The following is a 1153433-nucleotide window of genomic DNA, read 5'->3' on the forward strand; positions in this document are numbered from 1 at the left end:
CCGCAGCAAGGTGGGGGCGGTGGGGGGGCGTCAGGCTTCCAGCGCTGATGAGTAATTCTACAGCCCAAAGATCTGGGAAGAGGACACGTGACAGCTCAGTGCAACAATCGGCCCAGTGTTAAATCAGAGGGAAGCAGAGGGTGTTCAACATGGGGTCTAGTGGACAGAAATTGTGTTTGAGCCTACATCACATCTTCATCAAAACTAACTCCAGACAGATGAAAGATGGAGATGTTAGAAGAAAAATCATGGAAGAAATCATTAAAAGAAAGGCTAGGAATCTATCTTTGCATTCTTGGTGGAGAAAGTCCTCTAAGGAAGGATAGAGAACTTTGGTTGCATAAAAATTTTTGCCTTCTGTGTATCAATATACTGAAAATAAAAATTAAAAGCAGACAAAATACTGGGAAAGGATCTGCAACCCCTGGGTCAGAGTGAACACTCTTAGCCTCCTATAGTTACAGGAACCTGCTATAGCCTCAGAAAAACCTGCTATGAAGCTCCACCCTGCACTCGCTGTACTTTCTCTCTCTCTGAGCCTCTGTACGATGGGATAATAAGGACACTACCATGCCTCCTAAAAACAGTGCAAGGATTCATTGAGATAAATCTGGATTGTGCCTGAAAAATTGTCTTTCATAAATGGAAGCTGCTAAATAAAGTTCTTTATATTTGTAAAGCTAATTTGACTTTGTTTCTGCTTTTAAAAGTGAGCTAATTGGGTGGTGGAGACTAAAAAAAAAAAAGATTAAAATGAGCTAAGGGTCTGGGTGTGGTGGTTTACTTATGCCTATAATCCTAACACTTTGGGAGTTCTAGGCAGGAGAATCATCACCTAAGCCCAGGAGTTCGAGACTAGCCTGAGCAAAATAAGGAGATCCCCATCTATACAAAATATAAAGAAAAATATTAGCTGGGCATGGTGGTGCATGCCTGTAGTCCCAGCTACTCAGGTGTCTGAGGCAGGAGAATCACTTGAGCCCAGGAGTTTGAGGTTGCAGTGAGCTATGATGATGCCACAGCACTCTAGCCCAAGCAAAGCAGCAATATGCTGTCTCTAAAAATAATAATAATAATTTAAAAAGTGAGCTAAGAGAAATAAGTAGGCAATTCACAAAAGAAAAAACATAAGTGGCCAATAAACACATGCAAAAATGTTTGACCTCACTAAAAATTATAAAAATGCAAATAAAATATACCAAGTACTACTTTTTCTATATCAAAGATTAAAAACCTCCCAGTCTAGGCATTACTGGGAGATTGCTGTCTGAGTGCTACTGGTGTCAGGGACCTTCACACCATCCAGTACGTCATCGCATTCTGGGCCACTTGCCTGCAAAGAACAGAAGCCTACCAAAGTAGCTGAGCCCCAAGAAGCCTTCTGTTGTGAGTGATGGAAAACCCAATGTAACAATGACAAAAGCAAGATAAAAATTTATTTCTTGCTCACATAAACAACGCCCAGAAGTAAGCAGTCCAGATCCGGTATGGCAGCTTAACAATCATCACAGAGCTGGCTTTCCATTTTGTTGCTCTCCCAGCCTTAACATATGGCTTCTATCTTGTGGTACAAAGTAGCTGCTTGAGATCCAGCCATCATTGCATCATCCCAGCCAGCAGAAAAGAGGAAAGGGAATAGTAGAGCACAATTTCTTCCTTTAAGAACACTTCCCAGAAACTCATACAAATCTCCATGCTGGTTGCATTAGCCTTGGCCAGAACTCCAGTCACGGCCACACCCAGCTACAAGGGAAGCTGGGAAGTACAGTCTTTTTCAGATGGTCTATGCCAGCTAAGTGTCAGTTCTGCTACTAAAGAATAAGATAATAGATACTGCAGAATAATTAACAGTCTTTGCTACAGATGATATTCTTTTTGCTTTTGTGTCTGCTGAGTTACTATTATAAAAGCTTAGGAACGTGTAAAAAAATCAGTATCTGGTAGAGGAAGGTGTAAAAGCTGAAATGCCAGGAAAGTGTAAGAAACCAATGGTGGTATTAGCAATTTCGTAGCCAGTTTGCGTGGGAGGTATCCACATTCTTGCCCACTTGTCTGCAGATCTGGCCAGAAGCCCAGCCCAGGAAAACCAGAAGCTGGAGACCAGCCTCATGCGAGGAAGAGGCCCCCGGGTCGGCACTTGTCCTCAGTGGCCCAGCTCCTGCCAAGGAGAGGGCTGCCACATGCCTCAGGCCACTGCGGTGCTCAGAGTGTTCAGTGCTAAAACCTGTAGCTGCTGGGTCTCTATCTCACCTCCTGTTTGACTGCCAAGCTTCTCGAAGGAGCTGTTCACACTCGAAGTTTCTGCTTCTTCAGCCCCAGGCAGCTGTTCCTGCACTTGGCACTCTGACCAGGCCTCAAGGGATCCCCAGGGCCAAGGGGCCCGCCAGGCAGGATCTGCAGCAACTTTTGTGAGCGGCTCCCCCTGCTCAGGGTTAGGGTTAGGGTTCCTCAGAATTCCAGGCTGGCTCCGCTTCCTCCTCCCTGCTTTCGTGGTGGGGTCCCAGGGATGCCACCTGTCTCTCCTCCCTCTGCCTTGGCTCCCTGGGAGCCCGCTGTGCCCTGCTGCAGAGACCCCCACCCACCCCACGGGAGCCTGCGTCTCCATCTCTCTCCGCCCAGGTCTAGCTGCCCTGTTGCTGTGAGCATCCGCAGGCGCTCCCAAGATCTGTGTCCTCCCTGGGGCCCCCGGCCCTCCACAAGCCTGCTCACCACTGCCTGACCGCCCGTCTTGCTCCAGGTCTCCTCTTCACACGGCCAGGTCACCACCTGCAGGCCGCCCCAGGGGGCCTGTGTTCCCCCAGGAGGAAGCCCCGCTCTCCATGGCCCATCAGACCCTCACCTACCCAGCTCCCCCTCCTCCCTCTGGCCCTGGGGTGAGCCTGGGACCCCAAGGCTCCGGCACCTCACTTCCCTCCCAGCCACACCATGGCTGACCCTCACGCACGGCAGGCCTGGGTGTCCCCCCTTTTAAACCGCCCACTCGTAGTCCTGCAGGCAAACACCTCCCCAGAGGGTGAGGAAGTCAGACTCGGTTACTCTGAGACCACGAGCTCAGAGCTCTCTGCCCAGGACCTGAAAAGAACCAGCGTTTTGGGAGATCACCGTCCCCTGTGCACCCGAGAGAGGCCCTGAGGGCTCCTGTGAGGCCATCCCCTAGCAGGACGCACTTCCCGAGGGCAGCGAGTGTCACACGCAAGACGCACGGTCAGCACAAGGACAACTTGCCCGGTCAGAAGCACTCACAGACTGCGCGTGCCAGGACCACCTGAGCCCGCACAGGGAGGGCACTGCCCCGGAGCCTTCTCTCCGGCAGGACACGATGCTACAGCCCGGCGGGCTGCGGGTCACAGGAGGGACCCAGTCTGGGCTTGGGGACCAGCACACTTCTCTGGAGGAAAGGGCAAGTGGGATGAACCAGGTGCGTCCCTGGAGGGAAGGACAGGTAGCACAGGAAGGGCAGGGTGTGGAGCAGGGGTGAGGCCAGTGGGAGGCCTGGGTAGGTGAGCAGGTCCTTAGAGGCCAGCTATCCTGTGGGCAGAGGGGCTTCGTGCAGCCAACTGGAGGCAGGAGCGCCACCTGGGAACGACGCTGGGGCATAGCTGGGGAGACCTGGGCCGGGGATGTGATGAGGAAGGAGCCAGTGAGGCTTCTGGCTGGGAACTGGAGGGTGGGATCCGAGAGGGGCCCAGAGAAAAGCAGTGACAGAGGAGAGAAGAGATGGGCCACATGGAGCCTGCCTGCAGACGACTGGTCACACGTTCCCCAGCCCATGACGGGGCAGGGGTGGGGCAGACAACCGGACAGTGGGGGACGGTGGCCCCACCCATCCAGGTTTGATGGAAGAATCAGGGGTGAGGCAGTGGTGGCCACTTTGATGCCACTTCCAAAATGAGTTTGTGCTCGGGGGCCTGCAAGGCCACAGGCTCACACCCGCGTGTGGTCCCAAGTGCCTGGCGCCAGGCTGGACAGCAGGTGGTGCAGCCGACCTCCCTCCGGGTCTGGATGCTGCCAGCTGTGCGCCATCATGTGGCACCAGCACCTCCCCGACAGGAAACAGAGTGGAGACTGGGAATGTCAGAGTGGCTGGTCCATCCCCCCCTCCCCGCACTGCAGGATCCAGGCAGCACCTCCACCCACCTCAGCCAGCGGCCACGCTCCGCTGCCGCCACTCAAGCTGGTGGGAGCCTTGGGCTCAGCACCCACACCTGGCAGAAGCCCCTCTGTGGGCCATGCTGGTCACAGCCTCTGGCTGTGAGCCTGTTGAATATTCCTTCTTAAAAAGTCTTTATTATGCAAGTAATGTGTGCTTGTTGTAGAAAAATTCAAAAACACAAATAGGTGAAATAACGAAACTATTATGATAAGTTTTATTAAACTCCAGACCATCCCACCTCCCAGAGAGAACAATAACAGTTTGTTCCATAATCTTCCAGACATTTCTGGAAGCACATAGACCTAGAAAAGCATACTGGAGCCAGGTGGCCTGGGTTCACCCCCCAACACTGCTGCTCACCAGCTGTGCAAGCTCAGGCAAGTTGCTTGTCCTCTCTGTGTCTCCATCTCCTCCCCAGCAAGATGGGGACATCAATGTCACTCTTCTGACAGGGGAGTCTAGGGCATCAAAGAAGTTGACACATGTAAAATGCTTGGAACAGCTGGCAGAGAGCACAAGGCAAAGCTTGACCTCATTATGCACATGTGCACATACTTAAAAAACACTTTATTGAAATTTCAAACATGCAAAAGCAGAGAGATGACACACTGAACTACCTGCTCCTACAGTTCAACTCATGGCCCTTCTTGTTTCATCTGTGTTCCACCCTTGCCTCCACCCTAAGATAATTTTGAAGCAAATCCCAGACATCATATGATTTCTCCAGGAAATACTTTATTGTGCATTTCTAAAAAGGACTCTCTCTCTCTTTCATAACTTATTATCATCCTTGGAAATCTCAACCACAATTCCTTAATGTCCAATACTCACTCAGAGTGCACACTTCCACAACAGCTTCATACATTTTATGTTTTACAGTTTATTTGTTTGAATCAGGAGCCATGTAAGGCCCATGTGCTGCAGTTGGTCTTAAATCTGTTTCAGCCTACAGGCTCTCCCTCTATCTTCCTCTCTCTTTTGTTCCTACAATTTATTTGTTGAAACTAGGTTGTTTGTCCTTTGGAGTTTCCTAAGATCTGGATTTTGCTGGTTGCATTCTGTGCTAAATATTTTCAACTTAAGTAAAACGATTATATTTGTCGTGGTTGTGAATTTAGTCCAAAAACTCAGAATGCCAGAAATGCAACTTAATTTTTCCTCGAGTGGTTTCATTTCCATTTCGAGCACCCCATTCCACTGCAATCATCTGGGGTCCTACTTCCTTTTCCCCAGATTTCCCAGGGCACCAGGAGGTGAAGCTGGGCTAGAACACCTGGTCCTCAAGGTCACCCGCATACTTGGGCACCTGCCCAGGTCTGGCTACAGAGCCAACATGAGTAACCAAGCGATGTCCAGGTGGTAGAGAGGGTGCAATCTGGCGTCTGTCAGTTAACATTGAGTTTGCACATCAGCCCTTTGCAAGAGCCTCGCATTATTTTTGTTTTACAAATGAGAAAGTGGGGTTTGGGTTGAATAACTGGGACACAAGCTAAGCAACACCTTCAAGAGGACAGAAGAAGGGTGATGCTCCATGAGGTCACTGCTCAAATGTCACCTTCTTGGTGAGCGCTGGGCAGTCCTCCTTCCCTTGCCTGACTTTACTCATGGCACTTGGCACTTCTCACCATTGTTTCAGTGATCTATTGCTGCACAACAAGCCGCCCCAAAATGGAACGGCTTAAAACAGCAATGATATGGGCCAGGCATGGTGGCTCATTCCTATAATCCCAGCACTTTGGGAGGCCAAGGCAGAAGGATTGCTTGAGCACAGGAGTTTGAGACTGCAGTGAGCTATGTTGACACCACTGCACTCTGCCAGGGCAACAGGACAAGACTGTCTCAAAAAAAAAAAAAAAAGCACTAATAGTTTCTCAGAAATAAAGCATTTCTTTTTGTTACATAACCAGCCAGACCCTGGGCAAGCCACGTCCCCAACACTAGCACATACACTGTCAAAAATCCAAATCCTGCAGCTCTGATGGATCTATACAGATAAAGAAAAGCAGCCACTTGCTCCAGTTCACAGAATCCAGAGATGAGCCCAGAGTAAACCTGGGCCCAGGGAGTGGGTTAAATGGTAGCCCCCAAAATTCATGTCTACCCAGAACCTCAGAATGTGACCTTATTGGGCATAAGGGCCTTTGCAGATGTATTTAAGATAAGAATCTTGAAATAATATCATCCTGAGCTAGGGTGGCCCGAAATCCAATGACTAGTGTCTTTTAAGTGTCTTCACGTTCAGACACCGGAGACCCAGGTGGAAGGTGGCCATTGCAAGCAGGGGTGGAGACAGGGGGCCAGGGGCCACCAGAGGCTGGAAGAGGCCAGGAAGGATCCTCCCCTAGGGAGGGAGTGTGGCTCTGCTGACACCTGGATTTTGGACTTCTGACCTCCAGAACTAACAATAAATTTCTATTGTTTTAAGCTGCCTAGGTTTGTGCTAAATTGCTATGGCAGTCACAGGATAAGAATACACCAGGCGCCCCACACCCACAGCAACGCGACAGACAGAAGAGCTCAGGGGAGGCCCATGGCCAGCTCTGCTCGGGCCAGCGAGCCTCAGGAGCTGGAGTCCAGCGGCATCAGCAGTTTGGCTGCATGCGCCCCCAAATGCTGCTGGCCAGCACCGCGGGAGGGAGGAACCAAGACAGGGGAGGGCCCCAGAGCCAGGGCTGAGTCCCGGCCCCACAGGCCTCCAGACAGGCCAAGCACAGGTGGAAACACCAAAGTGAAGTTCAAAGGAGGTGGGTACGCCACAGGGAGATTTTGGGAATGTCGGCGATACTGAAGACTCACCCCCAGGGGCCTCTCCCTGCTGGAAGTGGGAACAGGAAATAAACTGGATGAGATTCATCTTGGAAAAATGCAAACTCTTACATCTGGGCAAAAATAATTCAAAACATAAGTGAGGGATGGGCAGGAAGAGCCACGGTTTGGGACAGGGGAGAGGGTGGCAGAAAGGCCCCAGCTGGGAGGTTGTTTGCACAGCCTCTCTGACTTCTTGGGAGGCCATCTGAAAGGAGGGAGCAGGAGGCTGGGAACCTGGACTTGAGGGAAGCCCTGAGCCAAGTTTATTGGAACAGCCCACGCAAAACAGAGGGCTGAGGTCTCTACTTCCTGACAGCAGCCTGGGGAACCAGGGAGGGGAGGGCGGAGCACCCCACCCACCCATCCATGCCTGGGCCCTGCCCACTGCCCTCTGGCACAATACCCGGAGGCCTGTGTTCCTGGGGGACCACGTGGAGCAGGCAGAGCAGGCATCTGGGACATCTCGAAAGACAATCTCTGGACTCCACGCCAGGAGGCTGAGTGTGTGTCTTGACACTGCCACTCAGATAGAGGCTCCTTATCCACAAAATGAGAATGGAAACTTGTTTTCCCTCCCTCCTTCCCTTCCTTCCAAGTAATCTATACCCTTTGCAGAAATTTTAGAAAGTACAAACAAAATGAAAAAATGTTAAAGCATTTACAATTCCACTAACCACAGCAAACATCTTCTTACCCATGTTGCTACTATATTTTCCATGTATATCATATATATAAACATGTTTTTACAAAAACAGCTTCACATTACAGCCCTCTGTTCTCATCAGCTTTAAAAATGTCAATGCCTTCCTTGAGCTGAAGCTGCAAGGAAAAATAAAGAATAATTACAAAAGATAAAAAATAAACAAAAAATGCCAATGCCAATGCCTAGGCCATACTCAGGCCAATTAAATCAGACTATGTGGGGAGGGGCCCAGGAATCGGTATTGTTCAGAACTTTTGGGTGCCCCTGCTCTATTGTACACAGGAGAGGGGAGGTACCTCACTGCGGCTGGCCAATTCTGATGGTCTGGGACTAGGATGTTGGCCACCTGTGCAGCCCCTCCACCCCCAGACCCACTCCTCATGGCCTCCACAGTGATCCCTACAGACCACAGGACAGTGAAGGTGGAAACCCAAACACAGTTTCCAAATGTGCTGGAGATAACCTAAAAGTCTACCTTCAGTAACTGCTTCCAGGTGCCTCCTGGGCACACCCAAGTTCTCACCTGCCCCAGGGACTCTGCCTCCTGCTTCCAGGCCTGCTGCAAAAGCCACCTCCAGCCCCAGGAATACTCTCAGCCCTAGCATAGCTCCCCCTGTGCCACACCCCAGTCCTCTTGGGAGGACACTGTCCCCTCCACATCCTCCAGCAAGGGACATCCCCCCAGGTCCTCCAGAGGTGACCACCCCTGGCCCAGTTGCAGACCCAGTCCTTTATTCTGCTCATTCTCCCAGGCCCTACCCTGGACTCCCACACACACCACACATACCATGCTCACAGTGCACTCAGAGCAGATGCTCACAAGAAAAAAATCATGTTCCTACCTCCCCCTCCCCCCTTGGCAGGCCACCTCTCCCCAAACACACCTTCGTCTGCAGAGGAGGCAAGGTCCTCTCTCATCACCTCCCCACCACATCCACATCAACCCCCTCCGGCCAATCTTCCTGATGGCTCCCTTGGCCCCATGGGGTCCTGGCAGACACTTTGCAGCAACCACCTAGATTTCTAAGCCAGGCAGTTTCTTCCAGTGTCCCTTGATGAAATTCCTTGCACAAGTATTTTTGCACAGTTGCCCAGTGTTTTAAGAATTCATGTCTGATGGGTCATTAAAAGCTGCTTCTGCCTTCCCAGGAGAGAACAAGGGCTCCAAGAGGAAAGAGGAGCCCAGATACCCTGGCCAGAGAGAGAGGAACATTAAGGGGAAAGGAAATGGTTTTAGGGAATAGACAGCTAGAGGTGCTGTTCAGGCACAGCTGCTCTCTGAGGAGGGCTCACAGATGAAGAATATAGGCTCTAACCCTGGGAGCCCCCTATCTCTGCTGTCCCTGCTGGCACGAGGAGATGATGGGGAGAGAGGGACCACACACTGGCCTCCTGGCTTCTTTGTGGGGTCCTGAGGCCCAGGAAGCTCTAAAGGCCTGCAGGGGTGGATGGGTGGTCGGGAGGCTGTGCGAAGGTGCAGGAAGTCAAGAGGATACCTGGGCTGGCCGCCTGCCTCCCTCCCCTCAGCCCTGGGCCCACTGAAGATGGCGGGAAAGGGCCAGAGGAGAAGAGGACAGGTACTCAGGGAGTAGGGGCTCTAGATTGAGGAGGGACAGACCATGGAGCTATGATGAAAGCTATGAGAAAAGGGGTCATATCTGATTTGGCTTGGCCTATCAGTTAGACTGAGCAGGGCTACATCACTGCGACAGAGATCCCAAATGTAGCATAACCAAATGAGACAGATGGACAAAAGACTCCGTATCATCAGGGCGTCAGTTCTTCCCAATCCATAGATTCAATGCAACCTCAATTGGAAAAGGAATTGCTGGATCAATGTGTATGATTTTGTTGGCTACAGTTGCCAAATTGGCTTCTAGAAAGTCCCTCCTGCAGATTGCTAATTCCCTCACACTCTCAACATATTCGTTCAAATTTTTAAATGTTTAATTCAACAGCTGAAGATAGTCTCATTTAAATTTGCTCTTCTCTAATAACTGGACAGGTTGGGTCCTCTGGCCATAAACGGATTGACAAGGATTTCTTCTGAGAATCACCTACAGAAGTTTCCTTGCCAATTTTTCTACTAGATCAACGTCTTTTTATTTTATCTCTGGACAAACTTATGATTACAAGTATTAGTCTTAATTCCAAAATACGTCACACATAAAATCCCAGTTTGTCTTTTGACTTTAATTTTTAAACATATTTTAAATTTGTGTGTAGTTCAGCTTATCATTCTTTTCCTTTAGTGTTTCCAAGTTTATTGTGATACTTACATCTTCAAAGCATTCATTGACTTTTTTCCAGTAAGTTTTTGGTTCCTTTTTTAGATTTAAATGTTTGATCCATCTGGAATTTATTTTGGTGTTAAGGAGTGAGGGAGGGCGCCAACTTCTATTTTTCCAAATGGCCAGCCAGCTGTCCCAAAGCCACTCGACTGAAAAACTTTCCCCGTGTGTTTGCAGCGACCGCTCCACCAGTGCATTCGAAACTCGCGTGTCTGTCCCGCGCCCGCGGGCTTCCGTGTGACGATCCCGGGCGCAGAGGGACTGGGGAGAGCCCACAAGCGTCCTACCCGAGCAGCCCGGCTCAGCCCCAGGTCCAGTCCCCGCGCCGAGGACGAAGCCCACCCGTCCCCGCCCTGGCCGTGGTCGAAGTCCACCCCGCCGGCTGATGACTCCGTGTCGCCCCCAGGACCCCCTCCCTGTCCCCGGGGCCGCCTGAGCCTAGCGGGCTCGGAGACCCGCGGGGCCCAACAGTGCGCCCGCGAGGGTAATTTAAATAGAAGGCGTGTCCTGTGATATTTACATAGAGGCAGGTCAGGACAGCCAATCGCGTAGGAGCCCGGAAACTCCCCAGCGTTCCGATTGGCCGTAGGGGCGAATCCCACATAGAGGCCTCATTTGCATAGGGCGAGGCCTAGCGTGGAGCAGTACTCCTTTTTTTTTTGAGACAGAGTCTAACTCTGCTGCCCAGGCTAGAGTGCTGTGGCGTCAGCCTAGCTCACAGCAACCTCGAACTCCTGGGCTCAAGCGATCCTACTGCCTCAGCCTCCCGAGTAGCTTGGACTACAGGCATGCGCCACCATGCCCGGCTAATTTTTTGTATATATATTTTTAGTTGGCCGATTAATTTGTTTCTATTTTTAGTAGAGACAGGGTGTCGCTCAGGCTGGTTTCAAACTCCTGACCTGGAGCGATCCGCCCGCCTCGGCCTCCCAGAGTGCTAGGATTACAGGCGTGAGCCACCGCGTCCGGCCACTCCGCTTCCCCTTCCAGCAGGCTTCCGCCAGCCTCCTTCCGGCTTCCGCTTGCTTCATTCCGCCCTCAGCTGGCCATAGTCGCGATGCTTCCCAAGCGGCGGCGGACGCGGGTCGGGTCCCCTGGCGGCGCTAGCGCCTCCTCTGCGCCCGCCCCGACGCGCTTCCCCGGCATTGCCGTCTACCTGGTCGAGCGGCGCATGGGTCGCAGCCGCAGGGCCTTCCTCACTCGCCTGGCGCGCTCCAAGGGCTTCCGCGTCCTCGACGCCTGCAGGTGCGGGGCCGTGGGCGTGGGAGGCCTGTGTTCAGGGTGAGACCCGCAGGAGATGACTTAGTGGGGATGGTGGCTTGAGGCCAGCCGCTTTACTTTTTGCCTGGCCCGTGAGTCCTCTTGGCAGTGGGGGATGTTGAGCCTGCAAATCGGAAATGATTCGCATTCAGCCGACAGCCACAGCGGCACCTGCGGTTTTGGATTCTAAGTTAGCTCTGGCACTTCGCGGTCGTGTGACTTTACCCTGAGCCTGGATTTCCTCTTCTGTAAAGGGGGCTACTAATTAGGGCCAGGAGTGTTGTGCAGGATCACAGTGACAATCAAAACCAGAGGCTTTTAAAGAGCCACGTGCGGGAGTCGGGGATAATTAGTAAGCAAGAGTAATTGCTAACAGCCCTTCTGCTTTGGGTAAGTCACACCTCACCCTGTGAGCCAGAATGACTTCTCAGGAGGCCCTGACCCTGCAGTTTTCCCTGTCCTCGGGCCTGAGGAAGTAACCTGAGTGAAACTCTCCTATAGGGAGGAGACCAAGAGGAGCAAAAACTGACAGCTACAGAGACAATGCCCAGAGTAAGAGATCTGAGGGTTCCTGTAGTTTTGAGGTTCAGAGCAAACGAGCTAGGGGCCAATGTCCCACTGCAGCTTTTTTTTTTGGGGGGTGGGGGGCATTCTCAGAACTCATTAGTGCACCAGACCCACGCAGGCAGGAGAGGATGATGATAGCAGCTTAGAGTATAGGAGCGCTATCTTATTTGTACAACAAGCCTGCAAGGTAGGCAGGTTGTTATCTCTGCTTTACAGACAGAGAAATCAGAGTATACAGGTGTGATTTTCCCAAGAGCATGAAGCAAGTGTGTGGCAGAGCTGGGGTTCAGACCTAAGCAGTCAGGCTCCAGAATCTGTGCTTAAACCCCAACACTTAGATGAAGAACACCTGGTCCTGGCTGTGAAGGCGCTCCTTTGCCTGAGGTGGAGAGGGATACAGATAACAGGGATGGGCTTGTGAGCATAGCCAGGGTAAAGAACGATAGTTCCGAGGACACCGGCATGGTAGAGGTGTTTCTGCATCAGAAGAAGGGGCTGGGAAGGCTTTCTGGGAGAGGTGACGTTTGCAGGATGAATGGGCACTCACCATGCAGAGGGGACAGCAAGAGCGAAGGCTTGGAAGTATGGAGCCAAACAGAAAGGGTTCCGGGTCTCACTCTCTTCCCCACCCCTCTGCGCAGCTCCGAGGTGACACATATTGTGATGGAGCAGACCTCAGGGGAGGAGGCTGTCTGCTGGCAGGAGCGCAGGGCAGCGGCTGCACCCCCAGGATGCACCCCTGCAGCTCTGCTGGACATAAGCTGGTTCACAGAGAGCCTGGCGGCTGGGCAGCCTGTACCCGTGGAGTGCCGGCACCGCCTAGAGGTGAGCCTGGTGGAGGATTAGAGTTGGGGCCACAGAGAACGCCTCCGCAACAGGTGACATGGCAGCTGTGCCTCAGTGCTCTTCAGAGGACGTGGGCGGTGAGGGCTCTGCCCAGACGACCAGTGGGCCCTGAGAAGCCAGTACGGGGCCCACAGCAGGGTCTGGCGGGCAAGGCCATCCCAGATTCTGTTCTTACTGGCACAAATTTTCTTGGTGTCCACTTATTATAAGCTTCTTCAGGCCTTTCTTCCTCACCAAATAGGTGACACTGCAACCCCAAGTGGGATGACCTGTGGGTCATCAGGAGCCCATCAGGATGCTGTGAGATCGTGGCCCGTGACAGGTGTGGGCTCCGGGCCCAGGCTGCCTGTGTTTGAATCCTGGCTCTGCCTCTGAGCCATGAGGTGTGGGGCAAGCTCGCTGGCCTCTGAGGCCTCAGTGTCCCCAGCCCACTTGGTTGTGAGCACTTGGGGAGATGGAGCACATGCAGCATGTGCAGCAGCAGCAGTGTCCCACCAGGGTGGCAAATGTCACTGCTGCTACTCAGGCCTGAGGAGCCCCGTCCTCACCTGTCCTGCAGGGCCACGCCTCCCTCTGCCCCATGCCTCTGAGAGTTTTGTCACCCACCTCTGTCCTGTGATCCCCAGAGGACCTGAGTTGAGTGCCCTAGGACAGACAAGGCTCCTGGCATGGCCTGGCTCTCCTATTGGCCTTATGGCCTCATCGTGGCCTGTACATTGCCCATCCACAGGTGGCGGAACCCAGAAAGGGGCCCCCAAGCCCAGCATGGATGCCAGCCTATGCCTGCCAGCGCCCCACACCCCTCACACACCACAACATCAGCCTCTCGGTGAGCTGCTCCTGTGAGCTGGGGCCAGCCTGGGGTTCGGGGACGCAGGTACAGATGGGTGGTAGCTGGCACCCTGGAGCAGGGCACCCTGCCCACCCCGCCCCTTATCAAGGGCCCCTCCCTGCAGGAGGCTCTGGAGACGCTGGCAGAGGCGGCAGGCTTCGAAGGCAGCGAGGGCCGCTGCCTCACCTTCCACAGGGCGGCCTCGGTGCTCAGGGCCCTTCCCAGACCTGTCATAGCCCTGAGCCAGCTGCGGGGGCTGCCCCACTTTGGAGAACATTCTTCCAGGGTTGTGCAGGTAGGCTCTGGCCACCCTGAGCTGGGGTGAGTGGGCGGGGTGCAGGGCCCTGGGGGGACAGCAGAGGGCGCTGTGGAGTCACAGCCGTGGGTGTAGCTGAGGCCACAAGGCCCCAGCCGGCCACCCTCTGCACTCAGACTCTTCCTGTTTAAATCATCCGCCTTCCTCAGGTGGCTGGGGGGTGCTGCAGGGGGCCTGGCAGGGCTGGGGCTGGCATTGTTGTCATTGTCCCAAACTGCCCACGACAGAAGAAAGCACCCTGAGCATGAGCGTCCCTTTTTCAGGACCCAGCATGTTGAGTTGTCCTTTTGTGCCCTTTCGTCGAGAGAACACATAGTGACACAAGATGCTTTCGAATGAAGTCATGTTGAATTCACACACATTTTGCAAAGCAAATGTTGCTCCACCTTGGGACCCGTTACTCCTCTGAGAGATGATCTATGTTACCTGGGGCCTCAGCTGTTGTGACTCCAGGACCCAAGGGACGTTGAGGCTGGAGCCCTTACCGCCCAGCCCTGTGGCAGCAGCTCTGGTCACCTCCCTGGGCACCGTCTTCATTTCCAAGTCCCGCCAGATCCTGACCCCACAAAGCTCTCTGCGGGGTGTTGGGTTTGCCCCGGTCCTTGGGCCCCCAGCCCCGACCCTCACTCCCTGCGCCTCTTTCTCTCCACACCCTCGGGCTTAGGGTTCTGCTTTGTTCCCTCCCACAGGAGCTGCTGGAGCACGGAGCATGCGAGGAGGTGGAGAGAGTCCGGCGCTCAGAGAGGTACCAGACCATGAAGGTACGCGGGGCAGGGCTGGGACCCCAGCGGGGGCCGAGGCAGCACAGTTCACGCCACATACAGGGAGCATGTGGGGGCGGCTGACCCAGCGCAGGGGTCAAGGAAGGTCTCGCCAAGGAAGCAGCAGTTAAGCTGACACCTGATATCCACAGGGCAGCCAAGTGGAGACAGGCGAGGAGAAACTTGTTTTGAGCTTGGAATTTTGTAGATCACTCAGCACTGTCATTTTTTTTTTTGACTATTTTTAATGGAATATTCTCAAGTATATTATACGCTGTGACATCTTAAACAGAGCACAGTTAATAAAATGTAACCTTTGGTGCCAGCAAGCGAGAGGGGCTTCATGCCCTTGCGTGGCTGGCCGCAGATCTCGCGTGTTCATGTCTCGGAGTCGTCAGTCTGCCTGTCTCCATGGTGCACTCTCCCTCTGTTCCCACTCGCTCCTAATCTTACAGGGAAACACCTTCCTGAGCTCTTTTGGACGCCCAGGTTGTGCCTGCTCTGACACCCACCTGCCATGTGGTTTGGTAGCTGGAGATTGTCGAAGTGCTGGCCATTTGGATAAGTGTCACTGAAGTGTGGCTTCCTGGGAGGGTGGGGCTGTTGGTGCTGTGGGAGGTCACAGAATGTTGTCAGGAGTGACAGGGCTTCGAAGAGGGGAGCTCCAGTGATGTGTGAAGGACGGATGGGCGTGGTGGCTCAGGCCTTTAAATTCCAGGGCTTTGGGAGGCCACAGCAGGAGGATCGCTTGGGCCTAAGAGTCTGAGGCTGCAGTGAGCTTCAAGCTCACCACTGCACTCCAGCCTAGGTGACAGCAAGACCTTGTCTCAAGAAGGAAAAAAACTGGCAGAGAACAAGGCAGGGGGCACTGGTGGGGCCTAGATGAGCAGGGCCACCACAGTGAGTGTGGGACTGGGGTGACACCCCCTCGGAGTTGAGGGGGTTAGTGACTGGTTTCCTGCAGAAGAAGGGACGTGCTGAGAGAGGTGGGGACCTTCTTCCTGTCCCCTGCCCTGCCTCCTCCTCACACCCAAAGTCCCAGAAGACATCCAGGCTGGCAGAAGATTACGTTACTATTTAGAATTTGTTTTTATTAACAATATAATTGGATTAATCTCGTTTTTTAGTCAGGATTCTGTTGGTTACAAGTGGCAGTGACCCACCTCATACTCGGTTCAGAGAATCAAGGAAAGACTGGGCCCGCAAAGCCCCGACAGGGCAGGGCTCAGTGATCTGAGCGTGGCCAGGCCACGCTTTCTCCGCCCTGCAGTGGCTTCACCCTCACTTGCACCAGCTTCCTCCTCCGGTCACAGACATGGCCACAGAAAGTGCCCTGGAGTTACAGCCCCCGCCACTGGTGGGCCTGACCTAAGTCTCGGTTCCAAAATTCCGGGGGAGGGACTCTAAGTGGCTGACCTAGGGCAAGTGACCTGCTGTGGCAGGGCTGTGTAGGGAGACGTGTGAGGGCTCCAGCCAGCCTCTCCAGCTCTTCTGCTAGCTCCGCCCACTTGTTTGCTAACTCCTCGCTGTTTTTGCTGTTTGTTAAGGAGAAGAACCACAGAAACAAGCCGCAGCTGCTATTAGGTGGGAGCAGCATGGTTTTTCCAGTGACTTAAGGGCCCCTTGTGCTGATTTGTCAGGAAGACTACTTTGGTTATGTTGGCATCACAGGCTAGAGCTGTGCAAGTTTGGGGAGAGACCTTTTATTTTTATTTTTTTTTAATTTTTAAAATTTTTTTTGTTTCACTTTGAACACTTCTATCAGGTCAGGGAGAGACCTGTTATAGAGGAGTGGGGTGGCAGCGCGCTGAGGTCTTGGCAAGCGGGCAGCAGAGGCCCCAAGTCCAGCCCCTGACTTGCTGCGCCGAGGGCTGCCGCCAGGGTGGACGTGGGCTCGGTCCCTGAGAGGGTGGGCCGGGCAAGCCACGCCCAAGTCTGAATCCTTGCCCTGTGGCCGTGGGCAGGTTGCAGGTGAGGACGGTGGCTGCCGGGTGCTGGTGATTCCTTGAGGGTACGCTGTGGCGGCACAGCCCAAGACACACCCTCTGGAGCCGGTCGTCTGTTGCTGTGAGGGCTGCCCTGACCGTGCTGTGTTTCCTCCGTACAGCTCTTCACTCAGATCTTCGGGGTCGGTGTGAGAACCGCTGACCGGTGGTACCAGGAAGGGCTGCGAACCCTGGATGACCTCCGAGAGCAGCCTCAGAGACTGACCCAACAGCAGAAAGCAGGTGAGCTCTCCACAGAGGCCGGGCCCTGGGTTTCCCAAAGCAAGCTGGGCCTGAAAGCCCTCAGCACTGACACGCAGGATGTGCCTGTTCCCTAGAGAGCTGGGTGTGGGGTGGTGCACAGGGGTTGGTGGCAGGTAGGGCAGCCTTGTTTGGTGGCCTTCCTGGGGTCTCCACTCAGTGGAGTCAGGATCTATTGCAGCCCTTTCTTTTTTTTTTTTTTTTTTTTGAGACAGAGTCTCACTTTGTTGTCCAGGCTAGAGTGAGTGCCGTGGCGTCAGCCTAGCTCACAGCAACCTCAAACTCCTGGGCTTGAGTGATCCTTCTGCCTCAGCCTCCCGAGTAGCTGGGACTACAGGCATGTGCCACCATGCCCGGCTAATTTTTTATATATATATCAGTTGGCCAATTAATTTCTTTCTATTTATAGTAGAGACGGGGTCTCGCTCTTGCTCAGGCTGGTTTTGAACTCCTGACCTTGAGCAATCCGCCCGCCTCGGCCTCCCAAGAGCTAGGATTACAGGCGTGAGCCACAGCGCCCGGCCTATTGCAGCCCTTTCTTAATGAATGGCAATGCTCATAGCAGCTGCCATGACATTCCTGGGACTTATGTCTTTGCCTCCTGGTTAGACTTTGACCAGAGGACAGGGACAGTCTGGGCCTCAGGCACACCTTCCCAGTGTGGTGCCTGGTGCTCAGAGGCCTGCAGGGGGAGGTGGCACCATGTAGTGGAAAGATGGCCAACTTTACAGTTGTTAGGCCCAGGTTTGAGTCCTGTCTACCATTTACCAGGTAGGTGACCGTAGCCTGAAGCTTAACCTCTGTGAGTCTGTTATGTTTTCTGTAAAAGGGGGAAGAAATGACAGCATGGAATTTGTAAGCTCCTCCACGAGAGCTGGCAAGTGGCAGGTGTTTAGCAGATACTCCGTTCTCTTCACATGGCCTACCTGGTCACTCCAGCCGTATTCTGTGACTTCCCCTGGGTTGAGGGCTCTACTGAAGGAGCCCCCACAGCCCACAGGCACAGCCAGGTCACTGCCTCTTCACAGCTTCCCTGGGGCTGCGGCCTGGTACACTTGACAGGAAGTGAGACCTGCAGAGCTGGTTCCATTTGGTCGCTTCTCCCCACTACAGGAATGGCCAGCATGCTACTGAGAGCTCCCCCCGTGCCAGGTGCTGCTGTTCCTCACATTTAAACCTCTTTTTGGCTGGGTGTAGTGGCTCACGCCTATAACCCCAGCACTTTTGTGAGGCCAAGGCAAGAGGATTGCTTGAGGCTAGGAGTTTGAGACCAGCCTGGGCAATATAGTGAGACCCCATCTCTACAAAAAATAAGAACAATTAGCTGGGCATGGTGGCACATGCCTGTAGTCCCAACTACTCGGGAGGCTGAGACAGGAGGATTGCTTGAGCCCAGGAGTTCAAGGCTGCTGTGAGCTATGATGATGCCACTGCACTCTTGGCCTAGGCAACAGAGTGAGATCCTGTTTCAAAACAAAAAAACTCTTCTTAACTGTGTGGAAGGTAGAATGATGCCTCTTTGAGGTGAGGGGACAGAAGTAGGCCAGAGTAAGCTGTTTTCTTTACATCTTTTTACCACCTCTTTAGTCCCATTTTATGAATGGGAAAACTAAGGCAGTAAAATGGACAGTCTGTGTTGTGACTGGGTCAACATCAGTATCCTTATATTTGGTCACACTGTAGTTTGGCAAGATGCTACATTTTGGGGGAGCTGGGTGAAAGGCAGGTGGGATTTCTCTGGCACTCTTTCAAGTGCATGTGAATCCAGTTATCTCAATAAAAGTTTAATATTTAAAAGGGGAAAGGGGAGAGTGTCGTGCTTAGATTGGGATCTGATTCTGCTCCCTGCCCCAGGCTCGCCCTCCCCAGATGCCTCTCCTGGTCCTGTGGCCACGGGGCCTTGGGGAGGAGGCCAGGCCGGGTGAGTCAGGAGAGCCGGTGCTGCCCGCAGGGCTCCAGCACCACCGCGATCTGAGCACCCCCGTCCTGCGGCCCGACGTAGAGGCCCTGCAGCAGCTGGTGGAGGCAGCCGTAGAGCAGGCCCTGCCTGGGGCTATTGTCACGCTGACTGGCGGCTTCCGGAGGTAAGGAGACCCAATGTGCCCTTCTGGCTCTTCTCCAGACCCTCCCCAGTGAAGGGACCTGACCTGGGGACACTGAGGCAGGCCTTTCCACTCCTGGGAAGGAACGTGGCCTGAGGTTGGAGGGAGGGCCCTGGAGGGAGGGCCCTATCCTGGTGTCGGGGCCAGCGAGTCAAACTGGTCCCCTCAGGGGGAAGTTGCAGGGCCATGATGTGGACTTCCTTATTACCCACCCCGAGGAGGGCCAGGAGGTGGGGCTGCTGCCCAGAGCGATGCGCTGCCTGCAGGACCAGGTGAGCCCTCCCCGCTCTCCTTCCCGAGGGTGACTGTGCCCCGTGCTACAGCCACCCCGCCTCCGGCTCTCCCTGCGCCCCGTGGCAGTCCTGGCCACACCCGCCTCTTCCCACAGGGCCTTGTCCTGTACCACCAGTACCAGCACAGCCACTATGGGGACCCTGCCCAGCACAGCCACAGCATGGATGCCTTCGAGAGGAGTTTCTGCATTTTCCGCCTGCCACAGCCCCCAGGGGCTTCTGTCAGGGAGGCCCCAAAGCCCTGCCCAACATGGAAGGCTGTGAGGGTGGACTTGGTGGTGGCTCCCATCAGCCAGTTCCCTTTCGCTCTGCTCGGCTGGACTGGCTCCAAGGTAGGGAGGGAGCCGCTGGCCACCCGGGGCTGAGGGCCGGGCCAGCCCTGCTGAGGCAGTCCCTTCCCCCCAGCTTTTCCAGCGGGAGCTGCGCCGCTTCAGCCGGAAGGAGAAGGGGCTGTGGCTGAACAGCCACGGGCTGTTTGACCCAGAGCAGGTATGTTGCTGGGGACTGGCTCGGGGCTGGCTCTGCCTCCCTTCCACCTCCTTGGGGGGGCAGCCCTGGCTGGGCTCCTGCACACTGCTGTGCTGGAGGCCTTGGGCATGGCTTCCTGGCCCCTGAAGCCCCTGCTCCTGTTGCAGAAGACGTTTTTCCACGTGGCTTCAGAGGAAGACATCTTCAGACACTTGGGCCTCGAGTACCTTCCCCCAGAGCAAAGAAACGCCTGAACGTGCCCCTTCCATTCTTAGGAAATGAGGGGCTGCCCCTGACTTGGCCACTGAATGTCCCCAGGCAGAAGATGTCTGTCTTCACCCTCCCAGGTGGAGGAACCCCACGTGCGGGGGCCTGGCTCTGCTGGAAGCCGGTCTTGTCTGAGCTTTCGCCCCCCTCAGCTGTGGGGCATCTGCGAGGGGGGAGCCTCCATGCTGGCCCGTGGCTGTGTGACCCTGGGTCAGCCCCCAGCCTGCCCGTGGCTCAGGTTCCTGTCCTGGACAGGGGTCTGAGCAGTGCTCACTGCATAGAGCCGTGGCGGAGCCTGTGGTCACGAATGCCAAGTGCTCTGCCTGGTGCATAGCGTTTGATCGGTCAGTCGCAGTTACTGTGACCCCCACAGGGCACCCTGCTCATAAGTACCTGGGAGAGATGCGCACGTGTCCCTGCCCTGCGCTTGAGCTGTGAGGCGGAGGCCACAGTTCTTGCCATGAGGTGCTGCAGGGTACACCGTGGGCATCTAGAGAGGGAGAAGGCTCGGGAGTGTGAGGAAGAGAGCTTCCAGCAGGCCACAGTCAGGCTTTCTCTTCTGCCGTTAGGGCCCGTTTCAGCACAGATTTCTAAAAATAGGTCATATCCTGCCACTCCTTGCTCAGAGCCCTCCCCTAGGGTGGTTCCAAACCCAAATTCCTCCTGTGGCCCCCAGGGTTTTGGTGTTTCTTCCTACCCCTGCCAGCCCCTGTTCCCTTCTCTCCAGCCCTGCTGGCCCCAGCTGCGCCTGTCTCGCTGCTTTCCTTCTCGGTGGGCCCCAGGCCCCGAGTGGCCGACTCCCTCCCCTTCTTACTGAGGCAGAAGCAGAGAGGTGTGCTGTGCACATTGGCACCCTCTGTTCCTCGAATCCCCCCAAGCTCGCCCAGCCTCAGGGCCTTGCTTTTGCCCCACCATCCATCTGCCGTGGGCTCTCTCCTCCAGGCCTCGACTCAACACTCCCTTTGGCAGGGGAGGACTCTCGCACCACTTACCACATTAAAATATATTTTCACAATGAACACGTAGTGAAACGGACTCTTTTGGGTGCAATTTGATGAATTTTCAAACGTGTAGACTCGTCCGCATCTGTCCCCATTAGGACACACCAGGTCCAACCCCAGAATCCTCCCTAGTGCTGTCCTGGCACCAGGTCACATGCTCGCCCACCCCTCACTCACTTATCTGGTTCTCTGTCCCTTTAGTTTGCTTTCTCTAGAGCAGGGGTCCTCAAACTACGGCCTGTGGGCCATGTGGCCCACCAAGGACATTTATCCGGCCTGCTGGGTGTTTTTGCTGCTGCTGCCTGTCCTGCTTAGCAGCTGACTCGTCCTGGGCCCACAGTGCGCATGTGTGGAATGTGGGCTGCACTCTCCAACAGTCTGAGGGACAGTGAACTGGCCCCCTGTTTAAAAAGTTTGAGGACCCCTGGTCTAGAGTGTCATAAATGGAACCAAACTATATGTAACCTTTTGGCTGACCTCTGTCCCCCAGCGTAATGCCTTTGAGATTATAGTGGGTTGTCGCATGTACGGCTAGTGTGTCCCTCTTTGTTGCTGCATAGTTTCTGTCCCTGGAGATTCCACGGTTTATCTGTTTAGCTGTTGAAAATGGGATGTTTCCAAGGTTTAGTGATTATGAACAGAGCTACTGTAGATGTGCAGGTACAGGTTTTTGTGAAAAAAGGATTTGATTTGTTTCTCTTGGGTAAATAGCAAGACAGGATTATTTATTGGATAATATGGTAAGTATATGTTTTAAGTTTATAAGAAAGAACCGAATTGTTGTCCAGAGTGCCTCTGTCATTTTGCAGTCCAGTGGTACTGTGAGCCACCTGTGTAAGTTAAACATTTAGCAGTAGCCTCTGTATCCTTGCCAGCACTTGGTGTTTTCAGTATTTGCTTATTTTAGCTGCTCTAGTAGGTACCATGTTTCCCCGAAAATAAGACCTACCCATAAAATAAGCCCTAGCAGGATTTCTAAGCATTTGCGCAATATAAGGCCTACCCCGAAAATAAGACCTAGTGATGGGCGTGGCTGCACAGCGTGTCTACACAACCCCTGCATTTTGTCGCAGAGCGGTAAAGAAGACAAGCAGCCCTTCTTATCTGCCCTATCGTGACAGCCACTGTACCAGAGGTGACCGGAAAGGTGCGGGCAGCCCCACCAACAAGGTCGGCTTCTCCTGTCAGGTCCCGGCCATCCTGTGTGTGCTGCAAGCTGAGGCTTTGAGGGGAAAATAACACATCTCCTGAAAATAAGTCCTAGGGTGTCTTCTTGAGGAAAAATGAATATAAGACCCAGTCTTATTTTTGGGGAAACACGGTATGTAGCAGTAGCTCACTGTGGTTTTAATTTGCATTTCCCTAATGTCTAACAACATCAAGCATCTTTTCATGGGCTTATTTGCCACCTGTGTATCTTCTCTGGTGAAGTGCCTCTTCAAGTTTTTTGCTCATTTTAAAAATTGTTGGTTTTCTTACTGTTGAATTTTGTGAGTTCTTTATGTGCCAGTTATATATTGGTAAATATATATTTAAATATTATATACATTACCTGATATTGGTAAGTATTTTTTCCCAGTGTGGAGACTCTCTTTTCATTCTTCTATCAGTGTATATTTCAGAGTAATATACAGTGTTTAATTTTATGAAGTCCAGTTTACTAGTTTATCAGTTTATTCAATTTACTAGTTTTTTTTCTCATGCTTTTGGGATCATATCTCTGACTCCAAATGACCCTGAGATACAATGATTTTTTTCTGTTTTCTTCTATAGTTTTATAGATCCATTTAGATCCATGATTTATTTTGAGTTCATTTTTGTTTAAGGGTGAGGTTTAGGTGTTTTATATTTAGATGTCTAATTGTTCTAGCAGCATTTGTTGAAAACACTGTCCTTTTTTTTTTCCTAATCCTGTTTCAAAAACACTGTCTTTTCTTTATTTTTATTTATTTATTTTTTTTGAGACAAAGTCTCACTCTATTGCCCAGGCTAGAGTGAGTGCCGTGGCATCAGCCTAGCTCACAGCAACCTCAAACTCCTGGGCTCAAGCAATCCTGCTGCCTCAGCCTCCTGAGTAGCTGGGACTACAGGCATGTGCCACCATGCCTGGTTAATTTTTTTCCTCTCTATATATTAGTTGGCCAATTAATTTCTTTCTATTTATAGTAGAGACGGGGTCTCACTCTTGCTCAGGCTGGTTTCGAACTCCTGACCTTGAGCAATCCGCCCGCCTCAGCCTCCCAGAGTGCTAGGATTATAGGCATGAGCCACCTCGCCCAGCCTGTCTTTTCTTTATTGAATTGCCTTTAAACTTTTGTAAAAATCAGTTGACTATATTTATGTGGTTTTATTTATGGACTTTATTCTGTTCCATTTAATTCTGGGTCTGTCCCTTCACAAATACTGTATTAACTCTATTAAGTTGAATTTTTTTTTTTTTTTTTTTTTTTTTTAGACAGAGTCTCACTCTGTTGCTCGAGCTAGAGTGCTGTGGCATCAGCCTAGCTCACAGCAACCTCAAACTTCTGAGCTCAAGTGATCCTCCTGCCTCAGCCTCCCAAGTAGCTGGGACTACAGGCATATGCCACCATGCCCGGCTAATTTTTTCTATATAATTTTAGTAGGCCGATTAATTTCTTTCTATTTTTAGTAGAGACGGGGTCTCATTCTTGGTCGGTCTAGTTTCGAACTCTTGACCTTGAGCTATCCGCCCGCCTCAGCTTCCCAGAGTGCTAGGATTCTAGGTGTGAGCCACCACGCCCGGCCTAACTTGAATTTTAGAATAATGCTTAATATCAGGTTGTGTGACCTTCCAACTTTGTTCTTTTTCAGATTGTTTTGGCTATTTTCTTTTATTTTCTTTTTCAGATTGATTGGCTATTTTATTTTCTTTGACTTTCCATATAAATTTTAGAAACAGCCTGTTTATACCTATAAAATAATCTTTTGGAATTTTTATTGGAATTGACACTAAATCTGTAGAACAATTTGGGGAGACTAACATATTAACTATTAATATATTGATCTTTCAATTCATGAACACAGTATGTCTCTTCATTTCTTTTTGTTTTGTTGTTTTTTTTATTCTTTCATCAGTGTTTGGTAGTTTTTCAACATATAGACCTGGCATGTTTTGTTAGATTTATACCTAAGTATTTTATTTTCTTGGAGCTACCATAAATTTTTTTCTTTCACTTTCCAGTTGTTCACTGCTGATACATAGAACTACAATTGATTTTTTTTTTTTGAAACAAAGTTTCACTTTGTTGCCCAGGCTAGAGTGCCTTTCTATTTATACTCGCTCTTGCTCAGGCTGGTTTCGAACTCCTGACCTCGAGCAATCCGCCTGCCTCAGCCTTCCAGAGTGCTAGGATTATAGGTGTGAGCCACGATGCCCCCGGCCTACAGTTGATTTTCATTTGTTGATCTTGTGTCCCAAAACCTTGCAACACTTTTAAGAGATTTTTGGTGGATTCCATGGGATTGTTTACAAAACTATTTTATTTCTCCCTTTCCAATCTTGATGCCTTTTATTTCTTTTTCTTGCATTATTGCACTGGCTAGGACTTCCACTACAGTGTTGCATGGGAGTGGTAAGAGTGGACATCTTTGCTTTGTTCCTGACCTTAGCTAGAAAGGATTCAAAGTTTTACCATTACATATAGTGTTAGATGGTAGGTATTTTGTAGATGACCTTTATCAGGTCAAGGAAGTTCCCTTTTATTCATAGTTTCTGAAGGTTTTTGTAATGAACAGGTGTTGAATTTTGTTAGATGCTGTATCTGCATCGTGAGAGGATTATGTGAATTTTCTTCTTTAGCCTGTTAACATTGGTTAATTTTAAAATATTGAACCACTTTTGAATTCTTGGGATAAATCCCACTTGGTCTTGGTATATTATTCTTTTTATATGTTGTGGGATTGATTTGCTAGTATTTTGTTGAAGAGTTTTGTGTCTATGTTCATGAAGGATATTGTTCTAGTTTTCTAGTACTGCCTCTGGTTTTGGTATCAGGTTATTGCTGACTTCAAACACTTTCTGGCCTCGGGCATGCCTGGCCAAGAATTAAGAATTATATTGATCTTTTCAAAGAATTTAGGGTTAGGCTGGGTGTGATGGTTCACACCTGTAATCCTAGCACCTGGTAGGCCGATGGGGGAGGATCACTTGAGCTCTGTTTGAGACCAGCCTGAGCAAGAGTGAGACCCTATCTCTACTAAAAATTAACTGGGTGTAGTGGTGCATGCCTGTAGAAACAGAAAGAAATTAAATAGAAAGAAATTAATTGGCCAACTAATATATATAGAAAAAATTAGCCGGGCATGGTGGCGCATGCTTGTAGTCCCAGCTACTTGGGAGGCTGAGGCAGGAGGATTGCTGGAGCCCAGGAGTTTGAGGTTGCTGTGAGCTATGATGACGCCACTGCACTCTACCCAGGGTGACATAACCAGCAACATGTCAGTCTCATAATCTGAAGGTCCTGAGTTTAAAGTACCACCTTTTTGTTCCATTAATCCCCCCCGCCGTGTTAAGTTTATTGATTTCTTCTGTTTTTGCTGTTATTTGCCATTCTTCTGCTTCCAGTGAAAGCTTAGCTCGTTGATTTGAGACCTGTTCTTCCTTTCTAATATAAGCATATAGTGCTCTAAATTTCCTTCAGACACTGCTTTAACTACATCTCACAATTTTGATATTGTACTTTCATTTGTTTGGACATAATTCCTTTAGAATTAATACTTGCTAGAAAATGGAGTTTGACGTTATTTACAATTACACCAATAATCACGGAGGCTGGATATCACAGGCATAGAGGCACATTGTGACTATAAGATGTCTTTTCATACTTCCCAAGTAGTTTTATACTTTAGCTATGAAGGTCGGTTACCAGATCCAAACTTGTTCTTAACAAGAATTTTTATGTCCATTCAATCAAAGCCTCTCACACCTTTCGGAGCCTATCAGTTCACAGCTAGGAGTAGAAACTGTAACCAGGTTCTTCATACCCTGTGTTCTCCGGTGATGCCACATCGTGATATGCTGTCTAGTTTCTTTAAGATGAAAGGAGCGACTTGTAGCAGGGCCACGTAAGTTCTGTATGGAGGAGACCGTGTCCTCGTGAATCTTCTGTTTCATCTCCTCTGGGTCCAGCTTCAGCCCGAGACCCTCTGTCTGGCACGTCGCGGCTCTGCCTCACTGGCTTCCAGCTGCTGCGCTCTGCTCCCCTCAGTCTCATTTTTCTTCAGTTCAAAATATTTTCTAATTACCCTGGATACTTCCTCTTTGACCTATGGATTATTTAGAAGAGTGTTTAACTTCCAGTGTTCTTGCTCATATTTCTAATAATGATTTCTAGTTTTTAATTCCTTCATGGTCAGAAAACACATTTTATATGATTTTAAGTCTTTTAAATTTGTTGAGGTCTCATTTAGATCCAGGATATTGTCCATCTCGGTGAATGTTCAGTATGTACTTGAGAAGAATGTCTCTTCTTTTGTTGAGTGGAGTGTTTTATAAATGCCAATTAGATTCCGTTGGTTGACCTTGTTCAGTTCTTCTGTATCCTGATTTATTTTCTGGCTACCAAGAAAGAGGTAGGTTACCAAGAGAGGCGTCTTGAAGTCTCAAACCATAATTAGAGATTTACTCATTTTTTCTTTTAGTTATATCAATTTGTGTTTCACATATTTTGAAGCTTTATTATAGGATTGCTGTGTCTTAGTATCATTATTATATGATGCCCCTTTATTTCTTTTTCTTTTTTTTTTTTTTTGAGACAGAGTCTCACTCTGTTGCCCAGGCTAGAGTGAGTGCCGTGGCGTCAGCCTGGCTCACAGCAACCTCAAACTCCTGGGCTCAAGCAATCCTACTGCCTCAGCCTCCCAAGTAGCTGGGACTACAGGCATGCGCCACCATGCCCGACTAATTTTTTGTATATTTATATTTTTTTAGTTGGTCAATTAATTTCTTTCTATTTTTGGTAGAGATGAGGTCTCGCTCAGGCTGGTTTCGAACTCCTGACCTTGAGCAATCCACCCGTCTCGGCCTCCCAAAGTGCTAGGATTACAGGCCTGAGCCACCGCGCCCGGCCTTCTTTTTTTTTTTTTTTTTTTTTTTTAGTTTTGGTTTTTTAGAGATGGAGTTTCACTGTCACACAAACTGAAGTGCAATGGTGCCATCATAGCTCACTGCAGCTTGGAACTCCTAGGCTCAAGTGTCCTCCCACATCAGCCCCCAAGTAGTTGGGATTCCAGGCATGAGCCACTGCACCTGGCCCTTATAATGTTTCTTCCACTGAAGTTGGCTTTGTCTAATATTAATATAGCCATTCTAACTTTGTTTTTATTTTTTTTTGAAACAGAGTCTCACTTTGTTGCCCAGGCTAGAGTGAGTGCCGTGGCGTCAGCCTAGCTCACAGCAACCTCAAACTCCTGGGCTCAAGCGATCCTGCTGCCTCAGCCTCCCAAGTAGCTGGGACTACAGGCATGTGCCACCATGTCCAGCTAATTTTTCCTATATATATTAGTTGGCCAATTAACTTCTTTCTATTTACAGTAGAGACGGGGTCTCTCCCTTGCTCAGGTTGGTTTCAAACTCCTGACCTTGAGCAATCTGCCTGCCTCGGCCTCCCAGAGAGCTAGGATTACAGGCGTGAGCCACCACGCCTGGCCTGGTTGGGTTTTCTTGTAGAGACAGGGTCTTGCGATGGCCCAAGCTACTCTTGAACCCCTGGCCTCAAGTGATCCTCCTGCCTCAGCCTCCCAAAGTCCTAGGATTACAGGTATAAGCCACCATACCTGGCCTTCAGAAGTTTCTTTATGATGTTTCCAGGCTTGGATTTTTGTTGTGGTTGATTTATCCTGTTCGTGTGGTTCACTGTGCTTCTTGATTTGTAAGTTTTTATCTCTTTTCAAACTATCATCAAGTTTACTGACTCACTCTATCCTTTGGTATTTCCAGTCTATTATTGCACCCACCCAGTGGATTTTAAATTTTGGTTACTTTTTAGTTCCATAATTTCCATTTTGTTCCCCTTTGTATCTTCTGTTTCTTACCTGATAATTTCTGTCTTCCATTTTAAGAATGTTCAATACTTTTTGAAGGCTGGTTATAAATAGCTGCTTTAAAGTCTGTATCTGATCATTCCAATATGTGAGTCATCTCAGTGTGGGGATCTGTTGATTGTTTTTTCTTCCGTGTTGAGATTTTCCTGTTTTTCACACTCTGGGTTATTTTGGATTATATCTTGGATATTTTGAATATTATATTGAGACTCTGGACTTTGTTTAAATCCTAAACAGAATGTTGATTGTTTAAAGTGCTTGCACTACTAGTCAGATTAGTCCTGTGTCTACACTGGTCAGTCTGGGGCCTGGACCTGTGCATCTAGGGTCAGACCCCATGTGTGCAGGTCAACAGCAAGCCCACAAGTTCACATGCCACTCTGTTGGGTCACTCAACCATTTTCCTCTCTACTCTCCCTGACACTTGACAGTTTCCTGGGGCCTTCCTTCCAAGACCTCCAGCCAGAAATCTGGGGCTTTCTTTTCCCCACCCTGCTGCACACTCCCTCCAGCTGCATCTGGGGCCCAGTGCAGGAGGGCAGGGAGAGGAGCCCCAGCTGGTGGTGGCCCCATGTTCTTGGGGCCATGGCTTGGTGGTGGTCAGTGGGAGAGACCGTCCTGTTGACTCAGCAGCCCTCCTCCCCGCCCACACTGCCATGCTTTCCTGCATGGAGGCCCCGAGGGCAGGGGCTTGCTTTTCCCACTGCTGTGCCCCCCATTCTGGAAAGCCCTTGCACACCAGAGAGGCAAAGAGCCAAACCTCAGAAGCTGGGCCTCAGTTCCCCAGCCCCAAGAACTCGTCCCTGGGCTCCCCCTGCCTTCTCAACACTCCTTGCTGAGTCGGCAGTGAGGCCAGTATCTCCCCATTCTTGGGGCTCCCTGCCACCCCCAGGATAGATTCGTAGCAGTGAGACCTGCCTGTGGCACTGCTAGGGGGTGGGTTCCATCGCCAACCTTGGGGTTTCCCCAGCCCACAGGAAGTTCTCCCAACTCTGCCCACTGAGACTCTCACGTCACCCTTGGGGTACAGAGCCTCAGCCTCGTGGGCCCCAAACGGGAGCCTATCCCCAGCTGGGCCAGCAGGGATGGGAGGGAGACATGTCGAGGGTGTCTTGCATTTCAGGTCCAGGTCTGAGTGGCAGCCAGCCCCTCTGCTGCCCTCCCACCTGCCCTCTCCTGTTACCAGAAGCATGACAGGTGAGGGTGAGGTCACTGGGGTAGGGAGGAAGGAGGAGGGAGGCCCTGGATGAGGCCTATGCCCAGGGGTCTGGCCAGGGTTCCCACATGAGGGCTGCAGCTGCCACCCCATTCTGCATCATCTCCTCCCACCTCTGCCCCAGTGGTGTTTGTCCCCAGCCTGAACGCAGAAGTCCTCAGCCTAGACTTGACTCCACACTACCCCGCCACCCCTCCTTCAGCCTATGTTTGGGCATGTCTGCTAAGCCAAGCATGTCCCTAACAATCAGTACCTGTGATGCTCCTTAGAGGAGGTGGGAGGGCCCCTCTGGGGCTTGAATCTTGGATTTCTTTTTATCAAGGTGGTTTCAGCTAGGAGGAATGAGCATGGCTTAGGCAAGGACAGGTAGGGTGAGAGTCTGTGGCAGGTGTGGGTAAAAACTTGACAAAGGGACCCCAAAGAAAAGAAGGGGACCCTTTCTTCCTGATGTCCCAGAAACCCAGCCCAGCCCCAGTGCCTTACCCACATTGCTGCTTGATAGCCTCTCCCACAAGGCCAGGCCTCCTTTCTCCCCAAAGCCGTGGTCTGCTCCTCTGTCCCAGCCTGGCTGCCAGTCACAGGCTCCTGCAGGGACCTGCCTGTGGGCAGGGCTGGAGCAGAGACAGCCAGCCAGGGAGGGGGTCAGGATGTCTGAGGAAGGCCTCCACCAATACGCTGCCCTCCACTCCAGATAGAGCAGAGCAAACCCACTGGGGACCCTCCTGGCAACCCACATGTATGCATGTGCACATGTGTATACCTGTGTGGACTGCAGACAATGCATACATGCACGTGCACTTACATGGACGTGCACTTACGTGGATACAACACAGACACAATGCAGAGACACACCTGTACACATGCACACATACATGTGTGCACACATGCAACAGATGCGTGTGGACACAACACAGAACTACACACAAGCCTGTGTCACACACTCCTTGACTTCCCTTAATGCACCAGTTTCCTTAGTGAGATGCAGGCTTGTCCCCAGTTGTGTTGAGTGACCAGGAGAAAGGGGTTGTGATTTTTTGTGCCTGTCTGAGCAGGGAAGGGCTGATGGGGCCACCGAGAGTCCCAACCTAAAGGTGGCTGACCCTGGAGAGCCCTCCTCTCCTGTTCCTGCTGCCCCTGCCTTCCCCAGTCCTGCTTGGCAGCTCCATCCAGCCCGAGCTCTGGGCTGGTTATGGACAAGCCACCTGAGCCCAGGCCAGGGGCTATTTTAGGTACAGCTCCTTGGCCGGCAGCCCCCCTCCGCCAGCAGCTCTTCTACTGGCCACCTGCCGCCTGTCAGGCCTGGAATGCTGATTGGCAGTTGGCAGGGGTGGGGCCTGGGGAGAGACTGTTATAAAGCTGGGGGTGTCATAAAGTAGCTGTCCCCGTCCGGAGCCCCCGTGGTCCCTGCTGCCACCATGGCCACCCACCGCCTTGTGATGGTCCGGCATGGCGAGAGCACATGGAACCAGGAAAACCGTTTTTGCGGCTGGTTCGATGCAGAGCTGAGTGAGAAGGGGGCTGAGGAGGCCAAGCGGGGAGCCAAAGCCATCAAGGACGCCAAAATGGAGTTTGACATCTGCTACACATCAGTGCTGAAGCGGGCCATCCGCACCCTCTGGACCATCCTGGACGAAACGGACCAGATGTGGCTGCCTGTGATACGCACCTGGCGTCTCAACGAGCGGCACTACGGGGGCCTCACGGGCCTCAACAAGGCAGAGACAGCTGCTAAACACGGGGAGGAGCAGGTGAAGATCTGGAGGCGCTCCTTCGACACCCCACCACCCCCCATGGATGAGAAGCACCCCTACTACAACTCCATCAGCAAGGTGGGCTGCCACAGGGAAGGCCTCTGGGAGGCTGTGGGGTCGGGAGCTGGGGTTGGGGGCCAGCTGCCCAGGGAGGGAACAGCAGTGTTCCTGTGTCCCCCCAGGAACGTCGGTACGCAGGCCTGAAGCCTGGGGAGCTGCCCACCTGTGAGAGCCTCAAGGACACCATCGCCCGGGCCCTGCCCTTTTGGAACCAGGAGATTACCCCGCAGATCAAGGCCGGCAAGAGAGTGCTCATCGCGGCCCATGGGAACAGCCTGCGGGGCATCGTCAAGCACTTGGAAGGTGAGGCCCACCCTTGGGAGTAGGTGTGTGCGGGCAGCCCTGACTTCTATTTTAGCAAACGTTCCCACCACCTGGTAGAGGCAGCCTTCTAGATATGGGATTTTCAAACTGTTTACTGATTAGCAGTGGGCTGAGAAACCTAAGTTTTGTTAAGCTTTTGCTTCACTTCTGTGTGGGACACCATGTACAGTGCTTCCTTCTGCAGTCTGTGGGTGAAAAGTCTGCACCGCACTGGCTGGGCCCACCCTTGGGCCTGGGCCCCTGGGAGGCAGCTCGCTGTGGTCAGACGTGGGGCCCCACCTCAGAGCATCTGGCTCCAAATCCTGGTTTACAGCAGGATCCTGGGCAGCCACTTCAGCCACTGGGGCAGCAGGAGCTCCCTGGCGTCTCCTGGTACTGCCTCTTGACCTTTGGCTAGAACCCCTGCACACCCACCCCCCACCATCCTCCTCCCCAAACCCTCTCCTGACAAAGGCAAGACCAGTCAGAAGAGGGGTACAGAGCTATAGAGTGGCCAGATGCCCCCACTAGAAAGCAAGAGCTGAGCAATGGGCCCGGGGCAACAGCATGGGGAGGCCCCGCCACCCCCTAGGACCCTCAGACGCCAGGGCAGTCTAAGTTTAGCATCCAAATGACCTTCAAGCTTGCTGGGATCCTGGAAAGGCAAGAAGGGTGTGTCCCAAACCTCTTGCTCCTGAGGGCTGACAGGCAGCCAGCCAGCCCCAAGTCTGCCAGCTCTACCGGCAGATGCCTGGTCCTGGCCCTGGCACCTCTCCCTTCTGGGGGCTTCACTAGCCCCATGTGCCTCTCACAGCCTGGGCTGGGGGAAGGGGACACACCACGATGAATGTGATGGGATTCCTATGGGAGTCAGGGTGTCCCTCACCCCCCAGAGAATATCCTCTTAAGCCCTCCTGCACAGAGGGGGTGGGGTGAACACCAAAGGTCGAGCTGCTATTCCCAGCACAGGGGCTGCAGGAGGCTGGCAGGGTCGGGTTTCGAGCCAGCATGGCCTCCCCAGACTCTGTCCTTCCTCCAGCCCTGTTCCTCACTCCTCTACTCATCATGTCTAGAATTCAGAACACCCTGGAAAGCAAATGGCTAACGTTTGTCCTGGCCCTCAACTTCGGTCTGGCCAGGGTTCACTCTGGACTGAGGAGTTTGGAGATGGCACCACCTCAATTCCCAGCCATTCAGCCAGAGAGAGGTCTCCGTCTGATTTACCACTGGCTATTTCTTAGGCTCTTGGCTCAACCCAGTTTTGCCTTGAGTGGTCAGTATATTTCTGTGGCTTTACTCTCAGGGCTGGGAGGCTGATGCCAGGTGGACCAGCTCTGCAGCCCATAAAGTCACAGCATCTGCTATATGGACAGGCTGGGGGCAAAGGGGCTAAGGACGCCTGTTCCTCCTGTCCAGGGATGTCGGACCAGGCTATCATGGAGCTGAACCTGCCCACGGGGATCCCCATTGTGTACGAGCTGGACCAGGCACTGAAGCCCACCAAGCCCATGCAGTTCCTGGGTGACGAGGAGACTGTGCGGAAGGCCATGGAGGCCGTGGCTGCCCAGGGCAAGGCCAAGTGAGGGGTGGGCTTGGGCAATAAAGGCACCTCCTCCCACTGCCTGGAGTCAAGTGTGGCCAAGCATGCCAGGCTCTCAGGCTGGCTCCACAGGCCTGGCCTCTGGGGCCTGTCCTGCTTACCCCCACCATTAGCAGTGGGGACTCCAGGAACTAGGGGTACAGCTATGCCCCCAAGCCCATGTCACCAGGGCTGCAACCACCCCAGAAACTTGCCCTCTGGACAAGCCCCTGAAGCTTCAGAGCCTTTTGGTAACCATGCTCTAGAATCAGTGTGCTTGGGGCCACTTAGGGAGAAGAGGCCAAGTGACCCAGCCCTCCCTGTGAGGAGCAAAGACCAGGACACTACTTCTCCGTCAGCTTCCTTCAAAGGATGGGTGCTCCTCTGCTGTCCCCATAGCCCCTGGGGTGGCACCTTGAGCCCCACATCCTGGATGGGACAGATAAGCCCACAGGGGGTCTCAAAGCCAGCAATACTCCAGACTCATGGGGCTTCCACAGCCTGGGAGGGGGATGGGGGGGGCTGCCATCTCCATGGGAAAAAGGCCAGGAAGCCCTGGTAAGAAAAGCGAGGCCTAAGGGGCAGGAAGCATGGGAGGAGGGGTTGGGCTCAGCCACCACCTAGGGCCAGCAGACCTCAGTGCAGCCTTCACCCCAGGCCACTGGCAGGTGAGGCTGGGAATTGAGCCTGTCTGCCTAGCACCTCCCAGACACAAGAGGGACCTAATTCCCCAGAGGCTCGGTGGATGCCAGGCCTCACTCCACACCCGCACACTGTCCCTGATGGGCAGAGGCTCCCAGAGGCAGGCAGCAGGGCCGCCCCTGGCCCACTCCCAGAGGAACTGGAACACATGAAGGCTCCAGCTCCAGTCACATCGTAATGTTTCTGCCTCTTCCTGATAGCTCACCATCGGCTGCATAGGGCTGAGGGTGCATGTGCGTGCACACGTGCATACGCCCTAGGCAGAGTAGGCAGACACCCAGGGAGGGGTTGGTTTCCATATGGGGCATTCGGGCTACAGCAGGGCAGCTCAGAGCTGGGAGCCTGTGTGAACCAAACTGGCAATTCTTAGTCCAAACGTAGATTGTTCAGAGACACAGATGGGCTGGGACAGAAAATAGCGGGCAGACAACAGGCAAAGGCCACTCTGTGTTACTTTTCCTAAAGCCAGGGTCAGCTGGGGTGCACACCGGGGCAGCAGTGAGTGAATCACACGGAAGAGCACATTGTGTCTGTTGTTTTCACGTACCCAGAAATGGGAGCTTGGTTGTCCTCATCCCCACTTCCCACAGCCCAGGCAGAGGGACAGAGAAATGGAGTGGGGAGCACAGAGCAGGCTCCAGTAAGACAACTTCCCTGCTGCCAAAACTGTCATGATCCACTCTAACTTTGGTCACGAACTCTGCTAAAAGCAATTCTCTAAGCTCACTGTTTCCAAGGGTCTTTCTAAACAGCCACCACCCTTTACAAGTATGAGAAAAAGAAAAAAAAGGCAAATGTAGAAGGCAGCCTGGAAGATGCCCCTGCTCAGAACCTCTGTCCCCAGCTTGGCAGCAAACACTTGAGGTCACAAGAGGGCTGGCCATAGGTGGAGCCTGGCTCAATATCCTGTTGGGGTCAAGGGCCAGGCTGCCTGGGAGGGCCTGCAAGGCTGCAGGAAGCATGTCTGGGAATCACCAGGTAATTGCTGCATTTGGAGTGACAGGCTGAGCCACCCAAGCCAGAGGGAGCCCCAAGGCCTGTCCTCATTAGGGACCCCATTCCTGAAAGAGTGCCGAATCTAACTCTCAGGCCTCCTCTTCCAGGAATAAGGAAGCATGTCTGAGAGAGAAGGGAAGGACAGGCCCCCAGCCTCACTCGATGAGCTCCACGTAGTTGGCAGGGAACATGCCAAAGTGGCCATCTGGCCCATAGCCACGCCACCAGCCTTCGTCGATCACCTCGATGCCTGTGATGAGGTTCTCAGGGTCAAAGGAGATCTCTGTGTCGTCGGCTGCAAGAAGGGCAAGCCCAGTTGCTACATCAGTGGCTCCCTCCCACTACCTGACCCCCGAGCCCCGCCTGCTCAGGCAGCCCCCAGCAAACCTCACTGCATTCTGCTTCCTCCTCGGAAACATCCTTCTGCCATCCTGCTAAGCCTCTGCCTAAGTGGAGCCGCACCAGTGGCCACTGCACGGTAACCACACCCCCAGGGCACACCTTCCCACAAAGAGTTCCTGCAAAAGGCTGTAGGAGATGCTGCCCACCAGCCTGCTCCATGGAGAGCCTCAGTCCCCTTCCCCAAGACATCCACCCAGGGATGCCTGAGGAACCAGCGTCCAGGCCTGGCCCACCTCCCCAGTCAGGCCTCCAGGTTCTAAACAAGGATGGCAACTGGGATTCACCAGCGGCCAGCAAACATAGGGAGGCCTGAGCTGTGTGGGATGGATGCTCCAGTGCCAGTCATCCCCACGCCAGAACCACTTCCACCCCTAAATGCACTTCCTACCTTCCTGTCTTACTGGGGCCATCCTCCCACATAGCCCCCGACTCTCATCTCCTAACCTTGGGACCCTGTGGTCTGTGGCAATTGGGATGGGGTACCTTACCTGCCTGGTAGTCGTACAGGGCCCGGGCACAGAGCCCTTGCCCACTGAGCCCCTGGCCCTGTATGTGATGGTCGATGTGCCCAGAGCCGGCACCTTGCTGCTGCACCTGACCAGGGACAAGAAAATGTTACCCCAGATCAGCCTTGACAATGGATCCCTGCCCCATGTGGCTCAGGTCAAGATGGGAGAGCATGGAGGGAAAGCAGTCTGTGGGCTCAGGAGCTGCTGCTGCTGTCCCCATCCCACCCCTGAATATAGAAGTCACAGGACAGTGGCAAATTCCCAGCCATGGAACACAAGGTGCTCTCCCCACCCAGCATCTCCCATGGAGTGGTGTTTGCCCAGATGACTTATGGCATAGGGCTGCTCCAAAAATTAATCGAGATAATCCACATGTGTTTTAAAACCCGTAGCATGCCCCAGAAACTCAGGCATCACATGATCAGTGTTCCTGATCGTGCAGCCCCTCCATGGTCCCGCCTCCACTGCGGGGGACCTACCAGTGGGGGCTCCTCATAGAAGTTCTCCTGCTCCGGGGGCTCCTCATACACGGCCTCCTCTTCCGCCTGCACCAGATGTGGAGGAGTGCTGGGTGCCGGCTCCTCACAGACATCTGCACCAGGGAACACGCAGGTCTGACTCCCACACATCCCCCTTCTCCACCGTCGCTCCCTCCAGCGTCCCCATGGGGTGACAAGTACCATACCTGCCCTGGGCCTTAAGACAGTGGGAGTTGGCTCTCTGCTGAAGGGGGTCTCTGGCTGGGTGAGCTGCTTCTGCAGGAAGGGGCTCCGCAGCTTGCCTGCAAACCCAGGCAAACAACGCACGACACCACTTCAGAAACACCACCTGGTATGTGTACACACACACCCTTGGTGTGCTCAAAGCAGGCTCCTGGGTCTTGTCTCAGCTTGCATAGGGACAGAGACCACCCAGCACCGTGTGGTGAGCTGGTGGACAATGCAGCCCTGTGTCCTTTGGTGACCAGCACAGTCACTGACAAGGCAGGAGGGAATACCCGGGCCCCAGGAATCCCTCCTCTTCACTCACTCATCTCTGTCACCCTCTGATACACCTTTCACTAGCCTCAGGGATGCCCTACATAGGCCCCCAGGGTCCCTCTCAGCCTGCCCCTGCCTTGTGGCCAGGCCCAGAGGGAGGTCTCACCTGGCTGAGGGCTGGAGACAGAGGTGGTAGACATGGCCCTCTCCTTCTGCTTGAAAATCTCCCTCGCGTGTGTGGCCTGGTGACTGGCAGAATTCTAGGGGGAGCACATGTTGACTCCAGCGGTGGGCAATAACCACCACTGCCCCAGCCCGGACGGCAACCCCTCAAAGGTGTGTGTGGGACCAGGAAGCAAAACACAGAAGCCAAGAGGCTCACAGGGATGCTCTTGGGACAAGGTTTCGGTCCATGCCAGGGCTTCCGCCCTTGGCTTCCTTCTCCACCGCCATTGCTGAGGTGCCCAGATTCCAACCTGCCCCAGCTGGCAGCAGGGCAGCTTCTGCTCAGGTCTGGGCTGAGCCCTCAACCTGAGACCAGAGACTTCACATGCAACTGTGACAGGCCTAAATGAGAAGGGCATCCACGTCCTACCTGCTCCTCGCTGGTCCGTGAAACCACTTCTTGCTGCTGCTCATATGTCCTGCTGGGAAGGGTGGGGGTGAAGGCACATGTCCCTCAGTCATCCTTTTATTTTATTTTAAATATATTTATAGTTCTTTTTTTTAATTTTAAATATATTATATAGTTCTTATTTATTTTTTTTTTCAGACACTGAGCATAGGTTAGACAGGACCTCAAGTCATCCTTGCCTCTGTAGATGAGTGAGTGCTGGGACTGGGTACCCCACCTCGCCCCCCACCTCCGGCTTACCTCTGAGGGCCGCCCTGCTCCTGATAGCGCTGCTCCCGGCACGCGGCCTCACGCAGCTCGCGCTCCCGGCGCTCCTGCTCCAGCTGCCGCTGTGCCTCCTCGGCCCGCCGCTTCTCCTCCAGCCGACGGTTCTCTTCCTCCTTCTGCAGAGACAGCCTCCAGCTCAGCCCCATTCTGCCCCTTGGCCTCACCCCTGCCTAGGCCTGGGTCCCACAGGCATGAGAGCAAGGGTGGGTGCCAGAATCAGTCACGAGCTAGCCTTGTGACTTGACTCATCTACGCCTAGTCTGACCATCTGTAAACGGGCGCCGAGGAGACCAGATGCTACATGGGCTACATGAGGAAAACTGAGACATAGCAAGTGGTGCTCTACCTTCCATGTGCCTGGCACGCCCTGGGCAGCACTCACCTCAGCTTTGGCCCAGAAGCTGTCTTTGCCAACTCTTTTGATCTCAGATACAGCATTGGTTTTCTGGTACACAGAGCCCTGTGGGGAACAGAGCACTCACTAGAGACCCAGGCCCAGGGTGGAAGGTCAGCCCCACAGGCACCAAAGGTAGGGAGAATTTACTAGACTCTCAAGAGTACGGGGAAGAGCTGCTAGGACTGGACCCGGCAGAGGCAGCGGAGCCTTGTCCAGTGACCCTGGAGGAAACAAACACCAAGATGACCTGAAAGCAGCCCAGGAAACTGCCCAAACAGGGACACTGAGTCCGACAGCACTGGAGGGGGGTCTCTGGTGGCATCTGGCCCTCATGAATGGGGGCCGGGGCAAAAAAGGCCCCTGCGAGCCTACCTACAAATTCCTGGACAATGAGCAGTTCTGAGGCAGGCCTCCGGCCGGGGGCCACTCCCAGAAGCTGACTAGCGTAACAGCGTCTGCAGGAATCACAGCTGATGCCAAATGAGTGTCTGAGGACGCAGTTCCTGGCCGTCAGCTCCAGCTAGCACCAGGGTCACAGGCCCACAGGTGTCTCCTGCAACTCTAAGGGGCCTGCTCTGATTTTAGGCTCTGTCCTGATGCTGGCATTCCTCCACAGCTACTTCCAGGGCCTTCCCAGGATGTGTTGGTGCTGTGGCCTCGAGGGCAGCAGGACTATCAGATCCATGCGTCCCTGCAGAGCCCCCATGCTGACCACACAGAGCAGGCTCCAGAACAGCTTGTCCAACTACCAGGTAGGGTCAGAGGGCCACTCCTGCTCATCTGTCAGTGCGCGCTCACCACAGCCTGGGGGTTAACGTCAGAGAAAGCCAGGCAGGCAGGGGCCCAGCCAGCCCGGATGCTGGGAACTGCACACTCCTGGCCCCCTGCCCATGGGCCCCGAGCAACAAGAGGGAAGGCGATGGGCAGGCAGCACTCACCACTGGGGCCTGTGGCCCAGTATCCTGGAAGCGGCCACTCTCCCTGTGGAAGCTGTAATTGGCACCAGAGGCCTTGGCTACCTTCTCCATGATGCACTCGGGCTCCACGTCCTCCTCAGCCCGCGCGTTGATGGTCACATGGGCCCCCTGTGGCAGGAGCAGTACTTGAAAGAAAGGCTTTGCAAGGCCAGGAGTGGACGGGCCAAACTCCTGTCAGTCTGCACAGCACAGGCCACCACTGCATGAAGGACTGGGATCAGGAGACCAGAAGGCACCCGTCTGGCTGCTGGGAACGAAGGCATGAGTTCCCCTCAAGGGCTCAAACAACTTGGAGCAAACCCCCTCAAACCCATCCCATCGTTTGTAAGGCCCTTGCCTCTACTGTGCTGTCCAGTGGTTCGTTCTTCAAGTGCTGCACATTCCCTGCTGCAGATCAGCAGATGGCTCAGGAATGATCTGCATGAAAAGCCTTCCTTCTAATCAATGAAAACTAACTTTAAATGCCATCTGGAAACCACAAAAGACCCCAAATAGCCAAAGCAATCCTTAGCAAAAAGAACAAAGCTGGAGGCATCACACTACCTGATTTCAAATTATAATATTATACAAAGCTACAATAACCAAAACAGCATGGTACTGGCATAAAAACAGACACACACACCAATGGAACACAAGAGAGAAGCTATAAATAAATCCATACATTATAGCCGACTCATTTTTGACAAAGGCACAAGAACATACATTGGGGAAAGGACAGTCTTTTTTTTTTTTTGAAACAGAGTCCCACTTTGTTGCCTAGGCTACAGTGAGTGCCATGATGTCAGCCTAGTTCACAGCAACCTCAAACTCCTGGGCTCAAGCAATCCTACTGCCTCAGCCTCCCAAGTAGCTGGGACTACAAGCATGCACCACCATGCCCGACTAATTTTTTCTATATATATTAGTTTACCAATTAATTTATTTCTATTTATAGTAGAGACAGGTCTTGCTCTTGCTCAGAGCTGGTTTCAAACTTCTGACCTTGAGCAATCCGCCCGCCTCAGCCTCCTAGAGTGCTAGGATTACAGGCGTGAGCCACCACACCCGGCCTCACCTTGTTGATTGTTTCCTTTGCTGTGCAGAAGCTTTTTAGCTTGGTGTGATTCCATTTGTGTATTTTTGCTTTTGTTGCCAGTGCTTTTGAGGTCTTACCCAAAAAAGTCTTTGCCCAAACCATTGTCCTCTAGTGTGTCCCCAGTGTTTTCTTTTGGTAGTTTCATAGTTTCAGGTCTTATGTTAACGAGGTTGCTGTGAGCTAGGCTGATGCTAGGGCAACAGAATGAGACTCTGTCTCAAAAAAAAAATTAATAATTTGTGTATTTCAAAATAGCTAAGAGAAGAATATTGCAATGTTCCCAACACAAAGATAAATGTTCGAGGTGACTTGATTTGATCATTGCACATTGTACACAGGTATCAAAATATCACATGTACTCCAAAAATATGTACAACTATTATATATCATTTTTTTTTAATTCTGAAAAAAACCTGCCATCTGGAAACAAGCACATTTTCTACAAAAGGGGAGCCACTGATTTCTTCCTGAGAAGTCAGATCCATGACCTTATTCACTGAGTATACAGGTTGAGTATCTCTAATCCTAAAATCTGAAATCCTCTAGTGAATATTTCCTTTGAGTATCATGTCAGTATTCAAAAAATTTCAGATTCTGGTGTATTCTAAATTTTGGATTTTTGGATTAGGGATGCTGAACCATTAAGTATATAATGCAAATATTCCAAATATCCCAAATCTGAAACCCTTCTGGTCCTAAGCATTTCTGATAAACGATACTCAAGCTGTATACCTATTAAGCTTGGGATTTTCTTTCAGCTCCTAGATGGAGAAATTGAGGTATATCTGAAGAAATGTTGGCAGAACCAGAAATCAAAGTCCTGAGTCTCCTTGCCAGTAACTAAAGAAATGCAAAAAGTCACCTGACAGGTGAACAATAAATCCCTTTGAAATAAATGTTTTTATGAAGACTTTTCATTAAGAAAAAAAAAAAAAGAAATAAATGTTTTTAAATTTTTAAAAGGTTCTATTATAGGACTGACACAAATACATGCAGAAATGGACTGGAAAGAAATCCATCAAAGGAAATGCACATATTAAGGTGGTGGGCATAAGGAACTCTCCCCTTCCTCCAAATCCTGACAACATTGCTAAGTGGTTTAGAGTGATCATAAAGCAAAATGGAACCCAGGGCCACCAGCGTTCCCACTGGACCGGCCCCAGCATGGTCCATCATCCTGCCCTGCTGGGGCCAGCCTACAGGTGGCGCTGGCCACATTCTGACCACCTTGCACTTGTCAATTGAGAGTGCAGCAGTGTCAATTGAGAGTTATGCCCTAAATGCCAGACAGAGCATTAGTCTTGACCATATGTCCGACTCCAGCTCTGCTCCCTGCTGGCTCACACCCAGAAACCTGGGTGAGCTCAAGGTGCAAGGCCTGTTCTGAGTGAAGCAGGTCCTGCCAGGCCTCACCTTCAAGAAGTTGGCCATTGTGCTGACGTGGCTGGCGCAGGCTCCCTTCCGCACGTCGTTCACGCCCTCGCCAGTCTGCAACACAAGCACGTCCAGCATGACCTTCGTCTGCCCACAACCCACTTTCCTCCCCTGGGGACCCAGCAGCTTCCCTATGTTCCAGAAAAGAGAAACCACAACTCCCACAGCAGAAGCCACTCTCCTGTGTCACACAGGCAAGGTAAGTCCCCACACCTCCAACGGGCTTACGGACGCTCCCTGGGCAAGATGGCCATCAGCTTCAAGTGTAGGGGGTGCTTCCTGAGTTTTTCTTGTCCCCACTAAGGGGTTATGTTTTGCTGGAGCCCCTGTCCCTATACTCCAGGTTCCTGAACACTCCCCTAAAGCCGCCTTTCATCGGAACAACCACCCTGAAGCGGATGGGGCAAGAATTTCCTGTCACTGCTTTTACTCCATTTTGCAGGACTAATTCTGGGCTTGGAAGGTTAATTCTGCATAGCAAGGCCACAGTTATTCTTGGGATGCAATAAATTAACTGACTATTCTGTTCATTCACCAGCTCTGAGTGTTCTGTTGATCTACAAAGTTATGCCCGTAAAACACTCCATTCCTGAAGTCAACTCAGAGCAGCAAAGAAGACAGTGGTGCTTTCTGGGTCACACTAGATGAAACAAGTTCCACATACCCAGTTGATGAGGACAAACTTGGGCAGGCCGGAGTTGGGGTCCTTCACTCTGCAGAAGCCATACATCACTTTCCCACTGTTGAGCTCCTCCACCATCTCCTCCAGGCCACCCTCTGTCAGAGTCATGAAGAGGGTCAGAGGCAGCCCCGGCACTCCCTGCTGGCCCTGACCCCTAGTCAAACAGGAAGGGAACTCAAGCTGCTCCGAACCAGGGCTTCTCACCACCACCTGCATTAGAATCTTCCTGGGGACATGTTTAAAATCAGATGCCTGGGCCCTATTCCCACTAAACTGACTTATGAGAGCTAGGTGGGACCCAGGAGTCTGCAATTCTGACAAGCACCTCAGGTGATATTTTTACCCAAGCTAATTTAAAAACTACTCCTCTAAACCCACAGGTGACTCTGGAAATTAAAAAATGTCACTTCCACTGCAAATCAGCCACCAGACTTCCAAAAGGAGGATCTCTATGTCAATTTTATTGTTGCTTGGATGCCACAAAGGGCCACAAAACAGCAAGGCCCTGCCTGTACCTGTGCCCTCTCAGACTCCAGGGCCACTCAAATGCAAGGACCAGATGGAATGTACTGCAGCTGCGTAACTAGCTCAGACCTCACAGACTCTTAGACAGAGGAAGAGGTGATGGGGCCCCAGGAGTGGGCTGCCCTAAATCATTCTCCCTTGACACTGATGCTTAGCCCTTATCTTCCCAAGTTATAGGGAGGAGAAACTGATCAGGTTTTTAGCTACAGGGCTCCACAGAGCCTGGGGCAGTCCATAGTCCCCATTCTGGAGACAGTAACCTGCTGCATTTGCAGCAGAGCCCTGTTCTGTGTCACGGGGGATGACAATAGGAAACTCAGGTTGCTGATACCAGCAACTCCCAGTCACCTGCTGTGTCACCTGAGTCTATCGTTCAATGGATATCCTTCTAGAGAGAGGATGCCTCAGGGAGAAGAGGTTTTAAGAGGAAGGGCTATCTACCAACAAGAGTCACCAAATGATGGAGATCACGCTCTAAGCACTCACTGAACCATGAAGCCATGTCTAGCTCAGGACAGAGGGGTCAGGAGAGCTCCAGAAGCAGAGGAGCAAGCTGGCCTTGAGGACACAGAGCAGTCAGGGATATCAGCTGGGGGGTCCACGGGTCACATTCCACTGCTGCTGGCCCAGCCTACTCCAACAGCCTCTGCCCAATGCTGGCCAACAGACTGCCCTTCCCTTCTGTCCTTCCCCACAGAAGCCTTCCCTATGACCATCTGCACTGGCAATGCCCCTCCCCAGTGAGGGTGGGGTCCCTGCATACACCTGGCTCATGGCCAGGGCAGGACAAAGACAGAGGAGGATGTGTCTGTGGGCCTTCTCCTCTGCCAGCAGGAGCCCTGGGACTGGCATCCTCCCAGCTGCAGCTCCTTGGACACAGGTTGCCCACGTGCTAGAAAGGCCAGCCTGTTTTCCCTCTCAGCTCTTCCAAACTAGACAGAGAAAGTGCTGCCCTCCACTCCATTAGAGAAAGTCAAGGAGGAATATCTTTTTTTTTTTTTTTTTTTTGAGACAGAGTCTTGCTTTGTTGCCCAGGTTAGAGTGAGTGCCACGGCATCAGCCTAGCTCACAGCAACCTCAAACTCCTGAGCTCAAGAGATCCTACTGCCTCAGCCTCCCAAGTAGCTGGGACTACAGGCATGTGCCCCCATGCCCAGCTTTTTTCTATATATATTAGTTGGCCAATTAATTTCTTTCTATTTATAGTAGGGATGGGGTCTCATTCTTGCTCAGGCTGGTTTTGAACTCCTGACCTCGAGCAATCCACCCACCTCGGCCTCCCAGAGCGCTAGGATTACAGGCGTGAGCCACCGCGCTCAGCCAAGGAGGAATATCTTCATTTACAAATATCTGAAGCCTGCCAGAAGCAGTCAGTGAGTGCTGGAGGCCTCATGCTATTCGGTGGACTAAGATGGCCAAGGGCTCTGGCCCGTCGTCCTGCGTGCTGCTGGTGTATGTCTCAACCAGCTGAGCCAGGAAACCCCCAGTGCAGCTGAAGTAGGGTGAGTGTGCAGGAGGCAGGCTTGGGCCTATTCCCCATCCTCAGTGGGAGAAAGTGTCACTGCAGTTGAGCAGTTGAGCTGCATGCAGAGGATACCTGTGTGCTGAATCCTTTTCCTCCCACTGAAATAGCTGAAATGCGAGCCAGGATGGACCACTGATAGTCACAATCCTCTCTTTTTTGCATACCTCACCCTTCTGCCTCCTGTTGTCCCTGAGAGCCCATTTGGGGTCATACTCACCCCCCGTACCAGCCACACGGATGTCATTGCTGTTGCCTTCATAGGTAAAGAGAGCCCTGAAACAAAACACAAGTGGGCTCTGTAGCTGGCACCTTGGTTTCCATCTGCCCTCATCACACCTACCATGGCTTCCCACCATTCACCAAAGAGCCTGGCCTGACAGGAACACTGTGGGCCAGCAGAGAGAGGCCCATTCCCACTCTGCTCTGACCCTCTAGGCAGGTTCTCAGGAAGCTGCTGTGTAGTTTTCTGAGCTCTAAAGCTAAGACAATACCTGCCTGGCCTGACTTACCATGGGGCTTGATGTGAGGGGAAAAGCCATGGAGATGGAGGCAAACATCTACTGCAAGGTAAATACGAAGTGTGGAGTTTTACAATGACTTTCTACACATTGATGTGTGAAATACTCACCTGGCCTCCAGGTATATGGATTTGAAAAGACAAAACATACCTACATATTCCCAAACCCGGAACACTCAAAAACAGAAGCAATGAGAAATACACACATCAGGCTCCACGGAAAACTACCCATCACACCTGTGCGTGTCTGCCCCGGCTCCTGTACAGCCTGGCTGGTGGGGCAGTGGGTCCTTCTGGGCTTGAGAGTCTCTGGCAAACACGGATTTTACAGGTTGTGTTCAGCATCAGAAACCACAGGAGCAATAACACAACATGAAGTCATGCAGTTAAAACTAGGGACACGTCAAGCCCCTCTTGGGCCTATGGGCAAATCTATCTACTGGAGCCTTATCTTTCCCTGGGTGACACCCAGACCATGCTTCCTTTTCCTGTAAGACTATTCATAAGAACTCTGGAAAAGGTTCTGACTTTTAAACTTGTGCTCTGGAGGTGTTGAGGAAATATAGTAAATTTTATTAAATCTAAGCCATGGATGGTCCCTCGACCAGAACAAAGGTTACTAAAGGAGAACATTCTGGAAGAGGTGGTCTCCTGAAGATAAGCTATGTATGGGCTTCCCTGTAGTACACATGGAGCCAGCCGTCAGCACCAACCCTGTGGCAGTTCAACACCCCCAGCAGTGCTGGTAGACACGGGGTAAGGGCACTGACCCATAAGACTGCACGTCAAAGGTCCAGTGTTTCTTGTCTTCCCAGGCCCTGGAGCACAGGCCTGCTAAGGCAGGCCAGATCGAAGCTCCAGGGATAAATAGCTGGACAAGAACCAAATCAGCTTTGACTTGGCTTCCCCAGAGCCCTGCCAATGCCACCAGGCAGATGCTTATGCCTGAGAAAGACGGAAGAAATGAGACCTAGGCCCTGTGGATCTGCCTGACAGGGAGGAGATGAGCCACCAGGAAGAGCCACTTCCCACGGGGAGAGACTACAGAAGGTGAAAAATACTGAGAGAGAAACACTCAGAGGAAAGGGACTAAATAAAAGACCACAGAGAAATAAGAAGATTTGGGAGGTGGTGCACTGTCAGCCTGAGCTGATGGAGCTCTCTGGAGGAAATAAGCCCATTCCTCTGGATGGGCACAAAGCCCTGGCTGCCAGAAGATAGGGAACTGGCACAAGCAACAGGGAACAGAAGATGGTAGCTCAACCCAGCTCTTGCAAGACGGGATCCAGCAGCTAATAAGAGCCAAGCTTGGTACCTGCCCCTAATCCTCCGACTTCATCTCCCAACTCCTGCACCCCAGGCTACAGTCTAAGCCACTTTCAAGAATGTTCCCAGTTCAAAGGCTCATTCCCACATTTGATTAGAGTTCCGCCCTTCTTTTGAATCATGAAAAAACACGGTGCTCTGGCCTGTGCACAGTAAGAAATTATATAATAATAAGCACCTTATGGGGGGGAGGAGGGAATGGGTAAATTCATACCTAATGGGTGCAGCAGGCATGGTCTGGGAGGGGCATGCTTGTAACTCTGACTTGGGAGGTGCAAATGCAATAGGTGTAACCCAAATGTTTGTACCCCTATAAAAATTATGAAATTAAGCAAACACAGGAGGTGACACATGAACCACATGAGAACAAACCACACAAAGATGGGGGCAGGGGAGCTGATGTGTGGCTCCTTTCCCCATCTGGCCTCAGGGCCTGGCCCAATGCCCCAGCTCATTGTGTGAAACATTTTATAACCCGCCAAACTGGAGATCACCTCTTCTTCCTCTAATATTCTCTGCCACTTTTTTTGTATGGCTCTCAGTCCAACCTCTTTAAAAAAAAAAAAAAAAAAAAAATAGAGACAGGGTCTCGTGTCACCCAGGCTGGAACTCCTGTCCTTAAGCGAATCTCCCAAATCCTCAAAGGGATTACAGGCGTGAGCCACCACACCTGGTCCACAGTCTATCCTTCATCTGAGCATCTACTACACATAACCACCCTGAACCAGGCACTGAGGACAGAGACAGGGTACCCCAACCCCTTCTAGTGAAGAGATAAAGGTAACAAGAAAACCCATGAGGGTTTCTGGCATGTGCCCAAGAGAAGTCAGGGAGATGGGAAAACGTGACTACAGCCAGGGAGCAGGGATCTGCTCAGGTAAATCTCTGAGAAGGCAACCTTGGAGCAGAGAAGGGAAGGCTGGGAGCCTCCTGTGATGACATGAAAGAAGTGTGTTCCCACCAGAGGAAGCAGCAAGAGCAGGGGCTCTAAGAGGAACCAGCTTGCAAATTTGAGGAAGAGAAAGATGGCCAGGGAGTGGTGGTAAACAGGTGTGGCCAGTGTGACAAGAGGGAGCAGTGTTAGATCTGGGTCATGTGGAGCAAGGAGTCTGGGCTTTCTTCAGGTGCAAAAGGAAGCCACTGCAGAGATACAGGCACAGAAGGGACATGGTCAAGATATTTTTTCAGCTAGTGAGAGGGGACCTGCCACATACCTGACAATGAGGGTGGAGGCCAGGGGTTCATGCTGAACAGTACAAGCCACAGTACTAAGGAGCCTGGGGTTGGGTGAGGGGCAGAGGCATGGCTGTCTGGGATGAGTGGTGAGTTGGGTGGGTTCTGACTGGGTCAGGGACAGATGAAGCTCAGCACCCTCATGAGGGACAGAGAGTAGGTGGGGTGGGTAAGTGCCAGACCAGGGGTGGTAACAGGCAGCTTTGATAAGCCCAAGGAAAGGCTAGAAACATGGGAGGACTGAAGCAGGAAGCCCAAACTGCCAGGTGGGCTGCAAGGCATCACCCCCAAAGCAGTGATAGTTCCTGAGAAGACAGAGATGAAGAGAGACCCGGAAGGGAGACTGATTAGGGGGGCTAGAAGTCTCCTAGGTAAGTCAGTAAGGGGAAACCTCCTGATCAAGAGCATGTAAAGGAGCAAAATCCCTAACTGGGCAGGGCTGGAGAGGGGCAGAGATTCTTCTGGCTTCCAAAGCTAGGTGGCATCAGATGGATGTGAAAATGGGGCATTCAGTGAGGAGATACTTCTGACAGGATTTCAAGTAACAGGAGGGGCCTAAGGGCCCTCTGAGAATCACAAACAGGAACAGGAGAGAAGCAGAACAGAGAGATGGTATCTAGAAACTCTCCTGAGAAAAATAACAGTGACTGACATGTGGGTGAATTTCCTGAGGGATGATAAGGAGAGAAGGCAGAGAAATCCTACCAAGGAAGTTACAAGACATCCTTCCTGAGGTAGATACCTCTGAAACAGAGGATATGCAGTTTGGCACAAGTACCATCTAGGGCACTCGTGGTGACTTTGCCCCAGACCTGACAGAAGAGACTCTGCAGACCCAGGCAACTGGTATTCTGAAGCTCTTTCCCTAATGGCCTGTGGCTGAAGGAAAGGCAAACCTACAATGTCCTCAGTGTCCCAATGGTGCCACTGTATGAAAAGCACTCTGTGCTGGGCACCAGGAAGTGCAGAAGAGATGAGAAAATTACTTAGAGAAGTAGAGATGGTCCCTACACACAGGGCAGACTTAGACAGGAGGGCCTTAGTGCTGATCACAGGGTGGCCTCACCATGACTCAGCCTCAAAGGTCCAGTTTCTATTCCCCAAGGTTGGCCACCTTAGCCCATCATTCTCAGCATAGTTCTCAGAACTGGAAGTGCTCAAAACTGGTCAGCGAAAATAGTTTAAGTAAATGGGAACGTGGCAGAGAACTACCATATATGGCTGTGCATACTTGCAGACCAGAGAGCTGACCCTGTGTGGGGGTTGTCCAGGGTTATCCCAGACACTTCAGATCCAGGTTTCCAGTACTGTAAAGCCCCATCAACTGCAAGATGAGATCTACCACTGACAGCCTAGCAGAGGATGTCTTGAGTGATGGAGGGAAGATGAGACCTGTGTCCAAACAAACAGCGAGCATCCTTCTTTCACACATCTTCCCATGGCTCAGACAGAGGAAGGAGTATTCTTCTTGGAAGTTCTGAAGTTCACATTCACAGAGAACCAGGGACCCAGACCCCTGACCTCAGTGTCTGAAGCCTCGCATTGCCAGCGAGCCTGACAGACCTTTCTCAAGACCCATCCCCGAACACAGCGTTTGGAAGAAACTGGGCGTGCCTTTAGCCTTCTCAGGAGGGCTGCGCAGGACCCCTTATTCCAGGGAACTACCATAGCTGGAAAGAAGAACCTGGTGAAGCCCCACGCACAACCAGGCCGAGAATACAACATGGAAACCCGCGGAGCCGACACCGGGTGGCCAGAAGCAGGGGGAGGGGCTGGAGACTCACTGGGTTCCCTCAAGACGGGTTTTAACCTGTCCACGCCCGGCAGGGCAAGGGGTACCAAGGGTGGGACAGCACCCTTGCTGCGGTGTGGGGCGGGCAGACCGGTGAGCCCTGGACCACCTGCCGCGGCGCCACTTGGCGCTCGCGCTCCCAATCTCCCCCGCCCCCAGCTCCCCCCATAGACCCTCCCCGCGAGAAGGCCCCCGGCCCGCCCTCCGGCCCGCCTCGCCGCCCACCAGTCGGTCGGGGACTTCTCGGTGACCACCCGCCCGTAGGCCTCCTGCAGCGCCGGCCCGTTCCGGCTCAGGTTCGCCGCCATGGCCCGCCCCGCAGTCTCCTCGCCGCCGCCGCTGCCGTTTCCGGGCCAGGCAGCCCCTGACAGCCGAAAGCTGTCCTCGCCTCCGACTCCCGGAAGCCCCGCCCCTCCGGCAGGAAGCGGAAGTGGCGGAGCCAGCTGAGCGTGCGGGTCCCTGCTGCGCATCGGAACTGCGGTTTGCGGGTCCTGACTAGAGAAATGAGGAAGGGCCCTTAGGGCTGGCTGCTGGGGCCCGGTCCCGCCTAGATGGCAGCTCACCTTGGAGGCCTGGTCGAGGGAACCCAGTACAAGTTCCTAGTAGCCGCTGTCGTAGAGCACCGTGCACATTCTTTTCTGATTCTTGTCACGGTTAATGCACTTATTTGAGAGATCTTGGATTCACCACAGTCTCTCTCCAGACGGGATTTTCCGAGCCTGCATGTGGACCCCTAACAGAAGTTTGATCTAGGAATGAAGCAAGCATAAATTAATGAATGCACTACAAACCTAACTCAAGGTGCTTTTGTTCTTCCTGGCTCTCACCTGCATTCTTCCTTCTGCAATTTGCTTGAGGCCGAGGTTGTGGAATAATGAAGAGAACCCACATTGTGCTTCACCTCTGTATCTGGGATAGTTGCCCTGCCTGGAACGAAGAGGCCCGTGATGCCTCAACCTGCTCCCTTCCTCCAAGGAGCCCTAGTTCTTTCCATCCACAAATGTGCCTGCACTGACTGAACTAGCTACCTAACTGCATGACAGGGAAACATGCCAAGGCCAAAGGCAGCTCACAGCTTCTTTCTCTGCCATGCAGAATAACTCCCTCACTTCAAATACAGATCCACAGGCCCTTAGGGCCAGGTTGGCTTTGGTGTTCCATCTAGGATTTTAGAAAAGTTATACCATGCACATCCTGTACACTTTTATGTAAGCCCTATCACAGGATCTGGAACAGGAACTGGTAATCAGACATATTCATAGTTCTGCAGCAATACATGTAAGTGGAATGTAAGCAGGTAAGTGGAATGTAAGAAAACTCTAAATAACCTCATGGCAGTTAAGGTCAATTTTTGCTGCCAAATGAACTACAAGAATCTTAAGGTGTTGGGATCTGATTGTTCACATAAGGGCTCATGGACCTAATTCGGGCACAAACACTGTTCATTTGTTATGTCTATTTTTATTTCTGTTCACATCATTGTTGCTTGTTGTCTTAGTTTCTTTCATTTTACCCAATAGTGTCTTGCTTTTACCCAAAATACCACAGACTTGGTAATTACATAGAACAGAAATTTATTTCCTCACTGTTCTGGATGCTGGGAAGTCCAAGATCAAGGCACCAACATCTAGTGAGGGCCTTCTGGCTGCATCATACCATGGAGAAAGGGCAAAGAGAGGGTGAGGGAGAGACAAAAGGTGACCAAACTCATCCTTTTATAAGAAGCCCAGTCCCAAGATAATGGCATTAGTCCATTCATCTCTCAAAGATTCCTCCTCTCAACATTGTCACATTGAGGACCACGCCTCCAACATGTGAACTTTGAGGGACGCATTCCAACCATAGCACTTGTTTTACAGGCAGAAGCTGTAACCACTGATGAAAGAGCACTTTCCTTATCCCAACCTGGAGAAGTCTCAGGTCCTGGAAAAACACTCCTTCCCTTCAGTAGATCCAGTGTGCAGCCCTCACCCTTCCTTCCACTCCATCCTGGATCTTCTCTTCCATAATGCAGGTCTCCCCAGTTCTCTACTTTGACTTCACTACTGTATTTATATCAGAAAAATGAATTCGCATAAATGGAGGCTGCCCAGCTCTTTCAATTTTCAATCTATTTTTCCCCCTTAACCTTAAGTAGCATCTCTCCTGCCCTTGTTTTTCCCTCAGACCAGACCCTCTGGTGACTTTCTGCTCAACCCCAGTCCCTCTGCCCTCAATCCACATAATCTAGGGGAGTTCAGCCCTCAGTCTTATGGTTCTTCTGTCTTCTCTTTAGCTGACATATTTCTTTTCCTCTTCTTTCTCTGTGAATGTTCTTACTTAAACACCTTCCAGTTGCCAGTTTCCTTCACCCACTTGGCTGCCAGTCCCCATCCTGGGGGTCTGGGAGCACTTCTAAACATCTCAGTCAACTTGAGGAGAACCTTACCTGAAATACTGTTGTTCAGGCCAGAGTAGGAGGTCTCTGTGTTCTGGAATTAGATCATCTCAATGACCAGGCTCATCCATGCTGATGAGGGAAAAGCAAGAAAAACCCAGGCTCCATGGAGAGAATGCCATGAGGAGGAGTCTCTGGTGGTGAGACATTGGGGGAGGGGAGCACTGGGATTTTGCTTCCTTCTCTAGTATGTGGGAACTGGTCTCAGCTTGACAGGCCAGAGAAGGCCTCTCTGAGGAGGTAACCCTGGAGCAGAGGCTGAATGGGGGGTGCATCAGGTCATGGGAAGATCTGGGAGGAAGTGTTCAGGCATGTGTTAGGGCTCTGAAGTGGGAGCCAGCCTAATGGGTCTGAGAAATGGGACACGGAGGAGAGGACCAGGATAAGGGCTTTTGGTTTTACTCTAGATATAATGGAAACCCTGATGGATTTTGAAGAGGAGAGAATGTGACCTCCTATATGTAGACCATCTCCACCCCTGTCTCTCTCAATCTGTTTTTCTTATATTTTAGTGTCCTGTCAGCTGTCTCTCTTGTTGGTTGGCTGTTCCTTGGTTTGAGAATGTGAGATGTCTCCATAGGTCATTCTTAGGACTCCTCTCTCTTCTCTGTCAACAAATTCCCATAGCATTCTTGTAAGCCTCATACTTGTGTCTGGATAAAATCAGACCTGCTTTACCTCTTGATGTTTTCCTAGTAGGTTTTGATGACAGGTCCAGGCCACAAAACCAGAGCCCTGAATGGTCAGTGTCCTCCATACTCCAAGGGCAGTTGACTATGTCCTAAAGGCATCTGGGTTCAAGTTTGGAGGGAGGATCCCATTGACAGACTCCTTCTGGAGCTCACCATCTGGAAGGATTGGCATTAAGAAAAAGAACTGACTGTTCTGACAAGCACAGCAAGACCAGTAAGGAAGATTGCTCTTTATTCAAAGTATTCATCAACAGAAATGTCAGTTAGCATATTTTCTTAAAACCACCAGATTACTCTCTGTTCCAGCTATACATGGCTACATTAACTAAAAGTTAAAAGAAATAATATCATTGCCTTTCCTGCCATAAAAAGAAAATTTGTTTATCCTACATGGTAAGTGGAATCCACTTACACAAACATCGCACATCTTAAGAGATTAAAAAACAAAAACATCTCTTCTGGGTCTTTGTAGTGGGGAAAAAAAACCAAGAACAACAACAAAAATCTTAAAAGATTTTTTTTTGGGGGGGGACAGAGTCTCACTCTGTTGCCCTGGCTAGAGTGCCATGATGTCAGCCTAGCTCACAGCAACCTCAAACTCCTGGGCTCAAGCAATCCTCTGTCTCAGCCTCCCAAGTAGCTGGGACTACAGGCATATGCCACCATGGCCGGCTAATTTTTTATATATATTTTAGTTGGCCAATTAATTTCTTTCTATTTTTAGTAGAGATGGAGTCTCGTTCTTGCTCAGACTGGTTTCAAACATCCTGACCTTAAGTGATCTGCCTGCCTTGGCCTACCAGAGTGCTAGGATTACAGGAGTGAGCCATTACACCCAGCCCTTAAAAGATTTTTTAAAACGAAACCAAAAACAGCTGTCCTACTAGGCTATGGTAGCACGTGCCTGTATTCTCAGGTACACTGAAGGCTGAGACCAGAGGATAGTTCAAGCCCAGGAGTTTAAGGCGGTAGTGAGAGGATTATGCCTGTGAATAGCTACTGCATACTAGCTTAGGCAATATAGTGAGACCCCATCTCTAAAACAAAACAAAACAAAACAAAAACAAACCCCACAGCCTTCCCAGTTGAATCCTTGATATGATTTGAACAGAAAATACACAGCTGGGCTTGGTGGCTCACGCCTGTAATCCTAGCACTCTGGGAGGCCAAGGCGGGCGGATTGCTCGAGGTCAGGAGTTTGAAACCAGCCTGAGCAAGAGCGAGACCTCATCTCTACTATAAATAGAAAGAAATTAATTGGCCAACTAATACATATAGGAAAAATTAGCCGGGCATGGTGGCAGATGCCTGTAGTCCCAGCTACTTGGGAGGCTGAGGCAGCAGGATTGCTTGAGCCCAGGAGTTTGAGGTTGCTGTGAGCTAGGCTAACGCCATGACACTCACTCTAGCCTGGACAACAAAGCAAGACGAAAGAAAGAAAGAGAGAGAGAGAGAGAGAAAGAGAGAGAGAGAGAGAGAGAGAGAGAGAGAGAGAGAGAGAGAGAGAGAGAGAGAGAGAGAGAGAAAAGAAAAGAAAAGAAAGAAGGAAGGAAGGAAGGAAGGAAGGAAGGAAGGAAGGAAGGAAGGAAGGAAGGAAGGAAAGAAAGAAAGAAAAGAGAGAGAGAGAGAGAGAGAGAAAGGAGGGAGGAAGGAAGGGAGGAGGGAGGGAGGGAGGGAGGGAGGGGGGGAGGGAGGAAATACACAGTTAATGGCAGGGAGGGTGTGTAGTAGATAAGGCCTGACCCATCTGAGACATATGGGAAGTGGCCTTTGCTGAATGAAGTGCTCCCTCTGCCTGTAGGGCCCTCCTTCACTGTCCATCCATCAGGACCTAGATCTCCCTCTCCTGAGGTCTTTTCCACTCTTTCACATTCCTCTAACATGTTCCTCCCAGGCTCTTTTTTGGGGTTTTCCCAGCCTTCCCTGAATACTCACCAAAGGCTTCCTGGGAGCTTGTTTTATTAATAGGTTTTTCCTAAGTTGGCTCCCAGAAGGGTCTTGTGTCAATGGGTTTTTTTGTTCCTTTTATTTTTAATTGACACGTAATAAGTGTACATACTTACAGGATAGTGATATTTTGATACATGTTTACAATGTGTAACGATCAAATAAGGGTAATTAGCATATCCATCACCTTGAACACATCATTTCTTCGTGTTGTGAACATTTAAAATCTTTTCTAGTTTTTTGAAAATATACACTAAATTGTTAAACATATTACCTTACAGTGCTACAAACACTGGAATTTATTCCTCCTACCTAGCTGTAACTTTGTATCTGTTAACAAAACTCTCCCTGTCCTCTCCTCCCCCACCTCTAATAAGTGGAATTCTACTCTCTACGTCCATGAGCTCATTTTTTTTAAGCTTCTACATATAAGTGAGAATATGTGATATTTATCTTCCATGCCTGACTTATTTCACTAAACATAATGTCCTCCTGGCTCATCCATGTTATTGCAATTGACAGAATTTCATTCTTTCTTATAGCTAAATAGTATTCCACCGGGTAGATAAACATGGGGGTGCAGGAATCTTTTTGGTACAGTGATTTCTTTTCCTTTGGATAATTACCCAGTAGTGAGATGGCTGAATTGTATAGTACTATTTTTAGTTGTTTTTTTTTTTTTTTGAGTCAGGGTCTCACTGTTGCCCAGGCTACAGTGCCATGGCATCAGCTTAGCTCATAGCAACCTCAAACTCCTGGGATCAAGCAATCCTTCTGCCTCAGCCTCCCAAGTAGCTGGGACTACAGGCATGTGCCACCATGCCTGGCTAATTCTTTCTATATATATTATTAGTTGTCTGGCTAATTTATTTCTATTTATAGTAGAGATGGGTTCTCACTCTTGCCCAGGCTGGTCTTGAACTCCTGAGCTCAAGTAATCCTCCCACCTCGGTCTCCCAAAGTGCTAGGTTTACAGGCGTGAGCCACCACACTCCGCCTATTTTTAGTTTTTTGAGAAATCACCATAGTGTTTTCCATAACACCTGTACTACTTACATGTCCACTAACAGTGTATAAGAGTTTCCTTTTCTCCACATCCTAGCCATCATTTGTCATTTTTGCCTTTTGGTAATAGTCATCCTAACTCGGGTGAGATGATACCTTGTTGTGATTTGCATTTTGCTGATGATTAGTGATGTTGAATATTTTTTCATGTACCTGTTGGCCAGGTGCGTGTGGTGGTGCACACCTGTAGTCCCAGCTACTCGGGAGACTGAGCCAGAATTGCTTGAGCCCAGGAGTTTGAGTTTGCAATGAGCTGTTATGTGCCATTGTACTCTAACCAAGGCAACAGAGTGAGACTTTCTTTTTATGTTTTTGACTTAGTCTATTTTATATAAGTATAGCTACTCTTTCATACTTTTAGTTTCCATCTGTTTGGAATATCTTTTTTCATTTCTTCACTTTCAGTCTATGTGTGTCTTTACAGGTGAAGAGAGTTTCTTACAGGCAACATGTAGTTGGTTCTTGTTTTTTCATCCACTCAGCCAGTCTATATCTTTTATTTTATTTTTATTTTATTTTTTTTTTTTTTTGAGACAGAGTCTCGGTTTGTTGTCCAGGCTAGAGTGAGTGCCGTGGCGTCAGCCTAGCTCACAGCAACCTCAAACTCCTGGGCTCCAGCGATCCTTCTGCCTCAGCCTCCCGAGTAGCTGGGATTACAGGCATGCGCCACCATGCCCGGCTAATTTTTTTTATATATATATCAGTTGGCCAATTAATTTCTTTCTATTTATAGTAGAGACGGGGTCTCGCTCTTGCTCAGGCTGGTTTTGAACTCCTGACCTTGAGCAATCCGCCCGCCTCGGCCTCCCAAGAGCTAGGATTACAGGCGTGAGCCACCGCGCCCGGCCTATATCTTTTAATTGGGGAATTTAAACTGTTTACATTCAAGGTTATTGATAGGTGAGGACTTCCTCTTGTCATTTTGCTTATTGGTTTCTGATGTTTTGCATATCCTTTGTTTCTTTCTTGCTATCTTTGCAATTTGGTGGTTTTCTATGGTGATAACATTTAATTCTTCCTCATTTGTGTATCTGCTGTACCAGTGAATTTTATACTTTTTGCATGCTTTTTTTTTAGACAGGGTCTCACTCTGTTGCCCAGGCTAGAGTGTCATGGCATCAGCCTAGCTCCCGGCAACCTCAAACTCCTGGGCTCAAGCGATCCTCCTGCCTCAGCCTCCCGAGTAGCTGGAACTACAGGCATGTGGCATCATGCCCAGCTAGTTTTTTATATATATACTTTTACTTGTCCAGCTAATTTCTTTCTATATTTTTTAGTGGAGATTGGGTCTCGCTCTTGCTCAGGCTGGTCCCGAACTCCTGAGCTCAAACAATCCTCCCGCCTCGGCCTCCCAGAGTGCTAGGATTACAGACATGAGCCACTGTGCCCGGCCTGCATGCTTTTTTTAAATTTGAAAATACAAATGTTTGTTACATGGATACCTTTTATGATGCTAGAGTCGGGGCTTTTAGTGTGCCCATCACCTGAATAGTGTTCATTGTACCTGACAGGTACGTTTTTACCCCTACCCTCCTTCTTTCTTCTCCCCTAATTTCCTATGATCTTCACATCTCTTTGTGCCTGTGTGTGCCCACCAATTAGCTCCCATGCATGCTTTCTAATTCTCTCCCCACGCACCACACCTGATATACCACAAGTGCTCAATCAATGCGTTGATAATGCCACTTAACAAGTGATTGTGATGACTGGCTTGCAAGACCAGCCCCTTGAGCCATTGTGGGTGGGCTGGGGGGCAGCAGGGTTGAGAAGCAGGTTCCTCTGGGCAGCTCTGTTGTTGTCCCCCAACATGGAGCTCGGCTGAACCCGTCCTTAAGGGTAGCTCTGTTGCAGGCAGCTGGATGCCATTGAGCACACCAGTCTGGGGGCCTGAGTGAAGTTGTGGGGGATGGGAAGGAAGGAGAATCAAGGAATCACTCTGGTCTGATAGGAATTTTTCCAGATTGTCTATGGCTTTCTGCTTTTTATATAGTCTATCAACATGGAAAGACCAGGGTGGGAACAACAGGGAAGCCAGAAAACTGGCCAAGGGAGAACAAGTTCTTTTTTCTCTCCTCTCACCAGTAGGTTCGCTGCTCCTGCCTGCAGAGCATCAGGCTGTTGTCTTGGGGGTGATGGCAGCCTCAGCCTCCATTTTCGGAGGACCAGCATTCATAGCTAGATCCAGTACAGGTCCAGACATTTCCTGGCACTGCTAGGGAGGAAGTGTGAGTCGCAGTCAGATAAGACGGCCATGGGGAATGGAGGCACGGGAAGAAGGGGTGGGGAGGGGAGGAGAGACAAGCAGCTCCATGCTGATCTTGGGGTTTCATCTCTGCCTTTTGAGGTACCAGGGACAGACCTCAGGACAGGAATTCTGCAGACCAGTCCTGTAAGCACCTTTTTTGGTACTTAAGGAGACTTTCTCTTGATTTTGAGAGACAGAAATTTGCCCATCTTTGAGCAACTGCAGTGAGGTAATATGGCAGTCTATGGTGTTCACATATATTGCATACATATAATATATATGTCACATATATACAGCTTTGAGCTACCAGGTCCATTGGACATTTGAATTTGGGCATTTTAACCCCTTCTCAAGAGATTTTTTTTTTTTTTTTTTTTAGTAGAGACATGTTCTTGCTCTTCCTCAGGCTGGTCTCAAACTCCTAAGCTCAAGCAGTCCTCCTTCCTCAGCCTTCCAGAGTGCTAGGATTATAGGTGTGCGCCACCTTGCCTGGCCCTGTCCATGAGATTTTGACTCTTTCTTATGTTCTTGGAACACTCAGGTCTTCTGGAGCCTGACAGAGGATCAAACTTTTATTCAACAAACCCAGAAGCTTCTGGGGGAGAGTTAATAGTCATTTGTTCATCATGGATCAACTGCTCAAGATCATGCATCTCTCTGATCTTGGTGGTCCACGGAAAAAACACATTACTCCACAGTTGGCTTTTCAGACCTGATGTCCAGTTTCCAACCAGGGTCCCCTTGGAAGGGTGTCTACACATGTGTGGTACATGGGAGCTACTTGCACCGTAATGCATCTTCTTTTTTTTTTTTTTTAAAGAGTGTTGCTGTTGCCCAGCCTAGAGTGATGTGGCATCAGACTAGCTCACAGAACCTCAAACTCCTGGGCTCAAGCGATCCTCCTGCCTCAGCCTCCGAAGTAGCTGGGACTACAAGCATGCGCCATCATGCCTGGCTAATTTTTTCTATATATTTTTAGTTGTCCAGACAATTTCTATTTTTAGTAGAGACGAAGTGTTGATCTTGTTTAGGCTGGTCTCGAACTCCTGAGCTCAAGCAATCCTCCTGTTTCGGCCTCCCAGAGTGCTAGGATTACAGGTGTGAACTACCTCGCCTGGCCCATAGTGCATCTTAAAACAGGTTTTTGACCTGAGGAACTTCTTCAGCCTGACTTGAGCCTTTGGAAGGCATGACAAGCTGGTGACATTCCCAGTGAAGAGAACTCAGGGGATCTGCCAGGGGACAAGCTTGTCTGAGGGATCTAACAGGTACAAAGCCCACCTCAGACTTGCAATAGGCGAATGGTAATTTGCACTGGGGACCCCAAAGGGCTGATTTTACTTTCTCTAATACATATCTCCAACAGAGGGCAGGCTTGGAGAAATTTTGACTGGACTCAGAAAATTCATCATTTTCTTAGGAGTCATGAGCTATTAGAGTATGGTTACTTCTCAATGCCAACTTGAGCCTGAATTTTCCCCTCTCTGACCTGTCTCTAACATCTGAATCAGTCCCACCTTCCCCAACTACGTGAGTCACTATGTATAAAGTGCTCTGTGACACTTGACTGAAGGTGCATTGTGACAACTGCCCAAAGCACATGATCTCAGGTACCACATGGCATTGCTTCTTGGCAGAGCCATATGCACACAGCCTTCCAAGAGGACACCTTAATAACAGCATTCTCCCCACCTATTAAGATTTATTGTTTTGTTTAAGCAAAAACCAAAGGAATAGCAAAGAGACAAAACTTAAAAAGGGAATCCCCACCATGGTGAGAAGAACAGGCCTTACCATAAAAAGTTGCCTTACAGTAACAGGAAGAATCCAAATGGTGGACCCTCACAAAGGAAATACAGACCAGGCTCCAAGTGCTTCATCCTTTGCTAAGGAAGTGATGATGTGAATAACCTCAGGATTCTCATGGGGAAAGCTTCTAGCAATAAAGCCATAGCTATGACATGGGAGTTTGTGGAGCAAACCAGTTTCCACAGTCATCTTTGGCTGACCGTTGGTGTTAGGTCTGTAGACTTTCTTGCAATCGGGGTACAAAGGCTCCATTTGGCTGTTTGGTCACAGAGTCTTACTGCTTCTTCACCCCTGCTTCCTACTAACCCAAGCATTACTGGGAGTGGACCAGCTTTATAACCACCTAAAAAAGGTGAGGTTAAATTTGGCTTGAGAGATTTGAAGCTCTTTAATCTTCCTCCCTCTTTGGAGGTTTTAGTAGAATAATTCCTTTTTCCTTCCCTTTTCTTTCTTTCTTTCTTTCTTTTTTTTTTTTTTTTTTGAGACAGAGTCTCGCTTTGTTGCCCAAGCTACAGTGAGTGTCGTGGCGTTAGCCTAGCTCACAGCAACCTCAAACTCCTGGGCTCAAGCAATCCTGCTGCCTCAGCCTCTCAAGTAGCTGGGACTACAGGCATGTGCCACCATGCCTGGCTAATTTTTTCTATATATATTAGTTGGCCAATTAATTTCTTTCTATTTATAGTAGAGACGGGGTCTCTCTCTTGCTCAGGCTGGTTTCAAACTCCTGACCTCGAGCAATCCGCCTGCCTCAGCCTCCCAGAGTGCTAGGATTACAGGTGTGAGCCACCATGCCCGGCCTCCTTCCCTTTTCTTTAAGTGAATCTCTATTTTGTTTGTTTGTTTTTTGGAGACAGGGTCTTACTTTGTTGCCTAGACATGAAAGCAGTGGCATGATCATAGCTCACAGCAACCTCAAACTCCTGGGTTCAAGCAATCCTCTTGCCTCAGCCTCCTGAATAGCTAAGACTACAGGCATGCACCACCACACCTAGCTAATTTTTCTACTTTTTGTAGAGAAGAGGTCTCACTATGTTGCTTAGGCTGATCTTGAACTCCTAATCTCAAGCAATCCTACCTTGGCCTCCAAAAAGTGCTAGAATTATAGGCGTGGACCACCATGCCCAGCCTAGCTAATCTAATCTCAAAGCTCTCAGCTGTAAGGGCAAACCTTAAAATATGTTGCATCAGAAAGCCAGTCACCCAACAGTCTATTCTAATTTAAGGCTCTAAGGAACCTGTTAAAAAAGTGTCCATATCTTCTGTTCTCCCTGAAAGGAAAAGGAGACTTAAATGTCAATTATCACTTAGAGTTATGAGTAAATTGCATTTTTATTTACATTGAGAAGAGTTTCTCTCCCTCGTGTTCTAGTCTGTGAATGGCTCACATTTGGACTTCGTGTAGGCTCCTAGTGGGAGGAGAAGGGGATGGTGAAAAAACCTCATCACACAGAAAAGCACAGCCCTAATCTCTTCAGGTTTCATAATTTTGCTTTTGCTTCTAAAAACAGTCATCTCTCATGGGGTGTTATGTGCTTTATATCCTGACATTTTCCACTTGCTGCTTCTTGGTGTGAGAGGAGACATGCCAGCATGTGGCACTGTAGAGGAAGACTGGTGGAAGCTGTAGGGTGAGGCCTCCACTTCCCAGTGACACTGTTCTCAATTCCTAGGAGCTTCCATGGTGAGTGAGCTGATTCCTTGGCATGTGGTTCTGTGGCAGACAGGCTGTGACAAAAGCCCACTCCACCCTGGACACCTGGGATGGCACTAAGTTTTAAAAGGCAAAGGGCACGTGGTAAAGGTCCAGGCTGAGGCCCCCATGTGACGCCATGGTAGGCGGCAGCACCATTTCAGGCTGGGCAGGGGAAGCGTGCAGGGCCCAGCACGCTCAGGAGGCAAATTCCAGTGCAACCAAGAAGGCTGCAGAACAGAACAACAATGGCTGCTGATTTGGCATCAAAGACATGACATTTTCAAAGCCACAATGGCTGAGGATGGTACCAACATGCTGCGGCTGGAGAAAGTGGGTGATCAATGTTTGAAGAACAGATGACGTTCTGCCAGTGGCTCAGCCCAACAGCTCAGAGTTTCATGGGAAGACATCTCTGCCCAGCTAGCTTCTCCTGGACAATGTCTCCTGTAAAACCTCCCAGGCACTTACATAGCATATTTCTGTGTCCACTCTCTTGCTAGTCTGTTGTACCTAGAAGAAAAAAGCAGAGGGAATGACATCCTCACTTTAATTGGTCACTCCCTTTCGATGTGCAGCACAGAACAGAGCTGATGTAGAGAATGCTGCTGCCACTTCTTGTCCAACATCTAGGACTGATGAGTGGAATAAAGACTTTCCCTGGAGCAGGAGCATGTCATTTGTGGCTATAAACACCTAGCTCGGAGTCCTACTGATGCTCCATAACTATCTTCTGTGGAAGGTTTAATAATGCAACAACCCCCTCCCTTTCTCTCTCCAGTCCTACGATATGGATGCAGGGAGGATAGACAAAAGATACACAAGTCTGTAGTAGTTATAGGCTACTCAACACACAAACTTCCGAACATGGGCCAGGCGTGGTGGCTCACACCTGTAATCCTAGCACTCTGGGAGGCCGAGGCGGGTGGATTGCTTGAGCTCAGGAGTTCGAAACCAGCCTGAGCAAGAGCGAGACCCTGTCTCTACTATAAATAGAAAGAAATTAATTGGCCAACTAATATATATAGAAAAAATTAGCCAGGCATGGTGGTGCATGCCTGTAGTCCCAGCTACTCAGGAGGCTGAGGCAGTAGGATTGCTTGAGCCCAGGAGTTTGAGGTTGCTGTGAGCTAGGCTGACACCACAGTACTCACTCTAGCCTGGGTAACAGAGACTCTGTCTCAAAAAAAAAAAAAAAAAAAAAAAAAAAAAAAAAGAACATGGGCTTGGAGTCTGGCTACCAGAGTGTGAATCAGCACCACTCTCGGCAGCTGGGCCACGTCTCTTATGCCATGGACTCTCTTAATTGCTTACCACAAGGATACCATTGGCCTTGTGTCGTTGTGGGAGGACTGGACAAGTCTGTATGTACAGCACATGGGGCAGGTCAGGTACCTGCTGAGGGCTTATGTAGGTGTGTACATTTATCCTCATTATTATAATGGTATCTGATGCTTTGAGACTGCAAATTAGAGAGATCTGTAGTTAGAACAGGTACTGAAAAAAATCACTTTTGGTATGTCTAAAATGTCTCATAATAAGTGGTCAAATAAATATAATTTTTTTTTTGAGACAGTCTCACATTGTTGCCCAGGCTAGAGTGAGTGCCATGGTGTCAGCCTAGCTCACAGCAACCTCAAACTCCTGGGCTCAAGCAATCCTACTGCCTCAGCCTCCCAAGTAGCTGGGACTACAGGCATGCACCACCATGCCCAGCTTACTTTTTCTATATATTATTAGTTGGCCAATTAATTTCTTTCTATTTATAGTAGAGACGGGGTCTCACTCTTGCTCAGGCTGGTTTCGAACTCCTGACCTTCGGCAATCCGCCTGACCTTTGGCAATCCGCCCGCCTCGGCCTCCCAGAGTGCTAGGATTACAGGTGTGAGCCACCATGCCTGGTCATAAATAAATATAATTTAAATTCTAATCAATTAAAAATCATCTGGGAATGTGTGCAGTAGCTCACACCTATAATCCCAGCACTTTGGGAGGTTGAAGAGGGAGGATTGCTTAAGGCCAAGAGTTCAAGGCCAGCCTAGGAAACATTATGAGACTCCCATCTCTAAAAAAAATTTTTAAGAATCAGCTGCTGTGGTGGTGTGCACCCACAGTCCCTAGTTACTTGAGAGGCTGAGGCAAGTGGATCACTTGATCCAGGAGTTCAAGGTTGCAGTGACCTGTGATCATGCCACTGTGCTCAGCATGGGGGACAGAGTGAGACCTTATCTCAAAATACAAACAAAAAAACATTCTGTTATAGGAAACCTCAATGAGGGAAATAATAAGACTATAAAGGTCTTAAGAAAAATATAAATTATTCCATTCTAATCTCTTCAGACAGAAGAGAAGTAATGAACTAAAAGACACCCTAGAGATGTTTTCTGAAAGAGCCAGCAATACCCTCTCCCAGTACCACTCACAGGGCTGCTGCTCCTGCTGCCTGGGCTGCTGCCACACTGGGCCTTTCTCACCATGCCAGCAACACTCAGAGACTAACACACGGTGATGATTCCCTGTGCCCGCTTCACTGACCACTGACACCCCCATGCTATAGTGCATGTGGCTGTGCCTGGCCAAAGGGGTTGGAATTCTGCATTTCTGGGCCTGGTAACTGGTGTTTAAACAGTCGGCAGTGAGGGTCAACACACTGCTGACTTCTGAGCCCCAACCAAACTGAACATAGCAGTATTTCCCACCTTGACTGGTCTCAGCCTTACCCTCGGTGTATCCAAGCAGACATCTGTTTTATGCTATAAACCTTAGAATTTATTTATTTATTTTTTGGGGAGACAAGAGTCTCACTCTGTTGCCCAGGCTACAGTGCCGTGGCATCAGCCTAGCTCACAGCAACCTCATACTCCTGGGCTCAAGCAATCCTTCTGTCTCAGCCTCCCAAGTAGCTGGGACTACAGGCATACGCCACATGGCTGGCTAATTTTTTCTATATATTTTAGTTGGCCAATTAATTTATTTCTATTTATAGTAGAGACGAGGTCTCGCTCTTGCTCAGGCTGGTTTCGAACTCTGACCTTGAACAACCCTCCCACCTCGGCCTCCTAAAATGCTAGGATTACAGGCGTGAGCCACCTCGCCCGGTCTATAAACCTTAGACTTTAATCCAGAATTTTCTTGTCAGATTTTTCTGAGTCCATTCTTGGCTAATTACTGACTTTGTTGGCCTCAGGGCAGGGCTGGCAATATTTTAGGGTTTAGTGGCAGCAGTAGATGAGTTATCCAGGAGGATGGATTGCTTTTATCGCCTTCTCCCTTTGTAGAGTCAAAGGACATGGAAGTGAGAGAGCCAGGAGTCCAAGCCCAGGACACAGCCACTGTACACATGGGCTCAGCTGAGCCGAAGATGTCTTCGGGAACTTGTGTGGCAAAGAAGCACCGGCTCAGGCCGCGCACGGTGGCTCACGCCTGTAATCCTAGCACTCTGGGCTGAGGCGGGCAGATTGCTCGAGGTCAGGAGTTCGAAACCAGCCTGAGCAAAAGCGAGACCCCATCTCTAGTATAAACAGAAAGAAATTAATTGGCCAACGAATATATATAGAAAAAATTGGGCATGGTGGGACATGCCTGTAGTCCCAGCCACTCGGGAGGCTGAGGCAGCAGGATTGCTTGAGCCCAGGAGTTTGAGGTTGCTGTGAGCTAGGCTGATGCCACAGCACTCACTCTGCCTGGGCAACAAAGTGAGACTCTGTCTCAAAAAAAAAAAAAAAAAAAAAAAAAGAAGCTCCAGCTCAGAGCAAAGGTACCACCTGGAGCTGCCTGGGGCAGCTATGGCACAAAGTAATCCCAAAGAGGACGCGTACTTCTCTTTGTCGGCCTTGTAGATATGGGCTATCTCTGGTACCAGAGGATCATCAGGGTTGGGGTCACAGAGTAGGGAGCAGATGGACAAGAGAACTGGGAAGAAAAGAAAAGAAAAGGTCCGTTACCTGCAGCCATGAGGTTGTGGGTTACCCAAGGGTCCAGAGAACCTTCCTGAACTCACACTATCTATTGACCAAGCAATTGTCTTCCCTTCAATGTCCCAATCTAAACTGTCTGCTTAATACTCCACCAGCTCTGCCCCATGTATTGGCTAAAGGGCAGTCTCACTGTGAACTTCACAGTACAGCCCCAGGCACCCTGCACTAGGACACTTCCCTCCTCAGTGAGTCCGGTTCTCATTCCCCTTCTCTTCTCAAGTGCCCTGTCTTTGCCTCCAACTGCCCATGCCACCCGGGGCCTGCATCCCATACCACACACCTTTGATGTTTGGTCCCAGGAGCCCTATTTACTGATAAAAAAAACAGGAGTTCAGAATAGTCAGGTAACCTGTCCAAAGTCACAGATTTGGAACACTCAGTATATGGGTAAAAACCAGACTGTGAACCAGGTTTGTGTGACTGCAAAGCAAATGAATTCCTGCTCCTACATGCCACCACTGTCTCTGACACGTGTGCTCAGTGTGGCTCTCAGCAACTCTGGAGAAAGGGAATCACCCCACCTGGGCCATGACAAGGAGAAGGAACTGTGGTGCCCAGACAGAAGTGTGGCCTATCACTACTGGCTTTGATCTTGACTCACTATATGACTCCAGACAAACTGGCTCTGGCCAGTTCATCCAAGTCCTGAACACAGTTCCCCACAGTAAAGCTACAAATGGGAGGGGCAGGTTGCCTTTCTCAAGATCCTCAACCCCACTACTGTTCTGAGCGCAGAGGCTATGAAAAGGGCTGCAGACTTCCCTCCAGGTCACTCAGGCCCACCTGCCCTTCCTCCCTCCCTACAACTTGAGTGCCCGCTCCCTGCCACTCCACTTTCCTCTCTTGTTCCTAACCCTGCACCTAAGGCCACACTGGCCCTGGCTCTGCATCTAGCAGACCCCAAAAGCTGGTAGACTGTGATGGCTGCCTTCCTCCTTATACTTTTCCCCTGGGATAAGGCTATATACTCAACGCTCAACTCAGAGAGGAGCTATTTCAGCAGGATGTTGGGCTATTTCCTGGATGCTTGAGCCTGGTGAGCATGCTCTGCCACTACAGAGATTTGTACCATGTTGCAGGGGCAGGGGGTTGTGTCCCTCTGGACTGACCATGTCCACTTCTGCAGGGCCTGTCTAGCCTCCTAAAGCAGCTTTCCTGGTGCCTTGTGGCCTCTTCCAACTGCCCAGGGCTCTGCTGCCTACATTCTCTCATATTCTACTCCCAGCTTATTTCTTAGGCTTGGGACTCTTTCTCTCAGGTTGATTTTTTTTTTTTTTTTGAGACAGAGTCTCGCTTTGTTGTCCAGGTTAGAGTGAGTCCCGTCTCGTCAGCCTGGCTCACAGCAACCTCAAACTCCTGGGCTCAAGCAATCCTGCTGCCTCAGCCTCCCGAGTAGCTGGGACTACAGGCATGTGCTACCATGCCCGGCCAATTTTTTCTATATATATATTAGTTGGCCAATTAATTTCTTTCTATTATAGTAGAGATGGGGTCTCTCTCTTGCTCAGGCTGGTTTCGAACTCCTGACCTCGAGCAATCTACCCCCCTCGGCCTCCCAGAGTGCTAGGATTACAGGCGTGAGCCACCACGCCCGGCCCTCAGGTTGATTTTTCACCATGCTACCCACATTCCAGGACACTGGACCATCTCCATTCAGGCTTCCCATGCACCCACAGCCCATGCTCAGCCCATCTTAGCTCAGAAGGAATATCTGCATTTCTAAAGTCCTGTTTAGACTGATTTCTTCAACCTCATCCAGAGACATGTTCAAAATCCCTTATTTTGGGGAGGATCTCTCCACTGACTGCAAGGACCCTGGGAGCAGGAACTGTATTTCTTCCTTCAGGGCTGACTCACAGTCCTCCTTGGTACTTGTTGGATGAATTAATGAGGGAGAAAGTAATATAATATTTGCCTTCCTTATTTTTAGATAAAAAGTAGAATCAACATTTCCTTCTTGCACCCATGAATCTCAAGCACCCCACAGGAATTGACTACTGAGAACCATCAGGGTGGGGAGCACTGGGTTCTGCTGACACCACCTCCGGGCAGTGCAGGACATCCACATGGGCACGCAGTGGGTGGGGCTGTGTGACCTGGGAAAACTGCCTGCTCTGAGTCCCCATTTCTACCGTCAGTGCTGAGGAGAAAACTCGAGAGACGGCACAGGGAGCATGCTGTCAGTGTTTCTACCTTTTGATACGGTCAGCGCTGGAGACCACTGAGACCGTAGGATATCGAGGCAGATGCTGCCATTACTGTTGATATTGGGGTGATAAATTTTGGTTGTGAAAGCAACCTGCAGAGACAAGAGATCTCAAGTTAGACAAATCACAGGAACATCTGGAAAATGAACTAAGTAAAGCAGAAGTAGCCGCTGCTGGACTGTACCTGCAGTGTGCTGTGCACCCAGCCTCAGTCCTGGGTGAGCTGGACCCCCACTCACAAGCCCTAATGGGATAGAGGAGTTGGTAATCACTCAGGAGAAGTTCCCTAACCCTGTAGTCCCCAACCCCCAGACCATGAACCGGTACTGGTCCGTGGCCTGTTAGGAACCAGACAGCACAGCAGGAGGTCACTGGCAGGTGAATAAGCAAAGCTTCATCTGTATTTACAGCTGCTCCCCAGCAGCTCCCCATTGTTCACATCATTGCCTGAGCTCCGCCTCCTGTCAGATCAGTCACTGTCTACAATCATCCTCAGTTGGACTGTCTAGTTGCAGGAAAACAAGCTCAGGGCTCCCATTAATTCTGCATTATGGCAAGCTGTCTTGAACTCCTGAGTTCAAACGATCCACTTGCCTTGGCTTCCCAGAATGCTAGGATTACAGGCGTGAGCCACCACGCCAGCCACATTATAGCAAGCTGTATAATTATTTCATTATATATTATAATGTAATAATAGAAATAAATGCACAATAAATGTAATGTGCTTGAATAATCCCAAAACCATCCTCCATGGCCAGGTGCGGTGGCTCATGCCTGTAATCCTAGCACTCTGGGAGGCCGAGGCGGGCGGATTGCTCGAGGTCAGGATTTTGAAACCAAAACCATCCCCCACTGCCCTAGTCTGTGGAAAAACTGTCTTCTATGAAACCAGCCCCTGCTGCCAAAAAGATTGGTGACTGCTACCCTAATCTATTCCCTGCTGGACTCTCATTCTGAACATAGGGCAATGTTTTTTAATGCTATCCTTCAGAAATGAGAACGTAAGGGGATTAATACCATCTCTCCCAAAGTAGTGCACTCTGAGGATTAACATGAGTGGTGGAAAGGACTCGAGGCCCAGAAGTTCTATGCAAAAAACAATGACTCTGATTACTGATACAATGAGGAAACATAGCTACTACAGGGAAACAGCTCTACAGAATTCACTTCTCATCCCTTGTTTAACTGCTTATTTTGGTCTAGCTGACTTGGACATGATTTGCTATTTCAGTCATCATTGGTCTTGGCTGGACACAAGGCATAGATATTTTGTTGACATAAGATATATTATCAGCAGAAAAACCCAGGCCATGGGCCCTCTGCCAGACCACAGATCCTCTCCTCTTTCTATTTCACCCTTTATAAGACCACCCTTCTCAGAATTTAGCCATCAAATACCTTTGCAGATTTCAAATATGCAAGGATACTCACTGTAGCAAAAGATATGAAACCACCTGAATGGCTTCCAATTGATTACTGATGAAATTAGTGTTACATATATGCAAAAGAATATTATACAACTATTTAAAAAGAATAAAGTGAATTTAAAGAGAATGAATATGCTCATATGAAACAATATCCAAGATGTATTGCTAACAGGAAAAACAAGATGCAGTTACATGGAAAAATCTGTTCCATTCATGGGAGAAATAAGGGAGCACACATAGGTGCTTGTACAGGTATAGATTATGCCTAAAAGAAGGAAAATACAAGTAGGACTCAGTGTCTCTGGGGGAAAGGAGGCAAGGGCTAGAGACACAAAGTATACAGAAGGTAAAAAGGTCCTATTTTCATTATATGTCTCCTTCCCTTTGACCTTTTTATTTTTCTTTTTTAAAACCACAGCCACACATTACTTCTTCAAATGACCTCCCTGGGTCTCAGATCTCACTATAGACAAGGCCATGGCACCTCTCCCAGGGCTGTTGTGGGCCTTATGGAGTCAGCTCTTGTGATGTGCAATGTGCTCAAAGTCAGGTGCAGCTTTTACTGTTATAGGAACATGATGAGGGCCGGGCGCGGTGGCTCACGCCTGTAATCCTAGTACTCTGAGAGGCCGAGGCGGGCAAATTGCTTGAGGTCAGGAGTTTAAAACCAGCCTGAGCAAGAGTGAGATCCCGTCTCTACTATAAATAGAGAGAAATTAATTGACCAACTAATATATATAGAAAAAATTAGCCGGGCATGGTGGCGCATGCCTGTAGTCCCAGCTACTCGGGAAGCTGAGGCAGCAGGATTGCTTGAGCCCAGGAGTTTGAGGTTGCTGTGAGCCAGGGTGATGCCACGGTACTCACTCTAGCCTGGGCAACAAAGTGAGACTCTGTCTCAAAAAAAAAAAAAAAAGGAACATGACAAGAATCAGGCTCACCTACACCCCCACTGGGCCTGGGCTGGGGCAAGGCACAAGGCAACAGTAATGACTTTGCCTCCTCCCCGCATTCTGAGAATTCATCCTTAGGCTAGATGGTGGATACACAGGCATCCTTTATATTATATATATACATTTTTTGAGACAGAGTCTCACTCTGTTGCCTGGGCTAGAGTGCCGTGGTGTCAGCCTAGCTCACAGCAACTTCAATCTCCTGGGCTCAAGCAATCCTGCTGCCTCAGCCTCCCAAGTAGCTGGGACTACAGGTATGTGCCACCATGCCTCGGTCTTGCTCAGGCTGGTTTTGAACTCCTGACCTTGAACAATCCTCCTGCCTCGGCCTCCCAGAGTGCTAGGATTACTGCCACCATTCCTGACCTATATTATTTACAATTTCTTGCATGCCTGATACAGTTCATAATAAAATGTTTTTTGTTTTTTTTTTAAATAACTTACTTTAGAATATGAGAAGAAGGCTGTGTGTATATGAGCTTGAACATCTATTACTGTATGATTTTTCTGAGGAAGGGTTAAACTTCAAAAGGGTCTCAGAAGTATCTGCCTCAATATCTCCTATAAAGATCATGCAATCTTGCCAGATTCCTTTTTTTTTTTTTTTTTTTTTGAGACAGAGTCTCACTTTGTTGCCCAGGCTAGAGTGAGTGCTGTGGCATCAGCCTGGCTTACAGCAACCTCAAACTCCTGGGCTCAAGCAATCCTGCTGTCTCAGCCTCCCGAGTAGCTGGGACTACAGGCATGCACCACCATGCCCGGCTAATTTTTGTCTATATATATTAGTTGGCCAATTAATTTCTTTCTGTTTATAGTAGAGATGGGGTCTCGCTCTTGCTCAGGCTGGTTTTGAATTCCTGACCTTGAGCAATCCATCTGCCTCGGCCTCCCAGAATGCTAGGATTACAGGCGTGAGCAGATTCTTCTTATTGTGAGAAAATTCTTGCCAAAACATAAATCCAGTTGATCTTGTTCCCCTGAGGAAGGAGATTTTAAAAAGACAGAAGAACTTTATTCTCTTGTATTTTTTTTTTTTTTTTTGAGACAGAGTCTCTCTCTGTTCCCCGGGCTAGAGTGCTATGGCAACCTCAAACTCCTGGGCTCAAGCAATCCTTCTGCCTCAGCCTCCCGAGTAGCTGGGACTACAGGCATGCGCCACCATGTCCGGCTAATTTTCTATATATTTTTAGTGAGCTAATTAATTTCTTTCTATTGCTCTTGTTCAGTCTGGTCTCAAACTCTTGACCTTGAGCAATCCTCCCACCTCGGCCTCCCAGAGTGCTAGGATTACAGGCGTGATCTCGTACAGTATTACTCTCGCTTTTTAGTTAACATCTCTCCTTGTTAAATAATCCCAACTCACTCACAGAGCTTACTTCTTAGCCTTTTTTTTTTTTTTTTTTTGAGACAGAGTCTCACTTCATTGCCCAGGCTAGAGTGAGTGCTGTGGCTTCAGCCTAGCTCACAGCAACCTCAAACTCCTGGGCTCAAGTGATCCTCTTGCCTCTGCCTCCCAAGTAGCTGGGACTACAGGCATGTACCACCATGCCCAGCTAATTTTTTCTATATATATATTAGTTGGCCAATTAATTTCTTTCTATCATTGCTCAGGCTGGTTTCAAACTCCTGACCTCGAGCAATTCGCCTACCTCAGCCTCCCAGAGTGCTAGGATTACAGGAGTGAGTCACCAAGCCCAGCCTACTTCTTAGTCTTTTAATAATAACTCCTGTTTCTTTGCTTTGTCTTTGGGCAATTAGAGTCCTGAAAATGCCCAAGAGACATACAGGACTACGTTGGTATGTGTTTCATTGTTTTCTTTTTCTTTTTTTTTTTTTTTGAGACAGACTCTCACTTTGTTGCCCAGGCTAGAGTGAGTGCTGTGGCATCAGCCTAGCTCACAGCAACCTCAAACTCCTGGACTCAAGCAATCCTACTGCCTCAGCCTCCCCAGTAGCTGGGACTACAGGCATGTGCCACCATGCCCGGCTAATTTTTTCTGTAAAGTTTTAGTCAGCCAATTAATTTCTTTCTATTTATAGTAGAGATGGGGTCTCACTCTTGCTCAGGCTGGTTTCGAACTCCTGACCTCAAGCAATCCACCCGCCTTGGCCTCCCAAAGTACTAGGATTACAGGTGAGCCACCACGCCCAGCCGCGCTCATGCTTTTTCAGCCAAACCTCGCTGAACAGCAGTTGTACTACAACCCTGTGGAGCTATTTTAGCATCTGTCATCACCCTGTTCAGTACACCCCACTCTCTCTTGCTAAAAGCTGGAAAGGTCTCCAGAATCCTGAACACACTGAACCAAGATTTAAAATACCCAGGCACGAGGTGCCCTCTGGTAGCAATGCCTGGGCAGAGCTGTGGCTGGTGATCCCAGCTTCTTCATGCTGGTTCAGATAAGCAACATGCAAAACAGTGGCTAAGAGTCTGACTTAGACTGACCCATCAGGACAAGTCAGGGTGGAAAGACACAGTGACATCACAACCCCTAAGCTGTGGTGCCCTGACACAGACTCAGGACTTCTGAGTAAGTCTTGTCAAAATGCACAACCTTAGTCCAATTCTGACAATACATCACACAAACACAAAAGGATGGACATTTGACAACAAAATTGTTCCATATTCCTCAAAAGCATCAAGGTCATGAAAGGCCAGGGGAAACTGAGGCACCATTATAGACTATAATGAGGAAGACACAACAATAAATGAATGCTGGGTCCTGGAACACAAGGAGGAATTAGTGGAATTTGAGTTTAGTTTGTAGTATCACGACCAATATTAATTTCCTGGTTTTTATCACAGTAGACATAGTATCATAGCATGGTGACATAAGGGAAAACTGGATAAGCTATAAAAAAATTCTTTATACTGTTTTTGTAACTTTTTTCTAAGTTTAAAATTAGTTCAAAATAAAGTTGTGTTTTTTTCAAACAAGGCTGCACATCTGGGTTTGAGTCCCACCCTCCACTATGGACATGCCATCCCCAGGAAATGATACACCCTCTCTAAGCCCCAGTTTCCTCATCCACAAAAGAGAATTGATATTTTTATTTAATATTCATTCATTCATTCATTCATTCATTCATTCATTCATTCATTCATTTTTTGAGACACAGTCTCACTCTGCTGCCCAGGCTAGAGTGCCGTGGCATCAGCCTAGCTCACAGCAACCTCAAACTCCTGGGCTCAAGCAATCCTTCTGCCTCAGCCTCACAAGTAGCTGGGACTATAGGCATGAGCCACCATGCCCGGCTAATTTTTTCTATATATTTTTAGTTGGCCAACTAATTTCTTTCTAGTTTTAGTAGAGATGGGATCCTGCTCTTACTCAGGCTGGTTTCAAACTCCTGATCTTGAGCGATCCCTCCTGCCTCAGCCTCCCAGAGTGCTGGGATTACAGGCGTCAGCCACTGCATCTGGCCGATATTTTCATTTTAACATGAGAATAAAAATACTGTTGAATGTTGTGGCTGACACCTGTCATCCCAGCATTCTGGGAGGCTGAGGTGAGAGGATCATTAGAGGCCAGGAGTTCAAGACCAGCCTTGGCAACACAGTGAGAATCCATCTCTACAAAAATAAAAATAAAAAAAATTAGCCAGGTGTGGTGGCGCACATCTATAGTACCACCAACTTGGGAGGCTGAGGCAGAAGGATTGCTTGAGCCAGGAGTTCAAGGCTAAAGTGAGCTATGATCACTCCACTGCACTCCAGCCTGGGTGACAGAGCAGAACCTGTCTCAAGAAAAAAGGAAAAAATGTATTGGGGCATGCAGAAAGAAATCTGGAGCAATATATATCAGAATGTTAGCTATGGTCCTCTCTGGGTCTGCAGCAGACTAACTTCCATCTGCACATTTAGTTCTCTAATTTGTTAATAATGTTTACTAGCTTTGCAATCAGGAATAAAAACATGTTAAAAGGGATTTGAAGCACATACACACTGTTGTGTGGCCACATCTGACTGCAGCCCATCTTGTTGACTCCACTGCCTAATACCCCAGAATCTGCCTCTTCTCCCCTCCTCTATGCCACCAGCCATGCGTCACCACAGAGCCTCGCTTGGCTGGGTTCCCTGCCAGTCTCTTCTCCATGAGGCAGCAGAATGATCCTGTTGGTACGTAGATCCCATCAAATCATTCATCTGTTAGCCCCCCAGATGCCCACACAATGGCCATAAAGACCCCACTCCTTGGGCCATACCCCTCTGGCCTCCTCCCCACCCCAACCCAGGCTCACTTCCTTGGGTGTTCCCTGTGGATCCTGCCCCTCCCAGGCTGAGAATCTGCAGTGCCCCATCCCGAGGGTGATCTCTCCAGCCATCCTGGCTCCCACTGCCAACTACCGCTGGGCTCCTCCTCAGCACTGACAGCTCACACACTAAGTGTCCTCTGTCTCCTGCATAGGACTGTGGGCCTCAGGAAGGCAGGCTCTGCCTCGGCATGTGGGGCCCAGGTAAGATGTGGGCACGATGGTCCAGGCAGCAGGATGACCTGCAGACAGCACATCCCAGCAGCGCACCAGCCATGCCTAGGCAGGGTGGTCAAGGCAGCCCCCCAGGCTTCTCTTTCCCTTTGGTGGCACTGTTCTCTGAGGTTCCACCAATGGGATGATGGGGGTGTGAAGGGCAAAGGAAGGCTTGCTATTCTTTTAACTTAATGAAGGAAACTGAAGGTGTGATAAGATAAATGATTTGCCAGGGTCTGAGACCAGGGCGTGTCCACCTCAGCACCAGTGACATTCGGGGCTGATCATTCTGTCACAGGAGGGAAGGCTGTCCTGTGCACTGTAGGGTGTTGAACAGCATCTCTGGCCTTTGTTCACTAGATACAGTAGCAACCCCTAGCCCCCCAGTTTTTATTACCCCAAATATCCCAGGTTATTGCTTAAGTGTTCCTGGCGCAGGGATAAAATCACCCCAGCTGATAACCCCAGTCCTAGAGCATAAGTAAAGAACTGCAAAGGAAAGAGCCAGAGCCTGGAGAGGTGACTAGACTCAACTACACAAGAAGCATCATTAGAACTGTGGCCTCAGTAGGGAGGCCAGCTTACCACACTAACCCTTGCTCACAATGGGGATTAATTTCCTAAATCCTGGGAGGCTGTCACCACAGGGTGAAGCAGCAGGCCCTCAGAGAAGCCCCATGCACAGCTCTTTTCACTAGAGATTTGAAAGGCCCCTCGTCACATGCTGTCCTTCATCCAAACATAAGGGGAGTCATGGGGGGGGCCTCACCTTTGGGGGCTTAAAAGGGTAATCCGTAGGAAAGTGGATGGTCAGGAAGAAAACACCTCCTTGGTAAGGACTGTCATTCTGGAAGGATGAGACACAGAAAGAGATCAGTGAGCATGCTAAGCACGCAGCGCAAGAAGCAAAACTGGAGTGGTGTGCTCAGCAGCTACTACCTACCGGGCCCATGATGGTGGCCTGCCAGTGGAACACTACAAGACAAAAGAGAGACGGGTACGTAAGAGACCCCTCTAGTAAACATGTCTATTCTTCTGAAAAGGCACTGTTAAGTTTAGAGGGTGCTACCACACAAGACACCTTATGACACCAACTTCAAGCCGGGGGTTCCCAAAACCACACTCAGATTCAATAACTTGCTGGGACTCTTGGAGCTTCCTGAAAGCTGTTGTACTCATGGTTATGGTGTAGTACGGGGAAACAACACAGATTAACATCAGGAGGAGTCCAAATGCAGAGCTTCTGTTATCCTTTCCCCATGGAGTCAGGAAATGTTACTCTCTTGGCATCAGTGTGTTGACAACACACGCAGAGTACTGTCAACCATGGACACTCACCTGAGCTTCAGTGTTCAGAGTTTTTATTGGGGCTTCACCCTGAGAGTATGACTGATTGACCAAGTGCCTAGAGGGCTGATCTTAGTCTCCATTCTCCAGCCCCTCCAGGCAGACCCAAGCCCTCATCTTAAACCACATGGTCAGTCTATTTGGGACGGGCAGTCCTCACCCTAAATCACATTGCTGGTGTGTGGGTCAAAGCCTTCAGGCAAACAAAGACACTCCTATCAGGTATGACATCTTAGAGATCACTTCCCAAGGATTGAGGATGAAGTCCAGATCTTTTTGGGGGCAAGATTAAATTCTTTACTATACAGGTGCCAGTAACTGTAATTCAGTCCTATCTTTGCACAGAATTAAGCCTTAACTAGGCTTCAGCCATTTTCCCCACTGCTTTTTATAAATCCTTTCTATCCCCTGGTTCTTTTCTTGATTAAGTCTAAAACCCTCTCCAAAAAGTCTCTCTTAGAAGCCAACTGCCCATGGCTCTGGAGTCTCATCAATGCTACCTGCATCTCTGTCCTTTGCCCAGCGCCTGAGCAGTGCCCTGTGCTCTGGGAACTCAATGATAAGGCCACAACGAGCACCTCTCATTCCTCCTTTCTAGGTCCTCACCTTTGGAGGCCAGGCTGGACTCCCTCACCAGTGGTTTAGAGTCTGCTCTTGCTGCACATCACACCTCATATCCCAAAGTAATACATCTTGGGTTACTTTTCCAGCTCTACTCCCCCAAACAGCTCCTGTGCACTCAGCAAAGCTAGCCTAGAGTGGACCACTCACTCACCTTCAAGTGTCCCATCATATGAATGGTCCCAGGGCAACAGACTCCACAGCCTTTGTGGAAAATGCCTACTCACCCTCAGGAGTGGGTTGCTGAGACCATCTGAGGGGCCGGTTATTCTCAAGAGAATTCTATCTTGTATGGATTCCAAATAGGTATGGAATTAGTCCAAGGTTTCAGTCCCAGTCCTGTTCTGATTTTCCTGTCACCTGTTCAAATACCCCACAAACTCTAGCCCTGGCAGCAGGTCCAGGAAAGCACAAAGGCATGGGGTGGGAGCACAAGTGCAGGGACTAAAACAGAAGCTTCCCAAATCCCTAGAGATGGCCAGAGTCAGTCAAGACCACCCAAGAGCCTTTTGCAATATTTCAAAGAAATGCTTTTGAAGAAAACACCTTTACCTGCAATAAGGCTGCCTGGGCTAATGAAAATATCACTTCTTTTGCTTTTGATTGTTTTTATTCCAACTCATACTAATTATTAGTTGGCAAGTAGATATATTCTTGCCTAATAATAACATAGAACAGAATTCCTTATGAAATAAAAGTTTTTCTTTTTTAGAGCCAGGGTCTCACTATGTTGCCCAGGCTATTCTTGAACTCCGGGCCTCAAGTAATCGTCCTACCTCAGTCTCCCCAAGTGTTGGGATTATATGCATAAGCCACTGTGCCTGGCCAAAGGTGTTTTTCATAATGTATTTCAGAATAGCAGGTTAGAATCCTCTGGTCTTGTTGACTTTAACCCCTGAGAGCTACTGGGGCACTGAGCAGAGCTTGAGGGCAGAGTCAGAAGAGAAGGCCCCAAAAGAGAGAAGATGAAAAAGGAAATAGAGGAGGGATGCTGGGAAGGAGCTGTTTGCCCATGGGGCAGGCATGAAATGGCCCCAAAAGGTTGGCTAGCTTCCACGGCTGCCTGAAGCATGTCCACTGACATATAGATTGTAGTGGCCTTGATGCTGGCATCTCCAACAGTGCCAGCTGCCTCCAGCCTAAGGATGCAGCGTGGATAAGAGAGAGTGGGTGCAAGCTGAGCCACACACTGAGGAGATGCCTCTAGATGGCTAAGGCTGAACTAGAGCAGTTCAATCTGACATTGATCTTCATTTAACTTGATATTGTCTTAGTGACAGGTAAGAGGGGAAACATGCTATGGAGACCTGGGGTGCTTGTGAGGACAATATGAGCAAAACGGTGATTAGTGGGGGAGCAGGTTGACAAGCAGGTGCCAGGAAAGAGTGGAGCACAGTGGCCCTTGTTCATTATGCTCTGCACAAGCAGCTGCACTCATCTCTGCTCTGCTCCACAGTCGAGAGTTAATCTCCCACAAAAACCTTCGAGCCCTCCATTCCCGGTGGCTCCGTCTGCCCACCCTTGGTGCCTCTGAGCCCCAACCCCTCACAGGACATGTAGGCACACAAGTCACACCATCCCCTCCTTTTCTCCAGCTTTCTGAAATTTCTTTCTTTTTTAAATTGTAGTAAAAAAAAATATATATATATATATATATATAAAAAACATAACATAAAATATGCAGTTTAAACTGCCTTAAAGTATACAATTCTGTGGCATTAAATGCATTCACAATATTGTACAACCATCATTATAAACCATGTCTAAAACTCTTCCATCACCTCCAAAATGAAATTCTGTACCCATGAAACAATATTTCCCCCTTCCCTCAGACTCTGGTAACCTCTCATCTACTTTCTGTTTCTATAAATTTGCCTAGTCTAGATATTTCATGTAAATGGAATCCTATAATAATTGTCCTTTTCTTTCTGGCTTATTTCACTGAGCATGTTTCCAAGGTCATCCATGCTGCAGTGTGTGTCAGAACCACATTGTTTATCCACCATCCACTGATGGGCACGTGGGTTGTTACCATCTTCTGACAACTGTGCATAATGGTGTGTGAACATTGGCATACATGTTCTGAATTCCTGTTTTCTTTGGTTCATGTACCTATGACACCACCCTTGGTATCATAGGTATCTCCTATGATATCTTCCCTCTGAGGTATCACCACTCCCACCTACTTTTCCTACAGTTGCAACTACTGCAGCCTCACTCTTAAGGATGGGTATCCCAGAGCCCAAGGAGCCCAGAGTGTAGACTTGAAAACCCTCATGCTGGGAAGCTCAGCCTCTGGCCAATGGTTGTGAGAAGTGGCAGAGGACTGGCACCAGTGCTACTTCTCCCTCTAACTCTCTCCTGAGCAGCTACCAGACCCATTTCTTCAGTTTCCCCCAGGGAAAAGCAGAGATGAGAGAAAAGAATAGATACTGCCCAGGCTTGGTCACTCACACCTATAATCCTAGCACTCTGGGAGGCCAAGGCAGGCAGATTGTTTGAGTTCAGGAGTTCGAGACCAGCCTGAGCAAGGGCAAGACCTCGTCTCTAATAAAAATAGAAAGAAATTAGCTGGGCAACTGAAAATATATAGACAAAATTAGTCGGGTGTGGTGGTGCATGCCTGTAGTCCCAGCTACTCGGGAGGCTGAGCCCAGGAGTTTGAGGTTGCTGTGAGCTAGCTGGCGCCACGGCACTCTAGCCCCAGCAACAGAGTTTGACTCTGTCTCAAAAACAAAAAACAAAAAACAACAAATGAAGGGAAAACAACTGAGTTTCATAAATATTGCTTAGCTGATAAATTTGGGGGTCTTAATTGCAACACTCCTGCAATCTGAAGACCCGAAAAATACTTACAATCATTACCCACAGGTCCCGCAGAACACTGGGCAGGAGGATCCCTCTGTAAGTCGCTTAATTCCTAGAACACAAGACAGTGGGTCAGAGCTGGTATAAACATGGGATGCTGCCTGTACACCAATCCTGACACTCAGAATGAATTCTCCTGGTGGGAGGGGGCTCCTAGGCCTCAGGAGGGGGTTGCAGACAAGGCAGGTCATGGGGGCCTACTCCCTGCTGTGAAGATACCAGAGAAGTAGGCATTACCATTTCCATTTTATAAATTAGGCAACTGAAATATAAAGAGATTAAGTTACATATTCAAAGAGCTGGAAGAGGGCAGGTAAAGAGTCAGTCACATGTGGCTCTATCTGCTCTACCCCCAAGCCTAGCCTCCCACCTGCTTAGGTAGAGGACACTCCCACCCAGGTTCTCAGGATATGGGAGAAAAAGAGCCCCAGGAGAGTGCTCTGGGAGAAGGGCAGGTGTCAGGTTTTAGCTCTGGGCTAATACATTAATGCATGGAAGCAATTAGCTCAATTAGTTGCTCAATTAAGGAAAGGGCCCTGGTATTTCAATCTCTCTACCTCCCCTATCTCCCACCATCCTAATCCCAAACCCACTACCCATCACTGAGTGTTTGGCATGTCCTAGGGCTTTGTTCTTTTTTTTTTTTTCTTTTCCTTTTCTTTCCACAACAAACTTTGGGGAAGTCCTAGGGCTTTGAACAGGAAGACTAAGGGCCCATGAGCCAATGTCTAACATTGCAGGAATAACACCATAACCAGATTCCCTTTAAGGGACACCAACTCAGCCCACAATCCTTAAAAGTGATCCTGTCCCAGCATGAGCCTTAAGGCCCAAGATTTGGAGCAGTGATGCTCAAACTTTAATATGCATGTATGAGAATGTTTCCTATACAGTATTCCTTCTCCTCCCCAGGTTTCAGATCTCAGTAAACATCTGGGGTCTCCACAGAGGTTCTAACAGGAAGGAAGGAGACACAAATAATGGCACATCATGTGGCAGGGAAACTCCTCAGAAGATGGCAAACCCCAGGGTCCAGGTATGTGTACAAAGTTCACACCTGGCTTATGACATTCCTTCTTACCTGAACTATATCTACCACTGTCCCATCCAGAGACCCTCCTGATCTCAGCGTGTCTCTGGGCATGCTGATCATTCTCGTAAGCCCCTCCTCTCTGGCAATCCTGTACTTATCCGCCTTCTCCCCAAATTTAATCGGCCATGATGGGAGTATTAATACCACAGAAGCTACAAATCAGGCCCATGTTTTCTCCCCCAGGGTTGATTTTTAAATACCTACCAGTACACTACTGGCCAGTTCTCAATTAGCATCTAGTATGTCTGAACCCATTTCCTCACAAGTAAAATGCATTACATTTGGTAAGCACTCAGGAAGCAGCATTATGAATAGTCACAATAGAAGTGAACTTGGGGAACAATTGAGGTTGTGCAAGAGAACCAGAAGACACGCTGGAAATGTAATAGAGCTACAGAAACCTCTGTAGAACAGTTCCTTTCTGCTTACCTCTCCACGCTGTGGCTCTCACTATCACTCTGCAGGGGATTTGGAAAAGCTGGCAGTACAGGCCAATTTCTCTCCAGCTCACAAGGTCTTCCCACACGTCCATGGTTTTGTACCCACTGTACCTAGAATCCAGTATCCATATCCCTCCTTTTAAGGGCTGTGATGAACAGTTACTTATGATACCTTAATGATTCCCAAAAAGCCAGAAGCAGGTCCCTCTTGATAGACACCAACCAGCCCCAGGAGTTTCAAATGCTATGTGGCACTTCCAGGAAGAATAATGTGACTTGAAAGAAATTGGTCCACTCAGGGTGGGCGAGGTGGCTCATGCCTATAATCCTAGCACTCTGGGAGGCTTGAGACAGAAGGATTGCTTGAGCTCAGGAGTTTGAGACCCGCCTGAGAAAGGGCAAGATCCTGCGTCTACTAAAACTACAAAAATTAGCCAAACGTTGTGGTACAAGCCTGTAGTCCCAGTAGCCTGGGAGGCTGACACAAGAGGATTGCTTGAGCCCAGGAATTTAAGGTTGCTGTGAGCTATGATGATGCCACTGCACTCTACTCAGGACAACAGAGTGAGACTCTATCTCAAACAAACAAGAAACTCATCCATTCAAAACACTGCATTCCTGTGCTCACCTAACAGGGCTAGAAGACTCAGGTCTGAGCTCCAGCTCCATCACCGGGAAAATCACTTTCACCTCTTTGGGCTCAGTGTAATTACCTGTTAAGTTGTAATTATACTTGCCTGCCAACTTGCCAGCACTGTTATGTGGTTGTAAATTTTCCCAATATTGGACGGGTGCAGTGGCTCATGCCTGTAATCCTAGACTCTGGGAGGCCAAGGCGGGTGGATCACTCCAGGTCTGGAGTTCGAGATCAGCCTGAGCAAGAGTGAGACCCTGTCTCTACTAAAAATAGAAAGAAATTAGCAGAACAACTAAAAATATATAGAAAAAATTAGCTGGGCATGGTGGTGCATACCTGTAGTCCCAGCTACTCAGGAGGCTGAGGCAAGAGGATCGCTTGAGCCCAGGAGTTTGAGGTTGCTGTGAGCTAGGCTGACGGCTGACGCCATGGCACTCTAGCCTGGGCAACAGAGTGAGACTCTATCTCAAAAAAAAAAAAAAAAAATATATATATATATATATATAAGGCAGGCATGCACCACCATGTCTGGCTAATTTTTCCTACTTTTGGTAGGGATGGGGTCTTGCTCTTGCTCAGGCTGGTTTCCAACAGCTGAGCTCAAACAATCCACCCGCCTTGGCCTCCCAGAGTGCTAGGATTAGAAGCCTGAGCCACTGCGCCCGCCCTACCATTAGTATTATTAAAAGGGGGAGGAAAAAGGGGTACAATGAATATATATATTTGTATATTTCTGGAAGAATACTTAATAAGCTAATAACACTGGTTAGTCCCAAGGAGGGGAATCAGGGCTGATGACAGGTTTGGGTGGGACACTTTTTCCTGTACGTCCTTTGTACATTTTGTATTTTGAACCATGGGAATATATTACCTAATCAATAAATATATAAATACTTTATTAATTGTAAAAGACTATGTAGGTTAAGGTTGTATAATAATTATTTTTACAAATAACAATGATAAAAGGGTCCTGAAAAAGGGAAAGGAGGTTCAAGTATCAAGTATTAATAGAGAAAGAGAATTAAGCAAACCATGATATACACTCAGTTCTTTTGTTTCTTCAAATCCAAGACACCATCCTTTGTAAGACACAACTTTATATACAATTAAGAAAGAAAACATACAATTAAACTAACACTAAATGCTTTCTTTACACCTAAACTTTAATTTTTTTTTTTTTTTTTTTTTTTTTTTGAGACAGAGTCTCGCTTTGTTGCCCAGGCTAGAGTGAGTGCCGTGGCGTCAGCCTAGCTCACAGCAACCTCAAACTCCTGGGCTCGAGCGATCCTTCTGCCTCAGCCTCCCGGGTAGCTGGGACTACAGGCATGCGCCACCATGCCCGGCTAATTTTTTATATACATATCAGCTGGCCAATTAATTTCTTTCTATTTATAGTAGAGACGGGGTCTCGCTCTTGCTCAGGCTGGTTTTGAACTCCTGACCTTGAGCAATCCGCCCGCCTCGGCCTCCCAAGAGCTAGGATTACAGGCGTGAGCCACAGCGCCCGGCCAACTTTAATTTTTTTTTTTTTTTTTTTTTTTGAGACAGAGTCTCGCTTTGTTGCCCAGGCTATAGTGAGTGCAGTGGCGTCAGCCTAGCTCACAGCAACCTCAAACTCCTGGGCTCAAGCAATCCTTCTGCCTCAGCCTCCCAAGTAGCTAGGACTATAGGCATGCGCCACCATGCCCAGCTCATTTTTTCTATATATATTAGTTGGCCAATTAATTTCTTTCTATTTATAGTAGAGACAGGGTCTCGCTCTTGCTCAGGCTGGTTTCAAACTCCTGACCTTGAGCGATCCACCCACCTCGGCCTCCCAGAGTGCTAGGATTACAGGCGTGAGCCACCATTCCTGGTCTTTTTTTTTTTTTTTTTTTTTTTTTAATGTGCTGTGTAAAGTTAGTCTACTTTGAAGCCATTTTGATAAATTTTCCCTTAAGTGTGAAGATAGAATTCCTTCAGGGAGATGCCAGCTTCTATTTGAACTTCATTTACAACCTGCTTGGGTGGAGAAGCTATTGTTTTCAGAAACCTTGGTGTAATTGAACTGACGGTTATTGTTGTGACCTGAAGTTCACCATTAAAAGGGGTCATCCAAGAAAAATCATGGAATTATTGGTTATAAAGACGATTGTTGGCATATTCTATGCAATATACCTAAATTGAATAATGGCACCGGATAAAATTATAGCTAGGAATGAAGTTTGTGTATCAACCATTATCATGTGTAAACAATAAGTAATTTAATTCTTTTTTAAAAAAAGGAAAAACAGTGAAATAAATAAATTGATTTTTTTGATTAAAACTTTGATTAAAACTGATTTTTTTGATTAAAACTTCCCATTCAGAGCCCTATTACACTGAGTAATTGATGTCCACACAATATCATCCTCTGTGCCTTCCAAAGCAATGGTGATGAAGTAATTCTTAGAGTCCTCCACTACTGTTTCTGGAGTTTTCTTTCAAGCCATTGATACTCATTCTACAAAATCCCGTGATATAATCTCTTTGCACACATGCCAGCCTGAAAAAGTGACCTAGCCTCACCAACTTGAGGGTAGGTGGTTCCCTACTTTCTTGGGTCTATGAAGCATTTGGTTACTTGACATGGAAATAGGAAATTGCAGTCTTTTCTCCAACAACAAATATTTGCTCCACCAATATGAAATTTACTCTCTATTGTTCTGTTTCTGTGCCTATGTTCACAGATGCTTTTCTTTTCAATGCTAAATCACAGAATGTTTTTGAAGATTTTTTTTACTTTTTTTTGAAGGGGTGGGGGTTTGTGAGGAGGAGTGTTCAGTTGTCTTGGTTTTTTTTGTTGTTGTTGAGACAGAGTTTCCCTTTGTCACCCTGGGCAGATTGCAGTGGCATCATTGTAGTTCACTGCAACATCCAATTTCTGGGCTCTAAGCAATCTTTCTGCCTCAGCCTCCAGCACAGCTGGGACCACAGGTATGCACCACAATGCCTGGCTAGATTTTTTTTCTTTTTTTGGTAGAGATAGGGTCTTACTCCTGCTCAGGCTAGTCTCCTTTGTATGAAGACTACAAATTTTGGAAAACTTTTGTAAAATTTTGTATTGAATATTTTGTAAATAAAGGTACATTTTCCACTTGGCCAGCCTTAAAAAAAAAAAAGGTACATTTAGCTACAATTTCCCTTCTTCTCTACATATGTCAACTTTTGGGACACCCTGTAGTAGTACCAACAATTTGTTTACCTCAATATGAACTGCCATGACCCAGTTCACACATATAATGACAAGTAAGTGACAACTGCTGTCTGACAGTGACTGTAAGAAGCATCCCAATTTCAGAGAAGTGAAAATCTGAAAACATATTCATCTTCAAGTAGATGCAATATGGTATTAGCTGTATTTTCCTGATTTTCCAAGTCCTGTCTAAAGAGCAATTACTACATTTATAATCAAAAGTTAACTTTTTTGAAAAACTAAATCAAGTATTATATAATCATTGAAAATTATAGTTTCTAAAGACTACAGAATAATAGGAGAAAATGCCATGATACAACATTAAGGGAAAAGAGGGGAGGGGAGGCAGAGTATAAAGTTTGATGTAACTACATTACTATAATAATCAGAAATACATGCATATTAGATATGGAAATGAAATTCACCAAATGTTAACCACAATTACATGATAGGACTATAAATGACTTTAAAAACTGCCTTTTTTGTTATTTCCCAAATTTTCTTTAAAGTATGTGTGTTGCAAAATATATGTATTAAATATGTATCAAATAGCAAATAATAATTAACATAAATATAAATGAAATGCTACCATATAAAACCCTGTCCCTACTAAGAACATTTAGAAATGTTACATTAACATATGTTCAGATTTTTAAAATGTGTATTCTGGCTTAAAGGAAATATTTGATTAATAAAGTGAAAAGTTCATCTAAAAACAATCAACTCCTTTGAAAAATTTTTAAGAAAAGGGATGAAGTTGGTTGGCAAGGGCTGTAGGTTAGAAGCTAAGGGGGTAGCTAGTAGCTGCCATACCCCTGGCTCAGCCCAGCATACTGCTGGCTACCTGCTCAGCACCCACCTCACTTCCTCCTTTCTGAAGAACTCCTATTCAGTTACAAAATTTGCGGGGCCCTATGCAAAATTAGTTCAATAAGAATTTCATGATAGTGACAGCAAAACATAAAACCAACCGTGGGGCCCTTCTAAGCATGAGGCCCTGTGAGAGTGAATGTGTCACACACCCATGAAGTGGGTGTGTGACACATTCAGTGGTTTCCTTTTCTCCTTGATTCCTATCAAGGAAAGTTCTCCCTGGCCTCATGACTTCAATTACCTTGGATCTCTAGTTACCACCTCATCCTCAAGGTCCAAACTTGTTTTTCCGAGTCCTTCCTTTTATAAATCTTATCAGCCTACACAGGTAGGTTAAAACCTACACTCCTTATTTCCCTACTCTGCTCCCTGCCTTCAAAACTTCTAACTCCCACCCTAAAAAATGACACCACCATCCAGCCAGTAACCCACCTTGTGAACCTCTTTGTCTAACTTTCACCACTTCCTCTCCTTAAGTCCTGTCAATTCCTCTGCCACCATGTGGTCTAAGCACTCCTCTGGCCTGCTATCCATTCCATAGTCATTAACTTGGGCAAAGCCTTTGCTGGACTTTCACAATAGCCTCTACTGTCCCTCTGCCCCACTTTAGTCAGAAGGATCTTTTTATAACACATACCTCAGCATGTCATTCACCTGCTTCAAAGTCCCAGGATGACAGATGACCCTTTTAGAGAATAATTTGTCAAAATTCTCTCTTTTGGATGCCTATTTATATAAAAAATGAGTCATACTCTCAGAGATGCTGTAATTCCACCTCTAACAAAACTAATCATTTGAATTAAGGAAAAGGCTCATTGTACAATGATGTTCATCATAGCACATACTTAATGGAGAATTTGGAATAATAATGGGAGTTAACTCATATCCAATGCTTGGTATATGCTAAGCATGTGCTAAACACGAATCATCTCATTTAATTCTCAAAACAATTCTGTAAACAAATAGGACAGGGAGGCTAGGAGTAATTAAGTGCCCAGCCTGAGGTCCCATTGTCTGACACCCAACTCCATTCTTTCAATCATTACAGGTAATGACTAAATAAGTTATTTATCACATACTTGTGAAAAGCTAATCTTAAAAATTAGAGTTACAAATATTCACAAAAGAAAATGGTTAGGTTTAATGTTATGTGAAAAAATGGGATACAAAATACAGTATGATTTTTTTTACGTATGGGAAAAAGACTGGAAGTAGATATACTAAAATATTAACGAACAGTGAAGTGGTAGAATTAGAAATACTTTCTCTTCTCCTGCTGTCGTGCATTTCCCAAATTCTAGTTAATACATTAAGCCTCCATAAAGACTCCCTGTTACCCGCAGGATAAAACCCAGTTATTCCAGCACTGTCCTTAAGGGCTATGCCAGTCCCGAAACCACCACCCCGCCCCACGCCCCCAAGCCGAGCCTCGTGGACTCCCTGTTGCCACGAAGGCCCTTTTCCCTTTTCTGCACCTGCGGAATTCCTATTCAACCCTTAAGACCCAGCTCCATCCTCAACCCCTCTGAGCAGCCGTTCTGGAACCCCCACAAGAGCTGACCATCTTGCTCTGTTAAGTCCGCAGAGGCGGTCGCCCAGGAGCCTGCAGGTGACCTGCCCGCGGCCCCGCCCGCGTGACGCACTCTACGTGACCCCGGCCCCGCCCCGCGCTCGCGCCGCTGCTTTCTCAGGTTGCGCCGGCGGCGGTACCGCCTTCCTTCTTAGCAGTCTCCGCGGCACTTTGTTCGCCGTTCACTTCACGGCATCGTCGCCCCGCCCGCGCCTCGACGCTTTAGACGCTCAAAGACTTGGAAGATGCGAGCGGTGCGAGAGTGCTTACCTTCTGGATCCGCTTCAGCGCCATCCTACCCCCGCTGCCGGGGACCGGACAGCCCGGTCAGGGCTGCCTGAGGCGGCCCAGTGCCGGGTTGGCTGCCTCCGCGCTGCACGCCGGGAACCGCCGCCTGCGCGTGCGCGCCGCGGGGGACTGTGGGGCCGTCGTTGTCGCTTGCCGAGCGTCACGGTGTGGCCGCGGCTGGGAGCCCCGGCGTCCTGCCTCGGGTCGCTTACGCTGGCCGCCCGCATCTGGTCCTGCGGCTTCGACCTCTCCTTAGCGAGGGCCTGGAGAGGCCCGCGGAGAGAAGGGCCTGGTTGGTTCCACAGTGACCCGCTGAGCACCTGCAAGGTGCCACAGGCAATGCTTCTTGTCCCCACCTTCTGGACACCTTCCCAGGTTGTCACATAACTCATGAGAATAGTGGTTTTCAACTCTGTAAGTATACATAACCTTTTGTGCATTATGGTAGGATGTGTTACAGCTATTTCTATTTAGACGTATGTACATACACACATAACCATATGCAGTTATGGAGATCTGCATGTTTAATAGTACTTCAGGTGATTTTGATGCACTGCCAAGGTTGAAAACCACGGCCTTAAACCTTATTTATCCCAAACTTAATTCTCTGTCTCCTTCCCCTTTTCCCAAGACCCAGTAGGGAGTTTTTCAAAATGGGTTATGAATAAATTAGTGTGTCATGAAATTAGTTTAATGGGTTGCAACCAACATTTTAAAAAAGTGAAATAGAAAAATGTGTATCAGTGCGTTTCACATAGGAAAGGTAGGAATTGCAAAAGCTTCGTTGGTGTGTGTTTGTAGATGGTATTTATTCTCCAGACAAACACAAGCGTGACGGGTTGCTAACATAATTACTCTGGGACCAAAGATGTAATCTGGGGTTGTTTCTGGCCTTCCAGGACACATAGTCACATATATATTTGTACTCAGTGAGGATATAAAATGTATTACAGACATTTTGATGGTTTCCTAGCCGTGCCCTGGCTTCTGTTCTCCCATTCTCCCAATGTGTTATCCACACAACTTCACAGACTCTCTCTGAAATGTGAATCTTGCCATGCTGGGTCTTTGCTCAGAACTTTTCAAGAAAGCCTATGACCTACAGGGTTACGTTAGCTGTCATAGAAGGCCTTTAAAAATCCAGTATCCTCCATCCTTACCTCTTCCTCCCCAACCTCCAGCCCAGCTGACTATCCAGGGTTTCCATCAGTGCACCATCTACATGCCTTTACTCTTGCCTGTCTTCTGTCTGGAAAGCTCCCTCTTTTTTCCCCCTAAAGCAGAGCAATCACTAACTTTCCAAAGCCAGCTCAAGCATCACCCCATGAATGGCCCAAATCAGGCACCTTCCCTTGGTGTCACATCTTTATAACACAAATTCGTATTAGTCCATGGGTCATCCATCTCCCCACAATGTTTACATGGCCCTCCCTCCCCGTAAAACAAGGTGATCCCATACTTTTGTAAATGTTTATATATTTGTGTAAGAATACAAACCTCAGTGATAATGATGGTTATCTTTGGATGGTAGGTTTACTAATGATGTTAATTTCTAAAATTTCTGCAGAGAATTTCCATCATTTTAGCCTTAAAAAGGAAGGAAATTCTGACATATTCTACAATGTGAATGAACCTTGAGGACATTAAGCTAAGTAAAATAAGCCAGTCACAAAAGACAAATACTGTATGATTCCACTTATATGAAATTCTTTTATTTTTATTTTTCTCGCTGTGTTGCCTGGGCTAGAATGCTATGGCATCAGCCTAGCTCATAGCAACCTTAAACTCCTGGGCTCAAGCAATCCTCCTGCCTCAGCCTCCTGAGTAGCTGGGGCTATAGACGTGTGCTACCATGCCTGGCTAATTTTTTCTATTTTTAGTAGAGACTGGGTCTCACTCCTGCTCAGGCTGGTGTCAACCTCCTGAGCTCAAGCAATCCTCCTACCTCAGCCTCCCAGAGTGCCAGGATGAGAGGTGTGAGCCATCACGCCCAGCCATGAGACTCTTAACAGTAGTCAAAATCATAGAGACAGGCCAGGCGCGATGTCAAGCCTGTAATCTTAGTACTTTGGGAGGCCCAGGTGGGAATATTGCTTGAAGCCAGGAGTTTTAGACCAGCCTGGAAAACATGGCATTTCTAAGAAGTAAGGAAAAAGACAGACATGGTGGCACACACGTGTAGTCCCAGCTACCTGGGAGGCTGAGGCAGGAAGATGGCTTGAGCCTGGGAGTTTGATGCTGCAATGAACTATGATCGTGCCACTGTACTCCAGTCTGGGTCACAGACCAAGACCTGTCTCTTAAAAGAAAATCATAGAGACAGAAAGCAGAATGGTGTTGCCAGGAGCTGGGTGGAGGAGGAATGTGGAATTATTATTTAGTTGGTACAGAGTTTCGGCTTTGCAAGATGGAGAGAGTGCTGGAGATGGATTGTGGTAAGGTTTGAACAACAATATGAGTGTAATTAATACCACTGAACTGTATACTTTAAATTGGTAAATCATGTGTATTTTACCTCAATAGAAAAAAATGACAAAGTAATTTAATCCATAAACATCTTCTCCTCTGGTAACATTTGCTAATCATAGCCAATTTAAAGTTTCATTTGCACAACAGAGGATATAGTTGCTTTAAAAAAAAGAAAAGAGTTTCTTTTGACAGCCTTGTAATTGGCTCAAAAATCAAAATCTAGTACTTGTACAAAATCCAAGACTTATACTAGAGTCTAAATACATTTGGATCCTATGGCCTTAGGGTAAGTAGGAACCTGAAGTAACTTCTAATTTTCAGCCCAGTTTTATCTTGCTCAATTGTCTGGGGAACCTCAAACCTTGAATTTGGTTGCGATAATCCTAGATTGCTGATATTGCAGGTGCTTTGCAGAAAAAAACCAAAGAGATTCTCTGAAGGAAGGTATCCTCATCCAAGGACTCAAATTATTTCTCCAAATAATTTTTCAAGTATAATAACCAGCATTATTGTAAGGACCAGGAAAAACAAAAGACATTGGAAACAGACATACAAAGACTTAAGGCCGGGCGCAGTGGCTCACGCCTGTAATCCTAGCACTCTGGGAGGCTGAGGCAGGCGGATTGCTCAAGGTCAGGAGTTCGAAACCAGCCTGAGCAAGATCGAGACCCCGCCTCTACAAAAAATAGAAAGAAATTAATTGGCCAACTAATATATATAGAAAAAATTAGCCAGACATGGTGGCGCATGCCTGTAGTCCCAGCTACTTGGGAGGCTGAGGCAGAAGGATTGATTGATCCCAGGAGTTTGAGGTTGCTGTGAGCTAGATTGACACCACGGCACTCTAGCCCAGGCAACAGAGTGAGACTCTGTCTCAAAAAAAAAAAAATAAGGATAGAATATTACATTGAGATAATACTGATCATCCTTGAATGCTTAGGAAAGACCTACTTGGTCATGATGTGTTATTCTTATGGTACATTGCTACATTTCACTTAGGATATTTGCATTTAAGCTCACGAGACTGGTTCACAGTTTTCATTGATTGTACTACTTTTGCCTGATTTCAGAATTAGAGATTACTTAGTGCTTTAGTCTGAATATGTCTTCCAAAATTCATGTGTTAGAAACAATCCCCAATGCAACAGTGTTGGGAGCTGGGCCTAATGGGAGGTGTTTAGGTCATGAGGGTTCTGCCTTAATGAATGGATTGATGCCACTATAAAAAGGGCTTGTGGGAGTGGGTTCATTCTTTTTTGCTGTTCTGCCATGTGAGGACACAGCATTAATCTCTTTTGCCATTTTGCCCTCTGCCATGTGAGGACGCAGCAAGAAGGTCCTCACCAGACACCAGATGTTGGCAACTTGATCTTGGACTTCCCAGCCTCGAGAACTGTGAGAAATAAAGTTCAATTGTTTATAAATTATCCAGCTGGTGGTATTCTATTATAGCAGCACAAATGGACTAAGACACATGCCATCAGAGAGTAATTAGGAAGATTTCCATCATTTTTTCCTGTTCCGTTGTCTTTCTTTGTTCATATAATGTAAGTGAATGCTCTCATGATAAAGTTAAGGTGTAGTTAAGATGTAAAAATTCTCTTCTAAAGTGTTGGCTGGGTGTGGTGGCTCACACCTGTAATCCTAGCACTCTGGGAGTCCGAGGTGGGCGGATTGCTCAAGGTCAGGAGTTCGAAACCAGCCGGAGCAAGAGTGAGACCCCATCTCTACTATAAATAGAAAGAAACTAATTGGCCAACTAATATATATAGAAAAAATTAGCCGGGCATGGTGGCGCATGCCTGTAGTCCCAGCTACTCGGGAGGCTGAGGCAGGAGGATCGATTGAGCCCAGAAGTTTGAGGTTGCTGTGAACTAGGCTGACGCCTTGGCACTCACTCTAGCCTGGGCAACAAAGTGAGACTCTGTCTCAACAACAACAAAAAAAGTGTTGAGCTGGTAAAATTTTTAGTATTTTCAAATTATTCTATGGTCATTGGTCTATTTAGTTCTCTTTTTTCAAACAATTTTGTTTATTTTTAAAATTTTTTTTGTTTTTCTCAGCATGATCAATTAAGAACAATGTTGTTAATTTATGTTACCCTAAAAATAATCCATTTTTTTTCTCTTTGTCACCTGGGCTAGAGTTCTGTAGTGTCAGCCTAGCTCACAGCAACCTCAAACTCCTGGGCTCAAGCGATCCTCCTGCCTCAGCCTCCTGAGTAGCTGGGACTACAGGCACATGCCAGGACTCCTGGCTCATTTTTCTATTTTTAGTAGAGACGGGGTCTCACTGTTGCTCAGTTTGGTTTTAAACTCCTGACCTCAAGTCATCCTCCTGCCTCTGCCTCCCAGAGTGCTAGATTACAGGTGTGAGCCACCGTGCCCAACCTGTTTTTTATATGTGTTGAGATAAAATTTGGTAGTTTATAGTTTTTTATCTCCTCCCTATGTAGTTATGTGCGTAGTTAGAGGTTGTAACTTTTATCAACATGGTATATTCCTCTTAGCCCTCTTAATGCTTTTCACCTTAAGTAATATTCCTACTTTTTTGGTGGTGGTGATGTTAACATTTGCCTATATTATATTTTTCTAAACCTTTATTTCTTTATTTTCAAATTCTTATGTCAGTTCTTTTGAGCTATGTCTGAATAATATTGTGTTGTTTATATATGCCACATTGTGTTTATTCATTATTCGTTCATTAGATATTTGGTTTGATGTGATAGCATATTTATATGCTTGTAATTATTATTCATGTTTCAATTTATAACTATCATAGCTATTATATATATATTTATAACATCTTATTTTGTACTTTTTTTTTTTTTAAGAGATAAGGTCTCTCTGTGTTGCCCTGGGTATAGTGGCTATTCACAGGTATGATCATAGTGAACTATAGCCTAGAACTCCTGGGCTCAAGCAATACTTCTGCTTCAACCTCCTGATTAGCTGGCAGCCCAGGCATACACCACGGTGCCTGGCTCATGATTATAATTACTGTGTGTTTCAATTTATAACTATCATTTTGTGTTTTTTATTGTGCCACCTGTTTTATGTTAATTTTTCTCTTGCCTGCTTTTGGATATATTTGGTATTTTTCTCATTCCTCCCCCCACTTCCAGTTTAGTTTAGAAATTAGGGTTAGGGCTATAAGACTTTGAGTGGTTATTCTAAAAATTACAGTATGCTTTTTTTCCCCCTCGATTGCTCTCTCTTAAGAAAAGAATAATAAAAATAAATACGACTATTTTAAAAGCCTGAATTGTTGCATTTGTCTACTTCTCTGATGTAAATACTGCCCTCTTTGCTAATTTCAAGCTACTATTACTGAATGCGGAGTTGGGAAAAAATGTGCAGAAATGGCTTGCAAGCTGCTGTAAGCTGGCTTTACACCACTTATACCCCTGATAAATTAAAGAGTCTTAGAATACTTTAACTCCATTCACTGCCTTCTGAACATTATGCTATTTTTTTTTTTTTAAGATAGGGCCTCTCTGTTTGTCACCCAGGCTAGAGATCATAGCTTACTGCAACCTCAACCTTCTGGGCTCAAGTGATCTTTCTGCCTCAGCCTTCCAAGTAGTTAGGGCTACAGGTGCACACCACCACACTTGGCTAATTTTTAAATTGTTTGTAGAGACAAGGTCTCACTGTGTTGCCCAGGCTGGTCTTGAATTCCTGGCCTGAAGTGATTCTCTTGTCTCAGCCTCCCAATGTGCTAGGATTACAGGCATGAGCCACTGTGCCCAGCCTATTATGTTATTGTTGACATGTATTTTAACCCTCTGTCCCTCTGTATCAGTTTTCTATTACTAGCATACCAAATTAAGCTTATTGGCTAGAAACATCACAAATTTATTATCTTCCAGTTTTGTAGGTTAGAAGTATAATACCGATTTCATTGGGCTAAAATCAAGGTTGTTAGGGCTGTATTCTTTTCTAGAGGCCATAGGGGACTATCTGTTTCCTTGGTTTTTTGAGCTTCTAGAAGCCACCTCTATTACTTGGCTGTGGCTCCTTCCTCTATCTTCAAATCCAGCAACAGTGAGTCAAGTCTTCCTGATACTCCACAACTCTGACTTTTTCCTTCTGCCTTCCCTTTTCACCTTTAAGGATCCATGTGATGACATGATGTATTTCTATGTGTTTTCTTCTAAGAGTTTTATGGTTTTAGCTGTTATATTTATGTTGTTGATCCATTATGAGTTAATTATTGTATATGATATAAGGTAGGGATCCAACTTATTTTGTATGTGGAAATCCAGCTTTCCCAGCACCATCTGTTAGAGAGACTATTTGTTCCTTTTGAGTGGACTTGGCATTCTTGTCAAAAATCAATTGATCAGGCTGGGCGCGGTGCTCACGCCTGTAATCCTAGCACTCTGGGAGGCTGAGGTGGGCAGATTGCTCGAGGTCAGGAGTTCGAAACCAGCCTGAGCAGGAGCGAGACCCTGTCTCTACTATAAATAGAAAGAAATTAATTGGCCAACTAATATATATAGAAGAAATTAGCCGGGCATGGTGGCGCATGCCTGTAGTCCCAGCTACTCTGGAGGCTGAGGCAGCAGGATTGCTTGAACCAAGGAGTTTGAGGTTGCTATGAGCTAAGCTAGGCTGACACCATGGCACTCATTCTAGCCTGGGCAATAAAGCGAGACTCTGTCTCCAAAAAAAAAAAAAAAATTAATTGATCAAAGATAATTTTATTTCTGGACACTCAATTCTGTTCCATTGGTGTATATGGCATATGTGTATATGACATACCGTTTTGATTACCGTAGCTTTGAATTAAATTTTTTTTTCTTTGAGACAGAGTCTTGCTCTGTTGTCCATGCTAGAGTGCCGTGGCGTCAGCCTAGTTTACAGCAACCTCAGACTCCTGGGCTCAAGCAATTCTCCTGCCATGGCCTCCCAAATACTTGGGCTAAAGATACACACCACCACGCCTGGCTAATTTTTTCGATTTTTAGTAGAGATGGGATCTCAGTCTTGCTAAAGCTGGTCTTGAAAAGCGATCCTCCTGCCTTGGCATCCCAGAGTACTAGGATTATAGGTATGAGCCACCTTGCCTGGCCTGTATTAAATTTTGAAATTGGTAAATGCAAGTCCTTTAATTTTGTTCTTCTTATCCAGATTGTTTTGGTGCTAGGTGTGGTGGCTCATGTCTGTAATCCCAGCACTTTGGTAGGCTGAGGTGGGAGGATCACTTGAGACCGGGAGTTTTGAGACCAGCCTGGGCAACATGGTTGGATCCCACCTCTACAGGAAAGTGTTTTTTCTTTCTTTCTTTTTTTTCCCAAGCTATTAGACAAAACTACAGGAAAACTTTTAAAAATATTCCTCGTTAGTATAGTAGTAAAGAGAAATGTAATTAAAGAAATTGAAAAATGTTTTAAACAGAAAATAATAAAAATATTAGCTGGGCATGGTGGCATGCAGCTGTAGTCCTAGCTACTTGGTAGGCTGAGGTGGGAGGATCACTTGAGCCCAGAAATTTGAGTCTTCAGTGAGCTATGATTGGACCACTACACCCCAGTCTAGGTGACAGAGTGAGACCCTGTCTCTTTTTTTTTCTTTTCTTTCCTTTTTTACCTCACATGAGATGACAGCTGAAGACCCTGTCTCTTAAAAAAGAAACACAACATTGCTTGGGGGCCCTTTATAATTCCATATGAATTTGAAGCTTTTCTCTTTCTGCAAAAAAGGGTATTGGAAGTTTGATAGAGATTATGTTGAATATGTAGATTGCTTTGGGCAGTATTGATATCTTAATGATATTAAGTCTTCTATTCCATAAACACAGTATGTCTTTCCATTCATTTAGGTCTTTTTAATTTCTTTCAGCAATGTTTTATAGTTTTCAGTATATGTGTCTTTAATCTCCGTAGATAAATTTATTTCTAGGTATTTTATTCTTTTAGATGCTATGGAATTTCTTTTTTAATATCCTTTTCTAATAATTCTTTACAGATGTGTAAAAAAACAACTTAATTTTTTTTGTTGATGTACCCTACAACATTGGTGAATTTATTAGCTCTAGTAGCTTTCTTGTGGATTCTTTAGGATTTTCTACATATAGGATCATGCCATCTGCAAATAGAGTTTTATATAGGTCATTAAATATGCAATGCCCAATTTTGAATCAAAAGTATAGTGTATTATATCTTAAACAAGAAGCAGTACAATTAGTCAAAGTATGTGTCTAAACTGTCGACACAGTTTTGGCATCTTAACGGTTGCTTGTTTATACCAGCAGCAAAGACGCCTGGAGAGCAAGTGGTAATGAAATCGAGAAAGGTGCTTTCCACAGCTTGTTGAGAATTGAGTATTTTTCCTGGGAAGAAGTGGTCCAAAGCCTGGAAGAAATGGTAGTCAGTTGGTGCAAGGTCTGGTGAATATGGTGGATGACAGAGAGTTTCTAAGTCCAGCTGCTGTAGTTTGAGCAGCATTGTTTGTGTGACATGTGGTTGAGTGTTGTCTTGCAAGACTATTAGGCTGTTTCTACTGACCAGTCTTGGCTGCTTAATCACAAGCATCCTGATCATTTCATCCAATTGACTGCAGTAGACATCCACTGTAATCCAGGCGTCCTCAAACTACGGCCCGCAGGCCACATGCGGGTGTTTTTGCCTGTTTGTTTTTTTACTTCAAAATAAGACATGTACAGTGTGCATAGGAATTAGTTCATAGTTTTTTTTAAACTATCGTCCAGCCCTCCAACGCTCTGAGGGACAGTGAACTGGCCCCCTGTTTTAAAAGTTTGAGGACCCCTGACTGTAATCAATTGACCAGGTTGCATGATGCTATAGTGAATAATGCCAGCCCTGGACCACCAAACAGATACCATTAGCTTTCTTTGATGAATATTCAGTTTTAGACTGTGTTTCAGTACTTCATCTTTGTCTAACCATAAAGATGAAATGCTGAATGTTTGTGATGTCAAAAGAATCCATTTTTCATCACACATAACAATATGGTGTAGAAATGGTTCACCTTTATGTTGTGACAGTAAAGAAAGGCAAGCTTCAAAACAATTTCTCTTTTGACACTCGTTTAATTCACGTAGTACCCATCTATCCATCTTTACCTTGCCAATTTGTGAGTTTTGTTTTGTTTTGTTTTTTTGAGACAGCGTCTCAGTCTGTCGCCCAGGCTAGAGTGCCCATGGCATCAGCTGAGCTCACAGCAACCTCAAACTCCTGGGCTCAAGCAATCCTACTGCCTCAGCCTCCTGAGTAGCTGGGACTACAGGCACGTGACACAATGCCTGGCTAATTTTTCTGTTCTTAGTAGAGACAGGGTCTTGCTCTTCCTCAGTTTGGTCTCAAAATCCTGAGCTCAAGTGATCCTACCTTGTTGACTTGTTTCAAATAGTCCAATATTGTGGGAATAGTAACGTCCAACCTTGCTGCTAATTCACGAGTAAATTGAGATGGATTTGTTTCCAGTACAGCATTCAGCTCATTATTATCCACCTTGGTCTCAGGTTGCCCACGTAGCTCATTTTCAAGATTAAAATCACCAGAATGGAACTTCTCAAACCGTTGAGGTACTGTGTGTTCATTAGCTAAATCCTTCCCAAACACTTCATTGATATTGCAAGCTGTCTGCGCTACATTGGTTCCATGAAGAAACTCATATTTGAAAATCACATTTTTGACTTATACATGGTTTCACAAAAATTTCTCTAAAAAAAAAGTGAAAGGTAATCACAGCCAAAATGTGCGTTTGAAAGGCTGAGGATCAGCTGAGCAGGGTGGCTCACATTTGTAATCCTAGCATTCTGGGTGGCCGAGGTGAGAGGATCACTTGAGCTCAGGCTCAAGTGATCGAGACCAGCCTTAGCGAGAGTGCGACCCCATCTCTACTAAAAATAGAAAAAATTAGCCAGGTGTGGGGATGTGTGCCTTTAGTCCCAGGTACTTGGGAGGCTGAGGCAGGAGGATTGCTTAAGCCCAGGAGTTTGAGGTTGCTGTGAGCTAGGCTGACACCATGGCACTCTACTCAGGGCAACAGAGTGAGACTCTGTCTCAAAAAATAAACCGCCAGGGACAGTGGCTCATGCCTGTAATCCTAGCTCTCTGGGGGGCCGAGGCGGGCGGATTGCTCGAGGTCAGGAGTTCAAAACCAGCCTGAACAAGAGTGAGACCCTGTCTCTACTATAAATAGGAAGAAATTAATTGGCCAACTAATATATATAGAAAAAAAATTAGCTAGGCATGGTGGCGCATGCCTGTAGTCTCAGCTACTTAGGAGGCTGAGGCAGCAGGATCACTTGAGCCCAGGAGTTTGAGGTTGCTGTGAGCTAGGCTGACACCATGGCACTCTACTCAGGGCAACAGAGTGAGACTCTGTCTCAAAAAATAAACCGCCAGGGACAGTGGCTCATGCCTGTAATCCTAGCTCTCTGGGAGGCCGAGGCGGGCGGATTGCTCGAGGTCAGGAGTTCAAAACCAGCCTGAACAAGAGTGAGACCCTGTCTCTACTATAAATAGGAAGAAATTAATTGGCCAACTAATATATATAGGAAAAAAATTAGCTAGGCATGGTGGCACATGCCTGTAGTCTCAGCTACTTAGGAGGCTGAGGCAGCAGGATTACTTGAGCCCAGGAGTTTGAGGTTGCTGTGAGCCAGGCTGATGTCATGGCACTCACTCCAGCCTGGGCAACAAAGCAAGACTCTGTCTCAAAAAAAAAAGAAAGAAAGAAATGTTAGAGATACCAACTGTCAAACTTAGTACTTAAGGAAGCTGAACATTTCATACTTAATAACCTAATACTTCTGCCATCCCAATATCTAAGCCTTTTATCGTTTTTTGATTAACTTTTTTTTTTTTTTTTTGAGATGGGGGTCTTGATATTTTTCCCAGGCTGGGCTCAAACTTGTGATCCTCCTGCCTCAACCTCCTGAATAGGTGGGAATACAAGTGTGTACCACTGTTGCTGCCTATTTTACTTTTATTGGTCTAATTGCTTTTGGTAGAATGTCCAGTACTATGTTGAATGGAAATGTCAAAAGCAAGCATCCTTTTCTTGTTCCTGATCTTAGGAGGAAAACTTTTATTCTTTCACCATGGAATATGATGTTAATAATATGATGTGGGTTTTTCATAAATGCCCTTTATCATGTTTAGCAAGTTTTCTTTTATTACTAGTTTGTTGAATATTTTTATCATGAAAGTATGTTGAATTTTATCAAGTGCTGTTCTGCAACAATTGAAATAATCATGTGGCTTTTTTCTCTCATTTAATTAATGTGGTATTTTACATGTATTGATTTTTTTTTTTTTTTTTTTTTATGTTGAACCACCCTGACATTCCTCGGATCAGTCCTGCTTGGTCATGGTGTATAATACTTTTTTTTTTTTGAGACAGAGTCTCACTTTGTTGCCCAGGCTAGAGTGAGTGCCGTAGCGTCAGCCTAGCTCACAGCAACCTCAAACTCCTGGGCTCAAGCGATCCTCCTGCCTCAGTCTCCCGAGTAGCTGGGACTACAGGCATGCACCACCATGCCCAGCTAATTTTTGTATATATTTTTAGTTGGCCAATTAATTTCTTTCCATTTATATTAGAGACGGGGTCTCGCTCTTGCTCAGGCTGGTTTAGAACTCCTGAACTCGAGCAGTCCGCCCGCCCTGGCCTCCCAGAGTGCTAGGAGTACAGGCGTGAGCCACCGCGCCCAGCCTATTTATACTTTTAATATGTTGTTGGATTCAGTTTGCTGGTGTTTTTTTTTGTTGAGGATTTTTCAGTAGGGATATTGGTCAGTAGGTTTACTTTCTTGTAGTGTCTTTGCTTGGCTTCGGTGTCAAAGTAACAGAAACAAAGTTGTTTTTTATTTGTTGTACTGTGTTCAAATACACTTAACATAAAATTTATCATTCTAACCATCCTAACCCACGTGCATAATTCAGTGGTACGGGTTGAGTATTGTTAATCCAAACATTTGAAATCTGAAATGCTCCAAAAACTGAAACTTTCTGAGCCCTGACAAGATGCTCAAAGGAAATGCTGATTGGAGCATTTTGGATTTCAGATTTTTGGATTAAAGATGCTGAACCAGTAAGTATAATGTAAATATAAGACTATAACAAGTTCCAAAATCTGAAAAATTCCAAAATCCAACTGAAATTTTATATCCTTTGACCAACATTCCTCTATGAGACTCAACTCCTGGTAACCACCATCTACTCTCTACTTCTGAGTTAAGCTTTCTTAGATATCTCATAAAAGTGAGGTCATATGGTATTTGTGTTTATGTGCCTGGCTTATTTCACTTAACATAATGTCCTCTAGGTTCATCCATGTTGTGGGGGAGATTTCCTTCTTTTTCAGGCTGAATAGTATTCCATTGTGTATGTGTACCACATTTTCTTTATCTATTCATACGTTGAAGGATACTTAGGCTGATCCCATACCTTGGCTATTGTGAATAATGCTGCAGTGAACATGGGAGTGCAGATACCTTTTTGACATATTGGTTTCATTTCCTTTAGATATATACCCAGAAGTTGGATTTCTGAGTCATATGGTAATTCTATTTTTAATTTTTTGAGGAAATTTCCTGCTATCTTCCATAATAGCTATACTAATTTATATTCCCACCAATAGCATGCAAGTATTCTTTTTTCTCCACATCCCTGCCAGCATTTATTGTTCATCATTTTGATAATAGCCATTATAACAGGTGTTCGGTAATATCTTACTGTGGTTTTAATTTGTAGTTCTCTGATTATTTGTGATGCTGAGCATTTTTTCATATACCTGTTGACCATTTGTATGTCTTCTTTTGAGAAATGTCTATTCTGGGGTCCCTTGCACATTTTTAACAAGATCTTTGTTGCTTAATTATTTTTATTTCTATAAAATTGGTAGTAATGTCCCCATTTTCATTTCTTATTTAAGTAATTTGAATCTTCTCTCTTTTTCTTCTTTTTTTGGAGACAGAGTCTCACTCTGTTGCCCAGACTAGAGTGCAGTGCCATCAGCCTACCTCACAGCAACCTCAAACTCTTGGGCTTAAGCAATCCTCTTGCCTCAGGCTCCTAAGTAGCTGGGACTACAGGCATGTGCCACCATGCCCAGCTAATTTTTTATCTATATATTTTTAGTTGTCCAACTAATTTCTTTCTATTTTTTTTTTTTTTTTTAATTTAGTAGAGACGGGGTCTGGCTCTTGCTCAGGCTGGTCTCAAATTCCTGACCTTGAGCCATCCTCCTACCTCAGCCTCCCAAAGTGCTAGGATTACAAGCATGAGCCACTGTGCCCGGCCTCCTTTTTTTCATTGTTTTTTTCTTTCTTTTTTGAGAGACAGGGTCTTGCTTTGTTGCTCAGACTTGGTGACCATAGCTCCCTGCAGCCTAGAACTCCTAGGCTCAAATGATCCTCCCACCTCAACCTCCTAAGTAGCTGGAACTACAGGTGCATGCCAACAGGCCTGTCTAATTTTCTTTTCTTTTTTTGAGACAGGGTCTTGGTCTGTTTCCTAGGCTAGAGTGCAATGGCATCATCATAGATCACTGCAATTTCAAACCCCTGGGCTCAAGCGATCCTCCTGCCTCAGCCTCCCAAGTAGCTAGGACTATAGGCATGCATCACCACACCCAGTTAATTTTTTTCTGTTTTTAGTAGACATGGGGGTCTCACTGTTTCTGAGGCTGGTCTTGAACTCGTGACCTCAAACAATACTCCCGCCTCATTCTCCCAAAGTGCTAGGATCACAGGCTTGAGCCACCACGTCCAGCCGCTGCCATTTTAAAAATGGCTTTTTTTTTCTTGAGTGCTTGGTTGCTGTAGACCTTTGACTTTTCCAGAGCTCCTACAAACTTGGTTCACACAGCTTCTAGAGTTTTTCTCCATGTTTCTGTGGGGAAAGGAGAGTTGGGAGCTTCATAGTCTGCTAGTTTAGCAAAATACTGGTTTTTAACCGGACAAATTGGCAATGATATTTTAAAAATGGTAAAATTTATTGCTTTATGTATGGCTTAAAATAAAAAAATAAATAAATAAAAATTGTAAAATTTATAGTGTTTTGGAAACCTGGAATATCATTTAGTGTTGGCGATGGAAACCTGGAATATCATTTAGTGTTGGCGATTTTGCTGGAAGGGCAATCTGTGTATGTGTATATATATAGGTGTGTGTTTATATTAAGTTTGTAAATGTGTATCTGTATATATTAATAAATGTACAGATATATATGTGTATATGTATGTTTACTATATATATGTATATGTGTATATGTTTTTCTGTGTATATATATATACAGATTATATATGTATCAGAAAAGCCTTAAGGCCAGATGCGGTGGCTCATGCCTGTAATCCTAGCAGTCTGGGAGGCTGAGTTGGGCGGATCATTTGAGCTCAGGAGTTTGAGACAGCCTGAGCAAGAGTAAGAACCCATCTCTACTAAAAAAAATAGAAAGAAATTACCTGAAATAATTTATCCTTTTTTTTTTTAAAGAAAAGCCTTAAAATATTGATAAACTACTGATCTAGAAATTCAACTCTTTGAAATTTGGCTTAAGGAAATAATCATGGATGATTATGCGGCATTTTGGGTATAGTATTTATTGCCCACATTCCTTATAATAATGAAATTATAGGGGCCAAGGCTCTTGGCCCCCTGAAGGTTCACTAAAAAATCAATTTATAAGAGGTTGATTAATGGGAGAAAAGGCATACAAACTTACTTAACATATATACATAGGGAGAATCACAGAGTGATTACCTCTCCCGAGGAGTTTGAAGCTTATATACTGCTTGGCAAAACAGGTTATGAAGGGGTAGAAGAGGAATTCCGTTGAGGGAATATAAAGGATGAGTATGAAGAATGAATGGATAGGGGAACAGAGATTAACTTGTAAATAGTTCTGACTGTGAAAGGGTCAGTCTGGTGTGCTTACATTCTTTCTTACAGAAAGAAAAAACAATTGTTCTCCTTGGTGGGTCTGGACCTTAGGCAGATAAAGGAACTTCAGCTTCTTTGGGAGGGGTCGTTGGGGAGGAAAGTCAGAGAGACCCTGAGGCTTTTTCAATTCAGTATGTCAAACCTCCATACTTTGGAGCAGGGGTCCCTTAAACAGGGGGCCAGTTCACTGTCCCTCAGACTGTTGGAGGGCCAGACTATAGTTTAAAAAAAACTATGTTCCACAGATGTAGCCAATCTAAAAAAAAAAAAAAAAAAAAAACCACAACTATGAACAAATTCCTATGCACACTGCACATATCTTATTTTGAAGTAAAAAGCAAACGGGCAAAAAACACCCACATGTGGCCTGCGGGCCATAATTTGAGGACTCCTGCTTTGGAGTATCAGTTTCTGACCTCCAACATTCCCTGTCTGAAACATTCTTAGAAGTGTTACACACTAAAAGCTGAGTTGGTGGCTATGAAGCCAAAAAGTGAGCTGATAGCTGAGTGGCAAAGTATCCCATCAAACCACTCTCTCATTTCTGGGACTATGCAAGTCCCATTATTATTATTGTTTTTATTTCAGCATATTATGGAGGTACAAATGTTAAGGTTACTTATATTGCCCATGCCCCCCCACTCCCTGCAAGTTCCATTAAATAGCTGTGTCTCGTTTCAGGAGATGACACTTTAAAAAGCAAAGGTTAATGTTTAGAACATTCGTGGCTCACACCTGTAATCCTAGCATTCTGGGAGGCCAAGGTGGGAGAATTGCTTGACTTCAGAGTTTGAGACCCTATTTCTACTAAAAATAGAAAACCTTAGCCAGGCATGGTGGCAAGCGCCTGTAGTCCCAGATACTCGATAGGCTGAGGCAGTAGGATTGCTTGAGCCCAGGAGACTGTGTCTCAAAAAAACACAAAGATGTTTATTTTATTTATTAATTTATTTTGAGACAGAGTCTCACTCTTTTGCCCAGGCTAGAGTGCCATGGCATCAGCCTAGCTCACAGCAACCTCAAACTCCTGGGCTCAAGCGATCCTCCTGCCTCAGCCTCCTGAGTAGCTGGGACTACAGGCGCTTGCCACCATGCCCGGCTAAGTTTCCTATATATTTTTAGTTGGCCAATTAATTTCTTTCTATTTTTAGTAGAGACTGTCTTGCTTTTGCTCTGGCTGGTCTCAAATTCCTGATCTTGAGTGATCCGCCCACCTCAGCCTCCCAGAGGGCTAGGATTACAGGTGTGAGCCACCACGCCTGGCCTTAAGCTGTTTTTAGATTGGCTTTGCTGCAACTTTTCTAATTAGGAATCTCATATTAGACTTTCAAAAGCCTCGAGGCTAGCCAAACGAAGGATTTATGTCTGCCTGTGGATACCTGTACAAATTGGGTGAATTCCTTTTATCTTGAGGTCTCAAAATAACTTGAGGTTCTTGGGCCTATCAAAAAGTGACAGTCTTTACTTATTACAGGTCAAGAACCTTATAAAGTTTGACTCTTTCTTATCTTGTCCCTTGAAAAAAAAAAGAACCTTATAAAAGAACTGCTAAACATGGTACCAAGACAGTCTTTCCAAGGGGCATTTTATCAGTTTTATAAAGTCAACCTCAATTCCACAAAGAAGTCTGATCATATCTTTAAATATGCCATTGCAGTCAAAGCCTTGATAAATAACCAATGCATGCTACAAAGGAAAACAGATTCTTTTTTTTTTTTTTTTTTTTTTTTTTTTTTTTTTTTTAGGATAACACGGCTACAGCTAAGGAAAACAGATTCTTATTGAATTTATAGAGAATTTATTTTGCCATAAATTAATACTTGCCTGTAATCCTAGCACTCTGGGAGGCTGAGGCAGGAGGATCACTTGAGCTCAGGAGTTCGAAACCAGACTGAGCAAAAGCGAGACCCCGTCTCTACTAAAAAAATAGAAATAAATTAATTTGCCAACTAAAAGTATATAGAAAATTAGCCAGGCATGGTGGTGCATGCCTGTAGTCCCAGGTACTCAGGAGGCTGAGGCAGGAGGATTGCTTGAGCCCAGGAGTTTGAGGTTGCTGTGAGCTAGGCTGATGCCATGGCACTCTAGCCCGGGCAACAGAGTGAGACGCTGTCTCAGAAAAAAAGAATACTCACAAATAGTTTCAAAATTCTGGAGAAATTAGGCAGAAAGAAAGATAAATGCTTCAATTTTTCTTTCTTTTCTTTTTCTTTTTTTTTTTTTACAAAACTATACCCAATTTGTTGTAAGCTATAAAAATACTGGCAGCAATATTTATATCCAACAATAGGGCTTGGTTAAAAATATGTGCTGGTCTACCATACAGTGGAATGCTAAAATTCAAGTTAAAGAAGGAAATTTGATTTCAGTGAACTTATATTACTTATTTTAAAAAATCAGCAAAGCTGTTTTAAAAAATGATCTAACCTCCCTCACTCTGGTGGCAATCATTACTGCCTTGAATCAAGCCATTTATAATTGCCCTCTCCCCAAACTCTTCCTCATCCTGGTCTTTACGGATTTGTACTTATTTGGGGGTCTCACAAGTCCCCATGGCTTTACTTAATCAGCCCCCATTTACAGGGCATTAATTATCTTCTGAATTCAGGGGTGTTAATTGTGGAATTCCATTTTACTGAAGAGGACAAGGAGGCTCAGAAGCATTGCATGGATTCTCCTGACAGGGAAAGAGACCATGGACCAGGCAATTTATTAATTGCTTTACAAATATTAACTCATTTCATCTTCACAGAGAGGAAAGGACTTATTTTTAGCCCTATTTTTTGAAATGAGGAACTGTGGTCCTGGAAAGGTTCTATTTTGCCGCGGCTCCCAGAACTGATAATCGGTGGAGCCGATTCCAACCCAGGTATTCAGGGTCCAGAGCTAAGGGTTTAATCACTGCTTTGCTGTCTCGTATTCTTATTAGTAGGAAAAATTACAAAATAATGATGACTAATGATATTTAATTTAACTCCAAAAAATGTTATCAACAATGGCTTACATTGCCCAGAGCTTTTTTTTATTGTTTCCGCTTACAAGAGATCATTCATTTCTGAAAACTCATTTTGCAGAGATTAGGAACTGGGACTCAAAAATTTACCTGCCCAAGTACTCATAGCTGTGAAACCCCACTGCAGGAATTCACCACTCATTATTTTTGCTTAATAATACAATATATAAGGAATAATAAAAGTGCCTCACATTCCTTTGGGCTTCATAATGTGATTTTTGCAGAGTACCCGGCTCAGGCCAGCAATTCGTCCAACACTGCATCGCACGTTAAGAAGTAGGAAAGTTATTGTTTTGCTTAATAATAACAACGCCTTACACCCGACTGCTAAAGAAAAGGATTTTCTTACGGAAATTAAACTCCAAAAGCTGAGAGGTGTGGACTTCAGTGAGGCCCTGGGCTTTTCGTGGCCCTGGGGCAGATTATCCCGCTGGTTTGGCACCGCGGGCGCCGCCCGGCGAGTTCCGGCCTCCGGGCACCTGGGCAGGTGGGTGGTGGGCGGGCTCCGGCTGCGGGCGGACCCGGGCCGCCCCGCCCCTCCCCGCCCGGGCCGACCCTGGCCGCTCCCAGCGGACCCGGGGCCTATTTATCCCCACTCAGCCCCTGGAGCGCGGGCCGGAGCGCCGCGGGTCGGGCTCGCTGCCGGCCGCCCAGGCCCCTCCCCGGCGCCGAGCCGCGGCCGCGCGGAGGAAGCGGAGGAGGCGGGAGCGGAGACCTCGCCGCGCTCATGGCGTCGCCCGGGTGAGTACCGCCGCGCAGGCCCCGCGCCCCCGCGGCTGCCAGCCCGGCCGGGAGCGGCTCCGGCCTGCGGGCTGCGGCCTCCGAGCTCCCGCCTCGGACGCAGCCCCGGCCTGTCCCGGGGCGTCCCCGCCCGCCAGGCCTGCGGCCCTCTCTCGCCGACCTTGGGCGGACGCGGCCGGGCGGGCATGGGGGGCCGGCGGGGCGCAGGCCAAGGACAGAGGCTGCCCGGGGTGCAGGGGCTGCGGGGTGCGAGGGCCACGGGGATTCAGGGTGGGCGCGAGGCCCCGGGGCACCCGGGGGCAGCAAGAGGTGGAGCCCGGGAAGCGGCAGGGAAACCGGGGTGTGGGTCCGGGGCAACCCACGGAGGCCCAGAGAGGCTTCACTTCGGCGCCTGGCATCTGTATTTCTGGTTTTTAAACTTGCTGGCGTTAGGAGTTGATGCTTGTTTACAGCGTCGTTAAGACGTACCCTGAATGTCCCGGAATGTGAGGACCCGGGGCAGACCCTTTGCTGAGAGCCGCTGTAGCCGCTCTGGGATCTCCTTGGTTAGGGCCGTTGTCCACGGGCCTTCCTTAGGGTGGCGACGCTTGCTCTGATATTACTTCCTTTCAACTTTTTTGGTTTAAAACATATTTTCTTCTAGAAAATGGTGGTGACACTCATAGTTTGTAGTTTTTTAAAAAAATTCTTACTTGGCAAAATAAAACCTTAGCAATTCATTATTACTTTTTTTTTTGGTAATGAAATATGGGAATGACAATTAATCTAACACCTTTATTTTATAGTGGAGGAAAACTAGGCTCAAGGTCATTACTTTAGTTGGTAAAATTCTTTGACTGTTGTCCATCATTTAGAGGGTCTTAGATCTAGTGGCTGTGATAGCAGTTCAAAGTGTGCATCTTTACAGTTTACAAAAGAGTTGAGGGGGGGCGCTGTGGGGTGGATATGGTGGATATTATGATGCCTCTTAAGGTGAGGCCTGAACCAAGCCAGTGTAGTGGGCCTGAATGAAGCAATCTGGATTTGAAGCCTAGCCTGCAGACTCCAGCCAGGTTATGGGTAATTTCCATCCACCTACTGTCTTTCTGGGTTTGGTGGGCATCGGTCATTTCCAGGACCAGGACTTTTTTCATTGCTGGCTGAGTACCCAGTACTTTGAGCTCATAAATAGAATAAGCAAGGGCCTACCCCTGGGAAGGCCAGGCTGATTGACCAGGGGTTCAAGGTCTCTGCATTCCTGCCCCACTTGTCAGGAAAGGGTGGAGCAGAGCCTCCTAGAGGCAGCATGAGAGTGGCTGAGCCTGTGTGGGTCTGCCATGAAGCTTTTTAAAAAATCATGGTGCATTTGGTCCCCAAGCACACTACTTGTAGACATGAGTCAGAGGTGGACTTAATACTGGGCTGGCAGTTCTGTGAGCCAGTAGGACCTAGAGCGCTAGTCTCTGTAGTTGATGACATTTGATATTTGTAGTTCTAACTATTTCTGAGTGACCCCATTACAGTCTGTGGTCTAGAATAATTTTCTGAGGGTATCCATTCCAAAGCTAAAAACATTTAGTATACAAATCATTCAGGAAATAGTGATGTTTCCATCAACAACAGGCCCTACTTATGACAGTGATGCCATAGGATTGTAGTACTGTATTTTTATTGTACCTTTTCTAGGTTTAGATATGTTTAGATACACAAATACTTATACTACTATGTTACTGTTGCCTGTGGTATTCAGGACGGTAACATGCTGTACAGGTTTGTAGCCTAGGAGCGATAGGCTCCATGTAGCCGGAGTGTGCAGTAGGCTCTATGGTTTGTGTAAGTACACTCTGATGTTCCTACAGGGATGAAATCTAATGACATTTCTCAAGAGTGTATCCCTGTCATTAAGTGATGCATGGCTGGTACTTTATTTTGTGGGGAAAACTATGTACTTAGTGTATGAACAAATTTAGGGACAATCCACATCTCCAGACATAACTCCCAAGTTTCCACTCCTTGGGCTTCCCTCATAGACCAGAGTCTAGCCAGCAGACAGTGCTTCCTGATATCTCTGGCCTCTTTCAGTCAGCCAGCTAGCAAACATTAAACCTCCACTAGGTGTTAGGTGTTGTGGGGAGCAAATCCAGAGACAGGACAGTGGTTATTCTGACCAGGCTGTTCATAGGAGTCTCCAAATCCAACGTTCTTTACTAAGTGACACTTTCAGTGAGAGAGTTGGGAAGGAAAAAAAAATGCTGACCATTTTTGATAATCTTACGAATGTGCTAGGCATTGTGCTAAAGGATATGGCAAGAATGAAGGCATTGAAGGAACAAATGTATGAGAAACATGTCACAGCCCAGTGTGTTTGGAGCTAAATGGAGAAAAGGCAAGAGGATGGGGCTGGAGCCAGACCATGGGACCTGGCCTCGTTTGTGGACTCTCTGCTCACCACTTGCTGAAGGGTGTTTTCCAGTGGAGAAATGACACTATCACGTTGGAGCTGTGGGAGAATCCATGTGACAGCAGTGTGGGGGAGGCAGAGAGTACAGAAGGCATGGAGCTCATGCACCTGCTACCGTCTACCCTCTCTTGAATGGGCCTCACTCTACTGCCCCTCTCTGGTCTTTGCCCCTTGCCTAGCTGATGAATTTCCAGATTTTTATTTCAAACTGTGCACTAGATATAGCTCCTCAAGTTTCTTTAGCAAACCTGGGTTACCTGTACAATATATATTTTTCAGGTTTTTCATTGGTAGATAATTTGAAATACACAAAGTATAAGACAATATAGGTCAAGTGTAATCTGGGTTTACATAGACCACCAGTCTCAAAATCTTGGTATATTTTAAAATAGTTGTTATTATCTGAGAGACTTACCGAAACAACGAATGTCCCTTACCATCTGAGTTTGGTGAGCACCCTGGCAGACATTTTCCTTTGCATTTACATATGTTTATTCTTTGCTTCTGTTTTTACATAAATGCTATCGTACTGTTCTGCAGCTTGCTTTATTTGCCCAACAAATGTGCCTTGAAATTCTTTGCATACCAGAACAAGGAAGAGATCTCCCTAAATTTTGACAGTTGTATAATATTCTATAGCATGGCTATATTCCGTTAAGAATGTTTCTGGTTTTCTGTAAGATAATGCTTCCCATCTTTCTTGCTCTGGTTATCTAGAATAGAAACAAAAAATTGGGCCAGGTGTAGTGGCTCACACCTATAATCCCAGCACTTTGGGGAGGCCAAAGTAGGAGGATTGCTTGAGGCCAGGAGAGCAATATAGTGAGACACACCTGCTACCTTGACCCCCAACGTCTACAAAAGTAGAAAAATTAACTGGGTGTGGTGTGTGCATTCCTGTAGTCCCAGCTACTGAAGAGGCTAAGACAAGGAGGATTGCTCACGCCCAGGTCTTTGAGTTTGCAGTGACGTCACTGCATTCTAGCCTGGGCAACAGAGGAGGAGGGGACCCTGTCTTAAGGGGAAAAAAAGGAATTGGACTTTGTGGTCTAAGGGTCTGCCCATTTTTAAATTGATGCTACCAAATTGTCCTCTTAAATGGTTGTGCCGTCTTCCCCTCCACTACCAGATTTTAAGAGTTCTCTGCACATCCCAACACATGATGCCATTAGACTTGAAAAATTTTTGCCTGTCTGATGGAATTGTTGAGTCAAAAAGCAGGATGCTGATGGAAGCTTCATTTACTCAGTCGTTAAAAAACTTCATCCCTCAGAATACAAGTATTGAGTACGAAATTTCTCTGATTTGATGGTTAACATCAAGTTCTAACCACCCATATTCCAGGAGTAACGTTTGATCTCCATAAGTCAACTCATACTCCTTAGCTTTTTGTGTTAGAAAATGTGGTCACTGTGGCACTTAAGTCCTTCCTACCCTAGGCCAGGAGTACTGCAATGAGACCTGCCCTAGGAGGGAGGCGCTCAGGCTGAGGATGGGTAAGAGGGTGCTCAGGTTCTGAGCCTTTAGCTTGCTCAGTAGCTGCTGTGGCTAATGCAGAAGGGACATGGCTTTGCCAGCAGGACTGAGACTGCATTAGCTCTCCCCTCAGGCATCTAGGATTGCCCAGTTAGCCAACAGCCACCCAGAGTGTTCCCCACACTGGGTATAATGGGAGAACTAGCAGGGATGGAATAAGATGGAAGTGTCCCTGGCTCTATAGGGCAGCTTTCCAAACTTCACTTAACAACATGCTCGTGGGTGGCAGAGTGCACCAGGGCTTCACTGGATACACCATATACATGGTGACCTCTTCATGGAAGACACAGAAGAGCCCACCTCTGCAGGGGAGGGCCTCTTACGGAGAACCACAAGTGGCAGGGACTTTCCAGTCCTTGGGAATGTTCTTTTGAATTTAGATCCTGCCCACTTCCAACAAGTGTGTTGTCAGGCCCTGTTAATGCTTTTGCATATATTAAGTTATTCAGTCTTCTCAGCAACTTGTGCAGTAAGTACAGTTATTATTTCCCATCATACCGATGAGGACTTTTAGGTCCAGCTAAGTGGTTTAAGATAAAACTTGATGCAAAATGACCCCATTGAGTTTGGTTGCTGAGGCACAAACAAAAACGCTGGATTCTGTAGTTTTTGTTGTGATCACTGAGCACATGCAACGTCTCCCAGCATCCTCTGGATGAAGCTGAAATAAGGGTGTGCTCACATGGTTTGCAGGAGTAAGACGCTGTAGACAGAGTGGACAGTACCTTCAATTATGGCTTAAGAGATGCCTGAAAATGGGACAAGTTAGATGCAACACTTGGCCTTTAAAGGATTCACAGCAGAGGCTCCAGGAATCCCACCTGCATGCTTGGAGCAGCTTCCCTTCTGTAGGGTCAGATGTGATGGTTTTGTTTTAGGTTCTCTGCATTGTGACTTTATAAAATTGTCAGTTGCTTTATTTTTTAAAAGTAAGTAGTACATGTACATGGTACAAATTTCAAAAGGTATAAAAGGGACCTCCAACCCTGTTCCGAGGGAGAAGCATCCTTAGAGCTCATCCTTCAGGACACATGCAGCACAGAGGGAAAGGCTTATTATTTTTGTTTGTTTTGATTCTTGGCTTTTTCTTATGGATTTATAGATCTTCATAATTTGGCTGGGCGCGGTGGCTCTCACACCTGTAATCCCAGCACTCTGGGAGGCCCAGGCAGGAGGATCGCTCAAGGTCAGGAGTTCGAAACCAGCCTGAGCAAGAGCGAGACCCTGTCTCTACTAAAAAAATAGATAAATAAATTGACCAACTAAAAATATATAGAAAAAATTAGCTGGGCATGGTGGCACATGCTTGTAGTCCCAGCTACTCTGGAGGCTGAGGCTTGCTTGAGCCCAGGAGTTTGAGGTTGCTGTGAGCTAGGCTGACGCCATAGCACTCTAGCCCAGGCAACAGAGTGAGACTCTTGTCTCAAAGAAAAAAAAAAAAAAGAAAAAAATATATAATTTAAGAAGAGGAGTCCTTTGTCATTGTTATTTTTCCTTGGTCATTTTGCCTTTTTTTTTTTAATTTTTAAAAGCCCTTAATATTTTCTTTTAGTGCATTTTTTAAAAAATTTTAGATCCAGTTGGTATTCATTTTGGTGAAAGGAGTAGTAGGGATCTACCTTTTTTTTTCCAGGTTATTGTGATTGAATAATTAATTCCCAGATGCTCGAAGCCACCTGGATCAGTGATGACATTTCCAGCTGTATTTGAACCTATTCCTGGGATCCTTTTACTGATTTCTCTATGTATTCATGAATGAGTACTACAGCCTTAAATTATTATTAATTTAATTATTAAATTATTATGATGTGCTATCATCTGGCAGACTTTGTCCACCTTCATTACTGTTCTTTTTCAAAATTTCCCTGATTCTTATCGTACAAATATTTTCATGGAATCAGCTTATCTGGTTTTGAACCTAAGTTCACTTACAGGTAAATGTAGAGAGAATTGACATAAATTTTTGTAAACCTTTTTTTCCAAAAACAGGATATAACTTTTCATTTGTCCAAGTCTTATATTACTTAGCAATAAAAATTCTTTTCATGTAGGTGTTGCACATTTATTACATATATGCTTTTTAAATTTTTTTCTTAATTCTTATTATTTTTAATCTTATTTTATTTTTTTGATTTTTCCCAGGTGATGCTAATATTACATATTCTTTTTTTTTTTTTTGAGACAGAGTCTCACTTTGTTGCCCAGGCTAGAGTGAGTGCTGTGGCGTCAGCCTAGCTCACAGCAGCCTCAAACTCCTGGGCTCAAGCAATCTTGCTGCCTCAGCCTCCCAAGTAGCTGGGATTACAGGCATGGGCCCATGCCTGGCTAATATTTTCTCTATATATTGGCCAATTAAATTTCTTTCTATTTATAGTAGAGACGGGGGTCTCGCTCTTGCTCAGGTTGGTTTTGAACTCCTGAGCTCAAATGATCCGCCCACCTAGGCCTCCCAGAGTGCTAGGATTACAGGCATGAGCCACTGTGCCCAGCCCCAGTTGATAATTTCTTATGCATTGAAAACCCAGGTCTGCTGAATGAATTATAGAAGCTCCAGGTGTTAGCAGAAAAATACTCCTCAGGTAGTTCTGTTGAGTAGTTAAAAAAAAAAAAAAAGGAAGAGTCCACTTGCTTAAGGCTTCTTGGCCATGGATCCAGGGGGAATTAAATAATTTTTTTAAAAAGAAAAGGAAAGGAAAAAAGAGGAAAGAGAAAGTCAGCCCTGCACTATCTTCTGTGGAGAGTCAGCTAGGCAGATGGCCTCCAGAGTAAGGGGTGAGCTGTCTGAGCAGACTTGCCAGAAGTAGGGACCAGCCTCATGCCATTTATGATAGTGATGGGTGCCCAAAAAGGGGAGGTCTGACTGGCAGCTCCCAGGGTGGATTCTCTCTGTTCCCCGGGAGTTGGTCAGAATCTTTATTCCTGCAGTCAGAGAATAAAAAAACCCAGCAAGTCTACTTGTCAACTTAGTGAGGAGGAGCTTCAGACACCGTGGACCCTGAGGGTGATGGTCAGGTCAGTCCTTCTGTAGAGACAGGTCTGTGTGGGGAAGTGCCCCAAGGGGGTAGGTGAGCTGCAGCAGCAGGTGGCCCCCAGACAGTGTCTGACACCACACCCTGGGGCTTGACAGGACCCTAGCAATGCCCTGTATTCGGACTATATTCTGAATACCACCAAGAGAATATCCATCATGCCCAGCTAATTTTTTGTCCTTGTATTTTTAGTTCTCCATGTATAATTTTAGTTGCCCAGCTAATTTCTTTCGATTTTTAGTAGAGATGGGGGTCTCACTCTTGCTCAGGCTGGTCTTGAACTCCTGAGCTCAAATGATCCGCCCACCTAGGCCTCCCAGAGTGCTAGGATTACAGGCGTGAGCCACTGCCCCGCCGTGAGCAGTTTTCTTATTCGAGTTCAAAATGGGTCGTACAGCAGGAGACAACTTGCAACATCAACCGTGTATTTGGCCAGGAACAACTAACGAACGTGCAGTGCAGTGGTAGTTCAAGAGGTCTTGCAAAGGAGACAAAAGCCTTGAAGATAAGAAGCACAGTAGCTGGCCACCATAAGTTGACAATGACCAATTGAGAGCAATCATGGAAGCTGATCCTCCTAACAACTACATGAGAAGTTGCTGAGTAACTCAGTGTTGACCATTCTACAGTCTTGGGCATTTGAAGCAAATTGGAAAGGTAAGAAACCTTGATAAGGATAAGTGGATGCCTCATGAACTGACCGAAAATCAAAACAATCCGTTGTTTTAAAGTATTGTCTTCTCTTCTTGTGCGCAAAAACAAACCATTTCTCTTTCGGATTGTGATGTGTGATGAAAAGTGGATTTCATATGACAACTGGTGATTACTAGCACAGTGATTAGACCAAGAAGTAGCTCCAAAACACTTCCTAAAGTCAAACTTGTACTAAAAAAGGTCATGGTCACTATTTGGTGGTCTGGGGCCAGTCTGATCCATTACAGCTTTCTGATCCTGGTGAAAACGGTATATCTGCAAGGTATGCTCAGCAAATCGATGAGATGCACCGAACACTGCACTGCCTGCAGCGGTATTGGCCAACAGAAGGGGCCCAATTCCTCTCCACGACAAAGCCTGACCACACGTCGCACAACCAGCACTTCAAAAGTTGAACGAATTGGGCTACAAAATTTTCCCCCATCTACCATATTCACCTGACCTCTTGCCAACTGACTACCACTTCTTCAAGCATCTTGACAACTGTTTGCAGGGAAAACACTTCCGCAACCAGCAGGATGCAGAAAATGCTTTCCAAGAGTTTGTTGATTCCTGAAGCATGGGTTTTTAGGCTACAGGAATATAAACAAACTAATTTCTCATTGGCAAAAATGTTAATTGTAATGGTTCCTATTTTGATTAATAAAGATGTGTTTGAGCCTAGTTATAATGCGGTCCAAAACCGCAATTACTTTTGCACCGACCTAATAGAAGTGTTCAGAAACTGCTCTGCAGAGAGCTGCCTTGCCTCTGTCTAGGACTATTGGAGGTACTGATGTTCTCTGCAGTTTTGGTCCCGTTCTGCTGGAGACTCAGCAAGGCTGCAAGGCCTGGATCTTGGAAGAGGGCAGGAGCTGGAGTTGGCAGATTGGCTGCATTTATAATCTTTTAAATTGCTGGCTGTAAATTATAAGACACCCGAATCCTGTCTGAGCCTTAAAAATAATGACCTACAAGGGAGCCGGAAGATTCCTGCGTGGGTCTTAGCTCTGTGTTTGCTAAGTTTTGATGATGTTGGGCAAATCCCTTGGTCTAACCTGAGCTCTGCTTTCACCTTGCAGGGTGGTCTTGGCTATCATATCAGTCTGCTATGGCTGCCATAACAAAATACCAAGCTAAGAGCTTAAATAGCAGAAATTTATTTTCTCACAGTTCTGGAGGCCAGAGGTCCCAGATCAAGGCACCCACAGTTTGGGGTTCTAGTGAGGACCAGCTTTCTAGCTTGTAGATGGCTGCTGGGCCCTCAGGGCCTTTTCTTTGTGTGCCTCCAGGGAAAGAGGAAGCCCTCTTCTTAGAAGGACACCAGTCCTGTTAGATTAGGGCCCACCATTGTGACCTCATTTAACTTGAATTACCTAGAGACCCCATCTCCAGCGCAGTCACATTGGGGTTAGTGCTTCAGCGTTTGAATTTGAGAACACAGTTGGGTTCCTTACAAGTATTAAAAGATATCGTGTGTAGTAACATTGTAAATCTTAAAAAGCTTAGACAAATGATAGATGCTGTTGCTATTCTGTCCCACAAGGCTTGGCTCTGACTGCAGTTATATATAAGCCAGGGGTTCTGAGAGCAGCACCAGACCCACATCCATGGCTTGGTTTGTGCATCCTCATTTTAGGTTTGTCTTCATGATTAAGTCAGGGCTAACACTGCATAGGTGATGTGTCCTTTCTCAGGCAGTTGTGAGGTGCTTCCAGTAGTTTGTTGACAAGAATAAAGTACAGAATCTACAAACAATGTACATTTTTATAAATTAACACAAATTTGAGGTTATCTCTGTGACAGTGTCACTCTTGCTTACTGCTTTCTTGTTGGATAGAAAGGGTTGAAGTTAAACTCTATCCTATCCAGGGCACTGACTAGAAGGTGTGTCTTGGGGGTGGGTCTCCAGCCTGAGAGCACACTTGTATGTGTGGGAAGGGACCCGGCCAGCTTGAGGGATGTATAGAGCTGTCCTCCGTTCTCTCCTGGCTGGGATTCTCTGCGACTGCATCCCTGTGTCTTGGGGCCAGGCCTGCAGTTTCCCCTCTGGAGAACTATTTTTAACTGGTCATGTTTCTTTTTTTAAGGTTACTTTTGGCTTTTTTCTTATTACAAAAGCAATAGATGTTCTTTGCAGAAAAATGAAGAGAAGGCCATGAAAACTCCTGTTTTTATCAGCATCGGGGTCAGCTGGAGTCAGAAAAATTGCTTCCTGCTCTGCCCTATAAAGTAACTGAGACAGCCCTGAATGTAGTGAATATCAGTTACTGGAATTTTTCTCAGAGTGAGAAGCCTCTGGGCAGAGGAGGAGACCCCAAGGAACATGCTGGAATAACAACTAAAGGTCCTAAAATATGCTCTGGAAGAGTTGCTTTGACAGACAAACTTTTGTCTTGCTAAGGAATGGAACGGGGTTGAGGGAGGAGCTGGATTGCTCTGTCTTCATATTGGACAGACTCAAAGTTTAGAATATACTCTTGAAAGAATTGGTTTGAAAGGCACCAGATCAAGTCTCCTTGGCACCCATTTGTCTCCTCTGGTTCTGACCTCAGTTCATGGCATCATTTTAGTAGTTGTATGAGTTTTATTAAATTAGCACATGCTGCTTCTATTTAAAAAACCCAAATATGACAAAAAGAAACTGATGCTATACTATCCAGATATAACTAACCACTATTAATTTTTTAAACTTTTGTTTGGAAATAATTTCCCTTTAGAGATAAGTTACAAAAATAAAAAGGCCCCTTCTAGAATCTCCTGTTCTTAACATTTGACCTCATTTTGCCATTCTCATGTATCATTCTCTCTCTCTTGCTCTCTGTGTATGTATGTGTATGGAGACACACATAAATACATATGTTTATCTTAACCATTAGAGATGGTCTTTGTTCAGTCATCTGTAACAAAAATACCATAGACTGGATAGCCTATAAACCACAGGAATTCATTTCTTACAGTTCTGGAAGCTGGGAGTCCAAGGTGAAGGCACCACCTGGTGGGAGCCCATTCTTCATAGCACCTTCTCACTGCGTGCTTACATGACCATAGGGAAAACAAGCTTTCTTGGGCTTCTTTTATAAGGGCGCTAATCCTATTCATGAGGGCTCCACTCATGACCTAATTACCTCCCAATACCATCATGGGGTTATGATTCCACACATGAATTTTGGGATGACACATTCAGTTCTCGGCAGAGAATAAGCTACATACATCATCACACTTTATCCTTAAATCCTTCAGTATCTGTTTCCTAAGAATCAAGGTACTCTCTTCCATAACCTCAGTACAATTAACAACATCAGTAAATTCATCATCAGCTGCACCCTTATTTCAATCTTGTCTGTTGACCCAATAACTGCCCCTTCTAGTTTAGGATCCAGTCTAGGGTCAGGTGTTGCATTTGGTGTTCCTGTCTTTTTTTAGCACCCTTTAATCTGGAGCATTTCCTCAGTCTTCCTTTGTCTTTATGACATTCACACTTTGGGATAAGGCAGTTCTCCTCCTCTAGCTTGACATTCCTCATTTTAGGTTTGTCTTCATGATTAAGTCGGGGATAACACTGCATAGGTGATGTGTCCTTTCAGGTACCACGGCGGGTGCACATGATGGCCATATGTCACCATTACTAAGGTTCATTTTGATTACCCAGAGTGTGGCCCACTCTGTCCAGTGTATAACTATTGTTTTTTTTTTCTCCCTTGTGCTTTAAGTGCTCTACAAGGAGACATTCTAAGACTGGACAAATACCTTGCTCCTCCAAAACATTTCCCTATAAGGTAGCATGTGTTAGTTCTTGCTTGAACCAATCTTGATTATATGATGGTTGCAAAATGATAGTATTCTGAATGTAGCACTTGCTCCCTATTTAGCATTCTGTTGTGAGCAAGAGCCTTCTCTCCCTATTTATTTATCTTTGTTGACTCACTAACTCCTATTTCTAAATGTTTTAAAATAATGACTATTTAATTATGATTGCACTCATACTGTCCCATATTTAGCCAGTTGGAGGCCCTCAAGCTGGCTCCTGTGACCTATGGCATGCCCATCACTTTTTTTTTTTTTTTTTTTTTGAGACAGAGTCTCACTCTGTTGCCTGGGCTAGAGTACTGTGGCATCAGCCTAGCTCACAGCAACCTCAAACTCCTGGGCTCAAGCGATCCTCCTGCCTCAGCCTCCCAGGTAGCTGGGAGTACAGGCACGCACCACCATGCCTGGCTACTTTTTCTATATATTTTTAATTGGCCAATTAATTCCTTCCTATTTTTTTAGTAGAAACGGGAGATCACATTTGCTCAGGCTGGTTTTGAACTAATGACCTTGAGCGATCTGCCCGCCTTGGCCTCTCAGAGTGCTAGGATTACAGGCGTGAGTCACTGCACCTGGCCCCCATCACTTTTTTGAGCACTTCTTTACTGTCTAGTAAAAGATGCTCAGACTCATCTTATTTCCCTGCCCCAGCCCCAGCCCCAGCCCTAGCCCTAGCACCATTCAGGATCTCTAAGGAGTCCTTGTTTCTTTTAGCATAGAATGGCATTAAAGGGTGCCAGGTATGCTCATTGCCTTGACAATGTCTTTGCTTCTTGGCCATTTCAGTGGACAGAGCTAGGAATGCATGTGTGCATGCATATACACTCAGAAATAGACATGTACACATCTGCATATCTACACACATACACATAGACATGCACATGAGCATGCAAATAGAAATCACAGTTCATACCAGTATGCTTCTGCAAGTTGTGACTTCCTCCATTCCATATTTGTATGCCCTTTCTTCAACAGTGAGAACCCTGGCTTCTGACAAAATGAACACATTTATTCATTTGCTCATTCCTACAATATACCTAAAAGAGTTTATTCTTTTGCTCTGTTGCCCAGGCTAGTGTGCCATGGCATCAGCCTAGCTCGTGGCAACCTCAAACTCCTAGGCTCAAGTAATCCTCCCGCCTTAGCCTCCTGAGTAGCTTGGACTACAGGTGTATGACCCCAAGCCCAGCTAATTTTTTTCTATTTTTAGTAGAGACAAGGTATCACTTCTGCTCAGACTGGTCTCGAACTCCTGAGCTCAAGTGATCCTCCACCACGGCCTCCCAGAGTGCTAGGATTACAGGTGTGAGTCACCCTGCCAGGCCTAATAGTTTATTCTTGATTGGACTACAGCTGTCATACACACTTAAAGGACTCAGGATCACCACTCCCTGCCCACATTGTTAACTTTGATAAACATCCTTTTAGATTTCTCATATTATATATACCTATAGATAACTATGTACAATTTTATTCAATTGTAATTATGCTGTACATACTGTACTATAACCTGACTTTTCACTCCACTAAATAACATATTAACATCTTTCCATAAGATTTCATCCAACATTTTTGTCCACAAAAAGAAATCTTGTATGATGGTAATGGTTGCAGAATAACACCATGATTCCCTGTTATTGCACCTTGATTTTAAAAGGCATCCAGTTTTTCACTATTATATATAAAGCTGGCATCAACACCTTTGTAACTAAATCTTAATTATTTCCTTAGGATAGAAGTGGAATTACTGGTCAAAGGGTATGTATATTTTTATGTCTTTCTGAATGGCTGTATTTATGCTCTGGCCAGCAGTTTTTGAGAGTGCTGGTTTTTGTAGACCAATGTTGCTCAACTGTGGCTGCACATCAGAATCATTGCGGGCACTTTTAAAAGCAGTGATCCCCAGGACTGGCTCCCTAAGATTCTGGTTTCATGGATCTGGGGTGTGAACCAGGGTTTGTAGTTTTTAAAAGCTCCCCAAAAGATTTTCATATGCAGCCAATTTGATAGGTGAGAGTGGATTTTCATTATTGTAATTATGATTTTCTTCTGAAATTGTTTCAGACATTCAGATTTGGGAGAAGTGGCCCCAGAAATTAAAGCGTCAGAGAGACGAGCAGCCGTGGCCATTGCAGGTAAAGTTGGACTCTGAAGCAGACGTGCTTCTGTCCTGTTGGGATTCGGGGCTCCAGCCCTTCTTTGAGCTGAGGATTGTGGACCTCAAAAATAAGTTCAAAGCTTTTATGTTCCCTTTTACAAGAAGATTCCATCTAAGGGTCTTTTAGGTATTCCTCATACATTCAAAATTGGATTCAGTTTTAAGCAGGTGATTATCACATAATTTACTAGGAAAGCACATTACATCAACTTTAGTGTCATAATTGCCACCCTGGGTGGTATAGTTTATCTTCTAAACTTGGCACTTCTGAGAGTGAAATGGGTGTTGTGACAATAGGCATAAATTGGGATTGTCCCAGTGCAGACTGGGACTCGTAGTCTTCTGGTCATGGTCCACATAGGCTAGGCTGGTTTGGGAGTGGGACTGTCACACTCACACCCTTTGTAACTTCACCTTTAGCATATGGTGGCCACACTCCAAACATTTTTTTTTTTTTTTTGAGACAGCATCTTACTCTGTTGCCCGGGCTAGAGTTCCATGGCGTCAGCCTAGCTCACAGTAACCTCAAACTCCTGGGCTCAAGCAGCCTTCTGCCTCAGCTTCCCGAGTAGATGGGACTACAGTCATGTACCAAGACCACCTGGCTGATTTTTCTATTATTAATAGAGATGGGGTCTTGCTCTTGCTAAGGCTAGTCTCGAACTCCTGGGCTCAAACAATCCGCCTGCCTTGGCCTCCCAGAATGATAGGATTACAGGCTTGAGCCACCATGCCTGGTCTCCAAATATCTTAATTTCCCTTAATAACTCATTTTGGATCTATCATTCGTTAATTAGGCACTTCTCAAAATGAAGGTGTCCTGTTGGATATTAATGGTGTCATGTAAAAACAAAAACCCACAACAATATTAAATAATCAAATTTTATTCATTCAAACAGGTATTTATTGAACACTCGTAATGTGCTAGCATTGTATGCATTGGGATGTAGTAAACAATAGTAAATGAAATGGCCAAAAGTCCTTCATGGGACTTAAATTCTAGAAAGTAGGCACTATGGGGATTAGTGGCTAGTTGGTCAAGGCTCACAGCAAAGTTGGGATTAAGCAGTAATTGCACAAAGCCCTTCAATTTCTCCACATCTAGAATTGTGCTATTCAGTACAGCAGCCACTAGGTGCATGATTTAAAGTTAAACAAAATTTGGCTGGGCACGGTGGCTCACGCCTATAATCCTAGCACTCTGGGAGGCCGAGGCGGGCAGATTGCTCGAGGTCAGGAGTTCAAAACCAGCCTGAGCAAGAGCGAGACCCTGTCTCTACTATAAAATAGAAAGAAATTAATTGGCCAACTAATATACATAGAAAAAATTAGCCGGGCATGGTGGTGCATGCCTGTAGTCCCAGGTACTTGGGAGGCTGAGGCAGAAGGATTGCTTGAACCCAGGAATTTGAGGTTGCTGTGAACTAGGCTGACGTCACGGCACTCTAGCCTGGGCAACAAAGTGAGACTCTGTCTCAAAAAAATAAAATAAAATAAACAAAATTAAAAATTTAGCTCCTTTAGTCATTCTAGCCATTTGTCAAGTGCTCAGTAGCCACACACAGCTAGTGGCTACATCTTGGACGTTTCAGATGCAGAATATTTTCTTCATCTGAGGAAGCTCTTATGGAGAGTGATCTGGAAAGATGAGAAAGAAAACATGGGGATAGGGTGAGGAAAGGGAACAGCCTTATCAGATGCCTATCAGGAGCTAGGTTGCCTTAGTTTTTACAATAACTCTGAGATAGTTATCAAGCCTTTGTTTCATTTGAGGAAACTTGAGACCCAGAGACATTCTGGTCATTCCCTAAACTTTAATCTCTGTATCTCTCTAGTGAATAAGCTACTAGTACTTAATTTAAAACAATTTTTCTTCATGAGATATATGAATTCCTCTTGAGCATATGCTTCATTATTTTTGAGACAGAGTCTTTATTGCCCTGAGTAGAATGCCATGGTGTTAGCCTAGCTCGAAGCAACCTCAAACTCCTGGGCTCAAGCGATCCTTCTGCCTCAGCCTCCCAAGTCGCTGGGACTACAGGCATGCACCACAATACTCGGCTAATTTTTTCTGTATGTTTTTTAATTGGCCAATTAATTTCTTTCTTTTTTTATTTTTCAGTAGAGACTTCTTACTCTTGCTCAGGCTGGTTTCGAACTCCTCACCTTGAGTGATTCGCCCACCTCAGCTTCCCAGAGTGCTAGGATTACAGGCATGAGCCACCACGCCCACCCTTACTTTCTTGATAATGTCCTTTGAGGCACAAGAGCTTTTTATTTTGATGAAGTCCAGTTTATCTGTTTTTGTTTCCTGTGCTTTTGGTGTTACATCTAAGAATCTATTACCAAATCCAAGGTTATGAAGATTTACTCCCATATCATCTTCTAAGAGATGGTTTTAGCTATTATAGTTAGATTGTTGATCCTTCTTGAGTTAATTTTTGTATATGGCATGAGTGAGGGGTCCAACTTTATTATTTTACATGTAGATGTCCGTACCTCATTTATAACACTAACAGCCCCAAGGTGTTAAATGGTGTCTTTACTGTCCAATAATAATTATTCCAACATTTGATAAAAAATTCTATTTGGTGAGTACTGTAATAATTAGGGGGGAAGATCATCCTGTCTGATAGGTAAAAAATGGTTTTAACTGCCCCTCTTTGAGCTCTCCAACAATAGGCTCATAACAGTTCTTACTGGTTTCACTTTCAGTGGCAGGGCCTGGTCCACACTCTGTTCTTACGTTCCATTTGAGCCCAGTGCTCCCATTGAGTCAGGGCTTGTCTTGTCCTTAGATCAGTTCCTGCCCAATAGGGAGTGTAGTGGAGTCTGGGCATGCATCCTTGACCCCATCCTCCTGTTGTCTCTCTAGCTCCACACCAAAGCTATTTCCTATCCAAAACCAAGGAAGGCCCTGTTTTCTCTGGGTCTGGAGGTTACTCCTGAATCCAGCTGAAATCTACTCTCAGAACTATGCCAACCCCATGTCTGGTATCGCTAGACTTTTCACATTCTCTTCTCTAACCATTTTCTTTCCTCATATGACATTTTGGATTCTTTGGAAAAATTCTTATGGCATCTCTTCTTCACTTTGAATAGAGTATCCTTTGACTGCGTAACATTGTGGTTTGATCTGTGATGATCTTGCGTCTTCTCTGACATTCTCGTGCTTTCCCAGCCCCCCTTTTTTTCTCCCCTTTTCTCTTTACTGCTCAACACGTGCCTGTCTCCCAGAGACACGATCAAAGAAGACAGTTTGAAATGTTAGGTTTGTCTCACTGAATCATGAGAGAATTGATAAACCTGAAGAATCTTTTCTTAATTTATAAGCTTTTCAATATATAAATTTTGAAACTGGTGATACTTTTAACTTGCATCAAAAGTCAAAACAGTGAAACACACACACAGAGAAATCTCCTTTATGAGTTTGTAAGCAAATCTATAGGGGTTTAAGGTCTTTTTCCCCATGTAAATATCTGAATTGCACTAAAATATATCCTATAATTAAAATGTTAATGTTGATGGACACATATATATATCATGTTAGAGACTTGGAACAGAGTCGCAGTTCTTCTCCCCTACCCCCGTGTATTTGTGCTCTGATATAAATATCATTTTAAGTGATTATAAAAACTTATGCGGGCCAGGTGCGGTGGCTCATGCCTGTAATCCTAGCACTCTGGGAGGCCGAGGCAGGTGGATCGCTCGAGGTCAGGAGTTCAAAACCCCCCCAGAGCAAGAGCAAGACCCCATTTCTACTAAAAATAGAAAGAAAAAAAAATAGAAAGAAATTAATTGTCCAACTAAAAATATATAGAAAAAATTAGCTGGGCATGGTGGTACATGCCTGTAGTCCCAACTACTTGGGAGGCTGAGGCAGAAGGATTGCTTGAGCCCAGGAGATTGAGGTTGCTGTGAGCTAGGCTGACGCCATGACATTGTCAGGGCAACAGAGTGAGACTCTGTCTCCAAAAAAAAAAAAAAAAACTTATGCGCCCAGCCAAGTTTGGTTATTCTATAAGGAATATATTCTAGAGCAAATCTTTGTCCTATATGTAGCTGTTACTACTTTGTGACATTTTGTCTTGGAAATAAAATAAAATTTAAGTAGTTCTTTTGACTCAGGCCAGAGAGTAAAAATAAAAATATAAAAATAAATAATGGCCAGGCTCAGTGGCTCATGTCTGTAATCCTAACACTCTGGGAGGCCAAGGCTGGAGGATCGCTTGAGGCCAGGATTTTGAGACCAGCCTGAGCATGAGCAAGACCTGGGTCTCTACAAAAAATGGAAAAATTTAGCCGGGTGTGGTGGCATGTGCCTGTGGACCCAGCTACTTGGGAAGCTGAGGCAGGAGAATACCTTGAGCCCAGGCCCAGGAGTTTGAGGTTGCTGTGAGCTATGATAATGCCACTGCACTCTAGCCTGGGCAACAAAGTAAAACTCTGTCTAAATGTGTGTGTGTGTGTGTGTGCATAAGTACATACATAATTTAATACATATATAAATAAACAAACTGAAACCAATAATAGCACTAAAAATAACATCAGCTGCCATATTGTCACTTGAACTCTTTAGAAAGTTTCTAACCTGCTGTTGAAACTGATTGTATGTATTTTTTTTCCTTGTAGATTTGGAATGGAGAGAAATGGAAGGAGATGACTGCGAGTTCCGTTATGGAGGTAGAAACTACTATAGGATTTGGCAATAGATTGGATTAGGGAAAGGGGAAATGGGTAAAGTGATGAATAACTGGGACTTTGTTTTGAACAATTGAGAGAAGTTGCTATCTTGGTAAGAAAGGAGGATTCTGGGTTTAGCTTAAATTACTTTGTATTAATGAGAGGCATATTTTTTGATTGATGCTCCATTTTCCTTTTTCCATAGATGGTACAAATGAGGCTCAGGACAATGACTTTCCAACAGGTAAGCATTTTCTGTCTGTTCTAGCTTTCTATTCTATGGAAAAGGGGGTATCATTTAGACAGGTAATTTCCACACTTAACTGTATCAAATCACCTGGGGACCCAGGGCACTCAGATTTAGGATACCCTAGTTCATTAATCCTTTGTGCATCATTAATAATATTGCTAAAAAGAAAGAACCCAACCCCCTGGGGAGCTTGTTAACCACATAGAGCAACCAACCCCCTACCATCCCCCATCCTGCCACCACCACTAAATATGTCTACTACTTGTAGTGAGTTAATGTCTCTGGAGTTGAAGCCCAGGAATGTTTTATTTTTTAGCAATTTCCTGAAGTAATTCTAATCACTTCAAACAGCCAAGTTTAGAAACCATCCATCTGGTCCGGTAGCTTCACTTATAGGTCAGGGTCTTGGACCCATAGCTGTCCAGCAGCCTTCCAAGGACCACACACCAGGCATGGGTGCTGCTATAAATAGCCTTGTCTGTTCAGTCTTTTCCTCATTGCTCTTTATACTACCATACTGCTTAAAAAATAAAGATAGTTGTTCTGTCTGGACAAGAAAAACAATGTAATGTTCCTAGTTTCATTCAGGAAAACTAGGAAACCTGAATAACACCAATGAAGGTGACTCTTCCCACACGGTTCTTTTGTTTTTGCAGTAAATTCACAGGGCCCCTGTATTCTCTAGGGCTGTCCCTGCAGCCACACTGCCTGTAGAATTCTGTGAGTCCTGCTGGTCAGCCGGGGAGTGGTCCTGAATCTGTCACTTGAACTTCCTGGGCAACAGGAGAAGGGCTGGATCAGCCAGTATTTCTTCTCATGGTTTATTTGAGCATCTAAGGTGGCATCGTGCATGTCGCTTCCTCTCTTAAAGGAACTGAAGAAAAGCTGGTAGCTTGGTGGAATTTGTATTTGTCTGTTTTGTACATTAACATTTAAAGTGAGCTAATATGTGCAGTATGAACATTAGTAAAATGCTGGGCCAAGACATGGGATGGTAGAGGGAACCTTTGGACGTAGCAATACTACCTAGCTTGTAAGGTTTTTTTGGTGTTTTTTTTTTTTATTATTATTAAAAAATTTAATTTCTATTTTTAGTAGAGATGGGGGTCTCACACTTGCTCAGGCTGCTCCTGAAAGGAGCAACTGCATCCTGCTCTCTGAAAGGCATTACACTGTCCCTTCAGACACCTGCTGGGCTCTCCCTTACCAGCTGTACCCTGACCCCTAACTCAGGGGTACCGGGTGAGCACTTATGTCTTCATTTCTTTCCACAGTGGAGAGAAGCAGGCTTCAAGAAATGCTGTCACTTTTGGGCCTAGAGACATACCAGGTCCAGAAACTCAGCCTCCAGGACTCTCTGCAGATCAGTTTTGACAGTATGAAGAACTGGGCCCCTCAGGTTCCCAAAGACTTGCCCTGGAATTTCCTCAGGAAGCTGCAGGCCCTCAATGCTGAAGCCAGGAACACCACCATGGTGCTGGACTTGCTCCCGGATGCCAGGCCCGTGGAGAAGGAGAGCCAGATGGAGGAGGAGATCATCTACTGGGACCCAGCAGATGACATCGCCGCTGACATTTATTCTTTTTCTGAGCTGCCGACTCCTGACACACCTGTGAACCCCTTAGATCTCCTTTGTGCCCTTCTGCTCTCCTCAGACAGTTTCCTGCAACAAGAAATCGTGTTGAAAATGTCCCTCTGCCAGTTTGCACTCCCTCTAGTGCTGCCTGACTCAGAAAACCACTACCACACGTTCCTCCTGTGGGCCATGCGGGGCATTGTGCGGACATGGTGGTCCCACCTCCCAAGGGGGGTGGGGAGCTTCCGAGAAGACAGCGTGGTCCTGTCCAGAACCCCCACCTTTGCCTTTGTGCGCATGGATGTCAGCAGCAACTCCAAGTCCCAGCTGCTCAACGCCATCCTCAGCCCAGGGCACAGGCAGTGGGACTGCTTCTGGCATCGGGATCTCAACCTGGGCACCAATCCCCGCGAGATCTCAGATGGGCTGGTAGAAATTTCCTGGTTTTTTCCCAGCGGCAGGGAGGACTTGGACATTTTCCCAGAGCCTGTGGCCTTTCTGAACCTGAGAGGTGACATCGGCTCTCACTGGCTGCAGTTTAAGCTCTTGACAGAAATCTCCTCCGCTGTGTTTATACTGACGGACAACATCAGTAAGAAGGAATACAAACTGCTCTATTCCATGAGGGAGTCGACCACAAAGTACTACTTCATCCTGAGCCCCTACCGCGGGAAACGCAACACAAACCTGAGATTCCTGAATAAATTAATTCCCGTGCTGAAAATAGACCACTCGCACGTCCTGGTGAAGGTGAGCAGCACGGACAGCGAGAGCTTCGTGAAGCGGATCCGCGCCATCATCGGGAACGTGGCGCGGGCCCCCTGCAGGAGGGTGTCCGTGGAGGACATGGCGCACGCAGCCCGAAAGCTGGGCCTGAAGGTTGATGAGGACTGTGAGGAGTGTCAGAAGGCGAAAGACCGCATGGAGAGAATTACCAGGAAAATCAAAGACTCGGACGCCTACAGGAGGGACGAGCTGAGGCTGCAGGGGGACCCCTGGAGAAAGGCAGCCCAAGTGGAGAAAGAGTTCTGCCAGCTGCAGTGGGCCAAGGACCCCCCTGAGAAGCACAGGGCTGAGCTGAGGCGTCGGCTGCTGGAACTTCGGATGCAGCAGAACGGCCACGACCCCACCTCGGGGGTGCAGGAGTTTATCTCGGGGATCAGCAGCCCCTCCCCAGGGGAGAAGCAGTACTTCCTGAGGTGGATGGAGTGGGGGCTGGCACGGGTGGCCCAGCCTCGGCTGCGACAACCTCCGGAGACTCTCCTCACCCTGAGACCAAAGCACGGGGGCGCTGCAGACTTGGGCGAGCCGCTCTGGCCGGAGCCCCTGGGGGTGGAGCATTTCCTGCGGGAGATGGGGCAGTTTTACGAGGCCGAGAGCTGCCTCGTGGAGGCAGGGAGGCTGCCGGCAGGACAGAGGCGCTTCGCCCACTTCCCAGGCTTGGCCTCGGAGCTGCTGCTGACAGGGCTGCCCCTGGAGCTGATCGACGGCAGCACCCTGAGCACCCCCGTGCGCTGGGTCTCGGGGCTCCTGAAGGAGCTGCACGTGCGGCTGGAGAGAAGGTCGAGACTGGTGGTCCTGTCAGCCCTGGGCGTGCCGGGCACAGGGAAGTCCACGCTCCTCAACACCATGTTTGGACTACGGTTTGCCACGGGGAAGAGCTGGGGTCCTCGAGGGGCCTTCATGCAGCTCATCACAGTGGCTGAGGGCTTCAGCCAGGACCTGGGCTGTGACCACATCCTGGTGATAGACTCTGGGGGCTTGATAGGTGGGGCCTTGACCTCTGCTGGGGACAGGTTTGAGCTGGAGGCTTCCTTGGCCACTCTGCTCATGGGGCTGAGCAACGTCACTGTGGTCAGTTTAGCTGAAACAAGGGACATCCCGCCAGCTATTCTGCATGCATTTCTGAGGTTGGAAAAAACAGGGCACATGCCCAACTATCAGTTTGTATACCAGAACCTACACGACATGTCTGCCTCTGGCCCTAGGCCAAGAGACAAGAGACAGCTCTTGGACTCACCCAGCGACCTGAGCAGAGCTGCAGCCCAGATGGAGAAACAGGGTGATGGCTTCCGGGCGCTGGCAGGCCTGGCCTTCTGTGACCCTGAGAAGCAGCACATCTGGCACATCCCTGGCCTGTGGCACGGAGCACCCCCCATGGCCGCAGTGAGCTTGGCCTATAGTGAAGCCATATTTGAATTGAAGAGATGCCTGCTAGAAAACATCAGGAACGGTCTGTCCAACCAAAACAAAAACATCCAGCAGCTCATTGAGCTGGTGAGACGGCTGTAAGTGTGGAGAAAAGCCAAGTTCAGGTGCAGGAGGCTGCTTCAGGCAGCCTGTTCTGATGGGGTGTCCACATGGGGGCTGCACCCTGGCACCTGAGAGTAGCCAGTGTCTGATCCCCATGAGAGGGAAGAGAAGCAAAAGACAGGGGGTTTGGAGTCTCCTAAACAGTGTTAAGAAAGGAAGTTGCCTCACAGACAAGCTCAGAGATGTTATCAGGAATATAAAAGGCCCTGGGGCTGGGGAGACACAAGCAGTAATTTGTTCTCAGCCCGTCAGAGATCCCGTGGGGTTGGCCCTCTGTACAGCTGCTCTTATCACTGGCCCCCGCAGCGGGGAGCAGCCTCCTCAGTCACTGCAGGCCCAGGCAGGCAGGGGCCACCCAGGACAGAGGTGGGGAGGTTGTCCTGAGGAAGCAGAGGTGGGCCTTGTCCCCACCCAACCCAGGGTCCTCCTGGTGGACCGGCATTTAAGATGTTTTGGTGACATGATCCTGGCCCATGTGGTAAGTGCCTGCTGTGTGCAAGGCACTCCTGTGCCACCATATTTATTGACTGATCTGTGAAGCCTTCCCTGCCCCCTGCCCAGGAAGAGATCATCAGTAGCCCTGTTGCACCCCGACGCACTTTGTTATACCTCTGCCACGACACTTCACACAGCGCGTTGTAACTTGTGTTGTTTACATGTCTGCCCCCCAGACTGTGAGCTCCTTGAGGGCAGGGACTGTACATTATCCAGCTGTGTCCCCTGGGCCTGGCACATTGCAGGCGCTAAATAAATCTTTGTTGAATGAATGCACAATGATAGTGATGGGCAGGTTCTGCCTCTCTGTTCCTTCATTCTCCTGTGTTTCCTCAACGAGGATAGGAGGGCACGGCAGGCACATCTGGAGTGGTGGGCAGTGCGGAGACTCACCAGGGGAAAATGCCATGCCGTACCCTCTCTTTAAGCAAAGAGCCATTCTTCAGGCTGTCACTGGGAACCAGAAGCAGATACCTTCACAGTAACTGAGGTGTTTCCATTATTGCCCCATGTCACAGGTGAGGACCAGGAGGCCTAGGGCAGTGAGCCCCTGCCGCAGAGCGCACACCTGGATGGGCAGCCAGGAGCGGACGAGGGGCAGTGCTCTCACCACTTGCCCCGCGCCTCTTCCTGACCTCTCATCCCCTCCAGATCCCCGCGGCTTCCAGGCTCAGCCCCCTCCCCAGCCCCAGCCACGCAGTGCCAGCCTCCCTGGCAACATCCATGGCCCCTAGCCAAGGGCTTCCAGCTCCTGCCCCGGCAGTTCTGCTGGAATCCTTGCCTGTGCTGGCCCTTCCCAGGGGCCACAGTCACCCTGCTGAGCCTTGGAAACCCCCCCCACCCCGTATCACCAGCTCCAGGAATCTCTGCTTGATCCTCTAAATTCAAGAGGATCACTGATTGCTGCCTAGGCCTTGGAGCCTCTTTCCCTTTGTGTTTCTTGACTTCAGAGAAACTAGCCCCTCCCTGAGCGGTGGCTGAACTCCCACCAAGTTTCTCATACTCCTTTCACCTGACTCAGCAAGGGAGCCTTCACTCCAGGTCAGCCCTCTGGACTGCTTCCTCTGGAGGAGCTTGGCAGTCTGCCGCCTGCATGGCTCTCTGGAGTCCCAGGTGCTCCACCTGCTGCTCCCTTGACATTCAAAATTATTGCCTCTGGGAGCCTGGTTCTCTGCAAACCTGGTCTTTTGCTACTAAGTTTAGGAAAACCTTGCCCTTCTGAAACTCAAAATATCTCTAATCCAGAGGCTCTAGAAATTTTTCTCTCTCCCTGGATCATTATAAGTTGGTTCCGTTGGGAATACAAAAACTTTTCCTTTTTTTCCACTAAAGCCACAGAGGCTGCCCAGGGGCTTCTCCTGCATTGTAGGAATTTTACCCAGGAATCTCATCAGGTTTCTCACCAGAAACCCCTCTTAGAATTGTTAAATATCAGCCAGTTGCCTTAAAGAATGATCCCTAAACAGGCTGGGCGCGGTGGCTCACGCCTGTAATCCTAGCAGTCTGGGAGGCTGAGGCGGGAGGATGGCTCAAGGTTAGGAGTTCGAAACCAGCCTGAGCAAGAGCGAGACCCCATCTCTACTATAAATAGAAAGAAATTCATTGGCCAACTAATATATATAGAACAAATTAGCCGGGCATGGTGGCGCATGCCTGTATCCCAGCTACTCAGGAGGCTGAGGCAGCAGGATTGCTTGAGCTCAGGAGTTTGAGGTTGCTGTGAGCTAGGTGGTTGCTGTGAGCTAGGTTGGGCAACAAAGTGAGACTCTGCCTCAAAAAGAAAAAAGAATGATTCCTAAACACTGAAACAGGGAAGCCAGCCCTAGTGGCTCCTTACAAATCAAGGATTCTTTACATGGGATCTATCCATTTCTCAAAATTCAATCATTGAATTTCTGAAACTTGGATATATGCACTTTTTCCCCCTGGGTAAGAGTTTATAGCTTTCATCACATTTCCAAAGGGAAGCAGCGTTCATAATAGATCAGGAAAATTATTCCATATGTCCCCCAGACCAAAAATACTGTGAAATTCAATCAGACATTTGCCCAAAATATTTAAACTTTTGAAAACAGACCAATCTAAAAACTGTATTTAACAGACTTGGAGCAAGAGAGCTTGCCTTGGCCAGCTTGGATAGGACCACTGTGGAGGACTCGGGGTAAAACAACCTGAGGAATTCTAGAACTGCCTGGGTTGTGCCTGGCCCCATCAGAGGCCAGGAGAGGGATGTCCCGGCACTGACTGATTTTTCCAGGAATTCCTGAGTCACTTAGGTGCTCTCCCCCCCACCCACCCTTTCAGCTCACAGTGCTGAGCACCAGTCTGCCTTACCCGATCTTGGATTTGCACCACAGCCAGAGGCCCCTCGTACATCAGACCTGAACCCCTGTGGATCTGAGAGGCTCCAGAACGTGCTACAGGCCTACTGGGCAGAGTCATGTGCTTGGAGCCAGACTTGGTGAGAGTCACACAAGCGTGGACAGGGTGGCAGGCTGCTCACAAGGGAATGGCCATGTGCTCTCAAGGGGGTCCTGTTACTTTGATGAAAGGGTGAACCAAGCAAGTACATCTTGGAGGAAGTGAGCCGGAGAATGCTTGAGACAAAGAACAAGAGTGTCTTCCCCTCTGCCGAGAGATGGCGTGTAGCTCGCTTCAGCTCACGCTTGGCCTGGTTCTGAATCTCGGCCTTGCTTCCTGCTACTCACTGAGCAAAGGTACTCAGCTGCTCCAAGCCTTCGTCCCCACTGCCAGCACCTGTGCAGGAATGGAAGGAGCTTTAACAGTGTCTGCCCTGTGGTTGTGGAGGAGCCAGTCTGTGCACAGGATAATCAAGACCCTATCTTTGTGTCTACATTTTAACATGTCAGATCAGGATTCATCTTGTAATCATTGATATCTTTTTTTTTTTTTTTTTTTTTTTGAGACAGAGTCTCGCTTTGTTGCCCAGGCTAGAGTGAATGCCATGGCGTCAGCCTAGCTCACAGCAACCTCAGACTCCTGGGCTTAAGCAATCCTGCTGCCTCAGCCTCCCGAGTAGCTGGGACTACAGGCATGCTCCACCACGCCCAGCTAATTTTTTCTATATATATTAGTTGGCCAATGAATTTCTTTCTATTTATAGTAGAGACGGGGTCTCGCTCTTGCTCAGGCTGGTTTCGAACTCCTGACCTTGAGTGATCCACCTGCCTCGGCCTCCCAGAGTGCTAGGATTACAGGCGTGAGCCACCGTGCCCGGCCACCAATGATATCTTAAGATTAATTTGTAGCCATTTTTCTTTCTTAATGGCATCTTCTCTCTCTTTTTTTTTCCTTCTTTTTGGTAGAGAAGATGGGGTCTCACTCTTGCTCAGGCTGGTCTCGAACTCCTGAGCTCAAGTGATCCTCCCACCTCAGCCTCCCAGAGTGCTAGGATCACAGGCGTGAGCCACCGTGTCTGCCCTTAATGGCATATTCTAATTGAGATTATTTTAGATTTATTGAAATACATCACCTAGTGGGGCTGGTGTTGAGCAGTCTGTACCAATGCAGGCTTAGTAGCCCCAACTCCTCAGATGTGAATTAGCCCAGGAAGGAAATATCTTTCTCTTTTTCTAAGTCAGTAATAAAAAAATGATTTGACTTGGCCATAAACCTATCCTGAGTTCTACTAAGACTCCCAACAAAGGTACGCTGGAGGGTGGCTTTGTGAGTATGGATGAGTCAGGACTGCAGAAGACCCAAGGTGCCCTTGGTCTGGGTTCTGCCATTGTTTCTTCGCCCTCGGCCCTCAGCCCTGCACTCAAGAGTCAGGGACTTCCTCCCTGCTGCTGGCAGCCTGCAGGCCCCTCTGCTTCTCTCTGGCCCTGCTCACCCTGGCCACATCTTTGTCAGGACAGGCTCTGGTGCCAGCCCCACATCCATTCTTGCCCACCCTAGGGGTCGGGCCTTTCTCTTGGTCCTTGTCTTATCATATCTCCATTGTCTCCCCATCTGAGCCCATTCTTACACCCAGATCTAGTGGCTTCTGGGAGCCCTGGAGGAGAGGTCTCAGTTGCTAGAGCCCATGAGCCCCATCCCTCCATCCTGTCTGTCTTGAGGCAGATCTCATCTACCCCAAGCCCAGACTTGGCCCCGTCAGATTCTGTGTGGCCCTGGGCGTTTGTACTTCCTGTGGCTCTTAGGAGAGTGGCTGACTCCTCAGCACCCCAGAGCTGTGGCTAGTAATTATAGGTACAGCTTATATCCCACTAGCTGAACAAAGGACTTCTCCATGTGCCTCAACAGAGGGAGGACAGGGGTGGGAGGTTGGAGCAGACACTCGGGGAACACAGCCTGAGCCATGCAGGCCATCTGTGGTTTGACACCCCTCTCTGCTTTAACTCACAGTTTCAGGGGTTGTTGATCTGTTTCCTGGAATAGAGCTGAGTGCCTTGGGGATTCTTCTTGGTGAATGGGTTGTTGTTAGGAGAAAATGAATCACCAGAAATAATGTAAAAAACATAGGTTTACAAAGTGGGAAGTGTCAGCAGTTCTGAGTTGGGACTGAGTCAGTTGTAAAGAGAACCATCATGGTGGAGTTATTTCAGCTTACACTGCAGCCAACAGAAAGGCAAGATGGCAGCCCCTCCCTGGGACTAGATTCTAGTGGCTTTCAGGAAGTAAACAGTGTTCAGGCTGGCCTGAGCTGCGGAAGTACTGATGGGCTGAGAGGGCACCCACTTACACAGCCTTTCCACAGCCCAGGTAGTGCTGGGCGAGCCCATGGCCGCTGTGCTGAACCCAACTGGACAGGCCATCTCGACAAAGTCCAGACCACCCAGCAGACCCCTCCTCCGCCTTGTGACCCAAGAGTGGCAGGCCTGGACTATGGCCAGTCCCCTCAGGGAGCTGCAATGGTCTTCCAAGAGCATCCGATGGCCTTCTCCCCCAAGTGGGGCTCTGCAAATACATGTTTTGGAAGTCTCCCAAATGAACTCTGAGTTCAGGACATTTGGTTCTCAACTCCAGCTGCAAATTGGAATCATCTAAGGGGCATTTTTAACGTGTGGGTGCCTGCCCCCTAGCCACAGAGGTGGAGTGGGGCCCAGTGGGCCCTGTCATGCAGTCAGTTGTGAACCACTGCTTTGAGAGCACAACTGGCTGCTCCTGGCTGTCATGTGGAGAACAAAGGCTCGTGTCTGAGGAAAGCAGTTGTACATTCTGTTTCTGCGCTTGGCCCTGGCAGGGGCACAGGTGAGCCATGCATGTAGGGTCACTAGCTCCTGGATACAGCTGCTCCATATCTGGGTAGTGCCCGAGGGCCAGTCGGGAGCTATCTGCACCAAGCCATGGAAACCCAGCCCATTCCTTATCCCAAAGTGGTTCTGAACCCTCACCCCCACAAGTGGAACCCCAGATACTGAAAAGAGCACAGTCTCTGGAACAAGAACCCTTCTACCATATACTGGTTTTGTAATTTCAGGTGAGTCTCTGGGCCTCCCTGTTCTGATCTGTGAAACCTGGAAATACTGCCTCTTATATGGGATTGGCAGAAGTACAGTGCATCAAAACACCAACAGGGAAGTTACAGAAAAATAAAATAGCAGCCCCCCCCCCAACAAAAAAGATAAAATATTGCCATTACAATTTTTCCACTGGTGACTGGTGATTTAAAACAATGTAACAATTCATATTAATATACTAAAAATGTCATTTTAAGTTATTCTAATCATGCCAAGGTACCCACATGCTCCCCTCCCCACAATTATAGTATAAACAAAGGTATTTGAACCATGGAAATGTTTGCCACTGAAATGGTCCTGGGAAGATCTAGCTCAATTTGGAATTCCTGAGAAGATGCCTCAGGCCTAAGGGAAAGTGGCTTGCATAGAGAAAAGCACAAATTTGGTTGTGTTGCCTACCACCTCATGGGCAAAAGGACTCCCAACATAGACCCCCAAGGACAGCCTTGGTGATACGGCCCCTGCTCACCTGCCCAGCACTGTCTCCTGCTGCCACTTGTATCTTGGGCCCCAAGAGATGTCATGCCATTATCACCTTTGCTGTTTTTCCCCTCGCTTCTTTCCTATGGTCAGGGTGGTGTCACTGTGAGTTCTCATAGAACCCTCCATGGCTGGTTCTCCCTAAGAGGATATATATATATCAGGGACTCTTATTTTTTTTAATTAATTATTATTATTTTTTTTTGAGACAGAGTCTCACTCTCTTGCCCAGGCTAAAGTGCTGTGGCGTCAGCCTAGCTCACAGCAACCTCAAACTCCTGGGCTCAAGCAATCCTCTGCCTCAGCCTCCCAAGCAGCTGGGACTACAAGCATGCGCCACCATGCCCGGCTAATTTTTTCTGTATATTTTTAATTGTCCGGCTAATTTCTTTCTATTTTTTTTTTAGTAGAGATGGGGTCTCACTCTTACTCAGGCTGGTCTCGAACTCGAGCTCAAGCAATCCTCCCACCTCGGCCTCCCAGGGTGCTAGGATTATAGGCGTGAGCCACCACGCCTGGCCAAAAAGGGTTCTTTTGGAAAAGTTGAAAGTTCTTGTTTTTGCAAAGTATTGTGGATATTGGAGAGCATCTCATCTCTGTTCTGCCCCTTTATCCAACATGCAGAACAGTTCCAGGCCAAAGTTTTAAAAAACTAAGAATAAAACATTCCTAGTGAAGTGGGCGTGGAAAGACCCTGTGCTTTCATCAAGGGTCTTTTGAAGACCCTGCTTCCAGTGGTCAGAGGAGTCTTGGTCGTGGAAAATGGACTGGACAGAAGTCAAGAGACTTGTGTTGTTCCCTCTCTTCCTCTCCCAGTGTGATGGTGGGCAAGTCACTGGCCCCACACCTGCTTCCACTTCCCCATAGATGCTAGTTTAGTCCTCCCTCCCACAGGAAACCACAGCATTATTCCAGTACTGTACCGTTAGGGTGAACTGTGTAGGTCCAGGACAGCCAAATATTGGCAATTTCCCGTGATTCAATTTAACAGCCAGTAACCGGTCTTATTTATTAAATACTATCTTGATCCTAGCAGTACTATGAGGCAGCATTATCAAAGCCCAATTTACAGATAATGGAACTGGCACTTCACTGTATAAAGATTGTTGTACGTGGGGCTGACTCTAGAGCCCATGTTTTCTCCATTACTGAGGTGAGTTCTAAAATAAGACATCCAGTGTTGCTATTTTTCCATTTCTTATTAATAATTACTGGATACCAGTTACAGTGACAACGCTGTGGTTTGAGAATTACAGGCCTTGCGAAATTCCCATGAATTTCCTTGCTCTCTGGCTCTTTCCTCCTTAAAATTTTCCTTCCCCAGGGGTCGGCCACCGGCGTATGGTCTGGTCACACGTGGCTAACTCTACCCTCTGCATAACTCATCCTTGGAGAACTGGGTAAAGTTTTAACAAACCAAAATATGTTTGTTCTTTATTTGTGGGTAAAAAGCCCGGAGATATTTATATATTTTTAAGAATACTATTGGGAAACAGCTCAGCAGCCTAATTTCCACCATCTGCGAAAAACACTTTGCTCCTCTCTGAGCCCCAGGACCCGGGCTGGGCGGGGCGGGGGACCAGTGGGCGGCACGCCCGTCGTCCCTACTTCTGTGAGCTCTTTGAGGGCAAACCCTCACGCTTCGCATCATCAAATTTCCAGATCTGAAACCCACTGCAAGCAACGACCACGGCAGGGCGGCGAGCTGCGGGCATAAGCGCTCACCGGCCAGGTGGGGTAGGCGGCAGAGTCAGGTGCCCACACCACGCGGCCCCGCCCCGCAGAGGCCCCGCCCCCGCCGACGTGGTCCCACCCCCGCCGCGCCGTGGTACGTCCCGCGCTGCGCTCGGCCTAAAATGGCGGCGCCCGTGTGCAGCCGACTGCTGGGGCCGCGGGTAAGTGGGCGACGCCGCGGGGCCCGGCGAGTTGGGTGTGGGGTCCCAGGTTTCCGCCTCACGCGTCCTCCCCTTACAGGTGCTGCCCTGGAGCGGAGAGCTGCCTTGCGCCTGGCGAGCCCTGCACACCTCCGCCGTCTGCGCCAAGGTGAGCGCGGCCGGGGCGGGGGGCGGGGGGCGGAGGGCTCAGGGGCGCGGCGAGCGGTGAGGGGGTGTGGCCCGGGGGCTGGGGGCGGGGCTCGAGCCGGCGCTGGGGTGAGGGCTGGGATCCTGGGGCGGGAGGGCGGTGCGGGCTGGTGGCGGGGGTTAAGGTGAGGGGTAGCGGGGTCGCCGGGCGGATCCGGGTCCAGTGGAGTCACGGCCCGCTTTGCTCCTAGAACCGGGCGGCCCGAGTCCGCGTGAGCAAGGGGGAGAAGCCGGTGAGTTACGAGGAGGCACATGCGCCGCACCACATCGCCCACCGCAAAGGCTGGCTGTCGTTGCACACAGGTGAGGGGACTCCAGGGCCTCGAGAAGGAGCATTCAGTCAGACAGACACGCAGAGAAAATGAGCGCGCGTCACAGATTTTATTGAACTCAAGAAATAATGCCAGGGTCAGAAATCTTTTAAACAAATTCAAGGAGACATTAAAAAGTAGTGACATGTATAGATCAGGTTGTTGAAAAGAATTTGAAGATGGATGCAAAACTTTCTTTTTCCATGAGGGGGACGCGGACTCGAGCCCCCACTGTATGTCTACAGCCAAGAGTTGCTTTTCATTCCTGTCAGCTATGTATAATTTACAGAGATGTAAAATAGCTCAGGGGCAATGAAAGGCGTGAAGTCCACATGGAATCCGATAACCTGAAGGGCGTATTCTAAGTAACGCAGTTTTCCTCTGAGGCACAAATTTTTCTCTACACAAGTATGTATAGTTGATCCTCATTATTCATGGATTCCATACTGGTGAATTCTTCTACAAACTGCAACTTACTCATATCCCCCAAATCAACACTCTAGGCACTTTGAAGGGCACTCTGGGATGTGGGCAGAGCAGTGACACCCCACATGCATGTTCCAGATGAGGAACATGCCAAAGATCTGCCTTATTTCAGCTCTCATATTGTAAAAAGTGTCCTTTTCATGGTCCAGAGCCATATTCTTTATATTTTTGTGCTTCTTATTGCTGATTTTGCTATTTAAAATGGCCTCGTAGTGCTGAGGTACTATCTAGAGTTCCTAAGTGTAAGACAGCTATGAATGTTATGGAGAACTTATTCATGTTAGAGAAGCTTTGTTCAGGCATGAGTTCAGTGTTAAGGAATCAGCCTGATTGATTGAGACAGAGTCTCACTCTGTTGCCCATGCTAGAGTGCCGTGGTATCAGTCTAGCTCACAGCAACCTCAAACTCCTGGGCTCAAGCAATCCTACTGCCTCAGCCTCCCGAGTAGCTTGGACTACAGGCATGTGCCACCATGCCCAGCTAATTTTTTCTATATATTTTTAGTTGTCCAGCCAATTTCTGTCTATTCTTAGTAGAGACCAGGTCTCGTTCTTGCTCAGGCTGCTCTCAAACTCCTGATGTTGAGCAATCCTCCCACGTTGGCCTCCCAGAGTGCTAGGATTACAGGTTTGAGCTACCGCGCCTGGCCGAATCAGCCATATATATATATTTATTTATTTATTTTGAGACAGAGTCTCACTCTGGGCTAGAGTGCTGTGGCGTCAGCCTAGCTCACAGCAACCCTCCAACTCCTGGGCTCCAGCAATCCCCCTGCCTCAGCCTGCCGAGTAGCTGGGACTACAAGCATGCGCCACCATGCCCGGCTAATTTATTTATATATGATATATATATGATATATATATTTTTTAGTTGTCCAGCTAATTTCTTTCTATATTTTTAGTAGAGACTGGGTCTTGCTCTTGCTCAGGCTGGTCTTGAACTCCTGAGTTCAAATGATCTGCTGGCCTCGGCCTCCCAGAGTGCTAGGATTACAGGCGTGAGCCACCACGCCCGGCCCAGCCACATATATTTTTAAAAAGGTGTCTTTAAACAGAAACGCACATGAAGCCACGTTATGTATTGATGTGTTGATAAAAATATTATGAGCAGAGGCTTGAAAAAACCTAACCTTGTATGGTTCAATATTCACTAATTCAGTATTCACAATGACTTTATTATTATTTTTTTTTCCTTTCTTGATACTACATAATTTTACTAACTCAACACTGGGCAAGCTAGTAGTTGGGATGTCACATAATTATGCTAGGGTCTAATAAGCATGGAAAACCAACCATCTGAATCCAGCTAACCTATAAAAATATGACTTTTTATTGTCTTTCTCTTCTATTTCTGGGAAAGGAGGGCTCTCCTTTATACACCTCTTGGGCCAGCAGTAGGCTTGGGTTATAATGTTCCTTTTTGGTACAGTTGCAAAAGAAGTCATCAAATTCTTGAGGGTTTGACATCTCTTGGAAAGAAGAAAACTAGAAGACAGATTGATGAGCTGGATTTGCTTAGATGGATAACATTTATACTAGGAGTCCAGCTGACATGGTGTTAATGCTGAATCACCATGCCTGTGCTAGTCAGCAAGTTCAGCCAGCTGATCAGAATACCATCCCCAGACTTTTAGGTGACACACTTTAATTGAGTTCTCACTGTAGAGTCATGGCCTCGGCTCCATCAGCTGTGGTTATCTTCTTTGATTCGATGCCTATCAATCCTTACCAGCTGTAGCAGCCACTGCTTGGTAAAACTTTGCAACGAAGTCTGGCTCACTGATCTCCAGTTGCCTGACAAATTCATTGTACTCCTGCTCAGCCCAGCCTCAAAACCACTGATCCCAAAGACGTAGCTGGCACTCAAAGATAGAAGGTGGTCGGTTTGCCCCAACACACTAAGCTGCTCCAAACCATCCAGTAGTGGCTGCAATTTTCCTGGCACTGCCTTAGCTACCAGGTCCCGTAGGAAACGTTCACGTTGGGGACCTGATCGACTGGCGAACCAGCGAAGAACACACTTCATCTCCTGGGAAGTGATGTAAGACATTGGGGGAAGGGAAGAGTCAGTAATATTGTCTGGTACTGAGGGTAAGAGAGAAGGGAAAGGTAGTGGGCATCAAAGAGGAAGATGATTCCAGTGGCATCCTCCCTTTCCTCTCAGAGGGCACCCCGAGATCGTCACAAGAGTCCTTAGACTTCAACTACTGCCACTGCTTTCATGTTTCCTGAAAACCCACAATGACTTTATAGAATATAACTACTGTGAACTGTTGAGAATCAACTGTGTTTTGTTCCATATGAGAGTTTTTAACTTGGATATTTGAGATGCATCTAGAGAACTTACTTAAAATACAGATTCTTATCCCCTCCCTTTGAGGTTCTAGTCTGAGGTCTGGGTGTAGACTCTTCTAACAGACATTTTAAGAGCTGCAGGGGAGTTGGGTCCACACTGAGAATCCACTGGGGGAGGCTGTGGCCCTGGCTCATGAAAGAGCTCGTGTCCCTAATCTTAAAAGTAGCTGGTGACCTCATCTTCTGGCCCATGGAAGGACCAGTGCTTTTATAAGGCAACCAAGAAAGGCTAGGAAAGGGGCTGGATGTGGAGGCATCGTTTGAGTTGTGCCCTGGCTCAGGCCTCCATCTTCCTTTTTATAAAACAAGGATGATGATAATACCTACTTCATAGGAGTGGTTTGGGAATTAATGAAATAATGTACTTTGAACTTCCATTAGTTGAAGAAAAGAGAAGGGGCCGTAGGTGAGGGTGGAATTGAGTGCCCAGAGCTTTTGGATGTTGACTAGGGAGTTTTGGCAGGTCCCTGTAGCAACAGGGCTGACTCCTCTTGGTGTCCTTACCTCCTCAGGTAACCTGGATGGGGAGGATCATGCTGCAGAGCGAACAGTGGAGGATGTTTTCCTTCGCAAGTTCATGCTGGGTACCTTTCCAGGCTGCCTGGCAGACCAGCTGGTCCTAAAGCGCCGGGCTAACCAGGTGGAGATCTGTGCCATGGTCCTGAGGAACCTGCCTGCACACAAGTACTACTTCCTCGTGGGTTACAGTGAGACTCTGCTGTCCTACTTTTACAAGTGTCCTGTGCGAATCCACCTCCAAACTGTGCCTTCGAGGGTTGTGTATAAGTACATCTAGGACAATTCCTTTTTTTTTTTGTATCAAGCTGTAGCCGCAAAGAATAGAAACGTGGAAAAGGAGTAAAATAGAACAAGAGGGAAACATCTCCTTGGAGGAGGCATCATTTCTCAGCTGCTGTTGAATAAAGACCCTCCATACTGTCCTGCTGCTTTTTTGACTTTACTCTTTTTCTTTTATTTCAGAAACAGGTTCTTGCTCTATCACCCAGGCTGGGGTGTAGTGGCATCATCATAGTTTGCTGTGAACTCCTGGGCTTGAGTGATCCTGGCCTCCTAAAGTGTTGTGATTACAGGCGTGAGCCACCATGGCTGGCCTGTCTTTACTTTTTTTTTTTTTTTGAGATAGAGTCTCACTCTGTTGCCTGGGTCAAAGTGCAGTGGTGTTACCATAGCTCACTGCAATCTTGAACTCCTAGGCTCAAGCAATCCTCCTACCTCAGTCTCCCAAGTAGCTAGGACTGGAGGTGGGTGCCATCATGCCCAGCTAATTTTTCTGTTTTTTTATAAAGAGGGTCTCACTGTGTTGCTCAGACTTGTCTCAAACTCCTGGCCTCAAGCAGTCCTTCTCCCTGGCCTCGCAAAGTGCTAGGATTACAGGTGTGAGCCACTGTGCCAGCCCTGTCTTTACTCTTTAAGTGAGGGAACCAGGGTAGGGTTTCTTTGAGGGTGCTTCAGTGCTCGTAGGAAGGCTGCTAGTTATCTTAAGTTCAGCTGACAGTTACAGTTCAGTGTGTACCTGTGCCAATCACTCTTTCTGGCACTTTACCTAAGTTCTTTGTTTTCTCTCAAAATGGAAAGATCCATTTTCGGTGATAATAAAATAATAGTAATTTTTCAAAAAGCAGTATGAGTGCTCACTTTGGCAGCACTAAACTTGGAGCAATACAGAGATGAGCATGGCCCCTTGCAAGGGTGACATGCAGATTTGTTAACCATTACATGTTTTTAAAAATAAAAATCACAGAATGGGCCAGGTGTGGTGATGCACCTGTAGTCCCAGCTACTCAGGAGGCTGAGGTGGGAGGATGGCTTGAGCCTGGTAGTTCAGGACCAGCCAGGGTAACATAGATCTCATCTCAAAACAATATGAACATGTATCAAATTGAAAATGAAGCTTTCTTGTAATTCTTCCCTAGAGAGTACTGTGAACAGTTTGTTACATTTTATTTCCAAGTGTACCTTTTCCCAGAAATACTTCGATTCATCATTTATAAACTTTTATTGAGCACCTACTCGTACCAGGCACTCTTCTAGGTGCTTGGGGCTCATTAATGAGCAAAATGTTCCATTTCAAGATTGCTGCTCATATCCTAGTGGAGGGGCAGGGAGGGTGACGCAGCTTTAGAGACCACCCCCACACATGCAGGTGAAGGAGGTAGACATGCAGGTAAATGGGGGAAGAGCATTTCAGAAAGTTGCATCCACGAACGCCAGCACATGGTGCCAGGAGGTAGACAGGGACTGCTGATCCTGACCTTGACCCCTGTGACCCTGAGCCTCAGCCTAATACACACACCCTAATTCTGACCCTGAACTTGACAATAGCCCTGACTCATAATAACCTTGACCCTGATGCAGACCTTTAGGATTTTTTTTTTTAGATTTTAAGTTAACATATTTCTCGGCCCTACCTTGAGGCACTGTGGTGATGGAAAAATAGAAACATAGAGTTTGCCTCCACCAGTGACCTCACAGCTTCTGAACTGGCTCAACATCACAGTGGCAAGTGGGGAGCATGCAAAGTTGAGAGGACAGTTACAGAAGCAAGAAATCTGACACAGGCTTCTCAGAAAATGCAGCAGAACCACCAAGGAACTGAAGGAGCAGCTTCCTGAGACTCTGCTCTGCCTCGAGGGCAGCAGAGTCTGAACTGCGCAGCTCTGGGCCTGCAGCGCACACCTGCCGGCTCTCACCTGCACGCTGCCTCTTCTCGTCTCATCTACAGGCAGCCTTCTGAGTGCCGTTCTTATGGGACGTGACACCTTCCAGTGCCTCCGCACTACATTAATAAACCATATCCCAGCTCTTACATCTGACTTCTAGGTCCCCCCAAAACCACCTTTGGGACTCCTCTATTCCCCAATGCCCCAGCAACACTCCCGGGTGTGCTCCCACCGACTCTGCTCCTGTTCCTTTGTTCCTGCCAGTCCTGCACGAGGAGGGCCCTCCCCGACCCTCACCTGTTATCGAGAGCCAATCCATAAGTCTCCCTGAACCTTCCTCCAGGCCCACAGGTGCATATCTCTACTGGACGAGCTACAGCACAGTGACTGCCTTGTGTGGCTGGTTCCCTTGGGACGCTGAGTTACTGAGGGCAATGGCTGCATCTTACCTGTTTTTAGAATTCCCAGCAGCTAGCAGTTACCCAGTGAAAGTTTGTGAGACAAAACTGAAGGCAGTGTTTTGTAGTGGTTCAGAGCACAGGTGGGGCGTAAAGCCTGGTTCTGCCATTTACTGTCTAGGTGACTTCAAACAAGCCTTTCTAGAATGCTACTGAAGACACGCCTGGGAACGTCCCCTCACAGGGCTGGGACCAGGCATTTAAGCACTTAGCTAAGCTCAGCCAAGATCAGCGCACCTGAACCCACTGCACAACTCCAACCCCAAATATCACCCCCAACACAGCTCGTAACAATAAACCAATCCTGTTTACCCAACATGTTTAATTGTAAGAATGGAGATAAAGATCAACTCCCGGTAAGAGCCAAACTCTGGTCCCATCTTGGGAGTGCCGTGGCCTCACTTCCCGGGACAGCAGCGCTTCTGGATTTCCTCCGCAAGCCCCAGGCAGTGCAGGATGCGTTTCTTCTCCGCAGCCAGTTCCTTCTCCGAGAACTGGCCCAAGAGTTTCTGCACAAATATATTTTGATCTTTCAGGAAAATGTTCTTATTGACACCTACATTTGGCACATTCTCCAGGGACCCAGACTTGAAGTGGAAGCTTAAATATCTGTTTCGTTTTAAACCGGGCCCTTTCTCTTCAATCCATGACAGCGGACTGCAAAGACAAAATAAACATGTTAGAGATGACACAGGAGCACAAATGGGTGCTTGCTGATACCTGATCTGCTGACAGGTCCTCACTGTGCACCCACTGTCCCTGCTGCTGTAGCTCAATGTGGTGGCTTAGGTGGCACCTGACCTCCACCAGCCTCCCAGAGGCCATGGGTGACTGTGTTTCCAACTTTATGGCAAAATAGTCCTTTATTGAATTTTGCCATCAGGCAGGGGAATTCACTCAGTGACTTTTGTGTGAAGACCTGTTAGTTATTCCAGAGTCTTCACCCTGAGTCTCCTAGGGTCCTTCCAGGGGCTCCAGGCACAGACCACAGGCAACGCAAGAGCCGCCTGCGACAGTGTGCAGACTGCTTTCCCACGTGGATGTACGTACGCTTTCATGAGGAAGTTTCTTAGTTCTTTCACCAGATTCTCAAATGTCTGAATCTGAACACATGTCAGAAAATGCCCACTACCAGTTAACAAGGCACCTGTTTCCATTTCAAATCCCCACCCTCCCCACCCAGGCTCACATCCACACTCAAAAGTCCGAATAGGACAGACTGCAGTTCCTCCAAGTCTGTCCTTTCTCTGGGCTGTTGCTCTCTTTATAACAGATAAGAGCTGTGATATCTGCTTATGGAAAACAGAGAAATCTTCTCCCTTAGTACATTTTTGACCTAAAGTAAAAAGCTTCACTGTTTACAGAAAAAATATAAAATCTGCTCTTTTAAATATATTCTATAAACTATACAGCGTTGATTTAAGGACTTTTCATTTATTTATTTTTTTTTGGAGATAAGATCTTGCTCTGTTGCCTGGGCTGGAGTATGTTGGCGTCATCACAGCTCACAGCAACCTCAAACTACTGGGCTAAAGCGATCCTCCTGCCTCAGCCTGAGTAGCTGGGACTACAGGTGCATGCCACCACGCTCAGCTAATTTTTTCTATTTTTTTTTTTTTGAGACAGAGTCTCACTTTGTTGCCCAGGCTAGAGTGAGTGCTGTGGCGTCAGCCTAGCTCACAGCAACCTCAAACTCCTGGGCTCAAGCGATCCTCCTGCCTCAGCCTCCGGAGTAGCTGGGACTACAGGCATGCACCACCATGCCCGGCTAATTTTTGCATATATATATTAGTTGGCCAATTAATTTCTTTCCATTTATAGTAGAGACGGGGTCTCACTCTTGCTCAGGCTGGTTTCGAACTCCTGACCTCGAGCAATCCGCCCGCCTCGGCCTCCCAGAGTGCTAGGATTATAGGCGTGAGCCACCTCACCTGGCCAGAATTTTTTCTATTTTTGATAGAGACGGGGTCTTGCTCTTGCTCAGGCTGGTCTTGAATTCCTGGCTTCAAGCAATCCCCTCAGCTCAGCATCCCAAAGTACTAGCATCACAGGTGTGAGCACTGTGCCCAACCAAGACTTTTTAAATGAAAAAAAATAAGTCTATAAAGTCTTCCACCTAAATAAAAGAATCTTCAGTTTAACATAATCCTTTCAAATATTTGTATGCATATGGCATATAAAGCCATAAACAATTTTTTTTAGAAGGAAAGGAGGTTATCAATTTGCCGGCAAATGAGGAGGCTGGCAGACTCCCATCTCAAAGTACAAGCATCCTCAGCAATTTTTGATTATGCTTCTTTTGCTTATTTAAAAATGTTTCTGACCCTATAGATTCTGCTATTGTGATTATTCTGTGTGCATATCATACACAATTGATTATATGATTTACTTAATATTTTACTGTTGCCAAATTTATAGGTATCTTGCATTCAGCATCTCCACATATATATTTTTCCTTCCTCCTTAGAATAAAGTCCCAGGAGTAAGATGGCTTGGTGTTGGCCTCTGGCTGGTTCTCTTTGGTCCCCCTCCCTTTCCTTTTCCCACAGGGATGAGCTAGGGCCAACCACAAGGCAGTTTTGCTGGACTGCCGCACTAAGTCATGGGGTTTTCGCCTCCCATTTGGCTGCAGTAGGTCAGGCCTGGAGGCGCAGGTCGGACCAGTGATTCTAAGGAATGAAGGGAAACCACCTTCATCCTCTTTTGTTATCTGCTTCTAGAGTGGTGCTCCATAATAAGGCTTAAGATTTAGGTATGGGATTGCAGGAGAGGGCATAGGAGGCCACTGAAGGTGTTTTGGGTGCTGTAGGAAGCTCCTGGCTGCCTCTAACCTTGGTAAAGGATTCCTCCCTGGGCAAATCTCACTTGCCACGACCGCCAGCACTGCGGTTGGTGGAGGGGGGCGGTGCTCAAGAGGAAGTGATCTGAAATGCCCTATGGGGAACCATATCATCAGGACAGATGTTGGTATAATAGCATCCTCATTTTCTGACCCTGTCTGCTAAAAACTTGGAAAGTCATGCTGTTTCCTAACCACGGGTTTAAGTGACATCAGCTGTTGGCACTTTCCTGCCATCTGAATGGAGTAGAGGTAAGCATAGGACCTGGTCCACTCAAGTTCTGGGCTTGGACCATACCTGATACCAGACATTCCAACCAAAAACACAGGCCCGAGTTCACAGACAGCTCCTCTGCAACCCTCTGTGAAAATCTTCCTGTGCAAATGTTTGCATTTACCAAACTGGGCACTGACTACCTGAAGAAGTGCTACTGCTTCTCACCTTCTACTGGAAGTTGTCCAATCATATCCATGTCCCTAGTGTCAGTGGCTGCCTGCAAGCATGGTGGAGGTGGTGCCTTTCTAACAAGCCATGAAGAAGAGGCAGGCAGGGCACTACTTTGGCACTACTCCTACCAGTGGACTTCAATATGAGAGTTAAAATTTGTACTCTTTTATATACTGATATCCACATAAGATTTGGATTGAAAAGGGGTCCTAATACCTATTTTTAAATTTTTTAAATTAAATTTTAAATATTATATAGTTTTTCTTTTTTTTAATCTTGAACATTTTAAATTACTTCTATTTCTAATACCTATTTTTACAAAGTTAGAAAACTGCTGGTAAGATGCAAAGAACATGGATTTGGGTAAGTTGCGCCAGGGCTTCCCGGCTAACTCTGGGATCTGGGGCTACTGGCACCTGTCTCACTGCCCTGTGAACTCTGATCAGGTACAGACTATACCTGATATGTTCCTATGACAGTCCTTTCCTTGCCCTTTCTGAGCACTGCTGGGGAGAAGGCATGCAGCCTGGGGTATGGAGACAGGATGCCTGAGTGTGAATCCCACACAACCACTGAGTAGCTCTGTGCCCCTGGGCAAGTTCTTAACCTCTCTGAGCCTATCTCCTAAGTGATAACAATAATACCTACTTCAGCTGGGTGAGGTGGCTCACGCCTGTAATCCTAGCACTCTGGGAGGTGAGGTGGGCAGATTGCTTGAGCTCAGAAGTTTGAGACCAGCTTGAGCAAGAGCAAGACCCCATATCTACTAAAAGTAGAAAAATTAGCATCATGGCATGTGCCTGTAGTCCCAGCTGCTTGGGAGGCTGAGGCAGGAGGATCCCTTGAGCCCAGGAGTTGCAGGTTGCTGTGAGCTAGGCTGACACCATGGCACTCTAGCCCGGGGAACAGAGTGAGACTCTGTCTCAAAAAAAAAAAAAAAAAAAATTAAAAAAACAATAAATAAATAAACTTGAGGTATTCCAAATAGTCTAATCCACCTATGACAATTTCTTATGTCCTTCCAAGTAACATGGAGTCTTGGGGTTAGAGGGGACACAAAGTGTGGAGATGTTCTGTGCCCCACAATTTCCTCCCCAGTAAAAATAGAAAGTATCCAGCTGTACCTACACCACGGTGCTGCCGAGAGATTAAAAATGTAATTTGTGAAGTGGGAAGTGCTATATGAATGTAAGAAGTCACAATTCTATGGTGTCTGCTGTCTGCCCCACCCTAGCCCTGTACAAACACCAGAGTCAGCCCCGCCCGCCACATCGCGTTTCCTCATGGCCTCAGACTTTGAGACCGAGCACGGCAGCCCCTCCGCTGAGAGCTGTGATCAGACTTCTGCAGGTTCCTCTTCCTCATGCTCTTGCAGCCCCTTGAAGCTTCATTCGGGGACTTTTCTTTTTTAAATACCCAATGGTCTAGTTCTTTTACTACAAGGAGACCACCTACCTGGAAACACATACAGAGATACTCTACAACCCTTACTGTTCTGAATATTCCACCCAGCTCAAATGCTCTGCAAGGAAAATTATGAATGGGATTTTTCCCCCCTTTAAATTTTATTTCTTTTTTTGAGACAAGGTCTAGTTCTGTCCCCCAGGTTGGAGTACAGTGGCACAGTCATAGCTCACTGCAACCTTGAACTCCTGGGCTCAAGTGATCCTCCTGTCTCAGCCTCCTGAGTAGCAGGGACTACAGGTAGGTGCCACCATACCTGGCTAATTTATTTTTGTAGAGACTGGGTCTCACTATGTTGCTCAAGCTGGTCTCAAACTCCTGGCTTCAAGTGATCCTCCTGCCTTGGCCTCTCAAAGTGCTATGATTACAGGCGTGACCCACCATGCCCAGCCTTGAGTGTGCTTTTGTTAAAAAGACTTGGTATAAGAAATAATGAATCAGAACATTTTGGAACAGGTTAACAGTTATGCTATGATGATAAAGCTGAATCAAAGAACCTTAAATTCTGTTTTCACTGAGGGATGCATGCCTGCCTATGTGGTAAGTGGAGTACAGTGTTAATAGAAGAATCTAGGTGGTTAGGTGTATGAGTTCACTGCAAGATTCTTTCAACTTCACTGTATGCCTGAAAACTTTCACAATAAAACATTGGAAAAAATTCAGGTCACAGAGGTAACTCAACAGCTACTGCTAAATCTGATATTAATTGTTTGAGTGACTTAGGCAACCTTCTTAAATTCTGTAAGCCTGCATTTACTTACTGGCAAAGGGGATTACATCTGTCTTCTCTACAAAATTCACAGGGCTGCTGAGGACGAAAGGAGGCAGTGAGTGCAGCCTCAGTGCTCTGCGTGCGGCAGAAGCAGACAGCTCTTCTGGAGCTGGGGGTGATCATGCTTGTGAACACAGGAGGAGGTCCTGAAGTTCCCTTTTCCTCATGGCTTCTCATGACTTACCTCTTGTTCTCTGTCTCCAGGCACACAGTCATCTTCATATATTGATCTTCCTTTCGCTGTTCCAAAGTGGCAGACACAAGAGAAAGCTCCCCAAAGAGGGACACCAGCCAGGTCAGGCGAGAGATGCCACTGAACGCGGGGAAGCCGAACTTCTCTTCTTCCAACGGGCCAGCTGTGGGGAATCATAAACGCCATGGGGACTGGGAAGCAGGGGCTGCCAGGGGACAGCAGGACGGGGGTTGGGGGGGTGGGGGGAGTGGGGAGTGAGAAGATGTGACGGAGTGATCAGGACAATGGGACCATGCCTTACGGTGGGGCTGTGCAAGATGGTTAACAATACTGATGGAGGCTGGGCGCGGTGGCTCACACCTGTAATCCCAACGCTCTGGGAGGCTGAGGCGGGAGGATCGCTCAAGGTCAGGAGTTCGAAACCAGCCTGAGCAAGAGCGAGGCACCGTCTCTACTAAAAATAGAAAGAAATTAGTTGGCCAACTGAAAATATATATAGAAAAAGTTGGCCAGGCATGGTGACGCATGCCTGTAGTCCCAGTTACTCAGGAGGTTGAGATAAGAGGATCGCTTGAGCCCAGGAGTTGGAGGTTGCTGTGAGCTAGGCTGACGCCATGGCACTCTAGCCTAGGTGACAGAGTGAGACTGTGTCTCAAAAAAAAAAATACTGATGGAAACTCAGATGGCTAAATTTAAACTCTTTCATGAAAGCATCTCTCCAGGGGGGAGGGGGGGAAAGGGCATTTATTGAAACCTTAAAATTTGTACCCCCATAATATGCCGAAATAAAAAAAAAAAGCATCTCTCTTTTTCCTGTTTATTAAATTCAGCTTTTTTTTTTGAGACAGAGTCTTGCTTTGTTGCCCAGGCTAGATTGAGTGCCGTGGCGTCAGCCTAGCTCACAGCAACCTCAAACTCCCGGGCTCAAGCAATCCTTCTGCCTCAGCCTCCCCAGTAGCTGGGACTACAGGCACGCACCACCTATACCCAGCTAATTTTTTTCTATATATATTAGTTGGCCAATTAATTTCTTTCTATTTATAGTAGAGACGGGGTCTCGCTCTTGCTCAGGCTGGTTTCGAACTCCTGACCTCAAGCAATCCGCCCACCTCGGCCTCCCAGAGTGCTAGGATTACAGGCATGAGCCACCGCGCCCGGCCTAAATTCAGCTTTGTTAGTAAAATAAAACATTCTACTGGAAACAGCAATCAATCCAGTCAGACAGGATAATAAAGTTTCGGGCTTCTAATATGTACATCTATGTACATAAACGTAGACATACACACCCAAACACACATGGATATCCTATTCAATTAGTGATTTCAAGTAGTCTGGTCAAAACAGAAGAATCAAGATATTTTAGCCCCTGAAGCCTGACTTCTTATAAATGTCATGTGTATAGTGACAATAATAGGGTAAAGGTATCATAATAACTGCAAAGAAAATAGTAATACCTTTAAGCTATTTCAATATCAAGAAAATTGACAGTGTTAAATGTTTTCTTAGTCTTCCTAATCTCCTGTACAAAAAAGTACACTCAAAAGGGTATCTGTGAGAAATCTGTTTGGTCAAGGTACTGCTCCTCTGTCCCCAGCCCAAATCTTAAACATAACCTAAATTTAAAAGGCTTCATATCTGTTACATTACATCTTAAACCAGGCAATTCTTACGATGTTGATAGTCACATAAAACAATGAATAATTAACAATTAAGCATGTTCTTAGAAGACAAGAAGTTATACATAAAAGCAAACAAAAATTAGAAATCTCATATGGTTTGAAATCACTAGGATCTAAGTATCAAACGTGAAAAAGGAAGAAGACCCCTTGTGGGCTGGTTACTGTCTGCTCCGGTTCTTTGGACAGAGTTCTAAGCAGCCACTAAAAGTTTAAGCCACACAGTTAAGAGACCTGAGCTCCAACCTGGCTGTCACACGACCGGTGGGTGAACTTTGTTAAGCTACTCACTTCTGAACTTCAGTTTCTTTACCTGTATAATGGGTGTAATAAATATTCACTTTATAGGACTGTGATATGAAGTAAGATGCGATAATGCATGCCACATACACAGCACAGTTTCTTGTATAAATTAATGGTTACTATTTGTTGCCCCAACTCTCATTATGTCATTTTCAAGGATGCAGACAGAGTTTGAAATGAGGTTCTACTGTGTTCTCTGGAAACTCACGAGATGAGCAGTTTCATTGGCCCTGAGTCGCAGAGTCTTTAGCAGAAACAAATCTAAGCGCACATCCCAGAGAGAGAGGAAAGAACCCAGTTGGCCTTCTGACCTCACCATGCCCTGGGATCCCACCTGAAACTGACCTGTGAAGAGAAGTGACCCTTTCAGCAGGTCTTTCCCCACCACTTCTTTTTTCAGGAATGCAAATTCCTCCATCAAGAGTTCAACATGCTCCTCATGCAAGACTTTTCCTGTCATGACAAAAATGGGATTAGAAAGGCAGTCAGTCATCATCGGTCGTGTCTAGTTGTGCATCCTGGAGTCTATGTCTGTCTTCTGCCAGCACAGGAAGTAAGGCACTCAGACCACCCTGGGCACACAGTCAGGACGACCCTGCGACCCCTCATACTCCAGCTGGGGGCAGTGTCACTTCTAACTTACAATGGAAATGAAAATCTAAGAAAGCAAAATGGTATCCGCCCATCCCCACAGGCAAGATGGGATCAGGGACGTGTCTGAGAGGCAGCAGAGTGTTAGCTTCTGTTCTAGACAGCAGGGGGCAGAGTGGCACAAAACTCTAAAAACAGTAGAAAAGTGATGAAAAGAACTGAAGGAGGGGAGCTAAAATTATTCTTTATTTAAAAAATTGGAAGAACCTGACAATTTTTTAAAAAATGATCCAGTTTAGATGAAGGACAAAGCCTTAATATTCATAACTAGAATTTTGGATTCTAAAAGAAAGCTGTTAAAAATTTGTTCTTTTTTTACGCCCTTCCTTTTGCTCTTTTCCTGCTGCGACAATGGGTCTGGGTGTATGTATGATGCTCTATAAACCTGTATCTTGCTCTTGCCCTGTAATCCTATGTTTCTCTCCTCAATAGACCTCATTTTTGTGCATTTCATATCTAGGCCAGAAGCTTCATGACACACTGGACCTATTTTCAATTAAGTACAGAGTGTAGTTGTTACGATCTGCAGTTTCACTGAGACAGACAGAAATCTGGGCCACTGAGGGATGCTCCTGGGACAACAGCCTTTGCTTAACCCCACTTCACACAAACATGCCAGGTGTTCTGGGCGTGTCTTACACCCCCTGCGGGAGCAGGCACTCCCAGGAGGCTCCGGAGGGAGGAGTTAGGTGTGTGGGAGAGGGGTCCCTCCCACCCACTGCCTAGGATGGGAATGTGGCAAAGGGAGCTCCTTGCGATAAGCACAAACTTTCTGGCACAAAATGATTTAGTAGAAACTAAATGGCACAAAATGGTTTGCAATAAATAGAAGCTTCTCTCTTTGCAGGTAGTTTCGTCTGCCTCCAAAGGGACTCCGGGCATCTGGGAAGCTGGGCTGTATCTGTATTTTCTCTATCACTATGTAACAGACTGTGTATCTTCCAGGTGCATTTTTGGTTATTTTTCTGTCACTCATTCAATGCTTGTGACAAACACATGGTAACCACAGTGCGTGCCCACTCACACCGACATGTATTCCTGGGTCTGTTCATTGAAGGGGCCTAAAAGCAGAGATGCCTTAAAGCTATACACACTTAGCATCCAAATCTTGGAATCAAAATTCCATTAGCCATTGAAGAAATGACTAATTCCAGGGCTGAGGTGAGGAAATACAAGACGACCTAAACCATTTTGAGCCAGAAAGCAAGTAAGTACTCAAAGAATAATGGCAATGTAACAAAATGGCAAGGGAGTTGGCACGAAGAGGTTCCCTGTTGACCAAACTGGAACAATCTGAAGATCAAAGTAAATAGCAAAAGCAATAGATTATAATCCACTGAATAAAAGACCCAAAGCCATGATGAGTCCATACGGGCATAAAATAATAAACGAAAATCAGAGTGTGATGAGAATGGATATTTACCTAGTTTTAAACTACCCCCACACAAAATAATCATCAATTTTAAAGGGGAAAAGATACCACATTAATCAAGTGGTACCACTAGCAATGGGACAAACTGAAATTGGGTGCCACCTGATAGAATGCAGTGTGAAGAACCCAGCATCACTTTTACGATAATTCTATGAAAGATGTGTACCCCAAATGTAATGATGAAGGAACATCAGATATACTCCAACTTAGGCACATTCAACAAAATAAATCTGTAATACTCACAACTGCCAAGAAAGACTGATGAACTGTTCAGAGTGAGGGACATCAAAAGTGGCACGTCAACTGAAGACATTACATGATTTTTTTTCATAATGTTACATGATTTCAGACTCAATCATTTTGCCATGAAGAATGTTATTGGGACAAATGGCGAAATCTGAAAGGGGTTTGAGGACTAGACTGTAGTAATGTATCAGTGTTAATTCCCAGACTTTGACGGCTGTACGTGCTCACACACACATACTTGAAGTCTCCAGCACTGACTGACTCCCTTTTACTAAAGATTTCTCTGAAGCACATGATGCTGTTTGATAGCTTTTACGAATAACAGAACTTCTCTCAAAACTGGAGAACCCAACCTTCTTAAACCCCACCGCTGCTTTATCAACTAAGTTTATGGAATATTCTATATCCTTTGTTGTCATTTCAACAATGTTTACAGCATCTACCAGGAGTAAATTTCACCTCAAGACACTACTTTCTCTGATCATCCAGAAGAAGCAATTCCTCATTCATTCAAGTTTGATCATGAGGTCGCAGCAATTCACTTACATCTTCAGGCTCCACTTTTAATTCTAGTTCCTTGTTATTTCCACCACATCTGCAGTAACTTTCCTTGACTTAAGGCTTGAGCCTCTCAAAGTCAATCATGAGGGTTGGAATCAACTTTTTCCAAACTCCTGTTAAAATGTTGATATCCATCAGAGAAATTACTCTTTATGGAAGCTACAGCCTTACAAAGTGTATTTTTTTTTAATTTTTAAATTTGATTATTTTGAGCTGGCAAAGTATATTTCTTAAATACTAAGACTTGAAAGTTGAAATTACCCTTAGATTCATGGGCTACAGAATGGACACCATGTTAGCAGGCATGAAAACAACATTCATCTCCTTGTACATCTCATTAGAGCTCATGAGTGACCAGGTGCACTGCCAAGGAGTAGTAATATTTTGAAAGGAATCTTTTTTCTGAGCAGTAGGTCTCAACAGTGGACTTAAAGTATTCAGTGAACCAGGTTGTAAACAGATGTGCTGTCACCCAGGCTTAGTAGTTCTATTTCTAGGGCACAGGCAGAGTAGATTTAGCATAATTCCAAAGGACCCTAGGATTTGCAGAATGGTCAAATAAGCACTGGCTTCATTTCAAAATTACCAGCTCCAAGAGTCCCTAACAAGACTGTCAGCCTGTCCTTTGAAGCTTTCAAGTCAGGCATTGGCTTCTTGCTAGCTATGAAAGTTATAGATGGCATCTTCTTCCAACAGAAAGCTGTTTTGTCTATATTGGAAGTCTCTTGTTTAGTGTAGACAGCCTCATCAACGATCTTAGCTAGGTCTAATGGATCACTTCCTGCAGCTTCTACATCAGCAATTGTGGCTGCACCTTATACTTTTATGTTATGGAGATGGCTTCTTTCATTAGATCTCATGAACCAACCTCTGCTAGCTTCAGATTTTTCTTCTGCAGCTTCCTCACCTCTCTCAGCCTTCATAGAATTGAAGAGAGTTAGGGCTTTGCTCTGAATTAGACATTGGCTTAAGAGAATGTTGTGGCTAGTTTGATCTTCTATCCAGACCATTAAAACTTTCTCCATATTAGCAAGAAAGCTGTTTCCATTTCTTATCATTTGTGTGTTCCCTGGAGTAGCACTTACATGAGTCTAAAATCATGTAACATTACAAAAAAAAAAAAAAGTAGTTGTTTTTTCTTCAAGAACTTTTCGTTTGTATTCACAACTTGGCTAACTATTTGGTACAAGAGACCTAGCTATTGACTTATCTCAGCTATTGACATGCCTTCCTTACTAAGCTTAATGATTTCTAGCCTTTGATTTCAAGTGGGAGAGATGTGATTCTTCCTCTCACTTAACACTAAGAACCCACAGAAGGGTTATTAATTGGTCTAGTTTCAATATTGTTCTGTCTTAGGAAAGAGGGAGACAGTCCTAGCTAATCAGGAGGCTGGGGTAGGAGGATCGCTGAGCTCAGCAGTTGGAGACTGTGAGTTATGATCACACCACTGCACTCCAGCAGGGCAACAAAGACCCTGTCTGGAAAAAAAAATTTACCATATTAACAATTTTTAAGAGTATGGTTCAGTAGTGTTAATTCACGCTCTTGTGCAACAGATGTCTAGAATTTCATCTTGCAAAACTGAAACCTATACCCAATGAACAACTCCCCATCTCCACCAACTCCAAACCCTAGCAACCCATTCCAATTCTGTTTTTACGAATTTGAACATTTTAGATACCTCATACAAGTGGAATCATACAGGTTTTTTTGTTTTTTTTTTTGAGACAGAGTCTCACTTTGTTGTCCAGGCTAGAGTGAGTGCCGTGGCATCAGCCTAGCTCACAGCAACCTCAAACTCCTGGGCTCAAGCAATCCTACTGCCTCAGCCTCCCGAGTAGCTGGGACTACAGGCATGCACCACCATGCCCAGCTAATTATATATACATAAGTTGGCCAATTAATTTCTTTCTATTTATAGTAGAGATGGGGTCTCACTCTTGCTCAGGCTGGTTTCGAACTTCTGACCTTGAGCAATCCGCCGGCCTCGGCCTCCCAGAGTGCTAGGATTATAGGCGTGAACCACCGCACCTGGCCCCAGTATTTGTTTGTGTGTGTGTGTGTGCCTGGCTTATTGTTTGGACTTTTTTGTTAGTTTTTGAGACAGTCTTGCTCTGTTGCCTGAGCTCGAGTGCCGTGGTGTCAGCCTAGCTCACAGCAACCTCAAACTCCTGGGTCCAAGCAATCCTCCAGCCTGAGCCTCCTGAGTATCTGGGACTACAGGCGCACACCAGGATGCCTGGCTAATTTTTTTCTATTTTTAGTTGACTGGCTAATTGTTTCTATTTTTTTTTTTTTTTTGAGACAGAGTCTCGCTTTGTTGCCCAGGCTAGAGTGAGTGCTGTGGCATCAGCCTAGCTGACAGCAACCTCAAACTCCTGGGCTCAAGCGATCCTTCTGCCTCAGCCTCCCAAGTAGCTGGGACTACAGGCATGCGCCACCATGCCCGGCTAATTTTTTCTCTACATATATTAGTTGGCCAATTAATTTCTTTTTATTTTTATAGTAGAGACAGGGTCTTGCTCTTACTCAGGCTGGTTTTGAACTCCTGATCTTGAGCAATCTGCCCGCCTGGGCCTCCCAGAGTGCGTGAGCCACCGCGCCGGCCTAATTATTTCTATTTTTAGTAGAGATGGGGTCTCCCTCTTGCTTAGGCTGGTCTCGAAATCCTGACTTCAAGTGATCCTTGGTCTCCCAGAGTGCAAGGATTACAGGCCTGAGCCACCACACCGGTCCTTTATTTTTTATTTATTTATTTATTTTTTTGAGACAGAGTCTCACTTTGTTGCCCAGGCTAGAGTGAGTGCCGTGGCGTCAGCCTAGCTCACAGCAACCTCAAACTCCTGGGCTCAAGCAATCCTCCTGCCTCAGCCTCCCCAGTAGCTGGGACTACAGGCATGCGCCACCATGCCTGGCTAATTTTTTGTATATATATATTTTAGTTGTCCAATTAATTTCTTTCTATATTTAGTAGAGATGGGGTCTTGCTCAGGCTGGTTTCAAACTCCTGACCTCGAACAATCTGCCTGCCTCGGCCTCTCAGAGTGCTAGGATTATAGGCATGAGCCACCGCGCCCAGCCTATTTTTTATTTTTTTTAAGAGAAATGTTCTCACTCTGTTGTCCAGACTTGAGTACAGTGACGTGATCATAGCGCATTGTAATCTTGTACTTCTGGGCTCAAGTGATCCTCCTGCCTCAGTCTCCTGAGTAGCTAGTATTACTGGCACATGCCACCATGCCTGGCTAATTTTTTTTTTGAGACAGAATCTCACTTTGTTGCCTGGGCTAGAGTACTGTGGTGTCAGCCTACCTCACAGCAACCTCAAACTCATAGGCTCAAGCAATCCTCTTGCCTCAGCCTCCTGCGTAGCTGGGACTACAGGCATCAGACATCGTGCCCAGCTAATTTTTTCTATTTTTAGTTGTTTGGCTAATTTCTTTCTATTTATAGTAGAGATGGGGTCTTGCTCTTGCTCAGGCTGGTCTCGAACTCCTGAGCTCAAGCAATCCTTCCACCACAGCCTCCCAAAGTACTAGGATTACAGGCGTGAGCCACCACGTCTGGCCTTAAATTTTAAAATATTAAGGAGCTACAAATGTTACATGGTTGAATTAAATAATGCTTAAGTTAGGGCTTTTTATAAGTATCTTCTTTGTGGTTACAACGGGAAGTCCATAAAATATCTCAAAGTTAACACAATCTATTTTTTAAATTAATTAATTAATTTATTTATTTTTTGAGACAGAGTCTCACTTCTGTTACCTGGGCTAGAGCACCATGGTGTCAGCTTAGCTCACAGCAACCTCAAACTCCTGGGCTCAAGCAATCCTTCTGCCTCAGCCTCCCGAGTAGCTGGGACTACAGGCATACGCCACCATGCCCGTCTAATTTAGATATATATACATATTTTTAGTTAGCCAATTAATTTCTTTCTATTTATAGTGGAGACAGGGTCTTGCTCTTGCTCAGGCTGGTCTGGAACTCCTCACCTTGAGCAATCCACCTGCCTCGGCCTCCCAGAGTTCTAGGATTATAGGAGCCCAGCCAACACAATCTATTTTAAACTGATAACGACTTAACTTTAATCACATAGAAAAATTCTACTTCTTTACATATTCAAGCCCTCATTTTGTACTGATGTTACAAATTATATATTTTATATTGTATATTCATTGACATAGACCTATAGTTATTTTTTATGCTTTTGTCTATTAAACTCTATAGTAGGATTAAAAGTGGCTTACACATCAACATTACAATACTACAGAAGTCTATATTTGTCTATATATTTACCTTTACCAGGGAGCAAGATATTTTTGTGTTGCTGTCTAGTGTCCTTTCATTTTAAATGGAAAGACTTTTCTTAGCATTTCCTGTAGGGCAGGTCTAGTGGTGATTAACTCCTTAGGCTTTTGTCTGGGAAAGTCTTACTTTCTCCTTCATTTTTCAAGGACCACTTTGTTGCATGTAACATTTTTGACTGCCATTTTTTTCTCTGAGCACTTTGAATATATCATTCCAATTCCTGCTGGTCTGCCTGGTTTCTGCTGAGAAATCCACTGATAAACTTTTTTTTTTAAAAAAAAAATCATCTTTATTTTTTTGTCTAACTTGTCACGATAATCTTATAGGAGGGTCCCTTTTATGTAATGAGTCATTTTTGCTGCTCTCAAGATTCTGTCTTTGTGACTTTTGACTGTGATTATAAGAGGTCTTAGTGTGGGTCTCTTTAGGCTTACCCTAGTTGGAATTTTTTAAGCTTCTTGAATTTGCATGTCCATTTCCTTCCTCAAATTTGGGAAGTTTTTAGCCATTACTTCTTCAAAAGGCTCTCTTCCCTTTTCTCTCTCCTCCTTCTAGGACTCCCAAATGCATACACTGATCTTCTTTGATGGGTGTCCCATAAGTACCATAGGCTGTCTTCAGTTCCCTTAATCTGTTTTTCTTTTGGTTCTTCTGACTCAATTTTTTTTTTTTTTTTTTTGAGACAGAGTCTAGCTTTGTTGCCCAGGCTAGAATGAATGCCGTGGCGTCAGCCTAGCTCACAGCAACCTCAAACCCCTGGGCTCAAGCAATCCTACTGCCTCAGCCTCCTGAGTAGCTGGGACTACAGGCACGCACCACCATGCCTGGCTAATATTTTCTATATATATTAGTTGGCCAATGAATTTCTTTCTATTTATAGTAGAGATGGGGTCTCGCTCTCGCTCAGGCTGGTTTTGAACTCCTGACCTCGACCAATCCACCCGCCTCGGCCCCTCAGAGTGCTAGGATTTCAGGCGTGAGCCACCGCACCCGGCCCTGACTCAATTTTGAATAACCTGTCTTTAAGTTTGCTGACCTTTTCTTTCTTTCTTTCTTTTTTTTAAGACAGAGTCTCACTCTGTCTTGTTGCCCAGGCTAGAGTGAGTTCCATGGCGTCAGCCTAGCTCACAGCAACCTCAACCTCCTGGGCTCAAGCAATCCTCCTGCCTCAGCCTCCCCAGTAGCTGGGACTACAGGCATGCGCCACCATGCCTGGCTGATTATATATATATATATATATATATATATATATATATATATATATATATGTTAGTTGTCCAATTAATTTCTTTCTATTTTTAGTAGAGACAGGGTCTTGCTCTTGCTCAGGCTGGTTTCAAACTCCTGGCCTTCAGCAATCTGCCGGCCTCATCCTCCCAGAGTGTTAGGATTATAGGTGTGAGCCACTGCACCCGGCCTGCTGACCTTTTCTTCTGCTTGATCAAGTCTACTGCTGGACTCCTCTACTGAATTTTTCCATTCAGTTATTGTATTTTTTTTTTGGTTCATTTTATTTTATTTACTTATTTCTTATTTATTTATTTTATTTCAGCATATTATGGGGGTACAAATGTTTAGGTTACGTATGTTGCCTTTCTTCCCCCTTCCCCCCACCCCCAGAGTCAGAGCTTCAAGCGTGTCCATCCCCCACATGGTGCACATAGAACTCATTATGTATGTATATACCTATGCCCTCCTCCCCCCACTCGTATGCCTGATGCCCGATAAATGTTATTCTTGTATGCCCATGTAGGTGTTGATCAGTGAAACCAATTTACTGGTGAGTACATGTGGTGCTTATTTTTCCATTCTTGGGATACTTCACTTAGTAGAATGGGTTCCAGCTCTATCCAGGAAAATACAAGAGGTGCTATATCACCATTGTTTCTTATAGCTGAATAGTACTCCATGGTATACATATACCACATTTTATTAATCCACTCTGTATTGATGGGCACTTGGGTTGTTTCCCCATCTTTGCAATTGTGAATTGTGCTGCTATAAACATTCGAGTGCAGATGTCTGTTTTCTAGAATGTCTTTTGTTCTTTTGGGTAGATGCTCAGTAATAGGATTGCTGGATCAAATGGTAGATCTACTTGTATCTCTTTATTTTTATTTATTTATTTATTTATTTTTTCCAGTAATTATTTCTTCACTATACTTGTATCTCTTTAAGGTATCTTCATATTGCTTTCCACGGAAGTTGCACTAATTTGCAGTCCCATGTTTGGTTCATTTTAATAGGTTACATCTCTGTTGATACTCTCATTTTGTTCACACATCATTTTCCTGATTTTGCTTAGTTGTCTGTGTTCTTTTTTTCTTTCTTTCTTTTTTTTTTTTTAAGCTGATTGAGCATCTTTTAGACAGTTATTTTGAATTCTTTGTCAGGTAATGTATAGATTTCTACTTCTTTTGGTAGGGCTCATTTCTGGAGATTTTGTTCCTTTCATTGAGCCACGTTCCCATGTTTCTTTGTATGCCTTGCGATCATTTGTGGTGATTTGGACAGTTGAAAAAACAGCTCTTTCTCCTAGGCTTGATGGCCTGGATTAACAAGGGGAAGACCATCACCAATAAGCAGAATCTGGAGGTCTTTCAAACCTTTTCTAGGGATGAGTCTTTTCTGAACTTGTGCGTGTAATTTCCCAGTTAAAGAGATTTGCCCCCCGTTTCTCAAGGGCCTATAATCTCTTGCTTCTGCTCATCTCTGTCTGAAGTTTTGCATTCTCTCTGGTGCTATAACAAACCGCTACACTCACCTTTTTTCAGAGGCCCCAACTTGGCACCCAAAGTATATCATTATTCTGTTCAGTACCTTGAGTCAGGCAAGACAGAGACCAGTCCTTCAGACAGCTCCCTGAAAAACCAGAATGTTGGATGCATGTTCCACTTTTCTCTTTTCCACATGAAGAAGTCAGAAGTTGGAAGTTTTCTCCCAGTCACTCCACACTGTGCTGGGGGGAGGAAGAGGCTATGGCAGGCTACTGCAATAAACCTTCTTACCCACTTTGATGTGGCTTTTCTTGGCTTTGTGCTCACCTGGGGTGCTGCAAGCTCTTAATTGGTTTCTGGAGTTCTCATAAAGGCCATTTGGTCCATATATTGTTGCTAAATTGGTGTCTCCTTGGGGGAAAAAAAGGGCCCGGGCCTTCTTATTCTGCCATCATACTGACCTTGCTCTCAAATTACCTATAACTTTCGCTGTCCAAAATGATATAACATTTAGGTACACCAAATTGAACAAGATTATTACTTTCTGAGCTACACGTAAATACTACAGTTACTTTTTAAATTCACTTTCTTTGGAAGTTAATACTACTAGATGTGAACATTTGGCAATCCAAGCTCCTCAAGGATAAAGGCTACCTTTTTGTATATGAGTACCAAGCATAATATGACTTATTGCTACTTTGTTGACCTTGACCTTATGGCTGAAGTAGTGTTTGTCTGGCTCCTTCAGTGTAAAGTTACTCTCCTCCCAACCCTTTCAATATTGTACTTTTTGGAATAAATTCAATGTATCTAGGGAATTATCTTTTTGAAGAAACTTAGCCTGTTATCTTGTTGAGTGTTCCACCCTCTAGTTTGCTTAATATTTTTATGATGTCATTTAACTTGTTCCTTTATCCCTGTATTTCCTATGAACTGAAAGTTCTGTTTAAATCAATTACATTAAGGTAAACATTTTGCAAGAATACTTCATGGGTACTTGTGATGTCAGCCTGACTCATATTAACAATCATGCAGTTAGAATGTTGATAGCAGAGCTCTTCATCATAAAAGTACAATTTCTTCCCTTTGAAATTAGCAAGAAATATATGGGGCACACTTCAGCATCTTGTACTTTCTCCATGGACATCTGTGCCATGAGAAATAATATAAAAGGCTATGGAACCAAAGTGAAAGTTCCTCAATCCCTTCATTCACTTCTGAATTCATTTATCCATCCGGTCATTAAAGAAACATTACTGAAGGCCCACTAAGTTCCAAGCAGTGTGTAGCTGCTGGGGCAACAGAAGTGAAAGATGGACGATGACCTCCAGGAGCAAAGCCTGGTGTTTTTTTTGTTTTGTTTTTGAGATAGAGTCTCAACTCTGTTGCCCGGGCTAGAGTGCCATGATGTCAGCCTTGCTCACAGCAACCTCAAACTCCTGGGCTCAAGCAATCCTGCCTCAGCCTCCCGAGTAGCTGGGAATACAGGCATGCATCACCATGCCTGGCTAAATTTTTTTATATATTTTTAGTTGGCCAATTAATTTTTTTCTATTTTTAGTAGAGATGGAGTCTCGCTCTTGCTCAGGCTGGTTTCAAACTCCTGACCTTGAGTGATCCACCTGCCTTGGCTTCCCAGAGTGCTAGGATTACAGGCGTGAGCCATTGTGTCTGGCCTGTTAGTTTTGTGCCCTGACACAAATTATTACACTTCTTTGAGCCATGATGTTCTATAAGTAAACTAGAGAAAATACCTACCTCCAAGGGTTTATAGAAGAAGTAATCAAAATAACATATGAAGTAATTAGGATAGTTTCCAAGTTCCTGGAATATACTAAATAGTTTATAAATGGTTGTTCTACTTGATAAACAATAAAAACTACAAAGTATGTATATGTAATCAATCAATTTCTCTGATTTAGATATTTTTCCACTAGCAATATAGGTATAACATGGCTAAAACCAAAATAATGTAATTATACAAGCATAGATGGAAAGTAAAATTTTTATCTTTTCATTAGAGTAAAAGAAGCTCACAAGCCTAGACTAAAAGTTTGCAAATCCCCCACTCATACCTCTGCCCTCCACATACCTCCCTATGTGCGCCTAGAGTGTGGGGGTGGGGGAGATTTGGGGCCCATAGTGCCAGCACAGCCAGGGCACTGTATCTGAAATGCAGTTAAGTTTTAAAGGTGTAAAGATGGAACCACAGAAATCCTGTAGGCAGAACCTCTTAGTGAGAGGTCTGTGCTCCAGACAGATAAAGTGCACTTCACCTTTCTGCTCAGCCAGCTCCCAGAGTTCCCGAGCTGCTGCCGAAGACAGTGTCATGGGGTATTCCACGAGGACATGCTTGCCAGCATTAAGGAACTGCCTTTGGTAACAGAGATAAACACAGGGGAAGAACATTTCAATTAAGCTTCACTAGAATGCCCTGCATGACACAGAACAGGACGTTATGAACGCACCAGTGTCTGTGCGTGAAGTCACACGTGGGGGGAAGAGGCAGGGCCAAAAGACATGGAGGAAGAATCGTGCTGCACATTATTTTCTTTTTCTTTTTTTTCCTTTAGAATTGTTTTATTAAATCATAAATGTACAACAGCTTCTTAACTCTACACATGCACTTAAATTTTTTTTTTTTTTGAGACAGAGTCTAGCTTTGTTGCCCAGGCTAGCGTGCCACGTTGTCAGCCTAGCTCACAGCCAACTCAATCTCCTGGGCTCAAGCAATCCTGCTGCCTCAGCCTCCCAAGTAGCTGAGACTACAGGCATGCGCCACCATGCCCGGCTCATTTTTTCTATGTATATTAGTTGGCCACTTAGTTTCTTTCTATTTATAGTAGAGATGGCATCTCACTCTTGCTCAGGCTGGTTTCGAACTCCTGACCTCGAGCAATCCGCCCGCCTCGGCCTCCCAGAGTGCTAGGATTACAGGCGTGAGCCACTGCGCCCGGCCACACTTAAATTTTTTAAAGGAAAAACGTTATGTCTTATTCCTCCATGATCCTGGCTAATAGCTTTTCAAAACTTTGAGAAAAATCATAAAAAAGGTTTCACATGTCACCTGAAACTTACAAATTTAACATTATCAAAGAAGGAATGCTTCTACACTCTTACAAAGACCACTAGAAAGAAACAAAAATTACAAAGCTAAGAAACTCTCTCAAAGGCATTTTTTTTTTTTACAATCCTTCCTCCACAGTAAGGTAATGTTATTAAATAATCCAATCCATTCACAAAATGGCTCTCTGCATCTGCTCTGGTGTCTTCCCCATATCACTGCATATTTATGCATGACTGAGGTAAGAGTTTCCTTAAGATTGTTATTTCGATAACCTGAAGCTATTCTGTTACCTCTGGGCTCTCACCCTCTCCTCTTTATACAATGAAGCCCACGGCAAATTGGAAGAAGCTCAAGAAGTGAATTTCTTGCCATGCACATTATTTTCTATTGTCCTGTGACAAAATGCCTTTCTAGTTAAGTATTAATGTGATGTCATTCATTCATTTTTTCAAGTAAGTACTACTTACTAGTTACTTTGGAGGAGAAATAAAGGCACATGAACAAATAAATTACCTGTTACCACATGACAGCTATAAACAGACTACAAAACCCCTGGCAGCTAGCTCTGCTTGAAGCAGCCTGAGAAGATGTCACTAAGGACACACGAATTGGGTCTTGGAGCACAAGCAGGTGTTTTCCAGCTGCACTGTGATGATGTATTCCACTTTGAGCAGCATGTGCAGGGGCTCGGGCATGTTGTGGGGCTCTGTCCATGTGCACATCTCCGCATGCATACAGCCCCGTGAGGAGTTGAGGGAGACAAAGTAGTAAAAGTAGCCAGGGCCTGGCTGTGAAGGACCTGTGACGCTGTGCTCAGGACTTTGGATTTTATCCTCCAGAGAGCAGAGTACAAACATTTATAACCCCGGGAGTTACACGATCACTTATTTAAGGAAATACATTCTGGTGCCAGAGAAGGTTAAAGGGACCCAGGGAAAGGCATGTTTATCCACTCTAGGGCTAGACTGATAGAGAGGAGCCCCTACCCCTGGCGGACAGCCTTGCCATAGCAGCTGTAGTTTAGCTCAAGAACCTAGAAGCTGAGATGCAGGGAGGCAGCTGGCAGTTCCCTGCCAGTTGCCAGGTCCCGCGTGGGGCTCCTCCTGCTGGGTTCAGTCCTATCAAACACTTCAAGAGCTCTAGGCTTTGCATTCACAAGGTGGGGAAGGGGGGCACTTCTCTTCCTGCTCTACAAAATGTGTCATTTCCCTCCTCAGTGCTGCCGCTATTTCCTAACTTACTTTTCTCACAGCAAAAACTATAACCAACAATAAGGGATTTTGTTTTTTTTAAACATTTTTGATGCTTCTGAGATTGGTCTAAGAACAGCTATAATTTTCCCCAGATAAGACCCCTTCCTTGCAGGGTTTCAGCTCGCTCAGTCACCCTACAGCCCTGCACTGCTGTGCGAGGCAAGGACTGCCTGGAAAACCCACCTGATGTAGTCCTCATGGCTGGAGCTTTCCGTGCAGATATAGGCGACCTCAACCTCTTGGCTGGAAAGAGCATCTTCCAAAGAAATCTGCTGGACTCCGTCAATGCTCCCGAGCTCTCGTCTATTTCAGAAAAACAGAGAAATGGAACTCAAAAGTAGGCAGAATACTGGCTTAGAATAAATGAGCACCATCCTTCTCTCCTCCTCTCAATAATGTCCTGGTGATCAGCTTTTGGAAATGAAAAAATTAATTTCCTACCTCCCACTTCCAGACTATTTTCCATTGCAGAGTGAGGAAAATAGCCTCCGGGTTGAAGCCAGGGAGCCTGGCCCTGAGCTGCAGCAATCAGAAAGTGCTTGGGAAAGTTTGGCTCCCCAAGGATAATATGCTAGGATTATTCCTACGGCGCCACGCAACCTACACTGCTCAATTTGACCAATACTGACTGTCTGCCTACTGTGCTGGGCACTAGGAATCATGGAGCATGAATTAAAATCCTCACCTTCCAATGAGCTCTGTCTGAAAGAGGGAGGAAGACACACACACACACACACACACACAACACCAACACAAGACTAACAACGTGAGGAATGTGCTGGGAAGTAGGGGGTGGAGACCCAGGGAAGGCAAGGAACACATCTAATTTGGGGCTTCAGAAAAGGCTTCCTGGGGTGGCAGAGCTTAGCACAGGTCATGGGTATATGAGGCGCAACTGTGAGTAATGATGGCAGGGGTGTGACGTGGCCATCTTCCCACGTGACCTGGGTAATGTAGGTGTTTCCACTGTCCCGATCTTGGCAGCCAACTGGCAGAGGACTGAGGCTTAAGGAAAAAGGAGAGGTCCTCCCACTTCAGCCTTGAGTGCAGCTGTGGTGCTTGACCCCAGCTGCATGCAGGGCTGCAGTGGGGTTACAGTGCTGGCGAACATTAATCTTGATCTCCCATTTGTGTGCAGCTCCCTTAGGGGAGCTGAAGGAATCTTACGGGAGGAGAAGATTAGCTAAGGGCAGGTTCCAGCCCTTCTGGGTCTCCCCAGTGCCCAAGCCCCACTTTGAATCCTTAAAGGAGTGGCCGGGTTTTGAGGCAGGCAGGAATAAGGTGGTCCCACAAATTAAAATACGAAAAAACTTCTGCACGGACCATCACAATAGTTATGCACTGTGTAAGTATTTATCTGAGGTCTTAAAAGCGCTAGAAAATAGAGACTTGTCCAACTTGCTCAAGGCCAGGTCTCCGGATTCTGCCCAGTGCCCGCACCTTGTTCATAATTAATGCTGATAAGTGACATCACACAAGGTTCCTGTGGTGAGTGGGGTGTGTGTGTGCATTATGCATGTGTGTGGGGTTGAGGGGAAGAGTTGGGTGTGGGGTGGGGAACAAGGTGATAAACTTGGTTTTGACTGGAAAGAAATGAATCCTTAAAGATTCATTTAGGCTTCAGAATCAAACAGACTTATAACCAAATCCAGTTCTCAGACTTTCCAGCTGTGGGACCTTAGGCAAATCACTTGACCTCTCTGTGTCTCGGCTTTCTGATCTGCACACTGGGCCGATGATGATGCCTAGAATGATGTAGTATACGTAAAGCACAAGGCCACCTCGTGGACGGCTGTTATGATGACTAATGTGAGGATTACCTGGCGTACACCTACAGCCTTCTTCCAGGCCAAAGTCCCCAAGTGCTCACTGTGCCCCTTCTGTAACTGTCAGACCTGTGTTCACTCTCCCAGCCTTTGTCTTTGCAGTCACCCGAGGCTGACCTGCTGCATATCCCAAGGGCAGGCCCAGCACACTCCAGTCCCCAGACCCATCCAATCCTGAGCTCTTGTGGGGCTGACCCTAAGCACAGCTCTCTGGCAGAGAGCTGCCTCTCCCTCCCCTAGGGCTGGAAGATCTCCACGTCCTGGAGCCTAACCCGTCTTACTGGGCTTCCCATGAACCATGAGGCACAAAGCAAGTGCAAGCTACCTGGACACGAAGCCAATCAGGTTCAGGAACGCTGAGGAAGGGTGTGGGTTCTGCAAGTCCCTCATCCGCACGGAGCCAGCTCTGCCAACACCAACCACCACCACGCCAAACTTCCTCTTAGGCTGAAACACAAGAGACCAAGACGGGGTTTGAAAACATTCCAGGCATCTAGTGGAGAAGAGCAAAACAAAGGACAATGCAGGGCCCTGACAAGCAAGGAAAGAAGCCGGCCCAGAACACGCAAGAAGCCGCAGCACTGAGGGTGGGCTGAGACGTTCCCTGAAACGACGGCTCCAAACGAGGGCTCGGAGAGAAGTCAGCTCCATCAAAAGATAGTCCTGAAAGTGCTTCACCGTGTCTTTGTGTTGAAAACCTGAGCACCTATGGAAAAGGTTCCCCCACTGGCTCTCCACTTCTCCCACCACCTCCCCAACGATGAGGAGTCTTCTGTAAGCCACACCCAGCCCAGGGTCTGGTACCTCAGGACGTGCGAATCTGACACTGCTGGGAGTCATTCGCAAGCACGGCTGCCTGGCGAGATGCCAGCACACAAGGGCAAATGGGCAAACCGTGATCGGTCACCTTGCTCAGCTTGGGAACCACACGGTTTAACTCCTCACTGTGGCCTTCTGAGTTCCAACCGGCTTCACTCCCATTCCACTGCGGTGGCTTAAATGTTAGTTCAGCGCACTGCTGGAGGCTGGCCGTGAACAGTATTACAGTGAAAACCAAGTTGACTTTCAGAAGTTATACAGCAACTCGACAGAATCAAAACTGATAGAAATGATCTCTATACATCCCTCAAACCCAGTTCTTCTTGGATGTCTCTGAGCACAGTCACTTCCCCCAATTCTGCCCCTCTCCGTGTCCACTGACGTCTTCCAATGTTTGGGATTTTCCAGATGCTTTTCTATTACTGATGTTTCATTTAATTCCACTGTGGTCAGAGAGCATTCTTTAAATGATCTGAATCTGTGTAAATTTACTGAGACGTGTTTTATGATCCAGAACATGGTCTACCTTGGTAAACGTTCTGGGCACACTTGGAAAAAGCGTGTGTCCTACCGTTGGGTGGAGTGTTCCACAGGTCTGTTAGGGCAAGTCAGTTGATAGCGTTGTTCAGGCCCTCTGCATCCTCACGGACTTTCTGTCTACTTCTTCTAGTAATTATCGAGGGGCAATAAAATCTCTTGAATGTAATTGTAGATTTGTGTACTTCTCCCTGCAGTTGTATCAGTTTTGACCCATGTATTTGAAACTCTGTTATTGGGTACATGCATGTTTAGGACAGTTATGTCTTCTTGATTAATTGACCCCATATCATTCTAAAATGACCATTTTTATTCCTGATAATAGTCTTCACCCTGTAATTTATTTTGTCTGACATTAACAACCCATTCCCAATTTCCACTGATCAGAGTTAGCATAGTACATTTTCCCATTCTTTTTAAGGCTTTTATATTTATATATATATGTTTTTTACTTATCACAGTCTACCCTAAAGTAATATTGCACCATTTCGCATACAAGAGCCTGACAACAATATGCTTCCATGTCCTCTCTCCCCGACCTTGTACTGTTGTTGCACAACTGACTTCGACATTTGTTCTAAACCCCAAAGGTACCAGTCAGGGTTCAGTCTGGAAAAGAGAAACCATTCTATGTATTCTAAGTATGAAGAGTTTCAGTACAGGGAATTAGAGGCTTATGTAACCACTGGGGAGCTAAAGCCAGAGAAGCCATCACTGGCCATCTCCCTGCAGGCCTGAAGCGAGACTCTCCAGAGCCTGCCTGGCAGCCCGGTGTCTGAAAGTGTCTGCAGCCTCTCAGCCTGCGGCCGGGTACAGTGACTCACGGAGCTTGACTGCTGCTGCTGTAACCCACACGCTGGCCTCGGCCCACACATCTGGCGGAACCGTCCCCTGTGAGTAACAGTCTTTCTTCAGCCTTCCATGTCTCCCAGGAGTGCTTCCACCTGGCAGACGTCACATATAAAAGGGGTCTCTGGGAAACGTAGTTCCAGGCTTCTCTTCTGGGAGGCAGGAAAGAGCACAGGCAGGAGTGGCCGTGATGCCCAGCTGACCACAGGCAACGTCACCCAGTCAGTCCCTTTCGGGGTACAAGTCTAGTTTTTTTAGTTTTTTGACAGTGTCATTACCAAAAAGCAGTAAGATTAGCCTCTGGAGAAATCTGTATAGCCAAAACACATATCTTTGATCAAATATTTGGTTCCCTTTTAACCAAGAAAAGGAGACCAGCAATTCCCTTGTTAGGTTAACTATGCATTCCTGAGACTAACTACTGAATTACTACATTCCAGATAACAACCAGGGTTAGCTTTTACTAGCTTCAAAAAAACTTCAAGGTAAAGAAACAGCTCCATTATCTATAAATAAGCCCAAATGCTTTTTCATTTCATTGGTTAATGATATACACAAATCTGTATACAAAATCAGGCTTGCATAGTGCATAGTATGTCGGATTGAATTATGAACTGCTTTAGGGTTTGGTTTAGATATTGTTCCCTTGCAAAACAGACACACAGGGACAAGACATGGGAGAAAACACTGGTATCTTAACAGTTGAGTTCCTTTTAGGGAAAGATCTTTATTTTGGAGAAAAATTACTTTCTTTCTTTGTGAGCCTCTTCAAGGTATGTTCTGAAAGGTATGTATGCAAATCAGAGATGGCTGGACTGCTCTGCAGTGGCAGCTAAAATTTTAGGGGTAGGAACCAGCAAGAGGCAGAGAAAGGGGAAGACAGCAGGAGGGAAAGTGCGTGCACATTACAAGGAGGCTGAAGTCTGCAAAGAGAGAAGCCTGCAAGCAATGTCCAGAGGAAGAGGGGGCAAGGGACTTCTAGAAAACAGGATGTCTAAAATTCATCTTTAGACCGGCATGGTGGCTCACGCCTGTAATCCTAGCACTCTGGAAGGCTGAGGTAGGATGACTGCTTGAGGTCAGGAGTTCAAGACCAGCCTGAGCAAGAGCAAGACCCTGTCTCTACTAAAAACAGAAAAAATTAGCCAGACTGTTGGCACACATCTACAGTCCCAGGTACTCGGGAGGCTGAGGCAGGAGGATTGCTTGAGCCCAGGAGCCGGAGGTTGCTGTGAGCTAGGCTGACGCAAATACACTGTAGCCTGGGTGACAGAGCCAGACTCTGTCTTAAGAAAAATAAAATTCCATCTTCAGTTTTCTGCTGTGCTTTGCTATCTTGAACCTTTCGTAAAACGTCACCATATACAGCTAGGTAGAGGTGGTATCTAAGGAACAATGGGCTAGGAGCAGTTCTGAGACAGCAGAAAAGGGACACACATAAGGCAGAGCCAAGTGACTCACAAGCTCATCCAGGACCGATCACAGCCACACAGTGAGCCTGCTGGCCCACCCCTGGACTCAGAGAAGCTGGTGTGGGCAGCTGAAACTCCTGAAAATGGAGTTTGCAGAAACTTAGGATTAAGGGACCACGCTCTGCCAACTTAGAAAAGTAAGTTTTTTGAGGTGAAGAGGGCAGAAGAAAATGTCAAATCACAGTAGAGGAACTTCAAGGTGTGAGGCGTGAGGGCAAGTGCGGACCACACTCAAGGAGGGTGGGAGAGCGCACACCCTCAGGAAGAACAAGCCGTACTGTTCATCACTGTTTGCGAGGATCAAAAAATTGGCACGCGGAATAGCCATATTCATATGTTGCAGGAGGGAGACAAAAACCTAATTTATGGAGAGCAACTTGGAAATATTTATCACAACTTAAAATGCAAAAACACCCTGTGCCCTGGTACATCCATCTGTCAGACTGCAGCCTATAGAGCTACCCAAGTGAGGTGACTTAGGCTTATTGCAGCCTCACTTGTAACAAGCAAGACATCGAAACAATCTATTTGTCATTAATAACAGGCTGGAATGTTAGTTGTGACAGACCCATGAAATGGAGTATTACAAAGCTATAAAAAAGAACAAGGGAGTCCCTTAGTTATTGAAAGGGATCGCTCTCCAAGATATACTGTTGGTGAGAAAAGCAAGGTGCAGAATCAGTGTGAGTTGTGTGTTACAGTTTATGTTAAAAAAAAAAAAAAAAAGGAGGGGGGTAGCTGATGGAAAAAGTATTTGTTGTATGTGTTTAGAATCTCGGAAAGGATAGCCCAGAAACCAGTGATGTGCTTTTGCTAGGAGCATGAGAACCAGAGGGTAGGAGGGAAGAAGACTTCTCACAGTAAATTTTGTTTTCTTTTTCTCTTCCTTTAAAATTTTGAATCATGTGAATGTACTAGTTATCCAAAATATAAACCACCACTGAAAAACAGATGTAAATATCGGAGGGGTCAACTGAAGCAATTAAAAGAACAAAATCTGAAAAAACAAAATATATTGGAGGGATGCCCAGAGAAGCTGGGAACTCCACAGCGCATCACGCCTGTGGCTCACTCTGGTCTCCCTTCCCGGTGCTCCTTCTACAGTGCTCCGCGTCCTCTGCTGCCCTAGACTGGGCCTGTCCACTGACGCCTCACACCTCCGCACCTCAGTCATGGTCCCCTCGGAGCCCCTGGCCCCACTGGGATCGGTTTCAATCTCATGCCTCCCTGCTTCACCACAGTCGCCCAAGACCTTCTCACTGCCATGTTCTCCCGGACGTCAGACATACGTGATGCTGAACTGGACCTTCTTTAAGTTCATGCCTTTCTTCACTCGCCTCATGCTGAGGTTCTCTTCTCACACTTTGCCCATTTTCTTCTTCATCCTGCCCCCTAGATGTGCAGATTCCTAAAGTTCATCTCTCTGTTCTTCTCTCCCCCATAGCCCAGGTGGGGGCCCTCCCTCTCCAGGGTCCCGTGACCACCTCTATGCCAAAGACTCCGAATCCTGAGCTGTGGGCCACCCTTTCCTCCAAGCTGCGGTCCCAAGAAGAAGTGCAGACTGGGTGCTTCTGTCTGGCTGTCTCACCCCTGGGTTGTCGTGTTCAGTGCTAACTCCAATCATCCACCTCATTGACCGGCTGACCTCTGAACTTCTGGGCAAAGGCTGGTGGCTCCAGGAATCCTGGGAATCATTCCTGCATTCAGCAACCACCCTCTGAGATCAAGCACTGATTTGTGGCTGATGGTCTTTCTATACCTTCCCCTCCAGCCAGGCCCCATGTCACAGCCAGGTTGTCCTTGAAAATTTCTGTCATATGACTTCCTTCCTCTACATTTCCACTGACCCACCCAGCTCGGAGTTGCATTATAAGATTATGCAACAGTCTCTGAATTGTCCTGTCATTTAGTCAGCTGACATTTCGTGAGGACAGACTGTGTATGAGGCATCATGATGCCACATGCCGGGAGGTACTAAGAGGAACGAGGCACGCAGACAGCTACATTCTAAGTCAGAGGATGGAAAGTAGCAGAAGAGATAAAGAGCAAAGGAAATCTGCAGGTGGGAGGTGTCACTTCCAGAGAAAGAGGACTCAGAAAACTTCAGGCCAGGTATAGTGGCTCACGCCTGTAATCTTAGCACTCTGGGAGGCTGAGGTGGGTGGATTGCTAGAGGTCCGGAGTTCGAAACCAGCCTGAGCAAGAGCGAGACCCCGTCTCTACTATAAGTAGAAAGAAATTAATTGGCCAACTAATATATATAGAAAAAATTAGCCGGGCATGGTGGCGCGTGCCTGTAGTCCCAGCTACTCAGGAGGCTGAGGCAAGAGGATTGCTTGAGCCCAGGAGATTGAGGTTGCTGTGAGCTGGGCTGACGCCACGGCACTCACTCTAGCCTGGGCAACAAAGTGAGACTCTGTCTCAAAAAAAAAAAAAAAAAAAAAAAAAGAGAAAACTTCATGGAAATGACAATTGAACTGGATAGATAGGATTAGCTGGACACAGACAAGAACAAAGGCATTCTTGGGGTCAGAAACATCACGGCTTAAATAAATCCCCATCATGTCCCTTAATACCCTGTGATTTACAGAAATTTACTTAACACTCATTTTCCTCATCGACAAAACAGGTAACAGCAGCTTTTTGTTAGGATTAAACGGATGCACATCCTGGGGTACTGTGTAGCAGAGTAACTACATGTTATATTTTGAAAATGTAGAAAAACTAAGAAAGAAAATGAGATATAAACCATAGCAAAATACAATGCCATAAATTAAAATCTAGCACACAGTGGTTGTCAGGGCTCAGGTGGTGACTAGAAAGCAGCAACAGAGGGGAATGTTTGGGGCGAGGTTCTGTATCCTGATATCCCGACTGTGGCGAGGGTGGCACAAGTCTGGTGTGTTTGCGTGTGTTTTAACTGACACACCTGTACACCAAAAGGAAAAAAAAAACACATTTTAATGGACATACACAAATAAAAAAGGAAAGCATTCAATACATTACAACAGCTGTCTTTGGCAGGATAAGAATGGGTATGGAGAAAAAAGGAAAAAAGTAAACAAATACAAGAGGGGGCCTTGCTCAGACCAACAGAGACAACGTGTCCTGAACTGGGGATGAGGACCACCCTCTGCACCTGAGGTCTCCGTCCCCTGCCCCACAGGAGGGCAAGTAGAGGACAGTAACTAAAGGAGTGTCCCAGGAAGTGAGGAAGTGCTGAGGGGGCAGAAAGAAAGGTAAGAAAGAGACAGATCTGAAAGATAAAGACATTCCGGTCTTACTCATCACTAAGCCCGGTGAGTACGAGTACCATACTGATATATTTTCTAATTGTTACAGCCATCAAGCCAAATCTGGCACAGCGTGGAGTCACATCAATTTTGGCAACTGACTAAATCAAGGCAATGACAGGAATTCTGGCATTTGGTAACTGGGCCCCGGACCACGGGGTGATGGACGGCCGTGCTACCCTTGCAGGGGGCCACAGGAAGCAGACTCGGGGCAGGTGAAAGTAGCACGTCCAGCTTGGGCTCTCACGAGCCTGGGGTCCCTGTGGAACTTCTAAGTGAAGGTGAGTGACAGGCTGCTGTCTCTGTGGATGTGGGGCTGAGGGGAGTGAGGGGTCTGAACAGATCCTCTGCAATTTCCTTAAACATGCACTGATCAGAGATGAGCACCCCCAGGGCAGCGGGAGGGCAAGAACTGCCTCGGGGAACACAGAGTCTTAAGGAGTAGGGAGAAGAGGAGCCTAAGAAAGAGCCTGAGAAGGAGTGACCTGAGAAACAGGCAGAAACCCTGGGACCTCAACGGGGACCTTCAAGAGCAGTGTGGTCAATACTGTCAAATGCCTCAAGGAAAAGGTTTCCACCAGACCGGGTCGGGTGGCGCTCATGGGAACCTTCCCGAGCAGGGCAGCAGTGAGAACAAGGGTGGATGCAGTGGGACTGGGGAGGGAGAAGGTGGTCACAGACGCCGAATGACAGATGTCTACAGAACAGAGAGGAAGACCCAAGTCAAGGAATGTTTTTAAAAGGTTAAGAGGAAAAAGCCATCAAAAAAGAAAGGCTGCAATTAGAGGATGGAAGAGATAATTGACGACTGACGGGACTGTTATCAGGCCGGGTCTATAAGCTTAACACTGAAGCAAGCTGGGTGCAGGGGTGTGCCCCTACAGTCCCGGCCGCTCGAGGTAGGGGTGGGAGCATTGCTTGAGCCCAGGACGTGGAGGCAGTCTGGGCAACATAGCAAAACCCATTTCTAAAACAAAAAAACAAAAAAATTTTAATTACTGCAAAATTTCTTTTGTTTAAAACTTAAAATACCCTAAAAATTCCAGCAAGCCACAGGAGCCTGTAGTCCCAGGCACACTGGAGGCTGAGGCAGGAGGATCGCTTGAGCCCAGGAGTTTGGGGCTACAGTGAGCTATGATGACAGCACTGCACTCTAGCCTGGGGAACAGAATGAGACCCTGACAAGACTAATTCCAGTATAATGAGGTATAGCACATAGTATAGAAAATAGTATATAATATTAATATATAGTATATAGTCCTATACTATACTATATAGTATATATATTCTATACTACCATGTGTATATATATATATATATATATAGAATATATGTACACACACTACAGTATATAGTGTGTGTGTAGTATATACCACAATGGCATATATAGAATATACACAGTATAGTATGGCATAGCTATAGTATATATGTATATACTATATACCCACAGATAGTATAGCAGAGAAGCCAGACTGCAACAGGTTGAGAACGACAAAGAGAAAATGGAGAAATTAACTATAGATACCTCTTTGAAGAAGCCTGCCTCGAAGGGGATGAGAAATATAACAGTCGCTTGACAAGATGAGAGGTATCGTTTTGTTCTGAAGAGAGTATTTTGAAGAGAGTATTTTGAGGGTATTTTGAAATACCCATGCAAAGAGCTAGCAGAAACTAGGTTAACCAGCTGGTGAGGGAGATGACTAAGGAGGCAGCCCGAGATCTGAGCAGGCAGGAGAGTCTGCAATTTCAGGGTATGGAGATGATACACCTTCACCAGAAATGTGCCTTGCTCCAGATGTGGATGCAGCTAGCCAACATCTGTTCTCCCTTCTTCATCCTATTCCCAGCCAGGGGCAGAGGAGAAGATGCTCCAGGGTGGGCCTGAGTAGTCTAAGGCAATCAGTGACATCCTGCTTCTCTGACACACGGATGGGTCCAGAAATGGGCAAGTGACCTGGGCCAGTAAGACCTAAGCAGGCATTTGAAAGGGGCTTCAGAAAAAATAAAAAAGAAAGGTTCCCACTCTTCTGAAAGAGCTGCAGGAAGCCACTCCTCTCTCTTGCTAAAAGGGAACAAGAAAGCGTGTGGCCCCAACTGCTGCTGGCAGCCATCCTGCAACCACAAGGGAACTGCCCCAGGATGAAGCCACAGCTGCATGAGGAGCAGACGGAGGAAAAGCTCCTGGGTCCTTGGTGAGGTCCAAGAGCCTGGAGCCTGCCCTGGAGCCTGCCTTCCTCTGGACTTTGAGGGGAAAAAGCCACATTAAGCTGGGTTTTCCAGTACTTACAACCCAGAATTCTCTCACTGATAAAACATCCCTTCCACCATGACAACACGAACAGGACAAAAGGAGAGTCAGGAACTGAGGGAGATGATGGAATTTCCACATTTTTCTGTGACGTACACAGTGATCCCGCTGTGTGAGGACTGTGGAGCTCGGAGAGAGTGTGGAAGCCTGTACCCGGCTGCCCGGGGCGCTGGGCAAGACCTTCTGCTGCCTGGGGCCACCCAGTGAGCCTGGCGGGCCGCCCTGAGCGCCCAGAGGAGGGCCGGAGACACGTGCAGGTGCAAACAGCACAGAGCTGTGCTCCTGCGGGGCCGCCCCTGGGTTCACTGGGGGACTGACCACACAGGGAGGAGTTGGGGCATCAGCGCAGAAGCTGCTGAGGTGATGAACCCTGAGGTCTGGGCTGCACTTGAGAGGGAACACAGGAAGGGGCTGATGGGCAAAAGAAAAGAAAAAAAGAAGGGATGAACTAGACATCTCCTTGGATCAAAGACCCGGAATCGAGAGCACCAGGGCGGCAGTCTTGGCAAACAGTCCCCAGCACAACCCAAGGCAGGGATCTGGGCCCGCACCCTCCACGCCCATCGCCACCCCTGGTTCATGAGTGCTGTTTCAAGATTAGCTGCACGGGTAAGTTCGAGGGAAGCTCGACAGACACAGTAAGAACTCAGAGGGGCCTTATTCACCCCGCATCACCTAGAGCTACACGCACATCGGTCGCTTGCAGGGGGTGTTTTCAAGTCTTGTTCTAATGTTTGAGAGGGAAACATCCCCTTGCTGCAGAGGCAAAATGAGGGACACTGCCAGAAAAGCACCCCTTAAGCTGGTCTTTGTAAAGAACTCACCTCCGCGTTCATCTTGGTCTCTTCCTTCAGTGGCTGTGAAGACAAAAGCAGAGGTTCAGGACCCTGGTGGCACTTGCCCAAACTCCACGCCAATGCTTCCCTTTGCTGCTCCCTTCTCCCCCTCTACTTCCTGTCCCTCCAGCCTTGTCCTCCCCAGTGTCCTCACCACCCTGTGCCCTCAGCAAAGGGGCCCAGGCCGGTGTCTACCCCGGGATTGGTGGTGGCTGACTTCCCTGGGACATCACGCCAGCAACGTTTCTCTAGAGAAGGGCATTTCCAACCCCCAGGTCCAGCTCCGACATGGGAGGAGCAGCTGCAGACGTGATGCCTTCATGGGATGACGCACTTCCCAAAGCTGGTGCTGGAGAGGACAGCTTTTCATCTGGCTGTTATGGCGACAAGCCAGGCAATAAAAACACACACCTTTCCCCCCCGCTGCTAGCTGAATTTCCAGAAGACTGCAACTTACTATTTAAAAGAACAGTCCAACAGGCTGCTCTGCGCTCTCAGCAAAGAAGAACGAAGGAGGGAGTAAACAGTGAGCCGGAGTCAGAAGGAATAGGGAAGAGAAGAGGAGATGAAGGGAAATAGGAGAGGGAAACAAAAGAAATAAAGAGACAGTATGGCTTATCCATGGTTCCAAACTTCAATGCACTCCTTGGACTGCTTATTGAAAATGCACATTTCTGGCCAGGCGCAGCGGCGCATGCCTGTAGTCCCAGCTACTCAGGAGGCTGAGGCAGGAGGATTGCTTGAGCTTAGGAGTTTGAGGTTACAGTGAGCTATGATGATGCCACTGTACTCTAGCCTGGGTGACAGAGCAAGGCTCTGACTCTTAAAAAGAAAACCCAAACAAACACCCCCCCCCACATTTCTGGATTCCATCCCCAGATTTTGATTCAGAAGGCCTGGAGTGGAGGGGAGGCTAAGAGTCTGCACTTTCATCAGGCATCCAGGGGACTGTGCACAGACATTCAGGAGCCCCACTTGGAGAACACTAGAATTAAGAGAATAGAGAGGTCCATAAAGAGAGAGAGTAATTTTTTCTTTCTTTCTATTTTTTTTTTTTTTTTTTGAGACAGAGTCTCACTCTGTCACTCTGGCTAGAGTACAGTGGCATCATCATAGCTCACTGCAGCCTCAAATTCCTGGGCTCAAGGGATCCTCCTGCCTCAGTCTCCCAAGTAGCCGGGACTACAAGTGCATGCCACCAGGCCCAGCTAATTTTTCTGTTTTTAGTAGAGATGGGGTCTCACTCTTGTTCAGGCGGTCTCGAACTCCTGAGCTCAAGCAACCCTCCAGCCTCAGCATCCCAGAGTGCTAGGACTGATTACAGGCATGAGCCATCGCACCTGGCAAGAGTAATTTTTTCATTCATTTTTCAGAGCTGCTAGAATTGCCACTGTACTTTAACTCTAACAGGGCAGGCAAGAGCAGGGCAAATGGATCCCAGAAGTGATGAAAGAAGCATAATTGTCTCTCTAGCCCCTCCACTTGGGAAGCCAATGCAAAGGACTGCTCCCAGCTCACAGAGGCCTCTGAAAAGAGAAGGAACCAGCTCTGCATTTCATCTTACTCTTTTGGGTTAAGTACAGGGATGACAGCTGTGAATAATAACAGTGAAATAATAACACCCCCCCTTGCCTCCTCCCTTTCCCCCCCACATAAAAAACAACCTTGACTCTTGGCAACCCTAAGACTACCTGGGCTTTGTGCTGCAAATGATACTTCTTTCCAAAAATCCCTCTTCCCTGCTTTGAGAGTGGGTCTCAGGACACAACCTGGCCAGCACACAAATGCTGCCTTTCCTTTGGCAATCTGGAGCCTGTTCTTATCTCCTGAAAAATCTGAAAAAGGGGAACTTGCTAGAAGAAAAACTCTATAAAAATACAGATATAACAAAGTGAGTACGCTTTCTTCTCAGATCCTGGGGAAACAGTATGGGTATGATGCTTTTTATGCACAAAGTATCTCAGAAGGCTAACTAAGACACTGAGAGTTAAGGGGGGTGGGTGTGAGGGGGGTGGGAGTTTGGGGTGTGGGTGTGTGAAGCCAGAACTAAGTGGAGGAGGCTTGCTGTGCACTGGCCCCACAGAACACACTCTCCTGGCTGCCCGGAAGCTCTGCAGAGATGCCCTTCCCAGAACTCTGCAGTGCTTTACTTTTATTTTTAAGAACTTTAGTTCAAGCCTCCCTTGGAGCTTTCATGTGAGTGAGAAAGTCAGATAACAAAATGCACAAATATGAGGAGGAAGATAACAGATATGAGCCTGTTTGTCTCAGCTACTTTACATACATTAATCCTAATCCTCTCAACCTTGGCAAAAAAGCTAACATTAATTCCATTTTACAGAGGAAATACCTGAAGTTCAGGGAAGACAGAAGCACTTGGCCTTACAGCCAAGCCATTGTGGCTCTGCCCTGCAATTTCCAGTTTTTCTTGCTCTAGAGTCAAACCCCAGATTAGCCCCCGAGGCCCTGACAGATTCAGTCTCACACTCACCCAGAGCCTCTAGACAAACAGGAGGCCTGGGGGTTGGTTCTGCGTCAGTCCTGTACTGCTAGGGCAACCATGGCCAAACAGGTTCCACATCTGTAGGCTGAACGGTTGGACTTCATCTCTAAGGTCTGTTCCACTCTAAAATGCTCTCTGGTTCCCAGAAAAGGAAATTCAGGCAACTCTTATGACAGGTGGAATAATACTCAACCTCAGTTACCATCACAGAATGTAAATTATGATTTCACCAAGATGCCCTATCAGACTGACAGACCAAAATGGTCGCCAGAGGCCAGGCTCACGCCTGTAATCCTAAAACTCTAGGAGGCAGAGGCAGGAGGATTGCTTGAGGTCAGGAGTTGGAGATCAGCCTGAGCAAGAGTGAGATCGGTCTCTACCAAAAATAGAAACAATTAGCCGGGCAGGGTGGCGCATGCCTGTAGTCCTAGCTACTCCTAGCTGAGGCAGCAGGATTGCTTGAGCCCAGGAGTTTGAGGTTACTGTGAGCTAGGGTGATGCCACGGCACTCTAGCCTGGGCAACAGAGCGAGACTCTGTCTCAAAAAAAAAAAAAGGTTGCCACAGTGTGTTGGTCAAAGTGTGGTGGGAATACAATCTCCAACATTATTAGGGACAACATCTCAAACATCTCAGCAGGTATCATCTCGGTAGAAGCCAGTTTAGCAATATCTATTAAAATTCCAAATGCACCCAACCTCTGACCTAGCAATTCCACTGCCCCCTATTTCTGTCTCCAGCCACATTTTGAAGCAATTGCCCCAAGACCTTTGTCCTTGTAGAAACATTACCACTGCTTGCTTTCCCTTTCTAATGAGTCCGTACAGAAAAGCTTTCCTATAAGAGCAGTCTACAAAACATTACTTATGCACTTTACTGTTCTCCCACAGAATCTGGAGAAAGCAAAACAAAACAACAGCAAAAGGATTTGGAGAGATACATATTCACGAGAAAGAGTCCTACCTAGAAATCCTCCCACACTGGGCATCCTAGGGGCACCACCCAGGATGAACTGCCCTGCTGTTGAAAAAGCGCACTCAGCTGGGCACCCTAGCTGGTGCTCACAGAGCTTTGAGTAACTGACTCATTTTTTCTGAGACAGAGTCTCGCTTTGTTGCCCAGGCTAGAGTGAGTGCCATGGCGTCAGCCTAGCTCACAGCAACCTCAGACTCCTGGGCTCAAGCAATCCTCTTGCCTCAGCCTCCCGAGCAGCTGGGACTACAGGCATACGCCACCATGCCCAGCTAATTTTTTTTCTATATATATGTTAGTTGTCCAATTAATTTTTTTCTATTTATAGTAGAGATGGGGTCTCACTCGTGCTCAGGCTGGTTTTGAACTCCTGACCTCGAGCAATCTGCCTGCCTTTGCCTCCCAGAGTGCTAGGATTACAGGCACGAGCCACCGCTCCTGGGCTACATTTTTATTTTTTAATCAACCTAAATTGTATTTTGGTATATGGCATAAGACTCTAATTTTACTTTTCCCCAAATAGTTGCATTGTTTTCACATTATTTATTCGATATTTCATCCTTTCCTGCAGTAACTCCATACCTAAATTCTATGAATATAGTTATTGTTTTTTTTCACTCTCTCTGGGGTGCCATGGACCTCTACTCCCACGCTTCTAATATATTAGAAAAAGAAGAAGGGAGAATCTTGAGTTAGTTCCTGAATTGTTGCATAATGACAAATGATAGCTGAGGCTGCAGTGGTTCACTGGGAAATTGAAAAAAGTCAATATCTTTACATAAATCACCTGCTTTAAACAGGTTTCTCCTCCCTCCATATCCACTGCAGCAAGTCTACTGAACAGTCTTGGAACTTGAACCTTTATCTACTTTGACCCCCAAAACACAGTGCACTCAGGTGTACAGAGACAAGCTGTTCCTCCAGGGGATGAAGAGCCAGCCCGTCACTCAAGAGACCCGAATTCCAGACCTGGCTGGGGCACCCACTAGGTGTGGGATCAAAGCCAGGACACATGGTTCCCTGTGCCTTGCACCTTGAACAAGAAGAGGGGGCAGATGAACTTAGATAACCCCAAAGTTCTTCTGTGCTGACATGCTAGAATTCTAACCCACTTTACTTCTATTTTTTTGTTTGTTTGTTCCCTTTTAGTGTGACTTTCTTGGTGTTTGGCTTGGTTAGCTTTTCTTCTGGCTCCTCAAGTAAACCAGGGTGAGGCTCAAGTTGCAGGGGCTCACAAAGCAGCCCCCATCAAGGCCCCAGGCACACGAGCACTCAACAGGTACAGCTTTTTCCAAAAAAGAGCCACTCTTTTCCCTGCCCCACCTGTCCATCTGCTCTGTGTCCCTCCCATTCCTCCTCATTGACATTTCAAAACCTTCTACCTTTCATTGAAAGTGATCTTAATTTAATACGAGAGAAATGAGATAACATGAGGCAAGTTACTCTTACTAAGGAATAAATATCTGGCATATTCAAAATTGGAAGGGTATACCCATGTTTTAAAAGAGCTGCTTATTAACTCAAATAATTGCAGAAAAATGTGCAACTCAATTTCAAAATTGGGTTGAGATCAGGACATTCTGGAGGCCCACACATGTTCTTAGGCACTGACCCCCTCAAAGGTACAGATCATAATTTTGATCCCTTATTGCTGAAAGACAGGTTCTTTCTGGCTAAGTGCTACAGGAAATCCTGAGCTGATGAACAGCTGAGCACACATAAGTACAACTCACAACTAGGGTGTGTAGGGGGAAGGAATACAAATATGCTACACAGGCAAAATATGTGCAGATCGAACTTTTGTTGCTAACATTTTAAAAGTTCAGTAATTCTGCTTTTAAAGATTTCTAGAGAGAACATATTTTCTTTTCTTAGCAGATAAATCAAGATTTTTTACAAGCAAGATTTCACAATGTGTTAAGTTCTCAATACTAATTATATACATTTTACTCTCCACACTAAGCATATCATGCTCTTTCACTGTTTTATTTTCCTGTGCATTTTTTAAGGGGCTGCAAATTCTCAGATTTCAGGTGAGAAACTTTTTATGTCCTTTGCAAACTCTGAGGTTTCTTGACATGGTTTCTGTGATAGAAAATGGAAAACAGGCCCAGTGTGGTGGCTCATGCCTATAATCTCAGCACTTTGGGAGGCTGAGAGGGGAGGATTGTTTGAGGCTAGGAGTTTGAGACAAGCCTGAGCAACCATAACAAGACCTCATCTTTACAAATATTTAAAAATTAGCCAGGCATGGTGGTTGCGTGCCTATGGTCCCAGCTACTCGGGAGGCTGAGGCAGGAGGACTGCTTGAGCCCAGGATTTAGATAGAGATTGCAGTGAGCTACGATGTCACTGCACTCTAGCTCAGGAACAGATTGAGATCTTGTCTCAAAAGAAAAAAAAAAAAAGGAGGAAGGGAGGACAACTAAGCTGCAAGAAAAATCATTATGATCATTATATATAAGTGAAAGGCATATAAAATATTCAACTATTTACTCAGGCATCAGCAAACAAACTTGTTTTAGTACATGAAACAGCATAAATGAATTAAAATAGGAAGGACAGAAAAAACTTAAAGAAATATTACAGTACCTAAAAACCAGAGTGACTCGACATCATTGCATGAAATGGAGCCAGAGGTCAAAAGCAGCAGTGGTCTACATGTGTACATATGTGCTTTATTTTTCAAAAACATTTTTTATCTATTGCCTTTTTTTTTTTTTTTTGAGACAGAGTCTCACTTTGTTGCCCAGGCTAGAGTGAGTGCCATGGCGTCAGTGTAGCTCATAGCAACCTCAAACTCCTGGCTCAAGTGATCCTCCTGCCTCAGCCTCCCGAGTAGCTGGGACTACAGGCATGCACCACCATGCCCAGCTAATTTTTTCTATGTATATTAGTTGGCCAATTAATTTCTTTTTTATTTATAGTAGAGACGAGGTCTCGCTCTTGCTCTTGCTCAGGCTGGTTTTCAAACTCCTGACCTTGAGCAATCCGCCCGCCTCGGCCTCCCAGAGTGCTAGGATTACAGGCGTGAGCCACTGTGCCCAGCCTCTATTGCCTTTTATTTCCACAATATCCCTAAGAAGTGGAGCCCCCAAACCTTCATTCTGCAGAGGCCCAGAGACACTGAGACAGTGGCTCCCTCGCTGATAGTGGTTCTTGTCCCACCACTGCCCTCCCTGCCCCGGGTCCTCAGGGGCCTGGCCGTCTGTGCTCTTTCACCCTTCAGCCTCCACTTGGGTTTGGCCAGTGGAGGGGTACGCAGGCAAGGGATGGAAAGACAGCCCAAGGTACCTGGGCCACACCTGCCTAGTCCCACACATAGGCTGCGGCTCTGGCAGTGGCTGCACTCTGTGATGGCAGCAGCAGCCATGGAGGGGCAGCCCCTCCTCCAGTGCCCTGGCCCCTTCCCCCAGGACCAGTGGGGCTCATGCCCTCCTGAAGCTCTTCCCTGGGTGCCTCTCTATTATTTGTTGGTTCCTCCAATCCTGCCCACTCTTCCTTCCATCAAGAGTCCCCACAAAAATTCTTCTCATTTTTGTGCTTTATCCTGTCAGGATCCTAACTGATGCACTTGCCCACCAAAATATCACAGTAAATTAACAGTACAGCTTCCTTAGCTTACATTATGCTTCTCTTTTGATTTCAGTCTCTCCCCCATACATGAACTGGAATTTGAAACTCTTCTGAGCACATCAGCAATAATTTAGTGATTTCCACTAACCCAGTGGTTCTCCCTGACATTTCTGACTGTCACGCTGGGGGCAAGGGAGAGTGTGCCACTGGCATCGAGTGGGTAGAGGCCAGGGATGTTGCAAACATCCTATAATGCACAGGACACCCCACCACCACCCCAAATACACAAAACAATGAGCTATCCAGCCCAAAATGTCAAGGTTGAGAAACCCTGGATTACTCATCATGCAGAATGAACTACAGTTGAGACTTTCCTCCTTTTTCCTCCTGAAAGGCCCTCTCATGTACCTATAAGCATTGCCCCAAAGCCAGAAGTACGGGACAGGATTAGGGAGAGGGTGACCTTATCAGGTGGGGCCAGCTACTGGCCTAAAAGGTCCAAGGATAAAGGTAAAAATGACCCTTCCTCTCAGATGGACTTTCCTTCCGTGAAGGGAGTTGGGTATTTTGGGACCTAACAAGGAAAACATAATGGCTACATGAGACAACATGTCTCTGAGTGGTGGAGTTTTTGGTGATTTAGTTTCTTTTTACTCATTTATATATTTTAAATTTTTCTATAAAGGTTAGTATAATTATTCAAAATTCTATACAAAATTTATAACTTATGCCATATTCACTGACTCTATGCTCCCTAGTTCCAGTTCTTAACTGAAGAGACTTCCATGGGACAATATATCAAGGTACTCTGATAATGAAGTCCACAGAAACTGTCCTTATAGCTGAGTATCAGGAAAGGCTCTGCTTCCTTCAAAGCCATTAATATTTGAGGGATCAATGAATGAATGAATGAATGAAGTTGCTAAGTACGTTTTACTTTCAAATGACAAGAATCATATGACTGCCCAAGTTTACCTTTCTAGAGATAAATTTGAGACTCAACTATAAAAACAATATGGACCTCTACTGTCCTACAGGAGAGCCATTAGACACATGTGGCTATTTAAATGTAAATTAATTATGGCACATTTCCACCGTCACAGAAAGTTCTATAGGACAGCTCTGAAACACTTTATCCTCTTTTTCCCCTGGAATTATTTCCTGCTCTTTATATTTTCTCTGCTCCCAATTCCTACTTGTATTTATTTGTTTTATTCCATGTGATTTTCTGGTAAACTACCTTAATTCCTTTGTGGAAAAATTTGGGGTATCAGTACTTTTGAAATCTCTGTGTATATATAACCCTGTCCCTGGGAGCTCAACCTTAGTTTTTGACTGTAAGGCAGAGCCAGCAGCTCACAGAGCTGCTCATTTGCTTACAGCTCAAAGACTGAAAGAACATTCTCAAAAATGCAGCTCCCATGTCATGAAATCACTATATTCAGTTGGGTTTGTTTTTTTTTTTTCATAAATGAAAAGGTATACAGTGTTCATAAATGAAAAGTTTCCAAACTGATATTGTTACTTGATTAAAGCTTAATTTGAAGGGACAATAAGGCATTTCTCTGCTGATTAATGAAGTGTCTTTCCTTTTTCAAATTCCAAAATATATGGCTAAATACCGGCTTGTTCCTAAAATCTTTGTGGCAAAAAGGAACTTGCTAATACTGATGTTTATGATCATGTAATCAGCGTCCTGCATACCTCACGGAGAATCAGCAATGAAAATGCCCCCACAGCTCCTGCTCCTGCAGGGTGGGACCCCTGCCAGCCCACAGCTCTGGTGCAGTGTTGCCGCCACACGAAGCTCTTGCAATTTGAGTATGTTAGTAGATTTCACACTTCTTCTATAAAAATGATTGGGAGTAGTGATAAGCAGTGTAGATCAAATACTAAATACAACAGAACAAAGATGAAAACTAATAGGTGCGGCCCAAAGTGGCAGATCTTTGACTTTAACCAGATGCTAACTGGATGAGCAGGAGATACAAAGAATACAAAAAATAAAGAACATGTATGAAATACCAGGAAAAATACTCACAGCTACTCCTAAAAGTTCAATTAGAGAGCCTTTCATATGCTTTTAGCTTTCTGGCTACAGACTCTTTGTTGTAACACTTGGTCTACCTACCACTGGACTTCAGTTTGTGTTTTTCTGGAATGCATAATATAAGGAAAGAATCTGCATAATTATCAATACAATCTTTTTGCTTTTCTTTTTTTTTTTTCTGTTGCTGTAACAGAATAATCAATACAATCTTTTTGGAAAAAACTAGCAATATATCAATATCTTTATTTCAATAATTTCTATAGCTTTTTGGAAATAATACTATGGGAGTTATATAAATTATGGGAAAAAAACTTTCAGCATAGTATTGCTTGTTTGGTAGATGATGATGACAGCTAAAATTTACTGAATACTTTCCATGCTGAAAACTCTGTTGTAAGCTATTTATGTTTACTGAGTCATTTATTCTTCACAACCGCGCTACCAAGTAAGCTAAAGCTTGATCATTCTCACTTTTGCTGATGAGAAAACGGAGGCCTTGAAAGGTTAGTTAACGTGCCCAAGATCGCATAGAGGCATACGATGGAAAACTTTTATAATATAATGTCAAGTGAAAAAATAGCAGGTTCCAAAACGGTATGTAAAGCATGATGCCTCAAATCCTTTTTCTTTTTTTTGGATTCAAGTAAGATAAACTCATTATTAGCCATATTTTTGAGCACTTCACATACAGAGCGACTGTACAGGACGTTAGCTCCCGTCACCCTCCGAACAACGTCCGCGAACCAAGCGACATCCTCCGGTTTCCAAACCGGACAGCGCGGCGGACAGAGGCCGGGACCGGCGCGGCGGGCGCGCGGCGGGGCGGACCCCGGCCCGGCCTTGGGCCGTCCGCGACTCGCGGCCCGCGCTGAGATGCCCGGGCGGAGCGCCCGCTCCCCCGCGGCCGCCACGGAAGTCGAGACCATGACCAGTCTTAAACGAAACCTCGACTTGATGTCTGGATTTGCCTGTCTTTTGTTCGTTTGAGAAAGCCCCGCACCGGAGGGCGCGTCCCGATCCCGGCCCGCGGGGCCTCCCGCCCGCGTCCCCGCGCCCGGCCCGGGCGGAACGGCGGGGCGGGCGCGGGAGTCCGAGCTCAGCCCGGGGCCTCACGGAAGCCGCGCGCGCCCCCCGCCCGCGCCTCACCTGCCGCGGCCCCGCGCGCCCCCCGCCCGTGCCTTACCTGCCGCGGCCCGGCTCTCCGTGCGGCCTCGGGCGCCGCCAGCGCCGCGGCCCGGGCGGGACCCGGCTCCGATTGGCCGCGGGGCGCGGGGCGGGGGCGTCGGCGAGAGGGGAGGAGGAGGGAGCGCGCGGAGAAGGAGGGATGCGCGGGGAAGGGGAGGAGAGGGCAGGGTCGTGGCCGCGGGCCGTCGCGGTCCGGTCCTGGCCCCTGCGAGTCGGGCCCAGCGCCTGGGGCCGGGCTGCGGCCGCGCCCTCCCGCCCTCTGCACCCCGCTGGCGGCGGGGGCGGCTGGGGGGTTCGCCGACAGGGGGAGGGGCCCCAAACGGTGTGCCCGTCTCGGCGCAGGGTCGTCGCAGCCCTCTCCTGCGCCCGCCACCCACCGCGTGGAACCCGCTGGGTCCCTTGTGGCTCAGGGGCCGAAGCTGATCTCGTCCTTTGTGTAAACGCGAGCAGTGGAGTAAAGATGCCGGAGGCCAGTGCGGCGACTCCCTGCGCTAGGGCAGCTAGGAAACGAATGCTTTGCTAGGGAACCGCCTGGTGTTTTATTCACCTGGGAGTGGGCTTGTGGGGACCCTGACGGGTGGAAGTCGGGGAGCCGGTAGTTGGAGTGTGGGTTCCGCCCTACTGGGGCTGAGGGGAAACGGAGAAACCAGGGAGAGGGTGGGTTAGGCTGAGGAAATATCTCTTTGATCCTGATTGGTAAGGTTGACCCATTTCCCCCAACAGAATTCTCATCTTTTATTCGGGGACCTGACAAGCCTACCGTGAGGTTTTCCTGGCTGCAGAGAGAAGGCTTGGCTTTACATTTTTATCCCCAGGCCAGACCTGTCTCCTGAACTGCGTACTTCACTTTTTAGCTACCTACTTAACACCTCCTCTTGGATGTCTGAAATACACTTCAGTCTTACCATGTCCAAATCTGTGCCCCTGATCTTTTACCCAACTTTTCCCGTAGAATCACCATCTCAATGGCGACTCTGCCCTTGTTCAGGCCAAAAACCTTGCTGGTATCCTTGACTCGTCTTTCTCTCACACCCCACCTCTAGGGCTCAGGAAATCCTGCTAGTTGGACCTTCCGAGCATACCCAGACTGTGACTACTTCTCACCTACACCTCCATCATCTCCCACCTGCGTCAGGACAGTGGCCTCCTCCCTGGTCTCCCTGCAGTCTGTCCCCATGCAGCAGCCAGAATGACCTTAAATGACAGCCAGATCAAAGCCCTCCTCTGCTCAAAACCTTCCCAGTGGTTTCCCATTTAACTCAGAGTCAAAGCCAAACCCTACATGATCTGCTCCTCTGTCACCCTGCGACTTCTACTACCTTTCCCCTGGCTCCCTTACTGTGGTCACTGCGGCCTCCTGGCTGTTGACGGGATCTATCTTCTTGATCTATTTCTTCCCACAGCACTTGTTGCCTCTTTATTTATTTATTTAGCTTACTGTTTATTATCTGTCTCTTCCACACACTCACCCCTGCTTCTGCCTCTTGGGGCTATGATATGTCCTTTCTCAAAAAAAATAACTGCCACCAGGGTGATACCATACTTTCACTGGCAGAGTCTAGGTCTTAAGTCAAAGTCTTGGGTCCAAATCTGTGATCACTTAAATGAGCCTCAAGGGGAAGGGATGATTCCCCAAAAGGACATGTTGAGTCCTGTGACTGGGAGGAGGGATGCCAGCTAAGCAGAAGCCACAGATGTTCGCTTGCTGAGTCAGACCAGCACACCCAGAGGAGCTTCAGGAAAGCCTGTGAGGGTCCCTATGTGTCCTGGAGAGCAGAGGTTAAGGAGGGGACCTCGGACACCCCAACTTTCTTGTGATGATGTGTTATGAATGTACTAAGCCTTCTAAAGTCTGATTTTATGTTCAGTTTCTGCTTTTTTGAGTAAGAACCTCCCAATCTACAAAGTAGTAACCCTCTCCAACCTGAAGGGCTTTGTGGTAGGTTGGGGGGACAGTAACAGACTGCCTTAGGCCACCAGTAACAGCAAACCCCCAGGCAAACAGCATTCAGCAGTAAGGAAGTAAATTAGGCCTCCAGCTTCATTTTCTCTTTGCTCTTTCCCCCCACCCATGTATATAACAGGATATTATAGATTTTGATTAAGACAACAGGATACATAGATGCCAAGTTCTAGGATCAGATCTCCAATGATATAAGAGTGGAGAGAGAGATTTGGAAAAGAAATCTCTGGCAGAGCTTTTGCTGTGCTGTTTCTCTCCTCCCCATTTGTGGGAAGCTTTGAGCAACCTATTTCCCTCACTTCATGCCTACAGGCTTCCACACAACAATTTGGGGAACTTGTAAAGTGTGTTGGTGTATGTGGGGGTCTCTCTGGACTGTCATTTAACTCCCACCTGAAAGAGGCAGGTAGTGGGCGGCTGTCGGCAGGTGGATGCAGAGGTCACAGGATGCATGTGTGTTCCCCATGCATCACCTATGGGCCACGCAGGAGACAGTGCTCTTGGGTGCAGTCCAGTAAGGCTGCCTGGAGGGGCAGGAAGCTGGAGGTGAATGTCAGATGCGTAAAGGTGAAGAATACTTCACAGCACATCTGTCCAGGGAGGACGATTTCTGGAGCAAGGTCCACCATGGTCATCTCCAAAGAGTTTGTGACAACTCCAGTCCAAAACATAGCATCATATATTGTCATAGTCCATCCTGGTTGCTATAGCAAAATACCTTAGACTGAGTAATTTATAAACAGCAGAAATTGATTGCTCATAGTTTTGGGGGCTTGGGAAGTCCAAAATCAAGGCACCAGCAGATTCAGTGTCTGGTGAGGGCTCACTCTCTTGCTTCAAAAATGGCACTTTGGGCCGGGCGCAGTGGCTCATGCCTGTAATCCTAGCACTCTGGGTGGCTGAAGCAAGAGGATCGCTCAAGGTCAGGAGTTCAAGACCAGCCTGAGCAAGAGCAAGACCCTGTCTCTACTAAAAACAGAAAGAAATTAGCCAGACAACTAAAAATCTATATAGAAAAAATTAGCCGGGCATGATGGCGCATGCTTGTAGTCCCAGGTACTCAGGAGGCTGAGGCAGTAGGATTGCTTGAGCCCAGGAGTTTGAAGTTGCTGTGAGCTAGGCTAACCCCATGACATTGTAGCCGGGGCAACAGAGTGATACTCTGTCTCAAAAAAAAAAAAAAAAAAAAAAGCCACTTTCTCACTGCATCCTACATGGTGCAAAGAGCAAGGCAGCTAGCTCCCTTCAATCTCTTTTATCAGGTACTGATCCCATTCATGAGGGCTAACTTAATAATTTCTCCAAAGGTCCCATTTCTTATTACTATTACATTGAGTATTAGATTCCAGCATTTAAAAAATATTTTTAAAATAATATTTTATTATAAATAATATATAAATTTATAAATTACCAATATTAGTCATTTGTACATAATATATTTTGAATATTTTCTCACAGTTTCTAAGTTGCATTTTGGCTTTGTTTATGGTGTTTTTGTCATGCAAAATTTTAAAACCTAATTTATTGAATTTATCAATCTTTTAATGACCCTAGAGTTTGAGGCATAGTTTCAAAACCTTTTGCTATTCTAAGGTTAAATACAAATTCACCCACAGTTTTTTCCCCCTTTTACTTGAATGTTTTTCTTTTTCACACATAGACTCCGAATCCATGTGAAGTTTATTCTTGTGTATTATGTGAAGTATGTGTCTAATTTTATTATTTTTCCAAGTGGCTACCTAGTTTTCCCAGCATCATTTATTAAAACATCCACTTCTTTTACCCCAGTGATTTGAGACATGGCTTCTATTATATACTAAATTTTCATATGTATAGTACTTGGGTCTGTATCTGGGCTTTCCATAATATTCTACTTGTCTAGTCATCTATTCCTATGCCAGTAATACTTTTTTTTTTTCTTTCTTTTGAGACAGAGTCTCACTCTTGTTGCCCAGGCTATAATGCTGTGGCGTCAGCCTAGCTCACAGCAACCTCAAACTCCTGGGCTCAAGCGATCCTACTGCCTCAGCCTCCCGAGTAGCTGGGACTACAGGCATGCGCCACCATGCCTGGCTAATTTTTTCTATATTTTTAGTTGGCCAATTAATCTTTCAATTTTTAGTAAAGAGGGGGTCTCACTCTTGCTCAGGCTGGTTTCGAACTCCTGACCTTGAGTGATCAATCCGCCTTGGCCTCCCAGAGTGCTGGGATTACAGACGTGAGCCACTGCGACCGGCCAGTGATACTGTTTTAATAGTAATAGCTTTATAGTATTTTTTTTTTTTTTGAGACAGAGTCTTACTCTGTTGCCCAGGCTAGAGTGCCATAATGTCAGTTTATCTCACAGCAACCTCACACTCCTGGGCTCAAGCAATCCTTCTGCCTCAGCCTCCTATGTATCTGGGACTACAGGCATGTGCCACCATGCCCAGCTAATTTTTTTTCTATATATTTTTAGTTGGCCAATTAATTTTTTTCTATTTATAGTAGAGACGGGGTCTTGCTCTTGCTCAGGCTGGTTTCAAACTCCTGACCTTGGGTGATCCACCTGCCTTGGCCTCCCAGGGTGCCAGGATTATAGGCGTCAGACACCACGCCTGGCCATTATAGTATGTTTTAATGTCTAATCAGTCTATCTTCACAGTGTTCCTTTTTATTGTTCTGGCTACTCTGGAATGATTGCTTTTCCATATAAACTTAAGTATCAACTTGTCTAATGCCATTATGTAGCTTATTGGTAATTTCATTGGCATTGCATCAAATTTATAAATTAACTTAGGGAAAACTGTCATTGTTTTAATGTTGAGTTGTCCTATACAAGAGCAAGTGGTGTCTTCCCATTTGTTTTGGTCTGTATTTGTATCTTTCAAAGGTGTACTTCTCACATAGGTTTTGCACACTTCTTGATAAACTTATTCCAAGTAGTTAATCTTTTTTTGTTCCTATCATAAATTGGGTTTTCTCTACCATTATATCCTCTGTTTATTGTTTATGTCTATGAAGGCACATATGATCATCATCTGTTAACTTTATGTCCTGCATTTTTAATAAAAAATGTTATTGCTTGGGCTATTTCTATCATTGATGCCCTGGAGTTTTCCAGGTTTACCATCATATTATCTGCAAATAGAAATAGTTTTACTTCTTTGTTATCTATTCTTCTGACTCTGATTTCTCTTTACGTTGTAGTGAAAACAGTGGGCATCTTTGCCTTGTTTCCAATCCTAGTGGATATACTTCTAGTGTTTCCCATTAAATAAGATACTGACTTTAAGACTAAAATGTTTGTGTGTGGGTACGTTCGTGTGTGTGTGTGTGTGTGTGTGTACGTTCATGTGTGTATATATAAATATTATCATGTTAGGAAAGTCTCCCCCAATTCCAATTTTCTTGAGAGTTTTTCTAAACTCATGAATAAGTGTTGAAATTTATCAAAGGCTTTTTCATCATTTGCGGAAAGAATCATTTTCTCTATGTTTATTAACGTAGTGTATAATAGCAATGGGTTTCCTAATATTGAAGCAACCTTGCATCTTGGAATAAATCTATTTATTCATGGCATACTATTTGCTTAATGTGTTGTTAGGTTCTGTTTGCTAATATTTATGTGTTTTCGTCAATATTCATGAGTGACACTGGTCTGTAGCTTTCTTTCTTTGCACTGTCTTTATCTGGTTTGGTATCAGTGTTATACTTGCTTAAGTTAACTTCCTTTTTGATGTTCTAGAATAATGTACTGAACATTGGGACTATTTATTTGTTCCTTGAAGGTTTAGTAGAATTTCCCAGTGAAACCATATGGTCCTGGTGCTTTGGGGAGGGCAGTAGTTTCTTAATAACATTCTCTATTTATTTTACAGGAATAAGTTTTCTTCATTTTTTTAACACCAGTGGGGTCAATTTTGGTAAAATTTTGTACTTCAAAGGACACCATCAAGAAAGTGAAAAGACAAGTAACAAAATGGGAGAAACTGTTTGCAAATCATGCATCTGATAAGGGACTTGTATCTAGAATATAAGAAGAACTCTTTCACCTCATTTTGTAAAAAGACCAAGAAGCCAGTGAAATAAGGGGTGAGGCCCCATAATATGCTGAAATTAAAAAAAAGTTAAAAAAATAAAGAAAGAAGGGGTGAGGGATCTTAGACTTTTCATGGAAGAACATCTATGAATGGCCCATAAGCACTTGAAAAGATGCCGAACATCATTAGCCATCAAGGAAATGCAAATAAAAAACAATGAAATACCACTTCACCTCCATGGGATGGCTAAAATAAAAAAAAAAAAAACACAGAAGAAGAAATGTGGGTCAGGTTGTGCAGAAACTGGAATGCTTTTACATTGCTGGTGGGAATATGAAATGGTGCACTTGCTCTGGAAAACAGTTTTGACAGTTTTTGAAAATGTTAAACATGAAGTTACCATATGACTCAGCAATTCCACTCCTAGGTAAACACCTAAAAGTAAGGAAAACATGATGTCAACATAAAACCTTGTACTTGAATGTTCATAGCAGCATTAGTCATAAATAGCCAGAAGGCACAAACCACCCATATAACCCATTAACTGATGAACGGATAAATAAAATGTGTTATATCTATGCAATGAAATATTATCTGGCAATAAAAAGTAATAAAGTACTGATACATGCTGTAATATGAATCAATCTTGAAAACATTATGCTAAGTGAAAGAAATCAGCCACAAAGGCCACATATGATTCCATTTATTGCAGGCAGGCTGCAGGGAGATCAGCTACTTCTCCCCAAGAGAAATAGGGTCCCTTAGGTAGGGGTCATCACAGAGGACAAGAAAATAATAGGAAATAAAGAGAATAATGGGTATAAAAGAACACACAGAGATGAAGGTACCATTTTATAGATTTATATAAAGAAAATAAGATAAAGTGAGGGTACTCAGGGGTCCCCACTACATCTCCATTGATAGTGAGGCCATAAGTGAAGATTCACATAGGTTTTATAATCACAGATATCAGTTATTGGTTGCCAGGAGTAACAGATTTACATAACAGGTAGTTCGGGTTCTAGGAGTAACAGATTTACATAATAACATGTAGTTTGGTTTGTATTAAAAGTGTTTTCAAAGGGCTTGTAACAATTCCTAATCTATTGTATGTGAACAGATGGTTACAAAATCTTTCAAGGACTAACTTCTAAATTCTAAGAGATAGCTATCATTTAACAGAGGGATAACGCAGTGGCTCCGTACAGTGGTAACACAGTGGCTCCATATTGCTTATATCTAGTTATTGTGGATTGAGACAGACAGTCAGGAGCAAGCAGGAAGCTCAGCTACTCATAGCCACAAGTGTTCATCTCTGGGCTGGGCGCTTGTTGCTCTAGCTCCCATCCTGTGATGCCATACCTACCTGCCTTGTCTTTCAAGAACAGGCAGGTGTCACAGATTTGAGATATTAGAAGCCTCTTGGAATGCATTGCTACCAGAGCTTTGATAGCCCTCCTGGGCCGAGGCAACCCTTGATATGCAAACTAAGGAGTTCACATATTCCTTCAGGGCAAAGTCCTGCAAAACTCCTGAAATCATTTTTGTCTTTAATATAGCAATATTGGGTGATACAATAAAATAATAATCTTATGAGCCACATCTCGTTCATTTCTCAATCATCTTTCCTCAACAATTTATGTGAAATGGCTAGAATAGGCAAAACTGTAGAGACACAAAGGGATGTGGGGTTTCTTTTGGAGGTGATGAAAATGTTCTAAAATTATCTGTGGTTATGGTTGCACAATTCTGTGATTATACTAAAATCTATTTTAGTATAACTATTGATTGTATGCTTTAAGTGAGTACATTGTATGGTATGTTAATTATATTTTAATAAAGTTATTAAAATAGTTTTGATTTATTAATTATGTCTGATATCTTTTCTATTACCTACCTCATTAATTTTTGCTTTTATCTTTATTATTTCTCATGTAAAGTTTTCCATCGGCAAAATAGACGGGGGGGGGGGGGGAGAGGGGGCGGCGGGGGGGGGGGGCAAAATGTGGCTTTATTGAGTGCTCCCGGGCGAGATTCATGGGTCCCAAGAGAGGGGGCCCCGAGAAGTCGTGTCTGTTTGAAAGGGGGGAAGGCTTTTTATACCATTTTAACTGGCCTGAGGACTTTTGGCGGGAAGAGCTGGGGTTTTTCCACTGTGACCTTTCGTGGTCATTGAGAAATAGGAGAGGCTGGAGGTATTTGCAGAATCCAGGAGCCAAAACTTTCTTATCCAGGTGGACATCTAGGTGTGGTTGTTCTCAGCAGGGCCTGGCAGTTGTCCTTGGTGGGTCTGGTCTCGTGAGCCTTTTCTTTTTTGGTCTAAGGAAGGGCAGGGGGCCCGCCACCAGCCTTACACCTCACTTTTGCTGTCTTTTGGTTTATTTTGTTCTTATTTTTGATCTGGAAATTTAATTTATTTTAATTCTTTAATTTTAATTGATAACAGTGACACCCCAAAATATGTGACTGAGGCATAGATCTCAATCAATGAAGGTTTATCAAGTCAAAATCTGAGGACATGACTGGGGAAAACACAAACTACAGACAGATGTGTGACTCTTTGTCCAAAGGAAGATTTGAGAACTTCAGTATTTAAGGGAACCAGGCACACAGAAAGAAAAAGGAGGAAGGGGTGGGCAGGAAGGCAAAATGGTTATATTCCTGTGAGACCAAGGAAATCTACATTTTACATAAGATAAGGTTAATAATGTTTAAAGAAAAAAAGGAGAGAAGGAGGCATCAATTATGCAGATGTCCCTGGGTAGGTGGAAGAATGATTGATCTTGTCTGTGTTCTGCACCTGGGAAGATAAACTTGTAATCAACATTATTAGTATGGAATCAAATAGACTTTAATTTTAGGAGCTAGACTTAGCTTACAGACCCAAAGTCACAATATGCATGTATTTGCTTATGAGATTTCCTTATGAAGCCCAGCAGGATTTCCTTATGAATGACCTGTGGGGTCAGTCCTTGTAGATGCCTGAGGCCTTTTATCCTTCTGTGGGGATCTGGTTAATGCATAATGTTACTAACAGTTATTAATTTGGAAGGAAATGTTGTATAACTCAGCCTTAAGCTTGACCTTCTCTTTTGCATAAGGAATTGCTGTTGGGAGTGGTCCTGAAATTTTTTTTTTTTTTTTTTGAGACAGAGTCTCATTTTGTTGCCCAGGCTAGAGTGAGTGCCATGACGTCAGCCTAGCTCACAGCAAGCTCAAACTCCTGAGCTCAAGCGATCCTACTGCCTCAGCCTCACGAGTGGCTGGGACTACAGGCATGCACCACCATGCCTGGCTAATTTTTTCTATATATATTAGTTGGCCAATTAACATCTCTCTATTTATAGTAGAGACAAGGTCTCGCTCTTGCTCAGGCTGGTTTTGAACTCCTGACCTAGAGCAATCTGCCCCCCTCGGCCTCTCCTGAGATTTTTATTTTCCTTCATAACAGTGGTTGGTGCAATAAGTTTTCCTCTAATCAATGTTTTACATGCATTCCCATAGATTCTGTAGTGTCTTCACTGTCATCCAAAAAAAATTCTATAAATTCATTTGTATTTTCTTTTCACCAAGAGTTAATAGGAAGTTTTAAAATATGAATCTAGAATTTTAGATGGACAGGATTTTTTCTTTCATCACGGTAAAGATGTTCTTCTGGTATCCATTGTTTTTGGAGATAAAATAGCCATCCTTCTTGTATTTATGTCCATTGTTCCTTCTGTCTGCTTCTGTAATTTTACTTCTTCCTTTGGGTTTTAGCACTTCAGTTATGTTTCAGAAGGAACTTAATCCATGTTCATTTGTAAAAGGGTTATAAGCATGCACTCACAGAAAAGAAGCTGTTAAAGGAGGGAGGGGATAAGATTGTAAGAGAAGTAGGTAATGCTTGCAGAGAAAGTTTTCACAAAAAATAATAGAGAAGAGTAAGAATATCTGTGTTTTAGGAGTGAAGGAAAGGATCAATGAAAATATGCTGATGGTAAGTTTTTAAAACAAAGATTTAAAAAGCAGGTAAAACCACTCACACCTCATGGCCACAGTTGGTTTGTAAGGTATATCTTTCAGAGTAAGAGTGTTGCCGAAAGTTCAGCACTTGTCCCCAAGGCTGCATCGGAAGAACAAGGACAAGTGGTTTGAGAAGAAGGAAAGAGAGATTAATTTGCCAGCTAATGGGGAGGATGGAGACTCCTGTTTAAAATGCCATTGTCCTAATAATAAGCTGAAAGACAGAGCTTCGAAAGGGTAGGTTCTCAACTTCATGCAATCGATGTTCAACTACAGTTGATGATTCTAACAATCCCATCTCCATCCCAACTCCGCCTAAGACAATCCCCTGCCCTCCACCCAGGACCTCTGTCCACCAGGTCTGGGAGGGCCTGGCAGTTCTGCTGAGCCATCTCCTGTAGCACAAAGGAAAAAAGACATTCCATTGTCACTCTAAACTGCTAGACTGAGGCAGGAATGCAGGTCCTAGTTCTCTAAGAGATGTGGGGGCTTTTTTTTTTTTTTTTGGAGACAGAGTCTCGCTTTGTTGTCCAGGCTAGAGTGAGTGCGGTGGCGTCAGGCTAGCTCACAGCAACCTCAAACTCCTGGGCTCGAGCGATCCTTCTGCCTCAGCCTCCCGAGTAGCTGGGACTACAGGCATGCGCCACCATGCCCGGCTAATTTTTTATATACATATCAGTTGGCCAATTAATTTCTTTCTATTTATAGTAGAGATGGGGTCTCACTCTTGCTCAGGCTGGTTTTGAACTCCTGACCTTGAGCAATCCGCTCGCCTCGGCCTCCCAGAGAGCTAGGATTACAGGCGTGAGCCACCACGCCGCCCGGCCTATGTGGGGGATGTTTTAAAGAGGCAGAAAATATTTTTGCCATTTTTTCCCCAGGCCATTCCTTTTGTTACATATTCCCCACTGTCAATATTTCCCTTCTATATCTATGGGAGGAGGGTTGACTACTCTGTTACAAGAGAGAAGAAGAATTGGAGAATAACAGTTTAAAGACAGTAGGTTTGCAATAACCTTGGTATAACATGTGTTGGCAAATCTGACTACTAAATGAAAGAACTTATGAGAAGCTTTAAAAGTCCAAGGTGAAGATGCTACTAAATTTCTCACAAAGCAACGTTGACTGTAATGAAAGCTATATTTTAACTGAAAGACAGTATGCTGGCAAGTATGCTTGCCACAAAATTGCAGAAGTTCTTTCAGACAGATTGTACCAACTTGGGTCATGTGCTCATTCATTGATCAATTAGCATTCCCAAGGGAATCCTGTATGGTGACTGTTAGATTTAATGAGTGTCATTTTCTGAATGGGGTGCCTATTTCAACAAAATAAGGATATTGTTATTTTTTTTTCTTTTTCTTTCATTTTAGGAAGCCAGCAGATGGGGTATTATTATAAAGGAGTAGGAAGGGAATGAATATTAGGTAGATAAATAACAACATTATTCACTATAGAGTGTTGCTTTGTTTTTAGCTTAAAATTTAGATAAAAACTTTAGCAGATTTAAGTCCAGTGATAGAAATGGAAATTCTGAGTTTTCAAGCAAATGGTCAGAAAAGCATATTTAGGCCGAGCATGGTGGCTCACACCTGTAACCCTGTACTTTGGAAGGCTGAGGCGGGAGGATTGCTCGAGGCCAGGATTTTGAGAACAGGATCTTGCTCGCTCTGAGCAAGAGCGAGACCCAAGACTCATTTCTACAAAAAAATAGAAAAATAAGCTGGGCGTGGTGGCATGCACCTGTGGTCTCAGCTGCTTTGGAGGTTGAGGCTAATGGATGGCTTGAGCCCAGGAGTTTGAGGTTGCTGTGAGCTATGATGATGCCAACTGCATGCTAGCCCAGGCAACAGAGGGAGACCCTGTCTCAAAAAAAAGCCTATTTGTTTTCTTAATTACTAAGCAAGCTTGTTTCTCTTTCCAGTATGGAACAAGAGATAACCGACCTGGGGTTTGTTTTCATGAATATTGTATCAAATGCACATATAAAAACCTCCTAAGCTTTTTATTAGTTGATTTATTCTGTCAAATCTCAAGCTTGGAGGATTGCTTGAGGCCAGGAGTTCAAGACCAGCCTGGGCAACATACGAAGACTCCTGACTCTTAAAAAAAAAAAAAAAGAGTTAGCAAGGGGTGTGCTGTGTGCCTGTAATCCCAGAGACTAAGGAGGCTGAGGCAGGAAGATTGTTTGATTTGAACCCAGGAGTTGGAGGCTGCAGGGAGCTATGATCATGCCACTGCACTCTGGCCTCAGCCACAGTCATTATAGTTCAAACACCTCAAAACATGATTAGTTTCTAATAATTCCTTGTAAAGAAACTTCCTAGGAACTCAGAATTTAATGGTAGACTGCTTTGATAATGTGCTCATTTAGCCAGTGGATTCCAAAATGATGGCAACCAATTGTTGTGTGGGAAGAAAAGAATAGAACTTCTGTTAATATTTTACCTCATCTTTTTAAGAAAAAAAATATATTTTTTACAGTGTCTCTCTCTGTCACCCAGGCTGGAATGTAGCGGCATGATCATAGCTCACTATATCAAACACTGGGCTCAAGTGATCCTCCTGCCTCGGTCTCCCAAGTGCTAGGACTACAGGCTCTTGTCACCACACCTGGCTATTTAAAAATTTTTTTTTTGCAGGGACAGGGTCTCACTATGTTACCCAGGCTAACCCCCAACTCCTGGGCTCAAATGATCCTCCTGCCTCTCGACCTCCCAAAGCGCTGGGATTGCAGGTGTGAGCCACTTCCTCGCTGCCTACTTCACCTTTTAAAAGTTCTATGTCTGGTGAAAGTTTTATAGCATGCATAATATATTAATATCATACATAATTAATGTAAATAATCTAATTTTTTCCCGATAAAGATGTATAATCAAGACTATGAAGACTAATGCCTTCAACTAAAGTTAGTCTTGGACTTATTGTTTCGTGGAGGAAAGGTCCTTGGACTTCAAGCTTGACATAAAAAAGTAAATGATGATGATAATACTGGTGATGATGACAATGGAATGAAGATGAAACTAATAATAATAATAGGTAACATTCACTGAGCACATGCAATGTGCCAGACACCATTCTAAGTGCTTTACATCTTCAGAACAAATTATGAGGTTAATGCTATTATTATCCACTTGACTTCTGAACTCCATGAGAACAGAGACTCCTGTACTAGTTTTTCCTGGCGCAGAATAGGCATTTAATTTGACGAACAAAATAAATTTTTAAAATTAAAAACAATTTTTTTTGTCTTCAGGAGTTTTGGAAATAAAATAAAATTTTGTTATTTGTTATATTGTTTTGTTATTTGTTAATAAAAAATTGTTAAAAACAATTTTTTTTGTCTTCAGGAGTTTTGGAAATAACAAAATAAAATAATTTTGTCTAATTTCTCAGCCTCGCAGGTCGGAATGCGTTTCAGTCCTTGGAGGCCAGCAGAAGCGCCCGATCCCTGAGAGAAGAAACAGGAGCCAGTAGTTTAAATCTCCTAACCTCATGCAGCTGGGCTAACTAGATGTAGAAAAAACAAAACAAAACGGGGACCAGAGGTGGCGAACCCCTCCCCGGGGAAAGTTCGAGACTCTGAGACTCCAAGGAGCACGCAAGCGATATTCACCCGGAACCCGCCTGCCCTTTGACCTCCATTAGCATTCAGAAGAGGAGGCGCGCGTTTTGACGCTCTAGTCCCGCGAAGAGGGGACGCCGGAAGTCTCGACTGCTCTTCTCGGGGCGTGCCCGCCCGTGGGCGTTTTCCGCCGACTCCGGTCACCCGGAGACATTCCACGCTTTCCTCAGCGTGGTACTTCTGTCGCTGACAGGTTAGTTCCTCCCGGCTGTAAGAGTCTCCGTCTCTCCCTCCACAAGGAGCGTTTGTCTTCGCAGTCTGGGCGGCCGCGTTTGCGCGCGGGGTGGGCACTGCAAGGGGAGTCCCTCACGGGTCGGGTCACCGGGTCGTGACCTCCCTCCGCTGCATCTTTGGCGCCTGGGGACCCGCCGTGGCTCCACGCCCTGAGGCCACAGGCGCCCCCACCTGCCCGGAGTCATGAGGCTGAAGCTAATCGTGCTGCTGAGCGTTGCCAAAGCACATTTATAAAGAGTTGGGGGCCTTTCCGAGAGGTGGAACTGGGCATTTGTTGGCCGTCCTAAATTTCAGCACCTTGAGGAGTCCTCTGCCTCAGTTATTGTAGGAAAAGATTTTTCTGGTTCAGTGGTCATAGTATTTTTTGTCCCCATAACACTTGAAGAAGAGAAAACCCAACAGAGGCTGACTACAGAAATTATTTTCGATGTAGGGAAAGGTGCATGTATACATGTATGTATCAGTGTCTGTCAATGAGTCTGAGTGTGTATTTTGTGGGGTGCTGTGTACAATTAAAGAAAGTCCATTGAGATTCTGATAATTTGATAATCTGCTTCTCCAATCTTCCCCTAATTCCTCATTTTCTCCTGAGGGGCATTGTTCTACTTCTAAGGTGGCTCACCTTTGGGTAGAAGTAGCTTACACTTTGTACATTAAGACATGGATCTGATTGTGTTATTCCTGTGCTCAAAATCTTAACTGCCATTAGGATAATATACGCTTCTTAGCCTAGCTTCAGGACCCTTCAGGGTCTTGCTTGGGGTCAGTTTTTCAGTTTTTTTCTCCTTTCATGGATAACACATCCGTACGACACATACGTACACTCACATTGTGCTCCTGCCATGCTAATCTGCAGTAATTTCATCACTGTGCATATAACAAGGTTTTATATGGTTTACCCAAGTTTTTATTTTTATTCTAATTCCTAATATTGCTAGGTACTGTTTTTAAAATTTTTTTATTTTTAATTATTATGGGTACATAATAGTTTTGTATCTTTCTAGGGTACATGTGATGATTTGGTACAGGCATAAAATGTGAATTAATCAAATCAGTAATTGAGATATTCATCACCTCAGGCATTTAACATTTCTTTGTTTTAGGAACATTCCAATTCTACTCTTCAGTTGTTTTAAAGAATACCCTAACTTAATGTTGATTATAGTCGCTTTGTTTTGCTATCTACCAGCTACTGTTTGAAGAGCTGGAGATAAAAAGGAAAACAAACCAGTGCAATCTTCAGTCCTTTAAAAAAACATAGCTTACTGATAGATGGTTCACATGCCATAGAATTCACCCATTTAAAATGTACAGTGATTTTTTAGTACATTCACAAAGTTGTACAACCATCATCACAATCAAATTTAGAACATTTTCATCACCCCCACCCCTGTACTCATTTAGCAGTCTCTCCTGATTTCCCCAGTTTGATTTCACATTCTAAGCCCTAAGCAACTGTTAATCTACTGTCTATAAATCTGCCTGTTCTGGTTTGTTCATGTAAATGAAATTATACATTATATGGTATTTTTTGACTGGCTTCTTCCGCTTAACATTTCCATTCATTCATGCTGTAGCATATATCAGTACTTCGTATCAGTACTTCATGTCTTTTTATTGTTGGATAATTCATTATATGGATATAGTACTGTTTGTTTATTAATTGGTCAGTTGTTGGACTCAAAACAACTTCAAACTCCTGGGCTCAAGCAATCCTGCTGCCTCAGCCTCCCCAGTAGCTGGGACTATAGGCATGCACCTGTAGCTGGGACTATAGGTATCCCATGCCTGGCTAATTTTTTCTCTATATATTAGTTGGCCAATTGATTTGTTTCTATTTATAGTAGAGACGCTGTCTCACTCTTGCTCAGGCTGGTTTTGAACTCCTGACCTCTAGCAATCTGCCTGCTTTGGCCTCCCAGAGAGCTAGGATTATAGGCATGAGCCTTTTTTTTTTTTTTTTGAGACATAGTCTTGCTTTGTTGCTCATGCTAGAGTGAGTGCCGTGGCATCAGCCTAGCTCACAGCAACCTCAAACTCCTGGGCTTAAGCAGTCCTACTGCCTCAGCCTCCCGAGTAGCTGGGACTACAGGCACGTGCCACCATGCCCGGCTAATTTTTATATATATATATTAGTTGGCCAATTAATTTCTTTCTATTTTTTATAGTAGAGACGGGGTCTCGCTCAGGTTGGTTTTGAACTCCTGACCTTGAGCAATCCGCCTGCCTCAGCCTCCCAGAGTGCTAGGATTACAAGCGTGAGCCACCGGCCATGAATAACTTTTTTATGACCATTCATGTGCAGGTTTTTGTGTGGACATCATGTTTTCATTTTTCTGGGGAATATACCTGGGTTCATATGGTAACTCTGTTTAAATTTTTTTTTTCTCTTTTGCTTTGCTTTTCTTTTTATATAAAATATCAGCAAGCTGCAAAAAGAAAAAAATCAAAACAATTTTTTTTTCAAAAATGGGGTTGGGGGAACAAAAAGGAAAATTGTTTAAATTTTTTTTTTTGAGACAGTCTCACTCTGTCGCCCAGGGCTAGAGTGCCATGGCATCAGCGTAGCTCATAGCAACCTCACATTCCTGAGCTCAAGCACTCCTCCTGCCTCAGCCTCCTGGGTACCTGGGACTACAGGCACACGCCACAATGCCTAGCTGCTTTTTTCTATTTTTAGTAGAAATGTGGTCTCCTTCTTGCTCAGGCTGGTCTCTATCTCCTGACTCAAGTGATCCTCTTGCCTTGACCTCCCACAGTGCCAGGATAACAGGAATGAGCCATTGTGCCCAATCTCATTTAATTTTCTACTTTAGACTTCAGGAAGTTATTCTCTTGTTCATGTTTAATATATTGCAGTAGATTTATGAGAGCTATATTGGATAATTGGTCACCAAATAGTAAGTACTTATTTCATGCTAGCAGACATTTATTTGAAGATTTAATGTGTGCAAAGTTTAACTGTTCTGTATTGATCGAGGCATGCTGGGAAATGTAGTATTATGAAATCCTATTAACAGGGGCCAACCTGGACAACATAACTATCTCTAAAAAAAATAAGAACATTTAGCCAGGTGTGTGGTGTGTGTCTGTAGTCCTAGCTACTTGGGAGGCTGAGGTGGGAGGATTGCTTGAGCCCAGGAGTTTGAAATTACAGTAAGCTATGATCATGCCACTGCACTGTAGCCTGGGCAGCAGAGTGAGACTCCATCTCTAAAAATAAATAATAAATAAATAAATTCCAATTAACATTGTTTTGATATTTGTTTTTCTTATTTCATTGGTTAAAAGATAGTAGTTCAAAAATTTTTAGAGACCAAACATTTTTGAAAACCTGAGGAAAGTTATATACCCTACCTCCATAGAAAAATTTGCATTTCTCTATTTTGCATATAATGTCCAAGGCTTCATTTCTTGATCCTGGCCTGATTCCAGTTAGGACTCCATGTTTCTTGCCTTGTTTTTTTTTTTATTTGTGGTGAAATATATATAACCTAAAATTTACCATTTTAATCATTTTTAAGTGTACAGTTCAGTGGCATTATGTACTATTTTTTTTTTGAGGGTAAAGAATTCTGTATTTGAACCGGCCTTCAGGTCATTATGAAGAGAGATTTGTCAGGATAGGAAAATGAGACACACTCTAGACAATTAGGTAGCTTGATTTATAACATTTAAGTATTTGAGCACAGGTGTGCAAGTGTCCTTTGTACCCCTGCCCAGGCCTGTGGGATGTTGAGATAGGCCTGTCTGAGCAGAAGTGATCACCACTGATCCCTCCTCTTTAGCAGAAGGTAGGGCTCTGCTTTTTCTACTGCTCCCTAGCACAGGTGACACTACTTGTGGGTTTCTTTTTTATTTCAGCATATTATGGGGGTACAAATGTTAAGGTTACGTATATTGCCCATGTCCCCCTCCCCCCTGCCCGACACCCAATAAGTGTTATTCCATATGTCCACTTAGGTGTTGATCAGTTAATACCAATTTGCTGGTGAGTACATGTGGTGCTTGCATTATGTACTTTTACATTGTGTAACCATCACTAACATCCATCCCAGAACATTTTCATCTTCACAAACTGAAGCTCTGCAACAATTAAACAATAAATCTCCATTCCTCCCTCTCTTTAGCCGCTGGCAACCACCATTCTATTTTCTGTCTCTATGAATTTGACTACTGTAGTGACCTAATACAAGTACTGTCATATAAAATTTATTCTTTTGTATCTGGTTTATTTCATGTAGCATAATATCTTCAAGTTTCATTCATGTTGTAGCATGTGTCAGAATTTCCTTCCTTTTAAAGGCTGAAAGTAATACTCTGTTGTATGTATAGACAACATTTTGTTTATACATTCGTTAATAGACATTTGGGTTTTTACCACCTTTTGGCTATTGTGAATAGTGCTGCTGTGAATGTTGGTATAAAAATATCTTTTTTAGTTCCTGCTTTCAACTGTTTTAGGTATATACCCAAAAGTGGTCTTGCTGTATCATTGTGGGGCGCGGTGGCAACGCCATTCCAAGATGGCGCCCGCTTCCTGGTCACACCCTACTGTGCGTCTGACAAACAGATGTTCAGCGCATGTGCAAAGCCTTGCCTCCTCTCCTGTTCTGTGTTGACCAATCAGGTTATGCCCCGTGTACTTACTGTCTATATAAGCAGCCGCCGAGAACGCCTCGGCGTCTTCCGCATGTAACTAGCTAAGCAATCCCCATTAAAGCGCTGTCAGAAGAACTCCAGTTGCCGTGTCTTCCTTGCTGGCGAGGCGGGCGCGACAAGTGGTGCCGAAACCCGGGAACCGAAACAACTTTGAGGCACAAGTGGTGCCGAAACCCGGGAACCGAAACAACTTTGAGGCACCAGCGGAAGATGACCTCGATAGAGGAGAGTTCAGAACTGACACGTGGGACGGAACCGAATTCGGACCTTTGCTGACCAAGGTAGACTGTTATTGAGAGCCCGTGAGCTCCCTGCTTTCGTTACAGGCAGGGCAAAAGGTGCTCTTTGACCATCAAGACAGTACTTCAGAGTCAGACAAAAAAGAAGACCAAGGCAGGCGCGAGAGCCAGAGCCAGAGCCAGAGCGCCAGGAGAAAGGGAGAGAAAGAAGAAAAGGGAGAGAAAGAAAAGAGAAAAGGGAGAGAAAGAAAAAAGGGAGAGAAAGAAAAGAGAAAAGGGAGAGAAAGAGACGTAAAGGTACAAAAAATAAAAATGATAGAGGAAACGACGGGACGGAAGACGCAGAGGACAGAGGAGATGGCCTTTTTTCGGTCAGAATTTAAGAAATTAGATATTTCTGAGGATGGTTCCTCTTCTTCCTCTTCTCTTACTTAAGTTCAGGGGAGGAGGCGAGGGAGGAGCTAGATTCAGAGGAAGCTACTTTGGAGAACATTGTATCTGAGACACCTGCTACTTCACTGCTTAATTGTACATCATCCACTTGTAACTGTACGTTGTGTTGGAATGCCACTTCCTGTTGCTCGTTTACCCAGATATATTCCTGTTCCTGTAGACGCTCCTAATTCCTTAACATTGTTCAGGACTCGCAGGAACTTCGGAATCACGGCTGCAATTGTTGCAGCTATCGCTACGGCTGCCGCAGCGTCGGCTGTAGCTTTGAGCACAACCCTGCAGACCGCATATGCGCTTAATAACCTGCCAGCCGGCGTAGCTACGGCCCTTGCAACGTGGATTCATCAAGCCACTCAGCACCTGAAAGAGTGGGCTGGCCTTGGGACCATGACCATCTTGCTGGTCGTCACTTCCTTCGGAGGCCTATGGTGTCTCCTTGGGATGCGAGCCCAGAGACGGAGAGACAATGTTATAGTGGCGCAAGCCTTTGCTGCTATGTAACTGGGACTGTCAACACAGGTGTGGTTGACCATGCTTGGCCGGTAGCCTCTGTATGGGTTGCACTCGCCCTCGTTCCTCCTTGTTTTTTAGACATGGCCTTTGCACTCTGTGAGATTACCCCATTGCATCAGAGAAGGCATGTCTCTGACCCTAGCGCCAGCCTTTGCACACCTCGGAGTTTTCCTCATTGCACGAGATAAGGTGGCCGTTGGGTAGATGAGACTCTGCGACTTTGATCTTGGTTGCTCAGTTCTCATTAATTAATAAAACAGGGGGAGATGTGAGGCGCGGTGTTAACGCCATTGCAAGATGGCGCCGGCTTCCTGGTCACACCCATACTACAAGACTGATAAACAGGGTGGGCCGCGCAGGTGTAGGGGCTTTTTCCTGTCTCTCATCAAGTATGCTAATGAGGGCTCTTGCGTGAGCCAATCAGATTCTGCCTAATGAACTTAGTGCCTATATGAGCCCGCTCCGAGAGCTCCTCGGCGTCTTCCGCATGTAACTAGCTAAGCAATCCCCATTAAAGCGCTGTCAGAAGAACTCCAGTTGCCGTGTCTTCCTTGCTGGCGAGGCGGGCGCGACATATCATAGGGTAGTTCTTTAAAAATTTTTTTTTTTGCCACAGAGTCTTACTCTGTTGCCCTGGCTAGAGTGCTGTGGCGTTAGCGTAGCTCACAGCAACCTCAAATTCCTGTGCTCAAGTGATCCTCGTGCCTTAGCCTCCTGAGTAGCTGGGACTACAGGCATGTGCCACTATGCCTGGCTAATTCTTTCTATATATATATTTTAGTTTGCCAATTAATTTGTTTCTATTTTTAGGAGAGACAGGGTCTTGCTCTTGCTCAGACTGGATTCAAATTCCTGACCTTGATCTGCCCACCTCGGCCTCCCATAGTGTTAGGATTACAGGTGTGGGCCACTCCGCCCAGCCATTCTTTTAAATTTTTGAGGAACTGCCCGTGTGCTTTAGTGTTTTTGGTCATTTACTTAGTATATGAGATTGGGCAAATTACCCATCATGGCAGACTCTAAAATGGAGGTGAGTTTGCATAATTCAAAAGGCCTGTTTTATTCTAGTATACTAGAATAGTATACTAGTATACTATTTCTAGATATCTATTACTAGATAATTCTAGTATACTAGAATTATTCTAGTATACTATTCTAGTATACTACTGCTCTAGTTGGATACTCTGACAGTTATCCTGGTATGCTGTGAATATTGCTTCTTCTGATGGGGAAGTTTAACTCTCTTAAAGCAAAGATGAACTATGTCATTAATTAATCGAAGAATGGGAAATGACCAACATTATTCTTTCTTATGACTATCATTCTTTTTTCAACTATTCTCCTATCCTTGGAACTGTAATTGTGGGTACTTAGGTTCCTCTCAATTGCCATTACTTGTGGCCTTCCTGGGATCACTGGGGAAATGTAGAAAAATAGACAATAGTGTGGCTCAACCAAAACTTAGAAAACTAAGATCTCATGCAGCCTGCCAGATCCTGGGAACAGGATGGCTTAATGGCTGCTGTAAGAACTAAAGGGCTAAGAATTTATATGGGGATTTATATGGGTTACACCCTTTCTGCCTACTTCTCCCTCCAATTGCAAGATCTTACATAAGCTCCCAGTTTAATATTCCCTCATCACTGTGAAAATGCATATTACATTATAAACAGCAACTGTATTATCAAGAGAGATGGGAGGAACAAGTGCATTAATGGGATTTTTGCTCTTAGTTTGGGGGCTGGTTGTCATCCTAGTGATTTGTCTTCTTGTGGGCTCTTGGTGTCTTACTACATTTGGCATCTGCAAGGTCATCTTACTACATTTGGCATCTGTAAAGGTCTCCAGATGGCTTTGGATGCTCCAGATTTCTTGGAACTTTGATATCATTCAGATTCATATGTGACTCCCTCAACATCCAGCAAATACCAAGATTACATAGATGCTGAGCACCCAGCTTTTTGAGGGAGACAAACCACAATCAGAGAAAGAGTGCCTTTGTGGCCAGGTGCGGTGGCTCATGCCTGTAATCCTACCATTCTGGGAGGCTGAGGCCAGAGAATCACTTGATGTCCGGAGTTTGAGACCAAACTGAGCAAGAGCGACACCCTATGTCTACCAAAAATACAAGAAATTAGCCAGGCATGCTAGTGCATGCCTTTAGTCCCAGCTACTTGGGAGGCTGAGGCAGTAGGATTGTTTGAGCCCAGGAGTTTGAGGTTGTAGTGAGCTATGATGATGCCACTACACTCTAGCCTGGGCAACAGAGTGAGATTCTGTCTCAAAAAATAAAAGCCAAACCAACCAACCAAACATAAAGGAATGCCTTTGTAAGACTACTTTGAAGTTGTCAGAATCAAATGTTAGTATTGATTCCTAACTTTTGGTTATAGATTTGTTACCTCTCATTGGACTGTCCTATGCTAGAGACAAAGCTTGAGTGTACAATGGTAGTCTTTAGAAATACTTCCACATCCATATTTAAATATTTCAACATGCCATATTATTTTAGGTCCCTTTAAATTTTATTTGGGCCTCAGGTCTTTGAGCTGTAAGTAGAAAAACTATTGAATTTTCTGTGAATGCTTTCACATTTTAACTTTTCATAATTTTTTCCTCCTTTCTATAAACTTGAGTGTTTTTTTTTCTCATATCTCTCAAAGACTCTGTATCTACCTTTTAAAATTATCATACAATAAAGTGAACTTTTTTCCTCTTGGTACAAGGGATTATGAACTTTGACCCATGAATACATTTGTGTCAATACCACCATAATCAGGATAGGGAATACTTGCCTCACCAGAAAAAATCCCTAGAGCTATCTCTTTGTGGTCACACCTTCCTCTCATCCAAGTAACTAATCCAAGTAAATAATCATTTTTTGGTTTTATTATGGGAAGCAGTAAAGTCACACCTCTGCTTTTCCTCTTCACTAAGGGTTTTATCTAAGTATGATGGGATAGAAAGGATAAAATACACATAGTCCCTTTTCATTTTCTTTCAGAAACTTAAAAACTTTCTCAGAAACTTGTTTAGGAATGAAAAAATTTTGCTAGTGATATCTTCCAACAGGTGGCAGTGTTGTGCTTCAATAGGACATATTTATAAAGATTGTACAGTTTCTTGTCAGGTGGAAAATAATTGCTCTAAATCTTTTTTCTTTTTTGTAAGAAATGAGATTTATTTTCCACAGTATGGAGGCTGGGAAGTCCAAGATTGAGGAGCCTTATCTGGTGAGAGCCCTCTTGCTGGTGGGGACTCTGCAGAGTCCTGAGGCAGCGCAAGGTGTCACATGCTGAGGGGTCTGAGTGTGCTAATGTGCTCTACGTTTTTACCTCAGAAAACAAGATGGTTAATTAAGAACTGACATTTAACTCTTGAATCTATTTTTTTTTTTTTTTTGAGACAGAGTCTCACTTTGTTGCCCAGGCTAGAGTGAGTGCCGAGGCATTAGCCTGGCTCACAGCAACCTCAAACTCCTGGGCTCAAGCAATCCTCCTGCCTCAGCCTCCTGAGTAGCTGGGACTACAGGCATGTGCCACCATGCCCGACTGATTTTTTTCTCTATATATTAGTTGGCCAATTAATTTGTTTCTATTTACAGTAGAGACGGGGTCTCACTCTTGCTCAGGTTGGTTTCAAACTTCTGAGCTCAAACGATCCGCCTGCCTCGGCCTCCCAGAGAGCTAGGATTACAGGCGTGAGCCACCTCGCCTGGCCTGAATCTATCTTCTTGAATCTATTCCAAAATCTGGCTTATTCTTGTAATGATACTAGTAAAGCAATCTGTAGATAAAAGTTTCATTAATATTAAAATACATTTTGCATTTGTTTTCAAATGGTTTTAAATATTTGCAGAGTTATGACTTAACTCTTTCCTTAAGGTTAACCTTTGTGGCAAGAATGACTCCAGTGTTGTGAATGAATCTGTGAGTCATAGAATCTTATCAGTGAGACTTGAGATGTTTGTATTTTGTATTCTGTATTCTGTATTCTGGCCACCATCAGTAGATGGTGGCAGTTGGTGACATTGATCAGCAAATGGAGCAGATGTGGAAGAGATCTTAGGTTTCAACTGCCAGCATCCCGAGTTTGAAGCCCTATTAGAGATACTCTGGGGGAAATGATGAAGTGAAGCTTGTGAGACATTCACACTTAGATAACTCATAGGTTTTCAAACTTAACCCATCCAAAAAAGGGAGTTTCTTTTTCTTTACACTTCCAGCAACTTATGTCTGGCAGTATATACTTCCTGGGGACTGGGACTGCTATTCATCCAGATCCTCATGAGTGATATCTGGGGTCATCTTTAAGACCTCTCATTATTCTCCTGATTCTGCCTTTTAAATATTGTCCGTTGTGGTCATTTCATCTGTAGCTCTGTCATCCTCATCCAAACTGCCATTATTTTTCACCTACACACTGCTTCCTAATTGGTCTACCAGATTGTATTAATACCTCTTTTTCATACGACAGTCATTTTTAAAAATGTAAAATCTGATCATGTCACTCTTCTGCTTGAAACTCTTCTGTTACTTACCATATACTTAGAATAAACCCCAAATATTCAACTTGACCCACAGTGTTCCTCCCACCTCCATGTTCTGTGACCTGGCCTCTCTGCTAACGGTTCCAGCATTATCTCACGCCACTTTCTCCTTGTTCACTGTGTTCTGGCCTCTCTGGTGTCCTTTTTCTCCCTTGATTGGAGGAGATGGGGAGAATAGACATGGGGAAGCCTGTTTGTAAGCAAACATGCATTTTAGGTACTGAAAACAGTGCTTAATAATATATTAAAGTTTTTGGCTCATCAGGATATTTTCATAACAAGCAGGAGCCCCTTGCTTTGTTACCTTCAGGAATCTTGAATGGCTTTGGATCTGCAGCAACCTGCAGTGAGAAACAGTGAAGTAATGCCTTGAAAATTCTGAAGGACAATGATTTTTCTTTTTCTTACTCTCTCTCTCCTTTTTTTTTTGAGACAGAGTCTCACTTTGTTGCCCAGGCTAGAGTGAGTGCGGAGGCATCAGCCTGGCTCACAGCAACCTCAAACTCCTGGGCTCAAGCAATCCTCCTGCCTCAGCTTCCTGAGTAGCGGGGACTACAGGCATGCGCCACCATGCCTGGCTAATTTTTTCTATATATATTATTGGCCAATTAATTTGTTTCTATTTACAGTAGAGACGGGGTCTCACTCTTGCTCAGGCTGGTTTTGAACTCCTGACCTCTAGCAATCCACCCACCTCGGTCTCCCAGAGTGCTAGGATTACAGGTGTGAGCCACCGCACCTGGCTCTCTTTTTTTTTTTTAAAAGAGAGAAGGTCTCGCTTTGTTGCCCAGGCTGGAGTGCAGTGGTACAGTCATAGCTCACAGTAACCTCGAACTCCTGGCCGCAAGCGATCCTCCCACCTTGGCCTCCCAGAGTGCTGGGATTACAGGTGTGAGCCACCATGCCCAGCCAGGAAAATGATTTTTTACTTATAATTATGTACACATATTGTTATGTATTAGAGGTAAAACTAATAATAAAAGCAAGAGAATGATGAACAGAAATCAGGGTAATAGTTACCTCAGGGGAAGAAAGGGATGGTATCAGGGGGTTTGTAAGGTCCTGGTGAAGATCTGTGTTTTGTCAGGTGTGGTGGGTATGTGGGAGTTTATTGTATTTGTTTCGCTATATATTCACTTGCATATTTTAAATATACGTGCAGTCATGTGCTGCATAGTGATGTTTTGGTCAATGATGTTCTGCATGTACAGCAGTGGTCCCATAACATTATAATGCCGTATTTTTACTGTACTTTTTCTATGTTTGGATATACAAGTACTCACCATTGTGTTACAGTTTGTACAGGTGGGGAACCTGCAGCCTCAAGGCCACATGTGGCCCTCCAGATCCACAGTGTGGTCTGTTTATCAAATTCAAACTTCACAGAACAAATCCCTTATTAATAAAAAGATTTGTTCTGTAATACTTGTATTCAGTCAAAAGGCCTCACTCTAGGATCCAGAAGGCCACATGTGGCCCCAGGGCTGCAGGTTCCCTAAGCCTAGCAGGCTGTGCCATCTAGGCTTGTGTAAGTACACTCTCATGTTCACACAACAATGAAATTGCCTAATAATGCATTTCTCAGAATGTATCCTTGTTACTAATCGACACATGACTGTGATGTGTGTGAAAAGATAGACTTTAAAGCAAAACAGATTCCTACCTTCAGACCCAATGAATTAGAAACTGTATAAATAATACCCAGGAATCTACATTATAAATTTTTCTCTTAGGTAAGAATCATTACTCTAGTTGATCTGTTGTTCTCATTAAGTGTGTTACTTAGTATTACTGATGTGTTTTTATGATTACACAATAAAATGGGGACATTTCTTCCCTACATCTAGTTACCATGTTCTCATGTGTATAAGAAAATTGTTCTTGGCCAGGTGTGGTGGTTCATGCCTGTAATCCTAACACTCTGGGAGGCCAAGATGGGCAGATCCCTCAAGGTCAGGAGTTCAAAACCAGCTTGAGCAAGAGCGAGACCCTGTCTCTATAAAAATAGAAAGAAATTAATTGGCCAACTAAAAATATTAGAAAAAAAATTAGCTAGGCATGGTGGCGCATGCCTGTAGTCCTAGCTACTGGGGAGGCTGAGGCAGTAGGATTGCTTGAGCCCAGGAGTTTGAGGTTGCTGTGAGTTAGGCTGACACCATGGCACTCTAGCCTGGGCAACTGAGTGAGACTCTGTCTCAAAAAAAAAAAAAAAAGAAAATTGTTCTTTTATGACTAGTTATGCAGGATTTCTGCTCTCACTGCAATGAAGTAAATGTTACATGTGCTCTAACATGTATTAAATATCTGACTTAAAAAAAATTAAAACAAATGCAGTATTGTTCTTAAAGGTGACTGTGCTTGCGGCAGTAATGTCAAAAGGCTCCCATGTGACTTACTACTTTTACTCAGAATGAAACCCTTGCAGCTGCCCGGCTATTGTTTTAGTGTCACTTGTAATACATTTGCTGGTGGAAAAATCTGGTCTTTCAGCTCAGTTGTGAAACGGATATTCTGGAGATTAGCATTTTGCTGTGTTGGAAAGGGCTTAGCACCTGAGGTTTCAGTTAAGATCTTATATGTAGACTTTCTTTCTCACTTTGGACAAATTACTCAATCTTTCCCAATCCTATTTTTTTTATTTGTAATTTGGGTTACCAATAATACCTGCTGTAGTTGTGAGGATAAAATGAGATGATTTATATCAAGCACTTATCACACTGCCAAGTTGTTAAATATTAGTTCCCTTCTATGAACATCCTTTGCTCAAGCCATACATCTGAAAATTATCCATAAATCTTTTCTTTTTTTTTTTTTTTTTTTTTTGAGACAGAGTCTCGCTTTGTTGTCCAGGCTAGAGTGAGTGCCGTGGCGTCAGCCTAGCTCACAGCAACCTCAAACTCCTGGGCTCGAGCGATCCTTCTGCCTCAGCCTCCCGAGTAGCTGGGACTACAGGCATGAGCCACCATGCCCGGCTAATTTTTTATATATATATATCAGTTGGCCAATTAATTTCTTTCTATTTATAGTAGAGACGGGGTCTCGCTCTTGCTCAGGCTGGTTTTGAACTCCTGACCTTGAGCAATCTGCCTGCCTCGGCCTCCCAAGAGCTAGGATTACAGGCGTGAGCCACCGCGCCCGGCCCATAAATCTTTTCTATTCTTTACCTACCAAAGATCTATCCATTTCATCTCCTTAATAGCTCTAGAAAGGGAATGAGACATGACCCATATTTTATAACAATTAGAGTTTAAGTAGGCAGTAACTAAATCAACCCTTCAAGATATATCTTAAAATTATCCATAATAAACTGCACAGGTATGAAAATAGTAATTCATTGTTATTTTTACTTGTAACTTTTTATCTTTAGACTTAACATTTTCAAGTGTGAGTTTAGGCATACAGGATAACAGTGAAAAAAGTATATGCTTTGCACAGAGACACTCCTAGGTTCAGAGCTAAGCTCTCAGTCATATGACCTTGGACAAGTTATGTATCTTTTCAAATAGGCCTGCTTTACCATAATTTTAAAGTGGGTTAATGAGATTTCATTATAGGATTGTCAGTCACAATCATTAAAAGATAAATTTATATGAAAGTACAAAATGCCAAGAAGAGCTAAGACACTGTTTTAAGAACAAAGTAGAAAAATTTGTTTTATTAGATATCAAGATTGTTTTATAAAAGTAGATTCATAAAGACAGTAGGGTTTTTTTTATTTGTTGTTTTTATTAAAGAAATGGGGTCTCTTTAGCCCAGGCTGGAGTGTAGTGGTGTGATCACAGCTTGCTGCATGCTATAGACTCAGACTCCTAGGCTTGAGTGATCCTCCTGCTTTAGCCTCCTGAGTAGCTGAGACTATAGGTGCTCACCACCGCACCTGGCTTATTTTTTTTAGTTTTTTTCTTGTTTTTCTTTTCTTTTTTTTTTTTTAGAGAAGGATTCTCACTATGTTGTCAAGTGTCCAGGATGATCTTAAATCCCTGGCCTCAAGTGATCCTCTCACCTCAGCCTCCTGAGTTGCTGGGATCATAGGCATGAGCCACTGTACCTGGCCTTGAGTACTTTTTTCTATTGTTTCAAACTTTATTTTTAAGCCACAAAAATTGTGGTTTTATAAATGTTACATACATTCCTTGTTAAATTAAAAAATTTTAATATACAGATTTTTAAATTACAAAGGGAATACTGTTTTGAAATTTAAATTTTCTATCTAATTGCTCAATAGTTGTAAGAACCGTTTTTATGATAATCATTTATATCATACTTGATTTAACTCATTAATTCTAATGGTTTTGAGTAATTTTTATTATTGTCTTATACAGTCTTCTCTATCAACTGGTAATAATAATTGTGGTTTAAAAAATTTTCTTTTCATATCTTATCACAAGCCATTATTCGTAAAATAATTAAATAGTGATTGGAAGCATCCTTAGTCCTATCCCCTCACTTTTAAAAAAGTAATTAAAATTTCTCTGTATTTACTCCCATAAATTTGTGATATTATTTTCCAGACTTTGCATTAACTCCTGAATACTTAGGAAGACTCATTGAGAAAATAAGGGGCTCAGATCAGAATTTAAATAGGTTCAAGGCATAAACCAGAAAGGAAGATCACTGAAGATTCTAATATTAATGTATACTTTTTAAACTTTTAAATCAGAATATTCAGCATAAAAGATTTTTTTCAGCAATGTAAGAGATGAAATTCTACTTTTATTCAAGTTAGTTATGACAATTGCTTTCTTACTTTATTCTTTAAAAATCATTTTGTGATAAGGAAATATTTTAACTTTGTTATGGAGAGGAATCTTCAAAATATATTACAGTAAGTATACATAAATTTTGTGATTTTGTTTGTAGCTTGCTTTCTATTGTAGGACTGAAAGCAGATAAGATGGGCAGGATTTATCGACTTAAACTCATTACTGCTGCTGACAAAATGATATGTTAGTTTTTTTTTTTTTTTTTTTTTTTTTGAGACAGAGTCTCGCTTTCTTGCCTAGGCTAGAGTGAGTGCCATGGCGTCAGCCTAGCTCACAGCAACCTCAAACTCCTGGGCTCAAGCGATCCTGCTGCCTCAGCCTCCCGAGTAGCTGGGACTACAGGCACAAGCCACCATGCCCGGCTGATTTTTATATTATATATATTAGTTGGCCAATTAATTTCTTTCTATTTTTTTTTTTTTATGGTAGAGACGGGGTCTCGCTCAGGCTGGTTTTGAACTCCTGACCTTGAGCAATCCGCCCGCCTCGGCCTCCCAGAGTGCTAGGATTACAGGCGTGAGCCACCGCGCCCGGCCATGATATGTTAGTTTATGTGGCATCGTTTCTGTGAGTCAAGTGACCCCTGCCCCTACTGCCTCCAGTAGCCAGAGAGAGCAGAGCACCTAGTAGGGGAGGTGTTTGTTCTGGGTGTAGAGGCCAGTATTGTTATAATTTCATTTTTTTACATTAAATAACTTAAACTATATTTGTAAAATACAAAGAACTTTGCCACTCACTTTCTTTTTTCTTTAAAATGGAACAGTTATAAGTATACGCAGAAAGGTCAATGTGAACATTGAATAGTAGGCTTTTTCCCCTTATGTGTATACAGATCTTCCTATATTTTTATAAAGCTGATCTAGGTTTCTCTGCCAAAGTTTTTTCTCTTAGGCTACCAGAAATTATATTTGAAATCTGAGGCCAGAATGAGTCAGAATTTGGGTCTAGAGGATTTTTCTATGAGACAAATCAGGTTACTTTCAGAGGCTTTCTTTTTTTGTTCTTTTACCGTGGAAAACTTTATGTACATACAAAATTAGAGAGCCTTGCACTGATGTGGGAATATTATTACTGAGTAAGTTTTATATTACTGTGGTTCATATTTTTTCTCCAATTTAAAAAACAAATTTGCCACTAGATGGTGCTAAATATTAAGAGCCTAATATGGACAAGCTATCAAAACCAGAGAGCACCCCTGATTTACTGGCACAGTCTTGATTTTTGTTTTATTGCTATAAGTATATTTGGACTTCATGTTTTAATTTTTTAGTGGGTGACACTAAAGAGATAAATGATAAAAGATAAATGATAAAAGAGACACTAATGATAAATAGTATCATTTCAGAATTAGAGCTATCTTAGAAATTACAACCAGATGTATTTGAGAAATATATTGAAAGAGAAATTAGGCGGTAAGTGGAAAATTCTTAGGGCATGATTAGAATTAGCCTTACTTTTCAAATTTAAAGAGGTAGAAGTCTTCACTTGTCCTTAGAGTGCTTACAAAGTGGTGTTAAAGATACTTATAGAAATATATACTTAATATTGATTGAGATGAAAAGTCAAAAGGACAAACCAAAAACATACTTAAAATAGTCCCAAACCCTGATGTTTGTAAATTTGAAAAGTAAGGCTAATTCTAATCATGCCCTAAGAATTTTCCACTTACCGCCTAATTTCTCTTTCAATATATTTCTCAAATACCTCTGGCCGTAATTTCTAAGATAGCTCTAATTCTGAAATGATACTATTTATGATATGCTAATTAGGTGTTGGGATGTTAACAGTATCCTAACTCTGTGTGGTGTCTCTTTTAAAACATCGAATAAACTTCTGTTTAGGACATATTGAATCAATTAAAACATTCTGTATCAGAATTGTTTTAACATTTTCTTTTTGTGGCTATGTGAGGGTGGTGCTGTCTGTGGTAAATAGTCAAGTGGAAATCTAAGTATTCTTTCAAGACTGGAAACTGTATTAAAAGCAAATATAAAATACAGCCATGCTGATTATTAGCACTTAGAGAAAAAGTCTTCATTTTTTTTTTAAAAAAACAAATAATAGGTTTGCTCTGCAAATCCCATAGTTCACTTTAAATAGACATAATTAACTCTGTAATTAATAAAGTGGATAAGAACTTCTAATTAAATCATAATAACTGCCTTGGTTATAGCCAGAAAGATGTATGAATTTCTCCTCTCAAGGAGATGTGAACTAGGTACTTGTTTCTCTGCTCTTTGTGAAATTCACTAAGTGAGGGGTATATGTGACCATTTTTTGGATATGGTCCTAGTGTATCGGAGTACAACATTCACCTTTAAGGGTGTGTTCTTTTATGAGTGTCTCACTTAATGTCTTTACCTCCTACTCCTGTAATTTGGTGAAGGCAGTCAAGATATAGTTGTAGCTTTCCTAACCCACCATGTTCTGAGTTTTTCGAAGCCCTACATGTTGTTTCAGTGCTAAAATAATTTTGCATTCTTTGAAACTTTCTGGTTGACAATTGCAAGAATATTTATGCTAATATAAGGTGGTGGCGATGAGGACTTGTGACTTTCAAATGGGCATTTTTCAGAATGGATATGTCAATCTTTATGGAGATAGATCATTTGGTAGAAAAGTGTGTGCTTGGTATGCCGTCCATGGAGTGTCTAATTGTACAGTAAAAACTGATAATGGACTTTTTAAACATATTCTAGCTTAGATTAGTGTCCTTGGAAACTGAGTACCAAAAATCATGTGCAAGTATGGCAAGCTATTTATAATTCACACTTCATAGCCACTAATAATTTATACAAATGATTAGCATAACAGTTGTTGGAACTAGTTGGCTGGCATCATTTTTGGCTCATGGCTGCCTAGTGCATCAACTCTTTAAACCTTTACTGTGGTTATGTTTAACAGGTTTTGCATTGCCTTTTGTCCTGTGATTCTCCAAGGTACTGTATAAATATTAATGAGTAGCAGGTATTCAATATCTATATTGAATTATAAAAAGGAAACCACGGCATTTAGAGTTTTGTCATTTTTGCCAGTGAACTGGATTCACATCTCTGCGTCTGTAAATTGTGTGTCACTTTTCACATTTGAGATTTTTAAGAGTGATCTTGTCTATATGATCAAGTTGGTTGAATTGACATCACTGAGATTAATCTAAACTTTCTGATTTTCATACTGGCTCTACACTTATTTTTCATATTGTATGTGATTCCATAACTTTTGTTTTGGTTTAACAAAGTCCTATAGATAATATTTTAATGTTCTTGGATTTTCATCTTGTTTTAATCTAATTCATAAGTGATCCTGAGAATTTTTCTACTGATTTGAACTTGCATAGGCATTTTCTGGTTTTGGTCAAATATCTGAGAACACGGAAGAGATAGCCTCCTGCTGCTGTGATTGAGAAACCCAAGTCTCTAAATGAAAGAGCAGCTATCTACCTTTACATTAGTCATCCGTACCAGCTGGTGATTTTAGAAGCTCATGTGAGTCTTGATGCCTTTTGCTGTGTCTGCTTGAAGTTGCATTTCCATTTCATAGCCCTTGCCTAGGGCAGTACATTTATGTGGGAATATTTAAAGATGATTTATATTTAAATAGAAATGTGCCACTGGAAGGTCTTTTTAAGGAAAGGAAGCTGAGGTGGAATAGTGAGTGAGAAGGAAGCCAACTGTCTCCTTTTGGAATTCCAGAATTTTCAGAAGAGCCTTGGCAGCTTTAACATTCATTTCAATTAGAATGAAGTTGGACATTGTTATTTATGAAGTTTGGAAACTGAAATTTTAATCAAAGAAGTTTCCATCGAATGTAATGTGCTTGACTAAAATTATGAATATTTTAAGTAAACAGAAGAATTAAGGGAGTAACATAACAAATTACCATGTATTTATCATCTACTTCTATCAATCCTGATGTTTTTCCATATTTGCCAGGCTTTTCTTTTTTTAAAGAAATAAAATGGATATTGTTGAAGCACCCTGTGTAATCTTCTCTGAATCTTTCTCCTGCTCAGAGGTAACTACTGTCTTGATATTTATTATTATATATGAATGTAGCCCTGTATAAGATAGCTTTATTTTCCATGTTTCCAGTAATATATATATATATGTATATATATACATAGCATCATATCATACATATTCTGCAACTTGCTTTTTATTCATTTATCATTGTGGTTTTGAACTACAGTCGGGTACTATTTGTAGTTTGGTTATTCATTTTAGCTATTGTATAGTATTCTGTTGTATGTTTCTATCACAATTTATACATTTCTTGAAGATAGATATTTAAGTTTCCAGTTGATTTGCTTTTATGAACAATGCCAGTGAATATTCTTGCAGAGGTCTCCTTTTATACTTAAGAGAGTTTCCATAGCCCCTAGAATCTAGTATATATATGCAGCAGTGCAATTGCTAGGCTGAGGGGTATATGCATCTTCACCTTTACTAGTATTGCCAAATTATTCTCTAAAGTATTAGTATTAATTTACATTCCTAGCAGTGGTATATAAAAGTTTTTGTCACATACACTGGTCACTCTTGGTTTTATCAGACTTAAATTTTGGGCATATGATTGGTATGTAATGATTTTTCATATTGCTCTAATTTGCATTTTCTTAGTTATTAATGTGTCCGCACCATTCATTCATTCAACAGATGAACCGAGGACTGGTAAGTGCCAGGCAAAGTTCCATGTGCTTATGTTTCAGTGAAGGGAAATGCAAAATAAGCAGACAAGAAAACACGTAGTATCTTAGGTGGTTATAAGTGCTGTGAACAGAGAAGAGAGCATGTGCCATGTGGATAACTGGAGGAAGAATATTCCAGGCAGAGAAAATAGCAAATTACAGGACGTTCACATGTGGCATGCTCACGGAACTGCAGGGATGCTGGTGTGACTGAAATAGAGTGAGTGAGTGAGTGAGTGAGAGAATTAATAGGAAGCCTTATAAGCTATTCATTGTAAAGACTGTCTTTTACCTTGGAATGTGATTCCATCTGAAATTTGAGGGTTTTTTTTTTTTTTTTTTTTTTTTTTTTTTTGAGACAGAGTCTCACTTTGTTGCCCAGGCTAGAGTGAGTGCCGTGGCGTCAGCCTGGCTCACAGCAACCTCAATCTCCAGGGCTCAGCAATCCTACTGCCTCAGCCTCCTGAGTAGCTGGGACTACAGGCATGCGCCATCATGCCCGGCTAATTTTTTGTATATATATTTTTAGCTGGTCAACTAATTTATTTCTATTTTTAGTAGAGACGGGGTCTCGCTCAGGCTGGTTTTGAACTCATGACCTTGAGCAATCCGCCCGCCTCGGCCTCCCAAAGTGCTAGGATTACAGGCGTGAGCCACCACGCTCGGCCTAATTTGAAGGGTTTGAGCAGAGGAGTGACAGAATCTTATTTAGGCTTTAAAAGGATTATAGTAGTTGCTGTGTTGAGGTGATGGAGGCAAAGGAGGAGGAAGCGAAACTAGTTAGGAGGCTGTTCTTATGATCCGGGCAAGAGATGATGGCGACTCAGTCTGTGGAGAATGAAGGTGGTAAAAAGTGGTCAGAGTTCACATGTATTTTGAAATTAGAATCACAAAATATGCTGATGTGTTAGCTGTGGGATGTGAGAGAAAAAGCACAAGGTTTTTAGCCTTGTAGCTAGAAGGCTGGAGTCACCATCATTGAAGGGATCTGTGGCAGAAGCAGGTTTGGGGATGAGGGAGAAATCAGGAATTTGATTTGGAGCAAGCAAGTTCCAGGTGCTTGCCCGGCATTCTGGTTGAGAAGTTGTTGACTGAGCAGGTAATAATATGAGCCTAGAATACAAAGAGATCTGAGCTAGAGGTATATATGTTAGCATAGAGGGGTGGTTAACAGCCATGAGATTGGATGAAGGAGTGAGCGTAGAGACAGAAGAGAAGTCCAGGGTGAGCCCTGGGCCACTCCAGTTTTCAGAGGTCGATGATGAGCTTACCAACAACAGAGATTGAAAAGGATTGCTCAGTAAGGAGGAGAGCCAAGAGTGAGTGGTGTCCTTGGAAGCTAGAGTAGAAACTGTTTTAAAGAAAGGACTGGTCAGCTGTATTGAATACTCTGATAGATCGAGTAAAATGAATACTGAGGATTGACCTTTGGTTTTAACAATATGGTGGTTATTAAAGACTATTGCAGGGGCTGTTTTAGTGGAGTAGTAAGGAGCTAGAAGCTATGTTGGTGTGCTCTCAAGAGAGAATGGGAAAACAGGAATTGGAAGCAGCAAAAATAGACATCACTTTGGGGAGTTTCTTTCCAAAAGGAAGTAGAGAAATGGGACCATTGCTGGAGGAAGATATAGGATTAAGAAATTTTTTTCAAAGATGGGAGCTGTGATACTATGTTTGATGCTGATTTGAACCATAAAGTAGAAAAGGGGAAATTGATGATGCATGAGAGGGGAGAATTGCTGGAATGGTACTGAATAGATGAAAGGAATTGGGATCTAGTGTATAATGGAGAAGGAACACAGTTCATCCACAGTGCCAGAGGGATGGTAAGAGTACTTTGGCACAAGTGCAGGTAAGCTGATTAGTTCTTATTGCTTTTGTTTCCTCAATGAGTTAGGAAGGAAGATCATCTGCTGAGCCTGAGGAAAGGGGAGGAGATGTGACCTAGTCAGCCAGGGGATTAGACAAATGGTGTATGATTACAAGGTTGCACCAAAGGCCCACTTAGAGTCGGTGGTCATAATGTACAGCAAGGTCAGTCAGTAGAGTTATGTGCATTTTTTTCCTCCCCAAATTCACTGGTGCAGTTAGGTAGAGAGTAGGATTTATCTAGCATTGAGGTTTGCCTGGTGATAATGATAGAGGAAGAGGAGGCAAGATAGTTGAGGGTGTATTCAAAGGTAAGGAATTATAATGATGGATGATGGACTCTAAGCTGGATGAAGGACAGTGTAAAGGTGGTAGGATCAATAGATTGTAGAACTAGACTTTAAAACTGTTGTAGTAAAGATATTTGAGGAGGGGGATTGAAAAGATGGCTGGAGAATGGAATGCTAGAAATTGAGATTGTAGGGAGGTCAATATATTGGTAATGACAAGTTCTAGGATATGTCTGTGGGAATGAATAGCTGGTCAAGTGGAGTCCTGGATTATGGGAGGAGAGGATTGTCTCTGAAAATACTAAAATTACTGTGCATTTTGACAAGGGGAATTTTGGAGAGAGTGCCATGGCTAGGACTTAAAATCTTTAAGGATTAAGGCTGGGGGTGTCATGTTGATGACTGCAACAAGGAGGATTAGGGATGATGTGGTTTTGTCATGTGGGACTTAAAGCTAGAATTTTAGGGAGGCAGGTGAGATACTATTAATAGTTTGGAAGTGGCATTGAGAAAAAGAACACCTACCTTGTTTCCAGGCCTAAGGGAAAGATGTAAGAGAGAAGACAGCTATGACTGAAGAGGGCTGCAGGGGAAAGCCAGGTTTCTGTTGGCAGTGGCTCTCAACCATGGCTGCATGTTAAAATTGCAGGGGAGGGCTTGTTACATCCAGTTTCCTGGTCCTCGCCCCTGGAGATTCTGACTCAATCTGGGGAAGAGCTTGGACATAGGTAATTTTTTTTTAAAACTCTCAAGTGATTATAATGTGCAGTCAGAGTTGTATGCCAAGCAGGAATCTTCAGAAAAGAGTTTGAGTAATTGAGAATGATGGGCACATATTTCCAAAGGCGTAGGGAAAGGGGTTTGTGAGTTTGGGATAGGTGGGGCATCTTTTCCTTTTCAAAGTTTGTTGGCCCTTTGGATTTCCTGTCCTGTGAATTGCCCATTCATGCCTGCAACTCTTTTTTCTATTGATAAATGCTTGATTTTTGTTTTGGTTTGTACTTTTTATTAAAGTATTACATGAATACAGAAAAGTATGTACTTGTATACATCATGAAATGAGCACCCAGATCAAGAAAGAGAACATTATTAGCAACCAGAAGTTGCACATTTGTACCTCCTGCTAGTTACTGTCCCCTCTACTGGGGAAAGTTTTATTTCATTATATGTTTTTTAAGAGACAGAATCTTGCTCTGTTGCCCAGGCTACAGTGCAGTGGTGTGATCAGAGCTCACTGTAACCTCAAACTCCTGGGCTCAAGGTATCCTCCTACCTCAGTGTCCCGGCTAATGTTTCTATTTTTTTTATAGAGATGGGTTCTCCTTGCCCAGGCTGGTCTTGAACTCCTGGCCTCAAGCAATCCTTGTGCCCTTGGCCTCCCAAAGTGCTGGGATTACAGATGTGAGCCACTGTGCTCAGCCGGTGATTTTATTCTGCCTACAAGAAGATAGGTCTCTTTAAATCAAAATGTACTGGCTTTATGCTATACGGTAAATCAAAATAGTCCTGGTTATGATATATTTCTGTTTTTCTCTCTTTTTTTTTTTTGAGACAGAGTCTCGTTCTGTCACCCCAGCTAGAGTATAGTAGTATCGTTATAGCTCACTGCAACCTCAAACTCTTGGCTCAAGTGATCCTCCTGCCTCAGCCTCCCAAATAGCTGGGACTACAGTTTTGCATCACCATGCCTGGCTAATTTTTTATTTTTTGTAGAGATGGGGTCTCACTCTTGCTCAGCTTGGTCTTGAACTCCTGAGCTCAAGGATCCGCCCGCCTCAGCCTCCCAGAGTGCTAGGATTACAGGCGTGAGCCATCGTGCCTGGCCTATTTTTAATTTTTGATGTCACTGTTTACATTTTTTTATGTTGCCTATTTTTTGACAAATTACTGTAGTTATTGTTTTTTATAGTTTTGTTTTTTACTTTTCATACTAAAGATATAAGTGTTTTAGACACCATAATTACAGTATTAGAGTATTCTGAATTTGTCTGTGTGCTTTCTTTTACCAGTGAGTTTCCTACCTTCAGATATTTTCTTGTACATTAGCATCTTTTCTTTTGGTTTGAAGAAGTCCTTTTAGCATTTCTTATAAGACAAGTCTGGTAGTAATGAATTCCTTCAGCATTAGTTTGTCAGGGAAAGTCTTTATCTCTACTTCATTTTTGAAGCATATCTTAGGTGGATATAGTATTTTTGGTTGGCAGGTTTTTGTTTTTTCTCCCTTCAGCATTCTGAATATATCATCCCGTTCCTTCCTAGCCTGGAAAATTTCTGCTGAGAAGTCTGCTGCCAGGTATACTGGAATTCTCTTATTTGTTATTTGCTTTTCTCTTCCAGTTTTCAGAATTCTCTCTTTATCTTTGACCTTTAAGAGTTTGATTATTGGCCGGGCACACTGGCTCACTCCTGTAATCCTAGGACTCTGGGAGGCCGAGGCAGGAGGATTGCTTGAGCTCAGGAGTTCAAGACCAGCCTGAGCAAAAGCAAGTTCCCGTCTCTACTAAAAATAGAAAAAAACCTATCCAGTCAACTATATAATTATATAAAAAAAGAGTTTGATTATTATATGTCATGGGAAGTTTTATTTGAGTTGAATTTGATTGGTGACTTTTGACCTTCCTCTAGCTGGATGTTAATATCTTTCTCCTTCTTTGGAAAGTTTTCTGTTATAATTTCTTTGAATTAGCCTCTATTCCTTTGTCTTTCTCTACTCTCTTCTGAACTCCGATGACCTGTATATTTGTTCTTTTGATGCTTTTTCATAGATCTTATAACTTTATTCATTCCTTTTCATTCTTTCTTTTTTCTCCCTGGTTGTGTATTTTCAAATAGCTGTCTTCCAGTTCACTGATTCTTTCTTCTTTATCAGTTCTGCTGTTGATGTTCTTTTTTTCTTTTCTTTTCCTCACTCTGTTGTCCGGGCTAGAGTGCAATGGTATCATCACAGCTCACTCCAACCTCAAACACCTGGGCTTCAGCAATCCTACTGCCTCAGCCTCCCAGCTAGCTGGGACTACAGGTGTGCACTCCTTGCCTGGCTAATTTTTTTGTTTTTATGTTTTGTAGAGACTGGGTCTCACTGTGTTGCTCAGGCCTGTCTTGAACTCTTTGCCTCAAGTGATCCTCCTGCCTTTGCCTCCTAAAGTGCTAGAATTACAAGCATGAGCTACTGTGTCTGGCCTGTTGATTTTCTTTATTGCATTTTTCACTTCATTCATTGTATTTTTCAACCCTAGGATTTCTTTTTTTTTTTTTTAATTATTTCAATTTCTCTGTTAAATTTCTCTGATTAACTTTTGAATTATTTTTATGTGTATTTTTGAAGTTCAGTGAGCTCCCTTAACACAGCTATTTTGAATTTCTTGTCTGGCAGATCACTCATTTTCATCTTGTTTAGTTTTTGTCACTGGTGCCTTATTTTGTCTGTTTGTTGAGGATATAATTTCCTGATTGTTCTTGATACTTTGGATGTATGTGTATGTTGCACATTGATGAATTAGGTATTTATTGAGGTCTTCACAATCTGTTTTTTTTGTGTGTGTGCCTGTCCTTCTTCAGTGGTTCTGTCCAGAAATCTAAGCAGACTGACTTGTTAGAGCCCTTGGCTGCAGCCATTTCAGCACTGGAGGCAGCACTAGAGCTCAAGTTTGATGCAAGTTTCTTGAGGCCTCCTGTTGGTGTGACATCTTGTTCTGGATGTACCTGGGGCAGACCCAAGGAGGGTACCTGGGCTATGTATGAAAGCTGGCCAAGGACCTTAATCCAGAAGCTTGTTCTGTTGGCCCAGATGGATGAGAATTTTCCAACAGTTCCCTGCAGAGGTGGGACAGTTCTATGACTAGAATTGTAATGGGCTAGACCTGAGACTGGGTCCTCTCAGACTCTGCTGTGGATGGAGGCTAGTGAGTCCTTCCCAGAGGTTCAGGTGTGCTTGCTTCCCAGCAGTTTCCTACATGTGTGGGATGGTTCCCTATCTACAATGACAGGGTCTGGAGCTGAGACTGGGACCCCTCAGGATTACTGTGGGACAGAGGCTGGCGAGTCTGCCCTGGTTGCCAAGTGGGTGCATGTCCCCCAGCAGTTCCTTGTATAGGCAGGACAACTCCCAATTCAGGCCAGAGCCGATATTGGGCTTCCTTAGGATCTACTATAGGATAGAGGCTGGTGGGCTCGTCACAGAGGCTCAGAAGGATGAGTAATTCTCAAGCTGCAAGATATGAGCACATCTCTTTCTGGATCTTTGTGTGAGCAGTACTAAGCTGGGACCACAGCTGAGGGAGCTGGACCCAAGTTACAGGGTAACTTTTAGGTATACTTCTAGGACTGATGTTGGTAGGCAGATGAGCCTTCTGCCAAGGCGCTAGCATTCATGATTCCTCCTGGATCCTTTGGCAGATGATTTTGGTTGCAGACTCAAGGCCAGACAGGGCTGTAGGCAAACCCTTTGGGTAAAAGGCCTGTTTCTGAATTTAAACCTGGGAGCATGATCAACAATCCTGTTACCTGAGTGCTGGTCTTCACTCTCAAAATGGCCTTTCTAGGTCTTGGGCTCTACCTGAGTTTCACAGCCTTCTACCTGAATCCTGAGGCTCTTGCAGGGAGACTTTTGTCTGTGGATGGAAGCAGAATTCTTATTGTTGGGGGGGATATGAGTGTTTGGCAGCCTATTCTGCCATCTTGTTGACATCTATTGCAATTTTTTATATGTCTGGGAGGCTTGAATTCATCCAAAGCTTTGTCTCCTCAGCAGATTTTATGTTATGGTTACTAGAAAGGCAGAATCCATGATTCTGACTTCCTGCATTTACTTATTCCGTGAAAGGAAAATTTTTTATTGATGATAAATTTCTTGATTTACTGTAAAGTCAGGACCTTGCTGAGCCCTTTTCCCTGCACTGTCCACTAATTTCCCGGTATAGGGAAAAGGGCATAGGGTCTTTTTTTTTTTCTTTTTTTGAGACAGAGTCTTGCTCTGTTGCCTGGGCTAGAGTGCTGTGGCATCAGCTGAGCTCACAGCAACTAGGGAAGAGGATAGTCCATATCTTTGTAGATTTGAGGGACATTAGACAGTGTCAGGAAGCAACTAATTCTTATAAACAGTGTGTCTTTGTAAGTCTTGCTTTTTTCCCTTTTATCCATTATGACAATCTCTGCCTTTTTATTATAGTCTTTAGCTAATTTATATTCAGTTATCAGTATGATCAGGTTTAAATCTACCATCTTGCTCTTTATTTTCCATGTTTCTCCTCTATCTCCCATTTTTTATGTTTTTCTGTCTTTTGGATTAATGGAGTATTTTTAGCTATTCCATTTTATTTCTATTATTGGCTTGTAAGCTATACCTTTTTTATTTTTAGCAGTTACTCTAGGGTTATATATCTCTAAAGTTTATTATAGTTTACCTTTAATTACTGTACAATTACCTTTAAGTGCTATACCATTTCATACAAGAACCTTAGAACAGCATATTGTTCTGCCATCCCCTGTGTTATTTTTGTCACATATTTTACTTCTATATGTTGTAAACCTCATAATAAATTATTGTCAAGTTTACTTTAGTCAACCTTTAAAGAGCTTAAAAATAAGAAAAATGTCTTTAACATTTATCCACATGTTTACCATTCTAAGCCTTTTATTCCTTTTTATAGTTCCAAATTTCTGTTTGGTATTATTTTCCTTTTGCTTAAAGAACTTTGTTTTTTTTTGTTTTTTTTTGAGACAGAGTCTCGCTTTGTTGCCCAGGCTAGTGTGAGTGCCGTGGCGTCAGCCTAGCTCACAGCAACCTCAAACTCCTGGGCTCGAGCGATCCTTCTGTCTCAGCCTCCCGAGTAGCTGGGACTACAGGCATGCGCCACCATGCCCGGCTAATTTTTTTTTTTTTATATATATATCAGTTGGCCAATTAGTTTCTTTCTATTTATAGTAGAGACGGGGTCTCGCTCTTGCTCAGGCTGGTTTTGAACTCCTGACCTTGAGCAATCCGCCCACCTCGGCCTCCCAGAGAGCTAGGATTACAGGCGTGAGCCACCGCGCCCGGCCTGCTTAAAGAACTTGAACAATTCTTATAGTACAGGTCTGCTTTCAGTGAATTCTCTTACCTTTCATTTGTCTGGAAAGTATTTATTTTGCCTTCATCTTTGAAAGGTATTTGTGCTGGGCATAAATTCTGGGTTGTCAGTTTTTTTTTTTTTTAATTCTAGCCTAACATTCTGCCACAGGGAAGTGTTTTTTTGATACACAGACTGATTTCCTGCATGGTGAGCACTTTCATTTCTGACTACTGAATTCTTCCAGCAAGATTCTCTCTAAACACATACACCAGATTGCAGTCAATGCCTTGCCTTAATACACTAACATAGAGGAACAAAGAGTTCCTCTTTTGCTAGGATAGCCTGTATGATGCTGAAGAAGAAGGTAATGGTGTCTCCCAATGAGATGACTCTTTCCACGCTTCTGCCAGTATGTATGGTTCTTGAGTTTCTGTGCCCAAATGGAACCACTGATTTCTCTCTGGGTCAAGGAGATCAGTTAGGAAGCTATGGTCCAAACAAAGGTAGTGATGGTGTGAATTATAACCATGCTGATTGGGTTGGCTTAGCTGAATAATGATAGCTGAGAGGACTTGGTTATGGTGAGGTAAGAGAGAAGTAACATGGAGACAGTGACTGAGCCTATTCCAGCATCCATTTTCTTCTTCCTTTGTATTATAGAACCCAGAATTTTAGCTGGACGCGGTGTTGCTCAGTGAAAAAAAGATTGCATTTTCAATTTCTTTTTATAGTTAAATATGGCCAATATATTCTAATTAGTGAAATGAAAGTGGAAGCATTGTGTGGAAGTTTTAGAAAGTGTTATTGAAAGGGGCTGGGTCCAGTGGCTCACGCCTGTAATCCTAGCACTCTGGGAGGCCGAGGCGGATTGCTTGAGGTCAGGAGTTGGAAACCAGCCTGAGCAAGAGTGAGACCCCGTCTCTATTATAAATAGAAAGAAATTAATTGGCCAACTAATATATATAGAAAAATTAGCCAGGCATGGTGGCACATGCCTGTAGTCCCAGCTACTCGGGAGGCTGAGGCAGGAGGAGTGCTTGGGCCCAAGAGTTTGAGGTTGCTGTGAGCTAGGCTGACGCCACGGCACTCACTCTAGCCTGGGCAACAAAGTGAAACTTAGTCTCAAAAAAAAAAAAATTAAAAAAAAAAAAATCATAGATTTTTTTGGGTTTTGGGATTCTCAAAAGATGCATCGAAATAAAACATGGGGGAATGCATGATATGTTAGAACTGTTTATGAAGTGCAATTTTCTTTTTGGGTTAGGTATTTAGCTTCAGTCACTAACTGCTAAAGAACTTTTATCATGTGTTTTGAACTTTTATATCAAAATTATGTTTGAGCATATCTAGGCAAAATTAAATTCAATTTACTTTTTTTGCTTTATTTATCATAAAACTTTCAAATACCTATAATTTTGGACTATAGATTACACTGTGTATTTTTTATTCTTTAAGCTAGTCAACGTATTTTTAGGATGCAAGTACATTTTAAATTTATTCTCTCTCACTGATCTTTCTCCTTCAGGACAAATATGATGGATTCTTGGTGATAGTTTTAAGCTTGAAGGAAGTACTTTAAAATGTCTTAGGCGAGCTTATTTTCCGTCTCTTCTTGTCTGATCATAATGAAAGCTGAGTGTCTCTTTTTATGCCTTTTAAAAAATGTCTTCTCTAGATACTGGCAAACAAGTTGGAATTTGAATGACCCATGAAATCTTTCATGGCAATGACTGTGGGTGGGAAAAGGAAACTGTAGGGCAGATTCCAAGCTAGAGCTGATGTAATGCATCCTGGGGAAATGGGTTGAGATTCAGGTAACTTTGAGGAGGTAAGTTAATAGCAAAGGATACTGCCAGAAACAGGCATGAAGAAAAGAAATGAAAACAATAAGACCATTGATAATAAAAGACAGGAGGGAATAGGATTTGGGGCCTCTGTGGAAATCCTTAGAGGCCAAAGGCTCTAAAAGCTGAGACTGTTTCATTTTTCCTTTGATGTAATAGTCATTAAAAACAATAGCAAGGCACAGCTAGTATTAAAATGGAAACTCACTGTATTACATCAATGTAGATTTTTTATACTTTGTATTATAGCATAGGGTAGTATCATATACATAGAGACCTTTTCTCCAAAACTGTGTCTCATGGAAAACAAAGGCAAGCATACTTCGAACTGAATTGACAGCTTTGTGGCAGTAAAGATAAATATAGCACTTTTCAGGTAGTTAATTCATGAATAATCAATGAACCAGCAAAGGACAAAAAGTGACATATGGCAGCCTGGTGTGGATTAAGTGTGACTGTTACATTCCCCTCCTCATCTTTTCCCTTCTATAATTTATTGAAAGAAACAAAGCCAGGCTCATGTAGCCAGAACATAGTAACTCTGGAAAAATTTATGTAAGCAAAATGTTAACAGAAGAGTTTATTTGTTGAATATCTCATCTAGTGTTTGGTTTTATTAATAGCCCAGCCTGAGTTGTTTGTGTTAATTGAAATTTTATTCAGAATGAAAATTTGACTTGAATTTTTGAAATAAAGTTAAACTAGTAAAACAGTTTTTGTTTTTAAAATTATTACTAAACTCATATTTCCAAATATTTCATACTTAACCATTTATGTTAATTTTGCCAGAATGTTCTCTATAAATGTTCTGTAAATAAACCACAAATGCATCATAGCAGTTTTCATGTGTTCACCTCGTGCGTAAACCAAATTAGAAAGCATTTCCATCAACCTTTTGTATCAACTAAGAATTTGTTAAAGATATTCATTTTATTATTTTTAACAAATGATAATTAGATTTAATGGAAATTCCTTAGTAACTTTGAGGCTTTAAGAACAGTGTTCTGAGGAACTGTTAAAGAGGGGGTATTTGTTCAGAACCTAGGTAATAACTCTACCACTTTAAAAACATCAGTCTTCCTTGGCAGCTAATGAAGGTTGAAGTGTTTACTTCAGTGAAACAGTTTGCACCTTGCTCTTGTTTAGCTTTGTCCCAGGACTGTGCTTTTGAAAGATTTAATGAGAGGCTCTTCATAGCCTGATTCTCCAGCTCTCTGAATTCCACTCTAATCTTTCCAAATCATTTTATATCGGCAGAGGAATTAGTAAGTTTTGATTAAGTACATGTGATATAAATAACTATTATTTGTTTTGAATAGTGCCCCCAACTTTCTCCACTCCCCGTGCCCCCTCAAAAAAAAGAGATGCTGGGAATTTGCTCTTAGAATTGCAACTTCCTATCTGAATATGAAAAATTTGTTGATTCATTTGTAAATCATGTGCCTCTTGTGGACATTTTAATGAGACTCCAGAAATCGAGGTCTGATTTGTGTTGGGTCTGCAATATTGGGTACTAGATGATGGTGAGATGACTGAAAAGTCTGTGAGAGTGGGATGTTTGTAGGTCATCCATTTCCCTCTTCCAGAAGCATTTATAATGACATTTGTGATGGAATTTGCCACCACTGGGAGCCACCATGATGAAGAGGTTATAAGAGACACTTTGTTTTTCTCCGTAGAGGATCCTCTCACTGTCTTCACTGCTGTCTTCCAGAGGGAGATGAATGTGAAGGTAATACAGGCTAAAGAAGTTTCTTTAGAACTCAGTCTCTTTCCCCATGGTTCCTTTGCCCATTCCAGATACTGAATGGTATTTCAGGCTACCCTAAAGCTTTCAGATCGGATCAAGAGCATGGTTGTTATGCACTATAAAGAGTGCCACTTTTTTTTTTTTTTTTTGAGACAGAGTCTCACTTTGTTGCCCAGGCTAGAGTGAGTGCTGTGGTGTCAGCCTAGCTCACAGCAACCTCAATCTCCTGGGCTCAAGCAATCCTACTGCCTCGGCCTCCTGAGTAGCTGGGACTATAGGCATGTGCCACCATGCCCAGCTAATTTTTTGTATATATATTTTTAGTTGGTCAATTAATTTCTTTCTATTTTTGGTAGAGATGAGGTCTCGCTCGGGCTGGTTTCAAACTCCGGACCTTGAGCAATCCGTCCGCCTCGGCCTCCCAGAGTGCTAGGATTACAGGCGTGAGCCACCACACCTGGCCCATTCTTATTGTTAATTCATACCTTGTAGACACAGGTTACCATGAATGACTATTGGAAGCCTGTATTATTTCCTTCATATTATGTATTTCACAGTGTATTATTATACAAGCCTATTAACCGTAATCAGAGATTTCTCTGTCTTTCCCACTCCCAAACCCTCCAAGCTCATGCTTAACACTATTTGTATATCCATTCAGAGACTTAGTTTCCAATGTGCAGTATGGAAGAGAAAGAAATCCCTTTCCTGTTAAGACATTGCATTCCAGGGATGTGGTGCGTAATAGATGTGGGGTTAATAAGAGCCCTAAGAGAAGTGTGCTTTTGGGATTTCATGATATCATTTATTTATTTTTGTTAAAAGACAAACTACAGGATGTTGCTGATGATATAGGAATAAGTTCTCATAATATGAGAAGAAGGAATAATAGAAGATCTCAAATCAGCACAACATGGTTATGTTGTCTTAGTAGTACTATAAATTCAGCCATGGCCTATGTTTATCAGCCTATACACTTAAAACCTGACCAAATTAAGGTATGAGCAAATTGTCACCATCCAAATTGATAGTGATGGGAATCAAAAGCAATCTGTTATCTCACCATTAAAAAAATTGTACATTTTACTATTGCAAAGATAATTTTCATGGAGACTATAAAATAAATCTGCTTAAAAGAAAGAAACCATTACCCAAAGGTGAGGGTGAAAGGCTTAAAAATGATTCTCAGTATGATTTATTATGTTATACAAAAGATACTTGTGGGAGGTATCAGCTTTTATTGTTGTAACAGCAAAAAATACGACCTCTAGAAACGAAAACAGAAAGAAGAAAAAATTAGAATGAGATTTTAAAAGTAGCTGGAATGAAGATGACCAAACAAACAAACAAACAAAAAACCAAACCAAACAAAAATACTGAAAATGTAATAGCAGAATAAAAATCAGTAATGGCAATGACAAATAGCAGAGCTGATTCTACATAAAATATATACAGTATTTATGTGAGATTGTTTAGAACGAGGAGAAGATGATGACAGGGAGGTGATGCAGGTAAAAATGGCAGATACTGAGGACAGAGAGAGAAGTGTGCCTACTTTTGAGTAAGTTCCTAAAGGAGAAATCAGAATAAATGGAACAAAAGCAAAAAACAAAAGCAGAAGAAAATTTTCTTGAGCTGAAAAAATTCTGAGTCTGCACGTCCAAAGTATAGGCTTCATTGTATTCAGGGCAAAATTAATGAAAATAAACGCCCATCAATCTGAATTGTGGTAAAATTTATAAATTTTTAAAGATAAAGGAAAAAACGCATAGATTCAGAAATAAGTAGGTTAATCTAGTGATACAGTGATACAGAGATTAGTCTTCATTGCAGATTTTTGAAAAATTTATTCTGCAATGCATTCATTTAGCTTCTTAAATCTATGATTTGGTAATTTCATCAGTTCTAGAGAAACCTCAGCCACTATCTCTATCAAGTGTTTCTTATCTCTACCATTCTCTATTTCTTTACTTTTTGAAATTCTAATTAAATATGTATTGGGCCTTCTTATATATCCTTTGCATTTCGTACATTCTCTTCTGTGCATACCATTTTTTGTCTCCCTGTCCTGAATTCTGTATTGGTTACTTCAGGGGTGTGCTAGTAAAATGGCTCTCAAGGGGAATAGCCATTTGTTGATTTCCATGCCGTAAATGTCCTCATCAAGGGCAGTTTCAGGGAACAGACATGACTTCACTGATGCAGATTTAGGAGGAGCTATACATAATTGGCTCTTGTAAACTGATTCAGGCTGCTTCCAATGTACCTCTAGACTTGTCTTCTGTCTTCCAATTTATTAAATATCTCTGAAGCATCTAATCTGTTAAACCCCTCCATTTAGTTTTTAATTTGGGTTATTGTATTTTATTTTTAGAGTTTCTATTTTTGTCTTTTTTAAATCTGTCACTACTTACAGTATTGAGTTCTCTGCTAAATATTTCTAAATTCTCTTTTGTTTCTTCTGTCACAGAAAACACAGTTGTTTTGTAGTCTGTATCTTATGTTTCCAATTTCTAAGCTTTTTTTCCTGATCCCTTTTCCTGTCTGGTTATTCTTATCCTATCTAATTTCCTTGTATATTCCATTATCCTTGAATGGGGACCGGATATTGCCTTTGAAAAATTATTTGTAAGAAATTAGGTCCATGGGGTAGGTACTTAGACAGTGTGCAATTACATCTAACAGACACTTGGGAGTAGTCTGTCTAGTCCAGGATGATTATAAACCAAGTGCAAAGTTTGAGAAAGGTAATTTGATGCTAGGCTGTAATCTAGTTTAGGTTGTTCTCACCCTGAAGATGTAGCCCTTTAGGATTCCAGTTTATTGTGAGGAGGATCTTGGGCTAGACATCCCTTATATGGCCCTCAGTTTTTTTTGTATCTTGGTTGTCCTGAGAGTTAGTCAAAACAGAGGTTCTAATTTTTCAAGATGAATGAAGATACTTTAGAGGACATGTGGCTTCAGAACTTGCTTTTCATGATGAATTTTCATTCTTTCACTTTTTTTTATTGTGGTAAAATATACATAATAGAAATGTTAGCATTTTAACAAATTTTTTTTTTTTTTTGAGACAGTCTCTCGCTTTGTTGCCCAGGCTAGAGTGAGTGCCATGGCGTCAGCCTAGCTCACAGCAACCTCAAACTCCTGGGCTCAAGCAATCCTCCTGCCTCAGCCTCCTGAGTAGCTGGGACTACAGGCATGTGCCACCATGCCCGGCTAATTTTTTCTATATATATTAATTGTCCAATTAATTTCTTTCTATTTATAGTAGAGACGGGGTCTCGCTCTTGCTCAGGTTGGTTTCGAACTCCTGAGCTCAAATAATCCTCCGGCCTAGGCCTCCCAGAGAGCTAGGATTACAGGCGTGAGCCACCGCACCCGGCCTAACAATTTTTAAGTGTACAGTTCAGAGGCATTAAGTACATTCACATTGTTATGCAACCATCACCACTACCCATCTTCAGAACTTTCTCATCCCAAACTAAAACTGTACCCAGGATAAACAATACAATCTTGTCCCCATTTCCACCAGTCCCTGGTATCCACTATTCTACTTTCTGTCCCTGAATTTGGCTATTATAGGTACCTCATGTAAGTGGAATCAGGTAATAGCTGTCCTTTTGTGAATGGCTTATTCCACTTAGCACAGTGCCTTCAAGGTTCATCCATGTTGTATCAGAATGTTACTCCTTTTTAGACTGAAAAAGATTCCATTGTATAGATATACTATACTTTGTTTATTCATTCATCAATTGATTGGACACTTGAATTGCTTTTGTGGTTTTGGCTATTGTGAATATTGCTGCTGTGAACGTTAGTATGCAAATACCTGTTCAAGTCCCTGCCTTCAGTTTTCTCTGCCAGCTTTATTGAAATATAATTGACAAATAAAAATATCTATTTAGTCCTTTTGTCCATTTTTTAATAAGTTTTTTTTTACTATTTATTTATAAGAGTTCCTTATGTATTCTAGGTATTAACCCTTTATCATATATATGGTTTGCAAGTATTTTCTCCCATTCAGTAGATTTACTTTTCATTTCATTGATGATTTCCTTTACTGTGCAGAAGCTTTTTAGTTTGATGTAGTTCCACTTATTTATTGCTGCTTTTGTTGCCTATGTTTTTGGTGTCAAATCCCCAAAAATCGTTGCCAAGACTAATGTCAAGGAGTTTTTTCCCTATGTTTTCTTCTAGGAGTTTTAAGGTTTCATGTCTTACATTTAAGTCTTTAGTCCATTTTGAGTTAATTTCTGCACATGGTATAAGATAAGGTTCCAATTTTACTCTTTTCCATGTGAATATCCAGTTTTTCCAACACTGTTTATTAAACAGACTGTACTCTCTCCATTTTGTATTCTTGGAGGCTTTGTCAAAAGATTAGTTGACCACATATGAATGGGTTTATTTCTCACTTTCTATTTTCTTTCATTGGTCTGTGTGTCTGTTTTTATGACTATACCATACTGTTTTGATTACTATAGCTGTGTAATACAGTTTGAAATCAGGGAGTGTGATGCCTCCAGACCTTTTCTTTCTCAAGATTCCTTTGGCCATTTCAAGGCCTATTAGGAAGTAAGTGCTTACCGCAGGCTGAGAAAGAATTCTTGACTCAAAGATTAGGATAGGTTGAAACAAGAAGTTTATTTTACTTTCCAAGAGAGGAAAGGGCATAGCAGGAAAGAAAGAAGAAGTGCTGGCCCCAGGGATAAGCGGACTGGACTTGTAGAATGATAACAGGAGGCAGTTGTGTGTGTGTTTTTTTTTCCTGCTAGGCTGGTTTTATCAGACTTCTTGGAATGTAGTTTGGCAGATGTAGGGGAGGGCTGTGCTCTTTCTGTCTGCTCAGTACTCTTCAAGTGCTGTTAAACTCTTAAACACAGTGTTGTCCTTTCAGGGTCTTTTGTGGTTCTATATCAATTTTAAGATTTTTTTTTCTGTTTCTGTGAAAAATGCCTTTGGAATTTTGATAGGGGATTGTAGGAATCTATAAATCACTTCAGGTAGTATGGACGTTTTAGCAATATTAATTCTTCTAGTCCATGAACATGGAGTAGCTTTCCATTTATTTGTGTGATCTTCTATTTCTTTCAGTGATGTTTTGTAATATTCAGTGTATAGATCTTTTACTTCATTGGTTGCATTTATTCATAAGAATTTTATTCTTGTTGATGCTGTTGTATGGAATTCTTTTTTTTTTCTTTTTCTTTTTTTGAGACAGGATCTTCCTCTGTCACTCAGGTTGGAGTACAGTGGCACAACCACAGCTCACTGCAAATTCCAACTCTTGAGCTTAAGTGGTCCTCCTGCCTCAGCCTCCCAAGTAGCTAGAACTTCAGGTATGCACCACCAGCAGCAGCTAATTTAAAAAAGAAAAAAAAATTTTTTTTTTTTTTTGTAGAGACAAGGTCTTGCTATGTTGTCCAGACTGGTTATGAACTCTTGGCCTGAAGCAATCCTCCCACTTTGGCCTCCTAAAGTGCTAGGATTACACATGTGAGCCACCACGCCTGGCTGGGATTATTAAATATTTTCTTTATTTCTTTCTTGGATTGTTTGTTGTTAGTTTATAGAAATTTAACCAATTTTTACAGTTGATTTTGTGTCCTGCAGCTTTACTGAATTTGTGTATTAATTCTAACATTTTTTTCAATGGAGTCTTTAGGGGTTTCTTTTTCCTTTTAATTATTTAAAAATTTTAATAGATTTAGGAGGTACAAGTTGAATTCCATCACATGTATGTATTATACAGTGGTAGAGCCTGGAGAGTCTTTAGGCTTACTATATATAAGATCATGTCATCCGCAAACAGACAATTTTACTTCTTTCTTTCTGATTGGATGTCTATTATTTATTTATTTGTCTAGTTGCTATGGCTGAGACTTCCAGTACTATGTCAAATAGAAGTGGTGAGAGTGGGCACCCTTGTCTTGTTCCTGGTCTTTAAAGGAAAGAAGCTTTTAACTTTTCACTGTTGAGTATGATATTATCAATAGCTGTAGGCTTGTCATATATGGCCTTGATTATGTTGAGACACATTCCTTTGTTGAGAGTTTTTATCATGAAAGGATGTTGAGTTTTTTCAAATGCTTTTTCTGCATCTATTGATATGATCATATGATTTTAATATGTTTTTGTATGAATATGGTGTATTGTGTTTATTAATTTGCATATATGGAACCATTTTTGCATCCTAGGGATAAATCCCACTTGATCATGGTGATTCTTTTAATGTGCTGCTGAATTTGGTTTGCTAGTGTTTTGTTGAGGATTTCTTCATATATGTTCATCAAGGATATTGACCTGTAATTTTCTTTTCTTGTAGTGTCCTTATCTGGCTTTGCTATGAGGGTATACTGGCCATATAATACGTTTGAAAGTGTTCCCTCCTGTTAGGTTTTTTGGAAGAGTTTGAGAAGGATTGGCATTAATTCTTCTTTAAATGCTTGATAGAATTTACCTGTGAAGCCATCTGGTCCTGGGCTTTGCTTTGTTGGGAGGTTTTTCATTATTCTTTCAATATCCTTACTTGTTAGTGGTCTGTTCAGATTTTCTGTTTCATGATTCAGTCTTGGTAGATGGTATGTTTCTAGAAATATATCCATTTCTTTTAGGTTATTCAATTTGTTGGTATATAATTGTCAATAGTAATCAGTTATGATCTTTTATATTTCTGTGGTATCAGTTATATCTCCTCTTTTATTAATAATTTTACTTATTTGGGTTCTCTTCTTTTTCCCCTTGGTTTGTTTAGCTAAAGATTTGCCATTTTGGTTTATCTTTTCAAAAAAACCACTTTTGTTTTTGGAGATCTTTTCTGTTGCTCTTCTAGTCTATATTCCTTACACAGTCACGTGCTGCATAACATTTCAGTCAGTGATGGACCCACCTATATGCTGTGGTCCCATGAGATTATAATAGAGCTGAAAAATTCCTATCGCCTAGTAATGTCATAGTCATCTTATCATAGTGCATTGTGTTACTCGTGTTGGTGGTGATCCTGGTGTAAATAAACCTTCAGTGCTGCTAGTTGCATAAAATTCTAGCACGTACAATTACATACAATACATAATACTTGATAATAACTATGTTAATGATTTATGTATTTACTACACTATACTTTTTATAATTATTTTAATATACTTCTACTTATATTTAAAAAAGTTAATGGTAAAACAGCCTCAGGCAGGTCTTTCAGGAGCTATTCCAGAAGAAGGCTTTGTTACAGGAGATGATAGCTCCATGTTACTGCCCAGATGACCTTCTAAAGGGACAAGATGTGGACGTGGAAGACATATTGACGATATTGACCCTTTGTAGGCCTAGGCTGATGTGTTTGTGTCTTAATTTTTAGAAAAATGTTTACAAAGTAAAAAACCAACAAAAACACACCCCCCCTAAAACTTAAAAGTAGAAAAGAGCTGATAGAATAAAGATACAAAGATAGAAAATATTTGTGTACAGCCATCGGTGTGTTTGTGTTTTAAGCTAAGTTTTGTTACAAGAGTCAAAAAGTTTATAAAGGAAAAAAGTTACAGTAAGCAGCTAAGGTTAATTTATTATTGAAGAAGGAAAAATATGTTTTTAAATAAACTTAGTGTATCCTAAGTGTACAGTGTTTATAAAGTCTGCAGTAGTGTGCAGTAACGTCCTAGGTCTTCACATGCACTCGCTAGTTACTCACTGACTCACCCAGGGGAACTTTCAGTCTTGCAAGTTCCATCCATGGTAAGTGCCCTCTACAGGTGTATCCTTTTTTTTTTTTTTTTTTTTTCTTCAGGACAAATGAGTCTAAAGGTGTATCCTTTTTTAATCTTTTATACAGTATTTGTGCTGTACCTTTTCTATGTTTAGCGATGTTTAGCTAAGCAAATACTTACCATTGTGTTATAGTTGCCTACAGTATTCAGTACAGTAACATGCTGTATAGGTTTATAACTTAGGAGCAATAGGCTACACCATGTAGCCTACACACTGACAAAATTGCCTAATGATGCATTTCTCACAATGTATCTCAGTCATTAAGCAGCACATGCCTGTATTTCTGTTCTAATCTTTATTATTGCCTTCTTTCTTCTAATTTTGCACTTAGTTTATTCTTTTTCGAGTTCCTTTTGAGGTGCAAAATTAGGATGCTTATTTGAGATCTTTCTTTTTTCAGGTAGGCATTTATTGCTATAAATGTTCCTCTTAGAATTGCTTTTTCTGCATCTGGTAAATTTAGTTGTGTTTCCATTTTTGTTTAGTCTCAAGATACTTTCTGATTTTTTGATTTTTTTTTGACTTAGAAGTAGAATTGCTAGATTATATGGTAATTGTTTAGTTTTTTGAGGAATTGCCATATTGCTGCAACATGTTACATTCCCATCAAGAATGAATAAGTGTTACAATTTTTCTACATCAAGTCAATACTTGTTATTTTCTATTTTTTCAATAATTTCCATTTTAATGGTTGTGAAGTAGTGTCTCATTGTGGTTTTGATTTGCATTTCCATAATGATGTTGAGCATCTTTTCATGTGCTTATTGGCCATTTTGTATCTTCTTTGGAGAAATGTTTATTCAGGTCCTTTTCATGTTTTTGAATTTGCCTGTTTTTTCCTGTTGAATTTTAGGAGTTCTTTATATATTACAATTTTGTATATTAATGCATTATCAGGTGCGTGATTTGTAAATATTTTCTCTGGTTCTGTCGGTTGCCTTTTTATTCTGTTGATAGTGTCCTTTTATGCCCCAAATTTTTACTTTTGATGTAATACAATTTACCTATTTTTTTCTTTTGTTGCTTGTGCTTTTGGTATCATGTCCAACTAATCAATGTCAAATCGAATATCTTGGAGCTTTCCTCCTGTTTTCTTCTAAGAAATTTATAGTTTTAGCTCTCACATTTAGGTCTTTGCTCTAGTTTGAGTTAATTATTGTATATGTTGTAAGGTAAAGTTCTAGCTTTATTCTTCTGCATTTAGTTTTCTTAGCACTGTTTGCTGAATTATCCTTTCACTTTTTTTTTCTTTCTTTTTTTTTGAGACAGTCTCACTGTTGCCCAAGCTAGAGTGCTGTGGTAGTCAGCCTAGCTCACAGAAACCTCAAGCAATCCTCCTGCCTCAGTCTCTCGGGTAGCTGGGACTACAGGCATGCATCACCATGCCCGGCTAAGTTTTTCTATATATTTTTAGTTGGCCAATTAATTTCTTTCTATTTATTTCTTAGAGATGGGGTCTTGCTCTTGCTTAGGCTGGTTTCAAACTCCTGACCTTGAGGGGTCCGCCCACCTTGGCCTCCCAGAGTGCTAGGATTACAGGCGTGAGCCACCACACCTGCCTCCTTTTTTTTTTTTTTCCCGTCTCACTTGATTGCCCAGGCTAGAGTGCAATGATGTCATCATAACTCATGCAGCTCCAATTCCTGGACTTAAGTGATCCTCCTGCCATAGCCTCCAGAGTAGCTGGCATTACAGGCACATGCCTCCATGCCTGTGTAATTGTTCTTTTTATTTTATTATTTTATTTTTTTTGGCATATCATGGGGGTACAGATTTTAAGGTTTCAATAAATGCCCATTCCCCCTTCCCCCCACAAGTCTGAGTCTCCAGCATGACCATCCCCCAGATGGTGCACATCTCACTCATTAAGTATGTATATATCCGCCCCCCTCTTCCCTCCCACCTGCCCAATACCCTATTACTATAGTACCTATGTGTCCTTAGGTGCTGCTCAGTTAATACCAGTTTGATGGTGAGTATATGTGGTGCTTGTTTTTCCATTCTTGGGAAACTTCACTTAGTAGTATGGGTTCCAGCTCTAACCAGGAAAATATAAGATGTGCTATATCACTGTTGTTTCTTAGAGCTGAATAGTACTCCATGGTATACATATACCACATTTTCTTAATCCATTCTTAGATTGATGGGCACTTGGGCTGTTTCCACAGCCTTGCAATTATGAATTGTGCTGCTATAAACATTTGAGTGCCGGTGTCTTTTTTGTAGAGTGTCATTGGATCTTTTGGATAGATGTCCAGCAATGGGATTGCTGGATCAAATGGTAGATTCACTTGGATCGCTTTAAGGTATCTCCATATTGCTTTCCACAGAGGTTGAACTAGTTTGCAGTCCCACCAGCAGTGTAGGAGTGTTCCTCTCTCTCCGCATCCACGCCAGCATTTATTGTTCGGAGACTTTTTGATAAAGGCCATTCTCACTGGAGTTAAGTGATATCTCATTGTGGTTTTGATTTGCATTTCCCTGATAATTAGAGATGTTGAGCATTTTTTCATATGTTTGTTGGCCATTCTTCTGTCTTCTTTAGAAAAGTTTCTGTTCAAGTCCTTTGCCCACTTTTTTTTTTTTTTTTTTTTTTTTTTTTTTGAGACAGAGTCTCACTTTGTTGCCCAGGCTAGAGTGAGTGCCGTGGCGTCAGCCTGGCTCACAGCAACCTCAATCTCTGGGGCTCAGCGATCCTACTGCCTCAGCCTCCCAAGTAGCTGGGACTACAGGCATGCGCCACCATGCCCGGCTAATTTTTTGTATATATATTTTTAGCTGGTCAATTAATTTATTTCTATTTTTTTTTTTGGTAGAGACGGGGTCTTGCTCAGGCTGGTTTCGAACTCCTGACCTTGAGCAATCCGCTCGCCTCGGCCTCCCAAAGTGCTAGGATTACAGGCGTGAGCCACCATGCCCGGCCTCTTTGCCCACTTTTTAATAGGGTTATTTGATTTTTTTCTTGCTGATTTTCGTGAATTCTAAGTATATTCTAGTTATCAGTCCCTTATCGGATGCGTAGGATGCAAAAATTTTCTCCCATTCTGTAGGTTGTCTGTTTACTTTCATGACTGTTTCTTTGGCTGTGCAGAAGCTTTGTAGTTTGATCATGTCCCATTTATTTATTTTTGTTGCTGCTGTGATTGCCTTTGGGGACTTCTTCATAAACTCTTTGCCTAGGCCGATGTCTAGGAGAGTGTTTCCAATGTTTTCCTCTAGAATTCTAATAATTTCATACCTTAGGTTTAAGTCTGTTATCCAGCGTGAATTGATTTTTGTGAGAGGTGAAAGGTGTGGGTCCTGCTTTAGCCTTCTACAGGTGGCTATCCAGTTTTCCCAGCACCATTTATTGAAAAGGGATTTTTTCCCCCAGCGTATGTTTTTGTCTGCTTTGTTAAAGATTAGATGGCTATATGAGGATGGTTTTATATCAGGATTCTCAGATCTATTCCACTGGTCAATGTTTCTATTTTTGTGCCAATACCAGATTGATTTAATTACTACAGCTTTGTAGTATAGTTTGATATCTGGCATATTAATGCCTCCCATTTTGTGTTTGTTGCCTAGAATTGCTTTTGATATTTGGGGTCTTCTTTGGTTCCATACGAAATGTAAAATTATTTTTCTATATCTGTGAAGAATGCTGATGGGATTTTAATAAATATTGCATTGAATCTGTAGATCAGTTTGGGTAGTATAGACATTTTAATGATGTTGAGTCTGCCGATCCACGAGCATGGTATGGATTTCCATCTGTTTACATCCTCTGCTATTTCCTTCCTCAGTATTTCATAGTTCTCCCTGTAGAGGTCTTTTACCTCCTTGGTTAAGTATATTCCTAGGTACTTTAATTTCTTTGTTGCTATTGTGAAGGGAATTGAGTCTTTGATTTGGTTCTCAATTAGATTGTTGTTGGCGTATATGAATGCCTCTGATTTCTGTGTATTGATTTTGTATCCTGAGACTTTACTAAATTCATTGATCAGTTCCAGGAGTTTCTTGGTTGAATCTTTGGGGTTTTCTAGATATAATATCATATCATCAGCAAACAGTGAAAGTTTGATCAATCTCTGAGATTCTTTCTTCTGTTTGATCTACCCTGTTCTTGAGACTTTCCACTGTATTTTGTAGTTCCCTGAATTGATTCTTCATTTACAGGAGTTCAGTTAAACTTTTCTTCATTGTGTCTATTTCTTTAGTGAACTTTTGTTCTAGGTCCTGGAGGCTTTTTGTGGTTTCTTTGTGTTGGTTATTGAGTTGTTGTTGCAGGTCAGTGAGTGTTCTTATGATCCACATACGAAATTCCTCTTCTGTCATTTTGGTTGCCTGATTTTGGTTGGTGTCCGTTTCTAGGGGCCTAGTGCTCCTCTTTGGGGGTGTGTTTTCCGTTTGGTTCTTCATATTTCCAGAGTTCCTTTGCTGATTTCTTCCCATGTCGATCAGTTGTTTCTTTTCTTTAGGTTTTTGTTTGGGTATTCACATGCCTTGTTTAGTTTCTGAGCCGTTAGGTGGTGTCTGTGGGTGAGATTCGACCACTCCCTGTGTAATGAATGAGTCAGTAGGTGCCGTGAAAAGGGTGTGCAGGATGCCGTCCCTGTCAGTAGATAGTGCTTGCTTGGAGGAACAGACTATGCTGTTGTTTTTGTGTCCTGTTATCAGCTCTTGTTCCTGTAGAGAGGCACTCTAGTGCCTCAGGTGGTCGGTGGGGCCCTGGGACTTCCAGGTGTGTCCTTTTCTTTCCCTCAGTGAGGGCTGGTCTAGGAGAGAGTCTGGGTGGAGCTGGGTTGGGTAAGCCTGCCCTCAGGCACCACCAATGTGGTTAGCAGGGGTCAAAGTTCTGTTCTCTGCTTCCAGGGAAAGCTGTCAGGGCAGGGCTGGAATGGCCCTGCTCAGCCAGAAAGTCTGCGTGTGGGGGTGGGGCTGTCTGAGACCCGCAGTCTGGAGCGGGCCTCGCTTCTTTCCACCCTCCCCAACTCTGCAGCTACTCCTGGGCCTCTGCCAGCAGGCCAGACCACACGCCACCAGGCCTCCCTGGACTATGATGCCGGTGGGGAGGTTCCCTACGCAGGAATGCCACCTGGGCTGGGCGTATGGCCTCCTTTTGGGAGGAGGGTTGCCCTCTAGGACGCTGATCTGCCCCTGAAGGCACACACACCTCAGTAGGCTGTTCACGTATATCCCTTCTGTGCCCCGGGCAATGCGAGACCTCGGTGCACGGGATCTGGTCTGCAGGTCTGACCTCAGGGCCCCAGAGTTCAAACTATATCCCCACCAGGGAGAGTAGTGCCAGTCCCCATTTACCCACAGGGAGCCCAAGCTGTGTCTGTCTCTCAGCCTCATGGTCTGCACCGTTCTCCTGGGATCACCGTGCCAGCAAGCACCTGGGAGGGCTGGCGGGTAGGGAGCTCACAGTCTGAGTTCCCCTTAGTCAGCTGTAGGGTCCCAAAAGGGAAGGTCCCGTTCCCTGGAGGTGCCTCCGGCTGGTGGCTATATTGTTTCTTGGGGCAGCCGCAGGTAGGTTTGGGGGACGGGAGAAGGAGGCAATATGGCACCTGCCGCGTGGCTCGGGTCTGTGCACACGGAGGTGCCCCGAGGGATTTGGGAGCCTGGTGCCGTGTCCGCTACAGGCTTACCGCTCGCTGGCGGCGGCCATCTCTGGGCTGGTGTCCGCAGGTCTCTCCACCCGCTGGGGAGCCCACCAGCAGTCCCAGATGCAGGGGAGGGGAAAGGTGACTGATCCACCTACCCTTCCCGCTGGTCTCCGGGATGCTCTGGCAGTCTCAGCTTCCAGTTCTCCTCCGCAGCCTCCTCCCGTGGAGTCTCCCGGGGTCTCAGGTACCCCTCCTTCCGGCTCTCGTCCGCTGTATGCTCGTTTTCTTGCTTCTTTTTTCTGATTTCTGCTAGAATCTGTCTCTTCTGCAGAGACACTCTGTCTGGCGGTGTTTCTCGTCTGCCATCTTGATCCAGTCCCCCTAATTTTTCTATGTTTTGTAGAAATGTGGTCTCTGTCTTGCTCAGATAGTCTCAAACTCCTGACCTCAAGTGATCCTTCCGCCTCCACCTACCAGAGTGCTTAGGGTTATAGGTGTGAGCCACCATGCCTGGCCCCTTTTACTTTTGACTTGGTAATTTCTTACTGTCTTGTCATCTTTTCATTGAAAATATGGTTTTTAAGATACTTTGTACTGGCGGGGCACGGTGGCTCACGCCTGTAATCCCAGTACTCTGGGAGGCCGAGGCGGGTGGATTGCTTGAGATCAGGAGTTCGAAACCAGCCTAAGCAAGAGCGAGACCCTGTCTCTAAGAAATAAATAGAAAGAAATTAATTGGCCAACTAATATATATAGAAAAAATTGGCCAGGCATGGTGGCAGATGCCTGTAGTCTCAGCCACTGAGACTGAGGCAGGAGGCTGGAGGCAGGAGGATTGCTTGAGCCCAGGAGTTTGAGGTTGCTGTGAGCTAGGGTAAAGCCACTGCACTCACTCTAGCCTGGGCAATAAAGCGAGACTCTGTCTCCAAAAAAAAAAAATAAATAAATAAAATAAAATACTTTGTACAAATTATTAAGTTGTTTTCAATAGGCAAATTGATCTCTAAAACCTACTTCACGGTTATTGGTAATAGGAAATTTCATTAATGTTTTAAATCAGTTTGATGGGTGCACATATGATACCTAAAACGTGAAGGGAAATAGCCTTTTGTCAGTGTTCTTAGCTTTTAAATACTGTTTGGTTGCTGTTTTTGTGGGAAAAAGGTACAGCTCATTAGTGTATATATACATATATATATTTTTGTATAACCAAATTATTCAGTAGTCTAAATTTCATCTTAGGTTTATAAATCTTACTAAGTATTAAATGACTAGTTGGAGAAAAATGATATAATTTTTTATCAAGGTTATGGGAATCATTAAAGCATTCCTATCTCTTTTTTTAAACCTCAGATTTATTACCACACAACTTACTGAATAACAATTTTTCCTATTTTGGTTATTAAATATATTCATATATCACATACATGAAATATATAGTGTTGGAGTTTGTCCTTCCTTGTATGCTGTTAACTGAAACCAGGCTTCTTTCCCAGGTGTTTTCAATGGGCTAATGTGGAGGTTTTAAAGACACATTTTCTTTACCAATACTATAAAAGTTATGTTTTAAAGAATTGAGCATTTTTCTCTATAGTATTTCTATGAACTTTCCTCCAATAATACTCACCAAGAGAAAGCTAAACTAATGATAATAAAAATTCATAAAAGTTGGAGAAAACAAAGGATTCTTAAGGCTAAGAAAGTTAAACATTAAGCATTTGGAACTGTTAGGCATCGTACAAAGGATGAAGAGACCCACCCCAAAGGGACTTAAGAATCCTCAAGGACAACCATAGTATCATACATAAATTAAGCTAGAATAAATATTAATGTATGCCATTCCTCTTTTGTTTTAAGAGTGTAGAGCTTTCTTGCATAATTCTTATTAGTAATAGATTCCCTTTGCTACCGTGGTGACCATATAGTTTATAATGCACAGTTATTTTTCTCAGCCAATTTTGGATGTGTTCTGAAGGTTTTTAAAAATTAATGTATAATAGTTATACATTATTTACTCAGTACAATGTGATATTTTGATACGTGTATATAATGTATAATGATCAAATCAGGGTAATTATCGTATCCATCATCTCAAACATATAATTTCTTTTTTGTGTGTGAACAAGTTAGTTTACAGCAAACATATTTCTTTGTGTTGGGAATATTCAGTATCCTCCTTTTAGCTATTAGAAACTATATAATATAATATATCACTAACTATAGTCATTTTACAGTGCTGTAGAACACTAGAACTTATTCCTTATATCTAGCTGTAATTGTGTATCCTTTTACAAATCTCTTCCTATCGCCTCTGTTCCTCAGTTCTTCACAGTCTCTAATATCCTCTGTTCTACTTTTTACTTCTATGAGATCAACTTTTTTAAGCTTCTTTATATAAATGAGAGCATGTGATGCTTAACTTTCTGTTCTTGGCCTCTTTCACTTAACATAATGTCCTCTAGTTCTAGCCATGTTGCTGCAAATGCCTGGATTACATTCTTTTTTAGGGCTGAATAGTATTCCATTGTGTATATATACAACATGTTTTCTTTATCCATTCAGTGGATAAAGTTATTAAGACACTTGGGTTGATTCCGTATCTTGGCTATTGTGAATAGTGCTGTAGTAAACTCCATCTCTTTTTATTATTTTAATTTTTTTTCCCTCCAGTCGTAAATCAGTAAGGCTTAGGTCGCAAATTTAAAATGTCACCTATTTAATCATGTTTAATTAGGTTGATGGAGGGGTAACTTGCCTATTTTTAAATGTTGGAAACAAAGTTGATCTTAATCATACTGTCTTGAAATGATATGCAGCAAACATTTTAAATTTAATGTTTTAAATTTTATTCTAAGAGATTTCTTTAACTATTAGTGACTACTTTGTTCATGAGGGAGCAAGGACAGCATTCCTGTGAGAACTAGAAGCAGTCATCACTGATGGATAGTAATATTTAGGGATTCCTTAAGGGTTTCAATATTAAAGGAAGCAGCAAAGTATTGCTGTATTTTATTCAGAAGTTTACAAGTGAGCCACTGATTAACATCTGGCTTTGTTTGAGTTCAATATAGCATTCCTTGATAAGATGTTTCATGTAAATTCTGAGTCAGTAGCACTTTTTTCCCTCAAAGTATATTCTTTATGTGACACCTTCCTCCAATTCAGAGTGGTGAATGGTCCTGAGGTGTTTAGGAGGTAATTTGTTACATTTAAGAATAGAATTAAATTTTATAATTAATTTATTTTTACAGTATAAATTAGAGTGGATTTATACTTAATCTTATAACAGTTATCTGCCTGTTTCCTTGAGCAGAGGAGAAAGTGATGGTGTTACAGTGAGTGCCCTTATTTACTGCATACCCTGGCAGAGTATTTGTGATAGTAAATGTCACCTATTGTGTGTGTTGGGGAAGAAAAAAACATGAAGGGCTAATCTTGTGCTGAGGGTTTCTAAGAAAAACACAAATTGTAATATGTGTTGAAAATAAACTTGAATGATGACCTTTAACCTTTAAAATTACCTTTAACCAAGCAATTCTATCAATTTTATAAGCTGCTTTGAAAATACCTAATACTTCTGCCGTGGTTCAGCTCTGGAGAGAGTTGAATCATGGAGTGAGGTGGTCATGGGAAGTCTGCCCTTGAATGTCCAGAAGATAAGCCCTGATACTGAGTCATACATATTTACTCCCTTGTGATTAACTCGGTAAAGTCTATTCATCAAGGAAATTTTGTCCTTGACTCAGGTCCATTCGTTACAGATCACACCAACTTAAGGATTACATCAGGCTAAAATTATGGACAAAGCAAGTTTATGTGTTAATTCTTTTATAGCACAAGGAGTGGTTTATTATCACATTGCACATAGTAATATCACCACAGTTTTATATGTTTAGAGTGATTTCTCCAACTTTTCCTCAAAGCTCTAGAGTTTTTTAAAGCCCTTTTCACTTTTGGAGCAAGAAAGAAATAAACTTTGTAGTATATTAATTAGATGCCTACCACTTGCCAAACATTGTATTATATTGAACACAAGACAAGTAACAGTGTCTACTTGCAGGCAGACAGAGATTCTTGTTAGGACCATGTGATACATAAAACAGAACAAAAGTTGACTCAGTTGAATTTTAAGAATGGTTTTGATTTTTGTCAAAGACCATCTTATACATGTTGAGGATTTATAATCTATAAATATGAAGTATTAGAACTATTATTGGGTAGGTGAAGAGGAAGATGTATATAAAAATTCTATTTAGGAAGCCATTAGTGAACCCCTTTTTAATTTTGGAAACTGATAGTTATTGCGATTACAGAAATTAGTCAGACTTGATTATGCCCTCAAGGTACTCAAAGTATAAGAGCATAAGAGCAACTCACATCTGTCTTGTCCTTTATAAGTTTTGGTTTTTAGGGTTTTATGGTTTTATCTCCGTTATTCTTCAAACAGTGCTGTTTGGGCTTTCCAGCTGGGGTAACAAAGGCCCAGGGATACTAAATGAAGAATGGAGTGGATACTTAGCCCGCTCTTGTGCTTCTGTAGTGTCTTTGTGAAATGCCAACTAAATGAGGAATTAGAAAAGCTATGTAATAATTTATTCAGAGTAGCACAAGGGACTGTGTGGGACCTTTTAGAATAACTCCTGTATTTGTCTTTGGATCACTGTGCCTATATAAAATGCCTGAGCAAAGCCATTTAGTAGTTTGATGATATTGAAAAAAATGAGATAACTTACATTTCTTTATAGATACTTGGTTTTTGTTTTTTTTCTTTTTTTGAGACAGAGTCCCGCTCTATTGCCCGGGCTAGAGTACTGTGGCATTAGCCTAGCTCACAGCAACCTCAAACTCCTGAGCTCAAGCACTTCTCCTGCCTCAGCCTCTTGACCTCCTGAGTAGCTGGGACTATAGGCATGCACCACCATGCCTGGCTAATTTTTTCTGTTTTTAGTCAGGGTTTGACTCTCGCTCAGGCTGGTCTTGAACTCCTGAGCTCAAGTAATTCTTTCCTCGGCTTCCCAAAGTGCTAGAATTATAGGCGTGAGCCAGCTGGCACAGCACATTTTGATAGAAATTTGTTAAGTACATAATACATGTCAGGCATTGTTCTCATTGACAGTTCTGTTTGGCCCTGCTGTTATTCTTAATAACTTAATCACACATAATACAAAAGATTTGGAAGTATGAAGATCCAGAGGAACAAATGATGCTGAGATATCACTTCACACCTACTAGGATATAAGTACTTTCATCACCCAATAAAGATAGTTAACTTGTCTTGGACATTTACTATATGTTTGACACTAGACTAATACTTAATTTTTTTAATATTTAAAAATAAAAAAAATTCAGTGGTATTTCATTTTGGTTTTGATGTGTATTTCCTTGATGGCTAATGATGTTGAGCATCTTCTCATGTGCTTATTGGCCATTGATATATCGTCTTTGGAGAAATGTCTATTTAGATCATTTGCTCATTTTTTAATTGAGTTGTCTTTTTATTACTGAGTTATAAGAGTTCTTTATATATGTTTTAGTTCTTTATGTATTATATTCATTGCCAAGTATATGCTTTGTAATTGTTTTCTCTTTCTATGGGTTTTCACTTTCTTCATGGTATCTTTTATAACATAAGTGTTTTCGGTTTTTTTTTTTTTTTTTTTTTTTTTTTGAGACATAGTCTCATTTTGTTGCCCAGGCCAAAGTGAGTGCTGTGGCATGAGTCTAGCTCACAGCAACCCCAAACTCCTGGGCTCAAGTGATCCTCTTGCCTCAGCCTCCCAAGTAGCTGGGACTACAGGCATGAGCCACCATGCCTAGCTAATTTTTTCTATATAAATATTAGTTGTCCAATTAATTTCTTTCTATTGATAGTAGAGACAGGGTCTCGCTCTTGCTCAGGCTTGTTTCAAACTCCTGACCTCGAGCAATCCACCCGCCTCGGCCTCCCAGAGTGCTAGGAATACAGGCACGAGCCACTGAGCCTGGCCAGCACAAGTGTTTTTAATTTTGACCAAGTCCTATTTATCATTTGTGCTTTTCTAATAAGAAAGCATCGCCTAATCCAAGCTAATGAAGACTTTCTCTTATTTTTTTTCTAAGAGTTTTATTGTTTTAGCGCTTACATTTAGGTCTATGATTCATTTTGAGTTGATTTTTTTGTATCTGGTGTCAGGAAAGGGTCTAACTTCGTTATTTTGGATGTGGATATCCGGTTGTCCCAGCATCATTTGTTGAAAAGACTATTCTTTCTCCATTTTATTGTCTTGGTGTTCTTGTTGAATATCAGTTGACCGTAGAAGTAAGGGTGTATCTGTGTACTTTCTATTTTTTTAGTTCTGTCAACGTGAAATTCATGTGTACTTTCATCAGTTGTTTTTAAATGGCAATTTTAATGTGGTGTCAATAATTTATTATTAAGCACATCCTGTGGGCCAGGCACTACCATAGGTTGTAGAGTTATAGCAGCAAACAAGGCAAAGTCCTTGATGTCTTGCAGATTATATTTTAGTAGGGAATGAAAAGGTATGTGAAGAATATAAAACATGTTGGAAGATTAGAAGAAGTACAGGAATGTGTGTTTGTGGGGGTTACATTGTTTTTTTCACATAGCCCTCTGTCTGTTGTTTAGTGCATCTAGCTCTTCTGCCATGTATATAGTTATATATATATATATATATTTTTTTTTATTTTTTTTTTTTTGAGACAGTCTCTTTGTTGCCCAGGCTAGAGTGAGTGCCGTGGTGTCAGCCTGGCTCACAGCAACCTCAAACTCCTGGGCTCAAGCAATCCTCCTGCCTCAGCCTCCCGAGTGGCTGGGACTACAGGCATGCACCACGATGCCCGGCTAATTTTTTCTTTATATATTAGTTGGCCGATTAATTTCTTTCTATTTATAGTAGAGACGGGGTCTAGCTCTTGCTCAGGCTGGTTTCGAATTCCTGACCTCGAGTAATCTGCCCGCCTCGGCCTCCCAGAGTGCTAGGATTACAGGCGTGAGCCACTGCGCCCGGCCTATAGTCATATTTTTATATGCATGCCTCCTCTACCCAACTAGGCTAAGCTGTTCTTCAGGTCAAGGTTCTTCCTTCTTTGCCAGTCTGTCCTATATATAATATATATATATAGTAGATGCTTAGTGAGTATTTATTGAGTGAATAAATAGATTAATTACATTGGGGAACTGAGCTTATGATGAATGTTTTACACACATTTATACATTCATAAATCTTTATAATATACATGTTACTCAGTGCTATTAGAATACTTTGGAGATAAAAGTGGAATCCATTATATTTGTTTAGCTCTGGATTACATGTATTTTTTTTATCTAGAAACTCAGACCATGTCTCCCAGCTTCAGCCCAGATTTCTGTTTGGTGCTTACCTCAGCTAGGACCCTGCTTTCCTTCTCTTCCCCACTAAAGCAGTTTCAGCCCTTACTTTGTCCATAATGGGTGCTTCAGCACCTCTCTCCCTCCTGTTTCCTTTAAGAAGTGAATCAGTATTTCAAGTTTTAAGCCAACAACAGAGTTGTGGGTGGGTCTTGGGTAAGGCAGAGTTATTTGATGTGATGGTTATTTTTATGTGTCAACTTTTCTGGTAAAACATTATTTCTGGATGTATATGTGAGGGTATTTTCAGAAGAGATTAGCATTTGAATTAGTAGACCAAGCAAAGAAGATTGCCCTCACCAGTATAGGCAGGCATCGTCAAACCTGTTAAGGGCCTAAATAGAACAAAAAGGCAAAGAAAGGGTCAATTTGCTCTATCTGCTTGAGCTGGGTTTCAAAGAACTCTTCTCAAGTTCTGTGCAAGCACACATCGGAATAGCGCTTTTGTATTTTTTTTCTCAAAAGTAGAGGAGAGTGATGTATGTGAATGTTTACTTAAGTTCATGAAAACTTGGAGTATTTAAAGATTTCTTAAGACACAAAAACATACTAACCATAAAGGAAAGAAATTAGCAAACTGGATTACATTGAAAAATTAAGAACTGTTCATCAAAAGTCACAACAGAGTCTAAGTCTAAAGACAGAAATTTATTTCCTCACAGTTCTGGAGGCTGTAAGTCCAAGATCAAGGCATCATCAGGTTTGGTTTCTTCTGAAACTTCTCTCCTTGGCTTGTGGATGCCATGTTCATCCTTGGTGCTCTCATGGACTTTCCTCTGTGCGCATGGATGTCTGAGTCCAGAATACCTCTTAGGAGGACACAGTCATACTGGATTAGTGCCCACCCTAAAAAAAATCTCAATTTAGTTACCTCTTTAAAGACCTTCTCTCTGAATACCTTGATGTTCTGAGGAATTGGGGGTTAGGGCTTCAGCATATCAATGAGAGGTCACAATTCAGCCCATAATAGAGTGAGGGACAATATAGAACAGGTAGAGGAAGGGAGATTTCAATAAGAGGGCTCTCCAGAGAGGTGAAAGGCAAACAGGTGGACATGTAAGTTTGAAAATAAAGGGAGGAGTTTAGGGAGGGAGAGTCAACTACAGACCTCTCAGATTCCATTTCTAATCACTGATAGCAACTTATTATATTTTTATAAATACTTTCTTTTTCTAAAATGGAGGGTTTTAATAGAAATGCTGAAGTAAATGTTTAGTAGGGTTTGCCTTACTCATACCCACTGACAAAATGGTTATGAATCAGAATCCATTATATGACATTTTTGATGCCAGAAAGTACTGAATATCTTCTTGCTGTGGTTTAAAATCTAGAAGAGAATGGCTGTGAAATGTATTTTGTTCAAACAGATGAGACATCATGACTAATCAGATTTAGGAATCATAGTTTGCTATTTAAAACTTTCCACCAAAACTCTTTTTTTTTTTTTTTTTTTGAGACAGAGTCTTGCTCTGTCGCCCAAGCTGGAGTACAGTGGCATCATCATAGCTCACTGCACCCTCAAACTTCTGGGCTGAAGTGATTCTATTCCCTCAGCCTTCCAAGTAGTTAGGACTTACAGGTGTGTGCCACATCTATTTTTTATAGGGATGGGGTCTCGATCTTGCTCAGGCTGGTCTTGAACTTCTGGCTTCAAGCAATTCTCCTACCTTGGCCTCCTAGAGTGCTAGGTTTACAGGTGTGAGCCACCGGGCCTGGCCAAGACTCTTTATCATTACTAAATTCTAACTGCTTGGTATAGTTTTGAATGCTCAAAATTTTTGTAAGGTTTAAGGATAATATTGATAAATTCTGTGAAATCACTCTGTCATGTGTCTTGTCTTTCCCCCTTCTCCCAACATCCAATTCACTAACAAGCCTGTTAGTTCTGCTTCATATCTCAAGTACATTTATTTCTTATCTCCGCTGCTACCAGCAAGTCCAAGCCACTACCAACTCTGCACTAGACTACTGCAGGAGCCTTTTAACTGGACTCCCTACTTCCATTCTTGCTCCTTCTAGAGAAATCTTAAAAAAAAAAAAAAATCCAGATTATACCATTCCCTGATTGAAACCTTCAGCAGCTTCTCATTACACTTGGAATAAAATCCAACCTCCCTACCATACCGAAGACCTACATGGTGAAGACCCTGTCCTCTTGCCTGTCCTCATTTACCACACTCCTTCACAGAGCCCTTGGCTGCCTCAGGGCCTTGGTGTGCTTCACACCCTTCCCTGGTTTCAAGAGATTCCTTCAGTCTCAACTCAAATGTCACCTTGGCAGAGATGCCTTCCTGCTCCACCACAGCTAAAATGACTTCTTCCCCCTTTCATATTCTAGCATGTCATGGTATTTATTTGTTTGTTTATTTTTCAGAGAGTAATCACATATATTACCCACTTAAATATTTCAGGGTTTTTAAAAGTGAGCACTGTTGAGAGGTAGGAATGAAATTTTAGTAGATTTTAAAGGAAGAACTATCCCTCAGCATGTTATTTGGCTCCAAAAAATGTAGTTTAGAAAAAAATTAGATTTCATTCAGTAATTGGGTTTTATAATTCACTATGACTGTTAGACACATGTTTTATCAGATATTTGATTTTATCTTATGTATTAGTTTAAGAGAGTTGATTTATTCTTAGGTGACATTTTATCACATCTTTGAGCTGATTTCAGTGGTAACATCTTTAAAAAATGTGTGTGTGTTTGTGTATAAAATAGACTTTCTTTTTAAAAGTGGTTTTAGATTTAGCAAAATTGAGCAGAAAGTGAGAGAGTTCATATATAGTTCCCCCTGCCCCCTACTCCTAGCCTCCCCTATCGTCAGCATTAGGCACCAGAGTGGTCCATTTGTTATGATTGATGAACCAACATTGACCCATCATTTTCAACAAAAGTCCATGTTTGCATTAGGGTTCACTCTTTGTGGTGTACATTCTATGGATTTTGACAAATGTTTAATGACATGCATCCACCATTATAGTATCACACAAAATGTTTTCACTGTGCCAAAAAAATCCTCTGTGCTTCACTTATTTTTCCCTTCCTCTCCCCCACATCTCTAGCAACCACTGATCTTTTACTGTCTCTGTAGTTTTGCCTTTTCTAGAATGTCACATAATTGGAATAAAGTATGTAGCCTTTGCAGATTGGCTTCTTTCATTGGTAATATACATTTAAGGGTCCTCCATGTCTTTTCTTGGTTTGATAGCTCATTTCTTTTTAAAGCTGAATAATATTGCGTTGTCTGGATTTACCACAGTCTATACGTTTACCTATTGAAGACATCTTTGTTGCTTCCAAATTTTGGCAGTCACTGTTAGGAGACTAGGAGACAGGGCTGAGACTGGATGCAGGGGCTTGCACTCTTGGGTACACTTGCTGAAATAAACAACCTCAGGCAGAAGCTAGCTAGGCTACCACGCTTTGGGAGTTGGATGTAGGAGCTGGCAGAGTGAGTACAGGTGTTAAAGTCTAATTAAGGGGGAGCTAATAACGGTAGACAAGAACCAACTTCAACCAGCTTGTCCACTATCTAGGTCACCTTATGTGAACTTTGGCCAATTACAATATCATTTGCATTGTAGTTTTAAAAGTTCCTTGCCTTTGAAATCACCATGACAGATCCGAAACAACTATACAAAGCAGCAGTCCTCAAAACGTTTTGGCACCAGGGACGGTTTCATGGAAGACAGTTTTCCCACAGACTGGTGTGTGGAGGGGAGGTGGGAGCTCAGGTGGTGATGGGGAGCGGCTGTAAATACAGATGAGGCTTCTCTTGCTCTCCCGAGCTCACTTCTTGCTGTGCAGCCCAGTTCCTAACAGGCCATGGACTGGTACTGATCCATGGAAGTTGGGGACTACAGATATAAAGTATAAAAATGGAAGGGAGTCCAATTCTAGGAATTACTACCCAAATTTTCAGTAAAAACCAATCCTCCCCTTGATTTATTCCTCCCCTCAATTAGTAATACTTCAGAAAGCCTCTGAGAAGCTACATCTTCCCAGTGTAGCTGCTCTTTGGAGCCTGCCCGCTCTTTTACTCAAGAGAGTATACTTTGAGTCTTATCTCTCAATAAAATCTGCTTGCTTTTGGGCTTACGTGTGGTGTCCTGAAATTCTTTTCTTCCAACCAAGAACCTGAAAAAACCTCCACTTGGAGGACGGTAACATTATGAGTAAACGTGCTGTAGACATCCATGTGCAGGTTTTTGTGTGGACATACATTTTCAACTCATTTTGCTAAATATCAAAGAGTGCAACTGCTGGATTATATGGTAAGACTATGTTTAATTTGGTAAGAAACCTCCAATTGATCTTCCAAGATGGCTGTGCCATTTTACATTCACACCAGTAATGAGTAAGTGTCCTTGTTGCTCCATATCCTTGTCAGCATTTGATATTGCCAGTGTTTTGGATTTTAGCCCTTCTAAGAGGTGTGTAGTGGTATCTCATTGTTACTTTTTTTTTTTTTTTTGGAGACAGAGTCTCACTCTGTTGCCTGGGCTAGAGTGCCATGGCGTTAGCTTAGCTCATGGCAAGCTCAAACTCCTGGGCTCAAGCAATCTTTCTGCCTCAGCCTCCTGAGTAGCTGGTACTATAGGTATACACCACCATGCCCAGCTAATTTTTTCTATATATTTTTAGTTGTCCAGCTAATTTTCTATTTTTAGTAGAGACGGGGGGGGGGGGGTCCTTGCTCTTGCTTAGGCTGGTCTCGAACTCCTGACCTCGAGCTGTCCTTCTGCCTTGGCCTCCGGGAGTGCTAGGATGAGAAGCGTGAGCCACCGTGCCCAGCGTCATTGTTTTAATTTGCAATTTCCTAATGACATATGATGGTGAACATCATTTTCATATGCTTATTTGCCATCTTGTGTATCTTCAATGACATGTTTGTTCATATATTTCGCTTATTTTTAAATTGTCTATTTTCTTATTGTTAGGTTTATGAATTCTTTGTATATTTTGGGTAAAGGCCCTCAGATAGTCTTTTGCAAATATGTTCTCCTAGTCTGTGGCTTGTGTTCTCATTCTCTTGACACTCTATTTTTTTCCAAAGTATCACTAACTAAAATGATCTTATTTGTTTATTGTTTGTTTCCTCACGCTGCAGTGTAAGGTCCACAGATGACTTGAGCTGACAGTATAAAGTGAAAGCAAGTATTATTCAGAAAGTATAGAAAATCTATATAAAACAGAGTAGAGGTTAGTTCTCCCTGTGGAGGAGAACCAGCCTAACGGTTTCTTGGGTCCCTCTATGTAAGCAACAGCTTAATTATAGGAGAGGAATATTCATGTTAGTTTTGGAAAGTGGCAGTGTTTTCCTGAAATTAGAGTGTAACCCTTCTTTTGACTAAATATGGTCAAATAGGAAGTGTCACAGTGTCAGGTGCATGATGGGAGTGGGAGATTTCCTTAGAAACTTTTATGGTAATGAGGGATATAGGGAAGCTGCAAGGTCAAGAGGAGATCAATTCCTCTGTCAGAGTAACCAGTTGGAACTTGTCCTGGCTCCATCTTGTTTTGATCAGGGTAGATTGAAACTTTGTTTTGAGAGGCTTTCTGACTCAGTTAAACCAGTGGTCCCCAACCTTTTTTGGCACCAGGTACTGGTTTCATGGAAATTTTTTTCTGGATGGGTTGGGTGAGATGGTTTTGGGATGATTCATTTCTATTATTATTACATTGTAATATATAACGAAATAATTATACAGTTCACCATAATGCAGAATCAGTGGGAGCATTGAGCTTTTTTCTTTTTTTTTGAGACAGAGTCTCACTCTGTTGCCCAAGCTAGAGTGAGTGCCGTGGCGTCAGCCTAGCTCACGGCAACCTCAAACTGCTGGGCTCAAGCAATCCTGCTGCCTCAGCCTCCTGAGTAGCTGGGACTACAGGCATGCGACACCACACCCCGCTAATTTTTTCTATATATATTAGTTGGCCAATTAATTTCTTTCTATTTATAGTAGAGACAGGGTCTCGCTCTTGCTCAGGCTGGTTTTGAACTCCTGACCTCCAGCAATCCGCCTGCCTCGGCCTCCCAGAGTGTTAGGATTACAGGCGTGAGCCATGGTGCCCGGCCTGAGCTTGTTCTCTTGCAGCTACTGCTGCCGCTGATCTGACAGGAGGCAGAGCTCAGATGGCGATGTAAGCGATGCGGAGGGGGTATAAATACAGATGAAGCTTGGGTTGCCTTCCCCACCACTTACCTCCTGCTGTGCAGCCTGGTTCCTAATGTGGGGGAGGATGGTAGTGGTCCCTGGCCTGGGGGTTGGGGACCACAGAGTTAAACAATGTCTGCACAATTAAGCAGTGCCTGAAGCAGTGCCTGGCAGTTCCGTGTTTCATGCCTACCTGTTTTTACTTATCTTGTAACTATTTAAATAGTAATTATTTAGATCTACTTAATTTAATTGGTCTCAGTGTATGCTGTCAATTCTAATATACCATTATTTCTAGGGCATTTGGATTTATATTTTGATAAATTATATATTATCAACTAATATTTTTTTTTCCTTCTTTTGTTTTTTATTTTGGCATATTATGGGGGTACAGATTTTAAGGTTTCAATAAATGCCCATTTCCTCCTCCCCCCACAAGTCTGAGTCTCCAGCATGACCATCTCCCAGATCGTGCACATCTCACTCATTATATATGTATATACCCGCCCCCCTCCCTCCACCTAATACCCTATTACTGCAGTACCTATGTGACCACTTAGGTGCTGTTCAGTTAATACCAGTTTGATGGTGAGTATATGTGGTGCTTGTTTTTCCATTCCTGGGAAACTTCACTTAATAGTATGGGTTCCAGCTCTAACCAGGAAAATATAAGATGTGCTATATCACCATTGTTTCTTAGAGCTGAATAGTACTCCATGGTATACATATACCACATTTTATTAATCCATTCTTGGATTGATGGGCACTTGGGCTGTTTCCACAGCCTTGCAATTATGAATTGTGCTGCTATAAACATTCTAGTGCAGGTGTCTTTTTTGTAGAGTGTCATTGGATTTTTTGGGTAGATGCCCAGCAATGGGATTGCTGGATCAAATGGTAGATTCACTTGGATCGCTTTAAGGTATCTCCATATTGCTTTCCACAGAGGTTGAACTAATTTGCAGTCCCACCAGCAGTGTAGGAGTATAGAATTTTTTTTATTTCCATCTTGATTTCTTCATTTATGAAGTAATCATTTAGTAGGAGGTTGTTTAATTTCCACGTTTTTGTGTAGAAATGTGAGTTTCTGTTAGGGTTGATTTCTACTTTTATTCCACTGTGATCTGAGAAGGTACATGGTATGATTTCTATTTTTTTTAAATTTCTTGAGATTTACTTTGTGTCCTAGGATATGGTCAATCTTAGAGAATGTCCCGTGAGCTGATGAGAAGGACGTATTATAGTCAGTGGATTTTGGGTAGAATGTCCTGTAGATGTCAGTCAGACCCAGTTGTTCCAAGGTTTTGTTTAAGTCCATTATTTCTTTATTAATTTTCTGTTTGGAGGATCTGTCTTGTGCCGTCAGTGGGGTGTTGAAATCTCCGGTGATTATGGAGTTGCTATTAATCCATTTGCTTAGATCCAGTAAGGTTTGCTTTATGAAACTGGGTGCACCTAAGTTGGGTGCATATATATTTAAAATGATTATCTCTTCTTGTTTAAGTGTGCCCTTCACCATTATATAATGACCCTCTTTGTCTTTCACTACTTTTGTTGGTTTAAAAACTAAATCGTCTGAAATTAGAACTGCCACGCCAGCCTTCTTTTGGCTTCCACTTGCCTGGAATACTGATCTCCACCCTTTTACTTTTAGTCTATATGCATCCTTGCAGGTTAGATGTGTTTCCTGAAGACAGCATATACTTGGCCTGTATTTTCTTATCCATTCAGCCAGCCTATATCTCTTGAGTGGAGACTTTAAGCCATTCACATTTATTGAGAGAACTGATAGGTAAGGTAGATTACTGTTCATTGTGTTGGGTTGGATGTTGTTGCTTTGATTTCTCTCTTGAGCCATTGTATTATCTGGCCTTTAATCTTTGGGTTTTGGTTGTTTTTATATTTGTGAGTTTTTATTATGGTGTTTCGTGCGTAACACTGTTTTGAGTACTTCTTGTAGGGCTGGTCTTGTCTTGGTGAATTCTCTGAGACTTTGCTTGTCTGAGAATGTCTTTATTTCTCCTTCATATATGAAGCTTAGTTTTGCAGGGAATAAGATTCTAGGGTGGGCATTGTTTTGTTTCAGAAGAGTGAGAATGGGGCCCCAGTCTCTCCTTGCTTGTAAAGTCTCATTAGAGAAGTCTGGTGTTACTTGAATTGGCTTTCCCTTGTATGTCACTTGCTTCTTTCGTCTTACAGCTCTTAGAAGGGCCTCTTTAGTTGATATTTTGGTCAGTCTGATGACTGCATGGCGTGACGTCTTCCTGTTTGCGTTGAATCTCCCAGGGGTCCTCTGAGCTTCTTGAACTTGTATATCGAGATTTTGAGCAAGGCCTGGGAAATTTTCCTCTATTATATCTTCAAATAGCTTGTCCAACCCTTGGATGTTGTCCTCTTCCCCTTCTGGTAACCCTATGACCCTCACATTAGGTTTCTTCACATAATCCCACATCTCTTGTAGGCTTTGCTCTTTTCTCTTGTTTCTCTGCTCTATCTCTGTGACTGTTTTATTTAGTTGGAGGGTGTTATCTTCAATCTCTGAGATTCTTTCTTCTGTTTGATCTACCCTGTTCTTGAGACTTTCCACTGTATTTTGTAGTTCCCTGAATTGATTCTTCATTTACAGGAGTTCGGTTAAAGTTTTCTTCATTGTGTCTGTTTCTTTAGTGAACTTTTCTTCTAGGTCCTGGAGGCTTTTTGTGGTTTCTTTGTGTTGGTTATTGATTGTTGTTGCAGGTCGGTGAGTGTTCTTATGATCCACATACGAAATTCCTTTTCTGTCATTTTGATTGCCTGATTTTGGTTGGTGTCTGTTTCTAGGGGGCTAGTGCTCCTCTTTGGGGGTGTGTTTTCCGTTTGGTTCTTCATATTTCCAGAGTTCCTTTGCTGATTTCTTCCCATGTCGATCAGTTGTTGTTTCTTTCCTTTAGGTGTTTGTTTGGGTATTCACATGCCTTGTTTAGTCTCTGAGCCGTTTGGTGGTGTCTGTGGGTGAGATTCGACCACTCCCTGTATGAGTCAGTGGGTGCCTTGAAAAGGCTGTGCGGGATGCCATCCCTGTCAGTAGGTGGCGCTTGCTTGGAGGAACAGGCTATGCTGTTGTTTTTGTGTCCTGTTATCAGCTCTTGTTCTGGGCGGAGCTGGGTTGGGTAAGCCTGCCCTCAGGCACCACCAATGCCATTAGCAGGGGTCAAAGTTCTGTTCTCTGCTTCCAGGAAAAGCTGTCAGGGCAGGGCTGGAATGGTCCTGCTCAGCCAGAAAGTCTGCTTGTGGGGGTGGGGCTGTCTGAGACCCGCAGTCTGGAGCGGGCCTCGCTTCTTTCCACCCTCCCCAACTCCGCTTCTTTCCACCCTCCCCAACTCCGCAGCTACTCCTGGGCCTCTGCCTGCAGGCCAGACCACATGCCACCAGGCCTCCCTGGATTGTGATGCTGGCAGGGAGGTTCCCTATGCAGAAACGCTGCCTGGGCTGGGCGCACGGCCTCCTTTTGGTGGGAGGGTTGCCCTCTAGGACGCTGATCTGCCCCTGGAGGCACATACCCCTCAGCGGGCTGTTCACAAATATCCCTTCTGTGCCCCGGGCAATGCGAGACCTCGGTGCACAGGATCTGATCTGCAGGTCCGACCTCTGGGCCCCAGAGTTCAAACTATATCCCCACCAGGGAGAGGAGTTCTGGTCCCAATTCACCCACAGGGAGCCCAAGTTGTGTCTGTGTCTCTCAGCCTCTGAGTCGGCACCGTTCTCCTGGGAACACCCCGCCAGCAGCACCTGGGAGGGCTGGCGGGTAGGGAGCTCACAGTCTGAGTTCCCCTTAGTCAGCTCTAGGGTCCCAAAAGGGAGGGTCCTGTTCCCTGGAGGTGCCTCCGGCTGGTGGCTGTATTGTCTCTCTGGGCAGCCTCGGGTAGGGTCGGTGGAGGGGAGAAGGAGGAAATATGGCGCCTGCCGTGTGGCTGGGGTCTGTGCACATGGAGGTGCCCCGAGGTATTTGGGAGTTTGGTGCCGCGTCTGCTACAGGCTCACCGCTAGCTGGCGGCGGCCATCTCTGGGCTGGTGTTCGCAGGTCTCTCCACCCGCTGGGGAGCCCACCAGCAGTCCCAGATGCAGAGGAGGGGAAAGGTGACTGATCCACCTACCCTTCCCACTGGTCTCCGGGATGCTCTGGCGGTCTCAACTTCCAGTTCTCCTCCGCAGCCTCCTCCTGTGGAGTCTCCCGGGGTCTCAGGTACCCCTCCTTCCGGCCCTCATCTGCTGTATGCTCACCTTCTTGCTTCTTTTTTCTAATTTCTGCTAGAATCTGTCTTTTCTGCAGAGACACTCTTTCTGGCGGTGTTTCTCGTCTGCCATCTTGATCCTCCTCTATCAACTAATATTTTTAGGAAGTCTAGGTAGATTATATAATACCTTGAGTTTCTTCCAAATTTATAATGTCTTTCTCTTGTCTTCACACAGTTTGGGTTGGATATAGAGTTCTTTCTTGTATCACACCCTTTGCTCCTCAGGAATTTATAGTTATTATTCCATTGTCTCTGGGAATTCACTATTACAGAGAAACCAAAGTCTACTCTAATATAGAATCCTTTGTGGGTGTACCCTTTGGGAAACTGGTAATGTAAAATTTTGCCTGGAAGTGTTCATGATTGGAAGTGGAACATGGTCTGCATTTTTGTCTTTTTCCAACTGTGTCCGGTTTTCTTCTAATATAGTTTTTGTTTTATTTCATCTTCCATTCACTCTGGTTTCTTTATCAGCAATTATAATGATCTGTTGGGTAGATCTTAGTTTCTAAATCTCCACTTGTCATTTTCTCTGCATTTTCATGTTTTGTTCTTTCACTCTGCATGGTGGAAAAACTTTTTGAATGTGACTTCCTTATTATGAATTCAGCTTTTCTGCCACATGAATTCTGATTTTCAAGCTTCCTGGAAATCTCTCCTTATCTGAGTTTCTTCCCTTTCCTTCTCAGCATAGTGTGTCTTTGTTCCCATTGTGCCTGGTTTTTAGAGGCAGTGTCTTTCTCCAACCAATTAAGTGGCCAAATTGATGTTTTTCTCTATTACTTTATGTCTTATAGTGAATTTGTCATTGCACCACTGCCAGTCCTACCTCTACTTACTGCTGGGTTGTACTTAGTAGGATTGTAGTCTCTGAATGAGTGTAGACAAAGAGGGTGTAGACAAAGATGGGGAAGGGAGAGTGGCTGTCTCTGGAAGCAGGACTCTGGGGGGCTGCCTAGCCTGCTTCCTGATTGCTACAAACCTAGAAACTTTGGTCTGGAAGTAGAGAGAAGCAAAGGGCTGAATGCTTTGCCCACATATTTTCTGGCCAGCTGTGCTGTTTTTCCCCAGGAGAGGCCAGGGTTCAGTTGGCCATGAATGTGTTGCTCCGTCTTTATTAATTCACACTGTAGTTAGTGGAAATTTCTCCCAGAATTTTGCACCTTGTTATGGTTCAAAGCAAGCTCTACTTATGTCTTGTGTATATCTTTACAAGTGGTTTAAGTGGAATTTGTGAAGTCATATCAGAAAGCAGTAGCCTGGTGCTCTCTTAAACTAGATGGCATTTTTCTTTATTTTATATTTTATTAATGTTTAAAAAATGTTAATCATTTCTTTTGGTACTGGGACCCTCTCACCAGGTAGTCATAGTCTCCTTGGGATCACTAACAGATACTTTTGGTAGAAAGGGTGTTGGACAACCTTTCATTAACATTCCTAGTTCAGCTTAATTAAGGGGAGAAGGCCACTCGGGCAGGGAGTTTGCCTCATGATTAACTTCAGTTAAGAATAAAAGGTTACTTGAAGCTTTTCATCTGGAAACCTTCAAATTATTCTAAGACTCTAGAGCCAAAACTAGGTTAAAAAGCCTGCACTAACATTTTTGTGCCTAATTTTAAAAATGTTTAACTTCTTAGTCTTTTAATTTTTTTTCCTAATCTTTTATCATGTTTGAGTACATGCTTTTATATTTTTGTTTTTTGGTATTATTAGCCTTTTATCTCCCTTATCTTAAATATAAGGCATTTCATTCTTTTAAAATGTTTAGTCTTCTTTTATCTCTTTATTTTTTCCATTCATACTTTTTTTCTTAAATATCAATTTTTTTTATTTTTTAAAATTTTTATTTTAGCGTATTATGGGGATACAAGTGTTAAGGTTACATATATTGCTCATGCCCCCCTCCCCCCTTGAGTAAGAGCTTCAAGCGTGTCCATCCCCCAAATGTTGCATAAATATCAATTTTTTAAATCTGTTTTTGCCCTTTGTGGTTTTATTTGTTCCTTATTCTGTCATTTTCATTTAAATTCTTACTGCCTTAATTTTTTCATCTCTATTTTCCTAAGCATAATTCCTTGAACATAATTCCCTGCACTTTCTCTCCCCTTCCCCCCACATGATTTGTTTTTTAAAGGGAAGAGCCATTTTTTCTTTTTCTCCCAGTAGTGTCTAAGTAGATTTTATATCTTTTTGTTTGACCTTGTCTCATTAAATTATTACCTGGGGAGATAGTGATTAATACTATTTCTAGGCCAGGGTGGTGGCTCACACTTGTAATCCTAGCACTCTGGGAGGCCAAGGAGGGCGGATTGCTCGAGGTCAGGAGTTTGAAACCAGCCTGAGCAAGAGTGAGACCCTGTCTCTACTATAAATAGAAAGAAATTAATTGGCCAACTAATATATATAGAAAAAATTAGCTGGGCATGGTGGCGCATGCCTGTAGTCCCAGCAACTCGGAAGGCTGAGGCAGGAGGATTGCTTGAGCCCAGGAGTTTGAGGTTGCTGTGAGCTAGGCTGACGCCACGGCACTCACTCTAGCTTGGGCAACAAAACAAGACTCTGTCTCAAAAAAATAAAATAAATTAAAATAAATAAAACTATTTCCCAGAGCAGCAGTGATTTGCTTCCTGCCAATGGGAATGGTTTGTGGATAGCACATACTACCTGTATGAGAAGTTGATTGTTCTGAAATCCATGGTCTGTAACATAGGTTTTGTGGCACAGTGGAAAGACCATGGCCTCTGGGGTCAGACAGATGCCTGTGGTAGCTCTGCCGTGGAATAGTTGCATGACCATAGCAAGTTTCAGAAACTTTCTAGAGGTTTCTGTAGCTCAAAAAAGGGCAAAAATAATATTTACCTTTCATGGTCAGTATAAGAAATAGTAGTGCATATAAAAGATCCTGCATGGTGCCTGGCCCATACTGGTCACTCAGATTTGAGACAAGCCAAGCCAGCCATATGTCACCCAGAAGAAAAGAAGTGAAGTGATAGGTTATGCCTGGCAAAGCCCTGATTCAGAGAAGAACCCTGAGGTATTAATAGGCCTGCTAGGAGGGTCACATGGCCTACATTCATGGACAGGCTTTTGGCCCTGCTCCTACTTTAGCTGCCTGTAATGCTGCATCTGGTGTATTGATAAGACAAACCATGGTTTTAACAGTTTGGGGATAGTGGTGAAGAGAAAAGAATCACTTTAATTAATAGACTCAGCTTTTAAGACATAGAATATTACAATGTGAGAAAAATGCCTCTTAAAAATCAAGGATTTTTTGGAGGGATGATGGGGAGATGTTGGTCAAAGGGTACAAAGTTTCAGTTACACCAGAGGAATAATTTTTTGAGATATATTGCACAGCATGGTGAGTATAGTTAATAATAAATAATGTATGCTGTATTTTGAAGTTGCTAAGGGAGTAAATTTCAAATGTTCCCACCACAAAAAAATGGTAAGTATGTGAGGTAAAGGATATGTTAAGTATATTAAGACATCACATAGTACCTTATAAATATATGCAATAATTGTCAATTGAAAATTGACAAATTTTTAAAAATGAAAGATTTTTATCCATAGTTTGGTCTGTCTTTTTTCTCAGCTGGGGTTTGGGATGGTTGCCTTGTGAGAGTCTCCTGAGCTTACCTCTTATTAAACTTGGGGTTTTATCTCGGAGGCTGACACAATCTGACCTGGTCCCCTAGGGTAGTCTGCCGCTTGTCCAGTGCCAGAATCCCTGAGAAGAGGGGTCTGTCCCAGTCTCTCAAGATGTAGTGGGAGTGGGTGGTGTGTGGCACAGATAGAGGAATAAGCTGTTTCTAGTCTCTAACTTATTAGGAGCCCCTAAAGGATTACCTGACCAGCCCCCAAACTATGCACTATTTTATGTGCTTTGTTTCCATGTCCATAGGTTCCCAAGATTGCCTGTGTGTTAGGATCAACTGAGAAGATTAAAAAATACCAATGCCTGGGTCCCACCCCTGTAAATTCTATCTTAAGTGGTCTGGGTATGGCCTGGACATCTGCTTTTTTGTTTTGGGTTTCTTTTTAAGCTCTTCTGATAATTCTGATGTGCAGTTGAAGTTGCACACCTGACTGCTTCCACCCTCCCCTGGTTGGGTCCTGCCTCTGGCTTGAGCCTTCTGCCAGCTTCTGTTCATCCCCCTACTGATGCTTCTTGCAAACCTCTGCTTGGCTTGAGGGGAGGCTGATAGAGGGAGTCTCCAGCCTTGTGCCCGCTTAAGCAGCTGCTGGCACCTATTTAAACAGACTGCACTTTGGCTCTAGAAAGGGGTTCAATAGTTTGAAAAACATTTTTTTTTGGAGACAGAGTCTCACTCTGTAGCCCAGGCTAGAGTGCCATCCGTCAGCCTAGCTCACAGCAACCTCAAACTCCTGGGTTCAAGCAGTCCTTCTGCCTCAGCTTCCCGAGTAGCTGGGACTACAGGCATGTGCCACCATGCCCGGCTAATTTTTTTAAAATATATTTTTAGTTGGCCAATTAATTTGTTTCCTTTTTTTTTTAGTAGAGACGGGATCTCACTCTTGCTCTGGCTGCTCTTGAACTCCTGACCTCGAGTGATCCACCTGCCTCGGCTTCCCAGAGTGCTAGGATTACAGGCGTGAGCCTCCACGCCCGGCCTGAAAAACATTTTATAAACCCTGGCCTTTGGAGACTGAAGTCACCTGTCTGTGTATCAGAGCAGAGCTGGGACTGCTTTCCTCGGGGACCTTAGCAGGACTTTGTTCCGCCTTCCTGTGGCCAACCAGCCGCTTGATTTTCAAGAGAGATATGACCCTTTCTTCTTGGCTAACTAAATTTATTTATTATATAAATTTATTGGTTAACTCAGTCTGCCCTTACTTGGCTACATAGTAGACTAATTAAACTTGAATTTATTGCAGAGAATATCACATCAAATTTTTAAATTTCCAATTCTTATCAGATGCTTTGTTCTAAGATATTCCTGGAGGTAGCCTAAATCTACTTCTATTTCTCTACAGTGCCTTTTAGAAAAAAAATTGGGGGGGCGGGGTGGAGGGGGCCTGCTTAACACTGTCTTCAAAAGACAGTTCATGGGGCAGGTAAACCGAAGTTGGCTGAAAAGGAGCAGGGGCTGCCCGTGTGGTGGCATGCACCTGGAGTCCCAGCCAAGCCAGAGGCTGAGGCAGGAGGGTCGAGTAAGACCAGTTCAGGGGTTTGTGAGCTATAATTGTGCCTGTGAATAGCCACTGCACTCCAGCCTGGGCTACACAGAGACCCTGTGTCTTAAAAAAAAAAAAAAAGAACATGGGCTGATCTCCCCTCCAGCCCCCTGCTGGCATTCATCACATCCTGGCTTGGTGTGGGGGGCTCCAGTAGACCAGGCTGGTCATCACTGCCTGAGCCTTCATTGAGTCAAAGCAGAGATCTTCACATTGGGTCTTCTTTTGGTGGCTTATAAAATTCTTTTTATGTTTTTTCTGGGACTATGATCGTGACTTTCATTATTGGATGTTATAAAAAGTCATTTGAAAGTTGAGAACTTTTTGGTTTTCTTTTTTTAATTTTCAGGATGTTGTTTGCAACACCAGCCTCTCCAGAGAATTCTTTCTGAGCATTCCTAGGAGAGGTCTTTTGAGGCTTCTATCTTATTAGGAATTGTTGTATTCCTCTTCAGCTATGGCTTTGCCTTATCTCATGAACACTCTGGACCATGTAGTAGCTCCTTAGGCTTCCTGTTCTGCTTAGCATGTAGGAAGCTCAGTGTCAGCTATGTGATAGTATATACTTTTGTGCCCTAACTTTATCCCAGCTTTATTTCTTTTCTTAAAATTATTTTTCATTTAGCTTCATTTCCTCATCCATTTTCTTTTTTAAAGTATGTATCTTTTAAAAATATTTAATTGTTATGGATACATAATAGTTGTGTATCTTTTTAGGGTACATGTGATGTTTTGACAGGCACACAATGTGAATTACTCAAATCAGGGTAATTGGGAATCCATCACCTTAGACATTATTGTTTCTTTGTGTTAGGAACATTCCAATTCCACTCTTTTAGTTATTTTAAAGTATATCCTAACTTGCTGATTATAGTCACTTTATTGTATAAAATATGTATCTTTGTTAGCCCCATCATCCTTTTGGGAATGGGCTAGTGTACAAATTAGTAAATAAATAAAAACTATCCTAAATATTTTAAGAAATCAAACCACTCTTACTACCTTGGTCTTAGCTCTCACCTTTGCTGTCTGTCACAGAAGCCTCCTGGCTGGTCTTGCTGCATTGCTCCTGTCGCCCAGTCTGCCCATCATTCATTCTGCCCCAGTGAGGTTTTTCTGTAGCCCCTCACCTGCAGAATAGAGTTCAACAGCTCAGGGTTAGGGTCTTTCTTAGCAGTTACCACCTCCCCACCCCCACTATTTCCTGTGGCTCCCTTCCTGTGCCTCATACTTCTGCAGTTCTCCTTTCTGCTAACTCTGCTTTCGCTTGTCATTTCCCTGCATCTGGAGCCCTTTTCCACTCCTTCACCTTTCTCTGCTCAAGGTGAACTTCCTCTGTGAAACCTTTGCTGATCTCCCCACAGGGCTGACCACTTCCTGGGTGTCACTTCCTCTCTTAGTGCACATGTCTGGTCGCACTAACCAGGCTGCTGCTAGCTCATAGACACCTTTGTGCAAATTAGAAAAAGACTCCCCCTCCTCCAAGATACTTTATCTACTTCCAACTATTGGTAAACTGTCTTAAAAAAGATATAAATCTATGATGTCTCCAGTGTGAATGGTGCCCTGCTAGGGTTGTGTGGTACACAACTGTGCCATTGTACATGATGGCCCTATCTGTGTTGTAATTATTTGTTTAATTGTCTAATTAAATAGTATATAATTTATTATTAATAGTATATAATTTATATCTTGATAGTGTTTTTATATTCTCACTATCTGACCAGAGTAGGCCCTCAGTAACTATTTGCTAAATAAAAGAAGGAACCAAGATGCAGGAATGTACCACACCCTGTCTGGAAAAAAGTAGGAAAGGTATGCCTGCCAAGGCCTTTTACACCTGAACATTGAGAATATATTTTTGGCCGGGTACGGTGGCTCATGCCTGTAAGAACAAGACCCTGTTGCTACAAAAAATAGAAAAATTAGCCAGGCATGGTGGCTGATACCACTGCACTCTAACCTGGGCCCACAGAGCAAGGCTCTATCTCTAAATAAATAAAAATAAATAAAAAAATATTTTTAAATCTTTTGATAACTTTGGTACTAATGAAAAATTTGTTTTTCTTTCTTTCTTCTTTCTTTCTTTCTTTCTTTCTTTCTTTCTTTCTTTCTTTCTTTCTTTCTTTCTTTCTTTCTTTCTTTCCTTCTTTCCTTCTTTCCTTCCTTCCTCCCTTCCTCCCTTCCTCCCTTCCTCCCTTCCTCCCTTCCTCCCTTCCTCCCTTCCTCCCTTCCTCCTTTCTTTCTCTTTCTTTCTCTTTCTTTCTTTCTTTCTTTCTTTCTTTCTTTCTTTCTTTCTTTCTTTCTTTCTTTCTTTCTTTCTTTCTCTTTCTTTCTCTCTCTCTCTCTCTCTCTCTCTTTCTTTCTTTCTTTCTTTCTTTCTTTCTTTCTTTCTTTCTTTCCTTTCTTTCTTTCTTTCTTTCTTTCTTTCTTTCTTTCTTTCTTTCTTTCTTTCTTTCCCCTTCCCTTTCCTTCCCTTCCCTTCCCTCCCTTCCCTTCCCTTCCCTTCCCTTCCCTTCCTTCCCTTCCCTTCCTTCCCTTCCCTTCCCTTCCCTTCCCTTCCCTTCCCTTCCCTTCCCTTCCCTTCCCTTCCCTTCCCTTCCCTTCCCTTCCCTTCCCTTCCCTTCCCTTCCCCTTCCCTTCCCTTCCCTTCCCTTCCCTCCCTTCCCTCCCTTCCCATCCCTTCCCTTTCCTTCCCTTCCCTTCCCTTCCCTTCCCTTCCTCCCTTCCCTTCCCTTCCCTTCCCTTCCCTTCCCTTCCCTTCCCTTCCCTTCCCTTCCCTTCCCTTCCCTTCCCTTCCCTTCCCTTCCTTCCCTTCCCTTCCCTTCCCTTCCCTTCCCTTCCCTTCCCTTCCCTTCCCTTCCCTTCCCTTCCCCCTTCCTTCCCTTCCCTTCCCTTCCCTTCCCTTCCCTTCCCTTCCCTTCCCTTCCCTTCCTTCCCTTCCCCTTCCCTTCCCTTCCCTTCCCTTCCTCCCTTCCCTTCCCTTCCCTTCCCTTCCCTTCCTTCCCTTCCCTTCCCTTCCTCCCCTTCCCTTCCCTCCTTCCCTTCCCTTCCCTTCCCTTCCCTTCCTTCCCTTCCCTTCCCTTCCCTTCCCTCCTTCCTTCCCTTCCTTCCCTTCCCTTCCCTTCCTTCCCTTCCCTTCCCTTCCCTTCCCTTCCCTTCCCTTCCCTTCCCTTCCCTTCCCTTCCCTTCCCTTCCCTTCCCTTCCCTTCCCTTCCCTTCCCTTCCCTTCCCTTCCCTTCCCTTCCCTTCCCTTCCCTTCCCTTCCCTTCCCTTCCCTTCCCTTCCCTTCCCTTCCCTTCCCTTCCCTTCCCTTCCCTTCCCTTCCCTTCCCTTCCCTTCCCTTCCCTTCCCTTCCCTTCCCTTCCCTTCCCTTCCCTTCCCTTCCCTTCCCTTCCCTTCCCTTCCCTTCCCTTCCCTTCCCTTCCCTTCCCTTCCCTTCCCTTCCCTTCCCTTCCCTTCCCTTCCCTTCCCTTCCCTTCCCTTCCCTTCCCTTCCCTTCCCTTCCCTTCCCTTCCCTTCCCTTCCCTTCCCTTCCCTTCCCTTCCCTTCCCTTCCCTTCCCTTCCCTTCCCTTCCCTTCCCTTCCCTTCCCTTCCCTTCCCTTCCCTTCCCTTCCCTTCCCTTCCCTTCCCTTCCCTTCCCTTCCCTTCCCTTCCCTTCCCTTCCCTTCCCTTCCCTTCCCTTCCCTTCCCTTCCCTTCCCTTCCCTTCCCTTCCCTTCCCTTCCCTTCCCTTCCCTTCCCTTCCCTTCCCTTCCCTTCCCTTCCCTTCCCTTCCCTTCCCTTCCCTTCCCTTCCCTTCCCTTCCCTTCCCTTCCCTTCCCTTCCCTTCCCTTCCCTTCCCTTCCCTTCCCTTCCCTTCCCTTCCCTTCCCTTCCCTTCCCTTCCCTTCCCTTCCCTTCCCTTCCCTTCCCTTCCCTTCCCTTCCCTTCCCTTCCCTTCCCTTCCCTTCCCTTCCCTTCCCTTCCCTTCCCTTCCCTTCCCTTCCCTTCCCTTCCCTTCCCTTCCCTTCCCTTCCCCTTCCCTTCCCTTCCCTTCCCTTCCCTTCCCTTCCCTTCCCTTCCCTTCCCTTCCCTTCCCTTCCCTTCCCTTCCCTTCCCTTCCCTTCCCTTCCCTTCCCTTCCCTTCCCTTCCCTTCCCTTCCCTTCCCTTCCCTTCCCTTCCCTTCCCTTCCCTTCCCTTCCCTTCCCTTCCCTTCCCTTCCCTTCCCTTCCCTTCCCTTCCCTTCCCTTCCCTTCCCTTCCCTTCCCTTCCCTTCCCTTCCCTTCCCTTCCCTTCCCTTCCCTTCCCTTCCCTTCCCTTCCCTTCCCTTCCCTTCCCTTCCCTTCCCTTCCCTTCCCTTCCCTTCCCTTCCCTTCCCTTCCCTTCCCTTCCCTTCCCTTCCCTTCCCTTCCCTTCCCTTCCCTTCCCTTCCCTTCCCTTCCCTTCCCTTCCCTTCCCTTCCCTTCCCTTCCCTTCCCTTCCCTTCCCTTCCCTTCCCTTCCCTTCCCTTCCCTTCCCTTCCCTTCCCTTCCCTTCCCTTCCCTTCCCTTCCCTTCCCTTCCCTTCCCTTCCCTTCCCTTCCCTTCCCTTCCCTTCCCTTCCCTTCCCTTCCCTTCCCTTCCCTTCCCTTCCCTTCCCTTCCCTTCCCTTCCCTTCCCTTCCCTTCCCTTCCCTTCCCTTCCCTTCCCTTCCCTTCCCTTCCCTTCCCTTCCCTTCCCTTCCCTTCCCTTCCCTTCCCTTCCCTTCCCTTCCCTTCCCTTCCCTTCCCTTCCCTTCCCTTCCCTTCCCTTCCCTTCCCTTCCCTTCCCTTCCCTTCCCTTCCCTTCCCTTCCCTTCCCTTCCCTTCCCTTCCCTTCCCTTCCCTTCCCTTCCCTTCCCTTCCCTTCCCTTCCCTTCCCTTCCCTTCCCTTCCCTTCCCTTCCCTTCCCTTCCCTTCCCTTCCCTTCCCTTCCCTTCCCTTCCCTTCCCTTCCCTTCCCTTCCCTTCCCTTCCCTTCCCTTCCCTTCCCTTCCCTTCCCTTCCCTTCCCTTCCCTTCCCTTCCCTTCCCTTCCCTTCCCTTCCCTTCCCTTCCCTTCCCTTCCCTTCCCTTCCCTTCCCTTCCCTTCCCTTCCCTTCCCTTCCCTTCCCTTCCCTTCCCTTCCCTTCCCTTCCCTTCCCTTCCCTTCCCTTCCCTTCCCTTCCCTTCCCTTCCCTTCCCTTCCCTTCCCTTCCCTTCCCTTCCCTTCCCTTCCCTTCCCTTCCCTTCCCTTCCCTTCCCTTCCCTTCCCTTCCCTTCCCTTCCCTTCCCTTCCCTTCCCTTCCCTTCCCTTCCCTTCCCTTCCCTTCCCTTCCCTTCCCTTCCCTTCCCTTCCCTTCCCTTCCCTTCCCTTCCCTTCCCTTCCCTTCCCTTCCCTTCCCTTCCCTTCCCTTCCCTTCCCTTCCCTTCCCTTCCCTTCCCTTCCCTTCCCTTCCCTTCCCTTCCCTTCCTTCTTTCGAGATACTTTTGCTCTGTCACCCTGGCTAGATTGAAGTGCCATCATCATAGCTCACTGCAACCTCCAATTCCTGGGCTCAAGTGATCCTCCTGCCCTAGCCTCCCAAGTAGCTGGGACTACAGGTGCATGCCACCATGACCAGCTAATTTTTAGTAGAGACGGGGTCTTGCTTTTACCCAGGCTGGTCTCAAACTCCTGGGCTCAAGTGATCCTCTGGCCTCAGCCTCCCAGAGTGCTAGTATTACAGGCATGAGCCACCACGCCTGGCCAAAAAAAAGAATATATTTTAATTCAGAAACTTTTCCCACTACATTTGAATATATCTGTAATTAGATATCTTAAAGTCAGTGTACCATGTGGTTGAGAGCACAAACCCTGGAGCCAGACTTTTTGTGACTTTGGGCATGTTACTTAACCTCTCTGTGCCTCAGTTTATTCATCTGTAAAATAGGGGTTCCTATTTCATGGGGTTGTTGTGAAAATGAAACTAATTATTTTATGTAAAGTGCTTAGAATAATAGCAGGCACATAATAGTAAGAGATAGAAGTGTTAGGTGTTATCAATATTGTTAAAGGCCGTGTGTAGGTTTACTATACTGTTGGTTCTTTTTAACCTTGAAAAGCTGTTTTTAATCCATGGTGTACAGTTTACGTTGCTGGCACCGTGTTTCTGTGGGTCTAGCCTGTGCTAATCTGTTTGTGCTGCGGTCAGAGCACCTGCCCCGTGCGCCCCTCCCCCACCCGCACTGGTTTTCTGGTTGCTGCAACAAAAGGTACATAGTACCAGACAGGAAGCCAGCGGCTTTGTTTTTTCTTCTTAATTTGGCAAAAGAGAAAGAGGAAAAACCAGGGCCCTTTACAGATAAGGCTTGTATTAGAGTTTAAATTTAACTTCTTGTAATAAATCTTGGCTGTGTAATTAGTGTAAACTAAAATAAAGTCTTAAGCTCCCTGCCAGTTGACTGAATGGGCCCCCTCTTGGCCAAGGGGATACCCTAAAACTGAGTTTGGGAGATCATGAGAAAGGAGGTCAGAGAAGGGAGGTCAGATGTGCCTCATCGTGCTCCCCTCCCTTCTTGGAAATATCCTGTGTAATTCCTTAACAGGCCAAACACTATGTAAAACACAGCTTAAACTACACCTGCAGGTCCTCAATTTACTTAACAGATCACTTGAGTCTGGGTGGGTGTCTGGTGGCTTATCTCTATTAACAGACTTCCTTATCTTAAAACAGTCCAAGCCTTTAGACAAAGCTTCATTTCTTTAACCAATTACAAATCAAAGAGTCTTTAAACCCACCTATAACCTGTAAGGCCACCTCCCTTTTAGATGTCCCACCTTTTCAGGCCAAACCAATGTATGTCTTCCATGTATTGATTTATGACTTTCCATGCAATTCCTGTCTCCCTAAAATGTATAAAACCAAACTGTAACCCAACCACAGGGAGTCCACTTGCTCGAGGCTTCTAGGGCATAGCTCTGGGCCATGGTCCTCCAATTTGGCTAAGAATAAACCTCTTTAAATTATTTTACAGAGTTTGACTTCTTTTCCATTAATATTTGAAACCAGGGAGTATTGGGTTTGAAAAAAATGATTGTAATATAAAATCTTTTTTCGTTGCAGCACAACTTTCCTTTGATGATTTTCAAGAGAGTTGTCCATGATGTGGCAAAAGGTAATGGAATGTTCCAGCGTCAAGGTCCCCATTAGAACCTGCCAGGGTATTCTCAGGTTAGATAATAGATGAAAGTCACTCTCTAAATAGTTACGTGTTTCTTCTGGTCTTTAGCGTACACTGTGGCTTTAAACTCAGATGAGGGATGGGACAGGTATTTTTTGCATTGTTTGAGGATGTATTTTTCCTTGGGTCTCATGCTGGCTTTAGAAGTAGTAACACTGTGGGAAGCTCTGCATAACTTAATCTAGCTGCCCCACCCTGTTGAGCTTGCTTCAAATTAAGCAAGATCTGACTAATACATTCTTTGGATATGCTCTGACCATTTTCATTATGAGAACTAAAAGGCTTTTTCCAGATCACATTACTGTAATTGACTTTACATTCAACTTTTTTTTTTTTTTTTGAGACAGAGTCTCACTTTGTTGCCCAGGCTAGAGTGAGTACCGTGGCGTCAGCCTGGCTCACAGCAACCTCAATCTCCGGTGCTCAGTGATCCTACTGCCTCAGCCTCCTGAGTAGCTGGGACTACAGGCATGTGCCACCATGCCCGGCTAATTTTTTGTACATATATTTTTTAGTTGGTCAATTAATTTATTTCTATTTTTGGTAGAGACGGGGTCTCGCTCAGGCTGGTTTTGAACTCCTGACCTTGAGCAATCCGCCTGCCTCGGCCTCCCAAAGTGCTAGGATTACAGGCGTGAGCCACCACGCCCGGCCTTACATTCAACTTTGATACTCTTACATATTATTCAGTACCAGCTGAAACTCTCAAGGCAGTTGCTATACAACAGCCTTTTCTTGGTTGAACAGAATAGTATATACGTAGATAGTACAAAGATGATCTAAAATTTCATCTCCCTAATCTGTTAAATTGATCAAAGCCCTTTATATATGTAAACCTGGATTAAATGTTATTTCATATAGAACTGGTCAACTTTAGCCTGATCCAAGGGTATGTTTAATTATTAGTTCTCAAAAAAATATCCACGAGGGACTTTCTCCATCAGAGTTTCTGTGGATTCCTTTGTTACAGCAAGTGCTACAGTAGGTGGTCCTGAGGACAAACCCAGCAGCACACGGAGAGTCCAAGAATCAAAGTTTATTCACCGGCAGCCTCAGAGTGGCCTCACCACCAAATTCTGAGACCTGTCTACCCGATTTTGGCCACTTTTATTAAATTGGGGTGGGGTATCAGGTGCAGGTTAGTTGATGTGTCAGGTAATAGGTTAGTATTATGGTGATGCGCCAGACAGTAGATTTAGTGTTATGCTGATGCCAGGCAATAGACTAGTCAATGGGCCAGGTAACAGGTTAGTATTATGCTGATGTGGGTCTTCTGTGAGGGGTGGGGGTCTCCCTTATCACCTTTGCCTTCAAGGTTTCAGAAATGGTAGGCAGACAGTTGTTATTACTCTCTCTGTCCTGGAAGGTGGAGAAATGGGATCTCACTCTATCACTCAGGCTGGAGATCAGTGGCTGTAGCTGGGACTACAGGTGGATGCCAACATGCCTGACTAAGTTTTTTCCATTTTTGTAGAGATAGAGTCTTGATGTGTTGCCCAGGCTGTCCTCAAGTGATCCTCCTGCCTTGGCCTCCCAGAGTTGAGATTACAGGCGTGAACCACCACACCCAGCTTTTTTTTTTTTTTTTTTTTGAGTTGGTTGTCAGCATTTAGAATCTGGGCAATTTCATATAAAAACCTGATTTCTGGCACCTCTTGAAAAGTTGAAAGATCCATTGAGACTTAGCCCACATGGCCACAGTTAGCTGGAGCCAGGTGGAAGCTGCCCCCTGGCTAGGCCACCCAGTCCTCACTTTGCAGTTCATGCTCTCATTTATGTGACCTGTTTGGCCTTGTTGGCATTTGAATTGTGACCCCTGTTCTGTCTTGTCCTACATGTGAAGCTGTTCCGGCAGGTGTGAACAGCTCTTGGCCAAAGAAAAACCTGAGCAGCCCGCGGAGAGTTGGAGAGTCGGCTTTATTTCGCCGGCGAGCTCAGGCATATCTGCCACCAAACTCTGAGAGCCCGTTTTTCGTTTTCTTTTAGTTTTATACCTTTTTGGGGGTTACAGTTAGCCAATGGCAAGTTTTCACAAAAGTCACCTCATTTAACATAGTAGTCAGCCAATCAGAAGTATGTCCCAAAAGTTACTTCATTTACATGGTAGTCAGCCAATCAGAAGTATGACTCCAAATCACCTCATCAGCTGTGAGTATTAGTAGCTGCTCAATTTAGGAGCGGGGATAAGCGAAACAGGCGGTTTTTGGTGGAACGCCCTGACAAATCCAGTGTCCTACTCTGTTTTATAGCCAGGCATCTCACAGCTCTCCAGAAAGGCCTGGCCAGTATGAGCAGTGATTAAATGGCTACCAGGAAGGAGGGGAATTGGCACCACCGAGGCCCACGTGCTGTTCCCAGCCCCACCCCAGGCCTTCAGGGGACAGGAGTTAACGCCAGGGTGGATATGGTATGCTGTATTTACTGAGCTGGCACTACTCCATCTGTTCATTCAGTCTGAAAGTCATACTCAAAGTTTCCTCATCCAGGGAGTGGGGCATTTTTCAAAATATGAAAGAAAGCAGCCAGTGACAGCTCTAGCCCATTTGTGGGCTTACAAGACCAGCTATTGCCACAAAAGGATATGCTTCCTGTTTACCAGCTGGTCTGAGACAAAGTGGTTGTGCTTCCTGGCCACGCGGGGCTTGGCACACAGGCTGGGTTCTGTCTGTCAGGATGGTGGGGCTGAATGCTCGCTCTGTGCTTGGCTGGCTGAAGGCGACAGGCCCCCCCAGCATGGGTCCTGGACAAGGGCCACCCTTGGGAGGCTACTTGATTTGGCTCCGGAACCAGCCCTGGCATTGAGAAAGGAAGCAAATGGGGCAAGTCAGCCTCTCCTCCTTGCAGGCTTCCTCCTTGGCTGTCCTTTCCCTGGGGGGCCCAATCCAGGCAAAGGCCCTTGGCACAAAACTGAATCTCACAATAAATTTGTATCTTTTGTTTTTAAGCATTCAGGAAGCAGGATGTCAATGTCTCTGGGAAAGCTGATCCTTTTCGCTGGTGTGTTGACTAGTGGGGGCTCTGCCCTGGTGTATTACTTCGTGCAAAGTGAGTACCTGCCAGCTGCCTGGGGCATGGCCACCTCCTAGTGCTCCTGAGCCTCCATCAAAGGAAGTATTTGCGATGCTTCCAGCAGATTAGAAAGGAGGAGAGAGCTGTTTTAAAAGCCAATCCACCATTTCATTGGCTATATCTTTCTCCTTATTTTATAATCCCGGTTTTTCCAGGAGCCACAAGTACAAAGGACCAGGATTTATTTTTATAAGAAGGCTTGCAAAGCAAGATGGGCTTTCACTCTAGTGCACACACTGGGGATCGTCAAGATTCCGAAATTATATAAAAAAAGAACAGAGGGAAGGGGAATACCAGATGGTTCACAGGTGGGGAAAACTGTGGCTATTTCTCAAGTGTCTTCAGCCTTTTTTGCCCTTTCATTCTCTGCTGTGATTTATTGGAGGGGGACCTTGAGCAAGGGCCTCTGGCAGGAACAGAAGATAAAAGCAGAGTCCATGATGGCAAAATCCTGACAGATGCATCTTCCAGCCCCACTGCATCCAAATTTGAATCTGTAAAGACAGGCTACAATTATTGTCAGCAGCCAAGACATTTAAGGTCACATCAGTGCTACCCATGGCAAAGCAGCAGCACTTCCATTTTTTACCTTCCTACAGACTTGGCCCAGGGTCCCTGAGTCTGGAGGTGGCCCAAGATGAACATTCCCAGGGATGATTTAGGCTGGAATTACTCAGCCTCCTCTTCTCTCTGCCAAAGGGACAGGGGCAGTACACAGGAATGGGTGCATTTTTGGTTAGAGTTCAGCATTCTGGTCTGACAGCCTTTCTCCCTTAGGCTAGAGTCAGCAAACAGAGCCCAGGTAGGTGGGTGACACCTGGGCTCTGCAGCCAACTGTCTGGGTTGAATGGTTGAATCTCAGCTCAGCTCTTGACTACCTGTGTGGCCTCGTGGGGGAGTCTGTCACCTTCCTGGCCTTAGTTACCTTACTGTGTGATGAAGAATGACATTAGTGCCTATGCATGAGGTTGTTGTGAGAATTAAATGAATCTCACAGGCGAGCTATTAAGATAGAAGTGAAGATATGTGAAATATTGAGAACAGAGCCTAGCCATAGAAATCACTTGGTAAAGATTAGCTGTCTGGATCCAGCTTCTGCCCCTCCTTTTCCTGCCATGGCTGGCACCTTGTTCATGCCTGCAGCCCCACTCCTGGGAAGCAGGACGGGAGGGGCAGTGTCCTTGGCCTCTCCAGGCTCAGGCCACCTTCATTACTGTGATTGGACCTACAGGAGGGAAGCTCTTCATGTTGCCAAAGCAAACACCCTACTTGGGAAGCCTAACTGTGCTCTCTCCCTTAATAAGGTGCCCCTTAATAAGGGGCACCTTATTATTGCACCCTATACCTTTAGGTAGGTGCTTCCTGGAGTTTGCAGTAGTCTTTGGGCTATAAAGTGTTCCTTAGACTGAGAGCAGTTCTACTTGAAATGTTAGCATAAATCTGTAAACTTGACAAATGAGCATTTTCATATCCTATTTCTTGGCCTCAGGGTTTTGTTGTTGTTTATCTTGTGGTCTATTTTATGCCTCATCCCAGTGGAACGAGCCCTGTTTAGAAGCCAGGTGTCATGCATTCTGGCCCCTGCTTTGCCTTGGACTAGCTGTGTCACTTTGAGCAGATCATGGGGTCATAGGACGTTAGAACTGAGAGCAAACTTAGAGAAGAGCTAATCAAACTCCTTAGATGAAGAAATGAGGCAATGAAGGAGGTGAGGAAATGAGAAGAAATTGAGGCATAGAAGGGGTCTACATGAGGTCAAGGCTCAAGGTCACCTGCATATCCCTGCAGAAACTGCCTTTCTGCACTTTGATTTTAAGTCTGTAAATTGGACAGTTTAGAGTAGATGGTTCCTAAGTATTCTTCCATTGATAAATTTCACATTCTTGTTTCTGTTTCCAGCTTGTATATCAATTGTATTATTTAACTTTCTGCATACATTCCACTTGACCAAGTTCAATTAAGAAAAAAAAATCTATCTTCCTACTTAGAAGCTTTTTCCAGGAGTTTGTATTACCAGCTGGGGTTAGAGCAGCTGCATAGCCACCCTGAAGCACTGGAAGCTCTGGGCACTCCTGTGAACGTTCACAATCTCAAGCTCCCCGACAAGCAAAACTTCGTGGACATTGCTGAGGCCCAGGTAACGTGCTCTCCCTCTGAACTGGGAGGGAGAGGAGGCAGGCTGGGTGCCTCCTGAAGGAGAGGAGGGGCTGCTGTCATCTGGACACAGTCTTGGAATCTTGGAGGTTAAGGATTTGGGATGGGAAAACTCACTAAGTAAAACTGCCATTAGGTTTAGCACCTTCTTAAAAAGTTTTTTTTTATTATAGATTTTTATATTTATATGAAATATATTTTATATTACTATGGACTAATTTCCTTTATGTATTTTCCTTCCATCTGGGGAATTGATGTGGCAGGGAATGCACTGGGTGTGCTGAGGTTGCCACCTTGAACTGAAGGTAGTAGAGAAATGACTGGTGGTACTTTGCCTTTGTTCTGGCTTTGAACTTGAACTTGAAATATATCTATCTAGTCAGTGCTTGTTCATACGTAACCAGCTCTTTAAACTTTGATTTTAAAGTTTATTTATTTACATTGCTTCCACAGAATACCAGTCCATTTTTTGAGCTGTATCTTATCTTTTTGTGTGATTCAGCTTGATCAAACTTACTTGAATATAAAACACATTTGTTCTTCTGTTTAACAAGCATGTTTTGAGTACATGCCCCAGTTCAAGGAATGATTCTAAGTTATGTGGGGTGAATACAGAGATGCGGAAGGCTTTGGGGGAGTTCACAGGTTAAAATTCCAGAATAAGATAGAGTGGAGCCAGTGCTGTCACTGTTGCATAGGCCCAGAAAGGAGTGGGTGGAGGCCTGGGAGATGGCTGTGCAGGGTTTGAAAGGTAGGGAAGGAACACCAGGCTGAGGAGCAGCGTGCATCGGTCAGTGTTACCTGTCGGTGTGACCTGACCTGCTGTGGAGGCGCAGGTGGGTGAGGGTGGGTGAGGGTGGTAGGAGGGGCTGGGACAGTCAGAGCCACGGCGTCATCATGTGAAGTGTGTGCACTTGATCCTTTGGCTGCTGAAGCCCGTGAAGTGTTGGAGGATATGAGTGAGATGATCTGACCTACTTTATTTTTTGTTGTTGTTATTTTTATTATGTTCTTAATGGACGTAGCTCTAATGGATTTTTTTCTAACTGCAAAGGCAATTCATGCTCAAGTATTCTGATGAAAATATTTTATCTGGTTTTAAAAGAAGGTAAATTGCTATAGATTGGTGATGCCCAGGGACTGGGTACAGGAAGCTGCCTTTAGGGGAGCAGTGTGGCTGCCCTGGTGTGCAGTGGTGAGGAGGTGAACCAGAGTTGTGGCCTGGAGAAATGAGATGGATTTGAAGGGCATTGTGACAGCCAGGTGACAGGAATTAGTAACAGTTTTAAATCAGGAGAGAGCTGGGTCACAGGTGATGCTCCAGTCTCCAGCATGTGTGAATGGAAAGATGGCAGCTCCATGAAGTGACGGAGGGGACCCAGGAGAAGAAAGGGGACGGGCCAGACATGGGTACGGTGTGGCCCCTATGTGCTTCCTTATCTCTGGTCACCTGACTGGATCCTGGAAAGTCCAAGAACTTGGGAAGGCCAGGGATTAGGTCTGGCTGTTCTCTGTTTCCTGCCAGCTTCATTGCTCAGGAGGTGTTTGTTAAAGGCGCCTTTGCTGAGGCAGGTTGAGCAGCATCAGATCCATGATCTGTGACCGGTGAGTGAAGCGTGGGATGCAGCTGTGGTGGTTTTGGTGGGCATTGTCATCTGGTCAGGTCCAGCTTTCGCTTTGGCTCTGTCTTCTAGCATGTTCCAGCTGGTGCTGAGAGGGTGGCTTCCTGCACTTCCTGCAACCTGGGGCCTTTGGGAGCACCGTGACTATGTTGGCTGTGGTGCTAGGTCCTGGTCTCTACTGCTGCCAAATGCTGCGACCCCACAGTGACAGCAGTCACAGTGACAGGAGTGACAGAGCCACCTGGAGCTCCAGCACTCGTCTTCCATTTGTGGAATACTTTTGACATTCTGTCACAGTTCTTTACTTCCTTTATAATCACCTGTTTATAAGGATGCCTGTATACAATGCAGCCATCGTATCCAAAGGTCCTTTATTTGTAGTTCCTGTATTTTGTCCAAAGGTGAGAAGTTTCAGTTGTTCATGAGGTAATTTTCATATTGAAGGATTTTTTCTCCAAGTGTGTGTGTGAGGTAGGCACCAAGTGCCAACACTCTGGTTTAGCAGAACTCCTGCTTCAATCTTTGGCATGGTCTGGCCAGTGAAGGAACCAGCCTGTGAAGCCACATCTACCCCCAGGGATGCAGCTGCTCATGGTTCAGACATTGATCCCTCAGTGTGCGCTGTCCTTCAGAACCCTGCTTACTTCTGCCCTTTTCCTTCCCTTCCCTTTCTTTTTTTTTTTTTAAAGCATCCAGAGATGCTCAGTGTATACTCTGTTGCTTAATTTTATAGCCCTCAGAGAAGAGCTGGAGCTATAGCTTGATTCAAAAAATAGGACCCTGAGGATGGGTTCTTAAAGTGTGACTGGGTGACGGCTGTTCACTCAGTTAAGAAGCCATGTTCCAAAGCCTTTGTCTTCCTTAAAGTATGTTTGAATAAATGAAAGGGAGAATTTTGGAAAATGCAAATGTGTGTGTATCCCCGAGTAGTTCTTTCTCTTGGCGGCAATTTGGAATGGGTGGGATGCTCAACTTCCTGTCCCGGAGAGCACCTCTGCCCATCGCCTGGGGCCCGCAAAGGCACTCTGGGGAGTACCTTTCTAATGATGGGCTTCCTTGATGCCACATTGTGTCAAGGCTCGTACCCTTTTTAGTTTTCACTAAGAAACCAAAAACAATTATTCACTGCTTTTTTTCTAAATCAGAGCATAGCCAAACAAATACCTAGGGGCTGGCTTTGAGGCTCTCAGGCCCGGTCCCGTGCGGGCCTGGCAGCACCTTGACTGCATCCTGCCTGGTGAGCCAGTCACGGCGACTGGCGACGAAAGACAGGGAACTCCTTGATGTCCTTCCCCGACAGCCATCGTGCACTCTCTTCACGCCTCTTCTGTATGGTCCAGGTCAAAATCTGTACCAATTTGCTGGCAATGGTTCTTCCTTTTAAACATTGGACTTTTTTTTTTTTTGTCTTTTTTTTCCTATTTTATTATGAAAAATTTCAAACATAACAGAAAAGACAAAAGAATTTATACTGTGAGCACTCATATAGCTGGTACCTGACTCTACAGTTATCATTTTGATTTATTTCCCTGAATCCGTCTTATCATTATGATGTATTACTAAGTACTTTTCAAACATCGTATACTTCACACATAAGCATGTATATCATTAACTAGAGTTCAATATTTGTTTATGGGGGGTTTTCCTGAGGTAAATTTACATTCTGTGAAACGCACAAATCCAAGTGTCCTGTCTGAGTTCTAACATATGCATCCATGCGTGTAGCTCCAGCCCTTGTCTAGATGTAGACTGCTCCCACCCCCAAGAGTTTCCTCATGCCCAGCTGGTCCCCTCTCACATCTAGCTCCACCAGGGACAAGCATTTTTCTGATTTTTTTCCAGCATTTAGCCTATTTCCAGTTTATTTAGCCTATTCTAGAACTTAACACAAATGGAATCATACCTTATATGCTCTTTTGTGAGGCTCTTTCAGCAAGTTTTAATATTCATCTACATTGCTGTGTGTACCTTTATAACAGCAAATTTGTGAATTGTAAGCAGCCAGAGCACTGAGTTTGACACATAGGGTCTCCTTGCCAATGGAGGGGCTGCCATCGACCTCACCAAATCATCCAAAGAGGGGCAGGACATTTGGAAAATCAAGTGCGTTCTCCAGCTGGGCTATTAGAAAACGATCTGATTCTGTTGATAATCTCTGGATTTTATAGTCTTGGCTCTAAAAATAATCAGTTTTATCATCTGTTGAGATGATAATAATGTATCCAATTACATCTATCCTTCCCGTCATTTTATACCCACAGTTGAAGATTCCCGTCTCCGGGTCCAAGTCAGAGGGCCATCTCTACGTCTTCTCCTCCAGAGCTGCCCCCTTTCAGAGGTATTATGGGAAAGTGTGGGAGTTGGGGACAGCAGGAGGACTTCCTGATGGAAACAATCCTGATTCCCATTTTCACCTGCAGTTAAATGATCGTAGTAATAAGAATTAGTTTTCAAAGCTTGGCGCCAAGCTTCATGGCCTGGGCAGCAAGCCAGGACTGTGGCTCTTACCTCAGTTCAGACAGTTTATTCCAGACAGTATCCTGAATTGTCTCCTCCTTATATTGTTGGCCTTTTTGAAAACTATTAAGGTTGTAGTGATCTAGGTCTACAATAATGTAATGCTATGTTACGTCTTCTAACTGTGCTGCCTCAGTGGTTACAAATGAGTAAAGGCATGGATTTTCATTCCAGAATTATTCATCACATTCTTTGTGGAAGCTCTCCACCCCATTAATTGGCTTTTCTTGTCTGGTTGCCAGTAGCTACATGCACTCACTTCCCCCGAGAAGCCTCTCTCAGAGATGTTTGCTGTTTAGCCAGGCTGGGTTTTAATTCTAGAGGACAAAAGGAGCAGGCAGCCCTGGGCAGCCCCCACCTAGCTCAGCTTGGGCTCACTGACCTCTGAGCCTGGGATTAGTGGAGGAGCTGGCTGGATTCCAGCCCAGGACTGAAGGTCAGCGTGGATTAGGAAATAAAGTGCTGCTTCTTCCTGACTTCCCTTCCATTTGCCTGTCAGTCGGTCACCTGCCTTGAAGTTGATGCTGCTTAAATAATGACAGTGCATGATAGAATGCTAATGTGTTAACACAGCACTAATGTAAAATAGTGTTTAGAAACATTTAAGACACTGTTCCAAACAACTGCTTTCCCCCCGCCCCCCTTTTGACTGTCTTTTGCTTTCGTGTTGAGTTGATCAGAGATGCTATACTTTCGGTTCCTCTCAGGTGGCACCTGGACGAGGTCTTCTTACAGCTCGAGGATGGTCAGAAGATTCCTGTGTTCAAGCTCAGTGGGGAGAATGGTGATGAAGTGAAAAAGGAGTAGAGGGAATCAAAAGACCTCACTTGCTTCAAGTCTGGCCTTCCCTCATCTGCAGCGTGTGCCCTCCCAGGGTGACAGCCCATCTGAGTGACAGACACTCCTGCAGCCAATTTTCCAGCCACCAGTGGGAGGACTGTATGTGCTGGCATATGGTAATTTGGTACAATTCTAACTTGAACACAGCAAACCCTATTGTGGTTTTTTAACTGAATCAGAAAGAAACATTTATTGTAAATTTTAAAGATAATTTATTTGAAAGTGCTCTGTATAAAAAAGCAAAGCACAGGATAAAAGGAATCAGGACTAATAAAATGTTGATTTTTGCTAGTTCTCATTTATTTCTCTTCTTTTCCTCTTCCCTGCCCTTCCCCTGTAATTTTCAGCTTTATCAATAGGAAGTCTGAGGCATGTTGACCGAGAGTGCTGAGGACGACTGGGCACTGTTGTTTTGGCCACTCTGCCCTGAATTCATGTTTTTAAGTAGCTTGTGGGCATCCTCGGTCACTTGGGAGTATTTTGTTTGTTGTATTGTTTTTGTTTTATTTTCATATTTCTATTTCAAGGACCAATTATCTGCCCAATTAGTGATTTGCAAAATAATTGCTTTTATTTCAAACATTTTGAAAGCTTAGAAAATTTATATGTGTACATATACACATATAAAGCCAATATAGGAAAGTTTAGTTTAAAGCTAACAGGTACTTTTCCTTTTGCTTTTCAAACAGTTTAACCACATGATATTAGGGAATCATATCCTTAGATTTTATTAATTTTATAAGGAAACAGTTTATGATGCAAAAGACCTTCCTTCTGAGTACCAGAGTCTACAAAAATGGAAATCTGATATCTGCTTTGAAAGGCCAGTTTATAAAGGTGGGCACAGGGCGCACACCTGTAATGCTAGAACTTTGGGAGGCCGAGGTGAGGGGATCACTTGAGGTCAGGAGTTCAAGACCAGCCTGAGCAACATAGTGAGACCCCATCTCTACAAAAAGTAGAAAAATTAGCTGGGCATGGTAGCGTGCACCTGTAGTCCCCGCTACTCGGGAGGCTGAGGCAGGAGGATTGCTCGAGCCCAGGAGTTTGAGGTTGCAGTGTGCTATGACACCACTGCACTCTAGGCAGGGTGATAGAGCAAGACTCTGTCTCAAAAAAAAAAAATAAAACAACAAAAAAAGGCCAGTTTAACTCTCTCAGTATTACTAGGCTTAATGCAACTGTCTACAATGAAGGACATTCATGGGTTCTTTTCCTACATTCTTTTTTTTGCTAACTCAGGACTTGGGGACTCTTTTCCTACATTTCTAATATTTATTGAAGAGAAGCCTCTCAGAGAAAAAAGTAAGCTTAAACATGTTGGTAGAATATGAGGCTTTTAGTTATTAGATATTATTCTGAAGTTTGTTTTTTTAAAAAAAATATTTATATGTTCTTTGAGTGGATAATATAGTGAAAAGTAGGTCTCTTTCCCTAGAGCACTTTGCCATTTTGTTTGGAGATAAATATTACAGACTCTACAATCTTTTTTTTTGAGACAGAGTCTCACTCTGTTGCCCATGCTAGAGTGCCATGGTGTCAGCCTAGCTCACAGCAATCTCAAACTCCTGGGCTCAAGCAATCCTCCTGCCTCAGCCTTCTGAGTAGCTGGGACTACAGGCATGCACCGCCATGCCCGGCTAATTTTTTCTATATATTTTTAGCTGGCCAATTAATTTCTTTCTATTTTTAGTAGAGATGGGTCTCTCTCTTGCTCAGACTGGTTTCGAACTCCTGACCTTGAGTGATCTGCCCACCTCGGCCTCCCAGAGTGCTAGGATTACAGGCATGAGCCACTACGCCCAGCCAGACTCCACAATCTTTTAAGATAAATGGTAGAACCCTGTGCACAGTTTTGTGCTGCTTTTATTCTTTCTGTTGTGTATATGTTGTCAGTTTATGTATTGCTTCGTATCTTACTGTCCTCTGACAACTTTTGCTTCCTTCCAGTGTTTGCTAGAGTTTTTGTTTGTTTCTTTGCTATGGCCAAATCATAGAAAACCAGGGTCTAGTGGGCCATCCATTCTGAAGTAAAACAAGTGACAGTTTTTGTTTGTGTCAAGTTTGATTTAATAAAGAGTCTTTACTCATCCAGCTGATAAGAAATAATATTATGTAGTGAAAAGCTCCTTGGTTTCTATTTGGAAGCCACCGTCTTGGGTAATCTTTCTAGTTAAGTTTACTTCCATGTATGTGCTTAATGATTTCATGGGTGACTCAGAACCTGGTCATGGCAGTAGACATTGTTTTTCCTGTTCTTTAAGGATAGCAATGATGCATATTTGCAGCCCACTACTTCCTGTATATCCAGTAATCACAGTGACTCAGCCATTGACTCCTATTTACTAGCTCATCTGGGATAATGCATATTGTTTTAGAGGATAAATTGACTTTTTTGCCATTAGCAGATTTGAGCAAGTGCCCTCAGCACATCCCATAAAGAGACAGGACAGCCCGGACATTAGAGAAAGAGCTTTATTAGAATTACAAGAACCATAGATTGGCAAAGACTACAGAGGAGACATTCCAGCCAGCACATGGTAGCCTGGCTCCATGTGCTTTACTATGGAAGATGCTGCAACACCCAACCCCCCCCAACACCCCCCCCTGCTGCAAGTGGCTCACTAGCTTGTGTGCTGTGTGCATGGACGGGTTTACAGGGAGTTATAGAGTAGTTGTTTATTTTTTTAATATTTGAAAACTTTATTTTCTAGTTATAGAGTATTAGAATCTGTGCCCCAAGAGTTTCAAGCAGTGATGCCAAAATGATGCAGAAAAGAGAGATATCAGCTAGGAGGAATCCAAGAGGCTACCTCCAGAGGCAGTGGCGTCCTTGTGGGCCTTGAAGGCTAAGATTGTGACGAGCAGACATGATGGAAAGTGCCTTGTAAGTGGAAAGAACATGAACAAAGGCCTCAGAAGGGATGGACGTGCGCTGTGCCCCAGAAATAAGATATCCAGTTTGGCCAGTGTAGAGGTTAGCTGTAGATGAAGTGAAAGGTAGCTTGGCCATAGTGTGAATGCCAGTGTTCACATTTTACATGTAATCTGTGGCCAAAGATTTTGGGGTAAGTACATGATACTACTGTTAATGAAGGTTTCAGAAACTGTGCTTTCAAATAAATCACAAATTTTGTTATCATTTGTTCCATTTTTCTAGAATTAGCTTCCTCTTGCTTCCAAACATTCCCTATTCACCAATCCAGGGACTTCATAATACCTTATGAGACAAGGTTTTATTACTCTGTTTTGGTAAGTTGTATATGGCTACGATGAAGCTGAAAGAAGTCACATGTACATGAAACAGCCAGAGCTTGACAAATAGTGGCCTCTGTCCTCTGGAAGGCTGGGGAAGTGCTCAAAAGGCAGCAGCTCTCGAGGGCTTTCCCCAAGCAGGCAGCTTTGGAAGTAGCCTTAGGCCACTTGACTATTTAGTGTTTTCAGTATGTCCATATAAAAAATATGAATAAATATTTACCAATCACCTGCCTTACAGGTGAGGCAATGTTTACAGTGCTCGTTAGGATGCTTGTGCAAAAGATGCTGTTTACACAGGAGGCCTGATGACTGGCAGGGGTGGGGGGTGTCAAGAAGGAGGTGGGAGGGTGATAGGAAAACCTCCGGCTCCTCCCACAAGAAGATGCTCGCCGCCTCGGTAACTCGGTCCCGGTTCAGGCATGCCTTCTGGCCAGCTTCAGCAGAGTTGCTCAGTTGAAAGTACTGTCAGGAATGTGCACGAAAAACTGTGCCCTTTTACAACCCAGAGTAGAAAAGTGGTAAATGAAAATGTTAAAAACATGCCTCTAAGACACAGGTTGGGTGCAGGTAAGTGAAATTTGACTTTTCAGGAGAGTGTACTTTTCTTTCCTAAATGATCTTCCAGTGTTTTTCCAAAAGAATTTTTTTTTAAAGGAAACATTTTGATTGATGTATCAGATCACATGCAATATAATATTAAAAGCCTATTAGTATTAAATAATACACTGTCAAGGCAGAAATTAGCCCCCTCAATCTATAACCATAATACTTAACTGTAGCTACCATGTTAATGTCAGTCACCTTGCAGTCTTACTGAGAAAGTAATTTTTTACTTTCAAATGATTTCTAGGAAACTAGAAACTATAGACCAGAAAGAAACTACAGAACAATCTCCCTTATGAAAGTTGATGCAAAAATTCTAAATAAAATACTAGCAGAGTGAATCCAATGACATATAGTGATATCATGTATTGTTTTTCACAAAGCAGTTTGGTGTCTCTCCCTTGCAGTGCTCTTCCCTACTGGAGGATTATACATCCCTGCCTGGTTGAACGTAGGCATGACCAGGTCATTTATTTTGTGAGTGGAAGTGACATGCAAGACTTCTGAGTAAACGTTTTAATTGCCAACCCTTGGTTCACTGTGTCCTCTTTAATTTCTTCCCTGATATTGGTAATGTTCCAGATGGCAGCTACTTCCAGGGCTTGGGTTCTGACCCACAGTGGGGCATGTAGCACGAGTGAGAAGTACACCCTTATACTTCATTTACCAAACAGGTATGGGCCTGTTGTATGCTGACCTCCACACTAGCCTTATCTCAGGTTACTTATCCTCTAGTTAATTTTTTAAAAAAGATCCAAAATAAGGTTGCACAAAAGTAATTTTTAAAAATTGTTATAGATGTTAAAATATGGCCAAAGGCCCATAATATGCAGATATTAAAAAAAAAGAAAAAACATGGCCAAAGGTAGAATCCAGAGGTAAAAGTCCTTGACTAGCAGTCAGGAAACGTCAGTGATTCTATCCTTTGTGTAACTAGTTGTGAGATTTTGGGCAAATCACATATTCCCTCTGACATTTCATTATCTTATCTCTAATTTGAAAAAACTAGAGGAGGGAGTCCTTCCAATTTTGGTACTGTAAGTTTCATTTCAGCAGACTTACTCCCACTGTTACCAACAAAAGTTTCAAAAGAAAGGCTCATCCTTACTTAAATAATTTATAACATAGGGTTATAGGCACAATGAGCTAAAAATGAATATTGGAAGTTTGGAGTATTAAAAGCAAACAAAAAAATTGGAAAATGAGGAATATCCAACAAAACAATAGCATCAAAAAACAGAGATAAAGGTAAAAGGATATGCAGAATCTCTATATTGAAAAATATAAAATTGCTGAGAAAAAGTGAAATAAATGAAAAGCCACACTATGTTTATGGATTGAAGACTCAATATTGTTAAAATGTTAAATTGATGTACAGATTTAATGAATCCTAATCAAAATCCCACAAGGCTTTTTCTGAGGGGTGGTTTGGTAAAAATTGACAAGCCAACTATAAAATTCATTTGGAAATTCCAAAGACCTGGAATAAACAAAAGAATCTTGAATAAGAAAGTTTTACCTGACATCAAGACTTACAAAGTTTTGACAAAAGGATAAACAAGTAGAATAGAACAAAAATAGATCCACAGATACATGGTTAAATGATTTTAAACAAGGGCACCAAAACAATTTAATGGGGAAAGGAAAATCTCTTTGACAAATGATGCTGGAACAACCAAACATTCGTATGAAAACCAAAGGTACTTGACCCCTACCCTACTTCATATCATATAAAAAAATTAATTCACAGTGGACCACAGACATAAACATAAAAGCCAAAACTATGATGCTCCTAAAAAAAAAAAATAAGACATCATCTCAATGGCCTTGGGGTAGGTAAAAACTTCTTAGGACACAGAAAGCATTAGCCATAAAAAAAAACCAAACTGATAAATTGGGTTTCAACAAAATTAAAACCTTCTCATCAAAATATACTCTTGAGAAAAAACAGCCAAGTCATACAGTGGGAAACAATATTTGTAACATATAAACCCGACAAAGGACTTAAATCCAGACTGTATAAAGTACTCCTATCCAATTAAAACGGACATAAAAACCATCTAACAAAAAAGTGTTCCTTATTAGTCATTATGGAACATTATGGGTACAAACTAAACCACTGAGATATACCACCTCATACCACAGGATCAAGGCTAAAATGAAAAAGATGGAAAATACCAAATATTGGCAAGGATTCTCTCATACATTATACTGGCAGGAATGGAAAATAGCACAACTATTTTGGAAAACTGTCGGGCAGTTTCTTAACCCTTTGCACTCGGATGTCGAGCGTGACTCGACACGGTGAGCATCGGTAACAGGTCTTATGTCGAGCCACACTCAACACGAAGTTTCACTGCGGGGGAAGGGAGATTTTTGTCTATTTTTCTAGTATCTTGTTTTCATTAGCATGAAAGGACAAGTAAAATGTAAATGCAGAGATGGTACACTAACTTCCAGGGGTAGATTATTATCCACTAACTTAGAGCAACGTTTAGATGGGAAGCTCCATATAATCACACCTCACCCTAACAAAAAACACAGATTGTGTTGTTTGTTCTAACAGAAAAATCAAAGGAGGAAGAAGAGAGACGGTTTATATTTGCGAAACGTGAATGTAAACCAGGTCTTCGTGTGGGTGAATGTTTCAAAAAATATCACACCATGAAAAATTAGAGATTAAAATTGCTCTTTGAATGTATCAATAATTTGAAATATAAAAAAATCCAAATAAGTTTGTATGAAAAGAAACTCCAGTTTTTTATTCTACTGCCACGCTTTGTAAAATCTGGGGTATTTAAAAAATTAAATCCCAAGTAGAATAAAGGAATCGAGAAAAAAACGACTGCAAAGAGTTAAAAAGTTAAATATACATCTGCCCTATGACCTAGCAATTCTACTCCTACCTTTTTAATCCAAAAAAATGAAAACATGTCCACAAAATTCCCTAAGAATATTTACAGCAACTTTATTTACAATAGCCCCAAAGTGAAACAGCTCAGACATCTGTTGCAGCAGTGTGTGCAGCTAGTGTCACAGCCCTTGTTACAGCTCTTACTCGTTTGACCGGGGAAAGAACAGAGCGGCACACAGAATCGGAGAACAGCCTTTATTCTTCTACAGCAGACTCAGCACACCTAGTGTTACAGCTCTCTTCATGTCTTCCTATGTTCTCCCAATGTTCTCCCCTTCCTGCCCTTCTGCCCCTGGTTTTATACCCTTGGTAGGGCTCAAGAAGCATCCAATCAATTACAAGCTTTAACATCCAATCAGCAACAGGCTTTAACATCCAGTCAACAACAAGCCTTAACATCCAACCAAAAACAGTGGGATTCAAAAATTACCCAATCAGGATCACGCAAGCAGCGTGGGCAGAAACAGGCCTCGGCAGGAGGGCCTGGGGCATTCTGGCAGGCGGGTGTCCTGGGCGGCTGGGCGCTGCGGGCCGGCCCTAGCAGCGTGCCTCTAACTGGCCACGCGCAGCACTGGCCCCCGGAGATGCGGAACTACGGGGAGGCAGCAATCAGCCACGACCCGGCACCCGACATTTTCCATATCACATCCATGAACAGACGTATAGATACATAAACTGTGGTGTATTCAAACAGTACTACGTAGCAACAAAAAGGAACCACTCACTGATCAAAGCACCAGTGTAGATGAATCTCAAAGTCATGCTGAGTAAGAGCTAGAATCCAGAGATTGTGTGCTGTGTGATTCCAGCTTCACGAATTTGAGGGTGAGGAAAACCACCCGACTCTAGGGAGTGCAGGTTAAAGGAGTATGCATTTGCCAAACCTGGTTCCATTGTATGGATTTAATCTGCATATTTCATTATATGTAAGTTATATCCTCATTCCCCCAAATAGTTGGAGATTAAGGCTTTTCGGGTTAAGATTCTTAACCTAGCTATTTTAATTCTGCAACAAATTCAAGGTACTAGGTGGTTGATGATCTTGGACAATATACACAGTACTTGGCTATTTCTATTAGTCTAATAATTCAAATCTCTAAGTGCAAGCTTAAAATGTATTTAGGATTAGTCTGCTGACACTGTGGCTAATCATCTTTCTCCCATCTAAAAGTATTTATACTGGTGTCCATGGATTGATATTATCTCTAAACATGCTTAAGCCTCTGCGGACCGAGCCACATTCCACCCCCATTACAATGTTCAGGATTATAATTCACTTCCTAACATTCTGTAAGTGATCTTTCTAACCTTTTCTCTAATAAAGTTTCTTCCAAACTGAGGTTGGTTGGAAAGGCTTAAGAGATTCTGCAATTAGCATCTGTATTTCCTCTATTAAAGGCATTTCTTTCTACTTTCCATGTGAAAACAACACAAGAAAATTCAAATACAATTTCCCAATTGATTAAAATTACTTATACATTTTATATATTTCATAAACAACTTCTCATCACACTGAAATATATTTTTGAATTTTATTATAATTAAAACTGGATTTATATGAGTTTTAATTACATTTATAACTATATGAGTAAATTGTATAGTGCTGTTTAGTCCTTCATAAATTTGGTAATAGAGAAAATGAACATTAACAGCTTTAAATAAGTATAGAGCTAGGTGACAAGTCAGTAACAGATTTTATCTGATCTAATAATGTGAAAGCTCTTCATGCTCTGTTTATACCATATAAACCAAAAAAATGAAAATATACAAGTATATTCTGAGGGGCTTCTTAAAAAAGCATCAAATAACTAAAAATTTAAGGTACAGGCCAGGCGCGGTGGCTCATGCCTGTAATCCTAGCACTCTGGGAGGCCGAAGCGGACGGATTACTCGAGGTCAGGAGTTCGAGACCAGCCTAAGCAAGAGCGAGACCCCCCCCCCCATTTCTACTACAAATAGAAAGAAATTAATTAGCTAACTAATATATATAGAAAAAATTAGCCGGGCATGGTGGCGCATGCCTGTAGTCCCAGCTACTCGGGAGGCTGAGGCAGCAGGATTGCTTGAGCCCAGGAGTTTGAGGTTGCTGTAAGCTAGGCTGACGCCATGGCACTCTAGCCTAGGCAACAAAGTGAGACTATGTCTCAAAAAAAATATATATATATATATATATATTAAGGTACAAAAGCAGCTGAGGATATGCAGCAAACTGCAAAGTAGCCAGCTAAAAGATATATTATAAAAAATCATAAGTATATTTTTAAAATATAAAGTTGGTTTTGAAAAAGTCCAAATGATTGTGCTTTTAAAACTTGACAAATCCATCTAGTACAAATACGTGTCATTCAATATTGTGTATTTTTTTTCTGGGTCACTACCCCCTATTTTTGTCAGGGAGAGATTTATACAAATTTGCTTAACACCATATTTTACTTTTTTCAAGTTACCCGAGGCCCAACATTGTGGCCATGGGTATTCATGGAAAACTGCCACCGTGGCAGAATTTCCTCTTCCCCTTTTTAGAGCTTGTTTAGAAATGCTAGTTTGCAGGAAATTATATAAATAAAACCAATTCAGTGAGAAAACGTGTAACAGTTTGAACCACCCAATGGGGTCTGAGCATTACCAGGCGCTTGGACAGGCACCCACAGCAACCTGGGTGAGATACAGACCACCGGTGTTGATGTCCAGTACATTCACACAGACTTGTGCATGTGTTCACTGCACCCACTGTAAAATGCGTGGTTAGGTGCTGTCATCTTCCTGATTTTGGCATTTGAGAAATCTTGCCCAGAAGAGTACTCTGTGTGACACCCTAATCCACCGGGAAAGGACAGGTCTGAGTTGTTCTTAAAGCAGAGCACAGGCAAGGGCGTGTGCAGGTGCACACGGCACACAGGTGACAGACAAGCTGGAGTAACACACACGTAACACACTGAGCCTAATAAAGGACAAATAAGGACTCTCAGACTTTTTATGTGAGAAGGATATTTAGTTACTTTCAGTTATACAGCATATACTTTTACATCTCTGTTTTTAAAGTAGGCCTTTCCTGTTCGCTGTGGGGGCCTAGATACAACTGCAGTGTTTAATCCTAATCAAAGTAACTCCACTGAGTATATATTAAGTCTTTTGGGGACAAAGTATCCAATGCCAAATTTGTTATGGACAAATATTTATATATATTTTGGCATTTATAACGTTTCCTAACATAGCTTGAGAGCTGCTAAGAAACTCAACGCAAGCAGAGGCTTGGTGGCAGGCATGGAAATACTTTCCATCTCCTCTACTCCGTGGCACTGTATTAACTTTGGGACAAAACCAGTATAACAGTATCTTTTCACTGACGGAAGCAACCAGTGTTGATCAGATCACACTGATACCTGCAAGTGACCAGAATTAAGTGATAAGTATGGGGGAGGGGCAAGGAAGTGGCTGTGGTGTAGCCCCTGAAAGAAGGTAGATGAATATGGTGTGATGAGGGAAATGGTTGAAAAGCTGACACTCACAACCAGAATAATTTCAGAGGTGAAAAATCACCACTTCTCTTATTAGTAACATTGAATAGAGAAAAAATTAGCCAGGGTTTTTCACTGATATGTTATAAAGCATTATACAAAAACAGAGACAAGAGAAGCCAAATCAAGTCACTATAAAGCAGTAATAAAATATAAAATAAGACATTATCAAACTATAATGAATGTTATTCTAGGTCTCAAAAATTTGGAAGATGTCTATTTAAATTAATATCTTGCCAAAAAAAACCTCCCAAAGTCAAAGTTATCAATTTTAGTAAGGGCATCAACACATATATAATGCAGATACAGATACACATATGAATAATGCAAAAGAAATTTACAGAGATGTAGTTTTGGCACTTTTACTTGGATTTTTTAAAGAAAGTGAATATAAATAATGTCTTTGCACACAAATTCTTATTCTGGAGAAACAGGATGTAGGATTAAAATGTGCAAACATTTCCCTTCTTCAAAATAACATTGAAACATATAACTGTACCTGTTTAATCTCCTGGTTGGCAACTTTATAAATCTGGCTTGATTCATCTAACTCCACAAGTTTGACAAAGTTGTTTTTGTTTGTGTAAGTGACACCTGGTTATCCACTTTCAGTACATGTACCATTTGGCCAGTGGTCCATAAATAATATTAGCATTTTCAATTCAATGTAGAAATCTTAAAAGTTCTAAAGGGAAATACTGCTCAGTAGATAAATTCTCCTGGAATTTCTTGTAGCAAAGGTTCCTCAAATTTAAATCGTTTGGAGATGGCCTTTTGCTCCATTTTCTCTTTTTCAGACTGTCTGCATTGTCCTAAAGTATATGAAGTAACTACAATTAACTCCTCTGTTACAATTGAGTCCTCAGTTTCTGGTTTGTCAGAATTAATTTCAGGCACAGAATCACCTTCTTGAAGGGCATTTGGTTCTTCTAATGCCTCTTTCACCTTGAAAGAAGGATCTTGAACACTGCTCTGTGTCAACCAGGGATGTCTTAGACATTCTTCAGCAGTGGCTCGGTCTCTGTATAAAGATACATATTTTACACTTAAGACAACACATTAGAAATTCAATTAAATTAAATTATAGCATAAGGTACTGTATTTATTGTATTACAATTTGGGAAGTATGAAGAGTTGGCAAAAATCTTATTGTGATTCCTGAATAAAGCTAGAGGGTTTGGAATTTGGGTGTAATTTCTCACAATGTTGAAAAATAATATATTAGATAAGGTATCTCTGAAAAAAACTCTCTTGAGGAACAAAGAACAGATGGAAAACATCTGCTAGGGATTAGCTATCGTTTCATTGTCAATTTATACTAATCATTATTACAAGTGCCATTCAATGCATGACATATTTGCAATAATACAATTTGCTAAATAATATTTTAATCCTGTTAAATGAGGTACAGTTCATATTTTCAAAAATATTTTCATTTTGGCCACTTTTTCTTTCAACAGATATAGTAAGCCAAGGGTCTCATCTAATATTATATCAACATATTTGCACTTTCATTTTGGTGCTTCAGTTGCAACTACTTTTGCTTGGAGCAGATTGATCAAAAACTGACAATGATCAATATTAAACTGATACTTACTCTGGTTTCTTAATTAAAAGTGTCTTAATGAAGTCAACAGCTGACTCAGATACAACATCAAATTCTTCCTCAGAGTAACTCAAATTCATCTGTGAGATGTTCAAGAATGTTTCTTGTTTATTATTGCCTAAGAAAGGCGATATTCCTGTAAGCATGACATATGTTAACACGCCAATGCTCCTAAAACAAAAGAAAGTGTAAGAAAAATTAGCACCATTCTCATTTCTTGAAACTAATTTAATAAATTTTTCATTAATAACACTTACCACATATCCGTTGCCATGCTGATAGGATCATAACTAAGAATTTCAGGAGCTAGGATCAAAAACAGGAGAAAACATTTAGTTTTGGGGAAAAATGAATTAACATTATAAATACAAATTCATAACTAGACATTTATAATTAATGTGTTTACTTTTCATACCTCCAACCTCCATTGTTGATCCCTAGTATTTAAAAAATATGTGAAGGAATAAACACTGCAATTTCTGACAGCTTGGTCTTCTCACACCCTCTAACTAATCAAGCATCTATCAGAAGGCAGCTTTTAAATCTTTCTCACCTATCCCATCTCTGCTTCCCTGATGCCCATCCTACCCATGATCTGTTCTTTATGTTGCAGTCAGAGGGAGTTTCTAAAACAACCACTCATTTAGAGTCAGTCAACAAGGTTAAAAACAACCAAAAACTGGGCATGCTCAGATGACATGCATCACAGACAAATGCATCTAGAGTTGAGAAAAATAATATGCTTTGATATAAACTGAAGTGCTGTCACACAGAAACACAATGGAAAGACATCTCCAACATGTAAGGAGTCAGGAGCAATATAAAAACTCTCCCTGAAGAGAAAAAAATCTCTCACAATCCAGACAACCAAAGATGATTTTTTTTCCAAAATTACACAAATGGGAGGATAAACTATGAAAAGGCAGGCAATAAGGTGCTGAATCCCTGGGAAAACAGACCAAAGACTAAAACAACTGTGGTAATTACGATTAAAAAAGGAATGAAAATATTCTAATTCTAGGAAAGAACACTCAAAGTCACATACCCATTGCTTTTTTTTTAGCGAGATAATTCATCTTTATTGCCTAAACTGCAGAGTGTTCTCTGCACAGCAGAGAGGAGAAGTGGGGCAGCAACAGACTTGTAGAGAGACAAGCTTGGAAATTCTTTCACAAGTCAAAGAGGTTAAGGCCCCGACCCAGTGAGATTACAGCCTTGAAACTGTGGACAGTCTGTCAGCTAAATAAGATGGAGCAACAGGACGACAGGAAGGAGGAATCCCTAAGAACCATATGGCTTCGGAGCTCAGGAGAGAAGCGGCTGCACCTGGACAGTGTCTAACCAGGAAGCCTCTGCAGAGGGACAGGACTCGGGCCTCGCCATGCACTTCCCTACTTAGGCTATGTCTTCCTTCCAGGCAGCCCCAGCTCTGGGAAGGAATGCTGGTATCCCGCGGCCAGCGTCTGCTGTGGGATCACCTTCTGGCCCTGCAGCAGCAGGATGGCATGCTGTCGCCCAAAGACAGCTTGCACCACAACACTGGGAAGAGGGAGGAAGGCTGGGCGGCCCAGAGCAGCACCGAAGGCCTGGGCAAACACAGCACTGGTGGTGGAGGCTGGAGCCACTCTGTTCGGGACCCCTGCACGTGGTTTGCTTGAAGGGCATGGATCAGAATTCCCACCAGGTCTTTGATCTGAGTCCAGGGGAAGAATTGGTGGCCTGGGTCAATAGTGCCTCTCAGGCCCAGGCAGAAGGGCAGCAGCATATGGCCGATGGCACCACCCCCACGGCCTAGCGACCCGCAGTGCACCACCACCTGCTGTGTAGAATCTCCAGGAAGCCTGGCTGCAGCTTCTCATCTGGCTATGAAGTTGGAGAAAAAGTCAAAATCCACTTCTGGGCTGTCCTCATCATACTCTGCTGTAAGGCTGGGCTGGTAGTAAGACCTGTGACTAAGATCCAGGCCTGGAGGGGTTGTGGGGCCTTGGTGATGGCTTTAGCTAGTATCTGGGTGGTCTCCAGGCAGCTGTTGAGAACCTCCTTTTGGAAGGCTTCATTCCACATGATCCAGCCTGGCCCAGGCTGTCAGGAGACCAGCGTCACTTCGTGGCCCCTGGCTTTCAGCAGCTGGGTTAGGGCTGGCCCAGTGAAGTTCATCCTGTCACCCACCTCCTGTGTGACTGCCACTTATCCATTACTAATTTGGGACAACCCCCCACAGAATATAAGAGAGGAAGAAGAGGTTGGGAAGGCAAGGCCAGGTATGCTAATCTGAATTTTTATTTCTGAAATGGTTGAGCTGAGAAACAGAGGTTGTGAATATTATTATTATTATTATTTTTTGAGACAGAGTCTCGCTTTGTTGCCCAGGCTAGAGTGAGTGCCATGGCGTCAGCCTAGCTCACAGCAACCTCAAACTCCTGGGCTCAAGCAATCCTGCTGCCTCAGCCTCCCGAGTAGCTGGGACTACAGGCATTTGCCACCATGCCTGGCTAATTTTTTCTATATATATTAATTGTCCAATTAATTTCTTTCTATTTATAGTAGAGACGGTGTCTCGCTCTTGCTCAGTCTGGTTTCGAACTCCTGACCTCGAGCAGGCCGCACTCCTTGGCCTCCCAGAGTGCTAGGATTACAGGTGTGAGCCACTGCGCCCGGCCATTATTTTAAAACTTCAAAAGACGTGACTAGGAAGTTAAAATTGAAATGCATAGCACCCAAATTACTGGAGGAGGGAATAATAGAGACTGTACAGCAAGATTATGGGAAGAAGAATGTAGAAATAACAGTAGCTTACTTTTTTGAGTGCTTAGTATTTGCTGATTTAAGAGCATTATACAGCGAATCCAGTGTGATTCTTACCATTCCCTGTTTGGTTGGTACTGTTACTGGCCCCATTTTATGGACAGGAGTCTGGAGCATAAAGAGATTTAAGGGCCAGGTCTCATAGATGGCAAATCCAGAGCCGAATTCGCACCTGGTCTCTCTGTATGTAAAATGATGATGTGAGGCATAAACTCACCTATTAAAAGGTGAGTCAGGAAAAGGAAAAGTCCCTTTGTGTTTCTGTATCATATACTTCTGAATTATTTTTAGTTTTGGATCAACTTGTATTTCTTTCATAATGAAGAAGATAGTTCTGTTTTGGGGGCGAGAGGCTCTTGGTAGAAAATTTAGAATTTACCAAAGAACAAAAAGCATTAAAACACACAAAAACCCCACACTCATTAATATTTTTATATTTCAGCTCAGAGCCCTTCATTCTACAGTCTTCTGTATTCTACCTTACAATGCTACCCATTAAAAATTGGCTAAAATATTTGGGCTGCTGCTTTCCCTAAAGAAATACTATTGGCCGGGCGCGGTGGCTCACGCCTGTAATCCTAGCTCTCTGGGAGGCCGAGGTGGGCGGATTGCTCGAGGTCAGGAGTTCGAAACCAGCCTGAGCAAGAGCGAGACCCCGTCTCTACTATAAATAGAAAGAAATTAATTGGCCAAATAATATATATAGAAAAAATTAGCCGGGCATGGTGGCGCATGCCTGTAGTCCCAGCTACTTGGGAGGCTGAGGCAGAAGGATTGCTTGAGCCCAGGAGTTTGAGGTTGCTGTGAGCTAGGCTGATGCCACGGCACTCATACTAGCCTAGGCAACAAAGCGAGACTCTGTCTCAAAAAAAAAAAAAAAAAAAAAAGAAATACTATTAAGTCACATTCCTGAAACTTACTTAGTGGTCATAATGCTTATCAGTCAGCATATTGAAAATGAAGTATTTCCAGTCCATAAAAACCCCCAAAGTTTTGAAGGTTGTTTCTCTGCCTGTGGTGTCTTTTACTACCCAATTAAGGATCCGTTTTAAATTGCAGGCACTTTAAAACTATGAATTATTTTTTGTACTATCAGTGCCACACAGCTTTAATCCAACCCTATCGGCCCTCCTGTCTTTCTGTGTCGTCTGGAAAGCTCTTCTCTTATAAACCCCCAATATCTCAGTGCTTCGAGGATTCCTCCTTTCACCCCCTTCTCTGAAAGGGGCCTGCTCTCGCGACGCCCATCCCAGCCTGCCTGCGCACTCACACCTCTACTCTCAGGCAAAGAGGCTCTCCTCGGGCCCAGGCCACAGCCTCCTCTACTCCTGGCCATGCTGCTGTCATCTATGACACGACACCTGTCCTCCTCCTCTCCTGAGACCGCCACCAGCCCTGGCAACGTCCAGATGTCCATGACCCAGACAGCCCAGCATCACAGCTTCTTGCCCTTCTGGTCTAACAAACTGCCTTTCCAGAGCTATATCCAAGGCCTCATAATTATAAGGAGCTGTTCCACCACTGAAATTTTAAATGTTAATATTCTAATCTCTGGTCAAAACTTCTAAATTATTCTATGGCCTTATTCTACTATAGATGCCTATTTAAAAAAATCCTTCAAACTCCTATTTTTCTTCATCTATCAAAAAAAGTCATAGTTGACTTCTTTTGCTACCCAGCCTAGACCCACGGTGCATCACTTTAGCTGCTATCTTGCTGCTCCCTTCAGTGTTTAAGTTCCTTTTTCTTTCCACTGGAAGCATTCAACCTTGCACAGCTCTAACCAAATGCCTTCTCTGCTCCACACTTCTGTGGAACCCCAGACTTGGCAATTCCTTTACCAATGTTTATCAACAGGAACATCCTTAATGGTTCTTACTTGTTAAATATCCTCCCACTCTCAGATAAGTTAATATCCTACTTGTTAAGAAAATACTTTCCTTTCAAAGTCTTTTAGACTTGCAGGGAAGGGATCACCAATTTGGTACCTTACTTTTGAAAGTTTTCCACTTTTAAATTTAATCCAAAGGAATGCATCTCTGATGGCAGAATTTCAAAATAGCAGATGGCTGACCCCACTATGAATCGTGCCACGTGTTAGTTCCCTAACGAAGGTGATGCCTGACCCCACACAAAACCATCCCACTCTCATGAACACTCACCCACATATTCAGGAGTACCCATAATTTCTCGGAGCTCTTCACTGTTCTTCATTATTCTTGAAAGGCCAAAATCAACGATCTTAATGTCACCCAATGGAGATTCACTTGTCAGCAGGATATTCTGAGGCTAAAAAATAACATCCCTCAAATCAACAAAACCATGATCAAGTACATAAAACATGTAGCTCATAAAACATAAATTTCACCTGTGAAATTGGGACTGAGGAATTTAACAGTAAACAGTAATTTGTTAAAGAAATGTATTTTCAACCTCTTCCCCTATATTGGCTTTTCCTCAGCATATAAAAATGCTTCTATCCCTATCCTAAAAACAAAACAAACCACTTATAGAAACTATCCTCCATGACCCCGAATCTCTTTCTAGCCAGCATACTCACTCCCTGCTATTCCCACAAAGCTTGATTTCTTTAAAGTATGGTCCAATACAATCGGTATCATTTCCCAATCCAGTTAAATCTGTTCTGCTCCTCTTTGAGGTCACAATAACTTTAACAACCTAAGACCCACCAAAGCCCCCAGATGCCTTTCAGGCACTATTATGCATGCTACGGTTTCTGTGTAGCATTGCGCACTGATGAACATCCTTATGTTGTTGAAATTCCTTCCTTCATTTACTCCCTCTTGGATCTCTTCCTTCCTCTATAGATCCCTATTTTCTTGATTTTTTTCTTTTGTCCTTCTTTTAAATATTGGTGTTGTTCAGGATTTCTTGCTGCCTGGCCTTTCTCTTCTACCACTCTGCATTTTACTTTTTGTGCTCTGTTTCCTAAATTTTCCATCATTTCTCATACCTAGTGATCAGTCATATCAATTCCACTTCCTAAATCTCCAATCCAAGATCAGATGAGATTGGGCATGTTCATGGTGGCATGGCCGCAGACTCCATTTCCTAATTCTCAAAATCCCCACTGCTTAAAGTTTGGACTTTCATTATTTCTTACCCAGACTACTACACTAGCCTCTTGTCTATAGTTTCTCCCATGTTCAACCCACCCTCCACTGTATAATATAATACTCTTCCCAGAACAAGTCTGACCATGTACTCAACTTACGGTTGTCTTGTTATTGCTCATTCCCAACATACACTCTCAAAAGGGGCTGGGGTGTGGGCTCGAGATGGACATGGTTATGGGCGAGGGCTACCCAAAGCCACAGAACCAACCAGGTTCACATCCCTGGAGTCATTTTTGCCCAGTGGAAAATAACCTGAGACACTTTTGTATAAAAAAGCAAGCTTAACACAACTTGGATGTCTCAAAATATATATATAAAAAAAAAAAAAGCAAGCTGATATACTATGGACTAGAATATAAAATTCATTAGAATCTTTAAAATATGGGATTTATAGTAAAATATGAAAGAAAAGTTTGTGTTTGCTTCAGAAATGGTCTGCACTTACTGTTTGCTGCCATAAAGAATCTATCCAATAATAAACTGAGAAGTATTGGTACCAATAAATTACAAAAACCTCCCTGCAGCACTCGGAGTGTTTTATGCTCCCCTGCCTCATTTTCAAGATTAATCTCCTGTCACTATTCCACTAGGCAGTCTGTGTTCCCAATCAAACAGTCTGTGATCCTTAAACAAGACAGACACTCTCACGTTTCATGTCTCTGCACATGCATTGCCTTTGCCAGGAAGCCCTCTCCCCTTCTCTCCCTGACAGATGTGTTTTCATCACTCATCCCATGCTGGGTGGGTCTCAAAGCCCCAATTCCTCTGGGAAGGCCTCCCTGGCCTCCCTCCTGCCTTCTGGAAGGGCTTGATGGCTGACCCCGCTCTGTGCCACAGCATCCTGTACACAGCAAACGTAACCTGCTGCTTTGTTAACTTTATTTTCCTGTCTCCTCCATCACTCTTGTCCCCTAGAGAAGCAGTCTCCAACCTTTTTGGCACTAGGGACCAGTTTCATGGAAGACAGTTTTCCCACAGATGGGGAGTGGGGGGATTGCGAGTGATAGGGAACGGCTGTAAATGCAGATGAAGCTTCGCTGGCTTGCCCACTGCCCACTTCCTACTGCGTGGCCTGGTTCCCAATGGGCCTGGGAACCCAGACAGACGGGTCCTGGTCTGCGACTCTGGGGTTAGGGACTGCAGGCCTATAGGTATAAATGAATGTTCCCATTTCCTCTCCTTCCATTCATATTCTACTACCACTCCATGTGACTTCTGTCCTCTCATTCCACAAGTCACAAAATCCAGGGGCAGGAGTGGGTGTGGGCAGGACAGTGAGGGAAGTGCAGGCATCACAGGCTCCATAGGCCGTTCTAGGGGAAACGGCAGATGGGGACCACATCTTCTTTGTTAAATAGCTTCTGGCTACTTCTTCAGGAAAAAACCAATGCAGCACCATGATTATAAGTCCCCAGACATTTCAAGGTGATTTTAGTTTTAGTAGATTAGTAAAATACTATAGTACAAACTGTCAATTATTCAGGCAAATTCAGTGTTTGGCTAAGTGATACACTTTCATAATTAAACCTGTTTTGTCCTTTCTAGTACATATAAAATGTCAAGTGAAATACTGTTAAGGGTAAATCTTCTCCCAATCTTCTTGTGATTCACTTGTGATTAGTAAGCATGCACATTCTGTGAATGGCCTTAAATACCATTTGTTCCCTTAAAATAGTTTAAATGTTTTCCCTTTATATTTTGTTTATACCTTATATTCCTTGAGAAATGCTTTCTTTGGTTGCTATTCAAAAGCTAACTGTGGTTTGGTGGTAAGGTCAATCCTAAATTAGTGTGATCAAATTATTAAAATTTTATTGATTAGAACTCTAGGCCTAGTTACATGCATCTAAGATATACAGTGAGAGACTTTTTGAAAATGAAGTCAGAAAGTTGAAAGAAAGGACTTTGCATGGTGGCTCACACCTGTAATCCTAGCACTTTGGGAGGCCAAGGTGGGAGGACTGTTTGAGAACAGGAGTTCAAGACCAGCCTCATCTCTGCCTCCCTCAAAAAAAAAAAAAAAAAATTAGCTGGGCATGGCGGTACATGCCTGCAGTCCCAACTTCTTGGGGGGCTGGGGCAGGAGGATCACTTGAATCCAGGAGTTTGGGGTTGCTGTGAGCTATGATCATGCCAATGCACTCCAGCCTGGGTGACAGAGTGAGATCTTCTTTCAGAAAAAAAAAAAAAAAAGTTGAAAGAAAGGTTGCTAGAAAAAACACTTTTCTCATAAAATCATGAAATTTCAGTTAATATAGATTATGTGCCCCTTACCCCTTTAAATAAAAGTATAGTTATAGGACCATAATCTCTATCAGTTCTTTGATGGTGAAATATACCTACTTCCTGGTAGGTATACTTCCTGGTAGGTATAGGTAAGCTGAAATGTCCTGAAAACAAAGATAAATACCTCAGCGTTTACAATTGAGTTAAACCTTCTTTCTAGGGAATCCAGTTCATGATAAAGTTATGGCACACAATACCCACTTCTATGTAAAATGCATGAATCCTGGGTGGTAGGGGAGAGAAAGCAGCATGGCCAGTCAACAAAGAGGCAACAACAGTGAAATAAACAGGAAACCTGCAGACAGTTCTCAAATAGACAATGGCTGTAGGGAAGTCTTTCTGAAGTCTTACTTCCCTGCTTTGTGGGGAATCCTTTCATCTGTCTTGGTATCTTCATCTGTGTATATAATCCATTTAACATTTACTGAACAATCACCACTGGATAAGACGCAGTGGCTAAGATCATTGTAAAGTTAAGTGTAACCTGCTCAATAAAGCTTAAGGTATCATGGACGTTTTAAAACACATTCTATCAGGCAATAAAAGTTCTAGTAAATTAACTTTGTAATATTAAAACCCAGATTGGAGTAGAGAGATAAGTTACTAATCCTGTCTAAATTAATTTGGGGGACTGTTTAGAAATGTGTTTATGTTACCCCTGCTTTCAAGTAATACTGATGCTTAAATTACCAGTGATTCAATTTAAATCTCAAGTGGAAAGTCCCAGCTCCTAGTCTACTTTTTACTTTAAGTATAACAGGATGGAAAAGTTAATGATAGAATACCTACTACAGCTGTCCCTCAGCATGTTGGGGGCTGGTTCTAGGACCACCCCCATACCAAAATCCATGGATGCTCAAGTCCCTTATATAAGATGATGTAGTATTTGCTTATAACCTATGCACATCCTCCCATATACTTTAATTATCTCTAGATTATTTATAATGTCTAATACAATGCCTACATGTCACTTCATTTGCATGGATTCAATGTAGTGCTGGCATAGGATAAATTACAGTTTTGCTTTTTTGGAACCTTGTGGAATTTTTCCCCCGACTATTTTCAATCCGAGCTTGGTTAAATCCACGGCTGCAGAACCCACGGATACAGAGGGCCAACTGCACTAGGATTGCTAAAAAACTGAACCAGGAGAAGACTATTCGAGGAAAAAAGAACAATGGATTTTAAGACTGGACTTTTCTGTGCTATTTCTTGTCAATCCTCCCAATTGAAGTAAAAGGTGGCCACTTTGCTGAACGACTAATTCACCAAATTATTGAGATTGTTTTGGAACTTTCAGTTTTGTTATGACTTTGCCAGAGTTGTTGTTTTTCAGATTGTCAGTCCTGCAGCATTTCATATGTCAAAACTATGTTAATCATAGTTTGTCTTTTTTGTTTTTGTGGATTTATGGACTTATACTTTTGTGGACTCCTAAGTCTGCATCTGCTACTCCTCAAAGAATTTTCTGAGCTCAATCTAAGGTACTTGGCTAAGAGTTTTCAGTGAATTAATCTTCCATCAAACTGATCATTTGAGGTCTACACGGAATCCAAATAGTATATTTCCCATAGTGTCAACCGTCTCTTTAATGAAAGCAACTATAATTGTTACTCTAACTTCTAACTAACTTCCACCTCTGGGACAGGAATTTCTCATTTTAACCAGAATGGAGACTAAATAGCCTAATAGCTCAAAATTACCATATATAGCAGGATCATCAATCTTCACAGAATTAAAACATAATATTTTTAGTTTTGAAGCAGTGTGGGAAAATAATCTTTTTTTTTTTTTATAGCTTAGTCTTTCAAGCTTTTCTAGGGATGGAGAGTCAACATATAAGCATAAATTCTGACTGGACAGATGGCTGTTGAAGGTATACAACCTCCTCCCCATCCCCTCCCTCCAGCAGTTCACTTAGAGACACACAGGGAGGAGTGTGAGGGTGGAGGAAGGGCTGAGAACTCTTCCCATCACCTTGATTTCTAGTTCCTCTGGGGCTAGGAGATATGGGGAGTACAGTTTCCCACATCCAAGGCCCATGATCATTATCATCAAGGTCTCGATTAAATCTGGAAAGAATTCTATACCAAGTGTACTGGAGAGAAAGGAGAATGATTTATACTGAATGTATTGGGAGAAAGGGATATAATTTCCTTGTGTAAATACACAGTTAGACCTGGTATTCAAGAACTTAATATTCACCTTTGACTGCTTTCAAGTAACATCAAAGATACATGACACATGGTGTTGGCAGCCTGTCTGACTTGCTACTTAATTAGTTCTTGAATAATGGCCATAGGTTGAGCTGTCATAAATTGAAAGCTCATTTCCTACAGGTGCAATGTTATTTAAATTGGGGTTCTGTTCCTGGAAGTCCTTTTTATATTATACAAGTAGTAAAGCATAAAACATAAAAAATAAAAGAAATATATGGTTTTATAGAGCTAAGAGTATAAACTGAAATATGAAAAAAGCTACAGCATAGATAAACATTTCTTTTGGGAATTCTTCTGCATGGCTGATACTAACTGAGGATTCTCAAAGTAGGGGTCCACTGAAGTCTGGACTGCAGAGACCATCTCTTCCTGGTAAATGTTCCTGTGGGAAGCACCAGTGAAAATTTCTTGGAGCAAGCATCTTTGAACTTCTAATGCACGTGACACACTAAAGGGGAAAAGCGAAGCCCCAGTTCCCCCACTCAAGCTATGAAAAGTTTTTTTTTTTGAGACAGAGTCTCATTTTGTTGCCCAGGCTAGAGTGAGTGCCATGGCGTCAGCCTGGCTCACAGCAACCTCAAACTCATGGGCTCAAGCAATCCTGCTGACTCAGCCTCCTGAGTAGCTGGGACTACAGGCATGCGCCACCATGCCCGGCTAATTTTATATATATATATATTAGTTGGCCAATTAATTTCTTTCTATTTATAGTAGAAATGGGGTCTCGCTCTTGCTCAGGCTGGTTTCGAACTCCTGACCTTGAGCAATCTGCCAGCCTCACCCTCCCAGAGTGCTAGGATTACAGATGTGAGCCACCGCGCCCGGCCTCAAGCTATGAAAAGTTTTAAGCAAGTGCTCTTCAGTGTTAACATTAACACTTCAGCATTAACATCTGGGGACACATGTGGGTACGCATGTGTCTACACACGCTTCAAAAATTGTCACTGTAACTATCGTAGGGCTACTGCACTGTGACTGTTCATTTTAGCCACAGTATTAAAAAATTATCTTTGAGAAAAGATAAACTGTTAACCAAATGAATTTAAATTGGCATATTTCAGAAAAGAACAAGAAGTCTTCCAAATTGCTTTCTTTCCTGTAAAATAAAAATCAAAGTTTCAGGGCCACCCCCCACCTGCTTATGCAAAAGAGAAAAGTAAAAGCCTCAGGCACCAGTGAAGAGCTGGCCCCAGAGATCCTTCCTTAAGGAAATTTCTTGCTAACCTCCCATAAAACAAAGACATGCAAATTATAACTATGTTTAGCACCTAAAACTAAAGCCTGTGTCCACACTAATAATGAATCACAAGTTTATCTTACAGGTAACAGAATTAGAAACACACAGACTCAGATATTCTTTCACCCACCCAGGGACATCTACATAATAGATGTTTCCTTCACTCCCGTACTTTATGTAAAATGTAGATTTCCTGGAAATCTACATTTCCAGTCACAAGAACGTGACTACTATAATATGCTGAAGGTTCCAACTTCCCCTTTGGACAAACAGCCACAGCTTATCTGCGGTTTGTGTTTTTCCCAGGTGTATCCTCAAAATATTGGCTTAATAAACCTCCATGGACTAAGATTTTTGCCTCAGTTATTTGCTTGGGTTGACATTCCCCTGTGTTTTCTGTAGGAAACCAGTATTTAAAGAGATACCTATTATCCTTCCACCTGATTTCAAATGGGACATTATCAAATTTGCTTTAGAAGTCAACCTCCAGATGACACCAACGGTACACTCTTGAGAGTGTTCCTTCATGCAGTAAAAATGAAGCCCTGTTAGGTAAGTATGTTATATATATTATATATAAAAGGAGTTATGGAATGTGCCATATAGCATTTGTTCTCAAAGTGTCGCCTGGACTCAAAGTTTCAGCATCGCCCCACCCTACCCTGAATCAGAAATTCTAGGGTGAGGCTAGCGATTTGTTTTAGCAAGCCCTCCCTGGTGACTCAGTGCATGTCAGAGTCGGGAACCACTGCCATAAAGCACCTGCTTTCTGCTACAGGGCGCAGAGGTCAAGATAGATCAGTACATGACTGTGGAGTATGATGAGGCTGCAGTCCAGGACAGGAAAGATTTTTTGGGGGGGGTCAAGGAGCTTTAGCCTCAGGTTACCTTCCTTTCTAACCCCACTTCCTCTGGCCCATGAGGCTATCTCTGTAAGTGGCATAAACACAAGGAACTAGTGTCACTGTGGTATGTTCTATGTATAAGGACAGTTTCATTTTCCCCCAGTCACACCTGGACTTGGTGTGAAAGTAACCCGCAGGAAGCCAACATGGATCCTAAACTTTTCTACCACAGATGCCTGAAGAATATACTAAGAATACTCAAAGGACTTGTTTTCTGTCAAGATCCTGAGCACCCATTCTCTGTTCTTTCAGAAACAGAAGCAGCTTGAGAATCCGCTCCTTCCCCATTCTCAGTCCTGTGAAAGTTGGGATGGGGGAAGGGTATACCCTCCTCTGGGGTCAGAGCACATGACACCAATGACACTGGCCTGGCCAGAGCCCTGTACCCACCCCCAGCACGCCTACTAGCTCCAGATTGATCCAAGCTGGTCTCTCAGGACTTCTGAAAGAGCTGTGAACAGAGGCCGGCTCTCTCCTGCTGAGTCTCCAGGTAGCTGTGAGGCTGAAACGGCAGCATCTACCTTACTTACTGCCATTCAGAGAAAGCAGAGCTGAACGCTGGAGAAAAACTGAGTACTGGCAACAGTTTTTGGGCTCTGAATATTGTTGTAACTGAAGCTCGAATCATCCCTGGACTTTTTAGCCAACGACATTTTCCTTTTTTGCTTGCCCTAATTTCAGCTAGCATTTTGATCATTTGAAAGGATCATAACTAATACGCTGCCCTTTTCTTCTCTTTCTTTCCTTCTTTGACAATTTTAAATTAGAAATCTATCCGCCTCTAATCTCTTCAATTCTCTCATTTATTTTATTTACTGCTGCCTAATTTTCCCCAAACACTGCTTTTCAAATATTCCTGGCTCAAAATCATCTCTCTCTTCATGACATATGAAACCTTTGGAATCTGGCCTTTTCTCAGCTTTCAGTATCTCCTAATTGATCTCTCAGTTCCAGTGAAACTGTCCCGTTTTTTCCCCCAAACACATTACAAGTACTTCTAACTCTTGTGAGGTAATTATTTTCTTATTCTTCTCTACTTATATAAATCCCAATTTTTAAAATAAGGTCTAACTCAATACTGGCTCCACCAGGAAGCCTTCACTTGCTTCAACCGTATTCTCTGATTTCCATATTTTTGGCACTGGCATTTTTGGGATTATTTATCTTTCTACGTACATACATTATCTCCCTGATTAATATAATTGGGCAACATACCTAGACCCCATCTCAAAAAAAAAAAAAAACACAACAAAAAACCTGTAAAGTAATTCAGATCTTACCTTCAAATCAAGATGAACTACATCATGAGTATGTAAAAAGTGAACACCTTCTAGAATCTGTCGCATGAGTCTTTGAACATCTTTTTCTGTAAAGGCTTCGTCTCTGTCTGCAACGCACTGGTCAAAGATTTCACCCCCAGCAGCACTAGAGAGCAACAAAATTAAAGTAATACATAACTCATGAGAAAGGAAATGGTGAACACTCACAACAAAACTACAGAGTAAGTTGATGACAGCCTGGCAGTACTGGATACTATTAACATGGAATTTAAAACTTGAAGCAAAACACAGTAAGGGCTGAGCCAACTCGGTCCCAAGCAGCTAGACACGTGCTACGATGTAACACACACCCAACAAAGCCCTCTGCACAGACAGGCCACGGTGGGCCGCACTGAGATCTGTCTATGTGCCCCAACTGAAACAAAGAACTGTATTTTGGCTGAAAAAGTTTCTTAATCACAATCTATTGTCATCTGAGTCCCTCAGCTCATTACTACCATCTGTAACAAAATTCACCAGAGGTCAATTTACATAAATACAAAGATTTATCTAAAATTTAAGAGCAATTTCTTATTAGTCCTTTCCACTATGATGTTTACCCATTCTTATTTAACAAATGGTTTCCTCTCTTTTTTCCCAACAACTGTAGTTCACATAAGCATGAAATATATTGCTAACCATAGTTTTCTGAAAAATTTCAAGGATGTACTTTAAATACAGACTATTCCAAGAAGCTTTAAAAGCTAGTCTTGACGGATCATTAAGGCTACATTCCTCTCAGTACATGTGCAATCATGTATTACCCTGCTTAAATGTAAGTTTTACCCATTAACTAAACTGTCATATTAATTAATGGAACTAAATGTAATTTTACTAAAGAACAATCAGAGATGTTAAAAGCATGTCTCAAGTATGGTAAAAGAAAACATAAGAATATTAACAACTATTTCATACAAAGCGCCTGCCTTCATAGACTTAGAGAAGCTCTAAAATGGTTTTGCTGTGTCTATCTTAACTGTAGCAAGATTTCTGCAACTACATTTAACAAAAATTTTTATGCAAAAACTACTTTTGTAAAAATTATTAAGAACTTTAAAGTTTTAACTTTCTAGTGGCCCTTAGAAAGTTACAGGATGAGCACCTTTGACCAACATTATTCAGAGCCATATAACTGACGTTCAGAGGCTGAGAGTAACCAAGCTTCCGGGCTGCCTGCACATTGGCTAGACCGTAGCACCCAAGCTCAGACACCCAACACACCTCTGTCTACATAAACTAGCACTTTCATCTCCATCCTGCTTAGAGGCCCAGTTTGCATCTTTACTCCTTCAAATTTACTTTCAATTTTACTCATTCAAATTCAACAAGCATCAGTCAAATATGTCAGGCCCTATGCTATGTCCTAGAGATAGAAAGATAGAAGACAATTATGTCTGAGCCATCAAGCACTAGCTGGGGAGAGGAAAAGAAAAGATACTTTTTAATATCAAATACATACATATGTCTGAAATTATATATGAAGTGATTTGATAACTTAGCAATTGAGCAATTAATTGAAAAGGAAGGAGGAAAAAGGATCTTAGAAAGATGATATCTATTCAGGCCCATGAAGGCTAACTAGGAACCCACGTGAAATGGCAAGGGCACAATCCAGGCACAGTGAGCATATGTGTATGGCCACATTTATGTGAAAAATACATGGTGCATTCATTAAAGGATAAGCTGCTACTTCCCCTTCCAACGAAATGGTATGAAACTTGCCCTCCACTATAAACTAGAAAATTAGCAAAATATATGAATCAACTATTTTCAGACATGAGAACACCAGGCAGTGTAAGTAGATCCATGAGTCCGGAGAGGAGGGAAACAAACAAAGTGAGGTGAGCCCTCTTATCTCCCAGGCTTCCCACATGGAGGCAATTTATGGGCAGTGGTACAAGGTGGGGAAGGATCCCAAGCAGAATGCTGTGGCCATGGTAAATGGAGAAGACAGACTGGAGTTTGGCAAGGCTAAGGCAGTTGAAATTTGCAGGTAGAGCACTGGAGAGGAGGGAGGTACACAGAGAAAGATCTCCAGAAATCTCAGCAGCATTTTGGAGTCTTAGACCAAATGCTCACATGCACATGCACAGAGTGAAACTCTGCAAGGTCAGGAAAAGCACTTCTACCCAGAAGAAGCTGAACGATTCCCAGTGTTCACAGAGGACAGGGTAAAACATTTGAATTTTCTCTAGTTTGAGTAGAAAAACCACTTCAAATACTTAGGGCAATCACCAGACCCTCCTCCACCCCAGGAAGGCCCTCCTCACTATTACAGCCAAACCAGCCCCAGACCTGCCCTGACAAAGTTGATCCACAAGTAATTTAACTGCCTGCCAAAACAAACCTCACCAATCTTTAATGGAATAAAATCAACTTAACACTGTACCATTCTAAACGTACAGCATTCTACCAAAGATTTCTAGCTGTCTGAAAATGCCACAATTATGACCCACAACTAACAGGCAAAACAACATAAACAGACCCAGAAACGACAGAGATAATGAAACTGGCAGATAAGGACTTCGGGTGTTAGAAAGATGTTCAATGATTTAAAGTAAAATATGAACATAACAAGGAGAGAGATGGAAGGTATAAAAGCAAATGGAAACTCTAGAGATGAAAAAATATAGTATCTAAAATGAAAAATTCACCAAATGGTCTTTATAGCAGATCAGATGCTACAGAAGAATCACTGACACAGCAATCAATAGAAACTATCCAATGGGAAGTGCAGAGATGGGGGAAAGACTGAACAAAACAAACAGGAACCTGTAGGACAGTACTGAGCAGCTTCACACACTGTAATTGGAGGAAAAAGAGAGGTGGGGGCAGGGAAATATTAGAAAACATAATGGCTGAAAAATAAAATAAATGGGGATACCAATGGAAATGGGAAACAAAAGCAAAACAGGCACTAAAAGGGCAATGCAGGAGTATCGATATTGAATTGATAGTGATTGGCAGTTGGATGCAGGTAAATGCAACGGGCAGCTGGAGCTCAGGAGAGGGGCTGAGGTTGGAGACGCAAATTTGGAAATAATCAGCATGTAAATAATAGCTGAAGCCACAACAACAGATTGTTATCATCCAGGGTAAATATATAAAACATAAATGTATGAGAACAGCAACACTGATGGAACTCTGGGGAACACTTTCCTTTATATAGCAGAACAGGGTAAAAAGCTCTGAGAGGAGAAGATTGAAAAAAAACACAACAACAGGGCTGTGAAAGCCAAGGAAGAAAAAAGGTATAATATCAAGTTTTTTTGAGACAGAGTCTCACTCTGTTGCCCAGGCTAGAGTGCTGTGCCATCAGCCTAGCTCACAGCAACCTCAAACTCCTGGGCTCAAGCAATCCTACTGCCTCAGCCTCCCGAGTAGCTGGGACTACAGGCATGCGCCACCATGCCCGGCTAATATTTTCTATATGTTTTTAGTTGGCCAATTAATTTCTTTCTATTTATAGTAGAGACTGGGTCTCACTCTTGCTCAGGCTGGTTCTGAACTCCTACCTTGAGCGATCCTCCCACCTCGGCCTCCCAGAGTGCTAGGATTACAGGTGTGAGCCACTGCACCTGGCCCGATACCAAGTTTTTAAAGAGAGTAAGAAGTAGAGGGCTGGTGACCTCATGGAAGTTTCAGAGGAGCAGATGGCATCAGATTAAAGTGAATGGGGTGTTGGCACATGAACACATGAAGGATCAGTGAAGGAGAACAAAACTGACTGGAGGTGAGGAGAGTGGTAAATTCAGACAGTTCCTTTAAGAAGTACAGCAGTAAAGAAAAGAGAAAGGCAGGACAATAGTCTGGGAAAAGCCAAAGTTGAGGATAAGGAGCTTTAGGATAGAGAAGACAATCATTAGAAGATGAAGGGAAGAACCACCAGAGGAGGGACTGAGACTCTGGAAGAGGTCATGTAACTGATTAAAAAACAAAACTGAGGTCCTAGAAGAGGGAGGACAAGAGTTAAAGAACTGAGATAGAAGTTTTAGCTTTGCAATCGAGTAGTTGAATCTCCTCCTTCAGCAGCAGGGAAGGGCCTGACAGCAGTAAAGACAGAGCTATTGGGGGAGGAGCCCAGGGAGTGTGTGTCCGATGGCTTTAATTCCTCCACAAAGGGGAGAAAAGGCCAGGTGTCTAGTAAAAGGTGGGCAGCAGGAGACACAGGGTGGTAGGTATCGATTAATTCCTGAAGTGTGGCACTCAAAGGACATGAGAGATTAGGGGAAGAACTGCCAAGCTATCCCATGAGCCCAGCTGAGGACTGAACTCTTGTGCTAAGCAGATCAAAAACACTTCAAGTGCTTCCCAGAATGTGTGGCAGCACAGGACACCCAGCATGTATTCCAGGTTTCAAACTGGCCAATGAGTTGCAGAGGAAGACCAAGAGGAAGAGGGAAATTATGTGAGGTGCTGGTGAGAGATCAGTAGAGATCTCTAAAGAGAAAGAAAGAAGAGGGAAGAAAAACAGTCAGGAGCTGGCTAAAAGAATGGAAGAACTGAGAAGAGTCCAAGGATTAAAGGCTGAAGAGCAGGTTTTGCAAGAATGGGAGACAAAGGAGGAGATTTTGGTCAGAGAATATTTCAGGGGGTCTTTTCTAGATTGATTATTTTTTTTTTTTTTGAGACAGAGTCTCACTTTGTTGCCCAGGCTAGAGTGAGTGCCATGGCGTCAGCCTAGCTCACAGCAACCTCAAACTTCTGTGCTCAAGCAATCCTGCTGCCTCAACCTCCCGAGTAGCTGGGACTACAGGCATGCACCACTGGCTAATTTTTTCTATATATATTAGTTGGCCAATTAATTTCTTTATATTTATAGTAGAAATGAGGTCTCGCTCTTGCTCAGGCTAGTTTCGAACTCCTGACCTCGAGCAATCTGCCCGCCTTGGCCTCCCAGAGTGCTAGGATTATAGGCGTGAGCCACAGCTCCAGCCTGATTTCTAAGTCTACCTTGATCCTGTCCCAAAATAAACTGAGAGGAAAAACAAACAAACCCAAAAACCTGGCCAAGTAGGGGGCTTACATACATGAGATTCCTAAACCAATTAAAAAAAATTTTTTAACTATTCCACCATTTTTGGATATTTCTACTATTATAAATTAAAAATACATTGTGGCAAGCACTTTTGTTCTCAGGTCCATGTTTTGTTATTTCTTTAGAAAGGATTCTTACAAGTGAAATTACTCAATTAAAATACATGAACCAAATGCTCTTGAATTATATTATCAAGAGGAAAACATTTAGACTTTACCCTCTATAAACTTTTAAATAAAAACAACATAATATTATACACATTACTTTGTATCATGCTTTTTAAAACTTAGCAACATTTTAAATCTTTGTCAATACATTTATATCTACTTTAGCTTTTTAATGACTGCATAGTAATTCATTTAATGACATTATTATTATTTTTTATTTTTTGAGCCAGAGTCTCACTCTGTTGCCCGCAGTAGAGTGCCGTGGCATCAGCTGAGCTCACAGCAACCTCAAACTCCTGGGCTCAAGCAATCTTACTTCTTCAGCCTCCCTAGCAGCTGGGACTACAGGTGTGCATCACCATACCTGGCTAATTTTTCTATTTTTAGTAGAGATGGGGGTCTCACTCTTGCTCGGGCTGGCCTAGAACTCCTGAGTTCAAGTGATCCTCCTGCCTCAGCCTCTCAGAGTGTTAGGATTACAGGTGTGAGTCACCACACCAGGCCAACATTATGATTTATTTAACCAACTCCTTTCTAATAAACATTTAGATTATTTCTACCTTTTTGCTATATAGGTAATGCTATAATGAACATTTTGGTAACATATCTTTGCAAAACTGCCTGATATTTCCTCATGAAAAAAATGTATAAAAGTGAAATTGCTAGGTTAAAGACTTCATGTTTTTTTAATTTTTTTTTTTTTTTTAAATTTCTTTGCTGAGGCAGGATCTCACTATGTTTGTCCAGGCTGGCCTTGAACTCTTGGGCTCAAGCAATCTGCTCAACTCAGTCTCCCAAAAATCTGGAATTATAGGCATAAGCCACCACCCCCAGTCCTTAAGGCTCTTGATACATACTTCAGATTATCCTACAGTAAAGTTGTACCACTTAATATTGCCACTGGTATAAATAAGATGGTTCAATCAATGAATATTACTTTTATTATTTTTGCCAATCTGATATGGGGAAATTGACCACTTATTTACATTACAAAAATTGTAACAATATTTTCATGTGTTTATAGGCAACTTATATTCATGTATATGTCTGTGATGGTTTTTTTTCTTCATATTCTTTGTCCAATTTTTTAAAACCACTGCTGAACACAATCCTGGATGCCATAATGCCTGAATGTTGAAATCCCAAAAGATCAAAAATCCCTAAAATCATAATCCTGAATGATTAAAATCTTGAATGTTGAAATCCTAAAAGCTGAATTTCTAGGGAAAGGGAAATGGTATGTTTTCAGGTGTACGCAGGCGGGTGCACCATGGTAGCTGTAGCTGCATCATGTGAGGCAGAACTATTGTCTTGTTATTGTCTTTATTTGGATATTTAGTAAAGTTTAAAGGAGACTTGTAAAGGTGCCAAGTTCACAAGGGGTTGGATTAAGAAATACCTAGAAACTTGGTAGAACATTAATTTGGGTGTGTCTGTGTGTTTCCAGAGGAGATTACTGTGAGTCTGAGAGAACTAGGCAGGGAAGATCTGCCCTCCAAGTTGGCAGGCTGAACCATCTAATCAGCTGGAGGCACAGAGAGAACAAATGCAGAAAGTGAACTGGATGCTTTGAGAGCTGGGACAGACTTCTCATTCTGCCTCGAACATCAGAACTCCAAGCGTGCCTGTCTTTGAACTCCAGGATTTACCCGTCCCCATGCCAGGTCCTGAGGCTTTGGCCTTGGATTCAAAGTTATATCATCAGCTTCCCTGGTTCTGAGGACTTCACACTTGGACTAAGAAATGCCATCAGCATCCCAGCGCCTCCAGCTTGCAGATGGGCTGTTATGGGACTTCTCAGCCACCATAAGTGTGTGAGCCAATTCCCTTACTAAATCCCCTGCCGTATTTATGCTACTAGTTCTGTCTCTCTGAAGAAATCTGACTAATAAATATTTGGTATTGGGCAAGCACAATATCAGTATATTCCTTAGAAAACAATGGGAGAGATTTGTCAAATTGTCCCCTTGCAAAAAGGTTGTGATTAAGTCAAGCCTATGAGACTACTTGATGGTGAAAGATAAAAGTTTAAAAGCTAATTATTACTAGTGCATTGAAAGTAGAAAATCATTTAATTGCAATGGCCAAACAATAACCAGACTTTTAAATGGACAATATATACTTACAAAATTTGTAGACCACAACCACTCTCCAAATACAAGTGCAGTGAGTGTTTTGAAGATTACACAAGTTAAATGCAGGTACATTTCACAATTATTCAGTCATGTAAACTTCTGTGCCTTTACACAGAGCACCAATTCACTATGGTATTCATTTCACCTTCACATCATTTCCAATACTGGAGGATAAATTATGTGAAAACTTTTAGAAAGTTCTATTTTATGCGCTTTGCCAATTTGACTCCACGGAAGCACATTAACAAAATGCTGACTTTGTGTGTAAGCACTGTGTATGTAAAAACATTGACGCTTCCTCAAATAAATGAGGAACCTGCATTTGTGAAAGATAAAATTTCTCAAGATCTTGGCTCTCTGGTTTTTGATCAATCTCATGAAAAGACTTATGTTGTCTGTCACAGTATTTCAAATGACTATAGTTATAAAGCTGGGTGAATACAATTATCAACCATAGTGATATGCGTTTATACAGTTCACTTTCTGACCTATTTCTTACAAATACAGTTCAACTGCTCGTAACTGTTATATTTGATAGTATAGTTGATAGTGTACACTTCTTTTACAGACTCGGTATACCTGAGTGCTTATGCTTGTAAAAGTATGTTATTATTGCCTATTTTTTTTTTTTTTTTTAAAGACAGAGTCTCACTTTGTTGCCCAGGCTAGAGTGAGTGCCATGGCATCAGCCTAGCTCACAGTGACCTCAGACTCCTGGGCTCAAGCAATCCTGCTGCCTCAGCCTCCCGAGTAGCTGGGACTACAGGCATGCGCCACCATGCCTGGCTAATTTTTTCTATATATATTTTTTAGTTGATCGATTAATTTCTTTCTATTTTTAGTAGAGACGGGGTCTCACTCAGGCTGATTTCAAACTCCTGACCTTGAGCAATCTGCCCGCCCTCGGCCTCCCAGAGTGCTAGGATTACAGGCGTGAGCTACCGCGGCCGGCCTATTATTGCCTATTTTACTGTGTCAAGTAGATAGGAAGTATTCTGTCATATTTTAAAAAATTTTTTATTTACTTTAATTGATCTATAATAGTTGTACATATTTATAGGGTATATAATGATTTTTATGTTTTCAAATCCCCCTTTAAAAATGTAAATAAATGTCATTCAAAGAATTTTTAAAATTACTTTTTACAGAATTATGTTTTTTGGGATTTTGATCTTTTGGGATTTCAAAATTCAGGATTATGTCTTTTAGGATTATAGCCCAAACTCTTCTTAAACTGGGAAGTTCAAGTTATTGTATATATTTGTAAGATCTATATATTAAAGAAATTATAATTGTTTTGGCTGAAAGGATATTAGAGCTATTTTTCTCTGAGTTTGTCTTTTCATTTTGTTTATGTTTATTGATGTATTAAGGCTTTCAATGTATTCAGATCTATCAATCTTTTCCTTTGGCAGGAGAAGCAGAGAGGAAACCAGGATTTCTTAAGGAGATAAAGAACTGTCCTTTGTTTTCCAAAGCATTTTTCTGTGTTGTATCTACTTACTCAAATAGAAAACATGGTAAGAATCAAGACTACTATTTCTAAAAAGAAAGGGATTAACTCGGACTATAAGAACATGTAAGGGATTACAAAATGCCTTTTATTTTAATATTTTGATATTACTTACCTTGTTAAGAATGCCTCTAATAAAAACATAAGAGAACTTTTTACCCTATCATGAGAATTTCATCAAGGAATGAAAATGAAAAAGCTAACATACATGAACCCTTGCAAATTTTGGACATGTCAAATTAATAAGAATAACACATGAAGATCTGGAAAACCCTCAGATTTCCAGAGAACCGGGCCCTGCAACATTATTACAAATGAGTGATATCCCATAAAGGAAGTGTAGACTATCAAATACACTTATAGACTAAAGAAGATGATACTTACTATTCCAGAACTAGGATCATTTCTGACGAAGTCTCATAAACTTCATGTAAATTAATGACCCAAGGATTGTCCTGTGCTAGTTCGAGTACAGCAATCTCATGAATTATTTCCATCCGACAGTCTTGGCCTTTTCTTCTTTTTCTCATGAACTTTGCTGCAAATTCTTTCCCAGAATCTTTCTTTATACATTTCCTCACCACTGCAAATTTCCCCCTAGAATTAAACAAAAATATTCGCTGTTAAAGTTGATAACTTTCCAGAGATGGTAAATTTTAATGAAATATCAAAATACTCACTGGTAGATATTCAAATTTAGCTCTATACAATCACAGAAGTAGCCATATCACTTAGAAACTTATATAGGCTACATCTATAGATTAAATATCTATAAAATTAATTTTTCTAAATAGGAAATAACCAAATGTTAAAGTCAATATCTTTTGCAGAGTTATACAAAAAATAACCTGGTTAACCTTTTGCACATTTATACATGAAATGATTTAAATCTTTAAAAAAGTCATTTTATTTTTTAATATAAATTGGTCACAAGAATTCCTAATATAATAAATTTCACTGTCACTAATTAACTCTAAAGAACATTATCACCTTGTGAAATTATAAGAGTTATCATTCTAACTACAACATTAGCTGAAAATCTTGTTTTTCTACACAGATAGATACAACAAGCATTAGCTTAATACACTACAATTTTCAGTTTCAATGAAACTGATAAGCAGGTCAAACAGGGGTACTGGTATAGCATATTGATCAAAGGTATGAGTTCTGGAACTAGACCTATTCGGGCTTGAATTCCATAATCTTAGGCAATTTATTTAACCTCTTTAAGTCTCATTTTTCTTATCTGTATAGGGACATAAATGGTATCTATCACAAGACTGTGAGAATTACAGTATATAGAACATGTCAATTGCTTAGCATGGTACTTAACATACAGTAAGTGCTCAATAAAATACTACTAATCAGACAAATCATTACGTTGTGATAGTCAACATTCATAAATATCCACTGAATCCTTAGGTTGGAAAGAAACTTAGAAATCATATAGTTTTCTTCTAAGATTCAGAAGCCAAGGAAGGTGGAAAAAAATCACTTTTTTTTTTTTTAAACCTAACCACCAAATGTCAATGTCTTATTTCAAACTATGAGGTAATCTCTTCTATTCCTGGGTACATATTATTTTGAAATAAGATTTTCATTAAACCTGACTTCAACTGAAGGGCTGCAGTCTGGGTTCTATGCTGAGCAGTACAGAACAGACCCCACTCTCTTTTCCACAACAGTCTTGACGATACTGAACACAGTGAACCCAATCTGTTAGCTGCCACTTCCTCTTCTCTTTCCCAATGTCCCGATTCCTCATCCCCATGAGGTTTTTTGACCCCCTCACTATTAAGGCTCATAAGAAAATGTGCCAACCAAATCTGAAGCAACTACTCCAGGTATAATCTGATCAAAGTGTTGCATCATTATTTTATTGATCTTGGCACAAAATAACTTAATATTGCCTGTTAAAAAGTCTGACAGGTTTTTCATATTTTATATTGGACTGGTAAATAAATTACATAGATTTTTTCTTCTTGAATTTTTGTCAAGTCAGTATTTTTATACTGACTATATCTATATATCTATATATGTATGTTTTTTTTGAGACAAAGTCTCACTCTATTGCCCAGGCTAGAGTGGGTGCCGTGGCATCGGCCTAGCTCACAGCAACCTCAAACTCCTGGGCTCAAGCAATCCTTCTGCCTCAGCCTCCTGAGTAGTGGGACTACAGGCATCCATCATCATGCCTGGGTAATTTTTTTCTATACATTTTTAGTTGGCCAATTAATTTCTTTCTATTTTTAGTAGAGACAGGGTCTTGCTCTTGCTCAGGCTAGTTTCAAACTCCTGACCTTGAGAGATCCTCTCACTTCGGGCTCCCAGAGTGCTAGGATTACAGGCGTGAGCCACCACGCCCAGCCTATACTGACTATATTTTAAAAATGCTTTCTAAAAAATTAAATACAAGGCTTTAATTTGCCCTGTTAAAGTTCTAACTTCTGGGTTTTGGTAGCATTCTAGACTACTGGCATAATTTTGAGTACTAATTCTTCCCTATTTTTAACTACAAATATGATTATCGTGCCCTCTATGTTTTTGTTATCATTAGTAATAAAAATGTGGAATGACAAATATCCCTAGGCACAGCCCTATAGCTGTTCAATTTGGTAACACTCTACCTAATAGCATCTTTATTCAAATTCTTTTATTCATAGAAATATGAAAGACTTCTACAGATACTGGATACTATCTGTTTTTATATTTTATGTTATTTTAACTATAAGCAAATTCATCAAAGACTAATACCACCTTTTATTCTACCCCACAAAATCATTAGGCTAATATCTCCATCAGGTTTTAAAAGATGCCCAATGATCTTTGGATTCTTCTAAGAAAAAAAATCTTAATAATCTGATTTTTTCATACATGTCAGAAGCTTTAAAAGAGAAAGTTTAATTTGTAAAAAACTGATCTGAAGCCTCAACATATAATTGACAGTGAACACGTTCCTCGTAAATTAGAAATGACTCAGTTGAATGGCCCTCTGAGCACTCCCACATCAAACACACAAATGTTTACTGTTGCCACACCTAAAATTCAAAGCAACACAGTACTGCAAAGTAAAATACTACTTATTATCTAGCCTGAAAGTATATTTTTGAAGACCAGATGTGAAAGACAAGTGACGCAGCAAACAGAGAACTGGACTCACACACGGCTAACCTGTGAACTCTGGGAACCCTGTTCCAGAACAGCCCCTGCTAAATTCTGGGGCCCGTTCCCCACACTTATCGTGTCTGCCACCTCACTCCTCACCCATTCCTGAGGTGCCAGGATGCAGTTCCCACGGCTCTCCTTTCATACTGATGACTACTCTGACACCACCTTTGTTTCTGTGGAAGCAACCCTCACAGCTTCAGGTTTCTTCTTTCCTTTCCATTGTACCATACACTGTACTGGGGGTCAGCAAATGTGTCTGTAAAAGGCAAGGCTGGTCTCTGGGGCAACTATGTAAGCCCACTGCAGCAGAGCAAAAGCAGCCACAGACAAAAGGTAAGTGAATGGGTGTGGCTGGGTTCCGAGAAAACTTTAATGGACGTGGTGACTTGAATTCCCTGATTTTCATCTCATTACATATTACGTTTATTCTGATTTTTTCAACAATTTAAAATACAAAAAAACATTACTAGCTTGTGAGCCGTACAAAACTAGGTAGCTGGGTATAGTTTGCTGGCCCCTGCACTATCCCACACTGAAAACTCTTCCATTGTTCTAATGCCGCACACTACTGACAGGGAGACAGCGGGTCACAGTGACTGTAGGAAACATGTATGCCTTCGTCTCTAGATGATTGGTGTAATGAGAGGGGGACCTTTACCACCACTTGAGGAGAGGTCAGGAGACAGATTTCTGAGAGCTGTTCTTCCTATAGAGCCACACCATACAAAGAAACAGGAGATTCAGCTTTCAAGGTACAGAGTCCCAGGGAACAGACACAGAATTGTATTCATACAGAGTTCCCTAAATTCCATACCTCAAAAGAGTTCCAATATGCATATGTTGGGCTGGTATGGTGGCTCATGCCTGTAATCTCAGCACTTTGGAAGGCCCAGGAGGGAGGATCACTCAAGGCTAGGCATTCGAGACCAACATGGGTAACTTAGTAAGACCCCATGTCTGAAAAAAAAAATTAGCCAGGCGCAGTGGCCCATACCTGTAGTCCCAGCTATTCAGCAAACTGAGGTAGGAGGATTGCTTGAGCCTGGGAACTCGAGGCTGCAGTGAGCTATGACTGCACCACTGCACTCTAGCCTGGCAACAGAGTGAGACCCCATCTCTATTTAAAAAAAAAATGGATACTTTACTATGGCTTTAAGGTAAAAAATTATGACTGTATCTCAATCTTTAACTTTAGGTTATTGAGGCCTCTGTAAAACATTTGAAAAATGATGTTTTTCTGACACCAGGGGCCACAGTTATATACAGAGATGTGGCACTGAGAGTCTCAAAGGGCCTAAGATGTTGGTTGTACATCTATTTCTTTGTTGACTTAAAAGCCAAACTTCTTCCTGGAATACATAGTTTTTTTTTTTTTTTTTTTGAGACAGAGTCTCGCTTTGTTGCTTAGGTTAGAGTGAGTGCCGTGGCATCAGCCTAGCTCACAGTGACCTCAGACTCCTGGGCTCAAGTGATCCTTCTGCCTCAGCCGCCCGAGTAGCTGGGACTACAGGCATGCGCCACCATGCCCGGCTAATTTTTTTTTTATATATATATTAGTTGGCCAATTAATTTCTTTCTATTTATAGTAGAGACGGGGTCTCGCTCTTGCTCAGGCTGGTTTCGAACTCCTGACCTCGAGCAATCCGCCCCCCTCGGCCTCCCAGAGAGCTAGGATTACAGGCGTGAGCCACTACGCCCGGCCTGGAATACATAGTTGTTAACAATTTTCAGAGCTAATCATTCATTTCACAAACATCTATAGTTTATTATTACGTACAAAACTGAGAACTCAAGTTTTCATTAAATAGTTTGGGATGAATGTCAGAAATGAATACATTTCAGAACTACTCAAGGAAAGTATATTTCAGAGTGGTAGGAAAGGGAAGATACATGAACAATTATAACAATGGGAAAAGATGTTTTAATTGGGCCCACCAATCCAAGCTCCCTAAGAACAAGAACCAAATTTCATTCATTTTTGCATTACCAGTGCTTAACAAGAGCTCAGGAAGGTATGGTGAGCATCTCAGATGGGTATAACTTGCTAAGGAAGTGGGCTTTACCAGGTTTAAAATGGGTACTATTAGAATTCTTAAGGTAATTGTTTAAAAAAGATAATTCTGATAGTACTGTGAAGAGTGGTTGCCAAGTGATAACTAGAAACAGGGAGACAAAATAATTCAAGTCAATGGGCCTGAACTCAAGTAGCAGCTGTAGAGCCTGGGAAGAGAATACAGGTAAAAGACATTCAAGGTCAAGATTCAAGGTCAGTGCTCTGCTTGCCTGAGTTGTAGGCAGAGATGGGGGGTGGAGACAGGAAAGGTGGAAGTCGAGGACAACTTCTAGATTTTTAATATGGGTACTATGTAATATCCACTGAGATAAAGATTATAAAAACAGTAACAGATTTTTGGCAAAAGATCATGTTTTAGGTTATGGATAGAAGTTTGGGGTACATTTCTCAGTAAAGAGAATGTAATTTACTGGATGGAATCCAAATATAAGTTTAAGTATTGGGTTACAGGTAAAGGTGAAGCAATATAGACTATATAAAGTTCAGGTAAACATCAGAAAATGCAGATGCTAATTTGAGGGGTATACAGAGGAAGCAAAATAATGTCCAAGGTCCTGTTTTATTTTAAATTTCAATAAAGTGCTTTTTCTATATCTTTATTATATGTATATCAATCTGACATATTACAGTTTGTTCTGTTATACCATGGCTGTCTCTCTAGCTACAATGAGAGTTCTGGGGACCTCACTTATTATTCATTTTTATATCTACATAGTATATCTTTATATCTCCACCCTGCACATGGCAGGTGCCCAAATAGATAACACACTGAGTATATATACTCTTATTATTTTGTTAAATAAAAGCTTTATGGCAACTTAACCTCATAATGTTTAATATACTGGACTACTTGCCATTCTGTTTACAGAATTTTTCTAGCACTGTGTCTTGTTTTATTGCCAATGGCTGGAGTATCTTACGTGGCTACTTCTGAAATTCCATCCATTCTCTACAGCTCAGCTCAAATATTATTTCTCCCATAAGACCTTCCAGTGGCATGTCATTTTGCCTATAAATGGGACAGTGATTGATCTGTTATACTGTTACGTTTGGGAGTAACTTCTAGAGGACAGGGGAAGGATGCCTTCCCTCCTTAATATATAAATACAATATTTGCTTAATTACATTGGGGTGATGTCTTAAATGTAAAGAAGTTCCATTCAAGAAAGACCTAAAATAGCTTCTGTATTCCTTATGTCTGAAAAGATCAAGGAAAACAACAACAACAAAAATACACTATTTGTTGGCCCTAAATGTAAATACCAATGAATCCATTTAAATGAGACATCCGTGTGAGTGATGAGAATGGGCAGGGCTTTAAAAGCCAAATTTGGTTTTAAATTCTGGCCAGTAACTGTAATCCTGAGCAATTTATTCATTCTTTCTGGGCCTTGGATTCTTCATCCGTAAAATGAGGTTAATGGTACCTACCTTACAGGGTGGGGAAGACTAAATATAATTACATCTTTAAAATGCACAGCATTCAGTAAATGATCAGTAATCAGTAGCTATATTTATTGTTTTGGGCACTAATTTCAGATCTATGATATAACCAATGACAATAATTTGTACCAAAAAAATGATAGAGCTGGACATGGTGGCTTGCACATGTAATCTCAGCTACTCAGGAGGCTGAGGCAGGGATCACTTGAGCCTAGTTCAAGACCAGCCTGGGCAACATAGTGAGACCCTGTCTCTAAAACATAAAATAAAAAAAATAAAAGTCATAGAAGAGAAGAGTTCTGGAGGTGATCTGATTTGAACTGTACATGAAGTGTAAATTCCCTCAATAAATCTAGTTCCTTCTTACCTATAGAGGTGAAGCAATGAGGATAGCTACTTGGCATTCTAATGCATTTGGTTCAATAGTTGGATTTTATAAAATTTTGTTATTGTTTTATGGCAATTGAAATTCATTAAATCCTTAAGTTCATGTATCTTAAATTAAGATTTAAAAATTTTAAACACCAACTTTTAAAAATTAAACAGTTGACTTAATGAATTACCTGCCTTAGAGCAGAAGCCATACTTCCCCCAAATCCTTCCTTGTCCCTGTTACCCCTAACAGCTCTGAGAATGAGACAGGACATCCCTAGCTACTTTAAGGCCCAACTGGGCGGTAACTATATGACACTGAAGCTTGGTAGTGTTTGTTCCAGTTTGGAACTCATTAACACAGTTTTCATGAAAGGTCACAAAAACTATTTTAGTCACAAGATAGACTGCAGACCATTCTCTGAAAAACATTTGTGGTATAATGGAAGTGATTTCAAAGTCAGGAGTCCCAGCTCTGCTGTCTCTCACAAGACTCAATCTCTCTCTTGGTTTTCTCATCTGAAAAATGAGGTTTTTAAACAGGTTTGTGGTAAGAGTCAATGATATAATATGCACATGAAAGCACTTGTAAAACTGTAAAGCCTACATGTTTATGAAGTACCTCTTCCAGATGGTAACTCATGACTTTTTACATAGGAAAATTCAACTGTGGACATGTAATAATATTTTTAAAAATGTTCTTTTGACAATTTTTTTGTTAAGAAAAAAATTTACAAATATTTAAAAATGTTAAAGTTGAGGACTAGATGAAAACATGTGCATTTGATATGAAATTGGTATATTTTTAAATCTCTAGAAACATCTTTTTGTTCCTATATTATCAATAAACTCAAGGGCAATCAACATGAAAAATTTCTCAGAACCCAAGGTCATTTCTCCTGCTCTCAGTAATGAAATCCTTAATGTGGTTTACACTGGCACAGATCCTGACACAAAGAAAGGTAACCAGCCTTAGGAATAACAAGTCAAGCTTCAAGCAATAAAAGAAAGTTTTACATCATGTATTTACCCACATTTAGGTTGCTATAGACTCTGCTAGAGACATAAAAGAATGTGACATTTCTTAAAATGATCAATATCACATCCTGTCATTACTGTGGAATCAATATTGGCCATTTAAAAAATTCTCTTTGAACAGCCTTCTCTTTAAAAAGGCTTTGTATTTCTGATAAAATAATTGTAGCACCTGGAAAGAATTCTATTTGTTTAAACAGTTAACTCTTCATGCCCCTTCATTTTACTAAATGAAAGGCCACAGAATAAAATGAAAAAAACCTTGTTTTTCCTCCCACATGATTAAAATATAACAGATTGCAAGTTCTATATCAGCATAAGATCAATTAGAGCTATATCAGAAATGTAACCATAATTAACAGCTGGAAAAATGAGTTTTCTATCTTACTGGAGAAAAGAGTATGCACTCAACTGTGTTAAAACCATAAGACAACGCAAAATTTACAAATCTTAAACAAGGACTGTTTATAACACAAAACAGAACTTTTACTTCCTGAGACTTAAACGGTTCCTGTGACTTCATACTTTTGCCAGAGATAGAGGCCCATTTTGAGATTGTGTGCAGGTTTTCTTCTCTTTTGGTTACATTTAAAATAACATTTATTGAGTTACACAATGAATTACATTTATTGAATGCATCCCCTAAGCACAGGCTTAAGTCTATATATGTTTTATATTATTTAATTCTCTCAACAACCCTATAAGGCAACTGAATAGTTGGGTAGCGTACTCAAGTCTATATAACTAGTAAGAGCTATTTTTCTGTCAAACATGTTTAAAAACAAAAACAACCAGTAAGAGCCAAGATTCAATCTCAGATTGACTCCAAAGCCCATGTTGCTAATCACTGCATTAAATGCCTCCATAATGAAAAAGAGTACCAAAAAAAAAAAAAATAGATTAATTTTATTTTTCAGTTCCAGGCTTTTTACAGCAAGTATCTAATGACTGCATTGTTCTGCAGCTTCAGGATCTATTCCTTTTAAAAGAACTTTATATAGGAAAAGGCATGTAGAAGATATCACAACCTTAAGAAAAAACCTTATAGGCAAGCTAATTTCATAATAGAGCTTAAAATAAAGTTGAAAGAAACAATCTTGGAGGAATTAGTATCACAACAATTGGTGGGGTGCAAATCAGTTTTCAGATTAAATCATTCATTATAAAGTCTACAAGACAGTGCTTGCCACCTGAAGACAGTTCAGTTTTGTAATACCTGTACTAGTTTTCCCTTTGTGGAATGAAGCCAGACAACTCAAACAAATAATGGAAAACTTTGTTTACCTTTTCAAGTAACCAGGGTTAGTTCAGAATGTTTGGAATTTCAACAAATTAGAATATCTAGCTGAGTCAGTACCTCCCTTCTCTTCTTTTGTCATAATTAAAGTACACACAGATCCAGTCAATTAGCGCCTAGCAGTGAAGTAAATCTTGTTCCCGAAAAGGTGTTTTTCCTTGTTAACATTTGTAATAAGTAAGACATTTTTAAGGTATGACACCCCTCCCCCAACCAAAAAACCAAACAAACCTATTTCCAAAAGTTACCTTAATATTTTTAAGGCAGTGCGCCTTTAACATTGTTTGTAACAATGCCTTTTCCAAGACCCCAAATGAAAGCTGTCACATCAGTTGGGACCTTTCCCATTACAACATGGTGCTATTTTGCAACCACGACAAATGTTTGCAATAATAGTTAACATTTATTGAACACTAAGTGGCAGGCCCAGTGGTGTGTGCTTTACAGGCATGGCATCTGCACGACACCTCTATGAGGTGGGTACTGTCATTTATAGTTTCATGGATGAGAAAAGTGAGGCTGGGAAGTCTAAGTAACCCACCCACAGGCAAACAGGCCAGCAGGGTAAAGATATGAACTCGAGTGTGACCCCCCAAAGCCAGCGCATTTGACAATTTCTTCAAACTGTTGTCAAGGAAGAGAGTCACTAAAACCCATAAAAAAAAAATCACTGTATCACTCCTCGTCAGCATACAAAATGTAAAGCATCCAAACAGCCTTCAGCTCTTACAACTTAAAAAGAGATCAAGCTGTAAACCCTTCTTACTCCCGCAGAAAAAGGGTAGGGTGGGGAGAAGGCAAGAGCCAGCTCACAGCAGAGTAAAAAGAGTGAGAATAGGGCCAAGAGCCTATGAATGAAACCAATCTAAAATTGAGCCACGGGGACCTAAATATTTTAAAAGTAAAACAGCATAAAACCAACCAGGAAAACTAGAATGATCAAGTCCGCAGCAGAAGGCTGACAGAAGTTAACACAGCACCCGAGCAAAGGAAGCTGTCACTCTGATGTTACTTTTTTTTTTTTTTATTAAAGCCACATAAGGAGCCCGAGAAAGCCAAAAGCGTTTAAGGGCACAAACGCGGCTGACTCCATAAACTTCTGGTTTTCAGCCTTGCTACCACAGGGAAACCCGCGAGCGCGGTTCGCACACTCCTCTCGTTAACCACCGTCTACACCACCACCGACGTGGGACGCGCGGGCAGAGGAGGGCGGCGAGGCTCCCGGCAAGCCGACGACGCGAACCCCTGCTCTCTCGTATGCGCCGCGGCGACTTCCCCCACAGGCTATCTGGTTAAAAGGACTCGCCGCGGCACCGGAGGGGCGCTGGTGCCGCTCGGCTGCCTAATCGCCGCCAGCACCCGATGCTGTGCCCAGTCACGACGCCGTTATCGGCACCAGCCACGCCGACCGGCCCAGCGCCTATCCGCGCCCGGACCCCGCCGGTCCTCACCTGCCCAGCTCCCGGCCCGGGCACAGGCTGTAGCCGTCCTGGAAGGGCTCGGTGCGCACGGCGGCGCGGATCTCCGTCAGCAGCCCGCGGGCCTGGGGCGGCGGCGGCCGGCGCGGCGTGTTCGGACCCCGGCCGGCCGGGCCCGAGCCAGCGGCGGTGGCCGGGGAGGAGCCGCCGTTGCCCGGCTTCTCCAGAGGGATCATGGTGCTCGGGCGCGCTCCCTTCCCGGCCGCCGGCTCTGTGCGAGAAGCCGGCCGGTAACGGGCCCGCCTCTGGCTGCCTCGTGCGGGTCCGAGGAGCCTTGAGACACCCTCGCTCCCCTGCGCTGTGCTTAGACTGCGGCCGCTAGGCTCTCGGCGGTCGGCCCCGCCCCGCCCCATTCCGCGCCAGGCCCCGCCCCATTCTGTGCCCGGCCCCGCCCCGCGTCCGGCCCCGCCCCGCGTCCGGCCCCGCCCCGCGTCCGGCCCCGCCCCACGCCTGGCTCCGCCCCCTCGCTAGCTCCGGCAGGTCCTGAGCGCCGGGTGCCTCGCGCGCGCCCTCTCTGCACCCGGTGGGAGAAGGTGCAGCCGAGGGGCCCGGGCGGCCTGGAGGCGAGCATAGCACCACCGTTTGGGCACTAGGGCAGACTGCAGTAGCCAGGTGCGCACCTGTTGAGCATCTGCGAGTTCCGAAAGCTGACCCGAGGTTAATGAAAGGGATAAGAGCTGCGAGCAGGAACTTCACTATCGCTTTCTCTTGAGCAGGTGTGTGTGTGTGGGGGTGATGGGACCCTGATCTCAGCCGCTGCACGACGCATTAGGCTGGGGAGCTCCCCTGGCTCCTCTGTACAATGGCCGAGGGATGTGGAGGCAGGCATTGTAATAAATATTTTTAACCCGCGCGCCAGCCTTATGAAATAGGCAACGTTATCCTGTCTGTAGTCTTCTCTATGTTTGCTTTCAAGGTGCTCTCATCCAGTCTTACAGCCTTAGTTACCATCCATCCGTATGCTTATGACTACAGAACTTATATCTCCAGCTTCCAATCATTCCCCGAACTTCAGGCTCCGATGTTTAAACTAGGCACTTGGCATCTCTGCTTACATGTCACATTAGCGTATCAGACTTGCCATATACAAAAGTAAGTTCCTCCACAAGAGGTTTACATGGATCAGAAACTGTAGATATGGGCCCAACAATTTGTAGTTTAACCAGCCCTGCAGATGATTCTGATGCACAACAAACTTAGAGAGTGCCTGCACTAAAGAAAACACATCTTTCTGAGATAGAGTTGTGTGCTGTTCCTATAATGTCCTTCCTTCTACTTTTTTTGTGTTTAACTTGCTATTTTCTTTCTTTCTTTCTTGAGAATCCTTAGATCATTAATTTTTAGTCTTCTTTTCTAATTTATACATTTAAGGCTATATATTTCTATGAATGGCTTTCACCACATACCACAAGTTTTTATGTTATATTTTATATTGTTATATTTTCATTATCACTTAGTTTAAAATATTTTCTAATTTTGCTGTTGTGTAGGTTTTGAGAGATACAACTTATTAAGCTTAGGAAATACTTTTCTATTAAGTTGCTAAATTTTAAAAATTCATCATGAGTGGGTATTGAATGTTATAAGATGTTTTTTCTGCAGTGTATATTAAGTTGATATGATTATTTTTTTCCTCTCAAAATATATAATGAACATCTTTGCATTCCTGGATAAAATCTACTCTGTCAAGATATTGTATTCTTTTAATATATTGCTTGAATTTCTTTGAATTAATTAAAATATAATAATATTTTTAGTCCTTGTTTTTCCCATAGTTTAAAAATTTCTATAAAACAGAAATTTTGAAAAGTTGAGGCATAACTTAAATTTACTGATCTGAATCAGTTTTGAAAATGTGTACACCTATGGAAGCCACCCACACCCTATGATGAAAGAAGATTCCATCACCTCCAAAAGTCCCTGGTACTTCTTTGCAGTCAATCCCTTCTATCCCCTAAGTCAATTCCTATTCTGATTTCTATCACCATAGATTAGTTTTGCCGGTCCTAGAACTTCAAATAAATGTCACTGTAAATGTGCTCTTTTGTAAGTGGTTTCTTCTACTCCGCATAATGTTTGTGAAATTCGTCCATGCAGTTGTATATATCAGAAGTTTCTTCTTATTGCTGAATTGTATTCTGTTATATGAATATATCACACTGTATTTATCAATTCTGTTGATGGATACTTGGACTGTTTCCAGCTTTGAGCTATTAGGAATAAAGTGAATCCTCTTGTACAAAGCTTTGTATGGACATGTTTTCCTTTCTCTTGGGAAATACCTAGAAGCACAATTGCTAGGTCATAGGATAGATGTATAATTATATTCTTAAGACTCTGCAAAAGGGTTTCATAAGTAATTATAAAATTTTACACTCCTTCCAGCAATGTATGAGACTTCAGTTGTTCCAGATCCTTGCCAATATTCAGTATTCTCTGATTTTAAGATTTTAGCTATTCTAGTGAGTATATAATGGCCCCATATTATTGTCTTAATTTGTGGTTCCCTGATGACTAATACTGTTGAGTACTTTCTCATGTGCTTATTAGCTATTTGTGTATCTTTTTATGAGATGCGTGTTCAAGACTTTTACTCCTTTTAAATTTGGTTTTACTGAGTTATTTATATGTTCTATATGTAAATCTTTAGCAGATATATGTGTTATAAATATTTTCTCCCAGTCTGTGGCTTATGTGTTCATTTTTCTTAACTGGCTTTGAATGAATATAAGATTTTAATTTTAATGAAGTTTAATTTATCAATTTGTACTTTTATAGTAGTTCTTTCTGTGTACATTCATAAGAATCTTTGTCTACCCCATGATTATGAAGATATTCTCGTGTTATCCTCTATCCTTTGTACTTTTAGCTTCTAGATCTATGATCCATCTCAAATTAATTTTAATGTATGGTGTAAGATAGCTGTTGAGTTCATTTTATAAAAAAAATACAACTAATCCAGTTTTCAGCACTGTTCATTGAAGAGTTTTTCCTTTTTATAAGAAAATGCTCTGACATCTTTATTGTAAATTGTTTCTCTAAATATGTGTAGATCTGCTTCTGGATTCTATTCCTACATTGTCCAATATGGTAGCCGCTAGCTACATGTGACTATTTAAATTAGATTTAAGTTCATTAAAATTAAATTAAAAATTCAGTTCTTCAGTCACAGTAGCCACATTTCAAATGCCCAATAGCTATACATGACTAATGACTATCATACTAGAAAGTGTATGTATAGAACATTTTCATCATCTCAGAAAATTCTGTTGGAAAGTGCTGTTTTAGACTGTTTTACTTGTTTATTTATCTTTTCACTGTCTTGATAATTGTGCCTTCATAGCAAATCTTGAAGTCGAGTACATTCAGTCTTCTAAATTTGTTGTTCTTTTTCAAGATTTTTATGGCTTTTCTAGGTCCTTTGAATTTCCATCTAAATTTTACAATCAGCTTGTTAATTTCTACAAAAATCTAACTTGGATTTTGGATGGGATTGCATTGAATTAGGTTAATTTGACATCATTTTTTTTAAAAAGTGAGTTTGACCTATAGTTTTCTTATGCCTCCTTCTCCAGTTTTGATATTATAGTTATACTGGCTTCATAAAATGAATTAGCTTCTCATTTATTTTTTATACTCTGTATAAAATTAATTCAAGTATTTATTCAAGAAATATCCCATATCTATTATACTGTGAACCAGAACTGTTCTAGGCCTTGGCACTATAGTGGTAAATAAAACAATACCTCCACTTTCTTGGAGTTTACATTCTTACAGAGGAGACTCACAATAAACAAAGAGATAGGTGGAGATAAGTAGTATGAAAAAAACATGAAGCCAGAAAGGGAGATAGGGAGGGACTGGAGGCGGTACTTTCGATATATTGGGCAGGAAAAACTCTCTGAGAAGGTGATGTACAGGGAAGGAAGTGAGCGAGAGAGCCATATGCGTGCCCGGAGAAGAGAAGTCAGGCAGCAGAAATGGGGAGGGAAAGGCTCTTGGGTGAAAATGTGGTTGGGGCGTGTGGCTGGGAGAAAGAGGTAAGAGAGAAAGAGAGGGAGCCAGGGGCAGATCATGTAGGGGTTTATGAGCTGATGGGAAACTATTGGAGGGTTTGAACGGGAAAGTTACATGATTTAACGCGTTATAACGTTTGACACGTTAGTTGGGCTATAGTCTGCAGAATAGACTAAGGGTGGCAAAATGGGATGTAGGAAGGCCAGACAGGAGACCAGGACAATAATATAGGTGAGAAAGTGTTGTGGCTTGGGTTAGGGAAGTGGCAGTGGAATTAGCAATGGAAATTCTTTCAAGGTAGAGCCGAGCGAAATCGCTGGCGGACTAGATGAGGAGTTTTGGAGAAGGGTCTCTTCATGCAGTTTCTGAGTCCTGGGTCAGTTATGTGTTGCAGCTTCGTGATGAAGAGAGACAACTTTTTTGGCAGGTCACTCACATTTTGAGGTTGCCAGCAATGAGAAACCGAGTGGCTTCTAGTTTGTTCTCGTGGGTTTTAGTTTATCCTTGTGAGATTCACTTGCCCTAGTTCTCTCTGCTTTTATATTTGGCTTCTATTCCGGATTCAGGCCAACTGTCAGATGCAAAACCTTCCACGTTCACTCACCAGCTTCCACACCTGTGTAAGGTTTATCCCTACAATAAATCCTTTCTCCATATCCCTCAGAGTAGCTCTACTGTCCTGACCAAAACCCTAACTGAACATGTACCTCATAAAAAAAGAGGGCTGCTACACATTTTCATTCAAGTTAAATACTTACAGGTTTCAGCTGGCTTGTTCTAACAAAAAAAGGTGGAAAGAAATAGTACTCTTCTTTTCGAACGTGCTGTGTCATGGTTTATAATCTTCTGTCCCTGATTTATAGTAATATATTCTGTCCCTTCCTTATCTATTTGAGCATTTCAAAGTACTAATATTGTGGCTTTTCAGATTGTGGTACTCTTTCAAGTTCCTCCTGTTCATTCTATCTGTGGATTCTCTTTCCTGGCTATGAAGTTCCTCAGGTATTTTATTAATATAATTTTTTGTTGGTGAGCTCCTATGTAATTGTAATGGTCATTTGAAGGGTTCTAAATGGGGCCTGAGTTGGGAAAGAATTTCTGTGAGGTAGTTTCTGAATGGCCTTTGCCCTGATTCTACAGAATTTTTTGGTTGGGAGACAAATTTTTGGTTTAATTTCTCAATGGAGCTTGGGGCTTTGGAGGCATTTGGATAATGGGATTTGTGTTCCGCAGCGTCACAAGCCATGAGTCCAGGTTCGGGATCTGTGGTTCATGCCGCTTCCCCCAGCAAGTGACTTGCTGCCCACCATGACTCCACACCAGCAGGGGAGATCGTTATAACCTACTCATGAGAGGTCAGCACCTTCCCAATTTCAGGTTCAATGCCAAGAGTTCTTGTCTAGTTCCTTGCTACGCAGGAAGACTGAAGTCCTCAAGGCTCAAGTCCTGACACAAGAGTGAAAACCCGTGTGCTCAATGTCTTTGACCAACTCTTACCACTTGGCTGTTGGTGCCTTTTTATTTCCAGTTTTCTTAGCTTCACTATGTATTATTACCTTAAAAACAAAAATCCTTTATCCTTTTTATACACTTCAAGCATGAGGGTGGTGGTGGTTCTTAGGTTGGCTCAGTTCTACATCATGATCAGAGCTCTGCTACTGTTTGCTTGTTTTTCATTTTGATTTATTTTTCAGTCAGTTCAGCTTTCTTTCTCTGTGTCTTTCTTCTGTTTCTTAGGGGTCATATCTTTTTGCTACCTATTCAGTAGGCCAGTTAGAAATTTTTAAAGGATTTCAGTTGTTGCCTGTAGTCAACGGTTTTTCAGGGATAAATTCCTTCAATTTTCAGGGTGCTGAATTTTTTCCTTGCTCTGTGATTATTTTTCATGGGTTGTAGAATTATTTGTCCTTCAGTGAGTAAATTAGACCTCGTGTTTGCCAGGGAACAGTGTGTGTGTGTGCTTTCCTCCGCTCCACACTGTTTGTTTGACACTGGGGCACCAACCCCGGGCTACACCTGGTGGATGGGCAGGTGGATGGGCACAGCCTGACTCGCAGAGTCGGATAAGCATCCACCTGAGAACTGGGGGGGTATTGCCTTCCCTCTCCTGCTTGCCCTTTTGGAAAAAGTACACGAAATCTACAAGCCACGGCATACTTGACCAATCAGAAACACTACATTTCACGGGCATTTGCATTTGCTGTTGCCTTTGACTGGAGCACTTTCCCCCCAGATAGTCTTCAGGTTCACTTCCTCATCTTTTTTAGGATTTTGTCCAAACATCATCTTTCACTGGCACCTTCCCTAAAAATTTTTTTTATATTTGTAACCCCTTTAATCTCAATACTCTTTATCTTCTTTCTCTGTTTTTTTCTCCATAGAACTTATCACCTTTCAACATACTATATTATTTACTTATTTATTCTTTTGTTTACTGATGCAACCCCAGTTCCTAGAACAGTACTTAGCACAGAGTAGATGCTCAATAAACACTCATTGAATACATTCTTTTTTTTTTTTTTGAGACAGAGTCTCACTCTGTTGCCTGGGCTAGAGTGCCATGGCATCAGCCTAGCTCACAGCAACCTCAAACTCCTGGGCTCAAGCAATCCTTCTGCCTCAGCCTCCTGAGTAAGTGGGACTACAGGCATGCACCACCATGCCCTGCTAATTTTTTAGCAGGAGGCAACTCATATTGAAAACGGAGACCAAATCTCAACTGGAAGAGAAGAAAGCATCATTACCCCATTAGACTGTGAACTCCCTGAGGGTAAGGACTGCCAGGGGCTCCTGTGCCTAGTCCAGAGCCAACAGGGGACACATATTCAATAAACACTCAGTTGAATGAGGTGCTGCTAATGAACTCAAATGTTGGCTGTACCATCTACTAAGCATGTGACTTTGGGCAAGTTGATTCACTTCTCTATGTTTTGCTGTTGTTTTCTCTTTTTCCAGATTAAAGTGGGCATACACAAGTAGCTATTTAATAGGGTCATACATAGAAAGCATGAAGTGTTTATTATTATTACTATTACTGTTGAGAGCTCTTAAGGTAGCAGGAAGGAGGCTGTTATGGATTGACTTGTGTCCCCCCCAAAGAAGATACATGGGAGTCCTAACTCCACCCAGAACCTCCAATGTGACCTTATTTTCTTATTTGGAGTTAGGCCTTTACAGAACTCATCAGGTTAAAATGAGGCCATTAGGGTTGGCCCTAATCCAATATGACTGACGTCCTTATGAAATGGAGAAATTTGGACACGGGGACACACACACACACACACACACACACACACACACACACACACACGCGTGCGCACAGAAAAGATCATACGAAGATGAAGGCAGAGATCTACAAACCAAGGAATGCCAAAGACTTCAAGCAAGCCACTGGATGCTAGGAGAGAGGGATGGAACAGATGCCTTCTCACAGCCCTCAGGAGGAACGGATCCCGGACACCTGAGCTCTAATTGCTAACCTTGCTTAAGGCTCGCTGTCACACGAGAGCCCTAGCAAATGTGCTCAGAGGGGCTATGAGAACAAGTAGGCCGTGTCCTTCCTTGGCGACTGCGCACTGGCTGTGGCCTTCTGGCGTCCAGTGCACTCCCAGCTTCCGTCTCTTCTGCAAACCTCACCCTCCTGGCAAATTTCCTAATGGTTATGCCAGGTCCAGGAGCCAGGGTGCAAGGGGATATTTTGCAACAGGGCATATCATTAACCCCCAAGATAAAACCCAGTGGCCTTGAGCAAGTCAATTCTCCTCGTGTCAGAGTCTCCATCTCCAAGATAGACCAGCTGGGGAAAAATATCTATTTCTAGCTATAGATGGGATGCTTCCTGCAGCGCTGATGCAGGCTTCCTGATCTTCCACAGCTCCCCTCACTTATTCTGTTAGAGAACTATCCTCTTCAAACATATGTAAGCCTCGTCTTGAATATAAGCTGTGTGTGTGTCACTTTTCTCCTCACAGTATATAATTAATGAGTCATCTGCACAGGATGTCGGAAAAGTCCGGCCAGAGAAATCAGGAGAGCTGAAGGCTAATCTTGATTTCAGAATAGTGATAAGATGAAAACAAAATAATATAACCTATGCCTCACTATAAATTATGATCCAGGCTAATTTTTCCCTTAACGTGAAGAGAAAAAAACTATTTTCTGTTAGTATAAATCTAAACTAAACCCAGCGTTGTATAAGAACGCAGTATTGAGATGTCTCCAGATCAGTCCCCTGGGTGTCTCCCCTCTCGATTCTACCCACACTTTTTTTCTAATCATAAAATATTTTCTCCTCAAACAATAAATCTGCTTCCCACCCAGTGAGAGCCACATGATTTGTCTTTTAGTGGCTTGGAAAGAGGTAATGACATTTTGATCCTGGGAGCTGGTGGTCTGTGCCATAGGACATATCATACTATAGGACACTTTTGTTTGCCTACTGGTAACCTTTGTCCCAGGGTCACGCTGGGTGTTAGGCTGTGGCCTGAAGCCTTTGTAGAAGCATGTCCATCGGCAGGGATTCCCAGGAGCCCGTGTGCACTTGGTTCTACGTAGCAGAAACTGACACAGAGAGGCCCATGTGGTTTGTGTATCGTTCTAACAGGCGTACACAAAACACAGGTTACAAAAGCTGTTCCTTTATTCATGGATTGGTGAGCACATACGATGCTTTTCTGATAAATGCTTTTTTTCCTGGGGATTGTTTATCATAGCAGCTGGTCACCGTCTGTGTTGTTTTATTGCTTACATCCAGTGAGAGCACAAGGTGGAATACAGATTGTTACGTGTTACCAAAAACTTACGTTTGTAATAAGGAGCATACACAATGCCATACCAAAGTGAGTTTATTGACATTCCTTGAAGGTGGTGTGATGGAAGAGAAAGCGAGGCCTGAGTATCACGTGACATTTATCTTGTTGGTGTGAGCAAAATCAGCCCAATAACGTGGACTGCTTCTGCTATTGACTAGAACAAAGACTTTTAAACAAAATTGTTATAGACATATCCTTAGATAAATTGGAAGCTGCAGGAAGTAGGCTAATGGAACAATATTTACTCTATATACTACCTCTAGGCACCTTTTTTTCTACTATAACAAAGGGACTACATGTCACTAACAGGAAAATAACACTTTCTCTTTTGAACCTTATGATGGCTGGAACATCCATCCCAGATTTTTATGATATAGTATTGCAGTAATTTTAATAATGAACACTGAAGTACATAATAATAATAATAATAATAAAAGCACCACATTTGTTATGTAAAGTTCTAACTACTTTCATTTGAAAGTGTTTCATCTTGACTGGGAAAACATTTGTGGCAATAGAGAAATTTTCTGAACCCAAATTTTGAACACATGGCTTGACACATGGACTGACAGGCGATTGATGTAACATTAGAACTGTCCTGGAAAACTCAGCTCATTGGCTTGTCATACAAACACACTTACTGTTAAAGGACATTTGGTGATATGTTAATATTGAAAGAAAAAAAAGATTTGGATGCTGCATATTTAAAGCCTGCCCCACAAATCACATATCTCTTTTTCCTCATTTTCTCACCACCCTCCCAGCATTTCCACGACCTCCACCAGTTTATAGACATAGAAAGTGACAAAGAAATTTGCAGATTTGGAATACCTCTTCTGACCCTGCAGAGTCAATTTCTTTTTTCACGATTATCATCTTCATATCATAGAATAAAACATTTGCAATAGCCATGAAATTATGATGATACCTTATAGAATTTTAAAAGCATTTTTCAACATTGTAATAGAAATGTCTCTTATGTATTGTTCTTGTCTGTCTCCTGATTAAGGGTATTTATACTCTTACGAAAACTAGACCTAAAAGATCTTGTTTTGCGGAGGCTGTGGCTTATAAAGTGATTAATTTTGCAATTTGCCTCCATGGAAAAAGCTCATGGTTTAAATTAAAAAAAATTATGGGTGGTAACAAATAGATCTGCCTTATCAATTGAATTACATGATTTGGGGAGTTTTATACCTCTACCCGGTGAAATTAATGGCATAATTTAGTTCTATTTTATATGCATTTATATATGCATATAAAATTAAAAATTATATATTATTTAAAATCACCCTCATATATGAGGTAGAAAGGATCTTTCCATAACTTGTTTCTGAGCTCCTCTTCTGTTTTCCTCTGTGAGGACTCTCTGCAAGGCTGCAATCGCATACTGGTGCCGTTGAGCAAGCTTTACATTCTTTCAGATGACATTGATGTCAGTATTTCTTTATGGAATTTTGCACTTTTTTTTTTTTTTTTTTTGGAGACAGAGTCTCGCTTTGTTGCCCTGGCTAGAGTGAGTGCCATGGCGTCAGCCTAGCTCACAGCAACCTCAATCTCCTGGGCTCAAGCAATCCTGCTGCCTCAGCCTCCCAAGTAGCTGGGACTACAGGCATGCGCCACCATGCCCGGCTAATTTTTTTTTTTTGTATATATATATATTAGTTGGCCAATTAATTTCTTTCTATTTATAGTAGAGATGGGGTCTCGCTCTTGCTCAGGCTGGTTTCGAACTCCTGACCTCGAGCAATCCGCCCACCTCGGCCTCCCAGAGTGCTAGGATTACAGGCGTGAGCCACCATGCCCAGCCAATTTTGCACTTTTATGAAATACTGTTTTATCTTTGTGAGATGCATCTAGAGCCATGGCATCCGTAGTGGTGGGGGAATAAGGAAAAGCTAGTTGAAAAATCATTTATGCCAAAGTTGCCTATCTATATATAATTTCTGAGATACCACATTCCTTCTGTATATGGGTAGGTATTAATTAATCTGATTAATAGATTAATTAGATATTTATGTAAACTGTAAAGCTCTCAGGTGCAGGCTCCATCTCGGGAATAGCTTTCTCCCTTTCCAATGTCTGCTGAATAAGTACTAAAAAGAGTTGAATGCTTAAATTAATGAGTATTACGTATGTAATACTCACCAAATTCTATAGATGAAAGATGCCCCTACATAAGAGATACTGTCCAAAGAGTTAGAATAAGGGTATGGTACAATGAGTTGCATAATCCTTATGTTCTGATGTCATAAATAAATAATAGCCGCCTTGGAATCTATTACTTTTCAGATACTGAAATGCGTACTGAATTTTACATAGTCCTCAAATTCTATATAACTTACACATTTCATCCCATCGTGGTAAATATTCCTTTTGGACAACACTATAAGGCTAAATTTCTAGAACACAAAATCCCTGATCGACAACAGATACACAGCAGCAAGGGGTGCTGGCATTGTCAATAATTCCTGCTAGAATAATGTTTTGTTTTTGAGTGCAGGGAACACAAATAATGCACGGTCCAGACACAAACTGGTATAATGAGCCACAAGGCATGGCTTCATAGGAAATTCACTTTGTCTTACTTTTCTCACATTTCCCTGTTTTTTGTTTTTTTTTTTTTTTAAAGGCTGGTCAAGTGAAGCTGTAGGAGTGGAGAAGGAACAAAGGAATTTATAACTGGTTATGATCAATTAGTTGTAAACACCACTGCACTCGGACCAACCTCCCCAGTGTTTTAATATGTTAAAAACAGCAATGTGACATTTAAATAGTGGGGTATCTTTAGGTCTTCTTTTCCCAGTGAAGAAAAACACTTTCATTTATGACATATTTCAGACACCATGGATAACAAGGTTAGAAAAATAGCAAATGGCCATTGTGATTGGGTTTATTTCAAATGTAATCAAGAGGTTAGGCTGTCTTTGGAGCCTGCAACTGTTTTTCTGACAACACTGTTTTCTGAGATATGTTTTTACTGAATGCTAAAAGAAACTGGATATTTATTTTGACACAAATCAGCGTGCCTTTGGGGTGTCATGTTCCTACCCCCGAGGATTGCTACAAATGAAGAAGTACCATATTGCCCTTGGCCCCTAACAAGCACCATCACTCTCTGCAGCTTCTTATTTAGTGTGGACCTTGTGGACACTCACTGTGAAGGAACTTGAACACCATGATCCAGAAAAGAAAAAAGCACAAAAAAACCAATATCAACATTCAAACAAAAAAAGAGGTTTGTCTTCAAACCAAGTAATACCTGGCTTTAACAGAAGTTGTGAGATCATCTATACATTTTTTTTTTCCTTTGTGAAGCAGAACTGTTGCTAGACAAAACAAAACAAAACAGTACAGAACTCAGGTATTCAAACCAATGTAATATGTCCTTCTTCCCTTTCTCCTGTTTCCGTCACCACATTCTATACACGCAGTGGGGGTTGAAGCCTCATCCTTCACGCTACATTAGTCAAGAAGATTTCCTTCTCGGACATGCACACAAGTTTGTGCTTCTTGTGTGGTGCGTATCACTAGGGGTGCTCCCCTTCTAGACTTCTCTGAACTCAGGTTGAGCCCACACACCCACAACCATTGGGATGTACTGCGGTGCCTCAGCAGCAGGTGTTTTTCTTGCAGCTGTTAATTGTTGGAAGTGTCATATTTGCACCATATGTCTAGGCTAGTTCCAGGTGAGGGGACTGATGCCACATGTGATTCATGAGTTGAATGTATAAAAATTCCAGTTTTGCCACTGCTGTCCTTTGGATGGAGAGTATGCACAGGGAAAAGTGGAGAGGGAGGAAAACAAAGACTTGATCAGCTCTGGATTTGGTTGTTGGAAATTATAAAAAATGGTGGCTCTGCTCAGAAGACATGGGCATATAAAAGCTTGGAATGCTTAATGCTCAAATTTCCCCTTAAATGATAGAAATGGAAGTAAACATTTATTACCATTTGGTCAAGTGTAGCGTAACTTGCATTCATATTTCATTGTTAATAATGGAGGTATGTGGAGATATACACAGACCTTTAGACAGCTGTTGTTTTTTTTTTTAATATTGCATACAGGCTAGCAGTTCATTGAAAACAGAGGAGAGAAGCCTGAAGGTTAGATCTTAGAAGAAGGCAGTTCTTCATGCACAGCTTTTGTCAATCCTGATTTGGTTTGAAAATAAAAATCATGGAATACCAAAATCAAAGGAGAGTTGATGAAGGGAAAGGGAAGGGTGGATCATCCCAGGAAGGGTGATGTCACTGGCCAGGAAAATGCCAAGCGAGGTCCCATGTCCTCACTCAAGTCCAAAGGTGCTGGTCTCTTCTACTGCTGTCAACAGCTTTTCATACAACATGGAGTAGGAGGGGTACGGCGGAAGGTCCAGCCGGTTGAAGCATGTGTGCGCCCTGCGTGGGGGAGAAGAGGTTGGTAAGAGCGTTAGCTTCAGCGAGGCAGCTGGTTCTGGACATATCTGCGAGTTAGTGTGAAGTTGGGAATCCAAGAGGAATCAAAAGGGAGCAGCACCATGACTTACGACCCCTATGAAACATTGCAAATGAAGAGCCATAGTCTTTCAGAATGAGTAGACCAGCGGGAAGAATGGAATGACTAGAAATGGGTGGTTTGCCTTTGAAAGCAAAACTGCACCACCCTAGAACTACACTAGCAAACTGATGATAAAGGCTATGGTATCAGCCTGATTTTGTACTTGAGATATGAACTTTGGTGTGGTTTTAGCAAAGGAGGCAGAATATAATTAGAGTTAAAGGATTATATTCCTAAGTCTTCTTGTCTGGCTCTGATTTCTCAGCCTCCGTGAACCATGCGTGTCTGTTTAGAGGAGCCCAGATGCCCTGGAATTCTGAGACCCAGTTCTCCATTCAAGTCAGATGTGCCCCGGAGACAAGTCTGACTCCCCTACCCCAGCAGAACACGCATAGCTAAAGCTGAAGGGCTGCATTTCCAGGAAAAGCTGCCCTTGAGACAGGCCTCCCTAGAGCCTGGAGTGTCGTCCTCGAGCCACTGCCCTGGGTTCTGCCCTACTTGTTATGTGCTTCCTCCTGCAGACCCACGCTTGCCAGCATCTGCCTTACACCAGGGACGCCTTCCCTGCCACGCTGCTCACGCCCGCCCCGCCTGGGTGGGCCTCCCGCAGGGAGCACAAGGCGGCTGGCACACAGACTCCCTCCTAGGGAGCCCCAGATCCCCTGATGAGCTGCTCCCTGCCAGTTCTTTGTTTTTATGGAAACTTTTGTTGATGCTGAGTCCTGTACCCAAGTAGGGAGGAAGGTGGATGCAAGTTCATTTCATGCCTTTTCCTTCCTGGAAGGAGTGGTGTGTTGAAACGGTGTTTTGAGACACCAACCAGCATAGAAAAGGATGCTCGCAAATCAAGTCACAAAACAAACGCACAAAGAAACAAAACTAAACTCCCTTCAGTAGCATTTTATTTGGGATAATTAAACTCTTATTTTACTTAAAATACCCCTACGGGACTTGCGTGTTATTTATACCCTTGTTTTGAATTCTATAAATCAGAGTCCAGATCACTGCCTTGGCTGATGCAGCACTCAGGTTATGGGGGGAATTACTTTGGGATGAGGAGGATGGAAGAGGGGAGAGGGAAGGTGGACTTTCCTGTGCAGGGAGAATCTTGGGAGGCTGCTGGTGTCTTTGTCTGGCAACAGCCCTCTCATCGTCCTTGGGGACCCATCCCTGACCCCACCTCCTCCCCGCCACTCCCCTCTCAAGCTCCAAGGTGGGCACAGGACAGCAGGGTGTCTGGTCTTAGACCTTAAAGACCTAACTGGGAAGAAACATAAAATTAGACAGAGATTAGCAGAGTTCTTATATTATTATCTAAGATTCAAAGAGGCCTATATTTACTTCAAAAGCAAATAATTGAAACATTCTACCTAAACACGAGTGTTGGTTTGAGTGAAAGGGAATTCAATAAATTGAGTACAACGATGATTAGAATGACTCCTCTCTATGTTTAAAAGATTGAAACTAGAACATAGGCTGGGCGGTGGCTAATCAAGTTAAGTGGGGCAGAAAAATCCCAAGTGTGCTTTCGGAACAAGCTGAATCAGCCAGGAGCAAGATAAGGGCAGGCATCATCTTGGTTTTCTTCCTCTGGTCATTTTAACTGGCACTCATGAGTGGAAATATCACAGAAAGAAAATCTCACATTTACAAATTAGTTGGAACCAAATTAATTCTGTAAAAGATAATTTCTGGGCATAACCAGAAAGAATTATCAAACAGCACCTAGTCTGAATGCCTACAGTTTCTTTACTAGTTGCTCCTATTGTATTTGTCTATAGCCGTGGTTGACTCCCTTAGGTAATTTCTAGTTTGTCATTGGAGTGAACGAACACAGTCGAATCGTGACTTGATCGGCATTCCTAAGTGTCCGCCAACCTCCAGGTGTGGTTCTCACAGCACAGAGCACTTGCTCACCTCATTCCCTGGGCACCAAACCCAGCACTACCAGGTGGTGTGGGGCGGCACAGCAAGCTCAAAACAGGGCCTGGAAGATTCTGCTCTGATCTCAGTCTAGCCACTTACCAGCTTTATGACCCTGGGAAAATCAATTAATCTTTCTGAGCCTCAGTTTTCTCACCTGTAAAATGGGGATAATAATACATGCCGTGTTCACCTCAGAGGGTTGTTGGGAGGATCAACGCTAGAACACACCAGCTGCCTTATGTAACCTGTGACTCACCATTTACACAATGAGATTCTCTTACTGATGCAACCATGATTGCAATAATGATTTTAGGAACCATGTCATACTTAAGTGGCGACTTAAGTCTCTGGCCGTTTCCATGTGACCTACTGGCAAATGAGTCACTCTCATCTCGTACTCGTGCAATGGATGTTTTGAAACTCCATGGGAATCTTTTCAACCATGCCAAATTCCACCCTGTTGGTGTCAATCTAGCATTCGACCATTTGAAGGTAATTTTGGATTTGGATTGTGCCAATCACTGTATTGTGTACTCTTCTAATTGTGTCACCTACACAGTTGATCTCCGTTTTTTTCAAGTTATTGAATAAAATGTTAGCCAATACACTGCCAGAGAAAATAGTCACTCCTCTCCACTACAGCTCTTGTTAAGGTCGGTACAAAACAATCAAGAGGCAGTCAGTTGTGAAGCCAGTTACGTAAGACATGTCTTCCCTTCATGCTGGTCTTCTTCCACTGCCTAGCTACAGACTCGTTCTCTTCAGATGGGCCTTGCTCCCTTCCCTGCCAAATCTACTCTTTTTCAACTTTGTCAATAACCTCTTGATCCCCAAACCCGGAAGCCCATGCTCTACCCCCAGCTGCAAGAGCTCCTGAAAGCATTTGACAGCTCTTCCTCTTGGACATTTCCCTCCCTTGGCTTCTCTTTGGTTTCTCAGTGGCTGCCATTTTTTCTCCCAAGTTCCCTGAAGGTTCCCAGGAACCTTCTCTGTAGGTCCTTATCCGCTACAAAGCAGGGGTTCTCACCTTCGCACTGTTGGCATTTTGAACTCGATAATGCTTGGTGATGCTGCCCTGTGCATTGTAAGATGTTTAGCAGCATCCTGGGCCTCTACCCACTAGATACCAGTAGCACCGCTTCCCCACAACCAAAAATGTCTCTAGACATTGCCAAATGTCCCCTTCCTTCCCCACCCCAACCTTGAAAATCATGGCTAGAGAGTAAGCCGACTGCCTCCTAAACAAGGCCTCCAACTCCATCCACCCTGGGCCTGGGCTCCGTTCACATCTGCAGTGAAACATGTGCATATCACAATTTTGTTTGCAACTTTTAGGCCAGTGAGTTGCCCATGACCCATAGCTCTGATATCCTTGGTCCCCGCCCCAGAGGTGAACTGCTATGGTTTCCTCCTCTCCTTTATTCTACCTCCACACTGCCCTGGGCTACATCTACTCCGACCTGTTCTCCATGCTTCATTTTCCTTCCAAACCCTTCCTCTGTCCCCCTTGAGCCCTTGTTCAAAGTAAGGAAGCTCTCCCACCGCCGTAAGCTCTTTCCAGATGTGGCCCCATCCTTGCTCCCTTCTGCAGCCCTCAGGGGTGGGGACCACCCACGGCTCCACGTGCTGCCACCTGGATGAGCGTTCTTCTCACTCCGCTGTCCATTCCAGATCGTGGCTTTGCAATCCTTGATCAGAAATTTATGTTCCTTTGAATCTCATGCCATTTAGATAATTTTTGGAAACTATGGGTTTTGCCTGGCATTTCATTTCAGTGAAATAGGATAGAATGAGAACAAATTGTAGTGCAGGTAATAAGGGCAATATGTTATTCTGAACAACTTGTGTTTCAGAGACACACACACATACATGCAAATGAGCACATATGTGTGTCCTGGATTATGATGCAATGGGTATTTCTTTCTGTGGGCTGTGGTTTAAAAACCTCCTTCTAACCCTCTCAACTTCTAGCTAATTGCATTTATCAAAATCTCTGGCACTTGGCTTAAATCTTCCTTTCCGTTTCTAGTCCTCTGTGCAGACTGTGGGGCAGCTACATCCATGTGGACGACTGGTTTCACACCTGAGTCCCCCGTTCCCTGACCGAGGAGACTCCAGGGACTGTCCCCCCTCTCATATACTTCAGCAGTGGTGGTAGATGAAGTTTCTTCACCAGGCACTATCAAACCACATCCTAGAAATTTTAGAAACCCTCAAAGTCCTTTTTCATAATCCTCACACATCTTTTAGAAGGCAAGGACTTGAATTGACATAAGGTTTTATTGAGCCTGGGCTATGGCCAGGTTTTGCTGTGACACTATTTGGCACTCTCATTTGGGAAGACTTTCCTTTCCATGGAGGTAAGATCTGAAGAATGAGTAACTCCTCAGGGAGTTGGCCATGCGCACCATGGCTCACAGTCCCTGGGAAGCCTGGGTTACCCCAAGCCTGCTTGGTGCTCCTGCCAGCTCAGGGCTGCCTGCCACCTGCCATGGCCTGGCCAGGTCTTCCTGAACTACAGTCCTTAGGGGTCAGAGTTTATTTATTTCTCTCTACACATAGATGACACTTGTTGGGTTCTTGCATCTTTAGACCCTGTGCAAGGGAGACTGGTCAGGGGTTATAATTCAGGGGGTCATGTTCACTGTCCTCTCACAGGCATTTGCTGCTTGAGCCCTCCTGTCCTGGGATGAGGTCCCTGCTGCCCCCAGGGGCTTGCAGAGCAGTGGGCTTTTAAAGGGTGCCTTGGCCCAGATGTGAAGAACCTGTTCGTAGGCCCAATGTCTGTCTTATAAGCTCCCTGTGTGGGTTAATAGCATTAATGTGTATTTCAAAGCTTCCAAAGCACATATGTAAGTTACACTCCATCTCTGACCCCAGATGACAAAAGCAACGATTCTCATTTCCTAAAGAATCAAGCAGAGACTCCTCAGCAGGGTCTTTTTTTTTGTGGTCCACCAAACTGTCCTTCTCAGTTGGATCCTTTGTGATACCGCCCTGGACTTACCCTCAGGCTGCTCCCCTCACGCCCCCCACCCCAGACTGTGGCTCCTGCGGGCAGGTATGGGCAGGTGAATGGCTGCAACCAGCCTCTCTTGAGCTGTGCGCTGCACACTGTCGGGGTAGGCACCAGCGAGTGATGACTCGCTGCACTTCTCCAAAAGAAAAGCAGACTGTTTCCAAATAACTGCATTCTACCTACCCCAGCAGGGCGCAGCTCAAGAGGGGCTGGATGCAGCCATGCACCTGCCCGTACCTGCCCATGGGAGCCACAGGCTAGGGGGCAAGCAGCTTGATAGTGACTAATTATAGCACCAGGGGTTAAGAGCAATGTGCCGTGAGAACGTGGGACAGGGAGTTAATCCCAACTGAGTTGCTCAGAGAAGATGCCGCAGAGAAACTGGAGTTCAGGTGAGCACTGGGAGGCAATGGATAGGGAGAGGAAGATTTCCAGGCAGGAGCAGCAGCAGGGGCACGGCCGGGAGTGGGAAGTGGCCAGTACGTGTCCAGGAAGGAGCCTGCACGGGGGTGTGTCCAGGGCAGTATCACAGGGGATAATAACTTTATTAATAACTTTTCCAAATAACTTTATTCTTGAAACGTATCATTAAACTAGACTAATGGAAATTCTGCCTTTTTAGTTGCATTTTCTTGCCAGACGTTCGGTGGGAACACGCAAAGGAGACAGACCCTTCGAGCTGAGGGGCTGCTGAGCTGAGAGCAGCCGGGGCTGGTGCCTGCACCAGGGCTTTCGGCTGCTGTCAACCAGCGGGGAAAGCCCTCCAACGCCCACTGACACCAGGCCACCGTGTGCAGGACACTGCGAAGCCTGGGGGAGCTAGATGGAAGCTGTAGTCCAGGAAATCCTTCCACAACGGGGATTCAGCAAAGGTATTGGGGTGGCCACTTAGAAACAGGGCTGAATGAAATGCAAATCTTCCTTTATAATTAGAATACATCACATTAGAAGAAAATAATAGGGATCAATCTTTTCTTCTGCTTGCTGAAACGTATTTATTACTATCGTGCCTACCCAGAAGTGCCTCCTCAGTGCTCCTTATTTCACCAATCAGGAACTTGCCACCCAAAGTGGCACAGAAAGGACCCAGGAAGTGTTGAGGTTAAACTCACAGCACAGGGAATTTACTCTGCAAAATTACCTGGAGCCCTGGTGCCTCTTTTTCTACATTTATCCCACAATAATCTCTCGATAGCTCACTATATAGAAATCACTGTAGAGACCCAGAGATACACGTGGTTTCATCTTCACACATATCTCTTGGTAGGAGATATTTTCATCTTCTACCACATCTCTTGGTAGGAGAGACACGACACATACAAAAGTATACAGCGTATGCATCGAGTGATACGGCGCAGAAGTACAGCATCCTCGGCCTGGAGGGGTTACTTTGGGCTTCCAGCATCTTCACACTGATATCTTTGCCTCCCTCCTCCTCTGTGCTAGACATCTCTCTTTAAATTAAGTTGGCTACGTACAGATTGCAAAGCTTCCCACGACCGACACAGGGACCACGATCTTACAGCCCAAGTGCCACCAATCATTAAAACCTCACTAACAATACAACATATGGTCTCCGTCCAAGTCACAGAGACACTTCACCTACACCTTTCACTGGGAATTCAAGTATCAATACTTTGGATGAAGGGAGAGAATCCCATCCCCAAGGATGGTCACCTCAACTCGAATCGCAAAGTATACTTTGCCCCTTTCGGCGGGGTTCCCAAAGGTTGGCAGGAGCTCCGTACCTGGGGAGGGACGTGATCTTCCCCCATTTCTCTATGCAGAAACGCCGGAGCCCATTGCTGCCCCGGAGGGCCGCGAAGCCTTCGTAGGGCACACTGGATGTGCCCGTGACGAACTGAAGCAGCCGCAGTCTCTGCTCGTTGTTGAAGCGCTCCACCGCGGCCCAGAACCAGCGGATCACCAGGTGCCCATCGTGGTAGCCTGAGTGGAGCAAGGGCGAGAGGAAGAGAGGATGTGGGGGGTGGGTGATGGAGGGGAGAGGGAGCACACACTCATCAGGACGGTAAGAGCTGAACAGCTGCTTTTGGACTGCTGATTTCTCTAATGACGGCCTTTAGATAGGACTAAAACAATTTGTGCCACTAGGTCAAGTGTTAAAGCAACCAGATTTAGAAAATAGTCATTTTGTAAAAGGACTTTATGTTCTGGGGGATGTCCTCAGAGAGGTCTGATTTCTATTTAAACAATTGGGACTCTGCTTGACCTATTCCTGCCTCACCTAAATGTCAACAAGGAACAGCAAGGCCTGGTAGAGACGCAACCCTTTATGAATTCAGTATTTCATCATCTTTTCTTCCCTCTGATGCCTCAGCTCTTGGCAGCCACATACCATGGGCGAGTCGAAAGCTTAAGAAGGGCTGCAGGGAAGCAGCAGGCGTGGTGTACAGGAGGTGCCTGGGTTGAGACACGCCGGGCCCATGGGACAAGCACTGGGTCCCTCTACTGTAAGTTGGGGAGACCAAGTTTGGACAAATCAGTTAAGGTCAAAGATTCACCACTGACGGCAAATGCAAGAAGTACTAAAAGATGGGAGAAATCTACATGGGCTGGGGCAGAAACAAAGAAAGCTTCAGCAAGGAAGGGGAGGGTAAGTGTAGCATGCAAAGGAAGGGGTTGTGTAAGTGGAGGGAAGGAGGAGGACATTTCTGGAAGCAAAAATACAGAATACCAAGAATGAGGAAAAAATATGCAGGGAACAGTAACCCACTGGCATAGAGAGGGTGTCTGGTGAAGATGGAAAGGAAAATTGCTGGGGGTGTTAAGGGCCTGAACAGCCAGGCAGAGACATTTTGACTTGACACATTAGGATCAGTGATTTTCTGTTGGGCCAGAGGGCCTGGGGGTCCCACAGTGGCTTCTCAGGAGTGAGTGTACTGGGGAGACAGGGAAAGCTGGGGTGGTGCCCATGCTCCCTCTCTCTGATGTCCCGATTAGGGTTTCTCTGCAATATTATACATGAAGGAAGAGTTTTAAGGCTAAAAGACCTTTGAGGAAAAAAGAATCTCTAAGTATTAAGGAGCTTGTTTTATGGGTAGGGAAGTGGCCCAGTGAAAATAATGTTCCCAGAAGACGAGTTTGGCAGCTGGCAAGGTGAGTAGTTAGCAGGGGTTAGAAATTGCATTAGCAGGGAGCACAGGTAGAATCGTGTGGTGACAACCCAGGATGGTGGCAGGGAGGGGTCCAATTCCACAGGAAGGGAGAGACACTCCCCTGGCTGCCCAGGGGCCGGTCCCCACATGGGGTGTCCTCTGTAAGCCTCTGCACCAGGTCAGGCCAGAGACTCTGCCAGTGGGGGTGACTGTCACCTGAAGGAAAGTTCAATTTGGAAGTTGGAGAAAGGCACGCACAGGTACCCGCTTTGTACTGAAGTAAGGCCAAGCTTTTTGTAGTCTTCAAAAAGTGACGGATTCTATATACGTCCAATAGAATATTGTTCAGCTATAAAAAGGAATGAAAAACTGAAACACGCTACACCATGGGTGAACCTCAAAACGGCACGCTAGGTCAAAGAAGCCAGACACAAAAGACCACATTTTTATGACTCTGTTTATAGGACGCATCCAGCGCTGGTCAATCCACAGAGACGGGATGCAGACTGGCGGTTGCCAGAGGTTGGGGGAAGGGGAGAATGGGGGTGAGAGCCGCTGCTTAATGGGCATAGGCTTACCTTTTTGGGTGATGAGAATATTTTGGAACTAGCTGGAGGTAATGGTTATGCAACATCGTGAATATACTAAATGCCGTTGAATGGTTCACTTTAAAATGGTCAATTTTATGTTACGCCAATTTCACCTCAACAAAAACATGTTTTAAAAAGTGACAGACTGTATCTGTGACAGTCGTATCATCACGGCGCCCGCCAGCTCACCTCCCCGGTACTCGGTGTTGTTCCGCCAGTCGTTCAGGTCGATTTCTGCAGTGCCAGCGATCACCAGCTCCAGCTCCCTGGCGTCGAACACGGACACCAGCCTCGAGTCTACCACCTGAAACAGAGATGTAGGTCCAAAAAAGTCCTTTTTTTCAACATGCAATCATTTTTTTTTTTTTTTTTTTTTTTTTGAGACAGAGTCTCGCTTTGTTGCCCAGGCTAGAGTGAGTGCCATGGCGTCAGCCTAGCTCACAGCAACCTCAAACTCCTGGGCTCGAGCGATCCTTCTGCCTCAGCCTCCCGGGTAGCTGGGACTACAGGCATGCGCCACCATGCCCGGCTAATTTTTTATATACATATCAGTTGGCCAATTAATTTCTTTCTATTTATAGTAGAGACGGGGTCTCGCTCTTGCTCAGGCTGGTTTTGAACTCCTGACCTTGAGCAATCCGCCCGCCTCGGCCTCCCAAGAGCTAGGATTACAGGCGTGAGCCACAGCGCCCGGCCCTACATGCAATCATTTTTAAGTTCAAAATTATTGCTGTGCCCTGAATATGTTTATATCACTTCCATCCCCCAAATTTATATGTTGAAATCTTCACTCCTGAGGTGGTGGCTTTAGGAGGTGGGGCCTTTGGGAGGTGACTTTGTCATGAGGACCTCATCCTCATGGGACCAGCGCTTTTATTAAATAGGCCCGAGAGAGACCCCTCGTCCCTTCTGCGGTGTGAGGACACAGTGAGAAGGCGCCAACCAGAAGGTGGCCCTCATCAGACATCAAATCTACTGGTGCCTTGATCTCAGACTTGAAATTTCTGCTGCTTTTAAGCCACCCAGTTTATGGTATTTTGTCAGCATCGAACAGACTAAGATAACCATCAACTCAAACATTTTAAAACACAACCCTTCATGAGCTGGGAACAGAAAAAAAGATCCTATGCTTTTTGCTACCTCTGATGTCCCCTCTTGGAATGATTTTGTAAACAAACCTGACTTGACCTTCTGAAGTCACATTTAAGTTTCCAAGTAACATTACATTTTAAAGGCAAAAAGTCCAGATCACTCTGAAGTGACTTAATAGCTATTAGTGTTATCATTTCAATTATACCATATTCTCTTTTTCACAACTATGACTCATTTCCCAAAACTCAGCATTTTATATTAAAACAATTGTATTTTCTTTATTTTTCCCCAACTCATTTCCTTTGGGCAGATAAAAACAATTGTATCTTCCTTCCCTTCTCAAACCACAGTCCTAAGGTTAAGAGTTTCATGCTCTAAAGACTGAGCTAGCCAGGCACAAATTTGTATTTTCCTTCCCTTCTCCCCTCACTTCCCTCCTCCCTCCTTTGAAGACCTGGGAGGCCCCATTTTGCCAGGGCCCTGTACTCTGGCTTCACATCTTGTGCCAAATGACCAGGCACAGCTGAGCACCTGAGATGGTGCCTCCTTTCATCAAATCAGGGGTGGACAGGACCATGGCCGACACTGTTCTCCATTCTGGCGGGGAGAGAGAACCCTCCAAGACCCAAGACTCAAAAATACATTTACAGCCTCTTGTTTCTAAGCTGGAAAAGTTTAAGGACATCATTTTTGTGCACAGGAAGTCTAGCAGCTGCCCCTGTCTTCTCAATTTACCACTCAGCAAACAAACATCACTAACAAAACAGTGATGTTGCAGAGTGGACAAGACACCCCCAATGCCTTTACTTCCCTTATTTTTGTTTCACTGAGTGAAAGGAAACACCACGCACACGTATGTTGACAAGAGATGCTGTATGTTTTCACATTGGGCACACCAGGGGGCCTTGCCAACACCAGTTTTTTGAGAGCATTTTTCACCTACAACACGAGCTGGGTTTCCCAGGCAACTCTGCCCCTCAGCCATCCGCCCCACTGGGTGCTCGCTGCACCCTGCTGAGTAGCACTTGCCGAGCCTTTGCCAGCCTTAATTCTTCCACTCTGCTCTCACCACCTGAGCTGCTGGCCCCCCAGGAGCCTCCAGGAGCTGGCCCCCCAGGAGCCTCCAGGAGCTGGCCCCCCAGGAGCCCTCGGGCCTCACCTCGTAGAAGCCGCGCACCAGCGCCTCCGTCTGCTGCACCACGCCGCGCTCCACCCGCCACTTCACCATCCTCTCGATGTACTCCTTCTTGTTCTTCTCCGTCACCTGCGTGTTGGCTCCTCCAGACTTCAACTCCCTTTCCGTGACCTTGTAGGAGACAGAGAGATCGTGGTGCTTGTCAGTCAGCTTATCCCCTAGAGAGGCGTACTGATTTTAGGGGAAAGATGGTTTGCGAAAGCCCTCTTTACACAGTGCTATTCAGTATTATTATCTCCTTGGTTCTTTTTCTTTTCCTAAAGGTCACTAAAAAGGCTCTGTGTGTTCTAAGCAGATTCTTAAGCACCTTGGAAGGGCTATATTTTCTGTTTGATAAGGAGGAAACAATTGTCCTTAACTCAAGTGACATAATAGAAATAAAAGGAAAATGTCCCAGGTCGTCCCTAATGGTGAGCCTGAATGGCCCAACACTATCATCATGTATTTGATGTCCCCAAATCTCAATTAGAGCAAATTCTTAGTGGCTGCCAGCTTCCCTCCCACAGCTGACCAGGAGAAGCAAAATGGCAGTGGGTAGGAAGATGGTTTTCACCACCAGGTATAGACTGGCTGAAGGGTGACACCCCGGGCAGCAGAAACATGCTGAAGTACACAAAGAAGGGCGCCGCCACTTAGTATGGCCAGGCATGTTTGTCAGGACAAGATTGAGTCATCGGGAAAAGCTATGATCTGTGCACTATCTTTTCAAAGACAAGAAGGTAGATAACATATCAGACATTTTTATCAACATGTGTTAGTGTTTGAAGGAGGGTAATCGCAGTTATCTGAAATTCACTTAAGGGTTCAGCTCAATGCTATAAGACAAATGAGGCATCACTGTACTTAGCTACTGGTTTAAAAAATATATAGATACATATTTGGCACTCGTAGACACAGGCACCTACACAAAACAGCCCACGAGTTACCTGATGGTTACTTCACAGGGTGATCAGTGTTAATTATAAAACATTAGCCAATTACAAAATACTAGCTGCCACCCAATATCCATATTTCTTGGAACCTCTGATCTTTAGCTGCCCAGTTAAAGACTTTATTTCTCAACCTCCCTTGCAGCTAGGGTGGCATATAACTAAATTCTGGTCAATGAGATGCAAGCAGAATTGTTGTATGGCACTTTCAGGAGGCTCCTTGAAGAGAGGGGCTGTGCGTTCCTTTGTCCTGATGCTTTGAGCACAGTCGTGATGGTTGGGACGCCAGAAGGAGCTGGAAGGAACTTGGTCTCAGGGGATTTCATCAAACAGAGCTCCCAAACCAGCCTTGGATTGCCCACCTCCAGATTTTGATGTGAGAAAAAAAATAAACTTCTATTAACTTCAGCAGGGTCATTTTGGGCTTCTTCACTAGAAGCTGAACCTAATCCTAACTAATACACCTAAGGAAAAAGCCCACAGTGTAGAAAAAGCATCTATCTGCTCTCCACTGCTAATAACTTGTCAAAAGAGGGCTGTAATTCAATCTTCTAAAACCAAAGTCTTGGTGACCTCCTTTTGAAGAGAAATAAGATAAACTTTCAACAGATATACATTGACCCTTGAACAACACAGATCTGAACTGTGTGGGTCCACTTATATGCACATTTTTTTCAACAGATATATTAGAAAATATTTTTGGAGATTTGCAGTGATTTGAAAAAAGCTCAGATAAATTGCATAGCCTAGAAATAGTAAATAAATTAAGAAAAAGTTAGTATGTCATAAAAGCATAAAATATATGTAGTTACTAGTCCAATTCATCATTCATTACCATAAAATATACACAAATCTATTATAAAAAGTTAAAATTTAGCAAAAGTTATGCACATAAACACTTAGAGACCATGCATGGCACCATTCCCAGTTGAGAGAAATGTGAACAAACATAAAGGTACAGTATTAACCCACGACTCCATAAAATTAACTGTAGTACATACTGTACTATTAGAATAATTCTGTAGCCACCTCCTGTTGCTATTGCAGAGAGCTCAAGTGTTGCGACTATCTGCTTAAAATGCTCTGTGACGTTCCCTCATCATCTCCATGTGAGCAGGTCATCTCTCCAGGAAAAGGCTTGTCACGGTACAAAGTGATCTCTCTTGGTTCCCACATATTTTTCATCGTGTTTAATGCAATACCATAAACCGTTAATAACACCATAGGACCCACATGAAGTGCCACTAGTGAGGCTGGAAGGGTTTCCAAGAAGCAAAGTCATGACATTACAAGAAAAAATTGAATTACTTGATTTGTACCTAAGATCGAGGTCTGCAGCTGTGGCTGCCCACTCTTTCAAGATAAACGAATCCAGCGTAAGGACCATTGTGAAAAAAAGAAAGGAAATTTGTGAGGCCGTCACTGCAGCTATGCCAGCAGGTGCAAAAACCTGGCATTTTTTTGGTGAAATGTCTTTTTATCTCATGTAGAAAATGCAGCTTTTATGTAGGTGCAGGATTGTTACAAGAAAGGCATACCTATAGACTTGATTCTGGAAAAAGCGAAGTCATCATATGAAATTTAAAGCAAAAGGAAGGTGAAGGATCTAAAGTTGGGGAATTTAAAGCCAGAAAAGGATGGTTTGATAATTTTAGAAGGAAGTTTGGCTTAAAAAATGTCAAGATAACAAGAAAAGCAGCTTCTGCCGACAAGTTCCCAGATACCATCATTGAGGAGAAAGACTATCTGCCTGGACAAGTTTTTAATGCAGAAGGCAGTGCCCTATTCTGGGAAAAAAAAATGCCACAAGGACATTTATTAGTAAGGAAGGGACGCGAGCACCAGAATTTAAGGCAGGAAGGAATAGGCTAACTCTACTGCTCCGTGCAAATGCATTCAGGTTCATTATCAGGACTGCCCTTATCTATAAAGCTTTGAAAGGCAAAAATAAATACCAGCTGCCAGTCTTTTGGGTGAACAACAGGAAGGCCTGAACAGGGAGAACCCCTTTTCTGGATTGGTTCCATTGATGCTTTGTCCCCGAAGTCAGGAAGCACCTTGCCAGTAAGGGACTGCCTTTTGAAGTTCTTTTGACGATAGAATATACCCTTGGCCACCCAGAAACCCATGAGTTCAACACTGAAGGTGTCAAAGTGGTCTACTTGCCCCCAAACACAATGTCTCTAATTCAGCCTCTAGATCGGGGGACCTGTAATGGTTGTTACACTCGGCACTCTATGGAAAGGACTGTCAACACTACGGAGGACCCCAACATCGTGGAGAGAACATCGTGGAAGTCTGGCAGGATTACATGGTTGAAGATGCCATTGCTGTTATAGAAAAAGCTGTGAAAGCCACCGAGCCAGAAAGAACAAATTCCTGCTGGAGAAAACTGTCCAGTTGTTGTGCATGGCTTCCCAGGATTTACAGCAGAGCCAGGCAGGGACATCGTGAAGAAGATTGTGGATAAGGCAAAGATGGCGGGGTAAAGGGTTTCAAGATATGGATCTTGGAGAAACACAAGCACCGACAGACACCACACGAGAAGAATCAGCAGAAGATGACTTGATGGGGATGAGAGCTTCCCAGCCAGGGCCAGACGAGGAAGATGTAGAAGCCACAGTGCCAGAAAACAAATTGACACTGGACAGTCGGACAGAAGGGACCGATTATTCACAACTGCTTTTGACTCCTTTTGTAACATGGACCCTTCTGTGAGCAGTGAAACGAAAGCAAATGGTGGAAGAAGGATTGGCAGTACATAGAAACATATTTTAGAGAAATGAAAAAGCAGAAAAGTCAGATGGAAATTATAAAGTATTTCCCTGAAGTGACACCAAGCATGCCTGCCACTCCTTTCACCTCCTCCACCTCTTCTCCCTCTGCCACCCCTGAGACAGCAAGAGTTCCTCCTCCTCCTCCTCCCCTTCCTCCTCCTCCTCTTCCTCCTCCTCCTCAGCCTACTCAACGTGAAGACGACGAGGGTGAAGACCTTTATGATGATCTACTTCCACTTAATGAATTATAAACATGTTTTCTCTTCCTTATGATTTTCTTTTCTTTTTTTTTTTTTGAGACAGAGTCTCGCTTTGTTGTCCAGGCTAGAGTGAGTGCCGTGGCGTCAGCCTAGCTCACAGCAACCTCAGACTCCTGGGCTCAAGCGATCCTCCTGCCTCAGCCTCCCGAGTAGCTGGGACTACAGGCATGTGCTGCCATGCCCAGCTAATTTTTTCTATATATATTAGTTGGCCAATTAATTTCTTTCTATTTATAGTAGAGACGGGGTCTCACTCTTGCTCAGCCTGGTTTCAAACTCCTGACCTCGAGCAATCCGCCCGCCTCGGCCTCCCAGAGAGCTAGGATTACAGGCGTGAGCCACCGTGCCCAGCCTCTTATGATTTTCTTAATAACATTTTCTGCTCTGCAGCTTACTTTATGGTAAACCTGCAGTGCATAATACATGCAACATACAAAATATGTGTTAATCCACTGTTGATGTTATCAGTAAGGCTTCTGGCCAACAGTAGGATATTAGTAGTTAAGTTTTGAGGGAGTCAAAAGTTATACACATGCTATGACATTCTGTTGACTTAAAAAAAAAAAAAAAAAGTTATACACAGGTTTTTGACTGCCCTTAACCCCTACGTTGTTCGAGGCTCCATTGTACATTATTCTAGATCGACAACACATACTTATTTTTATCACTGGGAACATTTAAACTTCTGAGTTGTTCAGTTCCTAGTTCCTACACTTTATACACATAAAGGATTGTTCTTTTGTATCTTCAATATTATTCTTTTCTCTAATGTTATGCATTCAGTTATTTGTTGTTGACTTTATTTTTTGAATAGATAATATGTGTCTGTGGAATAAAATTCAATTGGCATAAAAGGCCATGAAATGAAAAGGAAGTTTCTCTCCTACTTCATCTCCCAGGCATGCATTTTCCCTATCTGCAGAAAGTCACCTCTATTCCCCTGCCAGGGGGATTCTATGCCTATCCTAGGGAATATGTATATATCATCTCTTTTCCCCTGAAAACAGTAGCGTATTATATACACTGTTCTTCACTACCTTTTTTTTTCTCTTAAAAATAAGTCTTAAGGCCGGGCGCTGTGGCTCACGCCTGTAATCCTAGCTCTTGGGAGGCCGAGGCGGGCGGATTGCTCAAGGTCAGGAGTTCAAAACCAGCCCGAGCAAGAGCGAGACCCCGTCTCTACTATAAATAGAAAGAAATTAATTGGCCAACTGATATATATATATAAAAAAAAAATTAGCTGGGCATGGTGGCACATGCCTGTAGTCCCAGCTACTCGGGAGGCTGAGGCAGGAGGATCACTCGAGCCCAGGAGTTTGAGGTTGCTGTGAGCTAGGCTGACGCCACGGCACTCACTCTAGCCTGGACAACAAAGCGAGACTCTGTCTCAAAAAAAAAAAAAAAAAAAAAAAATAAGTCTTAGAAACTGATTCATACCAATTTAGACCTTTTTTTCTCTTTTTCTTTTTTAAGACAGGGTCTTGCTCTGTCACCCAGGCTGGAGTACAATGGCCCGATCATAGCTCACTGCAGCCTTGAATGCCTGGACTCAAGTGATCTTCACACCTCAGCCTCCCAAGCAGCTGGGATGATAGGCATGCACCACCACAGCTGGCTTGTTTATTTTTTATAGATAAAAAATTTATAAATTTTTGGTAGATATTGAGGGGGGCGTGTCTCGCTGTGTTGCCCAGGCTGATTATTCTTTGTTGTTGTTATTGTATCCTTTTTATTGTTTATGATTTATATGTTAATTGATTGGCTGGGATGTTTCATACTTTTTAATAGCCACATGTGATTTCACTATTCCGTTTTGTAAGCGTATCATTTATGTAACCTGTGCTCTACTACTGGACACTTAGATTGTTTCCAATATTTTGCAATTATCAACAATACTGCAATGAAGATCGTAATACATTTCGTTTCAATTAGGTGTGAATATATCTATAGGACAAATTCCTAGACATGGACACTGAGTCAAAGGCATGTGATTTGAAATATGGATAGATATCACCAAAGTGCCTTTCACAGAAAGTGAACCAAACTTCTATCCACAATACACAGGAGGGCCTGTTTCTCACCATTTCCAAATTACCATACTACTAAATTTTCTGATTCTCGACATTCTAATAATAGAAAATGGTATTTCACGATAGCTTTAGTTTACATTTTTAAAACTTGTCAATGAGGTTGAGTGTCTCCTCAAATTTCCTTTTCTGTGACTGTCTATTGATATTCTTTGGTAATCTTCTAATGGATTGTTTGATCATTTCTTATTGATCTATGAGTCTCTTCTTTTTCTTTTCTTTTTTTTTTTTTTTCTTTTTCTGTGACAGTCTCTGCTGGATATGAGTCTCTTCTGACATTAAAAGAAATAGCCTTTGTCTGTGTTATGTAGTAAATATTACGTCACTTTCACTTTGTTTATGGTATATTTTGCTCTGCAGAATTTAAAAATAATTTTATCTCACTATGTCAATCTTTTCTTTCATGACTTTGAGAGTCTGTGCCATATCTACAGCAGCACTCTTTACTGCAAGATTAAAAATTTAAAAACAAATGTTTCTTTTTTCTTTTCTTTTCTTTTTACACTCAGTGTTTTTGATCCAGCTGGAAATTACGTCAGTGTAATGAGTTAGGTTCGGGATCTAACTAAAAAATTTTTAAGATGCCTACAGTTGTTTTCATATAATTTGTTAAATAATTGTGTATATTTTACAAATTTACCCTCCACAATAGGAAAATGTGAAACATGGGCTAAAAGTAGGCATGCACAGGGAATAGTGTATTTTACCTGTTCATTTAGAACATGGCAGGACAGTTAAATGAGCAGCATATTCTTGAACATGTTTAAATGTGCTCTCTGTGGTTGTAGGAAGAGATATTTTTTCTCAAATATGTAAGACAGCATTCTTCAGAGGCATGTTTATGCAAAGGAAATACAACAGAATAGTGACATTTTCCAGAACCTATCTGAGATTCTTGCCTGAGATGTGGATTCTGGATGGTCTGTAGCATTCAGCGGGTGACTCTCACCCCTCAGACTCAGCACACTGGCTACCTTCATGCAAAGTGCTTATGAAGTGTTCTAACAAGTCTCATGACAACCCTGTTACAAATTACCACGTGTCAAGAGCTTTTGGCTCTCTAGTAAATGATGTTCTCAAAACCCTGCTGGTTAAATTCGCTCAGGTTGTGGTTATTTTCTGTTAAATCTGTAATCCATTTGTTCAGAAGACTCAATGTTATATAAATGCTAGTAGAAAAGCTTTATCTTACTAAATAGTATTGAAATATAAGTATTTTGGAGGAGCAGATATCTAGACATGAAAAGAATTATTTTTGTAGTTGCAGATAACAGAAATACCTTACATATGTATGCCATACTTTACAAAAATGCTGTCTGATCCAATATCACATTTGATTTTCTAAAATTCCATACAGTAGATCCATGTCATAACAAGAAAAAGAAGGAAAAAGACATGGGCTGATTTATTAAAGGAAGTAGTTCCCAAAGAATTATATTTTGAATGAATGAGATTCCTTATTCTCTAGTTCAAAAACAAAATCCCATTATCATATGATCTAGCGATCCCACTTCTGGCTATATATCCAAAAGAACTGAAAGCAGGGACTTGAACAGATATTTGTACATTTGTGTTCATAGCAGCAGTTTTCACAATAGCCCAAAGGTGGAAGAAATCCAAGTGTCATCAACAGATGAATGGATGAATGAATAAACAAAATGTAGCAAATGCATCTAATGGGATATTATTCAGCCTTAAAAAGGAAGGACATTCTGACACAGGCTACAACATGGATGAACCTTGAGGACATTATACTAAGTGAAATAAGCCAGACATAAAAAGACAAATATTGTATGACTCCACATATGTGAAGTATCTAGAGCAGTCAAATTCATAGCAACAGAAAGTAGAATGGTGGTTGCTAGGAGCTGGGGGGCAGGAGAAATGGAGAGTATTGTTTAGTGGATAAAGTTTCAGTTTTGCAAGATGAAAAAGTTCTGGAGATTGGATGCCCAACAATGTGAATATACTTAACATACTGAAGTGTACACTTAAAAATAACTACAGTGATAAATTTTATGTTATCTACATTTTCCACAATAAAAAACAAAATCCCTTTCCCAAGTTCCACATCACACAAACCTGTCCAAAAACCTCTTCGTTAACAGTGAAAGTGAGGTCCAGGATATCTGTGATATTGTTGTCCTTCATCCATTGCAAGCTCTGGTGGAATTCCTCGTCCAGATATTCCAGGTCACTCAAGTCACAGGGCCTGGGTGAATTCAAAGGGAGAAAGGCAAACAGAATTACCGAACAAATGGCTGCCTGGACCTTATTCCAAACATGGTTACACCGCTCCTCGCTAAACCACTGCAGGCTCATTCTAACAATTCGGTACTTTTGAATATAGTGATTAATCAGTTTATTCATTAATTTTATTCATTAATTTTAGTTCATTCAATAATTTTCCCTTGAAAAGAAAATGTTAAAATATTTACAATTGTAAATAATTATTGACTCATGGACTCTTTCCTTGGCAATTGGAGAAAAGTATTGCTTTAAAACAATTAAGTGATAAATAGATCATTCTACTTAATAGTTTAATGCAATGTTTGTAATATTATTATAATTTTTTCTTTTGAGACAGAGTCTTGCTGTTAATATGTTGCCCAGGCTGGTGTCAAACTCTTGGGCTCCAGTGATCCTCTCACTTCAGCCTCCTGAGTACCTGGGATTACAGGCATGGACTACTTGTGGCTGGCCTGTAATATTATTACAATTTTTATATGAACTGATTCATATCCATTATATGACATTTTGATAATAGAGTCTTCCCCTACATCAACATAAAATCCGCAAATGTACTAAAAGGTGTTTGTGATATCTAAGCACTCAGAACCACCGTAAACCTAACAGGAATGGTTAAGGCAAAACAGGGACAAAAGGGTCAGAGGTGCCAGAGGGGCCAGTGCCCTTGTCCTGCAGACAGGGATGGGGTGGACCACGGTCTGCAAAGCACTTACAGTCTCAGCAGCGCCTTATAGAAGGGCCTCGTGAAGAAAGCGTCCAGGAGGTACTGGTGGATCAGAGCCAGGCCTAGGATGCGGCCACTAAACCTGAACCTGCAACACCGGGAAGGCAGAGAAATTTAAGGGTAAGTGGGAATTTACATTACAAAACATTTCAGTTTGCATTTATATTGGATGTGTTTCCTTATAATATTCATCTTAAGCTGCTTGCGGAATTTGCCCATGGATGGTGCAGGGGAGGCAGTTGTGTTTGCAGACAGTGGGGAGGAGTTACACGCACTCACAATGTGCTAAGAAGAGAAGCTGAGTGAGCGCGACTATTTAATATTGCCAGCCACACACAAACACAGAGCAAGGTCACAGCTAGGAAGAACTGGTCATGTAGAGCCGTTCTACTCCAGATGTAAGTGCCTTTACTGATTTAAATCCTTGTCTGGGCAATTAGCTCCCTGAAATTCTTGCTGGTGACTTGCCTAGCTAAATGCCAGGCTGCCTGGGGCTGGGTCCCATTATTGTCCTACTCCTAAAACAGCCTCTTGCCTGCTGGTCCGGCACCCTGTGGTTTCCCCAGCACGGGGGTGTTGCCCATCTCTGGCACCCACCTTCCCAGGGGGAGTCTCCCTGGTCTCCTAACTAGGTTTTCACCTAATCACAGACTTAGTTGTGACTTTTCTTAGATCTTTCCCATTGGAATTTCCAACTAACCCATCTCTAATGCCTCTTATGAGGCTCTTTTTAGACTCAAAGGATTTCCTATTCTGTAACTTCTATAAGAATGTTAAAATGAATAGATTATCTGATTCTACAGAATGAGTGTAATGATATTTATTTAAAAAATTTTTTTTGAGACAGAGTTTTGCTCTGTCACCTGGGCTAGAGTGCAGGTAGCTTACTGCAATGTTAAACTCCTGGGCTCAAGCAATCCTCCTGCCTCAGCCTCCCAAGTAGCTGGGACTACAGCCACCACACCTGGCGAATTTTTAAATTTTTTTGCAGAGATGAGGTCTTGCCATGTTGCCCAGGCTGGTTTTGAACTCCTGGCCTCAAGTGATTCTCCTACCTCAGCCCCTCAACGTGCTGGGATTACAGGCAGGAGCCACCACACCAGGCCTCAGCAATATATTTAACAGCAAAAATACAGAAGGTTGCTGGTTATCACCACTCTTCCCAATATTCTATCAGTTCTGGTCACCAAAGTTAATTATAAATGAAAAATCAGAAACAGATTAGAAATAACTTTTATCAAATGCCTATTGGGCCAAAGCCTGATAGTCACTGTATCCTGCTAATCCTTGCAGCACTCTGATTTATAGTCATGGCCATCTTGATTTCACAGGGTAAAAAACTGAGGGTCAACATTCAGCCTCAGGCAAGTCGCAGTGGGATGGCATGCCACCTCTCTTATTCTGGAGAGCAAGGGAGAGGCTGCCGGTCTGGTCTCGGCCAGGCTGTCCGGTGTGTGACCCGTGCAAGGGCTTAATCTCCCCTATTCTCCCTTTCCTCTTCTGGAAAGCTTCACCCTTTCAGTGTTACCTTTTATCACTATTATTAGTAGTCGCATTTTATGGTGGCTATCAACACCTCCTGTGCTAATTAGAAATATTTTGATTCAAGTAACCTTCAACTAGCTTACGCCAAAAGGGGAATTCATTATAAGGCCATGGGGTGTCTCAATAAACTGGGGTCAGGAATGCAGCTGGGCCTCAGGAGCACAGGGGCGCTAGTGACGTCACCCTCCTGCACCCAGTCTCTCTCCTTGGCTCCTCTCTGCGCCCTTCTCCTCTCTCAACACCCCCAGTGGTTTACATCCGGGAGTTCCAGCACCAGAGTGACCAACTTGACTCTCTCTGACCTAGGTGCAAATTTTCAGCACAATTTACGGACTGTTCTCACTTAGTTTGGGTTAATGATGAGTGACCAGGGAGGAAATTTCAGTCTGGTGTCTTGCTCAGTGCTTTGCAGCTAGGCCCACTGTTGCTTGCCTTCCAACCAGGGCTGGGATCAGATGGCGTGCAGGAGAGGGGTCTTTCCTAGCGCTGCAGTGCAGACCACCGACAGAGAATTGTTTATTTGCTTCAAATAGGGTAGACCATAAGATGGAATTTCTAAAGGCAAAATTACACTGGTTTCATTGGCTGACTTGGGCAAAGAATAGGCCCTAGGTATTTTTTCATAACTGTACAAGTAAGCTATGATAATGTGGTTTGTTCTTATGTAAACACAGACAGGATGGCTCTTAGCCAGCCTGGTATATACAGTAAAATATATTCCAGAGCGATGAACTATGCTCTGGGATGTGTTTGTATAAAGCACAATACAGAGACTATACAATTCAAATCCAAAACAACAGCTTAAAAAGCACAGATGGGAATGAAAAAGCCTGTATCACTGATGAACTGGTGCAGGGTACAATTCCACAAATGAGAAACCACCTGGTAAGTGTGTGTCTCCGGGAAGACATGCATTTGACTGCATTTGTTGTTAACACAGGCTGAAAATGTGTAGGGTGTCTGACACAGAAAGAAAACACTCTTCTTTAGTTGCTGGATCTAAGATTAGTGTGTCCACCTACATAGTAAGAAGATAGCTGAAGAAACTATCCAGATAATTTAAACAAAAAAGTGTTATTTTGATCTAAGTTACTTGGCACAAGTAAGAGTTCTGAGGATAAATTAAAATGAGACCCCCCCATAAGTAGCAGAGCCCCTCCCCGGCCCGGGGTGCGCAGGCCCCAGGGCCCTGGTCGGAGGCCCCTGTGTGCGATCTTGCAGGGCCTCGGTCACTCCTTTCTCTGCGGGGGTCCCCAGAGGAGTCTCATCGTCAGATGCTGCAGGCCAGCCTTGCTCCCTGTTTGTGGGCTGCCACTCTTGAGGCTGTGCTCGAACGTGGCTTCTATTGCCTCAGCCTCTGCAACCGTGTGGTCCAGGGCCTCTGCTGCCTGCCCAGGTCACTGTCAGGCCCGCTCTCCTTCCTCCCTGCGCCCACTTTTCCTTTGCCAGTAGGGAAAACCTCCTCCGTCTCGACCTGCTGTGTTAGAGGGCCACACCGCAGAGCTGCCTGGGCCCTGGGCTTTGAAGTTTCCTTACTGTCCTTTAATCCGTAGGGTGGCCGGTCCTGGCGGGTGTAGGGAACAGCTACCTCCGCTCATTCACGTCTTCCCCTCCTGTGCCATTCTTCTGCTTCACTTGGGCTGTATCGCGCCTGAAGAGCCTCCCTCAGAATTTGCTTTCCGTCAGCTCCCCGCTGCGAATGCGTCGGACATGCCCACGTGGGTGCGAATTCCAGTGATGGGCACCACTCTGCCTCCCATCACCACAGTGGCCTCCGTCCCCGGCAGACGCAAATGCACACAGCGTGCAGGGGGCCGAGGGTAAGAGGAGACAAGGCGTGTCACCCCTGGAGTCCTCCCCCTAGCAGTGGACGGTGGGTCTCCATAATCTTTTCTTCATTTCAGCCACCTGATGTAGACGACACCCCGATGTGTCAGGAGTGGAGCCTCCCTGGGCGGGGGTGGGGGTGGGGGGCTGTGGCTCTGTTTTGGGTACAATTTAAAACCTCCCAGGAGATTCTGAAATGCCATCACCGTAAGACGTGGTCCTGACTTTTAAAAAACACACACATTATATTTTCTCCCTTTATCTACCAATTAGAGACATGTTTCCACAGAAACCCGTTTAGACCCAAGACGCCACAGGACGATGAACGATATAGTGGAATACCAGGAACCCACATTTATCAGGAAAAAAATCCCTTCTGTGGAGGGTCGGTCAAGCACGGGTCTCCTTGGTGAGAAGGCACGCTCTCTTTTCCCTCAGGAAGAGTTCACAGCTCGACGTCTCAATCCACCCACCGACCACGTGCCCACGGAAACTTCCCTTGGACTCTGACACAAGTTATTTTCCTGTCCCTGCTTTCAGTGTGTCGCAAGTTTTAGTTTTTGGTGTCATCGACCCCTTCCTTCCCTCCTGCCGAAGGGGGAAAAAAAAGTGGAATTGGGTATTTTTTAGTCTGAAGAAAAATACAAGCAATATAGAAAATATCAAATGAAAAAAAAAAATGAGTCCACTCTATCGCCCGAGGCAACATTGGTGACCCTGAGGGGCCTGTCCCCTGGGCTGTCAGTGGGCGGAGCCACCGTGCCCACACCGCGGCGGACACCCTCGGGGCCATCCGCGAATGGAGGTTTTCACCAACTTTAACAGACTGCAGGATATTTCACTTTGTGAGTGCTTTGCTCTTGGTTTGGCCCTCTCCCCTCTGATGGAAACCGGAGTGTTTTCCATCACTGTCCGTCTGCTCCTGGCCCTGGGGGAGCCCGGATCCAGCAGGCAGCCTGTTCACGCTGGGACCCTGGGGCAGCTCTGGGAACCGGCAGATGCCACTCTTGGAGCCTGCGCGGGAACGCCATGCCAGATGTCTGGGAGACAAACTGGATCTGCCGCTGAAGAAAACAACTACAGCCACTTCGACCTTTCATAAAGACGCAGAGGGCAATTATGGCAGGAGATCTGAAAGGAGCCAACATTATTGGCAGGCATTTATCATAGTTCCATCTGGGTTTTGTACATTTCAGTGAGAGTTCAAAAGGGAATGGAGTTTCACACATTTCCAGCACATTTCCCCAAGTGGCTTAAAGGCCCAGCAAAGACTTGACCCTCACCCTGAGTATATGACCGAGTAAATAACCCTTTGGGCTGCATGCCAGTAATCCAAGAAAGACAGTGTGGTGTGCAGGATGACATTGCGAGGTCTGATGTCAGGCTTCCTTGCCTCCGTTTGAATCTGCTGACCTGTGGGACTTTGGGAAAACTGTTTAACATCCATGGGTCTCAGTTTACTCATCTGTAAAATGGGGCTCATAATGGTATCTACTATATAGGGCAATTGCTATCATGCTAAAAGACTTTGTACAAGGACTAGTGGAGGTCAGTCTATGTGGGAGTTTAATAGATTACTATCCATAGACTGGCATGTCTGGTTTCTTATACCAGACTCAGAACCCTAGAGCTAAGCACCCATCTTAGGTTGAAGGGTGAGAATGTGGACTGGACTGCGGTGGTTAGCCTGCAATTTCCTACTGCAAATTTCTGATCTGCTTACAAACAGCATTTGTGTATCACAGTGCCTGTCACAGGTAAGGGCTCAATCAAGATTTGTTGAATGGGGACAGGAGTGGTGGCTCACGCCTGTAATCCTAGCACTCTGGGAGGCCAAGGTGGGTGGATCGCTTGAGCTCAGAAGTTTGAGACCAGCCTGAGCAAAAGTGAAACCCCATCTCTACTAAAAATAGAAAGAAATTAGCTGGGTGTCGTGGCTTGTGCTACAGGTCCCAGCTACTTGAGAGGATGAGGCAGGAGAATTGCTTGGGCCCAGGAGTGTAAGGTTGCGGTGAGCTATGATGACGCCATTGCAGTCTAGACCGGGTGACAGAGTAGAGACTCTGTCTCAGAAAAAGAAAAAAAAATTGTTGAATGGAATTACATTGAAAATTATCAACTGGTTTTATCCCAGCGGAGCACAACGATACAAACATACTGAAGATGTCTGAAATATCGTGCACCATGTGAACCCTGCTTGATTAACTAGGTTAATCGTTCAAATTCCCGATGTCTATAGTAGGTCTCCATCCAGGAAGGTGGATGGAAAGACCAAACTGCAGAGAGTTTTAGGTGCCTGCGTCGATATGTGGGAAGATGAGGTGCGTGTTTTACACCAAGAGGCTGAAATAGCAGGTCCCTCCTTCCCTTCCTGGCTTCCTCTTCAATCTCTCTAGAGAAACTCTGCATGGGAACATGTTTTAGCAGGAATTAGTATGTCATGATTTCAGTGTATTTTTGAACTGATTATTTATTTATTTGTTGCCAGTTGAAAATGTTTTATTTTTAGAGATATCACCTTTGGAATTAAAAATAAGCACTATATTCATTAAAGAAATTGTTTTGTTTTGCAATCCAGGTAGTCTTTGAAATCTCTGTCTATAAAACGTTGCAATTTTAAAAAATATTTTAACAATTCTAAAAATGTTGAGAAGCATAGGAAAGGATAAAGAAGCTAAATTTTTATTTCAGAGTCTTTTTTTTTTTTTTTTAAGAGAGAGTTTCACTCTGGCTAGTGTAAATGGTGTCATCATAGGTCACTGCCACCTCAAACTCCTGGGCTCAAGCAGTCTTCCTGCCTCAGCCTCCAGAGTAGCTTGGGACTACAGGTGTGCTCCACCATGCCCAGCTAATTTTTCTTTTTCTTTTTTTTTTAGTAGAGACAAGGTCTCATTCTTGCTCAGGCTGGTCTCCATCTCCTGAGCTCAAGCGATGCTCTGTCCTCCACCTCCCAGAGTGCTAGGAATACAAGCGTTAGCCACCTTCACCCGGTCCTTATTTCAGGGTCTCTGATTAGTGCTTTTAGCCCAGTCCAGTCAGGTAGCTAAAGGTTCATAAAATAAATTACGCTTTATGAAATCAAAGTGAAGAAAAAACATTTCAGCTTGGGATCATCCCATCCCAGAGAAAGACTGAGAAAACAGTTTATAAAAAGCAAGATCATATAATCAAATTACATTCATAAGGCCCAACACTTGGTAATAGAAATACATAATATATGCAATATAAAAATAATCCTTACCATTTATTAAACACCTATCATTTCCCAGGCACTGTGATAGATGCTTTACAATCATGATTTCCAATTCTAAAAACCATTCTTAGATAGATAGCTAAAGCTGTATTGTTAGTTTTGTGATTTTTAAAACAGAAGATGAAAATGAAGCTTATTAAAGCTGAATGACTTATTCAAGGCCATACAGCTCATAGGTGGCAGAACTGGGGTTTTAACCACACCACACAGCACTTACTGTATAGAAAAGTAGCTGAATGAATGGCTTACTATTGTAGACAAATTTCATTTGTAAGATCCCAGACATGGCCTACTAGTCTGATATGGCAATATGTATCTTTCATGATATTAATAAATAACAGAAAATCCATTGTGTTTTTATCATGAGTTTGGAAAACGAAGTGTTATCACAGATAACAATTATAAGCTATTCTTCTCCTTAGTTCCAAGGATTCAGAATCTGTTACTCAGAACAGGAAGCACTCTGCCTCAAATATAAAACTAGTATACTCGTCACAAACACAAAGATCTGAAACCCCATTTTGGAGCCATTTCTGTATGATAAGAATCCAGCCTGCATTTGTCAGTGATAGAATATTAAACTAAGAAGTCCCCGAAGATGTCACAGTGTTGACAAAATTCAGCATGATGGTGGTGGAGTCTACACAAACACAGGAAACAAAGCTCGGCCCTTCCATACAGCCCAGCTGTAAAGCCCTTGTGATGACTTCTTTTTAGGTCAATGTCTCCTCGTGCCGCAATTCTCCAATGTCTGCTTGATGAAATACCACAATTGCCATGGGGTCTACTTTCCTGCAGTCTTGTGTAGCTTTTGTTACCACCCCAAAACCCAAAGGGATGTCTGCCATGGAGGATACCACCACATCCTGGTACCGAGAAGTATTTTCAGTGATTCGACCCAGACCAGATCTCAACACATGGTTCCCATACAGGAAGGGTTGTTCTGCTCCAGGCTTTAGCCACACTTTATACTTGGCATAGGGTGCAAGGTAATCCAGAGCTCTGATGTGCAGCCAAAACTTGTGGGTCTCAGTGAATTTTCCGAAGCAGGTCCCCAGCGACGCCAGCTTGTCCCCAGAGATATTGGCGGCCAGCTTCAGGATCTTCCCGCTCACGGAGCACGCCCGGTCGTTGTGCAGCCTGAAACAGTAGGTGCCGTCGGGCCTGCCGACCAGCAGCTGAAGATTCTCCCCGATGTATTTGGCGATCTTCTCAAACATTACATGGGTCTCCTCTAAGCAGTTTTCTTAATGGCAAAAAATGCAGTTGGGAAGCACGTGGGAGGAATCTCTCACTCCCAGGCCGGGACTACGCGGCAGGGCTTGCCAAGTGGAGACAGTAAAAGACCTAACGATACCCTGGAAGCACATTTGGATGGTGGAACAAAAGACTTTTAAAAGGCTTCTCGTTAATCCCTTTATATGAAAGTGATACCAAAACAGAGTGACACCCTCAGTGCAGCGCCCGGGCAACGTGCCAAGTCTGAAAAGGCTCTGCTGCGGCCTTTCTGGCAGTTTGATTTCCTGGCATTAAACCTGGGCACCTAAGGATTGTTTCAAGGTGTCTTCTGGTTTCGGTGGCCTTCTTGGTCTCTTGCTGGCCTGCTGCACCACGAGGTCAAGGTATTGGTCTCTCTCTGGTTGATTCTTGACTTCTGCATCTTTTGATAGGTCGCACGCAGCTCAGCACAAGAGACACTCCCTGCGCCAGCTTCAGACATGGGAGACCCAGAGCTGCCCCACCTCCCTGCCGTCCTGCCTGGAAGGGGACCACACAGTGTCCTGGGGTGCACTGGACATTGGTGATAATGTGCTTGGCTCTTGCTGCCTTTGCGGAGGGCATGAGGCTGAGGCAGATGCAAGAACACCAGGCAGGACGGGAAGGTCTGCTCAAAACCCTGCGCACAGTCTCCAGGCTTCAAAGTCCTCTTCCACCGCCATGGTGTCTTCTGGGGCACAGACATCTGTCAGCACCAGCACTCACTGGCAAATCCTAGAGGCTCAAAAACATCTTGTTGGGCACTGAACGAGGCCAGACGTGCTGCTGTCACTGCATCCACTTCTGGATGCCCCAGGACACCATCATAACCGGCTGTCTCTGGAGCCAAGACTTGGTGACCGCACCAACCTATTCATTGCTTACTGTCTGCAGGTTGACAGCCAGATTGTTGGCTGAATTCTAGAAGATTCTGTCTGTAGCAGTCACATTTTCCATCCCTGATCCTTCTTGGATCTTCCCCAGACACTGTTTCCCTGGTAATGGACCTGGACCCCCAAGGGCTAAGGTCCTTTATGGGGTCCTTTGTGGTTCTCAAGAGACTACATGCAGGTTCCTCAACCTTGGCATGACTGACGATTGCTGTTCTGTGCATTATGGGGTGTGGCCAGCATCTCTGACCACCCACTAGATGCCAGTAGTCACCCCAAGTTGTGACAACCCAAACCATCTCCTGACATTGCCAAATGTCCCTGAGTGGTGGGACCAACACTACCTTCTCCCGAGAACCACTGGAACACAGCACTGAGTTGCCCGGAAGGATATCTAAATAGGTGATTCTATTCTCCTTTCTAACTGACACACTTGCCTTTCCCAAAAAGTTTTTTTTTAATAATTTTTTTTTATTTTAGCATATTATGGGGGTACAAGTGTTAAGGTTATGTGTATTGCCCATGTCCCCCTCCCCCCTCAAGTCAGAGCTTCAAGCATGTCCATCCCCCAAACTTTGCACATCTTACTCATAGTGTTTGCATATACCCATCACCTTCTTCCCCCTCCCACCTGTCCGACACCTGATAAATGTTATTCCTATATGTCCACTTAGGTGTTGATCAGTTAATACCAATTTGCTGGTGAGTACATGTGGTGCTTATTTTTCCATTCTTGGGATACTTCACTTAGTGGAATGGGTTCCAGCTCTATCCAGGAAAATACAAGAGGTGCTATATCACCATTGTTTCTTAAAGCTGAGTAGTACTCCATGGTATACATATACCACATCTTATTCCGAAAACTTGAGGAAGGCCATCTGTGGCCCTCGGAGGCAAGGGAAGTCATAAACTCCAAGGCTTTGTGCCCCACTCTGCATGTCTGAGCAGTTTTTCATTGCTCCCTGAATCTCTAAGTGGTCCTTCCTACTCACCAAATTTCATTATAAACTCCCACTAAGTACCTGGGCTGTAAGTCTCTTTGGGGAAATGATGGGAGGGGAGAATGAGTCCTCCTGAATGCATCAGGGGGCATCAGCTTTTCGTAGGGGCTGACGTATGATCTGAATTAAGAAACAGAGCGAGCTTCCTGGAGAATGAGCAATGCAAGCTGGGACAGCAACCCCCTAGGTAGGAAGATGTATGGTTTGTCTGAACAACAGAAAGCGGCCAGTGGGGCTGGACCCCAGAGAGAGAAGGGGAGGAGGTAGAGCAGGAGTTTGGAGAGATTCCCAGGGGACAGATCATGCAGGGTTGAGCAGGCCCTGGGAGGGACTCTGGGTTTCATTGTAAGTATGATGGGAATCCACTGGGAGACTCACTAGGGTCTGTGGAATGCTGGGTTCAATGATGCGATGCGATAAACATGTTACATGAATGATGTGTTAAAATGATCACGCTGGGTGCTGCACAGACAGGCAAGTCTGGCAAGAGTGGGGACAGAGAGACGTCTGGAGGCTCCTGTGACCACAGGGGTGGCTTCCACGAGGGGTGCTAGTGACGGCGATGAGGTCAGAGGAGCCAAGAGGATTTACTGATGGATTGCAGGGGAAAGGTGAGGAAAGAGAGACACTGAGCACAGTCTTGGGCCAGAGCAATTGGGTAGATGGTGGCACCATTTACAGAGGTGAGAAATGCCAGAAGGCAGGGTCTAGAGGAGAAAATAGAGTTCTCTTTCAGACAGAGCAGTCTGTGATGCCTAGTGAATATCTGTGTGGACTGGTGAGTAGGCGGTTGTCCTCAAGAGTCAGTTTCCAGAGCAGGGCAGGCTACAGAGGTCAGCGTGGGGCCATCGGGATGCAGACGGCATTTGAAGCCGTGCAGCTGGACAAGAGCACAAGCAAGTTTGTGTGGAGGGAGAGGCGGCCCGAGGGCTGAGCACTAATCGATACAGCGTTCTGGGATAAGAGGGGCAGCAGTAAAGCACGTGGAGAAGGCATCGAGGTAAGGCGGGAACCAGGGGATGTGCAGCGTGTGGTTCAGGAGGGAGGCTGAGGCCAACTGTGCCAGGTGCCTCTGAGATCAGGTGACAACAGGGGGTCCGAGGGTTGCCCAGAGCTCTTTCCGTGGGGCGGAGGGGAGGCAGAGCAGGCTGGAGAGGGTGGGGAGGGGCAGTGGAGAAAGTGAGCGTGGACAACTCTCTCCTGGAACCATCCGTAAAGGGGAACGGTGAATTGTGGTGAGCGGAGGATGGTGTTAACATCAGAGGAGGTTTGGGTTTTGTTTTTCAATGTGAGAGAAACTGCACTGTGTTCACACATTTTTCAATTTCAACAAACTTGTTGAGTGCCTACTATGTACCAGGTGTATACAAAGATGCAAAGGTGCCCATTCCTTCTGAGGAGTTTAGGGGACAGGAAGGGGACAGACACGGTGGTGCAGCGTTTCGTTGCCATGGAGCAGTGCCGCAGAAGACGAGGGCACAGGACACGCTGTGAAAACAGAGGAGGCAGGTGCAGCCTGGCTTGGGAGGGACAGAATCTAGTCGGGGTTTCCGGACAACTGAGGTAAGCCTTAGAATTAACTTGAAATTAGCTTGGAAGAATGAATAGGAACTAGTCCGCTTGAGGAAACAGGGAAGGGCTTTTCAAGAAAATAAAGTCACATGAGGAAACAGGTGCGGAACAAATGGGGTGTGTTTAGAACAGCATGCGATGCAGAGTACTACAGCATAAAGCATGAGTGGCCAGATGTGGGATCAGGTTGAAGAGAGAGGAGTGGGAGGTTCTGGAAGGTTTTATTTTTCATGCCAACAAGTTCAGCCTTCAAACTGGAGATGAGGAGGCCCCTTTGACAAGTTTAAATGAGGGAGTGACACAGTTGGCTTGGCACTTGTAGAGAAATCAGTTTGCAGCCACGTGAAGGGAAGATTTTAGGAGGGGGCAGATTGGAGGGTGTTACAAGATGTCCAGGCAACCGTGAGGAACATTTTGGAGGAAAATCAGCAGGACAGGGAGCTTTGTGTGAACAGAAGTGAAGGAGGGTGGCAAGAAGTGGCTCGGTGGGAGAGATTGGATGTTAACTTGCAGGAGGACCAAGGTGGAGAGATGTCTAGTAGGTACTTGGATAATAAAGTTTGAAGCTCAACAGAGAGGTCAAGGCTAAAAACATAAATGTAGAGTTTATGAAACTTTGATTACATTGCTATATTTTATATAAATATATAAAGTTTATATTTCATATAGAATTACATCTACCTTTCCATCTACCCATGCATCTACCCATCTATAAAAGAGCATGGAAAAACTTGTGTCAAAATAATAATAGCATTTATTTCTTTTTTTTTTTTTTTTTTTTTTTTTTTTTTTTTTGAGACAGAGTCTCACTTTGTTGCCCAGGCTAGAGTGAGTGCCATGGCGTCAGCCTAGCTCACAGCAACCTCAAACTCCTGGCTCAAGCAATCCTCCTGCCTCAGCCTCCCAAGTAGCTGGGACTACAGGCATGCGCCACCATGTCCGGCTAATTTTTTTTTTTTTTGTATATATATTAGTTGGCCAATTAATTTCTTTCTATTTATAGTAGAGACGGGGTCTCGCTCTTGCTCAGGCTGGTTTCGAACTCCTGACCTCGAGCAATCCACCCGCCTCGGCCTCCCAGAGAGCTAGGATTACAGGCGTGAGCCACCACGCCCGGCCAATAGCATTTATTTCTATGTGGAGATATATTCTCATGTGTATTAAATTTTTTATAATGAGTGTACATTACTGATGTGATATAACTATGTTTATTTACATATAATAAAAGTATAAGGAAAGCTAGGTGACAGTGGCATTTCAGAATCTAAGGGGGTAGAGTTTCAAACAGGAGTTTGTACCTACAGGAAAGCGTCCATTGAAGTCAAGAGAGGCAATAGCTCACTGGGTTTGTGGATGAGGTGGGAACTCAGGGCGCCTGGGGCGAGGGGGGTCCTGCCAGACCAGCAGGTGGCAAGACCCTGGTGCAGAAGAGCTGTGAACAGCTTGTGGTGGGGGGAGAAGGGGGTCACCTGCGGTGGCATGATTGACAGTGGGATTTTAGAGTTTCATCCTCTGACATGGCCTGGTTTTGGGGGATAATGAGGTTGGGAGGCCATGTGGGAGCAGGAGGCCGGAGTGGAATGTAGGTCCAGGCTGCTGGGGTTGGGTAGGTTCTATTCTCTATACCTGACTTTATTGACTTTATTCGGATGTGTACTGGGGATGCGTACAGACTCCCCTCCCCCACACGCCACAAAACCTGTTTAAACATTGCAGACGCAAGGCATGATTTGTATTTGGTTTTCATAGCTTCCCTGTGTATAGAAACAGTTTTGCAAATTAGCTGAGAAAACTTGACGTTTTCTTCCTCTGCCATGAAAGAGCCTCTGCCAACAGAAGATAATGACAGGATATTATCTTCAGATTGCTAATTAGCAACCGAAACCAATGTCTGGCCCTGATGCTGCCAAGTCCCCTCTATTAATATCTGCCCTGCAGGGGACAGAGGGGTGAGAACAGAACGGCTTTTCTTCCATGTGGCAGCCGAGCGTGCAGCTCCCTCCTAGAGAAAACCCTTCAAGAAGCATTGTGTGACCCCCACATACCCTCTGACTATACGCCTAGGTTGCAAATAATGCACTTAGTAATGATTTGATTCTAAAACTTCAATTCAAAGGGAGACATGGTTATTAATAGAAGAAAATTGATCATTCAAAAGTGTGGGTATTTTTGAACCCATCCTTCTGGTTAGCCTGTGTTAATATTGAATGTGTCAATCATTTCTTGACGGATTATTACGATTAACTTCAGTTAATGAGGAATAGGGCTGAGAAGCGGAGATCTATGAAAATAAACATTCTTACTAATATAAATATAGAAAATATTACCCCCATGTTTGATTCCTGCTGTGTTCAGGTGTGTTCAGGTATGTTATCTGGTCAGAAAATAATAACAAAGGAACTCAAAGATGCTTTCATTGACCTCTACTGGGTGTTAAATCAACTTTGATGTAACCCAAACAACTTTTAGAATTTCCATTAATTCATTCAGTTTTCCCATAAGTCATAATAAGGCATCTCCTGTAAACCAGGCAGCGTGCTAGTTGCTGGGATACTTAGTGAACATAACAGACAAGGCCCTCACGGCACCATGGAACATACATTCTAGTGACATTATGCTTCAGGAAAACAGTAGAATTATTTAAATACAACTTAAGTCTAAACTGAAATGGCATTCTGGAATTTTCACACGGAGGGCAAAATAATAATGGCTTTCTTACAGTGTCAAGTCGCCGAGCTACACAAAGGTGTATGTACTGAAACAGTCGGGCTACCAGAAAGGCCTGAAGCTATTTAAGTACTTGGTTCTGAGTTAATTGCACTGATGGAGGGAAAATATGGGATGCATAAGCCAAATGATATAATAAATCAACATGATATTGATGTTTGTGACTGTGTTCTGACCAGCTTTGTTGTTTTGAAGATTTATGTACTGATTCTTTAGATAACAGAATTAATTGATATTCTTTGAGGATCAGATTATAAAGAGAAAGTCCCTGGAAGTCTGGATAGGAGGGAGAGCCAATCTTGGAGACTATGTTTGCTATCCATCATCTGAAAATGGGAAGCCTTTCCCGCCCTCTGTACCCCCAAAGATCCCAAGGCTTAACTGTTCTCAGTCTATGATGGAGGATTTATCTCCTGGGTTATATCATACCCCTTCCTAGAAGCCTACAGTCATTTCCATTTATATTTCACAATGATATTCCTGATCATTAGATTTATACCTCTCCACCAATCATCCCCATTCTCAGATCCAGAGAGCACTGGGATACCTTGATTCTGTTCTCGATTAGATTAAGATTTTACTTCTGTCCCTGGTCCACCTCTGCCTATGCTGTTTCCGACACTTTTTTCGCACAGCGCTATTATTCTCAATTTAGAAAATCCACGCGGGGTGGCTTACATTGGTCCCGTCTCTTTGGTTATTCCCGTTTCTGTTGCTATCAAACTCTTCTCCCTTCCCCTCATGAAATTGAGGCTAAACAGAAAATAATCCTCTATATTTTCACTAATTTGCTTTTTAAACCTCTTTCAATGGACAAAAAGTCTTTTGAAGATAATACATTGAATCTGTTAATTGTATTTGGCATTTTAACAATCAGAAAATGAACAGATTTCCTGGAAAGTGCATCTTTCAGTGACTTAAACCATAGTTCCAATTTTGTTACTTTTTATACTTAGAGTCAAGCCTAAGGATTTTTCAGCCATTCTATTGGCCACATATTCTAATGGATTCTTGCACTTGATACTGTTACTGGAGTGCTTTCATTTCCTCTCTCCTCAAAGCAAATTCCTAAGGTGGGGAGCATCGATTTTCGTTTGTGTAATCAAGCCATAAGGTATTCACCAAAAAGAGTTTGAGTTGACAAATAAGGCATAATTTTTAATCCCCATTTTATGTTAGGATGCTGAAGTAAGGTAATGAAAGAGTCTGCTCAAGTTAATGAACTCAGATTCGTTTGAAACCCTTCCTCAGTGTGAATCCTAACACACTAGGGAAATTTGGAGACTTGTAAATGGAGGACACAAGATCCTTCCACCCCCCACTAAGGGTTGCTTATACAAATTTTGCTGTAACTTCTTTTCCAATATTACAAGCACCCAGGAGGGCTAAAGGTGAACTAATAGCCTAAAAACCTGGATCTCTAGGGTCCCTAATAGGAACTTTAAAAAAAAAACCTCCTTTCTATTTTAAGTCTGCATGGGCACATCACAACCTCTCCCACTCTTCTCTTCCCATCTACAAATAAGGAATAATAATGTTAACATTTGCTTACCTGCCTCACAAGAGAATTAAAAGAAAGAGTAATTTAATGTTAATAGGTTCTTTGAAGATGAAAAGCTCTTCATAATTACTAAGTTCTATTATATTAAAAATAACCCATCTCAAAGATATTCCTCTTTCCTTATCCTCATAACTTTGATTAATTAAAAATAATTATCCTTTCTTAATCTCATGATTTAAGTATATAGGACCTTCATGATGTTCCCACGTATGTTTCCACACTTTATCCAATGTTACCGCTTTCATTTTGGGACCTTTCATATTTTCTAAGTTCTCATGTGTTGGAAAATCTAGTGAAAACCTGTTGTGTCAGCCTGGGGTAGATTTCATTTCTGGGTGTGAAAGTTGCATGACTGCAAAGATGTGAACAATTAGCTCTCTTCTCATACTCTTCGAAGGGCTCTCGGAGCTGCCAGCAGCTAAGGCAGTGTTTCTCACGGGGGTGGGGTGGGGTGGGGTGACCTTTCCACTGGCGTCAGAATCCCAGGGGTACTTGTTAGGATACAGGTGTCTGGAGGGCAGACTCTATGGCCCTAGTTCTGGGAACCTGCATTTAAAATAAGTTCTGCAGTTTCCTACTGAAGTTTGAAAACTGACTCCAAGTCCCGCATCCTGTTTTTATGATGGAAAAAAATAGCCTGAAGGTCAGAAGTGAAGCTTTTTGCCTTAGGCATCACCCACGCATTTTCTACACTGAAGCAGGAGAAGGACTGGGGGACAAAGACTGTCTCTTCTAGAAGCAGAGGGTGGGAAGGGCTCCACGTGGCCTCCTCTCACCCCACCTTCCTGCAGCCACGTGCATCCTTACCTCCTGGCACCCACTAAGTCGAGGGGGGCTTCTTCTTGTCTAATCCCCTCCATGTGTCACCAGCCTCTCCCTCCCTCTGGTTCTTTGCTTTCTGTGTGTCTGTCATTTGTAAGTGTGTCTGTGGCCTGCACTTGTCATTTACTTGTCTCAGTCCTAAGGAAGAAGGGGCTGATCCTTTCTCAAAGCTAGTCCCTCCATTTGGGCTATAAATCCTCTTTCCCTGCCCCTCTTTGGGCTCTTGTTCCATCAATGTTTTGCTCTCTCTTATGACTCAAGACTTTCTCACTCTTCTGACATTGTCTCCTCAAAAGCCTTGTGTCTTTCTAGCTGCCCTACACAGCGAGCTCCTAGAAAGAACAGTTCTCAGGGCTGTTTGTTGCTAGTATTAAAAAAAATAAAACAGAACTACCTTTGGAAAGTGCATGCACAGTACGAATAGTGCTAAGTGCCAACAATAATAATGTCAACCCTCCCAGCCCCCACGGAGCCGCTTTTGGAATAAACACTAGAGAAGTGGAGTTTTGATTCTTCCCAGTTCCCTGTCCTCCTTGCAGAATCACACCTCCCAGCTCCTCGATTCCATGCAAGCCAAGCCGGGCATTGTTTTCATTCAGAGCGCATTTTTGTGGGCTGAGTTCAGGGTTTGGCCCGAGGCTAGTTTCCTATCTCCACAGCTAATAGTGGGTTAGGCTTGGGCTCTGGTGTCCCCACCAGTGGTTAGTGCTGTAATTTTTCCTTCTTGGTCTGTGGAGGACCGAGGCGAGGCGTGCTGTCTGCACCCCTGCACAGCTGCAGGCCTGCGTGGGGGGCAAGGTGGGCAGGTGAGAGCGCACAGGCCACAGCTAACCTCCTGCCCTCCCAAACAGCCCACAGCCACTCTGTGGGAATCCTTCCTGCAGCCAGTTCCCTGAGAGATGCAGCCTCTGTCTGGGGTTTGCCCTCTGACCGAGTCCAGGAGGCAACTGTCGGGAGAAGCAAATGATAAAGCAAGTGGGAGATTCTCTTCTAGATGGACTCAGTGGACTGACTGCATGGAGGCTCCTGCCCAGTCATCATCTGAAGCTCAGTGATGCTGGCCCAGTAACCAAAGAGGTGTAACACATGAGTGCCTCAGTCCATTCCTGCTGCTATAGTAGGACATCGCGGCCTGCATAATTTATAAATAATAGAAATTTACTTCTCACAATTCTGAAGGCTGGGAAGCCCAAGATCAAGGTGCCAGAAGTTTCAGTGTCTGGTGAGGGCTGGCTGTCTGCTTCCACAATGGCATCTTCTGTGTCCTCAAATGGAGGAAGAGGAGGGAAAGGCCTCCGAGAGCTCCCCTCCCCCACCTCTGTCATAAGGGCACGAATCCCCTCATAAGGGTGGATGAATTTTTGAGGGATACACACATGCAATCATAGCAATGACTCATTCCAAGGTTGAAAATGTTTTTATAATTGCATAGGCCTGCAGAAATATTTTTAATTCTGCAAAAATTTTGCTGGATCCTTTTCTTTTTCTAACCTCTTTTCTTATGGGTATATGAAAACAGTGGCACTCAACAGAGTGATTTTTTTCTCTTAGGTGACATGTGGCAATGTCTGGAAACATGTTTGGTTGTCACAACTGGGGATGGTGGTGATCGTGCTGCTGTACTTAGTGGGCAGAGGCCATAAATGGTGCTAAACATCTTACAATGTGCAGGACAGTCTCCTACAGTGAGGAATTATCTGGCCCCAAGTGTCAACAGTGCTGAGGTTGAGAAACTGCGGATTGAAGGGACCAGTTTAGCTTTCTCTAACAACTTCAGATGTCCCTTAAAATATGCATATCCATTCAAAGGAAGAATGCCAGTATCTACCATTTGTTAAATGCCTACTGAGTGCCAGTCGCTTTTCCTGTATCTTTACAACCACCACGCAGAATAGACACAGCTGTAAACTGTGTCCCTCAAAATTCATACGTTGAAGTTACCCCAGTACCTCAGAAGGTGACTGTGTTCGTAGACAGGGTCTTTAAAGAGGCAATTAAGTTGTTATGAGGACATATGGGTGGGCCCTAATCCAATATGACTGGTGTCCTTATTAGAAGAGAAAATTAGGACACATATACACATATATGCAGAGAAAAACCATGTGAAGACACAGGGTGAAGATGGTAATTTACAAGACAAGGAGAGAGGCTTCAGAAAAAACTAACCCTAACAACATATTGATCTTGAACTTCCAGCCCTCAGAATTTTACAGAGTAAATATCTGTTGTTTATGCCATCCAGTCTGTGGTGCTTTGCTATGGTGACACTAGCAAACTGATACCAGCACTGCCTTAGTAAGTTTATACTGCTATGACAGAATACCCCAGACTGGGTAATTCATAAGCAATAAAAACTTATTTCTTACACTTCCGGAGGCTGGGAAGTCCAAGATCAAGGCGCCAGCAGGTTGCATGTCTGGCAAGACCTTCTTGCTGCGTCTTCACACAGCAGAAGGGAAGAAAGGTCACAGAAAGGGGAACAAATGCTGTGTCCTCACATTGCAGAAGAGCACAAGAGAGTGAACCCACGCCCTCAGCCCTTTTGTGAGGGTACCCATCCCATCCATGAGGGCTCCACCCTCAATTAATCACCTCTTAAAGACGCTACCTCTTAATACTATCACACTGGCGATTAAATTCCAGCATATGAATTTTGGGGGACACATTATTCAAACCATAGCAGGCACCGTTATCTCCTTTTTATGGACAAGGAGGCTGAGACTCAGATAGGCTAAGAAACCTGCCCAGGGTCACACAGCAACTAAGAGATGGAGCAGAAATTTCAACCTAGGTTTGCCTTTTGCAGTGTGGCACTCTGCCTCAGGGAGGTGCAGCTCAGGAGGGTGCTGCCTCCATTCCAGCAACTATGCGGGCTCCAGGGGGCGAAGACAAAGAAATGCTGCCCTAATCCAGTTTCAAAAAGAGCACAAATGCTTATAATGAGAAGTAGCCAGGGAGAGAGGGAATGAGAGATGCAGACATAGAACAATGGTTTTGCATGGAGCTGGGGAGGAGGAAGGAGATTTGAGTGGTCAACTGGTCAGCTAGCTGCCCCCTGCCTTGCAGGAGACCCGCTCCACTCTCCCCTGCTCTAGATATTGGGGTTGAATGCAAATTTCACTGGGAAACAAAGTTCCAGCTAAAAGCGTTTGAAAAGCATTGTTTACTAAAAGCAATCGAAAGAAGATAAACACATTTATTTTGAGAAGAATGTTCAGGAAAGAAGTCACGAAGGAACTGCACAGTGTTTTAAATGGATTTTCAGGGTGGGTGAAATTTGGCCCTGTGTAAATGACAAAAGAAACAATCTGGCACGTTTGGGGAGTAGAGCAAAGCCCCGAGGAAGTGAGGGGAGGACAGAGAGGAGCTGGCCCAGAGGCAGATGGTGTCTCAAGGCCGGTGGTCTCTGTGCTTTGGCTGTCCCGAGAATCTGAGGAATCAGGACTCCATTTTAAAGACAATGAAGAATTATTAAAGATTTTTGTGCGGAGTAGAGGGGGGAAGGGCAGCAAATGGGAGGAGGAAAGGAAGGAAAGGAAGGAAGAGCCCAGAGGCAGGGCGAGCATGGTAGGTCCGTGCATGTCTGGCATTAATAATACGCCAGGAGCTCGTGTGCTGGGCGATGGTCCGGCCCAGCATCGAGTCCTCAGGTGGGTGAAAATAGAGCATTGGTGAGTTCATATCTAAGACGTGTTTCCCCCTAATAATTTAGCTAAGACACTTGTATCAGATGGCATCTTAGCTGTTTCTTAGAGATTTGCTTTCTACATACACATATAACTTTTATATAAATTCATACATGTGATCATACATGCTTTTTTATCATCATCAGTTTTGGCTTCTCCAGGTGTGGCTGGCTCCTCTCAACTTGCCTTATCTCCTGTGACCCAGGCCCACAGTCTAAGATGTGCCCTTTTGTGTTTTCCATCTGAATAATATCCTCACATACGAATGTGTTTATATTTGTGTACCTCTATCTATACACACACAGGTTTGGGGTCATTATTTTTCAGTTTTGAATTGTATTGTTCACACTTTTCTGCTTCTTTCTTCTCTCAACACTGTCTTGAGGAAATCCCTCTCCAACCTCTGGGAAGGTTCTAATTCAGTCTCTTCATGCCTCTTACCACGGTGCAGGTGCAGTGTGGATCTGCCTAATGAATGTAACCGGTCCCCTGCTGACCAACTATGGGTACCGGTTTCCTCATTTGTAAAACAGAGGGATCATAATAGGATGCGAAATTCACGTAGAGTCCTTACAAAGACACCTGCTCCATAATAGGGCTCAATAAAAATTACCTATTACTAGAAAAGTCTTTAATAGTAGTGCTTTTGTTTCTATGAGATAAATTTGTGGGTCAAAGGGTATATGGGTTTTAAAATTTTAATATATATAAAAATTCATGTTTTTGCCAGCAATGCACAAGAGCATCCTTTTCCTTAGGTCCTCTCCAAAAACAAATAACTTATTGACTTTTGCCAGTTTGATAGTTAAAAATGATATATAATTGTTACTTTAATTTGTTTTCCTAATCATTGGAAAAATTGGAATTCTTTTTATGAGTTTGTAGATCATTTGGATTTGTTCTTCTCTAAACAGCTTTTTCATGTTCTTTGCCAATTCTTCTAGGGTTTTCTTCCCAACTATTTTTTTTCTTTCAAGTTGTAAAAGCTCTTTGAAATCTATATTACAGATTTTCAATCTCTGATTTTCCTGAGTTGCAAAGATTCATTTTCCATATCAAAGCTTGTCTTTTGATCTTGTTTATGGCATTTTTGCCATAGAAAGTATTTTAATTTTTGTATATTCAAATATGTCTTTCTTTTCTTTTATAGATTCTAGAGTTTCAATGTTGATTAAAAAGATCTCTACCACTCAAGGTTTCTTGAGTTTGTTTTATTAATATATTCTTGATAATGTTAATGTTTTAGAATATGCATAAAATCTAGATTTTCCTAAAGAAATTTTTTTAATATGTTAATTTTTTTAACTTAGAGAGGAATCTAGCATAATTTTCTTTTGGTTGCACAGCCACTTACAGTGTTGGCAGCATTGACTAAATAGTTCATTCTTTTCCTACTGGAAGTTTCTCACGAGTTCTGAAGATAGCAGGGTTCAGAAATGAGCAGACCAGGCAAAGTCCCAACTGACTACGCACATTTATGGTGACTTCTCACCTAATTTTTGCCCCACAGCGTCTCTGGAGCATTGCCAGGAAGGGTACTGTGATTCAGCCAGAGATGGGACCAGCCAAGCTCTCATGGGTGTCCAGAAAGTACCTGGGAGCTGTGGTTGGGGGTGGGCTGGGGCTGGGGGAGCTTACCTGGTCTAGGCTCAGATCAAAAGTCCCCACTGAGCTCTCCTGTCAGGAGGCCCTTGGAGGCTGAAGGGTCATGAGACATCCAGTGGGATCTTATAATATTGTGGTTTCTACCTACTAATTCATGACTCTGCAGATATAGCAAGGGATATTTAAAGTGTGTTATCCAGGATTTCTTAAGTTCCATAAAACTCTACAATTACACTTAATACCCATTTGGCCAAACTCTAAACATGCTCCAAGGAGCTTCCCTCCTACCCCACCTCCCCTTGCCAAAGACCTGAAAACAGAAGATTTTTACCACCCAAGTAGTATCTGCTTGGAAAGGAAGAGAGGTCGGGGCTGGGGCAGAAAGCTGGGGAATCTATTGTTCTTGCAGTTAGCAAAGGGTCTTAGGCACCTCTTGGAAATTTTGGTCTGAGAGGTCCTGAAATGTCTGGCTGTGACACTGGTGAGGTTAGATTTCTCACCACCACTGACAAAATGAACACACAGACTTTCTGGTGGTTGCACAAGAAACAGCATCAGATGAGAAATCTGGCTTCTGAAAATTCTTCTCACACTGGCAATTACATAAAGAATGACTCACAACACAGTAACTTCTTAAAAAGATATGTGTCAATACAGTCACCCATCTCATAATGACATTTCGGTCAATGATGGACTACATATATATGGTGGTGGTCTCATAAGGTTATAATGGGGCTGCCTTATACAGGAGCACCAATTTTTATCTTTTATACCATAGTTTTCTGTACCTTTCCTATGTTTCGCTATGTTTAGATATACAAATACATACCGTCGTGTTACAACTACAGACAATATTCATTACAGTCACATGCTGTACCAGACTGCAGCCTGGGAGCAACAGGCCATACCATACAGCCCAGGTGTGCAGTGGGCTACATCATGTGGGTTTGTGTAAGTACACACTATCATGTTCGCACAATGACGAACTCGCTTAATGATGCATTTCTCAGAAGGCATGTCCGTCATTAACTGACACGTAACTGTACTTAGAACAAACAGAACATGTCTGACACTCGGGTACTCTTCCTAGAAATAGACAGAGAACTCTCCTATGTCAATTGTTTAGACTTCAGTGCATCTCAGATTTGCTCTGGGAAAAGTGGCATTCAGAATGACTGGGATGGAATTTCCAGTGGTGATTTCAGAGAGAACAATTAGACATTTGACAGTGAGTGAAAAGCTCCAAATTTATTTTTACCATTTTTCTAAATCCCAAACATTCTGAACTAGAAATTGAAATGGGATTGAAACTCTCATTAACCAAGAAGTTTTAACTGAGGAGAATCCTATCCATCCATCCGTCCATCCATCCATCTGTCCATCCTCCCATCTTCCCTCCCTCCTTCTTTCCTTCCCTCCACTGTGTTTACTGAGTGCCAAGTTTCTGACAAGCTACAGGAAGACTCCAGTCTCACAGGGCTTACATTCTGGGGGAAAAATAATACTGAGTGTTAAACATGTAATATAAATACACTTTATATAGATAGTGATAAAAAATTCTGTCACTATAATAAAGTAGAATGTTAAGTTGCAATGTTATAAATGGACAAGCTATTTTAAATTGAGTGCTCAGGGAAGGCCCTTAGAGAAAGGCATGTTTGAACTGTGATGTGAATCTTTCCTATGTAAGCATAATAATTTGAAAACATATGCCTTTTTGCAAGATTCATACATTGTATTAGAAGAAAAAATAAATTTGGACTTTTTCACATTTCACTTATAGTTTTGTTGTTTATGCTTACGTTCAAAATATGTGAGCATTTTTACCTGGCATTTTCTCATACATCATTTTATAGCAAGTGCAGAATTTTCAATGATATAAAGTTTTAGCAAATATTAAAAACATTGAAATAACACGTCTGAAGCATGTGGGGCTGTACCCACTCTGAATCTGGCTCTTTCAGATGATAAAGAAGTGCCATTCAACATCAAGGGTACCCCAAAAAGAGGGAATGGTAGATTGATTTAAAAAAGAAGTTGTTTTTGCACTGGTAAGTATTTAGGTAGAATTTCAGGTGATTACTAGTGTCATTTTAAGCTATTTAGCTTTTCATATACTTAATTTCCCACTGTTTATAATCTGCCACCAAATTTTGCTCATTCGTTCACTGTCCTTCCAAAGTATGTTTCCATTCCCATTGCTTCGGCCTTATTTTGATTCTTTATCCTCTCTTCCAAGAACTATGTCAACAGCCTCTTAAGTGACACTCACATTGCCCACTCCAACTCATCTTCCACTTGTAACCAGAGTTGACTTTCTGGTTTCAAATACCGGTCTGATCAGGCTCTTCCTCTGCTCTGAAGACGTGCCTGGATTCCTATCACCATGTTCATGATAAGACCTGAACTCCCTGGAATGCCATCAAACGCTCTTCCCTAGCTGACACCAGGATGCCTTTCCAGCCTTTCTCTATTTTGAGGCCACATAAAACCAACATCGGTTTGCTCTTCCTTCCCTCCTGCTGTGACTGTGGTTGGGGGGGGGCTCTACCTGGAAGTCCCTTCTGCCCTTCTCTGCCAGCCATTTATTTTCATTCATTTTTCAAAGCTCCTTGTACCTAATGCTTATTACAATGCAATGTGACCAGTACTATAATAGAGGTATGGATAGCACTGATCACATTTTATCTGGCTGTATCCCATGGATACTGTAATTTGCCCAACGGTATACATGATTTTGCCTTTGTAGGGGGCCAGAGCCTGATAGTAGAGCCAGGATGCCTGGGTTGCAATCCCAGCCTGGTCCATGACTATTTCTATGACTTTGGTTATGTTCACGGCTCATTTTCTTCATCTCTAAAAGTAGGATGACTCAGTATTAGGGTTATAATGTTAGATGGACATGCCTAGAACAGTTCCTGATATATTTAGTTAAGTTCTTAATGGATGCTGTACTATTCAGTGTAATTATCAACTTATAGAAGTTAATATCCCAAATATATATATATATACACGTGTATATATATATATATTCTGTGTGTGTTATATATAAGTTTATATCCTGAAAGATATAATAACTATTAAAAGAATACAAAGAGTAGCTTATGAGTACCTCATCAATATACAGATGACATCATCATAATAAAAGAATGAAGATATACATTTGGAACAGTATTTCAAGATTTCTATCACTAAAGACACATAAGTTTAGCAAACGGTGAGACTTCTAGTGGATGAGTTGAATGTCCTGAGCTGTACGGGCTCCTGTGGCTAGTTTCAGTTCCCCCCTCCCCCCCTCCACAGGTTTCCCACATTTTCCTGCCCTGCTCTGTGACCTTGGGGACTGCCACTGTGGGCTGCGATACCTGGAGAACCTTTGTCCTCTGGCTTAGGGTTGGGTTTGGCCCATGATACTGGAGGTGGAGGAAGAGCACTGAGGTGCTACTTTGTGGCCTGGCCCTGCCTCGACCAGGCTGGCAGGGCTATGTCCACGGGTGACCACAGCTGTGGTGGCAGCCCCTCGCAGGCTGCAGCTCTCAAAGGGCTCTTTTTTTTTTTTTTTGAGACAGAGTCTCGCTTAGTTGCCCAGGCTAGAGTGAGTGCCGTGGCGTCAGCCTAGCTCACAGCAACCTCAAACTCCTGGGCTCCAGTGATCCTCCTGCCTTAGCCTCCCAAGTAGCTGGGACTACAGGCATGCACCACCATGCCCGGCTAATTTTTTCTATATATATATTAGTTGGCCAATTAATTTCTTACTATTGATAGTAGAGACGGGGTCTCGCTCTTGCTCAGGCTGGTTTCGAACTCCTGACTTCGAGCTATCTGCCTGCCTCGGCCTCCCAGAGTGCTAGGATTACAGGCATGAGCCACCGTGCCTGGCCTCAAAGGGCTCTTCTGACTCAATCTCCTCTCTGTAACTGGGCCTGAGTGTTGCCACGGCTGACTTCGACAGGGTCCGTATGAGTTTAGAAAGGTGGTGGTACAAATAAGTAATGGAATATTACTAGCAATTACAGGAAGTCCCTTTAGGCCAAAGGCAAATGAACAGCAACAACAAAAAAAGATTTTTGTTTCAGTTTACGTAATGTGTGTAACACAGAATTTTCAGTATATTTATTCATATTGGTATCTCTCAACACTTGACTAGGTAAAAAAGGGGCGTAGGTGGGATCGCTACGCCCTGTTCTGGCGGTTGATCCAGCGGGCTCTATCCCACGGATACAAAGCCCCAGGGAGCACTAGGCCTCAGAATCTGAAGCACGTCCTCTCAAAGGGACGCTTCCAGGGGAAGGACAGAGCGTCAGGGGTTTCTCCACTGATGTCTCTGGGTGGTGCCAGCGGGGGAGGAGGAGGCCTTCCCTCAGTCACGGGCAGCATTCAGCATCCTGCACGGCGATCCCAAGAGTGCAGAGCTCCTAAGGGATGCGAGCATTTAAATGTCGCTGACATTGAAGGGGCTTTGGAATCACGGACGATAAAGAAAAGGATGAACTTTGAGCAATGAGCTGCACATGGAAGGAAGGAGAGCTCTGTTTATTTTCACAGCCCTGGTGCAAGGAAGAGACTGGCATGACTCATGGAATGACACTCATTCATGCACCCAACAGCCAGTGAGAGATTGTTCTGAACACCTTGAAGTGCCGGGCATTGTGCTAGAGTAAAATAAGACAAAACCATCTCTGCTCCCGCAGAGCTTATCTTCTAGATGGGAGTCAGAAAAAGCAAACAAGAGTATGGGACACAGAAGAAGGTCAGTGGAGTTAGATAAAGAACCAGAATAACAACTCAAAGAAAGGTAAAAATGACCGGTGCAAAGATGCCTTCTCCAGCCACAGCCAATAACGTGCCAATCCCGAGTGATGTTTAATCCTTGGAAGCTGCCCTGTCTCCGCATGTTTATTTCTGGTCTGTGGTCATGTTTATTTCTGTTTCCAGAGTGAAGAGGAGGTGGGCAGGGAGTGGTTGTCTGTGAACATATCACCCTCCTCTCCCCAGGCTGCGTCCTGCCCTGGCTTGTCCTGTGTCAAGGGACAATCTCCAGCTTTATGAAGGCAGAGCTGTGCCCCTGACAAGCCCTGTCCTCTTTGGTCTCTGTCTCCTCATGAGTGCTGTGCAGGTTATGGTGGTTGCCATCTTCCTTGCAGCCCCATGGATCCATGTGATGCCTTGGAGCTCGGGAGGGAGGAGGGCCTGGCCCAGGGATCTGGGATCAGCAGCGCCACCCTGCTGGCTCCAGGCAGCCAGTGGCAGCAGGTGGAGTCTTGGGCAATCAGACTTGAGAGCTCAGGATTCTGGTTTCCTCAGTGTCATGGACCCCCCGGCTGCAGCCACAGCACCCACTCCCTGCTGGGCTGAGCCCTCCTGGGTGCCCACTGGTCAAATGCTGGCCGAGGAGTTTAAAGAGCACTCAGGGGCACAGGAAAGGCAAAACCTGTGTGTTTTATTTGTTAGACAATTTGCCACGAGGCACAAGAAAGGCTTATGGCAGGGAAATAAGCAAAAGGGATAAATGCAGCGTTACGGTTTTGTTAAGACTTCCCGAAACCCAACAGGGCTTCCTGTTCAAAGCTAGACTCGGTGTAGGCGGCTTAAGTTCACTGACCCCGGCTCTGACTGTGCGAAGAAAACCAGTCCCCCTCTCTCAGGAATCCTGAGGCCCTGATAACAGTGTGACTCCACATGGAGGTTCCTGATACAATCTGACACCTGTCCCAGTGGAGGCGTGGGGGCTTGTTCTGCACTGTAGGCTGTGGACTCTGGGGACAGAGGCGTTGCGAGTTGGAGCCTTAAACCGGAGGCGAGGTCTCCTGCCCACTGCGTGACAGCCCGGCCTCCGACCAGTGGCCCTGGAAGGAAGCGGCTCAGACCCTCGTTGCTGAGACGGCCGCCTGCAACTTTGTTTCCAGGAGGCACAGCAAACATCCTCAACGAGAGCGGGACGTCGGCAGATGACAGTCAGCGTGCTCCGCTGCAGGCCAAGTCCTCGAGCAGAGGACACGGCAGTTAGCTGGCACGTTGAGGGCAGGCACTTCTGGGCCCTCGGCAGGGCTCCACCCAGAGAACCTTGCTAATGCTGACATCCCGCATGCCGAGATTTCCTTCCTCGGTGCAGTAAAGTGTATCTGACACATCTGCGGAGGCTCCTCGGGCCCTCAGTGCGGAGAGGAGTGGGCGGCAGCAGAGCCGGCTCGAGGGGGGCTGGGAGCTGGCGAGGCGCCTTCGCCATGGAAAGTGACCGAGGCCACCCTCAGCGGGCTGGCTGCCCGACACGTGGGCCACAGGCTCAGCGTCTTCTGTGATTTCCATCAGGCCTCCGTGGGGCTCTATTTCGTGGCCACACTGGAACACGCTTGACTCCATGGTTTCCCTCGGAACGTCCCATTCGCCTCACTGTGATGCTTGTCCCCAACACCCTCTGCCCCCTTCCTGTCGTTATGCAGGATGCTCCGGCTTCACTCCCCGCTCCCTGGCCCCGGCCCTGGGCCGGGTGAGATAGGTTGCCCTGGTGGTTGACTACAACGCCAGCTTATATACGTATCTCAGGCTGACGCACACGCGTGGGTACGTATGTGTGCATAACTTAGCATTTAAGTGACTATATTGTAATTGTTGATTCACTCATGTGTTCCTCCCATGACGGCTCCTTGAGGGATGACACCTCACTCATTTCCTCTTTGTGTCCTCCCAGCACACAGTATGTGCTTAATTTGTAACTGTTAAATCCATGAAGGTATTCCCCATAATACCTAGCAAGTCTTACATTTACGTCTTACATTTCCTGCTCACAAGCTGAGAGAGAACTGGGGGATTATATCGCCGGTGGCCTGGGGACCATGCACTCGGGTGCAGGGGGAATAGCACTCGCCAGTGCCGGCCGGAGCCTCGTGAATGTGAGCACAGGGAGCGCTCAACTCTCTGGGCCCTGCGTCCCTCCCACGGAGCCCTGCCCGCTCGGCCTGCCCTGCCCGCTCGGCCTGCCCTGCCCTGTGCTTCTGCCTCCCAGGCCTCCTCATGTGCTTGCTGCTAAGTGACAGGAAGAGGAGCGACAGATGGCAAGTTTTGTTTTATCTTGTGCCAAACACTTGATGTGCACATACACTGCCTCAAGAACTTCAGAGCTGAGAGCGTGTCTGGAGTGAGAGGCGTGTGCAACAGCTGGAAGCCTCAGCAGGCCGGGCCACGCGCATGCTCTATGACCAAACCGTTGAGACTCGGGCTTTCAGCCCAGCAGGCCCAGGCATCACCCCAGTGCTCCCTTCAACAGCAGCACAGATCAGCCGTGTCAGAGAAGAACCCACATTAGCCGGCTCAGGACTCATTTCCCTGGCAATAGCGGGAGCTCCTGCGGTCGGCGCAGGGGTAGTTTTCGAGTCAGGTGTGGAGGTGATGCAGCAAGTGCGTGCACCCTAGATGGCCCATGCAGCTTTCTGGAGATTCCTAATGTCTGCGTCTGAGGTATCCTGCCCACAACACTGCACGTAATTGATGGATACCTATCTTCTTATGCACATCAGTAAGTGGTAAAAGAATGCCCCAATACCAGACAACCACAGACACATTGGATTTTCAATTCAGAAGAATGCTTGCGATCATCTGACCCAACGCGAGATGCAGAAGCCAGTGACCACAGTGCTAACACCACTGGTCTGAGATCAAATCATTTCAAACCCATGGATGCCTCCACGAAGCCACTTCTTCTGGGGACCTTTATGATTTTAGCAAAATTCATGGCCTATGTCTACTTATCTTAGTGTCTTCTCGTGGTAGGCAATTATTCTATCTTAGCCCAATTTGCAACTCATATATTATCAGTGTCTTTAGTAATCTGTCTTGTGTTCTGGGTGAAGACTGTCAGAGTCATCCTTCTAGGGCGCTCTGTTCACTCTCATGGCCCCTCATAATACCTGCCTTTGCTCTAAACACGGTGGCTTTCCAGAATGCTGCTGACTTCTGACTCAGAAAGAGTAGAACTTTCAAACGTAGGAAAGTGAAAAACACAGATCTTACCATTCAAGATGGTTTTCTACAAACGCAGACATGGGGCTGATCTGCACTGTGTAAGTGTCATTTGCTGAGTACTCAAAGAGTCCGTAGTAAGGGTTGAAGAGCTCCTGAGACAAAAGGAAGAAGAACTCTCGGGAAGGGCCGCTGTAGTCCAGGCTGCAAAGGAAGCAGAGGTCCAGGAAGCTCATTCTGTGCCCGGAGCTGGGGGGCCTGTTTCTTACCCAGATTCTAGTGTGCCCTTTCAGAGTTGGGGGCTGGGGGAAGCAGACAGCAGTCTCTGCTCTTTGGAGTGGATCCCAGTGGAAGTATCAGTTTGCTTTAGAAAATGAGGATGCAGTAATTGGTTTGGAGATGTGTCTTAGCCAGATGTCCATGAATGAACTCTTATGGCCGTTTTCCTTAACCTTTTCTTTTGATCATCTAACACCTATGAGCTAAAACATACAGCTGGCCTAATAAAAACAAGGACTTTGCTGCAGGAATCATAAAAGTATTTCCAGCAACAGTGCATGTGCACGCGCGCGTGCGTGTGTGTGTGTGTGTGTGTGTGTGTGTGTGTGTGTGTGTGTGTAGGGGGGTGAATTGAAAAGGCTTCCAAGTTCATGCCAATATGCCCTCCTAGGTGGGCTTGCCCTCCATGGTTGAGGTGGTTTTCCATGAAATCACTGAAATTCTATCAAAAGTTTGGTGTGGAGTTGTACATGTGCACTTTAAAAACCTCCTGGGAGGATGTGATCAGAATAGCCTGGGGGCAAAGGCTTACGGCCCCCCCCCCTGCTCCTTCTGGGGAACTATCACCCCAGATCCTGGTCTACCCACACTGAGGCATCTGCATAAAACTCCTGGCGCCTCACCCTTCCTCTCCAACAAAGGTGACGTAGAGCTTGTTTCTCTGGAGCTCTTTCCGGGAATAGGCCATCACCTGATTGAAGGTTCCCTCCAACAAGTGATCCCGACGAATAATGAGCCTGAGGAGGAGAAGGGGCGGTGAGCACGACCCTGAGCCAGGATGAGGACTGTGTTCCATGTGAGCTGAGGGTGCCCGGGTTTAGGGTCTCACTCCCCGGCCTCCCCAGCAAAGAGGAAAGAGGGAGATGCAGGTTCTGCCAGTTCGCCAAGGGACTTTCCTAACACTATTTTCAAAACATTGGGAGCACAAGGAAAACATGGACACTTATCACACATTCCATCGCATTGGACAACTTCAAGATTCTTTTTTGATCAAGTCATAGGATGTCTCAAGTTGGATTCCTGGGTTTGGGTTTGGCTTTTCAAGACAGAAATAATAAACCCAGAAGTGAAAAAAAAATAAACATTTTACTTAGACTTCAGTTATAAAGTTACAAAGAGTCCAAGAATTTGACTAATGAGGTAAAATTTTCCCCAAGAATAAGTAAAGGGAAATACAAGATCTTCAATTTAGTTTAAGATTCCTTGTTTTCTGAAAACAAGTTCTACCACTGATTTTCTATATGCCCTTATCTAAAATCTACTTTTCTTTCTCTTTCTTCTTCTCTCTCTTCCCTTCCCTTCCAATTTCTTAACTTCCTTTCTCCTTTCCTTCCAACTTCCCAACTTCCTTCTTCCCTCCCTTCAGACCATGACTTCTACTACACCAGGGGATTTAATCTCCAAAAGAAAATCACAAAGGTATAGGGGAGGAAGGGATAGAAAAATCTACCACCTGAATTCAGTGCCAAGCACTGGAGCACTCACTTAATTTTCCCTGGACCCTGCCCAAATCCTTTGGCTTCCAGTTTTCTGTAGAAATTGCGGAGCTTGGCCTCAAAGTCTCTCCGGTAGGGCGAAGGGGCTCTTGCACTGGCTCTCTGTAAACCTGCAGAGAGAAGCACACGGGCCCAAGGTCGTCACTTTCTACTGAAGAGTAAATACGCAAAGGACGGCAGAGCAGGAGCTAACCCGAGGCACATTCTGGCATCTTCATATTTTTCGTCTTCAAGAAGTTCCCCTCGATTTCCAACACTCTTTCAGTTACTTTCATAATAAACAGAAATATTGCACTAAAGAGAAAAATGAATTCTAATGGGGATACATATTTACGTCTTCAACCCCAACTATTTTGGGTTGTATTTCTTTTAAAAGTACCTTGAATAGCATTTTTCTTGGCTTAATTGTACTTAGATCATCTAAAATAATTAACATGAACTGAATTAGATTAAGTGTTTCTTGTAAGTTGCTATAAGAAATGATTGAAAATATAATGAGGTTAACTAGGACATTTGTCATGCTTCTATATAGATACTGATGCTAAAATAAATATACCTGCACACTAGGGCTCAGAGCATTTAGGAATTTATGTTAGAGTACCTTGCATCGTAAGAGTAAAGCTTTCAATAATCATGATAATTCATTACCTCTATATAGAGGAGAACTCTTATATCATTTAGAGTGCTTTGTAAATGCTTTACTGCCTTTAAACACATTTAATGAAAAGAAGAATGGAAAAATAACATCCGTATTCAAGTTTTACAGATGGCCAGAATCCGCTTGCCCATCCCATAACTATTTGGTAGTTACTGGCCATATTGCATGTGTTGAGCTCAGAGTCTAGGGAAGACTGATACCAGTAGACTCACAGATGTGAGCATGCAGTTACAAGTTGAGATGATTGCTACTCATGAAGGAAGGGAATCCAGTTCTTTGATGTTACAGAACATGCCTGCCAAGTCTGGGAGCTATGGAGAAGACCATGAGCTTGGTCTTTGACGGTGGGACCTTCGACTGTTTGACTGGAGAGAGATGCAGTTTGAGGGAGAAGGGAAAAAAGCTGGGATTGAGCCTTAAGGATGGTAGAAGAGGAGGAAGAGGCCGCAGGAGTGGCCAGAGAAGGAGATGAGAAGCCCAGAGTGGTGTTCCGGAAGCTAACGGAAAAGACGACGTAGGGGAGGGCAGCCAGTGGCGCCACACCTGCTGCAGGAGGAGGAGGGCTGAGCACCATCCACTGGATCGGCTGCCTGAGGTCCTGGTGACCTTAGCAAAGACGCCTCCTCTCGCTCACAGGTGGGCAGGAGGCTGAGATGAGTGCAGGTTTGGCAGCCGGCGTTTGAGGCCGTTTCTGCTGGATGGCCTCCACTTCCTCCCGGAAGTAAAATGGGACGTCATTTGCTGGGAGAGACGAGGGGGTGGGGGCTGGAAGTTTGAGGGGAACATTTGAAATGATAGAGAAGACCAAACAAATGTGCTAGAATTTTCTTTTGGGCATTCAGGGCTCATGTGAAGTGAGAGAGGACTGATTTATAGTTAATAATCTGCCTGTCAAGTGCGTTTGCCTGAGGGTGCCTGGCTGCGGAGGGGAGGAAGCGGCCAGGAAGGTTTGTGGAGGGGTGAAGTTCTGCCAGAGGTTGGGGATGCAATGGAGAGAGAGCCGCAGGGAGGTCAGGGCGCTGGCGGGGATGAGCCACAGATCCGTGCTGGGTAAGGGGGAGACATTAGAAGGGAAAGGAGGGAATTCCATGTGCTGAAGGCCCTGAGGAGGCCAAGGGATGGCAGCAGGGAGAGGCGCTGAACAAGCATGTTGGAAAGGAAGAGGACGCTTGAATTAGCGGTTTTAGAGGTGATGACCTGGTGTGGAATGTGGCTGTGGGGGTGGGTGGTTGAGGCAGGGGAGGAGAAAGTCAGTACAGACAAGGAAACCCAGGCTCGGGGAGGCCAGGAAACCGAATGGGGGTCCTTGTGGATGATAAACTCATCCAGAATGACGGAAGGACCTGCTGGGGAAGGAGAGGAGGACTATGAGGCGGGTGCCACCGGCTTTGAGAATGAGAAAGTGTTGGTAGACGACAGCAGCAAGGAGAGAGGGAGAGGGGAGAAGCAGCTAAGGGTGCAAGTGAGGAAGTGTGGGGGTCCCAGATCTACCCACACCCCACGACACCAGGGGTGCGGGGGAACCAACAGCCACCACTCGCAAAGAAGTGGTCTTGGAGGAACACCAGGTTTCAGGACACAGACAGAAGTAGAATGCAACTCTGTAAGTGCGAGTAAAATTTTCTGTCCAGCAGATTACAGTGTATTTTATAACATTATAACTTTCACTCCTGTTGGTGCTACTGCTATCCACATGATCACTGCTGTACATTGCTTTCTAATAATTTCTGCTTTACAAAGTACTTTGGTGTAAACTTCCATGATTCACTATCTCTGTAGCACCCAGGTAGATTTGATAAAGGCCTAGGATAATGGGAATTATGAAATTTAAAATAAAAATATTTGGATTGCATAATCTAGGAATCTGTGGTCAAAGCTGGAGAGCAAAGAATTAACAAACTTTGACAAAATGAGTTGGAAGATTACTTGGATTCAAGGCATTAGTAATATGTCCATCAGAAAAGTTGATTCCTTTTAGAAAAGTTATCCACATAATTTTCATTTAGCAAATACCTCTTTATTCTCTCTTATTTTTTTTTTTATGTGCAATGTGACACCTTTCTCATATAATAATGTGACATTCATGCTCTACTACCAAAGGGGACCAAAGCACAGACACATTATGTCTGTGGACCAAAGCACAGAGTGGGGACCAAAGCACAGACACATTATCAGGCCGGGACAATCTCAACAACATGACAGAGTGTCATGCAGACCAACAGCTCCCCCAAATGGAAGGCTTTGTTCCCCCAAAGTCGGCCCACCTGTGAAGGCTGAGAATGTCGGATTGTGCTGTGGTTGGCTCTAACGGGGCTCCTGCTTCTCTTTTTCTTAGGCAATGGGATCTCATTTGCGTTTTATGTCAGAGGTAGGGGAGCATGTGCATTTCCTTAACAATGCCTTTGGTACACTCGTTTGGAGGAAGCGACAAGAAGGAGATACCATCTTAAAAACAGATTTTGACAACTAGCAAAACTACCTCTAAGAGATAATGAGAATGACACAACTTGGAGGAACTGCGCTAAAAGACATTCTAGTTTTGGAGACTGTGGCGGTACTGAATGGCACTAACTCTGAGTGAGGCATCCTTTCAGACAGACACGGCACATCACTAGGTTCTGTTTCTCTTCTAAATTTCCCCACTGGCTTCAGAAGCCCAGCCTGGACCCTGACCTTAGAGGTTGTGAGATAGGAAGTTCTGAGATTTGTCAACCTCTTTCACTTTTACAGTGAAACAATGGGAAAATGTGATAATGCAAGCTGACAATGTGACAATGCAAGCCAAATGAAAAGAGAAAAATTCTCCAGTATCTGGATCCAGTTTGGCGATGTGGATTTGATCTAAGCTCTTTATCTTGATGAATCCAAAAAATCTTTTTTTTTTTCATTCAACAGTCCAACATATATTCCCTCATTTGGAATGGAAAATACCTACCTACAGAGTTTTTATATCATAAGTTCATTCTCATACATAAGGAAAACTTAGGGGGAACAATTTCACATTATGTAAGAAAATTCTTTGGGATCTTTGTGGAGATTTAACAATGGTCCCTAGTAACCATGGTACCAAAATTGGTATGCGATAGAGTTCTGACTCATAAGGCAGAATGTTTCAGAAAGGGTGCTTCCCTTTGAAATGCTTGGAGATGGCCTATGGAATGCAACAGCAATTTGGAGCAAGGATGGAAAACTTTTCCTGTAAAGGACCAGATAGTAAATATTTTAGCTTTGCAGGCCCCATGGTTGCTATTACCCATCTACACTGCTGTAGTGTGAAAGCTGCCATGGAAAATACGTACATGAACAGGCATGGCTGGGTTCCATGGACACGGAAATTTGAATTTCATATCGTTCTCATGTGTCATGAAATATTGTGTTTAAGTTTTTTTTCAATCAGTAAAAAAGATAAGCCCCATTCTAGCTTTGAGGGCATTACGAAAACCAGCAGCAGTTTGTCAGCACCTGACACTGAGAATGCACTGCCAGTCAGGGACTTGGGAGGGACGAGGCAGGGAGGACACACACAGTCGCCCTGCATTCACTGCCACCCGGTGGCATCACACGTGGCCACTCGCGGGGACATCAGCAGTTACCTGGGGAGTTCTGAGGTGAGGAGCAGGGCGAACAGCGGGGAGAGAAGCTGTACCCAGGGTGGAAGGCAGCCTGCAGGGGGACGTAGGACATGATCTCTTCTTCAAAGAGACTGCAAATTAAAAGAAAATGTTAGTTCTCTGTCCCTGAGAAAGTGTTCACGAACTGCGGTAATAGCAGTTACAGTTCTCACCAAGGAACAAAAGCAATTAGATTTAAATGTAGTACAAAAAGATAAGCACATCATGCTTGCAATTTTTTTTTTTTTTGAGACAGGATTTCCTTCTGTCACCTGGGCTAGTGGTGTCATCACAGCTCACTGCGGCCTCAAACTCCTGGGCTCAAGTGATCCTCCTGCCTCAGCCTCCAATGCTGGGATCACAGGTGTGAGCCACCATGCACGACCTCAGTGTTTTTTTTAAACCCTGTTTCGTCATCAACAAAGTCCCCACCAAGTACTTTATGTTGCTCCTGCTACCTCAGTTGTAAATCTAAAGAGGGTGACAGACAGCAGGGACGGGGAGGGAGGGGTGACCCCACTTTGGTGGCAGCCACTAGAATCCTCCAGAATTAGCCGTGAGTGGTTCAGTCCAGGCCCCTTTCCGGGTGGCTGTGGTGGGGAGAACCACCCAAGGAAGCTTCTCCAGAACCGCTGCGGGCTCAGCCCCTTACCTCAGCAAAATGACCAGATCTGCGTCACAGGACAACTTTTCAAGCCCGTGGTTACCCTCGGTCCGAATGTAATGAATTTTCTCCCTAGAATCACAGGGGGAAAGAAAATAAAAATTACGCACCAACACAGAAGCTAAGGAACAGATCTTTTTCTGATCTCTGTCTTCTCTTCCCATACGGCTGAAGAGCAGAGTCCCCTGCGCAGAGTATTTCGGCGTGTTCTAAGCTCGCGCGGCAGGCTTGCAGGATGTGCCGCACGGGGCAGCTGTCCCCTATTACACAGTAGGGCTGAAAATCGTTTACTCCCCTTTGGAAATACATTCCATTCTTTTACACAGGGGATTGCTTTAAAAAAACTGGACTCTGGTGCCTTTGGTGACTTCAAATTCCTCCAAAAAGTGAGAAGCGAGCACAGTTATTAGTGGCAGAATCACTAACCTAAAGAACATTCGAGAGCAGCCGTGTGTCAGAAACTGTTCAGATAATGCACCTCCCCTGGAAATCCCTTGAAAATTCCCCGAAGTGGTTATGTGCTGTGAGACGGACCGGCCCATGAATAATGGCCCACAGGACACTATGGCACTGCTGTCTGCAGTGGCTCTGTAATGGCACTTGGACAGGCAATTCTTAAGAGCTGAACATAAATGAAAGTGACCATTACTCATGCTAAAGACCTTCCATTCCCTCTGAAAGTAATTTAGTGTTTTGATAGAAGACCGGGTTCTGAAGGGGGCACAGTGGACACGATGATGAGGGAGAGAAAGGCCTTGCTCTAAAGAGCTTACCGTACTGCAGGGAGAGAGGAGTCAATGACAGAAAACGAGAGAGCTCTGAAAATATCTTAGAGGTACAAAACGCATGCTACTAAAGCAAGACAAAAGAAATATTAAAGTCTGCCTGGATCACTGAATTTCTGCATTTGATCTGGGTCTTTAAAACAAGATGAGATGCCCTTCACGGAGAAGCCATTGCAGGACAGGCCAAGGCAGGAGAGCACCCGGCCTGTGTGGTGTGAGGTGCAGGTGGAAGACTCCGGAAGGAAAACCTTAGCACAGGATGGAGCGTTAGGTAAAGGCAGACTTGGGAGAACAGGGACGTTGTGCTTGGGCCATGGCACGGGGAAGAGAAAAGGAGGGCTGGAAGAGAGAATGTGAGGAGGTGAATGCTTAGATGTGGAGGTGAGGAAGAGGGAGGATGGTGGCTCTAATTTACAGAGTGAAAATACAGGGAAAAGAGGTGTCAGTGAGGGGGCTGGGAGAGGGGAAAGAGTAAGGAATGATCCATCTGGTGGGAATGGCAAAAATTAGAATGGCAAGGAGGTGACTTGAAGGTGTTAGGGATTCCCCAGGAAGTCAGAGTCGTACAGGTGTCATCCAGATTGGAGATGCCCCCTATGGGAAGGGAAGCCTTTAGCTGACCAGATTCTCACCTGCCTTGCTGAATCCTTTATACACACCCATATCTAAACATCTCAGCCATGGCCACGTTGTCACCCCCTTGTCAGAGATGAGAAGATTAGGGGACTGAATCACATGCCGTATCAAGAGTCCCTAAGTGCTGGAGCAAGAACTCAAACTCCAAGGGGGCTCGCTCCTAACCACCATGCACCTGCAGCTTTTGAAAGGTGGTTATCGAACTGAAGGGTAGAGATGTTTGAATATTTGGGGAGGAAGCAGGATTTAAGTACCGGGAACATTTTCTCTTTTTATTACTTAAGGTGGCTATTGCTTCAAGACGAAGTGATTCAGTGCTTCAGAGGTTCTTGTTCAAAAATGACCCTAATGAATAGCAGGATTTAAGTAGTTAGAGCATATATGATACTTTTTTGCTTGCTTGTTTATTTTTGAATATGAGCACTCAATATCTGGTTTATCAGTAAACAATTATATTCAAAATAAAAAATAATTTATGTGGCCCTTTACATACATATTTTTGAATAAATACTATTTGTTCCCTTTCTGTGCTTTCCTTCAAATCAATGGAAACCATTTCAGCATCACATAATAATATGCAACCTGATAATAAGACTATCTCAGACTGTGCCATTTCCCAGAACACTGGAACCCCTGAACCCTTTATTTTGAAGATTTGAGTTATTAATATAATTTAAATGCATGAGTAAAATGCACCATAAGCTTCCGCTCTCTCTGCACAGAGGTGTTTTCCTATCAGGAAAAATAGCTGGAAAGACCTGGAGTTCCAGGGGTGAGGCATGAGCCCTACCTGAGTGCGTGGTTTCTTGCCAAGCTTGGCTGACGCTCTTGCAGCATTTCAAAAATGTTTGGCTGGCGAAGAAATGCCACAATCTTGTCATTATATGCTGAAACAGACAAAAGCACAGGGTTGTGGTTGAGTCCCAGAGATAATTTCTCTGATGATTGGAAAATGGCCGCTTGATACAGGGATTAACGTAGGAGTTTGAAGGGCAGGCAGTGTACTCATCAAAAACATGTAAGCTCTTGAGGGATTTTAAAAGTGTGACATAATAGCATTATGATTTTTAAAAGATCAAACTAAGAGTGAACCAGATCTGAGTTAATCACCCTTAGTAGTTCAAGAACTCTGCCGGGTGTTAATGCACGTCTGTGTGAACAGGTGAAGCAGACTACAATAGCTCACCCTTGACAGAGTTCTCTCTTCCTTCTACCTTTCCCGGGTCATCTTGCCACAGTTAGGGTGAAAGATTCTTTATGAATTCAAAGACATCCATGCATCGATTTCCCAGAAGGGATAATGGAAATGCCCCAATCCATCCAGACTCTCTCCCCTCATTCCCCTCCATACAAGTGGCATGTGTTTTGGAAAGAGGTAGCAGAGGTTAGGGGTGAGGGCTGTGCAAACATTTCCCATAGACACACGGACAGAAAGGTGTACATTAAATACTGTATTGAGCAGCAATAAAATCCACCACTTCATTTAAACTATGCTGTTCTGGATGGAGTTAACAAGTCAATGAGTGGAATAAAAGAAGGGGCGAGGGCTCGTGAGACAGTAGGGAAGAGAGAAGTGAGGAGGAAGGGAAGTGGGGTAAATAGACCATGCCATAAAGAAGGGAAAGAAAACACAGAATCTTGAATATTAAAGGAGTCAAGATAAAAAAAAAAAAAGGCTAAGTATCAGGTAGCCGTGAGTGATACATACCCAGTGGCAAGGACTCATGTTGATGTTGGCTCCGAATAGCAGCTACTAGGCTGTGTCCTGGCCTGGCCAGTAAAGAGGCTCCTCTGTTTCTAGAGACTTCTGAAGCCTAATTTTGAAATAAAAGTGTAAGCATTGGAAATCTGTCATCAATTTCAGATGGTCTTTTGATACCAATTTTTCAACATAAGGGACAAAAGATCGTGGCGTGACCTAAGTTAAAAAAAGAAGTAATACATCTGTACCCTTCAAAATGATGGAAAATAAGAAAGTTTTAAAAAGTGACTAAGGAGTGGTTGATGTTGTTATGGTTTTTTGAAAAGTGATTGTGCCAAATGTCATGAGTGTTCATTAAATTAATACACAGAATAGCCTAAGACACATTTCTTGTCCTGAACATGCTAACGAGAGATAAATTCTAGATAAACGTTATCAGTAAGCTAGGCTTATAACACTCCTTTCTGAGAGGCAGTGTTGAACTTCAGTAGTGAACGTGGAATGGACTTGTTCTCTTAGACAGTATTGATTACACTCGGGGCCAGTCTCTATTGAGTGCCTTTTATTCCATTCACTGCGCTGGCTTCTCTTCATGTAGTATCTTGTATCCTAACAAATTCTGCAAGATAAGTATTATTAGCCTCAATTTACAAAATAGGGAATCTGATGATCTGAGAAAAATAAGTTTTCCCCAAATTTTCAACTGTTAAGAGAGAGGACCAGGATTCTAACTATAATACTACTTGACTGTAAACCCCTTGTTTACTCTTCCCATGCTACCAACCTGCTTCTAATATCTTGGTTTTGGTTGAGCATTTTGACAAAACTTCATGGGATAAATAACGAGAGAGAGAGAGAGAGAGAGAGAGAGAGAGAGAGAGAGAGAGAGAGAGAGAGAGAGAGAGAGAGAGAGAAGAGTCCCTGGTGGCCTGCCTTCCCCCAGACATTCTCTTATGATTGGGTAAAACCCAGTTTGCAATAGTGTCTACTTTTAGGATTTCTTTTTCTTTTGATGTTGATAGCTTTAATCATAATTGTAAATGTGAAAACTCCAAACATTTAGCTCTCCAGACAAAACAAAATAGATATCCTCAGAAAATAGTTTTCGGTACTGGTAAACAATCTTCTCTTCAGCATTGCAATTTGGAAATGTACACTGGTGGGTTTTCTTAAAGCTGTGATTGAAAATTGCATGCTTTACACTGCATTGGGGTTAATAAATCAGCTAATGCTTTCTCTGAAAATGCTGGAGACTTGATGATAAAAAAAATTAGCAAGTTCATAGGAAAAACCCAAAGGATGAATTTACATTTATCTCTAGATTTCTTTTGTATTCTAAAAATAGATCATTAACAAAGTTTTTAGAATTATAGTAAGGAAACAAAAAAAAAAAGATGTTTGTTCAATGTTTTTATAATAATGAAAAGTGGACAACAAAGTATCCAAGAAACCCTTGAGTTAAATGATGGTAGATCCACATGACAAAAGATGATGGAAGAATTTTAATGACATGGGAGTTGTCTACAAGGTACTGGAATGGTAACATAGGACACAAACCATAGACAGCACAATCCAGTTTTTTACTTTCATGTGTACCACTGTCTCCAGATGGGAAATTATGCTTTTCCATCTGTGTCTGTGTTTCCTACACTCATTCCATGTTGTTAATACAGTCATGCACCACGTAACAATGTTTTGGTCAACAACGGACTGCATATAAGGTGGTGGTCCTGTAAGATTCTAACAGAGCTGAAAAATTCCTATTAACTAGTGATGTCGTAGCTGTTGTAACACTGTAGTGCTTTTGCTTTTTGTTTTAAAAAAATAATAAATTTAGTGTAGCCTAAGTGTCCAGTGTTTCTGAAGTCTGCAGCAGCGTACAGTAATGTCCTAGGCTTCACATTCACTCACCACTCCCTGACTCACCCAGAGCAACTTCCACCTGTAAGTGCCCTATATAGGTGGGCCATTTGTTTATCTTTTATACCTTCTTGTTACTGTAACTTTTTGTCATCAGAGCCAATGAAGTGACTTTTGCCACCAAAGAAGCTCACTCCAAAGAATGACTAAGAGTGACTTCTGCTTCTAAAGTGGGAAGTTTCTCTTCCCTGCAGACACTTACCCTTTCCTGAGGCAATCATGTTAAGTGTTTTTGTGTGTACCTTCCAGAATGTTCTATGACCAATGATTTTCTAATGTGACCAAGGTAAGGTGGTAAAAGAAAGAAAAATATGTGCTCTGCTTATCCTTTCTTATTAATGTTAATTATATTACTAATTGCAGTATAAACAAGGCAAATTTGTTAACCTTTAGTGATTTCCATACTGATAGGGAGATGGGAGCCAATATTCATAGCCTATATACTCTTTCTGTTTATGTCCAATTTCATTTGGATATTAGGAGAAGAGGTAAGTCCTACTTTGTTGGCACTTGAATATACTGCAGACAGATGTGTCACTGCATTAAAATGCAAGTCAAAATGTCAAATAAAGATCTCTTTATGTATAAATCCTATAACATGGCATTCCGGAATCTGCCTGAAAAATTTCCAGGTGAGGTAAAAGATAATCCAAAAGATGTTTAAAAATATCTCTATTTATAATCTATTATTGGGTTTTGAGGGGGAATTTTACCATTTAAGATCCTTAATATAGAAACTCATTTTAATTTTGTCCTTAAGCACAATTTATAAAAAAAATCAACTGCTAAACAAGAGAATGGCTTATATAGGTGTACAGAAAACATCACTATCTAAAGTTGTGGTCTAAGAAACATCTATAGCTAGTTCCCCATTGTCTGCAATATATGACACAGAGAAACAATGGATTACGGAATAATCCGTCAGTTATTCCTGAGTCTCATATTTCCCTCTGTTTAACTGCAATTTCTAATCAGAAATCCTGCTGCTCTTACACTCACTGTCAATTTGTCTAAAGACAAACCTGCCGTCTTCCCGACCTGTCTTTCCTGCTGCCCTTCCCTGTGTGTTGTCCACGGGGCTGTGACTCTTAGTCACATGGTCCTGAAGACTTGGAATCAAGCCTCACAGAGAATCACGGGGCTGGGACAGACACTGGGGTCATCTGTTTGCAGATGCAGAAACTGGGGTCCCCAGCCGGGGAGGAGTGCGGGGTGGCACATAGCTCCCCACGCCCTGCCGACTGCAGGCCTGGCCACGCTTTGCTCCACACTGCCCGACGCCCCAGCCCTCTTCCCACAGGCTGTCCTTGTTTGCTGTCTCTTTGCCACCCTACTGGAGGCCTTATCCCCTTCCCTGTGGACTGGGGCCGTGGTCCCCAACAGGCTCTCTCTCAAATTGCCCTTTGCCGCAGTCTTACTTCTTCTCTTCTCCGCCTTCAACATCTTCTTTTTAAAATACTAGTTTACACTGCCTGTGAATTAGGAAATCTGAGCCGTGGTTCCGAACTCCCTCCATGGCGTGAGTTCTTGATATTTCAGTTTACTGGACTGTAAAATACGGTTCCCGACTACAGTGGCACTCTCATCTGGGGGTGTGTGGAAATGCTTGGGGGCATTTTGTTTTGTTTTTGTTGTCGTAATGAACTAGTGAGGCGGGGACACTCCTGACATGCAATGGATGGGAACAGGACAAAAAGATCCTGCGACATTACAGTACAATTCTACACATCAGAGAATTATCCCGCCCTGAATGCCAGCAGTCTTTCTCTGTTGGGAAACAATGGGTGAGATGACCTCTAAAACCCACTTTTTACATAAAAATCATCATACTACTTTCCTCAAATTCATTTAATGGGCCCTAAAAAAAGTTCCAACTCTTCCACGTAGCATTCAAAGTTTTCCAAAAACCAAGACACAGCAAGTGGGCACCTGCTACTCTCTCTGGCTGCGCTGAACTCTGCACCGTCTCCCCACGGACCTGCCTGGGTCCCACCTGCACCTGCGCCCTGAGGCTGCCCTCCCCTCCTTCTTTCCAGCTAGATTCTACCAGTTTGCACGTTCTGGGTCAGGTACCTTATTTTAAAAGATAATTTTCCTTGGCCTCTTTTGAACTTCTGTGGCATTTGTTCTAACATCTCTCTTGGCACTCAATCGTATTCTGATTTCTCTTGCTATTTAACTCTGTATTTATTTTTGACCTGGTTTCAAAAACATAATACAAACTTTTCCAAGGCAGAGATTGCCTCATACTTATTTGCATTCCATAGTGCTCAAAGCCAGCCATGCACTTGGTCAATGTTTGTTGAGCAAAATCATATCACAGCAAACATTCAACATTTCCCACTGCCTGCTCTCTGTTTTTTATACCAGAGTCCCTCCTGTCTCCTCATCCCTAGGCTGTGGGCTCTCGCAGCAGGAAGACCCAGATATTTGTTTTCTCAGAAGCTGAGCCTTTGTTTTTTCTGGTGGCTGCCTCTGGACCAGATATTCTCTGCTTTTCAGCCTCTCTTAATATGTTTCCTCGGTTTCCTCTTATGATAGTCCAAAGCTACTGGAAGAGAGAGGATGGGCAGAGGGATGGCAGAGGTTTGAAAGTCAGCGGGAATGGATGCGTTAGGAAGCAGGCAGATGACTGGTGTAGATTAATGCCCCTTCATCCGTATGTGTTAGAGTCTTTCAGCTAGTTCCTGGCTGATGCAGGTGGCACTTTGCCATGAATGTTGACATTAAATGAGCTGTATCTGGGCTATCCAATCACATCAAACACATGCTTTAAAATAGGTAATGCACGTGGTACCCATGACCTCAATCTTGTTCTTTCAATTAGAAAGCTTTTTAATATTTTTATTTTCAGGTTGACTTCTTATAATTGTAAGAACTCTATATCTTTAGGGAATTTGTCTTACATTGGGTAATGGATGTTTTTGTTTTATGGACAGCAAATCTGTCTGCAGTACTCAGCTTCTTTATCATGTGTAGTTACCCTATGTTAATACTAAAATTGTCTTAATACTATTGAAGAGCTTAGACATTTAAAATGGCATAATTCAAACTGATGAAAGTACCACCAGGGAGGTATGGATGTTGAGTCGGGGAGTTGGGATGCTGCTTTCTGTAGTCTGTGAACGTGTCTGCATCTAGAAGGCCCTGACACCCACATAATGCTCCCTCTCTGCCTGGTCACCCACATTTCATGTATATGCAGAAAGAAAGATTTAACATGCTTTCAGCAGTATCCTGAAACAATGATACCTAAATTTATTTTATCACACTGGCATTAAGCCACGTGTGCCCTGGGTTGGAGACAGTTACGTCTCTCAGAGTATACAGAGGACTATTCCTGAAAAAGTGGTAAATGACTGGTGCTCGTACGCCAACAACGGGCTCTTCCCTTGAGACTCATGTTTGCTGTCTGGAAAAGATGGCTGCCAGGTGGTTCATTGTCTTCCCAGTCTTCTGAAATGTCCACTGTGGCTCTTCTTGGGGGATCACACATATATGTTCCTTTCCTTCCTATATCATTGGATTTTTTTTTAACCTCCTTTTAATCCAATGTACAAGCTGTTTTATAGGAAATGGTTCTCAGAGGCCATGTCTCTTGAGATCCTGGTAGTTTCTATGAAAAGAAGGCACAGGTACTTGGGAAATGTCAGTCAGGACATAAAAAAGGATTTTGCTCATAATGCTGTCAGGAACTAATTAGAAGTAGAAAAAAGCTATGCTTTGAGTTTTGGCGTGAGAAAAAAAGACAGGAAAGGGTATGGGATATAGAGATAGTAATTCAGAAGGGCGATGAGAGTGACAGCCTTCATTCTAACTGTGAAGGGCTGCCATCTTTCTCACGAAAGAAGACATAAAGCCAGGGAAGAGCACAAGGCAGGAAGGGAACAGAATATTCGTGTGGCTTGGTTAATTTCCCCCAGTTTCTAGTCCAGGAGTACTTTACTGAATTCTTCTCCAGGATCTTGTGGAGAAGTAGAAGTATAAAGTCAGTCATACACTGTGTAGCAGTTCCACGGTCTGTCTTTCTTTTTTTTTTTTAATAGGAATTTAGGGCAGTACTTATTAATAGTTTGGGATTTTGGTGAGAGCAGGTCCACTATTATAAATAGCCTGCTCTCTCTTGTCTGGAAGTTCCATGGTCTTTCAAGTATTCACATGTGACTGGCAGGCCTTGGAAACCACAGGTCAAGCCACAAGTGTAGGGATCACCTGTCACTGAACATCTGTCTTTAAACTAGACCGATTTTCAGTGGTGGTGATCGCGCTGGACAAAAGTGAAGGCAAAAAGGAAGGTCAACCGAAGACAAGTCGAGGAGTTAAGTGCCGTCATTCGTTCTCCTACAGAGCAGCACACATATGGCTTAGTCTCTTCCGGAGCAGGCGACCCTTGACCCCGGGCACCCCCAACCCCCCCGGGAGGAGGCCGGGACTGTGCACCTGCGAGCAGCGGGGGGGGGGGGGGGGGGGGGTTACCTCGCCTGCGCTGTAGCTGCGGAGCCGCTGGAGGTGCTGCCGGTGAGTCAGGTGGTTGGGAAGACGACCGTTCTGAAGAGGGATTCGGGGGTCAATGAAAGTGGTAGCTCGACTGTTGTGGTCCACGAAAAAAGACTGCAGACAGACCAGGGAAAGAAAGCACCCCGTGTGAGCATGGGCAGCACGGAGGGACTAACATACGGGACGGCCGCGTCAGGGTTATTCCTGCCCAGCGTCCCCGACCCCCAAGCCCTCCTTTTCCAATCTACTCAAAAGTCGTCCGGCTCCATGGGGCACAGGGACACTGCGCCTCTGTTTGCTCTGCAGCCGAATGAAGCAGTATCAGTCACTGATAAACATTTACACTGTTTGTGGAGTTTACAGAGTAGGGGTCGTAATACTTCATTCAACATGGAAAGTAAGAGAAATAGAGCCTCTGATGGATAAATCACCAAATAAATAATTTTGGTGATTTTTCCCCCCCCAGTCTTGTCTTATACAAATACATACATATTTTCTCCACATCAGGATCTACAATTCTGTTATGGAATTTTTCACTTATTTTATAAGCATTTCCCTAAGTTATTAAATACTCTTTTTTTTTTTTTTTGAGACAGAGTCTCACTTTGTTGCCCAGCCTAGCTCACAGCAACCTCAAACTCCTGGGCTCAAGCAATCCTTCTGCCTCAGCCTCCCAAGTAGCTGGGACTACAGGCATGCGCCACCATGCTCGGCTGATTTTTTTCTATATATATTAGTTGGCCAATTAATTTCTTTCTATTTATAGTAGAGACGGGGTCTCGCTCTTGCTCAGGCTGGTTTTGAACTCCTGACCTTGAGCAATCCTCCCGCCTCGGCCTCCCAGAGTGCTAGGATTATAGGCGTGAGCCACGGCGCCCGACCTTAAATACTCTTCTAACAGAGAATTTTGATGAGTGTATGATATTAAGTTTCATGGATATGTAATAAATAATTAATAAAGCAATAATTTCAGTAGCCTTCATTGCTGGACATTTGACTTTCTTATTGTTTTAAAATAATGCTTCAATAAACACTCTTGTACATAAATCCTTGAGCCATGTCTGATTACTGAGATGTCCACTGTGGCATGTGTCCATTGTATATGTTTCAATATATGGCAAAAGTTGTTCTTTAAATCTAAAATTACTTCACATAAAAGCAATAGTTATTACTTTTTCCCCAAAACCTTTGTATTATAGAACAGTCGTTCAATTACTCTCTTTTGAACAAAGGTAACATTCAGTGAAGACATATTAGCCTTACATGACCTCAATCAATGCTAATTTTAGATATTTTTAGATTCACTTGAGAGAAGCAGTCAAATAAATTTTATACAGTTTTAGAAATTATTCCTAGGAGCTAGGAACTTATAATTTCAAGTATCAGATGCCATTGTAAATAAGCCTTTTAAAGCGCTCTATAAAAAGTCATACGGTGGTTTCACTACTGAGATAAAAAATATCCACCCTCAGGATAAAAGTAAGCAACAACTCTCCTAAATACCATGTGAATCAGTATTTGCGGCTTGTGGTGAAATTACCCCAGGTAGCATCCCACACAGATTCAAAACGGGCTCTGTCCACCTGGAAGAGAAGACGATGTACCCTGAAAACTGAAACTTTCAGATAACTGAAAAAGCGACACCAGTGATGTCGAAAATACGAGTACGGAATCTGAGTAAGACTGAAATGTGAGTGGAAAAAACCCCTAAATTTATCAACAGATTTGTTTAAGATTTTCAATACGCAAGTATAAGCTAAATGAATTAATATTAAAAGTAGATTTTTTATTATTCAAATACATGCCTAGAGGTTTATAAATGAATTATGTCGCTTATATTTGAGCATATATGGTGATTTTTTTTAGTACAAATCCCTATAAGTTGAATTAATTACTGGGTTAAAAGAAAAATATATGTGATTATTGATCCATATTAACATGCTACCTTCATGACAGTTGTGCAGATTTCCCATAATACCATTAGTCCATGAATCCGCCTCTGTGTAATGCTATCGCAAATGCTGAGTAATTTTGAAAGAACTCTTAGAATTGTTAAATGGTAAAAATGTTAAATGTTTATTTTTAATTTCCCATGGAATTTACAAGAGGAAAACATTTTCTCATGGGCTTATTGGTCAATTTTTTTCTTAGAGTATTGTCCACTAGGTCTGCTCCTTTTTTCATTATTGTTGTTGTTGGGATGTTAAGGTTTTCTTATTTATTTATACATGTGCTTAGTTACACATCTGCCTTTAAATCTGCTTTTGCCTTTTGTTTTCTTTATTTTCTAATACATAGAATTTTTAATATTCCTGTGTATTTAAATCTCTTAATCATTTCTCTCTAGAGGTCAGTTAAATGTTTATATTTTTCTAGCTTTATTTTTGGTGAATTAATTGTTAACATTAAATCTTTAATCTTTCTGAAAATTTTTTTGGTGTAACATGAAGTTGTAGTTTGATATTTTTCTGAAAGAGCCCATTTTTCCAAATCATCCGTTCTCTATTTTATTACCTACAAATGTCTTATAAATACTACTGTCTATTTTAGGAATATTTTATCTGTCCCAGTGGTCTGTGGGCTTTTCACTGGTATAACACTATTCCAATTACTAATGTCTGTAGGGCACGTTTCCTCTTTATATTTTCCATGATTTCCTCAGGTATTCTTGTCTGCTCGCTTTTATTTTTACAGATGGACTGATCTTAATTTTATTACGTTCCAAAATAGTTCTACTGGGATTTTTGTTTGGAATCACCTTAAGACTATAAGTGATTATAGAGACAATTCGTTCTTTATGATAGTCAGTGTACCTGTTTCTCATTTCTGAACATGTCTATTAAAGACTTTTTTCCTTAGTAAAGTTTTATAATTGTCTTCCTGAAAGACACATATTTCTGGTTTAAGATGGTTTACAGGTATTTAATATTGTTTATTGCTCTTCTGAGTGCTTATTTCCCATAATATTTTATAACCCATCATTGCTGGTACCTAGGAGAGCTATTTTTGTATTTATTTTTTGTCTTCTCATTATATTAAAGGCTTCTACCAAATAAACTACTCTTTTAAGTATATTCTCTTTGATTTTTATTTGCAAATAATGTTAATTTTGTCTCCTTCTTTACAAGGGCTTTTTTCTTTTTGCCTCCTTTTCTGTAATATTGGTAAGAACTCCTAGGACAATGTTAAATAAGAAGTGGCATTCTAAATCTTTTTTTGTACTTGATTTTGATGGGAAAACTGCTATGGTTCAATTGTGAAATATGATATTATTCATTGTTTTAAGAGAGCCTTTAATTAGGTCATGAAAAACATAATTATATTCCTACTTTACGAGGAGTACCTGTTTGTTTTTAAAATATAAACTTGAATTTAATTTTTATCAAGTACTTCTCTAGCATTTCTTAAAAGCATCAACTGAAATTCCTTAATGTTTTATGTACTATTGGTTAAAATACTAGTGATAACAGATTTACCAGTAGTAAATCTGCATCTTTGGGAGAAAATCTATTGAATTGTGGTGGGTCATTCTTTTAATATATTTTTCCAATTTAACACTTCATTTTTTAATAGGAGCTTTTTGGAATGCAAGTGAGTTTTGCCTACAATTTTAAAATATTCCAAATCCCTTATATTTTATTTATACTTGTGTGTGTATATTTAGTGCTACACAAGTTTCTCACATGTATAGGTTCTTATATTCACCATCACAGTGAAGATACAGAAAAGTTTCATTAACCCAAGAATCCTTCACATTGCCCTTGTGTAATCACATTCACTTCCCTCCCACCCCCTTCCCACCCCTAATTCCTGGATAAACACTAATCTGTTCTCCATTCCTATAATTTTGTCATTTTAAGAATCATATAAATGGAATCATACAATGTGTAATCTCTCGGTGGGACTGGCTTTCCCACTCAGCATAATTCCTTGAGATTCATACAAGTTATTGCATTCACCCTTTTTTATTGCTTTGTAATATTCCATGGTATGGATGTATCAGTTTGTATTAGCAGTTTTTACTTTTTTCCTGGTTTTATTAGCAAAGTTATTATTGCTTCATAAAATAAACCATGCAGTTTCCATTTTTTCCTACTTCTGGAGCACATCATAAAGCTATCTGGGACTGGGCAACTATATTTATTGATGCATTTTTCAATTTATTCCATGACTACAGGTCTATTCAATTTTTAATTTTTTCCAAGTCAATTTTTTAAAAATAATTAAGACACTTTATTTTTGTTATTATATCTCTCAAGTCTCTCTTCTTTCTTTTTTCTTTTCCTTTCTTTCTCTCTCTTCTTTCTTTCTACCTCAAACTCCTGGGCTCAAGCAATCCTGCTGCTTCAGCCTCCCAAATAGCTGGGACTACAGGCATGTGCCACCATGCCTGGCTAATTTTTTTTCTATATATATATTAGTTGGCTAATTAATTTCTTTCTATTTATAGTAGAGACGGGGTCTCGCTCTTGCTCAGGCTGGTTTTGACCTCCTGACCTCGAGCAATCCGTTCACCTCGGCCTCCCAGAGTGTCTCAAGTCTCTCTCAAAAACAAATTTGCTTTGTTGGTAGAGATGGGGGTCTTGCTATGTTGCCAAGGCTAGTCTTGAACTCCTGGCCTCAAGCAATCCTCCCACCTTGGCCTCCCGAAGTGCTGGGATGTGCATGGGTCACCACGTCCAGCCTCCAAGTCAATTTGTAAAATCATTGATATATTTTTTAAAAGTTATCCATTTCTTCCAGATTTTCCATTGATTAATTTCTTACTCTTTTAAAACAACTCTTAAATTATTTCTTATGATTTTTTAATTCATACATTTTTGAGTTTTGAATGATTTCCAATAAATTTTGAAATAAATTTCTGCTATAATTGTTGCATTTTTATCTTTTCTCTAAGTTCTTGATTTGTAAGCTTTTTCTTGTTTCATACTAAAAACATATAATGCTACTAAATCTTTAAGTATATCCTTTCCATATTTTTATTAAGTCTTGCTCACATGTATTTTCAATAATTTATTAATGGTTTCTAAGTCTTTATTTTAAATCCAATAGTCACCTGAAACATTGTTTTGAATCTCTAATTGGCAAAATTTTAGTCTTTATCGTCGTGCTTAAATTTGTTATTTAAAATTTAGCTTTATTGCTTTGTGGCCTTAGGATGCCACCTGTTTATTTTCTGCTTTTATATTTTCTTTGTGGCATTGAATGTTAACCACTTAGGCTCTTGAAAAAAATTGTAAGTTCTATTTTACTGGACTTTTTTTTCCTTTTTATTATGGCTAATATATACATAACATAAAAATTATCATTTTAACCATTTTTAAATGTACAGTTCCATAGCATTAAGTAAATTCTTGTCATGCAAGCATCACCACTGTCTATCTCCAGAAGTTCTTCTTCCCAAACTGAAACTGCATCCATTAAACAGTAACTCCTTCCTCCTTCCTCCTCCAAGCCTCTGGTAGCTTCTGTTCTACTTTCTAACTATAAATTTGACTATTCTAGGTACCTCATATAAATGGAATCATATAATTCTTGTTCTTTTGTGTTTGGCTTTTTTCACGTAGAATAATGTCTTCAAGGTTCATCCACATTGTAGCCTGTTTCAGAATTTCTTTCCTTTTTAAGGCTGAATAACATTTCATTGTATTATATACTACATTTTGTTTATCTGCTCAGGTAAGCTCTATTTTTAACAAAAGAATTAATGTTTCATTAACACAAAATTATATTATTCAAATCCTGACTTATTTTGCTTATTAAATCTGTCAATTTGATGGATATGAAGCAGCTTCCTATGACTATATTTCTTTCATTTCCTTTTATATTTTTCCTTGATTTTTCTTTTATATTATAATATAGGTAATATAATAGGTATTATTTGACTCATAGGTATATAAATATTATATCTTTATTTTAATTGTGCCATTGATTAATATAAAATCTTTCTTGACCCCATTTAATGATTGTGGATTTGACTTCTCCTTTGTATTATATTAATACACTACCACTGTTTTTTTTTGTATTGTCCTCATATTAATTTTTATTCTTTTAATTTTAAACTTGCTGAATCATTTCTTAGGCATGTCTTTTTATAAGCCGGATCTATTTGTTACCAAATCTGAAGGTGTTTTCTTTTTGGTACGTGAGTTTATCCTGTTTCTACTGATTGCCATAACTATTATGCTTGGCTTTATTTTTGTTATCTTATTGTTATTATTTCCATTTTCTTTGTGATTTTTTTTGTGTTTTGCAATATAAACTCTATTTTGTTTGATTTTATCTTTTGAAGGAATTTGGAAAAGAAAAATCTTGTTTTAAACGGTATAAGCAGTTGTCTTTTAAGTTTGTCAGATAACTATATTTAGCATTTGTTTTTCAACTTGTCTAGTTGAACTCCTCTTGCACCCAACTAGTAACTTAGCACAACTTTCCTTCCCCTGCTCACCTTCTCTCTGTTCACTTTCTCATCTCGCCTGGGGATATTGATCCAGATTGTTATTGTACAACTATTCCATTTTTATTATATATCTTTCCCCATATTTTATTTAGGCTTTTCCAATATATCATAAAGCATTTAACAGCAATTATTTTTATTTATGTTTATGTATTTAATTTAAATACTCACTGTCAGTCCTTCTTATACTATGATTTCCCCACTATTATCGTCCTGTTTTGCTTCAGTAGTGATCCATCTAGAGAATGGCTTTTGGTGTTTGATCAGGATGGATAAAAGGGCAGGGAAACTCTGATCTTGCACAGGAGGTTGCTTTTCTGTCTTCACACATGAATGACAACAATTTGTCTATACATAAGACCAGTTGGCTGCAGCCTTTTCTCATCAACATTTTGGAGTCATTGCTCTGTGGATTTCTCTAGTTTTTTTAGATGGGACATTTGAAGCTTGTCTGATTTTTATTCATTTGTAGGTAACTTTTATATTATCATGGCTATATAATAAGATTTTTAAAAATCTCTATTTAAAGACATTCCAGAACATGTGTGGACATAGCATTTATTTTAATTACTGTAACTCAATGAGCCCAATTAATCTTCCTATCTGAATAATTTATTTTAGATCAGCAAAGTTTTATTTTTAATATTTAATTAAAATTTATTTAATCAAATTAATATTAACATTTAATTATTGCTGCTGTACCTATTATCCTGGTTTTTTCTTCAGGAACCTCTATAAGTCATTCATGCAACAGAGATTTATTGAGTGTTAACTATATACCAGGCACTATTCTTGGCCCTTGGGGTTTCATCAATGAGCAAGAGAACAACCTCTGTTCTCAAGGAGCTTAAATTCCTGCCAAGAGAAACAGACAATAAGCCATAAACTTAATAAATATGTAAATTATGTGAGGAAGCACATGGGTTAGGGATGTGAGGAAGGTTGTGGTACTAAATTGAAGGTGAGGAGGTTACGGTAGCCCTTTTGAGAGGATACATTTTTTTCTTTTTTTCAGGTTTTGCATTTTTAACCTTCACTGATTGAAATCTGGTCCCTTCTTTCTGCTTCAGGTGCTGTTTCCAAGTTCATATGCTACATCGGTGATTTGATTTTAGCACCAGTCCTGCTCTGTTTTATCCCTGTGCTATTACCTCCTTTGCTTTTCCCTGCAATTTTTTTTTGGAGACAGAGTCTCGCTCTGTTGCCCCAGCTAGTGTGCTGTGGCATCAGCCTAAGTCACAGCAACCTCCAACTCTTGGGCTCAAGCGATCCTCCTGCCTCAGCCTCCCCAGAAGCTGGGACTTCAGGTGTGCACCACCAGGCCCGGCTACTTTTTTCTATTTTTAGTAGAGACGGAGTCTCGCTGTTGCTCAGGCTGGTCTCAAACTCCTGATCTCAAGTGATCCTCCCGCCTCAGTCCCCCACAGTGATAGGATTACAGGCCTCAGCCACCGCCCATCCCCCCTGCAATGTTAAACGCCTGCTTTCTATGTCTGCTTCCTCTCAGCTTGTTTTCTGTCTGTGGCTCCCTCCTTTTGCTTAGTAGAAGTCATGTGCTTCTGTACTGTTTTGTGGATGATGAATAGATAGCTTTTCAACATTTCTATTTTCTGAAGACAATTACACTTCCTGAGAAAAAGATATGCTTTTTCTGTTTCCTTCTGTAGTAGTGCCTCTTCACAGGCCCCTTCTCATTTTATTCATTCATCCTTCATAGAAGCCACCTCAGTCTCGTGCCTGCCACAAGACAGGACCCAGACCCTATAGCCTCACCTCCCCGATAGTACCCGCCCCCGGCTCAGGCTTGGAGCCAGGTGTGAGGCACACGTGCTGTTTCCTTCAAAGTTGGGCAGGAGGCTACGTCCTCCTTCCTCAGACTCTGAAGATGACGGATGAGTCAGAGGCCACTTTGCTCTTTGCTCTTTCCCGAAGTGGCGCAGCTCTGAACCCCTTGCCTCTGTACTCACATTCAAAGACAGCAAACGAACGGCTCTGCCTCAGCCTTCTACTTCCTACCATGGTGCAGAATAAAAGCAAAGAGTGTGCAGATAAAGCCAGAAGCAGATTGGCCGCGTGAGGGGTGAGCAGATGATCTTGGTATTCCGGATCCTGCTCTGGCCAGCTATAAAGGTGGCTTCTGCACAGTGAGCTACCTTCACACCAGTTTTCAGTGAGCTGTGTTCCTGACCCTCAGTCTCCTGTGTGGCACATTCTTTCCAAGTTAGGGGCTAAGCCTGTAAGTTACAGTCCAACAACGTTCTTCTCAGTATATTCCCATCATTGCTAGGCTTTGGCGTTGAGATAGTCTTTTATTTCTGCCATGTGCCGGTTTTGATCTTGGGTTGTTTCTGCTGACATTAAGAGGAAGAATGGCAGATACTACTAATCTGTCATGATACTATCAAGAATTCCCTGATTAACTGATTTATTTTTATATCTGGTTATAAAATAGGCTAGGCAGGCATTATTATCGACATTTTAAGGCTCAGAGAGGTGGAGTGACTGGCGCAGGGTCATGTGTTTAGAGAGATGGACCAGTCCCTGCGTTTACCCATTATCCTCCATTGATCCTCTCTGACCACCCTGTGGATTGTGATAATACATTTCAAATTTAAGGCTACTTTCCCCAGCAATACACAGTATGGTCCGCCTCTCAGAAATTCTGTCAACTCCGAGTTTGTGTGTGTGGTAAGAAATTGGTAAGGAATCAGTGAGACCATTTGTGTGTGTGTGTGTGTGTGAGAGAGAGAGAGAGATGGGGTAGTTACATAGCTCATTAGTGTCTTAACTGAAAGTAGAACTCAAATCTTCTCATTTCAGATTCAGATATTTTTCATTATTATATATGATACCATCTCCCTAAACAGAATTAGGAGAAACGTTTCTCTTGCCAGAAATTCTCTATTATGCATCTAAAATGGAATAAAACCCTCAGTGTCTGTCTTAGCCGCTGTGCTTGTCAGTTATTGTGATGACCAGGATGCAACATGTCACCTGCCATGGGTACCATGGAGAAAAAGGGCTTATTACATTTGGGGGCCTCCCTGTCATTGCACAGGGCTCCCTGTTGTCTATATCCTCCCGGGGGAGCTGCAGTCATGGAAATCCCAGGCTAACAAGCTGTTCACATAAGCGTGTGCTATCTGCATAATAAACACAGCCTTTCTGCTCATTGATTCGTGGTGGTGTCCTCATGGCATCTTGGTTAAGCAACAAATGTAAACGTGGCTGCCAACAACCAGCAGGTGCGCCCCCGCTCTGATAAGATGCTCCTTTCATTCTGTTCCTGCTCAGCCTTTATTTCCCACTCTAATACACATCAGCAAGTCCCCACCATACAAATCGTCGTCATTCTCCCAAGCAAGGCCACATCCAGTCAATGGGGAGGTCCCAGGGGGACAGATTCTGGGTGTGGTGGCTTTGCTACGACACAGGCATGCTGTCTCCTCTCCCCCAAATCACATCTGACCACCGAGGAGGGGGCCCTAGAGACTCATTTTGTGGATGGACTGGCATGAATGGGCAGATTCTTTCCCCACATACTCCAGAGAGTCCAGGTTCTGAGGAGTTTATGGGAGAGAGATTCATGGCTCCCAGGGGACAATGCCACCCCACCAGCTCCCTTTGGGGAACCGAGGCTTTGCAGGTTCACAGTCACAGAGGGAAGGAGCCGTGTAATGGGGCTTCCCACTCAGAGACATGTCTGCCAGCAAAGCTTCTGCTTCTTTTGACAGCGAAAGTGGGAGGGATTCTCTCTAGCAAAACTCATAAAAGATTACACAGGGACAGTTCCTTAGTAAATTACTCGGCCTGTCCTATAAATACATTACGATGGCTGATGAAGATTAAGAAAGAACGTTCTCACTTCAGCACTTAGCCTGGCCTCTAGAGCATGTCTGGGAAGGACCAGTGTGGGTTAAGGTCACAAAGAGGCAAAATGTAGGCCAGGAAGATGGCTCAGGCCCAGCACACCCTGTCCCTTATTGTCAGGCTGTTTTAAGGATAAATGAAGGCTTATTAGGGAAATTACAATAAGTAATCTAATAGTGTCACCCGCGTTTAACCAATATGTTTATCCCCTGAGAATTAGCTGCCTAAGGAGGCAAAACAATAGAAAGGTCATTGAACAGAATCTGCTCCCATGTTCCAAGCTTAAATTTAAAAAGATACAGACGGTAGTTCTCAACTGGGCAATGTCACAACTGGGGCGGGGGTGCCGTTGGCATTTGGTGGGCAGAGGCCGGGGTGGTGCTAAACATCCCATAGTGCACAAGGCGTTCTCCCTGCCCAACTCCCCCCGCAGTAGTGCTGAGCTTGGGAACCCCTGACGTGGACAGTCATTGCCTCCCCTCCCCGGCCCTGGCTGTGGACGGCATATCTCTGAAAATCATGGCTTCTCCCCCCACGTTCCCACCTAGTCCTCACTAGCCTTCTCCTAGGTGACGGCCCATTTGAGGAAAGCCCCACCCCTGGGTCACACTCACCTTTCCCTGCTGGTCCGTTTTGATCTCCCAGCCCCGGGGCAGTTCCAGCCGAGTGTCTGCGAACATGTTGATGAAATTCACCAGGTCCCGGTTGTGCTGGTAGCGCTCGAAATTGCGGGCGTCCCTCCGGACTTTCAGGATCATGTGCTTTAAGCAGGTGCTACTGGTGAAGACTCGGTAGGCACTCTGGGCGGGAGGAAGGAGGTAGGGAGGGGCAGTTAGGGAAATCACAGACCAAGTGTGCTGGGAGCACCTTAACAGGACCAAATGTGATGGCAACGCAGAGATTTCTTGCAAGCTGGAGACAGAGGCCTCAGGAGCAGAGATCTTGCTCAAGAAGTAAACTCGAGTCATCAACACACACAGACCTATTTGTGGTCCCAATTCTACCCGCTGCTCAGCAGCCTTGGGCACTGTCGGGGTCCCCCCACTCCGTGCATTTCAGCAACCTCCTCCCCCTTCTCAGCCACCCGGCTCTCTATGCACAGCCCTCTCTCCTCCACGGTTCCTTCTCTGGCTGGGAGCACTGCCTTTGGTCCTCTTATCTGCCTAAAGCAGGGTGAATTAATTTAGGGGCCCTGGGGATTTCAGCCTGGACTTCACACGTCTGCCATTCCTTTGAATCCTATGTAAAAGCTTGTGTGTGGAGAGGTTGGGGGATGAGAAGGAATGAAGAAAGTTTCAGGAGTTTCTAAATGTGTCACATGACAATTTTATGGCACACGAGGCTGGGTGTGTGTGTGTTTGTGTGTGTGCATGTGCTGAAAAGACAGACTGCGTGTAGCCGGGGAGGACTGGCCCCGTGGCTCCTGCAGGCTCAGAGCACACCTGGCGCCTAGTGCACGGACACCTGCCACGCTTGTTCCCCTGGGTGGCTCCCCTGCACCCCTGGGAGGCTGCTCTGATCTAGCCACTGGACGTCTCTCAGGAAATAACCTGCTAGAAACTGGTTCCCCCCCCCATCACACCCTCCATCACCTAATCAAAGGACCACACCTGCCTGATGGAATTGCCACTAACGCAGGTGCGCAAAGCAGAAACCACTCAGTCTTTCTTGAGTCCTTGTCATCTGCCCTCCTGTGATCACAGGGGACCCCAATGCTACTGACTGCATGAGAAATGTGCCTGAATTGAGCTGTTCCTTGCTGTGCTCCTGCCCCTCCTTAGGTCAGGTCTGGCTCATCTCTCACTGGAGCGGCGGAATCAGCCTGTCTCAGCCTCCGCAGTCTCTCCCACACTCGGCCAGAGAAAGTGCTCCATCAATCCCCCAGCTGGGGAGCCCTGTGCCTAAGACTCCTGTGGTTCCTGTTGCTGGTGGAAACAGCCCCAGGCTCCTTTTCCTGACCTCCCCACTGTGACCTCCCCACTGTGCTGCTACTGATCCTTCGGTCCTTTCCCTGCTCCTGCCAGCCATCTGCACTCAGCCCCAGCCTGCTCCCAGCAGGCTGTCCTGTCCTTTCTAAAGGGCTGTCCCTCTGCCTGGACTTCTTTCTGTCCACTCTCAGCCTTCAGGGCTCACTTCAGCCATTCCCCAAGCCCATCCCCACCCTTATGCTCCCTGGAGGCCCCAGAGCGCCTCATCCTCCCTCCGTTCAGGCCTGGTCCTGTCACATTGGGCTGATCTTTTCATAAATCGTCCTCCACAAAATAGGGTGCCTACTGCTTAGGTGTCACCCTAATCTGTCTCCGTGACCCCCCCAAATCTCAGCTGGAACCACAGAAAATGTTTATCGAATGGATCTTGAAAGTACCAAAAATATGCAATGAAAAAAACCCTACATATGTAAAATCGCATCCGATCTAACTCGGCCTGATATTTGAAAAAAACATATTAAAAAGAAACCTAGTTATTTATCTAGGGGAAATTTACTTTGAAATTTCTTTAGTGAAAATGATTTATAAAATATTCCAAACATTTTATAAAATGTTCCTTGAGTGCGGCTTTTTGACCGAATCCAAACTTTATAAAAAGAAGTTCTGTGAAGTCTGGACTCAGTTGAGGAGCCTCACTTGGGGATTTGGAGGGCCACGTGTGGCCTTGAGGACTCCTGGCTTGGCTAAAGGAAATCTGGCTACTTCATAATCTTGTTTCTTTAAAATTTTAATAATAATAAAAACACACATTTGTTTCCAAAGCTCTTCCACTGACATTAACACATTTGAGTCTAACAGAAACTCCAAAGAAGCAATAGCGTTTCCAGATCCAGCCCTCTTCCTTGGGTGGTTCACATATAGTTAAAAGAGTGGAGGGAACTATCTGTTTTCCTTCCATGCCTGGGGTAAAATTCTACCCTCTTTGAGCTGTCAAATGACTTTCCAAAGCTGTGCTGGGTCTTGAGGAGCCAGGCCAGCCCCTCTGAATTCTGGAGCACTCACATAATTGGCATGCAGCACAGTGAAGAACTCGGGGTTGGTGATGAACTTGACCGCTGGGGACTGCAGCAGCAAGGTGATCTTTTGAGAGTTCACCGGAGAAAGTGACCCTTCTCTCCTCAGATCTGGAAAAAGTGAAGCAAAGCAACAGAACACACTAGGACAAAGTCGTTTCAAACTCAGTACTTCTCTCTCTCCATAGCATTGGCACACAAGCCTTCACCCACACAGCCGGCTGTCGTTCTTAATAGTGACATAACCGGGTGTCATACTGCTTTATGTATGTTGGTTAAGAATCATTATTTTCTAGTAGTGCTCGTGCAAACTTCACGTAGGCTCAAGTCCTCTAACATCACCTCCCTTTTATCCCAATGACTTTTTTTCTTATTTTTTTTACAAGTTGCTAACCACAACTATGGTAGGTTGTTTGCAGAAAGGGCTACAAGTCTTCCCCTCTTCATAGCCACACCCAGTTGCAATGGGACTTTGCAGCCTTGGTGAATTGCAGCTGGCCTTGTGCCTGGTTTCAGTCAATAGAAATGGCAATGGGTCAGTTCTGAGTCAAGGTTTCAAGAGATCTGTGCGTTGATTTAGGCAGAGCAAGATGGCCAAACAGAAACCTCCAGCAATTGTCCCTCCACATGAATGCCTAATTCAACAACTATCCATGCAAGCAAGCACCTTCAGAAGAACCAAAAGTTGATCATACTACCTGGTTTTAACATTATATCAAGGAAAGAGGCACTGAAGAGGGCAGAAAACACTCTCTGGCATTGCCTATGTCACTCCTTTCCTACCCCACCTGCAGGTAGTACTGTACCAGTGCATAGAGTGGAGAGAGAATCTGAATGCTAAGCGAAGGAAAGTGGGGCTTCGAATCGAAACTCAGGGCTGCCTTGGCACAGGGGAACACAGCACAGGGCAGAATTCTGTCAGCGCCCATGGGGAGAGCATTTTGACCAGCCGGGCCAGAGAGAAACCTTCTGCCCCAAAGTCCAAGTTCCAGCTAGCCCCACCACTGGCAGAAGAGCAGCCTGGGGCCCGGACTAAGTTCCTAAGGCAGTCAGGCCACAAGGGCTGCAGTCCTTGGGCAATTCCTGTGGCTGTGCTGGCTCAGAGCCAGTGGACTTGGGGTGCACATGACCCAGTGAGACACCAGCAGCTGTGGCCAACCCAATGCGTATGTCACCAACTATAGGAAGTGTGGCTTACATAGGAAGAGTCTTCTTCCACTTGAGGAAAGGAAAGGGAAGAGCTCAGGGGACTTTGTTTTGCAACTTGTGTACAAGCTCAGCCACAGTAAAATAAAATTCCAAGCAGACTCCTGAGGCCTCAGTTCCTAGATGACATTTCTGGACCCACCCTGGGTCAGAAGGAAACATGCTGCCCTGAGGGGAAGGACCCAGTTCTGGCAGGATTCACCACCTGCTGACTAAAGAGCCTTTGGGCTTTGAATAAACATCAGAGGTAGCCAGGCAACAGTCACCACTTGCTTTGGGTAAGACTGGCCTGGCTTTGGGTGTGACCAGGCGCTGGTGGCCACAAGGGAGTGCCCACATCAGTTCTCCCCCAACTCCAGTAGCCCAGCACAGAGAGTGAGGGAAGAGTGTGGGAGACTCTCCCTGGTAATCCAGGGAATTCTCTTGTATCTCGCCCAAGCTCACCAAGTTGGTACCATCAGGAGTCTGCAAGAGTCACAGCATTACTAGGCTTGGGACACCCCCAGTGCTGATATGGCTGCAGTGACCAGAGACTTAGATTACAACATTCAATTCCATTTGAGTATCTGGAAAGTCTTCACAAGAAGGACAGGTTCAAATAAGCCCAGACTGTGAAGGTTAAAATAAATACCTGATTCTTCAGTGCCCAGACATCAATGAACATCTACAAGTATCAAGAACATCCAGGAAGACATCACCTCACCAAATGAACTAAATAAGGTACTAGTGAGCAATCCTGGAGCAATGGAGAGAGGTGACCTTACTGGCAAAGAATTCAAAATAGCTGTCCTGAAGAAGCTCTATGAACTTCAAGACAACACAGAGAAGGAATTCAGAAACCTATCAGAGAAATTTAACAGAGATTGAAATAATAAAAAAGATCAAACAGAAATTCCAGAGCTTAAGAATTTAGTTGACAAAGTGAGAAATGCATGAGAGTCTCTCAACAGCAGAATTGAGCAAGCAGAAGAGAGAATTAGTGACCTTGAAGACTAGCTATTTGAAAATATGCAATCAGGAGGGAGGGAAAGAGAGAGAGAGAAAGGGGGGAGAGCGAGAAAGGATAAATAATAATGATGCACACCTACAAGATCTAGAAAACAGCCTCTAAAGAGTGAATCTAAGGAGTTATTGGCCTTAAGAGGAGGTAGAGAAAGATTGGGGTAGAAAGTTTGTTTAAAGAAATAATAAAGGAGAACTTTCCAAACCTGGAGAAAGGTATCAATATTCAGGTACAAGAAGGTCATAGAACACCAACATATTTAACCCAAACAAGGCTACCTCAAGTCATTTAATAATCAAGCACTTAAAGGTCACATAAAGAAAAGGTCCTAAAAGAAGCAAGGAAAAAGAAAAAAATAACATATAAGGGAGCTCTAATACATCTGACAGCAGACTTCTCAATGGAAACATTATAGGGTAGGAGAGAGTGGCATGACATATTCAAAGTGCTGAAGGAAAAAAAAAACCTTAACCCTTGAATATTATATCCTGAAAAAATACCCTTCAAACATGAAGAAATAAAGACTTTCCCAGACAAACAAAAGATGAGGGATTTCATCAACACCAGACCTGTCCTACAAGAAATGCCAAAAATGAGTTCTTCAACCTGAAAGGAAAGGATGTTAATGAACAATAAGAAATCTTCTGAAGGAGTACTACTCACTGATAACAGTAAATACACAAATACAGAATACCCTATTGCTTTGATTGCAGTGTATAAACCATTTATATCTTGAATAGGAAGACTAAAGACAAACCTATTGAAAATAACTGTTTGAGGGATACATAGTATAAGAAGATATGAATGCAAACAACAAAAAGTTAAAAATCGGGAAGGGATGAAAGGGCAGGATTTCTGTCAGATTTCTCTTTGCTTGTTTATTTGTTTGTAAGCAGAATTGACATATGTTTAAAATAATTGGTTATAAAATGTTTCTTGGAAGCCTTGTGGTAACCTCAAATCACAAAATCAATAGATACACACACACACACACACACACACACAAATAGAAAAACAAGACATTTAAACATACTACCAGAGAAAATCACTTTTAACAAAGGAAGATGGGAAGGCAGTAAGAAAAAGAGAGGACCATAAACAAACCAGAAATCAAATACAAAATGGCAGTAGTAAGTCCTCACCTATCGATAATAACATTGAATGTTAATGGACTAAACTCTCCAATCAAAAGACATAGAGTGGCTACATGAATTAAAAAAACAAGAACCAACTAATTATATTGTCTGCAAAAAATATATTTCATCTATAAAGACACACATAGTCTAAAAATAAAGAGATGGAAAAAGATATTCCATGCAAATGGAAACCAAAAAAGAGCAGGAGTAGCCATCCTTCTATGAGATAAAATAAATTTCAAGACAAAAACTGTAAAAAGAGACAAAGAAATTCATTATATAATGATAAAGGGTCAATTCAGTAAGAGGATATAACAATTCTAAATATATATGCACCCAACACTGGAGCACCAAGATATATGAAGCAAATATTATCAGAGCTAAAGAGAGAGATAGACCCTAACACAATAATAACTGGAGATCTCAACAACCCACTTTCAGCATTGGACAGATCATCCAGACAGAAAATCAGAAACACTGGACTTAATCTTAAGTATCGACCAAATAGATGTTAATATTTACAGAACATTTTATCCAACAGCTGCAGAATTCACATTCTTCTCCTAAGCTCACAGATCATTTTCAAGGATAGACCATATGTTAGGCCACAAAACAAGTATCAAAAATTTTAAAAAATTGAAATCATACCAAGTATTTTCTCTGACAATGATGGAATAAAACTAGAAATCAATAACAAGAAGAACATTGGAAACTATACAAACACATGAAAATTAAACAATATGCTCCTGAATGACCAGTTGGCCAATGAAGAGATTAAGAATAAAATTAAAAAGTTTCTTGAAACAAATGAAAATGAAAACATGACATATCACAACCTATGGGATACAGCAAAAGCAGTCATAAGAGGAAAGTTTATAAGTGCCTGCATGAAAAAAGTAGAAAGGCTTCAAACAAACAACCTAACAATGCATCTCAAAGAAGTACAAAAATAAGAGCAAACCAAACCAAAAATTAGTAGAAAAAAAGAAATAGTAAAGATCTGAGCAGAAATAAATGAAATTGAAACAAAAAATAGAAAAGGTCAATGAAACAAAAAGTTGTTTTTTTAAAAAGATAAACAAAATAGATACACATTTAGCCAGACTAAGAAAAAAAGGAGAAGACCCAAATAAATAAAATCAAAGGTGAAAAATGAGACATTACAGCTGATACTGTAGAAATTCAAAGGATCATTAGAGACCTATATAAGCAACTCTATGCCAATAAATTGGAAAACCCTGGAAGAAATGGATAAATTCCTAGACACTTATAACCTACCAAGATCGAACCATGAAGAAATCCAAAACATGAATAAACCAATAACAAGTAACCAGATAGAAGCAATAATAAAAAGTCTCCCCTCAAAAAAAAAAAAAAAAAAAAAAAAGCCTAGGACCTGATGGCTTCACTGCTGAATTCTACCAAGCATTCAAAGAACTAATACCAATTCTACTTAAACTATTCCAGAAAATTGAGGTGGAAGGGATACTCCCAAACTTATTCTATGAGGCCTGTATCACCCAGATACCAAAATTAGACAAAGACGGAACAAAAAAGAAAACTACAGGCCAATATCTCTGATGAACATAAATGCCAAAATCCTCAACAAAATACTGGTAAACCAAATTCAACAATACATTAAAGAGATTATTCACAATGATCAGGTAGGATTCATCTCAGGGATTTAAGGATGGTTTAACATATGCAAATCAATCAATATGATACATTATATTGACAAAAAGAAGGACAAAAATCATAAGATCATTTCAATTGATGTTGAAAAAGCATTGGATAAAATTCAATATCCCTTTGTGGTAAAAGCTCTCAAAAAAAAAACCTGGGTATAGAAGGAACTTACCTCAACACAATAAAAGCTGCATATAATAGACCCACATCTTGTATCATATTGAATGAGGAAAAGTGAAAGCCTTTCCTCTAAGATCTGGAACAACACAAAGACGCACATAGTACTGGAAGTTCTAGCTAGTGCAATCAGATAAGAGAAAGAAATAAAAGGTATCCAAACTGGAATGGAAGAAGTCAAATTATCCCTGTTTGCAGATGATATGATCTTATCTTTAGAGAAACCTAAAGACTCCAGCCAAAAACTATAAGAACTGATTGAACAAATTCAGTAAAGTTTCAAGATACAAAATCAACTTTCAAAAATCAGTAGCATTTCTATTTCTTTTTTGAGACAGAGTTTCACTCTGTTGCTTGGGCGAGAGTGCCATGGCATCAGCCTAACTCACAGCAACCTCAAACTCCTGGGCTCAAGCAATCCTACTGCCTCAGCCTCCTGAGTAACTGGGACTACAGGCATGTGCTACCATGCCAGGCTAATTTTTTCTCTATATATGTTTAGTTGTCTAGCTAATTTCTTTCTATTTTTTTAGTAGATACGGGGTCTCACTCTTGCTCAGGCTGGTCTTGAACTCCTTAGCTCAAATGATCCACCCTCCTCAGCCCCCCAAAGTGCTATGATTACAGGCATGAGCTGCCACCATACCCAGCCCTAAAAATCAGTAGCATTTCTATATGCCAACAGTAAACAATCTGAAAAAGAAACCAAGAATGTAATCCCATTTACAATAGCTACAAATAAAATAAAATACCTGGGAATAAACTTAACCAAAGAAGTGAAAGATCTCTATAATGGAAACTATGAAACATTGATGAAAGAAGTTGAAGAGGATACACAAAAAAATGGAAAGATATTCTATGCTCATGGATTGGAAGAATCAATATTGTTAAAATGCACATACTACCAAAAGCCATCCTCTATTTCTTTCTCTTATCTGATTGCACTAGCTAGAACTTCCAGTACGATGTTGAATAACAGTGACGAAAACGGGCATCCTTGTCTTGTTCCAGATCTTAGAAGAAAGGTTTTCACCTTTTCCCCATTCAGTATGATACCAGCTGTGGGTCTGTTATATGTGGGTTTTATTGTGTTGAGGTAAATTCTTTCTAAACCCATATTTTGAGAGTTTTTACCATGAAGGGATGTTGAATTTTATCAAATGCTTTTTCAATATCAATTGAAATGATCTTATGTTTTTTGTCCTTCATTCTGTCAATTCAATGTAATCCCCATCAAAATATCAATGATATTCTTAACAGAAATAGAAAAAATAATCCTAAAATTTATATGGAACCACAAGATCCAAAATAACCAAAGCTATCCTGACAAAAACCAAAACAAAACAAAACAAAAAACAAAACTGGAGGAATCACATTACTTGACTTCAAATTATACTACAGAGCTGTAGTGACTAAAACAGCATGTTACTGGCATAAAAACAAACACATAGACCAATGGAACAGAACAGAGAACTCAGAAGTAAATCCACACATGTATAGTGAACTTGTCTTTGAAAAAGTCACCAAAAACATACAGCGGGGAAAGGACAGTCTCTGCAGTAAATCATGCTGGGAAAACTGGATATCCATATGCAGAAGAATGAAACTAGATCCTTATCTCTCATCATATACAAAAATCAAACCAAAATGGATTAAAGAGTTAAATCTAAGACCTGAAACTATGAAACTACTAAAAGAAAACATTGGGAAAACACTTCAGGACATTTGTCTGGGCAAGGACTACATGAGTAACACCCTCAAAGCACAGGCAATCAAAGCAAAATTGGACAAATGGGATCACATCAAGCTAAAAAGCTTTTTGTACAACAAAGAAAACAATCAGCAAAATGAAGAGACAACCCACAGAATGGGAGGAAATATTTGCAAACTACTTGTCTGACAAGGGATTATAACTAGAATAAATAAGAAGCTAAAACAATTCACTAGGAAAAAATCAAATAATTCAATTAAAAAGTGGGCAAAGATCTGAAGAGATGTTTCTCAAAAGAAGATGTACAAGTGACCAACAGGTATATGAAAAAATGCTCAACCTCATTAGCTGTCGGAGAAATGCAAACCAAACTATTATAAGATATCATCTCACCCCAGTTGAAATGGCTTTTATGAAAAAGACAGGCAAAAATTAAAGATGGTGAGGATGTGGAGAAAGGGGAAACCTTGTACACTGTTGCTGGGAATGTAAGTTAGTGCAACCACTATGGAAAAGAGTATAGAGGTTCCTCAAAAAACTAAAAATAGAACAATCATAAGACCCAGCAATCCCACTGCTAGGTATATATCCAAAGAATGGGAATTCAGTATATCAAAAAGATACCTGCACTCCCACGTTTATTTCAGCACCATTCACAATAGCCAAATATGAAATCAACCTTAGTGTCCATTAGTAAAAAAATGGATAAAGAAATTGTAGTAAATACATACAATGGAATACTTTATAGCCACAAAAAGAATAAAATCCTGCTATTTGAAACAACATGAATGGAACTGGAATACATTATGTTAAGTGAAATAAACCACGCACAGAAAGACACATCCCACATGTTCTGACTCATATGTGGGAGCTAAATATTAAAAACAATTGATCCTGTGGAGACAGAGAGTAGAATGACAGTTACCAGAGTCTGGGAAGGGAAGCAGGGAGGGGGATAAAGTGAGGATGGTTAGTGGGTGCAAAATTATAGATAGAATGAACAATATATGATAGCACAACAAAGTAACTGTAATCAACAACAAGGTAGTGTATACTTTAAAATAACCAAAAGAATAAAATTGGAATGTTCCTAATACAAATAAATATTAAATGTCTTAGGTGATGGATATCCCAATTACACTGATTTGATTAATTCACATTGTATGCCTGTATCAAAACATCACACATACCCAATAAAATATACAACTGTTACATAACCATAATAATTAAAAATAAAGAATTTTAAAAAATAATAAAAAAGAGATCTGTGTGCCTCCATTTTTGCTCTTGTATCCCTGCCACTACTGTGAGGATGAACTTGGGCTAGCCCGCTGCAAGATGAGAAAAGGCCGGGGAGCAGGGACAAGCCACCCTAGCAGAGGCCACCTCAGACAAGCCAGCCCAGAGCTGATGCGACAGGTGACAAAGACTGACGCATGAGCCCAGCAGCGCCCCGAGGAACCACACAGCTGAGCTCAGGTCAAATTGCCAACCTGTAGAACTGTGGGGGAAAGGAATGGTTGTGAGTTTCGGGCACTAAGTTTTGGGATGGGTTGTTACTTGGTAAATGACAACTGATCCAATACAAATAAATTTTCTGTTTCTTTTTCCTCATGTTTCTAATGACTTGATCATTGGACCACATCTCTCTCAGAAGCTTGAACAAAGAAATTATTTATGGAAAAACCTAAACTAGTGAGTTTAGTTAGTATACCTAGTAAAATAAACAGAATGGAGACAATCAAAATTGTCGGTGGAATTGTGCACGTGTGTTCATAAAATCCCACGAAAATGTCCAATAGTCGGCACTGCCATAGACAGCCTGGCAGGAGTGGAATCCCAGGGCTGCTTGCCCAGACTGTTCTCTAAGCCTCCTTTTGGCAAATAAATCTGCCATAATTTACTGAATTTAAAAAGAAAGTGGATTATTAGGATGTCACCGTGACAATCTTATGTCATTACGGGTACAGAAAGTGACAGCCCATCTCATGCCTTTTGAATATGTCTGAGTTCCACTTGGGCTGATTCAAAGCAACGAAAACTAGGAAGAGCAGGCCTGGGGTGGATGCCTATTGTGCACCCTCAGATGTGTGCACAGCCAAAACCTTTTCGCTTTCAGGTTCCTCCCTCAGGAGAATTGGATTTTATTCTAAATGCAAACAAGTAATTATTCCTAGTGTTGTCACATGGCTCCTTGTAAGAGACTGAACTCTTATTGCATGTTTTATTTATAAGTGGAAAATCCTTAGGACACCAACAAATATATTTACTTAGCAACAATTGATTAAGCCACTGATGAAGTTGTCTTGCTGCACAATTATCATAGCAAACTCAGCCTCGTCCCAGATCCAAGTGCCTTCCTGCTTCCAGATCACCGTGCCAGGGTGGTGGTGCTCCCTTCCTGGTTAACCCCCTTCCGAGTTCCCTGGTGGGAAGCTCTGTCCTGTGGGCTTTACCCTGTGGGTACCAAGATGCCTTTTTCTCCTGCACCCTGATCCTCTGCATTGCCACCAGGAGGCAGGGCAGGGACTTGCACACCTTTGTCACACAGCCACTGGATGCCACCCCAGGTGTCTGGGGACCCCTCCTCCAATACCTAAGGTCGACTGGGAAGATTCAGCCTCTGAGTCACTCCCTCCACCTCCGCCTCCTCCTGCCGGGACTTGCTCACAGCTTTGGCTGCCAGAATCTTCCTCAGGTCTCTCTGTTGCGATGGTTCGCTGGATGTTTTGATACCTTTCGTTAGAAAACAGAGAGACAGGAGTTAACTTTCGTTTGTTTGCTTGTTGGGGGCCGATGCTCTGAATCAGAAAATTGGAGAAATCTGTAACGAACTGTCTTGAATGTCAGGAAAGAAATGCTTAAAATTCCCACTAGATAGCGACAACAATTAGCAAGACAAGTATCTCTGGATGATTTGACTTCTTTTTTGTTTTGTAAGCTACGATGAGTTTCAAGCATGGTGACTTTTGAAAAATCAACACAAATAATAGCTAATCATGCAAAACAGCTTGTGCCCCGTATTAAACAAAATCGGGCTAAGTCTAAAATAAAGTTGCGGGAAGTAAATTAAAATGTTACAACTAAGTTATCAAATTACCTCTACATTATTGTAATAAGTCTACAAACTGGAATAGTAGTGCTGTCACTTATTTTTATTTGACAGGTATTTGATACGGTTGGGCAGAGGGTGTGGAAATATTATGCCTAAAAGCATGCTGGCAAAGAAATAAATGTTTTCTGCTTTATCTGAAGGCTCATTTTATTTTTCTTCTGAAGCTGGAGATGTAGTCAGTGGGCCGGCCAGCTAGCCGCCTTGCCAAGTACTGAGTTCTCATCCACCCTTGCCGTGTGAGCAGCCTCTGTGTGTAGGGGCTTTCAGAGCAGAGAGGGGATTTGAACACACGGCCGAGATGCAGCCAAGGGGGACTGGTGCAGAAACCAGAACTCTCGCAACTGGAAAGGCTGCCGTGGACAAGGCAGAGATGTAAGGGGACACAGACAAGGAGATTCCTAAGATTTATAAACGTTGAAGCTGGAGTACGCCCTTGTCAGGGAGCTCGCTGGGAAAGAACCTTTCAGAAGAGAAACAACTTGTGCACAAGCAGGGCGCCAGGGGAGAGCCCCAAGAGGCTTGGTGGTGGCATCAGGACCTGTGGGTGCTGCACAGAGACCAGCGGACAGGGAGACAGGGAGTCCCTACAGCGCACCCAGCAGCAGTCTGGATGTTATTCTCTGAGGCCACAGGTCCCCTAAGCCGAGCCTCGGGAGCCTGCAGGACTTGTTAAAACACACACTAATTTGGTCTCTGATTCAGTAGGTCTGGGGTAGGGCCAAAGAATCTGCATTTTGACAAGGTCACAGGTGATCCTGATGCCGCTGGCCCAGGGACCAACTTTGAGAACCACTGCTCTCTGCGACACGTAGCTGCTAAAATGGAGACGCAGGGCCAGATGTACTCTGAGAATGATCACCCGGAGTCGCAGAGAGCAGCTGGGGTCTCCCGCGACAGCCGAGGCCAGAGATGCTACTGGCCTGGACCTGGCAGGCATGGCAGGCCAGGCTGCCTTTCCAAGTATCTGCTACAGGAGGTAGCCACAGACTGCAGGGAAGGAGGTCAGTCTACCTGCTGGCAGAATGCTCACAGACATTTCCTCACCCTGCCTGCCCTTGGCAGCCTGCTCTAACTCCCTCTGTTGGTGGGCAGACATCAGCTCCCTAGCTCCCCTCTGCTCCTGTACTCTCTCCCTCCCCGCAGCCCCTGTGCCCCCTCCCCAGTGACCTCCGTTTGCCCATGTCTCTCAGCCTACCTGATGACTAGGTGACCGGGGGCCAGCTTCCCTCTTCCTCAGGGCATACAGCCTGGAAGGAAGAAGGGGCCGAATCCAGGAGCTATTTAGCGGCAGAGTTTGTGATAACTTTACAAGTAGACTCTTGGGGATTTGGGGCCTGACTGGATAGGGAGGGTAATGAAGAGGGAGGAGACCATGATGAAGTTCAAGGTTTCTGGTGAGACCAGGTAGGCAGAGCTGCCGACCCTGCAGAAGAGCAGGTAGAAGGCGGGCAGGTGGGTAGGGCGGGTGCTGGCGTGGGTTTGGACGTGCTGACCTGCAGGTTCTGAAAGTCATGTGAGCCCCACAGTCCAGGGAATTATATGGGTCTGGTGCCCAGGAGAGCAAGGGCGGGGCAGGCGGGGAGAGGGGGAGGGGAGGAAGAGGTGGGCAAGAGTCCAAGCAGCAGGGAATAGCCAGGTCTCCAAGTGCAACCCAAGAGGGGATGAGGGGACGCAGTGTGGCACAGGGGAGGTTCCCCTGTGGCTGGGCTTCCGCAGACCAGCGCCCCATTCTTTCCTTGACCTAACAGAAGAAGGTTTTCTCAGCGAGGTCTCCAGACTGCTCACAAGAGAATCATCAGAATGATTGTTAAAATTATAGAAATCGAAGCAACACTGAAAGGTGCATGTCTGACGAGTCCTTTATGTCGCACTGCATATGACTAGGCTTGAGACACTAAGGGCTTCCTGTGAGTGTGACTTTATCTGGACACCTGTCAGAGCAGTTACTGTGAGGCATTTCCTGAGGGGGCCTCTTACCACGCAATGTGGAAGGGGCGGGATGAGTGCAGTGAGGATGGAATCGCAGAGGGAAATATTTGTGTTAATCTGCCACCTTGACAAGTCTGTGGTGAGGAGGTTGGGGAGGAGGTGGAGGTGGCCCTCTGCCATGGTCCTCCCTGCTGGAACGTGGGTAACGGCTATGTCAGGAGGGCAGGGGGCGCCAGTGAGAAGCTGCCTGGCATGTAACCTTGGGGAGCAACTGGGCCTGCCAAAGACCAAGGAAGCTGCCACTGGGAGGATGCCTTAAAGGACATACGGCAGATTGCATTTTCCCTAAATGCCTTGACTACCTTTCTAGATCTACATGCTCTTCCCAAAGCTTATCACTCTCTTTTTAAGAGGTAGAATTCATGTTCTTGCCCCTTGGGCCTGGGAAGGTCTGAGATACCTGAGAGATAGCTGCCTAGCTGGGCCCAGCCAAACCAGACCCATGAGAAATAGTAATAATGATAATAATAAATGATTGTATTTTATGCCATTAGGTTTGGGGTAGTTTGTTCCTCAGCAATGGATACCAGGGACAGGACTTAGATAAATATCAAAATGTCAAGTTGTAGCCTTTCTTTTCCTTCCAAAGTGCAGTGACCATGACAGAGAATTTTTATCTTTATTGATGATGAAAATGTCAGCAATGTCCCAAGATAATTCACATTCCTCAGGTGGACCTTGATTATCTCATGCCTTACTGGGTCAGCAGCCTGCAATCCCAGGTGTCCCTCACCCTGGATCTCTGCTAAAGGGCGGGGGCTGTCTGGGGAAGCAGGACACACCGCGCCTGGAGGAGGGAGCTCTCAGTGAGGGCAGGACTGCGGTCTCAGAGCCTCACCCTGCTGGAAAGAGGAGAGAGAAGCTCAGAAAGCCGGCTCTCTTCTATTCCATCAAGAATTATCCATCAGTGTCTGCCTGTACTTTTTTTTTTTAACTAGTAAAAGGGTAAATATTTATAGCATATAAAGCATTCACGGAAATTAGTTTAAAAAAATCAGCTAGAACACCTAATTTGTAAATGGACACACACATACACACACACAGTCACAAAACCAAACAAGGAAGATAAAAACCTTCCTAAACCAAGTCAAACCATCCAACCAACCAAACAAACAGAAAAACAGGAAAAAAAAGCCCAAGAACAGACAATTTACATGAGAGAAACTACAATTACTAAAGAAAAGCTTATGGAAAAAGAGTTGATCCACAGTATTATAAAATGTAAGTGGCACCAAAGTACTTGGAGCACCTCTTAAATTGCAAAAATAAATCAAAAGATGAGATGGAGGTGAAGGTGGTGGTGTTGGTAAACCCAGAGGACCACAATGCCTAACATAGAAAACAGTTAGGCATTAATATCAAACACCCAAACCACATTTATCTCCCTTGCTCTGCTCTTTTGGGAACAGAACCCTAAGAAAATACAAGACAAGGTGATACAGATCCTTGGTGGCTGTATCGAAAATAGTGATAAAAGCTATAAGCAAATCATTCAACAGCATGAGAAATTAAATTAACCAAAATACAGCTATTCAATGGCACACCATACATGCATTTAAATATTAGCGTGAAGACTATGCAGCAATATGAAAATGCTTACAGTGTAGCAAGTAAAAAAATGAATGTGAAACAATATATTACCCTTATAACTACGTACGAATTATGCATGCATATGGAAATTGAAGAGAGGTACATTATTTTAAAAAGCTAAATCCTTGAGGTAGTAAGACTGCATGTAGATCACTTTTTTTCCTATTTAAAACTTTCATTTCCCTTAATATTATAATAATTTTATACAAATAACTAAAAAAACCAAATTTTAGTTGATTATTTAAAATAAGAATACATATGTATATTTTTTTGCTTGGTCAATCAATATTTGCGAAAGTAGAATTAGTTGCTTCTGGACATCCTGAAAGTATAGACGTTAACTCTGGGAACAATCTTAAACTGAGCCCTGTTAAACGTCTAGCATCACGCCAGGTGCTGGCAGGGAGAGGAGTGCCAAGAAGAAGTTAAGGACTGTAACGGAGGCACATTCATGAGGTTTGGGGCAGGAGGCTCTGGGTGGAGGATCGTGGGAAGGCATCATGGGTACGTGATGTTCGAGCTAGGCCTACAGGGTGAGGAGGCGTGTTCCAGGTGGGAGCAGGCAGCGAGGGACTGCCCTGCACTGGGAGCACGTGGCCAGGCCACAAAGGCCTGGCAGAGTGTGCAGCGTTTGGGGAGTGGCCGAGTTTGAACACGGTCCCTCCAGCCTAGCACAACAGCTCACACGTTGCCATTGTGCACTCCGCATAGGTCTCCTTACACACATACATTTGATTTTTTTTTTCCAAGCCAGTCAAATTTAGCAGTGGCCAGAGTCAAGGAAAACTCCTTGCAACACCGAGATATATTTATTTCCCTCTTTCTGTGAGCCAGTGATCATTGTACCTTTCTCCTGATGACTGCAGGCTATCAAAAAGTGACCCGTGCTGGTGGTGCCACGGGAGACAGATAAAAGGCTGGTAGTCTACTTTCTGTGGCTGCTGTTACCACGTCAAATCACAGAGAACTTTAAATGCTTGAAAGTATTTAAATACTTGAAAGGTAAGGTAAGTACTGAAAAGCCTAGATACTTATCTGAACGTTCCCTGATCTTCCCTAAGTAGGCTTTTTCACAAGAAATAAGCACTTTCCAAAATCGCTAAATTCCTTTTTTTTTTTTTTATCTGTCCAGATGGATGCGGCAAAAGCCACTTCCTACTCGGCAAAGTCCAGCTGCCTCTCCTAGCATGTTCAGCTCCACTGGAGGGCACAGGAATTTACACATCAAAGGCCTGGCTCCAGGTGGATGTGGCATAATTGTTATATTACACAAGCTGACCACCACCATGAACGCTCATGGATATTTAGGCCATAGGTCAAGGTCCTTCTGCTTCAGGTTTATTGCTGATTTTGTTTAGTGCTCCAACAGCACGTCTCGTAGAGACAGCCTGATGATCCTCCCTCCTATTCTCATTCTGCTAAACAGGTTCAGCGCATCTGTTCTGGCAGGACAGACCTAGAAGCTAATTTGCGCCTATGGAGTGGCAACAGCATGCCTGTGTGGCAGGAGCAGCTGTGGCCTTTACATTTTCAGTTATTGGAGTTTTGTTGCAATCACCATGAAAGGTCTTTCCCGTGGAATTTTGGTGCGTTCATGTCTAAAAAAACCGGATTATCAAAAGTTCTTCCTTGTAATATGCTCGTTTTGGTGGCAATACTTGTAGAGAACTATGTTACCGATGAAAGTCCTTTACAGTTCCCGTTAATGACTTAAACACAGCTGCTGATGGGGGGGAAATGGAGAGCAAATGCCTTCCAAATGTTCAAGTAATAAAAGCATGTTCTGATGATTTTCACCTAAAGCATGCTTCTCTGTGTACAACAGTACCCAGAAGTTCAATTTTTTTGTTTTCATATGTTTTTAATAGGACTAAATTGTCCATTTTTTTTTTTTCCTGGCTAGTACAGTTAAAGTTTCAAAGGTGTTTGCTATCAATAGGTGTGTTCCTCAAAGCCAGTTCTTTCTTCATTTTAATCCCTCTCAACCTTTCCTTCACCTTCATACGAACACAAAAACAAGATGGCATGTGCAGGCAGTTACAACTGAAGTAAGTCTCAGTCTGCATTCCTGGCAACTGAAAGTATCCTGCAGGCACTGCCCTGGTCTTAAAGAACAATATGTCAGACGCGATGCTTTATACTAGCTTAAAGCATGGGCTGTTTGGGGCTTCATTTGCAGGTTAAAAAACAAAACGATACCTTTACAAGCTCAACAGTGAGGGTCTAGTTTTTAAACAAAACAAAACATTTTCTCAGAAAAATGTTTTTAAGCATTTCTTTTTCTAAGATGAAGGCTTTTTAAGAATTATTATTTATGAGCATATAGCAATTATGAGACCAAGGTAGAAATGCACATGGTGATTTATGGGACAGTTTTTTTCCCGAGGCAGCATTTAGTATTCTTTTGGAACCTAGCCTTGCAATGTTCTTAACTGTTTGCGTTCTGCACTCCTTTGAGCATCTTGTGATGGATATGGACCAGTCTGCCAGAAAAATGTGCATGCATGTATAAATTTGCATATAATGTCTGGAAGGTTCATGGAACGCTGACTTCCTTGATGAATATCTTGGGGGGGGGAGGGCAGTCAATGGGCCCTGGTTCAGAACTCCTGTTTCTGAGCCTGGACCATTAAGAAATTAAGAGGATTTCTCATCTTTAAATGACAATCAAACTTAATTTGTCTCTTGCCACTAAATTCTAGATCTAGCTTTCCAAGTACCTACTATGAATGGGTTTCTTAAGATACTTAATTACTTTCCAGTCTCCTCATACAATCTGAGCAGAAAAATGCAAGAGAAGTTTCTTTAGCTGCTGCTGTCCTTTCACTGTGGCTAGAGGAGCTCATTGCACACTGATCACCAACCGCCTGTTGAGCTGCTCCATCTGCTGGATGGACCCCGATCTCCGCATCCCATCCGGGGTGGCTGCTGCCGTTGGACGCTGCCAGGTGGTTGTGCGGTTCACGTGGTCCACATAAAAGACCCGCCCATGGCTGTCAATTCGAGCTTCCCAGTCTAGTGTTTAATAAAAAGGCAAAAAGAAAAATCAAGGACAAACTACTGACCCATGTGAAACACATAACACTCCCAGGTCTTCTGCAGGTAGAACTCACCGTTGGTTTGTGGCTGAAGGCCAGACACTGTCCACAGCACCTGCCATGGCTTCTAGGGCATTGGCAGGGAATCGGGCACTCCGGAAAAGAGCTTAATGAACTTAGGTTCTCTGCTGGGCCATTTTAATTTTTTAAAATTCACTTTTATTGTTACTGCTCTGTTGCCCAGGCTAGGTGCAATAGCACAATCGTAGCTCATTATAACCTTGAGATTCTAGGTGCAAGGGATTCTCCTGCCTCAGCTTCCTGAGCAGCTAGTGCTACAGGTGCATGCCACTGTGTCCAGTTAATTTTTAAATATTTTTTGTAGAGATGAGTGTCTCACTACATTGCCAGGCTGTTCTTGAACTCCTGGCCTCAAGTGATTCTCCTAACTCGGCCTCCCAACGTATTGGGATTACAGGCGTGACCTGCCATGGCGGATCCTTTAGGTCATTTTAAACAGTAAATGTGGTTCCCTGACCATGATATAAGTTAAAATTCTAATAATTTCTAATGCTTAATTAATTTTTCTTAAAAAATTTCCATCCTCTCTGTCAATCTTGTTGGCTACTCCAATGACAGCTGAGAAAGACTGAAAAGATCCTCCAGTGGGGGCTGACACGGTGATGCTGGAGAATCTTTTCTTTGCCCAATCTAAGAGGGTGACTGGGTTCAGTCGAGGAATAACGGCCTTTGTATTAAAACCAGTCTTACCTACAGTCCTAAAATACTGTACCTGCTACTTTAGATATCTCTATGTGACACTCAGCAAGCTTAATCAAGTGCCATTCCTCTTGAGGGGGCGAGTAGAAAGATTTGATATCTAGAGTTTCACAACATCCTTTTACTAGGTGGGGAATTAACAGTGCATAGTCAACCTACCTGCGGCTGCCAAGTGTCTCTGACCAAAAACAAACCAAGCCAGTAACAACTACGAAATACCCCTTTGTTGATAAACCACCATCCCAACAGTAGAGGGAGCCCAAGATAAAGAAGAGCTCAGTTCCTTTGCTTCCCAAATTAGAAACAAAACAAAACCAAAAGCTAAAAGGTGGAAGCATAGACGACACACTACATTGTGCATGTAGAGGCTGAGGTGGGCTCAGGCGGATGGAAAAGCCCTCAAAACCGAAAGAGCTGGAAGTGATGTGCTGCTCACGTCTGAGCTGCACGTAGAAGAGCAATGGCTGCTGAGCAGAAACGGGCAAAGCTCTCAGAGTCCACACATCAAATTGTGATGGAAATAGCAGCAGCGTGATTAAAATTATGCTGAGGATGCATTAGCCTAAAGAAGAAAAAGCAGGAATGACTGCGGAGGGAGGGAAACTATCCAGCCTTTTTTAGAGAGAAAAGCCATAGCTTTTGGGAGTAGGTCAGATATTAATGATTCTGTTGAAAACTTATCATTCAGGTAATGACATAGCAACTCTAAATTTGTTTCAATGAAAAAATATATTTGGCGTATTTGTGGTTTTATATGTACGTGGTATATCTGTTTGTGAACATTACGTTGACCTCAGGGATTGCTGACTATTGCCCGATGAAAACCAAAATACCAGGAAACACCAAATTTAGCTTAAAAGACAAATTGAAGGAAAAATGTAGGCAGTTTGTATTAATAAGTTCTAGGAGATTTTGAATAAAATTAACTATTAGATAATGCAACTGTCAAATATTAGTTGTAAATGGTAATTGGCGCATTGATAGAATTGTGTGTACATGTGATTACTAGGTAATTAATCTTTGATCCAAATTTTTAAAATTTTAATGGGTCACAAACTAATATTAGTAAAAGCAATTGGACAAGTCTTTATTTTGAATCCAACATGACTGTCATTCAATGGAGAATGAGCATTTAATCTTCGAAGAGCATCGAGCTATTTAAGTCAATTGAACAAACTCTGTTTAGCACTCACCATGAACTAGAAACTATGCTAGGTCCTGAGGACCCAGAGCTGAGTGACACACGTCCTTGTCCTTCAGGCACCCACAGTAAAGGAAAGATTCCTTCACAGACAAAGCGTGGGTCTCATAGTAAGGAAAATAACTAGAAAATGAAGTAGCAATAATGATAATTTATCACCACAAATTTCAAGATTTCCAAATCGGTCATGGAAAATGGTGATAAGCTGGACAGATGATTTTTTAATCAATATATTAAATATCTGGAATGCGTAGTGCTAATGGCATACTCATAAATAATGAGAAAATAATAGCTAAGTGTAGTTATAAATTATGAGTATGTTTTCTGGGTTATTTTGTAAAGAATTTACTTTCACATATTTTATAACCAAGGAAAAAAATTCCAAATGAAACTGCAGGCCTCAGGAAGACATGGAGGGCTTAGCACTGTGATGCCATGAGTTTGACTAAAGGGACACCTGAAAGCATACCTTGATGGTGCCGGGGCAGGTTATAGTAGTACAGCTAGGGTCAATTCATTTGTGACTGAAGGATCTATTGAATACTAAATTACATGTTTTCCACAAAGCTTAAGAACAATGTAGGGCCTAATAATGTGTCATCTTTAGTTATTATATTAACAAAAACCTGCCAAATTGTACATTTAAAAAAATTTAACAAATGCAATACCATATTTATGGTCTAGACCTTTTTTTTAAACTTTAGAGCCACACATCCAATTGCCTCATTGATATCACTCTCTATATGACATTGTAGGCACAACATGGTCCAAACTAAGCTTCAGACCTTTCCTACCAAAACTGCTCTAGCTGCAGCCTTCCCTTCCCATCTCAGTTGAAGACAACTCTGTCCTTCTAGGTTAAAACTCTCAGGCCATTCTTGACTCCTGTCTTTCTCTCACATCCATACTAAATCTGCCACCAAATCAGGGACTCAGACCACTCCTCCCCAGGAAGAAAGCCTCCTTCCTTTCTCACCCGGTCGCTGCCACCTTATGGACTCAATCTTGTGTTGGATTTCATGCTTCCATTCTTCCTACTCACAATTTACTCCATACATAACAGCCAGGGAAAACTTTTCACAACCTAAGTCAGAACATAGCTCTGTTCACAACCCTACAATGTTCCCCTTTCATCCAGAGTAATAGCCCAAGCCCTCAGTGGTCTCCGAGGCCCTTTGTCATCTGGGCTCCCCTAGCTCCCTGCTGCTTTCTCCCTCCCTTGGTCTGCTCCAGACGCACTGGTCTCTTGTTCCTTAACCCCACCAGGGTGTTTTCCCCTGGGGACTGGCAGTGGCCATTCCCTTTGCCTGCAAAGCTCTTCCTCCCCCACACTTGCAGGGATAACTCCCTCATCTCCTCGGTGCTGTCTTCTCCATGAAGCCGACCACAAGGCTTAAAACCACTCGGTTTAAATTGCAAACCAGTCACCACCACAAATTCAGAGACCCCTCAGCCTGGTCTACTCTTGCTTTTCCATAGCACGTATCACCATCTAATATGCTACGCTAGCACCATTTCATCATTTTATTATTTGTTATCTGTCTGCCAGACTAGACTGTAAGCTCCATGAGAATGGGGATCTTTGTCTGTTTTCCTTACCAACAACAGTACCTAGCACAAAGTACGCATTCAATAAACATTTGTTGAACAAATGACTACCTGCAATGAAGTCATTCAGGTACTGTTTGAGATTATCTAAGAAAATTCAGTTGGTAGAATTCTCTAACAACTTTTCTAATATTTTTCAATGTTTCATGGATAGAAGATTGAAACCTATCTGGAGAAAGTTGTTTTCATTAATGAAAGAAGCTTATATAAGGTATTTCTTTTAAAATGGATTTATATTCAATTATTTATAACATCTGCATATAAAACTAGTTATTACTACTGCGTGGGTTCTAAGTCAATGCATGCATATATGCATTTAAAGGTTTTGTTGTGGAGAGAGTATCTTTTTTCTAGAGAGAATATTTTATAGATATTTTTCAGATAAGTGCCAAGTAGGAGGTATTTATAGTGACACTGAAATTTTACTATTCATTTATGGAATGTCCATAAATTAGTGTATAAAGAAAGAAAGAAATCAGACATCAAAAGTTAAAGGACATAATGTTTGGCATGGCCCCCGAAAAACAAATATCATGTTCCTTTAAGTTAGTCCACATATTAAAGATGTTTCTTGTTCTCTCACTGATAAATTATAATTGAATAGGGAGAAGAGTGGTGTTTGTGCAAAATACATCATAATACTAAGAAAAGATGAATTAAGAAGTATGCACTTCTCCTTTTGAAAACTGTAACTGCTTAATGGGAGCACAGGCAAAAGAATATAAAGAAACTCTGGGTCCTGCATTCTGAAAGATTTTGTAATTGTAAAATCTATCAAATATTAAAGATTATCTTTGCTTGAAAAATAAGCCTAAGTCAAAACAGAGATATTTTAGAATTCATGAATATTTGTGATGCTAAATGAATATATAGTGTCTGGGGTGTTAGTTCCTTCTTATAAATTTATTAAATAGAGTATTATAAGCTTAGAGTTCAAATGATATGTAGAGACTACCTAGTTCAAACTTTGCATGTAGCAGATGAAGACATTCAAACTTTATTTTACAAATGAGAAAACTAAGTCTCTGAGAGATTAAATGAATTTGCAAGTTCAGATGACTAGGTAGATAATTATTAATTACATACTACAGTTACCAGGAGAAAATGATATTGAATTCTAACCTGAAGAGGATATTTTCCCTGGCAACCTTTAAGAACTGCAGAAGAAATCTGGAGATGTTATCTATGAGTGCAAGTTATAGTAGGGAAAGTGCAAGTTCATGTACCCTGAGGAGCTGAAGTTGTTTTATTATAGGGAGATGCTTGTGACATAACAAAGCCAATGGAAACAACAGGATTATTCTATTTGAACTGCAAGTTTTAAATATAAAATAATAAAATTTGGGACTTAAAAGTCATGACCCATTTGCAAAGACTAGTCAAGTCTTGTAAAAACACATTCTTTGTCTCAGAAGTCAAGGGACACTGAAAACCCTGGGTCATCTTTTCCAGATCACATGCTGAAACAACTAGTCAAAGAAAACAAAAACAGAAACAAAAACAAAGCAACACCAGTTTTTACAGGAGGTGCCATATTGGTTTTGATAACAGCATAAGGTGTGGAGTTGGGGAAGAGTTTAGATGTTTAGGTACAAATTCATACTGACCTGTTTAGACTTGATAGGAAGAGGTAAGACATAGGTTTTAAAAACTAAAGCTTACTTGGTGGAAGAGGCTCATCGATTGTTGGGTAGTGATGATGTTCAGGCCTCAAGGAAGGAAGCTGGCTTACTGGCTGGGAATTATGGAGTATAGGACATTCACCTACGGACAAGATAGTCAAGACATTCAGATTCATTCATTGTTGTGGCAACGTCATCAAAAAAGCATGATTGTAAGGCTAACTACTACAAGAAATTACCCCTAAAGAATGGGCAATCTATTTTTTTGTGTCCGTTTGCTACATTTCACAGTCACTCTTAAGAGAGGGAATTATTGGAAACAAAAAAAAGAGAGAAAAATCCAAATACTTCATGACTAATGATCTGTGCCACGCGGTCCAATAGGCAGGATCCAAGTCTGATTCTGTCATGACTTGAATTTTCTTGATCTGAAGGTGGCATCACAAGGGAACACAAGAGAAAATTAGCAGAGCCTGATTTTAGCCCAGCCAAGGAAATAGGTCTGCTTGAAGGAACTGGAGCATTTATAAGGTCCCATAAAACCTTGGTGGGCTTGTGCGAAACTACGTCTCTTTAGCTGGTCAAGTTTCATCAGAGGGCTGCCTGCCTAGAGGCTGTTTCTCAGATCTTACGTGGAATGAAATTCTCAGACGGTGCCTTTCCAAGACGGGTCAAGGAGCTGGTGGACTGAGAGGGCAAATTTCTGTAGTAGGGCAGCTAGGGACTAGTGGCTGGAGGGAGCCAGGGTGCTGTGGGGTCTTGGGACTGTTCCAGATTATTTTGGGGAGGAATCAGACAAGCCAGGGTGCTCTGGAAAGAGGAAAGGACAAGAGACAAAGGAAGTAGATAAAAAGCAGGAAGACTGAGACAGGAAAGCTCAAAACACAGAAGTGGGATAGAAGGAGAAAGAAAGACAAACATGAAGAAATTTTAGAAATAAACATTATATCCACAGAATGCATGTCTCAGATTATTATAGACATAGCTTAGATTGTGTCAATTCAGACATACTGAGCTGAACAGTGTTCGAAAATGGTGTTCCTATTTCATGACGTCCTCAGGCATGTGGATAGGAGGCCTGTAGTGCCAGCTGTTTGGGTCACATAATCAGAGGCCATTGCTCTTGTTCTTTGGAGAGCTAGAAGGGCCCACGACGTAGGACAGCCTCCACTCAGACTGGTTCCTCCTGCCTCACACCAACTTGGTTTTCTCCCAATAGCCCCTACTGGCCAGAGAACAAAGGTCAGGCCTTTTCCTTCCTCCACCCTCCATGGCTAATGCAAATAGCAAGTGTTCCATTATCCCTTGGTTCAAAAAGAAGACAGATTTTGAAAAATGGTGGTCAAGATCTTTGCAGGATCTCAAATGCTGAATATTTCCCAGAATTTCCATACATGGAAGGGATGATTATTGTTTTTCATTCTAGCTCCACAGAGCCAACTGAAAATAAAAATAAATTAATCAGGAGGAAAGTTAAGTGGGTTTAATTTAGTGGTTTAATCTCTAGAGCTAAATGGCAAAAGAAAATACAGATATGTTCAGAAATAAAGGATCTTTTTAAATGTCAAATACATAATGGTATTTCTTGTGCAAGTTCTGGTCTGTTACTCTAATCCTCTGGGTCCTCAGAGACTGTAATGGAAATCGAGGAAGGTCCCCTCGAGCCAGCACCCAGTTCAGTGTGGACGGACTGCTGTTTCAAATATGGGATCTGTGTTTAAGTGGATACCACACTCATGTTTGTTTTTATATGTGTTTCGTGTCAGAAATTAAAACAATGGTACAGTTGTTATGTCATCAGCTGCTGCATTTTTAATTTAGTTTCTTTAAAAACAACAACAAACTTACCTCTTATAATTAATTCAACCAATCAGGTGAATTACTCCTCCAAGCTAGTGGAAATACAACATTGTTGACTGCCTGGGGTTAATGGAGCTGAAGCCACCTGCTTGTGAACCCCAAGCGAATGCAATGATGTGACCGACATAGCTCAGCCAGCTGAATGGATTGAGTGCACCGAAGAAGCAAGCGGTTGTGTTCTGCACAGGGACTCGATCCCAACTAAGCACCCTTGCCTCCAACACAAAGCAAGCATTCAAACCCGCCAGAGCCTCTGCGAAGGAAGCCTATTCCACAGGTAAAAATAACTAAGGTCCTTTTAAATTCTGTTTTGTTTATAAATAATATGAGCAAATTGTAGAGAAAGATAGGCTGCCTAGAACATGATTTGTAGCAAAGTGATTTACACCTGATAATGTGAAAGTTTTCCTGGAATCACAAAGTAGAGGAAGTGTAAATTCAAAGGATTGTTTTAGATGCTTTACATAACATGACTTTAAAAGTTAGCCTTGCTGCTTATCTGCCTGGAGTAATCCTCCGCTGGGTGAGAGGCAGAGTGCTTTTATAGCATATCGTCTCACTTAATTGTTCTGATAATCCTTTTTGGTAGAGTCTGTCATTATATGCATTTTGCACAGGAGGAAACTGAGGCACAGATCAGGTGGGTAACATGGTGAGGAAGTGGTAGGACTGAATATAAATCCAGGACGCCTGCCTGCAGGGCCTAAGCTCACAGCCATGACGTCATATTGCTCTTTTCATTCATCTGCAGAAGGCTTTTTTAAGAATTCTTTTAAATCAAACTTTTAAAAAGGGAGGTTTTTACAGAGGGAAAACAAGCAAAAAGTAGACAAAGAACACTAGCTTGCATGCTTGTGTAGCTGTCAGTGAGACTTACAGCATAAGTTCCTCCATAAATTGCTGCAGACCCATCTCTGTGCGTCTGCGTGCAGCAAATCCACCTGACCTAAGGCAGTTTCTACAGTAAAAGAATTCTCAATCGCAGAAGTGACGGCAAAGGGGCAGTGGTGACACTTGTGGAAGCAGAGGGCACCGCGCATGGGCGATCAGGGGGGTTGTATGGAAGCCCTGCTTTCTTTCAGCATCTGCCGTTGTGAAGCCCGGGGCGGGCGTGGGGCACACCCACAACCCAGACACCGCTGCTCGGGACTCCCTGCCGAGGCGGGAAGCCCGGCTGCGCAGAAGTCCGCACGGCCTCCCTGACATCAACGGTCCTCCTCAGAAACCTTCGTGTTTCCCTTTGCAACCACCACAGTGAGGCGCATAGACGCTTCGTGGCCTTTTCTGAGTTTATCCCCTGCAGGATTCAGGAATTTTAGAAATTTCTGTAGGAACCGTCATGCAAAGACTTCCACTATGGCCCCGAAACGCTTTCCTGCTCTCCCCCTGCTCAACTGCTAGCCCCTCAAGGGCATGGATGGTGTCTTTTTATTTTTTTTATTTTTTTTTTAAGCCCCATATTTGGACGGTGTCTTTTTAAAAACAAAACATTCTCTTATATGTATTTATACTCAGCCAATTTTTAATTAACCATGTATGGACTATCTCCCAGCATGGGGGCCAAAATACAGTATAGGCTAAAACAGGGTTGTATGGCTCTGGGCTAAGAAAATTGTTATTTGTGTGTTATTACATTTTTAAATTGTAAAAAGAAGCCTTTTGGTGAGAAGACACTTGATTTTGCCTCTTGACTCACAAAGCCTAAAATATCTACTGTCTGACCTTTTATAGAAAAAAATTGCCGATTTCTGGCCTAAACCATCCCTGCCAGCTCCTATGTGTGTGTGTGTGTGAGTTTGAGACACAGTCTCACTCTGTCGCCCCGGCTAGAGTGCCGTGGTGTCAGCCTAGCTCACAGCAACCTCAAACTCCTGGGCTCAAGCAATAATCCCGCCTCAGCCTCCTGAGTAGCTGGGACTTCAGGCAGGTGCCACTATGCCTGGCTAATTTTTTTCTATGTATTTTTAGTTGGCCAATTAATTTCTTTCTATTTTTAGTAGAGACGGGGTCTTGCTCTTGCTCAGGCTGGTCTTAAACTCCTGACCTTGAGCGATCCTCCCACCTCGGCCTCCCAGAGTGCTAGGATTATAGGTGTGAGCCACCACGCCCGGCCTGTGTTTTCATGTGGGAATCCCCAAATCTCCTTAAATTGTATTATTTTCAATCATGTAATAAGTACTTCCATACTTAACTGATGCCAATCCATCTTCCTGTGCCCAGCACACTGCCTCTGGCCTAGAACAAAGAAGGTCCTAAAAACATCCTTGTTAAAGAAAGGAATGTTCCATCCCCTTCTCCTCGTGGAAGGAACTCTCCATCCACTCCTCTCGGGTGTCCTTCCATACTGTCACCATGGTTTATCTTTCTCCCTGCCTTTCTTTCTCTACCATTTTCCTCAGGCTTCCCCTATCACACGTGCCACCTTCTCTCGCTCTTTCTTTCTCTGAAATGTAGAGTTGGGCACTATTGAATACTTAAATTTTTTTTTTATGCTCAGTTTAGTTCCTGTTCAAAAAAAATTGTAGGTGCCAGCCATTTGTTTAGATGCTAAGAATTCAAACATAAAGAAGACACAATTCTGGCCCTCAGTGAGCTTACGGTCTAGAGGGAATACCACTCCCCCTTTTTTTGGAGGCTAATTGAAACAGCAGAACAGAGCAGAGTAGCAGAGGCTATTTTTTTCTCTTTTCAAACAACTGAATTATTTTTTTCTCCCTATGCCACTGTGACTTGACTGGAAGATGGTTTCCAATCCTGGATAAGGAAATGCAAATTAATTTAACATATGATTCCACAGGCATAACTAAGAAGGAACATCTTCAGTTAAAACACAGAATACATTTTAAAACTAAAGGTGGCAGCTTTTGGATTAGAATCTCATTTGAAACAAAGTGATTTACACATTCATGTTATTCTTCCCTTCCATTAGCCAAAACAGCCCAAAACAACAACAACAAAACAAAACCAACAATAATAACGAGAATTGAGCAGACAGAAATAATGACAAATACACATAGGCTATACATATATATATATATATACATACATGGGCTAGTTGAATTCTAAAACAGAGGTAAATCTGTGTTCTTCAACTAGTATTAACATTTATTGCTAACCTTCGGTGTGTTTTGGAAGTCAGCAGATATTTACACATTATCCACCTAATGCTGATGAAAGATTATTTCCTGCTTATATCATTTGATACTAGTCTTGGGGCTCTGGTTGCTGTCAAGACTAGAAAGATAACATGTACACTAACCAGTTCTGGTGATTAAACAAACAGAGAAGCACACATACGAGTGCACGCTCACATCCAGCTAGTTGTAATTCTCGGTGTGTATCGGAGACATGGTGGGTGTCAGCTATTCACAGTCATCTGTACGCATATACACAGATACACACGCACACATATATGTACAAGACAGGCATACATTGCCCCAGCAAACCCATTTGAGACTGATCCCCCCCCCCGCCCCTCTTGTTTTTAAACATGTTGGTGAGACCTGTGTCCCCCTGGTGGTCCTATTCTCACTCTGATCAGGTTTGAGGTCTAACCTTCTCTCCGACTGCTTGGACCCGCCACGGGGGACTCCAGACCTTCAGTGGTTCTTGCCACGTGCCCGCCAGGGGCGGCCAGCTCGTCTTGCCACGGCCCAGCGCCGTTCGCGGACTCCGCGTCCAGCTCAGGGCTCTGCACCGAGTCGGGCACCGACTCGAACGCGCTGTTCTCCTCCTCCTCGTCGTCTTGCGAGGAGAAGACGGTGCTCTCGGAGATCTTGGCGCTGTCCACGGAGGAGAAGCGCGTGTGGCTGGCGAAGCGGTTGCCGTTGTAGCAGGAGGCGCTGTAGCAGGAGCTGCTGTAGCAGGACGTGCTGTAGCACGAGGAGCTGTAGCACGAGGGGCTGCAGCAGGACGCGTCGCAGCCCTCGCAGCTGTGGTCCCCGCCTTGCCGGGGGCTGGAGTCGCTCTCGCTCCCCGTGCTGGGGTGCGTGTCGCCGTCTGGGACCGCACCGTTGGCGAAGCTGGGGTAGCGGCCCCCGGCGTGGCCAGGGGGCGCCGTGCCCGGAGTGGCCCCCTCGGGCTCGTCCCCATCCTCTTCCAGGACGGGCGGGTCAGCTGCCAGCGTGTCCACCTCGCTGAGCCCGTCCTTCTCCGAGGAATCCTTGAGGGTGGACTCCTCCTCCGCGCCGTCCTCCTCCTCCGGGGCGACCCCGCCGCGGGCCGAGGGCATGCTGTGCAGCAGGGTGTGGATGCGGATGTAGTGTGTCCGCGGGGTCTCGGGGTCCCCGCAGGCCGACGCGATCACCGTCTCCAGCTCGGACACAGGCAAGGAGCATGGCCTGCTTTTTCTCTTCACCGAGCCCCGCAGCTGCAGCCTGCCCCCTCCCTGCTCCAGCGTAGGCACGTCGCCCTCCTCCTCCTCCTCCGGGTCCTTCTCCTCCGCCCCTCCAGCCTGGGTCTCTGTTGCCGCTTCCTCCTCCATGGGCCCCTCGGTGCTGGCTGGAGCGTCCCCGTCTTCCAGCAGCAGTGGCGGCGCCTCCCCACCCAGGTCCAGCTCCTCGGCCAGTTCTTCTGCACTCAGGGCGGGCTGGCTGTCATTTTGCCCCGGGGCCAGGAGCTCCCCGGCCCCTGCAGGTCCCAGCGAGTCGGTGCCATCATCTGCCGCCTGGGCGGTGCCAGCCGCTTCCTCAGCTGGCCTGGCAAGCTCCAGGCTCTCGTCCCCCGACCCGTCCAGGGCGCAGCCGTCACTCGGCGGCTCTGGCTTCCAGCTCTCCGAGGGCTCTGCGGCATCACACACGGGCTCCCTGCGGCTGCTCTCCACCAGGTTGCTCATGGGGCTGTCCTGAGTTTGTGCCGATTCAGGCTCCGTACTCAGGGACATCTCCTCATCATCTGCCGGCAAGAAGAAAAATATGTCATTCCTTCCAGAAGAGAGCAGTGTGGTATTAATAGACACCTCTGGACAGGAAGCAATCGCTAAGGGATTTCTACATTAGGATATTGGATGTAGGGGTTGATTAGGGTTTCTCACCGGCCAGAGCTCTGCTGAAAAATTCTGTAAGAATGAGGGCTCATTGTGCTAATGACAATGTGCAGTCATTGTGTTAATGACAATGTGCAGTCATGGATATATTTCAGAATTCTGTTTCAAGGGAATTCATTTTTTGGTTAAAATGCTCAAAGTCTAGCACTACTCCAGTTCTGGGCACATAACAGGTGCTCAACAATGTTTGCTACATGAATGATTTCCAGAGATGTGGGTGGTGGTCTTTATAGTTCCTTGATGACCCCTGGAAAAGTTAATTGTATTTGCTCAGAATGTTTCCTCTGGTTGAGTCCTGCAGGGTGGCTGACTGGGTCAACAGGGTTCTTAAGCAACTAGAGAGAGGAAAAAGGCTGGATGATGGATGAGAGCAACCATAGTCATTCAATAGCTCAGGCTGGAAGGTTCCAGCATTTGGAGTTTACTGCAATAAAAAAATAAACTAGGTCTCCGCACCAAGCAGCCATTCAAGGAATAGCAATCACTGTTTAACTCTACCTTCCTGCAGCTGTTCTATTGAACTCCTGCCAGATGCAAACTTCCCCATTTCAAATGCACTGGTGCAATTCACTAGTCAAAGAAAAACAGTCCCTTTGGTGAGCTGTAAAGCTGTCCTATGGCTTCACCAAAGAAAGAGTCAGTTTTATTCTCAGAATGCAGAAAAAGGCTGAAGTTGAAAAGCTAAAACAGTCAAGGTGTTTTCTCACAATCTAAGTAGTATATTGGGCATAGAAAAGTACAACTGGAGTTGAATGTGTGGGTTGTGATATACTTCAGACTTTGAGTCCTCAAAACCTTCATTAGCTTTAACAGCGACTCATAAATGTGTCCCAGGAGGCCCTCACAATTCTCAGCATGATCTATACTCAGTATGGGGGTTGTGGGAAAAGAGCAAAAGTGGAATGATGAGGCATCTTATCATTCTTATTTGGAAATATGTTTTGGCATGAAAAACTGAACACTGGATGGTTCTGAAGTTTTCTATCCAATTCATATTTTTCATTTTCTCTGTGATATTATGTATAATCATAGTTCTTCAACAACATGACATTCTTCAGCAACTGACTAGTCTATATCTAGTTACTAGGTAGAAGGAGATGGTCCACAGTCATTCCTCCCTTTGTTCATTCATGTGTGCAATGATTAAACACCTACTGACTACCTCCTTTGTGAGTGCTGGGAGTAGGATGACCAATAAGACAGGGCTCCATATCCATGCTGGCCTCATTGTCAACCCCCATTCAGCTGTGTAACCCTCTATCTTTGGGTCACTATAGTGAAGAGGAGCCTCTCAATCAAGGGGACAGCAACCTGGCTTCCAGACTAGATCTCTGTCCTCTGGGCCTCAAATGGAGAAGATAGAGAACCATAAAACCTAGGACGTGTCTGGAGAGAACCACGGTTATTGTATTTTGGAGAAGGAACCACACTATGATACCACCCTAGGACAAGACATGAAGTTCATGCTGAAAATACCTGGGTGGATGGAGGAAGTGATCTCAAATCGGAATTGCAGCTGTCCACTCACATGATCTGTTGGAAGCCTGCGGCCAAGTGTGTAGCTGACCACCCTATCCCTGGAAGGAAATAAGTACCATCACAGATCTGCTCAATACTTGTCCTCTTAATGACCACACAGTGTGCTTTCTGTGCCAGTGGCAGAGGCAGGCAAGCCCCGGGAGGTCCTGAGAATAGGAGGTGATGATGGGCTCAGGTACATAGGAGACCATCCTAAGGTGGAGATGGGAAAGCACACGTGCTCAGCAGCAGTACCAAACGGTAGGGAAATCCTTTTCGAATACGGATGCTCCTCGACCTACAGTGGGATTACGTTCTGACAAACCCATGGTAGATTGAAAATATTGCAAAGTCAAAAATGCACTTGATACACATAATCTACTGAGTATCATAGCTTAGCCTAACCTACCCTACACGTGCTTGGACCATTTACAGTAGCCTATGGGTGGGCAAAATCATCTAACACAAAGCCTGTCTTATAATAAGGTGCTCAATATCTCATGGCGTTTATTGAATATGGTACACTGTGGAGTATGGTGTTGGCTGTTTATCCTCGTGATCGTGTGGCTGGCTGGGAGCTGTGGGTCTCTGCTGCTGCCCAGCATCACAAGGCAGCATGGCACAGCATAAAGTTAGCCCAGGAAAAGGTCAAAATTCAAAATTTGAAGTATGGTTTATACTGGATTCATATCACTTTGGTACCATTGTTAAGTAAAAAAATTCTTAAGTTGAACCATTGTAAGTCAGGGACTGTGTTCTAAAGCGGTAGTAGGCAAACTACAGCCTGTGGGCCAAATCCGGCCCACCCACCACCTGTTTTTGTATCGCTGCAAACTTTTTATATTTTTTAATGGTTGGAAAAAGAAACAAAAGAAGAGTAATACTTTGTGGCATGTAAAAATTAGATAAAATTCAAATTTCAGTGTCCATAAATAAAGTTTTATTGGAGTGCAGTCCTATTTATTAGCTCGCATATTATCTGTGGCTACTTTCATGAGACAATGGCAGAGGTGAGTAGTTTGGACAGACACTGTGTGGCCTGCAAACCTAAAATATATACCGCCTGGCCCTTTATAGAAAGTTTGCCTACACAGTTTGCCAAGCTGTGTTCTAAAGCACAGGGAGAGAGAGAGACAGACAGAGAGAGAGAGAGGAGAATAAATAAAGACATGGATGTCCTTTGCTTGCTGCTTCTGTGTAGACTGCCATTTTCCAAATATGCTCTTAACAATGGACAGTGCCAGCAGATGCATATCTGTGGAACACATGTCATGTCTAAGAAAGGATGCTGTCATGGTTACTGGAGGGCCCGTGGGTGCTGTGGAAAAGGCATCTGCTGCAGGACGGAGCAGACCAAGACTCGTGGGCTGGCTTCTCTAGCCTGTGACTTCCAGTCAACACCAATTGCAGGGCTCCCACACATAAAGAACCCGAGTCTCCACCCTGGACACTGGTGTCATCCCCCCTACCCACTCAAAGCAATTGCTTTTTCTTTTTTGTAGACACAGGGTTGCTTTGTTGCCAAGGCTGGTCTTCAACTCCTGGCCTCAAAGCGATCCTCCTGCGTTGGCCTTCTAAAATGCTGGGATTACAGGTGTGAGCCACTGCTCCTGGTCTGAAAGCAATTTCTTAATTACTTAAAAGAAAACTATCCAGGGGGCATCAACCTGAAGCTTTGAGGTTACATTTTTATCAATAATATAGCTTCAGCAGAGTAAATTGCCCCCTACACTTTGGCCTAAATAGGAGTGACTACCTTGGGCTTTTCAGGAATTAACAAATCCAGTGTACCCAATGACAGCAAAAACAAATCCCCAAACCAGTGTTTACTCAAATGATTCTCTATTTATTCCATTTATCAAGTTGTGACATTCAAATCAAAAGATAAATCACTGGCTCGTAGTGTTTTAATGTTTCTTTCTAGAGAATACTGGGATCATGAAACAAACAAAATTATATCCCAATGATCCACTAACCTAACACAGGGCATCCCAAAAGTCTCCATGTGGCGACTTTTTGGGACACCCTGCATTGTTCTTTGATAAGCCATGATTCAGTGTTTGGAGTTCCCCTGAAGGCTGTTAAATAAAGCATCATATGAGGAAAGTATTTTGTCTATTTAGAAAGGGCCTTCCTCAGTATTATGAAGTAGGCCTGCTATGACCATAAGAAAGACATCCTGAACCTCAAACTTGATTAAAATCAGGGGAGGCCTAAAGATCATCAGATAGTGAAAGAAAAACTCACTTTATTATGCTTTGTATTTGCTTCCCAGGCTTTTCTTTCCTTTGCTTTTCACCCACTCAATCAATAAATACTTCTGGGGCCACTGCCACGTAAAAGGTGCCGCGGTTGGTACAAACGGGTGCGGGCGAAGTCAGGGTTAGAGGCAGAGAGCCGGCTGAAGGCTGGGATGTTACAGGCAAAGGAATCGAGGGAGCACTGGGAGCGAGAGAGCGTGTGTGTCTGCAGAGGAAAGGTGCAAATATCTGAGGGTGGAGAGGCAGCCGGTGGAGAGCAATGGGTGCAGGGGGCTGGATGGGGAGTGCATTTGCCGAGGGCAGAGGGAAGCTGGATTTGCACTAAGGGGTTCTGCCATGGCCCAGGCTGCATGGCCATCACATCCACATCCTGCTCCTGCTTGCGTGGGGACACCTTCAGAAGGGGCAGCATTGCCGAAGTGGCCTCCAGGGGCCTTGGCAAGCAGCAGGTTTTTGAGGAGCCACCCTGCCCAGCCACCAGGGGGCAGTCTGTCATCCCATTGGGGAAGGGGAGAGGAGACACCCCAATGGCTTGCTCTTCCTTCCTCTTAGAGAGTTTGAAGCTCAACACGCTCCGTCTGTGCTCTCCATTTCCCTGGGGGGTAAGAACGCTGGAGAATCATAGCTGACCTTCTGGTAGGGGACACCTCCTCGACCTCAGTTACTTGCTCTCACCACCTGTGGGTGTGCCTTTCCACAGGAGGCGGCTGGGAGGGTGGGAAAACTACAAGAAGAAATGAGCCAGCAGCTTCAGCTTGAGAAAAGTTCTCGCCATGGAGAGCAGATGGCTTCTCTCTGAGGCTGTGGCGGGCAGGAGAGGACGGAATACGTAACCCGCAGTGGGCAGCAGTGTGCTCGGTGCGGGGGCACACAGAGCCCTGTCCAGCCCTCTTTTTGTCCTCCAGTCCCCTCCTGGCAGAGGTGCTAACAGCCGTGATTGTGGAGGAGTGGAAAGCAAGAGAGTCCGTCCCGGAGCCCTGCGAGGAGCCTGTCGATCAGGGGCAGCACTGGGCTTTGGAGGGAGGCAGGGGTGCGTCTGCACTCCGGCGGCATCTCTGCCACTTACAGGCAATTATTCATCCTTTCTAAGCCTTGTTTCCTCATAGGGAGGCGCAGAGATAATGCTGAGTTGCAGAAAAAGAGTCATGAGGACTAAGTGAAATAACAAAGGTCACAAGGAATATCATTTGCTTCTGAGTTCCTACTACGTGCCAACAACTGTGCCAGGTTGTGTATAGGCCCTTTTGGTCTGGTGAATCCTCACAACCACAAGTGGACAGTGCAAACACCGAGTTTGACACACGGCCGCAGCACCATAAACGTCAGCTCCCTTTGGCTCGAGAGTTAATGGCATGTCTACGTGCACACAGTGGCATGTAAGCTATAAGGTCCTGATTAAATGTCCTTATGATAATCAATAGTGATTCTAAAGTCCTGAAAATTCAAAGAACTTTAAGACACTTGGAAATTCTGCATAGTTTTTCTCATTCCTTTGATATCATTCTAAGGGTGAGATTGCATATAAGCATATGTTTATGAACAGAGAGCTATATAGTGCTTTCAAATATAGGTTGCTGTTTCCCAAGGCAAAACGTATTATTCATAAGCATTTTATCTGGTCATAGTCCACTGGAATGAGAACCACGAGTGGACATGAATGTAAAAGACAAAATGCAGAAACATATTTCCATACACAATGGAATTCTGTGGGCAACGTAACTGCTGTCATTTCATGAGAATTTATGCTTTCAAATTTCCGTCCATATTATCTAGCATTTTCTGTAAATACTAGCATCTTTGAAGATACTCTACCCTAGTAACCCGGCATTTCATCTTGTTATGGAAATGTTGAATATGATTAAATCCTACATATGAGACGGGCATATGAATGAAATAATATTCTTCATAGTAAAACAAACTTTAGTTTCTACACCTACAGAAAAATACAGCATCGAGGGCTTCTTTTTATACTGTCTTAAGACTTTTTTACTCTCTTGCCTAAGTAGCCAGTTGATACACAAACAAGGAGAAAGGGAAGGCTTTGTTTAATTGAATGGCTTGGGCAATGCCATTAATGGGAGAAGCCAAGGAAATATAACAGCACCATTTTTGTGTGACTGTCTGTGACACTACTCTCCTGCAGCTTCCCCGGGCGTGGCCTGTTGGCTGAAGCCTAGTGACAGTGAGATCTCGGGCACAGGTTTACCCGATGGCGTGTCTCTCCAGGAGTCTCTGAACAGGCATCGACAGCTTTCCCAAGAAGCGCTTGATGATGGGACGGCTCTTGGCGAACTTGTCCTTCACCTCGATTTCCAGCACGTCAGTGGGCAAGGACACAAAACTGAATTGCTGCAAAGAAAGAATATGTGACATCAATTAACTGAGAGGTGCAAGAGCTGCCCAATGCCCGGTCCATCCGCCTTCCTTCACTGTAAAACACCCCAGCTGCAGGCTGGCTCGCTCTCTTGTGCTCTCTCCCTCCCTCCAAGATGCTTCCTTAGGGCTTACAAATAGGGTTATTCTTTGAGATTCAAACAATAAAATCAGCATAACTTAATGAGAAAGAATGCCACCCAGGCCTCACCATACTTGACTAAAGTTTTATCATAGTAAGAACAAGCACAAACTCACCTGTAACTAATAAGTGCACTTTCAATCAACAATGCAATATATTCTTTCCTTATCATAATGGCAGAGATTTTTAAAAGTCTGATAATACCCCACGTTCTTTAGAGTGGAAAAGGCAAGAACTCTCACACTGTATTGGTGGGAATGTAAATTGATTTGATATTTGGAAAGGAAATTAGCAATAGTTATTGGCATTTAAACTGCAAATTCCCTTCAACCCAGAATTCTACTTCTAGGAATTTTCCTACTAGATTAACTTGAACAAATGTGTAAAACATATGTTTTACAAAGATGGATGTTCATTGGAATATTATTGATAAGACCAAAAGAATGGAGAAAAGCAAACCTGTCTATCAATAGGAAACTGGTTAAATGCAGGATAGTAAGTCTTTGAAACAGAACTCTACCATCGTTAAAAAGAAAGTGGTAAATCAATAGGCACCAACATGAAAAGATACCTGACAAATGAAGTGAAAAAGCAAAGCACAGAAGACTACGAAGAGTGGGATTCCATCTGTATCCCGAACTGCAGAGAAAAAGGCTGGAGGGACACAGTCCAAACTCTGAACTCTAGGGAGTGGGCTGCTAGAGGAGAGGAGAAGGCAGGTCTCTTACATTTTATTTCATTTGGTTCTAAACCACTCATTTGTTAAATAGCACACAGTGTGACTTTAAAAATAAAAGCAGCAATAATTAAAATTAAAGGAGGATTGTGACCATCAGAACTTGGCTAGGTCAACAATAAAAGTGTAAAAATGGGACCCAAGAAGGTAAATGTTGGCATTGCCCAGCCCAGACTATTTGGGTGCAAGAAGTCTTAATTAGCACTGAACATCACAATACCCTTAATTATGGGCTGGGAAACACCTAAAATATATAAATATTTTCTTTTATTCAGCTTGATTGCTAGCAGCAAGCTTTTAGCTTTAGTTGATTTCTCTTTACAGAGATTAAATATGTTGGGCACGCAAATGTCAGTTTCTCTTCTGCAGCAGTCAGGATGCAATGGTCCAACTTTTTGGCGCTACAGACCAGTTTCTTAGAAGACAACTTTTCCACGGTGGGCATGGGGGTGGGGGTGGGGCAGTGGGCGGGGTTGGTGGAGGTGTTGAGGGGAGTGCGAAGCTTAGGCGGTGATGCCAGCGATGGGGAGCGGCTGTAAATTCAGATGAAGCTTTGCTTGTCCACGGCCACTCACCTCCTGCTGTGCAGCTGGTTCCTAAGTTTCATGGAAGACAATTTTTCCATGGTGGTGGGGGGTATGTTGGAGGGTGTGGGGACCTGCGGGGAAGTGGAGCTCAGGCAGTGTTGCATGACCTGGTTCCTAACAGGTCACGGACCTATATTGGGCTGTGGCCGGGGAGTTGGGGACTGCAGAGCTAGAGCATGCCGCAGGGACAACCAACTTCCAAGTCTTGGGGACTTTAGATAGAAATGTTGTATTTCTTGCTCACACTCCTCACTGTGTGTGGGCTCAGGGAGCGGCCATCCTCTCAAACATTGCTAGTCACAGTGACAGACGCAAAGAGAGCTCTGGAGGCTCTTCCTCTTGCAAATAAGTGTCCACTCCCAAACACAACTCCTCGTCAGAACTAGACAGGCCCCAGCCAGGCACAGGGAGCAGGAAGTATGATCCTGTGGTGGGCCTAGGAGGTAGAAAGTAGGAATGTTTGGCAAACAGGGCTAATAACTTCCACAGTCTCCATGTGGTACATCTAATGTCTGTAGACAATCCCTAAGAACCAATCATCCTCAGAACTGACAAAACTGAATTCTGGGCATGTCACATTTGAAGCTCAAATCCAGGAATAGGTGCTACTCTAGGAAGGCCTGCCTAGGTGAGAATCCAGCCCCTTAACCAATTCAGGTCCTCAAAATGTCTAAATCTTTGGTTCAGTTATTCCATTCTGGAGCATATTATAATTAATCTTCTAAACTAAATGCCCAAGAATAGGTTAGTTACATCATAGTATATGCATATGATAGAATAGTTTATATTTTTCTAAATGATCATAATTTATATTATGATAATTTATACATAAATATGTACAATTACAATATAATTATAACGTGCTAAATGCTGATAAGATATAAAATGCTTGCATTAGAATAAGTGAAAAAAGCAGGACAAATAATTACATACATTCATGATCGCAATAACATGAGTTACATGAATAGAAAAAAGACTGGAAAGAATCACAACAAATTTTAATAGCAGTTGTTTTATCAGGTAAGAATATGTTTTTCCCATTTCCTTTTTCTGTATTTTTCATGTTTTCTATAATATAATGAGCATTTATTATTTTCATTATGAAAAACCTAATTACCTTTATTAAGATGAGACTATTTCTACCTACAGTTGCCTGCATGAGACACTAAAGTTAGCTTATCAAAATATACCCCGAAACTCAGTGGCCACTCCTGGGTTCTTTCTTCCCTTCAGAGAACTTTCTTCTTAACTTCTCTTCACATACTCACAACATCAACTTCTCTGCACCTGCCCTATCTCCATGCCATGGCTATTGGAGCCATGTAAACCCTCAGCTGGGCCAGGCTCTGTTTAGAACTAGTGAGTAGCCCTGAAGAGATAAAAGCCTGTCATTCATGGGCAAGCTACTTGCATCCATGAGCATCCATGGGTGATGGATTTTGCCCGGCTGCCTCTGCTGACCTGGCTTTGATGTCAAGCCTCTGAAGGACTTTTGGAGTATGGTGAGCCCGGTTTCATTGCTAGCTCTGCACATTCAAGTTCCTGACTCTATCATTCACAACCTCTTCAGCCTCTTCATCTGTAGAATGGGAAAATCAGGCCCCTGCCAGAGCTTGGACTTGTCCCAAAGGCATCTGGGAGCAACAGGAAGATCTGAATTATGCAAATGACACATTCAGATTTATAATTCCGAGAAGCTGCTGTGGCAGTGCTGAGGAGGTGGCCCGTGGAAGGGTCAGGCCTGGAAGAGGCATATCAGGTGAAAGAAGTGGGACAGGAGGAGGAAGCCTGGCGGGCAAGGAGAGAAGAGTGGCAGTGCTGTGGGCTGCTGAAATGGCATCAAGGGCTGTGGTGTGTGGGCGAGGAGGAGGTCGCAAACTCCGAAGACTGGATTCCCAAGATTGCGGGCGCATGGGAGGACTGAGATAGCCAGAAACAAAGAGGGGCTGATGACTGAAAGCCCCAGAGCAACCCAGGGACAGAGTGGTGGCAATGGGGGCTCGGGTCTGGGAGGATGGAAGGCGGGACGGAGAGAGCCGCACTTGTGATGTAAGTGCGGGTGGGTGCTGGTGGTGGGCAGAAGCGAAGGCCGGCGGGATCGGGAGGGCAAGGAAACCGTCAGACGTTCACACGGTCCTTGATCATCCAGAGAATTGTAGGTCTTGGATGTTGTTAGAGAAAAATAAAAATGGGGACCACAGTTTAGATATACCCCAAGGCCACCAGCCCATAACCATGTAACCAAACTTAAGTCATCCTAATTTCCTTGAAAGGCTATTTCTAATCACACACACAAAATGAAAGCTTTACATCCGTGTCCACATGATTCAGTGAAATTAAACCAATCAGCTATAGGCAAGTTAGTTTTAACAGCTCTGTTTTCCATGAAAAAAAAAATGATAACATATAATAGCCCAACATGAAAAAAGTAAAAATACTGCCTCCTTTATACTGCTTTATACTGCTTTGTACACTGTGTTGTAACTTCTGTTAAGGGAGCTTCTTACCATTGACATCTCCCAGATCATGATCTGTATTTTCTGTATGACAATAAACTTTAAAATTTTCTCTAACTTGATCTGATTTTATTTTTGATATCGTAATGGGATGCCATAGGTCTGTGGTCCCCAAGCCCCAGGCCACAGCCTGGTACTGGTCCATGGCTGTTAGGAACTGGGCCGTGCATCACTGCCTGAGCTCCACACCGCCTTCCCCCACCCCTCCCTGTCCATGGAAAAATTGTCTTCTGTGACACTTAGGAACCTGGCTGCACGGCAGGAGGTGAGTGGCAGGTGAGCCAGCGAAGCTTCATCTGCATTTACAGCTGCTCCCCATCACTCCCGTCACTGCCTGAGTTCTGCCTCCTCCTCCCCACCCCCCAGTCCCTGGTGCCAAAAGGGTTGGGGACCACTGCCATAGGTAGAAAGGTCTCTACTGGTTGTGACAGTGTAAATAATGGGACCTGTTATTGCCTTGAAGTAGCTAAGATGATAAGGACATCAATGGGAGGGTGATAATGTAATCGAAAGGAGAACACGGGTGTGAGAAATTCAGAGACATGATCGACATGAGTTAGAAAGTATCTTCACTTAGGCATTTAGGGAGGGGTGTGAGAGAAGACGACTCCAGTCTGAGAGAGTGGAAGTACGATGATTCATTTATGCTCACTTGGAAATTTATGAAAATCAGGAAAGGTCAAGAACAGAAAAATGGTAGGGACAGTTAATTTGGTTTGGTTCGTGTTGAGTTTGAAGGAGTTGAGGGTATTCACAGTAAGGCAGGAGTACCAATTAGAAGCCGAGATCAAATGCCTTTGCACGCGGAAGGAGTGGTCTTAACTGTTCCGGGACGTAGGCCGTAACATGTAGTTCGAGAGGCATCTAGTTTTGTCTTTCCTGTCTTGCAGCCAGACATGAGGGGGGAAAATAAAGCACTAGTTTCATTCGCGAGAGGCTGCCTGGTACCACTCAGCCAACACCATAATGTGCTACTGATGAAAGTTAAATGGACCGGGCTTGGTGCTTTCTTTGTAAAAGTTCTCCAAGGAGGAGGAAGAGCAGGAAAGAAGCAAATGGGGCGAGAAAACTGCGGCTCCTCTCCCTTAGAACCTTGCAGCGTCCGAGACGTTCAATTTCGGGTGGCAGTGTTCCTTAAGTTTAAAAATGACACTCAGAAATAGCGCTGCCCGAAGTCAAGGACAACAAAAGACAGACAACTCCATTAGTAGAGCAGTAATGGAATCAGGAGCAATTTTTTTTTCTCTCACTAGCAATGTAACAGCGTTTTCTGTTCGGAAGAGGTGCCCTTGGAGACTGGGCGTAGGGAAGACCTGCGCTCCAGCTGTAGGGCTGCCCGACTTCCTCCTGGGAGGGCCTGCCAGGGACGTCCTGCTGAGGCCTGAGCCTCGCAGCTAGGCAACTCTAACCGCTTTGAAGAGTAAAGCCTGCTCTTACAAACCTGTGATATATGGGAAGTTAGGCTCCTTCTTGTGCCTTAGAGCAAATAAACTGGATCTGGACCAGGCCTCCACCGTCTCCATAGAAGGCTCCGAGAACGCTCAGCAACAGAATAGAATATTCCTGGTTTTATTTACAGGTGCCGCTATGGCAAGGTTAGGCCAATATTTTCTTGTGGCTTGGCAGAATGGAAAGGAAGGTCTCTCTCTGTGTGTTTAAATATGTAATATGTATATAATTGTGTATTTTACATAAAATGTAAAACTATATATCATACGCACATTTATTCTATCTATATCTATAGTAATATCCACATCCATGTCTACATCGCTAATCTTTTGATTCTTTTACTTAAATACCTATAAAGAAGGCATGGGATTATGTGAATAGACTGGAAACCAAGAAGAACAAAATTTGTTGTGTAATTATAAGGAATTTAACTGACCTTTCCGTGCTTATTTTAGAGTACCCCAAAAAGAGAAGGAAGGAAAGAACTGTTATTCTAACTTCACCTTCTGCATGTGCTTTGTGGATACATTGTCATCTTTGTTGGTGACATTTCCCATCTGCACACCTTGGGCAACCCCACTTGTTGTTCTAACCATCAGGAGCCCGAGTACAACCAGTCACTGAGGCTAAACTTTCCTCCTCCCTCTGGAGTCCGTTCTTTTCTCTTTCCTTCCACCGTCACTGGCTTAGAATGGCCCTTGTCATTCCTTGCCCTTGTAGTAACCTCATAAAGAGTCTCTCCGTCTTCAGCTTCTTTTTAACAGTTGCCAATAAAGTTTATGTCTCTGAAACACAGTTTTGATCATTTCATTCTGTTGCATCAGAACTTCCTCTGATTTCTCAGTACTTCCAGAATGAAATCTAAATTTCCTAATTACATGTCTGGTTCCTGCTTACCTTTCTAGCTTGATTTATGATAGTCATTCTCTGAAGACCTCATTTTCTTTCATACACTTTCGCATACTTACTATTTGCCTAGAATTTGGTCTTTCCCACTTCTTTGCCTTGCCAAACTCCTACTCATCCTTCAAAAACCCATTCAAATACAATTTCTTCTGTGGAGCTTTTTCTGACTTTGGCAACCACCAACAGAGATGGCTGTTCTTTCTTCTGCTTCAATATCTCCTCTATAGTTCTCATGACATTATTTATTTTCCCATGAGCCATGAGGATGCACATGTAGTAGAGTTATTTGCACACAGAAACCACACATGATATGTGTACTGAGCACATTGATAAATGAGGGAATGAATGAATGAATGACTACTTCCTGAGGAAATTCTGCTCCATATATCAGGCAATGATACTGCAAAAGTGGAATATAATCCAAGTGGAATATAATCCAATTAATCAGCTTAAATACACTCCTTTCTGCATGCTAGACTGCATATTCAGTGCCCAAGCCACACCAGTTACTGTTCTGGCAGAAAATCTAAGGATTATATTGCAGGGATGGACTTCTGTTAAAAGAAAGCAAAGTAGAACTCTTCATCTGGGTGTGGGGGGTGACCACCGACACAGGCGGACACTGAAGGTTAATAAATGTGGTAGACAGGAATCTGAGATAGCCCTCAAGATTCCTGCCCCCTGGATAATCCCTGTCTGTTGAGTGTGGGCGGGGCCTGTGCATGTGTTGGACATCCTGCCATGATTAGGCCACTAAGCCATTGCCTTCGAGTTAATCAAAGGGGAGAGTATCACCTTACCTAATCAGATGAGTCTTTAGAAAACAGTCCTTTCTGAAGTCAGAGAGACAACATAAGAGAGGGATTTGATGCAAGGGAGGTTCTCCATGCTGGCTTTGCTGATGGAGAGGGCCAGGCAGCAAGGACCCACTGAGCTGCTCCAGCGAAAGACTAGCAAGGATCTGAATTCTGCCAACAACCTGAGTGATCTTGGAACAATCTCTTTGGGAGACAAGCCCCTAGATGAGAACACAGGTTGACCAACACCTTGATTTCAGCCTGTGAGATCCTCAGCAGAGAACTCAGGTTGTGCCCAGACTTCTGACCTACAGAATTAGGGGGTGATAAATGGCTGCTCTTTTAAGTCACTTAATTTGTGGCAATTTGTTATGTAGTAATAGAAACCTAATACAGTAGTCTAAATTAGAGTAACAGCACAATGAGGATACCTTCTGAATGAGTACATAGAGTTACTGGTTGACAGCTAAGGTTTAAATCAGTGTGTTGTGGCATCTCTGAAACTTGTTTCTGTGTGATGTTGACAAATCTAAGAAAAGAGTTCTGATGAGAAATGCTAGGTTAAACAAGGTCAAACAGATTGCTTTACTATTAGGGGACTCAAAGGCTTTAATTATACAAAGTGCATCATGAATCTGCAAGATAGTATGCAGTGTTCCATATATGACTATGGCACCTCTCTGTGTGTGTGCATGTGCGTGCGTGCGTGCGTGTGTGTGTGTGTGTGTGTGTGTGTGTGTGTGTAGTGATGTTATGTGGCTCACAGTTTGGGAAACTTTTATTTTGTGTCCAGTTATACTTCAAAGCACTGAGGGAAAAATAACTATGAGCTTAGAGTTTTATGCCTTCTAAACTCTCATTCAAGAGTGAAGTAAATATAAAGATATTTTCAAATATACAAAGACTGGAAGAGTTTATCATCCACAAACTTTGAGGGCCGTTTTTCAAAATTATAATTTATAATCATAAACAAAGGCATCAGATTAATAAAAACAGATATATATAGTAAATATATCAAAAACCATGGTTCTTCTCTTTATATATTTTTTGGAGGTACAGCTTCCATATTTTGTGCATATTTTAGGTATATTATTATGAAAAATTATGAAACTGAGTAGAAAACATATATAATGAATAATTTCTAGAAGATACAAGTTTTAAAATTCATTCAAGAGAAAAGAGAAAACCTGAATAAATTGCTGAGGATTAAAGAATTGAATCGGGTGCTCTCTGCTGAGACCGCACCGGGCAGGGGTGGGACTGGTTTGAGCGGTGGCTTCCTGCAACTGCGACCACGTGCAGGAGTTTGGAGACAGGCATCAGCCCCTGGAGGTCAGCGGGACCAGCAGAGGGGAGGTGAGGGCGAGTAGTACTCTCTGTTCTGGGAAACTACTGGTGACTCAGCTGTCTCAGGGCCTCTCTGCTAGGCAGATGTGAGTCTGTGGGACTTTGACACCAAAGTAACAGCTGGCGGCCTGTCCATTCAGCCTGCCAGATGGGCTTCGGCCCTCTCTTGAGTGCTCACCCCCAGTGCTAGCTCTCTAGGTATACGCGGCCACCATCTTTGAGCTCCCTAGCCTGGAGATGGTGCTACAGCAGTTTCAGGCACTACCCTCCCCCAACCCAGCTGGGGGACTCTTGTGCCAGGTGTGGCGGACTCCACCCTTAAGAGTTGGAGGGGAGTGAGGAAAGCCGCTGGTGCTGAAGAAATAGTCCCTGGCCTGTTGATTGGGCCTGCTGGCATGGCTTTGACCATCTATTAAATGCATAACTCCAGGGCTTACTCTTGGGATCCGGGCAGCTGCCATCCTTGGGGTTCCCCGCCAGGAGGTCCTGCTCCTTGGCAGTGGTTTTAGGCACCACCCACCCTCAACCCGGGGACTCTTGAGCCAGGTGTGGTGAACTCCTCCCTTAGAGGTGGAGAGGAGCCAGGAAAGCCGATTTCTCTGCATGGCAGGTATGAATCTGCTGGACTTTGGAGCCAAAGAAATAGTCAGCAGCCTGTTAATTCGGCCAACCAGCAAGGCTTTTGGCCATCTACTAAGAACATAACCGCAGAGCTGGTTCTCCAGGTCCAGGCGGCCACCAGCCTTGGGGTTTGTGGACAGGGAAGGAAATACCTGGCCAGAGACCTCAGCAATTGCACCAATTGACCCCTCCCATCAGGAGTAGCCCTCCAAGTGTGGTGAAAGAGCCCTGAATTACGCATTAGCGGCTCCCCCTAGTGGCAGGTCAAGCAACCACAGAAGCACACACACACAGGCTTGCACACACTAGCTGCAATCTGTCTTGCTCCTATCCCCACTTGAAGGGGGAACAGGGTCCAAGCAATCCATGGGAGTGACAAGGCCCCGCTGAAAGATCGGGGCATTTGTATATCCAACCCTGGGCATACCACAGAAACATCAGTTTACCTTGATAATTGGCTCCTCAATGCAAACTACAATTAATGACAGAAAGTGTAACCCCATAGCTAAACACAGTGCCTTCCATCTCAAGCTAGTAGAGGGCACTGGAGTCACACCCACAAGCACAATACACCAGCTTGGAGCTTAAGCTGGGGGACCAAACTCACTAGTCTCCATTGGCAAGAGGTGAAGACAATAAGTAAGAGGTAACCCAACTTGCTAAAAGACTCCTAAAGCAATGTAGGACCAGCTCTCCTTTCCCCAACACTGTCAAGGAAGGATCCTTAGGGACTTGGAGATAGGGCCATAAACCACTCCTACCAACCCCAGTTCTCAATCAAGAAGTCTGATGAGAAAGAATCAGCAAAAGAACATAAGAAACATGAAAGATCAGAGTAAAAAGTCACCCCCAAAAGAAATCATTAGATCCTCAAATACCAACTTAAATGAAATGATTAACATGACAGAGGAAGAATTCGGAATATGGATTGTAAGAAAACTCAGTGGAATTGAAGAGAAAATAGAAACCCAACACCAAGAAGCCACAAGAACAAAACAGGAAATGAATGAAAAATTCTCTAAAGAAATGGAAGTATTATGAAAGAACCAAACAGAAATACTGAAATTAAAGAGGCATTCAAGGCACTATAAAACACAGTGGAAAGCCTTAAGAATAGGTTGGATCATGGAGAGGAAAAGAATCTCAGAGCTCGAAGATAATGCCTGTGTGCTAAACAAATCAGATGAAGAAAAAGAATACAGAAGCAAGTGACATGAACAAAACATACAAGAAATGTAGGATTATGTAAAGAAACCAAACAAGAAATATAGGCATCCCTGAGAGAAAAGAAGAAAATACACAAGGCTGGAAAATCTATTCCTTGGAATAATGGAGGAAAACTTATCTGGCCTAGCCAGAAATCTAGATATACAGGTACAAGAAGCATACAGAACTCCTGTGAGACTCAATGTGAAAAGGCAATCACCACATCATATAGTTATTAGGCTGGTGGAAGTAAACACAAAAGAGGCAATCCTTCAAGCAGTAAGATGAAAACAGCAGGTAACCTACAAAGGAAAGCCTGTAAGGCTAACTGCATACTTCTCAACTGAAACCTTATAAGCCAGAAGGAACTGGGGTCCTATCCTCAATCTTCTAGAACAAAGCAAACCCTGATTGATCTAAATAACATGATAAACAGTAATTCCATAGTAGCTGGGATTTCAACAACCCGCTGACTGAACTGGACAGATCCTCTGAGCAGAAAATAAGTGAAGAAACAATAGATTTAAACAGATCTCGAGAACAAATGGGTCTAACAGACATCTATAGAACATTCCACCCACACAAAACTGAATATACATTCTTCTCATCAGGTCATGGAACTTTCTTTAAAATTGATCTCATCCTAGGCCACAATCAGATCTCAACAAAAAACCCAGAAATTGTAGCATGTATCTTCTCAGACGACAGTGGAATAAAATTAGAGATCAATTCCAATAGAAACACTGTCCTCTTCTCAAAGTCATTGAAATTAAACAATCTATTACTGAGTGACTATTGGGTCAAGGAGGAGATCCAGATGGAAATAAAAAGATTCCTCTAACTTAATGATAATGAGGACACAAGTTATCAAAATCTGTGGTATAGCAAAAGTATTCCTGAGAGGAAAACTAATAGCATTAAATGCCCACATCCAAAAGACAGAATGTTCAAAAATCAACAAACTAATAAACCATTTCAAGAAATTAGAAAATGAAGAGAAAATTAATCCTAAACCCAGCAGAAGAAAAGGAACATCTTTCATACAAACTAGACAAAGATATTTTAAGAAAAGAAGTTAAAAATATCATATTAACATACTATAGATAGTTGCAAAAAATCCTAAATAAAATTAGCTGTAAATGAAAACCAGTATTTATATGAAAAATACTGGAATCTATCTTCCAGGCTGAGTGTTATCCTTATGACCTCTCCTCTCCAATCAAGAACTCCTTCCCCTTGGTTGTTTCTAATGTTTTTCAGAAGGGAGTGCAAAACTTTTGACATTCACTTTATGTACTAGCTTTACGTTATCTTACTTTTACAAAAATTTTTCCCTAGTTGCATGTTTTGTACCTATGTTTAAATATGTTTTATCTCATTGTATTATATGCATTTTGCATGTTTTCAGGTACAAGAAGGAATGTAAATACTTGAAAGGGTATTTGTGTATGAACATGAATGTAACAGGATGCTCTGTGGCTTCACATTTGGGACTTGTGTGTTCGTAGAAAACCTCAGGTTACTAAGTGCCCCATATCTCAAGGGATTGGTCAGCAATTGGGGTCAGACACCCTCCTCTTGTCTGCACCCTCAGGCAGCCTCTTAAGTAAGAAAATTTCATATTTTCCTCATCCCAGCCCCCCAAGTGGGGCTGCAATCCTTGCAGATAAAAGGTGAGGGAGGATCTCCAGGTCTCTTCCTTGGCTCCATTTCTCTCCAAGGTGCAAGACTAGGGGAAAGGAACAAAAGAATAGAATATGTCCTCTTTCTTCTCTGCTATGAATTGAATGTCCCTGCCAAAACTCATGTTGAAAGTTAATTGCCTTTGTAACAGTTTTAGAGGTGGGACCTTTGAGAGGTCCTTTGAGAGCTCTTACGACCTTTGAGAGGTCGTTAGGGCTCTGCCCTCATAAGTGAATTAATGCCATTGTTGAGGGAATGGCTTCCTGATAAAAAGGAGGAGTTCAGCTGATTTCCTCTCTCTGTCTCCTGCTGCTTCCACCTTTCCACCATGCTCTCCCAAGATGCTAGCATGATGCTCTTGGACTTTCCAGCCTCCAGCACTGTGAGCTGAATAAACTTCTTTTCTTTATAAATTACTTGGTTTGTGGTTTTCCATTACAGCAACAGAAAATAGACTAAGACACTTTCCAGAATCATCGAAACACAATCCTAATCTGCAGTGGGTGGGGGAGAGGAGATTCAAGCCAGATATAAAATTAGACTTGATTGGATTATTTATAACTAAAGGTGACCAGGACGTTATGGAATGTACCCAAGACATCATTAAGAGACTCTTGAGCAAGGCTAAATGCAGTGATTGGAAAAATTAAAATTGATTATGGCATTACTCTACTGAATTGAGGCTGCTCAATTAAGCAAATTATCTATCTATCTATCTATCTATCTATCTATCTATCTATCTATCTATCTATCCATCCATCCATCCATCCTCATGTGCACATGCACATAAGTGCATGCATGTGTGTTTTAGTAAATATATAAAATATCTCCTTCTACTTAAATGTTCTCTTGGTTATATTAGCTGGGTTTGGAAGCTTTTCCATAACTACATTGCTAAGGATTTGCCATTTTACCATTCCACATTGTCTGTGCGCTGCATAACATCCCTTTTGATCACTCTGTCAATCACTGGACTTGTGCAGTATTACTTGTTTGTATGTATCTCTCACAAACACACTAAGTTATACCAATACCCATTAAGCATCTCTTAAATATTATATTCTCTTAGGATAGATGCAGTTAATAACCTAAATGTTTTCCATAACCTTTGACAAGATACACAATATCTTCTCTGCTCCCATTCTGTGTTTAAAATAAAAAAATTCCTGGAACATGTGAGAAATTAGCCAATTAATCATGGTATTACTATAGAGATAATTTGGTAATACATGAAATCGATAGCCTAAACACAGTAGTTCAGTTGTTATAAAATTGCAATTTAAAGTAATTCATTATATAATATGACAAGAACTCTATTGATTTTTCCTTATATTTTTAACTTTGAAAAGACTGTTGTTTATATTTGACCTTGTTCATATGTCTTTATTAACTTTTTTTCCAGGCCAATAGACCCTAGCACTGAAAAAAGCTGAGAAATTTAAGTGGAACAAAGCCTGCCGGGACCTATGGGCTGTCACCACAGCACAGCCTCTGCCTCCAGTGAGATGAGACTGGTAGAGACAAGGATGGGACCTTCTTAGGGCTTTTTGGGGTTCCCAAAATAATGGAATCGCAGTCAGAGATGAGCCTAGCTGAAGTCAAACTTCTGTTGAATGAGTAAGGAGAGAGAACCCACAGATGTGGCCAGGTATATGATTTAGTCTCCCTTTTTCAATCTTTCAAATAAATGGCCATTTTGTGTAAATATGCCAAAGACAACTGCACACCACCTCTGAGGTTTCTTGGGTTCTCTTGAACCTGCCAGCTCCACCATTCCTGACCCTTTTCCTTCCTGCTTCCTAGATCTTCCTTTGGTTCTATCTGTACCTGGTTTCTGTTCTTCTCAAGCCTTCATGCTTGGAGATCCACTTGGATCTGCTCTCTGCTGGCTTTTGCCCCACCTTTGATTTTTGGTATCAGTCTTACTGGATGCCACTTTTATTGTTAGTCTTTAGCTTATTATTTGTATCCCCTTAATATTTTGAAATAAAAAATTCCAACCAATGAATGAGACACCCAGTCCCACCTCTGACTTGTAGAGTTTGCCAATTTTCTTGGTGTAAATACTCCCAACATGGCTGATTTCAGTAAACGTGGAGTTGGGAAGACATGTGCACAGTTGGCTCCTGTGAGCTCACATGAGCTGGCTACAGCCCACCACAGACCCCCACAGATGGATGTGCCAAGCTAACCCCTCACCCAGCTCACTCTATACCTCCACAAGAAATTAGGAGTGGTTTTCAAAGAGTGTGCCCTCTGTTGGACACTGGGTTTTACTGCTGCTCTTAACACCTCTACTTCTATCTTATTTCCTCAGAAGTTGAAAAGTGATGCTTACAGACAAGTACAAGGAATGCTGTTTAGCGAGTGAACATCATCAGACCATGTGTCTATGAGTCCTGGGTTCAGTGACTAAGCCTCAGGTATCACCGTGGGACAAGAGGCAGTACCTCTGGGTCTTCTGCCCCATGTAGACTGGAGTAGTGCCCTTATGTTTTTATGTTAGTGATCCATTCATGAGGTCCTTTCATTAATGGTTCACCAGCTGGTTTAACCAGTAAAATAACTGATTTTGTTCTTAGATGATGGTTGTCTATGTCAGGGAACTTAAAATATGTTTGCCTTATCCTGGGAAAAAGTGCAATTTAATTTCTGATTAAATTATTTCCTAATTGCTAATCAGGACTGAGGTTAATAATCTATTTTAAACCAGTCAGAGCTTGGTTAAAACTCCTTGGGGCTGGCTGATAACAGTAACCATTTAGCAATTGTGCTTTCCTCCCAGAGATCAAGGGCCTCAGCCAGGCACCTTTATCTATCTCTAGGGGATGGGGCTTTTAGCCTAACCTGGCTGCTTGTTCTGCTCTGTCAATCAGGTTTTGGCAATTTCCCTGCTCAGGAAAATTCCCAAATGTGAAAATTAGACTCATTTCAGAATAACCCCTGGGTCAAAGAAGGAATATTAAAACATATTTTTAACTGAATGATGATAAAAGTAGAAAATACAAAAATCTGTAAAATGTAGTAAAACAGTTCTTAGAAAAAAATGTACTGCTTTAAAGGATTAGAGAAGAAAAATTATGTCCAAAATCAAGACATAAATTTCAACTTAAGGAGCTAAATAAACAAGAGCAAAACAAGCCAAAAGTAAGAAAGAAGGCAATAAAGGAGAGAAATAAATAAAAATAAATCAGGGCAGAAATAGAAAGCAATAGAAAGGATTTGAATCAGAATATGTAAAGGACATGCAAAGAATCAGAATATATATAAAGAACCCTTAAAACTCAAGAGTAAGTTAAACAGCTCCCCAAATGTTTCACAAAAGAATACATACAAATGGCTGATAAGCACATGAAAAGATGCTCAACATAATTAGTCATCAAGGAAATGTAAATTAAAACCACAATAAGTTACCACTTCACCTCTACTAGAATAGCTTAACATTTAACAAATGGCAATGCCGAGTCTTCATGAGATTGTGGAACAACTGGAACACTACACTGCCATACGCCACTGCTGGGAAGGCAAATTGGTGCAACCACAGTGGAAACTTTTTGGCAGTTTAAGTTAAATATACACCGATCGAAATACCCAGCCATTCCACTCCTAGGTATTTCCTGAGAGAAACGAATAGAGAAGACTTCTACCTAAATCTTCATAGCAGCCTTATTCACAATAGCTAATATCTGGAAACAACCTAAATGTCCATTCACAGGCGAGTGGGTATAGACAATATGTGGCACCTCCATACAATTGAATGTTATTCAGCAGTAAAAGAATGAACTCCTAATGTATGCAACAATATGGATGAATCTCAGAAACACTATTCTGAGAGGTCAAAAACAAGAGTATATACTGTAAGATTCCATTGATATAAAATGCAAACTAATCTATAGTGATAGAAAACAGTTCAGAATTTTCCTGGGGCCAGAAATGGAGTCAGGAACTGAACTGAACTGCAAAGGGACACTGGTAATATTTTGGGGGTGATGGAAAGGTTCCGTGTCTTTAAGATGGGGATGGTTTCATGGGCATATAAGATTGTCAAAGCTCATCAAATTGCTTTAAATGAATGCAGTTTATTCATTGGTTGTATGTGTAAATCTTATACATGTATGTAAGTTATCCCTTGATAAAAGATGATAAGGATATAAATAAAAGTGGAAATTCAGTAAGCTTTCTGATAATATTGGTATATTCTTATGAGCAAGTTTTGTATATGATTGCTTTACCATGGGTGGATTTGTAGAAGTCAGCCTGCTACAAGTCATAGCATGGAGAATGACTTGCTCCCTTTATTTTAGCTGAATCCCTGCAACTGATGGGCACACTGTATAAGAGGGAAACTGCCGCATGGATTGATTTTTATGATGTTTATCTTGCATTCTTGGAACAAACACAATTTGGATCTAGTCTTTTTATGTTGCTGGATTCAATTAGCTAATATTTTATTTAGGATATTTGCATAGATTTTCATGAAAGCACTTAGGCTGTAATTCGTCTTTCTTGTATTGTCCTCGTCAGATTTAAGCATCAAAGTTTTGTTGGACTCATAAAACGAATTTCTTTTCCACAGAAGAATTTGTATGAGATTATTGTTATTTCTTCGTTAAATGTTTGGGAGAATTCAACAGTGACAACTTTGTGGAAAGGTTTTAAGTTATAGATTTGAGTTTCTTAATAGATATAGAACTATTCAGCGTTTCTATTTTTTTTGCCAGTTTAGTAAGATATGTTGTTCTAGGAATTTACCATTTCATCTAAATTTTCAAATTTATTAGCATAAATGTGTCTATAATATTCTCTTATCACCTTTTCAGGTATGTAAGATCATTACATGTTTTAGCTTTGTTAATTTTTACTTTTATGTATCTGTTTTCTAATTCATTGATTTCTCTTATTTATCTTCTTCATTCTAGTATTAATAGTATATTTCCCTCTGCTCTTTTGGTGTTTGATTTACTGTTAATTTTTTAGCTTGTTTATATGGAAATTCAGGTTACTGATTTTGTCTTTCTTGTTCTCTAATTTAGCTGCATGCCACAGGTTTAGATATGCCATATATTCATTATTATTTACCCCAAAATGTTTTTTAGTTTTTGTTGTGATTTCTTTTTTGACCCATAGATTTTTAAAAAATAGTTTTTTGCTTAATTTTCAAGAAAGTTGGGCATATTATAATTACATTTTTATTATTTATGTCTAACTTAAGATTAAAAACATAAAACAGTATTTAAAATCTATTTCTGATAACTCCAATAATAAGCCCTCCCTGGGTCTATTTCTGTTGTCACTGGGATCAGATAATTTTAATTAACCAGGGACTGACTGAGCAGTCTATAAGCTGTCATGGTTTTCACTACCCGTTTGCCCTGATCCTACACTGCAGCCACTAGGGGCCACCTGGGAACCTGGGGCTGCGCTAGGAACCTGCCCCTGGGAGGGCCGGAGCTTCAGGCTTTGTCTGTTCAGCACTGTGAGATTGCAGCAAACTCTTCTCTAATCTTCAGCGCTTTCTCCCGACCTTCTTAGCTCTCTTACATATGTGAGGCTTGAAATTCCTTTCTGTTCAGGATCAGGTCGAGTTCTAGTTACCTTGACCATTAATCTTCTCTGACATCACCACAATGCCTTTTCCTTTCTGTATTCCCTCCGGCGCTTCCAGCTGCTTTCGAGTTCGTGGGCCACGTGCGCCCCGTCACAGCCAGGAGCAGAAGCCAGCTGCTTCCGCTCGCGAGGCTTTGTGCTTCGTCCCACACACAGCAGTAGGAAAGTTTTCATAAAATTTTAATCAGACCATGATGTCCCCTACTAAAAATACTCTAACGGCATCTTGTCACTCTTGGAATAAGATCCCAATGTAACAGAGTAGTCGCCACTGCCCCCATACACAGGGAAGGGAAATATTGAGAGTGGGGAATATGCAATAGAGAGAATGGCCTGGGGAAAATGGCAAAAATATTTTCTGTCTCTTTAAAACATCCTTCACTCCTTTTTGAGGACTACCACCCACATTCCTGCCTCAGGCCCTGGTTGGGAGGGTGGGGTAAGTCTCTTGTTTATTTGTGCAACAGGAGGCGGCCTAGTGGGACCTGGTAAAGGGAGGTCCTGGGCAGAGGTCACAAGATTGTCTTCAGCAGGAGACTGGATGACCAGAATCATCAACTATAGTTGAACAGCAATTGCCTGAAGCTGAGAAAAAAAGTTCTGTATTTCTGTGAAAGTTCAGGAAATAAGGATTTTGAGATGAGGTCTACCATTTTTCCTCATTTGCTGGCCAAGAAATAAAACTTCTCTTTCTTCCTCCCCAAACCACTTGTCCTTGTGTTGCAGCATTGTGTACAGCTAGTGTTACAGCTCTTGTTACAGCTCTTATTCATTTGACCAGGGAAAGAACCGAACGGCACACGAAGAGTCGGAGAACAGCCTTTATTCTTCTACAGCAGGCTCAGCACACCTAGTGTTACAGCTCTCTTCCGTCTTTCTATGTTCTTCCCCTTTCCTGCCCTTCTGCCCCTGCTTTTATACCCTTGGTAGGGCTCGAGAAGTGTCCAACCAACCACAAGCTTTAACATCCAATCAGCAACAAACTTTAACATCCAATCAGCAACAAGCTTCAACATCCAATCAACAACAAGCTTTAACATCCAACCAAAAACAGTGGGATTCAAAAATTACCCAATCAGGATCATGCAAGCAGCGTGGCTGGAAACAGGCCGCAGCACGTGGGCCTGGGGCATTGCAGGGTGCCTCCAACCGGCCATGCACAGCACTGGCCCCCGGAGATGCGGAACTACGGGGATGCAGCAGTCGGCTGCGCCCCAGAACCCGACATTTTCCGCATCACTTGTGCTTCTGGTTTGGCCATGTGCACAAGTGCTGAGTTTTTGGTAACACCAACTCTTCTCCACACGTACGAGGTGCTGGCCTCGCCTCTCCCAGCCTCATCTCCTGCTCTGCCCCACCCCTCACCCTCACTCTACCCGAGCCGCCATGACCTTCTTGCTCATTTCAACATGCCAAGCTCCTCACACTCAGGCCTTCACACACCTGCTCTCTGGCTGAAATACAGATCTAAGCAGGTCTTTGAATGTCTGGCTTCTTAGTTTATGGGACGGCAGCTCAGAAAGATCTCCCTGTACTACTTTTGTCTAAGGGAGCCCACTCAGCCATGCATATCCTATAGCAATGAGAGATTTCCTTCATAACGCTTATTTTCCATAGAGGTTGTATCATTAATTTATTTGTTTCATTTTGCTTTCTCACATTAGAGTGTAAGCTCCATGAACAAGGCCCTATCTATCTAACCTTCTGGGCTTGTGACCAGAGGCAGAGAGCGCACGCATGGAGATTAATCCATGCAGTTTGGAAGGCAGAGGCAGAGAGAATGTGGCAGAGGCTGACAAACATCACAGACCCAGGTTAGAGTGCTGTATTTGCTTAATCCATCTGATATTTCTGAGAATCTGCTTCTAGGAGTTCCTTGTTTTATTTAGAGGTCTAAATATACTTTCTACATGAACACTTTCAACATATAGCCTAAGACTCTAGTCACTGCTGTTTCTGTTTATCTTCTCTGTGTAACTATAATCTTAAAAGTGCTAATTATATCCATCTGGGAAAGTAAACAGACCTGAAAATCAAAGAGAGTGCTCCCTGGTTGAAAAGAGTTTCTAATTAAAGTAATAATAAAGAGGAAATTGATCAATCAGCGTAGAAGTCTCTTACGTATTTTAATTTGCATTGCATTTCATATGTACTTCTCTTAATTTTTCCCTTCTCATCTTAAAATTCTAATAGAAACTTTAATTTTTCTAAGATTTAACATGTTTTAATCAGTAAACAATGTTACAAGTTTGAAATTACATGAATTTAAAAAGAGTCACATGAAACTTTAATGCAACATTAACCATAGAAATAAATTTAGCATTTAAACTACACATCAAGGATATTCTTGCACTTAAGCGTAGGCAACTTCAGTGTTTCTCACTGAATATCCTTTGTATATTAATCAGTCAATTCAGAAAGTAGGACAGTTTGGTTCTAATTCTCTTACGTAGAAATTGGAAGACATGTGTGAATCCTGTAGGAGCAAGGAATCATCATGTCACTCACCAAGGTGCAATGTGGGACCCAAGCCTGCATCACCTTCTATTTGTAAGGGACAAGGGAACTACACTAAACGTGTGCACCTGGAGTGAGCCCCCGTCCCATCAACGCCACTTGTCCGTGCACATCACAAGCTCCAACCACACGACACTTCTAAACAATACCCTGAATGTTTGCAGAATGCCTTGGGACCTTTGCACACGCTGTTCGTTCTGCTGGGAATGACCCCTTCCACCCTGAAGTGTGTCATCTCCTGTCAAGACCAAGTCTAGTAGCTCATCTTCTGTGACATCTTCTCTCTCTGGCTTACGGTGGTCTCCCCTTTGTATTGCATCATTTGTTCAATCTTGATTAGAACATTTTATTTTATTGTCTCCTTCTGCTAACCCAAGGGGTCTTAGCTGTCAGTCTTCTTTTTTTGAGACAGAGTCTCATTTTGTTGTCCAGGCTAGAGTGAGTGCCGTGGCGTCAGCCTAGCTCACAGCAACCTCAAACTCCTGGGCTTGAGTGATCCTTCTGCCTCAGCCTCCCGAGTAGCTGGGACTACAGGCATGCGCCACCATGCCCGGCTAATTTTTCATATATATATCAGTTGGCCAATTAATTTCTTTCTATTTATAGTAGAGACGGGGTCTCGCTCTTGCTCAGGCTGGTTTTGAACTCCTGACCTTGAGCAATCCGCCCGCCTCGGCCTCCCAAGAGCTAGGATTACAGGCGTGAGCCACAGCGCCCGGCCTTGTCAGTCTTCTTTGTGTCCTTCCAGTGGCTTCTATTTCTACTACAGAGTAGACACTCAATAAATGTCTCTTAAGTGAAAGTGGGGGAGGGTGATGATCACTTTGGGTATCTGACACAAGCTATGGATACTTTCTCCAGAGTTTATTCACAGCCACCTACAAACAAAGCTAGTCTGTCTCAGGCTCTGAAGGCTGACTTCCTTGTTCAAAGTCGAGTTTTGCCATTTACCAGCTGTGTGACTTTGGGAAAATTGCTCAACTGTGCCCTGGTTTCCTCATCTTCATCAAGGATAGTAATAGTACATTCCTCATAAGGGTGTTGTGAGGATTCAATGAGTTGATTCTGCAAAATGTGTAGAACACTGCTGGGCACAGTGAGCCCTTTGTAAGCTCCATATAACCTAGTGTTAGTAGGTTCCAAGGACTGGAGATAGCAAGATGAATTAGATGTGATTTCCTTCTCTTGAGGAGTTCGAATTCTTGTGGGAAAGACAGAAGTGCAAATAAAAAACCACCTGGCAACACTGTCGTGGAGTCTGAGCAAGGAAGCACTTTCCTCCTGAGGCCTGGACTGGACAGTCAGGGACCCCCATGGACGTGGCATTTTAGCTGAGACCTGATGGATGAGGGGAGCTGCTAGGTGGAATAGTTGGGATGTAGATTTTAGGCAGATATAAGCAAAGACAAAATATATGCAAAGTCTTGGCTGTGTGGGAGCATGAGGGCATTTGGGGACAGCAGCCACAGAGAGTGGCTTTAGCAGAAGGTCTGAGGTGAAAAGCCTTGGGGAGAGAAGCTGGGGGACGTCACAGACACCATAACCATGTTCACTCAGCACCTGTGTTCAACCACCTCCCCCCTGCCTTCCCCTACTGGAGTCAGGGAGGTGAAACACTACGTTTTCCTGTCCAGGTGAGGTCATGTGGCAGCTAACAGGGTATCAGCTGGGACAGGCTTTTCTCCTAGAATGAAAACACAAAGCCTTGTAAGGAGAAGGCTTCTTCGGCCTTTTTTGCTTTCTTCCTATGTGGAACTTGGGCTTGAGGCCTTAAGACAGGAGGATGAGGCTGTGTGCTAAGGATGGTGCAGGGGCAGATGCAGAGAGCTGGGGGCCCTCTGGCTGACTCGGCAGCTGCCCTGCCTGGATCTCCTCCCTCCCGACTTCTCGTTCATGAGATGTACCACAGCAGGCCAGGGCTCCCGTGCTTAGAGCCAAACGCACCCCTAACTGACACACTGGTAAGCCCTGCCCAATCAAAGAAGGCCTTGAATGCTTCGCAGAAGAGCTATGACTTTGACATTTGGCCTCTGAGAACTGTAGTGTAATTTAAGGGCTATAAAGATAGCTTTGCAGCCCCAAGAACCTTGGTTCAAATCTTCGTTATAGCTGTTCAGCTTGAGAAATCAGTTATCCTCAATCTGAGCCTTATCAGGGAGATGTGCGCAGGGACTTATTTTAGATCAGTACCTCTAACTGCAGCACGTGCGGGGTGGAGTGGGCGTGGCCCAGAGCAGAGACTAGTGGGAGTTTGCCAGCATCCTGCCAGCACTGAATCAATCTTAACCAAACATTCAGAAATAATTTCAGAACTTAAACTGGATTCTAGTTGATGATTTTAGTGAAAAAAAAATAACATTCTGATAGTGCTAGATTTTACAAATGTTCTCTGAGACTTATATCACTTTTATGACTAAATGTCTTAGAACAAGTTGCTCTAAAGGTTTTCAGAAGAGAGAAGCCTTTTCCCCCCATGTGTATAAATTCCTGTGGCATCTTGTATTATCCCCAGGAACACAGTGTGGAGTCCAGAAATAACTGGTGAGAATGGCCAGGACTGAAGGAATAAATCATTTAAGATTCATTATTCCATGCTACTGGTGCTATCAGTTCTTCAGAATCTGTGGATAAGTAAAGCTAGCAGATGTTGAAGGACAACTCTATTTCCTTAATGTTTACTTCAAAGCTCTAGTGGAGCTCTTCTGTGAAGCCCAGGAGAGGGTTAATGAAGCCTAGGATAGGTGGTGTAATTTAAGAGACAATAAAAAATTTTTGCTCTGAAGTATCGAATTACATTGTCTCATCAAAGATGCTTGAAAGTTCTGCATCAGAGACATCGACTCTGAGAAATGAAGGAAGCAATCTGCCCAGAGCAGGTGCCTTTGGGGGGAGCACACTTCCGTCATAACAGGCTGACGAGGATAATCCAAGGCTCAGACTGAGGATAACTGGCCTCTCTGATTTACATAACTATTAACTGGCCACACTGGGATTTGAACCTAGCTTTGGTTTGTGTGACTGCAAAACTGTACTTCTAACCCGTACGTTATACTGCATCCATTCTCATGCTTCCCTGCCCCTACAGTTTGTAGGCTATGTCCGCATGTGAGTGAGGCAGCCATGTGGGTAGGAATACTTCCTGCATGTCTCTGGGAGAGGCCTGAGTCACCGTGAGGTAGTGCCTGACATGGCACTCTGTGGAGGACCCTCCTAGCTCCTGGCTGGCAGTGGAGACCCATTTAGGAGTGGAGAAGGGCCTTTAGGAGACAAAACAGACTGTGCGATACTCTAGCAAGCTGCCCAGCCTATGCAAACCATGACAGTGGGGTAAACAATTAGGCTCCATACCTGTTTAAATTAAACAATACGTAACACAATCAGGGATTTCTCAGGCTTATTGATTTACTCACCCCAGGAATGGGGTAGTGTTAGACTCTCTGGAACTGGTCCGCAGAGCCACATTTAACATTTGGCACCCTTGCTCAGTACCACATGCGTGGAAAGAGCAGTGGGAAGCTGCAGTGCTTGGGTGCAAACGCTTCTCTTCCTTCTCCTGCACGAAGGGCAGAGAGAAAGGCTGTCCTGTGCAGGGTTGGACTCAGAAGAGGCCACTGAGCGCAGCTGCAATGAAAGTTTCTCAGTACTGTCTGCAGGGACTTGCTCAAGATCCCTGTGGGTTGCAACCAGCAGAGAACGTGGCTCCTCCCTTCTTGGACCATGAGAGCTGTGGCCTGAGCGGCAGAATTTGGGGCTCCTTGGAAGGGGGGAAGGCATGGGGGCTGGTTCACGGCCAGCCAGTTCGATCTGCTACCTGGGCCCTTGCAGAGCCCACGGCACTCACCTCGGCCTGCCAGACGGGGTTCACGGTGTTGCCTATGATCTTGGATCTCCTCTCCTGCCCGTGGTGAGGGAGGGCAGGGAAGATGCTGTGCTTCCCGGGCTGGATGGAAATCTTCAGATAAGGGTCTGGGTTGAAAAACATCCCTTTCTTCAACCCCATGGCCTGGAAATCTATAAGAGAAAGGATATTTTCGTTTAAGTATGTTTTAGTAAGGTTAACGCCTGGCGTTGTGGTAGCTACACTTTTCACGAGAGGCCATCGGCCCTGACTGGACTGCACTCCTGGCGTTTCTCAGGCAGGGGTTGGGGTTAGGGGCTGACGGTCACCTCAGAAAAGGTGGGGACACAGAGGCAGGAAATTCAGCTTTGGATATTAGACGGGCCTGGTTGTAAAACTCCTCTGCAAGGCGGAGACATAAGGAAAACAGGGCTGTAGTTTCACAGTAAATGTGGACTTCACTGAGTAAGGAGAGAGAGAGTTAGCAGAAATAAAGAGAAAGGTGAGGGTTAAAAGAGCAGAGAACGTGGACACTGGGGGAAAGAACAAAGCCTCCACAGGGCTGAGTGCGTGTCAGTGAGGAGAGCTCTTAGGAGCCTGCTGCCAGGGAGGAGAGACCTGAGAACCCAGCTGTTCCACTTAATTGAAGACATCTGATCATGGACAATTAGTGCTGTATTGAGAGAGAGAGGGAGACAACAAGACTGTGACAGTGGTTTATAGTTGTTCTGGGATGATCTTAAGTCACTTTATATTTATTGGAAATATATATATGATGTCAAGGAAGATAATTTTTAATTTTTAAAAATTTGTTGAGACAAGGTCTTACTTTGACACGCAGGCTAGAATGCAGTGGCATCATCATAGCTCACTGTAACCGCAAATTCCTGGGCTCAAGCGATCCTTCTGTCTCAACCTCCTGAGCAGCTAGGACTACAGGCCACCTCACCCAGTTGATTTGTCTATTTTATTGTAGATACAAGGTCTCGCTTGTGCCCAGGCTGGTCTAGAACTCCTGGCCTCAAGCAATCCTCTCTCCTTGGCCTCCCAAAGTACTAGGATTACAGGCGTAAGCCACCATGCCCAGCCAAGGAAGACAATTTTTTAAAGCTTTTCTATTATTAAAATATTTTTCAAACAAAATTATTCGCATTTATATATAAGTGAAACAAACTGAGGAATACAGATATACAGAATCATTGATTCTCAATCATGGTTTAAGTTGTGAGGTGTTTAAGTAATTTGTTACTGATAAAAAAAATACAGAGGTTTTCATATGCATTTACTTAAAAGTTATTTTGAGTTGATTCAAGGTTATCTCCATAATGAAATTACTCTTACTCTCTTGAATTATAATATACTGCCATGAAGGGAAATAGGGCAGAAAGTAGAAGCATCACAGAAATTTGCAACACCCAGGCTATACCCTCAGGAGTCAGGAGTGTGTGCAGACAAAAGTTAACATAGCAGCCTGAGACTGCTTGCCTTAGAAAGGCCTGTTTATAAGGTGGGCTCTTGGCTGTAGTGTCTGGGAAGTTGGATTTCAAGGGGGCTCCCACCTTTCCAGAACTGTAAGAGTGGCTCACTGTGCCCAAACTTTGTGCAAACTATGTGGTTTATGATGAACACTGCTTTTCTTCTGGGAGTCTGGAATTTTGCTACATGCCAAGCAGAAGATGGAAACCTTGGGCACTGAATCTCCAACAAGGTTCCCTGGAGGACATTTCATACGTGCTGGCACAGTTTGTGCTGCGGGAAGGATGCGTGTCGTGGGCTCCACTGGGAGAGGCCCCTTGGCAGCTTGCTCCCGGCTTCCTGCAGACTTTGCCCTGTGCACCTTTCCCCTGTGCTTACTTTGCTTTGTGTCCTTTCACTGTAGTAAATCACAGCCATGAATACAGCTAGACTCTGAGTCCTGTGAGTTCTCCTAGTAAGTTCTGGAACCTGGGAGTGGTCTTGGGGACCCTGACATAGAGTGTGAAAGGTATATATATATATATACACACACACCACATCCATCATAAAAGAATGACTACCATCACCTGCCATTTATTGCTAGTTCCTAAATTCTGGAAACCAGTCTTTGCACTTAAAATACATGAACTGATTTAATCCCAACTACAAACTCCATAAAGTAGAGATTATACCCCCAATTCGAGTAAAGAATATGGAGGCTCACAGGTTTTCAGGGCTGGTCGATGTCAGAGATAAGATTTGAACCTGTCTCTTTGATTTCAAAGTCTGTGCTTTTAACCAATATGTTATATTATCTGTTTATAAAAATGTCAACTTTGGCATAGGGTAAATGCTAAGTGTAAACGAATCTTTTTCTATACTCTTTATTCTGTTCTATCAAACAACTTGTCTATATCTGCATCGATATATCTTTATTAAATATTTGGTACCTGGTAACTCTTCATTATTCTTATTTTTTGAAAAAGACAACATCTTGCTTCACCACTCAGACATTTATTCTTCCAGATAAATCTTACTAAATTTTAATAACTCCCTTAAAAAAATTGGGATTTTAATTGGAACTGCATTGAATTTATACATTACTTTTGGGAGAATTAGTAGTGTTACAAAACTGAGACTTCCCACCCAGGGGACATCTTCTTTCATGCCCTTCAGTAAACTTTTATGTTTTTCTGTATAAGGGCTTACACATTTAAATTCAATCTGGATACTTACTGAAATATATGTTTTATGGAGTAAGAGTATTTGAAAACTGTTGCAATAAGAGGTACAAATTAAAAGTGCATTGCACTGGGAGTCATTTTACCTAGATTTTAGTTCTGGAGTATTCACTATTGAACTTTATAACTTTGAGTAAATCAATTTAACTGTTTCAGGTCTTAATTACTTCAACCGTGACTTTTTTGGGAGGGATGTCTATAAGAGCACAAGAGTTCTATGATTTTCCAAACATAAATGATACTTAATTTTCTGCCACTTTTTTCTGTATTATTTTTTTGTTCTAATGATGCACATTTGTTATAACACATTTATTATGTGCACATTTATTATAACATTCTTAAATATAGAAGGAAAAGAAACAGAATTTTAAAATTATTTTAAATTGTATCTTCCTGGCCAAACTTCTTCCTTATTTTCTTCTAGTATTTTTCTTTGCATAGTTGTGACCATACTGTATAGTCAATAATGCATCCTATAGTTTTTTCTTTTGCCTTGAGTTATATATATAGAGGACCAGAAGATGCCACCCCATTATATTTAAGAGACCAGAATACAATAGCTCAAAATATACCACTTTGGCATAAGGATTATTTTGAGCTAAAGGGACTTGAGAAGAAGCAGATACAAGAACAGCCCTTTGTCCTCTTCCTATTTGCCAAAAGGCAGGGCATGCACTTATGAAGGTGTCCCTCCCTCCTCTCTCTACCAGGGGGGATGAAGGTTGATCACCAGAGATGAATTCAGACTCTTACCAACTAGGAGATAGCACCAAAGAATCTGCATAATGAACTTTACTAACAGGCATTTTATCTACCATAGTTTTCCCACAATTTGCTGTCCCTAGGGATTTAAGGTCTTTTTCTCTTGTCTTGTTACTCCTCCAAAAATTGTATTATTCTTTTAAAAGATGCTATATAAGCCAGAATTCTAAGCCACCTCTTAGAGATTTACTCATTTTTCCTCCCATGTATACATGAGATATACATGTTAATAAACTTTTGTTTATTTTTCTCTTGTTAATTTGTCTTTTAAAGTTACAGGGAGTCCCCAGCTAAGAACTCATGAAGCGTAGAGAAAAAACTATTTTTCCTCCCCTATAGTATCATAGAGATGTTCTCATGCCTTTTAGAACATTTTGTATGTGTAATTCTTAACAGTGTATAGTATTTAATCATTTGGCTCAATGGCAATTTATTTAGCTAATCCCTAATTTTGAATGTTTTAATTGTCTCCAGTATGTTTGTGATTAAATCTCTATTTACAGTTATGATTTTTTTTAACTTACAGTACTAAAGATGTAATTCATTGGAAATTAAAGGAATAATATCTGGGAAATTTGTTACCTCCAAGAAGTGGTAAAAACAGAAAATATGAATAGATTTGGAAGTAAAGCATTTGTATAAACGATCTTGCTTTGATATGTTCATTGCCCTCTTGAAGCTTTCTGGAGAAGGCAATTCCGTTATCTATCTTTCCGGTTATTTCTCATTTTAAACCCTAAACAGAAAATCTATGCTTTTATATTGAAGAGTCTCCAATTCTTGAATTTTCTTGGATTTTCTCTCTGTGTGCTGCAGCACATGCTCACATATTACTTTCAGATGAGGTGCAAGGGTGGTTGTTCTTTGAGCCCTTGCAAACCTGGAATATGTTTCTCTTGCCTTCCCACATAAATGACAAGCTGGTGGACACAGCGATCTTGGGTTAAAACATGCTATATTCAAAATTCTACAGGCTGTGCTTCATTATTCTGGCATCTTAGGAGACAAGTCTGATATCAGTAATGTTTATTCTTTTGTAAGTATCATGCTTTTTCAGCCCAGATGTCTATGGTGGCTATATATGAAAAAGTTTTTAAAAGATTTTTCTGGGTGCTGGTCTCTTTACATGTATTATTTTTTCTTAGCATCTGATGGTCTTCTTTAAGTTAAAGACTCAAAAGTATCTTCAGCTCAAAGTTTTCTTCTATTATTGTCTCTGTTCAATTTGTTCTGATTTCTTCATCAAAAAACACAGATTGGTCATGTGTTGGCTCTGCAGGTATCATCCATCCGTTCTCCCCTCATCCTTTCTGTGTCTGGCCCTTCATCTGTGCCTTCTGGGGGGACTCTCAAGGCAGCCAGCCTCCCAGGTCACTGGTTCCAGTTCTGTAGTGGCGACTGTGCTGTATGCTGCTTTCTGATGCTCACTTTTAATTCTGTGATTGCAATGGCCCCACAAAGATGTTCATGTCCTAATCCCTGCAACCTGCCAATATAAAGGGACTTTGCAGATGTGATTAAGTTAAGGATCTGGAGGTAGGTCCAGTGTAATCACAGGGTCCTTATAAGATGGAGGCAGGAAGGACAAAGTGGGGAGAAGGCAGTATGATGACAGAAGCAGGGACAGGAGTCATGCAGCCACAAGCCAAGGAATGCTGGCAGCCATTAGAAGCTGCAAGAGGCAGGGAGTGGATCGGCACTGGAGCTCCCAGAAGGAACCAGCCACGGTGATGCCTTGATTTTAGTCCCTTAAGTTTCATTCTGGACTTCCGACCTCCAGATCACTAAGAGTTCATCTGTGTTGCTTTAAGCCACTACGTTGTGGTAATTTTTGTTATAGCAGCAATAGGAAAGAAATAGACTTGACTTTCTAAGGTTTTATTTTTGATAGCTTGAAGAACTCTCTTATCATTTCTCATCTCAGATCCCTTACTTAATGTGTCCTGTACTTTCCTGTATTTTATTGAGAGTACAAGCAGATGAGTGACAAATACTTTACTTCTCTTTAGCAGATATCTGTCAAAGGGATACTTTCTTTTTCTCTTGAGTGTTATGTTCTTCAACTTTTCAAGAGGGTAGAATCTTTTCTCCACGCAAACTTCAAGTCAAAATTTCTATTATTTATCCACAAACAGGTCTTGTAGTCCCAGTGCTTGTCCATCTTTAGTTTGGTTGTCCAGCTGCTCGCTGTTGGAACCCTGGCCCTGCTTTTACACCGAGGCTGACCAGCACCGAGTCCATTTTTGATACTTTGTGGGCTTTGCTTTGGTACAGATTTAATCTTTCTGTCTTGTCTTTCTTTGAAGCATGCAACTTATTTTGATATTTTCAGCAGTTTTTACTTTTTTTTCTTAGGCAAACACAGTGAATTAAATACACATATAGACATCCAACTATTAAGTATCCATGACCATTCCAGGCTTGCTCCTTTAGTGGCTAACTTTATATGCCTGGTCACGTTCTGTTGCTGGGAATTGTTGTCTTGGAATAAGCATAAGAAAAACAATATATTGGGAGCCAGTAGGAGATGAACCAACCCCAATCACCTTAGAAAGTAGCTTTGTGAGCCAAGTTAGGGTGGGGGTGAAACTGTCTATATTAAAATAATGTAGATCCATAAGGCATAAAGAGTAATCAAAGTCTGATTTTTATAAAAGTAGAGATATAGCCAGAAGTTAGCCAGCCATTGTTCCCTCACTTCCTTGCTGCTGTAACTGGTTGCTGCTTAATGGCACTATCCTCCCTGACAGGTGCAAGATTTGTGACTTGCCCCTACTACTTCTATAGATAACATTGCTATTGTAAAGCCCAAAGACTTGTGCTTCTCCAGATAACATTGCTATTACAAAAGCTAAGACTGGTCTCTAAATATTTTTCAGGCTCTGCATTCTGGGAGGACTCACTGATGCCGACCAGACCAATGGTAGGCGTGGGAATGGATACAACGGCCTTGAGACCAGGGCGTCTCAACTGAGAGATGGTCCCTGCTTCCCAACCCTTTGAGTTCATCCCCAGCGGATCAGCAGACCCAATTCCTTGACCCTTCAACCCCCAGACTATCTTTAAAAACTCTTTCTCCCAAATTCCTGGGGAGACGGATTTGAGAACTTCCACCCATCTCCTTGCATGGCACCCGCGGCATTAAGCTCTTTCCCTGCTCTGACCCCTGCAGTCTCAGTGTATTGGCTTCCTCTTGAGCAGTGGACAATGAACCCGGTTGGGCTGAAACAGGCGAAGTTTCCTTTCCTCTGGTAGGTCTGTGAGCACATGTCTACATGGCAGAGGCAAAACAGGGCCCAAGGAATAGAGACTTTGTCCCTTCCCCTGGCCTGCTCTGCCTACCCTGAACTTAGCACTCAGTCCTCTTATGCTTTGGGACTTCACTGGATCTTTGGTTAGTGAACACATAGTTGTGTAATATTCCTGGTTTCCACTATTTTTGAAGTTGGTACTAATAATTGATATCTCTCTAGGAACATGAGAAGGGCAAAGCAGTTGTTGTTAGCTTTTGCCCTAGTAATACAAATCATTGCGTTTCTTTTTCCTTTTTTTTCTTTCAACATAGACAGGCGCATGCTAAAGTTGTCAGTGGCTCTTTAGACACACATTTGCTTCACTGGGTTCACTTAGGCTTGAAAACCCCCAGTGGACTGTCCATCCCCGAAGGAGGCGTGTGCACTTCATGCCTCTGAGCTCTGATCCTGGGCACTCGTGGCCAGCAACATTTGTTGGTTTGACAGACTAAGGTAGCAGTTTCCACGTGCTCAACAGAGTCCTCAGGCTTCATGCCTTTGTGTCCTCCTAAAGACCCCTTAGGGTGGGATCGAGTGTGTCAAGGTCTGAGCTTTGTATATCATTTTAGCCAAAGCTGCTCAGTTTTTCTTTTAAAATTTTAATTTTAAAGTAATTTTAGATTTGCAGAAGAATTTCAAGGATAGTACAAAGATTTCCCACATACCCTTGACCCAGTTTTCCCCATGGTTAACATATTACAGAACCATGGCACATTCATGAAAACAAAAACTTTCACTTACTCTTAACCATTAAACCAAAATACTATTAATTAACAGACTGTAATTGGATTCCACTGATTTTCTTTTCCATGAATGTGCTTTTTGATCAGCTCAGTTTTTATCTGTTTTATCCATTGGGTTCCGTGCAAAAGGTTTGCTTTGACAAAGGGTTGGGTAGCTGCTTCTCTCCCCAGCTTCCCCCAGCCTTTCCTTTATAAACTCTCACTTGCTGCCACTTGGCTCTGCAGGAAAAGTAGGGTAGCAGCCTCTCTGCCCATCATCTCAAAGGGCTTTTGCATCTATGACTTACTGAATTCTCTATTGTCCTTATGAGGTCAAGAGGAATTGAGATTTTTGAAACTTTTGCTTTACGGATGGAGAAATCGAGGCATGGAGAGATTGAGTAACTTGTAGTTAAGAGTCAAATTAAAGCAGGTCTTCTAACTCTTAGTTGACATTCTTAATCTCTCCACAAGGCCTTTAGGTGACCAGAACATACCTGAGAGAGAAAAGCTGATCAGCCTCCGACTTCCTTGCCCTGGGACAGTCTCATCAGAGCCAATGCTTTTAAAAATCTGTAAGAACAAGGAAAATGGGAGACAAGCAAAACAAGCATTGAAATGAGCATTCACATTCCAACACAAACATGCTTAATCACAGTTATTTCTCCAGCTACAAGCAAGGAAGACAGTGATTTCACTGGGCAACTATTGATTAAAAGATGTTTCTAGCAACCTAATGTCTTTTCCAGTAATAGAGGATCTGCTAGTGGGCGGGAGGGCTGCTTTTCAGAAAATTGGAAATCAACAAACACAATTAGTTGAACGTTAAAGGCCCTTTGTTACTATGTATGCAAACAATGCCTTTTTACATTTAAATTTGCAAAAGGTATTTATTAAAGCAGGGCCCAAGGCGATAGAATGATAGGTCAATAGATATTTACTGTTATAATTATAATGTGTTTCCATTTAGCAAAGTATAGTGTTAAGCTGCTGTATCTCTGCTTTTTATTGTTATTTAGGGATTTCCAGGAAACTCTTTATTAAGTAGGAGTCTGAACATGGCATTAAGAAGCTACTCCAAGGTCTCTCTTAATTAATTGATTGCCTTCCTGGGAAATTTCAGAGCACATTTGTTATATGGATTACCTGTAGTCTAGTAGGTATTTGCAAACCAGGCTGTTAAGACATTTTATTTTTCAATATTGCTCAATATATGTTAATGGGTCAATCAAAACAGCTGGAGTCCTGCCTTCCATTTTATTTTAGGAGAGTTTTATTATGAAATGATTTTGAGGATTTATTTGAAGGCAGAATAACTCTTCCTGTTTACCTTTGCATGTGTTGTGTGATTGAAGAAAATAATTTTTAAAATCTTAGTGTTAAAGCAAATCCACACAGTGTCCACTTTTTAGAAGATACTATGTACTGAAGAAGTGAAAAATGAAAAACTCCATAATCTCTGTTCAAAGTCTCTTTGTAGATTGTAGTGTCTTTCTTTCCTCGGTATTTTTTATGCTGTGAGTTGTGATTGGTTATTCCCATCAACCTGCCTCATGTGAGACCAGGAGGAATGACTCAGGCATCACTAGGGTTCACAGCCTCAGCCCCAGGGGAGTACAAAGGAATGACTGCATCATCTCATGTTGAAGCAGGTGCCCTGGGTACGTCTGCGAGCTTGGCTGCAGCTTGCCAGCAAAGCTTGGTACGTCTGCCCTGAAGCCCAAGTGTGAGTACATTTAAGGGACACTGGCTGCTCAAACCCACATAGGTGACACACGGGATGGGGCTTGGCATCAAGTGAGATAAGAGGCAGCCAAACTCTTTGACAGGTTTCTGTCCCTTAGAGTTTCATTCCATAGTAAAGAACCAGTGTGAGACAAGGCTGGGATTGGTGAGCTGGCTGGGGGAGCTTTTTCCCGTCTGAGAGCCTTTAACAGAGGGAAGGGCCTGAAGGAAAAAAAAATAAAAGATTTTTCTGTCTCTTTAAAACTTTCCCCACTCTTTTTTGAAACTGCAGCCTGGCCTGCATCCCTGAGGCAGGTTAAGTCCTTTGTTAAAAGAGATAACTCCATCCCAGGAATTCACAGGCTTTGTCTTTGGCAGAGATGGAACAGTTAGAATAGTTAACCACAATAGTCTAGAACTGAAGGCCCTCTCTTTAAAAGCTCTGTATTTCTGCCTATGTTCAGGAAATTTGGATATAGAGACGAGAAGGTCAGCATTTTTCCTTCTTTGCCGGCAAAGTAATCTCTTTCCTCCTCCCGAAAATACCTGTCCTTGTTCTTCTGATTCAGCCTCGTGGACAAGTGCAGAGTTTTCGGTAAAAAAACTAACCCAAGGTTCAAGTTCATTTCTACCTCTGAATGTCTGAAATGTTCACACAAGCAAATAGCAAACAAATGAACACATCTTACACATGTCTACAGAGCACTTTTGTGCATGTTTCCCTCATGAGAGCTTCATAATATGACTATTAGGTGGGAAGGCAGTTCATTTCAAGTTCTCCTGCAGAAAGGCCTGTAAACTGAAAGGGCAAAGCCATCTGTAGGGGCCTAAAAAAATGAAACATAAAACTCCAAGTCAACTGCATCCCAGTGGAATCTGCCCAACCTCTAAGACACCTGAGACAGGAGAAGGCCCATCAAAGGGACCAGAAAACATGTAATACAGATGAGTGCCAATTATGTGCCAAGAACAGAGCTTGTTCTTCTATACACACTTTTTTTTAACTGTTTAAAAAATTAGGATATTATTCACTTCCACCTCCCGTTTACAAATGTGAAAGCTAAACTGCGAACAATTCAATGAATTCTCAAAATTCACCTGGGACGAATCAATGTCTGGTTTGAAAGACTTAAATAAAACAAGAGTTGCAGAACCCACTATGCAAAGCCCATATAGTTCATTAACCCCCTTTGGACATTTCTTAAGATCCAGCCTGGCTGCTTGTGTCTCTTTTCCTTATATTTTGTTCATATTCTGCCTGCGCCCCTCTGCTTTCTGATGCTGCTATCACCAGACCAGCTTCCAGAGTCTTCACAACTCATGCTTTCTTTATTGCCTTGAAGGCAAGGCATGGGCTTCCCAATTTTAGGGCACTTCTGCTGAACACTATGAGGAAAAAGAGAGCGGTTGGAAAGATGAGACATTTCTCCTACATTTTTCCTGGAGTGAATTGGAAATAATGTTTTCATTAATTAGGAATGATCTTCTTTTCTATGACTGCTTTTGACCACACAGGACTGCATATTTTAGCACCAGGAGTAAATCTTCTTCAGGCAAAGGATTGGTGTCTTCGAGAGGCTCAGTGTTTGGCTTATTAAAAAGAAGGTAATGAGAATGCACAGAAGTGCTGTGTGAATAATCATGCCAGCTGAGATTAATCAAACACTGGATTATTCCTGATAACTTTAGGCTATAAAGCCATGCTTCTTTAACATAGTTTCTTGTGTAGTGCAGATTGTTCTAAAAGTGGGAACACGATAGATTGTACCAAGTCCTAAGAAATAACTGGGTCATGTTTGCTCCAGAGTGGAAGTTCCCTAACTTTAGTGTCCTTCAGAATCACCTACAGTCTTGATAAAACACAGGTTGCTGGGACACCCCAAGAAGGCCTGATTTTGTAGGTTTGGGGAGGGCCCTGAGCCTGCTTTTCTAACAAGTTCCCAGGGGATACTGCTGCTGCTAGGGAACCACATTTTGAGAAGCACCAGTCTCAAGTGTCTTAAATGGTAATGGAAAGATAGGTGTCTTACAGTCCCTAACTAAACCTCAGCAACCCTCAAAACTGTCTTGACCCTGGTTCTGAGTGTGAGAATCAGGTTCTGATGATCTTGGCCCATGGTGGCCCCCATTCCAAGTGCTCAGGCCTGCACCTTCTATCATGGACAAATGGCCCATTTGTTTATATCCCCATTGCTGGCACCTTGAGTTTTTTTTTTGAGACAGGGTCTCACTCTGTCACCAAGGCTACAGTGCAGTGAGTGGTGTCATCATAGTTCACTGAAACCTCAAACTCCTAAGTTCAAGAAAGTCTTCTGCCTCAGCCTTCCAAGTGGCTGGGACTACAGGCACATGCCACCATGTCTGCCAAACTTTTCTATTTTTTGTAGAGACAGGGTCTCTCTCTTGCTCAGGCTGGTCTCAAACTCCTAGCCTCAAGCCATCCTTCCACCTTGGCCTCCCAAAGTACTAGGGTTATAGGCATGAGCCACTGTGCCACTGTGCTCACTGAGGTCCTCTTACTTTCTCATCTGGTCTATTACCTAGCCAACAACTGGTCCCTTGGTCTGTGGATAGAAGTTGTCACTTCACTCTCTACGGGCCAATCATTCTTACCTGTCAAACCCATCAAAGGCACCTACTGGGCACAGATAAGGCTGTGGGCTATATGGTCCATGGTCCAAAATTGCTATGTTTTCTTTGGCCCATGGAGTATTTGAGTTTTTAAAAAATTAGTTTTTAATATATCTTCTTTTAAATCAGAAGATTCACTTAAATGTTCTACTCACTGAACAACATATACACATCCTTGGGAAAGAGTTCTCCCCTATGAAAGCAATTTCAAAAAAATTGGAAGAATTGATTGCTACACTAGATGTGCATATATCAATGGAAGGACATAGGAAACGTGAAAAAGCAAGGAAATATGACATCACCATAGGAACCCAACAATTTTCCAGAAGCAGATTCCAATAAAAAAAATTCCTCAAAATGTCAGATAAAGAATTCAAAACATTGATTTTAAAGAAGATAAATGAGATGCAAGAGAAATTTTCAAACTAATACAAAGAAATCAGAAAATCAGTTTAGAATATGAATGAGAAATTTACCAAGGAGATAGATATCTTTAAAAAAAAACACTAAACAGAAATTCTGGAAGTAAAAAATTCACTGAAGGAAATACAAAATATATTTGAAAGCTTTAATAATAGACTAGACCAAACAGAAGAAAAAATCTTAGAACTTGAAGAGAGATCTTTTGAAATAATCCAATTGGACAAATACAAGGAAAAAAGAATAAAAAAGAATGAATAAAGCCTTTGAGACATCTAGGCCTGCATAAAGTGACTGAACTTGTGAATTACCAGTATTCTTGAGGGGAAAGAGAGATAAAAAAAATTTAGAAAACCTATTTAAGGAAACAATGGATACAAACTTCCTAATTCTAGCAAGAGAGTGAGACATCCAGATACAGGAGGCCCAGCAATCCCCAGGAAAATACATTGCAAAAAAGATTTCACCATGGCACATTATTAATATATTCAGAATGCCTAAAGTCAATGTAAAAGAAATAATTTTAAAATTAGCAAGAGAAAAGTGTCTAGTCACCTATAAAGGAAACCTCTTCAGACTAACAGTACACTTCTCATCAGAAAACTTACATACCTTAAGAGAATGGGATGGCATTTTCAAAGTGCTGAAAGAAAAAAACTGTCAGCCTAGAATTTTATATATTGCCAGAATAGGCTCCATAAAGGAAGGAGAAATAGTCTTTTGCAGATAAGCAAATGCTGAGGGAATTCATCACCACTAGACTGGCCTTACAGGAAATGCCCAAATGGATCTTAAACATGGAAATGAAAGGTCAATATTCACCATCACTAAAACATAAAACAGTTACATAAAGGAGGAAGAGAAGGGATCAAATGGCAAGATGACAGCATTTCATCAAATCACAAAGACAAAAAGAGAAAAAGAAACAAAGAATTTATAAAACAACTAGAAAACAATTAACAATATGACAGGAATAAAGCCTCACATATCAGTATTAACCTTGAATGTAAATGGGTTAAATACTCCACTTAAATGATACAGATTGGCAGAATGGGGTGTGGCGGGGGGGGGGGATCTCCATGATCCAACTATGTTTTGCTTAGAAGAAACTCACCTGTAAAGACATATGTAGATGAAAAGTAAAGGGGTGGAAAAAGATATTCCATGGAAACAGGGACCAAAAGAGAGCAGGAGTAGCTATACTTATATTATCTATAACAGACTTGAAATAAAAAACAGTAAAAAAAGACAAAGAAAGTCATTATATAATAATAAAGTGATCAATTCAGCAAGAGGATATAACAATCCTAAATATATATGCACCTAATATTGGAGCATCTAGATTCACATAACAAATATTACTAGACCTAAAGAAAGAGATAGACAGCAATACAATAATAGTGGGGAACTTTAACACTCCACTCATAGCACTAGATAGGTCATCAAGACAGAAAATCGACAAGTGGAAACAGCTTTTTTGAAAAATAAAATACCTAGGAATATATTCTCCCAAGGAGGTGAAAGATCTTTCAAAGGAAAACTACAAAACATTGATGAAAGAAATCGTAAATGATACAAACAAATAGAAAAACATTCCATCCTTGTGGATCAAAAGAATTAATATTGTTAAAATGACAATACTGCCCCAAACACTATAAAGGTTCAGTACAATCGCTATCAAAATACCAACATCACTTTTCACAGAATTAGAAAAAAACAATTCTGAAGTACAGATGGAACCAAAAAGAAGCCTGAATAACCAAAGTAATTCTAAGTAAAAAGAACAAAGCTGGAGGCATCACGTTATCTGATTTCAAATTATATTAGTAACCAAAACAGCATGGTATTGACATAAAAATAGACACATAGATCAACAAAACAGAAGAGAACACCCAGAAATAAAGTCACATACTTATAGCCAATTGATCTTTGACAAAGTTGATAGGAACATACACTGGGGAAAGGACACCCTTTTCAATAAATGGTGCAGGGAAAATTGGATCGCCAAATGCAGAAGAATGACACTAAACCTCTATCTCTCACCATATACAAAAATCAACTCAGGGTGGATTAACAACTTGAATATAAGACTTTAAAATATAAAACTACTAGAAGAAAACCTGGGGAATACTCTTCTAGACATTGGCTAGGCAAAGAATTCATGACTAAGACCTCACAAGCACAGGCAACAAAAACAAAAATAGTGGTCAGGTACAGTGACTCATGCATGTAATCCCAGCTCTTTGGGAGGCTGAGGTGGGAGGATCACTTGAGGCCCAGAGTTCAAGAACAGCCTGGGCAATATATTAAAGAGAAGCTGTTTCTGCAAAAAAAAAAAAAAAAAAAAAAAATTTTTTTTAAATGTTAGCCAAGTATGGTGGTATGCCCTGTAGTCCTGGCTACTCAGGAGGCTGAGGTGGGAGGATATTACTTGAACACAGGAGTTTGAGGTTATAGTGAGGTATGATTGCACCACTGTTTTGCAGCTTGGGTAAGAGAGTGAGACTCTGCCTCCAAAACAAACAAACAAACAAAAACACAACCAACCAACCAACCAACCAAAAAACCCTCCAAGAAATCCCAAAAAAACAAAATAAAAGACCAACAGGACTTAATTAAACTACACAGCTTCTGAACAGCAAAATAAATAGTCAACTAATCAATAGAGTAAGCAGTCTGAAGAATAGTAGAAAATATTTGCAAACTATACATTCGACAAGGCACTAATATCCTGAATTTACAAGGAACTCAAACAACCCAACAACAAAAAAAGCCCAAATAGCCCCATTAATAGTGGGCTAAGGACAGGAATGGCATTTTTCAAAAGAGACAAATGGCAACAAGCATATGAAAAAAATGTTCAGAAGAATTGTGGCCATTGGCAGAAACCATTTTTTTTTATTCCATTCTTTCCCTGTGTTATTCCAGAAAGGATTTTAAGAGTGTGAACTAAGTGTAAGGAAGATTAAAGCAAAAATGACCTATGTAACTGTTGGGGTTGGGTATCCTACTGACCTGAAAGGCTGCCCTTACTCCCTTTGCACGGCTGGAGAGCAGGGATTTGAATCCACTTACACTTGACTTCAGTGTGTCATTAGCCTGCCATGCCTATGAGTGCAACAAGGTGCCGGTGTGGACGAGGGCGCTCACACACACACGGGCAGCGTGAGCAGCACCAACCCCCCTGTCCTACAACTGGAGCGTAGGTTGTCCGTATTTTCTTTCCTGTTCAGAATGTAAAGGGTTTCACCAATGCCTGGTTGGGGGGGGGGTTGTGTGTCTAAGGGAACAGCAGAATCTTCCTAAGGCAGGTTATCTGAGAGAGCCCCCCCACCCCGGTAAACCATGTGGCTGTTACAGGTGATAAGTTGTTCTTTTCAAAAGTTAGAGTCTACCGCTGTTGAATAAACACACTCCTGATAAGTCCCACCACCTGGTAGTCACTGTGCACAAAGGAAAGCAAAATCACCTCGTGTGGGCTCTTAAGTCCTTAATAAAAAGCAAACTAAAGAGACTTAGAAATTTCTAGAAATGAAGGGTCTTGAAAGAAAAAAAAAATGATTCCAAGTAACTATGTTTTTAAAAACTTAGATTAATGTTGACAGTTTTAAGCAAGGAAGATTTTCTTAAAAATCTGAAAGTGTAACACACATACATATTGTATACTTGACCAATAAAATTAAATAGGCTCTGATTAAACCTGAAACTCTTTAACAGTGACTATTAGCGACCGTGTGCAAATGTGTAAATTTGTACGTATGACTATGTTGTACCCATAAACTGAGTGTTAATGCTCAGGGTCTACTAACCTCGTCGGAAATGCAGACATCTCTGGGTTCTGACAGAGCAGCCATGTTTCATAAAAGACAGCTGTGGGCAAGAGCGCAGGCCAGGAAATTAGCCATAGCCCAGGGGAGGTATAAGAGAATCCCGAGGATCAGCCTTCCCTTTGATCCAAGGGCTGCTTGGTGAGCCTGGCTTCCCTTTGGCAGTGAGCTCAGATAAGGGCCTTTATACCCTGGCATCGCACCTGGGGACTTGATTAATTTAAGGGCTTCTGCCACCTTTGCTAAAAGTAACATAGGAAACATTCAAAAGAAGAAAAAATGTTACCTCTGTGCATTAAAATGCAGGGATTTGATTCTAACTTTTTGGATTCTTTCACAAAACTACACTGGAGAAGACCCCCGACCTAAAAGCGCTGGTCTTGTCTCTCTGGTCAGCTACAGCACCTTAAATCCAGGGACACCTTCACCCAGTGCGGGTGCTGGAAGGAAGTGGGATCTAATGATCTACCAGGACCTGGGATTAATTATTGTGAGGGGGCAGGGTGAGGCTGCAGAGTGAAAAACTTGAACTCTTGAGCAAGCGCATTTTAAGAGCTTGGCTCCTTAGGTTGGCATTGCTGTGTGTTTTGAAGCAAAGAAATGGATCAGAATGAATTTACTTGTTCATCAACCTGAACTTTCCTCAAAAAGCAAAAAAGTAAAAAGCATGTTTGGAACAGTCAGTTAGGTTTGAGAATGCAGTTGGCATGAAGGAAGGGTGGCCCTCTTGGGAGTGGGGAGTCCAGCCTGCATGTCGCCACAAGGGGCCGGGGTTATTTTTCTGCCCGGGTGGGAGGAGCCCAGTACCAGGTATCCCTGACCTCCCAGAATGCTTCGTGTCCTGCATTCGTTCACCTTGCTGACAGGTCAGACTGCATTTACTCATGTCAGCTCTGCGAGATCCTTGGGAAGTAAGAATTTACTTTCCAGACTTTTCTCTGAAGGAATTTTTGCTTTTTCCCCCTGGAAAGTGTCCACTAAATTGAACACTGGAGCGGAAAGTTGCAAATCTGGAGTAAGGATCTTTATAGTTGAAATTTTTTAACCTTCAATGAAATGTTAATAAAAAGAGTTATTATTGGGAAGCCATTTAGGATTTAAAAACCCGAATATTTTCAGCTAGACTTTTGCCAAGTTATTGTGTAAAGGGCCTGGTACCAGTTGGCCATGAAAGTCCACATGACCTAGATGTTGGCTGGTCACCCCTCTCCCAGGGAGACTTGCTACACTTATTCTAAATTCTGGGTCTGGAGCCACAGATAGTCCAAAGCCCTTCATTTCTGTGAGTTCCTGAAGCTCCTTGGGTGGTGAGATTATGGGTGATACTCTTCTTTTTGTCTGTGTGCATTCCCAAGGGGCATCTACTGCCCATTCACTTTCTAAGTGTGAGAAATGGTGACGTCCTATATACTTTATTCCTATGTCCTTATTTTAATTTTGATTTTTAATTTTAGAAACCTGTAGTGTTTCATGGTTAAGTGTTGTAATGAATGAGTACATATTTGGTTTATTGCATTGTGTGGCGATGATCAAACTATGTAAATAAAAATAAAATAGTGTGTATACATATGATTATATATATGAGCCTCAATGCTGCTGCCTCATTGGTTTAATTAAGTCATTTTACCATGGCAAGTCTTGATTTTTAAAGAGTTTTGTTTTTACAAGTCTTTAAACATATTTCTTTGCTTATTGAAGTATTTTTGTTTAGCTGATTGGTGCACTAAATCATACAATATATATTCAAATAATAAAATAATAATGCATGCTTGTGATATTTCCCCTTATCTCTTTAAAGCTAACTAGTTTCCTTACTCACTACCAGTTTCTTCCATCCATAATTTTCTCAAGCCTGAAATTGTATCTTTGACATGTGGGCAGTTTCTGTATTTTTATGCTTGAGAATTTCTGTATTCTGTACATTCACACATCAAAGACAACTGGTACAGCAGAGAAAAAAATTTTCCCCTTCAAACAGTCATCATACCAAGCAGCCTTAGTGCTGTGGAGAGAATGGTCAAAATTTCTTGGTTTTTGTTATTTTCGAGGTATCCTGACAGTTTCTCCCACTTGTTTGTTGGATTCTTCACTTTGAAAATTCTTCCTTCAGAAATCCCTGACTGAGTAGTTTCAGAGGCTTGCTGTGTATTGGATTATTATTAATTCTCCTTATTTATGTGTTTACTTAATTTTCTACCATAAACATACATATTATGTATTTTATTATATAAATACTGGCTTCGTCATATCTGAAAGATGATGAAGACTTTCTGTTTTAATCCTAAAGTGTATTTTTAGGATCAGAAAAACTTTTCATCTTTTATTTCATTGGTTATTATGTTTCTCTCTCTATTTTCTTTTTTGGAAACATCTATTGCTCATAGGTTGGATCTCTGGGCTTATAAAATTTTTTTCTCCATCTTTTTTCACTGGGTTTGGGATGATTTTTTTTTTTTTTAGTTTTTCTTCTAATTCAATACTTCCTTTTCCTAGTCTCTAAGTCATGCACCTGTGACAGCTGGTGAAAAGGTGAAAAGGACGCCATTATCTCCTTGCCATCCTTCCTATCATTCATCCCTCTCTTATGACGTTTCAAAGAGACAATGTTGTTTTGAATCATGCTGAGAACAATATGGAATTTTCTAGAATTTCCTCCAGTTTATTGCATTGACTTTATTTCAAGAGGAGGCAACCTCTATGAATTTTCTTAATGTTTCTCCTTATTTGAACCACAGAATACTTTTTATATATAATGAGTGATGATAACATCATTCAATGCAAAGAATGCAGTAACAAATAATTTTCCTGCCCAAATTACCAGTGGGGTATCCCCTAAGAGACCACACTTGGTAGTCACTCTAGGCAACCCATGTATCCACCAACAGAGGAATGGATAAACAAAACGTGGCATATACGTACTATGGAATACCATTCAGCCTTAAGAAGGGAGGAAATGCAGGCACATGCTACAACATGCATGAACCTCGAAGACATTATGCTAAGTAAAATAAGCCAGTTGCAAAAGGACAAATACTGTGTGATTCCACTTATATGAGGTCCCTAGAGTAGTCAAATTCATAGAGACGGAAAGTAGAATGGTGGTTGTCAGGGGCTGGGGAAAGGGGCGATGGGGAGGTATTGTTTAATGGGTATAGAGTTTCAGTTTGGGAAGATGAAAAAGTTCTGGAGATGGATGGAGGTAATAGTTGCACATCAGTGTGTATGCACTTAATGCACTGAGCTATATGCTTAAAAATGGTTATGATAGTAAATTTTGTTATGTATATCTTACTACAATAAAAAAGTTAAACAGTGATACACCAGCTATTAAAAGAACACTTAACTCAAATTTGTACTTTGATGTACAGGCAAAGGAAAAAATAAGCTTACAAAAGAAAGGGGGAGGAAGAAAGCCAGAAAGGCTGAGTGACACCAAACTGCATGAGTAGCAGCACAGAACTCGTCCACTGTGTGGGGGTGTGAGGCCACGAGTGCCCCTTGTGCCCCCAATCTGCTTTGCCCCTAGCTCTTCCTGCTCTCCACACATGGGGCTTCTTAATGATATTGTAATCCCTGGGAATTCCTCTCAATTTCTGGCCTGAGCACTTTCTTCAGCTATTATTTTAGTTAAATCATGGGTTTCAGTATTGATCCAGGTTTTTTTTTTTTTTTTTGTCTTTTTTCCTGTTTACCATTTCCATAGGAATGGACATGCGGGTGGATGGGCAGACAAAAAGGGCATCTGATCACTTGACATCAGATCCTGGCTCTGGAAGGGAGCGGCTTTGGCAATTGGTTTTAGCCTCGGTCAGCATGTGCCAGGAGATCTGCTTTCCTTCTGCGTCATGGGGTAAGCAGTGGCAGTACATGTTATTTAAGCATCTAGAACGATCTAGCCAGACCAGTTGTGGGAAGAGAGGAAAGGTAATATTTTTTTTTTTTTTTAAATGTAATTGACTTCTTTTCTTATAAAAAACCATTATTGATGTTAACATAGTGAAAAAACATAAAATACATCAATCCCACTATTTTGATAACTCTTGTTGATTTTTTTAAAAAAATAAATCTATTGTTAGGAAACATAAATAGGTTAAGAAAAAGGAAAATAGCTGTTCGTTAGAAAAATATACAGGTTTTAAAATGAGGTACAAAATAAGTGAAATCCTGCCCATGGGGCTGTGCACCTGTCCTCTACATAATGCTCAAAGCAGCCACCATTACTCATTTCTTGTTATCCTTTCCTGCAAATAAGTTAATTTTTATCTCCATAACTATTAATTAAAAAGTTACACAAATGGGGTAACATTAAAAGCACTGTTCTGTGCCTTGCCTTTTCCCTTCATAAAACATAATGACAGTCAGATCCCCCCACTCTGCCCTGAGGTGGCATCGTCCAGTCTCCCCATTGTGGACGCCTTTGGTCTTCCCTGTTGTTGCTATTTTCACAAAGCAGCAATGAATAACCTTGTCTCTATATCTCAAATATCTTTTGCAAACATGCCTAAGAGAAATTTTGATAAATTTGATAAATCTTGCCAAACTGCTTTGAGAAAAATGGATCCAAGAGTGTACATGTGCTTCTTTCATACCCTCATCCTCCCTGGGTACCAGCTTTTGAAGTTTAGCTATCTGATTGTAGCATCTTTTTGAAAAAAATAGACTATTTTTTTGCAGCAGTCTTAGGTTCAGGGCAAAACAGAACTGCAAATAGAGTTCCTGTCCATCTCCTGTCCCACTCTGCACAGCCTCACTCACTATGGGCATCTCGCACAAGAATGGTGCACTTGTCGCAGCTGATGAACCTGCCCGACACATCAATATTACTCAAAGTTCATCGTTTATATTAGGGGTCACTCTTGGTATTGTGTATCGTATGCATTTTGACAAATGTATGGTAACATGTACCCACCATTACAGTGTCATGCAGAATGGTTTCACTGCCCTAGATCCCCACTGTGTTCCTCCTATACCTCCCCCCATCCCCCCTACCTCTTGACAACCACTGATCTTTGTATGGTCTCCATGATTCTGCCCTTTCCAGAAGGTCATTTAGATGGAATTTGAACATAGATAGCCTTTTCAGATTGGCTTCTTTCACTTAGTAATATGCATTTAATATTTCTGTCTGTGTTTTCCGTAGTTTGGTAGCTCATTTCTTTTCATTGCTAAATAATACTCTATTGTTTGGATGTACCACAATTTATTTATGCACTCATCCACTGAAGGACATCTTGGTTGTTTCCAAGTTTTGGCAATTATGAGTAAGCTGAGTGCAGCTTTTTGTACAGGCATATGTTTTCAACTCCTTTGGGTAAATACCACGTGATTGCTGGATCATAGGGTATACTTAGTTTTGTAAGAAACTGCCAAATTTTTTCCAAACCAGCTGTACCATTTTGCATTTCCTCCAGGAATGAATAAGAGTTCCTGTTGCTCCACATCCTTGCCAGTGTTTTGTGTTATCAGTGTTTTGGATTTTGGCTATTCTAATAGGAGTGTATTGGCATCTCATTGTTGTTTTACATTTGCAATTCTCTAATGACATAGGATGTTGAGCATTTTTTCATTTGCTAATTTGCCATTGTTATGCTTTCTTTGGTGAGACCGCTATTCAGGTCTTTTGCCCATTTTTAAATTTGCTTGTTTATTTTCTTATTGTAGAGTTTTGTGAGTTTTTGGTATACTTTGAATAACAATACTTCATCAGGTATGTCTTTTACAAATAGTTTCTTCCAGTCTGTAACTTGTCTTCTCATACTCTTGATGGAACATCTTTTTATGTGTTTATTGGCCATTGCATTTTCCCCCCTAGGGAAATAGGTTCTTTGCCTATTTTTCAAATTATTTGTCTTTTCTTTAACAACATAAATGAACTCTGTGTAAGTTGAGGAAGAATTAACCTTTTGCCTGATTCTATTTTCAGCAGTTTGCTTTCTTCTTTTTATTTTCTACTATTTACTTTTTAGGAATATTTTTTCCACTCTGAGGTTTTTATGTTATCTAAAGAAATTTATTGATAGTTTTTCTTACTGGCCTTAGGTTTTGTGTTCTGCTTAGAAGGAATTATTACACTCTAGGACTATAAATTATTTACCCATGCTTTTTTTCTAGAATGTTATGGTTTCTTTATATTTAAATCTTCTATGCATCTACAATTTGTACATAAAGAATCAGAAATGATAAGAGGGTTTGATATACATATATATTTTCAATTGTTTGTTCAATTGCCATAATATCATTTATAGGAAAAGATTTGAAATATACCTTAATTGTTAAATAAAGTTCTCAACATACTGGGGACTATTTCCTGACTCTCTACTTTTGTGTTGTTCTATTAGTCTATTTTTTCTCTATTTTAATTATTATAGCTTCATAGTATGTTTTAATTCCTGGTAAGCTAGTCTTTCTTCATTATTCTCATTTCCCAAAAACTTTCTGTCTTTTCTCACATATCAGTTCTAATGAACTTAGAGTTACTCTGCTACCAATATTTCAGTTGTAGTTGTGTTGAATTTATAAATTAATTTAGGGGAAATTTATTTAGTTTAAATACTGAGCTTCTGAAACAGGGACACATTTTGTCTTTGCATATATGCAATCTTCTCTTTCAATAATTTTAAAGTTTTCTTCACATCAGTCCTGTACATTTCTTATTAAGATATTTTATTTTTCTTGGTTAACATTAAAATTGAGGCCTTTTTTCATTATATTTTCTAATTGGTTTTTCTAAAGTAGAGTCATTAACTCTCACATATTAGAGATAATTTATTGTTTATAATAGTTTTAATCTACTATTTTGGGTTTTGTAAAATATCAGTTTATGCATAAGTGATGATAATTTTGTACTCTTCTTTCCAATATTGAATTTTCATTTCTTCCTCTCACCAATGCCACTGGATTGCATTCCAGAACAATGTTAAATAATAGTGGTTAGTAACCTCTTCATCTTGTTCCCAACTTTAATGTGTCAACAGAAAATATGATACTGGTATTTGGATTGAGATGTACATAAATAAATGTTAGGTTAAGGAAGTAATTCATATCTCACTAAAGCATTAACTTGTACTTGTTAAATGCTTTTGTGGTATCTATAGGGAGCATTGTGTGGTTTTCTATTAATACAGTTTATTATATTAATAGCTTTCTGAATATTGAACCAACTTACAATCTGGGTACATGCTTCATATATTCAATTATTTTAATGTACTTTTGCAATCTATTTGCTGATATTTAACTTTTTATATTTCCATTCATAAATAGGACTGGCCTATAGTTTTCCATTTTAGTGATATCTTTGGCAGTTCTGGCTTCAGTGTTATGGTGGCAAAGGAGAATTATTTTGGAAGTTTTTCTTCTTCCTTTTCATTCTAGAAAATTTAAGTTGTATCAAACTTATTTATGCCTCAATCATTTGAAAGACTTCACCTGTGAATTCATCCATTTTGTTTTATGTTAGGGAAAAATAAACATTTTTTTATTTGTCTACTCTGTGCCAATCTCTTTGCCTCTAATCCCAGAGAAATCAACATTTGGATCCTGTGTCAGAAAAGGAATAAAAAAGCTTTTTGTTTAGGAGGCCTTCACTTAATTTTCATGTCCTCCCATGTCTGGGTCATTGGATATATTCATGGCAAGATTCCTCAGACTAATATGTTCATTTTGATATAGTCATTCAGGATTTCTAGGTCTGGGTCTCTTATCCAGGTATTTACCATCTGTTTCCTTCCATTAAGAACATTCCCAGCACTCATGGTGCTGCTAATAGCTAGGGTGTTTTCTCCGATAAAGGCAAAGGTAGACTTTTCATGGTACAAAGACTGTCAAATTAGCCCTCTCTATCAGCAAATAGTGACATTGGTGCTTCCTATGACAGTGGCCCATAATCTTCCTGGGAACACAAACCCTGTTAAGAATCTGAGGAATGCCTTGGATCCTCTCCCTAGGAACACGTGCAAACATATCCATATAACATCAGGGCTTCATAGATATCCTGACCCCAATTTAAGAACTTGGCTCTTGTAAACACAGAAATGATTTCCACTTTCCATTAATGATTTGTTTCTATTATACATTTTTTTCTAACCTGATATCTTTAGAAAATTCAACTGAAGGATAAAGTTTCAATCTAACCACTGGCAAATCACAGAATGTGAGTTGGCGTTTTGCTTCCCAGACTCCAGAAAGGAAGGATGTAAACTACCCCTACGCTATGGCAGCTGAACCACGGCTGGTGGGAAAGGTGTCTCAGAAAACAGCAGCTCCAGACTCGAGACCCCAGAATATCTCTTTGGAGTGAGCTCCAAACCTCTTCCCCTAAAAGTAAACAAATTCTCTAATGCTGGGCCAGGAAGAATCTAAGCATCCAGGTGCCTCTCAGAGAGGTTAGAGACTGTGGGCAGAGCCTGGGAGAGAGGATGCCTGACCCCTTCCCTTCCTTTGTCTTCTACAAAAACAAGTCCAACTGATGCATCAACCAAAAAACAAATGTTCAAACATCCTCCTGCTTTATTCTGATCAAGACCTGAAAGGACATTTGCAGAAGACACACATGTGAAAATATGCCCCTACATTCTGGGTTAGATTCACATAGGAAAAATGAATGGCTTGATCAGGACTCATGGCTGTGGGGTGCAAATATGTCAGGTTACTCCATCTGGAAAACCCTCCATCACACTCTGGTCTGGCCCATCCTGGTCCTCCCACAGGGCCCTGTGTGCCCATGGCCAGAGGCTTGGAATAGGTCCAAGGGAATAGGTCCAAGGGAATAGGTCCAATAGGTTTGCTAGTGCCTGTTTGCTTGTCTGTCTCCCTGTGTCCCTTACCCCCACCTACACAGGTGGTTTCATGGGGATGATGATTGGTCTTGTTCAGTGTTGTATGACCAGTACTTAGCCCAGAGGAGCTCACTGGCAAATACATACTGAGTATATCAATGAGTTATAGGCTCATTGAATAGGCTACACAAGGATGCGCAGACTACTGTGTTCTGAGCAGACCTCCCAAGTTGAGGGGTCAGAGTCCTACAAGTACTGATGGGGTGAGAGTAGGAGGGCTGAGGAGGTGGAAGCAGGTTCTGGGGAGAGAGGATTAGCAGTCAGAGACTTTGAGCATCATAAACCAATTTGCCAGGTTAGGAGTGAGACAAAACGTGACTGTGGATTCTCAGCTAGAAGGAATTATATGTTATGTCAGTATCTAACCATCAACTTCTCTCTGTCACCCTGAGAAACTCCCTTCCTATTCCACGCTTGACTTTGTGGAATGGAGAAAAAATTTATAGTTACAATAGACAGAAGATCTTGTAAAATACCCCCTTAAAAATCATTCTAACCCCACCTAGTAAATGTCTGGGTAATACTGATCCTTTGTATGTAAATAAATCATGTGTGCAATTCTATAAAACTACAAACAAATATGACAAAGCTCAAGCACTCAAGTTTACATTTATTGTGTTTTAGCTGTAGCATTTGATTTACAGCTTCTATAAATCAAAATGATTTCTTAAATTCTCCTCTATGAAAAGAATAACAAGTATTTATGAAGGAACAAAATAAAAAATTAGAATATTATACAGTATAACGACTTCAGACTTTTTGCTTCCCTAGAATAACTGGAATTATTTCATTCAAAAGCTGATTTTTAAGACATTAGGGATGAAGTTTTCTCTCATCATAGGATTGTTAATAAAGTTTCTTTTTAGTGATGGTTAGGTAAGTACTGGTGATATGTTGCCAAAATAAATTTATGGACTTGTTAGTGAGGCAACAGGGAGACAATGAGTTCACAAAAGACTTTGATCGTGATTATAAAATTCAAGTCAAAAAATAAATGTCATGTCACCTTGCCAAAATGTCATGGAGCCAGGCTTCCAGAATCAGGACTGGAAATGAAAGCAGGTCTGAGAACATTGTTGTAGTGCCATGAATCTGGTGAGATCATGAAAGCCAGAATTTTGACTAAATCATTAGAAGTCCCTATTTTGTTATGATTTGAGGAAAATGGCTCTGAACTTTCCCCAAGTCTCCCTTTGCTTGCGTAGAGGCAATTCTTTACATAGCACAACTAGTGGAAAACTACAATTAAGACAAAATAGCATCTTGGGAAATCCTGCTGTTCTGAGGTCTGTTTAAGGCAGGGGTCCTCAAACTTTTTAAACAGAGGGCCAGTTCACTGTTTCTCAGACTGTTGGAGGGCTGGACTATAGTTTTAAAAAAACTATGAACAAATTCCTATGCACACTGCACATATCTTATTTTGAAGTAAAAAAACAAATGGGCAAAAACACCTGCGTGTGGCCCTTGGGCCGTAGTTTGAGGACGCCTGGTTTAAGGTGTCCCCTGACTGGTGGGTGTGAAAACCCACTGCCTGCTCTCTCGAGGATTTCCGTGGGTGGGGCCCACCTCCCTGGAGCAGTGCAGACGATCTTAATTAAAAAGAGAGGGTAGGCCAGGTGCAAGGCGCACACCTGAAGTCCCAGTGCTTTGGAGGCTGAGACGGGAGGATCGCTTGAGCCCAGGAGTTTGAGGTTGCTGTGAGCTATCGTCGCACCACTGCACTCCAGACTGGGTGACAGTGAGAGACTCTGTCTCTAAAAATTAGTAAAATAAAATAAAATACAAAGAGAGGATAAATTTTCTACTCCTCCATTAGTTTTTTGATACATTCCTTCTTGACATATTTTGAGTGAAATAGACTCCATTTGGACACAGTGGATGAACGGGACCCTTTGGCAACTTTGAAGACCTTCACCCCAAATTGATGATACATTGCAACTGACACTTGTCAGAAACAGCTTCAATCAGCAACTGGTCTTGCCATTTAATCTCTGCCAAACACAAGGGCACGAGATCATTTATTATAAAACCAAGATGTCTTCCAAATTAATGGGTTTATTTCTAACAATTCTAGATAGCTGATCACATCAGTCAGATACTTGTGGATTCATTTTGTGACTAATTTGATGAAGTATTTTCCGGGAGGCTTCATAACCTCATAGTAGCTGGTCCATTACGATTGAAAATATTTTTTGAAACATCTACTTTTAAAATTCCCAAGACAAATATTACTGTTGCCAAACTTAATGAATTTGAATTTGGAAGGTATTCATCACCCATCTGTCTGCTGTAGGAGACCCAGACTGGTTGTGGAGGAAAATCTTGACCCTATTTAAGAGCATGAATTTAGCACATATTCCCAGAGAAATGTCCTATTGAGTTTCTTTACTTTTTTTTTTTTTTCTTAAATAGGAAAATGTCAACCCTTACCTGCGCTTAAGGGTCTGACAAAGTAAATAAATCTGTAAACATGAACTATTGAAAAGGTATTTCAAGTTTGTTCTTTGTCCTTTGGCAAAGAACTTTACTTTGAACTTTACACTATTCAGTTATTATCGAACCCTCAGTTGCAGAGACACTGGATTAAAGTGGAGGGAGAAGAAAAGGACCCTGATATTTTCACTTCCAATTGCTCACTGAAAGAGCCAGAAGATATAGAATATGAATAAATAAACAAACAATAGCAATCTGAAGTAGGGATGAGAATAATCTGGTAGAACGTAATTCTGGTGGGATTTCTGCAAATTTCAATGTTGATGAAGACAGCATAAGAAATACATTCTTGGACACATGGTCCAGCCTCTAAGTCTGGGGAGCCCAGGGGCCATTTCAGGTAGGTGGCCCCAAATAAGGCAGGAATATGACGTCCACTGCCGCCCTCTCCCTCTGGCAGGCTTTTCCCAATTGCCTGGACCCTGCCAGCGCTATTTCTCCCACAGCTGCCCACTTTCTATATCCAGAGGCTGCCATCTTCGTGGGGACGCGGGGGACGCTCCTAAGGGAGGGTCCGTAAACTAGGTATGGGAGCACTTGAAAGGGTCTCGCTCACCTGCAGCACACCAAGAACAGCCACAGGCTGTGTCGGAGCCTGCAGCACTGCAGGGGACCAGCAGGGGGCGGAAGAGCTCCCTCCCCTTCCACAGACCCTGCAGACAGCGCCTGACGGTCTCGAGGGTGGGAAGGGTGGACGTGAAAACCTGCTATCCGCGCACGGGCCTAACACAGAGGACTGGAAGTTCTCAATGCACAGCGTGGTGGTGGCCGAGGACAATTTCCCTACACTGTCTTTGTAGGTCTGGGTAGACTTCTGTCCTCTGATGTACACTCAGGGAGAAAAACCATCACAAAGCTTTTTAAGAAAGACCGTATTGCACAATGCACGAGGGGACGGAAGCCACGGCAAGAATATAGAGAGGAAGAGCTTGCCTTTGAAAGCGATTTTCTACAGAAAATAAAGGAGAAATATAAAACATGTGGTATGTGCTCCCAACAAGACACAGACAGTATGAAAAGCAAGGTGGATGAAAAGTAGGATATGTGGAGGCAATCAAGGAAGTCATATGTTCTTTAGACCTAACAAACGCAGGCCGCCTTTCCTGCCAGGCCTGGGCCACCATTCATAGCCCTGGGCCTTTGCACACACTGTCCTTCCGCCAGCTTTGCCTGCCTTCCTGTCTAGGCCTGGCAAAGTCCCATCTCGGCACCTGCCTCAGCCCACACCCCCGGCCTGACCCCAGTGCAGCTGCTGCCGTACCCCATCACAGCTTTCTCTACACACCGGCACCATGGTCCTCACACTCCAGGACTGGAGACTTCATATAGAGTATAATAATTTACAATAGAGTAACTGAGTGCTCAGCGGCAGGGCTGATATTTCGTTTATCTCTATAGCCCCTAGCCATCAGAGTTTCTGATATACAAGTAAGACTAATAAATAAATGGGAGCACCAGGAAGATAAGAAGAGATGACAACCCCTTTTCACTACAAGGGCTTCAGTAGCTGCCCGTGGGACAAAGACACAGACGAAGGGGAATGAGGACGTGAGAAGAAGAACTGATGCCTGTCCAGAACCTCCTATGCTCAGAACATTAAAGCCCTGATTTTTGGAGCATTGACAACTTGGTCCTTCTTTTCAAAGAATTACAAGTTTATTACACATTTAGTGTATTGTCACTAACTAACCCAGTGACTTTTGGGACATGATATAACGACTCTAGACAGCAACTTTTCCTAAGAGTTTAGAGCAGCACCAGCCGCCCTCAATTTGAAAGCAGATACCCAAAGTTTATTGACAAATTGATTTGGGGAAACTTGATAGCATTCCCGCTTAGAGACAGTGTGCTTCAGTCCCCAGACCAGACTGCAAAGGCTTATTTAACCCAGAAGGTTTTGAGATTATGCCGATAACTGAACTGAGTTGCAAATAACGTAAACTAGGTGTGGTTCTGCTCCATCCCCATATAGCCAAATGGTCACTTAACCCAAATGATGGTTTCCACCTGTCTCACAGATGTGCTGGGCATAGACTGGAGTAATGCAAGAGGAACTACTTTGACAAGTGTGCTATGCTGTCAGACAATAGGGGCCACTCACAGTCTAGCAACTGTAAACTGCACATTAAACAACTGTAACGCACATTAAAATACAGTTTTGCAGAAAAGTGCATGCTCCCTTCCGTCCCAGGACTATCCCAAGGGCTCATTTTCTTTTCTTTTCTTTTTTTATTTAGAGATGAGGGTCTTGCTGTCACCCAGGCTGGAGTGTAGTGGCCTATCATAGCTCACTGCAGCCTTGAACTCCTGGGCTCAAGCGATCCTCCCACCTCCGCCTCCTGCATAGCTGGGATTACAGATGTGCCACCACACCTGGCTAATTTTTTATTTTTTGTAGAAATGGGGTCTCACTATGTCACCCAGGCTGGTCTTGAACTCCTGGGCTCAAGCGATCCTCTTGCTTCGGCCTCCTGAAGTGCTGGGACTGCTGGCGTGAGAGCCACCTCGTCAGGTCTCAAGGACTCATTGTTGGTGTGGCAGCAGGAGCCCAGGTTTTCTCTCTCTGTCCCGGCATCACACGGACTTTGCGACTGGGCTCTCACGTGCTTGGAGAACAAAAGTTGTCTGTGGGATGTACATTCAAGTGTCAACCCAAGTGTCCACTGATTTATGTGAGAAAATCGTTAAGGAGATATAATCAGGGCAACGGCCACATGTCAAAATATTTCAAGATGTGTGAAGAGTCTGAAGTATCAGCACTACAGTAGCACTCGAAGAATGACAACGATGAGGTCAGGGCTGAAACAGAGTTGTACAACCTCCTGCACCTTTATGTTATAGCATGATGGGAGCACCTCGCTGCCCCTCCTCAGAGGTATGGAACCCCGTATTTCTGGCGACGGCAGCCCCTGGGAGCGCATGCTTGTTGACAGTTTGTCCCGCTGTGGAGGCTGTTTTCAGGGTAGTCGGAGTCCTGCTTCATCTGAAGGTTGCATTGCCTATCACTCTGATGATATCTGTCACACTTTGCATTGGTCTGACAGCAGGTAAACTTCTGGAGTCTCCCTTGTGCTGAGTTCAGAGAAGCCAAATGCTCTAGGGAGCGTTCTTTAAATAAAAAGTGCTTCAGATAAGAATTTGTGTGATTCCAGGGCTGGCCAGCACTCACCTACTACGTCACTCCTGAGCAGAAGGGGAGGACCTCTTCCCTCCCTCACCTGAGCCAGCAGGCTGGCCCCTTCAATGCGCACGGCCCATCCTCGCTAAGGCACCGATGTCTGGCAAGCACCACCTCTTCAGTGACCTGCTGTCCCAGCAGAGGCCTGGCCTGCATGCAGAAGACTTTTCCTGAACCGCCTTCATTCCACTTTTAGCCTCCTTCCCTCTGTGCCGTGTGTTCGAGGCCTTCCTCCTTTGACCACTGGCCTGTGGCTCAATTGTTTTTCAACCTTAGTTTAGCTGTCCGCCAGACTTAATGATTGGTTACTGTGTATCAGGACATGTTGGCTTTTTGGGGTACCCTCTTTTGGGGACTGCCCATACAAATGGGCCTGGCAGAGGGGGCTTGACACTCGGAGGACACTTCTCTAGATCCCACGCTTAAATTCCTGTCCCAAGCAGGAAAGTGTCAGACATCATGTTTCACTCTGCATGGCCAGTGTGGGGAAAAGGGACCGAGCCGCCGATAGTGCACGTGGCCCTCCCTCTGCTCTCGCTGCACCTCCAGTCCTGCTGGACCCTGTGGGACAGACGAGCCAGGCTCCGGGCCCTGTGGCCTTTTCTCTTACTGGTCCCTGCCAAGGCCTCGGCCAGTCATCGTGAGCATGCTGCAGCAATGATTTACAAAACGGCAAAACGGGGTGTTTTGTTGGGGTCAGAGTCCTTTCTGAATCAGTCACATTTCATTTCAAACACTTTTGGTTTATTACATAGAAAAAAATGAATCTTTTTGACTTCGAGTAGCATGACAAAGTCCTTGCTCATTTTTGTCCTGCTTCCCCCAGTTGATCATTTTTAATTTATATGAAAAGGAAAATGCATGGCCTTTCTAAGTAGATTTCAGTCTAATGAGACATACTGAGAATGAAGTAAGAAGCATTGCAAAGATAAAAATTATGTTGCAATTTAGGAAAAGTATTGCCTAAAAGTATTAGGAAAGTATTACCATAGAGGTGAGCAAAGCCATAAAGAGACCAGAGAGTCTAGTCCTTCTAGGCCTACCATTTGTAATTCTATAACCCAAATCCATCTGAGACCATAAATTCTACTCCATCAATTTATTTACAAGCCTAAAAAGAAATTAAAACATAAGAAAATATAAATATTTAAAACCAAGAAATTAAAAAAAAATTTTTTTTAAATGTGCTCTAAAGAAAGACATAGGCACTGGTAGTAACCGTATCTCTGTTAGAAACATCTGGCTGTCTAGGGAAAGTAGTGAAGTCTGGCATTTCTTGCACAAACAGATGTCAGGACAAGGTTGACTTTGGATCTCATTCCCATCCCTAATTTGAGATGTGTCTGTCTGTCCATAATGCGTCTATCAATACATCTGCATGTGTGTGTAAGAACACGTGCACACACACACACGCACAAACACCCAGGGACAAACTAAGACAGTGAAGAGGCACCAGAGTCAGGTGTGACCAAACAGGAAGACACGAGACTTACGGGAGCTGCCGAGTTCTTGACCGTGACGCTGGGGGTGGTAGCTCGCAGGGCTCCGCTCACTCCGTGGTAGTATTTGAAGCAGATCTTAGTTTCAGCTGAAAGATAAAAATAAAATGGACCTGAGAGGTAGAGTAAAACCTAGGAGGAGACAGCCATGGCCAGAGAGGACATCTCCAGGACCTGCACCTAATTCCTGCCCTGACCCAGCCAGGCTACACCTGGCTATGACGATCTACATGTGGCCTCATGAGCAAGTCTGACTTCTTTCTAAAAACGTGTCACAAAAATTGGTTTGGCCTTAACATTTTTGTATCTAAGTTAAATCTATTATTTAGACTTATCAGCATCCCATTAAAGGTTTTAAACCCTTAGTTCTTTTTTTTTTTTGCCTGAGTCTCACTCTGTTGCCCTGGGTAGAATGCTGTGGCATCAGCCTAGCTCACAGCAACCTCCAACTCCTGGGCTCAAGCAATCCTCCTGCCTCAGCCTCCCGAGTAGCTAGGACTACGGGTGCACACCACGACACCTGGCTAATTTTTCTACTTTTAGTAGAGAAAAGGTCTCACTCTTGCTCAGGTTAGTCTTGAACTCCTGAGCTCAAGCTATCCTTCCACCTCAGCCTCCCAGAGTGCTAGGATTATAGGTGTGAGCCACCATGCCTGGCTAAATCCTTAGTTCTAAGATTTGAGGTATTTGGATGCCTTCCACCAGTCTGTTTCTTCTGTAATTTCCTGCTATTTAATTCACCGCAATTAATATCTTGGTAATTTGAAGGAAGACTTTAAGAAGTTATTGAAATACATGGATTGATGGCATGTTTTCTGAACTCCTGCACACATCAATGATAACCTCTTTGCATCATAACTTGTTTTCCTTCAAAATTTTATAGATGGTTAAGCAGAAAAGATATAGTTTGGGGGATCACTGTGCCTGGGTTTGAAATTTAGTTCCATTATTCACAATCTGTGGGACAATGAGCAAGTCACCTAACCTCCCTGTACCCCATGCTAAAGTAGGACTTCCGATAGCAGCTACCTCATAAGATGTTGGTTAAGCAAATGATAGTGCTTAGAGTTCAGTTCAGTGCTCAGTAAATGCTAGTGATGATGGTGATACGATGACTAAACACAGTGATGGGGCTCCACTGCTCTATGGCATTTAGTTTTGTGGAAGACGAAATCTTCAGCCAACCTGAGTTTAGTTCATTTAAAAGTGGCCTGCTTTTCCCCATTCACTGTTTATAGGATTTTTTTTCTTAAAATTTGAAAAATTTTCCAGGCTATGTTTTGGTCCCTTGTGTTTATTTATTTATTTATTTATTTTTTGAGACAGAGTCTCGCTTTGTTGCCTGGGCTAGAGTGAGTGCCGTGGCGCCAGCCTAGCTCACAGCAACCTCAAACTCCTGGGCTCAAGCAATCCTCCTGCTTCAGCCTCCCAAGTAGCTGGGACTACAGGCATGTGCTCCCATGCCTGGCTAATTTTTTCTATGCATATTAGTTGGCCAATTAATTTCTTTCTATTTATAGTAGAGATTGGATCTTGCTCTTGCTCAGGCTGGTTTTGAACTCCTGACCTCGAGCAATCCGCCTGCCTCGGCCTCCCAGAGTGCTAGGATTACAGGCATGAACCACTGCGCCCGGCCTGGTCCCTTGTTTTAATTTTGTTTGGAACAATATGAGAAATCTCCAATTTGAGATCCTTTTCCTCAAATATGGAAATTTGTCTTCAATTATTATATTTAAAAAATAATGTCTATAATTTTCTTACCATGCACTTAAAATATGCTCGCTATGGAAAATATGGAAAATGAAGAAACGTATAAATAAAGGGGAGGTTCAAGACTAGAGACATTGGTCACCAGATCTCCCCAGAAAGGAGAAAAAGTTGCAGGTGAACAAACATAGCCCAGGTGGAATGTTGAGGGAAGAGTGCCGGCACCTAACACAGATTCCCGGGAAGAAGCTGCGGAGCAGAACAAGAAGGAGCAAGAGTCTGGCAGAGATCCATCCCCTAGGAATCTGGAGTCTCACGGAAAGTGTAGGTAGGGGTGTTTACTTTTCCTCTCCTCACATCCACAGCAGACTGCTGGTTCCCAAACTCTCAGAGAGCCCCGGTACCCTCACGAGGCCAGGCACTGCTGCCCTTGGCTAGCTGAGAGCTGGGGGGCAGAGCACAAGGGGGCTAACCTGCCCAGAGCCACTTCCTCGGCCACAGACCTTAGCCAAGGTGCAGGCACCACGCCACTTGTGCGCCCACTGCCTGCCTCTGCCCTGCCCAGAGAGTCTCAGCTCTCCTGTCTCTATGTCACTGAATCCCACACAAACATCCCCAGAGCCCATTCGGACTGTGACAACCACAAAGGTCCGTGGGGACACAAGAGGGCTGCAAGATTCTGGGAGTTGTGACCTGTAGAATGGGCTGCCCACAGGGAATAGGAAACTGGCATGAGCACAATATCCTTGGCACAAAGGAAACCGGAGCAAGTACTCTCCTCCATCTGAGAGCCCCTGGCTTGTGATCTGAAGTTGTCTGCATCCCTCCCAGTGGAGACGCAGGTGAAGAGCAGAGTTCATAGGGTAGGAGAGTGTCCCCATTCTAGAGCACAAGCAACATCAGAGCCCAGGAAAGGATGTGGAGACGGGGCTTCTCCTACCCCCACCACCCACTGTGTGGACATAGCCATGTCTGCTCTCACAAGGGTTTGGCGTGGATGCACGCCATGAGAGATGGCCAGTCCTGGGCTTGTAGGGGTACTGCACTGCCATTAATACTGTGCTCACTGTGCCTGGGTTTGGCATGAAGGGTGCAGTTCGTTTCCCTCCTTTCGGGGAGAGGGAGTGTTTTTGTAGCTGCCCTGACCAGGGAGTCTAAGCCCTTGGGTCTCTGCATTGCTGGATCCACAGCCAAGGTTTCCCAGCACCCAATTATACTGCAGCAGCCTCAGGGGGCTGGTGGGTCCTGGGGGGGACTGTGGGATTCCTAGAGTTTGGACATAGAGGGTGGGCTGTCCCCAGGTAAAAGTTGAGTCAGCATGCCAGGGGAGCCCCTTGGCACCAAGAGGACCAGAGCACCAGCTCTCCTCCCCTCAGAATCTTCTCCTCCTCTTCCCCTCTCCCGTCCACTACTGCTGATGCAGCCATGGCTGATTTCGTGGGCGGCTGGCCTGGGTGCACCAGGGGACAATCAATCCAGGGATTTAGGAGCAGCTGTCCCCTCTGACCCTTCCTATGTGCCCACCACAACCAAGTTTGCGTGGGGCCCACACCTTCCCTTTAAGAAGCCACAGCTTCCTGCAGTGGATTATAGGCAAGCCAAAAGCTGCCTGTTTTGGCCTGAGGGAAGTTTTGCCCAGAGACCATGTGGGTGGAGATCTACAGGTCAGGTGTTTTCCTTGGCCTTCAGCTACATATGGCCTGGACGAAAGAGTGGCTATCTGAACTGAAAGGCAGGGATGGTAGTGTGACAGGGAGGGAGAGAGCACATCTGCCTAGCCAGCTGGTGAAGCTGGTTCACTCCCCACCCCCGTCCTCCCACCCCTACAGAGACTGCTGTGAATCCTCCCTGCCACCCTCATCAGGGCTGGTACTTCTGCCCTTCTCCAGCGTGTCCAGTCTGGCTCCACCTTTGTATTCCCTCTCTCTCCCCCACTGGGCTGAGCAGGGAACTCAGGATGCCAGGAATCCTACAGACCAACCCACCAACCGAGGCCAAGCACACACCCATTGTGAGAGCCTCAGCCGCTCTTACACATAAGCACCACCTACTGGCCTAGTGGTTGAAATACAAGCTAGTACTTTTCAGCTACAACCAGCCTCTGAGAAAGATGCTGGACAAAGACTATTGATAACCAAAGAATAATACAAACAGAGCTTTATCTCCCTAAAAGTACCCCAAATAAAAGCTAAATGAAAAAGCATGACATACATTTCAGGCACATACACAAGGGGAGAGGATAAAAAATAATAAATAAACAAAATAAAATAAAAAAATCCACCTAAATTAAAGTAAAAATAAGAAGGAATAGCTTCTCCAGATGAGAAAGAACCAGTGTAAGAACTTTGTCCATGTGAACAGACTGTTTTGACAGCCAAGAGGATCACATTACCTCTCCAGCAATGGATCTCAATCAGAAGGAAAATGTTAAAATGACAGATAAAGAATTCAGAGCATGGATTGTAAGGAAGCTCAATAAAATCGAAGAGAAAGCTGACCAAAACAAAAAAATTAAAAAAAATCTAGAACATGAATGAAAAATGTACTAAAGAGATAGATATATTTTTAAAAAACAGAATTTCTAAAATGAAATTGATGGATGTACAAAATGCATTTAAAAGCTCATTGATGGCTTTATAAAATGCAGTTGAAAGCTCAAACAATATAATAAAATTTCAGATTTTGAAGACAGGTCTTTTGAATTAACCAAGTCAGACAAAAAAAAAAAAAGAATGAAAAGAACAAAATCTTTGAGAAATATGAGATTATGTAAAATGCCCAAACCTAATAATCATAGGTATTCCTGAGAGAGAAAAAAGAAAAACCAAAAAGTTTGGAAAACCTATTTGAGGGAATAATTGAGGAAAACTTTTCTGGTCTTGCTAGAGATTTAGACACCTAGATACAAGAAGCTCAAAGATCACCTGGGAGATTCATTGCAAAAACGACGATCTTTGACTTTATTAAACTAAAAAGTTTCTGCACAGCAAAAGAAAAAATCAACAGAGTAAATAGACAACCTATAGAATGGGAAAAATATGCACAAATTATACATCTGACAAAGGACTAATATCTTGAGTCTATAGGGAACTCAAACAAATCAGCAAGAAAAAAACCAATTAATCCTATTACAATGTGGGCAAATGACATGAATAGACATTTTTCAAAAGAAGATATACAAATGGCCAAAATCATGAAAAAAATGCTCATCATCACTAATCAAGGAAATGTAAATTAAAACTATGATGACATAACATCTTACTCCAATTAGAATGGCCGTTATTAAAAAATGTAAAAACTATAGATGTTGTCACAGATGCAAGCAAGAGCGAATGTTTATACACTGTTGGTGGGAATGTAAATTAGTATAATCTATGTGGAAGATGGTATGGAAATTTCTCAAAGAACTAAAAGTAGATCTTCTATTCAATCCAACAATCCCATTATTGGTATCTACCGAAAGGGAAAGAAGTCATTATATCAAAAAGACACCTGCAAATTGGTATCAACCTAAGTGCCTATCAACAGAGGAATAGATAAAGAAAATGCAGCAATGCAGCATATATATATATATATATATATATATATATACCATGAAATACTACCTGACATCCATTCTCCCTTTTCTTCTTATTAATTGAATCTCAATTTTATTTTGGATGATAATGTCCAGCTAAACTACTACATTTTGTAGCCTCCCTTGCAGATAACATCTATGTTTTTTGCCATTGTTATTTTGGGATTTCTGTTATATGTGGCTATATCTAAACGTAACTGATATAGAAAGGTTTCCCTGATGTAGAAGATATGAATATTGCAATATTCTTCATTAGTTTGGATGATATTAATATTTTAAGGAATCTCTCTTCTTGTGGTCAAATTGCTTTCCAAACAGCACTTTACACTTCCATCAGAGAAAGGAACTCTGATCATCTCATAGAACCCTTATAAGCATTGAGCATTATCAGTTGAAAATAAGCTTAAAATAGAATCTCATTAACAATTTTATTTCATTTATTTGATTGCTAGTGGGATTAAACTTTTGTCATCAAATATTAATTAGCAATTTTAATTTTTAAAAGTCATTGAATTGCAGTTGTTCAGATTTCCCATTGATGTGTACTTAGGTTAATTCCATTTGTGAATAGTGCTGCAATAAACATATTACTGCAGATATCTCTTCAATATTTTCATTTCCTTTCTTTTAGATTTATACCCAGTAGTGGAATTGCTGGATCACTGCCTGAATGATGCCTGGGTGCTTACCAGTCTCCCATGTTGATACTTTTGGTTTCCTTCCTGAGACATTCTTTTTCTACAGTTATTTTGTTTATCTGTGATTGTCTTTTCAAGCTTTTGGTGGACAATTTTATGACCTAGTTCCATAAATATTTTCCAAGGCATCTCAATGTTTTCCCCCTATTAGATCTGTACACCCAGATCCAATTGTATCTCAGCCTAAAAGACAGGTTTCTTCTAGGTCAGGGATCATGGAGGGACCCTGAATAAAGCAGTGAACCACGTATCTAGTTCATCACAATGAGTCAATATTGTTTAGTGTATGAGTTTCTTCCCTGTAGGTGCTGGCAAGATCAGCACAGAGGGGCCAAGTACCCTCATCTTAAGCTCAGTTGGGTAGAAGAAACTTTTAGGTAACAGGCATCCTGAAAGGACATTATTAGATTTCCTAGTTAAAGAAAATATATTTTCAATGACTTTGAGCAAAAAGGTCAGGAAAATTATATATAATCTTTTGCTGAATTCTATTGCCAGGTGTGAAGATTAATGCATATTTTGAGCCAAGAACTCATGGAAATCTTGAAAATGTGGTTACTCTTCTCCCCCCCCCATTTAAAAATTTCTTTTATTGATATGTAATAGATGTACATATTTTCAGGGTACATGTGATAAGTTAATATATTCATATAATTATAAAGATCAAGTCAGTGTAATTGGGATATCCATCAATGTAAATATTTGTCTTTATGCTTTTCAAGTTATTCTCTTCTAGCTATTTTGAAATATGCAATAGATTATGATAACTACAGTCACCCTACTGATCTATCAAACACTAGTTTTTTATTTTTTCTATCAAACTGTATATTTGTACCCATTAATCAACCTCTCTTCATCACTCTTCCCCCTACTTTTCTCAGCCTCTGGTAACTACCAGTCTACTCTTTACTTTTATGTGATCCACTTTTTAGCTCCCACATATAAGTGAGAGCATTTGATATTTGTCTGCCTGTGCTTGGCTTTTTCGTTTAACATGATGACCGCTAGTTCCAGCCATGTTGCTGAAAATGACAGGATTTCATTCTTTTAATGGCTGGATACTATTCAATTATGTATATAGATCACATGTCTTTATCTGTTCATCTATTTATGTGTACTTAGGTTAATTCCATTTGTGAATAGTGCTGCAATAAACATATTAGTGCAGATATCTCTTCAATATTTTCATTTCCTTTCTTTTAGATTTATACCCAGTAGTGGAATTGCTGGATCATATAGTGCTTCTATTTTTAGTTTTCTGAGGAACTTCCATACAGTTTTCCATAGTGGCTGTACTAATTTATAGTCCCACCAACAGTGTACAAGGGTTCCCCTTTCTCTACATCTTCACCAGCATCCATTATTCCCTGGGATGAGATGATAACTCATTGTGGTTTTGATTTGCATTTCTCTGATGATAGTGATGTTGAGCATTTTTTCATATACTCATTGGTCATTTGTATGTCTTTGTTTTTGAGAAATGTCTATTCAGACTTTTTGCCCATTTTAAAATCAGATTATTTGTTTTTTTGCTATTGAGTTGTTTGAGCTTCTTATATATTCTGGTTATTAATTCCTTATCAGATAGATAGTTTGCAAATGTTTTCTCCCATTCTACATATTATCTTCTATCATTTATCAACTCCACTTTGGTGGAGTCTTAGATTTGTCTAAGTGTGGATGATGTCATCTATGAACAAGGCAAATTTGTCTTTTTTCCTTTCCAATTTGAATGTTCTTTATTTCTTTCTCTTGCCTAATTTTTCTGGCCAGGATTCAAGTATTATGTTGAACAAAAGTGGCAAAAGTGGGCATCCTTATCTTTTTTCAGATCTTAGAGGAAAGGCTTTCAACTTTTCCTCATTCAGTACTATGTTACCTGTGGGTTTGTCATATATGGCCTTTATTATTTTGAAGTATGTTTCTTCTATACTCAGTTTGTTGAAGGTTTTTAGCATAATGGGGTGTTAGATTTTTTTTTTTTTTTTTGAGACAGAGTCACACTTTGTTGCCCAGGCTAGAGTGAGTGCCGTGGCATCAGCCTAGCTCACAGCAACCTCAAACTCCTGGGCTCAGGCGATCCTCCTGCCTCAGCCTCCCAAGTAGCTGGGACTACAGGCATGCGCCGCCATGCCCGGCTAATTTTTTGTATATATATTTTTAGTTGTCCAATTAATTTCTTTCTATATTTAGTAGAGACGGGGTCTTGCTCAGGCTGGTTTTGAACTCCTGACCTCGAGCAATCCGCCCACCTCGGCCTCCCAGAGTGCTAGGATTACAGGTGTGAGCCACCGCGCCCGGCCTGGGGTGTTAGATTTTATCAACTGCTTTTTCAGCATCTACTGAAATGATCATATGTTCTTGGTCCTGTTAACGTGATGTATCATGTTTACTGATTTATGTATACTGAGCTGTCCTTGTATCTTTAAGATGAATATCACTTGATCGTGGTGAATCATCTTTTTTAATGCTTTATTCAGTTCATTTTTTTAGTATTTTGTTGAGAATTTTTGCATGTATCTCCATTAGTGTTATTGGCCTGTAGTTTTCTTTTGTCTGGTTTTGGTATGAGGGTAATGGTGGCATTATAGAATACATATGGAAGTACTTCCTCTTCTTCAGTTGTTTTGAATAGTTTGAGTAAAATTGGTATTAGTTTTTAAAATATTTGGTAGAATTTAGCAATGAAACCATCAGGTCCTGGACTTTTCTTTTCTTTCCATAGAGGTAGGATCTTACTCTGTCGCTCAGACTGGAGTACAGTGGAGTGATCATAGCTCATTGAAACCTTGAACTTCTGGGCTCAAGTGATCCTACATCTGTCTCCCTAGTAGCTAGGACTATAGGTGCATGCCACCACAAGGCTAATTTTATTTTATTTTTTGTAGAGATGGTGTCTTGCTGTGTTGCCCAGGCTGGTCTTGAACTCCCAGCTTCAAGTGATCCTCTCACCCTGGCCTCCCAAAGTGCTAGGATTAGAAGGATGAGCCATCATGTCTAGCTCCTGGGATTTTCTTTGATGGGAGACTTTAATTTGGCTTCAACCTCATTACTCATTATTGATTAGTTAAGGTTTTCTATTTCTTTATGGTTTAATCTTGGTAGGTTGTATATGTCCAGGATTTTACTCGTTTCTTCTAGATTTCCCAATTTGTTCGTGTACAGTTGTTTATAATATTCTCTAATGATTCTTTGTATAACTATGGTATCAACTGTTATGTCCCCTTTTCATTTCTGATTTTACTTATTTGGGCCTTCTCTCTTTTTTTCTTAGTTAATCTACCTGAAGCTTTGTCAATTTTATTTATATTTAAAAAAATTTTTTTCATTTTGTCAATCTTCTATATTATTCTTTTAGTCCAATTTCATTTATTTCTGCTCTGGTCTTTATTACTCTTTCCTTCTACTAATTTTGGGGTTTAGTTTTTTTTTTTCTTTTTTAGTTCCTGGAGGCACATCATTAGGTTAAGTCTTTTTTGACATTGATATTTATTACTATAAACTTCCCTTTTAGTATTGCTTTTGGTGTATCCCATAGATTTTGGCATGTTGTAGTTCCATTTTCATTTGTTTCAAGAAAATTTTAAATTTCCTTCTTAATTTCTTCATTGACCCATTGGTTGTTCAGAAGCATGTTGCTTAATTTTTATATTTGTGTAGTTTCTGAGATTCCTCTTGTTAATGATTTTATTTTATTTCATTGTGGTTAGAAAAGGTACTTAATATGATTTCTACTTTTTTGAATTTGTTGAGACTTGTTTTGTGGCCTAACATATGGTCTTTTCTCAAAAGTGGTCCATGAGCTGATAAAAAAATATGTATTTTGCAGCAATTGGGCGAAATATTCTATTCAGTTAAGCCTATTTTGTCTAGTGTGTAATTTAACTCTAATGTTTCTTAGCTTGTTTTCTGTTTGGATGATCTGTCCAATACTGAGAATGGGGTGTTCAAGTTACCTAATATTATTGTATTGCAGTCTATCTTTCCCTTTAGATCTATTAGTGTTTGCTTTATATACTCAGAGCTCTTGTATTGGATGCATAGATATTTATAATTTTTATATCCTCTTGCTGAATTGGCTGCTTAATCATTCTATCGTGACCTTCTTTGTCTCTTTTAAAAGTCTTTGACTTGTAGTCTATTTTATCTGATATAAATGGAGCTATTCTTGCTCTTTCTTGAATATCTTTTTTTAATTTCAAAATATTAAGGTGGTACAAATGTTTTAGGTTACATGGATCACTTGTGTGTGTAATGCTTGAATACCGGCTATGGGTGTGCTCATCACCCAAATAGTATTCACAGTACCCATTGGGTAGGTTTTATCCCCTTCTGTCTTCACTCCCTCTCTCCCCAGTTGGTTTTCACTGAATTTTACTTCCTTCTGTGCACATGTATTCTCGTTGTTTAGTTCCAATTTAATAGTGAGTACATGTGGTGTTTGTTTTTCCAGTTTTGAGATACTTCACTTAGGAGAATAGTCTCCAGTCCTATCCAAATTATTGCAAAAAGTATTAATTCACCTTTTTTTATGGCGGAGTAGTACTCATGGTATACGTATACTATATTTTATTAAGCCACTCATGAATTGATGAGCACTTGAGTTGATTCCATGTCTTTGCAATTATGAATTGTGTTGTAATGAACATTTGAATGCAGGCGACTTTTTGATCAAATGTCTTCTTTACCTTTGGGTAAATACCCAATAGTGGGATTGCTGGGATCCACTGGTAGGTCTACTTTTAGTTCTTTGAGGAATCTTCATACAATTTTCCATAGAGATTGTACTAATTTGCAGTTGCAACAACAGTGTACAGTTGCACCTTTCTCTCTGTATCCATGTCAGCATCTATTGTTTTGGGATTTTTTAATGAAAGCTATTCTGCCTGAGGTAAGATGATATCTCATCATAGTTTTAATTTGCATTTCCCTGATGATTACTGATGTTGAGCATTTTTTCATGTTTATTGGCCATTTGTCTTTCTTCTTTTGAGAAGCTTATGTTCATGTCTTTTGCCCACTTTTTAATAGAGTTTTTTGTTTTCTTCTTGCTGGTTTACTTGAGTTCTTTATACATTCTGGTTATTAGCCCTTTATCAGATGCATAGCTTGTGAATATTTTCTCTCATTTTGTAGGTTGTCTGTTTGTTCTGTTGATTGATTCCTTAGCTGTGCAGAAAATATTCAGTTTAATCAAATCCCATTTATTTATTTTTATTGTTGCCATGATTGCCATTGGGGTCTTAGTCATGAATTCTTTTCTTAGGCCAATATCTAGAAGAGTTTTTTCCAACATTTTCCTCTAGAATTCTTATGCTTTCATGAATTACATCTCAGTGTTTTCTCCATCTTGAATAAATTTTTGTGAGTGGTAAGAGGTAGGGGCCCTATTTCATTCTTCTGCATAAGGCTATCCAATTTTTCCAGCACCATTTATTGAATAGGGCTTATCTTTCCCTATTCAATAGGGGTTCTCTTCCCTTCTTTTCCCAGTGTATACTGTTGTTTGCTTTGTCAAAAATCAGTTGGTTGTAGTTAGATGATCATATATCTGGGTTCTCTGTTCTGTTCCATTGGTCTATGTCTCTATTTTTATACCAATACCATATTATTTTGGTCACTATAGCCTTGTAGTATAGCCTTGAAGTCTGGTAATGTGATGCCTCCAGCTTTGTTCTTTTTGCTTAAGACTGTTTTGGCTATGCAGACTCTTTTCTGGTTCCAAATGAAGCATAGAGTTATTTTTTCTAGATCTGTGAAGTATGACTTTGGTAATTTGATGGGGATTGCATTGAATTTTTAAATCACTTTGGGTAGTATGGACATTTTAACAATGTTTATTCTGCCTATCTATGAGCATGATATATTTTTTCATTTGTTTGTATCCTCTGTGATTTCTTTCCTCAGACTTTCATAGTTCTCCTTGTAGAGATATTTCACCTCTTTGGTTAAATATATTCCTAGGTATTTTATTTTCTTAGTAGCAACTGTGAATGCTACTGAGTCTTTGATTTGACTGTTATTAGCATATAGAAATCCTACTGATTTGTGCACATTGTTTTTGTATCCTGTGACTTTGCTGAATTTATTTATCAATTCCAGGAGACTCTTGGTGGAATCTTTGGTGTTTTCTAGATACATGATCATATCATCAGTGAAGAGTGATAGTTGACCTCTTCTTTCCTGATTTGGATACCCTTAATATTCTTTTATTGTCTGATTGCTCTGGCTAGGATTTCCAGCATTATGTTGAATAGAAATGGTGACAATGGGCACCCTTGTCTTGTTGAGGTACTTAGGGGGATTCTTTCAACTTTTCCCCATTCAGTAGGATATTGGCTGTGTTTAGCACATATGGCTTTTATAATTATGAGATATGTTCCTTCTATGCCTAGTTTATTGAGTATTTTTATCATGAAAGTGTGCTGAATTTTGTCGAATGCTTTTTCTGTATTTATTGATATGATAATATGATCTTTGTTTTTGCTTTTGTTTATGTGGTGAATTTCATTTATTGATTTACATGTGTTGAACCATCCTTGTATTCCTGGGATGGAGGCCACTTAGTCCTGGTGGATTATTTTTTTGAGGTGCTATTGAATTCAGTATGCTAGTATTTTACTGAGGATTTTTGTATTTATATTCATAAGGGATATTGGTCTATAGTTTTCTTTTTTGTTGTGTCCTTTCCTGTCTTTGGTATCAAGGTGACACTGGCTTCATAGAATGAGCTGGGGGGATTATTATTTTCTAAATATTATGAAATGATTCCTGTATTACAGGTGCCGTGTCTTCTTTGTGGGTCTGAGTGAATTTAACTGTGAATCCATCTGGTCCAGGGCTTTTTTGGGGGGATGTTTTTTATTACACTTTCAATCTCATTGTTTGTTATTGATCTGTTCATGAGTTCTATTTCTTCCTGGTTGAGTCTTGGAAGGTTGTATGTTTCCAGGAATTTGTCCATTTCTTCTATGTTATCTAATTTATGTGCATAGATATTTACATAATATTCATAGATGATGTTTTGTGTTTCCATTGTATCAGATGTAATGTCACCTTTTTCATTTCTGATTGAACTTATTTGGGTCCTTTATCTTTTGTTCTTGGTTAATCTAACAAGAGGTCTATCAATTTTGTTTACCTTTTCAAAGAACCAACTTTTGTCTTGTTAATACTTTGTATTATTTTTGTTTTCAAATTCATTTAGTTCTTCTCTGGACTTTGCTATTTATTTTCTTCTTCTGGCTTTGGGTTTTGCTTGTTCATCCTTTCCTAGTTACTTGAGGAAAGTGTGACATTAGGTTGTTAATTTGTGATCTTCTGTCTTTTTGGTTTAGGTATATAAGGTTATGGATTTTCCCTTAAGGAATGCTTTTGCTGTGTCCCATAGATTTTGATAGCTTGTGTCCCCTTTGTCATTCAGTTCAAAGAATTTTTTTATTTCCATCTTCATGTCATTCTTGACCCAATCATCATTCAGCAGCAGGTTGTTTATTCCATGACTTTGTGTAGGTTTGAGTGTTTCTCTTGTGATTGATTGCTAGTTTTATTTTGCTGTGGTCTGAGAAGGTACATGGTGTGATTTTGATTTTTTTGAATTTGTTGAGACCTGTTTTGTGGCCTAAGATATGATCAATCTGGAGAATGTCCCAAGTACTGCTGTGAAGAATGTGCATCCTGTAGTTTTGGGATAGAATGTTCTGTAAATGTCTGTTTGGTCCATTTGACTTAGAATTTGGTTTAAGTCTATTGTTTACTTATTTATTTTCTGCTTTGATGATTTTTTGAGCTCTGACAGTGGGGTGTTGAGGTCCCCGGTAATTATGATGGTGCTATTTATGTCTTTGCTTACTTCTTTAGTAAAATTTGCTTTCCATATCTGGGAGCTCCTGTGTTGGTTACATATATATTTTGGATTGTTATGTCTTCTTGTTGAATTGATCCTTTTACCATTATATAATGACTTTCTTTGTCTTTCTTTACCTTTGTTGGCTTAAAGTCAATTTTATCTGCTATAAGAGTGGCTATGCCTGCTCTCTTTTGATTTCCATTTGCATGGAGTATTGTTTTTCATCCTTTTACATTGAATCTGTGTGTGTACTTGTGGTAGATGTGTTTCCTGGAGATAGCAGATACTTGGGTTGTGTTTTCTCATTCATTCAACCAGCCTGTCTTTTGAAAGGAGCATTCAGTCTATTAATATTAATTGATAGTATTGATATGTAGGATGTTGGTCAGTTTATCCAGTTGGATAATCCCTCATTGCTTTGTTTTACCTCATGTTCTATTGTTTTATACAAGTTGTGATTTTGTTTTTTTTTTGTTTTGTTTTGTTTTGGGGTGAATTTACACCGTTGAGTATCTGTTGTGCTGACTTGCATATAGTGCCATTCTGAGTATTTCATGCAGGGCAGGTCTGGTTATGGTAAATTCCCCCAATGTTTACTTATCTTGAAAAGACGTAATTTCTTTGTCACTTGTGAAACTTAGTTTTGCAGGATATGGAATTCTAGGTTGGCAGTTGTTCAATTTAAGACAGTTGAGGATGGAACCCCAATCCCTTTGGTTTGCAAGGTTTCTGCTGAGAAGTCTGCAGTTAGCCTGATGGGGTTTCCTTTGTAGGTTATTTGATGCTTTCATTTTACTGCTTGCAGAATTTTCTCCTTCATTTTGATTTTGGCCAGGTTGATTACTATGTTTCTTGGGGATGATCTATTTGCTATGAATCATTTTGGTGTTCAATGTCCATTTTGCACCTGTATGTCTGAATTTCTGGCAATACCAGGGAAGTTTTCCTAAAATAGGTTTTCCATGAATTAGCTATTTCTGCTTCTCCCTCAGGGATACCTATAATTTGGATGTTAGTTCACTTCACAAAGTTCCATATCTCTCTCAGTGATTGCTCAGACTTTTTAAATACTATTCTTTCCCTCTTTTAATGACTGAGTTATCTTGAGAGCCTTGTCTTTAAACTCTGAGATTCTTTCTTCTCTTTGGTTTAGCTTGTTATTAAAGCTTTCTGCTATATTTTGAAATTTCCTAAATGACTCTTTGATTTCTTTAAATGCTATTATATCTTTTCTTATGTTGTGTAGCTTTCTACTGACTTTTTCATTTTTTTTCATTCATTTCCTGAAATATTTTTTGGCTTCTTTTTGTTGGTTTTCATCTTCCTCTTCAATTCCATTTATCTTATTTGCCATCCATATTCTGAATTCAATTTCTGCCATTTCAGCAATTTCTTTGTGGACGGAGCCCACTATTGTAGCTCCATTGTGTTTTCTTGGGGGTATCAAAATGTTTTGTTTTTTTCATGTTGCCAGGGTTCTTTTGCTAGCTTCTTCTCATCTGGCTCCTCTTCTTTCAGCTCTGAGTTATCAGGATTACAGGGCACATGGTCTCCTTTGCTGGGAACTCTCTCAAACCAAGACTAGGAGTGATAGCTGCTCAGGGTTGGGGGGACCTTAAGTGATGTGTTTGACTTCAGGGAGGTTTTCCTAACACAGCAGTAGTGGTGGGGACTCAATAGTAGGGTTTTGTGGTCCAGGCACAACTCTAGAGTCTTAGGGGTGGAGTCACAGGCCTAGCCAAGGATCTGGAGCTACAGATGCAGGGCTTTGGACTTGGGCACAGTGAGAGCTTCTGAGCTGGCTCTCAGATTGCAGGGGCAGAGCTGCCCATATGGAGGGTTGTTCCACCAGCATGGGGACTATTGATTCCCAGTCATGTAGGCAGAGGTTTGTCTCAGGAGCCCAGTGTCTGTGTAGGCAGGTTGGAGCTGCTGGTTGGTCAAGATTATCCCCTCACACCTAGGATCTACTGATATAGTCACCCCAGGCTTCCCAAGTGGTGCCTGTAGTGTTTGGGGTTCCTCCTCTGTTCAGCTCCTATGCTGGTGAGGAGGCATGTTCAGCCCCTAGTCACAGGGCACAATACAGAGGAGCATCTGTTCTGTTCCCAGCCCAGCAGGAGTGATGCAAAGACTACTGCTGGAAGGCAGGGTCCTGAGCTGAGCAGACCTGGCACTGTGTACCAGAGTGATCAGGCTGGCGTTGGTTGCAGAAACTTGGGATTGGCAGGCACCAGATCTCTGCTGCACCTGATCTCCAGTGGAGTGTCTCTGCACAGACTCTGAGCAGCTCCTCTATCAGCCCAGAGGTCTGCAGTGGAGGAGAGAGGCCACACACAGATTGAGATGTCTGTAACTTTTGTTTTTATCCTAAAAATCAGTGTCTCTTTGGGTTGCTTCTATCCTGCTGTGTTCACCTATTCCCAGCAGTGTGAATTGTACTGGTCCCCAGCTTACTCTCTGATTTGATGGGTGATGCTTATGAATAAGAATCAGCCACACCCTGTTTGATTGAGTTGGTAAATACTGTAATAAGTTATAGATTTTTTTTTAAATCTCTGTCAGTGGTTGATGTTTGCAGGAAGGAACCAACTGCAGAGATGTTCTTTTGTGCCTGTAATAAGTTCTAGTCCCTCAGGTGGAGCACTCGAATGCCCAAGGCTTTGGGAGGAGCCCTGTAGCTCCCAAGGAATTGCTTGATCTCTACCACAGCAGAGGTTGGTAGAGGAGCAAGGCTGGGTGTGGTTAGGTTGTGCAAATCTGGAAAGCTTTGCAAAGCCTCAGCAGGGCTCAAAGGTGAGTTTCCTGGGCCATAGAGGGAACTGCTGGGAGGAGGATCAAGGCAGGCTCTTCAGATTGGGAAGGCTGCTTGTGAGGGAGGGGCTGCAATTCCTGGACTGGCTGCTGGGGGTGAGCTCTGTCCCTTTGTCCTCCAGTGTCTGGTTGCAAATGGGCATGCTTGAACATGATTCAGTCAGTTTCTATGGCACTGCAAACTGGGATCTTTCCTGCTGGAGGACCCATCCTAGTCTGACAGTGTGGCTTTCCTGGGGCAGGGGAGGCGCTTCCCCAGATCACTGTCTCAGACTCCTACATGAGCTCCTTCGCCTCGCAAGTCCAACTTGCAAACTTCCCCATTCTCCCCCAGCAATCTGCTGAAGTCCAGGGGGTATGGGATCTGGCCCACATGTCTGACCTACGAGCATGTGTCTCAGAGAAATGCCGGCAGGCAGGCAGACTCCATATCAGGCACCCTAGGTCCACTGTAGGTCCTTAAGGGGAAAAACATGGACTACACTGTCTGTGGAAACCTCAGACTAGAGGACATGCCAGCTGGGGAGAGGTGGCCACTCACCAAATTCTCAGCTTAAACTGCTCTCCCACTTTTCTTTTTTGAGTATCTTTTCAATTTTAGTCTATATGTGTCTTTATAGGTGAAATCATTTTCTTGTAGGCAACCTATAGTTCTTATTTTCTTCATCCATTCAGCCACTCTGTGCCTTTTAATTGGATATTTGAGTCCATTTATATTCAGTGTTATTATTGGTAAGTAAGGTCTTATGAGTGTCATTTTGCTGCTTGTTTCCTGGTTGCTTTGTAACTCCTCTCTTCCTTTCTTACTGTCTTCCTTTGTGGTTAAGTGATTTTCTCTGGTAGTATGTTTTAATTTGTTGCTTTATAATTTTAGTGAATCTATTTTAGGTTTTTGCATTGTTGTTACCATGAGGTTTACAAAATATACATTATAAATAATAGAAATATAACAAGTTATTTTAAAGAGATGGAAACTTATCTTAGATCACAAAGAATAGAAACAAACAAGAAAAAAAGAATACGAAAAAAACTCCTTACACTTTAACTATACAGCCACCCCATTTTGACTTTTGTCTCATTTTACATATTTTTATATTGCCTATCTCTTAACAGGTCACTATCTGTATTATTTTTTTTAATAGATTTGTCTTTTGGGCTTCATACTAGAGTTATGGGTGGACTGTACACTATAATTACAATATTAGAGTATTCTGGTTTTCCCCATGTATTTAATTCTACCAGTGGATTTTATATATTCAAATGTTTTCTTTCTCCATGTTATTGTTTTTTTCCTTCAGATGGAAGAACTTCCTTTAGTATTTCTTGTAAGACATCTCTGATGGTGGTGAATTTTCTCAGCTTTTGTTTGGGAAAGACTTCATATTTGAAGGATAACTTTGCTGGATATGGTATTCTTGAATGGCAGTATTTTTTCTTTTAGCTACTTTTAAATATCATCCCACTCCCCTCTCTCCTTACCTATATGGTTTCCATTGAGAAGTTTGCTGCTAGATAAATTTGAACTCCTTTATATGTTATTTATTTCTTTTCTCTTGCTGCTTTTAGGATCCTCTCTTTGTCTTTGACCTTTGAGAGTTTGATTGGGGTAGTCTTATTTGGGTCAAGTATGTTTGGTGTTTTCTGACCTTCCTGTACCTGAATATTTCTTTCTTTCTCAAGTTTGGAGATTTTCTGTTATTATTTTTTTTTAATAAGCGTTCTACCCCTTGCTCTTGTTCTGTTCCCTCTTGAATACCAATAACTCTTAGATTTGGTGTTTGGAGATAATTTTCTATATCGCATGGGCAATCTTCATTTCTTTTCATTCTTTTTTCTTTTTTCTCCTCTGTATATTTTCAAATAGCCTGTCTTTGAGCTCACTGATTCTTTCCTATGCTTGATCAGTCTGCTGTTGAGAACCTCTAATGAATTTTTCAGTTCAAAAATGTATTTCTTAGTTCCAAGATAATTTTTTTTTTGTTTTATTATTTTAATCTCTTTTTAAAATTTATCTGACAAATTTTTAAATTGCTTTTTTGGTGTTATCTTGTAGTTAACTGAGTTCCCTTAAAACTGGTATTTTGAATTCTTGGTCAGAGAGTGCACATATTGCCATCTCATTAGGGTCAGTCAGTGGTTCCTTGCTTTGTTCATTTAAGGAGGTCATGCTTCCCTGTTTGCTGTTATTTCTTGTGGATGCACATCTATGTCTTTGCATTGAAAGATTAGTTATTTATTCCAATCTTCTCTGCCTGGCTTGTTTTGGTTTTTATTAGATATCTTTGCTTACAGATTATTTTTAATTTACTTGTTCATTATCATTCCTTTCTTTCTTTCTTTCTTTCTTTCTTTCTTTCTTTCTTTCTTTCTTTCTTTCTTTCTTTCTTTCTTTCTTTCTTTCTCTTCATTTCTCCCTTCCTCCCTCCCTCCTTCCTTTCCCCCCCTTCTTTCTTTCTCTTTCTTTATACTAGGTTGCTGCCTCCTTTTTGGCACTAGATGACAACTTAACCACTTTGGTACGAGTGTTGACTGTAGTCGATAGCCACAGATGAATATGCACAGCGACTTTAGCCGACAGCCCTGATATGAAGGTACATAGCCGAGTGTCGACTTTAGCCAACAGCCGTGATATGACTTTTCTAATTTTTCATTTATCAAAATGAAATTGTGAACATTTAAATATAACATAATAAAAACATATATGTATATGTTACCTATTCTGATTTACATTACAAGTAAAGCTGCCTGTAAAGTAAAACAAGCTTTCAGTGCTTTAAAGCTTTCCTCATCACACAAGAACAAAACGGATTTGTCATCCATGCACAGCACAAACTATTGTGAGGACTATGAGTGCTGGCTGTGGGCAAGGTTTCATGGCTGGTGAGCACCATACCAAAGTGGTTAAGCCCAGGTTTGCCTCCGTTCTAGTAAGCAATCATAATGCCACTCACCTATATAACAGGTCCCAAAGAGAATATCTTAGTAGTGTGGAAAAGCTGGCTAGGGGTTCATGCTGAGGAGATCTGTGTAATGAACCTCCCACAGTGTGGTATTACTGAACATTCACCCTGATTTGGCATCTCCTTTGGCTGAGTTACAGAGCAGAGTTTCCAGGGTTGGGGATGGTAGTCTCACCTCCTCCCTTTGTCTATAGCGTCCTCAGGTATAATTATCCCTTCAGGCACTCGTGATGCTTCTGATGGGTTGAGGCAGGGACAGGTCTCTTGCCAGGGAATCCAAGATGGTTGGGAAGCTGGTTGTCCACCTTGATCTCACTTTTTCTGGTACAGAAACTGTGAGTTGGGGAAAATTTTCCATAATTGGTGCCAGACAGTTTGCAGGTAGGGGCACTGTGGTTATTGAAGTCCAATTCTCTTACCATATGCTTGGAGTTTTTTCATTTCTCCGTGGCCCCGAAAACTATCTCATCTTCATATTTGAGTTCTTAAATATTGCAGGTGATAGTCTCAGCAATGCATATTTGGTTTGGGTTTTCTGTATGTGTGTGGGTGAAGCCAACTTGCTTCTATGCCCCAATTTTGGAACCAGAAGTCGTAGTACTCTTCTTCTGATAAGTTGTTGGCAAATATTATTTTTCCTTTTCCTTAAAAAGTATTTTAATAATATATTCAGGTATTTAGAAACTTGATTATTAATAGATCTTCTTTTATTTAACCTAAATACCCCCTGTAATTTAAAATGATTTCCCATTCCAACTTGAAAGAGATATTAAATCATTTAAAATTTCTTCTTATTTTAGGATGGACTGTGAAAGGAAGCTACCCATAAAAGTTGAAACTCATGCAATAATATGATATATATAAATGATTTGTTGTATGGCTTTAAAAAATCATTTCGTTCCACAAAATTCAATACTACTTTGCACTTACTATGGTGACAGTTACATTAAATTGATCTGCTTAATTAACTTGATGCTGAGTTTTTCCAGGATGGTGGCTCAGTACTATTTAACTTTATATCTTCAGTGTCATGTAATGTAGGGGTCCTCAATAAATACCTGTTGAAAAATGACTAATGAGCTATTGGTTTCATTTGATTGACTTAGTTACCTTATTATTAACCTAGGAGCAAAGACTGGCAGGTCCTAATTCTTCATGGAGAATACACATTTCTCTATAGCCTAATATTATATGATTTGGGGGTCAATTCAAGTGTAGGTAAAGAAATTGCCGCCGTTAGCCATTATTGCTTTCTCTGAGAAAAATAGCAAGGCTCAAAGGCTAAGAAATATTAGAGGGTTCTTGGTTATTATTTTAGATACTTTGTTTATGGAGACCCAGAATCATTCTATCTTTCTCTGCTTTTCTAGGTAAAATTATAATAATTATAATTATATTATAATTATAATTATAATTAAAATTATAATAATTATAAAAATCTCCAAATACAAGGCATCTCTGCTATAATAGTTTCATTGTTTATTTGTAGTAGTTATGTATGTAATTACTGAAGTTATAGAAGACAAAGTGATATAAGGAAAGAGGAGGACTGTGGGATTGAATAGAGGTAAAGTCCAATTCTTGACTCACCTCTCATTAGTGGTATGGGTTACATAGACTCTCCTAGCTTTAGTCTTAATATAGAATGGTGATGCCACTGCCCATTTTGTAGATATTATTGCATGTATAATTTTGTAGATATTTTGTAGATATTATTTTGTAGATATTATTGCATGTATAATTGTTATTCAGAGCAAATGGAATAATATGTTAGCATAGTACACACAAAGTAGTCAGCACATATATTCAGAAAGTACAGATTGTTTCATTTCAGTCATAGTATAACTTACATAAACAAGAAAATTGTTTTTTCTTTTCTTCCTACACTATTGAGGAATTAGTAGGCCTGCTGTAGCATTAGAGACATCAGCGTGCAATAATGGTAGTAGACCTGGAGTAGGCAAAATGTTCAATTAAATTTGAAAGTTACGACTTAAATTGGTCTTAAGTTAGTTAGCACTTAATATGTACCACATCATTAATACTATTTTCTAATGAAGCTTATGAAGATTAGGCAAATATTATTAGCCTTTTTGTTTTACATGCTTAGCACAATGCTTGGCATATAATCAGACCTCAATAAATGCCACCTATCATTCCTATTTTATATCTAAGGAAAATGAGGCTAACATTTAAGGCCACTTATACAAGGTCACACATATTGTTCATGGCAGACTTTTGATTTAGGCAAACATAGTAACTCTTCATTTTGTGATTTGTCTCTCAAAAATTTTTAATAACTTAAGTTTGTTGGCCAGCTAGCAAAGGTAAACTTCCACTTCCAGTAACAATGTACTAGGGTAATTCAGAGAAAATTTAGAAAAGCTGGGAAAATAGAAAAATAAATCTACCTAAAGTAGGGTTGTCAAATGAAATATAGGACACCCAGTTAAAACTGAGTTTCAGATCGACAGGGAATAAATTTTTAGTATAAGCATATCTCAATTATTGCATGATATATATACAAAGATTAGTCATTGTTTATCTTAAATTAGGTATCCTGTCATTTTTTTCTCCAGATCTGGAAACCATAGCCTGAAGGCATCAGAGACCTAGCAAGGCAGTGGAAAATAAAATAAGGAGTTCGAGATCGAGAAGACTCAGAGTAAAGCCCAGGACTGGGATTGTTGCCTCCCAGGGGTGCTTGTGTGGATTTCAAAAGAGCCATCTGGGAGGCTGGGAAGCTGCAAAGAATTTTTGACAGACTTTTAGGGCTGAGGGAATAAAACTTAAGAATCCAGAGCCTACCAAAGAGAATAACTCTGGAAAATCCCTCATGATTCAAGTTGAGCTCCTGAAGAGCTGAGAAATATACCAGTCCTAGCCCTCCAAATCATCTCAAGCCTTGAAATTTGATTAAAGTTATTCTGGATTGCTAGACATTGGGAAGAAGAAAATATAAAATGTCTCAGGAGGAAAATAACATTATTTTAAAACCTTAATATTTTCTGTAAGTTTTTTTTATAATGCACAGTTAGTTATCAATTAAAATTGACCAAGCACATTCAGAGACAAGGCAATCTAAAAAAAATACTAAAAGAAACAGCAGACCATACAAACAGATGCATAGAGCTTCCAGGTATCAGAGTTATCAGAAACAGGCTTTACTGAAAATATACTTAAGACAGTCAAGGAAATAAAAGTGAAGAATGAAAATATCAGCAAAGAATGAAGCCTATGAAGAGAGTCAAACAGAAATTTTGAATCAATTGAAAAACTATAATTTTGAAATAGTGAACTCAGTGAATGGGTTTAACAGCAGATTAAATAACAGAGAGGAAAATTTAGGGAACTGGAACATAGGTCAGAAAAAGAAATTCAGAATGAAGCATGCATAGTAAAAAAGTGGAAAATACAAAAGGGAGAGTACAAAACACACAGGATACTAGCAAGTGGTCTAAAATACACGTATAATTGAAATCTAAAAAGAGAGAAGAGACAATGGTGCTGCTACATCTAGAAAGACATCAAGCTATGGACTTGAAAAGCCCTATGAATCCAAAAAGGATAAACCAACTGGATGTCACAGTAAAACTTGGGGGGAAAAACAGAGAAAAAACATCACAAGCTAGTGAAGAAAAAAGCTAGATTACCTTCAAAGGAGCAATGATTTTACTGAAAGACAACTTCTCAGCATAAGCAGAAACAATGGAAGACAAAGGAATGAGAACTTCAAAGTGCTGGAAGAAAAATAACTGTCAACACAGAATTCTGCAACCAATAAAAATGTTCTTTAAGAATATTTTTAAGAGTATTGCTGCCCTGACATCGCACAGGTTGCCAGCATCATTAATACCTGAATTTCACGGCAAGTTATTAGCAACCCACATGTTATGATATCTGCACTGCAGAAATAACCACATCTTATGAGCCAAAGTACAGTCAGAGTTAATGCTAGACAGACATAGATCAGCACAGCCTTCCATTGTGAAGTCACTTATTTTGCAAAAGGAACCAAATTATGTCTGCAGTAATGTTCTTTAGCATCAACAACGAACTTAAACCTACTAGTATTTCATTTACAAGATAGACGTGAGACATATATAAATCATATCCTTGAAATCCAGGAAAAGCAATATTTACTCAAAAAGCTATAATCACTATGAGTCAGCCTCAATAGTTATCTAGAAGGAGTAATAGGAAGTACAAATATATTCAAAGGCTCAAAAAAATCAAGAAATAACAGAATAGTAAGATATAAACTAAATTGAAACTAAAGAATAATTAGTTTCAGCAAGAGGAAATAGAAAGAGCAGTACTTTTGGAGAATAATTAGTGTATAAAACCATAAGTCCTTCCAGTCTATCTTATAAGGCAGTATGTTCATTTGTATTTCTTCTTATAAAAATATATGAGTTAAATGTATTTTAAGAAATAGCAACTTAGAGAAAGGCTGTGACTTTTGACCAAAACAAAAGGAAGGGTGAAGAGTTTCCAAATAAAATGGGGATAAATGGCATTAATGTTCACTGACAAGGCATCTAACATTGACAATTCTGCTATAAATGTTGGAAAATTTATTTTAATTTTAAAACTGAGGAAAAACATAATCAAGATGGTGGATGAGAAACACCGCCAGACAGAGTGTCTCTGTAGAAAAGACAGATTCTAGCAGAAATTAGAAAAAAGAAGCAAAAGGACGAGCATACATCAGACGAGGGTCAGAAGGAGGGGTACCTGAGACCACGGGAGACTCCACGGGAGGAGGTTGCAGAGGAGAACTGGAAGCAGAGACCTCCAGAGCAGCCCGGAGACCAGCGGGAAGGGTAGGTGGATCAGTCACCTTTCCCCTCCCCTGCATCTCGGACTGCTGGTGGGCTCCCCAGCGGGTGGAGAGACCTGCGGACACCAGCCCAGAGACGGCCGCCGCCAGCGAGCGGTAAGCCTGTAGCGGACAGGGCACGAGGCTCCCAACTCCCGCAGGTCACCTCAATGTGCACAGACCCGAGGAGCGCGGCAGGCGCCATATTGCCTCATTCTCCCCTCCCCCGACCCTATCCATGGCTACTGAGAGAGACAATATAGACACCAGCCAGAGGCACCTCCAGGGGAACAGGACCTTCCCTTTTGGGGCCCTACAGATGACTGAGGGGAACTCAGACTGTGCGCTCCCCACCCACCAGCTCTCCCAGGTGCTGCTGGCACGGTGATTCTAGGAGAACGGGGCAGCCCCTGAGGCTGAGAGACACAGACCCAGCTTGGGCTCCCCGTGGGTGAATTGGGACTGGCACTCCTCTCCCTGGTGGGGATACAGTTTGAACTCTGGGGCCCTGAGGTCAGACCTGCAGACCAGATCCCGTGCACCCAGGTCTCGCATTGCCGGGGGCACAGAAGGGATATACGTGAACAGCCTACTGAGGTGTGTGTGCCTTCAGGGGCAGATCAGCGTCCTAGAGGGCAACCCTCCTCCCAAAGGGAGGCCGTGCGCCCAGCCCAGGTGGCGTTCCTGCACAGGGAACCTCCCGTCTGGCATCACAGCCAGGGCAGGCTCGGTGTCGTGTGGTTTGGCCTGCTGGCAGAGGCCCAGGAGTAGCCGCGGAGATGGGGAGGGTGGAAAGAAGTGAGGCCTGCTCCAGACTGCAGGTCTCAGACAGCCCCACCCCCACACGCAGACTTTCTGACTGAGCGGGGTCACTCCAGCCCCTCCCTGACAGCTTTTCCTGGAAGCAGAGAACAGGACTTTGACCCCTGCTAACCGCATTGGTGGTGCCTGAGGGCAGGCTTACCCAACCCAGCTCCACCCAGACTCTCTCCTAGACCAGCCCTCACTGAGAGGGAGAAAAGGACACACCTGGAATTCCCAGGGCCCCACCGACCACCTGAGGCACTAGAGTGCCTTTCTAGAGGAACAAGAGCCGGTTACAGGACACAAAAACAACAGCGTAGCCTGTTCCTCCAAGCAAGAGCCACCTACTGACAGGGAGGACATTCTGCACACCCTTTTCACAGCACCTACTGACTCATCATACAGGGAGTGGTCGAATCTCACTCACAGACACCACCTACCGGCTCAGAAACTAAACAAGGCATGTAAATACCCAAACGAAAACCTAAAAGAAAGAAGCAACAACTGATTGATATGAGAAGAAATCAGCGAAGGAACTCTGGAAATATGAAGAACCAAACGGAAACCACATCCCGAAATGGGACCTAATCAAATTAAAAAGCTTCTGCACAGCCAAAGAAACTGTCAAGAGAGCAAACAGACAACCCACAGAATGGGAGAAAATTTTTGCAAGCTACACATCTGATAAAGGGCTGATTACTAGAATCTATTTTAGAACTCAGGAAAATCAGCAAGAAAAAAATCAGACAACCCTATCAAAAAATGAGCAAAGGACATGAACAGAAACTTCTCAAAAGAAGACAGAATAATGGCCAACAAACATATGAAAAAATGTTCAACATTTCTAATCATCAGGGAAATGAAAATCAAAACCACAATGAGATATCACTTGATTCCAGTGATAATGGCCTTCATAAAAAAGTCCCCAAACAACAAATGCTGGTGTGGATGCAGGGAGAGAGGAACACTCCTACACTGCTGGTGGGACTGCAAACTAGTTCAACCTCTGTGGAAAGCAATATGGAGACACCTCAAACTGATACAAGTAGATCTACCATTTGATCCAGCAATTCCACTACGGGGCATCTATCAAAAGATCAAAAGTCATTTTATGAAAAAGACACCTGCATTCAAATGTTTATAGCAGCACAATTCACGATTGCAAAGCTGTGGAAACAACCCAAGTGCCCATCAATTCATGAGTGGATTAATAAAATGTGGTATATGTATACCATGGAATACTACTCAGCTTTAAGAAACAATGGTGATATAGCACCTCTTGTATATTCCTGGACACAGCTGGAACCCATTCTACTAAGTGAAGTATCTCAAGAATGGAAAAACCTGCACCACATGCACTCACCAGCAAATTGGTATTAATGGATCAACACCTAAGTGGACATAGGAGTAACATTTATCAGGTGTCGGGAGGGTTGGAGGGGGGAGGAGGGGATGGGTATATACAACCACAATGAGTAAGATGTGCAACGTTTGGGGGATGGACACGCTTGAAGCTCTTACTTCAGGGGAGGGGGGGCATAGGCAATATATGTAACCTTAACACTTGTACCCCCATAATACGCCAAAATAAAAAAAACCATAAAACCGATATTGCCTATTGGATCTCCTTAAGGTAGAATTTTAAAGCTTATCAAGCATGGGGCTCTGGCTTTGTAACAGAGTAGTAACTCCTCTTCCCATAGATACGGAAGGGAAATATTGACAGTGGGGAATATGTAACAGAAGGAATGGCCTGAAAAAAATGGCAAAAATATTTTCTGTCTCTTTAAAACATCCTCCACATCCTTGGGAGGGGCGGGGTAAGTCTTTTGTTATTTGTGAAACAGGAGATGGCTCAGCCTGGACCTGGCAGAGGGAGATCCTGGGTGGAGGTCACAGAATTGTCTTCAGCAGAGATGGGATGATCAGAATCATCAATAGTAGTTGAACAGCAATTGCCTGAAGCTGAATGAACTCCCCTTTAAAAGCTCTGTATTTCTGCTTATTATCAGGATGATGGCATTTCAGACAGGAGTCTCCATCCTCCTTTGTTGGCAAAGTAATAAACTTCTCTTTTCTTCTCCCCAAACCATTTATTCTCGTTCTGATGCAGCCTTAAGGACAAGTGCCGAGCTTTTGATAACAGCTTTGGACCAACACCAGAACAAAGCAGAGTCACTTTTTGTACATTCTTGTCCTGCTGCATTTAATTTTAGCAGCTTCTATCCAAGATCTCATTCAAAAGGAGAACAATTATATAATTTAAAAAGCCATATTAAGTTGTACCAAGACAATAACAACCAAACAAATCCTTCCTCTATTATAAACATCCCTGAAAAGTCATGGTGATTTTATTGGTTACTCAAATGATATTTTGGTAGTAAAATTATTATTAAAGTAATCTATGACTCTAACAAAAAAATAACTTCTTGTATTACAGAATATTATATTGAATTGTCAAAATTTTGTAAAGGTATCATCTTACTTGAATTTGCACTTTCAAATTGGTTATATTGGTTACATTAATTTAAATTTAAATTAGAAAATAACTGGAAAAATAAAGTCATAGATTTTGAATAAACAGAGAAGATATTTGCATCATTAAGTACTTCATATCTGCCTAACATAAAAATTGTCATGTGATAGTCATGTTTTTCTCATAGCTAAATTATGAGCTAGCTAGTTATTTGAATGAAAAAGTTAACTGCAATTTCTTTTTGAAGTAATTATGACAACTGATATTTTTCCCATGAAGATCTATGTATTACTTGGCTAATTCTCTATTTAGAATAGAAAAATAAATCCCATGTTAATGCTTTAAATATAGTACCACAGCAAAAGTGATCAAAACGAACCATTATGTGAAATGACACTGGAACTTTAATTTATGAGAAATACTCATTTGAGGTGCCAGAAGGCCAATTCCAAACTCAAAAACAATCTAAGAAATGCATTTTGTTTGCTATTTCAGTGCTGAGTTTCTAATCTCTGGGGCCACTGCATGTGGAGTTAAAAGGTAATTAGAGGCTTCCTCTTCCATACAGTAGTTGCAGCAGATGGACGCTTGTGCAGCTAACTAGATGAACTGATTTTATAACAAAGTGTTTGAGGGCACTGCAGAGCACTGGAAGAGACAAAAAGATGAGCTGATAACCTACGGCCCCTTTCCCAGGTGGCCGACCATGTGGGGCCAGAGTAACAGTGCTGGACATCTCAAACACACAGCTGGTTCCCCCTCGGACATCTCCCAAATCCTAAAACTGTTGAGGGCAAGAGACTAAAAAGCTAATGATGAAAATATTTAAAAAGTAGAGACAGAATTTTCCACCTCTTGGTAGTGAGGAGATGTGGCAGGGAGATCCCGGCAGAAAGCCCTGGAGGGGGGACCCGAGGAACACAGGTGAGCCCGAGGGAGGCCACAGCTTACCAGGAATGGATCAGACTCCACTTAGCCCGTCCCCTCACCAGGCTAAGGCCACCACACCCCACTGCTTAGCCGAGGGGCAGATGCCATCATCTAAAGCACCAGCGCTATTTCACACCCATGAATGGTAATCGATAGAGAATCTCCAAGTATGGCAGCAGACAGCAGCAAGAAAGCAAATGGGAAGAGGACCATGATGATGAAGTCATCTGGCTAAGACTTTAAAGATTTATATATAAATGATTTATATAGAACACGGATAACTAAGGGTAGACTTTGCCAGAAAACGAGAAGCAATAGAAACGCATCAAATGGGGATTTTATTACTGGAAAACAGGAATAACTGAAACTGAGAACTTGATACGGGTGTTTAGCAGCAGATCGGAAAGAGTGGAAAGCGGGTCAGTAAGCTGGAAGCTGAGCCAGCAGAAAACATCCAGAGGGAAGGAAGAGAGAGAAAAAAGGGTGGAAAGTAGAGAGGAGAGGAAAAGGGACAGAGGAACACAAAGGAGTGATCCACTGCCTGTGCCTGGAGTTCCAGAGAATGGGGTAAAGGCAACTTTAGAGGAGACAGTAGCTTATCATCAAGCCTCTGGATAAGCCTCGGGATAAAAACAAAATTCACTCCTGTGCACATCACAGCCGAACTGCTGAAATCCAAAGATAAAAGTCTCAAAAGCATGAGGGAGGGGAAAAAAAGAACAGTTATCTTCAAAGGAATGACAAAAAGACTAACCATTGGCTTTCTGGAAGATGGAGAAATGACAAATTCAAGTGCTGAAGAAAATAAGCGTTAACCTAGAATTCTACATATGTCGTGAAATTTTCTTCAAAAGGTTAAGTGAAATAGTGATGTTTGCAGACAATCAAACACGGAGAGGATTTATCACCAGTAGGCTTGCGCTAAGAGAAATACTCAAGGGAGTGCTTCCCTCTTAAAAGGAAAATGATCCCAGACAGAAACACAGATGTGTGAGAAGGATGAGGAGAAGCAGAATGGATTAATGTGAGTAAAGCTCTGCTTCTTGATTTGGGTGCTGTTTACATGAAAGAATTCCCTTTCTGAAAATGCATAAGCTCTGCGCTTAAATGTGTGCACTTTTCTATGTGTGTGTTGTGCTTCAGTAGGAATTTTACCAAAATAAAGCAAAATAGAAACTGCTTAGAGGAAAATTGACAGTCTCATTGCATACATTACAGAAAAAAAGAACGGCTAAAACCCAACAAGCTAAGTAGCAATCTCAAGAAATTAGAAAAAGAACAACAAATTAAACCCAAGGAAAGTGGAAAGAAGGAAATAAAAAAATAAGAATAAGAGCAGAAAGTAATTATATAGAAAGCAAATATATATAGAGGATCAAGGAAACAAAAAGTTGGGCCTTTGAAAAGACTAGTAAGATAAACAATCCCTCGAGTGGGATGTAGAAGGCATGAGTGAGGGGTACGAGGGAGGCAAAAGGGGCAGCACGCAGTGCTGACACGGCAGTCCCCTGTCCCGGGTGGAGCCAGCCGAGTCCTCTCTGAGCCTCCCCTAGCACTCAGGCTGCAGCTAGGGGACCCAATAGCCTCTGTCCTAGGCCAAGGACAGGAGCAGCAGTAATACCATCACAAAGTCTGGTGCCTTCTGGGCCACCAAAGTCCCTGATCCTGTGTTGCTGGAGTGGGTCTCTGCGTTTCAGTGCAAGTGGAGGGAAGGGTCTTGGCTGGTCAGGTGGTGGAGGACTGAGTTGCCTGGAATTAGAGAGGACACATATACCAGAAGGCCATGGGACTGATAGACTCCATCTTATTGAAGAGCTCCGGAAAGCAGAAACTGTGGAAAGTAGAAAGTACAGATCCCAAAGTATGGAAGGAGACGGGCTAGATGGAGACCCTGCCCCACATCCTGTGCTAATTGATTACAAATAGTCTCGAACCAGCTCTTGAACAGCAGTCTGGAGGGTGTTCCAGACGTCTTTCTGGGACGTATATACTTTCTTAGATATTAACCAGCTTTTTCTAGAATAGTGGTGCCAAGAAGTGCAAGGATACATGGGGACAAAGGCGTAAACATATGAACGGCAGTGTTTTTGAGTGTTTCATTGTTAGGGAGAGGCCTTTGAATATTGCAATCCCCCTGTTACCAAAAACTCGGCACTTGTCCATGAGGCTGAATTAGAAGAATGAGGACAAGTGGTTTGGGGAGGAGGAAAGAGATTTACTTTGCTGGCAAAGGAGGAAAAATGGCAGACCTTCTTATCTCAAACTCCAAATTTCTTCCACATAGGCAGAAATACAGAGCTTTTAAAGGGAGGACTTCTCAGTTCCAGGCTATTGTGGTTAACTATTCTAATAGTCCCATCTCTGCCAAACACTAGGCCTGTGAACTCCGCCACAGGCTGGCAGCACCTGGGATGAGAACAAAAGGCCCTCTCCCTGCCACTGGTCTGAGGCAGGGATGCCGGTTTCCATTAAAAAGAGTGGGGGAAGTTTCAAAGAGACAGAAAATATTTTTGCTGTCTTTTTATTTTCCAGGCCATTCCCTGTTACTTCCAGGCCATTACCTGTTTGTTTTCCATAGTTTCAGTTACCCATGGTCAACCACACAGTCCAAAAATATTAAATAGAAAATTCCAGAAATAAATAATTCATAAATTATAAATAATTTTTATCACAGCATATTTTTATAATTCTATCTTATTATTATTTATTGTTGTTAATCTCTTACTGTGTCTAACTTACAAAGTAAACTTTATCATATGTATGTTTATATTGGAAAAAACATAATATATACAGGGTTTGGCACCATGCATGGTTTCATGCATCTGTAGAACATCTTAGCATGTGTCCCCGACAGGTAAGAGGGGACTACTGAATTGCCTTCTCAAACTGTATCAAAAGGAGAACCATGACCGAAGGTCAGGTGGCTACTTCAGAAGATCTAACTGGCAAACAGGTTTCAGGCGAAGGTCAGAGCCCAGATCCGTGACTATTCAGGAGGCTGAGAAGGTTACAGCAGTCCTTCGGGCTACGTGGCTATGTCCTTGACCACACACAGGTCTTAGCAGTGGTAGCACAAGTGGCAGGGTATCGTTTCTGAGGTGTGGTCCCCAGACATTCTTGTGACCTCATTTAACAGGGCGGATGTGTTACCAGCTCCAAAGGCACTGCCCGCCCAGAAGTCTGCGGGAACAGCTCCCTGGAGGTGCAGGACACAGAGAAGCATGTTTGAATCTCGAGAGTGGGCTGCAGTGCCCAGGCGTGGGCTTCTCTGGCAAGGAGCCGCAGGAATCCAGCCTAGTGGGAAAGGTTTCTCTACCCCTCGATTCTCCTCTTTGTCTCAGGCCACCCCTCGTCTTCCCCTGCCCCGTGTTCCTGCGGACTATAGCAGACACTGCTAAACTGTCTCATCTATTTGATGCACAGTCAGGACTAACTTGGTCAGCAGCGGGTGGGGCTAAATAGTTTTCTGGAAAGAAAATCCTGCTGGCAAGGGACTCTCAGGCTTGCAGTTCCCAGTCTGGGGAGAGCCCGCCCGCCCGTTTTGGCTCGCTGGCACAAAGGACAGGCAACTCACAGCACGTGTGTACATGCCAGGCCACCTGGCAGGCCGCGTGCCACGGAATTGGCAGCTGCTTTTTGCCAGTTGCAGTCAATTCAGATCTAGGCTGCGGTAATTGAATGCTGGGTCCCTCTCGGGGCCCCAGCGCTGAAAATGCAGCCTTCACAGCAGCAGGCGAGTCTCTTTCCTAAAAAAGGGATCTTGTGCTCCATTGGTGTGGGATTTCATGAAAGAAAACGTTAGGTTTGGAATTTGCTGGAATTGTTGCCTCTTGGGAGGCTTGATCGTGACTATTCATACTTGGCCCCGGTGGGAGGCCATCGGGGAGGAGGGGCTGCAGACTCTGAGCTGCTGGGACGGAGCAGGTTGTGTCAGACTGTCAGAGGAAGGAGGTGAGAAATGAGGCGCACACACAACATCCTATAAAAAGCGAGAAACAGCGTGTGCTTTCCCACCACGTGTTGTCTGGCATGCGCAGGCCGTTTGGCTGAACGGAGATGCTGTCTTGGGGCTCTCAAACACATCTTTCTCTGCGTAGGCTCAGGGATGAGTCTCTAGCAGGTCACCAAGCACTGGCTGGACGTGCAGAGGTGGGAGAGGTGGAGAAGACTTGCGCGAGTGGGAGGTGTTCGCAGGGGATCTTTAGTTCAAGCAAGGGGAGCATAATTGTTTAGAAAACGGTTCTGATCAGTCATGCACACCCCAATGTTAACTCCTTCTTTACTTCCACATGGCCTCTAAGCAGCAGGAACCACGGGCTTTAAGAAATGCGTCCTGTCCTCTGTTCAGCTATGCTTGGTGCCCGCTGACCGGTTTGGAGCGGCCTGTGAGCTTCCCGTCACCCTGCCGCCTGTCTTCTTAGACGTGTGGAGATTTACGATTGTCGGGTTTCTCAGGACACCTCCCCTGAGCCTTCAGTCGTGTTTCGGATCCCTCTGCCTCCCCTCCTGTCCTCAGTCTACAGCAGCAGCGCAGTTCATCATGCTCTTGTTTTTACTCTCCTACGGGGTCTCAGAGCTCTGCCAGCAAATGAAGCCACCAGCAGTGCAGACGAGCGCTGCGGGGGCCCAACCCACCAGAAGCTGTGGCCAGGAGCTGAGCTGGCGACTGAAGGCAAAGTCTTCAGTCTTCTTTCAAGAGTCCATTTGCTTCGTGGGTGTCTAAGCCAGTTTGGGTTGCTATAAAAGCTACCACAGACTGGGCAGCTTCAACAACGTCTATTCCTCACAGTTCTGAGGTCTGAGAAGCCCAAGATCAAGGTGCGGGCTGGTGGGTGTGGTTTCTAGTGAGAGCCGTCTTCCTGCTTGGCCGATGGCCACCTGCTTGCTCATGGTCCTCACATGGCAGAGAGAAAAATCATGTGTCTCTTCCTCTTTTTATAAAGGCGCTAATTCTGTTATGAGGACCGACTCTCATGACCTAATTCAACCCAGTTATGTCACAAAGGCCCTGTCTCCAAATACCGCTACATTGGGGATTAGGACGTCCACATGCGAATTGGCAGGCGGTTTTGTGAGGAGATGCAAGCAGCAGTCTATGCCAGTGAAACTGTAAGGTCACCATAGTCACTCCATCTGTGTCAAGTACCCAGACTCCCATTTAACTGGTTCTAATATTCTAATGTTCACTTTTTACATCGACTTTGCCTGAAATGTATTTTTCTCCAATCTGGGAACTGCCTGTGATTAGGCTAGTATTAATAGAAAAGGTAAGGCCAATTTTAGATTACTTCGACTATGATTTTTTTCCATGTTCCCATACTCCTTTTGCATTTTCCTTCTATTGACTATTTAAAAAGAATTGATGTCATCTACTCTTCCCCCCTGAAAAATAACTCATATTCTTTTAATACTTATCCTTTCTATTGTTGAAGAGTTAATTTTCACTAGAAATTCATGTTCTGTGTTATAAAAAATGCACACTGTAAAATAAGCCTCTTTGTTTTTCAAGGGTAAATACCAATGGGAGGCAGGAGTGAGAGGGAGGGAGGGATAAAGAAAGAGAGAGGTTGACTAAGAGGTTTTAGATATAAAGAACAGAAGTCCAAAGAAAAGGCTGAGGCTATAGGGTCGAATTTCTAGACTTTGTATAAACAGGAGTGTTTCACATGCCATTCTACGGTAGAGGGGGGAGTAGTTATAAGTGCATTGCCCCCAAGGGTATGGGAGGCATAATGAGACATGTCCCTTATGACTTGAGTTCTCTGGTTGGAGTTTTAGGCTTGTGGGCTTTGAGTAACCTGGAAAAGACTGGCATTCATTCTGGTGATGCTGAAGCAAGATGCTTTTCTACTTTTTCTTTCCTGCTTTTTGGCAGCCCACTTCCTCAGGTACCACAGCTGGCAACAGCAATGTAGGCTTAAACATGGACCAGGCTCTGCAAACCCTGGTTTTGCTTGAAAAGAGGGAAACAGGACTTAGATGAGCAGCTATTGCGATGCTTGAGGAGCTGCTTGTGTATAGATTTTGTTGGTGTTGACAGGTTTTGCAATATTCTTAAAAAATTTATTTTTCTTTTTGGAAATAGGGTCTCACTGTGTCACCCAGGCTGAAGTGCAGTGGTGTGATCACAGCTCAGCGTAACCTCAAACTCCTGGGCTCAAGTGATCCTCCTACCTCAGCCTCCTGAGTGGCTGGGAATGCACCACCATGGGGCCTTGCTGTGTTGCCCAGGCTGGTCTCGAATTTCTGGCATGAAGTGACCCTTTCGTCTTGACCCCCCAAAGCACTAGGATGGCCCACCATGCCTGGCCAAGGGTTTTGCAATATTCTCAGGTACCATATTGGACAATGTGGCTGGCATCATTTGAAAAGGGCCTTTTAATTGGCTAGAGACCTGTCTTAGCTAGCTGATGTGAGAAAGTCTTGGGGGTAACCTCAGAACTGGCCATATATAGGGAAGGTGCACAGGGAGGGTACATAGTACCAGGGAAGGCACACGTGGCATGTGAGCAGGACTCCTGTCCCTCCGTGAAACTCTGCTCTCACCAAGAACAGCTGCCGCTGTGCACGCTCACCCACCCACAGGGCTGAGAGGCTCAGCAGGTCACAAGAGAGAAGTATGGCCCTCCCCATCTAGCCTTTCCACATCTGTGGATTCAACCAACTGTGGATTGAAAATATTTTTAAAAGTACAAAATAACACAACAATAAAATGGTACAAATAAAAAACAGTACAGCATAACAACTAATTACACAGTATTAACATTGTATTCGGTATTCTAAGTAATCTAGAGATGATGTAAAATACGTAGGACAATGTGTGTATGTTATATGCAAATACTACATCATTTTATATAGGACACTTGGGCATCCATGGATTTTGGTATCCTCTGAGGTCCTAGAAACAATCCCCTGTGGATACGCAGGGATGACTACAGATTAGGAATGAAATAGAAAAAGGGAAAATTCCCCCTTTCCACTGCCCTTCTAGCATCCACCTCCCAGCCCCAAGGGAGGGGGGAGTGGCTAAGTTGGCTGGCCAGATGCCCCGAGCTTACCGGAGGGCAGAGTCCTCTGCGTCAAAGGTGATACCTTCCTGCACCTCCTTATTACAAGAAGTTAGATGGGTCAGTTGATGTCATTCTCTCCCTGTGGCACATTCTTGCCATGAGTCTGACCTGGAGACCATCTGGCCCCCTCTCTCTGCCATATTTCTCTGTCTCTTCCTCGAGAAGGGACACTGAGCTTTTTAGGCTCAGGGGCCATCTGTGGGAAAGATAAGACTTAATAATGGCTGTTGTCCGTGGGCATGAGTCTCACGCTTCCTGCACTGGGATACCGGAGCACCAGCTTAATTAATTCATTAATTAATTGAATACATGTTTATTAAGCCCTCTAAGGGGATACGCTACTAGCAATAAAAAAATCTTTTAAAATGTTATCTAGGTATTGAAATTATGGATGATTTTTACCTTGATCTTTTCCTCAAATTTTCTGAAGGGACTAAGTTATACTTTTATAAATGCACATATAAATGGAATCCATGCATACATAACAAATACATCAAAATCCAGGAGATTCTGGATTTATGTGCAAGGAAGTGATTGAAACCCTGGGTATCCTCTGTCTTTTAATGTGACTTTCTGCACAGCTTGTTACGGTGGGGCATTCTGAGCTCCCACTTGGAACCGTCTAGCTGGGAGGAAGGCTGTATGTTAACCATCTTCACCTTCCCTCCAAATCTCCTTTCTTGGTAGAGTGGTATCAAATCTGTTTTTACCACCATCCTCTCATCACGCATTTGGTAGCCCAGGGATGCCTGTTCTCACTCTGATGCCCAGAGCATCTCCTTGCCAGTCACACTAGGGAGGTAAAGCCCCCAGGAATGACTCAAGTCTGTACCCCAGCCCTCCACGGGGCCGGAAGTTTGCCGAGAACCCCCACCTTAGCAGCGGGAGCCCTACTGCCTACTTTGGTCTTGTCGGGACATCAAGATGGCAAAGGGCAGGCTCTGAAGGCAGACAGCCTAGGTTCAAATCCTGTCCCATCATTTGCTACCTGTGAAGATTGCACTGGCTGCATTTTCTTCCTGTGCCTCAGGTTCCTCACCAATGAAAAGGACAAAGAGTAATATCTGCCATCTAGGGTTTAATGAGGATTAAATGGGGCAATGTATTTCAAGTGCTCAGACTGCTGCCTGGCATGTGTTGGGAGAGCTCAGACAAGCTTAGCCGCTGGTATTGCTATTATTATTCCTCTACTCGGGACAATGGCCTTACCCCAGACGATAGCCCAGGGGGTGGATCTTGTCGCTCACATACAGATCCCCTGGGGCGAGCACAGCAGCCACCTTCCCTCCCATCCGCAGTGTCTGTCTGTCTAATTGGACCCCGCGGAGATCAGCTGGCCGTGCCCTTCAGACGCTGCCTCGCCCACCTGGCTGCAGGTGCAGGCACAGCGTCCTAGGTAGGTCAGTGTCCCTTGTCTGCCCCACTTTCTCACCTGCCACACTTGGCCTCTCACCACCCTCACCTGCCACAGGCCTTTGGAGAAAGCCAATGCCTGTGCACAGGGCCCCAGCAAACCCGGCTGAGGGCTCTAGCTCCTCGTGTCTGTGATTTAGAGCGAAAGACATCCATTCTGTGTGTAGCGTGGCTTTGAGGGGGAAGAAGAGAGTCTATTTTTCTATGAGTTCTGATTTTACTCTGCCACGTCTGTGCAGGGGAAAGTCACCCCCGCGTTCTTCCCGCTTATTCTTCCCATTTCCCTTCTTATTAGGAGAAGCAGCGCCGTAGAGTGGTCGGCAGAAACGCACTCCTTCCGGTCTGCTCGCCCCTCCTGCCCCTCCACCTGCCGGCCCGCACTTCCGGCACCCCCCCTCCCTGGCCACCGGCTCCTGGGAAAGGGCCCTCCGTCCTCCGCCCTCTGGATCCCGCTCGCTCTGCCTGCTCCCGGGCCTCAACCCAGCAAACTGCCCCTCTGCATCCCGAGTGTCCCACCTCCGCGAGGACTCGCCACAGTGCTGACAGGCGCAGCAGGTACCCCTGGGCTCAAAGCCCAGCACCCCCCCCAGCTCTGAACCCCGCAAGGCAGGCCACTGCGCCTCTCGCTCAGCAAGTTTTCTCATCAGACACAGTAGCGATGACAGCCACCTCACGCTGCTCCTGTCACCATGAAACAGAAGGACGTATCATCCTGGCCAAGGAGTTGGGTGCCTGTAAGCACCAGTAAATGAGAGTTCTTATTTTTGTGTCTCCTTCCACTCTAATGGTGTTCAAGCCCCTCCCTGACCTGCAAAAGACCTCTCTTGGGCCCTGTTCCTCGTGCTGCCACCTTCCTGGGGCCACTGTCACGCCAGCTGTCCCACGCCTCTCCTTTATCAACGCAGGGTCGCCAAGCACTCCAGCGCACCCGGGCTTGGGATGCAGGATGTTTAGGGCCAAGACCCGGAGAGCCCCAGCAAACCCGGAAGAACTGCGCACCCTACCCTTTAGCCTGCAGTTTTCTCACCAATTTCCTGAATTATTTCCACAAAGACCACAGCCCCCTGGTGGCCGCCCTCCGCAGGCGCGCCAGCTCACAGCTCCCCTGATTCCTCCTCGGCGCCCAGCAGGTCGTGCCGACCACAACCCTGGATGGCTTCTCCTCCCTTGACTTCCAGGCCCTTCTCTTTTTGGCTTCCTGTATGTTCTGGCTACTTAACAGTTTACAACAGTACTTTATTATAACTTCTCCGAGTTCTGTGTGGGTATGGGCTCAGCTGGGCAGCTCTCTTGGGGTCTCTCATGCTGTTGATTGACAGCAGCCAGGGCTGGGCCTCTGCTGTGGCCTCTTGCCTGGGTGGGGATGGCTGGAACCTGTAGGCATGCTCCCTCCAGGCAGCCCTGCACAGGGCTAGCCTGGGCTCCACCCGGTATGGCTGTCCCAGGGCTCTGAGAGCGAGTGTCCCAAGAGGTAGGAAATGGAAACTTCCAGTGTATTGTGGCTTGGACTGGAAGCTGGCACCACATCACTGCAGTGTGGAAACCAGCCGAGGGTCGCAGAGCCCACCCAGGATCAAGGACAAGGGACATGGACCCGCCTAGCAACGGGAGGAATATCGAGGGATTTGTGGCCAGCCTCCCTCGGCCACACTCAGGGATCTCTCTTCCCCTCTTCCTCCTCCCCCTCCTTCCTGGGAGTCATCCTCAGCTCTCCGCTCCCCACAGTCAGGGTCTGTCGCCTTCGCGTTTAGAGTCTAGCAGAATAACACGGATGCTCATTAAAAACAAAGGCTCTTGTCTGTAGAATCTGCACATCCAACAACCGTCCCGGTGACTCTCCTGCGGTTTTCAGCAAGTCGCACTTAGAGAAGCATATCCCACTGTGCTGCGCACCCCCACTTCCAACACCACTTGCCGGCCCCTTCCCATCTGTGTCGAAGCCAGGTCCTTGTCCTGCGCACGGTGCCCAGGTACCTGTCTGCTGCACCTTTCCAGCCCACAGGCATGTCACCCTGAGCTCACGTCCCTGTCCCCACGTTAGACACCCCTTCCCCCCCCCCCCCCCCCCGTTCTCAGTCCCACGATGCACTGCAGAAGCAGTGGGCTCTCCCTCCACCCTGTCCCGTCCCCGAGTGCACAACCGGCCCCTGGCAAACGCGCTGCTCTTACCCCCAGGCTACTTTCCAATGCAGTCCCTTCCATTCTTCTCATCCCGGGTGCTCCTCATCTCTCCCTGCTTTCACACCATAGTTTCTTGGTGGTCGCAGGCCTTCTGCATCAGCACCCTACAGTCCTCGCTCTAACTGCTGCCAGGATGAAACTTCTAGAATGCAAATCTAACCAGGGTACTTCTTCGACTCAAAGCATTTCGATTGCTCTGTAGACCCACGTCTAAACCACCTAGAACCTCTGACCCCAGGCTCCTTCCCCGGAATTTTTCTTTTTCGATTCTGTCTCGCCTGCTTCAGCCTCAGTGCCCCCTGCCCACCCCACCGCAGCCATCTCCCGCTCACCTTCGTCCTTTGCAAGAGCTTCCCCTGCCACCAGGCCCCCGGGCCAGTCCTTCCTTCCCACTGGTCAAGTTCCTACCTCTCCCCAAAGCTGGGCTAGGGTTTCTTTTCCTACCGTTCGTTTCACACAAGGCACAGGAAGAAGGATGCACTTGTCTCCCCTATCGTAACACGAGGGCCTTGGCTTCTAGATCGGAGTCCCTGGAGACGGGGTGGTTACGAGAAGCAGGTGTGTCTGTTCTCTCACTGACATGGCAACTCAAGGTTAATCCAGAAAAGTCTAAGTTTGGGTTAGTAGGGCCTTGACCGTTTATTTGTGTTAAGACTTTTAATCTCCTTGGGGGAATCTGACATATGACTATATCCAAGTAGAAGCTGGCACTATCCTTCTGTGTTGCTATGAACCTGAATTGAATGGTTTGGCTATGTCTTTCTGGCTATTTTCTATAATAATGCCTGGCTACTCTTTGTTTTTTAATCTGAGAGACTGAGACCCCCATGGACTGCAGGTCAATTTCGAGGCCCCAGATATAATGAAATCCTTGACGTGGTGAGAAGTGATTGTGGCCCACAGTTCAGCTCCTCCTGCTGGTTGGGCCAGGACGAGCCTGTCATGTCTCCTCCCTCCTGCATCCTGTGTGCCCCCGGGCCCCTGCCCCCATTACCACCCCCACTGTCTCATCGGCCATGTCTTGTCAGGACCCCTGCACCTTCAGGGGGGCCCCTGGCCCCTCTCAGTCCCAGGCCTGCACTCTGTCCACACTGCACTCCCAGCTGGGGTGGCTGAGGCTGGTATGTTTCCTATAAGTTGCCTTGCGTGAATAGTCCCCCACTTGTTTCCCGTTTTTATCATGCCATCCTAAAACTTTGTTTTAGAAAACATATAGAAAAAGTAAAAAATGGTTTCTCAGCCTACGTAAAGTCTAAGCGCCTCGCTCTTTCACAAACTTCTCAGCTTTGTCCTGAATCCCAGCTGCAGTGCCTGACCTGCCTCCCTGCTGCAGCCCTCTGTCCTGCTCTTCAGTCGCTGCGATGTCCTTTCTACACCCCATCAGCATGCAAGGTGTGCACCAAATATGTGATAGCTACCACATGATACATAATAGCATTAAAGGGACAAAGCTATTACTGTCTGACTATTTCCAGCGCTCTCACTGTGGGCTGCTGAGGAGGGAGGAGTATGGATTGGGCAGCTCAGGCTCCTTCCTCTACCTCCCAGGGGGCTTCTGGCTAGTGAGATTACTTCTTTTAGTCTTTCAAAGCAAAGTTGGAAGGAAATGGGGAAGGGAAGAGCAGCACGAGTATGAGCGAGGACCAGAGGTGGGTTTACGGGGAGGGCGAGGTGGGAGGGACACAGATAGAAGGGGAAGAATCTCAGGAGCGTTTCTGTGAAGTGCACATTCTGTTCTCAAAATAAGAAGCACAAGAACATAAGCAACGCTGAAATTACTTTATGACTGCTACATGGTGCAGTTTTAACCGTGATTTCACTTCAGCATAGTATTACACTGGGTGGGCAGTTGGGGGGAGTCATGGTTTCCATGGAGTTAGATGCTGAAAATAAGATGACACAATAATATAAATGCCCATCATCTTGCAGATATTGTGCGGAGCCAACTTGTTCCTAAGAGAAAACCTGCGAAGCAGTATCACTGTCACAGCTTCGTGGTGCTCAGGTTGGTGGTTAGTCCCCCGACTTAACCTTCTTAAGGGCTCAGAGCCCTCGGAGCCCCAGTGTCTACTGCAGCGCAAATCGAGCATCTCCTTGGAAATAGCAAAACAGAGGTTGAAAACGCAGCCCACGGTGCAGTCCTTAGCCACACGGTGCTAAAGGCAGAGCAACCCTGGCGAAAACACACCCAATTTCAAATAAAAAGCTCTAACGATGTGTCACCTTAGCTATCTGAACTGTGGCCTGACCAAGCCCTGTGTCTGGTCACGGAGCCGGTGCCTCCTGCCCCAGCAAGCTTGCCTGGCTCTGGCTGCATTGCCCCAGGGGGACGGCACGCCCAGAATGCCAACGGAGGAAGCCAGCGAGCACCCTGCTTTCCCTGCAGTGCCCTTCCATCTGCCGAGGATTTCCCCACAGAACACTCTCAGCATACAGCCATGCAAGTCACAGTTGTCACCAAGACACCACCTTGTCCATTTCCAGAGCAGAAACCAAAGCTGAATGCACATTCCCGTCCTGACGCCTCCCACTGCGCCACCTGCAGCCCTCATTCAAAGCCTCTGTTGACCGAGTGCCCGCTGTCCCAGACTCACGGCTGGACATGTCACCTGTGCTCTCAGCTCATCTCCATGGGACCACCTTGTGGGAATGTACCCCCTTACTTTCATTTTATAGATGAAGAAACAGAGTCCAAAGGGCCACAGTGGGAATGGGGGGTGTGGAGCTCTCAAGCCACTGTGGTCATGATGCTGTATGTCACTTGGGAGTCACCTTTTGAAGCTCAGTGGGGTGGTGGATTCTGACCCCCACCCACCCATGTAAAGCTCACCTGGCCATACTTAAGAAGGAGGCATTACAAATATATAGCAGGACCAGTTGCTTAGATTTTCTGTTATGTATAATAGGGGCCCTGTGTGTTTTTTAAATTTGGGATGATGATTGAATGGCATTAATACTTTTGGCCCCTTCCGCCATGTGCAGACACAGCAAAAGGCGCCACCGTGGAAGCAGAGTGGGCCCTCACCAGACACCAGGTCTGTCGGTGCCTTGAGATGGACCTCCCAGCCTCCAGAACGGTCATTATAAATTACTCAGTCTGGGGTGTTTCCTTATAGCAGCCTGAACAGACTAGACAGAAGAAGCGATGGGAAAAGACTTGGAACTGACGTGCTGAAAAGGGAGTTGAGGGATGTTCTTCTGACAAGTGCAGGGAATTACAAAACCAGAGCAGGCAGTCATCTGGGTGTGAGTCCAGGTCAGATTTCCACACTCGGAAGTGAGGGTGGATATGGGTTGAATCTGAGAGGCTGACCTGACACAGACCCGCCCTGGGGACCGGTGGAGCCGATCAGGGGACGGGACTCTAAAGCAAAACACAGAAGTTGAAAATGACTCTAGATTTTTTCATCTGTCTGGACAGCTGTGAGCAGACAGGGCTCATGACAGTGATGAGAAACAAGAGTGGGCAGAGAAGGGATGCCCCTTTGAGCGTGGTCTCTTTTTGCTGTAATCAAAGGCCACTCTGGGCATGCTGCTCGGTTCTTCTTACTAAAATCTGATGCCTGGTGAGATACACAGAGCAGATCTGGGACAGAGATCATGACAAAGATGTCTTCCTTTCAGGGTCACCCCATTTCCCCAGTGTTTCAGGGCAACCCCAGCCCTGATTTTGAGGGGCTTCCAACAGGAGCATGCAACCAACAAGGACTGTGGCAACTCCTTCTGAAGGTGTGAGGCTTGCCAGCTGAGCCCAGCTGCGTGCATTAAAAGGTAATAATCGAGTTACTACAACAATACAGTATTGTAAGATCTTATCGGGGTGGATAAAGTTAAATTTCACCAGCTCTCTCTTTTGCCAGGGTTAAAATTTGCATCTTTCCAGTTTTCATGTTACAGCAATTATTACTATAGTCCATTAGCCAGGTGCTCACAAGAGAAAAATTATGCCAGAGAACAGGAAATGATTCAAGCCCTATTTTCTTTAGTCTTTTATCAAGCATGTAACTCCTTGGAGACTACAGAAAACATTTGTTTAGAATACTCCTAATTTGGTGGTACTTTCAAAATCTGATTTGGTCAGACCATTAAAAAATTGTATAAATCAATAGCAATTACCTACTTCTAAATTGAATCATTACCCCAAAGGAAATGTGCTATTAGAACATTATAGACTCCAGGTCATCTGAAATATACCTCTACTCTCATTAAAAAAGTAATAAAAGGAAAACATAAAGAGACAAATAGAAAACAAAAATAAAAGGAAAACTTCATTCTATTTCATTATTTTAATTTAATCCCCAGGTAGAAAGAATGACCTTCTGTTGTACTTCAATATTGAAAATCTAGCCAGTGTTTAATGTCTGCAAAATTATTTTTAATTTAAAGAGAGCATAACATACCAGCTAGATTAATGTGTTTATTTCTAGTGCAAGACTGCAAAGAGTCTTATTTGCGATTCAGAGCAAAAACTTTTGTAGCCTTCTGGACAATGGGTTGGATTCTGCATTTTTATTGAAGCAAGAAGACCTTTGATGCTTTGATGTGTTAATGGAGATTAGCCAGATCAGAACGTTTTGTACATCCATCTCTCCTTACGTGTTAATTCGGCACCTTCTCAAGCATACATTTTTGAAAGCAAATAATTTCACATAAAATTTATAAGTTTATATAGCATATGATATACAATTGTAATGTATTCAAACTCCAAAAGCTATAATTCACTATAGAATTTAAATTTATTTAATTTATAAGGGTGCCCTGAGTTAATGTTCTAATCATTTGTAAATTCAATTAAACTTTATCTTGATAAAATTTTACTTTTTTGATAAATTATATTAGTATTGAATCATTCATTCTTCATATATTGATTACTCATTTCACAAAATTCACAAAATGTAATATTTGCCCTTTCTATTTCATATTTATACAGTTTCCCAAAACACTGGAATATTGTTAGTCCAATAGGAATATTGAAGGCCAGAATTTTATCACATTTGCACAAAAACATTTTTATAATGTCATTTCTCTAAAGTATTCAACTTTCAGTTATTTTGAACATGCTCTTTGCAAGCCATTTGTCTTTTATAGGACACTGCTATTGACCAAGTTTAAATATGCTTTCTTTCACTCAATTATGCCAATGTTTGTATATCATGAAAAGCTTATTTGATATAACAATGTCCTTCTAATAATACTTAAGGTATATTTTCAAGCTGCCAATGAAGACAATTATATGAAATGGTTTGTTACTTGAGATAAATATACAGGAAATGTTCCATATATGTCACAGAAATTTTTAAAAACTGCTTTGAAGGGAATGGCACTATTGCTGGATTAATTTATGACACAAATTCCCCCTTTTTTATGTGTTGGCTCATGCAAATGAGGAGACAGTCAGGAGATCTTACACTATGAAAGTGTAGAAAGGACATGACTTTATGGAATAGGGTCATTGGCTCTTGTATTTGAGTTAAATATAGTGAGATTCCCACCCTGAGGCTTCCTTTTTCTTAATACTTATCTCCCTTACTTCAAAAACATAAAAACTTGTGAGTTGTGCTTGTGCACCATTGAGAACTTCTACTGTACTTTGGCCCTAAATTGGGTCCTTGTGTCTATTTCTCAGTTAGAACCCAAAGGAAGAAAATAGGTACATAGTATGAAAGGAAAAACTCTCCTATGAAACTTCCAATGTAGACTGGTGTATACAGTTGATTATTATATCAAACAATCATTGCTAATGTGAGTTTTTATCATTTCTGTTCTTATTGGAATTTAGGAGGTTTATATTAGGTACCACTTGTTGGAGCCATCCTTACACCCCCAAAGCCCATGTTTCTTATGCTAAATGATGTTATTTGTGGAGTTGGGGAGAGGTCAGGATGGGCAGGGCAGAGGGAGTCTGCAGGGGAGGATGGAGGAGGGTCGAGGGCTGAGGGTGAGTTTATGCTGGGCCCTAGCAGCCGGGCACAGAGATTTCAACTGATACAGCAGGAAAGAGGGAACATGAAGATTTGGGGGAGTTGATAGCAGAATTGGGTTTAAGGCATTTTGTCTGCTATCAGTGTGCAGGATGGATTAGAGAGGAGAAAAGCCAGAGTCAGGGAGATAAATATGAAGGGAAAGAAATTCTCTTGTTGGGAATTTCATTCTGCCTATCTATTAATATCTCAAAGCCAAGGGCCAGCAACCAAATCTCATAAAATCATTTCCCCTCTGCATTCTGTTAGCATGAGATGTCCTCATTGTCTATTCATTCTGCAGGAGCTGACACAGAAAAGAAGTATTGATATCATTGCTGGAAGCAAAGACACCATAAGCTTTGGAAAGACAGACACCAGGCCTTTCATTGTCACTTCTATAGTTCTTGGAGTACAGTAAGTCTTACAAAGTATCTCTCAAATGCATGCATGAAAATAAGAGTAAATGCTTAAGGATGTAGGTTTTTCTGGATCACAAGGCAAATGGCAATGGATAACTTCAGATGCCTAGCCTTGTATCTTTTCCTCTGAGAACTGGGTAGCTGGAATAACAGACTATTCCACTTCCTTTCAGACACACTACACTGAATGAATACCTGCTAAGAATCAGAGAGTGGATGAAGGGGTTTGTCCATGAAAGCACTCTTTCATACTCAAGTGGACAAGAAGGAGCTATGGACTAAAAGTAATCTGTGTGTTCCTTCAGTAGGCAAATATGAAGCCCAGACAGGTATGTTCTCATGCAATGAGACACATACCAGTATGGAGACCCAGAGAAAAATCTTGTCATAACTCTGAAAACAATTTCAAAGATAGGAGAACATTTGAGAAAATGTCTCAACAAGATACATGATAACAAGTTTATACATCTAGAAATGTCAGTAGATCAAAATGCAAAGAAACAGGTTGGCGGTGCTAAGGTGCCAAGCCCGTTCTGAGGCGCTGTAGCCAGCACAAAAGGTCAGAGGAAAATGTGGAGTGTCACCAACATGCTGGGGCCATGGGCAGGCAGTCTTGAAGGATTGCCTCAAACAAAGGCAAAATGGAAGCCAGGATACATGTTGGGAAGACGGGTCTAACTATGGCAAAGTGGAGACCACCCCAAGGAGCCCTGGAGTGAGTTAAGGGCCATGAGCCACAGGGTCCCGAGTCCAGGGGCTTCTGAACACGAACCAAGCTTTTTCTTGGTGTTAAAGGAGTGGCCCTCGGCATGGCTGTCATCCAGTTGCTGTAGACTTCACTATTGACTACCGAAAATATTTTTAAGGATCTCGTTATATCCACATCTCCCTTTTATGTGGCACATTTGCTAGTGGAGGCAATGTGACAGAACACAGAACAAAGCAGCTGAGTTCTGCTTCATCCAAGTTTGCCAAGCAACAAGAATGGTGACAGTACTCACGTTCCACAAAGTAAGAGCTGGCATCGATCTTCCAGATGATCTGGCCCCGGTGAGAACCATTGACTCCGCGGTTCTTATAGTCCAGAAAGTTTTCCGACAAGACCTCATCTATATCCCCAGAAGAAGAAAGCAGAGTAGAGAAATAGATCAGTCAACAGCATACTGAGCACAAAAAAGAAAAAGAGCAAAGGATATGAATGCTGCTTCCAGCTCAACAGAAGAAAAAGCACTTGGGATCGGAGAATCCGAGAACAGGAAGCAGCTGGGTGTGGCGGCTTCATGCCTGTAATCCTAGCACTTTAGGAGGCCAAGTCAGGAGGATTGTTTGGGGCCAGGAGTTTGAGACCAGCCTGAGCAACATAACAAGACCCTCATCCCTACAAAACAAAGAAAAATTAGCTGGGTGTGGTGGCACGCAGCCTACAATCCCAGCTACTCGGGAGGCTGAGGCAGAACTTTGAGATTCTGGGCTTGAGCCCAGAACTTTGAGATTGCACTGAGCTATGATGATGCCACTGCACTCTAGTCTGGGTGACACAACAAGACACTGTCTCAAAACAAACAAACAAACAAACAAACAACAAATGAGAGCTGGAAGCATCCTAAGACAGCATTGGGACCAAACTCTTTTCAATGAAGGAGTCTCCTCCCCACCCACAACACTCCTGGCAAGAGATCATCCAGGTGGCTCTTGAACACCTCCAGAAACAGAGAAATAATTACTGCTATGGCAGTTCACATCACTGTTGAATAGCTCTCACACGTGGGAAATCTCAGTGTAAGAATCTTCCTCCTAAAGCTTCTATGGGCTGATCCCTATTTGAGCCTGAGGATGGGACATAAAGAAAATGTCCAGTCATGCTCTTTCCATTTGGTGTCCAGTTCTCACAGACGCCAGCCCGAGCACCATAATCATCCTATACATGGGACTCGCCCATAAACTGATCCCTCCCTGCCTCCATGCACTCATTCATTTGTCCATTCCACAGACACTGGGGAAGGTGCAGGGGCCATGGTGTTGGGTAAAACCAACAGGGTCTCTTCTGAGTTAAAGTTTCTTGCAAACAATTGAGAAGACAGACTTTAAACATTAAGCAAAGAAATAAATGTATGATTGTTAACTTGTGATAAGAGACATGGAGGAAAAGAACAGAGTGCTGTGACAGAGGGTGACAGGGAAGGAGTCTGGCAGGGTAGTCAGGGAGCACCGATGGATGGGCAGAGACGAGTGGTGGAGAACAAGGGTGGGTGTGTAGAAGGCCGGGTGAGCGCCCGACATGGGCCAAGGCCTGAGATGGGGTGCATGTGCGTGGGAGCTCTGGGAGGCCCCCACCTGCGCTCTCCCCACTTGCTGTTTCTCTGCTCATCACATCGCGACCCCCTGATGTCCTCTGAAGCCAGTGCCCAGCGAGGAGCGCAGCATTCTCGGGAGGACAGATCCAAGAAGACCAAGCTGCCTGCCATTTCCTGGCTCCAGACCCCTCATTTTCAGTGCAGACCAAGACAGGGATGTGACTGTTACCTTGATCTTCTATGGGGCTCTTGCAGTGTCCACTTTACCAGGAAGTAATCTGAGCTAGGTGGGCCTGAGGCCGTGGGGAAAACCACGTTTTGAGAGTCCAAATCTACTGCAGGGGCTGGAGCCCAGAGCCCTGCCTCCATGGCAGCCCAGGGCTCTGCCCAGAGCCCTGCCTCCGGGGAGAGGGAAACAGGTCATTTTGCCCTTTTTGCCCCTAAGATGCCCTGTGGTTCACATGGCACATCTGGTGGGACTGAGAAAACAGGTGGGCACGAAGTGTAAAACTGAGCTTAAAGCCAAAGAACCAAGATCTTGAGGCCTTTCGTGACATTTACCAATAGTGCTACCTCTACAGCCTCAGGCTCCCCATCTGCAAAGTGCAGCCCTAATAACCTCCACTTTGCTGGGAGGATTAAACAAGGTCGCTGGTAAATGCACTGTGACCCGCTACGTGGATTGCACATTTGTGGCTGCCCCGTCCTTGGCAGAGATGACTGGTGCAAAGCTGACTGCTTCATTAACAGCAAGAACTGTTTGTATCCTTTGAAAAATCACTTGTTTGCAAAATTTGCCTGTCTTTATATTCACAGTGTGTGTTCACAGCCCTGTTTGGGTTACTAAGATGATTGCACAATACGTCTTTTACAGTAATTGCCTCATTTCTGCAAAAAGGCATAATATTTTCCTAGCTCCCTGGGTCTTTAGTACAGATATAACGAGTCTCACACCCAGGTAGAAATTTGCCTCATTATAACAGTTCTCCAAGGGATGGTATTTGCCTGAATTTATCCACTCTGATCACTGGAACATTCACTTTAGTAGTGACGGTCAGGTGTTCATATGCAGTAACACCTGGAAGGACCATGTTCGTTCAGGCATGAGAAGATGTGTGCCGAGTACTTTGCTCCATTCCAGGCCTTGTGCTAAGCCCTGGGATACACCTGTGAACAAGACATGGCCTATGTTCTCAGGGAGTTTCTGTTATATTTGAGGATTTGTTCAAGAAAACAGCTACTCCCACTAGGATATAGAAATATAAGAATGGGTTAAGTGTGAAGGAACCACAGGAGCACAAATGAGAAAAGGATGGGGTGCGGTAGGAAGAATCAGAAGAGGCTGATGAAGATGGCAAAATAACACACATGTCAAAGAGAAAAAGATATATTTTGCTGTACACATTTAAACACAACGCACTTTAAGGGACTGGTAATTGGTCCTGATAAGTATCCCCTTCCCTCGTGTTAATAATAACACTAAATAGCACACAAGAAAATAGAATAGTCTGTGTTCTTGCCTGGACCATCTGTGCTGAGAGGTCAACCCCTTCCCCAAAGGCACCTATAACCAATTGTGAGAAGGGTCACTAGACTTGGCTTAGGAATCCAAGTGTATTGGCAGGTCAGCTGCAGAAAAACAGAATTGGTATACATATTTTATGCAGAAAGGGATTAAATGCAGGGAATTCAGTACTGAAGAATGGACTCTAGGGTAGGCCCCCATAATAACACTGACTACCTGGTCCCCACCAAAGCTGCTGTCTTTGCTTCCCCTCAGAAGGCCACCCTGGGACCTGCTGAGTACAAGAACTCGGGACAGTGGCTGCAAGCCAGAGAGCAGGAGGCTGCCGTCCAGCTGTAGCTGCTGCCTCTCCACCCACAAAGACAGTGACCAGCCAGCGGCAAGCAGGGTAGGTTACTGCCACCATCACCCCACTGCCTGCTGATGCCCAGGAAGCTAGAGCGTGGTCACTAGGGCATCACTGTAGAAAAGCTTGATTTCTCAAGGTCATGCTTATAGCAGCCCGGGCCAACGAGCAGGAAGATCCTCACGCTTCCCCCTTCCCAATCCTGCACAGGGGCAGCTAAATGAAGGGACCAAACGTGCATCGGAGCACGGTTGCACAGGGGTCTGGAAATGTAATGTTCAGCAGCCCGGGCTCCGCACTAGAAGAAGGCACTGGAGAAGACACGAGGACAGGCCTGGGTGCGGGGCCAAGCCACGCTGTCCACCACAGTGAGCACAGGCTGCTCCCGGCTCTCGACCTGGAGGCCCTTTGCTTTCTCTGTCACGGCGGAAGTCTTTCTGTGGGAGCAACATTCACAACCCCCGGGAGGCAGGAGTGGTACTCCACCATTACGATATGATCTTAGGCAATTTATTTCATCCTTCGCCACAAAATGGGGATAGTATTAGTACCTGTCTCAACGTTTTGTCATGAGGATTACATGTGCTAACGCAGGTAGTGGTCTTAGAACAGTGTCAGACATTTATTAATAATAAGTAGAGTCTGGGCTCAAACTAGGGCCCCCTATTGCACAGCCCTATGGTACTTAACGTGTAAAACCATTAATAATAGCCTGAAACGTTAGCTTATGTCAGTACTATTTAAAATTTTGTCATTACACATTTTGTACACAACATGTAGAGATGTATTAAGTTCCTAAAAAAAAAAGACTCTATTTTCTGGATGCTTCTGGTGTGTAGAATCCTACCTCCTGCTCCACAGTTTATAATCGAGAAAGGATTTATGCAGGTTATTAAAATTTTAATCAGAAAGTCCTAATGAAGCTTACAGAAACAAACTTGCCGAAGAAACAAGAAATTTATTTTCTCTTGATTTGTCTTCAAAATAAAAACTGTAGTTATAGTTTCCACACCATCATCTAAAATAGAAGAGTGGACAATAAAAATTCTATTGCTGTTAAGAGCTGAATGGGTAAGTGAACCCATAATTCATTGAAAAGGAGAATCAATCCCCTACCCAGGTCTCCTAAGCCCATCAGAAAAAATACAACGTGGCTTCCATTTCTCAGAGTAACTCATTCCTTCTGACAACCAAATCTTGGAAAAATCTCCAAGGATTCTCCCGCTATGGCTGGATTATAACTTTACTAAATAGTGGGACACGAGATAGGGGGAAAATCTACTTGCCTTTCGTACCACTAAGCCAATGATGTAGAAGCTCCGTTCTCTTGTACTAGGAAAGGACTCGAAGGATAAAGTCACAGAGGAGCGTCTTAAAGCCATTTCCACTTTCTCCTCCTCTGTGGCTTTTCCTTTTTATTGTTTCTCTGTACACAAAAATTCTGTCTGTACCTTAACTAAGAAATATAGCTTCAGCGCTTCTAGATTCTAATAGGGTGCATGATATATAGGAAAAACTTTAATTCTTCAAGAGTTGGTGGGTGTGGTTCTGGAAGTTTCCGTGTGCAAGTATCTAGCCAGAAAGACAATTTTAGCTTTTGTTCTAAAACATTAAATTTTAAGGCTCTGTACATTAAATATTTTTTAAGAGCAGGAGTTGAGTTCTGTACTTAGTTTATGATTTCCCATAACTTCTCAGCTGTGGTTCCCTAAACTGGAACAAATATTGGGAAATAAAGTGTTTCCTGCTCAAGAAAGTGTAGGTAATGCTGGGTTAAACTAAATAAAGTGGGTTGTTCTACTCCAGGCTTCTCAAAGCTTTAATATAAATTATGAGTTTCTAAGACGACGTAGGCAGAGTTTTCCATCCTTATCCAACCACAGGGCTCTCTTCCCACGGAACTACTGTGTAGGACGCAGCCCGTGAGTGCTGGGCTCTTTCATCTGGATATAGTATCATGCTTACATCTATCACTGTTCTGTATTGCGTGAGTTCTGGTGAAAACTCCCAGAAGATAGCAAGAAAAAGGATAGAAAATATGCAAGAAAGGATGACAAATATAAAGCATAAAAGGAAACTCATGTCTGGAAAATGAGCAAGTCCTGGAAAACCGAAAGAATATTAAAACATGCTGGCTGAACTATGGGTCTAATGGAAGAAGAGATATTCATATGGTTGAGAAATCAACAGTGACAAGTAAATATGAGTATGGCCTAGGGTTTCTCAACCTTAGCAGTATTGATATCTTGGGCTAGGTAACTGTTAGTTATGATGAGACTCTTCTGTGCAATGCAGAATGTTTAGTGTCACCCCTGGCCTCTCTGTATTCAGTAGATGCCAGTGGCATCTCCTACAATGTGCCAACCAAAAATGTCTTCAGATATTACCAGATGTTTCCGGGGGTGCAAAACTGCCCTTGGTTGAGAACCACTGGTCTAGGATTAAAAGCAATGACCATAAGAATAATAAGAGATTATAACAGATCTATCCAGTGGAAGGTAGAAAAGAAAAGAGAAACAAAAGAAAACACATTAAATAAAGAATATAAAGAAAAGCAGCAAAAATAAGTCCTAATATAACAGCCAGTATAATAAATGTAAATATGCTATCTTAATCAATTAAAAAAGACTTCCAGAGCAGAGTTAAAAAAAGACAGAGAAATATTGAAAATAAAGGAAGGAAGAAAAATGAAAAATCGAGCAAATATGAAGCAGAAGAAAACAGATACTGGCAATTCTAATAGTTAAAAAATAAAATTCAAGGCAAAAATAATATAAGGGACACAGATGTATCTGTAACAATTAACTGTAATAAACTGTAGAAGAAAAGGATACAAACATCACAAACATTTATGCACCTAAGAAATAGCATCAGCACCTACAAGTGTACAATTTATAAAAGTGAAGTTAACTATAGATCAATTAAAAATTATTTTTAAGGCTACCTTGTCTAAGATAGCATGAAAAAAATATTTTTTGCTAGATATTTTTAACACATGCCATCCAAAAAATGGAAGAATGAAGACAAAAAATCAGAATATATAACATATAAATAATATAAATAAGATTAAACTTTATATATACATATATGCTTATATAAATTACACACACACATAGATTGAGGTAGGGAGAAAGGCAATCCTTGCTTTGTGCAGTGCTGTATTAACTGAAACTTGTTCATATCAGAATTCTGTCCTCACTTTGTATGTTCTGTGCTGTTACCATTGTTACCTCAGTTGCTGTGGACCTGTGCAAAGTGAAGACAGTTTTATGTGCATATTTCAGTTAGCACGGCACTACACACACACACACACACACACACACACACACACACACACCCCTGAGCAGGTACAGGTCACATCAAAAAGCTCCAAAGAATTGATTTGATACAGACAATAATCTCCAACCTTACACAAGTGGTACAATCCAGGGGTATGGAAGAGAATATACATCCCCAGGCACCAGTCTATGAGAACACTTCAAAGATGTAATTTCAGAGAATTTTTAATTCTAATTTTGCTCTGAGTTATCATCTCTTGATATATTGAATTTCAAATGCATGAATGTACTCTACTTTCATTATGTTTTAAATTCCTGGGAAAATTCTGGCATAGTATTGGGGTAACATGGTATAGCATAGAATAATAATGAATAGGATTTCTTAAAATGATAAATTAATAAGAAGGTTAGTTTTGTAACTTATGAGCATATTATGCCTACTTTACCTATTCAATTATATTTTCATGATTTTATTTGCATATTTATTTTATATTTAAGCAGTTTTATTTTTTTATTTTTTTGAGGCAGAGTCTCACTCTGTTGCCCAGGCTAGAGTGCTGTGGCATCAGCCTAGCTCACAGCAACCTCAAATTCCTAGGCTCAAGCGATCTTCCTGCCTCAGCCTCCTGAGTAGCTGGGACTATAGGTGTCCACCACCATGCCCAGCTAATTTTGTTTTTTTTCTGTTTTTAGTTGCCTAGCTAATTTTTTTTTCTATTTTTAGTAGAGACAGGGTCTTGCTCTTGCTCAGGCTGGTTTCGAACTCCTGACCTTGAGTGGTCCTCCTGTCTTGGCCTCCCAGAGTGCTAGGATTACAGGTGTGAGCCACCACGCCTGGCCTATTTAAGCAGTTTTAATAGTGGCTACTTTCAAAAGAGTCAAAGGAATGGCTATTTAAAAAAATTGATAACCCACAAAAAGATTGAATAATATTAGATATATTTTTAAAATAATGGAATGGGGAATGAAGAGGTGAAACACGCACACACACACACACACACACACACACACATACATATACATGTATACACACACACATTCTCATTAATTTAGCAATTTCATGATTAGGAGTATCTATAGTATTCCTCAAATTATGTATCTTAACCCAATTATACAATGTTGTTTCCTTAGCTTGAGGAAGCCAAGGGCATTGCTGAATTTTAACCTACGGATAGGACTAATAAACAATTAGATTTTATTTGGCAAAGTTGAGCAGGTGTTACTGAATCAATAATTGCAAAACTATTTACTGGAAATGCTGATTTCCAACAAATCCATCTCTAAACGCTTGTTTTTGACAGAATGATAAGCCTCTGCCCATTTACTCATGTTTAAAAATAACTCTCCAGGTCCCTGCTGGTTTGGGCAGAAGCTTTTGTCTATAATGTGCAACTAAAACAATCGAGTACAGGTCTACGGGCCCAGGCTAGGCTGGATTAAGCTTGGGAAGCAGGTTACTTGTTATGCTGCATCCAGAGACTAAAGCTATTTGGCAAGGTAAATCAAGAAGTGACTCACTGATCACCAGGCAGTAAACGCACGTACCTCATCAATTCCTCTCACTGACCCTGAGAAGGAAGTCGACATTTTTGTCTCCATTTTGGAGATAAAGAATATGAAGCTCAGATGACAGTACCTGGCTGAGGCCACACATCTTGCTAGTGGCCGAGTACGATTCTAAACCAGGTCTACTTGTCACCGAAACCACATGGCCTTTCCCCATTCTGTGCCACTAGGAGAGGGAAACATTGATCACTTTCATCCAGCGCATCATGAACCACTCTGTACCCAAGAGCAACCACTTGTGACTTCACTTTACAATAATGGTAATGCTAATGTCATTGTCCCACTATTGGGTCCCTGTGGTCCTGGGTAAGGACACCATTGTTGGCTTGGTGACAGTGTCACTGAGCAGGGCCACACATCACCCTCCACATCCAGATGTCTTCACCCTCTTATGGCAGAAGCAGTCATGTTTGCCTGGAGAATCCCAGAGGTCACACTCTGCTGCAAGCGTCACACACCTGGCCTCCACTGGCCATCGCGATGGCCCACTGGTGTGGAGGGGCCCACACCTGACGTCGCACCCGGGTGCTGAGATGTTCTTGTGGTCAGCACCCCAGGAGTTCTGCGCCAGGGGAGGCAGCTGTGTGGCTGTGGGAGCCATTGAATTGGCATCTCCCCGTTTGTGAAATGACAGGTTAGATGAAATCACCACTTCTAAATTTCTAGGCCTAGCTCTCTGGTTTGATCTTTGGCAAGGCACTGCAAATCTGAGAGATCAGTTACTAAGGATTTACAAATTATGAACTTTTAAGATTCACGATAATTTTGGATCTGGAAATTATTTTTGAAATGCTATACTGTTGCAAGTGTTGGCATTTTGCATTAAATAACTTCACAGTTATATATGTGTAGCTACAATGGGAATAGCAAACTGTCAAATTAAGATTCTAAGACAAGGAGTTGTGGTTACTTTTGTCTCAGTCGAAATGTCATGTTAACATTCAGATCTTATTCATTCACAGAGTTTCGTGATACTCGATACGGCTGACCGCCCCTTCCTTCTCCTACCCCCGTCTTCTCTTCCCTCTCCAGTGTGGTCTCCTAGTTGTCCTGCCTCTTCACCACCTCCTCCACCTTGAGTGCGAATTCCTCCTCTGCTCCTCTCTCTGACAGCGACTGCCTGGTGCGCCCTCTCTAGACACAGTACACGGGTGACCTTCTGCACTCCCAGGGGCCAAGCACCTGGGATCTACGACCCTAGCCCGGATCTCTGGCAGAGCTTCAGACCCAGCCATTCGTTCACTGTGCATCCGGGTCCTCGGGTATCCCACACTTAGTGGGTTCCACACTGAGCTCATGATCTTTTCCCCGAACATGCTTCTCTTCCAGTTGGCCCCTAACTCAAGGGAAGACATCAACACTCACCAGCTGCAGGAAAGCGCCCCCTCGAAGAGTAGATTAAAAACTAGATCTGGAGCCAAACGCCTACTTGCCTCAGGTGCTGAACAAGACACATTCCTAAGTATGGTCAGGTGTGTGGGAGGCGGCTGTGGCCACCCTGGAGGTCGCAGGCCAGTGTGCAGGGGCAGCAGATGCCTCAGCCCAGCTGATGACAGCCTCGCGGTGTCTGGACCCTGGCCGTCAAAGTGGGGGCTTTTGTGAAAGAAGCTAGAAAGTTGTGTCAGGGTTGATTCTTAGAAGGTGTTGTCCCCGTTCTTTGGCTCCTGTCTGGGAAGAATCACAAGCTGGGCCAGTGTGACGGAGAGATGACAGACACAGCATTTCCACACAAGCAGCTTTTATCGCAGCTTGTCAGCATAGAACAGAAAGCGGAAGTACATTTCCCAGGGGAAACGGGTCAGACTCTGCAAGTGGAGGAGACGCTGGGTCTTACCACATTTCTACTTTTATGTCTATGCCTTATGATATGCTAAATAGTAGGTGGAATATTCATTACTGTCCGGGGGAAAAGGGTGGAGAGTTCTTAGAGCTAGGGGCCCTCCTCAATTTTGTCCTTATAGGGTAACTTCCAAGGGTTGCCATGGCATTTGTAAACTGTCATGGCGCTAGTCAGTGCAGGGTTTACTAGGCTAATGTATGTTAATGAGGAAAAGGTCATCTTTGGACATGAGCTCCTAGCTTCTGTGTATGCTTCTGGCCAGGAAACGTCCCTAACTGCGAGCTCTTGCTGCTGTGGTTAGGTTCTAAATGCTCATTGACCTCCTCATTTTTGCCCCCCTCCTCTTTTCCTGCAGTTAATGCTGCCCACTTACACCTGCCCCAAGACTTGGACTTCAACATGAAATTTCTACATTTTCAAATGTTGATAATTAATCAGATTTAAAACAAAACAATGTGGACTAAACAAAATAAGCACAGTGGGCTGTTATTTTGCAATCTCTGTTCTAGATCAGTGGTATCTACTTTTATTCAACAACTATTTTTAAAAACAAATGAAATTTTTAACTGTTTGGAAATCCAATTCAGCTAGTCATGACTATTTGATTAAAAATTTCAAAAATTACATTTTTTCATGTCTACAATAATGTATGCATTATAAATACACTAACCAAGCTGATGGCAAAACCTTTAAGAGACTCAAAGTGTTTCTCTGAATGCAAATGGTACTACAGGCTGTAAACTACTCACGACTATCCATTACTTCCTGTGATATTGAGGGTATTAAATTTAGTGTTCTGTGTCCAAATGAACATGAAACTGCCCTGCATGGACTGAAGGCAGAAGGCCTTGCCTCAGTTGTACCTGCTGTTGAGTCTGTTGACTTCTGTGGTTCCCCAGCAATTACACCCTGGCTTTCAGGTCAATTTCAACCACACCTGATTCTATCGCATAAAATAGATGAAATATATTTTTTATGTAAATTTATTTTCACAATTTCAAATTTGTAAGATTTATTTTCAAAACCAATTTATGAGAATAGTAAAACCTTTATAAAAATAGTTGCCTTGGCATCCAATTTATTCTCATAATTTTGTTTGTTTGCACCGAGAAATTCTAAGAAGCTGTCAACGTTTGAACTTTCAAAATTTGTAACAAAGCTCTACCTAAACAAAGCAAGTCAACTTTCTCCAGCACCATGACTATATGTGTAATCCCAGTTTGTGTTTTGAATACAGTGCAGTAAGAATGTTGAAAAAACTGGTGAAGATTGTGTTGGAAACAAAAGCAAACTTACCTCCATAGAGATTTATGTACACTGGTTGACTATATAGTGTTACTTTGGCCTTCTAAATACCTGGCTTTAAAAACAGGTGTTTGCTATTAACTTTCACAATATATTGGAAGAGCTTCTGTAGTTGCAAGCATCTGTTTAGCCACACCTAACCCTGCTATCTCATGAGTTTCTTCCATTGGACAGAGCTAGCAAGAGAGGCCTTATTGTCTGTTCTGCAGAAAAACAAGGTCATGCATGGTGGTTTTCAGTGTGTTAGAATCTGGCGTACAACACAGTTCATTGTGCATTTTAATTATATTATAGAGTTTATGAAAATAGTAAGGCACATATAATTGTGAATTATGAATAATAGACTCACGGAATGCCTGAAGCACATTTATAAGATCGTTATTTTTGCAGCAAACTGTCAATGGGTCTGGTTACGTCACTGGCCCAACCAGGCAGGGCTGAAGGTGACATTCTACTCACCAATGAGGTACATGCCAATCCAGTCTCCAGCGTCCACCTCCTCCTTTATGTCCCAGTGGATCACCAGGTCCTGCGAGTGCCCTATGGAGTAGTAGGAGCTGCTGACCATGAGCGTGGAGCGGCTGTCCGAGGTGACCAGGTCAGTGTCGCTGGTGGAGCGGGGAATGGTGACGCCGTCATGGGGGCCACCCCTGATGTCCATGTTGTGGAACTGGTCAGGGTTGTAGCTGTAGCGGAGCGGCTCCTTGCACCGGCGTCGGCTCTGGGAGTTTCTAGATGGAGACGCCATGGCGGCCAGGCCTAGGAACCTGTTCTGGTACAGATTCTGTGGGAGCAAAGAGAGTGAGCGGGGTCAGGACATGCGGCGGCAGCTCAGCCACCGTCTTCACATGGAACAAAAGATGTGCTGGGAAACGAGCTGTGAGCGAGCTGCCCTGCTGGGCAGATTTGAAACACAACATAGAGCATCTTCCTTGTGCCCAAGGCTGCAGCTCTGGGCTCTCACAGGGACAGCAGGAACAAAAATACGGGCCCACCAAGGTGCCCTGTGTCTCCACGCTCTGCTGGGGTCTCTGTCTCTCTCAGCTGCCTCTAACCTACTGGGTACCAGAAAGACTGGCAGGTGTAGAATGGCCCCAACGATGTGACTGCCCCCAAACAAAGTGCCATCGCTCGAGGGCTCCAACATCAATTACGTTGGGTCTGATTCTATCCGTCTTTAGGGCAAATGACCATCACTACATGTTGTAGTGACCCATGCATCATTCAGGTCCCTACACGCCCCAGGATTAGAGGCAGCTCCTGCTGGGGGAGTGGGCACCCCTCCTCCATGTACAGCCCTTGCTCTGCGCTGAATGACTCCAGACCGTCTGGAATTTCTATTAAGGATTTCAGACATCCTAGTTATCTAACAGTGCAATTTTCAATAAAATCCAATCTCAGAGGACTGTGTCTCCCTTGAAGCCAATGTTATTGTAGAAAACATTGCATCTGATCAGGAAAAAAAATGAGTTTTTTTTTTTTTTATTGTTTACAACCTTGAGTACTTAAAATGAGCTGGGAGAATGCTTAGCAATAACTTGTTTTGGGCACAGGTAACTTTGAAAACATGGAAGGGAAGGCATCACATAGAACTCATGCAAGGGATTCATTTCGGAAATAAGCAAGAGTGATTCTGGCTTCATCACTAAAATTGAGATAGATTTATTTATTTATTTTTTAGAGACAGGGTCCTGCTGTGTTGCCCAGGCTGGAGTGCAGTGACATGATCATAGCTCACCACAGGCTTGAACTCCTGGGCTCAAGTGATCCTCCTGCCTCAGTCTTCTGAGTAGCTGGGACTACAGGCATAAGCCACCACTTCTGGCTAATTAAAAAAAAAAACTTTTTGTAGAGATGGGCTCTTGCTATGTTGCCCAGGAGGGTCTCAAACTCTTGGCCTCAAGTGATCCTCCTGCCTTGACCTCCAGAGTAGTTGGGATTACAGGCACGAACCACTGTGCCTGGCCAACAACTGGGATTTAAATGGACATTTTTGGAGTTCCTGGCTATTAAAGTACATGCTATTCTACAACTAGATTCCAAGAAGAGAAAATTAAGACCTAAAAATGCATTGAATCATGCAGTTTAGATCCCAGGGACTGTAACTTATGCAAATCAATCAAATGCAAGTAATTGACTTTTTGTTTACCAGCCATGAGGACCAGACCCCAGCAACAGTCTACTCCTTAAATTATATTATCTATTTAGCAGTGATTTAGGCCTGCACTTTTTCTATCCTCCAAGACCAGGGCATCGTAAAACGTCTATCATTAACCTGACTAAGCACATAGTGTTGGCATTCTGAGTCTCAGTCCTTAAGGTCATGGGTCAGGCCTTTTCATTCATTATTTGTGTCTCTTGTTAGGAATTCCTCTGGCCCTACTGGAGGTAGCTGCAAAACTACTATAGGCAGAAAAGCCAGACTCCAAAAAGCATCTCATCACACTATTGGGGCTATATTTCCCATTTTTTCAAAAATACTCATCACTACAACAGTATGAAAATAGACAGACCATGGTGTTGCCTGGAAACCAGCCCTCCTCCCGGGAAGACAGGCAAAGCACTGAAGCCCAGGGAGGCAGGAGCCACCCACCCACCTCAAGTCCCCGCAGCTATTCTGGGCGGTTCAGGGAGGATCTCAGTAAACTGACGATCCTCTGGGTGGCTCTGTCCAGAGACCTTTGTAAAATGTCTCAAACAAAAAGGCTGCTGCCAGAGCATAAAGTTTCTTCAGTTCACACATAGATTAATAACATTTTATAGTATTATAGAGATTAAAACCTACTTGGAATTAAATGAAATAGTCAATATATAATTATGAGTTAGATCAAACCATGATTAAAACAGGTGCAGCACCTACTAGCTTCCCAGCCATGCACTTGTTCCTGGACAACTTAATCTTTCTGGACCTCAGTTTCCCCATTTGTAAATAGGTTGTCATCAGGATTTAAGAAGACAGTGGATATCAAGTTCTTGATATGGTAAATGCTCAATAAATAAACATATACTACTAAAATACTACCGGCATTGCTTTAGGATGGGAAGCCTTATTGAAACCTAGGGCTTGGGCAGTCAGCCAGGCTCAGTCACTGACCAGATATCTTCTTGTCACCCCAGAGTCCTCACGCTGAAATTCATACATTAAATTCAAGAAACCCTCCAGGCTTTCTTACAGAATCTAAATTGCAAGTGTTAAACAGTCTAGTGTATTTGTAAAGGTGCTTCAAATTCCAACTTCTGGTGGAGGCGCTCCTTATAATATCGTAAGGTTTGTGATTGAGCAGGATATTTCTGCATTAATGTTGAGGAGCCTGAGAGAAAGATTATTTATCCATGTGGTTTTGACCGGGGCTCCAAAAAGATTATAGAGTGTTTCTTGTTTGTTGAAAAATACAACAATTCTGCTGTTGTATTTTTACCAAAATTCCCTGGAAACCAGGCAACTTTCCTGAACCTGTTAATTACACCAGTGATCACTGTCCACATGGTGACAACAGAGGTATAGAAGGAAACATGAGTCAAAGAGGACATTTGTCAGCAATTGCAAGACTGGAACGATGACATTTGCTTGGGATAAGCAGGCCAGCCTCAAAGCGGTGCCTTGACGACCACACTCGCCCACCCACCCTGCCTTCCCACACGTTCTCCTCATTCATATGAGCGGGCAGGACCGGTACTTAAGCTTCAGAATTCTGCTCCAACACCAGCTCTGCGGAAACCTCTCCTCGCAGCCTTCCCGTGCCCAAGACAGTGGGACTTTCTGCCCCGTGAGCCACAGGAATCCCATGCCCCTGGCATTATCGCTAGTTGACCTGCCCACGTTCACTCCCACGCTGTGAGGTTTCCTCCTCTTTCTATCCCCTGTGTCTGGCAGATTTCCTGGCATGAAAAGGCCCTTGAAACTTTAATGCATGGAATTTATTTTATGCAATGATATCCCTTCTTCTTCCAGAAAGGGCTTAAGATGGCGTATAAAAACAGGTAAAAAAAAAATACCGAAATATGGTAATTTTGTAGTAGATGGAACACAGAGAGAAGATAAAGATAGGAACAAGAAGTTATGTAATGAAACTCTATTCTGTCATGTCCTCAACAGGTGTTTTTGTTAAAGGCACACAACAGTTGCTTCATTTTATTTTTAATTTCCCAGCTTTATTGAGGTATAACTGACAAATAGAAATTGAATGATCTTTAAGGTGTACAATGTGATGATTGATATACACATATTTCATGAAATGATTACCACAATCAGGTTAGTTGACACCTCTATCACCTCACCTAGTTACCCCGTTTTTAAATTTTGTTTTGTTTTGTTTTGTGGTGAGAACGTTCAGGCACATCTCAACAGTTGCTTCTCGACAGCAGCAGGTGGACAGGGTCCCTTGCCCTGCAGGCAGTTTCTTCGTGGCCACGTTTTTCCCGGCCATTCGCAAGTGTTCCCGACACACACTATAGACTCATCGGGCTGGAAGAAGCAATTTAATCATTCTCTCTTCACAGCTGAACCGTGGGAGATAGATGAAGATCTTTCCTGGTTTTAAATAGCCCTGGATAAAAGGCCACTCTCTTCCAATGTTTTACAAGCCCGTCATTCTTCCTAATCTCTAAGGCAAGTCTCATCGGACAGAAGACCTCTTCTCTTTCTTCTCTGCAAACAGGAGGGGCGGCCCTGCCAACTCTCTGTGTGAAGGGGAAGTCGGGGCATCAGTAAATTGCTCCCAGCCTTTTCTCCATCCCAGGAAGTAACTGAAGTGTCTTTTATCTTCTCTTACCTTTGGCAACAGGCAATATGAACGGATAAGAGGACCACAGGAATATCAGCAATGGTTTGAATAACGCTATAATTTTCCAATTATTGGCTGTAACCACGGGGCCCCAGTTATGGGCTATGTTAAGCACAGCTTTTAATTGACCCTTGAAAAAGTGGGTCTGACGAGTGAGCCCTTGAAAACAATCTAAACACACTGTACAAAGAGCCCCATTTTATAGGGAGTAAAATGCCATCTGCTGTTTTTTTTTTCTATTTGTAGTAGAGGATACAACAATTGCTTTGTTTACTTGTTTTGCTTCCCAACTTAAATAACATCGTAATTGTTGAAATGTTTTGAATTAAGTGATATGTTCTTAGTTTGTTGTTGTTTTTTGAAATCTTGGAACAGGCCTTATGTGTTTAATATGTTTTAAGATACTAGTATAGCACATTAGCAAAAACAAAATCTTCGGTAAGAACATAGAATCTTAAAAGCAGAAAATCATCACATCTAGGGAGGGACCTTGTTATTATGCATGGATTTTTTTTTTTTAAGAACCCAGAGACAAAAGCTTCTGCTCTGTCAGTTTCTATCTGACAAAGTCATTAATAGCTTTCTGTTTTGGAATACAAAGCGGTGAGTAAGTGCCATCTCAGAAATGAAAAGAAAGCAGACAAAGGCATATATATAATAGAGAAGATGATTCTTAAAAATTGCCTCTACACAAAGAAATAAAAATTATAAGTGAAAAATATAGGCCTTTATTAAAGGAAACTTCATTAAAGTATACAAGATGAGGTTATAGAAACTAGCATTATTTAGTGGGAAGAAAGAGTATAGTAGTTTTTGAGTCCATGAGCAGATTTTATTTTGATCCAGTAGATGCCTGAAGCTGTTCTACTCTGTACTCAGCTCTGGCAATGTCACCAGGGGGTAATAGAACTTAAAACAAACAAACAAAAAAAGAACTTGTCTTTCTACAAAGGATTTGAGAAAATTTACAACAAAAGAAATGCACAATGAAGTAGGGAAATATAAAACAGCCAAACATAAGGAAGTAGCACCAGAAAGAAGATAATGATTATGAGCATGTATTCTATGCTGGGGACTTTGTACATTATCTCATGAAAACCCTGTCAAGTGTCATTATTCCCGGGTTGGTGGGAAACCCAGCTCAGAATGATTAATACAATTCCAAGGTGATACATATTGTAGCAGGACGTGGGCCTATACATGTGTGATCAGAAGTGGGCACTCTTACCATTCTTAAACATTCTCTCTAAACTATAAAATGGACAGCTAGAGCTGCAGTAATTGAGATTCACATCCTTCTCTGAGCTTCTTGGCAGCCAAGAAGATAAAAGAAAAGCTTGGTTCTTGTGATCAGAAGACTGGAATTTTTTTCTTTCTCCAAGTTCTTAATAAACTGCTTAGTCTTACACTTTCTGTAGGGAACATGATACAATGTAGCAAACAATATCTTTTTTTTTTTTTTTTTTTTTTTTTTTTTGAGACAGAGTCTCACTTTGTTGTCCAGGCTAGAGTGAGTGCCGTGGCGTCAGCCTAGCTCACAGCGACCTCAAACTCCTGGGCTCAAGCGATCCTCCTGCCTCAGCCTCCCGAGTAGCTGGGACTACAGGCATGCGCCACCATGCCCGGCTAATTTTTTATATATATATCAGTTGGCCAATTAATTTCTTTCTATTTATAGTAGAGACGGGGTCTCGCTCTTGCTCAGGCTGGTTTTGAACTCCTGACCTTGAGCAATCCGCCCGCCTCGGCCTCCCAAGAGCTAGGATTACAGGCGTGAGCCACCGCGCCCGGCCTAAAACAATATCTTAAAAATTTTTTAAAAATTACAAATACAGTGGCAGATTCCTTGTACAAAGCTTTGACAGCACCGGAAGTCATCATGTGAAGAGAGTTTAGTAGGGGCTGAAGGATCATGTTTAGATGTGTTGCCCACTGACCATATTCAAAAATCTACCTGAAGCTTCTGCTCTCAACTCGGTGACTGTCCTCAATCCTGCCTCTTCCTTTCTGGCCTTGGTGTTGGTCCAGCCAGAGTCTGAATGACATGTTCTATCTAAAACTGTCTTACTGGTTAACATATTTCCCATCAGTGTCCTTCTTCTAGAAGGCAGGTGCCAAGAGAGTGGGGGCCTTGCCTAGCTCCTCTAGGTGTGCACTTCCAGCTGCAGTAGTGCCCGGCAAGAATGGCGAGGATGCTCAGTACATACTTTGCTGAATGAATGCATGAACACATGGGTGATGTGTGGGCTGGGGTGCATCTGCCTGCCGTGTCTCAGAGCCAGGACGTGAGGCTCTGCTCCTGGAGCTCAGGAACCCGTCTAAGGCATTATTTTGACTTAATCACAGGCTTGGTGCCCAGAATCCCTGCGTTCCTGGCTCTTGAATAACATTGGTATGGATGAGGCCTCCTGTTGGCAAGACCTGCAGAAGTCCAGAAGAACCCCTGGAGGTGGTGCAGGACAAGTGGGGTGGCTTGGGCTGGATGGTGCAGAAGCAAGGCCAGGACAGCTATGTCCACAGCCCCAGTCAGTGCTGGCCCTGCTGGTCCTGACAGTGTAAAAACGGGAACCTCCCACCTGACCCTTTGGGCTCTCCTTCCAGGCAGAAGCACAAGAGAACACCAAAGTCACTGTTGCTCACGCATTTCCTCTGAGTCACCATTGTTAAAGGAAACAATTCATTAGGTTAAAAAGAAAGGACTCTCTCTGGGAGTTGCCTTCCTCACCTGTCAAATAAGAACGGGGTGTTGGGGACGAGATTAAATTCTGCTCTTGGGTCCCCTTCTTCCCCTCGCATCCTGAGATTTGAATCCCGCCTGCACATTTGTACCTCTGCTTGGGAGCTGCTGTGTGTGAGTGAGGCGGTGGGGCCGAGGTGGCCCTGGTGGCCCTGGCCCTGTCCGATGTCGGAGCACTTCTGCGGAGGAAGGAGGGAGGTGGCCGCCCAGCCACCATCTCCATCTAACTCTCCAGCTCGCAGACACCTGTTCCGGAAACCTGTGCCTCAAACTGTGTTTTCAGCCTCAAAGCCACGCGTTGAAAAAGCCTTCTTTCGTGCCGGACATCGTGTAGAAGAACACCACAGAATTACATAAACGAAATTGTGTAGGCTCCTTTTCTTTGAAAAAGACATAAAATCCCACACATTGCTGGCTGAAAGGCAACATTAGGCAGAGAAAATTTTAATAAGCAAACCAAGCCAAGCCAGAGGATATCCACGTAAGAAGTCATGATTTAAAAAAAAAAAAATCTAATGGACTTGTTAAAATGACGGTCAGACGCATTATTTTAGGAATATATAAGCCTTATCACTCGTGAAAAAAAAATCCAACAATAAGTTTAAAAGAGTTGAGGGGGCCTGGTTCAGCCCCCTCCCCTCATGCATTGGGAAGTCGAGGCCCTAGAGGCTGCCTGCCCTGACCGCATGTGAGGGAGTGGCAAGGCCTGAGCCTCCCCGCGCCTTGTTAGCTGCCTGGTCCTTTGCCCAGCTGCCTCGCCTGGGAGGGAGCTTCAGGCTTGTTGAGGACCCAAGCGGACGTGTGTTTTCCTCTTTGATCTGCCATCGTGTTCACTTTTGCCTGCTGATGGGCAACGTGGCCGGGCGATGGTTATGGTTCTAAGAAGCACACTTTAGTAAGCTTTCAAATGGGGTGCTGAGTTTGCACACACATTGATGTTAATACTCAAAAGCATGTTGTTATTTGTTGTGGAGGTTCAAGGTGCTGTACAGATGCTCTCTTTTAAATTCTTACACCCTGGGAGTTGGACCCAGCGTAGTTGGGTGGATTTTTAAGTAGATTCTTCCTTCCCTATGCCATTCAATTAACAAATGCTTACAGAGTCTTTAGTATGTACCATACCTTGTGCTGAGTATTGAGGATGGGCACGGAGATGACTTAAGAGTGTTCCTATCCTCGGAGGGGCTGGTGTGGGAGGTAAATGTTTAAGCAGTCAACTACGACACAATGATGGGGGTAGTGGGCAAAGTCCCTTGTGGGAGGGAGAGAGACGCTAGGAACAGCTTTCCAGGTGGACCATGGAAGTCGGACTTGGAGGGAGGAGGAGGAAGGCCAAGGCTGGGAAGGGCAGGGGAAATCCAACACAAGCCGAAGGGGCTCCGTGTGTGAAGCCCTGGCGTTATGAGAATCACACTCTGCTTGCAGATTTAGCAGAGCTCCTCTCAGACGCCTGCCGGAGAGTGCCGGGGGCAGCTAGAAGTAAGAGGGGGTCTCCCACACCTCTCTAGGAAATAAGACTTCCCCTGTTAGAGAGTAGGGGGCCGCAGAAGTTTTTAATCTGGAAAGTGACACGGTATGTTCACTTTAGAAACATCATATGGCCGCAGTGAGGATGGGAGCAAGGAGGGTGGAGCCAGTGTGTGTTGGAAAACCCAACGACAGCTCTTCTGGATGCCAAGCTTGGAGCGCAGAAGGAAGTGTCTCCCAATAGGTGGTCCCTCTGCAACCAGGCTGCTAAGCTTCATTACGGCAGGGGGCAGGGGGACAGTGAAGCAGTAAGGGCTGACCTGGGTCCTTGCAGGCGTGTGAAAATGAAGGGACCATCCAAAGGCACACTTGTAGAGTACCATGGAGACCCCATAAGCCGCCTGTTTTCCCTGGGCTCTCACAGCTGCTGTGTTTGTCCAGCAATATGGCAGGGAGTGGGAGTGACATACCACACGGCACGCTCTAAGCCAAACTCAACTTGTGCTTAATTTTATCGTCAGGGGACTTTGCATCACTTAAGAACAGGTGCCCCAGAACACTTTGGTCCTCAGAACCAATCAGGAGAAGAAAATTTCAGGACTTTTACATCCTTTATTTGCAAATTTTGGCCCGCTTACATCAATATGGACTGAAGTAGACTGGCTTTCTGGAACACATTATAATTGAGATTGTATCTTGTCATAGCATGTGGTACAAAGTCCATCCTTCATGGTTATACAGCAAAGTAATGTTGCCAACAGCATACTACATTTAATTAATATACAAATTAAACACACATGAACACATACCATGTGATGTGTACCTTGGTTGGTGATGATGCAATGGACTGGATACTATCTACTGGGTGAGAAAGATAAATAAGCAAATAATTTCAATATAGCAAGTCCTTGAATAATGTCATTTCATTCAAGTTCATTTTGCTATAAAGTTGATGAGAAAAAAATTGCCTCCTGGCCAGGCCCCTGGCTGTGTGGAGTCTGCACATTCTCCCCGTGTCTGCGTGGGTTTGCTCCGGGTCCCCGATGTGCCTCTCACACACACAACGTGTGCCCATTAGGCGCCTTGGTGTGTCTAAGTTGTCCCAGTTGCAGCGAGTGTGGGTGTGTGTGTGCCCTGTGCGGGGAGGGGGCACTGTCCCCAGTTGGTTCCCATCTTGTGCCCTGAGCTCCCTGGATAAGCTGAGCCATTCAAAACCCTGAACTGGAATAAGGAGATTGGAAAAGAGATGAATGAATGAATGCTATCGTAAAATGTAAAATCCCAGTGTCTATGATAATCATACAAATGCATGGTGATAAACACAGCCGGCCTGCCAGGTGTGTGATTGTGGCTGAGCTGTGCCGTGGTGGGAAGTGCTCCTTGCGACTCTCGCTTTGCAGACGTTCCTTGACGGAGCCCATCACCACTGCAACCACCGCCACTCTCTGCACCCTAAAAATGGGGTCAATCATTCTCTTACTTGCTTTTATTAATCTTTCTTAAATGAATGTATAGCTCACATTTATTTCTATATTTAATATAAGAAGTGTTTGGGGTCTTTATTTAGAAGATGGGTAGTTTTTTTGTGACCAGAAATCTGCTGTAGGAAATTAACTCTTGTTTGTATCAATTAGCTTATGGGAAAATTGGTTTTGTTATACATTGTTTCCCTCAAAGTCACAGTTTCCAAGAACCTACTGGTGATGTTAGCGAGAACTTACTGTACAGGATGACAAACAAATAAGTTTAGAGGGATTTAGAGGACAGAGAGATAACCGCTGGGCTTGTCTGATGGAGAGGAGACAAGACTTAGGGGAGCAGTGGGGAAGGTATATGTTAGGCACAAACATACACAAAGGTGCGGAGCTGTAAAGACCACCCTAGAGTGTTCAGAGGACAGAAGACCAGAGTGTCCAAAGCACGGGGTACATGGCGTGGGAGCAGTGGGGCAACTGGGGCTGGGACAGACACATGACCGAAGCTAAAGGCCAAGGGTGCCAAGGTAAGGAGAGACAGGTTTCTGTTGAAGACAGGGAAAGACCCAGTGGTGGCCTCACGGACGCTGTGCTTTCAACAAAAGCTGTGCTGCTGAACATCTTCCTTCAGGGGCAACTTGCCAGAAATCACTGCTGAAGGACCAGGGGACACTCCTGAGCAAGCCCGGGACAGTGCACAGCTCTCACCCCAGTGGTCCGTCATCAGCTCCTGCTTTCCAGGTTACCTCTCCAGCGAGAGGAAGGCCCACCTGGGGCCACAGCTCTGACGAGGGTGCCGGCCACTAGGAACATGGGCTGTGTGCCTGCCATCGGGGCACAGCGGGGCTGAACCAGCCGCAGCAGAACTTTCTCTTTGTGATCAAAGTGCCCTGCTGAACACAGCCATGCCTGATGTGGATTCAGCGTTCATGCCCAGGACCGTTTTTAGAAGGCAACTCAGAGCAATGATGAAGAGTAGGACATAAATAGTAGCTGGCGATGTAAAAGCATCTGATCTCTCTCTCTTCGGTGTTTCATATCTATCCCTCTTCCTCCCTTGAAAGGTGACAGAGCCAGTTCATATCCCAGATGGGGTTACAGGCGACACATTCCTCCCCTCTCGTCACTGCGCCCCGCCTGTGACATTCCCAGCCCGCAGCACTCAGTTCCGGTTCTGGCTGCCTCTTGCCTCAGCCAGAGTGGGCTGCTCCGTCCCGGCACCAGCTGTGGTAGCAGGCCGGCAGGTGTGGTTTAAATTAAGAGACTTCTGTTGGAAGGAGGAGGAAGTAGGAAAGAACTGTTGCTATTAAATTAAACCTACCTGTAGTGATTTAGGATAAAATGGGGGCAGTTGAAAGGATAGAGAAAAACCAACCTACCAGCATCTCCATCAGGCTCTTAACATCAATGGGAGAAAGAAATGACACAAGAGCAAAGACATACTTGGGAGACTGAGGCAAGAGGATGGCTTGAGCCCTGGGCAACACAGCAAGACCCTGCCTTTAAAAAAAATAAACAACAACAACAACAACAACAACACACACACACAAACCCAAAGAGAGCAAGATGAAGCATTGACTTTAGTGAGCCATAGCTAAATGAAGATGTGCCTAAATTCCAACAGCATCGAGATATCCCCTTGGTCAAAAGACGCAAATCAGGTGACCTAGATGGATGGCATATTGCTTTGTTATCAATTATTCATGGAATGATAAAAGGAAGGAACAATTCTATATTGAAACCAAATGGGACTTGTTATTCAGCTCTGAGAGCACTGGGAAATTATCATTACGATTCTGTGAAGGTGGATTGGGAGTGTGTAGGAACCGTAGCAGTCCACAATTTTGCTTGGTTCTAGAACATTGAAAGAAAGGGAACACTTAGCTACTACTGCTAAAACATGTCTCGCATGCTGCTTACTGCTGAAAATCTTTAACATATTTAACAGACAGTCCCTTCTGACATTTTTCACAGCAACTAATCTTTTTGATTTTTCAGAACTAATGGGAAGGGACAAGAAATTGAGGCAGCTTGGAACCTTTGAACTCATGGGCAAAAGCTATAGTCTGCCATGGGATTTTAGACCATATTTCCAATTTTACACACTAGGGAAGAGGAATGGTTCTCAAGCAGCCCATCTCTTCTGCTTGGATACTTGCAGCCATCACCTGAGCTTGTGTGTGGTACACAAAAGATGCAGCCGCCACTAGCAATGTACAAGCCCCACTGCTTCTCTCACCAATTCCCGGCCATGTAGAATCTTTGCTCAGTCGTGTGGTACAGGTTTATGTGAAATTCAACAAGGATGCAGTTTCATTGGTGCTATCTTCTTGACTCTCTGTAGCAATCACCAGAAGGCAAATTAGATGATTATCATCTCACTAAGACACTTTTCACTCTTTAGCTGATGCCTAGACACCTTGAGCCTCAATCACACGGTAATGTATTCAAGGGCTCTCACTGCCGTTTCAACTGGTTATGAGACAAGCTGCCATATCCACACAAATAGAAACGGAGAGGTCTCAGTGATCTGGATATTTTAGAATTTTTCTTTTCATTTGAGGCTTGAATTAATTATTCAGATAACATCTCTAATTTTCTGTTTTACCTTGCATGCAGAAAAAACAGCAGAGATTAAAGTGTCCCATCCTTCCAGAGAATAATAGCTGCTCACGGAGCCCCAGCCCGGAAGTAGGAGCAGGAGACACAGCCCTCGCCTCCTGGCAGGTGGCAGTGGGGGGGGGGGTTGCTCATCACAGTGAGGCACCTGGGCCGCCATTCAAACTGCTCCTTAGGCTTTTCCACAAAGCCCCACGAGATAGAGGTATTAAAAGGAAAATGAGAAAATGAAAGTAATTTGGGTTGTTTTTTTTTGAGAAGAAACATTACTTCTGAGGAAGCGAGAGCCACAGGTACATGCTAACGAGGCTCAAGGGCCTGCATATTCCAAGACACTGGCTTTGTTCTTTGCAAAGGACAAGTCCCATCCCACCAGCCATCAGAACACCAAGTGCTCCATGTCAGCACCTCAATTATGATCTGCCGTCGGAGGCTGGCACGCGACTACTGCTTTATTAATATTACTCCAAAGTAGTTAGACCCACGTGTCAGTATGGCTTTAAAGTGCTAAGGGTGCACTTTTCAGCCATTCTTCATTTATTTATTCGTTCAGCCAACCAGTGCACACGCCAAGCACCGGAAAATGAACTGGAATATAAACTATGGCATCTGCCCTGAAGAGTCAGGACACGATCGTGTGAAATAGTAATAACCCAAGACATTCTATGGAGTTTTACATACTCAATTGCCAAAATAGATTATTAGAAGAAAATGCAAATGTAGAGAAAGAATGGGGTGGATATTACTGATGGGAAGAATGGTGCACACCCAACCAGAATATTGAGGTCCTGTCCTATTTAGATTTTTTAGAAAATGATGATATTGTTTTCTAGTGACTCCACTGCATATGTGTTTAAATTGACATATAAACACAGTGAAAAAGGAGCCTTAGAGCCAGACCCAATGTGGCTATATTTCTCAGTCTTGGCATGCCCATCAAAATCTGGGCAGCAATTTGCATTTCTATAGGAGAAGAGGAGGCAGGAAGTATCCTTGCAGTGACTGGTAACTGAAAATCCCTGCAAACCACCTTGCAGAGTGGCTCCTTCTGAGTGTACCTGAACCATCTCTCTTCAAGGCTACCACTCTGAGCACCACCCCTAGAGAGTAACAGCCACATGTATCCACACAGTCTCTGCTTTGCAGGCTGCTAAAACAATCTGTAAGATGATAAAAAGCAGCCTCCATAATTAACAAATTTCTATCTGCTGATTAGGAAGTGTTAGAAATGAACAAACAAACAAAAGTAATTGTGGCATTTTGGCTAGGACTCCAACTCAAGGACTGAAATGTGTCCTTGCTCTGGTTGTATATAATTCAGTTCAGTTGAACAAATATCCATAAAATACCTACTGTTTGTAAAGCTCTGAGCTAGCTGTTGTTCAGGGTATGATCCTTGTTCTCTCAGGTCAACTGAAGCAGAAAAAGCTGAATGCATGAGATGAAAACAAAATTAAAAATAAAATGAATGGCCTCTTCCCTGGAGATTCTAATTCAGTAGGCTGGGGTGGGCACCAAGCAGCTATATTTTTAAGAGCATCAGCTCAGTGTCATTCTGACCCGCAAGGAAGCACTCAAACAGGGGCCATCATTGTCTCTAATTGGTGGTTGTCACAAAAAGCTGCAAAGAGGAGGTATGGTCACCTTGAGATATTTTAACAACAACTGCATGTTAAGTGCCTTGAAGGCACAGGTCAGACTGTGGGCAAGCGCAGGACAGGGAGGGGGAATGTTTCCAGCTGCGAGCCGAGCTACGGGGGCTGCAGAGTACACCCGGAATGCTGGACCTCTTGAGAGATGCCAAGAAGAACCTTGGAACAGTTCATTTCTAAATGGATTCATCAGTCTTGTTTTTTTCCCCATTAGTTCACGTTTGGCCTCATTTCTCAATCTAGAATGGTACAAAGCAGCCATAACCTGAACTGAGACAAACCAAAGTGACATGGATAAGTTGTGTTAGACATCAGCACCAGGGATCAGAGAGAGGAAGACTTGTCTCCAGCTTGAATGGCCCCAGAAGCTTCCCCAGCTGCACTGCTGACTTCAGAGTTAAGCATTCATGAGTGGATGTCTTGTCATGAACCAGGGGCCCTCCTCTCACCACTAGGACGATGCCCCAAATCCCTTCCTGGACATTAAGGTAAGTTGGGCCACATTTTGCAAATTCCAAAGATCTGAGAGAAGTCCAGAGTTGGGACTTTTGAGTAAAAGTAATGCAGGCTAAAAATTGGAAAATTATACAAAATTAACACAAAAAACACCAACCCCCCCATAACTATGCCATTCAGAGACTTTCAGAATAGTTATGTGCAAATATTTCCTTCCTTTTTCCTTCATGCATTTTGTTAGATAGTTGAGACCACACATTTTTGTATTCTGCTTTTTATGTGTAACTACTACAGTGTAAGAATTTCCCTCATGTTATTAAAAATATCCCCTGAATCATTTCACTAGACATAATATCTTAACACATGGATATTCATAATTATCACAGTAATTCTATATCTGGAAATTTTTGTTGTTTTCATTTTTTCCATTATAGGTAATGCTAATTAAACTGGCATGACCACAGGCCAGTGAAAATATCCAAGTAAAAAACAGCAATTCATCTATAGATTTGAGTTTTTTAAATAATCAAAAATAATACACCTATGTTGCAGAAGCCATTAATATTGAAAAATAATTTATTGCATCTCTTTCTGCTTGTATGGTAGGAATGGGCTCCGAATTGCTTATTTCTTCCTCACCAGAGTGAGGTAGGCAGTACTGCTTAGAGCTATGAGACTGAGAGATAGCAGGAGGTAAACAAAGATCTCTTTGAAGGTCTTCAGAAGGGCTAAAAAATACATACCAGCCCCCCCCCAGTCCCTCATCCCCTCCCCCTTTTCTTCCACCTCCTGGTCTTGCCCTTATTCTAGAGAAAGTCTCCCTTCGAGAGAGGGCTGGCAAAAGGCCCTATCCTTGCGAAGCTTGTATTTGACTGGACATTGCATACCTGGATCTGGAGCAAACTGAGATTCAAGAATATAGTGAGAGAGAGGGGCTGGGGCCAGGTCTGGGGAACCTTGAACGTGGGCAGAGGAATTCGTCTTCAGGATTAATTATTCCCCACGGGTGAGAACAAACCACTGCACATTCGTTAGGAAGGGTGGAGAGTAAAACAGGACGAAATGGGCTTTTAGGGAGAAAAAGTGTCTGACAAAAGGGGGTGGGGTGAAAATAACAAGAAAGCTTTTGCACAGCATTTCCCAGTTTACAAGAAGCTTCCTCGGCTATCATGTCTCACAATCCTCCAGTCCCCCGCAGGCAGAGGCGAGCCCCCGTTCAGACAATGAGCCTGGGGTCACAGAGCAAGTGAGCGTAAAGCGGGGCCTCAGACCTCAGTCTTGTGACGCCTGCCTGGTCTCTGGTCTGTATATTTCCCTTTCCCAGCAAGCACTGTATTGACCCACACCCCTTGCATGCTTTCTTTCTGACGAGAACTTACAAATCTGGAAAGCTTGCTTTACTACAGTGTTCATAGAAGAATGTCAAGAGGGAGGAATACTATCAGAGTTGTCTGGGGATTTTTTTTTCTAAATACACACAACCATCCTCCTCCTTCCTTCCTGCTCCCAGCTTCTGACAGCTCATTTGCAAGCGCTTGGTGACTGCTGTCTATCAGCCTGCACTGCAGCGGGCGGCAAACCCTACTCCTCCGTCACTGAGAAAGTTGTGGTGGTTTGGCCTATGTGTTCAATTGCAGAAGTCCCGGGGAGAGAGCTGTTAATATAACATTCTTGATGAAAAAGAGACATGGGGAATATGCCTCTCGTTTGTAATATGCAGAGAATCCTATGATTAGTGCTGGTGGGTTTTCTCCCCCTGCTATCTCCATCTACATGGATATCCAGTGCCCATCTCAAACACAGCCCCCAAAACAAGTTCTTGGTCACCCCAGCCCTACATGTGCTCTCCCCCATCTCAGTAGAGCCCCATTCTCCCAGGTGGCCAGAGTGCACACCTGGACCCTTCCTCTCCCAAGGTCAATGCTGAAATGCAAACCGTGTCTACATCCACACAAGCTGCCCTGCCCCTGCCAACTTCTCAGTTCCCCGCCACTGTCTTCCTAACCTCAGCCAGCAGCAGCTCTTACCTGGGCTAAAGAGTTTCCCAACTTCTAGCCTACATTCTATTCTCCACACTGCAGCCACAGCAACCTCAAAAAAAAAAAAAAAAAAAACCAACTTAAATCAGATCACATCCTCTTCTGCCAAACCCCCTGTGGTTCCTTCTCACACAGTGCAAATCCAGGGCCTTCCCAGTGGCGGCAAGGCCTCAGTGCTCTATCCTCTGGGCCCCAAGTCCCTGACGTCAGCTCTCACACCTGCCTTCTCTCGACTTGGCTCCAGCAGCCCTGGCCTCCTGCTGTTCCTGCAGCCCACCTACCCCAGCCATGCCCCAGGGCCTTTGCACTCCCTGTTCCCACTGCCAGGAATGCTCTTCCTCCACGTGTCTCCAGGCTGCTGCTCTGCTGGCATTTCCTCATCACCCGCTCACCTACTCATCCCAAATCCCCTTGCATGAAGGCATCCTTTGGCATGCTCATGCTTTCCCCTGCATTACGTCTCTTTACAGCACTTAACATCACTGAAAACAGCATATACTCATTAGATTCTGTCTTCTGCTATTACAAGGCAGGTTTCATGAGCATCAGGACTTATTTTGTTCACTACCATACCCCTCCAGCACCAGAAGTAGTGCATAGACATGGCAAATCACTCAATAACTTTTGAGTGGATGAATAAGCGAATGTTACTGCTATCATTGTATGCAAATCCTTCAAATCTATTGACTTTCCCACTTAATTAGTATGGAGAAGTCAAATGGCCACCCATGAACTTCAGGGTACTTTGGTAAGAGGCAGCAGCCATGTAGCCTATGGGGCTTCCTGAACTCTGTCCATGACTTTCAAAGTCTAAGTACTATGGGGACATGACTTTGCAGCAGTTACACAGTGTGATTTCAGGTCGGAGATGTCTCTTCTCCCAAGCACTCTTAGGATGTGACAGTTTGGACTTCCACTCGACACAAAAAACATTTTAAAAGTGGCAAACAGAAGCTGTGCATTTGCTAATAGAAATAGTAAAAAAAAAGAAATTAATAATAGCTACGATTTTTGAGAGCCTACCACTTACCAGCACTTTTGCTAAATATTCCTTTAAGTATTTACTATAATGAAACAGGCATTAAATTTGCTTTCCCAGGGTACACACTGAGCCGTGATCAACTGAGCAATCAGGAGAGAGGAAGAGGCAGCAGAACGTGCAGCAGCCTTCCTGCTCGTGCTGCACCTCTGAAGCCTCAAGGACCCCCCCCCCCAGCCTCAGAATCAAGGCAGGTGGCATAAAGGCTCCCTGGAGGCTTCAGTGTTGCTCAGTCTTGATGGCATTGTCACGGGGCTTCATGCTTTGTGCTTCTCGTGGTCTCAGTAGTTGGATCTCTGAGGCCTGCTGCTATCTCTCTTCTTTGAGAGCAATTTGCCTGTTTGGACTGTGCTGATTTCTCATTCCACCTCTGCTGCGTTAGTTTTTCTACCTGCCCTCCAAGTCACCCCACCCCTCAGGGACCTGAGCTCCTCTGTTGAAACCGAGGGCAATGTGTGCTTGCCCTCTGGCCTGTCTTTTTAGTGTTGCACATGAGGCCCAAGGCCTCAGTGATCTATCTCTGTGGTCTAGACTTAGAGACCACAGACTAAGAGATCTCTGGCTAGTTCCCATGTTTAGATCACTGGCCTTTGCCCAAACTTGCATTCCTGGTGCTTTTAGTATAAACTATTTCTCCATGTCTAAGCAGTTTTCTGGGATTAAAAAGATAACAGCTTGCCGTCTAGCTATTTCTTTTTTCCTTTTTTTTTTTTTTTTTTTTTGCGGGCTCAGGTTCTTTATTTTGTATGACTCTGGGCAAGCTCATTCCTGACTGTACTGCTAATGAGTAGTTAGAGTCCAAGTGGCAGATGCTTCGTGAACTTCAGAGATCCTCATTGACCTTTGCAGGCTGTTTGCTGATTTTCTAGTCCAGTGGTTGTCAACCTGGCGTGCATGTTGAAATAGCTTGAGGAGCTTTAACAAATGCAGATGCCCGGGTTCCACCATCAAGGGATCTGACTTAAGGAGGCAGCAGTATGGCCTGTATTTTAGGGTTTCTCAAAGCTCTACAGGTAAGGCCCTTTTTCTGCATGTCTAATTCAAGCAAGCTCTCACAACAACCTGTTCCATTTCCCCCTTTTGTCTTATCTGCTTTTATACTGAAGGCTCAAAGAATTACACTGTGCCCAGAAATATTCTCCTAGCAAGCCCAAGGTATTGGTAAGACCCACTCTTTTTCAAAAGAGCTAGCCCATTTGATGACAAAAAGTTAGACTAAGTTTATATAACTACATTTAATACATTTAAACATAAACTAGAACCATAAAGCAAGAAAAAAATCCAGATGGAAAGCACATAAATATGAATAAAGCACAAAGTAAAATAAAATAAGGGCCCTTTGAGATTGTGAATTATAAGACCTGTGCAATCCAGGCTCTGCCACTTGCCAGACCTGCAATTTTGGGAAGGTCGCTTGACATTTCTCCTCCTCAATTTCCTCATTAGTAACATCAAAATGTAAAAGCTATGACTCCCCGGCTTTGTCGTGGAAAGAAAATGGAATAGTGCTGGTGAATGTACCTCATAAGGTTACTATTTTATTAAGAATAGAATGAAAATTATTTTGGAGGGGGAGGTTGGGTAGAAGTGGGTCAAAGGATACAACATTTCAGTTAGACAGGAGGAGTAAGTTCAAGAGAGCTATTGTACAACGTGGCCACTCTACATAATGACTATGTGTTGCAGTCTTGAAAATCGCCAAGAGAATAGATTTTAAGTGTTCTCACCACACACAAAAAAATGATAAGTATGTGAGGTAATGCATATGTTAATGAACTTGATTTGGCCATTCCACTCTGTATACCTATTTCAAAACAACATGTGGTATGCAATACATATATACAAGTTTATATTTGTGAAATTTAAAAATGTAAAAAAAAATTATTTCATCTCTGAGAAAGACAGTCCTCTCATTTCTTGTAAAATGACCTGTCACTAGAAGAGCCTGCAGACCAAGTGAGAAGGCTCCTGGCCCTGTGGTCCTGCCGTAGAGAAGTCGCATCCCTCAAACACAGGAGGCCCCCGCTGCTGGAGACCCCATTGTTAGTATCACCTGGACCGTGGGCACGCTTCTCCACCTCCACCCCTTGCCCTAGAACCAAGGAGCAGCTGGGTCCCACGCTGGGAAGGCTCAAGGCAGCCTGGGCTTTGGGGAAGAGTCAAGAGGTGACGCGCTCAGGTAAGAGAAAAGACAATTTAATTAACTTGTCAAGTGTTTCTCTCCAAGAACATGAATGAAATAGATAGTTGCATAAAAAAAGCATCTTTCCCAGTGGTGTCCAGTTCTCATGTCTCTTCCTGTTCCGATTCAAGGTGCTACTTTTGCTCTTGAGCTAGAGCAATGGAGGCTGAGGGACATGTCACAATACTGAACGTACTGAACAATACGTATTACTCCTAAATTAATATTCCTGTAGGTCTAAATCAGTGCTTCTTAAACGTTTTGGTTTCAGAACTTTTTATACTTTTAAATATTATGGAGGATTCTAAAGAACCTTTGTTTATGTGGGTTACATTTATGAACATTTATTATAAATTAGGATAAAATGTAAAATATGTGTATTAATTCATTTAAAAACCAACAACCACAAACTCATAACACATTAACATGGATAACATATTTTATACAAAATAACCATATTTTCCAAAATAATAAAAAGTGGAAATTGTGACATTGTTTTACATCTTCGCAAATCTCTTTAAGGTCTGGCTTAACAGAAGACAGTTGGATTCTCATACCAGCTTCTGACTTCAGTTGGTGGTGATATTATAGGAGCCTCTGAAAAACTCCAGTGTGTAGTCATGAGACAATGAGAGTGAAAAAGTCAAATAAAATCTTAATATTACCACGAAATTAGTTTTGATCTTACAGACCCACTAAAAGGCTCTCAGAGACCCCCCAGGGGTCCCTGGACCACACACTGAGAATTTCTAGATACAGCATCTGCGAAGCATGGAACTGGTTCTGTATGTTGGCAATTACATGGTCATTGGATGCTAGAATGGCAGGTGGTCTTACAGCAATATTTGATAAAATGTAATTAATTTTTCGAAAGTGTTTAAAAAGCAGCTGTATTTAGGCAACTTTTGGTATTTCATTTAACAAAAGATATATTTAATGATATCTATTCATCTTATTTTATTGACCCGTTTGTAGCTTGCTTTACACCTTCCAAATGTTTAATCCTGTGGTATGTTTGTCTCTTTTTATCATCCTCGCTCTGCTCTGGGGCCGCCAAGTGTTGGGACATGAGATGGGCTGTGAACACTGAACACCAGGCAAGAAACACGCCCGTGGGGACTAAAAACAACTTTAAGACAGGCACATGTGACCTTGCTGACAGCTCCCACAGTCTTGCCGGCGCCACGGGGAAGGCAGCACTCAGCAGATCAGTTGAGTCAGACAGAAAGCGTGCAACGGAGCAGGCCCTTCCTGCAGCAGCTCGTGCCCTGTCTTGCCACCTTGCCTGCCCCCTGAACCCCGTCCTGCGCTGCTTGCTAAGGTGAGGCACCTGCCGCTGGGCTGCTGGGTTTGGCCATCAGGAGTCCTGGTTAGTGGGGCGTGAGAGACCCCTGCAAACGCCTGTAAGAGGCAGACGTGCAGGGTGACCCATGCAGGGTGACCTAAGCTGAGTCACACATTGTTCCTGCTGCAAATCAGCAACCTCAATCCAGTAGTAGAAATTAAACCTGTCACTAAATAGCTATGCGCTGTCATGTGAGGCAGAGTGCAACAGAAGTCACAGTGTTCCACGACAACTGGACAGGAAAGACGGAATTAGGCTGGATGAGAGGGACTCAGAGAAGGTCCCGGAGGGGTGTCACCCATAAAGGGACTTGGAGGATGGACAGAGGGTGGGGGGCAGGGCTCCGAGTCACTGCACACGCAGGATGGGGTAAGAGCCACTTCTGGAGGCGGAGCGGGCAGTCTGGCCGTTAGCCGCGGTGCGTTTGGGGGAGCGTGGACAGACAGAGCAGCGAGCTGAGGCTGGAGAGGGGGCTGTGGACTTGAAGAGCTTGTGTTTGGAGTCAGATCTGGGTTTAAATTCCAGCTTCCCACTTGCTGTTGCTAGGACATCGCACAATCTCTGAATAACACGTTTTCTATCTGTACATGAGGAATAATTACATCTCCCTGATAAGGCTGTGTGAAAATCAGGGCTCGTGCATGCTTGGCACACAGCAGGGTCCACCCAGTGCCCGCGATGGTGGGACACAGGCTGTGGGGAGCCGGGAGGAACAAGCCTCGGAGAGGGGCCCGGTCTGTAGGGAACAGAAGCCACGGGAGCTGGAGAACAGGAGACGCCACACCACGGTCACAGCTGAGCCTGGGACAGCGATGCCGCGATGCATCGGGTGGTCCAGGCGAAGCTCTGCAGCGGCAGGTCAAAGTCTGGGGTGAGGCTCCCGGCATGGCTCTCAGCTGCCGGCCTTGGCGAGGTGGGGCGCAGAACTGCTGTGCAAGGGAAGCAGCCGAGTGTGTTCCAGCGTGAGAGGAGAGGGTGAGCAATCCCCTCTCCTGGAAGCCTCTGCGCTCGGTTAGTGCCAGTCTTCCCCTGCCGGGAGACGTCCCCTCTCTCAGCTGCCTTCTCCCTGGTCCTCACACTCATTTGCTCCTAGTGACCAGGAGTGTTATCGTCCACATTAGGGAAACAGGTGGCTGGGGCTCTTTTCCTCAAGACTGGGGCAGTGTCTTGAGGGCCTCTGTGTGTTTGTTCTCTGTCTGATAATAGAATTGTAAAGGGAACGAGGTGAGACCTCGCGTTGAGTGAAATGACCCATTTCAGATACCAATGGGGGAGGGGTGCTGGCTTCTCATCTGACTAGAATTATCACAATTATTCATCCTTCCCCCAAAAGTGTCCTAAGTGTGTTATTACGTTACTTGTTTACATTTCTAAAGCTTTTTTCCTTGTATTTCTGCTCACCAGGAATTACAACTCATAAATGGAAGAGAAACTGGCAGAACTTGCCTTAAGTTCCGGTGGCCTGGGACCGCGGTAACAGGTTCTAGGTGTCCTTGTGCAATTAACTAGCCATGTGACTCTGGGCGTGTGAGCCACCCTTCAGGAGAGTGGGTCCCCCTTTTCCTAAAGTGGATCTGCACTAAATCCACAAGGTTCTGTCTGTCCCTGACACGTGGTGTGTAAAGTCACAGGTGTTCAGTGAGAAAGGAGAGAGGGTGGGTGGGACACAGGCTGTGGGGAGCCGGGAGGAACAAGCCTCGGAGAGGGGCCCGGTCTGTAGGGAACAGAAGGCACAGGAGCTGGAGAACAGGAGATGCCACAGCATGGTCACAGCTGAGCCTGGGACAGCGATGCTACAAACGGGTCAATAAAAGAAGATGAATAGATGGTGGATGGTGGGGCCGAGGCAGCAGGGGCTAGACGGGGCAGAGCTTGCAGACCACACCGATGATTTGCAGTTTAGTCTAATGCAGTGGGATGCCTTTGAGGGCGACATGATCCGATGGAAGTTCAGGAGCTCTGGTTTATAAGCAAATAACGTTTTGTTTAAAATATTTCTTTTCACTTAATTGAAATTGTGAAGCAATCCCTCTTGTATTCTAAAAAAAGGACACAGAGAAGCATTTTGCTTCAAGACCATCCTTTGTCTGCTTCGTGTTTAAATTGAGTTCACGACAGTAAAACTTATTTAGTCGGTTCATTATCCCAGAGTCCCTGCAGCTGTCCCCGTGCAGATAACACAAATCAAATACCCCCACCTAGACCCCATGCTGAACGCTGCATCTGAGATAAATGGGTAGGAAACGCAATCCAGACTCAACTCAAAGGAATAAAAGCCATGCATCTACACAGTGGTCTCATTTTTAATTACTGAAAACCACTGGATTTCTTCAGTTATGCAACTGATTTTTGTTGTGTGTCTACTGTACGCCAGACACTGTACTAGGCACCCCAGTTACAGCAGCAAACAACGGACAGAAATCTCTGTCCTTACGGAGCTTGAATCCTAATGGGGGAGAGACCACAAACCAGACAAGTACATTATAAGCTGTTAGGGAGGGATGAATGCTGTGGAGTAAACTGAGGCAGGAGAGGGAGGTGCAGAGCAGGGGTGGCTGCAATTTTAAGTGGGTGGTCAGGGAAGCCCCCTCAGAGGCGATATAGAAGGAGAAGAAGTGACAATTTAGATCTCAGGGGAAGATTACGGGAGCAGAGGGAAGATCAAGCCTGAAATCCCCAAGCAGGAGCGCCGGTGGCTGAGAGGCAGCACTGGGAGGCCCACGTGGAGCAGAGAGAGCAAGGGGCGGGGGGGCGCAGGGCAAAGAGCTTGCAGAGGCTCAGGGCGGGGACCACATCGCAGGGCCCTGTAGGCCGTTGACTGGGCTCTGGGGGCCCTCGGAGGTTCAGAACAGGGAAGTGCCGTGTTCCGGATTAGGTCTGAGAAGGCTCACGCTGGCAGTGTGGCAAGAACAGGCCACACGCGTGGAGACAAGAGGAGCAGGTGGGAAGCTGCTACAGCGACAGGAGCTGCTGGCAGCTAGAGCCAGGTGGGAGCTGTGCACACACCCAGGAGCGACCAGATCCAGGGCCTATTTTTGTGGATAGAGGTTTGGGTGTGGGGTGCAGAGAAAGGATGAGTCAAGGATGACTGCACAGGTTTCGGCTTGAGAAACAGGAAGGAGGGACTGCCGTTAACTGGCACAGGGAAAGACTGAGTGTGGAGGAGGCTGGCCGGCAGGCGAAGACGCTGGCCGGGGCACCTCGAGTTCGAATAGTTTAGTAGATGTCCAATCAAAGACCTCAAGCAGGAGCTGGATATTCAACCTCAGGGGTCAGGGTCAAGGTCTAAATTAGGCATATAAATTTGGGAATCAGCAGCCTATAGATGTTATTTCAAGTCATGAGTTTGGACGGGACCGCCAGGAGCAGGTGCGCATGGATAGCTGGAAGGATAGCCACAGTTGGACCCCAGGGGCAGCCCACGGCTAAACTGTGGGGACTGAGGGGGAAGGGCCTGCAAGGAGCAGCCAGCGAATTGGGGAAAAGCCAGGCAAGAATCCCGTCCTGGAGGTAGAGAGGCGGGTTTCGTGGAAGGGGCTGTCAACTGTGTCAAGTGCAGTCAAGTGAGAACTGAGAAGTGCAGGTCCTTGGTGACTGCGACAAGAGCAGCTGTCGTGAAGGAGTGGGGAGCGCTTGATCAGAGAACGAGAGGGGAGGAGCTGGAGGCGGTTCAGGTGCCGCTGGAGGCAGCCTGCTGAGAGGGGCGAAGGGGTGGCGGGAGGGGAGGGCAGCGTGTGTGAGAAGACCCGGGAGACACGGCCGCCGGGTAAGGGGCTGCTGCAGAGACGTCCTCAGCAAGTGACAGAGCGCAGGGCCCAGGACACAGGTGGGCCTAGAGGGGAAAACAGGCAGTTCACCTGTCAAAGGCAGAAAGGCGGAGTCACGGCAGCAGGTGGCAGTGGGAGTCTGTGGGTGCTCTTTTTGATCCCCGCAATTGTCTCAACAAGTGCGAAGCAGGATCCTCCACCACCTGAGGAGGAGGATGGGAGGGAGGTGACGGAGGCTTCTTCATCGTCACATTTTAATTAATCAGCAGGCTGATTCTCTTTTACATGTGTGATAACAGCTGTTCTTGTATTAGATGAAGAAAGTAGAGAGACAGGACAAGTGGAAGGAGAAGTCCAGCCCGCGGATCCTGAAAACCCAAGAGAAGCCCCAGAGGAGGCTTCAGGCAAACACTGAGACTATCTAATAAATGTTTTCTGAGTACAAATGTCATCTGGCAGGGTGGGACGAGAGGCATTTGCATCTCTGTTGAATGTACTTTCTATTCCATGAGCGAAGCAGGTTGCAGAGTGGTCCGTGTGATTCAGACAGTTCTCTGACTTCACCTGAGAGAAAGCAAAACTAAGAAAACAGAAACGCTGGAGCAAGTGCCAAATACAGAAGCCGCTCCTCGGGAGATGGTGAAGCTGAGCTAATTTTGTACACACGATACAACATCAGCCGGCTCCGGTCTCAGGTCTATTTTCAAACCTAGAATGTGCCAGTGGACAGGGAAGACTGCCTTTGGCTTGAGGCATCTAGCTTTGCAAAAATAAATACTATCATCAAAGAAATAAAACACATTTTACCAAGATTAGTCCTAATTCATAATGACACAAAGATGCTGGAATTCCACGTGATATAGGAAAGGGCTAATTATCACAGTTTTTTAAAGTAATCATAATATGAATTTCTACCTATGATTTATTTTGAACAGTGTTTTATTACTTTTTATTTTTTTAAATGTAGTCTCTACTTAAATCCCACAAACCACTGTGTGAGATGCTTTTATTCTTTGAGAATCAATGACAACCCGGGAGTGGCACCATGGGAGGTCTCTAGTCACCTGCTAGGACAGAAGGAATTCCCAGGGGACCCTCAGGCATGGGCAGTGTGAGTCTGGACTTGGAAATCCATGCTGCTGGCCTTTTGATAACATTGAAGAATGGGCTAGTCAGCCTGCCAAAACAAACTGTCTCTTTGCATGGTTTTTATGTAACATGATTCCCCACCATTCCTGGTATCCTTCACACAGACAAGAATATGAATAAAAGGGTCACTTCTTTCTATGGGGCCTCCATTAATAGGAACTAGACCTGGGCTCTTTGATAAGGGCCCTTCTGCACAATCCGTTCTTCAAACCCCTCCCTCCACCGCCTCCTAGCACCAGTACTGAACGTCATTCCCTGCAATAGGTCTCAATGCATAAGACAATTTTGACAACAAAAATCTAGTAAGGAAATTTAATAAGAGTATATACTATAAAATACCCCAAATCACCAGAGGAAATGGTCTGTGGATCAATTAGCAGGATATTGACAAAACTCTGCAAAGCATTTGATTGAATAAACCTACAGCCACCTAGCCAGCAAATGAACAATGACTGGATTTGTTGCAGGTGTGTGTGTGTGTGTGCGCGTGTGTGTGCGCGTGTATGTATGTGTGCACACATGTGGGCAGGGGAGAGCGTGCATAAGAATAGACTATTTTGGTGAGTGAATAATGGATGGATTAATGATCAGGCTGCAAGGCAGCTCCCTAATTGGGCAGATGAGTTCTGTATATACACATTACTCCCTCACTCTTACCTTTCCAAAACTTAATGCCAATTCTTCCATAGTCACAGTTTTCATGGTAAAAATAGTGTTTGCTAAGTATAGGTAGCTTATAAAATAAAAAAAAAAGCATCCAGAGAAAAACCACCTCGAGCCCCATCACCCCAAGATAAGTACCATTATTATATCAGAGATTTCCTTCTAATCAATTGTCAATGCATGCATGTGTATTTTTTAGTCAAAAAATACTATGCTGCATATACCATTAATAGTGTGCTTTACTTATGTAATGCCATGTTATGAGCAATTTTCATCTCATTAAATAGCCTTAGGAGATTTATTTTATAAAGGCTACACATTATGCCATATTATGAAGTTACTAAAATAGTATTTTAAGTAATCTTTTTGTGGGCTTCTGTAAGATATTTTCAATTTTTTACTATTGTAAGTATAGTGCTACAAATAAACATCTTTATAGCTTTTTCCTTGTACCAATTTCTGAGTATTTTGTTATGTTAGTCTCTGAGGATGCTGATAACTCAGTGATACTGTCTGCGCTTGGTGCCACGCTGCCTGCAAAGCACATGTACGAGACTCCTGCACTCTTCCCTCTGCATTTTCAGATTGCAGGTCTCAGCACATCTTTGACAGCACTGAGTTGTATGGTTTTTAAAATTTTTAATTTGATAGACAAAATGGCAGAGTATTTTTCATTAATTTGTGTTTTGTTTTCAAATGCTAATTAATATCTTCTCATTGATTTAATAATAGTTTACATTTTATTTTAGGTTTGTACATGTCCTCAAGTGTGACTCACATCTATGACAGTGGCTGGTATGTCACAGGTGCCCCATGACTATATATCACATGAATAATAAATGGAGAGATGGCTCATGTCTTTGTGATAGAGTTTTACTACTTTTCTTATTTTCATAAAGCCATACTTTGCTACTTCTCTTACATATTAAGGATATCCACCTTTTTTTGTAAATATGACAAAATTTCTCAATATTTGCTTATCTTTTTATTTTGCTTTTGATTTTTTTAACTTAGAAAAAGTTCAACATTGTTGTCAGACATCTTGATTTCTTTTCCATTTTTATCATTCCATTATTTTACCCTTAAAATATTTCTGACTCTAACTCAAGATAAGATAATATTCTTCCATATTTCCTTCTGACTTTTTATGATTTCCTATTTTATATTCCACTCCAATCTGTTAGGGAGTGAGGTATGCAAAGGAGTAATTACATCTTAATTTTTTTTGAAGTAGTTAACTAATTGTATCAATAACATTTATTATGTAATATATTCTTTATTCAAAGATTTTTTTATTCCATCACTATTATTTATAAAATTTATATTAGGGTTGATTTCTGTCCTGTTTATATAGTTCCACTAATATTTTATTATATTGCTGCACTAATACCACATGATGTCAATTACTTAATAACATGTTAATGTTAAATCAGACATCCACAGTTCTTTCCCCAAAGTTTCTTGGTTATGTGTTCCATTCATTCTTCTAGATAATTTCTGGAGTTGTGAATGAAATACATAAACACACAGCATATATACATAAAATTACATTTATATAAATGTGTCCTCTTGGAATTTTTAGATTGCATTCAACTTGTATATTAATTTGTGAAGAAGTAAACTTATGTACAGTTCAGTGTTCCTATCTAGCTACATGATGTACCTCTCAATTTATTCCAATCTTTTATGTCCCTTAGTGAGATTTTATATTTTCCTTCAGCGTTTCCATATGCTTCTTTTTGAAGTTATCTCTAGGTACTTTATAAATATTTTCTTTCCCTTATATTTACCAACTTGATATCACTGGTTTAGATGAAATCTATTGATATTGATTATGTTTATTTTTGCCACATTACTTAATTCTTTTTAATGCCTATAATATTTCAGTTAAATCACTGTAGTTTTTAATTCGCTAATTGGACATCTGCAATGCAATGCTGATTTATTCTAATATCTTTGCTTGTTGTAGGTTTTTAGCCAGCCTCAGAGTTGGCTCTCACTGATCTTCTTCTTCCAGTGTTCACGCCATTATGACCTGCCCTTCCCCACTGAGCCAGAGCTGGTCAGTGTGAGCAACAGAATTTGGCAGGAGTGAGAGCATATCACCTTTCAGGCTAAGTCATATGGGCATTGCAGCTTCCAGTTTGGTCTCCTGGCTCCCTTGCTGTGGGCAAGGCAGCTGCCAGCCTGTGAGGAGGCACACACAGGCCTGCGGAGTGACCCAAGTTGCTGGCGGATGCCCCCGTCTGACAGTTCCCAGCTTGCCAGCTGCCCCAGTGAACCACTGGTCCTCCTGCCCCAGTCCAGCCTTCAGGTGGCTGCTGCCTTCTGAGAGATTCCAAGCCTGGACCCACCAGCCAAGATGGCGCTGAATTTCTGACTCATAGAAACCATGAGGGACTATTTCATGATTATTGTTTTAAGTCACTAAGTTTTGGGGATGATTTATTATGCACCGATACATAGCTAGTAAAATTTCAAAAGAATGCAAGTGAAAAAATAGCCAATCATTATTGAATACTTACTATGTTCTATTGATAGTGCTATGTATTTTCCATACCTTATTTTAAATGATGCTTACAACAGCCCTGATGTAGGCATTCCCATTTCAGAGATGAAGATATTGAGGCTGAGAGAAATATTAGGGAAAAGCAAGGTTTCTCGACCCTGTTTTACATTTTGAGCCAGATAATTCTTTGTTGTGGGGCTGTCCTGTGCATTGTAGGATTTCTAGCCCCTACACCACATTCCAGTAGTAGCCACCCAACTGTGAAAACCAAAAAATGTCTCCAGACATTGCCAATTGTCTTCTTGGGGGCAACCCTACCTCTTACCCCACAGCCAAGAATCCCTGCCTTTTTTTTTTTTTTTGACACATTAGACCACTTGTGTGTTATCAGACAGGCTAGACTCTTGTCAGCAATTGAAACTGCTCTAGGAATGCCCGTTTTCCATTTCCTGCTTATTCCCTGGACTCCGAGGCTGGTGTATTGCCACATAGATGCTCTTGCCCCTTCTGTTCATTTATTTCCCTCTCGCTTTCTGAGTCTCCTCTCTAGCCCCCTCTGCCTTTACTCATACATCAAAATGGATTGTCATCCTAACCCAAATCTGTTTCAAGTGTGAATTTTGGCTGTCTCTTCCTGGTCCCTGCAGCACAGGGTTGTACTACGTTAGGGACGTGCCATGGGAGAGGATTGGAGGAGTGCCCAGGCCTCGTCCCATAGTGTCCCTGGTGTGCCTGGGAAAGGGATTGCAGGCCAGTTCCAACCACTGCAGACAAAAAGAGCAGAATATGCCAGGGCTCTGTGGCCAGCAGCAGCATGGCACATGCCGGCTGTACTGTGTCCAGTACAACTAAAACATAGGATGTTTCTAGCATGCTCCTTACAGGAGGGGACAAGGGTGTGAATGGTAAGAGCGTTGAAGAAGTCAGCAGAGGTTTGGAAAAGAAGAGCAGTAGATGGATTCAGAGATCTTCAAAAGGTAGATTGTCAGAATTTTATTAAAGATAATGTTTCAATGATGAGGGAAAGAATGACTCAAAGATGACACTCAGAGTTCTGATGTAACAAGTGGGAAGATGGTGGTGTCCTTTACTTAAAAATATGAACACAGGAGGGACAAAGTTTTCAGGGGAAGATGACACATTTTGAGTTTGAAGTCCTGTGGAATGTCAAGTGGAAAAGCCCAGAGAACAGTCAGGTATATGGCCCTGACTCCCAGGAGCCCCGAGTGCAGAAACAGATTTGGGATTCATCATCATGTAGACTAGAATTTCTCAACCTTGGCACCATTGACATTTTGGGCCAGATAATTCTTTGCTGTAAGGCTGCAGTCCCCAACCCCTGTGCCGAGGACCAGTGCCGGTCCCTGGCCTGCTAGGAACTGGCCGCACAGCAGGAGGGGAGCGGCAGGTGAGCAAGAGAAGCTTCATCTGTATTTACAGCCGCTCCCCTCCCCTGGCATTGCCACCACATAAGCTCCGCTCCTGCCAGATCAGTGGGGTGTTGTATTCTCACAGGAGCGCGAACCCTACTGTGCACTGCGCCTGCCAGGCATGCGGGGTGCGGCTCCTCATGAGACTCTAATGCCTGACGATCTGGGGTGGAGCCGAGGCGGTGATGCTAGCGCTGGGAGCAGCTGCAAATACAGATTATCGATAGCAGAGAGGCTGACTGCACAGTAAATGTGATGTGCTTGAATCATCCTGAAACCATCCCCTAACTACTCCACTATCCAATGAAAAATTGTCTTCCATGAAACCAGTCCCAGGTGCCAAAAAGGTTGGGGACTGCTGTTAAGCGTTGTCCAGTGCACTGTGGGATGAGTAGCAGCACCCCTGGCCTCTGCCTACTAGAGTGCAATAGCCTGTCCCCCAAGTCATTATAATGAAACAAGTCTCCAGGCATTGCCAGACGTCTCCTGGGGGCAAAATCACTCTCTGTTGAGAACCACTGGTTAAAGGTTGTACAAGGAATAAAGCAAGAGTTCATTGATTCAAATCCTGGTGGTCTGGGTCTAAACTACAGCTCTAGAACATTGCGGGTCTCTTGCTAACATTTATCTCCACCAGTTATGTGATTAATTCTGTAGTTAGGTGTGTCTGTTCTCCCTAGGAAAAGTAATCTCCCTGAGGGCAGGACTCTGCACACAGGGTGCCTGGTGGGTGTCTTGCACATCAGAGACTTAATATTTTAAAATAAAGGAATACATTATAGACTGTTGATTTTTATTTACTCATAATTTCAAGGGATTTTAGCACCTGTGTAAAGTGGCAAGTGTTCTATCTTGTCTCTGATAACTGCCATGCGAATTGTGTATTGCTGAAAAGTTCATTGCTATTCATTTATAAAATGGTGTGGTTTTGGAAACTTTAAAATTCTCTGGCAAGTTTTACAGTTTCTTTCATAACTTTGGTGTTTTGAAATTTTCTACTTCTTAAGTATGGTAATTTTATGAGGAAATTAACTCAAGTCTTTCCAATATATTATTAAAATTCTGAACATAAAAATTTTGTTAATAATTCTCTTTGAACCATATGTAATTTCATATTCCTTTTCTGATTCTAATCATGGATATTTGCATTCTCTTAATTAGCCATGCCACAGTGTTAGTCTCCCAACTAAATATTTTCAGATTTACTTATCGATGCCACTATTTTTCTGTGTTTTGTTTTTAGTTCATTAATTTTGTCTTATATTTTAATTATTAATTTTTTTAGGTCACTTTGGTTGAGGGTTTTCTAATTTTTTTCATTTAAGTGCTTAGTTGTTTTATTTTCTTTCTTTTTAATAATAAAAACATAAGAAACTATAAGTTTTTACCTAGAAATAATTTTAGTCATACCTGGAAAGTTTGAATGTTTAATAATCATATTGACATTATTTTCTAAGTAGTCAAAATTATAGCTTTAATTTCTTCTTAGGTAAATAGTTGTTTTTCAGTTTGAAAATGCTTGAGATTTTTAAAAACAATGCCTAATCGTATTGTGATCAGAAAATGTAGTTTCTCTAATTTCTCCTTTTTGGAATTTATTGAGGTAATCCTCATGGCCTAGCAGTATATTGCTAGTTTGTATAGATGTTTAAGTAATATGTAGGTGTTTGCAATGATGACACATTCCATTTCATGGCAAAATGGTCAGTACAATTATTAATTGTATGTATTATTTGATTTTTATGCAGTATTATTTATGTCTTTTTTATATGCTAAATACTGAGTTTAAACTCCCGATAGAAGTCCATTTCTGTCCATTTCTGCTCACTTCTAGCAGTTTTTGCTTTACCTACTTCAATTCTACATTATTAGGAGCCTAGAGCATCATGGCCTTTTGTCACTATGGATTATAACTTCATCAATATAAAATTATCATCGTTGTCCCATTAAGGACTTTTCCCCATAAAACCTTACTTGATTAGATATCAAGCTGACTTTTATTTTATTTTGTTTTTTTACTTTTATGTCAAGCTTTTAATTCTTAATATTGTTTTTTTTTTTTTTCTTAAGATAGGGTCTCGCTCTGCTGTTGCCAGTGCTAGAGTGCAGTGGTGTCAACATAGCTCACTGCAACCTCAAAGTCCTGAGCTGAAGTGATCCTCCTGCCTCAGCTTCCCATGTAGCTGAGACTACAGGCGTGTACCACCACACCTGGATAATTTTTTTATTTTTTGCAAAGACAGGATCTTGCTATGGTGCTCAGGCTGGTCTCGAACTCCTGGCCTCAAGTGATCCTCCCACTTCATTCAGCCTCCTAAAGTGCTAGTATTACAGGCATGAGTCACAGTGCCTGGCTAATCATTTCCTTTTATATGTGTTTTTTTTTTTTTTTTTTTTTTGAGACAGAGTCTCGCTTGTTGCCCAGGCTATAGTGAGTGCCGTGGCATCAGCCTAGCTCACAGCAACCTCAAACTCCTGGGCTCAAGTAATCCTTCTGCCTCAGCCTCCCGAGTAGCTGGGACTACAGGCATGTGCCACCATGCCCGGCTAATTTTTATATATATATATATTAGTTGGCCAATTAATTTCTTTCTGTTTTATAGTAGAGACAGGGTCTCGCTCGTGCTCAGGTTGGTTTCGAACTCCTGACCTCGAGCAATCCGCCCGCCTCGGCCTCCCAGAGTGCTAGGATTACAGGCGTGAGCCACCGCGCCCGGCCTATATGTGTTTTTTAAAAATAGAATATAGATGGACTTTGTAGTTTGGTCTGGTTTGAGAATTTTTCTCTTCTAGGTGGTATTTATTTATATTTATTCTTAGAGGAGGCTTGTGGTATAATAAAAAATATATATTTGGTCTTTGTTTGTAGTTCCTGGCACAGAAGGCCCTAAAACACTTAGAATTTCCTGAGTGAGAGGAGTGTCTTCTGTTATTCATAACCAGCCCCTTTCGCCTCTACCAGAATTTATGCTAATGAGGTGGCTCTTGGTAGGTCCCTAGGTAGCTTCAGGAGGGGGACGTGCACCACAGGAACCAATCATGTGATTAGAGGGTTGGAACTTTCAGCCCATGCCTTGACCTTTTGGGAGTGGAGAGTGGTAGAGATTGATCTAATCACTGATGGCCTATAATTTAATCAATCATGCCTATGTAATGAAGCCTCCATAAAAACCTCTAAATGATGGGGCTCAGGGAGCTTCTGAGTTGGTGAATACACGCAGGTGCCAGGAGGTTGCACCCCACCCTTCAGGACTCACCGCATGGCCCTCATTCATCTGGCTGTTCATTTGTATCCTTGATAATAAACTGTAATAGTAGGTAGCGTGTTTTCCTGGGTTCTGTAAGTTGTTCTAACATGTTATTGAAACTGAGTGGGGAAGTTTTGGGAACCCCACATTTGCAGTTGGCCGGGCAAAAGCATGGGTAGCCTGGGCTGCCCTCTGTGGCTGGTACCCTAAGTGGGGGCAGTCTTGTGGGACTGAGCCTTGAACTCGTAGGGTTTGGGTCAAGTCCAGGAGTTAGTGTCAGAATTGATTTGAATTGTTGGGCACTCATTTGGTATCAGAGAATTGGAGAATTGATGTGGGAAAACCACACATTTAGTGTCAGGAAAAAGACAACACAAGGTGTTTAATCTTATCAGTGTGAGGCTTATGAAATTGACATTTTTTGGGTCAAAATAGTAGATTATTAATGATTTATACATTTCAACATAAACTTATGTTACCTGATATTATGGTTTCTCTTTTTTATGCATCCTTTCTGTCATAAAACTTGTGCTTTTCTCCAAGCCTGTCTGCTCTCAGCTATCCGGAACATGGTAGGATGGCACTTCCTGGTCCATCCCACCATGGATGGGACCATGGGACCAATTTTGGCCAAGAAGCTGTATGCAGAAATGACAAGTGTAGCTTCCATTTGAAGGAGTTTAAAAGGCTGTGCAGGCAGTGGCTCACACTCGTAATCCTAGCAGTCTGGGAGGCTGAGGTGGGTGGATTGCTCCAGGTCAGGAGTTCGAGACCAACCTGAGCAAGAGTGAGACCCCGTCTCTACTAAAAAATAGAAATAAATTATCTGGACAACTAAAAATATATATATAGAAAAAATTAGCTGGGCGTGGCACATGCCTATAGTCCCAGCTACTTGGGAGGCTGAGGCAGAAGCATAGCTTGAGCCCAGGAGTTTGAGGTTGCTGTGAACTAGGCTGATGCCCAGGCACTCTGGCCTGGGCAACAGAGCCAGACTTTGTTTCAAAAAAAAAAAAAAAAAAAAGGCTGTGCAAAGCCATTCAGAACCCTTTCCCTCTGAGACTGAAACTGGCAACACCAGAGATGGTGGCTGTTTGTCACTAGGACCTAGAGTTGCTGGAATGAGCAGTACCATCTTGCCGACCCATGCACTAGTGCAGTGAGCAAAACAGAATCACTTGCTTAAGCAACTGAGATTGGGGTTATTTGTTCCTATAATACAAGCTGGTGTATTCTGACCTTCTTTCTGTCCACGTTTTCTCATTTCTTGACCATATGAACATTATGCTTTTGAGTCCATGTGTCTAAGATTTCATGGTAAATAAGAAGAAATGGAGGAGAAAATTTAATATAACAAGTCATTTAAAATAATTATCTTCATATATTTCGGAAGGGAAAACAGACTGTAGATATTATTTCTTGATAACAGTAATTTATTTCTTACAGAAGGCAGATGCTATATTGAAGAAAAGCAAGCATAAGAGCAAAATTTAGAGATTTATGGATAAAGCCAATGAGGTGTATGTATACAATGGAGTACTATTTAGTCTAAAAAAGGAAGGGAATTCTGGTATTTGCAAAAACATGGATGAACCTGGATGATGTTATACAAAGTGAAACAAGTCAGGCACACAAAGACAAATACTGCATGATCTCACTTATGTGCGAAATCTGGAAAAGTCCCATTCATAGATGCATAGAGTAGAATGGTGGTTACCAGAGGCTGAGCGGGGGAAGATGTTGATCAAAGGGTATAAAGTTTCAGTTAGACAGGGAGAACAAGTTTTTGAGATCTATTGCCCAGCAGGGTGACTACAGTTAATAATAATGTATTGTATATTTCCAAATCGCGTAGAGAATAGATTTTAAATGTTCTCACCACATAAAAATATGATGTAATGGATATGTTAATTAGCCTCTCTTAATTTTTCCACAAAGTAAAAATTTTTAAAACTTAACATTTTACCTTAATAAATATAATTGTCAATTAAAATTTTTTAAAAATTAGAGATTTATGCATTTCATTATTTATTTGTGATTTGTGTGTGGTAAATAATGAAAATTTTTAAAAAGAGGTGGAAACATATGAGCTTAAGTTCAAAAAAATAATTATGTCAGAAAGAATAAAACAAATCCTGGGGCCCCTTTCTCTTCCCCTCTTTCCTCAGCCCTCCCTCCCTCCTTCCCGCCCTCCTTCTCCGAGCCCTGGAGTTTCTCCTCATGTTTTCATTGCTGTTAACAGAGCTCACAGTGCTTCAGCAATTAGACGGCTTGCTCTGTAGGGCTATGCCTGTCAAGAATATTCATAATTTTCTAGAATTATTTGTATTTATTAATAAATTAATGAAAATCCTCACCTATATGTCTGTCACAGGCAAAGCTGTCTTTGAAATTTTTAGATGCCTCAATAAAATTGCTATTTCCTCTCTGAGAAAAATAGGGCTCAATAGCACTCTGTTTAGGGTGTGGAAATTAAACTGCACTCTTTTCTTTTTATCCCGTAGGCAAGTGATATTGAGAAATGCAGATGAGAAAAATTATTCAAAACCCTTCCAGCCATCACAACCACTCTTGTCACTCTGATATCTATTCTTTCGCATGTAACTGTAACATGCAGAGGTGTAACCTGCTCTTGTCAACAGACATGCAATGTAACTGCCCGTAAACGTGTGGCAGCGACTCCCTCTTACTCAGGCCCAAACACGTATGTGTCGTGTTAGAGTCTGCGTATGTGCTCTCTTGGCAGGAGGGCCGGGGGCTGGGCAGAGGGGAGAAGGTGGATATATAGGTGAACAGGGACAACAGTCCAGGGCTATAATTTATTTATATCTCTGCTCTATTTATAGCAGCTGTTCAGAGGAAACAAAGGAGGAAATGGCATTAACTGTAAGGCCATTATTTTAATAGCTTGTTTCCCCTTAAGAATGCATGTCAACCTCATCACTACCTTGAAGACTCTTTGAAGGGGAAAACTACTTTTCATAGCTTAGTTCTTGTAAGACAATTGCTAAGTAAGTAATTATAAACTCTTTGGAAGACATCTTAACACTGGGGAAAGAACGTAAGTCTTGGAACCACAAAGACGGGGTCTGAATCTTACCTCTGCAAATAGCTATGGGGTCCTGGGAAAGTACCACAAGTTATCTGAGCCTCAGTTTCCTCACATGTGAAATAATGTTAGGGTCAACATCTTGCAAGTTGCTATGAATTTTATATCATATAAAATATATAAAGTAGCTGGCATATAGATATTATTCAATGAATGTTAGCTATTTTCTTTCTGACTTTCTTGTAGCTTCAAATATTTATCAGCTTCTTTAGGTTTGCAATTTTTTATGGACTAATTTGGTTAGGCAAGGCATAAGCAAAGTTCACTGAAAAGTTAAAAACCGCCAGTACCCGTTTGTTATGAAACAGGAGCACTCACTAGTGATGGGCCCTCCACTATCATAACACAGATACGGTTGGCACAGCCAGAATTCAGGCAGCCCCTGAAACCTGAATGTTCAGTCTTTCAGTATCCACTTGCTAAAAAACACTTCACTGGCACAGAACAAAACACTTTCTGGCTTGTCTCCCTGCTGGTGTGATGATCCGTTACGTTTAACTGAGGGTAGATTTGATGACAAGGACATATAGGTAATGCTCCTCAGGAAAAGGGTTCTTCCTCCTTCAAAGAACATGCTTGGGATGCTGCACGGAGCACAGAGACCAGGCAGGTACTCTAGACATAAGGCTCTTCTTTAAGGAAAAAAGGCAATTTCATCTGCATCAAGACTTAATCTACCTTTTCAATGCCAATAACTATTCCTCCCTACCCTTAACTTCTGTTCTTAGTTTCAGGTCCCCCCCGGCCACTTGAATGCCTCAGGCTCCCAAAGGCCATCATCAATATATTTCTTTGTAGGCTACCTAGCACAGTGGGCAAGAACTTGTTTCCTGGAGCCAGACTGCCCGGGTTCAATCCTACTGCAACATTTACACGACATAACCTATGCTTTGGGCAAGTTACTTAATTTCTCAGTTTCCTTGTCTGTAAAATTGGAACAAAAATAGTACCAACCTCTCACTTTTATGAAAGGGTTAATGTTGTAAACCTTTTTAGAACAGAGCTTGGCAAATGATAGGCACTATATACATGAGTGCTCGTTAAATAAAAATAAATGATATTATACTTGGACCCCTTCAGAGTTTCTTTCATCAGTAAAGGGCAGCTTCATTCACCCAATTAGATGAAATCTGCAAGTCATTCTTGATACCTCTGTCTCCCTCATCTCCCATATCCAGCCAATAATTAAGTCCTATCATTTCTATCTACTAAATTGTTATTAAATCTGCTCACCTCTCTCCATCTTCACTGCTACCATCCTAGTCTAAGCCACCATCATTTCTCACCTGAACCACTCCTATGGCTTCCAGGTCTCTCCTCAGTGACTCTGGTGCCTCTATATTTTATCTAGAGATTTAAGGGTTTTTCTAAACACAAATCTTCTGCTTTGTGACAGCAGAAATGATCCTTGCTGCTTAAAGCACAAATGATTCCTTCGGCTTAAAACTCTTGAAAATCTTGTTTTCCTTAGAATGAAAAAAAATCCATATTGTGTCCCACAATGGCAAGTCTGGCTCCTGCCTCTTCCTTGGTCTCTGTGTCCCGCCTACCTTGACACAATTCAGTTTTTCCATGTGACATGTTTTCTCTTGCCACAGAGGCTTTGCAGATACCTGGAATGTCTTCGTTTCCCCGTGCCTACTTAACATCTCACCCTTCAGATTTTAGCTCAGATGCTACTTTCTTAAGAAAGCCTTTCCTATCTCTCTGACTAGGTCATCACTAGAGCATGATACATTCTGCCTTCCCAGATTCGTTCTCAATCGAAGATGCCTTTCCATTGCTTTTCAACTTTCATTGTTCTGATAAGAAGTCAGCCATAATTATGATGCTGTTTCTCTGTATGCAATGGGGCATTTTTTGTCCGGTGGTTGTTTTCATGATGCATTCTTTACCTTTGATTTTTCAGAAGTTTGACTGTGATGTGCCTAAGTTTGGTTTCATTTGTATCTCTACTACTTAGAATTCACTGAGATTGCTGAATCTGTAGATTGATATTTTCCCATCAGAAAAATTTCAGCTGTTACTTCTTTAAATATGCTCTCTTGTCCATTTCTCTCTCTTTTCATTGTTGGATCGCAATTACTCATATTTTAGACCACTTGAAAGGTCACTATAAATCTGTACTTTCCATATTTGTTTTTGTGCTTTAGCTTGAACAATTTGTATTAACCAGTCTTCATTGATCCTTTTTTTTTCAGTTTCTATTCTGCTATTAAGCCCATTTCTTACATTATTTATTTCAGATGTTTTGTTTTTAATCTAGGATTCCTGTTGGTTCTTTTTTATGGTTTCCATTTCTCTGCTAAGATTCCACATGTATTTGTCCATTCAGGCCATCTTTTTCTGAAAATACTCAAACATATTTACAATAGTTGTTTTAAAATCTTTCTCTGCTAGTTTGAATATCTGGTTTATCTGTAGGCCTACTTCTATTGATAGTATTGCTATTTTTCCTATTGATTTATCACATTTTCTTGCTTTTTTGCATGTTTCATAATTTTAGAAATTATATACTGGAAATTATTTATAGAAGGACAAAAGCATACTACTGTTTATCTTATTTTCCTAGAGAGTGCTAACTTTTTCCTATATCTGGAGGCTAAGGTGAAGACATGATCATTCATATTTTACTAAGAGTTGAGTTGGTTAAAAACTGGCTGCACCTCCCACTGCTGGATGTGGGGATTTTCTATCCTAGTTTTCATCCTACAGAAACCATTCCCCACTTTTAGCAATTTAACTGCTGCCCAGTTTACAAAATTTTCCTCGGTTAGCTCCAACACATAAAAATATGTCTCTTTGATGCCCAGATATGCCAGGACCAATGACAACTCTATAAGCAGTTTAACTCTTTAAGGCAGTTTAACAAGAAAATTTTCAATTAATGTCATTTTCATTCTACTTAGCTTTTAGATCAAGTGGAGCATTTCTGGCTTTCCTGGGACAGTACATCAAAGAGTCTGAATCAGTCCTTGTTGTCTATATTCCCATTTAACTATACTAGCTTAGCCCAATTTTGGAGACATTCTCGACCAAGATCTACCTGCAAACAAAGTCTATAATTAGTTCCATAATCTGGTATCTGTATGCCCGTGAGTTTCATTGTTGACATGCTACACTAGAAAAAAACGTGGGGTTTGGAGTTAAACTAACCTGGGTTTGAATGCCAGCTCCCCTACTTTTTAAAAGTGTGACTCTGGCATCTTATTAAACTTTCTGAATTTCAGTTTTGTTATCTATAAAATAGGAAAGACAAGATCTGATTCCTAGGAATGGGAGGATTAGTGAGCATTTAATAATTAATGAGACTTAATGAAAACCTGTCATGTTTCGGGAATGTAATAAGTGCTTTATCCATATTATCCCCTTTGATGCTCACATTATTCTTTTCAGTGAGTTCTACTATCACTATTATTATTTGCATTTGCATATGAATAAATTAAGGCTTAGACAGGCAAAAGTAACTTGCTTCAAGCCATATAAGTCAGCAATGGTAAAAAGTGAATACAAACCTAAAAAATCTGAGGTGAGAGCCTGTAGTCTTTATCTACTGTGCTAAAATTCCTGGTAATTATTGACCCTCGACATGGTACTTTTATTACTAATAATTAATATTATTCAAATTAAAAATACAAATGAAATAAGTTGCCATCAAGTTTGCTTGGTCTGTGTGACTGTGCCCTGTCTTGGTATTTTCATCTCCTCCCACTAGAGGTTTGCTACTCCTCCTCGGACAGAGCGAGAAATCTGGCCTGAAGCCCATGCCTCTGGCTCTGGCCCCGACACTGTCTTGCTAATGTCAGCCTTCTCACCTTAAAGGCAGAATCCTGTTCTAGACTATGATGCTCAGGGTGTACCTCAGGGAGCATGAGTTACTACATGATAGATTAAAAATATATTATGTAAACACTAGGTTTCTAAATTCCCCTTTTACCACATACTAAACACTCAGCAAGGTCCTGCAACAAAACAACAGATCAATTTTATTTAACCCAATGTTTCCCAAACTCACTTGACCACAGAACGCTTTTATGAACAACTACTAGTATCTCACCTTGGAATATTAACACATACAATGTATTTGTCTGGACATCTGTTTGCAACTTGTTCATTTGGGTAGTCCCGCGGCCCTTAGTACAGTGGTCAGGTAAGGCTCACAGAGTGAATGAATGATGGAAAGGAAGGGTGAGTATCTAAGGATAATCATTGTAACACTATCTGCTAATTCTGGAACAGAAAGAGAACAGGCGTTTTTCCTTTTTGCTTCTTGATTTCTGTATCAATATTTTAAATGTTTAGTTCTCAGATTGATATGAAATCTTAGTTGGCACAAATGTGACCAAATAAATGTAACCAATAAACCAAACTCAATGCATTATATACACTTCTTTCTTTTGTGGGGATGCAGTGGGGGTGGAGGAGGGGAAGCCATATGCAGAGAAAGGGGGAAAAGAACAGAAGGTTCTGTTCCAGGAAATGTTGCTTTTAGTGCAGGAGATTTTTATTTAACTTGTCACTCCCTTGGTGCACATTAGGCTAATGTACTACTTATTCATTATTCCAACATTTCATCATGATATTATTAATCAGGAGAAAAATACTTTGGTGTTCATCTTTTACTCTACTATGTTTTCACTTGGCTTGAACTGTAATTCTTCCTTTTCGCACTGCTCGGTAAGATCTTTAATGCCAAACATAGCTTTATGACCCATGTACTAACTTCACATTTACCATTTGGGGTAGTACGATAAGCAAATAGTCAGTCTTTATTCCTTTCCCTGAAGACTCTCAACATATTGATGAGGGCCTACTCTGGACCTAGAGTGTGCTGCAACTCAAAGAGCAACCGGCCACAGAAAAGAGTCAAAATTTACTTCTCTAATAATAGGAGATGGTGTGCAAGGTAATGAGCAGGATACTTGAAATATTAAAAAGACAGTTTTAGAAAGGGCAAACATTAGCTTGTTTTATTTTTCATAACTCTTTATATTAAATAACGAGGTCAGGTTTTCTTGGAAGCAGATGACATCATGTTTTATAATAAGGAAAAGATATCCTTCTCTCTCACCTAATTAACTTCGACTCACATTTCCGTTCCTTAACTCCAGTCCAAGGAAAGTCCTCCCCTCTCCCCAGCACGCATGCTCATTGAGCTGTGCTCTTTTCCATCATAAACCTATACTGGCTAGGATTTGAGTGACTTTTCTCCTTCACTAAACTGGAAGCCTGCAACATGAGGGCTGGTGGCTCACCATGTCACCCCTGCACCCAGCAGTGCTGGGCCCACAGTAGACATTCCACAAACATTTTTGAATAAATAATATGTGTTGTATAATATGCATTTGTTGAATAAATCTTATTTATTTTTTTTTTTTTTGAGACAGAGTCTCACTTTGTTGCCCTGGCTAGAGTGAGTGCTATGGCGTCAGCCTAGCTCACAGCAACCTCAAACTCCTGGGCTCAAGGAATCCTCTTGCCTCAGCCTCGCAAGTAGCTGGGACTACAGGCATGCGCCACCATGCCCAGCTAATTTTTTGTATATGTATTAGTTGGCCAATTAATTTCTTTCTATTTATAGTAGAGATGGGGTCTAGCTCTTGCTCAGGCTGGTTTCGAACTCCTGACCTGGAGCAATCTGCCCGCCTCGGCCTCCCAGAGTGCTAGGATTACAGGCGTGAGCCACCGCACCCGGCTGAATAAATCTTATGTTATGTAATGGTGAGTAAAGTTATCAAAATAAGATAATATAGTACTTGAAACAGCACTTGACTCTCTGTTTTCGTTTCAAGCGCTTTTTCTTGGGAGTAGGATTCCAGATGAGGAATCAGTACAGGTGGGTTAGCGCCTTGGATCACACTGGGCTCACCTGTGAGCTTTCAGGTGCTCTGATTCTGAAATAACATAGAGTTGGGGTTCTAGTTTCTAATTTGTTGTATTAATTGACTAGGACACCGTGTTTCCTCTTCTAAACTTGTCATTGTACTTTTTTCATATTTGAGCACAATAAAGGGAGGGGGAGTGGATACGGGCTGAGTATACCGCAGGCTACTCTACATTCCTGACTCCATGACGAACGACTAAGTGATGCCCAGTCAGCAACAGGACATGCGGTAGGGCGGAGGGAACCAAGCTGGCGACCGCTAGAGAGAATAATTGAACACCCCTTCTTCTGGTGACACCAAAAGGTTTCGGGGGTGTAAGTGACCCCGATGGAGAGGCGTTTAGATAGGTAGCAGGTACATTTGGTTCTGTGGTTTTCAAGAAAGTGGAGCGCGGCCGTCTCCTTGGGTGTTAGGACCAGTGCTGGAGGAGAGGGGAGGTGAAAATTCAACTGAGGTGGGGCTGAGAGGAAACTCCTGGCTCCTCACACACTTTCTGCATCATGTTCCAGGGCAGCTGAAGGGCAGAACCTCTGCAGAAACAGTGGGGCTGGGGTGGGGAGGAAGGGTGGTTTTTGTGGAGGTTCCTGAGAGTACGCCATCAGTAGATGGCTTATTGACTTAATGTTTGCTGTGTGTGCTTTCTGGCACATTCTGCTAAACTCCTTGACGTAACTTTCCAGTAAGAGTGCTTACTTGTCCAGTACGTCCGATATTTCCAGGAGCGCCGGGGAAGTGGAAACGTGCCACCTGGCACTATTTCATAAAACTAATTACCTGGGGGAATGCATGAAAAATTGCAAATGCAAGTGCTACAGTATAGGGTTAGTGGACCATGTCATATTTTCTTTCTAACAGTTACCTACGTTATGTTAATTTCAGCTAAATGGAGCTTCACTATTTTGCTCTCGGTGGTCATTGATTCTCCAGTGACAAAAGGATCCAATGCATTTGGTCTCCCTAGATTTGAAAAGGCCTAAAGTTAAGAGTAAATTGGAGCCCGGCTCAGGAAACAAAGATGCTTCCTGGGGCAATGGTTAGCCTAATCTGGGAAGATTCATTAGCAGTCAATCAAGGAGATTTTTTTGGAAAATTCCCCTACGTATGAGCTTTGAGTAGAAAGACCATCAGCACAGACTCAGTGTCCAAAGACCTCAATCCCATTCCAGGTTGTTCAGGCAGCAGCAGCTTTAAGCAAGCCCCTCACTTCTGAGTCTGTTTCCCCAGTTACAAAATGAAATTACATTCACATCATAGCTCTGCACATCTCCTAAGATTGTAGGGAATGTCAGAGGACAATGACATACATTAAAGCACTTGGAAATCTGAAAGCACTGAACAAACTATAAGTCAGAATTATTAAAAGGGTGAAATCAAGCCTGGTACAGAGCTACCGGCAGCCACAATAAAATAACCTGATTTATTTTGACAATTTATGTTTGTGGGCCTCTAAACAGACCTGTGTTTATAACCTACAGCTCATATTTGAGAAAAAAAAAGAGGTTAGATTTGAGCTTATCCCATGGGTGCGAATGGAGCCTTGTGTTAGCTCCATTGTCATCACTCCCGATGGGTGAGCAGCGACTACGTGTGAGGCATGTGGCGGGATCTTGCCCTCCATGCCACCATTTAATTCTCTCAAAAACTCAAGAGGCCGCTCTGCTATCGTCCTCATGCAAGAAAAGGGGGATGCGAGGCTCCATGAGGTTGCCAATGGTCCCCAGACTCGGCTGGGCATCAAAACAGCTTGAGGATTTTTTTTAAAAAATGCAGTCGCTTGAGCCTTGCCTGAAGGCTACTGAACCAGGGTCTCTATTGGTAAATCCCAGACAACTGAGAATTTATTTCCAAGCTCTGCAGAGGATGGTGGGGAGCAGGCAGGCTGACGGATGACTGGGCTAAGAAACCTCCCCAAGGTCACACAGCCGGAAGCAGAGCTGAACTCTAACCAAGGTTGGCCGCTGGACTCCGTGCCAACTCTTAACCATTTTCCCATCTTGCCTGACTGGCGATTCACAGTCTATTTAATTTAACAACTGTCTTTTATTGACTTTAATTGGTTTTTCCACATTATACACCCACTGGTAAACTACACTGTAGGATTACTTTTCCTCTAATGACTATTTAAGTATTTATGACAAATGACTTAGCTCCCTAAAATATTTTGTACTTTGGCCGACTGCTAGTGATGGTTGGTAGCCCCTTACCTTTAGCCGAATGGTCTAATGACCAAAGATTAAGATTACAAAGTGCTAGGGTGTGTGTTTGACTGTGGAACTCAACACCAATGACCGGAGATATCCATGCATTGGTGGGGGAGTTCTCCACGAGAGGCGGAGATCAAAGGAAGGGGAAGGGCCCAGAGGCAGTAGGGAAAGCCCGTGCACAGCTTGGGCCTTGAGATAAGCCAGTGATTTCCCAACTTAATGGCTACATGAGTTTCCTGGCAGTCTTATTAAAATGCAGAGATTGTTTCAGCATTTCCAGAACGGGCTTCAGAGTTTACTCTTCTAAGGTCCCAGGTGACGCTGAAGCTGCCAGTTCTTGAGTACAGGCAAGTGTGGCTCTCGGGCAGCTCCAAAGGGATCCACTCTCAGCAGAATAAGCACAAACCTGGGGGTGGGGCTCAGACAGCCCCTCAAGGACAGGGACACTGGGGCACAAAGCTGTGGAGGGCACTCGGAGCTTCTGAAATGAAGAAAGAGCACGCGGCAAGGGGAAGGCTTTGCCCAGCAAAGGGTCTATTATCTATTGTGGAGTAGGGAAAGGTGAGTAGTTTAAGGAAAAAGTATACTCAAACACTGAGGCGAGGGCTCGCCAGCGTATGGTTACGCTAGTGATGCTCGCTTGGAGAGATGCCGTATGTTAGGTCAACGGAGTGAATTCCAGGCCAATGTTGGTGGAACCGGCTGAGACAGGAGGAGAACACTGCTGGACGCTGACACTCCTGTGAGGTGAGCCAAGAAGCCCGTGGAATGTACCCCGTGGGGCATCGGGTTTAGCTCAGACAATCCTGCCACTTGCAATTGCTATGGTCATACTCCTGTCTGTCTGGTAATGGCATTATCCTCTGAAAAGCCACATGGAAATAAACAGTAATTGGAGCAAAATAACATGTGCTTTGGCTAATTCCATTTGGGGAAGAAAGAGCCTGAGAAGGACTTTGTGGGTAGAATTGATGAAATAACCAGAGAATGGGCTTGAGTTTTAATCAGGCAGGAGTGTAATGAACCCATAACTCCAAGAGCATCTTAGCTATTTAGACCTGCGATTGTAATGAGTGAAAATAAACTAGATTTTGTATATCCCCACTGAGTCCCCTGTGCCACTAGGCTAGGTGAAAGCAATCTGGGAATGCAAAAGGATGGGGCTCATTCTTTGACCGGATGGCTGCTGTGACTCAGCCTGGGACTGTGATAGCTTGGCACCGAAACAGCCCCTTGCAGCGCTCAAGGAGAGGCAAGCCTCCACAGAATGACTGGGGGAGAAAGCTGAAAGACAGCATGCACAGGGCCTATGCAGTATGACAGTAGAGGCACTGCTGTCCTCGGAGGGGAAATGAGTGATTGCAGGGCTGCCTCTGGAGGCCAGCAGGGAGGCGAGCTAAGGGAGAACATGACGATCTGAAGGTCCTACGCCCCTCTGGCCCAACAGGGCCCTCCTCACTCAGCCTCTGAGGCCCAGCAGAAAGTGGGCCCAGGGCTGCAAGAGCTTCTGCAATTTTTCAGGAGAAGCTAAGACTCTGAATTTTTATATAAAATTGTCTTCTGTTTAATAAAGTCCATCAACAAAATCAAATCTTAAAAAATAAAACAAAAACACTGGCAGCCAAATAAAATGGTCTTTTAAGGGAGCACAGCATTGGTGACCTCTGGGCTATATTTTTATGCAAGTTCAGAGACAGTCTGGGCTTTCAGAGCCTGTACCCAGAGGTGGGGGTGCAAGGCAGAGCAGGTGAACACGGTGTGTCCCCGTGAGAGAACACGGCCTCTCTCTTCTCCACCCTCCTTACCCTGCTCTCTTCTTAGCACTTCCTAGTGCCTGACATCACGTTCTACACTGATTTGAGTTTTTCATTTCCTGACACCTCCCCCAACTAGAATGAAGCCTCCATGAGGGCAGGGACCCGTTTGGTAACAGCTGTATCCCCAGCACCTCAACTGTGTCTGGTACATAGTAGGTGCTCAGTGACTAGTTGCCAAGTGAAAAAGGAATGACTGGTCCTGCCTCCATCTCAAACGTCCAAGCCAGGCTGAGCTTAAGTCACAGGGCCCTTATTTCAGGGCTTGCTATCGAATTCCTAGCAGTTCAAGAGGCTGCTTGGGTCAGAGTGACCCAGGATAATCTCAATCCAAACAGTTTAAGTAGAATAAAATACTCCCAAATCTACTTTTACTTTGCATTTCTAGCTTTATTCTTTTCTTTGTAAAAAAAAAAAAAAATCTGCAAGAGGGGAAGGAAAATACACATCCATCTATGGTGTGCATTCAGCTGTGATCATGAAAATACTGACTTACTGTGTGAAATCATGTAAAGCAAGAACCTGCATTAAGAAAGCAGAGCTAAGCAAACAGCCCCGGGACCAGATCTGCTGACACCCACTGCTATCCTGAGCCCGCCGCAGAGCATTAGCCGAGCCGTGTTCTCTAAGAATTCTGCACAATGCAAATGGGCATGAGGGGAAAAAATACTACTGGGAAACTTCTAGTTCTTGCTGAAAAAGAAAAATTTGAGCTCTAAATCCAGCACTCCCAAGCAAGAGAGGCATCTGCGGCTGCATATAAAGCTGGTACTCCTTTGCTTGAACAAAATCATGCAGTAGACAGTACTTAAAATAAACAAAGCTCAAAACAGTCCGCTACACACGCATGTTTTTTTGCCACATGCTGTCTGAAGAAAATAGCTATGCAGTGTGCATGCCCTACTTTAAGCCAAGCCTGCGACACTGCACACAGCCTCCTTCCTCTGCCCGGCTCCTTTTCTAGACAGAAATACATTTCCCTTTAATGTAGAAGTGAGAAAGAAATATGTTTAAAAGACAGTCCAGGCCCTTTATAAAAGCACTTACTTTGAAAGAACAGGACAAATTGTGTATTCAAAACAAAAGCACCTTCTTAAAGAGCAGGCTCAGAAGTTGTTCAATGGCCAGGGCCTTGATTTGTCCCGCCGGCACGGCTAACGGGAAGGCTCGCAGCCTGCCCGGCACGGTCCTCATGGGGTGCTGCGTCAGCATGACGCTCCGGAACAGTTACTGGGACAGGCTGCGAGCAAGTCAGCAGGACAGTTTTATTTCTGTGCTGAGACTGCTGCTTCCTGCTGGGAAAATACTGGTGGCAGAATTACACCCAGGGATGGGCAGCAGCCAGGCTCTCAGATGACTCTGCTCCGGGGGGTGGGGACGGGGCGATGTCCTGCACCTGCGGGGCAAAGGGCATTAGGACCCCCGAAGGAGACTCGCCAGGGCTATTGGTCTCCTCCTGCTGGCTCCCTGACCCCGCCAAGGGCATGACTCAGCTCGCCCATGGCAGCGCCGGGCCACACTATTTATCTGCTGAAGTCCAGGGAAGCTGTCCGGGCCGAGGCTGGAGAAGAGCCGGAGGGAGGCCGCGGCGGCCCCTAACTCAGCGGGGTCTGGACTCATGGCTCACACTCGGGGAGGCCCATCGCCTGTCTTTCCAGGGGTTATCGGGACACCGTGGGTCAGGACATGGGAACTGGAACACTATGAGGAGGGGGAGGGGCAGCAGGAGGAAGAGGAGGAGGAAAGCAGTCAGTCTTTCAACTGAGGTCCCAAATCAATAAGTGTAGGAGATTAATGATGCTCTATTTTCTGTGGTGTCAGGATAACAAATTGTGGGATTAGTTTAAAGGCTTCAGATGGCTTTATCAATTTATGTCTTGATGACACTATAACCAAAAAGCAAAGCAGAGAGATGGTGGATGTTCCGTAGAACGGCTGTAGGCCTCAGGTGCCCGGGGATCCACACCTCTACCTGCTGATACATTCCGACACAGGACATCCCTAGACTAAGGGTGTGCTGTTTTGGGTACGGTGTGGGAGAACCTTGGGATCATTTCAGTTTGGAAGATTTAGGCAGGAGCACAAAATTCTGGAGCCATAGACTTCCTTCACTGGGTAGAGTTTGAGGTCAAGGGGAACAAAGTGACAAGGCTCATTCTGTGTCAGCAGAGGGGTGTGCAGGCTTGAGCAGACACCAAGCTGAGTGCAGCCCCGTGCATCCCTGAGTCCCGCCACCGCTGGGTGACCTTGGTTGACACACAACCTCTCTGGGCTTCCCTCTCTATGTGAGAAGATTTTCAGATTCCTCAAACCTTAGTGCCCTATCCTTCTAAGTTCCACCACCTAACACATGCCCTAAACAGAATGAAATCGAACGAGCCAAGTTTCTCTCCCTGTTTCTTCCATTCCCCTCCCTTCATCCGTCTCCCTAAGGCACTGGGCTCCTGCAGGGGACCACCCCTTGGTGCTACCTCCCTGCTCCAGCTGCTGCTGGCCAAACTCTGAAAGGCCCAGCAGAACTGATTTTCTAAAGTCTTTGGGGAGTGTGGCAGACGTGAGCCGATTAAGAAAGACCCCCTGCCCAGCTGTGAGGAAGCCGGCAGCTGACAGCCCCCAGCCGCAAGTCCTCCAGGTCCACCTCCGTTTGGAGTGGTCTTCTCAGGGTGCCCTGGCCTAAGACTGAGCCGGGCGGGGTGAGGGGGCAGGGGTGGCGGTCTCTGAACAGGCAGTCTGCTCCTGAGGCCCCGTGGGCTGGCAGAGGCTCGGCCAGGCTGCAGCCTTCGCGCAGTTCTCCTTCCGCCCTTTCTCTCTCACAGGTGTTACTTCTCTCCCGCCATCCCAGCGACCCGGCGGACACAGAGATGCGAGTCATGGTAATGCCTACGCTCTAATGTTTTGGCTCTTTTTCCTCCACAAAGGACGTTTGACAGGCTTCAGAAAACCATATTTGAGCAACAAGATACTTGTCCTTGTGGCATAAAGATCTGCTGCACAGATTTCTTTCAGTTCTGTTATGCTACAACCACTGGTTCTCACCCAGGGGTGCATCTGAAGTCGCCATGAGCTAGATTCTCTAGGACAGAGAAGCCCTCACTTCTTAAGCACACTAGTTTTGGAAAGAAGAAAGGGGGAAACTGTTCTCCCTCAATGTGAAATGCACCCACAAGGAAACACTTGAATTTTAAAAAGACTTCTCACTATATTTTTACAGCCAAAGAGAAAACACAAAAGTCCGAGGGGAAGATAAAGGGATTGGAGCGCTATGAAAACTTCCTCTTTGTAAAAGTTAAGCCTTCCCCAAAGGGGGAAGACTGGAGGGTGGAGTAGCAGAATGAACTAGAAACACAGGCTGTGCTGAGCTCTGACATGTGAAAATGTTTCAGAGGAAGCGGCTCCTGACAGCACCACAAAATGTGGTGCTCAGTGAGAAAAAGGAAATTAAAGTTAGTGTTCCCTCTGCTGAGACTGGCCCTGGACATCTGGCTGCACAGGATTAACTACTAATTTAATGCTTCCTGAATGCAACACATAATATACTCATTCTTCAAGTGCGTTACTCAGAACTTGCTAACTGCCCTCTGCGTGAGCATGTGGCAGAGGAGAAGCTGCCTTTGCACATGAATGTGGCCTCCCGTCCTGCCTGCTGGCCAGCACTGAGATGCTCATCGAACATCTTGGGGCTTCACTCTCCTTCCTGCAGGGTCATTTCAAGGATTAGCTGACTATGCATGTGGATATGCTTAGTAAATTTGAGAAGCGTTATGCCAATGTGAGCTTTTATTTATTTTTTAAATAAAATCCTCACTTAAGGATTGGCTGGGTGAATATTACCAGAGCAGCACGGGACCCAGTGGATGGCGACTGCAGCTCAGACAGGCAGACCTTGGTTATAGTCTCTGCTCCCCATTTACCTACTGGGAGACTTGGGGCAATTACTCAGCCTTCTCTGATCTAGTTCCCTCATACACCAAATGGGGACAATGATCACACCTACCTCTCAGGAGAGGGGCTCACGCAGGAGAAGCACTAAGCATGACACACAGTGCCCAGAAAATGCAAACTGTGAATGCTGTAAACCACGGCTGTCACCAACAGTGGTAAAACCATGAAACAGAGGGAGGAGGGGACTTGGCAGGAAGTCTGAGGGGGCTGGTAGAAAGCTCTTCCGGGGAGAGCCACCCCACTGCAACAGGCCCGTTCTAACGACAGCAGCCTCCCAGAGGACTGGCCCGACTCTGAAGCAGGAGGAGCAATCGCTGCTCTGGTCTCAAGGCGTATTTCCATGTGCCCATATTAACTGGAAGTAATTACCCACAGCCCAGCAGGCCCCTCAGCTGTAATTTTGGAAATATCATCACAGCGTGTTTGTTTCCAGGTACAAATTCACTTGTGACAACGGGACAATCACATCACACAAGAGGCACTTGACATGCAAAGAACACATCTCAAAATGGAGCACAGTCGGGTTCTGGGGTGGATGCGGGTGGTAGGGAGGGGAGGGTGATGGGTCTCAAACGGCCGGACAGCACTTGAGAAAATTCCTGGGCTGGGCAACGCTCTGGGCCGAGGAACATTCCATTATGAGTGGAGAGGGTTATAATGGAATGACACGGATGGTTTCTTATAATCAGAAAAGCACACTGACCTTCACACTACACAGGTGCAGCAGCATAATGACCCACCACGTGTGCGCGCATCAATTCCTGGGGAAAAGTCCAACGAGGTTAACTTAGCGTGCGTCCCAAGCAAACAGAATCAGTGACATTACCCACACAGAGAACACTGCTCCCCACCCCACCAGGATGCCCGGCTTCGGAATAAAACGTCGTGCGAGGCTCATACTCATTCTGCTAAAGGGCATGAAGAGTAGCAGCCACGTGATTCCGCGCCATAAATAATTTAATTCAGATTTTAATATTTAACTTTTAAGGAGTGAGAATCATTGGCCTAGAAAAAAAGGGTTAATCTTTTTTTTTTCCTTTTCAAGAAACAAGGATTTGATGTGGGGGTGTAGGAGGGAAAGGGAAGTTCTGCTCCCCCAGCCGTCTGAGGAAACTACCTAAAGGCATCCACAGGTACGCTGCACTTGCAAAACTCCCTCGCCCCAAAGGGAGGGGATCTGCAGTGAAACTGCTGAAAACATCATAGCGCCTTTCCTCACTGGTGCTTTCACTCAGACGGGAAAGACACGAGGGGCTGCCATCTGCTTGTATGTGTAGTCCAGAAGAGACTTTATTGCCCCCAAAAGGCAGTCAACTTGGCATCACTGGTCACACCATTATCACTTTAGTTAGGAACTACCATGTCCAAAATTAGCATAAAGGACTTGAACACAGAGATACTAGGTATAGGAAAATTGCTGATGGCATCTCTCAGGGCCTCTGGATTTGGGTACTGTTTTGGGTTCACGACTTTTTATTCTGATTTTATGACCTCATCTTCCTCTGAAGTTAAAGTTGCCACGAAAGTAATCAATATGGCCTTATTCCAGAAAAAAGCAGTGCATGATGTCAGCATTCCGAAACCCCGATGCAACCTGAAGCTTTGCTGACAAATGAGTTCGGGGAAGAAACAAGTAGCAAGCTTGCATTCTGGGTGCATAGATTATGTTCTCAGCCCCGGTTGGAGCAGATTTGAATAGGAGAGAGAGAGAACTCAACATCCATGCACTAAGATCCTGCTCTGAGTCCAACACTGTGCTGGGAGCGCCTGGACTTCTCAGCAGTGATGGATGCTGAACAGCCCTCCCCTCCTCCGCTCTCCCTGTCATGGCCACTGGTTTCCCAGCTGCTTCTGGGCTGCCCCACTCTGCTCGCTCTGCAGGCGCCTCTGCACGTGCCTTTTCCACGTTGGAGGTCCTCAGATGCTCATATATTCACACTAGGGGTCAGGATTCCTGCCTTGGCTTCAGCTACCATCTGAACACTGACACCTCCCCATTTTCTGTGGTCACTCAGAACGCTCATCTGAAGTCCAAACCCAGTCCTCATCCACTGGGACATCTCACTGCCGCCCCAAACAGGGTGCAAACTTACCTGGGCTCCTTCTCCTCAAACCTAATCTTCTCTCTAAAAGCCCAGCCTCCGTCATGGTTCCTGCGCCCACCCAGAGCTCCCTTTCAGGAACCTGGAAACCCTGCTCAATCCTCTTTCTCCCCGAGACCAGCCTTTTTGTCTGACCAAGCACCAAGTTGACCGGCTCCTACCTCTTAACGGTTCTAGAATCCATCTGCTTCCTGCCATTTCTACCTCCTCCATCATGGCCTAAGCCTCTCTCTCCTACTCAACTTCAGTAGATCCTAACTAGTCTCCCTGCCCCCCTACTTGCCCCAAATACAGTCTCTACAATGAACAGCATGCTTTATTTAAAAAAGGAGGGGGAGGTGAATATCAATATGGCCTTGATAGGCCATATTGATTACTTTCATGGCAACTTTACCTTCAGAGGAAGATGAGGTAATAAAATCAGAATAAAGACTCTTGAACCAAAACAATACCCAAATTCAGAGGGCCCTGATAGAGGCCATAGGCAATTTTCCTATACCTGGCGTCTCCCTGTTGAAGTCCTTGCTTTAGTGGCACCACACTTCCTCTAGGCTAAAGGTCTAAATATCAGTTTGAGATTTGTTTCAAATAAACCTGCAAAATGGATCTGGCCCTCTCTCCCCCCCCAACCTCACTGCTGCCTCCCCCCCTCCTCCTGAGACACTCGGGCCACTCCGGGAATCTTACAGTCTGCACAGGCCCTCCTCACCCCTCCCTCCCTGGAGACTTCAGCACCCTGTTCCCTCAGCCTCCCCTGTGCTCCCTCCACCCCTGCAACAGAGACCCCAAGAATAGGTCCCTGTAGTGATTTTGACAGCTGTAAACATAACTCTAAAGAACTATTTCTGTGATTACTTGTTTAATGTCTGCCTTGCAAAACTGACTCAGTTTTCTGGAGGCGGGGCTGTTATCCTCAGCACTTAGCACCGAGCCTGGTACAAGGGCACGCTCACTGTGTTCAGTGGGAATTTGATGAATGATCAGGGCTGTCTAAGTCCCAAGGAACTCATAGTCTAGACTTTAGAAAACATAAAAGAAGACTTTTTTTTTTTGCATCTGGCCTCAGCCAAATGTTGACCCAATTAATCAACCCTTCCCCTGCCACACACAAGGAGAGTAAGCAGAAGAGACAAAAAAGACCATTCAAATTCAACATTATCTATTTAGCACTTAGCACTGGGGATCCTGGTGTATTTCACTTTATAGTTTACTGTAATTTTTTTTTTCTTTTTACAGTTTACTAATTGTTTCGCTGCTTGTCTCTGGAAAAGAAAAGGAATGAGAGCAGAAGTGGAGACTTTATAAAGAAAGTGAACAGGAATCCTATAGGATCTTGAAAGCTCACAGTACCCTACCAGGGAGGACCAGACAGAACCCTCCTCCACCAGGAATAAACTGGAGCCCAAGGAGATTCAGGAATCTGATGGGGACCAAGTGACCTGTCCACATGAAAGCCACCAGATAAGTGCTTCTACTCCCTGCGTTGAGCCTGTCTTCAGCTTCACAGATCTTCTCATTTCTGTCATCCAACCCCATGGCAGTGAATGAGTGCAGAGATTTCAAGTAGAGAAATCCCCAACAAGAAATGACAAGGGACAGTATTAGGGATCAACAAAGTTTAACTTTGTAAATAATCTGAGATTGGATAATTCTTCATTCACAGGCACAAGTGGCCCTTATGCACAACTGTATATCCAGTTCCTCAATTGGCTCAATAGTGGCTGTAACCCTTGGGGAGCCACTCTCGGAGCCCACTGTGCAGGGCAGCTGGACGTCCCCGGGGCAGGACGCTGCCACAGACCCTTGCAGCGCAGTGACAGGAGAGCAGGGCAGCACGGGCGCCCTGTCCCTCACGAGGCCTCTCCTTCGCAAGTCCTGGCTGTTGCACCCTGCGCCAGCCCTGCGAGCCCCTTCGATCCTCTCTAGAGCCCTGTAAATCAATTGTGGGATCCGGCCTGTCACTATTAGTCAGTGCTTAAGGGCAGCAACACCACCTCCGTGGCCTGATGCTGTGCCGCTGCTGCTAGGTCACCTGCGAGAGTTATGGTTTTAAAAAAAACAAGTAAACCAGACAAGGTGTGGCTCCTGGGCCAATATTTTGATCTGCCTTTTCCCAAATGAACTAAGGTTAAAACCCAGATAATAGGAAGCACAGCATTAGCCTTTATATCGTGTGGCAATTTATCATGTGTTTAAAGAGGTTTTATTTGATTTTATTTTTGCCTTCCTCCTCTCCATTCAGCGTGCCACCTGTCACATGGAGAATTGTTGAGGAAGAGATCAAGGCCACACTTGGATGGAATATAAACGCTAGCAACAGAAAAGATGACAGAGTTTTCAAAGCTTTTTTCCTAATTAGAGAAACAATGTACATTTGGTTTAAAAAGCCACACAGACAACAAACAATACGACGAGAAGTCACTCAGAAGCCCACCCCTGAAGAAAGCCAGGGGTCCTGGGTGGAGCGAGTTTCTCCTTCCTAAGGGGTGGTTTGAGGGAAGCCCAGCCAAGACGATGTTTTCTGGGTGGGACATGCCCCTGCGGGTCCCACTGGCCTGGAAGTGGGCATTGCAGCACGGAAGCCCCGGGTGGCTGGTTCTCAAAGGGGGATTGTAATATTTGGAAAGTATTTACACTTACTTTACTTCCCAAAAGACCGCAATCATGACTATCCATTATTTTAAGTTGTCCTAAGTAGTGATAATTGACATTTAGGATCTGTTGAGTTCCAGCAAAAGATGCCAAGTTGCAGAGATATTTGAAGATACACGATTTCTATTTCAGTAACCCCCAACCCCTGAAGGAGATTTAGTGCCCTCCTCTTGCTCAGATGCAAAGACCCTAGCCCCGAGCTCACCACCTGATCAATATTTGCTGACGGACCGACCGATTGGCTACATGGAAGAAGAAATGACTTGCTAGCGCATTCCCATAGATACGGGCAATTCCAAATACATCACGCCAACCCCCCCTTGAAAGGACAAATTCAGCTCAGTTGCACAAGATTTGAACAGGATTTTTAGAAACTTTCTTCTTCTTAGAGACCAGAAAATCACAATTGCTAATTTAATAACTATAACTATTCTTGTTATGGGATCCCAAGAGGTCTTGGTGGTTTGCAAGCTATTTCCTGGGTCAAGTGTCCATCAGCTGTCAGCCAGCTTGGGTGGCTTGCTGACAAAGTGACAGTGTGGTTGGGAGTCCTGGCTTCAACTTTGTGTCTGTGACTCTGTCAGCCTTACTTGGGGTTTGACTGGTTTTGTTTTGTCCCAATCTATTTTCTTTGAGTCGCTTGTCTTCATCCCATTCCAATTTTCAGGAGATATAAAATTTACCATCACATAACCTTATGGTATTATCATCACTGAATTAGTTTTCCTAGGAGGAGGCCTCTCTGTGATCCAATACCTAATAGCATCATTTCGTGTCCACAGTGGCTTCCAAAGTCTCAGGCACCACCACTCTACCGACCATCTCTCTTAAAAGAAAATTAGGCTTTGACAAACAGGCCAGGCTTTTCTTGAAGAGCATGAACTTATCAGCATAGCCAGTGGACGATTCCTTTTTTAAAATATTTATTTTACTCATATATTTTTTATTTTTATTCATTTGTATATTTCTCTAATTCTCCATGATTAAACAATGATACACTGGGGAAAGATAAAGATGGCTCGACTTTGAACTTCTAAGTTCCCTAAACTTCCTATTTGACATTTTCTTCCCTACCTGTTGGATCCATCTTCGTTCTAAGAAAGGTTGGTTCCCAAGATGACCATTTTGTCCTTATAGGGACGGTTCCGACTGCATGACTGACAGCATATATACAACCACCTGTGGGGGTGCCTCCCCTCTCCCCGACATGATTTCTCAGACTCCAACTCCAAGCACCAGAATGGTGAGGACAGGGGTTGGGACAGCTCCCAGCAGCTCCCCTCTGGGCCAGAGTCATGGTATGAGCTGCGACCTTCCACACAAGTCCTGTCTCTCCCAGGGCTGTGCTTTATTGCAGCTTAGCCTGGGACTGTTCGCTTTTCTCCCTAACCTTCATGTTCCATCCCAAATACTTCTGTGATGGGAAAACACTCATAATAGAACTCCATACATGAGTAACTCCACAACAAAGCTGTCTTCTAAGAATAATAGCTGATCCCAGGGTGTTTTCATTAAAAACAGATTTCAGTGACAGATGATCAGAACATTTTCCTTGCACAATAAGCAATAGGTTGGGGCAGAATTATGCAAAACCTACGGGCTTAACTCTACCCTCAGCAACCAGGGGCTTGCTCCCACCGGCTTCAGCATCTCATTGAACCTTGCCATCATGGATGTGCAAATGGGCTGAGTCCTACTCAGCACTTTTTCAGACTCCAAGTGGAAGCAAAAAGGAAGACCTGTGTGTGAATTGCCTTTCTGCCTCTATTTTCAAAATCTGTCACCAGTTACCTTTGAGGGGTGGGATTGGGTGTGGTCTCAGGGAGTCGGAGAGGTGGTACCCAGCAAAGCAGACTCAGGGTCTTCCAACATTTCCTAACCCTTTCCCACAAACCTGGCATTGTTTGGGGCATCAGAAACACAGTGGTGAAGCTAACATGTAGCATTTATGTTGTTTCCTGGTGCCAGGCACTGTTCTAGGTTGCTCATACTGACCCATTTGATCCTCACAACAATCTTGAGAGGCAAGTACTATTACTGTCTGCATTGTACAGGTGAGGAAGCTGAGGCATGGAGGGGCTCTGCCACATGCTCAATGTCACATGAACAGCACGGAGCAGAGGCAGACCCAGCACACCTGCCCTGTAGGGGCCGCATTCTGAGGGGAGACACACTGACCAGGTGAACTGGACACACAGCAGGACGGCAGAGCCTTCCACTTAGGAGCCAAGCAGGGCGCTAGGCAGTTCCTGATCCGTGATTTAAATTTCATTTTGGTCAGAAATACCTTTGAGATGCTGGTGGCAATGTCCCTTCTCCCCAGAAGCTCTGCCGCGCCAGCTTCCCGTCAGGCAAACAGTCATACTTCTCTGTGTTTCCTTCCCTCCTTCTCTCCCTCCCTCCCTTCTGCCTTCCCTCAGTTTTTACTTCGCATTTATGGTCTATTCTTTCTGGAATTTAACAGTTTGTATAGTTTGTTTTTTTTTACTTATCTGTTTCATTTTAGCATTGCCCCCACAGATAGTTTCATGAATTACTTAGTAAGCTCTAAATTTCTTGTAAACTCACGTCTGTAATTACAGGACTTCTATTGTTCTTTTTATTCATATGCTTTCTGTCTACCCTCTATTGTTCTTTCTATTCGTGAGCTAACACATAAAGTTTTAATGTTTGCACGTGTGTGTGTGTGCAGACTAAAGCATATAAACATATTTACTGTGCCTTTATCACGTATATCACATCCGGCAGTTCAAATGCCTCCCTTATTAGCTAGCTGTGCCTGTGTTCTTATCTGTCTAGAAGCTGGCTGCGGGCCCAGGGAGCATGCTGTGTGGGCTAGAGAAAGCCACCAACACCCACAGGGGACTCCCCACCCAAGATGCGAGTAAAGCCCAATACTTAGACCCAACTGGCCGTGTTGCAGAACATAAAAACTCACAGGTCTTGTTCTCGGGATTAAATTAAATTAGGAAGTGAATGTGAGAAGTTTTGCACATTAAGTTACCCAATCCAGGAGCACGATCTGTTTCTCTACTTATTAAATTCCCGTTTTGAGTTTTTAAATTAATATTCATAGCTTTCTTCACATACATCCTTTCTGCTTTGTGGTTCATGTTTCTTTTCTTTTTCTTAAGCATTCAAAATGTTCTCTGAAATTATCACAGGTGTGGCCGGGGATGCCTTTCTTATCCTGTATTGTTTAAGAATAATGGTCCCCTGTTCCCTTCTCTTGTCTTTCAGAATCTTTCTATCGGCCTAGTATTCGTCCTAGAGAATCATGCTGCCTGGGCTGCCTGGGATCCCTGCGTGGTGGGCAGTGTCCCACCTGTGCTCTCAAGGGGGCGCCAAATCTCATCTCCTGCACCCTCTCTGCAGAGCTCACCTGGCAAGGAGCCCTGGGGTGGGCTCCACCTTCCCCTGCAGAGTTCCAGGTCAGGACTGTCCTGGCCCTGGTCGCCCCAGGTGTCACTGTAGGTGTGCTGGGCTTCCAAGGGACTAGTGTGGTCAACACTTGGATCTGGACCCTGGGTCTGGCAGGGGCCTGGCCCAATTTGTTGGTGATCAGCCAATCTGGGGTGGAAGATTAGGTGGCGAGGCCTGCACAGGGCCCCGGATAGTCATAAATTGTGACTCAACTTGGTTTGTAGGTTTTTCCCCTCATATGCTGTGCACATATTCTTTCTAGGGCCTCCGGTGGAGACAGCTTTTCATTCACCCCTACACTGAACAAATGTTTGTGGAGGGCCAGCTACACACCAGGCACTGCAGGGTAGGTGACATGCTAGTGACAACACAGGCCACAAGCCCCGGCTGTGGAGCTCATGTTTGGAGGGAGAGAGCAACAAAAAAACTCAATAAATAAGTAAAATTCTCATGTTAGTGGGGAATTTTAAGAAGAAACAACAAATGAGAAATGAAATGTTAAGATGTAGGTAGGAGATGAATTTTTTTCTTCGTCTCTAGGGAAAGCTTCAAAGATAAGGAGACTTTGTGTAAAGACCCAAAGAAGAGGAGGAGGCGCCACGCGTGTGCACAGAGAGCGTCCACGCAGAGGGACAGCAGGTGCAAAGGTCCCGAGGTGGGAGAGCACTTGGGTGTCCTCAGAAACAGCAGAGGCCACCGTGGCCACAGCGAAGAGAAGGGAGGGGAGAACAGAAGGAAATAAAGCTGGATGTGTACTGAGGGGCGTGAGGGTGTTAGGTTTCTGGTCCATTGGAAGGACTCTGGTGTTCACACGTTCACATGCAAGGTGGGAAGCCACTGGAGGGCTCACGGTGGGCAGGTGACAAGACCTGGCTGGCACCGAGCAGGGGATCTCTGGCTGCCGCTTTAAGATTACACTGAAGGGAAGGGGAGGGGGGAATTTGGAAGACTTTGCAAGAGCCCAGGCCAGTCATGCAGGTGACGAAGGTGACGTGAATGGTGCTGGAACAGTGCAGGTGGTGAGAATTTGGTCAGAAGTGTAGACAGGTGACAGCTGTCGTTGGCAGGGCTGTATTGCACGTGCTTTGTGAAGCATCTGGCTAACGTTTTGCTTGTTTAGCAACCCCTCAAATCACAGGCAGCCCTGCGGACTGCTCGCTGCTCCTCACCTGTCATCTCACTACCTGCCACGAAGCTTTTCTCTGAGTGGTGTGAAGCCCTTATCTTTCCCGTGCCAGGACTATAATGTGTTTTCATGTCTGTCTGTCTGTCTGTCTGTCTGTCTGTCTCTCTCATTCTTCCTTTTTCTATCATGGGCATCACAGCTTCTATGATGCTCACGGTATCTCTATATCCACTTCTAGCTTTGCTGCATTTTTGAGAATTGAAAAGCCCTTATGAAAGCAGGAAGAGAAGGGCAAAGGGAGGCTGGGTGGGGGGCAGGTGCAGCCTGAGGTAGGGGGAGTGTGAGGTCAGAGGAGGGCCTGGCTGATCTTCAGGGTCCCAGTCACACTTTTATCCTGGAGATGAGTTCTGGAGTCAGATATGCCCACCCCTATTCCTAGCTTCCAGAACACTGGTATTTTGCATCATTTCAGGAGCGTTCATGAAACCGTTTTCATGGAAGTTGGTTTTCGGGGAGGGAGAGGTATCCAGTAAAATCTACCACTTCTGCTCACTCAGCCTGACAGCCGGATGTCACCATGGTTTTCAGCTACAGTTCCCACTGGACAATATTTTAAGAATATACAGACACATGAAAGAGTTTCTGAGACACTGAAAAACAAAACAATAGCTTCTTTGAACACATTATTCATTAAAGCTATTACAATCTGCAGACATGCCAGATACATGTGACTGTGTGTGGCTGATTCTTGTCTTTTCCACAATAGCATCTAAAAGTCCTGGGGCCTAAATAAATGCGTTACTCAGTAATAAGATGTTGAGGGCTGATGAGGCAAGAACAATGATAATATCCGAATTGTGGTTTCTTTAGTAATTCTACAGTTTCCACATGGAAGGGGCATGAAAACACAAAGAGTTCCCAGATACAACATGGAACACAGAAGTGGAGGTTCTGTGGAGTAACGTCCACCAGCTGGGGAGAGGGAGCGAAGTGTCAGAGTTTGGATCTAGTCTCAATATATCAGCCAGAGGAGAACACATACCCACTGAGAGCCATGAACTGGAGGGGCGCTCATTTCCACAACTCTGAAAATCTGGGCCTCTGCAATTAAACAATAGTCACCAGCATGTCTCAAAGCATGAGTGTCAGGAAACAACGCCCTATGAATGTTTTCACGTCTCTGAGGTTAACAATTTCTGAGCAAAGGCACCCAAGTTAAAGGATAATCAATGGCTACCCTGAAGACAGGGACTTCTGGAAAGATACAAAGTCTTATCTCCTCTGGAGATGGTTGTAAGCCCAGTGTCCTTTGCCCCCCTCTCCCCAGAGGGGGTTATTTTATATACCAGAGCCAAGGTCTGGCTTTGGCCAATTAAATGTGATATTCACTGTAAGCAAGACATTTTCTTAATAAGAGGCGTCATGAGTTTTCACCACCCCCCTTCCTCTGTCCCCTTTCCCACAAGGACAGCATGCTCTAGTTCTAGATTGGGCTGTGCCTTCAGCCCACACTTCAGAAGCACATTTGAGCCCAACCCACAAGGTAAAGGGGCTGATTCGCAGCCTAAATGTGATGTGAGTGAGAAAAAGACCCTTGTGGAAGCCATCGAGATTGCGTGGATGTTTGCAAAAGCAAACTAATACATTGCACCCCAGCCTCCACTCCTACCCTGCTTCTGAGTTAAATTCCACTGCGCGGGGCAAGGTGGCACGTCCTGACTCTTTTATGCCAAACAGCACTTGGCCTTTCCCCAAACTGACCTACTTTGAAGGAGGGGTCTTACAGCTTCACGAGTGGGGGAGAGGTTTCAGCACAAACAGAGACTTACAAGGTAGCACTGAGAGGCGTCTTTCCTCTCTCTCTCCCATATGTCATTCAAACTAACCCTATCAATGAAGTCCTCTACTTTTTCTTTTTGTATTTGCTGGTTTCTGTCTCTCTCATCCTCTCTCTGTCTCTCTCTCTGAAATTCCAAGCTCTTTCTTTGTGACCAGTTTTCCCTTCTCCTGGTTCCTGTCAATTCTCAGACCACATTCCTCCCAGAAGTCGCCAAGTCAGAACACATTTTGTTCGCCCTCTTCAGTGGTGCTACGAGGACTTGGTTCCCTGATGACAACAGAGGAGAAGGTTAGACCCCACTCTGCCACTGCAGTGCTCTGTTGTTGGTAAGGCCCACAGCCGAATTCCCACAGCCGAATCTCAAAGCAGAGAAAACCAGGGGAAGTAAATCTCTACTACTATCCAAGAGCTATAACTCCCTCTTGAATCTACTATCTTGGGTCCTTTTCGATCTCTTTGGCTGGCAAGCAGCGAGCCCCTATTAAGGCACTAACACAATTATGATGTTTGAGTTTAACAGACTTAAACTGGGTCCTCCTGGGAGCATTTATGTTTTAGAATAAGAGCTATCTTACCTCATAGCAGCTGGAATGAGGGGAAAGGAGGAGGAAGACCCGCCAAGGGAGGTTATCATCTTGTTTCTTTTCCCTGTTTATCATGGCCAGGAGGGGATTCTGACAAACAGAACCAGGGGTATGATAGAGATTGCTCGTATTAAGCCAAAGAGCTTAAAGGATCTCAAATTTATGGACTTAATGAAATAGCTCTCTGCTTCATTCTTCCTAACCAGAATGCAATAGTTTGAGGGATTACAGGGTGGAACAACCTGATTTTAATGGGCAGCACATTGAGCAAGGTGAGATAACATACCTTGGTGCAAATCAATTCCGTGAATCCATGTCATGTGAAAAGACCAAAGGGATGACTTTAGATTTGTAAATACTCAGAGAAAAAGAGCTACATTCAAAGAGCTGTAATGGGAGAGACGTATGATTCCCAGTTGTGGAGCCGACAGAAAACTGGGAGGTGGAGTGGTGGGGTGAGGGGGTGGCAAAGCCTGAGTTCAAGTCTCATTCTGCAGTTCCTGGCTCTGGGATCTTAGGCAAGTTACTTAACCTCTCTAAATGTTAGTTGCTTACTTGTCAATGAGGACTATAACTGTGTCAACTCCGTAGTGCTGTCAACGGATTTCAGTGGGAAAATATATGGAAAGGCCTTAAGAACAGCACCAGGCGCGAGGCATCTATTGGCTACAGGACAGAGAGAGCTCGGTGTTCAAATGGTGCGTCAAGTTCAGGAGGCGCAGGGCCCTGATGATGTGCTAACGCTTGGTGGGGCTGCAGCCATCAGCCCCTTCCTGCTTTAATTCTAGCATACTTCCAGATTTACAAGAAGTTACAAGAATACCAAAATGAATTCCCTAATATATTTCACACAGATTCTCCAAATGTTAGTATTTGGCTATTTTTTTGTTTTTCCTTTTCTCTCACTGTCTCTGTGTCGACATATATTTTATATATTTATATGTACGTCTATGTGTGTGTATAATATTTTCTGAACTATTCGTGAGTAATCTCCACAAGATGCTCCCTGACTCCTAAATACTTTGATGGGTATTTCCTAAAAACAGGAAATTCTTTTACACACTACAGTACAATTATGAAAGTCAGGAAATTAACATTGACACGGTACTATTATCTAATCTGCAGACCTAACTCAGATCTCCCCAACTGCTCAGTAATGTCCTTTATGGCAAAGAAAAACCTAAGATCCAAGATCATGTGTTGCATTCGGTTTAGTTGTCTTTATTTGTTATTTCATGACACGGATGGTTTTTTAAGAGTATAGGCCTGTTATTTGGTATGACGCTCCTCACGTGAGGTTTGCCTAATGTTTCCTTGTGATCAGGCTCAGGCCATGTGCTTTGGGCAGGGGTGCCACAGAAGACACGTTGAGTTCTTCCCAGCACCTGGTGTCAGTAGGCACAGGCTGCCCTGGTGGAAACTTGGAGTACTTGGTTAAGGAGCTGCCCACCAGATTCCTCCAGTGTAAAGTTACCATTTTATCCATTGTAAGTAATAAGCATCTTGTGGAAAAATACTTTGAAGTTATATAAAAATATTATTACTCCTTAAATTTTCACCCATTTCTTTTAGCAACCATTAATTATTTTTGCCTGAATCAGAGGACACTTTTTAAACAGAAGTATTGAGTTCTATCTTTCGAGGAATATTTCCCATGGCAACAGATTTTATCATGAGACTCACTGTTGCCACTGTGTTGTACAGCATCTTTCCAGAAAGTGACTCCTACTTGGTGTCAGCCGGTTGCAAAGACTTCAATGTAGGGAAGGCGGAGAAAGATCAACACTGGAAACACATCTTATTTACCAGACAGTGAATAAAAATTAGATTTCTCTTAAGTTACAGTAGCCATTTCAGATCTGGTTTCAACATAGCATTGATAGTACTTCCTTTTTGAAAAAAAAATTATAAAAGTAACTCAATCTCACTGTGGAAAATCTGAAAGCTATAAAAAGCAGAAAACAGAAGAAAAAAGACACCCATAATCCAGAATGCACCATGGTTCACCAATTTGGTAGATTCTTTGCAGTCATTTGTTTTCTTTTGTCTTAAGACATATTGTAAATGCAATTTTGTATTCCAATTTTAAATGAAATCTAAGCATTTCCAATGTTGAGAATTTTTCATAAATAAATACACTGTAATTTAGTTTTTTGGTCCTATTTTGGATGCTTAGATTGCTTTATATTTTGCTATTTAATAATGGTAGGACAGACATCTTTGCACACACAAAAAATATTGTCTGCATTTTGCTTTTTTTCCTTAGGAAATACGGGCTGAGTGAGTATACTGAGTGAAAGGGCATGGATACCTAGCAAGGTGGCCTTACAAATACACCTCGCCAATTTATACCCAAGTAGTGATCCCTGCAGTGTCCCCTGTCCCCACCCTCAAGGACACCGATTGTTCTTGCAGTTCTCTGCATAGCCGTGTGTACCGCCCTTTTGCGAACTGTCTGATCTTGTTCTTTAAATGAACATCTACTCATGCTTAGCATCATGTTTTACTTAAGGATATGAGCTCTGTGAACTCTAAAATACCAAGCTTTTGTCTGATATACTTGTTACAGATATTTCCCAGGGGGTTATTTGATTTTTAGTTGTCTGTATTTGGTTATCAATGGAAGGTTTCTAATTTTTTGTAGTCAAAATTCTTTTTTATGATTTTTTTCTAACACTTAAAAGCTCCACTCACTCTCCTTCCCCACCCAGATGGAGATAAATGTTATTTTAGCACCCATCTAGTATGCTATAGCACTATTTTGAAAAAAATCAGCTCTTATTTCCACTTGTAATTATTTGGGGGCATGTGAAAAACACACACTGATACCTGCTTTCCCCTTACCACATATCAGAGTTTTCCATGTGCTGGAATTTACTTTGAGTTATGCAGTTTTTGTCAATCTATTGTGTTTTCTGGAGTCAAGACCACATTTTGTTCATTATTATAGATTTAAAATATGGTAGTGTTAATCTTCTTTCATTCCTCTTCTTTTGCTCTCTTGAAATATACCTCTTTTGGACTATTTGTTCAGAATATTTTAAAATAATTTTATTAACTTCAACTAATAAAAAAAGTCACAGAAAAAGTGGGGCTATTTTATGTATAACATTAATTAACATGAAACATAACAACTTTACAATATTTAGTTTTCTTGTGAAAAAACATGGAATGGCTGTAGATTAATTTTAATCATTTGTGTTTTTCAGTAAAGTTTTATAGTTCTATTTGCATACTTTCTACATTTAATGATTAAACTATGGATATTTTATGTTTTCACTGTGATTGGTAATCAGATGCTTTTTAAATGACTTTTTAATTTTATGTTTGAATATCATTAGCTTTGTAAACTGCCTTTTTAATTCAAATAACTAGCATTTTCCTTACATTTTATAGGTACAAGGTCATATCCCTGAAAATAATGACCACTGTTCTCATGACAATAGCTATCCTGTAGCTTTTGCTTTACATCTCATTTCATGAAGCCAGAACTTCAAGATCAATGTTAAATAATCACTAAAAATGATGGTCAATTTTATATTCTTTCTGACAGTGACAGGAACAGATTTAATATAAAACAGGACACAGCCCATTAACTAGTGAAATAGTTAAAATTAGCAGTGAAATATTAATAATAAAATAGGGATAAATTTCCATATCATATTATCTAGATGAGCATATTCTTTAATAAATCATTTTGTGAAAAATAACGGTAGTGATGGTGGTCAAAATACGAAAGGTATTAGGAGTTTTCATGATGTTGTGGCAGCCATGAGAATGTGGCACTTAGACTTCTGATAGCTGGAGACGGCCCGGTCCTGTGCCCTGGAGCCCAGGGCACCACGGCCACCCTTGGCAGGCTGCTCTAACCAGTCACTGCCTATGGTAGTGATGCCAGGGAGGCCCATCCTTGGGAGGTGCCAGACTCTTGGGAAGGGCAGCATTTCAAAATCACATTGCCGCCTGGGGGCGACCACATGCCCTTCCACCTCTCCTCCTGGTCACAAGGGTCCCACCTGCACAGCCTCTCAGCCCACCTGCCCTCACGGCCGTCTCCCCATCAACCTCTTGCGGGTCTCATCTCATCTCGGCACCTGCTTCTCAGAGGTCCTGGAGTAACAGGGACCCTCGATGGTTTGGTCTGTGAATAGAAAAGGCAGCCTGCCTCCCTGTCCTTTCAGACCTGTCAGTTGAGGGACAATGTTGTTTTGAAATCTATTACTTCAGCAGGATGAGAAAAGCAAAGCATGTGTGCAGTGAATTAACAGCAGCCAGCTCTGGGCGTGGCGCGCACACGTGGCACAGTCCCTCTCCCTGACGCTGTCTCGTTTGATCCTCACCCCCACGCACCCCTGGGCGGACACTGCCGACCTCAATTCGAGACAAACTACCAGCAGTAGAAGTCTCGGGGAGATTTAGTGACATGAGCAAAGTTACAGAAATAAGAAAGGCCGAACCAGGACTGTGCTTATTACGCCTGTCGAACTTTTATCTAAACTCTTTCCATTTTAACCCCTGTGTTCCCTAACTTCGTATAAAACATGTTACATGGTTTACAGAAGAACATATGATATTTAGTAATATTAAGACTCTTGATGTAGATATATAAAAATAACATAATAAAATGCAAATCAAAGATCCATGTAATTAGTGATCATTGCATCCTGTGCATCTCATGGAAAATTGATGGCATTTTCAATAATTACTCATGGTTTTTAAGTAACCTTTCTAGTAGCATGAATGATTTAATATTAGTATAGAAGAAGTTCCTCACACTCTAGAAATAAAATTTTATGTTTGGGATATTTACCTACATTAAGACAGGTAGCTCTAGTTTTCTAGTTTAAGCATTCTATATTATTTCATTGATGTGTATTCTAAATTTTATTTATTTATTCTCCTACAGATGAGCATTTGTTTACAATTTCTTTTTCCTTTTGCTGTTTCAAGCAAAATGACTTTCTATGCAGGTGTGTGAGTGGTTCCCAGGGCATGTGGAGACACAGGTTTGTTAGAGCAGTAAGTCAGCTCACCCTTCATCCACTTTGCCAGACGGGGCCAAAGGGAAGGGACCTGTTCAATCTCCCCGCATCGCTGCCATCCCTGTGCTTCTATATTCTTGCCAGCACCTGCTCTTGTCAGCCTTCTTTGTTTTTAACTCGATGGTTGTGAAATGGTATGCCATTGTGGGTTTAATTTATTTTTCTCTTATTACTAGTGCCTGTGACTTCATTCCCCAGTCATGGCTTCAACTAGTAAAAATAGGCCAGTTACCCTTTTATATCTCTGCAAGTCCCTTGATCCTGCCTGGTCCATGGCCAGGCCCTAGACAAGCTTCCCATGAGTCAGCAGCTGGCCCCATCCTCCTGCTCCCCCCACAACGCTCCTGCTAGAGGTCTTTACCTGCTGTCAATTCCATCGTGTTATTTCTCTGCTTAAAACACTTGATGGTCCCCCATCGCCCACAGGATAAAAATCTGAATTTGCTAGCACAGCAAACTCGGCGTCCACAAGCCGACCTCATCCCTTCCCTTCCCAGGCGTATCCCAGCCACTCCCCCGCCTGTACCCACGTCCCTCCTGCTGACAGTGATCCACGGACACCTCTTACCTGGGCCCCTTTTCACGTGGTCAGGTCTCTGTCTAAGCTGCTTCCTTTTCTTGGCCTGGGACTCCCACTCTACAGCAACTTCAGATGCCACATCCCCGATCCCAGCCAGGTTGTCAGTATCCCCTGAGCTGCCAGAGCATGAGGTTTAGAGCTCTCAGTGCATGGACCGTGTTGTATCCGGCTTGTTTCTACACCAGACCCTCCACTGGGCGATGAGCTCAGAGACACACGGATAATGTCTTACTGACTTCCCCAGCCCCTGCACAGAGCCAGGCAAGTGCTGGGTGACAAACACGTGACCTTTTACATCAAATGGAGCTCAGGCCTCTTTGGAACAGCAAACATGCCTCTTCGTTCATTTTATGTGTCTCTTCTAGGTGCTGGTAAGACAGCAGTGACTAAAACCATCAAAATTCCTTTCTCTAGGAGCTCACATCTAGACTGAGAAGACAGATAACGAAGAAAGACGAGAGAAGGGAAGTGAGCTCTGGGGAAACGGAGCTCGGGCTCGGGAGATGTGGGAGGGGGAATACAGGTGAGAAGGTTGACTCTGAGAAGGGACGACCCAAGGAGAGGGGAGGTGGCTTCTGAGCAGATTTGAAGGAGGAGGAGGTGAGACGGGTGGAGGTTGGGGTAGAAGTTTTCCAGGCAGAGGGAACGGCAGGGTGGAGCAAAGGCCCTGAGGCAGGAGGGGAAGGAGGGGCTGGCGCAGAGACCAGCAGGAAGCGCAGAGAGGTGGCCGAGAGGTAAGGGGGAGAACACTTCAGATAGCACCTTGTAAGTCACAGCAAGAACTGCGATTTTGCTTGTAGGAGACAGGAAGCCACTGAAGGGATTTAAGCAAAGAAGTGACACAGGTTTTAGTGGGCCCTCTCAAATGTTGTGCTGTGACTATGCTGAAGGTGACTATGGGCAAGAGCAAGAGACAAATACATAAGGAGCCCGAGGCATCACTCCGGTGAGGAATGGTAGTGGCTTCAACCAGAATGGTGGCGAGAAGCTGTTGGATTCTGGACGCGCCTTGAAGACAGCAGCACGAGCCGGACGGGATGTGGAGCACGAGAGAAAGAGGAGGAGGCTCTGTTTCTGGACCTGAGCGAATTGGAAGGATGGCTTTGCATGAACCGAGATGGGAAGGGGGCGGGGCGGGGTTGGGGAAGAAAAGCGGGAGCTCGGTTTTGGACGCGTTGTGTTTGAAATGTTCTCAGACATCCAAGTGGTGATGGAAAAACAAGCCTGGCATTCGGTGGGGAGATACGGGGTAGGAATGAAGATGTGTGCCTTCTGTGCATACGTGAAATAAGTTGTCGGAATGAACAGACGACCAGGTAGTGAGTGGAGAGAAAAGGTCAAAGGCCTGGGCGCCGAGGTGGCCCATGGTAAGGCGGGAGGAAGAGGAGGCTGCAAAGGAACACAGGACTCACACGTCAGGGAAGGTTACTCCAAGCCCGCAAATCTCACACATACCAGGTTTCCAGATTAATTTCATAAAATGAAACACTTGTGGTAGCAAGCCGTGCGCCCCTACTGAACTTGGCTCTTCATGAAAGAAAAGCAATTTCTCCAGGTTCTAATTCGGCAGTGGCAGCTGAAGAAAACAGGATCAAAGATCTGACCCCAGGGAGAGGCACTGTTGATTTCTCGTGCTGTTTCCCAACACACTTTGAACCATCCTCTTCAAAGTCGAAAACATCAGATCCCAGATTAAATACTCCCCCAGTGTAATACCTCCTACACAAAGTGCCTTCTTGGGCGCTGAATATTCCACAGTCTTTGAAAGATGTGCAAGATACAGAGATGGAACCATACTTTATTGGAAGGAAAGGTGACTCGGTTCATGAGCATTTGGCTTCTTATTTTCAGAGCAAAAACCAGATTGTCTGGATTGATCCAGCCTGTTTCCCCTGACTCACGATGTTCCACCCTGGTGGTTTTCCTGGAAAGCTTTACAACATACTGAAGGCTGGGTTCCACTCGCAGAAATTCTGACCTAATTGTTCTTAGATTCTACACTTGATCTGAGCCAAAAGGCCGAGAAGCGATGTTCTGAGATTCTAATGTGCCATGGGGATTGAGGAACACTGGCCCAGAGCAACCCGCTAAACCTCACTGTGCACGTGAGTGGCCGGCAGATCTTGTTGAAATGCAGATTCTGATTTAGCAGGCCTGGGACTAAGCATTTCTATTGAGCTCCCAAGTGAGGACATCGTCTGGTCCAAGGACTGCACTTTGAGTAGCAAAGATCTACACTTCACAATCACTGCTGCAAAAGTCATTTGGCATCACCACCTGTGACGATAAAATGCAGTCAACTCAACTATTAAAGCTAATCCCTCAGACATCTAATATAGCAAATATTTAATGAGCACTTACTAGACACACTGTTCAGCATTAGGTGCTTCAAGAGATACAGAAATTGAAAACAAAACAAAACAAAATTATGGTTCTGACCAGGGATAGGAAGGGTAAATAGGCTTCCATTGGAGTATCTTCTCTGCTTGACTGGTAAACGTTCATCCTTGGCCTGAAGAGATCAAAATATCAAATGACCCTGGAAACAGCATCAGAAACCACGGAATCTCCCTAATCCTCCAAAGTGGTACCAGGTACCATCCCATTCTTTCTATGATGTTCCCTCTGGCAACTGTATACTCATACTGTATACTACCTGAATTCCCTTAGCCTTGAAAGCCTGGGTAATTAACAGCTAACCTTACTATTTGAAAAGGGAGCCAGGAAGGTAACAAAAGTATAATATACTGTCATCTTCTCAAACAGTGCTCAAAGTGCTTCCGGGCCCTCAGAAGAAAGATTCTAGAACATTCAGCAAGCCCACACTGTCTTGCACAGGAGGTCACTAATTACTCATCCAAATGGCCCCTCTCCAGCAGCAAGAATCATGATGATGACTATGCATTTCTAAGGGCTTCCTTCTGTGACACCAGCCAAACCAGGTCTGCACAGTGAAGCCTCTGAATTTCTGGCCCAGCCTCGACCATTTTTAAAGTGAAGGGGCACCATGACGGAGAGCACATAAGAAGATGGTGTCTCTTCTCCCCTTTGACACCAGGGCAGGGCTTTGGGGAAGGAAGGGGTTGGCTGCTGCTCTAAAGCTAGTCTCTGGTCGCCAGGCCCAGGCCCCCACATGTCAACATATTCCTTCATGTGCCTGCTCGGCCAGAAACGATTAGGAGCTCCTGTGTCATAAAGAGTTGGCTGGCTTGTGTTTCCAGTTCCTGGTAGGCAACCTCTAAATCCTTGGAATTTCTCTGGTGATAACAGTGCCTATTTATTCATGGCGGGCCCTGATAGTTTATGAGGAAGAGGTGACTCAGGACAAGGGCTGGCTGTGACAGGAAGACTGACCATGTGACCAGAGGGGTGGGCCTTTGAGTCATATGACATCAGCCTGACCTCTGGGGAGCGAGGGGAGCAGGAGACTGAGTTCAACCACATGGCCAATGCTTCAAGCAATTATGCCCGCACCTGAAGCCCCAATAAAAACTCTGAACATCAAGACTCAGGTGAGTTTCCCTGGCCGCAACGCTCTGCACTGGGAGGATGACGCGTCCTCGCTCCACAGGGAGACGGCACCAAAAGCCCTGTGTGCCAGGTGTTCCAACACCTCACCCTGAGCATTCTTCTTTTGGCTGGCTCTGTTTTGTCTCCTTTTGCTATTAAAAAAAACCTGTCATCATAAGTATACCACTTTCCTGTATTCTGAGAGTCATTATAGCAAATTATCAAACCTTAGGGGGTAGCAAGAACCACTAGATTTGCTGCTAGCCGGTTAGAAGTGCCAATGGCCTGGGGGACAATGTTGTCGTTAACACGTGAGGTCTGGCCCAGCCCCAGGTAATGGGTGTCGGGACTCATTTCAGGAGTCTCCCTCAGTTTCCTAAGCAGCACTGCACTGGGGGGCTGGCCCAGCTGACTGAGGCTGTGTCAGTTTCCTCCCCCCCACAAAAGAACCCTTCCCTATACACCTTCCAACCCTGGCTGGGGACTTGCTCCAAACTAATTAACCTCTTAATATATGACATTATCTCTTCCCTTGGACTTTGTTCATCAAGTACCATCAATCCAGAACATTACTGTGGCTCTAATAGCCCATGAGTAAGGAGCCTGGATATAAATGCTACCCAAGGCCGGAGTTGCCATGTCTCTGGGGACACTGATCTGTACTGCTGGTCGCTATAGCCAGGGTGATTCCCTCTGCCCCTTTAAACCCCATTCCATGTTTCTTTCCCTTCTCCACTGAAATCTTTATCAGGTCCCAGCTGCTTCTAAGATAAGGCCATCCACCCAAGATATGGTATCTAGAGCCACTGCCACGTTCAGGTCCATGATACATCAGGTCCCTAGAGAGGTTAAGATGGGCAAGATTCTCAAGGTGATCCAGTGCTGCGTGAGGAAGAAGAGGTGAGGTCTCCTGACTCCAGTCGCTGTTGTCTCAGGTCATGCTGCTGCTGAGGAACAACAATTCAATCTGCGATCTAAATATACCTTACAGCGAACGGCCTGGCATCACGATATTGATTTTCTAAGTTAAAAATACAAGACACCCTCTCAGTTTTCACCTACAAAATTATGTTTCTAAAGCTTTAGAATCCACAGATTTGTTGGGCCATTTGGTCTCCTCCAAAGGGGAATACAGGGGAATAAATTCATCCAAAGAGGGACTAGAAAGCACTTCCTAATGCGTAGTGGCACTTTGCCCCCGCTCCCTCCTGTGTGGCCACACAAGCCTCACTGCGGCCACCGGGCTCAGAGTCACCTCTTCTGGGAAATTCTTCACTCTCCACCCAAGAAGGGCAGGTGCTGGTGGCCACGTCTGCACCAGATGACGCCACTCTTGTGCCAAAGCTGACTGCCAGGGATGGGCACGGCATCCAAGTGAGGCCAATTAATTGACTGGTCAGTGATCGAAAAGATTTCCTTTCCTGGTGATTCTAAAAGACGTGAGTGGTCAGTGTTAATTTTGCAAAGTCATCCAGACCTCAGGGCGAGAGCCACGTGAGGACACAGACAAGCAACAGAACATGGTCCAGAAAGAGCAGAGGAGAGGAGCCTAAGCCCCTTGTAATTTTGCAAGTGAACTGTCTGTTGTATAATTTTACAACACTGCTCCTTATCTATTCCTCCCCTTTTTTTGGTCATTTGGATTAGCTCCAATAAGTTTCTCTTCCTTGCAACCAGTGATTCTGGAAGGAGTGAGACATACTTGCCTTTCCAGGTTACACTGATTCATCTACGAATGGAAAGAAGCGGCAGTATCTCTCATTAATTTGATATAGACATTCAGCTATAGTCCCACACCTACCCTGTTTAACAGAACTCATGCATTTTAAGTAGGGAGAAACATGTTTCTTATTTCTTATCTGTATTCCCAGGGAGGGACTTCATTTAGCTGGAGCCGAAAGTGTATTTGACATAGCTAACCGAGACTCAGTTATAATTTACAGTCGTGGGTCCAGGGTCGAAATTCAAGCATAAATGGTCTATGCAGCAAAATACGGAGAGACGAGCAAGGTAAGTGAGTCTCTAAAATTCTTCTAGTGTTTTTAAACTTCTTTTTATTAAGGAAGGGGTCAATTTGATCCTGTCATTGGTAATAAGCTGCTATCATTAAAATGTTTGCCTGATCTAGGGACGGAACACAAATGGGAGAGTGTGATCAGAGAAGGAGCTATTAAAATGGCACCACAAAGCACTCTAATGCCACGTATGACCAGACCCTGGGCCACAGCCCCATTGAGAGCTGGTCCAAGGATGCTTTAAGATCACCCTGTGCTTGGCACACTGAGACAAGCAGGACACGTGCCTCTGTGCTGACACAACCTATGGGGAGCAGCACCAGGCAATGCCTTCAGCTTACTGCACCCGGCCCAGGAAAAGTAGAAAAACCCAAAAGCACTGATGGCTAAGGTGAATGGACAGTATATAGAGAATTTGAATACAAACAGTATCAATTTAGTACATGTCTTTTAAGATCTTTACAAAGAATAGACTTTGTTCTCTAATACAAATATCTATAGACCATTTACAAAAATTGATTATACAAGGGCCACGAAGACAACCTTGATAAATTACAAAATGGAGAAAACATATTTTCTGACCTCAAAGCAACTAAGGTAGGTACTGTATTAATAATACAAGTTTGAAGTTTAAAGATACCTTAACCAATCTAAAACGATGAACCCTGATAGCTTTTCGGTTAAAAAGGAATTTTAAGTTGCAATTACAGACTGTTCAGAAATCAATGATAATGACAATGCTACGGAAAGAATATAACCAGAACCATAAGCATTAAACGGGACTGCCATCTAGCCAGCACTCCCTGCGTTGTCTATACCGACTTGAAACACAGAAACGCTTCTGTGTGGATCGGTAAATAAAATCGCACCACTCTGAGCCTCCCTCTCCTGGGACCACCAACCCTCCTGAGATGCAGCAGCTGAAAGGTTCACGCGGCACAGCAAGGGCTCCCCGCGAGCCCCAAGGCAGTGTCCCTTCAGACTGGCCAGTGCCCATGGTAATGAAATACTACACGGTTTAACTACTCTCCTTGTTAAACAAGAAAAATGTAAATAAAGGAACTGAAAAGTAAATCCTTACATTTCTTAAAATTAGGAGAAAAAAAGCAAAGTAAACCCAAGCAGAGCAGGAAGAATAAATGAATAAAGACCCTAACGTGTGGGGTCTCCTGTCCCACCTGCTGTCCCTGACCACCCAGGAGGCTGAGCCAGAGCCCTTGCTGGGCTCCCCCACCTGCTCCCAGGCCCCACCTGGGACCCAGCAAGGTCCCACCTGCTACCCCCAGCGCCTGCTTCTCCCAGCTGGTTCAGGGATGCAGAGCACTGCAGAAGTCTGGAGGGAGGGAGGAGGGTGAGGCCACAGCATTTCCTCCACTGTCCCCTCCTGTGGGCTGTGGGCTGGCTGAGCTCCCTGCCCCTGGTCTCGGCCCCTCTCAGGCAGCCCCTCCTTCTGGGCCAGCACCCCAGCACCCCGGCTCCCATGCTCTGCCAGTGCCTCGGTCAACCGTGGTCCATTTGTCAAAGGCTCCTCAAGTTACCCACCTTGAGTTTGCCCCTATTTCCTGATGGATCCTGACTCCGACACACCAACGAGGACTACCACCACCACAGAAGAGTCACGAGAAAGAAAACAGGGACAGGGAGAGTAGAACTGTAATCTGGACTGAACGGCTATTTTTTGACAATGCTATGTATATATGTACATGCATGTACATAGACACTCACATGAAATTCTAAGCTCTCATTTGTCTAGTTTTTCATATATGTTGTTCAGAAAACTTAGATATGGATATATATTTATATATTTGAATGTATTGTTTCCCAAGTTATTTATCACATTTGTTACCCTAGTCCTTTAGATGGCTTTCTTTTATTCTTTAAAAGCTTTTCCCCCATCAATGGTAATTAAAGTCTCCTTTTATATTCCTAATCATGTTTATTTGCCTTATTCTCTCTAATTTTACATATATATGTACATACATATATAAAAAAGGAAAAAATATATTTGAAAAACTAAAAAAGTAGAACTAAAAAATTAGAAATATATATGAATAACTAGAAAGAGAAATAGCATGTGTGTGCATTATACACACACACACAAACACACATACACAATTAGGAAAGAAAAACTAGAGGGAGAAAGCAATAAACAACATTAGTAATGTAGAAGGAGATTCTAACTACCTCTGGTAGGGTAAAACACTTTTTAAAGAATTAAAAGAAAGGTATCTTAAGGTCTAATATGATGAATTCAAATATCCTGATGAAATGTTTAATTTTTTGAAAAAAACACATACTGATTTGATGTTCACAACATGCAGAAATTTTACACCTCTGTTTTTCTCACTGCACTCATATTGCCATTCCAAGTCCCTGACATAATTTCATCCTATTGCTATATATATTTGTGATGTAAACTCTTTTATTAATTATATCATACTTTTCTGTGACAAAAATATGTACAGAGATTTAAATTTAATTTTTTAAAAATTTCTTATGATCACCAGCGCTAAGTGCTAAACAATTTCTTCCAGGTTGGGTGATCAATTATTATTGTTTTTAAAGTTATCCTCAGTATCCCTGGTTGTCTAGTGGTTAGGATTTGGCACTCTTACCACCCGGGCCTGGGGTTTGATTCCCGGTCAGAGAAAGAGATTTTAAATAGAAACAAACAAACAAAATTATCATTAGTAGTATACAATTGATCCCCAAATACATAAATGTCATATATGATAAATGTCACTTATCATAAAATAATTTTTAATGATTTACAAGTCAACAACTCAATCAGTTACGTCCTGCTTCAGTTTGATGAAAGTTAACAATTGGAAAACACCTGACTTGCAGTGAGGTTTGTTACCCAGTCCTAGGGTCATTCGCTTTCTGGGAAGTATACAGGAAAGATTTACCAAACTTTATCAGGTGATCAATAATCACAATACTGCTCTTTCATTGAAAGATGCATTGAGTAACTTATCAAAAGGCAAAAAATTTTGAAATATTACTAATATCATTACACTTTTACCAATATAATATTTTAATTAAATGATTTTATATTGGCTCATGCTTTATATATATTTTTGTCATAATCTTAGGGCTACAGATTTAATCATTCTGTTTATGGAAGCTATCTACCATATAACATAAATGACCAAGCCAGTCCTATTCAATTAGCCAAATCAAATTTTTTTTTTGTTAGAAAAAGTCTGAGCTCATTTTAAAATATAAATAAATGTGTTAATGCACATTTTAAAGAATATTATAAATATGACTAGACATAAAGTAAAAGATGCAATTTGTGAGTTGGATTACTAAAAATATTCCAGTAAGATTAAAATGATGAAGATCTAATATATTTATCCATTTTAAAGTAAGCTATATAAACAAGATAATAAATCATTCTCATTACTTAATTTGTTATAGTGCAGTGTAATTTGCAGCTAAAATTACCAGTTATTTAAGAAGAGTGGAGCATGATAATAGCCTTGGCATTCCTTCTGTAATTGTGTGCATGAGATTTGGTTTGGAGGGACAATTAAATGAGTCACATGGATAAAACCCAGAAATAACTCCAATAATTTTGTTAGACATAATTATCAAAATTGTTTCTATATTTTAAAAAGTAAAAAGTATAGATTACTAAAAATAATCAGTCTAACAGCTAGCATATAATTTTGTTTTGTATTAGTAGTAGAAAAAAATATTAAATGTTTTACAAGATGACGAATGACTGTAAAGAAAGAGCTTATGATCTAATTTGATAAACTAGCTTTTTACTACTATAATTAACAGATTTCTAACCCAAGAGGAATCAGGTAAAAGTTGTATTCATGAATTACAGCCTTGAAAATGCTGATGGTTCCAGGAAACATCATGACTGTGTCTACAAGAATGAGTAGCAAAAATTATGGCTTTGTCTCTTTGAAGGGACTGTTCTTTCAGCCTTGGTGTAAAGAACTCCTTACATCTAAATATGGGTGATTTTTTTCCGCAATATTCAAGATTGCTTACAGGTGCTTTCTTTGCCTCGCTCTCTAATAAGTCTCCCTTAAGAACTCCTTTCCTGGTAGACCGAGAACAGAAGAGACAAAGTCATTAAAGTGAAACCTGTCATTGCCCTGCATACCATACATCTGAAGAATTCCAAACATCACAAACATGCAGGACAAAGCAGCCCCTTCCCCACGCCACACTTCATTCTTGGCAGAATTGTGTAAGACAGGAACAAGGGGAGCTTCAAGGGGTTACGATGCCTCGATTCATTATTTTAAAAAAGGTTTTCTCTTCGTTTGATGCCCTTGAAGTTTTACACCCTGTGGGTAATGTACCAGGGTAAAACTTGAGGGAGGCAAGAGGAACGCCTCCTTTCAGGTTTATTCTAGCAGGTTAAGCTTAGAAAAGAACAGATAGAAGTTGAGGGTTTGAGGACAGAATTCCATAGAACATCCATGCTTGAGTACCCCTTGGAGAGGCTTTTATCGCAGGGAGTCATGCCCCTTGTGTGAGGACCTCTGTCCCATGGGACTGAATGCCCTGAGGACAGAGATAATCGACCTTCACTGTCACTGCGTCCCCACTACTGGCCAGCGTGCCCTGCACAGGGCAAGCACAAATGAATATTGGCAGAATTAGTTCATTCTTTCACAAAGAGAAAGGGGGCATTTCAGATGGGACTAAAAGATGGGAACTGTTTGAATAAGCCAAAAGCAATTTTACTTATGTAAAATGGTAAAGGTTGAATTTTTCATCCTGATTCTTACTTACCTCCCTACCTTCCCAGCACACACACACACACACACACACACACACACACACACACACACAATTATACTTAATCCTTCTGGAATCCTCCCTTCGCCTCCCTCAAGCACGCACAGATTCTGTCTCAAGGTGCCCTGAATCCCTCTCCATCATATTCTACCAGAGCCATGCACGGCCTCGCTCTCCGAGAGTTTTCCCATTCTCACCCCATTGCAACATGTCACTTCAAGGACCCATCTCTACAGCAAGTTCTTTTGGGCAGTGACAACAGACACATCAACTTCTATGGAACTCCTTCCGTTAAAAGATGCCTTGACTACCAAGGCCTCCCCCTCCGGGCAGCGTGACTGGCACAGGGACCGCTTGGTAGAGGAAGACCCTGCAGCTGACTCCACTCTGGCCAGGAAGCTGCCAGTCCCATAAAGTGAAACTTCCAGAGCAGCTGATTTCAAATCTCCCTCAACTCTGTCCACTCCTTTTAGAGAAGAACCTGGAAGTTCAGAGCTGTGGCTCTGCTTCTTTGGCTAAAGTGGCCCCCCTGCCACAATCAGTACATCACCTTAAATAGCAACACATGTCAGATAACCTTGTGGCCGGTCGCCAGTGGCTGGCTCTTCTCTGTGCCTCTGCTCTGTCAACGATCCCGTCACTCTCCTGGAATTCCAGCCTCTTAGTTTGTTTCAGCTCCTTCCTGCCCACGTTCAAACATGTGCACTCTTGCCCTACATTCGTCTCGCTCAGCCTGTTTTCTTCTCCCCTTCTCAGCAGACGTGTGCAAAGACAAGTCTGTATGCTCCTGGCTCCCCGTCTTTACGTCTTCCTCAAATCTTACCCAGTTGTATCCTGGCTACAAACTCACCCTTCACCTGAAACGTTTCTCCCAGTGGAACAAAAGTAGGTGAGGAGGCTCCTTCTTGCTGATTCTAATCTGCTAAAGACAGGAGGGAAAGAGAAATTCCCGCGTAAATATTATGGTGCCTTACAGAGAAGCCAGGACTCCTCAGAGATGCCTGAGAAAGAAAAAAATCATCAGCCTGAAAAAGACAGAGACGTGGAGCCAGCAGGAGCTGCTTGGGAAGCAGAGCGATGCCTCTTGTGCCTGGAGAATGTCACAGGCCCAAGGCCCAGACTGAGGCCACCTGCCTGTGCCGTGTCATCTGCTCCGAGTCAGCAGGAGCGACCGGGAAGCATCAGTCTTCGGCGGTCCGATGTGCCGAGGGCCTTCTTGAAGCCATTCATCATGACAGCGTCACAGGCGAGATCATGAGGAGGGCTCAGTGGATTTGATGTCACTGTTCTGTGGCTTTATAAAACAATTACGGGCCTCGTACCACAGGCCAAGCCGAGCTGACATGCAAGGCCTCCTGCCTCTCACTCCTAACGCTTCCGTACCTGCCTCAAATACACAAAAATGCTAAATAAGAGACAATACTTTGTGCAGATATCCAAGTTCAACACCAAAAGAGGTGTCAGGACTGAAGAGAAAGCTAAAAGGCAGAGGCAACTTGGCTGAAGTTGAAGCCAAAGGCAGGTGCAGGCATTTCAGAGCTGGACACAGGACAACCTCCAGGAGGGTGGCTTCATGCTCCTGCAGGAAGATGAATCCAGATCCCAGGTTTCTCACTGGAGGCCAGAAGCGCTGGAGGGGGGCTGACTTACTCTTTAGTGGCAAAGAGACAGTGCTCCCCAACAGCCCAGGGAAACGGTGGCTCCAAAGAGGCCAAGAATGGTAAGAATTGCCTGAGAGAGATGTGCCCCAGACCCAAACCACCAGCACACGTGGGGCCAGAACTCATGCTAGCAAAGAGACACACACACCTGCCCCATCCCAAGCAAAATTTAATATCATAATTGCCCTGGACTAGTAAATCCCATGAGGCCCAGAAGAATTGAATGTGACCATCCCTTTGGAACACTGCCATGTCCTGACCGTGGGGCTCTTGGTGGGAGAATCCACCAGGAGAGTCAGCAGGTGAAACAATGGGAGACTTTGAGAGAACATTCAAAATAAGAAAGTCCCTTTGCACATCAAGAGTTTTCCTTTAAAAAAAAATAAAAAGAAAAGAAAAGAAAAAAAAGAATGTCTTTAAATTGTTCAAAGAGATAAGGAAGAAACAGAAGTCATAAGACAATAACAGGACCCTTTGGAGAAAAAGCAAGTTGATTTGTAAAAGGAGCAAAGAAATTCTACATGTGAAATATCTCGTCATTGAAATAAGGAAATCAATAATGGGTCAAAAGAGCAGACTTCTTAGAATGAGTCTATCGGAAGAAAGACAAGAGAAAATCAGTGTAGCACTAAGAGGTATAGATCTGCAAAATATGTGTAGCACTAAGAGGTACAGATCTGCAAAATATGTGGGTTTAAATAATATGGAAGAAGAATGAAGATGTCCACAGTATATTAGTGTTAGTTCCAGAAACTTAGAAAATGGGAGAGGGGTGATGTTTGGAAGGATGATGGTGGAGCAATTTCCAGATGTGAAGAAAATATGATTCCTAAAATTGAGGCAGCACAGTTAAGTCCCAATCAGAATAAATTAAGTAAATCCACAAATAGGCACAGCATGGTCAATCTGCAGAATATAAAAAGACAACTACCTTAATCACTAAAAGGAAAGGAAAGATTATCTTAAAAGTAGTGGCAGTGCTCGCTTCCGCAGCACATACACTAAAATTAGAACGATACAAGAGATTAGCATGGCCCCTGCGTAAGGATGACACACAAATTCGCAAAGGCTTCCATGGTTTCTTTTTAAAGCCAGGAGCAGAAAGTTAAACACCGCATGCTCTCACTCGTATGTTGAAGCTAAAAAAAGTTGGCCTGGTAGAAGTGAAAAGTAGGACAGAGGATACTACAGGCTGGGATGGGTAAGGGGAACAGAGGGACACGGAGAGATTTGTTAAAGACTGCAAAGTAACAGCTAGATAGGAGGAGTAAGTCCTAATGTTCTATGGCATTGTGGGATGACCATAATTAACACTAACACATCATATAGTTTCAAATAACTGGAAGGGGGATAGTGAATGTTCCCAACACAGAGAAATGATAAGTTTTCGAGATGACCGATATGCTAATTGCCCTGATCTGACCACTAGGCATTATGTGTACGGAAACATCACTACGTACCCCATGAATATGCACAATCATAATTTGTCAATTAAAGTAAAATAAGGTAATGGCAATGAGGCAATAACACATTTTTACAAGGCAGCAAAGGACTTTAGAAGATAATGTAATAACACATTCAAAATGCCAAGGGAAAACATGACAGCTAGCCTAGAATTACATATTTAGCAAGTCTGTAATTCAGGAGCAAGGGTTAACTCAGATATAACCAAGGCCAAGAGAGTTTCCCACTCTAAGTAGCTTAAAGATAATTCTAGCACAAAAGATATTGCATTTAGAAGTGAGTTGTGCTTAAGAAGCCACATGAAGCAAAGAAACTGGCAAACACTTGGATTCATCTAAATATGAACGGACTGGGAAAATAATGATAAATGACCAGACTTGGAAGTTCATAAAAAGAAGGAAATAAAAGCAGCCCCAAGTACGGAAGGCGGAGGGGGAAGCTGGGGATTGTAGGGCTTTTGTGGTGTTAGCCGATGATACAGAGATTAATGAACTTCAGTGTTTGTAAAGTTAAGTATGCCTCTTAAAAACTGAAAGTTAACCACTAAAAGGATTGATATAGAGCACATTAGTTCCAAGGCAGTAGGGACTGAGGGGAGAAGAGAAAGCTGTAAAGAAAATGTGGGGTGATCGAATAGAGAGCAGAAGAGAGAAACAGTAAGACCAAAAAAAGCATGGTAGGCCTTTTTTGTTTTTGCCAACCCCACCCCCCACTTGGCACTCCATTTTCCTCTGGTCTCCTCTGCCTACTAACCCTTGATTGACAGAAATGCCGCAGCCTCCTGGGAGCCCCCTGGCTGCCGGCAGCTGGCTGTGTGTCCCTGGGTCTGTTCCTCGAGCTCCCTGCACGTGACCATCAGTTGAGTCCTGTGCTGCCGGCATTCTTCAACTCGCTCTGTAGTTCCAAAGGCTGCAATCCTCCCCTAGCCCACTGCAAAGAGGAAACAAGGACTGGGAAGTGCCGTGGCCTCTGCGTGAGGAGTTTCCTAGTCTCCAGGGAGAGGAAGGGGCTGGTGGGCAAGGGAGGCATCCTGGATGCAGAGGGGGAAAGAAGAACCTTCTCCCTGGAGGACCAAAGGGCGGGACGAAAGGAAGTCAGGGCTGGGCTGTGCTCAGTGTATGGGCCCCACACGCGCCGTCTCCCAGACTGTGGGCCACCAACAATCCCGCGGTCCTGGGCAGTCCCCCACACCTCCGCCCTGAAATGAGAGTGAGGGGCTGATACGTCTTGGGTGGGGACAGTGCAGAAGGCACCTGCCCACTGACCAAGATGGAACTGAGGAGAACCATATGGAAATTTTTCTGCCAGCTGTGAAGCGGTTGTGGTCACAGGACCGCTGTGCACGGCACAACCCAGGGCAGTCGCGCACACAGACTGTGGAGTAAATGCCACCCCTGGAGCTGTGCAGCGTACAACCTGCATAGCATTCCTGGTATCGACACAGTGAGCCTTGTTTCAGTTGCCTGTGTCCTGGCAGAGACTCTCTCCTTGACCAGACTCTAGTCGGGGCCCTCTGAGGCCCCTTTTCAAGTAGGCCTTGACGTTGGTCTAGAAGAACTGCAACTTGCAGCACAAATGATTTCATCCACCCCCCTACACACAAAGACTTGACCAAACACTAGCATAGTTTCTATCAGCTCAAAGCCCCAGTGTGCCTAGGATGGCAACTCCAGCCCCCTTAAAATGTCTGCCTGAGAGCACTTAATGCTGCCAAAGGAATTTATTGTTTGTTCTAGTCGACACCTGATGATAGGCCTCTGAGCTCACTTTTACTTTAGAAAGCTTGAACTTAGAAATCCTTTCCCTGCCCCTTTGAGAAATAAATCTTCTACCACCTAGAATTATCCCCTCAAGGACCTGGGAGCCACCTCTTCGACATGCAAACATCCAAGGAGATAGCTCTCCTGTCTCCCAGGTCCTCTGGGAGGATAAGAGCCTAGCTTTGTGGCCACCTTGCTCCAATTTGCAAAACTACTTCCTGTCCTGAAGATAGGAGAAGTTCGTTTCTCTAGATAAATGCCAATATGCAAACTCAGATGGCCCAATCTCATAGACCAACCTCTCCCTCACCTCCCTTTAGTACCTTCCCTTTAACACAAGCCGGGGCTTAAGGGCCTCCCACCTTCTGTCTCTGGGGAGTTAAGCTCAGGTTAGGCTGAGGTCTCTCCCCTACTGCAGTAGTAACCGAACAGAATCTGTCTTTACCTTCTTAACTAGTGTCCAACTTTGTTTTTCCTCGATGGTCCCCAGCTGGGCCAAAAGTTCCATGAGAGCAAGGCTGTGCCTTGTATAATTAGCCATCATCAGAGTAAAGGTGTTCAGCAAATATTTGTATAATGAATACATGAGTATAAGATTTTTTTCACTTGACTTGCACTCTGTTAGTGAGTTGCTTCCTTTAACTACCATCTTGCAAAAACTACAGTGCTGGACAAACTAGACCACAAAGAAAATGGAGTGATTTCACTGCCTTGGATTTCTTGTGCTTATCCAACAAACCATACATGAGTCATTCAAAATGGCCTTCAATTCCAAGCCTTCTTTCGGAGATTTACTTATGATAAGAATGAACCTATACTATGATAGGACCACAAAATTCACTGCTTTGACACCTACTGTTGAAGAAAGCAAAAGTATGTATTTATTATGGTACAGAGGTACAAGATTTCTAACCATAATCTGCCAAGAACTGAAGGAGTTATTCATACCTTGAGCTAAATAGTCACAATGGGCACTCCTGTTAAACAAAGTTTCAAATGTTATTACAACTTCAAGTGAACCCTTTGGGTAAGACAAAGAGAGATAATTTATAATTTAATTGGTGCTTTTTTCAGCAATGTACACCTAAACATAATGAAAAGAAGAGATTACATAATGGCAAGAATTGTCAGCTATTAAATACAGGTAACTTAAGAAATCAAGGGCACAACTGCAAAAGGATTTTATCATGAAAATACAACAGTACTTGTGATATGTCACTGATGACCACATATAACCATTCAAAAAGTAATGTGGCTTTACTTTTGTAAGAAACAAAAACATTTTTATCTTTTGTCCGGTAATATCACTCCAGAATTTATCTATAGGAAATAGCGCAGAAGAAGGAGAAGAAATAATGTATGGGATGTTCACTGCCATGTTATTTGCAGTATCACACAAAAAAGGAAACCGAAAGAGGACTGTCCTAACAAATTATGGAATATCAATTTATTAGAGCATTTTACAATTGTCACAACCAATTATTATGAAGACAATGTATGTAGCAAAATAAAAGTATTTGAATTAGACTAAGTATAAAAAGCAGGGAGAAAAACTTTATCAATACTATGTTTATAATCTTATAATAATTATGCATGCATATGGACTTGGAAAAGAATATGGAAAAGGAAAGATACTTTTCAGTTCTATAATTACTGTCATTCTTGCTATAGTGTTTCTAGTGCCCCCCAAACCCCAAAATATGTACACACAATTTTTTAGATGAGAGAGAGATCCTATGAGGTACAGATCTTGAACAAAATATGTGAGAAATTTGTGTAAGGCTCTGCCACTGACTAGAGAGGTACCTTTTAGCAGGTTATTCAACCTCCATGGGCCTTGGTCTTCCCATCTGTAAAATGGGTATCTTAACAGTATCTACTTGTATTTCATACAGTTAACTGTGAGGATTAAATAAGTGCTTAAAATAGTATCTGGAGCACTATGAGTAGTTCAGCGTTAGCTAAGCATTATTTTTATTATAATCAAGGACTTTATTTGCAAAGAAGATACCTTTCTACAAATTTCTCTCAAGCTCTAATGAATAAAGTTAACTTTGATTCTACCTGAGTCATCAATCACACTCACTTCATGTGTACCATCATTTAGTTAGCCCTTTAAATATATTTGGACATTTAGGTGTTTTCTTTTAATGATATCTTCATGCGTATAATTTTTTCATTTAGTAGCAAGAATTCAATATAGATATTTCCCTTCACACAAAACTATTCTCTGGATATAAGTCATTGCAGACAAATTCTCTAGGAGTCGTGCCGAGGGTCTAGAGAATTGCTAAATTTATTTGGTGATTGTGTGTAGGAAAAAGATTTGGAAAGTGAAACTTTGAAGAAAATTGCAACCTTACCAACTGTGTATCTTAAGTCATAAATCTACCATGGGGAATGTAAAGATAAATTAATGCTGGCTGTTCCATTACTATTTTTCTTATACTAATGATCCTAAGAATGTTACAGGTGTTCAGATGAGCCCTCTGGCATCCCACAGAGTGTGGATTCCCAGTTCAGCTTCCGGGTATCTTTCCTCCTTGGTGTTAACACAGCATGCTTCACTGGGGACATGCACGGAGCTCCTTCCCTGCACATCTACCTTTCTAGACTCATGGAGTTCCATGGCCTCAACTGTAACCTCAGACAAAGACTCAGAAATCTGCATTTCTAACTTCTGACCTCCACCCCTTCCCCCACCTGGAGTCCTGTGATTGGAATTGCCTCTTCTGTTTGGATTGTCCTCTAAGTCACCATACCCAGCTAGCAGGAGGGACTCAGGCAGGCCAGTCAAGGGAGACTTTGATGAAAAGGAACATTAAGGGCCAGTGTGTGATGGATTTGAGCCCAGCCCAGAGTGAGGCTGCTACTTTCTGTCCTGGGTCTTCAGACTCGATACATACACAACTCCCTTCTCCCATGTTTCAAAATAACACAGGTCTATCTCTTCCACAGCGTGGATCTTACATCGATTCTGGATATAAAAATGTTCTGGAAAAAGAAGAAAGGGTTACTGTGATCATGGCCTTTGTGAAGCTTCCTTCTATCAAGGTACTTTGGTAAGGTTTCTTGTCTTCCCACTTTTACAACACTTTTTGTGAAGGGGAAGGCATGGAAACACAGAATTGGAGATGAGCACTGTGGCCCTTGTTGCTGTATTTGTTAATAAAACATACTATTGAGTGAGGAGGCAGAAGTGGTAATAATTTTTTAAGCCCCTGCCTCTTCTACTTTCCAAATGATGCCAAATAATGCATTTCTCCTGAGGGAGGTGCCCATAAGATCAAAGCAGAGAGCCCAGCACAACATACTGGCAGCAGAAGAGCCTTATTTCATCAGACAAGAGTGCATGGCAAAGCTCCATGTCTTACCTATTAAATATCTCTGAAGGAGAATTCAGAAGTAGGATAGCTATCTCAGCAATGCATATTAACACACAATGTTTGTAGCTAAAGAAATAGGAAGGTGGGATTTCCTGGCAGAGAGTAAATCTGATTTGGCTGATTGGTTTGCCAAGAGGATTGGTTTTGCAAATTTGGTTAAAAGATGACCATCTTACTAATTGAATGACATGCATGAGCTAAAACTTGTCACTCTTAAGTTTTTGACAAAAACATTTAAAATAAGAATTAAAAACTATCACATTAGCAAAGGTGTACTAAATTAACAATATTTCAATTTTACCTTTTCTAACAATATTGATCAATTAAACAAGGTACCTCTAATAAAAGAATAACAAGTATAATTAATAGTCATTTGAGAAAGTGATTTTTGGTAGACATTCCAGAAACTGGGAAAATGACTCCAATTTGGGCCACGCAAGTCATTTTGAGAGTCAGCTGGTTTGTAGTACTTTAAAAAATAAATTGAGGGCAAGGCAAACACATATGTAACCAAAATGTTTATACCCCATAATATCCTGAATTAAAAATAAATAAATAAAATAAAAATAATAAATAAACAAAAATAAGAAGTAAATTGAAAGAAAACCTAATCAAATTGTTAGATGATGGAACCTTAAAAATAACTTTTGTGATTTCTGGCATAAGCCCTAGAAGGAGTTTTAAAAATTGCATGACATTGAGTGACTTCTTCCATTCCTATCTACTTATTCACAGATTATTACTACAACCTTGCCTCTAAATATGCATAAAATTAAAGCTGAAAATTACTCTCACTACTTACAACAGTGAAATAATAATTTTAAAAGACCCAAACATGTATATACAGAATTAACGTTGAAAACTGTCTCATTCTAGCAGGAAGTGAAACTTATTTGTGAGTACTGGAACACTAGAGAGATAAAAGCCCCTTTCTACTCAGTACAAGATATGTTTACAATCAAATTTTATATTTTTCCTGATAAAAATTTATAACATATTATGTTGTGATCAATTGTGTACTAGTCATAAGTGTAGCAATATATCAACCCAGATATTTCTAACATATAGAAAAACTCCATATTCACAATGTTAAAAATTTAATTCCCACTTATGTACATTTTTGTTGCAGGAAAATATGACACAGTAATCAATAAGACTTCCTGCCATAAAAATATGTTATATTAGGATAAAACTCAATGGATTTGGTGAGACGGAAACGTAAGTTCCAGGGGAAAAGAATAACGTAAATGTCCATTGTGAAGTGTCCATGGTGGTAAGAATGCTGGGTAGTTGGTTCCTACTTTACCAATTCTTTGGGGGAATAAAATGGCCGGCCCCGAGATACTGGGAGGACTGGGTTTGAGTGTGTGTGAGTGCATATGTGAATGTGAGTGTGTGAAAGTGTGTGAGTGTGTGTGTGTGTGTTGAGGTTTGAAAGGGGCAGAACCAGGAAAGATGTGGCTTGTCATTGCTCAGACTGAACAGGACAGTGGCAGCTGAGTCCAAGGCTCAGGGCCAGCTTCCCGGGCACGACAGCCAGTGACTCACGGAGAAACCTATGCTTGGTTTAACACATTGATTGCCACACTAGAAAAAAAAAATTTTTCCCTGGAGCCATGGTGTTTCATGAAGAAAATAGAATAACAATTTTGAGAACAAAACAATCCTTTCTAATTTAATGAAAAATTTATTTTTTTATTGTTTTCTGTGAGTTACATGCAACTCATGTGGCGCCAGAATCAATTTTTACACTGTACACCACTTGAGTTGTATGTGACTCACGACATACATATCGAATTTGTTTCAGAGAATTGAGTCTTCATATGCTTCACAAGACTTCTGGCTCAAAACTAGCATGAGTTAAATACAACTCACATGGCAGTTAATGCGTTAATGCTCCACTGTCATCATCTTGAAATCCTCAATAATATTTGCATAAGGTGTCCTGCGTCTCCCCTTTTCACTGGGCCCCACAGTTATGTCGCTGGTCCTGAAAGTGGTTTCCCTGTGTCAGAGGTCCCCTAGCTGCTCTGCCTGCAGAAGCACCCCATCATCCTCACCCCGTCACCCTCACCCTGTCCTCTCCCAGTGGTCACTGAGTCCTGTTGGTTATTCTCCTACAGAGTGTCGCACCTGTTCTTCAGGCAGCTCAGGAAGGGGAGAAATTGCTCAAGGCAGGGTGAGTTGGAGGTTACTCAGCAGAGGCCACTGCTCTGTGCCAGGACACTCCCACCCTCTCCTCACGGCCACTGTGCACACCCCTGGGACAGCCGTTCACCCAGGAGACAGCATAGCTTTGCAGGGGGCTTGTCACCGCCTCTCCACAGGTGGCAGGAAGGAGTTATGGTGCAATAGAGCCTTTGTCTAATTTGCATGAGGCCACTATATAGAAAGGCTGTTTCCTCCCTCACGTAATGAGCGCCTACCAGGGATTTTCTGTTTTCCTCCTCCCTCTTCTTTCCTAATTTTCTTGAGTGTACACACAGAATAAGAAACATTTTCCTAAAAGTTCTACTTTTGAATACATCGCCTTGGAGAAAGTTGCACTGGGACCAGGGATAGGGGATTTTTGTGTTTCAATTAATAGGCCTTTTTTATTTTCTTTCCATTAAGAATTTGATTTATTGGAAAGTACAAATGGGTTTGAGAGAGATGAACCTGGCCTTGAAATAGCTCACTGATCTCCTACAACAAGCAGTGCTTTTATGAAATGAGCACACACACTCACAAGTACCCACATGCTTTAAAAAAAAAGCACTTGCTCAAATGAAGGGGGGAAAAATAAGACTTGTTTTTAAATGTAGTTTAATTTCTTCTCACACTTTGAGGTCCATGAATATAAAATATTACAAATTATTCCTCATGTGAGTTTTAAAACCACCGTAGACTTAAATTTAATAAATAAAGATATATATTGCAACTCCAAAACTTAATTAAAAACTTGCCGAAATGACTCCATAGCAGTGCACATCGTGAAAGGAACCATCAAAAACTATCCTTTCAACCATTAATTCTACGATTAATATCATCCTATGTAAATATAATAATAGGAGAGAAGAAGCCATATGCATAAATCTTTTCATGCAGTGTTACAGGCATTATGGAAAAACCAAAACCAGCCAATATATTTGAAAAGAAGGACATGGTTTGTTAAATTACAAACTCCCAAAAAGATACATTCACACCACTGAGGGGCTATTTATCAAGAGTGGGGATATTTATCAAGAGTAAGGATATTATCAAAAGTAAGATAAGAAGATACATATTTTACAATGTTTAGGGGAAAAGTCAGGATATAGAAATTTATGTATAATCTTAACAGTTGGGGAAAGATATTTATTAAAGTAAGATTTACAGCACCTAAGTGGACACATAAGAATTACATTTATTGGGTATTGGGGGAGGGAGGGCAGGTATATACATACATAATGAATGAGATGTGCACCATCTGGGGGATGGTCACGCTTGAAGCTCAGACTTGTGGGTGGGGGCAAGGGCATTATTCAAAACCTTAAAATTTGTACCCCCATAATATGCTGAAATAAAAAAAAATAAGATTTAAAAAATCTTATTTAAAAAATAAAGTATACCAAAATGCTGATATTGATTGTCATAAGGTGGTGGCATTAGAACAATTTTTTGTACCTCTTTTTACTTTTCTATATTTTCCAATTTCCTAAAATGAGCATGCATAACTAACAATTATGAGAACTGAAGAATTTCCTTAACAAGAATCTTTAATTCTTTTTTAAAATTTATTTTTTTGGTACATATTAGATGTACACATTTTTGGGATACATGTGATGATCTGATACATTCACATAATCAAATCAGAGTAATTGGGATATCCATCAACTTAAATATTCATCTTTTTTTATTTATTTTATTTTTTTTTAAATAAAAATACATTTATTATTTTATGTCCTCAAATTCATCTTTTTTTAAAGCTAGGAACATTCAAATTATTCTCTTCTAGTCATTTTGAACTGTACAATCGATTAATGTTAACTAGAGTCACCTTACTGATCTATTGACCACCAAGTCATATTTCTTCTACCTAAGTGAATAATGTACTTCTTTTTAAAGAAGGAACAGTTATTGGCTAAGCCATCAAAAAGGTATTTTTCACATTGTGTTTTCCATCAGTCCTCCTATTCTGTTGCATAATGTGAATTCCCTATATCATTTGAGAATATTCGATTCTGCTAAAGAAGACAAGCAAAGCAAATGAAATGGGGGAAGTGCACACGCAATGGTAAAGCATAGACAGGGAGTTAGCAGTGGCTTGTAAGCCAGAGGAGAAACTCATCGTTTGTGTTAAGCCCAGATAATGAGTAAGCAAGTGGCTGGCAAGGCACAGGCAGAATTCATGATATGTGCTAAACACTGACATTAAATTAGAAGCTTTACATGCTGGAAATAGATACAAAATGGAATATATGATGGCACAAATGCAAGCGATACTTAGATGTAGAAAAGGATGGGATGATCAAGTCATGAGCATGCCACCCATGGGTGACAACTGGGTCATGCCTGACATCAATTCCCCACTAGTGACACCGAGTATGTCCCCACTCTGGCTCTACACGTGCTTTGCCCAAGAAATGCAATTAGAAGCCATGGCTGTTTAGCTCTATGCTGGCTATAGCTATCATTGGGGAAGGCTGCTATGACAGGGAGAAGGACACATGAACTTTACCACCCAGGATTCAGGTAGTGTGGGCCTTCTCCCTACTTATATACATACATAGAACCCCAAGTGTGTTAATTTACCCCACATTTCCCATTGTTTGTCTTTTAAATTGATTTAATAAACTGTGGGATTCAAACATCTTAATTTGGTCTGTGAGCGTTTATGTTTGGTGACTTCTGGATAGCTTGCCTGGCAGGTACCTGCACAAAAGTCCTCCCCTACACAACATATGAAAGGGGGAGATTTCACAGGTGGTACTTAAGACAGATCCAAGGTTAGGATTTGGTGACAAGGTTAGGATAGGTCACACAGTGACCTATGAGTAGTCAGAAACCAAGACTGGATCTAAATCAGGAAGAAATAAATAGTTTGTGCAGAATAATTCCTTATAAACTCGGAGGCCCTGAATAAGGTAGACAATGAGTTTGGAACATGGCAGGTAGAGCAATGTGGGAAGAGGGTCTATCTGAAGATGGATTTGTTTGGAAACCTTAAGACTTTTGCACGTGGGATGGCTGGAAAAGGGGCTATTTCTCAATCTGTCTTATAGCAGCAATATCGCTGGTCCTTGGACAGAGTCTGGAAAGATGAGGACTGAAATTATTCAGTAAATACATCACTGATCAACTGAGCACTTTATGAGACATAATTCTCAATCCAAGGCTTCCCCACACCAGTGTATTTCATTGTCATTATTCCTTTGAAAATCCTTCAAGCTCGTCAGGATTTAGTGGTACAATGAAGAAATGCATTATGCTTCTCCTTTACTGCTGTGACTATAAAACACATTTCTTCAGCTGTGACCATGGGTGTGTGAAGGGAATGTCAGAAGTGAATTTATTTGCTTTGAATCCACTCAGCAAGTCTTACTCTCTCCTTAGATTGACTCCTGAAGCGTTGAATATCCACCACTGTTAATAACCTTCCCCATATTAGACAACCACTAATACAAGAAATGTTCCATGGTTCAATATATTTTACAGGTCTGCTATTATATCTTATGTCAAAGGCACCCCCGGAATTGGGCAATGAGGTGGCCCTGACTGAGATTTTGTGGGCTGTATCTGCTTAAAGCTTGATTAATTGTCAAGAGTCTTATGAACTTCCATTGGTAACTGCACATTTAAGATAACATGGTAGAAGCCATGTTATATGACCAATATGATTGGTCAATTAATGGGAAAGTTTTCTGAAGTGGTAAATCACTAAAAAAGAAAAAAATGCCTAAAACTTTTATTTTTAACTCCAAAAATTTACTTGGTCTATGGGGTTTGGAAATAACTTCTTATTAACTAGAGTATTGCACAAGCACCTCCAACATGGTGTGACTGGAGGTGAAGAATCTGGTGAGCCTTTGAAGACACATCCCAGGTCTACAACTGCATTTGGTCCTGTGCCCACAGAACATCTCCCACCTGATCCCACCACAAATTTAGCCAATCCCGTCATCGGGTTATTTGTTATATTTGTGCCCAAATCAGTCCTTCCTACAAGGTATGTGTTACAGTACTGAAAAGGGTATGTGTTACAGTACCAAAACTCATTGAAGTGGAGTCTTCAATGAGTTGACAGACGGGACATACAGATGTTTTGTGTCTGCTTGCTAATAAATGTTTGCACATGTGGCCAAATTCAGTCTGAGACTTGCTTTTGCTGCAACACACCACTTTTTGGTGTAGTTATGGGGGTGGAGATAGATAGCTCTCACCTGCCTCTAATGTTGGAGGTTACCCATAATTATCAAAAGAACCTATTTGGTCAAATTGGGTGAGAGGGTAGACTAATAGACAAGCAAGGAAAGCTTTAAGGAGTTAGAAATAAACCCAGTTATTTAAAGATTATCATAGTTAAAATAAAGACACAAACTATAATACAAATGAAAAGCCAGAATCCAATCACATAAAATCAAATGTTCCAAACAACATGAATTAAGAATATTAGTGATAGAAGTCACAAAATAAGATTTTACAATGAATAAAAGGTAATAGTCTTATAAGAATAAAATATGGAAAATGTAATGAACTATTAAAAAGTAAAATAAAAACCTCCCAAATTTGAAAGCATAAATCAGAATAACAACATGAGCTCAACTTACCTAAAATTATGGTATGTGGTGGCTAAAAATGTCCACAAATTCTTTGGCACTATGTTTATGGATTCTATTTCCCTCTGCTCTAGAGGCTGGACTTAGCAACTCACTGCTAGCGAACAGAACACAGCAGAAGTGGTAGAGTGTGACTTCTGAGACTAGGTCTTAAAAGACACTGTGGCCTCCTACTTGCTCTCTCTGGGATGGCTTGTGCTAGAAGAAGCATCTACCATATTGTGAGGACCTCAATCATTCTCTGGAGACATCTGTGTAGTAAGGAAAACAACCACGTGATGAGTCCTCTTAGAGGCAGCTCCTGCAGAACCACGTGAGCCTTCAGACACTGTAGTCTTGGCTGACATCTTGGCTGCAACTTCATGGGAGACTGAGCCAGAGACTTCCAGTTAAGTCACTCTAAACACCCAACCGTCAGAAACTGTGTAAGAAAACCGGTGCAGTCATGTTTCAGTTAACAACAGGAAAACACTCTGAAAAATGCATACGTAGGTGATTTCCTTGTTGCGGGAACATCATAGAGTGTGCTTATACAAACCTAGATGGCATAGTCCACTGCACATCTAGGCTATACGGTATAGCCTATTGCTCCTAGGCTACGAACCTGTACAGCATGTTACTGTACTGAGCACTGTAGGCAATTGTAACACAATGGTAAGTATTTTTATGTTTCCAAACATAGAAAAGGTACAGTAAAAATATGGTATTATAATCTTAATGGGACCACCGTTGTATATGAGGTCCATCTTTGACTGAAATGTCATTATGTGGTGTGCAACTATATTTGTTACTTTAAGCTACTAAGTTTTAGGTGACTTGTAAAGCAGAAATAGATAAAACTGCTGGAGCTATTTTTTATAAGTAAGCAAATAAATCATCCATAAAGGTTAGAAAGAAGTCAGAGAAGGTGTGTGGGGATCTGCCATTTAAGATAGAGGTGATTTCAAGCATAAATTTCCCAAAGAAGCTGAGGATTATCTTACTCCTGATCTTTGAGCAAGTGAGCCCTGGAAACCTCCCTTTGACCCAGACCCACCAAGTAGCACAGGCCTGTCCTCCTGCAACACATCTCAGGCTCTTCAACATGCACCCTAACCCCTAATCCATAACCCATCCCAGCTCCCCGAAGCCAACTCGCACAGGCTTGTGAAAGAAGATCATTAAATTTTCAGGAATTTTGCATGCCAGTTGTTAAATAAAACCATGAAATCATTATTAAAAATTAAATTACATAAACTTAAGATTAAATTATATTAAAGAATAAGGTAATAAAATACTCAAAACTCATCACATCCTAATGATTTTACTACATTATACTGTCTTCTATGCTTTTGAAGTTATTCTGTATGTATTAAATCTTTAAGATGGAAATATGAATATAACTATTAAATGCAGAAAAAAACAAGTCAAAGTACTTCATCCTACTCTCATACAACAATGAACACAGCATACTGCTATGACCCCTGGTCACCAAATGCATGTGGATTCCTCCCCACCAAGCAATCCCTCAGCAGATTTTCCAGCAGATACCAGTTGGGTGTCCTCCGATTCGATTTAATTCTGACACTATCTACCTGGAGACAGCATCAGCTCCCACAGGTTGAGGGCTCAGTCCCACAATACTGCCCTCACTTCAGATGCCAGTGGCAAGTAGTGGGTTGTCACTTATACTTCTGACTGAGTTCCCATGACCCCCTTCTCAAGTTTGATTAATTTGCTAGAGCAGCTCTCAGAACTCAGAAAAAAAACTTTACTTATGTTCACTGATTTATTATAAAGGATATTACAAAACATACAGATGGAAGAGATGTATAAGGCAAGGTATGGGGGATGGGGCGTAGAGCCTCCATGCCCTCTCTTATGTTTCACTTTGCAGGGACCTCTACATGTTCAGCCACCCAGAAGCCATCTCCCCTGAATCCTTGTCTTTTTGGGTTTTTATGGAAGCTTCATTACATAGACATGACTGATTACATCATTGACCATTGGTGATCAATTTCAGGCCCTCTCCCCTCCCCAGAGGTTGGAGAGGGTGAAAGTCCCAAACCTTTAATGTTCTTTCTGGTGACCAGCTCCCATAGTGAGGCTCTCTAGAGACCTCCAGCCACCAGCCATTCACTATGATACAAAAGACATTCTTATCACTCTGGTGATTCCAAGGGTTTTAGTCACTGTATTTCAGGAAACTGGGATGAAGACCAAATATATATTTCACAAACATATACTACATAATAATCTGCTACTGTGTGTCTCTTTCCAACTCCATGTTCAGTTTAAAATCAGATGTGGTGAGAGTATTCACACCATGGGAACTGGCAAATACTACAAATCAGGTCTTGATTTATTGCTTCTGAAGATTGTGTAGTCTTACAACAGTGATGGATAAAATGTTAATAACACAGATTCATTCATTTCTATACTTGTTGCATTATAAACAGAACAAAACCTTGAGGAAATATTCTGCCAGTATTTAGAAAATTTTTATCCTATTCAGCAAAATAGTTACTCACATCCCAGAAGAATAAGTGAAGTTCCAACAAAGGTCCTCATCTTTTATCTTACTAGTTAAGGTAAATGAAAGCATCAAACAACATTCAACTTGAATTATAGTCATTTGACATTTGCAATCATAGGTTGACTATGTATACAAAAATCTGGCAAAAATCAAGGTAAACATTCTATGAAAATCAATTGACTTTATGGAATTTACAATAAAGAAGATTACATATTTTATTATTATTTGTAAACTGTGTGCTACACATCCTTATATCAGTAACATTTTAAATAAATGTGTGTGTATGGCCTTAATTTTTTAAAAATGGCTAGGTTTTAAACATTTACCAGCATACCACTAACATTAATTCATGCTGACTGTAGTTGGTAAGTTACTTTTCTTAATAATGAGCCAACATTGTGAATGGGGAAGAGGGATGATGGGAGAATCTTTACCTGAGGGCTGGAGCAGAAAAGCTAAGAATAAGGTCGGGAAACCAGATAATTATTCTCCAACCAGGCACCACTTATCAGATCAACAGGGACTAGGATGTGTGGCAGAAGCCAGAAGAGCTGTTTCCACAGGGGAAAGGTTTACAAGATTAATGTTACTATAACATTGATTGTAACCTAAGTAGTTAGGTCAATGGCAAATGACAGGTGGGTACCTACACAAAAGACCACATTTTATATGACTTTGTTCACATAATCCTGCATCCACACCTCAAGGCACTGAGTTTAAAAAGATGCTCAATAATATTGGGTGAAAACTTGCATTAAAGTAAAGGTATAGTGACAAAAATCAACATATAAAAATCAATAGCATTTCTATATGTTAATAGTAAACTATCTGAAAATGAATCAAGAAAGCAATTCCATTTATAATAGCTACAAAAAGTAAGATACCTAGGAAGAAATTTAACCAAGAAGGTAAACAAATCTCTACACTGAAAACTATAAAACACTGTCTAGCAATTGGAAAGGACATATATAAATGGAAAGATAGCCCATGTTCATGAACTGGAAGAATTAATATTATGAAATGACCAAACCACCATAAGAGACCTACAGATTCAATGAGATCCCTATCAAAATACCAATGACATTCTTCATAGAAATAGAAAAAAATAATCCTAAAATTTATATAGAACCACAAAATACCCCAGATAGCCAAAGAAATCTTGAGGAAAAAGAACAAATCTGGAGGCATCACATTACCTGACTTCAAAATATACTGCAAAGCCACAATAACCAAAACAGCAAGGTACTGGCATAAAAACAGATACATAGACCAATGTAACAGAATAGAGAGCCCAGAAAAAAATTCCATGTATCTATAGCCAACTAATTTTCCAACAAAAGGACCAAGAACAAACATTGGGGAAAGGATACTCTTTTCAATATATAGTGCTGGGAAAATTGGATATCTACATACAGAAGAATAAAACTAGACTCCTATATCTCACCATATACAAGAAACAACTCAAACAGATTAAAGACTTACATTTAAGAAACTATAAACTACTAGAAGAAAACATTGGAGACATGCTTCATGACATTGGTCTGGGCAAGGATTTTTTCAATAAGACCTCAAAAGCACAGGCAACAAAAGCAAAAATTGACAAATAGGAATACACAAAACTAAAAAGCTTCTGCACAGAAAACAATCAAGGGAGAGAAGAGAGAATCTATAGAATGGGAGAAAATATTTGCAGACTATACATCTGACAAACGGTTACTATCCAGAATGTATTAGGAACTCAAACAACCCACTAGATAAAGCTCCAAATAATCCAATTTAAAAATGGGCAATATATCTGAATAGAAATTTCTCAAAAGAAGACATACAAATGGCCAAAAAATATACAAAAAATTATCAACATGACTAATTATCAGGGAAATGTAAATCAAAACCACAATGAGATATTGCCTCACTCCAATTAGAATGGCTATTGTCAAAAAGACAAGAGATAACAAGTGCTGGTGAGGATGTGGAGAAAAAGAAAACCGTGTGCACTGTTGGTGGAAATATAAATTAGTACAACCATTAGGGACAACAGTACAGAGGTTCCTGAAAAAATTAAGCACAGGCTGAGTGTGATGATGCATGCCTGTAGTCCCAGCTGTTTGACAGGTTGAGTTGGGAGGATCATTTGAGCCCAGGAGTTCGAGACCAGCCTGGGCAACATAGCAGGATCCCATCTCTAAAAATTTTTTAATTAAAATGTTTTTTAAAAAGTTAAAAATAGAACTACTGTATGATCCAGCAATCACTCTAGTGGGTATATCCAAAGGAAATAAAATTAGTATGTCAAAGAGATACCTGGACTCCCTTGTTTATTGCAGCACTATTCACAATAGCCAAGCTATGGAGTCAACCTAAATGCCCATCAACGGATGAATGGATAAAGAAAATGTGATGTATATACACAATGGAATACTATTCAGCCATAAAAAATAATGAAATCCTGTCATTTGCCACAATATGGATTAATCTTGAGGACATTATATTAAGTGAAATAAGCCAGACACAGAAAGACAAATACTGTATGATCTTACTCATATATGGAATCTAAGAAAGTTAATCTTACAGAAGAAGAGAGTAGACTATTGGTTACCAAAGGTTGGGAGGGTAGTGGAGAGGGAGGAATGAGGATAGGTTGGTTAACAGGTACAAAGTTACAGTTAAATAGGAGGAATAAGTTCTGGTGTTCTACTGCACAGTAGGGTGACTATAGTTGTATATTTCAAAATAACTAGAAGAGTTATTTTGATTCTGAATGTTCTTAGCACAAAGAAATGATAAATGCTTGAGGCGATGGATTTGCTAATTATCCTGATTTGATCATTACACAACGTGTACATGTACTGAAACAACACATTGTACTCCATAAATATGTACAATTACTATGTGTCAATCAAAAATAAAATTAAACTAGAAAACAATAAAGACATAGTGAGAGCTGCTGTCTCATGTTATAGTGCATGCAATTGACCAGAGTGTTACATGTGCACTGCTGGACTGCCTGGAGAGGTACTCTTGAGAGGCATGTGGGCTAGGGAGGTCTGTATGACCTTTTATATACATGCCTAGGGTTTAAATCACAATTAAATCATTGAAAATATACAGAAATAAGAATATACTAGGTGCAAATGAGCTAAGTTGATAGGAATACTTAAAATCATCAGGTTCTTTATGTAGCCTCCAGCTAGCAGAGGGAGCAGGGACTAGAGGACTCCTTTTGTACAAGCTTGTCCTAGGAGCCATGTGCAGTGAGAGCAATTCATCCATTACTGCAGGCATCCATTCCTGCAGGCTCAAACATTGTCACACAGCTTGTGCTATTAGCTGGCAATGTCCCTAACTTTTGTCCTATTAGGCACTGCAAAGAGCATCTTGCATAAAAATTAATGTTAACAACTCTGCTGATGGCAGGATTAGGTAAACTGGTCAGTGCAGTTGTGAGACTCTACAGATTAGGGGCCACGGGACCACAGTGCCAGACCCAAGGTTGCTGGATCCCCTCTGCAGACAAAGGCAAAGTTGCCTGTGTAACATCTCTGGCCAAATCTAACCTTTACTCATCTTACCCATAGAAATTGTTTCTAATATCCCTTTCCTAATTAATGCACCTTTCAGGGCTGATTTACATGGTGATAAATAAGGTTCTGTCATGCTCTGGATAATGAACTTGTGGTTAGGTTCTTTTACACAAGCCCTGGGGAATGGGCTCTTGATTAGGAAAATTTGGATGTTACCTAACTTTCCCTAGGTATAAATTAAGGTAATCATAGTATATGCTGCAGTATTTAATACAGATAAAATACAACATTTAATATACTTTAAACATTTATTTGTAGTCATTTGTTCATAACATATTAACTGCCATGTGAGTTGTGTTTCACTTATGCTATTTTTGAGCCCAGGGCCTTGTGATGCATATGTTGCTCACATGTCTCTTAGCCTTGGGAGCTGCGTGGTGCACAGGCAACTCATGCTGCCATGCTGTAGCATGCATGTTACGTGACAGGCGGCCCCCTGGGCAAAACCCTGCAGTTGGTTCTTGAAAATCTTACTTGTTGATGTTCTTATAGTTATAGTTAATATAGACAATTTAATTGCATATAACTCACGCACATAAAACAACAAAAAATAACAAATTTTTCATTAAATTATAAAGGCTCATTTTGTTTTCTATGTTTTTTATTCTATTTTCATAATAAAACACAATAGTCCCAAGAAAAATATTTTTTTCCTAGTATGGCAATCAATGTGTTAAACTTAAAAAGAATAATCTTTACATTTGGATATACATTTGCTCTCTCAGCAAAAAACCACAGCAAATATAAAATTCCTCCCAAATAATCACTGGTCTTCCTTTTAAGGGGTGAACATAACCATGTTAAGGGGTTGAGGTACCAATAAACTATAAAGACTGTTCAATGTTAGTACCACACTTAGCTCTTAAGCCCAGGAAACTTCTATGGAAGCGCAGCATTACTCAAGCAAAGACTGGCATTATTGCCACACTCGGGGTTTTCCAACTTGGGATTAAGAGCATTCTATTAGTGTCCTTTGCTCTCAACACTGTGTAATTCAGCTTCACCTTTGCTGCTGCACAAATAACACAGCTCCATGCAAACCACAGCCCCTGGGTGCAGCTGTCAGCCACCTCTCCAGCATGCTAGGATGGCTATTTTCCATTTATTACTTTCTGTGGAAAGCAAGAATCTGTCTCTTTTGAGTGTCAACAACTTTGATGATTTAACACCGCAGGAGAAAAGGGAATGAATTATTCTGGAGAAAATGCTTTCTTTCTTCTCAATGATACTTGTGAAGGAAGTGGATGATATTCTCCAAGGTTTTTTCCTCTAGACAATATTATTTTCAGGGTTTGGTGAATTTGAATCAGGTATCATCCTCTGCAAAAAAAAAGATATTTGCAGGAAGAGTTCTGAAAATGCTACTTTTGCAAATGAGCTTTGCATTTCACCAAGCCGTCCCTGACTCAAAGATTGTGCATTGAAAGGAACTTTGCAAGACTGGAGAGCCTGAGTGGGCTGGGGTTGGGGGAACACCGTAGTGGCTTTAGTGTGGACCACAGAGGTTCAAAGCCTAAATTTCCCTTGCTGCACAGCCTCTAACTGTGGCACCTTGGGCATGTTTCTTTCCATCTTTCAGCCTCCGTTTTCTGACCTTTAAATTGGGGGTGCGATAGAACCTAAGTCAAGAGGCTAGTGTGAGGTGACAGAGTTTCAGACAGTGACCAGTCCGTAATAAATACCAAAAAGCTCAATACTCTTGAGCTATCATCTAAAGCAGCAGCTTGGGAGAAAGCTGTCTGGAGGCCAAGCTGGACAATCGTTTGACATTTGATACTTTTTTCCATGTTACAAAGTGCCTTGTTGAATCCAGGAATTTCCTGGGCAATGCGGAAGACATACTACATTCCTCTCTGTCATGAATAGCATTTAAACTAAGTACCAGTTGAGCACCTTCTATGTGCGAGAAGCTTCTGGTTGGGTCCGTGAGGACAAGAACCCCGCCCAAAGGGGCACGCGAGATAAAACAGGTACCTAAACATTTCGTAAGGGAGGGAGAGGTTAAGTGCTAAAGAAAGATAAGGATAACATGTTACCTTCTAGCATTCAGAGGAGAGAGAGATGCCTCTTGCGGGGGAGTAAAGGAAGAGCTGAGGAGTCTTCAAGGAGGAGGGGACAGCTTTGGGGCCAGTGGAGAAGAGAAGAAGGCAGAGAAGTGCCCGCCAAAGCATGACGCCAGACACCGTGCTAAGTTGCGTGTTCGCGCTGACTCATTTAACCTGCACAAACATTCACTGATGTAGATGCACTTATCCTTGTATTACTATGGGTGAAATTAAGGCTCAGATAAAGTCACTTGCCCAGAGTCAAACGCAGCTGAGAAGTAGCAGGGCCAGGGCTGGAGCTCAGCTTTGACTGAGTCTGCAGCCTTTTTTTAAACCCTAGTATACGCAGATGAAAGGGTGGGTGGCTCACCCTGGCTGGCAGACAGCGCGTGGCCAGATGACTGCGGGAATCTGCCGCAAAACCTGCTGAGGGGCCAACCTGGCCCAGACTGCCCCTGGGGTCAGGCTGAGACCCTGAGGTGTCAGTTTTAGGTCGTGGGGAGCACGTGACATTTTCAATGAGGGATGACGTGATCAGAACTGTGCACTGCTAGAGTAACTGCAGTTGCAGAGGGGCCCTGGGCTTGGTTCTACAAAGTTCTCCATCTATTAAGCCTCTCGAGGTACCGTTTCCCACAGCAGCTGGGCCACTCAATCCCAGATATACAACAGAGAAGTGTTACTTCCTTCAGGATTCAAGGCTTCTGTTTTCCAAATATAGTCCCAAATATTTCATCTGTCATGGAAAAAAATGTACATATGTGAATCACAAAAATATTTGTCTACAATTTTGGGAAATTTCCAACCCTAAAACTCCAAAGACATGTTTCTCAAACTTTAATGCACATAAAAGAGAAGCCAGAGAGCTTATTATAATGCACATTCTCAAAGCCCAACCCCAAACACAGTAACCCAGGAGATCTGGGGATGAGGCCCAGGAGTCTGTGTGAACAGGCACCACCTGAAGATTCGAATGCAGGTGGCCTCTAGACAAACTTCTAGAAGCTCTGACCTAGGTGTCCCCAGTCCCTAGAGAAAGAACCCCTATACTAGAGTATCACAGCTATGGTGTGATTGTGTCCCCCTAAAGTTCATGTGTTGGAAACTGGGCCCCCAGTGCAACAGTGTTGAGAGGTGGGGCCTTTGGGAGGTGATTGGGCCATGAAACCTCTGCCCTCATGAGTGGATTAATGTTGATATATCCATGAAGAGATCAATGGGTTGGTGGGTTATCAAGGGAATTGATTGGTTAGTTATCCCGAGAGTGGGTCATTACAAAAGCCAGTTTGGCCATCTCTTGCGAGCCTCCTCACCATGAGATGGTCCACACCTCCTCGGGACCCTGCAGAGAGTCCCCCCGTCCACCCCAGCAAGAAGGGCCTCACTAGATGTGGCCCCTAGACCTTGCACTTCCCAGCCTCCATCACTGTAAGAAATAAATCTCTCTTCTTTATAAATTACCTGGTCTTGAGTGTTCAGCCATAGCAACAGAAAACAACGAAGACACAGATGCATCCTGAAAATGACCCCAAAATACAAATTAGGACTGTTTCACGACCCCTCACTACAATTCCATTGTAAAATCCTTCTGACTGCAGCCTGTCGCTTCCTGCTTTCTGCCAAATTTGGCAGAGCAAAACCAGACACTGGGTTTTTTGCAGCTCACCCACAAAGCTCTCTGCACGCAGCAGCGGGCTCCGGCATTGAAACCAGGGTGCGAAGGGTCTACCGTCATATTTGAGTGCCCATATTTGCCACTCTTTATCTGAAAATAGCATCTACTTAATCCATTTTTCCTCCTCAAGTAGTACTTGCAAAATGGTAAACATTATGCTGAGAAAATACTATGTGGCTCACTGAGAAGAATTATCTAAAAGGTTAGGCAAATGTGAGCAGGCCATTAGCCACTGTGAACATTAAGAGGGAATGTGCTCTTAATGTGGGCAAGGAAAAATAAGACTCGAGATGTAATTAGATATAAAAAAGGTGGGAAGAACTGAGAGAATATTAAAATAAGGTGTGCCTGTGAGAAGGAAAAAGTGACTAAAACAAAACCAAAACCAGTCACGAAAGCCCAGCACTTATCAAAGAGGGTAGTCTGTGGAAGGACAGAGTGAAATCACAGTCCACTGTGCAAATGATTGGCTTGTGGCTCAAAGGCTTCCTGCTCATCCCAATATACTTCATCCTGCATCTATGGACAAGGTCTAGCAAAGACTAGATTTTCTCCCTTTGCCTTCAAATCAGTTGCATTTCTGAAAGTTATTTCTAGTGCTTAGAAAAAGCCTTTCATCTGAAGACGCACAACTTGCATGATGCAGGAAACTCGTAATACCCACTGACTAGGAACCAACCAGCATTGATGTCACCGAGTGTGATGTTGCTGAAACCTGGTTTTCAAAAATTCCAAAAGAAATTTTTACCTTAAAAATAATGGCAATGTTCACAATAAAACTCGTTTAACCTTCCTATATGTTTGAAAATTTGTATAATGATTGGAAAGATGCTGGTCAAAGGATATAAAATGTCAGTTAGGACGAACAAGTTCAGGAGATCTATTGTACAACATGGTGACTACAGTTAATAACAACCCATTGTATACTTAAAAATTGCTAACAGAGTGAACTGCGAATGTTCTCATGGTAAGAAAATGACAAGTTTGTGAGGTAATGGATGTTAATTAACTTGACTTAGCTGTTCAAAAATATGTGTGGGAGTGTATGTGTGTGTATATATATGTGTGTGTGTGTGTATATATATATATGTATATATGTGTGTGTGTGTGTGTGTGTATATATATATATTCACATAATGATACCAGGAAGTCAGGGAGATGGGATGGGAAAACATAGGTACTTTTAGCTGTTCTCATTCTGGAGTTGAGAGATGGGTTTTTTTATTACTATGCTTCATCACTTACATATACCTATAGCATCTATTCCTTTTTATCAAATATCATATAATAAAACTTTACACAGAAAAAACCCTGAGATGATCACAAGGTAATTAAGTATGTTCCACTGAGTTGCTGTAGGGGCACAGCAAAATGTGGACTATTTCAAATCATTCTTCTTTGCTTACTATCCATAAACAGCAAGAGACAAGAAGTAGTGATAATGTTCTCCACTGTGTCAACGAGCTGGTTGAAATAAAAACTTTATGCATCTTTCAAAAAGGAAATGAAATTCCCTAGAGGTGTTTTTGTTACTGTAACCTGACAGTCTTTATTTGTGAGTCCCCCCTTCCCCAAAAAAAGGTATTAAGATTGAATATGAAGGAGTGACATAGTGACTTGGGGAGTCTGACGTGGAGCCTGGGGAGCTCCTCTGAGCTCATTCTAGCTCCTGGGAGACCAGGACCTGGGTCCAGGGCTGGGCCGGAGAGTTACATCTTGGTCAGGCCTGACACTGGGAGAAGATCAAGGAAGCAGAGAAATTGGGGTCATCTCTGAATCACATGAACAGTAAGCAGAAGAATAAAGACACAGTTTGGTTTAAGGAGCAGAATAGTTGCAGAAGCTCAGAAAGAAACAGCATTTGGAAAGTTGGCTGGGAAAGGGGGGCAGCTCTGAGACCTACTATGTGTGATCCGGGAAACCCACGCTGCCCAGGGGCCAGCCTCCCTCGTAAGGGAGCTCCACGGATCCTCCAGTGGCAGTGACGATGCTTCACAAACTGGGGCTTTGCCAGGCACTAGGGACAAACTCCTCCTCTGTGTAGTAGGACATGTATGACATCATCCCAACACTACCTGAAATTCCACCTATCAGGATACATTTAAAATAACAGGCATCTAGGGGATGGTGGTTGTCCTGTGAGTCTTTCACACCCCAGATAACTTTATTTATTTACAGACAGAGTCTTACTCTGTTGCCCGGGCTAGAGTGCTGTGGCATCAGCCTAGCTCGCAGCAACCTCAAACTCCTGGGCTCAAGCGATCCTCCTGCCTCAGCCTCCTGAGTAGCTGGGACTACAGGGGCTGGCTAATTTTTTCTATTTTTAGTTGCCTGGATATATGTTTTTTTCTATTTTTGTAGTAGGGATGGGGTCTTGCTCTTGCTGGTCTCAAACTCTTGACCTCAAGCAAACCTCCCATCTCAGCATCCCAGAGTGCTAGGATTACAGGCATGAGCCACTGCGCCTGGCCTTCATAACTTTCTTTAACCCTGTGGTTTTCCTAACACGTGAGAAGAACGGACATCCACTGGAGGTAACATAGGGTCCCTGGGTGGAGGATCGGTGAGAAATAACCCATTTTGAAACTTTCCATTTGACTGGTCCTAAGTAAACCAGCCCTTTCTTTCCAGAAACCAGATAGCAAAACCTTTCTGCCCTGCCCAGCCATGCCAAGTAGCCCTGAAATTTTCCTCTGCCTCTCTTTTAGTCATTCCTTCATGCAGAGAGAAGAGGAGATTGTATCTGTGTAATCCTAGAACCTAAGGCTCCCTCTGTCTCTGCCCACCCTGCTCCTCCCATCCTCAAGTAATGAGTCCCCTGGGGCTTGTCCTGGACTCCGAAGAGTCCCCTTCCATAGACGAGGTGCCTCCCCTTCAGCACTCAAAGCCTCCCCTGCTGCAGACCAGAGAACCATTCGCAGGTGGCCCAGGTGCCACTGCAACAGTCTGGTGATGGTCACTTACACCTGAGAGCCGCATTGTCTTTATTTTTTTCCCCAGAGAGCCACAGTTTCCAACTAAATTTTAGGTAGAACCAGAATATGTAAAATGAGAATCAGAGCACCTCTAGCTCTAGGCAGTGGGATGTCTGAACTTGGGGGCGTCTGTCAGCACAGTGGGAAACCACGGCTCTGGATGACACTCAGGATTAGGAGCCATGAACAGTGGGTGCATAAGGCCACAGCCACGGATTGGACAAGGACAACTCATCGGCAAAGTAGAAGGGAAATGGTCCAGTTGTTTGTGTCCTTCCATTGGCTCATTTGTTCTATCCTGAGTCTAAATGTGTCCATTTTCCTGCACACGTGAGCTCTTCATACTGTGTCCAAGGAGTATTTATGCTGCTATTCAGAAAATAAGAGTGTTTCCCAATACCAGGTATTCCTGTGAGCCTCTATAATCAGGGCAGACTTCTAATTGTCACATTTGTTCCCTACAGGGATCTGTGCCAATTACGAGGTTTCTGAGTTCTGGGGAAGGGAGACAGGGCAGAAAGGGCTGAGCCCTGATTGTCTTGTGTCTCTTTTGATGGTTTATCTTCCTCACACTTAAACCTCCCACATTAATGAAAGTGACATTACACAATAAGGAATATGTTACATTTAATGCATATAGTGATAGTTTAATTAATAAACACAGGTGTAATTTAACCCTGTCTGTGTGTATATATGTTTGATGTACAAACACAGGCACATATGAAAGAATTTACCAAAAAAAAAAAAATCCTAGAAGTCTCTAAATCCTAATAGTGCAAATACTAAGAGTTGTAGTTTTTATTTATAATGGACATAAATAACACTCAGTAACTATAAAAATCGGGCATCTGCTTGAAGATTCAACTTGTCAGAACTTAAAGCTCATAGCGCACAAATAACATTAAACTAATCTCAAAAGCTGTCAGATGAAAGACCCAAAAAGCATTTTACTTTTATTATCTACAAGTGCCATCTTACTGCCAAAGACTTCCTGTGATGCAGCCGACGGGGAGGAGAAGGGATAAGAATGCCCAGCCCTTTGATGAAGAGTCTGTATTAAACGCTTTCAAGTCTGATAGTTTATCATTCACGAACAATTCTTCAAAATCTCAGGTTTGCAGACTTTTCTAGGATATGAGCTAAAATCCCCTCCTTATTCCTTCCTTTGTACCCTCTACATCTGTGTTGAGTTACTTTTTACGAGACTGTCTCTCCCTGCTGCTATAATTTGCCCACGTGGAGCTGGGAAGGGTGCTCCTGTCTGTGGGGGCTCACTGAACATGAGACGCCTAAACTTTTAAATGTGCATTCGAACTTTGAGCAAGACCTGAAGAAATGCCAGATGTATGGGATGGGAAATACGATCATGAAAAATGAGATTTTATAAAACAACACATGGAAACGTAACCATCTAAGAGTGCATGTTTGTGTGTGTGTGAGTGCGTGTTTGTGTGTGAGTGCGTGTTCGTGTGTGTGTGTGAGTGCGTGTTTGCTTAACTAGTGACTGTGAGCAGCTCGTCACTTACTGGAATTACATTTCCCATCACGCAGTCACAGAGAATAGTTTTGGAAGTCCTTGATTATAAAATCGTAATCTTGATTCCACACAACAAAGTCAGGCACTTTATTTTTCCTAAAATCACAAACTTACTTTCATTTGCTTTTATTTTCAAATAACAATCTGAGAAGAAGCATTAAACGCCAAATGCACGGATTTGTCCTGCTTGTGCACTCCCATCCAGCAGCCAGTGTGCCCCGTTGAGATTTTATGAGCAAGTGAAAACACGGCAGCGCCACAATGGCACCCCTTTCTCTGAGCCTGAGGATGCTGCTGGCATTAATGTTTCCCGGCTGCCTGACCTTTTGCACAATTTTTCTCTCCCTCTCTGTGTGCAAAAGGACACTTGCCCTGCACTTGTGCTGCTCCGCCCTCTTTCCAGCAGAACCGACTGTCTGATTTCCTTGGGGTCTCTGCACTTGCTCTATCCCCACGGGGGCAAGGTCGGCTGGGCCACTTTCATCTGTCACTGGACTGCCGGCAGCCACTTAATACGCCCTTTCTAAGGCCGCTCTCACTCCCCAACCCCTCCCCGGGCCGGATGATCCGCGGCTTTAACATCCTTCACTTCTGCTTTGGACAAACCATGCACCTTCCCTGGCACCGCTCACAAGACTCTTTAAAAGGCGTCCCTGGCTACCACTTCCACTTTGTGTTCCAGGCACTCTGACCTCGGCCAGGGAGCATGTGCTCGCCCTCAGGGCCTGTCCACAGGCTGTAACCCGTTGGTGACTACCCCCTTCCTCTGGCTTCAGCTAGTTTGTTATAACCAGGACTCCTAACTCCTATGTGACTGGAAGCTAAACGTGTCCACTGAATGATCCGTCCAGTGGTTCTGATGACAAGGACGATGCCAGCAAAGTCACCACTTAGGCTCCATGTGCACATGGCCCTGAGCTGCCCTGGAGGGTCACAGTCAGTGGTGCCTCGCCAGGTGGGGAGTGGCCCCAGCACGAGGAGGGAGGTGAGGGTGTATCAAAGGTACAAAGGTAAGAGAGAGCAAGAAAATATGATTTTTTTTGTCAAGGGGTTTATGGCAGTGATCACTTAGGCAAGACCACAGCACTAGCATAGGATGATCAAGCCCATATGTTTCTGCTCTCATGGAAGTGGAATTGGGCTGGTTTGGGTTGTTGTTTGAGTTCTTTCTCTGGGCTTATCCTAGGCCAGTGGTTCTCAGTGGAGGGGAGGGTTATCTCCCAGGGGGTATCTGGCAATGTCTGGAGACATGTTTGGCTGCTTCGACGTGGGAGGGGGTTGCTAGTGGCACCCTGTGGCCAGAGGCCAGGGCACTGCCGCGTGTGTGCGCCCAGTGCACAGGCCAGCCCCGCACACGGAGCAGCCCGCCCCACGCAGCAGTGCCGGCCCCAGAAACACGGCTCCACACTGGTACTTCCTTAACTCCCAGCTCTCATCTCGCTTATCATCATAACTCGGTGGGAAGGTGACAGAACTGGGAACGGACAGCCTCTCTGTCATGAGAGCAGCACTTGACTCCTCGCAATCACCCAACAACGTAAAATGAGGGGGGAGCATACGATTTCTTTCTCTACTAATTTAAAATATACACGTAATGCATGCACACATTCTCCTGGCCCAACAATTTAAACATTAGAGGTAAAAGGAAGTCCTCCCGGCAGCCACACCCCCAGCTCTCAGAAGCAGCCATTTCAGTTTGGTGTTTATCTTTCTGCAGTGAACAAAGACAAACTTCCTGCCCTCTTTAAACGTTTTATTTCACCATCTGGTTGGAGTAGAATCATATCTAGCGGGCATCTTGTTAATTACAGATGGAATTGAGTATCCTTTCATACGGTTATTGGCTATTTCATTTCCTCTGTGAATTTCCTGTTCACTTCCTTCGCTCATTTGTAGCCGTGTGTGGATATGCCTCTTATCCCTGCTGATTAGCGCATAAATATTTCAACAGTTATATGCACGTGCCTTATAAGTAGTTTCTCTCAGCTTCTCCTCCTCGCTTGTGTTATGTTTATACGTTGTCTTCTTTCAGATCATCATTTTCAATATTGATGAAGTCAAACTCGCCATGTGTTTCCCTTGAAGACACTGCTTTTGCTGTTTTGTTTAGGGTCTTCCCAACGCCATGATTTCTATGGCTTCCTTCACTCTAAGATCCAATCTCACAGAACAGGGGCCTGCTGCTGGTCCAGGGCTGGGGAGGCTTTTCATGTTGGAAGGCCCCATTAATTTAGCCGTAATCAAATAAGGCCACATTAAAGAAACTTCAATTAGTTATACTAAAAAATGTATTATTACATTATTTTGTAAAAATCTAACTATTCTGTACTTAATAATTCTGAAAAATGAAAACCATTTGTTAATTTTAAAGTTCACTAACCTTCTAATTACTTTCTGGTGTCTGATTTTTTGTCGGAAAGCACTTGACTATTTGGTTATAGCATGGAGACCCCAAGTTTCGGTTCATCCTCTAGATGGGTATCAGTCATTTGTGACCTTAAGGGCATCTTGATTTGGGAATGTAGATTTGCAGCGATAAGTGGTTGAAAAGGAAGAAAGTATTTTTCAGGCATGTTGCCAAAGGTGTGGGTATTCTACTGCATTTTTCCATATTTCAACTGGATCTTTCTTAGCATCAAACAATGTCTTTAAAATGTCATCTACTGCGAACTCAATCAATTCCATCTATAGTTCTTTAGGTGCTTTGGTGATATTAACTAGGTGAGACAGAAATGCTAATTTGAGTATGATATCATGATTCTGAAAGTCAGTAAACCTTTCATTGTATTCTCCAATTAATAGGTCTATAACAGCTGTGTATTATTCAATTGATTTACATATATCATCCTGCTCATCAATGATCTTAAAGTGTTCATCCAAAATTTCCTTTTGAAGAAGTATTTTGAAAAAAGATATTTTGAAAAAAGATAGCTTTTTTCAAAATGCTTGGATTTCTTGCCACATTATCACATATAGATTTAGTTTTACCTTGTAAAGAATTATTCATTTTGATTTTGTGTGATGCTATCACACAAAAATGCTGTATTCCTATGGAAATCTTTCAATAATTCACATTGCTGATTCTATTCTTCATAAAACATAACTATTTGTTCTACTAGAGAGAAAATTTTGGCTAACACCTATCCCTGCAATAACCAACACACTTTAGAATAATATGGCAAATCCACGCTGAAAACCTCATCATTCAACTTTACCATGTCATGAAACTGACCATGCCCTGTTGCATTTGCATGAATATAGTTAACAACACATATAACTTGTTGCAAAGTGTCACCTACAATAGTAGTTTTTGAGCACAGAGATTTTGCTGATGCAAGATACAATGAAAAGAAATGAAAGCATCTGGCTCTGTTAATACCTTTTTTAAAAATCTGTGCAATAAACTCTTCATGTTTCCTGTCATGGAAGGTGCACCATCTGTACATACACTCACTAAATTTACCAAATTCAGTCCAACTTCACAACATTTGTCTTGAAATTGTTGAAGATATCTATTCCCCGTGTTCTGTTCACAAGAGTGCCCAAAGCGAGTAACTATTGGTAGCAAAGAAAATCTGCTATAACTGAATGAATTAAAAAGCATGCACAGAGTCAGTAGTATCACCTGATTCATCCAAAATAATTGAATAATACATATATATTTTTTCAAGTATTGTATGAAGTTGTTCTGTTAAGTTGAAGGATAATTCATGCTCCCCATCAGTTATGGCTCTCCTTGAAAAAGGCAGTTGTTTGTACCTTGAAATGTTATCAGGGTCTAAGTATCCTACAACTTTGACAATGCATTCTTTCACAATTTCTGCATCACTGAATGGCTTTCTCCCCCCCCCCCCCCATAAGTTGCTTCAGTGACATTATTTCCAGGTGGTTTTTTTTTTTTTTTTTTTTTTTTGAGACAGAGTCTCGCTTTGTTGCCCAGGCTAGAATGAGTGCCATGGCGTCAGCCTAGCTCACAGCAACCTCAATCTCCTGGGCTCAAGCAATCCTCCTGCCTCAGCCTCCCGAGTAGCTGGGACTACAGGCATGCACCACTATGTCCGGCTAATTTTTTCTATATATATATTAGTTGGCCAATTAATTTCTTTCTGTTTTTATAGTAGAGACGGGGTTTGGTTTTGAACTCCTGACCTCGAGCAATCCGCCCGCCTCGGCCTCCCAGAGTGCTAGGATTACAGGCGTGAGCCACCGCGCCTGGCCTATTTCCAGGTCTTATTGCTGTTTGAAAGAATTGTCTTTGTTTTGCCTCTGCTTTTCATAATTTAATTTCTACACTGCAACCTTTCATGCCTCTCCAATTTAAAATATTTGTGGTCCTTATGAGTGTTATAATGGTGATGAGCATTGAATTTCTTTAATGTTGATATTGCAGTATCACAAAGCAAGATAATCATCCTATCTTTAGGAGAAACAAGATAATATTTCAATTCCCAATCCTCATTAACAAATCTATTTTCTTCCTTCAGCCTTCTCTTGGTTTTCTTTGCCATGATGGGCTGTTAAGCAGACAGAATTAAAAAAATACTATTGAGCTGTGCAACTCTTCACACAGAAACATAGTGCACTGTTGTCAAAAGCTGATAACAGACTGGTGTACTCGACCCCCATAAACTCTTGCCAACCAACCTCCTGTGGTAGTGGAGCCAGTTGGGGTGGGAGGGTGGGGGCGGCTAAAACTAAATCATGAGTGTAGCAGCCATCAATTTAGCCCTTATGGCTTATAATGTTCTAATTGTGCCAGTCAATCTTAGAGGATTATTTCATTGAAATTTATTTTATTCTTTGTTACTTTATATACATTCATTTAAAAAATAAAATAAAATGTAGGAGATGAAAAAATGCATTAATAAAAATAAAAGGATGTGTTCTGTAAAATTTGGATTCAGTCAAAAGGCTGCGCTTAAGGACACATGTGACCTTAAGGCCATAGGTCTCCCCCCTGTACTAGTCCAGCAGCTCCTACAGTGCACGGGGCCCAGGAGAAAGGACCAGGGTGCAGGACCTCAAAACCGAGCCATCCTCCAGGTGCCTGCACCTCACAAGTCCCCCCACCAGAAGTCATCCCCGACTCCCCCCTGGCCCCATGCCCACATCTGTCACCGAGTTCTTTTGATCCCACTTCTTAATGGTCCCACTTCTCTCTGGGCTGTCACCCCTCGCTTCCCATTGCCACATTTTCCCCCCAGATCCACAGCTGCCTCTCCACTCATGGTCCTGCCTCAGCCCCTCCCCGTAGCCTACCTTCCACCATGCTGCCTGAGGACTTGCTCTAGAACTTGAGTTGGATTCTTTCACTGTCCTACTCTAAAATCTTTCAGTTGTTTCCTCTGGATAAAGGTCAACTCCAGCACATGACAGGGAAGGTTCAATTTTGCTGCTGCCCACCTGCCCAAGCTTGTCTCTGGCGACCTCCCTCCTCTCCAGCCATACTGAGCCACAGTCAGTGCTCCAAGAGACTCCACTCTCTCTCGCCCATCCTGCTCTCTCGGTCCAGAACATTCCCCTGCCCACTCTACCTGTCCCTTCAAGGGCAGCTCAGGCCTCATGCTCAGGGACCCACCCTATTCTGGTGGCTCCCCCACCCCAGTCTGAGCTGAGTGCCCCTCCGAAGTGCATCCCAAGGTCCCTGAGTGTTCACCTCTATCCCCGCACACAACGTACTGTGTAATAGTTGCACGTTTCCTTGTCTATCTCTTGCATAGGTTGGACATACACTGTGGTCTGAATTAATGATATCATTCCTTGATTCAACAAACACTCATGAGTATGATCTTCGTGCAATGCAAAGTGCAAGATATTGGGGGCACCATGCAACAGTGAAACAGGTCCAGACCCTCTCCTCACAATATGTGTGCAAATCTATTTATAAAAATAAACTAGTTATTTTCTGCCATTAATTTACAATCATAGATGGAAAAAAAACAAAAAAAGAAAACAAAGTTAATTTATATTTTAAAAAATTAAAAAAAATTAAACTAGTTAGAAATTGACAGGGGCCAAAAGAGAAGTGTAGACTATATGCTATGGGTGTTCAAAGCAAGGAGGAATAATTTCACTTGTGGGGGTGGCAGTGAGGGGGTGTGTGATGTGTGAATATTCTGGACTGCTGGCTTCAGAGTGTGGTTGTCAAATTCCAGCTCCGACATTTACTTACTAGCAGCCACCTAATCTCTGCAAGCCTCAGATTTTTCATCTTTAAAATAGTGTGTGTGTGTGTGTGTGTTATCACAATGGTACCCACCTCCAAAGACTATGTAAGAATTCAATGAGATAATCCTCGTAACACTCTTGTTAGCCATTGCAAGAGAGAGGGTAGCACTTGAACTAGGACTTAAATGACAGAAAACACATAGATATGTAGAAAGAAGATTTGTGCATGTTTTTACTCCACAATCCTGCATCCTTCTTTTGTTCCTGAAACCTGCCCCACCCCTCACCCTCTCAGGCACTCACTCCCCCTCCCTGTGGGTTGGTTCCTCCCAGGTCCTTCGAGACCTCACCCCCGGAACCTCTCCCCATCTGTAGTGGGTTGAATAGTGTACCCCCAAAATTCATATCCACCCAGAACTTTAGAATGTGACCTTATTTGGAAGTAGGGTCTTTGCAGATAGGATTCATTGAGCAAGCATCTCGAGATGAAGTCATCCCTGATTTAGGGCGGACTCTGAACCCAGTGACTGGCATTCCTATAAAAGAGGAGAGGACACAGACACACAGGGACAAGGCCACGTGAAGATGTAGACAGGGAATGCAGTCATGCAGCCACAAACCAAGAAACATCAAGAGCCACCAGAGGCTGGAGGAGGATAAGGAAGGATTCTCCCCCAGGGCCTTTGGAGGGAGCGTGGCCCTGCCCACACTTTGATATGACACTCCTGGCCTCCAGGACTATGAGAAAATAAATTCCTGTTGTTTTAGACCACCAAGTAATTTGTTACGGCAGCCCTGGGAAATGAATCCACCATCCCATCAGAAAGGATCTTTTGGAAACAACCCATTCTGGTCACACCTCTTGCCTGCCTGCCTGCCTGCCTGCCCATGACCTCTTCGATGAAGTGCAAACCCCAGGGGCCTGGCACACAGGTGACGTCCCCACAGGGCCACCTCTGAGCTCTCCAGATGCACTGTCCTCACCCTGTGCCCGTGCTGCCTTTCCTGGCTCCACCCCCCTCCTGCATTGGTAACTCCTGCTCCTCTTTGAGATCTGCAATTCCTATTAGCCCTTTCCACCCAACCACCAGAACACCTGCTACAGCCATTCGCCATCATTTCTCATTACTCTCAAATAAGCAAATATTCCTATTATACTTCCTCCCAAGTAATGAATCATCTGTTATAATCTATAAAATGTAATGTATATGGTGTAGTGTGAACAAAGCATCTTTTTGGTAAAGAGAAGCTTTTATTTTTAGCATGACTACTCCCCATCCTTTCTAAAAATATCGATAGTAATAAGAATTGGCCCAGGGATCGGCCTTCCCTCGCCCATCTCCACCCTGCAGATGGGTTGGGTGCTTCTTCTAGATACTGGATACTACTGTAGCTTGGGCAGGCTTCTAGCTTACCACCTTCCATATCGAAATTACCTCATCCCTTGTCAATCTTCTTCCTTAGACAGTAAGGCTTTTGACATGTCCCATTCATCGTTGTGCTTGAACCGTGTGGGGGCTCATAAACACTGGCTCAATGAATAATTGAGTGGATGAATGGATGGATGGATGAATGGTCAAGGAGTTAGAAGGAAAGTCCCCTTTTAAATCTTGACTGGGACTCAGAATCTTCACATGTGCAAATGGCTCATAGCATGGTTTCATATCTCTGGCATGACTGATTGACATAAGAAATAGAAACGAAGTTCTTTATTTCTACTAGAGACACAGCCTCTCAACTTAGTCTGAATATAAAGCTTGTAGCATGTTTTCATAACTGCTAGCATGATTGACTGGTAGGAAAACCCTTAAAAAGAGGTTCAACTATTAGTGTGAGTTCACAATGCTTGTCTGTAGATAAAAAGCCTCAAAGAAATGCAAACTACTGTGTAGCATAACTGTGTCCTTTTCAAATGCACAAAGAGCAAAAGTAAAAACACTCTAATGTTACACTTTACAGAATCTACACTTTACAGAATAAGCATCTTATGCCTTTATGGATGGATTGCATTGTTCTTAACATCCTTTGATGCTGTAAAAATGCTTTATTCACAAACACATACACACCCACACACTCTGAAAAGCCCAGTTTCCTTTACATTATTTTCTAATTTTCTAACCTCATGATATATCTACTGTAATATAATTCATGCATAGTGTTCTAAAATTAAACATTTTATGTACATGGCTGCCAATGTGTTTTGGAAATCTCCAAAGGTGGACCCCCAAGTGTTTGAAAACATAGGAAAACAAAAAGATAAATATATACATACAATAAACATCATAAACAATTAATGCACTATAGTCACACTTGAAATATATGCTAGTGAAAAATTTAAATAGCTTTTGCTTTCACTGTGTCATTATTTAGGGACTGAGAAACCCTCACCACTGATACCAAACTTCAAGCCAGCCTAATTCATGGCATTTCTGCAAAAGTGAAAGGTTCTGATGCACGTGAGCAGTTACACGCCAAGGCAGAGGCGCATTCCCTCGCTCACAGGGGAGGGGGCTTCAGACACCTCTGGTTCTTCCCTCTGCCTCTTCACCCTCCAGACACTGCCGGGTACGTGGGTCTGTGTTATAATGACCTGCACGGCGCAGGACAAATATTCTCCATGACGTGCCACGTAGGTGCTGCCCCATGCTTGCCAGATCTCATCCTGGGAGGAAGAGTCCCCACTCGCCCCACTGTCACCACCACTCACTGCCAGTCCCCGGAGATCTCAGCCAGGACACTGCACCCCTCTGGCCTCCAGAATTTTGAGATAATAAATTTCTATCATTTTAAGCCACCGAGTTTGTGGCAATTTTGTTACGGCAGCCCTAGGAGACGAATCCACTAGCAAATAAGTTTTAAAAATCATCTTACGTTTCTTTTTTAGCTCCTTACATAACGCAAGGAAACAAACGAGAAGTAGCCGAGAGCCATTTGACATACTAATGGATAAGTCTTGATGTTCCTTGAAGGGGACATCCCATTGTTTATGGTGTTTAATAATGTGAAAGCATTTTTTTTTCCTTCTATCGGTTATGAGGAAAGAGAGATCACAGAGCAAGTGACAGGCGCTGTCGTCACATCTGCGTGTTCAGTAAAGACAAACGGGCGGTGGGAGGCGGGTCCCATTGCGGCCCTGAGGCTGAGGACACAGAGGCACACAAGAGGCACTGGCAACAAACACACCTTATAGAAAGGCCTATAAAGGGAATTAGGGGAAAGAGAAAACGAAAAGGAAAAATTTAAAACACAAGGTTAATTAGCCAGGAATAACAGAATCACTGAGTCTTAGTGACATAAGGACCTTAGTTTGCACCCCAGAAAACAGTAATCACATCCACAGCGACCCCGGACAGTTATTATCAGCCCCAGCTTGAGTACTTCCAGGAATGGGGGGTTCACTACCTCATAAGCCTGCATTACTTGAAGATTTTGCTTGAAATATCTTTCTTAGAGCAAGAGAAAATGTATCTCCCTGTAACATGCATACTGCTGCGGGTTCTGATTTAAAAACTATACTCAGAGTGTGGTGTACGCCTGTAGTCCCAGCTGCTGGGGAGGCTGGGGTGGGAGGATTGCTTGAGTTGAGGAGTGTGAGGTCAGCCTGGGCAACATAGTAAGACCCAATCTCTTAACAAACAACTGTACAGAATTCTTACATTAGTTCATTCAGTAAATACTGACCAGGCCTGTGCCAATATAATACACAAGGGATCTGGAGATGTAGGGGCCACCTGCTCTCAGGACAAGGCCAGTCTCCAGAGCGTGAGGTCCCCCCAGTGATCAGACAGGGATCTCTGGGATACCTAACTTCCCCCCACCGGCATGTCTCATTCTCAGGCCAAGTCTAAAACATTACTAGCATAAATATCACTAAACAGCACACAAAAAGTAATTGTACCAATAGCATTTTTAAAAGCCCCAAAGTAATCCCAAAAAACATGTTGGAGAAACCAATGAGCAACTGCAAAAGGGGGGCCTTTTGAAAACGTGACACTAATTCAAATTCTTCTGTCACTCTTTATTCCCAGTCAATTGCTACACACAGCTCCACCTCTGGATCTGCAAGAGACCCCCCCTGTCCTGGGCCCGGGGCCTTCCAAGGCCCTGCAGGCCCTGCCTTGCCCCACATGGCCTGGGGGACACACGCCTGGACACACATGCCCGCAAGAAAGCTGATGATTTAGGAAGAGAATAATCTGTAGAAACTGAAAGATAACTTATAAAAATTAAATAAGATAAATGAATTAAATAAGGTTAACTTTTTTTTTTTTTTTTGACAGAGTCTCACTCTGTTGCCCTGGCTAGAGTGCCGTGGCATCAGCCTAACTCACAGCAACCTCAAACTCCTGGGCTCAAGCAATCCTTCTGCCCCAGCCTCCAGAGTAGCTGAGACTACAGGCATGCACCACCATGCCTGGCTAATTTTTTCTATATATAGTAGTTGGCCAATTAATTCTTTGTATTTTTAGTAGAGACGAGGTCTCGCTCTTGCTCAGGCTGGTTTCGAACTCCTGAGCTTGACCAATCCACCTACCTTGGCCTCCCAGAGTGCTATGATTACAGGCGTGAGCCACCACGCCCAGCCTAAATAAGGTTAAAATAGAGAGAAAGGGGGAGAGAGAGAGAGAGAGAGAGAGAGAGAGAGAGAGAAGATAAAAGGTACAAAACCGTGAGCCCAAACAGTATAGGCATCAAAACTCATGAAAAAAAAAGAGCTTGTCCTTGAGGTAAAATCTGACACAATTTTATCGGCCTTTCTGAGGAACTAGATAAAATAACATTTTATTTGGAAGTAGTAAACCATTGTAAGTGCTAAAGAAATTTTGAGGAAAAAAATTAATGGGATGCATTGAAAGTATTTTAAACAACAATAATTAGCAGCGTGGTTCTTCCACAGAACCACAAATTAATGGAACAAAGACAAATTCCAAAAACAAACCCTGATACATTGAAGACTTTACCACTGATAAAAGTGGCATTTCCAAACTAAAGGAGAATGGATGAATTACTCAACAAATGGTTCTAGGACATTTATGGAGGGAAAATCTCTCTCTCTTGTCAAAATAAACTCTAAACATTGAAATACTAAAAGAAAACCATGGAAGTATTAGTAGAAAATCCAGGTGGATAGGTAACATCTTATCAGGGATGAAGACAGGTCTCACTTTTCTATCCATAAGACTAAAATGTGACACCACAAGATGAACAATTGAGAGCTCCGACTACAGACTGAAAAAAAAAAAAAAAAACATTCTTTTAATGCAAAATAATCATAAACAAAATCCAAAAGCAAACAAATTTGGGGAAATACTGAAAACATATATAAAAGATAAAAGTTGGCATTCTTTACAAATAAATGGTGTCTTAAATGATAAACATCAAATGGACCCACAGAAAAATGGGCAAAGATCGTGACGATATTACCCACAAACCAGTAAGTGCAGACGGACAAAAGTATATGCAAAACTCTTTAGTCTCACCAGTTATCAAAATAACTTGATGTAAAACAACAGTTTAACATTCTCCTTTATCCGTTGGCAAAGATATTAATAAATGATAAAATACTGTACTATATTTGCAAAGATACAAGGAAATGCTGACTTTTGTATATGTTAGTAGAATTGTAAGTTCATAAAAGCTACCTGATGGGCAATTTGGCAATAAAGATCAAAAACTTAAAAAATCTGCATACACATGAACCCAAGTTCTACTTTTAGGAATTTTTTTTGCAGGAAACTAACATGTCTGTGTATAAAGATTTAGCTAAAAGGTGAAAAAGTCAGAAGTATTTGTATTAATACAAGAAAAAAAAATGGTTGGTTAAATAAACTGTCAGATTCATGCGACAGAATAAATGCAGAATGCAGTGGTTCTCAAAGTGTGGTACCTAGACCAGCACCTCCAGCATCATCTAGGAACTTATTAAAAACACAGAATCTTTGGACCTTCCCAGACCTACTACCAAATCAGAAACTCTAGAGAGTGATGCCCAGCAATCTGTTCTAACAAACCTTGGTGATTCTGATGCACACTACAGTTTAAGAACCTCTCTCTTGGTTTATAAATCAGTGTCCCAGGAGGAACCAGATGGAGACACTGTAATCAGGTAGTTTGAAGCATCTGGAACTATTTACAAAATAAGGAAAACACGAGGGATAGTGCAGGATCCTGAGGCTGGCAGCAGTGGGGCTGCATTACCGTCCTTGAGGGAGTGGTGTCTGGAAGCAGAGACAGGTAGCTGACTGCTGACAGAGTGGTGGTCTTTGCCAGGGGACTTGGCACACCCCCATGACTCCACAGGGAGGTAGCCATAGAACAAATGCCCCTGCTTTACTTTCCGTCCTCACTCTGATCTGCTGGCGTGCCCCACTGGAGGAGCCAGAAAGCAAGGGAGCCCACCGCCGGGGGCCACACTGGTCAGGATGAAAAGGGTAGAGGATGGGTTTGAGGGGCTAAAGGAAGATGTGCAGCACATGTAGCCATTGCAAAGGACTGTGCAGAAAAATGCTCATATGAGAGATGTTTATGAAACAGCACATTTTTAAAAAGCAGTACATGATCCCTTTTTCATTAAAAAATATTTATCATACACATTTTGTATACACCCAGACATATGCATGAAGAAAATGATCTCAGGACAGATACCAAAGTATTAACAGTAGTTACGCTTAGATCTTGAGATAATGGTTAAGTTCTTGTTACCTGATTCTTTTTGCTTTTCTATATTTTCTAAAAAGTTCTACAATAAACATATAAGAAAAAATGTTAATGCATTCACTTAAACAAAATCATAAATAAAAGAATCCCAAAGAAAATTAGGATATTGGTATGTTTTCCCAATACCTTAGTTTTTATTGTTTATGAATAATACCTACCCATACTGGTCAACATTTAATGCCTTTTACTTTAATAAATTTTTTGGAAACAATGTGGCTATAGGAAGAAAAAATGTGATGAGTAATAATTAGTACTGTTTAGTAAACATTTCTTGAGTGACTACTAAAAATAAAGCACTGTGCACAGAGTGCTTCCTGAATTGTCTCAATCAGTGTACACAGGAAGCTTGGAAGATAGTAGTTTTATTACCCCAGTTGTATAGATAAGGAAATTGAGACACATGAAGTTATCTGTGTTAGCCTAGACTTCACTTCTCATGAGCAGGGAGCTAAGGACTCAGAGTGGAGTTGTCTAAGGCCACAATTTGTGCTCTACCTTTCTGTGGCTATGAGGGAATGCGATATTGAAGAGAATATACCAATTCTATCCTTATAAAAGTAAACCCTGTGACAGCATAATTCACCGCATAATTTTACACAGTAATTTCTTACCTTAAGAGTAGGGTGATGGCTTTCATATTAGCATCTTAATGTCACAGTCAAAATTGTTATTTTAATAGTCTACTAAGAAAAAAATGTAATATGTCAAATATGAATATGTTAAATATGAATTTTATTTTTTTTCTTACTTTAGTCTTAGTAATATAGCCAGAGGAATGAATCTGCTGATAAAAAATTTTTTGAGTGTTTGGTGGAAGCTATTAGAAAGAATTCATTTGCAACTTATGAAATCTTTGAAGTTTACTAAAGATTTTTAATTCAAGCAATTATTCCTGAAGCAATACTTCCCACAGTTCTTAATCTGTCCTATAAAATGTTCAGCTTACTATATTTGTAGGCTGAGCAGTACTTTTTTATACATCTGTCTCCCCTATTGAATGTAAATTCCCTTGAAATAAAGATGTATATTTTATTAGTATTGGTTTCCACCATGCCTAGCACAATACCCAGGTTTGCGAATGAACGTGTATCAGTCAGGACAGGATAAATTATACTGTGGTAACAAGTAATCCCTCAAATAACAACCCAAGTGCCCATCAATACATGAGTGGATTAATAAAATGTGGTATATGTATACCATGGAGTACTATTCAGCTTTAAGAAACAATGGTGATATAGCACCTCTTATATATTCCTGGATCGAGCTGGAACCCATTCTACTAAGTGAAGTATCCCAAGAATGGAAAAATAAGCACCACATGTACCCACCAGCAAATTGGTATTAATGGATCAACACCTAAGTGGACATAGAGGAATAACATTTATCAAGTGTCGGGCGGGTGGGAGAGGGGAGGAGGGGATGGGTATATACAAACATAATGAGTGAGATGTGCAACATTTAGGGGATGGTCACGCTTGAAGCTCTGACTGGAGGGGCCAGGGGGGACATGGACAATATATGTAACCTTAAAATTTGTACCCCCATAATATGCTGAAATAAAAAAAACCTCATGGGCCTAGCCCAATAAAAGTCTTTTTCCTCAATCACACTACATGCCTAATCTGTGTTGGTAGAAAAGGTCTGCTTATCAGAAACAGATGCTTATTGTTATATGCCAGTCTTTCATGTATTAGAAATTGTGTCTTGTGTTTCTTTTATAATTTTATTTAAAAGTAATTTTTCAAAAAACCTTTCTAATTATTGATCCTTTTCATCAGAGTTTAGAAGGCTTGACACATGCTTTCCTGATCGCCTTGGCATGGGAAGAGAATGTGGTGAACGGCCTCATATACAACCTAGTGGTAACACACACCAATTCCACTCATATTCCATTGGTCAATGCAAGTCACATGGCCACACCTAACTTCGAGGTATGGGGAAGGCCACGTGCCTGGAAGATGGAGAGACAGAAATATTTGGTGACAATATTAAGGACTGCCACAAAAGGTTTTTGGGAATGAATCATAAAGTTCTTAAATAGCACTCCTTAATATCAATACATTTACTCACTAGTGACAGTCCACTATGACAGTTTATCTTTTTTGAGACTCATCAAGCCAAACATAGAAATAGATGGCCTTTATATATCTTTTTGAGGTTGCACTTGTGTTACTGCTATATATACTGCTCCATCCCAGACACCTGGGAGACCCTGGGAGTGTGATGCTGACTAAGGCTTAATGGGGCACCCAAACCTAAAGTGTTATAAGGAATATTTTTTTCTTTATATGCTAGTCTTTCCTGTATTAGAATTTTTGTATTGTGTTTCTTTTATAATTTTATTAAAAAGTAATTTTTTCAAAAAAGCCTTTCTAATCATTGATCCTTTTCATCAGAGTTTAGAATTGGTGTAATTTATTTTCCCCAATTAAATGTTCTCAAGCACTTAACTGCAGCTGCTCATTTTCCTCCTGTATGGCTGTCACAGGATTCATTCTGGATTTATTGTTTTAAACACTTGAACGAGAAAGAGACAAGTGAAATGTAGTTTGTTGCCACTTCAGGTGGTTTTATCCATGGATAAAAGGCCTTTTTGAGCATTAGCCTTTTGTGTTCATTCATAAATTCACTAACTGTTACGCCTGTGAGATTGTCGTGCTGGGCACAGGAAGCTGGCGGCCCGTCTCCGCGCAGCAAGCCAGTGAGCACAGGGTTTCTACCAAGTCAGTTTCACAAAATAGGTGCCCATTGTTTTGCATGACAAATGCCTGTCAGCTTTTACTATCTTCGAGATAATATAATTATCATAGAGAAAGAGCAAACCAGTCATTTAATACTCACTGGAGAAAGGAGTACACACTCAATAAATCTATAAAATAGCATGTTGTAAATCATACTTCACATGTTTATTACACAAAGCATTTAAATAATATATAATTCTTTTGCCGAAGTAATATATAAACCTCTACAGCATTGTGTAATAATTTTTAACAAGCTCAATTTTTTTATAATATAGATTTTTTTTTCCCCTATTCACTGGTTCCTTTTTTTCATATTGTGTTTTACCCGGGGGGGGGGGGGGGAGTCTCTGAAGAGTTCTAAACATTTTTGTCCCCAAAGACTCCTTTTTCTCCCTCCTATTTCCAGTTGCCATGGATCTAGCCCTATTGGTGTATTCTCTGTTATTGTCTATTTTAAAAAATATTATTTCCTTGAGGACATTTTAAAAAGTTGTTAAATTTGATAGCAGTATATTGCATCTTCATGGGGATATTTATTAATACATTTGTGTGTAATTTCATAATTTTCAAAAACTTTGCTATCTTTTGTCTCATTTGGTAGAGCATAGTACAAGGCTTATTATTTGGAAGGTCATGGTACCAGTTAGCCAGCCACTTGAGGGCTGTTCTTCAAGAGGTGTGTGAATTTACTCCGTGGTTTGAAAACAAAAGGCAGACTCCCTAAGTCCTATGACCACAGCCTTGCGTTGTGTCTGGACTCTCATTAAAGCTCACGCCAAATACAAAACTTCGGGCTGGGGAGTAGTGGATTCAGTAGAGTTAGTAATGTTCCAGTTATGAGGTTACAGATTTTCTTGTACATATCGAATATTAAATAAGTTTAAAAAGAAAAAAAAAGATAACTCTAACATTTCTACAAGACATTATTCTTGTTTTACTATATAAGAAACATTACTCTGCAAAAAATGCATCCTACAGCCTACCAATGACTTTTTTTTTAAGCTTTCAGAGCAGGGAGACTTCTCCAGCAAACCACAGCCTAGCTTAACACATCCCTGCCTCCTGCACTGAAATAGGGCTTTCCTCTTTTAATTTTCCTGAAATTTCCTCTTTTAAATGTTAGGAGTGAAAATTTCATTTCAAATGCATGCTAAGATTTCCTGCTCTGCACTGTTCACCTCCTCAAACAAATATACCTAAGACATAAAGAAGGACAACATGAAGTACTTGTGAAAGCCCCTGAGTACCACAATGAGAAAATAATTCATTCGCTGGAAAATGGGAGGAACTTCTACTAACCCAGGAACAAAAGGGGCAAAGAATAGAAACTGGATTAGGGAGATTTTACCATATTCATTCTGTCTTTGACATATAAAGCTGGCAGATGAATGAATGACTGAATGAGAGAATGAATGAATGAAACTGGTTTTCTGATATTTAATTAGTAAGGATAAATTAATAGTTATATAATAAACTTTTACCCAATAAACAGGAAGTACATTTTCCTTATAAATGGAGCATGCTAAAATGTGTCAATATATTTGATAAACCACATCATGGGCCACAATGCAGAAATATTAAAAGTTATAAATAAAATTTTATACACACACACACACACTACTTGGAGAAGTTTTTAAAGCTATCTTAAGTATTTTGCCACAGAGGAAATCAACACTGCATTTACAGACCCTTAAGTAAATAAAAAGACTGTCATTCATTATTTGCCAACCCAAGAATTTATTTTAAAATATTATTAGAATTGGCATGGCACTTGAGTAGCATATCGAGATTAAAGATACATCTCCAAAGAGAAATTGCTTTTTAAAAAATTATCAAAAAACAGGATCTTAAAAAGTAAACATCTCATTTACCTCATCAATGAAAAACAAAATACATAGTCATGTACCCAGAAGTAACCTTAATATTCGTGAAATAGTAAATAAAAAGTTATAATTTTCTCTCAGTTCTGTAGGCTTCACATGTCCCCTTGTTAGGACATTAACATTGAAAATGAGGTCAGGACAATTGAGTAAATTGTTTATTTATGTTTTCACTCTATTTCTGTGAAAATTCCTCAAGTTACTTTCTAAACCCCTAATCAATATTTAGCAGTGTTTATTTGGTATTTGTTGCCCATATTGGTGGTGCTCTTTCAGCAATCAAATTTTTAATTTGCTTTTTCGTAGCAGCCTATTTTTTGGACACAATAAGCCCCCTGAACTCTCCTCGAGATTGCTAATTGGGGTGCATTTCCATGTCTCTTCTATTTTTAAAATTAATTCCGTCTTAACGTGTTTTCCAAAATACCCCACATCTTCCCCCACCCATGTGACCTGCTGCTTCTCTTCAAATGTCGGCAGTTAAGATTCTTCACTGCCCAATTGTAAAGTGTAAATCAATCGTTTTGACCAGGACAAGGTTTACTAAGCACTTCTGTGCCCCAGGCACAGTACTAAATAATGTAAAGCTAGTCGGGTAAACCCCAAAATAATCCTGTGAGAGTAATGTTATGATCCTCCCTGAGGTCACCTGGAGGAGAAAAGCTGTGGCCAGCTCTGCCGAGTAGGGGAACTGGTCCAAATTACCGAGCTCTTTCCGCCCTGGGCTCCACCTGCTCCTCCAGCCCCTGTCTCGGGACCACCGCACCACCTCCGTGCAGCCAGAGCTGTCGGTGCCACGAGAAGTCAGGAAATAGCACAGGAGCCGATATTTTCTTTTTCTTTTTTGGTCTGTATTTGCTGCCCGGAGTTAGCTGGAGGCCTGCCCAGGCAGGAGCCAGCCCTGGCCCACCCCCACTTGGCTTAGTGAGTGGTCCAAGCGGGGGAGTGGGGGGGGCACTGGTAAAGGTGTTGAAGTCCTTCATTCCCCTCCCCCCAGTCCCCCTCCCTGCCCAAGTATAGCTGCTCTGAGCTGGGGATTTGGCAGTGGTGGGCCTGGGACCCCATCTTCTCTGGGCGCCCTGCTCTGCCCGAATTGGGTGGAGGATCTCAGAGCACTGACTAGTTTCTTTGTCATCGTGAACTCATCTTTAAAATGTTGGTTCAGTGACAGCATCCTTCCACATTAAAACAGATCTATCAGAAATGAATTGTTAATATTAAACAGTATTACAGACAATATAACTATATTGTCTCAGCTCAGCTTTAGAAAGTTAGGTAAGCTTTGTTCAAACCCTGGTTTTACAGATCACCATGTAAACTTGAGCAAGCCATTTTACTTCTTTCTCTATTTCCTTCTCGGTGTGGTAGTGATAACATTAATGCTAATGTTATTGGGCAGAATAATGAGGTAAGGCATTTAAAGCACTCAGCAGAAAATAGAATAAATGTTAGTTATCCTCATTATCTTTGACTGTAAAACCTCTTGAGTCAGCAATGCAATGCAAAACGATGTCTATGACCACTAAAAGATTCAGAACTGTTTGAGCTTTAGTGTTTTTTTTGGGGGGGGGGAGGGAGCAGTAAAAATAGTAGAAATTAAAAGCAAAATCATTATTATTTGCAAATCATGTGATATATAAAGCCTAAACAAACTGTTGTATGAATGTCTTTATACAGCAGTCCCCAACCTTTTTAGCACCAGGGACCAGTGTCATGGAAGATAATTTTCCACAGACCGATGGTGGAAAAGTGGGGTGTCATGGGTTGAGGGGAGGTGGTGAGGAGCTCACGGGCCACTGTGATATGTGGCCCGTTTCCTAACAGGGACCCCAGGGGTTGGGGACCACAGCATTTACATATAAAAATATGTCTGAAAAAAGTTTTTTTTAAAAAAAATTTCAGCATATTATGAGGTGAAAAAAGTTTTGAAGAATATACCTATTAGATCTTAATACTTTTTTCACTTTTTATTTTTAAATGTTAGACTTATAGAAAAGCTGCACAACTAAAACAAAGTTGTGTTTATCTTCACCAAGCATCTCCTTATGTTAGCACCTAATCTTACATCACCATGATACATTTGTCAAAATTAAGTATTGGTGCATTACTATAAACTATAGACTTCATTTGCATATTTTTATTAATGTCCTTTTTTCTGTTCCAGAATCCAGTCCAAGATCCTACATTGCATTTGTATTTCCTTGCTGTTCTGTAATCTGTGACAATTACTTAGTCTTTCCTTGTCTTTCAAGACATTGACACTTTCAAAGAATTCTGGTTAGTTTTATGTAGAATGTCCCTCATTTTGAGTTTGTCTAATATTATCTCATGATTAGATGGAGGTTGTGTGTTCTGGACAAGACTATACAGAAGTGTTGTGTGCTTAGTGCATCATATCAGGAGGTCTGTGTATTAATTTGTCTTATTAATGGTAATATTGACTTTGATCACTTGGTTAAGAGGGTATCTGCTCTAAACTTACTATTTTTGCCCTTTGTAATCAATAAATATTTAAAGAGGAGATACTCTGATACTATGCAAATATTGTATTTATCCTAAAACTTTCACCTCCTAATTTTAGCATCCTTCCACAGGTCTTTCCTGCAACAGTTATAACTGGGGTGTTCCTATGGGAATTTTCTATTTCCTTAATTTCTTCTGTGCTTATCAACTGGAATTCTTCTGTAGGAAAGGACTGTCACTACATTTCCAAGACCCACTGACTTTCAGAGCTGGAGGAGACATTAGAATGCCCGGAGACTTCAGCCAACAGCACAGACACCACCTGAGGGCTGCTTAAAAATGCAGATTCTTTGTACCCACCCCAGATCTACTGGGTCAGAATATGCATTTTAATAAGATCCTGAACAACTTGTGTGCTTCAAAGGTCATTTTAGTTCCATGTCATTATGGGACTTGACCAAGTGAGGTCACACTTGGAGTTAGTGGCAGACCTGGACGGCAACTTAGTCTCCCGACTCCCCATTCATTCTTCTCTTCTTACTTGGCTGGTTCATTCCCCAAAGAAAGCCAAAGCATACAGGCTTTGGACTCAGACCTGAATTTAAATATCCAGCACTGTTTATCTGGCAAACTACTTAACCTCTCTGAGCCTCAGTTTCTATATATGTAAATGGGGAGAACATTAACTAACTTTAAGGATCACAGTGAAGACAAGAGCTACTAGGTGGAAAGCCCCTGGTGGAATGGCTGGCACATGAGGACAGACACATGCAGGCAGGTCCCCTCCCAGGAAGCACGGTGGCCAGCTACTAGAGGCGATACCGCAAATGCTTTCAGCTGCCAGCCTCCTGAGGCCTTGCCCAAGGTCATGCCTTTCCAACAGTGACCCACATCCAAAGACAGGGATGTGGAGGCCCAGCCGTTGTGGCCAGACCATGAAACAACCTGGGGACCCTTTCCACTCTGGAGGGCCGTGAGTTCTCTCCTGACCTTCTCCCAGGTCTGTCCCATGTCACAGCTCACCCTTTCCCTCGGCTCAGTCTCCCTCGGTCCCCTTCCTTCACAGGGCACTCCCCACACCTAACTCTATCTCAGGATCCATCTCCAGGAGAACCCAAACTGCCACACGACAACAAATAGGTTCTCAAGAATTGGGAACGATTGTTATGAATTCCATTGCTATGACTTTTGGGGATGAGCTTTGCATATTGCCCGCTATCACTAAATACGAATTGACCCAAATATATACTAAGTTCCTATTATGCACCTGGCACAATGCTCAGCTTAGGGATATAGAATTTAGCAAAACAATGCTAAATCCTGTCTAGTAGGGAAGACCGAAAATAAACAAGATTGTGCAATTAACAAAATGCCATTTCAGCAAGATTATTGTGGCTGGTAGCCAGTCCCTTCTCAAGCTAAACTGTCCTGATGTACACATTTTAAAACAGCTCTGGCAAGGGCCATCACTGGAGAACCCTAGTAGGAAGACAGAAGATCACTACTCCCTTTTTAACAAAAAACAAACAAAAAATCCTAGACATGACCTGATTTTAAAGAAGCTTATTATTTCCTTAAAATCTCTTTGCTTACCCTTGATACAAAAGCTCACAGATAGGTGTAAGCAAGTTCTGGACATCCAAGACCTCAAGAGTAAGAAACTGAGTCTTATAGCTCTGTTTTTTTTTTTTTTTTTTGAGACAGAGTCTCGCTTTGTTGTCCAGGCTAGAGTGAGTGCCGTGGCGTCAGCCTAGCTCACAGCAACCTCAAACTCCTGGGCTCGAGTGATCCTTCTGCCTCAGCCTCCCGAGTAGCTGGGACTACAGGCATGCGCCACCATGCCCGGCTAATTTTTTATATATATATCAGTTGGCCAATTAATTTCTTTCTATTTATAGTAGAGACGGGGTCTCGCTCTTGCTCAGGCTGGTTTTGAACTCCTGACCTTGAGCAATCCGCCCGCCTCGGCCTCCCAAGAGCTAGGATTACAGGCGTGAGCCACAGCGCCCGGCCTATAGCTCTGTTTTTAAAAGTATTTCTTACATGGTTCTCTATGCCTTCATTTCAGCTGTTCCGCAATAACAAAAGAAAAAAACTTCATTGTGCTTCAACTGCAAAGGAATGTGCACTGAAACCCCAACAAAATCATGTTTCTCCAAGCAAAGAGCAAAGTGTACTCTTATGTTGCTATTTCAATAGGCTAAAATAATGTAAAGCTCAATGTTCAATTATTTACTCTAATGAAAGATCTTTTAGCCTGGAGTGTTGTATTTAAAAAAACAAAAACAAAAACTACATTCTTGCATGACTAAATCCGTATTACCATTAGAAAAATCAGAACAGGCACATTAAAATGTTTGCCTGGGCACTACATATTATTCTTTAGCTCTGGCTTTGAAAGCCTAGTAAAGGTTTCCTTGGATGACAGACAACTTCAACAGTCTTTCACAAAAAATTTTAAAAGTACAAAATTTCCATTACCCACTGCTGGCCAGAGGCAAGTTCCTCAAGGGGTACACAATGGTACTAGCACATAAATAGCCTTAAAATAGTTTTTAGAAGCAATATGCCCTCCCCAAAATGCCAAATAACCTAGTTCTTCTATTGCAATTGGATGATCTTCATGACCGACTCAAGTGGGACATCTTCATTTCCATGTGTCCACGAGTTCTGGGCTCTGCACAGTGCTCTAACGGGCAGCAGAAGCCATTTGCCATGAGCTACCTGTGCGCAGAGACAGGGCTTGGGCAGGGCCTGTTGCCACTTGCTAACGATCAGGCCGGCACCTCTTCCGCTTCTGTAAACGTGTGGAGTGGGCAGGTCCAGAGGACCCTTGTCCATCATACATCCTCTATTTCTCCCCTTCAGAGGCTTCTCTCTTTAAAAACATGACACCTTGTATGGCTATGTTCTCCCTGAGAACCAGCAGGTGAGTAGACTAGCAGCGGCTCTGAGCTGCACAAGGATGGCTGGGCCACTCACTATGGCTCAAATTTCTAGATCCAAGTATAAATGCTCCACTCCCCACTTTTTTCACCAGATAAGGCTTATTCATTTTGCTATCTACTATTAACTTAAAATGTTATACATTGCCTGAAACCAAAATATTGTAGTGATGGCACAGATACATAAAGTCTAGTGGTTTTCAACCAGAGAACCTGCTCTCCCGGGGACATTTGGAAATGCCTGGAGACATTCCTGAGTGTTACAGCAGGAGAGCTGGGCGGGGCTGCTACTGGGGATGGGAGGCCAGGGTGCCGCTGGACACCGTGCAGAGCGCAGGGCGGCCCCCACCGAAAGAGTGGTCAGGCCCACAGTGTCAACACTGCCGTGGTGGAGAAACCCCTAAATCCAATACCATAGAAAATGAAATGGGAAAGGAAATTAGGACAAAGCAAACATTGAAAGCAGAGAGTAAAATTCAGTTAGAGGCAAACGTTTTGCCACAAACGGGCCACAGATTTGGCGCTGGGCTTCTTATCAGCCATACCAAAGACAAACATCGTATGTTAGAAGATAAACAGTAACCACGAGAGTAAAAACTAACACCAACCAGGGAGTTCCTGCTGGCCCGCAGCCTGGTAAAAATTTTTCCTAGGCTGAGTATAAAGGAGACACCAGTGGTACAAAGGACCTCATCTGACTCCTTAAACACCCCAAATGATAAACCCAAGTGTGGTCTCAGTGTGGCTGCTTCCCACAGCACACCACCACGCAAGGAAGGGACAAGAACCAACCCAATTTAGCAAGAGCAAGTCCACAAAGGACCTAACTAGTACACTCAAGTCAACTTCTGCTTTGGTTTTTTTTTTTGTTTCTTTCCGCCTGTTCTGCCCTGGAGGTGACATACAGAAGATACAGTGTTAGGTGGCCTTTAGATCTTTCAGAAAACCTTCCACGTGCTCAGTTTCTCACAACCACATTCTGGATTCACTCTTGTGCAACAGATTTGAAGTTACCTCCTGTGGCAATAAATGAGAGGAGATAGACTTTTCAATTAAGGGCAGAAACATATTCTCTAGACTTCTACAGCAGGAGAACACCTCCACCTCCAGGAACCGTTCATTAAGATATAAGAAAATAGGAGAGGGCAAAACAATTCTGATTTTACCAGTGACTCACTCTCTGTCGACTGTGTTACGAGGTCATGCAGACTAGATTAAGTTCCCACAGCTTAGCCCATAATCCAGTCAACCTGTATCTCAAGATTCAAAGAGGGAAAATTACTTTAAAAGTATGAAATGAATTCTGTTGAGAGATCTGGTAATTTATTTTTGGAAAAAAGATTGTAAAATATCTACTTTATACCATGCACCAAAAGTATAGCTCATATATTTAAAGATTCAAATGTTAAAAAAATAAAATCAAGAAATATAATCATTAAAAGGACATATATGCAGATTATTTATGTCTAAATTTAAATAACCACCCATCTGTCCTTAGAAAGGAGAAGGCATTTTAAGAGTAAAAGCAAAGTGAGAAAATAGTAAGTACAAGTTGACAGATTTTACTGCATAGACTTTAATTGCAAGGGTTTTTGAACATCAAAAATGTCATAAAACCCAGCACCTAGATCTTGTGTCTAAGTCTATTTCCCAGTAAAAGAAATCAGTCAGTGCCCCTTGGAGAAATAGGTGATCCTAGGACTGGAACAAGGAATACACAAGATGAGTCTGGGGTATTTTGTAGTGCCAGGAAGTATGAAAGTGCTCAAGTAAACAAAACAAACAAACAACAACCCCCCAATAACGATGGAGTGTGTCAAAGAGTCATAGGAGTCAACTGAAAGTGCTCCCAACCCGCCGAAGCGGGACAAGTTTAGCAACAAAATCAAGTATTGTCAGATGATAACTCAAAGTATAAAATAAACATTCATGAGTGCATACTGACATAAATAAATGATCCACTAAACTCATAAATGGGGGAGAAGAGGCAAATCTCCCTTGGAGAAGAATTCCAGGCTGGGCGTGGTGGCTCACGCCTGTAATCCTAGCACTCTGGGAGGCTGAGGGGGGAGGATCACTTGAGGTCAGGAGTTTGAGACCAGCCTGAACAAGAGCGAGACCCCGTCTCTACTAAAAATAGAAAGAAATTATCTGGACAACTAAAAATATATAGGAAAAATTAGCCGGGCATGGTGGCGCATGCCTGTAGTCCCAGCTACTCGGTAGGCTGAGGCAGGAGGATTGGTTGAGCCCGGGAGTTTGAGGTTGCTGTGAGCTATGATCATGCCACTGCACTCTACGCAGAGTGGCAGGGGGAGACTCTGTCTCAAAATATATATATATAAAAAAAATTCCAAATAATTTTTGTAGGTATCTGCCCTTAAGGAGATGGAACATGCTTCCCACTGCTTAGTGTGACCTATGCATGATGAGCACCTTATAGAAGGGAGAAAAAGAGTAACTTTACAGGGAAGAAACCTAACAAACGCTATCTCAGCCAAGCGATCAAGGACAACATCAGCAAATGCCCTGCTTCATCTTTTTTTATTTTACTTTATTTTATTTTTTATTTTATTTATTTTATTTTTTTTTGAGACAGAGTCTCACTCTGTTGCCCAGGCTTGACTGAGTGCCGTGGCGTCAGCCTAGCTCACAGCAACCTCAAACTCCTGGGCTCAAGCAATCCTGCTGCCTCAGCCTCCCAAGTAGCTGGGACTACAGGCATGCGCCACCATGCCCGGCTAATTTTTTCTATATATATTAGTTGGCCAATTAATTTCTTTTTTTATTTATAGTAGAGATGGGGTCTTGCTCTTGTTCAGGCTGGTTTCGAACTCCTGACTTCGAGCAATCCACCCGCCTTGGCCTCCCAGAGTGCTAGGATTATAGACGTGAGCCACCGCGCCCAGCCAATGCCCTGCTTCAATGGGGATGACAAAGGCACTTTTATCTCTGTGATCTTTCTCCTCAAAATACATAACCCCATTATAGTCATGAGGAAAAAAATCCCAATGGAGGGGCATTCTACAAAATACCTGACCAGTCGTCCTCAAAACAAAGGGCCATCACAAACAAGGGAAGTCTGAGAGACTGTCTCGGCCAAGAGCAGCCCAAGAAGACCCAATGACTGTATGTAATTAGTATTGTGGATAGGATGCTGGGACATGCTGGACCCGGTGTCCGCTGTGAGCTCGGCAGTGTCATCTATGGCAGAGTGGCAAGAGGCCTGCTTGCCAGGGGACGATGCCGTCCTAGCAGGTCAGATCTTGACCCAGGAAGGTTATAGGCTGTGCTCTTGAGTATGCAAAGAAAAATGACCTAGTTTTCTCTAGCCTTCTGACCTGTGAAAATTCATAACCCAAGCAATGTCTTTTACCCACCCCAAAGTAGCAATCAAGTAGGGCAAATAACTCAGTCTCCCCACTGAGTGTACTTGGAATGGCCACACAGTTCTTGCAAATTGAACAAGCAGTTGGTTGCAAGAGGAGCTTCCCCAGAGTTTTTCAGGCACTTGAAGCAGCAGCTGCATTGAGGTTCTGGGGCTGGACTCTTACAGTCACACCCAGAGCTTCCAGCTGGGGTGTGGGAAAGCTGGCGTCTAAAGGCAGCTTTCTGGCTGGGCGCGATGGCTCACGCCTGTAATCCTAGCAATCTGGGAGGCCAAGGTGGGTGGTCGCTCAAGGTCAAGAGTTCGAAACCAGCCTGAGCAAGAGCGAGGCCCCGTCTCGAGCTAGGCTGATGCCACAGCACTCTAGCCCAGGCAACAGAGTGAGACTGTCAAAAAAAAGAAAAAGAAAAAGAAAGGCAGCTTTCTACTCTCCAGACTGAATTGTCACATTGTCAAGTCGAGGTACAGCAAATGCAGCATCTGCCACCATGAGTGGGCCTTAAGCTCTGGGCCCTGGTTGATCTCACATGCTATGTTCCATCTTGCTCCCGCCCCTGACAGTTCAGGGTAGGTGCAAGACAAGCTGGGCCCCTCATTTCTCAGCAGGCAGCACAGGAAGCCAAAAAGTGAATGCTGAAATTTGAATCCTAAAAGAACCAACGTCTAAGCATGGTGGATCATCCAAAAACTGTGTTATCAGATTCCAGTGGTAAAACAAACAGAGGCCAGGCCTGTGGGCAAAGAGACATGGGAGGAAGAGGAGCCAGCCTGGTGGAGATCTAAACTGAAACCCAGAGGCCGGTTGGCTTCGCATGGGCGGTGAGCTGAGCGCAGGGAGGCAGGCGGAACTCACTGGCGCAGCAGGGCGGATGGAGGAGTCAGCTTCCCCCAGCTTGGCCTCTGGTGCCACATTCTGTATTTGAATCCATTTCTAAGAATTCTCTGTCTGGGTGGCAAAACTGCCCTAGAGGAACACTGGAGTGGGTATAAGAATTACCTTGGAAACTTGTTTCAAAATGCTAATTTTTAGGCAATGTCCACAGTGCTGTCTAATTCCCAGGGGACAGATTCCAGGGCCCCACCTGGGAGCCCAGAATCTGCACATTTAGTTTTATTTTTTAAATTTTACTATTATTATTATTATTATTTTTAGATAGACACAGTCTTACTCTGCTGCCCAGGCTAGAGTGCAATGGCATGATCATGGCTCACGACAGCCTCGAACTCCTGGGCTGAGTTGATCCTTCTGCCTCAGCTTCCCCAGTATCTGGGACTACAGGCGTGAGCCACTGCTGGTGGAATCTGCATTTTTAGTTAGCATCCCACAAATGATGACGATGCAGGGTGTCCAGGTCAGACACTGAGCAACAAAAACAGTCATCCCACTTCTCAGTCAGACCCAGACCTCAACCTAGTTTTCAAATCCTCAGAGGATTTTCTCTACCACAGAAAATGTGCAATACAGGAAAATAAATAAATATATACAGACCTCAGCTCAAGCATATCATGTGTGGGTTTTCAAGAGGAATAAAACTGTGAGGTCAACTGCATCCAAACTGTCAGAGGCTAAATCAGGACCAGAGGGAAGGAAGAGACCTGTGGTAGGATTTAGGGAGTCTGGCTGCGGTCCCTCTGGGGCTGGCGGGCACCACGTGGTCAGAACACCTCTACCTCTAGGGAAGATTTTTATTTCTTTGGTTCCCTACAAACTGAGAAATTAGTTTTCTAAAATCCAAATATCCCACAAAAAATACGCTATTAAAACCCAAGAGAAATGTCAACGCTCTGGGCTACATTCCAAGCAACTCACACTGTAAGGAAACCACTGGCTCCAAACAGCTGGGTCCCAAGGGCAGCGGTGCTGTAAGTCAGGCAGTTTGACCCGTCAGTGGGCCAAGGCACCTGTGTCTGAGCAATCCAGGACACGTGGGTGGCGCTCCCTGGTGAGTCAGCTGAATAAAGTTTCCCAAGGACCCCATTCAGGGGATTCAGGCACAGAATGGCACAGCCAGAGGGTGCAAGCTTTCCACCAGGAGCGGGCAGACACAGGTCACCTCACAGTACTGGCAGACCATGTGATTGATCCGCTTTCTCCAAAGAGGGTGTTATGGACTGAATGTCTGTGTCCTCTCAAAATTTACATGTTGAAGTCCTAACTCCCAGCATGGCTGTGTTAGGACATGCGACTTTTAAGGAAGTAATTATGGCTAAATGAGGTCATAAGGGTGGGGCTCTGATCTGATAGGATTAGTGTCCTTAGAAGAAGATGCACCAGCTCCTGCTCCTGCACGCTTCTCTCTCTCTTCTCTCTCTCTCTCCCCTCTCTCTCTCTGCACAAGTGTATGGAGGAAAAGTCCATGTGAGCTCATGGTGAGATGGTGGCCGCTTACAAGCCAGGAAGAAAGTCCTCGCCAGAAACTGAATCAGTGGGAACCTTGATCTCAGATTTCCAGCCTCCAGAGCTGTTAGAAAATAAATTTCCGTTGTTGAATCCCCTGGTCTGTGGCACCTGTTACAGCGAAGACAGAGCACAATATTCTGAATCACCATTATAATCTAAGACCAGAGTAGTGACCACAACACCATTTAGAAACTACTGTCAACAGGTAAGAGAGGAAGGTAGACAAGGCACGATGAAGGCCAGAAATGACGGATTCCAACTGTGGGTTCTTCATGCTGGACAAGTGCCACGAAGGAGCAGCCTTACTCTACCTCTTGGGTGTGCCCACAATCAACGGGGAATTCATATCTGCTAGTGGAGGAATTCACGAAGAGCTCACAGTAAGATTTTTCTGGACAACGGACAAGAGACAGGCTATTTGAGGGGGAGCAGTGGCTTGTCAGTTAAAGAGAAGAGCCTCTCTGACCTGTGACCTCCCTGCTAGTCCTTTGAATGCTCATTTCAGCTCTCCCTTCATCCCTGCTTCATTCACCATATAAAGTAAGTTATCATAAAAATAACAGGATTCAGGAGAAACAAAAACATTTAATGAAGAGAGATATAGGTAAAATGAAACCAAAAACATTGCAAAATCCAAAATTTCAAAGATGTAAGGTAAACAGAAAGAAAAAAGAAAATAAGAGAATCATCAAATATATTACATAAGTATAAATTTAACAATAAATAGAAGATAATTCAGCTTCAAATGCAATAATATTAACTTTGTAAATAACCCTTATTAGACCTAGACCCTTCCTAGCTAGGCACTGGGCTAACAACTTTACATGCATTTTCTCATTTTATGCTTGTGACAGCTCATCACCAACTCCATTTTACAGATAATAAAACTGAGGCTTAGAAAGAGGTTAAACAACCTGTTATCAGACACCAATAAGAACTGGTAGAAAGAGCAGTGAAAACCATGTCATCTGATCCCAAAGCCTGCCCCCTAGATACTACACTGTACTTCTTTTTCCAGAGATAAAAGCTTCAACATTAATAATGAAATAAAGCAATTAAGAGAAAATTCAGCTGGGTTCAGTAGAGTGCCCGTAGTCCCACCTACTCGGGAGGCTGAGGCAGGAGGATCGCTTGAGCCCAGGAGTTTGAGGCTGCAGTGAGCTACGATCTCACTACTGCACTCTAGCCTGGGCCACACAGGGAGACCCTGTCTCTAAAGAGAGAAAGAGAGAGAGAGAGAGAGAGAAATGCAACCAAATTTGAATTAAGAAAGTAAATTAAAAGATTAGAAAACTAAGAATAACATTAAATTGTGTTACATTTTTGAATAAACTAAAGAAAAATATAAATAGCAAGAATATTACAAATGGAAAGACTGAAACAAAAAGAAAACCCATTAAAATGACTTGAATGATGTGAAAATACTTCATTAAAGCAATGCTGAAATACTTAATGTTATAAAAGAGGAAACGTGACATTAAAAAACAGGACACCAGGAGTCTCTAAGTAGGAAATGGATTCCTGCAGTATGGTCTCCCAGCCGCACAAAGGAGTATCAAGTCTTTGACACACACCCTATGAAGGGGGCCTTTTGAGCACTTCCCAGCCAAACTGGTAGCATTTTAGGGGCCAGATAAACTCTGTGGTGAAGCTCCAATTTTACCCTGATTAGAGAATTTGCAACAGTCCAGGCTGAGGTTTGACGTGGTGTTTCCCATTACACACTATTCCTGAACGATATTCTTCAAAGAGAAAGAGCTTCAGGCCAAATGCTTCTGGGAAAGCTGTGGCAGCCCCCCGGGGTCCCGTGTCACTGCTTCCCTCCTGGAGACGCCATTCCCATCCCAGCGGGCTGGGTGGCACCTGCAGACCATGCCTGGTGGAGCTTCACCGCGGACGGCAGCGTGACCAAGGCCCAGAGAGATTTCTGCAGCAGAGAAACCTCTAGCTCTTTATTCGAGCCACTTTATCTGACCTTGGAAATCTCTCCCCTACTCCTGCTTCCCTCCCCCCACCCCCCAAATAAGTTCTATTTTCATCCTACAATGGTTTTATGGAAAGCGCTTTGGAAAAATCTGTCCTAAAAATGTTGCTTAAGGTTTTAGGTCACTTGGTCATTTACTAAGGCTCAGATCACTGTCCTAATGGTCCAGCTTATCTAAAAGCCAACATTATAGACATAGATTAGGAAGATTATGATTCCATAGGGGTGGTAAATATACCATGCAGCCAAGCACATACCAGAACAGGAAAAGTTAGGCCGTTTATGACAGCAATTCAGGAACAAGAAATGTGGAAGAAAGGACATGATAAATGAACTCCCTGAAAGCCACCCTTAACTCTGGCCTCCCAGAAGAAAACCACCTGGTGCCGCTTCATGATTAATTTACTGGCAGTGCCGGAGCAATCTGTGTTTTAAGAACCAAACATACAAAAAAAAAAGAAAGAAAGAAATAGACATTAAAACAAAACAAAAACTCATGTTTTCAATAATGAGATACTTAATCATCAGCACAGATTAAACTGTTGACAACATGCGCCGAGGAAGTGCAAAGCGCGGAACGAGGTCCTCACCCGCATTCCAGCAGACCCTGCACAACTGGGCTATGCCAACCTGAGCAGCAGCAGCCCCGACTGCAGAGAAAAACGACCTCTTCTTACATTACCTCTCCAAGTTGGAGGGTTATTATTCTGACTTTTATAGCTAGAGGGGGAAAAAAGATCTATTTATTGCACATTCTTAGAGGAACAGCACAAATAAGACACTTATACGAGAGTGATATAAAAGAAGTTACAAACAAATCCACTGAAATCATTTCCGAATGTGTATGTCTCTTATTTCGTTTATAATGGCCAGAATCTTGACAAGGAAAACAAAAAAGATGTTAGAACAATATGACAACTGGATCTGCTGAGCTGAGTCTTTGGGCGGGGGGAAGGTCTAAGCTGGTGGTAAAGAATACAGAAAGCACTGCAGGCAGAAAAGGCATCATAAATAAAACCCAAGCGCTGAGGATGAGTACAGAATGGAATGTGTGGACTCTACTAGTGAGATGAGGGGAGGGAAGTAATGCCAGATGGATGGATGTGGAACACAACTATGGAAGGTCTAGAACGTTCTGTCAAGGTCTCTGAACCTGATATCACAGACCACAGGGAGGAGTCAGCAGCTCCTCGGCTAAGTGTGGCACAATTGAGGGGCTGCTTCAAAGAAGATCTCCCTGGAACTGATGTGCCTGTCAAGAGGGAGGGAGAAGAGACAGGAAGACAAAGATAAGCAGGAATGCTCCTTCAGGGATTGAGAGATAAAGTGATTAAATCCCATACAATAGCGGGAGCACTGAGAACAGATAGGATGGAAAGTGGAACAGCCTCAAGGGTATTTAAGTGATACTTCTGCATCTGGTTGCTTCACTCCAATATGTTGACTTGGCCAAGGGATCTAGTTGCTTAACTACAAGTTTTAAGGGCTAGGAGAATCGCAATGTCATTACCAGGAGAAGTCCTCAATTTGGCTTTGGACATATGAAACTTGAGATGATAAAGGGTTTCTCAGATGAAATGCCTCGAAAGCTCAGTGGGATGAGACGTTAGATCCAGAAAATCCTGGGCTAGATTTGGCTGTCACCAAGACAGAGGTGAGAGTGGATGTCCACTGACTGGCGATGCTCCCCAAAGCGCAGCGCTGCGGGTTGGTAATGCTGATCACCGCTCAGCTCCCTGGGGGAACTGCTCTTAGCTGCAGTGTGGATGGGCTAGATTGCAAAACTGTCATCTGTTGAGGGGGTAATTTAGAAGACGACGGGGTGAAAGCTTCTACACACTACCCTATTTCAGATAGGAGGCTGAGGCAAGAGCCACACTCGACCAGAAAATGGGATGTCACTCCTCCACTGAGGAGGAATGCTTCCCCAGGTGACCCCAGCTCCCTGGGGAACTGCTCTTAGCTGCAGTGTGGCCCTTCACCAGCTCTCCTTCCTAAGTGGTCTCTCTCTATGTCTGCTGCAAGGAGTCAGCACCTCCCTATACTTTCAACCCAGCTGAGGAAGGAGGATCAGGCAGGTGCTCTCTGCCCTGGGATTAGAACCAGCCTCCTTGGGGAGTGAAGAACGGAAGAGTTCTGCATGTGCACCCTCTTATGTTATATTGTTACCCAGGAACAAACCCCTGTTACTGTCATCAGAGGAACACATACAGCAACCTTGGGAAGATACTCATCCAAAACAAGCCCTGTAGATGTGCCTCAATAGGTAAATGCCAACCAGGCATTAAAATGTGGCTGCATATGGACACCTCACCCTGCCCCTAGTTAATGCCAGGACTCCTCTGATTTGGGGAGAACCCACAGAGAACCAAGGAGGACAGACACAACTATGTGCCCCTAGTAATTTGGTAAACATCAGCCTGGGCTCTTTTACTATCTAAAGGTGAATAATTTGAAAAGAAAGATTTTCAGTAATAAGGGAGTGTACAACTCTAAGATTGCAGGGAAAAGCATAGTTTGAAAAGGAGCTAATAGCAAACAGTAGAAAAGCATAAACTGTATTTTGCAACCTGATAAAATGTCATAAATGCATAAAAGGCCTTGTGAAACCAGATAAGAAGTGAGGTGAAAAAGAACTTAGGAAACTTGATTTCAGAAAAAACTTAAATTCAATGCAAGTTGAAATGAAAAAAGATATGGCTTGAATAGGAGAATAGATCATGAAAATTAAAAGGGAATTATAGAAATAAAGTCTGCTTTGGAGTAGAAATTCAAATTAGAGGCGAAGAAAAGAAATAAAAAGCTAAGAATATAAAAGAAAGGGTCAAAGGAAAAAGCTATGCATCAAAAGATGATAGGTATAGACAATCTACCTTTATTTGTTTATCAGAGAGGGATTTTGTTCAAAGATATTGACCAAACAATCCACTAACATTTGCTTATCCAAGAGAGATGCTTATTTTTCTCTTGTGTGACAAGAAATCCAGAGACAGACAGATCTGGACTGGTGGGGCAGCCATATGATGTATAAGGACTCAGACTGTTTTTCAGCTTATGTTTAGTGTGTGGCTCTCTTCCTCAGCTTACAGAATGGCTGCTAGCACTGCAGCCACCATGATGACATTCCAGATCTAATATGGAAGAAAAGTAAGGGGCCAATGCAGCAGGCCAGATGCATCAACCCCACCTTAAAGAGCTTTCCCAGAAGCTCCACCCAGCCACTTCCAAATATATTTAAGTGTATTCAAGTATGTCATATGACTAACCCCCACCTGCAAGAAGACAGGGAAATAAAGCTTTTAAGTGGGACCATTGTCAAATTAAGTCGGGGTTCTGTTAACAAGGAAAAAGGAGAGAGGAGATATTCGTAGATAAATAACAGCCTATAACAAAATTCCTGAGATAAATTAACACAGGAGCAAAATCAATATATAAAAATATAATAGGTAAAGGTTTTCCTATGCTGAGTATGAATATTAGAATCGTTTTTTATGTTTCAGGTAAAGTCAACAACAACCACCCAAACCTATATACCTAGATATTTTAGCAAAATGTCTTAATTACATTTTTTTCTCAAAATCTCAAAAGTATCCAGGCAGAACAAAAAATCCACGTTATCTACAAAGAATTTAAACATAGGCTGCCCTCAGACTTTTCCATGATCATCAAAGGCAGAATAATATCTGAGGAGTCTTCAGGAAAAAGTTATGAGACAAAAATAATAGTCCCAGTCAAACACTATTTATTAAAGTAAGAGAAAAATAACCCCCATATATGGAAAGATTGAGAAAATATGTCACTTAAAAACCTGCTTAACACAGATTCCTCCAAAATCTTATGGATGGGAAACTCATCTCATTCATATTTAAGTTTATCTTAAAATTTAAGAATAAAAGACCATGATTTAGGTAAATTTGTGCTATAAAAGGTAAGCACAAAGGTACAGCACAAATTTAGGTAAATTTGGTATAGCACAAATAAGGTATAGCACAAATTTAGGTAAATTTGTGCTATAAAAGACCATGATTTAGGTAAATTTGAACAAATTAGAGAGGTCTTATGACTAATTATATTTTCCGAAGATGGACGAAGCAGTCTCTTCTATCTTACCTGTGACAACGTATAGCTCTGAGTTGAGAAAAACTCTTAGGCCAAATCTAGGCTCCGCAGGAAAGAATGACTTACTTAAAATTCTTAACATGGCAAATGGAAATAAATAAATACATTTTTAATCCAAGGTAGCATATAATGAAGAGAAAAAGACACAAAGAATGTATTATTAAAACTATACACATATTTGAAAATATTAGATATAAGATAGTACTAAATAAAATAAGTGAATACCAGCACCAATTCTTGGGTTAAAAAAACAAAAAACAATACAATAGGCAAAATTTTAACCAATCTAATTTTAAAAAGAGAGGGAGGAAAAGAGGAAGAGAAGGAAAGAGGAAGGGACAGAGAGAAAAAGGTAAAGGGAAGTATTTTTTTAAAAAATGGAACTCACTCTCGCCTGGGCAACAAGCGAGACTCTGTCTCAAAAAAAAAAAAAAAAATTAAAAAATGGAGCTAAAACTACAGAATAAGCAGGAACTCAAAATTTATAAAAGAATAATGATCAAAAATTCGAATTTAGGATAATAGATAATTTTCTAGGAAAAGACAATTTATCTCGAGTAGAAATAGAAACTAAGTAGACCAATAACAATGAGGTTTAATGAATTAATTTATCAGAATGATCCTGAAAAGGCATGAAGCCCACAGAGATTTTACAGATAAAGGTTTTCTGAATTCCAGGGACTAAAAATCATGACATCATATTCATTTTTCAGGAGAATTTAAAAAGTTTCCCAATTCACTTTATAATTTCCAAATACATAATATAATAAAAATACAGACTCTCATTTATTCATTTACATATATGTATATATAAATGTATATATACATATAGATATATTTATATATGTATATAACTATGTATATATATGTATATAACTATGTGTATATATGTATATAACTATGTATATATATGTATATAACTAAACATTGAGTCACACAGAATTAAAAAATAATAGACAATGTTCAGGTTTGGTGTATTTGAAGACTATAAGGATAATTTAATACTAGGAAACCTATTAATGTAATCAAGCATTTCATTAGGTCAAAGGAGAAAACACATTGGTTAAGGTTGGGAAAACATATTTTTCCCAATTTAATGTTTAGACATGATTAAAATACTAACTAAACTAGAAATAGAATAACACTTCTTTCTTATTAAAAAAAAAACTCAAACAGGTTGTATTATTTAATAGTGAACAAATAAATACAGTTTAATTAAAGAGCCAGATAAAAGACCTAATTTCACCACTATTACTTAATATTTTTGTTTTTAGCCAATGTTATAAGCACTTTCCACCCCGGACTAAAGAAAAAAAAAAAAGGAGGGGGCAGAGGAAAGGGGATTGGGAGGAAAGGTAGAAGGAAGGAAGAAGGGCAGAATATTACAAAGAAATGTAAGCATTCAATTTCTTGTGTTAGAGATAATACAAAAGGCACTGTTGGCCCAAATTGGATTAATATGAGTATCAGAAAGGATAATGATTGTATCAAACTGAGTAAATAAAAAAATCTGTAAGAACCCAGTGATTCTCCTACCCCCAAAAGAAGAGATGGAGAGGAGAGGGAAAACTTCTTCGCAGAAGAATGACAGCTGATAAATAAATGTAAAAGGACATATATAATTGGAAATTCACCATTTTGCAACCCCCAGTGTAGATTCAGGGAAGGATCTTACTGGATGAGAAGACAATTAAGTGAAAGTTTATTGGGGAATAGAAGTATTTCCTATTACTAAATGTGAAAACAAACTGTGCCTTTTGAGACAGACATCTGAAGATCACCACCTTAACTAACAGGTAATCATTAATAAAATTAAAAGTCACATCTTAAACCACACCAAAGATGATAGTTAACATCTACACTATACAGATTCATACCAGTATATTCATACTGGTAAAAGAAATACCAAGATATAGCCAAGGCAGCATAGTAAGATCCTGTCTACAAAAACTTAAAAAACAAATTAGCCATGGGTGGTGGCATGTGTCTGTAATCCCAGCTACTTGGGAGGCTGAGGCAGGAGGATTGCTTGAGCCCAGGAGTTCAAGGTTGCAGTGAGCTATGATTATGCCATTGCACTCCAGCCTGGACAACAGAGCAAGACCTTGTCTCTAAAGAAAAAAAAAGAAAAAAAGAAAGAAAAAAAAACAAGATCTTACTGGGGGGTGTTGGTGGCATGCGAACAAAATTCCAGTACAGAGAATTTGCAGAAACCAAGATGCAAACATTGTCCTTTCACTAACCGAAAAACCCAGCAGTGTACTAAATAGGGCATTTTCCCACTCAATGCCCTTGGAGACCCAGGCCCCCAGACCCCCTTTCCCTAGCATGCTGCTTTCAACTATTGGTCATAAGACAGCAGAAACAATTAGATGGACAAAGGGAAAGACTTGTGCCTTTTTTATCAGGAAAACAATAGCTTTCCCAGAAGCCACTCCCAGAGGAGTCACTTGGCTACACCTACCTGCAAAGAGCTTACCTCTAGTGTTCCCCCTCCCTTGACAAAAGAGCAAAATTAAAATGGTTTAAATCATAGCACTCAGGTGCCCCCATGGATGGTTAGCATAGGACGCATGCAGTTAACAACTTTTCTGAAGAAATCTCAATGTACTTTTTGATTCATCAGTTCTGCTTTTGAGAATCATTTCTACGAAAATAATCGAAAATGCAGTCAATGATTTGTGTACATTGTATTCATCAATTCAACATTTCTAATACCCACCCCCCTCAAAAATAAAAATAAACAAAAGTAAAATTGACTTCACTGCCCAGTAATAAGTGAATGGCTAGAAATGCAGAGCTGGGCCTCAGAGAGCCCAGCTGTGTGAGCTGGTTAAGTTACAGAAACACTTCTGGTTTCCCATCTGTAAAGTGGAGGTGATAATTCTTCCTACATAAGCTTGGAAAGACTAAAATAATTTTTATATATAAAACATATAGCAAAGTGCCACAATAATCAATCCATTATATATATATATATATACACACATGAAGTATTTCTATAAATTATTATATAGCCAATTAAAATATAGGTTCAGCATACCTAATATGAAATCTGAAATACTCCAAAATCTGAAATTTTTTCAGCGCTGACATGACACCACAAGTGGAAAATTCCACACCTGACCTTATGTGGCCACACCTGACCTTATGTGGCCACACCTGACCTTATGTACTCAGCTGCAGTCAAAATGCAAGTGTGCAACCCACAGCTTATTCAGCCTATAGTTGTTTGCTGTTGCTGCTATTTAGCAGCTGATACAGGTATTCTGGTGATGCTACTGGGCTGCTTAGTTACCCAGAACCATGGTTTTTTTTTTTCACTTTATTCATGATATGCCATTTTTCACTGTTAAGCACTTATATGTTAATAAGTATAAGAAAATGGGATTTTTGGAGGGATAAGAATTCAGTCCAGAGGAATCAAGATGGTGGACGAGAAACACCGCCAGACAGAGTGTGTCTGCAGAAAAGACAGATTCTAGCAGAAATTAGAAGAAAGAAGCAAGAAGATGAGCATACATCGGATGAGGGTCGGAAGGAGGGGTACCTGAGACCCCGGGAGACTCCACGGGAGGAGGCTGCGGAGGAGAACTGGAAGCTGAGACCGCCGGAGCAGCCTGGAGACCAGCGGCAAGGGTACGTGAAGCAGTTAACTTCCCCCTCCCTTGCTTCTCGGACTGCTGGTGGGCTCCCCAGCGGGTGGAGAGACCTGCGGACACCAGCCCAGAGAGGCCAATGCCAGTGAGCGGCAAGCCTGTGGCGGATGCAGCACCAGGCTCCCAACTCCCGCAGAGCACTTCCCTGTGCACAGACCCGAGCCTTGCGGCAGGCGCCATATTGCCTCATTCTCCCCTCCCCCGACCCTATCCGTGGCTGCTGAGAGAGACAATATAGACACCAGCTGGAGGCACCTCCAGGGAACCGGACCTTCCCTTTTGGGAATCCACAGCTGACTGAGGGGAACTCAGACTGTGAGCTCCCTACCCGCCAGCCCTCCCAGGTGCTGCTGGCCCGGTGATCCCAGGAGAACTGGGCAGACCATGAGGCTGAGAGACATAGACCCAGCTTGGGCTCCCTGTGGGTGAATTGAGACTGGCACTCCTCTCCCTGGTGGGGATATAGTTCGAACTCTGGGACCCAGAGGTCAGACCTGCGGACCAGATCCCGTGCACCAATATCTCACATTGCCCAGGGCACAGAAGGGATATACGTGAACAGCCTACTGAGGTGCGTGTGCCGTCAGGAGCAGATCAGCGTCCTAGAGGGCAACCCTCCTCCCAAAAGGAGGCCGTGCGCCCAACCCAGGTGGCGTTCCTGCACAGGGAACCTCCCCACCAGCATCATAGTCCAGGGAGGCCTGGTGGCGTGTGGTCTGACCTGCTGGCAGAGGCCCAGGAGTAGCTGCGGAGTTGGGGAGGGTGGAAAGAAGCGAGGCCTGCTCCAGACTGCGGTCTCAGACCGCCCCACCCCCACACGCAGACTCTCTGACTGAGCAGGGCCATTCCAGCCCCTCCCTGACAGCTTTTCCTGGAAGCAGAGAACAGGACTTTGACCCCTGCTAAAGGCATTGGTGGTGCCGGAGGGCAGGCTTACCCAACCCAGCTTGCTCCCAGACTCTCTCCTAGACCAGCCCTCACTGAGGGGTAGAAAAGTACACACCTGTAAGTCCCAGGGCACTACCCACCACCTGAGGCACTAGAGTGCCTCTCTACAAGAACAAGAGCTGGTTACAGGACACAAAAACAACAGCGTAGCCTGTTCCTCCAAGCAAGCGCCACCTACTGACAAGGAGGACACCCTGCACACCCTTTTCACAGCACCTCCTGACTCATCATACAGGGAGTGGTCAAATCTCACCCACAGACACCGGATCAGAAACTAAACAAAGCATGTGAATACCCAAACGAAAACCTAAAGGAAAGAAGCAACAACTGATCGACACGAGATGAAATCAGTGAAGGAACTCCGCAAATATGAAGAACCAAACAGAAACCTCACCCCCAAAGAGGAGCACCAGCTCCTTAGAAACGGACACCAACCAAAATCAGGCAACCAAAATGACAGAAGAGGAACTTCGAATATGGATCATAAGAAAATTCAACGACCTACAAGAACAACTCGATAACCAACACAAAGAAATCACAAAAGGCCTCCAGAACCTGAAACAAAAATTCACTAAAGAAGTCGATACAATGAAGAAGAGTTTAACTGAACTCCTGGAAATGAAGAATCAATTCAGGGAACTGGGAAATACAGTGGAAAACCTCAATAACAGGGTAGATCAAATAGAATAGAGAATCTCAGAGATTAAAGATAACACCTTCCAATTAAATAAATCAGTCACAGAGATAGAGCAGAGAAACAAGAGAAAAGAGCAAAGCCTACAAGAGATGTGGGATTATGTGAAGAAACGTAATTTGAGGGTCATAGGGTTACCAGAAGGGGAAGATGAAAACACTCAAGGGTTGGACAAGCTATTTGAAGATATAATAGAGGAAAATTTCCTAGGCCTTGCTAAAAATCTCGATATACAAGTTCAAGAAGCTCAAAGGACCTCTGGGAGATTCAATGCAAACAGGGAGACATCAAGATATGCAGTCATCAGACTGACCAAAATATCAACTAAAGAGGATCTTCTAAGAGCTGTAAGACGACAGAAGCAAGTAACATACAAGGGAAAGCCAATTCGAATAACACCAGATTTCTCTAATGAGACTTTACAAGCAAGGAGAGATTGGGGCCCCATTCTCACTCTTCTGAAACAGAACAATGCCCAGCCTAGAAACTTATTCCTTGCAAAACTAAGTTTTGTATATGAAGGAGAAATAAAGACATTCTCAGATAAGCAAAGACTGAGAGAATTCACCAAGACGAGACTAGCCCTTCAAGAAGTACTCAAAACAGTATTACCCATGGATCAGCACAGTAAACACTCATGAATGTAAATCTACTAAAAGCTAAAGGTCAAAGCCCAGGTACCACAATGGCTCAAGAGAGAAAACAAAGCAACAAAGTTCAACCCAACATAATGAACAGAAATCTGCCCCACCTATCAGTTATCTCAATAAATGTGAATGGCTTGAACTCCCCACTCAAGAGACATAGGCTGGCCAAATGGATAAAAAAACACAAGCTAAGTATCTTCTGCCTTCAGGAAACACATCTAACCTGTAAGGATGTAATTAGACTAAATGTAAAGGGGTGGATAACGATATTTCAAGCAAACGGAAGCCAAAAAAAGGCTGGCATGGCAGTGCTAATTACAGATAACTTAGTTTTTAAATCAATAAAAGTAATAAAAGACAAAGAAGGTCACTATATAATGGTAAAGGGTACAGTTCAACAAGAAGACATAACAATTCTAAATATATATGCACCCAACCTTGGTGCACCCAGATTCATAAATCAAACTCTACTGGATCTAAACAAATGGATAAACAACAACACCATAATAGTTGGAGACTTTAACACCCCACTGACAGCACAGGACAGATCCTCCAAACAAAATATCAACAAAGAAATAATGGACTTAAACAGAACCCTAGAACAAATGGGACTGACTGACATTTACAGGACATTCTACCCCAAAACCACTGAATATACGTTCTTCTTATCAGCTCATCCTAGGACACAAAGCACGTCTCAAACAATTTAAAAAAATAGAAATTATACCATGTATCTTTTCAGACCACAATGGAATAAATGTAGAAATCGATCCTAACAGGAGTCCTCATTTCTACACAAAGTCATGGAAACTAAACAACCTTCTGCTGAATGATCACTTCATAAATGAGGAAATCAAGATGGAAATCAAAAGATTCTTTGAACCAAATGACAAAGGTGACACAAGTTACCAAAACCTGTGAGACACAGCTAAAGCAGTCCTGAGAGGAAAGTTTATTTCCATAAATGCCTATATCCAAAAGTCGAAAAGATCACAAATAGACAATCTAACGAATCGTCTCAAAGAGCTGGAAAAAGAAGAACAGACCAACCCCAAGTGAAATCATTAAGATCAAATCAGAACGAAATGAAACTGACAACAGGGAAACTATACGGAAGATTAATAAAACAAAAAGTTGGTTCTTTGAAAAAATAAACAAAATTGATACACCATTGGCTAGACTAACGAAAAGCAGAAAAGAAAAATCTCTAATAAGCTCCATCAGGAAAAATAAAGGAGAAATCACAACTGACGCCATGGAGATACAAGATATATTTTATGAATACTACAAATATCTCTATGCACACAAACTGGAAAATGTGGAGGAAATGGACAATTTCTTAGAAACAGCACAGCCTCCATAGGATCAACCAGGAAGAAATAGAATTCCTCAACAGACCAATATCAAGTACTAAAATTGAAACAGCAAAAAAAATTCTTCCTAAAAAGAAAAGTCCTGGATCAGATGGTTTCACACCCGAATTTTACCACACCTACATAGAAGAACTGGTGCCTAACCTACAGAAATTATTCCACAATATCGAGAAGGATGAAATTCTCTCCAACACATTTTATGAAGCAAACATAACCCTGATACCAAAACCAGGAAAGGATGCAACAAAAAAGAAAACTATAGACCAATATCCCTTATGAATATAGATGCAAAAATTCTCAACAAAATCCTAGCCAATCCAATCCAGGTGCTTATCAAGAAAATAATTCATCACAACCAAGTGGGCTTTATCCCAGGGATGCAGGGATGGTTCAACATACGCAAATCTATAAATGTAATTCACCATATAAACAGAATCAAAAACAAAGACCATATGATCCTCTCAATAGACACAGAGAAAGCATTTGACAAAATTCAACACCCTTTCATGATAAGAGCGCTCAACAAAATAGGCATAGACAGGGCTTACCTAAAAATGATACAAGCCATATATGACAAACCCACAGCCAATATCATACTGAATGGGGAAAAATTGAAAGCATTCCCACTTAGAACTGGAACAAGACAAGGATGCCCACTATCTCCACTTCTGTTCAACATAGTGCTGGAAGTCCTCGCTACAGCAATCTGACAAGAGAGCAGAATCAAGGGCATCCAAATGGGAGCAGAAGAGAGCAAATTCTCACTCTTTGCTGATGACATGATTTTATACCTAGAAAACCCCAAGGATTCAACTAAGAGACTCCTTGATCTGATAAATGAATTTGATAAAGTCTCAGGATACAAAATCAATACACAGGAATCAGAGGCATTCATATATGCCAACAACAGTACAAGTGAGAACCAAATCAAAGACTCAATTCCCTTCAAAACAGCAACAAAGAAAATAAAGTACCTTGGAATATATTTAACTAAGGAGGTAAAAGACCTCTACAGGGAGAACTATGAAACACTGAAGAAGGAAATAGCAGAGGACGTAAACAGATGGAAGAATATACCATGCTCTTGGGTCGGCAGAATCAACATTGTTAAAATGTCTATACTACCCAAAGTGACCTACAGAGTCAACACAATCCCTTTCAAAATACCATCATAATTTTTCACAGATATGGAGAAAATAATTTTACGCTTCGTATGGAACCAGAGAAGACCCTATATAGCAAAATCAATCCTAGGCAATAAAAACAAAATAGGAGGTATCAATTTACCAGACTTCAAACTATACTACAAGGCTATAGTCATTAAAACAACTTTTTACTGGCACAAGAACAGGGACATTGTCCAGTGGAACAGAACAGAGAACCCAGATATAAAACCAACCTCATATAGCCAACTAATCTTCAACAAAGCAGACAAAAACGTACACTGGGGAAAAGAATCCTTATTCAATAAATGGTGCTGGGAAAACTGGATAGCCACATGTAGAAGACTGAAACAAGACCCACACCTTTCACCTCTCACAAAAATCAACTCACGCTGGGTAACAGACTTGAACCTAGGTGTGAAACTATTAGAATTCTAGAGGAAAATGTTGGAAATACTCTTCTAGACATTGGCCTAGGCAAAGAATTTATGAAGAAGACCTCAAAAGCAATCACAACAGCAACAAAAATAAACAAATGGGACCTCATCAAATTAAAAAGCTGCACAGCCAAAGAAACTGTCAAGAGAGCAAACAGACAACCCACAGAGTGGGAGAAAAATTTTACAAGCTACACATCTGATAAAGGCTAGAATTTATTTAGAACTCAGGAAAATCAGCAAGAAAAAAATCAAACAACTCTATGAAAAAATGGGCAAAGGACATGAACAGAAACTTCTCAAAAGAAGATAGAATAATGGCCAACAAACATATGAAAAAATGTTCAACATCTCTAATCATCAGGGAAATGCAAAACCACAATGAGATATCACTTAACTCCAGTGAGTATGGCCTTTATCAAAAAGTCCCCAAACAACAAATGCTGGCATGGATGCGGAGAGAGAGGAACACTCCTACACTGCTGGTGGGACTGCAAACTAGTTCAACCTCTGTGGAAAGCAATATGGAGATACCTCAAAGCGATACAAGTAGATCTACCATTTGATCCAGCAATTCCAATACTGGGCATCTACCCAAAAGATCAAAAGTCACTTTATGAAAAATACACATGCACTCGAATGTTTATAGCAGCACAATTTACAATTGCAAAGTTGTGGGAACAACCCAAGTGCCCATCAATTCATGAGTGGATTAACAAAATGTGGTATATGTATACCATGAAATACTACTCAGCTTTAAGAAACAATGGTGATATAGCACCTCTTGTATATTCCTGGATAGAGCTGGAACCCATTCTACTAAGTGAAGTATCTCAAGAATGGAAAACCAGCACCACATGTACTCACTAGCAAATTGGTATTAACGGATCAACACCTAAGTGGACATATAGGAGTAACATTTATCGGGTGTCGGGAGGGTGTGAGTGGGGAGGAAGGAATGGGTATATACAACCACAATGAGTAAGAAGTGCAACGTTTGGGGGATGGACATGGTTGAAGCTATTACGCAAGGGGGGCATGGGCAATATATGTAACCTTAACACTTGTACCCCCATAATACGCTAAAAAAAGGAAAAAAAAAGAAAATGATTGCTTGTTGGTACCATATAAATTCAGAGTCAGGAATGCAGTGATGCCAAACAACCACAGACTGCCCCTATGGGTGACTGAGATAGTGACACCTTTACTTTCTGATTGTTTAATGTACACAAACTATTTCATGCACAAAATTATTACAAATGTTGTATAAAAGTACCTTGAGTCTATGTGTATAGGTGTATATAAAACATAAATGAATTTAGTATTTAGACTTGGATCCCAGCCCCAAGATACTTCATTATGTACATGCAAATATTCCAAAATTTGAAAAAATCCCAAATCTAAAACTCTTCTGGTCCCAAACATTTTATAATAGATAAGGATACTCAGCCTATAACACACACACACACACACACACACACACACACACATATACACAATATCAAAAATTATATGAGAAGAAAATGCAGCTGAGATATTGCAACATGAACACAAGTTGTATTTATGGTGTGATTCCCCATATACATTTGTCTCTCTGTATCCATGGGTTATGCAGCACTAGATTCAACAAACTGCAGATTGAAAATATTTGGAAAAAAAATTGTGTCTGAGCTGAACATGTACAGACTTTTTTTTTCTTGTCATCATTCCTTAAGCAATACAATATAACTTCTATTTACAAAGCATTTACATTGTATTAGGTATTATAAGTAATCCAGAGATGGTTTAAAGTATATGGGAGAATGTACATATGTTATATGTAAATATCATGCCATTTTATATCAGGGACTTGAGCAGCTTTAGATTTTGTTATACAAGGGAGGTCCTGGAACCAATCCCCCATACATACCAAGGAACAAATGTATGTGCTTAGAGGAAATACATTAAGACACCAATGGTTTTTTCATCTGGTCGTTGCATTACAGGTGGTTATTTTATCTTTTATTCCTTTTTTTAAAAATTATCTATTTAATACAGGCATATCTCAGAGATATTGCAGGTTCAGTTTCAGACCACTGCAATACAGTGAACAGCACAATAAAAAGAGTCACACAATTTTTTGGTTTCCCAGTGCATACAAAAAAAATATTTTATTGCTAAAATATGCTAACGATCATCTGAGCCTTCAGTGAGTCACAATCTTTTTACCAGTGGAGAGTCTTGCTTCAGTGTTAAAGGCAGCCGACTGATCAGTGTGGTGGTTGCTTAATGTTGGAGTGACTGTGGCAATTATTAAAATAAGACAAGAATGAAGTTTGCTATATCGATTGACTCTTCCTTTTACAAAAAAAAAAAAAAAAAAAAAATCCCTCTGTAGCATGTGATGCTGTTTGATAGCATTTTACCCACAGTAGAACTTCCTTCAAAATTGAAGTCAATCCTCTCAAACTCTGCCATTGCTTTATCAGCTAAGTTTATGTAATATTCTAAATCCCTTGTTGTCACTTCAACAATGTTCACAGCATCTTCACCATGAGTAGTTTCAACTTCAAAAAACCACTTACTTTGCTCATCCATAAGAAGCAACTCCTCATCTATTAAAGGTTTATCATGAGGGAATTTTCCAGAACTCTCAGTGAGAGGTGATGGAGCAGTAGCTGCCCAAGCTGTGCTCAGGTATGTGCTCTTTCCAGTTACCCCACACCAGCCTCAGCCTGCTCACTGGCTGTAGAAAATAGTGAAAGAAACCACTTACTATGATGTTTTAGGGGTCAAACCCAAATGCCACTTAGAAAGAATTGAAAAAGGCTCATAGAAAATGAGCCTTGAAGTACCACCTTGATAAGAATTCAAATGAAGAACGTTAAACAGATTTCTCAAGCTTACAAAGTTCTCTGCGATTTGAAGAAAAAGGAATTATATGATAAAAGAGAAGAACAGGCAATTAAAGAGGGTGGAGCAGGTGGTGGTTTTGGTTGCTGCATGGGCATCTTTGATGTGCTTTTTGGAGGAAAATGAACGATGCAAAGAGAAAGACGAAATACTATGTGCCGGCTCTCAGTACCCTTAGAAGATTTACATAATGGTGCAACAAAAAAACTGGCTCTGCAAAAGAGTGTGATTTGTGACAAATGTGAAGGTCGAGGCGGCAAGGAAGGAGCAGTAGAGGTGCTGGCCCAACTGCCAAGGTGCTGGAGGGTGCATAAGAATTCATCAGACAGGACCTGGAATGGTTCAGCAAATTGCATGTCTGTGCACAGAGTGCCAGGGCCATGGGGCACAGGTCAGTCCTAAAGATATTAATAGATGTAAAAGCTGTAATGGAAAGAAGATAGTTTGAGAGAAGACAATTCTAGAAGTTCTACTGACAAAGGCATGAAAGATGTCCAGAAGATAACATTTTGTGGTGAAAGAGACCAAGAACCAGGACTGGGGCCAGGAGATGCTATCATTGAGTTAGATCAGAAGGACCATACTGCTTTTACCCAATAAAAAGACCTTCTCATGCATGTGGGCATGCAGCTGGTTGAAGCATATGTGGCTTCCAAAGGCCAGTGCCCACTCTTGACAACTGAGCCACCACCTCTCATCCAAATCAGATTGTCAAGTGTCTCCACAGTGTGTGTTAAATGAAAGTGTGCCAACTTATCACAGGCCATATGAAAAGGGTCGCCTAATCATTGAATTTAAGGTAAACTTTCCTAAGAATGCCTTTCTCCTGATAAACTCTCATTTTTGGAAAAAATGCTACCTGAGAGGACAGAAATAGAAGAGACTGATGAAATGGATCAGATAGACCCGGCGGACTTTGCTCCAAATCAGGACGCATGGCACCATGGCACCAGAGAAGCATATGAGGATGGTGGACGTCATCCCAGAGGTGGTGTCCCGTGTCAAACCTCCTACTGGGGCCAGTGAATAACACTCACTGCTGGCATTTTATATGCAGTAGTGAATGAATGAAGGACTATAATCATAATATGCTTACTGCTTGCTACTCTTTTCATTTTAATATTCACCTAGTAGTGTTTTAAAACTTAAATGAAGAATAAATGCAAACACAAAAGCTCTGACTTTGCCCTGTATGTATGATGACTTCAGTGCCCAAGATGAAGTTTAATACTTGCAAAAACTACTTTAAAAAACTTCCCCTGGCATTTGTTAGGGTAAACCTTGCAATTGGTTGCAGCTGTGTATATGGACAAGCTTAGACTGAAGTGCTGGGTGTAAGTATTGGCTTCAGTGGATGACCCTTCATTGTTAAGCTATGAAATTAAAACTCTGTATTTAACTGGTAATAAGTTTACAGCATCTTAATTGGTAGAGGGAAAAAAAAAGGTTTATCATGAGACTGAAGCAATTCAGTCACATCTCAGGCTCCACTTCTAGTTCTCTTGCTATTTCTATCAGATCTGCAGTTATTTCCTCCACTGAAGTTTTGAACCCCTCAAAGTAATCATAAAGGGTTGGAATCAACTACTTCCAAACTCCTGTTGATGTTGATATTTTGACTTCCTCCCACGAATCTCAAATATTCTTAATGGCATATAGAATGGTGAAATCTCACCAGAGAGGTTTTCAGTTTACTTTGCCCAGAACCGAAAATTGGATAGCTACATGCAGAAGACTGAAATAGGATCCACACCTTTCAACTCTCACAAAAATCAACTCTCAGTGGATAACACACTTAAACCTAAGGCATGAAACTATAAGTTCTAGAAAAAAATGTTGGAAAAACTCTTATAGGTATCGGCCTACGCAAAGAATTTATGAGACGACCGCAAAAGCAATCACAGCAACAACAAAAATAAATAAATGAGACCTGATCAAATTAAAAATCTTCTGCACAGCCAAGGAAACTATCACAAGAGCAAACAGACAACCTACAGAAGGGGAGAAAATATTCACATGTTACACATCTGATAAAGGGCTGATAACTAGAATCTATTTAGAACTCAGGAAAATCAGTAAGAAAAAAATTTAAAAAAACCCTATCAAAAAGTGGGCAAAGGACATTAAACAGAAACTTTTCAAAAGAAGATAGACTAATGACCAAGTGACATATGAAAAAATGCTCAATATCTCTAATCATCAGGGAAATGCAAATCAAAACCACAATGAGATATCACTTATCTCCAGTAAGGGACTTTATCAAAAAGTCCCCAAACAATAAATGTTGGCTGATGCAGAGAAATAGGAACACTCATACAATGCTGGTGGGACTGCAAACTAGTACAACCTCTGTGGAAAGTAATATGGTGATACCTCAAAGAGCTACAAGTAGAACTACCATTTCATCCAGCAATCCCATTACTGGGCATCTACCCAAAAGAAAAAAAGACATTCTATAAAAGAGACATCTGCACCAGAATGTTTATAGCAGCGCAATTCACAATTGCAAAGATGTGGAAACAGCCCAAGTGTTCATCAATACATGAGTGGATTAATAAAATGTGGTATATGCATACCATGGAGTTCTACTCAGCCACAAAAAACAATGGTGATCTAGCATCTCTTGTATTATCTTGGATAGAGCTGGAAACCATTCCACTAAGTGAAGTATCACAAGAATAGAAAAACAAGCACCACATGTACTCACCATCAAATTAGTATTAACTGATCAACACTGAAGTGCACATATATTAATAACGTTCATCGGGTGTCAATCAGATGGGAGGGGAGGGTGGGATGGGTATATACACACCTAATGCATGTGGTGCACACCATCTGGGAGATGGACATGCTTGAAGGTCTGACTTGGGTGGGACAAAGGCAATATATGTAACATAAACATTTGTACCCCATAATATGCTGAAATTAAAAAAATTTAAAAAAATAAATAAAGATAAAAATATACTTTGCCCAGAACCATCAGAGCAATCACTACTTATGGCAGCTATGGTTTTACAAAATGTATGTCTAAAGTCAAGATTACTCCCTGATCCACGGGCTACAGAATGCATGTTGTGTTAGCAGGCATGAAAACAGCCTTCATCTTTTACATCTCCATCAGAGCTCTTAGACAACGAGGTGCATTGTCACTGAGCAGTAATATTTTGAAAGAAATCTTTTTTTCTAAGCAGTAGGTCTCATCAATAGTGGGCTTAGTTTAAAATATTCAGAAAACCATTGTGGTGAACAGATGTGCTGTCATCCAGGCTTTGTGGTTCCATTTATAGAGCATAGGCAGAGTAGATTTAGCATAGCTCTTAGGGCGCTAGGATTTTCAGAACGGTTAATGAGCATTGGTTTCAACTTGAAACCACCAGCTGCATTAGACCCTAACAACAGAGCCAGCCTGTCCTTTGAAGCATCGAAGCCAGGCATTGACTTCTCCTCTCTTGCTATGAAAGTCCTAGATGGCATCTTTTTCCAGTAAAGGGCTGTTTCATCGGCATTGGAAGTCTGTTCTTTAGTGTAGCCACTTTTATCAGAGATCTTAGCTAGATCTTCTGAAGAACTTGCTGTAGCTCCTAAATCAGCACTTGCTGCTTCACCTTGCACTTCTATCTTATGGAGACGGCTTCATTCCTTACATCCCATGAACTAACCACGACTAGGTTCTACCTTTTCTTCTGCAGCTTCCTCACCTCTCTCAGTCTTCACAGATTTGAGGAGAGTTAGGGTCTTGCTCTGCTTTAGGCTTTGGCTTGAGGGAATGTTGAGGCTGGCTTAATCTTTCATCCAGACCGTTAAAACTTTGTCCATACCAACTATAAGGCTGTTTCACTTTTTTATCATTCCTGTGTTATTGGAGTAGCACTTTTAATTTTCGTTAGAATTTTTTCTTTGCATTCACAACTTGTATAACTGGTGCAAGAGGCCTAGCTCTCCGCCTATCTTGGCTTCCAATACGCCTTCCTTACTAAGCTTACTCATTTCTAGCTTTTGATTTCAAGAGAGAGACATGTGACTCTTGCTTTCCCTTGAACCCTTGGGATTGTAGGGTTATAGATTGGCTAATTTCAGTACTGTGATGCCTCAGGGAATCAGGAGGGCCCAGGAGAAAGACAGAGATGAGGGAATAGCCAGTCAGTGGAGCAGTCAGAACACACACATTTACCAAGTTCTTCTGTGGGCACAGTTCATGGTACCCCAGAATGATTACAATAGTAACATCAAAGATCACTGATCATAGATCACCATAACAGATAATCTGAAAAGGTTTGAAATATTGTGCAAATTACCAAAATGTGATACAGAGACAGGAGATGAGCGCATGCTATTGGCAAAATGGTGCCCCTCCACTTGCTAGACACAAACCTTCAATTTGTAAAAAAAGACAGTATCTTTGAAGTGGAATAAAGTGAAGCACAATAAAATGAGGTATGCTCGTATAATACTCATCATATAAATCAGGGGTCGGTTAATGTTTTCTTAAAGGGCCAGTGAGTAAACATTTTCGGTTTTGTGGGTCTTATGGTTTCCATCTTAACTACTCAGCTCCACCAATGCAGCATGGAAGTAGCCTTAAACACTACCTAGCTGACTGGCAAGACCGTGTCCTAATAAAACCGCATTTACAAAATCAGGAAGCCACCCAACTTTAGTTTGCAGACCCTTGCTCTAGATACCGATATATACAAGTTATATATTAAAAAATAAAATTTTTAAGGTGCTGTAGCAAAAATCAAGAAAAGAGGGGAATTTTCCTAGTGGTGGGGCAGAGATAGGGAAGGTGAACAAGGCTTGCACAATGTTTTATGGACGAGGGAAAACAGAGCAATTATGCAGGAAGGCACGGATCGGCCCCTCAGAATGCAAGAAGGAGAGTCAAGCTGGTGGGGTTTTCTTCAAAAAACAAAGTGAGAGAAACTCCTATACGTGTGCCTTGTGTCTAAATGGATCTTGTCCCCAAAGCATTTGGGCCATTTCCCATGGCATGCTGGCAGTCCTGGAGATGACTGCAAAGCCAGGTTAGAAAGCAAGGTCTCCTGGAGCTCGGACTGAGGAGGCTGTGGAATTGCCTCTCCAGGCGGGGCAAGGACCAGCCTTCCCAGCCTCCACTGGCAGAGACCTAGCCAGCGTCCCCAGCAAAGGGCTGGCAGGCCTCTGGCACGCCGGCGTGCTGATTCCTCACACTTCTTGAACAAGTCTGAGCAATAAAACACATTTCTTATTATTGAGTCAAAAATCTTCTTTCCACTAGTGTTCATTCTGGACTCAGAGCAAGTCAGGAGGTGACAAGCACTTCTACCACGTTTCAGCTTTTAGTCATTTGAAGGCATAATCATGGTCCTTTGCTTCCATTCGTGGAAATCCTCTGTTATGGACTGAATGTTTGTCTGCCCCGCTGTGTGATGGTATTTGGAGGAGGGGCCTTTGAAAGGTCATGAGCCTGGAGCCCTCCTGAATGGCATTACAACCCTCATAAAAGAGGCCCCAGAGAGCCCGTTAGCCCTCTTTTTCACCGTGTGAGGATACAAGAAGCCTGCAGTCCGAAACCCAGAAGAGGGCTCTTACAGAACCTGCAATGCTGGTGCCCAGTCTCAGACTTCCAGCCTCCAGAACTGTGAGAAATAAATTTCTGTTGTGTAGAAGCCACTCGGTCTATGGTACTTCATTATAGCAGCCTGAACTAAGGCATCCTAAAAACACGGTTTTCCTAGAGCAGAGGTTGCAAATTTGAGACTTGCCTGGTTTGCCCACTGAGTATTGTAAAATCATTAAATTCAACGTGCAAAAAACAGCTCATAAAATTTCTCTTAAAAATTAGTCTTTTGGTTTTCTTAGAGAAATCTGAAGAACTAGCAACCCTGTCAATATTTGGGCTTGAAGTTAAGTAGCAACCAGAATGAGCTCCTGACTCCTCACAGCCCCCTACCCGCCCCCAAAGCCTGTGTACCTTGCTCGTTGAGCCACCTGCCTGGTCCCTGAGGACAGCTACATTTCCTGCCCTACCCTAAAATGAGCTCACAAAGGGTGCTGCAGAGTGTTAGGCCACAAGCCCAGAGACGGGCCCTTAAAGGACCTATTTTTGGTTTAACAAATGCAAGCCCTGTGGCCCTGGGAGGCGGCTGCTCTGGGCATGTTCCACCGTGTGGAACGTGAGGGGGTTAAATGGAACCAAGGCTTCGGTTCCTTACTCGGCCAGCATTCTATGAATCTATAAATGGCTTAGCTAATTTTCAGATCTCACTGAGCTCATTGCCTGAAAACTGCCTGAAGTCATGAGTTCCACCTGCTAATAGCACTTTGAAAAAATAGATTTGAAAAATGAAATATCTGGATCCCTCAAAAGCCATCTGCAAATTCATACCAAGATGCGCTAAATGTAAAAACAAAGCCGTTTACTTTCTTTCACCTTTAAAATGGAATTTCAAAGGCAAGAGTTCTAACAATTAAGAAAACATTTCTACCGCAAAGTTTCATGTTTCTATAAAAATAGTGCATCAATCACATTGTTCAGTAGAGACAAACGAACACTTGGAAAGGGAAGGGTCGGGACCGCGGAAGGAGGGATTCCCGTCTGAAGACCTCAACAGTCTCCCCCAATGCCTACCACCTCCATCACTCCCACACCTGCAGGTACAACCTGGGTTTAGATTTGTTTTATTTCTCTTGCCATAACCCCTCAACTTTTTCTACACCGCTGAAATGGTTCATGGGATGCTTTCTCCAAGAAATTAGAAAACATCCTCGATTAAAGTAATGAATGCCATTTAACCCAGAGCAGGACATGGCCCCTGGAGTAGAGGGCCTGTCCTTGCCTCTCTTCCGCCCCACAGCTGGCCCCACTGGAAGGGCTACAGGGCCACCATTCCACAGTGTCAGGCAGGCAGCAGGCTGGGCGCAGGGGCCACCCTGACCTTGTCCACCTGCTAACAATGTGCACTGAACCAGACTGTCCACTTTGCCTGTGGGTCCTGAGTGGGCAGAAACCACAGAAATCCAAATTTCAGGCCAGGTCAATGTCCCTTGACACAGCTGTTCGCCAAAGTCCATATGGATTTTTTAGACAAAAAGTGCTCCCTGCTCCCAAAGATTCTCTGGATCACTGGAGAAAAGGAAATTCGTGGCAAAGCCTCAGGTCAAGAGGGAGCATGTTCCTTCAGCACTGGGCTGTCAGGGAATGGACCCAGGGCCTTGGCCCTAAGCTGCCTAAGGCCAACAACAGGAACACTCAGTTTTGGTAAAATTACGTTTAATCTAAGACTATCACAAAGATTCCTAGGCCCCTGACAAGGGCAATTGTTCTATTTAATGAACAAACTGTGAGTAGCTCCTCAGGAAGCAATATTGTAAATTTGAGGATTTCACTCTAAGCTCTGTGAAGACAAGACACGTGGCTGTGGATTCATTTATCGTGGTAACATCCCCAGCCCAGCGTCTGGGACATGACAGACATTCCATAAATAGTGTGAAAAATAAAATAATTGCCCTGAAAGGCTGCAATGTCTTCAAATTGACTTCTCAAACTAGATGTTTCTCTACTGGAGGGATTGAATTCTGCTTCATCTTTAGATATTTTCGCCTTAAATGTTAAGTAGATTTTTGTCTAGGTGGAAAAATCCTACACACAAAAACCATAAATGCTTATAATTGAAAATTATTTGAAGATAATTAACCAGAATTTTAAAAATATGCATGTATTTATATATCTTGCATGTGTGTATATATATATATATTCTCTATATATGTGTATAGAAGCATGTGTATACATACATATGGTACATTTTTATTTTGGTTTATGATCAGTAGTCCTTTGTCAAATTTCTCTTTAGAAGCTTGAAGCCTCCTTAACATTTATTATACATATAGTGATATTTTTCCTCTCTCCTGGGAAAAAGATGAAAATAACAGTTAGTGAATTACAACTATTTTTCCCAAGGATGTCACACCATGATCTAAATGTATGTTTCCAAGAAAGATAAATTTTATTTTATTGCAACAACAGGATGGAGAACGCTTGCAAAGTTCCTATGAGAGATATCTCATCAAAAATTGTGCTAGCTTGCTGTTGAAAGTTGTTTTTAAAGCAGGAAAGCAGCACTGCCAATTAAATCCCCTGCTGAAATGACAACCAATGACTTTGCTTCCACTGATTCTGCTCTGAGAGAGGTTCTGAGAGGAACTGACCACCTGACTCTTTTGTGTAGATATTGGGTTTCAGCAAAACCCCCAAGTGTTGGCCCTCCAAAGCCAAGGAGTCTAGATCTGCTCAGACATATGCAAGAGGAATGAACCACATGGGAAGAGGGAGAAACCAGTGTGGGAACATACAACTGTGATCTTGTCTTGTATTTCTGGGTCTCCGAGTCCTTTGAAATTTCTATTCTGTTGCTACTTTCAGAAGATCTGAAAATCAGGCCTCACCTAAAGAAGGAAGCCCTCAGATACTGGTAAGACAGTAACAGCGGTGAGCATCCCCTTGCAAAAGGTTACTGGGCAATCCTTGTTCAGGTCTGACACTACTCATGGCAGGGCTGGAGAGCAGGGAAAAGACAGGACTCACACTGCAGAAAATGAGGTTCCACCTCCAACCATCGTGAACTTGGGCAAGCTCTCCAGTCTTCAGGTTTGCTCATTTCTATAACAAGGGTATTAGAAATTTAAGATAGTAGCTGTCCACTTCATTCAGTCTTTAGTTATTGAGTACAGAGCACTGTTCTTGGCACTTAGGAAAATTGACAAATAAAAATCTCTGTCCTCGTGGCACCCACCTCTTCTAACTTTCTACTTACAATCATGGCACGCATTTCATCAATGCATCGATGCAGTGTGTATAACCATCTAGAAGCAACGAAATACAGGCCTTCTCAATTCTCAGGCTGTTCCCTGCACTCAGTCATTTAGCATTCAGAGAAGCACCTGCTGAGGCAGATAGTGGGACACGTATTTTCAGGAATACTAAGATAAATGTGACACAGTCTTTAACCTTGAGGTGCTCAGCGTTTAGGGAGGCTGAAAGGCAGGAGGGTAAATAACGAGCACATAATGATACCTATCACAGGGGAATTCAGAGGGGGAAAGAAATCATATTCTATTGGGAAACTGAGTGATGGTTTCTGCCAGGAGGCGAGGGTTAAGTTAGATCTTAAAAATGGGCATATTTACAGAGGGGTGGGGAGTCTAAGAGTTGAAAACAACATAAGGAAAAAGTGCGTAATTATAGGAAAATGCAGAGCATGTTTGGAGAAATGAGAAAAAAGATCCATTTGGCTGCCATGGAGGATCAAAGGGGCGTGCTGGGAACATGGGCTGGCCACAGCCTAGGGAACCGGTTCTTTATTGTGTAGACTGTGGCCACTCCTGAAGGCTTAGAGCACAGCAATGACATGCCCACAGCCAAGACGACAAAGTCAGTGTGGTCCAGAGGAAGCAGAAACCGGCAGGCAAAGAGCAGTTTTTATCAAGTCCTAGGAGTGACAGTCACAGCAAATAAATGATTCAATGCAACAGCAATTGAGTGACCGGCTACTACTCGTTAGGAGCCGAGGAGGCGCCACAGGCAAGCTGGAGCTAGCCCCTCTCTTTAAGTGGTAGGGGACACCAGCCAGGAGAGAAACACAAGGCTCAGTACCAACAACGCGTCCAGGCAGCAAGGAAGGCCCCCAGCCACCTCCTTGTAGGGAGGGGAGAATAGTCTATGGAAAGGAAAAGAGAATTCTCAGAGCATCCAGAGACCGCAAAATAGCATCCAACCTCGAATCCAGCCGATTTTAAAGGAATTTTTATCTGGTATAAAGTGGAAAGAGAGAAAATTTTGAGGTCGAATTTCGGTCAAGGTGAGCACCTGTTACGTTATCCAGCCCATCAGCAACCTTCTAGCACAGCGTCTCTTTACGTTCCAGGCACTGCCGCAGGCTCGGGGCAGATAAACGGATTCCTGCTCTAATGGAGCGTACAGGTTAGAAGGGGAGGCAGACAACAGCACTAAGCAAGAAAATATAGCACAAACTGTGCGGTGCTGAGTGGCATGAGGAAAAAGAAGGCGGGGAGATGAAGAGAGACATTGTAAGCGGGTGGTCAAAGCAAGGCCTTGCGAAGGTGTGCTACCTGACAATCGAGGGAGCCAGGAAGCAGGTGGCTGGGGGGACAGTCCCTCCAGGTCAAGGGAACAGAGTGCGCCTGGCATGTTCTAGGAAGAGCAAGGGCCCTGGGGACTGGGAGAGCGGTGAGGCAGGACTTATGCAGAGTCCTGAGTGCAAAATACACAGTCAGGGCTTCATTCTGAGTGGGACGGCAGCTCTGGAGGATTGTGGGCAAAGCAGTAGCACAATGTGCACTTTGGGAGGACAGGGATCTGTGACTGTTTCGTGTTGTGTTCCTGCTACATCCCAGCAACTAAACCGATGCCTGGCACACAGCAGGTGTTTACTCAGTGTTTGTTGAATGAATGACTGACTTACATTTTTAAAAGCTCATTTGGGCTTCTGTATAGGGAAAAGATTGCAGATGGGCAAGGGATGCGGGAAACCAGTTCGAAGAGGTCACGGTGGCTGAAAGGGGGATGGCTGTGCTGGTGGACAGGGTGACAGGAAGGGGGAGAGATTTGCCGAAAGCTAGATTTGGGTGAGAGAGAAGTCAGGAGGACTCACAGGAATTTGGCCTGAGCAAATGGAAGGACAGAGTTGCCCCATACAGGGACGGAGAACACTGGAGGAGAAGCAGGTTCGGGGAACGCAGGTCGAAGTTACAATTTGCACATATTAATGTTAAGATTATGCGGCATTGCAAGGGAGAGGCTGAGCAGTTGCATATTCAAGTCTGGCGTTCTAGGAGGGAGTCAGGGCTGCTGAAGCAAACTTGCAATCGTGAGCATGGCGACAGCGTTGAGACCGAGGGGAGGAATATAGGACAGAAGCGCCAAGCCCTGGGAAATCCCCTCATTTAGAGGTCAAAGTTCCACAGAGGTCAGGAGAGACATGCAAAGACCCTGGGAAAGAAGATCCAGGGAGGCAGCAGGAAAACCAGGAGAATCTGGTGTCCTGGAAGAAGCAAGGGGCTCAGGGGAGAGAGAGAGTTGTCCATAATGTGAGTGCTGCTGAGATCAGCAAAACTGTGATAGAGAATTGGCCTTCGTGCTTCTCGACAGAGATCACTGGGGACCATAATGAGGCCAGTGGAGGGAAGTGATGGGGACTGGAGCCTGATCCTGGGTGGAGGTGCTTGCATGATAGGCGCAAGGTGACAGAAGGCAGGAACACAATGGCACCCTCAAATGGACCCGTGACACTCTGGTCTCTGCCTGCATGGCTGGCTTTTTTTTTTCCCGCTTCACAGGTTACATATACATTAAATGTATCGTTTGTATAAATCAAACATTACACAATAAAATGTGTTTTCAGAGGCTGAGATGGAGAAAGTGCAGAAAGCCAGTGAGGCAACTTTTTTGAGGCATATTCTATAAGGGAACAGAAAATCCATGGCAGGGGGACGTATAGTCGGGGAGGGGTTTGTATGTGCCAAATTACATTATATTGTGCTGCAGGACATTTGTACGCCAATTATTTCCTTGCTGTTGTCATCCCCTTTTCTCGCAGGGCCTGTGTCTGATCGCGCACACAGGGGACACTAGGGACAATGCTGGGATGGGGGAGGGGGAGATGAAACTGTCAAATCCCTCAAAACTATTTTTTTCTCAATTTCAAAAAGCTCATTTCCACAAAAATAACTTGTGCTTGCAATAGAGGAAAAAAATTTAATTGAGTAGTTTCAAGTTTTGACGGTAAAAGGAATGAATAAATGGTGAGGAAAAAAAGAAGTCCTTTTGAGAATAAAAATCTACTGACTGTAGATTTTTCAGGTGGCCTGTGTGTTACAGGAAGGAAGATGAGGAATCAATTGCTGGTGAGTTCCATCGGCTCTGCTAGTGACAGCGCTGACGCAAGGACTCACATGTTCAATCCCATTCTCTCCATCTTTTTCCCCCTTAATCTGAATCTCTGAATTTTAACAATGGGTAGGACTGAGATTTCTGTTTCTCAAACTGCTCTGACTTAAACTCTGAAAACAAAAGCAAGGAACATTTGTACAAGCTAAATAGACGTCAGTTTAAGGACAAAATGATTGAATTACAATCCCTGGCCATGGATGTGAAATTTGATCTTTTTTTTTTTTTTCTTTCACACACATGATATTTTCCTGACATCTGTGCAATACAAATATATCTAGAAAGTGTGAAATGGAAAATCTGCTCTACTAAATATATAAAAGGGACCCCGAATGAAGTCTCCGTGATGGCGTTTGTCATCATGGGCACAGATGGCGTCCTCTCCCAGCCCCCACCCCCCACAACCCAGTACCAGCTTAAGTTGCATCCACTGAATTCTACCAAAAATATCGCATGTATACATGCCTGATAACACCAGAAAATCCTGTCTGTACACTACATCCTTATTTTTCAGTCCTCCATGTGCATCAGAAAAAGTATGGGTGCTGAATGAAGAATACGAACAGTGCACATCACTTGTTGCTATGGGAATCCAGATGTCCTGGGAGCTTAGTGGTCTTTGTGATTTTGCCAGTAAGTAATGTCATCCTGCACTTACCGTTTTCCCTACAGTGCCCACGTCACAAAATAGGACAACTACTTACCAGTCCTCCCCCTCCCCCACAACCACACACTATGGGATGGGATATATAAAATCGCCAATATGCTACTTTGTTTCCCAAAAGATTTAAATAGACTTTTGAACATCTATAAATTCATGGTATTTAGGTTCCACATGGTGGTCAGAAAGTCTGTGAGAAATATACATACACTATACTCCTGCCTCTGTGGGACAGGGGATGGAGGGTGAGGGAGTGACAGTGTACTCCTGGCATGTTTTACATCTGTGGGGGATATTACAGGAGGCTGTACGGAGCTAAAGAAGTGGGAGGAAAAAGAGCAAAATGAGGAGCCAGAGAGAAGTTGAAAGGGAAATTGCTGGATGAATCTTGAGGAACACTTTTGATGCAAGAGTTGTTCAGCTGTGAAATGTACTCAATGGTGAGAATAAAATGCTTTACTATAGGTCTTGGAACCCTGATTATTAAACCCTAAAATTCTAAACATTTTGTACATTTTGAAGATTGCATACTTTCCTACCACTGCGCTCTTCACAGGGAATAAGAAATGCCGCAAACCTTTTCCTTTAATATAGTAAATTTAGTTTTACAAGTAAGAAAGGATTACTATAGAAATTTACAGAGAATAGCATTAACAGAGGGCTCAAAGTGGTTATTAGATAACCCACAGGATGACACACATAGCCTTAAGAATTTCTATTACATAGATTGCAAAGTTAAATTATCACTTGTATTTTTTATTCTCCAATTTGTTCCACTGAATAAACCAACAAAAATAATCACAGAATCGTGGTGTTAGAAGTGACTTTGGGGATTACCAGGTTCAACTTCCTACTTTTAAAGAAGAAGAAACTAAACTTCAGAGAGGAAAAATGACTTGAAGAGAGCCCCATGGAACATGTCACATTGTTTTCTCTACAAGACCATGAACATCAAATATGCCCAGGGCTGCATTACAGAAAAGACATTTGGGTACTGAACTTCCTACTTTCCTAATGTAACCTGTCCTGTTTTTCAGGATGGAAAAGGAAGCAAGCAAATGGGAGGGAAGCAGGTGTCTCCATATATGTAAGTCACATCTGTTAGTCCAGAAATCTGCCTGTTGGGAGACTCAGTCAAGCACAGCTGGCCCGGGAAAGGTGGTCTAACTGCTCAGTCATTTCAGAAGCACAACTTATGATGGTTAAACGTGATTTGAACAAATAGGTGGGTTATTGGAAGCATTCCCTAGACATGTCCATCATCTTAACTAGCTCTGGGTGTTACAATCACGACCTGGAACGAAGGTGGGCAGAGGGTTTAAGCGCAGACTAGAGGACAGAGCACTTGGGCCAAACAAACTTCCTTCTAAGGCCACAGTAAGACAGAACAGAGCAGCTTTCAGATAAATTTTGTCAAAATGGACAAGCCAGATCATTGAAGTGAAAAATATAACCAAAACCTTTCGCATTTGAACTTGCTCTCTATATGTTTTTTTGTTGTTTTTTTTTTTTTTTTTTTTTTTTACTGAGGGTGGGTGGAGCTTCCGTCAGAGGCAGGGTGGTGGAAGGCCTGGATTTGAGTCCTAGCTCACCGGTTCCCTTAAGCATCTTACATAACCTCTCTGATTCCCCCAGCTGACTCATGAAGCAAAGGATTTCCACTTGCCTCCCGCCTATACAATTAGAGGGCATGTTTATGCCCTGAAACCAATAAACATTCCTAAGAACATATCCTGTACCAGGCAAAGTGCTAAGTGCTGGAGAGATGGAGATGAATATAACAATGTCCTTGTCCTGAAGAAGCTCATCCCACATTTAACACAAGGAGGCTGTGGCTCATTTACAACTCAGGTAACTGCAATATGATAAATGTTACCTTAGCTGTATGAGCAAAAAGGCTATGGCGAAAAAAAGACAGGAAGTAGTTAATTATGCCCAGCAGGGACTGTTATTCCAGGATGTTATTTTGATTGTAACTTCAAAAAAAATAAGTGTACAACTTTGGAAAATTCTGTGGCTCAGTATGAATCAATGACCAGGTGCCTCAACTATACTTAAATTGTAAAATTGCTATAAGCACATGAAAACACTTTGCTTTCCTGTTTAGAACAATCATTGCCTCACTCATTTTTATAACAAGGAGCAGTGCTAGTAAGTTTTATGAGCAATACCAAATTATATCAGGGAAAGTAAGTCTAATGCTATTGCCAATTACTGCATAGCATGAAACAGCTATCCAGAGTCTTTCATTAGAAACAAACAAAAATCAATCACTGGAATTAAGCTAATTCTTGATTATCTGAAACATGGTTGGAATGAATAAGTAAATCCACAAATAAGGAAAAAACCCTGCTATCCAATGAAGTCAACATTTTTCTCTGCTCCCCAATCTCTAACCAAATGTTTTGCTATTGTGGAAAAAAAAAATGACCTGTTTGAGTGGCTGGCTAATTTTATTTATGGGAAAAATACAAATACTGGGGTTAAAACATAAAATAAACTGCAAGTTCTGTAATCCATCCTTGTTTTGTTTATCAGTTTGGGCTATAATTATTTGCCTTTCCTAATCTGAGTAACTTCTCCTACTCCTGTATCAGTTACGACAGAATGCTAGAACCACAGAAATCAGCTAGTCCAACTTACTTTACAGATAAGGAACAAGACTGAGGCTTGTCTTCCCATGATCACATCTGGCCTTTTAATATTTCCTTTATAGAGTCATATCTGACCCAAGCATCATAGAAGGTAAAGCTTAAAGCGATCTTTTAGAACATCCACCTTTAAAAGCCAGAAGTGTAGAAGGAATCAAGCCAAATGATGCCATATACACAAAAATAAGAGCAGCTGCAGTCCTCTGTGCTGATGCACTGATAGGCTGTTCAGCTCAGGATGTGGCCTCCCTGCCAAGTCAATAATGTCACAATCCGAACAAACTTAGGCAATTGGCCTTCATGAAAAACCCCAGACAAAAAAAGAGAACTGTCATTCCACAAAGCAGCCAGCTGCACTAGACTGGGATTCTAGTGTGGAATTAGTCAGGACTTGGCTTATTAAACAAAACACTCTGACCAATTTGCCTGTAGGTCTAGGAATTAAAGTGGTGCTTTGTTTTTCCAACACCACATTCCAGAGGAGGCAGCAAACAGAGGGAACAGGCAACCGGGAATTCTACCATCTCTACCAAACAGGCACACACATTCATACCAGGGTAGACATGTGGACTCTAATCCCTTCTTAGTGGAAAACACACATTTTCAAAATGAATCCCCAATCTAGAATGAATTACCGTAATAGTCACAGCCGGAGCGAGTCCGCGGGCGAGGAACGCAGCTCTGGCCACCTGCTTTGGTACGCCTGGGACCACAACACTGCCGGGGTCTTTTTAAAGACTCTCCTTTTCAGATAGGGCATCTGCCCTTCTAAATCGCGTTTAAATCCCAGGAAAAGAAAGAAGCTGCCTCTCTTAATTTTTGAACTATGTTGCTCTTGCTGTATCCATTTCTGCTGAACACGGCATTGTTATCTTTTCAAAGAGAGGGGCCAAAAACACGGGAGAATTGCACCACTGCAGATCCCAAGAGAAGTAAGCAGAGAACTACAGCGACGTCAAACAGTATCTTCTGCAACTAGGAAAATCCCCACATGCTATCTGGTGTCAGCCCAATGCAGACGGAGGCGCGCTGTGCCCAGACCCACAGGAAGCCAGGCATCTCCGCAGCCTGTGTTCCTGCCAGCTCCCCCCACGCGCTCAGATTCGGCACGGAAGAAGTTATGGTGCCCAGCCGCTGTGTGCAAGACCGAGAGACCACGCAGCACACTCCGAAAATCGGCCGAGTGGCCCGGACGTCAAAGCAGCAGAACCATCCGAGTGCCCTGGAGCTGGGCATGGAGGGGCTACGTTGTTCGAGCGCTCGGATGTCGCTGCTTTGTCACGGCCCCGGGAACGTAGGGGTAGGAGGAAGCGCACCTCCAGCCAAAAATGGACCGGACGCGTTTTTCCCAGCGGCTCCCTCCCTGCCTGTCTGCAGGTCGCAATACGGTAGGCGACATGACGGGCTGCTCCCGCTAAAACTCAGGTGGCAGGCCCGGCGGAGCGGCGCAGCCGGCAGAGAGCCGGGAGGCGCTCGGGGAGCACCCACGCCGCGCATCCTCTCGCCTGCCACCACCCCGGGGAGCAAGGGCCAGACCTGGCCACGCGCCCCTTAAGCGAGCACGGGCGAGCTCGCGGGGAGGCTGTGGGCGCTCTCCGGGCTGACCACCGGCATTGCCCGCGCACAATTGTCCAAAAGCGAGCCCAAGGCGAAGTGCAAATCCAGCGCTTTGGTTCACAAGGGGTGGGTGTGGGCTGGGAAGGGGGATTACGTAGGTCTCTCCGCCCCCTCCCCTGACACCTCCTCGCCACTGGGAGGGCGCTAAGGGGCGGGGGAGGCGCTGCAAACCCGCTTGGGGTCTTCTTTGTTTCTCTCTGTGCCCCGCAGGAGGGCCGGGTGCGCCCAATGTACCCAAGCCGGGGTCGCCACTCGGGGATGCCGACCGGGCCAGGCGGCGGCGCGTCCTAGGCTGACAATTGAACCTCGCGGGAGAAGCGAGAGGGTGGGGAGGAGGGTGGATCCCGGCCCTGGGGAGGGAGGGCGCTGCCGGGACCTCGCGAGCGGCGGAGAATCCGCCCAGAGAAGGGCGGGGGAAGGGGCGGCAGGCAATGTCCCCGCACGGCGCCCGCTTACCTTGGCAGCCCCGGCCTGGGCACAGATCATGCTCCCGTCAGCGCGCAGGTTAGAGCTGGGGGGTGCACGTGCCCTGCATAGTGCACCGGGCGCTGGGGACTCGCTGGGGGAGACCCGGGAGACCGCCCGCTGTCGCGGCGCTCTGGCTGCCGGGCGCCCCAGAGAGCGGTGGCCACGGCCACGGCCACGGCGGAGCGGCGCGGCTCTGTGAGTGTGTGCGCCGGCAGCGGGCCGGTTGGGTCAGAGGCGCACCGGGTTCCGGCTCCAACAACGGCGCCTGATGCGCGGAAACGCAGCACACTTCATCGCTTTATCCTCCCGCCTGCATCCCCTCCCTCCCTGCCTGCTCCTCTGTGGGTACCAGACTCCAGAACCAACCACAGCCGGGCTCGCTCTCATTAGCGCTGCCCCGCCCTGCAGCCTCCGCGCACCCCCGCCCCCGCCGTAAATATATATTGATTCTTGTTGCTGCCGGCCCCATCCTTCCGACACCCAGCGCGCACGCCGGCACATCCAGCCCCAGCCCCAGCTCACTGGCCCTGTTGTGTGTAGGCAGTGTATTCAGAAAGAATGCGGTACAGACACCCTGGGCAGGTGCCCTGTGACAGGTGTTCTTGGCCTCCGCCTTACACACTTTCTTTGCCTATCTATACACAGTTAGGAGCACTCAGGGACAAATTTCAGCGCTCCCTCCTGTATTTACACAGCAGAAACAAACATCGTAATTGCAAATGCAAAGGATAAAAACCACCCCAGAATATCTATTGTCACGCAAACCTGTCTTCCAAACCGGGTTTTATATTAAACGGCGCACAGTGTCAGAATGCCAGAAGTAGAAGGAAGCAAAGTCTAAAACCCTCCTTCTGCAGCCAACGGAGATGCAAAGAGAAGTGAAATGCTGGTCACCGTTGGCTGCTGGCTGCTCCGGATCTGTAAATCTGTGTGGATTTGGCCGGCACTTGGCTTGCATGTGTTCACACAAGATGCAGAGTTTGTGAGCCCACAGTCTCCATCGTCTGTGATTCTATGACCTAACAGCATTCTTCTCAGTGCTCATTTTTTCCCTCCCATTCTCCTGCCCAGCAACCCCTACACAAGCTATTTTTTACATCCTGAGGAGTTACCTTCTTTTCCATACCCCAAACCCAGACCTCTTCTAGAGTAAACAAAGGGGTCACCCTGACTCCAGAACTCTTTATTGGAGACCTGAGTACAGATCTTCCCAAACCAAGTTTCCTGCCACCTTCTACAGCATTGCCCAAGGGGTGGTTTCTCAGGGTCTCTCATTTCACTGACCTGCCTATCCGCATTGATTTCACTCTGGAAACTTGAACTTTCCAGAAGAGGAAACCCTGGACGATGTGAAGACAGCCTCACCAGCTGTGCTCCTTTCTGCAGGGAGGCACGACCCTTCCCTTTCCTAACTCCAGGTGCCCAGTTCTTTCCCCACAGCCCCCTCCCCACTTTTTCTTTTTTTTCTTTTTCTTTTTTTTTTTTTGCCTGACAGCAGTCATGTCTTCTGGTCAGATGAGTTCAAAGCTGACCACTTTTCAAATCTCAGCTCACGATCCACGCAGAAAGCTGGGCACACGTTTCTCCAGGAGATTTTACACTTGGACTAGCATCAACTCCTATAAGAAGAAAACCCTCCGAGAATAGACTTGGATAGGCTGCGGCAGTAAACAGCAACAGCAACCAACTGTGTGCTATTTCCAACCGGAGACTTGAAAGAAAACAAAAACTCTTGCATAAACCAGCATCCATGGTTTCTAAATTAGCATGGTATCGCTGAACCACAATAAAGGATAATTCTTTACCTCAACTAATTGCCAGGATGTTCACCTCATTATTTTCAGGGATGCAGCATCAACTGGGCTCTCTGTTCCATCTATCATGGAGATGACCTGACAAGTCAGCATCTCTCGTAAAGGTTATTAATGTTAACGATCCTGAGGTGTGCTTTATTTTCCCCCAAAGAGTTTCTTCTTTATACTGAAGGTAAAAGATATTGAAGTGCAGTACACAAAGTTTCCCCCTGGAACATGTTGAGCAGATAAACTCCTTGCAAAGCACCGTCCACATGCCAGGTGCAAGGGCAACATACAGACTCGTGTGTTGTCTTTTTATTCTCAACAGTCTCACTGCGGTCTGGGTAGTATTATCCCATCTTACGAAAGAAAACAAAACAAACAAACAAAACCAGCACTGGGGTCTATAATGTGCCTAAGATCTCATTTTGAGTAGAAGACCTCGAATCTAGAATTCACTGATGTCTGCTGCCCTGACCTTAAAGACAAGAATATTTGATGGAGAAAAGAACAGACTTGGCATGACTTTTAAAGCCATCCATTTAAGTAGTCATATTTATTATGTTTCTAATACACTCAAAACACTGTTATAGAAACAATAATAATAAGTCACAGTCTCAATGCCCCCCCATCCTAATCTTATATAATGGCACGAGGTGATGAGGGCATTTTGAGAAGCATATACAAACACCTATATTACCATGATGCCCTTGCAACCTTGTCCCCCACCATCTATAACTTGGGGCCCCGTAGGACCCAGGGAGGGGCTGGCATGCCTCCACATCTCAGACCACTTTCAGATAAAGACAAGTGGTCCCTACAGTGCTGAGAAAACCATGACTTGAGCTGATCAGGGGCTTCATATTCTGAAACAGACCTTCACTGTCACAGCAGAAGTGAATGCTTTATAACTAAGACAGCAAAAGGACCCAGCTGTGGAAGCTGTGGTCCTGGGGTAGGGTCTAACACAGTCTGTCTCCACTGGATCAAATTGTAGCTGGTAATACAAGATCGTCATTTGGACACGCTAGGTCCTAAGGCTCAGGATAACTCGGAGGCTAGTGTATCCAACTTGGAGCAGCTGAGCAAGTTACCTAGAGAAACCAGGCCTTCCTCTACCAGGGGGGAAAGAGAATTTTAGTTTTGAGGGGTGAATAAACCTACAGATGGCCAGGGAGTGGCAGTGGCTCTCTGGGAAGCTCTAAAAACCTTAGGGTGGTCAGGGTCAGGGGGTCAAGCAGAGGCTGGGTTGCGTGAAGGAGCATAGGACTTTCTTATATGAAGTCAGTCGTTCATTCAACAATTTTTCAAATATGCTAATTTCTGGGGATATAACCTTGGAGAAGACAGAGTCTCTGACTTCATGGAGACTAGAGCTGAGGGTATTAAAACCTCTCATTAGCCAGGCGCGGTGGCTCACGCCTGTAATCCTAGCTCTCTGGGAGGCTGAGGCAGGCGGATTGCTCAAGGTCAGGAGTTCAAAACCAGCCTAAGCAAGAGCGAGACCCCGTCTCTACTATAAATAGAAAGAAATTAATTAGCCAACTAATATATATAGAAAAAATTAGCCGGGCATGGTGGCGCATGCCTGTAGTCCCAGCTACTCGGGAGGCTGAGGCAGGAGGATCACTTGAGCCTAGGAGTTTGGGGTTGCTGTGAGCTAGGCTGACGCCACGGCACTCACTCTAGCCTGGGCAACAAAGCAATACTGTGTCTCAAAAAAAAATAAAAAAATAAAACCTCTCATTAAACAAGCAAGCACTGTTCACTGGGTAGGTGCAGTGATAAGGAAAATCGAGGTTCCAGCATCATGCAGTGCAGAGGCCCTAATCCAGGCCCAGAGGGGGGTAGTGGGGGGGGGTTGGGGGGCAAGGGCAGACTTCTTGGTGCCAGAGTTGTGACATAAAGGATCTGTAGGAGGTGACAGGGGTGCAGGAAGAACATCCAGATTAATGTAGCAAGGTCAGAAAGCAGGCAGAGAAGTCTGTAGCCTAGTCAAGAGCATTTCAATCTGCTTAAAATGTAGACAGTTGCATAGGTATGTGGTGGCATCTCATTGTGGTTTTAATTTGTGCTTTCCCCATGACTGATGATGGTAAGCATCTATCTACCTTTGTGCTTATTTTCCTTCTGAATATAATTTTTAGTGAAGTGGCTGCTCAAAACTTTTGCCCAGTTTTAAATGTGTTGTTTGCTTTTGTATTGTTCATGTTTGAGAGTTTTTTGTAGGTTCTGGACTCAACTTCTTTGCGAGACACTGATTTCTGAATATTTTCTCACAGTCTGTGGCTTCTTTTTTCATTCTCTTGGTAGTTTTCTTCACAGAGCAAACATTTTGAAGGTTGACGGAGTTCAGTTATCAATTATTGTTTTATGGGTCATGCTTTTGGTATTGTATATGAGAACCCTTCCGACTAACCAAGATTACAAATAGTTTTGCTTATGTTTTGTCTTACAAGTTTTATGGTTTTGCATTTTACACTAAGGCTTTTGGTATTATTTTTTGGATAAGAGGTATGGGTTGTGATTTTTTTTATTTGTTTGCTTGTTTTGCAGATTGGATGACCAATTATTCCAGCATCATTCATTGAAAAGACTATACTTTCTTGATGGAATTGCTTTTGAAATTTTTCAAAAATCAGTCTCTTTCTGGATTCTCTATTTTATGTCACTGATCTGTATGTTTATCCTTTTGCCAATACTACACTATCTCAATTACACAGATTTATGCTGTTTTGCAATCGGGTAGTGTGAGTCCTCCTGTTCTGTCCTTTTTCAAGATTATTTTGGCTATTTTCATTTCTTTGCCTTTTCATCTAAATTTAAAACTGTTAATATCTACAAAAAGATTTCTGCCAATAATTGTGATTATGTTAAATTTACAGATCAATTTCAGAAGAATTGACTTTTTAACAATCTTCCAATTTCTTAACACCTTCCAATCCATAAACTTACTATATCTCTGAATTTATTTAGGTTTTCTTTGATTTATTTCATCAAGAGTTGAGGTTTTCAGCATATAAGAGTTTGCACATATTATATTAGATATATACCTAAGAATTTGATTTTTTGGTACTACTGTAAAAGGTATTGACTTTAATTTTGAATTTCACTTTGTAGTAAATTATACCTGGGATTTGTTCTAGTCAGGTATGGACATACAGACATGCAGACATGGAAATGATTGCCATGAAGGGAGAATTTAATATTCACAGATCCCCAGAAACAGAAGGCCTGTCATACCCCACAGGACCACAGGGGGAGCCCCTGGGGCCATATAGGAGGCAGAAGGGACCAGGGGAGAATATGGCTCAGAGCTTTTAGTTTGTTTCCTGTGGGAAGAATTGGTGAGGCAGGGTAAGCAAGTTTGAGCAAGTTTAGGATGTAATAGTTGAATACTTTCAGAGTCTCTAGTTGTCCTGTACTTGGCCCTAGGAAGAACTGGGGCAAGGGAAATGCTGACTTGGCGTGTGAGAATTAGATGAAGGTGGTGGTTGGGAGTACGGGCTCAGGGTTGGTTGGTCTCCATATGAATGGTGAGCTCATAGGCAAGTTGTTTGCTATCTCTAGGAATTAGCAATCCCTGGGAGGCAGTTTCTTCCCAGCCAGCAAGGCCCCTAAGATGTCCACATATCATAAAATATGAAAAATAAGAAACATAATTAAAACTCATTCATTGCTAGAATAGAAATAACAAATGATTGTGTGTGTGTTTATCTTGTATCCTGTGACACTGCTAAACTCATTTATTAGTTCTAGCAGCTTTTGTGTAGATTTCTTAGAATTTTCAATGTAGACAATTATGTAGTCTAGGATTAGAGCAAGTTTTCTTTCTCGCTTTCCAATCTGTATGCTTTTTGTTTCTTTTTCTCAATTTCCCTGCGTATACTTTCTATTTCCTGCATATATTTTTATTTTATTTATTAATTAAATAAGTTACTGCTGAGCTTTTGATTTGTGATAGGCAGGATAAATATGGACCATACTAAACTTGTGGTCAAGTCAAACATATCAGTACAATATGGTGTAGGTGCCAAGATACAAGTGTATTGTCAGTAAGATAGGAGCGACCATATCCTAATAACTATGGCTGGGGGAGCTAGAAAAGCCTCCACTAATAGGGCTTTAAAAGAAGAAGAGAAGTTTGTTGAATGGCCAGAAGACATCCTAAGAAGAAGAAAAAAAGTATACATGAAAAGGTAAAAGACCGAAGGAATAGAATGGACTTGGGAAATAATGAAGAGTTCAATTTAATGGGAGCAAAGAGAGAGCGGCTCAGAGATAAGACTGAGAAGAAAGGTTTGGGACATATTGTGATGGGCCAAATATGCCCTGCTCCAGCTATTAGAATTAATTCTGCAAATAATGGAGAACCCTAAAGGTTTTTAAAGCCAGGAACTGAAACAAGATTTGTCATTTATAGAGAGAGCAAAGCAAAATCTACAGTGTGACTTTAAATTTGTGATAATTTTAGATTATGAAGCTGTGTTGATAACAAAGGTGTCAAGTTAGGATGGCAGCCAGATAATTTGCTCTCACCCACCTTTCTATCAAAATACTTAATAAAAAGCCTGGAGCAGTGGCAAGCACCTGTAATCCCAGCAACTTGGGAGGCTGAGGTGGAAGGATTACTTGAGCTCAGGAATTTGAGACCAGCCTGGGCAACATAGCAAGACCCTATATATAAAAAAAAAACTTATTAAAAAGCACAAGACAAAGAAAAGTGGCAGACAGTTAAAAATATTTATCACATGCCAGAATGATCCTTCACTAATCTAATCAAAGTATGGTTTAGGATTGAAACATAGGTGGACAGAAAAGAAAAAAAAGTAAATAGAAACAAATATCACTATATTCCCTTTCCTCAACAATTCCAAGCTTTCATTTAGGAAAAACAGTTAAGCATTGTGGTAAAGAGTATAGGTACAAGTCAAATGAGCTGGGTTTAAAACTTGGCTCTACCATTTACTTATTTGTGTTCTTAAACAATTTATTTAGATTCAATTTCCTCATTTTTAATTACTCCTTAATATTGTTTACCTTAAAAGTTATTGATGGAACTACATTGAGTGGCTGAGGCAATATAATAATAATACATTTTTAAAAATTTTTGAGATTTAAGTGAGATTTCAAATGTGAAGTTTATAGCATTGTGTTTAACATATGGTAGCATTCAACATTCCTTAGCTCATTCCACTAGTAATGTTCTTTGCAAATCCATTTGGAGATTTCAACAGGCTGTAATGACTATGACTAAGTTTAAAAGTGTTTTGAGAAAAGTTAGATACTGAAAATATGTAAAGAGGTTTTTACCAAGAAATTTTTTTTCTTTTTTTTGAGACAGAGTCTCACTCTGTTGCCCAAGCTAGAGTGAGTGCCGTGGCATTAGCCTAGCTCACAGCAACCTCAAACTCCTGGGCTCAAGCGATCCTTCTGCCTCAGCCTCCTGAGTAGCTGGGACTACAGGCATGCGCCACCATGCCTGGCTAACTTTTTCTATTTATATTAGTTGGCCAATTAATTTCTTTCTATTTATAGTAGAGACAGGGTCTCACCCTTGCTCAGGCTGGTTTTGAACTCCTGACCTCGAGCAATCTGCCTGCCTCGGCCTCCCAGAGTGCTAGGATTACAGGCGTGAGCCACCGCGCCCGGCCAACCAAGAAATTTTTTAAAACCATTGACACAAAAGTAAAATGGGAAAAGAACCCTGAAAATTTGATGAATGATTTAAAATTCATAATAAACGCATGAAAAACTCTTAAATAGACCTATGAATCAATTAAGTGCAAATTAAATTGAGTGACCATTTTTACCAATTTAGTTGCCCTCAAAACTACATATTAGAAAAACAATACTAGTCAGGGTGAGGGGGATTGGATCTTGCATTTCTGCCGATAGGAAAGCAAATCATTTCAGTTTATCTGAAGCCCAATCTGTCACTTATTTCAAGGGTCTTTCTAAGACCTCTTGTGATTACATATACTGTATCAGTTGGTTATTGCTGCCTAACAAACCACCCCAAAACTTAGTTGATTAAAGTAACAACCATATATGAGTCTATAAATTTCCTGTAAATTGCTGATCTGGGCCAGACTAAACTGATCTCAGCTGGGCTCATTTGTGTGGGCAGTTGGCAGGTCTCCTGGGAGCTGGCTGATCTAAGATAACTTCATCTGGGACAACTTGGCTGTGTTCCATGAGGTCACTCAACTTCTAGCAGGCTAGTCCAGACTTGTTCTCATGGCAGCGGCTGGGCTCAGAGGAAGCAGATGTTTGCAAGGCTTCTCGGTTCTGGTCTCAAAAGTGTCACTTCCACCATATTCTGTTGGCCAAAGCCCAACATGAAGCCATCCCAGACTCCAGGGACAGGGAAAGGGACTCCACTTGTTGCTGAAATAAACTGCAAGGTCACAATGTAAAAGGTATAAGTACAGAGAGGGATGAAGAATTGGGGCCCCAAAGTGACAGTATTATCAGAAACAAAAGAGATAAGAAGACCACATTGGTCAAAATCTGGGCAAGATTCTAACAAGTGCATCCTTGATATGAAGGACAAAGAAGTGCATTCTTGGACTATACATCACATGCTCTAACCTCTGAAGTCTTAGCATAGATCATGTGACACCAAATAAAGTAGGATAAAACTTTGAGCCTTCCTCCCACCTCATGTTTTGCAACCAACTCTGAGGCATGAAGCTAAACACATCAGGGGCTGTCCTTCCACTGTGTGGCATCTGTCTTCTGAACTAGCTAAAGAAAGTCTAGCAACTGCCTCACTGTTTTTTCTTTTTTTTCTCTATGCATCCACTCGGATCTATATCTCACAAAATAGACATGACAGAGAACAGAAGGGCCAGGCAGAGATGTGCTGCTCTCTGGAATGCTTAGTCATCCATGATGAAAGCTATACAAACTACGGTGGAGCCAGGATGAGCTAAGGAAGCAGAATACCGGAGCAGGAGCAAAGACTTAGATGGAGTATACTGTTCAAAAAAACTGCAAACTGAGTCTCTAGTTCAGTTAAATAACCTAACCTGTCAAAGGATGCGTACACCCAACCACAATCCTGCAGACCCACGTTACCTGCAAGGCACTGAAAATTAAAGGAAACCACTCAAATCAGCAGTGAGGAAGCTAAGAATGCTTCTCTCACCTAACATCCCCTGAGCCCAGATAACTCCCTGGCCATTTGAGAATCTGTAAAACAAACAACGCAAAAACAAAAATGGGAGTGCTGAAGGTATGCTTTAATTAAAGAGAGAACATTGCTCTGAGAAATTAAAGAAAAGATCCTATCTATTAAATGACTTTCTGCAAAAATTTTTTTTTTCATTTAGAAGGTTTTTCCTAGGTAACTTTATAAAATTGACAAGGGAAATATAAAGAGATTAAAAAACAACAGTGAAGGTAAAGATACAGAAAGGAGAGAGAGAAACAACAAAAATGCAAGAAAACTCCAAATACAAATACAAATTGAAAATCAATATTGGAGATTGAAAGGGGAGAAAAGACACTGCAGAAAATAAAGGATTGATATAAAGGGTAACCCTGAGAAAACTACCAAACTCTAGAGGAAAGTACAATGAGATGAATAAGAGAATAAATGCAAACTAAGTAGTGCAGATAAAGGAGTCCCAACTTTGAAACTGTGTTTTCCTTATTGAGAAAGGAAGGGAAGGGAGGAAAACTTGAATCAAAATGATAAATAAAACAAAAATCAAAAACTGTATAGATGCAAACTTTCCTGAGATAATATAATCCTTGGCTCTACAAATCTAGAAGATTCTTAGTGTTAAAAAAAAAAAGAATAAAAATCTTAATCCTAAATATATTATAAATTTAAATTATCAATACTGAAAAAAAATTACACAAGTGACAGGCTAAAAATATAGGTAAAAACAAACAAAAGACTGGCTGGACTCAGATTTCTATTCTGCAACATCAAATGCTAAAATACACTGAAACAGCATTTGGGAGTACAAAATATTTTGTAAATAAAAATTCTATACCATACCAAGTTATTCACATGTAAAAGCAACAAAAAGGTATCTCAAGATATAGAGGAATTCAGAAACATACCACTCTTCCACCTTTCTAAAAATCTCTTCTAAAACATACATCAAGTCAGCAAGATAGAGATAAAATTGAATAAATATAGAACTACAACTGAGCATTGAAACCAATTAAATGTGTATAGTTCATCATGACTTTGGTAATAGGGTCACAAAATCAAACACAAAGATTTAAAAAATAAAAATAAGATTTTAAAAATCTCTTATTGAAATACAAGATATGTATGGGAAATTTTTGTTAAAATAATACTGTTAATTGTGTGTTGATAAACTGGTTTGATAAGGACAAGAAAATTGAAGACTGTGTAGGAGGTAATGCTATATACTATTCCTTGTTCTGATTTTGATAATTAAAAAATAAGTACATAGTCAATTAAAAATTTTTGGAAGGAAATTAGGAGGTATTTATTAAAATTTAAAATATTCTATGCAATGACCCAGCAGTTTTATTCTCAGATAAAGCAATGGTAAAACGAGTATGTTAAAAGTACTTCTCTGGGACTGCAAACTAGTACAACTTCTGTGGAAAGTAATATGGAGATACCTCAAAGAGCTACAAGTAGAACTACCATTTCATCCAGCAATCCCATTACTGGGCATCTACCCAAAAGAACAAAAGACATTCTATAAAAGAGACATCTGCACCAGAATGTTTATAACAGCACAATTCACAATTGCAAAGATGTGGAAACAACCCAAGTGCCCATCAATTCATGAGAGGAGGGCCGGCGCTGTGGCTCATGCCTGTAATCCTAGCACTGTGGGAGGCCGAGGTGGACAGATCGCTCAAGGTCAGCGAGACCCCATCTCTACTAAAAAAAAAAAAATAGAAACAAATTAATCGGCCAACTAAAATATATAGAAAAAATTAGCCGGGCATGGTGGCACATGCCTGTAGTCCCAGCTACTCGGGAGGCTGAGGCAGGAGGATTGCTTGAGCCCAAGAGTTTGAGGTTGCTGTGAGCTAGGCTGACGTCACCACACTCTAGTGTTCCAATAGAGTGAGACTGTCTCAAAAAAAAAAAATACATGAGTGGATTAATAAAATGTGGCATATATATATATATATATATATATATATATATATATATATATATCATAGAGTTCTACTCAGCCACAAAAACAATGGTGATATAGCACCTCTTGTATTATCCTAGATAGAGCTGGAACCCATTCTACTAAGAGAAGTATCTCAAGAACGGGAAAACCAAGCACCACATGTATTCACCATCAAATAGGTATTAACTGATCAATACTTCAGTGCACATAGAGTAATAACATTCATTGGGTGTTAGGCAGGTGGGAGGGGGGAGGAGGGATGGGTAAATTCATACCTAATGAGTGTGATGTGCACTGTCTGGGGGCTGAACACGCCTAAAGCTCTGACTTGGGTGGGGCAAAGGCAATACATGTAACCTAAACATTTGTACCCCCGTAATATACTGAAATAAAAAAAAGTATGTCTGTACAAGAATAGCTATTGCTTGTAATGTCAAATCAAAAGCAACCAACCAGGCAAACAAACAAACACTGGAAAGAATGTAAATGTCTATTTAACAGGCAAATGATACTGATATTCCATGGAATACTATGTAGCCATTATAAAAGAATGGAGGACAACCACAAATGCTAGTCTGGACAGTTGTCCATATCTTATTGGTAAGTGAGAATGGAAAATTGTGATGTGATCCCATATTTGTAAGTAAAACATATATTCTTGCCTAAAGAAGAGTAATAGCTAAGCATCTTTATATTGATATTGATGTCAATATATTAATAAATATTTTATGTCTATAAAATAATAGAGAAAAAATAGGAAAGACAAAAATCAAACTGGTAACAAGTACTTTCCTCTGGGGAGTGGGAATAGAAGAGCTTGAGCTATGGAGGTCTGGGCTTTACATACATGCACATACAAACATGCATATATGCACACATATAATACCTACCAGCCTACATACAAGCATAGTATATTTTAGAAGGTTATGGGTGGGATTTTTATTTAAAATTTTTGGAGAAATGTTAATAGAATTTAAAAAGTGTTTCAACCATTTAAATAGTAGAATTTAAAATAAGATTTCAACCATGTCTTCAATCCAGAAGACAGAAGCAAACACATCATAGGCTATATTCTTAAAGAAAGGCAAACATAAAGCAAAGACAGAATTGAGGTCAAACATACCATTTGAGGCTGATAAATGTCTATTAATAGGGGAATTATACAGATATCAAATAATAAATAGGTTAAATTCTCCTATTAAAACCCCTGAAGTAGTTTTATAAACAAATGCAACAAGTTAAATCACATGTAAATGATACATGCATATATTAAAATACTAAAATAAACATAAAGAGGTTAAAAATAAAATGAAGACAAAATAGGCAAAAGAATACATTAAAATAGCTTTTGCAACCCAATTGACAGAATTCAAGCCTCAAACATACCAACAAATTACAAAATGAATAATTTGTATTGATATTATCCATAAAGAAGTTTTAAAATTGAAAATGTATACAATAAACTTGTATCAAAATGTTAAGTGTTAAGCAAAGAGAAATTGCCTGTATCTTTTTTTAGGAGACTTCAATATGTCCTAACCAGTTAATGTTAGACTGCACAGAGAAATTTAAATTACGTAGTTAGAATAATATGATTGAAAAAGATAGTAGACACATATCACCTGTTTTAAAAATCAAACAGGTATGTTTTACTTAATCAGCCATCAAACATTTATAAAAACGGATTGCATACAAGGCCACGAAGTAAACCTCCAGAATATCTAAAGTAAAACATTTTATACTCTGTATATGATCACATGTTAATAGATAGAATATCTTTGCATTCCCTCTCATTTTCCTCTATAGGATAAATATTCTCTGATTCTTTCTCTCTCTAGTTTTTAACTGCAAAATCTCCAATCTTGCTGGTACACATTAGCCAGGTCCTACAAATTTATTTATGTGAAATTTATTTTCTCTATCCTCGAAGGCAGACCGTAATCACCACCCCTTATGCTAAGACCTGACCCTAATTTACCAGGGTGGACATGATGATAGGAGATTAGGCCAAATTTTACAAAGAACAACTTCATCTTGTGAGATTAGTGACTACATAAGCCTCTGCAAGTCCTCCAAACAAGGAAAATTCCGCTTTTCTGCTTCTGGTGACCTGTGGCTTTCAAAGGAATTAATCAACTGTCCCATTCTCAAGTCTCAGGGTCTCATTCTTTTCCTATCAGGGACCTAACTTTGATATACACAACCTATTAAGGCTGTGCATTGCCTCCTTTGCAGCTTTACACTGTCTTACAAATAAGATACTTGGCCCAATTTTCAGCAGAATCTTCCCTGCAGCTGAAAGGTGTAAGGAATTCCCAAAACCCTAGAATAGATAACTTATGGCTTTCATAGTGTGGCATAAGTGGGTAGTTAGCTGATCTAAGCCTGTCATTTTCTTTGTTAAAGGATTCCACAGCAATTAAGTAAACTAAGCCAGGATGTCAATCCCCATGCAGCTACAAAGACAGGGTTATAAATTTGTTTTGTTTTATTGCCAATAGCATGCATCCAAAACAGCATTCTTTTTCGGTGACTGGATTTTTACCCAAATGTTCAATGCCTTTGTAACCTAGATGTCAGCTGGGACCTTTCTACACTGCGGTTCTTAATATCATCATGATTGTCTCAAACTCTAATTCCACACTCTGAGGAAGTTCTAAACCTGCTTGGGAGTTCCTCACATGCCTGGGACGCTCATATTCTCACAGTCATCTCTGCCCATGAACACTTCTGCATGCTGCTGTAAAGCACTGGGTTGACACAGATGTGATGCTGTTGAGCCCTCCAGTTAGTTTCTCCCAATTTCCTCCTTTGTCCTGACCAAGAAAGACACAGTACTTTGCTCTGTGACCCAGCCACCTGCATATCTTCCCCTGCAGGCTTGGACCCAAGCAGGGGCCTTGAACATTCCTAGGCACTGATAAAGTTGTTTAAGTAAAGTTGTTTATTAATAAAACACTGAAAGCTCAACCGTTTTGCTAGACATGTAGAAATTGAGCTCAGCCCTGAGCCAAATTCTTCAAACCCTCATATAAACTCCATAACCCAACACATACACCTCCTGCTGCCCATTATAGACATACTGGGTAGAACATCTTTTGTCTCACTGTCTACCTGAGCCCTTTGTATGTAAGTTCTCCTAATAAATTCTTTGCACCGATCAGCCTGGTGTTTAATGCTTCTTTCTTTGGAATCCCAATTGCCCTCTTTGGGGGATGGTTTTGGGCATTCCTTGAGGAAACTCCCCTGCCACTGCTTTTGGGGTGACTCCAGCCACAGGTTCAGCGGGACAGAACAGATGCTGTTCTTCACATACCCACAAAGGGGGAGAAATGGCAAAAAACTACTCACAGAGGTATTTCTGCATGTTTGGGGATCGTGGGGAGGGGAGATGGCATTGCAAACATTTACTGAGTCAACACCTGACCATCTGTGGGTAGAATTCTTTTGATCACTCTGCCACTGGAGCTTTGCCCCATCTCATGGGTTTGTCTCTTTCCTCTGCACCTCTCTCCCTCCCTCCCACCAAGATTGCCTTGGAAACCAAAATAGTTTTGCCTTCTTACCTTTATGAAGAGCAATCAACTTTCCTCTAACTCCTACTCCCAAACTTTCCCACACGAACTCTTCAGCCCAACAGAAAAGAGTTGCTGTTCAACTCAAGTCACCTTTGTTATCCGCGATAAAGATTATAAATAATAAAATTTGTTTTTCTCTTGCACCATTCTAATTTTATGACTCGATGTTATCCCCCAGTAGTCCTAGAGTGCATAGTGCTAATGCTTTTGCAAAGATGAAAGAATATTCTTCTAAAGTTAAGATTTATTTATCCCAAGGTAAACACTTCTACTCAAGTTCTGCCATACCTTATTGCTTTATGTTGTCCTAAAGCCCAGTTCCTTCTTTTTCTAATTATTCCCAGCAGAAGTGGCTCACATATATTTTGGTATGTTTTTTTTACCTTCTTTTTCTCAGTTTCCCTCATTTGAAAATGGGAAGAAGAATAATAATGTCATCTTCACAAGTTTATTATGAAGATTAAACAAAGAAATACATCTAAAACACTTAGTGTCTACTGACCACAAATAAGTTTTTGATATATGTTAATCATTCTATTTTCATTACAATCATCATATACTGGTCCTAAGAGTCTCGTAGTTGCCAGAGATTATAACATAAGGCAGCATAATGTCACTGACTGTCAACTAAGGGTGGAACACAGCCTACTTTTGAAAACTCCACAGCAGGATGAAAATAGCACTTACTATGAAGTCCCATCTCTACCCTATACTTAATTGATTACCTCCTCATCTAGAGACTAGCAAAACAGACTGAATCTTATGTTATTCTACACACACACACACACACACACACACACACACACACACACACACATGAGAAGATCCATGTGACATCTTTTCCAGCTGTGCCTCTACACGGTCCAGATTTTGGAGCTTCCCCTTTGTCATAAAGCCCATCTGTGACAATCTTGTCTCTAGGCACGCTGAAGAGTGCATCCTCTTTCCCGGGAATGTCAGAAGCGTGTACTGTCAACGTCCTGGCAGGCTCTCACTGGGGAGCCACTCTCCTCTTTTCCTTTGGCTCCAAGAAGTGACTTAAACTCAGCATTTGCCTTTAGTCAAATGGATAAGACAAGCAATGTGTCTTAAATAGCACTCTTATAATTAGAAATATGCATGCAAAGATGAATTTTGGAATTTATGTCTTTTTTTTCCTGAAGAGCATAATTTTCTAAGATCTGAAGGAAAATAGTTTATGTTCACACCACTTATTTTGAAAATGACCAAAGAAGTCTCAATAAGCCTTCTTATTTTCTCAGTTTTCATTTTGCAACCTGAATTTTTATAAATTGAGCAGAAATACAAAATGTAAATGGTAAGAAAAACCAGGCAATTTTTTTGTCACCCATATAATGGAGAAATCCATCATAGTTAAAGAACAATCACAAATCAATGAGGAAATGGAACAAGGAACAAAAAGAACAATCTAGTTATGAAAGAATTGCAAATGGCCAAGAAACATGAAAAAATATTTCATTTTATTAGTAATCTAAAATAAGCAAATTTGAATACAACAATGATGGGTGCTTTTGCCTAAGAAATTCACAGATACTAATGATGAATTAAAATGAAAAATACTTGATTTTGGGGTTGGTACTGGTATACTGGCACTCTCTCACTGTATAGGAGGATGAGTTGCTTCAAACTTAATAGAAGGTATATTGGCAAGGATTTCAAAACCTTACCCTTTGATTCAAAAACTACTGTTATGGGAATTTGTCCTAGAAAGGTATCTAAGATATGTGTAGATATTTATCTCTGGTGATGCTTAATAGAGTATGTTTTATAATTGAAAAAAATTATACATAACTTAAAAATTCAAAATAGTAGATTTGATAAATATAATACAGTATATTCTTTGACTGGACTATTATTCAGAAATTAAAAATGATAATGTTGAAAGATTATGTGTGATATGGAAAAAATTATGACATTTTTAGGGAAATTGAATCCCTAGTCATAATTTCTCCTTAACACGATTCAAACATTTATCATCCCTCAAATTTCTTATCCAACACACTTTCTCCATTCACACATAAAGTTCTCAACTCTTAATCTAAAGGAAAAAATATCTTTCTATTAAAGTAAAGATAGAGCTTCTCTCAATTTCCATCATGACACCTACAAGTTTCCTAACTTTCACCCATGGCTGCTTCATTCTCTCTCAGGACATGGAAAAGGGACTCCCTCTTTTAAACCTGGCTCATCCTCTCACTTGGGATTTTGGTAGCATCTGCCTCCCCATATGAGGGGCAGGGCAGAGTTCAAATGGAGATTCACATATTACATGCATAAACATTTTAAAGTTATAAATCAAGCTAACTTTTATGCAAAGTATATTTCATCCTCCAGCTGAACAAATACGCCTTCCTAAGACTTGGAAAACTGGTTAGAAATCAAATTCTTGGAAAGTTCTGAGCCACAATGAGGTGGGTGCTGGGAGGGTAGGCCTGGCTCCATTCTCAGCCTGTCTACCTTCTCTTCTAGCCTCAGGCTCCACCCCACACTGAAGGGGCCTCATGTGCAAGCTCTGTGCACCCCCTACAATAGCCACCTTTGACCTCTCTTCCAGCTTAGGGGTGCCCACTTCCCAGAGCAAGGACTCTGGGAAAGGCCACTCAGCCTCCAGATGGAGGCTCCCCAGGATCTTAAAAACAGGGAGTGATCTTCAAATGGGAGCCAGGTGGGTAGTAGGTGGGCACATCTCCCTGGTCCCACAGACTTGTCTCTTCCCCTCAAGGAAGAGCATGCTCAGAGGAGGGCCAGGACAGCCCAGGACCTGGTTTCTGTCCTCTCTAATTACAGGCAGATCATGACTGTTCATGGGAGAGACAGATTGCTCTACTGGGTGAAGGTAAGGTTTACTTTTTGTTTTGAATAAGATTTGCATACAATTTTTGACAGTGTTGAAGATCAAGTAAAAATGTGACAGTTTTGTAATTTAATATGTTTTAGTTCATGTATTTTTTTACATTTTATTTTATTTTTATTATATAAAATATAATATTTTATATATTATAGGAATATTATAGGGGTACAAACATTTTAGTGACATATAATGCCTTTGCCTCACCCAAGCCAGGGCTACAAGCATGCCCTTCCCCCATACAGTGTGCTCCACATCCATTAGTGTGAATTTACCTACCCCTCCCAGCCCCCTCCCACCTGACTGGAACCCAGTGAACATTACTACCATGTGAGCACCTTAATATTGATCAGTTAGTACCAATTTGATGGTGAGTACATGTGGTGCATGTTTTTCCATTTTTATGATACCTCACTTCAAAGGATGGGTTTAAGCTCTATTCAGGATAAGAGGTGCTAGTTCACCATTGTTTTTTGTAGTTGAGTAGTATTCCATAGTATACACACACACACACACACATATATATATATATGACATTTTATTAATCCACTCATGTATTGATGGGCACTTGGGTTGTTTCCACATCTTTGCAATTGTGAATTATGCTGCCATAAACATTCTAGTGCAGATATCTTTATTATAGAATGTCTTTTTTTCTTTTGGGTAGATGCCTAGTAGTGGGATTGCTGGATACAAAACACTGTGAAAAGAAATTGTAGAGCATGTAAACAGATGGAAAACTCTACCATGCTCATGGACTGGCAGAATCAATATTGTTAAAATGTCCATACTATCTAAAGTTATCTACAGAATTAATGCAATCCCTACCAAAATATCATCATCATTCTTTACAGATCTAGAAAAATTAATTCTATATTTCATCTGGAACCAGAGAAGACCTCATGTAGCCAAAGCAATCTTAAGCAAAAAGAACAAATTGGGAGGCATCAGTCTACCAGACTTCAAGTTTTACTACAAGGTTATAGTAACCAAAGCAACATGGTATTGGCACAAGAAGAGAGATATAGACCTTTGGAACAGAACTGAGAACCCAGATATAAAACTATCCTCATATTGTCATCTAATCTTCAACAAAGAATACAAAAAATATACATTGGGGGAAAGAATCTCTGTTCAATAAATGGTGCTGGGAAAACTGGATAACCACATGAAGAAGATTGAAACTGGATCCATACCTCTCACCTCTCACAAAAATCAACTCATGATGGATAACAGACTTAAACCTAAGGCATGAAACCATAAGAATTCTAGAAGAAAATATTGAGAAAACTCTTACAGACATCAGCCTAGACAAAAAATTTATGAAGAAGGCCCCCAAAGCAATCATAGCAGCAACAAAAATAAATGGGACCTGATCAAATTAAACAGCTTCTACACAGCCAAGGAAGCTATCATTAGAGTGACTAGACCACCTACAGAATGGGAGAAAATATTTTCATGTTACACATCCAATAAAAGGCTAATAACAAAAATCTACATAGAACTTAAGAAAATTAACAAGAAAAAAATCAAACAACCCCATCAATAAATGGATAAAGGACATGAACAGAAACTTTTCAAAAGAAGACAGAATAATGGCCAACAAACATAAAAAAGTGCTCCACATCTCTAATCGTTAGGGAAATGCAAATAAAAACCACAATGAGATATTACCTAACTCCAGTGAGAATGGCCTTTATCAAAAAGTTCCAAAACAACAAATGGTGGTGAGGATGTGGATAGATAGAAACACTCTTACACTGCAGGTGGGACTGCAAATTAGTACAACACCTGTGGAAAGTAATTTGGAGATATCTCAAAGAGCTAAAAATAGAAATACTATTTCACATATTTTGAACAGTTCTATCTTATTTATAACAGTGGCCACCAACAGCCCCAGGAAATTTACTCCTTGTAAAATTCCTCTCTAGTGGATTCTTTGAATTGTCACTTACCCGTGTCAGTCTTAAGTCTCTTATCTTAAAACAAAAACTCTTCTTTAAACCTAACATTAATGTTTAAGATATTAGTAAGCATATTGATTCTTAGACTATCTCATGTATTATAAATATTTTCCCAGTTTTTCATTTGTATACGCACGTTTTTATATATAGTCATTTAAAAAAATTGTATAAACTTCTACAAATCTTCCTGATTTTCAATGCTGTACATCAAGGATCAGATATCAAATCATCTTCAATTTCTTATCCTCCTTTTCCCCCCAAGATTATGTATCTCCTATATTTTCTTTGTAGATTTTACATTGTGCCATTTTTACATTTAGTTAATTTATTGGAATTTATTTTACTGTATGGTATGAAACAGTTCTAACCTTTTCCTCTAGCACTTAACCAGATTTTATAACTTAATCTGCTGACAAATCATCTTCCACTTTTTTTAAGTTAACATTTTCTACTAAAGTGTAATGCACATAGAGACTATGCATAAATTATGAAGATATATTTAAATGAATTATCACAAAGTGAGCACATTCATAAAACACCAAGAAATTGAACATTGCCAGCACCTGTGATGGCCCTAGCAAGACTTTCTCAGTCAATATGCTTCTTCCTTCCCAAGGGTTACTATGACATATGTGAATGGACCCACACAGCATGCATTCCTTTACGGCGCATCTTCTTTTACCTAAAATTATGCTCGTGAGATTCATTTATGTTGTGTTAAGATTTAATTTTGTTGTATAGTGTTTCACTGTGTGAATATACTGCAATTTATTTGTCCAGTTTACTATTGGTACATTGGGTTTTTACTGCTTTGGGCTAGATTGCTACTATAAACATTCTGGTACATGTTCTTTGGTACATATATGTACAAGTTTCTGCTCAGAATATATTTATATCTATATATTTTATATAGATGTATGTGTGTTTGTGTGTGTGTGAATGGAATTGCTGGGTCATATAATAGATATTGCCGAAGAGTTTTCAAAGTGATTGTACCAATTTCCATTTCCACCAGCATGAGAATTCCAGGTTTTCAACATCCACACCAATATTTGGTACTGTCAATCTTTTCATCTGGTGAATATATAGATGTATCTTATTACAGTTTTAATTTTCTCTTCCCTTTTGATGAATGAAGTTGAGAATACTTTTGTAGACTTATTGGCCATTAGATATCATCTTTTGGGAAGTACATGCTTAATTCTCTTGCCCACTTTTCTGTTGTGTTCATATATTTTTCTTATTGGCTTATAGGAGTATTTGTGCATTCTGGAAAACATATACTTTGTATTTATGTATGGCAGTATCTTAGTTTGTGACAGCTTTTTCAACCTTTACATTAGTTTCCTATGGCTGCTGTAACAAATTATTATAAACTCGCTGGGCTTGAAACAGCAGAAATATATTCTTTCACAGTTCTGGAGGCCAGAAGTTTGAAATCAAGGTGTCTGCAGGGTGGGTTCTTTCTGAGGTTCCAAGGGAGAATCCATTCCATGCCTCTCTCCTAGTTTCTGGTGGCTCCAAGGTATACCTTGGCATTCATTGGTTTGTAGACACATCATCCTATATCTGACTCCATCTTCACATGGAGTCACTGTGTGTCACTGTGTCTTGTGCCACTGTGTCTCCACCTTCACACAGTGGTCTCCTCTATGCCTCTGTGTTTGTTTTTCTCCTCTTCTGTATTACATAAGGACTCTACATTGTTGGACCTAAGACATAGCTTAATCGAGGATGATTCCATAAAAAAAAAACCCTCAATTCAATCATATCTTTTGCCATGTAAGGTAATATTTACAGTTTCCAGGGGACATAAATTTGGAGGACCAACATTCAAACTCCTACACTCTTGTAAATATTTTTCCCCACAGTTGGTGCTTTTTGCATCCTTTTAAAGAAGTTTTTTCTTATTCCCCATCATAAAGATATTCTCCTGTTATCTTCTCCAGAAGTTGCACATCTAGATATTCTATTGTTCAAAAGTTGATAGTCATGCATGGTATGAGGTAAGGGTCAAATTTCACTTCTTTCCAAATGGATATCCAAATGACCAAAGCGCATTTTATTAAACAGACTCCTTTTTGCACTTCGTTGCAGTGTCACATGTGTTATGAGTAAAGTGCCCATAATATGTGAGTGTATTTCTGGATTCTCTATTCTGCAAAATTTGTCCTTTGGTAAGTCCTTATATCACCCCCACACTATCTTAATTACTGTAGGTTAATAAGTCCTTTTATATATAGTCGTGTAGGTTTATAGTACTTAGTAGAAGGTCTCTTTCTTGTTTTTCAAGATTGCCATAACTATTCATGTTTTTTTTTCCATTTCCATTTAAATTACAGAGTGCTATTTAACCACACCACCTCCCAAAATGCTTGAATATTGATTGGGATTACACTGAATCTTACATAAAGTTCAGGGAACACTGAAATTTTTATTATACTGAATGTACACATTTCTCCTTTTTAAGTGTTTAATTTCCCCAATAGTGTCTCATTGAGGGACTTTTGCTTATCTTTTGTTTGGTTTATTCCTATATCAGACATTTTTGACATTATTTTAAATGGTATATTTTTGAAATTTCCTTTTCTAATTATTTGTTGCTGGCATATAGAAATACAATTGATTTCTAAAAATCTGGTTTCCAAAGGCCTCACTAAATCATTTATTATTATAATTATAATGGCTTATTGGTAGATTCTTTTAGGTAATTTCAAATATACAATCTTACCATCTGAGAACAGTGAGAGTTTTAGTTCTACCTTTTTAACACATTGACTGCCACACTAGAAAACAGATTTTTTCCCTAGGGCCATGGTGTTTTATTAAAACATGATCCTTTCTAATTTGTTGTTTTCTGTTTGTGAGTTATATGCAACACAATCCACATTTTTAGAATTAAATTGCCAATATTAATTGTAAGAATAAGAACATCAACAAGTAAGATTTTCATGAACCAACTGCAGGGTTTTGCTTCATGCGGCCCCGGATGCAAAACTAGCCTGAGTTAAATGCAACTCACATGGCAGTCAATGTGTTAACCCTATACCTTTGATTTCTTTTGTCTGCCTTGTTACATTGACTAAGAAACCCCCATACAATATTGAATAGAAGTAAAGAAGGCAGAAATCTTTATCTGGTTTCCAGCCTCAGAAAGCTTCTAACATCTTATCATTTTACCATTCAGAGATCTGCTACAGGGTTTTTGCAGATACTTTAGGCTAAGGAGTTAATTCTCTTCTCTTCCAGATTTACTGAGTCTCCCCCTCCCCCCCCAATAAATGTACAATGAATTTTTCCAAATGCTTTCTCCATTTTCATTGAGATTATTGTATAAAGTTTTCTCTTTTTTGTTAATTTGGTAATTTACATTGATTTATTTTATTTTTTGAGACAGGGTCTCACTCTGTCACCTGGGCTAGAGTACAGTGTTATTTCATCATAGTTCACTGCAACCTCGAATTCCTGGGCTCAACTGATTCTCCTGCCTCAACCTCCTAAATATCTGGAACTACATATGTGTGCCACCACACCTGGGTAATTTTTTTTTTTTTTTGGTAGAGATGAGGGACTTGCTATGTTGCTCAGGCTGATCTTAAGCTCCTAGCCTCAGTGATTCTCCTGCCTTAGCCTCCCAAAGTGCTAGAATTACAAGTGTGAGGCACTGCACCTGGTCCATTGATTTATTTTGGAATGTCAGATTAGCCTTGCTTTCCCAGAATAAGTCAAAATGTTAATGATTTACTATCCTTTCTATATGTTACTAACGTATAGTAAGATTTTATTCTTTATCAGGTTCCAATATCAAAGTTTGGCTCACTTTATAATATGAATTGGACAGTGTTCTCTTTGTTTATACTATTGTCTATATTTGCCAGATACATAGTGATGTCTCTTTCCCCATTCCTTATATAAGTAATGTATGTCCTCTTCCTCTTTGGTTCTTGATCAACTTGCCAGAAATGTATCAATTTCAGTAGCATTTTCAAAGAACCAACTTTTGAAATTGTTAATCCTTCACATTTTTCTACATCATGATAATGATGTCATTATTTTTTATACTTAGCTATATTATTTCATTTCTTTTCTGCTTGTGGGTTTAATTTGCTATTCTTGTACTCATGTTTTAGTAGAAGAATAGCAAACAAACAAACAAATCTAGATTATTGTTTTTTAGTCTTTCTTCTTTTCTAATATGTGCATTTAAAGCTATAAACTTCATGTAGGTATGGCTGTGGCTGCATTTGACAAATTTACTATTTTACAATTTGATATGTTGGCCTGGATGTAAAAACCCTTTTCTGAGCTATTTTTGAATTACCACATTCTTATGTGCAGCTGACTCTGTTTCTGAACTTTCTTTTCTGTTCTACCACATTTTTGTACTATTCCCACTTTGTTTTACTGTTCCTCCCTTTATAAGATGATTTGATTTGAGAGCTCACAGAGTAGGGCCTGGTCAGTGTAGTGCTTGTGTAGAATTCTCTTGTCTCTTCTTGGACACTCATTCACAGTTATGGGCTTTAAAATCCTTTAGTCAGATTCTCTAAAAAAATATCTCATTCCACTCATGTTCTGAGTTGAATTATAATTGCAGATTAGTTTAGGAAGAAGTGGCATGTTTATGATATTAAGTTTTACATCCACGAACATAGGTCTCTTCACTTATTCACAAATTCCTTAATAAATAATTATTTATGTGGTCTCTCAATGTTATATTTATATTTTTATATATTATAGATTTATATATTTTAATGTTGATCTTACATATTTCTTATTAATATTATTTATAGAAATTATTTTCTAGGAATTATTTCTAAGGATTATTTTTCCATTTCAACACTAAGTAGTTACTATCGATATACAGAAAAACTCATTGACTTGTTAATATTTACTTTTTAACAGGCTAAAGTTTTTAACTATCTGTTTAATCTAATAATTCTTAGTTAATTCTGTTGTTTTCTTCCAGATAAAATCATATCACCTGCAAATGGTGATAATTTTCTCCTCCTTTTCAGTATTCCCACTATTTTCTTTCCATTTCTTATTGTGTGGGTTCTCTCAAACATGTTGTGATGCAGTGACAAGAGGCATGATGGTCTTTGAATCTTTGAATTCTTTTTCTTTTTTTTTTTTCTTGCTCTGTTACTCAAACTCCTGGGCTCAAGTGATTCTCCTGACTCAGCCTCCTGAGTAGCTTGGACTATAGTTGTGCACTACCATGGCCAGCTAACTTTTTTTTTTTAACTGTTTGTAGAGACAGAGGTCTCATTATGTTGCACAGGCTGGACTTGAACTCTGAGACTTGGCCCCTCAAAGTGCTAGGATTTTAGGAATGGGCCATCACCCTAATAAGAATTTTTTTAGTGTTTCATTATTAAGTACAATACAGGTGATAAGTATGTATTACATTAAGCAAACCACTTTTTATTTTTGGGTTTCTAGAAGTTTACTTTTATTCATGTATTCTTTTATCAAATCCAGTTTCAGCCTCTATGACTCAAGTATCTCAATTCCAAGTGAAAGTGACTGGCTGATCTAATCAGAAAGGAAATTGATGGATTGGATCCTGGGTACTGAGGTCATTCCCAGGGAAGATGGAGAATCAGGCTGGCAAAGCCCTCAGGAAGGTGAGACATCACCGAGATGACAGCCAAATCATTCTGCAGGCCTGGTGCAGTGAGATCACTTCTGAACACCAGATGACCCTGGATTCTTTGCTGGCACAGCTGCCCTGCTGCCCGAGCCTGGACCAGACGCTGCCACTGTCCCCAATTCTTTCCTTATCTACTTTACTCTTACTCAAATTTGGTGTGACTATGATTGGCCAATCCTAGGACGTGTGCTCATGCCCCGGATGCAGGAGAAGCTGAAAGAACAGTATTTTCTGTTTTCATCTTCTGTCTCTCACCAACGTGTACTCACAAGGCACTGAATTCCCAAGATGTAAGACGAGGGTTCTAATGCTGGACAGTCACCTCCACACTATCACATGGGGGTTGGGGGTGGGGGGCTGCCGCCTTGGGATTGATTTATTGACATTTTCAAATGGGTTGTCTCCTTTAACTTATTACTGTGAAAAAATGTGTAATATTAGAGTCCCTAACATTGTGTACCTGAAAAGACAATTCTACGTGGCCGTGGTACATTATTCTTTTAATTCATTATTATTCTTAGTACCAGTTTCAACTCGTTCATACTTGCCTATATTTATATTTAAGGGTGGCCAGTAGCATTGGTTTTTTTGTTTTTCTCTATGCTAACTCTGTCAGGGTTTTCGGAGCTATACCAATGTGTTGGGAAGATTTCCAATTTTATCTACACCCCTAGGCAATTCATGTGAACAGAAGCATCATTTGTTCTTGAAGGAATTGGTCTAAATGACCAATAAAATAGCCTGGTCTGGTATATTTTGGGACAGCAGTTCTTTGACGGTAGTCCCCAATGTTTCCATTATTATTGATCTGCTCGAGTTTATGTCTCTCCTGGAATCGATGCCCTAGAAAACGTCAACACTGCAGTAGGTATGTTAAAGTCTGTGAGATGCCAGCAAGAACCGGTTTCTTGTTCCTGAACGTGAGTGGTAAGGATTGCAAATGGGTTATTTTTAGAGGGTGTGAAAAAGGCCCTTTCACCTTTCAGCTCAGTATGGCTGTTTCGCTGTTAAGTTCCCTATGAAGAGTATGTTGAAAAATGTTCAGAGATTGAAAACTGGAGGTGTTTGGTTTGACGTACAGAGTGGATTTCTTTTTAATGGAACCGGTTCATTCCTGTTTGCTGCCGTTCTCTGAGCTCCCAGATCTTGTCACACATCAATATCATCGCCCTAAGCCTTGAAGGCATTTAAGTTTATTTCCTTCTATGGCCTCATTTTAAAAATTCTTTTTTATGTTTTGAAAATTATAATAATACATGCATATTATACAGTAAGGCAAATGGTGCAATATAAATAGGTAGAATGACACAGCGATGCTATCCAGCCAGCACTAACAGCGTGCTGCGTGCCAGCCTTGTCCATATATAGGCATTTTAGGCGTATCTGCTTTCTTTGCACCCTTGTTTTTCCTGAAGTGGAATCACACTATACACAGTCTACAATTGTTTTTCCTTTAATGTTTTATTGTGGGAATTTTCAAACATACAGGGGTAGAGAGGAAAGTATAATGAATTCCTCTGTACTCACTCCAGAGCTTCAACAATTGTGAACTCAAGGTAAATCTCATTTCACTTCTACCCTCACATACCCACTCCTCCTCAATATCTTGGATTAATATTACTTCTTTAATATGTGACATTCTCACCTGCCTAACATTTTCATTTTTAAAATTTCAAACCCATAAAAACATTGAAAGTTTAGTATAATCCATCTACCCATCACTTAAATTTACCAGTTGGTTTTCATCATTGAAAGTATTTTATAGACACCCCTACGTTTGTAGCAGGAGTTCACTGTACTTGAAGCAAGGTGGCCAAGTTCATCCAAACAGAAAGATTGAACCAAAAAAGCTGCCACGGGCAAAACAAAATAAGAGGTTTATATGTAACAAATGGTTGGGGCAGGCGATCTCTCATGCTTAGTTGGGGTAACTCCAAAAACCTCTTTGCCAAAGTGCTTGCAGACACTTAGCTCTGGGCCAAGGCAGCTGTCTGCATGAGGTAGCCTTACCCCTCGGGGAAGAGCAGCCTCTGGGAGTGCTGGACCCTGGCCTTGAGCTCGGCAGCCCTCTCCAACGGCCAGTCCTCTAGGCAATGTTTTCTTTAATAAACTGTTGGAACAGTAAGGAATTCCAACCCCAGCCATTTGTAAATCATTCCAGTTGCCTTTTGAATTTGGCAAAGTTCATCACTAATATTATATTTTTTGTCAATTCTCCTTGTGTTTCTAATAGATTGTGCTTTAGAATACTTTTTCAAAGTGTTCTTTGGCACATTAAAGTTCATGACAATGATAGCTTTTTTTTGAATTTTAGTTTTTATAAAAGCAAAATGATCCAGTTCACCCCTAGCTAGTGATAAGTAGCATGGCTTGCCTTGCCTTTTCTGTGCATGTCCTTTCGTCCCCTGCAGCTGCAGTAAGCAAGTGTCTAGGTCTGAGAAAATTGGAATACTAGCCCTTATATCCACATAAATGTTTCCATCTTGGGCTATGACAAATTATATCATGGACCTAACATCTCCCCTCTTCGTGGTGTTTAAATCCTCTCTCCAGATTCAAATATGAAAGGACATTTGGTATGCATAGTTAAATATTTGAAGTCTACATCAACTAATAGTAACTTCATGATCTCAACAGTGGTTTTGTTTGCATCTAGCTGATACACCGCCAGCCATTCTAACAGGTTTAACATATCGTTTTGTCTGAGATTTTTAACTTTCTATTTATTATCTACTGCTACATAACAAGTTATCCCAAAATTCAGTGGCTTAAACAACAGAAATTATTTCTTGATTTTATTGTGTCAGGAATTCAGGAGTGGCTTATTGGATGGTTCTGGCTCAAGGTGTCTCATGAGGTTCCAGGTAGGGTGTCACCTGGGGCTGCAGTCATCTGAAGGCTAGACTGGTGCAGGAAGATCTGCTTTTAAGTTGGCTCTGTCACATGCTTGACAAGTCATGCTGGCTGCTGGAAGAAAGCCTTGATTTCTTGCCACATGGACTTCTCTACAGGAGCACTCACCTGTGTCCTCATAGCATGGCAGCTGACTTCCACTGGAGTGAGTGATTCAAGACAGAGAGCAAGGAAGAAGCCCAACGCCCTTTATAATCTTGTTTCAGAAGTTACACATTATCACGTTTGCCATATTCTATCCATTAGAAGCAAGTTATTAAGTTACTAGGCTCCACATTTTGAGGAAGAGTATTCAATAATTTGTTGACCTTTTTTTAAAACCATGACAAATTCTCATAAACAAGAATGTCAGAATTTGTTTGGGGACACAATTTGAAACTCTTTGTCATCTAATTGTAGCATTTAAACCATTCACGTGAGTTGTTAGCCACAGATCTCTTTGGTCTTCCATCTTTTCTTACCCTATTTCTTTTGACTTTATGCCCTCTAGCTGTTTCCTTCCTTTTCTTATAGTGTAGGTCTGCTGTTGATGAGTTCTTTTGGATTTCATATGACTGAAAAAGTCTCTATTTCACCTCTGTTTTTGAAAGACATTTTTGCTAGTTATAAAATTCTAGGTTGACAGGCTTTCTTGGTTTGTTTGCTATGTTTTTCCGTCAGTATTTTAAAGACATTGTTCTACTGTCTCCTGGCTTGTAATAGTTTGTATTGTTTCCAAGGAGAAGTTTGCTGTCACTCTTAATTTTGTTTCTCTGTTCATAATGTGTCTTTCTTCCTCTGGCTTTCAAGAATTATTTTGTACTGCTTTTGAGCAATTTGATTACAGGATGGTCTTTGGTACTGTTTTCTTCATGTTTCTTGTGCTTGAGTCATTAAGCTTTTTGGATCTATGGGTTTATAGTTTCATCAAACTTGGAAACATTTAAGCCACTGCTTCTTCAAATATAAGTCTCCAGTCTTCCATGGGACTTCAGTTACATGTAAATTAGGCAGCTTGAAGTTGTACCTTAGGTCACTGATGCATCATTTATTTTTCTAAAATTTTTTTCTCTTTTATATAGTGTCTAATGCTATATTTCAAATTCAATAACATTTTCTTCTGCAGTCTCCAATTTGCTGTTAATCGAGTCATATATATTTTTAACCTGGACATTTTCATCTTCAGAAACTTAATTTGGGTCTTTTTTATACACTCCATGTCTCTCCTCAACATGCTCCTTCTCTCCTCTGTCTCCTGAAACATATTCAATATAGTTTCACCCTGAATGGCAAAATCATAATTATCCTTGGTTCCGTATACGTTCCCAGGACTGTTCCTTCTAGAACTCTCGGGTGGTTCTTTCATTAGCCTCGGGGAGTTTCCTCACGCACGTGCTGATTTGTACTCAGATGAAGGCTTTAGGGGAACCCTCTGTAGATGTCCAGAGCTCTCTCTGTGTGGCTCTTCTCTTAGCAGTTCTGTCCTCTAGAACTTTGTGCTATGAATTCTAGCCTCTGTGGCCTACCTGGTTCCCAGTTTGTCACTGCAGTCAGGGACACTGCCAGACCCTGTTTGTTCGGGTTTCCCTCTTCTGCACTGCAGCCTGGAAAGTCTCTGTAGGCAATTAGCCGAGGGGATCACTGGGCTTGCCTTGTTTCCCTCTTCTCAGGGATCACTGTCCTGTGCCGCCTGTTGTCTGATGCTTGAGAATCTTTGTTCCATATATTTTTGTCAGGCTCGTACACAGTTAAGGAAAGAGAGTAAATCTGATGCCTGTTACTCCAGTGTGGATGGAAACAGAAGATCCTCTAGAAACTGGCTTAGAAATCACTATTCTAGATAACTAGTGGTATTGGTTATCTACTGCTATGCATTAAACCTCCCCAAAACTTGTGGTTTAATATGGTAACCATTTATTTGTTCATAATCCTATGGGCTGGCAATTTGGGTTGGGCTCAACTGGATAATTTTTCTGTTCTTTATAATATCAGCTGTGTTAACTCATTCATTTGAAGTCAATTGACAATTTGGCTGCTTGCTGGTCCAGGAAGACCTCACCCATCTGTCTGACTGTTGGTTTGGGCTTTCACTGGGGCTGGTCCCTCTTCATGGCCTCCCACCCTCCCAAGTAGGCGAAACTAGGCTTTTTTACATGACTGCAGAACATACCATTCTCTTCATGCTTTATCTTTGGCTGTATGAACCATAATTTCTTTACCTTTGTCCTCCCATGTATTCCGGAAGGTAAACATGTATACTATGCATTGATTACTGTGACAAAGACAACCAATATCCACCAATATCCTGTTCTACTCTCCTTCCTGGGCTCAAAACTAAGCTATCTACCCCCAGCAACTGTCCCTTTCCAACTTGCATCCAGCTGTGACCTTGTGACTGCCCAACAGAATGTTAGACTTGGTCACAAAATAGCACAGTCTTCCTCCTGTCTTCCTCTGCCTGGCTGGAAGTGAAGCTCTCCCAGATGGTGGAGTCTGAGGAGAGTCATCCAACCAGAAGATCTGCCCTGGACTTAAACTTCTGCTGTGCTAAGCCGCCATGATTTTGCTATAGGAACTAGGTGTTTACTCAGGCTAATACAGTCACCTTCAAGTTTCAAAAGTGTCCTGTAATCAAAGTTTCTCTAATGTCATAGTGAGAATTAAAATGGCATTGCTTTAAGACGAAGACTCTATAAACTTTCAAGTTTTCTTTCCTCCCCTTCCCATATAGTCCTTGTTATTTTATTTCATAATGTGTTATATTGCATAATTTGTTAATTATATATTATGATATAATTTATTAATGATATTATGTATAAAAGGTAGTTTTAGATCTAGACCTAGGTTATTGCTAATACATCAATATTTTTACACCATATATATTCTTTTGTAAGAATAACTTTTGATCTGGTCACTGGGTTTTGTGCTCAGAACAGCCACAGCTGTGCAGAGCTATCTCGGCGTTTTGCCTGTTTCAGAGCTTCTGCCAGTAGTCTTTTTAGAACATGACTTTCTCTTCATGAGTTCTTAATTCTGCTTCCTTTTTCAAGTTTACTACAGTACATCTTAACATAAAATGTTTCAGAACTGAGCATTTTTTTCCTTCATCTGTTGCCTATAATATTTGTGTGTGTCTGTGCAATTCGGAGTTTTTGTTAAGAAAGAGTCCAGATATAAATCACTTTTTGTTGATTTTGCTTGAAACATTGTGGTGCTTTTCAGTCTGCATCATCTGATGTTTTGTTAGCTAAGGAAAGTTTTCTTCAATGATGTCTTCAATTTTTGCTGCTTGTTTCATTTTTCTTTGTTTCCTGCTAACGGGAATCCATGTGATTCTTCAGTTGGGTCTCTGTTCTCTGCATAACATACACAGACTCTAAAGTCTCTTATAACTTTTGCATTTTTGCCCTTTTGTCCTGGGAGATTTAACCAGATTTGTTACTCTTAACATTTAGTGTGTGGGGACACATTTCATTCCTCATTTTCTGCCATCATTTGTGCTTTAACTCTTTTGTTGTATTTTGGGTTTCCTTGCGTGGCTTTCCTAACTCAGCAATCTCATTCTGTATCTTTAAAATGTTCTCAGCCTATTCTCTCCTTATGAATTTATTTCACAGATTATATTTTCGATTTGATTTGGGGATACAGAAGTTTAAAAAAAATTCCTCTGGTCTCAGTAAAAGAGAGTTTCAATTATTTGTTCTTCCTCTGAGACTTTGTGATCTCATCATACTTTCCCTGATTTTGCATACTTTTTCCTTAGCACCCTGCCTCCCACCCATGGTGTCTTCAACTCGTGCTTGAATAAGGAGCTGCTTGCAGGCCTGATGTTTTTTAACTTGCTTTCTGACCGTTTTCACTGTCCATAGGTGGTGTTGCCAGATTTTCAAATAATAATAACAGGTGAAATATTTATATGGTCATACAATCTGGTCTTGTGATTCACAGAAGTTATGTTTTTTAAAGTCTGTTAGTGAATACTGAATGATTGCTCCTAGGGGAAACAAGGAGTCAGGTTCCTGCAAGCCTCTGTCATAGTATTTTCGTCAATTAATCCACACATAACCTTATTTTGTGTGTGTTTCTGTTTAAAGACACCTTATCTATTGTTGATTCATTAACACACACTCATGGTCAACTGCGCTATAACTCATGCCTGGAGGAAGCTTAGCTACAAGCATATTTTCGCCGTGAGGCACATCATAGCCTGTTGTGCTTACGAGCACTAGACAGCACCTCAGCACTCTCCCTGGGGGCCATTTTAAACATCAAAATCGCCATCAAAATGCAAAAACACATGAAGAATGTGGCACAAATGGACTGTCAATCAAAAACTTGTTTACGGTATGAAAACTGAGATAAGGAGGCAGAGTGTTGACTTGTTTAGCCTCAGCGGGGAACACGTACACTGGGCAACTCACATTTTTTGCTATTCTGCACGAATGTGCTACAGGTTTTGGCTTTGGGGTTACAAATAAATGTTACGTAGTGGTGGAATCCATAAATTTGGAATCTTCAAAGAAGAAGGACCAATTGTAAATGTCAAGAGATATTTTGGTCTTTCTGTTTCCATTATCTACCACATCAAGTCGATACATACAATGAAAGATTTTAAGGAAGCATAGATAGAGTCGCATCATTCCCCTACCATTTTTACCACATATTGATCTCTGTTTCCTACAGAATGTACCCAGAAAATATGTATTCAGTGCTGACCATGTGCCAAACATGATGTCACATAGTGGGATAACACCAGGTCGTGCACCTGAAACTGTACTTTTGGATATATTGACGTACATTGGTGCCTGTTCATCTCCTCCTGCTCCAGAGATGCAGCCAGAGCCTGAGGAATGGGCAGCAACTCTGAGGGGTTGGATTAAGATATAATTTTTTTTTATCTCTCTTGCTCTTAAGCTTTACATCCATGGACAAAAATCTATTAGAATGATTTTTTTTTTTAAACTATGATATATCTAGCATGCAACACTACCAAAGGGCATTTTTTTTTTTTTTTTTTTTGAGACAGAGTCTCACTTTGTTGTCCAGGCTAGAGTGAATGCTGTGGCGCCAGCCTAGCTCACAGCAACCTCAAACTCCTGGGCTCAAGCAATCCCACTGCCTCAGCCTCCCAAGTAGCTGGGACTACAGGTATGCGCCACCATGCCTGGCTAAATTTTTGTATATATATTAGTTGGTCAATTACTTTATTTCTATTTATAGTAGAGACGGGGTCTCGCTCTTGCTCAGGCTGGTTTCTAACTCCTGACCTCGAGCAATCCGCCCGCCTCGGCCTCCCAGAGTGCTAGGATTACAGGCGTGAGCCATGGCGCCTGGCCTAAAGGGCATTTTTAATTTATGGAAATTATAGCCACCTGGATACACTCTGCCACCATCACTGTGATACTCCTAGTTTTCTGATGGCTGTGATTTCCACATGCACTTTGAGTTTGAGGAACAGTACTCAGGTTGGGAGGGGTTAATGTTGGAAGAGCATCTCCGATGGCAACGAGAGGAATGGAAATGAGCCCCCTCTCTCCCAATGCCTGGGAGCTGGAGAGAGGAGGATTGGTCGGGCCTCAGAAGGGACTTGCGTGTGTCGCCCTGGGGAGATTAACCAATATACACCCGTGAGCCCAGACTGTGGAAATACCTTTTAGTGACGCACCACTGTCAAAAGATCATGAAGCATTGAATAGTAGCATCTCTCTGGTTGCTGGTGTGACTCAGAGACCACAAGAACGATTTTGGAGCTACTTTTTTTCTTATTGATACATAATAATTGCACATATTTATGGGGTCCATGTGATATTTTTGAGACAGGTCTTTCTTTGGGCAGTGCTTTGGGCATTGCTTTAGGTACTGTTTCAGACACTGCTTTGGGCATTGCTGCAGCGTTGCCTAACTGAGTCAGGAAGTCTCAAAGCCAAGTTTCAAACCATCCTGATCAAAACAGGATGGAGGCAGGGCAAGTTCCAACCAGTTAGAACCAAGATGGTGGAGACATTGACCACCTCTTGACCTTATAGCTTCATTATATACTTCATTACCATAAAAGTTTCTAAGGGAACCTCCCACTCCCGCCATGCGCCCAGTGCCACTTTCTGTTTGACCATATGTAGTCAAAAGGAGGGTGTTACCTTAACTCCAGGAAAACATCACCCATTTCATGAATATTCCTTCCTTCGTTTATCCTATAGTTATGCCATTGCTTAAACAGAGGGACTTAAATAGGAACCATGGGGCCAGTCCTCTTCTGCAGGGAGAACTAGCCTCTGCTCTGTCCGTGGAGTAGACTTTCTATAGTTTCTGAATAAATCTCCTTTTTACTTCACACTGTGGGTTCCCTTCTGGATGCTTTCTTGTGAGAAAGAAGACCCACTTGGACTTCAAGTGGTTCCCAGCATTGGGAGTCACTTTTCTGTGTCATTCTGGTACAAGCATACAATGTGTATTCATAGAGTCAGGGTAATTGGGGTATCCATCATCTCCAACATTTGTCACTTCTTTGTGTTGAGAACATTCTAAATCTTCTCTTCTAGCTACTTTGAAATATGCAATAAACTATTGATAACTATAGTCACCTTACTGTGTTGTCAAACACTAGAACTTGTTCCTTCCACCTAACTGTATTTCGTACCCATTAACTAACCTCCTGTAATTGAGTCCAAGCTTGTACCACTCCCCTCAGGACAGCCAATAAGTGGAAAGATAAGGTGTTGGGGCCAGGAAAGAGACTTTTATTCAGAGAGCAAACAAACAGAGAACTAATGGTGGACTAATGTCCTAAAGAACCATCTTGGCCAGGCACCGGGGCTCACGCCTGGAATCCCAGCACTTTGGGAGGCTGACATGAGGATTGTCTGAGGCCTGGAGTTCAAGACCAGCCTGGGCAACATAGTGAAACTCTGTCTCTACAAAAAATAAAAAAATTAGCCAGGCATGGGGTAGTGTGCACGTGTAGTCTTAGCTACTTGGGAAACTGAGGCAGGAGGATAGCTTGAGTCTAGGAGTTCCAGGTTGCAGTGAGCTATGATCATGCCCTCCAGCCTGGGTGACAGAATGAGACCCTGTCTCAAAAATAATAATAATCTTAATTATATTCTATTTTATACTTTATATCAAATATGGAGCTAATTTTTTCTTTTGCTGCCCAAGTAGAAATATGTTTTTTAAAAACATATCAAAGATAGTGCAGTTTATACTAACTTCACACTTAATCTGTTATATTCATTGATCCATAGAATAATCATGGCACAAAAATGAATTTGTACGCTGGTATTTCTCACAGGAACTTAAAAAGAATATTAAACCAAGTTTTGACAGATTTGGGCCAACAGGTAAATATTTATTGTAAAAAACCCTTATTTTAAGAAAAGGAGAAGTGCAAGGGAAATGGTAATTATGTCCCCAAAGCATCAGTATTTTCAAAGATAGAATGCAGAAGAAGATTGTTTTCCATAGTTTTAACACAGAAAATGTAACACTCTATCAAAAACAAGGCACCTTTTCCCCTATAGTCCTCTGAAGTTTTCAGGGTGCACTATAACACAATTTCAAAAGGAAACCACATTTGCAGATTCTTACCCACTCTGGTGTGCACTGACAGCTTCAAAGGTAACAGTATCGACTACTGCAACAAGAGATTAATCTTCATGCAATGCAAATTTAAATTTCTAAATGTTTATTTTTTTCAAGATATTTCAGAACAAATGCTAGTAACTGTATTTTTTTTTCTTTTATTTCATCATATTATGGAGGTACAAATATTGTTAGGGTTACAAATATTGCTCCTCCCCCCTCCCCCCCATGTGTCCAATTCCCCAGTGGTGTGTACCACACACGTTATAAAAGCATACACCCCATTTCTCCTCCCCCCTCCTGCCTGCCCACCACCGGATAAAAAGGTTTTTTTTGTTTGTTTGTTTTGACATTTGGTTACATTGTATATCTTTGGCTCTCCCTAAGAAGGGTTAGAGTTATGCCCTTCCCTTCTGAAGTGCTCGCCACATCCCTAAGATTGGGTCCCCCCCTCCAAATCCCTGGTGAGCATTGCCACCATCTGAAAACCATAGTTTTAATCAGTCAGTACCAATTTGATGGTGAGTAGATGTGGGGCCCATTTTCCATGTCTTGTGTCACCTCGCTTTGGATAATGGGTTTAAGCTTGATCCAGGATAGCATAAACAGTGCTAGCTCACAGTCCTTTCTTAGGATTGAGTAATATTCCATTGTGAGCATATACCACATTTTGATTATCCACTCATGAATTGACGGGCACTTGGGTTGTTTCCATGACCGTACAATAGTGAATTGTGCTGCTATAGTAACTGTATTTTAAAGTCTGACACCCCACCTTTATTTAAAGTAAATCCTCTCACCTACTGAGTTGCTTTCATTGGGTAATAGTTGAATTTATGTAACATTTTCTTAAGCAATAGGCATAATAATAAAATGAACACCTGTGAATCCACTACTCAGATTGTGAACTAAGATCTTCTCAGTATCACTGGAGTTACTTGAACCTCACTAACTTACCTCCTCCCCGACCAGAGGTAGCCATGACCGGGAAATCTTTATAGTTTTCTATACGTACATAGATTTCTAAACATTGTGTTCTTTACCTTTGTTTGTTCTTGAACCTTTAAAAACGTTACAGTACTTTTAGTCCTCTTTGATTTGATTTTTATTTATTTACCATTGTAAACTGAATAATTATGTCTAAGATTTATCCCTTTTGTTCCACCATTTAGCTGCAAATTATTCATTTTCACAACTGTATGCTATGTCATGTGAATATTCTGTAATAAATTTATTCATTCTCTTGTCAATGGATATCTGGGTTTTTCTCCAATGTTTTAAGATATCAAATAATGCTGCCATGAATATTTTTGTACATGACTTCTAATATACACATGAAAATATATCCAGGAACGAAATTTCTGGATTATAGGAAACTCAGGTGTTCAACTTTTTAAAGTAATTGACACTCCCATCGACAGCATGCCTTTTTGTTCTTTTACGTTTTCTCCGACACTTGGTATTGTTAGACTGCTTATATATTTATCCATTTAACAAAATGTGTTCTTGCTTTCTATTTCCCTTTTAATCTGTCCTGTGCTCACTTTCACTCACTATCAGCCTACCTTTCTCTATCATCCATCTATGAGCCATTTTTGTGCCCTTCTCTGCAGAGTGCCTTTTTATGCTTTACCCATTTCTCCATTGTCTATCTTTTATGCTTAGATCATAAGGATTTTTATACTTATGGATTTTAATCTTTCATCAGTAATATGTGTTGTAAGTATCTTCTCTCAGAATGTGGCTTGTCTTTTTATTTTCATTGTGCTGTGTTTTGAAGAGCAGTAAGTCCTAATTTTAATGCCTTTCCTTTTTTTAGTCTTCTATGTTAATGGTTTTGGGATCTGGTTTAAGAAATATTTTCCTTTCTCGAAGTCAGAAAGACAGTGTCCTATGTTTTCTTCTAAAAGTTAAAAAAAAATGCATCATTATGTACCTTTTTTATGTAAGTCAGCAATCCATTAAATTTTTTGTATGGTTTGACAGAAATTCAATTGCATTTTTTCCATGTGGACAAGCCAATTATCTCTGCACCATTGATTGACAAATCTATCCTTCTGTTGATGGGCAGTTCCATCTCTGTTACATCAAATTTCCTTACATGCATTGGTCTGTGTCTGGCTCTTTATTTTGTTGCCTTGGTCAGTATATTTAATTCTGTATCAAAAACTTGTTTTTAAAGTTACCATTTTGGACATGCCAAAACTATAAAGACAGAAGTCAGGTCAGAGTTTGCCAAGGGTGAGACTGAGGGAAGGGATAGACTAGAAGGAGACGCCAGGAAATTTGAGAGGGTTAGAGGTAATAGAAATAATCTATATCTTGATTGTCTTGAGGATTATATGACTATATACAGTTATCAAAATTCAGATCTGAACAATCAAAAAGGCCAAATTTTACTGTATATAAATTATATCTCAATAAGTTAGAAACATTTCTAAAATAATAATCTGATATTTTGGTATTGTTCTTTATGAAAAGCTTCACTTTTCTTGGGTTTTTGCTTTTCTGCATAAATTTCAGAATCTTATCTTGACAAGTTCCCCCCAAAATAAACCTGTTGGGATTTTGATTGGAATTACAATGAATCCACAGATAAATTTTTGGAATGTGACATCCTCTCCATGAAAATAGTATATTTATCCATTTAATTAAGTCTTCTTTAATGTTATCAAATAATTAAATTTTCAAAATATTCTAGAGCTAGGTGTGGTCCCAGCTACTTGGGAGGCTGAGGCGGAAGGAACATTTAAGCCCAGGAGTTCGAATCTAGCTTGGGCAACATAGCAAGAGCCTGTCTATAAATTTAAAAAAAAAACCACCTAAATATTAAATATATTAGTATATTAAATATTTAATATATTAGTATATTAAATATTAATATGAATATTCTATAAACATATGGCTGTATTATTAAGCTATTGTCTCTTGTTTCAAGCTCAGCCCTCTAGACTTTGCCACAAAATACTGAGCTAAGTCTCTGCAAGCTGCATTTCTCCTTTGCCAGATGGCTTCCCTGTGGGTTCCGCAGTAAGGGGCACTGGAGGAAGAATGGAAGGTGGGAGGGAGAAGAGCCCGGGTCTGTGCTCCTGCCATCCTTGTCACTATCACTTTAGCAATGGAGCTTTACCATGGCAGGAGCGTATAGAGCAAGCACTTATAAAATTGTCATTATTTTATCACTTTTTAAAAAACAAACATAATGAACCTAGGTCATCTTAGCTCAGGAGAAACCCCAACTGTGACAACTTTTAACAAACAAAACTGTTCATATCACTGTATTATGCCTACTGAGACTTGGAAACCTATAAAGAACTGAAATTTCAGAAAAATCCCTTTAGCAAGCAAATTTGATATTCTAAAACCTCTTGCTTCTACTTCCCTCGTAGGTGATTTGTTTTTGTTTCTGGACATATCGGCCTGATTTTCCTTTTCTCTAACCTGAATGTTGGATGATTATATTCAGAAGCCTCTATTGAAATAGCAGCAGCAGTGGTAATAGTAATAATAATAATAATAATAATAAATGGTTAACTCTCATATGGCACTTACTACGTAAATCTAAGCACTTTAGATTTATTAAATCATTTAATTTTTACAAAAATCTGTGAAGTAGATATTATTATTCCATCTATTTTTAGATGAATTAACAGAGGCACAAAATTGTAAAATAATTTCCTTAAAAGTCCCCAGTAAGTAAGTGGTAGAGTTGGGATTTGAACCCAGACAGCCTTCTTCTGGAGTTCTGGAACTTGAAGGTGGCCCGATTACTGCCATGTGGTAGCTCCGATTCAGGGGCCAACATGCCTAAGGAGGGCTAAGAATTCTTTGCCGTGATTATATGTCCATCAACCCTATTTTTAGGCAAACATGTATATACTTCTGGTCAGTAATGGATTTTCACTCTTTCCAGGAATCTGTGTTGGAGGAAGGGAAGGTGTTTGGGGTTACTTTGCTGCATGTTAAATGCATCTTAAATGGCTGCCTGCAGATGAGCTCAGGTGAATAGGGGTGTCAGATGCCCAGCTGCATCCCAGAATGTAGGAAAGAAGTGAAACTCTACTTAGGGCTCACACTCCTGAAATCTCCCTGTAGAGCAGCCTAATGGTAAAGAATGCCACACACTGAGTCCCAAGAGAACCCCATGTGCCACCTAAAGGATGGCTTCTCCAAAGGAGCCAATGATACTCCAGGATTCTTCAGGGCTGCAGCAGCCCACGTGGGGAGCTAAAGGTGTGCTTGGGCGTGCTGCCCTGTTTGCGTCCCACAACGACCTATCAGGCAGGCAGATTAACTGTGCGACAAGGTCTTTGACTGAACAAGGTACTAGAAGTCCTCTTCTGGGGGTGGGGAAGGAGGCTGCATGTCCTGGAACTTTTATTTGAAATGTGTGGGGAGGGTCAGAAGGTGGAGAAGGAGGATGAGATGTTGGGGAGATGTAACCATGACATCCTACTGTTAAGGTCTTTTAAGAACTCTGGGATCAGAGTTCACAGACCTTCTTGAGAAGCAATTTTTCATCTAGTGCCCCAAATCCCCTCATTTTAGAAACAGAGAGAACTGGTTGGATATTTGGTCTGGCATTAGCACACGCCTATCTACGTGAACGCGCATGTGTGCACATGTGCAGGGCCACGCGCACACGTGCCCATACACACACACACACACACACACACACACACACACGCCCCCCCAGGCTTCTTTCCTTACCTTCAGCCAGGGAGGAGTCCCCGAGGGCACTCCGTTCAGATTTCTTCCTTCCTTCCACTAAAAACCTGAGTCTTAGGTTTGGGACTTTTATATAAAAGTAGTGTTACTAAGGTAGGCTAGAAAGCAGGAGAGAGCGGTGTTGCAGAAGCCAAGGAAAGACAGAGTTTTATCTTATCTAAGAGTCTGTCCGAAACTGCACTGTGGCCAAGCTCCTGCTGGCTGGGACCTGGATATAAGGGTATGGATCTGGCGAAGAGAACATGGTGTTTCGCACACAGGAGTACTAAGGGCAAAGCCAAATGGTAATGGATTGAAGAGTGAAACGGATACGTCTACTGCATATAGATTTTATTTAGTTCAATCTTGAGTAAGAATTTAATAGGAAATCAAATTCAAAATCTCGAGTAAGAATTTAACAGGAAAACAATAAGAAAGGAGAGAATTCCAACACGTGAACAAAAAAAAGCACAAAGGCATGTGAAGGGCTTTTTCATCTTTTCCTTTGTTAAAGTGGAGGTTTAATGTCACTTATTTAATATGATTCATGCTTTCTTGGGAATAATTGCTTTTTAAACTTTGTCTTTAATTGTGGCATAAGGGGCAGTAGGACAGGAGAAAAATTCTATAGCCCCTGAAATTATCCTTTGTGGCCGGTCATTTATTTGGCTAACTCTGACCTCAGGGGGTGTTGTTAGGAATTATTTTAGCATGCCATAGAGAAAAAATATTTTTCAGTAAAGGAATGTTTGGATCATTAGCATTTAATGCAAATAAACACATATTCTACATAGCTCCTTTTCTTTTCAAGAGTAATTGGTGTTAGACTTTACTTGTGAGCTATAGACCAGCTCTGACCAAATAGCAATTCAGAGGGTAGAAAAGAAAATGGCTTGAAGTGTTAACTCCCTTCCCAGGCCACCTGTTCTGAACACTTCTGGACTTAGCAAGGGGCAGGAAGACTCTCCAAATTGCTAGCAAAGACATTTTACAAATGCCACCTCACCAGTGGAGTTCCAAAGTCTTCTCATCTTAGGTTACCTGCTGTAAAGTAGCAACTGTAAAATTGTTAAGGAAGCATCTGGAACACGGTTGTGGGTTCCACAGCAGATCTGCACTGTCTGAGCCTCATTCCACTGTCTTTATTTGTAAGCCTGAGACCCTCCCTCAAAGCCTTCCCAAACTCTGTCCCTGAACTATTGAGGATCTCTTCATGTTTGTGTGGCTTTCCCAATGAGGACAGGATCTGTAACAAGGACATTTGTGAAAGAGACAGGCAGAGCTTAAATTTCGTGGAGACTGTCCGCCACATGGGTGCATACTGGCCATATCCTTAATTACTCGCTATTATAACTGATTCTGTCAGTCAACCATCCAGTCTTTGTATCTATCTTGCTAACCAAGATGCTTAAAATCCTCCAAGTAGGTATATGTAAGACCTTCCCACTGTTTATAAAGCTTCTTACCAAATATAAATGTAGCTTTTGTGACTATTTATACATTTCACTACAGATGGTTTTTTTCATTTGAACACAATAGATTTCCTTTTAAAAGATGGCTACATTTTCATTTCCTTACATTCTTTTCTCATTTCTTTTTGAAACAGCACTTCCACAAAGTGCCTCGTTTTAATATGCGAGGGGAGAATAGTCATGTTTATTTCTTATGAAACCTGTCTGGGCCTGATTTCATCCCGGTGGCACCAGCAGTAGGGAGCGAAGGTGGTTAGACAACTGCGGGATGTAATTCCCTAGAGACACGGGTTTCCTTTGTCTCAAGGCTCAGCAGCCTAATTAATATGCTGAAAACACCTTAACTCAAACTGGGCTTGAGACATTTGAAGATGACTTTCAGCTGCCTGCAGGAGCGGCCAAAGGCACTTGGGCCTTGCCTTTTACAAATCTTGACATCATCTCTCAAAGCTCCTGAGCAGCTTTCCTTTTTATCACATTCTTTGACATCTTCCATCAAGAGCTTTGCTTTGAGAAAAAATGTGGTGCTTTCTTTTGTCTTCTTAGCCGCACGGAAGGTTGGAATAAAAGCCTGAAGCCTTTGCGTCTAAAGAGTTAAAAGAATTCACATAGCAGAAGCTCAAATCTCACTGCTCCTCCTTGCCAAACCGGAGGGGGAAATGAAAGCAGTGAGGAAGGGACAGCGGGAACATCACTGTTAGGAAATCAATGGGTTCCTGGACGATGATAATCCTCTTAAATCCCTCCCTACAGGTGGGGATAGCCCTGTTATCAGGGTTTCCAGTGAAATCTACAGCAAGGTCTGGCAACTCTCACGGCACGTTTAGTCCTGTTTATCTGGATTTCAGGATCATCCTATGCAAATGATCCACTAGTACAATTATAGGAGTACTTAGTAATGTTATCCCTTTACTCATTAATATTAATTAATGCTTGGAGGGGAAAGAGGACCGGGAACAGCTTCTCATATGCAGGCTAATTAACTTCATCTAGCTTGTATGAAAGTGAGAAAGCACTTTATTAAAAGCCATAAGGTAAGCACTCAAGGGACCTTTATTTTCTGCTTGGGCTAAACTATGATAACTGTGATAACATGTAGCTCTTAGTGAGCACCCTAGAATTGCCAGAAAGGATGAAAGCACTGTGACCAGGAGAGTGAAGTCTCCAGCACTATTTCCAAGACACCCACTTGTCTGGTGGTAACATAGATTTGATGTTTTTACGCTATTCTGGAAAATGAAGTGTTGGTTCCAAGCCATATATTTAGAACATGATAATGCTACAAATGACAAGGAAAAGTAAGGTAACATAAGTATTTATAATATATGTTGATCTATTGAACTATCTGCACCGAAGTGAATTGAAATACTTTTTGATAATGCCTAAAATGTATTTGTCCTCCAGTTAGTATTAGAAACCGATTTTTTTTTTTTTTTTTTTTTTTTTTTTTTTTTTTTTTAGAGAAGGGGTCTCTCTGTCACCCAGGCTGCAGTGGTGTGATTATAGCTCACTGCAGCCTTGAACTCCTGGGCTCAAGCAATCCTCCTGCCTTAGCCTCTTGAGTAGCACATGCCTGGCTGATTTTTTAAATTTATTTTTAATAGAGACAAAATCTTGCTATATTGCCAGGCTGGTCTTGAATTCCTGCCCTCAAATGATCCTCCTGCCTCAGCCTCCCAAAGTGCTAGGATTACAGGAGTGAGCTATTTTTTTAAAACTAAACATTTTTTTTAAACTAAAGATTCCTTTAGACATATTTGTGATCCTCTGTGAATAAAACACTGTAAGAAAGGAAGATCACAACAATGTAAGTTTACTAGCAATTAGAAGCTATATATTTCACACATATTTTACTATAATATTCATTGACTCATTTGTTCTTTTGACAAATTCAACTATGTACCGCGTAAAAGGAACTATATTGAGTGCTAAAACTTCAGAAAGAAATACAAAATTCAAGAAAATAAGTTATCATAGATTTTCTTCCTGTTTATGTTCTCTGTTAGTCCATGTCCTTTGAGAATCAGACACCAAAACAGGATTAAAGATTCAAGGATTTTGTGGGATGACAAAACAGAGAAATGGGGAGTTAGCTGGTAAAAGCTGGGAGAGCTATCAGACCACTTTGCAAGCCTGGGCTTGAATGAAGGACAGAGGGAAGAAGGACTGGGTGGGAGACATCCCGGACCCCATGCCGTCCTGGTGAAGGTGTAGCAAGACTCAGGGGGTCTAGGGACATAGTTGGCTGTGAGAGGAGTCCCATGTCTCCCCAAAACAGGCCCGCCTAGTACCCTTCTGTGCTCAGTTGCTGGCTGCAAACAGCCCATGGCAAGTGTTGCATTGGCTCAAACTGACAATGAATTTCAGAACAAGTGGCTGGGCTCTTCTTGCCCAGTTGTACTCCTTGTCCTTGGGGGCTGCAAAATATATTCTCATGGTGGCCACAGGCCTTGTTCACTTTTTTATTGAAACATTACCTACTTTAATTCATCTTCCTGACTGAGAGTAGAAACAAAATCTTACTCATGCCCAAATCACTAGATAAAAATGTTGATTTTCTGTTTTGTAGAATTAAATTTTGGAAACTTCACTGTGAAGTCCCTGAAATATCTAATCCTTCAGTCCAAAGTCTAAATATATTTGTGGTTTATATATTTGGTGTTTAATTCCAACCTGAAGGCAATGAAATGTGTTTGCAAAACAAGAGCAAAGCTTTAAAATCTTTCACAACAACATGGCATGCAAAAGACAGGCTATAAAGCAAAGCAAAGCTTCAGTGATATCCTAATATTGCCTTTATTTCTTCTAATTGGTATTCTTCTTCTGAATTGGTATCTTTGAATCAGTATCTTTGAATTTGAAGTTGGTGTCTTCCCACTGTTGAAATCAAGGTATTGTGAATTCAAAGCATTTTCAAGAGCTCCGTTAGTATCTCTTTTGTCGTGTCAATCTAATTTGAAGCCACTGAGTTTTATTGACCTTTTGCCAGTTTGGTGCTTGATTGTTTTAATTATTGCTCTTTGCTTACAAGAATTCTTTATTCTCAAATGGCCATACTTAAGTATTTGTTTCTATTTTAAATACTTTTGAAATAGAAGTTTTGAAGGCTGTGTCATTTGGTGAAAAGACCATGGTCTTTGAGGTCAAACAGACTATATGCGGGTCTTCTCTCTGTCATTTATTTATTGCATGACTTTAGACAAACTGACACGCCTTTATGAACTTGCTTCCTCCACTGTAATTTAGGGATAACAATTCTTCCCTTGCCGATTGCTGTGAGAAAGAGATGAGGTAGCACATATGAATGGACCCCGAGCTCCCCATCCAGACTGTGTGTTACCCAGTGCTTTTGCTGCCCTCTTACTTGGAGCCACTGCAGAAATGCAGATCCCAGCTTGCCCAGAAGAATCGCCCAAGTGCTGAGCCCAGCCCGTTAGCACTTTGGAGCACGATGCTGCAGCTGAGGGGGCCATAGTCCCTCGGCCTCCTGGGGTCTGGCTGTGCTCTTGTAGTCTCTCCTTCAGCTCATGTATGGAATTCTGCCCCATCCCCTCGTGCCCACTGTGATCTCACAATCACAACTGCAGGAAGGGGTGTTGTCTGAAAAGACCCAGGAGTGTAGAGAGCAAGCTCGAGGGTCCCACTCACCTGGACCATTAGCGGTCAGAGGTCTACAGTCACTGGGTTCCAGCCTTCAGGTGTCTACCGTGAGGCATGACCCCACTTCTTGTGCAGTTACTGATTCATCTTCTCCTATAACTGCTACCTTGGTCTAGGCTCTTGTATCTATCACCTCTTGCTCTTCAAATCTTGCCCTCTGCACTCCATTAATCACACGTGCTATAATTCCTACTTCCCCCACTCGATGACACACCGTCAGAGGCAGAGGCTCCTAACAGTGCTGGGCACATGTACTGCAGCAGCTCAGTGAACGCCACTTTTCCTGTCCCCTCGCCTCTCAGCGCTGTGTGCTCTGCGTAGCCTAAGCTTGACATCAGTTCCAGGGTGTTCATCACACTCCCTCGTGCGAGATTCTCCTGCAAATTTCACCTCTGAGTCACTGGCTGAGTTGGATGTTTCTGAGAGACTAAAAGGACATTTGCTGACATTATTCTTAAAATATTTTGCTGAATATGCAGAGGTACAGTATTTGTGTGCTCAGTCCTCAATCTGTTTGCGTTTCCATTAAGGAAGTCATAATAAGAAAACATAGCTGAGCAATGAGATGCTTCTGGGCTGTGGAATTATCCATTCTTTAGTCCACAGGGAATGTAAAAGGCGTTCTCTACACACCATCTGCGTGTTGGGTTCCCTCAATGCCTTGTATCTAGTAGGACACGGGCTCAGTGGCAACAAGGGGCCTGGTGAATGGAGGGGTTCTCAAAGTGTTGGGGGGATTTGTAACATATCCATGCACATGGTGGCCAGTAAAACCCAAAGGTTATTACTGTCATAGGTATCCAGGGATAGAGATTGTATGTTGAGAGCCAGGGCCAGGACTAGGGTGAGGGGAGTAAGTACTCCCTTTAGGTGCAAAATTTGTAATCAATATTTTAATACAATATTTTTTAAAACTCAAAATAAATGCAAAAAATCCCATGATGAACAAAATATCAAATTCCAGATAAAGAAAGGATCAGTGGTGGTGCTGTGTTGAGCTGCATTTGGTCCTGTAGCAAAAGGAAAAAATCAGTAATACCACTCCTGTCTTCATTTAAAATTTTTATATTTGATTCATCATGGATTTTTCTTTTTTGCATTCATGTGAATTTTCAAAAGATTGTGTTAAAATCTTATTTCTCTTTACTACAAGGTCTTTTAGCAACCCCTTAAACTCTTCATGCAAAGTGAATGGCTCAACTCACCTCACCCTGGTTCCCACCCACCCTGCTGAGAGCCACTATGTATAAAGAACATTCCTTTCGTTATTGAACCAAACTGGGGTCCGCTCACCTGGCATGGCAAAGCCAGACACCAAAGCCAAGGGTTGCAGTGAGAGAAAGAGGCATTTTATTGCCTGGCACCACTCAAGGAGAACAGGCTGCTAAAGCGTAAGACCCAAACTCCCCAATGGCTCACAAGCAAGGGTTCTTCAAGGCAGGGTACATTTTAGGAAAGTAGCAGTTACAGGAAATCTGTACATGGAGGCTACGTTGGTCTGGCCCAGAAAGACTGGATATCTTAAAAGCAGGGGCTTCTGAGTCACAGATGGATTCAGAGATTCTTTGATTGGCCAAAAAAAAAAAAAAATGTTGAGGTGATGTGACTCTCTCCAGGCCCCTAAGGGACAAACTTCAAACAAATAATAGCCATCAGAGCTCAGTCCCTCAGCTCCCTCTCATCTGCATTTTCCATCCTATGGGGGCTTCTGAAAAACAATTCAAAAACATGTGTTAAGATGTTATAATATCTTGTAGTTTCCAGAGGGAACTAAAACCCCTCCTCTCTCTGACTTGCTCAGGGAACTATTGTCACTACTGTTTCCTTGCTCATCGGGTCTCTCATTTACTTTTCAAGGCCAGCTGGTGCCTAGAATTTCCCTGGAAGGAACTCAAGATTCTTTTATTAATTTCCATGCTTGGGGGTCCCAGCAGGCCTTTAAGAGGGGTCCCTGCTCTGTCTCACCTTTGCTTCCTGTAATCTTTCATTTTGCTTTCTTCAATCTTCTGAAGATTTTGTGGCCCCAGGACCACAAAACTATGGTATATCAGAAGCTGTACTGGCAATATTTAATATTAATTTGCATGTGATTTATTTTGGGGGTTGCAAATCTTTTTCTCTACCAGAAATCCATCATGGGAAAATCAAATAATATTGGAGTAAATTAATAATGAAAAAAATAAATAATTTTTTAAAATAGAATTTTAAGCACTGCTTTTTTTTTCTTTTATTAAATAATGGTCTTATTTTTCATTCCAACATATTTTCTAGGTGGAGTGGTATTCATCTTGTTTAGGAGATTATCACCTGGCATATTTCAAACGCCCACCATCGGGAGCCATTGTCAGTCTGTGGTCTGTGGGGTGCAGCGGCTGTGAGGAAGAGTGTGCTTCACCCCGTGTCTCCCCCTCGGTCACAGGGTGGCGTGACATGTGGGACGTGCACAGGATTCATGAGCCGAAGACATTGACTCCCTTCCCTTTTGTAACGTATTAGCTGGGTCAACTTCAGCTTCTCTAAAGTCTTGATTAACCACATTCTTTCAATAGAAATAATAGATTCTTCTCAGGGTTGTTGGAAAGAAAAAAAAGATGATGGTGGAAAGTGCTTTGTAATCTGCCAAAGGGCTCTACAAATTAAGCAAGCTCTTTTTCTGATCCACGCGCACCTGCAGGGATGATGCAGGTCTGCTGGAAGCTAAGGTTGACTTCCCCAGAAGGTGAGAGAGTGTCTGTTGGCTAGGTGACATTGTCAGTTGTAGTATCTACATGCTACACATAGAAAGGGATGGCAAGAGGAAATCCTGAGAGGTCTTCATGGAGAAGTTCTTGCTTATAAAGTACAAAGTAATCATAAAGGGTGTCCTCCAACAAAGCTTCCTGAGAAACTAATATTGACTTCAAATGAACTCTAGTTAATTGCACAAGATTTTCATGGAAGTGGCAGTGCCAAAAAATGAACAAAGAAGCGAAATATGCCCCATGAAGAAGATAATCACTTCTTTGGGAAATTTAATAGTTGCACCAGTTCCTGGAAAACTAAAAGGCCAATGCATCTTCAACTAATTGCACTTGCAATTGGTTATCTCAACTTTAAAAGTGTCCTAGCTTTTGGAGACTGAAATAGTCCATTAATATGTCTAAGTGAAAAACCAAAAAATTATCCTTTAAGATTGTCATCTGTCATATATACAAGCATCATTTTGAAAGAGTAATTATTTTTCAAAACAAGCAAACAAAAACAGCTCAATACAGAGAATGCTGGTTTCATTGATTTCACAGGCTTTATGTAGTCAGTGAACAAGTGGTATATAAAAATCTGGTCCTTTGTTACGCTGATGGCAATGCCTTGTGGCAAGGGAAAAATATCCACCTCTACTGACTGCACCATAGGATGTGTTCTGTCTGAATTTGAAGTTAGAGGTGCTATCACATCCTATCTGACAAGATCCTGGATTGGCATCAGTTTGATCTTTGGGAAACCTCAAAGCCTCGAAAGAACTCTCCAAGGAAAATACCCCTGGCATGAAGAAGTACCCAGTGGCTTATTTCTCCTGCGTACACATCCCAGATCCCTAAAATGCAATTCCCTTCAGCCAAGGGTTTACTTGGTGTTACCCAGTGGTCAGGTCTCCTAAAATATTTGTCACTAGTAAACTAAAATAAAATGCCATTACTGATCAAGCTGCATTTTAACAACTTGAATATTGTATGGAATCTATCAAAGGAAAGTAACAAACACCCATTGTTGATTTAAATGATGTTTATTATATTGTTATTTAAACTATGACAAAACTGTGATACACTGAGCGGAATCACGCTTGAATGCTGCGCTCCTGGGGGATGAGCCAGCCAGGACCAGGGGTTCCCCTTCTCCCCTGGGACCAGCAGCCCCCAATCCCTGACTACAGCACCTGGGCTGCCCTTTCCAGACCACCCTTGCAAGTAGCTGGCACCCACATCCTGGCTGCTGCTGGCACCCTGCTGTTGGATTATCTCCCCATTGACCAGGCTGCATTTTCATACTTGTCCTGTAAAGAGGAAGACCCATCTGTTGTAGGGACCCTCCAGTGGGACACCAGCCGCACCCCACCATGTCTTTGAAATCGCACGGCCCTGGCTCTCCTCCCCATGGGGTGAGGGTACACGGGGATGCCATGCCTCCTCTTGTATTACTCCAACCTTGTGAGTTTGTTTTCTTTTCTCAGTAAATCCTAGTCCTCATGTCTTGTGGAATTTGTCCCAAATCCTGGTAGACAACAGGTGGAAACCCTGTTAAGGACTCAGTTTTCATGACAAACATGAAACCAGGTAGAAATGCACTTATGAGCTTGGCTCTTAAACAACCATGAAACTAAAACAAATTTTAAAATTAAATACAAGTGTAAAAATTCATATTAATGACACTAATATAATAATTGGTGGTGTTTCGGTGAAACTAAATCATCCAAATTGGACTTACTAAAAGAAAGGGATATCTTTAGTTTCGGTTCTATATTTAATCCATTTCTACATTTTACCTTGAATGAAATTAATTTTAGGGAATGCCTGCTTGGAAAAATTGAATGGGCAAAGTGTTATTAATAACTTCAAGGCTTTTTCAGTTCAGGATAAATGGACCTCATAGTTAACCAACATTCTGCCAGCAAGCAGTCCTTCTTGAAGGACTACTTTGAGGAGACGCCACCTAGTAACTTGTAAAGCCAACTAACTCATCTGAAAATAAGGTCAGTTTAGGATGTTATTGAATCTACACAAAAAATGGGGATCTAATCCATTTGTTTCTGGAATTTGAAAGAGAGAGAAAAAAAAATCTTCATTGTGATGCTGATAGTGGCTGCTAATGAATTGCACAGAGCGGGAGGCGCTGGCCTGAAATAGGAACACGAGGGACCCTGACCAGTTTGGCCCTGGGAGTTTTACCAACGTTGGCTCCCACGTGCTGTGTGGGATCACGTGGCCCACCACGGTTCTCTGTTTAATGCGTGGTGAAAGTTCCCTTTAAACAGGGAGCTGCTCGGGATCTGGCCTGCCTTCTACCCTCTCGCGGACTCATCACGTGCTCAGCTAGCACATGCCACCTGCCAGGCGATTCCGGGCAACTGCATACACCGGTGACCAAAACAGACAGGAGCCTGGTCTTCATGGAGCGCCTATTCAGCAGGGGGAGACAGAAAACGAGAGTTATATTAATAAAGTAGACTCTACAATGTGTTTGAAAATGACAAATGCTTTCTTAAAAAGAAAAAAATAAGTGCAGCAGGATCCAGGGCGTGCCGGGGCTGGGTGGGGCAGGTGGCAGTTTGAAGAAGGGTCAGAGGAGCCTCACTGGGGAGGGGAGAGGAGAGAAAGCGTCTCTGGGGAGTGCGGGGGTGAGCCAGCCAGGACAGACCCTGGGGAGGGACAGACCCGGTGTGTTCTGGAAACCGTGGGCAAGTCAGCACGGCCGTCTGCGAGCGAGCTGGGAGGATCGTAGTAAGAGAGGAAGTGGATGAAGTAAGGGAGTATGTCGTTTCATTTTCTATTACTTAGAATACCTGAAATTGGGTAATTTATAAAGAAAAGAAACGTATTCCTTTCATTTCTTACAGTTCTGGAGGCTGGGATCAGTTCCACGGCTGAGGGGACATGTCTGGTGAGGCCCTTCTTGCTGGTGGGGACTCTCTGCAGAGTCCTGAGGCTGCACTGGGCATCACATGGCAAGGGGCTGAGCGTGCTCACTCAGGTCTCTCTTCCTCTTCTCCTCTCCCCCCCCTCCCACTCCCATGATAACCCATTAATACATTAATTCATTAATCCAGTATTCCTTGAGTGGATTAATCCATTCATGAATGCAGAGCCCTCAGGACCCAATCACCTCTTAAAGGACCCACCTCCCAATACTACCACACTGGAGCTTAAGTTTCAACATGAGTTTCAGAAAGCACAAGCATTCAAACCGCAGCAGGGGGGAAGATTTCGTAAACTCTAGGAAATAACAATTTGGCTTTTACTTTGAGTGAAATGGGGAACTATTGTCAGTGCTTTGAGCAGATGCATGACATGGTCCGACTCACAGTGTAGAACTGTCACTCTGGAAGGATGGACCTGCCTTCGCCAGAGGTGGGGAAGCTGTGGGCAAAGCAGGTTCAGGGGTAGGGAGAGAGAAGGAGCTCAGTTCCAACCTGGTTAACTTTGGGACATCTAAAGTGGGCGAGGTGGTGTGCACCTGTAGTCCCCGCTACTCCATAAGCTGAGGCAGGAGGATCTCTTGAGTCCAGGAGTTTGAGGCCAGCCTGGGCAACATGGCAAGACACCATTTCTTAAAAACAAACAAACAAAAACTTTGGGACATCTAGTAGGCAACCAAGTGAAGTAAAGTTGGGTTTAAGCATCTGGATTTGGGAGAGAGGCCTGGGCAGGAGATACAAGAGCAGGGAGTGGTTGGATGGCATCGAGGCCAAGGGGCTGAGTGAAGGAGAAGGAAGTGGATGTGGCTTGAGAAGCAAAGAGGACCAAGGATCCGGACTTGGGGCCCCACAGCACCAAGGACAGCCAAGTCCTGCAGGAGGTCTTAGGATAAAATCATCATCCGGATGGTCCAGACTACATTAAAGTTACATTGTTTCCAAGTTATCATTAAAGTTAGGAGGATAATTTATGCTATGCCTGAGAACTTACAGACCCTGGTGATACATCTGTGGACGCTCATTTGAGAAATTCTGCTTCAAAGACCTCAGTCATAGGCACAATAGTTCCTCAGATTGAGACTGGTTAATATGATTCTAAAATCATACTCATCACTATTTTGCTCCAGAAATGTGATTTTCACATTTATCCTCTTGTTCTACTTCATCAACATGTTAGAAATTATACCCCAAATATTCATCACCATAGAAAAAGTAGAAAGTTTAGAAGTATGAGTTTAAAAAATAGAGTTCTAATACTTTCATTCCATAACCCCAATGGGATGTACCCCATTTGCCCTTGGAGACCCTTACCCTTGAGCCAGCACATCTATCAAGGTTCACATCCCTGGGCTGGCATGACACCTTCTCAAGGTCATCAGTCAGCTTTAGACCCTCCAGGTTCACATGCACCCTTTTCTCACTTTGAACCACCTGGGAACTTACCTGCAGCATTAATGCTTTCTCAAATCCCCCATCAGGACTTCTTTTCAAATACCTTACCAAAGATTCACCCATCTGGAATCTAACTCTGGTACAGTGACTCAAGATGCAACAGTCTCTAGAGCTCCAAGCAAAGGGACAATTGCCAATATCACTCTGGAGAGTCACCTTGAGTGAAGGCTTCATAAGCTCCCTCCCTCCTTTCCATCTTTAGTAAGAGCTTCATTTCTAATAAAATTTTCTTTTTTATGTTTAAAAATAATTTATTCATTATATGTTTAAGGTATTTTGATTTATAGTAATTACTTGATCTAAAATAGCAATTTTAACTTTAGGGATTTTTAATCAGGGGAAATTAAAAAATAAATTTTAATTTGAGGACATGTTTTCCCTTCAAAGAAATTTGATAGCATAAAGATTTTGAGCATAAAATATATTAATATACAATTCTATGGGGGGAGTGTGATGGAAATATGATTTTAAGAGGAAAGTGGTGATATAAATTTTCTGACTGTTAAGGAATAAATGTTCATATATTATAAAAACAGATCATGTCGGGTATCAAATTGCAACAGTGTTTCTATTCCATTTTTCAGAATATGTTTTATATTTCTCAGGGCAATGTAACAGTTTTATTTGAAAATGTCAACATTTACAATACGTCAGAAATCACATCCTCTGCAACTATTTAAGATGAAAAAGCTTTAGATATCATCTTTAGCATACCAAACTCCATTTGTCAAACTCCATTCAATGATCAACTTTGGTTTCAAATGCCACAATGACTTCAACCCCACCGAGGACAATCTCAGTGAGACCTGCTCAAGAAATCTTCTCATCAGCAATGGAAAAGTTCATTTTTCAGAAGCAGAACAATCAATTTTGAGCCAGCAATTTCTTTCAGCTGTAAGATTCATTCCTACTGTTGCTGACCCCCAAAACTTGGTAAGAATTGGTAGCAGATCATATTCTTTGAGCATGGATTACACCAGGACATATCTGTCACGTTGAACTGTTAACTCTCACCATGATCATGTCCCAGACACGTTTCTTACAATGAGCAGAGGATTTCGTACATTTCATACAGACAAATCGCTGAGGACAGCATTAACTCAGGGGCTTTGTGTTTCATCCTCAGAAGGCCACCACACTCTCTGGCATTGCCCCTCGTGGAGAGGAGTTGAATATGGAGGGTCTTCCATCTTGATGTCCTGCTACTGCCGCAGCCTCCCATCCCCGTTCTCACTCAGTTTTCCAGCTTTGGGGAATGTGGCTGTCTCAGCAGTGGTCTGATCTGCTCCCTCTACCCCACCACTCTGCAAGGGGGAAGGGACGCTGGCTTCTTCCTCGCCCCGTCATGACCTCCTCCCCTCTCCTTTGCCACTTTGCCATTTTCTCTTCAGCTCTGTCTCCTCACAGTCTTCTTCCTTTCTTCCCAGCTGGCCTCTGACTTCTGCCACCCACCATGTCTCTTTGCAGAGCTGCTGTGGGCAGGGGATGGAGGCGAGGTACAGAGGTGCACGTAATCTGCAGAGCGGCCCCCCCTACCTGGGCGGGACCTGGACTGACCCCACAGGGGTATGACCTATGCATCTGCCTCCTCTTCTCTCCCTGGGGACTGTGGCCCAAGACATTCATCTCCATCAGATGTCACTGATGAAGGAGAAAGAAATAGAGGTCCTACTTCATAGAGAAGCAAGTCTTAGCCAGGCTGAAAGCCACTGAACACAGGGTGTGGACTCTAAGGGTATTGCCCCTTCTCAGGAGCTGCCCAGTACTGGACCTGCCACTCTTTCCCACTCCTCTTAGCATCTCTCTTCTTACCCTTTTTTGGTTTTTATTTTTTTATTGTGCCAAAAATATACACAACCATTAAATTTACCATTTACCATTAAAATGGTAAACGTTAAATTTACCATTTTAATCATTTTAAAGCATCTAGTTCAGTGGCACTAATTATATTCATGTTGTTGTAAAACCATTACCACTACCCATTTCTGAAACTTCTTCATCTCATCTAAAATTCTGTACCCACTAAATAAGATTCACTTTTCCTCTCTGCCCGCAGCCCTTGGCAACCACCATTCTCTAAGAGTTTGACAGCTCTAGGAACTTTGTATAAATGAAACCATACAGGATTTGCCCTTTTGTGACTAACTTATTTCAAGTTCACATAATGTCTTCAAGGTTCATCCATGTTGTAACATATGTCAGAATTTCCTTCCTTTTTAAGGCTGAATAATATTCCATTGCACCTATATAGCTCAGTTTGTTTATTCATTCATCCCTGGATGGTTGTATGGGTTGCTTCTATGTTTTGGCTATTGTGAATAATGCTACTATGAACATAGGTGTACACATATCTGTTTGAGTCCTTTCAATTATTTTGGGTATAAACCCAGAAATATTATAACATTGCTTCATTATATAGTAATTATTTTTAATTTTTTGAAGAACCACCATACTGTTTTTAATAGTGGCTGTACCATTTTACATTTCTGCCAGTAATGCCCAAGAGTTCTAATTTCTCCGCATTCTCACCAACACTTGCTATTTATTTGTTTGTTTGTTTATTTTCATACTAGCCATCCTAATGGGTGGGAAATGATATCTTACTGTGATTTTGAATTTAATTTCTCTAATTACTAGTGATGTTGAGCATACTTTCCTGTGCTTATTGGCCATTTGTGTATCTTCTTTAAAGAAATGACAGTTTCAGTCATTTTAAATTGGTTTTTCCTTGTTATTAAGTTTATGACAATTGATTGTTATATCTTTTTCTCTTAAAAAAGGTAGTAATGTTCATTTTAGAAAATTAAATTAAGAAATTAAGAGAACATTGAGATAAATCAAAATGATGCCTATTACAAATAAAGAATATATTTTTCCAATTTACATTAAGTATTTATAAAATTTATTTAGGTCACACTCATTGAGTAAAGTATGAAGAAACTATAATTAATTATAAAAATCAAATTACTTGGGAATTAAAAGTACTCTTAAATAAGTCTTGAGTAAATAAGAAAATAAAAAGCAAATTGCAGACTACTAGACAAAACATTACTACCCAAACTAATGAAATATCGTCAAAGCCATACTTAAAAGAAAATCCCTGACTTTAGATATTTTTATTGTTAAATCCCAAAGAATATTTGGCTAAGCACTCAATAAAATACAAAATCCAAATTCTAGAAAATACAAATGCATTAAAGAGGCGATAATAGCTGGTAAAACATTATTTCTGGGTGTGCCTATGAGAAAATTTCTGGTAGAGATTAGCTTTTGCATCAGCAGATGGAGGAAAGAAGATCACCGTCGCTAAAGTGAGTGGGTGTCATCCAGTCTTTTGAGGACCCCCAATAAAGCAAAAAGGCACAAGAAGGGAGAGTGCACCCCTGCTTGTGTTGGCACCATCGTCTTCTCCCGCTCCCAGAAGGGGGCACTCCGGGTTCTCAGGCCTTGGACTGAATTACACCCGGGCTTTTCCTGGTTCTCCAGACTGCAGACAGCAGATCTTGGGACTTCTCAGCCTCCATGAGCCAACTTCTATAATAAGTCAACCGCTTTCTCTCTCTCTAAATACATATGGATATAGATATACAGCTAGAGATAGACATAGTCTATATATGTTCTGAATAAATCAATCTTTCTTCCTCTCTAAATAGATGTAGAGATAGAGATAGATAGATTTTATATATATATATATATATATATATATATATATATATATATAGTGAGTAAATCAATTTTTCTCTTGCTCTAAATAGATACCGGTATAGATATAGAGATGGAGATAGAGACGGAGATAGACATAGACATATTCTGTTTATATTCTGTTTCTCTGGGAACCCTGACTAATACAAACATTAATAAATTTTTTTAAAACCTGCCAAAATAATAGAATTATTTAATTTAAGAGCAAGTAATCTCCCACTGTGTTTTCAGTTTGCTCATTCTAGGAGCATTACTAAGAAATTGGTTTTATATCTTTTGATTCTGTGCTTTTGTTGGTCCCTTAAATATTTAAGAGTATTATATCTCCATGTTGAATTCTGCCTTTTGTTTATAAAGCAGCCCTCACTCTTCCAGTGATTTTTTTTCTTAATTCTAGCTGGTATAGTATTAATATTGTTACTTCTGCTTTCTATTTTGTGTTCATCTGCTATGTCTTCATTCATCTCTTTAAAAATACTTTTGCCTCAATTAATTTTACATGTTGTTTGAAATCAACATTTAGCTAGATTTTGTTTTTTTGGGCCAATTTGAAAATCATCATCTTTTAAAGGTGGAATTTGGCCCATTTGCATTTATCTTAGTTGATGCAATTGTGTTTTGTGTTTTTCTGTTGTTCTGTGTTTTGCTTTTCCTGGTTTTTTGTTTTTTTGTTTTGGTGTATTGTATTTTTTTTTTTTTTTTTTGAGACAGAGTCTAGTTTTGTTGTCCAGGCTAGAGTGAGTGCCGTGGCGTCAGCCTAGCTCACAGCAACCTCAGACTCCTGGGCTTGAGTGATCCTTCTGCCTCAGCCTCCCGAGTAGCTGGGACTACAGGCATGCGCCACTATGCCCAGCTAATTTTATATATATATATCAGTTGGCCAATTAATTTCTTTCTATTTATAGTAGAGACGGGGTCTCGCTCTTGCTCAGGCTGGTTTTGAACTCCTGACCTTGAGCAATCTGCCCACCTCGGCCTCCCAAGAGCTAGGATTACAGGCGTGAGCCACAGCGCCCGGCCTGGTGTATTGTATTTTATATTTCTGCTGATTTGGAAAACATACATTTTACTCGAGAGCATCTTTTATTAAAAATATATATACCTTCATTTCTCTGTCAATACTAACAATAAATCTTCAATGCCTCAAATAAGATGAGAATGCATCTTGCTTTAAGTTTCTTATTTTTCCTCTACCTCCCAGATTGTGTTAGAATTATCTCATATTTTAAAACCTGGGCATTAAAGTAGGTTTCTCACTCTGTAATTTCTCTTTTAAAACCATTTTGACATTTTAATTACATAACAATATAAACAATAATTATCCACTGAGAAACTTTGTTTGGTTTCATTGTTATCACTATTGTTAACCTCTTTTACATTCTTCCTGGATATTTTTAATATTACATGGGTAATTTACTTGTCAACAGAGAAGAATCCAAACGCTGTAAAATAATTTAAAAAGGTTTATTCTGGGCCAAATATGTGCTACCATCTGCAAGAGAGCCATGCCCAAGAAGCCTCGAGCAAGTGGTCTTGCTGTGTTCGGGCTACATTTCAGGGAGACAGGAATTATACATAAAGTCATACATAAATCAATACATGGTAGGTGTACATTGTTTGGCCCAAAAAGGTGGGACATATCAAAATGGGGCATTTAAATATTCTTTGATTTGTAATTGGTGAAAGAAACATGAAGCTTTGTCTAAAGGCTTAGACTGTTTTATGTTAAGATAATGAAGTCTGTTAATCAGAGTAAGTCACAAGTTATATATTCAAACTCAAGTGATCTGTTAAGTATAATAAATTGATGAGCTGCAGGTGTGGTTTAAGCTTTGTCTTGCATAGCTGTAGGCCTGGTAATGAGTTACAAAGGATATCTCCAAGAAAGGGGCATGACAAAGCATGGCTGACCTTTCTTCTCATGGCCAGCAACTCAGCTTTAGGGTATTTCTGGTGTCCCCTTGGCCAAGAGGAGGCCCATTCAGTCAGCTGGGGGTGGGGGATTTAAGTTTTTATTTTCGTTCACAATTGCATTGCAGAGAAGACTGGAGATAAATCCTATAGTTAGCCGACTTTCATAGTCTATATACTGTACGACTTTTCCTTTATCTATGAAAATCTGAAATTTCATCAGGATAAATTTAGGTGTGAGGGTCTTCATTTTCTAAGGTAAAAAACAAAATAAAACATAACTCTAATATACTGAAATCTTCACTCTGAAGTCTCAATAATTTCTGCCATTATTTCTTTAAATTCACTCTGAATTTTCTTATTCTACAACCTCCACTCCACCATCTCCTTTGGTGTTTTAGTTTCCACTGAAATCTCTTTTTCCAGCGCATTTGAGAAGGTGGATATATTTGGAAGGAGTGAGGAGAAAGGTATGTGACTTAAGCCACCTTGCAAATTAGTGTCATCCCTAGGGCTAGTGTGGCCTTACCACCCACCCCGCCAGAGTGTTAAAATTCATGCTCAGTGGCTCCCTTGGAGTCTGGCTTTTGCGAAAATAAGTAATTAAAACATCTAAGATATTGGAACTCTAAATTATTTTGAGCCCTAAATGAACGTGATGATGGGGCCTGAGTCACTGGACAGGTAGCTGAACCTAAGCAGCTGCAATCTTTGTTTCTCTGATTAACAGATTAGCCTTCTTCCTTACCTGTGTTGCTTTGCAAAATGTTGTAAATGACTAAAGGGGTCCAGGGAAGACCCCTTCCCTCTTCACTGCTGATCTTCATTATAGATGAACTTCCCTCTTTCCTCTCTCACACGAAGTCTTCATGGCTATCACTTTGTCTTAAGATGGAATGTTAAATACACTCTTTTAAATTGGAAAGGAAATGAAAACAAGCCTTGTGGAAATGAAAACAAACTGTAACTAATCAAACTGTTGTAACTCATAAGCCAGCCTTGTGTAGCAAATGTTGGTTTTCTGTTAAATTTGTTTTCTATCTAAGCAAGAACTTAACTTTTAATTTTTAACTTTGGAACACTGACCCGATATCTCTGGAGTCTGTCTCTCTGGAATGGCCATTCCCAGATTTTTCACTTGAAGAAAATTTTTAGGATTGGATTCTGATTCTTTGATTATTTCTGGTTGATGTTTCCCAGCGCCCACCTCATTGGCGTATGCTATTGTCTGTGGACTCTCCTGGTCTCTTTCTCTGTGGCACCTAACCCGTGGCCTGCCAGAAACAGAACTCTCAGGTGTGTGATATTAGGCAAAGTGTTTATCTTTCTTCTCTAGAGCCATAACAGCGTCCATTCTAGCCTTCTTTTCAGAATTCTGACCCACAGCTGGGCTTCTGCCTGCACGTTTCTTCTCTGAGGATGCTTTTGTCATTCCAGTTTTCACTTTCTCCTGGAGGTCAGGCCAGAACATTTTCACTGTGAAGCTTTTGTGATGGTCATTTCCTTCTCCCCTCCCACCAAAGATTCTAGAGAAATATTTACAGTGTCTTGACCAGGGATTCTACTGTGGGTGATAGGAAAATTGGTAGGAGTCATTTGTTGATTATAGTATGTTTTTGTTCTAGCTAGGAACTCCATAGATGGCCTTCAGATGTGGCCTCCAAAATATTCTAAACAGCTTCAAGAAACATGAATGGTACCCCCTGTGCTCACAAATAGTCCCAGCAGTAAAGAAAATGGGTCACAGAAGGAGTTTCCATTTCCTTTGGCATGGAACTTCAGCTAGGCTCCTCATGAAGCCAGAGACTCTTCTAGGCCCACAAGTCCTTGATCCTTGTGGTTCTCTGTTCTTTTAGACACCTCTGGGCTCACACTCTGAGAAACAAAATGTTAAAAAACCATCTTATATTCACTAATTTGAAAGAGTGAAGGCAATTTCACCCCAAAATATGACACTTGGTATAAAGAGTACTTTGAATTAAAGACCCTTAGAAATCAACAGGCATTGGAAGGGGCTTTTTCTCTATCTCCATAAAGACCAGAGGGACCCATCAAGAAGAACAATTATCTTTCCCTCCCCTCCCTGTTACCTCATTATCTGTTGGGGGAGGGGGTGAGAAAGAAGATCAAGACTGCAACCAGACCTGGCCTAACCCTTTTACAAAATGATGCCTGTCTCCCAGGTTAATTTAATTTCCAAAAAGAAACATTTATAAGTCAACTCTGTCCCCCTAGCCATTCATTCTCCCAAGTATCTCTTCATTCTCCCTAGTAATCATTTATTGCCCCTCAACAGAATTACCTATATTCCCCATCTCCCCTCCTCTCTGAAATGAAAGTATGTAAGTATTTTGGTCGTATCATTGGGATATTGATCAATCATGCTATGATTCTCCCTGTGTGCAAAGTAACAATAACATTTTCATTGCTTTTCTCTTATTAATCTGCTTTATGGTAAGCTGATTTTTCAGTGCACCTTCTGAGGGCAGAGGGCAGAACTTCCATTTTGCCCCAACAGACTCACATGAGGCTGGAAGGGTTACTCCTCAGCACCATCTCTCAAATCCTGCTTTTGACTTCTCTGTCTCTCTCTTTTCCTCAGCCCCAAATGCACCTGGCCACCAACTGAGCTTTCTTGCCTTTATGTTTTACGTCTCCAGGATATCTTCATTGAGTCCTTCCCATTTTTGTCTGTATATTGTACATGGGTCTCCACCCATTCCATCAAGAGATGAGAGTTCACCTGGGATGACCAAATTCCACAACAGAATCGAGAATCCCTCTCACAGCTCCTGGCCTTTCAATAGTGTTACAGTTTGCAGCTGTGTCCTACCTCCTGGACTTGAAAAACTGGTGTCTGGTTCATATTAACCAAAAAACGTGCTAGATAACAAATGTCAGCGTGAGAGGCTGGATTGTAGACAGCCACGAGAGAACACCTGCTCACATCCTTTCCTCCACTGCCTGACCTCTGATTATTAGAGGATCCTGACTCTGTTTTCCCTCTTGTCCTCAGAATGTTCCTCTGTCCTCTTCTTCCTACCAGGGACCTAGTTTGGAACTGGAACCCTGAGGCCAGATAATTAAAGAGCTTTGCAATAATGGAATAATTCTTTCCTGACTTTCTGTAGTAACTCCCACTTTTGTGCTGATGGTACATAATGATAAATTTTGAATCTACAATTATTCATTGGAGCTGATTTCTAAAATGACTTAGATATCAACAAACTGAACTACATTAATCCAGTGTGGCAATCACTTGCCATGGAGTAATCCAAGTTCTTTAATTTTAAAAGCTGAATCCTCTTGGGAAAAAAAAAAAAATGATAGTGAAAATTTCCCCTCCCAGAATAGTGAAAATATTCCCCTTCCTACCTCTCACTTATTTCTTTCAAGATTTCCCACTACCAGGAGTAGTATTTTTTCCTGTTACTGCTCTCCGTAGCCTGAGGTAGTCTAATTAAAGCAATGGATCATTCATGCTGCTTTTCTGTAATCCTGCAGTGACTTAATGAACAGGGTGCAGCAATTTCAAAATGGGTTCTTATGCATTTCATCATAATTGTATGTAAGTACTGCACAATTATACTGAGACACTCACAGACATTTCTTTCTTTTCAAAGAAAAAGCAAACATTAACTGAACCATAGCATGGTTTGGGATGTAAACATGTTATGTAAATTAAAAAAAAAAACAAAAAAAAACTTTCTTTAGCTATAAGATCCAGCATTCTTGTTTATTTGAATTTTCTTAATTTTCTACACTGAACATGTACTAGTTTTGTTAAGAAAGAAAAAGATTAAATGACATAAAAATCCTTGCAGCCATCTTTAAGTCATGAGTCTGCCTATTGCAAGTAGCATTGTGATTCTTTACTTATTGATAGAAAATGTTAGAAGTATTTCAACAAAAGAAATAATGCATTATAATTTTAAATCTCGAAGCATGGAGACAACCTGGAATGCTGTGGAAGGGAATCTGAATTCTGAGATGCTCACTACAAAAGGGGCAGAATGTAACTCCTGGAAGAAGATTCTGAAGGTATAATCTAGTTATTATTATCAGAATGCTCTTAGGTAGGCCTTTTCTGTGAATTCATTTCTAAGGAGATGGCTTGGTTTTTAAAAACTGCTTACATTTTACTGTAAAAACACTATACCTGCATGGTAAAAATAATTCAAATGGTTAAAAAGAAAGAAATACAGTGAACAAGATGAAAAATCCCTGACACATCCCGAACTCTCTAGTCCCTAGAGATAATTATTGTTTCTTGTGCCCCTTTTCAGAAATTTTCTATGGGTATATACTCCCTCTATATCTCTGTAGCTTCACTCCTTTATATCTCCATATATACTAAAATGCAGATATTAAAGTAGTTGTATACGCATATCATTAAAATAGTTATTTGACTTTTTATATTTAACATTCTGGATCTTCCAGCTGGCACTGTGACTCTTAGCGCCTCTCTGCAGGGACATGAGAGAGAAGGCATCAATGAGGTGACAGAGCTCGACTGGCACACGTGCCCGAGCCACGTTTGGGATCTGTGAGCGCAGGCCGGAGTCCGGGCAGCCTGCGGGCCTCCTTCAATTCGTGGCAATCTCTGGGCAGAGATCTTAGGAAACCTCCCTCTTTCTCAAGGCTCAGCCGTCTCATTGGTGGGATGAGGGAGCTGGGATACCTGAGATGCGCTCTAAGTTCCGCAACGGCAGCACTCAGGGGCACTTCCAAGTGGCCGCTATTCCTCGAAGGTCCAAAGCCCATCCTTTAAGGCCAGGGTCTGCCAGGGCGCCCAGACTGTGACCAGGGCCCTGAAGACGTTCATAGTCTCTCGAAGCCTCTCCCGGGTGCTTCGAGCTCCTACCATACTTGCTGTGTAGCTTAAGCTCTCTCATGTGCCTTTAACTGGCAGGGGATGGGGAGAGAAATAGAAGAATGGGAGAAAGGGGCTCTTGCAGCTCAGAGAGAAGCTTCATTTTCCTCCTCACTCCTTCCCTAACTGCCACCCTTTCCTAATGCTATTTCGCCACTTACTCTCCAGGGAACTGATATCACAACAGAATGTGGATGTTTCCTGATTTTGCCTGTGAGAACCAAATGAATTGGTAAATCCTATCTATGTTCCTACAATGTGCCAGGAGGACACAGGGTGAGAATCTGAGGATACCAAGATGAGCCCTTCGACTTTGTGCTCAAAGAGGTCTAAATTCAGGTGGGGAAAGAGAAACGCACACAGATAAACTGGAAGGCAACATTGACAGAGCTCAGATCAAGATGAGGAGGCTCTGCAGAGAAGGTGGCCATTGGGCTGTGAAATGGGCGCCAACACGGAGTCTGCCAGGCTCAGAAGGAAGAGGACACCCAGGCAGCGGGGAAGGTGAGCAGGAAGGCGCAGAGACATATATGCGTGTGGCATGTCAGGGGACGAGAAGCTGTTTCGGACGCCTGGTGTGTAGGGTGCACGTGGGGAAGGACCTGGGAGATGAGCTAGGGAAAGTAGGCAGAGCTCTGAAAATAAAGCCTTGGATGATGAGCTAAGAAGTTTAGATTTTTTTTTTTTTTAACAGCAGTGATTGTCAGCCCTTCCGGATCCATGGCCCTTTATTAAAAGGCCCTTTATAAAAATATTTTGCAATGTCTTCTTATATATCCTGAAATTACATTCATATTGCCATGTACCTACCTATATACATCATGAAAAATTAAATGAAAAATAAAAATCACTGTAAAGCCCTGACATGCAGGAGAATATCAAAGGAAAATATATATTTCATGTAAATGCTTGAACCTGATTTTAAAAAATTAGGAGACATATCGAAGTGGCTGGATGTTTATACCTGTACACAGAATCACCAAGATACGACAGCTGCCAATACAAATGATACATGGGTGTGGAACTAGCGGATCAAGGAGCTTGTTGTCATAGGTGATGTGATTTTCTGAAATGTTAAACAACTTTGAAGAAGTGCTGAACACAGCAAAGTCCAATCTTCTCTTGATTTAACTTAGTATTTTCACTTCTAGATAATTCAGAGTATATTAAAATGATTGTAATTGGAACTGGTTCAAAGTTCATACAATTATACGCATGTTTTCAATTATGGGCACGTTTAATAGACATTCAAACCTCACATTAAAGGTGAGACCGTTTCTTCTTTGAAAGGACAGTTGTGTCTGTGTCTGGATGACCTAGCCACAATATACCTTTGGATGCAGAGGCGAGGGGACTTGCAAGTGGTCTGTGACGGTGAGGTACTGCCATACCGCCACGGGAGTGGCAGCTGCGAGTGCCTAGCGGGGAAATTTCTGAGAAGCCCATAAAAGCACACTGGAGAAAGTCAGTTAGAAACCACTGCTGTGGCCGGAGGAAAGCAATGTAAACTAAAGTAAAATTTTAAGGCTCAACCTCCACCGGCTGAATGAATGGACGTCCTCGTGGCCAAAGGAATATCCTAAAATTAAATTGTCTGCCAGGAGGAGGGAGATCAGACATGCCTCATCATGCCCCCCTCCCTTCTTGGGGACTCCCTTTGTAACCCATTAACAGGCCTAAGGGTAGGCAAGACAATCCTGCAGGTTCTCAGTTTACACAACCTGTCTATGTCTGGTGGCTTATCTCTGACAACAGCTCCTTATGTTAAAATATTCCAAGTCTTTAGACAAAGCTTCACGTCTTTAACCAATTACAGTCCAAAGAATCTTTAAACCACTTATAACCTGTAAGCCACCACCCCCTTCAAGATGTCCCACCTTTCTGGGCCAAACCAATGTATGCCTCCCGTGTATTGATTCATGACTACCTGTAACCCCTGTCTCCCTGAAATGTATAAAAACCAAACTGTAACCCAGTCACATCGAGCCCGCTAGCTCAAGGCTTCTTGGCAATGCCTCCGGGTCTTGATCCTCAAGTTTGGCTCAGAATAAATCTCTTTAAAATTATTTTACAGAGTTTGGCTTTTTTCCGTTGACACCAACAACAGACTATGTCGATTGCATCTTGTGTCAGAACCAGCCAGGTAAGAATTCTGACTTCCCTCTCTTCCCTGGCCCCGATTCAACTCTGGAGGAGCCAGCAGCAACCTCGAGAGTAGGGAAAGTGACATAATGTAAGACACTGGGCTGTAAGGACAATGGACACCTTCCAGCTTCTGTTTACTGCTTGTTTGCCAACCGCAAGGCATTATGGGTACATTATGGGATGCAGAGGAGAAAGACAAAGAACGCGGAAACCGGAGTCTCTCAGCGAGGACCCGGAACAGGTTAGAGCCTATCAGGGGCAGGATGAAGTAAGAATCACTGTGGGGGCGGATGCATGACCAGTGTGTAAACAACTGAGTTATAAAAGGGCACTAGCACACAAAGGGGGGTCCCTGCCCAAAGAAGAGGCCACCGTGCTGGCACTCTGGGGGCTCGGACCCTAGCTCGAGCTAGACAATAAAACTCCTTTTGATAATTACAGCCTCAGTGACTCTGTCTCTCTGTCCTGCGGCCCTGCGAACCTCGAATATAACAATAGAAATTATAGTTGAAGTGTTAGAAAAATTCATCGTTCACTTGGGGGGGAAAAAAACCTAACCATACATAAAGTTAATTCTGCAAGGGCAAAGGGACCCTCTGAAGGCTCACTGAAAAATCAGCTCACAAAAGACATAGTAATTGAAGAAAAGGCACACAAGTGCATTTCATGTGATCATGGGAGCCTTCAGAATGCAGACCCAACCCCCTCAATGGTGTGCAGAAGCTTATATACCAACTTGAGGTTACAAAAAGAATGGGAGCTTGCATCCTAATAAAACAGGTTATGGGGAGGAGGGAGAAGAGGAATTCTATTGAGGGCAATAAATGAATTACGAGAGAGAATTCGATGGGCTTGAAAGACATACAATGGGCTGGGCTAACATCTGTTGGGCCTGCAGAGTGGACAATGGTTTGTGACAAAAGTCTGTCCAGGTTTGTTGACAGATATTGGCCTTACCTTCTTGTGATATAGGTTTGGTTAATAAAGACTCAGGGAAAGGAGGTAATTGTTTTCTTCCTGGTAGGTTGGGACTTTAGGCAGAGAAGGGAATTTCAGAGAATCCTATGCTTTGGGAGAAATGAGTGATGGGGCTTGGTCAGAAAGACATTGAGGTTTCTTCAATTCAGCATATTAAAATGCCATATTTGGGGACATCAGTTTCTGAGCCCTAACAATTCCAAAAAGATTAAACATCTAAAAATAACAAAATAAAATTGTAAAAGAACAAGCAGAAAATATTGTTCAGTATTTTTAGAATCAAGAGTTGGATACGATCTTCTTAGAAAAAGAAAATCACTTTTTTAGAAAAATCTAAAGAAAATGAGTAGGTTATTCCCCAAAGAAGAAATACAAATAATCTAAACTCACAAAAAGATGCCAACTTCACCAGTCATTCAGTAAATGCAAATAATCTCAAGTATCTAGTACCAGAGTAGCAAGATATAAAATTGATAATATTCAATGTGTCAAGGACTATGGTAGCATCTATCAATGAATCTGGCAATTCCGCTTGTAGATATCCATCCTTGAGAATACAGAAAGCATGCATAAAATTTTTCACTGCAGCATTGTTTTAACTGTGAAAATATGAAACATTATATATGTTTATCAATAGAAATGTGCTTGAATGGATTATTGTACCTCCAGACTGTAGGATATCTGCACAAGTTAAAGAAAAATGCTATAAATTTATATGCATTGACTTAAAAAAACACTCTATGACAGATTCTTAAGTATAAAAGTAAATTTCAGGCCGGGCGCAGTGGCTCACGCCTGTAATCCTAGCACTCTGGGGAGGCCGAGGCAGGCGGATTGCTCGAGGTTGGGAGTTCGAAACCATCCTGAGCGAGACCCCGTCTCTACTAAAAATAGAAAGAAATTAATTGACCAACTAAAAATATATATACAAAAAATTAGCCGGGCATGGTGGCACATGCCTGTAGTCCCAGCTACTTGGGAGGCTGAGGCAGGAGGATCGCTTGAGCCCAGGAGTTTGAGGTTGCTGTGAGCTAGGCTGATGCCATGGCACTCACTCTAGCCTGGGCAACAAAAGTGAGACTCTGTCTCAAAAAAAAAAAAAAAAAAAAAAAAGTAAATTTCATAGCAATATGAACAAACAATTCCATTTATGTGAAGAGTAAAAATTATGCACACACACATATATATACATAAACATATATATATGCATATATATATACACCCCTTTTACAGACACACAAACACACACATGTAAAATTGAAGAGATTGACTGGAATATGTATATAAGGAATAGTTAATAGAGTTTACCTCTATTAATAAGAATAAGATTGGGGTGTGATGAGGACTTTTACTTTGTGCTCTCTATATACATTTATTTTTTAAATGTTATATGAGAACATACTGATGTTTTTTGTGCAAACTTTTAGCAAGCATTTAAAAATTGGCAATTGCATACTGGCTTCAGGAACACCACACTCTTGGTTTTCTCTGTCCTCATTAACTGCTGCTTCTCCGGGTTGTACCGGGTCCGCCTCATCTCGTGACCTCTAAATATTCTAGTGCTGCAGGGCCCAGTCGTGCAATCTATTCTTTCTCAGCCAACAATGAATTCCTACATAACCTCAACCAATTCCATGGCTTTTTGACAGCTGTTAGGTTTTAGCGCCAACCTCCAGCTCTTCCCTGACTTGCTGAGTCTGATAGACAGCTGCGCACTCAGGATCTCCAGTTTGTATACCTTAAGAGAATATCTATACTTTAACTTGTCAAAAACAAAACCGTCTTTTTCTTCAGTCCTGCTCCTGGGATGCTCTTCCCCATACCAGGAAATGGCACTGTCATTCATCAAGTTCCTTATGCCAAAAACCTTAGGAGCATTTTTGATGTTCTGACCAAATCCAAATAGAACTGCTTCTCGCTGCTCAGTCACTTTGACTCTAGTCCAAAACACATCATCTCTCACCTGAACTATTACAACAGCTTCCCCAAAATGATCTTTGTGCTTTCACTCCTGCCCTGTCTGCAGTCCATTTATCACTCAGCAGTCAAGGGATTCAAAATCTCAATTACATTATGTATCATGTCACTTTCCTACTCAATACCCTGCTTCATGACTTCACATTACACTAGCAATTTCAAATCCCTTATTGACGCTGAACAGGTGGACCAAGGTCTAGCCCCACATGGACCTCCCTAGTGACCTCAGCTCCCACCACTCTCCTATTACCTGTGTGTCCGCCTGCACCGGCAAGCTAGCCGGCCCTGTGTTCCCCAGATGAAGTCCTGTCTTAGAACCTCTGCTCTACTCTCAGCCAGAAGTTCTTCCCCTAGACACTTGTACGCATCCTTTTCTCACTTCCTTTAAGAATTGGCTCTAAAATCTTCTCCTCAGAGTGACTTTTCATATCACCCTAACTAGGAATCTATCTCCCATCCTTCTGCTTCTCTGTCCTCCATGTTCTGGCCTTTCCTCAGATATAAGGCAATTCCTGATGGTATGACCAAGATGCAGAGTGGGAGGAAAGAAAGCCAGGTGGAAGCTCTAAACCTGTGTTGGTGACATGGTGCTAGTCAACTTTGAGCTTCACTTTAAGGTATTTTTGGTGGACTGTTGGTTGGGTTGTCCTGATGTCAATATTTTTAGACCTGTTTTTTTGGTGGGTTTTTTTTTTTTTTTTTGTCTGAGCATATTCTCTGGAGAGGCATCTTGCTTATTAGGGAAGGGTCTGACTATCTGCCTTCTGAGAGTAAAAAGGGGGCATGAGGCTGGAAGGAGAAGGTGTCTTGGGAGTCAGCATGCTGTATGCCAGCAGTCACCTACCTCCCTGGTTTGGGTAAGGCCCAAGGGCTCTCAATGGCACTCCCAGTCCAGAGAATCTGTTTTATGGTTTCTAGCTCCAGACACCTGGGAAAGGGGATGAGGAAGCAGTGGGATGGGGGGCACCTGGCCAATGAATGAGGTCAGGGTCTAGAGGTGCAGGTGCTTCCCAAATGGCTTTTGTGATCCTCTTTAATTTAGCAGCTTTCTTTGCCCCAAGAGCCAGAGATTTCGTGCTGATAGTTCTCAAGCCTTTTGAGGATTCTGGGTGTAAATCAGGAGAGCCCCTACTAAGATATATGAGTCTATTATATGAGTATATAGAAGAGAGTATTCTTCTAGACAAAGGCAGTTGCTGAGTGCTTAGTAGCTTTGTGTGAATTAACAAGGGCACTCCTTGCACACCACTGGGGGATTGGACACATTGGGGCGAGGGAGGGGGGGTAGGGGCAATATTTGTAACCCTAACAATATTTGTACCTCCATAATATGATGAAATAAATAAAAAATAATAATAATAAAATATCAATCAAGAAAAAACAAAACAAAACAAGGGCACTCCTCCTTATGTGCAGAGCAGCCCCATATTGGGGTGCACTGCTCAGCTGGAGGAAGGTGGCCAGGATTTCAGCTCCAACTGCTTTAGACTGGACACCTCTTTGCAGTGAACTAGCTACACACAGCTGCCTGGTTCTCAGGTTTCTCCATGGCTGAACTGTGTCCGCCTAGCTTGTTTCCTTGCATCTGTTTTCCAGAGATGTGTCATTGCTGTCTTCTCCCCTGTTCTCAACGTTCTTGTGGATTTATGTGTTCTCCGTAAATGTCTTTTTTATGTGATTTTAGCAGAGTTTGGGGAAAGAACAAAATTAAATGAATGTATCTAATCCATTATTTAACTCAGAACCTTGCTCCCTCCTTTGAACTACTGTACTTTTCCATGTAGTTCAATTTCTTGTTTGTTCACCATTATGTGGGAGACATTTGTGTTTGTTCCGTACTAGGAATTGATATGAGTTCTGTCAAAAAAAAACGGTCTTATCTTGGTTTCTTATTTCAAACCAAGATGAAGGAAAGGTAGAAATGTATGCTTTTAGCTATTAAAATGAAAGCTCTGATGACCATCATCGAAGCCAGTGCAGTTAATGTTAGCTTTTATTTATTTATTTATTTTTTCTATCTTGTATTTTTTTTTATTTCGGCATATTATGGGGGTACAGATTTTAAGGTTTCAATAAATGCCCATTTCCCCCCTCCCCCCAAAAGTCTGAGTCTCCATCATGACCATCCCCCAGATGGTGCACATCTCACTCATTATGTATGTATATACCCGCCCCCCTCCCACCTGCCCAATACCCTATTACTGTAGTACCTATGTGTCCACTTAAGTACTACTCAGTTAATACCAGTTTGCTGGAGAATATATCTGGTGCTTGTTTTTCCATTCTTGGGATACTTCACTTAGTAGTATGGGTTCCAGCTCTAACCAGGAAAATATAAGATGTGCTATATCGCCATTGTTTCTTAGAGCTGAATAGTACTCCATGGTATACATACACCACATTTTATTAATCCATTCTTGGATTGATGGGCAATTGGGCTGTTTCCACAGCCTTGTAATTATGAATTGTGCTGCTATAAACATTCGAGTGCAGGTGTCTTTTTTGTAGAGTGTCATTGGATCATTTGGGTAGATGCCCAGCAATGGGATTGCTGGATCAAATGGTAGATTCACTTGTATCACTTTAAGGTATCTCCATATTGCTTTCCACAGAGGTTGAACTAGTTTGCAGTCCCACCAGCAGTGTAGGAGTGTTCCTCTCTCTCCGCAACCAAGCCAGCATTTATTGTTTGGAGATTTTTTGATAAAGGCCATTCTCACTGGGGTTAAGTGATATCTCATTGTAGTTTTGATTTGCATTTCCCTGATGATTAGGGATGTTGAGCATTTTTTCATATGTTTGTTGGCCATTCTTCTGTCTTCTTTAGAAAAGTTTCTGTTCAAGTCCTTTGCCCACTTTTTGATGGGGTTATTTGATTTTTTCTTCCTGATTTTCGTGAGTTCTAAGTATATTCTAGTTATCAGTCCCTTATCGGATGCATAGGATGCAAAAATTTTCTCCCATTCTGTAGGTTGTCTGTTTACTTTCATGACTATTTCTTTGGCTGTGCAGAAGCTTTGTAGTTTGATCATGTCCCATTTATTTATTTTTGTTGCTGCTGTGATTGCCTTTGGGGACTTCTTCATAAACTCTTTGCCCAGACCGATGTCTAGGAGAGTGTTTCCAACTTTTTCCTGTAGTGTTCTAATAGTTTCATACCTTAGGTTTAAGTCTGTTATCCAGCGTGAGTTGGTTTTTGTGAGAGGTGAAAGGTGTGGGTCCTGTTTTAGCCTTCTGCAGGTGGCTATCCAGTTTTCCCAGCACCATTTATTGAAGAGGGATTCTTTTCCCCAGCTTATGTTTTTGTCTGCTTTGTCAAAGATTAGCTGGCTATATGAGGATGGTTTTATATCAGGATTCTCACATCTGTTCCACTGGTCAATATTCCTATTTTTGTGCCAATACCATATTGATTTAATTACTACAGCTTTGTAGTATAGTTTGATATCTGGCATATTGATGCCTCCCATTTTGTTTTTGTTGCCTAGAATTGCTCTTGATATTCGGGGTCTTCTTTGGTTCCATATAAAGCGTAAAATTATTTTTTCTATATCTGTGAAGAATGCTGATGGGATTTTAATAGGTATTGCATTGAATCTGTAGATCAGTTTGGGTAGTATAGACATTTTGATGATATTGAGTCTGCCGATCCACGAGCATGGTATGGATTTCCATCTGTTTACATCCTCTGCTATTTCCTTCCTCAGTGTTTCATAGTTCTCCCTGTAGAGGTCTTTTACATCCTTGGTTAAGTATATTCCTAGGTACTTTAATTTCTTTGTTGCTATTGTGAAGGGAAGTGAGTCTTTGATTTGGTTCTCAATTAGATTGTTGTTGGCGTATATGAATGCCTCTGATTTCTGTGTATTGATTTTGTATCCTGAGACTTTACTAAATTCATTGATCAGTTCCAGGAGTTTCTTGGTTGAATCCTTGGGGTTTTCTAGATACAATATCATATCATCAGCAAACAGTGAAAGTTTGATCTCTTCTGCCCCTATTTGGATACCTTTGATTCCATTTTCCTGTCTGATTGCTGTAGCCAAGACTTCCAGCACTATGTTGAACAGAAGTGGAGATAGTGGGCAGCCTTGTCTGGTTCCAGTTTTAAGTGGGAATGATTTCAATTTTTCCCCATTCAGTATGATGTTGGCTATGGGTCTGTCATATATGGCTTGTATCATTTTTAGGTATGTCCCTTCTATGCCTATTTTCTTAAGTGTTCGTATCATGAAAGGGTGTTGAGATACAAGATACAATTTATGAATACTACAAAAATCTTTATGCACACAAACTGGAAAATGTGGAGGAAATGGACAAATTTCTAGAAACACACAGCCTCCCTAGGCTCAACCAGGAAGAAATAGATACCCTGAACAGACCAATCTCAACAGCTGAAATAGAAACAGCAATTAAAAATCTCCCTAAAAAGAAAAGTCCCGGTCCAGATGGCTTCACACCCGAATTTTACCACACTTACAAAGAAGAACTAGTACCTATCTTGCAGAAACTATTCCACAACATCGAGAAGAACGGAAACCTCCCCGACACCTTTTATGAAGCGAATATTACTCTGATCCCAAAACCAGGAAAGGATGCAACAAAAAAAGAAAACTACAGACCAATATCCCTAATGAATATAGATGCAAAAATTTTCAACAAAATCTTAGCTCACCGAATCCAGACACTTATCAAAAAAATAATCCACCACGACCAAGTGGGCTTCATCCCAGGGATGCAGGGATGGTTCAACATACGTAAATCTATAAATGCAATTCACCACATAAACAGAAGCAAAAACAAAGACCACATGATTCTTTCAATAGATGCAGAAAAAGCTTTTGACAAAATTCAACACCCTTTCATGAGACGAGCTTTTATTTTTTAATAAGAGAATTCAATACATTTATACTTTTTGGTGTAAACTGCATGTACAACTTTATATTGTTACCTTAGTTTTACTTTCTCTTTTTTATTTCCCTTCCCCAATTTTTTTTTTTTTTTTTTGAGACAGAGTCTCGCTTTGTTGCCCAGGCTAGAGTGAGTGCCGTGGCGTCAGCCTAGCTCACAGCAACCTCAAACTCCTGGGCTCGAGTGATCCTTCTGCCTCAGCCTCCCGGGTAGCTGGGACTACAGGCATGCACCACCATGCCCGGCTAATTTTTTTTTTTTTATATATATATCAGTTGGCCAATTAATTTCTTTCTATTTATAGTAGAGACGGGGTCTCGCTCTTGCTCAGGCTGGTTTTGAACTCCTGACCTTGAGCAATCCGCCCGCCTCGGCCTCCCAAGAGCTAGGATTACAGGCGTGAGCCACAGCGCCCGGCCCCTTCCCCAATTTTATTTTGTTTTCTATATGCTATTATATAGTCTCTATACTTTATTTCCTCTAAATATTTTTTACTTATAAGAATGAATTTTGATTAGTTTTAAATTCTATATTTAGTTTTCGCTAATTTTAAATTCTATATTTAGATGTTTATTTAACCTCTGATTTTATCAGTTTTTTTCTTTTCATTAGTTCCTTGATTAGCTGGAAATGCTTTTAACATATTTTATAGGAAGATTACATATGAGGTTTATTTCATAATTATTTCATCTGTGATGGTATTTCTGTTGCCTTCTCTCAGCTTTATTTTTACGTAACATTTAATATTGTGAAAGTGAAATCTAAAGCCTGGTTTTTCTTTTCCTTTATAGATGTTAGTTAAATTTTTCCTACAGTGAAGTAGAATTTGTTTTCTATTTATATATGGGATTAGTGCGTGTTTAGATGTGTATATGTATGTCTAGATGCTTTGCTAACTTCTTTCTTTAACTTCAAAAATCAAAATTTTAGTGTGATAAGTTGAAGTCTCTTTTTATCAATGCATAGAATGGGAATACAGATGACCAACCAAATAAAAAAGATGCTCAGCCTCAGACGTAATCAGTGAACTCAAATTAAAACTGTAGCAGATACTTAATTTAAATTGTCAAACTTTCTTACTAGAGTATAAAATATATACAGAGGAGTTCACATTTCACAAATGTGCAGCTTGATGAATTTTCACAAACTCAGCACCCAAGTGGAACCAGCAGCCAGATCAAGAACAGAACTTTGTCGCCTCCCTGGAAGACCCCCTAGGGCTCCTGTCCAGCTACTCTCCACCCCCAAAGCAACCGTTGTCCTGACTGCTGAAAGTCTAGATTAATTCTGAGTTTGGCAGACAATTTGAAGTTTGATGATATGCAAGTAGTGGCAAGATTAGGGGAAAGGTACCTTCATTCACAACTGGAGGGCGTGTGAATTTATGCAGACGTTGGGAAAGTAGCTAGGCAATGCCCATATTCTGAATTTCTTACTTTTCCTTTCAGATCATTCATTTCTTACTCTCCTTGTCCTCTTTAATACAGGCTTAATTGTGTTTCCTCTTACCTAATTATGATTCAGCCAAGCAACATTTCCACTGTCCCTCCTCATAAAACAGGCTTGTTCTTAGAGATGACTGTCCATGTTTTGGCCTATGGTATTTCTCAAACTCATCAATTCTGTGCTGCCTGCCAAGTGTACCTTGGCTCAAAATATTTCTTTCAATGCCACCTTGCCCTTCCAGTCATCCTCAATTCCTTTTATTATTTTCCTAATGAAAATTAAAATTTCTGCCAATTGCAAAGGCTTCTTAAAAATGGAATAAAATGGAAACGATATTTATGAAGCATTTACCGCAGCATGTAGCATATAGTGGTCATTTAAAATGTTAATTTTCTTCCTTTTCCTTTTATTCAAAAATCCTCACCCTCAAAACATCTGTATACATCATCAGAACAATTCTGAAGCACTAGTACAGTGTATAAAGAATACTTTTCAGGGAAAAGCTAATTGGTGGGCCAAATCTTTTTAAATATTATTTTTGCTTATCCTTTTGGCAACGAAAACACAATCTGTGAGCTTGTAGTTTCCAACAGACTAATTATATGAAGGTGTTTTCCAATTAGCAAAATGTTCGTGGTGTTTTCTACTCTGAAACAAGGGAAGTGAGATAAACCCACAGGGACTGAGAGTAAGCAATGTGAAGCGCTTAGACTGGGTGCTCAGCGTACGACAGTTGCAAAGGCAGGACACAGAATTGTACAGAATCCAAGTGAGAACGGGTTTCCAGTACAGGGCTCGCCAGGCTACACCCAGTATTTAAATGTGGCAGCATTTAGCCGCATTCTTCCCGTTTCCATATTCCTCGGATATGGCCTCCTGCAGCTCACTGTGGCTTAATTTATCTGACTTAACCAAAATTTTGCCAGTGTGCCCCAGAAAATATTTACTCTGAGAGTGGCCTAATTTTCTTGGATCTAGAGAAGTAGGCAAGAAGACTGAAAAACGGATACATTCCTTCAAAAATGAGCCGCAAAAAGATTTAAAGAAATAGTTGTGGATTCCATGGAGATCGTTAGTAGCTTATAGACACCAAAATAAAATGCTGTTTTGCACTTAGAGAAGGCTCTTTTCTCTCTATAGTTTAAGTGAACATGCTAAACATCCATGCAAGCATATGTACTTTGGAGTGCCTTTTATTTTCCAGTTGAAATGAATTTGTACTAAACTCCTTCCTCTGTCTGTTGCCACACCATCCCACATGGCCAGTGGCACGGAGCTTTTAATTTGCATATTTGTTTATTTATTACCCAAAGCTTGGAAAATAATCTGCAAATACACATCCTCTCAAAGTTCCGATTCCTTAATCGTGATCTCATTAGTACCTCTGCCCCACGGAGACAACCACAGTCTTGAAAGGAATGCAAAGCTTTTTATGATAAAGTTAGTAACTGCCAAGCCCTCGGACTGCCAGCCTTTCTTTGTTTCTCCATCACCACTAACGCCAACTGAATACCTTCTCAGCCCTTGATCTTCTGAACCTCTCAAACACTGTTTGTCATCACTAATCAACAGGGAAATGCAAATTAGAATCACAAGGAGATATCACCTTACCTCAGTCAGAATGGCCATTATTAAAAAAGCTAAAAAACAATAGATGTTGGCTGAGATGCGGTGAAAAGGGAACACTCACACACTGTTGGTGGGAATGTAAATTAGTGCAACCTCTTTGGAAAATGCTATGGAGATTCCTCAAAGAACTAAAAGTAGATTTACCATTCAACCCAGCAATCCCACTACTGTGTAGCTACCCAGAGGAAAAGAAGTCATTACATTAAAAAAGACACCTACAATTGCATGTTTATCACAGCACTATTCACAATTGCAAAGATATGGAATCAAGTGCCCATCAACTGAGGAGTGGATAAAGAAAATGTGGTACATACACCGTGGAGTACTACTCAGCCATAAAAGAGAATGAAATAATTATCTTTTGCAGCAACTTGGATAAAACTGAAGGCCATTAACCTAAGTGAAGTAGCACAGGAACCAAGTACCCCGTGTTCTCACTCATAAGGAGGAGCTAAATTATGGGTATGCAGGGGCATACGGAGGAGCACAATGGACATTGGAGACTCAGAAGGGGGAGGGTGGGAGGAGGTAAGGGAAGGAAAACTACCTATTGGGTGTAATGTGCACTATATAAGTGACAGGTACCATAAAAACCCAGACATCACCACTATACAATTCATCTGTGTAACCAAAAACCACCTGTACCCCTAAACCTATCGAAATAAAAAAATAAAAATAAGTAATAATAATAAATAAAAGATGTAAATCTATGGAACAAACCCCACTGTGTAACCTGAGAGGCAGTAGCAGGACCCTATGACTATTTAGAATTCTAGGGAAATTGGGAGCCCAGCTTGAAAACAACTATTCTTTTTTTTCTGACTTCTCTCCTGTGTTTTCCTTTCTTTCCTTTGTTCTAACCATAGCCCTGCCCTGCAACTCTGGGGACCTGTTCACTTTCTTGTTTCCTTCGATCGCTCTTTCCTGACTTAGTCCCTTCACACCTGTGATCTCCCATCTGCTATTTTCAGCTGTCTCTGGGATATTTCCGTCCAAATGTTCCTGCCCCCTCACTTCAAAATAAACATATCGGGAACAGAACTGCTTATCTCCTCTTGCCTCCTAAAACCAGTTCTACTTCCCATTTCCAGCATTATTCTGGTTAAATTTGCCCAAAGACTGGTGACCTGACCTGGAATCAGAAGGGGGCTGAGTATTTACTTTCTTTTTCATTGGATAGAACAGGAGATTATGGATTTCTTACAGGCAGGAATTACTTTTTATGATTTATGTCCCTTATAGTGCCTTGCAAAGTATCTCAATAATATCTACTGGCCGGGTGCGGTGGCTCGCGCCTGTTTAGCACTCTGGGAGGCCAAGGCAGGAGGATCGCTCAAGGTCAGGAGTTCAAAACCAGCCTGAGCAACAGCAAGACCCCATCTCTACTATAAATAGAAAGAAATTAATTGGCCAACTAAAAATATATAGAAAAAATTAGCCAGGCATGGTGGCGCATGCCTGTTGTCCCAGCTACTCGGAAGGCTGAGGCAGGAGGATTGCTTGAGCCCAGGAGTTTCAGGTTGCTGTGAGCTAGGCTGACGCTATGGCACTCTAGCCAGGGTAACAGAGTGAGACTCTGTCTCAAAAAAACCAAACAAACAAACAAAAAATAATAATATCTATTAAGGCTTTGATTGATTGATTAAAATGCTATGCTAAATGAGGCAAATCATATGCCTTCCAAATGCACTCCTCCATTAGCCAAAAATTGAGAAGATAATGTGAGTGTGTCAGGGCCTACCCATTTCTGTTACTACCACAGTAATTCCATGTGCCTGCCTTACTGATGGGGGGGGGGGTGCAGAGTTTCTGCTTTCTAACTATTAGCTTTGGTTCTGTTTAGCCAAACTTGTGGGGTGGACAGAGATGGAAATGAATTATGCTTTACTAACCTAATTTTAACTAGCCCTTTGGAAGTAAAAAATAGTAAATTAACTCTAAAACTATCTTCATTCATGGCACGATTATAATAGTACCTGAAAGTAACCAAAACAAAATAAAACAAAGCAAAACAAAAACCCCTCATTCCAAAAATATTCAAACTTTCTTATAAATGTAATGACTTCATATGCATAATTACTTTGTGCAATTTACCATTAATGGGACTGTGTATAGCCTAAATTCTTCAAAGGCATTTTTTTTCTGAGAAGGAATAGATCTTCAGAGACTCTACCCTATAGTGATACATGAACTCTTCACTTTGATGCAAGAAAAACATCAGCAGAGGCTTACTGAGGGGTGCATGGGAATTAACACCCTCTCCTTTAAGAATTACCCTGGAGTCCTAAATAATTAGTCAACTATGCATGTTTTTTTCCAGCTTTACAAGCTGACTATATTGCCATATAAGATTAGAAGGTAGGCTGGCAGGATTAAGGGCTTTGCTATTAGATGACAGTGGCTTGATTACCTCTCTGATGCCTTTGTTAGAAAGATGCCCCTGCTTCCTCGTGTGGAGTCTATAATGGAAATGATAAAATGTGAACCGCTTGGGAAAATGACTACCTTTTCAAGTGATTGCTGTGTAACCTTTCTGCGATATTCCTTATTCAATGTCTTCCTGCTTTATTGTATTTTCTTTTTCTAAGATGAAATCAACAATTAAATGTGTTTCACTAGCTATCATGTAACATTTTTTTCGTTAAAACAAGTTCCATCTCTAACAATAATAAAACTCTACAAATAAATCTGCTCTATGAAAATAGGGTCTTAAGGCTACTTTTACCCTGACAGTCCTGCATAGATCTATGTCAGGGGTCCTCAAACTACGGCCCATGGGCCACATGTGGCCCACCGAGGACATTTATCCACCCTGCCTGGTGTTTTTGCCGCCGCTGCCTGTCCTGCTTAGCAGCCAACTCGTCCCAGGCCCACAGTGCGCATGTGCCCCGCACTCCCCAACGGCCCTCCAACGGTCTGAGGGACAGTGAACTGGCCCCCTGTTTAAAAACTTTGAGGACCCCTGGTCTATGTCATTCATTTATTAAACATTTGTTGCCACTATCATTACGATGAAGCACCCGCAGAACAAAGAACAGTGCTTGTGCTAAGGGAAGTGAAGAGATGAATAAGGAAGTATACAAGGAGCTTAGAATCTTCTAGCATGGTGTATACTACATGTAGTTAAATAGCCAAAATAAAAGCAGCGTGTTAGAAATGTCACTTTACAGCATTCAACGCCATTGATTCTAGCCACAGCCACTCTGCACATGAGGGAAGTTTTCCACTTCCCCAGACTACCCAGCACCTAAATCTGGGCCTCATTTCCAGTCCTGAAGAGCACTGTTCAAAGTCTTTGTCTCCCAGTGCACACGCCCTCATTCTTCTCTTTCATACCCTTTACCCAGGAGTAGATCTTACAAGTGGCTCATTTCTAAAGAAGCATCTTTATAGCTGCTCATATGACAGGCTCTGCAATGGGTCCACCTACACTTCCATTGCAGAATGGGGTACAATTCACTGTACTCTCTACCCAGAATATCTTTCCGTAGCAACCATGGCCCCCTCCCAGCTTTTAGTGTTCCTGATCACCTCCAGGACACCCTCTGACATGCCAAGGTACAGCAAAAAGCAAATGGACACAAAGAATTCGGGGGAGGCAATCTGAATTGAAGACCTGACTGATTCCCCTCCTGACAGCTGTGCCCAACCCACTTACTGAAATCAGGAAAACTACTGCCAGGGGAGATACAACCTCATAGAAGGCATAAAGCTGTCAATTCTGTAGCCTTCCACCTTCAGCTATCGGAATCATGAGATTCTATCTTCTTTTCTAGAGCTTTCTCCAGCCCCTGTCCTCCCCAAAGAGGGTTTCCCCAATGTGAAACCCCGATACCCCGCTCCAACATCCCAGACCAGCAATGTGAAAGGAAGAACTGGATAGCAAGGGAGCAAGACAAGACTCTGGCCAGCATCACACTCAGCTCTACTGCCAGTGGGGATTAAAGGATACTGGCTAGAATTGTTCATGAATCGTCCTGTCACCTCAAGAATGGCCTGAAATACATCAAAGCCATCCACGGGGCCATGCAGCATGGGGGCAGGCGAACAGATGATGTCTGCTTTGAAGACCTTTATTGTGAACTTAAAGAACTCAGGACTCACCTTCCCACCCTACACCTTTCCCAGATCTGCCATCTTTGATTCCCCCACCCTTAGTAGTTTCAATGCCTTGATTCTACACTCGTGGCTCCTTGCTCCACATCTCATCTGGACCTTTACAGTTTTGTGGCTCTTTCTGCCTCTCGTCCAGCTTTTGTCATCAGCAATTCTACCACTTCTGGGTTTTCTAGCTCTAGAGTCTCTGAACTCAGGCTTCTCAGAGGAGGACTCCCAGCCCTGGTTCCTGCTTCTCCACAGCCTCCTGCCCCTCTCCCCCTTGGGTTGGGAAATTCAGACAGGCAGCTGGTAACAAGCAGCTTGCCATTTGAAAGTTTAAGAATAGATTTGTCAAATCAAGGCAATACCCAGCCAAGATGAACTAAGATGTTTTAGTTTTTGCAACAGTGACAAACAATTCTAAGAAATCTGAACAGCTTATAACAGCAACAAGAACAGTATTTTGTGCCCAAGTTACAAGAGAGCTGTAGAACTGTCCGGCACCCAGGTTGAACGAGAAGGTTCTATGTGAGACCTGCTGTTCTCATGGTGTTGCCGAACACAGGTTTGGCTGCCCACCGCCCAAGAGCCAGACGTGAGAGGTGAGTGTTGGTGAAGGAAAGGAGGTTTATTCAAGTGCCAGCATCCTGAGGAGATGGTGGATGCTGTCTCAAAGACAAAGACCATCTCCTCTCCTCTGCTTACTGAGCAACTTATAAATGGAAGGGGTAAAGGGGGTTGGTGGCAGAAAGCAAGCTTTGTGCAAGTCAGCGTGACTTGGTCCGTGTTTATCAGCAAACAACAGGTAGTCTAGTAGATCCTGTCATTAGCAGCCTGCAGTTGCCTATTCCAGACTCTTGGTCTGTTTTTTTTCTCGAGGTTGTTTTCTAATCTTGTGCCCTACAGCTATGTAAGCAAGCAGCAGGTTAATTCTAAACTTTTAAGACAGAACAAACTGAGAGTGTACTAGAAACAAAATGGCTTCCCTTTAGCTCACCTAGCAGTGTAGTCTGGCCCTTAGAGTGTGCTTACAGTGGCAGAGGGCAAGAAAGCAAGAGAGCCTGGGCCAACCCATGTGATGTAAAGCATCTGGTTAAATAAAGGTGATGTCATGGACATTTGTAAGCCATTGGCCAAAGCATCAGTGGGCCAAGTCCATCAATGAGGTGATCACATGTACTTCTTCCCAAGGATGTGGCAGATCACAAACAGGGTGGGGTTGCAGAATCCTATTGCAGAGAAGGAACAAATGTTTGGAAACAATATTCTAGGGAACCTGGGTTGGGAGAGAGAAGGAGGAAGAAAGAGCCCCAGTCACTAGGATGGGATATAGGTAGGGTTTTGTCTACGCACAATAAGCAGTAACTCAATTTTTGATTTTCAGTGTATAAATTTTGATTACAAGTGATAAACACATAACTCAAATTAGCTTAAATGAAAATGGTAACTAATAGGTTCCCATAACTTAAAGTCCTGACAGAGTTCAGGCATAAAGATCTATGCTCACAAATGCTGTTCGCAGGAATCACTGTCTCTCTGTTTCATGCGGTCTCTTTCATCCATCTCAGAATGGTCTCTGGAAGCTCCAGATTTGCAGTTTGCTGACTCAGCAGCCCCAATGGAAAGAAAAATGCCTGTTCACCCATAGATCTGGGACAATCCAGAGATGGACACTTATTGGTTCTGATTGTCTGCTTGTTTCACACACTCAACACTGGTGGTTCATGTTTTGAGCATGTGAAGGTAACACAATAGTTACCTAGACTGGAGCTATGCATTCACACTTGGAAGCAAAGTCAGTAATACCTGGAAACCCTTGGGCTGAGATTATAAAGGAGCTCTCCCAAGGGGAGAATTCATCTTCTTTACCAAATGGAAATACTGAGGGTCCCACAAGGCCATTAGGGAGAACTGTTGCTTCATTTAAATTCATTCCTGCCAGGTGAAGGAAAAGAAAAAGTCTCATCCACTAGCAAAATATGGCAGGGTTTTTATAGGTCCATGGCTAAGGAGGTCGGGTGGGACTCCAGGGATGGTGGAATGGGTTTTGGAGGTAGGGCAGGTGGAAGGAGTTTGCAATAGGTTGGAAGGCACAAAGCAAGGCTTTTCCAGTAAATTGTTTAATGGAACCTCTCAGTCCTCCCCGGAGACTGATTTTCCCCCAGCAATTGTAAACACTAGTTCCGTCCTTGCTCTTTGCAGGTTCTAGTCTTGGTATGTGTCTGTTTCTTAGTGGGGCTGGATGCCTGGCTGATGAAAGGGCAGATATCCTCTCCAGATGTCAAGCCACCTGTTCAACTGAACCAAGGCCCTTTATGTCCCTCTTACTGAGGTCAGTTTAGGTGAAGAACTAGGTGAGCATCAAGTTTCGAGCTGTAGTTATTGGAGGAGTTGAGGGGCAGCCACTGAGGGTGTTTCTCAGAGTTGTTCCATTGGTCACTGGATTCATCTCACAAGCTCCCAGTTTCCCTTTTTATCCCTGAAAGCCACAGACAGGCATAGACAGAATTGCATGTCAGGGGGACCAGGAAGCAGGTGTAGAATGTTAGAGAATAAGACAGAGAGTGGACGGTGGTAGACAGGGGAAAAAAAAGGAGAGAATGCAATTAAGGAGGGAGTGAAGCCTCTTTTTTTAAAATGATCTGGAGGCCACTATATGAAAAAGGCTGAGAGTCCACACATTTGAAGAAAAAAGAATGAAATATCACATCCACTTGCTTCCAATGAGCACCAAATAATAATTTCCTCCTCTTTCGCTCATGTTAATGACTCTTTTCCCTTAAGCAAACTCACAAATGGATTTTGGGAAACTTGAAAAGTTCTCATTAATTACTATGAGCTCAGAAAATTTCTTCATTTTAACGTTCAGTGTTGCAGCCCCAAATAATTTGTCTGATGAAAAAAAAAATCACTTTCTTTCTTCTATAATTGCCAGAAAATCTTATCAAAGATTCTGAGAAATAGGACTGAGGCCACCCCCTGTGAGGCAGAAAGGACTGGGTACCCGACAGCCAGCACATTACGTGGGCAGCCTCAAAGAGGAGCACTTTCCTGTCTGCGGGGTCTTGGACCTCATTTCCAAACCCCTTTGTTTCTTAAATCGTTCCTTTCTTTCCCGTGCTTTTGGAAAACAATCAACACAATCAAATTAAGGGGCTGATGGCGGCAGTAATGAGACTCTTTCTTTCTCCATTTTTCCAATGTCTCTCTGAAAGGAGCCCATGTGGGACAGTCACAAGCCTTGACTGTTGACAGTGATGAATTGGTGAATTCCACCAAAAGGCCAATCCTGCTTGAAAGCACTCTTCTAAAGAGAGATGAATTCTTAAAAAGTGTTTTCCTGGTGTTCAATGACGGAGTTACGTATGTTTGAGCAAATCAAGTCCAAATTTGCAAAACCAAAAAGCAACGCAGCAAATCCTGTTTCACAGCCCTCCTCAGAGTATCTGTGCTGATACTACTCTGAGTATCAGTGCCTTCATAACGGTCCTGCTCTCACTTTGCCACGATCGACACAATAGGCTGAGCCAGCAACTTGCGCTTATGGTATTCTGCTAATGCGTGTGCAGTTTGGCACCCGTTCACTTTCTAATAAGGGCACTGTGAGAAGCTTAACTGCTCCCCTGTGCCCTGTGCACAGCGTATCCTGCTCAGAGAGGCAGCTGTGGGACCACCGTTCCCCTCTGCATTCTCAACCAACCAAAGAAATCACACTCCCTTTCCACGTGACCATCAACAAGACTGAATGTTTCTCAAAGCTAAACGTTGGATGGACATCTGTGGAAAGGATTAGCAAGATTACAGATCTTACCTTGCATCTAAAAATAGAGGTGTATGTAGATGTTGGAGAGCAAGACACATGTTTGGTTTGGAGTGTCACTGGGATGGGCTTTCTCTGTCCGGTGCCCTCTCAGTAGATACCTATTGACATCCAAGCTACGACTGTGCACGTCTCTTCTGTCATTTTGAGGATGCACCAGAGCCCTGATTGCCTAGGCTCTGCTGGAAAAGGGAAATACGAAAGGACAGAGGGAAAAATCAATGAAAATAATAGAATGACTATGTACCAGGTACATTTCATATATTGCAAATATTTCAAAGTACACTTATTAGTAGTAGAAACTACTTTGAATAGCTATGGGTGGGATCAGAGGAAATTTTTGGGAATGGATTGAAGTTGATGAGTTGTCTGTGCCCCAGAAAAGGGCCATCATGCTTCTCTCCTCCCATGTCAGGCAGAAAAGGAAGAATGCTTGAAGGAGTTGGTTGTGTAAGAGTGGCACAAAAGGGCCAGGTGCATTGACTCACACCTGTAATCTCAGTGCTTTGGGAAGCTGAGGCAGGAGGATAGCTTGAGGCCAAGGGTTTGAGACTTGCCTGGACAACATAGCAAGACCTCATCTCTACAAAAAATATAATAAATAAATAAAGGCGCACAAGAAAGCATGACCTGTGGCTTTCAGCCTCTCATTCTTTATTCCATGAGAAAGAACATTATTCTACCTCAACCCAAGCCTCACTAGCAGAGAAGCCCACCTCCCTGCAAATAACTCATTGTCAGATCATGGACATGTGCTTTTTTCTTTAAGCCCCCTCTTGAGTCCCCTCCTCTTTTGAATGAGCAGGTTCTCCCAGGTGATCTCTAAAAGCTCTTCTAGTTCTAAAATTTGATTATTCTTTTTATCTAGGGACTTACCCTCTGAAATAACTCATGAAATTTGTTATTTTTAATTCCCCATGAGAAATGAGGGGCAATTATTGTTAACCCTCCTCCCCAAGGATGATTAAAGAAAGAAGGAGAAATTAATTTTGTACTTTACACATAATAGCATAACATTAATGAAATAACCAGAAATAGAATATAAATTCATGGACAGCCTGACTTCCCATCAGTTAAGCATTTAGCTTTAGCAAAGTGTGTGCCATAAAGGAATCTGAATTCCAATTGCATCTCCAGGTGAAATGTGCAGGTAATTCCCTGTTTTGTTTTGTTTTTTGTTTGTTTTTTTACTTTTAGGTAATATTTCCAGGGGCTGCTATCAAAGCACATGAATTCCAAGGGTTACTTGCTACTATTTTGCCTCCCAAGACATTTACTAAAAAAAATGTTTGAGAAAGAGAGAGACAGAGACAGAGAGCTGATCATAGTATAATTAGTTATTTTGTAAGTTGTAGACTCTGAAACATAGATGCATATTGAGTTTAGTAAACAGGTATGTACTTTCCATTATTGTTATTTCGAGTAGTAAATTCTTACATGCTGCAATGAAGATGTATAACATGTGAACTGAAAGATTACTTTCTGAGATGTGCATTATTATTTGGGGACTTTGAAGTAAGTTTCCTTCTTTACCAGAACAAGAAATTAAAATGTCCCGACTTTGCCTAAAACGACTCCACATTAAATTAATGGATTTCCTTTAAGTGTAACCTTTGTTTAGCTAGAGAAGAAGGTACGATATGAGGTGTGCATACCACGTGTAGCACAACAGCACATGTCCCAGCATCAGAGAGATCTGTGTGCCAAACCCAGCCTCACCACCCACTGAGTGACCATGAAATTTTATATATCAAATTAGCATAATTATTCTTAGTACTGTCGAGAGAACTACATGGGCTTCAGGCTGGACCTGGAGGCTTAAACACATATTATTTACCACCACTCCCTCCTGCGATCCCATCAAAGTGGCAGCCTTGGGATAAAAGCATATAACCCATTTAGGGGAAACAGAATAGGAAAGAAAAGGAAAGAAGTTGACAGATATCAACACACGTTTTAGAAGATGAAAAGTGGAAGAGAATTGGCAACTGACCTGGTAGAGAAAGAAAAATCTTGTGTGCTTAAAGAAGGGATGACTAACAAGAAGCAAGCAGACTATGTCACAGAACTTCAGAAAGGCCCAGAAACTGGAGGAAGGGATGGGGCGTGGACTAGGTATTGGAAGATCTGTTAAGAGCCTTTATAAGGAATAACCAGATCCACAAATCTCCTTCCACTCCCACATGGCAGGTGACTACCTCTCTCCTACCCTAGCATGAGAAGGGAAATGCATTCTTTGAGGGAATGGAGCACAGAGAGCGCAGAACTCAGAGGCAGCAGGTGTAGCAGAGGGTGGGAGTGCCCGGACATACCAAAGCAGGAAGAGTAATTCAAAGTCTGCTTGCTGGGTGGTAACGCCACTGTGACTGACATGAAGATAGACAGACTGGGAGAAAATATTTGCAAATCACACACCTAATAAGAAGTTAATATCCAGAAAATATAAAGAACTCCTGAAACTCAACAACAAAAAATCATACAACCCAATTCAGAAATGGGCAAAGGACTCGAATAGATATTTCTCCAGAGAAGATACACAAATGGCCAATGAACACATGAGAAGATGCTCAACATTACTAGCCATTGGGAAATGCAAATAAAAGCAAAAATGAGATACCACTTCACACCCAATAGGATGGCTATTATTAAAACAAAAAAAAAATCCCAGAAAATTGGAGCCCTTTTACACTGCTGGTAGGAATATAAAACGGTACAGTTGCTATGGAAAACACCATGTGGGGGGCCCTCAAAAAAGTGACATAAAATTACCATATGCTCGGCCAACTTTACTTATGGGTATGTACCCAAAAAAAACTGATAGAAGGGACTTAAAGAGATATTTGTACACCGTGTTCATAGCAGCATTATTCACAATAGCCAAAAGGTGGAAAAAACCATATGTCCCTCCAGGGGTGAATGGACAAACAAAATGTGGCATTTACATGCAATGGAATATGATTTAGCCTTAAAAAGAAGGGAATTCTGAGGGGGCGGAGCAAGATGGCGGACGAATAACACCGCCAGACAGAGTGTCTCTGCAGAAAAGACAGATTCTAGCAGAAATTAGAGGAAAGAAGCAAGAAGACGAGCATACAGCGGACAAGGGCCGGAAGGAGGGGTACCTGAGACCCCAGGAGACTCCACGGGAGGAGGCTGAGGAGGAGAACTGGAGGCTGAGACCACCGGAGCAGCCCAGAGACCAGCAGCAAGGGTAGGTGGATTTGCTGTTTCCCCTCCCCTGCATTCGGGACTGCTGGTGGGCTCCCCAGCGGGTGGAGAGACCTGTGGACACCAGCCCAGAGACTGCCGCCGCCTGCCAACGGTGAGCCTGTAGCAGACGTGGCACCAGGTTCCCAACTTCCTCCGGGCACCAACGTGTGCACAGACCCGAGCCGCGCGGCAGGCGCCATATTGCCTCCTCTTCCCCTCCCCTGACCCTACCCGCGGCTGCCCAGAGAGACAATACAGCCACCAGCCGGAGGCACCTCCAGGGAACGGGACCTTCCCGTTTGGGACCCCGCCCGCCCTCCCAGGTGCTGCTGGCACCGTGTTCCAGGAAAACGGTGCCGACTCAGAGGCTGAGAGACATAGACCCAGCTTGGGCTCCCTGTGGGTGAATTAGGACCGGAAATCCTCTCCCTGGTGGGAATACAGTTTGAACTCTGGGACCCAGAGGTCGGACCTGCAGACCAGATGCCCTGCACCGAGGGCTAGCATTGCCCGGGGCACAGAAGGGTTATACGTGAACAGCCTACTGAGGTGTGTGTGCCTCCAGGGGCGGATCGGCATCCTAGAGGGCAACCCTCCTCCCAGGAGGAGGCCATGCGCCCAACCCAGGTGGCGTTCCTGTGCAGGGAACCTCCCCGCCGGCATCACAGTCCGGGGAGGCCTGGTGGCTTGTGGTCTGGCCTGCTGGCAGAGGCCCAGAAGTAGCTGCGGAGTTGGGGAGGGTGGAAAGAAGCGAGGCCCACTCCAGACTGCGGGTCTCAGACAGCCCCACCCCCACACACAGACTTTCTGGCTGAGCAGGACCATTCCAGCCCCACCCTGACAGCTTTCCCTGGAAGCAGAGAACAGAACTTTGACCCCTGCTAACGGCCTGAGGGCAGGCTTACCCAACCCAGCTCCGCCCAGAACGAGAGCTGATAACAGGACTCAAAATCAACACCATAGCCTGTTCCTCCAAGCAAACGCCACCTACTGACAGGGACGGCATCTTGCACAGCCTTTCCACGGCACCCACTGACTCAATATACAGGGAGTGGTCCAATTTCACCCACAGGCACCACCTAACGCCTCAGAAACTAAACAAGGTGTGTGAATACCCAAACAATAACCTAAGGAAAGAAACAACAACTGATCGACATGGGAAGAAATCAGCGAAAGAACTGAGGAAATATGAAGAACCAAACGGAAAACACACCCCCAAAGAGGAGCACCAGCCCCCTAGAAAGGGACACCGACCAAAATCAGGCAACCAATATGACAGAAGAGGAATTTTGTATGTGGATCATAAGAACACTCACCCAGCTGCAACAACAACTCAATAACCAACACCAAGAAACCACAAAAAGCCTCCAGGAAATGGAACAAAGTTTCAACAAAGAGATTGACACAGTGAAGAAAACTTTAACCGAAGTCCTGGAGATGAAGAATCAACTCAGAGAACTACAAAATACTGTGGAAAGTCTCAAGAACAGGGTAGATCAAGCAGAAGAAAGAATCTCAGAGCTTGAAGATAACACCTTCCAATTAAATAAATCAGTCACAGAAATACAGCAGAGAAACAAGAGAAAAGACCAAAGCCTACAAGAGCTGTGGGATTATGTGAAAAAACCTAACGTGAGGGTCATAGGGTTAGCCGAAGGGGAGGAAGACAACACTCAAGGGCTGGACAAGCTTTTTGAAGATATAATAGAGGAAAATTTCCCAGGCCTTGCTCAAAATCTCGATATACAAGTTCAAGAAGCCCAGAGGACCCCTGGGAGATTCAATGCAAACAGGAAGATGTCACGTCATGCAGTCATCAGACTGACCAAAGTATCAACTAAAGAGGCCCTTCTAAGAGCTGTAAGACAAAAGAAGCAAGTAACATACAAGGGAAAGCCAATTTGAATAACATCAGACTTCTCTAATGAGACTTTACAAGCAAAGAGAGACTGGGGCCCCATTCTCACTCTTTTGAAACAAAACAATGCCCAGCCTAGAATATTATTCCTTGCAAAACTAAGTGTCGTATATGAAGGAGAAATAAAAACATTCTCAGACAAGCAAAGGCTCAGAGAATTCACCAAGACAAGACCAGCCCTACAAGAAGTACTTAAAACAGCGTTATGCACGGAACATCATAATAATAATCCACGGATATAAAAACAACCAAAACCCAAAGATATTAAAGGCCAGATATTACAATGGCTCAAGACAGAAATCATAGCAACAACATCCAACCCAACAGAATGATCAGTAATCTACCTTACCTATCAGTTCTCTCAATAAATGTGAATGGCTTAAACTCTCCACTCAAGAGACATAGGCTGGCTGAATGGATAAGAAAATACAGGCCAAGTATATGCTATCTTCAGGAAACACATCTAACCTGCAAGGATGCATATAGACTAAAAATAAAAGGGTGGAGATCAATATTCCAAGCAAATAGAAGCCAAAAGAAGGCTGGTGTGGCAGTTCTAATTTCAGACGATTTAGTTTTTAAACCAACAAAAGTAGTAAAAGACAAAGAGGGTCATTATATAATGGTGAAGGGCACAGTCCAACAAGAAGAGATAACAATTTTAAATATATATGCACCCAACTTAGGTGCACCCAGATTCATAAAGCAAACCTTACTGGAGCTAAGCAAATGGATTAATAGCAACTCCATAATCGCCGGAGATTTCAACACCCCACTGACGGCACGAGACAGATCCCCCAAACAGAAAATTAATAAAGAAATAATGGACTTAAACAAAACTCTAGAACAATTGGGTCTGACAGATATCTACAGAACATTCTACCCAAAATCCACTGAATATACGTTCTTCTCATCAGCTCACGGGACATTCTCTAAGATTGACCATATCCTAGGACACAAAGAAAATCTCAAGAAATTTAAAAAAATAGAAATCATGGCCGGGCGCTGTGGCTCACGCCTGTAATCCTAGCTCTTGGGAGGCCGAGGCGGGCGGATTGCTCAAGGTCAGGAGTTCAAAACCAGCCTGAGCAAGAGCGAGACCCTGTCTCTACTATAAATAGAAAGAAATTAATTGGCCAACTGATATATATATATAAAAAATTAGCCGGGCATGGTGGCGCATGCCTGTAGTCCCAGCTACTCGGGAGGCTGAGGCAGAAGGATCACTCAAGCCCAGGAGTTTGAGGTTGCTGTGAGCTAGGCTGACGCCACGGCACTCACTCTAGCCTGGGCAACAAAGCGAGACTCTGTCTCAAAAAAAAAAAAAAAAAAAAAAATAGAAATCATACCATGTACCTTCTCAGATCACAGTGGAATAAAACTAGAAATCAACCCTAACAGAAACACACATTTCTACACAAAAACGTGGAAATTAAACAACCTCCTACTAAATGATTACTTCGTAAATGAAGAAATCAAGACGGAAATAAAAAACTTCTATGAAGAAAACGACAATGGAGAGACAAGTTATCAACTCCTCTGGGACACAGCTAAAGCAGTTCTGAGAGGAAAGTTTATCTCCATAAATGCCTATAACCAAAAGGCAAGAAGATCACAAATAGACAATCTAATGAAACGACTCAAAGAGCTGGAAAAAGAAGAACAGACCAACCCCAAACCCAGCAGAAGAAGTGAAATCAACAAGATCAAATCAGAACTAAACGAAATTGAAAACAGGAAAGCTATTTAGGAGATTAATAAAACAAAAAGTTGGTTCTTTGAAAAAATAAACAAAATTGACACACCATTGGCTAAGCTAATGAAAAGCAGAAAAGAGAAATCTCTAATAAGCTCCATCAGGAATAAAAAAGGAGATATCACAACTGATCCCAAAGAGATACAAGATACAATTTATGAATACTACAAAAATCTTTATGCACACAAACTGGAAAATGTGGAGGAAATGGACAAATTTCTAGAAACACACAGCCTCCCTAGGCTCAACCAGGAAGAAATAGATTCCCTGAACAGACCAATCTCAACAGCTGAAATAGAAACAGCAATTAAAAATCTCCCTAAAAAGAAAAGTCCCGGTCCAGATGGCTTCACACCTGAATTTTACCACACTTACAAAGAACTAGTACCTATCTTGCAGAAACTATTCCACAACATCGAGAAGAACGGAAACCTCCCCGACACCTTTTATGAAGCGAATATTACTCTGATACCAAAACCAGGAAAGGATGCAACAAAAAAAGAAAACTACAGACCAATATCCCTAATGAATATAGTTGCAAAAATTTTCAACAAAATCTTAGCTAACCGAATCCAGACACTTATTAAAAAAATAATCCACCACGACCAAGTGGGCTTCATCCCAGGGATGCAGGGATGGTTCAACATACGTAAATCTATAAATGCAATTCACCACATAAACAGAAGCAAAAACAAAGACCACATGATTCTTTCAATAGATGCAGAAAAAGCTTTTGACAAAATTCAACACCCTTTCATGATACGAATACTTAAGAAAATAGGCATAGAAGGGACATACCTAAAAATGATACAAGCCATATATGACAGACCCATAGCCAACATCATACTGAATGGGGAAAAATTGAAATCATTCCCACTTAAAACTGGAACCAGACAAGGCTGCCCACTATCTCCACTTCTGTTCAACATAGTGCTGGAAGTCTTGGCTACAGCAATCAGACAGGAAAATGGAATCAAAGGTATCCAAATAGGGGCAGAAGAGATCAAACTTTCACTGTTTGCTGATGATATGATATTGTATCTAGAAAACCCCAAGGATTCAACCAAGAAACTCCTGGAACTGATCAATGAATTTAGTAATGTCTCAGGATACAAAATCAATACACAGAAATCAGAGGCATTCATATACGCCAACAACAATCTAATTGAGAACCAAATCAAAGACTCAATTCCCTTCACAATAGCAACAAAGAAATTAAAGTACCTAGGAATTTACTTAACCAAGGACACAAAAGACCTCTACAGGGAGAACTATGAAACACTGAGGAAGGAAATAGCAGAGGATGTAAACAGATGGAAATCCATACCATGCTCGTGGATTGGCAGACTCAATATCATCAAAATGTCTATACTACCCAAACTGATCTACAGATTCAATGCAATACCTATTAAAATCCCATCAGCATTCTTCACAGATATAGAAAAAATAATTTTACGCTTTGTATGGAACCGAAGAAGACCCCAAATATCAAGAGCAATTCTAGGCAACAAAAACAAAATGGGAGGCATTAATATGCCAGATATCAAACTATACTACAAAGCTGTAGTAATTAAAACAATATGGTATTGGCACAAAAACAGGAATATTGACCAGTGGAACAGATGTGAGAATCCTGATATAAAACCATCCTCATATAGCCATCTCATCTTTGACAAAGCAGACAAAAACATACGCTGGGGAAAAGAATCCCTCTTCAATAAATGGTGCTGGGAAAACTGGATAGCCACCTGTAGAAGGCTAAAACAGGACCCACACCTTTCACCTCTCACAAAAACCAACTCACGCTGGATAACAGACTTAAACCTAAGATATGAAACTATTAGAACTCTAGAGGAAAAAGTTGGAAACACTCTCCTAGACATTGGCCTGGGCAAAGAGTTTATGAAGAAGTCCCCAAAGGCAATCACAGCAGCAACAAAATTAAATAAATGGGACATGATCAAACTACAAAGCTTCTGCACAGCCAAAGAAATAGTCATGAAAGTAAACAGACAACCTACAGAATGGGAGAAAATTTTTGCATCCTATGCATCCGATAAGGGACTGATAACTAGAATATACTTAGAACTCACGAAAATTAGGAAGAAAAAATCAAATAACCCCATTAAAAAGTGGGCAAAGGACTTGAACAGAAATTTTTCTAAAGAAGACAGAAGAATGGCCAACAAACATATGAAGAAATGCTCAACATCTCTAATCATCAGGGAAATGCAAATCAAAACCACAATGAGATATCACTTAACCCCAGTGAGAATGGCCTTTATCAAAAAATCTCCAAACAATAAATGCTGGCGTGGTTGCGGAGAGAGAGGAACACTCCTACACTGCTGGTGGGACTGCAAACTAGTTCAACCTCTGTGGAAAGCAATATGGAGATACCTTAAAGCGATACAAGTGAATCTACCATTTGATCCAGCAATCCCATTGCTGGGCATCTACCCAAATGATCCAGTGACACTCTACAAAAAAGACACCTGCACTCGAATGTTTATAGCAGCACAATTCATAATTGCAAGGCTGTGGAAATAGCCCAAGTGCCCATCAATCCAAGAATGGATTAATAAAATGTGGTATATGTATACCATGGAGTACTATTCAGCTCTAAGAAACAATGGTGATATAGCACATCTTATATTTTCCTGGTTAGAGCTGGAACCCATACTACTAAGTGAAGTATCCCAAGAATGGAAAAACAAGCACCAGATATATTCTCCAGCAAACTGGTATTAACTGAGTAGCACCTAAGTGGACACATAGGTGCTACAGTAATAGGGTATTGGGCAGGTGGGAGGGGGGAGGGGGACGGGTATATACATACATAATGAGTGAGATGTGCACCATCTGGGGGATGGTCATGATGGAGACTCAGACTTTTGGGGGGAGGGGGGAAATGGGCATTTATTGAAACCTTAAAATCTGTACCCCCATAATATGCCAAAATAAATAAATAAATAAATAAATAAAAAATAAAATAAAAAAAAAGAAGAGAATTCTGACACATACTATAACATGAGTGAACCTTGAAGACATCATGCAAAGTGAAATAAGCCCGACACGAAAGGATAAATATCATATGATTCCACTTATATGAGCTACATACTTAGAACTGTCAAATTCATAAAGATAGAGAGTAGAATTCAGATAGGAAACCAGCAGGCCTTGCTCTTAAGGAGTCAGAAGACCCAAACCAAGGTCTCTGATAAAACAGGAGACAGCAGAGAAACCAGCCATCACCAGTTGGAGCCCATGAAAAAAAGGGCTCAGGCTGCCCTTGCTGCTCATTACATACTAGTTGTAATGCATTAGCATGCTAAAAGCAACTCCTGCCAGCGCCATGACAATTTAAAAATGTCATGGCAGGCCGGGTGTGGTGGCTCACACCTGTAATCCTAGCACTCTGGGAGGCTGAGGCGGGAGGATTGCTCGAGGCCATGAGTTCGAGACCAGCCTGAGCAACAGCGAGACCCTGTCTCTACCAAAAATAGAAAGAAATTAGCCAGACAACTAAAAATATATATAGAAAAAAAAAAATAGCTGGGCATGGTGGCACATGCCTGTAGTCTCAGCTACTTGGGAGGCTGAGGCAGGAGGATTTCTTGAGCCCAGGAGTTTGAGGTTGCTGTGAGCTAGGCTGATGCCATGACACTCTAGCCTGGACAACAGAGTGAGACTCTATCTCAAAAAAAAAAAAAAAAATGCCATGGCAAATCCTGGACATTGTTCTACGTGTTTTTTTTTTTTTTTTTTTTTTTTGAGACAGAGTCTCACTTTGTTGTCCAGGCTAGAGTGAGTGCCGTGGCGTCAGCCTAGCTCACAGCAACCTCAAACTCCTGGGCTCAAGTGATCCTCCTGCCTCAGCCTCCCGAGTAGCTGGGACTACAGGCATGCGCCACCATGCCCGGCTAATTTTTTATATATATATATCAGTTAGCCAATTAATTTGTTTCTATTTATAGTAGAGACGGGGTCTTGCTCTTGCTCAGGCTGGTTTTGAACTCCTGACCTTGAGCAATCCGCCCGCCTCGGCCTCCCAAGAGCTAGGATTACAGGCGTGAGCCACAGCGCCCGGCCGTTCTACGTGTTTTAAATAGGAAACGACAACCCATCCTGGAGACTCTCTACCCCTCTCCCAAGAAACTCACCCACAATTCTCCTCCCTTTGTTTAATTTGCAGCCAAGAGATCACCGTACACATAGGCAGCCAACAGCACACAAACTGCTCCGTCTATGGGGCAGCCACTTTTCTTGTCTTACCGCAATAAACTTGCCTTGCTCTGTCCGCTCCCTCCTGAATTCTTTCCTGCAGGAAAGAACGCACTCACTTGGACTTCAGGCCTCACTCCGGCTTTGGGGTCCACTTTCCTGTATCAGAGTCGTGGTTACCAGAGACTAAAAGGGAACCAGGGCTGAGGAAGGGAGACGGGGAGTTATTATCCAAGGGGGAATAGGAGTGATAGTTGTGTAACAGTGTGAATGTCCTTAATGCCACTGAGCTGTACAGTTAAAAACGGTTGCAGTAGTAAATTTTATGCTATGTATGTTACTACAATAAAATAAATCTGCTTAAACTTATTAGGGAGTTGACCAGGAGGTCAAGATGACCAAATCAAATCTGAGAGAAGGCAATAGGAAAAAAATGAAAACAAGGCAAAACCAAAAACATGGAAAGGGAAGCCCAGCATCTGAGATCTCTTTCTGCCCAGGGACAATTTCTGATCTGGGAGGGGCAGCTGAGAGTGATGGATGAACCAGGGAGAAGAATGTGAGAGGCTAGAGTGTTACCGGAAGGGTTCCTGGAGCGCTCCACGTGCTCTGGGTTTGGGGCCTAAGGGATTGCCCCCAGGAATAGGGGCGAGCTGGGAGTAAACTAGCGCTTAGTCTGAGCATCCCAGCTCCGCACCGCCTGAGGCCTTGGAAGGAAAGGATCAGCATGAGTCTGGGGCTCTAGGAAAAGCAAATGAAAATCATCTTTGGAGCAAAACAGCTCCACTCTGGGCTTCAAATTACTTCCACAAATTTTTTAACATAAGTCCTGAATCCCAGTATAAAAAAATCCCAAAATAAATCACTCAGGAGTCAAAACTACATGAAGGAGAACTACCAGAAACAACAGATAGTGGAAACAGAGTTACCTGGCTCCATTGGAATTATTAGATATAAACTTTAAAATAACTCTTCTTATTATGGTCAGGGAGCTAAAATGTAGCATTGAATATTTCTGCATAGAACTAGAAAGCACACAAAAAAACGTAAGTTGAAGAAGAATAAAATATAAATTGTAGAAATAAAAAATATTAAAATGTTGTAACAAAATTAAGTACTCAATGATTAGGGTTTATGGCAGATTAGACATTTTTTTTTTTTAAATAGGGTCTCACTCTGTTATCCAGGCTGGAGTGCAGTGGCATGGTCGTGGCTCACTGCAGCCTCGAACTCCTGGAAACAGACAAATTTGAAGAGAAAATTAGTGAATTGGATAAAAAGTCAGAAGAAAAATGTTCAAAAGAAAGCATAAATAGGCTGAGGCGAAAGGATTGTTTGAGGCCAGGAGTTCAAGACCAGCTTCAGCAAGAGCGAGACCCCTGTCTCTACAAAAAACTAGAAAAATTAGCCTGGCGTGGTGGCACACACCTGTAGTTCCAGCTACTCAGGAGGCTGAGGCAGGAGGATCACTTGAACGCAGGAGTCTGAGGTTGAGGTTGCAGTGAGCTGTGATGACGCCACTGCACTCTAGCCTGGGCGACAGAGTGAGACTCTGTCTTACACGCACACAAAACAAGCATAAAATAAAAGAATGGAAAACACAGAAGAAAGGATAGAGACATAGAGGATGCAGTTGGAAATCCTAACACATATAATGGCTTTGAACTTTCCAAGACTAATGAAAAACATCAATTCACAGATTCAAGAATTTTTTTTAAAAAAACCCTCAAGCAAGAAACATAGAAAGAAACTCATACCTAAAAACATCAGAGTAAAACTGCGGGGATGGTGGAGCAGGGGGAATGAAAAGGTCTACAAGTAAATTGTAAGGGCAGACAGAAGGATGACTCTCAAAAGACAGCAGAGCCAAAAGTCAGTGGGATAATGTCTTCAGTGTTCTGAATCCTGTTTCCCAGCAAACATGTTCTTGAAAAATAAAGAGGGATTAAATATATTGTCTGACAAACAAAAGCTGAAGTAATTTATCACTAGCAGATTTGATCTACAGGGAAAATTATAGGATATTCTTCAGACATAAGAAAATTTATCCCAGATAGAAAGGTTGAGACACAGGAAAGAATAAAAATGATAAATATTAATATATCAATTAATTAAAATGAATATTGATCATGTTATTTTCATAAGGTATATATTGTAGGTTGAATTAAAATTGCACACGGGAGATTACACTGAATTAAAGTGTTCTAATGTCTTTGCATTGCCCAGGTAGAAGGTAGAATCGCACAGTAATGTTCAGCTCTGATGAGTCAGATGCATGCTGTGATCTCAGGAACACCTGCTAAAAAAATAGTAAAAGAGTGCATATCTTCTAAACTGCCAAAAAAATTAAATAATTTTTTTAAAAAAAAGTTAAGAAAAAAGAAAAAGATAATATGGAATAAAAAATAGAAATTATATAGTAAGGTTATGGATTTAGATTTAAATATACACATATTGTATTCAATAGAAAAGAATAATAATTCAAAATAAAAGACAAAAATTATAAGATTGATAAAAACCTATGTACAATTTTAGGAAAACATGTCCAAAACACAAAGACATAGAAAGATTGGAAATAAAGGAATTGAAAAAATACGTCATGCACACACAAACCAAAGCAAAGCTGAAATAGCAATTTTAATATCAAAGTAGATTTTAAGGCAACAAAAATTACTAGATAGGAGAGGCACATCAAAATGATAAAATGTTGGATTCCCTCATAAGATATAATAATTCTGAACATGTATACATCTACACTTGACCTTAGCCAAAAGGCTGAACAGTGATTAAACATATACACATCTAATAACTTAGTTTTATAATATATAAAAGAAAAAGTTGGAGAAATATAAGGGTAGACAATTAACATCAACTGATAAATACTAAGGCAAAATATTAGTAGCAACTTAAATCTGAATAACATAATCAACAAATTAGACCTAAAAAAAATATATAGAATACCTCAGTTGCAGTATGAGCATTATTTCCAAGAGTAATGGGACCACTTACAAATATTGATTACATATTGAGTCAGAAAGCAAGTCTCTACAAATTACAAAAGATTAAAAGCATATAGTATATTGTCTGACCACAAGGCAATGAAGAGAAAAATAAATTTTAAAATATAGTTCATAAAAATTATGTTTTGAAGTTAAGAAAATGTTTATATTATCTAAAGGTGAAAAAAATGCAGTGAGAAATGAAAATTAAACTGAAATTAAAATTAAATTGAAATGAAAAATATCCAAGTCAGCCTGGTTTCTGTGGTGAAAAAAAGAATAAAAATTAGAAAATATTTCAAGCTAAATGATAATGAAATATTCCATATGAAACCTTGTGGGATATATCTAAAGCTGTGCATAAAAGGAAGTAATTTTTTAAAAATGCTTTAGCTTTAAATGCTAAAAAGTAATAAGTACCTATCTCAACAAATCAGAAGAACAACAAAATATACCAAAGTGGAAGAAAGTGAATAATTAAGACAAGAGCTAAAGTTAATGTAATAGAAAGGAAATATACAGATAGAATCAACAAATCAAAAGTTGTCTTTCAAACTGATTTTTATTGAAGTATATCATGCATACAGAAAATGTCACACATCATTTAGAATGCAGCTCAATGAACTTTCACAGAGCTAGCATTTTTATATGTGACACCCAGATCATGAAAAAGGTATTACCAGCACCCCACATGCCCCTTCATGCCCCTCCCACTACTGCTCCCACAAGGAAACTGCTAGACTGACCTTTAATTCCAGAGATTAATTTGTCCTGTTTTTGAATTTTTTTTATATTTAATGAAAAAATCATTTTTAAAAGATGAATAAAATTGATAACTCCCAGGGAGGCTTATCAAATCAAAAAAGAGAGTAAGTACACCTTGTTTTATTGTACTTTGCTTTATTGAACTTTCTAGACACTGCACTTTTTATGAATTTAAAGCTTTTGGAAATTAGAAGTGCTACTCCAGGGAACACATGAATAATAAGAAAGCAAAACAGCAATACTACTGATATGGATAAAATTTTAGTGGTCTGGATAGAAGATCAAGCCAGCCCCAACATTCCCTGAAGCCAAAGCCTAATGCAGAGCAAGACCCTAACTCTCTTCAATTCTATAAAGGCAGAGAGAGGTGAGGAAGCTGCAGAAGAAGAGTTGGATGTTAGCAAAGGTTGGTTCGTGAGGTTTAAGGAAAGAAGCTGACTCCATAACATATAAGCACATGGTGAAGCAGCACCTATAGTAAATTTTCCAGAAGATCCAGGAAAGATCACTGATGAAAAGTGGCTAGAGTAAACAACAGATTTTCAATGTAGCAAAACAATCTTTTTCTTCTATTGGAAGAAGATGCCATCAAGTGCTTTCATAGCTAGACAGAAGTCAACACCTGGCTCCAAAGCTTTAAAGGGCAGGCTGACTCTCTAGGTAAACACTAACACAGTTGATGACTTTAAGTGAAAGACAATGCCCATTGACCATTCTTAAATCCTAGGGCTCTTCAGAATTATGCTAAATCTACTCTGCATGTGCTCTATAACTGGAAGAAAGCCTAGATGATAGCATATCTATGTACAAGAAGATTAATGTTGCTTTCATGCCAGTTAACACAACATCCATTCTGTAGCCCATGGATCAAGGAGTAATTTTAACTTTCAAGTCTTACTATTTAAGAAATACATTTTGTAAGGCTATGGCTGCCATAGATAGTGATTCCTCTGATGGATCTGGGCAAAGTTAGTTGAAAACTTTCTGGAAAGGATTCACCATTCTAGATGCCATTAAGAAAATTCATAGGCTGGGTACAGTGGCTCATGTTGGTAATCCGAGCACTCTGGGAGACCAAGGCAGGAGGATCACTTGAGCTCAGGAGTTCGAGACTAGCGTCAGCAAGAGTGAGACCCCGTTTCTACTAAAAATAGAAATAATAGCCATTTCTGCTAAAAATAGAAATAAAAACAACATTCATGTTTTATGGGAGGAGATCAAAATATCAATATTCACAAGAGTTTGGAAGAAATTGATTCCCACTCTCATGGATGACTTTGAAGGGTTCAAGATTTCAGTGGAGCGGCCGGGCGTGGTGCCTCACGCCTGTAATCCTAGCACTCTGGGAGGCCGAGGTGGGCGGATTGCTCGAGGTCAGGAGTTCGAAACCAGCCTGAGCAAGAGCGAGACTCTGTCTCTACTATAAATAGAAAGAAATTAATTGGCCAACTAATATATATAGAAAAAATTAGCTGGGCATGGTGGTGCATACCTATAGTCCCAGCTACTCGGGAGGCTGAGGCAGTAGGATTGCTTGAACCCAGGAGTTTGAGGTTGCTGTGAGCTAAGCTGACAACATGGCACTCACTCTAGCCTGGGCAACAAAGTGAAACTCTATATCAAAAGAAAAGAGAAAGACTTCAGTGGAGGAAGTAACTCCTGATGTGGTGGAAATAGCAAGAAAACTATTATAGAATCAGCAGGGGAGCCTGAAGATGTGACTGAATTGTTGCAATCTCATGATCCAACTTGAAGGGATGAGGAGTTGCTTCTGGGTCCCATGTCTAAGTTCTGCTATTAACAAGGCAAGTAGTACATCTGTGAATTGGGGCTGTAACTGATTGGTCAGGAGTGGGAGTGCCACAGCTAGCTGGCCCCGGTCCCTATCTTGGCTCTGCATTTACTAGCTGTGTGATATGCACAAGGTGTTTAACTCTCTAGACCTTCGCCGACTAGTCTGTGAAAGTGAGGAGGATAATAGTACATGAAATGTAGATGAGTTGATATAGAGAAAATTCTTAGGTCAATGTCTGGTATACATCGAGGTGTTTTTTGTTTTTGTTTTTGGTTTTGATAGAGTCTTGCTTTGTCACCCAGCCTGGGGTGCAGTGGCGTCATCATACTTCACGGCAACTTCAGTCTCCTGGGCTCAAGTGATCCTCCTGCCTCAGCCTCCCAAGAAGCTGGGACTACAGGCACATGTCACCAAGCCTGGCTATTTTTCTATTTTTTATAGAGATAGGGCCTTGCTCTTGCTCAGGCTGGTCTTGAACTCCTGGCCTCCAGCCATCCTCCCACCTTGGCCTCTATCAAGTACTCTTGCTCTTATAATTTTTTATATTTTTTTCCTTACCTCATCTCAAAATTTAAAAAAAAATTTTTTTGAGACAGAGTCTCACTTTGTTGCCCATGCTAGAGTGAGTGCCATGGCGTTAGCCTAGCTCACAGCAACCTCAAACTCCTGGGCTCAAGCAATCCTGCTGCCCCAGCCTCCCAAGTAGCTGGGACTACAGGCATGTGCCACCATGCCCGGCTAATTTTTTCTATATATATATTAGTTGACCAATTGATTTCTTTCTATTTATAGTAGAGACGGAGTCTCGCTCTTGCTCAGGCTGGTTTCGAACTCCTGACCTCAAGCAATCCACCCCCCTCGGCCTCCCAGAGTGCTAGGCTTATAGGCGTGAGCCACCGCGCCGGGCCTCAAAATTTATTGAAGCCGGCTTACAAGGACACACAAAATATAATGATGTTGCTTAAATAAAAAGTCAAAACAAATGCAAAGAAAAAATAATTATGTAACTTGTACTAACAGAGTCTGGATTTTCCATATTTTCCAAAAATTCTCATTGAAAATGTTTTTCTCTCTTATGAACATTATTTTACACAGGAATTTTACATTTCTAGTGTAGATACATAGAAAAAAGAGAAAGTAAACCCAAGAGAAAGTGTGAGCAAAGCCCCCGAGGAGGCCTGCTGGGGGAACAGAGCCAGCAGAGCATTGAGCCCAGCCTGGCCCTGAAGGGGACAGGGTGTACACTGTGGGGGTCCCTGTATAAGCAGCTTGAAAGCCACACTGAAGAGTTCCGTCCTGAGTAATAGGGAGAAAGCAAATGTTTTAGAGGAAGGAGATTGCATTACTCAAGTGATGCTTCAAACAATCCAATTATTAATTTCATAATCAGGTATTTAAGAGTCATCGTGGCAAGACCTAAGAAAATCGTTTTAGTAGAAGGAAACAAAAATATAAAATGAAGGTAAGAAAACAGAGTTCTTCTCTTAGCAGAATCCACCACTCACAGCAGGCTGGCTATCACTCATTTTTGGAAATCTAGGTCTCAGATAAATATGTCATTCGGGTAACTTATGCTGAGAATCAAAGGGAAATATTTTAGGGCCCCAGAGCTCCAGACTTTCTTTAGTTTTTCAGATCATTTCCCATAGTACAAATAAATTTACTAGAAATATAGAGAGCCAGTGTCCCTGGGAAATGACTTTGTTTTTCATCCTTCTTTGTAATGAAAGTCGAAGTGACCTGGGGTGCATTTAAGCTGCAGGTTCTGTTGGTCTGCAGTTCTCTCATTAATTCACTATATTCTTGGGCAGCTCCTTCTTTGCTACTTTGCTATAATTTTATTCCCTGTCCCCTGGAGATACCACCGCATTTATTACCCCAAGGATCGAGCTGCACTTGTTCTAGTTTTCTAAGGGTAGCCAAGGTGGTGTAACCCTCAGCACAGAGCATCCTGCTGGGCAGTGCAGTCCCCGGGAAAACCAAGAAGTGCAGGTGCCTCAGCGCCATTCCAGGCTGCGAGAGTCGGAATCTCTAAGGGTGGAGTGGAAGCGGCTGTAAGTTTTCATGGCACACGTGATTTTCACGAGCAGCCACCCTGGTAGGCATCGGCATCCATAGGGTGGGTCCCTGCAGTGCCCTCCCCGCTTTGCCCAGCGCTCTCCCCTGCTGTTCACGCTGCGCAGACAGGGTGGCAGCAGGGTGGCAGGTGGCCAGAAGGTTGCCGGGTGGTGAGCCTCCTCTCTCTGCCCCAGAGGTGGCAGTGTACAGCTGAATTCATTTTGTGTTAAGAGGGTCCTTTTTGTAGCATTATCCCAGAGTCAGCCCAGGACAACCTGATGATCCTATTCGATTTTCCGGTTCTAAAAGCCTGGTTTGTTTTTAACCAAAACTTTCTGCCCCACTACCCCCTACATTCTAAAAGCCTGGTTTGTTTTTAACCAAAACTTTCTGCCCCACTACCCCCTACATTATAAAAAAGGAATCAGAATTTTCTCTCTCAAATGTCATCTGAATGTTTTTCAAAAGCGAACAAACTCTGAAGTACTACAGGAGGTTGGACAGGAGAAGTTTCAGGAAATGTGTTTTATAAGCTCAGTTAATGTTAAATTCAAAGTAAGATTTCAAGGGAGAATAAAAACATTTCCTATCAAGCTAAAGCACCGTACACAGAAGTTTCAACCCCGATCATTTTAATTCTTGTTGCATCTTTTAATAATTTTTAAAAATAAAGTAATAAATAAAGAAAAGGGAAACTATACTATTAACAGTTGTTTATCTTGACACAGCCTGCTGAACCAAGAAAGCTGAGCATCAAGGGAAAGTGGCCTCAAGTAGCAAATGCATTGAGGTTGGAAACCTATTACTAATTCAGGAGCAAATGCATTAGGAGGCGCTTCAGAGCAGCAGGCTGGTCAGCTGCCACTAAAGAGCTGCGCATGGAGACAGCCTCTTCATAATTCATGCGGCAATTTCACTTTCTTTTGGGGGAGAAACATTTTTATCAATAAAAATTTGTCCTTGTGAGTGAATTCTTAGGAATACCAATTATGTGTTTGAGTATTTAATTCTACCGATACTCTTGGTCAAATTGTGAAAATGTGTAGCTCATCAAAATCTGATTTCATCATCTTCTTACAGTGCTGCTTTTCAATAGCTCCGATCTTGCTAAATGTAGGTTGACACAAAGCAAAGCTTATTAAGAATTTCTCCTTTGGGGTTCAAAATAGTTCTAAGGCCAAACTCACCCCCTACAAAGAACACACACACACACACACACACACATCTGACTTTGATAGAAGGAAAGCAACATTTTTTTATTCAGTGATTAATGTTCTCTTCTATTGACTTACAATAAAGAAAAATTTGCAGTTAACTCTATGGATGAAAACAAATGGCTTTACTTATACTCAGTTCTCATGTATTTAAAGGTGTTTCAAAAGGAGTTGGGATTTGGATTGGGATTTTCTTGTCCATTAGTACATCTTAATGACTCTTTAGAAAACAACAACGAACCAACAGCATTATTTCCTATTTACTACTAAAAGTTACTGATTTTTAAGTGTATATATGCTTGAATTCAGCCCAGAGCTTGCAGCGTCTAAGTACGTATTCTTATATAACATTAGTGCAGTTCACAACTAGACAGGACAAATAAATTAAAATTTTTAGATGGAAAACAATAAAAAGTATACTTAATCTCTGAGATTAGAAAATCCCTAAATATCTGGTCTTGTCCCAATGACTAATTATTGCAGTAGGGACCTATTCTTTCAACATAAGAATAATCCTAGGAAAACAAAAGTAATCTCAAAAAAAGAAAGTACTTGGGGAAAAGGATTTGGTCTTCCAAAAATTTATATTTGAGCATCTTCTTTTTTTAAATTTATTTTTCTTTCTTTTTTTGATACAGAGTCTACTATAGCAACAGGATATTTGAGCATCTTGGTGCCCAGATACCTTTGCCTTTTTATTTCCAAGAATGTATATTTTGGAATTCTGCTTTTGAAATAGACATACAAATCAGTAAATGCAACATAAAGCCATTGCAATTTTGAGATTTCTAGGGTTTACATATACTCTGAGTTAAAAAGCAGGCATGTCAGGGGAGTTGGGGCCACGGCTTTTCCTTTGGGGCTACCAGCAGCGTGACCTGGAAATGGCCCAGAGCAACGGATCTGTGGATTTATGAAAGAACCATCCCAAGTAGACTAAAAATAGCTCCCTTTACCAAAAGTGTTAAAGGAGTCAAGATTCTGGTGTTACACAAAAATACAGAGGTCAGCACCCAGGAGGAAACAGTGGTTTAGTCAGAGATTCCCAGTTGCAAACACTGAGGTTGATGTGCCATCCAAGCACAAAAAGCAGTTGCAAAAGTTGAAGTGGAGTTCAGGAGAGTGGCTGATCTGAAGACGGAGATCTGCAGAGATTTGGTTGCTGAAACCACACAGTAGGTTAGATCCCTAGGCAGTGATGCTTTGGTGATAGGACTGGAGATTCAAGACTTAGATTTGGGATACATTCAATTTAGCATAAAGGACGGGAGAAAAGAACAAGTGTCAGACAGGTTTTCTCATGTTTCTTTTTTTTTTTTTTTTTTTTTTGAGACAGAGTCTTGCTTTATTGCCCAGGCTAGAGTGAGTGCCGTGGCGTCAGCCTAGCTCACAGCAACCTCAGACTCCTGGGCTCAAGCGATCCTCCTGCCTCAGCCTCCTGAGTAGCTGGTGTGACAGGCATGTGCCACCATGCCCAGCTAATTTTTTTTTCTATATATATTAGTTAGCCAATTAATTTATTTTTATTTATAGTAGAGACGAGGTCTCACTCTTGCTCAGACTGGTTTCAAACTCCTGACCTGGAGCAATCCGCCCGCCTTGGCCTCCCAGAGTGCTAGGATTACAGGTATGAGCAGCCGCGCCCGGCCCCTCATGGCTCTTAAATCAATACACATTTGATTCTAACTATAGAGATTTGATTACAAAGTTGCATTATTTTCTTGATATTGGGTGGGAAGAGTTCCTAAGGGCTTATGTTAATCACTAAGTTTCTCTATATTAAAAAAAAAAAATTCACATATACTCCCACTGCATGTGCACAATGTAATAAATAATGTAACTGCTATTTCTTCCAGGCAAGTTTTTTTTCCCTCTACTTATTACCACATTCAATGTCAAGCCACAATTTTTTAATAAGGCAAGGCTACTCTCTATTTCTTTATCTTCCCTACAGATCTTGAGACTAGAATTCTTTTCTTAATTTAAATAGATGAGAGTTTGATAACCTGGTATGGTTTTGCATGTGTGAGTTGATGATATTGGTTCTGCCAAAAGATATTTTCTGCATTTGATCCAAATTAGCTCATTACCTCCGCTAACACTATCACATTCCAATTAGAAGGCCTTTGTAAAACTCTGAAGCACTCAATGGACAATGAGCAGTTCAAATCACATCTTTAAGTCATAGTTATGGAATGGAAATCATTCAAATCTCTGATGTGATGATTACATAGCCATAGTAGACTATAAAGGCAAATCGTGATTTGGAGACTGAAAACTATCTCTTGCTCTATTAATACCTAATATTTCTAATTACCTATATCTAACCACTGGGATGGATTACTCCCTCTGAAGGAAGTGTTGTAGCTGGGCCAAAAGACCAAAGTGAGGTTGGGTTTCTTAGCCTGGGGCTGGGAGTAGGACACTGCTACCTGAGAGAAAGGGAGAAATTAGAGGACAGGACAGTGCGATAATCCAGGGTCCATAAAGGAAATCTGAAGATCGAATGTCGGGAGGACTCCCATGCAAGTGCTAGGTCTCAGGCCTGACCCTGCTTAGCTTCTGAGATCAGAAGAGACTGGTCATGTTCAGGGTGGTATGGCCATAGACAGAGTAAAGATGCAGTGAGAGTAAAGATGAAAACTGAAGTTTGAGTTTAGGTTTGAGTCTGGAGGCAAGAGAATGTGGATGAAAAAGATCAGGCAGGCGCAAGGGCCCTGAGCTACTTTCTAGAAACTTGTTATGTTTGAGACTCACCCTTATGGATCCAAAGATCTATGTTACATGGTTTAATCTACCTGTTGTATCGGACTAGGAGTGGAGTGCACCAAATTCCAATCAGGAGGAAAGACCCCCCAATTAGACATATTGGCATTTTTTCCTAAGCCCTATCTTGGGTGTTCTTAAGTGGGAAGAAAAAGATGGAGGCGGGGAAGTCAAGATTTGAACTTTGCCCTCCTTTCAGCTCCAGGCTGCAGCACTGACCATGATGCCAGCAGCAATCTGACACTTCATCACATACTGCTCGTCAAGACTGATGGGCAGCTCCCAGGTGGGCTGTCTACAGCACAGAGCGCTTGCACACGGGGTGGATGCCTGTGGACAGTGGTGCACAAAAACATTGAACTTATTGTTTCTATAACCTTAAATGACAGTAAACAGAATCTAGTTTTCTAGAGGAACCAAAATTGTCCTCCCACCTTGGTAATGTGTCTTTTGCTTGATGTTTCTTTATTTTCATATTCATTGATTCAATGAAGAGTGTCCTTCCCAACTCTGCATTCAGGTGTAATCCAGAGAAGAGCCAATGAGCCTTTGGCCCATCCTACAGTGGGTATCAAAGCAATGAGTTTAATCAGGTAAGAAACTGGGTCTCCTGGTAGAATCATTTTTTGTTGTCAAGAGACAGGGTCTTAAAAAAGTGATCACTTATCTTTGATGTGACCATTATGATTGTTCTGGGGCACCACAAACTGCACTCATATAAGACAGTGAACTTCATTAATAGATGTGTATGTTCTGATTGCTCTACCGACAAGACATTCCCCTGTCTTTTTCCTCTAGGGTATCCCTTAATCCCTGAGACACAACAATATTGAAATTAGGCCAATTAATAACCCTAATAAGCCTAATAACAATGGCTTCTCAGTGTTCAAGTGAAAGAAAGAGTTGCATCTCTCTTACTTGGAACCAAAAGCCAGAAATGATTAAGCTAAGTGAGGAAGACATGTCAAAAGCCAAGATCTGCTGAAAGCTAGGCCTCTTGCCACAAACAGCCAAGTTGTGAATGCAAAGAAAAGTTCTTGAAAGAAATCAGAAGTGCTACTCCAGTAAACATATGAATGATGAAAGTGAAAAGCTACATTGCTGATATGAGCAAAATTCTAGTGGTTCTGGATAGAAGATCAAACCAGCCACAACATTTCTTTAAGTCAAAGCCTAATCCAGAGCAAGGCTGTAGTTCTTTTCAATTCTATGAAGGCTGTGAGAGGTGACCAAGCTGCAGAAGTAAAGTTCAAAGGTAGCAGAGGTTGGTTCATGAGGCTCAAGGAATTAAGCCACCTTCATAACCTACAAGTGCAAGGTGAAGCAACAAGTGCTGATGTAGACGCTGCAGCAAGTTACCCAGAAGATCTAGCTGAGATCATTCTGCAGGTGGGAACACTAAACAATGGATTTCCAATGTAGACAAAACAGCCTTCTATTGATAGAAGATGCTATCTGGGACTTTATAGCTAGAGAATGTCAGGGTTGGTTTTTGAAAGAGAAATGTCCTGGTTCTTTGGCTCCTTGCTTGGAAAATCCACAGTCAGGGCCAGTATGATGGAGTGACTGCAGATAAGAAGCAATTCCATACAAACAGCTTTCATTGTAGAAAAGAAGGAAGAAAGAAGGAAGCTACACAAAGTGGAAATATGTTGCAGAGAGAGGAACAGGTCAGTCCCCACGAGTGGAGGAAGACGTCAAGGACTCCCAGGTGGTTCCTTTTTATTGGCCTGGTCCAGGGGGAGGGCTGGGGACCAGGTGGGGATGTTACCAGGGGATTGATATACATGATTGTCAGGTGTTCTCCATTTTCCTGAAGTCTCTTCCCCTGATTGGTCCCCTGGCTTCTCTGCCCCTAGGAACCACCCTTCTGGCCTATATCTGCTGACTGCAGATTTGGTCCTTGCCTAATAAGATAAGTCAGTGCCTGGCTTCAAACCTTCAAAGGACAGGCTCACTCTTGTTAGGGGTTAATGCAGCTGGTGACTTTAAGTTAAAGCCAGTGTTCATTTACCATTTCAGAATTTTAGGGCCCTTAAGAATTATGCTAAATCTCTGCTTTTGCTCTATAAATGGATCAATAAAGGATGGATGAAAGCACATCTGCTTACTGCATGGTTTACTAAATATTTTAAGTCCACTATTGAGAACAACTGCTCAGAAAAAAAAATTTTTTTTTCAAAATATTACTGCTCATTGACAATACACCTAGCAACCCAAGAGCTCTGATATAAATGTACAAGGAGATTAATGTTGTTTTCCTGCCTGCTAACACAACATCCATTCTGTAGCTGATGTATCAAGGAGTAATTTTGACTCTCAAGGCTTACTATTTAAGAAATAAATAAGGCTATAGCTGCAATAGATACTAATTCCTCTGAAGGAGCTGAGCAAAGGATTCGCCATTCTCTGCACCATTAAGAAAACTCATGATTCATGGGAGGAGGTCAACATGTCAACATTAATAGGAGTTTGGAAGAAGTTGATTCCCACCCTTAGTGATGGCTTTGAGGGGTTCAAGACTTCAGTGGAGGAAGTAACTCCTGATGTGGTGGAAATTAGCAAGAAAACAATTATAGAATCAGAATGGGACCTGAAGATGTGGCTGAATTACTGCAATCTCATGATCAAGCTTGAAGGAATAAGGAGTTGCTTCTTGTGGATGAGCAAAGAAAGTGGTTTCTTGGGATGGAATCAGTCTACTCCTGGTGTAGGCACTGTGAACATTGTTGAAATGACAACAAAAGATTTGGAATATTACATAAACTTAGTTGATAAATCAGCAGCAGGGTTTGAGAGGATTGTCTCCAATTGTGAAAGAGGTTCTACTGTGGGTAAGCTGCTATCAAACAGCATCGCGTGCTACAGAGAAATTTTTTTGTGAAAGGAAGAGTCAATCGATGTAGTTAATTTCATTACTGCCTTATTTTAAGAAATTTTCACCTCAACTTCAGCAACCACCGCCCTGATGAGTCAGCACCATCAACAACGAGCCAAGACCCTCCTCCAGCAGAAAGATTGTGACTCCCTGAAGGCTCAGATGATTGTTACTATTGTTTAACAATAAAGTATACTTTAATTAAGGTATGTATATTGTTTAGAAGTAATGCTATTATTGCACACTTAATAGTCTACAGTATAATGTAAGCATAACTTTTACATGCACTGGGAAACCAAAAAAGTTCGTGTGACTTCTTTTATTGTGATATTTGCTTTATTGCAGTGGTCTGGAATCCTACCTGCAGCATCTTTAAGGTGTGCCTGTGTACATAGTATATACTTTCCTGCTCCTGGGGTTTTGATCACCTTTCTCGCTCTTTAGCAGGGAGAACTTACTGTTGACTTTTTTCATTAGAAGCCCCGGAGAAATGAATGTTGTTATTTGATTAAGCTAGTTTTTTTTTTTTTTTTTTTTCTTTTTTTTTTTTTGAGACAGAGTCTCACTTTGTTGTCCAGGCTAGAGTGAGTGCCGTGGCGTCAGCCTAGCTCACAGCAACCTCAAACTCCTGGGCTTGAGTGATCCTTCTGCCTCAGCCTCCCGAGTAGCTGGGACTACAGGCATGCGCCACCATGCCCGGCTAATTTTTTATATATATATATCAGTTGGCCAATTAATTTCTTTCTATTTATAGTAGAGACGGGGTCTCGCTCTTGCTCAGGCTGGTTTTGAACTCCTGACCTTGAGCAATCCGCCCGCCTCGGCCTCCCAAGAGCTAGGATTACAGGCGTGAGCCACAGCGCCCGGCCTAAGCTAGTTTTTTAAAGTAACTTTCAGACTTCATAGGAAACTTAAAATTTCCTATTTTGAAGGGGCCTGAGAGATCATGTCTACCACCCATTTGCCACCCTATTTCTCATTAGAGATAAAAGTGACTCTGTGAGACACACTCTGGAGTTCTCTGGGGTTGAAGCCTTTTGTTATATATTACAGATCCTGTCCTGTGGATTTTTTTACATCTATATAATTATAATAAAAGACTAGGAAAAGGCCAAGTATATAGAATGCCTTCTCTTTTAGCAGCAGAACCTCAGGAGGTAGACATTTAGCAAGGAATCTGCTAAACTGAAGACTAATTTCCTCAAACTTTGGTTAAATTTCTACCCTTCCATCACAACCCTCAAATGCAGTCATTAGCAACATTCATTGCTCCCTCCAAGAGCTGGGAATGCAACCCAGATGGCTGTGTTTGGAGCACAAAGGCCTGTGGGCCAGATTCCCAGCATGGTGTAGAGCCTTCTGAACCCCCACTCTACAAGACACTCTTTGTGGCCTCTCCTAAGCTTCCAGTATTGTTAGCCAACCCTGGGCTCTGTCTTCCTTTGTAACCTCTCAGACAGTAATAGCTGCACTGTGGTCTCTGCCAGAGAATAAAATGAAAAGGAATGAGAAGCCCCTGCTAGAGAGGTTTCCTTTTGATTCTTTCTTTCATCTTTCTTCCCCTCCCCTGTGGGGAAAATAAGGCAATGCATTTATCAGCTTGTATTATCTTGATTTATAACCTTAGGTCACAATTAGAAGGTAAAACATAAAGGCATAGATTTAAATGGTACCAATTATACCCTTTATGTTTCATTCTTTGCTCTCTTTTGTAGAAAAAAAAAATCGCTTTGATTTCATTCCTTCGTTCTTCGTGATACTGTGCGATCTGCCAGTGTAGAAAATGCATCGTTGGCTCCCTTGTCTTCAGCTAAGACTGCACTTGTCTGCACTAACTACAACCCACAAATGGACATTTGTGTCATTACATGCCTGGTTTGCACACGTTAAATCAGATGTACAGTGTGCATCCCATAGTTTATTGTGTTGATTATGACAAGAACTATGATGAATGGCATTTAGTGGCTTTCGATTATCATCCAGAAAGCTTCATTTTCCGGCATCAATGAGACAATTAAAAGAATAACTGTTAAGCTGACCATTGTGTGTCTTCATTCTCCTGATTCATTTTACATTCATTATGGTTCACGGTACAGAATGGTGACATCCACTCATTCATTCACTCAATCATCCAAACAAGTTTCCTGGAGTGCCTTGCATGTGCTGGACACCAGTTGAGGCACAGGGAAGGACATTGAAGATGGACAAAACCTTTTCTCTTGTGTGGCTAACGAGCAAGGGTTGGGAAGGCTAACAGACCGACAAGCAGTCTATTGGTAACATATCGGGGGTTAGCAGTGGCCTGGGGAGGGGCTGGGGAGGACAGGAAAGGGAATTGAGGCCATGGTCATCAGGGGGGCCTCTCGAAGGTGGTGAGCTGGAGCAGAGACCTGAATGAAGTGGAGGAGTGAGCTATGCCATGTCCCGCCACAGCCTGCCACGTGGAGGGAAGGACATGTGTCAAGAGACTGAGGACGGAGCAGGGCTGGCGTGTTTAAGGAGCCACAGGAAAGTGGCTGGAGAGTAGGTGGCACATGTGAACCAAAAACATTAACAACAACAACACAGCTTCCATTTCATCCTGAGAAAGCTGTGATGCCATCGGAGGGTTCTGAGCACAGGGGACATAATCTGACCTTTGTTTCAAAAGAGTCACTCCAGCCACAGAGAGAATAGACAGTTGGGGTTACAGTAGAAACCAGGAAACCAGCTATGAGTTATTAGGGTCATCTTGGGAGAGATAACGGTGGCTTGGGCCAGGAGGGCAGTGGTGGAGGGGAGGGCGGCAGGGTTAGACCTGTGCTTTGCTGACAGACGGGATATGTGATGAGAGAGGCGGGGTGGGGGAGGGGAGGAGAGAGACAGAGGAGACAAGGATAACTCCAAGCATTGGGGATGCCTGGCTGCATGCATGAAGTTGGTGTTCACTGAGATAAGGAAGATGGAGGGAAGAGAACTCAGAGGGAGGCAGGAAGAAAGCAAGAGCTCTCTTTTGGACATACCAACTTGGGATTCTCACCTCCCAGTAATGACTAACTATTAAAAATTGTCGTTCTTCTCATGGATTACTCGTGGTTGTGACATAGAGCTGTGGTTGAGTATGGTCCCTGGAGCCTGTCTGCCTGGACTCGGAACCCACCCGTACTAGCTCTGTGACCTGGAAGAAATGACTTAACTTTTGAGCACCGCAGTCTCCATACCTGTAAAACCGCTTCACAAGGTCGTGGTGAAAATCAAATGATTTATTCCCATTCCGACCCTCTCTGGGTTGTGAAGAGCGTGCAGTCCAGGAGCACGAGGCTGCAGGGGAAGCCAGGGCTAGGCATGGACCCGGCCATGGTGGCGCTGTGGAGAGGCTGTCCCGGGGAAAGGCTGCCTCCCGCGTCCCACTCTTCGCAGCCCCTCCTGACCCCGAAGCAGACTCATCCTCTTTCTTTATGTTTCCCACTGAAAAATACTTCCTCACTGGTGTGTTAGTTATCTACTGTTGTGTGATGAATTAGTCTAAAACCCAGTGGCTTAAAATTAAATCAACACTGATTGCCTCACAGTGTCAGTAGGTCAGGAATCTGGGAGCACTTCACTCTGAGAGGTTCTGGCTCAGAGACTCTCCTGAGGGTGCCACTGAGATGGTGGCAGGTCATCTGAAGGCTTGACGAGGGGCTGGAGGACCTGCCTTTGAAGTGGTCCCCTCTCGTGGCTGCCGGCAGGAGGCCAACACCTCCCACACAGGCCTCTCCACAGGGCTGCTTGAATGTCCTCATGACATGGCAGGCGGCTCTCCTCAGAGCGCATGATTGAGGAGATAAGGAGAAAGGCAGGAGGACTTTTATGACTGGCCTCAGAAGTCACTTGTTGTCATGTCTGCAACATTCTATTTGATAGAAGTAAATCTCCAAGTGCAACCCACACTTAAAAAGAGAGGAATCGGGCTCCACCTCTTGAGGGGAAAGAATTGTAGGCATGTTACAAAATGACCACAATTGATGACTGAGCACCAAAACTGGTGCATTATAACACTTAGGACAGTACACGCTCTGCCTGCCTCGTGCCTTAAACCTGTTACTCTTTATAGAACCCTGGGCCATCTGCAGAGGATGCTCAGTGAAAACTGAGATCCCCAAAGCAGTGTTTTGTGGCTGGCCGATATCAGGCCCGTATGAAGAGCCCTAACTACAGATAGGTCGCTGGAGTTGGAGCACACGTGGCCACGGCACTGATTGGGATGGTAAAGAGAGCATTTGAGCACCTGGGGCCCTGCAGGTCCCTGATGACCGGCTGGCTGTTCTTCTGTCACCAGTGCATTTGAGTGCCCAGCCCCTATGTCTATCAGTATTAAAAGGTTTTTCTTTTCAGTCATGAGACTGAACTCTGTCAGATAAGTTCTGGCGTCAGGGGAGAGCTGCACTCGGGATTTGTAATGCCAGCATCTCCAGGTGATATCACAAGCATGAGGTACATTGCCAGTAGATGATGCAGCATACCTATCATAGAGTCGTCTGCGAAGTTGTAAAAGGCTCTTTGCTAGCAGGAAAAGATGTTTATGTTATAACATAGAAGGGAGACAAGCAAGTTATAAAATAATGCATATAGCCAGATCCCTTGTTAATTTAAAATTTTACAGTGGATGAATGTCTGCATAACAATCTTTATCAACAGATCTAATTTAGAAGTCTATACACCAAAATGTTAACAATGTTTATTTCTACCCTTAGATAGGGATAGGATTACGAAGGACTTATGTTTTACTTTTTGCGTATTGTTTTTCTCTAATTTCTCAGTGAAAAATACACATTGTTTATTTTATAAAATAGTTCTTTTTCAAGGAAGAAAGTCTAAAGATAGCAGAAATAATATGCACTGGAAAATATGGGTACTTACATTATTATGTTAGAAACTTTAAAATCATTTAAAGATCCAAAGCTCCATTTGGATTCTGATTTGAGCTAAAAAACAAACAAACAAATAAACAAACAACAAAAAACAATAAAAAGATAATTTTGAGGCAATTTGGGAAATAAAGCTTGGGTAGAACAGAGCTTGTTTATTTATGCATTGCCTAAGACTGCTTTTTCTCTATAAATGCAGAGGTTGAGTAATTTAGATAAAGACCACTGAGCTCACAAAGCCAAAAACAGTTACTATTTGGCCCTTTATAGAATAAGTTTGCTGATGTTTTGAGGCTATGTGAAACAGCTCCGTGACTTTGGAGATGCAAAGGGAATAATCTCTACCTACTTCATTATGTGTGTCTAGGATTTGCTTTGTAATACTTCAACAAGGAGGATAAAAGTGAACAGGGATAGAAGAAACAAAATCTTGATAATTATTGAAGCTAAGTGAAGACTATGTGATTATATTATAGACTATATGACTATGTCATTATATTTTTTTTCTCTGCATTTGTTTCAGTGTTTTTTTTAAAGAAAGGATACAACTCCGTGTTTATCTTAAATCAGTTAATTCACGTGTGTGATGGATTGTTTACCAGCATGGCTGCAGTTACTCTCCTCCATGTCTCTCAACTGGGAATGTATAAACAACCGCGGTACATCCATGCAATGGAATATTCCTCGGCAATAAAAAGGAAGAATTACTGATATACTCAACAACATGGATGAATTTTAAATGCATATTGCTGAGTGAAAGGAGCCCGGACTCAAAAGGCTACATGCTGCATGATTCCATTTATATGGCATTCTAGAAAAGGCAAAACTACAGGGCTGGAGAAGAAATAGGTGGTTGTCAGGGGTTAATGGTTGTGGGAGGGGTTTACTACAAAAAGGAAACTGGGGGGGGGGTGGCAACATTTCAATATCCTGACTATGGTGGTGGTGTTATTTTACACCTAGTCTCCAGCAGTTGTAGTTATTATCAGCTCATCACCAGAGATCTGAGCAGCTCTGCATTAGAAAGAATATCCAGTTTCTGGATGCTGACACTGTAACCCTCACTCTCTAATGAGGTGCTGCCTCTGAGAAGTTTTCTAGCCCTTCACTGCATTCCTTCTGATATAGATGCCCCACATCATAAAAATTACCCACACAATATTTCTTTTTCTTTAGAACTTTTGTAGTTCTCACTCCTCGGAATGTCTTACTTGCCCTTGCATTTGCCTGATAAACCTTTGCCCAAGGAATAGAGAGCTTTGTGCACAGAACCTTAAGTTGTCACTAAGGTGTATCCTGGCCCATCCCTGAGGGACTTGAGTCTAATTCTTAAGGAGGAAGTGATTGACACAAGCTGAATGAGTCAAGAGAAGGCATCATCATCTCAGAGGATGATGCCAGAAAACTAAAGCAAAATTTGCTCTATTTTATAGCCTAATAACAGCAACAAAAAGGATGTTGACATAGACCGGCAAAGGTCAGAGAGTGGGAGAGACTAGTTCCACACTAGAAAAGGTACTGACAAATGCACGCCCAGGATCATGTGGATGCTGACCAAAGTGAGGCCACCATGGGCCCTCATGGGCACAGTAGCTGTGACGAGTAGAATCATAGGTGGGTCTGTGACGTACAGAGCATGTCACAAGAGCACAAAAGTGTGACTTTATTGGCTTCGTGGAAGACATGTAAGGTGTCCTAGGATCTTGCAACAAGAGAAGAGGAAGAGCTGGGAGACATTCAAGGAAAGGATTCCACGACTGGGAAAACTGCCTCTTAATCCTGCCCTGCATTAGCTTCCTGGGGAACGTGGCTTCATGACTACGGAGGTGTAGGATTTGATGGACACTCTCCTAGATACTATCACCCTTGGTGTCACAATGATCCTCTAAGATCGGGACATTCTTATCCTTGCTGTGTAAGCAGGGGAGGAGAGGCTGCTGACCACACAGACAGCACCAAATGCCAGCAGCTCAGGGAGCAAATCCTCCCCACACTCTCTGAAAGGCACCATGCTCCGCCTGCACCTGCTCAGAATCCATGACCCACAATGCAAACCTCTCTTACCGTCTGACTTTAAGTTTACTGTTCTGTGTCTTCTCCCATAATTCTTCTTAATTCTGACTTTCTGCATCATGTGTTCCCTATCGCCTTCTGGAGTCCCTCATTTGATCCCTATGTTGTTGAAAGGACATTCTCTTCACGTCCATGCTGGGGCAGCATGGCCTTCTCCTAGTTCTGCATCTCACTCCCTCTTCCCCCACATGCTTAACCCCCTCCACCTTTGGTCCCCTAACCCCATCGCTGTGCTGAAGAGCCCCTGGCCCCTGCTGTTCTGCTTCACTCACTGAGGACGTGGGCACCTGAACCATGGTCTTCCGGTCAAGGCCTGTCTTACCACTGGGAACCTCCAATGCTCATGTCTTGAGCCCCTCAAACACCCTTGGCTCGTAAAACTTATTCTCTGAACTTGGTGTTGTCTTCACCACCCCTCATTAGCCACCATTCCTGTGACCACGCTCTGCACCAAGGATGCACTCAACAACATGGTGAATTTCAAATGCATATTGCTGAGTGAAAGGAGCCCAGACTCAAAAGGCTACATGCTGCATGATTCCATTTATATGGAATTCTAGAAAAGGCAAAACCACAGGGCTGGAGAAGAGATAGGTGGTTGTCAGGGGTTAATGCTTGTGGGAGGGGTTTGCTGCAAAAAGGGAACTTTGAGGGGGCATGGGAACATTTCAATATCCTGTGCAAATGCCTGCATCCTGAGACACTTGCACATTGGTCATGTCATTTTCCCCTTGACCTGGATAGGGCATTAGAACATTCCCAACATGGTGCAAGATGAGTGGATGTTATCCATGCTCCTACACTAGACCATTGCCCAGAACTGCACTATGCCTGCAATCTTAAACTCCCATAAGCTATTCTCTCACTCTCATAACCACCTGCTCTTCGAATTCACTGAGAACTGCATCACTCCAGCTACCTCTCCCTTGGATACTTGGCATCCTAGTAGCCTTGCCCTCTCCCTGCAACTATCCCCAACATCCCAAACCCAGGATCAAACCAACCATCCTTTTCCTCTGTTACTTTCTGGTTTTGCCTAGTACAGCTGGGAAGGATTTATACCACCATGTCAAAACAAAGACATGATCTCTAGCATCAAATGGTCCTTCAGTACCATTTAAAAATCTTCTTTTTTATATATTTTATTTATTTATTTATTTGAGACAGAGTCTCGCTTCATTGCTCAGGCTAGAGTGAGTGCTGTGGTGTCAGCCTAGCTCACAGCAACCTCAAACTCCCGGGCTCAAGCGATCCTCCTGCCTCAGCCTCCCGAGTAGCTGGGACTACAGGCATGTGCCACCATGCCCGGCTAATTTTTTCTATATATATATTAGTTGGCCAAGTAATTTCTTTGTATTTATAGTAGAGACAGGGTCTTGCTCTTGCTCAGGCTGGTTTCGAACTCCTGACCTCAAACAATCCACTTGCCTTGGCCTCCCAGAGTGCTAGGATTACAGGGGTGAGCCACTGCGCCCGGCCTAAAAATCTTCTTATCGTCATATTTTCTGCCTGTCTGGTACGTTATAAATACCCTTCTGATATTTAGAAAATTTGAAACTTTGCCTCCACCTTTTTCTGGTCTCCTGTACAACTAAATCACAGGCCTGTGAGCTAGGTGCTCCCAGATAAACTCGACCATGCAAGATCTTGGTTTGGAAATCAGCAATGAAAAGAAACAAGCTGTCCCTGAGGCTCGGTTGGACTGCAGAGGGTAGTAGCAGTAGCCTCCAGCTGTGGGAGTGGCAGAGGCTACAAGGTTGAGGGGACAGAAGTCCTTTCCACTATGGAAGGCAGACACATGGGGGAATTGGCAGAACAGGTCCCATATTGTACTGCAGTAAGCTCCTTGATTGTCCATCATTTATTTTTACAACCTTTGTCCTTTGGTACTCGGCTCACAGTAGGTGCTTAATAAATTTATGGCGTGAATGATTTGCCCAAGGTCCCTCAATGAGTGGAGGAGCCAGATGTCAAACTCATGTCTTCTGACTTTAAAGCCAAATCTTTCCCAGATGTAATTAGCAGAGCTATTTCCCGTGTCTGACTCCTGCCATTAGGCCTGGGATAAATAGCGATGGTTGCTTGCAATAAATTCCTCACACTCTCTGGCTTTCCTGCGCCTGGCTCAGCAGCAGACATAGTGGGACCATTTGCAGAGGTCATAGGGAATTCTATATTTGCTAAAAGGGATGATTCACTGCGCCCTGTAAAAGGAATAGCTGAACTTGTGTTCCTGGAAGAGAGTCGACCTTGAGGAGACCGTGAGCAGGCACTGCGGGAAGTCTGGATGTTGAAAAATGATGAGGGGCTTGGAGGCCTTCCAAATGCCAGAGAAAGTTGCAGAAAAAGGTTTAGGGTTAAAGGAAAACAGTTTTCTCCCATCCTTAAGGGAGAAAATAACAACAGCTTGAAATGAATACAACTCTTCAGTTATTTCAAGTCTTTTTATAGTACTGTTCCTCAAGGCTTTCTACAAATGTCGCACTGTGAAGCATTTAGCAGAGATGATGCTCTGGGTTGGTCTGCCCGTTTCTGTTTTCTTCTAGTACATTAACATTGCAATTCGCAGGCTCCGCCCCTTAGTGTCACATGACTTGTTCTAGCCAATGGAATGTGAGTGGAAGTAATGAAACCACGTAAGGCTGGCCTCTAAAATCCCCTAGCAGACCGCCAGTCCTACTCTCTACTCTCTATGGATGAGAGTGAATATTCTGCTGTCAGGAGCCACATGGTGGAAGGAGCAAGGATGCCTGAGTTCACCACTTAGAGAAGAGGCATCCTGAACAATCGCTCTGGAAATCCAGCTGACCAAACTCACTGGATGGTGATGTGTGTGAGAAATAAACCTTCTATTGTGACGTGCCATAGATATGGACTGTGTTACGGTGCCTAGCATTAATTATCCTGATTAATATAGTCCATGCAAGGAGAAAAACAACTGTGGCTGATACTATTTAAAATAAAACTTACATTAGGGTAATTCCATGTTTAACATATTTATGAAGTATTTACACTTTAAACTCCTTTTTACTTTGGGAAACTCATCCCTGCCCTGTGCCTGAATTTTTCTTCTCCTGCTATGGCTCAACTAATTCTCCCTCGCCCTTCAGGACTCAGCTTGTGTCCCTTGCCTTCGGAGAAGCTTTTTTCTAAAGTAGGCACCCCATAATTTTCTCTTATCATACCTACCTGTTCATTTCCTTTGTTAAAATTGAGATCATAAGACTGATGGAACAGACTCTCTTAGCAATAAGATGCCAAGTTATAAACAAGACTTAAAGCCACGCAAGGCAAGGGTCACCGCCCCTACGCTTAAAGAATGCACTATGTTCTAACTGCTACAAGTTTTTTTCTTTTTCTCCAGCAGCTAAACAAGCACTGGCCTCGAGATAAATAATATTAATACAATCGGAGCACACCAACAGCCAGGAACTGACTAATCCCCTCCTCCAATTCCACAAGCCATTAACTACAGCTTTGATTGACAAGAGATGGGCTTCCATAACTTTCTTCTGATGAGAGACCACTGACCATAGACTGGTTCTGGCTTGTTTACAGAAGCTACAAGGTAAGTGGCTTCTTGTACTCTCCTTCACCTTTTGACATATAGGGCCTCATTGTAATACATTTAAATGTTAGGTCTCCACCTGAAAGTAAACATGGAATATAACAGACATGTTTGCTTCCTATGCATGTGCATATCCTCCTCTCATGAAGATTCATAGCTCCTCCTATGGCCTGTTGAATATATATACTTAGCCATGCTATTCCCCATAAATTCTTGTCTCACCCTTCCTCTTTCAAAGTGCTTGTTTTTGGCTTCAACCAGAGGCTCTGCTTCTCAGTCTGCAGGTTGTAACCTTTTATCAAAAATAAGGTATCCTTTTTCTACATTTATAGATCTTGTGATTTTAAGTCAATATCTTTCATAGCACTAATTACAATTTGTAATAATACATATTTCTATGTATGTATTTCAATTCTCCACTAGGGAGTAAGGTCAGTGAGGCTGGAGGCTGTACATGGTTTGTCCTTCACTGAGGAGTCCATACTCCTCAGTTTATAGGACTCATAGTGGGAGAGATTAGTTTTATGAATGAATGAATGAATGAATTATCATCACAAGGTTTGATAATTAGCATTGCAGAGGAACAAAAATGAACACAATGAATGAATAATAGTGAAGCTTAGTCAAATATACAAAAAAGACCAGATAAAATGCAACATAGTATTTTTAAAAAGTAATAGAGTAAGAAACCAACATGAAGGAGCTCCCAATGGCCAAAGGTGATATAATTAGAGCAACAAAATAAATAACATTGTTTTGGATTATGATCCAAAGCATAAAGTAAAAATCTAAGAGTTCATGCTGAAATAATAAATATTTGAAGAAATAAATAAATAGAAATGAGAGACAAAGCTCACATATAGAAGAATCCCAAATACTTTATGTAGGTATTTTCCCCTCAAGGAGAGGGAGCCTAATCCCTTACCCTTTGATTGAGCATGTGATTAGTAACTTGTTTCTGAAGAGTAGAGTAAGAAAAGAGAGCAAAAACAATAAGTTAACTGTAGAGAAACCTGGCAAAAACCTTGGCCAGGTGATCGAGGCTAATATTATCAATGATAACTCATAGTGAAAACGTGCACTCTTGAGGGAGGGGGCAGGAGCAATATTTGTTGTAACCCTAACAATATTTGTACCTCCATAATATGATGAAATAAAAAATAAATAAAATAATTAAAAAAAGAAAACGTGCACTCTTGATGTAACCTAATAAAAAAGGCATTTTACCTCTGTGGTCTTCCTCCCAAAGACACATGACCCAAGTCTAATGATACGGAAAACATTAGACTAACCCATCTGGGGTATTATGAGGGGCATTCTACTCCTCAAAGGTCATCAAAAACAAGGAAATTCTGAGAAACTGTCATAGCCAACAGGAGCCTGGATTAGGGTTTTCCAGAGAAACAAAATATGTATGTATGTGTATACACATATGTATGATTTATTATAAAGAACAGGCTCATGGGATTACAAAGGCTGGCAAGTTCGAAATCTGCAGAGCTGTCGTCCCAGTTTAAGACCAAAGGCCAGAAGGCTGCAGTAGAAACAGGAAGAGCCAATGTCCCAGTTTGAAGAGCATCAGACAGGAGAAATGCTCTCGTCCTTGGGGGAGGGTCCGTCTTTTTATCTATTCAAGCCTTCAACGGATTGGATAAGCCCCACCCACGTTATGTAGAGCAGTCTGCTGTACTCAGTTTTCCGGTTTAAATATTAATCTCATCCAAAAATACTCTCACAGAAACACCTACAATAATGTTCGATTAAATATCTGGGCATTCCATGGCCCAGTAAAGTTGACACATAAAATTAGCCATCTCAAAGCCTAGGGAGACATAATGAATAAATGTAATGTGATATCCTAAATCAGATCCTGGAACAGAAAAAGAACATTAGGTAAAACTAAGGAAATTCAAATAAAGTACAGACTTTAATTAATAATAATTTTTTTTTTTTTGAGACAGAGTCTCACTCTGTTGCCCAGGCTAGAGCGCCATGGAGTCAGCCTAGCTCACAGCAACCTCAAACTCCTGGGCTCAAGTGATCCTTCTGTCTCAGCCTCTGGAGTAGCTGGGACTACAGGCATGCGCCACCATGCCCGGCTAATTTTTCCTATATATTTTTAGTTGGCCAATTAATTTGTTTCTATTTTTGGTGCTTGTTTTTGGCTTCAACCAGAGGCTCTGCTTCCCAGTCTGCAGGTTGTAACCCTTTATCAAAAATAAGGTCTCCTTTTTCTACATTTATAGATCTTGTGATTTTAAGTCAATATCTTTCATAGCACTAATTACAATTTGTAATAATACATATTTCTATGTATATATTTTTAATTCTCCACTAGGGAGTAAGGTCAGTGAGGCTGGAGGCTGCACATGGAGTAGAGATGGGGTCTCACTCTTGGTCATGCTGGTCTCGAACTCTTGACCTCGAGCGATCCTCCTGCCTCGGCCTCCCAGAGTGCTAGGATTATAGGCATGAGCTACTGCTCTGGGCCAATAATTATGTATTAATATTGACTTAATTGTAGCAAACACACTGTACTAATGTAAGTTGTTAATAGTAGAGGAAACTGGGTGAGGAGTCTATGGAAACTCTCTGTACTGTCTTTTCAACTTTTCCATGATTTGAAACCATTCTAAAATAAAAAAGTTATTTTTTTTTTAAAAAGTCATAAAGTAGTTTGTATGGAGGAAACACCCCATCAGCTGATGAGTAGCATCAAGAGAGGCTTCATGAAGGAGATGGCATTTGAAATACTCATTTCAAATTTAGTTAAATACCAAACTATGGAAGCCCTTAAATGCCAGATTGGCAAGTATTTATGCCTGAATTTCTTTTTTTTTAAATTTATTTATTTTTATTTTAGAGTATTATGGGGATACAAGTGTTAAGTTTACATATATTGCCCATGTCCCCCTCCCCCTTCGAGTAAGAGCTTCTAGTGTGTCCGTCTCCCAAACGTTGCACATCTTACTCGTTTGGTTGTATATGCCCATCCCCTCCTCCCCCCTCCCACCCTCCTGACACCTGATAAATGTTACTACTATATGTCCACTTAGGTGTTGACCCATTAATACCAATTTGCTGGTGAGTACATGTGGTGCTTGTTTTTCCATTCTTGAGATACTTCACTGTGCCTGAGTTTCTTAATCAGAACACTTGATATTAAACATTAGATTGGAGAAATAGTGGGAAAAGGGACCCCAATGTGAAGGATTATTGCTGAGTAAAGAGAGATTCAAATGGAGGAGGTGGCTTTGGACCCCAAGGAGTGATATGAGAGGATTTAGGAATTGCCTGGACATAATGAAGCAGGATTCAGAGGATTTTTAAAGGATTTTGATGGACTCTGCCTTGCAAGACTTGAAGGATGGTGATGCTCTAAAAGAGGGTGTTGTAGACTTAAAATAAAATCGTGAGCCCCTACTGACTAAACAACCTCCTCTTAGCCAAGGGGACCTCAGAAAAACTTTAAAAGTGAGTTCCTGATCATGAAAGGAAGGGAGGTGGGTAGACACTTAATTTTACCCCATCCAGTGGGACACAACAATTAATCAGTATAAATGTTAAAACAGAGATTTAAAAGACTGTTCAAATGGTCTTTGTGGCAGTAAGACACTAAATTATTTACAGGACCTAAAGCCATGCAAGGCAAAGGTTAAATCATGCCTGCAGGCCATCAATTTGCTTAACAGATCACTTGAGTCAGTATATTGTGGTTTGCTCTATGATTAACAGACTCCCTTGTCTTAAAACAGTCCTTTCCACTGATGCCAAGCCTTTAGATAAAGCTTTATTTCCTTAACCAATTATAAATCAAGGAATCTTTGAACCCATCTGTAACTTGTAAGCCCGCACTTTGAGATGTCCCACCTTTTCAGGCCAAACCAATCTATACCTTCCATTGATTATTGATTTATAATTTTACCTATAATTCCTGTCTCCCTAAAATGTATAAAACCAAACTGTAACCCTGCCACCTCAGGCACATTTTCTCAGGACCTCTTGAGACCATGTCCCTCAAACCATTGGCCACTCATATTTGGCTCAGAATAAACCTCTTTAAATTATTTTTCAGCGTTTGGCTTTTTTCTGTTAACAGTGTGAAAGTTATGTCAACGGAAAAAAGCCAAGTCTGCAAAATAATTTTAAAGAGATTTACTCTGAGTCAAATTTGAGGACCATGACCCAGAGCCACTGCCAAGAGGCCTTGGGCAAGTGGACTCGCTGTGGCTGGGTTACAGTTTGGTTTTTATACACTTTAGAGACAAGGGTTATGGGTAAAGCCATCAATCAATGTGTGGGAGGCATACATTGGTTTGGCCCAAAAAGGAGGGCCATCTCGAAGTAGGGGCTTACAGGTTATAGGTGGGTTTAAAGATTCTTCAGATTGTAATTGGCTAAAGACATGAAGCTTTGTCTAAAGACGTGGAATGTTTTAACATAAACTGTTTACCACAGATAAGCCACCATTTGTTGCAAATTGAGGGACTGCAGGTTTGTCTTGCATACCCTTAGGCCTGTTAATGGGTTACAAAGGAAGTCTCCAAGAAGGGAGGGGGGCATGATAAGGCCTGTTTGACCTCCCTTCTCCTGGCAGGCAACTTTGCCCGTGAGTATTCCTCTGGCCACGAGGGGGTCCGTACAGTCAGCCGGTAGGGGGTGAGCATTTTAGTTCACAGTTAGTTATACCAATTGGGTCATTTTTGTCATACCACACTAAATCAGAGTTGGGAGGTGGGGGTGGGGGTATAGGGCAGAGGAAGGGCAGAGGAATTTGTAGGGCAGAGGAAGGGCAGAGGAATTTTTCCAATTGTCGGGAATTTACTTGGGTGGGGCAATGAGCTAACCGCAAACTTTTGCTTCTGGTCATTGTTTGCTAGCTACACCGCTGTAGGGGGAATTATGGGATGAGGTCATTGAAGCACCAGCGACTGGCCCATCAGGCAATAGAGGGCAACCAACCGGCCAATTATTTCAAAAGGCAATAGTGGGCAACCAATCATTTCAAAGGTCAACGCATGATCCACCCGTAGTCAGCTTGTGCACAGCTTGTGCACCATGGGGATAAAAGGCATGCCGTTGTTCCGGTCGGGGTCCTTGCCTGCGAGAGTGGCCACTGCGTTGGTGCTCTGGGGCTTGGACCCTGGCTAGCCAGAAAATAAACCTCCTCTTGTGTGATTGCATCCTCGATGTCTCTGCTTTTCTGTCCAGTGGGGCTGTGGAAGGTTGGTCCCTAACAGGGGAAGCACTCGGGGCACATAGCACCTGCTCTAAGAATTACATTTTCCACTCAAGCCCAGCTGCTGAAACGGCGTGCTATGATCCTAAGACCAGTTTTATTTAGTAGCTGCCGAAATGACCTGCCACGACTCTAAAACTGGCTTTACCTACCTCCATTAATCACCAGAGTGTAACAGAGAGGATGGCCTGAAAAAGGTGGGGCGGAACCCCAAAACCTGTATTTTCTGTCTCTAACTAAAACCAGCTTCCCTGCCAGAGGCCAGCGGCTGGGGAGTGTTTTCTTTGCCATTTGCATTGCTGGAGATAGGAAGACCTGGAGCCTGGAGGCAGTCCCGGAGATCCTGCAGGCTCCAAATCCGCAGGGGTGGGAGGGTCCCGGTAGATTCTGGAAATGAAAGGATCAGAACCATCAACTGTAGTTGATTGACAACAATACCTTGAACCTCTCAGAAACCTCCTCTTAAGAGGTTTGTATTTTCACTTATGGGGAGGAAAATTGGATTTTGAAACAATAATCTGCCTTTTTTGTCTCCTTTGCTGGCAAAGTAATCTCTTTCCTTCCTGTCAACTACTTGTCCTCATTCTTCTGATTCGGCCTGGTGGACAAGTGCTGAGCTTTCAGTGGCAAGAGCTTGCTAGCTCCCAGAGCCTCTCCACTGCCGCTGAACTTTCTTTTAAAGCAATACATAACATTTCTCATTCTAATAAAAGTTCCAACCTTCTCTTCGTTCTTTGGACATACTATAGATCACCCTGCCTATATGTTTGCCCTGAACTGCAATTCTTGCTTCTCAAATAAAACATTTTCTTTTTTTTTTTTTTCTTTTTTTTTTTTTTTTTGAGACAGAGTCTCACTTTGTTGCCCAGGCTAGAGTGAGTGCCATGGCGTCAGCCTGGCTCACAGCAACCTCAATCTCCGGGGCTCAGCGATCCTACTGCCTCAGCCTCCCGAGTAGCTGGGACTACAGGCATGCACCACCATGCCCGGCTAATTTTTTGTATATATATTTTTAGTTGGTCAATTAATTTATTTCTATTTTTGGTAGAGACGGGGTCTCGCTCAGGCTGGTTTTGAACTCCTGACCTTGAGCAATCCGCCCGCCTCGGCCTCCCAAAGTGCTAGGATTACAGGCGTGAGCCACCACGCCCGGCCAAATAAAACATTTTAAATTTAGAAATTCATTTCTATGGGTTTTTTTTTTTTTTTTTTTTTTGTCTTTTTTTTACTTCAACAAAGGTAAAACAAGGGCAAGAGAAGATTTAGAGAACAATAAAATGTTAGACTTGCATTTTCCTCAGACTTCCAGACTGAACATCTGGAAGGCCCTGGAAACACACCCAGGGTACCTGTGAGAGTGCATCTGTTTAGAGATACAGGTAGAGTGCTCCTCGGAGATGGACCGGAGTCCTGGATATAGAAAAGATTGCCCAAAGAAAAACGAAGGAAGAGGGTTTATGACAGAGTGCTGCAGGACTCTGGGCTTTAGGGGGAAACACTTGGAAATGGAATCCTTCAAGGGGTTAAAGGAGAACCAGGAAATAGTGCAGGACTCAAGCTCGATGTAATCCTCCCGCTGCCTTCTTGAAGAAATAAAGCAAATGAAAAGAAACCCTATAAGATAAATCTATACCCCCAAAAATCAGGAAGACAGAAGATATAACCTATTTGAAAGTCTTTTAATGTCAAGTAAAACTGATCATTATAGTGTGAACTAAAATGCTCACCCCCCCACACACACACACACACACCGGCTGACTGAATGGACCCCCTCGTGGCCAAAGGAATATCCTAAAGCAAAATTGCCTGCCAGGAGGAGGGAGGTCAGACATGCCTTATCATGGCCCCCTCCTTTCTTGGAGACTTCCTTTGTAACCCATTAACAGGCCAAAGGGTATCCAAGACAAACCTGCAGGTCCTCAATTTATGCAACAAATGGTGGCTTATCTCTGGTAAACAGTTTATATTAAAACATTCCAAGCCTTTAGACAAAGCTTCATGTCTTTAGCCAATTACAATCTGAAGAATCTTTAAACCCACCTATAACCTATAAACCCCTGCTTCGAGATGGCCCACCTTTTTGGGCCAAACCATTGTATGCCTCCCACATATTGATTGATGGCTTTACCCGTAACCCCTGTCTCTGAAATGTATAAAAAACAAACTGTAACCCAGCCACAGCGAGTCCACTTGCCCAAGGCCTCTTGGCAGTGGCTCCCGGTCATGGTCCTCAAATTTGACTCAGAATAAATCTCTTTAAAATTATTTTGCAGAGTTTGGCTTTTTTCCGTTGACAGTAGATATGGTTAACAAATTGAATGCAAAGGTAAAAATGATTTGATGAGTATGTGTGTGGGGGGGTGGTTGTTGATATAAAGAAGAAAATATTACAATGATAATCCAGAATGGCCAGGAGTGGTGGCTGGCTCTTGAGTGTAATCTTAGCAATTTGGGAGGCTGAGGCAGGAAGATCTCTTGAGGTCAGGCATTTGAGACCAGCTTGGGAAAAAGCAAGAGCCTGTCTCTACTAAAAAATAGAAAAATTACCTGGGCTTGGTGGTGCACCTATAATCCCAGCTACTCGAGAGGCTGAAGCAGGAGGATGGCTTGTGCCTAGGAATTTGAGGTTGCTCTGAGCTATGATGACGCCACTGCACGCTAGCCCGAGAGACAGAACAAGACCCTGTCTCAAAAAATAATAATAATCTAGACCTATAAATTATAAATAAAATGAACAGTGGTTGAGTCATAGAATTAAAGGTCAATTGCATTTAAAGAATAAACAAAAGTTATTGCCTTGTCCTGACATGTTTATTATTTACTTGATACTCATAGAAGCAAATAGCTTTAAGTTCATGATTTAAAGGAGGATTTTTAACATCTATGTTATTTCAAAAGAGAAAATAAATAAAACATGACCTATGTAAGATGAAAACAAATTATACAGCAAAGAAGAATAAAAAGCAGGAAACATTAAAGGCATCAGAAGTATAGCAAAATATATCAATTTGACTATAAGTGTGAGTCAATCAAAACAATTAAAATGCAAAAATATTAGATGAGGCTAAAAATACTAGTTCAAAGGAACCCAAAATATTATAACACAGAAAAGTTTAAATGTAGATAAAATATACTAGTGAAAATGCAAAATGATTTATACATAAAGTCATTCACCATGACATTATTAAAAATGCCAAAGGAGTTCAGACAGCCTAATGCCCATCATGTGGCACATCCACATGTCCACATGGCAGATCGCTGCCCTGCCTTTAGACCTTTAACCGGAACGAGGATGAACTCCAGACTCTGTTTCCAGAGTAGATCACTGTAGCAGTCATTTAGCCTATTTTCTCTCTCCAGACAATGACAGGAGTGCCCGTCTCTGCTATGGGATAAGAAAAAACCCACGTGTTTGCCTACTCTCTACTTTTAGTCACTCAATACAATGCTTCTGACACCGGATGTGTGGGTTCCCCACCACCACCACCACCAAGCAATTCTGCAACAGGCACCAGCTGAGTGTCCTCTAATCCAACTCAATCCTGATACTACCTATCAGGAGACAGTGTTGGATCTCACAGGCTGAGGGCTCAGTCCCACAGGACTGCCCCTGGTTCAGATGCCCATCACAAGGAGTAGGTTATGTCAATGAAAAATAGCCAAACTCTGTAAAATAATTTTTATTTATTTATTTATTTATTTTAAGCGTAATATGGGGGTACAAGTGTTAAGGTTACATATATTGCCCGTGCCCCCCTCCCCCCTCAAGCAAGAGCTTCAAGCGTGTCTCTGTAAACTAATTTTAAAGAGAGATTTATTCTGAGCCAAATTTGAGGATCATGACCCAGAGTCATGCCCAAGAAGCCTTGAGCAAGTGGACTGGCTGTGGTTGGGTTGCAGTTTTGTTTTACACATTTCAGAGAGAAAGGGGTTACAGGTAAAGTCATAAATCAATAAGTGGGAGGCATACATTAGTTTGGCCCAAAAAGATGGGCTATCTTGAAGGGGGGGGGGCTTACAGGTTATAGGTGGGTTTAAAGATTCTTTGACTTGTAATTGGTTAAACACATGAAGCTTTGTCTAAAGGGTTGCAATGTCTTAACATAAGGAGCTGTTTACCAGAGGTAAGCCACCTGACACACATTTGCTGTGTAAATTGAGGACCTGCAGGTTTGTCTTGCACACCCTTAGGCCTGTTAATGGGTTACAGAGGACATCTCCAAGAAGTAGGGAGGCATGATGTGGCATGTCTTAACTCCCTCTTTGTGGCAGGAAATTTAGTTTTAGGATATTCCTTTGGCCAAGAGGGGGCCCATTCAGTCAGCTGGTGGGGGATGAGCCTTAAGATTTTATTTTAGTTCATAGTTGTTGCCTGTACTTATGACTGACTGGCTGTAAATTGACGTTCCCACAACCACCTTCTCAGGTTCAAATAATTTGCTAGAGCAGCTCACAGAATTCAGAAAAACACTTTTCTTACATTTACCTATTTATTATAAAGGACATTACAGAGAATACAGATGAACAGCCAGATGGAAGAGCGGCTTAGGGAGAGGCATGGGGGAGGGCTGTGTAGCTTCCACGCCCTCTCCGGGTGCACCACCCTCCAGGAACCTCCATGTGCTCAGCTAACCTGGAAGCTCCATGAACTCCATCCTTTGGGGTTTTTATGGAGGCTTCGTTACATAGGTGTGATTGATTACATCATTGGCCCTTGCTGTCAACTCAACATATAGCCACTCTTTCTTCCCTGGAGGTTGGGGGGTGGAGCTGAAAGCCCCAACCTCTAATCTTTCTGTGACCAGTAACCACCAGGAAGCTATCTAGGGGCCCCCAGGCACCAATCATTCATTAGCATACAAAAGACACTTTTATCACTCCAGGATCCCGCTCTTACTACTTTTAGGAGCTGTATGCCAGGAAATGGGGACAAAGACCAAATATTTGTTATACAATATCATCACATCTGCCTACTTGAATTTTGCTTTAGCCAGTAAGATGCAAGCAGTAGTGATGTGTGCTGCTTTTTATGAGTTAAGAGGCAATGTGATTTGCCTTTCTCTCTTTCCCCCTTTCTGAAGCTACATGATGTTCTAGATCAATGGCAGGGAACTTTTCATGTTGGAAGGCCATATTAATTTAGCTGTCATCAAATAAGGCTGCATTCAAGAAACTTCAAATAGATATACTTACAAATGTACATTATTTTATAAAAATCTAACTACTATGTATTTAATCATTTCAAAAATGAAAACTATTTGTTAATTTTAAAGTTAACTTGGCCAGGCTTGGTGACTCACATCTGTAATTCTGGTACTCTGGGAGGGTTGCTTGAGCTCAGGAGATTGAGACCACCCTGAACAAGAGCAAAACCCCATCTCTACTAAAAATAGAAAAATTGGTCAGGCATGGTGGCTTGTAATCCCAGCTACTTGGGAGGCTGAGGCAAGAGGATGGCTTGAGCCCAGGAGTTTGAGGTTGCAGTGAGCTTTGATGATACCACTGCATTCTAGCTAGGGTGACAGAGCAAGACTCTGTCTCTAAATAAATAAACTAACCATTTAATGACTTTCTTATGTCTGCTTTTTGTTGGAAAGCATTTGAATATTTGGTTGCAGCCTGTAGATCTACAGTTTGAGTAGATCCTCTAGGTAGGTATCAGTTATCAAATTTGTGACCTTAAAGGCATCCTGATTTGGGTTAGGTAGGAGAACATAGATTCACAGCAGTAAGTGGTTGAAAAGCAAGAACACAAATTTTTGGGGCATGGTTATTCTACTGCATTTTTCCATATTTCAATTTGATCTTTCTTAGCATCAATGATTTTAATATGTCATCTACTGAGAGCTCAATCAATTCCATCTGCAGTTCTTTAGGTGCTTTGGTGATATCAACTAGGCAAGGCTGAAATGCTAATTTGAATGTGATGTCATAATTCTCAAAGTCAGTCATTGTATTCTCCAATTAATAGGTCTATAAGAGCTGTGTATTCTTCAAATGATTTGCATATATCGCCCTGCTCATCAATAACCTTTGCTAACTGGGGAAAATGCTCATCCAAAATTTCCTTTTGAAGAATTGTTTTGAAAAAAGATAGCTTTTTTTTTAAAAAATGCTTGTATTTTTTTTTGCCATATATCATATTTAGAGTTAGTTTTATCTTGCAAAGATATATTCAAGTTGTTTTGACATCACACAGAAATGCTGCATTTCTATAGAAATCTTTCAGTAATTCACATTCGCAATGCCATGTTCCATTTTCACAAATATAGTTTGATGATGCCATGCTGCATTTGCACGAATAGAGTTAACAGTACGTATAACTTGTTACGAACTGTCACTTAAAATAGTGGCTTAAGCACAGAGATTTTGCTGATGCATGAGATACAATGAAAAGAAATGAGAGCATCTGGATCTGTGTATATTTTTTTTATCTGTGCAATAAAACCTTCATGTTTTCCTGTCATGGAAGGTGCACTGTCTGTGCGTATACTCACTAAATTTATCAAAGTCAGTCCACCTTAATGACATTTATCTCAAAAGTTGTTGAAGATATCTATTCCCTGTGTTCTGTTTGCTAGAGTGCCCAAAGTGACTAACTCTTCCTAACAAAGAAAATCTTCTGTTGTGACCCAAATGAAGTATAAAACCTGCATGGAGTCAATAGTATCAGTTGATTCATCCAAAGCAATTGAAGAATATATATTTTCCTCTTGAAGTATTGCATAAAGTTGTTCTGTTAAGTCGAAGGCTAATTTATGCCAAGCAGTTATGGTTTTCCTTGAAAGAGGCAGTTATTTGTGTTAATACTTTGAAATGTTATTGGAGTCTAAGCATCCTACAACTTCTGCGATGTATTTTTTCACAATTTCAACATCACTGAATGGCTTCCCTTTTTTTTGAGTATATAAGCTACTTTATAAGTTGCTTCAGTGGCATTATTACTAGGTCGTGTTGCTGCTTGAAAGAATTGTCTTTACTTTTTCTTTTCATCTTTTAATTTCTGCAATACAACCTTTTGAACCTCTCCCTCTGATTTAAAACATTTGTGGTCCTTATGTGTGTTATAATGCTGATGAACATTGAATTTCTTTAATGTTGATATTCCAGTATCACAAAGCAAGCAAATCATCTTATCTTTAGCAGAAACAAGAGAATATTGCAATTCCGAATCCTCACTAAAAAGTCTGTTTTCTTCCTTCAGTGTTCTCTTGATATCCTTTGACATCATGGGCTGTTAAGCAGACAGAATTAAAAAGTACTGTCAAGCTGTACAACTACTCACAAATTCCACTTTAAACAGAAACACAGTGCACCATTGTCAAAAGCTGATAACAGACTGGCATACTTGATCCCCATAAACTCTTACCAACCAGCTTCCAGTGGTAGTGGGGAAAGTTGGAACTAAATCATGAGTGTAGCAGCCATCCATTTAGCCCTTATACCTTATTAATGTTCTAATTGTGCCAGTCAAACTGGGAGGATTATTTTGTTGCAACTTATTTTATTCTTTGGTTTTTTTCTTTAAGGCAAGCAAGAAAATGAGGTTTATTGAGGGGAGAAAGATAGTATTATAGAGCAAGAGCAAGGTAGAGGTTTATAGGACATGGTACATATGCCACAGATGATGACCGGAACCATTGTCACAGCAAAGGGAGAGCAAAAGGGCGTAAAAAAGGGCTATTCTTTGGTGTTTCAAATATGTTCATTTTATTTATTTATTTTGAGACAGAGTCTCAACTGTCACCCAGGCTAGAGTGCCGTGACATCAGTTCTACCTCACAGCAACCTCAAACTCCTGGGCTCAAGCAATCCTCCTGCCTCAGCCTCGTGAGTAGCTGGGACTACAGGCATGTGCCACCATGCCCGGCTAATTTTTTTTTTTTGAGACACAGTATTGCTTTGTTGCCCAGGCTAGAGTGAGTGCCGTGGCATCAGCCTAGCTCACAGCAACCTCAAACTCCTGGGCTCAAGTGATCTTCCTGCCTCAGCCTCCTGAGTAGCTGGGACTACAGGCATGCGCCACCATGCTCAGCTCATTTTTTCTATATATATTAGTTGGCCAATAAATTTCTTTCTATTTATAGTAGAGACGGGGTCTCGCTCTTGCTCAGGCTGGTTTTGAACTCCTGACCTCAAGCAATCGCCCGCCTCGGCCTCCCAGAGTGCTAGGATTACAGGCGTGAGCCACCGCTCCCGGCCCAGCTAACTTTTTGTATATATTTTTAGTTGGCCAATTAATTTCTTTCTATTTTTAGTAGAGATGGGGTGTCGCTCTTGCTCAGGCTGATCTCGAACTTCTGAGCTCAAACGATCCGCCCACCTCGGCCTCCTAGAGTGCTAGGATTACAGGCATGAGCTACTGTGTCCAGCCAATTTTAAAAATAAAATAACAATATAAAAGGCAAACAAAAATGTATTAATAAAATAAAAGGATGTGTTCTGTAAAATTTGGATTCAGTCAAAAGACTACACGTAAGGACCTCGAAGACCACATGCGGCCTTAAGGCCATGGGTTCCCCACCCCTGTTCTAGGCTATTCCTTTAGCTTGGATCACAGAATCAGGAGGACAGTGACACAAAACATAGTTTCTAGCTTAATAGCAAGGGCATGTAACATTGACCTTTGTTGTATAAAGTCACCGAGATTTTGTGTTAGTTTGTTGTCGTAGCTTAGCACAGGATTCAGACAGATACATAAATAAAAAAGTACCCATAAGTAGGGAATGTTGGGGTGCAGAAAAATGATTCCCCAAAGGATTGCATTTGACATGTTGAGTGTTTTTGAAAAATGAAAGGCCTCGGAAATAAGTCTCAGAATTGCCAACCTGAAATAGTCAAAGGATCAGAATCCAGCTGTAAAGAGTTTATTCAAGCAAAAATCTGGAATATACATCTAGGAAACACAAAGTCTAGGGACATGGTGTCAGAGCTCTGAAATTAAAAGTTAAGGTCTTGCTTGTATAGGCAGAAAAAAAGGAAATTTAAGGTTATAACATTTGATATACAAGGTGGCTTTTCAATTAAAACAATTTATTTGGTTGTAGTTTGTTTTCCTTTCCATACAGCTTGTTTTCATTTCCTTTCCAATTTAAGAGTATGTTTAACATTCCATCTTAGACAACGTGATAGTCGTGAAGTCTTTGTGTGAGAAAGGTAAGAGGGGGAATTAATCAATAATGATGATCAACAGTGGAGAGGGAGGAGGTCTTTCCTGGTACCCTTTAGTCATTTACAACATTTTACAAAACAATATAGGTAAGGAAGAAGGCTAATCTGTAATCAGAGAAAAAAAGATTGCAGCTGCCTAGGTTATAGCTGCCCATTTAATCACATTCCCTTGAGACTCAAAATATTTTAAAGTTAAAATACCTTAGATTTTGAATTGCTTGTTTTCATAGAATAAAGGCCCTTCTAATCTTGTCTTGTTTCTCCTCATCACTAAGTGCAGGGAAGGACTCTCTCTCCGCAATTTCCTTATCTAACCAGTAAAGCTTCTTACCAAAGAAACACAACTGCCATCTATTCCCTCCCTGTGACCTCCTTACCTATTGCAGAAAAGAAGACTGAAGAATGCAACCACATCTGGATGGATTTTTTCCACAAGATAACGCCTGCCTACCAGGTGCATTAAATTCTAAGGAGAATCATTCATGAGTTAGTTTATGTCTCCCTGGTCCAGTCATTTTCCCTGATAATCATTTACACATTGGGAATTGGGATAATCACTCTGTGTCCCACCCCCCCACCACAGTAATAAATTTGAAAACCTTTTCTCCTATTAATCTGCATTTTTTCAGTTCATTTTCAGGGAACCTTCCGAGGGAAGAGAGGAGGCTTTCCCTTGGCGTGTACAGTCCTGGCACTGTGAGCAGGATACCAAAACTGCTTTGCTCTTCTGGAAGCACAGTCAAGGGAACTGCAGAAAAGAAGACAAGAGTGAAGGAGACTGAGAAGGACCTGACCAGCCAGTAGAGGGGTACGGAATTCTTACTGGTCAGGCTCCAGCCTCTCTCTCTCTCGGTGGCATCTGGCCAAGCAGATGGCAAAAATCACTGTCCGTTTTCCTCTTCAAAATCTTGATCCATGGGAGAAGGGGATTTGTGTGACTGGTCTTGCGTGTAGTGACTCTGGTGTACTTTTTGGAGTGAATATTCATAGTGTCGGACCCTTTTCCTCCCAGAAATAGACTTCCTTGTTTTTGTGTGTTTTTCTGCATAAGGAGGGGTGCCATAGTGTATAACATGGGCCTAAAACCCCTCTAAGTTTGTGTTTGAGCCAGCCCTGCATACTGGTCAGTGTGCAGTTCTGACCCTATTGGCATCTATTTAGACACACTTTTTTTGTGGGGCCCTGAAATAAAACCAGATGAGATTCCCCTATTGTCTTGTGTTATGTCCTTGAGAGCTTGCCTTTTGACCAAGTGGGAGCACTTTCTCTTGGTCTCTACCATCCAGGGGTGGGCTTTCCAGGTCATATCCAGTGGCCAGTCTAAAAAATTGGAAACCCTGAGACACATAAGATTTTAAGCAGCACATGATTTTTTCCAAACATGTCAAGTTCTCAGAGGAGTTTGTCTTAACAAGAAGTCCCATCCGTAATGGGCTTTTGTCATCTCAATCCTTGTTGCCCGGTTGGTCCTAGGAAAGTCCAATCCCAGGAGGGCCTACCTAGTGTGATAGATTAATGGGTCTGTAATTGGCCATCCCCCACAAATTTATGGGATACCAGAGGCAACATAAGCACAAACACCATTCTTAACCATCTGTGGCAACAGAGTCTTTTGCTGTCTTAGCCAATTTCTTGTAATAAATTTTTGAGGATCATGGACTGCATCTTCTATGCCCTCTCTAGCAACGCCTCTTGCTTATATGGTGAAAAACTAAGTCTAAACTTGGAAAACTACTTCCTGGGCTTTCCATGAAGAGGCTTATTGGACCAAGTCACTATTATAGTAAGTACACTATTGGAAATTATTTGTGTGAGACTCTTGACTTTTGGGGTACCCATTTGTTAAAGATCCTTTTCCCTTCCATGGATAGCTTTTAATTTTCTGTCTTCTATCTGTGGGGCACATGAGGATTTCAGGATTTTGTGTGTAGATGACAGAGTGATAAACTGAGACCCTAGAGAACATGGCCAGACAGAAATGTGGGTTGTACCCCATTGTGGCTAACAAAACTTTCCTTTCTTTGAGGTGGTTCTGGATCTTGTGAGGATGACTTTGCATCTCTTTGGAGATACTTCATGGATCTCTGGTTAAGTCATAACCTTGGTTAAGGCTTATTGGTTTTGGTGAGGCACTTGGGAAGCTACATTTTGTAAGCATAGATCATCTTATATTTTGAATGACTCTCATACCCATGTGCACATTAATAAAATTTGTATGTCTTTTTCCTGTTAATCTATTGTCAGTTTGTTTTGTAGACTTAAATTATCAAACTCTCAGGGGAAAAATTTAAACTTTCTCACAAAGACCAGTGCAGATTCTGTCTCTATGACTGGCACCAAGTATACCTGCTCCCTCAGCTTCATGCCACAGGGAGAACAGCAATGGCATCTGTAAACCAAAATAAAATCCTAAGCCTTTGTGTCAACTGGATGGATTTCCTCTCAGCCAAGAGGACCCCAGAAAAACCTTAAAACTGAGTTCCTGGCAGTGAAAGGAAGGGAAGTTGGGCATGTCTCATTACACCCCCTCCATTTTGGGGTTTAGCTGTAATAATTGGCATTAATCTTAAAAAAGAGATGATAAGACTGACAAAATAGACTCTTTATGACAATAAGAAACTCAATTAGTAGCAGGATCTAAGGTTATGCAGGGCAAAGGTTAAATCACCTACAGGCATTAGTTTGCTTAACAGATCACTCCAGTCAATATATTGTGAGTTGTTTCTAACAGACTTCCTTATCTTAACTTAAAACATTCCAAGTCTTTAGACAAAGGTTTATCTCTTTAACCAATTACAAATCAAAGAATTTTTGAACCCACTATTAATATTTTTTCCTTTAACACACTGCAGAGCCCCCTGCTGCCCTGAGAGGGTCGTGAACTTGCTTTGTTTTACATCACTGAGATTTCAGTGTTGTTTTAACATAGGCAAACCCCAGCCCATCCTGACAGATATCACTGTGAAATATTAATAGAAAAGGCAAGTGGTAGGAAAAACGTATGCTCCCTTATATGAACAAAGGGGAGGAATATGAACAGATAAATGTATTTGCTTCTGTTTTCAGAAAGAAGCAATAAAGTAAAAGCCAATTTTTAAAAGACTATCGGTAATGAAGGCAGGAAATAAAGTTAAGAGGATATGGATAGAAGGCAGACTCCTCTGACTCTACCTTGACATAGAGCTCTGACTTTTGATTATATAATTATCTTCTGTGTTCAAACTAAAGGCAAATCAATTTTTTACCAAGTCCACTTTTTCCCAATAAAAATTTTAAAGTCTATATTTTATCAAGAAGATTTTAATTCTTCCATTCATTTTTATTCAAAAGCAAATTTTATTTTTGTAAGCTTTAGTTGTCAGTTTTATTTTAATGAGTAGACAAAAATCATGAATTGAATAAAAGGCTACAGTTTATAACTGTTTCTTAGATAAACACTAACAATGTCATGGAAATTTCTGTGAGAGATAGGAAGATACATAAATAATAGGGAAAATGAGTAAAAAGGTGCACAGAAACAGAACACAGTTAAGAGAGAGAGAGAGAGGAGAGAGCTCTTGAGCCAAAGCCTATTTAGGCCTCACATCTGCAAAAGACATCTAAAAGGAAACAAGAGATTTCACCTGTAAATTATCCCAGAAGTCCCAGAGCTTTCCAGAAGTCCCCGGGAAACTTCTCTTCACATCTCACCGGGCAACATGCAGAGGCTCTGTAGCCAGCAGAGTGTTAGGACAGGGTCAGTCCTGACCATATCTGCCACAAGGATGAAGATGTAATCTTAAATTGCTTCAATTTCTCACAGTCCAGCCCTAGCATGGAGGCGAACTGAAGCTGTGCTCTATAACAGGAGTCTGGTGCAGGGGGTGTCGGGAGGGGTGTTAGGTAGGGTTGGCCTAGGCAGTCCATATTTATGTGTGTTTTCTTGGTATAATTATTAATATAGCCCTCCATTCCACCTTCCAAAGTGACTCAATTTAGATGATAAATTATATGATCATTCTATATTCTACAAGTACTTATCTCTCTTCGTAGAAACTGTTACTGTAGCCATTGGAAAAAAGTATTGTTTGTCATCTTCATTTTCAATAATGTTTGTATTTATATTGTTCAAAGGATTAACATTATAAAAATTAAGTATGGCTGCAATTATGTTAAATAGTTCTAGACTCACCTCTAATATTCACGAGCTTTGTGATCTTGGGTAAGTCTAGAGCTAAATTTCCTGAGCTTCAGCAGGACGTGGTGGTTCACGTATGTAATTCTAGCACTCTGGGAGGCCGAGGTGGGAGGATCACTTGAGGTCAGGAGTTCGAGACCAGCCTGAGCAAGAGCAAGACCCATGTCTCTACTAAAAACAGAATAATTAGCCAGGTGTGGTGGCAACAGCCTGTAGCCCTAGCTACTCGGGAGGCAGAGACAAGTGAGTCCAGGAGTTTGAGGTGGCTGTGAGCTAGGCTGATGCCACAGCACTCTAGCCTGGGGCACAGAGTAAGCCTGTTGCAAAAAAAAAAAAAAAAAAAATTTCCTGAGCTTCAAAATGAACTCCTTGGACTATATCATTTCCTTTCAAGCTCTTATAATTTATTTTTTTATTTTTTTGAGACAGAGTCTCGCTTTGTTGCCCAGGCTAGAGTGAGTGCCATGGCATCAGGCTAGCTCACAGCAACCTCAAACTCCTGGGCTCAAGCCATCCTGCTGCCTCAGCCTCCCGAGTAGCTGGGACTACAGGCATGCGCCACCATGCCTGGCTAATTTTTTCTATACATATTAGTTGGCCAATTAATTTATTTTTATTTATAGTAGAGACGGGGGTCTCGCTCTTGCTCAGGCTGGTTTCGAACTCCTGACCTCGAGCGATCCTCCCGCCTTGGCCTCCCAGAGTGCTAGGATTACAGGCGTGAGCCCGGGCCCTGCCTAAGCTCTTATAATTTATTCTACTGTAAATATTCATATGCTGTAGGGCAGAGGAAGGGCAGAGGAATTCTTCCAATTGTCGGGAATTTACTTGGGTGGGGCAATGAGCTAACCACAAACCTTTGCTTCTGGTCATTGCTTGCTTGCTACACCGCTGTAAGGGGAATTATGGGATGAAGTCATTGAAGCATGGGCGACTGGCCCATCAGGCAATAGAGGGCAACCAACACGCCAATTATTTCAAAAGGCAATAGTGGGCAACCAATCATTTTAAAGGTCTACGCATGGATCATGCGTTGTCAGCTTGTGCGCAGCTTGTGCACCATGGGGATAAAAGTCATGCCGTTGTTCCGGTGGGGGTCCTTGCCTGCAAGAGTGGCCACTGCGTTGGCGCTCTGGGGCTTGGACCCTGGCTAGCCAGAAAATAAACCTCCTCTTGTGTGATTGCATCCTCAATGTCTCTGCTTTTCTGTCCGGTGGGGCTGTGGAAGCTCGGTCCCTAACAATGCCATTTGAGAAGCTGGCCAAATTTTTGTTTTAGAATTTAAAAAGAGCAGCTTTAAGATTAGCACATTAGTGGAAACAGGCACATGGAAGTAAGAGCCCAGGCTGGGTTCAGACACCAGCTTCCCTCTGTGAGCTCTGGATTGTGGGCAAGTGTTTTCATCTTCCTGCAAGTCACGTTCACCATCTACAAACCCCAAGGCAATCTGTCATAGTGGTGGAGACCCCAGGATTTAGGGTTTGAGTTTAGGCTCAAATCTAGCCCCGTTGCTGGGTGGATGCTGGCAAGGCTTTGCATGTGCAGGTAAGTCTACCTCACGGTGGGTTACTTTCTACGGTGAGGCTCCATTCCGCCAGGTGACAGACACAATTGTCAATTCAGGACAACAAGTCCCACTCACACCCAATGCACACACACACACAACACACTGCCTTTCCCAGGGATGCCTTTACTCTTGTTTCTTTAATTTTTGGAGAGCTCACCTAGCGGGAACTTTCTCAGGCTCCTGCTCTTATCACTGCCCTCATCCAAGTCCCCCTCCCCCATTTGGCCCAGGGCATTTTTATCTAGTCTTTGGAGCAGGGAAGCCTAACTACTAAATACACATGAGTTTTCCCCAATTATTTTTCCAAAATTTTAGTTCTTTGCTTTCTCTCATAAAGGCTAAGAGTTTGAAATTCTTCCCCTCTCCAATCCCCTTTCTGATTTTTGTTCTTGAGAAAATGAATAAAATGCTCTAGACCTCTGAATCAGATGGAAGCTAAAAGATACAAGAAAATATCTCAGAAAAGAATGCCAGTTAATATTTTACATTATCATGCTATATAAAACTTTAATAAGCAATGAGAAGGGAAAATAGCTCAGAGCAGCCAGAGCTATGTGAGGTCTGCAAAACTGATCAGGCCCAGAGAGACACGTGTGTTGGACTTTGGTCATGCCCGCGTGCCCAGGTGCAATTGTTTAAAGGCATTTTGTTTCTGATTTGCTGCCTCACCCCTTATCTTAATGTTTCTGGAATTTGTGATAGAAAAAATAATGTATAGCCAATCAAGAGCTTATGCTTTTTAATGTAAATCCTTGGTAAAACAAAAACTTAGGAACTGCCTCTTCTTTTTCCTTTAAAAACCCACTTGTAACTGCTGCTATTTGGAGTGCTTATTCACGACAACTTGAATCTATGGTTTCAGGTTGTAGTCCTCAAACTTGGCCCAAATAAACTCTCTACTTTTATTAATTTTGCCTCATTGTTTTTCTTTAGGTCAACAGTAATTTGTGCAAAACTCTTAGCACAATGCCTGATGCATGATAAACACTCCATAAACAGAGGCCATGATTAATACTACCTGCCTCACAGTGTTATTTTAGGGATTATTTATAACATATGCAATATGCCTGATATATAATAGGTATTCAGTGAATGCCACTCATCATATTGAAGAAAAATAATTTTGAGCTGAATGTAAAGAATACGTTATGTTATAATAATAAACATTATTTTAAAAATGTTAAAAATTTGTATACATATTAATAAATATAGTTTTTGAATGAGGAAGTTTACTGGAAGTAATTTTTTAAAAAGCTTTAAGAATTTATCTTACCTATTGCTAATTTTTACCCCCTCTAAACCACATCCTATGCTACCTCAAAGTGCACACCTTGATGTCCCCGATCTTTGCACTGGTTATCAGGAAAAATAACCATTAGGCCTTTGGGACAACACATGACATATGACACCGACCATTAAATCATCAATACATTGGACTGAATATAATTATTTGCTTCATTTAAATCTAGTGGCAGGAAAACAGGGAAAAAAATTATAGATGGAGGCTTGGTGAGTGCAGATTCAGAGATTCAGGCTTCTAGGCATGTTCTAGAAAAGTATGAAAATTAATCAGGCTTCTAGGGTGTTGCCATAGGTCTTTCTTCTGGCTTAACCCACAGTAGAGGATGCATTCCTCCTTCCAGTAAGAGCAAGCATTGGGCCCAACCTCTAGAAAGAGCTGCACTAACGATCTCTCTCTCTCTCTCATTCTTCTCGGTGTCATGCACAGCCTCCCTTTCTACTGGATGATTCCCATCAGCATAAATATATGATGATCTCTCACTTTGCAGTGTGTGTGTGTGTGTGTGTGTGTGTGTGAGCACGCGCGTGCACACACACAACCCACTTGGCCCCTTAATCCCTATCCTCTAGTTATCGGCTCATTTCTCTACCCCCTTGCAGAAGAAAACTTTTGGAAAGAACCATCTAGGAGTGCTGCCCCAACATCCTCAATAAACATCTCCTCTAGCCCATTTCAATCTGGCTTCTGCCTCCAACACTGAAATGAAGAAGCATTTGTCATCTCGCAAGTGAATTCCGTTGGCCACAGTCATTGGGTACTCTCCTATCCTCATCTTACTTCACTCCCGAGCAGCATCTGACAGAATGGCCGGTTTCCTCTTCTTGAAACGCTCTTCTCTCCCGGGATCTGTGGCACGACAGTCTGATGCCCGACATCCCCACGTCTGACGTCCTCCTCGACAGGCTCCCCCTCCTCGGGGCTCAGTTTAGGGCTTTCTTCTCTCTTTTGAGAACTCGCCCTGGATAATCTCATTCATTTCCATGGCTTTAAATACACTCCATCTGCTGACTGTTTCCAGATTTACATACTCACATACCCATTAGCCTCCTTGCCGTCTCAGTTTGCATGTCCAATAAGTATTTCAAATATAGCTCAGTGAAATGGGTATCTTCAGACTTCACCATATGCAACATATATATGTAAAGGAATTTAACTTGCACTCCCTAAATCTATTAAAACTAAAAAAGAAAAGAAAAGAGAAGAAAAGAAAATGGATATCTTGAGTTTCCTCACCTCTCCTGGGCTTCCTAATCATATTCCCTCTGTTGCTCAAGCTAGAAACCTGGAAATTATCTGTGTTCCCTCTCTCTTGCATCCCTACAACCAAGTCCTAGCCATTCTGTTACTAAAATATATATCTCAATTTCCTCTAGTTCTGTCTCTGTCCTCAGCCCTCATTCTCGTCTGTGCCTCATCATCTCTACCCTAGATTGCTTCCAGAAACCCCCAGCCTGTCTCCCCAGATCCATTCTTGACCTTTCCGGTGCATTCTCCTTGCACCGTCCCTTCCTATCAATCCAAACTGAATGTCACTCAGGACTCAGGACATGTTTTCAGGTAGAGCCAAAAGGAGTTGCTTATGGATTTACATGGGATAAGAAGAAAACAGAGAAATCAAGAATGACCAGGGTTTTGCTAGAGCAACTTGACTTTTGTCTACGTGGAAACATTTGGGTGAGGTACAGGCTTGGCTGATGGGAGTAGGTGGGAGGACAGTCAGCTGTGCCGTTTTCAAAGTGCTAACCCTGAAATGCCAATGAGTCAAGCAGAGTGTGCTATATAGTTGGATAGAAATATTAGACACATATATATAGTTTTTTGAGACAGAGTCTCACTTTGTTGCCTAGGCTAGAGTGAGTGCCATGGCGTCAGCCTAGCTCACAGCAACCTCAGACTCCTGGGCTCAAGCAATCCTCCTGCCTCAGCCTCCCGAGTAGCTGGGACTACAGGCATGCGCCACCATGCCCGGCTAACTTTTTCTATTTATATTAGTTGGCCAATTAATTTCTTTCTATTTATAGTAGAGACGGAGGCTCAGGCTGGTTTCGAACTCCTGACCTCGAGCAATCCACCCGCCTCGGCCTCCCAGAGTGCTAGGATTACAGGCGTGATCCACCGTGCCCGGCCAATATTAGACATATTTGTAATATGTCTAATATTGTAATAAATAAGTGAACCAAGCTAGGGTATCAGAGAAGCAAATCTGGGGGGAAGGATTTAGAAACTTGGTAGGCTATGATGTGTTTGAGACTTATGCAACATTCTAATGGAAATCTCATATTATTTGGAACATGGGTCTGGAGAGCAATAGGAAAATTCGACCTGGAGGCGTAGATCTGAGGGTCATTGCTGAGAGTTTCAAGTATGGAAAAGATAAGATGGCACAGGGAGACTTCTAGAAAATTAAAATATTTTCATGGCACATATTTTATTCAAAATAAAATTAGTTCTATTGAGTGTGACAGAGGAAAATGCTGAGTGTCATCCCTGGCTTCTACCCACTACAAGCCAGTAGCACTCGCCAGTCCTCTATCCCCACCCCTAGCTGTGACAACCAAAAATGCTCCTAGATGTTTCCAAATGTCCCCAGGGGACTGAAAGAAATGCCCATAGCTGAGAACTACTGGATTAGAAGAATGTCAAAGAGAAAATCGGTGCTTCCTTTTAGCCACTGAAATGTTAATATCGAGGAAGATTGGAGAAATTACACAGCAGTAGCATTCTAAGCTTTTGTCCTGAAAAAGTGGATCTTGGAAAGGACTTTATAATTAGGCTGCTTGTACCCAAGGGTGTGAGGGAGGAAGAGAAGAGGGTCAAGGAGGGCACACTGAGAGAACAACACTGCCCCATGGGGCGGGGGACGAGAAGCCCTGGACGCAGTGATGGGTGAGGTGCAATTTTGTTAGCAGCATTCACAGTGTTGCAGACGGCCCTTTCTCCCCCAGCAGTAATCCCTCTGCTAGCCACAGGCTTTGGTGGAAACAGACGATGTCCCCAGCATTAATGGACTTGATGGTTTATTATTTCATTTGAGAAGACTCTCAGTGCAATTCACCTGCTGCCCCCTAGTGAGGCGGCTCGGTGATGCCTAGTAAATTCTGGCAGTTCCTGACGCTGGTTTCAAGGCTGAAACGGTCAAGCTGGCTCTGAGCTTGAATTCCAGGGTCCAGGAGACCCAGCTGTTTGCCCTCCAGTTTTCCTCCCTCCTTGCTCCAAATGGCATCCCTAACAGTCAGTAATGGCTTCACAAACGTGGAGGTGAGCGCACAGGCGGTCAACAGGGACAGCAGAGGAACATGGGCAGAGTAGCACAAAGGCATGATCGTAGCCAGGAGTGCTGTTAATAAAGAGTAGCCCTGCAAAGAGGGGGTCAAGGTGTCCCACTGAACACCAAGGCACATGCTCTCTATTTGCCTTAGGTGCTGTGTTCTTGACCCACTTTTCTGTGGAAACCAGTGAAGACCAGCAGCTGGAAGAGACACCATCTGGTCAGAGGCACAGATGAAAACATTATTCACTAATACAGACCATGAAATGACACTGCTCCATGAGAGTTTCAGCTGAAGACAGAGCATCTATGTTTGTGTATGTGTCAGGAAAAGACACACTCCTCACAGCAGAGTACCTTAGCACACACTTAGAAGTATTGAGGGATGAAACCTGTTCCTGAAACATAACAACTGCAAATGGGAGGGTGGAGGCAGGGATAGAAAATAGTTCTCTGCTGAGGCCTGTAATCCCAGCACTTTGGAAGGCCAAGATAGGAGGATCACTTCAGGCCAGTTCGAGCCAGCCTGGGTAACACAGTGAGACTCCATCTCTACCAAAAATAAATCAAATAAATAAATCCACCAATCTTATAACAATTTAAAAAAAGGAAAATAATTCTCTCAGTGTGAAAGCAATCCCCATCCCATCAATGTTCTAAAGGCCCCTAGTCTTTGTACTTCCTTGAAGAAATCTTAAGTTACATCATGCAAATTATGAAAAACATTCATATTTTTAAAACATCTAGCATAATTTCTTTAAATTGGGGTCAGCAATAGTGCACCTAGAATACTTTTTGGTTTACCAAGAAAAAATATGTATGTATATATTGCATAAAGCAAAAATTTTCATGTATGTATGTGCATGTGTTTCATGAATAAAGGTTTCAAATAAAGGAGTTGGAACAGATATAGGACCTGACCTGTTTTGAAAGGATTCTGGCTGCTGTGTTGAGAATAGATCACAGGAGGCCAAGGTAGAAGCAAGATCAGTTAGCGGGGCACTTGAGTATTCTAGACAAGATGATGGAGGCTCTGATTGGGGTGGTAATAGAGCGGGAGGTGAGAAGTGGTCAGAGTCTAAGTACATTTCAAATGTAGAACCAATGGGTTTTGTGGATTTGCCTGCAAGTTGAAAGGGAGAGAAGGTGGAATACCAGATTCAAGGATGATTCCCTCCAAAACGGCCTAGTAAAATGTCTCACATCTTCATGTTTATAGGGGGCGAGTAGGGACAGGTAGTTAATTTCTAATGTTTAAAGCATGAATGAATCAGTTATATAAACGGCTTAATTCAAACTCATGATGCTGTTTCTGTGATAGTAAAAATTGGAGGTATAACGTGACATAATGTATAATAAAGCTAACTTTGAGGGGACATTCCTTAAAAAGTGATAAATACTCTCCTTTATAACATGGTTTTCCGACATGACCTAGACATCTGGTTTTGTTATCCAATAATTACCTAATTTGGGGGTGCATTTAAACAGAAAACAGTGACCCTGCCCACATACTCTCACTAGGTCCACCTGTACATACCGCCTTTTGTCTTAGCTCAAGCTGCTGTACAGGCTGGGTGGCTTCAACATTTCTTACAGTTCTGGAGGCTGGAAAGTCCAAGATTAAGGTGATGGCAGATTTGGTTCTGGTGAGGATCTGCTTCCTGACTTGCAAATGGCCTTCTTCTCTTTGGATCCTTGCACGCTACAGAGCAGAGAGCAAGGTCCTGTGTCTCTTCTTATGAGGGCATCGATCCCATTCATGAGGGTGCCACCCTCATTACCTATTTACCTCCCAAGGCCCCACCTCCTAATATCATCACATTGGAGGGAGGTTAGGATTTCAACTTATGAATTTTGGGAGAACACATTCAGTCCATAACATCAAAGGGCAATTTGTTACCTAGAGATATACTTTGCAACTTCCTGATCAACTGATAATACTGAGTAGGCAGTTGATTACATTTAGGTATGTAGTTAGCCTAGCATCCGTGAACCGTTGATTTTACTGCAAGCACATCTATTTTACGTTCAACACATAACATTTATGTAATTTGTCAAAGTTAAAAGAATTATCTATAGATGATCACCTTAATAACATGCAGATAACTTAATAATTCTGGAATCTCATTTTTTTTTTTTTTTTTTGCTTGAATTGAGCTAAGAGCTGTTTACTAGGATCCCCAATACTTTGGAAGTTCTGCATTTACTGAACTGCACTTCAATGTATCATTGGTCTATAATGTACTCCATGAAACTGGTCATTTTTCTTCTAGGAATGTTATAATAACATGGATTATACCATTACACAATCCTCATTATGAAGCCCCTTGGAAGAAATGTCTTTCAGGCCTTAGTACTTAGATAGTGATACACCTTCTAGATTGTGTGTCTTATGGAGACTTATCCATGTAAGTGAACATGCCTTCCTTCCAAAGAAAGGAAAGTTCAGAGCTGAATTTACAGGCTAACATAGTAAGTTCAGGTTATTATAGTATACATTTTTATTGCACATACATCTCTGGGCTTTACCTTATCTTGTCTACTGATTTTCCCCTTTAACTCTATTACTTGCTTATCTGTGTTTTAATTAGCTATCTCACCTTTTTAAAATTTTGCATGAGGAAGGAAACAAAATAGCAAACCTTGAGCTCAAGGTATACACAAGCACGGGAGATGTAGAAGAAAATAAGAAATGAACTGCAGAAAATTAAGGCTATTGCTACAAAGCGATAAAAAAGATACAGTGTAAAATAAATATACTAAAAGGACATGCTAGAAGGAAAATACAAAGACAACATCCTTAGCACATTTTGGTATACTATGAGATTTGCTCAGATCTCCTCACTAAAAATCTCTCCCAAAACATAAGCTATCTAATATATTCCAAATGTGATTTTAAGATAAAGTGTAAAGAACTATTACCATAAGTAGATTAGCATAATGTGTTCCAGATAAAATGAATTCTTCCAAAGGCAATTTTAATTAGCTGAAACAAAAAACAAGAACAAAACCTTTCCTTACTGTCACAACCACCACCTTAAAAAACAATACCAAAAATTCAAATAGCCTATTTCCATGTGTTACTTAATGAAAGTATTTGTGTTAAGTGATGTCTAAAAAACCTAATAAACAAAACCAAAGCACATGATTCTTATTATGAATTTTAAATTTTTTCTTTTTTTTCCTCCTGGAACTCTATGTGTACTTAAAATTTTATATGTAATAAACAGATATATTAATCCATTGAGCCTTTGCATAAACAGACATTTTCAGAATTTACTCACAATATACTCTTTAAATTATCCCACATAAAACTGCTTATAAAGAATGTTTTAAACTATATTGATGATTTAAAAACAAACACAACAACATAAAAACAAACAATCTTCCTCTCTTTTAGGAAAAATGTTTTACTGTAAAGTTAGCCTCTTTTAACATCTTTGGTGTCAATTCTGGGTGAACCAGGATGGTCGCTTCCTGGCTCGTTCAATGATCCTCTTGCCCTGATCTTGTTCAGATGGCGTCTCTCCCGTGTACAGCACCACAGTCTCTACGGTGGGAGCCTTAAAAGGGCCCCCTTCTTGTTTCTTTATCTGTTGTCGGATTTCTGCTGTCTCCTTGCGCACCTTCGCATAGCAATAGCCACAAAGGATGTGTTTGAGTTTCAGGTGACCACATTCAGGACACGTGTCTATATTGTTCTTTAAAATAACAAACAAAAACATATTTTAACAAGGGGCAATATACACAATTAATCACTGATAGGAGTGATGATTACATTCTAATTTTCTGGAAGATTCAGGCTACATGAGGTCATATACCATCTAGTTCTACCTCACTTTAAAAGGAAACTGAGGATGCGCAACAATGAGTTTGAATTGGTAGAAAAATTGGAACTAGAACCCAGGTCTACCAACTTACAATCTAGTACATTTTTACTTAAACACAGCAATCATATTTATGTAAAAAGATTCTCTATTTCCCCCAACTCCAAATACTCAGTATCTAAAAAAGAATCCATCAACACAATGGGGTCATTTATACAGTCAGCATCTTAAATAAGACACCAAGGAAAAACAAATTCACTTTCACTTTCCAACTATCTTGGGGAAAACAAGATGATAAGAACATTACAAGTTGGCTTCCTCTGCTTTATCACAGTGAATTCAAATTCCTATACAAAATATAGGTTTGGTGCATAGTGTGAAAACTCTTTTTATGTTACAATTTGAGGACATTTTAATAAGTCTATCCAACTTGAACTATAAAATAAAACAATTATAACCTCTAAAAGTTTTTCAACATGTTTTGAAGGTAGATTTGAAAGGAAATATAAAGAAAAAATAATAAACGGGAGCATCAAAGAAGCTTCAAACATTTCATAAGATTAATATACTAATATTTGTGAGGCAGATAATGAAAGAATTTTCTGAAAGAATCACAGAACTTTGCACATTACTGGCCTAACCATATTCCACTATGCTGGAAAATAGATTGCATGTGCAATGAAAGGTATGAAAAGATACACAGTCAGTTGGTCTTCTTTTCATGATCAAAGCACCCACAGTATACTATATGTAGCAGAAAATTTTCAAAGAAGAAAATAAATGTACAAGAGCTATTTTGTTCCCTTAGAATAAATGCAATCAGGGAAGGCATGTAATATTTCCGTGCATGATCTCATTTAAGACCTCTTGAACAAACTGTATAAATTATTTTAAGTAGTAAGTAATGAAGTATTTTTCAGTTCCAGATTTAAGTTCAGCTCCAACCATGACTCACAATACTTCTGACTTAAGTTCTATTCTAAGGGTTTGGTTTAATGGTGAATGTGGAAGCTTATGAAAGTCAATTCTGTTGAGTTTCAGCTATACAGTACTGCTGCCTTGGAATGCCATGAAATAAACAGTAACCAAAATCATAGCTGTTAAAGCCACATATTAACCAATTGGAGGTAATGAACACTGTAATTTTTCTTAGTAGACCAGTGCAGAAAGTACATCCATGTTGTGGAGGAGGGGAATATAGAATTCCTAGGATAGGGGTGCACGAAGAAAATTAGACCACCAGGGCTCAAACCCTGGCTCTACCACTTAATAACTGCATGACCACAGGCAAATTCTTTTTGCCTAGTGATTTGCTTAGCTTTCTTCATCCTAAAAACAAAGAAAATGCTATTTGCTTTGTAGGGTTGTTGTTAAGAGATAATGAGATATAATGCACATAAAGCACTGAGATACAGCACAGACATTTAACAGATGTTAGTTATTTTATTACTTATCTCAAGGTTTTCCTCCACAGTCTTTACATGGTAAACAATAAAATGAATATGTAAGGGCTACCAACACCCAAGATCGATATACCTACTGCTTCTGACTTTAATTCTAGGTTATGCCATAGTTAGGATATTTATCCATTTGTAGTCCAAAAATCACACAGCTCAGGGCTGATACAGCTCACAATTCAAAAGTCATGTTGCTCTTCACAACCTAGTTCTCTGTCCAATCTCCAAATTCCTTCTTTGACAAGTGTTTCTAACATTTAGGTTAGAGGGCAGTATACATACATAATGAGAATATTGTATTTAATTTAGGCCAGAGGAAAACAGACATTTAAGATCTAAGAATAATATATCCATAGGCTGTATGAATATACCATGAGGCTATTCAGTGGTGGAGTTGAGGAAAAGCACACCCACAAAATCAATACATTACCTTAACTTTAATAAGTTTCCGAGGGTTTCTTCTCCTACAACGGTTAACTTCAATGGTGCGTCTGTTTTTGGGAGCTGCCATCCAAAAGATACTATCCAAAAGGCTGGAAGTCTCCTTACTTCCACTTGCATCATTTGCTGGCTCTGTAAATACGACTGGACCCTGGACTGCTAATGCTGGTCCTATAAAATAAAGCATGGAGATACAGAATTGGTTTCTAGCTTCTAAATGATTATTTACAGATTTCATTCTCCTTAACAGTCAACAATTAAACACACACACACACACACACACACAGACATATACATAGATAATTTAGAATGTTAAATCCAATAGACATTTAACAGGAAACCTTGGCTATTAAAATACCCTAAAGTGCAGACAACAGGTAATTTTTAAAAACACAAATAGAGGCTGGGCGCAGTGGCTCATGCCTATAATCCCAACACTCTGGGAGGCTGAGACAGGTGGATCATTTGAGCTCAGGAGTTCAAGACCAGCCTGAGCAAGAGCGAAACCTCCTTTCTACTGAAAAATAGAAAGAAATTAATTGGCCAACTAAAAATATATAGAAAAAATTAGCGGCTAGGAGGCCCAAGCAGGTGGATTGCTCAAGGTCAGGAGTTCGAAACCAGCCTGAGCAAGAGTTGAGACCCCGTCTCTACTATAAAGAAATTAATTGGCCAACTAATATATATAGAAAAAATTAGCCGGGCATGGTGGCGCATGCCTGTAGTCCCAGCTACTTGGGAGGCTGAGGCAGAAGCATTGCCTGAGCCCAGGAGTTTGAGGTTGCTATGAGATATGCTGACACCACCGCACTCTAGCGTGGGCAACAGAGTAAGATTCTGTCTCAAAAACAAAAAAAAAATACAAATAGAATTTCCTCTTAGTGGAAACTGCTGAGAAATTAGATCAGTGAAATTCCATCGAGTTTCTCACCTGATAAAATACAGAATTCAAGGGTTTAGTAGTATGAATAAAAGTTTGCTTGGCACTTAAACAACAACAAAAATCACTCAATTGTCTACCTTCTACTTGGTAGGCAGTAAGCACCTAATTAATTTACAAGTAAATCTAAGACTGAGATCCCCTAAATGCACCTCTGTGACCTGTACTAAGATAAGTACCTACTGGACCTTTTTTATTATATTCAAATTGAGTTAACTCTTTTATCATGTAAGCCTGGTAGCCCTCTTAAGTCACTTAGTTCTTCACAATATTTAATCTTAGTTTCTGTCTCTTCTCTAAAGAAAAGAGCTAGTTCACCACTGCTTTGTATATTATTTGACTATCACACAAGTTTCACTTTTGTTTTCTAAGTTGCTTATAAAATCAAAGAGATGCTCTTATCTTTGCCTTGCTCTTCCTCAGACTTGCAATACCTTATGATTTGAGGAACTCTAAAAAGTGCACAAAATTCTCTAACACTTAACAACTGGTATTCCTTTTCAATATGTCTAAAAGTAAAGCTAAGCATAGCCCAGTAGTTAACAACAAAGGCCCTGGACTGCCTGCGTGACCTTTGGACATTCACCTACTACAGATGTAAAGTGGAGAAATCAAATGTGATTGCTGTGAAGATTATCCCAGAAGTACATGCAGAAAGGTTACTTAACACATTGCTTGGCATATAGTGATATATATTATATTTTCTTAGTATATATCTATATCTCTATTCAGTCTGTCTGGGTACTATCACTTTTGGGATACTTAGAAGTTGAGTAGGATGTAAATGTCAAAACAGTGACAGTTTTAACATTCAAAATATTTCCACTTAAAATTAGTTCCATAAGGAAACAGAGGAAGCAGAATTTATCTGCACAGAGCTCAACTACCACCACAGACTACAAAACGCATTCCGCGTGCATCAGTGGGTGGGACTGAAAACAAAAGAAAAGATGCATCCAGAGTGGCAGGACTTGATGCCAAGTGATAACTGGAGAACTGTCCTCAGAGGACAACTATGTCCAAACCCCAGCACTAAAAGACCAGACTAAACTCTAAACCGGTTCTAGCCATATCTTTAGGATGACTTCGGACCCCGCCTGAGAAAGCTCAAGGCTGCCAGAAAATTTCCTATTTATTCTGGCCAACACACACTGGACGACAGACCCCTGAACTCCCATCCTTAGAACATTTACTAAAAAAGGCTTCAAATTCTAAATAAGTCTCCTGCAACTCTAGGAACCTAGAGCCATTCCTTTGAAATCTAATCATAGGGATAGGTCCTGTCTCCCAGTGTTTATGTTGGAATTCTAACTTCGATAATTATGAGTTAGCAGACACTACTAGCTAATTACATTCACACTGACCAACCCTTTGTACTATTTCACTTCTTTAACTTTGAGCCTCCGCACCCACCTCCCCCATTCTCCCCTTAAAAACGTTTAAATCACCTTTGTGCAAAACAGAATGGAACTCAGCTCTTTGCCCTACTTGGCAATAGTTACTGAATAAAATCTGTTTTCAGAGCTTTAACTAAAGCCTGGCTGTATTTATCTCTGACACAAGCTAAGGCGCTTAGGTTACATACTGTGTACGAATGAGGCATAAGGATTTTGTTTTCCAGGGGAGAGGATAAAAACAGCCGTATGCAACGTAAGTGAATGTCACCAACGTCCCCTACACGCAGCCGCCCGTCAGAACCGGCTGAGGGCAGAATGTGTTCTGTGTCTACCACGATGTCCTCATCCAACCCTTCCCCAAAGGAGACCTTCTCTGCCTACCCCACGGAGGACTGGGAAATCCTGGCCGGCTCTGCTGAAGCTTCCGCTGTAGTTGCTCCCAACAGTTTCGGAAGAGTCCCCGGGCTGCCGGCCATGGCGGAACCACCAGCACCAGCATGGCTAACGCCATTTTCCTCGCCGGAAAACGACCCCACAGCTCTCGAACCTCCGGCCTGTGGGATCCCGCCCCAATTTCGAGCATGCGCACATACTCAGAGTCGGGCAAACTTTTCTCCTGAAACTACAACACCCAGCATGCTCCTGGAGCGGCTCTGACTTTTGTCCAATCAGAGAGAGAAAGAGAAAAGTAAAGGAGAAGGGCGGAGAAATGGAAAAAAAAAAACTGGCCGCAGTGCGCATGTCACCGGATGTGCTTAGGCTCTCCGGGTAAAGATGGCGGAGCGCGGGTACAGCTTTTCGCTGACTACATTCAGGTAAGGAAGGGGCCCCGAGGTCCTCCGCGTGGCGGAGGTTGCAGGAGCTCTGTCAACTTCGTTATTTTCTGTCCTGACATCTGGCTTGGTGCTTCCGTAGGGTCCAACATGGAATGGAGGTGGAAATGCGGCTTTGCAAAGTCATTTGCCGGAGTGGCCCAGGGGCCCGGGAGCATCGGTGCTGGGAGGCCTCAGGGATCCGGGGTGAACTTGGGGCTGCGGGACCGGGAGGCCCCTAGCCAGGGATTCGCTTTCGCTTTGGAAACTAGCAAAGAAGGCAGTTTTGGAGTAACCATCTTTGGGTGGCCCATTCAGAATCCGGGATTTTCTTCCTGGCCCAAGTAGACCTGATGCAGGAGTTTCTGAAACTCGGAATCTTGGTCAGATATGTGGGGTTTCTTTTTCTTGGAAAACCCTTAGTGGTACAGTTAGGTCGGAGTCTCGGTCTCCGTTTGGCACTAGTGTCTTTCAAAACTTTCCGCTTTCGGTTTCTCCGACGCGCGTCTTAGTATGAGACGCTCACGGGCCGGTGCTCACGACAGCAATCCCAGCAGCACCTCAGGAGGATGAGGTGGGAGGATCACTTGAGCCTAGGCAGGAGTTCGCGGTTACAGAGAGCTATGATCCCGCCACTGCACTCCAGCCTGGGACACAGAGCAAGATTCTGTCTCTTAAAAAAAAAAAAAAAAAAAGCAGCGTAGGACTGAAAAAATGTAAGTTCTGATCGTTCAGTTTTTTGTGAGCCCTAAACTGTTAGGCAATAATTTGCGCTTTAGGTTTTTTTGGGTGGTGGGAGCGGGTATGTTTACTTTAAATAAGATTGTAGGCTTTTCTATTAATGGAACAAGGGATTAAAGTAATATATATTTTTCAAAATGTAGTTGAGGTGAAACATCGCTGAAGACTTTAAAAATCGACCAGGGAAGGATTCTGATTTGACCATTTTTTTAAGGATCAGTAAAGCCCTATTTACTTCAGATGTAGTCCTATCTGGCAGCTGAAGGTAGGCGGGATCTAATTTGTTGAGTACTCTCTGTATAGGCGCAACTTCACCTACTCCATCTCTTTTCCCAACCATGTATGATCAGTGTTATCTCAACATCTTACAAATGGGCTAACCACAGCTTGCACACATTAAATAACTTTTCCGGGATCATCAGGTGAGTAGTTGACTTGACATTCAAACTGGGATCGTTCTGATGACAAAATAAATGCACTTTCCATTACATCATGTTCCCTTCTTGAAGTCCAAAAATATTTTCAATAAGAAACTGGCAGTTTTCAATAAGAAGTGAGGGTATGTAACAGTTGTGGGGGGTTTTTTGTTTGTTTTTTTGGTAACCTTTGAATGAAATTAATTTAATTCTGCAATAAAAGGTCTCATATATAATGGCAGAATACTGTGTGCAAGGTAGTCGCTGTTATTTGTGAACCAAACAAATGTGGTCCTTTATCTCTAAGAAAGTATAATCCTAGTGGAGCTGAAACATGAAACAACCATATACCATCAGGGATTTATAACAGATATCTTCATTAAAATAAACTTTTGTTTTCTAACATGATGGATTCAACTCTTTTGTAGATAAAAAAGAAAAAATTTGTGTGTAGACTGTTGTAATCAAAATTAAATTAGGCTGGGCGTGGTGGCTTACGCCTGTAATCCTAGCTCTCTGGGAGGCCGAGGGCGGATTGCTCAAGGTCAGGAGTTCAAAACCAGCCTGAGCAAGAGCGAGACCCCGTCTCTACTATAAATAGAAAGAAATTAATTGGCCAATTGATATATATATAAAAATTAGCCGGGCATGGTGGCACATGCCTGTAGTCCCAGCTACTCAGGAGGCTGAGGCAGAAGGATTGCTCGAGCCCAGGAGTTTGAGGTTGCTGTGAGCTAGGCTGACGCCATGGCACTCACTCTAGCCTGGACAACAAAGCGAGACTCTGTCTCAAAAAAAAAAAAAAAAAAAAATTATTAATGGTAGGAGTAGAGATTAAGGTAGGATGAAAAGATGTTCTTGTGTTGGGGATATTGATAATAAATGAGTAAACAAATTGGTGTCTACTGATGAATTCTGGAAAATGTCTTAGGAATTTTATTAAAAAGAATAGAGTGAAAGAAGGAACATAACTTTAGATTGGGTTTAGTCAGGAAAGGCGGTGCTTGGGGGTTATTTTTAAAACTGGAAGATGAAAAGGAGTCAGCTATTTAAAATTTAGTAGTAAGGAGAGTTGTGGACAGAGGGAACAGCATGTGTGAAACCCCTGAAGTTGGGAAGAGGCTTGAGCTCTAAAGGAATTAAAATGAGGCCAATGTGCTGGAGTAGAGTGAGCAAGGAGGTATGTGGGTGAGGGCCAATGCAGGGCCCTGTGGGCCAGAATAAAGAGTTTTTATTTTAAATGAACCGAAGAGTTATTACAAGATTTTAAGTGGGGGTGACATGGTACAAAGGTAAGTCTGGCTGAGGGTAGAGGTAAGGGTGAGAAAGGAAAGCTAGTTAGAAGGCTCTTTCAGTTATCCCAGGTAGAGATGCTGATACTCTGGAATGTGGTATGGCATTATTGAATACAAAGACGGTTGGTTGCTCAGCAAGTTCTTGTGAGCTTTCACTCAAAAAGATGGCAGTGGTAAAATTATATACGTACAGGTGACTCTGGGAACAGAGAGAAGATAACTTAAGTTTGTATGAACCTTTAAATGTTCCCTAGAGTCATATGAACTAGGTATTGAGCAATAATTGAAAGCTGGATGGACCCAGAATGTCATGATATGATTATTGAAATAGTGGCCATTGAAGGAAAAAACAGTTCAGCCTAATTTTTTAAATTTAAATGCCAATGGATGCTGTTCTGTTCAAGTTAGCTAATTATGTTAAAAGTCTTTAATCTGTCACCTTTAGGTTTATTCCTTAAATTGGTCTAGGTGTGTCTCTATCAACCAAATGATTGTGGATTCCTAGTGTTAGGTTATGTTCTGGAATCAGAGTGTACACTTTTTTGAGGAAGACAAATATTGTAAAGATAATTAAATATGATGACTGATTTGGACCCCCATAGTATGCCGGGAAAAAAAACATAAGAAAAAAAAAAGGATGTAGTTATAGAATGAATAAAATATAAATATTTCTACCAAAAAAAAAAATATGATGACTGTTAGTCAAACAGGAAGTACAGGACACCACTGGCATGACGGGATTCAACCTAGTCTGAGGGGGTCATGGCAGCTTCCCTGAGGATATGACATTTCTACTGAAGATTGAAAGATGGCCAGGAAGGAGTTCACTAGACAATAGAGAAATGCATTACAGAGGGATTCACTTGCCAGAAAGGTTTTCAAAGTCTAAAAGTAGTCTATGTGTCTGGAGCAAGGTGGGATGGTGTGAGTTGAAACTTGAGTGACAAAGGAAGCATTCATAATTATATGAATAGAAAATGGGTGATCTTCTGAAATTTCAGATTATCTTTTCAGTAGTAGACAGTTGATAGGGACCTAGCTGTGTCACTTTGGACAGATTACTTTCCTTCAAGGACTTTTTCTTTATAAAATAAGAAGGTTGGACTATGATGTTTATAATGACTCTAACTCAACTACTAGGTTGAAATAAAGTATAACCTAAAAGGCCAGTTTGAGACTAGTATTTGGTTACCAAACCCATGGAACTAGATCTGTTAAGCAGAACCATCTAATAATGGCTCCCAGATATAGTTTTATAGGTCTTACATCTTAGACCATGGCTACTTTCTAAAAGCTCTCCACATGGAATATATGCTGCTGTTTGATTTTTAACAGACACATACATATATTTAATAACATTACTGTTCAGTGTTTGATTATTGCTAGTTTTGTGCTAGAAACTTTTATAGACATTACTTTACTTAGACATCACAGCAATACTTTGAAATAGGTACAGTTATCCCTTGGTATCCATAGGGGATTGATTCCAGGACCTCCATGAGTAACAAAATCCAGATACTCAAGTCCTGCAGTTGGCATACAGAACCTGCGGATATCAAGGGTCAACTGGCACTATTAATGCTATAGTACTATAATTCCCATTTTACAGATGAGAAAACAAAGAAAGCTAAGTGACTTGCCTAAAGACACAAGGTTGGTAAATAGTGAAAAGAGGCAGCAGTAATGCTGCTCCAAGTGGCAGACAAAACACAACCAAAGGAAAGAGAAATCAGTGCTCATTCTAAATATGTTCAAATTGCCTTGTAAACTTAGTTTCTGTACAACTTCATGATAGATTTCAAAGGCCAGCTATTCCTGGGGATTTGATTAATGGGATTGGACCTATATATCTGCCCTCACTCAGAGATGTTCCTATAATAAATATTTGATGATATGTGAACTTAGCAAATACCTGTGTTTCTTTTTAAGCCCATCTGGTAAACTTGTTCAGATTGAATATGCTTTGGCTGCTGTAGCTGGAGGAGCCCCTTCAGTGGGAATTAAAGGTAATTAAATGCTTCATTCATTTCAGATGTCTGCTAATAGTTATCCTATTTTTTTTGAAATTAGTAATTCCTAGAGCTGTGGCAGCATAATTTTTAACAATCTTTTTTATTAATTTACAGTGTTTAGAAGTTTAAAGAAAATTTTTCAAAGTAAATATAATACCTTTATCTAGGTTATTGTCGTTCCCATTCAGAAAACTGAGTATTCTTTTTTTTCCCATTGATTATATCACTGCTTTCTGGTAGTTTTTATCTTTCCTATAATTTAGAAAGGGCTAATTATAAAATACAATCTAAAGGTATTATAATTGTTTCATATCCCAGTACCCCTTAATAAACATCTAATATCATTTATTTTAAATTTCATGCTATAAGAATGGTAGGCCAAGTAGGTAGAAATCCATTATTTTAAAACATGTAAACTCTCAGGTATCCTAGAGTACTTTATGGAAAGTCATGTAGTACCTTTAGCTGTAGGGATTTTTTATTTTTAGTGCACTGTAAGTGACCAGTGAGGGAAAAATTGATTTGGTGTTGAATGGTAATTCCTTAGGTAATTTTGATATAGGACTCCAAAATTAAAGTCTTTATAAATTAGAGGAAATAACAAAGGAGTTTGGGCTTAATGTATCCATAATTAGAAAGCTATGAAAACAGTCTTTAAATAATTAAACATTTAGGGCTTTTTTTTTTTTAAGCTGCAAATGGTGTGGTATTAGCAACTGAGAAGAAACAGAAATCCATTCTGTATGATGAGCGAAGTGTACACAAAGTGGAACCAATTACCAAGCATATAGGTTTGGTATACAGTGGCATGGGCCCAGATTACAGGTACTTTTATACTATTTATAGTTTTCTCACTATTTCATGACTTGATCGTAATCTTTACTTTCAGGAGAAAAATCAAGGGATGTTTTTGTTTTCCTTTAATCTTACAACTCTGCTTTTTGTGTGCTTTGTTTGGCCTTAGCAGCCCCATTGACAGCTGAATTTAGCTTGCCTGTATGGGTTACTTTAAGGATGTAGTCCCCAGCCCCTGGCATGGCCTGGTACCCGTCTGTGGCCTGTTAGGAAATAGTTGAGCATCACTGCCTGAGCTCCACACCATCCCCCTCCCCCATAGTACCCCCACCCCCACCTATGGTCTGTTGAAAAATTGTCTTCCATGAAACTGGTCCCTGGTGCTAAAAAGGTTGGGGACTGCTGCTTTAAGGAGAATAACTCAATTCCACTCAGTTCTAAAAAAGGAGATAAATATAGTACTTACTCCTCTTATCTCTGTTAAGTGGATTTGTGATCACTGTCCCTTTTCTGCTGTCCAAGGACTGGGCATCAAGGCCTTTAGTATTCTCTAGTGCACTTTAAAAATAATAAAAGGAACATATGTATAATAACCTATATTTTTAAAAGTATCAGGCAACAAAAGAAGCATCACCACCTAGAGTTAACCTCATTATCTTTATTCTGGGCAAAGGAACACAATTCTCAGGCCACTAGAAGTTGCTGAGTGTGGCAGCCAACCGGGATCCAGATGCTCAAAATCCCTCCTGTTACATTTCACAGGGAAAAAAAAACAATCCTGTTAAATCAGGGTACCAGCAAGTTGAAAGAGATTGACAGCTTTCTATGTTTTTCATTTAACAAGTAAAAATAATACTATTTAATTACTCATGATTTTATGGAGCAAGATAGGTAGAGTCAAACTTTCACTTTAATGAGTCAGAAAAAGCAAAAAGTTCACTGGAATGTTAACAGATCTGGCTTCACTGCAGTGGATTCTCTTACCACCATCCAGAAGGGATACTACAATGTGCTGTCACTGATAGAGAGAGGGATGGGACATGAGTACTGTACAGGGGGATAATGTGCATATTTCTGATCAGTAGTACATGAACAGGGAAGGATAAATCCTGTTTGTCTTGCTAATGATTGGATTATTGTATAATATATTAATATCTTTTGACACATTTTACATTTTTCAAGTTCTAAGTAGTTTCTTACTATTTCTTAATCTCTGAAGTCTACTCTTTGCAGTGCTGGTGGAGAGATTAAAGTGATCTGTGGGAAAGATTGAGTCAGTGACAGAAATATGCCCAGAATCTTGTGTGTGTGTGTGTGTGTGTATGTGTGTTCATGTGTGTGCATATGTATGTGTTGGCTGGAGTGAGGTATAAAAAGACAGGCTGCCTTTAGGATAAAGGGGACAATCTTGAAGAAGCCACAGAGGGATATAAAACTCTCATTTTGAGCGTTAAATCTGTTACTTTTAAAACTGACTGGTATCCTAATCCCTCATTTCCTCCTTGCCTGTTCTTGTCTGTCTCTATTATTCAGCTCCTCTGTGATGCTGAACACGTGATATTTGAGCTGACAGCTACTATAGAGGAGACAGAGGTTAAACTTGTGCTGTAGATATATAACTAGAAAAATGAGTCTTTAGGTGAAAGAATGTCTTAATTTTAATTAAATCTTAATTTTCCTTGTTAGAGTGCTTGTGCACAGAGCTCGAAAACTCGCTCAGCAATACTATCTTGTTTACCAAGAACCCATTCCCACAGCTCAGCTGGTGCAGAGAGTAGCTTCTGTGATGCAGGAATATACCCAATCAGGGTAAGTTGCTTTTATTGAAATGTGCCATGAATTAGGGGAAAAAAGCATTTTAAAAGAGTAGATGTACAAATAGATGGCAACATACTATTCCTATATTTGCCTAATGAGTGGATGAAATTACTATCATGAATGTTTGTGACCATAACTGGATCTAGAATATTTTCTTAAGGAAAAAAGTATGAATGTTTTCTTATTCATATAACAGCTTTTTTGCAGAAAACAACTTCTAGATATACAAAATCCTTTTGCCAGTGATTAAAACACTTAGTGATATAGACAATCATTGCTATTTCCAAATTTAATGAGAAATGATCATAAGCACATGATGAAAGCAGTAACTCTTTGACACATTTGTATTCACTTTAATTCCAATGTCTTTTTTTCTTTTTTTTCCCCCTCCTCTGCTCTGAAGGGACCAATTTCTTAAGTTTGAGTGTGGATGATATAGCATAAAAGTAGCTGTTGATAAGTAAATCTAGGGGAAAAGCTACATTAGTTGAAGGTTTTCATTTTGTTAGGACACTAAACATTACTCCACACTTACTAAACCTAATGTCTTTAGGTGTCACTCCATTTAATCTCAAATTATTTGACTGCTGTTCCTTATGCCATAAAGAGAATTAATTTTGAATTGATTCATTCAGAAAGGTGGTAAACACTTTTTAAGGAACTTAAAAACCTAATTCAGTTTACTTGATTATTTGCTTTACTTGAAAGTACTAATAAATTCTTTTTTGAGGAGACTAACCATGAAGATGCCAAGTAATTTTCATTTTCCTTTCTGCAGTGGTGTTCGTCCATTTGGAGTTTCTTTACTTATCTGTGGTTGGAATGAGGGACGACCATATTTATTTCAGTCAGATCCATCTGTAAGTATCATTAAATGTATTTGAGGGATTTGTTAAAATGTTTTTTGAATATGTAATAGGAAAAAAAGCCATAAAAACTTTACAATTTAGGAGTATTTTCTCTTTTCCTTTTTCATTTGGGCTTTAGTATGTGCATATTTGTTTGCACATTTAAAATTTTGGTAATTCAGTCTTATAAGGAAACTATGTTATTTCTGCCCTCTTTTCGCCTGTGTTCATTAACTTCACATACTAGAATGATTTGTTGAAATAGTTGTTATCAAATCCCTTAAATCTATAGAATTTTGTTACTTTGGAAATTACTACAATTAAAGGTATGGATCTGGAGAATAGTGGTGCAGTCTTTGCATCAGTTTAATCTTGGGGCTGACTTTAGCAGGACTATTTTGAATTCAGTGTTTTGTGTCACCAATATTTTAGATGAGTTGTCTGCTTAAAGCAGAAGATTGGCATCTGAATAGGTGTTCATAAAGGATAATACTATTCCACATCTGTCCCATTTGCTATGAGGAGAACCTCAAGAAAAACATCAAAATTAGGAAATGATCTTTCATAGTTTATATGTATTATTAGATAATTGCACATTCCCTCAATGCAAACTTTATAATCTAACCTTATAACCTGAGATGGCAAAAGAAAAATATTATGGTTGTTTATCACTTAAATTAGAAGAATTACTATATTTTGGGAACCTTGATAGTGTCGTTATAATACTCCATCTCTGAGCTTCTGAAGCTAAATGACAAACTCTCTTACCTTCTTTTCCAGTGGGTAGCAGAAGCCACCATCTCTGGAATACTGGTTTCATCTTTTGCCCTATTTTTCCCTGTTGTATCTAAAAGGCGATTGTTTCATTTTAAAATACATTTGTTATTTTTTTTTTGGTATTTTTTCTATGTTCATATGTGTGTTTTTCAACAGATGAGACCATGTTATGTATGTCATATTACTGCTGCTTTTATTTCACTTTAGATTACAAAATATCAAAGCCTATGAATATTTTTAATGAAAAGCTATCTCATTTTAATTTATTCACTAATGATCAAGAGTTGATCACCATTTTTTCAGATTTTTATGAGATTTTTAGATCCCATTAGTCTTGATTATTTGCTTTAAGTTAATCTCAGTTTCTTTTTAACTGGTTTTTTAACCTAATTTGTACAATCTATACAATAAATTATGTCATTATCTCATCACTAATCTGATAAGCTAAATACCTGAGGGAACCGTCACCACAATCAAGATACCAAACTTTTCCATAACCTCCAAACATTTCTTCATGATTCTTGGTTTTCCATTCCTCTAACCTTCTTAAAAAGTAGCCTATTATGTGACATTTCCCATTCCATTCCAGTAGTATTCTGTGACCATAGAAGTTAGAAACTAATTACAGAGTGAAAAAGTAAATGGTAGGGCAGCATAATTCTTCTAATGGTTCTTCTCCCTTTCTGATTAGGGAGCTTACTTTGCCTGGAAAGCCACAGCAATGGGAAAGAATTACGTGAATGGGAAAACTTTCCTTGAGAAAAGGTAGGCTCACTGTAACTAGATTCATTAGCAAACTGACTTTATGTTTGTGGTTTTCGGTGCTCTGTAAATAATATCATGGGTCTAGAGAAATTTATTGTATTACTCTGTATTTGAATCTAGATACAGATAAAAGGAACAACCTCGCTCTGTCCTAGTTTCTTAGCCTTGAGTATATTAAGTGGCAATATTATTCATTTCTTAAGGATTTCTCTTCTATGTGCTTATGGTTGTTTCCTAAATGTTTTGGGCTTTTTACTTCATTTTTCTTACCATTTTGAGGGGCAGGATGTAAAAAAAGAACATTTCATATGAAGAGAAAATTGGGGAAGAAAAAATTTCAAGTGATTTAATTATAACTGTTTACAGTATGATGGTAAAAAAAATAGGGGACCCAAACACCTGGTGTTGAAGGTAGATTAAATATATGTTGTATATGCTTTTAATTTATGGGGTATATGTGATATTTTGATACTGATATGATGTGTAATGATAAAATCAGGATAACTGGGATATCCATCACCTCAAACATATCTTTCTTTGTGTTGGGAACATTATAAATCTTCTAAGCTATTTCGAAATATACTTTGTCAACTGTAATTTCCCTACTATACTATCAAATACCATAACTTGTTCCTTCTGTCTTACTGTATTTGTACCCCTTGACCACCTTCTCTTCTTTCCTCTCACCCTCCTTCCCTTCCAGGCCTCTGGTAATCACCATTCTACTCTCTACCTGTATTAGATCCACTTTTTTAGCTTCCACATATGAGTGAGAACATTTGATATTTTTCTGTGCCTGGCTTATTTCATTTAATATAATGATCTCCAGTTTCATCCATGTTGCTGCAAATGACAGGATTTCATCCTTTTTTGTGGCTGAATAATATTTGAAAATTTTGTAATTTAGAGGAATCCTCAATATATTTTTCATATAATGTTAAGGTTATTAAAAATCTTAGGCCTGGGATTAAATGATGAACAAATGATCTTAGGATCTCACCATTTTCCTTTTCTGTTTACATATTAATGAATCTTCCAAAGATTTCACATGTTATAACATGTTATGGACCAGGTGCAATGGCTCATGCCTATAATCACAGTGCTTTGGGAGGCTTAGGTGGGAGGATCACATGAAGCCAGGAATTCAAGACTAGCCTGACCCCCATCTCTACAAAAAATGGCAAGACCCCCCATCTCTACAAAAAATAATAATAAAGAAAAAAATTATCCAGTGTGGTGGCACATGCTGGTAGTCCCAGCTACTTGAGAAGCTGAGGCAGGAGGATTACATGAGCCTAGGAGTTCTGGTCTGCAGTGAGTTATGATTGTGTCACTATAGTCTAGCTTGGGTGACAGAAGCAGACCCTGTCTCTTAAAAAAAAAAGTTATGGCTTATAAGAACAAATGAGATTTTAGCAAAGTTTGGATTTTTTGCTTTATGTTTTAAAAATCATAATACTGCCACCACATCCTGACTATTTTAAAATATTTATACTTACGAAGTTTCCTAAAATAAACTCATTTTAGGATGTACTCTTTTCATGATTTGGGGAATTAAGCACCAAATAATTGTCAATTCCTTATTTGGTAACAGCTGTCTCTATTAGGTGACTAAAAGAATTAATGTGTAATTTAGTATTTTTAGGAGTGTTTCAGATTTTTTAAAAATATTCTTATGTTGTTGCTATCATTGTATTTAAATAGTTATAAGGAATGTAAACAATGCCATAGTCATTGTTTTTTATTCTTTAGATATAATGAAGATCTGGAACTTGAAGATGCCATTCATACAGCCATCTTAACCCTAAAGGTAGCTCAGTATTTAACAACTGGATTTCTAATGATTTTATAATTAACTGCTTAGAAAATTGACCTTGTTTTCTCCCTCTATTTAATAGGAAAGCTTTGAAGGGCAAATGACAGAGGATAACATAGAAGTTGGAATCTGCAACGAAGCTGGATTTAGGAGGCTTACTCCAACTGAAGTTAAGGATTACTTGGCTGCCATAGCATAATAATGAAGTGACTGAACAATCTGGAATTTCAGATAATCTATTTACTTAAACATGTTTAAAGTTTGTTTTGTTTTGCAGACTTTTTGCATACTCATTTCTACATGGTTTAAATAGACTGATGTTTTTAAAATGACACTTATAAATCATAATAAACTGTTAAACCCACCTTTTAGCGTTTTAGGAGTTAGTAAAATTTTAACAGTTATTCCCTGCTTTTTATCACAGTTGATTTCTGGAAACTACATTGCAAAGCAGAATGATGAAATCACTTTTTAGTTTTCATGCAGTTTTGGTTAAGTCAAGTATTATTGCGCTTTTCACTACCAGATGCTGCCTGCGTTCCTATAAAGTAAAATGCTGATTTGGGTAAACATCACTTGTGGGAGAATTTACAGACTTTCATGGATTCATGAGACAGGATAGGAAGCATAGGTGTTTCGGAACACCATTAGGTGTGGATCAGTGAAACCCTAGAGTGCTCTGCGAGATTGTGCTGGAGCTTTGAAGAGTGCTAAGCCAAATAGGTCTCCTGTGGGAGGTATATTATGTAAGTAAATAAACAGTGGTACTCTGGTTCCTGTCAGCTTCTCCATTACAAGTAGGTAAACATATTTAAAAGGAACCCCCTAGATTGTATTAGGCTTTTTAAATTCAAGGATGAACATAAGTGCTGCAAATAAAATGCTAATACTTAAGTGTAAAAACTGTGGCTTAAGGCTCTCATTAATGTAATCTCAGTGTTATCAGAACCTCTATTGAAAATAAGGTACCTAGAAACAAGGAAATAATGGGGGTATCTGAACTCTGCTTTCATATGTGAAGACATAGTGCTTAGTTTTTTTTTGGTTTTTTTTAAGTCATCTTAGGATAAAAGAAATCATGCCATTCTGGTTTACAGAACATAGGGAGAGTTTATGGCATAAGTATTTTTACCAACATGAAGACATAATAGGCAATTCCATGATTTCAGTGTAGCTCAAAAGATTTTAGTTAAGATTTAGCTAAGTGGAAAAGAGCTTTATTTTGGAGCATTTTGTCAGGATTTCCAGTTCAGTTACCATCACTACAACACCCATATCTTGGTCTTAGGTGGCAAAAGCATTATAGGAGATGGGAGATGGCAATTTGACCTCTTGTTTGAAGATACTTGTCTTGAAGGCCTCAACTAATAATCTCTCAAGAGCTCTTGGTATACTGACTCCTGCACACTAGAAAGTAAACATAGTAGTAAAGGGGAATGGTCTGTAAAGTCAGACCTCAACTTTCCCACTTACTGGCTGAGTGATGTGCAAGGCAATTATCTCAGAGAGACTATCTAAGGACTAAAGTTGATAATGCAAGTGAAAGGCCTGGCATGGTTAATGGTTAAGTATTCTGTTGGCTGCATTGAATTTGCTTAGGTCTTCTCTGATGTCATGTCCAGTATTAAGAGACCAGAGGAATGTCAGAATTCTACAAATTTTTCCCTACAAAGGGAAAATTAAAGGCGTATGTACTTAAGACAAAAGGAATGTACATGTAGGTTTTTACTGGATGCTCATAGAATTTCTCACAGGGTAAAGGGAGGAAAAATTAGCTGAATCAGATATGATCCAGATTCAATTTTCTGCCTCCTGCCCCCATTAAATGCAAAGCCCAGTTCCCGTTGGAACTGCCTACAACACTTCTCCCTTTGTTTTCAGTTTATTCTTCTCAAGAGACTTAAAATTAAGTTGTTCCTTTTTTTCCCAGTCTTGGGAAACTCAGTTCTTTGATGTAGCAACCCATTGCATCCCTAAACATTCCAAAACTCTTGAATCATTTCTGGCCTGTGTATTCTAGCTTTTAATCTTAAGGATCATAATGGTCCCAGTGTTCATAATTCCTCCCTTCTTTTGGTTCAGTTTGTATCTTCTCACCCTTAGAAGCTTTTGTTTCCACTTGTTTTATCCTCTTTCCCAGTTCCTTACCCAACCATGAGTTTAAATTTGCAAAGCAGTTGGCAATGGAACATGGAAATGTTTACAATTCACATACGTCAAGGCAGGAGGGAGTTGGAAAGGGGAGTAAGGAAGAAAACTAATATAGAGCTTTATAATTATTGAGTGCTGATACATTGGGTATCAGGTAATAAGGGAACATCAAAGGAGTTTTCATCTATTGCTCAGTAGGTTTCATAGAACGAAACTGCCACCTCAATACTTAACCTCACCCTTTTATCAGGTGTCTCCTTGCCAATGTAGGCAAGCCCTCTGAGCCTGTTGTAAAGAAGAACAAACTCATGTTCAGTAAATTGCCCAAGAACATATAGGGGTTGGTAGTTCCCTTGGATTAGAATCCTAATTTCCTGAAAACCAGTCCTGGGATCCTGTATTAATATCACACTACCTCACGTTTCCTTTAATTTAGAGGTCTTCTCTCCACCTGCTCTCCAGGAGTTTATAGAATGAGCAATACCTGGCTGCCACATATGTGATAACTTTGTAATAAGCATGAGCATATTTTAAAAGTTTAGTGACTCAAAACTTTATCAAAGGCCATGTCCCCGAGTTACACTCCCTGAAAGCCATCACTTTTCATCAAGTACTTGTCTCCATATTTCAAAATAGGATTATATGGTTTTTTTCTGGATTTTTTTTCTTCTTTCTTATATATGAAGTAAGGTTCAGTCTCTTTTTTTGAGACTGAGTCTCTGTTGCCCTGGGTAGAGTGCAGTGGTATCATCGTAGCTCACTGCAGCTTCAAACTCCTGAGCTCAAGCAATCCTCCCACCTTGGCCTCTCAGAGTGCTAGGATTACAGCCATGAGCCACTGCACCAGGCCTGGATTCTTGAAGTTTAGCCACTACATAAATTTTCTTTTGTGCAAGTAGAGAATTTAGAACTCTGGTATCACTCTGACCCCCTCTTCTCTGCCTCAATTTAACTGTATTTAGTTTAAGATTTTTCTCAATGACTATGTAAGTATACCATGAGTATATATTTCCCAAATAGCTTTACTTGGGGTGATATTGCCTCACGTTTTTACTTTTGTGTGTAGCTGTCAATAATTCTTGCCAGATTCCGCCAACAGAATTATAATACCTTCTGCATACTGTTTTCTTCATGGTCAGATATCAGGTAATCTGTTCTTTCCCTCATACCTCTGAGAAGTTTCTCTTTCTTAAAGCCCTCTGTCTTCCTTCTCCAGGCTAGTTGTTTGTTTGGCACTATATTAACTGTCCCTCTATATAGCTCTTAAGATTGTTTCTTTTGTCTGCAGTGTTCTGAAATTTCACAATGATGTGCCTTTGTGTGGCTTTTTTAACATTCATTGTGCTGAGCACTCAGTAGACCCTTTCACTGTAAAACCAATAAAAACAAAAAACCTGAAAACCACAAAACACTTTTCCATTTGGCTAATTTAATAGTATTTTAAAAAATGTTTCTTATTTTCGTTTCTAAAACTCCTGTTAGTTGTATATTGGGCCCTTGGTTTTGCTCTTGTTTTTCATCTTTTTTTTTATTTTCTAGTAGATTTTTCTATCTCTTCCATTGATTTCTATAAAATTTGGAATATTATTTTTACTTTTGAAGAACTGTTCCCTATGTTCTGACATCTCCTCTTTAAAAAAAGAAGTCCTTGTGTTTTATGGCTGAAATATCTTTTATATGCTAGTTATAGAATACATTTAAAGATTATTTCATTCTGAGTTATGTTTCCTGCAAATTCCAAACAAATGTTTGGACATGCTGTGTTTGTGAGTGAGGCCCACATTTACTTTGGGGGATGCTGTCAGTATCTTCAAGCCATTTCTTTAGGGCCTTTCATTTGCTCAGTTTCTCCAGAGAAAAATCGGTGGTAGAGTGGCAGATGGGTGTCAGAATCCTGGGAGGGGCAAAGAAGGGACCCCTGGCATCTCATTTAGTAGGAACACTTTTCCATAACAGCACCTCTTTCCATCCTCTGTTGGGCCTTGTGTCTGGAACCCCTCTGATTCTGTATCTTCAGTATCTTAAACTCTAGTCTTCTGCCTGGTGAACCATAGGGAATGAATGGCCCAGCTACACTGGATAGAAGAGAGGACCTGGATGTTCTTTATACAGACTTAAGCAATCTCCACTTTCAATCCTGCCTCCCCTCCCTTCTACCTTCAAGGCACATGAAGTTTCAAAGCATTTCTGGGGTTCTGCTTTGTGAATCACTTGCTTCAACAGGCAGTTTTCTCAGCTGTGCTGACTGACTCTACCTTTTAGGTTATTAAGAGGACTGAAAAAACTAATGTGTAAAACAGAACAATATCTGTCTCATGGTAAGCACTAAGTTATTGTTCTTGTCCTCCAAAAATGTGTTAATGTATCTCATTTCCAGTCATCTCTCGTTCTCTTTGTCTTTGTGGGTTCATTTCCTTTTTCTGTAGTATCATTTAAGTAAGGTTTGGAGAAGGAGTAGGATACATAGGATTAATTTTAACTGGAATCCCTCTTGAATATTTAAAAGTAGCTTTACTTTCTCAAAGCCCTAATGTTTCTGGGTGAACTCTACTAGGCTAATATGAATATCCCAGCCCCTCAGAAGTCACCCAATCATTCTCTCCAGAAGGGCAGCTCGTCTGTATAATGGCACACTTACTATGGAGCGCCCAGGATGGTGCAGTGGAGAGTGCTTTGGTGTGGAGTTGGAAATAGCGGCTCCAGCACTTACCTGCTGTGTGACCTTTGACAAGCTTCTGCAGTGTGTGTCTTCTGTTAAAATGAGCCAAGAAATGCCTGGGACCCGGGTGACACCGAGTGGTTAGCGCGCCTGTAGGAGTATTTACTGTCCTGAGAGCCCCGCCACCCGCTCCTCTCCCGGGCCAGGTGGGCGCGCGCTTCCAGGCTCACTCTGCGTCGCAGGCGGGAGAAGCCAAGTGCCCTCAACAAATATGGCCTCCGCGTTAGCGTCAACCCCGCTCGGGAGGCCGCGCTGCCGCCTGGGAATCGCTGCTTCGGCGTCACCCGGCCCGGAACCATGTGACGCAGGAGGCGCTCGGGGCGGCGTGGCTGGCACTGGTGGAGCGGCCTCGGCACCCGAGTCTGGTGGGTGCTGCCCTGGTGAGGTCTCTCGGCGGTCTCGGCCTCTGTGTGCACGCGCCCGCCTGCTCGCGCTCGCGGTCCTGGGCACTGCCGGTGAGGAACCGGGGAGCGAGGCGGGAGGCAGGGAGCGGGGCGCCCCTTCTGAGGCCAGGGGGGGCTGGGCCAGGCCGGCCTGGCGGGGAGGGTCGGCCGCGCGCTCCCTGCGCAGCGCCTCTGAGCCTTGGCGCACGCAGTGGGGGTCTCGGACCCCGGCCGAGCCCTGCCTGCCAGGGCCCAGCTGTGCAGGGGACGGGCAGGGCCCGAGGGGCCCGATGCCCACCAGGAAGGCCCGGCCGGCCTCTGGCCCGCCCATCTCGCCACCGGCGACCCGCGCTCTAGGGCTTCGCGCCGCCTTCCCCGCTGCAGCGGGGTGCACCCTTGGGGTTTAATCTTCAGGTTTTTCCTTTGGAGTGGGAGGCTAGTTGGTGGTCTCCTTTGGCCTTTTAAAATAGGCTGAGTTGACGTCAAATTCAGAAATGAGGCAGTCTTGATTTCTTGGGGTTAAGTATCCTGTGCCCCGGGGGAAATCGCAGCCGGTTAAAGGAGATCAACTCTGGAGGAGGAGAAGGTTAGAGAAGCTAAGTGTGGCCAGTTTAGGAGAGATTCTGTTGCTTTCCACAATTTGCTAACCAGCCAGTCTGTGTAGTTTTGTTTTAAGCATTTTACCTTGACTTTCCAAGCCTATTAAAATTTCTCTACAGTCAGTGAGGCTGCTGATAAACTTAAGGGAATTCTCTATATAGCAGATTGCCAAATTCCTGCATTTTATCCTGACCTAGGACACGCCATGTATCCCACGGCCATCAAGCTGAAGAAATGAAAGTCTAGTGTGTCAGAATCCAATATACCTGAAGAAGAGTTCAAAAGTATAGATGCCATCCTTTCCTTAGCTATCTGGGGAGGGAATCACTCCAAAATCAGACATAGGGAAGCACAGGTTCAGAGACTCAGCCTCTGTGAGTTTTGTTGCTAGATTGAAGTTTTTAATCTTCAGTGAAGAATTGATTGCAATAATTTTGGAAGAGTGTCCAAATTTGCCTTGTTTCTTTTCTTTTCATAGGAAAGGAATAATGCTGTCAGCATGTCTGCACACTCCATGCTCTGTGAACGAATCGCCATAGCCAAGGAACTGATCAAGAGAGCAGAATCACTTTCTAGATCAAGAAAAGGTGGCATTGAAGGTGGTGCAAAGCTGTGCAGCAAATTGAAGGCAGAATTAAAATTCTTACAGAAAGTAGAAGCTGGGAAAGTAGCTATTAAAGAATCCCATTTACAGAGCACTAATCTAACACACCTGAGAGCCATTGTGGAATCAGCAGAAAACCTGGAAGAGGTCGTTAGTGTTCTTCATGTCTTTGGTTACACAGATACCTTGGGAGAAAAGCAGACTCTTGTGGTGGATGTGGTTGCAAACGGTGGTCATACTTGGGTGAAAGCCATTGGCCGAAAGGCTGAAGCTCTGCATAATATCTGGCTGGGCAGGGGCCAGTATGGTGACAAAAGCATCATTGAGCAGGCGGAAGACTTCCTCCAGGCCAGTCACCAGCAGCCAGTACAGTATAGCAACCCTCACATCATCTTTGCATTTTACAACAGTGTCTCCAGCCCCATGGCAGAGAAGCTGAAAGAAATGGGCATATCTGTCAGAGGAGACATAGTAGCAGTCAACTCACTGTTAGAGCACCCCGAGGACCTCCAGCTAAGTGAGAGTGAATCAGATGAAGAGGGCCCCGAACTTTTGCAGGTGACCAGAGTAGACCGAGAAAATATACTGGCAAGTGTTGCGTTTCCAACAGAGATTAAGGTTGATGTGTGCCGAAGAGTAAATCTGGACATTACTACTTTAATCACATACGTATCTGCCCTCAGCTATGGAGGCTGCCACTTTATTTTCAAAGAAAAAGTGCTCACAGAACAAGCAGAGCAAGAGAGGAAAGAGCAGGTTCTTCCTCAACTGGAGGCATTTATGAAGGACAAAGAGTTGTTTGCTTGTGAATCTGCTGTCAAAGATTTTCAGTCCATTCTAGATACCTTAGGAGGACCTGGGGAAAGAGAGAGGGCCACTACGCTAATTAAGCGAATTAATGTAGTTCCAGACCAGCCTTCTGAGCGTGCCTTGAGACTAGTGGCCAGTTCAAAAATTAATAGCCGCTCATTAACAATTTTTGGGACAGGAGACACCCTAAAAGCCATCACAATGACTGCCAATAGTGGTTTTGTCAGAGCTGCAAACAACCAGGGTGTTAAATTTAGTGTGTTTATCCATCAGCCCAGAGCACTTACTGAGAGTAAAGAGGCCCTAGCCACCCCCTTACCAAAAGACCACACAACTGGCAGTGAACACTAATGATATCCTTTAAATATTTTCATGGAAATAAGTTATTTATACCAAAGGCTGGGTCATCCCATCTAAACTGGTGAAAAAGAAGGTCTATAGTAAAAACAGTACTTAGAACTTTTAAACCAGTAATTTATTTTGTGTGTCATCTATATTTAAAGTGTGTAACTGCCAAAAGTAGAAAAAGCACAAGAGACAACCTTATTTATCAAACTGTCTATGTTAGAGCAATTAAAACCAGGAATACATCTATATAAGGCTTTTAGCTATATTGTAATACTTTTGTTTGATTCTGTAGGGCTACAGCACCCCTACTGGAATATGGCTACACTGCATCTTGCATTAAATATCTGGAGAAAACTATGAAGCCTGTTTTTCATTGCATTGGTTTATGTGGTTTAGGATGGGAGGTAATAGTTTATAACTAATTTTAGATTCTCAAGTTAACAGCCATTTAGGAAAAGAAACTTACCTGATTGATACATGTCAGGAGCAGTCTGATAGGTATGTTTACGAAGAGTACATAATACTGAAGAAATGAAAATTCTGATCATGTGAGTGCCATGAATCTATTAGTACACCTTTGTGAAAAGAAAGCCAACAAACTTACTACTATAAGGTAAACCTAGGACACTTAGACTGGTCCAAGTGCAGTGGTGTTTACAGCTAATTGATCATAACCAGTTGTAGATTTCTTTGTTCCTTCTCCACTCCCCACTGCCTCACTTGACTAACCTAAAAAATAAATAAAAATTTTAAAAGAGATAAACTTAGGACACTTAAAGTAAAATACTAATTTGAATGAATTGAAAACAAAAAGAATTTATATTTTTCTTTTAAGTACAAATAGTCCCCATATTGCACATATTTGACTAATGTTTTTCCTGTTCCATTTGCAAGTGGCAAGTGATAACTACATTACCTCTCTCCTGGTGACAGGAGATTCCATTGCCAGTTGCATGACAAGTTATAATTAAAAATATATTTCTATGGCCACATTGTGGTAGATGCTTTATAAATTTTCAATAAAGCAAAACAAATTAGCTAAGTAGATATATATTCACATTTTAAAAATTGGGAGTTCGTGTGTTTGAGCTTAAGTATTAGCTTATGCCTAGTGTAGGAGCCAGTATTAGAATTTGATTTTGTGTAGCTACAGCCTGATGTATTGTGCCAACTTTCCTATTTTGCAAGAAAAGAATCTCAATTTCCAGTCACAATGTTTTGTGAGGAGGTAGAATTTGCTTACTGGGGTCCACGAACACAAATGCAAAATTAAGTGTATGGGGGAGTTTCTCTGGGGAGAAATTCTATTACTAAGTACACGTTTCCTCGGAGAAAGGCTGTGATTGGGCTTCCAGTTTAGAGAGGTATATTGTCTGGGGTTAGAATTAGGCGTTTTGAGTACCTATTAAGGTACTATAGTAGTTGGGACTAGTAAGTACTAAGCATTATAAATATAGTTTGATATGAAAAGATAAGTAATTGCTCTAAGGTATTCTTAGTCTGAAGTGGAAGTATACAACTGAAGTGCAATTAAGGTACTAAAATCTCTAAAGTTATGTTTAAAGTACTATGTAGACAGGGGGTACTTCTTGCTATCGGGTCAGGAAGGCAGAGCCTAGTGACATTTAAAGGTTTGGGGGGTGAGATTTTCCAAGGTTTGTACATGAGGAAAGGTACTCAAAAGTACAAGGAGTGGGGTTGGAAAAATACAGATGTGTGAATGTGGAAGCCTGTTTAGGGAACAGGCTCAAGTGGACAGTTTATTATTTTATTTTATTTTTTTTGATGCCCAGGCTAGAGTGAGTGCCATGGCATCAGCCTAGCTCACAGCAACTTCAATCTTCTGGGCTCAAGCGATCCTACTGCCTCAGCCTCCCGAGTACCTGGGACTACACAGGCATGTGCCACCATGGCTGGCTAATTTTTTGTATGTATATTCTTAGTTGGTCAATTAATTTCTTTCTATTTTTAGTGGAGACAGGGTCTCGCTCAGGCTGGTTTTGAACTCCTGACCTCGAGCAATCTGCCCGCCTCGGCCTCCCAGAGTGCTAGGATTACAGGCGTGAGCCACCGCGCCCGGCCAACAACAGTTTATAAAACAAGATGAAACTAGAAAAGTAGTCAAAGTTCTCTAAAGAGTTTGGCCTTAGAGAGCCAGTGGTAGTTTTAAAGAAAAGGGTGGCTCATGATCAGGTCTCTTAGGAAAACAACAAAAACCTGTAGTGTGGAGGAAGTTGAAAGATAAGATAGACTATAATGGCCTTGGCTAGAGCAGAAATGAGGGACTGTAGAGTCATGGCTCTATGCCAAATTTGGCTGAGCAGAATTGATATTAATGCACCATTTAATAAACATTTATTGAGTACCTGCCATGTGCCAGACATAGTAGGAAGAGCTGGATATATAAAAGACGCGCACTTTCAGAGAGTAGCAGGAAGAAGGTAGATTTCTGTTCCTGCTCACAGATTGATTGTGAATCAATCAATACCTAGGAACTTGGAGTCTTTGCCTACTAGAAAGTGGATTGGCCACAGCACTCTGAGGAAACTGCTTTCTGAAGAGGCTGCAGCTGTGGCCCCACCAAAGACAATTATTTTTTCCAGGCATTCAGTAATTATGATTCCTAACAACATAACAAATAATGCAAGCAATAGATAGTGGGGCACTGGATTCTGGAATCTAAGAAATAGTACCTTCTCTTGAAACTACACACACACAAACACACACACACACACACACACACACACACACACACACACATGACCTATACCCTCCCCCAAATGCCTATTCCAGCTGACCAAAACATTTAACTCATCAAGGTAAAAAATAAGGGAAATGATAACAGGAATGCCCAGTTAATTACTAGTTAGAAACTGTAAAGTCAAAGGAATCATATAAAGCAAAGCAAATGTCCAAAAAAATCATGAAGAGTGAAGATATGTGAAAAACTCTCATTATACCTGGGAATTGGAAGTGGTTAGAGAAAGTAAATGAATGTTTAAAATCCTCATCTTATTTAGAAGGGAATCAACAAATACTTTGCAAAGTTGCCATTGAAAAAGAAAGCCATCTAATTTTGAGTATCTAACAAAATGTAACTGATAGTGTAAATTAAACCAAGTAGAATAAATTCCAAATGAGGGGTGAGAATGGAGAATAACCGTAGTCCATGTAGATAAAAATAAGTCAGAAGAATTCTCAAGGAAGCATAAAAACCAGAAAGCCTAAAATAAGAGTGAGCTGCAAGCCCAAGAAGAATGTAAAACAGCTTTGGAGAAGAGAATTTTTTAGGGAAATACACGATATATACCATTTTGATAAATTTGGAAATCTCTTTGAAACAGATGATTTTTGTAGGAAACATAAATTAGAATTGAAATGGAAAACCTAAATAAGCAATAATCATTAAAAAAATTGTTAAAGTAGTTACATAATTTCCTCCAAAAAATGTGGGTCCAGTTAACTTTATTAGGTAAGTTTTTTCTTTTAGATATCAAATAATTCCCTTGCTCTAAAAGGTAATGTGGGGCGCCACACTGTGAGGTTGAAATATTTAACATGGTAAGATGTGGTGTTCTGTTTACTCCCCGTCCCCTGCCCCAAGATGAGCACTTTGCCTGCTTCTATTTGGAAACCAGGGCCTGGGTGAAGGCCCGTGGGGTGTTTCTTAATTTGTGTCATAGCAGCCTGCTTGTCTCAGGTCATTGCTGTACTGGAGATGTTTTCAAATTTGTTTTGTAGAATATGAGGACGACTCTGATCTAAAACCTGACAAGGTAGCATAAAAAAGAAGCTGCAGCAAAATTTCAATTTAAAAAGACACATGCCAACAACCCAGTTAAAATGGCATCACGGGTAAAGTGGATTCCAGGCAAAGGACACCTCACACTTTGGGAATCTTGTTCCCAAGAGGAGAAAGGGGGACAAGTCCTCAACTTTCATAGTAGCGTCTTGGGGGTTAACCTCCCTGCTGGGATAGAATCAGAGGCATGAAACTTACTTGAAGAAGAGTAACCCTGAGACTCCTGCATGAAGCCAGAATCTGAAAGCCTGCAGCCCCCGGGAAAGAGAATCTTCTAAACTTTGACCAGGACACAGCGAGGAAGTTTAACTCTAGTGGGTCTGCGTGGGAAGAAGAGAAGTCCGAGAGAAATAAAATTCCAGTGTGTGCTCTACATAAGAGTCCAAATCTTTTCATCGCATCATGGGAGAGACCCAGAGATGTGAACTTTGTATAGAAAGTGGCCCAAGGCAAGTGCTATCCCTCGACACCTGCCAGAAAAAAATACATGACTTCATTCTGGACGTGGGGATACTTCAGGTTCCCCAGCCTCACAGATTCTGGTAGGAAAACTAAGCTTTGATTGGATGCGTCTAGGTGAGAAATTGTAAAAACGCAGGAGGAAAACTTCCGCCACAGCCGGTCAGCGACACAGAATGGGGAACATCCATTCTTCAAGAACCTAAGATCATAACGAAATATATAAAATCTATACAGAGAATATATAATATGGAATGTATGAATATATAAAATATATATAATAGCAAAATATAAAGCAAGTTTGGGGTCTTTGAAGTTTTCCCCATCTGTTTCATAAAAACAACAACAAAAAAGTAATTTATAGTGGCAGATGGAGGCTAAACTACCATCTACAGCAAGACACTGCACACAGCTGAGTTGGAGGATGTGGTTTAGCACCCACAGCCCGTATGCATCCTAATACTGAACCCCAGAGGTAGGCAGACATTACCCACCTGGTTGCAGGTAGTTCTGGGGCATGTGACTGGGAGACCTTGTCCCCAAAGAGCTGCAGAGAACATCTCACCCTTTGGGAAGCGTGTCCCTAAGAGGAAAGAGGGCAGAGATGAGCCAGGCAACCCAGGCATTTCCTCAAATTTGCAATCAAATTTCTCCATAATCCCAGAAGGAGACGAGGGCCCAGAGCGTACAGGGAGATACAATCCCCTGCCCTCCACCATCCTGCAAATGAGAATAGAAAAAAGGCATTTCCCTCATGACATCAATAGAAAATGATTAAAGAAGGTATAGAAACCGTAAAGAAAGAATACAAGTAGATAAAACATCTGGAAATACAACTCTCACTAAAATTAAAATTTCAAAAATAAACTTTAAAATAGTAGATTAGATGAAACTAAAGAAAAAAAATCTTAAATAAAATATAGATCTAAATACATTTTCCAGAATTCAGCAAAGAAATGAAACAATGGGAATGTCAACCTACAATAGTCAAAAGGGTCAGCATTTAATTTAAAGAGTTTATTAAAAAAAAAAAGATTAAAAAAACAGAGAGAGAAAGTGTTTCAAGCACAAACTGTGAGGATGGACCAACCAGAAACACCAACTCCAAAGGAATGGAGTCAATATTCTGAAGTAGGGACGTTAAGATTTCATTTACATAGGCAGAGGCAGAAGTATGTTCAGCAGGATTACAACATTATTTCTGCAAGGTTGATGCATGCTTATAGGAGTTTGGCTATAGGCAGTGTTTCTTTGGGGTAGGGTCCATTTGACGTCTTTTTACAGAGGGCATAATAATCATGTGTTTTCTGTCATCTGGTCTAACCCAAGCAGAACAACAAAGGGGAAGTTATTCTATAACAAGGGTTGTTAACTAAGAAGGCAGGAGGTTTTTGTCCTTGACATCATTTAATTCTGTCTAGTCATTGTACAAAACAAGAAAAATAAGAAAGTGAGTTAATCTATAATCAGAGAAACAGAAGTAGTAACCATATATGACTCAGATTACAGTTACATCTCTCTCAAGGCTGCAAGTGTTATTTTTGGGTTCCAATAGCGTTTACATTTTATTTATTTTCACAGAAAATATAAAAGAGAAGCCGAGACATAGAGAAAAAATAAGAGGGTCCCACAAAGTTTCTGGCAGACAATATGGACTGACAGCCCAGAGCCCTGTTCCCTGACCTCCCTTCCTTTGTCTGCTTGTGCCATGGAGGCTGGAAACACTAAATCCTCACTCTCCCAGGCTTGCGTTTAGCCAAAGGTAGCCTGATGCTGTGCCTCTGAGCCACAAATGGAAGTCCATTAGTGCTGCCTCTTTCTCCTCCACAGGCCTGATTTGAATGTGATGCCTGAGGGTATTCGTGGATGTGTGGGCATCAAAGAGGGAAGTGTCTATTTTACTCTTGAAGTCTGGGCTTGTTTGAACCCTTCCTTCTTGAGAAGGCTTTCCAGATACTCAAAGGGAGTTGAGTGTTGTTGTCTAAGTGTCTGGTCACTGCAGCCGTATCAGCACTGGGGGGTGCCCCAAGCCCAGTAATGCTGTGACTCTTGCAGACTCCTGGTGGTACCAACTTGGTGAGCTTGGGCGAGATACAAGAGATACAAGGGTAATCTCCCTGGATTACCAGGGAGAGTCTTCCACGTTCTTCCCTCACACACTGCTGAGCTGCTGGAGTTCGGGGAGAAGTGACGTGGGCACTCCTTCGTAGCCACCAGCACCAGGTCACACCTGAAGGCAGGCCAGTCTCACCCAAAGTCCTTGGTGACAGTTGGCTGGCTACCTCTCATGATTAGTCGAAGGCCAAGGGCTCTTTAGTCAGCAGGTGGTGAATGCTGCCAGGACTGGCTCCTTCCCTTCAGGGCAGCCATGTTTCCTTCTGGCCCAGGGTGGGTCCAGAAATGCCGTCCAGGAACTAAGGCCTGGATTCAGGGGCCTCGGGAGACAGCTTGGAACTTTATATTACTGTGGCTGAGCTGGTGCCCGAGTTTCAAAAGACCCTCCCCGAGCCACACTGCCTGTGCTTGGGGAAGGGGTGACACAGGCACTGGTGTGGCTGCAGCTGCTGGTGTCTCACTGGGTTACGTGCACCCCAAGTCCAGCACAGCCACAGGAATTGCCCAAGGACGGCAGCCCTTGTGGCCCCACTGCCTTAGGAATTTAGTCCAGACCCCAGGCTGCTTTTCTTCTACAGGAAGGGTGGGGGGACTGGGAGGGGGGCTAGTGGGAACTTGAGGGCAGAGGATTTCCCTCTGGCCAGGCTGGCCAAAATGCTCCCTCCACGGCACTGGCAGATTTCTGCCCTGTACCCTGTGCCAGGTGGCCCTGATTTGAATGTGGTCAGCGGCTGCCCTTGCTGCCATGTTGTGGTGATGAGAAAAAGACCAAGGGCATCCCATAGATTTTGTGCTGACACGTGTTTCCCTCAGGACTTCTTGCTACGTGAAAAAAATCAAACCCAATTTATGTAAGCCACTGTGGCTGGCTTTTCCATCACATGTAGTTGAAAATATTTGTAACTGGCATTAAGGTTTATTTGTTCCAAAAAGAGGGAGTAGACAGAATGGGGGAGAGGAAATAAATACATTTTTCAAACATACAGGAAAAAATTAGAATATGAGCACTCGTGTACCCATCGCTTAGGTTTATAAAATTAGTTTTAATCCTTGAGGGCCCCATTTCAACATACATTGGATCATATTAACTATTTTAACTGGAGATTCATGGGTTTCGTTTTATCAAGCCAATTTGTAAGTGCCAGAGACTTGCTTTAATTTTAATTTATTATGTATTATGTCAAAGCACCTATGTCCAATATAGAAAATTTTACGGCAATGGGTATATGGCTATGGAAAATTTAGGCAAGGCTATGATTTAAAGTGAGACAAGCTCATTTTTAAAATTTTATATTCAGTCACCTTCTCAGGATTATAGGAACAGAGTGTTTAAATTTAATGAGATCCCTAGGTATAATTATAATTTGAGCCCCATCATTAAATTAATAAATTTTTGTCAATTAGTGCATTTTAACAAATTGTAAATTTAAATTAGGGCCTATGTTGTAGAAACACAAAAGCTAATCAGTGCCCTCTTTCATCTTTTTGTTATATGAATTCTTTAGTATATAAATTAATATATGAATTTTGAATTTCTAACTATCATATTATGAAAAATATGTCATATCTGCCATTTATCTATTTATTTTATATTTATCTATTTATATTAAAATATTATAAATACAATTTATTTAATTACTTTTCATTTTTCCCTGTATATAGGGGTTTGGTCATAAATCAATAAGTGACCTAGGGCTAGCATTATGTTCGCTAGACCTGATGTTTGCTCGGTGCTTAAAATTTGAATGTCTTTTTTTTTTTCTTGGATTTGTAGTCACCTAAAGTGGTAGTTTCTCTCTGTTTCCTTTCTTTCTTTTTTGTTTTAGGCTTTTGCCCCCCTGAAGAAAATGTTCTTAGTTTCTGTCTCCGGTTGATAGGAGGGCAAGAGGGAGGAGAGAAGGTCCCAGTGTCTCTAGGCGGTGGGCTATCTCTCGAGAAAGGCTCAGTCTACGTAAGGTAATCAGTCCCTGTTTTTCCTTTTTTTTTTTTTCTTTTGAGGAAAATCTTTAGAATGGCTAATTTTTTATTTTTTTACGCCCTCCCTGACTGTTACTAAAGACGGGGGAGCCCGTGTCTGTGTCACCTGCCAGCTGGGGACGGAGCTCCTGGCGCTTGGCCAGCTCACTCTGGCTGGACACGGGCACTTCGGGCACTTCGCCATTCAGAGCCAAGGCAGCCCCGGTCTCTAGCGAGGCCCCGGGTGCCAGAACGGCACACCTACCTCCAAGGGCAGCTCATGCTCCGACAGGGGCCGGCTGCTCAGGGTCTCCAAGAACCTGCCCTGCAGCTGCAGGGGGAGCTCAGCAGCTCAAAGAGCCACCACCAGCCACCGCAATTAAAAGGGAATCTCCAAGGCAACGCCTGGCAGCAGCAGTGCTCAGTGGCGCAGAGCAGTGTGATCAAGCGCCGGCAGGTCCTAGTGCCATTGCTGACGTGCTGGGCCATCTGATGCGGAAAGTGAGTAAGCCATTCGCAGTGGACAGACATGGGGATTGTGTCCAAGCTGCCACTGCAGTCCTGCCGAGTAGGCCACTTGTTTTGAATAAAATTACCAGTGTCGCTGCTAACGCTATCTTCAGGAGCTGAGAGGCTGGGACAAAAGCGCCCCAGCATGGGATCCACCTGCATGGGTCCCTTTGGGGTGGCCTCACCTGCAGGAGTCAGATTTCCGGCACTGCTTCAATGACACAACCACAGTGTGAACATTTAAGAGTTTTGAATGCTTACAGACCCTGGGGGGCACAAGGCATACCCAGAGGCCACCCACACGAAGGTTGGGGCACAGACAGAGAGAGAAGGGAGCTGTGGGCCAACGCCTTTATGTGTTCATGCTGTTATGCAAACAGGTTTCCCATGGGGAGCTTAAACTGGTGGGCTTAAAGCAAGCGGGGACTAGTTCTAGGAGGTCACCTGTGACTGAGAAGTGGTCACTTTAAGGTTGCAGGCAAACGTCTGAATGGTCAGTTTAAAGGGAGCAACGGAGAGTGGGAAGCCCAGGCTGCTGGCAGGAAAGATGCCATCGGCTGCAGCCATTGCAGAGGGCTGTGGTATTGGAATGGTCTCAAGGGGAAAGTTAATTTATATTTAAAAATGGATGTCACAGCAACATACATTTATAAGTACTCACTACGTGTTTATACTCAGTTCTGGCAAACTTAAAACATTTTATTTTAAAAGAGTTACAAAAAACTTTTACCATGTATTCTGTTTTCCTAACTTTTTTGTTAGTTCTGTTTTTGTTTTCAATAATTGGAAATGTTTGAATTTTTGTCCTAGTGGTTATCTTTTTATAATACTCATTGTTTCCTATTTCCCCTAGAAAAATATTAACTGGATCCCTACTATATCCAATAATATAATTAGTTTTGTGAACTCTTCTTTCTTCCTCTCCTCCTCTCTGCAGGCCAGATTTAATTATTAATACATATTGTCTTTCTTTGCTTTCACTTTGTGTGCCTAAATATATTTAGGCTTCTGTTTTTTTTTTATTTGAGCTTGAAGTGATGTCATCTGTTTTTCAACTCTTATAAGCAAATCAATGAGCTAATTATGCTTTTCCCTTTCTTTCTCCTTTCTCTTTTTAAAGTTGTGCTATTTCTAATTTTGTCATAGAATGTGATGTTTATGTATCATCCTTTTCCCCTTATCTCACCTTTTTTTTTTTGAGACAGAGTCTCACTCTGTTGCCTGGGCTAGAGTGCCATGACATCAGCCTAGCTCACAGCAACCTCAAATTCCTGGGCTCAAGCCATCCTCCTGCCTCAGCCTCCCAAGTAGCTGGGACTACAGGCATGCACCACCACGCCCAGCTAATTTTTTCTATTTTTAGTTGTTTGGCTAGTTTCTTTCTATTTATAGTAGAGATGGGGTCTCGCTCTTGCTCAGGCTGGTCTCAAACTCCTGAGCTCAAACAATCCTCCGGCCTCGGCCTCCCAAAGTGCTAGGATTACAGGCGTGAAGCACTGTGCCTGGCCCCCCTTATCTTACCTTTGTGTTAGTCTTAGATCTTCAATTAAATATATTAAATGCTCACTACTAATCTCTTTTTACCAGTTTTCCCAGGCATCAGATTCCTCATAAAGAACTCATGGGTCAATATCCCTGGAGCTTTTGGCCTGTTCAAAACTGTTTCTTTGTAGCCTGGATGTGTGAAGGAAGCTTGCTTGGTTATAAAAGCCTCACTTTGCACTTTCTTTCCTTGTTTTCTTGTAAATGCCCTTTCATTATGTTCTTAAAAGTAAATGTTGCTGTCAAGAAGTCTCATGCCAACTTCATTTTCTTCCCTTTGTAAGTGTTTTGGTCATTTTTTCTGGCAGTCTTTAAGATTTGTTTCCCCATAAATTATAATAGTTTGTTAGGATAGATCTTGCAGTCTATGTTTCATACATGTGCAATATACCCTTTCAGTATGTAGCTTCAGATTTTCTTTTTTTTTCCAGACAAGTTTTCTTGATTATAGTTTTACATATTAGTTCTAATCTATTATTTGATTTTTCTTATTGAGAAATCCAATCTTCTTGTTAGATTTTTCTTCTGATTCCATCTGTGTTAGATAACATTTGTATCCTTTTCTCTCTGCTTCCCCATTTTCTTGGCTTTTCTCATTTCTGTGTGTTATGTCTCTTATTTTACTTTTTGGTCATCCTGTCCTCCCTTGGGCATCTAGTAATTTAATCTTTATTTCTGAGCTGCTTTGCCTTTTCTCAAGTTCTTAATCTAATTACGTCAGTTCTTTTTTCACTTCTTGTCATTTGTTCATCTATTTTTCTGAGTGATTTTCATCCTCATGGTATTATTTAATATCTTCAATTGCTTATTTAATTATTCTTCCCAATCAGAATCCCCCTGCCCTCAGATGTAACTATTATTCTGACCACTAGCACCCTAGATAAGTGTTTTCTGTTTTGAACTTCATATAAATGGAGAAATACATTATGAATTCTTGTTTCTGACTGCCTCACTCAATATTTCATCTGGAAGGTTCATTAATATTGTAGCATGTAGTACTCATTCATCATCTTTCCTTTCTCTGTAGGACTCTATTGTATGACTACAAGCTTTACTTTCATTCTAATATTGATAGACATTTGAGTTGTTTCCAGTCTTTGGCTACTGTGAATAAAGTTGTTATGAATACGATTTTATATGTCTATTATCATTTTAACATGTCTTTCGTAGGACGTATGCACTCATTTTTAGGAGTGGAATTTCTGGTTATAGGACATATATGCATGTTTAGTTTTATAAAATACTGCCAAGTATTTCCCAAAGCAGTTGTACACACTGACATTATTAGAGGCAATGTAAGAGAGCTTCAGGTACTCCACATTATTGCCAAACACTTGGTATTTTCAGTCTTTTTACTTCAGCCATTCTGTTGAATTTAAACTATTATCTCATTGTACTTTTACTTTGTAATTCTCTGCTGACTAATGATATTGAGTACTGTTCTTGTTTATCTTGGATTTTAATATTCTTTTTGGTGAAGTTCAAGTCTTTTATCTATCATTTTACTGGGTTGTTTGTGTCTCCTTATTAATTTATATAAATTCTTTTTTTTTTTTTTTTTTGTTTTTTTGAGACAGAGTCTCGCTTTGTTGTCCAGGCTAGAGTGAGTGCCGTGGCGTCAGCCTAGCTCACAGCAACCTCAAACTCCTGGGCTTGAGTGATCCTTCTGCCTCAGCCTCCCGAGTAGCTGGGACTACAGGCATGCGCCACTATGCCCGGCTAATTTTTCATATATATATCAGTTGGCCAATTAATTTCTTTCTATTTATAGTAGAGACGGGGTCTCGCTCTTGCTCAGGCTGGTTTTGAACTCCTGACCTTGAGCAATCCGCCCGCCTCGGCCTCCCAAGAGCTAGGATTACAGGCGTGAGCCACAGCGCCCGGCCCTATATAAATTCTTTATATATGCTCTATGTGAGTCCTTTGTTAGATATAAAAATTGCTAGTATCTTCTTCCTATTCTGTGGTTTTGTTTTTCACTGGTTGTGTCTTTTCATGCATAAATGTTCTGTTAATGATGTGCAATTATTTGTCCTGGCGTGGTGGCTCACATGTATAATCCTAGCATTCTGAGAGGTTGAGGCAGGAGGATCACTTGAGGTCAGGAGTTCAAGACCAGCCTGAACAAGAGTGAGACCCTGTCTCTACTAAAAATAGAAAAAATTATCCGGGCATGGTGGTGCACACCTATAGTCCCCAGCTACTTGGTAGGCTGAGGCAGGAAAATTGCTTGAGCCCAGGAGGTTGAGGATGCTGTGAGCTAAGCTGATGCCATGGCACTCTAGCCCCAGTGCAGAGCGAGACTGTTAAAAAAAAAAAAAAAAAGATGTGCAATTATTTTATTATTTTACTTTTTAAATAATGGTTTTGGTGTCATATCTAAAATATTTGCCTCTTCTAAGCTCATGAAGATATTCTCTTATATTTCTTTTAGAAACTTCATTGTTTCAGCTTTCATAAAGTAAGGGGTTAAGGTTTCTTGTTCTTTTGTTTTCCATATGGCTGTCAAGTTGACCCAGTACCATGTACCTTTTCTCACTAATGCAGTGGTGTTTCCTCCTACCCCAATAAAGTGTGGGAGATTTGTGGGTCTGTTTCTAGACTCTTCTTTCTAGTGTATTGGCCTATTTGTGTATTCTAGTACAAGTACTGCAATGTCTTAATTTTAGAATCAGTTTGTCAATTTCTGTCTTCCATCTCCCACAAAGAGAAAAGCCAATGGGATTTTTACTGAAATTACATTGAATCTATAGGCCAGTTTTGGGAGAATTGACATTCTAATAACATTGAGTTTTCCAATCCATGAACAGGATACACCCTGTCTACTTAAGTCCTTCAAACATTTTTTCATTAAAGTCTGGCAGTTTTCAGTATAAAGGTCTCATACATCTCTCATTAGATTTGTATATAGGTGTTTTATGTTCGATATTATGGCAAATATTTTAAATTATATTTTCTACTTGTTTGTTGCTGTCATTTAGTAATACAATTGATTTTTGTATAGCATCTTTGATAAAGTCATTTATTATTTTTAGCTGTAGTTGTCTATTTCTAGGTTTATTTGAATTTTGCCAATTGGTTTTCCTCATTTTGTTTTGTTAATATGGTTAAGTATGTTGACTTTCAAATGTTAAACTTGCTTTTTGCTCCTGGAATAAACTCTCCTTGGTGATGTATTACCAGATGTATTACCTGTTTTACACATACTTGCATTTGATTTACTAAAGTTTTCTTCTATGTTCATGAATTATGTTGGCCTATGGTTTCCCTTTTTTTATAATGTACTTGTAGGTTTGAAAATCGACATTCAGATGGCCTCATAAAATGAGTTGGAACGTATTCCCTCTTTTTATTCTCTCTCTTGATGAGTTTGGATAAGACTGGTTTAGTTTTTTCTTAAATGTTAGGGAAAATTCACTTCATGCATAAAGTTTTTCAAAGTGTCCTTTTATTATCTTTTAAATATCCCTAAGAACTGCGTGATTTCTCCTTTTCTCTGCTTAATACTGATAATTTTCTCCTTTTTTCTTCCTTGATTATTCTAGCTAGGGGTTTATTAATTTTATTAAATATTTCTAAGAAGCAACTTTGTTGGCTTTCTATATTTCATCAATTTCTGCTATTATATTATTTCCTTATCTTAAACTTGAGTTTGTTTACTGTTCCTCATCTAATTTCTTGGGTTGGAGGCTTAAATCAGTGATTTTGAATCTTTTTCTTTTCTGATATATGTATTTAAAGCTATTAGTATTCCTCAAAGCACTCTTTGGTGCATATCACAAGTTTGGTTTATTGTGTTTTCTTTGTCTTTCAGCTCAAAATATTTTCTACTTCCCATTGTGATTTCTTCCATAACTCATGGGTTATTTGAGGTGTATTGCTTTTCTATTTTATATGTATCTTTCCGTTATTGAGCAGTTAATTCCATAGTGGTGAGTAAATCATTTGAAATTTGTTGAGATTTGTTATATGAGCCTAGGGTATGGTCTATCATATGGTCTATGATAAATGTCTTAGGTGCAATTTATATATGGATACATGCACAGATATATGTTGAAATTTCCCTTATTTCCATCTGTTATGGTTAATTTTATGTGTCAGCTTGAGTGGGTTGCATGTTGCCCAGATATTTGGTTAAACACAATTTCTGGGTGTGTCTATGAGAGCATTTCTGAATGAGATTAACATTTGAAGGGGTAGACTGAGTGAAGCAGATTGCCTTTCCTAATGTGTGTGGCCTCATCAAGTCTGTCAAAGGTCTGAATAGAATCAAAGACTAAGTAAGAGGCCAGTCAGGAGATTGCTTGATGCCAGGCTATCAAGACCAGCCTGCACATAGTGAGTTCCTGTTTATAAAAAAAAGTCAGAAAACAATTAGCTGGGTGTGGTGGCACATGCCTGTAGGCCTGGCTACTCAAGAGTTCTGAGGCAGGGGGACCACTTGCGCCCAGGCGTTTGAGGCTGCAGTTCGATTGCACCACTGCACTCCAGCTTGAGTAACAGAATGAGAAACCAACAAGCCAAAAAAGACAATTAATAAAAATCATTTCTCTGCCTGTCTTCAGCCTGGAACATAGGTCTTCTTCTGCCTTTGGACTCACACTCAGACTGGAACTTATACCATCAGCTCTTCTGTAACTGTACTTTTTAGCTTCTATAGTTGCATGAGCCAACTCCTTACAATAAATCTTTTTCTCTCTCTTTCTCTGTGTACATGCACGCGTGCGCGCACACACACACACCTTATTGGTTCTGTTTTTCCAGAGAACCCTAACTAATACAACATCCATTTTTTTTAAACTAAGTCCTTGTCTGCTTACTCCTAAATCTGGATCTTCTATTTATCTATTTCTATTGATTTTTTCCCCTAAGTTAACTGCTTTTATACTTGCCTAGTAACTATTACATATATATATATATATATATATTTTTTTTTTCCAGACATCATCATGGATTATAAGTTGTAGAGGTTCTTCCTCAAGAGACTGTTAAATTGTTTCCTGGTGGACAGTTCATTTCCTTGTGGGTTCCCTTGATCCTGTCAAAGTTTGGTTTTTGATTTGCTGTGACTGCTGGGGCATAGCCCTTATGCTTACGGTACAGTTTTTACTGCTAGCTTGTGATCCTTCTGAGATCTGTGATCAACCGAAAGCCTGTGGTGGTAGCCAAGGTATCTCTGGGCTGGATCTCTAGCCTTCTCTCCAACTACATGTAACCTCTGAAAACTCTGTTCAGCTTTTCTACCTTTTACTGGTTATTCTCTGACAGGTCTTCAGAGTCTGGCTCAGTTCATATTCAGCAAGAGAGTTGGCCAAGAACCAGGAGAGAATATTTATACAGATTTTTTTTTTTTTTTTTAACTTTCCTCTTCTACTGGATATACAGATTTTTGAAGCTCTTTTTCTGTGGTTTCCTTTCTGAACCCTGTCTCCAAATCCAAGTGGCTGTCACAACCCTGATCTCCTGCCCAGCAAAAATGCAACTGTTTCTTCAGTTTTATTTTTCTAAATGATGGTTTAGAAAACATACACAGGGTGAAAGCTGTGTCAAAAATGTGGCTCACTAATGTGTTTCGCTTTGCTCAAGCGTTATAGCCTGGAGTTGGTTGCTGTTTGATGCCTTTGAACCATTGTTTGATATATTTTTGTCAAGTTTAAGTTGCTTACATGCTTGGGTAGTCCAATGTTAGCTATCGTGACTAAAAAGGGCAGAGCCTAATTATTTTCATTTCATATTTGAGTATTATGTTATAATTTTCCTCTATTTCATGGTAGGTTTTTTTTGGTGTAAATTCTTGGATTAAGTATGTTTCATATAAATATATATTGATTTAGATAATGAAATATTATTTTTATCAGATTATTATTTTTAATATTTATCATCTAGTGAGATTGATCATCTATACATAAGCTCATTGGCCATTTATCTTTCCTTGGCTCTGAATTGCTTTTAATTCTCTGAATTGCTTTTAATTTTTTTGCCCATTTTCCTATTATATTTTTCTATTTCTTTATTGATTTATAGGTACACTTTGTGTATTAATCAAATTAGTCTTTTATCTATCTATACTGCTAAATCTTCTGGTTTGTCATTTGTCTTTTGTGAGTGAGAAAATGCTATTTATTTAACATTTCCTTTTCTCCTGAGCACACAGTTCAACTACATTTATCAACCTCCCCTGAAGTTAGATAGGGCCAGGGGATTGAGTTCCTATTGGTGGAACATGGACAGGAGTGATACACACCACTTCCAGGCCTCACTTTAGAGCTTCTTGTGTGATCCTTCTCACTTTTTTCTCCTCTGTGCCCAGATGAAAAAATCCCATGGGGGGCTCTGAGCCTGGGGGCGGGTAGAGGTACCAGATGGAAGGAACCATGTCCGTGATGACATGATGAGCAGAGACTACCTGCTCTCCTGCACTGGACAGTGACATGAGCAAGAAATAAATGCACTTTGTAGATAAGCCACTGGCAAATACACATTCTGTCTTAGTTAATGGAATTTTTTTTTTGTCTCAGAGACATTTTACATTTTAATGAAATCAAATTTTTAATCTCTCTTCCTGCCTTCTTTCTGGGTTTTGTGATACATTTAAAAGGCTTTCCAAATGTTTTATTGTCAGACTGCCAATTTTAGTTTTTATAAATAATATAGGGAAATGCTTAACTCCCTATAACCTTCCCAAAATTGAGCTTTCTTAATTTTTTCCAGTTGGTGAAAAGAAAAAGAAAAAAAAAAAAGAAATCTCATTTATTTGATTTGATTACTAGTGAATCTGAAAACCTTTATATTTATATTTAATGGCCATTTGTATTTCTGCCATAAATTGCTGCAGTGGACTGAATAATTTTGTCGCCTCAAATTCGTATTTTGAAATCCTAACTCCTGAGGTGATGGTTTTAGGAGATGGGGCCTTTGGAAAGTGATTAGATCATGAGGGTGAAGCCTTCACAATTGGGATCAGTGTCTCTATAAAAGAGACCCAGAGAGCTAGCTAGCCCCTTCTACCATGTGAGGACCCAGCGAGAAGGCACCAAGCATGAGGCCGAGAGCAGGCCCTCACCAAACACTGGATCTGCTAGTGACTTGATCTCAGACTTCCCAGCCTCCAGAACTGTGAGCAATACATTTCTGTTGTTAATAAGCTACCCAGTTTCTGGTATTTTGCTATAGCATCCCAAATCTAAGACAATTGCCTGTTAATATCTTTTTCTCTCTCTCTTAACTGAGATGTTTAACTTTTTCCTGTAGATCTATAAACTCTGTTTATATGAATTGAAGATTATTCCAGTTATTTCTTATTACATAACAAACTATTCCAGAATGTAGTGGCTTAAAGTAACCACCATTTTATTCTATCTCATGATTTTGTAGGTTAGGAATTCAAGCAGGGATTGGCTGGTGATTCTTCTGCTCCACGGGGCGTTGACCAGGGTCACTCAATGGAACTTAACCAGACGATGGTATATTCTGGAGGTTCCTCAATGGCTTTGCTCATGTGGCTGTCACTTTGGCAGTGGTGACTGGAATTCTGTGCTCAGGTGGGTCCTTTTCTCTCCACGTGGTCTCAGGAATCTCCATATGATCTTTCCAAGAGGGCAGTTGGACTTCTTGTAGGGCAACTCTGGGCTCCAAGAGAGTGTTCCAGGAGTTAGGCAGTGAGGCCTCAGTCTCTTAAGGCCCAGCTGGGCCCCCAAACAGCATAGCAGCTGCCATATTTCAGGGGTTAAAGCAGCCCCAGTTATACTCAGATGCAGCAGAGGAGGACACAGAGCCCAGCACCTGATGGGAAGGGTGCTAAGATTTTGTGACCATTTTTAATCCTTCCTTCATAAGGATGCAAACCTTTCCTGTTAAATAAATAGCAGGGTTTTTTTCCCTGCTTGTCTTTGGTCTTTCAGCTTCATGGTATTTTGTTACAAAGAAGTTTGACATTTTTATGTGATGAATATATATATTTTTTTCATTATGGCTCTGAGTTTTGTGTCATGTTTTGAAAGGCCTACTCCATCCAAAGTTAGTTTGGATCCAAAAATTCCCCTATACTTTTTTTCTAGTTTTTATTTGGTTTTATTTTGGAATACACAGATTCCATATAAATATAATTTATTTTTAATATAATGTGAAGCCTAAACCTATGAAATCTCTTTCAGAATAAGAAAAAAGATGTCTTTTTGATATTTTTAATTTTATTATTGCTCAGTGAACAACATTCTATGTTGTTTCCATATTATACTAATAAAATATCATTTTAGATGCACCTTGACATAATTTTGGAGACTAGACCAACAAAAATGAACACAAATGCTAGACTGTCAAAGCTGTATATAGAACTTTCCCACTACCTACCTGTATTATGCTCCCATTTTTCTTCATTATTTAACTCCACATAGTTTTAGGGATATTTTCTTCTCATATCTTTGGTTGTGATCCGTACTTTTTGATTTCTTTCTAAAGTTTTGTCTGATTCTTTGCCTCTTTCTAAGAAGGAAGCAATACAGACATCAGTGTAAAAGGCTTTCTGGTTTAGACACTAGAATTAGCTCCCAGGAGATAAACATTTCTAATGCAAGATATTTTATTTCAATAAAGAAATTTTTTGCTTCTCCATCTTGTTATATGTAAACAGAGGGTTTAGAAGTCATACATATGTAACCCCAGCACTTTGGGAGGCAAAGGAAGGAAAATTGCTTGAGACCAATCATTCAAGACCAGCCTGGGCAATATAGTGAGACCCTGCCTCTACGAAAAAATTAAAAAAAGATTAGCTGGGCCTTGGGACGCACGTCAGTAGTCCCAGCTAGTTGGAAAGTTGAGGAAGTAGAATCACTTGAGCCCAGGAGTTCAAGGCTGCGGTGAGCTATGATCACATCACCTTACTCCAGCCTGGGTGACAGAGTGAGACCCTGTCTCCAAAAAAAAAAAGTAGTACATAATAACTACAAATCCAAATTAAAATTAATTTCAAATTGAGCATTTTTTCTTATTTTTGTATAACAACTGTACCAGCACAACATACACATACAACACAGACCTATGCAATTATACACCTGTACACATGTATATATAGTTTGCATAGTATTCTCCCTTTAAATAAAAATACTTTATAAATAATTTTCCTCTAAAATATCTCCACTAAGAAAAATGACTGTCGATAAATTAAGGGTGGGATTATTGACTGAGTCTTATCTATGTATATATGTGTGTATACATGTGTGTTTATGCATAGTGGCGAGTGGGGAGTAAGGGAGGGAAGTGGTTGGCTGAGGGTTCCTCTCTAGCTCAGAGGAAAACGGCAAAGAGACCCTGCGTCTTCTAGGATATTTCACAGTGGATGAAAAAGGAAGAATTCTCAGCCATAGCATTACTTTAGAAGATGAAGATAATGATAATAGCAACAATAAAATGAATAATGGCAGTATGAATGATAAAAAAATGTCCTCTCTGGGCCTAATTTAATTGCTTGTAAAACAAAGAGAGTAAACTAAATAAATAATCTTTAACTTCAACCTGGCTCTGGAGATCCCTTGTTTCCAGTTTTGCTTTTCTTTTCCCAAAAAAGAGGAGCATCGAGGTGGTTTAATGATCTTATATTGGTCCCTTAGGATACACTGGTCATTCGTAAGCATGTCCAGTGTGAGAGACATTGCTCTTGGTGCCAGGAATACAAAGGTGAATGAAGTCGTCTTGGTTCTGGTTCTTGGGGAGCTATGTATATATCTCTCCCAATAATTATGTTCCTTAGGACTAGGATGTGAGACACTAATATATAATTAGTCATAATATATATTTTGTAAATTCTGGGCTGAATTGCTGCCAGTTTGGTCATGAGGTCAAGATACTTAAAAATCGATTTGATTTGTGGACATATTTTCCTAACTGTGGTGCAATTAAGAATGCTGGAAATAAAAAGGACTTTGGAGATCGTCTTTGCCCAACCTATCTCATGTTATAAGCAGAGACAGAGTTTTAGAGAAATAAAGGGACAGTCAGAATTCAGGTCTGCTAATTACCACCTCTTCCCACCAGGAGGCAGCACAGCGCAATAGACAGAGCTTGGCCTTTGGAGTCAGGCAGGCCCTGATTTGATTCTTAGTTTAGCCACTATCTCTGTGTGACCTGGGCAAGTGACTTAACTTCATCAAGCTTTAATATTCTTACCTGTAAAATAAGAATAGTATCTATTTTTTTTAGAGCTGTCATGAGGATTAAAATGAAGTAAGATACTATACATGACTTGGAGCAAAATCTGGCACAAAATAAAATCAGCTCTTGTTAGTTATCATACTTCCAGTACCTTCTAAATGTAATTGATTTTAATTTGCATGCTAATTGTTTATTTTTGAATAATGTATAATTCATATTACATATATATGTACTATATATGTGTCTCTCTGTCACACATACACACACACTTTTCCCTTCATCCTCTATTATTTTGCATCTCAACTACTTTTCATTTCGAGAATTCCAATTTTTTCTGTCTTTTTGCTTGAATCCTAAGAACACTTACTCCTCTTTCTTTAACTCCTGGTAATAATTCTAGCAATAATTTAGGCATAGCAAGTAGAAGACCTTGTGAGGCTTGAGGGTACTCCATGACCAAGCACCTCCCAGAAATGGGGTCCTGAAAATTTGTAATGAGGACTATTTTTAGCTTCTATGATGAAGAGCACATAGGTCTGGCGTACCGTGCCTGTGTGTCTGGGTGTTTTTGCAAGGCGGGTAGGAGTGGGAAGCAGGGGAAACGATGGGACTTCAGTGGGCAGGTAGATGGAATGTGGGGGAAGTTTTAGTGCTGATGACAAACAATTCAAAGACAACCCAGATGACAAATAGATGGTGGTCTCCAGATTCAAGACTGTTCATCTATACATATTCTGTCTGCCATTTATTCAACTAATTCTGAATTTTCCCTCTGCCTAACCACGCATGAACCCATGGGGCAGACGGTGGTGGAAGAGATGATGCAGCCTCTCCTCAGCCACACGCACTAACCGTCACCCAGAGGAAGCATGGAAGATGATGTGGAGTTCATCTCTTTTTAAAACTTAATGGATTGATTATTTAAGTTTTACATTTTTAATTATTATGGGTACAAAGCAGTTGCACATCTTTATAGGTAGGGTACATTGTCGCGCCCGCCTCGCCAGCAAGGAAGACGCGGCAACTGGAGTTCTTCTGACAGTGCTTTAATGGGGTTCCCTTTAGACTTACATGATGCGGAAGACCCTGAGCACAAGCTCTCACACACTTATATACTCTAAGGAAGGAGGGAAGTGATGGGGATAGGTTAAAAGCGCGCGAGGGTTATTACTGATAGGCCAAGCTAAGATCCTTCATATGCATACTTATAGAACAGGCCAGGACTTACTCTGCGCATGCGCTGAACTTGTTTACTACAGGCGGGCCACCGGAAATCGGCGCCATCTTGTAATGGCGTTGTCACCGCGCCCCACAGTACATGTGATGTTTTAATACAGGTATACAATGTGAATTAATCAAATCAGGGTAATTGAAGGCATTTATCATTTATTTGTGTTAGAAACATTCCAATTTTACTCTTTTAGTTATTTTAAAGTGTACCCCGACTTATTGTGGATTATAGTCACTTTGTTGTGCTATGAAATATTGTTCATTCTATCTATTTAACTATATTTTTGCACCCATTAAATATTCCCACTTTATCTCCTGCACCTGCTACATTTGTCTTTCTGTGCTTGGCTTATTTCACTTAACATAATGTTCTCCATTTCTATCCATATTGTTGCAAATGGCAGGATTTTATTCTTTTTTATGGCTGAATAATGTTCCATTGTGTATATGTAACTCCTTTCCTTCCCCTTTTCCCCCTTCCCTTCCCTTCCCTTCCCTTCCCTTCCCTTCCCTTCCCTTCCCTTCCCTTCCCTTCCCTTCCCTTCCCTTCCCTTCCCTTCCCTTCCCTTCCCTTCCCTTCCCTTCCCTTCCCGCCCAGGCTACAGTGCCATGGCATCAGCCTAACCTACAGAAACCTCCGACTAATTTCTTTCTTGCTCAGGCTGGTTTCGAACTCCTTACCTTGAGCAATTCACCTGCCTCAGCCTCCCAGAGTGCTAGGATTATAGACTTGAGCCACTGCGCCCAGCCCACATTTTCTTATCCATTCACCCATTGTTGGACACTTAGGTTGATTCCAAATCTTGGCTATTGTAAATAGTGCTGCAGTAAACATGGGAGTGCAGATGTCTTCTCAATATACTGATTTCCTTTCTTTTGAATATACACCTAGAAGTAGGATTGCTGGTTCATATGGTAGTTTTATTGTTAGGTTTTTTAGGAACTTACATACTGTTCTCCATAATGTTTGCACTAATTTACATTCTCACCACTAGAGTATGAGTGTTTCCCTTTCTCCACATCCTAAGCAGCAATTGCCTGTCTTTTTAACTGGGATGAAATGATATCTCCATGTAGTTTTTATTCACATTTCTCTGATGACTAATGATGTTGAGCATTTTTTCATATACCTGTTGGCCATTTTTGTGTCTTCTTTTGAGAAATGTCTATTCAGATCTTTTGCCCATTTTTTGATTTTTCCTAGTGAGTTGTTTTAGCTCCTTATATATTCTAGTTATTAATCCCTTGTCAGATGAGTAGTTTGCAAATATTTTCTCCCATTCCATGGGTTTTCTCTTTGCTTCGTTGATTGTTTTCTTTCCTGTGCAGAAACTTCTTAGCGTGATGTGATTCTATTTGTCCAATTTTGCTTTGGTTGCCTGGATATTTGAGGTATTACTCAAGAAATCATTGTCCAGCCCAATGTCCTGGAGTGTTTCTGCAGTGTTTCCTTTAGTAATTTTATAGTTTAAGGTCTTAGATTGAAGGTCATAGATTGAAGTCTTTAATCCACCTTTATTTGATTTTCATATATGGTGAGAGATGGGGGTCTAGCTTCATTCTTCTGCATATGGATATCCAGTTTTCCTAGCATCATTTATTGAAGAGAATATCCTTACTCCAATGTATATTTTTGGCACCTTTGTCGAAAATGAGTTCACTATAGATGTGTGAATTTATTCCTGAGTTCTCTATTCTGTCCATTGGTCTATGTGTCTGTTTTTATGCCAGTACTGCTGTACAATGCTGTTTTGGTTACTATAGCTCTATAGTATAATTTGAAGTCAGGTGATGTGATTTCTCCAGTTTTGTTCTTTTTGCTCAGGATGGATTTGGCTATTCTGGGTCTTTTGTAGTTCCATATAAATTTTAGGATTGTTTTTTCTATTTCTGTGAAGAATGTCATTGGTATTTTGATGGGGATTGCATTGAACCTGTAGATTGCTTTGAGTAATATGGGCATTTTAACAATATTGAGTCTTCTGATCCATGACCATAGAATATCTTTCCATTTTTTCTCTTCTTTTAACTTCTTTCATCAATATTTTATAGTTTTCATTGTAAAGATCTTTCACTTCTTTGGTTAAGTTTATTCCTATTTATTTTACTTTATTTGTAGCTGTTGTAAATGGGATTACTTCCTTGTTTTCTTTTTCAGATTGTTTACTGTTGGCATATAGAAATGCTACTGATATTTGTATGTTGATGTTGTATCCTGCAACTTTATTGAGTTTGTTTATCAGTTCTAAAAGCTTTTGGTGGTGTCTTTAGGTTTCTTTAAATAGAAGATGATATCATCTTCAAACAAGAATAATTTGACATCTTCCTTTCCAATTTGGATGCCCTTTATTTCTTTCTCTTGTCTGATTGCTCTAACTAGAACTTCTAGTACTATGGTGAATAACAGAGGTGAAAGTGGGCATCCTTGTCTTGTAGATCTTAGAGGAAAGACTTTCAGTTTTTCCCTATTCAGTATGATACTAACTGTGCATCTGTTATATATGGCTTTTATGGTGTTGAGGTATGTTTCTTTTCTACCCAGTCTTTTTGGATTTTTTTTTTTCATGAAGATATGTTGAATTTTATTGAATGCTTTTTCAGCATCAATTGAAATGATCATATGGTTTTTTCTTTTGTCCTGTTGATATGATGTATCACATTCATTGATTTGTGTATCTTGAATCATCCTTGCATTCTATGGATGAATCTCACTTTATAATGATGAATAATCTTTTTAATGTGTTGTTGAATTTGGTTTGATAGTATTTTGTGGAGGATTTTTGCATCTATGTTCTTCAGAGATATTGGCCTATAGTTTTCTTTTTATGTTGTGTTTTTGTCTGGTTTTGGTATCCAGGTGACACATGCCTTGTAGAATGAGTTTGGGAATACTCCATCCTTTTCAATTTTTTGGAATAGTTTCAATGGATTGGTATGAGTTCTTTTTTCAATGTTTGGTAGAAATCAGCAGTAAAGTGATCAGGTGCTGGGCTTTTCTTTGATGGGAGATTTTTTTATTACTGCCTTTATCTCATGACTTGTTATTGATCTATTCTGGTTTTGGATTTCTTCCTGGTTTAATCTTGGTAGGTTGTAAGTATTTTAGAATTTATCCACTTCTAGAATTTCAAATTTATTGGCATATAGTTGCTCATAGTAGTCCCTAATGATCCTTTGAATTCTTGTAGTATCAATTGTAATGTTTCTTTTTTCATCTCTGATTTTTTTTGGGTCTTCTCCCTTTTTTCCTTAGTTAGTCTGGCTAAATATTTGTCAATTTTGTTTATCTTTTCAAAAAAACAATCATTCATTCTGTTGATCTTTTGTGTGATTTTTTAGTTTCAATTTCATTTATTTCCTCTCTGATTTTTATTATTTATTTTCTTCTACTAATTTTGGGTATGGTTTACTCTTATTTTTCTAGTTCTCTAAGTGCATTCTTAGGTTGTTTATTTGAAGCTTCTCTATTTTTTTGATGTAGGCACTATTGCTATAAATGTTTCTCTTAATACTGCTTTTACTGTATCCCATTAGCTTTGGTATGTATATTTTCATTTTTTTCCCTTCTTAATCTCTTAATTGGTCATTCAGAAGCATATTGTTTAATTTCCATGTGTTTGTAGAGTTTCCAATGTTCCTCTTGTTACTGACTTCTAGTTTTATTCCATCATAGAGAAAATACTTGATGTGATGTCAATTTTTTTGAATGTTTTAAGACTCGTTTTGTGGCCTAACATATAGTCTATCCTTGAGAATGGTCTATGTGCTGTGGAGAAGAATATTAATTAATTTTTGGCCCTGAGTTCCAATGCAAATTCCCACAATCACTTCACTTTTCCTCTCCCAAGCACATAGACTCTCTCTCCACTGGTACTGGTGCTGCACTGCCCCAGGATAGGGGAGGGGTGGCATAGGTGGTGAGAGATTGTCCTTTCTACTCTCTTCAGTGCCGTGTTCCTTGATATAATGTTAAAACTAGGTACTTGATTGCTCAACTGATATTTGGTTCTTATGAAGGTGCTTTTATTGTGTGGATAGTTGTTGGAGTTGGTGTTCTTGCAGGGAGATGATCACTGGAGGGTTTGATCTGGTCATCTTACTCTGCCTTCTTCCTTGTGGTATTTATTTCCTAAAGATCAAGTTCCATCCTTATTTAAGTTCTTCTCTTTATTAATTACTTTTTCTTCTCACCTTATTAACCTCCTTAAATCTTTTTTTTGAATCCAACAATGATACAAGTAAAATGAGCCCATATTAAATATTCTATGCTGTTAACATCCATCAATTTATTAAAGACATGCGTGACAGAGTGACTCATACAATGTCGCCAACAGAGCATTTTTGTCTGTGACATGTGATTCTATTTTTCATATTTTACTATAAATAAGGTAAAGGAAATGAAAATATTTGGCAAATTGGCAGACTTGGCGGGGGGAGTCATCTGACTATATTCATATTCTCTGTGTCATTTTTAGGGTTGATGTCTTTGTCACCAGTTCTAGTTTGCATTTCCTCCATTATTAATAACTCCATCTGTGAGAGTCGAGACCTCTTGGCATTTCTTCTGCTGAAGATTCTTGTGATCTTAGTTGATAAAAGAAAAACAAATGGTGAGCTTTCAAGTTGGGACCAGAAAGCAAATTTATTTCTGCTTGTTTAAGAGGGTGCCTTGTGCATTCTCTGCCAAGTCCCTTTCTCTTTCTATTTTGCCCAATATGTAATGAACTAAGGGAATACATCATCCTCTTCCTACATGATTTCTAGAATATAGAACATTGGTTCAAAAGGAAAGATGTGAGAGTAGGACAAGGTTACACTCCTAAAGAAAATCCCGCAGGAGGGAAATCAAATAGGAGTGGCTAATAGATCCTACCCATTTCTGAGAACCGAATTAGGCTATTGTTCGACTGTAGCAGCAGCGTTGTTTATCATTCCACATTTATCGAGGGTGATAGGATGGGAGCCAAGCAGCGTGGTGGATTGTAAAAGGTGCAGGAATGAAAAGGGAACATGAATAAAATAGCCTCATCCAAACAAAAGCAAATTTGGACTGGAAAATTAACCGGCTGTCTTTATGTAAAGTCAAGGAGCAGAGTGTGCTTCCAGGCAATGGCATCCCCCATGGGTCCGTGGGCTCCTCAGCAGGGTGGCTGGACACTAACACAGTTGTCAGGTCAGTGACACGACTAGAGTCAGGTTCTTGGGTTGGCTCTTGAATGGTCTCCTCAGTAGAGAGGGTAGATGGTCTTTCTGTGGTTATTTTCAATTAGCTCAGTAACCAAAGCGTAATCCTCTGTTGAGCCCTGGCTAGTTCCTTGGCCAGGTGGAATAGTTATTTCTGCTGTAAGCATTGGAATTAATGTACTCAGGTGGCAAAGTTCAAGATAGCTCTGAGAAATAAGAACAAAAACAACAAATGAAATATGTGAAATATTAGGCTGCCTTCATCATTCTGCTGAGTTTATATCATTTTTAAATTAAGGCAATTAAACATGAAAAAAGGAAATAAGGGCTCAGCCTATTTTAGAAAAAATTTATTTTCACTCCAAAATCTTGCCTGCATCATGATGATGCAGTTTATTTATTTTTTCTCATCATAAAAACTTAAAAATGAAAGTTTCACAGAAATATGTAAAATATGGCCATGAAATGGCCTTCTTAGTCTCACCTTCTAGAGGTGTTCTCATCAACCTTTTGGTTATACATTCCTCTAGATATTTAAAGTACATATGATACGTTATCATTATAAAAGAGGGAAATGCTATAGATATTACTTAGAAATTAGCTTTTCTTTTCCCAATGAAATATTTGTATCTTGAACAATAATCATGTCAGTTCCAAAAACCTGCCTTCAAGCAGCCCAAGGGCAATGGGCCAATTTCTTCACATAAAAAAATATTCTTTTTTCTGTAGGAATGTATCTTTTCCTTTTTAAGGTAGATTTTTGCATTATGTAAATAGAATAGTTTTGAAGGAACTCACTATTATGTGGTGCTAACTGAAGATACACAGTATCTGCCTTTAATCTCTAAGGCAGAGACTGCAACTATACTAAAACAAGAGACTTGTTCCCATCACCACCCTTAAACCATTGAACACGCATTTCTGAAAGTTTTCTATTGTTTTTGGTTTTTTTTGCCTTGAAATTTCAGGATACTATTAAGGATTTAGAAATACTGTGGTCCAGTCTCAGAGTAACAATATATTTTACATAAAATTTGTTATATTAATAAATGTATATTTGTGTGATCAGTAAGTATTTCTTTTAGCTTATTAGATAGGAAGCTAAAATTCCAGAGTGTTTGCTTTGTCAAATACATGGAAAGAAATCCACGAGAATTGCAGATTAAAAAAAGAATCAGTGTTCAACCAAAATAAGTTTTAGTTTTCTTCCTCAAGTTTTTGAAGGCTCCTTTGTTATCTATGCAAGCCTAGTCTTTCTGTCACTTAGCCTGTGAGATTGTTATTGATCGTGCTTATCCCTAGCTGGAGGGAAACCTCCTCCTTATGGAGATTTTTCAAGACATCTTTAAACAAAAGGAAAGTCAAAAGGGCAGGAAGACAGGTACTATGAAATGGCTTGCCAATTAGCCATGTGGGTTAGATATTCAGGAAATGCGAGTGAGGACATTTGGCTTATGAGCACTTTATTTTTCCTTTGGAAGGTTATTGTTGACATTCCCAGGCCCGAATGTACTCTGATTCCTCTGCAAGGTCTGAATCATTCAGGGTTTATCTTGCCCCATGGACAGCAGCAACCTTTCTAAGCCGTGGTTGGAGAGGTCCCTGTGACCGGCCTGATGTGCTCTATTGAGAGGGTTCACGTTTCTCTTCGCTCTAATCCCATCCTGCACCTGGGAAAATACACACAGCCTGTAGCCGGCGCTCCCTGCCAGCAGCTTCTTATCAAAATATTTTAGTTAGGCGGCTGAGGAATGGGACACAGCAGCTTCAGACCTTCACCTGCAAATGAACCGGACACTCTCACCATGTCCCATGTCCCTCAGGTTCCACTTCTAGTTTCCAAGATCACTGAGAGGAAACAGGAGCTGGTGCCGGACGTTCTGAGCGAGCCTCTTTAAGAACTTCCCCAGTGACTGCTCAGTCTTGGTTGTCCCACACACCACGGCTCTGGCTCAGTATGCCTCCGGAGAAGCTAGGCCCATAGGCATGTGCCACCTTGCATGGCTAATTTTTAAATTTTTGTAGAGACGGGATTTTGCTATCTTGCCCAGGCAGGTCTTGAACTCCTGGTCTCAAATGATTCTCCCACCTTGGCTTCCCAAAGTGATAGAATTACAGATGTGAGCCACTTTGCCCAGCCCGTATATAATTTCTTATATGTAAATTTCATATAAATGATCACCATATGTATATGTATATATGTAATTTGAACATTTATAATAATAGCAGCTAACCTTATCCGATTGTTATAAAAATATAGATAGTAAAGGGAATTGATTTTTAAAATAAGGAATATGGTCAAAACAATGGAGCTTATCTTTAAATGTAAACAATTACACTGATGGACTAAAATAGCTATGTTTAGTATATGATAGGAACAATATTACTTAGTATGGAAGTATAAACATATGCACCTGAGAACTTAATGTGGACTATAAATAGTACCTGTCTACAAAGGGCCATGTTCCAAAAGGCTGTGTGTAGACTATTCTCAGAGACCAGAACTGGAAGCCAGAGAATCCCTGCTGTGGCGGAGAGGTGGGTACTGCCACGTGCAGGCCCTGCTTGGGTTTCTGCCGAGTGGAGTGGGCTCCAGGGACGGTGTTCTCCCTGGGTCTCTTCTCCACGCTATTTGCTGAGCTCCTTCCTTTCCCTGCCCAGCCACACTGGGAACAGCACTGAAGTAGAGGGGGTGGGAACAGGCGAAGAGCAGAGGGGTTCCTTCCCCCTTCTTCTTTCCTTATTTGTCTTTTCTCTTTTCCCCTCTCTTTTTTTCCTGGGAATCCCTGTCCCAGGAGCTGGTGACTGAGGCCCAAGAAGAGCCAGGATGGTGGAGGGTGATGATGGGTTGAGTGTATATTTAGGTTAGCAGGGGTGAGGGACAGGTGAGAAAGCCTCTGGGGCTTCAAGAGAAGGGGGCTTCTTCAGGTCTGCAGACAGCTACTGACAAGCAAGGGGCATAGTGACTGTGCACTTGTTAGGGCTATGGGGTTACTTGTGCTATGTGGTGACGATATGTGAAGGGAGGGGGTCACTAACAAGTACTGAGCATTTAATAGTGTACTAGACCCCATACGAAAGAATCCTATTTCAAATGAAGTAGCTACAATTATCTGTATTTTACATAAATTAAATGATTTACTAAAAGTTGTACAGCTAGTAAAATAGAGCAGGGTGTGAATTAAGGACCCTGATCTCAAAGGATCCTTCACGATACCATAACCAAACTTGGGAAATTGAAACGTGGGTCCTAGCTGTTCTCTGTCAAGGTTGCCTTGATGCTGGGGCCCCCCATTCACCCCAGCCATGTTTATCAGCACAGCTAAATGAATTCCAGTGGTAAAGCTTTCAACTTTCTTATCGCTGACACAATTCTGCCTGGCGCTCCACGCAATTGCATATAAGCAGAGTGTCACAGGCTTACAACAGAACAGATCTTGGAAAAGTCCAGAAGAAGCAGGGATTAATGATTAACAATAAAACGTATAAATGGGAAGTGGAACAATAAAACATTTTATGTCTGGTAACTCTTCAAAATTATGGGTAAAGGAAGATGAAAAAATTGTGCTTTGGTCAGTGCAGTTGAATGATATGTAAATCTCTTTTTTAAGACCCGTGGACAAAAAGGTCCTCTGGGTTTTTCAGTGGTGGCCCACATTATGACAAATGCTCGTGGGTGTGGCTTTATAAAATCATATTGAAGTAAAGGTGAGTAGAGCCCTTATTCATGTCTATTTTCTTTTTCTCAGGGATCCTTCATAATGCCCCAGTTCCATGGTATAGATTACACAGAATTAAGTTTGAATGGGCCAAAAGTACATAGTTTTTTACATTTAGCTCCCATTCTGATGACCAATTGACCAAACCTGCTAACCACAACTTTGGGGCACACTGGTGTTACTGAGCTTTCAGGGGAGATGTTTATTCACAGCAAAACTAGCAGCAGTGATCATCTCATTAGTTTGGTGTTTCATGTAGGCTAGATGATCCATTCACAGTTTTTGACAACATTCAGGAGGTGATAACCATTGGTGAGATAAGACACACAATAATTTTATGGGCTGTATCTAAAGTGGCTGCACTCAAGGTAATAATGAGACAACAGCCTTGAATATTAAAGAGAGGCAAACCTGCCAGGGTAACTAAGAAGAAAGTAACTTACTTTTTGTGCTCAGCTACCCCAATATCCCATATTCTGCTGATTCTCCCTTTGGCTGTAACTTGAGTCAGTTCGAGGCCAGGGCAGAGCTTAAAAGTCTTCTGATATAACTCAAAATTGAATGGAAAAACAGCGGACAGTGCAACTGAACCCCTTTGATTAAAAATCCTTGTCTCGTTAGTCAGTAGACAGGAAAATCAGTCAGTCCATCCAGCTCTAGGAGGTGAAAAAAAAATTCTACAAAGTTCAGGAAATTAACACATATTATTCAAAAAGTTAAGAGCAAGTTGAAATTTTCTCAAATTTAGAAAACAGTGACTCAAGCCATGTATATGGATTCAGGAATCTTTAACATTGTTTCTTCCTCCATGAGAACACCTGCAACCTGCATGCTGTTTTCTTTTAAAAGATTCTGGCATGTGTTACCTTCCTTCAGGTTTAACCTTTTTGTTACTATTAATAGGTGCTTACTATCATGTTTGACCAGATGGCACCAAGAAATTAAATTTATCCGGATTTACTCTTCATTATTGGAGGCCTAGATGGGTAACCCTTAAGTTCTGTCACCAAGTATCAGAAAAAAATTATAATGGGATAGTTGGAGAAAAAAATTAAAATATTATGTTATTTCCAGATTGTCCTGTGATTAGAAGGAAGGCAGGAAACAAGCGATGATGTGACTGAACAGTAAGAATGACAGAATAAATCTCTTTCAGGAGAGAGATTTATTCAGAGTTAAACTGGGACAGATATAAAAATGTGAAAATAATCTAAGTCAGGTATAAACAGCCAAAAACCCTTTTTAAAAAACTTTTAAATTTTTAAAATTGTAAAGTATTTAATTAGCAAATAAGGATTGAATATATTCAATGTGTACAATGTGATGATTTGATATACATTGTGCAGTGATTACCACAATTAAATTAATTAACACATCCATCACCTGCCATGCGATACATTAGATCCCCAGACTTGTTCATCCTGTAATTGAAAGTTTGTATCATTTGCCCAATATCTCCCCATTTTCCCCAATATCTCCCCATTTTCCTCACCCCCAGCCCTGGCAACCACTGTTCTACTTTCTGCTTCTGTAAGTTTGACTTTTTTAGATTCCACATAAAAGTGAAATCATATAGTATTTATCTTTATTTCACTTAGCGTAATGACCTCCAGGTTCATCTATGTTGTTTCAAGTGGTGGGATTTTCTTCTTTTTTTTTAATGCTGAATAATATTTCATTCTATATATGTACCACAATTTCTTTTTTTTAATGCCATAGAAAATTTTTATTGTCTTCTAGAAAAAGTACCGTATAATCCAGATTTCTCTATGATGGGGAATAGTTTTCCTTTTGCTAATCTTGAAGTTACTACTCTTATTAAGACTACATTGTAACAGGAGACACAGACAGCAGATAAAAAACTATTAATGGGTACAAGCATATGTTAAATAGTGGTATATGTTCTAAGGTATAATGGCAGAGTAGGACGACTATAATAAGCAAGAATGTATTGCATATTTCAAAGTAGTTAAAAGAGAGAACTTAAATGTTGCCAATGTATGAAATGATAAATACTCAAGGTGGTGGATACCCCAAATACCTTGGCTTAATAATTACACATTCTGTGCATGCAACAAAATATCACATGTATCCCATAAATATGTAAAATAATTATGCATCAACAAAAATATTTTTAAAAAACTATTGCGATTGGAAAAGGACTAATTCACTCATGCAAAAAAAATGCCATTCTTGATGTAATAAGTATAAAAGTAGAAAACAAGGAGCATATATGAAAGCAACACAAAATATGAGGACTAGATATTTAAAATTTAAGAAATTGGCTGAAAAATTGAGACTGTAATTGGAATAATAATACTGATTCTACTACATGGAAACAATCATCTTGGCATAAAATAATATAATAGAATTAGACAGGATCTTGTCAAGAGAAGGAGAAAAATCAATGTGAGACAAGGGGAAATCATTTAAATAAGGGTTCTTTAAAATTTAAATTCTTGTTTTAATATTGTTTTCTTTGCATTAATAACATGACACAGTCTAAGGAATATTTTCTTTTGGAATAGCATTTCAGAATCAAAGGGTCATAATTTAATATTTAATTTTAAAAACTTTTTGTAGTTTTGAAACTTAAAACATTCTTAAACTGAATAGTAACTTATACCTAATCTTTGCCATTGGAATAAGGGCAAAAGATTTGTGGAATTTTGTTTGCTCTTTAATTTTTTTAAATTTCAGAGTATTACAGGGGTACAAGCACTACAAGGATGTCCATCCCCCAGAGATCATGCACAACATCCATTAGGTATGAATTTATCCATCCCCTCCTCCTCTCTCCCTCTTGCCTGACACCCTATGAATGGTTTTTCCTACATATGCACACTAGTGTTGATCAATTAGTACCAATTTAATAGTCAGTACATGTGGTGTTGTGTTTCTATTCTTGTGATACGTCTCTTAGAAGAACAGGCTCCAGCTCCACCCAGGATAATACAATAGGTAGTTCACCATATTTTTTAATGGCTGAGTAGTACTCTGTGGTATACATATATCACATTTTATTAATCCATTCATGTATTAATGGGCACTTGGGTTGTTTCCACATCTTTACAATTGTGAATTGTGCTGCTATAAGCATTTGAGTGTAGATGTCTTTTATATAGAATGTCTTTTTTTCCTTTGAGGAGATACCCTGTACTGGGAATGCTGGATCAAATGGTAGTTCTACTTTTAGTTCTTTGAGGTATCTCCATACTACTTTCCATAGAGGTTGTACTAATTTGCAGTCCCACCAGTGGTGTATGAGTGTTCCTATCTCTCTGCATCCACACCAACATTTGTTATTCGGGAATTTTTTGATAAAAGCCATTCACACTGCAGTTAAGTGATATCTCTTAGTCATTTTGATTTTCATTTCCTTGATGATTAGAGATGTTGAGCATTTTTTCATGTTTTTGGCCATTAGTCTGTCTTCTTTTGAAAAGGTTCTGTTCATGTCCTTTGCTCACCTTGTAATGGGGTTGTTTGGTATTTCCTTGCTGAATTGCTTGAGTTCTTTGTAGACTCTGGTTATCAGCCCTTTATAGGATGTGTAACATGCGACTATTTTCTCCCATTCTGTAGGTTGTCTGTTTGCTCTGTTGATTGTTTCCCTGGCTGTATAGAAGCTTTTTAATTTTATCAGGTCCCATTTATTTCTTTTTGTTGTTGCTGTGATTGCCTTTGGGGTCTTCTTCATAAATTCTTTGCCTAGGCCAATGTCTATAAGAGTATTTCCAATGTTTTCTTCTAGAATTCTTATGTTTTCATGCCTTAGGTTTAAGTCTGTTATCCATTGTGTATTAATTTTTGTGAGTGGTGAGAGTTATAGATCCTGTTTCAGTCTTATACATGTGGGTATACAATTTTCCCAGTACCATTTATTGAATAAGGATTATTTTCTCTGGCGTATATTTTGAAGATAAGATGGCTATATGAGAATGGTTTTATATCTGGGCTCTCAGTCCAATCCCATTGGCTTATGTCTCTGTTCTTGTGCCAATGCCATGCTTTTTTGGTTACTATAGCTTTCTAGTATAGTTTGAAATTTGGTAAAGTGATGCCTCCTTATTTGTTCTTTTTGCTTAAGGTTGTTTCGGCTATATAGGGTCGTCTCTGGTTCCATATAAAGTGTAGAATTATTCTTCTAATCTGTGAAAAATAATGTTGGTATTTTAAAAGGGATTGCATTGAATCTGTAGATCACTTTGGATAGTATAGACATTTTAACAATGTTGATTCTGTTGATCCATAAGCATGCATGGCTTTCCATCTGTTTATGTCCTCTGCTATTTCCTTCCTCAGTGTTTTATAGTTCTCCTTGTAGAGGTATTTCACCTCTTTAGTTAAATATATTCCTAGGTGTTTTATTTTCTTTGTTGCTATTGTGAAAGGTATTGAGTCTTTGATTTGGTTCTCAGTTTGACTTTTGTTGGCATATATGAATACTTCTGATTTGTGTACATTGATTTTGTAACCTGAGACTTTGCTTAATTTATTTATTAATTCCAGTAATCTCTTGGCAGAATATTTGGGGTTTTCTCTATATAAGATCACATCATCAGCAAAGAATGATAATGTGATCTTTTCTGCCCCCATTTGGATGCATTTGATTTCCTTCTCTTATCTGATTGCTCTGGCTAGGACTTCCAGTACTATGTTGAATAGAAGTGGTGATAGCAGGCAACGTTGTCTGGTTCCAGTTCTAAGTGAGAATGCTTTGAATTTATCCCCGTTCAGTATGATGCCGGCTGCGGGTTTGTTGCATAAGGCTTTTATAATTTTTGGGTGAGTTCTGTCTATGTCTATTTTGTTAAGCATTGTTATCATAAAAGGGTGCTGAATTTTGTCAAATGCTTTTTCTTCATCTATTGAGAGGATCATATGATATTTTTATTACTTCAATTTATGTGGTGAATTACATTTATATATTTGCATATGTTGAACCATCCCAGCATCTATGGATGAAGCCTGCTTGGTTGGGATGGATTAATTTTTTGATGAGCTGTTGAATTTGGTTTGCTAGGTTTTATTGAGAATTTTTATTATATATTCATAAGGAATATTGGTTTGTTGTTTTCTTTTTTTGGTTAGTCCTTTCCTGGCTTTGGTATCAGCATGATGTTGGCTTTGTAAAACATGTTGGGGAAGATTTCTTCCTTCTGAATGTTGTAGAATAATTTTTGCAAGATAAGCTCCCGTTCTTCTTTGTAGGTCTGATAAAATTTGGGTGTGAAACCATCTGGTCCAGTACTGTTTTTTAAGAAAGTTTTTTTATTGCTGCCTCAGTTTTGGTACTTGATATTGGTCTGTTCAGGAATGCTATTTCTTTCTGAATGAGAGAGGCTGTGTTTTCTAAGAATTTATCCATTTCCTCTATGTTTTCAAGTTTGTGTGTGTAGACATTTTCATAGTATTCATAGATGGTATTTTGTATTCCCATGATATCAATTGTAATTTCTCCTTTTCATTTCTGATTGAGCTTATTAGAGTTGTTTCTTTTCTGCTTCTGGTTAATTTAGCAAGATATATGTCAATTTAATTTATTTTATCAAGGAACCAACTTTTTGGTCCCAACTATCTTCCATATAGTTGTTTTGTTATTTATTTCATTTAGTTCTGCTCTGATCTTTGTTATTTCTTTTCTTCTGCTGGATTTGGAATTGGTTCGCTCATCCTTTTCCTGTTCTTTGAGACAGTTCTTTGAGACTGTTGATTTGTGATGTTTCTGTATTTTAGATGTAGACATTTATGGCTTTGAATTTTCCTCCCAGGATTGCTTTAGCTGTTTCACACCATTTTTGATAATTTCTGTCCCCTTTATCATTTAGTTCAAGGAATCATTTGATTTCCATCTTAATTTTGTCCTTGACGTGACAATCATTCAGTAGTAGGTTGTTTAGTTTCCATGACTTTGTATAGAGATGAATGTTTCTGTTGGAGTTGATTTCTAATTTTATTCCATTATGGTCTAAGAAGATGCATAGTATAATTTCTATTTTTTAAAATTTATTGAGACATGTTTTGTGGCCTAGGCTGTGGTCATTCTTAGAGAGTGTCCCATGGGCTGATGAGCAGAACTTGTATTCAGCGGTTTTTGGGTAGAATGTTCTGTAAATGTCTGTTAGGCCCATTTGTTTTCCCTTTTCCCTTTTCCCCCTCGGCCTCCCCCTCCCCTCCCCTCCCCTCCCCTCTGCCTCCCCCTCCCCCTCTCCTCCCCTCCCCTCCCCTCCCCTCCCCTCCCCTCCCCTCCCCTCCCCTCCCCTCCCCTCCCCTCCCCTCCCCTCCCCTCCCCTCCCCTTCCCTTCCCTTCCCTTCCCTTCCCTTCCCTTCCCTTCCCTTCCCTTCCCTTCCCTTCCCTGAATCTTACTCTGTTGCCTGGGCTAGAGTGCCACAGCACTCTCAAACTCCTGGGCTCAAGCAATCCTTCTGCCTCAGCCTCCTGAGTAGCTGGGACTACAGGCATGCACTACCATCCCTGGCTAATTTTTTCTATATATTTTTTAGTTGGCCAATTAATTTCTTTCTATTTTTAGTAGAGACAGGGTCTTGCTCTTGCTCAGGCTAGTTTTGAACTCCTGACCTTGAGTGATCCTCCCAGCTTGGCCTCCCAGAGTGGTAGGATTACAGGTGTGAGGCACTATGCCCGGCTAGGCCCATTTGTTTTAGAGTTCTGTTTAAGTCAATTGCTGCTTTATTTATTTTCTGTTTGGAGGATCTGTTCTGTTCTGTCAGAGGGGTGTTGAAGTCCCTGGCTACTAGGCTGCTATGGTTTATCATTTTGTTTAGATCAAGTAGGGCTTGCTTCTTGAATCTGGGCTCAGCTGTGTTAGGTGTGTAAATATTTAGAATTGTTATGTCTTCTTATTGAATTTTCCCTTTACCATTATATAATGACCATCTTTGTCCTTCATTACTTTTGTTGATTTGAAGACTAAGTTATCTGATATGAGTACTGCTACATCAACTTTGGTTTCTGTTTGCATGGTATATTGTTTTCCATCTCTTTCTTTGAATCTGAATGAGTCCTTGTGGATTAGATGCATTTCCTGAAGACAGGAGATACTTGGCTTGTATGTATTTATCCATTCAGCCAGCCTATGTCTCTTCAGATGGCAGTTCAAGCCAGTCACATTTATTGAAGGTATTGATAAATGGGGTGCATTTCTGTTCATCCTCTTGAGTAGAACTTTGTTGCTTTGTTTTATCTCTTGAGCCATTGTGGTATCTGGCCTTTGACCTTTAACTTTTGGATGATTTTACATTGGTGAGTGTTTATTCTGCTGATCTGTGTGTCTACACTCTGGTCACCTCTGACCCTGTCTCTGGGAGGCAGTTTGGCCAGAATGACCGGGCTCTGGAGTCATGAAGATCACCTGGGACTCACTGGACTTCTGTGGTTCCTGCGGTCTGCACTAGAGTTGGGAAATGTCTGTGTGGGGATGAGCAAGATGGAACATCAGGGGTTGAGGCTCCCTGGGGAGGAGGAAGGCACCTTGTGAGTAGAGAAGCAATATGGTGCCTGCCATCCAGCTCAGGTCTGTGGGGTGGGAGGCACTCAGAGGGGCCTGGGAACCTGGTATCCTGTCCCCAGGAGGCTCTCTGCTCACTGGCAGTAGCAGTCTCTGGGCTTATTCAGCAGGAGGTCTCTCCAACAGCTCAGGAGCCCCCCAGAAGTCCAGGATGGGAGGGAGAGGGGTATTAATTGCTCCTCCTGTCCTTCTCACTGGTCTCCAATTCTCTCAAGGCCTAATCCCCACTGATGCCTTTCTCCTCCCAGTTCTGCTCTGCAACCTCTTCCCATGGAGTCTCCTATAAGTTCAGGCACCCTTCCTTCACACCCTTATCTGATCTATGTTTGTCGGTTTTTTTTTCTCTTTCATTAAAAACTTCTCATTTTTACAGAGACACTCTGGCTGGTGGTATCTCTGGTCCATCATCTTGCTCCCCTCTTTCAGTACCACAATTTCTTTTTTTTTTTTTTTTTGAGACAGAGTCTCACTTTTGTTGTCCAGGCTAGAGTGAGTGCCGTGGCGTCAGCCTAGCTCACAGCAACCTCAAACTCCTGGGCTCAAGCGATCCTTCTGCCTCAGCCTCCCGAGTAGCTGGGACTACAGGCATGAGCCACCATGCCCGGCTAATTTTTTTTTTTATATATATATCAGTTGGCCAATTAATTTCTTTCTGTTTATAGTAGAGACGGGGTCTCGCTCTTGCTCAGGCTGGTTTTGAACTCCTGACCTTGAGCAATCCGCCCGCCTCGGCCTCCCAAGAGCTAGGATTACAGGCGTGAGCCACAGCGCCCGGCCCACAATTTCTTTATCCATTCATCTGCTGATGGACTCTTAGATTGTTTCCATATCTTGGCTATTTTGAATAATGCTGCGATGTGCATAGGGGTGCACATATCTTTTAGAGATACTGATTTCATTTCCTTTATATATGAGCCTAGAAGTAGGATTGCTTTATCCTTAATTTTTTGAGGAACTTCTGTACTTTTTATGATGGATGCATCAGTTTAGATTCTCATTGACAGGGTAAAAGTGTTTCCTTTTCTCCACATCCTTGCCAATACTTGTTGTTATTGCTTGTTTTTTTTTTTCATAGTAGTCATTCTAACAGGTATGAGGTTATATATCTTTGTAGTTTTGATTTGTATTTCCCTGATGATTAATGATATTGTGCACCTTTTCATATACCTGTTGGTCATTTGTTTTCTTTGGAAAAAGTCTATTCAGGTCCTTTGCCCATTTTTGTTAGTTTTTTTTTTTTTTTTCTATTGGGTTATTTATGTGAATTTCTTATATATTTTCAATAGTAACCCTTTATTAGATATATGGTTTATGGTTTGCAGATATTTTCTGTCATTCTATAGGTTGCCTTTTCTTTTTACTCTGTTGATTGTTTCCTTTTACTCTGTTGATTGTTTCCTTTTCCTCTGTTGATTGTTTCTGTTTACTCTGTTGATTGTTTCCACCCCACCTACTCTGTTGATTGTTGTGCCGAAGCTTTCTAGTTAGATGTAATCAATCATGTTTGTTTATTTTTGCTTTCCTTGATTGTGTTTTTGAGGTCAATTCCAATGAATCATTGCCCAGACCAATGTCAAGAAGCTTGTTCCCTATGTTCTCTTCTAACAGTTTTATGGTTTCAAGTCTTACGTTTAAGTCTTTAATCCATTTTTGAGTTGATTTTTGTATATGGTGTGAGATAAGGGTACACTTTCATTTTCTACATGTGGATATCCAGTTTTTCTAACCATTTTTTTTTTTTTTTTTTTATTGAGACAGAGTCTCGCTTTGTTGCCCAGGCTAGAGTGAGTGCCATGGCGTCAGCCTAGCTCACAGCAACCTCAAACTCCTGGGCTCAAGCAATCCTCCTATGTCAGCCTCCTGAGTAGCTGGAACTACAGGCATGCACCACCATGCTCGGCTAATTTTTTTTTAATATATATATTAGTTGGCCAATTAATTTCTTTCTGTTTATAGTAGAGACGGGGTCTCGCTCTTGCTCAGGCTGGTTTTGAACTCCTGACCTTGAGCAATCCTCCCGCCTCAGCCTCCCAGAGTGCTAGGATTACAGGCGTGAGCCACCGCGCCCAGCTTCTAACCATTTTTTGAGGAGACTTTTCTTTCTCTGCTCTGCATTCTTCGTGCTATTTTCGAGGAGTAGTTGACCATTGTTCTATGAAAGGGCCATATATGCAAAGCAACCCCCAAATGCTGAAGGAGCCATGAAACTAAAGGAGGCAGACAAATCCAGTTTGTCAATATGGGATGATTTATTAGGGGGACTTAAAGACGGAAACATGGTTTTGGGTGGTGGCAAGACAGATCTCTGCATTGCAACCCACCAGACCCAGGGCTTACATCTGGGGGAAGAAGTATACATGCTCTGGGAGGAATGTGTAGGTGACTGAGAGAATGTTGCTGGTGTCATAGCCTATGATGTATGCAGCAACATAAAGGGTTGTTTTGGAGGAAGGGTGAAACTTACAATGAGTAGGTGTTTTTACATAAAGAGTAATACATTAACTAGACATTTTGACTCAGAATTAGTCAGGCAGATTAGCATTTAAAAATAAAATCACTCTTGTCCCCATAGCCACATATGCCTGGTTTTATTTCTAGGCTCTCTAGTCTGTTCCATTGAACTATGTGTATTTTTTTTTTTTTTCGGCATATTATGGGGGCACAGATTTTAAGGTTTCAATAAATGCCCATTTTCCCCCCTCCCCCCAAAAGTCTGAGTCTCCATCATGACCATCCCCCAGATGGTGCACATCTCACTCATTATGTATGTATATACCTGCGCCCCTCCCCCCTCCCACCTGCCCAATACCCTATTACTGTAGTACCTATGTGTCCACTTAGGTGCTACTCAGTTAGTACCAGTTTGCTGGAGAATATATCTGGTGCTTGTTTTTCCATTCCTGGGATACTTCACTTAGTAGTAGAACTATGTGTATTTTTATGCCAGTGCCATACTCTTTTAATTACTTTTGCTTTGTAATATAGTTTTCAATCAGGGAGTGTGATACCTGCAGCTTTGTTCTTCTTTCTCAAAGTTACTTTGGCTATTTACAGGTCTTTTGTGGTTTCATACAAATTTTAGGATTATTTTTTCTATTTCTGTAAAAGGTGCCATGGGAATTTTTTTTTTTTTTTTTTTTTGAGACAGAGTCTCACTTTGTTGCCCAGGCTAGAGTGAGTGCCATGGCATCAGCCTAGCTCACAGCAACCTCAAACTCCTGGGCTCAAACAATCCTACTGCCTCAGCCTCCCAAGTGGCTGGGACTACAGGCATGTGCCACCATGCCCGGCTAATTTTTTCTATATATATTAGTTGGCTAGTTTCTTTCTATTTATAGTAGAGACAGAGTCTCGCTTTTGCTCAGGCTGGTTTCGAACTTCTGACCTCGAGCAATCTGCCTGCCTCGGCCTCCCAGAGTGCTAGGATTATAGGCGTGAGCCACCTCGCCCGGTCGCCATGGGAATTTTGATAGGGATTGCATTATATCTGTAGATTGGTTTGGTTTGTACGTACATTTTAACAATATTCCTCCAGTGAATTAACATGGGATATATTTTGACTTATTCATGCCTTCTTCAATATCTTTCATCAATTTTGTAGTGTTTTTAGTGTATAGATCTTCTACCTTGTTGGTTAAATTTATTCCTAAGTATTTTATTCTTTCTAATATATTGTATAGAAGTCATTTTAAAACTTTCTTTTCCAGATAGTTGGTTGTAATGTATTGAAATGCAACTGATTTTTGTGTTTTGGTTTGTATCTTCTAACTTTACTGAATCTATTTATTAGTTGTAACAGGTTTTTTTTGGTGGAATTTTAGGGCTTTCTTTATATAAGATTTTCAAACAGACAATTTAACTTCTTTCTTTCCAATTTGGATGCTTTTTATTTATTTTTCTTGACAACTTGCTCTTGCTAGGACTTCCATACTATGTTGGATAGAAGTGGCAGGAGTGGCCACCCTGGTCTTGTTTCTGATCTTAGAGGAAAAGCTTTCAGTTTTTCATTGTTGAATATGATATTAGCTGTGAGCTTGTCATATATGGCCTTTATTATGTTGATGTACATTCCTCTTATGCCTGATGTGTTGAGGGTTTTATCATAAATGAATGTCGTACGCTTTTTATGTATTCATTGAGAAGATTGTATGATTTTTACCCTTCATTTTGTTAAAGTGATGTATCACATTGATTAATTTTTGTATATTGAACCATCCTTGTATCCCAGGGATAAATCTCACTTGAAATGCTGTATGATTCTTTAATATGCTGTTGAATTTGGTTTGCCAGTGTTTTGTTGAGGATTTTTGCATCTATGTTCATCAGGGATATTGGCCTGTAGTTTCCTTTTTTTTATAGCACCTCTCTCTGGCTTTGGTATGATGGTAATTCCAGCCTGGTAAAATGGGTTTGAGAGTGTTCTATTCAAGTTTTTGGCAGAGTTTGAGAAGGATTGTAGTTAATTCTTCTGTAAATGCTTGGTTAGAATTCATCTGTGAGGGTGTCTGGTCCTTGGCTTTTTTGTTGTTGAGAGGTTTTTGATTACTGATTCAATCACCTTACTCATTACTGGTCTGTTCAGATTTCCTATTTCTTCATGATTCAGTCTTGGTAAGTTGTAAGTTTCTAGGAGTTTATCCAGTTCTTCTAAGTTATCCAATTTGTTCATATATCCTCTTATAATCATTTGTATCTTTCTGGTGTAAATTGAAATGGCTCCTCTTTCATCTATAATTCTATTTATTTGAGTCCTCTTTCTTTTTTGTGTGTGGTTAATCTAGCTAAAGGCTTTCTAGTATTGTTGATCTTTTCAAAAAACCAACTTTTAATTTTGTTGATTATTTTCCCTATCATCTTTCTAGTCTCTGTTTCATTTATTTCTGCTCTAATCTTTATTTTCTCCCTTCTGCTGACTTTGTACTTAGTTTGTTCATTTTCTAGTTCCTTCAGGTGTGAAGTTAGGTTGTTTATTTGTGATCTTCCTTTTTCTTAATGTAGTTTAATGTCAGCCAATAACTCTTTATTAAGTGCCTACAATGTGTTTAATGTTGTACCAACGATTCCTCTATAATATAATATGAAGTATAAAGAAATTGTCCCAATTAAATCTTCCTAACTGATGTGATTTGTTTTGTGGTGTTAGAAAAAATTATCTGGCGTCTTTGTTCAGTTTCAATTCTGAGGCAAGCAGATTTTGTTCTTGGCTAGAAAACTGAAATGGGTAAGTGAAGTTACAAAATAGTGAGACCTTGAGAAAGGCCTGGGAACTGCACTAAAAAAAATCAGACAAAGATGGTTCATTCCTGATGCAAATAGAGGAGGCAGCTTGGCCCAAAGGGGCAATTGCCATAGCTGATGGCTAGGTTTGGGTCTCAACTCTGTTAATCTGTAGATTTGGTCTCATCAGGTCATGGGTGAGAGCATGCATGGACTCACCAATGACAAAACTTACAAGAAAATGATGACTAACAGGCAGCCTCATGTATTAGTCTTTATCAAAGACTATGTGAAACCAACCAGAATGCTCTTGTCAGCTGATCATATAGTATCAGAAAGGTAGAGTTACCCAAGAAGCCCAAGTATCCCTAGGAGTCGCTTAGGAGCATGGGCTCATGGGCACACGAGTTGAGTGGGTGCTTATAATGGCTCATGCTGTTCCCCTGAAAGGCGTAGTAGACCACTGACAAATCCTTACAGCCTGGCTTGCCTCTTCTACACTCCATATAATTCTCTTTAGTTCACATAGCCTTTCTCAAGATTGACTAGAGTGTAGGTTCTGTTCTCTTTTGGTCATTTATTTCATTTTTTAAGCCTGGATTCCCCTGATTCTGCTTGGGTGGTATCAGACCTTTTAAAGTGCAGAGGACACATTTCAACAGATCTGCATTGTTTTTACTAGTTTAACTCTCAGGTCAGGGGTGGGAATGCTTAATTTCCAACCCTGGGTACTGATGATAGGAGTATTATTACAGGTGAGTGTATTCCTATATTCCACTGGGGAGGAAATGGAGGCTCATAGAATTTACCTGCTCTAAGGACAGAATCAGAAGTAGAAGTAGAGGTCAGGTCAGAGGTCAGAGAGTAGAGGTCAGGTCTGGTGACCCACACACTAGTGTTCTTGGCCCTCTGTGACAGTATTGCTCTGTTGGTTGGTCTGAGAGAGCCAGAGTGGAGGGTAGTGAGTTGCTTTTCTATTTGCTTTGTGGGAAGCGCTTTCTACTGGGGAAAATTGATAAACTCTGGGGATAATGTTGAGAAAACTCTAATAGGCTAGTTTCTCTATGAGGACTCAGCAAAAGGTGGTGAGCTAGAGCAACTCACTGACAGGTATGCAAGGCAAACATGGGTGATTAACACACCACCAGGTAGCTGGGCTGCAGAGGCTCCTCAAAGAGAGCTCCAGGTGAATGTTTGTGATGCTGGGAGGCCTCAGATCCTTCCAAAGGAGTGAAAACATCCTAGGATTAGTTAAGTTGTAATGAAGAATAGTTGATGGTTGGGAAGAAAGTGTATAATAATATGCTCTATTCTTTTCCTGGAACAGGTCCACAATTCCATATCTCAAATTTCTGAAGCCACATGTATTTTGGGTTTATGGGAAAACATGTCATGCTAATGGATCGACAGAATCAACATTGTTAAAATGTCTATACTACCTAAAGTGATTCAATACAATGTCCATTCAAATACTAATATCATTTTTTTCCAGATCTATAAAAAATAATTCTATGCTTCGTATGGAACCAGAAAAAACTCTGTATAGCCAAAACAACCTTAAGCAAAAGAACAAATCAGGAGGCATCACGTTACCAGACTTTGAGTTAGACTATAAGGCAATAGTAACAAAAAAGCATGGCACTGACACTAGAACACAGACATAGACCAATGTCTCAGAACAGAGAACTCAGATATAAAACCATCTTCATATACCATCTGATCTTTGACAAAGCAGACAGAAACATACACTGGGGAAAAGAATCCCTATTCAACAAATGGTGCTAGGAAAATTGGATAGCCACAGGTAGAAGACTGAAACAGGATCCACACCTCTCATCATTCACAAAAATCAACTCACTATGGATAACAGACTTAAACCTAAGGCATGAAACCATAAGAATTCTAGAAGAGAATTATTGGGAAAACTCTTATAGACATTGGCTGAGGCAAAGAATTTATGAAGAAGATCCCAAAAGCAATCACAGCAACAATAAAAAGAAATAACTGGGACCCAATCAAATTAAAAAGCTTCTGTACAGCCAAGGAAACAATCAATAGAGCAAACAGACAATCTACAGAATGGGGGAAAATATTTGCATGCTATATATCTGATAAAGGGCTGATAACCAGAATGTACAAGGAACTTAAGCAATTCAGCATGAAAAAAAATCAAACAACCCCATTAAAAAGTGGGTGCAAGAGATAAAAGAAACTTTTCAAAAGAACATAGACCAATGGCCAAGAAACATAAAAAAATGCTCAACATCTCTAATCATTAGAGAAATGAAAATCAAAACCACAATGAGATATTACCTAACTCCATTGAGAATGGCTTTTATCAAAAAGTCCCAAAACAACAGATGTTGGTGTGGTTGTGGAGAGATAGGAACATTCATATACTGCTGGTAGGACTGCAAACTAGTACAGCCTCTGTGAAAATTAGTGTGGAGATATCTGAAAGAACTAAAAGTAGAACTACCATTTGATCCAGCAATCCCACTACTGGGTATTTACTCACAGGACAAAAAGACATTTTATAAAAGAGACACCTGTACTTAAATGTTTATAGCAGCACAATTCACCATTGCAAAGGTGTGAAAGCAACCCAAGTGCCCATCAATTCATGAGTAGATTAATTTAATGTGGTATATGTATACCATGGAGTATTAGTCAGCCATAAAAGATGGTGAACCTTTTGTATTAACCTGAATGGAGCTAGAGCCCATTCTTCTAAGTGGAGTATCACAAGAACAGAAAAACAAACACCACATGTACTCACCATTAAATTGGAACTAATCAACACTTATGTGCACATATGGAAATAATACTCATTGGAAATCAAGAAGGTTGGTGGTGGAGGAGGGAATGGGTAAATTCACCCCTAACGGGTACAATAACTTTGACTCAAACTGCAGAAAAGTAATTTATGTAAGCAAAATGTTTATGCCCCCATAATATTCTGAAATTAAAAAAAATAAAAAATGTAAAAAAAATAATATTTTGAATTTTAGGACAAGGTATTTTAGCATGTGTGATGTACTTCTAGTGGTGTCTAAGGGCAGTGCCTTAAAAAAACCCACATTAATATTTCAGCACTGAGACATATTGATAGTTGCATTAAGTGGAATATGTGAAGACTATAAATACTCTCTTGTCAGTCCAGTTCAGATTTGTCAGCTACATGAGTCGTTTTCATGTAGCTTTAAGGGGTTTGTGGGCCTCAGAATTTCATACAGAGAACTGTGGGCTAGTGTTACTTTTTTACGTGATATTTTAATCTGGACACATTTCTTATCAATAATTAGCTGAAAAATTAATACTTTCAGTTATAGGGAAAAACCCAAATACTTTGCAATTCTAATCTGTTTCTTTCATTCCCACCCTATAATATTGGTTCCCACACTATGTTGTGCATCAAAATCACCTGCAGAGTTGGCTCAACGTGTTTATTCCTCGGCTCCACACCCAGGAATCTGCCTTTAACACAGCTCCTCGGGGGATCCGATGCAGGCTGAACTGGGCCCCCTAAAGAGGCACTGCTGCCACTTGTTGCTCTGAGGTGCAACCTGCAGGCCCTGGAGCAAAGGTGCATCTTGCAGAGGCCACGCCGTCTCAGCGGCAGTAGCTGCCATTTGTGTGCACCGGACCCCACCCAGCCCCTTGCCCTATATGGTGTCCAGAGGAGCTTGTCTTGGGTGTGCGGGGAAGGTTAGCCAGCAGGGACCCGGGAACCAGAAGCATCAGGTGGCAGCGGGGTCTCAGGCAGGGGGGAGAAGGAAGTAAGTTAGACTCCGGCTATGTGCCGCATGCCTTTCAAAATCTGAGTAATCGAGTCATTCTTACAGCACGAAGAGCGTGGGGTTATTTCATTTCTTCTGGAGAAACAGGATCAGAGAGATGAAGGCACATGGCATGGAGGTGAGAGTCTGGTATTTTGGGGCCAGTACCCTACCCTTGCTTCCCTCCTTCCTCTCTTCCCTTCCTTCCACCCTCAGTTATGGAGATTTGTGTTAGCCACACTCCTCAGTTCATTCGCATCATTGGTCCATGCTGGGCCCTTTTCTTGTTTTGTTTTAGTGTATGAATTTATTCTTTTCCATCCCCCCAGGCTCTCTTGCATTCCCCTCCCTTCCGTGTCAGCCGCTCCAGGGGGTTGTTGTGTGTCACTGGGTCTTCGCGTATCTCTGTGGACCCTACCGTGCAGTTTGCAAAGGCTGACACACGAGACCACAATCACATATACAGTGTCCAAACGTTTTAGGAATACTGTTATTGAAGGAGACTTTTTGGTGGTGGTTCTCTTCCAAAGACAGAAGAATTTCTTTCTGAAATTTATTTTTTATTATTATTAGGATGGGAGGTTTCAATTAACACTTAAGAAGGTATTAGACCCGGGAAAGTGCATGCTCTTAAAAAAAAATCTCTGGCTACAGCTGCAGTTGGGACTGAAGGGATACGGAGGCCTCACTGCACGCAATGAGAGACAGGCGAGGCTTGTTTTAACCTGTACCGACCACATGGGGGCGCTGTAAGCCTTTCTGTTCGGTCCAGTCGCCCCTCTCCTGATATTAATGGCGCCCATGCAAGGACGACGACCACACTTTTGCCCAGTGACCAGCCCCCTGCTTTCAGAGAAGATCACCAAATGTGGTCATCTGAACTAGCCTTTGTCACTAAAATTAGTGTTAATTTAAAGTTAAGTAGGAGGACATTGCCAGATCCCGTTGCGGAAGTGGCTTGTGTGTAACAGGTTATCTTTGCAGCCGTAAGAAAGGATTAAATTTGCAAATAAGCCCCAGACTGCATATGTTTTATTTTACAGTAACAGTAAATATAATTGGTGTCCACGTTTGGAAGGGAAAAGATGCTATTTTATTGGGGGGGGGTGTCTTCGAGCTCTTAAAAAATTTTTTTATTATTGAAAATTTCAAACATATGTAGAAAAAATAGTACAGTGAACCTGAAACTTTATTACTTATTCATATATGCCATACACAATTATAATTATCAATGCCTGGGAAATCGTATCTCAACTCCACAATGCAATTTTTTTTTTTTTTTTTTTTAGTGGGACAGGGTCTCAGTTTGTTCCCTGGGCTAGAGTGCAGTGGCATCATCATAGCTCACTGCAACCTCAGACTCTTCCCTCAGCCTCCCTAGTGGCTAGGACTACAGACACATGCCACCACACCTGGCTAATTTTTTTGTTTTGTTTTAATTTTTTTTGTAGAGACAAGGTCTCCCTTTTTTTGCTCAAGCTGGTCTCAAACTCCTGGCCTCAAACAATCCTCTCACCTCAGCCTCCCAAAGTGCTGGGATTACAGGCCTGAGCCACCACGCCCAACCTTCAATGTTATTTTGATCTAAATCCCAGACATTTTACCTGAAATACTTCACTATGTACCTCTAAAAGATAAGATAATTGCAATTTTATTAGCTCACCCAAATAATTAAAATTAATTCCTTAATGCCATCAAATATCTAGCCATGTTCATAGACTTTGGATTGTCCTATACCTTTTTTAATAGTTTAATTTCAATCTGAATATAGTCTAGACATTGTGATATATTGACATTTCTCTTACATCTCTTAAGATTCATGTGATTTTGTTGTTGTTAAAGAAACCATGTATTTTGTCCTGGAGGATTTCCCACAATTTTGATTTTGCTGTTGACTTCCAGTGGTGGTGTCTCACATGTTTTCCTATCCTTTATGATTCCTGTAAATTGGGAGTTTCGAACTAGAGGCGTGGCCAGATGCAGTCTCTCTCTTTCTATCTCTCTATCTATTTAATCTATACTTGTTTCTCTTTCTATCATGTTATCAGCCATTATGATCATCCATAGCAGTTGCAAAGTGGTGATACCCTAATTCTTTTTATTAGCTGGAGTACTTCTGTAAAGAGACATTGTCTCATCAACTATTTGACTCTCTTAGGTTCTGATCATATAAGAAAGACAGGGTAAGTGTTTGAGGCTTTCCCTTTATTTACTAGTTTTCTCAACAATGTGTTGATTACTAGCATTTAGCAAAGGTGATCAATAAGGTTTTTGTTTCTGTATCATTATGAATTCATGGATTTAAACATATTTGATGTCTTTCAACCCATTGCAGTTACTGTATTATCTTTGCCTCATGAGGGTATATTCAGATGGACTTCTGCATGCTCTTGTCATGATTCAAGTAGTTACTGAGAGCTTTGCTGCAATTTGATACGGTGAGATGTTCTGGGCTCATCTTGCACAGTTTTTGACCCAGCCCTGGAATCAGCAATTTCTTCTGGTTCTTTTGGTAATTAATGATAGTTAAAGGCCACAACTGGGTGTGAGCCACACACTTTATGAAAAAAAGCTGCTTTTCAACTCCTGAGAATAGGGAGGAGAAGGGGACCAGGCACCATCAAACAACTTGTGCATTTGCTGGTGAGATCAGGCGGCAGTCTGCCTTGAGTGCTCAATTGTCCTTCCATTTTTGTTTTCTTTGTACAGCCCAGCCAAGGCTACTGAGACAGTATGGTCAGCAATGGCCTGAGGACTGCTGCCTGTCAGCTTTCCCAGAACGTTGGGTACACTTGGAATATAGCACAACTGCAGATGGTTGCTTGACATGGTGGAAAGATTGGGGCATTGGGATCCCTAACACCTAAATCTAGGTTGAAGCTGGCCACTTACTACCTCTGTGCCATGGCCAAGTTATTTAAGATCTCTGAACCTCAGCCTTTTAATCTGTAAAATGGAATTAATAACATCCACTCACACATTTTTTTGGAGGAGAATTAATGGAGATGATTTTTTATAGCTTAATGAGATTAATCTATAAAGAACCCAACACAGTACCTGACACACGGTAAATATATAAGCAGTTGATATAGGTTATTACCCTATACTCCCAAATAATAAATTGGGGATGATCATTTTAACCCTAATTAGGAATCAGCTAATCTATTCCTAAGTGGATCAAGCATCGTGCCAGCGTGAAACAAACAAATAACGAGGAAGAAGTCTGGACAAGGAAGCAGGTGAGCTGTTTGCTGGTCTGGTGTTGTCTATTATATCAAGGTCTAAAACTTTTTGTCTTTAGGTAAATTTTTTAGGGTAAGTACTTTCCCACTTCTCATTGCCCAGCTCATTAGTGGCAGACACAATAACGCTTCAGTTTGTAAATTCAGGCCAGGAGTCCCCTTCATAAGCATTAAGCTGCAAAAGCCAGGCCCAGGTGGAAGGGCGAAAGAGGCCACCAGGTCTCCTAGAGTCTCTGACAAGGCATCACCTTTGTTCCTGCTCGGTTGCCTGGGAAAACACCTTCTACATTCCCTATGCAAATCTCTCTATATAGAGTCATCTCTGCCTCCAGCACTCCCATGTCTTTTGGGAGGAGGGGAGCAAATATTACAAAGGAAGAGATTAATCTATATGATACACGGAATGGCAGTATTCTTGTGTATCATATCATTGATATGCAGATAATATGTTCCAAGGCTCACTGTAATGGTCAGAATTAGTTCCTTCACTGCTGCCCCTGCAGTGCTGGACACATACATTTAGGCACACTTACCTTACCACGCTGTGTTCTTTGTTTAGTTAACTGAGGGCGAGAACTACTTTTTTCTCTTTTTTAAAATATCAAGTGCCTAAGGTGGTAGCTGTTACATAAAAGATACATCTTTAGCTGGGCGAGGTGGCTTGCACCTGGAATCCCAGCTACTAGGGAAGCTGAGGGGGAGAATCACTTGAGGCCAGGAGTTTGAGACTAGCTTGGGCAACATAGCAAGACCCCACCTCTAAAAAAAAAAATAAAAAGATATATATCGTTAATGGTGGTCACTGAAGTCTCTTAAGATCTCTCAATTTTTTTTCATTATAAAAGTAACATATTCAAATTCTACAAAATTCGGAAAATAGAGATAAGAAAAAGATTAGTGGTAATCTCATCATCCATACAACTGCCATGAGCATATTGCTCTCTTTTGATACATAATGGAATTTAAGAAAGTATAATTTACATGCTTCATTGCATTTTTCTTAACCTAACGGAATGTCATAAGCATTTATTATGTTGTTATATAGTTATTATAATTATATTTAAATAACTGTACCACTTTGGACATTTAGTTTGTTTCCCATTTTTTCTGATGTAATAGTGCTGTAATAAATACATTAGTACATATAATTTTTAATTTATTTTGAATTATTTCCCTATAAAAGAGTTAAAAATGTGAGATTGCTATATAGAAGGATATGCAGATTTTTATACATTTTTTTGAGTATTATCTATTACTCACAAAAATTTGTATCATCTTATAATTCCATTGCACATGTATTTGAATATCTGTTTCATTACTTCCTGCTGAGCTGTGTTAATTTGATGCCTCTTATAATGACATAATGGAAAAATTCAATTGTATTTGATTATTTAAAAATTTTTTTTGTTTTTATTTTTTTGTATATAAGGTCTCTTGCTATGTTGCCCAGGCTAGTCTTGAACTCCTGGTGTCAAGTGATCCTCCTGCCGTGGCCTCCCAAAATGATGGGATTACAAGCGTGATCTATCTTGCTCAGCCATGAATTTCAGTTAGAACTGAGCAATCATCTGCTCCAGTGTCCTTCAAATTTTTCTTATAAAACAGTAGTATGCATTTTTCAAATGAAATTTTACACACCCTAATGTCTAAAACGGATTCAAAGACAAGTGCTCCCGTTGGAGTGGGAGTGGAGGGTCCCTTAAGCCCTGCGACTCAGCTTTCCCTCACCCCATGAGACTTCTCTAAGAAACTCTAGGGCTCTGTGCAACAGAGTTTGCAAACCGTGCGTTTGCCTCTGCTGTGGTCTTACCCCCTTGGCAGATATTCTCGCGGAATCCCTGCAGAGGTAATTTAGTGATGTGTGGAGCCACCGTCTGTGATCTGGGAAGCAGCAAAGTGAGGGCTGCCAAGAAGTACTGTCTGCAAAATCCCTTCGGGGAGGTAGGCAAGGAGCGCCGCGTGTATGCGTGTGTGGGCAGTGCTGGGAATACTTCTGCTGGGAAGATGTAACCTCTCTCAAATAGAGCAGCCGTTTACATTATTAAATAGTACACCCACCGCGGGTATCTCAACATCTTTCTTACAAAGTGAAACAATAAGGGGTGAAATGATGCACATTGTAAAAGGACCATCGGGTCTCTTTAAGTGGAATTTTCTCAGGAGTTTGTTTACAGATCATTAAATACTTGATAGAGGGAGAAAAAAATAATCGATGTGTTCCAGGCCCTTGGTGTTTAAGTGGCAATCAGATATAAAAACAAAGCAGATCTGAAGTTATGCTTATATGTGTCTGATTTTTATATTTTGCATTTTACCAGCCAAGGAGTTAAAGTATGACACCTTGCAATTCGATATTCAGGTACTTGCCAATCTTTCAAAAGTTGTCTCTCCAATTCATGTGCACCTGCTGGTGTTGCCTACTCAGTGCATATTCCACAGGGTTACTAGTCTCCCGGGGATCTTGTGAAGCATTTGGATTCTAATTAAGAAGCTCTGAAGTAGAACTGAGGTATCTTCACTTCTAACAAACTCTCAGGTTGTGTCAATGTGGTTGGTTTCCGGACCACACCTTGAGTAGTGACAGTCTAGGGAATCTTTCAACAGATTCATGAGACAGTCAAAATTTCCTCCATCTTTCTTCTCTTAGAACGAATTAGGACCACTCTTTTCTTATACAGAGAATAGCATTCAAAAATTGGAATTACCTGAATTAAATGGACACTGTCAACCATCTAACTAATCAATAAACTAACCTAATACACACATGCCAGGGGATTTTCCTGCTTCTCATAATGGTCTCATTCTCTCCTCTAAATCTCCTCTAAATCCCACTCTCTTACTTGTTATCTCCTCATCCTGTGAGGTTCAATACAAGCACACCCACAGAGCTGAAAAGCCACTTAGTGAAGCAGACATTGAGAATTTGGAATGGTGCTACGGTTTGTCACCCTTGGCACTATTGATGTTTTGGACCAGATAATGTTTTGTTATCAGGCTGTCCTGTGCATTTTAGATGTTTAGCAGCATCCCTACCATCTACCTAGTAGATGCCAGCAGCATCCCCCCTCCACTCATTTGTGACAATCAAAATGTGTCCAAGAATGGTCAAATGTCCCCTGGGAGAGTGGGGAATCACCCTGGTTGAAAACCACTGCTTTAGACTGTCCATGGCTTGGGGAACAAACTGAAGAAACTTTTAAGTGCAGAAAGGAAGAAAGCAACATTTTTGTTTGCCAATTCTTAACACCAACAAAGCCAGGGACTTGGCACTGGGATCTCTGCTTCATTCACTGTAGAACTAAACTTCTGCATCTTTGCTGCCATGTCCCAATCCCTGTTTGGGTGCACCTCAGGAGTGAAACCCAAATCACTTGCTGGAACTTAGCTGCAAGGGAGTCCAGGAATACAGTGGGATTTTAGTACATTTTTGTGTTCCCACAAAGGAATCCCTGAGGCTGAATAACTTATAAAGAAAGGTTCATGTAGCTCACAGTTCTGTAGGCTGTACAAGAAGCACAGTGACGGCATCTGCTCAGCTTCTGGTGCTGGCTTTTGTGCTGCATCAAAACCAGGCAGAGGAGGTCAAGGGGAAGCAGGTATGTGGGGCGTGCCAAGAGAGACCAAACCCAAGGAGTGTCCTGGCTTTATTAATATAGCAGCCCACTCTCCCAGGAGCTGATCTATTCCCCCTGGATGAGAATTCACTCGCTACCATGAGAATAGCACCAAGACATTCATGAGGAATCTCCCTCCATGACCCAAACACCTCCCCCTAGGCCCCACCTCCCAGGCACCATTCTGGGGATCAAATTTCAATGTGAGAGTTCATGGGGACAAACAAACCACATCCACACCATAACAGGTGATCAGCTTTTCACCTCTGCCATGGAGGAAGGCCACAAGAAGAGTCTGGAATGAACGTTTGTGCGAGCCAGTCCATGGGTCCAGCCCTCTCCCAAGCCTCAGACTTCTCAATAATAACTAAGCCTGGAGACATTGCCTTTGGTCTATTAAAGCTTTTTATTAACAATAGGGCAGTGCTCTTGAAAAGCTATAAAATGATCATCTTCTCCTTCTCTACAAAAAGAATCAGTAAGATTAGAATTAATAGGGAAATACACAGGGCTGAAGCTGGATAACTCTTATCAGGCCCATCTTATGATCATTTGCTGAAGATTACAAGATGGGCCATCTATCAATAGAATGTTCTTTGAAATTGTGACCTCATGAAGGATTGACAATAATTGTTAATGCTAATAGAATGTATGTGCCAGGGGCTGTCTTAAGGGCTTTATCTATATTAGTTTATTTAAACCTCTTAACACTTCCCCAAATAAGTTTTTACAAATGAGAAAACTGAGGTCCTGAGACCTTAAGCATTTGGTCCAAGGTCACCCAACCGGAAAGTGGCAGGGCTGGGATCCCAATCCATGGAAATCTGGTTGCAAAGTCTGTTTTCATAACTATGCTATAACTAGCTATAAACAAATAGCTAACTATTCAATCAGACATCTTCTTATTACCTATAAAAGCTATGTGGTCCTAAGGGAAGGAGGAGTTAAATAAACTGATATAGAAAAAAATGCAAGAGTCTGTCAATCACATTTGTATTATTTAAAAGGAAATCAATTATCTGAAATTTATAAATGACATTTTATTATATATATTTGAAGTTATAAAATTAAGTTTGTAAATAGGACCAAAAATGAACCCAAAGCTCCTTAAAAGTGATTGTTAAAAACTTTTTAGACTTACATATATAATAAGATATATAGATTGAACTTAAAATTTAAGGAAGAGCTAAATGTCTTGAATTTGTAGCTTTGCACTTGATCTTTAACCAAAAGTCTGAGAAGCAGTAAGTTTGTAACTTTAATAAATTGGATATCTATTTTTAAATATCAAAGCAAACCTCTGAAAAAGCCTTTCAATGCTCAGGCACTTTTCTTGAGGACATCAAAAATAAAAATGCCTCCACCCACCCACCCACCCACCCATACCTGCAAACTCTCAAATACAAAATCATTGAAGAAATAGCAAAGAGCTCCTCAGTGTCACCAATAGGAAGGCAGATGGATTGATGAAAGGATAGCAACAACCCTTGTCCTTTCTTCAAATAATGACTCTATGTTTTCCAGTATGAGAGAAAAACAATCAAATGGAATATTCTGAACAATAATGAATTTCAACACTTTTGCACTTCATACTCTGCTCTCTTTTTTCAGAAATATTTGGTTGAGTTTCACCACTCAAAGATCAAAACAGCAAAGCAACTCCTAATAGCAATTATGAAGTCAATGTATTTCACAACAGACTCTTTAGTGCTGGTTGCAAACGCTTTTCAGCATGTTTCTTAATCTGCTTATGCAAACGCAGGCCTTCAACTTTGAAAACTTCCATTTGAGGACAGGGCTAAATCAATATAGTGCTCATGAAAAATTCAGAGCAAGACTTTATTCATTTGAATTAGAATGTAATTGCTATTTTATTATAGTGATTCATATCTACTTTATAGATTCTGGAAACTTCTAACTGTAGAACTGTTTTTTTTATTAGTAAAATAAACAAATATATTCAATGGAAAAACTATACAATCTAATGAAAATACTGATATATGAGGATTCTTCAGTTGTAGACATTAATGTAGTTATGGAATTATATATAAAAACACACATAGATTTCCTCATTGACATTGTGAACTCAGGTTTTATTTGTAGGTGCATTTTGGTTTCTTTCTAGAGCCAGGGCTGGCTCTTGGTCCTGCCCTTATCTGGGAGGGGGCAGGTTGTGCAGCAGGGGAGTGGTGCTGTTTCGTGCCACTGCCCTGCGTGGCCATCGGAATCTTCGTCTCTGAAGGGGGAACATTAGAGATGGCTTTGGAAAAATGTCCTGGCACTCACACGTGGCATTGTTCTGGAGTTGATTATTCAGAGTTTGTCCCTGTTTGTGGCAAAGACAGTGGTGAAATTGTAATAACTGCATTCACAACCATTTTTGCGGCCTCTCTTAGGATAGCTAGGTGGGTTTGCTTCTCAGAGCAAAGCTCTCCAGCCCCAGAGAAGATACTGAACTTCAGTGTTCCATCTGTAAAGTGGACGGATTCATCTCTCCCTCATCGGATTGGGAGAGGATGCAGTGATGGGGAACTTGGCACAGTGCTCGGCTCATGGCGCAGTGCTCAGTGTGTGGCCATAGTGAGGAGCCGCTAGGCAACACTGACAACACAAAACTGGGTCCTTGCTTAGAGAGAAAGAAAGGCGATTCGAGTCTCTTGTTAGCAATTTCAAGGCTCTTTCTAGAAATCCTCTCCCACTTGGTGTTGTTACCCCTTCACCCAACTTCTCTTTAAATAAGGTGCCAAGTATGTGAGCGCTCATTCCTTCCCTGCTCCCCTGCCCTCCAACGAAACCTCTTCATAAGAGGGAATCTCGTAGCCTCTTGATCCAAGCCATTGTTTTATTTCATTTTATTTTATTATTTTTCCAGGTTTACTGAGGTATAATCAACAGAGAAAAGTTGTATATATCTAAGGTATACAATTTGATCTTTGATATACAGATACATTGTGAAATGGGCAGCACAATCGAGCTAATTAACATATCTATCACCTCACATGGTTGCATGCGTGTGTGGTGAGAACATTTAAGATTCACCCTCTTAGCAAATGTCAAGGATTCAGTACAGTATTGTTAACTAGTCACCAACCTGTACATAAGATATTCAGAATTTATTTAATTTGCATGACTGAAACTTCGGACCCCCTGATTAACATCTCCCCTTGAAAGGGCTACATGGCTTTAGGCCAGAAAAGTGGAGCTTAAACCCCGTATTTCAGGTAGTAGGAAAAAAGGCGGAGAGTCATTTGAGGGTTTCAGACACTAGTCTGGACTCTGGAAACTACACTCACCATTATTCATCTTCTCCACCTACTTGTAAAACTGGCCCCACTAGGCCGAGTGGTTTCTGGCACTCTCCTCCCCACGAACACTGTTTCAGAGGTTAGAGTGACCTCTCTAGAAATGAATTATTCAGGACTGTCAAATCCGTCAGAAGGCATAACTCAAAAATCTTCAGGCATGTGTGGGGTGTGGAGTAATTACCAAACAGAATCCTACATTTTACTTTGAGCACAGTAACTTTACAAATTTGGAAAGTAAAAAGGTGCTTGATTGTTGTGGATGTGTGGTGTGCATGTATGTGTTTAAGCGTGTGTGACTGTGTGCGTGTGAGTGGTAGGTATGAGTGTGTGTGGGGTGATGTGTGTGGCTGTGTGTGTGTATCGTGTGTACGTGGTGCGTATGACTCTGTGTGTAGGCGTGTGTGTGTGTGTGTGTGTGTGTTGTGTGACGGCGTGCGTGTGATGTGTGCGCGGAGGGTGTTTGTCCTCTGCTGAAACAGCAGTCCAGGTGACGGCAGCCTCCTGTTCAACCGCGGAACAGATTGTTTTCCTCCCAATTCCTGGGCCACCGCCGGAGCCCGGAGCCAGGATGGCTATCTGCGCGGTGGAGAGGGAGTTCATTCCAGATAAACACCGTTTGTCAGGCTGACAGAGCCCCGAGAGGAACATTAGTTTGCGTTCCTATTTAATAAAAGTTCCCAAGAAAACTAGCGGAGAACATAATATGAGCTCAAAATGCCTCAGCCAGAGTGAGGGCAGGGGGGAAGGGATCACCTGAGTGTTAAACTCCGTGGGATGCTGGATGTGTCTTTCTTAGACTTCTCTTGAGAAGCGGTTTGGGCTGTGTCAGAGGCATTTGCTGCCCTGGCCAAAGGCCACTAGCTCCCTTCTCCTCTAACTTTCCTTCTGCGCCATTGCCCGTCACTCCAGGTATTGCTAATCCGGCACAAGCGCCAGGCCCCCATGCCCGCAGGCCGGGCCCTGCCAGGTGGGGTACGTTACTGTCTAACGCTAAGAAAACGGGAGGTCTGGAGCCAGCAGAGGGAGCTTTCTGTCCAAATTGCAACTGCTTTCAAATTTGCAGCACAGATTCATATTCTCCTTCTAAAACTTTAGAAGGAATTTGCAGGCAGCCTGGCTTTGTGCATCAAATGGCATGTATAATTCCATATCTGAGGCGCACATTTACTGTTTCTCATGAGTGCCTTCCACGGGTGGGTTTGCCACGGAGCCGGAACGCCAAACTCCTGCACGCTGATTTCAGGTTAATTTTCTGAATCCTGTTTCACCGTCCAGCCCTCGCTGTAAAGCCATGGTGCGAGACTGGACTCTCCATGAACTTTCTTGTTCTTTGTTCCTTCGTTTGTAAAACCAGGCTGCTACGACCATGTGGTAGAATAAACAATGACCTCAGCGACATAATACATCTCAGTGCTAAAGCCGAAACAGGATCAGAGAATAACAGCGTCTCAAAGCTGGAAAGAGACCGGGGTGGGGTAGCACTTGATCCAAGGCCGCTTCTGAGCAGGCAGCAAAGCTTCCAGGAGGGGAGGGCAGTTTTCACGTGGCAGGAGTTCCAGGACTTACAACTGTAGCCCGTTGTCCCACGTATTGGGTTTCTGCAGCCTTCTGTGTATGACTCTGAAGAGCCACGTTTTTATAACTCCAGGGAAACGAAAAATGAGCCATCTGATGTGGCTTATGATGGAACTCACGTGCTTCCATCGAAACTGCACTATTCCAAACAGCAGCGGCAATGGCCAGCCTTATTCTGTTTCTATTCCATCTGCAGAATTCGCCATTTATGTGATCATTCATTCAACAAATCCATTTTGAGCTCTTCCTGTGTGTCTGTTCCTGTGCTACCTCATGCGGCTGGGGCCACACAGCGAGCCCGGCCTGCGACAGCTTGCAGGCAGCGCTGGGCCGAATGCAGGCAGTTTGACCTTCTTTTATGTTCTCCTCCTTTCATTTCCACGGTCTGGCGTTCTGAGTCTCCGCACTGCACTCTGATGCCCACAGAGTCACTGTTTCGTTTGCTTTCAGTGCTGCCACAGGGGCGAGTCCCCAAACATTCCCAACTCTCCGCCTTGCAGGCCCGTGGGAGGTTTGCACTTCCTGGCCCGCTGGGGTGGAGTGTGGCCACGTGGCTGGTTCCAGCTGGTGACCCGTGAGTGTGACGCGTTTCACACCTAGTTCAGAAGACCTAGTCCCAGTTCCATGGCCCTCAGACAAGGGCTCCAGAGAAGGGATGTTGGCTGCACCTCAGCCCGGCCCGCTAAGGGACTGCCATGAGAAGAGCCCTTTGCTGACCCTCAAGGGCCATGTGCTCTGAGTGAGAAACCAGCCACTGGCTGTTTCCTGCAAGCAGCCCATCCCAACTGATTTCCTCATTCAGGACGTAGCAGCTGGGTTTCTGCTCTATTTGGGCTACTTGCCAGCATACATTTATTTGTCTATTCATCAATTCTATAGGCACGGCACCCAGTGCCTTCTGTGCGTCAGGCTTAGTTCTGGGGAGTCAGCTGTGAACAGAGTCAACAATCTGCCCCTCCCTCGAGCTTACCTTCCAGTGGAGAAGAAGAGGTGTGATTTCACCAAACAAGGAAAACAAGCAGAAAACAAAACCAAAAACACACAGTCCACTGGGCTTTGCTGTTGACGCGATCACTCCTGATACATCCTGACATTTCAGAGTCCCGTGCAGGAGACTCAAAGGTGACAACACCAGAAACCCCGAAGTGTCACCCATCTGCATAATGCTGGAAGGGAACATAAAAGCCCAGAAAAGGCCCAGAGCATACGCACTTGGGAGGGCCCACAGATGATGCTTCAGGACCGCTTGTCAGGTGAAGGAAGCAGCATGGCCACCCCGAATCCATCGCATAGGATTCTAAGACTGAGGGAGTTCTCGCCACACCTCTGCTCTCCCCAACTCCTGCTCTCCCTCAGCTCAATCTACTCTTGTCTTTTGCTGCATGGGCAGGGGCAGGAGTTAGTAGCAAATAAAAAGCTCAGTGGTCTTGAGGGCAGTGGGGGGACCATCTGTGAAAAAGGTGGGGTGTCCCCTTCCCCTTTTCCCCTCAACCTCAAGGACAGAGAGAACAATTTAGAATCATCTTCAAGCGGAATTCCAGTCCTCTGCTGTCTAGTTTATGTGGTCCTGGTCACTTCCCTCTATGAACCCCAGTCTCTTCCTCTGAAATGGGAAGAGTAGCTATCACTGTGGAGGCAAGAGGCCATGTGAGGCCGGGTGCGGTGGCTCACGCCTATAATCCTAGCACTCTGGGAGGCCGAGGTGGGTGGATTGCTCAAGGTCAGGAGTTCGAAACCAGCCTGAGCAAGAGCGAGACCCTGTCTCTACTATAAATAGAAAGAAATTAATTGGCCAACTAATATATATAGAAAAAATTAGCCGGGCATGGTGGCACATGCCTGTAGTCCCAGCTACTCGGGAGGCTGAGGCAGGAGGATCACTTGAGCCCAGGAGTTTGAGGTTGCTGTGAGCTAGGCTGACGCCACGGCACTCACTCTAGCCTGGGCCTCAAAGTGAAACTCTGTCTCAAAAAAAAAAAAAAAAAAATTAAAAAAAAAGAGGCCATGTGAGCAGTACACAGCACACACAAAACACTTACTGATAGCCATTATTTTTTGAAGGTAGAAAGTTTTTCTCCAAGTGTGTTGGAATCTACTTCTACTTCCTTACTCCTGAAGAGGATGGGAGGAGACGAGCTCATGTTGTTGTCATCCACCCCCCAAAAAGAATGACATGCATTGTTCTACACAATGCTCCTCTTTGTTGTTAGGCTGCTATGATTGTTTCTTGAGAGATCTGCTTCCCAGGGAGCATCAACTTTTATATTTCAAATAAAGAAACATCAAGAGAATGGGCGTCTGATTGTGTATCGACAGGGTGAGTTTTTAAATACCTGGATTATGGGGATTCTAAATGCTAAGTTCTGGAGTTGTATTTTGAACTCATGAATTAAGAAATACTTCTAGTGGTGTTTGTTAGTTGGTATTTTAGGGAACTAAACATCTAGTGGAAATATTTAGACCTATTCCGTCTGTGGCTGTGAACTCCTGGGGACTGACTTAAGCCTGGGAGGTGTGAACTGGTGAATGCTCCTCTGTGCTGAATTCCAGTGGACCTGTGGGCCGAGAACTCAGATCGGCTCTTTTGCTTATCGCATAGGAGAGATACCCTGGAATTCAGCTCCCTAAGCGAGCATCCATCTGATCAGAGTCCATGGCAGTTTTATGCATGGAAACAACCCTGACCGCTTGTTTCTTTTTTCAGTGAGTTAGTTAAAGAATGATGACAACTTGGGCACATTAGGTTGTAGAAGACCTATTTCTTTCTAGAAAATGGGTTCTTGTTTTACAAATGCCAGGAGACCACATGTAGGTGTTGGCATTTGGTATTTTAGACGATAGATAATAAAAGATACTAAATCAAGTCAATGCTCGTTGCCATCACTCTAATGGAGTGTTGGACATTATTGCGATAATGTCCTTAAAATAACAGAGTAAAAAATGAAAAACCCTCCAACCACAGCCAGTTAACTTCCTTATATAAAAATGTAGGTTCTTTTTTTATTAGGCTACAAAACTATTTCAAGCAAATGAAAACCAAATGTGTACCCAAAAAAGAGCCCATGTGTATTTTCAAACTGTTTATACCTCAATGGTCCATGCCTTTGGGCTGTGGAGCAAGGAGCGGCCAAGTCTCCCTCTTTCTTTTGTGCCTTTAGTAGGGAATAAAATACATGCCTGTTGAGAACATGTTTGTGTCATCGTATTAAACAAACGATGTACCAAAATAGCCCCAAACATTTTGAACAGAACCATTTTAATATTAGGTTAAAAACTACCAAAATAATAAATATATGATCATTAAGCTCCAAATATTATGGAAGAGAACATTTCTTTAGATAGGGAGATAAGACTTATTTTTTAATGGTCTTAAAATTTGAATATCTCTGATTTCTCCAAGTCTGACGAGCAAGACCTGTGGCTCTCTTAATCACTAAAGCAAATGGAATTTAATGCTCTAAAATTAAAATTTCCCCTTTAAATCCATAAGGACTTTTTATGCCAAGAAGATACGTGGGGTAAGACATGAATGAGAATGTGAGCCGGACAGCAAACAGTGAAGGAAACAAATTAGATCCTACAAACGCACACACACATCAATGCTGCACTCACGTGCCCACGTCCTCACGCACACACGCCACTTGTAGGGGTCAGTTCACATCATGCCAAACTTTGGAGAGGTTGACATTTTTATGTCAGAAATTGACCAAAATCGCATTTAATGGCAAATATTTTGAAGAAAGTTTCTTTAGGTTCCGTATGTATTGCTTTTTGAGTCCTTCCCGCTCTCTTTTCCAAGACTGGATGCACACGACGCTATCTTCTTGGCAAGCGAGGCTGCCGTGGCGAACGCAGTGCCATCACTAAAGGAGCAATTAAATGCCCTATTATGTATGGGCAAAGCAGGCTGGCCACAGTCCAACACGAGCCTTCCCCGGCCTCGGTATTTATTAGACTTCGCGTTACCCTTGTTCACATTCATCTTAATAACAGCTACAAGAGGTGCCAAAGAATAGATTTGTTGAATACTTGACGCCTGTTTTTCTCGCCATTAAAGCATCAGCTCTGATTAGGAGAAGCACTACATCCAGCAGGAGCCAGAGCCTGTAGTGGCATTTGGTGGGGGATTTCAAATGCACAGATGTGATCTCTAAGCAATGGAAAATCAAATGAGCTGAAGTTGGACGAAACCAGATGTAGAGCCTCCAAGCTCAACCAAATGAGTTGTAAAGAGGCAGTTGTTCTGCGGAGGTAAAGTGATCCAAGAGTTATACATCTGATGGTGAATTAAATAGGACTTACCCAGCCCACGCAATGCATCATCTTGAGGTTAACATCTCTGCTTCCCTAAGATGAGGAAATCATCTCAGCACAAGTGCTTTAATGGGATGTAAAGAGGATAATAATTTGTCATAGCCTTGGAGAAGCAGCATCTGAATGGGTCCAGATTTTGGACGGTACTCACGCTAGACTAGGGGCTCGTCTGCTCCGCTTACCACTTCACTCGGAGGTTGTATAATTCAAGGGAAATGATTCATGCTAACCCCCAAGTTTTTAAACCAGAAAGACAGTGTTTTCCCAGTAGAGTCTACTCTTCCTTCTTGATATGAATGTTCCAGAGAACCAGCGTTGTTTTCAGGGGATCGCTTATATTAAGTCTTGGATTGGAACAAACATTCTCAGGACACTGTCACAGGGCCTTATGAACGGCTCCTTGCTCCGACATAGATACAGTTTTCTAGAGAAACTCTGAGGCCCCGGCACAAACAGTCCATCTCACTTGATTTGGCCTAACTTTACCTGTTCTATCATAGTGTCAATGAATGAAACCCCCAATCCTTCTGTTTGTTCCCTCTGCATTTGTCTTTTTCAGTTCAGCGTCCTTTCATAATATGTTAAAAATCCCATTGACTGTGGGTCCCCAAAGCATTTTTTAAAATTCCACCTGTGCAGTATGGATTCAGGATAGCTTCTGCCTATGGGTGGCTCCTTCCCAACTCCAGAGGTGTTGTCCTTAGATCTGGCCTCTCACCAAGAGTTTGGAAATCTACTGCTCTTTGGATCTGCAGCCCAAAGCATGGTAAGAACCTTTGAAATTTATTCTCTTAGCAATTTTGAAATAGACAATGCCTTATTATTAACTATATTCACCATGAATATAGAACTAAAAATCCCCAATTAAAATTTCTCCTGAAATTTTATACCCTTTGACCATTATTTTCCTGTTCCTCCCCCAGCCCCTAGCCCTGTAATCACCATTCTACTTTCTGCTTTTATGGGTTCAATTGTTTTAGATTCCACATGCAATTGAGAACATGTGATATTTGTTTTTCTGTGCCTGGCTTATTTCACTGAGCATAATGTTCTCCAATTTACATCCATGTTGTTGCAAATGACAAAGTTTCCTTCTTTTTAAAGGCTGAATAGTATTCCACATTTTCTTTCTTTGTTCATTCACCGATGGACACTTAGGTTGACTTGATAGCTTGGCTATTATGAGTAGTGCTGCAATAAACAGGGAGTGTAGATATCTCTTTGACATGCTGATTGCATTTCTTTGGATATATACCCAGTAGTAGGATTGCTGGATCATATGGTAATTCCATTTTTATTTTTTTAAGGAACAGTTTTCCATAATGGCTGTATTAATTTACATTCCCAAGGACAGTATACAAGGGTTTCCTTTTCCCTACATCCTCACCAATACCTGCTATCTTTTGTCTTTTTGATAACAGCCATTTTGACAAGTTTGAGATGGCATCTCATTGTGGTTTTAATTTGCATTTTCCTAATGATAAGCAATGTTGAGTAGTGTTTATATGTTTATTGGTCATTTGTATGTCTTCTTTTGAGAAATGTCTGTTTCTCATTTAGTTGGGTTTTCTTGTTTTCTTGGTATTGAGTTGTTTGAGCTCCTTATATATTTTGGACATTAACCCCTTATTGCCTGTATGACTTGCAAATCTTTTCTCCCATTCTGTAGGTTATATCTGTACTCTGTTAATGGTTTCCTTTGCTGTCCAGAGGCTTTTAAGCTTGATGTAATCCCTTTTGTATATTTTTATTTTTGTTGCCTGCACTTTGGGGATCAAATCCAAAAAATCATTGTGCAGATGATATATAATTTTTCTTCTATGTTTTCTTCTGGTAGTTTTACAGTTTCTGGTTTTACATTTATGTGTTTAACTTATTCTGAGTTGATTTTGTATGTGGTGTGAGATAAGGGTCCAATTTTGTTCTTCTACATTTAGATATACAGTTTCCCAACATCATTTATTAAAGAGACTATTCTTTTTTCATTGTATATTCTTGGAATCTTTATTGAAAATCAATTGGCTATACACCCATTGGTTCATTTCTGGGCTCTCTATTCTGTACCCTTGATCAATGTTTTTATTTCTTCCCCAAGTAACATGCTGTTTTAATTATAATACTAAAGCTTTGTAAAATAGTTTGAAATCAGGTAGTATGATACCTACAGCTTTGGTCTTTTTGCTCATGATTGCCTCAGATATTCATGTTTTTTTGTGGTTCTATATGAATTTTAGTATTGTTTTTTCTATTTCTATGATAAAAGACATTGGAAGTTTGATAGGGATTGCATTGAATCTGTAGATCACTTTGAGTAGTATGGACATTGTAACAATATTAATTCTTCCAGTCCATTAACATGGGATGTCTTTCCATTTATTTGTGTCTTCTTCAATTTCTTTTATCAATGTTTTGTAGTTTTCAGTGTACAGGTCTTTCATTTCCTTGGTTAAATTTATTTCTAAGTATCTTGTGGTTTTTTTTGTGTGGCTATTATAAATGAAATAGTTCTGTTGATTTCTTTTTCAGATAGTTCATTTTTAGTGTAATGTCTTTTTGTGTGTTTTGCTTTTTATCCTGCAACTTTGCTGTTTTTGGGTGGAGTTTGTAGGGTTTTCTATATGTAAGATTATGTCATCATCAAATAGTGATCATTTCACTTCTTCCTTTTCTATTTGAATGCCTTTTATTATTTTGTCTTGCATAATTGCTCTGGTGAGGACTTCCAATATTATGTTGAATAGAAGTGGTGAGAGTGGGAATCTTATATTATTCTAGATCTTAAAGATTGGAACAATATAAGAGAGAGGAAGATGAGATTGGAAGATGCTTCCAATTTTTTACTATTGAGTATAATGTTAACTGCGGGTTTCTCATATAGGACCTTTACTGTGTTAAGGTACATTCCTTGTCTACCTAATTTGGTGAGTTGTTTTTTTTTTAATGATGAAAGGATGTTGAATTTTGTCAAATGATTTTTCTGCATCTTATGAAATGATCATATGAATTCTGTCCTTGATTCTATTAATGTGATAAGTCACATTTGTTGATGTGAATATTGAACCATCCTTGCACCCCAGGGATAAATCTCACTTGATCATGGTGGATGATCCTTTAAATGCATTATTGAATTCAGTTTGCTAGTATTTTGTTGAGGATTTTTGCATCTATGTTCATCAAAGAAATTCTTATATAAGAAAAACAAAATTCTTATATAAGAAGCTTTTCTTATATAAGAAAAAATTCTTCTTATATAAGAAATTATTCTTATAGAAGAAAAACAAAATTCTTCTTATATAGAAGAATGGTAATTAGTTACAGTAGCTCTAGGAAATTAATACATTGGTTTTCTCTGACACCATTGCAGCAGTAGAAGGGGAGGTATTATCTCTTATTGCTAAGTAGAGGTAGAAGTACAGGTTCACCAATTGTCCACCGCTGGTAACAAAGAAGGTGAACAATCAAGAATGGTGCTGAGCAGGGGTGGAATTTCTAGCTTCACTGGTGGCTCCTGACACTGCAATGGAGTTATCCTTTTTTTTGGCTGGGTGATGGTAAAAGTCTTAACTCTCTGCTAGGCCTCCTCTGATACCACTCCAGTGGGGAGAAGAAGGGAGTACCTTATTATTTCCAGGTGGCAGAAATCCAGGCTCCCTCTTTGGTATCCACTGACTCTGTGGTTAGGGAGGGAGTAGGTGGTTGTAACCAGCTGATGGGATGAAAGTCCTGGGTCATTAGTTGTCCTTCTTTTATACCACAATGGCAGGGGCACTGGCATGCTTGGTAAGTTAGATGAAATTTCCTACTCTGCCTCTGTTAGTATAAATGGGTTGGGCCACAGGTTTTCTATGGTATTTGGCTGACCTAGGGTGGCTATTGTCTAAAGGTCTTTTCCTTTGATAGGTTGTCACTTTCCTACTCCTCTGACTACTAAGGGCAGGTTTTTGTTGGGGCTGTTTTTTGGTCTCCTTCAATTGACATTTTGGGGTGCCTGGCTTCTTTGTCTCCAAGTCTGAAATATATTAGTATGAGGCAAAAAACCCAGAGAGGTTGCCATCATTCATTCCTCCAGTTACTAGCCAGTCAGACTTCTTCTCCTCACATTTCAGAGTCTTTTTATGTTTGTTTTATATGTAATGTCCAAAATTTTAGTTGCACTTAGTAGGAGGAATTGGGAAAATTACATCTACCTTGTCTTCCTGGAAGTAGAAATCTTTACAATGTATTTGATATCACTATTCTGAGATCCACTTATAAACTCTGCAATAAACCTTCATTTCTTACTTCCTTAACTAGAGACAATAGCTTTTGAATCCCCAGTTTGTAAGAGAAGCACATTTAATGCTTCCAAATAAAGTATACCACAGACAGCCAATCCCATTCTTACTATTCCTTTTAACTTTCTTATCTCTGTCAGCAATATATTTAATTTTTACACTGACAGGACCAATAATATTGTTTTGGAAACATAATTGGAACTGCTATGATTTCTCTATAGGTTAATATTAAGATTTAGAAATCAATAAAATATTTTCTTTTTTTTTTTTTTTTTTCTTTTTTTTTTTTGAGACAGAGTCTCACTTTGTTGTCCAGGCTAGAGTGAGTGCCGTGGCGTCAGCCTAGCTCACAGCAACCTCAAACTCCTGGGCTCGAGCGATCCTTCTGCCTCAGCCTCCCGAGTAGCTGGGACTACAGGCATGTGCCACTATGCCCGGCTAATTTTTTATATATATATATCAGTTGGCCAATTAATTTCTTTCTGTTTATAGTAGAGACGGGGTCTCGCTCTTGCTCAGGCTGGTTTTGAACTCCTGACCTTGAGCAATCCGCCCGCCTCGGCCTCCCAAGAGCTAGGATTACAGGCGTGAGCCACAGCGCCCGGCCTAATAAAATATTTTCTTATTAGTATGACTATGTAGATAAGTGTTGCTTACTTTAAGCCTAGTAATCAACTAGGGTTAAATACTTTTCTTCTTTGTGGATTAAATATAACATTGTGGTATTCATTGCAGAAAGTTCCTTGTTTAAATTTTAAGTATATCTTCTTTTTTCTACCCTTCATTCCTTTTGGCATTTAATCAAATTTTTCTAAGTTCCAAATCATGCAGTCTCCCTGATTCTCCAGTCTCAGCTAGTTTTTTTCTACCTAATTTACATTTGGGATTAGATCCACTCTTTTTTCAGGAAAGGGAAAGAAAGTGGATCTAATTCAGAAGATACATTTTCTTAGAAAATTATTCTGGAATAATTTATATGTATATAAATTATTAGATACATCAATATAGATATATAGAGAGAATATAAATGATTTTAGATGATTATATATAATGTAATCTATGTTTTCTTCTTTCATTTTGGTTTTCCCCTTATTTTCTTTGCATGCGCCTCCATTAAATTCCCAAGAAGGGAAACTTTCTGAGACCTTTATATCACTTAGGAGTTTTTCTTACAGGCAACATAAGCTTACTTTTTGTATCTTAAGAAAAAAGAGAATAACTGGAAGAATATTGATATCTCAGAGAGTTGATGTCTGTCCATAAGACCAGGAGTAGGAACAGGAGGAACCAAGAAAGGGTGCCCCTGTTCTGCTGTTGCTGACATCACTGTGAAGAGAGGGAGCTCCAAGACTGTTTAGTCCTTACATTCATGGTTCAGTGGAGAGGAGTCATTTTGGTTGGACCTTGATCATGGGCTCATACTGTAGCATAGATCAGGTGGCAGAAAGGCGGGGGGATTAGCCCCTCAGCTTTAGGAATGGTGAGTGGGCAGGTGGACATAGCAGTCAGGAATTTCCTTCCACGAAGACTGTGCATAATGAGGGAGAGGTAAAGATCTGTAAGAATATCACGATCCTATTAGGAAGGAAGTTAGGTGCTGGGCAGCTCAAACCTGGCAAATCAAGTAGCCCCTACATGATTTCCCCTTTACTCATACTTGTTTGAGAGATGTGAAGACTAAGAATGATTTGCCATGGTTGTGGAAGGCATTGTTCCATCGTCTTCTAACATGCAGTGTGCTGCCAAGAAGTCTGTCTATTCCTTTGCAGATGAGGTTTTTAATTTATGGGAGTTTAAAAACCCTTTTCTTTATCTTTGGTGTTCTGAAATTTCACATCAAGCATCTAGGTAGCATGTTGTAGCATATGTTAGTACTTCTTTTTATGGCTGAATAGTTTTCTATTGTGTGGAGATACCATGTTTTGTTTACCCATGTATCAATTGATGGACTTTTGGTTGTTTCCACCTTTGGATATTATGAATAATGCTACTACAAACATTCATGTATAAGTTTTTGGGTAGCCATATATTTTTCTTTTTCTTAGATATATACCTCAGAGTGGAATTCCTGAGTCATAAAGTAACTCCGTGTTTAATTGTTTGAGGAATTTCCAGGTAGCTGTGCCATTTTACATTCCTACCAGGAGTGTATGAGGGCTCCAATTCCTTCACCTCCTTTCTAATCCTTGTTATTCTCTGAATTTTCATTCCACTCATCCTAATTGGTATGAAGTAGAATGTCATTGTGGTTTTGATTTGCATTTCTCTGGTGACTAATAATGTGGAACATCTTTTTGTGTGCTTATTGGCCAAGTATATATTTTACTTGGAGAAATGTCTATTTAGATTCTTTGCTCATTTTAAAAATGACTTATTTCTTTTTCTTATTGAGTTGTAAGAGTTCTTTATATATCCGGATGCATTTCCCTTATCAGATATATGATTTACAAGTATTTTTCTCCCATTCTTTGTGTTGTCTTTTTACTTTCTTTTATTTACTTCAGCATATTATGGGGTTACAAATTTTAAGGTTTCAAATAATACCCTTGCTCCCCCTCCCCCCACAAGTCCGAGCCTCAAGTGTGACCATCCCCCAGATAGTGCACGTCTCACTCATTATGTATGTGTATACCCGCCCCCCCCCATACCCAATTAATCTAGTTCCTATGTGTCCACTTAGGTGCTGCTCAGTTAATACCAGTTGCTGGTGAGTATATGTGGTGCTTGTTTTTCCATTTTTGGGATACTTCACTAAGTAGTATGGGTTCCAGCTCTTGAAGGTGTCCTTTAATGCTTTAAATCACAACGATTTTTTATTTTGGTGAAGTCCAAATTATGTTTTCTTTCCTTTTCTTGCTCATGCTTTCGGTATCATATCTAAAAATCTTTTGCCAAATCCAAGGTCATGAAGATTTACTTCTGAGTTTTATAGATTTTTATAGTTTTGGCTCTTACATTTAGGTCTTTGATCCATTTTGAGTTAATATTTATATATGGTATGAGCTGAGGGTCTAAATCATTTCTTTTGCATGTGGCTATCCAGTTGTCCCAGCACCACTGGTTGAAAAGACTACTGTTTTCCTATTGAATAGTTTAGCACCCTTGTTGAAAATTGGTTGACCACAAACACATGGCTTCTTGACTCTATCAATTCTATATCACTGATCTACTTGTCTGTCCTTTTGTGGGTACGCTGTTTTGATTATCACTGCTTTGTAGCACATTTTGAATCAGGAAGTATGAGTCCTTTTTCTAGATTGTTTTGGTTATCCTGGGTTTCTTACAATTCTACGTGAATTTTAAAATCAGCTTGTCAATTTATGCAAAGAAGTCATCTGGGATTCTGATAGGGATTGTATCGAAACAATCTGATAGGTTCTTTTTAAATTTTTTAATTCTTAATTTTATTTTTTTAGCCAAATGTAGCAGTGGGGGGTTATATACCAACCTTAGTGACACTGATGTTAATAAGTTCTGATAACCCATTGATGGGTTCTTAAATGCCAAAATGCAGAGGTTTGAGGCTCCAACACCCATTGCAATTTCCTTAATTCTCCCAAGAAATTTCAATTCTATTTTTTTTTTTAATTTTTACTATGGAATGAAACACAGACATAGAAAACCACATAAAACAAATGTACAGTTTAATGAGTAATAAATCAAACACTCTTTTAACTACCACTCAATAAAGAAATAAAACTTTGTTAGTCACTTTAGAAGCTCTTTCATGTGTGATTGGAAATCATAGCTTCCTCTCCTAATAGATAACTATTGCCCTGACTTTACATTAATCACTTCCTTATGTTTCTTCATAGTTTTGTCCTCCTCATGTGCATCTCTAGAAATTACCCCATGACTTTGCTATTAAAAAATAAATGCTTTTTTTTTATGTCTCTTTTAATCTGTAAGTCACTCTCTAGCTTCTTATTTTCTAGATTTTGCTGATTGCATTCTCTTGGTGTAGGTTAAAAGATTCCTCTATTCTCTGCATGTCTTATAAATTGATAGCTGGATGCAGAGGCTTGATCAGATCCATACTCAATCCTGCTGGCAGCACCAGAGGTGGCCTTTATGTTCAGAAGACATACAACATATGGTCGTCTCTCTTTGTGATATTAGTAGCTCTTGGTGCTCAATGCTTAAATCCAATTATTTGGTGGATATTAAAAAATGGTGATATTCTAATTTTATCACTACTTTTCAGACTTTTATTAAGTGGTGCCTTACTTCATCTACTGTTTTGTTATCCTAGTATGATTCTTATAGGGAAAGGAGAAATGCTTAATTTTTTTCCTTTTATTGTCCAATTTTCAAAATAATGAATTTATTACCTATCATGTTTTAAGGCAACCAATTAGATTTTAATGTCACTATAATCCCATAGAATTAAACATGTTGTTCACCTGTAAAATGGGAGTGATTAAAAAAAAAAACGTATTATGTGAGTTTCCATCAGCTGCAATTGTTATCAATTTTGAAGCCCAAATTCATTCATGTTTGGTCCAGGGGTACCTTTTCAAGGAGGCTTGTGAGTTATTTTGACATGACCTCAGTAGTCTTTGATCGTTCCCTCACTGTCTGGTATGACAAGATGTTTCAGGTTTGTCTTATACACTTCTTGTTCCAAACCTGAAATCAGTCAAGAAGGCCTGCTTTCTTTAGTGGGAAATGTTATTTTAAGATAAGATTTGACTGTTAGGGAGAATCATTGCTTCTTGGGTGGTTATTATATCTAGGTGTCTTTGCTGGACAGAGCTAAAAATTTTTTTCTTTTTCTGTGTGTGAACGTGTATCAAAGATAAACTCAGAATTAGATTTATACGTAACTATATATTTCACGTTCACCACCAATCCCATGTCAATATCTAAGTCATTTGGGTTTCTGAAGCTTAATAGATTTTTCACAAGGGTTATGGGAACATTTTCCCTGCATTCTTACATGTTGGTAACAGTTTGTATGTCCATTTTATACTTGATAGAGAGTTTTTTTTTTTTATTTTCAGAATAATTTAATATGTTGACTTCAAGATACAACTATATTCTAATGTCAATATTTTAAGAAACGGATCCTTACAAGACCAAAATAACCCTTGATAGAGAGTTTTGAAGATATAAAAATCCTTGATTCACATTTTTCCCCCTAGAGTATTCTAAATATGTTACTTTATTTTCTTCTGGCATAAAACGGTACTGTTAAAAAGTCTGCTAACAATCTAATTTTCCCCCTATATTAGTCTCTTTCTTTTTTTGCCTAACTGTCCAAAGGATTTTTTATTCTTCTTCAAAGTGCAGTTGTTTTGCTAGACTCTCCTGGCCTTGGTTACTCTGAGTCAGTATTCTCAGATATGTGATTTGCTCTTTTGTGTGTAGTTTCAAATAGCTCGTTTAAGTTTAGGAGAGTTTTCTTGATTTATACTTTTTGTTATTTGCTCTTTCTTCTCGATTTGTTTTTCTTCTTCAGGAACTCATATTATCTGTATGTTGAATCTTCTTTACCTATGTCCAATATTTATCATTAAAAATACCTTTTTTTCCCTCCTTCTGCATTTATTTTAGATTTTTAATATTTTTTCCACTCCTCTTTAACCTTTGCTTTTCTTAAGCAATGATTTCTATATTTGCTCTTTCTTGGTCCTTCTAGCTTAGTCTTCTTTTCTGATATGACTTTTTTCTTTCCTTAGTTCTCTCTCTTAATTTCTAAGTACTTTGAATTCTGATTTATGTTGTATTTTCATATGTAGGCATTGGGAGTACAGATATGAATAGGAGATAGTTCTTGCTTTTGATAAACTACACCTAATACTTAAGATAATTGTGATAGATTGTGATACATGCATTACAAAAGCAGAGTATATAAAGAGCACAAAAAGGGGATGAGTAATTCAAAGAAATTTAAGTTTTTGAGCTCTGTGTATAAATCACCAAAATATAGCGTTTAACATTTCATAGAAAAATTATATCAAGGTTAGAGTGTTTTTATTATCTATAAATATTCTAACTCAGCATAAAGTTATTAAGTAAAGTCTATTTGTGCTTTTTTGCTTTAAATGGTGTTTTAAGGTATAAATATGGAAATTTTGGCTGGAGCACCAAGATTCAGTAAATAGCATATTGCTCATTGATGTGTGACACTATTGTCATAGTTTTTGTTCCTTGGGAAAGTGACTCTGAGACAGAGGTCAGTGCTTTAGATGATTATTAAGTAGTGCCTTGGCATCAATATCTGTGAAATGTAGACGGATACAGCAGCATTGGGCAGAGGAAGAAATTGGGCTGTGATGTGGGCCCAACAGCCTCAGCCAGCCTTATGGGGAACTCCGGATCTGAAATGACTGGTCAAAGCTATTCCATGTTGTGCCAAAGTGGCTGGTCCCTGATACCTCTGCTTCCATCAGTTGTTGGATGTTGCCCGTCCCTGGAAGGTTGTGACCTTGGGTGAGACAGATTTCTGTGACTGCATCAATTCCCCAATGGACTGTTAGTTAAAGACTTTCCACTGAGAGCACTCCCCGCAACTGGGCAGTAAGTTCTTTCTTAAAGGAGGAAATGTTTACAACATACCATGACGTGGGTTTTACCAGGGGGGAAATAATAGTTTGGTTTTGTGTCTCTTACATCTCTCACCCACATCAAGGGTATAAAACAGTTGAAAATGAGACATTATAGTATAATTTTTGAAAGAAATGTTAGTGTCTTGTGATTTCTCCCCCTCAGCTCCACCTTCTCAAATCGAGACAGTGAGGCTGCAACAGGGCCAGGTTCAGAGTGCCTTATGAGTCCACTACTGTTTAAGGGATACAGTGGATTGTTGCTAACACCCTCCTGGAAAGCCTAAGCATGGGCCAAAAAGTGAGTGCCATGGAAGAGTAAAGGGGCAGTGGCTTGTTAGGGCAATTGGCTCTCAGAGTATTTGAAGGGGCTCAGACTGAGCAGGTGTTTCCCAGTGGTGAGGAAGTTCACAGAAAGAAGTTTCCCTTTGAGCCAGGTGCCTAAAGGTTAGGAAGGAGATAGGTGACCAAGGAGGGAGAATGTAACGCCTACTCCGTGGGAATAGCAGGAGAAAGATTTTTGGAGATAAAGGAGGTAGGATCCCTCAAACCATGCAAAAGCCTCCTAAGAGATCCTGGTTCAGACAGCTGTGTGGATCAGAGAGCATGAAACAAATTTACCACTGTAAAAAAATGTCAGCTACTCCCTTCTACTCCAGTGCTGCAGAGCTCATAAATTGAGGCGGTGGAGATGGGGGTAAAGAACACATAAAAATGCACAACAGAAAAGAACAAGTACTCCAACAACACTAACTTTCCTGACTTCAAGACTTCATCTCTAATAGTCTTGAGCTTTGGGAAAGAGTTTAATTTAACTGCAGATTAAAGTCACTTCTATAACAGGGGACTGGCCATTTTAATTACCAAGATAAGACTTTTTATGAGTGAAAGTTACCTGAAGATTCATGGAACTTGTCTCAGATTTCATCCAAGTGAAGAATTCGACCTAGATAAAGTTTAAGATATTGTGAAAAACACTAAAATTGCCTTATCATTATATTTTACAGTATACTTGCTTGGGTAAATTTTTGGACCCTTCAGAGTTCTGCTATTTCTAAGTTGTTTCTGATTTATTTAGACAAACTCAACTCTAGGGCTTTCTAGATCCTTGAAGAAAAATTATTCACTATTTAATATAATTAATTAGAATAAACTTTCAGATTTCTCAGGAGAAGACTGATTATCTGAATGTGCCAAAACATCTGATGTTAGCTCATGTTGGAAGTAAAGCAACCCTGGGCCAGAAAGTTCCTGAGCGTTACAGAAATGAAAATGGATGTTGGAGAAAAGGCAATTGTTAGTTTGAAAATTGAGTCATCCTTGGGACTGGAAGAGTCACTAAGAGCTCAGGCCTGTAAATTGTCATGGGCATATGTCTTCCCTAGAAATCACTTATAACCTGGTAATACTGCCAGCTGAAATCTGCTGTCACTTGCTCCCTTATTTTAGGGTTCAAGTTAAATTATATTTCTGCCATGAAGCCAAGACTTGTCGAGCACCCACTGAGCCTTTTATTCTATTGAATATTCCCTGGATGTGGTACTTATATGACTTCAACATGAATGGAATCATACTTTGAGTTACATTTAAATTACATTTAGGCCAGGTGTGGCGGCTCATGCCTGTAATCCTAGCACTTTGGGAGTCTGAGGCAGGAGGATTGTTTGAGGCCAGGAGTTTGAGACCAGCCTGAGCAACATACAGAGAGACCCTGCCTCTACAAAAAATTTAAAAATTAGCTGGTGGTGATGCATGCCTGTAGTCCCAGCTACCAGGGAGGCTGAGGCAGGAGGATCACCTGAGTACAAGAGTTTGAGTTTTCCGTGAGCCGTGATCACACCACTGCTCTCTAGCCTGGGTGACAGAGTGAGAACATATCTAAAAAAAAAATTACATTGAAGTAATTTATTTTTATCAAAGTATACATATAAATAGTTCAAGGAGTCAAATAATACTGGAGGGCCAATAATAAAGACCACCCTTTCCTATACCCATGTACCTCTCTCCAAAAGAAACCAATTTCAACTCTTTAAAATATTTCCTCTTGTACTTATTTTAATATTGGTATATAATATACTTAAGTTGCTATTTTTTGATTTTTTTCCACTATTAGACTATTAATTGACTTTATACTAAGGAAGATGGAGATTTAGTTTTCATGCTAATAATGGACCCCACCTCCAGTTCCCTCTTCCCATTCTTTTTACATAGCATGTATATGTTAACTTTTACTAGATAAATGCTCAGGGTTTAATTTAATATGATCGCATAAATATTGTTTGTAGCTACAACTGTAACATGTTGGTCAGGAAACTGTTCTAGGTTTTCTGAGTAGAAGTTTAATATAGGAAAATAAATGTGTAAAAGAATTATTGGAAATGCAAGTATTTCAGGAAATCTGCTACTAGTAGTTTCAGTTGCCTGAAACTCAGAAGTTGTTGAGTTCTTAGAGAACACCTGAAGTTTCTGGAAGTCACTCCTGCTGCTGACAATCACAGATATGCATGCACCTAAAGAAAAATTATTCTTTATTTTTTATTTATTTATTTATTTATTTATTGAGACAGAGTCTCCTTCTGTTGCCTGGGTTAGAGTGCCGTGGCATCAGCCTTGCTCACAACAACCTCAAACTCCTGAGCTCAAGTGATCCTCCTGCCTCAGCCTCCCGAGTAGCTGGGACTACAGGGATGCGCCACCATGCCCGGATGATTTTTTCTCTATACTTTTAGTTGTCCAGATAATTTCTTTCTATTTTTAGTAGAAACAGGGTCTCACTCTTGCTTAGGCTGGTCTCGAACTCCTGAGCTCAAACAATCCTCCTGCCTTGGCCTCCCAGAGCGCTAGGATTACAGGCGTGAGCCACTGCGCCTGGCCAAGAAAAATTATTCTTTAGGATATAGAAGAGTATGTGAAGCAAAAATTGACAGAGTTAATGGGAGAAATAGACAATTTCACAGTTATGGTTGGAGATTCTAACACTTCTCTCTCAAGAATTGAAAGAACAACTTCACAAATATTTAGCCAAGACAGAAAATCTAAACAACATTATCAACCATCTTGACTTAATTGATATTTATAGAACAATGGCAGAATGTGCAATATTTTACAGCTAGACTGATCAAGGAAGAGAGAAGACAAAAGTCACTATGCCAGCAATGAAAGACGGGACATCACTATAGAACTTACAGATATTAAAAGGATAATAAAATATTAACTTTATGCCAGTAAATTTGACAACCTCAATTAAAAGGATACATTCCTTGAAAAATATAAATTATTAAAATAGAAATAGAAATGAGAAACACAAATTAACAAAATAGAAACATAAAACTTGAATATCTGTATATCAATCAAAAAAATCAAATTTCCTTACAGAAACTCCAGTCCTAGATGGCTCCTATTTAATATTCAGAGAAGAAAATAAAGCTACTCTTATGCAATTCTTTCAAAAAATAAGGAAGAGAGTGTTTTTCAACTTACTTTATGAAGCCACTATTACTCTTTTAACAAAAGTAGACAAAAATTTCACAAAAGGCAGAACTATAGACTAGTATTCCTCATGAACATAGACAAAAATATCTTTAAAAATATATTAGCAAATCAAATTTGACAGTATATATGAAGAATAACATATGATTATGGGTGGGCTGGGGGATACATCCCAGGAAAGCAAGATTGCTTTAATATTTGAAAATCAATGTAAAACATATTAATAGAATAAAGAAGAAAAAACATATGTTTACTTCAAAAGTTGTAGGAAAACATTTGACAAAATTCAACACTCATTAATGACTAAAAAATATGATGAATAATGTCTTTTAGAAAGAAGATTTTTCAACCTGATTAAGACCAAAAAAGTAGTTCAAACATCATACTCAGTGATGAAAAATTCAATGCTTTCTACCTATGAGCAAGAATAAGTTAAGAATTTCTGGTTAAGCACTTCTAGTATCATTTTACTAGAAATCCTAGCCAGTGCTGTAAAGCAAAAATAATAAATATAAAGATTAGAAAAGAAAAATGTTATTATTTATAGACAACATAAGCTTAAGTGATCTCTAAAAAAAAGCTAGAAAAACTAATACCTGAATTTAATAAGGTTGCAGGATACAGGGTCACTATACAAAAACCAATAGCATTTCTATGTAGTAGTAGTAAACATTTAGGAAATGAGATAAAATATACCATTTATGATAGCATAAAGTTAGTTAGGAATAAATTTAATGAATGATGTCCAAAATTTGCCAAGCATTATTAGTAAATGGAGATATATACCATAAATTTGAAGACTCAATATTGTTACGATACCAATTTTACCCTAAGTATTCTATAGATTCAATGAAATATCAAACTACTAGTAAGACTTTTTTTTCCCTAAAGAAATCAAAAAGGTAATTTTAAAATTTATATAGGTAGGCAAAAGACCAGGAATATCTGAAACTTTTTTAAAAAAAGAACAAAGGTTGAAGAACATACAATATCCTGATTTTGAGACCTACTATAAAGCTATAGTAATTAAGACAGTGTGATATGGTGTAAAGAGAGACATAATGATCCATGGAACAGAATAGAGAGTTAAGAAATAGACCCATACTATAACCTAGACCTTTACCTCATGCTAAACACAAAAATTAACTCATAATGGATTGTAGACCTATATGCAAGTGTTAAAACTCTTAAACTTTTAGGACAGTAAATAACTGGGGGGTTGAAGAACAGAGAATGGGAAGAGTTGAGGTATTAGTTATATGGGAAATATATTATATTATTTTATTTTATTTTATTTTTTTTTTTTGAGACAGAGTCTCACTTTGTTGCCCAGGCTAGAGTGAGTGCCATGGCATCAGCCTGGCTCACAGCAACCTCAATCTCCTGGGCTCAGCGATCCTACTGCCTCAGCCTCCCGAGTAGCTGGGACTACAGGCATGCGCCACCATGCCCGGCTAATTTTTTGTATATATATTTTTAGTTGGTCAATTAATTTCTTTCTATTTTTGGTAGAGACGGGGTCTCGCTCAGGCTGGTTTCGAACTCCTGACCTTGAACGATCCGCCCGCCTCGGCCTCCCAAAGTGCTAGGATTACAGGTGTGAGCCACCGCGCCCGGCCTATTTTTTTTTTTTTTTGAGACAGAGTCTCGCTTTGTTGCCTAGGCTAGAGTGAGTGCCATGGCGTCAGCCTAGCTCACAACAACCTCAAACTCCTGGCTCAAGCAATCCTGCTGCCTCAGCCTCCCAAGTAGCTGGGACTACAGGCATTCGCCACCATGCCCGGCTAATTTTTTTGTATATATATTAGTTGGCCAATTAATTTCTTTCTATTTATAGTAGAGACGGGGTCTCACTCTTGCTCAGGCTGGTTTCGAACTCCTGAGCTTGAGCAATCCGCCCGCCTCAGCCTCCCAGAGAGCTAGGATTACAGGCGTGAGCCACCGCGCCCGGCTGGAAATATATTATTTTAAAAATGGGCTGGGTGCGGTGGCTCACAGGCCTATAATCCTAGCACTCTGGGAGGCCAAGGCGGGAGGATTGCTCCAGGTCAGGAGTTCGAAACCAGCCTGAGCAAGAGCAAGACCCCATCTCTACTATAAATAGAAATAAATTAATTGGCCAACTAAAAAATATATAGAAAAAATTAGCCAGGCATGGTGTCATATGCCTGTAGTCCCAGCTACTTGGGAGGCTGAGGCAGGAGGATTGCTTGAGCCCAGGAGTTTGAGGTTGCTGTGACCTAGGCTGACGCCACACCACTCAACTCTAGCCCAGCAACAAAGTGAGACTCTGTCTCAAAAAAATAAGTAAATAAATAAATAAAATAAAATAAAATAAAATAAAATAAAATAAAATAAAATAAAATGATCTGAAAATACTTGCAGCCAAATGTTACATGAATGAGGATACATGAATATTTGTGATATCTAGTTTGTGTTTTTCTATATGTATAAAATATTTTATGATAAAATATAGATATAGTAACACATTACTATGAGGAATAACACTGAAGTCATTAACAGTAATGAAGATTATGTATACAATAAATAGTTTTGTAGTTAAAATTCCAAGCAGATATATTTTACTATAAAAAAAACACAAAATTTTTGTGTGGCAAAAGCCACTCTAAACCCAATTAAAAGACAAAATTGTAAAATGTTTGCAACACCTACAAAAGTCAGAAGGTTAGTAAAGTTAAAATATATAGTTGTTTTGAATTCATAATAAAAGATGGATGCCAATAGAAGAAGTAAACCAATAACATGAAAAACAAACTTACACAAATACAAATAAATATAAAAATGATTATTTCATTGGTAACTGAATGCCGAGAGTAGAGACCACCTTTTCCATATCCTATTGGCAAGGGTAAAACAGATGACAATGCTCATGGTTGGCAAGAGTGTGAGAAAATGCTCGGCCTTATACTTGGCTTCTGAAGATGAGTTGGTACAACCCTTTTCTTGGGCAATTTGGCAATATAATAAAAGATTGTTAAAAATATGACAGTTTGACCTGGAAATTTCACTTCTAGGAGGGAGTATAGCACTGAGAGAGAACACTTTTTGAAGCTAGAATTCTTTGGCTCTAATTCTGGTTCCACACCTTACTAACTCTGTAACTTTGGAAAGGATACTTCAGCTTTTTGGGCCTTAGTTTCCCTAATCTGTAAAATTCAGGAAATAACTGCTAGGATATTGTGATGTTTATCGATGTAAATATACATAAAGACAACTTAGAACATATTTGTCACATGATGAATACTATATAAATGTCTGTTCCTCTTCTTCCTCCTTCTTATCATTTTATTAGAATAAAATTTTCAGCCAACTCTCGCCTGACCTCTAGCTTTGATTCTGAAGGGCAGTTTCCCTCCCAGGGTAGACTCAGAAATATCTTCTTGGGCCTCTGCTTGACCCACCCACAGAACAGTTTCCAACTTACAGCTTCTGCCCACTGTGAACTCTGACCCTGCCTCCCCTTAGTGCCATTTAATCACCTGGACTCATTCTCACTCACCCATCCCCTGCACCTATTTCTATCTGACCCAGCATTAACCCTGGCCTGGCAACTTGGTTTTATGCCTGGGTGCCCCATCATTACACGCTTACCACGTGGAAGTACTGTATGAGACATTTGTTGGCTGCAGTTTATTCTTTGTTCATACAAGCCAAAATATGGGCAAAAGGAACAATGTTGAAAGAAGTTTGGTAAACGATCTTCTTTTTTTCCATGTGTGTGAATTAAGCATCCCCTCAGGGAAGACTTATTATCACTAATTCCTAATCCTAACATGTGAATGTTTCTATTCCTTATCTTAGTTAGCTGGTGACCCATGCAACTCATCCCTCCTCAGCACATATTAATATTATGGAGCACATACTCTATGTCAGGCACCGGGCCTGGCACAGAGGATGCAAGTTTGAATGGGACAGGCTTGGCCCTCAAGCAACCACACACTTAGATCATCATGTAAACAAGAAATTACAATGCAGTGGGATAAAGACAAGCGTAGAGTTGTGCACTTATTTCCATGGAGGCACAGAGGAGGCAGTGGCTAGCCTGGTCTGAGTTGAGTGGTGGGTTTACAGAAGACTTGATTTTGAGTAGTTTGGAGGACATGTCCAATCATGGGACTGGCATGTACAAAAGCATGGAACTGTACCAGAAGCCTGATTTGCTCTGTAGTGGTGATACCTGGTATGGCTGGAGCAGGAGATGAAGGTGGAAATTGGCATGGTATGAAACCGGAGCATCAGCAGGAGGCTGCATTATAGAGGCCACTGCTTGTCAAAGATTGGATATAATTTCCAGATAATAAGGGTTTTAAAGCAAGGGAGTGATGAGACCAAATTTGTGCTTTATTACTACAATTTGAGATATGGTGTGGGAGATGGATTGCAGATGGAGAAATGAAACTGGAACCTTCTGCAACAGCTGGGACATGTCTGGAAAAGTGGAGGTGGGGAAGAAGAAGGAGAGATACATTCATTTGGCAGAACCTGGTGATCATCAGATCTGGTGAGTGAGGGAGAGAGAGCATTGAAAAGGATGACTCTTGGATTTTTGACTCTGGCCACCAGGTAGATAATAGGCCCATTAACCAAAATAGGGTATACAGAAGAACATCTGGTTTGATGGGTAATAAAGATACTGAGTTAACTTTTGAAAATGCTGAATATGAGATGGTTGTGGGACATGCAGAGGGAAGCGTCCAGAATGCCAATAAAAATAACAGGTCTGTTGCACAAGAACAGAACATGGACTAGGGATGTCTATTTGGGAGTCATCATCATATTTGTCATAATTAAAATTACTGGATCAGATAAATTTGCCTAGTGTGAGCACGAGGAGTGAGAAGTTCAGTGCACTGAAATAGAATTGTGGAGAATATTAACTTATAAAGTGGACACCAAGCTCCTGTGTATAGTTGTGCAGATCGTACAGTGTACATTTCCAGGCTCTGGTCATATCACAATCTAGGAGAAAAGCAGCACACAACATGTGTAGTACACAATGTGTGCGGCTTTATGTGGCCACCAGGTAAAGAGAAAGTACTTGTTTAAAGCAAAGTAAGAATAATAGAGACAGGAGCAGAACTAGGAAAGCATGTGACACAGAAGCCATGGGAGTAGAATATTTCTCTAGGCTAGAATAGTAAATTATGTCTGAAAGCTCTGAAGAAATCTAGTAGTTTAGCCTTAAGGATCTGCTTGATAGGAACTCTTTGGTGACCTTGAGGAGAGAGATTTCCATGCATTAGTGGGGACAAAAAGCCTAGCGTGATGGGTTGAAGCATGTCTGAAGGTGAGGCAGTGGACATTACACATGTAGACCATTTTCAACTGTGTTGAGCCTGTGACAAGGACAGGAGGTGGCTAAAGGAAGCAGAGCATCATGGGAAAATTCTTCCTGTACGTGGTTGCAATTCAGTGTGTACCACAGACAGGAGAAGTTGGGGGATGACAGTAAGAAAGGAAGAGGAGGTGACTGTGGCCAGGGGAGGCAGAACAAGATGGATGAATAGGATCACACAGTGATCGTCCCCCCACAGGAACAGAAAATTCAACAACTATGCACACAAGAAAGAACCATCATAAGAACCAAAAATCAAGTGAACAATCAATCACAGTACCTGGTTTTAACATTATATCAATGAAAGAGGCACTGAAAAGGGTAGGAAAGACAGTCTTAAATCACCTATGCCACCCCTCTCCCATTCCAGGGCAGTGCAGCACCAGTACCAGTGGAGAGAAAGTCTATGTGCTTGGGAGAAGGGAGAGCAACTGGGACTTTGCATTGGAACTCGGTGCCTCCCTTTCACAGGGAACACAACACAGGATAGAATTTCAGCACCCATCTAGGGAACATTTAGACCAGGCCTGGACAGAGGGAAATCTTCTGACCCAGCAATAGGAACTTGAGTTCTGCTAAGCTCTGCCTCTGGCTGACAAAAGTGGCCTGGGGCCTGGAATAAATTTAGAAGTCAATCAAGTCACAAAGACAAGAGTCCTTGGGCAATTCCTGTGGCCTTACTTGGCTTGGAACCAGTGGACTGGGGATGCAAGTGACCCAGTGAGACACCAGCAGTGGTGGCCAAGTGAATGTCTGTGTCATTCATCCCCCAACTCTACGCAGTACAGCTCAGGGACAGTCTTCTTCCACTTGGGGAAAGGAAAGGGAAAAGTACAGAAGACTTTGTCTTGCAACTTGGGTACCAGCTTAGCCACGGTAAAATAAAGTACCAAGCAGACTCCTGAAGCCACTGAGTCCAGGCCTTGGTTCCTGGATGGCATTTCTAAACCTACCCTTGGCCAGAAGGAATTCACTACCCTAAAAGAAAGGATCCAGTCCTGACAGTATTTGCCACCTTTTAAATAAAGAGGCATCGGGCCTTGAATAAACATCAAAGGTAGCTAGGTAGCAGTTGCCACAGGATTTGGGGGAGTCTTGGCTGGCTTCAGGTGGGACTAGGCATAGTCTCAGTTGTAGTGGCTACTAGAGAGTGATCACATCACTCCTCCCCCAACTCTAGACAGCCCAGCATGAAAAGGGAGACTCCTTCTGTTTGGGAGAAAGTGAGGGAAGAGAGTGAGACACTTTGCCTGGTATCCAGGGAATTCTCTTATTTCTTAGCCAAGCCCACCAAGGTGGTATCACCAGGAATCTGCAAGAGTTGCAGCATTACTGAGCTTGGGGCACCACCTACCTAGTGCTGATATGGTTACAGTGACCAAAGACTTAGATGCAAGTCTTGAATACCTGGAAAGACTTTTCAAGAGGTATGGGTTCAAACAAGCCCAGACTGCAAAGATTAGAATAAATACCTAACTCTTCAATGCCCAGACATTGAGAAACATCCACAGGTATAAAGAACATCCAGGAAAACATGACTTCATTATACAAACTAAATAACTTGCCAGTTGCCAGTGATCAATCCCAGAATGATGAAGACATGTGACCTTTCATACAGAGAATTCAAAATAGCTGTTTTGAATAAGCTCAGTGAACTTCAAGATAACACAGAGAAGTAATTCAGAAGCATATCAGAAAAATTTAACAAAGAGCTTGAAATAACAAAAATAAATTAACAGAAATTCTAGAGCTGAAAAATTCAATTGACAAACTAAAAAATGCATCGAGTCTCTCAATGGCACAATTGACCACGCAGAAGAAAGAATGAGTGAACTTGAGGAAAAGCTATATGAAAATATAGTTACAAGACAAAAATAATAAAAAAGAATGTAGCATGCCTACAAGATCTAGAAAATAGCCACAAAAGGGCAAATCTAAGAGTTATTGGCCTTAAAGAGAAGGTAGAGAGAGCGACTGGGGTAGAAAATTTATTCAAAGAAATAGTAACAGTGAATTTTCCAAATCTAGAGAAAGATATCAATAATTGGTACAAGAAGGTTATAGAACACCAAGCAGATTTAACCCAAAAAAACTACCTCAAGTTATTTATTAATCAAGCTCCAAAGGTCACAGATAAAAAAAGAGTCCTAATGGTAGCAAGATAAGAGAAAAAAATAACATATAAAGGAGCTCCGATACATCTGGCAGCAGGCTTGTCAGTGGAAACTTTACAGGTTAGAAGACAGTGGAATGACATATTCAGAATGCTGAAGGAAAGAAACCTTAATCCTGGAATATTATCTTCTACAAAAATAGCCCTCAAACATAAAGGAGAATAAAGATTTTCCCAGACAAAAGGAAGCTGAGGGATTTCATCAATACCAGACCTGCCCTAAAAGAAAGGGTAAACAGAGTTCTTCAATCTGAAAGAAAAGGACATTAATGAACCATGAGGAATCATCTGAAGGTATAAAATTCACTGGTAACAATAAGTACACAAATACTGGCATTTATGTCTTGAAGTTCATTGAACTTTTTCAAAACAGCTATTTCGAATTCTCTGTATGAAAGGTCACATATCTCCATTACTCTGGGATTGGTCACTGGTACCTTATCACTGTAGTTGTGTTGTATAAGCCAAATATATCTTGAGTGGGATGCATAAAAGACAAACCTATCAAAAATAATATTAGTAACTACAACTTTTTAAGAGATAGATAGTATAAAAAGATATAAATGGAAATGACAAAAAGTCAAAAAACAGGGGAGATGGAATTAAAGTATAGAGTTTCTTTTAGCTTTCTCTTTGCTTGTTGTTTGTTTTTTGTAAGCAAAGTTAAGTTGTCATTTGTGTAAAACAATTGATTATAAGATGTTTTTGCAAGCCTCATAGTAACCTCAAATCAAGAAACCTACAACAGATACACAAAACGTGAAAAGAAAGAAATTAAAACACACTGCCAGAGGAAAATCACTTTTATACAAAGGAAGACAGGAAGGAAGGGGGAAAGAAAGAGAGAACCACAAAGCAACTAGAAATCAAATAACAACAGAGTAGTTGTAAGTCCTTATCTATCAATAATAACATTGAATGTAAATGGACTAAACTCTCGCATCAAAAGACACAGAGTGGCTGAATGAATTTTTTAAAAAAAAGACCTAACTATTTGTTGTTGCAAGAAACTGACTTCACCTATAAAGACATAAATAGACTGAAAATAAAAAATGGAAAAAGATATTCCATGCAAATTGAAACCAAGGAAAGCAGAAATAGCTATACTTCTATAAGGTAAAATAGATTTCAAGATAAAAATTATAAAAGGAGACAAAAATGTCATTATTAGTAATATAGGGGTCAACTCCATAAGAGGATACAATAATTTAAAATGTATATGTACTCAACACCGGAGCACCTACTTATATAAAGCAAATATTATTAGAGCTAAATAGAGATAGGCCCCAATACAATAATAATAGTTGGAGACCATATTGCTCCACTTTCAGCATTGGGCAGATCATACAGACAGAAAATCAACAAAGAAACATTAGATTTAATCTGAACTATAGACCAAATGGATCTAATTGTTATTTACAGAATATTTCAGCCAACAGTTGAAGAATACACATTCTTCTTTCCTGCTCATAGATCAGTCTCAAGGATAGACCATATATTAGGCCAAAACAGAAGTCTTAACAAATTAAAAATATTGACGCCATATCAAGTATTTTCTTTCACTATGATGGAATACATCTAGAAATCAATAACAAGAAGAACATTAGCAATTATGCAAACACATGGAAACTAAGCAATATGCTCCTGAATGACCAGTGGGTCAATGAAGAGATTAAGAAGGAAATTAAAAATTTTTGAAGCAAATGAAAATTAAAACACAACATACCAAAATTAATGGAACACAACAAAAGTAAAAGCAGTACTAAGAGGAAAGTTTACAGCAATAAGTGCCCACATCAAAAAGTAGAAAAGCTTCAAGTAGACAACCTAATTATCATCCTAAAGAACTAGAAAAAAAGAGCAAACCAAACCCCAGATCAGTAGAACAAAAGAATAATAAAGATTAGAGAAGAAATAAATTCAATTAAAAAAAATACAAAAGATCAACAAAGTGAAAAATGACTTTTTGAAAAGATAAAACTGTCAAACGTTTAGCTAGACTAAGAAAAAAAGAATACCCAAATAAATTCAGAGATGAAAAAGGAGATATTCCAAACTGACACTGCAGAAATTCAAAGAATCAAATTAGAATCAAATTAGAGGCTAATATGAGTAAATATATGCCAATAAGTTGGAAAACCTATAAGAAATAGATAAATTCCTAGACACATACAACTTATCAAGATTGAACCATGAAGAAATCCAAAACCTGAATAGACCAGTAACAAGTAATGAAATAGAAGCAATGAAAATCCCAGGTCCTGATGGCTTCTTGGCTGAATTCTACCAAACCTTTAAAGAAGTAGTAGTACCAATCCTACTCAAAGTATTTTAAAAAATTGAGGAGGAGAAAATACTCCCAAACTCATTCTATGATGATAGTATGACCCTGATACCAAAACAAGACAAAGACACAACAAATAAAGAAAACTGTAAGCCAATTCTCTGATGAACATAGGTGCAAAAATCCTCAACAAAAATACTAACAAACAATATTCAACATAACATTACAAAGATTGTTCATTATAATCAACTGGCATTCATCCCAGGAATGCAAGGATGGTTCAATATATGCAAATCAATCAATGCGATACATGATATCAACAGAATGAAGGACAAAAAGCATATGATCATCTAAACTGATGCTGAAAAACATTTGATAAAATTCAACACCCTTTCATGATAAAAACTCTCAAAGAACTGAGTATAGATGGAACATATCTCAACATGGCAAAAGCCATATATGACAGTCCCACAGCTGGTATCATACTGAATGGGAAAAAAACTGAAAACCTTTCCTCTGAGACCTGGAACGAAGTAGGGATACCCACTTTCACCACTATTATTCATCATAGTACTAGAAGTACAAGCTAGAGCAATCAGAAAAGGGAAAGAAATAAAGGGCATCTAAATAAGAAAATGAAGAAGTCAAATTATCCCTGTTTGTGGATGATATGATCTTATATCTAGAGAAACCTAAAGAATTAAAAAAAATCTATTAGAACTGATAAGCAAATTCAGTAAAATTGCCAGACACAAAATTAACATATGAAAACCACTAGTATTTCTATATGTCAGCAGCAAACAATCTGAAAAAGAAAACAAGAAAGTAATCCCATTTATATTAGGAACAAATAAAATAAAATACCTAGGAATAAACTTAACCAAGCAAGTGAAAGATCTCTACAATTAAAACTATAAAATACTGATGAAAGAAATTAAAGAGGAGACAAAAAAATGGAAAGATATTCCATGTTGATTGATTGGAAGACTCAATCTTGTTAAAATGTTCATACTACTTAAAGCAATCTAAAGATTCAATACAGTTCCCATCAAAATACCAATGACATTCTTCACAGAAATAGAAAAAATAATCCTAAAATTTATATGGAACCACAAATAACTCAGAATAGCCAAAGCTATCCTGAGCAAAAAGAACAAAACTTGAGGAATCACATTACCTGTCTTCAAATTATACTACACAGTGACAGTAATCAAAACAACATGGTAATGGCATAAAAACAGACACATAGACCAATGGAAGAGAATAGAGAACCCATCTATAGTGAACTCGTTTTTAACAAATGTGCCAAGAACATATTATACATTATGAAAAGGACAGTCTCTTCAGTAAATGGTGCTGTGAAAACCAGATATCCATATGCAAATGAATGAAACTAGACTTCTATCTTTCACCATACATAAAAATAAGATAAAAATGGATTAAAGACTTAAATATAAGATCTAAAACTATGCAACACTCTAGGACATTGGTCTGGACAATGATTTCTTGAGTAGTACCCCAAAAGCCCAGGCAACCAAAGAAAAATAGGACAAATATGATCACATCAAGCTAAAAAGCTTCTGCAAAGCAAGGAAATGATCAATGAAGTGAAGAGACAATCCACAGAATGGGAGAACATATTTGAAAATTATCCATCTGACAAGGGATTAATAACTAGAATATATAACAAGCTCAAACAATGCAATAGCAAAAAGTAGAATAAGCCAATTAAAAATGAGCAAATGATCTGAATAGACATTTCTCAAAAGAAGACATACAAATGGCCAAAAGCTATATGAAAAAATGTTCAACATCATTATTTATCAGACAAATGCAAATCAAAACTATAATGAGATATCATTTCACTACAATCAAAATGACTTTTATCAAAAAGTCAGGCAATAATGAATGCTGGTGAGGATGTGCAGGAAAGGGAACCCTTGTACACCATTGATGGGAATGTAAATCAGTGCAACCACTATGCAGAACAGTATGGAGGTTCCACAAAAAAATAAAATATAATTACCATATGACTTAGCAAGGTATGTATTCAGAAGAAAGGAAATTGGTATATTGAAAAGATATCTGTACACTCATATTTATTGCAGCATTATTCACAATAGCCAAGATTTGGAGTCAACCTAAATGTCCACCACCGGGTGAATGGATAAATAAAATGTGGTACATATATACAATTGGATATTATTTAGTCATAAAAAATAATTAAATCCTGTCATTTACAACAACATAGATGGAACTGGAAACATTACGTTAAATGAAATAAGCCAAGCACGGAAAGACATGTTCTCACTTATATGTGGGAGCTAAATATTAAAACAATTGATTTCATGGAGACAGCATAGAATGATGTTTATCAGAGGCTGGGAAGGTTAGCAGGATGCAGGGAATAAAGTGGGGATGTTTAATGGGTGCAAAAATATAGTTAGATAGTTAGAATATTTGATAGCACAACAAAGGGACTATAATCAACAATAAGTGAGGGTGTATTTTAAAACACCTGAAAGAGTGAAATTGGAATGCTCCTAACACAAAGAAATGATAAATGCTTGAGGAGATGGATACCTCAATTACCCAGATTTGATCATCACACATTGTATGTCTGTGTCAAAACATCACATGTACAAAGGGAGTTTGGCAGGAAAAGTGAGGAAGTAGGGAGATTAAGGCGAAAACAGAAAAGGAATTGAACAAGTCACCACCATCACCCAAAACAAGGTCTTTCCCTCCAGCCCTGGGAAGTTGGGGAAGGCTCGTTTATCTCACTGGTGAACGGAGCTGAGAGGTATGGGTGGCATCAGTCACAGTGTGGGCACAGGGGTGGCAGTGCGGGTGACCTGGCACAGCAGCCTCCATCGGGGATTTTCCCAGTCAGGAGAACATGGTCAACTACATGCCAGAGGCAGGGCTCACCCTCAGGGAGGACTGTACCAGGGGCAGCAGGTCGTCTGGCTCCAGAACTTGTTCTCCCTTAATCCTGTCCACTCTTGCCTGTCCCGCCTCCTCCCTCCATCGTGCCCTCCTTGCTCGCGTGCGGGAGGCTCTGACTGGAAGTCAGCACTTCCTAAGACTTGACGGAGTGTCCAGCAAGTGCCAGACACTGCTCGAGGCCCTGGGTTACGGCCAGGACTAAACTAGACGGTGACCCTTCTCGCACTCCAGAGAGGGTGGCAGATGACCACGCCAGGTTCCACCGTGGCACGTGGTGGTAAGAGCTGTGAACAAAACATGATAAACGGAGGCAGTGGGATAGTGCAACGTGGGGACAGTGCGGGGAGGGCTTCTCTGTCTTCGACATTTGAACAGAAACCAACTGCAGTGAGAGAGGAAGCCCAGAGAAAACGGAAGTGCAAAGGCCGGGGCGCCCCGGCTGGCCAGAGGCTGGGGCAGGGTGGGAGGCCGTGGTGAGGAGTGCTCATCTCACCTAGATGGGTGAGAAGCCATTAGAGGGTGTTTTCTTAAAGACTCTTTCTGGCTGTGCGAAGAAAACAGCGCCGAGCAGAAGCAGCAAGACCAGTTTGGAGGCTCTATCAGTAACCACCAGAAGGCAATTATTTTTATTGATTATCTCACTTTAGCTCACTTGCTCGGGCTCTTCCCGTGCAGGTCTTTGTTAAATAATGTGTCGTTTTCCATTTTTAAAGTTTTAGTGTCTATGGATTTTTGTAGCCAAGAGATATTAAAAGTCGTCAGACCAGTATCAAAAAATGCTTTCTGGGGAGGAGGACTGGGGCCAGGGACTCTGCTGGAAGAGACGCCAACAGGAAAAAAGACAGCAGGCTATGATGATACAGAGATTAAAATCTTGCCTCTAAAAGGGCAATAGGTGGAAAGAGCAAAGACAGAAACAATTTAAGTGCTACTGAAGCTTAATACCCCATAAGACTATCTGGCTGAAATTCAATCTCCATCTCTAAGTAAAACTGCCAGAGGTAAGCATATAAAATAATAGGATTTCAAATATTGCGTGGGGCACACACATGCCAAAAAATTATTCATTGTTGATCTCAAATTTAAATTTAATTGGGTGTCTTGTATTTTATCTGGCAACTTTATCTCTGTAGGTAGTATCCCAGGGGATGGTAATCTATCAGAGGGAAACACTTTTTTTAGCCAAAGTTTTCCTCTACCTTGGAGATTAGTGTAATGGTTTCAGAGGAAAGTAGTGCTAACTGTTGGTAATATGTTTTCAGACCTGAGAACATTTGTGGCTTCAAAATCTATTTCTGATCAAAGTAGGCCAGCCCTTTCTCTCCCTTGTGCTAGCTGGATGCCCTTGGACAGGTCTCTTACCTTCTCTGAATCCCAGTTTCGTCTGCTCTAACTGCTTTGAGAGCTGAATTGTGATTTATAAGGAAAAGCGCTTCCTAAAATTGTAAAAGTGTTATCCAGACATATGTAATAATTATTATTTCTTTGCTAATTTTTCTTCTTACCTTTCTTTCTACCAGAACTATGAAGCATATATTCATGTAATTTTTAAGTACTGTAACCTTAGATTTTCCAGAAAGCTTTTATTCTTTCACAAGGAGAGTTGTCCCATTAGGTACCACTTACCATGCATTCCAAGTTTATCCCCAGGAAGTCCTGCCTCCCACCCCCTGGAAAATCACCAATATTTAGGCTTCAGATAAATACAGAAAATGCTTCCAAAACATTTCTTGCTTCTTTGACTGGAATGGTTAACTGCATGAATTTTGCAAATCTTGCTATTTCCTATTGGCCCCACACCCCAGGAGGCCACCTGATTACTGGTGATCTCACATGACTCCACTGATACTCTGCAGCCCAGGAGTTGTTCGATTCACTGGCCCCTTAAAACAATCTGCTTAAGGGGTCACTGGTGAACTACAGCCAACCCCTTCCCCTCACCAGCCTTGTCCATAACTCCTTTAGAAACGAAACCCCAAAAACATTGGTAAGGTTAATTGTAGAAAAATGTTCAAAATGCAGAAAAGTACAGTTAAGGTATTAAAATTAATTAATCATCAATCTAACTATCCAAAGAAACCCACCAGAAGCATATTGATATATGTGTTTACAAAAATGTTTATAAGTTAGGGTCATATCATACTGTGGAACTGAGTTTTAAAAACTAATTTTTTTCACATAACATCATGATTTTTTAGGCTACTCTATAGTCTCTATACTTTTCTTTTTTCTTTCTTTCTTTTTTTTTTATAGACAGAGTCTTGCTCTGTCACCCAGGCTAGAGTGCGGTGGCATCAGCCTCGGTCACAGCAACTTCAAACTCCTGGGCTCAAGCAATCCTCCTGCCTCAGCCTCCCAAGTAGCTGGGACTACAGACATGTGCCACCATGCCTGGCTAATTTTTTATATTTGTAGCAGAGATGGGGTCTCGCTCTTGCTCAGGCTGGTCTCAAACTCCTGACCTCAAGGGATCCTCCTGCCTTGGCCTTCCAGAGTGTTAGGATTACAGGTGTGAGCCACTGCACCTGGCCTATAGTTTTCAAAATAATAAAAAAAAATTACTTAGTTGTCTTCACACTGGTCTACCACATGGATGCACCATGATCGATTCAAGACTTTTCTATATACAGAGGCATTTTTAAGCATAACAATTTCATGAAACAAGTAGTATTCTGAGGATATGATTGAAACGCATATTGATTTTTGTATCCCAAAGTTTTCCCCATCCCATGGTAGGACCCATGACTTCCCTACTTTCTCCCAGGTGACAGAAGTTCTTTGGACTTTCCATTTGATCATCAGGATGTGCAGTCTTGTGTATACTTCAAGACTTCTGAACTTGATTTAGAATTAAATCTTCTTTCTGCCATCTGGCTGCAGACAAGAAGCTGCTGTCTGGAAAGTGAGGACGAGCTTGCTTCTTCATGTTTTTTGGGCCTGGCTGCTGCTAAACACTGATGATTTTCCTTTAGAGTATTTTTCTGGCTTCTTCAGAGGGTCTTCTTCTGGAACCTTCTGACGACACCCCCATGATCTTCCCACCAGGGTTCTCCTGTGTCCCCTTGCCCTGTGACAGGATTCCTCTTGGGAAGGATCTCATTAACAATGACCCCAAGTCTACTTTCCTTCTCAGGAAGCCACCTCTGACGTTTGAGCCTCAGGCACTGTTGAAGAGATACCACTCTCCGTTTAAGTCTTTTTCAGGGCATATGCTTTTCTTTCTCTCCAGTAAATACCCAGCCGAGGAAAGGCTGGGTCATATTTGGGGTGATAATTTTACATTCCCACCAGCGGAGTAGGAGAGTTCCAGTTAATCTGCACACCCGCCAACACTTGGTATGGCGTCTGTTTAATTTTAGCTATTCTAATAGATGAGTGCTGGTATCACACTGTGGTTTTAATTTTCATTTCCCTAATGACTAAGATGCAACAGTTTTCTTGTTACTCACAGCCAGAGTGTGGAACATTAGGGATGCAGGAGTTTTGCACGGCCCATCTCGTTGGGCAGGGGGCACAGAAGCGCTGCTAGGACTGTGGACAAGAAGGGTCAGGACGAGGAGGAGGAGGGAAGGAAGGAAGTGCAGTCAGAAAGTCATGGTAGGCGCTACAGACACGTTCAGAGACCAGACCAAACGTCCTTTAACGGCTGGTGACTGGGGGATTCGGGAGGCCTCAGTGGGCACCCATGGGTGCCCCAGGGGGAGCACGAAGATTACACCCTGCTCCCCTGCTGCTCTGAGGACACTTGGAAGGAGACAGTGGAGCAGAGTCCCCCTGGAGGAACTCATTCCTGATATGAGTCTCAGCTTCGAATTGACTGAATATTTACTTGAAAGAGACTGAGCGCTCCAAGGAGGATATAGAACAAGGACGAGCTGGCTGGGAGTGAGGGCTGAGGACAGGTGAGTACACAGAAAAGGAGCCACTGTTGGTGGCCGGGTACTATGTGGCCCCTGGGACATGAGGGATTTCTGAATGGGTCAGTTGGGTTTAAAGCCAAATCAGGGATGGATGTCACACTATTGCTCTGTCCAGAGTATATTCTTAAATAATACCTCCAATCTCCTTTGATAAGTCTACATTTAAGCCTGTATTTCCATCCTGTATTTGTGCAGGTTTTTTTTTTTATTCGAAATCAAGAGCCATTTTGTGTCTCGTGTTTGAACTGTATTTGCGTCTGTTAAAGGCCTTTCATATCTGATTTCTTCACTGATAGGTCACATTGTGGAAAAATCCTAAGTTTGGAGACAGACAGTGTTGATGTTGATATTTGCCCTCTCTGCCTATAGACCTTAGGAAGGTCACTCAGCCTACATTATCCCCAGTTTTCTCGTCTGCAAAATGCAGTGCATACAATTACATAATGTAAATTAAATACTCAATAATTAGTGGTGGGGTCAGTGGTGTGCTGGTACATGTTTAACAACTGGCTCTACTAAGTGTCTGTCAATTGCTGTGTTGTAAATGCTCCCACCATGGCTAATGTCAAGCCACTTTGCGATGTTACCGGATATAAGGTTGAGCAGAGATGAGTGTGATCTACACCCCTGAGGGTGATCAGTCACATTTTGATTCCATCAACTCAAGTATTGGATAGTGTCATCTGCAAACATATGAGCATTACTTTAATATCTTTTTTCAAATCCCAATTAATGTTTCTATTGGAACAGGAAAGAGACTTATAATTTGCGCAGGAGGACTTCCTCGGATTGCTTACCAGTCTGTTTCAGCCAATTCTTAAACTTTTGTATCAATCAGTTTTTAATCAACGTAATTAGGACTTGATTCATTCAACATTTGTTCATCTTGATCTGAGGCCATCTTGAAATTTTTGTTAAATCCCTTATTGAAGTTTAATTACTTTTTTTTTTTTTTTTTTTTGAGACAGAGTCTCGCTTTGTTGCCCAGGCTAGAGTGAGTGCCGTGGCGTCAGCCTAGCTCACAGCAACCTCAAACTCCTGGGCTCAAGCAATCCTCCTGCCTCAGCCTCCCAAGTAGCTGGGACTACAGGCATTCGCCACCATGCCCGGCTAATTTTTTGTATATATATTAGTTGGCCAATTAATTTCTTTCTATTTATAGTAGAGACGGGGTCTCACTCTTGCTCAGGCTGGTTTCGAACTCCTGACCTCGAGCAATCCGCCCGCCTCGGCCTCCCAGAGAGCTAGGATTACAGGCGTGAGCCACCGCGCCTGGCTAATTACATTTTTGTACTATATTTCTTAGCCTGGCAGTTCTTAGCACTGACTACCATTAGAATCACCTGGGAAACCTTGAAGCCAGACCTACAGCCCAGCCCAGGACTGGCTACATAATGTGAGGGGACCAGTGCAAAATGAAATGTGGGGATTCTTGTTCAAAAATTATTAAGAATGTCAAAATGGCAATAGCAGAACATTAAAGCAAGTGTGGGCCCTTCCAAGCCCAGGGCCCTGTGTAATGTTATAGGCTGCACACCCATAAAGCAAACCCTTTTCCAGCCTCAACTACTCATTTCATAATTGGTTGAATGTAAAATATGGGAATTCACAGTATTTAAAATCTTCCCAGGTGGCTCTAAGGTATAGCTAGAGTTGAGAACTCAGGGGTCCTCAAACTTATTGCAAGAGAATCATCTACAGAGGTTGTTAAAATACAGATTGCTGAGCAGCCCCCTTAGGAGTTTCTGATTCAATAGGCCTGGGGTGGGGCACAAGCATTTGCATTTCCAACAGGATCCCAAGTGATGCTGATGCTGCTGGCCCAGGAACCCTGCTTTGAGAATCATTGACCTAAAGGGTGAAGCTTCAAGTCCTTGCACGGCATGCATCATCTTTATACTCAGATACTTGCCTACCCCAGGTGATGTAGTCTTAAATTCAAGCTGTGAGGAACTCTTCACTATTCCTCAAACTTCCCACATTCTTGTTTGCTTTCTTGCAAGATGGCTAGTTCTTGTGTCTGCAGGAAAATCTGTCTCTCCCTTCAAGACTCCCATTATCAGTCCCTCTTCGTCTGCTCTGAAGCCAAGAGCCTTCTGTGCTCTGCTGCACGTCAGCGTCATCCTGCGGGCTGGCTGTCTGCAGCTCTGCGAGCAGTGACGACATCCTCCATCCATGCCTTCTCTGGGCCTAGCACGCTGTGAGCATCCAGCAAAGTCCATAGAGAGAATAATTAATTATTGGTTCTAAGTAAATACATGATTGTTCTTCCTGATTGCTATTGTCTGAATAGCATTTAAGAATGAGTGAAGGGATTTGCTTTCCTCTAGCCCCTACATGATGACTTAAAACTGCATGCTGGTGATCCCGGAGGAAACTGGGCTACAGACAGATAAACGTGGATCCCTTTCTACAGGTGGAAAAACAACTCAAATCATATTCTCGACTGAATCGGCATTTTGATTTCTGCCCTTGGTGAACAGCTCTTCAATGAACATTTTCAACTCTAAAGTTACTATTATCATATTTTCTATGAAAGGAGATAACCTTTTGCAATGATCAATGGTAGCTTAGGGAAAAAGCCCATTAGTATTTAGAGTTTTATTTTTCCCTTGACTGCATGTGACCAAACATTGATTGGGGTGGAAAATGATGTGAAAATGAGAATATAAAATACGTGTATAGTTAAAAGATTAATGAGAAAATATCCGAAGTTTTTGGTCAGTTGTTGGTGCACAGAGCCCTGTTTTCCTGTGTATGAGTGTATGTGTGTGTATGGGGGGTTGTGTGTGTGATTGTGTGTGTGTGGTATGTGTGGGGTTGTGTATGTGTGTGTGTGCATGTGCATGTATGTGTGAGGCTGTGTGTGATTGTGCATGTGTGTATGTGTGTGAGGCTTTGTGTGTGTGTGTGTGGGCTGTGTGTGATTGTGCGTGTGTGTATGTGTGTGGCTGCGTGTTTGTGTGTGTATGTGTGTGTGGCATGTGTGGAGCTGTGTGTGTTTGTGTGTGTATGTGTGTGTGTGGCATGTGTGGGGCTGTGTGTGTGGGGTGTGGCATGTGTGGGGCTGTGTGTGTTTGCGTGTGTGTGTGTGTGTGTGGCATGTGTGCGGGCTGTGTGTGTTTGTGTGTGTGTATGTGTGTGTGTGGCATGTGTGTGTTTGTGTGTGTATGTGTGTGGCATGTGTGGGGCTATGTGTGTGTGTGATTGTATGTGGCATGTGTGGGGCTGTGTGTGTTTGTGTGTGTATGTGTGTGTGTGGCATGTGTGGGGGCTGTGTGTGTTTGTGTGTGTGTATGTGTGTGTGTGGCATGTGTGGGGCTGTGTGTGTGTGTGATTGTGTGTGGCATGTGTGGGGCTGTGTGTGTTTGTGTGTGTATGTACATGTGGCATGTGTGGGGCTGTGTGTGTGTGTGTGTGTATGATTGTGTGTGGCATGTGTGGGGCTGTGTGTGTTTGTGTGTGTATGTACATGTGGCATGTGTGGGGCTGTGTGTGTGTGTGTGTGATTGTGTGTGGCATGTGTGGGGCTCTGTGTGTGTGTGTGTGATTGTGTGTGGCATGTGTGGGCCTCTGTGTGTGTGTGTGTGTGATTGTGTGTGGCATGTGTGGGGCTGTGTGTGTTTGTGTGTGTATGTGCATGTGGCATGTGTGGGGCTCTGTGTGTGTGTGTGTGATTGTGTGTGGCATGTGTGGGGCTGTGTGTGTGTGTGTGTGTGTGATTGTGTGTGGCATGTGTGGGGCTCTGTGTGTGTGTGTGTGATTGTGTGTGGCATGTGTGGGGCTGTGTGTGTTTGTGTGTGTATGTGCATGTGGCATGTGTGGGGCTGTGTGTGTGTGTGTGTGTGTGATTGTGTGTGGCATGTGTGGGGCTCTGTGTGTGTGTGTGTGGCATGTGTGGGGCTGTGTGTGTGTGTGTGTGATTATGTGTGGCATGTGTGGGGCTCTGTGTGTGTGTGTGTGTGTGATTGTGTGTGGCATGTGTGGGGCTGTGTGTGTGTGTGTGATTGTGTGTGGCATGTGTGGGGCTCTGTGTGTGTGTGTGTGTGATTGTGTGTGGCATGTGTGGGGCTGTGTGTGTGGGGTGTGGGGTGGGACGGAGGTGGTGAGGAAAAGAGGTTGCTTGAGGTTTCCCCCTCGGGGGATCATGCACACCCACATAAAATCCAAATATAATAAATTTTGGAATGCAAGCACAGATTATCCATCTAGCTGCAGAGGTGGAAGGCTGCCTTCAGACATGGAAAATGACAGATAATTATCCAGTCTTTTGACAGCATGTCTGCTACCTAATAATTCAAACTACTGGTATGAAGAAGAAAGCCAAGAATCTTGATGAAGTTGGAAGAGGAGCTTAACAATTTGCCTCCACCTTGTGCATTGGAGTCTATTCTTCTATATTTAGCTGTAGAAGTGGTGAGAGGTAGCCAAGCAGAGAACTCAGATATGTAGGGGAGCTGCAGTTTTACCTTTCATTTCACGTGAAGTGCCTTTTTCTGCAAATGTTAAGACAAAGTGCAACTCCAAAGAATAATTGAATAATAACAATGCCTTACATTTACAGAGTGTTTCAGACATTATAAGAGATCTCACTTATTTCTTAGAACGCCAGCTCTGCAGGGAAGCCAAGATGGACATTATCGTTCCTTTTATACAGATGAGGGCACAGAAGGCCATCCAAAATGATCACTGGCATAGACAACGATACTCCACGTTTCTTATTCCTGGTCCACATATCCCCTTTTTAAATTAAAACACAGTGCTACTTTTACATTCACGGGGTTGGGTTTTTAATAACACACACTTAAAACAGTGTATGAGCAATTTTATTGGGAGTAATCTAATCAGTGTAGACTGATTTCACAAATTCCCTTTTTATCAAAAAGGAGCTTTAAGGAAAGAATTACGTAGAGAGTTGTCTCAAGTCTTTACTTGATTTTGCTTCCATTTACTCACCCATTCTTTATTTATTACCTTGCTTTCCTACATATGATCTGATTTAACAAACCTCACATGATACATAAATCACTAGTGTCAGCATAATCAGTCTTTATTCAGAGCAGGAATCCAGCCAGGGGCCACAAATGCATTGTGACATTCCTATCTCATTAGTTATCTGATTTAGGACCCCAGAAAGAAATGTATCATTAGATTGCATAATAAACATTGTTCACATGTATTTTTCTTTAATTGTGAAAGCACACAAACAGACACACACGGTCCTCAGTTACATAGGCAAATTGCACAGGTGCCTAAACACAGGTTTTGCAATACAGGAAAACTCCTGGAACTGTCTTCTTGGTTCCAAGTGAACCTGGCTGAAGGAGGATATGTACTGAACTAAAACTCAGTGCCTTATATTTTCTCTCATAAGAAAACCAATTAATTGTTCAAGAAATGAGGAAGGATTTAGGAAAATGCTTTAAAACCTATTTTTATTCAAGCCTTTTGTACTCTCAAAATGACGTGAGTACATTCCTCCTTATTTTTGGTGGAAATGAGTATGAATAACAGTCATTCCCAAAAGGACTTCTCTTTTTTCACAGTTGATGGCGCCTCTGGGGCAGATGGAAAGAGAAAACTTTCCTAAGTTCCTCTCCACCTCGTTCCCTTCAGCCAGGTTCGAATTAGCTCACACTGGTGTTCTCATGCTTTGAGAAACAGCCAAGACTTTTGGTAAAGCCATTAGGAATCGCTGCTGGGGATGTGGCGGTGTCCCAGGCAGGCAGCAGGGCCCCCTGCTCGGCCTCTGTGGGCCCATCAGTCTTCGGAGGCAAAATCGGCAGAGAGGACAGTCTCCCTGTCATCCTCCCTCTCCCCGGACACCAGGACGGCCCTGAGTGGCTCTGTGCAGATCAGCGGCTCTGAGGAAATCGCCCCACCCATGCCGGGCAACCTCAGCGACTGTGGAGGAAAAGGAGGGTCTCACATGGGCACAGCACGGCAGGAGCTTGTACCAACAATTTAATGTCTGGGCACCGCAGTCCCAGCGTACTTCGTTCTCTCTCTCCCTCATGCTTTGCTCAGTCATCCCTCCATCTGACAGTCTCTTCTTTTCATCCTTCCTTCCAGAGCCAGCGTGTGATGCCTCCTCTATCTACAAAGACCCAGAGAACCAACCGAAGCCTTCACTTGCACGTCTGACACAGGATTTTCCCTGGGATCAAAACAGCTTATTTTAGTTTGAACCCAGGGCAAAGGCCAGTCTGCTAGAACTGTCCTTTTTTCACAAAGCAATCCAAAGCCTTGGGGGCTCTGACTTTCTTTAATCCTGAGTTCCACTTGAACTGCGACTCCAGCTAATCCTGCAGATCCCAAATGCTGTCGTCCTTGGCCTCTGCCCCACGGGTCATGAAGCCCCCCTCGTGCTCCAGCCCCCTCTTCACTACCCCCTTCTCTCCAATCTTGCCACGGCTCCCTCTGTCGCCTCTGTTGCAAGAGAAAGCAAATTCCCATGCCGTGCGATGACTCTCACAGGGTGCAAACGCTCGTCCTGGCTGCGGTCCCCGAGGACATTGCTTTCCCTGCAGATTCTCCTTCCCCGGTCCGCTGTGGTGAAAGGTGGGGGCAGGGCTAGCACTTTAAACAGCACCCTCACCTCTGCTCTTGTCTCTATAAGGCATCTCTCACGGTCCTCCTCTCTCTTTGTTACGTATCGGTCGTCCGCCACCCAACCCCAACCCTGCCCACAAATGAGGGTCTCCGGTGGCCAATGAAGGACCAAGGCAACCACTTCTTATGCAAGTTCCTTGACCCAGGGTCCATGTTGACCTTTGCCTTTGGGTCAGCCACCCACAGCCACGGCCACATCCTAGGACTGCACAGCACGTGGATCTTTAACATTAATGTGCTGCACTTTGGACACAGCATCTCACTTTTTAAACTCTCCGTACTCCTTCATTCCCACCACGCCTACTTGCCGTCTTCATCAGCAACTCGCCATCAATCCTGGGGTTCTCAACCTTCAATGAACAGAACAATCGCCTGAGGATCAAGTGAAAATGCAGGTGCCTAAAGCCTCCCCCATACTTATGGGGGCAGTGCCCATACTTATCGGCATTTTGTAGGCATCCTGGTTGATTTTGGTGCACGTCCCACAGACAACACTTGGGGAAACTCAGATTACACCCTTCGTTGTTCCTCGGGGTGGCAGGTTCTCCTGCTGCCTCCACTCTGATCTGTGATGTAAGTTGCTCTCTTACTGTCATCACAGTGATGGCTAATTTTATCAACTTTTGTTGACTTGGTTAGGCTATGGTGCCCACATATTTGGTCAAACGCCTGTCTGGAATGTCACTGTGAAGGTATTTTTTAATGATATTAAAATTTAAAACAGTGCACTTAGAGTAAAGAGATGACCCTTTGCAATGTCTTAAGAGAAAAAGACTGAGGTCCTCCGTGGGAAAAGGAATTCTGTTCTCAGAGACTGCCTTTGGACCTGAACTGCAGCATTGGCTCTTCCTGGGGTTTCCAGCCCGACAGCCGGCCCTGCAGAATTTGGACTTGCCAACTCCCACCTCTGCACGACCTGTTCCTTGATGTAATGAATCTCTCTCTCTGTGTCTCTCTGTTTCCCTCTCTCTCTCTCTCCACACACACACATTCTATTGGTTCCGTTTCTCTGGAGCATTCTGACTACTAATACAACCATATACTTCTACACCAATTTGAATAAACAAATAAACACCATCTTCAGGATTCTAGGCTTCTGTGTTAGCAGTGGTACACCCAACCTGGGGACTGAGGCCACCACAAAATCACATTATTTAACCCTGCAGGAACCTTGGCAGTTCGCAGTTGTCCTTCTGTGCAACCCTATGTTCTGCAGTGCCGAGTTCTCACACTACCTTTCACACCTCGTCATTTTCCTCAAAACTCCCTTCCTGCCGGGCGCGGTGGCTCACGCCTGTAATCCTAGCACTCTGGGAGGCCGAGGCGGGCGGATTGCTCGAGGTCAGGAGTTCGAAACCAGCCTGAGCAAGAGTGAGACCCCGTCTCTACTATAAATAAAAAGAAATTAATTGGCCAACTAATACATATATAGAAAAAATTAGCCGGGCATGGTGGCACATGCCTGTAGTCCCAGCTACTTGGGAGGCTGAGGCAGGAGGATTGCTTGAGCCCAGGAGTTTGAGGTTGCTGTGAGCTAGGCTGACGCCACGGCACTCACTCTAGCCTGGGCAACAAAGTGAGACTCTGTCTCAAAAAAAAAAAAAAAACAAAAAAAAAAACTCCCTTCCTAATCTCTCTGCTGTGGACATTGACTGATGACTGGTCTCCTGCTTTATAGAGAAAATGAAAGTCAAGTTAGTAACTTTCTCTATTTCTCATGCACCATAAAGTCTGTCATTGTGTGCTTATCATCTGCTCTGGTTTTTGTGGACGAGGTTGGATTATCTGCTCTCTGGATTCCATCCTTTCACTCTTCCCCAAAGGGTCTTTTCTCCACCACTAGTTGCCCAACTCCTCTGCAGGCACCATCTCTGTGCCCTTTCCCTCTCGGGCACTCTCAGCCCAGATCATCTCCAACAGCTCAGCACCCCTCCCCTCCAGTCCTCCTCCCTGGTTTGACTGGTTTGACTTTCTCAACTCACAATCACATGCCAGCACCTACAATTGATCTTCTGTTCCCACCATTTTACTGAAAATGCTCTTGTCAAAGTCACCTTCCAGCTGCTAAATTCAGAGAAATATTTTCAATCCTTATCTGGCTCAATATCTCTGCACTATTTTTCACTGTTGGTCTATTTCTTCATGAAAATCTATCCTTCCTCTTCCCCACCCACAAGACGCCAAACTGTCTTGATTCTTTTCTACCTAACCAGTCTTTCCTTCTGTCTTAGTTTGGTTTTTCCCTATAAGATGGGAGGGTGATTTTTTTTGAGATGGGCAATTTTTTTAGGGGGGGTGGGGTGGGGAATTTATTGAGGAAGCACAAGTAAGGAAATGAGGAAAGTGAAATGGGGATGGGTGAAAAAGGCCAATAAAGGGTTTGACCAGGAACAGGTCAATGCAGTGGGTGATGGGGCTCCGCTCCCATGGGGGCCCTGATGAGCGCTGTGGGTCACATCTCAGAATTGACTTGGCAAGGCTGGAGACTGGATTATTTCTCCACCTGAATTTGTTAAATTCTCAGCACCTGTAGGATGCCCCTGTGCTTGCTGAGTAGGTCCCCCGGCACCAGAAACAGTCCTCAGGCAGTGAAGCAGGGAGGTGGGAAGCTGTCAGCTCGCCAGGAACTCCCCGGGACAGCTGCAAATGACCTACTCAGATGTGGGCCAGGGCAGGGGGAGTGGTGGGCATCCTCAGGGTCAGGGTCCTATGTGAGCTGCATTTTCTCTTCTCTTAAAGGTTGGTTTCCCCAGTGTCCTGTCCTTGCTCCATTTCCTCTCTGTCTACACTCACCTCCCAGGAGTGCTTCTCCACTTTCATGCCTTTAATTACCTCTTGATTCTGAAACATATGTTTTCTACCCAGATCTGTCTCCTGAGTTCTAGGCACGTACATTCAGTTGGCTGTGGAAATCTCTGTGTGTCACATGGGCACCTCAACCTATGCAGAGGTGAATCCATCATGGCCATGGGCATTCCCTCTGCACCCTCAGACTCCAAAGTCATTCCTACTCTATGATTGCCTCTTGGAGAATGGCACTACCAGGTACCCAGTTGTCAAAGTAAGAAAACCTAGAGAGAAGCCTTTCTTGAATCCATGCTCTCTGCTAGCATCATCAATTGCAGAGTTTGCAACAAGGCTAGCTCTCTTCACTCTGATGCCTCTTCTCTTCCCCAGGCGTTAGTTCAAGCTCCTATCCATAACGTCCCCTCCCAAACCGATCTCCATCCTGAATCTTACTTCCCCAGTCAGGTTGTAACGTGTTTAAAAGTAGAAACCTGACACCTTCCATACTGTAAAACACTTCGAAATTTAAAAATTATTTTCAATTCCCTTCCCTCTTTCCTTCCTCCATGCTGCCAACAATGAAGGCCAGGTCCAGCGTTATTTAGCAAAGCTGGTGTTAGTGAAGTTGTGCTCAGAATCCAGATTCCATTATCCTATTACAATCCCATGTGACCTGACCCTAAACAAGGAAGAACTACATTTTTACTGAATCCCCTCAAATAGACTGAAAGTGTGGGGACAACTCTATTAGTGTTTATGTAGGCTTGGAGGTTGTTTATATCTGTTTAATTCCAAAAAGGATTTGATGAAAATTTTGAAATAATTCCTTTTGTAGAAGAACAATAAATATTCAAAGTAAATATTAAAAGATAAGATATAGAGTCTCATGACTGATTTCCTAAGATTTAAATAAAATCAATAACATCATCATTGTTGGATATGGAAAAAGCATTGTTCTGCTCCCACTCCATGCATTACCAATGTGTGTTTCCTATCTTAATAGCTAGCTTAACATTTATAAAATGGAATGGAAAACAGACAAAGCTCATAAATCCAGGTGATTCAAATGAATTCCTAGGGGGAAGCACACTCCACGTGTAAATAATTCTCATTTAAATCTTGTAACTTGGAAAGGCTGAAACCCGCAATCATTAAAATGACATTTCCTGTATTTTTATCATTTTAGTAGGAATGTCAGTAATCACCCATATTAAAGGTCTCTAGGGGAGAGGATTAGTAGGAGGACAGGCAGATCCCAAAATATTCAGGAAGCACAAATCCAAAATGCAGCTTTATATTCTTGGATTTTCTAAGGGGAATACTTTATAAAAAACTCAAAGTTTTACGTTTAATTATTTTGAGAAATTTGATAAGCCTTTCACTGCATTTATAAAATTCAACTAATGTTTGAAAAAATAACTGAAGCCATTGTTAGAGCAGAGCATTTAATTTGTCTCTCTAAGAAAAATATACCCAAGTTTTTTATTGACCATGAAGCACAGTTCTGTTCTCAGTAACTGGTGGCTCTCTTACTCTTGCTAGTAATATTATTAGGTATCAGGTGCTCAATAAATGTCTGCCCACTCAATAAATAGTCTTTCCATACTAAAATTTGCAAACTACTCCTCTGATTATATTGGTTTCTTGCCCAGTAACCTCCCATGATTCCCTTGTTTTCTAAAGCTGTGCTGTCCAATATGGCAGCCGTGAGCCACATGTGGTTACTGAGCACTTGGAATGTGGTGCATCTAAACAGAGATACGCTGCACATGTAAAACACACCAGACTTTGAAGAAGTGGTGTAAGAAAAAGAATGCCAAATATTTCATTAGTAATGGTTATACCGATTACTTACCGGAATGATAATATTTTAGATATACTGAACTGAATAAGATATAAAAATTCATTCTTGGCCGGGCGCTGTGGCTCACGCCTGTAATCCTAGCTCTTGGGAGGCCGAGGCGGGCGGATTGCTCAAGGTCAGGAGTTCAAAACCAGCCTGAGCAAGAGCGAGACCCCGTCTCTACTATAAACAGAAAGAAATTAATTGGCCAACTGATATATATATATATAAAAAATTAGCCGGGCATAGTGGCACATGCCTGTAGTCCCAGCTACTCGGGAGGCTGAGACAGCAGGATTGCTTGAGCCCAGGAGTTTGAGGTTGCTGTGAGCTAGGCTGACGCCACGGCACTCACTGTAGCCTGGGCAACAGAGTGAGACTCTGTCTCAAAAAAAAAAAAAAAAAAAAAAAAAAAAAAAAAAAATTCATTCTATCTGTTTCTTTTTACTTTTTGTGTTCAATTTGGCTATCAGATAATTTAAAACTACTTTCATGGATTTCCTTCGTGGCTCACAGTATATTTCTATTGGATAGTGCCAGTATAGAGACCAAACTCCTTCTATGTGTGTGTGTTTTCCTTCTATAGTTTTCTAATCTTATTTCCTTATTTCATATCTTCGTTTTTGCTTTTCTTTTGCTATTCCTTCCTGTTAGAATGCTCTTCCTTTTAAAAACCAACCACCCTTTAAGAAATAGCTGAAATCCTCCCTTCTCTATGAAGACTACCTGATTCTCATAGCTAGAAGCACTTTTTCCTCCTCTAAACTCTTAGAGTCTTTTATTTGTAGCTTTTTTATGGCACCAATCAATTTCTGTCTGTATTTTAAGTGTTTCTGCTTATGTATTATTTTAATATTTCTCCACTAAGTTGTGAGTCTTTAAAGGAAAGGGATATTTTTAGTTGTTTCCAATTCCTCCAACTGGGACAAGACATCAGTGCACCAATCGGTGACCATACTAGTTATTTTAAGTTATTTTACCAGAAAGTATTTAATGTAGGGAACTAGTTAAACTGGGAGGTCTGAGAAGTGAAAAAGGGGACCTCAAGGTAAGGTAGAGGGAGTAACTGCAGGAAGCAGCCACCACTCTCACGACCAGCCACCACTTTTATCACCCCAGGGAAGTGATAGAATTATGAGAAGCTAGGAGCTAGGAGAAGGTCCTCCAGGAGCAGGGAGCCAGGAGGACTGCTTTCAGGCTGGAGCTTGGAGGGGGGACCTCATGGAGCTGGAGGTCAGACCCTGATGAGAGGATGCTGCCCCACTGGTGTCGGTAGCTCTGAGGAGGTGTCATGAGACTGGTCCAGGGAGTATAAAAAAATATGGAGACTGTGATCAACTGTTACTGGATCCAGCTGCTGCTTCCAAGAGGCAGAGCCATTGCAGTGCTGCAGTAACACACATAGGAACACAGGGCAATAGAAAGGCTCAAAATCCTTCTCCGTTCTCCTGCCTTCCTATACCCCCTAGTGCCCTGTACTGATGGACTTTAACAGAAACCCACTGGCCATGGAGAAATATGGACTCCTAGCCTGAGGTGACAGCTTCTGATGTTGCTCCCAGCCATCCCTGCATCCTGGTATTCATATCCTTATCCTTGTGCAACCCCTCCCTGGGGTGTGGGCTGGACCTAGAGACTTGCTAGAATATGGCAAAGATTATAGGATATCATTTCTGTATTTAGGCTATAAAAGCTGTGATACATCTTTCTGGTATACTCTATTATCTTCTTGGCTTTCAAGCTTTGATGGAGGAAGCTGCCATAGGATAGAAGCCCACAAATCAAGCGACTGAGAGTGGTTTCTAGCTGAAGCCAGCGAGGACTTGAGATCTGTAGTGCAAGGATAGCCTGAGAGGAACTGAATGCTGGCTGTCAAATAACACTGAGTGAGCTTGGGAGTGATTCTTCCCCAGCTGAGCCTTCACACGAGACCACAGACCCTGAGATGACGCATGGATTGTGAGAGACTGTGAGGTAGGGGATCTCTGGATTCTTGGCCCACAGACACTGGGAGAAAATTGATGTCTGCTATTTTAAATTGCTAAGTTTTGTGTGTATGTGGTGGTTAATTTGTTATACAGCAATAACTAACTAATACATAGCTCTAGAAGTGCAGAGCAAAGTATAGAAAGATTTGAAAATAAAGAGATAATAGCTTAATAGCTGGCAAAACTAATATCTATCATATATATATGTATATATATACACCTAGATATCAATAGCTATCCATTATCTATTTTATCTTTTATAAATCTGTAATAAATAAATACCAACAACCCAATAGAAAAAGTAGAAAAAAGATTTGAATAAATTCTTAAAAGAAGAAAGAAATGACCAATAAGTATATGACATAAAACTCCATGTCATTAGTAATGATGCAAGTGCACATTAAAATCACAGAGACACGATTATGAGTATATATACTGGTTGTAATAAATGTAAGAGATCAACGATATCAAGTGCTGGTGAAGCTGGGAAACAATGGAAACTCGTAGCCATTGCAAGTGGAAATCTAACCCATTTTGGCTTTGGAAAGAAGTTGGTATTACTTAGAAAAGTAGAATATTTGCATAGTGAACAACTCAGCAATTTCACTCTACAGTGTACATTCTAAACACTTGCACACATGTACTTTGGTAGACTGCTCAAAATGTCCATGGAAGCATGATTTGTGTTAGCCAAAAATTGAAAACCTAAGCAGAGAAATGGATAAATATAATACATGGGGCTATTTTCATATAATACAACACCAAAAATAAATGCACCACAACTATTCATATAAACATAGGTTAATCTTAGATATCGAACAGTGAGCAAAAGAAGCCGCAAACTAATGCATACAGTATGTGATACTTTGTGTGTAATATTCCAATCAGGCAAACCTAAACAAATATTGTTTAGGGATCCTTCATTTATAGTAAAATTACTAAGTAAAGCAAAGGAATGATTACCAAAAGTAATGGAGATGCAGGAATGTGCTCTGGGAAGTCCCGCAGGGAGTGTTTAATTTCTTGACCTCTGTGGTAATGCTTGGCTATCCACATAATTCTTTTACATAAACAGATTAATTTTATAGATTTCATTTTCAAAAGTTTATATGAGGTTCACCAATTCCTTTAGTATTTGAGGGTGGGGAACCTGTGGCCCTGGGGGCCACACGTGGTCTTCTGGGTCCTTGAGTGCAGACTTCTGACTGAATCCACATTTTACACAACAAATCCTTTTAATAAAGGGATTTGTTCTGTGGAGTTTGGGTTCAGATGAGGGGCTGCAGTTGGGGATCTGGAAGGCCACATGTGGCCTTGAGGCCTCAAGTTCCCTACCCGTGTCAGCATGATTTTTATGAAAATAATACTGCAATTAGTAAAAACAAAGAAAGAAAAAAATTAAAATGTTCTCATTCATTGCTTCAACAGACCCTCAGCTTAACCTTATGAAATCGGTATTCAGTACTAAGTTAACTTCCTGTGGTCACACAGAAATGGGCAGAATTATTACAGAAGGCAGATCTGGATTTGTCCTGACTAAATATCTGAACTGTGGTGCCTACAGCATGAAGCTGGATATCCTGACCATAATCTTGACTCACGAAAGCTCAGAGCCCTTCCATTCCCAAAAGTCCTTGATCTCAGGCAGCAGCTGTGCTAACCGCTTCTGTGATTCCATGGCTTAGCTATGTGACTGCAATCATTTGCCCCATCTTGATGTCTTCTGAACACTCTATAAACATTTAAAGCTATGGCCAAGCACACGTGCACCAATTAATTCACTGTCTGGTCACTTCTTCCATTCGATCACTCAGTGCACACGACTTGCAAAGTCTGCCGCACAGTGAATGAATGGTGTAATGGAAGCGGGGTGCCCCAGCCTTCTCTTCTGACTGGGATAAATCCCTCCTTCCCCTCATTCATTGCAGGTGTCTCAACCCTTGCAGGAGAAATCAGATTTTCCATGTTTAGACTAAACTTCTCGAATTTCCTACTGGCAAGGAGTAAGGCCCTAATTAGTTCATGTGTGCCAGCTAATTAGGTAAGAAATTATTTTGCTAAGAATCTCATGCAGCCCTTAACCTGGGGTCAGCCAGACTGTATTTGAACCAGAAGCTGCATATTCATGTTCCTGCTCTATTGACAAAATGACAGGATGATAATTTAGTTTAGAAAAAAAGAAACAAATGGAGATTATGATTTTTCCTATGATTCAAACCAACCTCAGGCAAAACCATGCAGAGGCCAAGTTTGTCCTAGGTCACCCTAGTTACTCTTCATACTCTCCCCTGTGGGATTTGTCTCTTACCCAGAAAGGCCTCTCTTATTTTTTAATTCTCCAAAGCTTCTATTAGAAAATGATCTGATAAACTTATTTATTTTCAAGGGATAATTGATTATTTTGCAGAGTGATACCTTTATTTGAAGATGGGATAAATTCTTCAGCAAAATAGATAGATTTCTAACAATAACTTCAGATTTTAGCCACATTTATAAAACAAAATTTAGTTTCTAGGTAACCTTTTGTGAATTTTACATGTTTTCATATTATCAGTTTCTGTATCAAGGATGATAAGGGCATTCTGCTCACTATAGTGTACACAGGAAACACTTGGAAAAATGTTTCTATAGTAGTTCTAAGATGACTTAATTGACCATAGATTCAGTTAATTTTGTCTAAGTCCTTATTAAGTACTCATTAATCACATAACCTTGTTTAGTTGTCTAAATAATCACAGACCATTAGTTCTGGAGATGTTATTAATAATCATCTGGCTCTATCCTCTTATCTTAGAGAGGAAGAAACTGACATCTAGAAAAGCAAACCTGACAGGCCCCAGAAACAGAGCTGGCAGGTGACTCCACAGAAATTCGAACCCTGCATGGCTGTTTGACAATCAGAATGGGCCAAACCAGTCTCCTGGCTGGGGCACTGGTGAGGAGCCATCTAGTAATAAGCCCAAGGACGGAAGCTGGATGTTCAAAAGATCTTTATGTCCACTGTCGAAGTCTGACACTTGTACTAAGAATCTGATACTAAAAAATGAAGTACAACATATATTTAAAACATTCAATGACACTGGGTTCCAGCCAATGTTAAAAGGAGCAGTGATACTGTTTGTTTGGTTCTAAAAGGTGAGTCCCTGGAGAAGGCCACTGCATCTCTTCTTGAAAATAGAAGCAAATTCTCAGGGACACAAAGCTGATCTTGGATCAAACAGAAACATAAAGACTATTTCCAGAAAAATACAGTAATTTTTTACTATACAAAAAAATTATCTGCAAGAAATGTTCCTTGCACTGGTTTCAAATTTTATTGACTACTGAAAAAACAGAGAAGGGTAAATTTCTTTTATATAACCTTTATCTATTTAAAATTTTTTAAAACTGTTTTTTGTAACTTTTATTTATATAGGTTTTTACTGTTTGGGAAGTATTATCACATGATATCTTGTTTGGAATATGAAAAAAGTGGCACATACTGAAGGCATTAAGATGAGCTCTTCATTTCAAAATGGTGTCTAGAATTGAGACATCTACCTTTTCTTAAAATCTACTGCATGAATACGCTTGAGCAGGCTGGTGCTGTTCTGGCTTGTTTCTCTGATCCATGGCTACCTCTTGTGCTATTTAGAATAATCCTTTCTGTAGCTGTGATCTGGCTTTAGGTGGAGATGCATGTGAGTCTGCTACTAAGCAGCCTTTAGGGGGAAGCCTATTTCTGTAAGTTGCAGAACTACGGGTGTAAAAACAAACAAACAAATAAAAATAACACCCCAAATTGCAATGTCCTCTATCCAAGTATGTCAGGTGATTATTCTGTATTAATAAAGATTTTAGGCAGGCAAAAACACTTTAAAAGTTAATATTATTAAAATAGGAATAATAACTCCAGTAAGAATGGCTTTTATCAAAAAGTCCCCAAAACAACAGATGCTGGTATGGATGCAGAGAGATAGGAACACTTGCACACTATTGGTGAGACTGCAAACTAGTACAACCTCTATGGAAAGTAGTATGGAGACACCTCAAAGAACTAAGAGTAGACCTACCATTCAATCCAGAAAAAGAGACATTTCATAAAAAAGACACTTGTACCCGAATGTTTATAGCAGCACAATTCACAATTGCAAAGATGTGAAAACAACCCAAGTGCCCATCAATACATGAGTGGATTAGTAAAATGTGGTATACGTATACCAGGGAGTATTACTCAGCTGTAAAGAAAAAAAAAGGTGATCTAGTATCTTCGGTAACAACCTGGATGGAACTGGAGACCATTCTTCTTAGTAAAGTATTACAAGAACAGAAAAACAAATACTGAATGTACTCAATACCAAATTGGAACTAATCAATCAACACATGTGCACATATGGAAGTAAATAAAACTCAAGGGAAATCAAGACGGGGGATGGGTAAATTCACACCTAGTGGGTACAATGCACATTAACTGTGTGGAGGGCACACTCACAACTTTGACTCAAACTGTATAAAAGCAATGTAACCAAAACATGTGTAACCCCATAATACTCTGAAATAAAAAAGAAAAAAATAAGTTGTCTAAATTAAAAACAATAGGAATAATAGGCACTAACATTTCTATGCTAGCCATTAATGCCCCATGCATAATTGCATTTGAGATTTAAATTCAGCATTGGAATGTAGCACAGGTTTTTGCCTGGTCAGAGTTAATGACATGGGTTAGGGACCCAGGGATCCTGGCAGTTTCTTGTACTGAGCATGACAATTATTATTAGCAGAAGTGATTTTCAGAAAGTTCTCTCCTCCACTGGAAGAACAGAGAACGGATGTGGGTGGGGAGTGGGTCACAAGGACTGAGTTCTGGAATTCATTTCCCTTAAAAATAGGTCAATTCTGTTTTTCCTAGGAAGTCCCCTGGGCAAAGACCCTATCTCCTGCACTCTTTCGAATATAAATTGACCCTGACAGTGAAATAACCTCCAATTTTTGCATCTCCCCTTGGGGAAGGGCTTTAAATACATTTCACCCTGTGAGTTCAGAGATGACTTTGGCGCTCCAGGAAGCCTGGGCTGGAGGTTGTAACCTCTCTTGGGCCCTGGGGCTTAGAAATCCAGAGGCCAAAAGACCCAAGAAAGTAGGCTCACTGGCCTGTGTTTCCTTAACTAAAAGGGTTGAAAGTAAACGTTTCCCTGCTTCCTGCCCTGGGCCTAGGGTTTCACACACTTGATGATGCCCAGACAGTGCTAACCTTGGGACTGCATGGTGAAGCCTTTTAACTAATCATTTCTACCCTAACAAGTCAGGCTGTCTAGGAGACACAGATTGAAAGGATCTGAATGACTTTGGGTTTGGTTTCTTTTAAAACGGTTTTTTCCCTGTCTTTTTGTGGAAAATGAGCTCTTTTAAATAGACTTCCTTTTATTGTTGAGAATTATGGGGACGGGTAAGAAAGAGAAATAATTAGTCCTTATGCTGATGAAGGAACATGCAAAGAATCTTGGAAACAAGAATGTATTGTTGGAAAATATTGCTTAATACATGCAAGTTGTCTTTTTATAACAAAAACTTGCCTCACTCTGCACTTTGCAGTTGTGGTTATAAGACACAGTATGCTCAAATTTGATTATTTACAGAATCAAAGGACACATGTCAAATTCAGATTGGGTAAAGGCCCTTCTGTTTGTGTTTTTAAACCAGATCAAAGGGGGCCTTTATTCAAAACAATGACTGTAATGCTCAGCTTGTGTCCAGACACCAGCAGCCCAGCCTCTTGGGAAGGGAGAGAGAAATGGTCTCTAAACCCTCTGGTCTGTGTCTCAGACTCTTTCCAATAAAGGGGGGCTCACTCACTAAGTTCTTGCTGCCTCGGAAGATCTTCGGAATGTGTTCATCAGGAATCTTGTTGCTCAAATTTCCTCAGCTCACCCCTTTTCTTTGGTTGGCCTGGGTGTGTATGTAGAAGAGAATCCACATGGATATAAAAGCCAACAGAAATTACTAAAATGTTTATTTTGAAAAATCACCAACATGAGTATCCAATGAATTTTATTAAGTCTCTTTATGTACTAATCAAGTTGAAAGTCATATCCTTGCTTTAAACATCTTAACCCCTAAATATGCTGTACTGATAGCATCAAAAACAGAAGGAACAAAAAAGAAAACATATGGAAACCTACAAAATGAGTTTATCAATGTGACAAACATGGGTGACTGATGAGTTTTAGTGAAAGCCCTGGTAAAGGCCCAAGGGACATGCCCATGTTGGGAATTGTAGGATATCAGAGAAGTTGATGTATTTACTCTTCCTACATCTTCCAGCAGAAACAGTGAAGAGGGTTCTGGAATTCATCAGCAGGTCTGTTGGGTGCCAGGATCCATTCCATCATTTATTTGACAGTATGACAGTGCCATGTGCCAGGCGCTGTTCCAGGGGTTTGTGAACCAAATAGACACAAACTAACTCTCTGCTCTCATGGAGCTTATGCTCTAATGAATATAGTAGGCCAGATGAGAAAGAAATGTGTAAGTTATTTATTATGTTGGAAGACAATAAGCACAATGAAAAAATAGAGTGGGAAATGGGAATGGGAAGTGCCAGGGTGTGGGGTGCAGGGTGTGGCAGGGAAGCCCCCATGGAGAAGGTCATAGTTGAGCAAGGACTTGAAGGAGGAGGGGAAGTTAGTCATGAAGATATCCAGGGGAAATGCATTTCAGCAGGGAGGAACAGCCAGGGCAAAGGACCTAAGCGTACAGGGGTATTAAAAGAGCAGAAAGGAGAGGAGAGTAGGTGATGAGGTCAGAAAGATAATGGGAGAGCAGACTGCAGAGAGCTTTGGAGGCCATGGTGAGAAGTTGGCTCTGAGACACTTCACTCTGAGTGAATAGGGCAAGGCATGATTTGTCCCATGTTTAACATGATTCCTATGGCTGGTTTTGAGAATAGACAACTGGGGCAACGGGGGGAAGCAAGGAAACCTGTAAGGAATCTATTGCAACCATCAAGGCAAGAGAGGGTGGAGGCTGGGCCCCTCGTGGAAGCAGTAATGGTGGTAAGTAGTTATATTCTCAATATGGTTTGAAGGCAGAAACAACAAAAACTCCTGAGTGGATGGATGTGTGGTGTTGGTAGGGCTGGATCTAGGATTTAAAGGGCCGGAAGTTTATGTAATTTGCAAGCAGAGACTGGAAGATGCTCACCCACCCATCGCTCTTTCTTGGGTACCTAGGAGACGTCATTTCCCAGCCTCCCTTGCAGTTCTGTTGGACCATGTGACTGAGTTACATCCAGTGTGAATGTGAGCAGAAGTGACGTACTGCTTCCAGGCGGTGGGAGCTGAGAGGAGGTCTGTGTTCTCCACACTCTCTCTTGCCTGTGCAGCTGGAAGTAAGGGACTCTAAGATGGCAGAATTATAAAATGGAAGCAGCCTACATCCTTGAATCACCACTTGGAGGGAAGCAGGGTAAAAAGCCACCAGAGCCACTTCAGTCTGTGATATGAACAAGAAATAAACCCTTGTTGTTAAGCTCTTGAGATTTGGGGATTTATTAGTTATTACAGCACAGTTTAATCAGTGTAGTTTAATGTTATTTTTACTAATCTAGTCTCAATCTGAGATGGGGCATCTCAGAAAAGATGAGAACACAACCTGAGAAGAAGAAAATGTATAAGGAGAAATACCTTTGATACTATCAATCTGGTGTTGTACGAATACTTTCTGATTGATTGGGTCCCTAAAGGGTACAAAAAGAAATACTGAAGCCAAAAGAACAAAGACATTTTGTAATTACCTACAGGTTGTATAATGTAAGGTTGACCTAAAGAGCTTAGACTTTTAGAGGCAAAAACTTTTTCTAAACTTGGAAGTTGCAGAATGTAGGTGTAGGATTGATATAGAGAGGGAGACGAGCATTGGGTGTGAGCACAGGCAGGAAGGGGTGGCGGTGACCTCTGAGCAGGCAGAGAGGTGGTGACACCAGCCACCCCAAGAAATGAAGGCACCTTCAGGGCTTGGAGTCCTGGTTTTGTCATGCTTCTGGCCACTCACCCATCCATTGCTCCTTCATGGTTACCTAGGAGACGTCATTTCCCAGCCTCCCTTGCAGCTCTGTTGGACCATGTGACTGAGTTACATTGAGTGGGATTGTGAGCAGAAGTGACATGCTGCTTCCAGGTCATGGGAGTTAAGAGAAGGTCTGTGCAAGGTAGTGGCCATAGATGGCCATATGCTTAAGCATAAGTCACCATGTGGTTCTGCATGATCCCACAGTGCAGGCAGTAACAGCTAATTGGTCTGTGGAAGAATCCCATGATCTAAAGCTGTTACAGCACAGTGAGCATGAACTTTGGAATCAGCTCATCAGGGTAATTATCTTACTGCACCTGAGTCCCAGACTCAGTTTCATTTTCTGTAAATGGGGGCTAATACTTAGTATGTTGCCTGGCCCAGTGTCCATGATTAATAAATTATAGTTATCATCATCATCACCATACGTCTTCATCATTATTGTGATTTTTCAAAGGCCCATGGATATGAGAGATCTGTCCCACTGAGTCTTTGATGAGCAAGTTGTGATAATGCTAGAGACCTTGCACAAGAGTATTGATCAATAAACTCCTCTGCTCACCCCTGTGATTGGTGGGTACAGCATAATTGGATATTGGGTGGTCTTTTAGCTCTGAACTCTGTTTCAGTCCTTGTGTGGTCCAGCTGCATGGTCATGAAGTTCTTCGAGTTTTAGCTAAGCCTTGCAGAGGTTGCTGTCTTCATCATTTTCATACATAACTCTACACACAGTATTCCCAGCTTCCATTATTTGCTGAACTCCAAGGAAACCTCTGAACAGACCCGTTCTGCAAGGGCTCTTTGGCTATAGAGAATTCCCTTTTCAGCCTTGGTGTTGTTTCCTCACATATATTAATAAAATTAGAGCATCATTATGCTCTTATTCCGTTGGCACTGGCTATATGAAAGACATGTCCTTAGATCCAAATTTGTATAAATTCAGGGGGTGTCTGGGTTTGATACCACTACACTTGCACATCAGTCATCATTAGTCATCAGTGATAATACAGCTAAGAAGCCACCTGGTATGGCTTTATTAGCCATAATTTAGTTTTTCTGTGATCTCCAAAATGGCCAGTGCTCAGGGATTATTCCCAAAGCCTACTTGGCTTGCAGGATAACCTAACTAGTGTTGTAAACATAAGCATGTGGAGCAGGATTTCTCCTGAGCATGTTAGCCTGTGACCTTCCATACAGACCACAATGTCAGCATGTGAAAATCATTCTTTAGTTTTTTGAAGCCTTTTCAGCCTTTAAGAGATTCTTCATCAGAATTCAGCAGAGAAGAGTAAAATAATGGCAAGATGGCATTGGAGTAACAGGAAATGAAAGACACTTGAGGGAGAAGATTGTTGAAAATGTTTGTATTTGCTGTTATGTAATTGGAAAGTACCTCTGGAGAATAGCCTCCATTCATTCCACAGGCCTTCCTTAATCAAAGAGAGTCATGCTACTAAGGTGGCATAAATCATAGATTGCCGAGGAGCACAGCAGGTCAGTATCTTTCCCATCCTGAAGGGACACCTCCCAGACCTAGGTTCTCCACCCTAGATCTTTCAGACTGTGTAATTCCCGTGGCTACCAACTTGTATTATCTCCTCTCCTATCCCTCGCCAATCCAACCTCCTTCCTTGCATCTGTGAGATCTCTAAGTGGAGTCCCAGTGGATTTTATTACCTTTGAAAAAAATCATTTGAAGAACTCTTCTATTTTAATTTCTCCTTTTCTGGTTCAGAGTAGGTGAGTTGCCAAATTTAGAAAAAGGTGGTCTACTTTTGAATCTGATTAGAATGAAGGTGGAGTCTGCTACATGTCAGGATAAAGTTCTAGAATCAAATCAGTTACTCTTTGGGTACAATGAATGGAATACAGTCTGCATCACCTCAAATAGGGCTTAGGTGTAGGCTGTGGAGGCATTTTTTCAAATAATAAAATAATAGAAAATGAAATAGAAAAGTAAAAAATAAAAGAATATTACCTATTATTAGAATATTATCTATTATTATAATATAATAAAAATATTGCATAGTAGTGATAAATATTAATTATTTCATCTGAGACGGTCTTATCCTGGTTTGCAGAGTCATCTGTAGGTATTTGGGAAGGCTGTCTTTCAATTCTTTGACTTCTACTTATTTACAGCACAGTCAATGAGCTTTCTCTGTGTCTTCCCTGTTTCCCTACTTCTCCCATTTTTCAGTTGAATTATTTCCATCTCGTCAACATTTATATAAAATTCTTCCTCTCTCTCTCTGTCTTTGTTTTGGTCTCAGCTCTCATCATCAGCCCTTTCATTAGCTTCTTCAGTCACCTGTTGGTTGGAAAATTCATCGTTCAGTAGATTTTTCAGAAAAGGTCTATGAATACAGTATTTTTTGAGTCCTGATTTTCTATAGCTTTGATACTTGAAGGAATGCTTGAGTAGATATAAGATCATTGTGCATATGCTTTCTGACCTCTAGTTGTAAAAAAAACGTTGCTGCAATCTTTTCTTGCATGTGTGTTGCTATCAAGAAATCTGATCCTAACCTGGTTTCCTTTCATTTGTAAGTGATATGGCCTTTTCTGCCTGAAGTTTTTCCCTTTATTTTTAAAGTCTTAAAAATTTTGTTAAAATATGTTTTATAATTAATAATAATGTATATTATAGGCATTTTTGATATGTAGATTCAAATCTTTTATTTTCAGAAAGTTGTTTTGGATTGCAGTTTTAAGCATGCTCAAATGAAATACATATTGATTCTTCTATGTAACTTTCCCTCATTCTTTCTATCTCTTTATGTGTTTTCTTAGCTCTTCCTCTCTTCAATGTTCCTGGTTACATTTTTATTCAATTCTCTTTTCCTCTGGGTATATACTTAGTCTCATTTCTGAGATGTATTTTTTTATGCAATTTCTTTCCTGAATTTGATCAACCGTTTTACATCTTTGTGCTTTCTGTTAATTTCTTCACTGAGTTTTGAATATCTGACTTGAGATTATCCCTTCATTAAATAAGTAGTTAAACAAATAGTTGTATAATAATATTTAATTTATGTTGTCATGCTATGCTAAATTTTGTTTATTTTCTTGGGTCAGCAACTATAGGTTTTTCTAGTAGGCAGATAGAGGGATATGTGTAGCTTATTAGGTTTCTGTAATGGTTAATTTTACACATCAACTTGGTTGGGCCCTGGGGTACCTAGATATCTGGTCCAACATTATATCTGGGTGTGTCTTTGAGGTTGTTTCCAGAAGAGATTAGCATTGGAATTGGTGGACTGAGTACAGCAGACTGTTCCTCCCCATGTGGGTAGACATCATCTATTCCAGTGAGGGCCAGAATAGAACAGAAAGCAGAGGAAGGGGGAGTAATTCTCAGCCTGACTGCATGAGATGGGTCATAGATCCTCTCCTGCCCTTGGCGCTCCTGGTTCTCAGGCCTGCAGACCCAGAATTCCACCACTGGCTCTCCAGCTCTTGGGCATTCAAACTGCACCAGCTTTCCTGGGTCTCCAGCTTACAGACTGCAGATTGTGGACTTCTTAGCCTCCATAGTCTCATGAGCTAATCTCTTATAAATGCATTTTTATACATATCTCCTATTGATTCTGTTTCTCTGCAGAACCCTAACACAGCTTCTGAGTGTAAAAGCCTGTTGATGCAGTAAAATAACATTTCTTTAATAGATGATGCATTTTTGGGTGGGGGGGGGTTTAGGAAATTTAGTGTGTTTTCTTATTTTATATGTATGGTAGATATTAGTATCACCAGTTTATAGAAGAGGAATCAAGGTTAAGGAAAGGTGACTATTTCTCTTGTTCAAACAGCTAATAAACAGTAACACCAGAGTTTGAGCCCGAATCTCTCTAACCCCCCAAACTGCATGTTTTTTCCATTCGTGCTAGGCTGCCTCGGTGGACTTGGGAAAGAAATTCAAAATAAAAATTAGGGAGAGAGGCCTGAGAGTGCAGACCAAAGGAAAAGAAGGGAGTGAATGAAAGGGAGCAAGAATTCTAAAGAGAGAAACACAGATAAAATTAATCAGGAGGTAATCACTCCTTACTTCATCTTAACTTCTTGTTTGTGCCAGAAAAGGGGACCCTGTGGAAAGGGTGGAGTTGCTGCTGCATTGTTTGTTGGTGTGGTCACATATTAAGTCATTACTATTCAAAGGCCGTGAACTCCTAAATTGCTTCATCACATATGCCTTGACTAAGCAATCATTCCTCTGAAGACCGTATCAAAGGTACAGCAAGAGCAGGAGGGGGAGGAATGAAAACTCCAGGCAGCAAAAAGTTATTGGAAGGCGTGTCCAGCTCAAAACCAGATGAAACCAGAAATTGTGACTACAGTGTCTTATCTTTGCTATGTGCTTTACGGTGACACAGCGTTCCCCCATAAATCAACCCTGTCAATACATCTCTGAAAGAAGTGGGACAGATGTTACTAATGTGATTTTAAATATAGGGAAACCCCAGTTTGGAGAAGTTAAGACTTACCTGAAGGTCAGAAGGTGGAAAGTAAGGAAAGTCATGGCTAGAGTCTGGATGTTCTGGTCCCTCAACAGGGCTTTTTCTGCAGAGAGGTCCATTTAAATACAGGCTACGTGCAATGAAAGCCTCTATTATCACTTTAGTCACAACCCTGATTTTTCAAGAATTTGTTGGGTCTTTTGACCCTCTCCTTTGGACAAACAACCTTCTCTCTTGCCTGAGAGAGACTTGATCCCTTTTGGTAACATTATGCAGTTCCTGAAATCAGAGCAAAAGGATATTCAACAAGAACAAAAGTAAACAGATTAACCTTGTTTTTAGTCTTGAAGCTGATAATGTCAATATAACGATGAGGGCAAATCTATACATGCAGTTTTATGATTCATGGTGATTTGGGTACTGTTCAAACTGTTTGCCTGCGACATAGCGATCAGCCACTTCCTAGACCACACCGGACTCTGTAGGTAAAATAGGAACTCGTAAGAACAGCACAGAGCAGTGTATTTCTGTGGCTCTCGCCTCCATCTCCTGTTAAAGCTGTAGGACTTTAACGTGCCCCCTGTATTCCATATGGTTTTGAAAATATCTTCGGAATACCCACAAATACATCCTTTTAGATAGCACACAGAAATCACCATTTTCTTCTTGCTTTTCTGCGATTTACTCAGTATCTCTGATCCCTGTGAAGCAGCCAATGTCCACCAGGGGCGCTAGACTCTGGATGGGAGACAAAGGTGTTCTCCGTGATGCTTGTTGTATCTGAGATTCTGGGACCAATGCTTGCTCTCCAGGGCACCTTTGTCTGTCTGGAGGGGCTGCCCGGAGCTCCAAAGAGCATAAAACCCCTCAAGTGGCTGAGTCTGTCTCCCTGAACATTGTGCTACAAAGTTCTCAGCGAGGATTCCTAATGCTCCCCAAATCTTCCAGAGGTTCAAATGAAAGAGCTCTGTCAGGCCGGGCACATTCTGAGTCCCTGGGCACCGTGCTAGGGGTGTCTGTGCGCTGGATACCCATCCATTGGTGCCTGAATCATCCTCCCAAGCCGTTTCTTTCCCCAAGGTCCGGTCTTCGCTGGGAAGCTCCTCAGATTCTCATGCAAATCCCCTCCCTGAGACCCCAACTTCCTCAGCCATGTTTTGTTTTTCTCCTTTCTCAGAGGAGCCTTTTATTTCATTTGGAAATGGTCAAATCCTAACATGAACGCAGATCAGTCTCACACCGGATCTCTGAATCAAAACATTTCTAAAAAGTCAAATTTATGCTATTAATCATTTTCTCATTCTCCTTTTCAGTAACTTCCTATTGACAACCATAAAGTTATCAGAGTTATCATTATTTACCCCCCGCAGTCATTAAAAAAATTAAGTTTTTACTACCCCTGAAATTTCAGCCCAAGGGAGTTCAGTGGTTAGTGCATGACTACACTAGGGGAACAAAAGGCACCTTTCCAATTAAAGTTAATAGTGGGATAACTTCAGACACACAAAGGGAGAAAAAGGCACTTATGAGTCATGGTGAGTTCAAAAGGAAAGTGTTGAGATGGGATCACAAAGCATCATGGGAAGTGCTATTCAAGCCACCATGTCAAAAAGGCTGATTAACAGCAGTTCCAAGTCGGCCTGATCACCAGGGAGTCTGACTGATAAAATTATTTCCCCTCCAGAGAGAATCTCCCTGAACTGAATAAATGTTTCACTTCTGAATAGGATTCATAAAAAGGCAGGGGGGATGGTGGCAGCAAGAATAAAGAGCCACATTCATTGAACAATCTGAAACGTGTGAGCTGATATTGTTTATCAGTCTCCACACCTCAAATAAAATCGCAATTTAGACTTGCTTTAAGTCATCAGAGTGCCAAAATTTCAAGTGGCTCTGCCCAGATCTATAATTAATAGTGCTCTAAGAAAAGGTAATTATAGATTATTTAAAATACGATTTTGAATATTTCCAGTAAACACATTGGTAAATCCTATGGTTCACGAAGCTTTGAATGGCTTAATTTTTGTAGTAATTAAGCAGTAATTTGAATTTCTTATTATAGATGTTTCTTCCCTCTTAGATCCACTTATTTTAATACCTTTATATTATCTTGTCTCTTTTAAACAGGCTTTCATTTTTCTCCATACAAAACAAGTAAACAGTGTGCAGTATGTATAGAAAATGATGCAAGCTACAGGGAAAAATGTACAGTGAGAAAGAAGGATATTTGTGTGCAACACAGGAGCATATTACTTAAAGGGGCGATATGCTGTTCCTAAGTACTATAAATATGTCATCACTTTAATGAAATGATAATGAGGTATTTGTGACTGCATATTTGTTACCATGGTAACAAACCATGACATCATACACACAAATGACTGACATAATTATAGGCAGCAGCTGGACAATGAAGAAAGAAGTCTCATATATATCTAATTATTTCTGATTGCAACAGCTGAAATAACATTCACAAAATTAAATGCAATAAAATTATTTGGAAGGAAATATAATGACAGTGAATGGCTGTAGGAGAGAAAGGACTTTCTCAAGACTTCACCAAATGTGAAATTCCTCTACAAAGATGTGCCATCCTACATAAACAGAGTTTTTGCCATTAAATCCAAGTAGAAAGCTGCAAGTAGTCTTGTGAGTTACCTATGTTTAGGGATTGCCTAAAGAAAGAGCTAGAAATATTGGGCAGGAGCTGGGGAGATTGCTGCAATTGAGATAGAACAGATAATATGGTTTGTAGCCGTCAGGGAGTTGCATGAGACAGGCCATGGTCGGTGTGGCCTGGTCCTGTGGAGGGCAGAGGTTACAGAAATACAGCGGCTTCTGGCTAAAAGGAGAGTCTGTTTCAGCATGGGAGTTGGAGCAGAAGGCAAGAAACTACAGAGCAAGAGAGTGGACAGCGAGTGGACGTGGGCCTTATCTCTTTTTGGTGTCTAAGAGTGATATTCAGACTTTCTAGATTGTTAACCCCTTATTCCCAGTGTAAAGTTGCTTGACCTCTCTTTAAAGTCTTTAGCAGTTATTTCTTGAATTCTCAGAGAGAACGTCACCTGGCTCAGGAATAAATGTGCTCATGTTCTTCTAGAAAGTCCAAAGTATCCGAAATAGTCCAAAGTAGAGATAGGTATTATGACACCCTACACCGTCCATCTCTTTCCCATCTGTCTCCCTGGAACCCGTGCACAGACCTCTCCCCATATATTCGTACATATCAACTCATCAGACATATCAAATAATGCATAGAGACCCAGGCCTGGGGGAGTGAGGGTGTTGGGGTGGGGGTTGACCCTGGACCTGCATAGCTGAAATCCATGGCTACTTTGGTATTTCATGCTTCATCATCAAAACAAATGGTGTTTGTTCCAAATCCTTATGCAAAATTTGCTATCAGTTCTTTCTAATTCTATCCCCAGTCTAAGTTTGGAGTTACTGCTGCTCATTCCTGGAAAGCAATGTGTGTATATATATATATATATATATATATATATATATATATCTTATTTATTTTTTTATTTTTTTTATCCTAGATTGAAGCAACCACCCAGACCATGTGGCCCCTGGATGCTCCCTGCATCTACATTGTTAAATAGCTTTCTTGTAGTTCAAAACACAGAATAACCCTCTTTCGTACTACAAACATGGTGCTATCAAAGATGTCCTCATTCTAACTCCGAGCTGCCAGTTTTCCAAAGATAGCATAGATGATCTCTTTGTTTTTAAAAACCACCCTACCTCAGCCTTCAGGGTAGGAATGTATCTCGGGCTTCTAACCTGGGACCAATGTCCCTCCCCTGGGGGAGGCACACATTAAAGCTCCCATCTTGCATTATTTCTTCTCATGTTAGTACCCATGGCCTTACTCCAACCTGATTACAGCTGATGTTTCATTCTCTGCCTGGTACCGTCAAATGTGTGTTATGTTTGGAAGTTTCTGCTCAAGTACTTCCTAAACTAAGGACTTTTTAAAAATATGGGTTTCATGGATTTGCAAGTCATAGAATTCTTTGAGAATCATGAATCATCTCCTTAGAAAAATGCATATATTCACATATTCATATAATATTGCAATTGATTCTACAAACCCCTGAAGTCCTTCCTTCGTCCCCAGATTAATCATCCCTGGATTGGGTCCTTTCCAGGATTTACAGTTTAAATCAGGCTTCTTTGCTGTTTGCCTATCAAGAATAACTGCTCACCCAGGGGCAATGCCGAGTGCTGGGACAGGTCCTCCTTTACATTTATTGGGTAGACTACATACCACTAGACTAAATGTCTGTGGAAAGGAAGAAAAATGATTAAGATGGCACATTGGATTATCTAATGATTCTACTGTAGCAGATAATAACTTACTGTACATAACTGTATTTGCCTTGGTTAAGGCCATTAGTGACAATGAGTAAACAAAAATGTGGCTAAATTTCTGTTAGTTTGTATAAATTTCAAACACAAAAGCATAAATGGGAGCAAGTTCAAATTGCATTTTTATATGCTGATAACTCTGAGCAAGGCCTCAGGCTAAGTACAAGCCTTAGGGCACCTGTAGAACTGTAATTTATGAATTTGCTGGTTTTTCTTCCTTGCTGGTATACTCAGGCATCTTTCTCCACTTGGGACTTGGAGCCAACTAGTCTTCTTGTTACAGACACCAGTGAACATTTGTACTCAATGAAGTCAAATCCTAGTGTGGATTGATCCGTACTTTGAGCCCCACTGGGCTTGGTTTGTGAAGTCTGGCACAAGCAGTAAACTGTACTCGACCAGAGTGGATTAAAGTCGAGTGCAACTGGATATTCCTCCCTTCTGAGTCATTTCTGGGAATAAAGTCTAAGAAATTATTAAATGTCTGTATCCCAGATAACAATTCAAAATAAATCTATTAAGCCTAATTAATGATGTTTATAAATTAGTTTAGGACAGAAGCCTAGTCTTGTTTAGGTTTAAAGTGTTCTCAGAAGTGTGTATATAACCAGAGAAATTCTGCTCTCTCTCCAGACCCCTAACATCTTAAATAGTCAGTGGCCCAGCCATTGAATTTAGCTGAGGCACCAGCTTAAGGCTGGCTTCTGGCCGAGACTATAGGGTGGAAATTTTGGGAGTTTCTTACTGTTTTCCCTTCTCCCTGTGGCTGGTACAATGGATTTGATGGAATCATAGTGTGTTGGGTGCATTCTTACAACATTGTTATCCAAACCCTCATTTTACAGCTAAGAAAATAGAGGCTCAGTAGAACTATATGACTTGTCTCACACTGCACAGCTTACTGGTGGCTAAGTCTAGGCTCAAATGTGCTCCTGATTGCAAACTGGATCACACTTTCAGCTTCTCTCCTCTTCCATTTCCCTTCCTCTGATTTTGCTCGTGACCCCCCAATCCCCAACACACAGGTCTAAACCTGGTTTTCCTTTTAACACATTTTTTCTAACATAAATAGAGTATGCATAAATAAGAATTTACCCTATGTTTGCATAACAAAGATATTCTCTGATATTCTAAATTTATACTTTATTTTGGGGATTTTTATTGTGATTATTTTTACATGTGTGCAAATATAGAAATAAACAGAATGGTAACTTTAAGAAGCTACCTCAAGTATTTCAATCAAATAAAAAATTTAAAAACCTGAAATTTTCCGACCTTCATCATTACTACTACTACTAATAATAATAATGATCCAAAAAATCCATATGCAGAGTCCTGTGAATAATTATACCATGTCTATGAGGTTAACTAAGTGTTAGGTGACCAAAGTCACTAGAAAAAAAAATGCTTTCACAGGCTGCCAAAGCCAGCAGGGCCCCAGTGGGCATATGTGGCTCTTTCCTTTGGAAAGTACGTTTCAGCCAGTGATGAAAATGCAAACCACACAAACCGCTTGGTTTCTAAGAGAACAAATTTTGAGAACCCATGTTTTGGAATAAAGCCTCAAGTTTTCATTTCACAATAAAATTCCCCAAGGAAAAATTTTAAATAAATTATGAGGAATACTGAGGATAGCATGAGTAAAGAAGGCTTTAAAAAAAGAAAATAAATAAATTATATCATGAAAGATTTTATCGCCCAACAAAGAGAACTGGTGTTGTAAAGGAGTCTTCTTCCCCATTTCCTACCTTACAATTCCTTTTGACAAAACTCTCTGCTACAGCTTTTTAGTTCAAAGATCCCTAAAAGTTTATTCTTAGATCTTATGTTAAAAGTAAAATTCTTCTGGAAGAGAAAATACTAGCCTGCACACTAATATTGATTTTCAATCTTCTTTGAGCATAGGTTTTACTAAGAAATTAGTGTGAGAGGTTTTAGACACAAGAGTCAAAGGGAAAAGTTATAGAACAGAGAGTTTGGAGACATGGAAACATTTTGCCATTTCACCATGTCCATTGTCGGCTGACCACAGTCTTTCCTGTTGTAAGGATGAGGCGAAAACAGAGCCAGAATTGGAACTCTCTGAACTCTGAGTAACCCTGGGAAAATGGCTTAGCTTCTCTGAGTCTCAGCTTTCTTCTGTATGAAATGAGCTTATACCTGTCCCCTGCCTAGGAGCTTTATTAGGAGCCAGAATATGATAATAAATGGAAGCTTGCTTAATAAATTACCAACTGCTATTTATTTATAAGGATAAACTTATGAATACTTCTATTATTTTTACTTCATGATTAGAATTTATTATTTTATTAAACTGAACAGAACCAACTATAATTAGTTTGGATATAATCTATTGCAGCAATTAATTATGAATGCTTTTCTTTTTTATTTTAAGGAAATATTGACTACTCAAAAATTATTTAAAATCAATGCCTATCCAATTTTAATATCTAAGCCAGATAGGGGAAAAGTCCAAAGGCTCACCCAGAATTATAAAAATGAGTACATGAAAGACAAGGTCATTACTTTAAAATTATTACAACTAAGTGTCATAGTGTTGTGTTTATTTGTCCACATTAACTTGATTGTCATAAAATTTTGTAAAAAACCACTCAGACATACAACGTATCCATTTCATAGCACTTGCTCAACATTGGGTTGAACCTTCCTATAAAGGTAAAAAATACAGAAGATGAGACCCTAAATGCAAAGTGTCTACTCAGTTTATTAGAGGACACCTGCTAACCTGTCACCCATCCAAACTGGTAAGATCCCCAAATCCTTCAGTGATTTCTCCTATAAACAGTATAGGTGTGATTAACAGTGTCAAAGGCAAATGATGTTATTGTCTAGGTCAATAATTATTCAGGCAGAAGACAACTGATAAAGAAGACTATGGGTCCCAGAGGGGGATATTGTGTGTGAATAACAGAGATGGAACCAGGTTGTTTAGCAAGATAGCCACTGACAGCAAAGCCAAGTCACTCTGCTCAGGGAGGACTTGATTCTGTGCACATTTCTCCCCTAACTCCTGTCATGCTTTCTCAAAACAGTTCTGATTTTTCAGATGTGAACTTTTATTTTCAACCACAGTAATTTGCAGAGTCTGTTGAACATTTTCAAAGCTACCTAGAAGATTCCCAGGAAATTTTGCATTGCCTCACAAGTTTTCCCAAGATCAAGAACTCAAGGTCAAGACCATTTGCAGTCTGGCATACTTGATCAATTTTCCAACTTCCCTGTGGCTGGTTAAGGTCTAATTTAGTTGGTTCTTGGTTTCCCCTGGTTAACATCCCAAGTCAATTGCAGACAGCATTCAGTATAATTATATCCTCCCGGTTAAATAAGTATTTTTTTTTTCTTGCCATCTTTTGTAAGTGAATTGTGTGTTGACATTTAAAACTGAGTTGGGAAAATGTACATATTTGCAGCTGCTCCCTGCTTTGGTGTGAATTTCTTTTATGTAGGGTCCTTAAGAATTCCTCAACTTCAGTGGTAAAGATGTAAGTGGTGAAGATTTTTTTTGAAAGCGTAGAGCTAAAAACCCTGAAACATGTTCCATCAACCCCAAAGAGCACTCCCACCAGAGATGGGAAAGACTCCCCTGCCTTTTGGGAAGATAACTACGTATTATTTATGTTATCTACATATTTGTCATAGCCATCACCGGGGTGAGTGTCCTGAAAGCTCACAGAAACCAGCATGTCTGAACTGGAAGGAATTTTAGAGCTTCTCTCGTCCAATTTCTCAGATTCAAAATAGAGGATTGGACAAGTGTTTGGGCCAATAATTCACAGCTATGTAACAGATAAAAAAAATTAATCCAGGTTTCCAGTCTTGGTCCTATAATTCTATTATACCACTTTTAATTGAAGAAGAGATGGAGAGATTATAAAGGGTGCATCTGTTGCTTTGCATCGACTCTGAGGCTGCAGCACTAAATCATTTCTCCGTGTAGCAGATGCTGTTGGCACCTCACCCAGAGTTCTTCAGGCCTCAGTCCTCACACACTGTGCTGCCGGCTCCTCCTGGAAGCATCTATAACTCTTGGCCTGAGGGTTTTCAGGAGATGCCTCGAAGAGTAGTTCTCGGCCCTTGATGGACTGGTAAGTTGTCTTTCAGAGTGGACAGCTCTGAGTGAGTTCTAGGGCATCCCCCAGATGTCCCCAGGGGAGTTGAGCCCAGGTGCTCACAGCAGTGACCTGCTCATTAATGCACCTTCTTTGGGCTTCCTGCTCTTTGCCGTCTCACTTCCATACTCCCCATGGTAGGAAGAATATTGACCCCCAAAGATGTCCATACCTCAATCCCCAGAATGTGTGAATACGTTAACTTACATGGCAAAAGGGATTTTGTAAATGTGATTAAGGTTATGGAGCTTGAGATGGGGAGATAATCCTGGATTATCTAGGTGGGTCCAATCTACCAGCCTGGGTCTTTCAAAGCTGAGAACTTTTTCCAGCTGGTGAAAGAGATGTGAGGACAGAAGAAGGTCAGAGAGCTGCAATGTTGTTGGCTTTGAAGATGGAGCAAGGGAGCTGTGAACCAAGGAACGCAGGTGGCCTCTGGAAGCTGACAGGCAAGGGCTGCTCTTGTCTTCATTCTAGCTCACTGAGATCCGTGTTGGACTTCTGCCATACAGAACTATACGATAATAACTGTGTATTATTTTAAACCACTAAACTTGTGATAATTTGTTATGGCAACAATAGAAAGATAATTCACTCCTCTCCTTATTTTGGAATTACCTCTGAAATAAACCACTTACATTCAAATCCTTGTGTCAAGGTCCATTTCTTGGACAATCCAGTTTGCCAGGTACTACACTGAGTCCTCTACTGCTACCTATAATTATAATAAAGACACAGGAAACATAACTGGAATGATTCACAGAGGGTGAAGAACAAACAACACTTCCAGTGTTTCAATAAGTGTTTGTAAAGCTAGTGTTGCTAATATAGTTTTTGGAACCTGTTGTTAAGTTTGCATAAATGCATATTCACATCATCTTCATTTCTGGAGGGAAATTGGGAATACAGAATAGTGGTTCCTCGTTTTCCCCCTGAATATCTACTTCATTTCCCTGATGTCTTAGTGCTTAGGTACAGAGTAGATACTTCTTAGGTACAGAGTAGATACAGATGTTGTTTATAATCTTCTTTTACTCCTTTTTTTTTTTTCTTTTCTCTTGACCATTTGGTTTCTTCTCCTACCTCTGCCTTCCTCCTCCCACCTATTAGAACACATGAAAATGGTGATCATGGACGTTTGTTGGTTATTTGTCTCTTGTTCATCCTCCTCTTCCCCCTTCCTGATAGAACTTAGATTTTCCTTTGGGTGCTTAGCAGTTACAACTTTGGGTGGGTTATACTCCACCAATCAGTTCTGGGGTGAACCTGGAACACGCTTAGCCCGACAGTGTGATGTCATCACAGTAACCCCATTGTTAAGTTCATGGATTCTTATACAACCCAGAATAAGCCCATCAGTGACTGACTGGCTTTCTCATGGTCAGAGCAATTGGTTCAAGAGTGGACAAGTGAACAGAGCAGAGCCAATGAGAATGAAAGCCAGAATGTTTGGCTGTTGGTTAGGAGAAGAGAAGGTCTATCTTCTGGAAAACGTGGTGTAAGGTTGTATAAACTGTATGCCAACTCAAGGCCCGAGGGCAGAGCTCACACATGGAGCAGCCAGGGGCTTGTAAAGAACAAGCTTGGAGGATGGTGATGAGGAAGGCTTTCGAAAAGGCATGTGAATGGACATCTTAGATGGGCACTGAGTGTAAGCATATTTGTGTCCCATGTGAATGCTCAACAGAAAGCACTCTCTGAAGAGGAGGCTCCCAAGAACCACATGGACAGCCTTCCACAGGGTTAGACTATTCCCTGCTACTGTCATGTGAGCACTCCTGGTGGGGTTGGCCGGATCAACCTTGATTGGGAAAGCCCTTGCTGTCAGCTCCTTCAGAATCTCTCTGTTTGGGCTGCAGCTTCAAAGGTGTCACACTCCTGCCTGGGGCAGGAGTTGGTGCTGGCAGTGGGAATCTTCTATTGGATGAAACTACCATTTTTTGAGTACCTACTGTGTGCTAGATATCATTCTATTTTCCCATCATTCCTGTAAAGCAGGTATTATTATAATTTTTATATAAGGAAACCAGAAACAGAGGTAAATTAGTCAAAACCATGGAGCTGATTAGCAGAGGAACCAGCAGGCTGCACAAATCTACCGACTGAACAGCTCGAGCTCCTTTCGTGGTGCCGTGGTCTCTCAGCTGCATGGCATGAGAGACCCTTGGGAGGGAGTTTGGGTCCACTTGGAGGCTCCTCTGACCCACATGGGACACCCCTTTTGGAACTCCCGCAAGCCTGTGGGGTCTTCATTCAAGTCTGTCTGGACTATGACCATTTCTGTGCACCTCCACCGCTGTAACCTGGTCCAAACCTTCATGGCTTCCTGCCTGGGTTAGCAGGTGCCTCCCGCCTGGGATCCTTGCTTCTGTCTTTCCCCCATACTGTCTATTCTGAACATGGTGGCAGAGTGATCCTGTCAAAACACATCACTTCTTCACTCAAAACCTTAAGATTTCCCGTCCCACTTTAGTGAAAGCATAGTTAGTGCAGTGGCCAACAAAGACTTGCAAGTCCTGACTCACTTCCTGTCCCCTTCCCTGACCTTAATTGCCTCTAGTTCACTCCTCTCCAGCCACAACAACTGATCTGCTTTTCTCCCAACTCACTACATGTGCCCGGAATGTTATTTTTTCAGCCGCCCTGTGGTTTACCCCCTCACCTCAACGTGTTCACGTGCTGCCTTGTCCGTGAGTGGATCCTTCAGCTATCCGGTTAACACTGCAACGCCCCTTCCCGGGGAGCCTCCCTGCAGCTCTTCTGGGTTTTATTTTTCTCCAGAGAGCTTATCATCTTCTACCATAGTATATCATTTATTCCCATTACTTTGTTTGTTTACTGATTCCCTGCACTCTTCTCTTTACCTCTCACTGGACTATGAGGTTTATGGGAGTAGGATTTCTTTTGAATTAATAGATTCACTTTTCAGAGTAGTTTTAGGTTTACAAAAACATTGAGCAGCAAATATATATTCTCTTGCCCTCTCCTTCAACAGTTTTCCCCTATATTAACATCATGCATAAATGTGGCATATTTGTTACCATGGATGAGGCAATTATGATCCATTATTATTATCATGATAATAATATCATTAAAGTTCATAGTTTACATTGGGGTTCATTCTTTGTGTCGTACAGTCTATGTGTTTTGAGAAATGTATGATGACATGTATCCACCTTCACAGTATTATGCTGAATAGTTTCACTGATCTAAAAATCCCTTGTGCTCTACCCATTTATCCTTCCCTCTCTTTTTTCCCTCCCAACTAAACCCCTTGATCTTTTTATGATCTTCATAGTTTTGCCTTTTCCTGAATCTCATGTAATTGGAATTATACAGCATGTAGCCTTTTCAAATGGGCTTTTTTTCACTTAACAATATGCATTTAAGGTTCCTCAAAGCTTTTGGTGGCTTGATTGGTTTATTTGTTTTTTAGTGCTGAATAATATTCCCTTGTCTGACCATACCACAGTTTGTTTATCTATTCACTTATTGAAGGCCATCTCGATTGCTTCCAAGTTTTGGAAATTATGAATAATGCTTCTATAAATATTCATGTACAGGTTTTTGCATAGACATATGATTTCAATTCATTTGGGTAAATACCAAGGGGCACAATGGCTGGGCTGTTTGGAAAAAGTATGTTTAGCTTTTTAAGAAACTGCCAACTGTCTTTCAAAGTGGTTGTACCACGTTGCATTTCCACTAGCAAATGAGAGTTCCTGTTGCTCCACAGCCTAACCAGCATTTGGTATCATCAGTGTACTAGATTTTGTCCATTCTAATATGTAGTGGTATCTTGTTGTTGTTTTAACTTACAATTCCCTAATAACCTATGATGTTGGGCATCATTTCCTATGCTTATTTGCCATCTGTGAATCTTCTTTGCTCAGGTGTCTGTTAAGGTTTTTGGCTCATTTTTTAACTGGATTATTTGTTTTCATATGACTGAATTTTATGAGTTCTTTGTGTAGGGTATTTTAGATATGTGTCTTGCAAAGATTTTCTGCTGGTCTGTGGCTTGTCTTTTTATTCTCTTAACAGCATCTTTCACAGAGCAGAAATTTTTAATGTTGATGAATTTCATTCAACTTTTTAATTCATAGATGGTGCTTTCGATGTGAGAGTAGAATTTTTTCATCTGTTTTACTCATTGCTTTATCCTTAGCTCTTAGAACATTTCCTGGCAGAGACTAAGGACCCAATAAATTCTTGTTGAATGACTACTGTTATCTTGGGGAATTATATGCTTTCTTTTTTTCTCCCAAGAGAAGTATTCATTTACTGCATCACCCTTGCGAAGCAACCTCCAGTCCAAAGCCCCTCCATCCTGCATCAAGGATCCATAGTGCAGATGTGGAACTTCATCTACTTGCATGAAGTGAATGGTAGCAGTTTACAGTGTGAACATTATTTCGGGATAATAAGGCTTGGGGGTCACTTTATTGTCTGAGCACCTTTGGTTAACATGTAGTCTCTCTTTCTTTCTCTCAATTTAGAATAAAAATGAAATAATAAAGCTAGAGAGTGTGACAAGACACATATACTAAATACATAGAACGAAAACATGGATTTGTTTTTATGAAAGAGAGAGCTGTTCATGTTTGTGGGCCAGAAAGAGCATGCTTTTGATTTCTTTTAAAGAAGTATTCCCTTTAAGGTGAATTGCTAAGTAGAATTAAGAGTGGGTATCCCACCAAGGATTGAACCCCCATTTACTAAAAGTAAGAGAATAGCCCTTTCTCTCTCTCCTTCCTTCCTTCCTTCCTTCCTTCCTTCCTTCCTTCCTTCCTTCCTTCCTTCCTTCCTTCCTTCCTTCCTTCCTTCCTTCCTTCCTTCCTTCCTTCCTTCCTCCCTCCCTCCCTCCCTCCCTCCCCCCCCTCTCTCTTTCTTTCTTTCTTTCTTTCTTTCTTTCTTTCTTTCTTTCTTTCTTTCTTTCTTTCTTTCTTTCTTTCTTTCTTTCTTTCTTTCTTTCTTTCTTTCTTTCTTTCTTTCTTTTCTTTCCCTGTTTCCTTTTTTAAGGGAAAGGTTCTTCTGTTCCAGGTATTAAAAATACTTTGGCCTTTCTCGAATCCCTACCTCATCTATGAACAGACTCATGAAGTCCTGGGAGGTACTAGGATAAAACTGTAAAAACGAAATGTCCTTTCATGAATGGTTTCAATTTACTCCTTGTAGAGAAAGAAAGCCAAAGCTAGAGAACACTTGCAAGCAGCCCCGGGCCGGCATGAACTCAGAGCATGCGCCTACTTAGACGTTGGTCCTGGGCACCTGCTTTGGAGTCCTAGTTCCGGTTCTGAATGGGACATGGCTCTGGACAGTGGGCTTCTAAGGGGGCTACCATGCCATGGCAGCTGGAAGATGCAGCTTCCATCACCATGCATCACCAAAGCTGCACTGTTTGTGCAGCTTTGAGAAAGCAGTTGCTGTCCGCTGCAAGGTAGGTGACAGCCTCCAGCTGCTAGCACCTTTGGATCCACTTCAGTTTTCCAGCCAAGGCCACACTCTTCCCAGGCAGCCCCCAGACAGTGCATGCTCCATAGCTCCTCCTCCTTGGCCATGGCTTTGTCAGATCTGCATCGTGGTCTGAGGCTGCCTTACCCAACCCTCTTCCTCCTTCCTTTCACTGGTAAGAAATCTGCCTGGTGGTCTGAAGGCTTCCCCTGCCCACTTCTTTCCCTCCTATTTGTATCTTGCCCTTGCTTATCTTCCAATAAACCACCTGCACTCCCAGCAGGAGTATCTGCTTCCTGGGGAACCCAACTGACACAGTGACTTTATTCTTTCTAAAGATTTTTAAAACTATATATCAAAATTAAGTTTATTGTAAAAAGTAGTATAGAAGTAGTATAGGAGTACAGAACTAGATTAACAATATAGAGATATTCACATCTAATGAGTAATAAGTCAAATCTGATCTAAGGAGTGATAAATCAAATCCTCCTCTCTGGTTCTCCCCAACCCCAATTCTACTCCTTGGAGGAGCCTTAGACTTGCTATGCATCTTTCTCCATATCTTTCTAGGCATATGCAAATATATACAATTTTGTATTGTACAAATAACTCCATATTCCATATATTCTAGTGAACCAGAATTATTTTTTTATTTAGCTATATGTTTTAGAGACCTTGCCATGGCATGACAATAAATCTGCCCCTATCTTTTGGACTGCTGCTGCACACGTTCCACTTTGTGCAATTTCAGGCATATCTATTTTTTCTTTCATCCTTATATATCCTTGTTTTGTTTTTCTTTCTTTAAATTTTTTTCTCTAAATGAAACAATATAGATATAAAAAATATACACAGTAACAAAAAGTTCAAACTATGGAAATGAAAAAGTAAATTTTACCTTTCTTTGCCACTGGGTACAAATCTCACTCCCCAGAGACTATAGGTTTTGATTTTTGTTCTATTATAGTGGTTTCTATTATAATTTTAAGTGTTATACTTTTACTTATTTTTAAGTGTTCGTTAAATAATAGTTACTATAGCTAAAAAAGGAAACAGCAATAACAACTTATATTGAGTAATATTTTAATGGGCCATAAGGTGGGCCAAAAGCTTATACGCATGCTCAGTACCCTACCTTGAACCAAAAATGTGACCAGGCAGGATGACATCATAGTTAATTCTGTGAACTCTACAGGCAGTCTGAGTTCTAATTCTGGCTCTGTCACTTCCTGGCTGTGCAATCTTGGGCCCTACGTGTCTCATTTGTCTCATCTCTAAAATTAAGGTACAATTGTTATTTAGCTGGTAGAGTTTTCATGAATTAAAGAGAATGGCCTTTAGTATAAAATATATGAAGATTTGGATTCTACCAGTGGCATATATTGATCACATGTTGACAATATTAATCTTGGACTTCTCAGACATCGGTAAAAATGGGACTGGTAAAAGCTGTCCCTCAAAGTTGTGTGAGAATTCTATTAATGAAGTAGGATATGTAAAACTTTCTAGCATATAGTAGGCACTCACTCCACAAATGCTAATTTCTCTTTTCAGTCCTGGTAGGAATGTATGATTGCCCTAGACATGAGGATCTTGGATAATTTTCTATAGTATCTCCAACAGTTCATGAGTTTCTCGATTGCTTAGAGAAAGTCCATAGGATGCTGCAGCTATCACACGAGCCTAAAACTTCAGTCTTTGATCAAGAAGAAAAACATTTCTGATTCTAACAATGACTGAGATATGCAGCAGGTTGCAAATTTCTTCCATTTCAAAATGATGCCTGATTACTCATAGTATGTCAAGACTATTAGGATTTTTCTGAATGAAAGACTTCAGTGGCACATCGAAGTCGTTATTCTATAGTTGATAAATGAACAGATTATCTTTGTTTTCCCTTCTTTATCATTAGGTCCATATTTTGATGTGGATATTCTGATGAGTCAAGACAGCAAATTCATACATCATTACATTTACTATAGAGCTGTCAGCACTGGAATACCCAATTTGCTGAGTACTAAGGATCTTAGAAGCAAAGTTTATATTGCCTCTGTCTTGCTGATCACTACTGGTCAGTTAATAAGATGATGTGTTATTTTTGTTTCTTTGCTTTTAATAAGATAGGAAAAAATATTTTGTTTATGTAAAGTAGAAAACCTAGTGCTGTTATGTTAGGGAACATACATTATTATGCCCCTTGGTCTCGTGAGGTTGAGCAAAACATGGTTTGAGAACAATTGCATTACCTTTGAAACGATATTACTTAAGTGATAACTTTAAGCCAAGAGTTTTGCACATATAAGCAGAAGTGCAGGAAATGAGTGCGGTATACTCAAATACAAATTGATTGGCAAGGAAAACTAGAAACTTGGAAGGAAACTTTATATTAGTTTATTTTATAGTTGACATAAAGATAAAGTTAAGTGTTGTTATGAAGGCTGACTCATAAAAAATAAATACATAAAAAATAAATAAATGAAATTAAAGGAACAACTCTTCTAGAAAACTTTCAGACATGTGATAATAAATCTATAGACCTCCAGAAACCCAGTTGGAAAATCAGGTTCTAGTGGTCTTTGGGATCACATTCCCTCTTTGGTCTGATCCTCCAGTCCCTGTCTCAGAGGACTGTTGTAAAGAGAAGGCAGGTTCTTCACTCCTCTGAAAGAGGCATGTCTTTCCCTGCTCCTTTCTACCCCAGCTTTCGAAGGACATTTGGGGATGAGCTCAAGGGAAATACGAGCAGAAAACACAGGCCAGTTCTTTTCTAAGCTATAGGGAGAAATATTTTCCCTTGAGTTTATCTTTTCATGCCTTTTACTGACCAACCTTGAAGGCCACCATCAGATGACAAGCCGAGTGGGGATGTCCAAGCAGAATGCGCCAACTGCTTTTAGCTCAGGCAAAAGGATCCCTTGATTCTTACCCAAGGTCTGAGTCTGATCATAAAGGTAGGAGGCTAGAGAGGGATTTAGAGCTAAGGATCGATTTCAAATGAAAAGAGGTTTGTGTGTGTGTTTGTGTATGTGTACTCTTTGGATATCTGGAGTAACAGCATGCAGAAAAGAATCCCGGTGACACTCATCGGGGGGAATACGATGCGTGCACCTGTCCCGGGACAGTGCTGGAGGCACTGCCCTGCCTTCTGGTCTGATCATGGGAGCATCACAGAAGCATTTTCCAGTTTTCTATTTTTTAAGACTCAATCTTTTTGGGTGAAATAAGCCAAGCACAGGAAGACAAATCTTGCACATTCTCACTCATATGTGGGAGCTAAATATGAAAACCATTGACCTCCTGGAGGCAGAGAGTAGAATGATGGTTCTCAGAGGCTGGATGGGTAGCAGGGAGGGGGCATAAAGCGGGGATGGTCAATGGGTGCAAAATATAGTTAGATAGAATAACGGTATTTGATATCACAACAAAGTGACTATAATCAATAAAAAGTTAGGGTATACTTTAAAATAACTAAAAAGGTAAAATTAGAATGTTCCTAACACAAAGAAATGATAAATGCTTGAGGTGATAGATATTCCAATTACCCTGATTTGATTAATTCAGATTGTATGCTCATATTCAAACATCACACACTCTATAAAGATATACAACTCTTATGTAGCCATAATCATTAGAAAGAAAAATCAAAGATAAAAGGGGGAACCCTCAAACTTTTAACCTTAGCTTGGTTTGCTGACAAGTCAGCCTGGTTTCCAAGTTGTTCATTTCACATGAGCTGAGTTTTTATACAGTGTGGATGGAATGAAAAGTCAGTGAATGGTTTGAGAAAATGCTCCAAGACATGGAAATTTGGTCAGGATTATCATTTAAAACAAGAGAATCTTTGAAACACTGGGCATTGTTTCAACTTGAAACTATAATTGTGAAAAATACATAATTGCAAAATTATAGCATCTCAAAGAACATTCAATGGATGTTTCAATATTTTCTATGATGTCAACCTATCTTTACGACACATTGTCTGAAAATCTGAGCTTATGAGAGATTTCCTGATGTAGTTAATACATTTTAGTTTTTCTCATAATTTATTTTTTTCTTATCTGAATTGTTAACATTGCTATTTGGAGCAACATTTTTGAGAGTTTTACGGTACTCTTTTTTCTGCTTGAATTGTAGTGTCTCATACCATGAATCATGACTTGAATATTTTCAGTCCTGTTGTCCTAATGTTGATGGTACCAATGACCTTTTCTTGGTTTTTAATAGGTGATAAGGTCACTTTCTGCCTTCTTCTTTATCACCTTATTTCTAAATGCAGTTTAAAATTAGGTGTATAGCATTTGTTCCTTGAGTAATTTCTGTTATCAGGAGATGACTTTTTACTTTAGTTTTTCAGTAAAATTTATTTTTAAATTGCTACAATTTCTTTAGAGTTTTTTTTTTTTGTTATTTAAATTGAAACCCTGGAGTCACTCTTTGGATAGGGTAATAATAATAAATATTAATCTCAATTTGAGTAATTACCTCTATACCTTTCACAGATGGGGGGGGAGTGACCAGACCTTTCTAAGGGATTTCACAGTGGAGGTTTTGAGGCACACGGTTAATGATTATATCATCACCAAAGTGTTTGTAAGACTGTGTACAGATGTGGACATCAGAAAATACATGTCTATTTTAATTTATGCACTTTCAATAAAAAGCAAAATTATATTCCACTTAGACCCAGGTAAAAGCTGTCAATAGTAACTATAAAGTCAGATTTTAAACTACACATGTGCTCAGAATTGGCAGTTCTAATTGGTCTGCCATAAGCTATTGGGAAATGGATAAGTGCTTTCAAAATGTTTATGGGTGAAAAATCCAGAATGTTACCTTCAGTTTTGCCAGAAGTTGAGGATCCCACTGGAACTTTTCGCACTAAAATAAATATAAAAATGGAACTTGTACCCTTCTTTAGCCAATGAGGCAGTCAGACGATCATGCTGCCTGTTCCAGAATTATGTAATTTATTGCTATTTTAGGAATGAAATAATTTTTAAGTGAATGTGCCCATCTATTTATTTTCCAGAGTCTGGCAAAAGACAAATGGGACTGCAAGCCTCCGTGTTTCCCAGGCTTACCTGACTTGTCTGCTCGAGGGCAATCTTAATGCAGCCTGTTGGAGTGTCACACGCTCCCCTTCATCCCAGGAGCAGCCACAGAACAAAATCGCCGTCTCAGGAGACAAGTTTGAATCACATCCACCCAACACTCTCCTAAAAGTGTGTCCTGAGTTCACTTTGAGTAATGGGAAGAGAAATCAGGCACAGCCTCACACACTCCTGATTTGGGTTCTAAAACGATGAAATGAATGAGGATCAAGGAGCTTCTGACACGTCGCTCAGTCATGGGCTCTGACCTGTCATACATCTGTCACAGTCGCACTGAAATAGACCCAGGGACTTAATATCTTTGAGGTAATAGAGAACTTCTCTTTCAGTTGGACTTCAAGAAATGAATTAAGGCTTGTCAGTGTGAGTTTTAAACAGACACAACTCCAGTTTAAACCTTGGCACTGGAAGACAGATGGATATCCAGTGTCGTAAGTTCAGAAAGGAGTATTCATTGGTTGTAAGAGCCAATGAGATAGAAAAAATGATAAAAGATCTCCAGGGGACATCAACCGATTGGCCTGCTCTTTGAAACTCTCTCCCTCTGCAAGGTCTGGAGATTCATCCAAAGCCAGGACTCGGGGTGTGGTTCCTGCCTTTTCCTCTTCGTCTCTTCCCTCCCTCCAGTACTTGCCAGCTATTCTAGAACAGTCTTCTTCCCAGGTGCTGTTTTGTGGATGTCTGTACTAACCCCTGTACTGGTAGTATTTTGTATTTTCCCCCCAATGGATATGAAACGTTCTAATTCTGCTTAAGCAGAATGACACAATGGGAGCTTTGTTGGGAGGAAATGACTGGTATTAGAAATACAATATGCCACCTGGAGGTCCTCCCATAGGGGTGCTGATTACCTGGTCTGGTGAGCCCTGCTGAATGAAGGTTCTGATTCTACAGCGTCTTAAACCCAGTAGTCAAGTAGGAGCCACTCAATTCAAGCATTGGTGCTATAATAATATCTGGAGGAATTATTTAACACATTAACTGCCACACTGGAAAAAAAATTTTTTTCCCTGGGGCCATGGTGTTTTATTAAAACAAAATGATTCTTTCTAATTTATTTTTTATTGTTTTCTCTGCGTGAGTTATATGCAATCCAATCCATATTTTTAGATTTAAATTGTTAATATTAATGGTAATAATCAGAACATCAACAAGTAAGATTTTTACTAACCAACTGCAGGGTTTTGCTTCACAAGGCCCAGAGCTCAAAACTGGCCTGAGTTAAATACAACTCACATGGCAGTCAATGTGTTAATTCACAACTTTATGGTAAATAAAATATGGAAATTAGATGATTAGCACACACTGTGGAGCTAGAATTGGCATGTTTCATAATAGAGGCCCATAAATATATAAACAACTATCAAGGGTGATAATCACAGACTCTCCTCAGGAAGAAAAATCCTGATATGTTTATTAATAAGAAGCTCAGAGATATATAAGTTCCCACTCCTCACAAAACACGCACTAAAGTTGATTGATAGAGTCTGGCCAGAGAGGTGAAGAAGAAAAGAGTTCAAAAAATAGTCAATTTTTAAAACAAGTAGGCCTGTTGAAAAGTCATGAAAACTATACACCAAAAAGGGACAGTTGGACATGAAAAATATCCTCTGAAAGGTTCATCCCATTTTAGGTCACCTCTGAGGCCCGGAGCTGCTTCGGAGAGGGTTTGGCCCATGGCCATTCCACTAGCTCAAAGGACTCTGGTCCCTCTGCTCTCCCAGTGCTTGTGGCAGCTCCATGAAAGCAAGATGGCTACTGAGACACTCTGTCACCAAGCCTACGTGCCAAGACCCACAGGCCCGCTGTTGCATGCTGATCCTGTGCCCTGAAAGTGTCCCTCCGTGCAGCTGGCTGCAGCCTCACTACGCTCCAGGTGTGACCGTCATGGCCTGTTGGCAGATCTCTGTGCCGCTCTGCCTGCTAATTTGGAGTCAGCGATGGTCAGGGTCTTCCTCATGGCCACTTTGCTGGTTATGATTTTGTCTGTACATCTCTGCCAGAGGTATATGTTCCATGAGGTTCTCTCCTTCACTTGGTAAGGAATCAGGAAGAGTATGAGAAGGAGCAGTAAGAGCCACGCTGACTTCCATGGCCTGGTGCCTTTCACAAGGTAATGGGGTGTGTCTCATGTCTGCTGCGTGTGGAGAGAGAAGCAAGGTAGGAACTTCTTGCTCACTTGACCACCCCTGACTAGCTCTGACCATTCTAACTTGTGTTCATGTGGGCATCCTGGAAGCCCTATGACAAGCAGGACCTTCCCCTGCTCCTCACTATTTTCCATGTGGCCGTCCCTTGCAGCATTTGTCAATTGTCAAGGTGTCCTCTGCACTGAGCTGCAAGAAGCAGACCTGCATCAAGGATCTGAGGTGCAAAGAGTTTATTTGGGAGGTGAGTCCAGGAAACATTGGTGCTTACTCCCACTGGGGAATGCTGGGAGCCAGTGCAGATCACGTGATTCAGAATCAGCCCACCTGATGGTGAGCATTACACCGCCTCCACGCAGTCATTGTTGCAGGGCTGCTGGGGAGGGGAGGTTGCCCCTCTAGCCACCACAGCCCATTTGTGAAGTGGGCAGAGGCTCTGGCAGCTAGAGAAGCACTTAGGCACCAGCAGGCTGAAGCCGGCAGCTGGAAGTCAGACTGGTGAGCACCGACAGGATATGGAGAGGAGTGTGGGGAGCACAGAGAGCCTCTTGTAGATCATCTGAGCTCTCCTTCCTCCCCGCATCCACTCATTCTAGTCTCCAGAGAGCCTTGCTCCAGTGACTGGGCAGGACTGGACTCACCCTGGGCACACTCAGGGCTGGTGGCCGGGCGAGTTTGGTACTGAGGAATGGCCTGCTGTGTGTACAGCCCTGGGTGGGGTTGGCCGTGTGAGCCAGTTCCTGAAACCCAGGCCGGCTCAGCTCAAGAAAGGTTGGTATGAGAGGCCAAGGAGCTCTTTTAACACAGCACAGGGACTGCCCAACAACCAAACCCATTTCTCTGACATCCAAAATCTGCCTCTGCTCCTTCCTCCTCACAGCTCCTGAGATTTGGGAACCCCCTTGGTGTTTCTGTGAACCTCTGATGACAGTCCTGCTAGCTCCCCTGGGCCTGCTTACTGGGCTGCAGCCAGGGCCTGTCTGTTCAGCCCACGTGTGCTGCCCGTGGTCGGAGCTTTGTTCAGCTCACGCACTTTGGTGGAGAAGCAGTGCAGGGACATGAGGCTGTCCTTACAAGAGGCCGGAGTTGGTGGCCGGTTTCCAGGCCCTGCTCCCACGGTGCATATTGGCAGGACTGTCACACAAAGATGGCGCTCAGAGCCTTGGCATGAGGGCATGGTCCCCAGTAAGCGAGGAGGACCATGCCCCCTTTATTTCAACTCCTGTAGCCTCAAGACAAAGAGTCGTTGTTTTTAAATTAATCAATCAATCAGCCAAGTAACAAATGTTAATTAGGCAACCACTTTGCCAGGCAGAGTGGCAGATGCTGAAAAAAAAATACACAGATGTTGGAAAGGGTTCTTGCCTTTGGCAAATTTACAGTCTAGATGAAGAGACAAAATTTATAATGTGTGACTCTAAGGTAGTGTGTGTGACTTAATTTTTAAAACAAACATGCCAGAATTTTTATATGGCTAATTCCCTCTCATATGTTCCTATATTAAATGTTATCATTTCCAGTTATGTAATGTTTATATTATAGCTACACAGCTTTGCACTGCAACATGTTTGTGGTAACTACGTTGGGCAGCAGACATATAAAATTGAGACGATTTTTCTTAGCCACCATGTAACCTGAGGTTATCCTCTTTGATCAGTGGGTAGTGATGCCACATGTTTATTGCATACACACGGAGCTCACAGACAAGGTCAGGCAAAGTGCTGATGGTGCTGAACCAGTAGCAGGGCATGGATGCAAACTTATTCCCCCATTATTGGATGCCATAATTTGAACTTGAGTCAAATAAGAGATTTTACCTGAAGGGTAAAAAGCCTAATTTATGATGTGTAAATTACAGAGCGGAGCTGGTTTCTAGAGACACAAAATACTAATGTGAGCTAAGTAATGTACATATATTTTCATTTAGCCTCACACGATCCTACTGAGTAAACTTCACTTCCCTCCCTTTCCAGATGAGGAAACTGTGGCTCAGAGCTTAGACAATGTGCTCAACGTCCCACACTCAGAAGTCCAGGCGGGCTGGTGTGTGAAAACTCCACAGCCAGCCTGATACGACGCCTCCTCCTGTCCCAGCAAGGGCTACAATTACTTCAGGCCTCTCTCTTTATTTAGTTGAGAGGGAGAACCTTGTCAAAAGCCCTGTCAAGATTTTGTTCCCAGGAAACCAAGGGGGAATCACTGGCCGGGGCTGGGCTGGGACCCCCGTGGGGGCTGCCACTGTGTTTGCTCTCTCACTGCCCAGACCTGGAGGCCAGAGTAGAGTGACGTTATCTTTGGAGCGCAGCAGCCACATCTGTGCCATCAACGTGGGTTCAAAAATCCAAATGTAATTCTTGGTCTGAGAGATGTAGGGCGAGGGAAAGAGCGAGAGACGTCCTAATAAAAGAACCAGCGCAGGGTAAATCTCATTTCTTAGAAAGAATCTTAAGAAGTTCTTTCTTTTGTCTGCATTGTCATCAGCTCTCCCCTGCTGCGCCGGCTTTCTTTCCCACCACCCCTTCCCCTCAATATGCATCTCCACATCTTTCTCCTCTTTTGTTCTGTTTAGCTGGAAAGATCTTTGGAGCAGAAGGAATGGGCGCCTTTAGCGAGCTCGGATATCAAATGATTTTTCACCTCCCTGTAATTGAAATCAGAGGATCAGGATTTTCCCCCCTCTGGCTGGCTCTTCTCTTGTTCTCGGGGATCACAGGTGGAGCGGGGCGAGGGTGCTATTGACTTCCCCGTTGCTTGTCATGTGGCAGACGGACGGACGCACCAGCCAGGAAGGGATCTGACTCTCAGATGAATTCTTTTATCCTCAAAGGGGCTTCCTGCAAAGGAAACCATTAGTGTTTTGCTATTGGGTTTCTACTCCCCATGGAGTCTAAGAAACCATTCATTTAATTTTGTGACATTTTGAGTGGATTTGGAGAGCTAAGCCCATTTGAAAAGGCCTGTTCCCGTCGAGGAGCACAGAGCGGATGCAAATAGAATCCAAATGGTTGACGCCGATCCTGTCCTGCCTGGCCTTGGAGGCGTTTCTGCATCTCTCCTCAGCCTTGGAGACACCCGTCACAGAGTCTCAGGTCATGTTGCCATAGTCTGGCGGGCTAGCTCTTGTTTGTCATGGCCAAGAACGGACCCCAGAACACGAGAAAACTGGCTCACAGTTCAACAGCAGAGACAGCGTGAGAGATGAGGTCTCGTGTTTTAGAGAGAGATGTTGTCTGCATTCCTTCCTAACCTGGAGGTGAGGAAGGTGTCAAGGTGGTTCAGAGGGAGTGCTCCTGGCTCTGGCAAACCCAGCGGTAGGGTCAGCTCTGTCCCATGCTGGCAGCGTGGCCTGAGCAAGGTCACAGCAACGCTGCTGAAAAATGCAGGAGTTGCCTGCGCCGTAGGGTGGTTTTGAGGCCAGGGATGAGATAATTTATGTAACATATTCAGCACAGTGGCTGGGACATGGTAAAACTGCAGTCAGTGTTGGGTGTCACTGATATTATTGTCTCCAATATTCTCTTAATTTTATGTTTGTTGTCAACAATGATTTGACTCACATCCCTTCTTTTCCTAGATTAGCACTATCTGGTAAAAAGATAATACAAGCCTCATATGTAATTGTAAGTTCTCTATTAGCCATGTTAAAAAAAAGTAAGAAGAAACAGGTAAAATTAATTCTAACAACATGTTTAAATCTCCCAAAGAAAAATGTTATCATTTCTATGTGTAATTGGCATAAAAATTATTAATGAGCTATTTTACATTTTTTTTCCTCCTAAGCCTTTGGAATCTACGTGTCCTTACACACACAGAGCATCTCCATTCAGATGAGCCACATTTCAACTCCTTAGTAGCCACGTGGAGCTCGTGGCTACATTACTAGACAGTGCTGACCAGGGCTCTGGAAACTACGGCACAGAAATACATATCAAAAAAAGAAAATCTCATGCAAAACCACTAAAGACAATTCTTTGATGATTTCATTTTTTTTTTATATTCAAGTTTTCGGGGTTTTTTTGAGCCACCTTTAATGATTTGGGTTTTTCTAGATATTAGTCTATTCCGTTGAGATTTTCAGATCAAGTATGTAATGCTTTATTATTCTCTTTTGATCTGAAAAACTCTTCTGCTTGTGGTCCCCATATCCTGTTTCCCATTCTGAAGTTCATGAGACAGAGATGTTTTGCTTGCATGTCCCAGCGACAAGTTACTGAAGGTAATGTGCACAAGTCTCTTTGGGGCGCTGTCGATGAATTTCTGTTTTAACACAGACCAGGAAACTTCCTCTGTGTTTGGAACAAGGAGGTCGTTGCTGTCCCTGGTAAGAGCAGTCTGGGGGCAGGCAGAACAGAGGCCACACAACAGTGGGTTGAGGGGAGCAAGGGAGCCAGGATGTAGAAACATAGACTATTCTAGAAAGAGGCCCTGGAGAGAAGAAATGTCTGGACAGCTGGGCGTGGCAAGAAGCAGAGCTCAAGAGTGCAAAATGGCCAGCTGTGGAGTGGGTGGGCTGGCAGCCGTATGATGCCTGTACCCTACACATATGCTGCCCCCAGAGGAATCCGCCCAACCCAGAGCTGAAAGAGATACCCTTTGACATAAGCTTGCATGCAACTTGGGCTTCTCGTTTGCAGTTTTCAAATATTTGTACTGATATCCTCCTTTGGTAGTGATTTTGTATTGTCTGTCTCCCTCACTAGGACCCTGAGTTCCATGAAGGGATGGATCATGCCCGCCCTGTTTGCCAATTCATTTTTTTATGCGTGTCGTAGCAGTTGGCACCTAGCAGGCTCCCAGTAAATATTTCTTGAGTGGAAACACGCAAAAACGCATTTCAGCTTTGATTTCGTGTTAGAGGAGAGATACTTGTAGGATGTGGGAAAATTACCAGCAGCTATGAAGAGGCTAAAGGTGAGAGAGAGAGTATAATTATACCAAAACCAAGATCCTTCACAAAATGGGATTGAATAAGTCCAAGAACAGTTATAAAAGGATAATTATTAAGGAGGAGGAAGAAGAGAAACGCCCATGTTTTGAAGAGCATTAGAAGATTGGTCTATGGTTTGTAGGTGAGAGAAGTTTGGGGCCATCACTCCCTGCTAAGCCTGACCACCGTGATAGAGTGAGGTGGGGCTGACGTTCTGAGAGGTGGCCGAGGCGAGCAGTGAGGGTTTGGGATGGCGGTCACTGAAGGGAAAGGAGGAAGAGAAAGGAAACAGATAAGAACAAGGAATGATAAAAGGACCAGAGACAGGTCTCAGGGCCCAGCAGAAGCTGGAGGGCATGGCAGGGCCGTCGCCTGGCCCTGAGCAGCTTAGCTAAGGGCAGGTGGACGATGCAATCTCCAGGGCAAGGTTTCAGATGGTGGAGGGTGGTGGGAGGCCAGGGGGGCAGAGCTGCTGAGAACATGTAGGACAGAAGCCTGGCGATTTTCAGAGGTGGCGCTGCTCCAGGTGGGGCTAAGTCTGCGCAGTAGGGGGCTAAAGCCGATGCAAGTTGGATGGCCATCGTCCTGCCCCTGGCGTGGCTTAGGCCATGAGCTGAAGAGGAAGACTCAGGTTTCATGTCTTGATGACTATGGTGGTGGGGAAGGGGTAGCTCCTATTCAACAGAAGCAAGCAGGACTGGAGCCAGAGAGAAGGCGCAACCTCGAAATGAGAGGGCAAGCAGTGTGGCAGCTGCTTTGACAAACCAGGGGCCTGCAGGTCCTGGCATGGGGCTGATGTCTGGAAAGCCATTTAGACCCTCGCAGGTGCCCTCTGAATCACCCTACCTGAGGGCTGTGGCTCCCAGACGGAGATCTGCTATGTTCCTCACAGCCCTGCTTTCTCTGCCACTGAAACCCACCCGTCCCTCTCCCCTGTGCCTCCACGGACAGGCAGCTCCACAGAGACCAAAAAGCCCAGAGAGCCTCTGAGCTTGATGAGAGGCTAGAGATTCTCAAAGCCCAGGCACTAAAATGTTGAATGGAAACATGGAAAAAAATAGTCAGAACTACCTCCTTGAAGTTACTGCCAAGAACCAATGTGCTAAAATCTTTGTAGTAAAAATGCTCACATGATTTCTTCATCTGAGGAATGTTTGTGCAAATAAAAATCAGTTTGTTCTCATCCCCGCTATAGAGGGATGTCACTTATCTTGAGTTTTGTGTTATTAAATAATAAGCTCATGAAATTTGGGACCATACAAAGCATCCATGCTACTTAGAAAACATTATGAGTCTGTATTTTCCCTCATTCTTCATTTTTCTCAAGAGCATTTGTGAGCCAGATCCTGTCCTTCGTCCCACTTGCTGTCTATCAATTTCCCGTCAGTGACCCCAGACCACAAGACTTGTGATTCAGGCGTAAGTGCCTGGGCTGGAGCAGGAAACTCTGCAGTGAAACTGGTGCTTGTCCTTCGATTATCTGCTCACTGTTGGGAAAGTAAAAGAACTTTGCAAGCTTAGCAAATGTTCAGGCTTACCTGAGAGTGATAAAAATCTTAAGGAAAAAACTATTTGGAATGTAGGCTAAAATATCTTCAGATTAATCAGATATTCACCAGAGGCCTGGATGGCCTGTCAGCCAATGACTGGGAGATATGAAGGATCGCAAAGTAAGTCTGGAGAAGAGTTGAAGGACTTGATGGACACAATCTGTTTTCTGTCTTTGGGGGCTACAGGCCCCTTTCTCCAGGGAGCGTATGAGTCCTCTGACTGTTTCATGACCACAAGAGGAAGGCCTTGTCCTCTGGGAGTCTTCAGGGACCTGGAACGCGGTCTGGCCCTGCCATTGCCTGGCAGTCCTCTCGGCACTCTGGCCCCAGCTTCCCCATCTGGAAAATGCAGCTGGTGGTCAAGATTTATGCTTTCAAACTATGTTCCAGTTAGAAGCTGGGGGGTGTCTCAGCACATCTCATAGATCTTTTCTCATGTCCTTGGGCTTCAGATTCTTGGCCTTATGGCCTCTGCTTTGACACATGTTTTTGAGGACTCCTGTGAATCCCCACTTTGGCTCTTTGGACCTTGTTGCACCACTCAGCTCTTGCCTGTGCTCATTCTCCCAACATGAAGATCCCTGCCAGCCTCCAGACATTGGATCCCTCTTCATTTTCCAGAAGACCCCTGAGTCCATGGAGGGGTACCCAGCTGGGAAGTGGACCCCTCACCTGCCGCATGCAGGCATCAGCTTGCTACTAGTAGATGTCTACTTCTAGGGCCACACCACAGCACATTCCAGAGCACCTGGGGACAAGTCCCAGCCCCTGGCTGGGTTCATAAGGGCCTCAGTTGAGAACTATATGGTGACTCAAATCCAGGAGCCAAGCCCTCTGACATCCCAGTGCTCACAATCTTGTGTTTTGGCTAGGAAGTGTGCTTTGGAGCTCTTCCTCTCAGAACTGCCATGTATGGTTGTGCATTACACATCTGCAGGGGATTTTTAAAATGTATCTTTGATGTAAAAGATGTCCCCAGGAGCTATATGGGGCATAACTTGCACCACTATGCAAGGCAGATTGCCCATTCTTACAGAACAGATCCCTCCCTGAGGCTATTGAAGAAAGAACCCACAACATGCAAGAGTGGGACCTTCTTGGTAGCTTAGAGGCATGGTCTTAAATGATCCAGTTTATTGTGATCCCTGAAGTTCAGCCACTGCTAGGTGAGGTGGGCTATGTCCTTCAAATGGGTCAACACTGACATTGTCACCAGCCTGGTACCCCAAGCGACTGAGCAGAAAATTCACAACATGAGTCAGAATACCAAAGGGAGACTCAGAACCCTAAGAAACCCTCTGGACCAGGGCACTTTCGGCCCCTCAGACTGCATAAGAGCTGATGGCCATGATCCAGGGAAGGCAGCGACAAATGTTTACTCACAACAGCTCCTGGCTGAGATCCATCCAGTAGCACAGAGCACAGAGCACTGGCTGTCCAGAACAGTGGGCTCCACCTCCCAGGAGGAGAAGCTTGTACCCGAGGATTGTGACTGTGTCTCAATACTACCTACTTTCCAGGTTTCTTAGCATGGTCCATGGAAGCTCTACCAGCCTACATCAGACATGGCACCTTCCAGTTCTGATTTCCCGGTGACCCACAGGAGGATAGAGATCTTTATCTGTCTGTACACTGATCTATCCCAAGGCTTTAGACACAGCAGGTACTCAATAAGTACTTGTAGAATGAACTAATAAATACGTAGCCAGAGGTCAATGATGGGCCCTGGACTACTAAAGAATTCATGCATCTATTTCTGATGCCTGAGGATGTCTGAGGATGACATCACAATGCACTGTTCTGCGGTCTCTCCCATAACTGAGACAATCTCAACCCATCCTCAACACCGGTCATGTGTCTGCATCAACTTTAGCTTTTCTGCTCATTACACAGATCCAAATATTAATATATGGATAATTCAATCCCTTGATCTACAACTACGACCATGTACTTCCACAATTCTTTTTACTGGCTTTAGAAAACATTGTTCAGAGCTGTCCATTTCTGGATTCAATGATCTACTTCCCAGTGCCACGTGGAGTCCATCAGTAGGTCCACTGATATACCCCCAACCGAGACATAGCACTGGATGAGCCCTTGGCCACGGAAGACATATCCACAGAAATTCATTCTTTATCCCTGTGGTAGACTGAATAGTGGTCTCCAAAGGTGTCTAAGTCCTAATCCCTGGAACCAGTGGACATTGACTTATACAGCTAAAGGACTTTGCAGGTGTGTTTAAATGAAAACTCTTGAACTGGGGAGATTATTCCAGATTATCTGGTTGGGCCCAATGTAATCATAAGTGTCTTTGTAAGAGGAAAACAGAAAGAGGTTAGATTACAAAAGAGAAAGCAATGTAAAGATGGAGCAGAGATTGGAGTGATATGGCCACAAGCCAAGGAATGTCAGCAGCCACCAAAAGCTGCATAAAAAGGGCACAAAACAAATTCTCACTTAGGACCTCTGGAAGAAGCTGGCCCTGCCAGCACTTTGATTGTAAACTCATAAGCCTCATTTTGGACTTCTGGTCTACAGAACTATAACAGAATATGTTTGTGTTGTTTTAGACTACTAGGTTTGTGGTCATTGGCTATAGCAGCCATGGGAAACTAATACAGCCTTTGGGTAAACAGCTTCTTTCTCAGAGGATGACAAGAACATCACAGCACCCCTGAGTGCCACAATCATCCAATCAGCCATCCTGTTCCTGGAAGACTGACGCTCACTCAAGTGAATTACATACACCCTCTGACCTGTCCAGCAGGAACATCGTTCGTAGCAAGGTAGGAGCTAAGAGGGCCCAGCCGCAAGCCCATCTCCTGCCAACTCTACCACTCAGGCAAACCCTCTCACCAGTCAGGTTTCTGACAGGCCTTCCCCCCCCCAGCCTGCATGGAACTTGATGCCATCCATCACAGCAATGTGTGTACCTACGTGTGGCTTGAAAATGACAGCTTCTCTGCTCAAGAAAATCCATGGTTTCAGATGACAGCTGCCTCCCTTTGTCCAGGACCAATCTTCCCTGTGGGAGAGCCTGTGTCTCGTGGCTGCCGCCTCCCATTGTGTGACTTTGTAGCCTGTGCTGGTCACTAGCATCTCTCTTGTGAGACGAAGTGAGAACATAAGATTCAACAGGTGCTTAGGTTCAGGCTGCCAATCTGGATAATTTTTATGCTCTATATGATCCTCAGTTCTTTGTCACTCAGTTGAAGTCCTGGAGAACTAAGTTTTCTTTTTATGACTAATAGAGCCAATGCATATTTAATCAGAATAAAGAGGTTCTGAACTTTTGACCCAGGTGCAACAGACTGAGCACCAGCTCTGTGTTGGGCACTGTGCTAGATGCTTGAATACGCCACTTCATTCAGTATTTTCAACAACCCTAGGAAGGAATATGTGGTAAATTTTAGGTGTCAACTTTACTGGTTTAAGGAATACCTGGTAAAGCATTATTTTGGGGTACACCTGTGAGGGTGTCTCCAGAGGAGATCAGCATGAGTCAGAGTGAACTAGGTGGGGAAGATCCACCCTTAATGTGCACCATCCAATCTGCTGGGGGCCCAGGGAGAATGAAAACAGAGAAGTGGCACGTAGGTTATGCTGTCTGCTAAAGCTGGGACATGCTCTTCCTCTCCTTGGACAATCAGGCTCCCTGGCCTCTGGACTTCAGGACTTACACTAGCAGCCCACTGGGTTCTCAGGCCTTTGGTCTTGGACTGAGAGTTACGCCATTGGCTTCCCTGGTTGTGAGTCTTTGGACATGAATGGAGCCGTGTTGCCAGAATCCCTAGGTCTCCTGCTTACAGACAGCCCGTCCTGGGGGTTCTCAGCCTCTGTAATCATGTGAGCCAATTTCCTTAATAGATCCTCTGTCTCTCTATCTATCCTATTGGTTCTGTCTCTCTGGGGAACTCTGTATAACACAGGGTATTAATCACTATTTTAAGCTAAAATAACTGAGTCTCAGGAACTTGAAATAACTTGTCAAAGTCTGCACACTAATGAGAGGTAGATCCAGAATTTGTATCTTGTATGTTGACAAAGCTTCTGCTCATTCCACAACTCATCCATGTGGCTAAGAAAATGCCCAATTACTCATAGTCACCCAAGAGACTCTATTCAAACTCAGACACTCTCCCAGGCAGAATGATCTTTGCACTCTGCGCAAATCTGCAGAAGTCCCTACGATGGCGATTTTTGCTTAGAACTTTCCAAGGCTTCCCAAGAATAATTCTGACATGGGGAAGGAAACACAGTGGCACCCTAGAGTGTGAGTTTATTGGCTAAAACATTACTGTTCATCCTATGTCCCATGCAACAGAAATTCTGGGCTGAGGGATTCAATGGTCCTGGGGCAGGGTGGACACTCATGCGCATATTATCAATGCAGACCCCCAGAAACAACAGCTGTGGTTGTGTAGCACATGAACCACCACCTACCTCTTGTCTCTTCCTGTGGGCAGAGCACCTGCCCCATGCAGTAATGTCTAAGAGGCCAGCTGTGGTGGTCAAAGGGAGTGTATATTTTGCCAGTACTTGTAGGCCAAGTAAGGCACAGAGGTGAGAGATGGCCTGAAAGGGTCACAATGGGGAGGAGGCCCTAATGTTCTTTTTGGCACACTGATTCAAGTTTCGTGGCATTTGGTGAGTGACAGTCCGACTGTCTCCAGCCTGACCTTCTGTACTGAGGTAGCTAGGATTGGAAAAGGTCCCAATCTTCTCAAACGTGCACAATCAGGTAGAAAAGACCTACTGTTTCCAACTTGAGTATTTTAATGTTAACTACAACATAAAAGTGTTTCCTTAAATATTATACCATTCAGGCAAGCATTTCTTTCATATCATTCAGGAAAAAAAGGTTCTCAAATTATATATTTGTTTGAAAGCCACTGAGTAGTGATTCTCAGAATTAATTTTGTGTTACACTAGTTTTATGACTTCTGGGGTATAATAAAAAGAATGTTATTACCAAAACATTTGAGGATTAACAGCGGCATAGTGAGGGTTCATAAATTCTACAACAGAGAAACTGGTTACACTTTAATGTTTTCAGACCTGTTTGGTCAAAGAATTCATTTGTGTATACTATCTCTCAACATCCCCTGAAACCTATGTTCTCCAACACCCTCTTTGAGAAATGAGCCAACTCATGGGACCAGAAGCCTAGTGGTCCCAAGAGGACTACATGCTGGTCTTGACTGGGTCCAAGACACCCAAAGAAAGCAGAACTTGGCAATCACACATGTGGTTTGATCCACAAACAGCCCTCCTGCATCATCCTGAGATTTTTTGGTATGCATTACATGGTTAGGCTGCCCACACAGATTATATTAACCAGATGTCTGACAAATCTGTGCTTCCTTTTAACTCCACAAGGCTTCTTTCATGGGGGAAATAGAACAAGTATTTAGATTTTTGGCACCTAAACTTTGCCATCTAGAAGATGGGATTTATACTTATGTTTCTCAGAGGTAGAGTGAAGATAAAGTAAAAGGTGCTGTGAAATCTCCAGACTGTGGGGCATTATCCTAGTCCGAGTATAACTCTTAGAGGTAGTGATCACTATTAGTACTGCAAAAAATGGTAAAGCTCATTTAATGCAAAAGATAATGATGCTATTTTGAACAATATTCACACAAGGATGCATACCATATGAGTGTAGCTCAAAGTTGGAGGAGTGAAGATGAAGAAAGTAAAATAATTTTACCAGTAGGCTGAAAAACTCTATGCCTATGCTCATGTTTTATGTGAGGGTGCAGTGATGATAAGAATTCAGTTAATGAGAAATCAAAATGCCTCTCCATTTTCAGTATTCAGTACATAGGAAAACGAATCGATATTGGTGACTAGGTCTCATTCTCCCCTTATCTCAACCCAAACAAGTCCTTTCACCTTTGAGGATTAGCATGGATTTAGTCTACCTTTCTACACACTTAAAAAAAACGATATCTATATTTATTTTACTACACAATGGGATTGATATTCAGGGACGTGAAAGATACTATATCTACCAAAAATACTATAACTGCAGGGTACTTTGCTTACCCACAGGAAATATAGAAAGCACTTATTTACCCATTTTACTCAATTATACCCTGCCTAGTTCCACAAAGGATTTATAGTAGTTTATAGTGAAATATGAGACATATTTAAAACAAATTTAAGTTAAGGCTAAGAGAAAATAGGGTAGAAAAAATAAGACCAGGCCAGAAATTTTGTTAGTAAAAGCAATTTCAATGCAACTCACTACAGTTTTACTTAAAAGCTAAAGAGAATTTTGTGGAAATTGACAAACTGAATCTGAAAAGCTCATGGCACAGAGAAGGGCCACAAATGGCCAAAGCAACTTTTTTGAAGAAGAACCTCACAAGGGAAGTTTTCGCCCTATTGGATGGAACGTATTAGGGAGCTGGGGAACCTTAGGGTGCGTGATATGGGTGCAGGGATAGAGAGGCAGGTCAGACAGACTCAACAACTGACACGTAGACGCATGGAAACCTGACCATGGCCAATTAGCCTCACGAATGATGGGCAAGGGTGGACTGCCGAGGAGAACTAACTGGCTATCCATTTGTAAAACAATGCAGTAGAGTCAGCTCTTTATCTCATCCGGTGCCCACAAATCAGTTCTGGGTGGAACGTTGACCTAACGATGACTGAGGAGCTGGATAATGCTTAGAGGAAAAGATAGGAGAGTATATTTTTGATAGCAGCATTGGACAGGACATCTCAGACAAAAACAAAAAGTCAAAAAGAAAAAAATATAAATGTAACTACATTAAAATTACAGAATTTCATATAAAAGAGAAAGAGATAAGGAGGGAGGAAGGGAGGGAGAAAAGAAGGAAGGAAGAAGAGAGGGAGGAAAGGAGGGACAGGCATGGCACTGACTGGAGAAAATGACTTCAAAGTCTACCCCAAAACTGATAAATAATATATCATAAATGATAATATTTAAATATATGTAATAAATACAATAATATATAAATAATATAGTATAAATATATATATAAAATAACAAAGAAGATATAGATCAATAAGAAAAATAAGCCTTAGTTGAAATGAGGAAAGAATTAACAAGAGATTTATAGAAGAGGAATCCAAGCATCTGAAAAATGTTCAAACTCACTAGTAGTTGTGGAAACGCACATTAAAAGTACAGTGATATATTATGTCGCTCACCTCAGATCAGGGGGAAAAGTCTACTAAATACAATAAATGTTAAAAAAAATATGAAGAAATAGGAACTGCCATTACTGCTAGTGGCATTTAGTACAATTACTTGGATGAAGACTATTAAATGTTGAGGATGTGCATACCCCATGATGGAGCCATTCAACTTCTAGGTATGTGCCCTGGAGAAACTTTTGCACAAGTGCACATGGAGAGACATAAAGCAGGCTTCTTGCAGAATGTTTATGATAGTAAAATACACTAGATAAAACTTAAAAGTCCATCAGTAGGAATACGCATACATAAATTTTGGTGTAGTTATACCATGGAATATTATATATGCCAGTTAAGAGGCCAAATGAAAGCTCCAACTATCAGTGTGAATAAATCTCATAAACATAATGTTGAGAAAAAGACTGTGGCCTTGGCAGTTCCTCAGAAGGGACTGGAACTGACCTGTTTGGTATAAGCTTACTTTCCCTTGTCCAGATCATTGATCTAAAATAAATATTTGCCTACTGGAGTCTTAATAACCCTCAAATATGAAGTCAATGATACCAATTTGGAGTCATCATACCTATATCCTAAAGTAGCTTTATGCTCATTTTCAAGTTGTTTAAGGCATGATTTCTACCTGTACAGAAAGACTCTAGGGCCAAAACAGTCTGCACTGAGGAGGGAGCCCCAGGTAGTCTCATGAGCTGGGTGCTGGCCACTGCACCCAGAGGCCTGGCTTCCTAGACATCCTGTTTGGGCCCTGGAGTCTTTCTACACAGGAAAGACTACACAAGAAATTATGCCTCTATCAACTTGGGAATAATCTTGGGTTAGTATATCAGTAAGAACAAAATAATTCTCAATAAATTTTGGATTTACCAAGATTATTTTCTCATGAACAATAACCAAAAAAATGGATCTAACACCTGTTAGATTTAATACCTTCAGTATTTATATACACTGAAAATATCCAGACAGTTGATAAATACTGGAAATCAGTATAGATTTTGGAGTCAAAGGACTTGAAGTTGAATCTTGACACTGTCACTCAATAGATGGGCAGCTTTTCTTACTTTAAACTCTCTGAGACTAATTACCTTCATCTCAGAATCTTTTAGTATTATTAGCACAGCCATGTTATAAAAATGTGATATAACATGTTAAAAAAATAAGGGGCTTCCAAGCCGAATACAGGAGGTTAAAAGAAATGAAAATAAAAATGTAGACTGGAGATTTCTTATTATTCCATGTCATTGATTTTTAAAAATTATTTCTGAGAACATGATATATTTCATAACGAGAAAGTATAGAAATATGACCTAAATGTGCCAAATGAACGAAAAACAACAGAAGGTTTTGTGTTGACTTTGACTTAATTAATACAGCTTCTAATCCTAGTTTTCAGCAGGCAGAATGACTAATTGAGTACTAAAACATCTCTAGTACTTTTATTTCTACTTTCTCAAATTGTGCTGATGGCCAAACTGAGGCTATGTAAGTCCCAGGGGTGAATGGGATTTCTGGTTGGATTGAAGCGTCTTATAGACCAGAGTTTTATTTTGCACAAGGGTGTGACTCTTTCCTAATTTATGGACCCTTCAGTTTTGTTATTACCATGTGGTTTTTAAATTGTATTTTTAAATAGGGATATAATTTGGAAGCATTTGCTCCTTGGAGTAAAGATATTACCTAATAGAATTAATGTTTCAGAAAGTGAGTTCAGGGAAAATGTTAGCACGAATAGGCTTTCTTCAAGGTTGACACAGACTAGGGAGAGAGGGGCAGTGGCCCTGCTGGGCTGCCCGGCCTCCCCACCTGCCTCGGCTCATCAGCTCATCCAGGAAGAGCCCAGTGCCTATAGCAGCCAGCGAACAAGCTGCCTGAAATCCAGGTGGAGTAAAGGTAATTTCTGTTTCCCATCAGCACAAGCTTGGGGCAGAAATCTAAAATGAAGCCCAAACCTAGAAAGCCTCACTAAAGGCAACCCCACATTTGGCAGAGCTTTGTTTGATTTTTCATGGCCAAGTGTATGGGCGCCCTTCCCAGTCCCCTTCCTTCCTCTACCTCTTTCTTAGCCATCTGTACTTGGGCTATGGTGACAATCACTGTTATTTGTGAATCTATGCCTTGAACCTGCCCAGAAACTATAGAAAAGAAAAGAGAAGTAGTTGGGAAAGGCTATGTACTGAATGCGTACTAGTTTGCCAGGAACTATATATAAAAAGCACTTATTTGCTCTCCACAGCAATACTACGAACAGTTACAATTAGACTTACTTTGCAGATGAAGAAATATTATGAGGGTTCGAGTTGGAAATAATTAGAAGGCCATGGTTGCACAGCTAGCAAGTTGCTAACTTGGGAGCCAAACCGAGGCTCTTCTGTTTCCAGAGTCTGAGTACTTGTGACACTGCTCTAAGTGGGCAGGGCAAGTGGGAGCCCCTGCAGAGAGGACAGGGCACCTGGCAGTGCCTGGGGGAGGGGTCGGGTTGGAGATGGGGGAGGGCTTGGGGATGGGGGTGGTGGGGTGGTACTGAAAGTCCTCAGCATTTCTAAGCACAGCACGTGCAAGTCTGTGTCTATTTTCCCCTAGTGGGGAGCTTGCCTGCAATTGGAGCATCAGCTGACTTAGGTGAGTCCTTGGAGGAGTACTTTTGCTTTTGTGTCCCGGGGCTAGCCTTTCCAATAATATGGATTGCGGTGAGAGAAACTGGCATCACTTTTCATATAACTGCCTTCAGCAACGTTTAAAGAAACCTTTTCTAGTTAAATAACTAAGAACCACCATCACCGAAAATGGCTAATTTCAGCAAACAGCCCCCACCTTGGAAGCATGTCGCCTTTCACAACTCATTTTTAGGTTGGCCGTTTAAAATTCAGTCCACATTTTCAGAAATAATGTCATAAATGGCAGTTAGGTTTCCAGGCTGCCCTATAAAAACCTGCTTAGCACATAACATAGCTGAAATATTTTGTATTTATAATAAAAAAGTAAAGAATAATGCTATTGTAATGCTGGAAATTAAAATAAGTAATAATGGTGGGCTAATTAACTTTTATGTAATTTGTGTGGCCTATAGCTTGGGGAAACGCAGTATAATAGGAGAGCTAAGAGCTTGCTCTAGGTTAGAACATCTGGTTCAAATATTCGCTTTATGGCCTACTATCTGTGTGACCATGGGACAAGGTATGACTCCCTGAGTCTCAGTTTATTCAACTATAAAATGGGGGTAAAACACTTCACTAGGCTGACATAAGGGTTAGTGAGATATGTGTAGGGCACTAGTGTCATACAGCTTGACATCTACAAGGTTCCTGGGCTACGATAACTGTCAGAGATGTGATTGATACTTGCTGATTATTGAGTTCTTCCCTTTGGACAGACACTGTGCCAAGGATCTTGCCTGTATTTAAAACTATTATCCCAGTGAGAAATTAGTCCCATTTTTACAAAGGCAGTACTTAGGTGCTCTGAGATTAAGCAACTTGCCCCAAGGCACATAAAAATGTGTCAACTTGTCTGGGCCACAGGATGCCCAGTCAAACATTATTCTGGGTGCGTCTGTGTTTCTGGATGAGATTAGCATTTGCATTGGTAGACTGAGGAAAGCAGACTGGTCTCCCCCCAGTGTGGGTGGGCCTCATTGGATCTGTTGAGGGCCTGAATGTAACAAAAACTTTGAAGAAGGGAGAATTCTCCCTCTCTGCCTGAGTGTCTTCCAGCTGAGACATCAATCTTCTCTTGCCTTCGGACTTGAACCAGAACCATGGCAGCAGCTCTTCTGCCTGTCCGGCCTTTAGACTTGGACTGGAACCACCATCGGCTTTCCCGGGTTTCCACTTTGCCAACTGCAGATCTAGGGAATTCACAAGCTCCATAATTACATAAGCCAATTGCTTATAATGAATCTCTTCAGATAGATAGACAGATAAAGAGATGGATAGATGATAGATAGATAGATAGATAGATAGATAGATAGATAGATAGATAGATAGATAGATAGATCCTATTGGTTCTGTTTCTCTGGAAAACCTTGGCTAATCCAGTCACATAGACGGAAGGTGAAAGAATGAAGCCTGGCACCCAGATCCGTAGGTTTGACAATTCTCTAAGGTCTGGCTGTGATTGCAGGGGCAATCAGGGTTATCTGGGCCGGGCAAGGGGAGGAGAGATAGTAGGGAAGAGCATTCCAGGCTGAGCAACCGTGTGAGCCAAGGCAGAAATGGCTCCCCAATTCTTATCAATTATTGCTTAATTTAACTTTGGAGTTCCACCAAGGTTTCAGTTGGAGATTTCTTTTAACTTACTCCAAGGCTCCATGCTAGGAGCCAAGAGTCCTCCCAAGTCCACGTGACTTTAGGGCCCCTCACACATGCCTACAGCACAGTAGGTGTATGATAAACTCCATTAACTCTGAATAAGCTGTCGTAGCACTTACCTAATTTTTCCTGCTACTTCTGGAACTCTAGCTTTCTTGGGAAGCAGGGATGAAGCATTTGATCTGTAGAGGTTGCCTTACCAGCAAGACTCCCCATCACCTCCATGGAACTTCAAAGTGGCTCCCCATGTTAGGGAGCAGGGGAGAGGCATGGCTTCGCTAACTGTTGAAGCCAAGACAGAGATTCAAACATGCAGGACTCCCACACTGACCCTCAGCTCTCCAGTTTTCCTGAGCAGAAGGAGTCTCTCTCCTGCTTTACGAACTTGGCTCCCAGCTCCTCCATTTCAGGGACTGATCCTCGCCAGATGGTGCTTAATTATCTTCAATGCAATGATTATGTTTATTTATTTAAACGTCCCTGAAGCCTTGACTCATAAACTTTGTTTTACTCCTCTCTCTTCTGACTTAGAGTCAATTCTTTAGAATATAATATTTACAATTTATGCTCAACAGACCCCACGATGCTGAAACATTGCACGGTTTAAAAATTACAGGTTAATAAATTCAATCTAAAAATTAAATATACAAGAATCAAGAGAAAGAGAGAGACCATAGAAAATCTGGAAAACGCAAAAAAAGTAAAAAGCAGATAAAGCTTTCTTGAGTGGCACTAGCCAAAGGACACTACAACTGCTGGCATTTTGAGTGCCCTTCTCTGGCCTTTCACTGGTCATTGTTTGTGCCTGGTTGGTTAGAATGGCTCCTTTTTCTTTTGCCACTTTATAATAAATTAAGTAGATGAGATTTTATTAGCATTTTGGCATGAGGTTTGGAAGTATCAGCCATTTCTTCCATTTCTTCAGAGCTGCCTCACTGCCTTGGTCGCTGCCGGTGCCAGGCGTGGTGCTGCAGGCGTGGTGGGGGGCTGCGTGGCACAGGTGTTATATCTGTGGCTTCTCTATCACCGCCATCACTGCGTTCCTCGCGTGTAAAAATCCAGGAATCCCAGGATGCCAGAATACCCAACTCAGGGTTTCTCTGCTGGAATTCATTAGTTTCAGGTTGTTACCTCAGCTTCCCGAATGGCTGAGGTCAATCTTGAAAAGGTGACAACCTTATCTACTTGGAACCTGGCTGCCCTGTTCTTTTGTCCCTTCCACATGCTTTTTCTCCGTACAGAACTTCTGACACCGAAGCAGATATTTGTTCATGGAAATGATACAAATGATTCTCTTTCAGAATGCTGAAAGAGCCTGGAATCTTTCCCCTTATCTACCTCCATGTGGCTGCTGACAACAGAGATATATAACTCCTGGGGTACATCCAACACATGAAGGGTTAGAACGCACATACATCACCCACTACTTTCTTTCGAGAAGAGTTTCCTAATTTTTGCAATCACTTGGCAGGGCTATATTTCACTGCTTTATCCACTTTCTCCCCCTCACTGATTGCTGACATACATTGGGTAGCAAAGGATCATTCTTAAGACTTTTGCCTGGGCTTTATAGTTGTTACTAACTATTTTGTCACAAAAACTAGAAGTGAAAATAGGCTCCACAAAGAATGAAATAAAACAGGGGGCTTGTAGAACCCCCGAAATTGATGTCTAGAAAATGGGGCTCTCATTTGCGTGCAGCCTCTTAGCAAAACATGTGCATTTTCACTAACCTATGTGTTAAATTACTGAGTTTTACTGCATTTTAAATGATTTCATAGCCAATCCATAGTTGCATAGATATATGGCAATTATCCAATTTTTTTGGCTTAAATTTTCTTCTATGGATTAGGATAGAGGCTGACTTAAAGTAGAACTTTACTGGGAAAAGTGTACACTGTGCACAGGCCAACTGCAAACATAATACTTCAGTGTTTAGAAGTTGCCTATTGAATTGTGAAATTGCCAAAAAAATGTTTAGGATGATTCTTTACCCCCACGAATGAATGGCTCCCAAGAGAAGGTAACACTGGGAAACTCAGCATATGCCAACAGCAGGTGTGAATGTGAATAGTCGTTCAGGTTGATTGAAGTCATCAGACGTTGTTCCCCCTTTCTACCGTAGATCCAAAGTAGAATGATACTAGAGGTATGACCAATAGTAAAGAGACTAACACTTTAAAACAAACTAAACAACTGGATAAATGTTATCTGTCAAAAAAATGAACTTGAGTGGCTATATGCACATTCCAGCAGCCATACCAATTCCTCAACTTCTCTAGAATTCCTCTTTTGAGTCAGTTCGAGTCATACAGGAAAATCACACCTGCTATTTTATGATAATCCAATGTACTCCCAGGGAAAAAGGTCTATTATAATTGATAATATTCTCAAAACTGGATTTACTTACAGATTATAAATAAGTCTATTAAAAACAACCAAAACATATGTAGTATTTGACTACCTTGATCATTGCTTATAGATGTGTGTTAACCCAGCGGCCCCGAACCTTTTTGGCACCAGTGACCAGATTCATGGACGACAATTTTTCTGTGGATGGGGTGGGGGTGGGGGTGGGGGCGGGGAGGGAGGGTGGGGCTCAGGCGGTGATGCGAGTAATGGGGAGAAGCTGTTAATACAGACAAAGCTCACCCGCCACTCACTGCCTGCGGTGAGGCCCGGCTCCTAAGTTTCTTGGAAGACTTTTTCCACTCACAGGGGTGGGGTGGGAGGTGGGGGAGGTGAAGCTCAGGCAGTGATGTGTGGCCCGGTTCCTAACAGGCCACAGACTGGTACTGGGCAGCAGTCTGAGTGTTAGCCTATGCTGTAGCGGCCAAATGATGGAGTCCTACAATTTGAAATGTGCAGACATCTCTACAGGGGCTGTGAGGAGGGTCTGCCAAGGTTCTATAGGCATCGAAACAGACAATCACCAAGAAAATAAGATTCTTAGGAAAGACTATGAACTTAAGGCGGTCCAACGACAAGGTATCAATGTGAGAAGGGAGACACACTTCTGAGTTTTGTGTAGCATCTGTCACTTGTACAAGTTTTGCCAAGTAGGAAGAGGAGACTACAATGAAAACCGTAAGTGCTGCTGCACTAAATGGCTGAATGTCCTCGATGGTAGAGTGTGGGGTAGCCAAAAATAGAGAAATGCTGTTTTCATTGTTACTGTGGGTGTATGGTTCATCCCCTAGTTTGGAACTATCTAGGAAACACACATCAGAACAATCTGTCTAATAAAACAACTCAACAGACCTGGTCCTTCAACATTTAAAACAATTGTTCATGAAGTCCTCATATCAATGCTTTGATAATACTTCACCAAAGAGTATGAACTATCACAAGAGTTTTTATTTAACAGAGGCACTGTAGCGTAGTGGCTTTGGAATGAGACCAGTGTGGGTTTGAATCCCAGGCCACCACTCCCCGTATAGATGACCGTGGGCCAGTCACTTGCCTACTCTAAGACCCAGTTTCCTATTCTGGGCCAGAAGGAGTATTGATTGAATACATTATTTTATCACAATTGAATTTCTGATTGCCCAATATGAGTCCTGGGGAACTAAATCTGTCTCTACTTTTCTAGTAAATTTCCCAACTGCTCACAAAGGCTCGCTTATGTTTGCTCAGATCACTGCCTGTAAAACAGTCTTTTACATAAAAGTTGACCAGGATAAAAAAAAAATATATATATATATATATATATATATATATATGTATATATGTATACACACACACACACTGACCCTTCAAAGCACTGTCGTGTGGTTCTTTGCTTATGACTCATCTTCCTGAGTCTCCTGTTGGGAGCAGCAGTTGTGGTAGGAAGCAACCATGGTTCTCCTTGAACCCAAGTTGATCCTATTGTCTCTAAATCTCTTTCAGAAATTCCTATTGTTTTTCTTCTACAATATCCCGTAACCTTTGTCTGATTTCTTCTGTATACTCTTTATTTAACATTCAAATTTTTAAACCTCTTCCTTCCTATCACAGGGATTAACTAGCACCCACACTTTGGAAATGTTCTAGACAGTTTGAAAAAGGGAAAGTAAATTCTTCTCTTCTTTTATCATTTCTTTCCTGGAAACCTCTTCTCTGATCTCCCTACCTCCAGTCTTGTATTCTTTGAAACTAGAGCAGGAATAATTTTTCTGGAGACAAAAATGACCTTTGCACTTTTCACCTTTCTTCCTTTAACTATTTCGGGGGTTCCCTACGTCCTTCGGGATGAAGGTGACACGGCTCTGCAAGACTTACACGACCCTTTGCGATCTCCTGCCGGCTCCTGGCCTGTCGCTTCCCCTGTCCCGAAGCTCCTGCAAGCCCTTCACCTCGCCTCGCTCCCTCTGGCCTCTGAGTCCCCACGGGTGCGGGCTCCCTGCCATGCGGCTGACACTGCTTCTCAATTCGAGAGCCAGCAGAGGCCCTGCTTATTCCAGAAAGTCTTCCCTGACGCCCTCTGACGCTCTGCAGTCTGGTCATGTGCCCCTCGCATGTGATCTTAAGGGTCGAGAGATAAACATAGGAAAACACGTGCCACATAGCAGGCTTTCCGTAGTGCGAACTCTCTTCTGGTGACGAAGACCGACGCTGAACGTTATCTAGTCTCGTTCCTGTGTTGCCTTTCAGAGTTTCTTCAAAAAACTATTCCCTCCTTCTGGAGCCTAAGGCCTTTCTTTCCATCCCTTGTTGCAAACATGCTGAGCATCGTGTCAGATATATGAATTACTATCCAGCCAAAATTTATTTGCTGAAACATTCTTATCAGTCCTTTATTCCAGGATAAATGCAGCCTTATCTATGCCCTTAAATAGATAGGATTCTAAGAATCTTTTTAAAGGTTTCTTCCAGATCTAACATTCTTTGATTATAAGATTTATTTTTTTAAAAAAAACGCCTTAACACAGATGAAGTCAAATTTCTGGAACTCCATTATACAATTTAAAGATTATCTAGGGCCTTAGTTCCTCCTCTTTCTCCCTTCACTCCACTCCCCCGCCTCACTGCATGCCCTTTGGTCGTTTTTGCCACTCATCCACTCCTGTGGGCAGGGAAGCAGAAAGGACACTCATGCTAACATGGCAGCTTTAGTCAAAGGCCTGGTGAGAGAGGTGGAAACTTGGTTGAAAAAGATTTTTCTGATTCATTATACCTTTGCCTCTTTAGAATTTCTGAGCTGGAAAATCACTATGTTTCCTCTAGTATTTTAAAATAGCAAATGCTTTGTCCAAATAATTCATTAGCTTCCTATGGTGACACTTAACCATTGCATTCAACTCCACTGTCCCCTTTTCAACTTCTCAGTCCTTCTTTCACTAAGCTCCGTGGGGTTTGTCTGTCCTGCGTGTCGCTGTGCGCTGCCACACTCGCGTCTCTCTATTTGGGTGAAGTATGGAATGAAGGACACGAGAACCTGCAGGGTTGGGACATTTAGCTGTTCCAACCTGGCGTCTTCTATTCCCCCAAGGAAACCTGACTGGAATTGCCGGCGAGTGCTATAAAGAGCTCTCCGAGTTGTAATGTCTGAAACCGACCTGGAGATTTTATGTAGAACTCTGCAATGTCAGCAGCTGCTTAGCTACACGTATTCCACACACAACCCTTTTTATAGCTTTGACTTAGAGCCAACTTCTGTTTCCAGCTCCAGTGCCAAGAGCCAGTGGCTGCTTAGGTTCACGACAGCTCATTCTGCCCTAGAACTTTCTTTTCAGTTCAGCTGACAGAGGCAGAGCCCTGGGGTCCTTAATTATCCCAGGGAGTATCAGGATGCTGCATGTGGGATTAAGACCGGGTCCTGCTAGCAAGCCTGAAGGCTGCCCTTCAGTGCCACTCTGGCTCTCACAGGTGTCTCCCACAATGAAGGAGCCCGGCAAGGCGAACCAGTGAGCCCAGTGGTGTGAGTTGAGCCATCACTCACTTGCTTTTTTCCTTCTTTTGCATGGCCAAGTGTATTTTGGCAAACTTTACCAGGCTTGACTTGGGGGAAAAAAACATATGTGTAATTTATGATCAAACCCTTTAGTTTGATCATAAATCTATCGACCCCCAGGAACTGGTCTTGCTCCCAGCCTGTAAATTGGAAGAGGAGAGGTGGGGTTCATGCCCCGATGTGGTAAGAACGGGAACTCATAGAAAGACACGTTGTCAGAGCAGTGTCTTTGATGAAGGTAGTAACCCCACTTTGAGGATGGTGGCAAAGTAACATTTCTTAATTGTGTTCTGTATGCATGCACCACTTCACATAATTTTCATGATGGCCCTATTCGTTTTGTAGTGGTCTCCTCCTCGGCTTACAAATGAAGGAATGCGGCAGAAAGAGGTCACACGATTTTTCTCGAGTCCCATAGGTGCTAAGAGGCAGGGCTGGGACTTGAACCATAATGACTTGTCTTCAGAGCCCATTTGTACCAGTATTTTGTCCTGTTCCTTGGCTACGCTACCATGTGGGTTTTCCCCCTTTTCTTTGGCTACCGCTCCAAGTTGTGGTTTTTCTGTTTAAGTTCAATGTAATAACTATGCTTCAGCCCGGCGGCGGGACAGAGCCACCTCTAACCCTAGACGCGGCGCTGGGTGAGTTCTGTCATTAATCCAGCAGGTATTTGCAGGTGTCTTACCAAAGCCTCCGCTGAGCTGGATCCTCACGGTCATACAGTCTTGCAGGGGCAGAGGTTCTAAGCACATTGTTACAAATGAGATGAGTGCTATGAAGAATTTATCAGGCACTGTGGCAGGCCATTCTGTGGCTCCCAGTCCAGAGGATCTGCTGGGTGCTGGAGGATGAAAGGAGTTAGTCAGCCCTGGGACGAGGCTGGGGGAGAGTGTTCTAGGTCGAGGAGAGGTATGTTCCAAGCCTGGAGGCCAACCAACTACAGGCAGCTAGCCGAGCTTCTTTGGTTCCCTGGCAGTCACCCCTGGGGTCTGGAGCGCCGGGCTGTGACTCTTAGGCTACACGTGGACATCTGAGGAGTGCGTGAATCCAGGCCAGGACCTGGAGCCAGATGGGCTCAGAAACTTCGAGTGCCATCCCAGGCCGTCTGCTTACCCAGTGCACGTCTGTGGAGTCCTGAGGGAGTTTGCGAGCCTAATTCTGGGTTTCGCGCATTGCAGGCAGTTGGGTGGGTGGGGAAGGGGCAGACTGCTTCCCCAGCCACCGTGTATCCGTGCAGGTTCCCTGGCAGAATGGAACTCAGAATGGAATCTTACACAAAAATAAAATAAAGCCACTCAGCTCAACATTTAGAGAAAGAAGCCAAGTCTTCCAGCGGGCTGTGATCCCGTGGGTTTTATCTCAGAATTATGTCAAAGAGTTTGTTTTTCATTAATATTTAAAATCTTCAGGAAAAATGTGCTATAGGGTAGAGCAGGAGTATCCGTTGGGAATAGGAATAAGTGAAAATGATTGTGATAATGTTTTATTTCTGGGGACTTTGCGATCCCTCAGTGGCCAGGCTCTTGCTGTCACAATTACAGTTTCCGTTTTTGAGTGAAGGCACCAGTTCCGCAGTCATCTTTGGTGCCGGGAACACATTAAGCTGTTATTTATTGACGAATGTCTCTGTGCAGAGTTGTTTATCAGGCTGAGCTGAGCTGGGGGGGGCTGCAGGAGAGCAGCTCTCTCGAGAGTCAGACAAGGAAGGAGAACCCTTCACTCCTGCACCCCCAAATACTGGATGCCTACTGTATGCATCCCAGGTGCAGCGCCGGGCGCTGGGAAAATGCGTCCCCTTGCTGGAGGCCACAGGGGCCGCGTGGCTCTTGAGGGCAGAGGCTGGGGAAAGGAGGAGGGACTAAAAGGCGAGCCACAAGGCCAAGGACAAAACGCACCAGCGCCCAGGTGCGTGCAGCGAGCAAGCAGGGCAGAGGCCGCCAGCTCCGAGAGGAAGCGCTGACACGAGGAAGATAATAAATGTGGTGAGATTTCAGCACCGTCGAAGAGCTCTAACACATTACTGCCAGGGCTTAGTTCTCTCCCTGATTCATATTTCTTCTCTGCTGTGGGATCATTTGGTTCTTGAGCCTGTGGCATTACTGACTGATTCCTTTCTGGCCAGATTCTTTTCAGCTACCCACAGGCTCCCCTCTTGTAATGAAAATCAGGTTTCCTGTTACAGTTTGCTTTACATTGAGGTAACATGTTGCCGTCTGGAATGAGTAAATGTTGCGTTTAAGTCATATTTTCCACACTGATGCTAAGCCTTCGTGCTTCCTCTGTCTGGTGCTGGAGGGAGACGAGGAAATAAAAAACTGCAGCTAGGTCAGGAAATTTATGTCCCGCCCGAAGGGTTAACTGGCTTCTGGAGGGAACAAAGACCGTGGCTGCTCCCTGAGTACAAGAGCGTGAGGCGAAGAGCCTTCTAGGTCCCCGTCAGGGAGGGCTCTGCGAGGGGTGGCCCGGTCGGTGGCAGCGGACCCGGTTTTCCGCGGCACATGCTATGGGAGAGAAGCGTGAAGAAGTCATCTGACTTTCTGTGTCTCCCAGAACCGTAGTTTGAGCTGCCATCAAAGATTCACAGAAGATCTTTAGGTCCCCGACTGAACATGGCAAATTGGGAAGGAAACCTTCACTGGGAAGTATGTTCTTCAGGGAGTACTGCAAGTAGGAACAAGTATTTGGGAAAAAGTACAGTAATCAGCAAATGAAAAAGTCCCATGCCAATGTGAAAATTATTTGTGCACACACTAACACGGCATTTTTTTTTTGTTACTGAAAAGGTTTTAAAGTATTTTAAAAATAGTTATTGGGATTCATTTGATTAGAATTATTTTCCTTCCTCTCTAAAAGCAAGAAAGGATAAAGAACGTGTGAATGGCTATAATACATACACACACACATACATGCACATACTGATATAGCGTGCACAAATGTACATATATACACATACACAGATACACACATGTACACATATACACCCGTAAACTCATATACACACGTGCACACACATTTATGTAGGGCAGGATAGGAAAGGAGAATTGCAAAAGTCTGCCAGTACTTCGAACTTGCTGTCTTAGGAAGAAGGCAAAATTATCTTTTAGTGAGGAAAATTCCTTAAGGTAATAATAATAATAATAATAAAAAAAAAAACTAGGCCACTTGGACTTAGCTCAGACGGGAAAGAGAATAGCAGGAATCTGGGAATTTGCGGTGTGGAGGAGCCGCTCTAGGAAGGGGAAAGGCCGGGAGCTGGGAAGGACAGGCCGGGAGGGAGCTGCCCGGGCTGCCGCGTGGCCTGCGCGTTCTCTGCACAGCGGTGCCCAGAGGCGAGCCTGAGTTACCCTTGCCTGTTGCACAAGTTCTTCTCAGCTCCCTCCAAACCTTACAGTCCCGTTCTCCCGTACTGAGGAACGCTTTGTGAGGAATGAAGGAAGAAGGGACGAGAACGGTGGGAGCAGGACACAGCCCACCCCGCCCCCCACATGTATGTGACTGTGACTCCAGAAGGTGGGGGCGTGCAGGGGACATGTGGGTGACTCCTGCCCTTTCCCCGGCCGCCGCCGCGCTGCTCTGTCACCCTCCAGCCCTGTCCTCTGGGAGGCGGCTTAAGAAGTAAATAATCTTCTGCAGCTTCAGAGGTTTTGCTTGGCATGAGAGGCGTGTACTGCGAGTGTGGATGTGAAGAGCAGTTTGACCCCTAGGGGGTGATCACACCATATGGCAGAGGGGAGGACGCTGGGGAGGCAAGAACAGAGAGGCAAGAAAGCAGCCCCGAATTCCTCATTCCAGCTCCAGCCACTGAGCAGGGACACGTGTGCACCCGTGTGGTGGCGACGGCCTCTGGTCAGATCCCTGCGCTGAAAGGCAGAGTCTTGCCTGGACTTGGAGTCTGGTGCCCTCCTGACGCGAGGAGCTCGGAGCGTGTGAGCCCTTGCTCCTCCGATCTCTTACAGGAGGTTTGGGAGTGAGGCCGGAGAAGACAGGGATTCCCTCCACGCCTGCAGGAGGGACCAGAGTCTCTGATGAGCACACGCTGCCGTGCAGATGGGACAGCAGCTCGGCAGACCTTGCCTGCAGGGGGGAAAGCCGCCCACCCCAGGGCGGCTTGGAGACGGAAAACTAGGCGTTGGAAGCAATCAAATAAGGCGAGTTCACGCAGTAGAGTTGCCTCTCAGCAGCCTTTGGGACTCCCTAGGGCGGACTGGGCATCTACCCAAAAGATCCAATGACACTCTACAAAGAAGACACCTGCACTCGAATGTTTATAGCAGCACAATTCATAATCGCAAGGCTGTGGAAACAGCCCAAGTGCCCATCAATCCAAGAATGGATTAATAAAATGTGGTATATGTATACCATGGAGTACTATTCAGCTCTAAGAAACAATGGTGACATAGCACATCTTATATTTTCCTGGTTAGAGCTGGAACCCATACTATTAAGTGAAGTTTCCCAAGAATGGAAAAACAAGCACCACATATACTCACCAGCAAACTGGTATTAACTGAGCAGCACCTAAGTGGACACATAGGTTGAACAGTAATAGGGTATTGGGCAGGTGGGAGGGGGAGGGGGCGGGTGTATACATACATAATGAGTGAGATGTGCACCATCTGGGGGATGGTCATGCTGGAGACTCAGACTTGTGGGGGGAGGGGGGAAAGGGCATTTTTTGAAACCTTAAAATCTGTACCCCCATAATATGCTGAAATAAAACAAAACAACAACAACAAAAAGAAAATGGAGTGGAGAATAGCCCGTCTTGTCTCCACATGACGTGACTTCCCCTCGGCCCCTGCCTCCTCGAATGCCCGCAACTGGACAGCGACTCTGGCCTGGCTCTTCTCTTTATCTGTGTGCCAGCAAGCCGCCCTCCCCGCCCCAGCAGGCTGCAGGAAGTCTCTGGCGTTCCCCAGTGGGCAATGGAGGCCAGGAAACGCTTCTTCCACAGCCTGTTCATAAAAATAAACAAAAGACAAAACCAAAAATAAACCCAAGCTCTTTCATGTGTACTTTTCCATGAGTTTTGGCAAAATTATATTCACATGCAGCCGTCATCACCATCAAGATAGGCAACATTTCAAGCACCCCCCAATCCCCCCTATGCCCCTTCCCAGTCAGTCCCCCCCTAATGCTTTCTGTCACTGTAGGTTGCTTTTGTCTTTCTTAGAGTTTCACATAAATGGAATGAGATGTACATAGTCTTTCGTATCTAGCGTCTGTCACTCAGCATGTTTTTGAGACTCATCCGTGTTGTTGTGTGCACCGGCAGTTCGTTCCTTTTTATTTCTAGCTAGTATTCCATCGTGTGGATGTGTCACAGTCTGTCTACTTACATGTTGATGGACCTTAGATTGCTCCCAGTTTTTTACTACTATGAACAAAACTTCTATGAACAGTCATGTGTAAATTTTTGTATATACCAATGCTTTGATTTCTCTTGAGTAAATAACTAGGCATGGAATTGCTGCTTGTCTAGAAAGTGTATGTTTAACTTCACAAGGAACTGTCAAAGTGTTTTCCAATTGGTTGTACCATATTACATTTTGACGAAGAATGTATGAGAGTTCCAGTTGCTCCACATCTTCTCCAACACGTGGTACCATCAGTCTATTTTATTCAGCCATTCTAGGGACACTATTTCATTGAGACTACTGATACTGAGCATCCCATCATCTGCTTATTAGTCATCTGAATATTTTCTATTATGTAGTGTTTGTTCAAATAGTCTTCTCATTTTTTATTATGTTGTTTGTCTTACTTGTTAAGAGTTTTTGTAATGTATATTTTGGCCCGCCTTTTCATTTTCTTAATAATATTTTTGAAGAGCAGAAGTTTTAAATTTTCATGAAATCTGATTTATCATTACATAATGATTTGTGTGTTTTGTGTTCTAAGATATATTTGACCATCTCTAGTTGATGATTTTCTTCTGTATTTTTTTCTAGCAGTTTTATGTATTAGTTCTTATAGGTTTATGATAGATTTTGAGTTAAATTTCATATATGGCTTGAGATTAGGATTGAGATTCTTTTTAAACATATGGATATATAGTTGTTCCCACATCATTTGTAGAAAAACTCTCATTTCTCCAATTAATTGTCTTGGTGCCTTTGTTGAAAATCAATTGGCCATATATGTGTGCATCTACTTTTAAGCTCTCAGTTTTGTTCCATTGACTTGTCTCTCTTAGTCTATTGTATCCAAGTCTATCTTAGTCTATAACCAAACACTATAGACTGGGTAGCTTATAAGCAACATAAATATATTTCTCAAAGTTCTGGAGGCTGGAAAATACAAGATCAAGGTTCTGCTGTCTTTGGCACCTGGTCTATCCCTCCTTATCCCTCATGCCCCACCAATGTGAATCACAGCACAGGCCCATCTCTGAAGGGGAGAACATATGATCTGAAGCAGGAAGTTTGGACTATGCTCCAGGTTGTTTCTGCCTAATAGCTCTGCTTAATGTATTAGTGCCTGTATCTCTTCTTTCTCCATCTATAAAATGGGAATAATGTCTGCTACGCTTAAAAACACCATAAGCTGAAAGAGACAGCTCGCCCTGAGAGTTACATATATGAGATGCTTATGCATCGTGGAATCATTACTGAGCTCAAAACAGTTTTCTTAAGGGAAAATTTAAATAATGAAAGAAAGCAAAAGAGAGAAAAAAATGAAAATTCCAGAGATATTATTTATCCTGCAATAGCTTCCATACTTTAACTGCATCCTTCTGTACTACCTACTTGCAGCCCAGACCTACCTGGGTGTGTGCTGAAATAAATGGTAGCACGAGGAGCAAGCACCTGCTATACAGGTGGCAAATAGAAAAAGAAAGAAAAGTAATAACACAATCAAAAACAAACAGACAAAAAAGACTCTGCTTATGTGATTTAGGAATAGATTTTATTAATATACACATATTATCTCAAAGAAGAAAATCAGAGAAACCTAAGTGAAAAAAAGCTGGTATGTAACTTTTTTTTAGAAATCTCTGCTATTAGATTTCTTTACCTGCTGGACTATGTTGACATTGTGAAAGTTCTACTGTATAAAGTATGATAAAAGCAACTGCATATTTACAAATTTCATTTTGCTTTGTCTTATTTTGGATCAGACTAGTGTTTAAACCTAAACGCCAGTGAATATGCTAAATGCATCATGATACCATCATGAACAATTGCACGGATACCTCCTGGCTCTTCTTGGGACACCCTTGTTCATGCCAAGAGCTGTCACTGTGTGGATGTAGATGAATTATTTTCTGGGAGTAAGGGGTGGAGAAAAGTAAAGGACATCTCCCTCGTTTCTTTAACCTTGGGGGAACAGGATAAATCTGGTTTTGGCATCTCTCTGAGGAAAAGAATATCTTGACGCATACATAGAGCTCTTGGAGAAAGCTTAGTATCCACTGGCAAGAAAAGGCGAGATTCTGAATGCATCTAAATAATCGGCATAGCATTGAAATGCCTGCCCGTGGCAGACCGCTCACCAGGATATAAATCATGCTGCTTGCCATGTGCAACGCTTCAGACACAGGGTATGACTCCGGCTCATCTAATGAAATGGCTTTTATGAAGTTTGTGTAGATAAATTAAAGCAGCATTGCTAAGAATTATGTTCATAATCCAATTTTGAGAACAGAGCTGAATGGGCAATGATACATCTGTAATAAAAACTAAGCATCTCTCTGTTGAGATGCACACAGCCAGGCGATTGATCAATGCATTAACTGCGCAAGAAATCCACATGCTCCTCCTAAAATTCAGGGGTGACCGGTGTGAATTTTGGCATCCATCCTAAGTACTGAGATTTGTTCTCGATTTATTCTCAAACCACAAGGTACAAGAGCCCCTTGGGGGCAGTGATTGTAAGGACTCTGCCTACCCTAGGGAAAAATGGAGTCTACAGAATCACTTCTGTTTCCCTAGGGTGTTATATTTTGCTAAAATATTCCTAAGATTGAAGTTAGGGTTCCTTTGATATCTTCCCAGGACTTTTTCTCCAAATAGTTTAGGACACAAATAAAGCGAAAGGCATCTTACTTTTCTCTTCCTCATGTTATTTAGAGGATAATTTTCTATGCTTCTTTCCAAGTGATCCTGGCTCAGAATCCAAGAAAGAGGATTTCTCCCCCGCTAGCCCCCAAACACCCCACCCGGGTCCACTATGGCCAACACAACTTGAGCCTGTGTAACCGGGACAGGCAAATGGAAAATCCTCTAGGAGTTTATAAAGCGACAGTCAAAGGGGCAGCGTGTAAAAGACTCTCAGTTACCTGTATGGTTGGTTCAGCTCTATTTCCTGACCTGAACATATCTTTTTCATAGAGATGTTATTCAAGGGTCAAATTCCTAGGTTCCTCCGTGTAAATAAATCTACTGTGTATAACTAGTTTACAACAGAAGGCACATCGCCGAATATAGAATGTAAGAGAGGTTTCCCTTTGATGAAAAAAAAAGTTAAATGTTTATATAAAATTCTGTAGGTCTGGATACCATTAACTTTAAACAATTAATAAAAGTGACACTAGGACACAATAAATTCCAGTTTTCAAAGAAACAATTTGACTTTATACATTGCTTCTGCCTCACTGGTGTTTGAGATGAAAGGGACAGTAATTGAAATGAAACTCATCAGCATTAAAGAGGGGCTCCTGGGGAGAGCAGAGGGGAGCTGGGGTGAGGGAGGCCATGGAATCTGCAACCTGGCAGGGGCTTGGGGATGTGCAGGAGGCTGCAAGGAGGACAGGAATCTACTTATGAGCAAGACCAGGGGCTGCTGAAACTATTCTCAAAAGATAAGAGAACAAGCAAGTGGCGGATTCAATACATTTTTGTCTGTTACCTTCCATGGTTCCATTTCCATGACTTAAAAAAAAAAAAAAAATCTTATGCTTTGACTAGAGAGGTTTCTATAAACTGACTTTAGAAGCTAATGGGGAAAGTAGATACAATATGCAACTAAAGAATAATGAATATGTAACCTAAGTGGTCCCGAGTTATTTGGCCATTCTGGGGGTCTTCCTTTGAAATCTAAATAGTTCTAGCAGCTACCATTTGTTGAGTGCTTGGTATGTACCATGTGCTGTTGTCAGTGCTTGCTGTGCCTTATACGCTCAATCTTTACCGGAACATATCTAATCTTCCTCATCTAATCTTACTTTCTCCACCCTCCCCCCATACATTCTCCACAGAGTAGTTGGAATGATCTTTTCAAAGCAAATCTAATTTTGTCATTCCCTTGTTCCCAACCTTTCAATCACTCCCCATTACTCTCAGGAAAATATGCAGGATTTTCTTTTTGGCCTCCAGGGTGCTGTCTGGTCTCTGGGTGTTTCTGCAGCATCCGGTACTGTGCTCCCTGCTGTTTGGGACTGCAGCGCCCTGGCCTTCTTTCTTTCAGTCAAGTGGTCACATTGCCCCCAGGCCTTGCTGCCCTTTCCCCCCACCCCACACAGGGCCATTGCCTACACTGAACCCTTTCCTGGGCTGCTCTGCTGTGTTTAGCTCCTATGTGTTGCTCAAACCATTTCCTGGAGGGGACAATCCTGACTTCCTTCGTGAGGTCCAGGCCCACATTATACCCTCTCATCACACCTGTGTCCCTTTGGTTGCCCTCATCATAGCTGTAATTGTTCATTTGGGGGGAGACCCTTTGGTTCATGCACATCTCTTCCACTAGACTGGAAGTGCTATGAGGGCAGGGGTCACCTCCAGTTTTGTTTAACACAGTTTCCCCAGCCCCTAGTACAATACAGATTGAACAGATAGATGCATGCTGGATAAAACCAAAGACCAACCTGGCTTGTCTTAACTTGGAGGTCTTATTATCCAGGCAACAAAAGTTCACATGGAAGAAACAACATGCACATCCAACTGATTTGCTCTTAAGAGGGTCTTTTTTTTTTTTAAGAAACTCTAAATCCCGCCGATTTAGGCCCTCCCCTGCCATGGTGAAGTGACTTTGCCTGATCACATCGGTCAGCAGTGAGCAGGTGGGGTTAGAAGCTGTGTTCCATGGGCTACATTTTTCCCAAGTTTCATTTTGGTCAGAAAACCTTTCCCCCCTCCTAAATATTTCAGTCACCTTCTACTTCATGTCCCTGTCTTTATCATAGTGGCATCTCTCCTGCATTTTTTATGAAAAAGTTCCTTTGTTGTAAAGCTCATGACTGACTCCAGTGATTTTTTTCCCTCCTGCCGCTACAGTACATTCCTTGAAGATGGAGGTACCTGGCCCATCGTCTTCCTCTTTAACTCGATTCTTTCTTTTATCTGGCAGATTTCAACATTCGTGAAGCTCATTCATGCCAAGCACTGTTCCTACAGCCCCTCCCACCCACCACGCCTGGAGCCACTCCCGGCATCGCTCCACCTGCATCCTCACACCCCTCTCCCCAACTCTCGCTCACTCCCCCTGCAGCTACCCTCCCACCACACAGCGCTCCAGTCCCATCTTCCCTGCACTCTTAGTAGTCAGCGACCCTCCAGACCCTCATCTCTCTAGAAACCCTGTACTAAAAATCCTCAACTCTGCATCAAACCCAAAACATTCCATCCCCACTGCTGTGTCTGAGCTCTGTTGGAGAAAGCCCCACAGCCGTGCAGGTTAGTGTCATGGTATATTGGTGGTCCACGGTGGTAGCTGAGCCCAAAATTCTGTTTGGAATGTCTTTTTCCCATCCATGGCAGCATCCTTTTGGCAGCAAGACTTCACCACACTCCTCTCTGCCCCACCTGACCCTGGCCAACACTCTATGCAGATGACCCAGCCTCTAACTGTACCAAGGAAATGAAAAAGGGTGTGAATGGCTTTATCACCCACTGCCCTTCCATCTTCAAATTTGTATGCAACCACATCAATCCCTCCACCTGCTTACATCCCATAGAGTGAAGCGTCCTCTCTGCTAATTAAGGACCACCTCCTACTTCATCTCCGCTTTTGATCAAATCTCCTCCCATCCTCTCTCCTCCGTCCTATTGACATTTTGCCACATTAAACTGTTCCCTGTTCACTCTGCCTTGGCCTCTTTAATGCACCTAGAAAGCTGGCAGCATTCCCACAGAGACGTGTGTCCTGCACTGCTCCGGAATTCTCCATCCCACCTCCCCTCTGCCTCTGTCTTCAGCCCCATGATTTCTCCATCCCACTCTTCATTTAGCACCTTTAGACAGCTGTCGTACTTTCAGACACTTCGCCATTGCTCTCATCTTGTGCTGCTTCAAGACACTATGTCTAGAATCCAGGCTTTTGCTCTGGGCACGGTACCCTCGAGGGCTAGAAGCTGTCAAACCGCAGACATCCTGGAAGCTGACCTAGCAAGGTGCAGGCCTTTGAGCTTCCCTCCTCCCAAACTGAAAAAGAATGGAAAATGAGACACTAATATTTTAAAAATTGCTGTCTGTCCTTTGAGTGCTATCCCCTCTTCTCATTCACACTTTGAGAATAAAGTATATATACATGGCCTACATGTACATTTGATTAACTAATCATGGGTATGGGTTGCGTTCATCAAATGTGAATACAATGTACAATTTATTTATTGGCAGCGATGGGAATGCAAGGAGGAAAAACGGTATGAATAAAGGAAGAAATAGAAAATTTAAAGTCAACAATTAGACATGAAGACATGATACAGAGACTATCATTTACTAATCGTATTTTCTAACTCCGTAAGGTGAAATAAAAAACTGGGAAATTTCAGAACATAAACATTTGCCTATTGTGCCTTGTCAAAAAAGGATGAACTTAAAGAAATGCATTCTTAAGAATATGATAAATCTATGTCCTAGAAAAATATAAATTTGGCAAATAAGAGAAGTGATGTGCTTTGCTTGAAGGAGCCCCGGAGACAGAGAGTTCTCATGTAGCGAGCTGGACACCTTGGTTTAGTATGCAACTTCTAAGTGCCACACTTTCTCATCTGTAATGAAATCTCCCAGATCTCTTCAAGACTTAAATTCTATAAGAACTTTGTTCATCTTGGCAGACACAAGACCAGAAACTTGGAAAGCACTTGCCTATCTTTTAATTTCATATGCATTTTAGATTTACATATAATAAAAATTTGATGTCTCCTCAAAGATCAGATAAATTAAAAAACAGAGAAAGAATTCCATTAGGAAAATGATTTGCCTGAGGCTCTAAGTCCCAGTCGGAAATCATAACCACGTGTCCTAGCAGCGGGGTTGGGACTGCATGAGTGTACTCTCCAGTCCCCTGGGACCACTGTCACCACAGTGAGAACACACAGTCTGGAGGGCACTCCCTTTCTCTGCAATTAGCGCAGCCATTTTTTCTTTCAAATAAAAACTAAGTAGTTGAAACTTACTGTTTGTACCACTGATTGTATCTTCTTTTCACTATGTGTCTAAAATTTCATGTAGACTATCTTGGTGTTCCCTAGGGGGAATGTGGAAATCTGCAGTGGAGGATGGGAGCACGGGCAGTGTGGGGTGAGAGGAATAGGGGGTGAGACTCGGGCTGGAGGGGGCCCCCCATCCTGCGAGGGAAGTAGGTCCCCCCTCTCAGCTTTCTCTACGGCTCTTCTGGTCCATGACTTTAGAAAAGCTCTATGCGCTTGTTCTACAAGTTCTAGGGAATTGAGAAACTTGTGTTTATGTTTTGTTTTATTTTTTTTCCCAATTCCTCAAATATGTTTCTAGAGAACTGGTTCCAGACATTTGTGGATTTTTTTTTTTAATTGAGGACATAGTTTCCTCTAGTACAACAATTATTTTTTTAAAAAATCCTACTAAACTACGTTCTAGGATTGCTAGTATTTCATTTAAAACAGAACATTTTAACACTAAAAGTGTAAAATGGAGAGATGGCCACGTCTTACACCATAGTACGATCTCTACCACGGTAGTTGGAAGCTTTACGAATGTATTTGAAAACACAATATTATAGTCACTTTCCTCATTTTGTCTTAAACTGGTTAAAACTTCACCAGAGAATGGCAGCAGTGCATGGCCCAGTGTTTTGAGATCACTGTCCCCAGGAAGACTCCTAGATGAAAACTGATGGCTCTTGTATACACATTTTTATTCTTATTTTTTATTTTTTATTTTTTGAGACAGAGTCTCACTTTTGTTGCCCTGGCTAGAGTGAGTGCCGTGGCGTCAGCCTAGCTCACAGCAACCTCAAACTCCTGGGCTCGAGCAATGCTACTGCCTCTGCCTCCCAAGTAGCTGGGACTACAGGCATGCGCCACCATGCCCGGCTAATTTTTTCTCTATATATTAGTTGGCCAATTAATTTCTTTCTATTTATAGTAGAGACGGTCTTGTTCAGGCTGGTTTCGAACTCCTGACCTCTAGCAATCTGCCCACCTCAGCCTCCCAGAGTGCTAGGATTACAGGCGTGAATCACCGCCATACACATTTTTATTAACACTCTTGTATCAGTAAATTCCTTTATCTCACAGTGTATGTGTGCTGTACAGGTTTTGATATAAACATGCTATATTGTATTGTATGTGTCCTTCTCTCACACATATTGGGAGGGAAGGGACACTTTCATGGTCTCATCTCTTCTGCAATTAAGAATATGTTCATTTCTACAAGGAACTTTCTTTTGTCTGAAGGGGACACTATTATCCATATACATGTCCATAGATCATGGCTCTTTATACCCAGTCATTACCCTCAATGGGAGCCAGAAAAAATTGGTCTAACATCATTGCGCATAAAGATTATTTTTTTCCAAGTCAATTGGATACATTTTTTAGAATAAACATGAGACACAAGTTTTTTAAAATTTTTAATTGACACATAATAATCGTAAATGTTTATGAGGTACATAGTGATGTTTTGACAAATACAATGCATAGGGATCAGATCAGGATAATAAACATATGTATAATCTCAAATATTTATGATTTCTTTGTGTTGGGAACATTCAATATCCTCTTCTAGCCATTTGAAACTATTTTTGGTGATAGTCATTCTACAGTACTATATAATAGTAGAACTTGTTCTTCCTTTCCATCTGTAATTTTGTGTCTTTTAACAATTTTTTTTTCTATTCCTCCTTTTCCCCTACCCTTCCCAGCTTTTAGTATTCTCTGTTGTGCTTTTTACTTCTATGAGATTAGCTATTTTTTAGCTTCCACATACAGGTGAGAACATTCAGTGTTTGCATTTTCTGTTCCTGGCTTATTTCATTTAACATAATGTTCTCCAGTTTCATCCATGTCACCATGAATAACAGGATTTCATTCTTTTTGATGGTTAAATAGTATTCCATTCTGTATATGTACCACATTTTCTTTATCCATTCATCTGTTGCTGCACACTTGTGTTGATTCCATATCTTGGCTATTGTGAATAGTACTGCAATAAACATGGGGGTTCAGACATCTCTTCAATACATTGATTTCCTTTTCTTTGGATAAATGGCCATTAGTGGGATTGCTGGATTATATGGTAGTTTTATTTGTAGTTTTTTGAGAACTTCCATACTATTCTGTATAATGGCTATACTAGTTTGCATTACCAACAAAAGTGTGAGTTGTGAACCAGCATTTATTATTTGTTTTGTTTTTTTTTTTGATAAAAGCCATTCTAACAGAGGTGAGATCATGTCTCATTGTGGTTTTATTTTACATTTCCTTCATAGTTAATGATATTAAGCATTTTTTCATATTTTTTTTTGTCATTTGTATGTCTTTTTTTGAGAAATGTCTGTTTAGATCATTTGTCTATTTTTTTAATTGGATTGCTTGGTTTTTTTTGCTGTTGAGATGTTTGAGTTCCTTGTATATTCTGATATTAATCTCCTGTCAGATAAATAGTTTGCAAATATTTTCTCCCATTCTGTATGTTGTCTTTTCACTTTGTGGATTGTTTCTTTTGCTGTGCGGAGGGGTTTTTTGTTTGATATGATCCCATTTGTTTATCTTTGCTTTAGTTGCTTGTGCTTTGGGGTCTTACTCATAAAATCTTCTCCCAGATCAATGTCCTGAGTCATTTATCCTGTTTTCTTCTAGTAATTTTATAGTTTCGTGTCTTACATTTATGTCTTTAACCCATTTTGAGTTGATTTTTGTATAAGGTGAGAGATAGGGGTCTAGTTTCATTCTTCTGCATATGGACATTCAGTTTTCCCAGCACCATTTATTGAAGAGATTGTACTTTCCAATGAATGTTCTTGGTGTCCCCAAAATCAACGTATTGGCTGTAAATAAGTAGATTAATTTCTGGGTTCTCTATTCTGTTCCATTGGTCTATGTGTCTGTTTTTAAGTCAGTACCATGCTGTTTTGGTTATAGCTTGGTCTTATATATCTTTGTAGTATATTTTGAAGTCTAGTAGTGTGATAGTTTCAGCTTTGTTCTTTTTTTGGTCAGGATTGCTTTGGCTATTCAGGGTCTTTTGTGGTTCTATATGAATCTTAGGATATTTTTTTCTATTTCTGTGAAGAATGTCATTGATATTTTGATAGGGATTGCATTAAATCTGTGAATCACTTTGGACAGTATGGTCATTTTAGCAACATTAATTGTATCTATTCATAATCATGGGATCTCTTTCCATTTTTGTGTGTGTGTGTGTCATCTTCAATTTCTTTCATCAGTGTCTTATAGTTTTCTTTGTAGAGATCTTTCACTTCCCCAATTAAATTTATTCCTAGGTATCTTACTATTTTTGTAGCTATTGTAAATGGAATTGCTGTCTTGATTTCTTTTTCAGCTATTTTGTTGTTAATGCATAGAAACATCACTGATTTTGTATGTTGATTTTGTACCCTGCAACTTTATTTAATTCTTTTATTAATTCTAAGAGTTTTTTGGTAAAATCTTTAGATTTTTCTATATATAAGATCATATTGACTGCAAGCAGGGACAATTTGACTTCCTCCTTTCCAATCTGGGTGTCCTTTGTTTCTTTCTCTTGCCTAATCACTCTGGCTAGGACTTCCAGTACCATATCGAATAAGAGTGGTGAAAGTAAACATCCTTATCTTGTTCCCATTCAGTATGATGTTAGCTGTTGGTTTGCCATATATAGCCTTTATTGCGTTGTGGTTCTTTCCTTCTATACCTAATTCATTAAGAGATATTATCATGAAGGGATGTAGGATTTTATCATGAAGTATGTTGAATTTTATTGAATGCTTTTTCTGCATCTATTGAAATGGTCATATGGTTTTTGTTGTTCATTCTGTTGACGTGATGTTTCCCTTTATTGATTTGTGTATGTTGAACCATCCTTGTATCCCTGGGACAAATCCCACTTGATCATTGTGTATGATCTTTTTGATGTGCTATTGGATTCAGTTCACTAGTATTTTGTTGAGGATTTTTGTATCTGTGTTTATTAGGGATATTGGTTTATAGTTTTCTTTTGTTGGTGTGTCCTTATCTGGTTTTGGTATCACAATTATGCTGGCCTTATAGAATGCATTTGGAAGAATTCCCTTCCCTTTGTTTTTCTGGAATAGTTTGTTCAGAATCAGTATTATTACTTATTTTTTTTGAAAATTTGGTTGAATTCAACTGTGAAGTCATTTGGTACTGGACTTTTCTTCTTGGGAGAATTTTTATTACTGATTCAATTTCATTACTTGTTATTGGTCTGTTCAGGCTTTCTATATACTCTGGTTCAGTCTTGGTAGGTTGTATGTGTCCAGGAATCTATTCATTTCCTCTAACTTTTCAAATTTGTTGGCATATAGTTGGTCATAATAGAGAGTAACATTTGAAACTGAGTCCTTCTGTGTTCTGTTTCTGATTTCTAATGATAATAGAAATATTATAGTATCTAACCATGTAACTTTTTTAATTTAATGAGTTAAAGACTAATGTAGTAGATGGGACTAGGAAAAAAAAGTGATTGATGGCTGTTGCAGTTTTGGAGGGAAACAGGCCTTGATCTGGAAGGAGGGAGAGTGAGACAAAGAAAATTAAATTGACTTGCCCAATAAAACAAAGAGAATTTAACTTTTCCATGGCAACTTAAGAGGGAAACAGTAAGAGGACTGCTGGGTGAACAGAGAGTAGAGCCAGCTGCTTGGAAGGATGCGGGAATGGGGGGTCAGCCAGCGAGATGCTTCCTTGGGGGAAATGGTCAGGAGACTTCCAGGATCAGGAAGGTCTCATATGCATTAATAGGAATTGTCAGTCCTGTGCTCCCTTACTTCTGACTCCTTAGTGAATTTTAAAACTACCATCTTGTGTGGGTGGTGCCCTGGAAAAATTATGGAAAAGCATCCAAAGTTTCTATCGGTTTGATGTAGAGTAGAGAGAGGCAGCAGCTGTAGGAGGTGAGAATCCAAGTGAAAGAGATTAAACAGAAAGAGGGTATCAGGAGAGGGAGTAACTATGAGAAATGGAAAGTCCCTGAGATTCCTGAGAAATGCAGGGAAACGGCTACATGAGGAATGGGGGATAAACTCATTTTAATTTCAACATTAAAGAGAACGGTGCTCCCATAAGATGGAAGACTTGGAAACACCCACACATCTGATTCTTGGGTTGCACTAGCAAATGCATCTGACATTTTTACAAATGGGAGCTTCTGCTAACTTGTTACTGACAAGTTGAGCAATGTCTTCAATCTCATGGTGTAAACAGAACCGGGAATCCTGCCTATGACATCCAACATCCTCACCATGGGAGGATCGCTGTAGAATTATTCTCAGCACCCAGAACTTCTTGAGGGAAAATGATTATAATGGTAAGGCATCTTCAAAACGATTTGGTTTTTACCGCTCAAGCTCACAAAGCTGCATTATATAAAATATTGTTTCCTCTAAAAATTGTGGCTTTTTTTTTTTTTTGAGAAAGCAACATCAAACAGAAATATCTGAGATCAAGAACAGGAAATGAGTAATTCAGCAGGCTGGATTTCACCCAAGGAGCTGTCTCCACAGCTGTAAGGAATAGCTGCGAAAAGTTCCAGCGGCCTTGCGTGGTGCCATTTGCAAGCAGGCAGGCTGTGAACCACAGAAAACTCTCTGGAACGTGGTAAAGGGCAGTTGGAAAGTCCAGCTTAGACTCCCCAGAAATATGTCAGCCTGGTGCCACTGCTTTCTTGAGTATCTTCTAACTGCCTCTGAAACCGCATTTGGAGGTGGTCCAGGGTGACTCAGGAAACACGCATCGTCCATGGCAGGGATGGCAAGGTGTTTGTTCGGCTCTGAGAGACTGAAAGGATGATTTATTGAGGAAGCTGACACTGCTATGCTGTTTTCCAGAATCTAATATAGTGCTGGTTATTTGGCAAGGACTGTCCTTTGGGCAGAGCCAGGGGTGGGAGCTTAGTCAGTGCTGATTCATTTGTGTGATTTGCTCTCTTTCTCTCTCGCTCTCCCTCTCTCATCTTAAAGTACACTCAGAAAACATCCAGATTCAGACTGCTGTCATCTAATGGCTGCCCAGTGATTCTCACCTGTACAATTCAGCTGGTGCCCCGGAGTACCATTTTGGAGGAAATTGCCCAGGCATGAAAATTCGAGACCTGCCATTGGAAGAGAGCAGCCCTAAGTGTGTCTAATTGAACATACTGTGCCTTGATTCATCAGAAGAGCAAAACCCTTCTACATTCTATACGCATTTCCATACTTAGTCCTCGTACACATCCCACACACAGCTTTCTCCACCTTTCTAAAGCACGTTCTTTCATCATGTCACTCTCCTGCTCAAAAATCTTCAGATATATCTGCATATCTTTATAGTACCAGATGGATATTTTTTCTGGGTTTTGTCTGTGTTCTGTTGTATTTTATGCATCTCTGAGGCTGCATACAACCTTTTCAAAATGAGCTGGGGTATATATGCAGGAACACATATGTGCTTCATATGTAGTGAGATATCCCTTAGACTTTTTATGTCATCTGACACTTCTGTCAAAGGCCCCAAGTTGAAGACAATGGTTGATGAGCACCCCATATTCTTACAAGTGCCCATGTCTCCAGGGATAATGTGGTAGCAAAGTGCTCTTACAGTTCTCTGTTCCAACCCCCACATATTCATAGAAAGAGAAGACTAGAAATTTGAAAGAAGTTTAACATAGTGGGGAAGTTTAGCAGTTTGGTGTTGCATTGTTGGCTGAGTGGGGAGTGCTAGGCAGTCCTTTCTCTCAAGCCAGATGAGAAGGGCTCTGAGAAAACCGTGGATGAAAATTGGGTGTTGTCGAGAGAAGAGAAGCCTGCGTTTCTCTCCACGGTGAGACTGCTGAGCTATGGTGTCTGCAGGCCTTTTCCTAAGGCTGCCGTCTAGCAGAGAGAAGGTCGGTGAGAGAGTTCTCGGGCCTCTGAGAGTGTGCTGTGTTCGGGAGTGTGGTTAGTGACGCCTGAGAGTCAGGGCAGGAAGCTGGATGGAGCAGCTGCAATTTCAGGGTGAGGAAAAGGTCAGACGCATGGCAGGGATGCCTGAGTTTCTCCAAGTGCCCAGATACTGAAGAACATAAAGGTGCTCTAATGAACAGGAGCAGCTTCAGGCCCCACAGCAGTTTTTGTGGGGTGTGGCCCTAGGGACAGGGGACTGGGGTGGCCACAGAGGACAGCTGAGGAGCACAGAACCCACATCCTTCTGCACAGGGCTTCTGAGGAAGCCACACGTGCACCCCACGAGAGATGTGGCCTTAGGCCAGCCCATGGTGACCAAAAGAACTACATCAGCAAGAAGAATTAAATAATACAGGCTGAAAACATTTTCTTAACTCCATTCTCAATGCCTGAGAGGGACCATGGAGTCTGGTCCAGATGCTGGGAAGGGAAGGGAGGGCTCGCGCACCACGTTTAAGGCACTGGAGAGACAAAATAAAGCTGTTTCTTGTTTTTACTTCAATGCCTTTATACTGTAAAGTAAACATTTCACTTGTATGTGTATGCATATGGCATGGCTAAAGGTTTTATTATTTCTTAGAAATTAATTCAGTAAGCACTTTGCAGATTATTATATTTTAGCAAGATGCATGGTACCTGTGATAGAGAAAGAAATAATTAACAGTTCTTTCCTTAAGGAATTTGTATGAGGGCGACATTCTTAAAAACCTATAAATATGGTGCAATTTGTATCATCATTTAACAGACATTTATTGCTTGCTTACTTTTTAGAGGAGTTTATGCTAAGGCAGGCTTGTATACACCACATGGGAATGCGATGGGAAGAGTACTCCCTCGGTATTCCTGTCTCCAATGACTTGGCTGCAACGGAACTAATCCCTTTTCTTTATCATCACTTTTCCTGGAGAAATCTCGATGAGCAGGGATACAGCCCATGCAGTGGGTGATGCATCCATCATTCAGGGGCTAGCCAGGAGACAGTGACCCGACAGGGAAAGTTTAATATAAAAGGGTTATTGACCAAACAGGGGATTCACTACCAAGGGATAAGGGGAACTCTAAGGAGTATAGCAACAGCAGATATAAGGAACAGTCACAACTTCCAGAGCCAAGGCAGAGCACTGAAGAGAAGAACAAATCCAGAAGAGAGTTCAACACCCTAAGGCTGAATTTCATAGCTCGTTGGAAGGTGTGGCTGTGGCTCACTGGACAGTGGAGAAATTGGCTGGTGTGCCCCAGGTGCTGGCAAAATTCACCAGGAAAACACCTTCTGGGGGCCCCCTAAGAAATGCTGGGTAGTTGCTACAGGGGGTGAATAGTGAAACTTTTCAGGAACCTGGCTGAGGTGTATGGAACTCTCTGGAAAGCTGCCCTCTGGGATGCCACTGCAGCTAACTGAGAACGAGCCTACTGAGGCACCTGACTAGCCCCCCAGGAAGCTGATGGAGGCACCAGCAGAGTCCCCTGGGAATCCGCCGTGCGCAGGAGAGGTGAGTACCACAGGACGCCTCGCGCACCGCCAGCCACCTGTGCTGTAGGAGCACGTGGGAAGAGCTCACTGGAACCAGGGAGAGAAGCGCCTTCCTCCTGGAGTGTCCTCCAGCCCTCTCTATTGAAAAATATTAATATTGTGCTCCTTGCAAAGGAGAAATGCAGACGGAGTCCAGGCACAGCATCACAAAGCAGAACAGAGAAAGGTGACTGAGAGGCGATGAACCCAGAACTGGTACAGGTGAGCGGGGTGGACAAATGGAAAGACACAGTGGCCAGGATGGAACAGGTGGACTGCCAGTCCAAGCCCGAATGGCTCTGCTTCCAGGCTGCTCTTCGTAAGGGACCATAAATTATTTATCCTTCATGCCAATTTTGGTTGGAAATTCTGCAACTGAAACTATTCCAACTGATATGAAACTAGTTTTATGTTTTTTCAAAATATGACATGCATGTGGCTAACAAACCTAAATAGTACAGACTTTTAATAAAATACAAACAGCCCAGCACTCCACTTATCTCTAACCCAGAATCAACCAATCACAATCTATTGTGGTTTTAAATTTTTTTTAAAATTGTGGTAAGTTACAAATAACACAAAACTTACCATCTTAACCATTTTGAAGTACACAGCTCAGTAGCAGTAAGTATATTCACGTTGTGCAACCAATTCTGTTTGAGAATTTTACTAATATTTCTAATTGCCACCACGTATCCAGGGTATTTGCTTCAAACATGCTTTTTATTTATCACTTGTAGGTATTATCTTTTCATTTCCTCTTATTACATATGTGTTAAACTCGGTTACCTGATATCTTCTCCTCCTTCAACCCAAAGAACTATGTAACTGTTTCAGATATAACTCTGTAACTCTATCCATTGCTCTAAGAATCCAAAATAACATTTAAGCAACTATTTCTTTGCCATAAATTGTGGGTAGCATGGAAGTCACTCTCTTTGAAAAGCAAATATGCTTCGCATTCTGAAGGCAAAAGGAAAGATATAAAACAGTTTTCCAAACCACCATGTTAATGAGTGAGTAAAGTTTTGGATCTTTTTCCTAAAATCTCCAAGTGATCCAAGATGATAGGCAAAAAGCCAAATTTCTTGTTTTACTTCCCAGCTTTCTGAAGATTTCTACAGAATGTCACATTTTTTCAGTAGTGTCGCCTTTTCCAGGAAAGGTCTGGGCGCTAGAAATGCCATATGTGCTGCTCCTGGAAATGTATGGCTGTCTCTAGTGTATTCAGGTCATCCTTTTTGGGAATTTTGGCAGCATTTGCAACTGCATTCCTGCAGCCGAGCCTGCTGCACAGCTCTTGTCCTGGGACCTTCTGTCTTCACGTTTCCTGGATTTTATATTCTTTTTCTGGTTGAATCCTTTGTTTTCCCAAGGCACATTCTTTAGTAGCTTTTCAAGAATGGTTGTATAAAAAGTACATTCTTTAAATTCTTGCATATCTGAAATTTTTATTTTGCATGTACACTTCAGGAATAGTTTGGATTCTGGGTTTGTTTTTTTTTTTTTTTTGGTCATTGTTGTTGAATATAATTCACATATCATAAAATTCATCCTTTTAAGTTGTACCATTCAGTGGTTTTAGTATATTCACAACCTCATGCAATCATCACCACTATCCAATTCCAGAACATTTTCAGTACTGGCTGGGTACTTAACTTTTAGGTATTTACATGTTTAATCTCTTATAAAAATTCTTGGGAGCAAGGACTACACATCATATACTTGGTGCTAGGCAAAAGCATTTGTCACTTACGTAGTTAACTGGAAGTCTGGAGTCTTCCATTGCTGGCTTGTTGAAGTGAGAGGTCATTTGGGGAAAGCTGGTATGATTTTGCCTCACCAGAGTATTTCCCAAAGATATTGTCATGCTTCATATTGTTTTGACTTTTATATAAAAGGAACACTTCTACCTGTCTTCTTTGGCAACTGCTTTTGTTGTCTTAACCTTTCATGTTCTAGATTCACCCATGTAGATGTGCACAGCTATAATTTTGTTTCATTTCACTATGAATAGCATTCCAGTATATGGCTACACCTACAGACATTTGCTGTTTCCAGTTTTTAGTATCACAAATAATGGTGCTATGGACATCTTCATACGTGTCATATTGGTATGCCTGCAAGGGTTCCAATGCGACACATAAATAAGAGTAAAATTGCTGGGCTACACGTTCTATTTATCTTCAAATTTAGGAGAAAATGCCAAATTGTTTTCCAAGTTGGTTGAGCCAACTCACGTTCTGAACAACTGAGTATGAATCCCCATTGTTCTCCATGCTCGCCAATACAAAATGCTTTCCAATTTTAAAAAAATTGCCAATCTTTTGGGTGTAAAATTATATTTTGTGGTTTTAATTTGTCATTGGCTGTTAATTTGTTTTCAAGTTTGTTTTTTGATGAGATGCCTATTTATATTTTTGCCCACTTTCATATTGCCATATTTTTTTATTGATTTATTATTAGTATATGTAAGTTATTTGTAGATATTAGATAATTATCCCTTTTTGATTCCAGGCATTGCAAATGTCTTTGCCCAATATGTCTCTGCATTTACTGGTAATATTCTTTCATAAACAGACATTTGTAATATCTACCTAGAATTTCTTTTTATTTGGTTTTTGTCTTTTATTTCTTATTTACTGAATCCTTTTCTACCTGGAGGTAATAAAGATATCCATACTCTATTCTAAAATTATAAAGCTTTTTCTTAAGTCTTTAATTCATCTGTAATCAATTTTTCAGTTTGGTGTAGGAGTATAAGGATCTTATTCAATTTATCTTTTCTATGAAGTTAATCCATCAGCCAAGCACTATTAATTGAATCTTTTTTCCATTGATTTGCTATGCCTCTTCTGTATATGATGTACATAACATCTGAAGTTTTTTCAGGTCTTTTCCTACTGTCCCTCTTTTCTTAGAGGTTTGTTTGAGAATTCCTTATACTGTTTCAGGAGTTTGGTGTTTTTAAGAAAAAAAGACATTTATTCAGAATTTTATTAATAAATTCTTTTCAGCAGGAAGTTTAGTTTGAAGAACTGGTCTGCCATATTCAACATCTGCAGATTATCTAATTTTAAATCATTCTTACATTTCTGGGATAAACTCAATTTAGCCATGAAATATGTTTTTTTTTTTTTAACACTGCTGGATTTGTATTGTAAAATTTTGTTTAGAATTTTTGCATAGATACATATGAATGATAGTCACCTGTAATTTTCTTGTACATAATGCTTTGTGTTTATTTTGTCATAGTAATCCTAGGTTCATATAATGAGCGAGAAGTGCTTCTTTATTTATACACTCTGGAAGACTTTACATACATTGGAATGATTTGTTATTTGAGAGTTTGGTGGAATTTTCCAATGAAATATTCTGGGCTGCTTGTTTTCTTTCTAGGAAAATTTTAACCTATTGATTCAATTTCTTAATGTTGCAAGATTATTCTGGTATTCTATTTCTTCTTGTGTCATTTTTGCTAAGTTATTTTTGCAAAAATGTGCCCATTTTCTAAGTATTTAAATATATTGATTTAAGGTTGATTTTTTTAAAGCATTTTCTATACTAGTGTTCTTTTATGCCTTCTCTTCCTTTTGTCTTGAGCAATCTCATTAGAGCTTTGTCTCATAATTCTTTCAAATAACTTTAGGCTTTGTTCATCATCTCCCATTTATTTTTATTTTCTATTTCATTAATATATAATGTAGTATTTGTTATCTCTTCTATCTACTCTCTTAAAGATTATTTTATGATTATTTTTGCAGCTTCTTTAGCAGGATGCTTAGCTCATTATTTTCTTTCTCCTTTATTTGTAATTAAACATTTAAGATTAAACATTTTTCTCTAAGAAATACTTGAGATTTAACCCATTTTAAATTTTAAAATGTAGTATTTTAAGTACCATTCCATTCCAGTAGTCCATACTTTAATATGATTTTGAGTTTTACTTGTGCATTATTTAGAAGCACACTTTAAAACTTCTATGTAAATACAGTCTTTTTCTTAGCCCCATTTTTTGTACTTTTCTTTGTAAATTAGTTCCATTGCTGTCAAAAAACACTATCTGGATAATACCAAATTTTTTGAGATTTTCTTAAGAGCTTAGTATGTAATAGTTTAATAAATGCTCCAATATGTACTGATTACACAGAAAATGCATATTCCTTAATTGTTGGGTACCCAGTTTTCTATATACTTATCCATCTATTTATCTATCTCAAGCTTGTAAATTGTATTGTTCAAACTTTCTATATTTTTATTACTGGGAGGGTCAGGGGATCAGTTTGACTTATCAATAAGAGATGTTAAATGTTTCCTATTATGATAGAAAATTTGTCAGTTTCTCTTTGTATTTTTAAAATAATTTTTATTTATATTTTTGGGATATTAGGTTGCATGATTCCTAGTAATATAAATTTTTTTCATTGTGTAGCAACTCTTCATCTCCAATAAATAATATTGTAAGAAAAATCTATTTTGTCTAAAATTAATATAACTACACTTTCTTTTGATTATTTGTTTAGCACATTTTTTCCTATCCTTTTATATATGATCATGTAGTATACCATGCTTTCTTTTTATTATTTTACAAATATCTATTTTTTCTAAAGCCAACAATTGTCCTTTTTAAAATTTGTTTAGTTTAATACAATTGACATTAACACATATCCAAACTCTTATTTAACAAAGCCACCTGCAAACACTTTAAACATGTATTCTGTCATTTTCATTTTCTTGGAGACCTCTGACCTACTCCAGAAAGTGCTAATTGTTCTCTAGATCCTTACCCTTATTGGAATTTAGGGATCTCCCTTCATCTTGGGAATTTCCTTCACCTCTTCCTGGAGTTGGAAACTCTGTTTCTTGGATCCAGTTTCTTCCTGGGTTTTGGCCAGCCTTGTCAGGTTTGAGAGAGCATGCTGGACAGTCTTAGTTTGCCATTTCACAGCCACTCTCTGGACTTTTCTACCCTATTTTGTGTCCTAGGAAGCTTATTTTCATGCACTGCATTTAGCTCTCGCCCTCTGACTCCCCCATAGGCCAGGCCAGGGGTAAGAGCTGCAGGAGACAGGAGAAGAGGGGAGGGAGGTCAGAGGATTTAACCACTGTCTTCCTTCCTTCTTGGTCTCCACTGGTTCTCTGTGTTGGTTCATTGACATCTCCTCACAGCAGTCCTTACCAAAGGTAAAGCTACTGTCCTGGGGTCCCCTTGGTCCTCCTGGCCTAGGGGTGGTAGCTGTTTCCTATCATTTCTAGCACAGGAGTGCTTCACCCCTCCCACCTCCCTGCCTGCCCACACCCTTGTAAACAGTACCTCAGTGGATCTCACTCCTTTTCAGTGTGCTGTCTCTATCCTGCTGCCAACCTGACGGATTTGGTGTCACTGGCTTCCTGACAAAGTATGCATGGGAAATAAACATTTTACACCCTGCATGTCTAACATACTTTTACTCTAACCCTGCAACAAAAAAATTGTTTGATACCTATCTAATTCTGTTACAAATAATTTTCACTTAGAATATTGAAGACCTTATGCCATTGTCTTCTTCGGTTCCAACATGGCTTTTAAGAAGTATATTCTTAGGATCTCTTCCTTATCCTCGGTGCTCTGAAATTTCATAATTTAATCTGTTGTCTGCTCAGTTTTGTCCATTTTATGGGCAAAGGTGGTAGGGCACCAGGTGGTAATTTTCAATTGGAAAATTATATCTTTCACTTCTGGAAATTTTTGTATTATCTCTGTTCACTCTGGACTAATTTTCTAAGTTTTAATTTTATCTTTGCTGTGTTAGTTGTTTTCCATGTTGTCCTTTTGCTCTATTACCTGGGAGACTTCCTCTATTTATCTTGCATACCTTCTGCTGAGTCTTCGATTTCTGTTAACATGATTTTATTTTATTTTATTTTATTTTATTTTATTTTATTTTATTTTATTTTATTTTTTTGAGACAGAGTCTCCCTTTGTTGCCCAGGCTGGAGTGAGTGCCGTGGCATCAGCCTAGCTCACAGCAACCTCAAACTCCTGGGCTCAAGCAATCCTGCTGCCTCAGCCTCCCAAGTAGCTGGGACTACAGGCATGCGCCACCATGCCCAGCTAATTTTTTTCTATATATATTAGTTGGCCAATTAATTTCTTTCTATTTATAGTAGAGACGGGGTCTCGCTCTTGCTCAGGCTGGGTTTCGAACTCCTGACCTCAAGCAATCCGCCTGCCTCGGCCTCCCAGAGTGCTAGGATTACAGGCGTGAGCCACCACGCCCAGCCTTGTTAACATGATTTTAATTTTGAAGAGCTCTTTCCATTTTTTTTTTTATTATTTTTTTTAAATCACCGCAGTTCTTGTTTCACAGATGCATTATAATTTAGCTCTCTGAGAATACTAATAGATTTTTTTAGGCGTTCATTTCCCTGAATAGTCTATTTTATCCAAATCATTTTTATTTATTTTGTGGGCTCTGTCTTTCATGCTTGCGAACTGCTGTGCAGTGGGTCCCGGCCGGTGCTTGGCGAGAGCAGAGCACCGTGTGTGGACTGCAAGCTCTGGTCCCATGGCTAGAGGTTGTGGAGTGCGTGCTGGGCTGTGCCAACTGGTTTCACCAGTTTCCTGGCAGTTAATCTCTTGAGGTTCTTTCTCTTTGCTGGGTGAGATTACACAAAGAATAACTTTTACTTTATTATCCTCTGTCCCTTACTCTTCTTTTTGATGTTCTCTGTCTCCATTACTCTCTATGCTGCATACTAGGTAGATTTCTTTATTTCTGTCTTCTTCTTTTCTAATTCCCATGTCAGTTGTCTAATCCATTGACGGTTGCTTTTTTCCCATTAATAAAATAATCATATCTATTTTGAAAGTATTTTTAAAAAAACATGCTTGATTATTTTGTTAGTGTCATGTTCCTTGCCAATTTTTCATAGTCCATGTTTATCTTGAAATAGTTCATACATTTTGATTCTAAATCTGATCATTTTAATATTGGTAATACTAGAGAGCCTCTGATCTTTGTTCTTTATCTGATTACTTTTCTTATACAGGACTGTTTCCTCTAGGGTATAGAAACATGCTGTATATTACCGTGACTCCTATTTGGTTGAACAAGAGCTGTGGAGGCGCTGGTGATAATTTTCTTCAAAGAAATGTGAGTTTTTAATGAAAATTTTTATTTTATTTTAGGTGGAGTTTCATTATGTTGTCCAGGCTGGCCTTGATCTACTGGGCTCAAGTGATCCTCCCACCTCAGCACCCCAACTAGCTGGGACTATAGGCATGTACCATTGCATTTGGCTTTATATTAACATTTTAATTAAACTTTCTGGGCTTGGATTTGCCTATATGCAGGTAGCGTGAATTGTACTCTAGACCTACAGGAGAACAGACTTCCATTGCAAATTCTTAGTAATAATCATTATTACTTTATTCCATTTGTAGCAGAAGGAGAAAGATAGGCTTCTTTGTTGGCAACTGGGTATCAGTCATAATAGTCTAAGTAATGCTGGATAACTAACAGACGACACCAAAATCAACTTACATAGCAAGTGTTAATTTCTGTCTTGTGCTAAGTCTGATAATGGGTCCAAAATTTTTTTCTGGGGAGTTGTCATCCATGCAATGGCTTAAAATACATAGTGCTTCAATTCTGTGGTACTTTCAACTTAATATGAAGCATCAAAATTTACCACGTAGGGAGAAGAGAGCTTGGGGATTTAAGCACAAAGAATTCTACATGGAAGCAACCCATATCACCTTCACTTCCAAATGACAATAAAGAGAAGAGCATGTAGTGGGAAGAAAAAAAAAAAAAAAAAAGAAAGAAATGAGAAGGAAAAGGCACTTGTAAAAGACACTAGGCAGAAGGAAAGTTCCAGGAAGTGAAATGAAAAGAGCCATACTATGTTTGGGACATTAGGGACTCAGTTGAGGAAAGTATTCATCAAATATGGCAACATTATCACTGCTTTTACCCAGAGCTGTAAGCCCCTGTCACTTTTAGGAGTAGTACGTCTGGAAGGTTCATATTTCTCCACCATGGAAGACAAATGAATTTTGTAAATTGCTGCTTTTGATTTTTGGTTATTTCTGAGTCCACCCAGCTCAGATTGTGGGAGAAATCTTGAAAGTGACTCCAATTAGCTCCTATGGCTAATTTGGGTAGTTTGGGATCTCAAACATGATCTCCTTTTTAATTAACTGGATGTTATACATACAGCTATGGTATATTCTTAGGTTTGATCATTCTTTTTCTTCTCTTTCCTGTTTTTTTTTTCACTGCTTCCTTTTTGTCTCCCTTCTTTCTACTTATACCTCAGACTAGCCATTGGCCACCAGTTGTTTTTACAAGGTTATTATTATTACTGTTAAAAGTATTTATTGAGTGTTCAGTATATGATTAGCAGTTTTCTATTTGTCCAAGTGTTTTCAATACGTTAGGTAATTTAATGTTCCCAACCAACCTGTGGGAAGGTACTAAAATTAACCCATTTCTCAGATGAAGAAAAGGAAATAAAGTGGGGTTAAACAATTTGTCCAAGGCCACCCAGGAAGTTGAGTTGTGGAGCTGAGATTGTCTTTTTTTTTTTTTTTTAATAGATTTATGGGGTATATGTGCAGATTTGTTACATGGATATACTGTGTAGGGGCAAAGTCTGAGCTTTTTCTGGAACCCATGTCTTTCTGAATCAAAAGCTTGTGGCCTTATCACTCTGCGCTGATGCTTCAACTTAAGCCCATTCATGAAAATCAAGAGATTTGCATTCAGCGACCAAGCCATAGGGGTACTCTTACAATACCAAATAGCCACACTCTCTGAAGAAAGGAGCTGCTAGGTCACTTGTAGTCTCAGCCAGGATCGGGGTACACTGTTTATCTACAGTTTCACTTTCTGAAGTTTCAGTTACCCATGGTCAACAGTACTCCAAAAATATTAAATGTAAAATTTCAGAAATAAACAATTTATACATTTTAAATTGTGAGCTTTTCTGAGTAGTATGGTGAAATCTCACACCATCCCACCGGGAATGTGAATCATCCCTTGGTCCAGAATATCCACTCAGTCTATACTAACTGCCCATTACTTAGTAGCTGTCTTGGTTATCAGATTGACTGACTGTGTTGGTATCATAGTGCTTGTGTACAAGTAACCTTTATTTTATTTAATAATGACCCCAAAGTGCAAGAGCAGTGATGCTGACATATTTTTAATAATTATCCTCTTTTATTATTAATTATTATTATTAATTTCTTACTGTTCCTAATTTAGAAATTAAACTTTATCATAGGTATGTATGTGTAGGAAAAAACAGTATATATAGGATTTGGTACTATCTGTGGTTTCAGGTGTCCACTGGGGGTCTTGGAAAGTGTCCCCTAGGGTTAAAGAGGGACTAATGTATGTAGATCTTCTTTGGTGAATCATCTGTTCTTTTACACATTTTAAAAATTGGGTTCTTTTCTTATTTTTGAATTTTAAGTGTTCTTTATATATTGTGAACATAAATCCTCTATCAGATATGTGATGATTTCTTGCAATAGGAAATAGTTGTCTTTATGTATATCAATATTATTTGCTCTGAAATTTACTTTGAAACTAATATAGAAAATGTACCACCTTTTGATTAGTATTAGCATATATTATCCTCTTCTACCTTAATTATATCTTTCTATTTAATGTGCATAACATATAGTTGGGTCTTGCCTTGGGGTGTTTAAACCATTTATATTTAATGTGATTATACATTTAGCTTTAAGTCTATCATCTTACTATTTGTTTTCTATTTGTCCCATGGATTCATTGTTATATTTTCTCCCATTTGTACTTTGTTTTGCATAAATTGGATATTTTCGATGATTCTATTTTATCTCCTGGGTTGGTTTTTAGTTTTCATCATATTTGAAAAATTTTGGCCAAATACTTTTTCTTTCTCCACATTTCCTTTTTCTGCTGCAAAGATTCTAATTACACAATTGAAGTTTTTTCACTCCTACTACTCACTTCCACTACTCACTTCTGTTCATTTTTTAATTCTCTTTGTTTCCATATTTAAATTTGAGTAATTTTTATTGTGATGTTTTTGAGTTTGCTAATCTTTTTTTCCTACAATATCTAGTTGCCATTAATCTTATCCATATATTTTTCATCTCATTGTCATTTTCATCTCTAGAAGTAGATTTGGTTCTTTTGTACCTTCCCCCTCCCCACTTAATTTTCTGACCAAATATGAATTATAGTCATTTTAATGTTTTTGCCTTCAACTTCTAATATCCATGACAATTTGGGGTTGGTTTCAGTTAATTGATTTATCTCCTCATTAAATATTATATCTTCCCATTTCTTTGCATGTCTGGTAATTTTTTATTAGATTCTAGACATTTTGAATTTTATTGTGTTGGATGTAGGTTAACTTTGTATTGCTATCAATATTCTTGAGGTTTTTTTGTTTTTGGTCTGGGAAACACAACTTACTGAAAAGGTTTGCTAGTTAGCCTTCATTCAGGTCTAATATTTTTCCACTAGCGTTGCAAGACTCTTCAGGCACACTGCTCAAAATACCATGAATCACGGTGTTAGCTATTCAGCCCTGTTAGAATAAGCATTATTCTTGGTCAGGATACTGTTACTTCTGTTCCTTCCAGGTGATTGTCTTCCCAGTCTTAGGTATTTTCCTCATACGCGTGAGTTGATCAGCCCCAGTTGAATACATGAGAAGTACACTTTGCATATCTTCAGAATTCTCTCTCTATGCTTTTCTCCTTTCTTTGTACTCCATCCTGTATATTTCAGCTGCCTTTGTCTCCCCAACTAAGAGATCCCACTGGACTCTGCCTAGGTTCCCTCCTCTGTACCATTACCTGGAAACTCTCTCAAGACTGCCAGTTGGGGCACAGATAGAGCTAACTTCATTTGCTTTCTTAATTTTAGAAATCATTGTTCTTCATTGCCTATTGTCAAGTGTGAAAACTGCTGCTTAATATGTTCAATAATTCCTATATGTAATGTTTTAAAATTTTTTTTCAAGTGGAAAAGTAAATCTGGTCCCTGTTATTCCATCTGGGCTGAAAGCAGAGGTCACGTACTTCCATGTCTTTTAGCTTCTTTTTTGTATTTTCCACATCCTTATCATTCCGTTTTCTATTCTGCCTGTATTTTTCAAATCTATCTTCCAGTTTCAAAGTTATTTTTTAGCTGTGTCTAATCTAATCTCTTCAATGAATTTTGAATTTCAATGGCTATATATTTCAGTTGTAGCAACCCTTTACTATTTGTGATATTTATTACTTCTATTATTTTTTGTTATTCATTTTAAAAAGACATTTTATTAACATTAAAAATATTTTTCTGTCATTTCTAGTTTGTAGAAAATCAATTGTCCCTTTCATTATGTCTATAAGGTCTTTCTTGTAGTAATTTTCTCTCACATGTGATCTGGTATTTTTTTATTCTGACAGTTAATCTTAATCTATGTTTTTTGTTTATTTTGCATAATTTTCTACTTTATTACTTGCAGGAGTTGCAGTCTATAGGCCCTATAGAATAATTGTATACTTTCTTCTACAGAATCTCTTGATTCTTAGATGGAATTTTGTTTTAATGACTGGCCAGTATTTACCACACCACATAGGTGCTATAAATTCTGAACCTACCCCTGCCTATTGTACAAACTCATGTTTAATTTTTGATAGCATAGTGGTTTTTTTTCCCTTTCATAACTGGTTTCTCCACCAGATTCTACAAATTCTGATCTGTTCTATCTTAAAACAATAACATTTACTTGAACATTTGCCTTTTAATTTTCTTTCATCCTCAGATTTCTTAAAATTATAGTTTATACTCACTCCTACCCATTTCTCAACAACTACCACTGTGCTAAAGTAGCTTTTTAAAGAAATTCTAAAGAAATTTAAAGAAATTTTAAAGAAACTCACTAAAATAATTTGCCATAGTCTTCATCTGTTTTTTCTCTCTCACATTTGATGGTGTTGACCCCTCATTCTTCTAATGCTCTTCTAGCTCTTGCTGACAACACACACTCTCCTCGTGTAAAATGCCATTTTTAAAAAAAACTCTGCACTTGAAGGAGGGGATGGGTATATACAAACACAGAGTGAGATATGCAACGTTTAGGGGATGGTCACGCTTGAGGCTCTGACTCGAGGGGGGAGGGGGGACATTAGCAATATACGTAACCTTAACACTTGTACCCCCATAATACGCTAAAATAAATAAATAAATAAAATAAAAAATAAAAAAAACTCTTCACTTGACTGTCCAGTGAGGGAGAATGATATATCGCTCAAGGAACTAGATGTTGATACTTTTCTCTTCCAGTTATAGATAGATACTGGTTGGGAAAAGCAGAAGGCAGCTTTTGCCAAACCTTCCATATTGTTAAAGGATAATTTAGTAGATGACACTTTGTTTAGCAGAATATATTTAGGAGTCTTTAAATATGTAAATACAGGCCCAAAGCCAGGAAAGAGGTGAGGAACAAAATTGTTTTGATTAATAAAGTGAAGGGAATTGCATTTTAGCAGAAAAGGCTAAAGGGACAGTTCGAGAATCTAAGACATGGAGAGGCGGCAGAAGCTTGAGGGAGAGAGAAGGCAAGCAGAAACAACTCAAGACTGAAGACTGGAAATAGTTCCTGTAAACTACTAGCTTGTCTCAGGAGCTTGTGTAGGTCTGGTGGCCTGATAGGGGCAGCTGCAGATCTGGTTTCTGGGAGTTGCAGAAGACCACAGTACAAGCGAGGGCTGTAGATGGCAAACACGCTCAGCTGGCAATCCATCAGAAAGGGCCAGCACTCTCCTTTGCAGGACTAACATCATCCACTGCTTCAACCAAATTCCTTAAACTCAATCACAACAAGAAAGAAACAATCACAAACAGTGCTACCTAAACCTCACCAGAAAGTCTTATTTCGACCAGCACAAGGCGACAGAACTTTCTGCAGTCCTGGGAATGTGTGTATCTGCATTTTCCAGCATGGGAGCTGTTAGCCACATGGAGCTCTTGAGCATGTGACTAAATAACTGAATTTTAAATTTTTTCTTAATTTTCAATTAATTTAAATTTACATAACACATGTGGTTAATAGCTATGCACCCCTTTTCTATAGATGGCTCTGTGGACCACATATGGTCTCTGCTGCATATTTGAGTTTTTGTTTGTTTTGTTTTCACAACTCTTTAAAAATATAAAAACATTCTTATCTCAAAGGGCTGTACAAAAACAGGCCACAGGCCAGATTTGGCTGGTGGTTTGCCAACCCTGATCTAACCTTTCAATGATTTTATTTTTTCGTGGAATGCTTTACAAATTTGTGTGTCATCCTCACACAGGGGCCACACTGATCTTCTCTGCGTCCTTCTAATTTTAGAATATGCGCTGCTGAAGCAACATGATTTTGAAAGTGTTTATGTTTTTGATATTGTTAAAAATAATTGACATCAGTACTCCAGTTTTAGATGTGTAAGTGGCCTTCTTTTTATTGTTGTGTTAGAGTTTTTGCAGACTGTGTTCCATGATACACTCATCCATTGCAGGTGCTGCCCACAAAGAAACAGCCCTTGTTTGTATAAGTTGGGAAACGCTGCATGCTAAAACCCCATATTCAAGGATTTATAATGTGCATTAGTATATTAAAAGCTCATTAGTATATTAAAACTAATGCAAAATATTGGTTTCACATTGAGTTTGCATTTTATACTTATTTGACCATCCTGTATGTGGCGTGCAGTGAATATGTGTGTACAAGGGTGTGTGTATGTATTGTACGCAGTGTGTACAGGTGCCTGGTGTGCACACAAGTGTGTGTGGCGCCTGCACGGTGTGTGTGTGGCAGTTACCACCTAGTAACATTCTGCAGAATGAGCGCTTTGCAGAACCCACTTGGAGAACCACTTGCTGAACAAGCCTGACGATGTCTTTCTCTCAGGGACTCAAAGCAGAGGCACAGGTAGTAATTAAGTGCTAGTCAGAAGGAGTGGGAGGATTTATTCCTGTTGAACTAGCTCAGAGGAGCTGTCACTAACACTTTTCAAGAAGGGCTGGTGAGATCACTGCACCCTGGGAGATGCTGGGAGGAAACCGCGGGGCCCCTCCGTCTGCCAGAGCCAGCTCTGGTCCACGCAACAAGGCGGAGGAGGCTTGTGGGAGCCGGAGAGACGTGCTTGTGGGGGTGGCTCTGAGGGGACTTCAGGGACACTTGGAAGAGCAATTAAAAGTCACAATACCTCTGTGAGGAAAGGGGAGTTCTTGGCCCACTTTAATTGAGGAAATGGAGAATGACTGGTCTGAATTCAGTGGAGAGTGAACAGCAGGTTTGAAGACAGCACTCAGGAGCCCTAACTGTGGAACAAGAAGGAAATACTTCCCCGAGGACGGGGAAATTGAGCTCCTCCACTGCTCTGCTAAACTCTGGAAATGTGAGCTCGGGGACAGAAACGGCATTCAATTCAGTGGCCTTCAAGGAACCCATTTAGCTCCTCTGAGAGAATAAAATTCTGAGATCCTACATCCAAATACATTCTACATAGTGTTTGGATGTTGTTTGTTTTTCTTTCCCAAGATGCTGAAGAGAAGGGTGGAAGTTTCTCAGCGAACACCTGGGCTTGTCTCACGGCAGCGAGAGGCAGAGCTCCCGCCTGTGAAGCTGCGGCTTCCTATAGAGTACCTGGTCTGGTCAGCGGAGCTGTCACTCCCTGAGGATGTGGCTTCATATATTCACCTCCTGTTAAAGCCATTTTCCTGTCTCCCTCTTACCTAGGGAGACTGGTATTTTAGTTCCTCTCTGCAGAGTTTTATAGCAACATTCTGTCTCTACAATGGCCCAGTTATGTTACATTTATTTCTACTCTTGATTATTTTTAATAACATTTGAGGCAAATGGAGGGTGAGTGAACAATTTTCTTTTCCTCATCAAGCACAGATGGGCTATTGCTGAGGTCTGTGCATGCCTCAGCTAGACTCTTGCTGGAGCTGCCTGTGCTTCTGCCTAACACGGCCCGGTACCCCAGGGGCACGTCCTTGCACACTTGGCCATGCTTGGGTTGGGGCCAGTGGGGTGGTGACACAGCCAGCTACCAGGGAAGGAAATGGGCCATGTGATCCCATCACATGTTCCTTCCCCCCCACAGAGAGCTGACGGCCTTTTCCTGCAGTGTTTAGATTTTAATAAGTCTAATGAAGCCAGAAATGCCCTCGCTATCTAAAGGGCCAAATTTCTGGTGGTGACATTTCATGTTTGCTTTCCTCATACACTCATCAAAGGCCCCTGTGCATATGGCCACCTGAGTTACTGACCCTAAAGGCCAGACTAGAGGAGAATGCTACAGACAAAATGTGAGGGAGAAATTGTGTTTCTCAGCTGGAAGCAGTAATGAAAAAATGAGCAGGCATGCGCTTTAGTCATAGCTCGTAGCTGGGTGTAGTCAACCCGGCCTGAACATCGGCTTTGAACAAAGAACACAGGGTGGCGTGGTGTGGACCACGGCAGAATTCCCACTTCGACACCAAGACAATCTTCTTGCTGTTGCTGAGTTTTATGACGATGATGTCATTGAATGCTGCCAACAACAGAGCTGTTATATCACAAATGAAAAGGTCTTAAAACTAACTGAGGGACCCCATTATGCCAAAACTGGAGCTCGTCATAAAAATCATCGGTCATTGATGTCTCTGAGCTTCTGAGTTGGGCCTTGAGGGAAAAGAACTGTGAAATTTGGATCCAATTTAGCTGTTTTGATCTGGACTTCTTTATGAGTAGGAAGAATTAAACTGGCCATATGTGACCTTGTATTTAGAGGAAATCAAATCATTCAAACAAGATAATTTAGCCTCTTGCCCAACAATTCCTCCTTTTCTCTTTAGCTCCAGGGTTATTGATTGAGGCCCTGCCTGAATACGTTTTACTAGAGTTTCGAGAATTGTAATAGTTGCATTGTTTCTTTGGTTACAACCTCAAAATGCACTGCAGATTTCTTCAACTGAAATGGTTCCCTGCCATTAGTATGTTGTAGGAATGAAAGGTGGATTTCAGCACTCAAACTACACCCCCGTAGGAAACAGCAGGGAGGGCAAGTCAAGCAGTGATACTGGCCCATGTGCATCGTTTCTTCCCGTCTCCATCCGCTCATCTGCTTACCTGACAAATATTCTCTGAGCACCAGTACATGCCTAGCAATCAAGCTAGGTGCTAGAAACACAATAGAACCCTGGAAAGAGGCCTCATTCCTGCCTTCATGGGGCTTTGAATTGCTGGAACTAAATACGCTTTCCTTTTGTTTTCTTATCCCCCAAATTAAATCGTTTCATTTCCATAGTGCCTGGCCATTTGGTGGCAGAAATGATTATCCCCCATAATGATGAGTAAGTAACAGAAGCTGGCCTTGAATTAAAAAGAAATGCTCGTGGAATTCTACGTAGTATATTAAATAAATATACAAATAAACAAAACAATATTCTCTATATAATATCCTTTGGGATATATCTGAATACCTCTATATAATATCCTTTGGGATATATCTGAACACCTCATCACAGATAATGCTGTCCACTGCGTGCATGGAAGAGAATGAGATAAGAGACCAGGGAGGGATACAGAGAATGTCAGTGAATTTTTTTAGCTGGGTTCTGAGTGCATAGGTCTTTGTAGTGTATGTGTACATGTGCATGTGTGTGTGTAAAGCACATGCAATATAGTGTATTTAAAATATATCACACACCTGTAATTCCAACACTTTGGGACGCCGAGGCAGGAGGATCACTGAGCCAGGAGTTTGAGGCTGCAGAGAGGTATGATCATGCCACAGCACTCCAGCCTGGGTGACAGAGGTAGACCTTGGCTCTTATAAATAAATAAATAAATTAATTAAATAAAACACATCATAGTTAAAAAGCTGTTGTTGTACAGTCATGCCACAAAAAAACCAGATCTGGGTGCTGAGACCTGCAGGACTTGCCTGTGTTTGCTTTCCACCACACCCTCACCCCAAGCACACGCCTCTGGAGCACGCCTTTCTATTTCCTTCAACAATTCGATGTTTTCTATTAGCCTCTGCTCTCTTCTTTCTCAAGTTTACATCTCTATACAGGACCCTCAGTTCAAAATCACTCTAGCAAGTAAAGGAAGCTTTAGGAGAAGGAAGAGGAGTGGCCATGGATAAACTCATACAATTTTTGGTCATTTATTCATGTTTAATGGGGAGTGAAGTGGAGTCTGAGTGTATCCTTAAGTACCCAGTTCAAAAAGCTAATATTTATTTCATACATTTTGCAAATTGCTGAGAATGGTACAGAAGCTGAGACACATTGGAGAATTAAATGAGGGCCAAAGTGAACTTCATGTAACTCTTCAAGATTTCCCAGCTGGAAATATCCCCCTGAAATTTTATACTGGACTGCCCTGAGAAAGAATTAAGCTGTTTTAGTTACTGTTGCTATTCTGTGTTTTATGCATTTTAATTAATGCGTAAATTTTTGTACTTTGTCCTGAGTCAGTTACACCAAGGGTGTGATTTTGAAAACAAAAACGATAAAAACATATCAATATTTCTAGTAAGTGGAGATTATGTGCTCATCACAGCAGCGAAGAAATATGACAGGACCAGACCATAATATTTGTTCTGTCTGTTTATGACTGTGCAGATTCAGAAAGTGTGAGCTGTCCAAGACAAACATCAAATCTGTCTGGACTTTAAACCTATCTTGACTTTTAGGGACTTTCACACAGCCAGTGTGTTAAATGAGTAATTCACTTTTGGGCATTATGCATCCAAATTGGTAATTCGAAGGTTGATCTGAAATGCCAGAGTTGGTTGAGCTGTGTGGCTACAAGTATTAGTTTGCTGGTAGGGAATGGGGTGGGGGCAGAAGCATGGGACAAGGAAATGAAGAATAAATGAGACTTCCAAAAATTAATTTTATCTGATGGACCATGGCTCTAAGTGGAGATATAGTCACCCAAGGGTAGATTTTACTTAGAAGACTTTTAGAAGCACATGCCACTGACAACCATATGAGTTGGCCCTCCTGTATTCATTGCCTGGGCAACTTCTCCACCTTACCTGCTGAAACAATGATAGACTATATGTTTGTGTATCTGAGAAAGTAGAAACATATGGTCTGACACAGCTTATTTACTGTGACAGTGGGAAAGAATATTTAAAGTCCAGACTGTTCTAGAAATCTAGTCACTATAATTATGCTTTGAACAGATAAATTATGTGAATTTAAAAAAGAACATATGAGGAGAAAAATGTTTTATATTCAGGACTTGAAAAATCAGTAAGATTTCACAATTGCTTATTATTTTATTTTGACAGTGGTAGACACACATGGGAGCTACCAGGGCCCAGATTGGGGACTGGAGCACAGATAATACTGAGAACAAGCACTTTTCTATGGTGCCCACTGTGTCCCAGCACTTCACAGTGACTCTCTGAGGTGGGCACTGCTGTTATTCCCATTTAACAGTTGAGGGAAACCGAGTAAAGTGACTTGCCCAGACCACACAGGTAGTAGAGGTAGAGTTGGTGTTTCATTCTAGGCAATTAGACTCCAAAGTCCATTTTCTCTCCATTATCTTACATTAAGATTTCCTTTTGTTGTTTCTCCTCTCCTCTGCCCTTTATCTCCTCGGCTCCTTGCTCTCTCTAATTCTTTTCCTCCTGCTTCTACCAGACTGTCCTTTCGCTCTTCTCCCACCTTTGCTTCTCTATTCTTTGTTGTCCATTTCTCCTCTTTGTTCTTTCTGGCTTGGTTTTTGTTTATTTTTAAATCTCTGTTTAGGTCTCTCTTTCCTTTAGTGAGCTTTGCCACTATGTGTTCGTGAGTATTCCCCTTTTTTCTATGTCCCTAATATTCCTTTTCTATAAATAAGGGGGCCATGGCACCTAGAAAATAATGTTGCTTCTTGATCTAGCATTATATGTATATATGTAGGATACACACAGAATACTATACGATACACATTTAGTATTCTTTGAATGATCTAATTTAAAATGTGGTAAGGTGAATATTTCCTTTCAAAAATAATGTAACTAAAGATTACTATATGATACTTAATAGTTATGTTGCCCTCCTGCCTTCATCTGTCTTCTGCTGCTATAACAGAATGCCACAAACTGAATAATTTCTGATGAGCAGAACTTATTGGCTCATGGCTCTGGAGGTTGGGAAGTCCAAGACTGAGGGGACAGCATCTGGCATGGGCTTATTGGCATGGCATTCCATGGTGGAAAGGTGAAGAGAGGAGAGAGATCAAGAGAGAGGAGACCAAACTCGCCCTTTTATAAGGAAGTCACTCCAGCGATAACAACATTAATCAATTCATGAGGGCAGAGCCCTCACAGCCTAATCATCTCTCAATAGTCTCTACCTCCCAGCACTAGCGTTAGGGATTAAGTGCCCAACACATGCTTTTGGGGGGACACTTTGAAACCATGGGAACTCCTGTGTTTTTCCCTTTTTTCCTTGACAACAAAAGGAAGGAGAATAAAAGAGTTCTCAATCATGAATTAGAATTGATCTTAAATCTGAGTATAAATTTTATTTCACAGAAGTGGATTTATCTTTGTGAGGTGGTAGAATATATGCCACTGCGGCCTAGGAAAAGCATAAATGTATACAGAGGATCTATATGACCAGGTAACCTCTAAGAGCTTGTTTAAATCTGAGGTTCTATAACTCAAGGCAAAGAAACTTGGTATAGAAACATCACCATTCATGTGGATTTTTCCAGCAATACTCTAAAGATAGACTAGTTCTAAATAAACCTGCCTACCTGTGCCCTGAAAGACAACTGGAGAGACTAGCATCCTCATTTATTGCCTTGGATTCAAATTCATTTCAACAAATAATCACAAATGCCTGCCACAGGAAGAAAGTGAGTTAAGCATGGTGTCTACAAGGAAAATGAGTCCAGATCCTTTCTACAGAATAGCTCAAGGGTCAGGGCAGAGATGGACCCCTGCGGTCCTCCTGAGGAACAGACAGGGAAGCTGTTTAACCTGCTGAGCTGTCCGCCCAGCAATTAGAGGTGGCTGAGAAGGCTGCACGTTGACAACCGCAAGGAAGTCATCACCATGAGTCATTTGCAAATACATCCAACTTTATGTCAGCTCCTCGCTTCAGCAGGTGGATCATTTATATTTTCCCTGGAAGCCATCTGCTGGTCTAAAGGTTGGGCCTGATTTGTTTCTCTGTTGCAGGGGAGAAGGTGGCTTTCCCAGAAGTAAGTAGAATATGCCTGGACTTTGGCAGAGGTCCAGGAACAAGGAGAAGGATGGGGAGCTTTTGAAGTTCTCCCTCTCCTACTGTGTGCAAACTTTTTCGACTAGCTAAAAATCTGCTTTTCTTTCAAACATTCAATCCCTGAGAGAAAACATGCAGTTCACAGTGGGGGTTACAACACAAGGTCTTTGCTGGCTTTCTGATCTCTTGGTCTTTAGCTGCCGGCAGTTAAAAATCAAGACATAGCTGGGAGAGGTGGATTCACAACTAGTCTCACCTTTTCTGCACACTATTAATTCTTTTCAAATCTAACATTTAATTGAAAACCATTCTGATGGTTATTAAAAGTAAAGAGTAGACGCTATTGACTACTTCCATGCATGTCTTAGTCGGGGAAAGAAAAAATCTGGTCTGACAAATCAAAGGAAAGAAAAGTCTAAAAATGTGAATGTAGAGGCAAAAGGTTTCAGGGTAGGTGTCCCTTAGCTGCTTGAACGAAAACACTCCAGCACTCCCTCGAGATGGAGAGATGGAATTTCTTGTGAGTGCATTCATCTGCTGTTAGAGTTGAAGTTATATTTTCCTGGAAAGTTCTATAGAAACTGAATGTAATAAAATAATATTACATTGGGCCTTAAAATTATAAATATGGAGGAAAAGTATTATAATTTTCTAGTTAATGACGACAAGGATTAGATTAGCACTGATACTATATTGTTTTCACAGATAGTGCAAACAAAAAATACAAAAGGAAAAATGAATCATATTGGCAAAGCAATCACCTATCTTGCCTTAAATCTTACTCCCAGGTTGTGATCTCACCTTTTAGCAAATACACATTTCAGGATCTGGCAACTGTTTTCACTGAGGCGAGAGGGAAAAACAGCAGGCTATGAATCCAGCCTAACAAAATGCTGCATTTTGGAGTTATTGAAACTGAGCTTCGCCCCTCTTCCTTCTGGTGGTTCTCAAAGTATGTGTAGACAGCCGTGTTACCTGTCTTAAAATTTCTTCTCCAGGCGAAACTTAATTGCATGTTAAAGCAGCTGGTCTTCTCAAATTCGGTCTTGACATTGGCTGTCTTATTTGACATTGTCTAGTGCAAGCTGCCAGCAAAACCAGAGCTCACAGTAGCTTGGGGAGGTGTGTGAGCAGCGGTGCCTGCGGTGGGGGACGAGAGAGGAACATCCCACAAAATGGCCAAGGAGAGACCGGAAGGCTGTTCCTCTTGTGAGTGCCATTATTGCTTTTTCCCTGGCCAACAGCAGGAGGAACTGCATCTCCTCTTGGACAGCCTGGATTTGCAATCAACCTTTTCTGCCTTTTGCCTCAGCGAAAGCGGTTCCCAGACCAAGAACTGGTGACTCTTGTGTTTTTCAGAGCAAGACTGACTTTCAAAGTCTGCCCAGCCCTTGGCACAGTTCTGCAGAGATGACTTTTCATTGCCGATCATTTCTTTCTCTTATATATTTGTTTGTTAAACCACAAACAGCAGACATGTATGGAAAAGGGGCTGTCGAGTGTTGGTTTATCAGATATTTAGGAATAAAGCTCTGGTCTGCCTGTGATGTTGGGCCATGAACACTGACCAGGCATGTGAGATGGACATTTTCTCCTCAAAAAAATCACCATTGCTTTTTTCCCCTTTAATGTGACTGGCCATTAAACAAATGGCAAAGTCCCCCATCAATTGGGCTAAATGTCGGCTAATAAATATCTAACTGGGCTAGACTCTTGCATAGCTCTGGCTATGAATGAATCTATTACTCTCCAGATACAGCTGCTGCAATTCAGAAATATGCCTCTCCTTTCTAAAGCTGGGAAAGTCACAACTGGTGTCCAAAGGTCTCTTGTAGCCAGCTAAGCCCAGGTTAGGAGAGATCCAAGCAACAAAGCCCCTCTCGCTGATGTCATCCGCTCTCCAAGTGGCATTTGCATGAGTGTATTCACATATGTCAAACTGATTGCAAAACCAAAACTCTTAATAGTGTTTTATTTTATGAAAAAGGAAACTCCAAATTTCTTATATCTGTATGCTCATGTGGGTAGGATTGATAAAGGGAAAATGAGAAGATTTAGCATAAAAATGTGAGAGCAATGACTCTTTTTAAAGTTACTCTGATAAACATGACCTTCAAATACAGGTGGTGAGGCCAGGAACATTCTAGAACTGACTTAGTCCTGCCCCTTGGTTTTGAGGAAGTCATAAAAGCCAGAGGTAATCTATACCAGGGCAGTGGTTTGAAAAACTACCAAAATAACTTCACTAAATGTGGTGAGATGGTGAGGACAAAGAGGCCTTGTGTGTCGTGGCCGGTGTGAGCTGAGTTAGGCAAGAGGGAAGCAGCCTGGTGTGGAAGGAGGTCGGGGTCAGCACTCTTCCTTTCCCTGTGGCAAACATGAGGGCATTCTGGGTTCTGGCCTATTTCCGCTGCTACTAACTTGCATTATTATTTGGGACTCATCTTGTAATTTCTCTAGACCTCATGATTTTGAGCCATACACCTTTTTTAATGAAGGTGTTGTGCCAGAAAAACTTCAGGGAAACTTCTCATACTGGAGGGTTTGTCCTCCACAGTCTCAGGTGGTGTTCAGTGACAGGAGGAAAGAAGACGATTACACACATGTCTCTCCTTTTTCACCAGAGACTCTTCCAGTTGTAGATTCAGAGGAGTGGTCTAAGAAACACGAAATGGATCCTCTCAGGCTTCCAACGCCCTCCTGCTTAGTCGTCAGAAGTACTGGGGCATGTTTCCCTGGGCCTGTTTCCTCTCAGAAAGGGACCCCAAAGCGAACAAAATGACCTTGTGGAGGAACGCACCGCTCGTGTCTATCAGGGGTCATCCTTCACAGGGTCTTCCCGAGGCGAATCTGCACACTCCACCACCCCCAGCCAACTCAGGCCTCCACTCTCCTCCAACCAACACCGGCCTTCTCCGTGATGAAAGCTCCTTTCTGTCTAAAACTCTCCAGCCCATGGGTTACATCTGCCAGAAGTGCTCCTTCCCTCCCCTCTTCCAGGAAACTACTGGCATTCAAGCCTTGATTTAAATGCCACTTCTTTATGGACACTTTCCACAGCCCACAGCCTGGATTACAGCCCCAGGTTAGGAACTCCATGGCATACTCTTTATTGCATTTATGATGCGTATTGCAAGTATAATGATATAGTTTTAGGTGTGTGATCACCTATTTAAAGTCTGTTTACCTCTCTAGACTCTTCTGTGTTGGAAGGCACTGTTTTCATTTTGTTCAATAGCACTTAGCAAAGTGTCTAACACAGAGTGGGTGCTTAATCAATATTAATTATATGGATTGTTTTATTGTCTATCAAACTTCTAGACCAGTATCCAATGGAAACATAATGGAAGCCATAAATATGAGCCACATGTGTAATTTGAAATTTTCTAGTAGTCATGTTAAATAAGGTAAGAAAACAAGTGAGAAGTCTTGATTCTGGGTGTGAGATAGAATCAACACACTCACCCTTTTTAATTCTCTGATTACAGCGATAAGACCTGGACTGAATGCATGGGACAGCTATCCAAGGGCCCTGGAAAGAAAATAGCAGCTGGAAGATTGGAAAAGAGCACCAACATTTGAAGAAGCATTGATATGGCAGTGAGCCTACTATATTTCCCCCAGAGACCTGTGCCTTGTATTCCACACGTCCCAAAACCTGGAAGGGGACAGCATGGCACAGAAGAGGGAGAACTCAAAGAGGGGCCCTTTACCTCTGGCTCAAGGGGCTGAAAGGTAAGCTCCTAAAACACCCACTGGTGAAATTCCTCATGTATTTCTTTTCCTTTTCTTAATTCTCCTCTGCCCCAGACCCCAGATGATCCTGAGGCAGCAGGGACATTACCTGGTAATAGGACCTGAAGGAGGCAAAACTCTGAGAGAGGTGCAATTGTCATGAGTATTTCTTTTGTATTTTGTTATGAATATGTTTGTGTGTATATCTGTGATGTATGATGTGTGTGTGTGTGTGTGTGTGTGTGTGTTTATCAAGCAAATATCTCTGTTTTGTTCTCTCTTGTATCCTCTTACTATATAACATATGATGTATTGACTTTATTTGTGTATTTTTATTTAGAGACAGGGTCTTGCTCTGCTGCCCAGGCTAGAGTGCAGTGGTGTGGTCATAGCTCATAGAAACCTCAAATTCCTGGGCTCAAGTGATCATCCTTACTCAGCATCCCAGGTGGTTGGGACTACAGGTGCATGCCACCACATCCAACTAATTTTTCTACTTTTTGTAGAGACGGGGTTTAGCTATGTTGCTCAGTCTGATTTGAACAAGATGTATTGACTTCATGTCATAGTATTTAAGTGTTGTTAACCCTACATCATATTATTCAGGATATCAAAAATAGTAAACATCACCCAAGGACTTTGCATCCCATTCTGGGAAAAGGATATGTGTGTATTCAGTTTTGTACAGGATGGTTGTGCCATGTTAAGGTGAGAGTGTCACTTTGCTATTATCTTTATTTGGAGATTAAGTGTGGTTTAAGTAAATGTATATGAATGCCAAGTTGACACAAGATGGACTTGTGAGGGTTGATTTTATGTGTCAACTTGGCTAGGCCATAGGACCCAGATATTTGGCCAAACATCAGTCTAGATGTCCCTGTGAAGGTAGTTTTTCAGATAAGGTTAACATTTAAATCAGTAAACTTTGAGTACAGCAGATTACCATCCATAATGTGGCCGGGTCTCATCTAGTTAGTTGGAGGCCTTAAGAGAAAAAGACTGAGGTCCCCCAAGGAAGAGAGGAGGAGAACTACCCTAACTATAGACTACAGGTCTACCCATGCCCAGACCTGTGACAGATCTGAAGGACTCCGGAAAGGCTTTGACAACAGAACTGATATTAGAACCATAGTCCACAGAAGGCAGGTGGAAACTTTCAGCCTGAATCTAACCAGTTCAATTACTTTCTATAACAAAAATATCAAAGTTTTCCATGACATATAAGCAATAGAGTCTCAGAACTTAATATTCAAAATGTCCAGAATATAATTAAAATTACTTGACCTAAGAAGATTTATGAAAGTTATAACCAACAAAATAAAAGACAAAACAACAGAAGCAGACACAGATGACAAAGATGTTGTAATTATCTGGCTAATTTTAAAAAGCTATTATAGTAGTGCTCAAATTGCCAACTGCAAAAACTGTTGCAAAAAGTTAAAATAGAAAATCTCAACAAAAAAGTAGAGAACATAAATAAGAACCAAATTAAGATTTTTAGAGCTGAAAAATACAATAAATGAAATAAAAAGCTCAATAGATAGGCTCAATAATAATATGGATATAACAGGGAGACAGTCCATGAATTTGAAGAGAGACCAACAGATATTACTCAATTTGAACAACGAAGAGCAAAAAGAATAAAAACAAATCAAGGGAGCCCCAGGGAGACAATAACAAAATGTCTAACATTCTTCTCTTCAAAGTTTCAGGGGAAGAGGAGAGAGAGTGTGATACTGACAAAATATATAAAGAAATCATGGCTGAAACTTTTTAAGTTTGGTGAAAGATGCAAATGTACAAACTTAAGAAGCTTAGAAAACCACAAATGGAAGAAACCCAAAGAAATTTATGCCCAAACATATAATAAAACTGCTGAAATCTAAAATTAAAGAAAGCAATCTTAAAAGCAGCCAGAGAAAAATGACACATTATTCTGTGGATTTCTTAATAGAAAGAATAATAACTGTATATTCATAACTTCAATAACTTAAATAAAAATCCAATTCCTTGAAAAATACAAACTATCACACTCACATAAGATGGTGAAATAGCTTACCCAAACAGTCCTATAACTACAAACAAACCAAATTCATTGTCAAACATGCCAAAACTAAACCTATATGCCAAGATATTTTCACTGCAAATTTTACTAAACATTTAAAGAAAAAAAAATACAAATTTTATCCAGTTTCTTTCAGAAAACACAAGAGGAGGAAATATTTTCCAATTCATTTTATAGGATGCCAGCATTACACTGATACCAGAACAGAACAAAGTAAGTTCCCAAAACATCTACAAACCAATATTCCTCATGACCATAGACCAATAATCCTCAAGAAAAAATATTAGCACGTTGAATCTAGCAACACAGTAAGAATAATACATCATGATCAAGTAGGGCTTATCCTGGGAACACAGGGCTTACTCAACATTTGGAAATCAATCTATGTGTCTACTACATGGAGAATTTAAGGAAGAAAATATGTGTGATCATATAAATTGATACTGAAAAAGCATGTGACAAAATACAACATTCATTCATGTTAACAACTCTAAGAAAATTTGCAATAGAAGGGACCCTCCTGAACAGATAAAGGGTACTTGTGAAAAGTCTAGGGAACAATTCAACAAGAAGACATAACAATTTTAAATATTTCTGCACCTAACACAGGTGCCCCCAGATTCATAAAGCAAATCCTAGTTCATCTAAACAAAATGATAAATAGCAGCACCAGAATAGTTGGGGACTTCAACACCCCTCTGACAAAATGGGACAGATTCTCCAAACATAAAATAAACATAGAAACAATAAACGTAAACAGAACTCAAGACGAAATGGGCCTAACAGATATTTATAGAACATTCTATCCAAAACCACTGAATAAATTAATATGTTCTTCTCATCAGCTCCTGGAACAATCTCTAAGATTGACCATATCCTAGGCCACAGAAGTAGTCTCAACAAATTTTAAAAATAGAAATTATACCATGCATCTTCTCAGATCATAGAGTATTAAAATTAGAAATCAACTCCAAAAAATAAAAAAAAACCTACTCATCAATACACAAAGTTATGGAAACTAAACAACCTACTGCTGAATGATAGTCAGGTCAAGGATAAAATTAAGATAGAAATCAAAAGATTCTTTGAGCTAAATGATATAGGGGACACAAGTGATCAAAATCTGTGAGCTACAGCTAAACCAGTCCTGAGTAGAAAATTTATACCCATAAATGACTATATCCAAAAGACACAAAGATCACAAATGAACAATTTAATGAATCATCTCAAGGAATTGGAAAAAGAAGAATAAACCAATCCAAACCCAGAAGCAGAAAATAAATAACCAAGACCAGAGCAGAACTAAATGAAATCAATAACAAAAGAACTATACAGAAGATTAATGAAACAAAAAGTTGGTTCTTTGAAAATATAAACAAAATTCACAGGCTTCTTACTAGATTAACCAGAAGCAGAAAAGAAGGGACTCTAATAGCTTAATCAGGAATGAAAAAGGAGAAATTACAACTGATACCATGGAAATAAAAAATATCATCTCTGAATACTATAAAAATCTCCATATACATAAATTTGAAAATGCGGAGGAAATGAACAAATTCTTAGAAACACACAGGCTACCTAGAGTCAATCAGGAAGAAATAGAATTCCTGAACAGACCAATATCAAGTACAGAAATTGAAGCAGCAATAAAAAATCCTCCTACAGAAAAAGTCATGGACCAGATGGCTTCACACCAAAATTTTACCAGACCTATAAAGAACTGGTACCTATCCTGCAGAAATTATTGCATAACATTGAGAAAGAAGGAATCCTCTCCAACACTTTTTATAAAGCCAATATCACTCTGATAGCAAAGCCAGGACAGGACTAAACAAAAAAAAAATCTACAGACCAATATTCCTTATGAATATAGATATAAAAATTCTCAATAAAATTCTAGCAAACTGAACTCAGCTCCACATCAAAAAATAATCCATCATGACCAAGTGGGCTTCATTCAGAGATGCAAGAATGGTTCAAGATACATGAATCTATAAATGTAGTTCACAACATACATAGAAGTAAAAAGAAAGACCATATGATCCTCTCAATAGACACAGAAAAAGCATTCGACAAAATTTAGCACTCTTGTATGATAAGAACTGTTAACAAAATAGGCATAGACAAGACTTACCTCCAAATTATAAAAGCCATATGTAACAAACCCACACCAACATCATACTGAATGAGGAAAAATTGAAAGCATTCCTGCTTCAAAATTGAACCTGACAAGTTGACTCTCTATCACCACTTCTATTCAACATAGTGCTGGAAGTCCTAGCCCAACCAATCAGACAAGAGAAGAAAATCAAGGGTATCCAAATGGGGGGCAGAAGGGTAAAACTATTGTTCTTTGCTGATAATATAATCTTATATCTAGAAAATGCCAAATGTCCTGCCAGGAGACTCCTGAAATTGAAAAATTGATTCAGCAAAGTCTCAGATTACTAAATGAATGTACACAAATCAGTAGCATTCATATATGCCAACAACAGGCAAACTGAGAACCAAATCAAAGACTGAATACCTTTTATAATGGCAACAAAAAAATAAAATGCCTAAGAATATATTTAACTAAGCGGGTGAAAGACTTCTACAGGGAAAACTATGAAACACTGAGGAAGGAAATTGCAAATGATATAAACGGATGGAAAAACATATCATGGTCATGGAGTGGCAGAATCAACATTGTTGAAATGTCTACGGTACCCAAAGTGATCTACAGATTCAATACAATCCCTATTAAAATAGCAACATTTTTTTCATAGATGTAGAGAAAATAATTCTATGCTTCATATGGAACCAGAGAAGACCCCATACAGCCAAAACAACCTTAGTTAAAAGAACAAATTGAGAATCATCACTTTACTAGACTTAAAGCTATACTACAAGGTTATATTAAATAAAACAGCATGGTGCTGGCATAAGAACAGAGGCATAGACCAATGGAAAAGAACTGAGAATTCAGATATAAAACCGTCCTCATATTGCCATCTTATTTTTGACAAAGCAGACAAAAATATACACTAGGGAAAAGAATCCTTATTCAATAAATGGTGCTGGGAAAATTGGATAGCCACATGTAGATGACTGAAACAGGATCCACACCTCTCACCTCTCACAACTCACAAAAATCAACTCACAATGATTTAACTTAAGACAGATTTAAACCTAAGGCATGAAACCATAAGAATTCTACAAGAAAATGTTGGAAAAACTCTTATAGATATTGGCCTAGGCAAAGAATTTATGAAAATTCTCCAAAAGCAATCATAGCATCAACAGAAATAAATAAATGGGACCTAATCAAATTAAAAAGCTTCTGCATAGCCAAAGAAACTATCACTAGAGTGAATAGACAACCTATGGAATGAGAGAAAATATTTGCATGCTATACATCTGATAAAGGACTGATAACTAGAATCTATATAGAACTCAGGAAAATCATCAAGAAAAAATTAAACAATCCAATTAAAAAAGTATGCAAAGGACAGGAACAGAAACTTTTCAAAAGAAGATAAACGAATGGACAACAAACTATGAAAATAATTCTCAACATCCCTAGTCACCAGGGAAATGCAAATCAAAACCACAATGAGACACCACTTAACTCCTGTGAGAATGGCCTTTAACAAAAAGTCCCCAAACAATAAATGTTGGCAGGGATGCAGAGAGGTAGGAACACTCTTACACTGCTGGTGGGACTACAAACTAGTACAACCTCTATGGAAAGTAATATGGAGATACCTCAAAGAACTAAAAGTAGAACTACTATTTGATCCAGCAATCCCACTGCTGGGCATCTACCCAAAGGAAGAAAGACATTCTATAAATAAGACACCTGCACTTGAATGTTTATAGCAGCACAATTCACAATTGCAAAGATGTGGAAACAACTCAAGTGCCTATCAATTCATGAGTGGATTAATAAAATATCTTATGTGTATGCCATGGAGTACTACTCAGTCATAAAAAAAAATAATAAACTAATACCTCTTGTATTAACCTGGATGGAACTGGAAACCATTCTTCTATGTGATGTAGCATAAGAATGGAAAAAGAAACACTACATGTACTCACTATTAAATTGGTACTAATCAATCAACACTCATGAACACATATGGAAATAACATTCATCAAAAAACAAGCAGGTAGGAGGGAAGAGAAGGAGATGGGTAAATTCACACCTAATGGGTAGAATGCACACTATCTGGGGGATTGGCACACTTACATCTTTGACTCAAACAGTACAAAAGGAATTTATGTAACCAAAATGTTTGTACCCCCACCATATTCTGAAATTGTAAAAAAGTCTGTAGCTAACATCATACTTCATCATGAAAGACTGAATTTTTTTACCTCTAAGATTGGGAATAAGCCAGGAATGCCCATGGTCAAGTATCCTATTCAAATTTTCTGTTAGAAGTATTAACCAGAGCAATAAGGAAAAAAAAATACAACATACAGATGAGAAAAGGAGAAATAGAACTATTCTTATCCACAGATAACATGATTGTTTATTATAAAAAGGAATGAGAAACAACAAAAAACCTTCTAGAACTAATAAGTGAGTTTAGCAAGGTGGAAGCCAAGGTGATCATCCTGTTTTCTCTGATACTGATTCTCCTGGCTACCTCTTATAAGGACCCTGGTGATCACCTTGGCTTTTACCTTGCTAATACAGGGTGACCTCTCAATCTTATTATCTTTACCTTAATCACATATTTAGCTTAATCACCTCTGCAAAGTCTCTTTTGCCATATAAGGGAACACATTTCCAGGCTCAAGAGATTAGGACATGGACAACTTTGGGGAGCCATTAGTCAGCCTGCCACACCTGTGCACAAATGTTTATAGCTGCTCTATTCATAATTGCCCCAGACTAGAAACAATCTAAATGCCATTCATTGGGAGAATGTATCCACAAACACTTCCAGACAGCTCCACAATACTACACGGCAATAAATGAGACTCTGATACACACAACCACGCAGGTGAATCTCAAAGCCATTATGGTGAGAGAAAGAAGCCATTCTCAAAACATTCCATACTGCATGATTTCATTTACATGACATTCTTGAGCAGACAAAACCATAGTAAAGGAGAATGTATCAGTTGTTGCCAAAAATTATGGGTGGGATGTGGAGATGACTAACAAAATACCACAGACTGGGTGACTGAGACAACAAAACATTTTCTCATAGTTCTGGATACTGGAAGTCCAAAGTCAAATTGCCAGCAGGTTTGGTTTCTCCTTGGCTTACAGCCTTCTCACTTTCTCCGTGTGTGTGCATGCCTGGTGTTTCTCTCTTGTTAGGAGGACATCAGTCGTGTTGGGTTAGGGTCCCACCCTACGGCCTGATTTAACTTAGTTACCTCCTTAAAGGTACTGTCTACAAATACAGTCACACTGAGGGTTAGGACTCCAACATATGAATTTTGAGGGTACACAATTCAGTTCATAATGTACTGTATGATAATTAAAAATAAGAAAAAAATTTTAAAAACAGGTGAAATTAATTCTGATAATCTATTTCATTTAATCCAACATATCTAAAATATTATCTTCTTTTTGTACAGTAGTGCACTTTCAGGTTGCTTGAGAGCATGGAGACCTGTGATGTCCAACACAGCAGCCATTGGCCAGGTGTGGCTGGCGAGCACTTGAAATGGGGCTGGTCCAAATGGACATGTGCTATGAGTATAAAACTACACACTAGATTTCAAACAGTGTGAAAAGAAGAATGCAATATATTACATTGAAGTGTCTGTATTGATCATGTGTTGAATAAGAGGGAAGTGGTCATGCCCCAGCCAAAGCCACCAACTATCTTCTGCCTGTTGTCATTCCTGCTAGGTAAGCGGAAGGAAGTCCAGTAGGTCTTCCCCTCCCAACCAGCTGCAGGTGTTGTGTAGGGGAGCCTCGTGGTACTTACGGAGGGTGGCAGGTAGGAGAGTGGGAAGGAGGCAGCCGTAGGCAATACTGACCAGATGATAATTGGAGGGCTGGGTAGACTGGCCACAGTTAGTGGGGTGGGAAGCTGACAGCAGATAGCAAGAGTCAAGCCACATGGTTGGGGTTTAGTTGCAGGAATCCAAGACTGTGGAACAAAAGGAGATAAGATAAAGAGCAAGGCAGGGTCCCCAGCATGGAGGACCTCAGACCATGGGCAAACTTTCAAACCCTAGAACTAAGAAACATGGTAGGCAGGGGCTGGGCCTCCAGACCAATACAACAGCCACTGCAAATGTGTTCTGAATCCCGTCTCTGTGCCACAGCCTGGGCTGGGTGGGGCTGCCAGGGCCAACCAGACCACAGGGCTCCTGCCCTCCTCATGAGACAGAAGTGGATGAGAAGCCACAGGGAAGTGGTGCTGAATTGGATGGAATGCAGGTCTGTAAATACCACTGAGATCAGAATCCATCCAGGAATGTGCATGTGGACTGAGTCTGCGGGTAGAAGGAAGGCAGGTGATGCCAGCAGTGGGAAAGGAAGGCAAGAAACAGGAAGGACGCACACGTGCACTGCTGTTTTGCCTGGCACTGGCCTCACAGGGCCAGGGCTCCCGTCTTCTCCCCACCCCACCCACTGTGACAGGGAGGAAGGAGGAGCAAGATCTGGCGTACAATCACCTATTGCTGCAGCCGGGGCTGAGTGCCGAGGTGGAGTGCAGCACTCTAGAGGAAGGGGAGGGTGGTCGGGGGGTTGAGGGTCCTTCCCAACATGCCTGAAACTGTACCCCAGGTGCTCTGCCCTGCTTTTCTGAGGATGCCAGGCCTTTCAAAGGAAGCTCTCAAATTTGAGCCGAGAATGTAGGGAATCTGTTTACCTGAAAAGGAAAAGAGGAGAAATTAACCATTTAAGGAAAATATCAATTATATTAAGAAACAAAGAAACGAAAATTACCCAAACCCAGAATTCTAACAAGCATGTGGGAACAAACAGGCTCACACTGGCTCCCTTTCTTTCTGAAGGGCGATTGATCCCTCATGTCTCTCCCTCCCCTCCTCGGGGATCTGGCTCTGGGAGGATTTGGGAATAAAGGACTCTGAGTGGCACGGTGGCAGGAGGGCTACTCTCAGGGGTCCTGAGGGATACTCCTGGGGAGGCATGCTGTGGCCGGGAAAGTGCTAGAAGCTCATGCTGTGGCTGTGGGGAATCCCAGACCACAGGGTGGAAGTCCCAACCCCAGCCCATCCCAAGCCTCCCTGCAAGGGAAAAGCACTTTCATCTCTCACCCTGGGCTGCATGATGGACGTGCCTGAGCCAGCCGCGGTGACGCCAAGGAGACCTGGAAAGGTCTCAAGCATCTCTCTCTTCACTTTCCACGTGGGCATTTCCTGTCTGCACTCAGCTGCCCTTTCCTTGGATTTGTTACATTTTCTTTTTCTTTGAGTTTATAAATCTCTGAATAGGTAACAACCACCAGTAGCTGAGAGCTTGACATTACTAAAAATGCATCAGGATCCTGTGGATTCAATTAATTATTCTATTGATGGTGACAATAAAATAACTTGAGATTCAAGCTGTGAATTTCCAAAAACCTGAACATACTTTGCATGTAATCAAGCATGTATGCCCCCAATAGCCCAGGAAGAAAGGGAGCATATTACACTTTTTCCTCCCTCTCTTCCCCTTCTTTGCCCCTTCCCTCCCTCCCTTCTCTCCTTCCTTCCTCCTCCTCATCTCTCTCTCCTTCAATAAATATTTATTGATCAGATACTAAGTACTGAGAATTTTGCAATGCACAATAAAGTATAAAATGTGAAGTTTTCCCGAAGTCACCTGCTGGACAAAGACATATGTTAAAAACAAACAAACAAACAAACAAGACTGGCCCTATTGTATTGGTTCTGTAATATTGGACCATTAGTCACAGTTCATAATTCAGGCATGAGATGTTATGGATCTAGTGAGATAACATGGTCCAGGTAGGGAGGTGGAGGCAGCTAAGAGGCCCATAAACATATGGACCTTCAAATTGGATGAGACTGGGGAAAGGGGTCTGACTGTGGAGGTGGATGCTGGGTGTCACTCAATGAGTCAGGAGTAATGTTCCAAATGCATATGTCTCAAATGCATAATGTTCCAGATGCAGATGCCAGGTTCAGAACTGGCGAACAGTAGAAGAGTGTGAGGTCAAGATTTCAACAGGTGGGCAGAGCATGGGGACAGGAAATATTGAAATCTGGCATTTAGGTAGGAAGTAGATCTTACCTGGGAAGGACTTTCATGACCTGTCAACCTCAGCCACTGTGCTAGGATCCAGAGACAAGGCTCTTGTGTCTAGGAGGGAGACTTGGAGGACCAAGGCAAGTTATGAGCTCAAAGTCAATCAGAAAACAAGTAGACTGTATGAATTAACCATCAGAACTTGAGAGAACTGGTCACAGCAAAAGCAGTAGCCTCAGGAGCAAGTCAGGGAAAGAGGGTGGGGAAAAGAGATCCAAGCTGTAAGCTGCATGTGGACTGACAACTTTGAACTTCATCTGAGCCCTGTGTTCTTGGAAAGCAGAGACAGGTAGGAATTCCACCACCCTTTTGTGTTTCAAAAAACAAGGACCACCTGCTTCCATATTTTGAGATGAGACCCACCTCCATCCTTCCTTAATGACTATAACTGCCTTTTGTCCCTGCCTCTATTATACTCTGGGCTTCCTTCCTTTTGTTTGAGATTTGGCCCTCATGGAGTTCAGAACGCACTACCCCAAGGTATGGCAGCTTAGTGTTTGAGAAAACAACAGAGGCAGGGAGGTCACTCTGACCTTCCCTCCTTCTCTTCAGAAGCAGGTTGTAAGATTCTCGTTCTAGAGGTCCCTCCCTATACTCTAAGGAAAGGAGCCAAAAAATGAAGATATAAAGAAAAACCTGAACAAGCAGGCTTTGCTATGTTCCCCCAGTTTATTACCATTAAATCGCACCTCCTTTGTCCAACCGTATTTCTCCACGACTGTCCACTCTTCATCAAACATAAATATACACAAGTTCATCTGCAGCTTTGAGTTTTCATTTCCTTATGAGGGCTCCTGCGTCATGTAAAACTGTGATAAGTAAATTTGTATGCTTTTCTCTTGTTAATCTGTCTTTTGTTATAAGGACCTCAGCCATGAACCTAAGATAGGAAGGAAAGATATTTCTTTTTCTTCATTGCCCTCATTTAATGGATGTTCTCCCATGAAATCATGTCCGTAGGTGCATTTTGTCTCTCACGATTCCCAGATCAAGTTTGGGTTGCATCTAGGAACTCAGAGTGGAGAGGAATAGCAAATAGCCTAAAACTTGGCTCTGGGCCCCCCAGATGCTGGAGCTGGTGAGGTGAATACTCTAAGTCCCAAGGAGTGGAGACCTGAGCTGCTTGATCTGCAACCTGCAGCAGTCAGAATTTGCTCAGGAAGTGGAGTAAGGCTGGGCACAGTGCAGTGGCTCTCAAACAGGATTGTGCATTGGAGTCACCTGTGTTGAAGCACAGATTCCCACCCTCACTCCCTGAGTTTCCCGCTCAGTAGGTCTGGAGTGCAGCCTGAGAATTTGCATTTTTAACAAGTACTCTAGCAACACTGATCTTGCTGGTCTGGAGACCACACTTGGAGAACCACTGGAGCAGTGACTACTGATAGATCCATTTGTGAAAACTCACAGAAGACAAAGATAAAGGAAATGAAGCGAATTCTCAATAAAATGGTTCTCCTGTGATGCCCACCTCATAGGATTATTGTGAGGTTGGCTACTGCATGTGTACATATACAAGGTTATCAACTGCTATACAAATATATTTTTATTATTACCATCAAAATCTGGGATTCTCTTGAATACCTGCATACCACATTCCTTAATTGTGAGGGATCGAGTCACACTTTTCTATGTAAATCATGGATTCTAGGAAATGCCAGCTAGGTGAGGAGCAGTTGGCATTTAGGATGAATAAAAGGTATATTTCAAGGTGGAATAGATGTAGTACTTGATCCTCTCTGTTTGTAGGCTACATTTGCAAATCTTAAGAAACTTCTGTGACTGGCATTTAGAGATACAACATCTTTGAGATTCCTGGATTTGTGATTCCAGCGTTCAGTGTTGGATACACTGAGTTTTACGCCCATGCAGAATGGCAGCGATTCACCACTGCCTCCTTGGAATCCTTCACATTCACAAAGTCTTGTTGGTGCATTCTGACACTGGGCTTCCAGTTTTCAAATTCTACTCTGAAGAGTTGGCTGTTGATGTCTCTGCTTCCAGCCTTGACATTTCTTCCCAGCTCCCATGGCTGGTTTAATCATCTTTTGGATAAGGAGTTTACCAACAGCTTTTCTTTCACTGCAGCCTAGGCAGAGGGACACAGTCTGTGCCTTTTAGATACAACCACTTAAGAATCTGGCTCTTCTTTCCTTCTCCTCTGTCCCCCCTCCCAAGTATAAATAACCAGGTCACAGCTAACCCATTTCTTTCCTAGGGTTCAAACTGTATTAAGCCTATCAGAAAATGGAAAACAACCTAAATATTTAAAAACCCCAAGGAACAGACAGCCAATGCCATTACTTTGGAAACCTCTAGATAATGTGGATGTTATTTCTCCAAGTTGCTAACCAGGCCTTCAGTGTCCTGCTCCCTTGAAGCCTCTTCCTAGAAGTTTTAAGTTCTCTTTATATAGACTTCTTGTTGTGCAGTAGTGGGAATTTCTCTTTCCTTAGTGATACCTGGAACAGAGTGGCCCTGCAGTGATGTCAGTCCTTTCCATTTCAACTCTGGGAACATGACACCATTATCCTTACGAGACAAGGAGAGTGAGGTGGGGAACCTGCAGCCTCAAGGCCACATGTGGCCGTCCAGATCCCCAAGTATGACTCCTTTACTGCATCTAAACTTCACAGAACAAATATCCTTTTTAAAGGAGTGCAGCAGAGAAAGATGAAGCTTTTCTTGCCTTCTTTGGTGCTTACAAAAGAACAATCTTGAAATCAGAAGGCTACAAGTTTCATGCCCCTGCCCGGGGAATCTCTGTCCAGGAATCCTGGTGTCAGTCAAATGGTGATTCACCAAGCCCAATAGCTCCTTTGTGGAGAAAGGCAGGATAATCTTCTCTGACCTTGGATTGTTGGATGGGATCAGCACTCTTTCCCTCCCTTACCCCCACTACCAAACATAGAGTCTTCAGGTGAGAAACACAGACATTTGCTTTGCTCCCAGAGGCCCTGCTAAGCACATGTTTCCTCTGATGAGACCACATTGCTGATAAGGCTTCTGTAACAGTGACCTGGGCAGACTGTAGGCTCATAAAAATCGTTTTTGGGACAATGGCTGGTCCTGAGGAAAGAAAGCCTTTGTTCAATTTCCTAACCACTAATAACACTTAACTGTATGGTCTTACACAACTGCCAACCTCTTCAGGCCTCAGTTCTCAAACACAGAAATTAAGGGACTAAACTAGATGATGTAAATAATTTAAGGTCTGTAGAATTTTCCTATGAGAAAAAAATGCATACACTTAGGTTCCATATCAGTGATCTTGGGTCCAGTTTTAGTTTGTTTTTAAATAAAAAACAAATAGTCTGCTTTTGTTTTTTAAATAACTATACTCCATAGTTTATAATGGGGTATATGTAAATGTATCAGATCAAATCACATGCAATTGGGTTTTGTAGGTCAAAAATGGTTGAATATTTGCTATAGTTCAGCGTAACATAGTCTCGCCAAGATAATAAAAAGTCTTGCTTTCAATGGACTTAAATTTTTTTACTGAGTATTGTAGAACCAGGATTTAAACTGGGCATGCTGTTAGGATCTAAGACAATTTTTAACCTTTCATTTAATATTGAAGAAATCTCTTTGTCAGAGGGAAATTGATACATTTCTTTCCATCCTCCCTACCTTCTAAGAAATCAACTGCCTGCTCCTCTGGCTTGAGTTGATGCCCTGAAAACTTTCCGAGGCCTGGGGAACCACAGCACCTGGCTTACAGGTGTAGGGAACCCTGCATGACTTCACTTTTGCATGAAAGTTTAACCTGTGGTAACACCTATACTTCCTTTTTTTTTAGAAGTCACACTATGCCAACAACAACAATGACAAATCAGGAACTGACCAAAAATGTCAATGGTATTGGGCCGAGTGTTCTCTCTAGCTACCCATTCATTTCCTTCTTTCCTTAAGTGCCCACCTGGACATATGTGTCCTCGTGGATGGACGTGGCAGCCTCCCATCCAGCCAACTCAAATCAACTTCAGCTCATTTGGTTTCCTTCCCTTTTGCCAGAAGGGTTTGTTTTGACATTTTGCTATGATCTAAAAAAGGGTGGGGGAAGTGGGGGTCATCACATCAAGTGTGTGGTGATGAGTGCCCGACAGGACCCCCCAGAGGATGAAAGGTGTCAGAGCCAATGGAGCCACTGTTTGGACATTGAAAAGGACACCCTGTGTTTTGCAGGGATTCCTGTTGGAGTCATTTGTCAGCTACAGGATAATAAGGAATGTCTCAGTTTGATTTATTAGTAACTCAATTTTATTGACATGGCTAATGAACACACAGTATGTCAATGGTTTGCAAAGTTCCCTTCTGGTGATTTTAATCTTGAAAATGACCCACATGGGTGACCTGAGACCAAGGTGGATGAGCTGAAAGCTATAGTGGAAGCGAATCCATCTCAACATACACATGAATTGGCAGCAAGTTTTCACGGTTATTATTCCAACAATATTGGAATATTTGAGATAATATTATAGGCAAGGTAAAGAAACTGGATAGATGGATACCACATGAATTAAATGAACATCAGGACAGAAATAGTCAAAGAAAGTTTGCCTTTCTTTGCTGTCATGATGTAAAGATGAACCATTTCTACACATATTGCTACATGTGATAAAAAATGGATTTTTTTGACAATTGCAAGCATTCAGCACAATGACTGGATAAATATGAAGTGCTGAAACACAGTTCAAAACTGAATATTCTTCAAGAAAAGCTAATGGTGTCTGTTTGGTGGTCCAGTGCTGGCATCATCTACTACAGCTTCATGAAACTTGTTCAATCCATTATAGCAGATGTCTACTGCAACCAACTGGGGAAATAATGAGGATGCTTGCAGTTAAGCAGGTGAGATGGGTCCATAGAGACAGACTAATCCTCTTGCAAGACAGTGCTCAACTACATGTCGCACAAACAACGCTGCTCAAACTATGGAGACTGGACTTGGAAACTCTCTGTTGTCTACCAGATTCACCAGACCTTGCATGCACTGACCACCAGTTTCTCCAGGCTTTGAACCACTTCTTGCGAGAAAAACTATTCAATTCTCAACAAGCTGTGCAAAGCACCTTTTGCAATTTCATCACTACTCACTCTCCAGGCTTCTTTGCTGCTGGCATAAACAAGCTACCCTTAAGATGGCAAAACTATGCGGATAGTTTAGGCACATACTTTGATTAATTGTACTGCTTCTTGTTTGAGATATAATAAACTACACTTTTGACTCAAAATAAGACATTTCATATTTAATGACTTAAATAATTTGCTGTATTTTAAATCTTCTTGTAAGCCATCCTCAATTCTTTCTGAAAAAAGGTAGGTTACTGGTAAGTACTGCAGATGGACCAGTACTGGGCACTTCAAGAGACAGGGAGGCAAGGCCCCAAATGTCAAAAATGTCAGTGCTGATGCCTCCCCCAACTACATTACTGAGCCCACGATGTTCTGAGCTTTCTTTCCAGATACTCGGTTGTGTATCCTATTTTCTCCTTTGTTCCCCCACAGTTCCCATACTGCCCCAAATTCTTTGCTTATTTGGTCCCTGTGGTTGACTTTATTTTCAGATTGGATGCTTCCTCATTTCCTTCTCAACCTGGCCCCCAAGCTCCAGTCTGTTTGCACCATCTAAACTATCCTTTTATTATTGAAAAATTTTTCAAATTTCTGTTGATTGCTTGCTCCTTCCCACATTTTCCTTAGTATATTTTCCCATTATTTAGTATGTATTCCCATTATTATTATTATTCCCATTAGTATATATTACCATTATTTTCCTTAGTATATTTCTTTCAATTCCATCCCCTTTTTCCCCCATTGGGCCTCAAATATACAGAATTGAGTAAATCATAATTTTTCATTCATGACAGACTTTCATCATTGGCCCACTCAAGGCTTACTTTTTCTTATTTTGTTAATTACTTAATTACTTTGAACAATGTAATGAGTATTATCTATAAACCAATATGAAAAAAAAATCCAGATTGTGAAAAATAACCTAAACCCACCCACTTGACACCCTTCCACAACCCAACCCCCTGCCTTCTGCCCTCTCGAAACCATCTTGAATCTTGTGTTATCATTCCATTCCTTCCTCTTCTGTACAGTCTCATTTTATGTGCATCTAAAATATGCATTTTTAATTTTAGTTGTTTTAATCCTTAAAAAAAAAATGACCACATGTAATCTTTTTGGTCTTGCTTTTTTCACTTTGTTATTTAGGTTTATCCATATTGTTCTGTATGGCTATAGTTTACTCATTTTGACCATTGTATAATAGTCTGCGATGTGGATTTACAACAGTTTATTAATTCACTCTTCTGCTGCCATTGGACATTAGGGTGATTTCCATGTTTTTGCTCTTGTTAAGAGGGCTGCTAGGAAGTTTGTTCTACAGGTCTCCTGCTGTTCAAGTGTAAAAATGTATCCTGGACGTGGACATACAGGTGGAACTGGTAGCTCATTAGGATAGGCAAGTGTCCAATTTAAAAGCGTAATGTCAAACTGTTTTCCCAAGTGCTTATCCCAATTTATTCTGCCACTAATCATGCGCAGAGATCTCACAAATCCACACCCTCCTCAAAACAGACTTCTGAGCTCCTCCCAGTAAGATAGGTAACAACATAGCACTTTTTGTAAGACATAAATTTATTTTAAAGAGAAATTTCATATCTTTACCATAAGTACACAACTAGTATCACTTGTTAGAAGTAAAAATCAATCATGAAAATAAATAAAACAAAAACAAAATAATGCTTAAAAGCTATCGCTAGCTACTCTTGCCTACTGAAGGCAATAGCCTGAGGTTGCTGCTTCCTTTATTAAGTGTCAGAGTTTGCGATTTAGCAGTCCCAAACTGAGACTATCTGACTGAAAGAACACTGGAAGGAGGACACTGTCTCACTCTTTGATTTATTGCCTTTAATGCTGAATACTCTAAATTCTTGAAATCATCTGATTGCAACCCATGAGTTTGGGCTAAATTAGTTCTCTGTAATATTTCCTCAAATAATCTTTGCTGATCACCTCCAATTCCTATGAGATCTTCTGAGGTTCTGATGCATCTGACCATGTCAACTTTGATATGGAGCTACTAAAGTCAGTTCCTTTTACATTTTGCATCAGGAAAGAGTCCATATTTAAGTGGGAATACCCTCTAGAGTAAGGGCAGGAAAGTTGGAAGTGGCAATGATCTTAGAAATTGCCAAATTTTGTTGAAGATTCAAAATTTAAACTCAGAGCTTTATACGAGTTTAAGGAGACAAGCATAGAATGGGAAGAACACAGTGTGTGGCAGTCAGAGAAACATGGCTGTGCTACTTCGGTTTCCCATTTTGAGTGGTTAATCTGCGAAACGAGATTCACGAGTCCTTCCACGTTTATTTAGGTTTAATTAAAGGCAAGGCAGTGGCCATATGGAAGATACTCAACTATTGCTAATTCCCTTTCCCCAACTTCTCTGAAGGTTTTGTTTCCCCTGTGGAATTAAACTTTACCCAGAATACTTGCTGAAACATAATAATTAGTATTAATTTTAGCTCAAGCTAGATTATATACAAAGATTTGAGTGCTGAGTTTTTGTTGCCTTGATAGGTGACATTAGGCATGTATTGTCTTATGTCGGCTGTCCTTAAATGACATCTGGGATATCTGTCATTCTCAGTGATCATCTCAAACAGAATGAGAAAGCCTCTCTAAAATCATTTTAGTCTTCCCATGCAATAGACCACTCTAATACCATTTTTCTCCATAAAACCACTTGATTGGTGGTTCCAATCAAGTGGTTTTATGAGTGATAATTTTGATCAGTGATAAGTGGTTTGATGAGTGATAATTCTGCATCAGCTCCGAACACTGAACATTTTTTTTCACCTCATACATCATCAAGAAGAAAGAAGAAAGATGTTCACAACTGTGGACATTGCATCTCTCCCAACGAATTTTCTTGCCCTTGAGAATGAGTGCTGCAGACGAAGGATGACATTTGTGCTGCTGTGTGGGACAGGGCCTGCATACTCCAAGACACCCTGATGAGAGGCTGAAGAATGTTATTCACACAAGGCCAGCATCAGATCCTGGGCGACCAAGGAAGATATGAATCACATCCATTATCTGGCCCACACTTAAGATTCTAAGTCTGTCAATGAAGTTGGTCAAATTGGCAGAAATGTCTGCTCTGGTCTCTGTGAACACCAGAGAGCTATAAAATTGCTCTGAGTGGAAAATTCAACTCTTGCAGAAATTACAAGTCTGCAGCCAACACCACCAGGCGAACTGAAAACCAGCCAGAATATTAAAAAAAAAAACAAAAAAAAAACCAAATGACCACAAACCATACAAAATATTCACATCCATGGTATAAAGAAAAATACTCCAAGGACTCCAAAGGTCTGATTTATTAAAGACCTGTGTTTCTGCAAATGCATAAAATTGTACGATTACTCATAGAAAATCAGCCCTCAATGCATTTTGCATCAGGTAGAAGCTATGTGAAGAAAAACCCCATTTATATAAGGAGCCTATGATCATTATGATTTATTAGGCAATTTGCCCACGTGCAATCCCATGTGAGCACCAGGCCCAGCATGGAACCCTACCCAGGGGCAGAGAGCAAGATGCCACCAGAGGGCCCCATAAGATGTCTGGCTTAAAGGGCATGTTTGTGTGAAATCTGGTAATAACAGGACCAAGTAGGGAGGTTGGAAATTTTAGAGAAAGAAAGAAGAACATTCCCCTTGGGCTCCACCAACTGAAGAAAGAAGGTTTTCCCAAGAAAAGCCATTCATGCACGGCTTACTATGCTCTTCTCGAAGATGCTAAGGCCTACCCAGAGCCCCCACTCTGCTTCGGAGAAGGCCGGGTTGGGGCCGCTGCTCACAGTGGAAGCTGTGAATCAAGCTCACACGGGGACCTTCCTGAAAGTCCCCAGCACTCTAGCTGAAAGCTCATCTCTTTTTGTGCTCCATTCCCTAAGGGGCGATTCAGTCGTGCTGGTCCAGAAGATGAAATTTTGCACCGAACTGCACAGAATTATTATGCTTCAGGGATGCAAAGGCGGGAAGAGGATGTTAGGTGATAATCCTGCAGCATGTGTGCTGCTGAGAAAAAAAGTATGCATTTTAGCCAAAAAATGCCTAAAACTGCTCTCTCTATGATCCTGGCTGCTCCGTGTAAAACGGATTCTGTTACAGATGCTTGCCGTCAACAACAAATGAAGGAAAGTTCATTTAAACAGATGGCTACGAACAAGACTGAATCTCTTCCTGCTTCCCCCTTTATAGGCACGCACCAGGAGACGTGCACAGACAAGCGGCAACACCACCCACGGCAAAAAGTCATGGATTTGCCCACGTGGTTTCACGGAATGTTGCCATGTGACCTATTTCCCTCCCCAGGCACTCACAGAATATTTAAAGCATATGACTGGACTCAACATAAGATTCTATAATATTAAACAGTTTAATTAGAAAATTCAAATATGCATCAAATAAAATATATGTGGAAAATATATGGAAAAAATTATGTATTAATATGTATAATCCACAGACATAGAAAAGTACAGCAGAATCCATAAATATTGTTGATAATGTTGATGAGTGTATGCATGCTGAAGCATTCATATATTAATTAATTGAAAAAATTAGCAGGCTGCGGTGGCACACGCCTGTAGTCCCAACTACTTGGGAGGCTGAGGCAGGGTGATCACTTGAACCCAAGAGTTTGAGGTTGCAGTGAGCTATGATGATGCCACTGCTCTTAAGTCTGAGTGACAGAGCAAGATCCTATCTCAAGAAAAAAAAAAAGGCTTTCAGTAATTTTTGTTGGCATTGTTCAGGTCTCACATTGCTCCTTCTCTTAATCCTGACTCCAGTTATGAAATCATAGATTTGGCAAACCCTTATCAAACTAAATGGTTTCAAGGGGAAACTCATAAAAGGAAAATTTACGCTAATGTTGTTTGCATATGTTGTCCTGGTAAAGGACCAGAAATTTGAAGGTACCAATTTCTCTTTTTATCCTTTCAACTAGACCTCAGCATCTGTCCTAGTGTCAGATGGTAAAAACATCTGAGTTATTCTTTGACATATCTACTAGTGAACAAGTCACCGTTTCAAGGAAGTTTTTCTATGGAGGCCCAATAAACATCAGGGTACTGCTGTCAGCCACAAAGCAAAAACATCTGCTTTTTCAGTTTGCCAAGTGATAACAACATACTGGCAATTATTATTAACACACTATATTAGGCCATTGTGTTCATCATCAACTTAGAGTCTTGAAGTCTTGTAAGGCTCAATTGTCAAAAAGTAAATCTATACAGTTCTAAGGTGAAACATGAAAAATACACCTCAGCTTGGAAATAAAGCTATATGTGGGCACTGTGCTTTCAAGTATGATATTTTAAAGAGATAAGTTAAGTAACTGCTGAAGTTAATTAAGTAGGGATGGTTGTTAAATGCCTTTCTATCATGCTCTTGGACTCAGTCTATCAAATGCAGATGTATTTGGCATTTGGTGGGGGGAGGAGGAAAGGGTGTGAACTTTGTTAAAAAATTCCCAAGGAGTACCCCCCAAAATATATTACTTACATCCTATTTTATTTTACTAATGAAAGTTTTAGTGACTATTTGGTTGATTTGGAAATGAGAATATTCCAGTCATTTTTTTTCCAGTAAAACTAAATGGTGGAAAATAAGTATAAAGTATAAGAAATTGATTGGTATAGTATGAGTGGAATCTTGTAGAAGTTCTCTGTATGTTTTTCTTATTTGGGGGACCATCCTGATTCACTATTAATATGTTTTTGAAAATGAAGGAGGAATGTATCCAAACCTCAGAATGGAATTAATATTGCTGTAAAAACAAATGAGGGACCAGCTCTGGAACTCTGGTTACTAGGAACCTTGAACTCAGCAGCCATGTGGACCTTGTGACTCATTTTGGGAAAGAACTTTCCCACTCTCAGAAGGGATCTGACCACTTCCATGAGCCATTAGCCCAGCTCTCTATATTATGCACAATAAGGGCCATCAAAGTTGCCTGAAAAAGAAGTGTGTGATGTATCATCAATGTATGTGATGATAGTGAGTGGGATTATAACAGATGAGATGCTCTGAAGAATTTTTTTTCTTTCTTTAGCATTTTCTTTCAAAGTAAAATACAAAAGTTGGAAAAATAAAGTTTTATGGAAAAATTTCTGAGTGCTCTTCAAATGAATAACATTACGGGAATGACTGTTATTATTTTTACTTCAATCAGTCTTGTTTTTAAATAAATATGACGCACGCCATTTAAAAACTTCAAGATGGGAAAAGAAAAGTCATATGCTCCCAATTAAAATAATCTCCCAGAAAGTATTGAAGTATTTCATGGGAGCCTGAGGAATAAATGCAGGTTTTGTGCTTTTTACAGAAGGGATGATGTCTACAGTTATCCCCTCAAATCCTTACCTGTGGGCTGGTCTCTTGCAAATTTCCCAATTTGTTTGGAAGAGGAAGGCTACTTACTAGCTGGTTGAAACAAATTTCTCTTTCACACATCCTATCAGATTATGCTGCAGCTCAAACTATAATAGCTTATTTCTCATTCACGCTGTGGAACTACACAGCCATCATGGTCACCATGGAGTTTTTGGTCATCAGAGTCTGGGAGGCAGTCACCAACTAGATGCTGCTGAGAGTCATGCCAGGTGGAAAGAGCTCTCAAGGGTCTTGCATTAGCAATTCAATTCTTAGCCCTGAACCAGCCCACGTCAAACATTGGCCAGAACTTGTCACATGATGCTATCCAACCACAAGGAAGTCAGCAAATACAATCTGTCCATGTGCTGGAAATATCTGATGAACTGCATTAAACATGATCACACATAATTGTATATCTACATTAATTACTTTGACCTTCAATTAATTCCTTCCTGGCATGGAAATATCAATGAATTTTACGTCACTTAGACAGTTAATGTCATGTAAGTTTTTCTATCTTTTTGTACCTTATTTTTTTCCACTTGGCATCATTTTAGGTAAAATATATGAACTGTGTTAAATATGGTTATCATCAAGCTAGAGGATGACCATAAATTTACCTTTGATCCCCATATTTTTATAAGCCAGGTAACTATTTATCACCCAGCTGAGAATTTATTCATGCTCTCTTCTTCATTAATATGAGATTTTATATTTTTAAATTATAACACGACAGACAGATCACTAATTGGAAAATACTTCTCCTCTGAGAACCCAGAAAATATGACTCAGCTTTCTGGTTAGAAAAAGAGAAATGTTTTCAGAAATTAATTTTAATAGCTGCCCATTCAGTGAATATTTTGAATATAGTTTGAGGATTTTGCAACTATTTCGAGAAGCATTTAAGAATAAACTGACAGTAATTTTAAGATCATGTCCACATCTCTTTTCAGTCTAATGTCTAATAATACATGAAGGCATCTGGCAAATACTTGGAAACTGAGTTCAAAACTCCTAATGTTAGGAATATTAATCTGCTATAATGACATACTGCTGCTAGAAAATATACCTGAAAAATAATAAATAAAAGAGTTAAAGAAGTTTGAGTTTAGAGTTTAAGTGCAGGCAGGGGTCTTGAAACTTTTGTCTTTGTCAAATAAAAGTTTACTCAGAATGCTATCATAGGTGAAGGTAGCAGCAGGGCTGCTTTCCCTGACGCTGAGCTGCAGGAAGCCGGGGAAGTCGAGGCAGTGTTGTCCTAGGGAGCCTCCTCCCTTTCTATTAGGCTTCTCCCTTGTCCCCTCTACCTTGTGACGGCTTTGGGGCACTTTCAGAAGCCTCTAGGGTTTCAGAGAGCACTAGTTGCTAATCTACAACTAGTTAGCAGAGGAATCTACAACTAGTTAGTAGTTACCTGTCTATACCTAAAACCAGGTATAGACAGGTCAACGAGTGGGCTAAAGTGGCACAGCTAGTTGACTGAAGAGCCAGATGTCTAGAAGTAAAACATTGAGGTTTAGGGCTTTTTAGAAACTATTTTATTGGCAGACTCCAAGCCTGGAACATATTTTGTTAATATTTGCTAACACTTCAATTAGCATATATTTATTATGTCTCCATTTATTGAGTTGGGTAATATATCATAGGTGACATGAAATAAAAAAATAAGTCACATTTCCCGTCTCCAAAGAACTTGCTGTCTAGTTTGGAGGAAGAAAATTATTATTTTTTTTTTATTACAATAGTCACACGTGTAGGAAGAAAATTATTTATCTATTTTTCTTTTTTCTTTTTTTTTTTTTTTTTGAGACAGAGTCTCGCTTTGTTGCCCAGGCTAGAGTGAGTGCCGTGGCGTCAGCCTAGCTCACAGCAACCTCAAACTCCTGGGCTCGAGTGATCCTTCTGCCTCAGCCTCCCGGGTAGCTGGGACTACAGGCATGCGCCACCATGCCCGGCTAATTTTTTCTATATATATCAGTTGGCCAATTAATTTCTTTCTATTTATAGTAGAGACGGGGTCTCGCTCTTGCTCAGGCTGGTTTTGAACTCCTGACCTTGAGCAATCCGCCCGCCTCGGCCTCCCAAGAGCTAGGATTACAGGCGTGAGCCACAGCGCCCGGCCTATTTATCTATTTTTCTAAATCTAGCATCTCTCCAACTGTTCATTCCATGAGCACTTATTCAGTAAATATTTAACAAACATCCTATCCACTAGGCATACTCTACTTAATTTCCACATGCCTCTTTTACCCCTTCTATGTTTTCTCCTGCTTTACAGCTTATTTCTTTTCCTTTCCTATTCCTGATATTTTCCTCTTTTTCTTTCTCCCCCTGCACCACAACCATCTAAAATATCACTGTAAACTAGTTAAAGCCTGGAATTTCTTTTAGCATGGAAAAATACTCTTTCATTCTACATTTGAAGATAAAAGGATTAACATGCAAATGAAGAGTTGAAAGCACAGGTTATACTTGTGCGACTGGATTTCAGTTAAAGTGCAATTAATCAATCCATCATCAAGTGTAAGTGACTGATAACAGGGTCTTTCCTGTTTTCATAGGTGTAGTGGGTGGGGAGGGAGGGAGAGGGAGCCTGAAGACAGTAAAACGCCTTTGGCCAAATGAAGGGGAGGGAAGAGGTAGTGTCTAGAAATGGAAGCGGGTCTGGGACTGCCCAAGTCTTGATAGTTTTGCCCGGGACAAATAGCAGCATTACCCTGAAGTGTCTGTGGAGTGCAGCTGCAGAACCAAGGCAGCTCTACGTGATTTATGAAAGGGCTCACATGATTTATGAAGACTTAAAAAAACATCAGCACACAGCTGACTTTCTATAAAGAAGTTTCTTTCCCCAGGGGATTCAAGGAGCTTGGAATTTAATGAGGGAAACCGAATCTCCAACGAGAGACGATAAGGAAATGAGACCGTTTCTCACACAGACATACCAGAATTTATGTATCCTGAGACTCCAGCCTTCACAGGCCTCAGCCAAACCCAGCTACTCCTTGTTCCCCCAACACTTGTTGGAACTCTCTCACTCTGCCTTCACCCCGCCTTCACCCTGCCACCCTGTATGTTAATAATACTGATCTCCTCTCAGAATATCACAGACATTTAGTTTGCCAGGAATGCCTGCCCCAGTTTCTTTCTTCCCCCGCCCCATGCTGCCAGTTGAAATCCTATGCATCCGCCAAGTCCTAATCCAAA

At 42.3% G+C, this 1153433-nt stretch overlaps 14 protein-coding genes, 5 long non-coding RNA genes, 2 other non-coding genes and 5 pseudogenes across 47 annotated transcripts; 13 read left to right on the top strand and 13 right to left on the bottom strand.

The window, feature by feature from the left end:
- The first annotated feature begins 10693 nt into the window (after positions 1–10693).
- Positions 10694–20932, top strand: POLM (DNA polymerase mu). Of its 4 annotated transcripts, XM_012741502.2 has the most exons (11): positions 10741–11200; positions 12424–12607; positions 13359–13457; positions 13585–13755; positions 14466–14537; positions 16645–16765; positions 18735–18867; positions 19055–19157; positions 19274–19510; positions 19584–19667; positions 19814–20932. In XM_012741502.2, the coding sequence occupies exons 1-11, from the start codon at positions 11013–11015 to the stop codon at positions 19898–19900; spliced, it is 1479 nt and encodes a 492-aa protein (XP_012596956.1). In that variant the 5' UTR covers positions 10741–11012; the 3' UTR covers positions 19901–20932. The 4 variants fall into 4 exon arrangements, 3 of the variants coding, with proteins under 3 accessions (XP_075862395.1, XP_012596956.1, XP_012596958.1); XR_012920976.1 differs by lacking the exon at positions 19814–20932 and having other exon boundaries at positions 10694–11200; positions 19107–19157; XM_076006280.1 differs by lacking the exon at positions 19274–19510 and having other exon boundaries at positions 10725–11200.
- Positions 20933–30489: 9557 nt separating this feature from the next.
- PGAM2 (phosphoglycerate mutase 2) lies at positions 30490–32927 on the top strand. Its single transcript, XM_012741509.3, has 3 exons — positions 30490–31021; positions 31126–31306; positions 32723–32927. Exons 1-3 carry the CDS (start codon positions 30608–30610, stop codon positions 32887–32889), a joined length of 762 nt encoding a protein of 253 aa, XP_012596963.1. The 5' UTR covers positions 30490–30607; the 3' UTR covers positions 32890–32927.
- Positions 32928–34003: 1076 nt separating this feature from the next.
- Positions 34004–49262, bottom strand: DBNL (drebrin like). Of its 2 annotated transcripts, none has more exons than XM_012741507.3 (13): positions 49084–49262; positions 44208–44263; positions 41923–42035; positions 41238–41312; positions 38711–38857; positions 37758–37835; positions 37349–37491; positions 37070–37118; positions 36641–36734; positions 36180–36275; positions 35974–36086; positions 35474–35579; positions 34004–34878 (listed from the first exon to the last, which is right to left on the bottom strand). In XM_012741507.3, exons 1-13 carry the CDS (start codon positions 49164–49166, stop codon positions 34739–34741), a joined length of 1293 nt encoding a protein of 430 aa, XP_012596961.2. In that variant the 5' UTR covers positions 49167–49262; the 3' UTR covers positions 34004–34738. The 2 variants fall into 2 exon arrangements, with proteins under 2 accessions (XP_012596961.2, XP_012596960.2); XM_012741506.3 differs by having other exon boundaries at positions 37070–37121; positions 49084–49261.
- Positions 49263–49595: 333 nt separating this feature from the next.
- On the bottom strand, positions 49596–53203 carry LOC142872891 (uncharacterized). The gene is made up of 3 exons (XR_012920977.1): positions 51974–53203; positions 51287–51367; positions 49596–50903 (listed from the first exon to the last, which is right to left on the bottom strand). It is a non-coding gene; the product is annotated as an uncharacterized LOC142872891 (long non-coding RNA).
- Positions 53204–60363: 7160 nt separating this feature from the next.
- UBE2D4 (ubiquitin conjugating enzyme E2 D4) lies at positions 60364–86822 on the bottom strand. 11 transcript variants are annotated; one of them, XM_020289920.2, is made up of 9 exons: positions 86711–86812; positions 85508–85596; positions 80136–80257; positions 78602–78665; positions 74721–74752; positions 74547–74624; positions 66914–67019; positions 64508–64655; positions 60364–61256 (listed from the first exon to the last, which is right to left on the bottom strand). In XM_020289920.2, the coding sequence occupies exons 5-9, from the start codon at positions 74727–74729 to the stop codon at positions 61211–61213; spliced, it is 387 nt and encodes a 128-aa protein (XP_020145509.1). In that variant the 5' UTR covers positions 74730–74752; positions 78602–78665; positions 80136–80257; positions 85508–85596; positions 86711–86812; the 3' UTR covers positions 60364–61210. The 11 variants fall into 11 exon arrangements, with proteins under 11 accessions (XP_020145509.1, XP_020145511.1, XP_075862398.1 ...); XM_020289922.2 differs by having other exon boundaries at positions 85508–85555; positions 86711–86803; XM_076006283.1 differs by lacking the exon at positions 85508–85596 and adding an exon at positions 80884–81046 and having other exon boundaries at positions 86711–86792.
- On the top strand, positions 86816–129131 carry URGCP (upregulator of cell proliferation). 5 transcript variants are annotated; one of them, XM_012741531.3, is made up of 6 exons: positions 86816–87142; positions 119106–119132; positions 119439–119509; positions 124165–124215; positions 124421–124459; positions 125740–129131. In XM_012741531.3, exons 4-6 carry the CDS (start codon positions 124182–124184, stop codon positions 128331–128333), a joined length of 2667 nt encoding a protein of 888 aa, XP_012596985.1. In that variant the 5' UTR covers positions 86816–87142; positions 119106–119132; positions 119439–119509; positions 124165–124181; the 3' UTR covers positions 128334–129131. The 5 variants fall into 5 exon arrangements, with proteins under 5 accessions (XP_012596985.1, XP_012596986.1, XP_012596983.1 ...); XM_012741529.3 differs by lacking the exon at positions 86816–87142 and adding an exon at positions 103846–105866; XM_076006279.1 differs by lacking the exon at positions 86816–87142 and adding an exon at positions 106116–111028 and having other exon boundaries at positions 112245–119132.
- Positions 129132–136643: 7512 nt separating this feature from the next.
- MRPS24 (mitochondrial ribosomal protein S24) lies at positions 136644–140986 on the top strand. Its single transcript, XM_012741534.2, has 4 exons — positions 136644–136707; positions 136787–136855; positions 137085–137196; positions 140558–140986. Exons 1-4 carry the CDS (start codon positions 136669–136671, stop codon positions 140839–140841), a joined length of 504 nt encoding a protein of 167 aa, XP_012596988.2. The 5' UTR covers positions 136644–136668; the 3' UTR covers positions 140842–140986.
- Positions 138923–140561, bottom strand: LOC109731262 (uncharacterized protein C14orf119 homolog; annotated as a pseudogene).
- Positions 140987–141693: 707 nt separating the features above from the next.
- On the top strand, positions 141694–141790 carry LOC142873173 (uncharacterized; annotated as a pseudogene).
- Positions 141791–143486: 1696 nt separating this feature from the next.
- Positions 143487–187741, bottom strand: BLVRA (biliverdin reductase A). Of its 3 annotated transcripts, XM_076006281.1 has the most exons (9): positions 187341–187599; positions 185812–185954; positions 177046–177078; positions 167269–167390; positions 165301–165420; positions 163074–163171; positions 151225–151332; positions 148892–149063; positions 143487–143841 (listed from the first exon to the last, which is right to left on the bottom strand). In XM_076006281.1, the coding sequence occupies exons 3-9, from the start codon at positions 177055–177057 to the stop codon at positions 143583–143585; spliced, it is 891 nt and encodes a 296-aa protein (XP_075862396.1). In that variant the 5' UTR covers positions 177058–177078; positions 185812–185954; positions 187341–187599; the 3' UTR covers positions 143487–143582. The 3 variants fall into 3 exon arrangements, with proteins under 3 accessions (XP_075862396.1, XP_012597000.1, XP_012597001.1); XM_012741546.3 differs by lacking the exons at positions 185812–185954; positions 187341–187599 and adding an exon at positions 187720–187741; XM_012741547.2 differs by lacking the exon at positions 185812–185954 and having other exon boundaries at positions 187341–187598.
- LOC109731261 (uncharacterized) lies at positions 160395–163067 on the bottom strand. The gene is made up of 2 exons (XR_002224858.2): positions 160901–163067; positions 160395–160629 (listed from the first exon to the last, which is right to left on the bottom strand). It is a non-coding gene; the product is annotated as an uncharacterized LOC109731261 (long non-coding RNA).
- LOC105858420 (uncharacterized) lies at positions 172572–194151 on the top strand. 2 transcript variants are annotated; one of them, XR_001148114.3, is made up of 3 exons: positions 172572–172732; positions 173963–174194; positions 193166–194151. It is a non-coding gene; the product is annotated as an uncharacterized LOC105858420 (long non-coding RNA). The 2 variants fall into 2 exon arrangements; XR_001148113.3 differs by lacking the exon at positions 193166–194151 and adding an exon at positions 177333–178736.
- Positions 194152–201035: 6884 nt separating this feature from the next.
- COA1 (cytochrome c oxidase assembly factor 1) lies at positions 201036–286926 on the top strand. 3 transcript variants are annotated; one of them, XM_012741525.2, is made up of 6 exons: positions 201036–201150; positions 276316–276367; positions 279379–279478; positions 281491–281639; positions 285540–285616; positions 286503–286926. In XM_012741525.2, the coding sequence occupies exons 2-6, from the start codon at positions 276353–276355 to the stop codon at positions 286600–286602; spliced, it is 441 nt and encodes a 146-aa protein (XP_012596979.2). In that variant the 5' UTR covers positions 201036–201150; positions 276316–276352; the 3' UTR covers positions 286603–286926. The 3 variants fall into 3 exon arrangements, with proteins under 3 accessions (XP_012596979.2, XP_012596978.2, XP_075862401.1); XM_012741524.3 differs by lacking the exons at positions 201036–201150; positions 276316–276367 and adding an exon at positions 278685–278840; XM_076006286.1 differs by lacking the exons at positions 201036–201150; positions 276316–276367 and adding an exon at positions 279171–279252.
- On the bottom strand, positions 254275–270569 carry LOC142872892 (uncharacterized). Its single transcript, XR_012920978.1, has 3 exons — positions 270466–270569; positions 270255–270364; positions 254275–254448 (listed from the first exon to the last, which is right to left on the bottom strand). It is a non-coding gene; the product is annotated as an uncharacterized LOC142872892 (long non-coding RNA).
- A 5172-nt stretch (positions 286927–292098) lies between the features above and the next one.
- On the bottom strand, positions 292099–332511 carry STK17A (serine/threonine kinase 17a). Its single transcript, XM_012741528.2, has 7 exons — positions 332136–332511; positions 321680–321892; positions 312404–312548; positions 303502–303628; positions 298792–298840; positions 298526–298705; positions 292099–297949 (listed from the first exon to the last, which is right to left on the bottom strand). The coding sequence occupies exons 1-7, from the start codon at positions 332336–332338 to the stop codon at positions 297631–297633; spliced, it is 1236 nt and encodes a 411-aa protein (XP_012596982.1). The 5' UTR covers positions 332339–332511; the 3' UTR covers positions 292099–297630.
- Positions 298847–300981, bottom strand: LOC105858412 (epimerase family protein SDR39U1 pseudogene; annotated as a pseudogene).
- An 8812-nt stretch (positions 332512–341323) lies between the features above and the next one.
- Positions 341324–746400, bottom strand: HECW1 (HECT, C2 and WW domain containing E3 ubiquitin protein ligase 1). 4 transcript variants are annotated; one of them, XM_020289912.2, is made up of 29 exons: positions 746064–746400; positions 625779–625836; positions 574020–574344; positions 562408–562515; positions 515718–515812; positions 491614–491689; positions 483647–483816; positions 459525–459667; positions 455016–455116; positions 452051–453388; positions 446676–446777; positions 441251–441401; positions 434289–434428; positions 424763–424884; positions 422387–422572; positions 411425–411559; positions 405035–405140; positions 404117–404213; positions 401894–401977; positions 401224–401333; positions 396962–397082; positions 396100–396213; positions 395249–395401; positions 365485–365583; positions 364604–364733; positions 356433–356579; positions 354371–354485; positions 352224–352422; positions 341324–345391 (listed from the first exon to the last, which is right to left on the bottom strand). In XM_020289912.2, the coding sequence occupies exons 2-29, from the start codon at positions 625803–625805 to the stop codon at positions 345280–345282; spliced, it is 4806 nt and encodes a 1601-aa protein (XP_020145501.2). In that variant the 5' UTR covers positions 625806–625836; positions 746064–746400; the 3' UTR covers positions 341324–345279. The 4 variants fall into 4 exon arrangements, with proteins under 4 accessions (XP_020145501.2, XP_020145500.2, XP_020145502.2 ...); XM_020289911.2 differs by lacking the exon at positions 746064–746400 and adding an exon at positions 744626–744986; XM_020289913.2 differs by lacking the exons at positions 625779–625836; positions 746064–746400 and adding an exon at positions 744626–744986.
- LOC142872893 (60S ribosome subunit biogenesis protein NIP7 homolog pseudogene) lies at positions 369021–374792 on the bottom strand (annotated as a pseudogene).
- LOC142873157 (U6 spliceosomal RNA) lies at positions 655358–655462 on the top strand. Its single transcript, XR_012921205.1, has one exon. It is a non-coding gene; the product is annotated as a U6 spliceosomal RNA (small nuclear RNA).
- LOC105858094 (dnaJ homolog subfamily A member 1 pseudogene) lies at positions 711064–729801 on the top strand (annotated as a pseudogene).
- On the top strand, positions 744906–753281 carry LOC109731259 (uncharacterized). Its single transcript, XM_020289916.2, has 2 exons — positions 744906–745378; positions 750428–753281. The coding sequence occupies exons 1-2, from the start codon at positions 744982–744984 to the stop codon at positions 750460–750462; spliced, it is 432 nt and encodes a 143-aa protein (XP_020145505.2). The 5' UTR covers positions 744906–744981; the 3' UTR covers positions 750463–753281.
- A 140935-nt stretch (positions 753282–894216) lies between these two features.
- Positions 894217–899486, bottom strand: MRPL32 (mitochondrial ribosomal protein L32). Its single transcript, XM_012740971.3, has 3 exons — positions 899270–899486; positions 896541–896722; positions 894217–894527 (listed from the first exon to the last, which is right to left on the bottom strand). The coding sequence occupies exons 1-3, from the start codon at positions 899469–899471 to the stop codon at positions 894273–894275; spliced, it is 639 nt and encodes a 212-aa protein (XP_012596425.1). The 5' UTR covers positions 899472–899486; the 3' UTR covers positions 894217–894272.
- Positions 899487–899605: 119 nt separating this feature from the next.
- PSMA2 (proteasome 20S subunit alpha 2) lies at positions 899606–911347 on the top strand. The gene is made up of 8 exons (XM_012740970.3): positions 899606–899703; positions 904082–904158; positions 904857–904989; positions 906646–906768; positions 907556–907637; positions 909094–909167; positions 910920–910977; positions 911066–911347. The coding sequence occupies exons 1-8, from the start codon at positions 899663–899665 to the stop codon at positions 911180–911182; spliced, it is 705 nt and encodes a 234-aa protein (XP_012596424.1). The 5' UTR covers positions 899606–899662; the 3' UTR covers positions 911183–911347.
- Positions 911348–916119: 4772 nt separating this feature from the next.
- C9H7orf25 (chromosome 9 C7orf25 homolog) lies at positions 916120–918955 on the top strand. The gene is made up of 2 exons (XM_012740969.3): positions 916120–916308; positions 917315–918955. Exon 2 carries the CDS (start codon positions 917336–917338, stop codon positions 918599–918601), a length of 1266 nt encoding a protein of 421 aa, XP_012596423.1. The 5' UTR covers positions 916120–916308; positions 917315–917335; the 3' UTR covers positions 918602–918955.
- Positions 918956–1053744: 134789 nt separating this feature from the next.
- LOC142872854 (uncharacterized) lies at positions 1053745–1058141 on the top strand. Its single transcript, XR_012920943.1, has 2 exons — positions 1053745–1053805; positions 1057550–1058141. It is a non-coding gene; the product is annotated as an uncharacterized LOC142872854 (long non-coding RNA).
- Positions 1058142–1117779: 59638 nt separating this feature from the next.
- On the bottom strand, positions 1117780–1117882 carry LOC142873171 (U6 spliceosomal RNA). Its single transcript, XR_012921217.1, has one exon. It is a non-coding gene; the product is annotated as a U6 spliceosomal RNA (small nuclear RNA).
- Between the last annotated feature and the right edge of the window lie 35551 nt (positions 1117883–1153433).

The sequence above is a fragment of the Microcebus murinus genome, chromosome 9 (assembly GCF_040939455.1).
Source record: "Microcebus murinus isolate Inina chromosome 9, M.murinus_Inina_mat1.0, whole genome shotgun sequence".
NCBI lineage: Eukaryota > Metazoa > Chordata > Mammalia > Primates > Cheirogaleidae > Microcebus > Microcebus murinus.

Excerpts from the sequence above, each read along its gene's own strand:
- URGCP (XM_012741529.3), top strand. Across the intron at positions 119,133-119,438 it reads GTGGAATTACTGGTCAAAGG|ACATTCAGATTTGGGAGAAG; the intron begins GTATGTATATTT and ends AAATTGTTTCAG. Across the intron at positions 119,510-124,164 it reads AGCAGCCGTGGCCATTGCAG|ATTTGGAATGGAGAGAAATG; the intron begins GTAAAGTTGGAC and ends TTTTCCTTGTAG.
- BLVRA (XM_012741546.3), bottom strand. Across the intron at positions 163,172-165,300 it reads AGCCATGAGGACTACATCAG|GCAGTTCCTTAATGCTGGCA; the intron begins GTGGGTTTTCCA and ends CTGTTACCAAAG. Across the intron at positions 151,333-163,073 it reads GGAGCTGGCTGAGCAGAAAG|GAAAAGTCTTGCATGAGGAG; the intron begins GTGAAGTGCACT and ends TTGTCATGACAG.
- STK17A (XM_012741528.2), bottom strand. The coding sequence starts at position 332,338 with ATGATCCCTCTGGAGAAGCCGGGCAACGGCGGCTCCTCCCCGGCCACC. Across the intron at positions 303,629-312,403 it reads TAGTTCATCTTGATTTGAAG|CCTCAGAATATCCTGCTGAC; the intron begins GTAAGATCTGAA and ends GTTATTTTTTAG. Across the intron at positions 297,950-298,525 it reads CTTTTAATTAAGAAACCAGA|AGACCGAGCCACTGCTGAAG; the intron begins GTAAGTATCAGT and ends ATCTTTATACAG.
- DBNL (XM_012741506.3), bottom strand. The coding sequence starts at position 49,166 with ATGGCGGCGAACCTGAGCCGGAACGGGCCGGCGCTGCAGGAGGCCTAC. Across the intron at positions 37,492-37,757 it reads GCTTCTGGGCCAAAGCTGAG|AAGGAGGAAGAGAACCGTCG; the intron begins GTGAGTGCTGCC and ends CTGTCTCTGCAG. Across the intron at positions 36,087-36,179 it reads TGTCTTAAGGCCCAGGGCAG|ATGTCTGTGAGGAGCCGGCA; the intron begins GTATGGTACTTG and ends TCCCTGGTGCAG.
- PGAM2 (XM_012741509.3), top strand. The coding sequence starts at position 30,608 with ATGGCCACCCACCGCCTTGTGATGGTCCGGCATGGCGAGAGCACATGG. Across the intron at positions 31,022-31,125 it reads ACTACAACTCCATCAGCAAG|GAACGTCGGTACGCAGGCCT; the intron begins GTGGGCTGCCAC and ends GTGTCCCCCCAG. Across the intron at positions 31,307-32,722 it reads CATCGTCAAGCACTTGGAAG|GGATGTCGGACCAGGCTATC; the intron begins GTGAGGCCCACC and ends CCTCCTGTCCAG.
- POLM (XM_012741502.2), top strand. The coding sequence starts at position 11,013 with ATGCTTCCCAAGCGGCGGCGGACGCGGGTCGGGTCCCCTGGCGGCGCT. Across the intron at positions 11,201-12,423 it reads CGCGTCCTCGACGCCTGCAG|CTCCGAGGTGACACATATTG; the intron begins GTGCGGGGCCGT and ends CCCTCTGCGCAG. Across the intron at positions 19,158-19,273 it reads TGCGCTGCCTGCAGGACCAG|GGCCTTGTCCTGTACCACCA; the intron begins GTGAGCCCTCCC and ends CTCTTCCCACAG.
- C9H7orf25 (XM_012740969.3), top strand. The coding sequence starts at position 917,336 with ATGTCTGCACACTCCATGCTCTGTGAACGAATCGCCATAGCCAAGGAA.
- LOC109731259 (XM_020289916.2), top strand. The coding sequence starts at position 744,982 with ATGCTATCTGGTGTCAGCCCAATGCAGACGGAGGCGCGCTGTGCCCAG. Across the intron at positions 745,379-750,427 it reads TGTCTGCAGGTCGCAATACG|ATTGGATGACCAATTATTCC; the intron begins GTAGGCGACATG and ends CTTGTTTTGCAG.
- PSMA2 (XM_012740970.3), top strand. The coding sequence starts at position 899,663 with ATGGCGGAGCGCGGGTACAGCTTTTCGCTGACTACATTCAG. Across the intron at positions 904,990-906,645 it reads GGCATGGGCCCAGATTACAG|AGTGCTTGTGCACAGAGCTC; the intron begins GTACTTTTATAC and ends TTTCCTTGTTAG. Across the intron at positions 907,638-909,093 it reads TATTTCAGTCAGATCCATCT|GGAGCTTACTTTGCCTGGAA; the intron begins GTAAGTATCATT and ends CTTTCTGATTAG.
- MRPS24 (XM_012741534.2), top strand. The coding sequence starts at position 136,669 with ATGGCGGCGCCCGTGTGCAGCCGACTGCTGGGGCCGCGG. Across the intron at positions 136,708-136,786 it reads GCCGACTGCTGGGGCCGCGG|GTGCTGCCCTGGAGCGGAGA; the intron begins GTAAGTGGGCGA and ends CTCCCCTTACAG. Across the intron at positions 136,856-137,084 it reads CCTCCGCCGTCTGCGCCAAG|AACCGGGCGGCCCGAGTCCG; the intron begins GTGAGCGCGGCC and ends CTTTGCTCCTAG.
- MRPL32 (XM_012740971.3), bottom strand. The coding sequence starts at position 899,471 with ATGCTCGAAATTGGGGCGGGATCCCACAGGCCGGAGGTTCGAGAGCTG. Across the intron at positions 896,723-899,269 it reads ATTTCCCAGTCCTCCGTGGG|GACCAGCATTAGCAGTCCAG; the intron begins GTAGGCAGAGAA and ends TTTATTTTATAG. Across the intron at positions 894,528-896,540 it reads GGAAACTTATTAAAGTTAAG|AACAATATAGACACGTGTCC; the intron begins GTAATGTATTGA and ends GTTATTTTAAAG.
- UBE2D4 (XM_012741536.2), bottom strand. The coding sequence starts at position 86,734 with ATGGCGCTGAAGCGGATCCAGAAG. Across the intron at positions 67,020-74,546 it reads ACCCTTTTAAGCCCCCAAAG|GTTGCTTTCACAACCAAAAT; the intron begins GTGAGGCCCCCC and ends TTGTCTCTGCAG. Across the intron at positions 61,257-64,507 it reads GCTGCCCCAGGCAGCTCCAG|GTACAACAGACTAGCAAGAG; the intron begins GTGGTACCTTTG and ends TTTTTCTTCTAG.
- HECW1 (XM_020289912.2), bottom strand. The coding sequence starts at position 625,805 with ATGCTGCTGCACCTGTGTAGTGTGAAG. Across the intron at positions 424,885-434,288 it reads ATCTTCCCAGTCGACCTTAG|ATCTGAGGAGAGAAGGGTCA; the intron begins GTATTGGAGGAG and ends CACTTTTTCCAG. Across the intron at positions 411,560-422,386 it reads AAACGGACCAGCAGGGAAAG|TCTTTTTTCGTGGACCACAA; the intron begins GTGAGTGTGACC and ends GTCTGTCTGCAG.
- COA1 (XM_012741524.3), top strand. The coding sequence starts at position 278,736 with ATGGCTACCAGGAAGGAGGGGAATTGGCACCACCGAGGCCCACGTGCT. Across the intron at positions 278,841-279,378 it reads TTAACGCCAGGGTGGATATG|CATTCAGGAAGCAGGATGTC; the intron begins GTATGCTGTATT and ends TTTGTTTTTAAG. Across the intron at positions 281,640-285,539 it reads TGGACATTGCTGAGGCCCAG|TTGAAGATTCCCGTCTCCGG; the intron begins GTAACGTGCTCT and ends TTATACCCACAG.